The sequence below is a fragment of the Prionailurus viverrinus genome, chromosome A1 (assembly GCF_022837055.1).
Source record: "Prionailurus viverrinus isolate Anna chromosome A1, UM_Priviv_1.0, whole genome shotgun sequence".
NCBI lineage: Eukaryota > Metazoa > Chordata > Mammalia > Carnivora > Felidae > Prionailurus > Prionailurus viverrinus.
Window position 1 is genome coordinate 71,305,221 of NC_062561.1, and position 1,029,590 is coordinate 72,334,810.

At 40.9% G+C, this 1,029,590-nt stretch overlaps 8 protein-coding genes, 2 long non-coding RNA genes, 1 other non-coding gene and 5 pseudogenes across 33 annotated transcripts; 7 read left to right on the forward strand and 9 right to left on the reverse strand.

The window, feature by feature from the left end:
* Positions 1-499: 499 nt before the first annotated feature.
* On the forward strand, positions 500-265,349 carry CLYBL (citramalyl-CoA lyase). 7 transcript variants are annotated; one of them, XM_047869176.1, is made up of 9 exons: positions 500-611; positions 149,327-149,513; positions 219,323-219,511; positions 223,701-223,802; positions 225,508-225,601; positions 226,977-227,144; positions 231,698-231,822; positions 249,494-249,613; positions 265,169-265,349. In XM_047869176.1, the coding sequence occupies exons 1-8, from the start codon at positions 550-552 to the stop codon at positions 249,587-249,589; spliced, it is 1,023 nt and encodes a 340-aa protein (XP_047725132.1). In that variant the 5' UTR covers positions 500-549; the 3' UTR covers positions 249,590-249,613; positions 265,169-265,349. The 7 variants fall into 7 exon arrangements, with proteins under 7 accessions (XP_047725132.1, XP_047725146.1, XP_047725139.1 ...); XM_047869190.1 differs by lacking the exon at positions 265,169-265,349 and adding an exon at positions 255,440-257,144; XM_047869183.1 differs by lacking the exon at positions 265,169-265,349 and adding an exon at positions 253,394-253,630.
* Positions 103,463-103,825, reverse strand: LOC125169706 (small nuclear ribonucleoprotein G-like). Its single transcript, XM_047865425.1, has one exon. It carries the CDS (start codon positions 103,823-103,825, stop codon positions 103,463-103,465), a length of 363 nt encoding a protein of 120 aa, XP_047721381.1.
* On the forward strand, positions 201,270-201,375 carry LOC125146982 (U6 spliceosomal RNA). Its single transcript, XR_007144950.1, has one exon. It is a non-coding gene; the product is annotated as a U6 spliceosomal RNA (small nuclear RNA).
* Positions 265,350-312,064: 46,715 nt separating the features above from the next.
* On the reverse strand, positions 312,065-318,422 carry ZIC5 (Zic family member 5). Its single transcript, XM_047860982.1, has 2 exons — positions 316,949-318,422; positions 312,065-312,620 (listed from the first exon to the last, which is right to left on the reverse strand). The coding sequence occupies exons 1-2, from the start codon at positions 318,405-318,407 to the stop codon at positions 312,178-312,180; spliced, it is 1,902 nt and encodes a 633-aa protein (XP_047716938.1). The 5' UTR covers positions 318,408-318,422; the 3' UTR covers positions 312,065-312,177.
* A 10,768-nt stretch (positions 318,423-329,190) lies between these two features.
* Positions 329,191-332,805, forward strand: ZIC2 (Zic family member 2). The gene is made up of 3 exons (XM_047860995.1): positions 329,191-330,262; positions 332,057-332,220; positions 332,446-332,805. Exons 1-3 carry the CDS (start codon positions 329,191-329,193, stop codon positions 332,803-332,805), a joined length of 1,596 nt encoding a protein of 531 aa, XP_047716951.1.
* Positions 332,806-344,664: 11,859 nt separating this feature from the next.
* LOC125163718 (asparagine synthetase [glutamine-hydrolyzing]-like) lies at positions 344,665-394,656 on the reverse strand (annotated as a pseudogene).
* Positions 394,657-412,426: 17,770 nt separating this feature from the next.
* PCCA (propionyl-CoA carboxylase subunit alpha) lies at positions 412,427-829,809 on the forward strand. Of its 5 annotated transcripts, XM_047863104.1 has the most exons (24): positions 412,427-412,581; positions 426,083-426,160; positions 432,339-432,386; positions 432,493-432,561; positions 480,119-480,232; positions 482,046-482,099; positions 526,529-526,660; positions 547,249-547,285; positions 569,034-569,112; positions 573,864-573,966; positions 581,596-581,690; positions 584,595-584,745; positions 606,755-606,898; positions 608,264-608,338; positions 612,625-612,693; positions 614,595-614,670; positions 631,568-631,678; positions 647,937-648,045; positions 685,231-685,333; positions 734,771-734,869; positions 757,649-757,702; positions 815,495-815,635; positions 826,779-826,856; positions 829,465-829,809. In XM_047863104.1, the coding sequence occupies exons 1-24, from the start codon at positions 412,477-412,479 to the stop codon at positions 829,531-829,533; spliced, it is 2,193 nt and encodes a 730-aa protein (XP_047719060.1). In that variant the 5' UTR covers positions 412,427-412,476; the 3' UTR covers positions 829,534-829,809. The 5 variants fall into 5 exon arrangements, with proteins under 5 accessions (XP_047719060.1, XP_047719069.1, XP_047719077.1 ...); XM_047863113.1 differs by lacking the exon at positions 815,495-815,635 and having other exon boundaries at positions 412,448-412,581; XM_047863121.1 differs by lacking the exons at positions 815,495-815,635; positions 826,779-826,856; positions 829,465-829,809 and adding exons at positions 772,008-772,122; positions 773,025-773,084 and having other exon boundaries at positions 412,448-412,581.
* On the reverse strand, positions 491,951-492,049 carry LOC125147359 (uncharacterized; annotated as a pseudogene).
* Positions 670,927-672,533, reverse strand: LOC125168213 (tubulin alpha-1A chain-like; annotated as a pseudogene).
* LOC125168277 (uncharacterized) lies at positions 697,814-701,157 on the forward strand. Its single transcript, XR_007153059.1, has 3 exons — positions 697,814-699,129; positions 699,215-699,278; positions 701,121-701,157. It is a non-coding gene; the product is annotated as an uncharacterized LOC125168277 (long non-coding RNA).
* On the reverse strand, positions 756,446-757,164 carry LOC125168270 (39S ribosomal protein L47, mitochondrial-like; annotated as a pseudogene).
* On the forward strand, positions 793,732-794,924 carry LOC125168282 (uncharacterized). The gene is made up of 2 exons (XR_007153063.1): positions 793,732-794,169; positions 794,425-794,924. It is a non-coding gene; the product is annotated as an uncharacterized LOC125168282 (long non-coding RNA).
* On the reverse strand, positions 829,697-878,794 carry GGACT (gamma-glutamylamine cyclotransferase). Of its 12 annotated transcripts, none has more exons than XM_047863187.1 (6): positions 878,725-878,794; positions 875,623-875,793; positions 845,943-846,103; positions 842,422-842,473; positions 841,371-841,508; positions 829,697-831,969 (listed from the first exon to the last, which is right to left on the reverse strand). In XM_047863187.1, the coding sequence occupies exons 5-6, from the start codon at positions 841,492-841,494 to the stop codon at positions 831,485-831,487; spliced, it is 609 nt and encodes a 202-aa protein (XP_047719143.1). In that variant the 5' UTR covers positions 841,495-841,508; positions 842,422-842,473; positions 845,943-846,103; positions 875,623-875,793; positions 878,725-878,794; the 3' UTR covers positions 829,697-831,484. The 12 variants fall into 12 exon arrangements, with proteins under 12 accessions (XP_047719143.1, XP_047719153.1, XP_047719158.1 ...); XM_047863197.1 differs by having other exon boundaries at positions 875,623-875,796; positions 878,725-878,793; XM_047863202.1 differs by lacking the exon at positions 878,725-878,794 and adding an exon at positions 878,335-878,467.
* Positions 830,426-835,092, forward strand: LOC125168264 (wiskott-Aldrich syndrome protein homolog). Its single transcript, XM_047863267.1, has 2 exons — positions 830,426-830,549; positions 832,768-835,092. Exon 2 carries the CDS (start codon positions 833,480-833,482, stop codon positions 834,053-834,055), a length of 576 nt encoding a protein of 191 aa, XP_047719223.1. The 5' UTR covers positions 830,426-830,549; positions 832,768-833,479; the 3' UTR covers positions 834,056-835,092.
* Positions 878,795-890,838: 12,044 nt separating the features above from the next.
* TMTC4 (transmembrane O-mannosyltransferase targeting cadherins 4) lies at positions 890,839-955,563 on the reverse strand. Of its 2 annotated transcripts, none has more exons than XM_047861884.1 (18): positions 955,411-955,563; positions 949,553-949,768; positions 944,950-945,065; positions 943,450-943,666; positions 937,309-937,396; positions 921,012-921,109; positions 918,108-918,200; positions 917,714-917,878; positions 916,632-916,834; positions 914,805-914,976; positions 914,585-914,716; positions 905,778-905,857; positions 905,529-905,636; positions 905,252-905,393; positions 898,459-898,573; positions 896,893-897,005; positions 892,758-892,827; positions 890,839-891,081 (listed from the first exon to the last, which is right to left on the reverse strand). In XM_047861884.1, exons 2-18 carry the CDS (start codon positions 949,712-949,714, stop codon positions 890,933-890,935), a joined length of 2,223 nt encoding a protein of 740 aa, XP_047717840.1. In that variant the 5' UTR covers positions 949,715-949,768; positions 955,411-955,563; the 3' UTR covers positions 890,839-890,932. The 2 variants fall into 2 exon arrangements, with proteins under 2 accessions (XP_047717840.1, XP_047717832.1); XM_047861876.1 differs by having other exon boundaries at positions 921,012-921,112; positions 955,411-955,562.
* LOC125147238 (uncharacterized) lies at positions 944,637-944,733 on the reverse strand (annotated as a pseudogene).
* Positions 955,564-1,029,590: the final 74,027 nt, after the last annotated feature.

Consider the following 1,029,590-nt stretch of genomic DNA (forward strand, 5'->3'; position numbering starts at 1 on the left):
AATCTGGCAGGAAGGAGTTAGAGTGAAGAGTTGTGTTTGCTGCCCTACTTCAGAAGCATTTCTCTGACTCAGAAAGTTGCCCATATCTATTCTGATCCTATCGCAGGCATATGTATCCCATGATGGATTAACTGTTAATTAAGGCACGCACATGGTGAGGCTCACATATTAGGCAGTACTTCTAACAACAAAAACAATGAATCCCTCGGAAAATTGGCCTGTTCTGGCTGGGAAAACGCAAAAGTCGCCTTAAAAACCCAGAAGCACGAAGAGAAGTAACTGGATGGAGTCACCAGAAAACCTCTGAAGAAGTGGCCATCCATTCCGTGCCTCTGCTCTGCCCGCCATGATAGCGGACAAGAAGGTTCTGAGCTCTCAGACATCCCTGGTTAGGGGCGGGAACAGGTGCTCCAGGCAGCGGGGCGTGACTTGCGGGGACGAGGTGGGGCTGGGCTGGGCTTGTGGGGCGGGGCCACGTGGGGGGCGTGCCCACGGGGCGTGGCGAGATGAGGAAGGACCTGTCTGAGGCGGGGCGCGCGCGTCAGGAAGATGGCGCTGCGTCTGCTGTGGAGAGCGCCACGCGGAACGGCGGCGGCGGCGCTGCCGAGGCTGTGAGTGCAGGTCCCTGGTCCCCCGCCACCCGGGCCGGCCTCCCCAGTTCCTGCCGGGAACCCCCGCCGGCCGGGAGCACCGTGCCCCTCTCGCGCGCCGGCTCGACCTCTGCCAAGGTCGCCGACGCCCTGCCAGGGTCGCCCGTCCTCCGCGTGCCTCCCTGTGGGAGGGTCATTGCTTGGGGGCCGGGAAAATGGGTACAAACATTCGATTAGCAGCCCCAGAACACAAAACCAGCCCCCCGCCTCCCCCACAAGTGGAAACCGCGAACGTGTGCTGTTTGATAAAAGGGGTCCTGGAATCAGCGTCCGCGAGGCGGCTCCCCTGCTGAGGGAGAACACCCTTCGCTCGTTGGTTCAGCACAGCGGTTCCCAAACTGGTCTCAGGACCCCTTTACGCGCCGAAAAACTATTGACCCCGACGAGCTCTTGCTTGTATCTAGTAATTTTTGCGGCGTGAGGAGTTAAGTTTAAAAAAATCTTCATTTACGAATAACACACCCGTTGCATTTTAACACACCCATATGTAGTGAAAGAGTGGTGTGGTTTTAGATTTTCGAAAGTCTCTTTGGTTTAATAGAGGACAGCTGGAGTCTCCTCTCCGCTGATTTGGAGGAGGTTTACAAAGCAGTTCCGGGCTCACGGAGGTGCTAGTTGGAAAAGGGAAGACCTCTCAGACCGTGTCGAAGGGGGTCGGGAACTCTCAGGTGTGCTGGGACCGCCCTTGGATAGCCGCTGGGCTAGCAGTTGCCAACTACATGCACACACGTTACCTTATCTGGCTCCCTGACCACCATGTGAAGAAGTCAGAACGAGGAAACTGAGGCTTGGAGAGGCTAAGTGACACCAAGCAGAGAATGGCAGAGTTTGGTTTAGAAACCAAGCCTGTGGCTCTTGGTCTGGAACTTCTTCCATTTGCTTGCTCCCTGCTTCCGGACTCTCCAGTGTGTCCCGCGCCAGGCCCTACCCCGTCTGGTACATCCCGCCTTCCCCTTTCCCAGACCTGAGCCTGGTATGTGGCCCTGGACTCAGGGGTTCACCCCTGGAACCAGAGATGGCTGCCAAGGCGGTAACACCCAGGCCCTTCCAGAAGGCCCCCTTTTCCTTCAGTAATGTGGTCCAGTGACCACATGCAGTCACCTATTTCTTTTCTTTTTTCTTTTTTTTTTAATATATGAAATTTATTGTCAAATTGGTTTCCATACAACACCCAGTGCTCATCCCAAAAGGTGCCCTCCTGAATACCCATCACCCACCCTCCCCTCCCTCCCACCCCCCATCAACCCTCAGTTTGTTCTCAGTTTTTAAGAGTCTCTTGTGCTTTGGCTCTCTTCCACTCTAACCTCTTTTTTTTTTTTTGTCCTTCCCCTCCCCCATGGGTTTCTGTTAAGTTTCTCAGGATTCACATAAGAGTGAAACTATATGGTATCTGTCTTTCTCTGTATGGCTTATTTCACTTAGCATCACACTCTCCAGTTCCATCCATGTTGCGACAAAGGGCCATATTTCATTCTTTCTCATTGCCCTGTAGTACTCCATTGTGTATATAAACCACAATTTCTTTACCCATTCATCAGTTGATGGACATTTAGGCTCTTTCCATAATTTGCCTATTGTTGAGAGTGCTGCTATAAACATTGGGGTACAAGTGCCCCTATGCATCAGTACTCCTGTATCCCTTGGGTAAATTCCTAGCAGTGCTATTGCTGGGTCATAGGGTAGGTCTATTTTTAATTTTCTGAGGAACCTCCACACTGCTTTCCAGAGCGGCTGCACCAATTTGCATTCCCACCAACAGTGCAGTCACCTATTTCTAAGGCACTTGGGGCTCATCTCAAAGTGCTCTTTGCCATCTTTAGCACCTGGGCTCATTCTCCACACACACATCCTACGAAGGCCGTGGCAGCAGGCTTTCGTGCCGGGTGCTTCAGGGAGCCTGCTTCCTGGGTTAAATCCTCTGTTTCCGCATCTTCAGAACACACAGAATTGGGAGAAGTAAAGGTGCTAAACGTCAGCTTAGAAAGGTCTGCCTAGAGATGCCTTAATTTCTAGTTAGGTTGCATTTACGCTTCAGGCCGGTAGACCTGCTTCTGGTGGCTTTTTCCTTCTGTTTTTAGAGTGTCAGGACCATTGCTGCTAGGCGGGGACCATGCGAGTGCTGTCCTTGATGCCTCGTTTTCCACCCTGCCTCTGGCCCTGCTGCTTTCTGTAGCCACTGCTCAATTTATGTAAATACCTGCCCTCAGTCTCGGGGAGCATAACTCTCCACTCCTAGGGATGCTATTGGTTCGACTGTCTTTTAAGTCCTCTCTGCCGACAGAGAAAATTAAAAAAAAAAAGTGTGAATAGTAACCCATATATATATATACCTTCATCTATAAATATATATATTTTTACAATAGGCTCTACACCCAAGGTGGGGCTAGAACTCACCAACCTGAGATCAAGAGTTACGTGCTCTAGGGGCGCCTGGGTGGCGCAGTCGGTTAAGCGTCCGACTTCAGCCAGGTCACGATCTCGCGGTCCGTGAGTTCGAGCCCTGCGTCGGGCTCTGGGCTGATGGCTCAGAGCCTGGAGCCTGTTTCCAATTCTGTGTCTCCCTCTCTCTCTGCCCCTCCCCCGTTCATGCTGTCTCTCTCTGTCCCAAAAATAAAATTTAAAAAACGTTAAAAAAAAAAAAAAAAAGAGGGGCGCCTGGGTGGCGCAGTCGGTTAAGCGTCCGACTTCAGCCAGGTCACGATCTTGCGGTCCGTGAGTTCGAGCCCCGCGTCGGGCTCTGGGCTGATGGCTCAGAGCCTGGAGCCTGTTTCCGAATCTGTGTCTCCCTCTCTCTCTGCCCCTCCCCCGTTCATGCTCTGTCTCTCTCTGTCCCAAAAATAAATAAACGTTGAAAAAAAAATTTAAAAAAAAAAAAAAAAAAAAAAAAAAAAAAAAAAAAAAGAGTTACGTGCTCTAGTGACTGAGCCAAATGCCCCAGAATATTTCTGTATAAAATCACTGTATCTATATTAACCTAAACCTGAGCTCATATTGCCTCCAATTGTAATCCATTGCCACATGGATCATTCTAGCCTCCTCCCCTTTGCTTGATTAATAAATTTTCACTACAACAGTTAGAAACCTGGCTCCCATCATCCACCATCCACCATCCAGTTACTTAATTGTTCAGTTTTAGCATACCCATACAGCAGTATTTGAATTGTTAGGCCATACTCTGGGGGAAAGAACTGTCAACGAAGTACAGTACTTGTGTGCAGTTCCTTTTCCTTTAGTCTTACAGGTGCCACTCATTTCCATAGTTACTTAGTTCAGGGCCTATTTCTCCCATCCCCTTCAGTGAGGTTGTTTCATACATTTGCAATACAGTTTGAGAGTCCCTTGTCATAATCTGCATTATTTCCTACCTCCCACATGAATTTTTTTTTAATTGCATATATTAAGGTTTGTTCTTTTTGCTATAAAATTCTGTGGATTTTGACAAATGCATAATATCATGTATCTACCATAAGAGTATTATATACAGAATTGTTTTATTTCCCTGAAAATCCCCCTGTGCTTCACCTGTTTGTCCATCCTGGATTCTCCCAAACTCCTGATCATATTCCTGTCTCTATAGTTTTGCCTTTTCCAGAATGTCATAGAATTGGAATTACATAGTATGCAGTCCCATTAGACTGCATTCTTTCACTTAGCAGTGTTCATTAAGGTTCCTCCCATGTCTTTTTCATGGCTTCTTAACTCATTTTCTTTTACTGCTGAATATTCCATTGTAGAGATGTTTCACTGTCTGTTCACCTATTGAAGGACATTTTAGTTCTATAAAGGTTTAATAAAGCTACTATAAACATTCTCGTGCAGATTTTCTCTGGGTATAAGTTTTCAAATTAATTGGGTGAATACCTAGGAATATGATTGTATGGTAGCTTTGTAAGAAACTACAAACTATCTTCCAAAGTGCCTGTACCATTTTGCATTCCAATCATCAATGGAAGGATGCTGTACATCCTTGCCAGCATTTAGTATTGTCAGTTCAAAAAACTTGTTTAGTCATGCTAACAGGTGCGTAGTGGTATCTGTTGTTGGTCTAATGTTCGTTTGTTTTAACTTGAAATTCCCTGATGTCAGGTGATGTTGGACATCTTGTCATATGTTTATTTGCCGTCTGTGTATCTTCTTTGGTAAGGTGTGTATTCTGATCTTCTGCCTACTTCTTAGATTGTTTTCTTATTGTTGAGTTTTAAGTATTTGTTGCATAGTTTAGATATAAGTCTTATAAAAGATATATGTTTGGCAAATATTTTCTCCCAGTCTGTGACTTGTCTTTTCATTCTCTAATGGTATCTTTGACAGAGCAGTTTTTTTATTTTAATGAAATCATGCTTACTTTTTCTTTCGTGGATCATGCTTTTGCTGTTATTTTTAAAAACTCATTGCCAAATCCAGAGTCACATAGATTTTCTCCTGTATTTCCTTCTAAAAGTTCTACAGTATTATGTTTTATACTTGGGCCTGTGATCCATTTTAAGTTAGTTTTTATAAGTAGAAGGTGTTTGTCTAATTTTTTTGGATGTTGATCCAGTTGTTCCATCCCATTTGTTGAAAAAATTGTCCTTTCTCCATTAAATTGCTTTTGCTCCTTTGTCAAAGGTCAGTTGGCCCTATTTGTGTGGGTCTGTTTCTGGACTCTTAATTTTGTTATATTGACCTGTGTGTCTGTTCTTTTGCCAATATTATGCTGTCTTTATTACTGTAACTTTATAGTAAGTCTTGAAGTTGGGTAACATCAGTTCTCCAACTTCAGTTTTCTTTCATATTATGTTCGCTATTCTGAGTCTTTGCCTTTCTGTATAAACTTTAGAATCAGTTTGCTGATATCCACAAAATAGCTTGCTGAGATGTGATTGGAACTGCATTGAATCTATAGATTAAATTGGGAAGAATTGACATCTTAACAATATTGAGTCTTGCAATCCATGAATATGGACTATTTCCCCATTTATTTAAATGTTCTCGATTTCTTTCATCAGAGTTGTATAGTTCTCTGCATACAGGTCTTGTACATGTGTTGTTGGATTTATACCTAAATATTTCATTCTTTGGGTGCTGTTGCAAATGGTATCGTGTTTTAAATTTCAAATTCCAATTGTTCATTGCTAGTTTATAGGAAAGCAATTATCTTTTAATTATTAATTTTGTATCCTGCAGCCTTGTCATAATCACTTATAATTTACATGAGTTATTTTTTGTGAGTTCTTTGGGATTTTGTACATAGATGATCATGTAGTTCTCAAAAACTTTTTAAAAAATTAATTAATTTTAAGAGAGAGTGTGAGTGGGAGAAAGAGAGAAAGAATCCCAAGCAGGCTCCACTGTGCCAGGTGTGGAGCCTGATGCAGGGCTTGAACCCACAAACTGTGAGATCATGACCTGAGCTGAAACCAAGAGTCAGACACTTAACTAACTGAGCCACCCAGGCATCCCTCAAAGACATTTTTATTTCTTCTTTCTCAAGATGTGTGCCTTTTTATTTCCTTTTCTTGTTTTATTGCACTAGCTAGTGGCTCTAATAAGATGTCAATAAGAGTGATGAGAGGTGGCGTTCTTGCCTTGTTCCCAATCTTAGGGAAAGCATCCAGTTTCCCATCATTAATTATGATATAAGCTGTATGTATTTTGTAGATGTCTTTTATTCCCCATTTGCTGATACTTTTTGTTTTTTATTGTGAATGGGTGTTGGATTTTATCAGGTTCTTTTTCTGCATCAATTGATATGGTTTTCCTTGTTTAGCCTGTCAATGTGGCAGATTACATTAATTGATTTTTGGATGTTGAACCAGCTTTGTATCCCTGGAATAAATCTTATTTGGTCATGGTGTATAATTCTTTTTATACATTTTTGGATTTGATCTGCAGATATTTTGTTAGGGGTTTTCTATCTATGTTCATGAGAGATATTGGTCTGTAATTTTCCTTTTTTGTACTGTGTGTGTGTGTGTGTGTGTGTGTGTTTTGGGGGGGTGAGGAGAGAATGCAGGTGTGAGTGGGGGAGAGGCGGAGGAAGAAAGAGAGAGGAAATCTTAAGCAGGCTCTATGCCCAGCATGGAGCCTGGCACAGAGCTTGATCTCACGACCTAGGCCAAAATCAAGAGTTGGTTGCTTAACCCAGTGAGCCACCCAAGCGCCCCTGTAGTGTGTTTATTGGTATTGGTTTCTGTGTATCTCATGACTTTTTTGTTTCTCTATTCCTTCTTTACTGCTTTCTTTTGCACTAAGTGAATACTTTGTAATTTTTTAATATTTTAAATTTCTTTAATGATTTTTAACTACTTTTTTACTTTTTAAATTGGAGTATAGTTGACACAGTTTTTTTTAATACTGTTCTTAAAGAGATTTTTTAGTGGTTACTCTAGGGCTTACCATGTACATTTTTGAAAAGAATTGTGGTAAAATAAAATACATGTAACATAAGCTTTGTCATTTTAACCATTCTAAGTATACAGTTTAGTGGCATTGCCACATTCACACTGTTGTGCAACCATTACCACTATCCACATTTTTTTCCTCACTCCAAACAGAAACTCTGTACTCATGAAGCAATAATTCCTTCTCTATCACCTGGTAGTCCCTAGTCTACTTTCTGTGTTTCTGAATTTGCTTATTTTAGATATGTAAGTGGGATCATATAATTTTCATTCTTTTGTTTCTGGCTTATCTCACTTTGCATAATGTTTTCAAGAATCATTTATGTTGTAGTATGTATGAGAACTGCATTCCTTTTTATGGCTGGCTAATAATATTCCATTGTAAGTATATCACCATATACATATTAACTTATAAGAATCTACTTTTGATTTATACTAAATTCCAGAAGAGAAATGTTACTTCTATATAGTTCTATTTCCTTTTCTTCTTTTTTGTGGTATTATAGTTATACATATTATATTTATTTATATTTTCTTTTTTTGTGTGTGTGTGTTTTTTATTTATTTTTGAGAGAGAGAGAGAGAGAGTGTGTGTGAGTGGAGGGGGGCAGAGAGAGAGGGAGTCACAGAATCTGAAGCAGGCTCCAGGCTCCGAGCTATCTGCACAGAGCCTGATACGGGGTCCAAACTCACCGACTGCAAGATCATGACCTGAGCCAAAGTTAGACGCTCAACCAACACCACCCAGGTGCCCCACATATTATGTTCATATGTTACAAACCCAGTATACATTGTTGTAGTTTTACTTATTTTATGTCTTTTAATTGATTAAAAAAACTTTTTAAATGTTTTATGTTTGAGAGTGAGAGAGCATGAGTAGGGGTGGGGCAGAGAGAGAGGGAGACACAGAATCTGAAGCAAGTTCCAGGCTCTGAGCTGTCAGTACAGAGCCCTACACAGGGCTCGAACCCATGAACTGTGAGATCATGATCTGAGCCAAAATCGGATGCTTGATTGACTGAGCCACCCAGCCGTCCCTTAATGGATTAATTTTCAAAGAAAGCTCCATGCCCAATGTGGGGCTTGAGCTCATGACCCTGAGGTAAAGGGTCTCATGCTCTACTGACTGAACCAGCCAAGCACCCCAATTTTATGTCTTTTAAAGAAACTTAGAGAAGGAGACACAAATTCACAGACACAAGTTCACAGACACACGCACACACACACACACGCACACACACACATTTTGTAGTATTTGTTATACTTACTTTCTAATTTACTAGTTCTGGTTTTCATTTGTTCCTATAGAGTTGAGTCACCATCTGGTGCCATTTTTTAACACAGTACATCTTTGTTCTCACCTCCTTTGTGTTGTTATTGGTAAATATACTACATTTCTATATGTTACTGGCCTGACAACACAATTATATAATATTCTTTTATATAGTTGCTTTTTAAATTACACAAGAGAAGAAAGGAGCAGGAATGTGCATTTATCTTTAATTACTTTATTACTATTTGTGTATGTGTGTGTATGGATTTGATCTGTCTGGGATCACTTACTTTCAGCCTGAAGAACTCTCTTTAGTATGTCTTTAACATTCTTTAAAAGAAATTTTTTTTTTAACGTTTATTTATTTTTGAGACAGAGAGAGACAGAGCATGAACGGGGGAGGGTCAGAGAGAGGGAGACACAGAATCCGAAACAGGCTCCAGGCTCCGAGCTGTCAGCACAGAGCCCGACGCGGGGCTCGAACTCACGGACCGCGAGATCGTGACCTGAGCCAAAGTCAGCCGCTCAACCGACTGAGCCACCCAGGCGCCCCTAAAATTCTTTTAAGTTTATTGATTTGTTTTGAGAGAGGGAGAGCAAGTGGGGTAGGGGCAGAGAGACAATCCCAAGCAGGCTCCGCACTGTCAGTGCAGAGCCCCATGCAGGGCTCAAACTCACAAACCATGAGATCATGACCTGAGCCTAAATCAGGAGTCAGACTGACCACCCAGGTGCCCCTCTTTAATATTTCTTGTAAGGTGGGTCTGCTAGCAATAGCCCTACACGTGTGTGTGGCCTTTCAAACCCTCTCCTTTCTCCCTTTTTAGTTCAGTCCCTGCGGCTGTTTCCACTTTTCCACTTTCTCTCCAGCTGCTTTTGGGGGGGGGGTGCTTTTCCTCGTATTCTCCCCCCCACCCTCATCCTGTCTCCCCACGCAAAAACAGCTCCCTGCCCTCCATAGCTTTTCTCTCCCCCAGTTCGCCTCTCTGCGCTGCGTACCTGCTGAATTCTGTGGTTCTGGTTGTGCAGATTGTTGTGTTAATCCTCAGATCATTTGTCTAGGTGTGCAGGATGGTTTAGTGTTGGTCTGGCTGTATTTCATGGACGCAAGACACAAAGATAACTTCCATGCCGTTCCACTATCTTGGCTCCTCCCTGTGTGTGGCCTTTCAGAAGCCCAGGAAAAGGTCAGAGCTTTTCAAAGTTGATGGATATCTCATTTTCCAGCTTTTTCATTAAAACTTTATTTAAGGTATACAAGTATACAGCTTTATTTAAGATTTTATTTTTAAGTCATCGCTACACCCAGCTTGGGGCTTGAACCCACAACCTCGAGATTAAGAGTTGCGTGTTCTGCCGACTAAGCCAGCCAGGTGCCCAGGTGTACAGTTTTGTAATTTAACATCTGCGTACACTACAAAGTGATTACCACCACAAGTCTAGTTACCATCCTTCACCATACTGTTGACCCTCTTTACCCATTTTGCCCACCAGGCCCCCAACCCTGTTAACCCTCTGGTAACCATTAGTCTGTTCTCTGTATCTGAGATTATTTTTATTTTGTTTGTCCATTTCATTTTTTTTTTTTAAGATTCTACATGTAACATCATATGGTATTTGTATGGTATTTGCTCTTCTCCATCTGACTTATTTTGCTTGAATACCCTCAAGATCCAAACATGTTGCAGATGGCAAGATTTCATTCTTTTTTGTGGCTGAGTAGTATTTCATTGTATAAATATACCACATCTTTATCCATTCATCTGTTGATGGACATTTTGTTTCCGTATATTGGCTATTGTAAACAGTACTGCAGTGAACATAACAATAAACAGGAGAGCATATATCTTTTTAGTGAAAGTTTTCCTATTACCTGGAGGTAGAAGAGTTGGGTCATAGGGTAGTTCTATTCTTAATTTTTTGAGGAAACTCCAAATTGTTTTACACAATGGCTGCTCCAGTTTACAATCCCAGCAACAGTGTGTGAGGGTTCCCTTTTCTCTGCACCCTCTCCAACACTTGTTATTTTTTGTCTTTTTGGTAATAGCCATTTTTACAGGGGTTAGGTAATATCTTATTTTGGTTTTTATTTGCATATCCCTAATAATTATTGATGTTGAGCATCTTTTTCATTTGCCTGTTGGTCATCTCTATGTATTCTTTGGAGAAATGTCTATTCAGATTTTCTCCCCATTTCATAATCAGGTTGTTGTTGAGTTGTATGAATTCCTTTTGTATATTTTGGATATTCACCCCTTATTGGATATGTGGTTTGCAAATATTTTCTCCCATTCAGTGGGTTAACTTTTCATTTTCCTGTTAATTTCTTTTGCTGTACAGAAGCTTTTTACTTTGATGAGGTCCCATTTGTTTACTTTTACTTTTGTTTTTCTTGCCTTTGAAGTCAGATCCACAAAGACGTTGCTAAGACTGATGTCAAGGACTTTACTGCTTATGTTTCTTCTAGGAGTTTTATGGTTTCAGGTCTTACATTCTAGTTTTTAATCCATTTTGAGTTAATTTTTGTGTATGGTGTAATATAGTGGTCTGTATTCTTGTGCATGTAGCTATCCAGTTTCCCCAACACTATTTATTGAAGAGACTGTTCTTTCTCCATTGTATATTCTTGGCTCCAGCTTTTCCTTTTAAGCTTTTTGGTTAGCCTGTCGTTTGCCCTGTTATCCAGCATCTCAGGTAGCGATGATATTAAATAATTGCTTCTGATTGTTTTGACAAACGCCCTCAGGGAGAATGCTGTTCCCACTGTTCAGGCTCTAAGCCAGGTGAGCCCTGCAAATGGAGTCTTCCAGGGAGCTACCAGGTGGCAGTTCTCTGTGTGTGGTGCTTTCAAAGACCTCCCACCCTACCCTGTCCCCTCCGGTGGCTGCCAGGCTGCTGGTTTTCACAAGGATTATGACTGTTGGTTTTTAAAGCTACCACCGAACTGGGGAGAGGGCGTGGGTAAGTTAAAAAAACAACAACAACAAAAACCCACATGGTTTGCTGTTCTTAACTGAGATTCATCCGTGTTTCTTGGATAAATGCTCCCAGATTGCTGCAGGCCTTTGGTTAATGTCTAGAATTCTAAAAAAGTTGATTCTGACTGCCAATATTCTCATTGTTATTGTAGAGGATTAGGTTTTTGAAGTTCCTTTCTCTGCAATTTTGCTGGTCACCCCTGCTTAGAATTTTGGTCAAGAATTTGAGTTGGGGTGCCCAGGTGGCTCAGTTGAGCATCTGGCTCTTGATTTCGGCTCAGGTCATGATCTCATGGTTTATGGGATTGAGCCCCATGTCGAGCTCTGTGCTGACAGTGTGGAGCCTGCTTGGGATTCTCTGTATCCCTCTCTCTCTGCCTCTCCCCTGCACACGCTCTCTCTCTCTCTCTCTCTTTCTCTCTCAAAATAAGTAAAATAAACTTAAAAAAAAAAGAATGGATTTGAATTTATAAAATGTTTTTTCAGTATCTGTTGTGATCATGTGGCTTTTCTTAAGTATGTTAATATGATGAATCAGATTGATTAGTTAAAAAAATTTTTTTTTAATGTTTATTTATTTTTGAGAGAGACAGAGCATGAGTGGGGGAGGAGCAGAGAGAGGGGAAACACAGAAGCTGAGGCAGGCTCCAGGCTCTGAGCCATCAGCCCAGAGCTGGATGTGGGGCTCGAACTCACAAACCATGAGATCATGATCTGAGCTGAAATAGAGTTGGATGCTTAACCAAATGAGCTCCCAGGTGCCCTGAAGTGTTATTTTGAAATATTTATTGGCATCATTAGAAATTGACTTTACTTGCCCAAGTGCATGGTGAGAAGCTAAAAGGAGATGCTGTAAACAAATATGTTTTGGGTTGTAAGGCAGAAAGTAATGTTAAGTGGTCCGGGAGGCAGGGGACCAACCATCTCAACTTTCCCAGGACATTCCTGGTTTTAGCACCAAAAGTCGCACATTCCAGGAAACCTGTTTCAAGCAAAGCAGGATAGTTATTCACTCTAGAGATAGAGAAGTGAAGGGCTGGGACACCTGTGTGTCTCAGTCGGTTGTGTCCGACTTTGGCTCAGGTCATGATCTCATGGTTCATGGGTTTGAACCCCACATTGGGCTCTCTGCTGACAGCTCAGAGCCTGGGGCCTGCTTCAGATTCTGTGTCTCCATCTTTCTCTGCCCCTTCCCTGCTTGTGCTCTGTCTCTCTCTCTCTCTCAAAAATAAATAAACATTAAAAAAAAGGGGGGGTAGTGAAAGAGAGAGAAGTGAAGGGCTGTAGGATGAAATGAAGATGACCTAAGATGGTAGACCAGGGCTTTTGTTAAGAGGCTGAAGAGAAGAGGGGCGCCTGGGTGGCGCAGTCGGTTGAGTGTCTGACTTTGGCTCAGGTCATGATCTCACAGTCCGTGAGTTCGAGCCCCGCGTCGGGCTCTGTGCTGACAGCTCGAAGCCTGGAGCCTGTTTCCGATTCTGTGTCTCCCTCTCTCTCTGCCCCTCCCCCGTTCATGCTCTGTCTCTCTCTGTCCCAAAAATAAATAAACGTTGAAAAAAAAAAAAGAGGCTGAAGAGAAGAGAAAGAGGGAGGAGACTCTGAGGATGTAGGAAATACCATGATGGGGTACATAGACCAGGAGTAGCCTGGGGGCAGGGAACATGTCCTCGGGCTGGACGGAGAAGTTGGTGGGAAATGAGGTATCTCAGAGAAAAACTAGTGGGCAACAGCCAAGCTGGTGAGTAAGAACTAAAAGTGGTAGCTGGGCCTGAATCGGAAGATGCACATGTCCATGGGTGGTACCTCCTGGAGAAGATATCCCTGCAAAGGGAAACTCCCAGCAAGGTACTGTTTGCCAAAACAAGGCTGTGCCACGTCTACTAAATAGCATAGCCTTTGCTTGTGGATCTGTCTATTCCAGCGTGTAGTGCTTCAGCTCTCATTGTACTGTTTCCCTGTCATAGAGTTTTGCTGTGAACTAGAACCATCTGTGTGGGTACAGGCCAGGAGGAAGAACATTGGGTAACCTAAATGGTTTCTGTGGTAAAGGCCAGCAGGTAGGTAGGAAAGGCCAGGACCTGAAGATGAATTCTGACTAAACGACCGTTACCCTATACCCCCTTCCCCCCATGGGGCCATAGCAGAGTTGAGGACAATTTTACCACATGTGCTTTTCTCTACTCCCCAGACTGTGGCCACCAAAGTCTTTGCCCTCTCAAGGAACTGTCCTGAGTGCCCCTGTCTTGCAGAATGTTTGAGTGACATATGCACTTTACTATTCTAGAAATACTCCATGTGGTGTGTTGAGGATAGAGTATTCTCTGAAGTTACTTACATATGAGACTTAGAAAGTGAACACATATGCTTGGTTGTGGATGAGCCTGGGGGAAGACATCATACATAGTGAAATCACATCCACAGAGTGGCTGACACGGCTCAGCATCGGTACTTTCCTGAAGTGACTGTTTTCTCCAGTTGGGGCTTTACAGCAGCCAATGTCTGATTGATGTAATTTCTGAGAACAGCCTTTGGTCAGTTTCCTTAACTGGGTGTTGTGGTGGCTGCTCTATAGGAGCTGCTGTTTTATGTGTGACTCCCTGTGAGGAAGTCCGCTAAAATTTTAGGTACATGTGGCTAAAATTTTAGGAAGGCAGGGAGAAGAAAGCTGGGCTCCTTGGGGAGTGGTTATTGATGGGTTTGATGACTGTTCTTAAGATTGGAAGAGTTGTTAATTGTAAAAACAATATGCTTTCGTGCCCCTGAGTGCAACTGGAGCTGTGTTCTATTGATACATTTGGCTTCTTTATTCCTCTACACATTGCTCATGATGGCAACAGTTTCAGAATTTTATTAGTTAATAAAAAGATCAAAGAAATAATGTTTATGTTTTCATATAGGTCACTGGGTATGAATTTAAATCCATTGTAAGTCAAACAGGTTTAATTTATTTCATGTTGTTAACTTGAATGTTTTATCGCATATCAATTAAATAACTCACTTGAATGATGTAGATAATAAATGGGCTCAAGAATTGAGATTTATTCCTTCCTTCCTTCTCTTCCCCTGTCTTTTCTTTCTCTCCTTTTCCACATCTTCCTTCCCTTCTTTCCATAAACCAAGTTTAAGGTGGCTTTTTATTTAGTTGCTTTGATTTTATATTTTGGTTAAGTTTTAGGATGTTTACTAATCTTGGAGCATTGATGTATGCTACTGTTCCATGACTCTGTCACATATATATTTGGGTGTATATAATTCCAGCTATTCATTTAAACTATTTCCAAGTTTTCTGCCTCGGGAAATGCAGAGATAATGTCCCTATACCCAAATCTCTGTGGCAACTCTTACTCATGTACTTAGAGGTGAATTTCTGTATGTGAACTTGCTGGTTCAAAGACTATGGACATTTTAAGCTCTTTGATGCTTGTTTTCAGATCATCCTCCAGAAAGGGTGAGATACCTGGATTGCATTATGCCCTTTGGAGGCTCATCTGCCCAATTTCCTCGGCATCTGCAGGCCTGTGCACAGTAAAGTAAGCAAGACTGTCACAGTCGTCAGCATCTGGCCTAGAAAGAACCCCATCCTCTGGCTGTCAGTCAGGGCCAGCTTTTCTCTCTGTGGCCTCAGCTGTCACACTGACCTTGCTTGTAGGTGGTTCTGGAAACAGCTATGGAATTTTACTCCTTTTGCAAGTTCTCGTTTGAACTACACCATATGTAATGTTTTCCTCTTAGTTGGCCTTTTGAGATTGGCAGAGGTGCCTGATTTTATAATAAAGGATTCAAAGTAAATATCTGTGAGAAAGTAAAAATTCTATTTTAATAGGATGCTAGTACGGGCATGTCTTACTTACCTGTTCCCCTTCACTGTGTTCTGGCCAAGAAGGTAGAGTGCTCTGTAAGTATTTGCAGGACACTTTTCAAATATGAATATTTGGAACATGTAAATACTGGAAATTTTAGAAGACACTTCCTACTTTATTGCCCTACTTGGCCACCTTCAGTAAAATTAGGGTCACAGTTCAGTGGTAGAATGTGTTCACTGTTTAACTGAGAGTTCTACATTGGTAAAAAATTGAATTAAAAAAGAGACTCTGTGAACCTTTTGAAAGTTTATATGATTAAAAATACCATTGTACATGTATACATTGTACCACTTTACAAGTAGTGCAGGCTCATTTTAAAGCACACTTGTGTTCTTATTTAATGTCACAGTATTGTTTGTGAGAAAGATGATATGTCCTTAATACGCATATCAAAGACAATATGTATTTATTTCTTGGCCAAATACAAAAGTTTAAGAAATCAAAAACAAAAAATCTGTGCCAAATGCGGTTTTCACACAGAGGCACTGGAGGGCGCTCTAGCAATGAGAGATATAAATTGTCTCCTTACAAACATGCCTCTTCGGAAAAGATACGGAAGTTGGTTTTCCTGTCACTTTAAAAAACAATTGTTTTTATTTTTATTTTATTTACTTTAATATTTATTTGCTTTTGAGCAAATAAAGAGAAGACAGAGCGTGAGCCAAGGGAGGGGCAGAGAGTGAGACACAGAATCTGAAGCAGGCTCCAGGCTCCAAGCTGTCAGCACACAGCCCGACCAGGAGAGAACCATGAGATCGTGACCTGAGCCAAATTTGGACACTTAACCGACTGAGCCAGCAAGGCACCCCTTAATTAATTTTTTTTAATTAAGTAATCTCTGTGCCTAGCAAGGGACTCAAACTCACAACACTGAGATCAAGAGTAATATGCTTTACCGACTGAGTCAGCCAGGTCCTTTCTATCACTTTTTAAGTCAAATGAAAAACACATAGATGGCAGAGGAAATACTTCTATACTGACCTTTTCCCTTGAAAGGTTTATAAGGAACTTAAGCGGATCTGTGCCCCGCGGCACCTTATTACTTCCAGGCAGACTGGCCTCCTTACCACCTATACAACATAGCAACTTCCCCCCAACTATTTCCACGCTCTCATCCCTCTCACTCTACCTGATGTTTTTTCCATTGCATTCATTTCCACTTGACATAATGTATGTTTGTCTGTTTATTGCCTGTCTTCACCCCATCCCCCATGCAGCTATTCATAAGAGCAGACGCTTGTTCTGTTTATCCCATTGCTATATACCCCAGCCCTAAAACAGTACTTAGCACATAGTAAGTGCCCAGTATAAGTTTGCCAAATAAAAAAAGAACATTTAGGAAGTGAAGTATTTGAGACAGTGTTTCTGGAAATTTGTGCCTTTTTTTTTTTTTATTGTGGTAAAATATATATAACATAAATTTATCATTTTAACCATTTTTTTTTTCAACGTTTATTTATTTTTGGGACAGAGAGAGACAGATCATGAACGGGGGAGGGGCAGAGAGAGAGGGAGACACAGAATTGGAAACAGGCTCCAGGCTCTGAGCCATCAGCCCAGAGCCCGATGCGGGGCTCGAACTCACGGACCGTGAGATCGTGACCTGGCTGAAGTCCGACGCTTAACCGACTGCGCCACCCAGGCGCCCCTCATTTTAACCATTTTTAAGTTCATGGTTCAGTGGCATTAAGTTCACTCACATTTTTGTACAACCATCACTACTGTCTATCTCCGGAACTATATCATCATCTCGAACTGAAACTCGTACCCACTATAGAATAACTCTCCATTGTCTCCTGTCCCAAATCCCTATTCTCCATTTCTGTTTCTATGAATTTGACTATTCTATATTCTCACATAAGCGGAGTCATGCAATATTTGTCTTTTGTGTCTGGCATATTTCACTTAGATTAATGTCAATATCCATGTTGTAGCAAGTTTTAGAGTTTGCTTCCTTTTTCAGGCTGAATAATATTTTATTACATGTAAATACCACATTTCGTTTATTCATTCATCCATCAATGGACATTTGAATTGTTTTCATCCTTTAACTATTGCTAGTGCATATTTTATACAGAGCATAGAAATGTGATGTTTAGGTTTTGAGTCTTAAGTAGATTTCTTTGGAACAGTGATAGATTCTTTAGATTATACCAATGAGTCATAGTTCACCCTTGGATGATTTCTGCCTTCAGGAAAATACTCTTAGTTCAGATTAAAGTAGAAACTTATTTAAGACAAGCTCTGAAAGATCAGAAGTGGTTTAATATCCCTACTGGTGCTATTCAGGTTTTTCTTACAAATGCCAAAAAAAAAAAAAAAAAAAAAGGTTCAGAACAAAATCAAATTACTAATTCTCTGGTATAAGCAAGAAGATCTTGGATAGATACTCTGGGGTTCTAGTCCAGTGCTGACCCTGCAGTTAGCCCTTGACCTTGGTCAAGGCTCTTGTCTAAATTGAGGCTTATTTTTCTCACAAACAGGAGGTTGGACTAGATGCCTCTTATCGGTTGACATTCCATAATCTAGAAGGAATCTAGAAAGGAATTATTGACTTAAAGTAAGAGGACTTTAGAGAATTTAGAAATATAAAATATATGGCTTTTTGAGCTTTTAGTTATTTTGGTCCATTTCAGCTCAATTTTTTTTTTAACGTTTATTTATTTTTGAGACAGAGAGAGACAGAGCATGAATGGGGAAGGGTCAGAGGGAGAGGGAGACACAGAATCTGAAACAGGCTCCAGGCTCTGAGCTGTCAGCACAGAGCCTGACACGGGTCTTGAACTCACGGACCGTAAGATCATGACCTGAGCCGAAGTCGGATGCTTAACCAACTGAGCCACCCAGGTGTCCCTTTTTCAGCTCAGTTTGAACAGAGATTGAAGATAAAAGCTTTTCCTTCCCCAAATTTGTGGGTTCAGTAATTGATTGGAACTCTTCTTGCCACGTTGGGTGGTTGTTTTGTTCATGTATTGTTCATTCTTATCCTTTAGAGCTCCCATACAGGAGGTGTCTTCGTTCTCTCTCTCTGCAGCAGGGACTGCTGCCAGCTGCTTGCTGTGTTCAAGTCCTTAGTTTAAGTGGCTGCTGACTGCCACAGTACAGAGGGGCTCTGATTTCAAAATAATTTGGCTGTACTGAAAATACAAAATCTAGAAGAGATCAGGAATAATTAGAGGTAGATACCCTAAATTTTAGTCTAATCTGCAAGATTGTCTCAGAGAAGTGGAGATGTGATTTTTGCCTGCATTCCATCCTCTTCTAGTTATCTCCTGCGCTCCTAGAGCTTTCATACTGACCCACGAATGCTCCAGTGGGTGGAGCACAGAGCTCTTAGAGCCTGCCTATTCTAGCTCCCATAGTCCACGGTTCACCTAGAGATACCCAGTGAATATGAGAAAACCAGCTTGTGCTAATGTCATGTTTGTAATCCTCTCACATGCCTTACCTGCAAAGGAGGTGGGCCACTAAAGAGAATTTCTCTTCTACCAGGAAAGCAAGTATGGACATAGCTTGTGGGGCCCCTCCTGTCCTCCAATCCCTGGACAAGGGTCCAGGCTGTGAATTTGGGTCATGAGTGTCTCCCTGTGCTGCAGAAGAGCCAGGAATTTACCAGGTGACCTGGTAACATGCTTGAGACTGGGGAGAGGATTTACCCTTAGAAATCTCCCTGCTCCTCCCCACCCCCTACACTCACTTCTTACTGACCTTAAGCTTCCTAAAGTGGGCTCTGATCTCCCTCTTACACAGCATAAATTCCATGATATCCTCTGTTGGCTGCATGAAGTCCAGACCCCTGAGTGTGGCATGCATGTGTCTCCTCACTTATCACCCACCTTTCCAACATTGCTCCCAGGGCTGCTTACCTTGCACCACTCAACCAGAAGGCTCACCATTCCACACACCACCCACCTCTCTCTCTGATTTGCTGACTCTCTTCCTCCCACCTCTCATCTTCAGGTTCTGCCTTTACTTATTAGCAGGCAGCCCTCTTCCACCAGCCCTTGGCAACTGTCAGCCTGCTTTCTGTCAATGCATCTACCTGTTCTGGATGTTTCATATAAATGGAGTCATACAATATATGGCCTTTTGTGACTGGCTTCTTTCACCTAGCATGTTTTCGAGGTTCATCCATGTTATGGCATGTATCAGTCAGTATTTCATTACCTTTTGTGGCTGAACAGTACTCTCCTGTAGGTATATATTCTGTCTATCCATTCATCAGTTGATGGACATCTGGATTGTTCCACCTGTCGGTGATTGTGAATGGTGCTGTTACGAATATTTATGCATAACTATTTGAGCGCCCGTTTTCAGTTCTTTTGGGTATATACCTATCTATGGAATTGTTGGGTCATATGGCAATTCTGTGTTTAACTTTTTGAGTAGCCCACTGTTTCCCACAGAGGCTTCACCAGTTTACATTCCACTGGCGATACATAAGGGTTTCAGTTTGCATCCTTGCCAACTTTGGTTATTTTCTGTTGTTTTTATGATAGCCATCCTAGTGGGTGTGAAGTCGTATCTCATTGTGGTTTCCTCCAAACAACTTTTAAATACACAGATCAGTTAACTGATTTTAAATAAGAATTTGAAAAGGAAAAAAACACGCATCAGTTCATTTCACTTCTCTGCTTAGCGTCCTTAGAGCTCCTTCTCTTGGCCCTTCAGGGCGAGTCTGGTCTTGTTCCTTCTACTCTTTGTAGCTCACCTGCTTCCACCCTTCTCACACATACTACCCCTTCCAGCATCATTGGCTTTCACTTACTTTTTTAAGCAAGGAAGGCGGACCATGGGCTTTGAGGCTTAGAGGAGTTCAGACACTTCCCCAAGGTCATACAGACCTGAGCCTGAGCCCTGGCCCTGCCACTTACTAGCCAGTTCCCTTTAGTTTTGTCATCTGTAAAAGCAGCTTGTGATCCTTAACCACAGAGAGCAGTTAGAATTAAATGAGCTCATGCACTGAATGCATGGTGCCTGGCTCATAAGGACATTGATAAACAATGGATATAAAAAGGAAACAAGATAATACATAAGCGCCACCTCCTTGGGGAGGAGGGGGACGACCATCTGAAGCATGTCCTCCCTCACATCCCCATTTGCCTCCCTCAGAGCTTCCTGTTCTTCATTATGCTTGCAGTTCAACATGATGTGAATGAATGGGTGCATTTCCTCTTATTTGGTCTCACCACTCGACTGGAATCTCTGTTTACTCTTTATGCCTACACCCAGCATAGTGCCTGACACATAGTAGGCACTTATTAAATATTCCTGAATGAAAAAACCATCATAGGGTCACAGTAAACAGAATTCCTTACTCATTATTCACTTGACATGAGAGGGTGGAAAGGCAAACTTTTTATGTGTGAGTGTGGGTGTATGTATGTTTTCCTAGATTATAGATTTGTCTAAACATTCCTGCTAATTTAATATGTCAAATCTGAAGGTTCTTTCTTGGCTTGAGTTTTTGAACACAGTCCAGGGCTGTTTTCAGATCCCTCAGTATTCTCCTTTTTTGAAAGTGTTTTTGAAAACATAAAGGGGTATCTTCTGTACATACTTTTCTACATTATTCATTTATGTAAATGAGTTGTGGATAGAGGGGCTATTTTAATGTCAAAATGTGGCTTTACCTTGGCATCGAGGTATCATTAGGAGAACCCAGTCTGTCTGAGTCTATGTGGTTGAAATATCCCTCCAGCCAGTGTTTCTGTCCCAGGTACATTCTGTTTATTCCAAAATTTCTCACCTGTGGAACACACTTCTTTCTTTCAAGTCGGGATCAACTCAGCACCTGGAAGATGTGTTTAAACAAATAGTCACAGTCTTTCAGTTCATTGGAGAAATCTTAGGATCCAAAGCAATATTTACTTTTATTCTGCAATTTCTTTTCGGCTTTTGTTTTTTCTTTCCCCATTCCACGCTGTTCTCCAACCCCCACCCCACATACCCTGGTTGATATTAGGGTGAGGTGTCCTAGAAGGCTTGGACTTCTGGCCTTGACTATAATCATGGATTAGTGACCACTGTTGGAGAAGAGCCCTGTATCCTTATGACTTCTCCATTGGGAATTAGTGAAATGAACCCACAGGCTGATAGGGGAAGAATTCTGTTGTTGATCTGATGCCTGGTGGGCTGGACGCTCCCTGAGGACAAGGCACCACATTCTTCATTTCTGTCTCTGTGCAGTGCCTGGGCAGGACTGCTCATCAGCAAGTGTCTGAAACCAACCAGATGGCTGCAAACATTCTGTTATGTGTGGGAACCTCTAAGTATTAGCAACTAGCCAGAGACCAGCAGTGATGAGCACTTTTTAGGCTTGACACACATTTGATTCCTAAAACGAGGACCCCAGGCATCAGCTGAAGAAATGACTTTTAAAGATAGAAACAGGACTGTTAACACATGTGCATTTTACTAATCAGTGTACTGTTTTTGAGGCATTAGTAAAAATATTAGTATTTCCAGCATTATTGTTAATGAGGGATAAGAAACTTACATTTATCTTCACAACCATATGGTTTACTGCTTGATGTGGTTTTCTTTTTTGATATTTTTAAATTTGACTTTTAGTAAGGACAAAACCATTTGCTTGTAGGAATTTATTCTGCAGGTAAAATGAGAAAAGTATTTACTTCATAGAATATTTCTTTATAACAAGAAATTCTAGAACATATTGATGGTTTTCTTAAGAGATACTTATATTTTATTATTCAGTCATTCATTTATACATTCTCCCGAAAAGAATGAAAATTATGCCCCTACATAGTCCTAGGGAGCTCCTGAGAGCGAGGAAGGGGAAGAAAATTTCTCATGGGTTTTTTTCCATGCCAGGCACCTGGACATACTTTAGTTGGCACATCTTTTGTAAGATACTGTGTAGTCTAAGGTGCTTGGGTCAGGAGATGAAACACTGAAAGGTAAGTCTGCCGCTATTATATTTTATTCCTTGAGTAGCCAGCATAGTGCTGTGGCCCATGGTAGGTACTTAGTAAATGTTGACTAAACGGGATGTGTCATGGGAAGTGGTAAAGTAGAGGCAGGAGCGACTTGCAGAGGGCATGGGGACTATTCCCAGGGAAGCTGACCTCTGAGCAGGTTTGAGAGGATGACAGGGGAGGGAACGGCATTCCTGGCTGAGGGAACTGCTTGTGCAAAGGCACAGCAGAAGAATTAGGAGTGAGTGGTTGTGGAGTAGGGGTGCCTCGTGGCAGAGGGGCTGGGCATAGCTGAGCAGGTGGGTTGGGGCCGGCTGTTGGCAATGGGGAGGCAGTAGAGATGTTTACTGTCTCTCAGCCTCCATCAAATGAGTGCTTCATTCCGCACTCTGGTTTAGGGGGTAGTCCCTCGTCATGTCAACCTCTTGCCTTTCTCTTTTCTTTTAATTACATTCAAAACGGGCTGGGAAACCTAATTGGAACAGAGAGAAAATGATGAAACTGTAGCCTGGGGGGCAGGCCAGTTCATCCGTTCCTCCTAATGCACTTAACTATGTTTAAGCACTTCTAAGTTATTTGGACCCTTCAGATGACTTCATTTCTGTGACTACTGTACACTTAGCTTCCCACATCTGCAGTTAATTTCTTAAGCGACTTTAATGGGAAACTTCAAACAGTTTAAATGTCAATTACCAAAAAAGTGAGGTTTTCAAATTCCAGTAATCTGTCCATATTGGTCAGTGGAACATAATCCCAGGTGGATGTAATTTAAGACAGATGACATTCCAGAGCTTCCCTTACAAAGAGCTTATATACCTTTAGGACTAACAGGCAGGCCCTGTTGTTGCTACGCCTACAGTTCTGGCTTATCTGCACAGGCTCTGTGCTCAACGCTTTCAGTTCACGGCACTCATTCTGGCTGTGTTTTGGCTGGTGCTTTTGAAGCTGACAAGACCCAAAACCTACTCTGTACATAAAAATATGTTGAGAATATAGTAACTGTAATAATTTTAATTTTTAATCCTATACTTTTGAGAGGCATTAAGTATTTATGATGTACTTTATCATAGATTTATTCTTTTTCTTCATAGATTTTTTTTTTTTTTTTAAATTTTTTTTTTTTTCAACGTTTATTTATTTTTGGGACAGAGAGAGACAGAGCATGAACGGGGGAGGGGCAGAGAGAGAGGGAGACACAGAATCGGAAACAGGCTCCAGGCTCTGAGCTGTCAGCACAGAGCCCGACGCGGGGCTCGAACTCACGGACCGCGAGATCGTGACCTGGCTAAAGTCGGACGCTTAACCGACTGCGCCACCCAGGCGCCCCTTCATAGATTTTTAAAAAAGATTTTAAGTAATCTCTACACCTAACATGGGGCTTGAACTCACAACCCTGAGACCAAGAGGTGCACACTCTGCTGTCTGAGCCAACTGGTTGCCCCTTCTTTTTTTTTTTTTTTATTTTTTTGATTTTACATCCAAGTTAGCATATAGTAGCTTCCAGTGATCCATCCCCTGTGTATAACACCCAGTGATCATCCCAACACGTGTCCTCCCTAATGCCTCTTACCCACTTAGCCCATCCCCACCCACAACCCCTCCAGCAACCCTTAGTTCTCTGTATTTAAGAGTCTCTTATGTTTTGTCCCTCTCCTTGTTTTTATATTATTTTTGCTTCCCTTATGTTCATCTGTTTTGTATCTTAAATTCCTCATAGGGGTAAAGTCACATGATATTTGTCTTTCTCTAACTTTGCTTCACATAATACCCTCTAGTTCTGTCCACATGGTTGCAAATGGCAAGATTTCATTCTTTTTGATTGCCAAGAAGTACTCCATTTTATGTATTTGTGCACACACACCCCACATCTTCTTTACCCATTCATCCGTCGATGGACATTTGGGCTCTTTCCATACTTTGGCTATTGTCGATAGCGCTGTTATAAACATTGGGATGCATGTGCCCCTTTGAAACAGCACACCTGTAGCCCTTGGATAAATAGTAGTGCAGTTGCTTCCTTGTAGGGCCAGCTGCCCCTTCTCAACGCATGGGTTAATCTTACATTTCTGACCGAGAAATCCTGATTTGTTTGTTTCTTGCCACTCTCACCTTTTTCCCCCCTCCTGTGTTCCTTCCTTTGCCTTTATTTATTTTTTTTTTTTTTTAAATTTTTTTTTTTTCAACGTTTATTTATTTTTGGGACAGAGAGAGACAGAGCATGAACGGGGGAGGGGCAGAGAGAGAGGGAGACACAGAATCGGAAACAGGCTCCAGGCTCTGAGCCATCAGCCCAGAGCCCGACGCGGGGCTCGAACTCACGAACCGCGAGATCGTGACCTGGCTGAAGTCGGACGCTTAACCGACTGCGCCACCCAGGCGCCCCCCTTTGCCTTTATTTTTAAGATAAAATGCATGAAAAAAAAAAGTTGAGTAGGGGGATGAGTATTATTTTGACATGAAGTAAAACCAAAAGCATGCAAAATAAATTAAGCTTGCATTTTCTCTGCAGGTCATTTAATGAATGTTATGTGCTACAGAGTAAACAGTTTTGGGCAGCTAGTTTAGTTTTTTCCACTTCTAAGCCTCTGACAAATGATTTTAGATGATCCTTTGGTCTGAAAAAGGAAAACTTTATATGTGTGACTTTTAAGTTGAGTTTTGTTATTCTTTGAAGACTTTTTTATGTAAGCCATTTTTGTGAAGTTGTTTTAGTTGAATTTGAAATTTTAAAAAAGCTTTAAAAGTAGAGTCTGCCATATTGAACTGTTTTTCACATGTTTTACATTAAAAAGTTAATTTGCCGAGTGCCTGGGTGGCTCAGTCAGTTGAGTGACTTCGGCTCAGGTCATGATCTCGTGGTTCGTGAGTTCTAGCCCCATGTCAGGCTTTGTGCTTGCAGCCTGGAGCCTGCTTGGATTCTGTGTCCCCCTCTCTCTCTGCCCCTTCCCTGCTCATGCTCTGCTTCTCTCTGTCTCAAAAACAAACAACAACAAAAAAAGTTAATTTGCCTTTTCTTTTTAATTTTTATTTACTTAAAACAAGTTTTTAGTGTTTATTTATTTATCTTGGGAGAGAGAGAGAGAGCGAGCAGGGGAAGGGAAGAGAGAGGGAGAGAGAGAATCCCAAGCAGTCTTCGTGCTGTCATCACAGAGCCCGACGTGAGACTCGATCTCAGGAACCAGGAGGTCATGACTTGAGCTGATACCAAGAGTCGGATGCTTAATCAACTGAGCCACCCATGCATCCCTGATTTGCCTTTTCTATTTTTAAAAGATACCAAGAAAATAAAGTTCCCTCATTAAGCAGTCATTATTTGTCAGCTGCTTTTGAAAATTGAGAAATTATGTTTAGTGTGTATGGCTTTAGGTTATCTGACACCTCCCCCAGGAGAAATAATGTCCTACTAAGAAATATTCTTAGTCCTACTATCTGTCCATTTATCTATTTAGTCTGGCATAAATCACTTTCAAAGATAAGAAAATAGTCATACAAAGATATAGTGGAACATGTGAATTTTATGTATTTTCTGATAATGAGCCCTGTTTTAAAGGCTTCTAGAGTTCTTTCAAAAGCAGCTCACTGGTGCTGTGTTTGGCATGTTGTATGTTGTTAAAACTTCACAGAAATGTGGAGGTACTGAATTGTGCACTTTATAGAATCTGGTATGCTAACATGATCACTTTTCCATGTATCAGTAATCTTTGGATTGTGAGATACATATATCATGTTTACAAAACTTATGTCTGGCTTATCTGATTGGAATTGAAATGGACATTTTCCAGTAGTTACTTCTCAACATTCTAATTGAGTAATACCCACTAAATATCTATTTAAGTCAAAATGTAAAGGATCAGTGGCTTGCTTAATCAGCTTTAGAGGTATAAAGTTAGGATGTGAATTCACATCCCCTCTTTCTCCAGAGAGGTGACTTGATGACTTCTCTTTCTCTCAGTAATGTAGTAGAGCCTATTTGGCTTAATCAGCAGCCTTGGGAGTTGGAGCAATCATTTGAAATGTTGAGTGGAAAAGTTCTTGCACTTGGAGAAGTCAGGAGGCCAGGAGTGAGAGACATATCCACATCCTTTCCCTGGTGGCCCCTCACCTGTGAATTCGCACCAGGGTGGTAATAAAATTGCAGGAGCTCATTTTATGTGAAACCATTAGCAGCCTGAGAATTTGGAGCTAGCTGCCTCTCATACTTTAAGACACTGGAAGGTGTCATTTATAAGCATGGAGAGCTTGAAGGAAGGCAGAACAGGCTTGTAAACCGTAGCTTTAGGCTCTGGACAGTAATCAGTTTGTAATATAGTTTAGTCTTAGGCTATCAGAATCACAAATGTGCCTTTAAGTGTTGCAGGCAAATCCCATGAAATATCTGACTATAAAAGGTAGAGACAATGGCTAGTTATTTCCCAGTTGTTATTGGGGATATGTTATTTTCTTTTTGTTCCTTCATGCATAAGGGTAGAGGGGAAGGGAGCCATGCTGCAAGTGGAACAAGTAAAACTGAATATTCGTGTAAGTTTTTGTTTTTTTTACATTGGCCATGATGAGAAGTCAAGTATCACAACTGAATATGGAGGTTTTACTTTTTTTTTTAAGTTTTTATTTACTTATTTTGAGAGAGAGAGAGAGAGCTCAGAAAGGCAGAGAGAAAATTCCAAGTAGACTCTGCACTGTCATCACAGAGCCTGATGCAGGACTCAATCCCATGAACCTCAAGATCATGACCTGAACCTACATCAAGAGCCAGATGCTCAACTGACTAAGCCACCCAGGCACCCCTGGAGGTTTTACTTTGAAATAGCTACTCGTGCATGGTTCCTGCTTTTTTGTGTGGCTGACTCTGAGTTCCTAGGCTGGGGCAATTGTGTGTGAGAGCCCTCGGGGCTGGGGAAATAGGGAAGCATTTCCAGCTTCTATTGGCTCATAAGGTGGAGGGTTCCCCAACACGAAGGCAGAATTCAGGTTCTTGGCCACCTGTGGAAATGACAAATGGCCCTCACTGTGGGCTAGCCCAGCTTCAGGATCTCTGCTGATAATCCCAAGAAATGATTCTTTAACTGAACCATGAAGAAAACCAGAAAATTAGGAGAGAATTCAAGAATGCAATTTGCAGATCAAGAACAGTCTATAGAACCTACCTGGGCATAATGATGTGTATGTCAGGGTGCTCCAGGCTTTGCCTCCAGACCAGTACAAACGTGACTGTTCAAATCTCAGTACTCCAAGTCCTCACAGCTTGCCCTCTTCCAGGAGTTCGATAAGTTACCTGAAATGTCCCTGGTTGGCCCCAGTCTGATCAGAGCTGTCCCTGCTGCTTAGCGGTGGTCCTCCTGCTCCAGCCAGGATCCTGTGGCAGTGAGAGACCCAGGTTCATCTGCGGCCCTGTTGCCTGTCTCTTTGGCCAGTAGAAAACAGCCTTTTCGATTCCCATGGGAGATCCAGAGGAATTTGTAGCCATTCAGTAATATTTCTGTCCTTCATATTAAAGTTCAGTTCTTTCCACAGGACACAAATGGCATTGGGCAGGAGAGAGGTGGCCCTATGCCGAGAGATCAGTATTATCTTAGAGAAACCACTGCTCCCTCTAGACCCTAGGTTCCTGTTGCTCGGGATTCCTGTTTTTAGCCTGGTTCCTTTTTAAGACTTCTTTTTTTTCACAAGGAGATGTTATGCTAATTCTCTCTTGAGGATCTTCACTGTTTCAGTACATGTCTGTCGGCTCAGAGATGGTGTTTAAGCATTTGAAGGTAATCTCTGCTAACATACATGTTCAGAGTCACCAGGTAGAATTTTCTCTAGTGGTGTGGTCAGAAAGGCTCTGCTCATTCCCACAGGCTCTGAGAGGTGCTCAGAGTTGGGTCGGATATGGATTTTCTGCTAAGGCAGCCTTGCTTGCTGCCACTGTGTTCTGTACCCCTGCAAGTGTGGGACCTGGCTAGAAGTAGATTGTTCTCATCCAGCAGAAGTGTGCTTGGATACTGGCTGCCCATTCCCGTCCTCTCCTGCAGAAGCAGCTCAGGGCATTCCTTGTTTAATGGTCATGTGGACTACATTAGCAATGCTTTTCTGAGAGGCAACATAGGGGATATTACCCTGATAAATTATGAGATGCCTCTTTCTGAGCCATCCTGTTCTTTTATGCTTCTTTGCCTTTCTTTACTCTGGAGCTCCTTGTAGTGCAGGTGTTAATGTTTTTATGAGGAGATCTTCCTGAGGTTGAGGGAGGCTTTGGGAAGGCTGCTGGCTAGTATAGTGTCCCCCCCCACACACACCCCCAAAATTTTTAGTTATAACTCTGGCACCAGACTGATATAGGGCTCTAGAAGGTTCAGAGAAGTGCTAAAACTGCAAGACTTACGGGCAGGGACTTTGCCCATTTTACAAGTGTTGACTAAAGTAGTTCTGAACAAGAAAAGCATTTGATGGAATCTTACCTTGTACAAAGACATACTATTTTTGTCCTCTTTCTCTCTCTTTTTTTCCCCCCTCTTTCACCTTTCCCTTGCAACCTTCTCCTCCATCTCAGCTTTCTGATCCCCAGTTGCCCTGTACTATTCCTCTCAATCCCAGATCTGCCCTCTCCTGTATCTTGTTCTTATTCTCGGGGAGGATTACATTCTTTTGAGCCCCATGTGCCAAGCCCTGTGCTTGCGCATTTGTATATTATCATGAGGAAATTCTTTGGCCCATTTTACATATGAGGCAAGTGAGATTCAGGGAAGTTATTGACTTAATCCAAATTCATACACCTACTAAGGGATGGAGCAGAAGCCAACCCCCTGTTTCTAAAGCCTCTTTACTGAATCACTACATTTTAGTCATCTAGTCTGGGAAAAGAGTATTCTTTTATTGTTACCCAAAGCGATGATAATATAAAACATCTGTAAATTGGAGGTTTGTTAAGTAAATTATGGTATAGTCATACCCTAGTAATGATGTAGGTGTTAAAAATAATAAGGTAGTTTCCATGAATGGTGAAGTAGCTTGATTGCACCAAACCTTCTGTAGATTACATTCTGTACTCTGTAAAAAAAATTTTTTTAAAACCACTATTTTAAGGCAGTGGAAAGCAAGCAAAGTCAGGCAAAAACTGAAACAGATCTACCCTTGAAACACAAACTACAATGGATAGTTTTTTGGTGGCTTTTTACCAGAAGGCACTTCAAATCTACCTTGTGTCTGTGGCAAAAAGCACAGCCGTACTGTACTGAGGTGTTAGAAGGAGAGGTAGAGACTGGCAAAGCAGCCAGAAAGTTAGGAGGGAAATCCCAGAGGGAAGGAGCTCAGAGGGAATAAACTCCAAAATTTACATATAAAACGGCATAAATCCTTGGCTAGCCACTAAGCTGTGTGTGTGTGTGTGTGTGTGTGTGTGTGTGTGTAGAGAGAGAGCTTCCAGTGGAACTGATGGAAAAGCAGCAGCTGGAAGCTGAAAGACCTGAGTAGAGATCTTAGCTGCTGTTCACCACAGAGGAGACAGAGTGTGGTGTTTGTGTTCAGCCACATTAACTGTCTGCTAGAACAAAAATCACTCTTCAGAGAAACATACAGAATCTAGAATCTTAATAACAATTAATCATAATATCCAAAGTCCTATAAAAAATCACTATATCAAAACATGATGAATACCCAAAATGAATTCAATGTTATATGTCAGTCATATCAATAAAATTGAGAAAAAAAATAACTGTAGAGATGAAGAAACAAGGGGAAAAAAGCAGTTAATTGAGGCCAAACTCAAGATGATCTATACATACATTGCATTTAACAGACAAGGGCTTTAAAGCATCCATCATAAGTATGTTGAAGGACTTAATGGTAAATATATACACAATGAGCAGATAGAGAACATCTCCTTAGAAACAGACACACTAGGGACTCCTGGTTGGCTTAGTTGATTAAGTGTCTGATTTCGGCTCAGGTCATGATCACACAATTCATGGGTTCAAGCCCCACGTTGGGCTCTATGCAGCCTGGGACCTGCTTCAGATTCTGTGTCTCCCTCTCTGCCCCTCCCCCACTCGTACTCTGTCTCCTCTCAAAATTAAAAGAAAAAATTAGACACACTATTAAAAAGAGCTGAAAGATCAGTGATTGGCATTGGCTGGAGGAGAGGAGGGAGTGGGGAATGACTGATTAATGTGTATGGAGTTTCCTTTTGGGGTGATGAAAATGTTCTTGAACTAGATAATGGTGATGCTTTTACAGCATTGTAAAAATATAAAATGCCAGTATGCTTTTAACATGGTTAAAATTAATTTTATGAAAAGGGAACTTAAAAGTACATTCACTAAGTTTAAAAATATACTGGATCAGCTTAGTAGTGGATTGTAGACAGCACAAGAGTCAATGAACTCAAAATAGATCAATAGTAATTACTAATTTGATGAAGACAGGAAAAAGATTGAAGAGAAATGAATAGAGCCTCAGAGACCTGTGGGACAATATCAAGCAGTCTAATGTAGGTAATGAGAGTTCTAGAAGGAAAGAAAAAAGAGGCCCTAAAAATATTTGACAGACTAAAGGATAGAAAGTTCCTCAACTTTTTTTCAGAAAGTTCCCAAATTTGATGAAATACACTAACCTGCAGATCACTCAGCAAGATAAATTTCTCTCTCTCTCTCTCTCTCTCTCTCTCTCTCTCTCTCTCTCACACACACACACACACACACACACACACACACACACGAAAGCCACACTGCTGAAATCCAAAAATAAAGTCTTGAAAGCATCCAGATGGAAAAAAGATAACATTACTTACAAGGGAACAGAGATATGAATGGCAGCAGACTTCTCATCAGGAACAATGGAGAGTAGAAGGTAAATGCATTGATACCTTTCAAGTGCTAAAAGGAAAAAAATGTCATCTCAGAATTCTATGTTCAGCAAAACTATCCTTCAGAAATGAAGCTAAAATAAAGATGTTTACAGATAAGCAAAAACTGAGAGAATTTGTTACAAGGAAATCCACGCTACAAGAAATGGTAAAGGAGGGGCACCTGGGTGGCTCAAGTCGTTTAAGTGTCTGACTCTTGATCTGACTCAGGTCATGATCTCACTGTGAGTTCAAGCCCTACACTGGGCTCCATGCTGACAGTGCAGAGCCTGCTTGGGACTCTCTCTCTCTCCCTCTCTTTCTGCCCCTCCCCCACTCACTCTCTTTCTCTCAAATAAATAAACTTAAATTATTTTACTTATTTTTTAATTTTTTTAATTTTTTTTTCAGTGTTTATTTATTTTTGGGACAGAGAGAGACAGAGCATGAACGAGGGAGGGGCAGAGAGAGAGGGAGACACAGAATCGGAAACAGGCTCCAGGCTCTGAGCCATCAGCCCAGAGCCCGACTCGGGGCTCGAACTCACGGACCGCGAGATCGTGACCTGGCTGAAGTCGGACGCTTAACTGACTGCGCCACCCAGGTGCCCCTAAATTTTTTTTAATAAAAAAATAAATTTAAAAAATGCTGAGGAAGTTCTTTAGGCTGAAGAGAAATAACCCCAGATAATTTGGATATATAAGAAGGAATGTAAATCACCAGAAATGATGAAGAAAAGAACGAGGTAGATCTCTATGTGTTCATATGAGCATGTCGTAATAACTAACAATAATAAATATTTATATAGCAATTAGTGTTCTGAGTGTCTTAGATATGTTATTTAACCCTCACAGTAATCATATAAAGTGGGTATTATTATTAACCTCATTTTACAGATGTGATAACTGAGGCACAGAGTAACTTGCCCAGTGCCACACAGTGTGGCAGATGTAGGATTCAAATTCAGCATTCTGATTCTAGAAGCTATCTTCTCAACTGTTCAACTCAAGCCTCTTGATATATTATTACCTGAACCAAGCAGTGTGCATATAGTATGATCTTTGTGTAAATAAAAGTATGAAGATACTATTTTTAGGAAGAATATATAGCCTTTAATGGCGGTCACCTTTGGGGAAAGATTGAAGGCTTGGAGTATGGAAGGGGTGACTAAAGTTTTGAATGTTTTTTAATGTGCTTGTGTCACTTTTATTTTTGCAAAATAAAATTATAAAGTCACTAGCTGGGAAAAAATATAGGTACATAGTCTGGGGTGGGAGGATAATAATCTGTCTCTGCCTTATAAGGAATTTGACAGAAATGAAGAAAATGTGGACTGAGAATCAGGATTCTGGGTCAGCAAGATGCTGTCATTTGACAAAGGCTGTCATGGAGCTGTCAGGTAGTGTTCTTTGGTCTTTGACACTTTTATCCCTTTGCTGAATCTTCTCCATCCCCAGGCTTCCCCTGTCACTCAGGAGATGACTTTAGGGAAACACTTCTTGCTCTGAAGTTCTCTCCTCCACATTGCCATCTCAACATACAATCTGGCTTAATTCTTACTCAGAGCTGCTGATGTTAGGGCCCCCTGGCTAGTTCTGTCCAAGGTTACTTAGCTACTAAGTGGTAGTGCCAGAATTTGAATAGGGTGGTATGACTCATAGGCACCCTCTTAGTGCCTGTGAAGTGTGAAGTCATGTGCTGGTTAACATTACATCAGTTAACCTTATCCATTGCTAGATCAGGGAACCAAGGAGCAGAGGGGTGGGTACCTGCCCCAATATGAAACTAAGGCAGAGTTGGGATCCCAACCACAGGTTCTGTTCCAAAGCTGGGATTCTTTTGACAAGGCTGTGCTGGCCTAGTATCTTTTGTACACTCTTTCACCCAAGGCTGAATTTTAGGTCACAACCAATAGAATTTTGAAAAATCACCCACTTGAAGATTTTGAAGGTGATAGAGATACATGCTGTTTCTAAACCAGCAATATACCAGTCTTCCCATTGATCAACAGTGTGGCCTTAGAATTTATCATCAAAATATGGCATTTTTGAGAGTGAAAGGGATGCTGTTAATATTGACACGGTGGGGGGGGGGGCACCTGGGTGGCTCAGTTGGTTAAGCATCCCACGTTTGATTTTGGCTCAGGTCATGATCTCACAGTTTGTAGGATTGAGCCCCATGTTGGGTTCTTCACTGATAGTGCAGAGACTGCTTGGTATTCTTTCTCCCTCTCTTTCTGTCCCTTTTCTGCTCACTCACACACACACTCTCTCTCTCTTTCTTTCTCTCCCAAAATAAATAGATGAACTTAAAAAAATAATTTTAATACTGACACTGGGACATTAGAAGTCAGCCAAGACTGTCCAGGCAAACCAGGGTTTGTGGTCACTCTATATAGACAACACGTTATTTAGTGCCCTCACATATTTATTGTTATTTGTGAATTCTATTACTTTTTGGAATGCAAGCTTCTGAAATGCAGAAATTAAAGCTACTAACCTTTAATCATACACTGTTGCATAAATATGGGCAACCATAACAGTAACTACTTGGCTAAATCCAATTCTAGAATATAAGCATTTGTAGTCATTCTTAAAGGAGTGAAGCAATGCTTTAGTAGTTATTTAAAATTTTTTTTAATGTTTTTATTTATTTTTGAGACAGGGAGAGACAGAACATGAGCAGAGGAGGGGCAGAGAGAGCGGGAGACACAGAATCTGAAGCAGGCTCCAGGCTCTGAGCTGTCAGCACAGAGCCTGACGTGGGGCTCAAACTCAAGCTGACGTCAGATGCTCAATTGACTGAGCCACCCAGGCGCCCCTTTAGTAGTTATTTAAATGCATTTATATGTAACACATGAAAGCCAAAAACAAAAAGTATAAACCCATCTTTTTTGCCTATACAAGGTGACTATATTTTTAGAGCCACAGTTTGGTGTATGCACTGAGCACATGATTTGAGTACATTTGTGGAAATGGGTAATTGGACAAAATATTTGAGATTGAAATTATCTGGGAAAATGCCAGGCATGTGATTGCTCTACGTGTAGCTGAAAATGTATATTCTCTATGTAGTGTAGAGTTTAATTAAACAGAATGATCTGATTTTAATCTAACTTTTTATACTTATAAAATTAAGTTTTGGGGCACCTGACTGGCTCACTTGATAGAGCATGTGACGCTTTTTTTTTTTTTTTTTAAGTTTATTTATTTTGAGAGACACAGCACAAGCTGGGGAGGGGCAGAGAGAGAATCCTAAGCAGGCTGCATCCTGCTGGCATGAGTCTGATGCAGGGTTTGATTTCACCAACTGTGATATCATGACCTGAGCTGAGATCAAGAGCCAGATGCTTAACTGACTGAGCCACTCAGGCACCCTAAACTCTTGATCTCAGCTCAGGTCATGATCTCATAGTTAGTGGGACTGAGCCCTGTATCAGGCTCTATGCTGAGTGTGGAACCTGCTTGGGATTCTTTCTTTCCCTCTCTGTCTCTGCCCTACCTGGCTAATGTGCATGCACACTCTCTCTCAAAATAAACTTTTAAAATAAAATTAAGTTTGATTCTTTTATTTTAGGTGTTTTTTAATCATGAAAACTGATGCTCAAAGTACCTATCAAAACAATTTTGTGTATTTTTCATATGAGGCAGTTTATTTATTTTTTAGAGAGAGAGCATGAGCAGGGGAGGAGGCAGAGAGGGAGAGAGAATTTTTTTTGTAGTTTGAGAGAGAACAAGCACAAATGGGGGAGGGGCAGAGAGCAAGGGAGACAGAGAATCCCAAGCAGGCTCCACACTGTCAGTGCAGAGCCCAATGTGGGGCTCAATCCCATGAACGGTGAGTTCATGACCTGAGCCGAGATCAAGAGCAGGACACTTAACTGACTGAGCCATCCAGGTGCCCTGAGAGAGAGAATCTTTTTTTTTTTTTTTCCAATATATGAAATTTATTGTCAAATGAGAGAGAATCTTAAGTAGGCTCCATACTCAGCACGGAGCGCAATGTGGGGCTCAATCCCATGACCCTGGGATTATGCCCTGAGCCAACGTGAAGAGTTGGACGCTCCACTGACTGAGCCACCCAGGTGCCTCTTTGTGAGGCAACTTAATAGACTGGACAGTTGCGTACTTAACTATTTACTATGTTGGCTGATCTCATTATGGTTTTTTGTTTTGTTTTGTTTTTTTTAAAAATTTTTTTTTCAACGTTTTTTATTTATCCTTGGGACAGAGAGAAACAGAGCATGAACGGGGGAGGGGCAGAGAGAGAGGGAGACACAGCATCGGAAACAGGCTCCGGACTCCGAGCCATCAGCCCAGAGCCCGACGCGGGGCTCGAACCCACGGACCGCGAGATCGTGACCTGGCTGAAGTCGGCGCTCAACCGACTGCGCCACCCAGGCGCCCCTCATTATGGTTTTTAAAAATCATTTAGTTTGGAGCCAACTAAATGTCCCTATAGTTTTTGTATGTTAATTAACATAAAATGTCATCTTTAATGTTTCACCAACTTCACCATGTTAGGCTGAAGATATTTTTTTTGTTGTATCAGATACCTTTTTGTATTTTATTTAAATCCATATGTACTTGTTTTAAGTATTTGGAATTATTGCTAAGGCTAGTGGAAAATATTTAAGTGTAAAAATTTAGGGTTTTTTTCCACAGTGTTCTTTCAAGTAATTGATAGATGTGAAAAACCTTTAGCAGGTTTTCTGCCTTTCTACCTTCTCTTAAGCTGTGCTTCTGAAGAAGTATTCCTGCAGAACATACTTCAGTACTGCTGTATTATAGATGTAGCGTCATCTAAAAGGAAAGGTTGAATGTGGGTTTGAAGCTGACAAGTGATGAAAAGTAGCCCTGAATTGTCAATTAGAAAGTGAAGGCCTGGAACCAATAACTTAATGGGCAGTACCCCCTGCTATTTTACCTTAAGGACTGTAGGATTTTTCTCTTCCGGAAATATATATGTGTGCACCCAGTTATAGACATCTGTACATAAATACACACATGTATGAATATGAATATATGGGAGGAGGTGTAAATCTAAACTACTCACTGATACATCTCCTAAAAATACATTTCCTTTATGGGAGGACTTGCCAAAAAAATCAGTGCATAACGTTAACTTTGTTTCATGATTATTGCTTTTCTAACATAGAACTTTCATTGTTTGGTTTTATGAACCATATTGACAAATGACAAATGTGAAAAATATGTAATTTTTGTCTGTGGAGTTTTTTCTGAAAATTCTTGCCTTCAATCCTGTGGGAAGTCTTTTTTCCAGTCACCAATGCAAGCATATAATCCTGCATTGTTTGCAGTTTATACAACCTCAGTTGATATATAGTGTGCTTTTTGCTGATTTTAAAATATGAGAGGCACCTGGCTGGCTCAGTCAGTGGAGCGTACAAGTCTTGATATTAGGGTTGTAAGTTTGAGCCCCATGTAGGGCATAGAAATTACTTAAAAATAAAATCTTAAAAAATATATGAGTAGGGGTGCCTGGGTGGCTCAGTGGATTAAGCATTGATGCTTGATTTCAGCTCAGGTCATGATCTCATTGTTTGTGGAATTGAGCCCCACATCTGGCTCCATGATGACAGCATGGAGCCTACTTGAGATTCTCTCTCCTTCTTTCTCTGCCCCTCCCCTGCTCATGTGTGCGTGAACCCTCATTCCCTGCCCCTCTCTCTCTCAAAAACTTTAAAAAAATGAGTAATCATTTAAATGTTTATTTATTTTGAGAGAGAGAGAGAGAGAGAGAGAGAAAGAAAGAAAGAATGAATCCCAAGCAGGCTCCACGTTCAGTGGAGAGCCCAACACAGGGCTTGATCCCATGATCTTGAGATCACAACCTGAGCCAATATCAGAAGTCACACACTTAACTGACTGAGCCACCCAGGCACCCCTGAGTAATTAATCATTTATAAACTAGGTTAAAATGAATTTTAAGTGGATAAGGTAGGAATCCAGATGAACCAAAGCTATTTATATTGCATTGGCACTATATACATCTTTCCATTATTTATTATGCCAATAAAAAATCACTTTATTAAAAATAGTCCTACAATAAAAGAAGGGATGAAAATACAGAAATAAAAAGTCCAAGATGAATTCAGTAGCGTTTGTTGTTTCTGAGATTGGTGTACGTCCTTTTCTTGAAATGTCAATTCAAATTAAACCTTTTAAAATTAAATCTGAGGAGTGCCTAGGTGGCTCAGTCAGTTAAGTATCTGACTTCAACCCAGGTCATGATCTCATGGTTCCTCGGTTTGAGCCTAGCGTCGGGCTCTGTGCTGACAGCTTGGAGCCTGGAGCATGCTTCAGATTCTCTGTCTCCCTCTCTCTCTGCCCCTCCCCTGCTCATACTCTCTCTCTCTCAAAAATAAATGTTAAAATATTTTTTAAATTACATTTGAAAATAATGTTCCCCAATTTTTTGAATGGAATTTTAATTTTATTTATTTATTTTTAAGATTTTATTTTTAGGCGCACTTGCGTGGCTCAGTTGGTTTAGCAGTAGCTCTTTGTTTCAGCTCAGATCATGATCTTGCGGTTCATGAGTTTGAGCCCAGAATTGGGCTCCGCAGCTGGCAGCACAAAGCCTGCTTGGGATTCTCTCTCTTTCTCTCCCTCTCTCTCTCTGCCCCATCCCCACTCACGCTGTCTCTCTCAAATAAATAAATAAACTTAGAAAAGGGATATGTTAAAAAAATAGATGTCCAACGTGGGGCTCAAACTTATGACCCCAAGATCAAAAGTAAAATACTCTACTGACTGAGCCAGCCAGGTGACCCTGAATGGAATTTTTAAATACAATGTGACAGTATGCAAAAAATGCATACCTGTGCTGGTGAAAATCCTTAGGACACATATCAGAGATGACTCCCCCAGGAGGAACTTGTAGAAGGGTCCCAAGTTCTCAGACATAGTGCAAGATTCTGAGAGATTGTTGGGAAAGATCCTCATTTCTGACCTCTGACTTTAGGTAGGTTTGGTTTAGAGGCCCACTCTCACTGGGGAGGGTAAGGGCCTCATCCTGTGGGCACTCTGACCCTTCAGTACTGCATCTTTGGCCAATGTGTACCTCCTGTGAGGATGGGAATATTCAGTCACTGTTAGCCAAAGCAGGCACGGGAGGGCTTGGCCAATGGTTGTAGGTGGATTGCTTGAATCTGCCAACAGCATGAAAACGAGAACATTGGCCCCTTTCTAATCTACTGAACTCAAGTGCTTATTGGGCATGATCTTCACGAGGACTTCACCCTGGGCTCGTGAGGTTCCTGTCAGGCACTTACTTGTCTCTGGAGTCCCCAGGATCATCCATTCGTCCAGAGTCTTTGACTTTTGTCTGGAGAGAAAAAGCAGAAGGTCTGTATGAAGGGTCTACCAGGCTTGGGGTACTGTGCTTCTCTGCTTCCTGAGGCTGTGTGTGCCTAGTGGATAGCAATGACCTTCTGACTACTAGCTACCATTTGCATGCTGCTCCAGTAGTGAAAGCCCAAACATTGATTAAATTATATCGATGTGTTCTGAATATCCAGGAACACTTTTTTTTTTTAAGCTTTACAGATGATCAGGCTTGTTGTCAGTATGATTTGTAGTCTCTGTTATATAGTGTCTGTAATTATCTAGATCCTCTCATGTTTTCTGCCCAAACCTATATCTTTGACCAAGTAGAGAAGGAAGAGAACCTACTGATAAAACAGGTTGGAGCCTGCACATGGATGCATGCATCTCTGACACATTTGCAGGAAATTGTCTCACTTTAATCTTTTTATTCATAATTACATCACAATTGAGGCATTTAGTATACAAGTTGAAGAAACACATGACCAGCTACTGCTCACTACCCTTTGCTCCTCAGTTTGGATTATCCAGGGCAATGGTGCTTTACACTGGGGATCCCAATAAATGAGCTGAAAACTAATTTATTAGGTCATGAGAAGCATTTAAAAAGTGAATTGTAAGAGAAGTTTTCTAGTCAGAGTACATCACATGTTGAATTTCATTTTATAAAACTTTTGTTTCTTTTAATTTGTGAGGGGGGGTGTTTCTGGGCTCTCAGTATAAAATATGTTTCTTCCTATGAGTTGCAGTAAAAAAAAAATTTTTTTTTTGGAAAATGCTGCATTGGAGGAATTTCTGATCCAGGGAGATGGCTTTCCTTCAGGGGGTATGGGGCACCCATAAGCTGCTAGCAGTTTCCTGGTTATCTTTTTTCCTGTAGCTGTGGAGTTCCCCAGTTTAAACTCAGCTTCTTTTCCCATGAACATGCTGTTATATAGTGTTTGGGAGATTGTGGAGTTAAATGGGTTTTTGTAGGCTCTCTTGGGGCCCTAACTGTCATTTGTAACATCTTTTCCATTGGGAAAATTCATTTTCAGCTCCAAAGAAGCAAGTTCTTGGTGATTTTTTTTTTTTAAGCAGAACTCAGTCATTAATTGGGAACTACTTTTATACACTTTTCTGTATTATATAATAGTAAAATCTATTTGTACCTTAAGCATTCTGTATTTGTACCTTAAACACTCCTTTACCCCTTTTTCATTTCTGATGAAGAGTGATGTGTTTTAGGAGCTCTGGGTGGCCTGGGGTAAGTGGTGTCGCTGACAGCACTTCTGAAGAGGGAGGCTGACAAGCCCAAAGGTCAGAACATCTGTGTGTTCGCACCCCTTAATGAGTCTCCGAAGAAAAGCATCTTCTTGCACGTGCAACAGTTGATAATCATCAGGTTCCTTTTACCATTGAAGCCAGTGTGGCCCTATGTTAATATAAGGTGCTCTTTACAAAGGCAGATCTGCCTGGTGTTCATTCACTAGGCATTGATTGAGTACCTTTTCTGTGCAAGGCACTCCTTAGGTCCCGGGATAAGGCAGTGGGCAATGTGGACAGGGACCCTGCCCAGGAGCTGCCCCAACAGTGAGCCTGCTCTTGGTTGGTCTCACACTTTGGCCTTTTGTTCATTGGGCTTGTTGGAGACAAGCTGTACAACAGATTTATCCTTCCGAAGTAGTAGCTGGGCCCAAGGACTGCTCTGTCCTCACCTTAAGTGGGGCTAGGTGTCGAGCATGTTAAAGGCTTGTGAGAGAGAAGGGAGTTTGTTCTTGGGAAATGCTACAGATTCTTTGAAGAACAAAAACTTTAATAAGATTTTTGAGAGCTCAACAAAACAATAGGTGGGGCACAAGCTGTAGACAGTAGTCAGAGAAGACAATGTGCATCAAATCAAGATTTATTGCTCTAGTCTCTGAAAAGCCTTCTTAGGGAAGCATCCCACCCCCATATATAGCCTCCTGATTCCATAATATCTAACCCCTTACGAAATCTATCCACATTATTCTGCTACCCCTTCCCTACCAGCACAACTTCATGGTAGGAAGAACTTATTTCACTGCCTGTTTTTCCTGAGGTTTATAAAAACAAAACGTGTGAAGGGAATGTATGCTGATTCTCTTGGGACTAATTAAACAAACAGATTCAGGGAAAGAAAGCAGAGAAGATGTAGTATAGTTAAGATGTAAAAAATGTAATTTTCAGGATAACAGCCGTCAATTTTTCCACTCGAGTGTTTTTCCAAAGGGCAGAGGGCAAAAAGCGTCTTACGTCCTCTCAAAGCTGAGACACATTTCAACATGGAGATGTTAGAAGCAAATTTGGTGCCCAAGACAGGTGCCAGATTTTAATTACAGTTGGCATTTCTGAGCATGCTTTTGGCAGAGGTGGCCATCTTGTTGGAAAAGCCATAGATTTTGACACTAGCAGTATGGGTGCCCAGTTAAAAATGATTGAAAATAATTTCCCTCCTATTTTCATCATGTTGGTTGTGAGAGAAAACTTCAGTGGTTAATATTTAAACAAGATACTCTCTGTTCAGAGAAAACAGTTGTTCATTGGAATTGTCTTGGTGGTTTGGAGCGTTAGCTCTGGGGGTAATAATTTCTATCTCAGAGCCTTTGAAAAACCCCAGTTAAAACAATAAAATAGGATGTTTCATTATAAGAAATGAAGTTGGCATATACCAGGTTTTCCATTAAGTTCCAGGTCACAGACAAATAAAGTATGTTCGGGAGAAAAATCCTTTTTAAAAATAATTAGGGAGCTGTCTGTTTTGTTCACCAGATGGAAAATCCGTAGTTGTGGGTGGTCTGTGTTGGAGAGGGCATCTCACAATTGGCAGGACCATGCCTTTAACTTTTCAAGTCCTAGGACAAAAATCTAAATGCCACTGACTGTTCAGAAGGCTCCCAATATGTATTAGCCCTTGTAGGGCTCTGCTTCCTAAATTTTACCAGGTTTCTAAAAGAGTGTATAGGTAAAATGATTATGGAATGCCAAAATAAATGGCCTGTTGTTCTTTGAATTCTGAAACAGTTTTCCTGTCAGTCCTTGTTTTCTGTGACTTTTCTCGCTGTCAATACATTACGATGATAATGTGATTAGTGGAACCGCCTGCATTACTATTTAGAAGCCCCTTTTTATTACACTAATGTATTCCAGAGCAGATAGGATGGCCAAATGTGCCTGAAGCTTAAGAAATCATCCTAAGATTGTTGCTCATTGAAGAAAAATATCATACCTTCATCAGTGTTTAAGGTCTTTTGTATTGTTTTGATAATCTGAGGAAATTAATTCAGCAAAAAAATATGTATGCTTTTCTTACTGCTTGCTTGGACTGATAATAGAAAGTTAGCATCTAGCTTTGCTAGTAGTTTTTTTTACATGTACCAAAATACCATTTTTTAGCCCGATTTTACATGTTACATGGCTTTCCATCTGCAAATCAGACTTTGAAATGAATGTTTTATGTTTGAACATAAGGTTGTATATGTATGTTTATGTTAATATTTCATTCATAAATTTAACCCTTCCCAAATCAAAAACTGTTCATGATTATAGGACAGTTAAATTGATAAAAATAATTTTGGATGCATAAATGCATAAACTCTCAAATTGAGTGAGGAAAAAAAGCCCTGGAATGTAAATCATTTTTTTCGGACAGCAAATGTTTGGCTTTGGATGTACTATGATATTCTGCCTGTGTGTAGTAAAAATGGCAATGATTTATTAGTCCCATATCCCCCCAGCACAGATGCCGCACAGTCTGGCCCTTTTCTGGGCACTAAACACTGGGTTTTAAAAAACATAATTTCACTCAAGTTTTCTGCTTGTGTTCTGTGTTGTACTATTAATAGCAACCCTTTGTTGCTGGTGCCAGCTCTCTGCTAGCATAAGACAATGATGCGTAGGAACCAGTTTTAACTAAAATACTGTAATTGGCACCCACTTTTCATATATAGTCCAGGTGCAGTTCTGTGAAGACTACAAAGACCCTTAAAACTTATGTCATGAAGGTAGAGAAGCTAAACAAATGTAGCAGTTCAGTAGACTGCAGTGCACTTACCTTTGCAATGTCATCGTTGCTTTGGCAAATCTTACTCATTTGCTGTTAAAAGGGGATAAAGGATGGGGAAAATTTGAAACATTGATGAAGAACTTAAATGTCTGTGATTCTTCAGAAGAAAAACATTTTTTCTAGAGGGGAATTAATAAAGAACAATGTTGGAAACCTCAGGTTTTACCCTCTTTCCCCCTCACTGCTCAGGAATCAGAAACTGTATTGCTAATTCTCAGTCTGAGAGGAGGTTGAGTCTTGATTTGGCCAAAGGTAAATGTGTTTACTGAGGAGTAAGGCAAGCAGGGAAGCCTCTGTGTTTGGTGTATTGTTCTGGTCATTGCACCACTCAAGGCAATGCCTCTGAGGCCACATTTCCGTATTTCATGGCTGAAATCTTTGGAGTTATTCTTGATTCCATCCAACTTCTCAGATTCTGTGTCTCTCTACCATGGCTCCTGGCCATCCCTTCCTCACTGCTATCCCAGCTTATCACTCTCTCCTCTTGCCTGGTGTCTCCTCCCTCCTGTCTTCCAGAAGGAGGTCTCTGAACACAAGTCTCATTGCTCTACTCTTTAAAGTTTCAGTAGTTCCGAACACTAAAGAATGAAGACCCTCCATGGCCATACAGTGATACAATGTCCTTTATTCCCTGACTCCAAATTACCTTTCCAGAATCGTCTTCCCATACCATGTACCTGAGTCACATTAAAATTGTTGCTTTTTTAAAAAAGTTTATTTATTTTGAAAGAGAGAGGAGGAGAGGGGCAGAGAGAGAGCGTGAGCATCCCAAGCAGGTTCCACACTGGAGTGTGGAGCCTGATGCCAGGCTCAAACTCATTAACTGTGAGATCAGGACCTGAACTGAAATCAAGAGTTGGATGCTTAACCGACTGAGCCACCCAGGCACCCTTAAAATTCTTGCTTTTAATGAGCCCTCTGCTCCCCCAATCCCAGCTCTTGCCCATCTCCTTGCCATTGCTCATTCTGTTCCTACTCCTTATAGTGCCCTTCTTCCCATATTCTACTTGGTGAAATCCTGATCAAATATCACCTTCCTCTTATGGCATCTTAATCAATCACCCACACTCACCCTGCTATCATGCACCCTTCCTCTGCATCTCTATAGTTTTGTTCATGTTTACTGTACTTTGTACCCTATTTTGTCTCCTATATTACATCAAATCTCCTGAGGATAAGGCTAGTCCTTGTACTTGTTTGAAAGCCAGCACCTATCTTGGTGCTGAGTATGTGACAAGAAGAATAAATATATTTTTTTAATGTTTACTTATTTATTTTGAGAGAGAGAGTATGGGCAGGGGAGGGATAGAGAAAGAGAGGGAGAGAGAGAATCCCAAGCAGGCTCCTTGCAGTCAGTGCAGTCTGACATGGGGCTTGATTCACAAACCATAAGATCATGACCTGAGCTGAAATCAAGAGCCAGTTGCTTAACTGACTGAGCCACCCAGCCTCCCCAAGAGTAAATGTTTTTTAATTTAATGGAATTCTAGGTTATGGCTTTCTATCAGTTAAGATTCTTGGTTAAGCAACAAATACTGAATCAGGCTCTTTTAAGGCAACAACATTTTTTTTTTTTTTAAATAAGCTGTACACCCAGTTTGGGGCTTGAACTCATCATGCCGAGATCAAGAGTCACATGCTTTATGGACTGAGCCAAACAAATGAAGGCAACAAAGAAAGAATTTTTTTTTTTTTAAGAGACAGAGTAGGCACAGGAGAGGGGCAGAGGGAGAGAAAGAATCTTTTTAAATTTTTAAATTTATTTTTAGAGAGAAGGAGAAAAAGTACACACATGGGAGAGGTAGAGAGTGAAGGAGTGAGAGAATCCTAAGCAGGCTCTGCACTGTTAGTGTGGAGCCCAATGTGGGGCTCAAACTCACAAACCAGGAGGTCATGACCTGAGCTGAAATCAAGAGTCAGACACTTAACCGACTGAGCCAGCCAGGCATCCTGAGAGAGAGAATCTTGAGGCTCCATGCTCAGCAAGGAGCCCGACCGGGGTCTTGATTCCCTGACCCTGGGGTCATGACCTGAGCCAAAATCAAGAGTTGGATGCTCAATTGACTGAACCACCCATGTGCCCCAAAGGCAACAAAAATTCTTTTTTTTTTTTAATTTAATTTTTTATTTTTAAAAATTTGCATCCAAATTAGTTAGCATATAGTGCAACAATGATTTCAGGAGTAGATTCCTTAGTGCCCCTTACCCATTTAGCCCATCCTGCCTCCCACAACCCCTCCAGTAACCCTCAGTTCTCCATATTTATGAATCTCTTCTGTTTTGTCCCCGTCCCTGTTTTTATATTATTTTTGTTTCCCTTCCCTTATGTTCATCTGTTTTGTCTCTTAAAGTCCTCATATGAGTGAAGTCATATGATTTTTTCTCTGATTAATTTCACTTTCTGATTAATCTCTCTGATTAATTTCACTTAGCATAATACCCTCCAGTTCCATCCACGTAGTTGCAAATGGCAAGATTTCATTCTTTTTGATGGCTGAGTAATACTCCATTGTGTGTGTGTGTGTGTGTGTGTGTGTGTGTGTGTGTGTACACACACACACACACACACACACCCCACATCCTCTTTATCCATTCATCCATTGATGGACATTTGGGCTCTTTCCATACTTTGGCTCTTGTTGATAGTGCTGCTATAAACATGGGGGTGCATGTGTCCTTTCGAAATAGCACACCTGTATCCTGTGGATAAATGCCTAGTAGTGCAATTGCTGGGTCGTAGGGTAGTTCTGTTTTTAATTTTTTTTTTCAATGTTTATTTATTTTTGGGACAGAGAGAGAGAGAGAGCATGAATGGGGGAGGGGCAGAGAGAGAGGGAGACACAGAATCGGAAACAGGCTCCAGGCTCCAAGCCATCAGCCCAGAGCCTGACACGGGGCTCGAACTCATGGACCGCGAGATCGTGACCTGGCTGAAGTCAGACGCTTAACCGACTGCGCCACCCAGGCTCCCCTGTTTTTAATTTTTTGAGGAACCTCCATGCTGTTTTCCAGAGTGGCTGCACCAGCTTGCATTCCCACCAGCAGTGCAAAAGAGATCTTTTTTTTCCACATCCTCACCAACATCTGTTGTTGCCTGAGTTGTTAATGTTAGCCATTCTGACAGGTGTAAGGTGGTATCTCATGGTGGTTTTGATTTGTATTTCCCTGATGATGAGTGATGTTGAGCATTTTTTCATGTGTCAGTTGGCCATCTGGATGTAGGGCAACAAAAATTCTTAAGAGATACCAAATCTGGCTTTTTTAGGCAAAAAGGGATTTATTGGAAGGATGTGGGCACATTCACAAAATTGGTGGGAAGGCAGCCCCAGGCATCTTGGCATTAGCACCACTCCTTCGTGTTGTCCCAGCTCAGACAGCCAAATGGATGTACCGCCAGCATGTTCAGTCTTTAACTCTGTTCAAGATGTTAACTGTTGGGGGCGGGGGCACCTGGGTGGCTCAGTCAGTTAAGCATCTGACTCTTGATTTGGCTCAGGTCATGATCTCATCGTTCGTGAGATTGAACCCCTTGTCGGGCTCTGTGCTGACAGTGCAGAGCCTGCTTAGGATTCTCTCTCTCCCTTTCTCTCTCCTCCTCCCCTGCTTGTGCACACAAACACTTGCGCTCTTTCTCTCTCAAATAAACATTTAAAAAAGAAAAAACAAAAGATGTTAACTGTGGGGATGATGTGTTTGGTCTAAATTGGTCTACCCTTTGGCTCTGGGAGAACTATGCATCTTGATGATAATTTTGGAAGACCACAAGTTGTGGGTAGGATGAAGGAATTCCTTAAGAGGTGGGTGGACTTGGGGGCAGTCAGTAACCAATACGTGTTCACACAGGACTGAATATTCCGTTTCTAGCACTCAAGCACCCTGACTGGCCTGTCTGATGTGACTTGCTAGGGATTTGAGCAAGACTTTCTACCCAAATAAGAAGGAAGTGCTCTATAAAAGTACAGATATCCCAGGGAAGAGATGATAACACAGCCCCTGCTGTTCACCAAAAGTGTGACCTGTGGCTTCAGGGTTCACAATAGGCACAGAGTAGGCTGAAGTGGGAAAGGTCGGTGTGCGTGCCAGCAGTACTAGTTACCCTGCTCAGTGGTGTCATGGCCCTGTACCACTTGTGGTGGAACCATGCAGAGTCCTCTGTGTGAGAATGGTTGGCTTCTTAGCTAGTCTCTGGGGGTGAGGGTGCCCCTGAAGGTTATTTCTCCTTATAAGTCAAATCGAAACAATGGATACCACTCTCCCAAGTGGAAAGGGCTGTGTCAGCCAAGTGTGGGAGGAGTTGCAGTGATGGGCTGGGAGAGACATGATGAGCAAGTGGCAATAAAAGAATATTTCCACGATGAGTAGGCTTTGAACATTCATAGTAGAATGGGTGTGACACTGGGGAGGCAAGATGGTGCTCATGTGCTGAGAAGACAAGCCCAGTTGAAGGCAAGAGTTTGTGTTGGGGTGGCGGGAAATGAGATTGGAAAGTTGTGTTTGGATCAGATTGTGGAGAGCCTGGACTTCTAGGCTAAGGATTTTGGACCTCGCTTTCTAGGCAAGTAGGAGTGCCTATAGATTTCAGAATGGGAGTATGGTGATAGATGTTTTTAAAAGAGTAGAGTTAAGGGGCGCCTGACTTCGGCTCAGGTCATGATCTCACGGTCCGTGGGTTCTAGCCCTGCGTTGGGCTCTGTGCTGATAGCTCAGAGCCTGGAGCCTGCTTCAGATTCTGTGTCTCCCTCTCTCTGACCCTCCCCCGTTCATGCTCTGTCTTTCCCTGTCTCAAAAATAAATAAACGTTAAAAAAAATTTTTTTAGAAAAAGAGTAGAGTTAAGTAATTGGCCACAGAGGAGTCACTGTCATGAGGCTGATGGCCTAGGGACAAAGATGGCTATCTGAAAAAAAAAAAAAAAAAACCAAAAAACTTTGGGAGGGAGCATCTAGGATTCTAGACTTAAAGTTACTTGGTTGTACCTCCAGGGCAACTATCTGTGTCTCACTTTACACATCTGGTGGTAATGGCACCATTATTGTTATGACCAAATGAAATAATGATGTTTCATTTTAAAATGTCTCCTTAATCACATACATCTGTTTGGAAATTTAAACTACTACACAAGAAGCTGTTATGATTATTTTCTCCTTGGCTTTCCATTTGTCCTCCAGTTTTTTTTTTCTTTTTTCCTCCTTGCTAGTTTGTTTTTTTTTAATGTTTACTTATTTATTTTGAGAGTCTTAGAGCGTGAGCAGAGGAGGGGCAGAGAGAACGAGAGGGAGAGAATCCCAAGCAGGCTCCACACTGCCAACACAGAGCCCAATGCTGGGCTCAGTCTCACAAACCATGAGATCATGACCTGAGCTGAAATCAAGAATCAGGTGCTTAACCAACTGAGCCACCCAAGTGTCCCCCTTGCTAGTTTTTCTTAACCTTCCCTTATACTTAGGAATTTCACAGTGGTCCATATGTCCTAGTGGACCAACTGTATAATTTTGGTTTATTTGTTCTTCTCAAAATTAGACTGATTCAAGTGCTAATATGCTAGGCACAGTAATCTAGGTACCCATTTCAAACATGTAGGGTAACTGAGATAAATGTTGGGTACAGGTTTGGATGTTGTAACAAAAAGGCCCCCAAATACAGTGCCATTATCAAAGACACTTTATCTCTCACTTTAAGTGTAGGTTGGTGGCCGAGGGTGTATAGGATGGCCCTGGGAGGACCCAGGTTCCTTTCATCTTGTGGATCGTCCACCCTCAGCATCTTATCTAGGAAGGCTGCTCTGACCTGGCCTGTGACACAGGGAACCCGGAGGATGTGCTCTTCTTTTATGGACGTTTCATACTTTTGGTCACCCTGACCATACCCTGTCAACCAGAACTTTGTCTCATGAATACACCCAGACACAGGAGAGGCTGGGAAATGTCACTGTTAGCTGTGCATCCATGAATTTCACCCTGGGTCTGTCCTGGTGGGCAGACGGTACTACTGTAGCGGTTACACCCCAAACCTGAGGTGGTGGCTAAAGGGTGAGGTGTGCTGGGAAGTGAAACACTGAGCTTGGATGTGCAAGTTGGCATGTCCACACACATACAGGACCGAACCAGGGCACAAAGAGGAAGGATTGGTTGGTGCTTGAAGCCTGGGGCCTCAGACCTTCACTTGAGCCCTGAGGCCCACATATGGAGGGGTGGGCCTGTTCAGCCAAATCTTCAGCTCTTCAGTCTTTTCTTGCCCACAGTATTATCGTGCTTCCATTGTCACCATAGTCTTGCTTTATATCAAGGTCTCCAAAGCAATCACATCAGAACAGTGACTGAAAGTGGATAGAACACAGAGCCTCTGGCCTCAAAGCCGGGAGTGAGCCACATTGAGACAAGTCAGATTGTCTTAATTTTTTTTTTTTAATTTTTTTTTCAACGTTTATTTATTTTTGGGACAGAGAGAGACAGAGCATGAACGGGGGAGGGGCAGAGAGAGAGGGAGACACAGAGTCGGAAACAGGCTCCAGGCTCTGAGCCATCAGCCCAGAGCCCGACGCGGGGCTCGAACTCACAGACCGCGAGATCGTGACCTGGCTGAAGTCGGACGCTTAACCGACTGCGCCACCCAGGCGCCCCCAGATTGTCTTAATTTTAAAATTAAGTAGTATTTTAACAAAACTTAGATGTCTGCCCAACTCCAGAACCTGTGTTCTTGAGCATTAAGCTGTGCATTTTGCGTGCACGAGGGAAATGTGAACCGTGCTGTACACTCCTTACAGTGGAGTTCCCATGGTGATGCACACCGCCATCATCTCTTGGTGATCCCCTCCTTTCTTTCTGTCATTCAATGAGTATACATTGAGCTCCCCTCCAAGGCTGGTGCAAAACTTTGTGGCTACATCATTTCATTTAACTCTGGTTGGGACAGGTGTTGTGATCCTGTTGCATATTGGATGAGCACATGGGCCAGAGAGTTAAGAATCTTAGTAGGATCACATGGTGATGCTTGGCAGAACCAGGATTCAGGCCCAGACCCACTCTGAAGCCCATTCTTTCCATGCAGCGACTCAACTGTCTTAAGCACTCCTCTCCCTGCCAGACTGAAGTAGATAGATCTTAAATGTTCTCACTACACACACACACACACACACACACACACACACACACACACACACGGTAATTATGTGAACTGATGGATATGTTACCTAATGTTATTGTAATTATTTTGCAATGTTATGTATATCAAATCATTACGTTGTATATCTTAAATTTTCACAATAATGTATGTCAATTATATCTCAGTAAAGCAGGGTTGGGGAAAGAATTCAGAGGAGTATGGCGGGTGCTGCAGGCGGGTGTGTATCTTGTTGCTGTCACTGTAGCTGTGCTCTTTCAGGTGTCTGCACACCAAGTGCAACTCAGAATGAAGCCGGGACATTGGCTTCTAGTGGGTGGGACAGGCACGTGGGTCAGTCAGCTCTGGGCATCTGTCCTCCCTTATGGGCCACCACACTCACGTGAGTACTTCAGGATGCCGCCTCAGATGGCTGGAGAGGTGCTTCAAGGTATGCTTGAAATATTAACCACTGTGCTTGTTTTACTAGGATTAATATCAGCATAATTATCTCTCATTATTATTCATAACTCACGGTTCCTAAATCCATGTTGCCTCTTGGGCCCTGGCATAATGTGGAGAGGGGAACGTCCTCTCATCCCAGTAATGACACACTGTGGGTCCCTGCTCCATGGAACTTACAATCAAAGTCAGTATTTGAAGAATGGAAACTGTCGGCCTCGCTTCTACCATCTGTTGTCAGTTTGTTAGAGGCCCTCTCTGGATGTCGGGCAACAGGGATGGTCTCATAGGATGAAAATGAATACCACCTCTGTTCCATTGGACATGACTTTTTACAGAGCATATCCGCACAGATGATCTCATTGCATTTTCAGCAACCTATTCTGAGGTGGACAAGCAGATAACATAGCCCTATCTTACAGTCAGACAAACTGATGCTCTGACATGACATCCTTCCCCAAGGTCACATAGCTAGGGAACACTTACTACATGGCAGCCCTTGTCCCACATATCCAAGGACTGACCCTGTTAGCCCCAAACACCTTCTTTAACTGTTAAATGCTTTAAGTGTCCATGTTTTCATACAGAGGAGAAAGATGCTTTTGTGGGGGCAACCCAGGCTGGAGCCAGACTCCCACACTTGATCCCAGCACTGCCACTGTTGTGAGCTGGCTTTACCTCTGTAGCCTGGTTGCCCTATCTTTGAAATGTGGATGATAGTATCTACCTAAAGACTTTTTGTGAGGATTTGGTGAGATAAAATTGAAAGAGCTTAGAACAGGTGTGAGCTTAGAACAGTGTGATGTAACCATTTACTTTTGTTATTAAAGTGAAAAGGGAGGGGAGAAGGAGTGAGACAGGTAACAGGAAAATCAGTCTCCATTACCACTGCGTAAGACACTAATGTGCCAGGGCTGGCTTTGACTAAGCTCTCTGAGTCACCATGTACCCTGGCACAGGACTCTGCAGCACTGTCTGTGGAGCATGTAGGTACCCCCCCCCCCACATCCCCGCTCACTCTCAGAGCTGTTCACCCTCCTCTCAGTGACCCCTTCTTGGAGCAGGGGAAAATGATGAAATGAGTCCTCTTGTCTCCCCAGGTCACTGGGAACAAGCCTTCACCTTTCTGAGTCACTTCAGTTGGAAAGTGAGAGTTGGAGTAGGTACTTTTCAGGTGTAACAGACTACCTACCTCTTGTTTTCTACCTCGCAGTACCTACGGAGGAATATTGATGCCCAGTCATAGAGCTAATTATCTGCCCCCTAAAGCTTAACATCCTGACATGGGTGTAGATAGTAGGGCTCCCTATGTGTTTAGTCTGGTCCTTCAGGTGTGGTCATAACAACTTCTTATGTAGAAACTGCTTCTGCACATGGCTTGGAGGCAGCCCTCATTGAGAACACCTGTGATACACTTTGCTTCTGGGAGACCCACCCCAACCTTTGGGATCATCCCTCTTATCGTTTTGTTTTCGGAGGCATTTTGTATTTTTGGTTCATTTGGTAATTAGGACAGAAAAGCTACAATTATTGGATGGGAGCATTGGGAGTACTGAATGAGCCCAAATGGGGTGGAGATATGCAGTAAGGAGCCACAGACCATAGCATAGGATGGAGTTTCCAGGTGTAGCTAGACCAGAGTGCAGTTCTAGGAAGACCACTAGATGGCACTCAGACATTAGCATTAGGACCAGTTCCTGACATTTTCCACTTTGGGTTTTTGTAGAATCTCTCTAGGGAGTAGCCAAAGCTTTGTATCTGTCATCTCCATCCATCCATTCATCCCTCTAACCTCTTTGGCTCTTCTACAGATAGGTAGATATGCCTGCCTCTCTCTCTACCCGCCCCCCCTACTCTCTGTCTGTCTCTATCTCTCTCATCCCCTCAATTTAGTGACCTTAAAAACCTGCCAAAAATACCTTCAGAGGCTCCCACTTTTTCAGTGCTTTATTTTTACTGTTTTTCTAAGCAGATGTTTTCATGGCAGTAAATTCATTTTCAGAGTAGGGAGCAGGGAAACTTATTTCTCTCTTCAGTCATTCTGAGGGTATCCTCAATAAAAGGAATAGAAATCAAAGGGAAAGATTATTTTTTAAAAATTGATAAATTTTAAAAAATATTTACAGGGGCACCTGCATGGCTCAGTTGGTTGAGTGTCTGACTCCTTTTTTTTTTTATTTTAATGTTTTATTTATTTTTGAGAGAGAGAGAGAGCAAGAGCACAAGTGTGGGAGGGGCAGAGAGAAAAGGAGACAGGATCTAAAGCAGTCTCTGTGCTGACAGCAGCGAGTCTGATGTGGGGCTTGAACTGAGGAACTGTGAGATCATGAACTGAGCTGAAGTCAGATGCTCAACCAGCTGAGCCACCTAGGTATCCCTGAGTGTCTGACTCTTGATTTTGGCTCAGGTCATGGTCTCACAGTTTGTGGGATTGAGCCCCACATCAGGCTCTGTGATGACAGCTTAGAGCCTGCTTAGGATTCTCTCCCTCCCCCCACTTCTCTGCCCCTCCCCCATTCTCTTTCTCAAAATAAACTTTTTTTTTTAATTTTTAATTTTTTTTTCAACGTTTATTTATTTTTGGGACAGAGAGAGACAGAGCATGAACGGGCGAGGGGCAGAGAGAGAGGGAGACACAGAATCGGAAACAGGCTCCAGGCTCCGGGCCATCAGCCCAGAGCCCGACGCGGGGCTCGAACTCACGGACCGTGAGATCGTGACCTGGACGCTTAACCGACTGCACCACCCAGGCGCCCCAATAAACTTTTTTTTAATTAAAAAAATATTTCCATTCAAAATTATGGATTACTAACTTGTAATGAAATAAAAAATGACTTAAGATTAATGAGGTGTTTTTTTTTTTATCAAATTATTTCCTATTAGAGGATTTTCCATAAAGCAGAGTCAAATGCAGGATGTCTTATTACATACTACTGGGTATAGGAGGGAGAAGGGATAGGCAGGAAATCACAGTTGATATTATTACCTTTATCAGGATGCATGTTGTATAAAAGCAAAACCCCATCTTAAATTTATAATCTGATATTTCAGAGGAATTTAAAAATTAATTTTTCAGTATCAACTGAAATGGGTTCTGCTCCTGCCTGGTGCCATTCTCTCTCAGCTGGGTGGGCATGTCGGGGAGCTGTTCAGAGCATACATGCAGACGTGCTTCATCTGCGCACTTCTTAGCAGAGATAACAGTGTGCCGAGCCCCACTGCTAAGGTTAACCTGTATGCTGCAGAAGGACAACAGATGGAAATTCTGGTTTGCAGCCACTGCAGAAAAATAAAAACATGTTCCAAAGGGAAAAGGATCTTGTATTTCTGCGTTTGAACCTTTGATCTGCATTCACATCTGAAGGGAAGCCTAGACCTTTTGGTGGAGACACATGGCTTTGCATCTGTGAAAACACAGCTGTATATAGCAAAACAAAACTAGTGGAAAATACAATGGTTTTGCTGTGTCAGGCTAGCTGCTAATGCTCAAATTCTATATAAATATTGTCTTTTGATAGTTCTTGCAAAAACCCTTCTTGACTTTCTATCTAATTGTTTAGGAAAGTTTTATTCTTTTAAATTCAGATTTTGAGCTCTTTAGGAATAAGGTACATGCATCTCTTTCGTCTTTTCTTTTAAAAAGGTAGCAAAATAAATGGCTTATAGTTAAATTGTAATAACATTACTTAAATTCCTACCTAATTGGGGGGTGATGGGAAAAAATTAAACCCTTAAAAAAAAAAGGAAAGATTAAGGTAAAGTTCTGAGTTGATTTTTGATCCTGAAAATCTTTTATTTTTCCAAGATAATACTGTGTGTGTTTTGTGCTGCAGGTTATATTCTGAAAGCCCTCTTAGGCATTCTTGAAATTTAGCTGCTTGAGCAATTAAGATTTGTTTTTGAGTGAATTAGTAGCTCTCCTCTCCTTCTTCTTTAAATAGTCCTCTTCAGCTAGTTTCTTTATCAGTGTTTCCCAGTAATGTAAGCCAAGTTTGTTTCATTGGGAGGCATTTGCCTTGAACCTCCATGTTTCCTCTCGGTCCCAGACACAGAGCCCAAGTCTGTGTGCCTGCCTTATCCTGCCCCATTCGGTGGCTTCCTACTATTGAATTGGCGACCTTTTTCCGTCCCTCCCCTTCCTGATGGAGGTCTGGCCCCTATTCGCACTCCCCACTCCCAGCAGCAGGAGTCGGGTGCAGAGAGGACGAGAGTTTGGTGTGTTAGCAGAAGGCCGCTTGTGTGTCCCCACTCTGCAGAGGTGTGCCTTCCATTTTTCTGAAAGGAGCTGAGCTAAGGCAAGGCCATTGTGCTATCCTCCCCCCCGCCCCCCCCCTCCAGAACACCAACATCTTCATCAGCAAGTGACTCAGGAGCTGTAAAGTGGTTTTCTTTAAGAGAGATGATTTTGTTTTTATCATTTAATAACAACCTTGGGTGCTAATCACGCTGATGGGAAGTGCAGAGCTAGCTAACAAGTCCTTCCAAGAAGTTTCCCCTTTGAAGTGTTGGTTCCCGCCTCACCCTTCCAGGAGCGAAGAGGGGGAAAGAAAACAAGTGCGAAGATCTGAGGCCACTGAGGAATGCTGAATTGATGTCTCTCCTCAGCATCCCTGCCCCTCTCACAGCTCTCCCCTCCTTTCAACTCCCTGCCCTTTGAAACTGCAGGGTTGGGGTGGCCAGGCCCTCCAGCCAGGCCCGGTGTAGCTACAGGCCTTCTCTGACAGGCGACAGGCGGTGGGGCAGTGGCAGTGGAGAGAGGAAGAAGAGAAAAGAAGCTGGAGGAAGTCCTCATGTAGATCCTCCAGTCGGGGCTGAAGGCTTTATCCATTGTGATGAAGGAAAAACAAACAACCCCCAAACAAACAAGCCCTCACCCAACCCCAATCTCTTCTTCACGGCTGCATTTTGTTCTTGAGACTGTGGGTGTCACTAGAACCTCTTTTTTTTTGCAATTCTAGAAAATATTGTAAAGGACTTGTCAAGCCTATTAATTTTTCAGGCAGAACGGATCAAGCCTGCCTTTGATGCGGCTGCTTCCTAATTTAGTATTCAAAGGTAAAGAGTCCCACCTTCTCTTCGCTCTTTACATAATTAAAGATTTTTTTCCAGTAGCAAAAAACTAGTCATGTGTAGTATTTTTTGAAGTTAAAGGTCCAACTTTTTAAATAACATCTGCTCTTATCTCTTTCCTTAAATATAGCCAATATTTACTTTTTGCTGGTACTTAGTTGCGTATCGTTTGCCCTGTATTTTAATTTTCGACAAATGGGGTTATAAACAGCGTGTTCCCCCCTCTACCTCATTCCCTTAATTCCCTAATTCCCTTAATATATATATATGTGAATATATTGCTGTTCTAACAAAGTGATAGTGCACCTAAAGATAAAACTCTAGAATTGTCGATTGCCCTAATTTGTCCATTACTCTCAGATTTTATTTTATACTCCAGCATTCTAAATTCACTCAAGTGGACTTTCACATGTTTCCATCTGCTGTGTTTCATAGCAAATTGTGACCCTCAAAACCACTTTAGGGCCTTTTGTGTTCTTATCTGTGCATTTCAATACCTTCTGGGAGTGCCTTTGGTTTCACTACATATGCAAAAACCTCAGCTTGAATTTTTTTGACACCCGCTCTCCATTTGTTGGTGGAGTCCTGTTTTCCATTGTCTGGTTGTTGATGTTGGCAAAAGTCATTTGTTTAATGGTGCCAGGGTTACTGTGCCTTCTTTATTGGAATGAAATCCGAAAATATTGCTAAGTATTTAAAAAAATTAATGTATGCTGTTGAAACTATTATATACTCGCATGGTTTTGTTTTCCTATCGTAAGGTGGATACTATTTTAAAGATACTAGTAATAATAGTCACTAGAAGCCAATTAAAACCACTAGGATTCTATCAAAAACCTGTTTGACAGTATAAATAATTGATATCTGGAAATAAAGCGGCTGCTCTGTGCACGGGGCCCTTCTGTACACGACTGGGCAGCGTTAGCAATCTCTGTACGTCATGAACCAGGGGACGATTCCTGGGCATTGTCGCCTAGGTTTTAAAAATTTGATGATAAGGCCACATGCAAACACATTTTTTAAAAACATCTTCTTTGCCTATAGAGAGGAATAGTGACATTATTTTCAGGTGTTTGAGCTTCTTAACGTAAGGGAACAAATACCCCAACTCCTCATGAGCCAGGTATGAACCAAATAAATTGGAGGCACTGTCCTGACCCATCCAGCTTTTTCAAAAAAAAGGATGTGATTAAAAAGGACATCTGAGAACAAATTTATGAAGTTGTTATGGCAACTGAAACACTCGGGCTGAAATGTGTGTATCTGAAACATGAAAGATTGTAGGAAGCCGGAGAGATAAACCCGGCATCGTATTTGGGAAAGGCAATTGAACAGTGGTAGCCAAATGTTATTTCTTCGTCGGTCATCATTCAGAGTTCCTGCCTTGATTTCCACTTGTAAAAATGTGTGGTGATTGATGCTTTCCCAGAGTGTGTCACCCAAAGTCATCATGCCTTGAACCCGCGTTTGCTCATTGGTCATTTGACCTGTTGAGAACTCACTCTTGTGTTGTGTTCAACGCGGAGATTGCATTTTGAGTTGTCTCAGCGTTTGCCCATGAGTTTACACTTCCGTGTTCTCACATTAATGTCCTGGTTCGTGAGTAGCCTCCACAGTGTTTTCATTCACCATCTCCCCTAACCCTAGGCCACCACCGGTCACCGATAAACAGCTGCACTCAAAGGAGTCAAAAGATTTAAATATCTCCTAGAATTCCCTGTTCTCTTCTGTAAGCTGTATATCCCTTCTACATAATTTGATTCCACCTTAATTTCTCATGCTTTTAATTTTTCACTCCAGTGCTAGCAAGAGCATTAAGTAACTGTTGTTTTAAATCACAGGCAAGGATGTTTAAAATTAACACCTACAAATTTGCATTATAGTGTGTTAGAAAATCACACTATATATACATATATATAGTGTGTTAAGCCATATCCCAAATGCTTCAAGTTTTTCCATTCGTTTCCGATATAGTGTCCAGAAAATTGTTTTTAAGCTGTTATTAAAAATTCTTTGTAATACATATTTTTGGTTTTACATGAAAATATAGTTAGGTGTCAATTATAGTAATTTTAGTAGATTATCCCATAAGAAATATGCTATTTTAATTGAAAAGAGTTTGACATCAAAAATACATTTACACCAAAAATTCAAATTCAAATTTCTTCTTTATAAACATTGTTGAATGTCAGTTATTGGTTATTTGGTCACCTTGATTTTAAGCATAGTACTTTTTACTTTGAATAATCTTAATTCTTAAAATTAAGCTAAGTAAAGCAAAGGAGAAAAAAAAGCAAAATAAAATTTAGAAAATTTTCTTAAGTCATGAATTGGAACTTTTTACTCTTGCTAAAATTACTTAGTAGTATTTTAGTTGGATGTGAGGGTATAATACAAAAACTTTCCTTATATAATGGAGTGTTTTCTTCTTTCTTTACGGACTGAGCTCAAAATGTTATTCTATTGCAAAATTAAGTGCTGTTAATCTGCCAGACTAATTATTCATTTTAAATATTTAAACCTGTGCATTTGTTTTTAATCCCTTTTTGCATATGTACATGGAAGTAAAACTATTTTGATATGATTTCCTTATTTTGAAAATTCACAGATCAAAGATGATGTCAAAATAAAAAAGAATGTTTCAAGAGTATTAAACGTAAGAATTTGGGGGTATTTGCACATGATTTACAGTAATAGATTTCCTTTTTCCTTTCTTTAGTCTTTCAGTTTTAAGGATTAAAAAAAGTATGATTTTGATGTTTCCAAAGTGGATACTATTTTATTTCAGGTGGATCGTTTAATAGTTTGTTGATGTTTTCAAGGTCTCTAAACAAAGTCTGATGTGTTAACAGTCTTATTAACGATGTTAAAATAGAATTAACAGCTTGTGGATGCCTCTAGAGCACAATAGCCTGTCAACCTTGCCTGCCCCCTTATAAATTGTACCCCTGCTGTCTTCCCTTTGTTTCATGCCCAATCAGCAAACTAAACTTTTGTGGAGAGAGAAGGCAGTTCAAGTGTTTCTGCTGCAGCTGAAGGGAGGAGCTAATGTGGAATTTACTGGGAGACCAATCAGTGCCGGAGGGAAGAATGACCCCAGATTGGGAAGAAGGACTTTGTTGACCTGCTTGGCTCCCTGACCTTTCCTTGCTATTTTGTCGCTTTAAAGAGGTTTACTCTGGTTGTCGAGTACTTTATGATGCTTTTGCTAAAGCCACAGAAGTTTTAGAAGTTTGAGATTATTTAAGATACATCTCAGCACACATTTAATTGTGCTGTGTGATCTTTAGTAATTTGACTATATGTTACACTCAAAATCATTTAAAAAGCTGACACAGAGATAATCACTTTTTTTTTGGTTTTGTTTTTAAAGGGAGGAATAGAATTTTATCAATTATCTTGAGCCAAAGTAGATTTTCAGTCTTTTCTAGTGTCTCTTCCCCATAGCTGCTTTTGTGGAGAGAGAATTGCATTAGCTACTGACATTAGACCATTGGTTCTATTTTGTTGAATTTATGCTTTGAAAAAATAGGTTTATATCTTCTTTTTGGTTTTTTTTGTTTGTTTGTTTTTTTTGGTAATCTCTGCACCCATCTTGGGGCTCGAACACACGATCCCAAGATCAAGAGCCACGTGCTTTTCTGACTGAACCACCCAGGCGCCCCTATATCTTCTAAGTCCTTAAAAGATTTTTTCAGGTAATAGTTATGAGTTGAAAACGAAGATTTTTAGGAGAAGGTTTATTTTTTCATTAGTTTTGCTAACTTGACAAATTGTCACATATAAAGGTACAGATTTATGGGTTAACCTGACAAATGGGTGATACTGTCTTATACTTTGCCATCATCCAGTTTAATAACTTATAAAGTTCAGAATATTTATAAATATATTTATAAAATATTTCCCAATTCTCACTAAGTTTTACACCAGTTTTGGTAAGGGATAATGAGACATTGAAATTTTGGGGGGGAAGGAGTTTCTTATTTACCTTTAAATGGGCCACTGTCTTGTGGGTCAAAATACAGTGCTGAGATCTGAGATGGTCACTGTTGGTACAAAGATAAAACATCTCATGCTAGATGCAGGATTGACAACATTTTCTTTAAATCAAGGTTTAATAAAATTACTCAAATGCATAAAGTCACAGGGAATGAGATATAGTTAAATGAACTATGGTTTCAAAGTATTATTTTGGCAAGGAATATACTGGAATGAAAATGGGGCAGTACAAGCTCATCACTTCTCTTAGCTCACATTGTGCTACTTAGGTGAAGCCCGCGGAGAAAATTTCTTCCTAACTTTATAAACCCTAGAGATAGGTATCCATTGATGGAATCATGTATGAAACTGGAGCAAACAGGGCCTCGTTTGATACTAGCCACATGCATGAGTGTAAATAATAACATTTTCTGGTTGACAACTTTCTGCTTCAGTAGGGTCATTTTACCTGGCCAAGGGAAAATGCCTCCGTGGTAATTCTCCCACAACTGTAACTACTTGTTATTTTTACCCAAGCACTCTTTGTTGCCCACCCATATCTCATGGTCTAACGTGTGTCTTCACATTCCACTGCTGGGCAGGAGAACCATCTTGCAGCCAAGTGCAACTGACCTCTTTTTTGGTGTGCATGCTGAACCAGTATTCAGGCTCTAGAGCTGGGGATATGCCTAAAGATGTGGGCATCACGCTGTTGTGGAGACCAAACATCAGTACTGTAGCCACCTGATGCAAGTGTCCCGTGCATGTCTGCACGAATTGGGGAGGATAAAAAGCCAAAGGGATTAACAACAAACAAATAAACCTTGTTACCTTTGTGCAGAAGCCAGCTGGCATCTCACAGGGACAACTTGAGCTGCTCCATTGTCACTAAAGCTGGGTTCGGATGGATCTCATTTGCTACCGATATTCCAGGAGCATGCCACAGGCTTGGTCACCACAGGGAAAGGGGAAAGAATAAACTGGGAGCCTGAAGCTGGGACCTATTCCTTTTGTTTCAGGTGATGCTGAGAGGGATAAGACTGCAAATTTAATGAAATTTTAGTAGTGCAGTTTCTCTCCTTAAAGACTTTGTAAACAGTATTTATCCTTCAGAACTTCTCCCCCCCCCTTTTTTTGTTCATTTATTTTATACTCTTGAAGAAAAAAGAGAAGTTAGTGGTCCCAGTGTTTGCCTCAGTCGATGACCTAAATGGATTGTAACTCTTGACCACTGACATTTCCTGAGACGATCAGGGTCATAAACATAGAGGTATATCCTTATCCGCTCTGGGTAGACAGAAGTTCATGTGCTCTGAGAGCTCTGAATTGGCCACAGCAACTTTTAGGAAAGAAAAGGATCCAAGTAAAGTCTCTGGCAATTTGACTATTGGCTTCTGCATTTTAAAATTTGTCAAATGTAGAAATAATTTTTCTCTGAAATTTTGTAATTCCCTGAAGTGGATACTTTAAAACCAATTGTGAAATGCTGTCTAAGAAAGGATGCATATAAGTAAATGTGCGTCTTTATTTAATCATAAGGGAGATTGGGAGAAAGGATATTTTATTTTTGGTAGTTTTTGTTCCATAAAGAATATGAAATTATTGTTATTAGGGTTAGTAATACCTTATATTTGCACAGTGCTTTAAAAATTTTAATGTACTTTTGCAAACATTATTAAATATAATCCTTGAAAGAATTTTACAGGAAGATATTATTATCCTGGTTTTATGGATGAGGAAATAATAAATACACATGCTCATAACATGCTGCATAGGGCCAGCTTTGTATTTCCAGAGAATTCAGTTTTAGGAAATATATTTAGTATGTAAAATGGCTAGAAAACACAAATGTAGTACTGAAGAAGTTATTTTGGTTTCACATTAAGAGCTATAAAAGGCAACCAAAAAATGGAATAAACTCATGTGATAATGTGCAATCCTGCTTTTAATGCACAGTTACCTGAATGTTGGTTTTATGATTGCTTTGTTTTTATGTGTTTCATGTGTAAAATACTATAATATGCCTCATAATAACTAAATAGGATTATCTTCCACATTTTTACAGATAGAAATTATAATCACAATATCATAGAATATTTTCCAGTTAAAAGATCATCTCATTTGTAGTTTATGATTTTTTAAAAATGAAATCTCAAAATATTTACTCTTAGAAATCATGTATTTTTTTCTCTTGCCTGTTAAAGACTAGGTAGCTAGGGTATTTGTTTTGGGGCAATTTAATGCTACTGTTCAGAAACAGAACTATATTATTGGGGACAGGAAAATCTGATTAGTGTTTCTAAGAATTATTATAGCACAGCAAGACAGGGAAGCAGTCCAAAGTACTAAAGGTTAAAAGCAATTTATAATAACTAGGAGAAGACTTGTTAAAAAAAAATGTTTCTTAAGAACCGTTAAAATTGTCTAAGTGAGATCTCTGACTGCTTTCCATTATAGTACTTTTATATTATTTTCATAAAAAATACTTTGTTGAGAGGACCAGAAGAGGAAGAATTAAAATGAGAAAGAAAACCAAAACAGTTTCCTGTTTTACAAGATCCAAAATCTTATCAATGTAGTTTTCAGTGAAAAAAATTAATATAAACTTTCATATGATAACCCTAAGAAAAGTCTCCACATATGGTCCCAAAGGTTTAAAAAAAAAATAAAACTGGGGAAATAATTATTTTATGAAAAGTCAATTTAGAATTCATCTAGGGGTGCTCTTAGCATCAAATCAAACTTCATTTCTATCTTTAATTCTTATAATCAAGCATATATTTTGTTTTCTAGAAGTTTAAAGAAGGAAAAACTATTGGTATTATATGTCCAGGGTTTTCTTTAAACAGCTCTAACATCAAAATGGCCAAACTGTTGGACTGATTCATGTTAGATAAAACAGATGGGATTCCCAGATCGTGCACCGTTCAGCCGTTTGATGGAATTCGCGCCACCCTGACCAGCGAGCCCAGATGGCGCTTAAATCTGTCACTCTTTAACGACCCTACTGTTTTTTAAAAATATTTTTATATTTGAGCGCATTCGGTTAATCTGAGAGATTAATCATTTCCAAGATATCAGTCTGGGGAGGGATTTACTGTGGGTTTCATTTGGAGAAGCTGAGAATAAGGAGAATGAAGAAGCCTCCCAGACACAGCTCTACCTGCTAGAAGGAACATGGAGAGGGAGGCCTGGTGGACTTGGGCTTTGGAACACTTTCTGGGCAGCAAGGCTGAAAAGGCCACACACAGAGCAGTGGCACTGGGGGTTCAGGGAAGAGGAGAAGGACATTTGGGAAGGTCTGGGGGTGGATGAGTGGGGATGCCTGAAGAAACTATTGCATTGGTGAGCTTAGACCCCAGCAAAGGGATCAAGTACTAACTGATCAAGTGCGGTCTGACCCTCATCTCACTGGGATGACTCTGGGGGTGTGCCACCTAAGCCAACCCCAGCGATCAAATCCAACATGATAAGCCTCTCTCAGATGGTTCTAGAAAGAACTTGTTCTGCAACAGAACATTGACAAAGTTCACTGGATTTTTCCCTGAAGGTTCCCCTCTCCCCCTCACCCTCCACCCCGCTCTTCCTTACTATTTTAAGTCAGTCAGTCGTCTGAAGTGCTTCAGTGATTTGGGGCATGAGATGCTGGCTGGCTTCTCCCTCCAAAATCTCTAACCTTGGATACATTTGCAGAATGGCTTGGAATTGCTTTCTGTTCCTGCTGGGATGGGAAAGGGAAAAATGAATGATTTTTCATTATGCAAACCCAATTTTTTATTTGCATTTGAATCAGATGTAGCAGGTGTCAAAATATGGTGCTGAATTTACACCATTAGTGTGAAAATTTGCACTGCCCCAAAAAGCCACCACAAATGGGCAAACCCACCTACGTTAACAAAATTTAAAATGCTCTGCTCTTTCGTGGCGCCTGGGTGGCTCAGTCGGTTAAGCATCTGACTTTGGTCTGGTCATGATCTCACAGTTCGTGAGTTTGAGCCCCATGTTGGACTCTGCACGAACAGTGCAGAGCCTGCTTTGGATCCTCTGTCTCCCTCCCTCTCTGCCCCTCCTCTGCTTATGTGCTCTTTCTCTATCCCAAAAGTAAATAAACATTAAAAAAATTTTTTTAAATGCCCCGCTCTCCTGAACGATGTTCTTGGTGGTGTTCAGGTTTTCCTGTTTGTCACCTGATGCTGCCTATATAGGTAGATATCCCCTGCTTTTATGAAAGACCTATATTACTACTTGTTTTCACTAACTCAGAGAAATCCTTAGAGGACTTTTGCTTTTACGAAAAAAGGCAAAAAGCAAAAATAGCATTCAGCATAGGTTTTATACCAAACCGTTATAGAGGCATTTTAAACCCACAGCAGCAAGAGTGGCCCCTCCAAACTCCTTCCCCGAGAACTACACTCAGCATCTCAGCATCAAGCCACCAGAGCTTTGAACTGTGTCTGTGAACATTTGTGCTTTATCTCCATTTATTTTGTGCATCTGTTAGCAAGATGTATTGTAAGGTATCAGAAAAGCCTAAGAGAGGGTATTTTTTGGATCTGGGAAGGCTAAAAAAATTTCCATATAAATTAATGATAATTACTTCTTCACTTTATGCCATTTCAGCTTACAGAAGGTTTCATAGGGATGCTTTACTTTCAGATAATGGGGAAAACCTGTACTTAGGGGTCTCATGGAAGGTATGCTGATGTGTCTTACTCTTGTGTGTGGCAGAGCACATGGGAAGGGAGGCCCGGTGTCCTGTGGCCCACCTGAGTATCTGCACACTGCTTGAGAGGGTTTTCAACAAAAGTTAAATGATCTTTATGTACACCCAAAAGTCAGCAGAGAAGCAAGTCGTGTGGGGAAGTTCTTTTTGGAAGCTCTAGAGCTCTGGGGGGTCTTGGACTCAGGGTCTGTTAGAAATCACTGCTGTACAGAATATGGTAGGAGCTGTCACTTGTAACTAACTACCCTTGTGTAAACATCCCATGGGGATGAAGCTAGGTGAGGTGGTTTTTTTTTAATGTTTATTTATTTATTTTGAAAGCAAGAGGGAATATGAATAAGTGGGAGAGGGGCAGAGAACGAGGGAGAGAATCCCAAGCAGGCTCCATGCTTACTGCAGAGCCTGACTCAGGGCTCAATCCCATGATCGGGAGATCATGACCTGAGCCAATATCAAGAGTCAGACCCTGTACCTACTGAGCCACCCAGGCGCCCTGAAGCTAAGTCAGTTTTGAACAGAGTAGAAGAACTTCAAGCACAGAATATGTTTTTATATTAAATCTATAAGCATGCAACTTTCATGGTTCTTGTTTCCTCTCTTGTATGTGGGTGCTCTCTCTCTCTCTCTCTCTCTCTCTCTCTCTCTCTCTCACTCTCACTCACTCACTCACACACACACACACAGCCAGATTATGGAAAGGATTGCCATATAGTCTTGCTTAAAGGATATTGCTTTTTACAGACAGTAAATAAACTGTCACTGGAAGAGTTGAGAGGCCGCCTTGCATCTAATTCTTTAACATACTTATGATTCAGTGATAATTAGTAAGACTCAATTTTGTGTGTATGTGTGTTGTGTGTTGCCTCAATTTCTTAGGTAGTCTTTGGGTATTTCTGGAATAAAATTGAACATTTTAATAGAAGCAACTAATACCCACATTAAAAATTGTTTTTATGAAGTCATATAATGTATTTGGTATTATTTAAACAACCAATTTCTTATCTTTTTAACTACAGTATATATTCCTAATAGTGCTAAGAAACATTTTGTCTTAAATTTTACTGGTCAGCTCATTCCATATTCACCTGGTTTCCTCTAAAGACCCTTAGAGATTTCTTCTAAAAATCTTTCAGGGCACCTGGCTAGCTCAGTCGGTAGAGCGTGTAACTCTTGATCTCAGAGCTGTAAGTGTGAAGCCTACATTGGGTGTAGAGATTACTTTAAAAATGAGGAACAAAAATAATACTTCACTATTAACAACCTGCTGGCCATTTGGACTAGATGACTGTTTTGCTAGATTAGAAGAAAGGAAAACTGCACTATCCGTTACCTGTGTCTACACTCCTTGGCATGAGACTGGCACAGCAATCCCAGCCTGGCTTCTGAGGGTTGAACTGAGCATGGCCTGGCCGGATCCAAGGTGATGGAACCCAGCCAGGAAATAGGATTAATGGATAAAACCAAACCCAAAAGCCATGGTATGGTCAAATCAAGGTATTAATGTAGATGAAGAGTTACAGAGACAAGAGCCAGTTTCAAAGCAATCAGAGAGCGGGGCCAGCTGGTTCAGAGCAGAATGCAGGGTATGGAGCCCCCAGAGGTGTCCTCAGCTGTCAGAACCGCTGCTGCTCTTCTAGGGTCTTGGCTTTGAACAGGTAGTGAGGCATTAAGTACGCAAAGAACGTGTACATTGTCCATACTTTTCAAGAGCCCTCTCCCATTGGCAAAAATTCCATAGGCTCTTTTCAAAGTATCTTTTAAGAATCAAAGGAAAAAATTCATAAGCCTTAAAAAAAGTTGGGTACGCCTAGGAACCCAAATTTTCCAAGTAGGAAATGTAAAGTTGGCTGATGGTTTCAAATTATTGTTTCATTCTCTTCATCTTTGAAAGATTTCCTAGTTCACTGAGAGCCTGCCTTCCACTGCATGGATATTATAAAGTTTCTTTTTCATTCCCCATAAAGATCCCTATTTTTAGCTTTTAAGAGCTGTTACAACTGAGATATAAATGGTGTTCTGCACCCCACACAGTACACATCTCAGGATTACAGACAGAGTTCCTGAAACTACAAAACAAGTTTAGTCTTAGTCAATCAGTTAGGTTTCCTTATAGACATATTTTCTCATATTACTTAATTTTAGTGAAAGGCCTGTTGGAAATTTCTATGAATATAAGCAATGCTTATAAAGTTCTCCCTATCCAAATTATGTGCAATTTCTCATGGCAGTTTATAATTTCCTGAAACATAACTTGTTTGTAATTTCTAGACACATGCTCTCAAAACAGCATCCATCAGACCCACCCTTAGCAAAGGATGGGATACTTAATGAAGGACTTTGGACTTAGTATGCCAAGAAATTGGAACTGAGCTGCGAGGAGCTTCTGAAAGTTTTCACACTGGGGAGGGACAGGATTGTATTTTAGGCAGAGTAAATCCATAGCAGTGGGCAAGATAAATTCAAGGGCTCAGTGGGGACAAGGGAAAGACTGGAAGCCAAAAAACTAAAGTTAGGAAATGATTGCAAAAATTCTATTAGGAGATGATAAGGACCCAAACTCATACATTGAAGACATGTGTGAGAGATTCCTCCCTTTAAAAAAAAAAAATTAATGTTTATTTACTATTGAGAGATAGACACAGAGCGTGAACAGGGGAGGGGTAGAGAGAGGGGGAGACACAGAATCAGAAGCAGGCTCCAGGCTCTGAGCTGTCAGCACAGAGCCTGACGTGGGGCTTGAAATCACCAACCGTGAGATCATGACCTGAGCCGAAGTCGGTTGCTTAACCAACTGAGCCACCCAGGCACCCGGAGAGATTCCCCTTTTATCTGGACTCCGGTAACAGACTTGTGTACCCCACTGCCAGCAGGCACTCCTGATCTCACCTCTCAATTCACCTGCAGTTCTCATCTCAGGCCCTCAGGCTCCCCAGTGCCCTTTGGGAGGCTCCCATATAGACCTGCAGCTTTGAGGCCAAGGACTGTGTCTTACTCTATTCTTGCTTTCAGTATCTAATAGAATAGAGGTAGTAGGTGCTCAGTGAATTCTGAATAAATGAATCAAATCTGAAAGGAACTCACTATGCAAACCTTTAATAAGTTGTGTTGTGACTTTGGAGCAGTTAATGCACATTCCTTTGCTTCCTGGTTTTAATTTGGTGGTAGGAGACAGTTACGGTTAAGAATGTAGGCCCTGAAAGTTAGAATACTGTCACCATATTTGTTGTGCTGACCCCAGGCAAGTTGGTTTTTCTGTCTCTGTTCTCTCCTTTGAAAACTGAGGATACTGTTAAAATGATGAAATAAGATCAAGTATCCAAACTTATAAGATCATGGCGTGGCACAATGTTAGAACTCATCTAGTTATTAATTAAAATGTATTATAATTAGTATTGATAGCAATCATAATGGAAGCCATTTAATACATTGATTTGGGATTGAAAGTTTACTGCTAGTAAGAGATGTTTTGAGATGATAAGCATGATTGTTTTATTCAGTCCTTCACAGTCTGTGGGGCTACTTATCTTTTTAAATGATATTTGTGTATAAATGAAACTTCTGGACAACCATTAAAATTTACTGGAAAGTGTGTTATAAAGAATCACTTTGAATATATTAAGAGTTGTTTAGTGAGCTAGTACAGAACTCAAAAATATTTGTGTGTGTTTACACAGCATAAACTACAGTGGTTCCCAGGAAGCCTAATCAAATTCTGGTTCTCCTCTTGACTTAGTATTGGGACATGACATGGACTTTATGTAACAAAAGAAGAAAAAAAGATGGAAAAAAGAAAGAAAGATGCTAGACTCTAGTAATGCTGAAGCCCAGAGGTAAACTATCATTGATGTTTTTGTTTTTAATTTTAACTCCAAGCACCACCTATGCTGGCTATAGTTGTGAATACGGGGATGGTGAGATTGCTTCCTGTTGGAAGCTGTCACCTCTGAAGCTGGCATTGCGGGCCTCCTGGGTGATGCTTGAGCACTGGATCTGTCTCATGTCTTTTAGAAGACAATATCACTCTTCAATATAGACCTATATTATTAGCTGTTAGCTATTATTATTAATAACTATATTATTATTAGTGATTGTTAGCTATTTAAACTCTTCTCAGAGTGCCTGGGTGGCTCAGTCAGTTGAGTGTCCGACTCTTGATTTTGGCTCAGGTCATGATCCCAGGATCATGGGATCGAGCCCTGAGTCGGGCTCCACACTGAGTGTGGAGCCTGCTTGAGATTCTCTCTCTCTCCCTCTGCACCTCTCCCCTCCTCACTCAGTCTCTCTCTCTCTCTCTCTCTAAAATTTTTTTTAAAGGTCTTAAGTTATTCTCAATAAAAAGCAAATATATTGTAGGTGACTACTTTAGATATTTTTCTTTGGGAATTTCTTTAGTCTTAATCAGAAAATGCCATAAGAATACGTTTTTTAATATACACAATTTTGACTTAGGATATGGTAATGCTTCCACAGTCTCATTGGAAAATGTGGTGCAACATTTCTAAAATTGCAAATTGTGGATAAGAGCAGTGTGTTCTCGTTTCTAAACTCAGCAATGCATTTTGCATACAAGAAGACCAGTGTTATATAAAGATAGACAGGTCACTTTAACTCATCTTCTTTTGTAACACAAGATATTTTCAGACCTCTCCCTGTTTAAAGACCATCTGCACATGTCATTGCAGGGAGAAGCACCACCATAGAACTCTAAGCATCTCGAAGTTCACTTGAGTTAGATGGACATCTCTGCAATCTGCTCTTTCCTCTCTACTTCAAATGTTGGTACTGAGCTCTTGGGAAATCTAAAACACGTTGTCCTCCTTTACCTGTGAATTTTCATTTGCTAGGAGAGTGTAAATTTCTCAACATCCATGGTTTTATTCTAAGACTCATGGAGTTGAATCTCCTCTGTGTCACCTAGAGTATTTCAAGGCCATAATAAATATTGAATAGCAGCAATAACCCTTTACATTAGTTTTCAACACTGTTCATTTTTTTAAATGTTTATTTATTTTGAGAGAGAGAGGGTGAGTGGGGAAGGGGCAGAGAGAGAGAGAGAGAGAGAGAGAAGAGAGACTCCCAAGCAGGCTCCACACTGTCAGGACAGAGCCGGATGTGGGACTCAATCCCACAAACCATGAGATCACAACTTGAGCCAAAATACAGAGTTGGACACCCAAGTGACTGAGCCACCCAGATGCCCTTACACTGTTCATTTTGTGTAAAAATCTGTGTAGCAAAATTTTATACCCTTAGCTTGTAAAGTCACCATTACACAAATGTTGGCAGATGATGGGTCCAGTGGGATTTCAGTAGTCATTCATTTATCCAACCAATATATGTTGAGGAACTACCTTGTTCTAGGCACTTAAGATCCATCCGTGAACAAGAGCAAATACCTGCCCTTCTGGAGCTTAACATTTTAGCAGCCTGACAACCAACAGCAGAGATAATAAGTAGAGGATGCAGGGGTGCCTGGGTGGCTCAGTTAAGTGTCTGACTCTTGATTTTGGTTTGGGTCATGGTCTCACGGTTCGTGACTTCAAGCCCTGCATCGGGCTCTTTGCTGTCAGCATGGAGCCTGCTTTGAATCCTTTGTACTCCCCACTCTGCCCCTTCCCTGCTCTCTCGCTCTCTCTCTCTCTCTCTCTCTCTCTCAAAAATAAACATTAAAAATAATTTAAAAAAGTAAGTAGAGGATGCAGAATTTTAGAAGATGGTGAAAGAAGAGGTGCAGCAGGGCCAAGGAAATCGGTGGGGTGAGGAGAGGGAGGCAGATTCCTTCCCTCCCTCTCCCTCTGCCCCTCCCCTATTTGCACGATTACACACTCTTTAAAAAATGTAATTTATATATCATACAGTTTACCCATTAAAGTGTGCAATTCAACCCCGTTCATGCTCTGTTTCTCTCTGTCCCAAAAATAAATAAACGTTGAAAAAAAAAAATTTTAAAAAGGGGCGCCTGGGTGGAGCAGTCGGTTAAGCGTCCGACTTTAGCCAGGTCACGATCTCACGGTCTGTGAGTTCAAGCCCCGAGTCGGGCTCTGGCCTGATGGCTCAGAGCCTGGAGCCTGTTTCCGATTCTGTGTCTCCCTCTCTCTCTGCCCCTCCCCCGTTCACGCTCTGTCTCTCTCTGTCCCAAAAATAAATAAACGTTGAAAAAAATAAAATAAAATAAAGTGTGCAATTCAGTGGTTTTTAGTCAATTTACAGGGCTGTGAAACCATCACCACAATTTTAAAACATTTTTATCACCCCAAAAAGAAATGTCATACTTATTAGCAGTCATTGCCCCTGAAACTCTCCAGCCCTAGGCATACACTAATCTTTTCTTTTTCAATATATTTGCCTGTTCTGGATCTTTCATGAAAATGGAATCATAAAATGTGGTCTTTTGTGCCTGACTTCTTTCCCTTAGCAAATATTTTCAAGGTTCATCCATATTCTACCATACATCAATACTTTATTTCTTCTTATGGCTGAATAATATTTCATTTTATGGATACAACACACTTATCTGTTGAGCAGTTGATGGACATTTGGGTTTCTGCTTTTTAGATATTGTGAGTAATACTGTTATGAGCATTTGTATACAAGTTTTTTTGTGGGCATGTATTTTCTGGGATATATACTTAGGAGTGGAATTAGATTTCTACTTTCTTATTAATATTACCAAATAGCCTATATCAATATTACCACAACTTCAGGCCTAGAGGTAAAAAATGAGACAAAGTTGAAAAGTGGGACCTAGAACACATGTTGTCCTTTTTTCTTTCCCAGGTCCCTATGTTTCTAGAGCTATTTTAGCCATAGTTACTGTTGAGTTACCACAGTACTAAGTGAATGGATTTTTTTCTTTGTTCTGTTTTGGAGCATAATGCTGTATCATAAGCCGCATCAAAAAGGGCTGAGAGTGAGTGAGAGAATCCACCTGCATTGGCTTACTGAAAATACAAGGTTATTTCAAAACCTAGGTCATTGTTTACTTTTAGCTACATAAAAAATCTTTAAGTAGATTTTCTTACAGCATCTCCAAAATAAAGAAGCCGGGAAAGACAGCCAAAAACATTGACTTTGAGGAAAAAAACCTGACAACTTGTAATTGCCTGTCAGTCTTTGGACTTACTTCTGGGGAGCACCAATTAAAAATCTTAAATGTAGCTTTTTCAGCATAATTTTATTAATATGAAAGAGTTTTATCAAATATGATCATGTGCACATGCGTGTGTGTGTGTGTGATTTTAAACATTTTCATAATGAGTTCCCAAGTGCTTTTTTGGCCGTGGTTATTAAAGCTTGTGTGTTTGCAATTTATTTGGCAAAATGCCTTTAGTGAAGAAAGGATATAGTGTTCTCTTGGTTCATTGCCCAAAGTAATTTTGGAGAAGTCTGTGACTGTGTTTAGTTCATGTCATTCATTGGAGACAAGTCATTGTAATTACATCTGATCACAATCAGTTTACAGTTGTTTTATCATGTTTTCATGCTGAATATCTACTCAGACATCATAGCAAAACTTAATGGCTACTGTTTTATTTGTACATAAAATGTTTTATAGCCTTTTTTTTTTTTTTTTTTTTAGTACACATCAGGTTTCAATCATCACTACTGCATAGTGTGAGGAAAGAGATGGATAAAGAACTATCAAAAATCCTTAACTATATAAAATTTTATTTCAGGTCACCTTGGCATAAAAGATACTGAATATATTCTGTGGCTTTCCCCCCCAACATGTTAACAGTTGTAGAAGAGTTACAATATTTGGAGCAAACCAGATGAAATGTGGAACTGAATTCACCCACAATGGATTATATTTGCCTTCCCTTTCCATTGGAAGTGGGTGTACCAGTATTTGGAATGGCTCTTAGGTAATGGTTAAAAGGCAGCATATTGTTTTTCTTGAGATTTAAAAGCAGGTTATCTTAACTGTAACGCTAAACAGTTTGTCATTGTTGTTTCAGAAAGCCTGCTCTAACATTCGCCCTATGTGGCAGAGTTACGGTACTGGGTGTTATTGACAGCTACCAAATGCTGGAGGCTCTCAAGGATGGGACAGTCCCCAATTTGCTAATTGTGGTAGCTTTGCTTCACCAGTGAATTTGGGTGAATTCACTAGTTATCTCTCAGGTGTCAATTCTCACCATTTCTTATTTTCCCCAAAAGGTTGGTCCGTAGCCCTTCTGAAAACTGCTTTTGTCTATATGTTTAATTCTCTGTGGTTGAAGAATCTCCTGTTAGAAAAGTGTAATTAATGGGAAACTTTGACGTCCAGCTGAGAAAATTAGTTTGCATCAAAAAAGGCAGGATAGAGGATTAAAGAAATTTTAGTCCTAATCTAATTAACACCAATTAAAAGATGCAGATGAATTTGCACCAAAAAATTGCTAATTATGCACCCATTTGCCTTTTCTGCGACAAAACCAAAATTAGGAAAGTATTGTTATCTTTTTTGTTTTAGGAGACTACCAGAGCGGGTTTGTTACAATCATCTTTTGTATAATTAGAGAAAAGGTAGGCGGTAGGAGTTAGTGTGAACTGTTTTACTCTCCTGATATTTTTATGTAGATTAACTCTTTAACAATGGAAAGTACAGGATAATTTCTTAGCATGTCTCTCTCAGACATCTGATGAGGACCTAGTACTTACAGGAATCCCTGTTCCATGCAGTGAAAGCCTGAGTATGTATACAGAGATTGCATTTTCTCATTCCGAATATTCTGGCTGTTTATATTGCTGATGTCTGTTCCTTAGAGAAAGCCTTGTGACCTAAATGGTACAGTTAATTGAACTCTGCCCTAGGTACATGTTAGAAAAGGAGAATTGAACTTTTTTTAGGCCTTAAGAAATGGTCTTACCGGGCACCTGGATGGCTCAGTCGGTTAAGTCCCTGACTTTTTATTTTGGCTCAGATCATGATCTCACAGTTGGTGGGATCTGGCCCATGTCACAGTCTGCGCTGACAGTGTGGAGCCTGCTTGGGCTTCTCTCTCTGCCCCTCCTCTGCTCATGATCTCTCTCTCTCTAAGTAAATAAATAAATATTTTTTAAAAAAGAAAGAAAGAAATTGTCTTTTTGTCCCCATACTCCTGTTTAACACTGTGGTCTTGTAGGGAGTTCTGTGCATGCCTTCCTCACTTGGCAGATCTGCGCTTCTGTTTACGAGTGTCTACTGTGCTGGGACTTCGATTTTACCTTTTGAATCACTCTTATAGGTCCTCAGATGGTGATCTTAGTAATTATGTAGGGGACAGTGAAGCACAGACCTATTATATCTGCAAATGACACATCTGTCCAAGTGTCATGTAATGAATAACTGCAACTCACTTTATAATAAACTGTATTTTTTCTTTTTCCAAAACGGAGGGGGAGAGAAGGGGAAATATCTGCTAGAAATGGGAAGAAAGTTATAACTATGGATTCCTCTGGCCATTATCCAGCAGCTACCCTTAGATTTCCAGGTGTTCATTGTTAAACTTCACTCAAAGAAAATGTTTGACCAACCAGGTCCTGGTATAAGAAACAGCATTTTGGGGCACCTGGGTGGCTCAGTCAGTTAAGCGGCCGACTTCGGCTCAGGTCATGATCTCGTGGTCTGTGGGTTCGTGCCCTGCGTCTGGCTCTGTGCTGATGGCTCAGAGCCTGGAGCCTGTTTCAGATTCTGTGTCTCCCTCTTTCTCTGGCCCTCCCCTGTTCATGGTCTCTCTCTCTCTGTCTCAAAAATAAATAAATGTTAAAAAAAAAAAAAGAAAGAAACAGCATTTTAAAGAGCAGTGTTATTGGGACGCCTGATTGGTTGAGCATTTGACTTCGGCTCAGGTCATGATCTCACAGTTTGTAGGTTCGAGCCCTGCATCAGGCTCTGTGCTGACAGCTTGGAGCCTGGAGCCTGCTTTGGATTTTGTGCTTCCCTCTTTCTCTCTCCCCTCTTCAACTCCTGCTCTGTCTCTCTCTCTCAAAATTAAATAAACATTAAAAAAAAAATTTAAAGAGTGGTGTTACTACTAACCAGTACATGTGCTTAGAATTTAAATAACAATATCTAAATGGCCATGTTTTATTGATGGGGTGATAGTTAATATAAAAATTTAGGATACCCGGTTTGTATTTTCAAGATTTGTGCTGGAAACTTTTGCATTCATGACTGGCTGAAAGCAGACTGCTGTAAAGTAGTTTTTACTGGCTGGTGTTTTCATGGGTAATGGTGGTTTGATGTTGGCCTACTAATGGGAGAATTTCACTATGGCATCGCCTATGATGGCAAACGGAGGGGCATTCTGTAAAAACAGTGTCTTCCTCCACACTTTCACAAGAGAATATCTGATACCATTTTTGACTTCTAGAGCATCCATTGTACTTGTCTGCAAGTCTCTAAGGATGCAGTGCACCCTTCCATAAAAACATATTCCCATATCATAGATTCCATATGAAATATTTGGTGAATCAATTTAGAAGGTAAATAAGATAGCCTGATGAAATGGCATTAGTGGGATTAGGATAGCAGTTGTTTGATATTCCTGTTGCACTAAAAATAAAAGAATGGTACCTAAGTTGACCAGGTCTTATAAAAGGCCATTTTGTATGAGGCCTCCAAAAATAATTGTCAAGGGCTAGTCAGCTAGCAGACCAAATCTCTCACCCTAATCCAACTTAGAGTTTGTTGTTATTAGTAGAAAAGCTTATTTGGTTTATATCTAAGTAAGATCTTGAATTATCCATTGTGTTTCCATCATTGGATGATGATGATTCCACCAGAGTAGAATAGGAGGTTGGAGTGTGTTTTCCGTTACTACTTACCATGCCTACAGAATGCCTTTGCCCCGTGCCTACCTAGTCTGTCCTCTGACCAGCAGCACAGATGTGATATGACCACTGAGATCAAGGGTCTGATCGGTGGCCTCATAACAGACTCCTTGTGTTTCTGTCCCTAGCCTGAAACCTTAGTTAGACTAGCACCAGGCTTGAACCAAATAAACAGCACAGTTCTGAACATGCATCATGCTTTTCATGATGTTTTACTGTGCCCATTCTACATGCTCTTATCCCATTAAAGAAGGAAAAAAAAATTACTTTTTTTAAACTAAATTTCAGTTTTTCCCTTGTGATTATTTTCGACCAGAGCCAGAACATCAGAAGATTATGAGAGGAGTCATTTTTGAACAATCTCTGTAAGAAACATGTAGTATTGGGTGTCCGACTGGCTCAGGTCATAATCTCATGGAGGCTTGCGAGTTCGAGCCCCACATTGGGCTCTGTGAGAACAGCTCAGAGCCTAGAGCCTGCTTTGGATTCTGTGTCTCCCTCTCTCTCTGTTCCTACCCTGCTCGCACTCTCTCTTTCTCTTTCTCAAATATAAATAAAGATTTTTTTTTAATTAAAAAAAATATACAGAGGCATGAAAACTAAATGCAGTTAGTGATTTAGGATTGGGTCATGGGCCAGAAAAAAAATGGACATAAATCACATTTATTGGCACAATTGATGAAATTTGAATAAGGTCTATAGAATAGACAACAGCATTGTATCAGTTCTATTTCCTGATTTTGATCATTGTAGTGCAGTTGTGTAGGAGAGTATCCTTGGTTTGGGGAAGTATTTAGGAGTAAAGGAGCACAATATAATTTACAAATGGTTCAGAAGAAAGAATATATACATAACTTATGAACATCAATCAGTCAATCAATAGAGGGCAGTAATGATAAAGCAAATGTGACAAAATGTTAACAATTGGCAAATCTGGGTAAGGGGTATTCAGGAATTTTTTGTGCTATCCTTGCAACTTTTCTGTTAGTTTGAAATTATTTAAAATTAAAAAAAATTAAAGGTGAAATTCTGGGTTCTTCCCACCCCACCCCAAATTAATAAACCTTTCTGTGCATGGTTCTAGAAAGAAATCAGAGGTTCTTCTCTGATAGGGATTCTCAGACAAAGCCTGCCACTGGATCACCCACAGAGGGTCAGTAGTATTGACTCAGCTAGCCAAAATGGATTCTTGGGAAGAATGTTCACCAGGGTGGATTGGTTATGTTCAACAGTTTAATGTATTTCTTCAAAATCTACCAGCCTGATGGAACAGAGAACTAAATGATCCCCTCTGAGTCTACAAATAACAAGATAAAATGTTCTCAAGTCCATTTATTTCTCACGTACACCTCCACTGTAAGATTGAGCCATGGCCTTCAGTGAACATTAGAACTGAAGTTCACTGTATTGTATGTTCCCTTTCAGACAGGACTTCACAAAGACCCTCTTTTATGAAGAAAACAACCAGCCAATAAAACAGTATTAGAGTACATTATATATGTGACCAATCATTTTATAAAATCTGATGTAAGCCTTCAGGCATAATTGGAGTTCTTAGCAAAATACTTTGGTTTTTAATATTTCTATGACCCTCTAAGGGGGACTTAGCAATTACTCTTAAATTTTCAAAGTGGTGCATGGAGTTTTAGCTGTGTGACTTCCATTAAAGACCATAGGAGTCTTGTTGCTAAAACATCACACAACTCATGAAAATGTGCTCCTTCTTGTGAAATTGTTAGAAGTAATGGGTATGGAAGTGTAGCCTGGTATTTCTGGTACATTTACAGGCTTTCTGCACTTACTTGTTTCAAATTTAATACTTTTATAAAAACTCAACAGTTCTATAGGAATTGGGGGAAAAAAAGCGTATTATGTGTATTTCAAAAGTGAAGGTGTAGAAAACTATAGAACCACTAAAAACTAAGTTCTAAAATGATTCCTTAAGAGAATCCAAATGTTTAAAAATATTTATCATCTTTATTTCAAAATTAATATATCAGCTCCCAGATTTTTAAAGTATGCCTTAAAGTAATACCATTAAAAAAAAAAAAGACTTACAAACTTTCAGTATAATCATATATAAGGATTTGGGTTTGCAACGACCCCTTCTGTTGAAACTTGTGTAACTTAAGCATCTTCTGAGCAAAACTTCCCTCCTTCAGATAGAAGGATCTTCCAGGGGATAAGCCTTAAGGTTTGCTGAGGTCCCCTCTCTGCTGTGAACTTTACACATATGCTCAGCTCACGAGCTGGCATGGCCTTGCTGGTGATCCAGCCAAGGACTCTCAGGGTATATACCCCAGTTCCCTCTTAGGGCAGAAACATCTCTGGAGTTCTGTTTCCTTGGTCCTTTGAGAGACCCGGGAGACCCGGAACTGGCCTCAGACATAGATACATTTGTTTCAACACGTTCAGAGGGGAGGGGGGTGAGAAGTAGAAGACTCAGTGACTACTTCTTGAGTTAATTATTGTTGGCTCCTCAGTTTCAGTGGTACTGTTTTGCTATAGATCTTTTACTAAGCAGCATTGAATTATCATTTTTACTCATTATCTTGGGAAGATACTGTAGGCATTGTTTTTTCCTGCAATCTCTGCTGAGTAGTAGGTTTTAGGATAGATTTTAAAAATGGAGAACTTGACACAGAATCAATTTTTCAACATAGTATTGAACAAATAGCATCAGTTAGGTGTGAGCTATGCCATTGATTTGAAGTGTCCCAGCTGGGGTCAGAATTAGGGACTGTCTAAATCAGGGAATTTTCAGAAAGGCAGGGGAGAATATCAAGGTACAAATGGGAGGAAATAAGCCATTGTTCCTTTAAAAAGCATAGTAACCTCGATAATGAGAGGCTATGAAATCGTTCTTTTTATGACAGTAGCTTCTTAACTTCACAGCCCTAAGAACTCCTAGGGTCACTTGCAGAGAGCCCCAGGGCTACACCTGCCTTGCATAGATTAGGGCCTGCTGCAGCTGTCTTCATTTGCAAGACTAAGGTGTAGCTCGATGAGGCTGTGGGTCTCAGCAGGGAGCACTCCTTCCTGATCTCAATAGGCTGGCATTTCAGATTAAGATGGCCATTGCAAGTTAGGCTCAGAAATTGCAAGATGAAGCAGGTAACTATTTCCTGAGTTTTATGTATCAGACCTTATGAGGTATGAAGCAGGAACTCTTATATACGGCTGCCTTGAATTAGCCATGCCTTTTCCAATCAGCCCTACTGAAGGCAGCTGCCTAAATAAACCATCTAGCGTATTTAGGGGCCAAGCCTGCCTTTGGCTCACAAACATGTTTGTAAAGAGCGTGTGAATGTATAGGATGATCTATTGATGAGGACAAAAGGGAACGCTCTTTGGAACCTATACCCGTCAGCATCGGTCTGTGGGTTGGATACGCTTTCTCTGTAATGTGCATTCATTTCACAGAAAATACAATTAGGATAATTCTTGTGTGTTCTCTACAGGAAGGAAGTAGTATACTGCTTGTGAATGGTAGGCTAAATGAGGGAATCATTAAAGGGTTTTTAATAGACTTTTGAACGAAAAGACATAAGGGATTACAGTTATGTTGCCTTAATTGAGAAATATTTTGCGGTGTAAGGAGACTTAATCAAATTTTCATTTCATACCTGGTCAGGGACTAGGCTGAATGTTTCTTTAAGCAATCTGATAAAATGCACATGGAAGACGTGGGTTATGTGAGAACGTGTATGAAGTGCTTAGCATCTCTCCTGTGGATGCCTGAGTATCAGATACTTGGTTTACTGTGTTGGGTTGAATGCTTCTGTTCTAATTTCTAATGAACTTTACCACCAGACTACTTGATCATGACTCAACCCAGGAACAATGCAAATGGAATTGCCCCCTGATGGGGAGGAATGGGCCCAGATGGCCCTTAAAAGGTGATAATTAGGAAATATAGCATATCTGAGTAGCTAGAAAGAGAGAAACTTGTTAAAGACAGTCAATCTGTTTGAAGCAATGGTCTTTCCCTTAATTATATGTATTTTCATTCAGAGTTGCTTTAAAGAACAATTTTCTCAGGAATTTTTTTTATTAGTAGTTGAAATCTAGAAACCATACACATTTTTTTTTTTTTTTTTTGCTACTCTGTTTCGGATTATTTAAAGAATGCTTTCCTTCATACATTTTTTGTTTTCTAGATCTGTGTAACAGACTTGCTGTGTGTGTTTTAAGGGGCCGTTTTAGGTTATTTTAGCTCTTATGCTGAAACAGTGGGGGAGTGATTAAAAGTGAGAAAAATATTGGTATATATTTGTAAACTGAGCTTTTAAAATTAAAATAGTTACAGGATATGACAGTCTGTGATTTCATATACTTTGTAGGATTGCCTTAAATGTATCGCCGTCTTGGCAGCATAATCTCCAGATTCTTCTTGAATATGTCATTAATATAATTTTACATATGATATGACAAGTTGGACTTTTTAAGCATTATTTGTTTCTGAATTAGCATATTTGCATTCACTAATGATATCATCCCTTTGGCTTTTCTTTAGTCACATTTTTTTTTTTGTTTTTAGTGTACCAGTTTGGCATTGCTAGAAAAATAACACATGAGTGGAAGAAGATGAGAAGGTGGTGACTTAAAGAAGTGTGCTCAGTGTATCTCTTCCAGTTTCTACATGGCCATGAGTGTGGGGGAAATAGGAATTACAGCATAAAACAAAAGCTCTAATGGCCAGTAGGCGGCTGTTTATTTGTAAAATCAGAAAGTACACTTACATGAAATGCTAAATTAAATTATTCCAAATATCTTGGCGGTCCTATTTTGGTATATGAGTTGCTTTCCTGAAATTATCCAGCACCATTGTTCATCCTGACAAAAGCCAAGGGTATAGATGCACCTTTGGGACTATGGCCAAGGGAAGACCTGCATTTTCCTGGTCTGCCCATTCAGGTTTTGAAGAACTTTCCATAAAATAAGCCTCAAACCCCAGGTATTGCCCCTCCCATCCTTAGCAGTTACACTGTGGCTGAAATGTTGGGTTCCCAGGATCAAATCCTTGGGGCTTAATACACTTCGTAAAGTATCTTCTTCCACTCAAAAACCTCTTAGAGAGTCTTTGATATTTTAAGCGTAGTTGTTGAAAATGGATATAGCTCATAATCAGTTTAGGATTCCAGAAGCACGTATGCCAAGACAGAATGGAGAAGCATCATGTTCAGCAAGCTTCAGGGGGAAATAGGATGAGAATGAGCCTTGGGTCCGCTATTTGCAGGATCTTTTGAATTGTACCCTTGTAATCATTGACAGGTTGTCCCAGAGGAAATAATCTGGTTCAAACTTTTCTTGTTATCAGTGAAAAACAAAAATTATTTATTGCAGGTAGGCTTAAGGGAAGAAAAAGTCAAGAGGAAAATTGGAGATAAAAATCACTACTATCTTTAATTCCATGACTCACAGCAAGGAAGGAGTATGTTTTACATCCCATGTGTCCAACTTTATCTGTAAATGAGAGTATGGTTTTTGAAGATTGTATTCAATTATTTCAACCTTAGTAATGGCAAAAAAGATCTAGCATTGTTTACTGGATAGTCGCATTTATTTATTCTTACTTTCTAGGTGTGACCTGACTTGAAATCTTTATAGTTGTTGACATTTTTTATCCATCACAGAACAAGCTCTGAGGAGAAAAGCAGATTCAACTTTTCAAGTGTTTTTAAAAGAGTCTTCAATTTGATCAAAACCTAACTTCCCTTTTCTTGAGATTACTAAATCATAATTACTATAACAATATTTGGAATTTTGTTTAGCACAACGTATAAAGAACAGAGTTGAAATAGACCAGTGGATGGATGGCAATTAGCTCTGCGTTCTTTTTTAGACTGTTTTATTAATTAGCTCTCTAGACTCAAATAGGTTACATCCTCTAAGCAGTAAATTGCATTTGTAAGCTCTGTGGATGAAATTTGCATGTGGCCTCAATGCTATTCACATTGTTGTGTTAAGTAGCATTTTATCTCTCTAGACCCTCCCCCTACACCCAGTGCAAAGTTTTATCCACTTTTCTTGCTGGAAGGGAAAGTCTCATGTAGTTTGGTCATTTGGCGCCATCTTCTTTTTTATTGTTAAATCCACTAAAGCCGGTCATGCCTGGCAGTACCAAGCAAGCTCTTTCCGGTGTTCTGGTCTGCTAAGCATTTGGAGTTCTTTGCTGTTTATTTACATGGAATGTTTTCAGCTTCTGTCTTTGCTTTAAGAGCCGATTAAAAGGAATCTTAAAAAAAAAAAAAAAAAAAAAGAGGGGCGCCTGGGTGGCGCAGTCGGTTAAGCGTCCGACTTCAGCCAGGTCACGATCTCGCGGTCCGTGAGTTCGAGCCCCGCGTCGGGCTCTGGGATGATGGCTCAGAGCCTGGAGCCTGTTTCCGATTCTGTGTCTCCCTCTCTCTCTGCCCCTCCCCCGTTCATGCTCCTGTCTCTCTCTGTCCCAAAAATAAATAAACGTTGAAAAAAAATATTAAAAAAATAAAGAAAAAGAATGTATATTTTGGTGTAGGTTTTTCTTTCTGGAATCTTCCCTTACACCCCACCCACCACCCCCCGCCATCATCACCACCTTACCCTTATCCCCAACAGCATGTACTTTTTTTTTTTTTTAACACTATTTTAGGAAGCACATTAACACTGCACACAGCTTGGGGATGACTCCCCATCACCAGTTGGCCACATCATCAATGTTGCAATTCTATTCATCATTACGATTTAAGAATGTTACTGAACAGCTGCCTCTCAAGAGGATGTTGATACTTAGACCCTTCTGTCATTTATCTGACTCAAAAGCACAACTCCCTTGAAAGAATTAATATCAAACCTACATATGAAAATCTAATATTTAGTAGGGTGGGTTCCTTTTCAATACATACTTTTCAATTCAACAGGGAGGATCCATCTATTTTAAAAATCATTAATCACATGCTTCTGACATTTCCCTTTGACTTTCCTCAGGGGGAAAGTTATTTGAATAACAAACAAATAAACAAAAAACCCTGTCAGCCTCCCACTTCAACAAAAGCTTTCTGTCATACTGAGACCTACAGTGTCCTGTTTGGTTAGAGGCAGCAGGGTGGTGTAGACACTATGCAGAAAATCTTGGGTTAATAAGTACTCTCTGGAGTTAGTGTTTTTCCTGACTAACTCTTGGATTACTGCTTTGAGTTTCTAACCCATTATCGCTGTCCCATGCAGAATTTCCAACATGGTAGCCACTTCTCTGAGCTGCCTCTCCTTGATGTCCTGATGGTCGATAGCATGAAAATTTGTGAGCAGTTTGGTTTTTGAATGAACTGGAAGTAAAACCTTGAGGCATTACTTGATTCTTTGGCCAAAGGACCATTTTCTTAATATCTAAGTTGATCTGGAGCTGAGAATAAGCCGTACAAATTTCTATTTATGTATGTATGTATGTATGTATGTACATACATACATAATCTCTACGCGCAATGTGGGGCTCCAACTCATGACCCCAAGATCTAGAACTACCTCCTCTTCCATCCAAGACAGCAAGGCGGCAGCCCAGCCCAGTACAAACTAATTTTTACACACATGTCTTTGGGTCTTCAGTTCAAACCAACTCTTATATAGAAACTCTGATGTATTTTTTTTGGAGGACTTTGTTGCCTATTAGAAACCCTCTCCCTTGCCTCCCAAGTTGGTGATCCCTGAAGATGTGGTCAGAGCCCCAAGTTTAAAATGCACCTTGTGGGTCTCTTGACTGGCTCAGTCAGTGCAGCACGTGACTCTTGATATCAGGGTTGCGAGTTCAAGCCCCACGTTAGGTATAGAAATTACTTAAAAATATAAAATATTTAGGGGCCCCTGGGCAACTCAGTCGGTTGAGTGTCCGACTTCGGCTCAGGTCATGATCTCACAGTTCATGAGTTCAAGTCCCACATTGGGCTCTGTGCTGACAGCTCGGTGCCTGCTTCCGATTCTGTGTCTCCCTCTCTCTGTGCCCCTCTGCTGCTCATGCTCATGCTCATGCTCTCTCTCTCTCTCTCAAAAATAAATAAACGTTAAAAAAAATTAAAAAATATAGGGGCGCCTGGGTGGCGCAGTCGGTTAAGCGTCCGACTTCAGCCAGGTCACGATCTCGCGGCCCCGTGAGTTTGAGCCCCGCGTCGGGCTCTGGGCTGATGGCTCAGAGCCTGGAGCCTGTTTCCGATTCTGTGTCTCCCTCTCTCTCTGCCCCTCCCCCGTTCATGCTCTGTCTCTCTCTGTCCCAAAAATAAATAAATGTTGAAAAAAAAAATTTAAAAAAAAATTAAAAAATATAAAATATTTAAAAAATAAATGCATCTTGTATAATGAAATAGGATCAAGATGATATTCTTTCTTGTGACTGTGTATTAGATTGAACCATTGGAAATTGCTACTGCTTGACCAGTTTTGACCTATAAAAGTGGCACTAGAGTACCAAAATTTTTTTAGTGTAATAACACCTTCTGATAAGAAAATTGAAGAAATAGGAAAGGTTAAAGAGGGTGCCTGTCTGGCTCAGTCGGTAGAGCATGTGACTCTTGATCTTGGGGTTGTGAGCTCAAGCACGTTGGGTGTACAGAAAAGTAAAGGAAGAAAGCAAGCAAGCAAGCTTGAAGAATTAGGCTATAAGCTCGTTATAAGCAAATAGTGATGAACTTCCTCCTTCCCTCTCTCCCTCCCCAGCTCCCTCTCTTCCTCCCTCCCTCCTTTCCTTCCACAGCCACCTGTTAAGTCCTTTCTGGGTGCTGCTGGTTCTTAGGGATATGGAGATAAAAGGTTTAGTCACTGCTCCTAAATTGTTTGAAGGATAAATAAATACAGGCACTTCAGGTGATGGTGAGAGAGGGCTCTGGGGGTTGGCGGCAACACAACAGGTGTTTCTAAAATCTTCAAAACCTGAAACCCACACGGCAAAGAGCTCCAAGCCCCTAAGTTTTCAGAATACTGTTTGTATGGACTGTATCAAAGTAGTCAGAAAGTGGGAACTTGGTGTCTTTCCTTCATGGCCAGGAGGTATTAAAGTGAGCAATGAATCCCATGATTTGTTTTCTTCATTCATTCTTTCATTTTAAGAAAGTGCTTAGAGGGGCTCCTGGGTGGCTCAGTCAGTTAAACGTCCAGATCTTGATTTTAGCTCAGGTCATGATCTTGTGGTTCAGGGGATCGAGCCCCACGTCGGGCTCTGCACTAACAGCGCAGAGCCTGCTTGGCATTCTCTCTCTCTGTCCCTCCCCGCCAAAATAAATAAAGAAACGTTTTTTTAAAAAGTGCTTAGAATCCTCAGCATGTAATACAAGTAGGGGTACCATAGATGACAGCCCTGTTCCTGAGTCACAGTTGCTCCCAACCCTATGCTCCCATGGCAGTTTTAAATAGTTTTATTGAGAGATCATTACATTCAAATACTTTAACCTTCACCTTCTTAAAGTGTACGATTCACAGTTTTTGGTCTATTCATAAAGTTGTGCAATGATCACTACTGTCTAATTCCAGAACATTTTCCTTACGCCAGGAAAAAAAAAAAAAAAAACCTACACTCATTAGCAGTTGCTACTCACGTTCCCCTCCTCCCTTCCCTTGACAACTCCAGTCTACTCTCTGAACCTATAGATTTGTCTGCTCTGGACATTTCATATAAATGCAGTTGTATAATTGTGCCCTTTTGTGTCTCGCTTCTTTCACTTAGCATGTTTTCAGGGTTTATCCCTGTTGTTGCATGGATCAGTGTTTCATTCCTATTTGTGACCAAATAATGACCTATTGCAGGAGTATACCACATTTTATTTATCCATTCATCCATCATGGACATTTGGGTTGTTTTTGGGTATTGTGAATAATGCTATGAACGTTAGCATACATTGTGGATATGCGTTTTCATTTCTTTTGAGCATACCTGCGAGTGGAATTGCTGGGTCATAGGATAGCTGTGTGTTTCACATTACAAAGAACTTGGATAACACAGCGTTTCGTGCCTATGAAACTAATTATGAAGCCACTTATAGTCTTTTATCATTAGGCCTACTAGGTTTTAAGTTTCTTGAGACCAGCGGTTGTCCTTTTTCATCTTTGAACCCCTTCCCCTCTCCAGCCCAGCACCCACCACAGCACATAGTATATTCTCAAAAAGTTGTTGAGAATGGAGCTGACCAATGCAATGTCCTATTGCTTATGAAATCCCCAACACGCCTAAGCCATACTTGCTCTGTCTCTCTCCCTCTTTTCCCGTAACAAGTGACAGCTTGTTAGGAATAGAAGCAGCTCCGTATTGTCCATCAAGCTTTCCAGCTGGTTGCTGACCTTCCTTATCTGCAACAGGGCCTTTACCCAGATCTTGGGATTTCTCCAAGCTGCCTCATCACCACAGCAGCAGTTAGGACCCATTCTGGTTTATGCAGATACCTTAAGAGAGATTACTTTAAGCACCACTAAAACCCAGGCAGAGGCAGGGCTGGTGGAAACCCCAGCATTTGGGGACACACCCCCTGTTTGACATGGTTCACATACCTACTTTCAGGGGATTTGGACAAGGAGGCCCTAAAATGCCTATCTAGGCTTTGACTTAGGAGCATTGTGCAGGAGGTTTAAGAAAGCTTATTTTAAGACTTTCTCAGAAGGCTGGAGCAGTATCTTTTTGATTTATTCTGCTACCTTTCACTCAGAGCCTGTGATTTCTAATAACATCTATTTCAGGTTGGATTTAAGAGACAGATCGGCCTCTGCTGAATTGGCCACCTTTGATGTTACAGTACCGAGGAGGGGAGGGACAGATGGAACAAAAGTCGTAATTGCCCAAATTTACAATAGCTTCCCAGCAGCAGCCAGCACAAAAGAAATGTTAATGCAATAAACTGTAAATGGAAGGAAGTTAAGCAGGATTTATGGTTGGCGCAAACCTGCACCAAATCGCTGGAACCTCCTTCCTTCATCCGTGAGCATTTCCATACTCACAGTAAAATTGAACTCATTTGAAAGTCAGTGACTACTCTGCATTCTTTGTCCATTATAGGTCTTGAACCCCCTAAACAAACAGATTCCTGTAAGAACCTGGGATGTCCGGTAGAGCAGTCAGGGAGAAAAGATAAGTCATTGAGGGCTCAAACCTGAAATGCTGGCAGCATCAAGAACACATCAGCTGGAAGCGCGTGCATTATAGCTGCAACCAAAGCAGGCATTTTTCTTCCCGTTCTGAGTTGGGATCTCTGCAGATACAACAGATGGCCAGAGTGTTTCCATGTTTCAGCCACGAAGTGAGAGGGCAGCGTGTCATTCGCCAGCCAGGCACTTACCCATCCGTCAGGGCCACTGCTATAAATGGCTACTTTTCACATTTGGGTTCCTGCAGCTTTCATTTCCATTTAGGCTCACACATACCTTTACCTGTGTTGTAACGTGTGGGGTGTTCATTGTCTCCTTGTCCAGATTGCTAGCCTGTTTGGTTTTTTAATTAGCTGAGGAGCACAGTCTAAATGGAAAATTGCTTTCTGAGATCCCTGTGCTCTGGCTCCATGCTGTGAGGGGCTCCCTGTAATTAAACACGTTTTAAGAGTTGTTCTCTTGCGTATGTGCTGTAGCCGTCAGTGCCCTTCCCACTAGCTGGAGAGTTCTGTTTCAGGCCTTGAGACTTCAATATCAATACTAGGTATAACTAAAAGGAAATTTATATATCAGTTAAGTATGGGGGATTTTTTCCCCCTTTGGTAGTTGGGGAAAAGAACTCGGTGGGAAAGTAAATTTTACACTTTTTAGGTTCAGGAGGATGGCAGAGCATTATGGAGGCACTGAGAGGAACCTGGACAGGAAGTCAGGAGATGAGGGGCACAGATGTCAGCAAAATCCCAAAGTCATCAGTCTCAGGTCCTGGTCCCCATAGTGAGTATTCCCCAAGTCCCCTCAGAGATCTAGAATTCATTCTAGAATTCTAACTTTCAAAATAAAGTATCCATATTTAAAAGTTGCTGCTGCAGTTTTAGATGCTACACAGGCAGCTCATTAGAGCTTGGACATGAAGGGTATGTCATTGGGGTCCCTACCTTTGAGGGATCAGTTCACCAATAATTAACAAAGGAGAAAGGAAGCCTTTATGAAGTTTTTGCCTAGAGGCTAAAAATAAAAATTTAGAGTAATGGTCCCTAATGGTCCCTTTAGAGAAGGTCTGACATACTATGTAGAATGGTGTGCTCTTCTCTGCGTCTTTTCTGAAAAAGATTTGCAGTTTTTTTCTAATCAACATCTGGACAAAATCTGGGGGCATGTAGACGTCTGAGACCAAGACCATGTAATAGACATCATTCATTAGGAAAAACTAGTGGAATTAAAATCTACTGTTCAGGTCCTGTTATTACAAGACACACGGGCATGTGGTAAAGCTTGATTTAATCACTTCCTGCTAGGCTAGATCTGGCAGAGAAGGAAAAAGACTAGGATGAAAAGAAAGACAAGAAGAAAATCCCTATAGACAAAGAGCCACGCATACTCAGTCTCTATTTTTTGCACAAATGTCCATTCCTGTGTCCCATAACCTAGGTCTTCTTCTGACCCTGTCTTCTCTATGTTCTATAGGAGAGCTCATATTTTTTTTATGGATTTCTGCTGCCAGGACTCTCCCCAGACCTTGGGCCATCGCACTCTTAACGCCTTGCCCTGTTTGGCCAAGCTCTTGGAGCCACCCTCTTCTTTTAAGTCCTAATTTCTGTTTAGGGTGTGTGAGAATAGAAAGCACATGGGATCTGGGCATAGCTTGGGAGAACTCCAGAGTTGCAGATGCGGTACTCTGGCTTCCTTCTCTGGACAGCGGGTACAACCAGAGTCTTGGAAGTCTGGCTGTAACGAGGTATGCGGACAGTGGGGCTGTTTGCAACAACCTTCACATGTTGTTTCCTCCTAAGTTTGTAACTCACTGTCACCTGCATCCTCTCCTGTGCTGAGGTTACCTTTCCTTTACCCCACAGGCTTTTAAACCTTGAGGTCAGCAGGGCAGTGGGTCAGCAAGTGTATTTGGTAACATGCATTTGACTTCATGTGTAGTAGGAAATAGATTAATTAAAGATGTTGACGCCATCTAACACTAAATCTCATGAAGCCTCACAGGGCACCGAAGTACCAGTCCATACGGCATATAGACAGCCACGTGCTTCTGAGCATTTTGAAGGCAATTTGCTTGGCTATGTATTTTTAAATTGTTGTTATCAGAGCACCCAGGATTGTCATGCCTTCATGGAGTTTCTGCCAGAGGGATTAGTGTCATTTCTGGGCCCCCACCAGAATTCCGTTGAAGCTATAAGTAGTCATGCAAAGTCGTAGGTTAAATGATTTGGGAATAAAATGTCATTTGATGTGACAGAAATGAACCCTCAGAGGCCCACGCTTCCTTTGGGACTCGCTCTCACAGTTCTTGTGTTAAGTAATTTTATTAACGGAGGCAAGGAGGGGCATGAGGTGACAAGAGAAATATTTTTTTGCTAACATTTTAATCCTAATCACAAAATTTATTGTGTGTGGCTTTATACGCATTTGTAGCTATGAAGCCATGCAAGAGGATGAAAGTAAAAATGAGAATGCCTTGTTTTTCTTCCCAGGTGTTATTTAAAGCATTGTATGAATTGTCAAAAAGATTAATTGTTGTTGCTTGCAGCTAAACAGATGATAAATTTTAAAATTATATTATTACTGTGTGTCAGCTTAAAAGCTCTGTGTCCCAAGTGTGTCACCTTTTTCTGTTGCTGTTGACAAGGTTCACATTTTATAGCACACCGCCAGAAGGTGTTGACATATATTCAGATCACTGATTAAATGTTTTTAAAACGTGCCACTCAGAAACTAACCCTGTTGGTCTATGAAAGAGTCATTTTGGGGAGTAAGATTTTTTTTTCCCTCTTCTTCATTGATATGGAAGAGATTTTAAACATTGCCATTAAAAAAAAAAGCCTCATGTGGTTACATTTTCCTATTTTAAAGTGAAAAGAAAGAAAATGTTTTTCAGCATTCTCGTTTCTTCTTCACAGGAGGGAAAGCAACAACAATGGTGTAAAACTACCTCGAGGAAGGTGCTAAATGGCTACTTGTAAACACTCCTTGTTGGGTTCGGGGACCCCTGATGTAGGAGAGTCAGGGTGGATCTGAGATGGTGTGGGTGTGGTAAAGCCCAGTGTTGTGACTCCTTCGTGGTTCGATGCTGTGACAGTCCTAATGCTGCAAAGTCTACCTGCAGACGACTACTTACACAGCTGCTGAGCAGTGCCGAAGCCTGTCTGTTCCTTTCCATGCTGCAGTGCTGGAAGACACTGCTGGTCACTGCGTTTTGTGTTTTGTGGATGGAATGGGCTGCCCTTTGGACCAAAGGCTTCAGTGAATCCAAATGTATATTTGTTACAGTGATAAACATAAGTCCTCATGAATCAACATTTTAATGCTTTTTCTCTTCAGTGTTTGTGAGACACTGTCAGTAGGTGCTCTGGTTTCTGAGCACAGCACGAAAAACTTTAAAACAAATGATTTATTATTCATTATGGAAAAGTTGGATTTTTTCCCCCTCCCTGATTGTCAAGGTTCCTTTGTCTAGGTCAGTTTTGGAGTGTGACTTTTTCCCGCTCAGTACAGAGGAGGCTGACATTGCTTCAGTGATGTTGCAGAGGATGATGTAAGATGTAAAGCCCATGTCGATTGTCACTTCACCCCAGCATGGTGCAAGCTTAGAGATGTTTCTGTGACAGTTTTGGGTGCCCTCGTGGGGACCAAATGATCCCTGTAACCAAAAGTATATAGGAGGTAGCAAATAGGGAACAGCTCATGGCTGTAAAGTTACACAGCTGCCAGTTACACAGCATCTAATGCATATCAGGGACCCTGACCACATCACACATATGGTGTCATTAAATTCCAACAACATAACAGCAGCTATGCGACGATGTGTGTTTATCCCCATTTTAACAAAGGAGTAAAGCAAGACTCCATCATATTCCTGTAAGTGGCAGCCAGTGTCTGAACCCAGGTATGTCAGATCTTAGAGCCTCTTTCACATTCATCCAATAGCTGTTTATTGGTAATCTATTTAGTAGATACTGTTTTCATCACATCTGTCTTTTTAATCTTATTTATCTTAATTTACTTATTTTGGGCTTTAAAAAAAATTGGTTCATCATTAAAAAACAAAGCCTCATGCAGAATTCCCTGCAAGTTCAGAATAAAACAGTATTCTGAGAGGCACCTGGGTGGCTCAGTCGGTTGGTGTCCAACTTCAACTCAGGTCATAATCTCATGGTTCGTGGGTTCAAACCCCATGTTGGGCTTTGTGCTGACAGCACAGAGTCTGCTTCAGGTTCCCTGTCTCCCTCTCTCTCTGCCCTTCCCCCACTTTCATGCTCTCTCTCCCTCTCTCAAAAATAAACATTAAAAAATAAATAAATTAATTAAAAAACCCCACAGAAACAAAACAGAATTCTGAAAGCCTTAAGGCTTCCAACCTTAAAGAAGGGGTGAGGGGAAAAGATTGTAAGATGCTCCTGGAAAATAGCCCCTTGTGGCTCCATCTTGTTTACTTTGGGCACGTGGAGATGCCTCTAGAGCATTTGAGTTTATGTGTAAAGACTTTGCTAGGTTACCCAAGTTGCTGATAATGTGGGTTGTCTTCTTAGAGGTGAAGTGAGGCCAGAGATAGAGGGTGGCTGAGAGGAATACTTTTCACCATTGAACTCTCTGGTACCTTTCTGGAACCTTGTGAATATACTATTTTTTCAAAAGAAAAGGACACTTTCTGTTAAGAAGTTATCTCAGGTAATTTAGTTGAAAATTTCACTGGACCTGCACTATCATAAAAATGTCACGAGTTCTAAATTTATTGTCTTATTTTTGTGGGTTGCTGTAACACCCAGTTTCTGTTTGTACCCTCATCCTTCACTTCTCAGGGCACCGTCTCCATGGGGCGTTCTCTTTAATTGACCATGGCCTCTTGGTATACAGTCAGGTGCTCTTTCATTTCTTCCCCTCACCTCTTGTTTTTTATTTACTGTGTGGATCTTTTCGGATGGCATTTGTTTCATGGGTTCTTTTCTCCATAAAGGAGATACGTTCACAAAGATATCTCTCTTGAATATGTGTGTGTGTGTGTGTGTGTGTATACACATGTGTATACATACACACATATATGTGTGTATGTATATACATGCGTATATACGTATATATGTGTGTGTGTGTGTGTACACACACACACACACACATATATATACACACACATACTCTTTTATGTGAAGCATTTGTTTCTTCCTCAATAACTCATCTTCTGGGTTTAGAGTAGAATGGAGAATTTGGCATCCTACTGGTTGGGAACTTTCCTGCTTTTCCGTCAACAGGCATAAAACACTTGGGCATTTATGATAATGTGTAGCATGCATAAAGCTATGTGAAATAAAACCAAAGGTTATGTATGTAGAAATACTCCTGTGTTCATAATTATCAGTAACTTCCAGTGAAAGCAGTGGCTATAAAGGATAAAAGCACCTGTGGACATTACTTATGTCAATACTCAAGCCATCACTAAGTAAGTAAGACATCTTTATGCTGTTGATGACATTCAGATCTTTTCTCTCCTTCTCTGGAAAATTCACAATGTGTCCCTGACAAATTATACCCAGAAAAGCAAAAATGTAAAAACCATTTCGGAACTTTGTGTAAATTCAGTGTACCATCCTCCAGGTCTCTTGCCTGGTCTGCATCTTGAGAGGCCCCTCATTGAATGGCTGCAGTGATTATGAGGTTGTGGGGGTTGAGTTATGACAGAATTTTTGGATTCTGTAATTTTGGATTATCTGTGCCATGTTTTTCTGAGACAAAAAGTTACCTATCAATGGAATTTCATTGTGTGGAGGGTGATGTGGAGGAACTGATTTTTCTTGGGCATTCAGCATAAAGACAGTTGACGAGGGACAGTCTCATATAGTCAAGTTCAAATCTCTTATGATGTTATGTTAGACCAACACATCACTAAATTGATCACGGACTTATTTTCCCCTCCAGCACTGGAGAAGATAGATCTCCATTCCTTCATCTAAGTGTGAGAAAGAGAAGGTGGCTACATTTAGAGTCAGAGACTCCAGGAAAATGCATATTTTGAAATCTGGTTTTAAATACAGGCTTCGCACTAGCTCCCCACACAGGATGAGAGGCTCAGAAGACCTGAGAGACTTTTATAGACTGATTTACATCTTTCTTCTTAGGGAGTTAAGTGGCAGGCGGAGCCAAGCATACTGTTTAAAGTGTTTCTGTTCCTCTTTAGATTTTTTTCTTCCAAGTGCACATAGTTGAATTTGAATTTGAGTACTTTAAAGTGCAAGCATGACATGATTTTTAAAGAGAGGTGTTGCCTTGATTTTTGGAGTAATGATTTCGAATACTCATTTACAGTGTTATATTTTATTTATTTATTTATTTTATTTATTTTGAGAGAGAAAGCACGAGCAGGGGAGGGGCAGAGAGAGGAAAGAGTGAGAATCCCACTACCAATGAGGAGCCCGATGCAGGGCTCAAACCCACAAACTGTGAGATCATGACCTGAGCCGAAGTCGGATGCTTAACTGACTGAGCCACCCAGGTACCCCTACAGTGATATGTTTTATAATAAGACCTTTAAATATTTAAACACTGGTTATTAAAAAACATTCTGTCTGTACTGGCAGTTTATCATGTTGCTGTTGAAGTAACAGTTGACCTTATATTAGGGAGTTGATAAAGCCTGATAATATGCATAGTTACCCAAATTGTGTTTTTCCCAGGCTAGCTACTAAAATCTCATCTTTTCACTTACATTTGAAAATCATTTTGGAATTGTTTCGTTAGAATTGGACACACACAAATCATTAATGCATGTGTTTTCCGTTGCCAAACATATTCATTTGGACTCTGAAGCCTGCATTCTCTGTACAGGTTAAATTCACCCTAGATTTAAGGAAGCTCCTGGAAACGTGGGTGCTTTGGACAATAGCTCTACTTTACTATGGAGAAGTTCTCAACTACCACCAAGTTTGTTTATTCCTCATTCATGTTCATTCATTCATTCATTCATTCATTCACTTGGCATTAATTTATTGCTATCTGAATAGGTGGGTAGAACCCTGTCTTTTTTTTTTTTTTTTAAATGCTCTACACCCAACGTGGGTTTTGAACTCAGGACCCTGAAGTCAAGAGTCACATACTCTACACACTGAATCTTCCTGGTGCCCCTAGAACGCTGTCTTTATATATAAGGAGTAAAGGATAGTAGTCAGCATGTTGGTTTACCCTGCCTCAGTTTCAGATTTCTGGCCTCCAGAACTCCAGAACAACATTTTGTTGTTTCAGCCACTAAGTTTATGGTACCTTGTTAGGGCAGCCCTAGCAGATGAATACAGATGACAATATCATCCTTAGCCTTCTGTGTTTCTTATTGGCTTGAGAACTGACCTCTATTTCCTGGCCAATGGGAAATACATGTGCTCCTTTTCAGCTTGTGTTTCTTTTCCTTCTTTCCTTCTTTCTTCCTGAAATAGCATGGAAAAAAAAAAAATTTCCTAGCAAGAACAGGTATGCGGGAAAGTTTCCTGCCCTTTCATTCCTGTTTCTCTTCTTAAAAGCTATAGTTGAAAAGTTTGTTTTCTGTCTTACCACGTTTCTTCTCACCTTCTTAGCTTGATTTTTCTTTCTTTATAAGATCATAACCCCTTGTAAATTGTTAACTCCTAGAGATTGCCTACCCCTCTCCTAAAGTCCTGACAAGAGGTGGGAGTTTATTTGGTAGGCTTATGTGTGACTTCTTTTGATAAAAAGGAAATGCAGCAGAGGCACGTGGAGGGGAAGTGCTGGGAGAGATGATGGAGTGCGTGGTGGGCATGCTCAGAGTGTGATGAGGCACGTGAAGGGGACAGAGCGTGATGGGGCACGTGAGGGGCACACATAGGGTGTGATTGGTCACATGGCAGGGGCATGCAGAACATAGGTGAACACGAGGGGGTGTGATGGGACACATGGGGAAGGTGCTCCAGTGGGCTGTGCAGGCGTTGGGGCAGCATTGGGGCAGCATTGGGGCAGGTGATGGGATGCACCCAATGTGATGGGGCACATGGAAGGGTCGGGCCATGTGAGAGGCAGCAAGGGGTGGGGATGTGTGGAACGTGACGGGGCACATGGCCAGGAGGCCAGAGCTTGGTGGAGCATGTGACAATGACATGTGGAGCGTGCTGGGGCACCTAGACCACGTGAGTACATGATGAAGGTGTGTAGTAAGGCAGGTGGGGAAAGTGAAGGGAATGGGACAGGCAGGAATTGAGGATTGGCAGTGGAGCTCAGGATTAGGGGAAGGGCAGAAGCACCAGAGCACGTGTCTGGAGCAAACTGTTGAGGTCAAGTCCCCAGAAGCTGCCTGTTGCTGGAAGGGTCATGCCTGGCAGCAATGGGTTATTTCCACCGTCTTCTCCTTTTCCTTCCTGGGGAATTCACTATTATTTTTTTTAAGTAAGCTGTGCGCCCAAGGCAGGGCTCGAACTCAAGGCCCTGACATCAAGAGTCGTGTGCCCAACCGACTGAGCCAGCCAGGCACCCCTGCTCCTGAGAAATTTAGCCACAGAAAGACTTTGGGGTCAAACTGCCCAGTGTCTGAGAAAACAAGGTTGTGTCCTTCACTTTCCCGTCACCGAATCCAACATCTGCTGCCACATTGTGCAGAGGCGAACGGCCTGGGATTCCACCCCCTTCTGCCGGTTCCCTGGGTCCTTACACTCTTTGTCCCCTCAAGGGCCTGACTCCTTTGAGAATATCCCGTCTCTTTGCATCGGTCTTGCTGTGACTACCGAATCCTTTCTTCAGCTTCTCTGTGTCCTAAAATTTACCACCTAAAAACAAATATGCCTCCCTTTGTCCCACATCTTACTCCTGCTACAGGTGGTTCCATTACTACTCTCCACAGAAAAGCTCTTCAAAAGTTTTACAAACTGTAAACTCTTCAACTGTTCTGTTTCCAGCCCCTCACCCTCCATTTTCTCTTGGGCCCACTTCAATACCACTTTCTCCTTGCTCCATGCCACCAAGATTGCACTTGCTGCCAAACCCAGCAGACACCTTTGTCCTCAGATGACTGGATTCTTGTCAGCATTTGACAAATTTGGCTTCGGTGACCTTTAAACACTTTCTTCTCTTGGCTTCTGTATCAGTTTCCTATCGTTGTGGTAATAGGTTCCCACAAAACTGGCTGTTTAGAGTTAACACCTATTTATTATCTCTCAGTTCTGTAGGTCAGAAGTCTGACCCCGGGCTCACTGGACTAAAATCGAGGCATCAGCCTTACTGGAGTCTCTGGGGAAGGATCCACTTCTAAGCTCATTAAGGTTGCTGGTAGTCCAAATCCTCACAGCTCTAGGCCCGAGGTCCCTATCCCCTTGCCACCTTAACCTGTAGAGACCTCTCTCCAGTCCTGGCACACAGGATCCCCACCTCTCAGAGTTAGCAACCTCGTGCTGAATCTGTCTCAGGCTGGGAATCTTCTTGTGTCCTTTGCTGCTGCTGTTTCTGTCTCTAGCCAGGGAAAGTTCTCTGCTATTAAGGGGTCATGTGATTAGGTTGGACCCATGGAGATAACTCAAATCCATGACCATAATTACACCTTCAAAGTCACTTTTGCCATGCAAAGTAACATTCACAGATTCTAGGAATTAGAGCATGGGAATCTCTGGGAAACCATTCTGCCTACCACACCTTCCTGGGCACCAATCTGATTTCCCTCTTACCTCACTGGCTGTCTCTCCTCAATCATCCTCCTCTTCCTGACTTCTACACAGGGCCCTGCCCTTCTCGGTTTTTAATCCCTAAAAGATCACAACATTCCCACAGGTTTAAATATGTGGTGTACTTACACAGGTGGTATATTCCTGGCCAGCATAGATCCTCTCCAGGCTTCTGTGCCCAGTTGCCTTTAACAGCCCTTATCAAAGTGTAGTCCCTAGATACTAGAATCAGTATTGCCTGGGAATTTGTTAAAAATGAGAATTCTTAGGGCATCTGGGTGGCTCAGTTGGTTAAACGTCCTACTCTTGGTTTCGGCTCAGGTTATGATCTCATGATTTGCGAGTTCGAGCCCTGCATCTGTCTGCACTGACAGTGCAGAGCCTGCCTGGGATTCTCTCTCTCTGCCCCTCCCCTGCGCGCTCGCGGGCTCTCTCTCTCTCTCTCTCTCTCTCTCTGTCTCTCTCTCTCTCTCTCTCTGTCTCTCTCTCTCTCTCTGTGTCTCTCTCTCTCTCTGTCTCTCTGGTTTGCCCTCTCTTTCAAAATAAACTTTTTCTTTTTAGTTTTTTTTTTTTTTCTTAATGTGAATTCTTGACCCCATCCCTGTACTCCTGAATCGGAAATTCTGGAAGCAGGGCCCAAAAGTCTGTGTTTTAACAAGCTCTCCAGGTGAATCTGTTGTTTGCTGAAGGCTCTGGATCACTGGCTACTCAGTCACTCCACCTGGATGTCAAGTACCTGACTTTGGATTCTCTCTCCTACCTTCTTTACCTTCTCTGTATCAGTCTTCACCATCCATCCACCCAGGTGCTGAAGCCACTGTGATCTGTTATCTGCACACTGGCCAGAGTGATCTTTTAAAAATATAAGTCAGATGACTCCCTTGCCTTAAAGCCCTCTAATAGTGCCCACTGCCCTTGAAATTAAATCCAAACCTTTGCCCTGCTCTCCAGGGACCTCCCTGCCAACCCCTCTGGTCGCCTCTTCTGGTGTTCCCTCTCACTACCATCCAGGTATCCAGGTCTCCTCTATAGTGTATCTCATAAATACCGAGCTCTTTCCAGCCTTAGGGCCTTTGCACTTGGCTGTCCATTGCCATGTCTACCCTCCCGCAGTCTTTCAGGTGCCTAGCTTTTTTGCATCCTTCAGATCTCAATTCATCCATCCCTTCTCAAAGACATTGCCCTGCCCCTTTCCAATGTACCTGTCACACAGCCCACCGTTCCCATCCTTCTTTCTCCCACCATTCACTTTCTGCTTAGCATTTAATACTGTAGTATTATCTTGTTTATTTATGGCCTTACTCTGCTCCTACCACCACTACACTATAAAGTGCAAAAGGACAGAAACTTGTCTGTCTTGTTCTCTAATGACTCCCTAATACCCAGCTGAGTGTTTGACACATCACAAGTGCTAGGTAAATATTTGTTGAATTAACAAATAAAATTAGCTTTCTACCTACCTTTGCCAGAACTTGGTCTTGTTTTCATAGGGTAGAGATGACCCCACTGGCAGACGTGGATGCCTAGGCCTGTGGGGGTCATGGCCTGCTGGTCTAGAGCTCCTTGTTTCTTAAAAAGAAATTTTTTTTTTTAATGTTTGTTTCTGAGAGAGACAGAGAGAGACAGCGTGAGCAGGAGAGGGGCAGAGAGAGACACACAAAATCTGAAGCAGGCTCCAAGCTCTGAGCTGTCAGCACAGAGCCTGACAACAGGGCTCAAACCCACAAACTATGAGATCATGACCTGAGCTGAAGTCGGATGCTTAACTGACTCAGCCACCCAGGCACACCAGCTTCTTGCTTCTTTTTTTTTTTTTTTTTTTTTTTTTAACGTTTATTCATTTTTTGAGACAGAGAGAAACAGAGCATGAATGGGGGAAGGTCAGAGAGAGAGGGAGACACAGAATCCAAAACAGGCTCCAGGCTCTTGAGTTGTCAGCACAGAGCCCGACACGGGGCTCGAACTCACAGACCGTGAGATCATGACCTGAGCCGAAGTCAGACACCCAACCGACTGAGCCACCCAGGCACCCCGCTTCTTGCTTCTTAATACTCCTAGAGATCCTCTTCTACCTCTGTCTTTTCCAATCAGTAATTTTCACCACACTCCTGTGATGTGCATTGTATGTGACAACCATAATATTTATTAGCTGTATAACAAAATGTCATTGACCTTTGAAACATTTAAAAGACTTTATATTAAAAAGTTCATAGGGGCGCCTGGGTGGCGCAGTCGGTTAAGCGTCCGACTTCAGCCAGGTCACGATCTCGCGGTCCGTGAGTTCGAGCCCCGCGTCGGGCTCTGGGCTGATGGCTCAGAGCCTGGAGCCTGTTTCCGATTCTGTGTCTCCCTCTCTCTCTGCCCCTCCCCCGTTCATGCTCTGTCTCTCTCTGTCCCAAAAATAAATAAACATGAAAAAAAAAAAATTAAAAAAAAAAAAAAAGTTCATAATTTGGAGGCACCTGCATGGCTCAGTCAGTTAAGCATCTGACTCTTGGTTTTCTCTCAAGTCATGATCTCACAATTCATGAGATTGAGCCCTGAATAAGGCTCCAAGCTGACAGCATTGAGCCTGCTTGGGATTTTCTCTGCCTCTCTTTCTGCCCCTTTCCTGCTCATGCGCACGCATGTTCTCTCTCTCTCTCTCCCTCTCTTTCTCTCTCAAATAAATAAATAAAACTTAAAAAAAAAAAAAAGAGTATTTAAAAAAAAAGTTCAGGCGTGCCTGGGGGGCTCAATCAGTTGAGTGTCAGACTTCAGCCTAGGTCATGATCTCACTATTCATGGGTTCAAGCCCTGCCCTCAGAGCCTGGAGCCTGCTTCAGATTCTGTGTCTCCCTTTCTCTCTGACCCTCCCCTGCTCATTCTCTTTCTCTCTCTCTCTCAAAAATAAGTAAACCTTAAAAAAAAAAAAGTTCATAATTCAATAATACTGAGTAAAGGAAGTCAGACACAGAAGAGTACATACTATGTAATTCTGTTTATTTGAAATAAAAACTACACTTTATCAGATAATCTGTGATGGCATGAGTCAAGCTAGTGGCTGTTCCTGTTAGGGTGCTTTGGGGAGTACATGAGGGTGTCTTCTGGGTGCTGGAAATGTCCTGTATCTTTTTTAAAGTTTGTTTATTTAGAGAGAGAGAGAGCGAGAGCAAGCAGGGGAGGGGCAGAGAGGGAGGGAGAGAGAGAATCCCAAGCAGGCTCTGCACTGTCAGCACAGAGTCCAGCATGGGGCTCAAACTCACAAACTGTGAGATCATGACCTGAGCTGAAATCAGGAGTCGGATGCTCAACCGACTGCACCACCCAGGTGCCCCAAATGTTTTGTATCTTGATCTTGAGAGTATACATGTATAATGTGTACATCAAGTGTATGGTTAAGATTTGTGTTACCCTATGGATGTTTTACCTCAAAAAAATCTAAATAAGTAAATAAAAATACCTTCAAAAAAGGGCAGGGGGAGGAAGTATAGATTGGCAGCTGTCTGAAGGAAGTGATGTGAAAGATTTGGGAGAGAGTCCCCTTACTGCACTGCAGTAGCTGACTTCACTCTGATCTACCTTTAAATTGGGAGCTTGGGTTTTTCTTTGTTTGTTTTTTAAAGAATCTGGAGATTGGACAGTGTTTCTCCTTCCCCTCCAGAGGCCCAGAGCAATGTGGCCGGGTGCATTCTGGACTGGGCAGTGCTAACATTTGTTCTTCCTAGGGACCGTCTGCTACTTTTCTCTGCCCCAGTGGAGCTGGGGGAATAATAAAGCTGTTATTATTTATACTGCACAGCATTTTTGTCAGCGGTCTTTGTCATTGAGAGTTGTGAAGTTGGCGTAGGACATGAGGGAATTTGTGAGTTTTTAATCTGGGTAGAAGAGAGGTAAAGGCGGTTTATTTTCCAGGATGTTGCTTTTCCAAACACTTGCAGTTTTTCCCACCCCTTCTCTCGGCCCCTTCCTGAACTGTGTCCTTTCACATGCATTTTAGTGACCTCTGAATTCCCTGCCTCCAGCCCGTGTCTCCTGGCCACTGCTGCCACCCTTTTGATCTGCCTTTTCTTGTCAGTACTGTCACCGTGGCTCCCAACCAGTGTCCCTGACACCGGGGAATATATGAAATCCTCCTATTTACTTGTCAGCTTTCTCTATGGTTAGTCTCCAATATCCCTCTGACTTAAACATCCTGTTGTTTGAGGAAAAAAGAGTAATTGTTGGTCTCCAGAAGTACAGGCCTTGACTCAGATATCACACCTGGCTCCATCTCTGACTGCTGCACTTGGAAAGGAACCTTCTTCCTGCCTCCCTAACTTCCTCAAATGAGGAGTTGTTCTTCCTCTCCAGTGTCGCTGCCTCCGCCTTCCTTCCTTCTCCTTGGGGACTCTTAGGACACCAGTTTAGCCCTTCTCTCTCCTGTTTTTTTTTACTTCCTGCCCCAATGCCTACGAAGAGATTCTATACACATTTCTGTCAAAAATGAAGTGAAACATGGACTTTGCTTCATGTCCACTTCTTTAAGCCATTGGCATGTCTCTCAATTTCTCTTCCTTCCTAATGTCTCTGAGGAGTTGTCTGTACTCACCTTCTCTATATCCCCACTAAGTGGCATTGAATTCTCAGTCCATTAGAACATCTGTATCTCATCTAACGCTGCACCTATCCCCTGGGGTTTTAAATGCTTTCAGAATTGCCGAATCCAAGGCCCCATTTTTATTAATTTTTTTTTATTTTTATAATTTAAAAAAATATTTATTTTTGAGACAGAGAGCATGAGCAGGGGAAGGGAGGAGAGAGAGAGAGAGAGAGAGAGAGAGAGGGACAGAGGATCCAGGTGAGCTCCAGGCTGATAGCAGAGAGACCAATGTGGGGCTTGAACTCAAGAACCATGAGATTATGACCTGAGCTGAAGTTGGATGCTCAACTGACTGAGCCACCCAGGCACCCCAACCAAGACCCCATTTTTAATCCTAATACTCATTTTTTTTAAATTTAAGTTTATTTATTTTGAGAGAGAAACAGAGTCCATGAGCTGGGGAGGGGCAGAGAGAGAGAGAGAGGGAGAAAGAGAGGATCCCAAGCAGGCTCTGTGCTATCAGCAAACTAAGATCATAACCTGAACCAAAGTCAAGAGCCAGATGCTTAATTGACTGAGCCACCCAGGCACCCCAATCCTCAGTTGACTTGGATTCTTGGTGTTGTAGATCGTGCCCACTTCTCTAAACTCTCTCCACCCTCTCCCCCATATTGAGGATGCTAATCTCTGTGGGTTTTTTTGTTTTCCAACATTCCTTCCTGGTTTTCTAAAAGGATTTGTTGTTCTTCGTTGGACCCTAAAATCCTGATACTGCCCTTGATGATGACATTCTCTTCCTTTATGATGGTCTCAGAATCTTCTTTCAACCTGGATGTTTGTACAGCTCTTCAAATTTTGTATATACCAGCCTGATTTCAGTATGTTTCTCAAAAAATCTCTTCCTAAATTTGGGTCTATAAAATGGTGCAGTTTGAGTGCTTACCATGTTGTGTTGTGATTTATCTCTTTGCATGTCTGTCAATCCAAGTAAAATTTGAATGCCACAAAGGCGAGACTTACGTCTTTTTTTTTCAAAATCTGTGCTTGATTGTTGCTAGTGTATGGGAATGCTGCTTGATTTTTTTTAATGTAAATTTGCATTTTCATGAAGTAATACAAGACTCAGAGTTTCTCTATTGAGTGCTCTGCTGGCTTGTTTTTGGTCTTTATCTTTCATGTTAGTGACTTCTCATCAAATGTCTAGTGATCTGTGGGTATTAGTCCATATTTAAGAATGAGGAAATTAAAAATTTATGGGGAGTTCTTTGTGGGTGCTAACGGATGGACTTCATGTAGAGTTATCAGATGGGGACCTGCCACCTTTACCAGGGGATTGCCTGTCATCAGTGTCTGTGAGGCCTCTGTTTCTCACAGAGGAATCTTCCAACCTCTGACTTACAGGAGTAACCTGGCTGCCAGCATTGTGGGAGCCAAGGAGGAAGGGCCCTGAGGAATCCTCACCATTCCGTATGCTGACTTGCACTTGGTCCCAGTTTTTACCTCCATGACTAACTCCTCATTGCTGGGTTTTACAGCCACAAGTTGGAAGCTGTTTTGGTTCAGTTTCTCCAGAGAGAGTTCCTTCCTCTCCTTTATTAGGATGGGAAAGTTAGTAGGGGCAGGGTCTTAGTGCTCTTATACAGATTTACAATCTGTTCAAGCTCACAACCCTGCCTCCAGAGGTTCCAGAAACCTCAGTTCCTAAGCATTTCCAGGGCTGTTATAGAAAGACACTTGATTTTTTTGGCCTGCCACCCACCCCTCTTTGGCCCCAGTACTTCGGGCAGTTGGTAGTTAGCTTTTCTTCTGCTGACTCACTTTCCATTTTCCACATTTGTTGACATCTTTTTTTTTTTTTTTTAACATTTATTTATTGTTGAGAGAGAGAGACAGAGTGCGAGCAGGGGAGGAGCAGAGAGAGGGAAACACAGAATCCGAAGCAGGCTCCAGGCTCTGAGCTGTCAGCATTGAGCCTGACATGGGGCTCGAACCCATGAACCGTGAGATCATGACCTGACCTGAAGTTGGACGCTTAACCAACTGAGCTACCCACGTGCCCCTTGCTGACATCTTTTAAAAGTGGTTTCTTCCATTACATCTGGTCCTGTGGATTCATACTCCTCCCCTTCAGTGTGGGTTCTTGAAAGGAAGTAGAGATCTGGCATGTTTCTGCTTTTGATTTTAGTATTTTGATTTAGTAACCAGCCAACTTTATGAACATTTATTAGTTTTCAAAAAATTATGTTGTTTTTTATTGTTGGATTTTAGGAGTTCTATATATATTCTGGATATTAATCCCTTATTAGATATATGATTTGCAAATATTTTCTCCCATTCTGTGGGTTGCCTTTTAACTGTTTATAGTATCTTTTCATGCACAAAACTCTTTACATTATTGAATTTGATAAATGATTTTCTTACATCTTTTGAGATGTTCAGAGTATTTTTCTTTTCTAAATGAAGTGAGCTATACTAATATACTTGTTAATGTTAAGTCATTGTTGCATTACTGGTATGAAACAATTTTTTTTTTAATTTTCTTGATTTGGTTTGCTAAAATTCAGGAATTTTGCATTTATGATTTGAGACTGGTCTGTAATTTTCTTGTATTCACCTTCTTTGGTTTTTATACTCTCTTCAAATATGTTGGGAGGAATTATTGATGAACTTTCCCTTATTCTATTCTGTGAAATAGTTGTATAAGATAAGAGTTTTCTGGGGATGCCTGGGTGGCTTAGTCGGTTGAGCACCCAACTCTTAGCTTTAGCTCAGGTCATGATCTCACAGTTTGTGAGTTCAAGCCTTATGTCAGTCTCTGTGCTGACAGTGCAGAGCCTGCTTGTCCCTCCCCTGCTTGCTCTCTCTCTCTCTCTAAAAATAAATAACTTAAAACCTTAAAAATAAGATATGAATTTTCTGTTTCTTAAAGGCTTCTTAAAACTTGCTAGAAATTATCTGTACAACTTTTATATGTATCTTGACTATTAATTCAATATGTTTAATATGAATTTTTATTTTATTTATTTTTATTTATTAATTTTATTTAATTTATTTAATTTTATTTAATATGATTTTTTCAGGTTTTCCTAGTTCTTATTGAGTCCCTTTTGGTGCTTATATTTATCTAGGAAATTACTCATATTGTCTGTTTTCGAATTTACTGCCACAGAGTTGTTTCTAGCATTCTCTTATTCTCTTCTGCACCTGTAGGTTTAGGTTTTGGTTTTTTTTTTATTTCTAATATTATTTATGCCATCTTTTAAATAAATTTTTTTCTTTTTTTTAACGTTTATTTATTTTGAGAAAGACAGAGAGTGAGCATGAGCAGGGGAGGGACAGAGAGAGGAAGAGAGAGAATTCCAAGCAGGCTCCACACTGTTAGTGCAGAATCCGATGCGGGGCTCGATCCTACAAACCGTTGAGATCAGGACCTGAGGCAAAACCAAGAGTCAGATGCTTAACCAACTGAGCTCGCCTAGGCACCCTTGTGCCGTCTTTATTTTGATCTGACAGAGTTTTGTTTATTTTATCTTTTCAAAGTATCAGTATTTTATTTTGGTGATCTTTGATTAATTTTCACTCTTATTTTTATTATCCTGTCTACTTTCTTTGAATTAAGTCTTTTGCTCTTTAAAAAAAAAAATTCCTGAGTAGAAAAGCTAACTCATTAATATTTTACTCTTTTTTATTTATTTTGACTATTTACAAAAGTTTATTTAACAAAGAAGTTCAGTATGAAAATGCACATGATCTGATTTTTATATTGTAGTAAAACAGGTGCTATGCAGAGGGGACACGTGGAAACAGTTGATTTCTTCTGGTGAACACAGCTATTGTTTATACTCCATTCCAAGGCCAAGGTTTCTAACATGATGATAGTATTTCTTCGAATTGTCACCATTCTGGTATTGTTCTGTTGCCCACTAGTTGCCATCTCCACACATTCATCTATCACAAGATTCATAAAGGGATTGAACTCCCACAGTATTTCCTGGACATGTTTGCCACCATTTAATTTCAATGATAATTTCTTGTCTATAAATTTTTTCAACTTGTGCGGGTGACTTTTTCTCATGGTGTCTACTCCACAAACTCAGAGGCATCTCCAAATGGAATTTGTGGCGCCCTTCACACTGCTACAGTGGGCCCCTATTCTCTCTCTTTTTTTTAAGTTTATTTATTCTGAGAGAAGGAGAGAGAGCATGAGCGCACACACACGATTGGTGGAGGGGCAGAGAGAGAGAAAGACAAAAATCCCAAGCAGGCTCTGTGCTGTCAGCGCAGAGCCCTCTGTGAGGCTCGATCTCACGAACTGTGAGATCATGACCTGAGCTGAGATCAAGAGTTGGATGCTTAAATGACTGAGCCACCCAGGCATCCCCTTTCTTTCTTTCTTTCTTTCTTTCTTTCTTTCTTTCTTTCTTTCTTTCTTTCTTAATGTTTATTTATTCTTTTTTTTCAACGTTTATTTATTTTTGGGACAGAGAGAGACAGAGCATGAACGGGGGAGGGGCAGCGAGAGAGGGAGACACAGAATTGGAAGCAGGCTCCAGGCTCTGAGCCATCAGCCCAGAGCCTGACGCAGGGCTCGAACTCACGGACCGCGAGATCGTGACCTGGCTGAAGTCGGACGCTTAACCGACTGCGCCACCCAGGCGCCCCAATGTTTATTTATTCTTGAGACAGAGAGCATGAACAGGGGAGGGGCAGAGAGAGAGGGAGACACAGCATCTGAAACAGGCTCCAGGCTCTGAGTGGTCAGCAAAGAGCCCGACGTCGGTCTCGAACCCACGAACTGTGAGATCATGACCTGAACTGAAGTGGATGCTTAACCGATTGAGCCACCCAGGCGCCCCTCCTCTTTCTTTTTTAATACATTCATTTAAGCTTGTAAATTTCCCCCTAAGAACTACCTTAGGTGTGTTTTACAGGCTTAGGTATGTAATGTTTCATTTTTACTATATTTTAAATATTTCCCTTTAATTATAATTTTTCTGATTCATGGATTATTTAAAAGTATGTGTTTGAGTTTTCGGAATTACTGACTTCAGACTTCGTTGTACTGTGGTGAGAGAATTCAGTTTGTACGAGATTGGCTAGTATTTCCTGATACTTCTTTTCTGGGCTTGTAAGTCATCACATTTTGTAAATGTTCCATGTGTACTTTAAAAGAATGTGTATTCTCTAATTATTGAGTGAAGAAATATTTGTATATTCATTAGTGCTTATTAATTTCCTCTTCAAACACTCTGTTCTTACTAAATTTTTGTCTTTTATTTTTTTCAAATATTTTATTTATTTATTTATTTTTATTAGAAGTAGGCTCCAAACCCACCATGGGACTTTGAACTCATGACCCTGAAATCAAGAGTCGCATGCTCCACTGACTGATCCCGCCAGGCGCCCTCTTTTACTATTTTTATGTACCATTCTGTTGGGTCTATTTTCCTTCATTTCCTGCTTTTAATTGGATTTATTAAGCTTTATTCCTTCAATTTTTGTTTTTTTGTTTCTTTATATTGATTTTCAAGTTGTATATTCTGGTTTTTTCTTTTGGTGATTACTTTTATAATTTTAATGTGTACGTATATATTTTAAAATATATATATATATTTTTTTTTTGGGGGGGTGCCTGGTTGGCTCAGTCGGTTAAGCATCTCACTTAGGCTCGGGTCATGATCTCATGGTTTGTGAGTTCGGCCCCACATTGGGCTCTGTGCTGACAGCTCGGAGCCTGGAGCCTTCTTCAGATTCTGTGTCTCCATCTCTCTCTGCCCCTCCCCTGCTCACACTCTGTCTCTCTCTGTCTCTCAATAGTGAATAAACATTTAAAAAAAAATTTTTTTAATGTAAAAAATATATATGTATGTATATACTTTTTTTTTTTTTTTTTACATTTATTCACCTGAGAGAGAGAGACAGAGCATGAGCAGGGGAGGGACAGAGAGAGAGAGAGAGACACACACACACACACACACACCCACCCACCCACCCACCCACACCCAGAATCCGAAGCAGGCTCCAGGCTCCCAGCTGTCAGCACAGAGCCGGATGCAGGGCTCGAACCCACAAACCACGAGATCATGACCCCAGCCAAAGTCGGACGTTTAACCAACCGAGCCACTCAGGTGCCCCTAATGTGTATATTTGATTTAACAAAGTCTAAAGTTAACTGATAAATCTCTAATATCCTTCTGAACAAAGTGCTCTGATGTATTTTAGCCCTGATATAGTCTCCTAGTCTTTCATGTCCTCTGTCTAGTCAGAGCCTGCTAATTGTCTTGTTTTTTAAGTCCTTTGTTTAAAATGAGAGGACATTATTATTGCTGCTGCTGTTCTTTTTATAGTAAAGGCCCTTTAAAAAAATTTTTTTTAATGGTTTTTATTTTTGAGAGAGACAAAACACAAGTGAGCACAAGCATAAGCAGGGAGCGGGGAGACACAGAATCTGAAGAAGGCTCCAAGCTGTCAGCACAGAGCCCAACATAGGGCTTGAACTCACGAACAGTGAGATCATGACCTGAGCCAAGGTCAGATGCTTAACTGATTGAGCCACCCAGGTGCCCCTATAGTGAGGGCTCTTTTAGATATAGTTACCTGTTTGCAACCTCTCGGCTCATCGTTGTTTCTTGGATCCCACTACCTTCTTCAGGATTCAGTCTCTTGTATTATGAAATATACCTTTGGTCACTTCAGTAAAAGTACGAGAGTAGTAACTTCTTTCAGCCTTTGTCTGGAAAATGTATTTATTTTGCCCCAATTTTGAATGATAACTTAATAAATTCAAGACTAAATGTTATTTCCTTCAATACTTGGAAAACATTGTTCCATTATTTGGGGGGTTATTTTGCTACTGGGGAACAGCAAAATTTTTCTTTCTTCATGAGTAATTATTTTTTCTGGGTTTTTGTTTTTGGTTTGTTGTTGTGTTTCTTTTTTTTTTTTTTAATTTTTTTTTTCAACGTTTATTTATTTTTTTAAGACAGAGAGAGAGACAGCATGAACCGGGAAGGGGCAGAGAGAGAGGGAGACACAGAATGGGAAGCAGGCTCCAGGCTCTGAGCCATCAGCCCAGAGCCTGATGCGGGGCTCGAACTCCCGGACCGCGAGATCGTGACCTGGCTGAAGTCGGACGCTTAACCGACTGCGCCACCCAGGCGCCCCTCTTAATGAGGTGTTTTGTAGGCTCACTGCCCTATGTGTAGGTGTTGATCTGTGTTTATTTATCCAGCTCATGAATGTGCTTCTTCAATCTGAGAACTTAAATATTGCTTTCACTTCTGAAAATGTATAGTCATGAATCTTCATTCTTTCTGTTCTTAGACATTTATTGTAATGTCTCATTTTGCCCTTTTTGTTTCCTATCTTCATGACTTCTGTCACCTACTGTCTGTGCCGTGTTCTGTATGGTTTCCTTTCGTCCATCCTATAGTTTAGTAATTCTTTTGTCAGCTAATCTACTGTTTTACTTAGTTCCATAATTATATTTTTTTCTTTTTAAAAATGCTATTTGGGGGTGCCTGGGTGGCTCAGTTAAGCGTCCAACTCTTGATTTCAGCTCAGGTCATGCATGATCTTACTGTTTGTGAGATTAAGCCCCATTTTGGGCCTTGCACTGACAACACAGAGCCTGCTTGGGATTTTCTCTCTGCCCCTCTCTCTGTCCCTCCCCCGCTTGCACTTCTCTTGTTCTCTCTAAATAAATAAACATTTTTAAAATGCTATTTGATTCTCTTTCAAATTAATTTTAATTTTTAATACTGTCCTTTTTTTTTAATGCTTACTATTCCTTCTTGGGTCATGTTAATAACTTCAAATGTATACTTCAGACTCCTTCTTAGGTTTTCATTTATTTCTAGTTCCCAGGTACCTGTTCACCCTTACATTGTACTTGCTCACTGTCCCACCTGCTGGTTTATTTCTTTACATGATTGGGACTCTTTATTGTAAGCTCCTCTTCAGCAGGGATTATTTTTGACTTTGGGAGTCCAAGTGCCCTGAATTGTGGATACATTTTTGCAGCACTACTTTGCATTTTTCTTCTACAAACCAAGACTCAGTTGTTTCAGGGTCTTGAACTCAAGTTAATTGTAATTTCTCTGTTTGTAACTTCCAACCCATCCAGGTGGTATTAACTTAATGCCTGCACTTGCTCTTAGCCTAGGTTCACAGTTTAGAGGACTCCTACAAAAAGCTTTGTTTATTTTCACAGTGCCCACACAGGCTACTTTGCCATTTCTTTGGTGGGCAGAGTTCTTCTAGTTCCTTGTTCACGGATTAGATAGCTGTTTAAGGGGTCCCTCACCTTGCACAAGCCCAAGTTGGTGTCTTCTGTCCCAGCTGGGTGTTGATACTCCAGCCCCTAGCCCTTGTTCCAGGACCCTATCCCTCTGTGGATTCAGCATCAGCTCGAGGAGGTCCAACTCTGGAATTCCTGATGTTTTAGCACTTAGAGATTTCCCTTTCCTTTTTCTTTCAATCTCACTTAACCTTCAAAAACTTTTTTTTTTTTTTTTGCTTTATATTATCCAGTGCTTCTGTATATTTTAAGGAGTGGGGTCTGCATCAACTTAGGCTGCCATAAACCTATTCATCTTTGTCCTCCTCGGCCCAGAAGAGTAACTAGTCCATACCAGATGCTGGATAACTGACTGACTGACTGACTGACTGACTGACTGAACAAATGACTCAGTGAATGAATGAATGAATTTTTCACCTCCAGAAGCAGGTGGAAGCAATATGCCAGTGAATAACACCTCCTGTCTCTCCAGGGGCACTGAAACAAGCAGAATTTGCTTTTCTATGAGGATATAAGTAAAGAGAGTTCCCAGTAAACAAAATGAAAAGAGAACAGGACTTCTTATGTGCTTTCACTGTAGTCCTGGAATAATGGAACATTTAACTGACTTCCAGTACTTGATATCCAAAGGCGGACAGAAGTGGACTGAGGAGTGAGTGCTGGTACCGTTTGCTGATGGCTCCATACAGCATGCTTACCAAGAGAAGAGATTGAAGAATTGCAGAGAACAGGACACTGGGCCTGTTTAGTTCTCCTTCACTCCACTGTTTTTAAGAAAAGCGTGCCTTTGATGAGATATAGCTGTGGGGTCTTGTTTTCCATCTTATGTCAGCCACCTTTGTTAGAAGCTGGTTATTGATGCCATGCCCTGTTTTAATTCACACTTCTCTGCTAATCAATTACAGCGTTTATCCATTAATCAGGCATTCTGACAGAGTCAATAACTGCTTTTTTGGGTTTTGTCAGGGGCTGCATGTTATCAAGCAAGGAATAACATTCAGGAGCTCACTTTAAAACAGTGTGACTTTCCCAGGCCAGTGGACTTCCGGAGCAATAAACATCTAGTGGGGATTTTGCATGGTTTTTTAATATATTTGGTTGATGGGATTTTCTCACTGAACACTTCATTAGCAGGGCTCAACATTAGTGAAGTGTGGACAGGTGTACCTCTGTTTAAGAAAAACAGAAACATCAAAAGGTAATTATTCCCATCACATATAAATGACTGCATTCGCTTAAGAGTAGCCTTAAATCATGAACTTCCTTCATTCGTATTAAGTGTTTACAAACAATATCTTCTTGGCAGTGCGGTTTGAGAGCAAAGAAACTTAAAGCCACAATGTTTCCAGCTGCTACTAGTTGAAAGCCAATCAAAATTTAGAGCAAATATCTCTATAATGTGAGTCAAGAGGAAAATATTTTGTAAACAAAGGCTGAGTTGATACACACATTTCCTTAAGCCCATCTTTTACATTAGAGTGTTTTAAACCTTCATATCCATGTCCCCATACATGTGTTCACGCATTTAAGCACCCCTCAGGCTTTATAACTTGTTACAGCGTATTCACCTATTATAAAGTGTCACAGAAATGAAAACTTTTCCTTTCAGAGACAGAGGTGGCAATGTTTAATTGGAGAGTTACAGTTTGGATAGTTAAGTTTGCCGCACATAATGATGGTAACAGGTTTCAGTGATCTTTTTTTTTTTATGACAGATGTACCAACATTTAATTGTTTTTCATCAAGGGTGGAGAGAAAAGACACTTCTGTAGATTTTTCAATTCTCCTACGTGTCACTTAGCTGTCCTCACCATTGTCTAAGCTCCTTTCTCTCATCCTTTTTGCTGCAATGCCTTGTGTCATTCCCTCATGATCAGCACTTTTGTTGTCTTTGTTTTTTGCTGTACCTCAGAAGTCCATCTTTTCTTTCATCTCCTTCCCATTCATGCATGAGGGAACAGTTGTGCCCTGTTGTGGGGATGTTCCGCTGGGTTTCAAACAGTAGGGTTTCTTTTTATTCTCTTCTAAGTAGTACAATGGGGCTGAATGTCTGTTGCAGAATGCACACACTAATATGCCAGGTTATTTGGTTTCTAAGAAGTCAATAAAAATACTACATTTAGGCTCAGTCCTTGGCTTGCTTTTTGCCTGTTTGCCTTTAATGTCTTCGGTTATAAATCTGTTTGTTTCTGATAGTAAAATATAATCTTCCATATTAGATTGAAGCGTGGAATCAACAAACAGAAAAATGTTCCTGGCGGTGGAGTATTTTCACACTAGCAGATTTGGCAGTCTGCACCCTCCCTCGATAAGAGCCTTGAAACAGCCGCCAGAGCTAATTAATGGCAGCTACAACTCAGAGAGGAGGGAGAAAGAGAGTGGATCCTAACTTGGTCTTGGCAAAACTTTCCAGTGTGAGAAAGTAGCACGTCTCTGCATTTAGAGGTGTGCGGCTTTGACTATTTTCGCCCAGATCACCTTGCTTCATTGTTGTTTTGGGTGGGGAGGTAAGTGTGAGCATGAGTGTACCTAGTTATAGACACAGACCCAGAGGCCATCCCAGCAGTAAAAGGCTAAAGACATAAAAAGCCAGAGATGTCTTAAGACACTTTGTTCTCATATTCAGGAACAATCTTCAAAATCCTCCTTAATGAGGTCATAAAAGAAAAAAATGGAACAAGTGTTCCTTGTGTATCTCACTAGGGCATGCAGTCAGGGTCACTTGCCACCAGTATCCTATTTAAAAAGGGATTGGGGTAGTTCAATCAAGCATTGCATTAAGAGAGAGACTTTGATTAATTCCTTCTCCTTTCTTTTGTGCCACAGATAATTTCAGTAAATTTGTGATACTTTCTGCTTAGCTATCACTGGGGCTTAAAGTTCTGGATGCGTCATGCTGAGTATTAGCATTTATCGGGCCTACTTGGTGATGGTGAAGAGGAGTGTATGCTACAGACAGCTGTCTAATCTTTGACAAGCAGGGCTGGTCTTTAAACATGACCATTATCTGAGATCTTAGTGTAGGGAAGTTTCTGCTCTCAAGTTGGTGGAAAGAAATCTTGGTGCGAAAGAAGGAAAGACTCAGCAGTAAGGAAGATGGTGATTTATCATGGCTAACTTTTTTAAAGGTACTGGATCTGCCTCTCAGCTTGGGTAAGTTTCAGGGATGGCTCTCAAAGGAAACAAAAGCAAGAAAGGGACAAGTGAGTGCTGGCAATGTGTGCTTTCACTGAGGCTGCAGCGGGGGAGTTGCAGATTGGCCCCCGGACGGTCAGGATCAGGTAGGAAATTGGATTCTATTGTCATTTGTTTTCTTTTATTTACCAGCTTTGTTTGTCGAGAGGCCCTCAGAGATATGAAGGGTCATTTTAGCACCATGCTGTAGAAACCTAGTGTCAAATGTCAAGTCTTCTGGTTGTTTAGACCTAGAAGCAAGTTAGGGTATATTTCAAGCACTTAGTTTTTAAAAACTCAATCACATCCCTGTTGTATTTTATAAGCTGATTTTGAAAGGGTATATAATGTTTACTTTGTCAGCAATGCAAGGTCTGTTAGGTATCTGTACTTTAAGGTGTCACTGAAAAGTTGGATTTGGGTTCTGATGGACCAGAACAGCTCCCAGGGGGCATTGTGATGGTGTGTAAATCCCTTTCTGTTTGCGGTTTACTCACTGGATGCACTAAATCCGTTCTTCTGGCTGCTCCTTTCTGTTCAGTTAATTCAGCCACTGCACATGCGCATGAAGGCAACAGGTTAATACTCCTCACTTAAGATAGTTTTAGGTATGGATAGATAGAATCCCTTCTTTAACAGTTGAAGCATTTGTTTTTCTGTTGAAAGTGAGGTAGTTAGGTTGGTTTTCATGAATTTATACATCAGATATATTTATGTTAAGGCAACAAGTTAAAGCAGGATTTTAGAGTGAATTTCTTTTTTTTCAACGTTTATTTATTTCTGGGACAGAGAGAGACAAAGCATGAACGGGGGAGGGGCAGAGAGAGAGGGAGACACAGAATCGGAAACAGGCTCCAGGCTCCGAGCCATCAGCCCAGAGCCCGACGCAGGGCTCGAACTCACGGACCGCGAGATCGTGACCTGGCTGAAGTCGGACGCTTAACCGACTGCGCCACCCAGGCGCCCCTAGAGTGAATTTTAAAGTATGTCTCATGATAATTATTACTGTCCTGCTAAAGATTTAATAGCCAATCGTAAGGGTTTTTTAAGTTATTAGTGTAAAATGAATAAGATGTTAGATTTCTCATAGATTCTGTTTTGGTGTATTTCCAGATTAAAGACCCAAAGATGAATTCATTCATTCAAATGATTTATTAAATTCCTACCTTATGCCAGGCTCATAGAATTATAGCACTATTGTTGTCATTGTCGATGTAATTGGTTTTTAACTTGTATTTATAATGATTATTATAAATAGGGGAAACCTCTAAGTATGCTAGTTTTTTGATAATCAGCTTTAACTGTGAGAGTGAACATGTTCTCTGTGAAGCATGTCTGTGAATAGATTACTCGAGCCTGACCATAGTTTTTGGAATGCTAACTGAAGTTGCATGATTGATCGATTTTTTTTTTCATATTTGAAACTGGAGAGAGCTATGGAGGCAGAGTAGTGTCATGAGAAGGATAAAGGCTTTCACTGACTTTTCCTCACCTGAAAGGGAAGAGCCCTCAACTCAGGGCTTGGTATGAGAATCAAGTTCTATGATTGTGGTGAAGGGAGCCAACACAGCGAGTCCTCCGTGAATGACCCTCCCCCCACTCCCTTGTTCTAAGAAATCGGTATCTACAGGGCATCAAGTATTTGCATTCTGATTCCCGTCCTGCATGCTGAAGGCCAGGGAAGTTACCTGGTCACACTTTCTCAGTGCCACCAAAAAGGGTGTGAAGATGTGTATTCAGAACCTCACTACTGTGAAAAACACCTCGAAGACTTTTTAGGTCCAGGGATTGCCTGCTTCATTTGCTTATAGGAAACATAATCTCAGACATTTAAAAAAAAATTTTTTTAATGTTTATTTGTTTTTGAGAGAGAGAGCACAAGCAGGGGAGGGGTAGAGAGAGAGGGAGACACAGGATCTGAAGCAGACTCCAGGCTCTGAGCTGTCAGCACAGAGCCTGACACGGGACTCAAACCCATGAACCATGAGATCATGACCTGAGCCAAAGTCGGACGCTCAACCAGCTGAGTCACCCAGGCGCCCCCATAATTGCAGACATTTTTAGTAGTTCCTACAGTGGAAATACTCCAAATGTTGCTTTTTTACACAAAATCAGCATGATGATTGCTGAGAAGAAAGAGGTCATGGCCTTTCTCAACAAAAATCCAGGGTTGCTGGTTCTTTTTTCAGATAAAGGTCTGAGAGAGCAGACAAGGTCTTCTCATAAAATCGGAGAACTGTGATCCTCTGGACACCTCACCTTCTGAAACCAAGTGGAAAAAAAGAATGAACATAAGCACATTTCAGCCTCCCCAGACCTCCTTATGGTCAGATATGGCATCCAGTAAGGCGCAAAAGTAGGCCACCAAGCAAACAAGTGATTTCCTTTGAAACATAGGTTAAGTAAGAGATCCGGCTTTTAAACATATACCTAGTTCTCTCTCCCATAGCCGATGTGTAATAATTGCTGGCTGAAGAAAATTGTCCTGTTTACCTTAGAATAGATATCATAGGAAATGATACCTTTGCCTTTATTTACAGAGGATATATTAGTATTAATTAATTACAGAGGATATATTAGTAATACAGATCCCATTATGCTACTTTTAATGTGTTTTATAATGAGAATTCCTCAAAATCCATTCAGTATAAATTGGGTCCTTCTCAATACTTAAACATAGTACTCTCTCTGTGTGTCTCAAAAATAAATAAATAGACTTAAAAAAAAAAAAAAGGAGGGGGGCTCCTGTGGCTTAGTCGGTTAAGTGTCTGACTTTGGCTCAGGTCATGATTTCACAGTTCGTGAGTTTGAGCCCCGCATCAGGTTCTGTGCTGACAGTGCGGAGCCTCCTTGGGATTCTCTCTCTCTTCTTCTCTCTCTTCCCCTACCCTGTGCTCGTGCTCTGTCTCTCTCTTTCTAAAAAACAAACTTAAAAAAATAAATAAAAATAGCAGGTTTTTTTGAGATATCTAACACAGGTGTTGCTCCTGCTTTGGAATGCTGAAAATTTTCTGCATAATTCTGTTCTGGGAGTTCTGTGGGGACTTGCTGTTAGAGCTAGGGAAAAGCGTAATGGCAAGGACCATTTACTTGTCTTCTTGCAGATCAGGATGAAAGGCTCTATTAAATGTTCTTGCTCATACTAAGTTGGAGGACAAGTAGCACTGGAAATAATGGTTTGTGCTGGGAGAAGGTGTCTTGTGTGCCGCACACATTGTGGGCAACCAGCAAATGCGCTCAGCCATTTCTGTGAGGATAATGTCTATGTGACCTTAGCCACAAGGTCCTCCACGTAGGTCAGTTACTACTACAGTTAAACCTATCTTTAAATGGCCTTTTAAATTAAAAAAAAATTTTTTTATTATTATTTTTTTTTGTTTATTTATTTATCTTTCGAGAGCAAGAGAGACAGAGTGCAAGTGGGGGAGGGCAGAGAGAGAGGGAGACACAGAATCTGGAGCAGGCTCCAGGCCCCGAGCTGTCAGCACAGAGCCTGATGAGGGGCTCGAACTCAAGGACCAAAGACTGTAAGATCATGACCTGAGCCGAAGTCAGATGCTTAACTGACTGAGCCACCCAGGTGCCAGGTGGCCTCTTAGATTGGACTCCTTTTTCAGCCATCTGCTTGAATACGAATTCTACTTAAGGAAAAGACTTAAGGGAGTGGTGGTTGGTGGTGATTGTTGTGTTTCTCTGAGGCACAGTTTCAAGTCAGTGAGATGTGTGCTTTGGATACATGGCTCTGTTTGGCACTGAATATCCTCAGAGTTTGATGAGTTCTGGCAATGTACATAAATGGGAGGATGGAAAAGAGAAATCAGAAAGTACATCACCCCCCCACCCCTCCCCTCCAGAGGGAACGGAAGAAAGTGCAGGTGGACATTGGCCCACTGGTGAGACAGTCCAGAGTCATTGACGATTCTTTCTCTTTCTCTGTCAGTTAGCAAAGTGTGATTTTCTTCTGTTAATAAAGTTTAGGAAAAAGGAGAAAGAGGAGCACTGCATCCTTAACCACTTGTACTGGAGCATCTGGCATTTATGACTGTCCTGACTCCTAATTCCACTGCACCCCACCTCCCACCCCAATCAGTGCTTTGTTACTATTGTTAGAGTTGTTGCAAGACCAGCCTCTGTCTGGAGGGTGGGCAGGAGCTGGAGTGCTGTTGGGCCTCATCTTTCCAGGGGCTTGTCACCATAGCTGTGGACCTCAAGTAACACCGCACTGAGGTGCTCAGGACACTGACCTCTTAGTCGGCAGTGAAGGTATCACATTCCTGCTTTATTGTATTGCATTCTGTATCTGTTGAAATTTGACTAGCAGATGTGGTAGAACTGGTCCATACCAGGCCTGCAAGTGCAAGGACAGTGTGGCAGGCCTGGTGGCAGGCAGGAGGCACAGCAAATGGGCCCTATGGGGGCAGCCCCAGTGCCAGCAAAGCCTGGGCAGAAAGCACTTGGCTGCATCGGTCTCTTTGTCAGTGAGGATTGAGGATTGCCACTTGAAGCTCTTGCCCTTCTGTCTTTCCTCAGGACAAGTGCTGTTAGGTCCAAGAGGAGAGGCAAGTCGTTCTCTACTCACTTGGAGATAGGGTGACACTGGGGACAGGGCAGCCTCTGAGCAGTGGCTTGCAGGGCGGGCTGGCCACACATGGCCTCAGAGCTGAGGGAGCAGCAAAGCAACCCAAGATGATTCTGTAGGGAAGCCAAGGTGCAGAGGCCACAGCCTGCAGTCCCCGTGTGAAAGACCACAACCTTCCCTGCACTGCACCAGCCTGAGAGGTGAGCCCCCAGGAGCCCCAGAGCAAGCTTCTCTGGGAGGTGTTCAGGGAGGAGGGGCGTGGCTGTGCTGTGCTTTGTTAATATAGGCCAGATATTGGCAGGTTGCACTGCATTAAAAAATTAACACGGATGAAAAAGTTGTATGGATTAGTATAGTCAAAATAGGGCTGGCAAAGCCTGCTTTAAAAGTTGAGGATGACTTTGATTAAATAAAAGCCTAGCAGCAGAATAAATGTCTAGCTTGCTTTAAAAAAACAATAGGAGAGGGGTGCCTGGGTGGCTCAGTAGGTTGAGCATCTGACTTCGGCTCAGGTCATGATCTCATGGTTCATGAGTTTGAGGCCCCTTGTTGGGCTCTCTGCTGTCAGCACGAGCCTTCTTCGGATCCTCTGTACTCCTCTTCCTCTGCTCCTCCTTGCTTGAACTCTCTGTGTCTCTCGGAATAAATAAATAAACTTAAAAAATGTTTTTAAATAAGAGAATACCTCAAAGCATTGAAATAATACTTACTGATGATTCCACCAGAAGAACAGGAACATTTGCTATTGATGAGGTTGTGATGGATGATGGAGAAGCCATACACTGGTTTCAGAAGTGTGAGAAGACAGAGGTTGTGGGCTGGGGGAGTGCTAGCAGGAGAGCGCTAGTGCACATGCTTTTTGTGTAGAGTGTGAGGCAAATGGACCGTGACAGCACCGGGTGATGGAGAGGGCACAGGGAGAAGGGAGCCTAGAAATCTCCTGACACAGAAAAGGTCTGTGCTGGCATGTCTCACTTCTTTGTTTTCTAGCTAAGAAGTAAACTGAATAACAAACTCCCCACCAACATGGTTTCACATTGCTTTAGCTTTTCAGGAACCAGCACTTCAGTTTTTTAGTGCGAACTGTCACTTACTTGCTTCTCCATTGGAGGCTATTGGGATGACATATATTCTTAAACATAAGAACTGTGGGTATACTTGCATGAATGGTACCAGAGGCTGTGGATTTTTGCAGTATATTCTGCTGGGGCTTCATTTTTCTTGAGGATATTTCATTGTTTTCTTTCTTTCTGTCTCTCTTTCTTCCTCTTTTTTATCTCTCTCTCTTTCCCCCTCTTACTGCCTGCCTTCCTCCCTCCATCCCTCCCTCCTTTTCTCTGTATGCAATAATGTCATGTAAGGACTCTTGCATCGTTCAGACCACATTGTTTTAAGGATTTCAGCATTATATAGCAGCATTTTAAAGGTGTTTTCTTCTTTTTTTCTCTTTTCAGAAAGAAATCAGTTCCCGTGTCTCTTAAGCTATATCCACAGGAGGATTATGATAATGAGTCACTGTTTTGTCATTTTGCTATTTTAAGTGAGTTTTAAATAAAACCTGTAGCTGGTTCATGATCACTGGGAACATCTCCATAAACTTTAGCTGCTATAAATATCCTGAGAGCTTAAAATAGAGTTAAAATATGAAAATATAGTGCTATAATAAAAAGTTTTCATTACTTTCACCCTACCTATCAACAGGACAACTATATATTTCACCCACAAATATTTAAAAATACAACGACTTCCTTAGAAATTTCTTGACTATGGGGCCCCTGGCTGGCTCAGTCATTGGAGTATGCCACTCTTGATCTTGGGGTTTTCAGTTCAAGCCCCGCATTGGGTGTAGAGATTACTTAAAAATGAAATCTTCGGGGTGCCTGGGTGGCTCAGTTGGTTGGGCGTCCGACTTCAGCTTAGGTCATGATCTCACAGTTTGTGGGTTTGGGCCCCGCATCGAGCTCTGTGCTGACAGCTCGGAGCCTGGAGCCTGCTTCAGATTCTGTATCTCTCTCTCTCTCTCTCTCCCCCCACTCTGCCCCTACCCCACTCATGCTCGGTCTCTCACTCTCTCAGAAATAAATATTTTTAAAAAACTTAAAAAAATAAAAATGAAATTTTTAAAGAAAAAGAATTTTCCTGACTCTCTGTCTCTCTCTCTGTCTCTGTCTCTCTACATATATCACTGTTTTCTATTTGAATGATTAACATATGCACATTAGTTAGTAGGTAAATAATGTAATTCTACTTGCTCTTCTAATCTGTCAAATCTTTACAGATAATTATTATCACTATCACGTGATTAAGGAGGGGACATTTATATAAAGCTAATTTAAGGTACTTGGTTTTTGCATGCATTAATTTCCTTATTTATATATTTAATTAGCATCTATTATATGCTAGGTACAGTGCCAGGGTCAGCAAAAAGAATGCTTCCTAAAATCACAACCCCCTAAAATCATGGCTCTTAAAATCAGCTCTTTGTCTCTATTTTCCCCACTCAAATATTACCTTCTGTTCTGCCTTATCATTGTGATCAGAGCTTTGGATTAGTTTTTAAGATTTTGTAATCCCAGTGATGTGTAATACGCAGTAGGAATGCTCAGAGAAGAGAAATCTGTAAGAAATTTTAATTACTGGGGAGCCGACTCTACCAGAGAAATCATCAGAGTTGTCCATGTAAGGATGGGGGACTGCTCAGACTGAACTGAACCCCTGTTATGATTGAAACTCTTTTCACTTTATTGTCCAAATTACTGCCTTAACTTCCTCCCACTCCTCATTTGCCTATTCCCCTTGCTTTTTATCTTCTGTATTACCAGTATTACAACATAGTGGTGTTTACTTCCTGAAAGCATTAGTAGTCATCAGGAGCACCAGTTCGTTATAGATGTAGATAAATGGGTGTCAACCCCTCAACTACGACTTGGACTAATTTGGAAAATATGGTTCCTTCCCTCAAAAGAAACTGCTCATGCATCTTTGGACGTTTCTATAAAATAGCTGTGTGCATTTCCTTATTCGTTATAAACAACTAGAATCAGTATGTCTTGCTTTGATGCCAGAACTAGAATTTAATTCACAATGGCAAGGAAGCTTTACCTAGAATGTCTGTACACATGAAAGGCGAGGAAAAACCATACAAGTTCCGTCCCCCTTTCCGTTTTTGGTGAGCTTTCGACTTTTCTTCCCTGCGATTATTATTGAGTGGAATGTAACCCCCAAATCTTTCACCAGATGTTGCCTCACCATCTTAAAGGGAAGAAGAAAATTATAATGGATGTTTTGAATGTGCTCAACTTTTGTTTTGTTCAGAGCCAAACTGAATGAAGCAAAGAAGTTAAAATCTTTTCTTGTTCCATCTGAGTAAGCATGAAAACCTACAATCCTTAATCTTTTAAAAGAAAAATAACCCTCCTCTGTTTGTGGGATTTCTGATTCATTTCTTCCGCCCTGCTCCCCTGCTCTGCATTTTTGTAATCAAATTCTGTCTGGACTTTTGTGAGCCAATAACCTCCCTCTTCACCCCTCTCCCCTCTACCCCCCCCCCCCACCTCTACCCTATGATGACACAAAGAGCAGAGAGTCCACAAAAGACTCAGTTTCTGGGTTTTGTATTGAAAAGGAGGATGAAATGCTGGATATACTTAGGAACACGAAACTGATCTGTTAAAACTTTACCAAAAAAGCAATTTATTAGCATCAGGATAGGGGGAATAAAAAGTGAGAGGAATAGAGATTTTTTTAAAATGCCATGAATAGAAGTGAATATAATGTACTTTTTTGTAATTCGCACTAAATTAACTTTTCTTTAGTGTCACACAAACTAGTTGGTGTGGCAGCTACTTCAACCGCCCTGCCCCCAAGTTAACAAGTAATGTAAAAACACAAGAGTCCCATGGGAGGGTAGTGGGGAGCCCTGGAAAGCTATTTGTTGATGTCCCTGAACAATAACCAGGGCTGGTATACTGGCCTGTAGTTTAGAGCTCAGGACCTGAGTCTTAACCATTTTTCCCTGTTGCCATGATTGTGATGACAGCACTTCTCTGTGAGGTGTGTCCTATGTCTGTGACTCTGGGTCTCCAGGGTGTGAAAGTTTGTCTGTGGCTAAACTCTTAAATAAATATTCTAAACCAAGGGTCCAAAGGCTAAATTCTGCTAACCACTTATTTTTATATAGCCTTTGAACTAATAATTTTTCCAGATGTGTGATTTGATGATAGGGAACATTACCTTTAACTCCAATTAAGCAAAATGCTAATTCCCCCACCAAAAAAAAAAAAAAAAAAAAAAAAAAAGAATGCCATTCTTCTCTCCATTAGAACTGTATTACCAAAAAGTTGTGCTCAATTTTATTTTGAATTCCATCAGTAAAAAAAGGTGTGGAAAATTGTGTTTCTCTTGATGTATATAAGTCCCTGTATAATATCCCAGCATTTGTCTCCCAGCTCACAATCTGAAATAGTTACTATCTGTCCCTTTCAGACGTTTGGTGAGCCCTGTTTTAGACTGTCCATTATAGAGACAATTTTGAAGAGGGGAAAAGGCATTCTTGCTATCATTCCTTGTTTGAATCTTGTTTTGATTTTCTTTTTTTTTTAAATTTTGTTTTTCAACGTTTATTTTTATTTTTGGGACAGAGAGAAACAGAGCATGAACGGGGGAGGGGCAGAGAGAGAGGGAGACACAGAATCGGAAACAGGCTCCAGGCTCTAAGCCATCAGCCCAGAGCCTGACGCGGGACTCGAACTCACGGACTGCGAGATTGTGACCTGGCTGAAGTTGGACGCTTAACCGACTGTGCCACCCAGGCGCCCCTTGTTTTGATTTTCTATTTTAATAGTGAAGCTTTTCTGATCAATATGGATATGAGTTACTATGCTTTGGCTTGTGCAGTGTCCTGAGAAAACTGGTGTCAGTTGTGAAGTGCAGCATATTGCCAGCAGCTGCCTCTTTGAAAAATGTAAAGTCACTGAATAAAATATATCTGTGTTTCCTTATATAAAATAACTGGCAATAATAGTATCTATTTCATACAGTTGAGGGAATTATGACTAAAGTAAATTAAGGAATCAGTAGATGTTAAAAAGGACAGAGTCTACCATTGAGAACTTGTTTGTTTGCCTTAGAATGAGTACTGATACTTTGTGTTTTAACATTTTGAGTCTATGTACAGATACACTGTCGCCTGTACACTGGTAGGTACCTAAATAATGCTGCTGCTAAGCTTCAGGCAATACAAAATATAATCTCTTCCAACATGATTTTGTGGGAGATACTTGTTTAAAATAGAATTATTACTTAAGGCCTATATATTTCTTTTGTAGATTTTTAAAAAACGTTTATTTATTCAAGGGTCGCTTGGGTGGCTCAGTCAGTTATGCATCCGTGATCTCACAGCTTATGGGTTCAAGCCCCGCATCAGGCTCTGTGCTGACGGCTCAGAGCCTGGAGCCCGCTTCAGATTCTGTGTCTCCCTCTCTCTCTGCCCCTCCCCTGCTCTCTCTCTCTCTCTCTCTCTCTCTTTCTCTCAAAAATAAACATTAAAAAATTTTTAAAAATTATTCATTTTGAGAGAGGGGGAAGGGCAGAGAGAGAGAAAGGGAGAGAATCCCAAGCAGGCCCCACGTTGTCAGTGCAGAGCCCGACACAGGGCTCCATCCCACCAACCGTGAGCTCATGACCCGAGCCAAAATCAAGAGCTGAAGTCCTGTGTATTTCTAAGATAATTTTAAAGCATAAATAAACCTTATCAAAGAGCAAAAAGAGGAGCTTTTCTGGTTCAGAAAATTTTAGGATATTGGGTTGTCACTATTTTGCTCCCTGTCTGTGACAGACTACATGATTGGAAAAAGGATACCGGCTTGGTGTTTCACATAGCTAGTGTTTATGTCTGGGAACCCCTACGTGCATGAAGGCAATGTATGACAGAGCTGGGCATAGCATTTGCAAAGAAAGAAAATCACTGGTGATAATTGAGATGAAATCAATGAGGTCCCCTGTGCTCTTCCTCATTCTCCTGCACCCACGATGCACTTTTTGCCTCCAGAAGTTTGTCCTCCCCCTTCCAAGGTTGTCCCCACCTCTGAGAAAGCTTCTGTGAATGTCCCCTCCCACTCCTGGGCTTCTGGCCTCTGTTTGCTTTAGAGACACCTGTCTTGGGTCTGTCTCCCTAGCTGGACCTCAGCTTCCCAGATGGCTGATTCTCTCCTCATTAACATCCCCAAGGTTTGACTTAGGTGTCTGATATCTATTTGTGGAACTAATGAAAGAAAAATTTGTCTAACATTAAGAGAAAATGAATGGAAAAATCCTTCTGATTTTCCTTTAAAAATTTTTTTTAATGTTTACTTATTTATTTTGAGAGTGAGAGCATGAGCAGGGGAGGGGCAGAGAGAGGAGACAGAGGATCCAAAGCACACTCTGCACTGAGAACAGAGAGTCTGACGTGGGGCTCGAACTCACAAACCCTGAGATCATGACCTGAGCCGAAGTCAGACACTTAACCGACTAAGCCACCCAGGCTCTGCCTTGATTTTCTTCTTTTCAGATGAGATTAATGTGTGTAGATAATCATGAAACATTACTTTAGAGCTGATTAAAAATTCACAGAGAAGCCACAATTGATATCTAGTTTGTCCAGCTATTAAGTTCTGGAGACCTGGAGGGCATCAGAAGAGAAGATATAACCTAATGTTTCTATTTTCTGCACTGCTGACTCTTAGACTCTTAGCCTGGATGTGGGTTCCCATCCCCTTGGTAGGTGTGTTTCCCAGACGTGGCAGAGTGCCAATCACTGTGTGCGTGTGTGTGTGCACGCACATGAGCACATGTGTACATGAACAGCACACCTGTGAAGTGTCCTAGGTGACAGTCTGTTTTAGACCCACATGTATAACTCACAGAGGTTAGAGAAGAGGAGGGGGAAGTGTCTCCTCTTTAATAATAGTAGCTATTATTGATTGGATTTTCTGCATGTGAAGCATTTTATCAGGTGTTACCTGCATCATTTCATTGATTTCTCACAGCAATCCTATTATATTGAACTCATAATAAACCTGAGATTTAGGGAGGCTAAGTAGCATGCTTTAGGTGCCACCAGAACCAGGCCTGCTGGATTCCGGAGCCCAATCCCTTAACTGCTCTGATTTCCTTATCACTCACCTGCTTTCCAGGGAAATGAGAGAGCAGCTCAGAGATGGCAGGTCTGGGGAATCATGACCATTTGTTTCTCCTCAAAGCATAGAACAGAGGAGTCATATGGACAAGTATATTATTTATCACTATCTTTCCTCCTCGGAGCTCAAGAAAAACTGAACTTTCAGAGTTAGGAATATGTCCTGGTTATTGTCCCCTTGTTCCTCTCATAACTCAGAGTAGAGCCATCACACACAGCTCTGGACTTAGTTGAGCTGCAAGTTGCAGGTGAAAAGTGAGGCAAACTGTACCCACAAGTACAACCTCCAACTTTAAGGGAGGGCTAGTTCCCGTGGACTTCAAGTCTTGTAACTGTTTTTGATGGATTACGTGGAATTACATGTGAGTTAAATCCATTGAGTACCATGTGCTGAAATTCCAGGCAATGAGAAATGAGCTGCATGGTAATTGAGAATGAAGTTAAGGAAGAAAATTTTATTGTTAATCAAGGGCTTAATTGCCTCTGGGACATTTTAAATAAATGCCATGCCGTACTTAAGGAGCGATATTCTGTAAGTGAGATGCAAAAATTCTTTAATTAAACCATCATGGGTAGTCCCTGATTGAAATATCTGTCTTTATCTTCGTAGTTAAGCCTTCATGATTCATGTAACAACTCAATCAGGGATTGAGTAAATTAAGGGCCCCTTGAAAGAAGAGATCAATTGTATAAAATTGATTGAAATTATTTCTGGGACAGTCTTCATTGTCCTTATTTGTATTGACCAGAGCATATTTTTGGTGTATTTGCTATTTGCTGGTCTTGTAGAGAGTAAGCTGTTTTTCAGCCTGCAGGGGACAGATTGTGGCTATTGCATAGTATATAGCACAGACAGTTCTTAGAAGAATTCATCTGCAAAATGGAACAAATATAAGGGTTTCTTGGCTGTGGAGAAACCCAATGATAATGACTTCGATGGTCCCTGTAATTTACAAGTAAGGAAGTTGGTAGTGAAGTCAGTTAACAAACGTGAGTGTGGCCACATGCAAGGACTTGTGCTAGATGCTGATAAACTGTGGCAGTATCCATGAACCGAAGGGCTGAGTTCTTGTTGCCAGCTGAACAGTTCCAAAGACTCCGATTCAGAAAGATGAAGGAGATTTGTCGACTCTCTCATTGTACATGGAAAAAACAACAAAAAAAGAAAACTTAGGTATTCAAAAGTTTTGACTTATTGGATTGCTCACTTTGAGTGTCAGAAGCACTTGAAAGGAGCTTGGTAAAGTCTTGTGAAAAGAAGGGAGTGGGGGCCAGCACCTGCGATGGGTGTGGGAAATGTACCACCAGCACATCTGTCATTGTCCTACTCTGCATTCTCTTCTAGTTGGACACTCAGCTGTGATACTCATTGTGCAGAATAGCACAAGTCAATAGCACAAGTCAATAGCAGAAGTCTTTATGAAAACTAAGAAAGTACACAAGAGAATACATCAGGCCTTTTAAAAACTTTAGTAATGGTTTGTTTTGCCAAACTAAACACTATGATTTCATTTAATTCTTAAAAAGAGAAAAAATACCATCTGAAGTTACCAGTATCTTCAACATATGATCACTTGTATTTTTTTAAAGTTTTATTTATGTTGAGTAATCAGCAAATAACCTTAAATAAGTAATCAAAGGTATTTTATAGCATAGGTTCATACTGAAATTATTACCTTTTTTTTTTAGGGTTCTTTTTAAAATTTATTTATTTTTAGAGAGCGAGAACAGGTGAGGAGCAGAGGAGGGAGAGAGAGAATCCCAAGCAGGATCTGTGCTGTCAGCGCAGAGCTGATGCAGGGCTCAATCCCATGAACCTTGAGATCATGACCTGAGCTGAGATCAAGAGTCAGACACTTAACCAGCTGAGCCTCTCAGGCCCCCTAGGGTTCTTGATACAAAACAACTGAGGCTTTTAAAAGGGTGTCTGGGTGGCTCAGTCAGTTGGGCGTCTGACTCTTGATTTCAGCTCAGGTCATGATCTCACAGTTGTAAGATGGAGCTCCCGGTCAGGTTCTGCACTGAGTGTGGAACCTGCTTAAGGTTCTCTCTCTGCCTCTTCCTCTGCCTCTTCCTTTCACTCTGCCCTTCCCCCCCCTCAAAAAAATAAAAAATAATAAAATAAAAGTGGTTTCATTTTCAAATAAACACATAGACACACTTTGTGAACTGAATACTTGAAAGAGGAGGAAAGAAAAATATTTGAGGTCATATTTTCATAAAGGCTCTGTGATGTTTGACATGTGTTGGCCAATTCTGGTCAGGTCAAAATGACAGGTGAGATTTTGCCTGCTGCCCTGGGACTACATTGGCCAGTGTGTCCCCCCTGAAGAGCTTCTCTTCCTCCAGAATCCTTGTTATGGGCACATAGAAAGCCTATGTGGTATTCAACAGCTACAGAAGAGTCCTGTGATGGTTTAGATGTGAAATCACAACTTTTTGGCAGTGTCTGGAAACTTAATGTTGTCATGTCACAGCAAGTATAGAAATTCCCGTAGGATTTTACATGATGACTCAAAGGATTAATTCTGTTCTAAACACTGTGCCCTGGGAAGAACTGTATTTGTGTAACTTGGACAAAAACAAGCATATCTGCACATAGTCTGTGAAGAAAGGGAAATGAGCTGTGCACTCCAGAGCAAAACTAGCTGCCTTCCCAAATAGCTAGAAATGCAGCTTGCTTGTCCCCTTCAACCTGTTCTCAAATGACTCAAACTTATTTTAAGAAATGTTTGTGAGCCCAGGAAAACAAAATGATCTCTTAAGCATTCCCTTGCATCAATATTTTTTTGATTTTTTTAATGTCCTATAAGATGCTTTTGTGAAATCACTTTTTCTGATTGCAGTATATCTACAGTTGGGAGTGCTGTGGTAAATACACAGCTCACATGGATACTAAGGGGTTTGAAGTTCTCATGATAAATTTGCCCCTGCTATTTGCAGAGTGATGATGTCTATATAGGAGCATGTTTCTGTAAGTGCCCATTCACTCCCTGGTTGGGTTCAGAGGGTCTCAAGTCATCTCCAGAGAATTGTCATCTCAGCATGATATCACGTGGCCCTGGTATTTGTTAGTTGGGGGGCTGCATGGATTCTGTTTGATCATTTCCCTCATTGTCTTGTACATTCTAAATGTTGGGGCTGCCTTAGTTCATATGCTTCCAGAGAAGGTATCACGAACAACTTGATGCCCATATTATGACTTCACAAGCTGGAAAGTCAGTGTGTATAGATTCTTCATCTCTCAAACTGAGATTTTTGATTCAGAGACAGGTTGCCTGTGGACACTTCCCAGAGGCTTTGGCTGCTTGACACACAGATTGTAATCACAGTAATTAGCACTGAATTTTCAAGTCCTGCTCTCCAGCTTGACCCGGCAGCATTTAGTCAGCATGCACACAGCTGGATCAATGGCAGGAACTGAAGGACCCAGTTGTGGTGGGCATCGTCCCTGGGGAGTTCCAGGGGAGCCGCAGGGACAAGGGAGCAATGCTGAGACCTGAGACTCAAGAAGAAAAAAAATATATTGATAAAGGCACCTGTCAGTGGGAATTGTGTTAAAAATTATTATAAGGGACGGATGACAGTACAGACTTTGCCAGAAATTCGTTTTCAGTGAATTTGTTTTTCTCCCTTTGGCTTAGTTCAGTTTTGGGTATTCCTAACATGTCCCCTGTTTAAAGTTTACACTTTCTTCCCCTAAGAGAAAGTACCTGCCTATCTTTTCTTTTCTTTTAAATATTTTTTATTTATTTATTTTTAATGTTTATTTTTGACAGAGACAGAGCATGAGTGGGGGAGGGGCAGACACACACACACACACACACACACACACACACACACACACACACACAGAATCTGAAGCAGGCTCCAGGCTCTGAGCTGTCAGCACAGAGCCCGATATGGGGCTCAAACTCACAAACTGCAAGATCATGACCTGAGCCAAAGTCAAATGCTTAACCGATGGAGCCACCCAGGCGAGTACCTACCTATCTTAATCCAAAAGCTAGTGAAAAAAAACTATAGGACATGAAATCGATGCTTTGGTGGATCAAAAATAAAGTTGTTGTTGTTGTTGTTTTCTAGCACCCTGTATTTAGGTAGCTTATCTTGAATAGCACAGTTGTGGCAAAGAAGCACCTATGCCTGATTTTGAAATAGATTATCTGAGAAGTTTGGTGGTGGAGGTACAGAGACAGGGATTCATGTTCAAATAAGCTTCAGGACACTTCTTTTATCTACTTGCTCATCTCAGTCCCATGGGGAGTGTGTTACCTAGAAGGTAAGGGTGATAAGAATATGGCAGCTGGAGGGGATTTCAGACCCTTGATTCCCACCCATTGAGGGTTAATGATTTTGAATGGACACTCGAAGACTGAACACCGAATAAAAATAAATAGGTTTAAACTTACAGAAAATGTTAAAAATAATTTTTAAAAAATGGAGGGCACCTGGGTGGCTCAGTCGGTTAAGCATCTGACTTTGGCTCAGGTCGTGATCTCACAGTTCGTGGGTTCGAGCCCTGCGTTGGGCTCTGTGCTGACAGCTCAGAGCCTGGATCCTGCTTCCAATTGTGTATCTCCCTCTCGCTCCGCCCCCCTCCCGCTCTCACCCAGTCTCTCTCTCTCTCTCTCTCTGTCAAAAATAAATAAACACTAACAAAAAAAAAATTTAACTTACAGAAAATAGTTCACTCACAACACAAAACCATTTGAGTGTATACAGTATCTCTAATACTGTGATCATTATAGTTGGAAAGGCAAGGTAGGCAGATTTTTTTAAATGACAGGTTTTTAAAAGTTTGGTGCTTTTAGAGATGCAAACACAATTGGTTCCATTCTGCTGCTTTGCACATCAGCACTTAATATAAAGTTAAGCTTTGAGGCACTACTTTTGCATTTTTCTGTTGTAAGCTTTTGCACTCATTTAAGTTGCTAAAATATTTGTGTGGAAAATGAGAGCAATTCTGTGTTTGAATGAACTGTTGTTGGATGTTGATAATCATTTTGTGATTTGAAAGTTAAATCCTATAACCCTCACATGCTCACATATAGTAGTTTTTAGGCCACAATTACATTTGCCACTAAGGTACCTTAGAAAGTATTTATAGATTCTGCTGTAAAATGCCCTATTCGAGTGATGAGTGGAGCATTTCTACTCCTCATCTGCTTACAGAATGAAGTTTATCCTGAGAGTAACCTGGTGTCTTTTCTGTAAAGTTCCTTAATATCCAATAGCTCATTCAGGCATGAGCTTAGGATTTTTTCCAGAAATTCTTTCATAAATCAACAGGAAGCCTTCTTTTCCAGTTTTATTATAAAGGGGGAAATGATGGTAAAACTTAAACACACATTGTTATTTTAACATCTAGTCTTACATCTGTTGAGGAGTTGTGTTTTTACTTAAAAATAGTTTAGCCGAGAATCAAAACCAGAGAATTATGCCTGTTCCCAACCTTCTATCAATGATGGCTCTTTGTTAAAAGCACACAGCAGAAAACACTATGTTAATACACTATGTTGGCTTAAAAAGCCAAATTAAGAAACTTGAAAGCTTCAACATTTAATGTTTTTTTAATGATTTAAGTAAATTGCGGTAGAAATCTGTACCAGACTTTTAAAGGGTACTCACATCTTGCCTTTATAAGTAACTGTGGAATTAGACATACCATAAATTTACTTCATATTTTCTTAGTAAGTTTGAATTTCCAAATAGCCTCTACCTGTTATATTGTAGATTCTACAAAGCTATTCCGTTTCATGTTGAAGAGACCCAGTCAACATTAGTACACATTTTTTCCCCCTTAAGTGCAAAAAGTAGATCGCAACAGGGACTATTGAATTCTGAAGCCATCGGTTGTTTTCTCTTTTATCCTTCCTGCCTTTCTGTGTTGTTTATTTCATTTTGTTGCTGGGGACTGTGGGGCTTTTTCACCTCAGACTTTGGCTCTCCCTCTTCTTTTCTTTTGCTTTACAATTCACACGAGGACAGGGTGGTAGGCTTTTTTGTTCTTGTTTTGGGTTTTTGTTTTTGTGGGGGTTTTTTTGCATATTCCTCCCTTTCCTCCAGATCTTGTTGGTGACCAAATTTAAAACACTACAGTGTTTAGGATCCCTGCAGGGCCATTTTAAGTATTTGGACCCTCAGAGGGCCCCAAGCAATAACTACCTGAATTGCTTTTAATTACACAATATAGCTGCATCATTTTACTTCAGATTCTTTTTGATTGATGCTGCAAGGCAATTGTGACCGCGGATGATGGGATTAAGTGCCTCTTGAAGTGACTTTAGCTTCTTGTGGGAACAAAGGGAGAGAGGAGAACACTTAGTCCCTTTTTTCCTGAACTGCCTTTTTCTTCGCTTTCGTATAAAGAAATACAATTAACAAACATTATCCCCAGAGGTAAATTGAAATGTACATGCAGACAAGAACTGCTCTTGACTGCGATTAGACATATATGATCCGAGGTATTCTGACCATTCATCAGTGTTAATTATTTGAGAAACAAGCCTAGAACAAATGATTAAAATGTAGGCGCCATAACTGGGATTATTAGCATGTGTGATAAAATGTGTGCTCTGCAGCTGTACTAATAAAACGCTTTGGAAAGTGGCTTTGATTAGACAAATGCTTGGTTTAGCTCTGTGGTGAGCTCTTGGTGTTTGCTCAAGACCTGGTGGTGTTTATAACAAACAACTTATATCTTTCATTCTTAATTAGTGAGAATTACTATGCAAATGTTGGTATTTTGTAATTTAATATCCTATCGTTTTCCCTGCCCTTCGATTGTTGTTGCAGTCTACTCGTCTTGCTGGGAATGGGACAAACTGAGCTCTTAGGCTGTGCTGGATGCCAGGGAAAATGACTGCAAAGTTTGCTCTCTTATTTGGTTTATGAACTATTTAGTTGCTTAAATAGATCCTCTTGTATTCAGAACTTATATTACGGTCCCAGAGATCTGGCAGGGGTAACCTAATCAAACATAAACCAACCGGGAGCTGGTTGGCCCATGTGGGCAGTCAGCATTCTGCTAAGTCCACCAGCCTAACCCAAGCTGAGTGAATGGAACCAGGGGGAAGGCAGAAATGGCCAGCAGAGTAAGGACCAATTCCCCTGGAAAATGAATCTAGGAGTTTAGGCTTAGCAAAGAAATGTGAGCTCAGCTAAATGTAGAGTTAGCAACAAAAACTTGAGGGGGCACAAGTGGGAGTGGAAAGAAGATATGAGAGGGAAGAATGGAACCACAGTGCCCAAGAGTTGTTGGGAAATATGCCAGGCAATCAGAAGCTGAACTCAGAGACTGGTCTAAGAGTGGGTGTTTTGTGTTTCCTGACTTGTAGCTTAAATGTTCCCCTGTACCTTGCTTGCATTTTTGAAACCAGAGTCAGAGGAAGAATCATTTGGAGATTGTCCATTTGGTGACATGAAAACCTTCAACGGTTTGTCATTCTCAAGTGGTCTGTCCTTTTCATCCAATAGTCTTCTGAGTCACCTACTTCATAGCATATCATTAGCACTTTCCAAAGGAAGACAAATATCAGTGTTAGTCTAGATAGAATGTAAAATTAAATTAGCTTTTAAATTAGTTCATGCATTCCAAAGACAAACACAAAAAATTGGTTATCTTGCTCTCTGGCTAACCTATTTCATCTCTCTTGCTATTATCATAGAAAACTGTGAATCAAGTCACAAGTAAACCAAAATATAGCTTATGGAAAGATTCACCTCTTAATTTTTAATTTTATTCCCGTTATATTTACACTAAAAATGTTACTGTCTGAATTTAATCTGCTCATTCCATCAAAAACGAAGTAACAATACGTATTCAATAAGAGTGGTTTTTTACTTAACTATACTGGCATTAAAATTTAAAACTTAATAAAAAGAGTGGTATTGGGGGGAGAACTAAAAATAAGGAAAATAAAAGCTCTTTTGCACTTCAAGATGATACATGCTAAATGTGGCACTGAATTAAGAAAAACAAAAACAAAAACCTGAGCTCCCCTAAAATTAAAGCAATTTCTAGGAAGTCTTGCCTTAAATAGATATTTAAAGGAATTAATGCCTGTGGCACATTACACATACTTAAAAACAAAAAAAAAAAACTATGTTAGAAAAGCCTCATGATCACATCCATATGTTTAGTTTTAATTTTTATCACATTTAGCTCTGAATAATTAAGAAGAAAAAAAAAACAATCTTAATCTTATTGTGAGTCCGACACAATCAAAGCCACATACACGTGATTCGTGATCACAGCTTGTATTCACAGCTTTCGTGTGTGTGGTATGGGTCTGGCAATTAGACTCAGACTGTGTTTTTTTCTAAAAATTATTCAGTGCTAGAGAGAGATCAATATTAAATCCTCCCAAAATCTACAAATCAGGATAATCAAAGGTCTATAGCTAACGAAATATCAAAATTCTAAGCTATGTAACATTTTGGCCTTATTTCATTGAGATTGACACTTGAAAGGAATTTTTGAGAGAATCTAGGAAGAAAATGGAGATTCCATTAACCCACATCATTTTCGTGACAGTTACAAAAAAAATTTTAAGATATGGAAAGAACTATTTTCTCAAAATTGTAGAGCCATTTTCTGGAGGGAAAAAAAATCTCCCATGATTACTTTCATATCAAAGAACCGGTCATGGGGGAAATGCATTAATTTGACACATTTAGCAGCCTTTGAGCTTTTGAAGAACTCTGTGAAAGAATCCATGGTTACATCTGTCAGGTTGACAGTCTTCTTTCGTGACCTTTAAAAAAAAAGTTAAGGAGAAATTGATCTTTCTAGTTCACAGTTGCTCAGTTACCTCTAAAGCTCTGTCGGGAAATAATCATCCCAGCTTTAAATTTATTATTTTTGAGGTAGAATAACCCAGTTACTAATGGAATCTCTAATTGGAGATATTTTGTGAATGGCCTTTTTTGTGAAATTTTCTGGTGGTCCTATGGGAATGTTTCCTAAACTATCCACGCTGGCTGTTTTAATACATTAACTACTCAATACTATCGTTTCTGCAACGTGTTTTAGAATCAGATCTTCTTAGGGATGCAAACAATGAACTATCTAAACAGAAGGCTGTTTGGTCAGGAATGGAACGAGTATGCACTTTATTGCTCACGCTCAGAGATTCATGATCCAGAATTCCAAATCGTCTCTACAGAGGCAAAGGGAAATCAGATGGTGTGTCCTTTAGGTTTTAATTACAATTCACCAAAACTCCCTGTTCTGTGCTTGACAGGTACTATCTATCTAGTTCCCGATGCTGGGATCACACATGGAAATTCATCTATCAAATCTCTGTGGGTCCTGAGTGTCATTCCTGGACCAAGTTCTCAGCAACATCAACAGTTAACTATTAATGGACAACATCCTTGGACTTCTTTGTGTTTCTAGGAGCCCTGGGTGGAAGCAGCCCAGAAACAGAAGAGATGCTAATCGCATTGTGTTCTTAAACGTGTTCAGTGAAGGAGTGCAGGTTTCCCTCTTGACCTCAGTGTCACTCCAAGAAAAAAATCCCTCCAGTTTTCTGTTCAGATAAAACTTCTGCTCCTCCTTCTCTCACCAAAAGTAGAGCAAGAAAGTGGGATTACTGCGAATGCCCAGTCACAGGCACATGCTCTATTGTCATCCCCTCCTCAACACAAAACAAGGAGCTTTGAGGAAAAACAAAGCTCTTCTCATCTCGCCTCCCCTCCCCCACTGTCCCTTTCTGCCCCTCACTTCCGCCTGCCTTCCTTCACTCCCACTTTTCTCATCCACCCCAACTTTCCCGCAGGTCCCAGCTTTCTCCACCTTCTTTTACTTTTCCTCATTCTCTTCCTCTCCCTCATCTCCTTTCAATAGCCTCCCCCCTCCTCTTCCTCCTTGTCTGCTGCTGGACTGGCTGGGCTTGGCCAGTACCGAGCTCTTATCTCCCCTCCTCTTCCTCTCAGAAAAATGGTAATGTTGGGGTACCTGGGTGGCTCAGTTGGTTAAGCATCCCATTTCGGCTCAGGTCATGATCTCCCGGTTTGTGGGTTCATGCCCTGCTTAGGACTCTGTGCTGACAGCTCGGAGCCTGGAGCCTGCTTCAGATTCTGTGTCTCCCTCTCTCTCTGCCCCTCCCCTGCTTGTGCTCTGTTTCTCTGTCTCTCTCTCTCTCACAAGAATAAACAAACATTAATTTTCTTTTTTTGAAAAATGGCAGTGTTTACCCTCGGAGGTACTGCCAGTTGCCTCAGCCTCACAGGCAGAGCAACTCTGCAAGGTGCCTGTGCCACAGTTAGAAAAAAAGACTAATCCATAAGGCATGTAAAGGTGGGTCTCCATTCTCATGGAAAACTTGCCCTCTTCCTTGGGACCCATTAATGGTCACACCATTGTAGGTATTTCTCCTTGGGACTTTTCCCCATACAAGCTGTGAATGTGTGGAGAACCAGAGTTCTGCAGCCACGCCAGGCCCAAGATGCATGCGCAACTGAGGGTCTGCTGGGCACAGAGCTTCTTGTCCACATTTGCTCAGCCCACAGCCCTTACCGAACAAGAGCCCACTGTGGTAGACTCGGTATTTATTGGATACATGATCGATACTGAATTTGATCAATGCATTTGTGTTTATGAAATGATAGCATGGATATGACAAGGAAAACAGATTTGGTAACTTTTGTTTTCATTGTGGTAAAATATACATAATATACAGTTCTCCATTTTAACTCCTTTAAAGTGGACTGTTCAGTGGCATTAAGGACATTCTCAGTGTTGTGCAGCCATCACCGTCATCTTCAGAACTTATCATCTTCCCAAACTGAAACTCTGTATCCATTAAAGAACTCCCCATCCCCCTTCCATCCCCATTCTACTTCCTGTCTCTGAATTTGACTACTCTAAGTACCTCTTATAGGTAGAATCATACAGTATTTGGGCTTTTGTGTCTGGCTTATGTCACTGAGCATAATGAGAATCTTAAATTTTTTTTTTTTTAATTTTTTTTTTCAACGTTTATTTATTTTTGGGACAGAGAGAGACAGAGGATGAACGGGGGAGGGGCAGAGAGAGAGGGAGACATAGAATCGGAAACAGGCTCCAGGCTCCGAGCCATCAGCCAAGAGCCCGACGCGTGGCTCGAACTCACGGACCGCGAGATCGTGACCTGGCTGAAGTCGGACGCTTAACTGACTGCGCCACCCAGGCGCCCCGAGAATCTTAAATTTTTGACACGGATGTTTGTTTTCTTGTTCTGTGTGAAAAAAGACACCTGTTGTAGGGGTCTCTTGCTTTGCCTTTTGGTTTTCTGATGGTCTGAGGAGGCAGAGATCTGCCCTGAAACAGCATGACACAAACTTTACCAAACTGGGCATAAATACAGACTTTTTCCTCCCTACCACTGCTTTAGGATAAAGTCTGCCCTTTATTCCATCTCCTCCCCTCTGTTTCTGGGGTTCCATGGCAAGGATAGGTTAAAAGGGAGTTCCCTCACTAGTCCCCCTCTTTGTACATGGCACCTCATGAGCCCACAGCCTCTGGGTTGCCCCATCAGTGCCCCCACAGTGGACCACAAACTGCTATCTTGTGTGTCTACTTTGGACACAAAAAACTATTTCTTCATTTCAGTACAAAATGGAGCACTTGATTCAGGTGCAATATAATTGCTTCATGAGAGTTTGCCCTGAAAATGTCTTCTCGGCTTTTCTGAAGTGGGCTGCACGCTTATTTGTATTAGCACCACATGCTAATCTCACGAATGGCCCTGTTCTGCCAATGGGAGAACAAATAGCTGTTCTTTTACTCTCGTGCCCGGGGAAAGCTCCCTCCTTCTCTGTACACTGTTGCCATAGTAACAGAAACAGTTCCTCAGAATAGGGAATCTTTCTGGGCAGTTGGGAACTTAGCAAAGTAAGAACATAAGTAGGCCTCAGTTATTATAGATGCTTGCATAAATACCTATTAAGTCATAAGCATAGTTGAAATTCATAGGTGAATTTTACTGTCTTTTGTAGGGATGGGAAAATATCAGTTAATGGGCTCTTATCCTCATTCTAGTTGCAAGCATTCTTCCGTAAGCATCAGAATTGGCATGTGAGGTCAGACCCGTGGGCCATGCAACACGTAACTCAGTTTTACCCAATGTATGAACTTAGAAGAGGAATGATATAGCTCAATTATACTCCTCCAACCCTTCAAAGGATTGAAGATCCAGCTCCAAGTAGAAGAATCCATCAGGAATCTGTCATATACCTTGGATTTGTGCAGACTTTTCCGTAAGAATTTTTTATTTTACTTTTTTTTTTTTTTTAAGTGAACTCTATGCCCAGCGTGGGGCTCAAACTCACAAGCCTGAGATCAAGAGTTGCATGCCCTGCTGACCAGCAAGACACCCAAGAAATTTTTATTTTTAACCTTGGTCAGCTCTTAGAGTCAAAATCCCTTTATTTCTTGTTTTCTTTTTTAAAATATTCTATTTTTTAGTAATCTCTACACTAACATGGGGCTTGAACTTACAACCCTGAGATCAAGAGCCTCACAGTCTACTGACTGAGCCAGCCAGGTGTCCCGAGTCAAAATCTCTTTAATTTTTTTTTTTGAATGTTTATTTATTTTTGAAGGAGAGAGGGAGCATGAGTGGGGGAGGAGCAGAGAGAAAGGGAGACACAGAATCTAAAGCAGGCTCCAGGTTTTGAGCTGTCAGCACAGAGCCCAATGCGGGGCCTGAACTCAATCCGTGAGATCATGACCTGAGCCGGAGCCGGACATTTAACTGACTGAGGCACCCAGGTGCCCCTCAAAATCTCTTTAAAAGAACTTAAAGGGCCATATCATTTCTGCACAATATCCTAAATAAGAATTTATTGATGTATAATTTTTGGTTTTTTTTGTTTTTTTTTTTAATTTTTTTTTTTTTCAACATTTATTTATTTTTGGGACAGAGAGAGAGACAGAGCATGAACGGGGGAGGGGCAGAGAGAGAGGGAGACACAGAATCGGAAACAGGCTCCAGGCTCTGAGCCATCAGCCCAGAGCCCGACGCGGGGCTCGAACTCACGGACCGCGAGATCGTGACCTGGCTGAAGTCGGACGCTTAACCGACTGCGCCACCCAGGCGCCCCGATTGATGTATAATTTTTAAATGATGCCTTGTTTTCTTATTATTTCTTATATTTATGAACAAATGAAAATTTACCATAACTTAAAATTTTTGGAAGGAAATTTCTAAAGGGCACATAATTTATTTTTCTGAACTGAAGTTATCCAAACTTCAGTAATTACTGGAATCAGTTGCAGCATAAAATGCTTTAAAGTAATATCTGAGTGGAGATGTAAAATTGGAAAGCAGTATGAGAGTTCCTTAAAAAAAATTAAATATAGAATTAATATATGATCTAGCAATTCCACTTCTGGGTAAGTACCCAGAATCATTAAAGGCAGATACTCAAACAGATACTTGTGCACCAGTGTTCATAATAGCATTATTCACAGTAGTACAAAGGTAGAAATAACCCAAAGGTCTACCAATGGGTGAATAGATAAACAAAATGGTACCTCCATACAATGGACTATTATTCAGCCTTAAAAAGGAAGGAAATTCTGACACGTGCTACAACATGGATGACCCTTGAGGACATTATGCTCTGAAATAAGGCAGACACAAAAAGGCAAATGTATGATTACATTTCTAGGAGGTACCCAGAGTAGTAAAATTCATGAAGTCAGAACATAGAATGGTGGTCACCAGGGACTGGGGGAAGGGGAGTAGGGGAGTTAATGTCTAATGGGCATGGAGTTTCAGTTTGGAAAAATAAAATGTTCTGGAGATGGATGGTAGTGATGGCTGCACAATGTACTTCATGCCACTGAATTATATGGTTAAAAATGTTTAAAATGGTGACTCTGGTGTTTATATATTTTGCCTTAATAAAAAAAAAAATTGACATGGCAGGAGTATAAAATGTTAGAATATAGGTCAGCTCCAGGTGGGGAATGCCGATTTTAAAGGATTAATACAATCCATAGACTGTTTCATCATTGTTCAAATAAGGTCATTATAAACTTTCCCCCATGGCTTCACATATCCAGGACCCTTCTTTCTTTTCTTAAGATTTTATTTTTTTAAGTAATCTCTGCACCCACCATGGGGCTCAAACTCACAACCCTGAAATCAAGAGTCATATGCTCCACCAACTGAGCCAGTCAGGTGCCCCTCCAGTCCCTTTCCATGGCAGCCTTCACTCACAACATCACATCTCTTCTTCTTGAATGTCCAAAACCATGCTATAAAAAGTAAAAAGGGTTGTGCAGGAGCACCTGGCAGGCTAGGCAGTCTGCTGCATTGCTGGTGAGAATAGAATTTAGTACCTTTTGGAAAGATAGTTTGGTGAAATCTGCAAAGAGCATTACAAGGGTCATGCCTGCTATCATTCTTAGCCTTCTGAGGACAGAGGCTAATGGAAATATGTGGCCTTTTCTCCTTGAACACTGGGTCCCCAGCCCATCACCCAGCTAGCCCCGAGTCTGTTCTTCCCTGCATTAGCTTACTTATCCTGAGTCCCTCTATATGCGACACACATTGCTGAGAGTACACATATAGGAGTGACACAGATCAGGTACCTGCTCCCCAGGATCCTATGCACTGGAGTGTAGAGTTGTATGTGCCCAACAGTAGCTGGGGCTGACTTTGGCAGAAAAAGAATTTCTGAGAGGGGTGTGGGCAGGCTGGAGAGCCAAGCTTGGAAAACAGGCAGTGACAAACACCTGAGAACACGGCCAAAGTCAGGCCAAGATACCCCCTCCTGCTGCCCTCAGCTCTGACATCTCTGGCCCCGCCATCCTTGGGCACTTGCTATGGCCACCTCCCTCCTTTGCCACTACCGGGATGGGAAAAGTCTTCCCTGTCCTCCATTTTGCCTCAGCCTCTCAAGGCTCCAGTGCCTGTCTGTAGCATCTCAGTGGCCACACTGTGCCATGCATCCTCACCCTTGCTTTTGAGCCCTTGGGTTGTCTACTCCTCATCCACCAAATAGGAAGGATGTTACTATATGGGATACCTGAAATGGAAAAATTCTGTTCTGCGGAAGAGACAATAAATAGGCAGTAAAAGAAAGACAATAAAAAGTCAACAGGCTGGGGCACCTGGGTGGCTCAGTCAGTTGAGCATCTGACTCTTGATTTCAGCTCAGGTCATGATCCCAGGGTTGTTGGAATTGAGCCCCGTGTCAAGTTCCACACTGAGCATGGAGCCTGCTTAAGATTCTCTCTCTCCCTCTCTTTCTGCCTCTCCTCTGCTCACCTGCTGTCTTGTGCTCTCTCTCTCAAAATAAATCTAAAAAAAAAAAAAAAAAGTCAACAGGCCAATAATTAATTCATTTCAAAAGGAGAAAGCCTGTGAAAGGAACAAACAGGAATATGGAGTTGAGAATCAGGAGTTTGATTTAGATAAAGGGGTTGGTGAAGCTTTTGCTGAGGAGGTAACATTTAGACTTGAAGGATGAGAAGGAAACATTCATGCTTGGATCCGGAAGAAGAACCTTCCAGAGAGGTGATAGCATGTGGGAAGGTTCTGAGACAGGCAGGAAAAGTATGGCTCAATCAGGGAACTGGGAACAGATCCCTGTGATGGAGGGTAGTAGCAGAGGGGGATGGGTGGGCTGGCAGCCAGGGGCTTGTTGGCCAGGGTAAGGTATTTAGGTTTTAATGTGAGAACACCTGAAAGCCATTAAAGGATTTGGAGCAGAGGACTATCACGATCGCATTAACATTTGTAAAGGTCCACCCTGACTGTGGTGTGGGGGAGGAGGCTGGACAGGGGCAGAGAGGACCTGGGATGATGATGGGGTCTTGGGGCAAGATGGGGAGATACAGTGTGAAGGTGTGTGGAAGGCATGACTGGTTATGTAGGAATTGTTTTTGGGTTCTCCAGAGAAGCAGAGCCAATGGGATATATCTTTGATGTGTGTGTGTGTGTGTATAAGTTATACACGTATTATAAGGAATTGGCTCACACATTTATGAAGGCTGACAAGTCCCAAGATCTGCAGTCAGCAAGTGGGAGGCCCAGGGCGGCCAATGTTATAGTTGCAGTCTGAAGGCCAGCAGGCTTGAGACCCACAAAGAATTGATGTCTCAGTCTGAGTCCAAAGGCAGGAAAAGAAATTCATGTCCCAGCTGGAAGACAGTCAGGTAGGAGGAATTCCTTGTATTTGGATTGAGTGCCAGCCTTTTTGTTCTATTCAGACCGTTAACTGATTGGCTAGGGCTCACCCACCTTAGGGAAAGCAGTGTTTTGCTCATTCTACCAATTCTGATGTTAATCTTGTGCAGAAACAATTTCACAGACACACCCAGAATGTTTGGCCAAATATCTGGACACCCATAGGCCTGTTAAATTGACATGTAAAATTAACCATCTTAGTATTATTAAAGTCCTATTATAAAGGCACTGGTAAACAGCTTGAATACATCATTGAATGTATGGTCAATACTGAGGTTGATCAGTACACTAAAATTTTTTGTTTGATAAATTTACTTGAATTTAACAAAATGATTTAGAATTAATTATGTGACCTAAGTTATTATTATCTTTATAATAATTGCTTTTTAACTTGGTTTTGAATTTAAGAAGTGATGTAATGACTTTTAAAAGTCCTGAATCAAGTTCTTATCTTCACTTGGTCAAGTCTGGACTGCCATTTAGATGATTCAAAGAGAGTATTAGATTCTGAACTTAAGGGATCAAAACATTTGTGTTTATGAAATGACAGTAGGGATGTGACAAGGGAAACACTCAGAAGTCCTTGGCCTTCCATGTTTCCAGCTGAGCCTTCCAGCCTGTGGTGCTTGCTGAGGGTCACCCACGGGTAAGGCAAAGTCATCTTAGAGCCGTCTATCAGGGTCAAGGATAAGATGTGGAGTACTCAGAGAGGGTCTCTGGACCTTGGACCCCATGTTTTGCCCAACATTGGCTTCAGAGAACTTCTGCTTGTGAAAAGAGATCTCTCCAGGCCTCATCCCTCTTCTTGCTCTGCCCACCCAACATTCTGGATTTGGACACTTGCCTGCTTTATCGTTGTGCTTTGTCCAGGGATCTGACCCCCTAGTGATAACTAGAAGCAGATCTTGGGTTGAAAGCAGCGTCCAGCCAACAGGCCCCAGTCCCTGACCTGTGTGGACTGACATAAACTCCTCCCTTCCCCAGGTCATCCATTTTCCCCAGGTCATCAACATTTTCTAACAAAATTTAAATATGATATAATAAAATCTAATTGCTATTTAAAAAACTCCAATTTCTGTATAAACACATTTCACATAAATAAAAATACATTTGTTAAATAGGCCAACAGTGAGTTGGCCCAGCGTTTGTAAAACTGTCTGATCTACAGGGCTCTTCCTGGAATATGAGTTCATTATAACTTCAGAAGCAAAACAGCATGAGTTTGGACGCTTTGTTAGAGCACTGGTGGGCTCTCAGGAAACGAGAGGCTGGGTGACTGGTATTTGTTAACTTGGGATTCTGTCTGTACTACGTTCAATTTAGTCCTTCTTTTTCAAGATTTGGGAGTTTCCCTTCAGATCTAGTTTGTTGAGTGTTTTTATCATAAAAAAATTGTCAATTGCTTTTTTCTGCATCTGTTGAGATGATCATGTGATTTTTATGAAAACTGTAAATTCGAGTTAAATTGGCTCCAAGTAAGGGGAAATGTGACTCCTTGGAAAATACAGAGTGGGTAAGATTCATCAGGATCCCTGGGGCGCCTGGGTGGCTCAATCAGTTAAATGTCCGACTTGGGGTCAGGTCATGATCTTGCAGTTTGTGAGTTCGAGCCCTGTATCGGGCTCTGTGCTGACAGCTCAGAGCCTGGAGCCTGCCTCAGATTCTGTGTCTCCCTCTCTCTCTGGCCCTCCCCACTCCCTCTCAAAAATAAATAAACATTAAAAAAAAAAAAAAGATTCAGCAGGATACCTGGGTCCAAGTCAGGGGCACTGTAGCAAAACTCAACTGATGCAACCGTTTGGTTGCCTCAGGGGTCATGGGTCATGAGAAACTACTAAGTAAGAGTACAGTGTCGCTTGTCTTGGAGTACTCTTCCTCACTGCATTGCACTGAGGACGAGTAGAAGTTTCTAAAGAGTTGGAGGCCAGGCAGAATCTTCCCCCAGTTTCATCACTTGGACTCCCCCCCCCCCCCCCCATCAACCTCCCGGCCAGCAAACTGTGCTCAGCATCCAGAGTAGCTTTGAGTCCTATTGGTGGTGGAGATTTTGTTTACTTTAAACCCCCGTCCTCTCTCACTCCACTTCCTGGGAGCTCCAGATCCAGCCCCTCAAGCTATCGGAAATAAGAAATCTTCCTTCTCTGTTAACAAAGGCAAGCTTATCATTTCAGTGCGGACTTGGCCCATACTTGGACTTCACACTTGGACTCTAATTTGAAGCTCCAAGTTGATCAGGGACTTCATGGCTGTTCACTTACCACCACCACCTTCAAGCCCCTGCAGGTGGTGGCCACTGATTTAGTGGGTGGGGGATGGTGTAGAACATCATGGTTTCCAAGCAAAGAAAACCACAATGCCTCTCAGCAGTATCATTCCCCAGTCACTTGGGTATTGGGAAATCACACAGTTGGTACTCAACTCGTGGCCTAAATATGGTAGGATTCAATTCTGGCAACTGTTGAAGTCCAACAACCTTCAATCCTTTCTAGTAAGATACTTTGGTTGTACTTGCAAACCCTGCTGCAGAGGTTCCCTCTCTTGACTGCACTTGGACTCTCCTCGGAAGCTTTCAAGAAACACTGATGCCTGAAACTCACTGTGAGGCTCTGATTTAATTGGGTTAGGGTGTGTGGACTGGGATTTTTTTCTTTTTCTAAGTTCCCCAGGTGATCATAATGTGCAGCCACAGTAGAGACCTCTGTACTAGCCATTAGCTACATAAAGAAACCACCAAGTTGGGTTCAGAAATAACATACCAAATTGCACATCTTAAAGTGGACATTGGCTTAGTTGATTATTACCATTATTTCAAATATTGTCAGCAGTTTGTGTGTTTTCTTTTTAGAAACATTTTTCTTTAAATGTGGATTTTTTTTCTGGTTTGATGCATTTTCAGTTATGATCTTATTTTCATAGCATCTGCTTGTATATAATGGTAGCACATGACTCAAGAGAAATTTTTGTTGGAGCAAAATTTCCTGTATTAGGGCAGTGACTGCACATTGGAATCATGTGACGACGGTCGTCCTCCAACTGAGCTGCACGTCAGAATCACGTAGGGAGCTTTTAGAAGTCCAAGAGCCAGGCTTTATCTCAGACCAATGATGCCAAATTTTCTGTGGCTGGAGCTTTAATGTCAGCATATTTGAAGGTTCCCCAGATGATTTCAAGTAGTTACTACCATGAGGGACAGGAAATTCTCACATGAGGACAGGTAAGAGACCAATAGTGCTGGTTTGCAGTCACACTCATGTAAGTGGCAAGGACTTAGCTCAAATATATGTATTTGAGAGACGCTGGTCATATTACCAGTGAATTGAATTTGATTACACTGGGTGAGGTCCAGAACTTGACCATTTTTAAAAGGTCCCTGAGTGATGGCTATATTGAATTCCAGGTGGAAAACCCCTGTAGCATTAGGGATACCTCTAGTTATATTAGTGGCTAATAGAAGTGTATCAGGTGGAGGAGAAAAGGGGGAAAACCAGAACAAGGCCAGGAGGACCCCCTTTCAGCCAGAAGAACCCCTGGACCTTCTGAAGGATATATTACCCCAAGAAAGGTCCTTCTGTAGAGAGAACTCACCATAAGGCTACCAGATTTTTTCAATTCATCTTAAACCCCTATTTTGCATATTGTTTGAATACATTTACATGTTGACTATCAAGAGGCCCTAACTTCAAATATGTAAGATAAAATAAAAGAAGTTAGCTCTTGTCACCTACTGCAATTATATTCATACTCAGTAGTCAGTGCTGAGCACAACTCAAGTAGGGAACAGATTTTGAAACAGCCAGAGATGGGGAAGGAGAGGACATACCAGCAGTACAGGGAGGAAGGAGGCTTGGGGACAGATGCCGAGATGGGCTTTGGCCACCTTCCCAGTGCCAGCCCCCTCCTGGATCTGAGAGTCCATGATAGAACCAGAAGCCTAGACCCCCTCTACACCTTTATTCTTTTCATTATTCCAAACAGTTTTGCTGCCTTTGATCTTTTTCCCTTGAGCTTCATTATGTACAGCCTTTAGCCTTCCTGAGCTGTTTGCAGGCCATCCTGTGGGTGCTCTTCCCTGGACCTTACGGGCATGTCCTTTTTCTTTTGTGGCACCTCCCCACAGTGCTCAGCACAATGTGAGTCAAGGCCACTGTGTACAGTTGTGTGGGGTATGCCCTGATCAGGGGCACTTACAGGGAGGCACGCATTGGGGCTGAGCTTCGACCTGTCTCCATGCACCGAAGCATGCTGCCTCGGGAGCAGAAGGCATCTTTTTACCCTTCCACCTGCTGGAAAGTGTGAGGAGGCACTTTTTTCATATTCGCACAAAGGAACCTGACGTGTGCTGGTGGAGGCCCAGTGCAGGTCCCTCAATGGGTGCTTACGAAGTGCTTACTGAAGGAGTGAGTGAATGAACAAACAAACAAATGAAGGAGCTCAGTGGAAGGCAGGATCGATAAGAGCCATCTAGGTCTAGGTTTATGAGGCCCTAAACTCAGATGTAAAAACTGTTTGTGGAAAGGATGGAATAAACACATAGAAGCAGCAGCAGGCAGTGGGTTGGATTCAAGTTTCCAGGATGGCAAAGGAGAGAGGGAATAAAAATGACCTCCTACCTGTAATGACCACTAAAACGTGACTCTTCCACAAGAAGAATAAGGACAGTGTGTTTGCAAATCAGCCCTACATCCCCACCTCTAGATTGCCAACTGTTTTAGATGGTAAGATAATGTGTGAGGCCCTTGCTGAGCAGGGTGGAGGAGACCTCATCCTGCCCTTCCCTCAACTCAAGGTCTAGTTGAGGGTGCTGGAGACAAGACTCTCCTGGTGCAGGGCTGTGCCGACCAGCATCACATATGGGTGACAAGCTTCAGATACTCATAGTAGCTGTAAGTGCATGATGCTTTACTGCTTGTGGTGAGTTCTCCCCTGTACAAGGTAGCTTGTATATTGCTTCTTGCTGATGAGGAAATTAACACTCGGAGTGACATGGCAGCTTGCTTCTCATCCCATCTTCTGAATGCCAATCACAGCATTGGGTTGAACCATATAAAATTACCATTTTTGTAGGTCAAAAATGGCATTTAGCCCCCAAGTTGCATTTGGTCCATCTTAACACTTTTTTGAGACTTTTCGAATGATTTTATTGATTTTTTTAAACCAGTTATAAAAGGAATTTTTTTAAAAGGAGTGATGCTCTTTCTAGTAAATATGCAACATAGGAAAAAAGTGTGCAGAAGCAGAAAAATCTTAATCCTAGAACAATTCTATAGTTCAGAGGCATCCCTAATAACATTTTAATGTATTTCCTTTCAGATATTTTTCTTTGCATTTTTTACAAAGTTGAGATGTTATTGCATATATAATGTTACATCTTCTGTTTAAAAATACAGTAATTGGGACACCTGGGTGGCTCAGCCAATTGAGTATCCAGCTTTAGCTCAGGTCGTGATCTCACAGTTCCTGGGTTGGAGCCCCGCTTTGGGTCCCCTACTGTCAGTGTGGAGCCCACTTTGGATCCTCTGTCACCCTTTCTCTCTGCCCCTCCCCTGTTCATGCTCTTTCTCAAAAATAAACATTAAACAAACCAATAGTTATTGTAACATTAAATATTTTTATAAACATAATTCTTAACAATAGCAGCATATTCCATTGAATATACATACTATAATTCATCCAACTTTTGGGCCTGAAGGTTTTCGGTTTCTTAATATTGTACATATCTAGTCTTATTTCTAGTTACTTTCTTAAGATAGATTCCTGTCTATTAGTTCGGTCGAGCAGCTACAGCAGGATATCATAGACTGGATGACATAAAAAACAGGACTTTATTTCTCACAGTTCTGGAGGCTCAGAAGTCCAAGATCAAAGCTCTGATAGATTTGGTGTCTGATGAGGACTCGCTTCCTTGTTGTTGGTTGTAGATGTCAGTGTTTTCGCCGTGTCCTCATGTGGCATCGGGGAAGGGAGCTCTCCGGGGCCTCTTTTCTAAGGGCAGAACCCTTAAGACTTAATCACCTCCCAAAGACCCCACCTCCAAATACACTGGGGATTAGATTTCAGCATACGAATTTGGGGGAGACACATTCAATCTGTAACAGTTCCCAAAAGGAATTTTGTCAAATAACTTGAAGTTACTGGCTCAAAAGGTAGGAAACTTTTAAAGTTTTTTGATTTGTATCATCAATTGCCTTTCCAGAAAGCTTTGTGCCGCTTTGATTAACTTTGCCTTGATAGCAGAACCAGTTCTTTGCTGGTTCTGGTTTGGTTATGAGTGATAAATCCTATAAGAGTTTAAAGAAGAGAGAGTTTATGTTTATTTATTTTTGAGAGAGAGAGAGAGACAGAGTGAGCAGGGGAGGGGCAGAGAGAGAGGGAGAGAGAAAATCCCAGCAGGCTCCACACTGTCAGCATCGAGCCCAGTGCAGAGCTTGAATTCACGAACTGTGAGATCATGACCTGAGCCGAAACCAAGAGTTGGACGCTTAACTGACTGAGCCACTCAGGTGTCCCTTAAAGAAGAGAGAGTTTAAAGAATAGTTAAGAAAGGCTCAAGGTTGGAGGGGACCTTGAACTGAACGTGAAGGATCCTTAATGTTCAAATAAACTGAGAAGGAAGATTTTTCCATCAGAAGCACAGCAGAAGCAAAGGTATTCTGGAAACAATGATTGCAGCATGTTGTACAGACAGTCATAATCTAAGTTTCCTAGGGTAGATACTTACTGAGTAGGAATAATGAGCTGTAAGTTGAGGAAAGGAATATCAGCTGAGAGTGAACTTAATCGTACAGGTAGTGAGGAGCTGTTGACAGTTTTTGAGCAGGGGAAGATATGAGCAAAACACCGTTTTAATGATTGTAAATACTATCCAAGAAACCAAAAACATCATTAACAGTGACAGGAGACTTTTTTTTAAGTTTATTTATTTTTGAGAGAGAGAGAGAGAGGGTACAAGCAGGGGAAGGACAGAGAGAGAGGGAGAGAGAGAATCCAAAGCAGGCTCCACACTGTCAGCACAGAGCACTGATGAGGGGCTCAAACTGACAAAGTATGAGATCATAACCTGAGCCAAAGTCTCACTTAACCGACTGAGCCACCCAGGTGCCCTGGCAGGAGATTTCTTAAGTGATCATCTGTTTTAAATTACACTTCAGTATGGTATACAATGGAATGTTAGCCATCAAAAAGAATAAAATCTTGCCATTTGCAATGATGTGGGTGGAGCTAGAGTGTGTTATGCTAAATGAAATCAGTCAGAGAGATAAATACCGTATGATTTCACTCATATGTGGAATTTAAGAAACAAAACGAGAACATATGGGAAGGTGGGGGGAAGAAGGAGGGGAGAGGGAAACAAACCATAAGAGACTCTTAATGATAGAGAAAAAAACAGGGTTGATGGAGGGAGGTGGGTGGGAGATGGGCTAGATGGGTGATGGGTACTAAGGAGGGCACTTGTGAGGAGCACTGGGTGTTGTATGTAAGTGATGATTCAGTGAATTCTCCTGAAAAACCAATATTGCACCATTAACTAAAATATAAATAATTTTTTTAAATAAATAAAATCAGACTTCATATAAACATGTTAGGAATGATTTGCTCTAGAGCTTACCATATGATGGTGGTATGATTTACAGCATGAGCTATGTCTGGGAGCTCAGTCTTGAGATTCAAATAGTGTAGCTTGGGGGCGCCTGGGTGGCTCAGTTGGTTAAGCATCCGACTTCAGCTCAGGTCATGATCTCACGGTTCTTGGTTCCAGCCCCACATCAGGCTCTGTGCTGACAGCTTGGAGCCTGGAGCCTGCCTCAGATTCTGTGTCTCCCTCTCTCTCTGCCTTTCCCCTACTCATGCTCTGTCTCTCTGTCTCACAAGAATGAGAAAATGTTAAAAAAAAAAAAAATTCAAATAGTGTAGCTTGGAGACCACAGTGGCTGAATCCAAAATGGCAGTCAGAAGCTATTTCCTATGAAGGAAATCTCAGTTTTCATGAAATGAAAAGTCAGTTGCCAATGGGACAGAGAAGTCCAGATATTTACTCTGTCAGGTGAAGTGAGAGGTATAGGAAGGACCCATGAAGCTCTTTCCACTAGAGCCATTCTCATCCTCTTTTTGGGTTTTACACGTGTAGTTACAACAAATTATGGTGAAAAGTAATTTTGACTCCCCCCCCCCCCAAGCATTTCCTGGTAAATAAAATTTCATCTCCTTTAATTGTGTTTTTACAAATTTTAAGGAAATGAATATGTTGCAACTTTTGGTTTCCAGTGTGAATAAGTAAAATGTGATTGTTACTGTTACATAGTTATATTTTCTCCCTTTTTAAAAGATAAACCAGGGGCCCTTGGGTGGCTCAGTCAGTTGAGCATCTGACTCTTGATTTCCACTCAGATCATGATTCCAGGGTCATGGAATTAAGCCCCATGCCAGGCTCTTCACTGAGCCTGAAGCTTGCTTGAGATTCTCCCTCTCTACCTCTGCCCCTCTCCCCAACTTGCTCTCTCTCTCTCTCTCTCAAAAAAAAAAAAAAGAAAAAAGAAGCTAGATATTTTTAGTCAATGCAAAATGATGACAGTTCAGTTGTTCTTCAGTTAACTGGCCATAATATATTTTTGTTCCTTGTATGTTTTATATTAAATAAAGTGTCTTGTAAGACATGTACACTTTTAAAACCCATCTGTATCTCACCATACCTCACGTAGTACAGTGCTTTTGCTATGGAAAAATAAGACTAAGACTCAAGTTTTCTAGTGTATTAAGATTGGCCACAAGAAGGAATGGGAGGGTCACACATAGAATCGGTTGGCCAAAGAGTGAATGATTTTTCTTGAGATTCATTGTCACAAGGCACAGTAATCATGACAGAATATTACAGCTTTGTAAAATACAGATGGCATTAACTTAGGATAAGTACAGCTGACACGTTTTTGGAAAGGATGATGCAGTTTACTCAGGGCAGAGTAAAACATAGGGCATTTCTGACTTGCTGTGGCTTTAACCTTAACTGGGTGCTTCATGACATATAGCTTGTCTATTATGGGGAGGACTGACTTCATGAATGTATGACCTGCACCATCACACATGGCTCTGTGCTTAGAAGGGTCTGGTGCTTGGTTTGATGTTTTTCTGTCACCACCTAAAATTCTTAATAAATTTTGAACAAGGGTCTACATTTTCATTTTACTCTGGGACCAACAAGTTATGTAGCTCGTCCTGAATGTGAAAACTGATTTCACCTTCCTTTACCACATATTATGGGCCAAACCATAGCACCTAATTATGGATCAGGTTAGGCGCGAGGGCTGCAGTGAGCCAAACAAGCTTCTGGCCAACAACTCTTATTTCCACAGGAGGCTAAACTGAATGCAGTAGGGAATGGAAAGAGAGAGAGAGCAGAGGTCAGAAGCAGGCAGGGGCTACTGATATCCAGACCTAGTTTTCTCATTAAGAACAACAGCATTCTCTATGCCCACCACCCACACCTGCCAGGCTCTCGCTAAGCACTTCATGTGCCTTATTTCCTTTCACTGAAGCCTCTCAATAGTCTGCAAAATTAGTATCGTTTTTATAGATGAAGCACCTGAAGTTTTCAGTGATGAAGTTGGCCACCATTCCAGAGCTAGTAATGATCTTTTCTCATTCGTTATCTATTCTGCTCACTTAAGAAGTGGCCAGCCATCCTTGTCTGTTGTTAACATTGAACTTGAATCACTTCTTTGCCTACTTTAGACTCACTGGCAGAGAGAGGGCCATACACTAATGCTTAACATAGGTTGTTTATTTTCTGTTTTTAGTTTCATATAATTGAAGATAGTAATGTTATTTGGGACCTTCTGGATGTAAATTTCCTTCTTTTTGTCCATGGGTACTATCTAGATAATATACTAATATTGGAAGTGTTTTTCCAAGATGAAGTTGGTACACACTTGTTTTCTCTGAAGATCGTCTCAATAAACAGTGCTATATATTTTTTAAACTTCAGCCAAAATGACATTTTGTTTCTTGGTTATTTCTGTTGTTGTTCTCCTAGTTGTGCTGTGTGATTGTGATCTGCTGAAATTAGCTTATCATGTTTTCGGTTTTAATTTTGCATTAAAATAAGGTTTTGCAAAAATTCATAAATAGATCCTATTTTAGACTAACACCAATTATGTCTCCTGCAGGAAACCACTTCTGGCAGCTGATGTGCCCAGGGTTGGATACAGTTCCTCCTCCAATCACAAGTACATTCCCCGGAGAGCAGTGCTCTATGTACCTGGAAATGATGAAAAGAAAATAAAGAAGATTCCCTCCTTGAATGTAGATTGTGCGGTGCTCGACTGTGAGGATGGTGTTGCTATGAACAAAAAGGTAATAGCATGATTTTTCCTTAAGATGGGAAAAAGCAATGGATTGCAATTTGGTGCTGTCTTGGTAGCGTTGCTCATTAGTTGGAAAGATTCTACCATACTCACCTTTTGCTATTTACTAATATATTCTTGATCAAGCCCTCATAGGGGTTTTGAATGTGTCTCTTTTCTCCAAGACAAAGGAAGAACCCAACCAGTGTATACCTTCAGTATATGTGACTATGTGTATATATTGATAAAGAGATAGACACTGAATCCATTGTGGCTATGATATTTACCAGTTTGGGTAAATTATTTAATCTGAAATTTGTGTTGTAAATTTTTAGAGCAGTAAGACACAATGTGGAATTCATGTCTTTTTAATATTGAGTAATGGCCTTATGGCTTCTGGGATAAGTGCCAAGAAAATAAAAGATAGTCTTCTATGAATAAGTCACCATTTTCCCTACTTAATTTAAGGGAAGCTACGCACAGAACCTTAGGGTTGCAGCTTTGGGCTGATTTCCTCATGGCCTGACCACAGAACTGAGCCTTAAAATATATCCAGTTGTAAACGGGTACAAAAGTTTCTTACTGGGTGGTAGCAGAGTGGGTGCTTTTTGCTTCATTTGGTTTACTTAACTTTATTTTCCAGCTTTTTATAATGAACATGGATTTATTCAGTAATTAGGTGAAATAATTAGGTGTAAATCATTATAACAATAATTTATGTTTGCATGGAACTTTTTAAGTTAAAAACATGTTTTTACTTGACCTTTGTCTGTCCCTAGACAGTGAGGCTGTCTGGGAATAGATTGTGGGGCTCAGGGACAGAGGGAGTTGGCCATCTGGATTCATGCCTATCTGGATACTTTCTTGTCTTAAATGATCTGAAATAGCATGGCCGTACTGTACAACTTTCTTGATTAATTGCTCTCCTTGGAGATTCTAGCAAATATTTGCCTTAATTAAAAAAAAAAAAGAAGTTAATTTCTAGCATCTTCCTAATGGTCAAAGCAAGACTTTCCAAGTATTTGGAAAAGGATTAGAATGAGCGTGTGGAATCTAAAGCGTCTCCTCAACATCTTTGGCATGCCCCAAGGAAAATACAATTAATCTTCTTTCTCCCAGAGATTAAGGTAAATAGGCCTTTTCTTGAAGGATATAATGTGCTTCCAGTATGCTCCCTTCCAAAACTCATGTAGTGCACTCTAAGATTAGATACTAAATTGTAATTTCAGTTCTGTGTGACCCAGGGCAATTCACTTTACTTCTTTGCCTCCATTTCTTATCTATACTGTGGGATGACAAAATCTTCTTTTGTCAGGGACAGGGATTATTATGAGGAAGAAGTTTGATAAAATGCCTGGGAGTAGCTTGATTTCCTATAGGAAATAGATTAGATAAATCCTGTAGTAATCATGATTAGAGGGGAATTTATTTTAGCATGTAGCACAGTGAGCCATTAGGTGCCCTGATAAACTTCTAATTATATTCTTCACAAATCTTGAGGCTATCTTCCCGTATCCACCAGAGGATGTTTCCTTCCACCCAGATAAGTTTGAAATATGGTCCATTATTGCCTCACATTTTCTTACTGTTCACTGGTGTTCTCAAGCTCATCCTTGTACCCAGAGCCACTTCTTAGGAGGAAACTAAGGGAAGGGGAGGGAAGAATTCATGATGGGTGAGACGTGCCCGCCATCTTTGCGTCTGTATCCAGACAGTGTCTTCATCAGGACGCTTCAGTTCTCTTAATGCAGTTAAACTTTCCATTAATTGCTACTGTTTTATGCATGCTGAGCTTGGGAGTCAGTTGAATTTCCCTTTCTTACCACAGAAAGTTCTGGCAAACCAGGCTAGTGCTTGTAAAAAATGTTTTCTTAAACTCTCTATCCAGGACTTAATTTTATCTCATATATGTTATTTCCTAGCCCTCGCCTATCAAGGTCTTTTTGGATTTTGATTTTATTATCCATCATTAATAGCATTTGAGAATTTGCCAGGCATTTAACAAATTTCTGATGGAAATGTTGTAGAGGTTGGAGCCAAGTGTTGAACAAGCATGCAACTAGAAGCTTCTGATCATGTTTTATTTATTTATATAGTGCTGACTGACATCCAGGCACTGTTCTAAGGGCTTTAGTTTCATAAACAACCCAGTGAGGTGCTACTGTTATACTCCTTCTACAGATAAGGAAACTGAGGCATGGAGAGGTCAGTTTCATGGATCAATACTGTGAATATGGTCATTCGATCACCCAACTTTCCTAAAATCCAATCTTTTCATGAGGATATTATGAGAGATTTTTATCTAATGCTGTTTCAAAATGAAGATACCATCCCAATTTACCTGCCTAGAAATACCTTCTCCCCCTGAACCTTGCCAGAAAAATGAGGTTAAGTAGATGAGACTTGATCTTGAAGAACCTGTATCAGTACCTAGTTGTTACCATCTTCTTTTTGAAGTGCTGGAGATAGAAAAGTAGTTAATAGCTTGCTTAAGATTCTCTCTATCCCTCTCCCTCTGACCCTCCCTTACTCTCTTTCTCTTTCAAAAAAAAATTCATTTCAGATATTCTTTTTTTATTTTGTTCTAATTATAGTTTTGCTAAACTCAACTGTTACTGTCTAATCAATATTTTTCCAGTATTAGAACTTAGTTGCTTCATTTTATATCTCAATTTACTTCTTTTTTATTAATAGGCTAATTCAATATTTCATTTGATTGACACTGTGGAGTATGGGCTTGTAATGAAAACAATAAGAGTTCTACAGAGCAGTTTATAAGTGTATAATACCTTCCAGCAGGCTCTAATCCTGTCCTGCTAATCCAATTTGTGTTTAAGTAGCTCCTTCATGTCAAGGATGGCACTACCAGCTCACCTTCCCAAGTATGGATGATGAAAAGACTGTCTCCACACCCCTCTTATCTTTTTCTTTTCATTGTTAAATGCTTGAGGAGATATAGGACTGCATAAGCCACTGCTTGCTGGGACACAGTGAAAATAAGCCAAGTAAGGCACAAATTTCTGGTGAATCTCCATGACTCTTGGGCAACACCAAGAAAGTAGGAGTGGAATAAAGAGAGACAGGATTCCAGGACTGCTATTTTAGTTGAGTAAATATTTAAGGAAATATTTAAATATATTTAATATGTAAGTTTAAATATGTAAATTTAGATACTCAATACTCAGGCACTGTGACAAGGAGAGGAACCAAGACTATTGCATGATCCCCAACATGGAGGACTCAAAGACTGGTGGTGAGACACGCAAAATGTAAATAATTATAATCTAACCAGATAGGTCTATAAGAACATATATTTTTTATTACCATTTGGTTCTAAGTATTTTTTTTAATGTTTATTTATTTTGAGAGAGAGAGACAAAGAGTACACACATGTGCAGTGGAGGGAGGGGCCGAGAGGGAGGCACAATCCTAAGTGGGTCCATGCTGTCAGCACAGAGGCCGACTTGGGGCTCAATCCCACGAACCCTGGGATCATGACTTGAGCCGAAACCAAGAGTTGGACACTTAAATGACTGAGCCCCAGGTTCTAAGTACTTTTTAATTTGCATTTTGATCTCTTGCTTGAGCCAGGAGATACTAAAGAATGCTTCCCAAACTCCCTGTGGTGAAGAACCAATTTGGTTATTTTTATTTGTTGTTGTTACTTTATTTCATTTTTAAGCATTTGTAATCTATTGCAGATGGATACTTTTATAAAATACAAAAAAAAAATGAATTTCTAGAAAAATTAAATGTTGCTTGGATGTCATAGCATTGTCGAGTACTATGGAAGTTTCTAAATTATTATCCCCCCAATTCATACTTACCTCCTAGTGTCATGGTCATGATCAGAGTTTGTGGACCCAGAGTGGTCTGCAAACCACAGTTTGAGTAGCAGGGACTAAGAATTTTTAAATTTTCAAGCATATGAGAGATTTCTTATTTATTCTTCTATTGCTTACCTCTATTGCATGATGAATAGAGAAAGTGATTTGAATGGTGCTGATTTTTAAAAATTTGTTGAGTTCTGGGGTGCCTGGGTGGTTCACTTGGTTAAGCGTCTGACTCTTGGGTTTAGCTCAGGTCGTGATCTCATGATTCATGATTTCAAGCCCTGAGTCAGGCTCTGTGCTGACAGCACAGAGCCTACTTGCAATTCTCTCTCTCCCTCTTTCTGTCTGCCCCTCCCATGCTCACTCTCTCTGTCTCTCTAAAAAAGGAAGGAAGGAAGGAAGGAAGGAAGGAAGGAAGGAAGGAAGGAAGAAATTTGTTGAGTTCTGCTTTACATGAGCCATTTTTGTAACTGTTCCATGTGTGCTTAAGAAAAATGTGTTGTTTCTGTTTAGTAGACTAGAGTTCTATGTATTTTTCCATTAGACCGAACTTGTTAATTATGTTGTTCAAATGTCCAAATCTTTACTGACTTTTATGTGCTTGATATATCAATAAGTGAGAAGCTAGTTGAAATTTAGCCTCCAGTAGAGAATTTACCAGTCTCCCCCTATAGTTCTATCAATTTTTGCTGCTGGTAGTTTGAGCCTATGTTATTGGGTATATAAAAATAAGAATTATTATATCTTCCTTTTATATTGAATCATTTATAATTATACACTGACCTTCTTTATCCTCTAAAATGCTTTTGCTTCAAAGTTTCTGTGGTCTGGGGCACCTAGCCAGTTAAGCAACCCACTCTTGATTTTGGCCCAAGTCATGGCTCATGGTTGTGAGATTGAGCCCTGGGTCCACTTTGCACTGAGAGTATGGAGACTGCTCAGGATTCTCTCTCTCCCTTTCTCTCTGCCCCTCCCCCACTTGCACGTGCTTGTGTGCACATTCTCTCTCTCACTCTCTTTCTCTCAATATAAATAAATAAACATTAAAAATAACGTTTCTTGGTCTGATATGAATACACCATGTTTCTTTTGGTTAGCATCTGCCCAGTGTATTGTTTTTAGCCTTTTGCTTTCAACCTTTCCATATCGTTATGTTTTAAATATGTCTCCTATTGTTTTTAAAATTTTTATACCCATGTGGACAATCTGTGTCTTCTAACTGGAACATTAATCGACTTATTTTGGTTTTTTTTTTTAAGTAATCACTACACCCAACACAGGGCTCAAAGTCTCATGACCCCAAGATTAAGAGTCACATACTCTTCCAACTGAGCCAGCCATGCGCCCCTTCACTTATGTTTAATGTAGTTACTGATAAATTTTAGATTTATTTATTTTTTTAACGTTTATTTATTTTTGAGGCAGAGACAGAGCATGAATGGGGGAGGGTCAGAGAGAGGGAGACACAGAATCTGAAACAGGCTCCAGGCTCTGAGCTGTCACCACAGAGCCTGACGCGGGGCTCAAACTCACAGACCACGAGATCATGACCTGAGCCAAAGTCGGCCGCCCAACCGACTGAGCCACCCAGGTGCCCCAATAAATTTAGATTTAAATATACCATTACTTTTTGCCCTATTTTTCTCACTTATTTATTTTCTCATCCTTTCTGCCTTTTAAAGATAATTTTACTTTTTTGGTTTGTTTTCTTACTCCATGTTCTTCTTTTCATTTAGAACTTATGACTGTATTTCTTTTTTTTTTTTTTAATTTTTTTTTTTTCAACGTTTATTTATTTTTGGGACAGAGAGAGACAGAGCATGAACGGGGGAGGGGCAGAGAGAGAGGGAGACACAGAATTGGAACCAGGCTCCAGGCTCTGAGCCATCAGCCCAGAGCCTGACGCGGGGCTCGAACTCCCGGACCGCGAGATCGTGACCTGGCTGAAGTCGGATGCCTAACCGACTGCGCCACCCAGGCGCCCCACTTATGACTGTATTTCTAACTTTTATTGGTTACTCTTGAAATTTTACCAGGGTACTTAATGAAGCCTAAAATTTACCTGTTAATTCTTGTTCCTGGACAACACAAGAATTTTAGAAAACTTTAAATCCAGTCATCTCCCTTACAATTGATGCTATTTTTGCTTAGTATTTCAATTATATCTTTTTAATCACACAAATTTCATATTATTACTATCATTATTTTATATATACAATTTTTATTTAAATTAACCTATATGCATTTTTTTAATATTTATTCATTTTTGAGAGAGAGAGTGTGCATACGCATGTGCACATGAGCAGGGGAGGGGCAGAGAGGGGGGGTACAGAGGATCTGAAGTGAGCTCTGCCCTGACAGCAGAGAGTCCAATGTGGGGCTTGAACTCACCAACCAGGAAATCATGACCTGAGTGAAGTCAGATGCTTAATCGACTGAGCCACCCAGGCACCCTGAGATTAACCTGTGTGTATATATTATCACTTCTTTACCTCTCTCATTATTCCTTCTTTTACATTTCAGACCTTATTTCCAGGTCATCTTTCTTTCTCCTGATGTGCCCCCTTCGGAATTTCCCTATAGCAAAGGTTTGTTGATGGTGAACTCATGGTTTTTATTTATTTGAAAATGTCTTTGTTGTTTGGCTAAATAGAGAAATCTGGATTGACAGTTATTTTCTCTCAGAACTTTGAAGATATTATTTCATTATCTTCTCATTTCTCTTGTTGCTATTGGGAATGCCACTGCCGGTCTAAAAACGAGGTTACTTGCCTCTTCTTCTTTGGCTGCTTTTTTTTTTTTTAAATATTTATTAATTTTTGAGAGGGAGACAGAGCACGAGCAGGAAGGGGCAGAGAGAGAGGGAGACCCAGAATCCGAAGCAGGCTCCAGGCTCTGAGCTGTCGGCACAGAGCCCAACGCGGGGCTCAAACTCCCGAGCCGTGAGATCATGACCTGAGCTGAAGTCGGACGCTCAACTGACTGAGTCACCCAGGTGCCCCTTCTTTGGCTGCTTTTAAGATCTTCTTGTCTTTGGTGTACTGAAGTTTACTAAAATAATGATGAGAGATGTTGGCTTATTCCTCCTTTCCTTCTTTCTCCTTTTCCTTCCTTTACTAAGTATAAGTTGTTTTTCCTGTGTTTATGGATTCATGTCTTTTATCAGTTCTATAAAATTTCCACCGTTAACAATTCAGATGGTGCTTCTATTCCAGTCTTTCTATTCTTTCCTTCAGAGATGCCAAGTAGACCTATTTAAGAGCTTTTCATTCTATCCTCCTCGTTTCTTAGTGTCTTTTCACATTTTCTGTCTTTGTATCTGTCTATGCTACACTGCTGGTTAGTTCTTCATATCTTACCAACACTACTCATTCTCTTCAGTGTGTTTTATCTATTTTACATATCCTCTGAGTTTTTAATTTTAATTGTTATATTTTTCATATCTAGGAGTTCTATTTGATTTTTTTTCATACCTACTTGGTATATTCTGAATCTGACTATTTCAATTATTTTGCCTTTAAATCACGTTTTGTTCACTGATTCATACTCATGATATGAACCCATCCATATTGATAGGAATTATTCTTGGGAATCCTAACGGCCTAGAGTGGGAAGGTTTTCCTTCAAGGATAATTTGTGTTTACTTTTGCTGGGAGTCAGGGATATTACTGATTTGAAGCCTCAATTTGTTCTCCCCCACTTTACAGTGATTTCAGACTTAGTATCCTGATACTAGGTCTGATACAGGTATTTAGTTCCAAGCTTTCTTATTTTTCTGACGTTTCGTAAATCAGAAGTTAACTCAGTTTTGTTGTTGTAGTTGTTTTACATTGGCCTCTGGAAAATTCCCTTAACGTTCTTATGAGCCCAGCAATGTATTAAAAAGTACTTTTATTGAAATGTATCCATTTTATGGTTGGATGGCTCTTTAGAGAATGTCATTTGCCATATTACCAAAGTAAAGTACCCATCCTTTAAAAATTTTATCCGGGCCCTTGGGTGGCTCAGTCGGTTAGGCATCCAACTTCGGCTCAGGTTATGATCTCACAGTTTGTGAGTTTGAGCCCCACATCAGGCTCTGTGCTGACCACTCAGAGCCTGGAGCCTGCTCTGGATTCTGTGTCTCCTTCTCTCTTTCCCCTTCCTCCACTTGTGCTCTGGCTGTCTCTCAAAACTAAATAAACATTTTTAAAAATTTTAAAAATGTTTAAATTATAAACTTGAAAAGAATCTAAGTCTAAACTTAATTAAACTTAAATTATAAACTTGAAAAGCCTAAAATTCATTTTTACACATAAAAAGTCAAATAGTTTTGAAATAAAGCAGCCCCTAAACATCATTCCATTTCTCCTCTCCAGAGGCAGTGCATTTTATCTCTTCTAGCTTATTCTTGTGGCATTTATTTCCCTATCTCTAAGTGATACACTTCTTGACTTATTTTTTCAGTTTCAGGCATGATATTGACTCCTTGCTATAGGATTTACCCGCACCACCACCACCCTTACTACTATATGTGAATTTCCTCATCCCTCAATTATCCAATAAAATTATATATAACTTTGATAAGATTAGTATCTAGTGTAAAAACTATTTGGAGTTTATGTAGCAGTAAGCTGATTACCTTTTTTCTCTGCCAACCTGTTGTTTACCCTGAAGTTTGTAATTATTTTTTTTTCCTCTGATTTTGTTTTGTATTCAGTTCTCACTAATTCAAAACTCACCTCTTCACTAATTATCTAAATCTTTTCTAAATATGTTCAGAAGCATTCAGTATTTTGTTTCATCTTTTTGGGGAAATGTTTCCTTGTGTCTTCTGATCCCTTATAGTTGTTCCTGAGAGAAAGTTCCCTTCTGAAGGACAAAAGCAACTTATATGAACATAATATCATTTTGTTTTTCTAATTTGATTTGTAAGTAGTGGAGATGTGTTAGGATTTTATGGTCATGTGGGGTCTTTACTTAGCCTTTAAGAAGCCAAAGAAGGCCTGAATTGTAATTTAAGGAAGGCCTTTCTGTGGGAACCTAAGGTAATAAAATCTGGGATGTCCCTTGTGGGCGCCTTGATTTGATACCAGCAACCCAGTTCAGTGGAAAGGGTAGGGGATTTGGCACCAGAAAACATATTGAAATGTCCTAATTTTAACACTATCTGACCAGGAAACTCGAGTCTCAAATTTCAAGAACCTCTGTGTCCTTATCTGGCCCATGAGATACGCGGTAATGAAACCTGCACCACATACCACAAGACCAGCTGTGAGGCTCAAATAGAAAAGCACTTTGTAAACTCTCGAGTGCTATATAAATATTTGTTTAAGTAGTGGTATCATTCTTAAAGTAATAAAATTTAGAAAATTTAGAATAGATAGCATATTCCTTAAGATGACTTTTTCACATAGAAGAATGTAATTTGACGGTTAAGAACACAGATATTAGAGTCATACCGCCTATATCTGGATTCTGGTAACATCTTGTCCTAATAGTGTGACCTTAAGCAAATTACTCTACTTCTCTGTGCCTCAATTTTCCCTCTGTAAGCACTGTATGAGTGTTTGGTAAATATCTAAAGAGCAATTGTCGTAACTATACTCCTGGCCAAGGGCCTGATGCATCAATTCAAGTTTCCTTATAATGCCAAGTTTCACTGGTATTGATTCACACCTTAGATTCTTGATTTTTTGTAGGGTAATATAGGTCCCAGGTAGGTTTTTGCTCTAGATATGATGGAGTTTGCTAATTTTGCTATTTTTTTAAACCTTCCTCTAAAAATGGTAGACAGGGCACCTGGGTGGCTCAGTTAAACAGCCAACTCTTGATTTTGGCTCAGGTTATGATCTTCCAGTTTGTGAAATTGAGCCCCACATGAGGCTCTGCAATGACAGTGTGGAGCCTGCTTGGGATTCTCTCTCTCTCCCTCTCCCTCCCTCTCTCTCTCTCTCTCTCTCTCTCTCTCTCTCTCTCTCTCCCCCTCTCCCTCTCCCTCTCCCTCTCTCTCCTCTCTCTCCCTCTCTCCCTCTCCCTCTCCCTCTCCCTCTCCCTCTCCCTCTCCCTCTCCCTCTCCCTCTCCCTCTCCGTCTCTCCCTCTCTACTCCTCCCCTGCTCACCCTCACTTTCTCTCTGTCTTTTAAATAAATAAACATTTAAAAACGGCAGATAGATAGGGGTACCTGGGTGGCTCTGTTGGTTAAGCTTCCGACTCTTGATTTCAGCTCAGGTCATGATCTAGCATTAACTTGTGAGTTTGAGTCCCATGTCAGGCTGCTCACTGACAATGCGGAGCCTGCTTGGGATTCAAATCTTTCTTTTTCTCTCTGCCCCTTCTCTGCTCTCTCTCTCACTCTCTCAAAATAAATAAATAAAAGAAATACAAAATAAATAAAAATGGTAGACAAAGAAAAGACTCTAGAGACAAAAATAACACGTTTTCTCTCTAGTTCCCTCACAGGTTTCTTAACGCTAGGTGGCTAAAGACAACTCTCCTAGGAATCTCTCACTTATTTTTTTCTTAGGAAGCCAGAGAAGAGATTCTCTTTCTTGAGCAGCTAAGTAGTAAATTTTTACTTTGCATTTCTGTGCTGGGTACTTGAACAGTTTTTGGCAGAAAGGGAGTAGGAAAATGGTAAAGAAAGGTATCCAAATCTGCCTGTGAGGGCCTGGGCCCCGTGAGAATGGTTAGAGCAAGGGAGATCTAGGCTGTGGTCTGTGTCCAGAAAGACCCGTTTACAATGACATTCTCCATTATGGGAAACAGAAGGAGGACTGTCACAGAGCCTCCCTCAGCAGACTGTCGAGGTGAGCCCCTGGTTGGGGATTGGAACAGAGGCCCCCTTCCCCACCACTTGCTCTGCTTGCCATAGGACCTAGGACTTACAGGAGGATCCTCCTGTCAAAGCTGCCCACCATCGCAAAAAGCAAGAGGAAGCCATTTGCCTTCTAAGCAATAGCCAGTGCCTCAGAAGCCCCATAGGATCATTCTATGAGGCCATCTTCTTTGAATGCTTCTGCTCTCTCTATCCACCTTGGGTATCAGGACACATGTGAGACCTAAAGGAAGGTTAGTGGTTGTGATGGAGACAACAATTGGGGGCAACACTGCAAAGGCAAGAGGAGTGCAATTGTGTCCCCAGCAGCGAGCCACTTTCTAAGTTCTCTTCACAAGCAGTAATTTAAAAAGCACTCCTCATCACTTGTCAGACTGCAGAACCCGGGAGTCATTGCATTTGCCAGTATGAGTTGCTCATTAAGAAACCCCAAATATCAATCAAGGTCATTGGCTTATTATCATTTGAGAAATAGAAATGCGATTTCCTGACAGTCATTTAAAGCCAGTTAACTTTTGAGTTCCTCCGTAATGCCTTTAATTGTCATACGGATGGAAGATCCTTTTCTACCCCGAATGCACATATTCTGGCTAATTTGCGCTTTCTCATTTGGCTTCTTTTCGTGCACACATGTGTGTATGCACACACACACGTGCGCGCGCACACACACACACACACACAAGTTCACAGACACCAAACTCCTATTTGTACTTACAGTAAGCACACACAAATCCACTTGGCTAAATTCTATACCTCTGTGCTGTTACTTCGGTTGAAATAAATTCGTAGAGTAGTGAGGTATATCCTCCCCACAGGGAGAAAGCTAACTGATGTGCAAAGAATGATTAAATGTATACAGGGGTGTGGGGAACTCACTCTTCTTCAATAGGGGTGGGAAATTGGGATGGAAGGCTCCTCTCCCAGGGGCTGTGCCTTTAGTAAAAGACTTGAGAGCTTGGGAGATTTCTTCAATAGGAATTGGGGTATCTGTGAGTCTTTTTGGAACAGTATGGAAAGCTGAACTGTGCTTAGGAACTCTGCAAGGTGTTTTTGATCCTTAAACGTTCTGATATAAAAACCTATCCAGGTTTTCATAAAAGTAGTAAAGTGTTTTCAGTCTTTTATCAATCCCTTCATGCCCTTAAATAACCTTTCCCCTTTTGTGGAGTAATTGCTCTAACCTCCCCCCAAAAAACCCTGACCTTCCCCCCCATACCCCTCATTGTTTATTCTTCAGAACAGGGTTCTTCATAATGCAAGGATTCAAATATCTCTATTAGGGTCATAATCATCAGCAATTTCCATTTAATGAACTCAACAAAATCTCTTTACAAAGAAATGTAGGCTTCAAATCACCAGTTACGTCTTTTCCTGCAATTCCTAGGAATCCAATTAAATAAGACAGTATCATCTATAACATGATATACCTGACTATGGAAAGCCCAAGCCTACAACAGATCTTTGAGCATAAAATTAAGATTGAAAGAAAGGAACCAAGTTTAAATGAGCTAAAACTTTATAAAAGTAGAAACTATAGTCATTTCCTCCAAAATGAAGTAAGATATAGCTTGGAATCTATAGTGAAAATCATTAAACTTGCTTATTCCAAATTTAGCTACCAATTAAAATCTCTTCTTTTTTATCAAGGAACCACAGGTGATTTTCACAAAATAAACCCAGGAGGTTTCAGTTTGCTAAATCTCTGTGACTAAAGAACCGAGTACACATAGCTACCACCAAAATGAAGGGGATACTACATGAAATTTTGCAGCACAACATACTTGGTATCAAAAAATCATGTATTTTTCAAGTTTTCTTATTTCAGTGGTCACAATTTGTAAGTATTAAATACCACTATATTTTCTTTTTTTTTTAATTTTTTTAATGTTTATTTTTGAGAGAGAGAGAGAGAGAGACAGATTGCAAGTGGGGAGAGGGGTGGAGAGAGAGGGAGACACAGTATCTGAAGCAGGATCCATGCTCTGAACTGTCAGCACAGAGCCTGATGCAGGGCTCGAACTCATGAACCGTGAGATCATGACCTGAGTTGAAGTCGATTGAGCCACCCAGGTGCCCCCCACACCATATTTTCAATAATAAATTAGTGGGTATATTTTAAGGCATAATTTAACATTTTGATTTAGAGAGGTGATTAAGAATTAATATACTTTTGCCATGTATTTTTAAATACACCAGAGCTTCTCAGGATGATGATAACTTAATTCTTATTCAATACCTGCTGTGTAGGTTCGGGAAGATGGTGTTTTAATGGGAAAAGAAAAGTAAAGTGTGGCTTGTCAGAGGCAAATGTCAAGTCAAAAATTAACCCAAGGCATTACCTGCCTCTCTAATAAAGATAGGCTGCCTGTTTCAAATATGTTTTTGCAACTTTTTCCCATTTGATGCAATTGTGCTAGCCATTCAGGGGTCATAAATTAACCTCCAAAAGTTAGCAGTTGTGCCCTGAATTTCCACCTAAATGTAGTCTAAAAAGCACATATTCTCGGGAAAAGTATTGATTAGCTCTAGATAACTACACTGAAAAGACCTTCCTAGACATGTGTCAGAAGAGCAAAAGCCTAGAGAGAAAGATGAGCCAGGGAGCTGGCCTAAGATGAAAGTAGGCTTTGCAAAGATGCCTCAAGTTTTTCCAGTAGAGGATGAATTCTTAGAGCCTCCCAGGATAGAAAAATGAAGCTAAGATTGAACCCCAGTAAGCTTTTCAACTAAGCCATTCATCCACATCATCTAATCACCTTTCCCTAGTAGCAGGGGAAGGCTGATGATCTGGCCCAACTGCTACAGGGTATGAGAATGTCAAGAGCTTCTCTTTCCTGGAGCTGTGGATGGCTAGATACATGGGGGGAAGGAACGTAGGAAAGTAGAGCCAATAAATGGAAGGAAGTTCCAAGTAGCCTGTCAAAGCAAAGGATCCTGAAGTGGGTATGAAGCACCCAAGTTTGGAGTCAAGATACGAGAGAACTCCCATTGGTCAGGAACTCCCACTGTCTAGGCTGGGAGCTATTACTGAGTTTCTCCACATTTCCCCTAGAGACATACTCCACATATCAGCCATCAGTTCTGAGGGTCAGCCGTCAGTTCTGAGGGTCAGAGCAGGGATGGGAATTATCAGAAGTCCATCCTGAGTTCTACTTGGATTCTGGATTTTGGTCCATTCCTGGGCCAAAGGCAGTTATCTACAATCATTCTTTCTGGTTTCTGCCCTAGGAGGAATGAGCCTTGGTGCTGGCCATGGTGCTGAAGGTGGTGTAGGAACAATACTAGAGAACATTTAGAACATTCCTGTGTGCCAACACTATTTCTAAGTCTTTGCATGATTCCCTCATTTCAGGTTCACAGCACCTCTGTGGAAGTGGTGCTATTATTCGCATTGACAGATAAGGAGAGTGGAATACAGAGAGGTTAACAAACTTGCCCAATGTCACAAAGCCAATAAGTGGGGAAGCCAGGTAGTCTACACCCTAGAGCTTCACTTGTGGCCACTACACTTGCTAATGAAAATTATTATCAGAGCCATGCAGAACTTACCAAATTTTCACTTGTCCAAGTCTTGTCCAAGCAGAAGCAAGCTATGGTTCCCTATCTCAAGTTGCCAGAGAGGCTGCTGTGGTTTGGCATCTTGGAGAGCCAGACACAGCAGTGAAGACTGGTTGGGTGCACAGAAAGAGTGGCTCACTTACTCCATCATAACGGTCATTACACCTTAATGTAATGACTTGTTCCACACCTGCTTTCCTGGTAGACTCAACTATGTGCAGAGGGTGCCAGTGTATCCCAACAGCTTACCCCAGTGCTTGGTACATAGTAGGTACTCAGCAAACATTTGATGAATACATGCATTACATGTGATCAATATATATAATGATGACACATGCACCATTTCAACATTAATAGAAGCACCGTAAACTTGTTAAAATCTGAAAAAAAAAAGAAACACTGTGTTGTGGAAAATATAGTCTCTTTGTATTTTGTATTTGTCATGCTCCATCTTGGGAGTTATGTGAAGTTTGGAATGCGTCTTAATCTCTTATAGATGCATCTATACAGACAAATGAAACGAAGACCTAAGGTCATGATTTGGACAGTTTGAATGCTTAAACACATGTATGATTGAACTTTTGTTACATGTTAGATTTGGGACCTTGTGCTGTATTTGAGATTTGGAGTTTTATAGTATCTCAGGAAGGTAGTTCCTAGTGACATGAAAATAACTCTGAAGTGTATGAGTGTTCTGTTTAACAGTTTGTAGTGGCAATTACAGCATATTCCAACCAAATTTCCCATTTTGAAGCCTGTTTGTTGTTTGATTTTTGTCAAACCATATTTTTGTCGTGTTGTATTAACATGCAGAAGATTTCCATATCTGTCATGGTAACTCTTTCCCAGCACGCGTGTGTTTTTAAACAACACTCCACAGCTGAGCTCTTGGAGGACTGGCCTATTTTGACAGCTCCCCTTAGTCCGTGTATCACCAAGCTCATTCTCTGCCAATATGTTTCACATGATTCTCTGGACATGTGTAGCGCACTTGTGCAACTTGCAAACACCCATACATTATTACAATAATAATTGGGTTTTGATGCAACTGGAACTCAGTACTACCAAGCTGCCAGCATTTCCTTTTGGCTACCAGTACTAGGCAGGAAAATTATAGTCTAACTGTCTTCCTGTTTATTGATAAACAAAGTGGCCAGCCCAGCAATGGAGCCTGATTAGCAGTTTGCACCCTTTGTGAAAGGATAAACAGAACCCTACTGTTTTCTGTGTTTGACTGCAATTTGCATCTTTAAAGAGGTTGGACTGCCCTGAGATTCATGTTCAACTTCCGAGTGCCTGAATATTCTTTGATATGTTACATGTCAGCCTCCTTGTTTTCTTCTCCTTCATCTTGAAACAGTATTTGCCAGCATATCTTTGTTCCCATCTGGCCAACCATAAGCTTCCTGAGTCACCTGTCTGAAGGAGGAGGAAGGAGGGTGGTGGGAGAAATATGTCTCTGTTTCACCACACTTGAATTTTGCAATCCCAGAAGGCCCTTTAATGCCAACTCAACTCCATTTTTGAAGAGAGGATAATATAGGAATGAAGAGCCAAAGACAAAAGGAAATCTGATTACCACTCTTGCTGGCCCACAAGATCATTTTTTTTTTTTTATATATGAAATTTATTGTCAAATTGGTTTCCATACAACACCCAGTGCTCATCCCAAAAGATGCCCTCTTCAATACCCATTACCCACCCTCCCCTCCCCTCCACCCCCCATCAGCCCTCAGTTTCACAAGATCATTTTGAGGGCCCTTTGCCTTCCCTTATCTTCACCCACCCTCCAAAAAATGCCCTCCCCTTTGTAAAGTGAAATACGCTATTAGCCTCCACCTCAAATTTGGTGTAGTATTCTATTCTGAAATTAATTTGAACCTAATTAGATTCTTTAAATATTAATAGAACAAATAGTTGGCTCCCCCATAACTATTTTCAAACGAAAGAAATGAAGATCATTTTAACTTGAATTTGCATGATAAAAAAGGGAGCATTAGTAAACATGGATTAATCTGTTTAAGTACATTTTTCCCATAGTCCTTACCATATATAAACATTTATTCTGCCTTAGAGATATTGCATGATTGGACCCATGAGACTGGTTCTCCACTGAACAGTTTCCTTTTAAAACTTCAAAAGAAATGTTATATATTTATTGGAGGTGTAGTATAGTTAGAAATGAATTGTACCTCAGCTATTTTGTTAATGCCAATAGGGATTAAATTCGATTTTATAGCTGTTGTAGAAGTCTATTTGGTAGCTAACAAGTGGGATTTTTAAATCCTGGAAAACATAATCCTATTATAAAACAGGCAGCTGAATTAACATTACCCAGGAAGGTTCTCTTCATGGATTAGCATTTTTTGACAATAACAAAGAAAATCATCAAATTCTATGGGGATATTACATGCTTTTCTCAAAAGTCAGAACAGCGAATTGGGGAAAAAGAGCAAGATAAATGACCAAACATGCTATTACTTAGATTGTTTCTTTTGAAGAAGAGCAGTGGATGCTGGGAAGTACAGCTGAGTGTGGCCTTGTCTGTAATGCACATGCTCTGGAGTTGAAAACGTGGCCTTGCTGATTTATGTGTTGGTGCTGTACCTTCAGTTGTTCGTATTTACATCAGTAATTCTCTACTCCTGGTTTCCTTGTGTGGTCACCAAAGGGCAAAACAGTCACTATGAACCAGAGTCTGTGAATTAAAACACAAGTTGGTGATGGAATAAATACTACTTCCTGTGAAATTAAGAATACTCCTCCAGTTATTATTAGAGCCTAGAATCTGAGAATTCTAGAGCTGGAAATGACCTTGACATTTCTTTTCTTTCACTTTTATAGTTTTATTCTAAGTTTTAAACACCACAAAAAGATGAATCTCATTCTCTTTCATATACACTCGTACACACTGCATGCATACACATCTATACTTAGCGTGGATAGGTGGCCTTTTTTTCTGAAGAAGAACCTTTCTTCTTTGGTTTTGGCTTGTAGTGAGGCTTATTATTAGAGCTTACAGGACTTGCCAATTTTCATTTGCATGGCTGTCATCTTAGCAGATAATCACATGGGTTTCAATCATGGCATATCATAGTGTTAGATAATTGCACAGGCATAATCACATGTGGGTCTGGAGTAAGTCATCACGTGGGCATCAATTCCATCTGTAGGGAGGAAGGTAAATTGCATTAGAAGCAGGAAAGGGCGTGCCTTCGTGGCAGATAATTGAACAGGTACCAATCACCTTATGTTTTGAGGTACATAATCCTGTGCATATCTACTGCCTGTACTAATGGTGATAATCACATGCATATCAATTACATTAACACCTTTGTCTTCTCATAAGGGTTTACACGTGAAGCAATCATGTCATGTGTTTGCTTATATTGGAGAAGAGGACTGGTGTCCGGGTGGCTTGGTGGGTTGAGGAAGCAGTGCCATCCACACCCAAACGCTGGAAAGTCCAGGATGAGAGCCATTTGAGACTCTTATTTTACGTCTTTATCTCCTGCAAGAGCAGAAATACTGGGAAGAATGTGAATGGATATAGAGGACATTTGTGATTTGCTACTGAGCATCCATTTCTCCTTTTTCAGAGATTGGCTTCTGGTTTCTGTTCCCAGCCCGTGTGGGCTGAGTGTGGTTTCAGCACCCTCCCCGCCTCTTGGAGTCAGGGGTTCAGGGATAACCAATCCATGGGTTGCATTCTTCTTGCTGCAGAGATTGGTTCAGGCCAGGACACGTGATTTTTGCCAGTCAGAGTGAATCTAGGAACTTACATGGAACAAAGGGGCAGGAGTTCTTTTTTGCTGGATATTACTGGGGCAGAGGCGAACCTGGTGCTGGAGCAGGCATCAGATCTGGGTAGCCCAGTGTGTCTAGGGTCCGCCACGTGGAGCCAGAAATGAAGCCTCTGTAGAGATATCAGGACTCAGAGGCGGAGAAGAACCCAGCCCTGAGGGCATTTTCTGATTCCAGAAATCCCTGACCTGAAAATACCTCTCTAAGCCGGTAAAGTCCCTCTGGGACTAAACCTGTGGGAGATGGTTTTCTGCCCCTTTTTTCAGAGATCCCTAACTGACAGAATAAATTTATCAGATCTTTTCCTGAGAACAAGTGTTCTTGGAGAAGGAGCTGCTCGCAGGGAGCAAGTGAGGGCTGGGGAGGGGTTTGATTTAGCACCAGTCACTATGGCCTCAGCCTACATTGGAGGGCCACAGCCTGCTGGCCCTGAGCATCTGAGCTCAAGTTGTGAGGAAGGTTTATTAAAAACCTTTTAAATGCAGCCTGTTTCCACTTCTCCCCTTGCCCATTATTACTTTGATGTTTATCAAATACTCAATGTGTGAGTTACACATCATGGTTGAAGTGCAGTTTCTACTATGAAAATAAATGAAAAAATATATATATAGGTGCCCTCATGGTAAGACCTGTACTGCTCTGAGCCATTCTTTTATTGACATTGACAGTTGGGTGTTTGTTTTGTTTTGTTTTGTTTTTTTTAGTAGACTGAATGCTACATTGGATGATTACTGATTGATTTAGGGAAAGCCAAAAGTTTTAGAAAAGAAGTAATAGAAAAAAATGTCCTTGAAGTACAATCTACTGCCATCCAGAATGAATGTTTCTTTTTTTTTTAAACATTTTTTTAACGTTTATTTATTTTTGAGAGAGAGAGAGAGGGAGAGTGGTAGCAGGGCAGAGAGAGAGGGAGACACAGAATCTGAAGCAGGCTCCAGGTTCTGAGCTGTCAGCCCAGAGCCCAACATGGGGCTCCAACTATGATATCATGACCTGAGCTGAAGTCTGACGTGTATCTGACTGAGTCACCCAGGCCCCCCAGGAAAGAATGTTTCTTAGAAAAACTAAGTGGAATTTATATGCTTTGTTTACCAAATTCTGTGTGTCAGCCAGTTTGTTGTGCCTTTTTACCTTTGTTTGTTTTCTTATTGATAACTATCATTTTCTGCATATGCTGAGATTTGAGATCAGAAGTGAGTGGGCCTATCCATAGAAACATCTAATAAGAGAACACAAATAATTAAAATTTACTGTAATCTTAAAACCTCATTTTAAAAATTCCCAATTCTTTTTTAATGTTAATTTTTGCATGCATGCACCAGTGGGGGAGGGGCAGAGAGGCGGAGAGCAGACATAGGTTGGGAAGCAGGCTCTGTCCTGACAGCAGAGAGCCCAAGCTCAAACTCTCAAACCATGAGATCATGTCCTGAGTGGAAGTCGGACACTCAACAGGCTGAGTGCTCCAAATTCTTTTTCTACAGGTGCTGCAAATTATTTTTCTTTTAATCAAACAAACATTAATGATAGCAGAATGTACCACCTGTGGTTTGAAATGCACCTTTTTGGGGTGGTTTAGACTGCAGTGGGAGTTCAAATATACAATAGGATGGCTAGCAAGAAAGAGAGATGAAGTGCAAGGCATGGCTCTTTCACAGACTAATCATCTCTTGAGCAGGTGTCTTTCACCGATGATGCGCACATGATCTCACCTGCTGCAGGTAGATATTTGTACAAGTGCATGCATGAATGAGCGACTAATCAGATGATTGGTCTCTGGCTGTTAGGTGTCCCAAGGACTTAAGGTACAGTGTGAGAGTTCAATTCCTTCTCCACTCTAGTCTCCATGTACTCTTCCCTCTGCCCAGCATTGTCCAAGTCTCTCCAGGACCGTCATTCCTCTGGAGGCCTTCTAGAACCACAGAGACTCAGCGATTTTCCAGACTCTCTTCTATATGTGCTACATGTCCTTCCCTTCCCTAACACACATCACACCTCTAACAGTTGTGCAGTGCTTCCTGTCTTCCATACTAGATTAGAAGTCCCACTGGGGAAGGGATTGCCTCTGGATGCCCAGCACAGGCCTCCCCATGCCACTTTCTGTGGAGGTAGAGGTGACACAACTGTGGTGGACATACCCTTTTCTGACGTTGAACATCAGATGATGAGTTCCGCGAACCTAGTCTGACACAGGGCTATCTGACTAGGCCAATGCAGGGCAATTCCATTCTTATTGTCAGTGATCTCTTTTCACAGACAATGAGATGGAGAATGGCTTGCTGAGGGTTTCTAGTAAAGTTTTCCTTGCTTTTAAAAGAAAACCATGGCAACTCAGTCTTTCTTTCCTGCTAATAGTGACAAAGGGGCATATTTTACAGTTACTACAAAGGCAACATTGTGGGTGTAAAGTGGGTACAGAAGAAATGGGCATCCTTGACATTGCTGAGCTGAAAGGCTCCTCTACCACTGGACATTGTCACACAACTGTCCTTGGTGTTTAATTGAGCCAGTCTGAACTGAATTTTCTATTCTCTGCGGTCTAATGTATCCTAACTTATATGGAAAACAGAAGTGCTTTGGAGCCAGGTGCATTGACTTTGATTCTTCTTATAGGTGTGAACGTAGCCCTGATTTTCTTAACATAAGGTGGGGAAAGTAATACTTCTCACATGAGGGTTGATGTGTGGCTTAAATTATGTCTGTAACAGAGTGCCTAAAACAGATTAAGTACTTGACAAATGTTCTTTCTTTTTCTTTTTTTAATTGAAGTGTAGTTGACATACAGTGTTACATTAGTTTCAGGTGTACAACATAGTGATCTGACAATTTATATATTATGCAATGCTTACCATGCTAAATGTAGTTATCATCTGTGACTACACTCAACAAATGTTACTTCTTCCATTTAGGAGATGTTTTACATGTTGATCTTGGGGGTCCAATAGGTTCAGTTAATGAATAGTGAAATGAATAACCCCCAGGTCCTTTGCACGTGAAACGGCAAGTAGTTTCTAATCTAGCACAGCAGTCAGACATTCATAGTCATAATTACAGTGGGGTTCGACGGCAGTCCTAATTGGAGAACATGTCCTGCTAATGGAAGGTAAGAGTACCAGTCAGACCACATCTGATAGCTGGAGTTCAGGTCTTGAAGCCATAGACTAGAGTACGAGGACCAGTTGAAGATGCTGAGGATGTTGTTAAATCTGAATAAAGAAGATCCAAACCCAGAAAAGACTTCAAATAGAGGAGGGAATGAAATTGTTCTGTGCTGTTGCAGAGGGCAGAATAAGGACAGACTCCATCAGCAAATGACTCAGATACAGATTTTCCCTCAACGGGAGAGAGAACTGAGGAAGGATTGGCAGTGGATAAATGTGAGAGAGCAAGTGCCCATCAACAGGGCAGAGGCTTGCCTGGGTCCTCATCACAAGATGTCTCTGGCAGGAGCTTGGACCTCCTGGCCCACAAACGCTCTTGCAAAGATCTGGATTTGGTGTTCACCTGTTCAGTTAAACTCTTATTTGGACTCTGGCAGGTGGATTCAGAGGCCTTTTCTTTTTTTTTTTTATAAACGAGCTATGTCTTGCAACAGAGGCCTTTTCTGTTGGTTTTGCAGTTAATATTGTTTAGCTGATTTCCCTCTAGCCTTTTTAAAAAATTTGCTCCTCTGCTGTCACCGTGACCACAACCCACTCCATTGTCCACACTGACATCTCACCTCTGATTGTTTTTTCCACACTCCCTTGATGACCAGGATCACTCTGTACCCACAGGCAGAGTGATGGGATTTGTGCAGCTGTAGTGCAGTTTGTGGGGAACTTAAAGTGCTACGTGCCCTATAGTCTTTCTGTCTTCCCAGCCACAATCCCTGAAATTTTCCCATTTTCTTTATCTTCACCTAAGGCATTACTTTAGAAAGTACTTGGTAAATTATTAACACATAATCTGGGAGGTATACTAATGCCATATTCTTTTTTAGAATTATGGTAAAATATGCATAACGTAAAATGTACTGTTTTAGCCATTTTTTAGTACATTCAGTGGCATTGAACACATTCACAACATTAAGTGCAGCCATCACCACCATCAGTCTCTAGAACTTTGTCATCATCCCCAGAACTTTTTCATCATCCCCAGAACTTTGTCATCATCCCCAACTGAAACTCTGTACTCATTAAACACTCTTTATTCTGTCTTCCCCCAGCCCTTGCTATCCACTCTTCTACTTTCTGTCTCCGTGAATTTGTCTAGTATAGGTACCACATGTAAGTGGATTCATACAGTATCTGTCCTTTTATGACTGGCTTCAAGGTTCATCCATGTTGTATCATATCAGAATTTCCTGTTTTAAAAACTGAATAATATCCCATTCTGTGGATGTACCACATTTTGTTTATCTGTTGATGGACACGTGGATTGTTTCTCTCTCTTTTGGCTATTGTGAATAATGCTTCTGGGAACATGGGTGTATGATATCTGTTCGAGTCCCTGCTTTCATTTTTGGATATTTACTAAGCAGAGGAATTGCTGGATCATATAATAGTAACTCTATGTTTAACTTGGGAACAAATTGCCAGACTGTTACTATTATATATTTTTCAAAAACCATATATTAACTAAGGAGAAAAGAACAAGTTCATTTGATGAGAGAATCAGAAAGTGTAAGTGCCCAGATCCTATTGAGCTCTGGAAGTCACAGATAAAAAAGAATAAAAAGTGCAGGAAACACTCTTACTGAGAAAGAGAGAGGTAGGGAGGTACTCTGTGACCAGTGTTGATCCTGCAGCCGCTGGCGACTAAAGCTGGAAGGAAGGAGGGGTGAGGCAGAGAGGGCTGGGGGAGACACTGTAGAGTGCCTGCAGACTGTATCTAGCTATTTTTGCATCCATTAACTTATTTAATCATCAAAGCAACCCAGCAAGTACCCTTATTTTTAATGGACAAGTTTTGTCAGCTACTTCAAATTTTAATTTTTATTGCTTTTACCAACAGCAAAGAATATTTTTTAAAGGGAAGAAATCATTTTGAATCCACCAATCTCTCACAAAATTCACTTTAGTACTTCCCTGTTCTTTTTCAGGCTTTGTCCATTTGCAGCCATAATTTTTACATGATTGCATAGTTATAATTTTATATTCTCCTTTTTTATTGCTACAGAATTTTTGTATTTATTATTTTAATGGATGTGTAATATGCTTCAAGTGGTTTCATTTCAGTTCAGTTAACCATTTCCCTGTTGCTGAATATTTAGGTTGTCTCCAGTTTTTCACGACAGTTTTATAGCTATTATATAATTAGTATATAACTTAAAATTTTATAACTTTAGCAGTAAAGAGCTTCATTTATATAAGTTTTTCCTCTGTAGATTATATTTCTTTAGAATACATTTTAGGACTAGGATTACCGGATCAATAGGTAGAAACATTTTTATGGCTTTGCTTATGCATTGTCAAAATATTTTACAGAAGGGATATACAAAAAATTATTTTTGAAAGATTGATAATACCTTTTCAGCAGCACTGTTGGAATGTACCAGTGTGTCTATGTTATTATTTATTTTAACTTTGTTTTACTCTTTGGTCCTGTAAAATTACACTTGGGTAGCATTAAAGTGTCTGTAAGAATTGGAACCCCGGGCACCCAGCAGCATTATTCACAAGAGCCAAAAAGTAAAAGTAACAATGTTCATGGGGGATAAATGAATTAAAAAAATGTAGTGTGTCCATACAATGAAACAGTGTTCAGCCTTTAAAAATGAAGGAAATTCTGACACATGCTACAACAGGTATGAATCTTAAAAGACATGCTAAGTGACGATGACCCAGTCACAAAAGGACAAATACTGTATGACCCACCTAGAGTAGTCAAATTCATAGAGACAGAAAGTAGAATGGTGGTCGCCAGGGCCCGCAGGGAAGGCGGAAGGGGAGTTACTGTTTAATGGGTATGAAGTGTCAATTTGAGAAAATAAAAAAAGCTCTGGGGTGGATGGTGGTGATGACTGCACAACTATGTGAATGTACTTAATGTACCACTAAAATGCATGCCAAAAAATAGCTGAAGTGGTAAATTTTATGTCAGGTATATTTTACCAAAATAAAATATTTTTTTAAAAATTGGGACCCAACCAAGAACATGAAGAACATGGAAAGAGATCAGTTTGAAAAACGTTAGCGGCAATGTGGGCAAGAAGGTTGCAACTCAAAGCAGAGGTAAGAATTAAGTTAGATTGTAATTTAGACTCAAGAAAACCAATTCTATCCAAAGGGCATGAACTTCAAGTTCCCTGTTGTCATGGCAACCATAAGAGGGCTCAGGATCCTCTTGGCAGAGGAAAAATCACCTGGGCCTGTGTACTTGAAGATCTTTGGCCTATAAGCAACCTCAGTTCCCAGAGTATCAGCAATTTATAGATTCACAAGCACTACTGAAGTATTTAGGGAGGTTTGGCTTGCTCAGTCAAGTATTTGAAGCACTTAAGAAAAAGAAGATATTAAATCGTAAATACAGTTTTCAAAGTTTAAGAGAATTTAATAAAGTTTTAAATGGCACCATTGCAATTTGAATTTATTTAAATCTATTCAATTTGAACTAATCCATTTTATTTATAAACAGGATAATAAGATTATAGGCTGAATTCAAAGGCCTAAGGAAAATAGATTTCTGAATTGATAATTTTTAAAACCAAAATAGCCATCATGGTCTTTTCTGTGCACAAAAGCTGTCCTCAGACATTAGGGACACCTGATTGGCTCAGTCATAAGAGCATGCAATTCTTGATTTTGGAGTCGTGAGCTCGAGCCCCAGGTTGGGTGTAGAGATTACTTTAAAAAAAAAAAAAAAAAAGCTGCCCTCAGACATTAAAAGAAGCTCATATTGACACCTCCAATCCCATACTTCCTACTCCACAGCATAGTTACTGATTTATCTGTGGCTCTCTTTCATTAATGCATAAGCTCCTTGAGGCCACAACTGCATTTCTGTCCCAAGCACCTAGGACAGCTCCAGACACACAGAGGGCACTCTCCCAATGGTTGAAGGAGATGGGTTAGGGAGAAGAGATATGCTTGAATTTATCCAGGTGCTTGTTAATTTTGTAATCACACACCTCCCAGATACCTGCAACAACTTCTGTTTTGATATCTATGTGGAATTTTCTAGATGAAGCCATCCACTTATTTTAATAGATTACCATGGCAATATAGTTAAAGAAAGAAATTATGAGAACGATTATTTATTTTATTTTACCCCTAGGAACCTTATGCAGTAGCGTCTACACAATGGGTGTCCAGTCCATATTTGCCCACATACTCTCCTAAAAGCAAAAGGTTACTTTTGTGATACATCCTTTTGCAAATGGCTAGTGTCACACAGAAGACCATCCTCTGCCATACTGGGCTTAAGATAACATCTCTGAAGTCCAGAGGCACTACATTTAGATAAAAGCGTCAAGATTTCAAGTTTGGTAACAAAGAGAGGCCTCCCAAAGCATCTTGTGCAAGTTGGAGAAGAAACGCCCTTTTTCTGAGACAGGAGCCATGTCTTCACGCATGGCTTGCTCCTTTGGCGCCTTTCCCCTCATGGTGGGACAGATCCTGAAGTAAAGAAAAGGACGGCTGTAGGCCCTTGGCTGTCATGCTGTTAGTGATTAGCTGTTTGCAGCAATTATGCCCTTCTATCCAGGGTGTGACGGCTGGCACCTCTGGTAATGAGATGGTTTCCAGGGCTTGCGTGTTTAAGGCTCTGCTGGCTTCCTCTTGGCCTTCGCTTGCTGCTCTCCTTGGCAGCTTCAGAGTTTACTGACATTATTACCAATGTGACATGTTCCTCTTGGCCAACAAGAAAACTCAGGAAAGACATGCCAGTCTGCTATCAGAGAGGGCTCTTGGAGCTTCAGGAGAGAAACGTCAAGCTGAATATAGCCTCCACAACCAACTCCAGGGAGTGGAGACACTGGCTTACTCTTCCAGACTCTCAAGAATACCCCATGCCTGAGTTTTTGCCAGCAAGTGGTATTTCTACACTGGAGTAACATAGGAGGTTGTTGTTTTTTTTTTTTTTCTTACATAGGAATAACAGTGAGGTTGTCATAGTAGCTACATAAGTGATTGAGTAACTCATCAATAATTATTGAGGAACTACTTTCTGGGAATGCCAGGCTAGCACTGGAAATGATAACGGTGAGCAAACAGAAATTCAGCCCCTCCCCTCACAGAGCTAATGAGCCAATGAGATACAAGACATCAGCCCATCGGTTGCTGATGTAACAAGTTGTAGATTGTGATAGGTGATGAGAAGGCAAAATACAGAGCGCTGTGAGAATAGAAAACAGGACCCCAGGCTGGAGAAAAATGGTGTTTGAACTGGGATCTGAAGGGCTGAATGGGAGATAACTAGACTAAGGACAGAATCCAGGGGGAAATGGAGCAGAGAAAGAGCCTTTGGGGCAGGAAGAGAGATGTATGTAAAGGCCCAGGAGAAGCAGGAAGCCTCTGAGGCGGCCAGTGAGGCCAGAGTGCCCCAAGCCTGGGGGTTGTGCAGGATGAGGCTAGAAAGGGGACAGGGGCAGTTGATGCAAGACCAAGGGCCACGGTAAAGACTGTATATGTATTCTAAAAGTAATAGAAGGCCACCAGGGGTTCTAAACACAGAGATAGGTGTCTTATAAAATAGCATTCTATATGCAGTGGAGTGTATTGGAGCTGGGAAAGAGGGGATGGGGAGGCCATCCACTCGCTGTCACCATGGTTAGTGAGAAGAAATCAGGGTGCTGAGGAGCATAAAAGACATGGGAGACCAGCTTCTCTTTCCTTCCTTTCTTTCTTCCTCTCCAAACCTACCCACCCGGATTGCTCCAAAAGACATAAATGGATTCTTTTTCTTAGAAGACCTTTATGGTTTTCTAAGTAAAATTCTATCCTCCTGTCCCTATGGGGAAATTCCTCAAAGAAACAGATGCATACAATTCTATGCCAGATGAAAAATTTTAGGAAAGCCATGTTCCAGTTCTAAAGGAGCAAAGGGCCTCCTCAGCATACCTTCCTATGTCACTCCAAAACTCCTCCATCCAGGCCCATTAGAACCCCCAAAGTGATCTGATTTCCATCAATCCCAAAGTCAGCCAAGCAAGGTCACGTTTATAGGACTCCCTCCCGGCGATAGTCCAGAAAACAATAAAAACAGATGCAAGCCCTGCTGTGGTACAGAAGCCCACTTTGGAAACCAGGGGGTCAAGTGCCCATTATCCAGGTAAGCAGGCTCTCCCTGGGAGACCAGAAGTGCACGTCGACATGCCAAGTGGAGAGGGGGTGGAAATCACAGGGGCCGCCTGGGAAAGGAGGCCTCAGCCAGGCAGTACTAATAAAACCGGACAATGCCACAGAGCTGGCGTGGCTAAGCCAGGAGTGAGGGAAGGATGGACTGGGGGAAGGGCCTCCCTTCCTCCAAAATCAATGTCCCTGTTAACTTGGGCAGAAGAAAATCTGACAGCCCTGGAAACCTGCCCATCCGATGAGAAGGAGGAAGCTGAGAAGCAGTTGGAGCCAGAGAAAGCCCAGAGACGCAGGCACGATCAGTTGCCCGTTGGGGACCTGGTGGCAAGCCCTCTCTGCTCAGCTTTTACTGAAGCCCAAGAGGACAGGTGCTGCTGCCAGTCCCCACCATGACCTCCCCAGCTGCCTCATAACGCACCTGCCCCTCCAGTGATCCCAGCGGGATCTGTTTCATAAAAAATCCAAGAAACAAACAGGGCAGCCAGCTTCTGAACTTAAGCTCCCTAAGGTCTGTCCAGTGTGGGACCATTCCATTTTGTTATCTGGGATGTAAGTGAGAGGCAGTGGGAATAACTAAAGTCTACCGAAAAAGTCTTGACAAGGAGAATCTAGTGAAAAACCATTCTTTTGCTGAGAAAGTGATTGATACTATCCAGCTGGTCCATGGTATTTGTTTAAGGCCACCCACGTGAAAAGAGTAGTATGAGTCCACAGTCCTTTTTTCACGATTCCAAATCCAGAGAGCTCTGAAAACCAAAAGTTTTATCATAAATTTGCAACCAACGTACTCAGCAGCAAAACCTGACCTAAACTGATGTAACACAGTGTGTAGACTCCATCACCTTAACTTGACTAGCCCTACATTTTGCTCTAGGCTTTGGGGAGGAGCCAAATAGACTATCTGGATACTGCCCTACCTTTCTAAAGTCCAAAAAATGCTTCATTCCAAAATACCTCTGTCTCCAAGATTTTCTAAGAAGGGATTATAAACTTGTATTGTTATGGGCTTGAGGCTCTGTGGTCCAGTAGACAAATGGGAAATCCGAGAGCAGACTCAGTCAAGACCTTTGCATTATAAATATTTCATATATAGATGTTTAGGTTGATGGAATTACAGAAATACCCTCTTGTGTAGCCTGAGTCCAGATTTCAGTAGAGACCGCATGAAGTGAAAAAAAGCAAGGATTTGGAAGTCAGAAGGAGTGTGGGTTATTGTTAATGATCCATGTGGCCTGGAAAAGAGTTTTCTCCTCCCTGTATCTCATCAATAAAATGAAGGAATTGGACAAGCTGATCCCTAAGGACACTTTCTGTTTTTGGATTCCATAGCTCTATGAACTACCTGTGGAAGGGATAAGGTGCTGGGTAGCAAGAAGCTCAAAATAGGCTTCCAGGTGGGAAAAGCAAGAACACGGTTGCATGTTCCAGTACATCAATAGGAATGGAAATAACACAAGATGGTCAACTGGGGTTCAGCTAATCACGCCACCATTTATGGGACTATTCACATACCCTCGGTGACTGGGTGATCAATACACCCAGGACCCTGGATGGTAACAGGCCTGGCACTGAGTGAGGCTGAGAAGAATCCCTGTTGTGCCGAGGCTGTGACATTGCATTCTGCTGAAATCAATTTGGCTCCGTTTCATGCGTACCTAGCAGATTTACCAGATTGTGAAAATGAATGTTTTCTATGCGCGTGGCTGATTTTTGCATGCATCTGTTCACTCATCTAAACCTTAGTTACATGCTGCTAGGAGAATGAAAGGCTATAATTTCTTCTTTTTGAAGCAAGAGTGGTAAAGGCACCATGATTTCTGCTTTACAATTCTGAGCCAAAACGCTGAACCACTTTTCTTCTTTTTGTCTCAGGACAAAAAAAAACCCAAGTGATATAGCTGTCTTTTCTTCTGGATTTGCAAATGATCCTGACCTTAATGGGAGTTCAGTGCCTGAGAACATGGTCTTCAGAATATAAATATCCAGTGGAATGCAAACATGAGTATTTAACTATATCATTTTCATGTGACATTAATAAGCCCTTGCTGGCTTGTCACGTTTCCATTTTAGATGACAGTGCTTCCTTCAGATGTCAGTGGTCAAGTGCAAGAACAGTAATACTAGTATTTACTTAGTACTTTGCATTTCTGGGATGCTTTTATCGCCCTTAATTAGTAAACCACAATAATTTCTGCTCCATAGCTTAGTACTAGTCTTCAGTATTCATGAGGAAAATATGCTCTAGTGACTAATGAATAGGATGGACTTTTCAATCAATCAGACTCAGATTTGGGCTCTCACTTACTGGGTGTCTGACCCTTGGCAAGCCTCTGTGTCCTCATCTGTAAAATCAGGATAGTCATAGGCTTATCACACAGAGTGGGTATGAGGATTAAATCAGAATGTGCATGTTAATTGCATAAGCTAGTGCCTGGCTTATAAGTGCTCAATATATCTCACCTGTAAATTAGACAACGGCCACTTTGCTGTCCCCATGTCCTCCAGCTTCTGGAAAGCACACCATAGCACAATAAACTATTTAAAATAGAACAATCCATAGGCTACTGTCATTGACCAAAGTCCCACCACCTTTCTAACTCCCCACCCCCTCTCTTTCTCAAACTGCTAGAACTTCTTCATTCTTCTTACTTTATTTAGCAGAGAAGTTTGGTTTTCTTTGTTTCACTCCTAGTCCATCCCAGCCTCACCCTCAGGGCAGTCTTACCACTAGCAACTAACCCAAACAATTTATTTCTTTTTAACTGAACAGAAGTAGTTCTTTCTACCCTTTCTACCCTTAGTCTTTCTGTGCTAACTATATTGGTGGTTATTAAAATAATACTTTTTAGAAAGATAATTTCCTTCCTGATAATTCTGACGCTGGCCTTTAAGTTGCCGGTTCCTCCCTCTTCATCATGTAGATATTATGGGTTACCGCAAGCCCTGGTTCAAGGGCTACCAAAGCCCTGGCGAAAAGTAAGGCAAAAGTCACAGAGTCAGAAACAGAGACTGAACTCAGAGAATATGAATTGAGCCTCCTAGATGTTTCTTTATCCCAAAGAATAAAGGTTTCCCCTTTCAAATGTTAAAATAAAAGGTAGCGAGCGAGAGAGTAAGCCAGGGTGGGCCTCCTGAGGCACAGGTTTCTCCAGTGGCCTGAGGGACAGCATCCTACCTGGATTAATCCACTCTGCCTTTTGGGGAGGCACTTCAGACCTGATTGCTTGCCAGATCATTTAGGGTTACCCCATGGAACAGCTGTGAGGAGCAGCATTCCCAAGAATAAAGATACAGCTCGTGTGTGTGTGCATGTATATGAATGTGTTGTGTGTGTGGATGGTGTGTGTGTGTGTGTGTGTGTGTGTGTGTGTGTGTGTGTGTGTGTGTGTACTGGGATGTACAGGTGTGTGTGTGGATAGTGTGGATGTGTGGATGATATATGTGTGGGGGTGGGTTTATAGGGGTGTGCGTGTGTGTGTGTATGGTATGTGTATAGGTGTGTAGATGGCATGTGGGTTGGTGCATATAGGTGCGTGTGTGTGTGTGTGTGTGTGTGTGTGTGTGTGTGTATCTGTGTGTGTTGTGCATGTGAGGAAATGGGCAGGCCTATAAAAGCTCAGAGCAGGCCTATAAACAGAGCAGCCTGACAGCATTTATTATAGGTACAGTTTTCCATACTTAATTCAATAGTTTCTGAATTATAGTCAAACAACATAACATAATGATTAGCTCAGTATTGGTATACCAAGTGCCTAAATGTTCAAGGCATTATACTGGTAGTCTCGGCAGGGGACAAAGAAGTACAAAATAGCAATTTATTTTTCTCATTGTCCAATCTAAGCTCTGGCTATAACTTTGATATTTAGCATAAACAGCATTCACCAAGCCCCACCAAGGACCAATAAGATCTAATGATTTATTCTTATTTGAACTGATTTATTCACCAAGCAAGAACATTTGACATGAAAAATGCCAAATTTAGGACAGATAGCTGTTTTCCAGGATGCAACCCCCAAATAATATTTTAATGTGCTTTTAATGTCTTTTCTTGAAAATGGCTCTCAATGACTATATGCTTACTTTTGTTGGTCACAACCACAGTGGATTTGGGTCTGAAAAGTTGGGCGAGGCCCTAGTAAAACAGAAGATAAACATGCCAACTCTTTTCTAGTGCCTTCTGGCTGGGATTTCAGAAAAAGTGGTAGGGGGTCTTAATGTATACTACAGGTAGGATTCAATTTTCCTCCTACCCACTGATAATGGGACAGTGCCTAAGCAAAGATGTGAGTGATACCTGAAATATAAAGGCCATGGGATTATGTAGGCATTTGCTCATCTCTTTCTTTTTCAGCTCTTAGCCAAATTCTCTTGTTCCAGAATCTGGATTTATCCCTGGTAAGTATTTCCTTCCCAGGGATGATGATTTTCATTGAGAATGTAATGAGTTTCCTAAAAAGAATCAGATTGTATTGGGAGTCCTTAGATATAGAACAACAGTCTTTTGTTTAGATTTCAACACATAAAGTCTTTATCTTTAGTGTGTGTGTGTGTGTGTGTGTGTGTGTGTGTGTGTGTGTGTGAGAGAGAGAGAGAGAGAGAGAGAGAGAGAAAGAATAAATGAATGAATGAATGAATGAGAAATGAAAATGTAAGCACAAAGCCAAGAAAGGAAGACTGGCTTCCAGTTCTTGCCCTATCTGGTTACATGTGAGAATTTGTGTAACAGATACCAGCCAGCTGTTCACCAAAACCCACTTCTACTTCTTCCTGGCACACAGATGATATTTCCCAGCCTCCTTTGCAGTTACATATTGCCATATGATTAAGTTCTGACCCACAGAATGTGGGTGGGAGTGATGTTTACTACTTCCAGCCCTCACCCATAAAAACTTTTCACTATCCACCATGTTCTTTCTCCTTGTCAATTGTTAATAGCCAGAGAGACACCTTGAAAGTTGTGGGTTAAAGATGATAGGGCCACTGGGGCACCTGGGTGGCTCAGTCGGTTAAGCATCCGACTTCGGCTCAGGTCATGGAGTTTGAGCCCCAGTTTGTGAATTTGAGCCCTGCATCAGGCTCCATGCTGGCATTGTGGAGCCTGCTTGGGATTCTCAGCTCTCTCCTCTCTCTGCCCCTCCCCTGCTCACACTTTCTCTTTCTGTCTCTCTCTCTCTCTCTCTCTCTCTCTCTCTCAATTAATTAATTAATTAATTAATTTTTTAAAAAGATGATAGAGCTACTGGCAGCCTGGGTCCCTGAAGACTGGGTGGAGCAGAAGGCAACCCCTGCCCCCACTCACAGATTAGATTCAACATGAACAAGACAGGAGCTGCTACTGTGTTAAGCCTCTATGATTGTAGGTTTTCTGTTCTACCGGCTCATATCACTGTAGCTAAAATGTGAAGTCATTTACCCTTTTCGGTTTCTATAGCTGTAAGGTAGGATTTGCTTTGTGCAAAGCTCCACTTAATCCACTTGAAATGTGCCATGTGTAAAAATGCTTTCCTTACCCAGTGTTCTTTTCTAGTCACTCCCCATGCATATTTACTTCGTTGCAGTAATAGTTTGAATGTAATTTTGTAGTTAGATATTTTTTACTTAACACAGCACAAGAATTTTTCCACATCACCACAGTCTTCATAATTATAAATGTTAATGACTTCTTAATATTCTGTCAAGCTGATGCACAAAAATTGTCTAAAACAAGTATGAGATGCTACTGTTATACCCTGCTTTGAGACAATCCAACTTATCAAAACGCTTAAATCAGGAGGGTGAATGGTAAAGTTGAAGCAATGTTTGCTCATCAAAAGAATTCTCTACCAGGGATTTTTAAATAGCAAGTTCTTCTTGTGTTTCTTTGGTGTAATTTAAATTACAAAAATGTAATACATCCTCAGCTACCTACTATACAATGCATGGCATTTGTGTTTTATTTTTTAATGTTTATTTATTTATTTTGGGTGAGAGAGTCTGCAGGAAAGGGGCAGAGAGAAAGGAAGAGCGAGAATCCCAAGCAGGCTCTGCAACATCAGTACAGAGCCCAATGTAGGACTCGATCCCACGAACCATGAGATCATGATCTGAGCTGAGATCAAGACACGCTTAACCAACTGAGCCACCCAGGTGCCCCAGCACTTGTATTTTATATATGAAATTTTGATATGCGGGTTCGGTGGCTGCTGGTTGCAGAGAATGCCAGCTTCCATAAAGCAGACCTGATCCAGGTGGTCTCTGCTGCACGTCCAGCCTTCTCCACTGGCAATGGCATAACCAGGCACTGAAGATCCTGCAGGGGTTGGGGTGGGAGGGTGTTGCATTCACACTTATATTTGTATCTATTGTTTTTGCACATTTGTGTTTTATTTTATTTTTTTTTTATTTTTTTTTTTCCAACGTTTATTTATTTTTGGGACAGAGAGAGACAGAGCATGAACGGGGGAGGGGCAGAGAGAGATGGAGACACAGAATCAGAAACAGGCTCCAGGCTCTGAGCCATCAGCCCAGAGCCTGACGCGGGGCTCGAACTCACGGACCATGAGATCATGACCTGGCTGAAGTCGGACGCTTAACCGACTGTGCCACCCAGGCGCCCCGCACATTTGTGTTTTAAATATCTTGTCTTAACTGCAGAAAAATAGAATAATAAAAATGGGGAAAAAATCACTCAGATACTTACCACAGTAACAGTGGACATGCTGTTTCAATATTCTTTGTTTACTTGCCCATATGCACACAGAATATATACCTGGTCATATTTGAATACACTTTTGTTTCCTCCTTCGGTCATGTAACTCTCTACAGAGATCATTGCCATGTTGCTTCATAGTCTCAATATTAGAAAAAAAAAACCCTCTGCACTATCTAAACTCTCCCCATTGGAGTAATTACTATAATAACTTGAAGAAACTTTAAGCCCAGAATTCAACATTTAGATCAAAATACCAACACAGAGATGCATGTATGTGCTAGCAAAAACATTTAGGTTTTTCATGTTATATTAAGTCTTCTAAGAAAGGTTCCTTAGCATGTTGTTCCATTGTTTATGTACATTACTATACATGTTAATATGGCATAGAAGGAGAACATGAGCTGTATCTGTAACTGTGCAGTATCATTTATTGTAAAAATATACCCATGAGTGCTCATTCACTGCTAAATAATTAGTGTTTTAAATCCTTGACATAATGTAGAAAATACTTGGTGAGTTGTTACATAGGCAATTAAACTTTAAGAAGAATTTTTGAAGTGGAGCACCTTGGTGACTCCGTCGGTTGAGTGTCCCACTCTTGGTTTCGGCTCAGGTCATGATCTCAGTTCATGAGTTTGAGCTCCACGTAGGGCTCTGTACTAGCAGTACAGAGCTTGCTTGGGAATCTCTCTCTCTCTCTCTCTCTCTCTCTCTCTCTCTCTCTCTCTCTGCCCCTACCCCGCTCTTGCTCTATCTCAAAATAAATAAACATTAAAAAAAATTTTTTTTGAGGGAATTGATCGGGGTTTTGAGGCTGGCTGGGAACACAATACTGTTGTTTCCATTTACAATGAGGGAATGTAAGCTCTCACTATTCAAAAACTTTTTCAGTCCATTTTCATCCAGCCATTTTCACAAATTGACTAGGTTTGGATATCAAAGGATGTCTGTATTTATCTGTATCCCTTAATAGGTTCTGAGCAACTTAAAGACAGTAACTATGACACATTCATCTAACACAGTGCCTGGCACTTAGTTGGTTTAATTCACATTATTCTGTAAATAAATGAATGAACAGATAAGCATATCTCTAACTGTTATTAGATAAGCATATCTCTAACTTTCATTTGCTGTGGGAAATTAGGCTTATTGCTCTTTGTGAAAGGCATAGCCAAGGAATTCTGGTGTGTGTTGCAAGGCATCACCAAGGCACTGTATGTGTGTGGTCAAAGTGCTGCTGCCTTCTCCCCAGGTCTCTTAGGTCTGGCCTAGCTCAGTGGTGTTGAGATCAGACTCAGGAGGACCTAGTTTCCCTCGCAGAAAGCACACTGCCTTTTTTCTCTTTTATGAATGGGCAATAAAAGTGAAAAATAAATCCTCAGCGAGCTTATATTCTTCTTTGAGGGCAAAAATGGCACCTCCATTTCCTGGGAAGATATGTCTCCATTGAGGGTTGGTGCCCGGAAATCAAGCAGGGACCCACATCATAACCAGGGAAAGTGTCTGTGGTACACTCCAATGATTCATGCCTCCTATATCCACACCCTTGTGTAGTCCCCTCCCGCATTGATTCTGGTTTAGGCCAGGTGACTTGCATAAGCCTATAGATCACATTGGGGAATTGCCCTTCCGGAACTCTGCCATCTCATGCAGGATCCCTAGCTCTCCTGTTGGAGAGCCCACACTACAGTCCCACACTAACAGTCGGGTGAGTGGGGTCATCTTAGATCATTCAGCCCCAGACAAGCTGCCAGATAACTGGGTGCACATAAGCAGCCCCCAGTGAGACCAGCAGAACCACCCAGGTGAGTCAGTGCAAATTCTGACCCATAGAACCATGAGCAAATAAAATGGTTATGGTTTTAAGCCACTAAGTTTTGTGGTGATTTATCTCACTAATACAAGGTCCACACTGTCAAGTCCAAATGAGTAGATAAGAATGTAAACAGGGGGCGCCTGGGTGGCTCAGTCAGTTAAGTGTACCACTTTGGCTCAGGTCGTGATCTCACGGTTTGTGGGTTTGAGCCCCGTGTCAGGCTCTGTGGCTGAGAGCTCAGAGCCTGAAGCCTGCTTTGGGTTCTGTGTCTCCCTCTCTCTCTGCCCCTCCCCCACTCATGCTCGCTCGCATGCTCGCTCGCTCTCTCTCTCTCTCTCTCTCTCTCAAAAATAAATAAACATTAAAAACAATTTTTTAAAATAAACATTAAAAAAAGGTTTTTTAAAGAACATAAACAGGAAGGCAAAGCAGCAGAACTAGTCCCTAGGAGGCTTAAAACTGGGACAGGATCAGGGGCATGAAAGAAGTCAAAGAAGTGGTTCAAAAGTAGGACTGAGACTTACTTATGACACCGGAAGATCCCTCCGGTTTGTGTTGGTCATTGGCAGGAGCAGGCATGGTGACTTAAGAGTCATGCTCAACAAGATCAAGTACAACACATCCACAAATGAGCCCAATGGGCCTTAGTAAGTGGTGATTGTGGCTTTGTGTTGATCGGCTCTATTTGCTGTAGTCCAGTTTCCATTCAGACAAATGGCACATGACTGCAGTGAAATGAGAAGTAAGGTACGGTCAGTGTGCTCAGAGAGTGAGGTCTTAGTTCTGACCTTATTAACATTATGCCCTGTGCCCTACCCACTACACAACTGTGGCCCAAAGTACTGAGGAGTCAGGAAAACATAGCTGATTTAGGGGTTTCCTTTCTGCTACAATAAAGCTCAGAAAGAAAATCCGCCATTCCTGCCCCTCCCCAGGCCTTACTCCCTAGAAAAAAATCACTTTCAAATTTTCTAACTTTCTTACTACTTCTAAATAGTATGTTTATACTGTGATTTCTTCATTTTTCAATTTTAAATATTATCAATTGACTTCTTTTTATGTAAGATGAGGATTGAGCTCTCTCACCTCTCTCTCTTATCCCCATCCTCCCAATATAAGTATATTTTAGGACTAGATCAATATTTAAGGTTTACCTAATATGGTTTACTGTGATTATATTTGCTTTCTTGTTCTTGAAATTAATAATTTTCTTGGTTCTACTTATTTATCAAAAAAATGTTTATTAACCCAAGTCCGTAGCTCACATTAAGGATTCACTCTCAATCTTGTACAGTTTATGGGTTTTGACAACTGCTTAATGTCATATATCTACCATTACAGTATCATACAAAATAGTTTTATTACTCTAAAAATCCCCTCTGCTCTGTCTGTTTCAGTCTTTTCTAGTGATCCCCTGGGAACCACTGATCTTTTTACTGTCTCCATAATTTTGCCTTTTCCAGAATGTCAAATAGTCAGAATCATATAGTGTATAGACTTTTCAGACTGGCTTCTTTCACTTAGCGTTAATGCATTTAGGATTCCTTCATATCTTTTTTGTGGCCTGATCTTCTTTTTATTGCTGACTAGTATTCCATTGTATGAGTGCCACAGTTCATCTCTTCGCCTATTGAATTTGCTGTGTCTTCTAGATGTCTCTCGCTAATTCAGTCCCAAACTCCACCAGAGCCATCATCCCTTCTCCGATATGTGTTGGCTGCCTACTAACTTGTTATCTGGTAGCTGCCTTCCCTGTCATCCTGGGAAGTCCTTTGGCCTAATTTCTGAGTTGGATTTTACGTTTATTGGATCTCATGTCTTTTTTTTTTTTCTTGGTTTATTCCCTCATTTTAAGGGAGTACATCCTCTAGTAACTTCCTTAGGAAAGGATGCATGGGAGATAATTTACCAAAAAATGTTGACACGTCTGCAAGTGTTTATTATACTCTTATAGATCAGACTTTTCTAGACTTAAGTCCTAAGAGGAAAGCTAGTTGTTTTACTGATGGCTTAGTATAAGCATGCTATTAAGAGGTTCCTGAATAGTTAACATTTCAACTTTTATATCTTTGGTCTAGGTTTTTTCTTTTCTTTTTTTCTTTTTTCTTTTCTTTTTTTTTTTTTTTTTTTTACTAGTTTGAAAACTATCTAATAGCCCCCAACTAATCCTGTTGTAAAATAGTTTACACTGGCCACACTTTGTTAATTGAATGTTAGAAATATTGACCTCTGTGCAGAGATCTATGTTCCATCATAAGAACGGTTATGTTCTCTTATTAATATTTCTCTCTCTGCTTTTGGATTGAAACAGTACAGAATAATTAGAGACTTTTTTGGCAAATAAAACAGTCAATAGTTGGAAAGGTATGTTTTAGTGAAGATTGTTTATAAACACACCTCTTACTGCCAAGAACTTAAAGTCTAATTAATGAGCATCGGCCTTTCCTCTTCTCTCACTTGCTTTCATTTTCTTTCATTTACACACACTCACACACTCCTTATTCTCTTCCTTTCCCTTTTCCTCTTTATCTCAGTCTGTACAAGTTTGTGTATAAAATTGGCTTCCCTTCTAGCTGTTTTGTCCCTGCGCTCCATCAAAAAATATTTTCTGCATCTCTAATTTCATCAAGATATGCCTGACTGAGAATGTCAAAACCACTGAGTAGAAGTGTTTAATCCAAAGTTGGCTCTGCCGGTGATGATCAGCTGAGGAAACAACCTCGAATTTTTTCTTAATTACTTGTTAGGACGTTAAGTTTTCACTTTATGGAATAGATCCACATCCTGCTTCTCATTCCCTGCTCTTTATTGTGCAGAGCCCTCCCACTGATTTCCAATAGAGAGAGCTCTCTGCACCCACGAAACACACATGGAAGGGAAAAGGGTACCTTGGCCATCTGTAGAAATAATAACTTCAATGGTTTTCCGTAAGCAGAGAGTCACTTGATTTGTTGGCCAGTCAGATTCTGGCCACCTTTATGTAATTCCATAAACTAGGGTTTGAGGTTGAACTGGTCACCAGCAAGCCCCAGAACAGCCTAGGGTGTAGCCAGGAGCAGAAGACTGCAGTTCCATTCCCCGCTGAGCAGTCTGATGGCCATATCAGATCAGGAAGGGCTGCTAATCTTTCCAAGCCTTTTATGGCATCATCTGTAAAATGGGGGTGATGCCATCAACCTTTTAGTCTGAAGGATACAAAAATAAAATGAGTGTATGTGAAAGCACTTTATAAATGATAAAGTGTCATGTGAATGTTACTTATCATCTGACCTTAGAGATAAGAATTAAAACGATATTATTTCTGTTGCAAGTTTTTTTTTCCTTTTGGTTTAGTCCTCTTTAGATGAAGGATGCTTCGTTGTTTAAACTATTTTATAAATATAAAATTTATGAGAAGAAGGATGCATAGTATAATTAGCAGGGAAGGAAGCTTATGTTTCTTTGGGATGAGAACCCCTGTGACTCACTTGTTGGCCCAATATAATACATTCATCATCACCTTTCATGAGGTTTACCCATGGGTTAAGAGCGCATCATGCTCAAAGGACACAATTAGTGGATATTTCAGAACAGCAGTCAGGGAAAGCATGTGCTAGGAACTGGTCAGGTGGGCAACACAGACAACCATTGCTATGTTGGCCATGGTTGGAACAACTGCTTTGGAGACACTGGTAGAACAGAACAGAAAGTATTAGAATAAGTGCTCTTCCTCCTCTCCATTTCAGCTTGTTTGCCATTCCCTTCTCTGTACAATATTTATACAAGGCTCAGAGTCTGCATCTTCTCCCAATGGATATCTGGTGAGGAAGACTTCAGAGCTGCAGATCGCTCGTGTATCATGCCTCGTTTGATAAGGCGTGACTTGCAGGACCCTTCCAAAAGGAAGAAGGCAAATCTTTATGGACCGAAGACATTGATTTTTTTTTTCACAGTTTAAAAGAAATCTGTGATGATCTGTTTTTTGCATCAACTTGGTTAAGCTATAGTAAGTACCCAGTCATTTAATCAAACACAAATCTAGATGGTGCTGGGAAGATATTTTGTGGATATAGTTAACATCTCTAATCAGTTTACTTTATGTAAAGTAGATTACCCTGGGTAATGTAGATGGGTCCCATCCAATCAGTCGAAGGTCTCCTGGAGAAGAAATTCTGCCTTCAGGATTATAACATCAACTCTTGCCCAGGTTTCCAGTGTGCCAGCTTCCCTGGTGGATTTTGAATTTGTCAGTCCACAATCTTGTAAGCCAATTCCTTAAAATAAATCTGTCTATCTCTCTTCTGTTTCTCTGGAGATCCCTGACTGATACAGCTTTTCTCTATCCAGAGATTACCTTTCCTTTGACTCTGTTATAACCCAACTCTCAGCAATCCAGGATGTCAAATGTTTTATTTTCACTAGGAAAATCACTGCATTACTAGGACCACAAACCATGTAAATTAATTCCAAATTATAATCCAACTCTGATCTTAGAATCTACCGAACTTTGATATAGCTTGAGTACATACTTTTTCAATTCTTACTGATTTTACTTCATCAAAAGCCAGAAGTTCAAAACATCTGTATTCTAATCCCATATCTACTTTAGTTCTCATAACTCTACAGTCTCTGGTTATTCTCCAAATGGTCTCCCCAATGAACACATGCTCATCAGCAAAGACTCTCAACGTACTGGCAAGGTGGCAACTGTGTCAGGGTGCCGAGGCAATAGATCTCAAGTTGTAAGCATTATGTTGCAAAGAAGTAGTCTTTCCTTTGACACCAGACTTGAAAAGGTAGCGGTCTCATAATTCAGGGTTTCAAGATCAGTCAGGAGTAAAAAATTCTTCCATTTAATGAGTTATTTTTATTTGCAGGGCCAGTCCCAGAATCCTTTACATACATTCTAGGCCCTTGATCTCCATGAATCACAAATGTTATGAACCTCACCTCTGGCCATTGCCAGGCAGACGAGTCGGGGTCTGGGTTCCGTGAGTCATTTATCACGGACTTCAGTTTTAAGCAGTTCCCAGTGGGATTACGTGTGAGCCTTTTCAATTGTCCGTGACTGTGTTCCGTATACACATATCGATCGCCCTCTCTAATTCCCAGACCTGGTGCCCTGCCCTTCTGTCTGGCTTGGGTGAAGCAGCATGGAGGCACCATGCTGGCCCCTGAGGGGTGGGGAAAGAACCTGGCGCCACTGAGCAGACGTCCCTTAATGGTAATCCTCCAGTGAGTCGGTGGCCTCCAAAGAGACCATGAGTGTGGCCTGTTGATGAGGAATGTAGTCATGGTCACACAAAAAAATCCCCAGTCTCTGCCTCAGGACCCCATGCATGGCCCATCATCCCTGCTGCAGAAAGAAACTGGACAGGACCTCCCCTTAGGAGCCTGTCAGCCCTCGTCACTAATCAGCCCAGGGGCTACTCAGAATGACTGGAGGCACTCACTTCCACCCCCCCCCCCCGCCAATTGCACTGCCCGCTCTCAGCCCCTGCCACCTGGGGAGCCCCACACCAGGCCAGGGCAATCAAGCTTGGCTTCTGCATGGCCGTGCAAATCTCACCATCAGCCAGACTCCTAAAATATTTATATTTATACATGCAGGGCTCAGACTTTCTTTCTACCCTAACAGGTAAGGACTGAGTATGGTTTGGAAAAGTTTGTTCATACCATGCGAGCAGACCTATCAGCAGCGGCTCACCTGGCTGGAAGGGCAGGGATCTCACCTACCAAAAGAGCTGAAAAGTTGGTCATTGTCATAATCCAGGCACTGAGGAAAATCATGTTAGTCTCGCCTTCCCTTTTATTCAGAGATTTGATTTCATTCATGCACAGGCAAAAGTCAAAATGCCTCTCCTGATGGATGCCCCTCTAGGGACTCGTTGCTGGCACATTGAAGGGTAGGTGAGCACAATATATGTATTTATTTTCAAAGATAGCATGACATCTTACCATAGAGCTTTTGTGTCTACCCATTCTCTTGAAGGACTGTTAGAAAACTAGATGGTTGGCAAGAAAATCTAGAGAAAGGGAGGGAGGCAGGAAGGTCCATATTTTCAGCTAAGATGGATGGGTACATTCAAGCCTCAATTAGCAATTGTCCCCAAATATTCAGAAAATACCTTAGACTGGGGTTTTCTTTTCTTTTTTCTTTTCTATTCTTTTTTTTTTTCTTTTTGACTGGAGGTTTTCTTTTCTATTTTTTTCTTTTTTCTGAGAGAAGATAGTGATAATTTGCCCATGTTAGTGATAGCTGTCCCCACAGAAAAAGTTCAGTTTATCTAAAAACTTAAGGTTTCACTAGCTTGTGCCTCTCATCAAATTGGCTTTGCATGCATGGGAATTATTTTAAGTACTCTTAAATGGTATCATTTCCTAGTTGCAAATTATTTGGGTGTATTTTGAAACTAATTAAAAGGGAAATGTCCTATTTTGTAAAGAGCAGCATTTCTACATTTAAAAAATCAGATGTTCTCAGTGGGGAGCAGGGTTTTATCTTTGTCTGTGTTGGCTATTGCTAAGTGCATCCCAGATTGAAAATCTAAATGAAATAACCACAAGGATTTACATGGGGGAAGTTTATATTGGAAAAGCAGGAGGGAGACACATATACATACATAATACATAGACGATTTATCTGTGATTTTAGAAAGCCTTTTCTTGTCACATTTTTTTTCTGTCTTGCTAGTTACTTGTTATTTCCCTGTGAGCATTACAAATATGGAGGGGTGCAGAGATGCCAGGCTCCATCATGGTGTCCAAAAATTGGCTTTGTACATATGCTAAATTAGAGACTGGCTGGCGGAAGCATTTCACAGATCCTGGATTGGCAGGGATTCCTCATGAAAGAAGACAGGGCCTCAAGCCCAAGGGACTCATTCTCCAGCCAGCAGTCATGCAACATGCTCCATCCAGCAATCCAAAACGCTTTTTAAAATAAATTCTGAATCTTCATCAGGAATCATGTCCAGCCCAGGTAACATAGCCCCCAAAAGTCTAGTCCCCTTTCCTGTTTCATGAGGAAGAGACTATATAGAATCTTGCATGGGCCAGAGCTGTGAGATTTATCACCAAAGGATCCAGATCATTTCAGTTGCCTCTAGCAGTGAATAGGCGCTACCCAGTGTTGAAGGAGGAAGGTAGGAATCTTATAGACAAACACCTTTCTGTTTTTGTCTTCCTTGGAAATAAAGTGATGTGATGGTTCTGATGGAGGAAGAGTTAACGCAGCGGAGAAATGTATTAGACAGCCGGAGCAGATAAGTCCATGCCAAAAGGCTCCACCATCTGGGTCTTTCTCGCTTACTGTGTCAACCAGAAAATGCCTCTCTCACTTACAAGTAGCTGGTTGATAGCTTTAATGCTCCCAAGAGATGTACTTTATTTTATGGACAACAATGAGTTTTAATTTAAAAAAACAGATTTTTTTTTAATAGTTCTTGTCATGGACCTTCCTGCTTAATATTAGAGCTGAGTACAGGAGAGGAAGTAAGGAGACTTATTTTCTAAGCCAAGAAGTGCTTCGGACTTAAATGATGACATGTGACAAGTTAAGGAACAGTTCTAAGTGGGGACATTAACTCCAGGTACTTTACCTTTCCTGTCAGGGTCCAGTGAAGAATTAAGAGCTGAACTCAGTGACCCTAGTCCCAATCAAGGCCCTAATGTGAAAGCTGGATCAGAGCCTTGCAGCCTTTTGGGTTCTGTCAATCCTTCACTGACCTGAGAGCAAGCTCTGTAAGAGCAAAGACCCCTGTCTGCCCATAGCACACTCAGTAAGCATCACTGAGTATATTCAGTGGGTTACATCTTAGTCAGTTCGAGCTGCTATAACAAGTACCATAGACTAGGTGGCTTGAACAGCAAACATTTATTTCTCACGGTTCTGGGGACTCAGAAGTCCAAGATCAAGGGGTAAGACAGTTTGGTTCCTGGTAAGAGTCTATTTCCTAGTTCATAGATGTCTGTTTTCTTGACTTTTCCTCACATGACAGAGAGAAAGATAATCTCTCCTGGGTCTCTTCTTTTAAGGGCACGAATCCCATCCAAGGGATTCACCCTCATGACCTAATCACCTCCCAAAGGCTTTACCTCCAAATACCATCACGTTGGAGGTTAGGGCTTCAATATACAGATTTGGGGGAGATACAAACATTCAGACCATAGGATGTTGATTGTCTCATCAGATGGCACCAGTGAGGCCAACATCTCAAGAGGTGGAGCAAGCTTTGCATCACAACCTGTAGAGTGTGGGAAAGTGCTTAAACAGGCATCGGAAGACTTGGGCCATAGTCCTAGCTCTGTCCCCATCATGCTGAGTGACCTCCAGTAATTTATTGATCACATTTTTTATCTCATTTATTTCTATTTCTTTTATCTCATTATTTCTAAAGTGACTGGGTAATTGCTGAGCTTTCTTCAGCCCCAATATTGTATGATTTAAGCCTTAGCCAACTATCTAAAAAATACATTCTCTGGATGATGAAAGATATCTACTAGGCTCATGTGGAAAAAAGCCAGCATTGTTGGTAGAAAGAATTTCTCCAGGCACACAGCCTAAAGACTGTGACTCAGAAGTACTATCTTGCCCTTTCCCTTAACCAGTGCTATTTCAGTGGAGGTAGGCAGCAGAAAGGGAAAGAGTAGGCACGGATACACAGCATAAGTGGGGAGGCAGAATATGGCTCCAGACAGCACTATGGTCTACAATGTAGTATTTAGAGCTAGCCAAGGACAAAGAGATGGACTTTGAGGCATTCAAGCAGTTGTGGATGCCCCTCGGGCCAGAAATATTGCAGAGGGGAGTCGTAAGTGAGCTTAAAGTTGTCCCAGATCACCTCTGAGGTCTGTGCAACTCAACTACCCTGTGACTCTGACAGTACCAAGCCCTGTCCCCTGCCATACAATGGCACCCCAAGAGACCTTGCCAAGGACTTAAAGTAATCCAGGCACTGTTCACCTCAACAGGGGTGGGGAGAGGAGGGAGGATGGAAAAAGGAGAAGTCGCCTTTATTAACATATTTTCTAGTAGTACTTTTAAGGAATCATTCATTCCACTGTTCATGTTCATTTTCTTTGGTAGGTTTATTTTGGTTCAAAAAGTTGCTGTCTCAAGACATAAATAAATACACATCAGAAAACAGTATAATTAAGACAGTAGATTAGAGTAACATATCAAACATTTTTAGCTGATTGAAAACAAAGCTGTAAGAACTGACTTGACAAGGTACTGCTATCAAGAGTTTATCAACTTAGTTTTAACATCATATATCCAGTTCCCTCAGCAGTTCTAGTAAATGTAGTGGTGTGAAAAACAACACAGGCAATACTTGTGCACAGCATATCTGGTGTTGATGGCAAGTGTTAGACAAGTGTGGTTTCATTTGTTATTAACTGTGACTTAATAAAGTAATTGTACCGTGATCTCTTAGCTAACCTATAGTTCTTGGCTACCACAGCCCAATGCTTGTTGATTTCTGACTCTAAGAACTGGAAGTCTTTGGGGCATCTGACTGGCTCAGTCAGTACAGCATGCAATTCTTGATCTCGGGGTTGTAGTTTCAAGCCCCATGATGGGTGTAGAGATTACTTAAAAACAAATAAATAAACTTAAAAATAAAGAACTGGAAGCCTTTTGGTGTTCACCCATCTGAAGATATTCATGCAAGTGTATTAAATGATTAAATGATTAAAATAATATACCTCAGTTACCATAATGGAGTGAACTGTGCCTTCTCAAAAGCTACATCCATATCCTAATCCCCAGAACCCATAAATGGAAACTTATTTGGGAAAAGAGTCCTTAAGATGTAGTTAGGTTATTGAGATAAGATCCTCCTTGATCATCCAATGTCAAGAGTCCTTTCAAGTGACACACAGAGAAGGCCACGTGGAGAGAGAGGCAGAGATGCAGCGACACACAGTGCAGCCAGCACAAGCTGGGAGCCTCCAGGAAGATTCTCCAGGGAGGGAAACTGTCCTGTTGACACCTCCAGTTCAAATATCTGCTTTCAGAGCTATGAGAGGGTAAACTCCTGTTGTTGGAAGCGACCAGAGTTTGTGGTAATTGGTTATGGCAGCCTTAGGAAACTAATACATTCAGATGAGTATATTTCAAAGGATGGACATCATTAATTGGGAACTCTAATATCTCTTCTCCTATTAAATTCATAGTAGGTCTTACTGATAATAAAAAACAAAGAACACTGACTTACAACTTATTAGGGGCACCTGGATGGCTCAGTTGGTTGAGCGTCCTGCTCTTGACTTTGGCTCAGGTCATGATCTCACAGTTGGTGGGTTTGAGCCCCACCTCAGGCTCTGCACTGACAGCGTGGAGCCAGCTTGGGATTCTCTCACTCTCCTCTTTCTCTGCCTCTCCTCTGCTCATGATGTGCTCTCTCTCTCTCAAAATAAATAATTTGGTTCAAAAAGTTGCTGTCTCAAGACATAAATAAATACACATCAGAAAACAGTACAATTAAGACAGTAGATTAGGGTAATATATCAAACATTTTTAGCTGATTGAAAACAAAGCTGTAAGAACTGACTTGACAAAAAAAAACCCTATTAATAATATTACTAATTAGAAATATTAGATCTCTTTTGAGATAAACATTTTTGCTCACATAATAGCTGTCCATAAATTCCATCTTCTGAATGATCCACAGTTTTCTTAAGCTTTTTAAAAAATATTTTTAGTTTTGGAGCACCTGGGTGGCTCAGTTGGTTAAGTGGCCGGCTTTGACTCAGGGCCTGATCTTGCAGTTTGTGGGTTCGAGCCCCACGTTGGACTCTGTGCTGACAGCTCAGAGCCTGGAGCCTGCTTCAGATTCTGTATCTCCCCCTCTCTCTGCCCCTCCTTCACTCCTGCTCGCTCTCTCTCTCTCTCAAAAGTAAAAATATTTTTAATGTTTATTTATTTTTGAGAAAGTGTGAGTGGGGGAGGGGCAGAGAGACAGGTACAGAAGATCTTAAACGGGCTCTGTGCTGACAACAGACTGCCCTATGCAGAGCTTGAACTCACAAGCTGTGAGATCATGACCTGAGCTAAAATCAAGAGTCAGACGCTTAACCAGCCACCCAGGCGCCCCTTAAGATTTTTTGTAGAAAGAAACACCCCATTATCAGACAAAGGGGCTTCATTTGATATTCCTCCATCCTGGAGAAACCTGTTTCTGTGTCAGACACATACTCTTCAATAACCTCTCCATTTTAAACTGTTCCAGGCTCATAGAGTAATAGTACTAATAAAATTCTGTTTTATTATACACTTATCAAATAGTCACCTATCTGGTCTTTTAGCCAGAATTCATTGGCCTTTTCTCAACAGCTATGTCTCAATACATCTTTTAACAACTATTCTCCAACACAGACTTCATTTCAAATTTAGAATATGATGTTAATCAGTTTACCAGTTCACAATTGAGGATGAACAGTTTATAGTGTTTGTGACAATATTGGACTTATTACCAAATGAGTGATTTTTTTTAATAACAGCACATTGGTTTTTGCTTGTTTTTCACAATCCAGTTCAGTATCTGAGCAGCTCTGCTTAATGATTCACTTCTGTTAGAAAAACGAGGAAAACATTCACCTTGAACTGGGTGTACTACCTATTTCTCCTTTCACATATTAAGATGATCTCTTGAAAGAACTTTAGACTCCACCGTTACCTTCAATTTCTTTTTCTTCTTATTTAAATACTTATTAAATACCTATACATGCTATCTAGGTAAAAGAAACCAACACTTGGAAGGGCCATTTAAGTAGATGGTAGTAAGGACTGACTTAGCTTAGGTGTGAGCCAGTATGTTCAGATTTATATAAAAACCAAGAGGGGCACCTGGGTGGCTCAGTCAGTTAAGTGTCTGACTTCAGCTCAGGTCATGATATCACATCTCATGAGTTCAAGTCCCGCGTCAGGCTTTTGCTGACAGCTCAGAGCCTGGAGCCTTTTTCAGATTCTGTGTCTTTCCCTCTCTCTAGACCCCTCCCCCACTCACACCCTGTCTCTCTCTCTCCTCCAAAAACAAACATTAAAAAAAAAAAAAAAACAAAACTGAGAAATATCCTGGAAAGGAAGTTTATTGTCAGACAGAATTCTCCAGTCCTGAAGTTACCTTCTGAGGGGAACCCAAGACTCATCCCTTAAGTGGATAGAGTAAGGTGGCTGTTTACTCCTTATCACAATGAAAATTAGGAGTGTAATTATAGAAAGAAAGCAGAATATCAACAATGGCTCCATTTGATCACCAGTGGAGGTCAAGTAAATGTGAGATATGTCACCAAATCTATCAAAGAAAAGAGCTATGAGAGGGAAATTAAAAAATGAAAGAATTTCATTAAACAGTTTACATTTCTTTACTCCACCAGCGCCTATAGTTTAAAGGGAAAGGATTAAATAAGCCCCCAATGTTACATTGCATTAGAATCTTTGAGCTTCTGGGATGCCTGGGTGGCTCAGTCAGTTGAGCGTCTGACTTTGGCTCAGGTCATGATCTCATGGTTCACGGGTTCAAGCCCCATGTTAGGCTCTGTGCAGACAGCTCTAGAGCCTGGAGCCTGCTTGGGATTCTGTGTCTCCCTCTTCTGCCCCTCCCCTGCTCGTGTGCTCGCTCTCTCTCTCTCTCTCTCTCTCTCTCAAAAATAAACATTAATTTTTAAAAAATTTAGGCTCTTTGAGCTGCTACCGTAGCTACAAAATGGTCAGTCCAACTCCACAGTTCAGTATTAGAAAGTCAGTATGATCTTTCACTAAACTGTGTCCTCAGATCAGCATTTATCAAAAAAAAGGAAGTGTTTTTAATTTTCCTCGTGCTCTTTGTTCAGTTGTTTCAGAATTTTGATGGTCAAGAGGCATTATCTATTGAAATCCTAAACAAACACGTCTAAAATCAAATTAATCATCTATATACTCTCTCTCACTCTCTCTCTCTCTCTCTCTCTCTCTCTCCAAAATTCCACCTGTCGTTTCTGCTGGGTCTCCTCCGTCCATCTTTGGAACATGCCTCCCAACTCAACACACACACACAGAGCAATGAGAAAGGAATTTTCCAGTACCGGGAGAAGGACAGCCAGTCAATGCCCAGGGCTTAGAGGCTGGGAAGCCAGACTTGGTAGCAGAGCCTATCTTTATTGTTATGTCTTCCCAGACAGTCTGCCAGCTGCATGTGCAGGTGATTATTCTCCTGTGTAAACGTATAGGCTCAGCTACTGTAACAAAAAGACCCAAAGCTGCAGTGGCTCAAACCAAAAGAAGTTTATTTCTCTCTCACCTAACTGTTCAGAGGCAGGCAAGTGGTCCCGGTGGGCAGCCCTCTTCCTCCAGGCCATTGAGAGACCAAGTTGCTTCTGCCTTGTTGCTATGACACCTTAATCTATGAGGCTGAGACTCACTCCATACTGTGTTTGAGTTCCAGCCTATGAGATGGGAGAAGAGAAAGTAGAGGGCAGATGGCTTCCTTAAGGGATTAAACATTGCACCCACCACTTCTGTTCCATTCACATTCTAGCTGTAAATGGGGCTGGGACATGCAGGATTTAAGACATAAAACTCAAAGGAAGAGGCAAGAATGGAAGCTGGGGCCAGGAGCAGTCTCTGCTACATATGTACAGCCACCATGTGATGTCTGCCCTGTTGTATGTATGTGTCACCTTGTGTTGCAATTTTTCATATTCTGTTTTATTGCATTTTTTTTTTTACTTAAGTCATGTCTATACCCAGTGTGGGGCTCAGACTCATAATCCTGAGATCAAGAGTTGCATGCTCTTCCAGCTGAGCTAGCCAGGTACCCCAAGAAGGGTGCATTTTAAAATACTTTTAGTTGTGGTAAAAAAAAAATCACATAAAATATACCATTGTAGCCATTTAAAGTGTACAGCTCAGTAGTATTAAGTATATACATATGGTTGTACAACCAATCTCCAGAATGTTTCATCTTGCAAAACTAGTTTTAAGTCCTCAAAATCCCAGTGCTTTAATATCCATTAATGCTTCTTTAATCTAGTTTATAGATGGTAGGCATTATCTGTTCTTTGATTATGCATAATTATATATTAGAAGTATGTGTAAAGGCTCATAATAAATTTCAGATAACTTTTTAAAAACTTATCGTTCTGTACAAAATGACAAAGATTGAAATCTTACATATTTAAAACTACAGAATACTTAAAATATTAGATATTTTTCATTTTTCTACCATAAAATACATACTAAGCTGAGACGTTAATCAAGCAGTATGTTTTTACTTCTACCCAAAAAGAAGTAATAAAGGTGTGTATTTCTATTATTTGAAAGAGGGGGTTCTCTTGAGGCAATTGACCAGAGGAGAGTTATGCAGAGAATGCTGAATGTCAAAGCCAGAAAGAAGCTCAGAACCCATCTTGTCAGTTTAGAAACTGAGGCCCCATACACCTCCCACTTTTATCTCAGGAATGCCTCCATCTGTGGTGTATTTTCCATGGCAGATAAAAATGAGTTGCCAAAAGAATAATTCTGAATATATATAATGTTATTTAGCTTTGGGAGAAAGTAAAGACTGACCTTTATGAGATGTGGTAATTTTTCCCATATTATTATAAGTTACTAAACATATAACATTTTTTTTAATGTTTATTTTTTAGAGAGAGCATGTGTGTGTGCACAAGTGGGGGGAGGGGCAGAGAGCAAGAGAGACACAGAATCCAAAGCAGGCTCCAGGCTCTGAGCTGTCAGCATAGAGTCTGACATGGGGCTTGAACTCAAGAACAGTGAGATCATGCCCTGAGCTGAAGTCGGCCACTTAACCGACTGAGCCACCCGGGTGCCCCTAAACATATAACATTCTTCAAACCCCTTTGAAAAACTGAAAAATTGGTATTCACAATGGCTGGATTTAAGAACACTATAATGTAAGCCATATTGTTAAGCAAATGGGTGAATATAAAGTTAGTGTAACATCCTAGCAAACCAACACTTTTTACCAACCTTCTTAGGAGTTAAATGTTTGGCCAGCCAGCCAGATGTCATACCCTCACAGGCTGGGCATATCATCCAGATGAAGAGCAGTGGGACCCCTATTTCGAGTTTAGAAAGAACGATTGCCAAATCTGTCCAGAGGAGGGCAACTCAGCAGTGAGAGGAAGTTGAATCTGTATCATAGGCTTTCAGAGAGACAGCTATTAGAACTAAGAGTGTTAGAAGACCAAGCACTTAGGAAATACAGTAACCATCCTGAGACATTTATAGGACTGCCCCATGGCCATGCTTACACAAAAGCAGGGAAGTCACTTGCCAAGAGGATAGAAGGACATACTGCCCTGGACAGAGCTTCTTGGGGGTAACTTTGAAGACCCCTCCCAACTCTTTTTTTTTTTAAACATTTTGTTTATTTTTACGAGACAGAGAGAGACAGTGTGAGCCAGGGAGGGGCACAGAGAGAGGGAGACAGACCCCTCCCAACTCTAAGACTGATTCTCTGTGATTCTTACTCTAGGACCTCAGTTACTGATCATGTTTACAAAATAGAAGAAAGAATCTGTCATACTTAAGAATGTGGCACCTGCTTCTTACTGCAAGAACCTAACAGACATGGAAAAAAACAGCGTTGGTGTGTGTGCATGTGAGAGAGAGAGAGATAGATGGGAGAGAGAGAGAGCATATGTAGGGCAAGCAGATTTCCCCATCTGACTCTCTAGGTAATCTTCCCAGATAGGGCAGCTGTTCTGTGCCCACCCTACCCTAGGAACTCTGAGGGCTTCAACTCATGGTTGGACTTGAATGAGTTTATCTCCTCTACCTGGTTATGGAGACAAGACTAATATGCCTAAGATGACAGAGAAACCAGGGGACATTCTGGAGCTCTTTTTCCTCACAGTCTTCATTCTTTCATTTTCTTCCCTATCCCTTGCTCTCCTTTCTTTAAAATTTAAAAAAAAAAAATTAACTCACTATCTGTATGTCACTGCCTTAATCACAACCACTTCCATTCAAAAATGCACACAACCTGGTGTTCGCTTCAGCAGCACATATACTAAAATTGGAACGATACAGAGAAGACTAGCAAGTCCCTGTATAAGGATGACACACAGATGTGTGAAGCACTCCCTATTTTTATGTCCTCAGTCCTGTCATGCCTCCGGAGCTGAAGGTCCACTCCAGTTCCTCCCATCAAGGCTGGGTGCCTCATGGCTACAAGGTTTCTCCTTCCTCTATGGTACTCTCTATACTTTTCCCTTCCTCCCAATCAAAGCTCTGGCATGGGAACAAAAAATGCATACAACCCGAAAAAAGATCAAAACCTCTCGCTCCATCCTGCCTTCTTAGGCAAACAGCACCAAAGTAGCATTTGTTGCCAAAATACATTAAATGTGGCTTGAGAAATCAGCTTATACACAGTCCAAATTTAAATCTTTAAAATCATCCTCTTCCCTAGACCAAAACAGCAACAGATGGGTAAAGGAAGAAACGGAATGTGGTCACATTTTATACCAGCAGTATAGACCTTTTCAGATTGCAGTAAGTCATTTGCCATCCACAACCTATGGTCTTCCATTCCTGCTGAGGCACGGATTCAAGATTCTGGGTTTGGGGTTTCTGAGTTGGAACAAAAACATTTAGCAGGTGGCTGTATATTTATTTTTTTTAAATCAGGCAGTGGTGAGTCTGGTACCCTGAAGACCACAGCACCCATAGGCAAGTAGACTCTAGATATTTAATATCTGATTTCATTCAAAATGAAAGTTCTAAGATTGGACAGGTGGACAGGCTGGCTCCCACTATCTGTGAGTAAATTTGGCCCCTTCGGGGATTCTCCTTAATGCCAGGAGACCAGCTCCCTGTGTTTTCTTTTCAGTTTGGCATTGTGGAACATAAGAACCACGAGACACACTCCCTGTTACCATTTGGGTATAGTCCTGGTATGAGGACACTGGGTTATCGAAAACAGGTCAAGCTAGTATGAGCTCAGAACCAACCCCAAGTGAGTGGGCACCAGGAAATGGGAGTTTAAATTTGAATGGCCCTTTTTTAAAAAGTAGGTTTTGTATACACATTAAAATGAGCATATATTTTTTTTAATCTAACCTTTATTAACCATTTATATTACACCATTTTGAATCCTCACCAATCCCTGAGTCGGACATTATTATCATCCCCATTTTTCAGATGAGGAAACCGAGGCACAGTGAGGAACTGCCCGGTCTCTTACAGAGCCAGTTATTGGCACAGTTGGAACATAGACTTGCTGGATCCAGAGCTGGTTTAAAGGGAGACCGTGAGAGTTGGAATTTCATGGCCAGTCCTTTGGAGCCTAAATGAGCGTGTAATTTGACCTAGCGTTTGCTCTTCTAGGATGTATCCTAAGGGAATATTCAGACAAGTGCTCTGAAATGAATGTTCTGGGATATTCGTTACAGCTTTGTGTGTAATCTTTTCAGTATCAGGGCAAATGTCACCTCCTCAAAGAAGCTGTTTTGCTGCCATACTCAAGTACCAATGCCCCCTAGCATGCTATCCTGGTACTAAATTCTGTCCTCTTGATAGCTCTTTCCACAGCCTGCAATTGTTTATTGGTTTACTCATTTATTAGTTGCTTTCCTAACTGGAATGTAAGTTCCATGTAGGCAGGGACCGGTTATCTCCATTACCTAAAATAGTACCTGGCACATAAACAGTATTCAGTAAATATGTGTTGGAAAAAATGAAAGAATTAATAGCAAAACATTGAGGAAATTTAAACTCTGAGCCATTAGGAGATTGATTAGGTAAATTATGGTATATCTATGCAATAGAATACTGTGCAGTCATAACAAATGATTGTGGAGATTTTCTCCTTCATAGAGATGTACTCTGCCTATTGTTGGGTGAAAAAAGCAGGGGAAGCATGTGATTTATGATCCCTGTACTGGTCAGGGCTCCTGGTAGCCAACCACAGAATCTACTCTATTAAGTTAGAGCAGAAAACAAAATAGTTTATTATAGGCTACTAGGTAAGTCACAGACCCTATGCGATGCAAGGAGGGATTCCACAGACAGGGCCCAGGATTGGAACCGTGACACTTGAGTTCTGCATCACCTCCACTGCTGACTCTCTGTGCAGTCTCTGAAAAAGTTAACTCTTGTAACCTCCATGTTCTTCAGGCAAACATGGATAATAAAACCTGCCCTGTCTACCTCTCAGGACTGCTGTGAGAGCAAATGAGATGCAGGCCCTTTGAAAAGTTAAAAAATGCACTCCATCAGGTGGCATTTAACTGAGCTGGCTGGCTCAGTTAAGAAAGAGCATGTGACTCTTGACTTCGGGGTCATGAGTTTGAGCCCCACGTTGGGAATGGAGATTATTTTTTTAAGTAGATAAATAAATGGAAAAAACCAATAGGGTATATAAAAAAAAAAAGAAAAGTTAAAAAAAGAACTGTGTAACATTTACATCACTATTCCAAAAGACAAGAAATAACAAGTGTTGGCAAAGATGTGGAGAAAGAAACTTTTGTGCACTGTTGGTGGGAATGTAAATTGGTACAGCCACTGTGGAAACCAGTAAAGAGGGTCCTCAAAAAAATTAAAAATAGAAATACCATATAATCCAATAATTCCACTAATAAATTTGGGTATTTACCCAAAGAAAACAAAAACACTAATTTGAAAAGATAAATACATTTCTGTTTATTGCAGCATTATTTACAATATAGAAACATGGAAACAACCTAAGTGTCCATTGATAGATGAATGGATAAAGAAGAGAAGTGTGTGCATATGTGTGTATACACACATACACACACACACACACACACACACACACACATACACAGTTGAATATTACACAGCCATAAAAAAGATGAGATCATGACATTTGTGACATGGATGGCCCCAGATGGTATTATGTGCTAAGTTAAATAAGTCAGACAGAGAAAGATAAATACCATATGACTTCACACATATGTGGAATCTGAAAAAAAATGAATAAATGAAAAGCAGAATCAGACCTGTAAATAGAACAAACTGATGGTTGCCAGAGGGAAGAGGAGTTGGGGATGGGCAAAATGGGTAAAGGGGAGTGGGAGATACAGGCTTCCAGTTCTGGAATGAATAAGTCACAGGAATAAAAGGCATAGCACAAGAAATACGGTCAATGATATTGTAATAGTGTTGTATGGGTGACAGGTGGCAGCCACACTTGTGGTGATAATGTATAGAGAGGCTGAATCACTATGTTGTACACCTGAAACTAATGTAGCATTACGTGTCAACTATGCTAAAATCTGAAGAAAAAAAGTTTACATCCTTGCTATCCAGTGATTCTGAATGTGTGAACGTACATACTTCCTTCCAAAGCTGTATTAGTCAGCACTGGGATGCCACTGGTCCTCTCCACTTACCAACGGCACATCACTCTAAGCATTAAATTGCACATGGCAGTGGTCTGGACAAGAAGTCTGGTAATTTTGGCAGTTGTTTTTGCTAAGCTTGTCCTAAAATCACTTTCCACGTGCCTTCAGCCACTCTCCCCGTGGGCTGACCTCCGCTTCAGGCCTGTCCTTTTCTCAAGGCTCACTAAGCTTGCCATCTGCAGGGAGCATGCAGTTCTCATCTCTGAGATCTGCACTGTCTAGCATCAAAGCTCAGTCTTCCCTAAGCAGCATCCCAAGGGCTAACCTCTGGAGCACTGGTGTTCAAAGTCACTGTCAACCAACACTTCATGCATGATTTGGGCAACTGACTAAGTATATATTGAAGGCTGGATTCAATAAGTTTTTTAATTTCCTTATTCCATTTTTTGCATATTTTTATATTTTAAAAAATGGTTCTCATTGCCCCCCTATTGTGTGGGAAAAACAGTATTGTGATATAACAGGGCATTTCAACAAGGTACTAACATTGTTAAGAAGGACTTTGATGTTCCTGAAACCAGGCATGTGTTGCAAGGTGGGATGATGTTCTCAGTTCCTGTATGTACGTCCAGAAGCTTTTCCTGGCAGAGCTTTTAGCCCCTGAGACTTTCATCTTCATCTAGCACGAAGGATACAATTTGATCCTGACGCATGGAGTATAGAAGCTGCAGAACGTCCACACAATCTGTTATGCTAAATCACACCTGGTGTCTGCACAGAGAAGGCTCTGGCAAGCTTCCTCACCGCTGGGACCGAGGCCTCTGACTCTGACGCCAAAACATGGCAGTGTTGCAAGAAGCCTTCTGAGAGCCTGGCTCTCCGGCATGGTAAATTAACCTGCTTGTTCTCACGTTAAATACTTTATGAAAATTTACTGGGCGATAAAAGAGGGAAGAAAACCCAAGTGGCTCCACACTGAGCCTGCCTGGCACCGGTGAAGGAATGAAGCTGCTGAGAAACTCCACGTGAAGAGCTGGCAAGAAGCAAGGTGGACAACACAATGAAAATGAAGTGTGGTGTGGGCCGCTGCATTGTTTTAGTAGTATTTTCTCAAGGAAGACATTGAATCGTAGGAGAGCTGGTGTTGGTACGCTAGGTAAGAGGACCCTGGGCTCTGCCACTTTCTCCTTGGGACCCATTTTCAGAGGAATTATGGCATGCCCCCATAGACCGCAAAGAGAAACCTCGTCCTGTGTGGCTCTGTCCTTGAGAAGGGCCCTTTGCTGTAACCAAACCATGTTCTCAAAGGGCAGAATGTGCCTGTTTAAAAATAAAATGTTCTAATGGCCATTATCGTCCTCCATTCTTCAATTTTCCACATTAGATTCTTCTTCTCTTTTCCTTGTTGATTTTAGAACAAAAATAAGATGATGAAGAGTAGAATGGAGAAGTTCTACTCCCTAAAATACCTAAAAATTTGGGGGCATGTGGCTGGCTCAGTTGGTGGAGCATATCACTCTTGAACTCGGGGTTGTGAGTTCGAGCCCTACATTGGGTGTAGAGATTACTTAAAAATAAATCTAAGGGGTGGCTGGGTGGCTCAGTCAGTTAAGTGTCTGACTCTTGATTTTGGCTCAGGTCACCATCTCGTGGTTCTTGGGTTCAGGCCTCATGTTGGGCTCTGCGCTGACAGCATGGAGTCTGCTTCGGATCCTCTGTCTCCCTCTCTCCCTGCCCCTCCCTCGCTCGTTCATTCTCTCCCTCTCTCTCAAAATAAGTAACATTTAAATAAATCTTAAAAATAATAATATTAAATCTTAAAAATAATAATATTAAAATAAAATACCTGTAAATTTGCCACCTAAAAGAAACAAAGCCTTTTTAACTATCACTTTCTTTGGGAAACAATTAGGAAGCAAGACAAACAACAACAATGAACCATGAAAATGAAATGATTAGTTACTATAAAATGAAGTGTGACTGTGTATTTGAAGAACAGAAATCAAAATCCACAAAGATGGAACAAGCTGATAATACTAGGCAGGGGATTTTAAAATTCCTTTTCATTTTAAAGCCACACCGACATTAAAAGGAGTTTGTGAGAATAATGGTCCGGTTTAGCATGCGGCAAGAAATATTTCCTTGTGTTTGATTTCTGCGATCACAGAGCTTATCTAGTTACCTGATTTCTTCATTCATGGCTGCCAGGAAGACTAATTAACACTACGGAAGCTAAAGAATCCTATTTGCTCTGCCACAGAGTAAAGCTTCTTTCCCCCAAAATGTGAAGCCAAGGCCTTGCACCTGCTGAAATTCCCGTTAGTTTGGTTTGTTGAATTGCAAGGCTGTTTGTGCCTTATCATTAGACATTCATACTCTATCTGTAAGCTTTTATAACCTCCTACTTATGGAGACAAGATTCTTTGTGTCAGCACCTTAGAGAAGTGTTGCTGAAGCAGTTGGAACACAGACAGGAATTTCCCAGCAGCACCGTCGGCATGGCGGAGCTCCTGTACAACCTACCTTAGTGCAGCCTCGCAGACAAGTGGGCCCCATTCACCTCCAAAATTGGTGACGGGCAGGAAAACAGATGTTTTCCCACGTAGGAGTGAAGCTTTCACTTTTTAAGAAAATTGATTCTTAATACTTAGAGGACAGTTTGGATTAGTTATACTAGAAGTGTATCTCAGGTGAGCTTGTAACCTGAAGGAAGTCATCAGCCAAAACAGTTGTGAGCATCAGAGTAAAACTGCTCCAGCCTGGACAGGTGACATGGCTGTTACCTGATGTATCTGAAACCCTGGCAGGGCCGCCTCATTACATCATGAACCAATCACTCTCGACTTACCCTTAAAAAAGAATGAAAGGCCCGCAGACCCTGCCCCAGGTGGGTGGGTGGTCGGTCCATGGCACCTGTGGCAAATGGCAGTGTTTTCGTCCTTATAATGCAGAAAGGTAGGTGCAGAGTCCTTTGATGACACTGTTCCCTTTCGCTTGTTTGCTTTCATTCTCCCATGCAGACTGCAACCCAGCAGGAGGGCTTTTAAACCCAAACAGTTAATTACCTTCTCTAACCCAGAGAAGTGGGGAAACACAAATCCAGCAAGTTGAGAGGGAGAGGGCAGCTTTGCTTGGGGCTGTGTTTTACACCAGGTGGGAAGGGAGCCACCTTCGCCATCCACAGGGCAGAGGGAGACCAATTAGAAGGCAAAAGGGAGGGAGGCAGGCCTCATTCCCACTCCTTGTGTACTTTACATTTCCTTTTCAGACAAGAAAATGCACTGTACTGCACCTGCACTGCACTCTCCAGATCAGAGGCCTGTGTAAACACACCCACCCCAAAGACAAAATTGAGTAGCTTCAGGACTAGAGGCCCTCTGGAGATAAAAGCATGTGCTTCACGCTCAGGAGATGGAGACATAGCCCGTGGGCAGAGCAGGCTAGGGCAGGGAGCTTCTCCACGTAACACTCAAGGGGCGGCGGGGGTGGACCTTCCCCCAGTCCAGGCCTGAGCACTAGCAGCTTCCGCTATGGAGAGTGTTTTCTCAACTGAACTCCAAGTCTTGTCCCACCACCCCCAACACCCTTGCCTCCCTCAAAGGGGGACCAAATACAAGGACTTAGCCCTTGTGTTCCTAAATTGGGGCTCACCCCTGCCCACCTGGGAATCTCTGGTCTTTCTGTCCATCTCCTGGTGCCAGCCCCTTCCCTACCTAACCTCATACGTACTGACCATCTGCCTCTGTATTTGCTCACTGTTCCTGGCTCTGCCTTCTGCCCGTTCCTGGCTCTCTGCTGGGTGCTGCCCTCTCCTCAGCACCTAATGAGATCCCCAACTCCCCTGTCCCCTGTCTGAGCCTGAAGCTCCCCCTCCTGCCTCTAATCCTTTCTAGGTCCTGTTGTCTGTTCCACTGACTTTAACTGTTTTACTTCTCATTCTGTGGGTCTTTCATTGCCACAACTAGATTACACATTCCTCTGTTGATTTATATATCAATATAAAGTTATTTATATACCTTTCCCTATCCCTCCTCACCTGTTCCCAGCACCCAGCACAGTAGATAGCATTTGATTGATCCCTCTTCTACTGGTTAAAAAGTTTTAAATGTACCAGACCAGAGACATCAGATAGAATCTGGGGATAGTATTCGGGAAATTTTCTTTTCAGAATCACAAATGATCTTAAAGAAGAGGACAAATCCTATCAGTTATCTAAATGTTTTCAAGTATCTAGATGTTTGGCCTTAAGTACATAAAAGACCTGAGTGATGATGTCATTCAGATTTCCTCTGGATCCTTTGCATCACGTAGACATGGGGAGTGGCCCCCTTAGGAGAAAGCATGTTGAAGCACCCTGTTCCTCCACTCACAGATTGTCCTGCCTAGAGCCAGTCTCATGGCTCCTGGTACCTCTGCTGCCCTGCTAGAAAACAGAAATTATGACACTGCCCCTCTGAAGCTGTGAGACCAAGTGATGAGTGAGAACAACGAAAATAGTAAGAGTGGGAAGACTCCACAGCTCCACAGACAAATCTGAGCATGGCAGTTGTTATTCACAAGGAGAAAGGCAACACATGCCTTTAGTAGGTAAATTGTCTTTTTAAAAAGTTGTGTGCAGGGTCGCCTGGGGGGCTCAGTCAGTTGGGCATCCGACTTTGGCTCAGGTCATGATCTCACAGTTTCTGAGTTTGAGCCCCGCGTTGGGCTCTGTGTTGATGGCTCAGAGCCTGGAGCCTGCCTTGGATTCTGGGTCTTCCTCTCTCTCTGCCCCTCCCCTGCCAGTGCTCTGTCTCTCGAAAATAAATAAATGTAAAAAAAATCTTTTTTTAAAGTTGTGTGCAAAGTGTACCTCAAAGCCACACTACCAGGGGTGCCTGGGTGGCTTAGTCCATTGGGCATCCGACTCCTGATTTCTGCTCAGGTCATGATCTCACGGTTTGAGTTTGCTTGGGATTCTCTCTCTTCCTTCCTCTCTCTCTGCGCCTCTCCCACTCATGCTCTCTCTCTCAAAATAAATAAATAAACATTTTTTTGGAAAGATCATAGGGGTGCCTGGGTGGCTTAGTTAAGCATCTGACTTCAGCTCAGGTCATGATCTCATGGTTTGTAGGTTCAAGCCCTACATCAGGCTTTCTGCTGTCAGCACCGAGCCCACTTTGGATGGGAGCTCTCTGTCCCTCCCCCGCTCACTGACTCTCTTTCTCAAAAAGAAATAAACATCTTTAATTAATTAATTTTTTAAAAGACCATAACAAGTGTTGGTAAGGATATAGAGCAATTGGAACCTTCATATACTTCTTATTGGAATGTAAGTTGACACAGCCACTTTGGAAATAGTTACTAGTTCCTCAGAAGATTAGACATAGATAGAGTTGCCTTATAATCCAGTAGTTCTCCTATCTCCTAGGCATGTACCCAAGAGAAATGAAAACAGATAACCACACAAAAACTTGTACATGAATGTTCATAGCAGCATTTCTCCTAATAGCCAAAAGCCAAAACCAAATGTTCATTAACTGATAATAGATACATTCTAAGTGGTATACCCATACAATGGAATATTATTTGGCAATAAGGAAGTACTGATACATGCTACAATATGATGAACCTTGAAACATTGTACTAGGCAAGGAAACTAGTCTCAAAAGATCACATATTGCATGATTCCATTCACATAAAATGCCCAGAATAAGCAAATCTACAGAGAAACAAGGTAGATTCATGGTTGCCTAGAGCTGGGAAGGTTGGGGGAATCTGGGAGTAACTGCTGAAGAGTATGGAGTTTCTTTTGGGGATGATAAAAATATATATTTTTTTAGTTTATTTTTATTTATTTTGAGAGACAGCAAGCAGGGGAGGGACAGAGAGAGAGGGAAAGACAATCTCAAGCAGGCTCCACACTGTCAGCACAGAGCCTGACTCAGGGCTCAGACTCACAAACCATGAGATCATGACCTGAGCTGAAGTTGGACGCTCAACCAAGTAAGCAACCGAGGCACCCCAATGATTCAATTCTATATATTACATTACTCAGTGCTTATCAAAATGGACTCTTTCTTGATCCCCTTTATCTGGCTTCACCATCTACCTCCCTTCAGGCAACCACCAGTTTGTTCTCTGTATTTAAGAGTCTGCTTTTTCCAACCGACACATGACAAAATGCTCAACATCACTCATCGTCAGGGAAATACAAATCAAAACCACAGTGAGATACCACCTCACACCTGTCAGAATGGCTAACATTAACATAGACAACAACAGATGTTTATGAGGATGCAGAGAAAGAGGATCTCTTTTGCACTGCTGGTGGGAATGCAAACTGATGCAACCACTCTGGGAAACAGTATGGAGGTTCCTCAAAAAATTAAAAATAGAACTACCCTACGACCCAGCAATTGCACTACTAGGTATTTATCCAAGGGATACAGGTATGCTGTTTGGAAGGGGCACATGCACCCCAATGTTTATAGCAGCACTACCGCCAATAGCCAAAGTATGGAAAGAGCCCAAATGTCCATCAGTGGATGAATGGGTAAAGAAGATGTAGTATATATACACAATGGAGTACTACTTGGCAATCAAAAAAATAAAATAAAATCTGGCCATTTGCAACTATGTGGATGGAACTAGGGGGTATTATGCTAAGTGAAATTAGTCTGTCAGAGAAAGACAAATATCATGTGACTTCACTCATGAGGACTGTAAGACACAGAACAGATTAACACAAGGGAAGGGAAGCAAAAATAATATAAAGACAGGGAGAGGGACAAAACATAAGAGACCCTTAAATATGGAGAACAAACAGAGGGTACTGGAGGGGTTGTGGGAGGGGGGATGGTCTAAATGGGTAAGGGGCATTAAGGAATCTACTGAAATCATTGTTGCACTATATGTTAACTAACTTGGATGTAAAATTTTAAAAATAATAAAATAATAAAAACTAAAGTAGTTTAAAAAGTCTGCTTTTTGTCTCTCTTTTTGTTAATTTGTTTCTTAACTTCTACATATGAGTGAAATCATACAGTATAAGTCATTAACTAGTTTTTAACATTTTATTGTGGAAATAGTCTAATACAGATGGTCTCCAACTTATGATGGTTCAATTTAGGATTTTTCTACTTTACAATGGTGCAAAAGTGATACACCTTCAGTAGCAACTGCACTTTAAATTTTGAATTTGGATCTTCCCTGTGCCAGCAATAGGCAGTAAGATCCTCTGTCATGGGAGTGCCTGAGTGGCTCAGTCAGTTAATTGTCCGTCCAACTTTGGCTCAGGTCATGATCTCACGGTTGGTGAGTTTAAACCCTGCATCGGGCTGTCTGCTGTCAGCCAGGAGCCTGCTTCAGCTCCTGTGTCTCCCTCTCTCTCTACCTCTCCCCAGCTCATGCTCTCTCTCTCCCTCAAAGATAAACATTAAAAAAGAAAAAAGATCCTCTTTCATAATACTGGGCAGCAGCAGGGTGCCTCAGCTCCCAGTCAGCTACATGAGCCCAGGTAAACAACCAATAAATACACTGACCACCATTTGTACCATACAACCACTGTTAGGTGTTCCCTGGTGGTCTAGTGGTTAGGATTTGGCACTATCTCCCACACAACCACTGTTTTTCACTTTCAGTACAATATTCAATAAATTACATGAGGGGCACCTGGGGGATTCAGTCAGTTAAGTGTCCAACTCTTGGTTTCAGCTCAGGTCATGATCTCACGGTTCATGAGTTTGAGCCCTTCATCGGGCTCCATGCTGGCAGCACAAGCCTGCTTGGGATTCTCTGTCTCTCCCTCTCTCTCTGCCCCTCTCCCTCATGCACACATGCATTCTCTCTTAAAGTAAATAAACTTAGTTCGTTCTTTGAATTTTGACAAACGTGTAGGCCTGTATGACTTGAAGCCATTGTTTTAATATTTTAAAAAATATTTTTAATTGTTCAGAGACCTTCAAAATAACGTGGGTCTCAAACTCATGACCCTGAAATGAAGAACTTCATATTCTACCAACTAAGCCAGTCAGGCGCCCCTCCTAAACTTGTGTTTTAATGCATCTTTCATAATTAACACATCAGAGACTTTGCTCTACCAAAATCTATATTTTCAGAATAGAGTACCTACAATTGTAATAATCTGTGGGATAAGTCAATGAGTGAAAATTTTTTCACTTTTTTTTTATTGTGGTAGTAGTATACATAACAAAATTTACCATCTTAACCATTTTTAAGTGTACTATTCAGTTGTTACTGATGCATTCACATTGTTGTGCAACCATTACCACCGTCCATCCCTATAACTCTTTTCATCTTGTAAAACTGAAACCCTGTACTCATTAAACACCAACTCCCATTCCCTCCTCCCCCCAGCACCTGGCAACCACTATTCTATTTTCTGACTAAGTACCTCATTTAAGTGGAATCACATAGTAGTTGTCTTTCTGTGACTGGCTTATTTCACTTACCCTAATGTCCTCAAGGTTCATCCATATTGTAGCATATGTCAGAATTTCCCCTGTTTTTAAAGTTGAATAATATTCCATTGTGTGTGTATATGCACACCACATTTTGCTTATCCATTCTCTTGTCAATGGACATTTATCTTCCACATTTTAGCAATTAAGAATGCTGCTGTACACATAGGTGTACAAATAATCTCTTTAAGACCCTGCCTTCAGTGCTTTGGGATATATACCCAGAAATGGAATTGTTGGATCATATGGTAATTCTATTTTTAATATTTTGAGGAACGGCCATACTGTTTTCTATAGAGGCTGTACCATTTACATTCCCACCGAAAGCACACTAGGGTTCCAATTTATCCACATCCTCACCAACACTTGTTTTTTTGTTTTGTTTTTTTTTTCTAGTAGCCATCCTAATGGGTATGAAGTGGTATTTCATTGTAGTTTTGATTTGCATTTCCCTAATTATCCATGGTGTTGAGCATTTTTTTCGTGAGCTTATTGGCCATTTGTATATCTTCTTTGGAAAAAATGTCTATTCAACTCCTTTGACCGCTTTTTGAATTGTGTTGATTTTTGTTGTTGTTGAGTTTTAGGAGATCTGTATATATTCTAGATATTGATCCTTTATCAGTTAGATGATTTGCAAATATTTTCTCCCCTTCTGTGCATTGCCTTTTTTCTCTGTTTATATCAAGTGTCTCTTGATGTACAAATATTTTTTAATTTTCATGAAGTCAAATTTGCCTGTTTTTTTTTTGTTGTTGTTGTTACCCCTGCCTTTGGTGTTGTCAGTGAATGAAATTTTAAACCAGTTATTTTGTGGTATATTCAGTATTGTTGTAGATTTTCTTTTTTTCAAAAATAAGCAAACCAAGATTTCTTTTTCATGTGGAAAAAACAATGGGATAGAAAACACTATCACCTTCCTAAAGAAATGCTACCCAGGTTGTACTAATTGATGAGAATTTCTTTGCCTTTTGTCCAGTGCAGTCACTACAACAGGCTCTGTGATCATAATAAATTTTTATGCATTTGTAAGAAAAATACAATAACATAGTTTACTAATGACCTGTTTTAGTCAGAAGCACTTCCTTTTTAAAAGTATAAATGTATAGGGGCACCTGGGTGGCTCAGTTGGTTAAGCTTCTGACTTCAGCTCAGGTCATGGTCTCACGGTTTGTGGGTTCAAGCCCCATATCGGGCTCTGTGCTGACAGCTCAGAGCCCGGAGCCTGCTTTGGATTCTGTGTCTTCCTCTCTCTCTGCCCCTCCTTTGCTCACATGGTGTCTGTCTCTCTCTCTCAAAAATAAATAAACATTAAAAATATGTATATATAAATATATAATAGAAGTTATATGAAAAAGGAGATCCTTAAATGGAAAGTTCACTCTGAATTTGTATTTAAAATTTTTTTTTTCAACGTTTATTTATTTTTGGGACAGAGAGACAGAGCATGAACGGGGGAGGGGCAGAGAGAGAGGGAGACACAGAATCGGAAACAGGCTCCAGGCTCTGAGCCATCAGCCCAGAGCCCAACGCGGGGCTCGAACTCACAGACCGCGAGATCGTGACCTGGCTGAAGTCGGACGCTTAACCGACTGCGCCACCCAGCCGCCCCTGAATTTGTATTTTAAACCAAACCTCAAAATTCTCAAAAAATTTTTCATGTACCTAGTGATATCAAGGCCCAAAGTTTGTTTCACTCCATGCCTGTGGCATCATTTTACAAATGAGATAAAATGGAAATCATATGGACAGATTCAGAAAAGATAGAATTCACTAGTGTTTTTGAATATGTGGCATGGCAGTGTGCCTTTTGTACAATTAAATAATGAAATATTGCACATTTTTCAAAATCACAAAGGTTATATGTCTCCCTGGAATCTAGAAAGTATTTCTTTCTATTTCTTTATTTCTATTTCTTCGTATTTCTTAATTACCAAATGTGGGTTCGGCAGCACAGCTTTCTCACGGCTCCTGTTGCATCAAGGGTCATCTTTGTGATTTCCTCTGAAAACGACTATACATTAACATACAAGGTTTGAGTGGGGGATGGAAAAGGGAAAGGTGTTAATTCAGATGTTATGAAACTGTGATAATGCCATTATTTAAGGCACTTATTTGGGTATGTTTATACTTTGTAGTTTTATAAATAAACCCAAGGGGCTCCTCCTGGTTGTCACAATCCTCCTTGAATCTCGTATCCTGTCTGTCTCTTCCTATCCGACAGTAGAATTGATGCCGCTCTAATCCCTGGAAGTTTGGAACTAATGAACTGACTGCTGAGCTGCCGCCACGGAGCTTGGTCCCAAACTATACTGTACTTCACACTCGATTTATTCTCCAGATGGCGAGACTGTGCCGCCCTGCCGCGAGGGACCACCTCTTCCACTGGAGTGTAAAAGTGGACGGATGTTGTTTTCTTTGCAGATTTGATCATTCTGAGCTAGAAACTTGCGAGGATGATTAGTTATTAGCTTTAATGGGTGCCAATTGAACCAACTGCACGCATATTTTCTCCTTTAATTTTGGAGTCTGCAGGTCTTGGCGATGGTTGATTTATCCGCTTTCTTACGTCACTGGAGCGTGTCTCTTCCCCAGGTGATAAGAACCGAGTCTCTGAAATCATAGCACGCCTTGGTTCCTGGCCCAGACAGAGTCACATAATACGGTGGCTTATGTATAAGGACAAGTTTATTAGCCACTGGTCCACTGCACTGAGCAGCCCATGGCACGAAATATCGATTGAATGTGGGAAGTTTGGTGACACCACTTTTTATTTAGAACAGGGGCCGATGAAAATTCTGATCTGTGCCTACTTTCTTTGTGACCTCTGTGGAGTCCACCTCTGGAATCACATACTACAGAACACACTATGGTAATTAGTCTCTGCAAAGATCTGATGTAACTGTTGATAAAGGCTTTAATTCCATTCCTTATTCTGGTTTTTTTTCCTCCAGGTTTTCAGATTTTAGAGGAACAAGTTCATCCTACATTAAGAAAAATCATATCAAGGCCATTCCGTAGGGTTAACACTACTGCATTTAGAATGCAGTTCCTTCTCAACCTCATTTTGAACAACCCATTTTGCTACCAGAATGTAAGACACCCTTCCCCGCAAAAAAAAAAGGTATTTTTTGAGTGGCCTCTTTTTGCTTTAATTTCCTCTTCCTTCTTTTTTGCCAGGGAACATTACCTCCCAATCATGTCAGCAAATCACCTTCTGAGAAGGTGGTGTCTGCCAGGCCGTATCTTACTAATCCCCCGAATGAGATGGAAATTGGAAGGATGGTCAGGGCCAAAGAGCAGGCAAAGAAAAAGAGAACCAAAGTGTGAGGGGAGCGAGGTGATGCAAAGGAGAGAGCTGTAACAGAAAGAGATTGGTATCAAGGGGAGAGAGAGAAGGAGGGAGAGAACAGAATGAACAAAATTTCTTTCTTTTCACAACTGGGTGGACTGTGGCTCTCTCTAACTGAGCACCCAGAACTAAACTTAATTGTTCTTAGAAACTGCCTTCCTCTCACCCAGCAGATGGCATGGGTGTGTTTGCTAGCACAGTAACATATTTCACCATTAAAGCACCAAAAAGAAAAAAAAAATCAACATACTTGTTGGTTGGTATAAATTCAGTGAGGTTGTTGGATATTTTGGGATACATAGCAGAGGGATGCACACTCAGTTTATGTAAATTACAACAAGCAACAGCCTGTTAATAAGGATGTTGTGTGGCAATATACCTCCAAAGCCATCATCTTTTTCTGGAAAGGTACAGAATGATGAAGTGGAAAGCGCTTGTCTTAATTCTGAGCCAAAAAAAAAAAAAGTCTAATAAAATGCTGACTATTCACTATTCATTATTATAATGTGAAAAGTACTAATCAGATTATGCCTAAAATTGGAATTAGGTATTTCATTTGCAGCCAATTTCACAAGGGTTGAATTTTACTAAGTAAACCAGAATGTGCTGAAACCATGGCAATCTGACTTTAGATAAAAATCACGAACAGGTTTAGCACACGAGCTTTGAACAGTCTCCTTCTAATCCAAATGAAACAACAAAACAGCTTAGAGGTCAGATTTTATTTGACACCTACATGAACAGTTTAGGAAGTTGATGTTGCCAGGCTTCCGTCACCTTGAGCACACATGCAGATTAAAGTAGAGAGTGTGGATGATGATTCAAGTAACTCACATTTTTAAATGCATTTCAGGCTAAATGATCTAGTTAGTTCCCTTCCATTTTCCATTCACTCGGTCCCAGTAGGCACTTTAGAAGCCCAACCTGCTATTGAAAGAAACCCTGGAAATTGAAATATTTACAAGCTGCAGCAATCCTGAGTTTGTAGCTGTTCAGGCTACATGGAGCATAACACATTTTAGGTTCTCTGAGGCCATGGATCTAAACACACACTGCCAAAGAGCTGAAGGCATTTCTCCCGACAGCTCAAGATGTCCTTAGAACCATGATGCTGAGCTCACTTCCGCTCTTCACCTGCAGCATTTTCCTGTTAAATGAACAGGACTTCCTATTTAATGAATGGAACAAGGCATGGGGGGGCAAGTGGATGAGTTTTATAGCTGTGGAACAGCCAAAGGCATGATGTGGAACCAGGCCACTGTTGGCTCCATCATCCCTCACTTTAGCTAGTGTGAGCTCTCTTGCTTTTGTCTAAGCTTGGCCTAATTATCAGCAGTCAGGGCTCTGTAAATCAGGGCTCCACAGAGCTGTCCTAAACTGGTCTCCGTACTCTGTTTCCAACTGACCTGACAACTCTAAGCCACTGTTTCCTCACACTGTTTAACTCAGACCACATTTGGAAGCCTTCCCTCCTCTTACTCGGTCGTAGACCTACATCCGTCTGCTTTAAATCTACTGTCCTGGCTTGTCTTGTTGATTAGACTTAGACCCAATATTGGCTCTAATAATTGTTTCTATTTTTTTTTTTTTGTCTCCACTTTGGTTTGCTATTTTCCCAGATAAGTATTGCTGTTCAAATGGCTGTATATTGTTAAGACTTTTTTTTTAACCACATTCATCAGCAGTGAGAAGCTTTAAAGTTTTATTAGTATCATAAAAACCCTTCCCAAATGAAACTACTTTTGATAAGTGTTCATTCTGACAATGAGAATTTGTTGAGGGCTGTTGGCAAGTTGGAGGAATTTGTTTTTGAAACTGAAATTGGCAGGAAGTAATGACCCCAAGTGCTTTCTTTCTCTTAACTCCAACCCCCAGCCCCTCAATGTGCTCCTTTCTCTCCCCACCCCTTCCCCACCTTCAACACCCGAACTCAAAGGCAATAAATAACATGTTTGGTTTCATACAGTTTTTCTAAGGACAATTCATACACCGAAACAGGCTTCAACCTTTCAGCTTTTCCTAACTATGGAGTATAGACTGTCAACTCAAAAAAATGTATTTGTCTTCCACTTCATGAGGGGATTTCTTGGTGATATTATTGCCTTACATCTGAATAAGCTGGAGCTTTTTTGTACTGTGGAATGTCATTTTCCTATAAGTGCCTTCTTAATTGAATGTCAAAATTCAACTCAGTTGCAAAAAATTTTTGAGTTAAAAACATGATGCATATGGAAAGAGGAAAACAAATCCTTATTTTTTCCCTAATGTGACTATGCCAACAGATGAGACTACAATTATCCAAATGTTATGTAGTTCCTTATATTTATTAAACGAGAAAATGCAGGTAGAAAACTGAACCATGCCTAAGCTTAGTAAATGCTCAATAAATGTTATGTATTAATTATTTCACCTTTCAAGTTGGGAAGAAATGCTAATGAGAAAGAGGACAGTATTATTTAGAAGTGCACCAAGAGCGCTTGGGTGGCTAGTCAGTTAAGCGTCCAACTTCAGCTCAGGTCATGATCTCACAGCTCATGGGTTCAAGCCCTGTGTCAAGCTTGCTGCTGTCAGTGCAGAGCCTGCTTTGGATCTTTTGTCCCCACACCTTTCTCTGCCCCTTTCCCGCTTGCACTCTCTCAAAAATAAATAAATCTTTAAAAAAAAAAAAAAGTGCACCAGTATGCATTACGGTGGCTGTCATCTCTGTTATAGTCATCTTGAATGAAGTCTGGAAATCAATCACTTGTCTGTCAGATCGGACAACTTGCTTCCAATACCATTTATGTGCTAGACAGGAAATGTGTAGATACAATCATGGTGCTCAGACTCTGAATCCATATAGCAGACTCACGGTCAGTAGGACTGTGTTTCCTCTCAGTGATAAATAAACTTAAGAGATACATTTTATCGACACTTACAGAATGAAGCTCGATCGAGAATAGTAAAAACTCTTGAAGACTTTGATCTGGGCCCAACTGAAAAGTGTGTAAGGGTCAACTCGGTGTCCAGCGGTCTGGCCGGAGAAGACCTGGAGATCCTCCTGCAATCCCGGGTCCTTCCTTCTAGCCTGATGCTGCCAAAGGTCGAAGGTCCTGAAGAAATCCAGTGGGTGAGTAGCTAATGCTTTGCTTTAATTAAAGACTCAGGAGCAGCTATGAAGGAGTAGCAGAAAGGAAGGATTTGGGTGCTGCAGATTTTGAAAACACATACACGGAACAGAGAAAAAGGGAGCTGAGGAAAAGAGGGGAGTGCAAGAGACTATTGCCTTCACACAAGGGGAGCCTGGCTTTACCCAGCGTGTTCAGAGGAACAACTCCGCTCTTGGGATGATGCTTCTGCACCCTACTCAGATTTGCGGGTTGGACAGGACAGCCTCCTCAGTCTTTGGAAACTAGCTTTTGCCTGAGAATTGGATCACACCTCACACCCTGCCAGGCCCTAACCTCCACCTGAAAGAGCAGGGAAATAAATGACTGTTACCCAGGTTCATTTGAAGTCTTCATACACAGCGAAAGCACATTAGCCACGAATGAAAAAATGACCCTAGAGAAGGAGAGGGAAAGGTCACTCCTGAGGGCAACTAGAGGAATAAACAGGAAGCTTTTAACTAGTGGTTTTAATTAGCACAGATATTATTTCCTGAACAGCTCTCCAGTTCGTCCTTTTTTAAATTGCTGACAGGTGTGTTTGTGTTTCACGACAGACTTTTCAGCCAATAAAAACCTGGCATGTCAAATTACTTGAGAAAACTTTGAAATGGGCCTAATTATACTATGATTGTTTTAATTGTTAAAGTAGGGGGAGGCTAGATTTTATTTAGGAGTTGCTATGATTTTGCAGATCTCTGCTGAATAAAATAACTGTCCATTGTGCCCCTCCAGGGCAGACAGGCTGTGACTCATCAGTGCTGGAAGCTTGGTAAGGGCATGTGGACAGTGGTGATTTTAAAGCCACATCTGGGATTATCTCTAAGGCTGTGGTTGCAAATACAGCAATACAATGAATAGTTGTAACACCTGAGGAAACCATTCCCTTTTCTAATGCACGTAGATGCCTTGGATCTATACTTTCCAATGCTATAGCTACCTGCCACGTGTGGCTACTGAGCGCTTGAAATGTGGCAAGTCCAAATTGAGATGTGCTATAAGTGTGAAATACACACGGGATTTTGAAGACTTAGGAGCCCTCTCCCCAAAAGACTGTAAATTATCTCAATAATTTTTATATTGATCACATGTTGAAATGACTATATGTCAGATTGATTGGGTAATAAACATTATTTTCTTTAAGATTTTTTTTGTTTTACTCCTGAAACCCATATTACATTATATGTTAACTAACTAGAATTTAAATAAAAATTTGAAAAGAAAAAGAAAAGCAGGCTACAAAAAAAAAAAGAATAAATAAAAATAAAGAATAAAGTTTTTTTTTTTTTTTAAGTATTCTCTACACCCATCATGGGGCTTGAACTCACAACCCTGAGATCAAGAGTTGCACGCTACACCAGACCAAGCCATCCAGGCGCCCCAGGTTGAATAGACATTAAAACCACATTCACCTGTTTCGTTTTACTCTTTTAATGTAGCTACTAGAAAATTTAGAATTACATATGTAGCTGCCATTCGGTTTCTGTTGGACAGCTCCGTGTTGGAGTCTTCTTGAAGACCCACGTTCAAGGACCCTTATTTACTGTCTAAGCTGGAGTTCTTCTCTCCAAGGTCACCCCTCAGAAGCTGGGAGATACTGGTTATAGTAGGTTACACTCTCTGAGGCCTCCTACCCCATTTGAACATGTCTTAAATGGATTGAAACAGAATCTGAAGCCACTGTTCCCTTTTGGTTTCATAGTTAATGCCTGTTTATCACCGTTATTACCCTTCATTTAAGAGACGAGGACCCACCCCAGCCTTCAGCTACAGCTCCTGTTCGCTGTTTTAAATCCTTGGATAGAAATAGGATTTCTAGTTAACAGAAGTCTTTTGGGCTGTTTATTTTTTCCTCTCCGTTTGTATTTATGTGAAGCATAAAACCCAGAGCCTGATGCACAACTGAAAGATGGGCTTCCTTGTTTTCTTTTGTGTGAGAATCTCTTGCTGGTCTTTTGTCGCTAGTGTGGGTTCTTGTTTGACTGGCACGGCTTATTGGACTATAACAAGCGTGACTCTGCCTCCTTTGTCGCGGGACAATTCTCCCACAAATCCCGAACAGTGTGCATTCTTCCAACACACTATTGGGTGTGCACTGGAATTGAAAGAATTGCTGAGCCCTGCTACTTCATCTCCTCCCCAATCTCTTTGTGATTTTTTCCCCTTCTTTTCCTCCACCCCCCTCCCCCTTCCCCTCCACCTCACTGAAATGAACACTTTACCAGGCCGGAAACATTTAATCGTCTCCTTTTGAAAAAATTAATTGAAACTTCTCCACTAGTTACCTTTTGTGTCAGTACTTAATGCAATTTTTTAAGAAAGAAGGGGAGGAGGAGAAGGAGAATGGGCTAGAATATTTAATGTTCAAATGCCCCTATTGGCTTAAAAACAAAAAAGCATTAGAGATTTTTTTGTAAGAACAGGAAACATAAAGTATTTAACTAGTTTTAAACTTTATGATTTTCGTAGTTATAACTGTGATCACAAAGAATGGGGCAAGTAATGTTGCAAGTTTATTCTTCTTCTTCTTTTTTTTTTAATGAGGAAAAAAGTTCCTCCAGTGCATATATAACCCCAGAACCACTAATATTTCATTACCCATTTTCTAGCTTAAATGTGACATAAATTATGTTTTCTTTTCATTTACACGGAATATTATCCATTTTGTCTCCTTCAATTGTAGCCCTCTTTCTTGCTATTTTGGTTGAGTTATTCCTTCCCTTGAAAAGTTACTAAGGAGGTGACGATGATGGTGTCTGAGGAGGGGAGGAGCCGTGGAGCAACTGGGAATAATTCTTCATTACTGAAAGCTGTGATTTATTTTAGCCTAATTGTAAAGTTACTGCAAATTGCTCAAAAGCTTTTTAAAGATCCCAGTGATTAGATTTTTTAGAGGGGGGGGGGGTGCTGCACAAGCAAGGAGGGGGCAGCTAAAAGGGGAAATAACACCTCTAATCCTGCTTCTGGTAAATAGGCTGCCAGCTTTTAAAATGAGTTTCCTTTCTATTAGTCAGAATATTATGCTAAGCCTTAAGCATTAGTTTTTTTATGTTGCCATAGCAGCCCTATTCCTGCAGGGTGGTGACCTCCGATGATTACAGTACAAAGCTTATAGGGTCTTGAAACCCCCTTTGAAGATGAAAAGTCTTTGATGGTTTATATTTATGCAAATCTCTTAGATATGATTTACCCAACTGAGACTGAATGGAGAGATGATTAAAATTCCCTTTTCCTTTGATATCCATTAATGGCTGAATATTCCTTAAATTTAAAATGGATATATATGTTTTCATCTTTATTTACAAAAATATCTTTGTCATACCTGTGTGTTTTTTTTTTATCTCCCCACATCTTATTAGATCTAGATAGACATAATAGATTTACAATTTAGAGTGTGGTGGGTTTTTTTTTTTCCTTTTGAAAGGGTGGGGGGGTGGTGGTGGTGGAGATCTGTGCAAGAGCTTTTGTATGTTTCCAGATGATAGATTTTGGAATTTGGGCTACCCCACTGGCAGCACAGAGCTAGCTGTGAACTGGTCTCATGGAAAAAATTGGCGAGCTTTGGTCTTCAAAGAATTAAACTTCCTTTTTAAGGTCTTCCTAGGTAAGCTAAAAAATTATGAAGAAAAACCTTCTGAACAAAGGATAATGGTGCTATAATGAATAATGTGGGTGCCACGCAGAAGGCTGCTGAACAGTTACACTGATGTCAGTGCCTGGTCCAAAACAAAAACAGAAAGGCAGGTAGAGCAACACTTTGCTGTTTTGGGGGCCTACCATTTGCATTTAACGAAGTGAAGGCTAGAGGTCTTAAGCAAATATGTTTTTAAGAAAAGCATTTAAACTCCAGAATCTCTCTTTCCACTTCTAACTCCTAGGCCTCAAATTACTCCTTTAGGGGGGAAAAAAAATTAGAATGCTTGAAGTTTTACTATTCAGTTTGGTGGGAACTTTGTTACCTTTTTCCTTTGGTCTTTCCTCCTGTTTTTGTTTTGTTTTGTTTTGTTCCGTTTTAATTCTTTTTTTGTGTACGAAATAAGCTGGGATATTACTTCCTTAGGCCAAAGACTTGAATACTACTTTTGTGACTAACATTTTAGTGATTGTACATTTTTTTCCCCTACTAATCACCTATGACACTTTTGGTTTTAGTTTTCAGACAAATTTTCATTCTACTTAAAAGGCCGAAAACTTGAACAACCTATGAATTTAATCCCTTTTGTGGAAACTGCAATGGGTTTACTCAATTTTAAGGTAAGAAAACATAATGTGACTAATTAGTATTTTATTTACTACCTAAAGAGAACTTCTGTTCTCTTGACATCTACTTAAACTATTTTTCTAGAAATATTTTTAAAGCAAAGTAAACCTTGAGCACCATTTATTGCCTATAATAATCCAAAATCAGGCTGTGAGCATCTTAGAAGACAAAGAGATTGGTCAAGTAGCAAGGGAAAACTTCCCAGACCTAAATATTTAAATGAAATGTCTATATATTCTTATTTTAATTAAATAAACATATATAAACATATGCTTTGAATTACTATATTTATAGTTAAAATGTACATGAAAATGTATTTTGTTGCCCTTATGAATTAACTTTCAGTTGTTCTTTTGTATACAATTGCCTTCTACTGGGAAATTTTCTGGCCTCTTTGTAGCAATGTTAGCCATAATGTCTAGTATATAAGATTGCTATTTGTAGGTTAGTATACACCAGTAAGTTGTAGTATATTATTTCAGTTTGCCACATTAGAACATAAAGAATTTCCCAGTATACATTCAGGAAGATTAGCTGAGCCAGGGGTTTTCCAGCATTGTTTAAGCTGCCTTAAACAATTTGCCTTAACAATTTCATGGCTACCTTGTTTCCTCCCTTTTATCACTGATCATTTAAACCGTTTTCCAAAATATGCCTCCCATTTCACCTGACTTGTTAACATCAATGTAGCACCCTGTTTCAGAGGGCAGGAGGGAAGAAGTCCCTAAAAACAAAGAAAACAGATAGTTGAACTGCTTTAGATAATATGGGAGTAAACGCTCTGAGAGGAAACTTTGAGACCTACTGGACCTTGCAGGAGGGCCAGGGGGCACATGCTTGGGAGCCGCTTCCAGCCTCATGATCAGCGTGTTTACACCACTGACCACAGATTCTTCCAGCCTGCCCCACAGTTCTGAGATACAATCAAAGCATATCCCTTAGATGCAACTAGATTCATACAATGATTGAATTCTAAACTCTGTTGTACCATTATATGCCATAGTGTACTTAGAGCACTTACAGCCTCTGAAATTAATCAACAGTGTGCTCACCCCATTTTCATGTCTTCCCCACCCACATGCTGAATCTCCACCTTTGTTAATTCAGTTCCAGCTATGACAAATGTTATTAATCTTTATTTTCACATAGAAATATGGAAGTTGCTAATTAATACATCTTGGATGTCTTGTTGCATTTTTATTTTCCCCTCTGGAATTGTAGATTTTTGTATGTCTTTAGTCCTGAGGCCATTTACTAAGAAATCCTGATCCTAATGCAAATAATCCAGTGGATTTGATCTAAAAATTCTTGTTATGTTTTATGTTTATTGTTTGAGAGTCTCTTAAAGCAAGAATGAATTTTGGAAAAGCAGAAATAATTTATAGTACAATCAAAATGAGTTAATTCAAAGTTTCTCTAGAAATTAGATGAACTACGATTTGAATATTATATTAAAATACATTTATAACTATATTCCTACAGTCCATTAAGCAAAGCAAATCTATACAACATACTTATCTTGACAATATTAAATGCCTTTGAAAAGAAGTGAATTTGGACTACATTTTTAGGGCTGCTAGTTTGCTTTCAGCCAAACTGTGTGAAGAGTTGGATCTTTCTGTCACTTAAATACATCAGGCTGCTTCTCTCCAAACTGTTCACTTCTGTGAGATTTGGTTCTGTTCTTTTCCTTCACAGACCGTGTGTGAAGAAGCACTAAAGACCGGACCTCAAGTGGGTCTTTTTCTAGATGCTGTAGTTTTTGGAGGAGAAGACTTTCGAGCCAGCATAGGTATCACATTTCTCTCTCTCTCTTTTTCAGTCTCTATGTGTGCATGCATGTGTGCGTGCATGTGTGTGTGCGTGCGTGTGTGTGTGTATGGATGGATGTATTTTTTCTTTGCCCCTTCATGAATGGACATTTACATGACAATATATATTTACCAACCATGACAATGGTTGTTCAGCTGAATGGGCAATACTTTCTGATAATTTAGGGCCCCTCATAGCTGTCCTGCTTCCAGAACACTACATTATTACTTCTGTTCATGTATGAAATAATAAAAAGCCTGTTGCAACCTCAGATGTGGTTCAGGAACATATGACATCTACTTTGTACATAATAATATATGAACAACCTCTCCATTGCTTAAATATTTTATTTTCACATCAGTATGAGGGCTGTCTAGGCTTCTAACACAAATTTAAAGCAATTTCACATTTGCTTTAATGAATCATTTTCTACACGAAATGTAGTATGCAAATATTATTTAAAATAGATCCTAAATTCCTCCTAAAGTATATTTCGGAACTCTTCTTATTAAACATTTATTGAGATAGCATGCTAGTTTCCACTGATCTTCCCCATCCGTTGGGTAGTATGCCTCTGGTCTGGGTACAGGGATAACTAGAGACTGTGGACATACCTAGAAAAGAGGCCAAAGCCACAAAGCATTTGCAGAACCACAGTTCCAGTGGCCTCAATACTGGCGCTTTCCCTGAGCAGTGTCACGGTCCAAATAGAAACAGTGATACTCCATACACACCCGCTCCTAGGGTGAAAGAAAAGGAACTTATTTTAATACCAGCCTTTCCAGGAGACTTTTGTGTTTCCGACAGTTCAGCGGACACTTTCTGCCTCTTTCAAAATGAGTGCCCTTCCGTTTCCCCAAGTTCTTCGTCCAAACCCTGAAGCTGCTCTATTTGGCTCAGAACCTTAGTTATGGCAGGGCACTGCAACCACAGCACGCAAATTTCTGTGCTCGGTGAGAGAAGTTAACCATTTCCTTGCACAGCCACTCGGCCACCTTTTGTGGTGCTGTCTTTGGATTGATACTTTCCAAGCAATGGCAAGAAGGAAAAAATATACCAGAAGTAATTTGGGACCCATCATTTGTGATTCTATCTCCTGAGATACAGGAGGGGCCTTTTCTTACTCCACACACAAGTAATTACACTGAACGATGCCTTCCAAGAGAAATAGACACATATGAAATTTAATTCTGCATCCACATATCCCTTTTTTCGTCTATACTAGAATCATAGTTTTGCTGGGGAGCAATTCCCAGGATGACATAGATGCCTTTACAAAGGGAGTTTCTACAATAGATGGCTGGGTTTGGTTTCCAGAGTTAATGTCTCCCTTTGCTGTCAACATCCCATTTCAGGTGCAACAAGTGGTAAAGAAGCCCAAGATATTCTGTACGCCCGACAAAAGATTATTGTCATAGCGAAGGCCTTCGGTCTGCAGGCCATAGATCTGGTGTACATCGACTTTCGAGACGGAGAGGGGCTCCTCAGGCAGTCCAGGGAAGGAGCCGCAATGGGGTTTACCGGTATGACTCTTGATGACATCTTAGAAGCAGTATCTAAATTCGCAAACACTCCATAAAGGTAGAACTATAACCAGAAAGTCGTGTTTCTGTTGCAGCCACATGTCTCTTATACTTATTCTATCTGGCGTGTGAACAAACCATCTAGGGCAAGAACCTGCTATATAAGTGGTCATGGTTTCCTTTGGCTCCGCAAGTCAAAAAACAAAGCACTCGTTTTATTTTCTCTTTACATTAGTTACCACTTTTTCTCTTAAGTATTTTGTTTTTGCTGACCCTCAGGGAGGGATGAAGCTATTACAGAAGTGTTTTTGAGGGAATTGCCATAAGAACTTGGGTTGATGGATAGAAGAAAATTTTCCTCCAACGTTCAAAATATTAATTCATTTCTGAAAAACAACAGTGATATCTTCTTTGATTTTTTTTTTTTTTTACTTTTATATTCTCCTGCCACTTCAAGCCCCTTCCTTCTGTCCCACCTCCCAGTACATGTCTCTGCACCTGACGACACCTACAGGCATTGGCTGGCACTCAGATCAGTGGGTCCCCTGCAATCCCATCCTGGAGCGCAGGCAGATATCTCTTGATTGCTATGTCCGATCACTCAGATCCCCAGGAGTCTGGAGAGCAACCGAAAATTGTGTTTTTGCAATAGAAATCCATTTTTTTCAAAACCACAGTAGGATTCTACACACAAACACATGTCTGCAGTTGTGTTCACTCACACACACACACACACGCAACTGCAGATAAGAAACACCATAAGCTCTTTTATTCTTATTTCTTCTGCTGCTGCAAGTTATAAGACTATCATGATCTGAAATGAACCCAGATAAGAAGGAAAAGAGACAAACATCCTTACTATCCCTTTTGTAAATATTTTTGAAATCCAGCCAGTTAGGGATTATGGAGATAAATATTTCATACAGTGACCTTCAATGTAAAAGATCTCTTAATAGATGGTGGTTTAACCCCAAATAAAATTAAACAACTTAAGAACAATGTTAATGTTACATTAGAATTAAATGAAGCTCTGACATTTGTTTTTGTTTTTAACATGAAGAGTCAAAATGTGATTCCACCACCAAATTTGTTTAATAAACGAATGTGATCTCTTCTAGAGAAATAGTTTCCAATCATCTGAACTATTAATAAATGAATTCTCCCTACCTTTAATAGTGACTAAGAAAGAAAGAGTCCCTCTACCCCAGCCCTGAGGTTGTCCTTGTCTCTGTGGTGTGTTACACCTGCCTCTTTCCAATGACCAGTTAGGAATAGCCCAAATGGAAAAGTTGGAGAAACGCTCCATGAAATCTATCTAATAGACCTCGATGTTGTTGGTCTAAAATGTGTAGCACTGGCTGCCAAGCAGCCAGATGTTGCTGTGAAATGGGCACTAATTCAATAAAAAAAATTTTTTTTGAAAACACTGAATTGATGCTGGCCTGTGTCACCATCATTCCGTATAACCTGGGTGTCCTCAGCTACCTCTGGGGTAAATGTTTGCTCCAGAACTTGTAAAGGAGTTTGAGAATTTCTCCAAGAAACAGGACTGAATTAAATTGGTCCCTAATTCAATCGCAGAAGACAAGTTACTTCAAATCAGATTTAAATTTCTAGACTGTGCCCAACTCAGCGTGAGGAGCTTACGGGCTTGGCACTATTGTTTCTCAACAACAGGGAGTATTAAATCACACACACACACAAATGGAAGCAGGGGGAGAATGGGGAGGCACAGAGGGTACAGTGCCCATTATATATGCAAGTGAACAAGTCAGTAAAGTGGGGAGCTACACTTCATAACCATTTTGCAATTTTTAGAAAGAAGGGCTTTGTTGTCCCAATTATATTTCTACATACCAATAAAAGGTAATTAGTCTGATTATAAGATATGAGATTACTTGTAGTATTTTTAAACAATAAGGGCTTTCTTTGAGTATTTTAGACCCAGTTCTGATCTGTTTGTCCTAATTATTTGTCATTTAATTGCCATAACTTGGGCTTTGCACAGGAAGGGAGGACAGTGAGGAAGGAAGGAGGGACAGAAGGAAGGGGAAATACTCTATCTGAAGCAAGTGGCTGAAAGTTTTCAAATCAAGTGGAAGTATTGTGATATCTGTAACGCTGATAAGGGACATTCTGTGCCATAAGGATTTTCTGTACTTTTCAAAATTATATATTATTTTTAATGAGTTGTATTTTTTTTAAGTTAGCCATGCAGGAAACAGTAGGTTATAGTTTCTTTTCTGCAGTCATTATTTCACTGGGCCACAGTCCATGCAGATTGATTTTAAATCAATGCATTGGCTCTATAAGTGGCTATTAACATTAGGAATTATTTTTATAAAAAGAAGCCAAAAATAAATCTTGGAATAAAGCTTCAACAGCTGACTTAGTCATCACAGGTATTCCAGTCCTGCATGCTGAGAAGAAAGATTATAAATATGAAGCACGGTAGGTTTTCTTCTTTTTTGCAGTCTTTTGTAGAAGACAAAAATGACACCATCATACAGTCACCTAAAAGACTTGACAGGTATTGATTTAAAGCACGATATATCAAGTGGTACTGTAAAAAGGATTTCATGGTCATAAATTTTAATGTCTTCCAATTTTGCACCCTCAGTAACTTGCCAATAACAGCTCTTCTGTATAAAATATTTGCTTCACTCCCACATGACATTAAAGTCTGATGTCCTGTTGTTGGGATATGTAAGAATCGACAAAAGATAACTTCATACATGGATGTTCATAAATTTCTGAAACTTAACACATATCTGAAAATTACCCTCATTACCTAAAAGATGGATACTTGCAAGCCATCCATGGTTTCAGAGTATTTCTAAATAGTTTGTTTTTCTCCTCAAGTCGTAGTGTCTGTACCAAGAAGTTCCCGTGAAATCTGGCTTTTAACACATCAGTATAAATTATGTACATAAATTATAAAATTCAGGACTAACAATTAGTACAAAATGACTACCAGAACTGATATCCTTTATTAATAATATTGTAACAACAATTAGATTACTTAAATATAATTGCAATACCTACTATTAAAAAAAGCTCTCATTTATCATCACTGGTATTATTTGTTCCCTGAAATTATTCCTCAGTTTTAGTATATATGCTGCTGAAGCGAGCACAATTCCTCAAATAATTTAAAGCAGCTTTATTTGTATAGGGTTTTAATGTTGTATTAGTGTGCTGACAGATAAGAATGAAATAACAATGTGAAAGGGTTCTAATTCTGCTACTGTAAGAAAAGATACTGTTACATTTATTCATTTAAACTCTTTTCCTTGAAACACTAAGAAATTTTTTTTTAACAAATATTGGGTTTTTTCCTATTCAATAGAATAGTGAGAGTAACAGGAATTGACCGTTTTTAAAAACATCAAGAGTATAATTTGTACTGCCTAAATGTTAAAACAACTATTTCAAAAGCAAAACAAATTGATATATGGACAAATAAATTTAGGAGAGCAAATTATCGTTAAGTGCACATTCATTTTTAAAGAACCAAATATGTCCATAACTTTATAATGTATGTAATAAAATATAACCTTGTCATTATTATATCATTAAATTATGTTGTATTTTATTAATGACCTGATTCAATTGCATACTTCCCTGATTGTTAAGTTGTTTCTTTTAATGACTTCATGATTTCATAGAACCCTGTGAGTCTTATGTTTGTGTAATGTTTTTACTTAAGATCCTTAAACTTAAGAAAGAAGCAGAAAGCTTTTTTAAAGCTATCACTACAGAGATAAGATTTCTTCTGGGGTATCTAAATATTGATAAGGAAATATTGAGTCTTCATTCTATTAAAAAATAAAAGGGAAAATCTGGTTATGTTTTTGGGTAGAGAAACTTTCTGTAACTTTTTTACTTAAACATTTTAAAACGGAGTAATCTAGAGACTAAACCACTGTTCAAATTTGCCTTCTGTGTCACTGTACTGAATAAAATATTTTCATTGACATCCAGTTTTCTGTTGGTGGTTAGAAATGGCACACTGTATTCATCTATAAGAAAGAAAATTAAATATGTTATTACAAGCCGCTATTTGACATCTGCTTCTGGTAAGCTTTATGAAAACCAACAGACTGCTCCTAAAAGAAATCATGGCAGGTGGGATAAATGATACAAAATAAGCAAAAGACAACTTGTAAAATTTGAAAGAGTTATATCATTTTTTTATACTTTAACTCAAAATAATCACTCTAATTTGCAGTTATTATCTTTTAAAGTTTCTGCCAAAGGATTAGCCAACGAGCTGCGAGTCTACCCACCTGTAACTAAAAATTAGAGATTATCTGCGCTAAGGTGGTATTTCTATAGGATAGGAAACACAATTATTCCCATTCTTCTAGGTTTCTTATGTGGTATTCTGGAAAAGCCTGCCAGATTGCAGTTCCTTTCTTTTTAAAAAGTTGTAAAATATTAGTTATTTTGCGTACAGTCTGTGAGGCATTAGGAGGCTTTCCTGGTTGAAACATTTTGTTTGAACATCTGTTTGTTGTTTTGTGTTTCCGGTGTTATTAATCTTCTTGTAGGTAAGCAGGTGATACACCCTAACCAAATTGCCGTGGTTCAGGAACAGTTTTCTCCTTCCCCTGAAAAGATTAAGTGGGCTGAAGAACTGATCGCTGCCTTTAAAGAACATCAACAATTAGGAAAGGTAAACGTTTTCTTAATACCTTGGGTGAAACTGGTGTTTAAAATACCGTGGGGAAAAATATAAAAAATATATTGTTTCATTTGTTTCAAAAACCGTTGCATTGAGAGGGGTAAGTTATGGGGGCAGGGGGACAGCATTCACCAGTGAGAAATTCACTTCAGGTAAATTGGCCCTTCCATGTTTCTGAATATTTCGCTAACTGGCCCTCAAGTCTCTCTATAGTTTATTCTGTTCATAAACTATATTGGCAGCCTTTGAGAAAATAGAAGTCTGTTTAGTTTTTCTCTACAGACTCAGATACAACCAACACTCATAGGAAAATAATTTTAGATCAAAGTGAGAGCAAGTTGTAATGAAATAAACACAGTTTGATCAAATGGTCCTTGTGGAGAGAAGAAATAAATTCCAAGTTATATTAATTTGGGGGCAAAAATGTACCAAAATCTCCTCCGGTTGAGTCATTTAAGAGTGGGAGGTTGTATATGTGTCTGTACCAATTTCTGGACCTGAGATTTGGATAGAATGGAGAGCAAATTAACGCTGGAGTACGGTTGTTCCTAATTTAGTGCATCATTGAGCCTCGCGTTTCCTGCTCTGTGGGTTTCTGCTATGTAAATATTGCAGTGGTGATGCGCAATCTGTCTCCACTTTGTGCCAGTAACACTTAAATTAGGTGTCGCCTGAAGGAAGATTTTATGCTACTCGCAGCATTGTCAGTTAATTATCTTAAAGGTTATTTGCAGTAATACCGTTTGACTCTTTTTAAGAGAATGGGGGGAAAGTTGCATTTATAAATGTATCCTAGAGGTAATATCTGAACTCGGCCTTGTTATTTACATAAGGAGTGGAGTTTTAATACCTACGATGCAAAAGTACTTAGGAGAGAAAGAATGTTGAAACATTACCAAGGTTCTAAATCTTAAACAGTCCCCTTTACAAAAAAAAAAAAAAAAAAAGACAAAACTGGCTCTGGGTGGTGAACTGGTGACATCAGTGTGAGAGGTACCACTTAACACTTTTCACTGGCAGTAAAAACACCTAAAAATCCCGGGACTTGGAAATGAGGGTAACAGTATTAAGTGGGTCACTCCCTCCGCTCATTATGGATACCTGTCTTCAGCTCTGACCTTGCACACACGTTCACCCTCACACACTCACAGGCTCATCTTTGCACAAACCTGCACTTAAAATCCAAAGGCAAAATATGTGATATTAGAAACATCCCATTTGGACTGACACCAATTTCAGGACAGTGTTCTTTGATTTCAAATCAGGAGTGGCTATTGGAAAAACACTGCAGTTTATAGAAAAATATTTTGAAGCTGACATTTGTGTTTTATGTTCATTTCTATATCTTGACTCCAAAACCCAGGTGCTCCATGAATACACATAAGTATTTACCTAAGAGAAGAGCCATGTACTTTTCCATTCATACATACCAATAACTCCATCCACTCCCCTCTCCTGCCTGTGCCTATGCACACATTCACTAAATGTTCTACACCTCTCTGTGTGTACCTTCTGCCAGCTAAGAATATGCATGTGATAAATACTTCTTACTGAAATAATAAACTGAGGCAAGATATGGGTCATCAAAATGGCAGACCAAGCAGAGTTCCAGTCTGGGTCAACACTGCCTCCGTTAATGGTCTACCCTGGTTTTCACATTGGATTACATCAAAGGATGCCTCTTGGTATTGTAAGCAGCTAGGAGTATGGGAGAGGTTACCCTAAATTTCGGTAGCCAGCAAACAAAATTCAAACTAGAAACATACTCTTTTGCTGGCATTTCAGTTCTTGAATGAAAGCAAAAACATTTTTCCATCATATCTTAAAAGTATTGTTCCCAAACAAAATTGTCCCAAAGTGTCCTTGCCTTTTGATGATGGCAACTTAAATGTTAAATTCTGAACTGGCTTTTTTTTTTTTTTTTTTAATAAGAAATGCTCTCTTGTTGGAGTATAAGCTTCCACAACAGTGTGACAGGACAGCTTTTCTGAACACAGAACCTCAGAAATTAGAGCAGAAGGGAGACTTACTATTAGGTCATTTCCTCTCTGCCCCATTGCTGTTTGTTTCCTACAGCAAATTCTCCTGGTGCTTTGTCCAGCAAGGTTTAAATGATTCAAGTAATGGGGCTTCCAGTGGGGACATATGGTTATTTTATCCTGTTCACATGTTTCTTTCACTTTGCCTATAAATTGGCTGGTCACAAAAATTGGGTCTGCAGGTAGGTGACTCTGGGTCTTGAAGGGTCTTGGGGTTTAAATAATGTGCGTTCTGTTTGTAAAGATTTAGTATAAATAGGTTGCTCAATTGTATAAAGTATTGCTTCCAACAAACATCTAATCTGTTTTATTTCAAATGTGAATCACTGGTGAAAACATCTACCCTCAGATATTTTGTCCAAAGCACAGGTGACTCTCTCAACTACAGGAAACTGATAGTTTGTGTCCTAGTGAGACAGTTACAAATTTCCAAAAGACCTTTTTTTCCCCACTCGGATGAAAATTTCATTCAAGTAATGTTTTTAAGTAGAAATGACCCAAGAAAGCAAAATTATATATTTTTGCCTTGCTCTACTTCTACTTAAATTGTATTTAAATTATATTCTGCCCTGAGACCAAAGCCATAGCTGAAGTTCACAGGTAATGCTGGTTCATTTGTGTTTTCTATAGTAATAATAATTATTCTTATTCCATAACTATAATAATTATTATCAAAAATAAAAGTTCTACCTTTTCTTCTGTCCCTTCCAAATAACAAAATTTGTGGGAATACTTAGATCACAAGTAGGTAACTTACTGGAGTTCAGTTTGTTGTCACAGAATTTTTTGTTGTTTTATTTTAATTAGAAGATGTCCCCTTAGTCTAATGTCAGGTAAAAAATACTTTACATTAAAAAAATAATAATCTGCTCATATAATCTGTCACCATTCAGCATAGTGGTACCATTTGGGATAATGATACTAGTGACTGCTTTGTTTCAGGAAACTATAGATATTTATAGGCTAAAGAATTTTGCCTGGCACAACAGTCCCCACGAATAGGAATTAGGCTATAGATTGACATTACAAGCTCACCTTTCTTGTAAAAATCTGTTGGAAAAGCTTAAAACATTTCACATACTCTATGCTCCTATTTTAATTCCCATAAGCTAAAATATGTCTAACTTGCAGACATGAGTCGTGAGATATATGTCCACAATATTAATCAAACTTGAGTCTTTCTCCAATCCTTCCAGAAAAATATATTTTGAGATATAACCTTCATGTCATTAATTATTTTAGCTTCAAATTATTGGTAGAAACTTTAGCCAGGATAAATCACTTTCCATGTGATTTACTTTAAATTTATAAAGGATTTTCTTAAAGGCTGATTTTGTTTCTGTTATTTTTTCCATATTAGTGGCAATTCCACTATTTGAAAATTCTCTATTCAGAACTGAATTTAGAATTGCTTATTAAAAATATGATTTTGACAGTTCTTTTTTTATCAACTAAAAATTGTGCATAGTATGAATATTGGATAACTGAAATGAAAACATCTCAAGCAAGTATTTAGTTTATGTCATGATATGTAACTTACATGTTAAGTACATATAAATATTTATGCAATATGTATACATTCATATATTATGATATAGCATATTTTTTCATGTCTCTATTATAAACCCAGTGCTAAATGTTTTCTCTTTTCATATTCATTTCTTCTTGGGCAAAAAATGCCAGCTAAAGGAAATGATTAATAGGTAATTCTAGATATCTTAATATAAGAATTTACCATTCGTTTATAAATGGAGACTCTAACAGAAAAAAATGTGAAAGAATAGCAAAGTATATTACATGTGATAGATTTTAAAGATACTTTGCTAGAATATTCCTGTTTCTGCAGTATCCTACCACAAATACGGCTATGCGTCATTTTCAGTTTTACTCAGATCATTATTATAGGTGCTTCATTTGGTTTTGGAAGGATTTCGTCTAACTTTTTCGTTATTTTCATTTGTTACAGCTTCACAAGCTGGCTAAAAACCAAGGAAGAGGAAATGTTCCCCTTTAAAATCTAGGTTCAGTTAACAATTATAAAAGGTCAAAAACAAGGTCACTACTTGACATAATAACTGTAAACATCATCAAAACATTCTACTTTCACTCGCGAGAAAACAATAATGTAAATTAATAAGTTTACATTAATAAGCAAACCCTCTGCTGGAATATAAATTGGGAATTTATATCTTATTAAAGAAAGATTTTTTTTCCTCATGTGAGTCTTTTCATCTAGAGAATTACAAAGAATAATACCCACCCCCCTCCACATACTGAAAGCAAATTATTTTCATAGGTATCTGATTGCAGCTTATACACCTTTCATTTGTGTTTCCAAATGCAGGGCTTTACAAAAGAAATACTGTTTGGGCCAGATGGCCTTCTAGAAGACTCCCTGAGAGAACTCAGAAGTCTCTCTAGCCAAAAATATTGTTTCCGCTTATTCAAGTGCCAGAAATCCCACTGCCACTCTTTCACGCAGATCAAATAAACCATCTAAAGATTTGGTTGTTGTCTTTGTCAGCTGAAAGGGTTGATTCCACTAATAGACAACAGTGTACCCTCCCACACCCATGCGTCCCACCACCCACAGCCTTTCCCCCTTTATTTGTAAGCAGGAATACGAAAATCAGAACCGAGTGATGTCTGGTGAAAAAGATGAAGGAACATAACCTTACTTTTGAGATGCATAGTTATTACATTTCTCCCTTTATTTCCTTGTTCATTTAATATTTTTACAATTATATGCCATAGATTTGACTTTAAAAAGTCAAATTCTTTAAAAAGCTGATAGTCTGCCAATGAGGACTTCAAGGCTGATATATGATTCACAACAAATTGCAGATCTAAACATGTATATCAAGGCAATACAGTTCTAGTGCTGATAGATCCTATTTCACAGTTTTAGTGGCAAATGGTTTAGTACTAGAGGATAAGAGATCATATATGTAGGTTAAATCTGCTGATTTTTAAAGTTGTTTGCTTTGACCTTAATTTATAGCATGTTCTCAGGGATATTTTAATCAAAAATTTTCTATTCTGATTTATAGTCTCAAGAAATTTTTTTTGCTCAATTTCAATTAAAAATATAATTCTTTTAGTTGGATAAAATCTCAGAAATCTTCTAGTTAAATTATTTCAGTTTACAACTTAATACACTAAGACTCAACAAGGGTTTAGAAGCTACCCAAGGCCACTCACAGCCAAGGTGGTGATAGAGCCCCAACCAGAATTCAGGGCAAACTTTATAAATAAAGATATGAACATAGTTGGCATCAGTGAGGTTTCACTTGGGTCCTGGTGACCCTAGGCCAATGACCAAAACCAGACAGAACCTTAAAAGTATTCAGTCACAAACAAAATGTGAATTTGGTTAGTTCACATTGGTATCTTTTTCTTAGTCATACGCTTTTTTTTTTTTTTTTTTTGCCTGAGCAGAAACTGATGAGGAGGGAAAGAGCAAGAGTATCCGTGTGCCTTCCCAGCACTCCCTGCCATCATTCCCCACATGGTGCCCTCCTTCCCAATTCTGTCCTGCCCCAGAAAGACTTCTGCTCTGATCACCACACACCCCGTTCTGTTCTATTAGTCATCTTTCATTCTATCTCCCAGTGTAGATTGGAAACTCTCCGAGCTACACTGGGAGCCTTTGGCAAAGAGGCCGTATCTCGCCCTGAGCCTCGTTTCATCTCGCTCGAAGGACAGGTTCCCAATGTCCTGTTCTTACACCTGTGGTTGCACAAACACACCATGGCTTTCAGCGTCTTTAATTGCAAGAGCCAAATATGGGCCATGAAAAGGATGGTTTTACTCCTTGGACATCTCTCTTTTTTTCCTCGTAGAGTATTTCTCTTTTTGTGTGTGTGGGTCCGTATGTGTGTGATTCTATGTATGGCTTTCCTGTTCCTTCCTCGTTTTTCCTTTCCACGAATTCTTGCTTTTTTCTTCTTTTTCTTTATCTGTTTTTGATTCTCTCCCTTTTTTTCCTCTTTTTCTTTCTCTCTCTTTACCACATCATCTCCATACCCCACGACCATCTGTTGCCTTCTCTCCTTTACCTGATTATAGTAAAGAAATTCAGAGCATTCTTTGAATTTTTTGTTGTACTTATTAAGGAATTTTATAAATCTTTTTATATTAAAAGCAGGGGAATTTTTATTTTATTAAAAAAATCAAGAGTTTCTACAATTTTTTTTTTCCATTTTAGGTTAGTGGACCTGAATGAAAAGAAAGTAGGGAACTTTCTCACCACCACCCTAGGGAGTAAGGAATTCTATTTGCTGAATCCCATACCTCCCCACAGCATTTTGGACAGAAATAGGTATACAATATACATTTAGTAAATACTATTTAGCAAACTAGTTTCCAAGTTTCTGACAGTGCTAGAAAGAAATTATTCACTGTACTTTTAACAGTTTATATCATACTGACCTTTTGTTCACTTCTAGAATAATTGGAAGAAAATCTTTTCACCAGTTATTTCATCATTGTTCTTCAGTGATATTTTAATAAATCTTTGAAGTTTAAAGTGACTTTGAGTTAATGTTAGTTCATGTAGATGTGTTTTCCAAAGAAAGAATGAGCCCACAGGTTATAAAATAGAAGTGTAATATTATTGCTCTTAGCTACAAGCTGCCTTAAAATGACTTCCACCCTCTGCTTTTCTCATAGGCAATACCAGCTTAAATATGGCATAAAATATTCTAAATTAAATAAAAATGTTTACATGTTTAACTCAGTGTTAAAAATAAAACTATTTTCAAGTAAGATTTCTGGTTTAAAAAAAATCTGAGAGGAAGATGATGGCTGCAGAGCTCTTCATAATTAACTAAAAATCAACCCATTATTCACTTAACAATGGGTGAATTTTATGGTATGCAAATTGTACCTTGATAAAGCTATAAAAAAAATCCAGAAAATTAAATATGACCTCGAATGTGCTAGCAAATGTGGAAACTCCTTTAGATTGCAATATGCTTATAAATCCAACTGTTTCATTTCAGTAGGTAGCTTTCCACGTGGCATACCTGGCCAGGTTTTTCTAAATTTCCTTGTCAAAAGATAATTTAAAATAAAGACATGTCTGTCCCTATCTGATCATCCTGCCTGAATATTTTTAAAGATACATCTTGCAGCCTACATTTCGTGGGCTCTGAGAAGAATTTTCAAAACGAAGGCACCTTTGGTCTCCCCTTTCCATTTGTGTAGTAAAAATGGCTCCAATCCACTGAGACCCTCCATCTGGGCAAGTAGACAACTCGGGACCCATCACATATTAAGATAATTGACCCAAACATTCACCTCTGCTCTCCTCCCTCCTGTCCAGTCACCTCTGTCTTCCCTGCCAAATTCATCTCGCAAGCCTTCCACTGTCTCTTCTTTTCTCCTCCAGCCTCCTAAAACTGTTGGTAAAGTCCCCAGATAACCTTACTGGAGTATAACACAAGTGTTTCCATTTTCCATGCAGGGCTAAAGCTAAGTGATTTCATGCTTCCTTTTTAAAAAGCAAAATGTTAATGATGTCTATTCATTTTACATTCACTCAGTTTCCACATTCCGGGGAGTTTCCTCCTTTTTATATAAATGCATTGGGCCATTTGCCTTTGCCAGTATTCTTCCTTCTCCTGCTCTCTGTTGCTGGAAACCCTGTCCTGTTTTACCTCCTCCTCCAGTGTAAGTGATGCTCCCAATATCAGGTCACCTGCATTTCATTAGTATCTCCTCAGCTGATATTCTAAGCTTTTAAGTTCTTTTAAATGTACTTGTTTTCAAATACTGACGAGGTGTCAAATCCTGTCACACCCCTGAGTCTAGTTTCTTAAAGCGACAGTTCAGTCTCTGATTTATGTTTGGAGGGGGTGGGAAGCTTTAGGCATGAGTTGGCCTCTGCTCATTGCACCTTCCAGAATGTTGATGTCTCTCAGAACCCTCAAAGCTACTCTGAAGACGTAGAATCCTGTTATGATTCAAATACTGTACACTTCACTGAACCTTTCTGTGATAAATGGAATTAAATCATCTCCAGCCAACAATAGCAGTGGCAGGAGTAGCAGGGATTGTGGTGGTGGCAATAGCAATCAGGTAGAGGTGACAGCATTGGCTGTGGTAGTGGCAGCAGTCTCAGAGAGGACACAGTCACAGCAGCAGTGACAGGAATGGTAGTGGTGGCAGCAGTGGCAGCTCCCATGTACTGAGAGCCTGTTGCGTGACAGGCCATTGTATACGTTATTTTATTTAATTCTCAAGACAATTTTCTAAGGGAGGTATTATCATCCCCATTTTACAGGTGAAGAAACTGAGGCTTAGAAAAGTAACAGTGTGTGCTGCAGATCACACACAGCTCAGAAAAGGCAAAGCTTGAGTTCAAGGTGTAGCTGATCCAAAAGCCCATATTCCTAACCTCTGCACCAAGGTGCCTTAAACAAGAGAAGCAAGACCCTTTCTCTGTATGTATCTGTGTGCACTTTTTGTTTCAGCTACAGAATACCACCTCAGAACACCCACCCTGGAGAGTTGTCTATTTCTGTTTGGTGGAAAGTCACAGAGGGGCTGCCTGGACAGGTGATGCTTGGTGTCCTCTTGGGCCACTACTGAACCTGGCCGGTGGAAGTGCCCTGGGGAGCATCAGGGGCGCTGCCTTCCAGACCCCACTGATGGTTCTGTGCTCAGAGTTTGTACAAGTCGGAGAACTACAAGAGTTTGTACAAGTCGGGAAAAGATGGAGGAAAGGAGGCAGCTTCTCCAGGCTTTTTCACCTTTCAGAAATCGGAAAATAAATCTGATAAGCTATCCAGCAGGCAGGATCCCCGACACCCCATGCCCCTTCTAAGGCCGTGTCTGAGACAGGGGCTGAGATGCCTTCCCAAGCAGTTGTCGCTGCATTCACCAGTTGGCTCAAAACTAACCCCTCGTCAGATATCCCAACTATTACATTCTTAGGAATCATTTAAAGGGCTTCCCCATCAAAGGCCATGGAATATCATCTGTCAGAATCTCAGCACTGGTAGTAATGACCCATCAGCCCAATGTGAATTGTCGACCGTGTTGAATGAATTCAGCTGAACTCTTAGAAATTCATGTAGACTATGTTAGCATCTAAAATTCTCTGGCTATTGCAGGAATTGGCTATTGAATTTTAATTCAAAATATTATTAAAATATCTACCAAATTATCACTACAATTTAGGTGTTAAAATAAGAAAAACATGTTCTCTATTTTCCAAGTCTTCAGAAATATTCTTTTACTACCTTAATGGCAACTTTAAAAGACGTGTTTCTGTGAAGCAAAGGGTTACTGTTACTAAGAAGCACATACAAGGATCAAATGTCACCCCCTTTAATCTTTCTTACAAATGCTTTAGGTTTTTTGAGAACTTAAAATATCATTCACATATTTATTATTGAATTTTTTCTCACTGAAAATATTCTTCAGTATTTCTGATGTCATAATAATTATAGTAAAAACTGTCAAGTGGAAACTCAGGATGGAAGCATGTTATATTTCAGTTGTTCCTGAATTCAGTTATTAAAGTTACATTTTCAGGGCACCTGGGTGGCTCAGTTGGTTAAGCGTCTGTCTCTTGATTTCACCTCAGGTTTTGGTCTCATGGTTCTTGAATTGGAGCCCCGAGTTGGGTTCTGCACAGATAGCACAGAGACTGCTTGAGATTCTGTCTCTCCCTCTCTTTCTGCCCCTCCCCTGCTCGTGTGTGCTCTCTCTCTCTCAAAATAAATAAACATTAAAAACTTTTTTTAGCTTTTAATTACATTTTCACATATTTGCTTATTTGCACCTTACCTATATACCATTTTTTCAGCCTCATCCTGAGTAATAATATCTCTGAAATAAGCTTAGATATGATAGTTATTTTTTGATAAATCACATCAAAATAAAAAAAATTAAATATATAATATATAAAACAAACATATATTAATTTTTTATATTTAAATATTTTTCTTTAATCATCTCAGGTACTGCTGTTACCAGTTATACTTTGGGGTACACCACTTAGAAGAGTTTGGGATTTCAGGTGGTAAGCCTTAGGCTCTAGTCCTATCCTTCCCATAAGTTTCTTTGAAAAGGTTAACTAAATCTGAACTGGCTTTTGCATCTGTAAAACAGAAAGTACCATGCCCTCCCTCCTGCAAGTGAGAAAATGTCTTTGAAATGTTTTGTAAAATCATAAAGTACTATTTGATGAAAATCTCTCTTCTTCTTTTTTTTTTTTTTTTTTTTTTTTTTTGTAATGGGTCTTCCTGATAAGATTGCATGCCTCCAATTTTTAGTTTGGAAATGAATATTACAGGCTTTCTAAGGACTATGGTTAACTAGAGTATAGGCTACAGTTGCTGAAGGAATCTTCATATTTCCTCCTCAAGGGAGAATGAATATCCTTCCCCTAACTCCAGCACCCTCCTCTGGTGCCCAGGTCAATCCATCTACCATGGTCCCACTCAGAAACAAAGCTGGACCAGGCCAGCTCTTAGCTTTCCCATTGTTGGATCCCCAGATCACGCTTAGAGGGAAAATGCCCAGAATAAAGAAAAGCAACAGGTTGTTCAGCCTTTTCCCCTCAGAGTCCAAGAAGGAGCAAGTGTTGGGTCTACCAGGGCATGTGGCAAGAACAGAGGGATTCCAGTGGGTTCCAGTCCAGCTTCATCAAGCAGAGGCTGTCTTGTGCCTTGTCGTATGGAAAGTCAAGCAGCTGATGAGTAACAGAACCAGCAGTCATCCCTATTAATTTGGCTGGATTAGGCTTCCTTTTCCTAATGCTAGAGAATCCCATTCAGCCATAGACAGATGCAGTATCTCATACTGTGGTCCTCCATTTTGCTTGACTTGTTGAGTCACTGGTAACCAGAAGCGTGCAAGGCTTTTGCAGAACAGAGAAAGCCAACCCCACTGGTTTGTCTCTACTTGCTATTCCCAGTCTCTCCCCATGCCCCCCCCCCACACACACACACACCTTGGTCCTTTGGCATACCTGACCTTCTAAACCTGACTTTTTTTTTTTTAGAGTGAGAAGGAAGTGCGTGTGCACAAACAGGACAGGGGCAGGGGGGTGGGAGAGAGAGAGAGAGAGAGAGAGAGAGAAAGAGAGAGAGAGAGAGAGAGAGAGAGAATCCCAGGCAGGCTCCATGCTGAGCATGGTCCCACTCGGGGCTCAATCCCACAACCCTGGGATCATGACTTGAGCCGAAATCAAGAGTTGGACACTCAATTGACTGAACCACCCAAGCACCCCAAAACCTCACTTTAAATGTACCTATTCCTTGAAGTCTTTCTCTGGCAAGACCACCTCCATTTTGATGGCTCCGTTTCTCTGTAGCCCCTCAGTCTTTAAGTGCTACAAATGTGACAGACTTACTTGCACTTTAACTGTTAAGACATATGCATGAGTTAACTTGACCCCAACCCAAGATCACATTTGTTGAGGTAAGTCACTGTGTCCTACTGGAGTCTCAGCAAGTGTTAGCCAATTTACCAGTGGTATTACCAGACCAGGAGAAGGTCATGTGGCATAGAAAGATGCTTGCAGATGAAGGAGAAGAAATGGGTAAGATAGATAGCATCTTCCCCTATCACCCTCCCCTCAGTCATCCAACTTGAGCCCCACCAAAGAGCCAAGCTCCACTCGAAACCATGTTTTGAGTACTGGGTTCTGGGGATTCAAAGATGTATGAGACATGGCCCCTTCCCTCAAGAGTCTTACAGCTTACTGAGAAAGATAGCAGTGTAAACAGATCATTACAATAGAGTGTGACAAGGGTTGTAATGAGAAGCTGTATAGAGAAAGGAAGGTGAGGGGTGCCTGGCTGGCTCAGTCAGTAGAGCATGTGACTCTTTTTGTTTTTTTTTTCTTTAAGTGAGCTCTATATCCAATATGGGGCTTGAGCTCATGACCCCAAGATCAAGAATTGCATGCTCTACTGACTGAGCCAGCCAGGTGCCTGGAGCCGAGTTTTGAACTCAGGTTGGTGGGTTTGAGCCCCAAGTTGGGTGTAGAGTTTATTTTAAAAAAAGGAAGGAGAGATCAGTCCTACCAGGGAAGTCTGGAAATGCTTCATAGACATGACATCTGACATTTTGAAAGATGAAGAGTGTACAGGACAGACAAGGAGAGGTGCTTCAGAGCAGAGAACAGAGCATATGGGAAAGGTAAAGAAGAGTGTGAGTGTGTGGGTGGATAGGTGGGTAGACTGGCAGGAGACAAGGCTGAAAGCAGAGGTAGGGTCTAGTCTCCTCATGGGGAGCCCTGGTCAGGAGATTGCACTTGATTTTGTAAGTCCAAAGGGAACCACAGCCAGGTTTAAGCAACTGGATGATCCTGTCCAGCATTTTAGAAAGATAACAACATGATCCCAATTAGGAAGGTGCTCCTTCCCAGTAAATATCCCAGCAGTCTCTCAGTAAGACCTCCCCATGGGGCTATGGGTGCCTGGCAACGAAACTAACATCCTTAAAGGAATGTCATAACTGAGTCATGAGGAAACCAAGGCCATAATAGGGCCTGTCCAAGGACTCTCCAGGGTGATAGGTTGAAAAACTGGAAAGAAGAATGAAACAGTGTCCATCAGAATACCTCAGTGGAGCATCACCCTCTGCCTTTTTGAGGAGTAGGGAGGAGCAGCTGACTTTGTGAGGGAGGAAGAGCTAATCACAGGCCATGCTGGGCCTCCCAAGATTTAAGCAAATAGAGGGCACAACGAAGATCTTGAAGAAAAATTTCATAATGGCCAAGGCTGACAAAAGTTTTAGGAATTTACTGGAAACTGCCAAGGTAAGTGTTTCACTGGGCATTAGACTTAGAGTCATGCAAGAAGAACGTCCTCCTGAAAAGGACTGTGACAGCTGTACTCAAATGTTCTCACTTGTGCCAGTGGAGCACCACCATCACTGGAATGTCAGAGGGAGCTCCCTGGATGCTCAGAGATGTGATTTGGAAATAAAGTGAGTAGGAAAAGAATTAGATCAATTTGTATTTCTAGTAAATTACCCTAGAGAAAATTCAATACTCTAGAGAAAACATTCTCGAGTGTTAAGTGCCAGAAATCAAAATGTCGGGGCACCTGGGTGGCTCAGTCGGTTGGGCATCCGACTTCGGCTCAGGTCATGATCTCGCAGTCCGTGAGTTCAAGCCCCGCGTCAGGCTCTGTGCTGACAGCTCAGAGCCTGGAGCCTGTTTCAGATTCTGTGTCTCGCTCTCTCTCTGACCTTCCCCCATTCATGCTCTGTCTCTGTCTCAAAAATGAATAAACGTTAAAAAAAAATTTTTTTTAATTAAAAAAAAATCAAAATGTCTGAATGTTTCCTATAAATGTGATCACTGTTGTCATCACACCACCATCATCATCAACACTTTTGCTTTCAAATTGTAAGTCAGATTCTCCCCCATGAAGAACTTCCAGGTCTGGTAAAGTTCATGTTATCTCAGTGCCTGCCTTACCAACAGGGAATGACTGAGTTGTTAGAAAAACTATAGCCCAGGGTGCCTGGGTATAGCAGTCAATTAGTTCAGCATCTGACTCTTGATCTCAGCTCAGGTCCTGATCTAATGGGTTCATGAGTTAGAGCCCTGCACCGGTCTGTGTGCTAACAGTGCAGACCCTGCTTGGGATTCCGTCTCTCCAACCCTCTCCCCCTCCCCCACTCGTGCGTGTGCACTCTCTCTCTCTCAAAATAAGTAAACTTAAAAAAAAAAAACAACTATAGCTAGCCCAATGGTTATTGTTTTCTGTGCTATGCAGATAACATGCATGCTAAGGTGATACTGTCCTTCACTTCGAGGAGCCTGAAACCCTAAACATGTGTATAGTAAAATGTGCCAAAGTGACTGACCAGTGATTTATTACAACAAATAATAGGTAATCGTTGACTAAAAGCCCACTGCATACAGCGCTCCATGGCAACTCTAACAGGAGATGCATGACGTGTGCTAGGTATACAATATCGTATCCGTGTGAATAGTGCAAACTGGCAAACATGATCCTGAGTGGATAAGAAGGGCAGTCACTTCAGACCCAGAGATCTCTCTGTGCTCTTCACAGTGGCCTTTTCTCTAATTCTTGTTGCATTTTATGGCACCTGCTTCTTCTCTTTCCTGTCTCCCCCAGCACACTGCTCTTCGAGGGCACGGATCAGATCGTATCCATATCAAAGTGGGCCTGTTTCTTTTTTTATAACAATTTTTTTAAAGTTTATTTATTTATTTTTGAGAGAGAATCCCAAGCAGGCTCCACACTATCAGCACAGAGTCTGACTTGGGGCTCAAACCCACAACTGTGAATCATTACCTGAGCCAAAATCAAGAGTAGGACACTTAACTGACTGAGCCACCCAGGTGTCTCAGCCTTGTTTCTTTTATATGTGTGTGTGTGTGTGTGTGTGTGTGTCACACACACACACTTTTTTAAAAATGTTTATTTTTGAGAGAGAGAGAAAACACAAGCGGGGGAAAGGCAGAGGGAGACAGAATCCAAAGCAGCCTCCAAGCTCTGAGCTGTTAGCGCAGAGCCCAATGGGGGGGCTTGAACCCATGAACTGTGAGATCACGACCTGAGTGGAAGTTGGATGCTTAACTGACTGTGCCACCCAGGTGCCCCAGCCTGTTTTTAAGCAGGGGAACTAAAACACCGAACTTCTCTAACTTGAATGTGCTTCAGAACCATGAGAGGATTCCTGGCCAATCCTTCACCCACCAGCCTTCTGCATCAAACCATATAGGATCAGACCCTATATGCATTTTAACAAGCCACGTCCCCTACCATCCCTGTCAATGATTCTGATCCAGTTGGTCAGGAGAACACTTTTCAATCGATAAGCTTAAGGTATAATCCTAGAGCACAGGCTTTGGACCAGCTACAGCTAGCTGTTATCCTAGTCCTATACTCACTGGCCACCGGGCAGGCATCTATAAGTTTTTTAAGTTCCTTGTGCCCCAGTTACCTCAGTTATAACATGAGGATAGATATGAAACTTAATAGAAATGAAATAGAACAGTGGCTGCTGGGGATGGGAGTAAGTTGTCAATGGGGACAGAGTTTCAGTTCTGCCGGATGGAAAATTTCTGGAGATCTGTTGCACAACAATGCAAATATACTTAACACTACTAAAGTGTATGTTTAAAAATGGTTAAGATGACAAATTTTATGTGTTTTTACCACAATTAAAAAGAGAAAGAAATTTTTAATGGGGTTGCATAATAGTATTGACTTCACACTGTTATGAGCGGTACCTGAATAAAGCATGTCAAGTCTCTGACATAGTCTCTGATCTAGCAACTGCTCAAAAAATTACAGCTATTATTATTGTTGTAGTCGGTAAGGTAGTTCAAGTGGTTAACTATGAATAAGTTACTATTAAAGGCATTTTAAACCTAATGAGAGTCTGAATCTTCAAGCTGATGGAGGTTCTCTATACTTTTTGAAATAGTGTGCTAATTTCTCAGGAAAGCACCAGGCTGGGAATGGAAATTTATCTACAATCACTCATTAAGGACTGTTTCAAACCCTCCCCACAGACCCAAGCAACTTTTGACAAACTGCATTTTTCCAAATCCTGACCAACAGACCATTCACATTTCACATGTAGAGCCTTATGTTTTAAAAAAGCCAACCATATTATAGGTCAATATGTGAAAGCAGGACGGTATTCATTTTGGTAAACTAATTCTTAACACTAAAGTCCTCAATTTGCAGAGATAAAGAAAACAAAGCACAAAAATGTTGAACTTTGTTTTTCAGCTTAAGCTTAATGAAGTCAAGCAAAATCTGCCACTGTAAAAGAAAGGCTCTCCATGAAATACTTTGCGTCTTTGATGTGCATGTGGAACCCAAACAGATTTGGGAAACATGGCATAAGCCCAAGGCCATCATTTTGATTCTGTGTGCATTGTTTTGATTTCATGTGCATCTATTCTAATTTCATCTCTCCAGCCTATTATTTAAACCTTAGCAGGACTGATGTGCTGTTTTACAGGGGCATAATCCACTTGGTGGTCAGATAACCAGGAGGCCTTCGGTCTTCATCACTTACTCCAATGAGAAAACTAGACTATTGCCTTGTAAAACAGCATGAGTCCCACACCCTGATTTCACATGCTATTCTAACCCACGGAACATCCCTGGAACTTCTAATTGAATTCATAAAATTCATCACGGTCACAGAGATGACCAAAATTAGCTCTAGGCTGAATGAAATTAGGCAAAAGTCAGTCTGGAGATATAAATAGTAAAAACGAGAGGGTTAGAAAATGACTTCAGATACAGGATTTTAGGCCAACACAGGTGTTCATAGGAATCAGATTCTAAGGCTGAGAAGGTTAGGTACCACTGGTTAAACCTCTAATCCCATTGGCTTTTAAATCTCTCTTGATTGAAAACTAAATTCCAAAGTCATTGCTAAGGATCCCCTGCCACTTTTTAAATCTCCATTCTGTGTATAACTCTTGTAATTATGGGAGATAAGGGTTTCCAGAGAGACCAGAAGAGCCATTCCAGAACTTCTGAATAATGACAACATTGACTGTTGAGAGGTGGTACTTGTGAAATCCAGCAATGGATGGCAGTATATGCAGATGGACCATCAGCAAGGATTATGATGGCTCCAGTCCACCAGCATCCTTGCCAACAGGTGGAAGGAAGGAGTCTTAAGAAGAGTTGTGAATTGTAAATGGCAAAAAGAAGTGATTAAAAGAACACAAATAACCAGACATTAACTTCAGATTCTGGGCTTACTGCCTTCTGTCCATTTAATCTTTCTTTGGTGCAGTAAAGACACTTCCTCGTTACCTTAATATGGGGGTCTCTGATAAAGGCTTGAGGTTCTGATAACCCAGGTATTGGCTCCAGCTCTAACTTTTCCTAGTCACATGACCTTGGAAAATCACTTCCCTACTCTGGGCCTCAGTTTCCTCATGAGAACAGGACCTAGGACCTAGATCACATGACACATTCAATAAGTATTTGTAGAAGTTTAAAAGAAAATGTATCTGAAAAATGGGGATACATCAGGAGATCTCAGAGATTCTTTCCAGACTCACCATTCAACAGACCTGTGACTTCTTTGTTACAGGCTCATGTCCCTTGTCATTCTAGTCCTCTCCTACATGTGTGTACCAACAGAGGAGTCTCTTTTTATTCAGTGCAATCCTACCTTACATTTTCTCATCACATGATAGTGTTACCCCTCAATTATGTTACAAGAAGGAAGCATTTTGCCATTAACCTGAACATATAGTTATTTTTTCAAACAACGATTGGTTACCAGAGCATATTATTATTTTTAAGGTTCTAGGCAATATTTCAAAACTATATAAGGAAGTATTTGCATTTTCCTTCCATAGTTTTCTGCCTGATTTCAAGAGTTAAGTGAACAGTTTCAAATACCTTGTGTGTGATGCTTTTCCCCTCCATTAAAATGCTGAAGGGCTTTTTCTCCCCCTCTTTAGGAGGAAAAAAGAAATCTTTCCCCTGTAATTTACTTTGGCTTTCTCAAAAGTTGGGTGGGAAAGTCAATATAATTCAGGTGGAATCTAAAATGTTCTTGTTGTACAAGTGTGCACAGAAAGGAAGCCTATAATTTCTGAACATTCTTTTAGGAAGTTTGTATTCTCTGTTTTCCAGGGAGCCTTTACTTTCCAAGGGAGTATGATCGACATGCCATTACTGAAGCAAGCCCAGAACATTGTTACGCTTGCCACATCCATCAAGGAAAAATGATCTGTTAAATGAAGCTCTCATCAGGTGGGCTGAACATATACAGTGGGTTTCTTAAAGACAAACTATAATACTCAAGGCAACTTGTTAGTATGCCAGATTGGAACCTTTCTCCATTTACAATTCATGGTAATCACAATTTTTTGTTGTTGTTATCTCACTGGCCAGTTGTTCCTCTAAAAATGAACTTTCTTCTTTTTGGTTCCAAGCTTATGATTTTATTGCTCATGAATGTGTTGCAAATATGCACTTACGATTTCACAGGGAGATAAAATCGTGGCGAGAGATGGGCTGAAGGGATGTTAGGTCTTTAATGAAACAGATCTTTTCCGAATACGTATGCTCCCTTCACATTTCTCACATTAGATGTTTCCCCTGTCGTTCATTTGTTCACTCAACACTGTAAATAATTTTAAGGCCAGTCTTAAAAAAAATAGTAACTACCCAAAGGGGTTGCGTTTAGCTCCTAGAAATCTGATAAAACAAGAGATGGCATAGAAAAGTTAAGTATCGTTTTTGTTCATACAGATACCTTGTAAAAATAAATCTTCAAAACCTTACTCTTAACCTCCACCTCCCCAAATGAAACACCCATACATATGGGCTCTAGGTAAGGACTGTGAAAGCCTTCATCCTGGGTGAATGCTTTGGGTCAACAGTTACCAGCAATTAAAAAAAAAAAAATGCGCAGAAACACAAGACCATCTATTCTCTCCCTTAATTTCCCCATTTAACTGTTTGCCATTGAGGCCATCCCCCCCCCCCCCCCCTGCAAATGTATGGCTGGAACAGGCCCCCTCAGCAATAAACTTGTAGCCTCTAAGAAGACACAATGGGGCAGATCTGGTGCATATGGTCCCCTGCGAGATTTGCATCACATTAGAGATGCTGCTGCAGGTCATATGGGTGGTGTGGTTAACGGGCTTAGTAAAGCTGTTTTGAAGAGGTTAACCCAGCTTGTAGTAAGGGTAAATAAACATAACAACCAGCCATTCTTCCCTATTCAGCATGTGCTCTTATATTGAAGGCTAAAGGGTATTGAAGCTGGGAAGGATCAACTTGTGTTTGCCAGAGGACGCCAATGAAATTTGAAACACCAACAATCAGAGATTTTGTTTCTGCTCCTCATTAAATCATGCGCTTTTGTGTTGAGACTCTGGACGACCGTTCTTTAAGAAATTAACAGAATGGGAAGTTTTAAACTCTACACCAACCTTTTCATGACCTACACAGCAGCAAAGCTGCTACTCTTAGACAAACACCGCGGGGAAGGCTGTTCTGTTTATTTAAATTTGTAAATAGAAAACAGTTTTTGATTTTCATTTTTCACCTCCTCCTACCCCCTTGTTGTTTATTTCCTCCGTGGCCCCTACTGTATGCCCCAACCAGGGGTCTTCTTTGCCCCTGCCTCTTCCAGTTCCTACAGGAAGTCCGAGAGAGAAGTAGAGTTGAAGGTTATATACAAGGAAGGGCACCGTGGAACCCAAGCAAAGCAAGAGAGGCCCACACACCATCTTGCATCACCCGCCCACCCAGTGCATTGCAGGAAGGGGATGATTCGGTTCTGACAGGCATGCAGAAGGAACCTGACCCAGGCAGGACAGTTCTGGGGAAACACATTCTTAAAACACCCAGCTAATAATCCCAAACTTGGGACCTGAGGAGAGAGCTCTTGAACTGAGTGAGATGGGATGTGTGTGCTAAGCTGGGGTTCTGACCTGCGATGGGCTGCGTGTCTCCTCTCCTTGGTGCACCCCTCCCCCCAGCCCCTCCCGGGAGCTTTGTTACCCTTCACCTTGGTCATCCTGTGCCGCCCCAGGGTTAGCTGGAAAGGAAGGGAGGCACAACCCCATCCTCACGTGGAGGAGCAGGAAGGAGGAAGGTGGCATCTCAGCCAAGGAGATGGGAGAGTGGGAGGTGGGAGATGACTGGCATGCAGCCAAACCAGGCTTCAGGCCTGCGGACAGAGGCAGTGGGCAGAGTGACCCCGGTGGCAGCACCCATCACCACCACCAGCGTTGCAGCTGTGCCGGCCTAGGCTGGTAGTCATGTGCGCACCGGGAGATCCGGGACCACCAGCCAGGTTCTGCCCCTCCCCTCAGAACACACAGACACAGGAGGACTGCTCAGAAGGCAGAAGGCAAGGGGAGACCTCCTCTCATCCTGACCTGTTGCACACACACCTCCTTCTCCCGGTGTTAGAACTGCCTTAAGCATAAGAGGGAAATAAAAGCCTTCCTTCAGACTTCCCTACAGGCAGCCCCCACTTCAACCCAATTGCCCTTCCCATCCTCCTGTGTTGGTGCAGATAACCAGTCTGGGCTTTGACAAGATGAAAGAGCAGACATTCTACTCTCCACCCCAGTTACACAGGCAACCCCCAAACCCTACAGGGGGGCCTCCTCAGGCGGGGGGCTCAGAGAGGCAAGCCCTCCCTCTCAGGGGACCTCAGATGCCATGGTGAAGGCATTCGGACCTTGGGAAAAGCAGTCCCCTCAGCAAGGTCTAGACGCGGCTAGGACTCCCCACCCCCATCACCAGCAGCCCCGTGGGTTCCTAGGTCCCCCAACCATGTTGGATTGACTAGTCACCACACCCTTTACCTGACACCCAAATGTCGCATTTATCATCTTACTCATAATCCCGTGGTCTGATTATGGTAGGATGGTGAGACTAGGACCCGCTTGTGCCAGAAGTCTGGACCAAGGTCCTGCTCTGAGCAGAAACCCTAAGGAGAGCCCCGGAAGAGGCTTTAGTCAGGGTCAGGGACCTTGCGGGGGTTCCTCCAACTAGGAATGGACTACAAGAGGACCTTGCAACCATCTGATTAATTAAAAACCATACCTGTTTATGTTTTGTATAGCTCATCACAGGCTGCTTTGCCATATCACCCCCTTGTTATTAATTCTTGGGGGCTAAATTATGGATAACACTATTAAAACATTATCAGAACTAATGAGAAACAATTACTTAGAAAATGAGCCAGGACAAGATTGAGTTGAGAACATCAGTGGTGATCACCGTAGATTAGTTTAATAAATCATCAGGTGCAAGGCAGGGCTGACTGTATGTATGCAAAGCCCTGTCACGGGAAAATGAAATTGAGATTTTTTTTGCATAATTTTTTCATTAATCTCAATAGGACCCGTGTGGTGTAGATTGTTTTATTCCCCTAATACCTTGCCCGAGGGAGGGGGGTGCCCAATAATGTCTTCATTGTTTTACTGAGGTCTTAATGACAATCTGTGACAACCTCATTTTAATGTATAGAGGATTATATCAGTACAATCATGTTTTATTGAAATGGTGAGGGAGACTCCGGTGGGGTCAGGCACTGTCTGTTAGCACAGGATGGGAATTTCCTCGGGAACCTGGGTTCAGTTCCCTTAAAATTTCCAAGTATAGATCCGCTGGCTGCCGTTAGGTCCTCTCCTCCGGGGACAGGCTGGGAAAAGCTTCCTCAAGAAGAATTCACCGCCTCCTATTTGAATGTGAAAGTAGCTGCTTGCATGGCATATTTTGCAGGGTAAATGGAACACACCATGTAGGATTTTTTTTTTCCTTTTCTAAAATATACCTGTTATTATTATCATTAACACATTAGCCCCTTAAGAGTTCTGCCCTAGTTCGGGAAAATGACCTTCACTGGAGACCTTAGATTTTCTAACGATGTCTTAAGAGGATAAAAAAGAATACATACTTTTTAACTTGAAGGATATTCTGGCCTTATGGTTTCCGTTAATCTTTAAAAGCTAAATGTCTTCCGTTTTTGGTTTTGTTTTGTTTTGTTTTGTTTTTTACTTCTAGTACTTGGAAGGCAATTGATGGTACAAAACAGGTTATAAGATTATCAGCAGGATGTTGTGCATATTAATACCGGCGAAGGGCACCGAACCGGTCTGTCACCGCAGAGTTTACGCCCCAGGCTCCGGGACACTGTCCTCCCAGCCCAGAGACCCTCCCCCCGCGAGGTTTCCACATTGCAATTTAGGGGGAGAGTGGAGGAAAGTAATTAACAGAGCGCAACATTTCAATGTTAAAACTTCCATCTTCCTTTCCGCGCTTTATTTTAAATCGGGATAAGGGGTGGGGGGTGGGGGGAGGCGCTAACAGCGCACAAAATGGGAAATAAATTACATTAAAATACCTTAACTTAGTACCTGAAATCTTGCGCGGTGGTACCGGGCAGCTTTTTGCTGCCCTGTGACGGGGGATGGTGGCTGTTGTGGGTGGTAGTTTACATTCCAGCAATTATGCGGTAGCATATTTCCTTCCGAATCGATAAGAATTGCTAAACGACAAAAAGAAAGTGGTGTGTACGAAAGGAACCGAAATCGTCGTTGGCGCCTTTTGTGGTCATTTGCTGCCGATCGGACCCCGTTCCAGCTAAGCAGACTGAAGCCTGCTGCATTTTTTTTATTCTAAAAAAAATTTTTTTTCTTTTTTTACAAGTCTTGCAAAAGACCAGGGATTTGTCGCTCGGGCCCTTCTTTAATTTTTGTAAGTGAACGGCACGGTTTTAGTGTTTGCTTCTTCCGATGGGAAAGGCTCGGCGAGCCCGGGCAGCGCGCCCCGTCGGAAGGACTTGCGCCCGCAGGGCCGGGACACGCAGAGTCCGCGTCCCCCGCCGCCCGCGCTTCCCGAGGACGGAGGTCGGCGGGCGGCGCGCGAGGGCACCTGGACGCGGACACTGGCGGCCCCGGAGGCCCCTTGCGCGCCCTCGGGAGGCGCGCCGTCCCTTCCCCGCGGGGCGCAGCCTGGGCCAGGGGAGCCCAGTGGGCCGGGGCTGCGGGCCCCGCTCGTCCGCCCGCCCGCCGCGGGCTGCCCGGAGCCCGCGAGCCTGTCGCGCAGCCCCGCTGTAATGGTGGCAGATCAAAGGCTGCCCCGTGTCCCCGCGGAGCCCGGGACAATCCCGCGCCTTTGTGCGCTGTTGCTAGGAGCCGGAGAAACTAAGGGAAAGTGTCAGGAGCATGTTAATCAGACTCGTTACAGTGTAACAATAACGTCTCTCTCGGGTCTCCCAGGCCCCCAGCACCCCTGGCGCACCCCGCACGCAGGCCGGACACCTGCGCGGGGCCCTCGCGCCTGCCCCGGGGACCGGCCGGCCCCTGTGTCCCTCCAGCCCCGAAGTCCGCGGCTGAGCCGGGCGCGAGGACTAGTCCTAGGGGTCCTGCAAGCGCCTGGCACGTCTCCTGGGCCCGGATCCCCCTTGACCAGAGCCCCTCGCCCTTAGTCTGTCAGGCTCAAATGCGATCCAAGGCCAGAGGGACCTGCGGAGAAATCGGGTCCTCCTGCTTTTCATCATTGAGTTGAATTTCCCAAGTTTGATTCAAACACGGTATAGAATCAAAAGGAAAATGAGCATTACATTTAGGTTGCTTTTTGGTTGAATTTCTTCAAAAGACTCTTAAAACCAACTTTGCTGATTTCCCTCTCAAACCCATAGAGGGTACTGTAAGCGATAATCCCGAATTTAACAAAACAAAAAAAACCTTTCCTGAAAGTACAGATTTCTCTGAACTTTTTTGAGAGAATCACTTCATTCGTTTATTCATTCAACAAACATCTGTTGAGCCTGACTGGGTGCCAAACAGCCAGCTAGTGTATGAAAGTCCTAGGACTGGTTCCGGATGCACTTTTCTTTCAAAATTAAAACGCTCTTGGTGAAGTCAAAGGAAGAGCAAAGGCGTAAAATAATGTCAAATGCCAAAACAGAAAGTGCCATTGACTACAGTAGTGATAGAAACAAGAGAGGTGCGGATTAAGAATTTAAAACATCTGAAAAACTACACACCCTATGCTTGGAAAACCAGCCACTTTTTTCACCTGTTCCATCTCCTCCCCCTCTTTCAGTTTTTAGGAGCTCAGCCAGGCTGCGGTCCCGAAGCCTGGAGTCCTGCCTAACGTCTGAGGAGTGAAGTCACTTTGTAAACAGCCTGTCAGACTTGCTGAGGGAACATTCAATCTTGTCCCATTCTCCCCTTGCTGTCCGTGCCCAGGGAATTGGGAGGCTGTGCTCAGGCTTAGGACAGAATCTGGCCAACTGGAGGTGCCTTCCTCTGGTATCTGCTCTTGTGCAGGAACCAAGGAAGTTCCCTTGGTTTAACTGCTGAACCCTAAGTCAAAGACAAAGCTTTCTATTTATCAGAAAGGGTAGAAAACTCACTCTCAAATCACCTGTGCCTATTGACCGAGGGGGAATCCTGTAACTATGTTAGACTTCTCCATTGGTCAAAATCAATTTCTCACACTGTGTGTGTAACATGTAAGCATATAGAAAACTGGTCCCAGAGATTAGTCTAAGCCCTGGAAGGAAATTTCAAGATTCCCTTCATTACATATTTTAAGAGAGTTGACATACTGAAAACTCCATCTTGTGAAAAACAAGGGAGACCAAACATCAACTATATTGTGATGTTAAAATATCTAGCTAAAGGGGGAGAAATTCAGTGACAAGAAACTGGATTTTTTGGACTACATAATGCCACATAACTGGTTTGGCTGAGTTCTGTTTTGTTTTTAAACAATGAATAAATTGCCTTAGTTATTCAGACACAATGAAAGAATCAAGAGAAAAATGAACGTTCCATTTCAGATAGTTTTGTGGTGGAGAGTTTCTTCAGAAGACTATATACTCTAGGCATCTGGCTTAATTTTTTTGTGTGTGTGTGTGTTTTTTTGTTTTGTTTTGTTTTTGTTAATGGGCTCTTTTGAGTTCCGTGGAAGGAAGAACATAAAAACCAACATGAATTTCTGGCTTAGATTCTCTGGAAAAACTGTGTTAATAACCTGAATTCCCAGATGCGGAGAAGAGCACATCCATTGCCTCAAGTGGATTTCTCGGGACTGGAATTCATGCAGCAACTTCCAGGGAGCTTTAGGATTCTTCTCCGGGTCTAGCTTGAGGGAGCTCCTGCCACCAGGAGCCCCACGGGCACTTCAACACCAGTGACACATCACGTGTGTCCAGGGGCCTTGGCCATGTGCGGCAGGATACCACTGGCTGCAGCTCATGACTTTGCAAAGTCTTTGCCTAAGCTGCAACCCCTCCCACTCCCCCACACCCACCCAACTCCTCACCATTCTTCAAGACACACCCGGAAGGTCTGTGAACTCTCCCCAACTTCCCACACAAAACTTGCTGACGTGTCCCCCACGCTGAGTCCTTCCAATGCATTGCATCAGATTTCTGCTGTAGTACTTATGCATGTGTGTCCCCCAGAGTGTGGATGCCCTGAATACTGGACATTCCATGCATCTCCACATCCCTCTCCTGCTCATCTGTCATCCCCAGCAAGAGTTCGATAAAAGTGTGTTTATTCGGATTACGGACTGAGTGTTTCCTCCCTCCAATGTTTAGGTTCAAATCCTGCCTTTCCGATCACCAGGCTGTATTACATTCAGACAAGTCATTTATTCTCTCTGAGCCATCAGTTTCTTCGACTATAATAATAGCAGCTAACTCAAAGAGCTGCTATGAGGAGGCTGTGAGCATAGAAATGCACCACCAAAGTCCCCCTTCCAGCGTCACTCATTTGGTGGGCCAGGGCTGGGGGGTCAGCAGACAGCCTCCAGCTGCCAGCTCCTCCTTCAACATCTGCCTCAGCTGCAGACTGCTGCCTTGCCCGTGGTCTCAACCTTCTCAAGGCAGCCTGCATCCGGTGAATTTTATGTTGTGTATATATTAGCATGACTAAATAATCTTTAAAAATGAATGAATGTCAAGTAAATAAAAAAACAAACAAACATAGTACTTTTTAAAAAGCTCTAAAAAAATAAAAATAAAAATAAAAAAGCTCTAGCATCATGCTTGATGCAAAGCAGGCGTTCAGGAAAGGTCAAATACTCTCCATCCCAGTGCTGAAACTGCGATGTAGTCCAGGATGGAAGTCCCCCTGCAGCAAAACTGGCTGGAAAGTGAATTTCTATTAAGTGAACGCCGTTTTCTCAATTACATGTGTTGGTAGGTGAAGGATAGGTCCTCCCAGGAGAACCTACTGGTGGGACCAATCCCTGGACATTTCTGGGTATGGCGGCAACTCCAATAGCCACGTGCATTCCAGGGGAGCTTTGTGGCTTTTGTTGTTGTTGTTCAGAATCTGCTAGTCCCATTCCTGAACTATGGAAATCTCTCACGACAGCGCTGTTCTGACTACAAATTCACGTTCTCATTCTGTCCAACCAACCTAATTTTGTGGAGGACCCTGAAGCTTGCTCAGGGGAGGATTATGCAGTACCGATTCCTGGCTGAAGAGGGCTCCATTCACATAGAAAAACTACAGTGTGAGTGTGCCTCTTGGAGTTGGGCAAATAATTGGCCCTTTTAGTGGACTTGCTCAAGGTCACACAGCTGGCAAAACTAGGACTACAACTAATGTCTCGAAATTAAACCACTAAACCACATGGCTGCACACCCAAGAAGTCCTCAGATTTCTGCTTTTACATTAAATTCCCCATTAAGGAAGCTGCAAGTTTTCTGAAACAATGAGAAAATAGCTGAAACCTCTTTTTCAATAACTGCCTCCTTCAGACGCAGTGCCTGACCTGGCAAAGATCTTTGAACTCATCACAACTGGAACAGCTGGTCATCAAATGCAGTCAGGAAGCTCCACCACCAGGCAAACACTAGCTCGAAGTGGGCCTTCCTGGCTCATCTCCTAGACCGAATATTTGCATCACTGCCCACTGAGGACTGACTGGTCTAAGTGGCTGGAGAATGTCTGGAGTGGTGTAAAGAAAGGAGTCCCAGGGGCGCCTGGGTGGCTCAGTCGGTTGGGCGACTGACTTCGAATCAGGTCATGATCTCACAGTCCATGAGTTTGAGCCCCGCATCGGGCTCTGTGCTGACAGCTCAGAGCCTGGAGCCTGTTTCGGATTCTGTGTCTCCCTCTCTCTCTGACCTTCCCCCATTCATGCTTAGTCTCTCTCTGTCTCTAAAATGAATAAACGTTAAAAAAATTAAAAAAAAAAAAAAAGAAAGAAAGAAAGGAGTCCCAGTGGAGGGATGAAGGAGCAGGGTGTAGACCTCAAGACTCACCAAGCTGTGTTAGCCTGGGTCCCCCCTTGGCTCTGGCCTCACTGCTTTGGCCCCTCCTCCATGGCCTTCATTCTGTCTCATCTTTCCTATCTAGTCTTTGTGTCCACTGTGGTTCTGCTTCCACTTCCCTCTTCCTTAGTTTTACCTTTCCTTCCCCCGCTGGCAATTCCAAAAGCAAAATCAAGAAAATGAGGTAAAAAAAAAAAAATTTTTTTTTCTAATTCTGTGTCCATATTTTGGAAGTAAATCTGGCGTCTTAAGTTGTGAGCTGCTTGCATGATGCTCCATAGTTCTTCATTTACTGTGAACTTGGCACAGGAAGTTTATTAGCCCATTTTACTGCAGAGAGCCCAAGTGCAGAGGACAGCTAATATTGTACTTTGGGAATCAAAGTAGAAATGCCAGTGAGGCTGCTAATTATTCAGTAAATTAAATATTGCTGCCAAAACTGCTATTCCTGATTTCCTGCATTTGATCGTGCTGTCTTACTGCAAAGGCAACATTCAGATTCTGTTTAAACGACAAAGATGAGGGTCCTGCAAATTGGTTACTGGTTCCTTATGTTTTAGTAGAAATTATGTGAGTGTGCGGCCTGAAATTCATGATACTTACAAGTAACGAAGTCCAAGGGTATAAAATTTGATTTCCATCCTGTTTTTAATCTTATTCCTTTGGGGGTGGACATTATAGGAAAGGTAGCAATAAGTGATTATGATTATTTATAAAAACAGATATTTGCAAATTATGGTAAACATTCCATTTTAGATAACTAAGGATGTGACCCCCCCCCACCGAAATCATTTTTTACAACTCTGCTTTGTAAAAACCTTCTTAAAAAACAATTAGTCTTTGTGTTCGCCTAAGGAATTTTAAATTGTGAGATATATTTATGAGAATATTTAAGGTAAATATTTCCGAAATAAGAAGCAAATGAAGGGACCATGAATTTGTACACACTGCCTCTGAAAATGAGCACATTTTTAAAATGGTTTGTTCAAACGGGGCCATTGGCCTTTTTCCTTCCTTCTCAAAGAGCATATGTGTTAGATTAGTACTCAGAAAAGGGTGTGTTTTCATAGCCTCCGGTGCTGCATTTATAAAAATCATGATGATTTTAGAACTGCACCTTCATTTTTTGAATTTTCAAAAACTTGTCCCTTTTTACTCTTTTATTTTCTTTCAACAAAACAAAGACCGAAGAACCCTTTAAGAAATTTTATACATTCCCACAGAGTCCCAGTTTGTTGACCTTCAGGCCACAGAGTAAAACCTTTCTTTTAAGTCAAGCATTCCCCATTGGGAAGTGCTCCAGCTTTTTCTTTTTATGAGGAATTTTAACTGCTGGACTTAATTTAATTATTGTATTTTGTACATACTCCCAGAAGCCCCAGGGCATGAGCTTTACTTTTTTCAAAACTTTCAAATGAATCTTTAGAAATGCACATCTCTGATGGTAATGTTACTTCTTTCACTTGTATTTCTAATCTAAATACCAAACTTCGATCTGTTTCTTGACTTATTCATGGAGAGGTTTCAGCTTGGCATTTCTTTGCCACAGATACACTTGTGAGACGACAAGCAAGGATGTGGTTATTTGAGCCCTTAGTGTGGGTGCCTAGGTTTTATAACAACAAAATAAAAACCATCTCCAGTTGAATTATGTTTTAAAACATAAGTATGTTTTTAAAATCTGATGGCTCTGGAAATATAGTCTCCAATAAGGACAGTTCCTACGTGGATATTGCCTTGACATCAGTAGCATGCTGGCCCCGTGGCTGCGGTCTGCCCCCATCTGCCTTTTAGTGTCTACGAGATCTCCCCCAACATCAGCTGCTCCTCCCTGATCCCAGCAGAGGTTCATGTGCGAACACACACTAATGCACAGGGACTTGTCAACTCAAGCTAACAGCAAAGATTCAATATCTTCATTTCTTCTCTACTTTATCCATAAACATTTCATTGGATCCCCCTTGATTTCCAAACCAAAAACTTCAACCACATCTTGACTCTCAAAGGTGGAAAAAAAAAAAAAAAATATATATATATATATATATATATACATATTTTGTAACTGCCTGAAAACTCATTTACGACTGTGTAAGTGTAGGACAAACATAAATTTTCCAGATTCATAAGATATGCCCAAAATACCTCATGGGGTTGGGGTTGGGTCAGTTATGAAGTAAGTTTCATTGTAGGAATGCTGAGATCTTTGAATTTGGAAAGATGTTTTGTTTTTATTTTTAAATGTTTATTTTTGAGAGAGAGGGAGAGAGAACGAGTAGGGGAGGGGCAGAGAGCGAGGGAGACAGGATCTGAAGTGGGCTCTATGCTGACAGGAGAAAGCCCGACGTGGGGCTCAAACTCACAAACCGTGAGATCATGACCTCAGCAGAAGTCAGACAGACGCTTAACTGACTGAGACACCCAGGTGCCCCTGGGTGCCCCTGGAAAGATGTTTTTTAAGCAGAATTCTCTGTGAAGTGAATCTGATTTTCTTATTGACTTTGATTGAAAATTTAAAATTATAGAAATCACAGCCTTTAGGTGCCAGAGAAGGACTTGAGAGATCATCTAGGCCAATTGTTCTCAGCCTGGCTGCACATTAGAATTACCTGGTAGGTTTTTAATAAATACCTATGTCTGGCCCCCACCGAGACTCATTAAATCAGACTGTAGTCTGACCTGTCATTTTGCAGATTAAAAAGAAAAACAGCCAAGCAAAACCCTGAAAGATTAACTGTGGCTTTTACATTAAGGGTCTAAGTCTAATTATGCCGTAACATAGTTTGGGAACTCCTAGCCAGGCTAAACTTCAGAAGCAAATTTACTTATAAGTAAATAACAAGTAAGTTTCCATAATTCTGTTTGGGGCCACATTAATTATAAAATAGTTGACTGATTCCTCCCATGTGACATACTTTCTAACATTATACACATTCACATCCCTGGCTGATTCACAGAAGAGGTTGGTATAATCATAGTCTTAAAATGTCTTACACTTAATTTTTAAAATAAGGTACATTTACGTGGATGGCTGCCCTCCTGTACATTTTACTTAAAAGTTTGTCCTCTTCATACAGGGGTGCCTGGCTGGCTGGCTCAGTTTGATTAGGTGTAAATCTCTTGATTTCAGCCCAGGCATTATCCCAGGATTTGTGGGATCGAGCCCCGAGTGGGGCTTTCCCTTGACACCACAGACCCTGCTTGGGAGTCTCTCTCTCTACCCCTCCCCGGCTTACACAAGTGTGTTCACTCTCTCTCTCAAAATAAATAAATAAACATTTAAAAAAAAGTTTGAGGGGTGCGTAGGTGGCTCAGTCGGTTAAGCATCTGACTCTTGGTTTGGACTCAAGTCATGATCTCACGGTTTGTGAATTCAAGCCTCTGTGCTGACGGTGAGGAGCTTGCTTGGGATTCTGCTCACTCTCTCTCTGACCCTCCCCCTGCTCTCATTCACTCTCTCAAATAAAAATAAACTTTAAATAAATAAATAATTTTTTAAAAGTTTGACTTCACCATTGGCAGCGTCATACTTCATGACTAATATTCTGCAATTTTTTTTGACATTTAAAACTTACAGGCAAAAAGCAGTATTTGTGTCATCTGAAGACCTCAAACACCTAAATTTTACATTGTACAGTTTTTAGAAATGTAGAAATGACCCCATTTAGAAATGGGGTCAGGTGTGTCAAGTAATAGCTCATCTGAGTGAGTCCCACAGCCCCCCTGGAAAGGCAGGAGTGAGCTTAGCTGTCACCCCTGATACCCCAAGAGAGCAGAAGAGACCATGCTGAGCAAGGGCTCCTTACAGGGAGAAGCCTCAGCTGGCCGGAGGGCTCCACAGGCCTGTGAGCCATCTTTGTAAACACTTGTCATCACCCAGCCTCCCCCAGGAACATCACCTCCCTCACCTTCCTCACTTCCCTAACCTGCCTCTTTTCCCACTTTTCCCGTGAGGGATGGCATCAGGATTGGCAAGCTCACAGGTCACAAAGGGAAGAAGTCCTGGTCCTCTTCACAGGCAAGGACCTCCTGGGACAGATCCAAGAGGCTTTGATCTCAGTTCTTTGCCTTGGGCTAAAAGACCTCTGGTTGGCCACTCCTCTAGGATCCTAATAAGGCCAGGACCTGGGATCACAGATGCAAACCTTTTTTTTTTTTTTTTTTTTTTTAACCAAAGGGAGTGCTGACAGTGATTCAGGCTATAGAGTCGCTAGAGGCTAGAGAGGGTAGGTTTGCGTATGGCTGACAGAAATAGAACAGTTCATTGATTCACTCCTCCAGCAGGCATTTATTGAGCTTCTATTACGTGCCTGTGGTGATGTCACTGTGTTCATGAAGGCTAAGAGGGTAATCCTAGAGTTGGCCCTAAGTCCTCTGTGGTCCAGGAGTTCTGTCAGGAGTGAAAGCACGGTGGGCAGTTGAGACCTTTCTTATTCTGGTTCCTTCCACCCCCATTCTTTTCTAATTACTCTTTATTATCCCTTATAACAAACCCACAGATGAAGCAAGAACCTAGCTCCAGATCTGAGACCAAAAAAAAAAAAAAAAAAAGAAAAAGAAAATAGGAAGAGACAGGAAGAAACTTACAAATACCTTACAGGTAAATTCTCACACAGCCGAGAAAACGAATGTTAAAAAAAGATTAAAAAGGGGCGCCTGGGTGGCTCAGTCGGTTGAGCGTCCGACTTCGGCTCAGGTCACGATCTCGCGGTCGGTGAGTTCGAGCCCCGCGTCGGGCTCTGGGCTGATGGCTCAGAGCCTGGAGCCTGCTTCCGATTCTGTGTCTCCTTCTCTCTCTGCCCCTCCCCCATTCATGCTCTGTCTCTCTCTGTCTCAAAAATAAATAAATGTTAAAAAAATTTAAAAAAAAAAAAAAGATTAAAAATTTTTCATGGCAAGGAAGAACTGCTGAAAACAATATGTTTTTGCCTATCAATCAATCAATCATTTTCTGTTCAGGTAACCTCCGGGGCCAGCACCCCCATGGCCAGTGTCTGTGTGACCAGATGCAGTCCTCTTGGAAAATATTGGGCAGCATGTCCCAACAAACTTATCGTCACTTTCTTGCAGCTTTTTAATCTAGATCTGGGAATTTATCCTCAGGAAATTTTGTGATCCTAAATGTGGAAAAAGCCTCATTCACAAAGACTACTTAATTCATGGTGGTACTATTTAGATTATTGAGGTGTGCTTAAGTAAATGATGGGACATTTATTTGATGGAATATTAGGCAGCCCCAAAAGCTGGTGTTTCTAAGGAAAATAAGAAAGTGCTTTTAATATAAAGTTAAGTTCAAAAACAGATACCAAGCTTCATATGCAGAGTCTGGAAATGGATGGCATGGTTCTACTGCTTATTATCTACTGCTGGTACTCACCTCCCTATGCCTCAGTTTTAATTTCTGTGAAATGGGAGTAAAAATAGTAGCTACCTCATAATTTGACAGGAAGCTTAAATGAGATAAGACATACAAAGAACAGTACCCAACACAGAGTAAGCCCTCAACAGATGTTAGCTGCTATTATTATTACAGTGTGATTCCAACTATATTAAAAAGCAATCAGAAGTAAGTACAGCAAAATGTTATCAATTACTGTGCTTAAATGATGAGATTCTTCGTTTTACATTTTTATATTTTCAAATTTTTCATTAAATACATATCAAATTTTGGGGGAACCTGGCTGCCTCAGTCAGTGGAGCATGCAACTCTTGATCTCGGGGTTGTGAGTTCGGGCCCCACATCAGGTGGAGAGATTACTTAAAAATAAAATCTTAGGGGCACTTGGGTGGCTCCGTCGGTAAAGCATCCGACTCTTGATTTTGGGCTGGGTCATGATATCACGGTTCATGAGATCGAGTCTCGCTGTCAGAGCAGAGCCTGCTTGGGATTTTCTCTCTCCCTCTTTCTCTGTTCCTCCCCTACTCACGCGTGCGTGTGTGTGTGTGTGTGTGTGCACGCACACGCGCGGACTGGCTCTCATAAATAAAACATTAAAAAGTATGTGAAATAAAATCTTAAAAATAAATACATATCGATTTTTTAAAAACTAAGTTTGGAGCTAATTACAAATAAGTCTATTGAAACACTGCTTTCGATCATTATATGGTCACACCCAGAAGACCCTGAAAAGAGAGGCCCCAGCAAGTAGTTTCCATATCATCTGAAACATCCTGCTGCCAAGACTGGCATGGGCTTCCAGGGGGACAGTGGGCTCAGCTGTATTCGGGAGTGGAAAGCACCCAGGATTTGCAAGAAATCTGGCCCCCACTCCCTGTGGGTTCTTGGGAAGACCCTTTTCCTTCTCTATAAGGAAGGATCTCTGATGTACTTAATAGCCTCAGAGAATGGGAAAAGCAGTTTGAGGGAATTTTTGAGATACTGCCTTGGGGGTAGAAGAAGGAACTCTGGAAACTGTAACGGTCCACGCCAGCTCTCCTTCCAGAGTGGAGCCCAACTGCACTGTTTCCACACCTTGACCTGGTGTGAAGGGCGGTTTAGGTGGCTCCCTGACCATTTGTGGAATCATTCCTGCTTCCAGGCAGCACGCTACAGGCCGGCCTTCAAAGAAATACCAGAAGCCAAGTATCCTGTCTGTCATCACTTAATAATGCTTGAAGCTTTTCCTATAACAAAAGGGGCAGAAACAACCCTACCTCGCATCGTGGAAGCCCGATAATTCTTCCACCAGCTCTACCTACACCAGAAGAGCTTTCTCTTAACTGTAAGTATTAGATCTGACTAATCGGGACGACCACTGCCTTTGGTAAGTAAAATCGGAATAAAGTGACTGTTTGCAACTTTACTTGGTCACACACGACAATAAGGAGGGACTCGATAGGTTGCAATGATATGTAACTTCCTGTTTTTGGTAAAATAGACAAATGTGTCCCATTTCAAGAAAGTCAACATCATTTTTGCACACCTTCTCTTGCAAGGTAGGAATCAAACCACAGAGACAGAAGGGCTGTCTACTTGTTCGTTCCTGGCATCCAGCATGGTGCTTGCCCTTAATACATTTTTGTTGAGTGAATCAATGAATCAGTTAATGAAGTAGGAAACAAAGGAAAGATGGTCTCCTCTCTATTGTGTTAGATGCTGGGGATATGAAGATATGTAACCCGGGTCCCTCCCCTGGGCAGCTCACCCTGGTGGTGGAGCCAGACCCACAAATAGAGAAAGACTCAAACACGATGTGACTGATTCCTACAGTCATCTTACTGATCGTCCGTACTCATGTCTTAGTTCCTCCTGAAGTTCCTCCTGTTTCAGGTGCTTATACTCAGTAACACATAATCCCTTACTTTACAACTTCCCAATCTAGTCTGGAAAACCAGCATGAAGCACAGAAAGCACGATACCACATGGAAAGCAAAACAGAAATATGTACACTGCAGAGAGGCAACACCCTGTAATTTAATCACATAGACTCTGGCATTGGACTGCTTGAATTCACAAAGCTGTGTGACCTTGGACAAGATGCTTAGCCTCTCTGGGCTTTAATCATTCCATTTGTAAAATGAGGATAATACGGAGACCTATCTTATAGGCCTTTGATAAAGAATAATTGAGTTAATATCTGTAAAACACTTAGGAAAGTGCCAAGCTCATACTTCGTACCATCATAAACATATGCGAAATAAATCTTTCCTGTCTTCTTTGAATTTGACTCTCATTAAGAACTCTCTGACTTTCTCTGTGCATGCCTGAATATTCTCCCCAGATAAGATGCATGACCAAATGCAACTCCAAAGCTATGGGCTCAGGTTAATAGGGAAGGAGAGGTGAGATTCCTATCTGTGTATGGAAAATAATGAGCATTTGACAGAATGAAAAAAATCCTCAAAGCCAGGGTACCTAAACCAGGATTGCAAATCCATTCTAAACAACCACTACTCCCTCCTCCCTGGTCGAGGGAGGACAGACGTTGCTAATCAACCTCAGTATCCTTTCCCACTGAGTCTAGATTCAGGCTCTACATTATTTTCCAAACAGGGCCCCAGGCATTGACTACTAACCAGGGCCTATTGTATCTCTGGCCTAAAACTTATCTTAAGGTTAGCCTTGGGGTTAGTTTCCCCCTGGGAACACAGGACAGCCTTCCCTTCCAGGCACCCTGCTGCGGAGCCACAGTGGAACTGCCTGCTCCCAGGACTGAAGGCCAGCTCCTGAAATGCCCTGCCAGACCCCACTCCTGAGAGAACACTAATGGAGCTGGTCCTACTCTGCCCTCCCTTGTGTGTCCACGGCCCTCTGTGACCTCAGCTAAGCAAGTTACTTAACTTCTCTGAGTCTCAGAATCTGATTCTTCCTGGGAAAATGGGATCTCTCTCTCTCTCTGTCTCTCTCTCTGTCTCTCTCTGTCTCTCTCTGTCTCTCTCTCTCTCTGCTGGAGTAACAGAGCAGCCTCCCAGTAAATGGCACATGCCATATTTCTAAGCCCAGCTCTGTCTTCCCACCAGCCCGTCACAGTGCCTTCATGACTTCATCCCCAGGTCCCAGCATAATATAAAACAGGGCTGGGATGCTCCTGTTGAGGCCACTGTTACTTCCCTCCCCCTAACACAAGACTAACTGTCTGTGAACTCAAGGTCACATAGGCTCCAACACTGGGGAAGAGGTGAAGACCAGTTTGGGGGATGGACAGTGAAGGGATTCCCCAAGGTGCATGCAAGGACTCCATCACAGACCCTATTAGGGAACAATGGAGGGGGCACTTTGCTCCCATAAGCGGAGAGGTGTCTTCTCCTGGCGGGGACCAGGGGTGAGACCAGGTGGATGACATCCCACCTGTCCACCTTCTCCAGCTCCTCTTAATGAGGGGCTGACTTACCTAAGACTTTCCATTTCTGGAGCCACTCTCATTACCTCCTTCCACTGGACCTTGGTATGGAAGACTCAATTACCGCTTCCTGTCCCTTCCTCAAATGGGAGGGTTGTGCCCTGTAAAGCTTAGCCATGGCCTTCTCCCTCTGCCTGCCTCTCCCCTCCGCCTCCTCTCTCTGACTCTTTGCCTGCTCTTACCAAGTATGTGAGTGATATCCCCCCACCCTCACAGAGAGGAGCAGGTCCTGCTGTCCTTCTAGAGAAAGCAGCCTGGCACCCTTTAGCCCCCGCTTCTGCTCAAGAACAGCAAATTAGTCAAGGGCTGGCATTTCTGGGTCATCTGCGGGACAGCGTGTGACCTTCCTCTCCTCCCTGTGTCCACTACTTCCTGGGCCAGGCCTGCGATTCAACTCCTCCAAATCCAGGGCCCTTCATGTAAAGGCCCTGTCAACATTATAGACTTCTCTTCTGAGAGTTTTACAAGTTAACTGGGAAAATGAAATGAGCCCGGGCGGAAAGTTGCCTTACAAGGGAGCAAATCTGGGCAGAGAGCGGACTGGGCGGTAGCAGTCTCACAGAGTCCGCGTTGCACCATCAGCCAATTTAATGTCTGCATTAAAAACGGATTTGTGTGGAATGTAGTGCTTCTTTTAATTGCTCCAAATAAATATCCTGGGTAATTTTAAGAAAGACTGCCGCAGTAGCTTCCTGAGCAGCAGCACGAGCCATATATTACCAGCAAGTGCTTTGGGGCATTGTTTGCTGAGAAAGGCGTTACATAAATTGAAACTCCTTTTGCTCAGAGCCGAGTCCCGAAAGTTCATGCAGTGAGAAACATTTCTCACCGTGCACAAACTGTGAATTGTATATAAAATTAAATTTTCTGATTAAAATCTGCATTGTTGGACCTCCCGCTGACTGCCACCATTTTGCTGAAATAAGATACTATTTGTGGTAATGGCAGCGCGGGAAACCTGTTATCATTGATTGTAAACTGGCCTCACTCCTACGGCTTAAAAAATCTGGAGAGCTTTATTGTGCAAACATTGCATTTTCCGTACAAATATTACCGAGCAAAGCTTTACCACCGATTCATCAGCTGGGGTGCACGCAGATTACAATCCGACCCATCAGCCCTAAATCTGCTGCACACCCAAGGCTGCAGGTAGGGTTCTGCGAGGTGCAGGATGCTGGCAGGAAAACGAGACAAGCATACACAACCATCTGCTGTTTTTTAATTTAAAAAATATTTTGCTTCACAAGGGCATTATTACTTGAGAGACTTAAGGAAGATAAAAGGAAAAGCTGAGGCCTCAGAAGAGTTCAGATTCAACAGCCTGCCCCACCCCCAACCCGTGCCCCAGGGAGCCGCCTAGCACCGCCCCATCCCCTCTCCCCAGACTGCCAACCTCCAAGCCCCCCCACCCCTGGGTCTGAGAATCAGCCTTAGGAAAGTCAGCTACGACTCCTCCCAGCAATGTTGACGGAAGACTCAAAGCTAACAACTCCGTCTGACAAATGCAGAATCTGAAACCAAAACAATGGAGATAATTTTTTTTCCTAAGAAAATCTGTGTTCAGAATTAGAACCCCAAAGGCTGCCTTTCCATCTTACATTTTCCCCCAGTTTTCGCTTTACAAGTGAACGCTCGCTCTCCAAAAGTCAACATCAGCCAGGCACACATAAATATTTTTTACTGCCTCTTAACCATTAGAATAGATTGTCCCTCTCTTTCATGCGTAAATCACTTTGTTGCTTGGGTGATACAAAATCGCTCTGACTTACAAAGAAAGATGGGGAGGGTGGGGGTGGGGGTGGAGAAAGGTTTCACAAAATGATTGCTCCATAGCGGCCTATCTCCTATTTTGACAAATAAAATGAGCCCAAACAAACCAACTTCTTAAGGAACAACCTAGTCTGAATGTAATAAAGCATCTTTTTCTAGAAGAGCGCACTAAGGTTACAGGCAAAGCCAGTGCTGGACGAATAAACTAAGCCACGATGTGCTCTGAGGGAGCAAATGCGAGGCAAGTGGTTTGAGGTGGATGGGTGCTCAAAGACCTGAAGTTCAAAAGCACATACTTCCTGGAAGGCACCTGTGTAAAGTGGGTAGGATCACACACACACACACACACACACACACACACACACACCACACTACATCACATCACATCACATCACATCACAGTGTCCTTTTGCACTTTCTTTGCCCTAAAAGCCAATCCCAGGTATTCATATGCATTAACTAAGCATTCTCACCTGTGGGAAAGATATGTGGGGGTAGAAACAGGAAGTTCCCAGTGGGGTACCTGGCCCAATCCCCTGTGTATTGCCTTGCCTATAGAATTTGGGGAAATCACTATGCCAATTTGTGTTTCAATTGCATAATGACTAAATAAATTAAAATAATTTACACATTTATGAATTAGCTATTTTTGAAAATTATTCCGCTGGTTTTCTTTTCTAGATTTCTCTTGTGATTTCCAGTCTTTCATAGTTTCTAAAACTCTTAACTAGCCTGAACCTGAGTTTCTTACTTGGATGTAGCTGGGGAGAGGGGGCGTAAGTAATCTGTTTTCCCTTTTTCTATTATTACCACCCATACACCTGCCTTCTGTTTGAAAACCAATAATAAAATCAGTCGCAATATTACATTCATTCATTTCGATAATGTCTTGAATTTACCAGGTGCTAGGATCTAGATTTTTTTTTTAATGTTTATTTATTTTGAGAGAAAGAGAGCAAGACAGAGCTCTAGCAGGGGAGGGTACAGAGAGGGAGACAGAATCTGAAGCAGGCTCCAGGCTCTGAGCTGTCAGCCCAGAGCTGGACATGGGGCTCGAACTAGCACTTAGGAGCCGTGAGATCCTGACTTGAGCCGAAGTCGGACACTCAACCGACAGAGCCACCCAGACGCCCCTAGGATCTAGATTTTTATCCTCTTTCACTCAAGAGTTCTGCCAGCCTGAGGAATACATCAGAAGTCCCAACTTTACTGTCTTTTGAACTAAGATTTGAAGAAATCAAGAGAATCTACAATAAGAACTTGTACCTGATGGAGCCTTCTTCTCCCAACTTTACTTTTCTCCTTTGCCCTACCTCCTGCCTCTTTCCCGTTAACCAGACATCCTTGGTGTTCTCCTTTCCCCCACAGGGCTCTCTGACCAAAGGATTCCTTTCCATGGCTCTGTTATCTCCTCCTCTAGTCTTGACCAAAGATGGAATACTTGACCTCCCCATGCCTCTGCCCAAACTTTGCCCACATTTTTGCTCTAGGATTCCATTGATTCTTTTTCTTTTCTTTTTTTTTTTTTTAGATTTTATTTTTGAGTAATATCTATATCTACACCCAATGTGGGGCTCAAACTCACAACCCCAAGATCTAGAGTTGCATGCTCTACCACCTGAGCCAACCAGGCACCCCCCTCATTAATTCTTTAAAGTCATTAATTGTTTGTTTCTGTAAAAAAAAAAAAGTCATTAATAATATTCCACTGACTTTCCACAGTTTGCAGCAAGAAGACATAATGCCTGCCCCTATACAGGACACCAAAAATCAGTGACAGGACAGACATCCAGAAATGACTCAAGATTAAATAGGTTGGACGAGCCAACCATACTCTGTTCACGTGCTCTGGCAAGCACAGCCAAAGAGTGGACAAAGCTTGGTAATATGGCAAGAGGGGAAGGGCTGGGGGAGGAGGAGCTCTAGGGGCCAGTGGTACTGCCACTACCCTTCTCCCCAAAAGACCCTCAAGCCCAGGCATATACTAAAGGGCTAGACAGTGAAGCCCTGCCTGCCTTGGGGATTACTGGTAGAATCCCTAAAAGGAATAGAAATCTAGGGTCGGTCTCCATCTCAAAGAAGAGGTGGGTCAGGATATGTATCTGCAATTCTGAAGGTTGGCCACCACCCGGTTCTCTTCCCCATTGGTTCCCCAAAGAGGAAAGGCCAAGTCCCATCCTTCCATGAACCTACTCTTCCTCATCACAGATCACAGAGACACCAGATTTATTCGATGAATAACCATGGTGGTATCATTCTCCTTCTCAGCCAAGGGGGAATTGAAATCCCATCATCCACCAGTGAGAAGAAGACCCAGGGGGAATGGATCCCATACTCATCTCCCATCTTCTCTCTCCATTTCCCTCCCTCTCCATGTCTCCATCTTTCTCCAGGTATGGAGTGTCTTCTTTTTATCTTCTGTCTACCTCTTATCCCCTTCCCGAGTTCTAGCTCTTTCTTTTGGGTTGGCTGACACCAGAGGGCAACATAATCTCACCTACTTGTCACTTTTTCATTTCACCAGTAGAGGGAAGAGTTTGAGAGCACCTACAGGAAGTAGGAAGTATGTGGAAATTATTTTGAAATATGGAATTAGCTAGCGCACTAGGACAGCTCTCTCAAAGGCATCTCGTGCCAAGGCATTCTGTTCCCGTTGGTAAATAATCTGTTATAAAACTGTTTAAATGCATATTAACTCACCAGAGCACGACACTGGCAAAATTTCCCTCCAGGCTGTATTTTGCAAAGAGACAACTTTCAAGTGATGTGAGACCTGAGAGTAAACTAGCAGAAGTCATACATTATTCAAGGTAACACTGCCGCTCTATCCCTTACTCACCATTTAGTCTTTTGAGATCTGGCTTTTTTGTTTCAGAAATAATTAGTAAGGCATTTAGCCCCAAATGTCTTGTTTTGAGTCCCCATCATCTCCCCACTCTAGGTGCTTTGAGGGTGCATATGGGCTTATTTGGGCAAGGACTGCTGAGTCCGTCAGAAAAACTGATTATGAACCAAGCAGTAGAGTCCTAGGGCCAAGGGCCCAAGCAGGCTCCAACAAGCTTGGAAGTCCGTGGAAGGGCTTTGCCACACCCTCCTGGTTCCACCACACATATTGAGGAATTAGAGAATGTTCCCTTTGAAAAATGTTGGGAAGAAAGAGATTCAGAAACTAAACTGTACCAGTGAACTGACCATTTACCAAATAGTCATCCTGACCAAGTTAAAATCAATGCCTTTAAAAAATAGGCAACGTGGAGCTCAGCGATCTGCTCAGCCACTGTGGTGCGCTCGGTTGTTTGGATCTAATTACCTGGATCTTTTCTGCTTGGTGTCCCCAGCCTTTGAACCATTTCCAAAGCCAGAGCTTTATAGAAAGGGCCATGGAAAACCCCAAGAGTGTGATTCTATCATTCTTTAGGTGGACTTTTGGTCCGAGTTGCTGAATTTATCCTTTGCCTTCATTTCTTCAGCAACACTCTTTCTCTGATCAATTATCTAAAGCAAGAGTTCTCGTTCTGAGGTCCCGAAGTGGACTTGAGTGATTTTATGAGTCTCTGGAAATTATGGGCAAAATTCTGTGTGTATGTACAATTGTGGTGTTTCTGGGGAGAGGAAATATAACTTGAATCAGATTCTCAGAGGGCTCTATGACCTCCATCTTGTCACTCTGTATATTCATGATGTTCACTAGATTAGAGTTTCCCCGGTCAACATGCATGGATAGGGTGTGCCTGGGTCTCTGATCCCCTCAGCCCTCTGGTGGCTGGACAGGGCCAGGAATGGTTGGAACTTCTAAGCTGGTCATCTCCTGCCAAGAGCTTCCCAGTCACTGTAAAAACATTATTTTCTCGATGTGCCACAGTGTATAACAAGTTGGGAAGCACTGTATAAACTCTTCAATGTTTTGCTTTCTTTTGTTTTTTTAAGTAAGCTCCACGCCTAATGGGGGACTTGAACTCATGACCCCAAGATCAAGAGTCACATGCTCCACTGACTGAGCCAGCCAGACACCCCTAAATTCTTCACTTTTATCCCATTCTCCATCTTTGCTCTCTACATCTCTTTCTTCATCTCCATGGCCTTAAATTTCCAGAAAGAAGTGTGGCATTGATTTGGCCATCTGTGGTACAATCTGCACTTCAAGTACTCTGACAGGAAAGAAAGTGGTGTTGTAGTCGCCCCTTCCAGAAATGCTCCCTGGCTCCCACATCTGGGAATCTGCCTTGCCGGCCACATGGTAGTAAGTGAGACCAGCTCATATCCCCATTTTCCGGGAGATTCCCTTTGCTGATTCCCTGCATCTGCCCCTTTCCGGTAGTAGCTCTCTCTTGTCCAGAAGAAGCATCTAGAAGAATCTCTATGCCAGATAAATGGCTCCCAGCTTCATTTCAAGTACCCCTCCAAAGTGCTTTCATGCAGACATTCTTTCTTGCATTAAAATCTTACACAGAATCCATGGAGAACCAAATTCAAACTCAGACATAACAAACTGGAGGCAAATTCTCTTGACTCCTGGCTAACACAGAGCACCCTAAAAACAGTTACCTTCAAAGCCCTCCCCTGCTCCGACCCCAAAACACACAAAAGTCCTCATAGCCCATGACCAGATGGGTCATCTGAGATCAATCTCATTACTTAATGCTCAGATCACATCATTTTCCTAGCAACAACTTCATAATTTTGGTAAACTAAGAAGTATTCCATCCACTTAGTTCATTTATTTAATTATTTTTAATGATCTCTACACCCAACGTGAGACTCAAACTCACGACCTCAAGATCAAGAGTTGCATGCTCCCCTGACTGAGCCAGCCAGGTGCCCCAGTGTGCCATCCGTTTAGAGTTAATATATGATTCAGATTTTTATATGAATGACTGCAACAAAATGTCGACAACTGTGCTTCAACTGTCCATTTCAAAGTCTTGATCACCTAATTCTTAAATATTCTTCCAGCCCACACCATATTTCTATTAGAGAATAAAACTATTTTTCTCCACTTTACTAGTTCTCCGAGCTGACAGCCCAAGATGTCGACCACAGTTCTAACATCTTCACAACTTTCTTTCTTCATCCTTACCTGAACCAGCTGATCCTAGGCACATTCCTGACCCATAACTTTCCAGTTAATAGGCCATTTTAGAAATACTTTACTTCTGAGGGAAGGACATTTCTGCTAAGCCATAAAGAACAAGAAGTACATGTTTCTTAAATATATAACTACAGTGCTACCAATTAGGTTTGGCATAAAATAAGGAATGTGAGGTCGAGAATATAGGTATTGTCTCCTTTCAGGGTGGCACTGAGAGTCTGCTAAACCTGTCACTGTCACAAAGCCCCCACCCAGCTCTACAGATTTCACTTTGCTATCCAAGAAAAAACACAGACACACAAAGAAGTCTTTTCTTAACACCTACCACTATTAACTCTAAAATAACAAATTAATTCATCTTAGACTATTTCCAGCTGTAGTTAGAAAGGTCCCCCATCTGGGTGCTCCTAAAAAGCATGACTGTCAGCATCACAGGGCATTGTTGAAGAATATTTATATGAGATGAGCTACTTCCTTCTTAATGAAACTGACAACCAAGCTGAATTCAGGATCACTTTACTTGAAGGGTATAATCTCTGGCAAATCCTTTAAGAAAGCCAACGTATCACTTTTCTGTGTATTTTAGAAATGGGATATATTTGAAAAAATGCCTGGAAACCACTAGCAGTCATCTTAAAACCTACTTTTCAAGCCAACATCTGGAGTTAACAAAAAACTATGTGATGGGATCCCCAAAATATAGAAAACACTAGTTTTCTTTTTAGGATAAAATTATGTAGACTTGCAAGTTGCAAAAAAATATTAAATCTTGTTTTTATTTTCATTTTTTAAGTTCATTTATTTATTTTGAGAGAGAGAGGGAAAGAGAATCCTAAGCAGGTTTTGGACTGACAGCACAAAGCCCAACATGTGGCTCAAACTCACCATCGACACGATTATGATCTGAGCTGAAATCAAAAGTCAGACACTTAACCAACTGAGCCACCCAGGTGCCCCTAAATCTTGTTTTAAAAATGTTTGCTGAGTTGACAGAAAATGAAATGCTACACTCCTATCTGCAGCCATTATAACAGAGGATTTACTGGTTATTATTCACTAACTTGAAGTGTGCTCCAGCCTTCGAAGGGAGAAATGAATACAGTTGGGAGTGGGGACATACTGCAGGCATTTGCAGGGTGATTATAAATAAATGAAACATTAGGCACATCTCAAATTCAGCCTCTTACTCAAACCATATACAATGTAGATAGATCATGCTGATTTAACTTGATAGGGATATCCCGATATCCCAAGGACCTCAAATTTGTGCTCAAGGTGCTCAAAGACTTCAGAATTTGCATGATACTGACGATGAACAGTATTCCTTATTTTGTCAATAGGAGCCACTTGAACTTCATTCATGGTGATGTTTGTTTCCATTTTCTCTTCCTCTTTGTCACTAAAGATGGAATGGCAGTGAAACTTTCCTTTTGTATTTTTTCACATATTCAAGGGTTCAAAGTATGTTTTACTATCTTTTTCATTTTCCTTTTGACCAATCTAAAAACTAAAGCTGCTTTCATATTTACTTCTTTTTTTTTAAAGATTTTGTTTTTTAAGGAATCTCTGTACCCAGCGTGGGTCTCAAACTCACAACCCTGAGATCAAGAGTCACGAGCTCTACTGACTGAGCCAGCCAGGCATCCCTCATATATACTTCTGTTTGGCCATCTCTAAGTAAATGCACGCTTTCCACTTGATGCTAACCTAATATGTTTATCAACACAGGGTTTTCTTTTCTTTTTTTTTTTTTTGGATTAATTTTTTTTTTAATGTTTATTTATTTTACGGAGACAGAGAGACAGAGTGGGGGAGGTGCAAAGAGAGAGGGAGACACAGAATCCGAAGCAGGCTCCAGGCTCTGACCTGTCAGCACAGAGCCCAACAGGGGCTCGAACCCACGAAGCATGGGATCATGACCTGGGCCAAAGTCCGACGCTCAACCAATTGAGCCACCCAGGCGCCCCTTGACACAGGGTTTTCTTTAAGAAACAAAAAAGAAGTAAATATGAAAGCAGCTTTAGTTTTTAGATTGATCAAAAGGAAAATGAAAAGATAGTAAAACATACTTTGAACCCTTGAAAACATGAAAAAATACAAAAGGAAAACCTCAAGAACATCAATTTGCAAATCCCCAACAGTCTCATAGGGAAGAAGCAATAGGGAAACACGTAGTGTAACAGCTACAGCAATAATGAAGGTCTGCCTGTAACCCTGGCTGATGGCCTTTCATTTTCTGATACGTCCTCTCTCTTAAAATATAAATGCACGGTAAGAAAAATATGTAGAGAAACAATTCCATGTGTGTAATAGCACAGGGCGTTCTGGATGCTGGCATCTCGCAACCCCCAGTTATGTCATGCTGTACCAGTGTTGAGTGAGCTGTGTGTCACTTCCTCTTTGAAGCCTCCCTGACCCACACACCCCAAACTCCCCCCTCATACCCCCAATGGACCCTGTACGACCTTCATCATAGCAGCCATCACACTGAACCTGTCTACATCCATTGGCTTTTATATTCATGTCCCTGGAGGTATAACTGACTGACTGAAGGAGGTGCCTCCATCACCTGTATCCCCATCAATGGCTACAGCCACTGTGACCGAGAATGTGCTCATAAATGTGGAAAGAACAAACACTTGAGTTTTCTGGAATCCTTGCTGTATTCTCTAAATCCCACTTAGCACATTTAGCCTGGAGCTACTTGGCATCTAGAACAAGGATGAATCAAGCCTTTTCAATTTTCTAGTAAAGCCCCAGGTGGTGAGAAATACAGGTACTAATTCCCAAAGAAGTAGGAGGAAGCCAGAAGTAGAGATGTGTGCATGGGTGAATCCAGACAGAGAGAAGGTGAATGGGAGACAGAGACTCTGAAGAGGTCATGGAGTGTGTGGGAATCGGGCGACCAGGATGAACCCACACAAGGATTCTGACACGAGTGGAGACACTTCCCCCTTCACATATATTTTACCACAACAAAATTTTAAACAATCACCCCCCTTCCTGCTATCTCTAAAACCCAACCTCATCCATCCATGCACACCATAGAGAACTCATCCAGGACCCTAACCCCCCAACCCCCATTCTCCCCACCTCCACCCCGAGCCCAGCCCTGAACTTGCCTGCCTCACTTGGACCCCGCCCCTCCCTAGCAGCAAGCACAAGCTTGGGGTCTTCATCCCTGGCTCCCTAGTCCTGGTGGTATTCATCTCCCTAGTGTCCACACCTCGGCTTTTAGTCACTGACCCCACAATGGCTCAGCCTTTGCCTGTCTGGGGCCCATGCCTGTGCTCAAATGCCAGCGCCCCAAACCCCAGAAGTAAACTTTACACTCTCCCAAGAGGGATAAATGGACAAAGAGAAGCATTCAAAGACCATTTCCAGTCTTCATCTTTAAATACTACTCAAGTAATGTGTTAAATGTGTATTACGAGCCAGGTACTGTGCTAAACATTTGATTATCTCATTTTAATTCACACCACAACCTAACAAGGGAGTTCTTGTTACCAGTAACCTCATTTTGTAGTGTGGAAGCTGCTTGAGGATGCTAAGTAATTTGCCCAATGTCCCAAAGCCAGAGAGGTACATGTTCAGGATATGAAGCCAGCACCAAGATCGACAGCCTGTGTTCAGCTACAAGGCCATGCCATGAGAAATCCTTTATAAGCATCTGTCTTGGATGACCCCGTCTTGGTTCTCTCCCCCGTTAATATTAAAGTTATTTATTTAGGGAAAGGAAAAATGGTTGCTACAATCTGACCAGTGCTCACAGCAAGCCAGGTGTCAGCTAAAGGTCCCACTGTATGTAAAAACAGCACACACACACAAAAAAAATCCCCATGTGACTGGATCATAATAGCCCAATCTAGGAAATTCTGAGGCCAGAGGTTCAAAACAGACTCTTCTGAGCTCCATTGGCCTGTTAGCTTTAAACCCCAGCATCTACTTCACAATCTTGGGAAAGCCTGTTAGGAGGGTTTCCATTAAAAAGCATCAAATACAATCAAATTCTGGTCTTTCCCAAATACAGATCCGTATGACCAGGCTGTTTCTCCAGCATGCCAGCAGCACCTAAGGTGTTTAATTTGGAATTTGATAGCTGCCTAAATTTCAACATTTCCTGTAGGTGCTGCACACAAAGGGTCCTCAATGGCCACTGGCAGAAAAGTCTTAGAAAAACAATCCTTCTGGTTGTTGGAATCACAACTACCACTTTCGCTCCCCACCTCCCTGTCACTGAAGAGGCTGTTTTGACTTGAATTACAGGGGCCCATGCGGACTACCTGCGGTCCAAATGTGCATGTGACAATGGACACTCCTTTGCTGGCTGCCCGGTGTTATTTCAGACACTGTTGGACAGATGGGCTCTGTTCCGAGTGGGGAAGAACCACACCTCGCAGAGGAGATTTTTTATAAGGCTGTCTTCCCACCGCACACAAAATGTCTCATCAGTTTGCCAGGGTGGGGGCAGATCGCTTCTGAATGTCAGAACAGTGATTTCTCCCCCAGCCTCTCTCTCTGGTCTCAGAGCTTGGACAGAATTTCAGGGATCCTAGTTGTCTGCTCCCACCACTGCCTGCCCAGCTCATTTCTGCCATGTGTGGGGCATGTGCTTGGAGCTGAGCAGCTGTTGGAACACAGTAAATCCATTCACATCCTGACATATCCCAATGACTAATATGGGCTTAGTGAGGAAACAGAAGCATTTGACAAGCAGAAACAACTGAATTACTTTTGGAGGGGTGAGGAAATGACACCCCCAATGGGCTTGATCTACCATTTGGTTTGGACTGGGGAGCTCACCATGGGAGGCCACCCAGATGTCATTGCAGTTATCCACCATTAATTCTGAGCAAAAGGGGAGCAGAGCTGGTGTTTGGGGAGCAGGAGTAAGAGAGATAAGGAGATGGTGGTCTTGGGACCATGTTGAACATGAAAATAAATCACTCAAGCCCCAAAACTTGAAGTAAGAGGCAAGTCTCATTTGCAGGTGGGAATGGGGGCTTTGGAATCAGACACAACTGGGTTCAAATCCTGCCTCTGCCACTTCTTCTGTGACCAAGCCATGTAACCTTAAGCCTGTTATCTCATTTGTAAAATGGGAATAATAATAGGATTCCTACCTGCTGGGTCTATTCCAGGAATGAATGAGACTACTGTATAAGGCACTTAGCCTATGTATATATAAAGCCAGGCATACAGTAAGCACCTAAATAATGATAGCTATTAATCATAATAGTATATTTCCAACAGAAGATAATGAACTTGGTGTTTGTCCACATGTGCAGACAGGTAATCGAGAATTTGCCTTGCACTGACTAACCTAGCTCCTAAAAGACTGTGGAATAAAAATGAAACTCAACAATTCTTCAAAATAACACTTTCTCACCAAGATCCCTGCCACCCGTTTGCATCAGAACCATAACGTGAGCTGGAGAACCATCTAAGGCTTGAAGATGTCAGGGCACCTCCAAACTTTGTATCCCCAACAGACCTCCACAAACTCTCTTGCTCAACGTGGAACACCATTAAGATCATGTTCCCACATCGTTCCATAAATTACAGGGCAGCAATATGCATGGATTGTCAGTCATGGTGTTTGGGATATTTCATCCTGTAGAACCTTCTAGACTGGATATTAACAAGTATTATACAAATAAAGTGTTACATGCTTCATCAAGTGCACACTATTTTATTCCCCTGCAATGGTGATTCCCATAATCTCCACTTATGAAGTGCACCCACCGATGATGTTCCATTCCTTTTGGACATCTTTTTGTTGTTGTTGTTTCAAGGTTTTATTGTTTTTTCCCTTTGTTTTTTGTTTGTTTGTTTGTTTGTTTGTTTGTTTACTTTGAGAGAGAGAGAGAGAGCTATCAGCACAGAGCCGGATGCAGGGCTCAAACTCACAGACTGCGAGATCATGACCTGAGCAGAAATCAAGAGTAGGATGCCTAACCGACTGAACCACTCAAGTTCCCCCTAAAGATTTTATTGTTAAGCAAAGTCTACACCCACTGTGGCTCAAACCCACAACCCTGAGATCAAGAGTCACACGCTCCAAAGACTGAGCCAGCCAGGCACCCCCTCCTTTTGGATATGTTAAATCTATCAGTCAGAAACCACTGGAGCCTCCTCCCCAAGCCAGTAGAACAAGGGAGAATGAATGGCTTGTTCACACCTGCTATCTAACCCCGGAAGTGGGCTGGGAGGTCGCGGATGTGGCCCTTTATAACAACGCTGATCAAATGAAAAGTGAATTACTGGACGAATCACAACTAATAAACTGGAGAGAATACGACAAGGAGAGAAACATGAATCTGATTTTGCAGAAGGGTGGAAGTGGAAAACTCTGGAAGAATTCAACTTCGTGGAGGACTTTCTACTGTGACCTACTGACCACAGCAGGGTGGGGCCATGACAAGCTGTCCACAGGTCCCCCACCGGACCCCACTCCACCTCACCTCCCACTGACTCTTCTTATCTTCTCCTGGCCTTCCCTTGGGCCTGTGGTTAGAGCATAATGTTGTTTTGGGTCTTTCTGTGAAGTTCATCACTAAAGAGGCTTCTCCCTCCCCATGTCATATTTTACTGGTCTGCTCCATCCCATAATATCCCAGGAAACACTCGACCCTTGCTGTCTTTCCTGGGTCCCTGTCTCCTCCTTCTCATTCTCCTCCACTGACATTCTTTATTTGCTCTGGCAGCTGTATACCCAGGGAACATTCGAGTCCTGCACTGACCCAGAGTAACTAGGAATATACTGAGCCTGGTGTCTCCATATTTCCTCAAAGCCTTCCCCCTTCCCTCAGCTCCAGCCCCATCGACTATTTATAGACACCAATCAACACCAAGCTGTTTGAAGATGCAGGACAGAAGAAATTCTGGGGGCCCTCCTTCATTATACCTCCCTCAGAGCTGTCTCCAAGAATTTAAAGCAAGAGACCTATTGAAACACATTTCATTGATTCATTATTAAGTGTCCCTTAGGTGGGCACAGACAGTACCAAGCAGGGGAAGGGATGCGTGACTTGTGGTCACTGAAAAACTTTTGAGTGTCTGCCCAGGTCCCGAAATTATGCCAACAACAGGGGAGCCAAAAGGAGGAAACAAAAGTTACAGAGACTGGACGGGAAGTAGAGAGGAAAAGGGAGGGGGGGCCAGGAGCCTGATGATGACTGGGAACAAAACAGGGAAGCTTGCTGGAGGGGGAGCTGAAGGAGGCTTTCCTGGAGGCGAAGCGAGAGTCAGGGTGTGGGATCCAGAAAACTCTAGCAGGTCAACGTGAGTGAGAGCCCACCAGCAGAAAGACAAACACCGCTCCTGGCCCCAGAAACACAGGTATGGATGGCCGAGGACGTCAGATCCGCCTCAAGTCATCTTGAGGACAAAGGCCCGGCGACCCACTAGCTCAGAAACATGTTATCGAGAAAGGGACACTGGAACAGCCAGAATGTTGTTACTGCTGGCTGAGCATCTCAGAAGCCCCCACCCATGGGAGAAAACAGGACACACACCTCACCATATGCACACATTCACACACACACAAACCATGAGGACACAAAATGGCACCACACTGCCTGACAAAGCCCAAGTAAGTCAGAGACTGTGACATACAACCAGACCCAAGAGGCGTCTTCCCTGAGACTCAACCGCTGTGGGCGGATTTCTATTTCCTGCAGTAATTTACTTGGGAAAAGGGGCCTTTTCTTGTTTATGTTTCATGAATAGGCCAGAACCATACAGACAATAGTGAACAATAAAAACTTGATTTTGGAGAGTCTGAAAAACACCCCTTGGCTGTCACTCCTTAGGGTTCTCTCCTTCCTGCTTACCCAGAGTCGTTCTATCTTTTATTGATTAGCATAGCAGGCATGAGCCCCTTCTTAGAACAAGGGACTCAGTCTAACAGAGATACCATGTTGTTTTCATTCCCCAATGATTTCACGGGTATGCTTGGGAGGCATCAATGCCCCATGGTGTGCTGGGCAGGGGGTGTGACTCTTCACAAGGGTGGAAGACAGTCCAAATGCTCATGGTGTTCACTGATTCATACCCTTTCATCGCTGCATCATTCATTCATATTTTGCCTAATCAGTATGCCAAAGTCAGTAACGCACCTGTTGGGGAGCCTGTAAAACCGAGGGTCCTTTCAGATCACTGGGTGAACATGGGATAAATCAACTATTAGAATAAAAACAGTCTGGATGGTATGGGGCACCTGCCTGGCTCAGTCAGTAGAACATACAACTCTTGATCTTGGGGTCATGAGTTTCAGCCGCATGGTGGGCGTAGAGCCTACTTTTAAAAAAAGATCTGGGGCACCTGGGTGGCTCAGTCGGTTGAGCATCCAACTTCAGCTCTGGTCATGATCTCATGGTCTGTAAGTTCGAGCCCCACGTAGGCTCTGTGCTGACAGCTCAGAGCCTGAAGTCCGCTTCAGATTCTGTGTCTCCCTCTCTCTCTGCCCCTCCCCTGATCATGCTCTGTCTCTCTCTCAAAAATAAGTAAACATTAAACACTGAAAAAAAAAAAAAAAAGATCTGGATGGCATGTGAAGTTTCTGTGTCTTCAAGTAGTTATCACCGGTCTTCATTTCCACTGAATACCAAATCTTTGTTAAAAGACACAGTAATTCTGACCAGACTGTAATGCCAGAGTGTTTAACCTCCTCATAATCCCAAAAGCAACCTGCTAGACTAGCAGGGCAGAATGTTTATCTTGCTAGGAAACTGAACTATCTCCTGAAAAATTAAATGATGAAGGTGGTAATGTGAGTGTACTTAACACTAGTGAAATGTACACTTAAAAAATGGGGACAGTGATGTCATAGTATATGTTTTTTTACTATAAAATAAATGCAGACATCTTTAAAATTAATGATGAAGATTACCACAGGGAAACAAATGTGGGGAAAAGTGGAAACTGCTGGAAGACAGCTCGGCTTGTTTCTTTTCATGGGCAGTTTTGACACCTGTGAACTTGTGCCAACAAAACTCAGGAGTACTTTCCTAAGAAGGGAGTTCTAAAGAAGGGTGGTGTCACTAGCAATGTCCCTATGAATAAAGTGGCTTTCCTGGCAGATGGCTATTCCCTGTCTGTCCCCAAACCAGGGCCCTCCAGCATGGCATTGCTGTGATCCCCTCTGAGGAATATCCACACGGGAGGGACAGGAAGGAGGGACAGAGGCTGGCGTTTACTGAGGGGCAGCCCCAGCTACTTTATACAAACTCCTGCATTTAATACAGCAAATCTATGAGGTGCCTTTTCATCCTAGCTTTTTTAACCATAAAGAAACTGAGATGCAGGGCTAGCAAACACTTTGGCCAAGGTCACATGACAAAGACCTGATTTGTGTGTCTCTAGAGCCTATGCTTTTTTTCACAGTCCTTTTGCCCCATGGCCTACAAAACTGCAAAACAGAGGGGCATCTGGGTGGCTCAGTCGGTTAAGAGTTCAACTTTGGCTCAGGTCATGATCTCACAGTTCATGAGTTCGAGCCCTGCGTCGGGCTCTGTGCTGACAGCTCAGAGCCTGGAGCCAGCTTCAGATTCTGTGTCTCTCTCTCTGCCCCTCCCCTGCTCGTGTGCTCTCTCTCTCTCAATCTCTCTCTCAACAATAAAATAAACATTAAAAAAAATTTAGGGGCACCTGGGTGGCTCAGTTGGTTGGGGTCTGACTTCGGCTCAGGTCATAATCTCACCATTTGTGGGTTCGAGCCCCGCATCGAGCTCTGTGCTGACAGCTTGGAGCCTGAAGCCTGCTTTGGATTCTGTGTCTCCCTCTCTCTCTCTGCTCCTCCCCTGTTCGTGCTCTTTATCTCTCTCAAAAATAAACAGTAAAAAAATATAGGTGCACCTGGGTGGCTCAGTTGGTTGGGTGTCCAATTTCAGCTCAGGTCATGATATCACCTTTTGTGGGTTCGAGCCCCAAGTTGGGTTCTGCACGGACCGTGCAGAGGCTGCTTCGGATTCCCTGTCTCCCTTTCTCGCTGCCCCTCCCCACTTGCACTCTCTCTCTCAAAAATAAATAAACATTTAAAAAAAATTTTTTTAAATAAAAAAAAAAAACCCAAACTACAAAACAAGAGAATCAACTCTCCAGGACCCTAAAGTAAGTAGGATTTTTTTCCTGCACCCCATTTGAGAGCTTAATTGTAATGTAACCAGAATTTAGCTGAAAAAGCGACTCCAAGCATATTCCCTAGAGCTGAGGTCCACCTGCCCCACAGGTGTGCTGTGGAAATGAGGCACAGGCGTGCCACGACCCCGAGCACCCCCTCTGCCATCAGGGTGGCCAGGGTACAGCCTGGGACCCAGGAGTCCCTGGGCCGAGGCCCTTCAGATTGCGAGCAGCTGTGGCATTTACCCTAGTGTGTCATAAAAGGTCACTTCCTGTGAGTGCCATCTGTGACAAAGGTTGGGCTTGGAAGGCAAACTGCCTGGATAAATCCCAATCCCACCACTTCATAGCCATGCAGGCTAACCTCTGTGTGCTGCAGTTTCCTCATCTCAAGGGGAATGAAAACAGAATCTACCTCATGGAGTAGTTTAAGAATTAAATAACATAAAATACACAGTGCTGTGTACCTTCTAGAAGTAATCCTTCAACAACCACTAGCTGAGCCAGCAGATGCAGTCACACAGGCCATGCATGCCATTACACTACGGCCCCATTCACTTAGGCTAGGCTGTGAACAGTGCCCCCAGGGTTGTGCGACTGCGCATCCCTGACCTTAGTTTTGCAATTGAATCTGTTAAGTGTCCTTCATAGTCGAGCTCCAATTTATTGCCCAGCCTCATTACCTCCACCAGCTCCCAACCTTCATCCCCACTAAACGTCCAACACAGCTGTCCACTTACGACCCCGAGGATTTTCATGGATGTTCCTACTGCCTGGAACATTCCCCTACTCCTGCCTGCTTCCACTCTTACTCATCCTTCAGGACCTAAGGTGCAGTCACCTCCTCCCTGACGCTGTCTCTGATGTCCTGCCTTCATTGTTCCCAGAGCACTTTGCAAACACTGGGTTAGAAAAATCAGGTTGTTTTTGTGTGGTTCACAGTTCCTCTGCATACAGGCCTCCCCTCTGAACCTTCCTGTGATCAGAGTCCTACTTTTCTTGGCACGAACTTGAACTGTTTGCCCTGCTTGTGGGCCTGCCTCTCCACCCACCTCACTCATGTAGAAGACAAGTCTTGGTGGGACCTGAGGTTGTCAAAGAAAGTTGAGAATACCAGGCGCACAGACCAATTTCAGGGTACAGAAAATACCCTTGACCACATCTGAGTGAGGCTAAGTTCCCCTGACTAAGGGACTGAATACACCAAAAGGTAACGGGGCCTCCCACTGCCTCCTGGTGCCAGCGTGCACAGTCCCCTGGCAGAGCAGGACAGCAGACTGGCAGTGGTCTTCTAAGTTGGGCTTTGTTTGATATGTGAGAGTAAAACCCGGGAAATGTGGCCCACCTGCTCTTTTGAAATCCCTCCCTTTATTGTATTTGAATTTCATGTCTCTGTGCTTTGTTTCAAACTAAATATCAAAAGTCTCTCGTTTCTGTTATCTCCCTGACAGTTCTTCAATATACTGTATTAAAAACTCTCCAAGGACAAAAAAAAAAAAAAGCACTTTTCAAGTGGTGTTCAGGAGCTTGCTACCCCCCACCTTTCTTCATTTCTGAATCTCTGGAATGCTTCATAAAACAAAAGAGAAGGTACCAAAATGTGCTTCTATGCTATATGAAATACTTAGCGAGGTCTCCTCTGTCTTACAGAGAAAACAGTACAGACCCATATATTTTGCAAGTCATATAATTCATCCCTAATGCTGCTGGACCACTAACCGGGTCCACACAAACTCTATCACACGTGGCACATGTATTCTGCATGCATGGTGATTAAAGAAAATGGCATTCTCCTTGTCAAAATGCCCTCTCCCTACCTTCCCACCCCACCAAACTGGGGAGCTACAGGACCTGAATTTTATTAGATGATGTTTTCTTTTGCTTTTTTTCTGTCTTATGTAAACTCAGGAGTAGTTCTCTCTAGTTTATTCAAATGCTTCTCTTGTAAATGTTCATTCATTTAATATTTATTGAGTATCTACTATGTACCCCCACAGAGTCATTGATTAAGGAAATTCAGGCTTGGCCTCTGCATCAGGATTTATCAACCTTGGTACCATTGACATTTTGAGCCAGGTAATTCTTTGTTATGGTGGCTATTCTGCCCCTTGTAGGACGTTTAGCAGCATCCCTGGCCTCTACCCATAAGATGCCAGTAGCATACCAACCTCCCAGCTATGACAACCAAAACTGTCACCAGAAAATAGTGAAAAGAGTAGTGGTCACCAGGAGTTAGCAAGAATAGTGGGATGAAAAGGCAGGCACCAAGGATTTCTTAAACAGTGAAGCTATTCTGAATGATAATGGTGGATACATGTCCTTATAGAATTGTCAAAGTCCACAGAATATACAACACCAAGAGTGAACCCTCTTATTTTTTTAAAGTAGGCTCTACACCCAAAGTGGGGCTTGAACTCACAACTCCAAGATCAAGAGTCACATGCTTTACTGACTGAGCCAGCCAGGTGTCCCTCTATTAATTTTTTTTAAGTGAAAAAAAATGTTTCCATACATTGCCAAATGTCCCTAGAGAGCAAATTAATTTTCATACTGTCACATTATTCTGCTCACAATAATACTTTAAAAAAAAATTTTTTTAACGTCTATTTATTTTTAAGACAGAGAGAGACAGAGCATGAATGTGGGAGGGGCAGAGAGAGAGGGAGACACAGAATCGGAAGCAGGCTCCAGGCTCTGAGCCATCAGCCCAGAGCCCGACACGGGGCTCGAACCCACGGACCGCGAGATCATGACCTGATCTGAGCTGATGTCAGACGATCAACCGACTGAGCCACCCAGGCGCCCCACAATAATACTTTTTTTAAAAAATTGTGGTAAAATATATATAATATAAAATTTATCACTTTAAACCATTTATTTAATGTTTACTTACTTTTGAGAAAGACAAGACAGAGTGTGAGCGGGGGAAGGGCAGAGAGAAAGAGGGAGACACAGAATCCGAAGCAGGTTCCAGGCTGAGCTGTCAGCACAGAGCCCGACGTGGGGCTCAAACCCACAGACTATGAGATCGTGACCTGAGCTGAAGTCGGTCGCCCAACTGACTGAGCCACCCAGGCGCCCCCGTTTTAAACCATTTTCAAGTGTATGCTTCAGTGGCATTAAGTACATTGGCAATGCTGTACAACCATCACCACATCTATTTCCAGAACTCTGTCATCTCAAGCTGAAACTTTGTACCCATTAAACAATAACTCCCCTCTCCTTCCAGCCCCTGGTAACCACCATCCTTTCTGTCTCTATGAATTTGACCACTTTGATCCCTCATATACGTGGATTCAGACAATATTTGTCCTTTTGTGGCTGGTTTATTTCACTCTGCGTATTGTCCTCAAGGTCCTTCCCCATTATGGCATTTCCCAGAACTTCCTCCCTTGTAATGCCTGCATAATATCCCCTGGTATGGAGAGCCCCCACTGCATTTGTCCGTTCATCTGCTGATGGTCATTTGGGCTGTTTGCACCTTTTGGCTGCTGTGAATAATGCTGCCGAGAGAACACGGGCAGGCAGACATCTGACTGAGTCCCTGCATTCAGCTCTGTGGGGATGGATCTAGCAGGGGAATTGTTAGATGCTTTTAAATGTGATAGTTTGCAGATCACTTTTTACGAGAGAACGTGTGAGGTCATGGTGAAGTATTCAGCTGGTGGTGGCCAGGAGGCATCACCTGCATGTGGGGCCGGACGCTGGGCCACAGCAGCACATGGAGGGCTCACTCTGTCCTCTGCCACTCGCTGCCTTGGGCAAGTGACTCGGTGGCCTTACATTCGGTTTCCTGCTATAAGAAAGAGGATGATGACAACGGGCACCCCCCTCCCTGGCCTGTAGGTAAGAAATGTGGCACAGGGTTCGCGTGGACCCTTTGCACAACTGCAGTGGCGGCTGTCCAATTAGCACAGGCCTGAAGCAGTCCCAACCACGGATGTTCACAGCCCGAGGGGTTGAGACCTGGCACACGGGTCTGGCAGACCCAGCATGCTGCCGCCCAAGGTCTTGTCCCCTCCCTTTTTCCTATTTTACTGACTCCTGCTTGGGCTCCAAAAGGCCACCTGCCCAGTAAAATACTCACCTCTCACACCCCCCGGTGTGGCCTTGCAACCCAAGTCTAACCAAGGCACCGAAAGAGAAAATGTCTAAGTGAGGCTTCTTTTTTCACACACTTTTTTATGTTAGGTTTTGGAGACGCAAGCATTTACATGATTTGAAAATCAAAAGTGTGAAACAAGGTACATTCAGAGCTGTCTCACCTCCTTCCCTGCCTCACCCGCTCTTTTCCCCTCTACTTCTCTAGTTGTTTCTTTTTTCTGTTTCCTTGCAAGTATAAGCGCATGCGTGCGCCTGCGCGTGTTTGGGGGGGGGGGGTGCGGCACGCGCATGTATAAACGGATATATATCAGGACGCCTGCGTGGCTCAGCAGTTAAGCGCCAGACTCTTGATATCGGCTCAGGTCATGATCTCATGTTTTGTGAGAGCAAGTCCTGCATCAGGCTCTCCCAGTTGGGCTTGGGACTCTCTCTCCCTCACTCTCTGCCCCTTCTCTGCTCTCTCTTCTCTCTCTCAAAATAAATAAACTTAAAAAAAAGGGTATATATTAACATATCTACATTGATATCTGCGCTATTCTCATTCTTTATTTCATATTCTGGATTCTTGGAGATCACCCCACATCTTCCTCTTTCTTTTTTACTGCACAGTATTTGATTGTGTGGCTATACTATGTCCGAACACTCCCCTACTGACGAACACCTGGGTGATTTCCAGGGTTGTTTTTTAATCACCAATAATTCCACAGTAAGTAATCTTATGCGTGAGTCCCTTTGTATTATGCCTTTTGTATGTATGGCTTGGGACAGAGTTCTAGAAGCGTGACTGCTGGTTGAAGGGCAACAGCATGCATAATTGTGCTCAACTTGCAGCTTCTCTGCCCCAGGAGTTGTGCCATTTCGATTTGCAAAGCTTTTTGCTTGTCCTTTGCTCTTTTTCCATCTCCTTTCTTCCTGCCTAGGACCCAGAGCTGATTCTGGAAAGTACAACAGCCTTCTCAGAGGAGGACAGGCACACCCTAAGGGCAGCACAGCTGGAAGGCAAAAGAGCTCCCCAAGGCTGGTCCAACCCACCAGTGTGGCCCTCCACTGCCCACCACTGCCCTTCCTGCCATTCCTTCCTTCCTCACCTGTACAGACCTGGTTGTTCAGATTCCTATTACAGCCAAAGACGATCGTGATCACTTAGATACCGAGTAAATCTAATTAAAATAATGCTACGTTATTGGAAAAACTTGTAACTGGGGCACCTGGGTGGCTCAGTTGGTTGAGTGTCTGACTCTTTGATTTCAGCTCAGGTCATGATCCCAGAATCATGGGATTGAGCCCCAACTCAGGCTCTACATCTAGTGCGGAGCCTGCTTGAGATTCTCTCTCTCTCTCTCTCTCTCTCTCTCTCTCTCTCTCTCTCTCTCTTTCTGTCCCTCTCCCTGCCTCGTGCATGCTCGCTCTCTCTCAAATTTAAAAAAAAATGGGGGGGGGGGTGGCACCTGGGTGGCTCAGTTGGTTGAGCATCTAACTCTTGATTTCGGCTCAGGTCGTGGTCCCAGGGTCCTGGGATCAAGCCCCATGTCAGGCTCCACACCTAGTGCGGAGCCTGTTTAAGATTCTCTCTCCCTCTCTCCCTCTCTCTCACTGCCCCTCTCCTTCACTCGTGCATGCTCTCTCTCTCTCTCTAAAATTAAAACAAATTTTGGGGGGCACCTGGGTGGCTCAGTCAGTTAAACGTCTGACTTAGGCTCAGGTCATGATCTCAAGGTTTCTGGGTTCGAGCCCTGTGTCAGGCTCTGTGCTGACAGCTCAGAGCCTGGAGCCTGCTTCAGATTCCATGTCTCCATCTCTCTCTCTCTCTCTGTCCATCCCTCACTCATGCTCTGTTTTTCTCTGTCTCTCAAAAATAAAAAACTAAAAAATAAGATTTAAAAAAAATTTTAATTAAAAAAAAAAGCTTGTAACTAATTAGTAACTTAGTACTTACTACAAGCTCCACTGTCCAATATGGTGGCCATGTGGCCATTTAAATTCACGTTAAATGAGATTTAAATGTCAGTGCCTCGGTTGCACTAGCCATGTTTCAAGAGTCCAGTAGGCACAGGACTCCAGTGGGTACCATATTGGACCAACATTGCTATCATCACAGAAAGTTCTGCATCCTTGATATGAAATTCTAGGTGGCACTGTGGGGTCACTCTAGTGCCAATCTGAAGCCATCCTATGTCTTCTAAAACGTTCCTGAAAATACCATTCATGTGGGACTAGGTTTATCTATCAATGTCATGATATAAGGTGTGACCTCCTTCAGCTTCTCCCATATGTGGAAAAACCACCCCCTGTGTCTTTCTGCCTCCTCATCAAGGGCATCTGTGCCGTGGGAATGGCCCAGAACACTGTTCCCTTCTAAGATGTTGCCTTGTACACAGTGCAGTGCATCTTTCAGGAACAAAAGTTGGAGGCCAAATATATATATAAATAGGCAAAATCAGAAAACTCATTGATCAGAAAGGATCATCGGTGTATTGCAAAGAAGAGATGATTTCATCAATGATGCAGAAAAGAGCCCAGGATGTGAAAAGCACCAAAGAGGTGAGGTCTGAGGGAGTCTCAGAGCAGAGAGTTCACAGCATCTGAGAAAGGGCCTTTCTACCTCCACTTCAGTCTTGAAGGGAGAAGCAAGGGCTGAGATACATAAAAGCAAGGACGTTTGCAAGTTCCTGAAGCTTTGGGGGTTTTCACACCGTGTGGATGCCCATATTGTGTGATCAGATAAAGTGGAATCATCTGTCAGCCTGTCTGTTCACATAGCTATGCTATTCATAGAAAATGTACCTCTTTCCCCAAATAAACACCATATGCCTCTGCTCTTACCTAATTGGGTGCATGTATTCTAGGGACCTGTAGCATTTCGGGGGAGGGGGTAATGCCAGGTGCCTCAAGTGGCCACTGCGGGCTCTTGTGTAGAACATTCTTTAGGGATGTCAAGAGCAATAGGGAACCATATTAATTAATAAAGCCAAAATGAGGTTTGACTTATGCCATCCACGGCATCACAAGGGAGGAAAGGAGACAGCACCACCTTTTGGACTTCAAAGACAACAGTTGTCCCTCTTCTTGCCCTCCCATCCCCTGCTTGCCCTGCCTGAGTTACCTGGGCCACCGTCATGGCCTCTGCCTCACAAAACGCCTTTAACACCCTTGCTCCCCCTTCTGTCCTCCTCATCAGGCTGAGGTAACTCGGTTGTGTACCCAACCATGTCTGTACCCCAACATGCTGGGTGAGAAGCACACCACCTATGGTTCCCAGGAGCTTTGGGGGATGGGGGGGTTACTGTTTATGGAGCAGAGCATCAGCTTGGGGTGATGGAAAGGTTCTGGAGAAGGACAGTGGTGAAAGTTGGAACAACATGGATGTGCTTAATGCCACCGAACTGCACACTTGAAAATGGCTAAAAGGGTAAATTTCATGTCATGTATATTTTACCACAATAACAAAAGAGTTTAAAAAACAAACTACTCAAAGCTGTTGGCTGGTGTCACTTTAATTCAAGGGAACAAACAGCAAGTGGATGTTTGACACAGGCCATCAACCCTAGAATACTCCCTGGTTTCGCACTTTCCCCGCTCTTCACGTGACTCTGCACACTTTCCCCCATCTCCTCCTACACTCTTACCCCCTGCTCACTCTCAAGCCTCAGTGAGAAAATAGAGACTCCCTCCTCTTCCCGATGACAAAACCACCACCCCTACCCTGCGCTGTGCCTTCCCTCCTGTTATTAGGGATGAGATGTCCTGCTTTTATCAAAAACTCTCTCACTGCCTGGCTCCCTGCATTTGAGAGAGCAAGATGGGTCACCAGCAGCTCTACTGGGGCCATCTGTGGACATCTGGCCAGGACTCTCGCTCTTGCCTCGTCTGCTGAATCCGCACAGGGTGATCCAGCAACATGGCCCCAATATGAGCCACCAGTGTGTCCATCAGGACAGAAGGATACAAGCATGAGTGAGTTGGCTTAGGTCAACTTCCCTGCATGGGTCATTCAGGATACCCACCTCAACTGCAGATACCCAAGATACCTACCTTAATGCTTTTTGTCCACAAAATAAAAATACTCCACTTAATAATAATAATAAAAACCCCACCTCTCTCTGGGGGAAGGGAGAATAGGGAATTAGTGCTTAATGGTTACAGTTTGGGGTGATGACAAAGTTTTGGAAATAGTACAATCTGGTTGAACAGTGTTATGAATCTAATTAATAATATCACTGAATGGTACACTTAGAGGTAGAAAAAATAGCCAATGTTACAGACATTTTAACACAATAATTTTGTTAAAAAATAACCCCACTGGCCCCCACCCCGGCTTGGGTTCTGGATCCCACTCAAGGACTTTCTTCCTGCAGTATCCCCTCTTGCCCCTGCGTCCTTGATCTTCCTCAGTCTCCCCCAACCCCCACTAGGCCACTTGCACCAGCATGCAAGCACGTTGGAATGCCTCCTATCTTGAGAAAACTCCTGTGACCCTGGCCGCCACCTGCTACTGCCCCATACTCTGCTTCCTTCATGGCCATCCTCTTGGAAGGTTTCTGGATCACTCTATTCCTTCAGATCACCTGCCCAGTCAGCTGTCCTCCCTTACCTTCCCACACAGACTGTCCATATGAAAGTGATCAACGAGCCCCATGTCACCCATCAACCTTCTTGATAAACTTTTGACGTCCACGGCACCACCTTTGCCTCACTCAAAAAGAGCTGTCTGGATCTTTCTCTGGCTCCTCCTCCACCTGCTAAAATGTCTTCAGGACTCCACTCTGGGCTCCCTTCTCTTGTCCATTCACACAGGACCCCTAGATGATCTCATTCGGTCACATAGTTTTAAATACCAATAAACATCAACATGCCCCAGATTTCCAAACCCACAGCTGCAGCCTCTACGTTAATGACTTTCTGTCCCAAACCAGGTAAGGCCTTTCTAATGGCACTGGTCCCCAGCCCGTTGCTGGACTGAAATCCTCGACGCTTCTCTCCCTCACCTCTTACTGTTGATTCAGCGAGTGCTGTCAGTTCGTCATCTGAGGCATACCCTGGAGATGGCCCTCTGTCTCCATTCCCATCACCTGGACCACCATAATAGCTTGCTCCCAGGACTTCCTGCTCTCCTCCTGCCCCCAGCATAACTACCTCCCCCAAAGTAAATTATACCATTCCATGCCCCAGCTTAGCCCCCTTCAATGAATCCCCAATAACATCTAAACTCCTCACATGATCTGAGCCCAGCCTCTCTCTTCAACTTCATCTTGAACCACAGCCACCTTACTCACTATATTCCAGACACTCCAGCCACTCCGGCCAGCTTCTAATTTAGTGGTTCTCAACTGGAGAGGACTTTGTCTTCCAGGGACATTTGGCAATAGTCTAGGAGACATTGTTTGATTTTAAAGTTTAGAGGGGAATTGATTCCTCCTGGCATCTAATGTTTAGAGGTGGTGAGGTGGGGAGAGCCCCACCCCCACCCCAACAAAGCACTTATCTGGCCCAAATGCCAATAGTGGACTGAATATTTGCATGTCCCCAAATTCATAGGTTGAAGCCCTAATCCCCAAGGTGATATTTGGAGGTAGGGCCATTGGGAAATAATTAGATTTAAATGAGATCACAAAGTTGGGGCCCCCATGATGGAATTAATGCCCTTAAGAGAAGGAGACTCTCTGCCGTGTGCAGACACAGCAAGAAGGCAACTATCTGCAAAATAGGAAGAGACTTTCACTCGACACCATCTCTGCTAGAGCCTTGATCTTAGACTTCTAAGCCTCCAGAACTGTGAGAAAGAAAGGTCTGTTGTTTAGGCCACCTAGTCCATACTAATTTGTTATAGTAGCTCAAGCTGACTAAGACAGTACTGAGGTTGAGAAATCCTGCAAACTGCTAAAGGAATTGGTCAGCGATCTCCTTCCTGCCTCAGAGCCTTTGCACAAGCTATTCCCTTGGCCTCGAATGCTCTTTCTCTACTCTCTGCATGTCTCTTTCCTTCTAATCATTCACAGCCTACCTTAGATCTTATTTACCCAGAGAAGTTCTTTCTGACCCCCTATTCTGAAGTAGTGCCTGCACCCTGTCACCCTCTATCATAGCCTATTTTAATTTTCCAAATGCACTACCTGGTAGTTCTCTTGTTTTATCTGTTCATCACGTTTCCCTCACTAAAATTAAGTTTCTTAACAGCAGAAATCTTATCTGACTAGCTCACCAGGGCCTAGTAAGTGCTTGTTGCATAGTTGGTACTCAAGGAATCCCTGGGAAACAAATGACTTTCAGTTGATTTAGCTCGATTCCAAAAATATGTGTGGGTACCTATTATTACATTGTATAAGCAATAGGTACCCAGAACATTTAAAGCTGATTACCACAGTCACCACTCTCAAGCAGCTTACAATTGCTTAAGAAGGATAAAACGTGTTTTTACACACTTTAGGCAGAACGGTCCACGTGCTGTAAGGAGATGGTGAGGCGTCATGTGGTGAAGGGCACTCTCTGAGTTGTGAGATAGTGTGTGTGAGATGCTCGGCAGGGTCAGGACTGAAAGGCAGCATCGTGTAAGGGTGAGAGGCGTGGACTCCGGAGTCCAGACTAGCGGGACTCGAATCCCAGCTCAGCCACTTCTGGTTGTGTGACCTTGAACCAGCCTTTTCATCTCTCTGTGTTTCAGCTTCCTCATCTACAACATGGAGATAACAAAAGCATCTGCTTCGCAGCTTGCTGTGGATTTAAATGAGTTATATTATGGGAAGCGCACGGCCCTGGACGACACTACAGGTCTGGCCTCTGCTACCCAAAGGAAGGCGTGACCACCCAGGACCAAATGGGGATGGTGGAAGGCTGACTTTTGAGATAAGGTGAAGTTCAATGAAAAGGATGATGAGGGCCTTCTCAATGGAAAGGTTACGTTATACATCAAAGAAGATGCACTGTGGCCTGGAGTGCTGCTTAGGAGTAGGGTTGGACAAATATCCATTTTTTCCAGTTCACCCATCTGTGTAAAGAAAGATTTTTTTTTTTTTTGAGAGCCGCTAATGGGCCCATGGTCATCTTCTCTGCTCAGCCTATTACATCAGAAAACATGAGAGGGGTGCCTGGGTGCCTCAGTCGGTTAAGCATCCGACTCTTGATTTTGGCTCAGACCATGATCTCATGGTTCGTGAGTTTGAGCCGCACATGGAGCCTGCTTAAGGTTCTCTCTCTCTCTCTCTCTCTCTCTCTCTCTCTCTCCCTCCCTCCCTCCCTCCCCTGCTCATGTGCGCTCTCTCTCAAAAAAAAAAAAAAAAACCTAAAGGAAAAAGAAAACTTGAGAGAGAGCTGGTCACCAAATCACAATACCACTTTCTTTCTAGTTGTTGTTATTTTTAATTCCTGTCCATTATGCTTTGGTTAGGGAAAAAAAAAAAGGACTAGAACTCATCTGGTTCCACCCTTACTATGCTGTGAGTTCACCCCTGTCCCCTGGAAGGAGAGAACTAGAGCCTGCCCACTGTATTCTAGAGCGGTCTAACTAGGCTGAGTTAGAGCATGTGCAAGACTTCGGGGGTTAGGGACGTATCACAGACATGTCAGATATCTCCATTACTGTGATTCTTTTCCTAAAAACACCGTCCACCATTCCAGTCACAGATATTACATGCAAAGCATTTTAATGTAGAGGAAAGGAAGTAAAGAACTTGAACTTTCTCTAGCTACATGTTTCAAAGCAGAGAGAAGGGAGACGCCTGGAGGCAGCCAGCACTGCTTCCCACCACGCTGGGAGTGTCCGTGTCCACTCTTTTCTACGGTGAAGCCGGACACAGGCTCTATCCCCAAAAGGAAATGCCAGCAAAACAGCCTCTCCTTGTTTCTTGAAAGGAAAAACTGATTTCCTTCTACTGTTTAGTCTAATAAGCAGGAACCTGGGAGCCTCCGGCTCCATCGTCTGCACTGTGATGCTGCTGAAAATTCTGCAGGACTTGCAAGCCATCGAAGTCAAACTTGAGAGGAGGCATGACTGAGCATTTCTTGAACTTGCAGACATTTCAAGACATGCCAATCCACATATTTTTAGCCTCCCTGTCCTTTCCTTTCTTTCACTCCAGTGATGGGACTGAACAGCAAGAACGATACTCTCCTAAAAGAATAGCTCCCTGGAGAACGAAGGAACTGAGCAGCTACCATATGAAGAACTGCGTCCTAGCCCCGTAGTGCTCTAGGCCTTTGCTGTCCCCTCCTCACCAAAGGCTGCCAGAGCAAAACAGAGGCAGGAGGCAGGTTTCCAGCCCAAGCTTAGGCAGCTCCTTCCACCTGGGTGGGTTTGGGAGCCCCTTACACTCACTGACCTGTATTCCTGCCAGGTGTCCCGGACAGAGTTCCTAAGTAAAGGGCAGCCCCACAATGGCTGAGAGCAAAGGCCAAAGCCAGGCTTCTGGTGTCACAAGGAGACCAGAGCCAGTGGGAGAAGGTGGGCCCCAGGGTGGAATTAGTGACAGAGGCCAAAGCTTCTGGTATCTAATCAAGAACAAGATAAGAAAAAGGAAGAAGGTCCCATTGTCCCCACTCTAGGAGGTTGAGGGGAGTGGGAGATTGGGGGGGGGGGTCCTTTCAGGAAGCTCCTCAAAAAGATAGGGGGAGTTAGAAAAAGTGTTGCAAAACAAAAACAAAACAAAAACAAATCCAAAAACCTAGAGCAGGGCCAAAGAGAAAAGCTGGGAGGGACGATTAGTGGGGGGCTGCAAAGTGGGGGCAGGGGCTGGGGGACCAGCAGCTGGGCTGGTGGCTGGCCACAGCCCAGAAACCTTGACTCAAAGGACTCACTTGAGTTTAGTCCTCCCCCAGGACTGTGGAAGGGGGAAAAAGGAAGGGAGAAACAAGTCAAAAGTCTATGGAGGAAGGAGCTTTCTGTTGTAAAGGACTACCTCTTGGGTCTGTCCCCAATTTTCTGGGTTTTGTTCCTGGTTTAAAAGAAGTTTTATGTCACCCATGAGAGTCTGCATTTTTGTGGGATTCAAATATTCCTTAATTAGGTGTTGTCTCTTTACAGAAAGAAAAGACGCCTTTTATTTCATTTTACTTTGCCATTTTAATTTACTCCCTTTCGTGTTTAATAACTAGGTAGGGAAATGTTAAACAGCTGCTGTAAAATATTACAAACTCTGCTCCCTGGGAATGCTAAGAAGGAACTTTCTAGAGCTATCTCCCTCCCAAAGAAGAGCCCCATGGGAGGGGGCCCACAAATCCCAGCTTTGTAGTAAAGGTGGAAGGAGGGGAGATGTGCTGTTTCCCTCCAAGCCACTGTGGTCCCCTAGCACCCTATCAACCTTCACTCCAGAATCTTCTTGGGTAGAGGTCTGAATGCAGAGGGAGTTTGAGGGAAGCTGAGAAACACACACCCAACCTGTTTGTTGCTCTCCTTAGGCACCAACTTCTGAGCCAGGCTGAGACTACCTTAACTACAACTAGGGAATCTGCCCTGTGAAGCTCTGGAAAATCAAGAAAGACCAAAAAAATCACAACAGAAAAGCAGAAGTGGCCAGGAAAATGTTTCTTTATGGCCTTGGTCTACTGGATACTGACTCTCTTATTCCGTCTGAAGTTTGAGGGAAAGGACAGACAAGGGATGGAGCTATAGTTTTTTCTACAGCTAAAAAGTAAGGGGGGCACACTCCCCATCTAGATCGGGCCGACCCTCCAGCCAAAGGTCAGTACTTGTCTGCACATTGCAGATGCTTCCCAAGGGATCTGGAACACAAATTCGCAGGGCAGTGCAGGGCACCAGTCTCCGTCTACTGAGCTGTGTATGATGCTTATACGCTCATTTTGCTGGTAAAAGAGCCTGTCATAAAATGTAATACTGACTATAAAACAAATCAGCGCTTTGAAATGACTGGCTTCAGATGTTTTCATAAATCCCTAATGGCTCAGGCACTGCCTGCTATTGATAATATTAATGTGTTAATAGTTCCTCTGAAGCAGCAGCAGCGCTGGGTAGGGCTGGACACACACACACACACACACACACACACACACACACACGGGAATACCAGGGAATTGGAAAACAATGCTTTGGCTCTCCCTTGAATTCCGGCTGCACTTGGTTGACCTCAGAAAGCCAGATCCAAGGGAGAAATCTGATATTTAAATTATTGGCTGGAACTCCCCTTTAAAGTGTTTTACGTTGGTTCATAAAAAGGTATATTATATAGGTATATGAACATATAAAAGCATGCAAGCATAGCTGTGCTCCCAGCAGCATTATTCACAGTAGCCAAGAGGCGAAACCAACCCACATGTCCACTGACAGAGGAACAGATAAACAAGATGTCATATGTGCACTCCCTGGAATATCACTCGGCCATAAAAAGGAACAGAGATCCTGACACCTGCTACAACACGGATAAAGCTTGAGGACATTATGTCAGTGAAATAAGCCAGCTACAGACCAACAAATACTGTAGGGTTCCACTTGCATGAGGCACGTAGAGCAGTTAGATTTCACAGAGACGGAAAGTAGAAGAGAGGCTATCGGCAGCTAGAGGAAGGGGGGGAAAGAGGAGTTAATGTTTTATGGGTATACAGTCTGTTGAGGAAGATGACAAAATTCTGGAGATGGATGGCGATGGGTACACAACACTGTGAATGTACTTAATGCCACAGAATGGTATACTTAAAAATGGCTCACATGGGGGCTCCTGGGTGGCTCTGTCAGTTGAGTGTCCAACTTTTATTTTACAAGAATTTTTTAAATGGGAGCAGAAAAGCATGTGAATAATGGATGATGTCCCCAGAACTTGGAGCTCCCAACACTACCCACCCGAGGCTGAACCAGCCATGCTGGGCTTTCTCTGCCCTTAAGAGAATGGAAAGTTTGGGGGCAGCCATCTGGCTCAGTCAATGGGGCTTATGACTCTTGATCTCTGGTTGTGAGTTTGAGCCACGTTGGGTGTGTAGAGATTACTTAAAAATACAATCTTTAAAGAAAAAGAAAATGGGAAGTTTTGTGTCTGCACTTCCCCAGACACCCAAGCAGCCCAGAGAAGCCTACCCATGAAAATCCCATTCCAACCTCAAAAGGGAACTTAAGGAACCAAGAATGACATTTTTCATGATGCAATTTCTCCACTCCTTCCTGGCCAGCATCATGCAAGTCGGAGGAACCTCAGAAAATCAACGTTCCAATCTCCCTGGCCACAGACACAAGTTTTTTTGAGGCGCATTTCTGTGGCTGGACCCGCCCCCCACCCCCCTGCCAGCCCTCTGATTCATGGGATGGAAACAAAGGATCTAGAGAGTCAGAGTTACAAATAACAGAGGGAGTGGGGGGCGAGGGGGTGAGGGGTGGCTCTGGCTAGCTCACAATGTTTTTCCTGGACTCGCCTCTGTCTTTTGGGGTTCCTCTTTCCTGAGAACCACTTGCCTAGAATCTGTGATTTTGCCTCACACTGGTCCAAGAAAGAGAACCTGGGAACCACCAAAGCTGTTGCATCTGAAGGCAGAAAGAGGTGGCCCAGTCAGAGGCCAGCGCCTACCCAGAAGCTTCTCTCAGTAACACAACAGACATTGGATGCATGCCACAGGTTTTGCTAATGCTTGTTCTTTGGGGTCAGTTTATTTAAGAAATGGCCAGAGCATGGGACACCTGGTTCACTCAGTTGGTAGGGCATGTGACTCTTGATCTCAGGGCTACGAATTCGAGCCTAGAGTTGGGTGTAGAGATTACTTAAAAATAAAATCTTTTAAAAAAAAGTGGCCAGAGCCTTCAAACCCCTGCCCTCTTCCCCTGCAAGGAGATAAACCTTGGCATAATCTTTCCCATTCCAAGTCTCCCTGGGTCCTCCCCTCAATTTCCATTACACTTCATTACCCCAAGCCAGGCAGCCATGAGCTCCTGAGTCCCCTCACACAGACTTTGGCCCAGCTTTGCACCTACAACATGTCAGTGCCCATTCTTCTTCCTGCAGGTGGGGAAGATGAAACCCATAGCCAGTATGAGAAACCTGTTCGGATCCCTCCACAGAGAAAAGGACAGAAGAGAACATGGTGCCTATTAACATGATGCCTAGTAGTTTTCAGGCTGATAGGCCCAGTGGCAAAGACTCCAGGCAAAAGAGGGGAGCCAGCCAGGAGGATCCGACACAGCCTGTAAGGGGAGCCCCACTGGAAGAAGGTGGGGAGCACAGCACAAGGCTCACACTGCTGAGGTAAGGCCTTAGGTGGGATGGCCCCAGGGTGCAGCCCAATAAAGGCAGTCAGAACAGAGCCTGAGATGTGAGCCAGTTAATGGGTTAAAAGCTGTTAGGCTGTTAAGACTTGGAGCAGGGAGAGAGATGCATAATCTGAATATCACTAAGAAAATTTTGCAGCCAGCATCCAGATTTTCTAAATCAACCACTTCACCAAATTCCCTGCCAGCTCATAAAATGCCTGTCTCCCTTTCCTTCCTTTTTCCAAATGATGCTATTTTATTAAATAGTGTTTAACCACCTGGGTGGTTCAGTTGGTTAAGAGTCCAACTTCAGCTCAGGTCATGATCTTGCAGTTCGTGGGTTCGAGCCCTGCATCAAGCTCTCTGCTGTCAGCATGGAGCCTGTTTCAGATCCTCTGCCCCTTCCTTGCTCTCGGGCTTTCTCTCTCTGTCTCTCAAAATAAATAAATAAATTTTAAAAAATAATAAAATAGGGGTGCCTGGGTGGTTCAGTTGGTTAAGCATTCAACTTTAGCTCGGGTCATGGTCTCATGGCTCATGGGTTCAAGCCCCGCATTGGGCTTTGTGCTGACAGCTCAGAGCCTGGAGACTGCTTTGGATTCTGTGTCTCCCTCTCTCTCTGCCCCTCCCCCGCTCACTCACTCTTTCTCTCTCAAAAATAAACACTAAAAAAATAATAATAATAAAACAAAAACAGTGTTGGAGGTTGGGGGGAGAAGTAGAGAACTGAGGGGAGAATTACATTTAATTTTATTTTAAATGCAGTTTTGTTTCCTTCAAGGCTGTCCTAAATTTGGTTAGGACCAGAATGTATAGGCCCTCATAATTTGCCAAGTTGGATTTAAATGTGCTATAATAGTGTGTGTGTGTGTGTGTGTGTGTGTGTAGACTTATTCGATCAAATATACATTTAATATGCACAGGTATTCATTATATCACAGCAGAAACATGTTGACTCTGTGTTTACAGTCTTTGGAGATATATTTTTAAAAATCGTGTTTTTGCTTTGTATATACACATTTGCTGTTGCTTATAATTCTTCTGGAAGCCTGACCGGTTTAACTACTTCAGCTTGGACTCACTTGAGGGGCAGAGAGAGTATGCAAAGCTGCAGAGTGCTTTCATATTTAAAAGGGGCTTCTCCAGGATTGCAGACCTGTGGGTTGATGGTCTTTCTCTGGATCCATTTCCTGTTTTTCAGGCTGACCCAAGTTCTCAGACCACCCGGGCTGGGTCGGCTGCAGCTGGGGGTCTCAATGGGATCTCTGCAATTCAAGGGGGCCTATTCCAAAACAGGATCTGAGCTGCAAACTGCCTTTCTCATCCCTGTAATTAGGGGGCACCGGGATGCATAGGACCCTGGGGTAGAGGGCCTAGTGACCAGTGAGTCAACTTTACAAAAAGGAGGCTGGAAAAAGGAACAGAATGAGTTTAGGATGGTGAGACCCTAGGACATAAGGAAGGAGGAAAATAGGGTAATGAGGAAGCTGGAGGCTTAAGACACCCTCCCGGGAAACCAAAGAACGAGTTGTCACTGGTTTTTGGTCAACAGACTGGAGGCCTCAGGAGAGCCCAGGTCTGGGTCTCTAGAAGCTAAGCTGCCACCCCCCAGGAGCACAACCACAACCAGCTGAATCCAGAGGCCTTGGGCCACTCCCCCAGGACAGACCCTGTCACCAAGCAGCCACCCACTGACGCACTCTTGGGGCCCACTAGACATAAACACTCCAAACACTGATTTAATCTGTTTGGAAACCACAGGTCAGAAGATACCAACAAGGCAAGAACCACGTTTAACACATTCAAGACTTCCAAACATTTAACTGAATCAAACATGCCTGGCCACAAAAACCAGTGGAGAAATTTAAGACCCTTGTCAAAAACACAGATACACAGGGCCCACCTCAAGGACCCCCAGGGACCACTCGCTTCTGGAAGCCCACGCGTGGTGTGTATCTCGTGGGCCTATTCCTAACCTCGCAGTTGTTCCCACTCGCCCGCTCCTAGGAGATCCGGATCCTCAGTGACCCTTCCTCTCCCCCTGCCCTCCCCGGCCTCGCCATTTCCTGAGCTGGGATCTCCCACAGAAGTCCAGCGTTTCCTGTGTTGCAGGGACTTCTCCAACTTGGAGCGGAAATCAGGTCCGGGCCAGGGACACAGGGGCCCGTCGCCCCGGTTTCTGGCCCGAGCCCCGAGACCCCTATGGTCCGCACAGTATTTGGCCGGTGCCGCGGCGTGTGGGGAAAGATGGTTACACCCGAAAGGAATCTCGACTCCTCGCGGAGCCACTGCTCGCGTCTCTCCGCACGCTCAGGTTCTGGCTCGGCTTTCAGCAACTCCCCCTCCTCTCTAACCACTCGCTCGTAATTCGTGGGCCGCCGCGGAGCTGCGCCTGGGGCTACAGTCCCCAAATTAAAGCGCTTTTGCAGCCTGGACTCCCAGCGAGCTGCCTTCGCGCGCCACGCCGGCACCTCCTGCCCGCGCTCGCCTCCCCGCCCCGCGTCCCGGCAGCTGAGATGGATGTGATTTCACGCACATCCTGCGCACACACACGTGCGCACACACGCAGTCGCCCTCAGCGCCGCCCGCACACACGTACGAGCCTGGACGCTTTCCTTTTGTGCTCGCTTTGCAGGACGTGCTTCTCTGCCCCTGGCTTCCGCTTTTCGCGCCTCGTCTCCTCCGCCTCGCCCCGGCGAGTCCCCCGGGCCTGGCTCACTCGTCCCGGCCCCTGTACCCCCGTGGGGTCCCTCTCCCGCTCCGCCCGGGAGGAGAGCGGCCGCGGAATCTCCAAGCGCGCCCAGCGACGGCCGGGGTCTGCGGGCAGCTGGGGCCGCAGGGCTGGCCTCGGGCCTGCGCCCTGTTTGTTTTCCCTTCGCCCCCTGAATGCTAGATTAAGATGTAAAGATTACCCGCGCCGAATAATGCCGGGAGTCAACACTCGAGCAAACAAAAGTGCTTGCACAACTCCGCCAACCCCGCTGGGACCCGGGCCTCGGGCTGGGGGAGAGAACGCGCTCCTCGCTGCTAATTACAAATAAATGATGATGTGCTCACTAAGTAATTGATTTAATGAAGTTCCTATGAAACTATTAAACCCGGGTGGAGGTCAGGCTGGAGGCGCCCCAGAGCGCCCATTGTGGGCTGTTTAACTCCACCAGGCTCCTCGCAAAGACATCGGGGCTAATAGGTGAAGTCACAGCTGTTCGCACTGACTTCTCGGAGCGCCCGGCCGGCCGCGGGCACCCTCGCGCCCTCCTCCTGTCGCGCCCTCGTGCCCCGCCGCCCGCGCCCCGCGCCGGCCAGCTTACCCACGCCACTCCCAGCCCCGCCGCCAGCTCCCGAGGGCCTCTCCAAAGGGATCCCGCGTCTCGTTAAGAGCGGGAAGTTGAGCGCTGAACTTGTGCGCACCGCCAGCAGTCGGCGGCGTCCACCGCCGCCCACCCCTCCCTCCTCACCCCACCCCCGCCACTTGGTGCAGGAACTGCAGCCAGTGTGCCACGCAGGGTGCTCGCGCGCTCTTGGCAAGGTGCCTGGAGCCCGAGCGTGTGCCCAGTGCACTGGCTAAGGCGGGGGTGGAGGGGGTTGAGTTGTACATAAGTGTCTGTGTGTGGGGGGGGGGGGTGTTTGTGGTGTGTGTGCGTGTGTGTGTGAGCGCGTGCCGTACGTTTCCGGCCAAAAGGCCACGTTTTTACATGCCTTACCCTGGCCTGCGGCCTGTTCAGGCAAAAAAGTAATAAAGAAGGGGACCGAAGAACAAGGTGCAAAAAAGATCACCCAGGGGGACAGTGGGCATGGGAACCCTAGTCTTAGGTTTTGCAGACCTGCTGTAGGAGGAGGGAGTTGTACTGGCACAGCCCTCTCATTATCCCCACCTCCCACTTCTGCCAGCTCCCTGACCCGGCCAGGCGGTTCCGCCCCAGAGCGACACCTTCAGCTCCCAGTGGGGCGGATCCTGTAGGCCGCAGGCCCGGACGCCCTGGCTGACAGATCCGACCTACCTCCCTCCCCACCGTGCACAGAGCCCAGCCCCTGCAAGAAGGTGGGAACTGCTTCTCCTGCGGGATGGCTCTTGATGGGAAATGTAACCGCCTCTTATCCTGGAGGCTGGGGGACCCCTGAGGGGACACAGCCTCTAGATGGAGAAGCAATCATTGCAAACGGATCTGAAGTTAGGGATGCTTAACCCCTGCACTGGACAGCAAGGGCAGGAGAGAGCATTTGAGTCCATCTCCTCCTACCCTCCGGGAACTTTGTAATGAAAGAGAAGGCCCAAGTCCTTCTGGAACTCCACACCGGCAGACAGGCCCTCCCTTGGGGGTTCTGGCTGCAGAAGTCAATGGCCCAGGGTACCCTGCACCCCTATACCCTGCCAAGTCTTGTCTCTCCTTGTCAAGAAGTAAGAGTTAACAAAGTTTCTTAAAGTACTCATTTCATCTATGCCAGTTTAATGTTAGTAATTTCCAGCTGCTGAAATCAACTTCCATTTGATTTTCAACCAAACGCTTGGAGTTGAGGAGGAGGGGATATTTTGCGTGCTGTTGGCGCCCTTAAACAGAACTCCACTCTGTCTGGGTCTTAGGTCTTCCAATACCTGGAGGGAAAATTGACAAAAATCTTCCCTGAGTCTTGCTTGAGCCCTCAGTTTCACCGTCTGTAAAATTGGATCAGAGATCCTTGGCAAAACTCCTTTGGGCTTTGTGATCTTGGAAGGGGACCTTCAGGGGAAGGAGGAAGTCAGTAAAGACGCCGGTTTGCACCAGGCTTTTGTCTTTCTTTGTACAAGCTAGCCCCTTTGTAAAATAACGCCTCACCAGACTGCCTAATGGATTTTTGCAGGGCTGGGGTTCTAATTTTCCCCACTCACAAGCAGATGAACGAGAATGAGTGTTCCATCCCAGCGAGTCCCGCGTGGCCCTTGTTTGCTAAACAGCACCTCTCCCAAATGTGCCCAAAGTGGTGCACGCCGCCGGCGCACTCTCCTCCCTGGCCGAGGGCAGATGTTCCCATTTTGTTCCCGCCTCTCCTCCCCTCACCCAGCTCCTCGTATTCCTTTAACGCCTGCTGAGGACTGCATCCCTGCTGCCCTTAATGTAGGATGGGCCCTTCTCTTCAGCCTCCAAATGAGAAGTGACATTTGCACTCGGCTCAGCCAACGCGTGAGCACACCGCGGGGACACAGGCCCATTGAGCGAGTGAGGCCGAGGGGCCGGCGGGCTCGGCGGCGTCCGAAGCTGCCTTAATTAATACCATCTTAAATAGTGCAGCAGCCACCGAAGACAAAGTTGAAGAAAGACTTTAAGGCTGAGTGCCCCTCGACAAGCTCTTTTTCCCCATGTCATTCAATATTTAATGCGCCCGCTTCTAATGCTACTACTGGTGTTCCTTTCTCAGCAAGGACATTATTTTTTCACGGTGCCCATAGCCAGGGAAAGCCCTTTAGGCAAAGAAAATCAAAATGTTTGTTGTTTTGGATGACTTATAACTCTTGTTTAACACAAGCACTTTCAGCAAAGTATAACAGGCGCAGCGTCCAAAGCAAACAACACAATCCTTGTGACAGAGTCGGACACAAAAAGCACATTGTCTTGCGGACTACCCCTTTTCTCTGGAGCTAGATGGGGGCCTGTCTCCGAGTGAACACCACGATGCCATTTCACTTTTGAACTATTGTTTTTGAGTTATGCCATGTGGTCAAAAGGAGCGAGAAGGGGGTTGTTTCCAGGCTCATAAGACAAACGAGTTGCCTTTTCATTGAAATCCCCCCGCGATCCTTGAAAACGGAGTTTAAATGTCACCTCCGCCTTTCTAATGGGCACAGGGCTGGAGGCGACCCTTCAAAGCGCCTGGGTGATAAACGACCCTTATTAAATATAGCCGGGACCGCTGGGAAAGTCCCGCGCCCGGCCAGCACGTGGAAGAGCGCCCCTCGCTGGAGGGCCCCGGAGAGGCCGGGCCTCCCCAGCAGCCGACCGAGGCCTTGGCGGCCGGCCGCGGCCCGGCCCGGCCTCGGGGGTCGGGGTGGGGAGCCCGGGTGAGGGGGGCCAGTTGTAATACAACTTCTTATCTGCCGCCCCCAACACGCCCGTGCGCCCCCATCCCCAGAGTCTCGGCGTGAAAGCTTGGTGCATTTCCCCCTGACTTCTTTTTGTCCGTTGCCGAGTGGCGTCTGCAAGTCTGAGCTGCAAAGTTACTGATTTGCAGGCTGCATGTTAAGGCAGCCCATGTAAGTAATTTCTCCGGGCACCCCAGCAAAGGAGAACAAATCGCTGACAAAGGCGAGCGCTTTCGATTCAGCGGCGTCGTTAAGGCAACCCCGAAGTATTCCTCCTATAATAAGTTCCACTTCAAAGGGTTTCTCATTCAGCGGTGACTGCTTCGCACTTTTATTAAGTCCGGGCTTTTTCACTCGGAGGAATCATCTGTTTGGTTATTTTTCATCGTGTTTATTTTTCACCATTCACACAGTACTTGTATTAAATAAACAAAGAACAATCGCTCTGCAAATAAAAGTACTTAGGTGGGGAGAGAAGGAAGAGGCACTGGAGCTCCGGGCGCCCCTGGCCCAGTCCCCTCCTCCAACTGCACCCACCCCACCCCCACCCGGCTTTCTCTCCTCCTCTCCTCGGTCCCCCTCTCTCCTTTCTGGAGAGCTAGGAGGTTGCATGGGAGATCGTAACAACAAGTGGGTGGAAAGACATACGTTATTATAGGTCGCGCATGTCATATTCTATGGGTAACACTATATGTAATACATATAGTTCCGATGAGGTGTAAATTGAGTGTGCTAAGTTGGCATGAAAGTACAGGTCACTGCAACTGTATCTTAATAGAGTGTCTCGAATCACTGTGGACCCTCTGCCAGCGACTCCCCTGGCCCAGCCCATTGCCATAGCAATCCTGACGTTTGGTGTGGGTGTACCATAAAAGCAGTAGTTTGAATTTCAAAGAACATGCCTTTGAACTTCTCCCTGCCTGATTAGGCACTTGTGCCCGCGTGTGAATGTGTGTGCCCCGGACTGTTTGGGCGTGGACGTGGCAGGGGGGGTGGGGTGAATTTCTGTGAGTTTTTTATCACATAGGGAAAGTGTGCTGGCAACCCCAGGGCGGTTTGTCTGTGGGTCTCCTTAGCCATCCCTCCAGCCCTGGAATGGTGGGTTCCCCTGGCCATGTGTCTATTTTGGTAGATGATGGGGAGTGTGATCTGACAGGCTGAAAGTATTAGTTAAGTGTCTGGATTCAGCTTTCCTTTCCTCTAACTTAGATGATCACTTGAGAAACCAGATTATCTCCCCCTCCAAAGCCCCAGTCCTTTTTTCCAACCAAAGTGGGATAAAAAATACTTCTGGTGGGACCATCTCTCATTCCATTTCATAGAGAAAGAGATGATAGATAGATAGATAGATAGATAAGATGGTAGGTAGGTAGGTGTGAATGGGAGGTAGGTAGGTAGAATGAACTACTATGGTCTCAAAAAACTTCCACAAAATGCAAGATGTAAATGACAAGAGGGCGATACTAGCATGTCTACAGAGAGTTGGGCCTCGCTTTCAAGGACTTTGGGCCTCCTCCTTTCCTGTCCCCAGTGCTGTCCCTCTTGTGTGGCCATCTCCAACTCCTTAAAAGAATAGAATTCTCACCCTCGAGCTATTTCTCAGTGCTTTAGATTTTTGGAGCATTCTCTTTAGCAAAGAAAATCCTGAATGGGAAAAGATATACATAAAATACAAATAACCATGTGTTTGAAGATTCTCCTAGCCTGGAAAACAAAGGTAGATGATTTAAAATGTTTGCGAGGGCCACAAGGGCCACATTTTGCCTAGGAGAGATGAAGTCTTTGATGATAGCCAACTTAGTGTCAATAAGTGGCTTTCTTTGAGACATATTCAGATGGGAACGTCTTGCTTGCCAATTGCCATAGAAATCTTAACACACCATGAAGATTGTCCAAGCGCCAAGCCTTCCGTTCTGGACTAAATTACTTTGAAGTGGCGCAGGACGAGCAGTGGTCAATTTTAACTCTATAGACTGGACAGAGCTCTGGGAGCGGAGATTGTGCGTTTTAAAGCAGAAAATAAGAAGGGGAAACTTGTTTTATACACTCTATACAAGGTTCTGCTCATTGTCAGATATCTTTTATCTTTTATATTTCCCATGAATGATTCATGTCTTGGTGGCTTTGTGTCCTCCCTTTCACCAGAAACTTCATTAGAGAGCTATAAGTTTTCCCATTGATTGGGGCCCTTCGCTGAGTGTTTTTCTCCTTCGTGTGCTGGTTATTGTCATCTGACTTGAAACAAGTCTTTGCTTCGTGTTTCACCTTTAGTACATTTAACAAACCTGACTTTTCAAAACCACTGTAAGCTTATGGAGAACTGCTTATTGACGTTACTACCAAGAATAAGAATAATAATAAAACTATTTGCCTTTTATCAGTTTTGTATCAGCTAACATAAAAACAAGCAAATGTTCAGCCCTGTTCAAATGGATGGCCAATCACATTAGTTTAAGCCATTTGAACATTTTGTTGCCATGATTCTAATTTCTAACAACCTGCCTTAAAATGCTGAGCTAGGTTACATAGATCAGCTCAACTTGTAAATAAACCACAAACTGGATGCTACCCGTCCCCTCCCCCCTCACCCCCCATTACCTGATGTGAGCAGTTTTTAATGTCCTATTCATTCAGCGTGTAGTTAACTCAGTACCCATCTCAGACCCTGATTTTACCCTTCTTTGTGCCTGGATGCCTCTCACTGCCCCTCCACCTTTTCCTCATACTTTTTACCCTTTTACTTTAGAGGGTAGGCACCAAAGAAATGCTAAAACTCACTTTTCAGATTTTCACTGATTAGGATCTCTAAGGACATTATTAACAAATGAGTGCAGTAACCCCTAAGATTTATGTTAGTGTTACATGCAACTTACAGGGCTTAGTCTTCATAAATATTGTATTTTCTAGATTAGATGGTAAGTTAAACCAAGCTGTAAAAATATTTTATTGCTAGGGAGAGGCTAAGAAATAAAGAGCTCAAGAAGACCCAATGTTCACCAGTCAGCAACCTGTTCTATTTGTAAAAGAATGGCAGAAATATGCCATTAGGCAAAACATGAGCAATACATAGGAAGAATACCTTTATTAAATTTTTTACTTCATAATCATTCTTGCTTTCTTTCTATTGGAGGTACACATTTTAAGTTTTTATTTTAGGTGTATCAGGAACCAATAAATCTGTGGCAGAGTAAACCTATGCATGGCAAAATACATAAAATACATATTCCTTTGTTTCAGAATAAATAAACCTGTAGCATAATAAAGAATAGTGCAAACTACCATTGAAAAAGTTGTATAAATAAAACAACTCATTATAAATCAGGAATATTTTGTTGTAATAAGTTTACGATACATAAATTATCCCCCCGAAGTTCATACCTTATTTTGTCTATTTGAAAGAGCTTTGAAAGTGAATAATACGAAAATCAAATAAACTTTTAAAATGTAGAATTATTTTATATTCAAGTTTTATGGTCTTTTTCTTTATAAAGGAGGGTCTGCATGTTTCATATTCACTGTAACAATCTGAAGACAACATTGAAAGGCTTTCAAAGTGACAGCACCATGCACTGTACTAGTAATAGAATATATCTATAAACTATATATAATCTCGTCAACACAATGCAAAAAAAACATGCAGGAAGAGTCCTGGTTTTCACATTACGTTGTTCATTCAAGTAAGCTTAAAAATATATTCCCCCATTTTCTTTCCTTTTTTTTTTTTTTTAAATAAACCGTGGATCATAAACGACAATCTTTCACCAAAATGTATAATATAATTCTTTGGTGTGCTTTGAACTCTTCCAGGAAAACAAAGGATGATGTCTGAAAATAAATTAATTCAACTGTACAAATAATAGTGTTCACATACAAGTTATTAACAATGACAAGACTACATCAACCACTCACAGCACACAAAACAAATTTCTACAAACCCTGGGGAGGGGGTGTCTTCAGGGTCTCTGAGGATAAATTAGTGCTCTTTAGTATATTTGTATGATGTTTATGATGGACTATATTTTGCACAAGATGTGTTGCATGAAGTGAAAATAAATTGACTAAGAGTTATTGTCCTAGGTCCTTGACCTTTTTTATCCTAGCTTGACAGCTCTGGCAAAGGTCACACATTCATCAGTGTTTGGTGGTAACTAGAAACCTTTTAAAAATTTTAATATGTATAGCCACTCCCTCCCCTCTTTTCATGTAAATCATACACTTCGCACACTGTCGTTTTCAAATGGGATAGACTTCAGTGTGCTTAGTGCTCAGGTGGGAAAAAATGCATGAAAATGCAGTTGCGGGCATTGAAAAATAAAGACTTTTTAAAAGGCTGATACAACAGTATAAAAGAGGGGTTGGCCTGTCTTAAAAACAACAGCTTTCCCAAAAAAGTAGGCATGTTGCCAACATCACACCTCCTTAGACTTGCCTGTTAATTTTGGCATCCCAAAAAACTTCTCTAAAACTTATCTTTTTATGACACAAGGAGTTTGGACACAGTAAAAAGGCAGCATCTGCGATTTCAGATTAAAAAAAAAACCGTAGAGAAAAAAGAAAGCACTTGAATTTCTTCTATTTTATAAAATATCACAGCTTCACAGTTGACTGTTGCAGCAGCGTGTTCTTGTCCCCACTTTTGCGGGAACAATCACAGTAGCACAATACGCGGAGACGTAATAAGGTTGCTGCATCTTTTTTCTTTTTAAATCCTACAAGCAGGGTACTGAAGAGATAATCCCGTATAAAAATACTGTGTTAAGATGAGAGCAGTAATAAAAGAGTGGAAAGTTAAAATCACAACTATTAGAACTCAAAGGATTTTTTTACAAATATTTTTGGACACAGGTACAGTCTAAGATCTGTTGGCAATGCAGCAAGTGTGTGGTTTACAATCAAGAGGCCTTTTCAGAAATAGGGCCCAAGGAGGAGGCAAAGAGGCTCCAGAGAAGCCCTCGTTATGGTGTTAAAGGCAATCTCGAGGCACTCCAGGAAATGCAGAGGGCCTTGGTGCTGTGTTGATTTCGGACTTAATGCTTTTTCTTGCTCATTTCCAAATATACATATATTGAGTCAGCAGTGTGTATCTCCATTAACCCTTGGTACATTTTGCTCCTAGCCCTGTTCCCCTGTAACCTACAAGTCCAGCTTGGTTGGGGTTTGTTTGTTTGTTTGTTTGTTTGCTTGTTTTCTAAGGGAAAAAAAAAAAAAGCCCAAATATCTTAATTAAATTAATTAAATGTACAAACACCATAGGGTTTCATACTGAATAAATAGGGCTAATTAGACCCGGTGGCAAGTCTGAGTCAAGGGTTTGTCTCAGGCTCGGCATTGTCTCAGGTTAGGATATGGTCCAAGGACTCCCACTTATTACTTATTATTATTACTAGTAAATTCTAATGTATCGTCCGCGGGACTTCAGAGTTCCCATACATCTCTTCGTCTTCAGACTCGGAAGTGGTTCCGTTGCTGGAAGGTGTGTGAAGGTGGCTGGGGGCTCCACTGGCCTGGCAAACATACCACTCATTGAGGTTGGTCACCTGAGGAGACAGAGTGCTAGAACGACTCCTGGTTGGGTCCAGCACAGGGGACAAGGGGGCACCCACTGGAGTCCCCACTGAGGAGTAACCAAGGGCTCCTGGAGAAGGTGGTGGGGACTTGCAGTGAATCTTCATGTGCTTCCTCAGAGAGCTGGGGTGAGTGTAGGACTTGTCACAGCCTCGGATCTTGCAGTAGTAAGGCTTGTCGCTCGTGTGGACATGGGAATGTTTCTTCCGATCGCTGCTGTTGGCAAATTTCCTGTCACAGCCATCAAATTCACATTTGAAAGGCTTTTCCCCTGCAACAAAACAGAGGGCAGGTCAACAATTGCTTTTCAGAGACCCCTCACCTGAGAGAGAGAAATCTTGGAACAGAAATGAGGATGCATTTTCCCATTCTCTCGAAGACCAACCCCAGCCTGGTTTCTATTCCTAATTCCTACGTTCCAGAAGGCAACAGGGAAGGGACACTGGGCCTGTGAGTGGCTAGATGTCAGTCCCTGCAGTACCAGAGGGTTCAGGGAGACGATGGCTAGAGCATGATCCAGGATGTAACACCAAAATCCAACAAGGACCCAGATACCCGTGTCCTCACTGCCCTCAAGGTCTGTACCTGCAAGGATACAAGCAGATCCCCTGTCAATATAAATGCTAATAAAATGATTCTCCCAAAGCCACAGCTTGGGGGAAGGATATAAAAAAAAGAGAAAAGTAAGCACATTACACTAAATTAAAAGTGAAGTGGGGGAGGTGCCATGCAATTATAATAACGGCATTTTGTTTCAGAGCGTCCCCAGGATTCCACCGATGGGAAAGGAAATAAGGCAAAACCCCGTTCTCTTTAGAAACAAAGGCACCTGTGAAACACACAGTCCCATCACTAGATTTCATATAAGCCTGGATGGGCAGAGGCGAGGCTGTTGGCCTCTTCTTTCTCCCAGCTTTCCTCACAACTTGCAGGGCAATTAGGAACCTTTGGAACAGAACCTCGGAAACGTGAATAAAGACCACAAGCTGCAACCAGAACTTAGCTTGTACCTGATGCCCCACGGAAACGTATTCTGACAGCCTTCTACCCCACTTAGTAGTCAGAAAAGGGACTGTTTACCACAGTCGTTGGCCCATCGTCCCTTTCTTTAAGCTGCTCTAACCACCCCAGGAACACAATGCCTTTAAACACAAGGCCCCTAGTTCAGGGAGTGGACATGTTAATAACACAACTAGAAATTCAGCCACAACACCTCGGTATTAAAAAGCAAAAAAGGAAGACAGCAGGTAGCAGTAGGAATTTTCCTTCTCACCTAAGTATCTATGAACTTGATGTATTTGAGTCATAATTGAACCAGTTATCTCATACATACTATTGTTTAATAATATCTCCCTCATATTTAAATGATTTTTAAAAATTAAGTTGAGTTTCTCTACTGAATTTCAGCACCTACTCTGGTGGCTCACTAGGTATGGCTTCTTCCTTGGTTTTGGATATGTTTCTCAAAAAGCAACTATTTAAGACAGTTTAGTGTACATAAATTTTTGTGGTGAATTTTCATATACAACTATTTCAGTGTATTTTTTTTTTCTTTTTCTTTTTAATCTCACCAATGACAAAGGCTTGGATGCCAGAGTGTGTTAACACATCTGAAAGTATTCAGATGCCTGGACTATAACTTCCCCTACCTCTAAATACTGTTTAAAAATGAAATTAAGTATTATTCAAATACACTTCCTACACTGATCTATAGAGGGGAAACACAACATAACGCAACAACAAAAAAGTTAATCACTTTTCACAAAAATATCAGTTATCTATCCTGATCTGAGTTTTACTTTTAAGTTGGAGATAATTCTAATTTAATATAGCATTATTTAAAAATTTATAATGGGCCTTCCTTCCGTAGGGAGGCTTGAGTGGTTTTATTCACCCTATGCAAATGTGCAGTGTCGTTTGGAGTTGTTCCTGTCCTCGCTAAGGATCCCGGATTGTGAAGAATACAGTAGCTCTAAGCACTGCTGGTCCCACCACTAACCACGATGAAGAGAAACAATTACGCCCAGAGAAGGGAGATATGGAATGGGGTGGGGGGTGGGGGAGTAGAAAAGTAGGGATTAAGGTAATATTAAGGACGAAAATCGAAGGAAAAAATAAGTAAAGGTGAAAGAATTGCTTGTTTTATTCAGGGGGCCTAGGCGGGGAACAGTGAGCAAATTCCAGCTAACTGGAAAGGGTGAGAAACCCCAGTGTTTACATTTCAGATTCCGACAGAGGAGTCTATCAGAATCTAACTACTTGCAGAATCTGAGAGAGTAAAGGAGGCTACGTGAGCTGCTCTCTGTTCTACCAGTTCCCTCTCCCAGAGAACTCGAGTCTGGCCCAAAGGAAGGTTATAAACCGAATGGGGGTGGGGATGGGAGGAACGTGGGTCAGGAAATGGGCCTTCGGGAGTGGCCGGGGGATTATTCCCTTTGATCAATCTGTTCCGGGATTCCGAATAACCCCCAAAAGGGAGAGCGCCTTGGTAGGGAGGGGGTTCCGGAATGGTCCCTGACCGCACCCAATCTCGACTGCTAAGCGGCCTAAGGACCGCCAAAACCCCCTGGGCATCGGTTTGAGCACTAACGTGAGGCGCCGGTACCCCTCCCTGAGGGCCTCGGCGAGAACCACTCCGCCACCCGCAGCCGGGCAGGAAACGCAACCCTGAGCACGCCGTGAAACCAGAAAACACTACTGCCCAGGGGCCCGCAGCGCTCGGGATCTCCGCCCCCGCCGTGCGCGCGCGCGCACGCCCCTCTCCCCCTGGACTGCCGTCGGAGGGAGCCGCGACCCGTGGCAGCTTCCGCGCCAGCAAGTTCCAGTTCCTTGCTCCACGGGGGAAGAAACTGTCCTCAGGTCCGGCGGCGGAGAAGGAAAGGTCCACTCTCTCTCCGAGGCCTGCAAAGGCGGGAAAGGCCCAAGGCCGCAGGTTCTGCTTTCAGGGTGCCCATAGGGGACGGGGTTGGGGGCGGCTTCACCTCCCGCACCCCGCGAGCCCCCTTTACGGTTCCAGGCCCCTGTCCTGGCGGCAAGTGCCAGGCACAGGGGCAAACAGCTGGCTAAGCGGGCCAGGGAGTTTTTCCGAGAGCCTCGTGGGAAGTTTCCTTTTGGAAAATTCCTTAGGGTGGACCATCTCGATTAGAAAAGCAGGGGGCTGGCCAACGGAGTTCCCGGAAAGATGTGCTCCCAGCCCAGCATCGGTGCACAGGAGGCCTATCAGGTGATGGCCGGGAGGAGCCAGGCCCCGGGCCCAGCCCCAGGCCACCCTGACCCGGCTTGCACGCAGAACCCCGTGATGCCCCGGGCTCCGGCTGTTGGCCAGGCGTTGGGCCCACGCGCGGCGGCTGCCTCCTTGCCGCCCAGCGCCGATAAATCAGCCAAGTAATTACTAAATGTAAACTCCAGTTACTTAAGTGTCCTCCGAGGGGTAATATTGTCTATCCCTATAAATCCCGACTGCTCGCGCTCATCAGCGCTTCCGCCCAACGCGCTAGTACGTTCGATGGAGGCACACGACCCACAGGAAACACCCCACCGCCCCACGCCGCAGCCGCCTTTGGGATGGGAGGGGTCCCCACAGCGCTGGGGGCTTCCCCCAAGTTCTTACGGGGGGGGGCAGGTACCAAGGACCGCAGGAGACTGCAGCTCACCCTGCCCTCCTCCAAATAGAATCCTCTTTGAAAGGGCAAAGCCAAGTTCTCTAGCACCTTGCAGGGTATGTGTGATAAAATGTGTGTGACAGCTGTATGATACTGTATGGGTATGTATGAAGGTGTGTAAATGGGGAAGTGTGCGTATGTGAGGGTGTATGTGGAAGATAAGCGTGTCAGGGCATATGGGTGTTCCAGCTACCAGGAAGTGGGGGGGGGGGTAGTATGTGAGATACGGGTGTGTGAAGTTGTGTGTTGTGTGCACGTGAAGATGTATGTGTGGGAAACGTGAGTGTGTGTGTGTGGGGGGGGGGGGGTCTTCAGGGCCCCAAAGGCGCATTTCTATGGCATTTTGCACCACGCCCCGGAGGGACAGGACCCCTCCCCTCGTGGAAGGGCCACATTGAGCTGGGCCTGGTCGCCTCAATATCGGAGTAAATCCCACGTGCCCCCTCGCACGCCCGCGCTTCGGAGCACGGTGCGGGCTCTGCCACCAGGTGGGGAGGGAAGAGCCACCAGGGCGGCTCCAGCTCCGGCCCCCCTTCCCCATCGCCCTCCCCAAGTTCCCGGGGCCGGGCGAATGGGGGCTGCCGACCGTCCTGGGCTCCTTCCTGCTCCGACTGCTGCTGCTTCTGTTCCGGGGCGGCGGCGGCGGCGGCGTCTGGAGCGCGTTGCCGGTCCCGGCGGAGGGGCTGCGAGCGCGCTGGAGACTCCACCGTGTGGGAACCCAGCGCGGGGCCTGTGTGTGCTATCGAATTACTTATTCATAGAAAAAAAGGGGGGGAGAGAAAAAAAAGAAGTCACATGTCCGGGTTATACGTATGCGAAGAGAAGCAGCAGAAGGAGGGAAAAATTAAGGCGAGCAGGAGGAGGAAGAGAAGCAGCGGCGGAAGCGGCGGCGGCGCGGGAGGCGGCGGCGGCGGCGCGGCCGGGGACAGACACCCACCTGTATGAGTGCGCTTGTGGATCTTGAGGTTTTCCGAGCGCGCGAAGACCTTGCCGCAGCCCGGGAACGGGCAGGGAAAGGGCTTCTCGCCCGTGTGCACGCGGATGTGGTTGATGAGCTTGTATTTGGCCTTGAAGGGCTTGCCCTCGCGCGGACAGTCCTCCCAGAAGCAGACGTGGTTGCTTTGCTCTGGGCCGCCCACGTGCTCCACCGTGACGTGGTTCACCAGCTCGTGCATGGTGCCGAAAGTTTTGGAGCAGGGCTTGGCGCCGCCGGCCGGGGGCGGTGGCGGTGGCGGCCCGGCCAGCTCCTCGGGGTCGATCCACTTGCAGATGAGCTCCTGCTTGATTGGCTGCCGCATGTAGCGCAGGAAGGCCCCGGCCGCCCCTGGGAGGTGGGGGTGGTGCTGGTGCGGGTGCTGCGCGGGCGCCGGCGGCGGCGGCGGCGGCGGCGCCGGGGGCGGCGCGTGGTGCTGCAGGTGGGGCCCCGGTCCGGCTGCCGCGGCAGCAGCAGCCGCCGCCAGGTTCAGGTTTAAGTTCACGGCTCCGTAGCCGTGCAGGGCGGCGGCTGCAGCGGCCGCCACCGCCCCGTAGTGCGCATCCCCGGAGCGCGGCGCGAAGGGCGGCTCGGTACGTCCGTACAGCTCAGCCGCCGCGGCTGCTGCGGCCGCCGCCAGCCCCAAGCGCATCTGGCCGTTGAGCGGGTGCGGGTGGCCGCCGGGGGCTCCCGGAGCGTCGTGCAGCGCGGGGAAGAGCGCCGGGCCCCCGCCGCCGCTACCGTCCGGGCCCGCGTAGGTGCCGCTGGCCGAGATGAACATGCCAGCCGAGTGAGGAGGCGGGGCCGAGTGCTGGGGGGAGCCTGTGCCAGACCGCTGCTCCCCTCCAAGAGGGACCCCGTGCATGGCCGCCGCGGGGGCCGTGGCGGAAAGGTCCCTCCGGAGGACGAAGTCCCTGCTGTGGCCTTTGCCGCTGCTGCCGCCGCCGCCACTGTCGGTGGCGGTGTAGCCCGAGAGGGCAGGAGGAGGGGGAGGGGGAGGAGGAGGGGGTGAAGGGGAGGGAGGAAGAGGAGGGGCTGGGGGCGGGGGCGCGGAGGGCTGCGCGCGGCCGCTGCCCCCGCCACCGAGGTAGGTGCTGGCGCCGGGGTGCGCGACCGAGGCTGCAGCGCGGGCGGCGGCCGCCGGCGCCTCGGGATGTGCCGGGAGCGCCTTTGAGGGAAGGCTGAGGCCGAGCGCGCTCGCCTGGGCCATGTGCTCGGGTCCGAGCGGAGTGATGGCCACGCCGGGGTCAGAGCTCAGGTCCCGAGGGCGGAGGTGCGTGGCTGTGGCGCGGAGTTGGGAGTGGGCGGGCGGGCTGGCCAGCGCCGGGAAGCCTGTCATATTCTGAAGCGGCCTGGCCTGAGCTGTTGCCAAATCCGCTAATCTCAGCGCTGGCGGGTTCCTCTTGCTCAAAGGGGGCTCCATCAGAACTACACAATCAGACCCATAGACCCTCACTGGGGGGACTTTTTTTTCCCTCTGCCCACCTTCAAAAACATGTATATATTAGGCTCTCTTTAACTTCTTTGTCCTGGCCTCCTAACTCTGCGTATTCCTGTTCCCACTCTGTCCTCCAGCGATTGGCAGAAAGAACACATTTGAGCTGCACAGTGGGACCGAGATTTTGGAAATGGCATGGGTGGGATTGGAGGGAACATCGTGATTGACAGCAGCCACGACTGCCGGATTGGCTCCCATTCAGGCCCTCGGCCCAGCGGGGATCCGCCCCCGTGCTCGCAGCATCCTTCGCTTTCGCTTCGCGCCCCCTCCTCCCCTGGAGCCCTACGTCCCCGCCTTCCAGGGGATGCCCAAGTTGCACTTGCAGAAAGTTTGTGCCGGGCCTGCGCGCGCAGCGCCCAGCGTTCCCATGACGCGCCTTTCGGAGAGCGTGCGCCGGCACGCGGCCGCAGGGCGCGGGGTGGGTAAGGGCTGAGGACCACCCCCACCACCCCACCCCGGGACAAAGGGGTTTGGGGGATAGCCCCCAACTTCAAAAACCTCCGCCTCACCGCACGCAGCGACTCCCCCAGCAGCATCCAAACACTTTCTACCTCCTCCGTTGGAAGAGCCCTGGGCTGCTCTCCGGAAGAGGAAGGTGAACCGTGTGCCGGTCGTCATACTTGTAGAGGTGATGCTAGAAACTTCTTATTTGGGAAGGACATCCAGTCTGCCGGGCGCTCAAGTAGAGCGCAGAATGAGGGAAGATATTAAAGTCTTATTGGTTGCAAAACAACTTAAGTGATTTGACTCCGCAAGACACCAGGTGAAGTCAAAATAAATCTTTCCCGAAAAGGAACCGTTTACCTCGACTTCTTAGCTCATGCAGTCCTTTTCAACGTGGTTCAAAGGAGTTGGCTTGAAGTGTAATCTCACTGATCGTCAGTTCTAGATCTGCCAGTTCCAATTAGATGTACGGGGGTGGGGGTGAGGCAACACCCGGCAGCGATTCTAACTTTTGCCTTTCTGAGATACAGTGGCAGGGCAGGCCAAACAGCAGCTCTCCAGAGGGAAGCGGCTAAATAAACAACATCCTTCACGCAGAATTCCTCTTTTCGGCCCAGAGAGTACTCCTTATGTGCGCCTCAGTTTCTTTGAAAGGGCCATAAATTAAAACTGATCCAATAAAATGAATATTTTAAAATCAAGCAATACCTTTGCTATGTATTTACTATTAGAATAATCTCTTACCTTGTCATTGTTTTCTAATATATTGATCTAGGAGGCGAGATGTCTTATTTGAAAACTGTAAACTGGCCTTGGGGTGGGGAGGGAGTGAGTCCCATCCTTTTCAAGGGATTTGTTATCAAATCACTTGACAAAAAGAGATAGGTTCCTGCATCATTTGGGGGGGGGGGAGTAGAGAAATGTGGCATCCCCAAATTTCAGGGTTATTGCTGCCCCAAAGTGTCACTTCAGCTCTTAAAAAGAAAGCATCTTAAGATTTTGTGATGTTCCAAGATGTTCAAAAATTAAAGTCAGGGTTTTTAATTTTTATTTTGTTGCCTTGCATAAAATTATTCAAAAAAAGTGTTATTGACTAAAATGTGAATTTTTTTCTTGGGGGGAGGTACAAAAAACAAGTTACCAGCTTGATTCATTTGCAGTCCAAGTAAAAATAGACTGCATAAAGACATCATCTTAATGGTCCCGAGAGATGGTCCGGGGAAGTTGTAAGAAATATTTTCAAAAGAACTGATTCGATGGCCCCATTTACATCGGTGTGAGCAATGTTTAACAGGCAACCTCACTGTAAGCCTTGGGAATGTCATTCCTCTTAGAAAACTGACAAGCAAACAAAGAAAACACTACAATCAAATTTCAAATAGTTTTTTTTCTTTCGGCTTCAATGAAGTTCAAATACGGGGAAATAAGAAAGGCATGAGTGCAAACACAATGAAAAAAATTAATAAACAACAGCGACAAAAATCCGCATCTGCGTTTGGAGAGGATGAGTCCTTTCACAATTTTCCTTTCAAAGACTCAAAACGTCTCAAGCCAACCAGGCAAAAGTGGAGAAAGGACTGCCATCTCCGTGGATGGGTAATGGGGAAAGCATCATATTTGGAATTGTCACTACTGTCTTCCCCCATTCTCAGGACATTTCAAATGAGTTTCCTTTATTTGAATTTCTTGGCAATGAGCATCACTACTTCCATAATGGCAGCATTGCATTCAGTCCTGCAGGTTATAAGTAAAAACAAACCAAAAAATGAACGAATAAAGAAAGAAGAAAATAAGCACAACCTACCTTTTAATATGGACTATTGAGCATTTTTATTGTGCAATAAAATGAGTACCTCCACCCCCTTCAAAATAGCTTTTCCTCAAAATTATAACTGCTTTGTTTTATTGAATTGCTGAAATTTAATGGTTTAATGGGTGAAGGCATGAAGGAAAGGCTGTAAAAATGTGAATAATGGTGCAGCAGAGCCGTGCGGAATCTGGAACCCGCCTCCTTGTACAACTCTTGTTAAACACAGCATGATATGTATCTGTCATCGATTTAATATGTCTTAATTCAAATATAGCTCCCTGATCAATTTCTTTTTATGGAAGCCTTAAAAAAGAAAAGACTTTCTTAGGAAATAATAGAGATTTGGATGATGATTAGAAAGAAAGATATTTAAGTACGCTTAATGAATATTTGCAAATTTATGGCCAAACCCAGACTCTAAAAAGATAATTGACTCAGGTAAATCGACTTGAGATGCTAATTCTTAAAAGAAAGAACTGGGAGCAAAATTTCAATCAACACCAATAAGGCGCCAATAAACTGCCTGCCAATTAAACCTGAGAATAGGCCTAGCTAGATGGTCACCAGGAAGGCTCACAGTGGATTTCCCGGATTGCCTTTCTTTATAAAAGAGCTTTTTATTTTGTAGACGCGCTTTTTGTTATTGTGATGACCCGCCTGACCCCAGGTGCGCTGTTTCTTTTTCAAGCCGTTTGGGAGCCAAATCAACCCCCCTTAAGCCTCCCGAGTTTCTAAGGACCCAATAACTGTGTAACACTTCCTAAATAAACACCAGCAATTTCTAGGGCGCTGAAGAAAATAATAATAATGGTGTTGTTGTGTTTTGTTTTAAACAGGGGGGTATAGAAGTCGTTATGCCAGTTTCCGTCGGTGGATTCAGCCCCATATTTCTGCGGTGGTGATGGTTGTCAGGGCCGACTCTAAAACTCATGCCCTTGTCTGAGCTTTTGCAGTGGAGATGCTTGTATGGAGACAGCAGCAACGTGGCCATCTATGGAAATGCCCTTTCTGGGGTCAACAGGTGCTCCTGGGGAGCATCGATTTTCAGACTTCCCCTGTTGCACCCCGAATCCCAACCTTCTCCCAGAGCCAAACAAAGGCATGAGGAGGCTGAGGAGGTACAGAAAATGCCGAGCTGGCCCGAACCCGGCGGCACCGCCGCGCTCAGCTGCCTTGAGGCAATAGGACCCGGTCGCGAAGATGCCTAGGCTGGCGCTTATGGCTACCCGTTGCGCAAAAGGGGGAGGGGGGCTGTGACTGAGGCTCCCCGGCGCCCTCCGTTCGTCACTGAGCACAGCCAAGTTTCCTTGTGATGGGTGTGGGCGATTAATAAACTTAAAGGAAGTGAATTGGACATTTCCTGGCTTTTGAGCCTTTGTTTGATTGTTTCTGCATGCGGGGGGAGGGGGAAAGCTAGGGACGGTGAGGTGGACAAGAAAGGATCTGGGGGACCCACCGAGCAGCCTTTCATTGCCCTTGCAATTGCTTTACCGCTCGCCAGCCCCGCGTGGTTTCAGCGAGGAAGTCCTCCCTGCTGAAGGACAGGGTGCCCGCCGGGTTTGGAGCGCCTAGTGCCATTTGGGCCGCACCAGAGCCAGGTTCAAGGGTGAACAGGGTGCCCCGAGTTACTCCGGGGTTCAGAACACTTTTGGAGCCCAGCCCAAGGGCGCCAGTAGGTGCTCAACCGGGAGGAGGAGGGTTATGCCAGCAGATACTGGAGGAAGTGGAGAAGGAGTACGCTCAGACCTCTCTAAAGCCCTCGCGAGGTGGGCAAAGGGACCCACAAAGGTTCCTTTTCATTGAGCTTTGTCATGCCCGAAGTGATGAGGACTTTGGGTTCAAGGCTTTTCTCAAATCAGGCTGGCTAGGCGTCTAGGCAGTGAGGTACCCTGCCACCTCTCTCGGCCCCAAGCCTGGCTTGCACTGGGCAGGTACCAGATCCCCACACTTCCGCCTTCACCACTCCAGATCTAACCCCGTGTGAGCTGCCAGCCAGCCCTGGGGGGTTGGGTGCTCCCAAGAGCTGGGCAATTTTCAGCCCTCTGAGCGTCCCTCCCAAGGTTGCCTCTCCTTCCTGCCCTTCTGAGATCACCCTGATTCCTCAGGCTTCACAGTTACCAGCCGGGCTAAGAGTAACCTAAAAATGTGCTTCTTGCTAAAGTTTATGATCCCTGTTCCATGTACATGGGCTTAATGAGAATTCTTTTTTTTTTTTTTTTTTTTTTTAGGGCACAAGATTGGGACTTTGTAGGCGTGACTGAAACGTTGGATTTGGGGGTTGTTTATTTTGGATAGTCAAGAATGGGACCCATCCCATGTCTACCTGACCTTGGTGCTTAAAAGCCCTTCAAAAATTATGGCTGTCTTTTCTTCCCCATTACTAAAAAATAACTTGAGAGTAAAATTGGCCTGTCATCAAATATTCTCATTTGGTTATCAATCATTTTTACCCTCAGAGATGGGGGTTGTAGGAGAATGGCCTTTGACCCACATATGACCGTTAGGATTGGTAATTTCTTGGGAAATGCCTAATTGTTGTGCTTTAAAATACACTTAGAAGGTCAAAGCAGGAACCACAAAACTCTCTTATGTGTTCACAGTCCATATAACCACCCAATATTTATTTATATTGGATCCCAGATGTGTTTCTCCCCCCCCCCCCGCCCTTCATTCTTTATCTTTTAGGATGTTTTTGGATGAGAGGTAAAAGAGAGGCAGAGGTTGTGTGGGGTTTCTTTTTAATCTCAGATTTTGTGGGCACTTTCTGCCATTCCACACCCCTTCCAATACCTATACTTCAATATTTGAAGAAGCCATGGAGGCAAATCAAATACTGACACGTTGACGGATTTACTTGTGTAAGCAATATGGTTGACATATGGCATTGTTATTTATGAATGACAGCATAAATTGTATTACAAAGTCTATTGCAATAATACTGCAGTTTATTGGAAAACTGCTCTCCTGTCACCAGTATTCAGCCTCCCTGGATGTAGTTCATTTGGGAGCCCCGAGGATAACGGTCTTCAAAATAATTAAACACATTCATGTACGCTAATGCCTCCTGTTTGGGGTGTGTTTTTCTTTTGCTTTGTTTTGCAGTAGAAACACCTCCCATCAGGAAAGAGGAGACAAAGTCAGGACAATTAGTTCTCTTCCTTTTGCAAAACCACAACCACTGTCAGATAGAAATGGCGACTTTTTTTTTCTTTCTGAGTCCCTAATGACAAATAGACAAACATTTGCATCCCTATCACTAAACTGCCAGTGAGCATATATTTTATATAGAGAGTTTTTATAAGCCCAGTTACAGAACAGTAAATTTTAACTGTAGGAAGAAGTTCTTTTAGCAGACTGGAGAGGGCCTTATCCTATGGTACCTCCCCACCTCCACTCAACCTCCCCCTTCTTAAAAAATGGTATTTAAAAGTTACAACATTGGCTGAGATTTTCATGATTTCCCCTTCTTTCACATTGCAGATTCTCTCTCTCTCTCTCTCTCTCTCTCTCTCTCTCTCTCTCTCTTACATTACACTTCTCTGAAGCTCTGACAAAGAACTTTTGTTCTAGGTGGGTTTCACAGAGGGGGCTCCCCCACCACACATGTGGTCCTTCATGGGTCAGGGGTCGCCCAGCCCAGGAGTGGCTGAGAGGGCTGAATCAAAGGTGCCCTGCAACTTAATATCCTGTTGATGATCTTGTTGAATTTATGAGTCTGTGATACTGAGGATGGTGCTAAAATCCTCTTTTTTTTTTTTTTTTTTTTGGCCTGGTGTATATAGACAGCTGATTCCACATGTGTTTCTCTCATCTTTACCCCCTTCCCACCCCTTTCCTTAAGAAGAAATTAAAATTTTGAATAGTATGGACACGGAGTATTTATGTTTTCCAACTTAAAGGTCAGTTTTGTTTGCTTGTTTGTTTTTGGCTTCTCCTGGCTGGCAAGATATACCTTTGTGTGTGTGAGAGAGTATGTTGTATTGTGTACATACACATTGTTTTTATGTATGTGTGCACACAAAATACTGGTCATGCTACAAAAGAAGTCAGTCAACCGTTCACAGAGGCCCACAAACCACAACGAGGTGCTCAGCAAATGAGTGGCTGGGTGTTTGATGGGATTTGCCGTTTTTGAAGACAAATTCTCTATGGCAGGGGAGAATGGACGCCAGACCCTGAGCCCATGGGCCGGCCGTCCGGGACCATCCACATGAAGCAAAGCCCCAACTCTGTCCAGCCCCAGGCACCCACCCCGCGGGGGGAACGATGAGATCGTCAAAGAACAATTTTGGAGAACTTACAAACGGGGAACATGTTTGCCCGATGGAAACAGTTGTGGATCCCGGGGGTCTGACACCGCCAACGCGGGCCCTTCCTGAAACCTGTTGAAAAACTGATCACTTACAAGGTACAGAACGCAGCCTAGCCGCTTTTTTCCCTTCCGCCAAGGAACCCAAATCTACTTTTGAGGCAATGACTCTGAAAGCCTTTGCAGTTTTTTTTCCCCCTTGCTTTCGTGCTCTTCTTTTTCTTCCTTAAAAAAAAAAAAAGATAATAATAATAATAATAAAAGAATAGTGTGTTATGAGGGAAAGGGGCTTTGCGGTTTGTAGAGAAATAAAGCACTTCTAAGAGGGTATGGCGACATGACTTTGAACTTGGCTCAGCTCCTCTGTGTCCTGCAGAGAGAGAACTGGAGCCTGGAAAGAATAGTCAGGAGGGCCCAGCCCGCGGGCTCTCCGGCGGGAATTAAGGAGTCTGCCCCACCACCCGGTTGCACGCGGCCCCCGGAATCTACCGCGAGCCAGTGCCCAGCCGCGCCAGCCCGAACCGCAGGCGCTGCAAAAAGGGAATCAAAGCGAAGGTAGAGAATGGGGAAATGAAGAGAGGGACAGAGGAGTGGGGAGGAGGTGAGAAAGTGGGAAAGGAGGAAAACTTGAAGTCTGATGGCTGGAGAAAAGGAGGGAAGGGAGGTTTTTAGATGTGCAGGACTGCAATTCTCATGCCCAATCTCTAAGAAAATATTTTATTTTGTAAATATTTTTGGAGGAAGCTTTTCCAATATTCTCCCTCACTCTGACCCCCCATATAAATTGATGAATAAAGTAAACAAGTGTGCAAGGCTGTGCACTGGGCAATTTTTTATTGATTCAATGTAGCAAGGCAGGCTTTTCTCCCTGGAGATTTTCTCTCTCTCTCTCTCTCTCTCTCTCTCTCTCTCTCTCTTTCTGTCTCTATCTCTCTCTCAATGCCCTTTCTGCTTAGGGGGTTGGTATTTGCGGCCCACGCCCCCAACCCCCAACAGAGAGAGAGGTGTGTGGAAATGAGAAACATTTCCTCCTTTCAGGTAAGGCGAGAATCTCCAGCTTCCAGACAAAATCTCGGGCTTTCAGACAAGAAGACCCAGACTCCTTCCTTCTTGCCACCCTCCAACCGCAACGAGGGGTGGGCAGCGGGATGGCACAGGGCACCTTAAGCAAGGGGCTGCGGCCAGCTCTGACCTGCAGACACTCGCTTAAGCCGGGAGAGGCTGCCTGTGCCGGCGATAGAAAGCCCGGGTTCGTCCAGCAATAGCGAGCAAGAGTTGTCTTCCCGCGTTTTTGTTGATTCACTTCAACATGAACATTTTAAATGCGTATTGATTATTTTCTCTTACTTGAATTTTATTTCAACTCCCATAGACTTGTAAATAAAGGCAGTTCTCGGAGCCAGCTAGGCGAAGGAAGGCTCTGGCTTCAGGCCTTTCATTCACACCTCTGCAGCCTCCGGGCCCGCGGTAACCCTCTCCCGTTACCTCTGGGAGCACAAGCTTTCCGCAGCGGGATAGGAAATGTCCCCAACGGCCAACCAGGAGCCGGGGTGGGAGGCCGGGAGAGGGGGGCGGTTGTAGCCCCAGAGCCGCGAGGAAGGCCTGGCGCAGCGAAGGGAGCAGCCACCCGGCCCCGCCACCGCCCGAAGGTGTGGAGGCATTCCCCGCTCCTGGAGAAGCAGTGATTAATATCTTCTAGCAGGTTTAAGCCCTACCGGTCTGGAGGTTTCTTCTCTGGAGGCCCTGAGCCTGACCCTCGGTCAAACTCCAGCCAGAGCCTTGCCTGGCCGCGCGCCTCCGCCGGCCCCATACTTCCCACCCCACGGTGGCAGCGGCTGGGGCATCTGGGCATCCACCCCGAGGATAACACTGTCTTTAAACGACTTCCAATCAACCCCCTCCCTCCCGGGGGCCGCTGCCCAGTGTTTACTGCTGTAATCGGAGCGGGACGCGAGCGGCGGGGGGAGCAGAGCGCGCCGAGCTGGGGGTGGGGGCCACAGCCTGGGAGGGGGGTGGTGTCTGGGTGAGTGTCCAGAGACCAGAAGGAACGGGCAAGTCTGGTTTTACCTGGGCCCACCATCCAGCACCTGTGTTTTCAATACCACTGAGTAAGTTTTTTTAAAAAAAAAGGGGGGTGGGGGGAGAAGATAGAGAGCATGCCAACCGATCAGGGGACCGGTTCCCGGGACGCTCCCCACCGCGCGCTCCCGACGGGGCCCAGGGCCTGTAGAGTCCCGGCGCGTGGAAACCTCTTGCCCGGCGAACCCGGTTGCTAACCAAGTTCTCGAGCGACCACGACTGCCCGCTCTCGGTGCCCGTCAGGAGTGGCTCGGGTCCCCGGGGAGTCGGTGGCCTCTGCAGAAGGGCGCGAGTGCAGGGAGCTGTGTCCTCCGGACCCGGCCAAGGGCACAGTGACCCCGCGGTCCAGGCCAGCGCTACGCCGGCCTCCTGGCTCCGGGGAGCGCAGCGGCCAGCCGCGAACATGAGCCGCGGCGCCGGACGCTCAGGCGAGGAGCTGTAGGCTGGCAGGCCGGGCTGGCTGGGAAGATCCGCGGGATCCGCGGCTGCCGGGGCAGCGGGGAGCTTCGGGAGAGCGGGGGAGGAGTGTCGGATCAGCCGCGGGGCGGGGGCACCGGATTGACGGGGCCTCGGCGGCCAATGGCCGCGACGGAAGGGCGGGCGGGGCGGGAGCCGCCGTTAAAGGGGCGGTGTGACCGGGAGTCCCAGCCTGGAGCGGGAGGGAGAGAGGGAGAGAGGGGAAGAGGGAGGGAGGGGGAGAGGGAGGGAGGCCGGGGCGGGAGACGTGGGGGCGAGGCGGGGGAGGGGAGAGGAAAAGGAGGAGACAAAAAATTTAAAAAAAAAAAAAGGCTTGCGGCGGCGTCTGTAGCGCCCACCGAAATAAACAGAGGTAGAGGTGGTGGCGAACGAAGCCCACCGCAGCAGAAAAGGGGGGACCTGATTTGGCCTCTTCGCACTTGCTCGGGTCTCGGACACCGGTCGGTCCTCAGGAGTGCGGCTGCCGGCTCCGGGTCCAGCGCCCCGAACCGACCGGCGAGAGGGAGCGAGCGAGCTAGAGATCACTTTTTTTATTGTTGTTATTGTTTTTCAGCCTAGCCTCCCCTCCTCCCCTCCCTCTGCTAGCCTTCTCCCCTCCCACAGCCCCAATCTCTCCTCCTCCCCCTCCTCCTCCTCCCGCACAACTTAAAGAAAGAGGGAGCGGCGCGGCCGCTTCCTTCATCTGGGGGAATTCGTGGCTGCTGCAAGTTTACTACGCGAGGCGCAGCCAATGCCAAGCGCGGAGGACGAGGAGGGCTAAACACCTCGGCCGCGGCTCCGAACAATACCCGCCGCGCACGGGGCGGCGCGAGTAGGGCCGCGGGGGAGGGAGCGGCCGACCGAGCGCGCTGCGGAGCGGGCGCCCGGCCTCCGCCCGCCGCCCTTGTGCCCCCGCCGCGGTCAGGTGGAGCCGCGGGCGCGCCGGGCCGGGGCGCGGAGCGCAGAGCTCGCCTCCGTCCCCTCCTCGCCCTCCTGCCTGGCCCGTTGCACAGCCGCCGCGCTCGGGCACCGTGGCCCCGCCGCTGCTGTGATTTCATTCTGCCGGCGCCGCTTGGTGCTGCCGGGCCCCGGGTCCGCGGGGCTGGTGAGCGAGTGAGTGTGTGCGTGCGCGCGCGGGTGCGCGCAGGGGTGGGGGCCGCGGCGCTGCGCTCGCCCCCCGTTGGCCCCCCTCTCCGCTGAGCTCCCCACACCTCCCTCCCGCTCCCTCCTCCCGCCCGCCCTCCCCTGCCCTGCCCGCCCGCCCCCGCCGCAGCTCCTTTAATACACTTTGGTTCTCCGCCTGGCTTTGGACTCTTCTCCTCCTCCACCTCCTCCTCCTCCTCCTCCCGCGCCTCCTCCGCCGCCGCCTCCTCCTCCTCTTCCTCTCCGCGCCTTCGCTCCGCGCCCGGCCGCCGGAGGCAGATCCAGGCGGCGGCGGCGGCGGAGGCGGCGGGCGCAGGAGCGCGGCTCCCGGGGCTGAAGCCGCCACCACCACTGCCGCCTGCGCTCGGAGCCGGGCGGCCGCTGGACGCACAGCGCGCGGGGCGGGAGTGGGAGCGGAGGAGGCGCGGGGCTCGCCGGGGCCGGCGGGGCGGGTGGGCGCGCTGGCCATGCTCCTGGACGCGGGGCCGCAGTTCCCGGCCATCGGGGTGGGTAGCTTCGCGCGCCACCATCACCATTCGGCCGCGGCGGCGGCGGCGGCTGCTGCCGAGATGCAGGACCGCGAACTGAGCCTGGCCGCGGCGCAGAACGGCTTCGTGGACTCGGCGGCCGCGCACATGGGCGCCTTCAAGCTCAACCCAGGCGCGCACGAGCTGTCCCCCGGCCAGAGTTCGGCGTTCACGTCGCAGGGCCCCGGCGCCTACCCCGGCTCTGCCGCGGCTGCCGCCGCCGCCGCCGCGCTCGGGCCCCATGCAGCGCACGTCGGCTCCTACTCTGGGCCGCCTTTCAACTCCACCCGGGACTTCCTGTTCCGCAGCCGCGGCTTCGGGGACTCGGCGCCCGGCGGCGGACAGCATGGGCTGTTTGGGCCAGGAGCCGGCGGCCTGCACCATGCGCACTCGGACGCGCAGGGTCACCTCCTCTTCCCTGGCCTCCCGGAGCAGCACGGGCCGCACGGCTCTCAGAATGTGCTCAACGGGCAGATGCGCCTGGGGCTGCCGGGCGAGGTATTCGGGCGCTCGGAGCAGTACCGCCAGGTGGCCAGCCCGCGGACCGACCCCTACTCAGCGGCGCAGCTCCACAACCAGTACGGCCCCATGAATATGAACATGGGTATGAACATGGCAGCGGCCGCGGCCCATCACCACCACCACCACCACCACCCTGGTGCCTTTTTCCGCTACATGCGGCAGCAGTGCATCAAGCAGGAGCTCATCTGCAAGTGGATCGACCCGGAGCAGCTGAGCAACCCCAAGAAGAGCTGCAACAAAACTTTCAGCACCATGCACGAGCTGGTGACCCACGTTTCCGTGGAGCACGTCGGCGGCCCGGAACAGAGCAACCACGTCTGCTTCTGGGAGGAGTGTCCGCGCGAGGGCAAACCCTTCAAGGCCAAATACAAACTGGTCAACCACATCCGCGTGCACACAGGCGAGAAACCCTTCCCCTGCCCCTTCCCGGGCTGCGGCAAGGTCTTTGCGCGCTCCGAGAACCTCAAGATCCACAAAAGGACCCACACAGGTAACTGCGGGCCGGGACAGGGATGGGGCGAGGAGAGGAGAGAGGCTGTGGTTGGTTGGCTGGGGGAAACGCGCCGACCGCCAGCCCCTGCTCTCGGATGGGAGGTGTTTTTGTGTACCGGAGACAGCCAGCGGCTTGTTTTTGTTGGAATGAAAGAATAGTATCGGGCTGGGTTTTTCCATGTACGGAAACTGAGTTTTAAATGATCAGTGTAACATCAAATATATGTTTTGGGTGATGCAGTTGCTTCATTTGCTCAGCCTTGGTTAATAATTTCCGTTCTAGATAGAACGCACAAAATAAAACTGCTCTCCAACTCGGCGCCCGGGAATCGAGCCTAGAGAGGATTTTGCCAGCTTGTCTGGATGTGCTTTTCTGCTCCGGCTGTGTGTCTGTGTTGGGTGGCTTGTGTGTTTTCCCACTTCTTTTACTCCGGGTCCAAACGTCCTTCCCGGGACTGTTTTTCCATTAAATGAGTCTGATGCGAGCCGAAACTGTAGAGCATTTCTTGTTTAAAAAAAAAAAAAAAAAAAGTGTTTTTAAAGCCTATTTAGGGGTAGGTCACGGGGCTTTACGGTGGATTCGCAATAGTTTGTGAAAGTCTCTGATGGGAACCAGAGGGTTTGCGATTCCAAACTTGGACCAACAACTCGGTCAGAGAAAACCCCGGGGCAGCGCGGCCCCGCGGGGCAATCGCGTGAGAAGAGGGAGCTGCAAAAGAACGCGCCTCTCGCCTCATAGATTATTCATCTCTGACCAGGTCCCAGCCAAAATCGTGCCAGACGATTTCCTAAAAGAAAGCCAAATGTTTTAGCAACTTCCCCCGTCAATATTTACTCCAAAGTGGGGATGCGCCAGCGGCCTATTGTTCTCTTCCGGGAAGGGAGGGAGCCGAGGTGCGAGACAAGCTTTTAACAAGGTTTAAAATTTGAGAAATTTATTTGCATGAAATGCTTTCGAGTCCTGTGTCTGAGCGGATGTCTTTAAAAAACAATTTAGGTGCTAATGGAATTTAACGTTAAATGGCCCCCTTTCCAAGAGGAACGATGTTTGAGTTCTCACACCTCTAAATGACTCCAAGCATTTGGAATTCTGGCAACAGGATGCAGGGACCGCCAGAAAATTAAACAGGGAGATTTTGAAAGCCTTTGCTGACGCCCCCACCCCCCACTGCCCAGCCTGTGCCTATGCGATCGCTAGATGTTGTCTTATCTCTAATATTTACCTTTTTTTCCCCGGCTTATTTTAAAATGACTGGAAGTGAGACTAGAAGAATGGTTAATTTAATTTGCAGAATTTTGGATGAAAAATACTGGCTCAGTTATGATCCACAGTCCCATCCCCAAACAACATAGCAACTCCAAATGTAATTGCCTACTGGCCCCAGAGACAAACCGACAGCAGCCCAGCAGCCTGTGTGATTTTGATAATGCCCTAAATATTTTGTCATAATAACAGCTTCTCCATGGCGAGACCAATTTGTTAGAGGCTGCGAATCCAAGGAGCCCTATAGAAAGGTGGGCAGGACGGGGTGCTACCCCAAATTCATAATAAATCTCAGGAAATGGGTGTTAGTCTGGAAGACAATTAAAATATGACATAAATGAGCAGGACTGTCAGGTGGGAAGGCAGTTAATTTCATCTTCAGCTACAGAGGCGATCCGACCTGGCTAAGGGACCCAGGCCCTTCCAGTTCCTCTTTCCTTCTGGCAGCGGCCTTGTTCCCTCCAGAGTGGGTGGGGGCTCCGGGAAGGTCTGGGTGTGGGCAGCAAGCGCCCCTGTTTCTATCCACAGGGGAGAAGCCGTTCCAGTGTGAGTTCGAGGGCTGCGACCGGCGCTTCGCCAACAGCAGCGACAGGAAGAAGCACATGCACGTCCACACCTCCGATAAGCCCTATCTGTGCAAGATGTGCGACAAGTCCTACACGCACCCCAGCTCGCTGCGGAAACACATGAAGGTACCACCGGGGAGGCCGGGAGGAGTGTGAGGCCGCTGGCCCGCGGCGCCGGCTCCCAACCGGCGCGGACAACCGCTGCCAGCCTGGGAAGGCCAGGGTTCCCCGGGGCCCCGGCGGGCGGGGAGGGCCTTTCTTGGAGGTGCTCTCCCCCAGGAGCCCGGCCCCACAGCAGCTGCACTCACACCCAGTCCCCTTTGGTCTCCCCTCCCGGCTTTTGTCTTGCAGGTCCATGAGTCCTCTCCGCAGGGCTCCGAGTCCTCCCCAGCCGCCAGCTCAGGCTACGAGTCGTCCACGCCCCCGGGGCTGGTGTCCCCCAGCGCCGAGCCGCAGAGCAGCTCTAACCTCTCCCCGGCGGCGGCGGCGGCGGCGGCAGCGGCGGCGGCGGCGGCGGCGGCCGTGTCCGCGGTGCACCGGGGCGGAGGTTCGGGCGGCGGCGGCGCGAGCGGCGGCTCCGGCGGAGGCAGCGGCGGCGGGGGCGGCGGCGGGGCGGGCGGCGGGGGCGGCGGCGGCAGCGGCGGCGGGGGCAGCGGGACAGCCGGGGGCCACAGCGGCCTCTCCTCCAACTTCAATGAATGGTACGTGTGAGAGCCCGGGGCCTCTCTTCCTCTCCCGGTCCCCGCCCTGGCGCAGCCCTCCCGGTGGCGAGCGCTGAGGGCACCCTGTGATGTGTTGTTAAAATTATGAATCTGATTTTTATGATGATGAAAATGACTTTACCAGCAGAAGGATTTTTAAAAGTTTCTTTTTGTTTTTGTTTTTGTTTTTAAATAATCTAGGCATGAAAAGCAAAAATATCCCTTCCGGAGTCTCCGCTGAAAACATAAAATAAGAAATTTTAAAAAAAATAATAAAAAATAAAAAACCCATAAAAATCTTGAACCAAACCCTCCTTCCCTTCCCCCCATGCCCTCTTTTCCTTCTCACCCACTTCCCAGTCTTCTGACAAACTGTACATAGCGAACTCCTTCCTTCTCCAAGGTGGTTTTAATGGCTTCTTGGTGTATAGAAGTTTGTCCATTTGTAACTCTCCGGATTGCGTTCCTCCCTGCCTTTCTTCCCTTCTCTTCCCCAAGTGATGGGCTTTTTCTTTTCTCTTTTTAGTTCACCCGGTTTCTTTTTAAGTAATGTGGAAGAAAATGGTTTATTTTGTATCGTGGTATTGAATATTGTGTTCCTTTTTATGAGGCAACTTGATTGTAAACTTCATGCAACTATAGACTGGAAAAAACCGAGCCGTGCCAAAGTCTCCCTTCTGTTTCTTCAACACATTGATCCACAGCACACACACACCACCACCACCACCAACGCTTGTGAATGTATTTTTCTGTTAGCTGGGTTTACATGTGATGTTTTAGTGCTTTTGCAAGTTCAATTTGTTAGTTCCTGTATGAAAGATTGTGGGGGAAAATAAACGTTGTGCCGTTAGCTTTTCCGTAATAACACCCTTCCTTCTGTAAATACCCGTTACCATATTTATCCATTTGTAATTAAATTATGGTATTAACTTGCTACAGAGGAAACAATATTTATAAAGAATGTTTCTTAACTATAAATATGTACAATTGTGGGCATAAACTGTTTCAGATTTTTTATTTGAAGGTTTTAAGTGGTTTGATCATTTCTTGTGATATGTTTTGAGAGTAATGCATACAGAAATATAATAAAATGTGTTGAAACTGCATGAACATACTTTTTTTTTTTTCTAGCAGAGTTCTTAAAGAAAAAGGGGAAGGGGGCAGCTGAGGGTTGACATGGGTATGGAACAGCTGCCTAAATGAAGGGGAGGAACCACCTTACCTTCTAGGGAGGAAGGTGTATGTATGCATAGGAACCAGGCCAAAATGCCCCTTTGGCAGAAAGTCTCAAAATTATTTTCTATGTCCTTTGTTTGTAGCTGAGAGTGAATTAAATTTTTGGAAGGGCCCTGTGAGGACTGGTGGCTGGAAACTTCAGAGTTTCTAATGGCTCCATTATCTGAGGGAGTGCCTTTCTTTCAGCTATTTGGACTGGATTTAAGAGCACTAAACATTTCCTTATTCTTTGTTTTCCCTCTTCCCTGCCCCCTTTCCTCTCCCTCCCTCTGAAAAGCTGAGGTACAGTTATTTTTAATTGCACATTTAAAACTGAGCTGAGTACTTTGTTTTTGAACTTGGCCCGGTGATTATAGTTTAAGGGCCCTTTTCTACCTAAAGTGTTTTCTTGGAATTTCAGAGAGCTTGCTCAAGAAAGTCTGCTTATCCTCAGAGCTGCTGCGCACAAGGAAGATGTTAAAGGGAAGAAGGTGACAGAGTACGCTTTAATTTAGGAGAATAACAAACCCTTGGCTCAAAACAAAAGAGAATCTCTGCAAGAATTAAGTAAAATAGAGTAAGATGTAAAGACTAAAATGGTCAGGTGTGAGTGAGGCAGAGCATCGAGGACCAGTTTGTCTATAAGGTTTGCAGCTTTAATCTTCTCCTGTGCAAGAATTTATCAGATTTCAAACTCAGTGCTCTAAGGAATAAGGCAAAAATAATTTTAACAATCAAAGGGTAGGAATGGGGTAGAAATAAGCAGGCATCAAAGGGTAGAAATAATCTTAAAATTATTTTGAAATCCCTGAGCCATGAAAATGTCTCCATTTCTTCCTTACTATGCCCCCACACCCCCCACACCCCCCCAGTACTGAGAAGATTGGGGCTTCAGTCCTTGACACCTACCTAGGATCGCCCAGCAGGTTCTGTCGGGGGAGACCCAGGTCTCCTCGGAAACCGCTATTTCTATCCTTCCCTTCCATGGTCGCCTGAGCTGCAGGGCCAGTCAGGCTAGGCCAGAGGGCTGTTTGGAGAGAAGGGCAACTCTGACCTCCTGGAGGCCACCTATTCAATGCGGAGGGAAAGACTCCAGCCTGTGTGTGTGTGTGTGTGTGTGTGTGTCCCAGAGGGTGACAGACACCAGGCTAGCCCTCCCCAGCGGACCTACGAACTGCCCAAGCACCAGCTCCTGAAGCAATCAACCCCCTATTAAAGTCAAATTTATAACCCCTAATAATATTAAGGAAAATTATTAAAATAATTGGCATATGTTACTGATCCTTGGGAGATTTCATTGAACACATTATAAGCTGTGAGGAAAAGCCTTTAGTTTTTCAACCCACCCCCCGGAGGAGGGGACGAAGGAATCAGATGAAATATTTATCATAACTTGGGCAAGAATGAAATGGTATATCATAAATGTTTTTCACTTTTTTTCTTTTTTTGGTGGAAATTATTGGCTTTGGGACACCTCCCCAATCTAAAGAGAAGAGTGGCGTGGAGGTGTGTACTTTAGTATCAGCTCAAGGCTTGGGGCGTTTCTTCTCATTTGGGGGAAGGAGAGGGACAACGTCAAGAAGAGGCAGACGCTGTCGCAGCCTTGAGTGGGCTGGCTGGCTTTCCACGCTCAATGTCGAGAGCTACCGCTGGGTCCTTTAGGTCCAGGGGAGCTGATCCTAGTTTTCAGCAGGAAATAAAAATGAGAAGGCGCCTGGCGCGAGGAGGAGGAAGATCGCAGCCTGGGGGTGGTTTCCTAGTCCACGCTAGGGTATGAGGAGCGGACGCGAGCAGCTTTCCCGCAAAATGGCTCCCAGCTCTGCGGCCCCTGAAGCCCACCGCTTTGTCCAAACCAGTCACCCAGCCGGTGGTGTGGCCCACTCTCCGCCTTCCCCTAACACGCTTCGAATCCCGGAGACAGGGTGGGGGAGGGGCAGATGGCAAAGTGGTCAAAGGTGTCAGCATTGCTCAAGCTAGAAAGCGCGAGGGAGGCTGGCGGCCCAAGATTCTGCGCCGCAACCGGGCGCCTGGGCCTGGAGGTGGGGGTTGCGTGCGTCTCTCCCACTGTTGCGTAAATGGAGTTGAATTCTAACCTGCCCTCGCGTGGACTCCAGAACTACAGAACTGGAGCCCATCTTCGCTTCCTTCAGGGAATCAGGGAACCAGAGCTGCGTCTCTGGTTCCCTGCTCGCGGGGAGGCTCGACTGCCTCCGCCTGAGGACGGTTTCTGCCGGTCACTGCCATCAACTTGAACTTCAGAGCGCCCAAGCTCGCTCCCTTTGCTCTCGGCTCCATCCACCACCAAATAACTTCCCTCACGCGGGAGTCGCTTTATCCGGAGGCAGCTGGAGCCCCCTCGGGAGGCCCATCATTATTATTATTAATTATCGTGATCCTCACTGCATTATTAATGACCACAATGATAACTGGCATCGGTATCAGCTTCTCCCTGTTCAGTGAAGTCCCCCAAGTGTCAGGCGGGGAGGAGGTCACTCTTGGAGCAGAGGCCGGGTTGATTCTGTTCTGGGCGCAAGAGGAGGCTATACTAAGGCCGAGGCCCGGCTGGACGACGCGAGTAGAGGAAGCAGGTCCCAGGCCCAGCACACCCGGTCCCCGCGGTCCTGACCCCTTTCCTTTCTGCTGGCACCTTCTCTTTTCCTCCTCCTCCCCACCCCCTGCCCCCTTTGTCTCTCTTTCTCTCTGTCTCTTTTTTTTCAGACGGATGTTTTCAGTATCAAGTGGTGTATTTTCCGCACAAAACTGTGAAATCTAGGGCAGATCACAGGCTGGACCGGAGTTTCGGGGTTCCCTGTACACCGCGCTGTTCTTTCTCATTCCAGGGTTGGCTAGGAAGGCCTGGGTTTTCCAAGTGATCGGTCGCCGTCCGGATAGGCAGGACTGACTGGGGGAGGTGTGTTCTAGTAGGATACGCGGGGGCCACCAAATACTCGAGCCTGGGATCCTACCCTCCCCTATATCACGCCCCCGAAATCACCCAAAGGGTGCGCTAGGCCTGTGTCCAAGAGCTAAGAAATAAAGAGCTCAAAATAATATCCCACCAAGACTTGGTTGAACCCTTGAATGCGTTTTTACTTAAGCGGACACGTGCCCCGGAAAGCGACCCTCGGGATCCAAAATATACGTTCAATAAATACTGGAGGATTGATTGATTATATAGTCTGATACCCCTCTGGTTCCACAGAAACTTGGAGCTGCTGGGCCCACTGCTACCCCCAGCAGACCACAATGAACGGTTTCTATTTTTAACTGGCAGCTTAGAACAGGACTGGAGCCGTGTCGCCCTCCTTGCTAAACCCCCTCCCCAACCCTCAACAGATTGTTGCAAGGGTTCTATTTTAGGGAAGAACCTAGATCCAGAAGGGATCGAGTGATCGGGCATAAACCCTCGGGTCGTCCCGCTGGGCTCCTGAGAAAGAAAAGGCAGCCTTGGCAGTTTGAACAGGGTGTTACGAATGAGAACTTCTGTAAACCATAACCAGGGCAGCCGGAGGGTTCGAGTTCACGGTCAAGGCTGTGGGCGACTGGGGCCGCAGTGTCCACGCCCCGCTCCGCCCCTGCTCTGCCGCGGCCCAGATTGCGGGCAGGGCGCGCAGAGCTAGGGTCCTCCCACTCCCGCCCCGCCCCTCAGGCCCAGTCCGAGAATTGTCCGTGCTGGGGCCACCTCGTTGCCCTTGCACGTTTCCCTTTTGTTTTCAGGGCTCGACGAGCTTTTGAAGAGGTGACACTTCGCTTCGTCTGCAGACCTGCAACGTGCCCTTGTCCCGAATCGAATCCCGCATCCTGCCTCCCAGTCATTCGGGATAAGGCTCTGCGCAGCCACCAGGCCAGAGCTGCGGGCGCCGCATTCACTAGCATGCGCGCACACAGACCCCCCACATACGCACACATTCTCTCTCACAATCTCTCCACGCCTTAACACACACACGCACACGCACTCACATATGCTTGCCTCCTTCGGCATCCCCCTAGGCACCCGCTCGCGTGCGTGGGATGGACCTGAGTCGCAAAGATTGGGGACGTGTGGACAGAAGATCCAGCAGGAGATGCTCCCCTCACCCGTCCATTTTTTCCCAGATCCCCCCACCCCTATGGCCTCCCTCCAAAAGGGCCATGCCTGCCCAGAACTCTCTATCCAACTTGGTTTTTTGAGAGTCCGCTGTCTGGGCCTTATTTCCCAGGCTCGCACCTCGAGCCACCAGCCGGAGACAGTTTGGGTGGGGGATCACCGCACACAGTGCGGATCGCTCAGCCCCATTTCCCTGGTAATGTGATAGGCCAGACTGTCCGGCAACCCCGAGAACCCACCGCCTCCCGGTGTGCTTTGGGAGGTTGCTCCCTTACCTCTCAGTTAAGCCAGGAGGGAGGGAGTTTTCTAAACCCTCGCTCCCCTCCTCCAACCCCTGCCCTTAGCCTCTTTTCCTAACCTCCCGAAGCCAGTATTTTTCTGTCCCTGAGGCCAAACCTGGTGGCCTGGGGGGCCAGAACAGGGCGCGACACCGTCAGAGAGGTTGGGGGTAGAATAATGTTAATAACGTCAAAGATAAGCATCCTAGTTAACGCTCTGGGACTGGGTAGCTCCCTAGAGACTGGGGGAGGCCTGGGGCGGCTACAGACCGCTCCGGGCTGGGAGTGGGCCTGGGTTCTTCTATGGGGGAGGGTGCGGAGGGTGTTCTTATGTTGTCCCCCCTCCCCCAAGTAAATCTCGGGTCTGGAACCAGGCCGAGCCAGCGACCGCCTGGCCAGTAGCCGCGCTGGGCCTCTGGCTGCAGACGCGCGCGGTTCCTTCTTTTTCTTTCTCCTGGGTCACCCGACACACAGTAGTTGGTGTGGCGGAGTATGGTTTCTCGAAACTCTTCGGAGTTGGTTGGGTCTGTTTGCCCGTTGCCCCCACCCCCCATCCCCCTAAACCAGGACTGTTCCCCCTCCCTCTCCCTGCCGGCAGATGAATGGTGGCTTTAATGATCCTGGGCACGGCGTTGGGCCGCCGGTTCTGAAGATGCTCTGACCTGTAGGGAGGGCGCGAGAGGTCAGGCGCACGCAGGGCCAGGCTTGGGCTCCTCCCAGGCCCACGCTGCTCCGATATTGATCTTGGGAGAAAGATAAACAGAAAAGCTGGACCTTCGGTCATGAATACTAATGAGCCAGGGTAGGAGTTTTAATTGCTATGGACTTCCTTTTTCCAGTTAATCTTTATTGCAGACTTCGGAATCAGTCTTTTTGAGCTTCGTTTTTGTCTCCTTCTCTCTCCGCCCTCCTTCTTATATTTTCATTTGAAATGCCCAGGCGAAAGAGACCTGTGTCAACTTGACTTTATCCCTTTCGCAGTGCCCGTGTGAGCGCGAGAGCCCACAGCCCGCGTTCCCAGCAGGGCGCTTCTTCTGCTCACTAATTCTGGAAATGTAGGGGATCCTATAAAATAAATTGTTTCAATGTGGCTTTGGCGAGTCTGCTTCTTGACTTCCTCACCCTTATTGTTTCAAAGACTTCGTGTGTCCTTGGCCTTTAAACTTCCTCTTGACAATTGCATCTTTTCTCCAGGCACTGAGATCCTTTCTACTCCAGACGGGTGTATTCCATCCCCAAACGTTCCCGTGTCTCAAGTCCCCAGGATTTGACACTGGCTTTGCCAACCGCGGTGTCTAAGTGTTTCAATCTAGTAGCGAATTCTTAGGCAAGCTAATTCGTCAGTTTACATAATTGCAGTGTTTTCTTTGGTACCTGTAAGCAATCGTGAAATCTGAGACAGGAACCTAAGGGAATTTCCAGAAACATTTCTGTCTCCATTCTTAATATGCATTTGATAAGTTAGTTTTACTGTTTTTCTTAAAATAAACCCATTCTTGAATTGAAATTTCTCTTGAAAATATATAAATCGACTGTAAATCCCATAAAGCAGTTTCGGCTGTGCGATCAGGATGAGAGAGAGAGAGAGAGGAAAAAAAAAATGCAAGCCCATTTCTGCAACAGACTATGAAACTCCAGGCAAAACCAAACCAAACAAAAACAAAAACCAGCTGTATTAGAATAATCTCCAGTATTATTTTGATCTTCAAAGTTTGGGACAAAATAAACCCGCATTTCACATCCTTGTCAATAGGTCCCAGCACTGAAGTCTCCTGAGGATTCTGTTCCACTTACACTTTTCAGTCCAAACTTTTTTTCTTCACACAATGATTTATTATGTAGGTAATTTTAGGGGATACAGTTTACAGCTTGAATTATTAGACTGAACACCTCTGGCTGACACCACTGTGCCTTTTTTTTTCAGCCTGCAGCTGTGAGTCACAACCCCATTTTCATACCCAACCGCTGCACATTCCTCCACAATGTATATTTCCTTCTCGCAAAGATCAAACATGCTTTGGTCAAAGTGTTTATTTTAAAATACAGGAAAATTAAAACTAAACACAGCTCTACTGAAAAATCCCCCAATGTATCATATTTTTCCTCCTCCTGTGCCCACAAAAAAAGTAACAAGTTGTAGCACTTTCTGGAATAAAATTTCAAATCGAAGGGGAACACAGGCACATACAGACTCGATTTTCATTTTATTATTGAAACACATCAGGAAATCTCCCACTTCTCTTCATATTTGAATCCTGTTTGGACGTCTTTAGTTTTTACCACACAAAATCACAAGCAGCAGCAGCAACAACAATAGCAACGTATCTTTAAGACGTTGACAGGCATCTATTTTATCCACCAACCTATACACTCATCATTTCTAGTTCATTTTTCCATCTCAGTATTTTTTTTTAACCGTATCATCCACAAGATAACTTAAGGGGGAGAAGGATATTTTGAAGTATTTGCCAACAGGAAGGGGGGGGGTAAGTAACTCAGAAACAACTTAATATTTCCCAAGCATCTGGGTAGGTTTTTGGTATGTACATGTGTTTCCTTTTCCCTTTCAAATTAAGGTGAAAAATTATAAGGTAAAATCACTTTTTTTCCCAGCACCTAAATCATGTGAAGTGGATTTGAACTGCAGATTTTGATGGACAAGTTGTCCTTCTGTAGCCTACTATCCACTGCTTTTTTCAAGCTTCTCTTGATTCCCATATGACAGGCATACAGACCTCAGCCACTCCTCTCCTGGGCAGTTTACCCAGCTTTTCAAGCCACACAGTTCTTTAACGGGGCAGAAACTGGTAGGCTGTTTTTAATCAAGTTTGGAAGCGGAATCTTTTCTCTCTGATGACTGTGCCCAGGGGTGGATCCGGCTGAATGTCTGGCGCTGCGGGCTGCAGGCTCGGCCACCCCTTTTTCAGACACAACACCAGAGAGGGGTATTGAAATAATTGCGTGTGGCAGAAATGTTAAAAAAAAAAAAAAAAAAATTAACCCCTCTTACTTCCCATACTTCTGAACTAAAAGGCAAAAGAAGTCAAAAGGAAATCTGAAATAATATTCACTTACCTGCCTAAGGCAGACCAAGAAACTGGAAAACGACTTGATGCTTTGAAAATGTACTCTACAGAATCTTTCAAATTAAATGCTGCTTAAGATCAATGGCAGTAAAAAAAAAAAATGTTTAATGATTTGATTGGTTTCAACCTTCCTAGATATTACTGATAAATGAATCGGGCTAGAAGTTTCTTTCTAGAAAGAATTGGGAGGGCATATAGAAAATAAGCCATATGTGATCCTCTTTCCTGTTCTTTAAGGGGAGATAAATTATAGTACATACTATTTGGATTTTTAAAAATTTCAAATAAATAAATAAAAATATCTAGCCCTCAAATACTATTGAGAATTCTTTGCATGAGTGAAGAATCAAGGATTTTCAAGATGAAGAACAAAACAAGGAGTCAGATTACAATCTTCCTCTAAATACATTTCTTCCTCTGCTGGGTTTTCAAATGATCTCTGTGGTGACTGTTTATCTGAACAATCCATTCAAATTAAAATGAATTGAATATTTTCCCCTTGATAGTTTAACTTCTGACACACAAAGCATTTCTAAAAGTTCTAAATAAAATCAAAGGCTTTTCATAAAGCCTTAGTAACAACATTACTTGTCATGGCTAAATCAATTTATTGTGAACTTCCTTTCATCTTTGGTAGATTATCTGATACATCAAAAATATCTCACCTTGAAAATATCAACTTTTCTGTTAATGGTATGAGAGGTTATTTTCATGATATGCAGTTTGTGATTTTTGATTCATTTTTTTTTAATCCAAGAGAATTAATCCAAAAACTGATTTGGACTAAGGAGGAGAAATCTTAAACTATAAATCAAACACATCTCAACTACTTCCCAGTACATGCATATACACACCCTTGTGAAAAGAAAATGTTTTAGCTAAAGAAAGCAGTCACATCAGCCATCTGACTTCAAATGCCTTCTAGAGAAGTCTATCACGGTTATTTTACATTATGGGAAAACTGTCACCTAAAGTTTCAGGGTGACATTTTTCTAAATCTTCACTTGATAATTTATTAAATCAGATAAGTAAAAAACAATTGATTTTATCTGGCAAAATATTGCTTCATCTATCTGTTAACATAGATATCTCTCATAGGGTGCTATTGTAATTTATGTAAGTTCTCTCTTTTTTTGACAACTGAGTTCACTTGTAGTCTACTATTCTCTTGTGTCCCCAACATTTTTGCAGTCGAAAGTTGAATGCTGGGCACCCTGAGGTTGGCAACCAAACCAATTGCTTTTTGTGGAAGCAAAAGGTGTCTCCCTCTGACAGATGCTACTTTAGGTGTATTTTCTCTGAAGCTCATCTCAGAATTCAATTGGCTTCATCATTTGCTACAGTTTTTCTAAGGTTTGTGGTCCAAGTGGCAGCCCTCTATGAAACATACTGTAGGTTCTGTCTCATAGTGGCGAAGTCGCCCATTTCTTTGCTTCAAATTTCGTTTTGTGTTTAAAATACGATAACGTCAGTTTAAAAATCATTTTTAAGAGAGCACTTTCAAGAAGCACTTCCTCTCCTACTGCCAGACATCGCTGCTCCCCAACCTCTTGGCTGGAACCCTTGCTTTCGATTTGTTTGTTTCACGCATTTCCCTAAAGAACCCAGCTCTTTGCGCTATTTAATTCTGCTTCAAAAATGCATCGCTTGTGCCTTGAATCTCTGTCTGAAACAAATTACCATCGAAAGTGTATCAGATTCGTTCCAAGTATGGATTTTGAAGCAATATTCCCATGTTAGAATATTTCTAAATTTGAAGAATATTTTAAAAATTGTTTTTGTTATGAGTCCACGTTTTTGCAATGTATTTTCAATTGAAGAAGGGTTGCCTGTATTTCTCATGATAAACAAAAAGTAACGATTACTTTCTGCTTAGACCTTTCTTTATTATTATTTTTAGCCCGTGTATCATTACCTAACTGGTATGTGTTATTCTGTCCAGCTCTTGATGATCTAGTTGAATTCTAGACATTGTGCCAAGAAGTGTATTTGAAGCAGATAAGTACGTATAATACAAATGCGTTTTGTTAGACCTGATGGATGCTATTTTTCTTTTAATAGGTTTGTAGCAAACTAACACAATAACACAATGTATTCCTTTTCAAGGTACATTGTTGAAACAGGTCTATTAAGAGCGCGTTGAGCTATTTCTCGCTTCTATTGAACAGTCTGTTGCTCAAACACAACAGCCAACAAACGCCAGCTGCCTCAACAAAAGTAGAAACCTAACCCTTTTATGTAATGTTTTAACAGAAAGGGTAGCTCTGTTTAATTAAAAACATTGATGATTCAGTGAAACAATGGAAACTCAAGTTCAAGTGGTGCTCTATTGATTTAAGATGATTTTTACTAGCAATGGGTATAATTCATTTTTTCCCCCTGGCTTTCTCTTCTGTAAAGGGGTTCCTTCTTGTGGCATTATTTGGGTGAATAGGAAAAGACAGAGATGGCTATTGCCTTAGAAACCTGATTAACGCACGTCGCTTTGAGGGTAAGGTGTTTAATTTATAAGTGCACCCCATATTTTTTGTCAGTTTATTCGCGGTGGGGAAGCTTTGAAAGTAGCTCTTCTCAGCAGGTTAAAAAGTGAAGTCTGCGTCCTGGCATTTAAATGTCTTTGTTATTGTGTCAAGCAAGTTGTTGAAAACCGCATGCCCGGAATACTAAGGTTGGGTAGCTAGATGAGGCAAGTTGTGTGTGTGTGTGTGTGTGTGTGTGTGTGTGTGTGTACGCGCGCCCCTGGGCGCAGGGCTGTGTGTGCTAGGACAATTATTTTCATCAGCTGCTTGCCTGCCCGCGCCCGACCGCTTCTCTTTGCAGAACCGACGGCCTCCAGGCTTTCAACTCTGAAAGCGAAGCAGGAGGAATTCCTCCATGGAGACTCCCTCCTTGGGAGCGTCGAACTCTCTCGGCCCTGCGGCGCGGGCCTCGGTCATGGGTACCCGGGTCGCCCCCACCCCCCACTCCGTCCCCCGGCAGGGGAGCGAGCACTCGAAGGCCGCGAGGATCCAGGTTTCGCCCTCCAGAGACCTCCGTGAGGACAGCCCGGGAGGGGCGCCGGGAGCTCTGGGCGCCGGCCTCGGGGTCAAGGTGGGCGGAGGCAGGTGCTTCCCTCCGCGCGGAAGCCGGCGCCGCGGCGGCCGTGCTCGGCGGCCGCATTTCGCACTCCTTCCTCCCAGGCCGGCCCCGGAGACCGGTCTCCACTATTCCCGGACTCCCCGAGTGCGAGAAATTGGAGAACGCAGCTCCCGTCGATCTCCCTCCCGCAAACCAACGGGCACGAGGGCCCGAAGCCCGCAAAGCCGGCCTACAGGCCGCCCCTCGGACCTCTGCGCGGGGCCCTTCCCTGTAGGACGCCCAGTCCGCCGCCTGGAGAGGGGGGCGGGGTGGGCCAAGGGCAGTGGCCTTCTGGATCCTTTCCAGCGGCCAAACAAGTCCCCGGGGTAAGGCCGGCGACAGAGCGCCTCGGACATCATTTGCTTTACACGGCTGCCACCCCGGTCCGGCGGCGGCGGCCTTGGAGGCGCTTCCTCCAGGCCAGGCCAGGCCGCGACAGGCCGCGACGGGCCTTGGTGCCGCACTTCCGCCCGCTCCCGGCGTCCCGCTCGCCTGGGGGTCAAAGGGCCCCGGGCCCCTTCCGGGGTTCTGCCTCGGCCGCGTGCCGACCGCCACTCGCACCCTGAAAGGCAGAGGACGGGCATGGCGATGAGGCCTCGAGGCCGCAGGTGGCAGCCCGTCAGGCCCACGTTCCCAGATGCAACCCGGGGAAAATGTGGCCCGGGAGGGAACGAGAGGGAACCGTCCACATGGGCCCCGCAGGCCTAGAGTGAATTATTTAAGCCGTTCCCGGTGTTTAAAGAGGTTTTTCAGTTTTTAAAGAATGTTGTAAAAAAATATCAGCCCTTGTTAACTCCCTCATTATATGCTTTTTTCTCTTCAGCCGAACAAGCCATATTTCCTGAAACTGAGGAGCTATGTAAGTGTTTAAACATGTGTCAAGTGTCTTATAAATAATACAAATTCATAAAGAAGAGGAGGAAATTTAACTGATACCTGAAGTACTTGGCATAGCTACGTTTCACTCTCGGGTTATTTTTGGCTGTGGAATCCTAGTAAGGAGACTACTCAGGGATTATGTGGCACCTCACAGAGCCCTTCCCTTTTCTTCGCCTGCTCACTCTGAGTCTGTACTGTTCTCATCTAGAGAACATGCCTTTGTCCAGTCCATGGAAGAAGTTCAAGTGGTCTGCCGAGTCTGTTTCATATAGAGGTCATACTTAACTCAGAATTTGGGAGTGACCCTTCCTGTCTTTTCCTCTTCGCCACCCCCCCCTCCCCCACCAGCCAAAGTGTCTGCCACTATGACATTGCTATGACATCCTGCGCCCACCTTGTTAGAATGAAGGTTAGTGCTGCTTCTGGCAAAAAAAAAAAAAAAAAAAAAAAAAAAAAAAAAAGAAAAAAAAAGAGAGAGAGAGACAGTAGGAGAGAAATGAGGTCTGGGCTTTAATTTGGGATCTGGGCTAGCAAATCATTTCAGTTTTTGTATTCATTGTCTTACCTAGAAAAGCTGAAAAGAAGATGCTGCCCTAACGTGATCTGAGGTCCTCTGAGAAGCGTAAGTACAAAATGTTATTTTACAGTAAAATGACATGTGTTGTTGTTTTGAAATTAGATTGAACTTTAGGGTTACCTCCACACTTCAGTTCCTTGGATGATATTTTTCATATTGATTGCCATTTTGGGAAAGATTTCTGTGGGTATTCTATTTCTAGCTGTTTTTAAAATGTCTAAATGCACGTCAGGCATCTCTTGTGTGTACCTTTTCGCTGCTGCTTCTGGGTATAGCTGGTGAGGAATGTAATGGTAATATGGAGTTGCTAGAGCTCTGCAGTGTTCATTGTTGATTATCTGTGACATATGTTGTCACAGGCTTCCTAAATGGTCTGCAATGTACTTTGTCAATTGTTTTAATATAAAGAGGCCTTTTCATTTTTATTTATAGCCCTCTCTCTCCTTAGAGCTTAGATTTGAACCTAAGGTGGTCTGAGCTAGGAATAATGCCTAATCTCAGGAACTATGAGACACTCAAAATTACTCCTCTCCTCTAAGCGCCAAGACTTTGTTTCAAGATCAAGCTACCTAATCTTTTCTTTGCTGAAGATAATAAGTTTACTCCCAGGAGGTTTCTTAGTGTCTCACATAAATAGATTTCAGGTAGTTGTCTTCTTGTTCTTGCAGAATTGCTCAGACATGTATGAACCTCAGGGATGAAAACAGACTGTATAGTTGGGGTTATTCCTCCTCCTAACAAATTCATTCGGAGTCAGATCTATATACACACTGATAAATTCCCAGGTTGGCAGATGAAAACTTTGCTGAGCTTAACAAATACCTTTTTGATGTTTAAACAGTCCCTAACAAGAAGGCCAACCATCTGTTGAAAGCCAAACAATAAATGGTGAACAGAGTAGTCAATGCATAGATGATTTACTCATTTGTTATTCTTAAACATTAGCCAGTTGTCAACAAATTGATATCCAGGCCCTCTTTGAGCTAAGCGTGTGTTGCTAAAGTCAGATAGGACATTTTGATCTTTTTCTTTATGTGCCACTCCCCATTCCATGAGAGAACATGGTGCTTCTTTATAAGAAAAGGTGTACAGCATTTACTACGGTTATCAGTAAATTTACTACAGTTATCAGGTAGTTCGTTCCTTAATGGTGGAGTTAAGGCAATTACATAAAATGCCTAAATAATACAAAGTAAATAAGGCTAGAGTACAGGGAATGACTAAGTAATACAAAGTGTAATGAGTACCTTGAAAGGCATGTTTATAAATTTTTATAGAGTGTTCAGAGATGGATAAAATAATATCAGAAATTGTAGAAGATTATATACAGAGAACAATATTTAGGCTAGCAGCATTCTTCTCAACATCAACAAGGGATGTCTGAAGACAAAGGACTACTATTTCAAAAGGGCTGAGAGAAAGTAACTATAACCCAGACTGCCATACCCAGCTAAGTCGTTATTTAAAAGTGAGGGCTAAATAAATATGTCTTCAGACCAAAAAAGTGGGAATTTACCACTCACTTTTGATAATGACTGTAAGAGGTTATAGTAGGAACAGAGGGGGAAAGTCTGTTAAATCTGGAAGGGGAGAGTGGGCTGCAAGAGGAAATGGTGTATAAAGAAGTTGTTCACTGACGTGGGAAACTGAAAGAGGTATTGCATATATAAAATAATATAATGATTAGTTTAGGGTGTTTAAAACCATGATGGGAACACAACTTTCCCAAACTGAGAAAATCTGGTATGGCAGTTCATGATATAAACTCTTAGCAAACTAAGGAATAGAAGACGTCTTCCTCAGCCAGATAAAGAGCGTATACAAAATCCACAACTAAAATAATACTCAAAGGAAAAAACTGAATACTTTTCCCCCTAAGATTGGGAACAAGATAAGGATGTCAGCTCTCACCACTTCTATTCAACATTGTTTTAGAGGGCCTAGCCTCATAGCCAGTTGCAATAAGTTAAGAAAAAAGAAAGAAAAGGCATAAGGATTGGTAAAGAAGGTCATAAAATTTATTTGCAGAGGACATAGCTGTGTTGGTAGAAAATCTAAATGAATCTACAAACTATCAAAAGTAATAAGGGCATTTAGCAAGATTAACTAGATACAAGGTCAAAATACAAAAAAGTCCATTGTATTTCTGTATGTCAGAAAGACACAAATGGAAAAGGAAAATTTTAAGGTACCATTTGCAATAACATTAAAAAAGATAAGGGAAAAATCTAACACAGATATGAAGAGGGAAGTAAGTAACAATAATGAGCACAGAAATGAATGAACTAGGAATCAAAGAGGCAAATTGAGAAGCTCAAGAAAATGAAAGTTGGTTCTCTGAAAAAAAATTCATAGACAAACTTTTAATTAATTAAAAAATTAATTTTAAAAGGCACAAATGTACAATGCTGGGAGTTTTTTTTTTTAATTTTTATTTAAATTCTACTTAGTTAACAGCCAGTGCAATATTGGTTTCAAGAGTAGAATTCAGTGATTCATCCCTTACATACGACACCCAGTGCTCATCATAACGAGTGTCCTTAATACCCATCACCCATCTACGCCATCCCCCACCCATCTCCCTCCATCATCCCTCAGCTCTTTCTCTATTATTAAGAGTCTCTTATGGTTTGTTTCCCCCCCTCATTTTTTCTTCCCATATGTTCATCTGTTTTGTTTCTTGAATTTCACATACGATGAAATCATATGGTATTTTCTCTGATGTATTTCACTTAGCATAACACACTGTAGCTCCATCCATGTCACTGCAAATGGCAAGATTTCACTCTTTTTGATGGCTGAGTATTATTTCATTGTATGTATGTGTGTATATATATATATATATATATATATATATATACACCATATCTTCCTTATCCATTCATCAGTCAGTGGACATTTGGGCTCTCTCCATAGTTTGGCTATTATTGATAGTGCTTCTTTAAACGTTGGGGTGCATATATCCCTTCAAATCTGTATTTTTGTATCCTTTGGGTAAATCCCTAGTAGTGCAGTTGCTGGATTATGGGGTAGTTCTACTTTTTTTAATGGTCATTTTTGAGAGAGAGAGAGAGAGAGAGAGCGAGCAGGAGATGGAGGATCTGAAGCAGGCTCCACACTGTCAGCACAGAGCCTGATGCAGGGCTCAAACTCACGATCCATGAGATCATGACTCAAGCCAAAGTTGGATGCTTAACCGACTGAGCCACCCAGGTGCCCTACGTAGTTCTGTTTTTAACTTTTTTGAGCAACCTCCATACTGTTCTCCAGAGTAGCTGCACCAGTTTGCATTCCCACCAACAGTACAAGAAGTTTCCTCTTTTTCTGCATCCTTGCCAGCACCTGTTGTTTGTTGAGTTGTTAATGTTAGCCATTCTGACAGGTGTGAGGTGGTACCTCATCATGGTTTTGATTTGTATTTCTCTGATGATGAGTGATGTTGAGCATCTTTTCATGTGTCTGTTAGCCATCTGGATGTCTTCTTTGGAAAAATGTCTGTTTCATGTCTTCTGCCCATTTCTTCACTGGATTATTTGTTTTTTGGTGTTGAGTTTGTAAGTTCTTTATAGATTTTGGAAACTAACCCTTTATAAGTTATGTCATTTGCAAATACTCCCATTCTGTCAGTTACCTTTTAGCTTAGTTTTTTTTTAATGTTTATTTTTGAGAAAGAGAGAGAAAGAGAGAGAGAGAGTGCAGGAAAGGAGCAGAGAGAGAGGGAGACACAGAATCTGATGCAGTCTCCAGGCTTTGCACTGTCAGCACAGAGCCCGATGTGGGGCTTGAACTCACAAATGGTGAGATCATGACCAGAGCCAAAGTAGGACGCTTAACTGATTATGATTAGGCCACCCAGGTGCCCCTAACTTTTAGTTTTTTTGATTGTTTCCTTGGTTTTTCAGGAGCTTTTTATCATGATGACATCCCAATAGTTCATTTTTGCTTTTGTTTCCCTTGCCTCTGGTGATGTGTCTAGTAAGAAGTTGCTCTGGTTGAGGTCAAAGAGGTTGCTGCCTGTGTTTTCCTCTAGGATTTTGATGGTTTCCCATCTCACATTTAGGTCTTTCATCCATTTTGAATTTGTTTTTGTATGTGGTATAAGAAAGTAATCCACTTTCATTCTTTTGTATGTCGTTGTCCAGTTTTCCCAACACCATTTGCTGAAGAGACTGTCTTTCTTCCATCAGATATTCTTTCCAGCTTTGTCGAAGATTAGTTGACCATATAGTTGTGGGTCCATCTGGGTTTTTTATTCTATTCCATTGATCTATGTGTCTGTTTTTGGGCTAGTACCATACTATCTTGATGACTACAGCTTTGTAATATAGTTTAAGGTATGGAATCATGATACCTCCAGCTTTGCTTTTCCTTTTCAGGATTGCTTTGGCTATTTGGGGTCTTTTGTGGTTCCATGCAAATTTTAGGATTTTTTGTTCTAACTCTGTAAAAAATACTGGTGGTATTTTGATAAAAATTGCATTAAATGCGTAGATTGCTTTGCGTAGTATAGACATTTTAACAATGTTTGTTCTCCCAATCCATGAGCATGGAATGTTTTTCCATTTCTTTGTGTCCTCTTTGGTTTCTTTCATAAGTGTTCTATAGTTTTCAGAGTATAGATCTTGTGCCTTTTTGGTTAGGTTTATTGCTAGATATCTTATGGTTTTGGTGCAATTATAAATAGGATCGATTTCTTGATTTCTTTTTCTGCTGCTGCATTATTGGTGTATGGATATCAATGCTAGGAATTTTTAAAGGTGACAGAACTATAGACATAGCAGAGATTTTTCAAAATGATAAGAGAATTTAGGAACTTAGGTGGTATGGACAATTTCCTACAATAATATAACTTACCAAAGTGAGTACAGCAGATACTGCCAATTGACCATTCAAAATGCTGACTTCTTCCTCCTTTATTAACCTGATTTTCTTTGGAGTAATTTGTTCAAATAAAAACACTTCCCTAAATTCCTCTGTGGCTAGATGAGCCATGTGATACAGTTTTGGACAATGAGATGAAAGCTTTTGATTTCCTGATATGGGTGTTACCTCTTTGTGCTTCGGTTTCTTTCTTATGTAGAAAAAAGTAGCTATTTCGAGTCCAAAGTGTACCAAGTGTGAGGTGGAGGCCTCTAAGCTAAGGGTAGTGGAATGGAAAGTTAGAGCCTACTTTCCTGACAGCATTATTACAGAGCTGTGTCTTCTCTGGACATTTTTTATCTAGCCTTCTTGTTATGTGACGAAAAAAAAATAGGCTCCTTTTTTTTTTTTTTTTAATGCTTTATTTATTTTGCAAGAGAGAAACACACACAGAATGTGAGTGGGGGAGGGACAGAGAGAGACACACAGAATCCAAAACAGGCGCCAGGCTCTGACCTGTTAGCAGAGAGCCTGACTTGGGGGCCAGAACTCGGGAGCCAAGAGATCATGACTTGAGCTGAAGTCAGATGTTTAACTGACTGAGCCACCCAAGCAACCCAAGCATCTGATTCTTGATTTCGGCTTGGGTCATGATCTCATTGTTTGTGAGTTTGAGCCCCACGTTGGGCTCTGTGCTGACAGTGTGGAGCCTGCTTGGGATTTTCTCTCTCTCCCTCTTTATCTGCTCCTCCCCCGCTTGCACTTTGTCTCTCAAAAATAAATAAATAAACATTAAAAGATAAAAAATAAAATTTTTCACAGTAAAACATACCATGGCTATAATGCTTTTATTTTTATTTATTTTTTTAAATATTTTATTTTCTATTTTTTAAAATTTACATCCAAATTAGTTAGCATATAGTGCAACAATGATTTCAGGAGTAGATTCTTTAGTGCCCTTTACCCATTTAGCCCACAACCCCTCCAGTAATCCTCAGTTTGTTCTCCATAGTTATGAGTCCCTTCTGTTTTGTCCTTTGCCCTGCTTTTATATTATTTTTGTTTCCCTTCCTTTATGTTCATCTGTTTTGTCTCTTAAAGTCCTCATATGAGTGAAGTCATATGATTTTTGTCTTTCTCTGACTGACTAATTTCATTTAGCATAATACCCTCCAGTTCCATCCACGTAGTTGCAAATGGCAAGATTTCATTTTTTTGGATTGCCGAGTAATACTCCATTGTGTGTGTGTGTGTGTGTGTGTGTGTGTGTGTGTGTGTATAACACATCTTTTTTATCCATTCATCCATTGATGGACATTTGGGCTCTTTCCATACTTTGGCTATTGTTGATAGTGCTGCTATAAACATGGGGGTGCATGTGTCCCTTTGAAACAGCACACCTGTATCCCGTGGATAAATGCCTAGTAGTGCAATTGCTGGGTTGTAGGGTAGTTCTATTTTTAGTTTTTTGAGGAACCTCCCTATGTTTTCCAGAGTGGTTGCACGAGCTTGCATTCCCACCAACCATGCAAAAGAGATCCTCTTTCTCCACATCCTCGCCAACATGTGTTGTTGCCTGAGTTGTTAATGTTAGCCATTCTGACAGGTATAAGGTGGTTTCTCATGGTGGTTTTGATTTGTATTTCCCTAATGATGAGTGATGTTGAGCATTTTTTCATGTGTCGGTTGGCCATCTGGATGTCTTCTTTGGAGAAGTGTCTACTCATGTCTTTTGCCCATTTCTTCACGGGATAATTTGTGTTTGGGGTGTTGAGTTTGATAAGTTCTTTATAGATTTTGGATACCAACCCTTTATCTGATGTCATTTGCAAATATCTTTTCCCATTCTGTCGGTTGCCTTTTAGTTTTGCTGGTTGTTTCCTTTGCTGTGCAGAAGCTTTTTATTTTGATGAGGTCCCAGTAGTTAATTTTTGCTTTTGTTTCCCTTGCCTCTGGAGACGTGTTGAGTTAAAAGAAGTTGCTGTGGCCAAGATCAAAGAGGTTTTTGCCTGCTTTCTCCTTGAGGATTTTAATGGCTTCCTGTCTTACGTTGAGGTCTTTCATCCATTTTAAGTTTATTTTTGTGTATGGTGTAAGAAAGTGGTCCAGATTCATTCTTCTGCATGTTGCTGTCCAGTTTTCCCAGCACCACTTGCTGAAGAGACTGTCTTTATTCCATTGGATATTCTTTCCTGCTTTGTCAAAGATTAGTTGGCCATACATTTATGGGTCCATTTCTGGGTTCTCTATTCTGTTCCATTGATCTGAGTGTCTGTTCTTGTGCCAGTACCATACTGTCTTGATGATTACAGCTTTGTAGTATAGCTTGAAGTCTGGGATTGTGATGCCTCCTGCTTTGGTTTCCTTTTTCCAGATCGCTTTGGCTATTCGGGGTCTCTTCTGGTTCCATACAATTTTAGGATTATTTGTTCTCGTTCTGTGAAGAATGCTGGTGTTATTTTGATAGGGATTGCATCGAATATGTAGATTGCTTTGGGTAGTATCAACATTTTAACAATATTTGTTCTTCCTATCCAAGAGCATGGAATCTTTTTCCATTTTTTTGTGTCTTCTTCAATTTCTTTCATAAGCTTTCTACAGTTTTCAGTGTATATATTTTTCACCTCTTTGGTTAGACTTATTCCTAGGTATTTTATGGTTTTTGGTGCAACTGTAAATGGGATCGATTCCTTGATTTCTCTTTCTGTCGCTTCATTGTTGGTGTGTAGGAATGCAACCGATTTCTGTGCATTGTTTTTATATCCTGAAACTTTGCTGAATTCATGAATCAATTCTAGCAGTTTTTTGGTGGAATCTTTTGGGTTTTCCATATACAGTCTCATGTCATCTGCGAAGAGTGAAAGTTTGACCTCCTCCTGGCTGATTTGGATGCCTTTTATTTCTTTGTGTTGTCTGACTGCAGAGGCTAAGACTTCCAATACTATGTTGAATAACAGTGGCAAGAGTGGACATCCCTGTCTTGTTCCTGACCTTAAGAGGAAAGCTCTCAGTTTTTCCCCATTGAGGATGATATTAGTGTTGGGCCATTCATATATAGCTTTTATGATCTCGAGGTATGCTCCTTCTATCCCTACTTTCTTGAGGGTTTTTATGAAGAAACGATGCTGTATTTTGTTAAATGCTTTCTTTGCATCTATTGAGAGGATCATATGGTGCTTGTCCTTTATTTTATTGATGTGATGAATTACGTTAATTGTTTTGCGGATATCGAACCATCCCTGCATCCCAGGTATAAATCCCGCTTGGTCATGGTGAATAATTTTTTTAATGTATTGTTGGATCCGGTTGGCTAATATCTTGTTGAGGATTTTTGCATCCATGTTCACCAGGGAAATTGGTCTATAGTTCTCCTTTTTAGTGGGGTCTCTGTCTGGTTTTGGAATCAAGGTAATGCTGGCTTCATAGAAAGAATTTGGAAGTTTTCCTTCCATTTCTATTTTTTGGAACAGCTTCAAGAGAATAGGTGTTAACTCTTCCTTAAATGTTTGGTAGAATTCCCCTGGAAAGCCATCTGGCCCTGGACTCCTGTTTTTTGGGAGATTTTTGATTACTAATTCGATTTCCTTACTGGTTATGGGTCTGTTCAAATTTTCTATTTCTTCCTGTTTCAGTTTTGGTAGTGTATATGTTTCTAGGAATTTGTCCATTTATTCTAAATTGCCCATTTTTTTGGCATATAATTGCTCATAATATTCTCTTATTATTGTTTTTATTTCTGCTGTGTTGGTTGTGATCTGTCCTCTTTCATTCTTGATTTTATTTATTTGGCTCCTTTTCTTTTTCTTTTTGATCAAACTGGCTAGTGGTTTATCAATTTTGTTAATTCTTTCAAAGAACCAGCTTCTGGTTTCATTGATCTGTTCTACTGGTTTTTTTTTTTTTGTTTGTTTGTTTTGATAGCATTAATTTCTGTTCTAATCTCTATTATTTCCTGTCTTCTGCTGGTTTTGGGTTTTATTTGCTGTTCTTTTTCCAGCTCCTTAAGGTGTAAGGTTAGGTTGTGTATCTGAGATCTTTCTTCCTTCTTTAGGAAGGCCTGGATTGCTATATACTTTCCTCTTATGACCGCCTTTGCTGCATCCCAGAGGTTTTGGGTTGTGATGTTATCATTTTCATTGACTTCCATATACTTTTTAATTTCCTCTTTAACTTCTTGGTTAGCCCATTCATTCTTCACTAGGATGTTCTTCAGTCTCCAAGTATTTGTTACCTTCCCCAATTTTTTCTTGTGGTTGATTTCGAGTTTCGTAGCATTGTGGTCTGAAAATATGCATGGTATGATCTCGATCTTTTTGTACTTACTTAGGGCTGATTTGTGTCCCAGTATATGGTCTATCATGGAGAACGTTCCATGTGCACTGGAGAAGAATGTATATTCTGCTGCTTTAGGATGAAATGTTCTGAATATATCTGTTAAGTCCATCTGGTCCAGTGTGTCATTCAAAAGCCATTGTTTCCTTGTTGATTTTTTGATTAGATGATGTGTCCATTGCTGTGAGTGGGGTGTTGAAGTCTCCTACTATTATGGTATTACTATTGATGAGTTTCTTTATGTTTGTGATTAATTGATTTATATATTTGGGTGTCCCACATTTGGCGCATAAATGTTTACAATTGTTAGGTCTTCTTGGTGGATAGACCCCTTGATTATGATGTAATGACCTTCTGCATCTCTTTTTTTAAAAACTTTTTTTGATGTTTTTATTTATTTCTGAGACAGAGAGAGACAGAGCATGAGCAGGGGAGGGGCAGAGAGAGAGGGAGACCCAGAATCTGAAGCAGGCTCCAGGCTCTGAGCCATTGGCACAGAGCGCGACGCAGGGCTGGAACTCACGAACCATGAGATCATGACGTGAGCTGAGTCAGATGCTTAACTGATTGCGCCACCCAGACACCCCTTCAGTGTTTATTTTTGAGAGAGAGTGAGCAGGGGAGGGGCAGAGAAAGAGGGAGACATAGCATCTGAAGCACGCTCTAGGATCTGAGCTGTCAGCACAGAGCCTGACGTAGGGCTCAAACCCACGAACGATGAGATCATGACCTGAGCCAAAGTCATGCTTAACCAACTGAGCCACCCAGGCAATCCTATAATATAAAAATTCTAAATAAAACATGAGCAGATTAAATGTGGCATGTATAAAAAACACAATTTTGGTTAAGGAGGAATTTATTCCAAGAGTTCAAGGATGGTCTAACAGTAGAAAACTTACTGATATAATCTACCACATTTACAAATTAAAGAAAATGATAAGATCATCTCAAAAGATTCAGAAAAAGCTTTGGTAAGATTCAAAATTTATTTGTAATGCAAATGATATACATATCTATGTAGGGATGATAAAAGAATTTCTGTTAACATGATAAAGGGTATCCCATAAAACTCTGAGTAAGCATCAGAAAGTGTTCTCCTCCAAATCAGGAACAAGACAAAAATGCAAATTTCACGATTTCTGTTTCATATTTTACTGAAGATATTATCTAGGGTAATAAGAAAAGGAAGTGAAAAACAGAGGGACTAAAAAGGAAAATTTAAGTAGTTGTTTTTTTAAGGTTATTTATTTATTTTGAGGAAGAGATAGAAAGAAAACGTGTGTGTGTGCACACACCCGCACACATGCACTCATGAGGAGGGTGGCAGAGAGAGGGAGAGAGATTCCCAGGCAGGCTCTGCACTGTGAGTGCAGAGCCCAACTTGGGGTGCGGCTTAATCTCACGAACCACGATATCATGACCTGAGCGGAAATTAACCTTAACCTACTGAACCACCCAAGCTCTCCTAGGCTTATATAGAAAATCTGAGAAAACCAAACCATTAAAATTAGTAAGAGAATTCAGCAAAATTATAGATTACAGGATAAGTATACAGAAGACCAACAATAAACAAGTTGTGCCAACAATAAATAAGTTGAAAGTTCAGTTAAAAAAAATACCATATGACAGCATGCCTGGCTGGCTCAGTCAGTAGAACATGCAACTCTTGGTCTTAAGATTGTGAGTTTGAGCCCCACATTGGGTATAGAGATTACTTTATTATTTTTAGTATTTTTAAAATCTTTTTTTTAAGTTTATGTATTTTGAGAGAGAGGGAGAGTGTGTGTGAGCAGAGAGGGACAGAAAGAGAGAGGGAGAGATAGAATACCAGTAAGGCTCCACGCCATCAACGCAGAGTCTGACATGGGGCTCAATCTCATGAACTGCAAGATTATGACCTGAGCATAGTTGTGCATATGTATGTGTATAATTTGATAGGTGGATGTTAAAATTTAAATGGCAGAGTAAAATGTCAAGAATTGCCAAGATAATTTTGAAAAATAATGAGGTATTTGTACTGCCAAATGTAAAGTTTGATGTAAAGTGTTAGTAATTATAGGGATGTGACATTGGGACAAACCTGTAAGCAATGGAACAGACCACAGTCATGTATCGGTAGTAATTTAGTGTATAACACAGGTGATACTATAAATCAGCGGGATGGTATATTCAATAAGTAGTACTGAAACAATCAGCTAACTCCATAGAAAAACTACAGATCCTTACCCCGACTGTACATAAACCACATTCTAGTATTAAAATCTTATTTTTAAAAGCAAAACTTAAAACATTTTTAGAAAAAAAATACAGGAGAATACCTTTATGATCTCAAGAGAGATTTTTTTATGCTAGACACAAAGAGCAATCACCCTAAAATAATTACCATCTCTGTGTTATCTAAGAAATTGTCTTTAAACACACTTGGCGTATTTGGTCAAGTTTCTATTAAAAAAAAAAATACCCCAAGTGCGGTCACCTATTAGATAGAAATTTAATTCTTTTTCATGTACTACTTTAAGGTAGATAGATGGACTTTCGTCCATGAAGCCATGAAGCTTAGTTGCACAGCTTTCTTACCCTTAACATATAGCTTGCAAGGTACTGTAATTTTTAGCATTTAACCAGACAGTGTGAAAGAAGGTGAAAAGACAGCGATTGAACACATATGTGCTTAATATTCGAAGGCTTATACCCAGAAGCAACACACATTATTTTCAGGCACATTCCGTTATTGGCAACTGAGTCACCAAGCTGCAAGGGAGGATGGGAAATGTAGCTTAGCTCAATAGACATATGTCTGGCTCCAGCTCTTATTGTGGGAGAAGGGGGAAATGACTGTTGACCTCACTGGAGTGGATGAAATGGTCACTACAGCTTGTTGTGCTCTGGACCATGCCCTTCCCTTTCTGGCCTCAGTGCCCAGTGGCCAGCACTCGGTAGAATCTAACTATTAAAAATAGACCCCAATGCAAAGGCTAATGTAGGCTTACCCCCCAGAACAACAAAAAGAGCCTTTCTGCCCGTGGACACTACTACGTAAGCATCACTAAAGTCCCTCCACCCAGTGCCGTCATGTCTAAGTCAGAGTCTCTCAAAGAGTCTGAACAGCTACTGAAACTCTTCACTGGAGGTTTGAGCTTTGAAACAACCGACGAGAGTCTGAGAAGCCATTTTGAGCAATAGGGACCACTCATGGACTGTGTGGTGATGAGAGGTCCAAAAACCAACCGTCCAGAGGCTTTGGGTTTGTTGTGTACACCACTGTGGAGGGGGTTGGATGCAGCCATGAATGCACAGCCACAAAGCAGGTGGAGGAGTTGTGGAACCAAAGAGGTCTGTTTGAAGAGAAGATTCTCAAAGACTTGGGGCCCACTTAACTGTGACAAAGATTTGTGTTGGTGGAATTAAAGAAGACACTGAAGAATGTCACCTAAGAGATCATTTTGAACAGTATGGGAAAATTGAAGTGATTGAAATCATGATTGATAGAGGTAGTGGCAAAAAGAGAGGTTTTGCTTTTGTAACATTTGATAACCGTGACTCTGTAGACAAATTGTCATTCAAAAATACCATACTGTTGGGGCACTTGGGTAGCTCAGTTGGTTAAGCCCCTAACTCCTGATTTCAGCTCAGGTCATGATCTCATGGTTCATGGGTTTGAACCCCGTGTGGGGCTCTGGGCTGATGGCATGGAGCCAGCTTGGGATTCTCTCTCTCTCTCTCTCTCTCTCTCTCTCTCTCTCTCTCTGTGTCTGAGCCTCACCCCCATCGAAATAAATAAGCTTGAAAAACAAACAAACCAACACACCAACCCCCCAAATACCATACTGTGAATGGCTACAACTGTGAAGTAAGGAAAGATCTATCTAAGCAATAGATTCATCCAGCTAAAGAGGTTGAAACGGCTCTGGAAACTTTGGTGATGGTCATAGAGGTGGTTTAGGTGTGAATGACAACTTTGGTTGTGAAAGAAACTTCAGTAGACGAGGTGGGTTTGGTGACAGTTGAGGTGGTGGTGGATATGGTGGCAGTGAGGTGGCTATAATGGATTTAGTAATGAGCGAAGCAACTCTGGAGGTGGTGGAAGCTATCATGATTTTGGCAGTTACAACAATCAGTCTTCAAATTTTGGACCCATGAAAGGAGGAGGTTTTGGAGACAGAAGCTCTGGACCCTATGGTGGTAGAAGCCAATACTTTGCCAAACCACAAAACCAAGGTGGCTGTGTAGGTTCCAACAGCAGCAGCTATGGCAGTGGCAGAAGGTTTTAAATATGGCCAAGCAACAGAGCTTAGCAGGAGAGGAGAGCCAGTGAAGTGACAGGGGAAGCTACAGATCTGTGGACTCTGCCAAACACAGTGGTGGCAGGGCCTAGCAGCTACAAAGAAGACATATTTTTTTTTTCAACGTTTATTTATTTTTGGGACAGAGAGAGACAGAGCACGAACGGGGGAGGGGCAGAGAGAGAGGGAGACACAGAATCGGAAACAGGCTCCAGGCTCTGAGCCATCAGCCCAGAGCCTGACGCGGGGCTCGAACTCCTGGACCGCGAGATCGTGACCTGGCTGAAGTCAAACGCTTAACCGACTGCGCCACCCAGGCGCCCCCAAAGAAGACGTATTTTAGACAAGACTCAACGTGTATGGGCAAAAACCTTGAGGACTGTTATTTGTGAGTAATTGTATAACAGGTTATTGTAGTTTCTGTTCTGCGGAAAGTGTAAAACATTCCAACAAAGGGTTTTAATGTAGGTTTTTTTGTTTTTGCTTTTGTTTGCACTCATGCTGTTGATTGCTAAATGTAATAGTCTGATCATGACACTACGTAAATGTGTCTTTAAAAAAAGAGGGGGGCACCTGGGTGTCTCAGTCAGTTAAGTGTCTGACTCTTGGTTTTGGCTGAGGTCGTGATCTCACAGTTGTGAGTTTGAGCCCTGCATCAGGCTCTGTGCTGACACTGGGGAGTCTGCTTGGGATTCTCTCGCTGCCTCTCTCTCTGCCCTCTCTCCACCCCTCTCACACATGCTCTTTCTCCCTCAAAATAAATAAACATTTAAAAAAATAAACTTAAGGGGCGCCTGGGTGGTGCAGTTGGTTAAGCGTCCGACTTCAGCCAGGTCACGATCTCGCGGTCCGGGAGTTCGAGCCCCGTGTCAGGCTCTGGGCGGATGGCTCGGAGCCTGGAGCCTGTTTCCGATTCTGTGTCTCCCTCTCTCTCTGCCCCTCCCCCGTTCATGCTCTGTCTCTCTCTGTCCCCAAAATAAATTAAAAATGTTGAAAAAAAATTAAAAAAAAAAAAAAACTTAAAATAGTTTTTGTGATGTCGCATTTTAGTGAAATTTTCTGAGTTCTACAACTTCCATTTTTCGAGTTGCTTAAATTTCTATCCTAATGAGTAGCAACTCAGTTAAATGTTTCTTTTTTTTAAAAATATTTTTCAAAAAATATTTTATTTTATTTATTTATTTTTATTTTTTTATTTTAGTCTGAGAGAGAGAGTGCATACGCTGGGGAGTGGGGCAGAAGGAGAGAGAGAAGAGACTCTTAAGCTGAGTGTAGAGGCCAACGTGGGGCTTGATCCCAAGACCCTGGGATCATGACCTGACTTGAAATCAAGAGTCAGACATTCAACCCACTGATCCACCCAGGTGCACCTAAGATTTTATTTTTCAGCAATCGAACTTAATCCAAAGACAAACAGTCACATGCTCTAACAACTGGGACAGCCAGGTACCCCTGTAAATATTTCTTCTTTGTGATCCAAAATGTTCTTAGTTTATTTTAATTAAGAAAAAGAATGTCTTTATTTTTCTCTTCTCTTCTCTTCTCTTCTCTTCTCTTCTCTTCTCTTCTCTTCTTTTAATTCCAGTATAGTTAACATACACAGTGTTGTATTAGTTTCAGGTGTAGAATATAGTGGTTCAGCACTTCCGTACATCACCCAGTGCTCATCACAAGAAGTACACTCCTTAATCCCTGTCACTTATTCCACCCATCCACCTACCTTCCTCCCCTCTGATAACCATCAGTTTGTTCTTTGTAGTTAAGAGTATGCTTCTTGGCTTGTCTCTCTCTCTTTTTCCTTTGCTCATTTGTTTTTTAAATTTTGCATATGAGTGAAATCATAGGGTATTTGTCTTTCTCTGACTTTTTTTTTACTTAGTATTACATACTCTTTAGCTCCATCCATGTTGTTGCAAATGGCAGGATTTTATTCTTTTTATGGCTGAATAATATTCCATTGTATAAATAAACCACATCTTAAAAAAAATTTAATGTTTATTTTTGAAGGAAGGGGGCAGAGAAAGAGGGAGACACAGCATCTGAAACAGACTCCAGGGTCTGAGCTATCATCACAGAGCCCAACTCAAGGCTCAAACTCATGAACGGTGAGATCCTGACTTGAGCCGAAGTCAAACACTTAACCGATTGAGCCACCCAGGCGCCCCGATATACCACATCTTCTTTATCCATTCATCTATCGATAGAACACTTGGGCTGCTTCCATCATTTGCTATCATAAATAATGCTGCTGGTAGAATGTCTTGCTGTAGATAAACAAATGGGTTCTCAAAAATAAATTTCAAAAGAATGTATTTGTGTAAAAAACATACTCTTGTAGTAAAACTTTAGAATTCTCTTAGCAAATTTACGGATTTTTTTATTTTAACGAATTTAAATAAAGCAGTAGTTGCATTGCTAAAAGTTGTGTTAGGTTACTTGGAGTTTTCTTTTGCCATCTTCTGTGTATTTCTCATCTCACACTGGAATGTTCTTCCATTTGCAGTATCAATACAGAGAAAGGGAAAGCAAGTCAACTATACTTGGCCCTTGAGATTAGGGGGCAATCTTATTGAGTTGTTAATATACCAGAACAGGCCGCAATAAAATGTTTTGGCTATGAAAAATATAGATGAGTACAACTTTAAACATCAATTAAAAATATGTACAGGGGTACCTGGGTGGCTCAGTCGGCTGAGCTTCTGACTTTGGGTCAGGTCATGATCTCCCGGTTGACTAGTTCAAGGGCCCCGCATCAGGCTCTGTGGTGACAGCTCGGAGCCTGGAGCCTGCTTCAGATTCTGTGTCTCCCTCTCTCTCTGCCCCTCCTCCGCTCATGCTGTGTCTTTCTCTCTCTCAAAAATAAATATAAACATTAAAAAAAATAAGTACAAATAATAAAAACTTACGTGTAGCAATAAATACAACAAGCAATGTGAAAAGACATAGGACTAAGTGGGAAAAATATTTGCAATTCATATTTGCAAAGCAATAAGATCCCTAAAATATAAAGCGTTTTAGAAATAAATCAAGACCAGGGCAACAACCCAGTAGAAAAATGTAGAAAATATTTTAAATTTTTAAAAAAAAAAATTTTTTTTTTCAACGTTTATTCATTTTTGGGACAGAGAATGAACGGGGGAGGGGCAGAGAGAGAGGGAGACACAGAATCGGAAACAGGCTCCAGGCTCTGAGCCATCAGCCCAGAGCCTGACGCGAGGCTCGAACTCACGAACCACGAGATCGTGACCTGGCTGAAGTCGGACGCTTAACCGACTGCGCCACCCAGGCGCCCCATAGAAAATATTTTAACAGATAGTTCAGAAAAAGAAACCTTTTAAATATGTGAAAAGATGTTCAGTTTCACACACAAATTAAAGCCATACTGAGATAAATCATTTTTCACCTATGAAATGGGCAGAACTTCAAAAGTTTGGTAGCATACTTTGTTAGAGAGATGGTGAGGAAATAGGTGTGTTGCTGGTAGAAGTACAAAAAGGTACAAAGTTTATGGGGGCAAACTTGTTAATACGTAGAAGGTTTACATTTGGTTTACTCTTGTGCTAGTTTCCTGTTGTTGCTGTAACACATTAGTACGAATTTAGTCACTTAACTGACACATTTATTATAGTCCTGGAGGTCAGAAGTTTGAGATGGCTCTATAGGGCTGCATTGCTTCTGGAGATTCTAGGAGAGTATTTCTTTGTCCTTTTTAGTTTCTAGAGACCATGTATCTTCCTTGGTTCATGGCCCCTTCTCTGTCTTCAAAGGCAGTAGTATAGCATCTTTCCTCTCAGACCTGCCTTACTCTATGTGGACCTTCATGATTACATCAAGCCCACCCAGACAATTTGGGGTAGAAGTAAGGAGGTCCATAACTTAATCATATTTGTAGAGTTTCTTTTTTATGTAAGGTAACATGTTCACAGGATCCTGGGATTAGGATGTCCACACCTTTAGAGGCCCTTTTTCTGTCTGCCACACCCTTTGACAAAATATTTCCACTTGTAGAAATCCATCTTGCAGATACATCTACATATGTGAGGATATCATTGCTTCTAATAGCCAAAGATTGGAAACAACATGTCCTGTGATAGGGGTCTGGTTAAATAAACAATGGTACACCCACTAAGTCAATAGAATGTAACTATAAAAGAGAATGAGGACAATCTAAATGCACCGATATAGAGAGGTCTCAGATGTATTGAAAAGTGAAAAAGGCAAACAGCTGAAGACAGTATCTATTATGCTACTTTTTTTTAAAGGGTAAAATATGTTTTGCTTGTGTTGCGTAAATGCTGGATCATGACATGGGGCTTGAACCCATGGACCAGGAGATCATGACCTGAACCGAAGTCGGATACTTAACTGACTGAGCCACCCAGGCGCCCTATCAATTAAACATTTTTATCTTTTGTTTTTTCCTAATTTTTTGTTTTGAGACCTTCCTTCCTTCCTTCCTTCTTTTCTTTCTTTCTTTTTCTTTCTTTCTCTCTCTCTCCATTCCTTTCTCTCTCCCTCCCTTCCCTCCTTCTCTCTTAAGTAATTTCTACACCAAGTGTGGGGCTCAAACTCACAATCCTGAGATCAGGAGTTGCATTCTCTACTGGCTGAGCCAACCAGGTGCCCCTGTTTTGAGACTTTTCAAACATATTTACATGAGTAATTTGACATCATGAACTTTCGCCCCAGCATGCACCTGCTAAGATTAAGGACATACTCCGTTATAAATGTACTACCATTATCACAACTTAGTTACCGTCTAATATCCAGTTCATATTCAGATTTATCCAGTTGTTTCAACAAATGCTGTTTATAGCTTAATAAAGATACAAAGTTTCTACACTGTTATCTCTTTAGGCTTTTTTGGTCTAGAATAGTTCCTCACTTTCTATTTTCTTTTCATAACATTAATAGTAAATATTTTTGAAAGGTCCAGACTACTTTTAATTTAGTATGTCTAACATTCTGTGTTTGTTTTCTCATGACATCATTTAACCCGTTGTATCACTTCTTTTTTTTATGTTTATTTATTTATTTTGGGGGGGGGGAGGGGCAGAGAGGGAGGGAGAGAGAATTATAAGTAGTCTCCGTGCTCAGTGTGGAGCCCCATGTAGGGCTCAACCTCACTGCGAGAACATGACCTGAGCCAAAATCAAGAGTCGGTCGCCCAACTGACTGAGGCACTCAGGCGTCCCATCATTTCTCATTTGTATAAACTTGCTATAAATCTGGAGGTTTGATTAGACTCAGGTTAAGTACATAATGTCATTTTGTTCCGTTATTAGTGATGCTGCATTTGGTCACTTGGTTAAGGTGGTGATTGTCAGTTCTCTGTCTCATAAAGGTACCTTTTCTCCTTTGTAGTTGAAAGTAATCTATGGAGATATCCCACTGTGGAAATATGCCTTCACCCAAAGAATAAACATACATTTAACTGTCTTATTTGGCTTGCCCTGATGTAGGGTTGATTCATTTTTATAGGCTCAAGATCAGAAGACACTTCCATTTAGAATAGTGGTTCTCAACGGGGGTAATTTTGCCCCACAGGGAACATTTGGGGATGTCTAGAGACATTTTTGGTTGGCACAACTGAGAGGAGGTGCATGCTACTAGCATGTAGTGAGTAGAAGCCAGAGATACTTTCTGTATCTTACATTGTACAGGAAAGCCCCCATAGCAAAGAATTATTTGGCCCAAAATGTCAGTAGTTCTACTGTTGAGAAACCTTGACTGACCTAGATGTAGAATTAAGCTTCTTTCTCACACATAGTTCATTTCGGAGACACTAGTAAAATTTTAGAGCCTATCTTCAGTGGTGGTAGAAACCAAGCAGATGTTAGAAGCCATCAAAATTTTACCATATTTCAAAAGCAGGCAGATTTTTACTTCCCACCTGTGATGTCTTTCCTTTTCCTTTTTTTTTATAGGTATATTTTCAAGAAAGATTTAAATTCCTTTTCTCTACTTTTTTTTTAAAAAAGATTTTATTTATAAGTAATCTCTGCACCCAGTGTGGGGCCTGAACCCCCAACCCCAACAGCGAGAGTCACATGTTCCATTAACTGGGCCAGCCAGGTGCCCTGCTTTTCTCTACTCTTAATAAATTAATAACATAAGGACAAAAAGATGAGAACTCTAGAATTGACACATTGAAGCATTTTTGTCTGTTTTTTTGTTTCCTAGAAGATTTTGTAATGTCATTTTAAAAGCCCCAGTACCAGGAAAGAAAAATAGAGAAAGAGAAATATTAAGTTAAGAATTCACTGTTACAAAAATGGCCCAGAAAGAGTAACCAGAGTTCAAGAAGGGTCAGGGGAGTGCAGAGGGCATTTCCACTCTCACACCTGTAAGTTATTAATGACCTTTGAAGTGATTGTTGATGGAAGCACTTGTACATTTGAGCTGCTTCATATGTATACTTAGTGTGTTCAGAGAACTGCCTAGCTTCTGGAGCCCTGAAATATCTTCAAGCTGCATCAGAGATCAAACGGCAAAATCCATGACTTGGGAATATCACGTAGCCATGTGACATATGGAAGGATCCAGAGGATGGGAACCAAAGCCTACATAACTACTCTGTATATTTTTAACTCTGAGAGATTTAGCATTGTTTCCATACCTTTTAAAATAGCAATCTCAGAAAATAATGTCCCAAAGTTTCAAGATAAAGTAGTAAGAGGTAAAGTTTTTATACATTTATTTTGGGTTCCTATTCTTAAAAGGTTAGAACATAAGTGCCTTATTTTCATTCAAGTTGTCATTGGATAGCTTGTACAGCATTTGTTTGTTTTAGGTTTTGTACTCCTGGGACAAGGACATTGCCTTTCCCTATTAAGAGCTGAGTCAACAATTTTGTTTGCACTTAGCAAATAGGGAATCACCCAAGTCTGACTTCTCTTTCCTGTGCCATGGAGTGAGCACATGAATGCATCCAGCAGCTGTAGTTACATTTTTGGAGAAGGCAGCAAAGTACCTAAGTCTGTGCTTTTATTTTATTTTTTTCACTATTAATATTTCTTAAAATTCTTTTTCATGCTTTTTTACAACCTGTTTTCCAACTAGAATAACATAGCAACTGTTGGCATGACATGGTATTAAGAAATAATCCTAAAGAATTCAGTGGAAAATTATAGAACATGATTTACTTCCCAAGTATAATTTCTACTTCCTATTATTAGGCAAGTGTTTCAGGCGACTAATTGGGTTAGAAAGTAAGAATTAAGGGGCACCTGGGTGGCTCAGTCGGTTGAGCATCTGACTTCAGCTCAGGTCATGATCTCACGGTTCGTGAGTTTGGGCCCCGCATCGGGCTCTGTGCTGACAGCTCAGAGCCTGGAGCCTGCTTTCTATTCTGTATTTCCCTCTTTCTCTGCTCCTCCCCCCCACACGCTCTGTCTTTCTCTGCCTCTCAAAAATAAAGAAAACTAATTTAAAAAAATTAAAAAAATTAAGAATTAAAAGTTAATCTAAATCCTTTGATCATTATTTACATATTTTTCTGTATTTGCTCAATTTCTACAAAATACACAAAATTGAAGAAGTAGATGACATAGTTTATGTAATGATTCTTTTATACTATTCTCTATAAATGGGAAGAGGAAATAAGGAAGGGGGGATAGGGGCACCAGCTGGCTCCATTGGCAGAGCATGTGACTTTTGATTTTGGGGTTGTGAGTTTGAGCCCCATGTTGAGCGTAGAGATTACTTAAAAAAATAAAATCTTGGGGCACTTGACTGGCTCAGTCGGTGGAGCATGTGACTCTTGATCTCAGAGTTGTGAATTCAAGACCCGCAGTGGTGTAGAGATTACTTAAAAATAAAATCTTAAAGTAAAAAAAAAAAAAAAAAAAAAAGAAAGGGGGAATAGGAAGATGGTCAGAGTAATTATTCTAATATCTAGGGTATCATCTGTTGTCACTGTCAGTGCCATTTCTTTATCTTTGAAATTCTAATTATTCTCTATGAAAAAATTAATATATAGCAACACCAAAGTTAATAAGGATAGTACAAGAAAATAAATTATAGGCCTATCTCATTCATAAATCCTAAGTAAATCTAAGCACACTGAATCTGTTGATGAATAAAAATGATGAAATACATCATGACCGAATTGGATTCATTCCAGAAATGCAAGTTAGCTTAATGTTTGAAAATTGATTTTATTCCAGTTTATATATATAGACTATATATATATATATATATATATATATATACACACATATATATATACACACACACATATATATATATATATAGACCATATTATCATCTTAATAAATGCAGAAAAATAAAGTGAGAACACTCTAAACAAGCTAGGAATATAAATGAACTCCCATAACCTGATAAAGCCCACCTCCAAAAAATTCATGGCAAATATACCATTGACCCTTGAACAACATGGGGGTTTTCACCACACAGTTGAAATCCTGCATATAACTTTTGACTCCTTAAAAACTTAACTACTAATAGCTTACTGCTGACCAGGAGCCTTACCAATAATACAGTCGATTGACACATATTCTGTGTATTACATGTATTATATATTGTATTTTTATAATAAATAAACTAGAGAAAAGAAAATGTTATTAAGAAAGCCATAAGGAAGAAAGAATATATTTATAGTGCTGTACTGTAAGAAAGCAGGATTAGGAATAAAAATCCGCATAAAAATGGACCCATATATTTCAAACCAGCGTTGTTCAAGGGTCAACTGTACTTAATTGTGAAATGTTAACAACCTTTATTTTATATCAGGAAGAGTACAGAGATGCCCCAAACAACCATGTCTACTCAAATTGTTTCTTGAGGGTTAATCTCAAAGTAATGCGAAAAGAAAAAGAAGATACGAATTTGCAAAGAAAAAACTGACATTTTTATAGCTGATATGATTGTCGATGTAGAAAAGTTAAATCAACAGATGAACTATTACAATAAATAAGAATGTTTAGCAAGGTTGTTGGATACACAAGCACTATTAAAAACTCACTTACCTTAAGGGGCACCTGGGTGGCTCAGTCGGTCAAGCATCTGACTCTTGATCTCAGTTCAGGTCATGATCTCAAGGTTCATGGGACCGAGCCCTGTGTCAGGCTGCATGACCATGAAAAATCTGTTAGAAATATAATTTTTTTCAAGGCTTTCTTTTTTTATTAAAAAGTTTTTAATGTTTGTTTATTTTTGAGTGAGAAAGAGAGAGCATGAGTGGAGGAAGGACAGAGAGACACAGAGACACAGAATCTGAAGCAGGCTCCAGTTTCTGAGCTGTCAGCACAGAGCCCGACACGGGGCTTGAACTCATGAACTATGAGATCATGACCTAGGCTGAGATCCGACGCTTACTGACTGAGCCACCCATGTACCCCTTAAGGTTTTATTTTTAAGTAATCTCTGCACCTAACCTGGGGGTCAAACTCACAACCCTGAGATCAAGTCACATGCTCCACTGACTGAGCCAGCCAGGTGCCCCATTAGAAATATAGGTTTTTTTAGTTAAGAAAAATTTTTTAAAATGTTTATTTATTCTTGAGAGAGAGAGACAGAGTGAGTGGGGTAGGGGCAGAGAGAGGGAGACACAGAATCTGAAGCAGGCTCAGGCTCTGAGTCGTCAGCAAAGAGCCCAACACAGGGCTCAAACTCATGAACTGTGAGATAATGACCTGAGCTGAAGTAAGGTGCTTAACTGACTGAGCCACACAGGCACCACAGAAATATAGTTTTTTTTGATGTTTATTTATTTTTGAGAGAGAGAAAGAGAGTGAGTGCACAAGCGTACATGTAACGGGGGTGGGGCAAAGAGAAAGGGGACAGAAGGTCCTAAGTGGGCTCCACATGCTGACAGCAAAGAACCTGATGTGGAGCTCAAACTTACGAACCGAGAGACATGACCTGAGCCGAAGTCAGATGCTCAACCAACTGAGCCACCTAGGTGCCCTGAAATACAGTTTTTAAAAATTCCATTCATTTGGGGCACTGGCTGGCTCAGTCAGTGGAGGATGTGACTCTTAATCTCAGGGTTGTGAGTTTGAGCACCATGTTGGGTGTAGAGATTACTTAAAAACAAAAATAAAATCTTAAAAAAATTCCATTTATTACAGTACCAAAAATTATGAAGTACTTTAGAAAAATGTAACAAAAAGTTTATTCAAGAGATCTAAGAAAATACAGAGCCATTTTATGTACATGGGCAAGACTCAGTATGGTAAGAATACCAATTCTGCCCAGAGAGTCATTGGAATTCTAATGCCCCGCAGAATTTTTCTTTGAATTTAAGATGCTGAATCTTAAATTGATAGAATAATTGATATGAAAGAGCAAAGCTCCAAGAATATCCAAGACACTTCTAGTGAAAAATGGTAAGGTTGCTATAAGATCTTAAAATTTACTTTATAGGTATGTAATTGAGAGTGTTGAACTGACACAGGAATAGAGAAATAGACCAGTGGAACAGAAGAATCAGACCCCCCACATGTATGGACATATATGGACAGTAAAGACACTGCAGATCAGTGGATGGAAAAGATGGTTATTCAAAAAATGGTCCAACTACAATCCAATTAGAAGCAAAACAAAGTCAGTACCCTACCTCAAACCATAAACAAAAACTAATTCTCTGTAAATTAAAGATTTAAATATGAAGGAGATCAAGAGTCACATGGTCCTGGGACTGAGCCAGCCAGGTGCCCAAGGCTATATATATATTTTTTTAAGATGTGAGAACATAGGAGCTGGGGAGAGGGGCAGAGGGGAAGAGAGAGAGAGAGAGAGAGAGAGAGAGAGAGAGAGAGAGAGAGAGAGGGAGAGAATATCTGCTTGATGCTTAGCATGGAGCCCAATGTGGGACTTGATCCCAAGACCCTGGGATCATGACCTGAGCCCAAATCAAGACTTGGATGTTCAACTGACTGAGCCATCCAGGCGCCCCAAAGGTAGTCTTATAAAAGTTTTGTCTTCATCTGGGGTGCCTGGGTGGCTCAGTCAGGTGAGCATCCAAGTCTTGATTTCAGCTCAGGTCATGATCTCATGCTTGTGAAACCCAGCCCTGCATCTGTTGGGATCTGTGCTGGGTGTGGGGTCTGCTTAAGATTCTCTCTCTTCCTCTGCCCCACCCCTGCTCATGCATATACTCTCTTTCTAAAACAAAACAAAACAAAACAAAACAAAACAAAACAAAACAAAACAAAACAAAAACCCCAATAAATTAAACACAAAAGGACAGTATCTTTATCATCTCAGGATAAGAAAGGATTCTGTTAAAAACAACAACAACAAAAATACGAAGCCCAAAATGAAAGATTAATCAATTGGATTACATCAAAATGAAAAAGTTCTGTTTAAAAAGACATCAAAAAGAGTGGGAATATAAACTACAGACTAGAGAATATAATTGCAACATATTTAATTGAAAAAGGATTAACATTCAGAATGTATGAAAAAGTTTTACAGATCAATATGAAAAGGAAAACCCAAGAGAAAAAAAAGCAGAAGATATGAATAGGCATTTCATAAAAGAGAAAGACAAACAACCCATAAATACATGCAAAGAGATCAAGTTCAGTAGTATCGAGGGAAATGCAAATTAAACCATAATAAGATACCATCCATATTTACCAGAACAGAACGGTTTTAAAGTTGGATAGTACCAAATGTTGACAAGGGTTATGGGGTTGTGGAGCAGATGTTTCTCTCATACATAGCCGGTGGAAATGTAAATTGTAACAATCACCTTGAAAAACATTTTGGCATTGTGTAGTTGACGGTACCAGTTAGTAATAAAGTTGAACACTGGTGCGTACCACAAGTTGCGTTCCTAGGAATGTGTCCTAGAGAAGGCTCATGCATGTATTTATCAAGATACAAGTGCAGAAATGCTAACAGCAACATTATTTAATAATGACAAAAACATAGGAGCAGCACAAATGTTTGTCAATAGTAGCTGGATAAATAGATTGCAGTACTATAGTCATACACTGACCTATTTTATGGCAATGAAAATTAATGAACATTAGCTATATTCATAGTATGAATGAATAAAAAAAATGTAGTATTGAGGGGTGCCTGGGTGGCTCAGTTGGTTAAGTGACCAGCTCTTGATTTTGGCTCAGGTCATGATCTCATGGTTCGTGAATTTGAGCCCTGCACTGGGCTCTGTGCCGACAGCACAAAGTCTGCCTGGGATTCTCTCTCTCTCCCTCTCTCTCTGCCTGCCCCCCTCAATGAATAAACTTAAAAAAAAATTTTTTTTTAATGTAGTATTCAGCAAAAACAAAAACAAAAACAAGGCATAGAAAAAGTAAACATTCTATCATTCTCAGTCCGTTCAGGCTGCTGTAACAGAATCCCATAAACTGGGTGGCTTAAAAACAGTGGAAATTTATTGCTCACAGTTCTGGAGGCTGGAAGTCCAAGATCAGGGTGCCAGGATGATCAGGCAAAAGCTCTGTTTCAGGTTGCATACTTCTTGTATCCTCACACGGCAGAAGGGTTTGGGGAGCTCTGTGGGGCCTCTTTTATAAGAGTACTAATCCCATTCATGAAGGCTCTATCCTCATGACCTAATCACCTCCCATATGCCCTCCTCCTAATGCCATCACGTTGGTGGTTAGGTTTCAACAAATGAATTTTGGGGGGACACAAACATTCATACCATAGCACATTCTATTTGTTTAAAATGTGAAAGACACATTTAAATTATATATTGTAAAGTTCTACATACATATATGAAAAAGACATGAAGAAGATTGAAAAATTACAAAAGTCAGGATGGTGATTGTCTAGGGTGGAGTAATGGGGGCATGATTGGGATCGTGCGGGCAGAGGCTTCTAAGATACTGATAGTGTTCTGTTTTATCAGCTATATCCTAGGTACACAGGTGTCCATGTAACTGTTTTTCAAACAGTGTTCATAATGTACACTTGCCCATTGTGTGCTATTTTCTTTTATTTTTAAATAAGTTAATGTTTACTTATTTATAAGTGAGCAGGGAAGGGACAGAGAGAGAGGGAGAGAGAGCAAGAATCCCAAGCAGCCTCTGTACTACCAGTGCAGAGCTGAATGTGGGGTTCAAACCCCAAACTGTGAGATCATGACCTGAGTTGAAGTCAGACACTTAACTGAATGGGCCACCCATGTACCCCTTTGTGCTATTTTCACATAAAAATAATTAAAAAGAAGAGGCATTTGTTAAAAAATCAGATATATGTCTCTTGGTCCCTGTTTTTAATTTTTATTTATTTTGAGAGAGAGAGGAGAGAGAGGCAGAGAGAGAGGGAGAGAGAATCCCAAGTAGGGTCTGTGCTGTCAGTGAGGAGCCTGACTTGAGGCTCAATCCCACAAACAGTGAGATCATGACCTGAGCCAAAATCAAGAGTCTGAAACTTAACCGACTGAGCCACCCAGCTGCCCCTTGGTCCCTTTACCTTTAGCAAGGATATAAATGAGTCATGTTCTTGGAGATTTAAAAGACAGCAGATTATTATTCATTTATTTATGTATTTATTTACTTATTTATTTATATATATTTTTAATACTTTATTATTTATTTTAAGTTTATTTATTTAGAGAGAGACAAAGCTTGCAAGCAAGGGAAGGGCAGAAAGAGAGGGGGACAGAGGATCCCAACTGAGCTCTTGTGCTGACAGCAGAGAGCCCGATGCCGGGACTGAACTTATGAACTATGAGATCATGACCAGAGCCGAAGTCTTATGCTTAACCGACTGAGCCACCCAGGTGCCCCAACACTTCATTTTGAAGTAATCTGTACACCCAACGTGGGGCTGTCTCAAACTTACAACCCAGAGACCAGAGTCACACGCTCCACAGACTTAACCAGGCATCCCTTAGAGAAGATTTTAATATAAAAAGCCTAGTATTTACTTGGAAATAATTTCAAAGTCACAAAAAAGTTTCAAGAATGGGGCAAAAAGTACCTGTTTAGCTTCCATACAGCTTCACTTACTGTTAACATTTTATCTTACTTGCTTTTTTTGTTGGAGTTTTATCCTTCTTTCTCTTTCTCTATTTTTTTCTAAATTATTTAAGAATAAGCCGCATACGTTACACCTGTCTCCAGATACTTTATTGTATATTTCCTAAGAAAAAGGACATTGTGTTATGTAACCACAGTACAGTTATCCGCTGCAGGAACTGTTAACTGTGAAACAGTTCCTTTGAAGAACTTAAGTTTACATTCCAGTCGGTCAGCTGAATGGCGTCCTTCCCAGCTTTTGTTTTCCTCCTCTAGGTGTTGCAGTGTACCTGCTACATTCGGCTGTTCTCTGTAGTCTCTTTCATCTGGAACAGTTCCGGAGCCTTTCTTTGTCTTTTAGAACAATGGCAGTTTTGTAGAATACTGAAAAAAAATTTTTTAAAGGAACAATTCTTATTTTTACTTTGTTTGTTATTTTCTCATGATTATATTCAGTTTGTGACCCCGGTCAAAATGGTACATAAATGATGTATTTTTCTCAGAGCATCGCATCTTGGGGTGCATAATATCTATCTGCCTGTTATTGACTATACTAATTTTGATACTTTGTCCAAGGTGTTGCAATTTCTCCACTATAAGGGAGAGGAATTTTTTAAAGGATTCCTTTGGAGACAGCTGTTGGTGGGTTTGAACCTTGCTCCCCTCCCAATGAGAAGTAGATATGTGACTTCCTCCTCACCTCGAGGCAAAAGAGAGAGGCTTCAAGTTGCAAAGCCTAAAGTATGTCCATTGAATTTATCAGGTCACCGTTTGCTGATGTCTGACTCCTTTTCGGGAAATCTAGAGATCAAGAGAAGAGCTGGCTTGCTGCTTGGAAGTAGAGCAGGGGAGAGTATCTAGTAAATTGGAATCAGCGTGTTCTTCCAGAGTTTGTTAGGCAATCAGTGCATGAGTGTTTCCCATGAACCAGATGTGAAAGAGAGCCTCCTTGGGGTCATCGCATAATCTGGCTCAAAGGCCACGTAAACAAGGAGAAGCTGGAGGAGTCCCATGGAATTCCTAGTGTTTGGGAGTATAGAGTGTATCCTTTCAGGTCGAGGGAACGGCAGCCGAGAGATCAACAGTGATTTGTAGGGGGCATCTCCTACAAACCCATGAAGAGCCCTGGAAGAGAAAGTTGGCTTTAAATATCTGCAAGCAGAGAAAGCATGCAACCGTCCTATGAACTTACCTGTAAAAGTAAGAACATGTCTTTCCTCCTCTGGGTGGAGGGCAGTGGGTCAGAAAGGTAGAGTAGTAAAATCGCAGTAAGGAACAGTAGAAGCTTGGAGAGGGGAAAGAGGGCCCTGCTCCCCTCTGCCACTGACAGGAGTTAACCCACCGCAGAGCCCATCTGTAGGATAGGACAAGAGCTAGCCTTAAATTAACTTTGAAGCTTTTGTTATTTTATGGGATCAAACATTTCTGTTTAAAATGGAATCGAGGGGCGCCTGGGTGGCGCAGTCGGTTAAGCGTCCGACTTCAGCCAGGTCACGATCTCGCGGTCCGTGAGTTCGAGCCCCGTGTCGGGCTCTGGGCTGATGATGGCCCAGAGCCTGGAGCCTGTTTCCGATTCTGTGTCTCCCTCTCTCTCTGCCCCTCCCCCGTTCATGCTCTGTCTCTCTCTGTCCCAAAAATAAATAAACGTTGAAAAAAAAAAATTAAAATGGAATTGAGACTGCATTTATGATTTAAAGTAACTACCTAACCTTTAATTATGTAAGAATGGTTTAAAAAGTATGTGACTGCTTTAGTCAGGGAAAAGCCATATCCTAGTGAATGTTATTTAGTTATTTGAAAAAATCTATTCATTTTTGAATAGGTAGTATATTACATGATTTAAATACAAATGGTATGAAAAGTACACAGAGAAGTTTCACATCTGTCCTTATCTACCTAATTATCGTTGTCTTACAGGTAAACATTTTAATATGTTTACTGTTATAGTATTTGTTTATGAAAACGTAAGCAGATATGATGTTATGCCCCTATTTTACACAAAAGGTAGCATACCTTTCTTTTTTTTTTAATTTTCATGTTTATTTTATTTTTGAGAGAGAGATAGAGAGAGACAAAGTATGAGTGGGGAGGGGCAGAGAGAGAGGGAGACACAGAATCCAAAGCAGGCTCCAGGCTCTGAGCTGTCAGCACAGAGCCTGGCGTGGGGCTTGAACCCACAGACTGGGAGATCATGACCTGAACTGAAGTCAGACACTTAACTGAGTCACCCAGGCACTCCAGGTAGCATACCTTCAAAACTTTTCTTTCTTTAAAAAAAAAAAAAAGTTGTAAAATAGAGGTGCCTGGCTGCATCAGTCAGTGGAGCATGTGACTCTTGATCTCAGAGTTGTGAGTTTAAGCCCCATGTTGGGTATAGAGATTACTTAAAATAAAATCTTAAAAAAAATTGTGGTAAAATATACATAAGATAAAATTTACGCTTTTATTTTTTTAATGTTTATTCATTTTTGAGAGAGAGTGAGAGAGATTGCACACGCATGCGTGCACACACTGGGGGAGGGGCAGAGAGTGGGGAACAGAGGACCCAAAAAGGGCTCTGCACTGTCAGCACAGAGCCTGATGTGGGGCTCAATCCCAGGAACCATGAGATCATGACCTGAGCCGAGACTCTGAATCTCAACTGACAGCCCCCCACCCCCAGCTTTGTTTTTTTTTACAGTGGCTTCACCATTTTACATTGTCACCAGCAGTGCTGGAAGATTTCAGTTTCTGTGTCCAATACTTGTTATTTTCTGTTTATTTGTTTGTTTTGATAATCAGTCATCCTAATGGTGTGAAATGTATCTCATTGTGGCTTTGATTTGCATTTCTCTAATGACTATTGATGTTAAGCATCTTTTCATGTCCCTATTGGGCATTTGTACATCTTTTTTTTCTACTGTGGTAAAATATACATAACATTTTACCATTTCGACCATTTTCTTTCTTTCTTTTTTTTTAGGTAGGCTTCACACCCAGTAGAATCCAACACGGGGCTTGAACTCATGACCCTGAGTTCAAGACCTGAGCTGAGATAGGAGTCACATTCTTGGGGTGCCTGGGTGGCTCAGTCGGTTAAGCAAACTTTGGCTTAGGTCATGATCTCACAGTTTGTGAATTTGGGTCCCGTGTCAGGCTCTGTGCTGACAGCTCAGAGCCTGGAGCCTGCTTCAGATTCTGTGTCTCCCTCTCTGTCTTTCTGCCCCTCCCCTGCTTGTGCTCTCTCTCTCTCTCAAAGATAAATAAACTTAAAAATAAAAAAGTCTGTTGACGAAGTGGAAAGAGCCAAAAATTGGGAGAAAATATGTATAAAACATTGATATAATGAAAGATTTCTATGATGAATATGTTAGTTCTGTTATGTATTCATTTATTTGACACTTTTATCATTACTAGCATCCTTCTTTATCTCCATTAGTATTTTTTGGCTTAAAATCTACTTGTTATGGGGGCACCTAGGTGGCTCAGTTGGTTAAGCATCTGACTTTGACTCGGGTCATGATCTTGAGGTTTGTGGGTTTGAGCCCTGCACCAGGGTCTGTGCTGACAATGTGGAGCCTGCTTGTGATTCATTCTCTTTCTCTCTGTCTCTGTCTCTGCCCCTCCCCCACACATGGTCTTTTTTTCTCTCTCTCAGAATAAATAAATAAACTAAAAAAAAAAAAATAATCTACTTGTTAGGGCACCTGGGTGGCTCAGTCGGTTAAGCGTTCGACCTCGGCTCAGGTCATGATCTCATGGTTCGTGAGTTCGAGCCCCACGTTGGACTCTGTGCTGACAGCTCAGAGCCTGGAGCCTGCTTCGGATTCTGTGTCTCCCTCTCTCTCTTCCCTTACCCGGCTTGCACTCTGTCTCTCTCAAAACTAAATAAATGTTTAAAAAGTTAAAAAAAAATCTGCTTGTTATGTCTCAAAATAAAAAAGAGGAAAAAATGTGTACTTTTTTTTATCTGGCTGATCCATAACATGATCAGAAATCAATTTTGTCATCATAGAAAGACATGCTGTAAGAGTGAAGAAGAAAGAGTACACCTAGTTCTGTAGATAAAAGCTTATTGTATGTTGCCTAATATAACATCTTAGATACACTCATTTATATTTGTTTATGGATCCTCAGAAACAGAGAGACTTAGCTTTTTAAAAACCTTTCAATGAATAGTTTATAAATCTTATTTTTAAACTATAAACTATTTCATATATATATATATATTTTTTTTAAGATACTATTTTTAAGTAATCTTTACTCCCAACATGGGGCTTGAAACCACAACCCTGAGATCAAGAGTTACAATCTCCACCTACTGAGCCGACCAGGTGCCCCTTTTATATATTTTTATTTGATTTGAAAACAATTAAAGTCACTTTCATGATTTAAAAAAAACTCTACATGTCAGTTATTAATATATTACTATACCAGCTTTACTTTAGCTAATGTTTGCATGCTTATCCTTTTTCATACTTTTACTTTCAGCGTTTATATGTTCTATAAACTGAGCAACATGTACATAGCATATGGCATATTTTTATCCAGTCTGAAACGTGTCTTTAAATTGGCCTATGCAGTCCTTTTACATATAACATAGTTACTATTATAATTGGGTTTAATATTGCTTATCTGGCTATTAGTTTTCTGTTGGTCTCTGTTTTTTTGTTCCTCTATTCCTGCTTTCTTGCCTTCCTTTATATTAATGAAATATTTATGTTAATCCATTTTTCTCCTCTATTCTCTTTTCATTCATGACTTTTTATAATTCTTTTAGTGGTCACACTAGAAATTACAATATACATCCTTGACTTATACTCTACTTAAGTTAGTACTTTGAAGAATACAAGAATCTTATTACAGTCAAGCTTCATTTACCACTTCCAGCTTTTTGTACTGTTATCATTTATTTTACATCTTCATGCATTTTAAGCTCCACAAGATTTTATTGTTTTAAGCAATCAAAACTTATTTATACTTACTTATATCATGAACCTTAACGTATTTAAAGTATGTTTATGTTTCGAGAGAGATTGAGAGCGTGTGTGTGTGTGCTCACGTGAGTGGGTGGGGGAAGGGCAAAGAGAGAGAGGGAGATTCCCAAGCTGGCTCTTGCTGTCAGTTCAGAGCCTGCAGCAGGTCTTGATCCCATGAACTGTGAGATCATGGCTGAGCTGAAATCAAGAGTGTGATGCTTAACTGACTGAGCCACCCAGGTGCCCCTGTAGTCTATTTAAATTTAGCAATATGTTTTACATTTTTATCTTTTAGCAATTTTGTTCTTTCATCTGAGATTTTTCTTTCAGCCTGAAGAATTCTCTTCAGTCTTTCTTAAAAATCAATCTGCATATGATGTATTCCTTCAGATTTTGTTTTTTTGAAAACATTAAAAATTCTTTTGGGGGGCACTTGGGTGGCTCAGTCAGTTAAACATCTGACTCTTGATTTCAGCTCAGGTCATGATCTTACAGGTCGTGAGTTCAAGCCCTATATCAGGCTGTGTGCTGACAGCACGGAGCCTGCTTGGGATTCTCTCTCCCCTTCTCTCTCTGCTCCTCCCCTGCTTACTCTCTCTCTCAAAATAAATAAATAAACATTAAAATAAAACAAAATGCACAGCTTAAAAATTTTTTCTTTTAATTCTGGTAAAGAACACACAAAATTAAATTTCCCATTTCTACTGTATTCAAGTACACAGTTCAATAGTGTTAAGTATGTTCACGTTGTTATGTAATAGATCTCCAGAACTGAAAATGTATGCCCATTAAACAATTCCCCATTTCCCCCCACCCCCATCCTTTGTACAGTATTTGTCCTTTTTGTGACTGGCTTATTTCACTTAGAATAATGTCCCATGTTGGGGCACCTGGGTGGCTCAGTCGGTTGAGCGTCTGTCTGACTTACACTCAGGTTGTGATCTCATGGTTTGTGAGTTTGAGCTCCACATCGGTCTCTGCTGACAGCTCAGAGCCTGGAGCCTGCTCTGCCCCTCCCCCGCTCATGCCCTGTCTGTCTCTCTCTCTCTCAAAAATAAATAAAACCTTAAAAAAGAAAGAATAATGTCCCATGTAGCTTGAGGCAGAATTTCCTTTTTAAGACTGAATAATATACCATGTGTATATACTACATTTTGTTTATATATCCATCCATTTGTGGACATTTGGGTTACTTCCACAGCTACTGTGTCAAATGCTGCTGTGAACATGTGTAAAAATATCTCTTTGAGACTCTTAAATACAGAGAACAAACTGAGTGAGAGTGGATGGGGAAGTGGGGGAGAGGGGAAAATGAGTGATGGGCATTGAGGAGGGCACTTGTTGGGATGAGCACTGGGTGTTGTATGTAAGCCAATTTGATAATAAATTATATTCATTAAACAAAAACAAAATGTATTAAACATATACATTCTTTTTTATTTTTATTTTTATTTTATTTATTTTATATATATATGAAATTTATTGACAAATTGGTTTCCATACAACACCCAGTGCTCATCCCAAAAGGTGCCCTCCTCAATACCCATCACCCACCCTCCCCTCCCTCCCACCCCCCCATCAACCCTCAGTTTGTTCTCAGTTTTTAAGTCTCTTATGCTTTGGCTCTCTCCCACTCTAACCTCTTTTTTTTTTTTTTTTTCCTTCCCCTCCCCCATGGGTTCCTGTTAAGTTTCTCAGGATCCACATAAGAGTGAAACCATATGGTATCTGTCTTTCTCTGTATGGCTTATTTCACTTAGCATCACACTCTCCAGTTCCATCCATGTTGCTACAAAAGGCCATATTTCATTTTTTCTCATTGCCACATAGTATTCCATTGTGTATATAAACCACAATTTCTTTATCTATTCATCAGTTGATGGACATTTAGGCTCTTTCCATAATTTGGCTATTGTTGAGAGTGCTGCTATGAACATTGGGGTACAAGTGCCCCTATGCATCAGTACTCCTGTATCCCTTGGATAAATTCCTAGCAGTGCTATTGCTGGGTCATAGGGTAGGTCTATTTTTAATTTTCTGAGGAACCTCCACACTGCTTTCCAGAGCGGCTGCACCAATTTGCATTCCCACCAACAGTGCAAGAGGGTTCCCGTTTCTCCACATCCTCTCCAGCATCTATAGTCTCCTGATTTGTTCATTTTGGCCACTCTGACTGGCGTGAGGTGATACCTGAGTGTGGTTTTGATTTGTATTTCCCTGATAAGGAGCGATGCTGAACATCTTTTCATGTGCCTGTTGGCCATCTGGATGTCTTCTTTTTTTTTTTTTTTTAATTTTTTTTTTCAACGTTTATTTATTTTTGGGACAGAGAGAGACAGAGCATGAACGGGGGAGGGGCAGAGAGAGAAGGAGACACAGAATCGGAAACAGGCTCCAGGCTCTGAGCCGTCAGCCCAGAGCCCGACGCGGGGCTCGAACTCACGGACCGCGAGATCGTGACCTGGCTGAAGTCGGACGCTTAACCGACTGCGCCACCCAGGCGCCCCTGGATGTCTTCTTTAGAGAAGTGTCTATTCATGTTTTCTGCCCATTTCTTCACTGGGTTATTTGTTTTTCGGGTGTGGAGTTTGGTGAGCTCTTTATAGATTTTAGATACTAGCCCTTTGTCCGATATAAACATATCCATTCTTTAACCAAAACAAAATATCTTTTTGAGATTTTGCTTTCAGTTCTTTTGGGTATATATCAAGAAGTGGGGTTGCTGGGTCATATGGTGATTCTATTTTTAATTTTTTGAGGAACTGTCATACTGTTTTCCATAATGACTACACAATTTTACATTCCTACCAACAGCATACAAGGGTTCCAACTTCTCCTCATACTTGACAGTACTTATTTTCTGTGTTGTTTTGTTTTGTTTTGGTAATAACCATTCTAATGGTTGTGGGATTGTCTCATTAGTTTTAGTTTGCATTTCTCTAATGATTAGTGATACTGAACACCTCTTCATATGCGTGTTGGTAATTTGAACATTATCTTTGGAGAAGACAAACTGTTAGAACTATTAGAAGTATTCAAGTTCTTTGCCCACTTTTGAATTGGGTTATTTTTTGTTTTTGTTGAGTTGTAGGAATTCTTTACATATTCTAGGTATTAACCCCTTATCGATATATAATTGGCAAATATTTTGTCCCATTCTATAGGTGCCTTTTCACTCTACTGATTGTATCCTTTGATGCACAGTTTTTTTGTTTTTTTTTTTTTTGTTTTTTTTTTTTCCAACGTTTTTATTTATTTTTGGGACAGAGAGAGACAGAGCATGAACGGGGGAGGGGCAGAGAGAGAGGGAGACACAGAATCGGAAACAGGCTCCAGGCTCCGAGCCATCAGCCCAGAGCCTGACGCGGGGCTCGAACTCACGGACCGCGAGATCGTGACCTGGCTGAAGTCGGACGCTCAACCGACTGCGCCACCCAGGCGCCCCATGATGCACAGAAGTTTTTAAGCTTGACTTAGTCCAGTTTTTCTAGTTTTGCTTTTGATGTTGTGCCCTTTGTGTTGTAAACAAGAAATCAGGTCAAATCCAGTGTCACAAATCATTTTTTGTTTGTTTTTTTTCCTTAGGAGTATTATAGTTTTTTTTCCCCTAGGAGTTTTACAGTTTTGGATCTTGAATTTAGGTCTTTAGTCCATTTGAGTTGAAAACATCTTTATTTTGCCTTCGTTTTTGCTGATATAGAAGTCTGTTGTTTCTTTCAGCACTTTAAAAATGTTACTTCATTGTCTTCTGACTTCCATAATTTTTTTTGAAAAGTTAACTTTCAAACTTATTGTTGCCCCTTTTAATCTTTCTAAGATTTTCCCCTTTATATTTGTTTTTCTTCAGTTTGACTATCATATACCTAGATGTGGTTTTCTCTGTATCTCATTTGAGATTCATAGAGCATCTTGAATGTGTGGTTTAATAACTTTCATCAGGGATGAAATTTGGGAAATTTTGTCTACTATATCTTCACGTATTGCTTCTCTTCATTTTTTTCTCTCCTCTGCTTCTTTGACACCAATTACATGGATATTAAACCTTTCTATCATGTTCTTTAAATCTCTTATACTCTTTCTTGTGTTCTTTTTTACTCTCTGTGCTTCAATTTAATACACTGACATGTTCTTTAATTGATTAATCATGTCCTCTGTTTTGTTTAATCTGATATCAAACCCATCAATTGAATTACTAAATTCAGGTATAATCACTTTCTGTTATAGAATTTCTAATTGGCTTTAAAAAATATATATAGGTTTTTAAGAAACAACAGGTGTTGGCGAGGATGTGGAGGAAAGGAACTTTTGTGCACTGTTGAGAATGCAAACTGGTTCAGCCACTGTGGAAAACACTGGAAAAGTGTTCCTCAGAAAATGAAAAACCGAACTACCTTATGATCCAGTAATCATACCACTGAATATTTACCCAAAGAATACAAGAACACTAATTCAAAAGGATATATGCACCCCTATGTTTATTGCAACATTATTTATAATACCCAAATTATGGAAGCTGCCCAAGTGTCCACTGAAAGATGGATAAAGAAGATGTGGTATATATACACAATGGAATATTATTCAGCCATAAAAAAGAATGAAGTCTTGCTATTTGCAACAACATGGATGGAGCCAGAGAGTATAATGCTAAGCAAATTAAGTCAGAGAAGACAAATAGCATATGATATTACTCATGTGGAATTTAAGAAACAAGCAAACAAACAAAGGGGGGAAAAAGAGACAACCCCCAAAATAGATACTTAACTATGAAGAACAAACTGGTGGTTACCAGAGGGGAGTTGAGTTGGGGGATGGGTGAAATAGGTGATGGGGATAAGGGTACACTCACCAGGATGAACACCGAGGAATGTATAGAATTGTTGAATCACTGTATTATACACCTGAAACTAATATAACACTGGGTGTTAACTGTATTGGAATTAAAATAAAAAAATTAATAAAAATATATGTAGATTCTTGCTCTTCGGTGAAATTCTTCATCTTTCCTTCTCTTGGATATAAATCATAGATGTTTTAGTCCTTGTTTGATTACATTCCAAAATCAAATTCACCGGGTAGCTCCTTTTTTCTATTACCTGGGTTTCTTCTCTTGTTTTTTGATAATTTGATCCTTTTCTTTTAGCATGTGTTGATGAATCAGGACATCGTGGATAACAAATTGTACTTATTCTACCTGACAGATAGAACAGCAGTATATCGGCTTGATTCTAATGTGCTTCCCCTCCCTAATTGTTCATAAACTTTAAGTCCTGCTTGTGTTTATTGCTTTGCAGTAGTTTCATATGGTTTGTCTTAGGTTGAATTCTTCCAGAGGTAGACCCTGAAGCAAGGATTTGGATAAAATGATTAATTAAGAAAGTGCTTCTTGGATAAACCATTAATGGAGTAGGAGAGGGGCGCCTGGGTGGCTCAATTGGTTAAGCGTCTGACTTCAGCTTAGGTCATGATCTCACCATTCGTGAGTTCTTGCCCCACATCGGGCCCTGTGCAGACAGCTCAGGGCCTGATGCCTGCTTTGGATTCTGTGTCTCTCTGCCCCTCCCCTGCTCACACTCTGTCCCTCTCTCTCTCAAAAATAAATAAAAATTAAGAAAATTTTTCTTAAAAAAATTTTAATGCTTATTTATTTTTGAGAGAGAGAGAGAATGAGCATTAAAACTGGGGTGGGGGGGAGGTCAGCACAGAGCCTGATGCAGGGCTCGAACCCACAAACTGTGAGATCGTGACCTGAGCCGAAGTCGGATGCTTAACCGACTGAGCCACCCAGGCACCCCAAGAAAACTTTCTTGAATTTGAAAAAGAAATGGAGTAGAAGAAACAAGATATGGAAAAAGAAGGCAAGGGAGGGTACCATGTAGGTAAAGACTCAGGCTCAAATTCATCTCCAGAACACTCTGGAACATCAGTCACCACCTTAGAACTTGTCTCACCCCAAGGCAATGGAATTGGCTGTGGTCCATCCAGGGAATGCCATACTTTCAAGCATTTCTGGCTCTCCTTATAGCAAAGCAACTCCAGGGCCCATGTATGTTCCCCCAAAACACGGTTCCTTAAGTTTTTTCTCACGATAACACCCTTAGTTAAACTTCTTCGTTTACGAAACTAAACTGCTTCAGCAGTTTTTCCCCTAATCACTTTCTGTGAAATTTTATTGCTGTAACTATACCATATGTCTGGTTATGTACTATATTTATATCCGTATTTGCTTTTTAAAAAAATGTTTATTTATTTATTTTGAGAGAAAAAGAGGGAGACAATCCCAAGTAGGCTCCAAGCTGTCAGCACAGAGTCTGAAGTGGGGCTCAGTCTCACAACCATGAGATCATGACCTGAGGTGAAATCAAGAGTCGGCTGCTTAACCGACTGAGCCACTTGGGCACCCCTTTTTATCTGTACTTTATACATAAAAAGAGTACAATTATTTTTCTCCCCAAGGACCAATTATTGCCCATAGTGAGAATGCATCCTCTAAAGCTTGCAGGGATGAATTGTTAACAACAAAGTGTTTAGTTGCTGGCCATTGAGTGCATAGGACTGGGAAAAGAGATCTCAAGGGATATGGATGGGTCACCAACAGTTTTGCCACACAGTTGTTTTAAATATTTGTGTAGTTTATGGTTGTTATTTTGTGGGAAGGTTAGTCCAATACAAGCTATTTGATCATGGCCAGAGCCAGAAGGCCCTCCTTTCTCTTTATTTCTAATAGTAAAATGAAAAGTATTTCATAAGCATCAGCAAGCAAGTAAGGGAGGTACAATCTTCTTTTTTACTTTGCATTCTCAATATGTCAAAAATTATTGTGGCTAAGCACATCTTTTAATCTCTTAAGGGAGCCTGAGTTATGAAGGGCAATGATTATGCATTTGCCTATTTGAAGGGAAGCACTAGCTGAAGTGTTAACAGAGTAATGTTTGGTGGTGGAGGAACGTGACTCAGTGTCACTGCTTCTCTGAAGCTTTATTACTGAGACCTACAATTTTAATGGTTAAGAATTCTAATTTTACCCCTCACTGGTTGTGTGACTTGGGCAGAGTAATGGATTTGAGTTAATGACTAAAGGAAGGTCACTCAGTGGATTTCATTCTATGTTAAACAAAGGATTATATCCAGTCAGAATGTGGCCCTGATTGGTATATCCTGTCTAGCTTTTTAAATTAAAAAAAATTTTTTTAATGTTTTTGTTTATTTTTGAAGGAGAGAGAGAGAGAGCATAAGCGGGGGAGGAGCAGAGAGGGAGGGAGACAGAATCAGAAGCAGGCTCCAGGCTCTTAGCTGTCAGCACAGAGCCTGATGCAGGCTCGAGCCCACGAACTGTGAGATCATGACCTGAGCCGAAGTCGGATGCTCAACTGACTGAGCCACCCAGGCACCCCTTAAATTAAAAAAAAAAAATTTAAATTTTGTCCAACTTTTATATTGTATTGGTGAAAGAGTGTATGTATCTTGTTTTGCAATGGGACAAGGCACGGTGTGTTCATTGGCAATGTATACAATTGTTCCTCAATGCCTTGAGGAACAAAGTTGTTGTATAGTATGTGTATGTATGTTCTAGACAAATTAGTCAAATATAGTATGTCAAACTGCTGCAGTGCTATTGATATACAAGAGTAGGCTTTGTGTACTTAGCACTGCTTGAGGCATTTCAGTGTGGAGTAGCATATCTATGTATATGTTATGTATGTACAGCAGTCAGTTTGCCTACTTGTTAGATACTTTGGTGAGATTCATTCAGGAGGCCAAAAGTACAGGTTAAATTTATTTTCTTTCAGTATCTGGTTTTTGGTTATGTGCACTCTTGTTTTTATTAACAAAAAATTGAGTATATCATTAGGAAGAGAGAGAACCCAAGCTGTATCCAGTGATTAGTAGTAAAGAGTATCCACTGAAACTGGATATGCAAATAAGCTTTCTTAGACTGTGCAACTAAATGTTATTCATTTATTAATTTTAATTTGAATTTTGAAAATAAAAGTATCTTTTAAGAAGTATGGCATTCATCCAGAGGACTTAAAAAAAAATAAGTGTACTGTTTGATTTTAACAAAGTAAACACACCTATGTAACCAATGCCCAGATTAAAAAGAGGATATTTTCAGAACAGCAGAAGCTCCTCCTTGGCTCCCTCTCAGTTACTGTTACCCCAAGGGTAACCACTACCCTGACTTCTTTCTTAATTTTTTTTTAATGTTTATTTATTTTTGAGAGAGACAGAGCGTGAACGGGGGAGGGGCAGAGAGAGAGGGAAACACAGAATCTGAAGCAGGCTCCGGACTCTGAGCTGTCAGCGCAGAGCCCAACACAGGGTTTGAACTCATAAACCGCGAGACCATGACCTGAGCTGAAGTCAGCTGCTTAACTGACTGAGCCACCCAGGCACCTTTGACTTCTAACATCATAGAATTGTTTTGCCTGGTTTAATATAAATGGTATCACATTGTATGCTCACTTTGTGTCTGGCTTCTTTTGTTCAGCTCAATGTTTGTGAGATTTGTTGCCTATTGTGTATAGCAATAGTTCATTCATGCTCCATGGAAACCTTAAACATACACAAAAGCATACATAATAGTATGGTGAACCCTCATTTCCTAATCAGCTTCAACAGTTATCAACTCATGGTCAATCTTGTTTCAGTTTTCCTCCCACCTGCCGTCCTCAACTCCAGATTATTATGAAGTAAAACATATATATGTGTGTGTGTGTGTGTGTACATATACATATATATATATATATGTACACACACACATATATATATTTGTATTTATTTTTTAAAATTTGTTTTTACATTTTACTTATTTAAAAAAAAAATTTTTTTTTTCAATGTTTATTTATTTTTGGGACAGAGAGAGACAGAGCATGAACGGGGGAGGGGCAGAGAGAGAGGGAGACACAGAATCGGAACCAGGCTCCAGGCTCTGAGCCATCAGCCCAGAGCCTGACGCGGGTCTCAAACTCACGGACCGCGAGATCGTGACCTGGCTGAAGTCGGACGCTTAACCGACTGCGCCACCCAGGCGCCCCATTTTACTTATTTTTGAGAGAGAGAGAAAGAGAGAGACAGAGACAGAGCACGAGTGGGGGAGGGACAGAGAGAGACAGAGACACAGAATCCAAAGCAGGCTTCAAATTCTGAGCTGTCAGCACAGAACCTGATGCGGGGCTCAAACTCACAAACTGTGAGAGCATGACCTGAGCCAAAGTTGGATGCTTAACCGACTGAACCACCCAGGTGCCCCACATGTATATATATTTTAATGTTTATTTATTTTGAGAGAGAGAGTGTGTGTGCGCATGTGAGTGGGGGAGGGGAGAGAGAAAAGAAGAGAGAGAACCCAAACAGGCTCTGTGTTGTCAATGCAGAGTCTGATGCAGGACTCAGTCTCACGACCCTGGGGTCATGACCTGAGCCAAAATCAAGAGTCGAACGCTTAACCAAACTGAGCCACCCAGGCACCCCAAAAGAATGGCTTCTTAATGCCCTTTGAAAATCACACACTGGAGTCTGTGTTTAAGGGACTCTGAGGCAGAGCTGAGAGATAGAAATGTTTCTGGGGCAGAAAACAGGAAGTTTGTGGTGGGTCCCAAAAGGAAAAAGAGTGAATGTACTCTAAGCCCCAAAGGAAGCAAGGCAGGAGGCAGCTACAGGAAAGGTGGCACCAGCCACTTGGCCACAGGGAGAATGTGATTGGAGGATGCACAGAGAAGCCAAATAGTTGAGGGGGGTTGCAACTCCAGAGTGGACCGCGAAACAGCACTTAATGGCAGAGGCACCTTTGGTCAGGATGAAGAGAGTGAGAGCCCACAGGAATCCCTGAGGCAGGGAACCTCCAGGGGCCATGGAGATTCCCAGGTCCCTCCTGCTTCTCCAAGGGTGCCCAGCTCCCACTGGGCACCCAGCAGGGATGGAGAGAACAGCAGTCCTGAAGTGTCAGATCCCAGAAAGATTGGCTTCACTTTTTATTTGGACTTTTTTTCGCCTTTTTTCCTGTGTTCCTGTACTAGTCAATTTGGATTCTATTCCCTATGGTTTTATCTTAGTGTGAGCCTTTATTCTGTCCTACTATTGATTTTAGCCATTTCATTTTCTCAAGTCCTTCTTGCTTCTATCTATGCCTTCCTTCACAAACGATGATATTATGTGGATCTTGTGGCTTCTCATGTTTTTTTTTCCTATCCACTTCTATTTTGGCATTTTGGCAATGTATGTCACTATGTGATAAATGTCATAAAAGAGATCTTATCAGAGTGAAGAGGAAGTAACAATTATGGCTAGAGAAATCTAATACGATTTTACAGGGTAGGTAACATCTGAGACAGGTCTTGAAGAATAGACAGTAATTCAGTAGATGTACTAAATAACTTATACAAAAAACAATCCAGTGAAGAAATGGGTAAAAGACATGAACAGACACTTTTCCAAAGAAGACATCCAGATGGCTAACAGACACGTGAAAAGATACTCAACATCACTCATCATCAGGGAAATACTAATCAAAACAACAAGATACCACCTCATACCTGTCAGAATGGCTAAAATTAATAACTCAGGAAACAACAGATATTGGTGAGGATGTGGAGAATGGGGAGCCGTTTTGCACTGCTGGTGGGAATGCAAACTGTTGCAGCCACTCTGGAAAACAGTATGGAGGTTCCTCAAAAAATTTAAAAAGAGCCACCCTATGACCCAGAAATTGCATCACTAGGTATGTATCCAAAGAATACAAAAATGCTGATTTGAAGGTGCACATGCAACCCAATATTTATGGTGGCACTATCAACAATAGCCAAAGTATAGAAAGAGCCCAAATGTCTATCAACTGACTAATGGATAAAGAAGATGTGAGACACACACACACACACACACACACACACACACACACACACGTACATACAGTGGAATATTACTTGGCGATCAAAAAGAATGAAATCTTGCAATTTGCAATGATGTGGTTGGAACTAGAGTGTATTATGCTAAGCGAAATAAGTCAGAGAAAGGCAAGTATCACATGATTTCACTCATGTGGAATTTAAAAAACAAAACAGATGAACATAGGGGAAGGGAAGGAAAAATAAGATAACAGAGTGGGAGGCAAACCATAAGAGAACAAACTGAGGTTGCTGGAGGAGAGGTGGGTGGGAGGATGGGCTAAGTGGGCATTAAGGAAGGCACTTGTTAGGTTGAGCACTAGGTGTTATATGTAAGTGATGAATCACTAAATCCTACTCCTGAAACCAATGCCACACTGTATGTTAACTAACTTGAATTTACTTTTTTAAGTTTATTTATTTAGGGGCACCTGGGTGGCTCAATTGGTTACGTGTCTGACTTTGGCTCAGGTCATGATGTCATGGTTTGTAAATTCGAGCCCTGCATCAGGCTCTCTGCTATCAGCGCAGAGCCCACTTCAGATCCTCTGTCCCCCTCCCTCTCTACCCCTTCCCTGCTCACTTGTGCACGCTCTCTCTCTCTCAAAGAGAGCATGCATGCAAGCATGCGTAAGTAGGGGAGGGCAGAGAGAGAGAATCCCAAGCAGACTCAGGCTGTCAACACAGAGTCCTACTCTGGGCTCAAACTCACAAACTGTCAGATCATGACCTGAGTTGAAATCAAGAGCCAGATGCTTAACTGACTGAGCCATCCAGGTGCCCCAACCAATTTGAATTTATTTATTTATTTAAAAAAAATTTTTTTTTTCAACGTTTATTTATTTTTGGGACAGAGAGAGACAGAGCATGAACGGGGGAGGGGCAGAGAGAGAGGGAGACACAGAATCAGAAATAGGCTCCAGGCTCTGAGCCATCAGCCCAGAGCCCGACGCGGGGCTCGAACTCGCAGACCGCGAGATCGTGACCTGGCTGAAGTTGGACGCTTAACCGACTGCGCCACCCAGGCGCCCCAATTTGAATTTAAATAAAAAAATAATGAGTCAGTGATCAACAATTTCAAATTATATATACAGGTTAAGCTGAAAGTACTCTAAAGCAAAGCATTGGATTTAGCAGTTAGGAAGTCACTAAGGATTCTCAGTGATTTCATTTGCTTCATTTTCCTTCAGATAGTTAGAGATTGTTACAATTTTTTTAATTTTTTTTTTCAACGTTTATTTATTTTTGGGACAGAGAGAGACAGAGCATGAACGGGGGAGGGGCAGAGAGAGAGGGAGACACAGAATCGGAAACAGGCTCCAGGCTCCGAGCCATCAGCCCAGAGCCTGACGCGGGGCTCAAACTCACGGACCGCGAGATCGTGACCTGGCTGAAGTCGGACGCTTAACCGACTGCGCCACCCAGGCGCCCCTGTTACAATTTTTTTAAAAATTTTATTTATTTATTTTGAGAGAGAGAGGGAGAGAGCATGTGCACGAGTGGGGGGAGGGGCAGAGAAAGAGGCGGGAGAGAATCCCAAGTAGGCTGCGCACTGTCAGTACAGAGCCTGATGCAGGGCTCCATCTCACAAACCATGAGATCATGACCTGAGTTGAAATCAACAGTCGGATGCTTAACCATCTGAACCACCCAGGATCCCCAAGGTTGCTAAAATTTAATCCTGTTTTAGGGGCACCTGGGTGGTTCAGTAGGTTAAGTGTCCAACTTTGGCTCAGGTCATGATTTCATCATAGTTCCTGAATTGGAACCCTGCGTCAGGCTGTCTGCTATCAATGCAGAGCCTGCTTGAAATTTTCTGCCCCCCTCTCTGTCACCCCCCCTCAAAAATAAATAAAATATTAAAAAAATTTTAAAAATTTAACTCTTTTAGATCTGTGTAAAGTATTTACATGGTTTCAAAGTCAAGTATACAAAACATACCTGGCTTCTATCTCTGTCTCTATCCTATTCCTCTTCTCACCCCATTAATAATGATTTCTATTTTTCTTTTTTTTTGTTTAGTTATTTATTTTGAGAGAGAGAGAGTGTGTGTGTTTGTGTGCATGTGTGGGGGAGGGGCGGAGAGAGAGAGAGAGAGAAGAGAGAGAGAGTGAGAGAGAGAGAGAGAGAGAGAGAGAGAGAGAGAGAGAATCCCAAGCAGGCTCTGCTTGGTTAGCACAGAGCCTGACATGGGGCTCGATCTCACCGTGAGATCAGGACCTGAGCCAAAATCCAGAGTCAGTCACTTAACCAACCCAGGTGCCCCAGGAACGATTTCTTTTTAATTTTGTGATTTATTTTATGTTGTTTTTCTTTTTAGATTTGAGAGGGTTGTTTTTTCATGTCCAAGTACATATGGATGTTTGGTCCTACCAAACAATCCCACTACCCTTCACAAGAAAGAGGAACGTTTGCTTTCAGTTTCTCTTTTAGAGAGTGCCTAACCTTTGGTAGCTGACTTGTAATGGGTCAGAGTGCAGGCAGAAGGGTAGTGGCATTGATCCAGTTGGGCATCCAGTAATCGGTCAGCCAGTCAGCCTGGCCTGGGTAGCAGCATTCAAATATTAATGGTAGTAATTGCCTTTGTAGGTTTGAGGAGTACTGAGGGAAATGTTTGTCTTGCAGTTACTGTCAGTGTATCATGAGCCTAGTGTTCAATATGTTCCTGTAAAATCATAAACCAGAAACTATTAACTGAGGTTATACCATCATTGAAGGCTTCTATTGGTCACCAGATAATCTCTCTCTCTTTTTTTTAAAGTTTACTTATTTTGAGAGAGAGAGTGTGTGAGCAGGATGGGGATCATAGAGAGGGAGAGAGAGAATCTTTTTTTCCTTTTTAAAAAATTTTTTTAACGTTTATTTATTTCTGAGACAGAGAGAGACAGAGCATGAGCGAGGGAGGGGCAGAGAGAGAGGGAGACACAGAATCTGAAGCAGACTCCAGGCTCTGAGCTGTCAGCACAGAGCCCGACGTGGGACTCGAATTCACAAACTATGAGATCATGACGTGAGCTGAAGTCGGTTGCTCAACCGACTGAGCCACCCAGGCTCCCCGAGAGAGAGAGAATCTTAAGCAGGCTCTGCTCTGTCAGCATAGAGCCCAACTGGGGGCTCAATCCCACAAACCATGAGATCATGACCTGAACTAAAATCAAGAGTCAGATGCTTAACCAACTGAGCCACCCAAGCACCCCACCAGATTCTCTCCAGATTGAAGACTAGAGTCTTCAAATACTCTCTCTCTTTCTCTCTCTCTCTCTATTCCATTCTTTGCTGGTACCAGAGACAAGTAATGGGAAGAAAATCAATGATCCAGGAATGGGACTCTCAGTTCAAGTCCATGGGCAGCAGTAGTTTGATCTGTGTGGAGAACATCAAACAAACAGAGTTCTTCCAGAAGTTTCTCTCTCTACCATTGCCTTTTTTAAATTTTTTTTTTTTCGACATTTATTTATTTTTGGGACAGAGAGAGACAGAGCATGAACGGGGGAGGGGCAGAGAGAGAGGGAGACACAGAATCGGAAACAGGCTCCAGGCTCTGAGCCATCATCAGCCCAGAGCCCGACGCGGGGCTCGAACTCCCGGACCGCGAGATCGTGACCTGGCTGAAGTCGGACGCTTAACCGACTGCGCCACCCAGGCGCCCCTACCATTGCCTTTTTTAAAAGAAGTTTTCGTGAAAATATATGTAACCCTGCGGAAGTACATCAGAACCTTCTCCAGAGAAGATTACCATGCTGTGTTCTTCCAAATGTACTTGGAAATTAAATACATATCTACTGGAGTGTTAACTGTTGTAAGGTCATAAGTTTCCAAGGAAAATATGACTTCATTCAATATCTGAATGCGTTCCTCACAGTTAAAAAGGACTTCATGATGTTCACTCCCAATGTGATCTGCTACCTTTCCAGCAGCCAGTAAATGGGGACTTTCTCCCTGCCAGTTGCAAATGTCTGAGAACATACTGTCCCAGAGCCTCTTTTAGCTGCTTCAATAGGGTGACAGCAACTCAGCTGGAATCCAAGCCCCCTGATAAAAGGCATCCAGTCCTTCTGTCATCCAATGTTTCTTAATAGCACTGTTAAAAAGGATCCAAAAAAACAAAAAAAAAAGTAGACATGTATATGAAGAGGAAAAAAGAACATGACTAAATCTGCTTCCCCAGGAAACATTACTTACTTTGTCACAGTGGAATCACAACAGGTTTGCCTTGAGTTTCGGTTTTAAGGATTGTTCCCCTTGTCTCTTGCATCATCAGTTTTTCTCCTCTCTACTGGATCATTTATAGCATATGTACATCCACACACACTGTACTGTCTCTCATCTTCCACCTTTCCCTGTCCTTTATAGCAAAAGTCCTTGAAAGAGTGGCCTATACTTGCTGTCTCCAGTTCTCTTCACCTTCTCTTAGCAGTTTCTGTGTCAAGACCTGGGAATAGTTTCTCTACACTGTTACAGAGGGCAAGCAGATGTTCATCTCTGCAGTGATGATAGTGAATCATTTCCACAGATGCAACTTTGTCACTTGGCTTTAAATCAAGAATTTGATAGTGTACCAGAAGAAAAGTCTCCACTTTTTTTTTTTAAGGTTCCATTTTGATAAAGGAGTTGTGATACGCTTCAAGTTAACAAGACCTTTAGCTTCTAAACAAATAGCCAAAAATCCGTCTTCTATCGTGATTTTAAACAAAGATCTGACTTCATAGGTGACCGTGCCCAGGAACACTTTCTTATTGGCAGTATCCTAAAAAATAAATACAAACACCTCATCCAACATACAAATTATTTGCTCAGTTTCTCCTTTATTATAATGACGAAGGATGACTCACCATCCATTTTGGTCTAATAATTAAATTCAAAATAAATTCAAAATAAATCCAATAGGAGAATTAAAGTCTAATTAAATTAAAAAGGAAAATGTGTTTTGGGGTGCCTGGGTGGCTCAGTCAGTTAAGCGTCCGAATCTTGGCTTTGGCTCAGGTCATGATCTCTACGTTTTGTGGGTTTGAGCCCTGCATCAGGCTCTGCACAGGCAGTGTGGAGCTTGCTTGGGATTCTCTCTGTCTCCCTCTCTCTCTACTCCTCCCCTACTTGCACTATCTCTGTCTCTCTCAAAATAAATAAATGAACTTAAAAAAAAAAGGAAAGGTATTTCGTCTCCTTGTGGTTGTAGATTTTGCCTTCATAACAAAGCCACAGTAAAGATATTTCTTTGCTCAAATTGGTTGCAATCCAAACAACTGGTCAACCACTGCCAACCAGTGAAATCCAAAACAGCAATTTATGTATCTGTTGACATTCTGAAGATGAAGTGAATCTGGACCTCTGTGTGCAATCTTCATAGCACTCAGACACTGATCAGAGAAACCATCATCACTGCCAAAAAGGGCCCAAATGCCACAGATGGCACGGTGGAGTTACAGGCTCTCTCGGTGTGAGCAGGTCAGACTGTTAGCAGGAGTGGAGGCAAGAGCTATGGATTATCTCCATTTTTTTTTTTTTTTTTAAGTAGGCTTCACACCCAATGTGGAGCCCAGTGCAGGGCTTGAGCTTATGACCCTGAAATCAAGACCTGAGCTGAGATCAAGAGTAGGACACTCAACCAACTGAGCCACCCAGGTACCCCTCCATTGTTCCTAATATAAGCATATCTATGTATCTCTATCTAGTCCTCATTTCTTAGATAAATGTTAGTATAGTATACATACTTTTCTATACATTGATTTTTTTTTTTAAGTAGGCTCCACACCCTAACATAGGGCTTGAACTCACAACTCTAGGATCAAGAGTTGTAGGCTGTACTGACTGAGCCAGCCACGCATCCCTACCTTGATTTCTTTCTCTCAACAATATATCCTGGCAATCAGTCCACTGTTGTATGTAGATATTTTCCTTATTTCCTATTACAGGTACACAGTACCCTATTAGATGGATGTTCTGGTACATTTTAAGACTGAGGGTATTAGGAAAGGTTCAAAGCATGGGAAATCTTTTGGAAGAGAAGGCCTTTTATTTTGCTAATCTGTGGGTAACTCCAGGGTCCCTATTGAGGCTTAGATGATGGTGCCAATATAGAGATGACTGAGTATTATTAACACAAAATTGCTGCTGGTCCTATATAATAATCTCTTTGTTCTCTGAGCTAAAGAGCAGCTAGAAGGATTTGAAAGAAGAACTAGGCTTTTTCCTCTCCTCCTATACTTCCTTTTTATAATATACTGTCTGTTACACCATTAGGTTTTAAAGCAAGCCTCAAGTTAACCTGGAGTACAGCTATCTCACAGCAGAGATATCTACCAGGGAAGTGCTGCTTTCACCTTTGTGAAACCACTTTCCTGATAATTGCTATTTCTCCTCTAATTCCTTCTGGAATCAATTCGTTGAGCAGACGAGGTCTCCTGTTACAAATCTCCGACTTGAGTAAAAAGTAGAATAGCTTCACTCCAAAGCCCGTTATACACTAGATTCCCAAATTCAGTCTCTAGTCTGTCTCCCATCCCACATTATGCTCAGCCATATTGTCCAGTAAAGCTCATGGAAGACAGTGTTTCAGTGAGTACTATATAGTAGCATAGCTAGCAGCATACATAGGCAAAACTCTCAGTGGGGCTAATAGAACAAAACTCAGGGAAAGTAGAACATAGAAGATATTTGCTCTTCTTTTCCCTCTGTCTCAGCCCACCTCCTCATCCCTCCTCAAAGAGAAGAGCTGCTACTATAACTGGCCATACTCGGTTGACCTAGTTATTAGAGGAGTGGGAAGCACTGTTTTAAGAGATTACGCATAAAGCCTATATGAGGAAGATTTTGAAACAGTTCTGAAAAATCACAAAAATATGATCAAAAATAGAAACACATTCCTTGTTCTTGGAGAGGACCAATCAACATCATAAATATTTCAAGTCTCTCCAAGTTAATATATAAATTTAATGTAATTCCCTAAAAAGATGCCAGCAAAATTTTCCTGGCGCTGGATCCTAAACTTCATATGGAAAAATAAATAAGCAGGAATACTCATGAACATCTTCAAAAGAAAGCAATTAGAGGGGTTGGCCTTACCACATATTAAAAATTACTATAAAGATCCTATAATTAAAAGTGTGGTGTTGATACCTGGCTAACAGACAAACCAATGGAAATAATTTCAAGCACATGTGGAAATTTAGCATATGACAAAGGAAGCATCTTAAATCATTGAGGGGAAAGATTAACTTAAAAAAATGGGATTAGCACAACTGGAGAGTCATTTGAAAAAAATATATATTTGAATTTATGTCCCTTACTTTACATTAAAATATACTCTAAATAGATCAGTTATTTCAATGTAAAAAAAATGAAACAACATATTCAAGAGTGAATCATATCCATTTCTTTATTACCTGGACATGAGGAAAGCCATTCTATTATAATTCAAATCCCAGAAGCCATGGAGAAAGATCAGTACATTTAAATACATCTCTACCTATCTAACATTTGATATCTAACTTACCTATCTACATATACATACAGACAGACAGATACATAATAAACTTGTGCTTGGCAAAATCATCATAAGCAAAGTCAAAAGACAAATGAAAAACTGGCAGAAAATATTTTCAACTGAAATTACACAAAATGATTAATTTCTATCAATACATAACAAAGAATAAAGAAGTGTATTGATTGATGCTACAGCATGGATGAACCATGAAACCATGCCGAGCAAAAGAAGCCAGTCACAAAAGACCACATACGGTGTGATACCATTTACATGGAACATCTAGCATAGGCAAATCTACAGAGAAGGAGAGGAAGTTAGCAGTCACCTAGGGCTGGGTGGGGTGGGGTGGGGATGGGGTGTGGGAATGAGAATGACTGCTAATGGGTAAGAGGTTTCTTTTGGAGGTATTAAAAATGTTCCAAAGTTATATTATGGTGATGGTGGCACAACTCTGTAAATATACTACTTACTGAATGGTACTCTTTAAACGGGTGAGCATGTCATTCTATGTAAATTACATCATAATGAAACTGTTAAAAAAAAAAAAAAGACAAAGACAAAAACCCAGGAGGAGAATAGCTGGAAATGTTGACAGTTCACAGGAGATGAAAGGCAAATGCCTGTGAGACATTTGAAAAAGTAGTCGGTGACATTCTTCCTAAAAGAAATGCACATGCAGGGGCGCCTGAGTGGCTTAGTCCATTAAGCATCCGACTTCAGCTCAGGTCATGATCTCACCATTTGTGGGTTCCAGCCCCAAGTCGGGCTCTCTGCTGTCAGCACAGAGCCTGCTTTGGATTCTCTGTCTGTCCCTCCCCCCCCCCGCCGCCTCTCCCCCAATCGTGCTTTCTCTCTGTCAAAAATAAACATTCAAAACAAAACAAAGAAATGCACATGCAACAGAGGGCAGATTTGTTTTCTGACTAGGATAATAAAGATAATATTTCCTTCGGAGTAAAGCTTAGGCAGGTTATATAGCAGCCCCATATAAGATTAGGGGTTTCCTAGGCTCGGTGTTCCTCTGCTGTGACACAAACCCACTTGGCCACAGCATTCACTCGGGCTGCTCCTCATCATCCCCATGGGATGTGGGAGGCAAGATGAATTGATGCTAACATGAAGCTCAGGCTTCTGCTGTACCATAACTAATAGATTCTCTTGTTTTTGACCAAAGAGTCTGAGGCCTTCTGGTAACACCCACTAAGGCTAACTTGTTAGCACTCAAGGAAGGTGACATCTCAAATACTTCCTAGTTCCAGACTGGCAGAGGTCCAAAAGCTTGACATCACCCTATGTTGGTAATCCTGGAGAGAAACAGGTATTCTTTTTTTTAAAGACTTTATTCTGGGGTGCCTGGGTGGCTCAGTTGGTTAAGCGGCCGACTTCGACTCAGGTCATGATCTTGTGGTCGGTGAGTTCGAGTCCCGCGTCGGGCTCTGTGCTGCCAGGTCAGAGCCTGGAGCCTGTTTCGGATTCTGTGTCTCCCTCTCTCTCTGACCCTCTCCTGTTCATGCTCTGTGTCTCTCTGTCTCAAAAATAAATAAACGTTAAAAAAAATTAAAAAAAAAGACTTTATTCTGAAGTAATCTCTACGCCCAACATGGGGCTCAAACTCATAATCCTGAGATCAAGAGTCATATGCTCCACCAACTGATTCAGCAGGCACCCCAGAAACTTTTTAAAGTTTATTTTACTTATTTTTGGAGAGAGAGAGAAAGAGAGAGAGTGAGCGAGCTGGGGAGAGGCAGAGGGAGAGGGAGAGAGAGAATCCCAAGCAGGCTCTGCATGGTCAATGCAGAGCCTGATGTGGGCTCAATCCCAGGAACTGTGATCATGAGCTGAGCTGAGATCGAGAGTCAGACACTTGGGGCGCCTGGGTGGCTCAGTCAGTTGAGTGGCCAACTTCAGCTCAGGTCATGATCTCACAGCTCAAAGGCTCGTGAGTTCGAGCCCCACGTCAGGCTCTGTGCTGACAGCTCAGAGCCTGGAGCCTGCTTCGGATTCTCTCTCTCCCTCTCTCTCTGCCCTCCCCTGCTCGTGCTCTCTCTCTCTCTCAAAAAAATAAAATAAACATTAAAAAAAATAGACACTTAACTGAGCCACCCAGGTACTCCCAGAAACAGGTATTCTTTTTTTTTTTTTTTCAATGTTTATTTATTTTTGGGACAGAGAGAGACAGAGCATGAACGAAGGAGGGGCAGAGAGAGAGGGAGACACAGAATCGGAAACAGGCTCCAGGCTCTGAGCCATCAGCCCAGAGCCTGACGCGGGGCTTGAACCCATGGACCGCGAGATCGTGACCTGGCTGAAGTCGGACGCTTAACCGACTGCGCCACCCAGGCAGAATACCTAGAAACAGGTATTCTTAAACATCACCAGTGGGATTGCAAAATGGCAAAATTTTTCTGGAGGGAAAATTGGACAATATTCAACAAAATTATTACATGTGCGTTTACCCTTTGGGTAATCTTTCTGGGAAACTAGCTGACAATAATCCCTTTACAAATGCAAAATATGGTATGCACTTTGCATTGTGAAGTTATTTGTAATAAAAGCTTAAAAACAAATCCAAGTATCCATCAATAGAAGACTGATTGAATAAACTAGGGCATATCCACACATAAACATATTTGTATATACTTGTACATAGGTATATATATTTATTTGTATGAAAAAAAGAAGAATAAACAAGATATTTCTGAAAATGGAAAGGGTTCCTAATAAGGATGGGTAGAATGGGTATAAGGAATAAAGGTGGGTGCAAGAATTTAATTCTTTGGGTATCCTTTTTATGTAGCTTTGACTTCTGAATCATGTAAATGATTTATATATTCAAAAAATTAAGTTAAATAAGAAAAAAAAACCCCTAAAATTGACCACAAACAGAAACCAATGAGTGGAACTCAATATGATACCCAGTTGCACTGAGAACATAATTACTTTTTTTTTTAAGATTTTATTTTTAAGTAGTGTCTACACCCAACATGGGTCTTGAACTTACAACCCCAAGATCAAGAGTCATATCTCTACTGACTGAGCTAGCCAGGCATCCCGAGAAGATAATTAAAGTTACTTTGGAGCATAGACCACTGTAACATTTTGCCCATATAAAGTCTAAGGACAAATAAAACTCCAGAGATACTTTGCACTGCATTCAATAAATTTATTGTTAGCAGTATTGTTGTTCTTGTGCTTTTGTGTATGATAAAATAAAACAAATAAGGAAATATTAATGTTATTAGGAACCAAGATTTCCAAGTTATGAAGATAAAAAAAATCACTATAATCCTAACTTTAAATTGGAACTATCAATATAAACCCATATATATACATATATATGTATATGTGTGTGTGTGTGTGTGTGTGTGTGTATACATATTTCAGAAACATTTATTGTGTGCCTAGTATATGTGTCAGGCATAGGAGAAACAACAATGAATGATAAAAGTATAAACTCTGCTACAATAGAGTTTATGGGTGATACATATATTAAATATATAATTGCACAAATAATTAATGGAATTAAGCCTTGCATTTACCAAGAGTTTACACCATCACCATTTGACACATGAAGTTCCTCAGCCTGCAAAGCAGCCTGGCCTGAAATGCAGCCTTATTATTAAGACAAAATACTCAGTGTCTATTTTAAGAAAGATTAAGTGCTCAGAGTGAGGGCTACTTGTGCCAAAAATGAACAATTTGGATCTCTCTTTTTTTTAAAAAAATGTTTAATGTTTATTTATTTTTGAGAAAGACAGAGTGCAAGTGGGGAGGGGCAGAAAGAGAGGGAGACACAGAATCTGAAGCAGGCTCCAGGCTCTGTGCTGACAGCTCAGGGGCTCTGATTCACAGACCGTGAGATCATGACCTGAGCTGAAGTCAGTTGCCGAACTGACTGAGCTACCCAGGTGCCCCAAACAATTTGGATCTCTTAACGTGTGTGAGAAATTTTAGTTTTCTAGTGGCAGGAATGAAACACACAGGCCTGTGCTGAGTTGTCCAGGCTTAGACAGACAGGCAGTGGTGCCTGCCCTTCCCAGACAAGATTGAGAAATGTTCTGTGTCTTCTTATCTCTCTCTAATAAGAAACATCTTGCTTTGGAGCCAAAGTTGTGAAAGGAACTGGCAGCTGGCTTTCAGCTCAGCACACAATTTTTACAAGAAAAGGAGTCTTGTGGTAACTTCGGTGATGGTGTCACTCATCGAGAGGAGTCCAGTGCCAGCAAGTGAATTTAGAGTAATCATGGGCTAGATCTAAAGCGAGAGCTCCATGTTGAGCATCCCTGGTGTGCTGCCTGGTAAGGTGTGTGAAGGTGACATAACCTCTGGATGTACACCATCTGTTTCCTGCTTTCTAAAGCTCTGTGACTGTGAACAGTTACTTCCAAAGTCTAGCACTCACGAAAGATTTACAAGCGGAGAGAGGAATCTCTCTTTTTAGTATTTTATGATAAGGAGTTTCAGATCTCTGGTCACCTGGCTTATTGAGGTGTTTTCCATCAAAAAAAGTGCTTAGTGGTTGAGTCCAGTTACTTAGGGAACCACCTGATACCTAGGAACTGGTACCAAGTGAAGCTGGGTGGTCCCCAAAGGAAAGTGAATACAAATTTAACAGTTTAGTGGTATATTTTAGCCATATCATAAGCAAATTGTAGTCAGTTGGATGTATGCTTGGAAGTGACTAAGAATGCAAAGGGCAATATTAAGGATGGGTACTTTTTAGGCAGTGGTGTGCTGGTAAATGTTTAACAACAGATTCTTTCTCTGGGACAGTGGGAGTAGGGGAGGCCCTGATGTGTAGTTTTCTTGTTTCCACTGTGTAAAAGTTTCCACAGGCTGATTTCAAGCTTTGAAGAATTTAATAAGATTCCCGACAATTCAACAATTCTCATCAGCTGATTCTATCTATAAGCGAACCATTGCTTATCGGTACCATAGTTAAGAGGTAACAAGCTGTCAACAATCCAGAACCTTAACCCAAAAAAGGTAAAGGAAAATATGTAGGAAAATTAAGAAAACGTGCATACAGATTGAAGTGTGACAATGTGCAGTGCTGGTTCCCTGACTTCCCAGGTTCCATGGCGCTTGGGCTGTCTCCTGCCTCTAGTCGTTAGTTTGTTCTGATAGTCTTGAGTGGAAGCTCTTTCCTGTGGTTTTCTGTTTCTGGAGTACTCCTAAGAATTCTCAGGTTGAGGTCTGTAGCAGGAACAGTCTTTCTGATCGAGAAGGATTTCTTTCTCCTTCATTAACAAGTAAGAAAGCAAGGATCAACACCCCAGAGTGGGACGACTGTGTTAGTTGTTCATAGTGCCTGTAAGGTCCTTTCCAGTGAGGTCAGGGCAGTCTTTTTCTCATGGTTTTTTAAAGAGATAACACCTCTCATTTTAAATAGTGAGAAGGGTTGTTTTGAAGGATGTTCTGAAAAAGCTACTCACATCTGTTGACAAAGTTGTGCATTGATTCCACTTATAAGAGATATCTAGAATAGTCAAACTCATAGAGACAGTAGAAAGGTGGTGGCTAGGGTCTGCGGGGAGCAGAAAATGGGCAGTTAGTGTTTAAGGAAAACAGTTTCAATTTTGCAAGGTGAGAAAAGTTCTGGAGATGGATGGTAGTGATGGTTTATACAACAATGTCAATGTATTTAATACCACTGAACTGTACCCTTAAAATGGTTATAATGGGTGGCTATATATATATGTATATGTATATGTATATATGTATATATATATGTATATATATATGTGTGTGTGTATATATATATGTGTGTGTGTGTATATATATATATATATATATATATACACACACACACATAATGGGGTGGCTTAAAATGGTTATAATGAGCCTGGGTGGCTCAGTCAAACATCTGACTCTTGAGTTCAGCTCAGGTCATGACCTCATGGTTGGTGGGATCCAGCCGGGCATTGGGCTCTGCACTGAGGGCATGGAGCCTGCTTGGGATTCTCTTTCTCCCTCTTGCTGCCCCTCCCCTGCTTGTGCTCTTGCTCTCTCTCAAAGTAAATAAATAAACTTAAATGGTTAAAATGGTAAATTTGATGCTAATTATAATTTACCATAACTTAAAAAAATTAAAAACAACTCAATGTATCACATGAGTCATTTGCAATATTTGGCTATTTCAGCCTGTAATAAGGAAAAGTCTATAACTGGGGACAGGCAGATAAGATGCCTGTCTATTAGTTAATAGATTGAGAGTCAATGGGCTGGCTATGGAGTTTGATTTCATTGTCATTAAGATAAAAGGCAACTGTTCAGGCCAAGTTCCAGAGTTTCTAAAAATTTAGCTAGAGTTGAGAATTCTATTTGTCTTTTCTGTACTACCTGAGGATTGAGGATGATATGGGCAATGAAGTACTGAGCTTTATAAAGCTCCTTAGTAAAAATTCCAGTGAAATGAATGTTTCCGCCCCTAAAGAGAAAGTTAAGACTCCTTAGGTAGGAAACTTTATGCTTCTGTACAAGTTGTGGCTTTATGAAAAGAGAAAACTTAATTCTAATAAATACACAATTACCAGGGTGGTTGGGTGACTCCGTTGGTTAAGTGTCTGACTCCTGATTTTGGCTCAGGTCATGATCTCTCGGTTTGTGGTTTGAGCCTCGTGTCATGCTCTGCTCTGACAGCGTGGGGCCTGCTTGAGATTCTCTCTCCCCCTCTCTCTCTGCCCCTTGCCTGCTTGTGCGCACTCTTTTTCTCTCTCTCTCAAATTAAATAAATATACTTAAAAAAAATATGAACACACAATTACCAAAACACATTCATATCCCATTGTTAGGGCAATTTTATATAAAGCATTTGGAAGTGCTCAAAGAAGCTTTGGTTCTGTTCTCTTTTCTAGCTTTAGTTTTGTCAGGATTTTATTATAGGCAGTAGGATATGCACTAGAAACATTCTTTTTTATTTTTTTTAGAAACATTCTTGACTATGCTTTAAGTGTTTCCAACTCTGTTGTTGGATTAAGATGGTCACCAAACTATCTTTGCTATGGTAACAAGACTGAAGAGCTTGCTTGCTATGTTAATCAGCACCCAGGGATGGAAGAGGGTGAGATCCTCTCCTGAAGTATGATACATAATTAATTTAGAAAGAAATCATCAATTATTACCTTGGGAGAGAACATGTTATGGATTGTAAGGGCCTTTCAGGTCATAAAGTATACTATGATTGGCTTTGATTGGCAATGGTATTAAAACCTAGAAACAATCTATAGACAGTTACTATACCAGTTTTAGTGCTTAGCAATTGGGTATCTTAGCAGTTGTTAACCAGAAGGTGGGAGAGATACAGCAGAGCTGAGGAGGTCATTGGTAAGTGTGCAGAGGAGAGTTGACACAGCAAGCCTCATGTGACTATCTTTATTCATTTTTTTAAAGTTTGTTTTTACTTTGGGAGAGAGAGTATGAGTGGGGGAAGGGCAGATAGAGAGGAAGAAGAGAGAATCCCAAGGAGGCACTGCAGACAGCCCAACTTAGGGCTCAATCCTACAACTCTAGGGTCATGACCTGAGCCAAAATCAAGAGTCAGACGCTCAACCGAGTGAGCCACCCAGGCACCCCTGAGGTGACTTTCTTTAGAAGGGCCTGATTGCAAAGTTCGCCCTTGGCTGGATTTTGGAAACATTCCTACTGCCTTCCACTGATAAGGGTGGCCCACTGTACTCAGACTATGTAAATAATGTGGTTTATTGCTGAACACTTGCTTTTCTTCTGGGTATCTGGAGTTTTGGTAGGTGTTAAGCAAAGGGTGCTTACATGACTAGCCGCCGGTAGAAACATTGCTCACTGAGTCTCTGAAAGTCTTCCCCGGGCAAAAACATTGCACATATGCATTTTCATTGCTGGGTCAAGAGTGTGCTGTGTGTGTCCCTTCATGGGACAGTGTTATGGGCTGAATGTGTCTCCCCCTCCTCACTCCTTCCCCATTCATATGTTGAAGCCCTAACCTCATTGTGACTGTATTTGGAGATAAGGCCTTTATGGAAGTAATTAAAAGTTAAATGAGGTCATTGGGGTCAGACTCCGAACTGACAGGATTAGAGACTTTAGAAGAAAAGTTACTAGAGAGTTCTGTCATTCTCCTTGGACATAAGCAGGGAGGAAAGGCCATGTGTGGACACAATGAGAAGGTAGCTGTCCACAAGCTAGGGAGAGTTCTCACCAGAAACTGAATTGGCCAGCACCTTGATCTTGGATGTCTAGCCTCCAGAACTGTGGGAAAATAAAAATCTAAGCTACCCAGTTATGGCAGCCCTAGCCTCCCTCGGCAAGGGCAACCTGCCTCTCAAACTCAGTAACTAGTGTTCCCACACATTATTTCATCCCTTTATTACTTACGCATGTGTTCTTCAATAATATAAGACTGTTTCATGTTAAAACTTTCATTAAAATAGTATCAAACTGTATATATTCTTCAGCAATTTATTTATTTATTTATTTATTTATTTATTTATTTATTTATTTATTTATTTATGCTGCATCTTATATTTGTGAGATTTATCCATGTGGATACTTTTGCACTAGTTCTAGAATAATGCAAAAAAATATTGTAAAATGCAAAGACAGTATCACTTCCTAGATTAAGATGCTTCAGGTTTTCCACCTTAAAAAACAGGGATGAAAAAAACACAAGCATCTAAAGACAACGAGTAAAGGACTGAGTGTGGCACATGGTGATGCCTTTGAATGTTTTGAGGTGGGGATCCCCGCATTGTTAAATCTTTCACTATCTCAAGAAAAGAAAATTTGGATTTATACACGAAAGCTGCCGTATTTTGAATAGTTAACTAATTCAATTTGAGAAACATACAACGTGCACAGGAGTGCACCGCGCGCGCGCGCGCACACACACACACACACACACACACACACACACACACATGGCTAAAGCCAAACATAGTCTTGTGCTATGTGTGGCCCACATTCTGCCACATTGTGATTTCTGGCCTGGAAGATGAAAGCCCCAAACTCCATAGTATAATATTTACTTTCCTCAGGGTCTGGTCTTTCCTCTTCCTTCAGCTTTGTCTCCAAACACCGCTTTGCTGAGAACAGTCTCTGGCATAGAATAAGTGTTCAATAAATATTAATTATTATTATTATATCTACTGTCTTTTTTTCATTTGGGTCAGAAATGGACTCTTTGTAGTTCTTTTGATCTTCCAGGATCCAGTCAAGTTTATCCTTAATCTACACATATCAAAAAGAGTAAGCAAGGAAGTTCCCTAAATAACAGTATTTACAAATGTTATTTGTTCTCTCAGGGCAGATATGAAAGGGTTTGGGGACCTTGGCATATGTTGCTTAAAGACAATAGTCATAAACTATTACTAATTTGTTTCTGTGAAAATAAAAATTGTTATGCATAAGTACCATGGTCCCAAACATATTTGAGAATTCTCCCACAATCTTCCATAAGAGTCGGGTTCAATTCTTGTGTCCTTAACCCGTGGCCAAAATGAGGAGGCTGCTGGACACAAAGTTGGTTACCGAGAGCTTCAAGGATCTTCTGTGGTTGCTATGCTAGCAAAGAGCTCTGGGCCTGGCTGCACCTCATGAGCTGTTTAGAGATAGGCTTTTGTATCTTGGTGCACAATTTGGTGCTTATTTTTTGTTTTTGGTATGCTACTTTTCACTCTCTAGATAAATTTTGAAGTCCTTGAGGAAAGAGACCACATTTAAAAATTTTCTCTTACACTAATTGGAACAAACTCAATTTTTAAAATGATTTTTATTCTTTATTATTATTTCTTACAAACTCCAAAGTTTTTTTATTGAAGAAAAACAGCTCTGGTGTTAATGATAGGACCTGAACACTGTTTAATTTGGGATGGTGAATTAATTTCATTTATCAGTAAACATCTATATCAGTAAGTTCTTAGGTGCAATAGAAGAGTCTAGCTAGTCTAAACAGAAATGGAATCTATTAAGGGACATTAACTCACAAGATCTCCAAAGGGCTTGAGAGTAGAATTGGAGGATACATAGACAGGACAGAATACTCCAGTATTCCTCCAAGACCCCAGCAAAGACCCCACATGGATCCTGTAGCTGGGAGCCTGTGCTGCTACCCTCACCAGCAAATGGATTCTGGGTAGCAACTGCTTATCACATAGCTGTCTTGAATCAACACCTTTCTAGGATGCAGCTACTGGTGCAGCTAGATCATCTGCCTGAATCTAACTGTAAAGGAGTAAGACAAAGCAAATATCTGGTTCTGTCTTGGGGAGAACTCATCCTGTAGGAAACTCCCCAATGTTAGAAAGGTGTTCCAAGGATGGTGGATGTCCATAAAACATGACACGACTTTGATTGCAGCACCATACAAAATTTGGTCTGCAGGCCAGTGTCAATCCTCAAAACGTTAGTTATAGGTTCCTACTAGGGACTGAATGTATCCTTCCAAAATTCATGTGTTGAACCTAGTCACCTGTATGATGGTATTTGGAGTTGGGGCCTTTTGGAAGTGATTGGGCAGTGAGAGTGGAGCCCTCATGAATGGGATCAGTGCCCTTATAAGGAGAGACATTAGACATTAGATATCTTTCTCTGCTCTCACTGTGTGAGAATACAAGATGATGGCCACCTACAAACTGGGCAGCTGCCTCCAGCAGACACTGGGTCTGCTGGTACCTTGATCTTGAACTTCCCAGCTTCCAGCATTGTGAGAAATAGTTACTGCTTAAGCCACACAGTCTATAGTACATCTGCTAAAGCAACCTGAACAAATATATCATAGACTGTGTGTTGAGATAAATACATAAATTGTTAAAAGATCTTATGACAGCCTTGTCACATAACTCTCACGTTGGTGGCTAATGGGCAGTGGTTGCTGGAGTACACTTAATACAGCACTACTCTAGAGCAGAGGTCTGCAGACTACACCCCAGGCTAAATGCAGCCTGCTTCTTGTTTTTATAGGCTTGCAAGCTAAAAGTTTAGTTTAAAAACTTTCACATTTTAAAGGGTTGCTAAAGAAACAAAAAAGTATGCAACAGAGACTTATGTGCCTCTTACAGGCCTGAAATCTTCACTGTTTCTTAAACAGAAAAAGTTTGCCAACTCCTTCTCTAGAGCCTACTCTAATACTGAATTCTTTGAGAAGAAATTCTTGCAAGGTGCCGCGGTGGCTCAGTTGGATAGGTGCCTAACTGGCTTAGGTCATGATCTCACGGTGGTGAGAGCCAGCCCTACACTGCTTAAAATTCTCTCTCCTTCTCCCTCTTCCCCTCTCTTGCTTGTGTTTTCTCTCTTGCAAAAAATAAATAAGTAAAACAAGGAGAAGAAATCCTTGCCATGTTTTTAGATACCTTGGGTGCTATTCATAGGATGGATACTATTCCTGATATTGTTAATGTATATTTTTATTCTGACAGTTTTTAAGCAGTGGTCTAATTCATTTATAGTAATAGTAAAAAATATTTTCAATACTTTGATTTTGAAGAGTTCTTGTCAAAATTTATCAATTCTATAATTTAGTGTTAAATATTCCTTCATTCTATTTTCAGAAAAAAATCTACTTTCCTCTTAAATATCATCTTTTCCCTTCTGATGTGTACAAAAGTCCTTTTTATTCTGTTTATTTTCCCTTTATTAATACTGTATTAGGCTGGGTAGATTAACTGCTTTTGCAATCCCCAAATCTCAGTGGCTTAAGCAAATACAAAGTTTATTTCTTGCTCATGTCACAGTTTAGTGTGGGAAGGCAAGAAAGATCTTGGTCTACTTAGGCATTGAGATACCAAGGCTCCTTCTATCTAGTGCCTTCCAGGAGTCTCAGCAGATGAGAGGAGAAAGACAGGGCGTGAAGAAATGTATGGAGGGTTTTATGAACCTAGTCTCGAGGTTGGAGTATCTCACTTCCACTCACACTCCACTGACAGGAATGCAGGTGCCTCACTACATCTAGCTGTAAAGGAGGCTAGAAATGTTGCCTAGTATTGTGCTCAGGAAGAAGAATGAACATATTTGGAGAGCAGTTAGCTAGATCCTACCATCTCCTCAGCTCTTTGGAATTTTCCTTATAATCTGTATGCCTCAATTCTGGCAAGCTGGGAAGAGAAGGGAAAGTGGAAGACGTGCCCCTTCCTTTGAAGGACACAACCCAAGAGCTGTCCACGTCCCTTCTGCTTACATCCCATTGGGCAAAACTTAGTAACCTGGCCACTCTTGCTGCCATGGAAGTCCTTCCTTCCCCGAGGAAATGTAGTTCTTACCATACCCCCACCTAAATTGTGAGAGTTCTTTTACTGAACTAATGAGAGCAAGATGGACATTAGAAGACAATGAGCAGTGTCTGCCATGGTCCACCCGTTCATCACTCAAATAGTTGTGCCACATTCTCTACTTTCAGTGGTGGGACACAATGGCATTTTGGGTCTCTAGGAATTACTAGCAGTTCAGAGCCAGTAATTCCTGAAAACTTGGGCTATTTTTCCTTCCCTGATGCATTCTCTCATTAGTCAATGGCTACAGGCTCCTTTCAGAGGACCAGAGAGAGAGAGATTAAAACAGTCTGCCTGATGCATTGCAACGTAGACAAGATGGAGTTTGACAGATAGCTGAGAAGCCATACATGTCTGGCTGCCAAATGGGAATGAGAAGGATCTCATGGAGGGGTCAATAAGGAGCAGTTACCTATGTATAGTTAACCCCTTTGTGGCTCTCCAGTCAAGCAGCCGGTGGTGGGTGTGGGGTTGCTGGTGGTCAGCAGGGGTAGCAGTTGGGAAAAACAACCTGGATGACAGCAAACTGAGACTTTCCAGGAAACTACGTTACTTATCTTATGGTAATAATCTTCAGAGAGTAATGTTTCACTCCTGCCTTCTAAATATCTTATCAGTTTTTCTTTTGATCAACTCTAACCAGGCACCATAAAGGGAAGAGGATTTAGGGAAACACAGTTTTCAATCCAGCATACCCAGTCTGCGCATACTCTCCCTCAAAGAGAGCCAGATATGTGTAGCTCAAAGGTCAAGATCTCTTGGTGGAGCGCAGGCTTGCTATTTGTTGTGCATATGGCTGGTCAGGATTCCCTAATTTACAACTCGGACTTCTCTCTGCTCCATACCCACTACACAACAGTATAGCAGCCAGGTAACGGTAATCAGATACATTGGATCACAAATAAGAGCAACTCTGGAAGCTAGAAGACGATGTAAAGATACTTGCAGAGTTTTGAGAAAAGACCTGCTTCTGGCCATGATGAAGTAACTGCTTCTCTGTCACTGTGGATAAAGTAGACAAAGTATATGGAACAACTGTTCACAGACATTTCAGACAGGAAGTGGGCTTTGGAGATCATAAACATCCTAAGTGTGTGGCACAGCTCAGACAAGGTAGAACTGTTTAACTTAAAATGCCGCTGCTGGTCTTTGAAAACATTGCATTAGAAGTATAGGTTGTATCAGTGATAGTGATAGCAAGACTGTCCAGAAGTTTGAAAGTAACCATTTTGCCAAAGAGGTACCATGGCAATAAGAGTTGTCAGCTTTCAGCTTCTGGTTTGCGATTTTGGGGTTGTCACTGTTATCACCATGCATTTCAGGTTTCATTATGTCAGCACCTCACTTCTGGATACTAGAGTATGAGTTGGTTAAGATACAGTTTTGGCTGCTATAGTAAAGGCAGAAATAACAATGACTTAAACAAGATAAAACTTTGTTTCTCTGTCCCAGAACATGCATTAAGCAGCAGCAGGCTGATAAGATGGCTCCACAGAGTCAGGGGGTTGGGCTCCTCCTGTCATTTGCTCTGCCATCTCCAACATGGGGCTCCTGTCTTGGAGTGAAGATGACTGCTCCAGCACCCACCCATGTCTAACTTCAGGAAGGAGAGTAGAGGAGATGGAGGGCATGCGTCTACTCTTTAAGGGCACAACCCTTACATTCCATGAGAGTGCCCTTAGTCACATGGCCATACCCCTTGTAAGGGAGGCTGGATACTGCGGCCTTGAGCTGGGTGGCCTGTGTGCAGCTAAAACTTAGGAGCTCTCTTATTAAAGGAATGAGTGGAGAAAACAAGTAGTTTCTGCCACAAGTGCCTTTCATGAAAAGAACAAAACAGACAGGATGTAAGGAGAATAAATCCAAAGGTTAAAATGGGAAGAAGAAAAAGAAAGAAAAAAAAAAAGCAGGTTTCTCGGGTAGGAAATGATTCCAGCCTTAAATACATAGATGAAAAAATCTGCGAAACTTGATATTCCTTTTTATTTTGTCTGTCATGAAAGTTCCTACTTACATTTTACAGTTCTATGAAATGTCATCTCTCTGCTATCCCAAACACTTTGTTTGTACCTCTAGTCATTTGCTATGCTGTAACATACTCTAGGTCATTCCTAGTTTTGCAACTCTCTCAAGGTGACTCTGAAGGAGCAGGAAAATAGTTAAGAGCAGAACTGCTGATACTGGCCTGTTTGTTGGTGGTATGACCTGATGTCTGAGATTTGCTTAAAAATACTCCAGCATGGGGCACCTGGCTGGCTCAGTCTTTCAAGTGACCGTCTCTTGATTTGGACTCAGGTCATGATCTCACAGTTCGTGGGATCAAGCCCCATGTTGGGCTCTGTGCTGAACGCGCCAAGCCCGCTCAGGGTTCTCCCTCTCCCTCTCTCTCTGCCCCTCCTCTGCTCTCTCTCTTTCTCTCAACTTAAAAAACAAAAACAAAAACAAAAACAAAAACAAAAACAAAAACAAAACAATGTAAAATACTCCAGCAAAAGATGAAAAGGGGGACTAGATGAAATAAGACTGACAAAATGTTGATTTGTTGTAACCATGTAATGGGGGCCTGGGTGATCATAATATTATTTCTCTGTGCTGCTTATGTTATAAAATTTGTAATACAGCAAAGCAAAAGCCCAGTCTCTGAAGACAGCCAGACCTGGGTTCAAACCCTGGTGTCACCATTTACTGGCTAAATGACTTTACCTCCCTATAAATTCAGTTTTTCAAAATGGGAATAATGTGTGGGCCTTTAGAATTCTTGTGAAGGTTAAATGAGATAGAATTTGGGACATCCAGCACAAGGTCTGGCCCTTAGTAGTTGCACTACTACTCGTAAGGGTGCCTGCTAGCAAGCAACAGAAACTGACCTGGTTTTGGCTAATTCCTCGGACAAGCAGCTATTTCGAGCCTGAGCTCCGATCTCTGATTTCTAGACCTAGAGCATTATCTCTGCTATCTGTTCAAAATCTTATCTTGACTTGGTGCTTTGCAATTTATGCCTTCGAATAAAAGGAATATAGTTCGGGCTTATGTCTGGAACTTAGGGCACTCGACCCTGCAGGGTGGCCATGGGGCTTAGGTCACTAACTGACGTGGAGTGAGTGGCCAGGCCACGGGCTGTAGCTAGGTGGACGCTGGTACAGGACGGGGTTTACCCCAAGCAGGCGCGGACCAGCTGCCGCCAGAACTCACGCGAGTCCTCCCCGACTCGCTCACGCCGGGGTCCGGTCGGGGCCCCCTCCCTCGGGTCCGGGCACTCGGCCGTCCCGCGGCGGATCTGCCAGTTTCCGCGGTTGGGCCAGTCGCCCCCACGTCCCCTCCTGAGCGGCAGGGGGCGGGGCCGCGGGTCTCGGCGCATGATTGGCCGAAGCTCTGGCGCTCCCCTTCTCCGCCCCCTTCGGCGGGGTGAGAGGTCAGCAGAGCGCCGGTCTGCAGGGGCGACAATGGCGGGGCTCTGGGTTGGGGCGGCGGCGCTGGTCGGGGCCGGACGGCGTGGGCGGCGGTTGCCGCAGCCGCTGATGCGGAGCTCAGCGCTGTGGACCCTGAAGGTGAGGAGCGAGCGGGCTCCCCGCGGGCCTGGGCTTCGCTGGGCTCGCAGCCCCGCAGCGCCTGCGGGTGGCCGGTGTGGCGGAGAGCGCCCCGCGGTTCTCCGGAGACGCCGCGGCCCGTTCCGCAGCCGTCGGCGCCCCTCGTCCCTCTGCACCCGCGTTGGCGCTGCAGCGCAGCCCTTACCCGGAGGCTCGTGGAGTCGGAGGGGCCCTCCGAGCCGGCAAGCGTGCGCCCTGGGAGCGGCTGACAGCCGTGTGGCTGGCGCCTACGTGCTTTTTCCCTGCAGCCGTTCTTGTGCCTTACGGCTTCGGCCTCGGCCTCGGCTTCGGCTTCGGCTTCGGCTTCGGCTTCGGCTTGAGCTTCCCAGGGTGGATTCTTAAGGATCCTTACAGTTTGTTTTCTCTTGGCTTTTTCCTAATTTTAGGGACACTGAATTGCTGCTGAAGTAGAATTAGGGTTGTGAGTTTATCTCAACTTCTAAAGTGTCTGCGATGCCAGGATTGCTACTACCTTTTACGTTTGAGTTGAGAGCCTATTTCAATTGAATTACATCGCAGTTTGCTGTGTGTGCATCCTGTGAGTTTAGTTTTCTTTTCTATGTAGTGGTTAGCCGGAGTTTTGTACAATTGTTCTAAACCCATTTTGCCTCTGTGCTGTGTGCCCCAGGGTTTCTTGATGACAGCCTTGGCTCATATGTTGGAATGTCTGTGGGCCGCTGTTAAGACTTTCTCTTGAAAATGGAGTCTCTTGTAGTTTCTGAGCAAAGACGACTTGACTTTATTAATAGGGTTTATTAAGTCATTTCAGCGAATTCTTTAAAATGAGGGTCTCCCGGAAAACCACCTGTCATTTGGTTCGTCTGCTTGTTAAACTTCCTTAAAAGAAAAAAAATCTTTTAAAAATTGTCACATAAATTGATTTATTGTCCTTGAACTCTAGAATTGGAAAACACTTTAGAGATGATCTGGCCCATCCCAGTCTCTTAAAGAGGAGGGAACTGAGGCCCAGGTGAGCACTGTGGGAGCTCCAGCTCCAAGTGGAAGTGAGCCTGCACCTGTGTTAGCTTAGCTTCAGCTTTGGATGCCACTCTCAAAGTACACAGTGTTCTTTGTGTGGCCACAAAATCTGTTTTTAAATGCTTTTGTTATCTTAGTCTTTGTTGGCTACATCAGTTGCAGTTGTCACATCTTATGCTTTTACATAGGAGGCGGCCTGGTGTAGTGGAAGGCTTGGGCTTTGGAGTCAGTCACACAGATGAAGTTTTGTATATTAGACAAGTCACTTTGCTGGGACTCAGCTTCGTCCTTGCAACTACTTTTTTATTCAACAAATCTTTATTGGATTATTTCCTGTATTCTACCAATGGGGAACAAATATAGTTTCTGCTCTCTTAGATATGGTAGTCTATTAGAGAGAGACAAGTAAGTGTAAAATGCTATTAGGGGAGAGGTCTTGGTGCTATAAGAAAATACAATGGAGAGATTTGATCAAGTCATGATATTGAGCTCTATGTCATAGATACCGTTCTGGTGCTTTACTTGAATTAATTTATTCAGTCCTCACGACAGCCATGTAATCCCGATTTATAGATGAAGATATTGAGGCACAAAGTGTTATGTGACTTGCTGAAAGCTATGGAATTGGTAAGTGGCAGAGCTAGGACATAGGACTCCAGAACTGGTGCCCTTAATCATGTTATCCTGCTTAAGGGAAAGGACTGTTTTCCTTTGGAAGTGAAAATTGAAACAAGTTTTGAAGGATAAAGTGACTTGTAAAGATAGAAGAGATGACTGTGAAAGAATAGCATGTGCAAAGGCCCTGTGGCCAGAGGGAATGACAAGATATAAGCACTGAGAAAAGCCTACTTAGGCTGTAGTGTGCAGAGATTAGACAGTGCTAGGGAGGTAGGTATGAATCAGGTTGTGCTTGCTTTGCAGATCAAGCTATTACTTTTGGTCTTTATGTTATAGTGATGGGAAGTCATTCATGTTGGAGGTAGGAAGGATTGCACTGACATTTTAGATTGGTGAGGCTGAGAGGAAAGTTGTTACAGTATTTATTGCTATATACTTTTTAGACGTTATTGGGGTATAATATATAAGCTTTGATCTTTCTCCATACACCCCCCCCTTTTTTAAAGATTTTCTTTTTTCTTTTTTTTAATTTTTTTTTTTTTTTTTTTACATTTTTTTTATTTTTGAGAGACAGAGTGAGCAGGGGAGGGGTGGAGAGAGAAAGAGACACAGAATCTGAGGCAGGCTCCAGGCTCTGAGCTGTCAGCACAGAGCCTGGCGTGGGGCTCGAACCCATGAACCGTGAGATCATGACCTGAACCGAAGTCGGATGCTTAACCAACTGAGCCACCCAGGAGCCCCAAAAGATTTTATTTATTTATTTATTTTTTATTAAAAAAAAAAAAAATTAACATTTATTTATTTTTGAGACAGAGACAGAGCATGAACAGGGGAGGGTCAGAGAAAGAGGGAGACACAGAATCTGAAACAGGCTCCAGGCTCTGAGCTGTCAGCGCAGAGCCCGACGCGGGGCTTGTACCCACGAACCGTGAGATCATGACCTGAGCCGAAGTCAGACGCTCAACCGACTGAGCCACCCAGGCGCCCCTAAAAGATTTTATTTTTAAGTAATCTCTACATCCAACATGGGGCTCAAATTTACAGCCCTGAGGTGAAGAGTCACCTGCTCCACCCACTGAGCCAGCCAGGCACCCCATCTCCCGCTTTCTTTTAGTGTGTTGCCAGAGACTGCATCTTGTCTATTTCTGTGTTCTCAGCGCAGTGTTTAACACAATAGGTGCTGGATGTGTGACAGTACTGACTGGAGTAGAGTGCCAATAAAGAATTCCTCCCATAAGTGGGAAGAATCTCTGGAGTTCACTGTTACTTTAGGGGAAGAACTTGCACTGCTGCTTAGCTTCTTTATGTGCTTTTTTTTTTTTTAATTAAAAAAAATTTTTTTTAACATTTATTCATTTTTGAGAGTGAGAGAGACAGAGGATGAGTGGGGGAGGGGCAGAGAGAGAGGGAGACACAGAATCCGAAGCAGGCTTCAGGCTCTGAGCTGTCAGCCCGGGGCTCGAACTCATGGACTGCAAGATCATGACCTGAGCCGCAGTCGGACGCTCAACCGACTGAGCCACCCAGGCAACCCTCTTTATGTGCTTCTTTTACATGAATTTGAAATGTGCTCCACTGAGTCTGCCTTTGAAGCAGAACCATTTAAATATTTTATTCCTGCCATTCCTCTTTCCCATCCTGCAAGCCATTTGGTTGGTTGGAAAGCAGACTGGCAACTCTAGACCCTAGTGTCCCCATTCTTTTAGCCAGTTAGCAGAACTTGTTTGCTTTTAGGGTATATGTAGAGTTGACCTTTTAGTCTTGTTTTGTGTATCACCACATTTTGTTTAAATACCCAGTTTTTTTCTGTCTCCATTTTTCAGTGGCTCTAGGATGTTGGTTTTAGGGTGATTGTTACAGTGTATTGAACTTTTATATGCCTTATATGGTTTCATGTTTTATCTCTCATCTGTATAGCAAGTAGGTAAAAAGTTGCAGTATTACAGACCAGGAAACAAATGTCAGCAGTGAAGTAACTTGCTTAAGGACACAATTGATTGAGGCAGAATTTCAACCTTGGATGGTATGATTCCCAAACCTTGTTTTCACAGTTACAAATTGTCTCTCATTTAAGTGATGGTCTCATTATACGGTGCATTCACAGAACTTAAATGCTCAAGCTTTATGTTCCTTAAAATTCCAAGAATTTCTTTTCTAGTCTTGAAAAAGAATGTTTAAGCCTATCTGAATGCTTTAGAATTGCCCGGAGGTAAATCTTTCCAACATGCTGATAGATTTCTGACAATCATTTGGGAAGAAAATTTTCTAAGATAATTACAGAAACCAGTTCTGGCATGATAAAATGCTTATGGACATTTGTGTATTTATACATCTGCTTTTTGGGTTTTATTTCGTCAAGAGGTTCAGAACCGAGGAGTGATTGGTAAAATCCTTTTCTAAATAAGAGGGAAAGATGGGGGACAGTTTAATCAAAAGAGTGAGGGAAAAGGCATTGTTTAAATGATTCCAAAAATTTTTAAAGATTTTATTTTTTTAAGTAATCTCTACACCCAATGTGGGACTTGAATTTATAACCTCGAGATTAAAAGTCTTACGCTCTACTGACTGAGCCAACCCTTAAATGATTCCTATTTTTTAAAAGATGTGGGTAAATGGGAGAATAGGGACGAAAAAGGAAATTTGAGAAGGAAACATATTTTGGGGGTAGAAACAATGTTTCCTTTTAGGTAACCTGAGTTAGATGACTACAAGAGTCATGTTGAGTTGGTGGGAAATAAGAGGGAAATTGGTGGCAGGTTTTTGGGTGATCTGAGGTAGAAGTTGGATGTGAACTCTGCAGGATATAGTAAGTTAATACTTAACTGAATACTCCATCTTTTTAAATGTATTTATTTTTTTGTTTTAGAGCATGAGCGGGGCAGAGGAAGAGAGAATCTTAAGCAGGCTCCACACTCAGCGGGGCTCGATCCCACAACAGTGGGGTCATGATCTGAGCCCAAATCAAGAGTTGGATGCTCAATTGGCTGAGCCACCCAGACGCCCCAAGAATACTCCCATCTTATTGCCCTAAATTCAGATTTGAAAAAAAGATGAAGAGACAGGAGGATTTAGAGGAATGGTTTGAGAGGAGTCAGTATAGTTCGTTTGTTCATCTAGAGATGTAGTTCTCTGTCCCTTCAAAGAGTGTTTGTGGAGCATCTGTGAAGTGCCTGCTACTATGATATGTACTGAGGAGATCAAAAGAAACTAAAACATGTTCCCTCACCGTGTCCCTGGTGTAGAGAGGTCAAGGAATAAAAATAAAAGACTGAAGGAAGAATTTGATAAGGTCTTTAGTCTTTAATGATAGTGATTTCAGTAGTGTGGTATATTCGTATATATAGAAATATTGCTTTGTTTTGAAGATACCTTCCAGTAGTTGGAGCAAATACATACTGTTTTGAAAAATCAGGGTGTTGTATGATTTAAAAAAATTATTTATTTTAAATTCCTACTGACATTTTTATAAAAAAAAAAAAGACAAACTGTGATGGGGTCAGTATTAATAAGATAAAAATAAAAGTGAATTTCAAAAATGTTGGAAAATATAGTTTTCAGGCTTATAATTTTAGTCAGGAAAACTAATAGAGCATCTGTGGGACACAGCTGGTGGCTTAAAACCACACTTCTTTATTCCTTCACAGTTATGGAGGCTAGAAGTTGGAAATCAAGATGTTGGCAAGGCCATGCTTGCTCTTAAGGCTCCAGTGAAGAATGCCTCCTTGTCTCTGGGCTTCTCGTAGCTCCAGGCATCCCTTACCTTGTGGCTGCAACTCTCTGCCTGTGTCCTCACATGGTCTTCCCTTCCTTCTCCCTGTGTGTCCTCTCCTCTTCTTTCTTTTCTAAGGGCACTTGTCTTTGGATTTAGGGCCGTGACCAGGATCCAGGATGATCCCATCTCGAAATATATCACCAAAGACCCTTTTTCCAGAAGAGGTCATAGCCACAAGTTCTAAGATATGGACACACAATTTTGGAGGCCACCATTCAATCTGCTACACCTGCCATGTGCCAGGTGTTGTTTAATGCTGGGGTATAACGGTGAACGTCTCTGCCTTCATTGTGGTTATATCCAGGTAGAGCACACTGACTGTGTTCACAGAAATAGATAAGTTCAGGGTTGCCTGCGTGGCTCAGCCAGTTAAGCATCTGACCTTGGCTCAGGTCATGATCTCACTGTTCGTGAGCTCGAGCCCCACTCCAGGCTCCACGCTCGCTCTCCCTTTCTCTGCCCCTTGCTCACCCACACTCTCTCTCAAAAAAAAAAAAAAAAAAAAAGAAATAGGTAAGTTCAAAGAGCAGTAAGTGCTCTGAAAGGAGAAAAATAGAGTGTGGTGGTATTGAGAACTGCTAACCTAAAAAAAAAACAGGGGGCACATTTCTTTTTTTTTTTTTTTAATTTTTTTTTTCAATGTTTATTTATTTTTGGGACAGAGAGAGAGACAGAGCATGAACGGGGGAGGGGCAGAGAGAGAGGGAGACACAGAATCGGAAACAGGCTCCAGGCTCTGAGCCATCAGCCCAGAGCCCGACGTGGGGCTCGAACTCCCGGACCGCGAGATCGTGACCTGGCTGAAGTCGGATGCTTAACCGACTGCGCCACCCAGGCGCCCCAGGGGGCACATTTCTGAGCATGTGGCATTGAACAGGAAAGTGACCCAGATTACCACGTGACAATCTAGGGGACTAGCAATCCAAAGGAAGGCCAAGCAAAAACTCTGAGTTGCGATCGTATTTGGTATAGTCAAGGGATGGGTGTGGCCAGTGTGGCTGGAGTGAATGAATGACAGAGGAGTGCTAGGAGATGCGGTAGGTAGGCCAGTCATATAGGGGCTTGTATGTGCAATTTATCCTAATCGTGAGAGTCCCTTGGAAGATTTTGAGCAAACTGGATCCATGTTTTGGAAAGACCATTCTGAATGCTATGTGGAGAATGTCCTAGTGGAGACTGGGGTGGGAAGAGTGGCATCAGGGAGACCAGTTAGGAGGCCATTGTAGAAGTTCAACAAGAGAGGATGGTAGGGTGGTCGCGCTGGAGTTAGACCTGGTAAGACTTGGGATATATTTTAGAACTAGAGCCAGTAGTATTTACTGTTGGGTTCAAAGGGAGATGTAAGCAAAGAGTGGAATCAAGGATCCCTGAAAGGAAGGCACAAAAAGCTGCCGCATATTGTAGGATTCCATATATATGAAATGTCCAGAATAGGTAGATGCCTAGACAGACGGCAGACTAGCAGGTGCCAGGGGCTGGGGGTGGGGGCTGGTAGAAACTGCTAATAGCTAAGGGGTTTCTTTTTGAGGCAATGAAAACATGTTCTGGAATCAGATTGGTGATGGTTCCACAACTTTGTGAATATACTAAAATACATAGTTGTGGACTTTAAAAGAATGAGTTTTATGGTATGTGAATTAAATCTCAATTTACGGGGGGGGGGGAAAAGAGTGACTCTTAGGTCTACCTGAGCCCTTGGGTGGGATAGTCTTAGTGTTTTGGAACGCTGCAGCTTGGGGTGGAAGATGAAGACAGCAGTTTCCATTGAAATAATTTGATGGAATTTACAAAACACAGAGGGATGGTTGATCTTATTTGTTGTTTGTGGGTGCTGTATGGCTGTGGAAAGTATTTTGAAACCATATTCTAGGGTTGATGATTCTAGGGTTGTTGCAAATGGCAAAGGAGGAAAAAAGCTGTATTCACATTTAATCATCAAACCACCTTCAAATGATTCTCGTTTCCACAGCTGGGGTTAACTAAGTTGCTCAAGGTCACACAAGAATTAAGTGGGAGATTCAGGATTCAAAGTCAAATCTACAGTGCTTTTATTATACCATATTAATAAACTTAGTAAAAAGAATAAAGGAGAAATTTATACATCTTGACATGAAAACTAGTTTGAACTCGCTAGTAGCCACAGAGAAGAGGGAAGCAGTAGGCTATTGACTTCATAGAATATGTAAAGAATATGTAAAAACAGGGGCACCTGGGTGGCTCAGTCGGTTGAGTGGTTGAGCGTCTGACTTCTGTTCAGGTCATGACCTCGCGGTCCGTGAGTTTGAGCTCCGCGGTCCGTGAGTTTGAGCTCCGCGTTGGGCTCTGTGCCGACAGCTCAGAGCTTGGAGCCTGCTTCAGATTCTGGGTCTCCCTCTCTCTCTCTCTCTCCTCTCCTGTGTTCATGCTCTCTGTCTCAAAAAATAAATAAACATTAAAAAAAAATAAAAAAAACCCGAATTAGTCGAATAAATAAGTTTGATACTCATTTTACAAAAAAATGCAGTCATCTTTCTTCCTATCTCATTGGTTGTCACTGATCTAGCACTTTGTGAAAGTTACAGTTGTGGAGAAACAGTTCTATTGGAGGTGGGATGGTTAGGTTTCCCAGAAGCCTGAAAGGCTGGTGGTCAACAGAAGAGTGAAGAAAGCAGGATAGAACAGGGGAAAAAAAGCTAAGCAAGGAAGGGGCCTCAGCTGGAGACTAGCTTTAGTCTCACCCTACAGGGGAGCTCTGAAGCAGTGATTCTTAACGTGGGGACTCAGTCTGTAGCAGAAGTAGCATTACCTGGGAACCTGTAGAAATGCAAAATTTTCAGTTGCCCCCCAGACTGGCCAATTAGAAGCTGGGGATGGAGCCCAGCAATGTTTTCACAAGCCCTCCAGGTGATGCTGATACACAAGAAAGTTAGAGAAGCACTGCTGTAAATTAGCCCTGTTCAATAGAATGTTATGCGAGCTGCAAATGTAGTTTTCTAGCACTCACATTAAGAAAATAAAACAAGATGAAATTAATATTAGTGTATTTTATTTAACTCAGTATATTCAAAATATTTTAACATATAAATGTAAAAAAAATTATTGAAGTCTTTTGCGTTGTTTGGGTATTAAGTCTTCACATCTGGTGTGTATTTTATACTTGGAGCACATCAGAATTTGGACTGGTGTATTTCAAGTGCTCAGTATGTGGCTAGTGGTTGCCATATTGGACAGCCAGTTCTTAATAACCAGAGCACCCCACTGAATTGGTCACACTTTGAGGTGAGTGGGGATGGCCTTTTGTACACCCTTGTTAGTCAGTCATTGGCTGTGGGCTGAGAGAGGGGCAGCTCCCCGTCTTGATGGAGAACTCCTGACTGGTTAAGGCAAGTGGGTCAGTCCAGGGAGCAGGTGTGAGTTGTGAGTGGTCAACACAGCAGCTGGGGAAGCCGTGCTGACTGCTGAAGAGGCTCTGGAGGGGCCCTGGCAACATCTGCTACAGGCGGGATGGGAAGAATGGCCTGAGAGGGGAGCTGGGTAGAATGATGACAAAGTTTAGAGTTGATGTATGCAGTTTCCTCGTGCTCTAACTCACTGTGGAGGCATAGCCAGAGAATCTTGAGGTTTGATCACCTCTCAAATACCAGGTATTCAGCCTCGCTTTGACGGAAGGTCAGACTGTAGAAGATTGGGCTGGCTAGTGAGGTCCCAAAGACTAAATAGTTCATGTCTGTTTTGAAGAAAAAGCTGTGCTTAAGTGAAAAAGCCTGACTTACGTGTTTTTGGAGGTTGTTCCCAGGTCGCCCTGGGGCTGTTACAATGCTGCAGTTAAATACTAAGCGAGGCTGCTCAGCTCCTTGTGAAACATGGAGAGGAACTTCTCTTGGAGATTTTGAAGCTGAAGCATTAGCTAATGTTGACTTTCACCTTGGTAAGATCACTTTATGGCTCTGTTAATCCCTGGTCTTGAGGATAGCTGCTACTTTGAAGCAGAATGCATCCTAATCATGAATTAGCCTGTTAACAGATTTTAGTATTATCCATTTGAATGCTGCTGTGGATGTGTTAAGCATAATGGTAGTTTTGATTTTTACACTAGCGTTTGGTTTTAAACTAGTGTTTACGTTTCTTTTTCTTTTTTTTTTTTTTTTTTTTGTTTTTGAGATAACTGCTAGTGGATTTACCAGTTTCGGCTGCCACATGAGGTCATGTCCAGAATGTGAAAGTAGGTGCTGTGTTAGAAACACATATTTGTTTCCCTGTTTGCAACGGCTGGAAAGCTTGTATGCAGTTTGTTGAAAAGCTATAGCCTTTGTCGTCCCCCCCCCCGCACCCCCCCTTTTTTTTTTTCTTTTGGTTAACGATTATTATGTACTTTCTAGAACATGCAAATCTGAGTCTGGACCAGAGCGCCTGATTATTACTACCCTAATGGTAACTCCCAAAGGAAGGGTCTGGTACAATTTTAAGAAGGGAACAGCTGTATAATTGGATTTAGTTATTGTGTAATAATCTCTTACATTTTGTTGGTGCTTTACAGTTTGTAAAGGTTCGTGTGATCCTTTCAACAACTGTAGGGTATCTCTACACTTTACTAAAAGAAACAAAAGTCCAGAGAGATGATTTGCTTGGTGGTGCATGACTACAAAGCGGTGGACCTAAGTGCTGACCCAGGTCTTGTGACCCTGAAGGTTCTGCTACTTGCCATGTGCCACACTGTTAGCAGATATTTCTTTTCCACATGTGCAAATCTTGTGGAAGAGAACCAATGGTAAGAGGTTGTTGGGAAATCATTTTGTATACACTGACCTTTCTCCTCTTGGCTGTGATAGGCTAAATAGTCTTTATAATTGGAGTTGATTCAGGTGTTTCCCTTGAACTTCTGTTTTTAGGAAGTACCTTAAAAAACTTTGGATGGGGCTTGTAGCCAGTTTGTTATATGCTTAATAAAAGTAATGAATTAAAATTCTGTGTAGAGGTGCAAATTAAGCAGATTTCTACTAACTATTCTCTGTATTTAAAAAAAGAAATTTTAAGGGTGCCCAGATGGCTCAGTTGGTTAAGCGTCTGACTCTTGATTTTGGTTCAGGTCATGATCTCACGGTTGTGAGATAGAGCTGGGTGTTGGGCTCTGCGCTGGGCTTGGAGACTGCTTAGGGTTCTCTCTTGTCCTCTGACCCTCCTTCTCATGCTCTTGTTCTCTTTTTCTCTCTCAAAAAAATAATAAATTTTAGGGGCTCCTGGCTGGCTCAGTTGGTGGAGCATGTGACTCCTAACCTTGGGGTCATGAGTTCTAGCCCACGTTGGGTGTGGAGATTACTAGGAAACAAAATGATAAAAGAAATTTCATGTTGTGTATCTACAAAAATTATCTGATTTTTGACCTGTATTTTTTATAACTTTGATCGTCCATACAGGTCTCCCAGGAGTGAACAGGAACAGAGAAAGGCCAACTATAAACCAGTTCAGACCCTGGTTTCTTCTTTATAGTTCTGCTCTTCTGGTTTTGCTTGGACCAGTTGTACTTCTAGGTACTTGGCTAACCAGGGGAATCCATGTTTTTTTGAAATTTTGGGACACATTATCACAAATTCAAATGTGTAAAAGCTATATGCTTTTTTTTTTTTTTTTTTAATACTGGTGGTAAAATAGTCTGAGGTCTTCAGAATCAGGTATTTTAAATAGTAATAAAAAGATTCCAAAACACCAGTTTGATCAATTAAGTATAGTGCTACAGCTTCTACATTTTGGCCAGATGTAAGTTGTAATAGAGTGGATTTAGTTTTAAGAAGTGTGTGGCATAGACTTTTTTTTTAAGGGTAGGCTTTTTTTTTTTAAAGGTTCATTTTTTTTTTTAAAGTTTTTTTTTTGATGTTTTATTTATTTTTGAGACAGAGAGAGACAGAGCATGAACGGGGGAGGGGCAGAGAGCGAGGGAGACACAGAATCGGAAGCAGGCTCCAGGCTCTGAGCCATCAGCCCAGAGCCCAACGCGGGGCTCGAACTCACGGACCGCGAGATCGTGACCTGAGCTGAACTCGGGCGCTTAACCGACCGAGCCACTCAGGCGCCCCTAAAGGTTCATTTTTGAGAGCGAGAGGGAGTGTGTGTGCTTGTGCAAGTGGAGGGGGGTGCAGAGAGAGGGGATAGAGGATCCGAAGTGAGTTTTGTGCTGACTGCAGAGTGCCTGATGCAGGGCTCGAACTATGAACCATGAGATCATGACCTGGGTCAAAATCAGTCACTTAACCGACTGAGCCACCCAGTGGGCACCCAGGTCCCCCTGGCATAGATGTTTTCTATTTTAGTTTTAGGTTACTGATAGTTTCACTGGAAGTAAATATAGCATAATTGAGTCAGCGCCCCCAAACAGTGGTCAGAGCCTGGCGACTTGAGATTTCTGAGCGGTTTGGGGATAGAAACTCTTACTTTTGGGGCAAGTTTAGTTTATTCCTCATGGGCTCATCTAATTAGGTAGAGTCTGGAGGTTTTTATTCCCGGAAGTAGCCTGGAAACTTAGTGCATTAACTCATACTGATTAAAATTTATGAAATCAGCTCGATTTACACCAAGTAGGTCTGCATGTTTGTTAGTTACTCTGAGAGTAGTAGTAGTTCAGCAGTGAGATCTGGGTCACCGCCTTGCGTGGCCTCACTGGCTTACATGTTGACTTTGGATCAAGTGCATATCCTCCCATGATCGTGAGAAGCTTGTACACATTAGATATCCCTCTACTATGTAAGCTCTTGTTTTTTTGATAACCGTGGTTTAGGTTTGTAAGGGACCTTAAAGAAAAGTCACCCAGACTTTCATTTCTTAGCAGATGGGTTAGAGTGGTTTGCTCAAGTCCTAGAGTTAGGGTTAGAATTCAGGTTTCTTGATTTTCTTTCCCATAGTTCTTTGCTGGGTGGTAGGGTGCTTTTTAAAGTATTCCCCTCCCCAGACATAAACATCGCTGTTGTTCTCACTCTTCATAAGTAATTAGAATACCTAAAATGTCCATCCCAGGTTGTGTTTTTTTGTCTGCAAGATGCACATTTGTCATCAGGAATCAGTTACAGCCTTTATTTGTTAGTGATTAAAGACACACGTATGATTTTGTCTTTTATAAAAAGATCATGTTGACCTGTTCATGCAGCAGACCACTATGTGCCTTACAATATTAGGGAGAATTTGTAAAAATGTCAACTATTTTGTTGTTACATTTTATAAAATGGATAGGAAGCTTGCATGTTATTTATTTTGTGTAAATATCCTAGTGCTGGTTTGCAGCAGAATGAGAAATCTCCAGGGAGCTTTTGTTTTTCTTTATTCTTGGAATTTGTTTTCTTAGTTTTCTGCATGGGCTGAGGCTGTAAACACAAGACCTGATTTTCTGGAGAAGTAGTATTACCTTTATCTTATTAAGTCTGATGTGGGACTAAAATTGCTAAATGTAGCTGTTCTGCTGAAGGCAGTGGAAGACTGAATTTTTATTTGAATGCATAGAGTGGTGAGACCCTCCTGGTAAATTGTTGTTGTTTTTTCCCTCTTTTAATTGTATCTTTGCATAGACATTGGTGTTCACGTGGGAGGTGCCATTACTTTTTATTATCTCAAAATAAACTCCAGAATGCTTTGAATAGATCTGTGCTTAAATTTTGCAACCATTGCAACCTAGCCTAATGACTTTGGACAAATTAAAATTCTCAAGACTCTGTTCTCTCATTAAAATTGGGCCTAATACTCTTGAACTTACAGGGATGTCTGAAGGTTGTGGGAGGGGGGATGGGCTAAATGGGTAAGGGGCATTAAGGAATCTACTCCTGAAATCGTTGCACTATATGCTAACAAACTTGGATGTAAATAAAACAAAAGTTGACCCATTGGCTCTTACTTTACTTTTCTGGAGATCATTCTGATGCCTTTGGTTTCTCTTGTGTGCCAAAGGGATCTATCTGGTAGTTATGATTTACCTTCCAACCTTCCATAGTTAGGGCATGTGGCTTAGAACTACATGTATTGATAAAATATTTTAGGTAGATGCATACTGGAAGAATTACTCTGAAAAAATATTTTTAAAGCCCATTCAAGGATCTGTAATTTATTTCACCTTTTTTTTTTTTTTTTTTTTGGTAGCATGTCCCACACTACTCAAGACAGCACTTAATGGTGTCCCGTAGTCTCTGTTCAGCAGGATATGATTCTAATGAAAAAGTAAGTATTTAAAAAATACTAGCAAAGTTATAATGGTTTTGCTTTCTTGTTTCCATGCTGTGTTCAGTGGACAGATTAAATATTAGCGCTGTATAATTACTACTCTAACATCATGGGTTTTATAGCTGCTCAATCTTTTTTCATTGTGGGCCACAACCTGAGTCTTAAATTTTGTGTTTGTACCTTTACCAGAAATTGAGTAAACTTTTAGTGTGTTTCCTTTGTTATTCAGCAGAATAACTAACATAGCCTTCTTTCTTAAATTCTGGGTTATTTGAGAGATTTTGATTGAACTGATTTATTTTTCCATTTAATATCTGTAGGGTTAATTTTGAAGGCACCTTTGTGTATTGTAAATTTTGGGGCAAGGGAATTCCAGTTAAAATCCTGATAGAGGATAATAGTTGAGGCTCGTAATAGGAGAAAGAAAGGGCCTATAAGTGGTGATTAGAAAATGTCATTTTTTCTAATGACAATGACCATGAAGACCTCAAACAGGGCAGGAGAGTTTTGGTTAAGAAGAAGTGATTCAAGTCGAGAGTCAGGAAGGTAAAAACTGATGAATGATTATTTGAGAACGAAATAGCTGAGGTATCTTCTAAATCATCTCTTGAAGTATACAAAACTACTCAAAAGAATTTGGAGGCTTGGAGAAAGGGTCTGTATCATTGCAGTTTAATAACAATGTGGACACAATTTGCAGGGTATATATCATTTAAAATTTCCTAATAGCCACATTAAAAAAAACTGAAGAAGTTAACTTTAATAGTATGTTTTAATTCTATATCTAAAGTGTTATTTCAGTACATAATATAAATAGTATCAATGAGATACTTTTTTTTTTTTTTTTTTTTTTTTTTTTGGGTACCAGATCTTCTAAATCCAAGTGTATAATTTACACTTCTGGCATCTGAGTTTGATTAGCCACATTTGAAGAGCTTAGTGCCAGTGGTTACTTGATTGGACTGCACTGGTCCAGATGAATTAGCTATGATAAACTCCCTTTTATGAAATAAATCCATGGTTTAATATGAAAACTTTAGTATAGAAGTTGGGGTGCATGTATGTATATTTCTGCACATGTGTTGAGTTCCAATCTAGAGGTAGTGAGCTGTCCTAACTGGGAACACACTCTAGGGAGTGGTTAGCTAGTATTTGTTCAAGAGGCCACATTCCAGAGTGGGGGAGACATAGAATACTACCAAGTGTTCAGCTCTCTTTCTCCCTGTTAACTTTGGTAGCCTTCCTCATTAGCATAATAGGTGTTAGAAGTGGGCTCTCATTGATGACATTAGTGGTATGCAAGATATGTGTTCTGGCTGCTATTTAATAGAAATTCTTAGCCCCTGAATTAGAATAAAACAATCTAGTTGGCCTTTCATTCTTTATCTTTAAGGATAGAAACTAAGGTTGATCCCTAAATGAAGTGATCCTATGTGCAGCTCTTTCTTTGTCTGGAGGTTCTTGATAGATTGAGTCTGACAGTGTAACTGGCCAAATCAGAATATTGATGTATTTACCTCAGGTGAACCTTTCATTCAGACTGTTGGAGCATTATACAATGAAGTTGAGACATCATTGAGCTTTATTTGGTAGATTTTAAGATCTTTTTTATGCCTGTTCATAAATGTATGTGTTGGTGGAGTTTGGTTTGAGGCTTCTTTTTGCCATAACCTCGTAATGAGCTTACAGTAATATCTGACTCACCCCCCACATTGGTGGCCATTGATAATTACTAAAAATAAACAAATGCATATAACCTGGTTTAGGGAATTTATAGAGCTCTTCCCCCCACCTTGGAGTCCACTGAAGTACATATTTTGTTTTAAATGTCTGAAATCAGATCTGCTCCCTGCTATCTTTGTCTTCTTTGCTGTACCTTTGCTTTTAGGTAATTGTGGTGAAACTATATAGTGTGTCAGTCATGTCATAACGTCCATGATGCTTGTTGACACCTAACGGTAGTATATAGGTTTTGTGTGTTAAGACCAAGTTGCAGGCTTGCCCTTCACTCCAGGGCTGCCTTTAATTGGGACTTTCTACTTCTAGGAATTCTTGCTGTTGTCATAGCTATTCATTAAATACTGCACTTTTTTGTTTTTTATTGTTCCTGTCCTAAGTGCAGATAGATCTGATTTTTTGGTAATACATATTTGCTAAATAAATTGATTCTCATCTGAACTTGTCATTGACTCCTTTATATTTTATCAGCAATTTCCATCAGGTTGAAATTAAACCAGGTAAAATTTAATCATTACTAAATGTACCTTTTTTTTTTTTGACTTGAATTTTAACACATCGACTTGTCTCTGATATGTTCATAACAATAGGGAAGATTTAGTAATAATCTGCTTAGAAAAAGACCAGGAGGCTACTAAAGTAGGCCTTAAGTTAGCGTGTACCAGTGTAGTACTATATTGTGCCTGGCGTAACAAATGTGATCTTAGGTGTCACTGTTAATACAGTGTTTAAAGCTTGTACCATTATACTCCGATCATGTCACATTGTGGTATGTTTTGATATGAATACCTGGATGTGAGCTCTGGCTTTGCCCCTGTGAATTTTAATTGATTTAGGCAAGTGATTTGGCTTCATCAAGCCTTAATTTTCTCATTTGTAAATTGGGGATGTTCTCAGCTGACTTCATAGGACTATTCTGAGCCTTAAATGAGACATAGTGGACAGAAGGGATTTGTCCTGGCATATAGAAAGCATGTGCCCTAAATGTTAGCAGCTTAATATTAGTCTTAACAACTAGGTTTTGTACATTTGGAAACAGCCTCAAAATCCACAGATAGTAAATAACTGGGGTGTAAACTCAAGCCTGGGCTTCTCTAGTGAGGTGGTAGATTTACCCACTGTTCTGTACCACTTCTCAGAAGTGTTGGTAAGTGACTAGTCAGTGTGTGGAGTTCTGTGGTCATTCCTTCAACAAGTACCCAGGGGAACGGGCCAGCTCAGCCCTTGTCTTGGGCTGTGAATGGAGTGAAGTGTCCTTGGTGGTTTTAGACCCTGGCTATGAAGATCTAAGTATGGGGAAGAGAAAAGAAGGAAGGAGGGATAGAGGATAGAATAAAAGGAGGTAACTTAAAACAAAAAATCTTCAGGAATTTCCATTGTGTTTCTTACCCTGGATGACCTCATTAGTAGTTAGAGAACCGCTGCTGCAAAAGTCCGTCTCTCTCTCTCATGGTACTTGAAAGCCCCTCTGTCTTCAGGATATAGGTTCCTGATTTAAAGATTTTTGTTCATTTCCCTTAGAATATCTTCAGAGTGCCTCCTTATATGTGGCTCTGGACCTATAGGATAAAGTCCAATTCCTTAAATGGCATATAAGTCCTTTTATCATCTGGCCTTTTTTACCCTAGCTTTGTTTGCTCCAGCTCCCCTGTACATATCTTGTGCTTGAGCTATATTAAAAATCCCTTGTTTTTCAGTGCTACCGTCTGCTTTCAATGTCACTGCCTTTGCCCTTGCTGTTCACTCTTCCTTCTCTGCACTGGCCACAGCCTCTTGGATGTAGCTGCGTTATGGCACTTACTACACTTTGTTGTCATACTGCCATATTGTACACAGAAGTTATCAAATGCACTTGATGTTTCCCTGTAATTTTTAATGCAGAGGGGAAGTTTTAAAGTCCGTGTAAATTTATTTGTATGTATTCTTTTACGTGCATAGCTTACCTGAAAGAATATATGTACAGGAAACTGGTAATAGCATTGCCTTTGGAGCAGAGACCTAGTTGTCTCTACAGTATATCACCTTTTGTACCTTTTAAACCCTGAACCATATACATACATTTATTCAAAAGAGTATCTTCTGTATGGAAGGTTAATTGATATGATCAGCTTTATTTAGCTTGTGCACTAATTGGTATTAACAGACCTGTATTAGGGTTCTGCAGAGAAAGAGAACCCGTAGGAGATGTATGTGGAGATCCACTGGCTCACACAGCTATGGAGGCCAAGTCTCACGATCTGCCATCTGCAAGCTGGAGACATAGGAAAGGTGGTGATGTAATTCTAGTCTAGGTCCAGGGGCCTGAGAACCTGGGAGCCCATATGTCGGTAAGCCCCAGGGTAGGCCAAGGCTGTGTCCCTCTTGAATCAGGAAAGCGGGACAAATCCTCACTTCTACTTTTTGTTCTCTCAGGCCCTCAACGAATGGGATGATGCTCACCCACACTGGGGAGGGCAGTGTACTGGGCTGAGTCCCCTGATTCACATGCTCCTGTCCTCTAGAAACACTTTCACAGACACACCCAGAAATCATGTTTCATCTGGTCACCCTGGGGCCCAGTCAAGTTGCATGTAAAAGTAAAATTAGCCATCACAAGCCCTGAATAGAGAAGATGTGTCAGGTGCAGATAGTTGTTTTAATGTAGATGTTTCCCTGTTAGATAGGTTCACACTCCTAGATTTGTCACAAACAGTGTGGTGTGTGGCCCAAAGGGGTGAATAACAATAGCTATGGCTAACACCTCTTGAGTATATATTATGTGCTAGGCACTATTCTAAACACTTTAAGGGTGTTAATTCATACTCTCACAGCCTCTTGTGGCAGGTGCTATTATTACTCTCATTTTACATACCAGGAAATGAGGGTTGAGAAGGATGGCTTGCCCACATAAGAACACATGGTGGTGTTGGGCAATTTAGTCCAGACTGGCTTTTAACTATTATTCTGCCATGCAGATAAAAATTAGAAGGAAGTTCTTGGGGCGCCTGGGTGGCGCAGTCGGTTAAGCATCCGACTTCAGCCAGGTCACGATCTCACGGTCCGTGAGTTCGAGCCCCGCGTCAGGCTCTGGGCTGATGGCTCCGAGCCTGGAGCCTGTTTCCGATTCTGTATCTCCCTCTCTCTCTGCCCCTCCCCCATTCATGCTCTGTCTCTCTCTGTCCCAAAAATAAATAAAAACGTTAAAAAAAAATTAAAAAAAAAAATTAGAAGGAAGTTCTTAATCCCTATAATGTTATGATTGGTTATATTTCCTATAACAGTTGCTTATTGTGTAACTTCGTGTTTGTGTTGCTTTTATCAGATGTCATCTGTTTAATACTTATAAAAATGCACATTTTAAAATGCATTTCAAAGAGGTATAAAACATTTTTTTCTTTGTATATTGTCAGTGTTTAACAGGGATTTACCATGACCACTTAGGTATAGAATGGCCTATGATTTTGTAGTCTCAGGCTTGATGTGACATGAGGGTATTTTAAGGACCCATCTGCTCAAGGCTCTGAATGACTCAGGATATTATCAGATTAAGAGTTTACCAATTTTTAAGGCAGAGGCTTGTCTCAGTTTGCTAGAATAAGTGATGTGTGACATAAAGTTTAAACCAAGACTTTGAAAACCTTTTCCAACTCTGAGATTCTGTGACTCCCTGTCAGGTTAAAATATTGCTTTCAGTTATATGAGTACTTTAAAGATCATATATAGCTTTACCTTTCTTTTAGAAATATAACTAAGACTTTTTCTGTAGTTACATTCAACTTACAACAGTTCACTAACCCAGAAATAATTGTGTACTAAAAGATCTCCATATTACTTGTGTGTTTCTTTCAAAGGATTAGCCTGTACAATTTTAGAGTAGGAAGAGAACCTTATTAAATAGTTTCCTCTAGAAATGCCATCAGTTTATATGTGAAAGTGAAGATCTACAGAGATTGATTTGCCTCAAGTCAAATAGGTTATTGTTAGTGGCAAAGCTGGGCTTAGAATTGAAGTATCTAGGCCTACCCAGAATGGAGCTACTCTCTTATGAGGCCTTAGCTGCTTCAAATATGGTGGTTACTCAAACTTAACATAAATTCCCTGAATTTAGAATATACGTTATGAAGTAAGTGGTCAAACAATTCTGTCTAAAGTTTTTTAGTATTCAGAAATGTTATCTGAAGATTACCTTTTGGCAAGAGAATTTATAAATATCCCCTTAGTCCATTTAAGTACACCAAACCAAATCAGTTGATGCTTTAACAGACTAATTATAGGGCCGCATCCTACCAGATGAATTTAGTAGCAATCGGGTTATAGATGAACACACATGTAATATTTAGTACTACTCTAGGAAGTAATTTTTTTTTTTTAAGAATCCTGTCCAGTGTTGTGAGAAAACTTGTTTTCTGGTTCCAAAGTGAGAGTAACAATTTCTTATGTGTGTTTTTTCTCTTTTCAGACTTTTGATAAAATTCTTATTGCTAATAGAGGAGAAATTGCATGTAGGGTGAGTGGAGTTTTAATCTTATTTTCCATTTTACTTTGTGAATTTTATTAAATCCCTTGAAATATGAATCTCTATTAATAGATAACATTGATATATTTTAAAATAGGTTATTAAAACTTGCAAGAAGATGGGCATTAAGACAGTTGCCATCCACAGTGATGTTGATGCTAGTTCTGTAAGTATATTTTGCTTTATCTGAATGAAGACCTTATTTGGGGTATATTTAAAAGAAAAAAAAAAAAGCCTGGGTGACTCAGTCAGTTGAGCGTCTGACTTCAGATGGTCTTGCAGTTCGTGAGTTCGAGCCCTCCGTCGGGCTCTGTGCTGACAGCTCAGAGCCTGGAGTCTGCTTCAGATTCTGTATCTCTCTCTCTCTCCCCCTCCCCTGCTCATTCTCTACCTCTCTCTTTCTCTCAAAAATAAATAAATGTTAAAGTAAATAAATAAATAAAGGTAAAAGATGTAGGTTTTCTTCATTCTTGGCCTGAAAAGGGTATACACAATTAAAAAACAAAACACCTAATTACTGACTCTTGTATTAAGCAAAATGGAAGTATCATAATGTCTTTAATATGTGTCTTAATTTTTTTTTCCCCAGGGTTTTAAAAACCTACATTAGGGTTTAAAAATTGCTTGACAGATTGCTGGTCACCAAGTAGATTTGGACAAAGCTTGAGAAAGATTCAAAGATTATTGTAATGTTTATATCATGCTGCATTAGGAAAGCATGTTTTCCCACAGCTGAATTCCAGTATCACTAAGGGAATGCTATACTTGTTTAATTTTCCTAAATGCTGTATCGTGTTCGGCTGAAAGGTTGATGAATGAAAGATACGCTAATACTAATTGGACATGAACAAAAGGAATAACATAAAGCCGTGAATGATTTTATTGGGGATTTTTACCACAGCAGGCATTTTTAGCAGTAATAAACTATGAAGGAATAGAAAAAAAACTCCTGAGAAAAGAATGTAAATTATTAGAACTTTAGGGGATGAAATTTAAGTAGCGGTACTTTACGTTACTGTTTTTCATTCTTTTACACTACTTTTGATAACGGGACCTATCGGTGATGTCAGTTTTTATTATACAGAAAGATAATACAGAGGATTTTCATTGTTTGTGATTTCTTACCTAGAAATGTGTTGTTCATTCTGCTTTATTGCCACTGACTTCCTTAAAAAAAAAAAAAACAAAACAAAACAAAAAAAAGAGAAGCCATTACAAGCTATTCTAATTTCCTGAAAATAAAGGTTAAGTATCTTATCTAGTTTACTTGACAGATACATTTAAAAAGGCGAAAGATTTATGCGATCTGAAGAGAAACCAGAGTATTGACAGATACATTTAAAATAGTCCTCTTCTACTTAAAAAAGAAATTAAATAAATTTATTTTACATATGTGGTTTTTTTTTTAATATTGGTTTCTGGCCTCTTTACTAATAATTTGTTTTAACTGATAGTTTCAATAGTAGTTTATACTCCTTACAAGATATCTATGAAATAATGAGAAAACTATTACTTTAATCTGTTTCTTGGTTGGTAAACTAAGACATTTATCAGTAGCAAACTCTTTTAGAAAAAAGTTTGTGTTACCATCAGGCTCATAATAGATTTAAAATTTTCTCTTGTCTTGTGTTCATTTTCAGTGTATTAGGTCAGGAGGTGTTTTTCACTCATGCATAAATTGGGAGAGAAAATGGACACTGTTTTTATATCAAGTCTTATAGTAAACTTTAACTTACTTTTCTCATATCAAGATATAGTTCTGTATCCTGTGTTCTCATGAAGGTGACTGTTGGCATGCATGGTCCAAAATTATTTGCATTTTGATTTTTTTCATATGTTTGTATTTCAGTGTTGGTATTATAGTTCCCAACAGCACGACTGCTTTTTCCCATTCTTAATTTTCTAGTTTTGTGTTCTTGTTAGGTAGAAGCTTTGCAGGAGCAATTTGCATTGCGGGTACAGCCCCTGCCTTGGAGAAAGGCTGCCGTGATGGTATGGTACAAACCTTGTAGGGTCAGAAACTCCTCCCAACCTATGGGGGGAGTTTCCCAACTGACTGGAAGCAGCCTCCATTAGAGACCATCCCACACTGTCTGTCTCAGCTCCTCCCAGCCCAGAGAGAACCAATACTATCCAATCCCAAAACAACGTAGGAGCCAGCTCTCCAACCTTGAGAGTGTACTTCCGATTTAATAAACTGCTTTGCACTTGCTACTTTCCTTCTGGCTGTCTTTATTCGAGTGTGGATTCTCACGTAAATCTTCTCATGGGGAATCAAGAGACTGAGGCCTCCATTCACACAACCCAGACTCACCCATAACATTTTGATCTAGAGGTACACTGTCACTTTCCAGCCTTTGAAAAAAATGGTTTCAGAAGAGTTGGTCAGAGTTTTAAGATGGTCCTTCATATCCTTCTAAAGCAGAGATGGTAGTTTTACATTTTAAAGACTTTTTTTTTTTTTATTTAAAAAAAAATTTTTTTTTTTTCAACGTTTATTTATTTTTTGGGGGACAGAAAGACAGAGCATGAACGGGGGAGGGGCAGAGAGAGAGGGAGACACAGAATCAGAAACAGGCTCCAGGCTCTGAGCCATCAGCCCAGAGCCCGATGCGGGGCTCGAACTCATGGACCGCGAGATCGTGACCTGGCTGAAGTCGGACGCTCAACCGACTGCGCCACCCAGGCGCCCCACATTTTAAAGACTTTTAGTCACTTTTTGCTGAAAGTGGAAATGAGCCTACCAGAGATTATAATACATAATTTAGAATAAGATTTCCTAGGGCCCACAGTGGAGGCAATGCATGATCAGTCAAAACTTCCTCTTAGTGTGACCTACCTTAAGCCCTTTTCTAGAAAGATACTATTTAGGATAATAATGATAGTTAGAATGTTCAAAGTTTAGTTTAGGCCTTAGCACTAGAACCAAATCTGTTTGCTTTCTGCATCTCAAGAAAGCCAAAAGGGTGAATTCCTCTAACGGTTTTTTGCTTCCTTAACATGTGACCAAAAAGATGATCATTGTATCCAATGAGCTTTACAATATGGGTAATATGAACAAGTCTTGCTACTTAGATGTATTGTTAACATTGCAATATTTATTTTCAACAGGTGAGCATTAAATTTTTTTTTAATGTTTATTTTTGAGCAAGAGAAAGAGAAGGAGACAGAGTGTGAGTGGGAAAGAGCAGAGAGAGAGGGAGGGAGACACAGAATCCAAAGTATGCCCAGGCTCTGGGCCATTAGGGCAGAGCCTGACGCAGGACTCGAGCTCATGATCCATGAGATCATGACCTGAGCTGAAGTCGGACGTTTAACTGACTGAGCCACCCAGGCACCCCAGGAGGTGAGCATTTTAAATGTAATTTGGAGTAAAAAATATCTTATATGCTTTATGTTAATTTTATAAATGGAAATGTAAATATTGCAGTAGGAAAATACAACAGTTGATTTTTTTTTTTTATGTTTATTTTTGAGAGAGAGACAGTGTGTGTGGGGGAGGGGCAGAGAGAGAGAGGCACACACAGAATCTGAAGCAGGCTTCAGGCTCTCAGCCGTCAGCACGGGGCCTGACATGGGGCTTGAACCCACAAACCGTGAGATCATGACCTGAGCCGAAGTTGGACGCTCAACTGACTGAGCCACCCAGGCGCCCCAACAGTTGATTGTTTTTAAATGGCAAGTTAATATTTTTCACAACTAATTTTTGACACTTAAGCAGGGAGAAAAGGCTAACGGTTTACTACAACTATTAACTGATAAGTCCTATAAAGAAAACGACCTACCTTATAAATGATGTGTAATGGAAAAAAATTGGCTTTTTAAAGATGATTATGCAGTTTTTCCATTGGTCTCCTTTCCCCCATCCTGTTCTTCAAAATTGTCTTCAATATTCTTGTCTTTTCTTCCATGTGAATTTTAGGATAAGCTTGCTTACCAAATTAGACACATCCACCCACCAGTTTTTAGCTATTGTGAACAAGACTTCTTTAATAATCTAGTACAAATCTTTATGTAAACATATACTTTGATTTGTCTAAATACCTAGGAGTGGAATTACTTGGTCATCAGGTAGATGAGAGGCAAAGCAACTTTTTCCTGTATGAATAGTAAATCTCTGTCTGGGGAGTAAATAAATATATTTTAGACTTTGCAGATCACATGTTCTACTTTTACTTATATATACATACATATGACCCTTTAGAAATGTAAAAACCATTTTTAACTTGCAGGCTATAAAATAACTGTCCTTAGATTGGATTTGGCCTGTGGGTGGGTGGTATTTTGTTGACTCCTGGCATTAATAGATGCATATTTAACTGTAAGAAGCTGCCACGGGTGCCTGGGTGGCTCAGTTGGTTAAGTCTGGTTCTTGATTTCGGCTCTGGTCATGATCTTGTGGTTTGTGAGATTGAGCCCCATGTTGAGCTCTGCACTGATAGCATACATCCTGCTTGGGATTCATTCATTCTCTCCCTCCCTCCCTCCCTCCCTCCCTCCCTCCCTCCCTCCCTCCCCTTCTCCCTGTCCCTCTCCCTCTCTCCTCCTTACCCCCTCTCAAAATAAACAAACTTAAAAAATAAGTGTTAGAAGCTGCCAAATAGTTGTTCTGTATGACTCTGCCACATTTTGCTCTCACCAGTAATGTACGAACGTTCATGTTGCTCTGCGTCCTTGCCTGGACTTGATCTCAGCAGTCCTTCTGATTTTGGCTATTCTGTTGGTGTTCACATGTTATCTTATTGTAGTTTTAATTTAAATTCTCTGATGAATATTGATGTTGAGTACCTTTTCATATTAGTGGCCATTTATATTCTTAAGTGTTCAGACATAAAATTGGAAGAGCAAGTACAGTGAGTGCTTATACCTTTTGCTTGGACTCACCAGTTAACATTTGGACACATTTGCTTATAACTGTGTCCATATGTATGATTATAAATATATATTGTGTGTATGTTTCTTCTTTTTTTATTTTGCTAAGGAAATTGGAAGTAAGTTACAGTCATGGCATTTCACCCCTAAATACTTAAGTTTTTATTTCCCAGGAAAAGGCTATTCTCTTACATATACCCTATCAAAGCTAGGAAAATTATTAGTAATTCTATAGTATAATCTAATACACAGACTGTATTCAAATTTTCCCATTTGTCTCCAAATGTCTTTACTTTTTTTTTTTTTTTTAACGTAAGCTTTACACCCAACATGGGTCTTGAACTCATGACCCTGTAATGAAGATGCTCTACTTACAGAGCCAGCCAGGTGCCGCTCCCAATGTCTTTAGTATTTTTTTTGACCCACAGTTCAGTCGTGGTTCATGAATTATATTCGGTTATTATGGCTCTTTAAAGAGTCTCTTAATCTAAAATAGTCCTCTTCCCTTCCCTCTTTGTTTGATTTTCATGATACCGACGTTTTGAGGAATCCAGGCCAATTGGCTTATAGATAGTCTGGGTTTGTTTCCTCACAAATAGATTCAGTGTAAATCTTTTTTTTTTGATAAGAAAACTTCATAAGTGGGGCGCCTTCATAAGTGGGTGGCTCAGTCGGTTAAACGTCCTACTTCGGCTCAGGTCCCGATCTCGCTGTGAGTTTGAGCCCTGCGTTGGGCTCTGTGCTGACAGCTCAGTCTGCAGCCTGCTTTAGATTCTGCATTTCCCCCACTCTCACTCTGTTTTGTCTTGAAAGTAAATAAACGTTAAAAAAAATTAAAAAAATACTTAAGTGATCCTGTTGTATCAAGAAGTTCATAATGTTGGGGGGTGGTTTTGGTTACACTGATTACTTGGTTGAGGTAATGGTGCATTTTTTTCCCCCTCTTTTGAAATTAATTTTTGGGGGTGAATCTTTGAATCCATGTGAATATTTGTCCCCCAACAACCTCTCATCTACTATTTTTCATCCACTGATAAAAAGCATCTGATGCAATAATTACTTTGGTTGCATTTGTGTTGTGCTGTCTGTTGAGAAGTCTGTCAGGTCTACTCCATTTTGAATCTACCTTCCCCCCCCCCCCCCCTTATATATTTGAATCCCCTTTCATGTCTTACTCATTTTTAACTACTTACTTTTTTAGGATTTATTTATTTTGAGAGAGTGCATGCGCATGTGCTAACCAGGGAGAGGCAGAGAGAGAGAGAGAGAGAGAGAGAATCCTAAGCAGACTCCACCCTGTGAGCACAGAGCCTGATGTGGGGCTTGAACCCAGGAACCGTGAGATCATGACCAGAGCCAAAACCAAGAGTTGGGCACTTAACTGACTAAACTACCCAGGTGCCCCTTTAACTACTTATTTTAAAGCTTCTATCATACTGCTGTATTATTCCAAGTTCTTAAGTGTCTACTTCTGACTTCTTACACAATGGATGAGCTTTTCATTTGTGTGGATCTTGGCTTGTGACCTCCTATCTGGTGTCTTTAATGTTGAATCCCAGCATGGTTTGGGTTGCAGATACGGCCTTGTTGGGTGGGTGCTATATTTGTTTCTGCCAGACTCTCTAGGGTACCCTTCTTCTGGTACTAATGTTTCTGTTAACTTATTGGCATGAAGGTTGCTGAATTTCGAGGATAATGGAAAAAACAAAATGAAATGACATATATCCCTCCCTCTCTTGAATAGACCCATGGTTTCTAATTTACAGAGGAGACTTCTTACTTTGAACTACAGCAGATAATTTTAAATATATGTCTTCCATGTACTTATTAGGTTGACATTTTTCTTCCTTTTCACTGAGGATGTAATCTTTGAGCAGTCTGGCCGTATGTAGGGAGTTTTTCTTATAATTTTTAACTCCTTTCTCTGAGAATTAACTCAGTTCTTTAGATTCTCTCCCCCTCCCGCCTTTTTTTTTTTTTTTTTTTTTTTTTTTTTTACTAGATTACCAGTTTATTATAAATGAGTATAGCTCAGAAACAGTCAGTTGGAAGACCTGAGTAAGGGAAGGTATGGGGACAGGGCAGGAAGCTTGCGTACCCTCTCTAGGCACACCGGTTTCCCCCAATTTCCATGTGCTCACCAACCCCGATTCTTGAGATCCCCCTCCCACTCTCCATGATTAGCTGCAATATTGGCTCTGGCAGATGCTGTCTGGCTTTTAGCTTCCTTTTTTGTTTTTGATCCCTGGGGATTGCCTGTAATTTCTTGTAAGCCAAGTTGTTCATTTAAAGGGTGTTTGTTAAATTTAATCTAGGATTTGAGGTGCTTGTAGAGGTGCTTGTAGGGAGGCTTTGCAGATTATTTAGTTGGTTGTTCTTGGATAGTCTTTTTTTTTTTTAATGTTTATTTATTTTTGAGAGAGAGCGCGCATGAGCAGGAGAGGGGCAGAGAGAGAAGGAGACACAGAATCAGAGGCAGGCTCCAGGCTCTGAGCTGTCAGCACAGAGCCCTATGTGGGGCTAAAACTCACAAACCATGAGATCATCACCCGAGCCAAAGTCAGACGCTTAAGTGACTGAGCCACCGGGGTGTCCCAGTGGATAGTCTTAAAAAGAGGATGACATCCTGTCTGTTGAGGAAGTTGCCCTGCTCTTTTTGAAAAGTGAAGGCTGATCTAGAGCAGTATCAAAATCGGACTTTACCCAGGATGGCAGTTCACATATGCTGATGGGATTTCTGCAGCTGCTTCCAGGGGATGAGTCCACAAGCAGTGGGAAATGGTCTGGGCAGGAGAGGCAGGTGGGAGTTAGGCCTCTTACCAAGTCATGAATTGTCTTTTATGTGTTCTCCAGGTCTTTATTAGTCTTTGTAAAGATGTTTAGAGAATGGTTTATGAAGGAAAAATTGTTCTGGTGAAAGACGGAATCCTGCTGGACTTTTGATAGGGATTGTGTTGTATCTGTACACTAATTTGGGAAGTAGTATTATCTCAACATTCTCAATTCCTCCTATCCATGGACGTGGATATTCCATTTGCTCTTGTTCTAGTTACTGTGGCTACTTTAATTTCAGCAGTGTTTTGTAGTTTTCAGAGTGTAAGTTTTGCACTTAACTTTGTTATATTTCATAGTAAATATTTTAGTATTTTTTATATTAGGATTGCAATGTTTTAAGTTTCAGCTTTTATTGCAAGTTTATAGAACTATAATCAACTTTTGTATGTGATCATTTGTCCTGCAACCTTGCTGAATTTGTTTATTCTTTTATATACACACACACACGTGCGCACACACACACACACGTGTGTGTGTGTGTCTATATATGTAAGATCCTTAAGATTCTCTCTAGAAGACCATGTACAAATAGAGATAGACTAGAGATAGACTTCTTTTGTTTCAATCTGGGAGCTTTTTATTTCATATTAATTTTCTTGGCTTCAACGTTCAGAGTGATATTGAATAGAAGTAGTGAGAGCAAGCATTTTGTTTTGTTCCTCATCTTTGGCAGAAAGCGCTTAGTATTTCACAATTAAGTTTGATTTAGGCTCTGGGATTTTCATAAATTCCCATTATCAGGTTGAGGAAGTGCCCTGGTATTTCTAGATTGTTGAATGCTTTTTTTGTGATTGGATATTGGATTACTTCAAATGCTTTTTCTGTGTTGACTGAGGTGTCATAGCTTTTGTCTGTTATTCTATTGATATGGTATATTCCATTAATTTTTGGATATTACACACTTGGTCAAGGTGTATAGTTTTTTGTATATATTGCTGGATTCATTTTATTAGTGCTTTGTTGAGAATTTTTCATCTGTGGTTATAAGAGCTATTGGTCTGTAGTTTTCTTGTGATGGCTTTGTTTTGGTATCAGATCTTGGCCTCATATTATAAGTTAGGAACTGTTCCCTCATCTTCTCTTGTTTTGGAAGAGTCTGTGAAGAGTTGGCATTAATTATTCCTTAAATGTTTGGTAGAACTCACCAGTGAAGCCATCTCTGCTGCTTTTTTAATTTTAAATTTATTATTATTATTATTATTATTATTATTATTATTATTATTGAGAGAGAGAGATCCCAGGCAGGCTCCATGCCTAGCATGGAGCCTGACATGGGGCTCGATCTCATAACTGTGAGGTCATGACTTGAACTGAAATCAAAGAGTGGGGACACGTAACCAACTGAGCTACCCAGGTGCCCTAAAGACTTTATTTTTAAGTAATCTCTATACCCAATGTGGGGCTTGAACTCACAACCCTGAGATCAAGAGTTGTATGCTCTATCAACTGAGCCAGCCAGGCACCTGTCTATGGGTGGTTTTTTGATTATTCAATCTCTTATTAAAGGTTTATTCAGATTTTTGATTTCTTTTTCTGTGTCTATAATTTTTTCTTTCTAGGAATTTGTCCATTTCACCTGATTTATCTAGTTTATTGATATATGATTATAGTATTTCCTTATTTTTATTTTTGTAAGTTTGGTAGTGATTTCTTTCATTCCTGATTTTAGGCTTTTAAGAGTCTTTTTTTCCTTGGTCACTTTAGCTAAAAGTTTTCAACTTTATTGATCTTTCCAAAGAGCCAAATTTGATTTCATTGATCTCTATGTCATTTGTATTTAGTCTTTATTATTTCCTTTATCCTGCTTGTTCTGGGTTTATTTTGCTCTTTTTTTTTTTTTTTTTTTTAAATAAGTAGGCTTCATGCCTAGCATGGAACCCAATGCAGAGCTTGCACTTAAGACCTGAGCAGAGATTAATAGTTGGACGCTTAACCAACTAAGCCACCCAGGTGCCCCTAGTTTTCTCTTTTTAAAAATAGTTTAAGGTAGAAGATTAGGTTGTTGACTTAGTTTTTTTTTAATCTAAGTGTTGAGCTGTATAACATTTTTCTCTGTTTAGCTGCACCCCATATGCTTTGGTATGTTTTTCATTTTCATTCCTGAAACTCTTTTCTGACTTCCCTTGTGATTTCTTTTTTGGCCTGCTTATCATTTAGGAGTGTGTTGTTTAGTTACACATTATTTGTGAGCTTCCCAAGTTTATTTTTACCTGTTTTTAGTTTCCTTACCTTTTGGTTAGACAACATGCTTTTTATTTCTGTCTTTTAAAATTTGTTGGTGTTTGTTTTATGGCATACCATGTGCTCTGTCCTTGAGTTCCATGTGAACCTAAGAATGTCTGTTTTGCTGTTTATGGTTCTCTCTAGATGCCTTTTAGGACTGGTTGGTTCATAGGGCTATTCAAGTCTTCTCTTTCCTTGTTGATCTTCTGTTCTATCCATTAATGAAAGTGGGGTTTAACATGTTTGTAAAAAGCTTCTTAAAATGTTAAGTATTTATTTTGTTTTGCTCAGAAGACAAAATCGGTGACAAGTAGTTATAGGCCTGTAACTCTGTGCATGAAAGAGCCTGAATAAGGTAAGAGATCATTGACTAAGGAACTCTAGACTGTCATAGAAGTAATGAAGTAGGGTGCTTGGTGTAGAGATTCTCACAAGAATTCTTTGCAGTTTTCAGTAAACAAGAAATTTTGACATGAATTGTTATAGACTTAAGTAAAAATAGATTTCCTTTTTAAAAAATGTTTGTTTTTTAAAGGTTTCTTTTTAAAAATCTGGGCAAAGATGGTAAGCGAAAAATAAAACAATGACTGTTATATATTGATAGAAAAATCCCAAGTAATAGGAAAATGGAATAAAATAATTTACTTAAATAATATGCTGCAGCCACATGGAGTGTATTCATGACATTTCAGTATGGTTCAAAATTAGAGAATATTAATATATTAATAAGTTAGTAGAGGAAAACTAGATGATTATTCTGATAAAAGCCTAGATGTCATTTAAAAGAAATTTACTGTCTTTGTAAAATCCTTAGTAAAACAGGATTAAACACATGCTGCCTTCCCATAATAAGAAGGTTATACCTCATAGGAAGCATTCTCATGAAATTCAGGGTAAAGGCTGATAAATTTACTCTCACTACTGTTATTTAACAGCATTCTAAAAGTGCTAGGTAGTGTGTTAGGCAAATGTAAAATGGTGGACAGGAAAGGCAGAAATAGTAAGATTGTATTGAGTTTCTAGTTACGTATTAACTGAATAACTATTTAGAAACATAAAAAACCATCTCTATGGTTGTTAAAAAATAAATCTATAGTTTTCCTATATGTATCATCAACAAAGTAGCAAATACAACTGGCATGCCTGGGTGGCTCAGTCAGGTAAGCGTCAGACTTCAACTCAGGCCATGCATGGTCTCACAGCTGGTGAGTTCAAGCCCTGCATCGGGCTCTCTGCTGTCAGAGAGACAGACTGCTTTCTCATCTCTCCTCTGTCTCCCTCTCTTTCTGCTTCTCGCCCGGACACATACGTGCTTTCTCTCTTTCAAAAATAAATGTAAAAAAATACAACTGAAAATGTATAGCTTCATAGAAACAGTCGAAAAGGTAAAGCACTTGATATGAAATCTGTAGGACTTATAGGAGGACTTATTTTTGTATAGGGAAATTGAATAGTGTAAATACTAGTTATTTGAAAGTTTATGTACATTTCTCTATTAAATTCTAATGCAGTGTAATTGGGGGTGGGATGACAAAGGAGTAGTAAATTTGCAGAATGTCCTAGAAAAGTCGGTGGAAAATTGAAGAGGGGACCAACCTAACAGATACTAAAGTACATTGTAATACCTTTTCATGCAGAAATAACCAGGAGCACACCATAAAATTTTGGAGCAAGAAGAGACAGGTCTGTGGAGTAAATTCATTAGATTTTAGGCAGAGGGCTGATATGGGAGAATTTCTCGATTTGTTGAAGAGGGCCTTATTAATATGAATATTGACTTAGAAGGCAGGAGAGGTAGATTCTAGGGGTTTATGCCACTAATTTGTAATTGTAGGTATTCCCAGAGAAGTTAAGAAATATAAAAGACGAGAAATGTTTGGATTTAGTGACTAGGACTTTTCTAAATGGGAAGGTGGATCCTACTTTGTTAGTTTGGTGAATAGTGGGAATAAAGAATTTGCAAACATAGAGGTTGTACTCAAAATGCATGTTAGATAACTATTTTTATAACTTTGTTTTTAAGTAAAAAGATAGTATGCTTTCCCGTAAGAAATAGCAAAATCTTATATTTATATCAAATCTCTGAAGTTAACATTTTGATTTTTCTTAAAATGGACTAAATGATTCTGTGCTATAACCTTTTGCTATATTTTCTATCTAGACTCCTAAATTGAATGTATCAATGTTTTGTTGCTTTGTGTTCAGTGATGTTGGATGTAAATGAGAAATGCCTAATATTTACTACTTCAGAACCCAAACTTAAAATCAGGGAAGTAGCCATTGTGACTCCCATCTTGGTCAGACAGCCTACTGTTTGAAGTATGATTCCTGATGCGTATTGTAGTCTTACCCTTAGGATTCAGTAATGAGATTGAGCGGGGTTTCCTGTGAGCAGTCTGGGATGATTGACAGTAAGGTGAGGGGAATCATCACTTAGCATGCCTACCCTTGATAATATTTCCCTGCTGTCTGGGGAGGTACTAAGGACAAATAGGACTTCGTGATGTCTATGTAATTAGTGTACGTTGGTTCCAGCTGAACAAACTGGAGGGTAATGATCAGGTAAATGAAGAAGGAATACATTAATGTAGGCTAAGGTATAAAAGACCTTAGGGAAAACGTTATAAAAATTTTACGGGGTTGTTAGAATATATGTTTTATTTTTATGTATATCTTTATATATTATTTTTGTTAGAATATCTTTAGTTTTAGCTGTATGGAAAGCAGTTTAAAGGTAAAAACCTCATGCATTAACTTTTTCTCACATGGTTTAGTTTTTAGGATATTTTCAACCTTTTATTATTTGGAAAGGAGTTATGAGTTCTTGAGTTAAAATACATTTCACAATCTGTTAAGGACTTCTTTACAATCAATGTAGTCATTGATCCTCAAATTGGAATAAAGAAGTAAAGGGCAGGTTTGTAAAACTTTTGGGTGATAACTTAATTCAGGTGACCATTTATTGTATGTGTGTGTAGTTGAGATGGTATATTTATTTATTTATTTTTATTTTTTTATTTTTTATATTTTGAGATGGTATATTTAAATAACATTTTCTTAAATAGCTTTTACTAGTACAGAATACTTTAAGATGATGTTCGTGAGGATCCATGTTTCCCATTTGGTCTTATTTCATTCAGAAACATGGCCAATTATTTAGATTGCATTTAGAAAATGCAAGATTTAGAAAATCTATAGGATTCTTAAATCATTTTTTTGAAAAAATACTGTCATTGTTCATCACGAAGTATTCTTATCAGCAGGATAAAGTTGCACAGTAAAGCCTCTGATAGTGATTGCAATACTGTATTTAATGGGAAGGGAGGAATTTGCTTCATTAATGTGATTTTTGGACCTTGGGGTTCTGGTGATTAGGTTTTTAAAGAGTTTTTAAATGGCATACCTGCTTTAAAACTTGTTATTGCTCACTTTTCTTGTAAAACATAGTGCTTTCAGTAACCTTTTTGGATTTAGAATACAATGTATCAACCTTTGCAAATTTAAAACACTAGACCGATCGGGAGAAGAAAGTATATGAAATGTTCAGACGTTTCTTCTCTTTGCTTTTATTGTCCTTGGAAAAACATTTTGCAGAAACATTATACTATATCAATTTAAAATGTTTTGATTATCTTTGGCTTGGCTAAATTACTTTCTCTATATTTTTGGGTAAAATGGAATAGGTTAGGATTCCTGGTAGGGATTTGTTCACATTAATATGGCTCATCAGGGACATTATATTTAATTGGAGGTCCTGCAGAATAGTAGCAGGAGGCTGAAGAGAATGATTTAGCATTAGCAATGGCTCGTCTGGGAGTTGTGCACTAATCAAGGAGCTTGAGTGCTAGCAGTGGGGATGATGGGAATTATGACGATTATGACATGTAAGCATGTCTGTGTGCGAACTGGACGGGCAATGAGTTAATCAAGAAGTATATTAAATGGCTCCCATGCTGATTCATTATCATTTACCATAGTGCCTGTCAGGTTGTGTATTTAAAAAATACAATTATTGCTGAACTCAATATGTATAAATTCAGCCACTATTCTTTGCTTTTCAATAAAATACCCTCAAATTACCTAATACATATAAAAATGGAAAAATGAACCAACCCTGCTGACTGTGTGATTTGGGTATTATAGTATCTTTTTTTAAAAAACACTTTAGAGTTAGCCCTTAATTTCAGATTCATTTAAAACCTTGTTTACTTTGCCCTTTCATATATTCGTTTAAATACCCTGGCTTATTTCTGCTGCATACAGAGTTTGGGTTCAAAAAAAATAATCTTTTCAAGATGAAAAATAATTCCAATATTTGAGAAATATATTTAAGGCATGAAGCTGCAGACAAATCAAGGCATTAATCTTTTCTACCATCAAAATGCTCCAAAATCAGGGGGGTGGGCGTGGTGGTGGTAGAAATTTCCTTTGCTCTAGTGGGTGGTCTCTTTGTGTCAGGTAGACCCATTCTGTGCCCAGCATGGTTAGAGCCATCTGTCATGAAACTATCAGTTAGAAATGCTAGAAATGTACATATTTTGGGGGAAATGGAACCAATAAATTGAATTCCTTTTAGAAAATAAATTGAAATACAGCATAAATCCACGAGCAAACTGGATTATATCTATAGGCAAATTTATAGAGTTACTGTACAGATGAACACACACAGTTTCTTTCTTTTACTGTAAGCACTGCCAAATTTAATAAAAGTTTCTACCAAACTGTGACCTTCATGTATTAACTTAATTAATGCAATATTATGGGTACTACTCAAAGTGTTAACCTGTGGGTGGTTGTTACTGAAATCCATTATCTATGGAGTCAGTGTTTAGTGGTCAGCTGCATCAAAAATAAAACTTGCAACCAAGACAGTCCCTTGGGTGCTGTGAGCTCAGCAGGTTAAATTGTCAAAATCTGTCAAAGCTGCTTAAAAGACTATTTTAAACCCCCTGGAGTTCAAGGTACACCAGCCATTACAGTCAAGAAGGACTATGACTTTATTTAGCAGCAATGTGAAAATTACATTTGGACAGGAAAAAAAGATTTATATCCATATCTTCATGTATGAATTACTTTATTGACATGTGTTCGGGTACTTGCTATTTAACTTAAACATTAAAAAAAAGTTGGACTTTGAAAATTTATTTTGAGAGAGAGCACACATGCAAGTGTGCAGGTAAATGCACGTGTGTTTGGCAGAGGGACAGAGGGGTGGGAGGGGGGAGAGAGAATCCCAAGCAGGCTCCATGCTTGTCAGTGCAGAGCCCCAAGTGGGGCTCAATCTCCTGAACCATGAGGTCATTTTCTGAGCTGAAATTAAAAGTATGGCACTTAACCAACTGAGCCACTCAGGTGCGCCTCCCAACTTTTAATCTATGGAAAGTAAGTTGTGAAGATTTTCCTTTGTAAATTGGAAAAGAGTATCCCAAGACCTTCTCAATTTTGTTAACAAGAACTTTGACCTTTCAATGATATTAAAAATTTTAATTTAAGACCAAAACACACTGAAATATTGAGTATATATATATTTGTATATTTTAAGAATTCTGACAAATTTAAACAGCATAATTTGAAAAAGAACATTGTTTCAGTATAGTTAATGCCTGATGGTGGGAAAAAGTACTTAATTGTGGATTTTTCTTCAAGCATCTATTTAAATAGGCTTAGAAGTTCTGTAGTCTTACTGAAAAACATACATAAAAATATTTGAAAACTAGCTTACCTTCATAAATGTAGTATTTATTATTTTTAAAGATTCCAGTATAATTAACATACAGTTTATGTTTCAGGTGCATAATGTAGTGATTCAACAATTATATACACTACTCCGTGCTCACCAAGTTAAGCGTACTCTTAATTCCCTTGACCTGTTTCACCCATTGTCTCACCCACCTCCCCTCTAATAGCCATCAGTTCATTCTTTATATTTAAGATTAAGGCTGTTTGTGTGTGTGTGTACACATAACCACATCATCTTTACCCATGCATCTATCAATAGATACTTTGGCTGCTTCCATGGTTTGGTTATCATAAATAATGCCGCAGTAAACATAGCTGTGCATATATCCTTTCAAATTAATGTTTTTGTATTTTGGGGGTAAATACCCAGTAGTTGAATTACTGTATCATATAGTAATTCTATTTTTAATATTTTGAGGAACCTCCATAATGTTCCACAGTGGCTGCACCAGTTTGCATTTCTATCAGCAGTGGGTGAGGGTTCCTTTTTCTTTCTATCCCCCCAAAAACTTATTTCTTATCTTTTTTCTTCTTAAGATCTTATTTTAAGATTTATTTATTTATTAGAGAGAGAGAGAGAGAGAGAATGAGAGAATGAGAGGGGGGAGGAAGAGAGAGAATCCCAAGCAGGTTCCACACTGGCAGCACAGAGCCCAACGTGGAGCCCAAACCCATGAACCATGAGGTCATGACCTGAGCCGAAATCAAGAGCTGGATGATCAACTGGCTGAGCCACCCATGTGCCCCTCTTGAGATCTTATTTGTAAGTTTTTTCTACACCTAATGTGGGGCTCAAACATATAACCCTGAGATCAAGAGTAGTGTGCTCTACTGGCTGAGCCAGCCAAGCACCCCGTGACAACTTAATACTAGCCATTCTGACAGGAGGGAGGTAATTCTCATTGTTTTCATTTGCATATCCCTGCTGATGAGTGATGTTGAGCATCTTTCTTTTCATGTGTCTGTTGGCCATCTCTTTGTCGTCTTTAGAGAAAGTCTGTTCATGTCTTCAGCCCATTTTAATTGATTATGTGGGTTTTTTTTTTGATAAATCTTAAGATCTTTTTTTTTTTTTAATTTTTTTTAACGTTTATTTATTTTTGAGACAGAGAGAGACAGAGCATGAACGGGGGAGGGTCAGAGAGAGGGAGACACAGAATCTGAAACAGGCTCCAGGCTCCGAGCTGTCAGCACAGAGCCTGACACGGGGCTCGAACTCACGGACCGCGAGATCATGACCTGAGCCGAAGTCGGCCGCTTAACCGACTGAGCCACCCAGGCGCCCCCTTAAGATCTTTATATATCTTTGGATACTAAACCTTTATTGGATATGTTATTTGCAAATATCTTCTCCCATTCAGTAGGGTTTTTGTTGTTGTCATTTGTTTACTCTGCTGTGCAAAGCATTTTATTTTGATGTACTCTTGACAGTTTATTTTTGCATTTGTTTCCTTTGCCTCAGGGACCTATCTAGAAAAATGTTGCTACAGCTGATGTTAGAAAAATTACTCCCTGTGCTATCTCCTAGAATTTTTGTGTATGGTGTAAGAAAGTGGTCTAGTTTCATTCTTTTGCATGTAGCTGTTCAAGTGTTCCTAGCATAATTTATTGAAGAGACTGTCTTTTTCCCATGGCATATTCTTGTCTCCTTTGTTGAATATTAATTGGCCATATAATTATGGGTGTATTTCGGGATGGTTTGTTCCATTGATTTTTGTATCTGTTTTTGTGCCAGTACCATACTGTTTGGATTACTATAGCTTTGTAGTATATATTGAAATCTGGGATTGTGATGCTTCCAGTTTTGTACTTCTCTTTCAACATTACTTTGGCTATTCAGAATTTCTTGTGGCTCCGTACAAATTTTAGGATTATTTGTTCTGTTTCTGTGAAAGATGCTATTGGTATTTTGATAGAGATTGCTTTAAATCTGTAGATTGCTTTGAGTTGTATGGACATTAGTATTTGTTCTTCTAATCCTTGAGCAGGCATGTATTTCCATTTGTTTGTGTCCTCTTCAGTTTCTTTCATCAGTGTTTTATTGTTTTCAGAGTATAGGTCTTTCACCTCCTTGGTTAAATTTATTCTTAGGTGTTTTATTATTTTTGCTGCAATTGTAAATAAGAGTATTTCCTTAATTTATCTCTTTCTGCTACTTCTTTATTAGTGTATAGAAATGTAACAGATTTCTGTATATTGATTTTATGTCCTACGACCTTACTGAATTCATTTATCAGTTTTAGTAGTTTTTTGGTGGAGTCTTTAGGGTTTCCTATCTTCTGCAAATAATGAAAGTTTTACTTCTTCCTTATCAATTTGGATGCCTTTTATTTCTTTTCCTTATTTGATTGAGGTGGCTAGGCCTTCCAGTACTATGTTGAATAAAAGTGGTGAGAAAGGATATCTTTGTATTGTTCCTGATCTTAAGGGAAAAGTTCTTAGTTTTCCATCATTAAATATGATTTTAGCTGTAAGCTTTTCCTATATGGCCTTCATTGTGTTCCCTCTAAACCTACTTTAAATGGATGTTGTATTTTGTCAAATGCTTTTTCTGTATTTATTGAGCTGATCATCCAGTTTTTATCTTTTGTTGATGTATCACATTGGTTGATTTGTGAGTATTGAACCACCCTTGCATCTCAGGAATAAGTCCCATTTGAACGTGGTGAATGAGTTTTTAAAAATGTATTGTTCAATTCAATTTGCTAATGTTTTATTATTATATCTTAATTTTTTAAAATACTTTTAAGAGAGAGACAGAGATGAAGAATGAGCAGGGAGGGGCACAGAGAGAGGGAGACGCAGAATGTGAAGCAGGGTCCAGGCTCTGAGCTGTCAGCACAGAGTTCAACATAGGGCTCTAATTCACGAACTGCGAGATCATGACCTGAGCCAAAGTTGGACGCTTAACCCACTGAGCCACTCAGGCACCCCTGATTTGCTAATATTTTATTGAGGATGTTTTTATCCATGTTCGTCAGAGATACTGGCCTGTAGTTCTTTTTTTCATAGTGTCTTTATCTGGTTTTGGTGTCCGGGTAAGCTGGCCTCACAGAATTTGGAAGCTTTTCTTCCTCTTTTATTTTTTGGAATAGTTTGAGAAGAGTAGGTATTAACTTTTCATTACATGTTTGGTAGAATTCACCTGTGAAGCCACCTGGTCAACTTTTGTTTGGGAGTTTTTAGATTACTCATTCAGTTTCGTTGCTGGCTATTGGTCTGTTCAAATTTTCTATTCCTGGTTCAGTTTTGGGAGGATATATGTTTCTAGGAATTTATCCATTTCTTCTAACTTGTCCAATTTGTCAACAGGTAGTTTTTAAAAAAATTTATATATATATATATACATATACATATATATATATATATGTATATATAGACAGAGAGAGAGAGAGAGAGAGAGAGAGAGAGAGAGAGAGAGAGAGAGAAAGAGAGAAATCTCTGTACCCAATGTGGGGCTTGAACTTACAGCCTTGAGATCAAGAGTTGCATGCTCTACCAACTGAGCCAGCCAGGCACCCTGACATATAATTTGTCATAATATTCTTTCATAATCTTTTGTATTTCTATGGTGTTGGTTGTTATTTCTCCTCTTGCACTGCTTATTTGAGTCATTGCTCTCTCTCTTTTTTAATGATTCTGGCTAAAGGTTTATTTTGTTGGTCCTTTCAAAGAAACCAGCTCCTGGTTGGATTGATTTTTGTTCTTTTTCTTTTTTTTAGTTTCTATTTTGTTTATTTCTATCTAATCTTCATTATTTCCTTCCTTGTGTTTTGGGGTATTTTTTGTTCTTTTTCTAGCTCCTTTAGGTGCTTAGGATGTTTATATGAGATTTTTCTTGGGGCATCTGGGTGGCTCAGTCGATTAAGCATCTGATTTTTGATTTCAGCTCAGGTCATGATCTCATGGTTTGTGGGATGGAGCCCCATATAGGGCTCTGTGCTGGCAGAGGGATTCTTTCTCTCTCTGTCCCTTCCCTGTTTGCTCGTGTGCTCTGTCTCTCTGTCTCTCAAAATAAACATTTAAAAATTTTTTTAAAAAATGAGATTTTTCTAGCTTCTTGAAGTAGGCCTGTATTGTTATAAACTTCTGTCTTAGAGCAGCTTTTGCTGCATCCTGATGAATTTGGACTGTTAGGTTTTCATTTTCATTTGTCTCCATGTATTTTTTAATTTCTTGGTTGACCTGTTAGTGTTTAGTAGCATGTTATTTAACCTCCGTGTATTTGTGTTCTTAACAGAGTTTTTCTTGTGGTTGATTTCTAGTTTAATTGGAAAAGATGCATGGAATGACTTTGATCTTTTTGAATTTTTTGAGACTTGTTTTGTAGCCTAATATGTGATCTGTTGGAGAATGTTACATGTGCACTTGAAAAGAATGTGTTTCCTGTTGTTTTAGGATGGAATGTTCTGAATATATTGGTTGGATCTATCTGGTCCAGTGTATTATTCAAAGCCACTGTTTCCTTTTTGATTTTCTGTTTGGATGATCTATCCATTGATGTTAGTGGGGTGTTGAAGTCCCCCACTATTACTGTATTACTATTACTTCCTTTATGTTTATTACCTGCTTTATATATTTGAATGCTGCCATGTTGGGTGCATAAATATTTACAATTGTGTATCGTTTGTTGAATTGTTCCCTTTATGATTATATAGTGTCCTTCCTGTCTCTTGTTACAGTCTTTGTTTTAAGATCTATTTTGTCCAATGTAATTATCACTGCCCCAGCTTTCTTTTTATTTCCATTTGTATTATAAATGCTTTTCCATCCCTTCTCTTTTAATCTGCATGTGCTTCTGGGCCTGAAATGAGTCTAATGTAAGAAGCATATAGATGGGTCTTAGTATTTTTTATCCACTCTGTCACCCTATGTCTTTTGGTTGGAGCATTTAGTCCATTTACATTCAGAGTAATTATTGATAGGTGTGTACTTACTGACGTTTTGTTACTTGTTTTATGGTTTTGTAGTTCTTCTCTGTTCCTTTCTTCTTTTGCTCTTCTCTTTCACAGTTTGCTAGCTTTCTTTCTCTAGGATTTCTTTCTCTTATTTTTTTGCATGTCTATTACCAGTTTTGATTTGTAGTTACCATTCAGTTTATATATAACATTTTATGCATATAGCAGTACATATTAAGTTATTGGTGGCTTAAGTTTTTTTTTTTTTTTTTAAAGTTTTTTTTTTTTCAACGTTTATTTATTTTTGGGACAGAGAGAGACAGAGCATGAACGGGGGAGGGGCAGAGAGAGAAGGAGACACAGAATCTGAAACAGGCTCCAAGCTCTGAGCCATCAGCCCAGAGCCTGACGCGGGGCTTGAACTCACAGACCGCGAGATCGTGACCTGGCTGAAGTCATGGTGGCTTAAGTTTTTATCCATTCCCAAATCACTTAGTCCTCTCAGCCACATTTTAGGTATATGGTGTCATACTTGACATCCCTTTGTTTTGTGAATCCCTTGACAGATTTTTAAAAATCTACTTAATTTTCCTGCTTTTGTACTTCCTTTTCTTACTCCTATCTTTGGTTTTTCCTTTCTACTCAAAAAGTTCCCTGTAACATTTCTTCTAGGGCTGGTTTAGTGCTCATGAATTCCTTCAACTTTTGTTTTTGGGAAACTTTGTCTCTCCTTCTATTCTGAATGACAGCCTTGTGGATAGAGTGTTCTTGATTGTAGGGTGTATTGTTTTGTTTTGTTTTTTGTTAACGCTTGTGTATATCATGCCATTTCCTTCTGGCCTGTAAAGTTTCTGCTGGTCAGTCAGCTGATAGCCTTATGGGGTTTTTTTGTATGTAACTGTTTTCTTTTCTCTTGCTGCTTTTAAAATTCTTTATCACTACTTTTTGTTACATTAATTACTACATGTCCTGATGTGGACTTCCTTGAGTTGATTTTGTTGGGGGCTTTTTGTGCCTCCTAGATCTGGATGTCTCCTTCCTTCTCCAGATTCAGGAAGTTTTCAGTTATTATTTTTTCAAATAATTTTTTTGCCCCTGTTTCTCTCTCTCTTTCTTCTGGGATCCCTGTTATGCAAATATTATTATGCTTAATGGTGTTGCTGAGTTCTCTTAGTCTGTTTTCATTTTTAGTTATTTTTTTGTTTTTCCTGTTAAGCCTGTTTGATTTCCATTACTCTTTCTCCAGGTTGCTGATCGATTCTTCTGCTTCCTCTAGTCTAGTATTTATTCCTTCTAGTGTAGTTTCAATTTCATTTACTGCGTTCTTCATCTCTGATTGGTTGTTTTTCTTTGTGTTTGTTGAGGGTCTGACTGAAGTCCTCTACTCAAGTCCAGTGAGTATCTTTATGACCATAACTTTAAGTCCTCTTTCAGGCATATTATTTCTATCTGTTCCATTTTGCTCTTTAGCTGTGATTTTTTTGTGTGTGTCCTGTTTTTCATTTGCCATACATTCCTCTTTTTCCTCATTTTGTCTAACTCTCTGTGTCTGTTTCTTTGTGTTAGGAAAATGAGCTATGTCTCCTGCTCTTGAAAGTAGTGGCCTTATGGAGAAGAGGTCCTATAGTACCCTGCAGGGCAATGTTCTCTGTTCACCAGAATCTGGCATTTCAGGAGTGTCTCCTGTGTGTGTTGTGTGCACCTATTAGGACTGAACCACATTTGCCTTCAGTCCAGTCATCTTCAATGACTCTTTGCCTGTTGTACTTAGCATTTGGTCCTTGTGTTACCAGGACAGTCTGGGGTCAACTTGGGTTTGAGTTAAGGCAGAGTAGGCATTTGTCAGAGCTGCAGTAACACTGAAGTGTAGGATGCTTTCTGTGCTGTCCCCTGAGGTACTTTTGTTAGTGGGAATGGCCTGCAGTCAGACCACATGTCTGCCCCTGTTCCACTGCTGGGGCCACAGCATGTGTCATTCTCTTCCCCTCTCTCTGGGTCTGGAATTACTTTGGAGTGGTGCTGGCACACTAGGGGCTGCTTGCACACTGCCACCTTTGTAGCACCACTTTGGATGGACTCCTGCCAAGGGTGTGTTAGATGGGTTGGTTCCTAAGAGAATTTGGGGCATGGTGTGGGGTGCCAGCAAGGTCTGTGCTGGTCTGCTGTAGGAGAGCCCCTTCAGTTGTCTGGGAAACTCCTTCCCAGGCTGATTGCATTGGAGGGGGTAGATCTGCAGAAGCTCGTGTGTCCGGGCATGGCATTAGCAAACTAGGTTTAGAGTGTTTACCCTGTGCTTCCTGCAGATGTCTGTGTATTGTTGCTGGGGAGCAGGGGAGGGAAATGGCACATGCCACCTCTTTTGTTCTTGGAGAAGGCTTCCAAAGATCCCTGCCCCTCCTGCACACACTGAGATTAGTCAGCAAATCTCCCTTGCATATCCCCTAACAGCTTTTTAAACTGCTGCTTCTATGTTGTATCTCATTGTGACTCTTTATTGTGCTGTGTCTTTAAGGGCAGGGACTTAGTTTCCTACTGCCCTCCCACCTTGCCCAGAGCCAGGCCCACTGATGTTTAAAGTTTCATTTCTGGGTGGCTCAGTTGGTTACTGTCTGACTCTTGGTTTCTGCTCAGGTCATGATCCCAGGATCATGGGATTATTGAGCCTTGTGTCAGGCTCTGCACTGAGTATGGAGTCTGATTGAGTTTTCTCTCTCTCCCTTTGCTCCTCTTGCCTGCTTGTATTCTCTTGCTCTAAAAAAATATTAAAATATTTAAATTAAAAATAAAAAGTTTCAGTTGTTAAGCCCCATTTACTGTAAGAATTAGCGAACGTTAGGTCCTTATGGCTCTCAAAGCCAAATGTTACAAGATTTGTCTTACCAGTGTGGGTCCCCTGTGTCTGGGGGTGCCTGGTGTGAGGTCTGTTCCTCTCCCCTCTCTGTGTCTGCAGCATCCTTGCCTCCTGCCGATAGTCCCTCAGGTCACAGGTCAGGTCACTGACCATGTCTCTGCCTTTCTTACCTTCTTTGTTGTGGCCTGTTCTCTACATTTAGCTGTGGAGAGTCTGTTTTGCCAGGCTTCTGGTTGTTTTCTGGTTACTTTCTAGTGATGTGGATGTTACCTATATGTGTGTATACATGGGATGAGGTGAACTTTGGATTCTCCTACTCCACCATCTTCACTGGAAATAAATACATTATTTTTGATATTGCAGTGTTTATTAGACCATGACTTAACCTTGTATCTGTTGCAGCCTCCCTCATTTAAGACTTCTTAGTGGAGGGAAAGATACAATCACTCCAGGTAATAACTATCACTTATTAAATATCTACAATATACGAATGAATTAGAATAACTATGTAAGGGAAGAATTATTGTCATTATTTTAAGTTGGGGAAAATGAGGGCTTTAAGATATAGTTTGCCTAGGAGTGTCTAGGTGGCTCAGTCGGTTAAGCCTCTGACTTTTGATTTTGGCTCAGGTCACAATCTCATTGTTTCCTGAGTTCAAGCCCTGCATCTATAGTGCACTATAGTGCAGAGCCTGCTTGGGATTGTCTCATTCTGTCTTTCTCTGCCCCTCCCCTGCTTTCTTTCCTTCTCTTTCAAAATAAATAAGTAAACTTAAAAAAGAAAAAATAAATTTATATATATATACACACACACACACACACACACATATATAAAGATATAGTGTGTGTGTGTGTGTGTGTGTGTGTGTATATATATATATATATATATATATATATATATATATATATAGTTTACCTAAGTTCATTTTGCTAGTTATGCATTGGAGCTGAACGTGGAGTTGTGTGACTCCCCAGTTGTGCTTTTTCCATTGTACCCTGTTGTTTCCCACACTAACTTTGTGGAAAACTCCCCTTTCTCCCCCAGAGAAGTTAGTTTATTAATTTGAAGGCTGGGTATTTATTAGGGCCTGTTGTAGGCCAGATGCTAGACTAGTTGCTTGAATTAGAATGGTGACCAGGAGCAACATGATTTCTGCTGTCATGGCACTTACAGTCCAATGGTAAAGCTAGATATAAAATAAGAGAACATATAAAGTATCTACAAATTGTGGTGTTATGAACCAACCAACCAGTTGTTGAAAGAGAATAATGGGGAACTCTTCATTAATAGTATGGTCATAGAATTTCTCTCTAAAGGGGTAAGATCTAGTGTGAGACCTGATGGGTGAGAGTCAGCTTTCAGTTGGGCAGTCAGCTAGTCTGCTAGGTAGATGGGACAGCATGTGCGAAGTCCCTTCGCCCATCCAGTAGATTGAAACGTAATCTGTGAATCAGCTCAGGTTTTCTAGGCACTCATTTACTAGGTCTTGAGCTCTAGCTATAGCCAATGCATTGACACTACTTGGAATAGCTGCTTTTGCTAATTGCTGCTGCTACTTCTCTGTGGTTACAATGGCAACTGCCAAGTGAGAGTAGCAAAGGGATGAGACCAGGAGGTATCTTTAGGAATATACAAAATTGTGTGATTAAGGAACATGGCACCAGTGGACTTATACCTGATGTGTTTATCTGAACTGGCACCTCTCTTCCTTAGGAGAGGCTTTAACTCCAGTGAATACATCAGACGTAAAGCTGCTGTTGCTGTCTCCAGTCACTTACGTATTCAATATGTTTACAGCAAAGGTCTGTCCAGATACTGGGAAACAGGAGTGGTCTATCCGATAGAGATTTTGTAGACTTGAGACAAAGCCACCCAGGTGTCCATCATTTTTAAAAAATGATGTCTGTAGTTTTTTGAATAATTGTTCCCCTGTAGTTAATGTGTTGTTTTTCCTCTTTCTGCTTTCAGGATTTGCTTTCTTTGTCTTTAATTTTCACAGGTTTGATTAGATGTGTTTGATCCATGATTTCTTTTTGTTACCCTTTTTGGGATTTATTAAGATTCTTGAATCTGTAGTTTTATGACTTTCACAAACTTGAGGCGTTTTCAGCATTTTTTTTCCAAATATTTTCAAATGTTTTCCTTCTTATTCTCTGATAACCTGTATATTGTACCTATTGTTATTATTCCATAGTTACCTGAGGTTTTGTTTTTTTTTTTAATTTTTTTTCTTTCTGAATAAGATTGTATAGTAGATTTTTGTTGATGTATCTTCAAGTTTATTGACTCTTTCCTTAGCTATTGAGCCCAACCATTAAGTTTTTAAAACTTTTGGTTGTTATATATTTCATTAAAGTTTCCATGTGTTCTTTTTTTATAAATTCTGTTCCTTATACTTTATAGTTTTTCATTTGTTTCATGCGTGTATACTCTTCCTTGTTGGAGTATTTTTGTAATCCCTTACAGTCTTTGTCAGATAATTGTCACCAGTTTTGTCATCTTGGCTTTGGTGTCTGTTGATTGTCTTTCTCTGTAAGGGTTGAGATTTACCTGGTTCTTGGTGTGCTAAACAATTTTGGATTGTGCAGTGGACCCTTGAACAACATAGGGGTTAGGTGTACCAAACACCTGTGCATTCAAAAATGCACATAAAACTTTTGACTTCCCAAAATACAATAGACTACTCTTGACTGGAAGCTTTACCAGTAACAGTCGATTAACTCTGTCTCTCTCTCTCTCTCTCTCTCTCTCTCACTCTCTCACTGTCTCACTCTCTCACTCACACACACACACACACACACACTTATATGTGTATTACATATGTATATATGTATTATATGTATCTATTATATATATGTAATACACATATATATGTAAAAATATATGTATTTTTTAAACTTTTATTAAAAAAAAGATTTTTATTTTTAATTAATTTCTATACCCAGTGTGGGGCTCCAACTCCCAGCCCTGAGATCAAGAGTTGAATGCTTTGCCGACTGAACTAGTCGGGCACCACTTTTTCAACTTTAAGAAACTGTTTCTTTTCTATCAACTTTATTTCCATATTGTTTGGTTTTGTGGAAGAGCATCTTAAGACCGCTCAGTGGTTGTTCCTATCCATTTAGTGGCCTGGATAGTGGGAGCTGTAGACCAGTCTTCAGTGACAGGCTGAGCTTTCTTTTGTAGGGAACTGCTGAATAGACATAGAGCCTCTGTAGGTCTTTAGACCAGAAGTCTGTGACTTCAGGTTGAGTTATCAGTGACACAGGAGCTAGAGGAGTCCATGCACCCTGAAATTCTTCTGTGGTCACAGCTTTTTCCAGCAGCGGCCTGCTCTTCCTTTTCAACCTCCTGAGGATCTCTGTAGAAGTAGAGATCAGTCATGACCTCCCAGATTAACACATATTTTGTATCTTATAAGTGTTATATGCTATATTCTTATAATGAGCTAGAGAAAAGAAAATGACAAGGAAGAGAAAATACATTTACAGTACTGTAAAAAAGTCTATGTATAAGTGGACCTGTGCAGTTCAAACCTGGGTTGTTCAAGGATCCAACTGTATTTTGGATATTTTATGTATTATGAGATTGAATCTTAAAATCTTTGGAGAATCTTATTTTTGTTTTAGCGGCACTCAACATGGTTGACTTCAGAATGAATGTTCTCATCTTTTTTCTGTGCTCCGTAGGCCTTTGTAATGCTGTTTGTGTGTGTCACAGGTGTATTACCATCTGGTCAGTCTGAGAAGTGTCTTCTCTCTGTTCAGTGTTTAAATTTTTTTGGTGTGCTTAATAGGGTCATATCTACATATGCCCAGCCTAGGGATGGACCTAGAAGTTGATAAACAATTTTATTGGGTCGCTTCTCTATGCTAGCTTTTCAACTTTGTTATCTGTGCTTTCTTGTTCCTGAGGCCTTCCCTTTTCATTCCTCTTGTTGAGAAAGCTGGGATTTTGGTGACCTTGCATTGCTGCAGACTTCCATGTGTATGGCCAGCCACTGAGAGTGCAGGGGGAGACTAAGGAAAACTGTTACTTCACTCACAGTACTTCTGACGCAATATGTGTGGGGTTTTTCCCTCCTACCAAAACCCAGTTCTTCAAGTCTGGAGACCAGAGGGATGTCCTACAATTTAATTCAGTTCTACCTGGAGTTAGCTCAGATTCCATGGTTAAGTCCTGTGGGACTTGCCCCCACTTCAGATGCTGGTCTCAAGTCCTGGGTTATCAGTTGTCCTTTTTACCAAGTGGCTATATAAATCAGGGGTTTCCATGACCCTGTCTTCAGGTTTGAATATCTGCTATAATGACTCAGAGTTCAGGCAAACACTTTATTTAACATTTACTAGCTTATCACAAATGATATCATGAAAGATACAAATGGGTATGTAGGTGAAGAGGTACATAGTGCAAGGTCTGGAAGGGTCTTGAGCACAGGAGCTTCCGTTCATGGAATTAGGCTGTGCCACCTTTTCTAGCTTTGGGTGGGTTCACAAACTCAGAATCTCTCTGAATCCCATTGGTTAAGGGTTTTATGGAGGTTCCATTATGTAGGCATGATTGATCAAATTGTTGGCTATTTCTGATTAACTCGATCCCTAGTCCCTCTCTCCTCCCCTGGGGTTGGGGGATGGGGTTGAAAATTCCATCCCTCTGATTGTTAATCTGGTGACCAGCCCCCATCCTGGAGCTATCTCACCCCCCCACCCACCCAGTCATCTTATTAGCATACAAAAAGACACTCTTATCACTCCGGAGATTCCTAGGATCTTAGAAGCTCTTGTGTCAGGAACTGGGGTCAAAGACCAAATATTAGAACAAAAGATGCTCTTAGCACCCCTATTTATCAGGAAATAACAAGAGTTTTAGAAGTTCTGTGTCAGGAACTGGGGGCAGAGACCAAATATCTATTTCTTATGTCAAAAGAAAAAAAAAAGCAGTGGGGATTTACCCATCCTCATGGGACTGCAGTTTCATTGATGGGAGAAGAATGTTCCTTCTCTGTTTAGGCTCCTGCAGGCTCCCATTTTGCCACTCCTGTTGAAGCCATAACATTTCTTGGTGGCTGGGACGCACACACACACACACACACACACACACACACACACACAAATCAAGTTTTAAACAAAAAACCCTGGGGCATTTCTGTAGCGTTCTAATCTTAGGAGCTCCTTTTTCTGTTTTTTGAGTCAGAAGTACAGGGCTTCTTCTGGAGCTCTCTGTTAGCACCCCAGTGCCTACTTCAGGCATCACATTTTGTTGATCAGGCAGGGGGATCTTGGAGGAAAAGAAAATGGGAAAACCCAGCACTGATTTATGGTAGTTTGAATTTTGTTCTTCCTCGATCTGTCTGCTACTATTTACTTTTCAGGGTTCACATATAGTTGATTCATATATGCAGATTTCTGAGCTGCATTCAGTGGGAGAGACAGAATGGACTATGTTTACTCCATTTAATCGGTAATTAGAATGGCCAGTGGCATTTCTTAGAAGTCTCCTAAAAACAAATGTGGGAAAGAATTCAGTGTAGCTGAATAGGTGTTTGTGTCCAGTATTATTATGCTGTATATCCCAGGTTATGGGAAAAGTATGGTTAGATAACGTTAGAGGAAAAGGGAAGAGGTTTTCGTTGTTAACAGCACTGCCTGTTAAGCTTTGTCTGAGGTTTGTGGGAGAGAAAGGAGTACGTCTATAGCTAACTGCTGGGAACGTTCCAGCTGCAGCAACTTATAGTAGGCTGCTGTTTGTGATGGAGTAGAACATTTCCTTTTTGTAGGAGATCAACAGTGAGAGCCATCAACTTCCTCCTTAAAGCCTGAACCCTTGACTATGACATTAAAGATTGCTTTCAAGGAGGTTTCCCTTCTAGTCTTTCTCTTCCCCCCTCCTCTCCCATAAGTACCTCCTTATATACCTTGCTTTCAAGCCATTTTGGGGATGTCTGGATAGGCTGGGGCCTTTCACATTTCCACGACTTGGAGCGCAGAACTTGCCCATTAGTCGTTCTCTTCACTTTTTTTCCATTTATTAGAAGTTCACTGTTTCACTAAAAGAAAGGATTCTTCATGAAATCATTTTCTGTATTAGCAACATGTACGTGCTCTGGTTAATTATTATTTTTTTTAGTGTTTATTTTTGAGAGAGGGAGAGAGAGACAGAGTGTGAGCGGAGGAGGGGCAGGGAGAGAGGGAGACAACAGAAGTGAAGCAGGCTCCAGGCTATGAGCCATCAGCAAAGAGCCGGAGTCCGGGCTAGAACTCAGAGACCTCAAGATCATGACCTGAGCTGAAGTTGGACGCTTACCCGACTGAGCCACCCAGGCTCCCCTGATTAATTACTTCTGATTGTGTAGAAGTCTCTTTTGTACTAGACAGAACTGTCGTAGCAGAGTACCGATGAGAAATGTTGAGTGAGTCAGGGAAGGGAGAGGGGATTCGTTCAGGGTCTATTTAATGGTAAAAAGATATGGTGAGTGGAGCATAAAATAGTTGAATTACAAGAGAGACTGAAAAGCAGAGACCAGTACTGTATAAGTGGAATTATGAGCTTATGTTTTGGGGGAAAATATTTTGTTACTTTGAGTTCTGGAAACAATAGTCCTTTTCCTTGTCTTTTTATTACATATGGTTTTTCTTTTGGAGGGGTGGCCCTTTCTCTTGTTCTTTCTGTCCATAGAGCCAGCTGCCACAGATTTTTCTACCTTGTGTTGTCCAGATGTTCACCTTAATTTGAATATGTTTATTTATTCTTTCATACAAAAGAGGCATGTGGACAGCTGCACAAGGTATTCTTTCCTAAACTAGCCAGACATTTGGATTGGAAAAAAGTAGGATTTTGAAATGAAAGACCAGTAGCTTGTGCCTGTTAAACCATTGATCTTTCCCTTGCCCATTGCTGCTGCCAGGTCGGGTACCACTTTACTTCCATCTCTCTAATGGATCCTGTCACAAATCTGTTTCCAAAATTAAAGAACTAATTCATCCTGAAATCTGAGATGCAGTACGCCTTTCTATGGACTAGAGTCTATACCCTGGGACTTTGGTTGCATTTGGGAAGCTTACTGAAGTTATTAAGCACACTTGGGCTTCTGTGTGGTGACATTCAGCTGTGACCTCGCAGAGTGGACTGTGCAACCTGTGAGAGGCAGTACCGTGGGAGGTGGGTCATGCTTCAGCCTAGCAGGTAGCTTGATCTCCTCTGACACACTTATGTGTTCTTCCTCCTTTTTGACTTGTAGTCTTCTATCTTCTCTGGTGCTTCAATTCCAAGGAAGGTGGAAGATGGAAGCCCCAGATTTGCCTCAGTCCTGATTCCTGGGCTCTTTATCTGATTGTGTTTCTTGTGGTCTCCAGACTAAATCCCCAAAGAGGGACTTCTCAGCTTTTATTCCATTCCTGGTAGTGAGGCCCAGTCACAGAGCCACAGGTAGATTCCGTGAATAGCAAAAATTGCTTTAGTTCTAACAAATTATTGAGGTTAATTACTAGGCTTAGAGCTCATTCAGAGTACCCATCCTATCCTATGGAGAAGAATTTTCTTGTTTGGGAGATGGAGAGAAAAAAAGATTATTTATTTTTAGAGAGAGAATAAAAACATTTCCCAGATGTTTTTGATGGTTTCACGTATCCTCTCTGCTCACTGAGAATGAGTGTGTTGACAAAAACTTTTTGAGCTGCTTAGCTGCTTTTGATGATTGCTGGTTCAAGTAAGGGAGCTAACTGTAGAATGCCAAGAATTTTATGGAGAGGACCATTTACGTGGTCGATTTTTTGTTATTGTTAATAATCATCTAAAGCTCTTGGTGAGAAAGCAAGCAGTCACAGGCTGTATAGAAGTCAAGGGCTTTCATATCCTTTGTGAACCCAGCAGCAGTTTTGGACGATTTAGGGAATGGAATCTGAGGTTGGAAAGCCAGCTTTTGGAGCTCCTAGGAATGCCTTTTTATCTGGTAGAGGGGCTGCTCTGGAAAAGACACTTACCATCAAGCTGCACCAAGGGAGAAATGGTAACATGTGTTACCTAAAGCTAGGTTGCATTTGTGGCTGTGGTAATTTAGGAACTACATGATGATTTTCATATACCTATTTTAATGCCAGATTAGATTGGCAGTAAGGGTTTGTTGATATTTTTCATGGCCATCTTAAAAAGTTTTAGCTGTTTCATTTAGAGAATAATATTCACAATTTTTGCTTTTTAGCTTAAAATAAAAACACACATGCTCTATTTCCTGTGGTAAGAAATACAAAAATTTAAAGAGTCCTGACCTCTAATTTAGGCTGGTGGGATAAATCAGACTTCATCTTCCTGTCCCAAATTCCCAGGAAAGAGAAACACTTAAAAAAAAGCTGAAAGAAAAATAACCAGAATTTTGGCGCAAAATGGTGGGAAGTATGGTCCTGAAATGATGAGGAATTTCTGTAAGATAGATGGTGGATGTGTTCATTTGATAGGACACCCCGGTCTAACACGGGAGAAAATGGCTCCAAAAGGTGGACCAGCTTCCGAGGAGAAAGGTCCAGAGCAGGAAGGAGGACCTGGGACAATTGACAGGAGGTCTGGCTTGGAAATCTTGTGGTCATCCAGCTGGGTGATTCCTCCATGCTCAGTTTCTATCCGGGGAGTGGTTGGTAAACTGGTAGCACCGTATCTTGGAATTCTTTAGGAGTTAAGAAAGAATAAAGTAGATGTCTGCCTATGGACAGAACATCTCTAAGACACGTTAGAGATTGAAAAAGAACTTAGGAAATGGCACTGGAATAATACTGTTGATGATAAAACATTTTATAGTTTTATAGTTAGATACATTACATAAAAAGCATAGACCAGGGGTGCTCAGCAGTGTCACTTTCGACATTTTGGCTGTCATGTGTTGTAGGGTATTTTGAATCCTTGGCCTTTACCCCCTAGACACCAGTAGCATCCTTCCATCCCACGGTTTTTTGTTGTTGTTTGTTTGTTTGTTTTCATTTTTTTTAGTTGATTTATTTTGAGAGAGCAGGGGAGGGGCAGAGAGAGACAGAGAGAGACAGAGAGGGAGAGAATCCCAATCTGTCAGTGCAGAGCCTGATGCAGGGCTTGAACCCACGAACTGTGAGATCATGACCTGAGCCAAAACCGAGAGTCTGACACTCAACCAACTGAGCCACCTAGGCGCCCTCCTCCAACCCACAGTTTTGACAAGACTGCCTCTAGACATTGCCGACTGTGTCTTGCAAGACAAAATTGTTTCATTTCCCCTGGCATAGACAAAGGTCTAAGAATACGTACTCACCTGAGAAGTGACTTTTGGAGAGAAAACATTATAATGGGGACAGAGGTATGGTTAGTGGAGTGGTTAGCTTTATTTCGAAAAAGAATAACATTTAAGCATTATGTGTAATTAAAAAAAATAATGGGACGCCTGGGTGGCTAAGTGTTCTCTCAATTTTAGCTCAGGTCATGATCTCACAGTTGGTGAGATGGAGCCCCACTTCAGGTCTGTGCTGACAGTGGAGTCTGCTTGGGATTCTCTTTCTCCCCTTCTCTCCCTCTCCCCCTCTCAAAATAAATGAACTTAAAAATGTTTAAAAAGAAACCAAAATATACTTTTTCTTCTTTACAGGATCTCTCTCCTATTAAATTTAAAAATGGTTAATGGTCAAAAGGAGAAATACAGATAGCTCATGAGTGTGGAAAATATACCAAAAGTCATTGATAATTAGGGAATGCAGACTTAAAAAATTGAAGAATCATTATTTTTCTCCATTAGTTAATTAAAATCAGAAAGATCAGTTATTTAGTGGTGGTACAGGGAAATTGATCTCCAGTAGACATGTTAATTGATGTAAGCTTTTAAGTGTGTAGTTTGTAGCATTTAAACTTTCAAATATTTTGCTTACAGAAATACATACATGGCTACAGATTGGCTTGTTAAGGGAAAGCCTATTGCAGTTTATAATCCTTGCAAATTGGTAACAGTATCCATTATTGGAAGAATGGTTAGATAAATTGTGGTTTACCCAGGTTCCTAGGACATCTGCAACAGTTAAGCCAGTTGCAAGAATAACCTATAGTATGATACAATTTATGGGAGGCAAATATTAAGCACACGATAAAACCATGCATTTTCATGCCTATATATGCATGTGAACATGTTTAGGTAAGACTAGAAGGACACACATAAAACTGTTGGCAATTGCTTTTAAGGTAGGAAGTGGGAGTCCTTTAAGGCGGTGGGGAGCAGTGGTTATCTTTATTGCTTGAACTCTATGTTTTCAAAATCATAGTAGTTAGAGGGCCTGGGTGGCTCAGTCAGTTAAACCTCCAATTCTTGATTTCAGCTCAGATCATGTTCTCTGTGTTCATGATATCAAGCCCCGTGTTAGACTGTGCACTGACAGTGTTGAACCTACTTGGGATTCTCTCCCTCCCTCTCCCCCCTCTCCTGCTTGTGCTCTCTCTCAAAATAAAGAAATAAACATTAAAAAATCAAAATAGTGTATATTCATACATTCCTTGGGTGATTAAAAGAAAACAAACATTTGGGATGCCTGGGTGGCTCAGTCAGTTGAGTGTTTGACTTTAGCTCAGGTCATAATCTCATGGTTTGTGGGTTCAGGCCCTGCGTTGAGTCCTGTGCTGACAGTTCAGAGCCTGGAGCCTGCTTCAGATTTTTTGCTCCCTTTCTCTTGGCCCCTTCCTCTCTCTCTCTCTCTCTCTCAAAAATAAACATTAAAAAAATAAAACCCCCAAATTTAGGAACCTCTAGATGGTTCATTTTTTATGCATAGTGTCATCAATTTGTGGCACATATTGAGCAATGGTAAGTGATGGCTCCAGTAGTTTTTTGAGATCTCATGACTTTGTTGTCTATCTGTATTTTAAATTATTAGAATTGACATGTAGCTATTCATATGCTTTGGAAATACTTTTTAAAAACACCCTAATTACAATTGGAAGTAACTCCTTAATCGTATATCTCAAATTTCACTCTGCCATTGTTTCAGAAATTTGTATTCAGAACTATGATATATGTAGGTTTGTCTTCATCATTAGAGTCCTGAATGCATGTGGGATAGCTTTTGTTTAGCAAGTAGAAAATGATTACAGTCTGGAGCTGAGCCCATACTCTTTTATTAATATTTTTCTTAACTCTTCCTTTGTTTTCCTCCCTTGGTGCAGTTTTTCTTAGGTGATAATATTTACATTTTCTATATAGCTAAGCTCTACAAATGTATTCTTTCATCATTGCTGGTCAGTGATAGGCTGCAAATTGTGATTGAGTCTTTATTGTGTGTGTGTGTGTGTGTGTATATACATATATGTATATACGTGTGTGTGTGTGTGTGTGTGTGTATTATATTCAGGTAATCTCTACACCCAGTATGGGGCTTAAACCCACAACCCTGAGATCAAGAGCCACATGCTCCACTGACTGAGCCAGCCAGGTGGCTCTGTGTAGTTTGTTTTTGTTTTTGTTTTTTTTTAATTGTAATATATATAGAATGTACAATTTAACACTTTATTAACTTTTAATTGTATAATTAAGTACATTCAGTGTTGTGCCACCATCACAACCATCTGTTTCCAGAACTTTGTGATTGAATCTGTAGATTTTATAAGATCTCTTTCTGGGTTGTCTTTTGTCTTTATGGCCATATGTTTGGCTACTGATAGTGGTTTTGTTCCCATCTTGGGGACTTCTAGTTAGGTTTGTGAGGTACACATGCACATATCTGTTAGCTGTTTCTCTGTGGTGGGATCTCTTTGAAAAGTAGTATTAGTCTGCAATCAGAGAGGAGTTGTACATTGTGTGTGTACCGAGCTTTCCCAAATAGTTACAGGGAGAATAAAGTAAAATATCCTTGTGTGCTCAACCATTACATTAAAAAACTGACATGAAAGACTAGTCTCCTGTTTTTCTTTCTTTCTTTTTTTTTTTAAATATGAAATTTATTGTCAAATCGGTTTCCATACAACACCCAGTGCTCATCCCCACAGGTGCCCTCCTCAATACCCATCACCCACCCTCCTTCCCTCCCACCCCCCATCAACCCACAGTTTGTTCTCAGTTTTTGAGAGTCTCTTATGTTTTATTTCTTTTTTTAAAAAAACATATTTAAGTTTATTTATTTATTTTGAGAGAGACAGAGACAGTGGGAGAGGGGCAGAGTGAGAGAGGGAGAGAGATAATCCCAAGCAAGGTCCATGCTCTCAGTGCACAGCCCAATGCGGGGCTCAAACTCAAGAAACTGGGAGATCATGACTTGAGCCAAAACCAAGACTTGATTGCTTTAACCAACTGAGCAACCCAGGTGCCTCACCTGTTTTTCTTTCTTGTTTTGCATTTGTTGTTCAACCCAGAGAAGGCTGGCTTCTATTTGCTATTCTAGTGAGTTGGTCCCCACAATTGCCAGACATGTAATTTGTTAGATCCAGTAGCTACTACTCTGAATCCCCATCTTAGTCACTGTGTCTGTGGCATGCAGCCCTGATGACTGTCCCTGTGTTTCCATGGCTTTCTTCTCCCTTTACATCCTCTGGTCTCTCAGGGCTCTGTGCATCTGATGCCCTCCACCCGCTGCTGGAGTGCCTCCTCGAGTGCCTTCTGTCTCCAGAGTCGTCTTTGTCAGGTTAATTCTAACTTTCTCTTTATTGGCTGCAGTTATTAATCAAACATTTATAGTCTAGGTCACTGCGCTATGGGCCAGAAGTTTCTCGCACAGCAGAGCTCACAGCATAGTGGATTAAAAAAATGAACATGAAACTTCCCAATTTTTATGTAACGGCATTATTGAGGTACAATTTGCATATCATAAAATTTACCATTTTTAAGTGTACAGTTTAAAGAGTTACAGTAAATTAAAAATTTTTTAATGTTTATTTTTGAGAGAGAGAGAGACAGACACAGTGTGAGTGGGAGAGGTGCAGAGAGAGAGGGAGACACAGAATCCGAAGCAGGCTCCAGGCTCTGAGCCATCAGCCCAGAGCCGACGCGGGGCTCGAACTCACGGACTGTGAGATCGTGACCTGAGCTGAAGTCGGAGGCTCAACCGACTGAACCACCCAGGCACCCCCCCAAAATTTTTTTAATGTTTATTTTTGAGAGAGACACCGCATGAGTAGGGGAGGGACAGAGAGAAAGGGAGACACAGAATTTAAAGCAGGCTCTAGGCTCTCAGCTGTCGCACGGAGCCTGAAGCAGGGCTTGAACTTATGGACCGTGAGATCATGACCCGAGCTGAAGTCTGATGCTTAACTGACTGAGCCACCCAGGCGCCCCACCACTGTCCAGTTTTTAGCATGTTGCCATCACCCAAATGGATCCCTCATGTCCATTTGTAGTCCTTCCTTGCTCCACTTCCATCGAGGTAGCCACTCATCTGCTTTCTGTCTATAGTTTTGCATTCTCTAGAAACTTCAACTAAATGGAATTTTATAATTGTTGGGGGTTTTTTTGTGTCTGTGTGCTTTTCACTTAGCATAGTGCTTTTAAGATTCATTTGTGGTTGCATCGATCAGTTCCTCCTCCCTCTGCCTTTGGCTGAGTACTGTTCTATTGTATGAATATAACACATTTTATTCATTTACCAGTTGCTGTGCATTTGGATTGCTTCCAATTTTTAATTACTATGAATAATGCTGTTATGAACATGTGTATACATGTCTGTATGAACATATATTATCATTTCTCTTGTGTATATACTTAGGATTGGAATTGCTGGACCATTTGGTGACTATACTTACACTTTAGGTATTGCCAGACTGTTTTCCAAGGCAGCTGCACCAGTTTACATTCCCACTAGTAGCGTATGAGGGTTCAAATTACTTCTCTTTCTTGCCAGAGCTTGATATTATCTTTTTTATTATAGTCATTCTGGTCAGTGAGAATTGGTATTGCATTGTGAATAATGGTGTCTTGAGAAGAGCAAAAGTTTTAAATTTTGATGAATTCCAGTTTCTCAAATTTCTTCTTTTTTGGATCAATTGCAGGACACTGACATCTATGGAGCATATCACTTGAGCTTCCTTGTGCTTTGTTTCTGTTCAGCTATTTAAGATATCAAGCAGATCCCTTTATCCCCCTCCACATCCTTGCCTTGTCTGTGTTTGGACAGTACTCGCATTCTTTTAGGGTCGTAGTGACTGTTGAGCCCTCTGTTCCCCAGCTCTGCTTATGTTCTTCCTGCTCTGAGCCCCTTCAGGACTGGGGTGATCATGGTTTCCCACTCTCGCTAGTCCCTGGAAACCTCACCATCCTCGGGTGGTTTTTCTAACCCTATTCACACATCTGTGTTATTTTCAGGTAAACATGTTTGATGGTGTCACTTTATTCCTAGAGAATCCTGACTGAACTAATGTAGACTGAAAAGCATTTCTGAGAGAGGGAGTGGAAAACAGTGGCCTATGAGCTAATTCTGGCCCATCACATGGTTTTGTAAATAAAGCTTTATTGAAACACAGCCATGAGCATTTGGTTTTGTACTGTGTGTGGCTGTTTTTGTGCTACAAAGGCAGAGTTGAGAGGTTTGATGGAGTCTGTGCTCTGCAAAACCTAAAATATTTATGGCCCTTTACAGAAAAAGTTTGCTGACCCTAGCTCTCTTGTATTTAAGGTAGCTCACAGAATCTCCAGGAGGGCCACAAGTCATAGATAGCCCCGACAGGTGAAATGAATCTGTTGAAGAACAGTCCCCAGTTCCACTCCTGACCATTCTTGGCAATTGTGATGTTCTGGGATAGACCCAAAAGTTCTTCTAGAGCTGTTCTATGAGATCTGCCTGCAGGAGTACCACTTCACATTACTCTGACTTCTTGGGGTGTGCCTGATTGGTGGAACTGAGATCACACATGTGCACGCTAATTACAAGGGAGTCTGGGAAGTATTCTTTGCTTTTTGTCCTTGATAGTAGAGGAAAGTAATTTAGAAAGGAATGTTGGAATGGTCATTTTGGTGAGTCTTCCTATAGCATGGGAAGTTAGTAACCACTATTAATTGTTTTTGTTTTTAACATCCCTTGTTATGAAATTTATTCTTATTCTCCCTCTCCTGCCCATAAATCAACCCAAAGAAAAAAAAACCCTAAAATAGTTAAATGTTAAGGAAGTAACCCATGTCCTAGAAGATGGTAAGGATACATCTGCCACAGTGCCATCAGTGCCAAAAGTAGACAACAATCCATCAGAGCAAGAGAATTTACTCCTGTGAACACAGCAAATAGGAGGAGCGTCAGTGTGGTAGTGTTGGTCGTCAGCTCACAAGCCCCACGGCAGGGTGTGATCCTTCTGTGCTGTTGTGGCAAATGAAGTGGGTTGTGTCACAGCTAAGGGACACGGGCCTGTCAAGAACCATGTGTTACTCTAGTCTTCACTGTGAGATTTTACTCTCCTTGCAAGCTAATGAGTTAGCTCTCATGGTTTCATGGTGCTCATAGTAGATAAAAGGCTGCTGGGTGACAGATGAATGGCTGTTTACTGCTCACAACCATGGCAATGGCCGCAGTATCAACATTTTTGCTCTCGTTCCCCAAGTCCCAGTTCCCAGAAGGTGATATGAAGAAGAGGATACCTGCACCTGAATGGTTTGAGCTAGAGTTTTTCTCACATTAATGGACCATTAGCGTCTCTGCCCATCGCTCCCCAGTTCTTCTCTTCCAGGGCTGTTGGCTATTCAAACACTTGTGCAAACATAGTTTGAGACAAAGGCAGTTGGTGCCTTACTCACGTGATGCACAGAAATACAAAATACTGATGGAAAATTTTGCCAACGAGGGTCAAGGATTGCTACCTTTTGTAGCAAGCAGCAAACAAGTGTCCCTCCATCAGGAGGCAAGTAGTTCTGTGATAGGAAAACATGCACCCATAGTGACTTAGATGCCTGGCATATGTGACTGGTTACAGAAACTGCTCAGGATGAAGAGCTGGTTTAGACTTCCAGCGATTTGGAATACTGAGCAAACATGTTTGGGGTGCTCAGACCCATGGTGAACTCCGGGTGCCAGAAGTGTATCACCACCAGTTATTTTCCTCTTGGAGAACCTCTTAGACTGATCTGGCCATATTCTAATGAAATCACTACTTCCAGCTCACTAATCTGGTTCTTCTCATTAAGAAGAATTAAGTTGGGGACCCGTTGGTGACTCAGTTGATTAAGTGTCTGACTTCAGCTCAGGTCATGATCTCATAGTTTGTGGGTTTGAGCCTCATGTTGGGCTCTGTGCTGACAGTTCAGAGCCTAGAGCCTGCTTCTGAGTCTGTGTCTCTCTGTCTCTGTCTGCCCCCCGCCCCTCTGTCTCTTTCTCTCAAAAAGAAATATAAGAAAAAAAAAAAAGAATGAAGTTGGTGCTTATGGCAGTGATTATACTTGAGATGTTATTACAAGTAATAGATATTGGTATTACAGAATACGGTAGTTTAAATACGATGACATTCAAATATTCCCTCACATCTAACAATTTTAGGTTAGGGAGGTCAGTGTATTTCTGTGGATGTACAGGGGCTTTGGTTCTTGTACAAGAAGGGGCTGCCTTCTTTCTCTGTTATCCCTGAGGGCATGGATGGGTAAACTTTGCCTGGACAGACTCAGAGTAAATATTTCATGTCTCTGTCCCAAGTACTCAAATTTATAGTTCTAGCACAAAAGATGCCCTTAATAGGTATAGCTGTGCTCGTATAACACTTTTATCAAAGCAAGCATTGGGCTGATTTTGGCCCCCACTATAATTTGCTGTCCCTTGTCCTATGAAGTTGCCTTAGTTTGCATAGTTGAACTTGGTTCCCACAACATCTGTGTTCCAGGATAAAGGAAAGAACATGGCCAGAATTCAGAGAAATAAGATTGTGTTTAAGTTGTAGATAATTTGGAAGTTGTATGTTTCACATTCTGATCCCAGTGACTCAAACTTATTTTATTCACTGATGTGAGACTCTTAGTCTGAGAAATCTTATCTCTAGCTGGACAGTCATGTGCCATGAGAGTAGGGGAATGAAGGTTTTTGGGCACAATAGCAATCTGCCATAGTGGTATGATGTCTGTAATTTATTTTTAGTGTTTATTTTCAGAGAGAGAACATGAGCAGGGAGGGACAGAAAGAGTGGGAGAGAGAGAATCCCAAGTAGGCTCCACACAGAAATAGTCCTCAATTTTTTCTGAATGCCTCAATCTCTACGGTGTCGGCACTCATCCAATTTGCTGGGGTTGTAGATTTCATCTTCTGCATCTCTGCAGCCTTCTCTTTCAGCACAATATTTTACAAATTTTTTTTTTAAGTTTTTATTTTGAGAGAGAGGGACAGAGTGCAAGTGGGGGAAGGGCAGAGAGAGAGGGAGACACAGAATCTAAGAGAGAGGCAGGCTCCAGGCTCTGAGCTGTCCGCACAGAGTGGGACACAGGGCTCATACCCATGAGCTGCGAAATCATTACCTGAGCCGACATCAGATGCTTAACTGACTGAGCCACCCAGGCACCCCCCACAAAATCTTTCTGAAAATTCTTTCTGATGTTGACAAAAGCACGTCCTCTCTTGTTCCAATGACAAACACATCTGTTTCATACACTGCAATTCAGGCCCCTTCTGCCTTGGAGTTGGCCAGTTCTTTACACATGGATGCGAGAGCAGATGTGAGGAATGTCACCGCCATCCTGCTTTCTGAGGACTCAGTGCAGAGCCTGACACAAGGCTAGATGTCCAGAATCGTGAGATCATGATCTGAGCCAAAATCAAGAGTCAGGTGCTTAGCCAACGGAGCCACCCAGACACCCCTATCTTATTTTATTTTTGGCAGTCCCTCTATTCAGTCAGATCATGAACTAAGCCAAAGTCAGGCCCTTAACTGACAGAGCCACCCAGGTGCTCCTTATTTTATTTATTTTTAAATGCTTATTTTTGAGCGAGAGAGCAGGGGAAAGGCAGAGAGAGAGAATGAATAAATGAATGAATGAATGAATGATGAATCCCAAGCAGGCTCCTTGTTGTCAATACAGAGCCAAACTTGGGGCTCGAACTCATGAACTGTGAGATCATGACCTGACTCAAAACCCAGAGTCGGTGCATAACCGGCTGAGCTACCCAGGCACTCCCAGGGATGGCTTTTAAAAGCATTTACAACTTGCCGTATCTCAGTCAAGACTAAATCTTTTTTTTTTTTTTTTACTTCATTATTATTATTATTATTTTAGAGCATGTGGGGAGAGTGGAGCAGAGAGAGAGAGAGAATGTTGGGCTCCTTGCTGGGCATGGAGCCTGCTTGACTGGGAGCTTGATCTCATGACCATGAGATCATGACCTGAGTCAAAATCAAGAGTTGGACCTTAAACCACTAATGTCACCTCAAGACTAAATTTTTAAGTAAATGGATTTTTGTTGATGACATTAGTGGTTTAAAATATAGCAGTATGGATATTAGAAATGGATGCTTCTTACTGAAATTAGTGTTATTCAAGGTTTTTGGATTGGCTGAAATATTTCAGAGACCTTTCACCCTGGCATGGACAAGATATAAAAATCTAGTAGGGCATTTACCTTTAGGGATTCTGCTCTGTTCTTGAATTCCATATTTTTGGTGTCCCACCATCAGAGAGGAGGATTTCTGGTAGTCTTATAGCAACTGTAAAGATAGGAAAATCTTGCCTTTGGAGTTTAATTATGCATCCCTTGGTGACCCTTTCATGCGAGATGGTAATCAGATAAGAATTTGGATTTTATTCAGCATGTGGAACAGGTTATATGCTGTCTTGCTGAGAAATGTTTGCTTAATAAATGTATCTGTTGCAGACTTTGGACTGAGAGTTGCTTTTATTATAAACTTTAGCAAGATGGGTTAAAGGAGTAGCTGATCCTCACCCAGCTCTTTCTGTTCAACTTTTTGGTGTTTACCATCCTCTCCAGTAAGAACCTAAGAGTTGTATATGACCGAATTGGCTGAAATTTGTTCCTTCATTTTTTTCTTTTAATTTTGTGCTAAGAACACTCAACATGAAATCTGGCCTCTTAACAGCCTGTAATTGTAAAATACATTTTTGTTGAATGTAGTTACAATGTTGTACGTGTATCTCTAATGCTTATTCATCTGTATAGCTGGAACTATGCCTGTTGATAACTCCCCATTTCTTCCTCCTTTTGCAGCTGGTAACCACCATTCAGCAGTCTTTGATCTTATGAATTTGACTGTTTTAAATGTCTTCTGTAAGTGGAATCATGCAGTATTTTGTCTGTGTCTGGCTTATTTCATTTAGTATAATGTCCTCAAGTTCATTCATGTGGTCACACATTGCAGAATTTCCATTTTTAAAGAGACTTAATAGTATTCAATTGTGAGTGTATATCATACTTTCTTTATCCATTTAGTTGTAAATGGATATTCAGAATGTCTCTAAACACATTTTAGCTATTGTGGATAGTGCTGCAGTGAACCTGGAAGTGCTAATAGCTCTTTGAGATCCTGATGTCACTTTTTTTTTTTTTTGGATACATATCCAGAAGAGGAATTGCTAGATCATATGGTAGTTCTTTCTTTCCTTTTAAAAAAATTTTTTTTCAACCTTTATTTATTATTGAGAGACAGACACAGAGCGTGAGCAGGGGAGGGGTAGAGAGAGGGGGAGACAGAATCTGAAGTAGGCTCCAGGCTGTGAGCTGTCAGCACAGAGCTGACGCAGGGCTCAAACTCACAAACTGCGAGATCATGACCTGAGCCAAAGTCAGTTGCCCAACCAACTGAGCCACCCAGGCGCCCCTCCTTTTTTTTTTTTTTTTAAATGTAAAGTCCCAACGTGGAGCTCAAACTCATGACCCTATGGTCAAGGGTCACATGCTTCGCCAGTTGAGCCAGTGATGTGCTCCATGGTAGTTCTTCTTCTTCTTCTTCTTTTTTAATGTTTATTTTTGAAAGAGCAAGAGAGTGCTCATGCAAGCAGGGAGGAGCAGAAAGAGGCAGGGAGAGAGGATCTGAAGCGGGCTCTGCACTAACAGCAGAGAACGTGATGCGGGGCTTGAAGTCACGAGCCATGAGACCATGACCTGAGCTTAACTGGACGCTTAACCAGAGCCACCCAGGCTCCCTCTTTTATGTTCTTCTTACACCACCAGTGACTCCTCCTTTGCTGCTTTTGTCAGAAGGTGATCTTGTCTCTTGCTTCACACACTACATAGGAACTGCCAAAGGTCAGAGCCTTTAATTTCTGCAACAAGTCTGTAAATTTACCTGTATTTATACCCATTCTTGGCATTTTCCTGCTATTTAGAAGGAAAGAAACATTCCTGATCTTATCCCTGCTGCATTCTCTGTACTGGTGGCTCGAGAATGTCTGTGGAGAGGAGCTTCTAGGCAGCACAGTGCCTGGGGAATGGGTGCTTGGGGGGCTTGTCTTGGACTGCACAACAAGCTGTTGGTTCTTCTGCCCCTCCTGCTTGTCTTTCCTGTCTTCTTTTCTTTTCCTTCATCTGTTTAAATCCTGGCGCGTGCGTGCGCATGTGTGTGTGTGTGTGTGTGTGTGTGTGTGTGTGATGATCTCTATCCTCTGTTTCCCCTTACCTCCTAGCTCTGACACTCACTTGTCAAAAACCATTTACTGTGAATTTTTCATCTCTCAAGTGTTTTTTAGCTTCTTATTTCTAGAAGAGTCCTTCTTAAGGGCATTTGTTCAAGCATTTCCTAAGCTAAAAAAATGGACAAAACACTTCAAACCTTTTCTCGGCGATCACTCTGCTTCTCCCACCCTTTACAACCAACCATACTTAACTCTGCACTCCCGCCATTCCACAGTCCTTTTCACCTTTTCATTGTGGTCTTAGCACATTGATAATTGCTTTTGCTAAGCGTTTGTTTTCATACTTGGTGTCTCCTTCCCCCTCTTCCATCCTTCCCATCTCTCCTTGCTGCTTCTTCCAGGGGCCAAAGTAAGAAAATATGGTTCTAGTCCTTCTAGTTTCTTTTCATTCCTTTGTTTTTGACTGTATTCTCAGAAATGCAAATAAAGACTCAGCAAACCCTTTGATTCCATGATTGGTTCTGGGACAGTTCCCTTTACTGATAGGAAAATAGGATTTTAGGAAATTGAGAGTTTTGCAACTAGCAAAAACCTATTCTCTTTTCCCTGTAATTTTTAATTTTTGGCTTTGTCACTTTGCAAATTGTATAAGTTATGACAGAAGAAAAATAGTAAAGTCACTAATTCTACCATCCCCAAATAATCATGAATAAATGTGTCATGGTGTTACACATGTAGTTTTACAAAATGGAATCAAAGCAAATGTAATATTTACTGACTTAAATTCTCATGTTTTGTTTTCTAGGGATGAATTGCCTTTCTAGAATGATGTGCAAGAATGCTAGTCTGTTGACATTTGTATGTCTCTTTGGACACATTGTATAGAATAGAAAGAAAGGTTCTTCTTCGTGCCCCCCCCCCCCCCCCCCATCGTTAGAGATAGGATTTTATCTAGTTTTTAAAAATGTTTTTTTTTCTGGGGCACCTGGCTGGCTCAGTCAGTGGAGTTTGAGCCCCATGTTGGGTGTAGAGATTACTTAAATAAAATCTTTAAAAAAAATGTTTTTCCCCCCTGGTTTTTCAAATTAAGATTGTTGCAGTTGGCATTCTTTTCATTGCCTTTTCAGTGTTTCCCCCCCACCCCTAGAGTTTATTTACTTATTTTGAGAGAGAGAGAGAGTGTGAACAGGGGAAGGGCAGAGAGTGAAGAAGAGAACCCCAAGGAGCCTCCACACTGTGAGTGCAGAGCCCGATGTGGGGCTCGAACTCAAAAACTGTGAGATCATGACCTGAGCTGAAATCAAGAGTTGGATGCTTAAGTGACTGAGCCACCCAGGTTCCCCTGCCTTTTCAGTCTTTAAGGGTGACATTTGCTTGTTGGTAACGTTAAAGAATTGGGTTCGATTTGGGTGGGTACTGAAGTGTGGATAGATCGTATGAGGCATTGCCATTCTTCTCAAGGAGCACATCTAATGTACAGTCTGTCATCCTGGCAGTGTCCCACCTCATGTTGTGGTCACATTGGATGATATCCCAGGGAAAACTCAAGTATTCATGGACGTGGTGGGGAGTGCCCACCTGACTGCAAATCTTCTTGAGTGATAGGTTTCACAGACCCTCCCAGCATGACAAAACGTCTTCACACCTGCTTGTCTTCCCTATCTTTCTTAGTCTGTAGTAGTTGAGAATGTATTTAAAAGCTTTCATTCAGATCTGCTCTAGTGTACTGCTTAACACTAAGATGCAGTGTTTTTAACCAAGGAGAGTATCTTTTCCAAGCATATCTTAGGCATCTAATGGACTAACATGAAAATGTCCATTAACTCAGTTTTAAAATTCAGGCACAATTTCTAACCTATCTGGATCTAAGTGTTTAAAGTCATTAAAAAAAGTTAATGAGGAAGACGATTTTTTTCAGTTCTGTAATATGAAAAACACACTTTGTTCTGCTATATTATTATTTGGAAAATAAAGGGCCAGTTCATGTACTTTTCTCCTATTTAAATAAAAAAAAATGAAAATATAAAACTATATGTTGAGGAAATTAATAATTAAAAACCTGTTGGAAAAGTTTCTGAGGATTACTTTGTACTTAAAATCTTTTATTTTTGCTTTTGAAACTTGTAGCCAGCAGTAATCCTAGTTAATTAACTTTTCCACAGTTGTTACATGTTACTGAAGTATATAAAAAGGGATTTATATTTTTCAAGATACTGAAGTTCTTGAAACATAAATCCATCTAGTCATTGATAGGCAGTAATAAGTTGCTCTTATTACATGGCTTGAATGTACTTGGTTTTGTATTAGCAACCCAGTGAAATCACATCAGGCATTTAGTACAACAATGATGACAAAATTGAAATTGAGTTTCAAAACTTTTTTTTTTAAAGCTTATTTTGACAGAGAGCACAAGTGGGGGAGGGGCAGAGAGAGAGGAAGAGAGAGAATCCCAAACAGGCTCTGTCTGCCAGCACAGAGCCTGCTGGCAGGGCTCGAACCCATGAACTGTGAGATCATGACCTGAGCCAAAGTCGGATACCTAATAGACTGAGCCAGCCAGCTGCCCCGAATTTCAAAAGCTTTTAAAATTGAGGTGCCTTGGTAGCTTATTCGGTTAAAGGTTTGGCTCTTGATTTTGGCTCAGGTCATGATCTTGTGGTTCAGGCGATTAAGCCCTGCGTCAGGCTCTGTGCTGAGCATGGAGCCTGCTTAAGATTCTCTCTGTCTCTGTCTCTGTCTCTGTGTCTCTGTCTCTGTCTCTCTCTCTCACTCACTCACTCACTCACTCACTCACTCACTCACTCACTCCCCCCCACCCCATGCCCCACTGCTCAGGCGTGCTTGCTTGTTCTCTTAAAAAATGCTTCTTAAAAATTACTTCACGGCGAAGAATATAACTTAGCAGTATTGAAAAATACTTTCTATCTTAGACTTTTGGGGGGGGTGGGCTCATAAATGTCCAGGTATATGCAAGTGCTCTAGTTTTTATGTCTGCTTTGTAAAATAAAGTTAAACTGATCGGAAATTCCTTAAACTGGAAGACCGTTAGGGAAATCCATTTCAAAGATACATGAATCCCATTATCATTTTAGAATAGGTTCTTTTTAGAAGTAAATAAGTTATTCTTTTCAGGAGTGAATGCCTACACTTAAAAATAGATTTAAAATGTTTTAAAATAAGTAGTCTTAAAAATGGACTATATATTCTGAAGTTTTGAGTAGACTCATGCACACATCTGGTCTTCTAGGAGAAAGGTAAAATGGATGAGGATCAAATGTGAGGGTATTTAAATGATCGTCAAGATTCTGTGGCTCATGTGTAGTGATAGTGAACTCTTTAGTGGTGAATTTTAATTTATGCTTAGTGCTGACCTGCTGCTGTGTAGGGACACTCACTGTGTCCCTTCATTCAGTCCCTTTAATTATCCCCACTTCCTTGGGGAGCTTGCTTAGAACTGAGCATGAGTGCTTCTCGGGAAAATACGGGGCTACTCTGGCTACATGTAACAGGGTAGTTTTTGATACGGTATTTATGTATTGATGAACCAAGTAAGGGGCTAAAGTTGTTTGCAGGGGGTTTATTTAATCAAATTGGTAGGGAATATTTTGGAAGTTACCTGGTTAGAGAGTGATTAGGCTTCTAATAAATGACAGTCATGGTTAATATACCTCTTGAGCTTCTTTGTTCCACTCTTCTTTTTTAGTGCACTTTTTAAAAGAGATCTGACTACCTAAATGATATGTGAGACAATCAGATTTGGAATTTTGTGTATATTTGCAGGGGATGGGAGTTCTTTGTGCTGGGAGCATCTGTTAATGCAGAGATTTGTCTCTTCAGGTTCATGTGAAAATGGCAGACGAGGCTGTCTGTGTTGGCCCAGCTCCCACCAGTAAAAGCTACCTCAACATGGATGCCATCATGGAAGCCATTAAGAAAACCAGGGCCCAAGCTGTGAGTCTGAATGAATCTATCTACTGCAGCTGTTTCATATATAGTGAGCAGAAAGCTAGAGTTGGTATTCAGGAAAAAAAAATAAGAAAGAATGATTGAAAATGCTGTTGCAGTTAGTTCATGTCATACGAGTTAAATGTGTCCGAATTCGCTACTGGAAATCAAAGGCTTTGTAGCATCTGGCAGTGTTGGTCGCTGATCCTGCAGGTGGCTGTTGGATTCAGCTTTCACACCAGGGAGCAGTTTCAGTTCATTTCCAAATTTGCTAGGGAAAAAAAAATCCCAATTAGTTTTGAGTATTAACCCTTTCAGTGTAATAAGAAGATAAAGAAAAAAATCTGTATTACCAGTAGGATCCAAAAGATTCTTCTTTAAGTTCTCTTTTAATCATGTTAACCTTAGGACACCTGGTTACACTTCCAGAAATAAAAACTATGCAATTGGTAATTATTTCAGTTTGATAATGTCAGTGGAATACACTTGACTTGCACGGAGAAATAAATAATGCTTTCCATGTCTAATTCTGTTTGAATGGGTGGAATCCAGGGAAGGAACTGGTTTCTGACATCAGGAATAGTGTTTTGTTGTTGGTGGGTATATATGTTTCATATCAGAGAACTAATTATATATAATGTTGTAACTACTGGGAGTCATCTCTGAAATGGGATGGAAACAGCCAACACCAGCAATTAACCTGGAGTGCTTCAGTTAGAGCTCATGTGTCTTTGAAAGAAATGTTTTAGTAAGATACAGGTTTAGATAAAAAACTGAATTCATGAACCCATATTATAGATGTTTACAGTTTATTATCAGAGTTAATGAAGGTAAAGCTCTTAACCTTTTGACAACAGCTTGTCAGAGTGCAATCTTTCATCAAATGTTTCTGTGAAATGCAGTTGATGGAGTGAAACTTTTCCTGTGATGCAGTCATTTCAATTCTGTACCATGTTCCTAAAGCGTTTAAAAATCTCAGATGTGTAGCTACTTCTAGATTATGATATTGGCTCCTTCCAAAATTTGACTTTCCTTCTAGCAGACTTGTTTTCTTGGAAATACATTCAATGCTGACCAGTGATAGAGTGGCTACATTTGTTTGGCTGGTGTGGTAGAACAGGACGGTAGAACTTCAACTGTAGCAACGTGGCTTGTGAGAGAGGATTACATAAAGTGGTTGTGAGTGGCTAAATGGGTTGGGCCAGGGGAGAAAGAGTAGACGTCTAGTTAGCATAAAAATTTTCAGAATACAAAGAAAAAATAAAACCAGACTTTGATTTTACCTAGATTTGACAGAAACTGCTCACTGGATAGTGGTTGAGTATATTCATGTTATTAGGAATAAAATGCATTTGTTGGCTTACTCAGGGTTTTAGAAAGCAGTAGTTCCTGAGACTGTAAAGGAAGGGGAATTAGGAGTTTTTCATCTATCCGTAAATGGTTTTGTTTAACCTTGTACTTCGACCCACCAGCCATTAGAAATTTCTCCACTCTTGTGGCCAAAGGCAGCCTCAGAAGAAGTAGGGAGAGTTTGGGTCGTGTTGAATAGCATAGTCAGATGTAGGTGGATAGGCAGAATTATGGTCCCGATTGTGGCTAGGAAAAAGGTAGTGTGCTGCAAGTGAATGCTGCATAGTCAGTCTCTTGGAATTTGGGTCTGTACTCAGGAATGTGAGTTGCGGCTGCCAGTATTGAGGAGAAGTAACCTTACTCAAGGCCCTTAAACTATAAGTACAATAATGCACTCTCTGTGTTGCTTACTAAAGGTTTTGTGAAATTTTTTGTAAAATTGAATGTGTGTTTTGTTTTCATTTCTAAGGTACATCCAGGTTATGGATTCCTTTCAGAAAACAAAGAATTTGCCAAATGTCTGGTAAGTTTGTAATGGATCAGAATCTGTTGACTTCTATCTCAGAAAGCAGCGTAATGGTATTGCTTTTGTAAATGTGGGTCATGATGCATTAAAGAATTTTAATTGACCCATCAATTCTTTGAAAATTACTTGTAAAAAGTGAAGAGTTTTTGTTCTGAAACCCAGGTCTTGGTTTAAAGAATAAAAGTGGAAGAGTTATGATATCACCTTTATACCTAGCTAATGACACTGAGTTTGTCATATACTATATGGACTTTTTAAAAATTCGACTCTTCAGATTTGTAGCTAACTATGTCAAAGAGTCCAGTGATTTATTATTATAACACAAGCATGGACTGTGAAGCCAGAAGTAAGATTCTATCTATTTCCCTTTTCATTGCATATTGTAATATTTAAGATCAAATTTCTGTTTGGGGAAAAGACTTTTGTATTACCGAAGTCTTTTCCAGATATTACCACCTTGGTTAAATGAATTGAACTACATTCAAGATGGTACTGAAAACTTAGTGTTCAGGTGCTAAACTAGGATTTTGAATGTTTCAAAAAGCTCATTGGATCAGTTATCCCAGGAGGTATCTTAATTTACTATTCTAATATGTTATACTTTATTTCTGTGAAATGTTTATATTTTGTTGTTTCATGGATTCAGAATTACTTATGAATATAATTTTCTAGATGAAATTTTGACTTAAGATCCATAAATTTAATTTGGACAATTTTTGAGATCCTAGAGTTCTAGTTTAGAATGATTTATTTTAACCAATTGATAGGTTAAAAACTAGGGCCTAAAGATTAAAGTGAGGCCTGATGGAGTTGTGATGTAAGGTGACACAGATGGTAACAGGTGCCTGGAGAGGGCAGATGAGGTGGAAGCAACCAAAGGCCCACATTTACCACATTTACCATTTGTGCAGCATGTGCACACTTTCCCATTTCTATTCTTTTTTGCTAGCCTCTTGCCTGAAATTTTGACTGAGTTGTATCGTTATGTCAAAAGTGATTTGAATATAATACATGTGAATGTGCTTGTACAATATAATGTATTAGACTTAAGTTTGTGTAGATGAGGAGTCTCTAAACCATGGTCCATTGGCCAAATGCAGCCTGCCGCCTGTTTTTGTAAATTAAATTTTATTGGCACACATCCATGCTCATTCATGTACGTGATGTCTGTGGCTGCTTTGGCTTTATAACAGCAGAGTTGTGAAGCTATAGCAGAGACCAAATAACCTGCAATGCCTAAAATATTTACTGTATGGCCCTTTGTAGTAGAAATTTGCCAACCCTTGGTATAGAGTATCTGGGTCTCAGAGAAGTTAAATGACACAGCCTGTTGTGTGTTCATCCATGCATTCAATTGTTAAAAAAATGGTTGTTTGCTATGTTTATATTTGAGAAGGATATAAAAAGGCATCAGATGTGTGTCCTGCTCATGAGGGGCTCACAGTCATGTTGTGGAAAATAAGTCAAGTCCACAAGTGACTTCAGTTCAGGGGAAAAATACTATGAGGAAGTTCACATTCTCCTTAAATGAAGGATATTTCCATCAGGGGCTTTGCATTAGAGAGAAGAGTATAGAATAGGTGAATGAGCACCTTCCTTTCTGACTAATTTTCTTTCTAATTTCTCCTCCATTTCCCATTGTCAGTGCTATGCCTCAGCCAAGACAACAGTGCCATTCTCAAACATGGCTAGTTCTTTCCTGTTCCATCCTTTTCAGCCCTCTTTACCCTGTGGGCACACCGGTCCTCTCCCACATTTCCAACTTCTGCCTGTCCCGAAAGGCATGGTTCACATGTTACTACTATCAGCATAGTTTCCATGCCCTTCAGGTGAGAAGTAATCTCTTTCTTCTATTTGCTAGAGCATTTTTTTTTTTGAGATTTCTTATTTGATATACCACTTTCCATATGAAAATTTTTCCTTTACTGTATTTTAATCTCCTCTTGAGATGAGAGACTTGGTCTCATTGGTCTTTGTTTCCCTTTTGTTTTATATTTTAATGATTTCTGCATAGTAGGCTCAATGAATGTTATGGAAAGATTAAATAATTACTAGATTAAAAATAATAAAACAATAACCTGCAAGAAAACTTTTCGTCTATCACAAAAGGGACTGCTTTATAGTTAGAAGGCAATGTTGCTGTGTTTTGGTTCACAACGAAAATATGCAGCTAGTGATAACTAACCCTTGTCTTTTTTTGTGTGTATCGTGGCAAGATTCTTTTTGGGATAGAGCTTTCCTAGCATTAAAATCTTTTCCCATTGGAGTGTGCCATTTAAAATGCTCCTTTTGGGATATCTAGGTATAGTTGGTAAGTTCCATAAAAAATAATACAGCATTGAAGTGAAATTGCCTACTGATTATGTTAGGCCATATAAACATTGTGTGATTGGTGACCAGCCATTGGATTCAATAGTTACTCTCTCAAACTGAATATATTCTTAGAGATATGCTTTACGTTGTAGTGGTGATAGATTACCATGTTGGTGGTGGTGACTTTGGCAAGGAGAAGCTGAAAAAATTTTTTTAATGTTTATTCATTTTTGAGAGAGCATGAGTGGAGGGAGGGCAGAGGGAGAAGGGGACAGAGGATTCAAAGCAGGCTCTGTGCTGACAGCAGCGAGCCCAATGTGGGGCTTGAACTCATGAACTGTGAGATCATGACCTAAGCTGAAGTCAGATGCTCAACCAACTGAACCACCCAGGCACCCCTGGAATTTTTTTTTTTTTTTGAAGTTGGATACTGTGGAGTTCCTTTTATTATAATACCATATCTTATGTTTGAGATTTAATCAAATATGGAGGTTTCCCCCCCATTTTTTTCTAGTTCTGTTTTTTTACTGTCTTTTAAAAAAAATATTTATTTTGAGAGAGAAAGAGAAAATCCCATGGAGGCTCCACACTGTTAGTGCAGAGCCCAGTGTCAGGCTAGATCTCACAAACCGTGAGATCACGACCTGAGTGGAAATCAACAGTCAGATGCTCAACTGACTGAGCTCCCCAGGCACCCTTGATTCTGTTTTTTAAAATTGCTGTTCAAAGACCAGCATATTTATTTTGCTTATGGAAAAACGAGTTGTGCTTTATGTGATACATTGTTGTTTTTAGAAACATTAGAAAATAGACAGTAAACCAAGTATAAAAGTATACTGAACATTATGGTTTTTTTTTCCCAAGACTAATTCTTTTTTTTCTTTTTTTTTTTGTAATAACAGCCTTCATTTGGGCCTCTGTGTGGGAGTATGTTTGTGGGTACCCGTGACCATTACTCTTTATGCTTAATTTACATGCAGTGGGATCAGATTACCCAGAATCCCTACTGTACCTGATTTAAACCAAATCATACTTTTTTTTTGCTTAAATCATGGAAAAAAACAAAGCTACAAATCACCCTCATGAAGAAATTTCAGTAATTTTCAGTAATCTTAATGTGCCGAGCCAACAGATTTTATTTCCAAACTGTGTTTCATTCTGTATTTCCCTTCTGGGCTCCTTGTATTCTGAGTGGTAAAAACACAGTGATAGGAGGCTCTGAGGAGAATTAAGAAAATAAATTCTTTTTTTTTTTTTTTTTTAATTTTTTTTTTTTTTTCAACGTTTATTTTTGGGACAGAGAGAGACAGAGCATGAACGGGGGAGGGGCAGAGAGAGAGGGAGACACAGAATCGGAAACAGGCTCCAGGCTCTGAGCCATCAGCCCAGAGCCCGATGCGGGGATCGAACTCACGGACCGCGAGATCGTGACCTGGCTGAAGTCGGACGCTTAACCGACTGCGCCACCCAGGTGCCCCAATAAATTCTTTAATTTATGAAAGAGCTTTGAGGGGCGCCTGGGTGGCGCAGTCAGTTAAGCGTCTGACTTTGGCTCAAGTCATGATCTCACAGTTCATGGGTTTGAACCCCACGTCGGGCTCTGTGCTGACAGCTAAGAGCCTGGAGCCTGCTTCGGTTTCTGTCTCCCTCTTTCTCTGTCCCTCCGCTGCTCATGCTCTTTCTCTCTAAAATAAACATTAAATTAAAAAAAAAAAAAAGTAGAACTACCTGCTCTTGAAAAAAGGAGGTATTGGTTTAAAGAGATTTTAGCGGTTTATGGGTGGCTCAGTTGGTTAAGTGTCCAACTTTGGCTCAGGTCATGATCTCTCGGTTTGTGGGATTGAGCCCTGCATCGAGCTTTGTGCTGACAGCTCAAAGCCTGGACCCTGATTCTGATTCTGTGTCTCCCTCTCTCTCTCTGCCCCTCCCCTGCTCACACTCTGTGTCTCTGTCTGTCTCAAAAATAAGTAAACATTAAATAAATATTAAAAGAGATTTCATAGTGTTCCTAGTTAGTTTGCTAACATATGTATGTGTATAGATAAAGTAAGTATATATATAAGTATAGTAAATATATACATATATATATTTATTTAGTAATTTATTTTACTAAAGCACAGCATTACAAATTATAGGGATTAGCTTTATGAGAAATTTGTACGTTAGATTTAATAGTTCGTGTTTCACGTTTGGGTCTTGCCCACGTATTTAAAAGATACGTGTGTACATGCATATCGACGGTGAGTTTTATCCACAGTGCTCAGCATGGAAGCTTATAGAAAACTGTAGCAAGCACTTCAGATTTGATGATCATATTCTTTTATCTCCTTCTGTTGGATACCTTTTAACAGGATAAGGAATATAACTGTTCAAAAACAGTGATGAGATGTCATTTTTCTCTCCATTGGATTTACCAAAAATTTAAAAACTGGCTGTAATATCCAGTGTAGGCAAGTGGACAGGAAAATTGTTCTTGGGAATATAAAGTATTTTAGGCTTTTTTTTTTTTTTTGCTAGAAATTTACTAGTATTTATTACAATTTAGTGTATATATTCTTTGACTTGACAAGGAACTTCACCTACAAAGACAAACCTTAAGAAATGTTCATTGTAAGGTTGTTTGTAACAGCAAAACTTGGAAATAAGTTAACATTGTTTCATCTGTAAAATGAAGAGAATGACCCCTACCTGCAAGGTTGTTGTAAAGATGGGAAACAACTTATATAAAGAACTTAGCACAGAGTCTGGCATTGCCAGGCAAATCATCTTAATCTTTATAATTGTTAATAATTACTTTAGTAGAGGAGAGAGCTGTTGAAGAGCATTTAGCGACAAGGATATAGTTGAATTTAGTGCTTTTGGGAAATTAGTCTGATAGTTTTCATGTCTATTTTGTGAGTTTAGATTTTTTTTTTCCTGTTGAGGTTAATAGTTTGATAGAATTACACTGCTGTATATCTGTGCGTAATAATGTAGTTTACAAATTATTATGACCCATGATTTCTTTCATTCATGCAACCACCGAAGCTGGATATTATGAACTCTGTATAATGAAAGGAAAACAATGACTCAGGTACAGTGACCTCTAATAGTTAACACTATGCTAGTAGTAACAGAGTCAGGACTTGGCCTACGTTGGTTGACTTTCAGGTACAGAGCACTTGAAATAAAAACCACTGTGCCCTCGTTGGCTAAGTTGGAAATAGAGCATTCACAGAGAACCCAAATAGTGAAGACCAAATAACTGTGGTCAACTTACCCCAAAGCTCATAGAAGAAACCTTTCTCTCCATTTAACAGTAATACAGGTAGCGCATGGTCAGATTGTAGGAAAATGACTGTTGTGTAGGCAGAAACTTGGAAGACAGCATCTTGCTGGGTCCCTTGTCTCATTTGGGAGATTGTAATCCATAGTGCATTATTAGAGTTAAGAAGTGTGTTTTGTAACGGATACTAAAATTCTGAAGTTAGCAAGTTAGCCAATAGTTTCATTTAGCACTATTTTTGTTCTTAAAATAGTAGAGTAAATTTAAAGTGATTCATATGATACTCTATTCACTCATAGTTGTAAAAACTTTTTTTTAGATAGGAGGATAAAGGAGAGGCTTAAACCTTGCAAGTCCAGAATTGTATATAACTCTGATTTTATCTATATGTAGGCTGTGATCTGGGTAACTCACAGAAGTATGTTTTGTGCATGACTGTTGAAATTTATTTATATCATGGCTTAAGAAAGTTGAATAATGTTACTGCAGTGTATTTTGTAGATACCTAGTTTTAACTGTATACATTTTCTTAACATTAGTAGAAATTCCATATTGGACATAGATCTTTGATTTTTATTATGTTAAAATGAAACATTTTTGAGAATGTAAAATCTTAAATTTAAGTCACATGCATATTCTGGAAAAGAAGGTTTTCTCCATCTGTGAACCTCTGACCCTAGCCCCCAGTTTGGAAGCTACCACTGCAACTATATTTATATTCTTCTGGAGTGAGTGTGTGTGTTAGAATTTTGCTATAGATTTATTTGTCTTATTTGCCAAAGTAGATTTTGTTTATGAGAAAAGAAGTGACACAGAATATTTCTTGCCTTCCCCCAGGCTTTTAAAAATAGGTATGGAATACAACCTACAGATACACTAGCACCATTCTTATTTACTCTTCCCGACAAGCTGTGTTGTATTATCATCATCCCTTGGTGTTAAGAAGAGAATAATCTCAGAAGTAAATGCCTTGCCCAGTGTCACATAGCTAATCAATGAGAGTATAGTTTGTAACAAAAGTTACAAATTCTATACTCAGTAAATGTTCCAAACTGCTTTGAAGATGGATTGAAACTAGACTGGATTGTTAGTGTTTTGTTTGTTTCTTTTGTTTTTTTTGTTTTATAAAAGATAGCTTTGGCTGGTGCCTATTTTTGCTGTTGATGGAGGCTCTTTCTTCTCCATTCTTCCTCCCCTCCACTTGGTATGCCATTTTTAAGGTCTGAAAACAGCTATTTCTTTTGTTTTTCTGATCTTGTGATCTTGGATCCTAGTGAAAGTAACTGTCTTCACTTGGATTTGCTCACTTTTTGAAAGAGCTGGTGGAAATGTAAAATAGTCATTGATACCTTTTACCACTCTGTGATTTTATGTATATATATAAATGCTTTTTATTTATTTGAGAGAGAGAGAGAGAGAGAGCGCAAGTGGGGGAGGGGCAGAGGGAGAAGGGGACAGATGATCTGAAGTGGGCTCCAGAATGACAGCAGTGAGCCTGATGTGGGGCTTGAACTGAAAAATTGTGAGATCATGACCCAAGCCGAAGTTGGACACTCAACCGACTGAGCCATCCAGTAGCCCCCCACTCCTTGATATTCTTAAGTTGAATCAATCTGGTCTCCATGGATTTGGAGGGGAAAGTTTGGCAACTCTTCTGACAATTTAAAAAACAATTTTTTTTAATATTTATTTTTGACAGAGAGACAGAGCTTGAGCGGGGGAGGGGCAGAGAGAGGGGGAGACACAGAATCCGAAGCAGGCTTCAGGCTCTAAACTGTCAGCACAGAGCCTGACGCGGGGCTCGAACTCACAGACCGCGAGATCATGACCGGAGCCAAAGTCGGACGCTCAACCGACTGAGCCATCCGGGCGCTCCCCTTCTGACAATTTTATAGTATATTTGTAATTGTGACTCTTAAATGTTATGTTCAGAATTTATGAAATAACTTCATAAAACCCTTATCATAACAGAATGTCTTCGGAAATGTTTGAGAAGTTTGTTTTCCTGTGTGTTGGATTAGAGTTCAGCTTCTAGAGTATTTGTTGAAGAATTTGAAGATTTGAATAGAAATGCTCTGACCTGGATAAATCCTCCTTTATTTTTAGGGAGATTTTTTAAGGGTGTAGACAAGGTAAATTCATATAGGTTTGTGGGGTTTGGGGATGCCTTCAATAGGAAGGTTAAGAATGTAGGATTTGAGGGGCACCTGGGTGGCTCAGTCGTTTAAGTGTCCAACTTTGGCACAGGTCATGATCTCACAGTTAGTGGGCTCAAGCCCCTTGTCAGGCTGTGTGCTGACCCCAGTTTGGATTCTTTCTCTCTCTCTCTCTCTCTCTCTCTCTCTCTCTCTCTCTGCCCCTTCCCCACTTGCACTCTGTCTGAAAAATAAACATTAAAAAAAAAAATGAATCTAGGATTTTTTTTTTTTTAATTTTTTTTTTTCAATGTTTATTTATTTTTGGGACAGAGAGAGACAGAGCATGAACGGGCAAGGGGCAGAGAGAGAGGGAGACACAGAAACAGAAACAGGCTCCAGGCTCTGAGCCATCAGCCCAGAGCCCGACGCGGGGCTCGAACTCACAGACCGCGAGATCGTGACCTGGCTGAAGTCGGACGCTTAACCGACTGCGCCACCCAGGCGCCCCATGAATCTAGGATTTGATGAAGTTGGGATTTCCTGCTCTTGGCTTGGTTAAAATAGCTTGAATTTTATCCTATGAACTTTCCTTCTCCCCTAATTCCTTACTGTCCCCTTCAGTTATTAGCACAGTCTGGAATTAGTTAAAATTCTTCTTCTGCCACATGGTAGCTATGTGATCTCAGATAGGGTGCTTAATGTTTGAAGACTCAAGTGTCTTATGCTCACAGTTCACACAATATATATTTCCACATCTGACTCTTTATGTTGAAAACATGTCTCTTGTAGCAGTGTGTAGGTGGGTCATGCTTTTTAAATCATTCTAATAATCCATATCTTTTTCAAGTTGTGTTTAGACAATTAAGGTTTTTTGGTTTGCCTAATTCTTTCTTTCTTTCTTTCTTTCTTTCTTTCTTTCTTTCTTTCTTTCTTCCTTCCTTCCTTCCTTCCTTCCTTCCTTCCTTCCTCTCTCTCTATCTCTCTCTCTCTCCCCCCCCCTTCTCTCTTTCTCTCTTTCTCTCTTTCTCTCTTTTTCTCTCTTTCTTTCTGGCATGAGTGGGTGATAGGGGTTGGGGGGGAGTGGAGAGAGAGCCAGACAGAGCCAGACACGGGGCTCAACATGTGGCTCGATCTCACGAACTGTGAGATTGTGACCTGAGCCAAAAATCAAGAGTCAGATGCTTAACTGACTGAGCCACCCAGGCGCTTTGCCTTATTTTCTTTACTAACAGCTTTACTGAGGTATAATTCCCATGTCCTAACATTCACCCTTTTGTCATAAACAATTCAGTGCTTTTTAGTATTGTCATGGAAGTGTGTAACCATCTTCAATATGCAATTCCAGTAAAATTTACTAACATTTAATAAATTACTAGTGTGACTGCATTTATGGCTACCATTTTGTTTGCTTTCTGGTTGTCTCACTTTTTTTTTTCCTTCTGTTTTCTTGTTTCTCTGGATTATATTAAATTTTGGAATTCCATTTAAAGTTACCTATTAGACCTTTTACATTTTTTAGTGGTTTTTCTAGAGATTACAATATACATCCTTAACTTTATATGGTCTACTTAGAGGTAATATTACACTATTTCATGTAAAATGTAGACATGTTACAGTTGTATAGGCACCTGGGTGGCTTAGTTGGTTGAGCATTCAACTCTTGATTTTGGCTCAGGTCATGATCTCATGGTTTGTGGGATGGAGCCCCGTGTTGGGCTCCACGGTGAGCATGGAGCCTGCTTGGGATTCTCTGTCTCTGTCCTGCTCATGCACGCTCTCTCTCTCTCTCTCTCTCTCTCTCTCTCTTTCTCAAAAAAGAATTTGCAATTGTACAGTCCCCCCCTCCCCCCCATTTTTCCATCAACATTCTCTGTGTTAATAGTTGTCATGAGTATTTCATCTGCATAGATTACAAATTCCATAGGAAAATGTCTATTTTTGCTGTAAACATGTTTGAGGTAAGTTAGGACATTTCCTTCATTAATGACACAAGTATAAGTTGAAATTAAGACTTATTTTCACTTTGGTCCATTTTTAGGAGAAATTCTTAGTTTTTTAGAAAATTTTTAATTACATACATATTTAATTATACATAATTATATAACATAGGATTACCCTTTTCACTATTTAAAAAATATATGGAATTCTTCATGAATTTGCATGTCATTTTTGCTTAGGGGCCATGCTAATAATCCTCTCTATCTTTCTAATTTTAGTACACGTGGGGCCCCTTTTCTCTATTTTTTGTAAATTTTTTTTTTTTTTTTTGAGAGAATTTCAAGCAGGGTCTGCACTGTCAGCACAGACCTCGATGTGGGGTTCAAACCCACAAATGGTGAGACGATGATCTGAGCTGAAATCAAGAGTTGGATGCTTAACTGACTGAGCCACCCAGGCGCCTCCCCACTTCACCATTTTTAAGTGTACAATTCAGTGGCATTAAGTACATTTACAGTGTGCAACTCTCACTACCGTTTTATTTTTCATCATCCAAAACTGAAACCCTGTACTCATCAAACAGTAACTCTCATCAGTTGAGTGTTCGACTTCAACTTGGGTATTGATCTCACGGCTTGTGAGTTTGAACCCACACTGGGCTCTCTGTTGTCAGCACAGAGCCTGCTTCGGATCTTTAGTTCCTCTTTTTTTCTGCCCCTCCCCTGCTCGTTCTCTCTCTCTCTCTCTCTCTCTCAAAAAACAAAAACAAAACAACGAAAACAGTAACTCTCTACTACTCCCACCCCTACCCAGGATAAGGTCTGTTTTACTTTCTGTCTTTATGAATTTGCCTATACTAGGTAACTCTTATGAGTGGACTCATATAACTTTTGACCTTTTATGTGTGGCTTATTTCACTGAGCATAATGTCCTTGAGGTTCATCCATGTTGTAGTGTGTGTCAAAATTGCATTGCTTTCTAAGTCTGATAAGTCCATGGTATGGCTATACCACATTTTTTAAATGTTTATTTGTTTATTTTGAGAGAGAATGCATCAGCATGTGTGGGAGTGGGGTCAAGAGAGAAGGAGAGTGAGAATCCCAATCAGACTCTGAGATGTTAGTGCAGAGCCTGACGTGGGGCTCAATCCCATGACCTGAGCTGAAATCAAGAGTCAGGTGCTTAACTGACTGAGCCACCCAGGCGCCCTGGCTGTACACATTTTTATCTGTCATCTGTTGATTGTCACTCAACTTGTAAATGAGTAGAAAGTTCAAATCATGCTTTTAATTCTGTTGTATTACCGAAACTTTCAGTAGGTGCTTGCTCACTATTTGATAGGTGAGAAAAGTTGCTGAATTAAAATTTGGAATTCTGGAAATATAGAAAGGGCTTTGAGAAACCTCCCTGTATTTTTAGGTTGTGATGCTACTTTTAATTTATAGTAACTTTGTGATTTCTTAAAATTGAGTTTCATCTATTTATTTGTGTATAATCCCTAAATTTAGAAGGAACTCAGTGGGAAACACTTTTTGTTGTTCTAGTGAAAGTAGTAGATTGAAGATTTTGTCAGATTAAATGAGGTAACATTAATTATCACTGTTATGTATAGTTAATGATTCTTATTGCCTCAAATACATTCTAAAATTAAACTTTTAAGTGCATGCTTTCCAACATGGGCAAAGAGGCAGAAATAATGAGATGATTGCTGGGGTTTTGTTTTTGGACTGGACCTTATCTAAAGATACTGTTACAAAGTTCCTGAGACACCATATTGAATGAAGCACAGTGTGTGATAGGCTAATTTACTAGGAGTATTCAGTTCTTGTGTGTGCACACTTCCCAACATATGGCATATTTGTTTACGTCCCTGTGTGGGCACATGTGTGTATTTTCTTAGCTTTTTATTCAGTTCTTCACATGCTCATTGGTTGTTGAATATAGGTGTTAAGAGAAATAAGAATCTGTTTGAGGGGTGCCTGGGTGGCTCAGTTGGTTAAGTGTCTGAGCTCAGGTCATGATCTCACAGCTCCTGGGTTTGAGTCCTGTGTCCGGCTCTGGGCTGACAGCTTGGAGCCTGGAGCCTGCTTCAGATTCTCAATCTCTCTCTCTCTCTCCCTCTTTCTCTCTCTCTGCCCCTCCCCTATTCATGCTCTGTCTCTCTCAAAAATAAATAAACATTAAAAAAAATTTAAAAAGAAACTATTTGAAAAAATGTGTTACATTTGTTAACCATTATATTTTACTTAAAAGGAAATGTTTTGATTAGTAATGATAGCCTTACGAATGCCATTGTTGATTAGAATGCTATAATTTCTATAAAATGTATTGAATGTATAAACAGAATTGGTTGTATATTAATATACATAAAATGCCATTTCACTAGGGTAGCATCCATTAGTTCAGTGTCTGATATTATTAATGGTATAAGGGCATACATAATATTGAGAAGGCTAACTTGGTTACACCATTGCTGAAATACAAATTTAAAATGAGTTTTAAAATGTTGAGTCTGGGTAATCAATAACTGGGGTTTTATGATACTGTTCTGTCTAATCTTCATTATGTTTGAAACTTTTCATTAAAATCAATAAAAGGAAGTACATTAGGCTCCAAGGAAGTATGTTTTTTTTTAATGTTTATTTTTGAGAAAGAGTGAGAGAGCATGTGTGCACACGCCAGCAGGGGAGAGGCGGAGAAAATGGGGTACAGAGGATATGAGGTGGGCTCTGTGGTGATAGCAGAGAGGCTGATGTGGGGCTTGAACACAACAACTGGGAGATCATGACCTCATCTGAAGTCAGACATTCAACCAACTTGACTGAGCCACCCAGGTGCTGCCCCCCAAAGAAGTATGTTTTTATATCCCATGTTGTTGTGGTAGGCTGGATTATCATAGAGTAAATAATAGGTTCAGTGTTAGTTGATTGTCTTGGAGAATTTACTAAACTTGGGAGAAATTAAAGCTCTCCTGTACATCCTGTGAGAGGATTTTAGCCTTGTCTTTGAAATGTTATCCTATCATTAAAATGTATGCCTTTACTCTTTAATACTTGCACTTGCACTTGATAGTTTCATCACAAGGGGAAAGAGAATGTTTTGTCCTTACCCTTTAGTTTGGTGTCTGTTGTTGATGTTAAAGTCAAAGTATGCTCTCTAAAAACTTAGCTTTTTCCAGCCCATCTTGACCTTTTGATTATAGCATGGCACCATAACTGGTAAAGAAGTGCCCTTCTCGTGTGTAAACTGTTCATTAGACCAGAGGGAAGATGTAAAAGGAAGCTCCCTTCTATGTCAGGTTGGTCACTAAATAAATAAATAAATAAATAAATAAATAAATAAATAAAATTTGTTAAAAGAGCTTAATCTAGGGTAGTAAGGAGGTGCCTATCTTTATTCCAGATATCACATTTAAGTATCTCTTTTTAATTAAAAAAACGAGGCTCAGGGGGCACCTGGATAGCTCAGTTAAGCGTCCGACTTTGGCTCAGGTCATGATCTCATGGTTCTGGAGTTCAAGCCCCGCACTGGGCTCTGTGCTGACAGCTCAGAGCCTGGAGACTGCTTTAGATTCTGTGTTTCCCTCTCTCTCTCTCTCTTTCTCTCTGCCCCTTCCCTGCTTTCACGCTGTGTGTGTCTCTCTCAAAAATAAATAAACCTTTTTTTGTTGTTGTTGTTTAATGTTAATTTTGAGAGAGAGAGAACGGGAGTGGGAAAGGGGCAGAGAGGGAGAGAGACAATCCCAAGCAGGCTCCATGTTGTCAGTTTGTCTGCAGAGCCTGATGCAGAGCTCAATTCTACGAACCCTGAGATCATGACCTGAGCCGAAAGCAGGAGTTGGACGCTTAACCGATTGAGCCATTCAGGTACCCCTGAAGTATTTTTTATGTCTCATAAGCAACTTCTGCTAAGATGATCTTTTATATAGGACTGCATTTCTCAAAGAGTTTTTACCGTGCTATGTTGTTATGATGTGTGTTTAGATTAAAGTAGACATGATTGTCTCAAGGACACATTAATTGCCAAAAGAAATAATCATGTTTTGATTGTGTTTTTGTACTAGAATAAGAATTTGAGAATTCAAGTCTTTAGTTTGTCTTATTATTTTATTAGATCATTACTTACCTGCCCTCACAAGATATCCATTAACACTTGATACAGTTTGGGAAAATGACCTAGTATAATAGGATGAGCACCTTCCACTCTTGGTGTAGGTTTTTGTTTTGTTTTTGGTATAGGGGGGTTTTAGTCACAAGGAACCCACAGGGTAAGCAAAGGGTAAGCATATATGTGGATTACTTTCAGAAGGATGATGCAAATGGAAAACCATAGTTTTATTTTCATAAGGGATTTATCTCCTATCTTGTGGCAATAGTGGGAAGGTGCCAGATAGTCTTTTAGATAACAGATATAGTCAAGATGAACAGGATAAAAATCTGAGTGTTCATGAGGTTATATTCAAGTACAGAGAGGTAGGTGGTTAGAAGTGAATTCACAAAGTCAGATCATTTGAATGCTGTAAAGAGGAAGAAAAAGTGGGTGAGTGGCAGAGTATTGGCTGCCAGCATGTTCTGGGGGCACCTGGGGATCCTTGGGACCTTTTCAGAGACTCTGCCAAGTAAAAAATGTTTGAGTAATAGTTTTTCCCCACTCATTTCCTCACGACTCTGCAGTAGAGTTTTCGTGTGACCACACGATGTATGTTGTAACAGATTAAGTCCAGAACAGATAGGATATTCCAGCTGTATTAAGCTTGATGTTAGAAGTCTGTGCAAATGTAAAACATTTACTAACTTATTTGTTATGAAAATGTTCATCCTAATTGTTAATTCTAAATGGGTTCATTCTTGTAGCACCTGGGTGACTCGATCAGTTAAGCGTCTGACTTCGGCTCAGGTCATGGTCTCATGGTCTGTGGGTTTGAGCCCCGCGTCAGGCTCTGTGCTGACAGCTCAGAGCCTGGAGTCTGCTTCAGATTCTGTGTCTCCTCTCTCCCTTCTCCTACCCACTCACCTGTGTCCTCTCTATCAAAAATAAATCAACATTAAAAACAATTTAAAAAAATGAATAAACGTTAAAAAAAAGGGTTAATTCTCTTAAAATTCATAAATATTTTATTGTTTATTTTTTGATTTTATTTTTAAGTAATCTTTACAACCAGTGTGGGGCTTGAACTCACAACCCTTGAGATTAAGAGTCACACAAATAAATATTTAAAAAATTTGTTAATTTTAGCACTGTAAATATTGAATTAACATGAATAAGCAGAAGCTCTTTGAGGTCAATAGAGTTTTAAAATGAAAGAGATTCTGAGGTCCCCAAATTGAGAAATGCTGTGCCATAAGTTAACTGGATGGCCTCTTTAGAGAAGGTGGGACCAAGGAAGCTCTCAGAGAGGGTGACCATTAAGCTGAGATGTCATGGGAAAAGAACATTCTAGTCAGAGAGAGCAAGACTTCTCTGACTACTCCTTCCCTCTGCACTCTGGCATTCTTTTCTGGCCTTACAATTAATTATGTGTGAAATCAAGGACCTTTACTTACTCATCTTTGAATTCCTGTTATTTACGACTTTACTTACTAATCATAAATACTTCTTTGCCAATTTTAGTGGAATTGTTTATATATACTTCCAAACATGAGACAAACTTTGGGAAGTGGCCTAATCTCCTTGCTATTCACGCTACGCTCATTTGAAGTACATTTTTATTTTTAAAAGTAATTAACAAACATTTATTAGGATCTATTTCCTATTACTTTCTTTTACATGACAGAATCTTAATATTGGATGTCTGTGACTGTTAGTATAATATGGCTTTGTTTTCCATACATATTTGTTAATGGTAAATTTGTTTTGCAATCTTTATGCTTTGGAGTTAAATTTGAGCCTATGTTTATTAGTGAAATATATAAAGGCTGTGGTTTTTATTGTCATTCCTGCCATTACCATCCTTCATCACACCATTTATAAGCAAAAGCAGTTTTTTGTTAAGTTTATTTATTTTGAGAGAGAGAGAGAGAGAGAGAGAGAGCGCGCGCACGTGGGGGAGGGGCAGAGAGAGAGGATGAACTATGAGATCATGACCTGAGCTGAGACCGAGGTGCTCAAAGGAATGAGCCACTCAGGCACCCCAAAAGTAAAAGAAGTTTTTAAAAAATGTTTATTTGTTTCTGACAGAGAGCAGGGTAGAAGGGCTGAGAGAGGGAGACAGAGAATCCCAAGCAGTCTCTGCATTGTCAGTGCAGAGCCTGACTCAGGGCTTGAACTCACAAACTGTGAGATCATGATCTGAGCTGAAATCAAGAGTTGGACACTTAACCAACTGCACCACTCAGGCGCCCCACAAAAGCACTTTTAAAAGTGAGTAGTGATAGAAAGACGAGAAGGAAATAAGGAATCTAGATGAAGAGTATGAGTAATAAGGTTTATTGGACCATGATAATGAATGGATGAGATTTCTATCTTTAGCAGATTGTTAACTTGTTCTGAGTGATAATTATGTGCCGGACACGATTACACTCAACATTTAGTAACTCCATTTGCTTTTCGCAACAGCCCTACAGGTGGATACTAGGTTTTCAGTACTGTTTATAGATGGAAGAAGTAAAAAGAAGGAGAGTGTCAACAAGTTGGTTGCTCAAGGCCACACAGCTGTTAGTGCCAGGGCGATCAGAACACAGGCCTATCTACAGCTCCTGTCGTGCTCTGACTCCTACTGGGCCATGCTCCCTCTGACGTGACGGAGAGATTCTACATGTTATAGAGCAAAACAAAATAAAGCCTTAAAATGTTTTCAACTTTTTTCCCTCCCCCATCATTATTTTTTTCTTTTTCTGTAAGACTATAATTTTATAGTTTGTTGTAAGCCTCTTGTTATCTTTAGCTGGTAGGACATTTCCAGACCTAAAGGGGCTCCATAAAGAGTGGGAGAGAGACAAAGCATAAGAGACTCTTAAAAACTGAGAACAAACTGAGGGTTGATGGGGGGTGGGAGGGAGGGGAGAGTAGGTGATGGGTATTGAAGAGGGCATCTTTTGGGATGAACACTGGGTGTTGTATGGAAATCAATTTGACAATAAATTTCATATGATAAAAAAAAAAAATAACACCAAAAAAAAAAGACAAAAAAAACCAAGAGTTGCCTGTAGAAGTTGAGGTTTCCCCACTAAAAGCTAGAAGTGGGACAGAGAAGCAGATGAAACAAGGAGAAGAGCATAGAGAAGAAAGAGAAGAGAGGAAAGCGGTGATGGTGGTCTGGAGGGGAGTCTATAGGGTGGTAGCTATCCTTGCAAGTGTGGGGCAGTCACAGCAGCGCCAACAACACGCATGGTGAGGGCTCGCTTTCCAGGTGCCTTGGCCAGTATGGTTTTGGTGAGTGGGGCGAAGGGGCAGCAGTAGCCTTCACCGGATTTGGTAGAGGTGAAAAACAGCAATGAGGATGATTGACTACAGATCTTAAAAGATACTGAGTTAGAAGAGCTGGAAGATAAAACAGTTTTCTCTGAAAAAACACTTTTATTTCTCACAAAAGTGACCTGGGGCGCCTGGGTGGCGCAGTCGGTTAAGCGTCCAACTTCAGCCAGGTCACGATCTCGCGGTCCGTGAGTTCGAGCCCCGCGTCAGGCTCTGGGCTGATGGCTTGGAGCCTGGAGCCTGTTTCCGATTCTGTGTCTCCCTCTCTCTCTGCCCCTCCCCCGTTCATGCTCTGTCTCTCTCTGTCCCAAAAATAAATAAAAACGTGGAAAAAAAAAAAGTGACCAATAATGCAGAAATACATCTCTTTTAGGAAGTAGACAGATGTTTTTATACTTGGAGCAAATTACCTGGATCACCGTACATTTTCTTTAAGATAAGAGACAAAGCTGCCGGACTCCCAATGCATAAGCAGGCGTACTCCTGAGTAAGAGAAGACCTTGCCAATCACCTTCTAGTCAGTGATCAGTTCTTTTGACTGAGGTCTATTCTTTCAAGCCCTGAGGGTTCTAAAAAACTGGGGTTTAACTGCGCACAATATATGGAAAACCTCAATTTTTTACTCAGAATTCATAAAGAGCAAGTAACGAGATTTTTAATGTGTTGTTTTGTGGTATTTAGTTATTGTGATTAATTTTTTGGTGGTGTGAAGCTTTAAGAATCTGGCAGGCTTGGAGCACCTGCGTGGTTCAGTTGGTAAGGCATCCGACTTCAGCTCAGGTCATGATCTTGTGGTCCATGAGTTTGAGCCCTGTGTGGGGCTCTGTGTTGACAGCTCAGAGCCTGGAGCCTGCTTCAGATTCTGTGTCTCCCTCTTTCTGCCCCTCCCTCACTCGTGCTGTCTGTCTCTCTCTCTCACAAAGAAATAAAACATTAAAAAAAAATCTGGCACATTTTTAAGGTCATCAGAGAATGATAAAAAAAATTTTTTTTAATGTTTTTATTTATTTTTGAGACAGAGACAGAGCATGAGCAGGGGAGGGGCAGAGAGAGAGGGAGACACAGAATCCAAAGCAGGCTCCAGGCTCTGAGCTGTTAGCACAGAGCCTGATGCAAGGCTCGAACTCACGGACTGTGAGAACATGACCTGAGCTGAAGTAGGATGCTTAACTGACTGAGCCACCCAGGCGCCCCGAGAATGATAAAATTATATTCAAACATGTTAATAGTACAAGTGCTTACTTATATAATAGTATTCTTTAACAAATGTTACACAGGAAGTCAAAATAGCAAGTTAATATATTAATGGTACCTTCATTCTATTGTCACATTTATTTTGAAATTAAAAATGCTATTTTTAAATTATGAAAACCATAGCTTATTTTTTTAAAGCTGTACACCCAGCATGGGGCTTGAACTCATGACCCCAAAATCAAGAGCTGCATACTTTACCAACTGAGCCAGCCAGGAGTCCATGAAAATCATAATTTATCTCAAAAGTTAGAAAGTAGATATCTGTTCACATTCATTTTAGGTTTTTCTACTATAAATTGCAGATTATATTATGGCAAATATTTTGTGGCCCAGCAAATGAGGCCCTGCTCATGTAAAGCAAATATTTTGTTTATCTTGAGATCTAAATCATTAGTTTATATGATAATTGTTTTCTTGACAAGCTTCTCAACTTTTCAGTCTTCCCGAGGCCCTGGTGAGCTTTAGATTGCCAAAGTCCAAATTTGTTGACTGACCAATGAAGAAACCAGTAGTTTAGTACATTGTGTTTTATTTCCTTTCTTTTCTTTTTAGACAACCAGAGATCTTATTTTCACTCCTAGGAAATTGTTTGAAGTCCTGATGGCTTTTAAACGGGTCTCACAAATCTTAACCGAAGCTGACCACGTTGACAATCCATGTTTTGCACAATATTTTTTTGTCGAGGAAGTGTAGAAATTTCGTGTTTGTCTTAGCTTTTCAGTCTCTGAGGTATTACAAGTGGTGACAGGGGCTGCTCTGTTACTGTTTTGCAGCTAGCCCTTTTAATTGATGTTGAATTGTGGCTTTCTGTGCACACAGGGTTAAGTAAAAGGGCTGCAGTCATCCAGTGAGCATTTTCCTTTAATGTGCTCATTAGTGGTGGTAAGTCCACGTTTCAGCACATGTCAGTAATTTACATTTCCTTGCCGAGCGGCTGCCCTTGTTCAAGAGTTGTTCCTAAGCCTGATGAATATATATTGGGAATAAACAGAGTAGAAGAATTGAAAGCCAAATACCCTGCCAGGCCTTTCAGTTGGTTCTGAAGCTTCCAGTGGATCTCTGATTAGCAATGCATGAAGCAGGATGAAAATGCAAAGATGAGGCCTACAAAAGTGGTCCCAGGTAGGCCATCCCCTTAAATCCCCTTTTTGTGACCACCTTTCCATTTCATCTTCCCCAGATTCTTCTTTCAAGGCAGGCTTTCTGTTAAAGTGAAAATACTCTGTTAGACCTAGGAAGTGAACAAAAAAGGATCAACCTGGCTCCTTTACTCCTTCTAACTATTAAGCCAAGTTTGATTGTTAGGCAATGAGTCCACAGAAGCAAAGGGCTTGATCGGCTTTGCTGCTCCTAGGGACCCCATTATTGTGATTGGGATCTCTGTGGTGATTCCTTCTGGGATTCATTTTTCCCTCTTTGCCTGATTGGTACCAGCTTGTTCTGGCTTTTGATAGCTTGCGTAGATCATTAAAAGGTAATCTGTGGAAACTGTGGTCAGTGTTTCTGGACATAGGGACAGGACTCACGTTAATGTTGTCTTTGAAACTGGGTGTTGGGGAAAATCCAGAAGTTTTCTTTTTGTAGAAAAATTTCATAGATTATAATAAGCATTTTTAGAACTCAGAGTTTTATTCCAAGTTACTTTGTGCATAGATGGAATAGCATTAGGAAACACCAGCCTAGCTATCTTTAGAAGATTAAAAATGTCCTAATTCTTTTTACATTTTAAGTGTACTTGTGTGTGTTTCGAAATTTGCGTTGCAAGAATGTAGGTATTAATATTTACTGTCGTGTGTGTGTGTTTAATTTCTGGCATCTGTTTATTTTTGTGCTGCTTTCCAAAACATTGAATTTAAGAAGTTTTGTTCATACTTCATGGTTAGAACCAAAAGTGAATGAATTTGTGACTGATTATAGTATTAAAGGACATTGAAAAACATGAGAACTCAAGTCAGATTATTATTATTATTATTTTATGGTAAATTTCAGTTGGATGTGATTTAGCTTTTGGATCATTTAAGCATGAAGGTAGGTTAAATACAGTTTATTAAGTCTTTTAGCTTTTTTTTTTAGCTAGAACTTTAGTAGAGGGGCAATATATTTTGGAATTTTTTTTAATAGGTAAGAAGGTAAAGATAAGAATCTTGAGAATATTAATTTAGTAATGTTCTGATCAGCATGTGCAGCCTTTGCAAAAATGTAACAATAAATTTACCTTCTAGATGACTACTTGAAACTATTCTTTCTGGATGCTTGCCAGATAAAGCCCCATGGGATTAAGTTCTGGAAAATCACTTGCAAATTTGTGGGGGATATCAGTGACTTTGAATATTTAACTGTCTAAACTGTCATCTACATGCATTCTGTCTCTGAATTGGGTAAAAAAATTAGAAGTTTGTCAGCCAGTTAGAATTAAAGGTGACATCTGCTTTTAATTGGTGTTTTATTTTCTTCCAAGTCAGTAAAAATTCAGTAAGACATGAATTATCAAATTTTGCAATGCTAAGCAACTTGTCAAGTGACAGTAAGCACTACCTTGAGCACTTGTACAGATGGGAAGTGTTAAAATGTTGATTAATCGGCCCAGTTCTGATTATGGTTTTAGAAGGTGAAAGCTTGTACAACCATTGCCAGCTTTCTAGTGTCAGAATAGTATTCATTTGTTAATTTTGTAGGCTCTTTTCAATTTTTGGCAAACTGCCTCTTCTGTAATGAGTGCATAAATAGTTTTAGAGATACTTTGTTAGTAGATTTAGGATCAGATAAGGAAATGTAGAATTCTTTGGTTTCTCAAGTCTATTATTTATTTAGTAAACACCTTAGTTCAATTGTTTTTTTTAGTAGAAAACAATTGAAAAAATCTAAAAGCGAGCTTAAGATGGTGTTCTTTTGTTCACACCCGTGATGTGTTGAGAAGGGTGTATCTGTTTGAAACCTTGCCTTGCTCCCCTGTTGAAAAAGAAAATTAGTCATTTCTGTTTTTACCATTTCCAAATGATATTAAGGTATATAACGTAAAGATAAATCCATTCCTTCAAGGTGAGCATGTAAAAATAGGTCAAGACTTCAGACATTCTCAGAGCTAAAAAAGACCAAAGAAAGTATTCCCATCATGCTGATTACATTTTAATTTTCTTGTTGAGCATAGTACTAAGTGGTCTCCTTAAATAAAGTGTGTCTTTAAAAATTTCACTGTGAAGGAGATTTCTCCCCTGCTACGTATTGTTAAATGGAGAGATTCTCTTCCCATTTGAATAGATTTATATGTTAGAGGTAGAATTTGGTGTTAAAAGTGATTAGGACTTGAAGTAACATTTCTTAGATTAGTTTCTTAATATTACCAGACTTCAGTTGAATTCAGGTCTTCTATTTTGTTGTCTACTTCTGAATATCTGATAAATGTTTTATGTAGTACCATATTTTCCTATCAGGAAACCATCAGGTTATTTAATTTGATTCATAACCTTTGTCCTGTTCAGTTACTTAGATCTTGGGTAGATTTTATTTCAACCTAAAAAGTAGACAAGATGCTTACATAAATTTACTTAATAGTTTTACATATAGTTGATAAGTAACATCTTAAACCCACGAGCCAAGTTCAGCAGTTCTCACATGGTTTTAGAAAATAGTTGAAAAATAGGAAACATAGATTTTCTAGCTTAACTCTGCAAAACATTTTGATGCCTGGTAACTTCAGGATTCATTGCCTCTGTACATTTTTCAAGTTATTTGCCTCTCAATGCATAAGGCTTTAATTTACCACCTACTGACAACCACCAAATGGGTTTTTCAGAACTTTGCAAGTGGACTGCTAGAGTTGTGCTTCGGCCCTGGTTTTGATTGCTGGCACAGAATCTCCTAAGATGCCCCAAACCTAGCAGGACAGGAGGCTCTGGCAACATCTACTGGGAAATGTTTTTACATTTTTTTCCAGATACAGAATTACTGTTTTCTACAAGATTTTTGCTTCTTTGAATCCTGTTTTAATGCCTGTTTATTTTAAGAAACAACTTAGACACAAGATAAAACAGCATTTTTTTTTTCAGTTTGTTAATTTTTGTTTATATGTTTTTTTACCTTGATCTTTACAGAATAAAGTTAAATATGTGTACTTTGAAGTAATAATTCTTTTGTAAATAACTGATTTATGAAGTATAATTGATAAGTTGATAAAAACTGCTGTTGAATAATAGCTCATGTGCATTCTCTTAGAGATACTCAAAGGGACTTTCATGTTCCTTCTTCTATGCTTGCTGTGTTTCTAAGGAATAAGAGAAACGTTGATAACTGTATTTTACTGAAAAGAAGGCTAAAACCTGAAGCTGGTATTTGAATTGGGTCAGTAATTTACTTTTTTGGCCCTAAATGCTCTCATGATCTTTTAGGAAACTGAGATCATGGTAGGTTTGGCTGGTTAATCATTTCTGTGTTTTCAGCTCAGTTTGGTCTCACTAATACTTTTTTTTTTTTTAATTCTTGATTCTCTTTGCCTGTAGCATGTGGTTCCTGTTGCTTAAATTACCAAGCTTTCTTTATCATGTGATCCTGTCACTCTATTGATAATTGATTGGATCAGGGATTAGTATCTGACCCAAAGGCAGTCATCTATAGAAGGGTCATAGCTTAGGGTGTGTGTGGGGTGAGGTGGGATAGGGGTGAGTGTGGATGTGGATATGTGTGTGGTGGGGTGCAGAGAAGGTTGTGACATTTGAACTGAAATAGCTGAAAGATGAGAAGGAGTGGGCAGCGAGGGAAGCTCCACAGTAAGCCCTCTCTGGGCAGAGGGACTAGCAGGTGTCAATGTATTGAGGCAGGAATGAGATGAGCCTGCTGATGGAGAGAAAGAAGCTGGTGTGGTCGGAGAATAGTGCATGAGGAGGCACATGGTACAGTTTGGAAAGGTAGGCTCAGGGCAGATCAGTTGGACCTTTGTAATAAGTTGGGATTTTCATCTAGATGGCACTGGGAAGCCACTAGGGGAATTAAAGCATGTGGTGACATAATGTGATGTACTTGTTTATTACTACAAGAAGAATGCACATCAGATTGAAGAATATGATGATATGAGTAGAAAGATTTAAGGTACACACTCCTTTAGAAGTAGGTAAAGTCTCATACCTGCCCACCTGCAGATGCCCTCCTTAATTCCGTCCTGTTCTCAGGACACAGCTCTCTGTGAAAACAAAGCTGTCTTCTAATTTATACTTGTCAGTAAGTCCCAGCCTTACCTTCAAATGTTTATCTAATACCAAGAATCATTCCTCTTCCCGTAATGGTTTATTTCCCCAAGACCGGATTATTTGGTCTTGACGCTCCAGTAAGAGAGCCCATAGGAACCTTTGGTCTTCAATCCCAAGAGCAGTTAAGAGGTAGGTGTGGATATAAAGGGAATACATGGCAGTCTAGGTCAAGGTGGCCACTTGAAGTTCTGTCTCCTTTGATAAATTCCCACCAGTGTTAATTACTGATATGCTTCTTTGACTTTTTGTCTGGCTAGCAGTTGATGGTTATACCACACATGCATGCTTAAATGACTGCTTGTATATGGCAGGTATGCACCTGCACACGTGTACACTCACGTTGTAGTGGACCATTTGCTGGTACAACATCCCTTCTACTGTGGGTGAGTTATTTAAACCAGTTATGACAATTATTGATATAGGGATAGATCAATGAAGGTTTAAGCCAGTCTGGGTCAACGAAACATGATGAGAAGCTTTTCTGAGATTCCCAGGAGAGAATCTAGTGCTTAGGAGAGCATTGGTGTTAAAGCTTTTTGCCCCTCCCCTTTTCTCCTCCCACATCTTTTTTTTTTTTTTTAATTAAAAAAAAATTTTTTTTTCAACGTTTATTTATTTTTTTGGGGACAGAGAGAGACAGAGCATGAACAGGGGAGGGGCAGAGAGAGAGGGAGACAGAATCGGAAACAGGCTCCAGGCTCCAGGCTCCGAGCCATCAGCCCAGAGCCTGACGCGGGGCTCGAACTCACGGACCGCGAGATCGTGACCTGGCTGAAGTCGGACACTTAACCGACTGCGCCACCCAGGCGCCTCCTCCCACATCTTTTGTGAGTGAGAGGGCTTGGTGCTGCTCGTGGCCATATTGCAACTATGAGGATGTCCAGCTTAAGGACACAGTTGACTTACACAATGGTACAGATCCAAGAGAATGGCAGAGAGATCCAGAATTGTGTGATATGCTTTTAGAAGAATTTGTGTCTAAAAGTGTTGATGGAGTGTGTATTATTTTAAGACTATTTTTGCATTGGATTTGGGGACTGATAAAACACTCATTTATTAATATTTAATGAAAATTATAGAAACCCAGAGGTTAAAGCATTAATCCTCACTTATTGGGGAACCTGTCTCAGGGCTGTGAGTTGCTTTAATGTTGTTGCCAGAACTATCTGCATATCATATGTGTGTGTGTTAAGGAATCCAAGAGGTGGAAGATAGGTAGGCTTGAGAAAAGTATTAGAAGCAGATTAGCAAGGTGTTAGCTCTTCTTTGTGGTTTTGCTTCTTCAAAATCTTTCTGCTTGCCTGTTTACTTTCACCTGCTGCTTCTCTGCTCTCGTGGCCCTGGTGGAACATGCAAATTCATAGCCCCTGAGCTTATGTATTTTAGGGCTGGCATCCTGAAAAGAGGAGAGCCCCTTTTTTCTTTCTGTCCTCATTCCTAGGAAAGGGACTATGATAGATGTAGTTTGGGTTAGCTGCTTTTTGCTCTAGTCATCTCTGTTCAGGGGGCAAGATCACATCATTCAAAAGGGCTGCAGTTGAGGGGTCTTTGGCTGTGGTTGGGAAAAGGGACAGTTCAGGAAAGTTGTGAGCTGGCTAACTCTGCCACAAAATGTCTGTTACACCCTCTTATCATAGGGCACTGTGATCATTGCAGCACAGTATATGTGGTGTAGGTATTGCATGAAAGTAGTAGTTAATTCTGGTAGGTTTGGGATTGGGTGTAGTTGGAGAGAAAATTGTCACACTTTATGTAAGAGGTAGGTGTGTGTGTGTTTGTGTGTGTGTGTGTGTTTGTGTGTTTGAAATGATTACTTAAGAGATTTTGTATTTGTGTAGTCAATTCCCTAGGAATTGATACCCATTCTAAAAGCTCTGTGCCCTTATAAAGCTGTGTTTCATCTTTGTAGCTTTTTCAGAGTTATGAAGTACACATGGAGAAAAAAATCATGGACTTTTTGAGCCAGGAGAAATTTAGAGCTTAACTAATTTGATTCCTTGATGGGGCAGATGCTGGTGAATACAAAATTGAAGAAGGGGCGCCTGGGTGGCTCAGTCGGTTAAACGTCCGGCTTCAGCTCAGGTCACGATCTCGCGGTCCGTGAGTTCGAGCCCCGCGTCGGGCTCTGGGCTGATGGCTCGGAGCCTGGAGCCTGCTTCCGATTCTGTGTCTCCCTCTCTCTCTGCCCCTCCCCCGTTCATGCTCTGTCTCTCTCTGTCTCAAAAATAAATAAAACGTTAAAAAAAAAATTAAAAAAAAAAGTTGAAAAAGGTTCACTGCCCTGAAGAGGTTGATTGGGGAGAGATGCGGCGGGGAGGAGAGTGTGGTAGATGGCCTCTTGGGAAAGTCAGATGATGCGATTACTTTTGATCGGGAATAGTGTCGTGGAAAGTCCCACGAAGAAGGTGGCTTTTGGACGAGGCCTTGGAGACAGGCAGTATTTAGATAAGACGGTAGAGAAGCACAGACCTACAAAAGGGGGAAGGATGTTTCAGAAAGGGGGCTGGTTTTCCTGGCTCTCTCTTCGAAATAAGCTTGGAATCTGACCACTTCTCAGCACTCCCCATGCTGCCGTCTAGTCTGGTCACCAGGGCCTCTCCTCTGCATCGTTGCTTTGGCTTCCTTCTTGCTCTCCAGGTTTCCATCCTTACCTCCCTCAAGAGTATTCACAAAACCCAGTCAGGGTGATCTGTCAACATGTAAGTCAGATATCAAAGTATTTCTTGGCTAAAAACCAAGCCACGAAATACCTTTAATAGCTTCCAGTTTCATTCAGAATCAGAGCCAAAGTCCTTTAAGACTCCCCCTGACCTCCCTGCACTGTTCTGACCTAATTATTTTACTCTTTCTTGCTTCCTTTGTTTTAGTTCTTCTTTGAGCTAACATATGCTTACAACCTCAGGGCATTTTCACTTGCTTGTGTCTTTGCTTGGAACACTGTCCCTCCAGATAGATCTTTTTTTTTTTTCTTTTTTAAGTTTTTATTTATATATTTTGAGAGAGAGAGAGAGAGAGTGAGAGAGCGAGCAAGTTTGGGAGGGGCAGAGAGAGAGGGAGAGAGAGAGAATCCCAAGCAGACTGCACTGTCAGCACAGAACCTGAGGCAGGGCTCAAATCACAAACCTTGAGATTGTGACCTGAGCTGAAATCAAGATTTGGATGCATAACCGACTGAGCCACCCAGGCACCCCCAAATAGATCTTCTTTAGGCCATTATCTAAAGTCATCTTCTCAAAGATGCCTACCCTAACTTTGCTAATTAAAATTGTAGGTTACCATTCCCCACCTCACACTCTTAATTCCCGTTTCCCAATTTATTTTTCTCCAAAATATGTATTGGTGCCTGATAGATACTTAGTAACCTACACAACCACAGGAGTTTTGTTTTGATCATTACTATTCCCTCATGTACCTAGAACTGTATCTGGCTCATATATATTTGTTTGATGAATAGGAGGTGGATTGTCTACCTTTGGGCCATTCATGGAAGAGATTTGATGCCCTAAATTCCCTTGTAAGTAGATAGATGTTTATAAATGCAGAAAACACATGTAAGGCATCTCTGCAGGATGATTCAGCTGGTGCTCATAATTATAGTGACTGGACTTTTAAACCTTTTGTTATATAAGCTTGTGTTTGGTAAACTTCATCTGTAAAGGACTGATAACAAATGTTTTAGACTTTGCAGGCCATACTGTCACAGCTGATCAACTCAGTTGTCACCACACAACTCTGCAGTTGCAGTGTGAAAGTGGCCCTAGACCACAGGAAATGCATGGGTATGGTTGTATTCTAATAAAACTTTATTTATGGACACTACAATTAGAGTTTTATAGAATTTAACATGTCATGAAGTTTTTTGTCTCTAGTTACTTAAAAATTTCCCTTTTTAGTTGGACAGAAATGGACTACTCTGTGGTCTGTTTGAAACAGCTGTATATCTCTGCAAATATATTTAGTCTACTATATATTTCACTCTCGTGCTGGTAAGCACTTATGTAGTTGTGGCCATTGGAAAGAGACTCTGGGCGGATCAAAAAGTATATGGTACAGTTATTTCTACTAAATGGATGCGGAGTGTAGAATAATAGGGAAAATAAAAAAGTAAGGATAATATAGAAGTAATCTTAGAATGTGTTGTTTAATTTGAATGTGTAGGGCCTAGTAATCATTTTCAGTAACATTCGATTTACATTCTCATCAGCTGAGAATGTGAACAATGAATTCAGAAATGCTGTGGAGGAATTATTTTCAGAACTAAAAATCTTCCGTGTATTGAGAATTAACTGCATTGATAAAATATATGTAAAATGTAGTAGCTTATATAAATATTAATAATATTAATGTTAGATTTATAACATGTCTCGTCTTCCCAAAAGATTTGAATTATGCTCTCGAAGAGGCCAGGGATTTATGCTCCCAGCCCCAAATAGAGTTGTGCAGGATCTGGCTGCCTGATAGATGTGGAATTCGGACATCAGAAGCACCACTCTGTGGGTGCTTAATACATTCATACTGGTTGATTGTTAATGTTTAAATGTATGGATTAAGTATTTTCTGTGATGAAAAAATTGGAGAAAGTAGGTAAGCATGTAAGGAGGAACCAGAATTATGTCTTAGCACATTGAGGCTAATGTGGAGAAAAGGAATTCTTGGAAATAAAAGTCAAATGGTATGTGTGATAGAAGTGAGGTTTTGGGGCAGATACAGGGATTAATGCTAATTTTAGTCTGTTTGTTTTCATGAAGCTGACCACAAGGTGGGGATATATTTTGTGTAGTCTCTGGATGACCTGTGACATCATCCCAAGTTGTTACAATAGAAGACTTAACATTATTTTAAACAACTTCTTTCTATTTTATTTAGAAATTTACAGATGGGTCAGTTTGAAACAATTATTTTGAAGATATATCTTGAATATTTAGTAGTGTAAGCAATGATTATAATTTTTCCTCCCAATAGTGTAAGTTCTTATTTTAAGCCCTTAAAGTTACACCTGTCCAACCTAAGGTAATTTCTGTGCTGTTTTCTCATTAAAAAAAAAAAAATCCTCGGGGCGCCTGGGTGGCGCAGTCGGTTGAGCGTCCGACTTCAGCCAGGTCACGATCTCGCGGTCCGTGAGTTCGAGCCCCGCGTCGGGCTCTGGGCTGATGGCTCGGAGCCTGGAGCCTGTTTCCGATTCTGTGTCTCCCTCTCTCTCTGCCCCTCCCCCGTTCATGCTCTGTCTCTCTCTGTCCCCAAAATAAATAAACGTTGAAAAAAAAAAAAAAATCCTCCAAATCAATTTACACATGGTCAATTTGAAAATTCTTTAATTTCTTAGGGATTGGATAGTCCTATTGGAAAAGGACTGGATTTCTTGAGGGCTCTATTAAAGGTAACCTAAAGAAGACAGGAGACTGTATTTAAATTTTTTTTGTTTTTTAACGTTTATTATTGAGAGACAGAGAGCGCGAGCAGGGGAGGGGCAGAGGGAGAGGGAGACACAGAATCTGAAGCAGGCTCCAGGCTCTGAGCTGTCAGCACAGAGCCTGATGTGGGGCTCGAACTCATGAACTGCGAGATCATGACCTGAGCTGAAGTCAGAGGTTTAACCGACTGAGCCACCCAGGTGCCCCAGGAGACTGTATTTTAAATTAATTGCATTTCATGAGGCGTTGGCCTTTATTTCTTGGTAGTTCTTAACTAGGGTCTAGCCTCCTCTTATAATAGCTGAAAATTGCTGGTGGCTGATTACTCTTTTGTCTTCAGAGCACCATTTTCTGATTGGTGTGGTGAGTGGACTTTTAGGTTCTCTGGAAACGCCTCGGCATGCCATCCCACCTCGTGGATTTTATCTTTGATGGCAGTTTATATGTTCTGCTGACTTGTCTGTCACATTCTCTCTGTTCAGCTTCTTGTGCAGATATTGAAACCAAGAATTTAAAAGACTTTTGCAGTGTATTTATAATTACATAGTATTATTATTAAAAAATTTTTTTTAATGTTTGTTTATATTTGGAGAGAGGAGAGAGACCCAAGAGTGCAAGCAGCAGAGGGGCAGAGAGAGAGGGAGACAGGATCCAAAACCGGCTGCAGGCTCTGAGCTGTCAGCACAAAGCCTGACGCAGGGCTTGAACTCCTGAACTGCAAGGTCGTACCCTGAGCCAAAGTCGAACGCTTCACCAACTGAGCCACCCAAGCACCCATAATTACATAGCATTATTAAACCAGAGTTGAAGTCTTTGGTCAAGTAGAGTAACTCCAGTGTCAAAATTGAGCTGCTAAAACAGAATAACTTCCTAAACCATATTGCTTTATAGCATGAACAGTAGTCTTCCAAAAACACCTTTTCTGTTTTGGAAGTGAAATATTGAAGGTAATAATAACTGTTTAAAATCTGTCAGAAGTATTTCACAGTACATGACAGTAAAGATTATATAGGTAATGTGAGGTTTCAAATGCAGAGTAGTTTATCACAAGAAATTATATGATTGGTTTGGTATCTGATTTACTGAAGACATTTCCAGGCCCAGGTAAGAATATCCCCCCTGGAGTCTCCCCCTGGTTGTCCTACTAACAAGCCACTAATGGGCAGAATGAATCTCACTGTCCTTGTAACCAAACCTGCTTTTTGGTTCCGAATTTCAGTTGAGTTTTATGGTCTGAAAAGCCTTATAGTCATCTTTGGCTCTTCCCCTCCCTTACCCTTCTTAATGTATTCATTCCCCCTAAATCTGTGGCCAGGCCTCCTGTTAGTATCACTGCAGCTTTTCTGACCTCTTTCCTCCTGCTAGATGCCACTGCTGTTCCAGTACCTCCTCACTTCCTCCTTTTCACCTGGGCCACTGATCTCTTCACCTCAGTCTTTCCTCCTTGGAGCCGTCTGAATACCGCTGCCATGCTCATCTTCCTGAAGTGTTTGAGAACTCTGTAGTAGCTCACCGTTGTCTGGAAGGCTGTGTTCCTCAAGCAGTAGTTCGCGATTCTTTTCTTTTAGTCTTGAGCACCGTTTGTGCTTCCCTTCTCTGGCATTTCCGTTACCAAAGGCTACCTTACTGCTGTATTGTGACAGTCATTTCAAAGAAATTTTGTCTGTGTAACATCTTTTTCTCCTTGAGAATAGTGTCTTGCTCTTTTTTTGGAAGATTGCTTGCCTCTACTTGAGTCACATGTTGGGAGGGCAAGCAAGTATTCAAGCAAGCAGTGTTTTTGGCCAAGGGGAAGGAGCCAGTTGAGAGGAAGCGATGAAAGGTGTGGGGAAGAGGTAGGTTAGCCTCTTCAGGAAGGGTCTGAGTTAGTTAGGGCTAAGGGGCTAACAGCAGTATTCCTGTCTCAGGAACAAGGCTCCATGAATGCGTCAGACATGGGCATGCAGGAAGGCAGGCGGAGTGTCCTCACCAGCCAACTGACTTCAAAGTCTTTCTTGCTTACATAGCAGCTTACTGTGGGTCCCCTCTGCTCTGTGTGCCTTACATATATCAATCCATTGAATCCTTACAGGTTCAGAAATAGGCACAGAGTGATTAAGTAACTTGTCAGTGGCCAACCAGGTAGTTTATGGTAGAATTGGAGTTGAGGCAGGCACCACAGTCCCTGCTTTTAACTATTATACTTTGCTGCTCCTAATTACTGCCTTTCTTTCAAGAAAATTATTTAAAACCCTGCTTGACCATTGTTTTGTCTGATCTAAGCGGCATGGGAGCTGAGGGGTGTACAGGTGGTGTCAGTTGTAACTTCAGAACTCCAAAAGCCTATGTCAGGGTGGTGATCACGTGTTTGAAGGGAGTCACGCTGGCTGGTAAAACATTTTAAGGATATCATTTTGCTGGGATTTATGCTTACTGGATGTTGATGTAAAATGAAGCTTAGCCTATTATATATGATGTCCGTTTTCTCCCTCAGTCAATTTACAGGCTTGACTTAAATGAGGGGAGAAGATTGCATTCTGAAATCTCATTTATCAGAAGTTAGGAAGGCCCTGATTGGATTTCTGAGAAAGACAGAAATATCAGGTGATCTGAGCACATTAAAATTGTCGCATATTTACTACAACTGAAGGTAGAAATTTTCTGAAGCAAAAGTCGGAATTTTTGAAATACTGCACTCATGTTTAATAAACTTCATTTGGCTCACAGTTTCCACCCATGTTTGCTTTATTCCAATTACCATTATTGGTTTCGCAGAGTATTCTAGACTCACACTATCACAGGACTCAATGCTGTATTGTGATTTTAATTGCTTGGCATATTGCATCCTCTTAGTTGGTATGTCAACTAAGGGAGCAGTGATAACATCTCTGTCTTGTCTGTCATGGTATCCCTAGATATAGCACAGTGCCTGACACAGCATGGCTCCTTAACAGGTACTTGTAGAATGAATGCATGACTAGCTGTTGAATTGTATACCAAAGAAGTCTGTAATTGAGATCTGGTTGTTGTTGGACTTCAGAGAAAGAGGAGACGTGTCTGGATGAACACTGGTGGTGTATAACCTCATCATCATCCTCTGATGACCATATAACCCTTTACAGACTAGTGAGAGGTGTTTTTCTGTATACTTAAATGTTTGATTGCCCATGCTGCTTTTCCAAATCCTAGTTGTCTTTTTCCCTCAAATGCTTCCCTTTTTGTGTGAAACCTTTGATTTCCCCATTGGACTCCTATTTATTTACTTTTAGCTTTTTTAGTGCATTTACTGTCTACCATGTATTATTTCTGTCGTTTGGTATGTATTGTTTGTTCTCCCAGACTGTAAACTCCTTGTGTGCAGAAATCAGATCTGTCCAAGCCAGCATGCTTCTAAGAGTAGAAAGGGACGCTAGTCAGGTGGATGCTAGGGTTGTAGTTATGTCCTAGGACTGTGCCAGGCATACCTGATGTATGCTCACTGTCAGTAGTCAGTGCATCGTCTTTGACTTTTTGAATAAGCACTGGCCACCTGAACCTGTTCACAAGCATGTGAGATGGCATGAGAAGGTGACAGGGTCTTAGTCTTGTCTTATTTCCATGACTTTACCCATTTAGTGACAGCGGGCAGTTGATTCCATCCTTTGGATCCTAATTTTACTGACCTGTCAGTAGGGATGACTATTTATGGCCAACTGGTTTCTTAGCCTCTCCCTCTTTTTAAGCATAAGATACAAAAAAACCTTTAAAAAAATTTTAAAAATGTTTATTTACCTTTGAGAGAGAGAGAGAGAGAGAGAGAGAGAGAGAGAGAGAGAGAACACACATGCAACAGAGCGTGAGCAGGGGAGAGGCAGAGAGAGGGAGACACAGAATCCGAAGCAGGCTCCAGGCTCTGAGCTGTCAGCACAGAGCCCATCGCGGGGCTTGAACTCATGAACTACGGGATCATGACCTGTGCCGAAGTCGGATGCTTAACCAACTGAGCCACCCAGCCGCCCCCAAAAAACCTTTTAAAACTGAGATGTTCTACAACGTAAGACATTACTGTGGATTCTAGAATAAATTAAGGACTTTCTAACTTTGTGAACAAACTAGAAACCTGCGGACTGAAATGTTTATCTGTAAAGTGGTGTTTAGGATAAAGGAAGCCTGAAAATAGTGCCCTGTAGACAGTGTTAAATAAGTCAATAAAAAATATTAGTATTTATTTAACTTTAAAAAATTAAAAAAAATGTTTCCCACCTAGAGAAAAATTAACCTCTATTTGGGTCATTCCACTACATCTTCTTGTCACTTTCTCTTCATTGCATTCTAGTTAATAACTAAACCAAAGAGTGAAAGTTGCAGGTTGATGGGTTAGACTGTGCTGAATAGAGTGGGGAATTAGTCTGTTGTTCTTGGCAATTAATTAAAAATCATGATCTCTGCTTTTTTAGCATTCCATTCAGTATTTGAAATAAGCTTTATACTGTTGGTTATCCTAGAGTATGGCAATTAAGTGTGCTAACAAAAAAGAATATCCCAACTTTCAGTAGAGTATGGTTTACTCACAAACCATGGTTCTTATTTCCATCTAGTAGTGGTATTGAAAACTTGATGTGTTCCAGAAAGCAGTAAATTAAGCAAGGAGTGTGGAAGGACTTCTGCTTGTAGTAAATTTTACAATAAATTCATAAATATTTTCAAAGGAAATAAGAAAAGTACATAATTCAGATCATATCCCAGAGCAATTAAAAATTTTACATTAAATTTATTATCTAATATTTGGACTGAACAAAAGTTCACTGGCCTTTCACCAGTTTACCGTCTTACCATTCTTAGTCACTACTGGCAGTAAATATTAATGGACTGTGAGGAATGAACAGGAAGCTGAGTCATGAGACATCTGTATTAACACCCCCTCATGCTAATTCAAGTATTATTAAATCTTAAGTTATTTTTTTACTTACACTGTAAAATTGCTTATCTAATTTCATAGTTATTATATGGTATATTCCAAAGTTGTACTGGAAAAGTATTTGTTTTCAATCCAAAAGTACCAATTAATTTTAGTATTCATGAAACATTAAAAATAATTGGATCAGGGAGAAATGAAAGCACCTCATTTTTAATATCCAGAATGTGGGGATATAAAATATTTTATGTGAAGAGCATAGAAGGAAATTACAACTTCATAACTAATTTCTGTGTCCAGTTTACATAAGGAGAACCTTAGCACTACATAACAAATTTAAATGTGAAGCTTCTTACTTTGTCCTTTAAAAAACATACATTCTAAAAGAAAAACTTGAAAATTTGTACCTGTATCTTTAATGAAAGCATTATTGCCATTATAATATAAATTAACTTCTTGAAGATGCCAGGTCTCTGGGTGATAAATTTAGCAATTTCTTCTGAGAAAATTTAGTGTTATTGAACTCATTGCCAGTATTTTGCTAATGTATTTTTTAAAATGTTCTAAATATTAAAACTAGAGTTTCTTTACAGGAGGGGAGGCTAGGATTCATCCCAACATCTGACTTTTTACTTAACTCTAATTTTCTCAAAGCGATTGCTGAGGAAGTTATTGAATTTATTTTCTCTGGGTATCTTTTCTATTGCTTTTCTTTGATTCTTGTCATTGCAAGGAGTCTGAGAGTTTACATGATAAAGGAAATCTGTGGAACTAATCCTAGAAACCTCTTTCTGTTTTCTCACATAACACCTCCAGGCACAGAAAAGACAAAATACTTCATTTGCATTCTCAAACATTAGGAATTTAGAGTGAGTCTTTCAGCTGGAAATGTTATTGCATCTACATTTCCCCTGAAGAAAAAAAAAAGGTTAACAGCCCACTCAGGTTTATGTGAACCCATCTCTTTTTAGTATCCTGATCTGCACAAAGAGTAGAGAATGGTGAAGCTTAAGTGCCCAGCGTCTTTCTTCTTTACAATCAGTTAGACTCTGGAAATAGATCTCAGTGCTGATTACAAGGAAATAAAAAGAAAAAACCAGATAGGCACAAAAGAGATGGCAAACACCGACAGACTTTAATCTTAATCTTCTAAAGTGGAAAGAACATTTCCAGTGTGAATATAGGATCTACTAACTAGAATTAAAAAAACCAAAAACCAAAAACATTCTCCCTGTGAGCTTGAAAAGCTGACCCAGGGGGCTCCTGGGTGGCGCAGTCGGTTAAGCGTCCGACTTCAGCCAGGTCACGATCTCGCTGTTCGGGAGTTCGAGCCCCGCGTCGGGCTCTGGGCTGATGGCTCAGAGCCTGGAGCCTGTTTCCGATTCTGTGTCTCCCTCTCTCTCTGCCCCTCCCCCGTTCATGCTCTGTCTCTCTCTGTCCCAAAAATAAATAAACGTTGAAAAAAAAAATTAAAAAAAAAAAAAAAAAAAAAAAAGAAAAGCTGACCCAGGAACTACAGAGATATTCAGCGATTTATAGTTTTTTAAAAAGGTTTTTATTAAATTAAAATGTACCAAATGTATCAAAAACCTCTTGTTTGCCCTAAGTACCTTTGTCAGAAACCCAACATTTAATAAAAGAAATTTAACCATTTTCTGACTTAGTAATAGTTGGAAAGTAGAAATGGAAATCATTCCACTACCAAATATTAGAAGTAGAAAGTCTTCTTTTGCTGTAATGCTCACTTCCTGTGAATGAAAAACAAGGTTTTATGTGTAACTATATTCCTCACCTAGAAAACCTGACTTCTGCCAATTGTTACAGTGGGGAAAGTTACTACTAGTCTGTTTCTCTAACTAAATATTGTACATGGCGATCATCTGGAAGTAATAATATTACTTGAGTGCACTATGCCAAGTAGACACTTAATACAAAATATACACTAGACTGAATGAAATCCAGATACTGGTAATATTGAAAGAGAAAGAGACAGATTCCTTTGGTTAAACTAAGTCACAGCATATACAGTGTACCATAAGCTAAATACAGTTTATAAGTATGTCATTAAGTTTCAGTTGATCTTGTGATTAAGATCCCAAACAAATGAAAAAATTGTGTTAGTTTATGTTTACATTTAGAATTTTAAAATAGAACCTTTGTCTCTCCTCTGTCACCCATCTCCCATATCAGTCAAATTCATTAATGTTCTGGGGTGCCTGGGTGGCTCAGTCGGTTAAGTGGCCGACTTCGGCTCAGGTCATGATCTCGCGGTCCGTGGGTTCGAGCCCTGCGTCTGTGCTGACAGCTCAGAGCCTGGAGACTGTTTCGGATTCTGTGTCTCCCTCTCTCTGACCCTCCCCTGTTCATGCTCTGTCTCTCCCTGTCTCAAAAATAAATGAAACGTTTAAAAAAATTTAAAAAAATTCATTAATGTTCTTAATCCTAATTTTTTTAGTCACATAAATTGGGTTCTTAATGCCTGGTGAGCTGACTAGCACATTAAAGAAAATGACTCTTGTAAATGTAGGGCGTTGGAGGCTGATGACACCCTTTTCTAGGGTTGTTCTGCACCTCTCTTTATTGATACCCCACAGTCCACGTGGAGGAAAATGAATTAGGATTTGGACTCCAGTCTTCTTTAATCACACACAGGTACACTGCACAGCCTGAGGCCTCTGGTAGAATATTGGATGGTGAGGGTGGGAGTGTTCACCCACCTACTTGTCTGCTCCTGGTCCAGCCATTGGTTTCACTCCTATAAGCTGATGGCTACTGTGAAATTGTTTTTGAAATTTTTATCATAAAACAAAAGATACAGGAAAAACTATGCAAGACAAATGTGTGGCTTGCCTAGGGTAAATTAATCTCGGAATCACTACATAGGTCTAGACATGAGACGTTTGCCCTGATTCTTGTCCATGTGACCCATGTCCATCTTAGCCTCCAGTCTTTCCCTATATGTGCTCACTACTTGACTTTTGTAGTAATCATTTTCTTGCATTTAAAAATAATTCTGTGGTCCAAACGTGCATCCCTAGACACTGTGGTTTGTCTTGCCCATTTATTTTAAGCTTTCATGTCTTTTGAATTTCTCTTAATCCATAGGTTCTCTTTTCATACCTTTTCCTTACAATTTTCTGTTGAAGAACCCTGGGTTATTGACTTGTAGAATTTTCGTCAGACTTGACTTAGTTTATTGCAGACTCGAGTTGCAGGTCAGTGTTTTCCTTCATTCTTGGCATTTTCTACAAATTGGATTCCTACACCTGGATTCAGAGATGGGATCAGATTCAGGTTTTGATGCATTTGGCCAAGACTGTAGGAACACATTAGTGTCTTGTTAGCACTTTTTAAGATCTAAGCAACTGTCGATGCTTACTGTCTATATTTAATATTTCACTGGATTGCAAAATGGTGATACTTTAACATCTTTTTCATTAATTAATTAGAATATACTTATAAAGAGACTCTTTGCCACATTTATTGTTTGGTTACCTAGTGGTACGACTCCTATAGAAAGAGCAAGATAAATGCCTAATTGTTTACTTTTATGTTATGTTTTTGAGGTAATGAATCGGTTCCTTATCATTCACAATTGACCCAGTTCTTATAAAAAGTGTCATTATGAAATCATAGATTAAAACATATTTTGTAGGCTTAAATCTGTTGGAATTATTAGTGAAGCTTAAGTTGTTTCTCTTAGGCCAGTGGGTCCTAAGTTGGTTCATGCTCTTTTTGACTTGACCTCATAATCTTTTATAGCTTCCTTGTTCTCTGGTCTAACAAGACATTCTAGGCTTATGTTTTACATTTCCTGCTCCAGGCCTTTAATCAGCCATCTTATCAAGATGCATTGGTTTTTTAAAAAATGGTATCGGAGGCCACAGCATGCCAGACATGGTCATTGCTACTCATGGTCACCGTTTGTAGGCCTTTTCAGTTTAGAGGGCCAGGAAGATATGTGTGTTAACAAGTTTATTTTTTAACATGTTTTATGTTACATATGTGTATTACGTATGATGTATGTGTTAACAATGTTCCATTAATAGAATATATAACATTCTAATACATTTAATATGTGTATTTATTAAAAAATTTTTTTTTAACATTTATTTATTTTTGAGAGAGAGACAGAATGTGAGTGGGTTAGGGGCAGAGAGAGAGGGAGACACAGAATCTGAAGCAGGCTCCAGGCTCTGTGCTGATGTGGGGCTCGAACTCATGAACTGTGAGATCATGACCTGAGCTGAAGTTGGATGCTCAACCGACTGAGCCACCCAGGTGCCCCTAATATGTGTATTTGGATATAATGCTATCCCCAAGCCCGAATAGGGTACATAAAATCTAAATATATAATATAGATGTTGCATAATATATATACTATATTATAAATATGAAACAATTTTCTTGTATATATAACATGAAATAAAAGTATATAGACTGTGCTTTATGTGAGATTAAAAATACCTCCTGTGTTTATAGTGATACTTTTAATTAAAATTCAGGATTGCAGAACTTTTACTTACCCTCTTCTTTGTCATTCTTTCATATTTAGAGTTCTGACTCTCAGGGACAGGGGAGATGATGAAATTAGAAGCCTTCATAATTACTTGTCAGTAGTACACACACAGCAACCTCAGGATAGCAGTGTCAACACCGATATGATTACTGAAAACATCAAAGAAGTTTTACACATCATCTTTCTATTCTTCCCTCGCTTTAAAAGTAGTTGTACTGTATCTGTACTGTCAGAAAATACAGCTAGTATAAAGTATACTCTCTCAGGTAGCTATAGACCATTTATGTTGACCTCTTTTTAGTCATTTTGGTTTTCTGAAGCTCATTCTGTAGTAAAGGAGTGGGCAAACTTTTTTGTAAAGGTCCAGGTGGCAATTATTTTTGGCCTTGCAGGCCATCCAGTGTGTTGCAAATAGTCTTATTGTGGTCATGAGAAAGGAGCCATACAACATGTAAACTAATGCTTTCAGCTTCATGTAATTTACATATGTCATGATACAGTATTCTAATTTTTTTTCCATAAATGTTTCCCCCCTAAAATCCATTTTTAGAGTGTGGACTGGACAGAAACAGGTAGCAGGCCATATGTGGCTCACAAGCCTGTAGTTTGCAAACCCCTATTTTACTCGATTCCTCAGAAAAAGGCCTGGAGTTGTTGCTTATCATTATGTTTACTCTGCAATACTTGGACATCAGTTTTGTTGGATTTAAAATCCTTGGCTCATACTTTTTCTTGACCACCTTATTCAGTTTTCTTTTGGCATGGATTATTGTTGTCAGAGTCTGGTGATAATTTATTAAAAAAAATTTTTTTTTTTTAACATTTATTGAGAGACAGACACTGAACATGAGCAGGAAAGGGGCAGAGAGAGAGAGAGGGGGAGACACAGAATCTGAAGCAGGCTCCAGGCTCTGAACTGTCAGCACAGAGCCCGACACGGGGCTCGAACTCACAGACCACGAGATCATAACCTGAGTCAAAGCCAGACGCTCAACCGACTGAGCCACCCAGGCGCCCCAGAGTCTGGTGATAATTTAAACTTCTCTTTTATATAAATGACATATTCTTTTTTTTCCCTTGCATTTTTTCTTTTTCTTTTAAGCAGTATTGCTAGAATGTGTCATTCTGGGTTGAATTTCTCAGGTTTACTGTAGTATTTTTTTTGCTATGTATTTTCAATTTTAAGACGGTTTTCTTGAAATAGAGTTTTTAGTATTTGCTTTAATTTTCTTCAAAGACTCCTCTTATCCATATGTTGGATGTTCTTTATTTTGTCATTTTCTCTTACGTCTTTTAAAAATAGTTTTTTTTCTTGATGTTTAAATTTAGAATAATGTCTTTCTTTCACTTTCTATTTTTTGTAAGGCATTAGCTGTTTTCTTTATTCACTCTTGAGTTTCCTCTGGGCTCGTCTTCATTTCTAGAAAGATATTTTAATTTCTGATTGCATCTTGAGGTCAGTCATTTCATTTCTGAACATTTCTAATACTGACTTATGTTATTTAATGTGTTCTATTACTTTAACATGTTTTTCAGCTTGTTTTGAAACAGCAGGTAACAGTTTTAATCTATTATGTGTTGGTATGTTTTTCTCGTTTTTTTTCCTTTCCTTCATATACAGTATTCTCGTCCATATTTTTTTTCCTTACAAAAACATTGTATGGGATGTTATCTTGACCTTTTTATTTCCTTAGTTTTATGTGTGAAGTTAGTTTTCTTCTATATTGCTTTTTTAAAAGAGCTGCATATTTTTTTTTAAATGAGTGATACATGTCCAAGAAGTTTAAGTACTTGAACAGAGATAGCAGGAAAAGGTTTATTCTGAGGACTTGAAAACATGAATTAACCTTGTAATCTCCCTATTACTAATTTTTGTAAGTTTGTTTATTTGAGAGCATGTGTGTGCCAGCAAGGGGAGGGGCAGAGAGAGAGGAGAGAAGGAATTCCAAGCTGACCCCACGCTGTCAGCGCAGAGCCCAACATAGGTCTCAAACCCATAAATGGTGAGATCATGACCTGAGCCAACCTTAAGAGCCAGACGCTTAACTGACTGAACTGCCCAGGCGCTCCAGTTCTTTTTGATGTTCATACTGTTATCATATTCAAGAGTTAGCCTTTCTATCTGCTACTATATGCTTTTGACATAATCATACTATTTTTGGAAGCTTTTTCACTGGCTCGCTTTTTTATCTCATGTACTAAGTTCCCTGCACCAATCCTGAACTGACCTTTTCTAACTGAAGTGTATTTTGTATTATTCCTTTCTTTTAGCAAGGAATACATTAAGGTCTGGAATCTGAGTCCATTGGGCAGTTCCGCAATTTTTTCATGGCTATGTCTCTTGTCTGACCCTGGTTTTACAATTATCGAAGTAGTAATTCTTGGTGAGCCTAATGTGTATGCATTCAAAAGAAATCTGAATTCATAGTAAAGCAGTTTAGTAACTGTTGTATTTCTGAGAATTTATTATGCATCAGACATTTTTTACAAGTGATGATTATTTCTGTTCTTCATTTACAACATAAAGCCTATTGTAAGTTAAATCTCATTATTCCCCTAAGATGCTGTTCAAAACCAACCCTTTTTCTTATTCTTCTATCAAAATTTGACCAGAATCATAAAATCACAGAATTTAGCAAGGGGAAGGAATCTTAGAGCAGTGATTTTGGCTTTTTGGATTTTGATTTTCAGCTTTTTGGATATTCCTATATATCACTCTTTTTTTTTTTTTCTTCAACGTTTATTTATTTTTGGGACAGAGAGAGACAGAGCATGAACGGGGGAGGGGCAGAGAGAGAGGGAGACACAGAATCAGAAACAGGCTCCAGGCTCTGAGCCATCAGCCCAGAGCCTGACGCGGGGCTCGAGCTCCCGGACCACGAGATCGTGACCTGGCTGAAGTCGGACGCTTAACCGACTGTGCCACCCAGGCGCCCCTATATATCACTCTTAAAATGTTTTCCAATGCCATTTAAAAAACACCCACTTTTTGGGATGCCTGGGAAGCTTAGTCAGTTAAGCATCTGACTTCGGCTCAGATCATGATCTCATGGCTTGTGAGTTTGAGCCCTGCATCGGTCTCTGTGCTGACAGCTCAGAGCCTGGATCCTGCTTCGGATTCTGTCTCCCTCTCTCTCTGCCCCTCCTCCACTTGTGCTCTGTCTCTATCTGTCTAAAAAATAAATAATGAACATTAAAAAATATTAAAAAAACCACTTTTTTTCCATGACTGTAAGACATCTATCTGCCTTCGGGTATTATATATATCATTCATGGTAAATTTACAAAGTCCCTAAAAAGCATATTTTCAGAAGTAAATTGTATTGCTGTGGAATGTCAAAAAGACTTACTGTGATTGGAAATTGACAATTAGATGGATAACAATAAGATACAGGGTTAACAGAAGATTATCAAGAGGGTGGATAAATTCTTGCCTTACCTTCTAAATCATGCAATGACTTTGGTCAAAATCTCAGAACTTTTAAAACCTGTTCCATCACTTTGCGGTTATCATACTATCTTACCCTAACTGCATCCTTGCTCTGTTGGTCAAGGAGTTGTGGGAGTCAGGAGCCAGGATTCTGCATTCTCATTTTGCTTTAATTACATTTAAAGGCTAACCCAGGGAATACTACCAAAATGTAGATAAAAAGGAAATTGGTTCATTGGAACATCTGTTTGAGTAGTTAGTTACCCAGCTTACTACTGACTAATTTTCTTTTCTGTTGAATGGGACGAAAAGAATAGTTACTAAATACTTGATGTGAGCTTTTTTTCTTGGTAGTTTTTGCATTTTGGGGTGAGTAATTTTTCTCAAATCAGAATGCATGAGAAAAATCTAGTTGATGAGTGGTTCCTAGTTGTTGGGCCCTTGTTAATCAGAACTTTTACTGTACAATCGTAATTATTTTGGATGTTCTCATTTATATTATTTCTCAAACTGTCTGCATGGGTATTCTGACTACTTGGTTACATCTATCTAGCATAGTGGTATTTTAAAACAGCATTTATAATAAAAATTCCTCCATCTTAGCAAGTAAAATGAGAATATGGAAAGACAGTTGATAGTTGAAATATGATTGTTTTCTTTTGACTTAGCATTTGTTGAGTTGCAGGTTTGGGATAAAGAGAAATGAATATGGTAGTTGCTGTGGTAGTTTATTGAGCTGGAGACCAACAGCATGTGGAGATGTGGGCCTGCAGTCATACTCCCCTCTTATAGAGAAGCTCCACTTTTCACGTGTTCTATCTACATTTTGGGGTTCCACAAAAGATTTTTTTTTTAATTAAGAAAAGTTTGTCCTATTACAACTAAATACAAACATTTGATGGAGAGGTACTTTATGAGCATCTGTTTTGGCTGGAAAGGTTTCTTACCTAGCATTGTGCCATTTGTAACTGGTAATTGTAGGTATTTGGGTTCCTGTGATGTATTTTAGGGTCCCTGTGGACCTTGCTGTCATACTATTCTCATGTTCTCTTTTTATCAGGACTTCTGGTTAACAGATAACTGATAGTTGTGATATTCAGCTTGATGTTTTACATTATTTTATCCTTCAACCAGACTTGCAAGGTGGTGGCTATTCCTATTATCACACAAAGAAAAGGAGGCTTTATTATTTTAGAATCTAAAAATTCCCTTCTGTCTTGTTTTTGGGCATGAGGGAAAGTATACATCCTGAGTTTAAAAGCATCAGCTTTTCTATGCATTTTATCTGAGTGATTTCATCTGCAACTTTCAATTCTTTCCTTCATTTAATGCCTTTGAAACTCCGTATCTCAGGCTGGACTCATCTTAGAGCCTCTAGACCTCTCTGTCAGCTTTCTGAACACTATCTCATTGACCTCTCAGTTTAGCATGTGCAAAATTTAAGTCATCGTATATCCTAATTATTTATCTCTTTGTACATTCCTTTTGTTGATTCCCTGTTCTCCTTCCACCTTCTGCTGTGGGTGTGTGTAATCTTCTTGGTTCATAATGACCGAGAGGCCAATCCAAGCAACACACTGCAGTAACCACTCTGGATAATACAGGGAGAATGAAGCTCCCCCAAGCCAAGTCTTTTTAGGTGCCAAGGCCAATAGATAGAATGTGAGACATAAAATACACGGTTTATTCTTTATACCGACCCAACCAAAGATCACTGGAGAATCGATAGGCACCTTACCCAGATGGTGCCCAGCATACAATCTGGTTTTCCTTTTTTTCATGTTTAATCTTCATTCTTTACCCAATAACCTCATTCTTTACTTCAGCAAGGCTCTCCTTTACTTCTGTAAATCATGCTCTGTAGTGGCACTAATAACTACATCATATTTTGTTCTGTCCCTAATTAGTTCATTAGCAAAATTCACTAGCATTTTATTCATTATAATACCACAAACACAGAGGGGGTAGATCTATTGCTGGGGAACTAAATATGAGTTATACAGAACAGTTTTTGTTGAAACTGTAACTCTACCTGGTAAATTCCCACTGTATTCTTGACTCATTTCTTATAGTCAGAAAGATGTAAACATTCTCTACTTTCTTTTGTCTATTTCCCTGAGGTGTCAGTGATCGCGTTCCCTTGAGTTAGCGGATATCCTGTGGTTTTCATCCATGTTGTCCCCTGTGTTTAGCTCTAAGCCTAGCACAGAGTTGGTATTTAATAAAAGTGGATATTTGTGTTGAACTGGGCAGTGTGCTGCAGGGTTTAGAGAATACAAAGGTTTATAAGGTGTTTTAAAGGTGAACCTACTGTTTAGGTTAGGTGGCAGTATACTGTATATAAAAAATAACACCACAGCCGTGGCTGTTCCAGAGAATACTGTTAACATCAAGCAGGAACTCTTCTTTGTTATTTTTCTTTGACCCGACTTTGTTTTCTATATCTTTGTGTACTTTAACTATATACGACATTATATATTTTAATATATTGGCTCAAATGCTTGCTTTTATGTTGTTTTGGGTGGGTAAAGGATTAGTAAATATATGTATGGGTTTTTCTTTTTATAAGGTTGTGACTCTATCAAGCACTGTATTGTTTTTCTTATAAAATTTGACTTGTATTTCTTCACAGGCAGCAGAAGATGTCATTTTCATTGGACCTGACACACACGCCATTCAAGCCATGGGTGACAAGATTGAAAGCAAATTATTAGCTAAGAAAGCAAAGGTTAACACAATCCCTGGCTTTGATGGAGTAGTCAAGGTGAGAAACTGTTTTACTGAAATATACATGTCCTTGAGTCAAATATTTTGTCAAAAGTGTAAGATAAAATGCACTTACTGCTTTTATAGAATATATATGTGTAGGTTAAAATAAATCAGTATTGTTGACCCTGGTTTATTTTATTTTTTAAAAATGTTTTATTTTTAAGTAATCTCTACATCCACCATGGGGCCCGAACTTAGAACCCCAAGATCAAGAGTCACCTTGCTCTACCAACTGAGTCATCCAGGCACCGCTGGATTGTTCTAAATGGCATAAGTTCGGGGTGCCTGGGTGGCTCAATCAGTTGAGTGTCTGACTTCGGCTCAGGTCATGATCTCGCTGTCCGTGGGTTCGAGCTCCGCGTCGGGCTCTGTGCTGACAGCTCAGAGCCTGGAGCCTGTTTCGGATTCTGTGTCTCCCTCTTTCTCTGACCCTCCCCTGTTCATGCTCTCTCTCTCTCTCTCTGTCTCAAAAATAAATAAATGTTAAAAAAAATAATAAATGGCATAAGTTAAAAGGAGCAAGAATCCACTTATGCATTGTATTTCACGATCAATGTTTTTTAAACTGAAGTATTGTTGACACACAGTGTTACATTAGTTTCAGGTGTACAACATAGTGATTCCCCAACTCTATACATTATGCTGTGCTCACTACAGTGTAGCTACCACCTGTCACCATACAGTGCTATTACAGTACCATTGACTATATCCCCTGTGCTGTACCTTTTATCTCTGTGACTTATTCTATATGTGGAGGCCTGTACTTCCCATACCCCTTCAACCACTTACCCATATCTTAACCCCTTTCCCTTTTGGCCACTATCATTTATTCTTTGTGTTTATGGGTATGAATTTATTTTTTGTTTTTTTTTTCAGATTCCACATATAAATGAAATCATATGGTATATCTTTTTCTCTGATTTATTTCACTTAGCATCATAGGTCTATCCATGTTGTTGCAAATGGCAGGATCTAATTTTTTTTTTAAAGCTGAGTAATACCCCAGTATGTGTATATGTATGTGTATATGTGTGTGTATGTGCACGCACGTCACCTCTTCTTTATCCATTCGCCTATCTATGGACACTTGGGCTGCTTCTATATCTTGGCTATTGTAAATAATGCTACAGTAAACATAAGGGTGCATATATCTTTTTGAATTCATGATTTTGTTTTGTTTAGGTAAATACCCAGTAGTGGAATCACTGTATCATAGGATATTTCACTTCTTTAAATTTTTATTTATTTATTTTGAGAGAGAGAGTGAGCATGAGCAAGGGTGGGGCAGAGGGAGAGAGGGAGGGAGAGAGATTCCCAAGTAGGCTCTGCATTGTCAGTGGGGCTCGAACTCATGAACTGTGAGATCATGACCTGAGCTGAAATCAAGAGCTGGACACTTAACTGACTGAGCCACCCAGGCACCCCTCCATTTTTAATATTTTAAGGAACTTCCATATTGTTTTTTTGCAGTGACTACACCAATTTACATTCCCACCAACAGTGCATGAGGGTCCTTTTTCCTTGATGTCCTCTCCAACACCTGTTATTGCTTTTTGAAACTTTAAGTTTACTTATTTATTTTGAGAGAGAGTGCACGTGTGCGCATGAGCTGGGGAGGGGTACAGAGAGAGTGGGAGAGAGAATCCCAAGCAGGCTCTGTGCTGTCAGCATAGAGCTCAACTTAGGGCTTGCAGTCACAAACTAGAAGATCATGACCTGAGCTGAAATCAAGAATCAGATGCTTTACTGACTAAGCCACTATTTTCTTGTCTTTTTGAGTCTAGCTGTGCTGACAGGTGTGAGGTGATATCTTATTGTGGTTTTGATTTGCATTTCCCTGATCATTAGTGATATTGGCCATCTTTTCATGTGTCTGTTGGCCATCTGTATTGTTTTTTTTGTTTTTGTTTTTTTTGAAAAGTGCCTATTCAGGTCTTCTGCCCATTTTTAATCAGATTGTTTTTTGGTGTTGAGTTGTATAAGTTCTTTATATATTTTGGATATTAACCCCTTATTGGATGTGTCATTTGCAGATATCTTCTCCTGTTTAGTCATGAGCAGTATTGGCTTATAATTTAATAGGAAAAATCTTGGTGATTTAAAAATGTTCTCTTAGATCTCTGGATTTCATTTAATGATGATATGTGTTTAATGTTTGAAGGATTATCATGTTCTCTGTGTATCTTTATGTTGAGTTTCTGTCCATATGCATAACACATAAATTATAAATGTGTTTCTGGTAGAAAGTGATACAGCTATGGATGATCATAGATCCTAAACATAGTTCCTCAGTAAGCAGCTTCAACAGCTGAAGGTTTCTAAGAAATGCAGAAATTGAAGTGAGTGGGTTTGTGTGTGTGTGTATGCATGTGTTTCCTGGGGAAAAGTTACGGTTTTTTTTTTTTTCCTCCCTGATTAGAAGAGTGTCCCTATGTAGGCTTTAATCTGTGATTTGAGTTAATCTATAAAAACTTAAAATTTCAATGTTAACTATGGTTAGTTTTTGGGCTGGACAATTCTTTATTGTGCAGGAACCTTTCATGTGTTACAGGACAGTTAACAAGCTTGGCCCTTATTAATATCCCCCACTTCTTGCCCATGTTTACCTTAATCTGTATTCATCCTTTATTTGTTTGTTTTGTTTTTTTGTTATAAGGAAGAGGTATTGTTATTCTCAGTAGAGCCGGTTCTTCCTGTCAGGCTCTAGATGTATCCCTTATAGACTTCATGGGCTATAGTTTTTACTGATTATCTTTTCCCTCTTCCATATCTTAAAACTTGTCTTTCAGCAACTTCCTATTGCCCTTGCTGTTAAAAATCCTCAGTCAACAAATGTACTGATCCCAGGCTAACCGGGAAGCAGGTGGTGATAAACACAATACCCATGATCCCTCACCACTGCTTCCAGTTTAGTGGAAAGAAATGTGTTCCTCTGCCTCCTGGAGCACAGTAACCCCCTGCCCCTTCACAGCTGTCACCTTAGTTATCTCTACCCTTTCACAGCCACACATCTTAGAAGAATTGTCCTCACTTGCTTTCATTTCTACACTTTTCACTCAGTCTTTAATCTGCCATAGTTTGGCTTCTTTCCTCATTCCCATTGAACTTTCTCTTGCCAAGGCTACCAGCAACCTCTCCTTTTCACTAAATTCAGTTTATAATTTGTAATCCTGATCTCTCTATCTTTTTGAAGCATTTGAGTCTCTTGATCATTTTCTCCTCAAAATATTCCCTTTTGACACACTACTCATTCTGGTTTTGTTTTTGTATTTTTTAGCGTATTTTGAATGCTTATTCTTAGTTTTCATGCTGATTGTTCTTCCTATGTTTGTTCTGCAAATGTTGGTTTTATTTTGGGTTCTGAGAAGGAAATTTTTTATTACTGTACACACTTGCCCTGGGGCAGTCTTACGTCTGGAACCTGTCTGTATCTGTGCTAGCTCTCTCTGGAACTTCAGAACTACATTTGCAGGTGCTTCTGAAACAGTTCTGCTCGATGCCTCTGAGGTACCTTGATAGTAACAGGTTGAAAGCTCAGCTCAGAATTTTCTCTCTAACCAGTGATTGGCGAGCTATGGCTCTGGCACACCTGATTATAAATAAAGTGTTATTGGAACACAGCCGTGCTCATTCCTTTACATATTGCCAATGGCTGCTTTTTCACTATAATGACTGAGTTCAGTAATTGTGACAGACTATGTCACCCACCAAATCTGAAATATTTACTGCCTAGCCCATTATGAAAATGTTTGCAGACTCTTGCTGTAAACTTCTTAACCTGATTCTTTTATGCCTGGGAAAGTGGTGGTGGTTTCCACATCTTTTTAAAAAAAAATTTTTTTTTTCAACGTTTATTTATTTTTGGGACAGAGAGAGACAGAGCATGAACGGGGGAGGGGCAGAGAGAGAGGGAGACACAGAATCGGAAACAGGCTCCAGGCTCTGAGCCATCAGCCCAGAGCCCGACGCGGGGCTTGAACTCACGGACCGCGAGATCGTGACCTGGCTGAAGTCGGACGCTTAACCGACTGCGTCACCCAGGCGCCCCGGTTTCCACATCTTTCCTCAAGCTAGACATGTAGAGTCATTCTTGATAAATACCACTACAGAGAATTCATCTATTGATCTTTCTGATCCATTTACTTCTTTCTTTGCTCATGCTAACCCCAAGTTCCAGTTACCATCATCTAATCTGGATTACTTTGTCAACATTCTAATTCGTCTCTTTGTAGCCAGTCTTGGTCCCATCTAATAAATTTTCAACACCGGGGGCTTGAGAGAGCTTGCAGAAATTCAAATTCAGCTATATGACTGTGTTTAAAAACTTGTGAATGGCTTCTCATTTAAATCCTTTTAATAGCTGGCCTTGGTTTCTCTCTTCAGACTGATAGCATGCCAGTTCACCCTTTACATTGTGTAGACTAGCCATGTAAGACACCTTTCTGGTTCTTGAAACTTCTGTGCTACATTCTGTCGTGTGTGTTGATTCTGCTTCTGTCTTCATTCTTGATGGCCTCCACATTGTTTAGGTGTTGGCTTAAACATACATTCCTCACAAAGACATCCCTTGACTGTCTAGATTAGATTAAGGCCCCTGCTATCTTTTCTTAGTACCCCACACTTCTCCCATCACATTTTATTTTATATACTTAAAAACATTCATGTATTTATTGATTTTGTGAGAGAGCACACACGTATGTGTGCATAAGTAGGGGAAGGGAGGAGAGAGAGATAGAGAAGGAGGGAGAGAATCCCAAGCAGGCTCTACATTGTCAGTGGAATGCGGGGTTTGATGTCATGAATTGTGAGACCGTGACCTGAGCTGAAACCAAGAGTCGGATGCTTAACTGGCTGAGTCACCCAGGTGCCCCTGCCCGTCACATTTTAAATCATGCATTCATTCATCTACTAAGTATTTAAGTGCACGCTGTTTGTCTAGCATTATTTGAAGTGCTATGGATATTGTCATGAACAACAGCAATAAAAAAACTTCTGCCCTCATGGAGGTTATACTATAGAAGAAGTAGACAGACAATAAACAAATAATAAACAGTACATGCTATGGTGAAACATAAGACAGGGAATGAGAAGGGGAAATGCTGGGGAGTGGGTGAATCTATTGACAATTTTAAATCGCTTTAGCAAGCCATCTAAAGAGGTGACAGGGCAAGTCATGTGGCTAGCAGCAGGAAGAGCAGAGCATACTAGGCAGAAAGAAGAAAAAAGATATAGGTATTGAGGTTGAAAGGTACTTGATGTTGAACAAACAGCAAGGAGTCATGTGGCTTCTGTGATCAAGGGAGAGAGAAGTCAGAGACGAGGTAATTGAAGTAAGGTATAGTGGGGAGTGCAGATTTTATGGGCCTTTTTGCCCATTTTAATGATGGGCTAAATGCCTACAGCCTGCACTGGATTGTAAACTCTTTGCTGAAAGGGATTGTATTCTTTTTATTACTGCATCACTTATAAGTGGTACCTGGTACACAGTCGGTGCTCACTAAATACTTGTTGGATGAATACTTTTCTAAGAGATAGATTTTTACACGTATAACCACTGTATACACTTTATTTGTCCTTTAGTACATATTTATTAGACACACCATAAGAAAGGAAAATGTAATGAAAAACCAAGAGAAAAAGTAAAATAGACAATAGATATAGATCCACGTATGCTGCAGATACTGGAATTAGGGATAAGAACTATAAAATAAATGTGATTGGTATGTTAAAAAAAATTTGAAGAAAATGTAGAGAAAAATAGATTAACATGTAAAGATTTTCACCAGGGAATTTGAATCTCCAATAGAATTAAATGGAAATTACATAACTACAAATATATGGAAATAAGGACTTTAGATAGGTTTAATAATAAACTAAGAATATAGGACCCATGTGTAGCATATATCTGTATTTCATTTTTATGGCTGAATAATATTTCATAGTAGGAGTAAATCACTTAAAAAAAAAGCCTATTCATTAATTGATGGATGTCTGAGTTGTTTCCATCTTTTGGTGACTGTGAATAATATTAGTGCAAACATTTGTGTGCAAATATTTATTTGAATATCTGTTTTGAGTTCTTTGAGGTATTTACCCAGAAGTGGAATTGCAGGATCATATGGTAATTCCATGTTTACCTTTTTGAGGAACTGCAGGGCATCCAAGCCTTTGTGTAAAAGGCTTTCCTCTTCCATTTGGGTAAAACCTGTGATTTGCTTCTCTGTTAGAATATGGCAAAGGGTGATAGTATGTCACTCGCTGAATTAGGTTATGTTATAGGGCAAAAGGGATGGGATATCACCGCATTCAGTTGCATTATGGGGCAAAGTAGTTGGGTATTGCCGCTGTGATTATGTTCCATCTTAGTGGACTAGCGAACAGATTGTAGTTTTTGGCTTGAAGAAGTAAGCTGCCATATTGAGGACGTGCATGTGGCAGTAAACTATGGGCAGCTTCTAAGGATCTGAGTGAGGGCGATCTCTATCTGAAAGCCAACAAAAAGGTGGGGTGCTGAGTCATACAGCCACAAGGAAATAAATTCTGCCAACCCCCTGAATGAGTTTGGATTTGTCCCCAGTTGAACCTCTAAATGAAAATATAATATAGCCACACCTTGACTGCAGACTTAAAAAACTCTGAGCAGAGTATTGACAAGTGTTTTCTTTACTAGGCTGTCTTGAGTAGGGTTTTAGTTTTTCTTTAGTCCTTCTTTACATTCTTGTTTCAGTGACTTGTGCAAGTTCAGATAGTGGTTTAGGTGGCTTATTACGCACTGTGATCTATTTAGACCCAATACTTCTATTGGTTTAATTGTAGTTTGTTTTCTAACAAGAAATCTGGCCTTCTTGAAATCTTCAATTTGGACTTAATGAGAGTCCAAACTAATTCTGTCTTGAGGGTGAGTAGCAGAGTCCTTAGGAGTTGACATATGTGGTCATTAGGAGAGCATATGATCTGGAAATTCTGCTTGTATTGTATATGCTTTCTTATGAAATTAGTGAATGTAGTGTCTTGTAGGGAGAAGGAATGTTCCTTGAACCAAGGTCCCACGGTGACCGCTATGGGTTGGGACATGGTAAATTGAAGGTTATTAGAGATACTCATGATCTGAGTACTTTGTTGACTCTGAGAACGAGCTTGTGTAACAGTGGCTGGGCTTAAAGTTATGGTGTATTACTTGTATCACTAATAACTAGTTAGTGAAATTTCTTGTAAGTTGAGGGGTAAAATGGGAAATAGGTACTTGATTTGCTGTTCAACATTGTCTATTATATATTTTTTTTCTTCATTTTCTTGGCTAATATAGAAAAATGGTTTATTCATTGTCACTTCTGTTTACAATACTGCAGGTGTCTTTATCAAAAGATTGCTTTAATTTCTGGAGTGGGAACATCTAGTTTTACCTGTAAGTCCATCAGTTTATTCTGGGTCTTATTCTGCTTTTGTTTTCAGGCTCTTTCAAAATGTATAGTATGTCATTAAAGATCAGACTGTATGACTATATACATCCAGTTTTTGCTTGTTTATAAAATTTTCAGTTTCTGGCTTAAGGCTACTCACAACAATTGAGGAGGGAAATGGATGATAACTGCTTCACGGTCTACTCCTGAATGCTATCTAAAGGTACTGAAGAGTTCTCTCTGAAGAGCCCAATAAACGTATCCTTTCTTTGCTAGCACAACTGGATTAGAGTCCAGCCTGTTTCCATAGGAAAGATTTCGGTAGTGGCTTCCCAAGCACCTTTCCCATAATTTCCAGTTCGAAACTCCAGTATCGAAACCTCTCTGGTTTCCTGTGCAATTAGGAGTCTGAAGTCACTCTCAGGTCTTTCCATTTTTCCCTTTCCTCTAATAGTTTTTAATCTGAGGTTCTTAAAAGCAATATGAACCAACTGATACAAATATGAGGGCCCTAGATTATTTATACATTCCTCAATTTCTTTGTAAATATCTGTCTAATCTGTGTAAGCTTTGGAAAGTCTTTAATACTACTTAGTTCAGGAGAGACCAAAGTTTTAATGTAGCCCTCAAGGTTGGCCCTGTTCTGACAGTAGCTTAATTTTATTTATAAATTTTTTAATGTTTTTTATTTTTGAAAAGGGGGGGAGAGGCAGAGAGAGTATGGAGAGAGGATCTGAAGCAGGCTCTGTGTTGACAGCAGGGAGCCTGATGTGGGGCTCAAACTCATGAATTGTGAGATCATGCCCTGAGCCAAATTCGGACACTCAATCGACTGAGCCATCCAGGCACCCCGATAGTATCTTAATTTTAAAAGGTAATGTTGCTTTGAGGGTTTCTGGCCAACTAGAAGAATAAGGGAGCAGGTCAGTGGAAGAAAGAGCAGGGCAGGGGCAAATGGAGGAAAACAGGACGGAGGAAAAGGAATAGCAGGATGAAGACCAGGAGGTTTGAGAGAGATGTAAGTTTTTCACATTTTTCACTTGACTTTTCCTGTGCTTTTCCTCTTCCCTGTGAGCTTTGTCTTCCTTGTGAATTTTGTAAGGAAACAAATGTGGAATCTGAATTCCTTTTGGAGGTTTCCTCATTGTATTAAAAAAAAAATAGCAGAACACTAGGTGTTTGAGATTTTGAGTCTTCCCCTCACCTCACAGGTGACTCTCAAACCATATCAAAAGGTTACAAAAGAGGGGTGCCTGGGTGGCTTCGTTGGTTAAGTGCCTGACTCTTGATTTTGGCTCAGGTCATGCTCTCATGGTTTGTGGGTTCGAGCCCTGTGTTGGGCTCTGTAGGCTGACAGCATGGAGCCTGCTTGGGATTCTGTCTGCTGTTTCGCTGTGCATGCGCTCTCTCTCAAAAATAAATAAATTAAACTTAAGGGTTACAAAATAGTCTACTATAATTCTGAATTATCCTAGGTGAGAGTATGCTATTTAGAAGGATAAGAACATAAATATAACTTCTGAATTTAGTACCTTTAAGGAGAAGTCTGCCTCACAGCATAGACTTGGCCTGTGACGAACCCATGTGAACCTCATAATAGCACATCTTGAGCTCCCAACCCAATGGTTGGCTATCTCCGATTGTAGGCCTGATAATATGCAGTGCTGTGGTGGTTTAAGATTTGAAGGGGAGATCTCTCCCATGGACAAAACAAGGTAGAGAAGATTGTCAAGGTTTTATTATAGGTTTCAAAGCAAATTTTATCCTATTTAGATACCAATGTGATGAAACCATCTGAATATATTGGCTTCTGGAGCTAGTACGATGATGAATTTATAGGTCCTATACTTGTCTTCTTCCATATGAACTCTTTCTATGGACTTAGAACAAGATATGCTGAGGATATTTTATTACTAATAAGGAAAGTTTTGTTAATAAAAAGGAGGGCTTCTTCCAATAATAAACATTTCAAATCTAATCATGATATCAACAGATTCCTGGTTTCTGAGGTTCCTGAAAAGGAAATTGGGACTCTCCCCAAAGTGAGATTTTTCTCACCATTGTTTTTGGGGACACCCCTGGGTGGGGGGCTCAGCAGGCATCCGAAGATCACTACAGTTTTGGAATCTAGGGTCTTGAACAGAACTTAGTGGAACTTCCAAGATTGCCTCAAAGTGATGGTATCTTTAACTGTAGTAGGTAATAAAGTTGGTTTTGCTTGTGCATCCTAGTCTTTTCAGAGAGGCTGCATTTGACAACCTGCATTTGAATTTGCAACCTCTGTTAATTTGGAAAATAAGGAAAAGTAGCAAGTAGAAGAAAAAAAAAACCCATTTATCTTTTCAGTTTTGTCTTCTTGTATGCTTTAGGTGATTTTTAAGATCCAATCATACTCTTAAATAATGTCAGATTCTTCCTACCGTGTTAACTTTATGGTACACAGTTCTTGGCACCTATGGTCTGAATTAGTTAAGCCACAAATGAACCTGCAGGTTACAGTTTTCTGATAAGCATTTGAAAATAATTTTGGCTGATAAATTTTTATGCTGGTATTATTTCTAGTTTGCCTTTAATTATTTGATATGAGAAGCTATACTTATTTTTTAAGTTTGGTTATTAATTTAGATTTCTTGTGTAGTGACTCTGTATTCATTTGGAACTACACTACTTTTCACATTTTATAGTTTAGACTTGTTGGGTAAAAGATTACTTTTAAGGGTATCTATGCAGATGGAGCTTTGCTTGTACAAATAAACAGTGTAAATTTTTGGAATATCTTGTGGTTTTAGCAATTGCATTAGCAGTACTTTACCATTGAAAGAATGTATGTGTTAATTATAGATAATTGTGTTTTTTAAAATCCATAGGTTTTTTTTTCTTTTTTTTCTTTTCCTTGTTATTTCTGTCTCTTTGTCTCTCTTTTTTTTACTTAGCTTCTGGTATCTTTAAAGATAAATTTCTTTTTTTCCTTGGCAATTGTATTATATTCTACTTTTTCCCCCCAAGTAATTTTCACATCTAACTTGAGTAAATTAATGTGATTTCAATTCATTATATTTCTTTTCAAAACTTTTGTTCCTTTCCCATTTGAATGTTTACGCTGTTGTATGGAGGGTATAGAGGGATGGTTTACTACATTCTTTTAAAATCTTAACACAATTTCTAAAAAAATGTTTATTTTTTTAGTTTTGAGAAAGAGAGAGAGTATGTATGCACATGGGGGTAGGGTGGGGGGGTGGGGAGGGGGAGCAGAGGAACCAAAGTGGCCTTTAACAAGTTCTGTTCTATTCAGCATCTTATTAACTTGACCTCAGGAACTTGAGAGCAGTGAAGAGTGTGTATTTCAAGCTGGTAGAAGACAGGGTTTGGAACCCCAGCCCACTTGTTTAGCAAAGAATAACAACTGCACACCATGATTTCAAAGAGCTTCAAGTCCCCTTAGGAGGCTGTAGACAGGCAACATAATACATTTTAATAATTCAGAGCTCAGAGTGCAGGGGACCCACGTAGGAGGGGCACCAAACCTAGTTTGAGGGCATCCTGGCAGATCTACCAATGATTTCTAAAGTTTGAGCAGTAGTGAGTTAGCTAAAGAGTGAGGGTGGTGATGGAGACACAGCTCCAGGGTCAGTGAGAACATCTTATCGTGAAAGCTTAGAGCTCCGAGACGGTTGGAGCTTTAGAAAACTGCAGGTCTGCGGTGTATGGGTCTGTAGTAAGAGCAAGCTGGAGAGAAAACGAGGATCCAGGTATATGTGGCCTTGACTGCTATGTGCCTGGTTTTGGAGGTTAGCCTTAGAGCTTTGGGAGCCTCTGAAAGGTTTGATGTAGAAAAGTTAACATGATAGAATTCTAGAATTGGAAGACTTACTTTGGTTTGTGATGTGGAAAAAGGATTGAAGCAGTACAAAACTTGAGGTTGGTCAGTGAATTAAAAGTGCTTTTCCTCAGTAAGAAATGATAGGGGCCTAAAATAAAGTATTAGGATGGAGCAGAGTGGCTGGTGTGGAGTGCCTGGTGGAAGCTGAATTTTTATAGCTTATATGATCTGGTACATGTCAGGAGTGGGGCAGAGGGAGGAACCACCATTGATGAAATTGCTGCATTTGCTTGTGAATACCTATCAGCATTCCAATTTGGGGGTAAATTCATTAAACTTCTCTGAATTCTTATTGCCCTTTAAGAGAGAATAGTAGGATTATTACATCTCAGAGCAGAGTGTGGTAATTTGAGGTTTGTGGATTATGCAGTGTAGGTTTAAAGTAGTCATTGTTTTTGTCACCCAGTTAGCCAGATTTTACAAACTGCACCCTTGCTTTAGCAGAAAGAGCCAAATAACAACAAAAACTAGCATGAAGGGAATCATTTAAAAAACCAAAAAACCAAAAAATTGAAAAGCTATGTCCTATAATTACAAAGTACAGTATAGACATCAGTATCCTTTTCTCCTGCTAAACCAAGAAGAACTCTCTTGATGATGCCTCAAAGGCTCTATATTTTTGAAAAAAGATTGAATTATGTTTGCTATGCTGACAGTAATAATAGAAATGTGTACTAAAATTTTGAAAGATTTGAAAGTATATTAGTCTATAGACTACGTATAGTCTGTAGACAACATAGTCGTCTGCTTGACTCGGAGTTGTCTGGAAAACACAGTCAGCTGGAAACTATTTTCCTGAACCAGGACTGCTGAAAGTTTAGCTCTGCTTTATACACAAATGCAGAATAGTTTGAGGATGCTTTTTGTGTACAGATACGCTTTTACCCATATTATATTGAAGCAATGATTTCCTACCCCCCAAAACAGTTGCTGATTTGTTGTAGAACCAACCAAGGAAAGTAAACCGTAAGTAGCTTCTTATGTGAATTAGTAGCAGGACTGGCATCCATTGAGGGTAGAGTTCGGGGTTGAGTGGGTAGGCTATATGTATGTAGCAAGGAGATGTATGGTCTGAATCACTGTAGAAGTAAATAGGGTGTCAGTGTTGTTTTTTAGCACGCAAAACATAGCATCAGTGATAACGAATTGAATTTGCCTGTCTTTGTTATAGTTTTTGCTTCCCTTTCCTGCCCTTCTTCCCTTGCTCATTGGCAATAGTGAGTATACAGATCATCTGATCCTGTGGAGTGTTCTAGGGATGCAGGTGCACATTTTTTGTGGTATTGTAATACCAATAATAGTTCTGTGTTGTACGGGTTCAGAGGCTGCATGATGACCACAAGATATACCAACCAAAGACAGGCAGGGAAGAAACAAACTTGGGACTCTTGGGTGGCAGACTGCCATTGCTAAGCATACTGTGTGCCACATATTGTTCCGTTGTACTTTAGCCTTAGCTAATTTCATCTTCTCAATGATCCTATGAAATAGGTATTGTTACTATCTCCATCTTAGAGATGAGGAGACCCAATTCCAGGGAGACACCCTGGGAGGTAACTGGTTTGCTGTCAGAGAGCCAGTGTCGGAGCTCATGCCTTCTGGCTCCAGCACCTGTGTTCTTAGCCATTGGACTTTGGATGCCCCCCAGGTAGGTGCCATGGAGTATTAACAAATAGGTTTGTAGAAAAACCACCCAATTTTTATTAACTCCTTTGGACATTTTTTTTTTTTTTTTTAGTGTTTATTATTGAGTGACAGAGACCGAGCATGAGTGAGTAGGGGAGGCTCTGAGCTGTCAGCACAGAGACCGACGTGGGGCTTGAACTCACAAATCACCAGATCATGACCCGAGCCGAAGTCGGATGCTCAACCTATTGAACCACCCAGGCACCCCAACTCCTTTGGACATTTTTGTGATCTGCTTATTTAGATACAGCAACATCATCCACTCCTCCTATCGTATTCTTTTGTAAAACATAATTTTTGACTGTTTTGTTCTTTGGTTAGATGATAGAGCTCATTTAATGTAAATTATGCTCAAAGAGAGGAGTAAAAGAAATAGTTACTGGTTCTGGTGGTGTCTTTACTCTTTCTGCATTTCTGGGACTGCTGTTTTGGAATTACACAGCTTAATTTTTACCTCATCAGTGTCCCAAGTGCTCAGTAACTTCAGAACCTGAGTGTGGCTTCCTTCAAACTGGGTTTATAGGCTGGGATTAGAGAAAGAACCACAGGGATCATAATCATTTAGGAGAATAGAATCAAATGATATTGTTAGACCATTCCTTTGTCCTTCTTCCTGATTTGAAGCCGTCAGGAATATTATTGCTAATGATTTGTTTCATTTAGTTTTATACTTTTCTGTGTTTTCTCAATTGTATTAACTTTTGATATAAAAACAGAAATATTCTAAGTTCTTAAAATTGTATAAGGCCGTTAATAGCACCAAATTTGTTTTATTCCTTGTGTTGCAATTTTTGTATTTGACTTTTCTTTGATTTTCAGGGGATCATTGTGCCACCTGTGAGAAATTTTCTCTTAATAAATCATAGAACGTTATCGTATAGAACACTTCTTGAATGAAATCTGCTGTCTTAATCCCTGTAATATTTTCACATGTTGTATATCATATAATGCATAGATGTGGGAACTGTCTTAACGTTCTAGGGGTGCCTGGCTGCTTCAGTCAGTAGATCATGCGACTCTTAATGTTGGGGTTTTGAGTTCGTACGCCATGTTGGGTATAGAGATCACTTTAGAATCTTAAAAATAAAATCTTAAAAGGGGGCACCTGGGTGGCTCAGTTGGTTAAGTATGCAACTTCAGCTCAGGTCATGATCTCACAGCTCATGAGTTCTAGCCCTGCGTCTGGCTCTGTGCTGACCTGGAGCCTGCTTCAGATTCTGTGTCTCTCTCTGCCTCTCCCCCACTTGTGCTCTGTCTCTCTTTCTCTCTCAAAAATAAATAAACATTAAAAAAATTTTTTAAAGAAAACAGTATTCTAAATTTTTTTTTTTTCAACGTTTATTTATTTTTGGGACAGAGAGAGACAGAGCATGAACAGGGAAGGGTCAGAGAGAGAAAGGGAGACACAGAATCGGAAACAGGCTCCAGGCTCTGAGCCATCAGCCCAGAGCCTGACGCGGGGCTCGAACTCACAGACCGCGAGATCGTGACCTGGCTGAAGGCGGACGCTTAACCGACTGCGCCACCCAGGCGCCCCAAGAAAACAGTATTCTAAAGCAAAGAGTAGAAGCAATTCTTTTTCTTCAAATATTGCCAAGTTGGATTTGTGAAGAAGTAATGATGTTTTGCTTAAAAGGGATTTGTTTTATATAAATAGTGAAGTGTATTTGGTAAAATCAAGTTTAATACTTATTTTACATTTTTATAAATCAGGTTGAATATCTGTTGTTTTCTGCTATATTTTAGTATAATGTGTGGCCCTTCAATTTGAAAAGTTACTGCCATGTAAAATTTGATCACTTATTTATTTAGAAAATTTATTTATTTATTTTGAAAGAATGAGAGAACAGGAAGGGCAGAGAGAGAGAATCCCAAGCAGGTTCGACACTGTCAGTGCAGAGCCTGATGTGGGCTTGAACTCATGAACTGTGAGATCATGACCTGAGTCAAAACCAAGGGTCAACGCTTACCTGACTGAGCCACCAGCGCACCCTAAAGTCTGATCTTTTAAATTAATGAAACATTTGTTTAAAATTACAGCTTGGGTAGCACTAGTTTTTAAGTTTTTTTTTTTTTTAAAGAATAGTTTTTGTGAAACCCAAGTTTCAAACATTTGAAGCTGCAGCATGCAGTAAGAAAAGTGCTTGTCTGGGGCGCCTGGGTGGCTCAGTCAGTTGGACGTCTGACTTCGGCTCAGGTCATGATCTCTCAGTTGGTGGGTTCTAGCCCTGTGTCGGGCTCTGTGCTGCTAGCTCGGAGCCTGGAGCCTGCTTCAGATTCTGTGTCTCCCTCTCTCTCTGCTCCTCCCCCCACTTATGCTGTCTCTCCCTCTCAAAAATAAAATAAAACATGAAAAAAAAAGTGCTTGACTGAGGATAAAAAGACAAGGGCACATATTGGGCTTGGTTTTGCCCAGTGGCAGTGGTACTTCATTGAGTGTGCTTTGTGTTAAACTGAAGCAAAACCCTAGCCCATCTGGTTCTTGAGCTCCTGCTCTGAGCTACCAAATGGTACTTCCCTTGCTGTATATCACTTAGATGTGTCGATTTGAACAAGCCACTACATCTCCTTGGTTAGAAGTTTATTTGCTTCAAACACTGATGCTCTGGAGATGAGCCCTTCTGTTGGTGCTGGCACCTACTGCAACAGGCTGGTTTCTGTGGAAGCTGATGCATAGTTGTTTATTCATTCAACAAATAACGTGTGGATGTATTGACTTGCTGAGCTCTGGGGATTTCATAGAGAGCAAGCAGACCTAGTCATTGCTGTCAGGGAGATTAAGTGATAGGGGCTGTCATAATTGAAGGGCAGAGTGTAATGTTGCACAGCAACGGCACCTAACCTGGTGTAGAAGGGCTGGAGAGGCTTTCTAGAGAAGGTGAGGTTTAGGTGAGATGTGAAGCACGCACCCCTGTGTTTGAAAGTGGTAGTTTTTCTCTCATCTGGACTATAGCTTCCCAACTAAAGTCCTCACATCCCTCTTGCCTCTCTCTAAACTATTCATGTGTTCATAGTCTTTTTATTCAACAGCTGTTTATCGAATGACTACTATGTGTCAGGCAGTTGTAGGCATTTAAAATCTATCACTGCACCGGTTAGTGATTTCTGCTTTCCTGGAGGTTGTACTTTAATGTGGTAGGGAAATGAAGAGGGTAGACAATACTCAAAATAATGAGCAAATTATAAGCTCAGATTCTTCAGAATGCAGCCATAGTGGGGACTCGGTTTTCTTGCTCTTAGGCTGAAGTTCAGTGTCTTTATTGTGGCCTGTGGCAGCTCTGCTTCCTTGTACAGTTGGCTTACTCTTCAGGCCCCAGCCCCGCTGACTCTGTTCCACCCTTTCTTTCATTTGCAGGTCTCTCTTCATAGTTGCAGTATCTGAGAAGTTTGCAGGAAGTCTGTTTTTAAATTAGAGATTCCCTGTTGTCACACGCCCTCTTCACTTCTGCGTAACATGCATCTCAATAATGATTTCTTAGCCACTGTGTGTCATGTAAGGGTCTGTCTTTTCCACTAGACTATAAATTACATGAAGGCTGGCATGGTGCCTTTCTTGTTCCCTCCTGTCGTCAGGGCCTGGTATGGGGCGTATAGTGTAAGAGTTGGATTGGTGGAAGGGGGCGGAAGAGTAGTGGGTTTCTGGATGAGCTGAGGAGGAGGTGTAAAGGCCAGGCAGCTGGAGGAATGCCTGTGTGGGCTTGGGGGTGGGAAGGAAAGCAGAGGTAGGGAGGGACTGGGGACAAGACTGGTGGCACAGGCAGGCAGGATCAAGTACTGACACAAAGTAAAGGAATTAAAATTTGGTTCTAAGGCAGTGGGGAGTCATGAAAAGTTTAAGCACATTTTGGGAATACTAGTTTGTTGTGATAACATTTAATGTCCTGGAAATCATTAAGTAGATTGAATAACACCTTCAAGTGTGGCTGGTTTAATTTTTAAATTGTGAAAGAGGTATGAAGTATGAAATTTTGATCTTACTGGTAATAAAGTTAAACATCTACCTAAGGGTCTGTAGCCATAAGTCAAAGTTGCCTCTTCTCCAACTCTTAATCTTATTTTTGAGCAGTAACTCAAGCTGAGGTGGTTGAATATGTCCATACATGACCTTTGATGAGCATTCCAAGGTATTTTTCTATCTTAATGTGGATAAGGTCATATATATATTATCCTACAACTTGCTTTCCCCCATGGCACACACTATATTTGGCATATTCTTGAAGTGGAAGAGTTACCTTCCTAAACCCTAGTCCTCATTCCCTGGCATAGAGCCAAGGCATTTGGAACTGTGTCCTGAGCCTCAAAAGGTCCTGCTGGAGAGGCCATGCCTTCCACCGGATTTTATACTGTCCTTTTCTGCCACTTGCTTTTTGTCTTCAGTTTTCACCTCACAGACCTGGTTTCTAGAACATAGGAAATGGCTTCCAAATTTGGGGTTTTGTTCATGTTGTTCCTTCTGTCTACACTTCTTTTTCCCTAATCTTCCCGTGGCAGCGACTGTTTTCTTCAGGCTTTAGTTTATATTTCACTTCAGAAGGATTCTTTTTTTTTTTCTTTTTAATTTATTAAGTAATCTCTGCCTCTGAGTTGGGGCTCGAACTCGCAACCCCGAGATCAAGAGTCACATGTTCTACTGACTGAGCCAGCCAGGCACCCCCAGAAGACCCTTTCTGGGCAGTCTGTCTAAAACATGTTCTCCCTCCCTATCTCCCTCAGTACTGTTTGTTGTTTCCATGTGCCATTTATTTCAGTTCTCGGTTGGTTTGTTTGCTCTCTTTCAGTTTCCCTTATTAAACAAGTCTGTTAAGTTCTTCTGTGGGTGCAAGAACTATTTCACATAGTATTACATATGGATCAACCTCATCTTTTAAAACTTTTAAAAGACTATGGCATATTCCATTTCATGTATGTATCCTTTTTGGTACCAGTCCCTTACTGAAAACCTTTAAAATTGTTTTTCTGATTTTCTTATCAAATCACAAGCAACAAATTAAAAATAATTTTACTTATATATCTCTCTGTGTGCATGCATGTGCCTATGTGTATAGGATAGCTTCCTAAAAATGAAATTGCTGGGTTGAGAGATTTAGGTCTTCAAGCTTTATAATATATATAATATGTCCTGAATAAAGTATCTTGGGATAAATGAATGACAAGTGAAAAATTTATTTTTAAGGCAGTTTGATTTTACTTGGAAGTGCATTTAGTAAAATTTGCTTGTCATAGTAGGAAAAAAATTGTTTTTAAGAGTTGTCAGATAAAAATACAGATTGCCCAGTTAAACCTGAATCTTAATGATTTTTTTTAAATGTTTGTTTATTGTTGAGAGAGAGAAACAGCATGAGCAGGGGAGGGGCTGAGAGAGAGAAGGGGACAGAGAATCCCAAGCAGGCTCTGTGCCCTCAGCACAGAGCTGGATGTGGGGCTTGAACTCACAAGTTGTGAGATCATGACCTGTGCTGAAACCAAGAGTCAGACACTTAACCAACTGAGCCACTCAGGTGCCCTGATAATGATTTTTTTTTTAAGGTCCCAAATATTGCATAACACATCATGGTAAGGAAATGTAACATACTGATTAAGTTAAAAGACAGGATTGTTTTGTGGTTATTTATAGAAATGTTGGATTTGTGACAGTCAAAATTTTTATAAGTTGTGCTTTGTGTAAATAGATATCTCTTTAAATACACACATCTACAATGTGTACATAATAAATATCACTAATGAATTCTGTGCATTATCTTTTAACATTTGCCTGTTTGTCAGTTCTCTCAAGATAACAGACTTTTGAGACAGCAGTTTATCTTCTCTCAGAATATCTTTTGCAAATATACTACTACACATTTGAAAGAAAAGACATGTTAAAAGTTTCCTTCTAGGCTTCTTATAATCCAGTCTCCATCAGCCAGCACTCTTCCTGTATTTTGTTCGCGAGGCACTAATTGTCCGCATTTGGCAGCTTTAACACTTCCTGACAGAGAGGCTATTAAGGGGAAGTATTCTCCAATAACTGTCACTGGCTTGAACAAAGAACCTCCAAACTCAATGTGTGGAAACCACTAACATTCTTAAATGACCCTTTTCATGGATTTTTATCCCTTTAAGCTAAAATTTGGAGAATGTAGGGTCAGTGAAAACAGCAAGGTGTAATAAAGCAGTAAACCTTGATTTTTTTGGGAGAGTAGAGTGGGAGGTATAGATTTATCTCTGACTTGCAAACAATTGTTATTTGGAAAATCTCATTAGCAGATGTGACTGCTTGGAGTAAAAAAAAAAAGAGAGAGAGAGAGAGACTTAAAACTGATGTTGCTTTCAGGACTGCTTTGAACTTAACAAGCACCTATTTGTGGAGCAGACTGGCTAATGAAAGGAAATTAAATTTTTCTGACAACTTCCCCTGCCAACCTCCTTATTCAGGGGATGTTATTAGGTACTGAAGACTTTTAAGGAAGATTTTTTTTTTTTTTATTAGACATAAATGAACCAGTTATAAACATCCCCCGCCCCTCCTTTTGGGGGAGAATTCTGACATGGTTACTCTACACCTTTAGATTACTAGTTTAAAAGCTTAAAAAATACCAGTCTTCACTTTAATATTTTAAAGTTATTTTTGAAAAATTCAGGCATTCTCACTACCTAATGGTTTCAAAACATTACTGTTATTCCTTGTGATTAGTTTACATCACTGTGATTAGTTTACATCACTGAATTGTAAAGAAAAGTCATATTTACTAGGGAGGCTTGGATGTAACACCTTCTTTTCAGCTGTCTTTTTATTTTTCCATGGGGAGATGTATCAGGAGTGTCCTGTGCTGGGCGTGTTAGGTGAAAGTTAATGATCAATGAAATGGTTTAGATTCAAGGGAAATTTTTTTCCTTTCAGTTGCATTGGTTGGTATTTGGCAATAATTCTTACATGCATCAACTCTTACCTTGTACTGTTTTGGGAGGCATTTGCTTTCCTTGGCTTTTTTGAAGTTTCCCCCCACAAGTTGGTTCATGGAATTTAAAGTTTTAAATTACTTGTCTTAATAAGATATAAAGATAAAATATGTACCTGACAAAATAATGAAATAAAAAAGAAAAAGTAATGGAAACTACTAAAGGAATTTTTGGGGAGACAATTGACAATTCCTGGAGATATTGGAAATTTACTTTTTTTATTTCTAGAAAATCTTGAGCCTCTCTGAAACAATAGAGAATCAACTCCCCCTGCTGACAGAATCCAGGAAAACATGACATGTAAATATCAGAGGACAGGAACAAGCTGGTTGTAGACAAGCTTTAATGATCTGATTTATGATTCAGTATTGATTGTAAACATCTAAATTCTGCTGTTAAATTCCAGCAACTGCACCAAATCATTTGGCAATTCTGGTAGTGCTTCCTGCCAGCTCATTTCAAACTGCTTTGAGTTTCTTAATATAATAATGATGAGGTAGAATTTACATTCCACTTATGGTATTAATTTTACATTTCTCTGAAAGAAAAGAGTTAGAAGGTTGTAAAATTGAACATTAAATGAATCAGAGGAGACAGTAGTGCAATATATGACTGCCCTAAAGACATTGTGCAATGGCTGATGGGATTAATGTTGGCTCTCATTTCCTGCTTTTACAGGATGCAGATGAAGCTGTCAGAATTGCAAGGGAAATTGGTAAGTTCTTAAATTAACTTTGCTAGAGTTTCTGTGTCTTTCAGCAGATACGGTTGAGTAAACATGTAATAAGTAACCCCATAGAGCAAATAATATTTTAATACATTTAGGATTCTGATTACTTGTCCCTTTGGAAGAATTTATCTGCTGAATTAGCATATTATTAAAGTGAACTTTAAAGAGTAATTTGACTTTTTAATTACAGCTCTTTTGTAAGTTGAAATCACTGGCTAATTAAAGGAAGGAATTGTCTTAACTCTTGAGATTGGATATAATGTAAATTTTATGTATTTAGCTGAATACAACCTATTAAAGTTAAAGACATAAATGATTAAAATGAAGATTTCACATTTGACAAGGCTCTTCAAGTTTTTACCTTGTCCTAAGATGTTTTAATAATCTTGCTAGGAAACAGAATTTGAGAAATCAGAACTGGATATTCTAAATTGGAGTAAACGGTAAACCGAAGGACATTTTCATGACTGTGTTACTTGATTGTTTTAGGGTACAATTATACTTAGGGCAGGGCTTATCAACTTCTTATTTAAAAAAATATTCCTTTATTGCTCATGACAACTGTTATATTTTCAGTATCTGCCTGCCAATTAAAAAAATAGGTGAGGACAAATTGTTATCATGGATTAGTGGTGGTATCCAGTTACTTTACAGTTGTGTTAATCAAATTAGTATTTGTATACATTTGACAGAACTTTGTAGGTTTGTGAGAGAAATCTGACAATGCTCAGCAGTCAGGAAATCTCACCTTCTTAGCATTCCTACACAGATGGGGCCAAACTTTTCAGCATCCCGCATTAACATTTCTTTGGTCCTGTTTTGTCATTAAGATCCACTGTTTGGAATTGTTTTATCCACTGAGAGAACATTTGATTTGGCAACATTTACAGAGTTGTGATACATGGTATATACATCTTATTTCTGAAAGTAATCGATTGCATTAGTAAATACATTCTTTACAATTGGCTCAGGCTAGCTGAACAGTTCTTTAGTGATCTGGAAAGTTGTTGGCTTGTTGTGTCCCTGTTTCTGGTTGGGTCTGGCTAAATTATTTTGGTTTGGCTCATGGTTAAGTGTGTTTCGTTGTTTATTTGTTTTGCAAACATAGCTGCTACTGATACAGATTTGGATTTAAGACCTAGTCTTAGAAAATCTTATTTTATCTGACTATAACATCTCTTCCTTAATCATTTCTTCTGACACATCAACATTTTCAAAAAAACATTTCAGTACTTCACAGGAAGATTTGCTGGATTGCTGAATAAGTTGGACTGCATGGAACTGATTCGTGGTTTATTTCTTTGAGAAAATCAAAAGCGTCTCTCTGAAGTTTGAAATCACTGTCATTCCTCACAGCCTAAGAGGCAGGTAGCATATACCTGCTGGCTTTTGAGGAGACTTTCTTCTAAAGTAATTTCACTTCATTCTACTGTATACGTGTAGATTTAAGAAGTCATCTTTCTAGTGTAGGTGGTATTGTTATTAACTACAGAATAAGATAGACTAGTACTGTTAACATAATAGTATCTACATAAAAAGGACAGAATATTTGGATAAATTTAGAGAAATGAAAGGGATTGGAAGAAAATCTTGAATTGTATTGGCATGCTTTATTTCGAATTATGAATCTTCACCTCTTAAGCATTTCCTTTGTGTAAATGGCAGGCTGCAAATGGCTTTGCTTGCTTTTTCATGTCTTGTCCTTTATGTTTTCTTTCTTTTTTTCCCCCAAATAATCTGTGACCTTTAAAATAATCAGTTAATCATAGTGGGACTCTGAACAGTTCTCATCACCTGGCTTTCCTCAGTATTTTAATGCTGTGCTTTGCTCCCCTTTGAGCTAAGGAGTTACCGAATTCCATCGCAGGCTCTTTTCTTTATATTTAGGCGCAACCTTTATGACGCCTTCCTCTTTCCTATCTTCTCATTCTTCTCCAGTTATACCTTCTCATTTGTGAAATAAATGATCATAATCATGGCTGTGAAGTCTAACAGTGCTAGTGTTTTGCTTATGCTGAAAGAAAGGGAAGCCATAAAATTTGAGGTGAAATAAAACATAATAAAGAACCAGGGTCATCAGCCTATTATAAAGCTCTTGGAATTTCCCTGAAAACCCCCCGAATCACCACAGAAACCTCCCATAAAACTGTTTCCCTGAAGTGCCAGCTTCTAAAATAAATGAAATGAAATTAAATATTATTCCACTCTCAGTATTTTGTATTTTTTGGTGATTCATCAGTTTTGTTTTCTACTCATTTTATTGAGATCTATCACACTTTAACTACATTATGATTTTGATGGGCTTTGATGAATTCATTTAAGAGTTGAATTAAACATTGATTCCACAGGAAAATATGCTCCTAGTTCTAAACAACTGAATTATAATCAAACCTTTGAAACTGTCTATTTATGGGTAGCAGATTGACGATGTCATATATACCTATTGACATATTTTTCTGCTTTCCTTCTTTCTGTGTTACCTGGAGAAAATTAAATTGGGCTTTTCTGTGATTCCCTCCTCTCTTGAGTCTTCTCTCCTGGAAACAGGAATCTGTGAGGCCAAAGGAGGAAGCTAACTGCCTTGAGCATTGATGAATTAGGTGTCTTTTACATAATAGTAGCTCTTGTTTATGGAGCATTTTTTCCATGTTGCAGGCACTTTGTGAATGTTATTTCTAATGCTAATTCCTGGGTTAATTATTTTCATTTACATTTAAGAAACTGAGGATTAGAAATGGTAAGTAATTTGCTCAAGGTCACAGAGCTACTGAGTGGTGGACCTGCTTTTAAATATAGGTTCATTTAGCTCCAAAGACTATCGATTTTTCATTATACTTTTCCTAAACTAATGGGATTAGAGGATGAGAGCTAACATTTCAGTCACCACTTGGTGTAAAATACTGTGAGTCACTTAAGCATGTTATATGTGGCATTAAAGAAACAGCTTCGTATCGTCGACAGGGTGAGAGACCATTAGGGCTTAATATGTTACCTCTGTGTACTTGATTTTTGGTCTGCCTTGTCTCCTTCATTCTCACTCCTGATTTTTTCCTTTGACCTCTCTAAGTTTACAGATACAGGGCTATTGATCCCTGGTTTATCTTTAACCCCAGAGATAGACAACAGTAATCAGTAAGACTGATTTGCATTAAAGTTTGATCTTTTTTTACTGGATCAAAGGTCCTTAATACAATCAAGCTGAATTGATTGGTGAAAGGAAAAGAAATTGTAAATCTGAAACCTGTCATTTAACCTGCCCTTTAACTTCCAGATTGTTCTGATTCTTTTCTTTGGCACGTCTTTCTCAACAATTGCAGATCATGTCCGATTTAAATAAATGTTTTCTGATCCCCAGATTCACCATCCTCTAAGTCTGCTTCGTCCACAGTTTCTGCATCTCAGTAAATGTCACTCCCATTTACTCAGTGGCTAAAGCTAAAACCCAAGATCTATCCTGGTGCCATTGCCCTGTCATCCTAATGTCAATATATCAATAGATACTGTCAGTCCTTCATTCACAATACCTCCTGTGTTCACTACTCACTATCTGTACGACTAGTACCCTCTCCCAAACTACCATTGTCCTCTCGGGGACTGTCACAATAGTTTCTCTGCTTCTTTTCTTAAACACTTCAAAGCCATTCTTCACATAACAGTTAGTGTGATATTTGAAAACTCTAAATAATGACACACCCCCATCTCATCCCACTCCGTATCTGCTTGAAGCCCTCTAATGGCATTTCCTTGCACTTACATAAAATCAAAATTCCTTAGCCTGATTACAAACCCCAAATGATTTGGCACCTGCTTTCTCTCCAATCACATTTTATACTACTCCCCGCCTTGCCTGCTATACTTTAGTTACACCGGCTTTCTTGAACACCTCAAACTTCAGCCAACATCTGTTGTTGCCTGAGTTGTTAATTTTAGCCATTCTGACAGGTGTGTGGAGTTCTCACCAATAAAGTTGAACAATGTGCCTTCCAGTTAAAAAAAAAAATCCTTGATTTGTAGAAAGTTTGCTGATTTCCATGATGTCACTACTTCTACCATAGCCAATTTCAAGTTACCAATGAGACGTTATTACTTATTTTGAGAGGAAGAGAGAGAACGTGCATGTGTGGAAAAGGGGCAGAGGGAGAGGAAAAATCCTAAGCAGACTCCGTATTGTCAGCGTGGAGCCCGACATGTGCCTTGACGTCATGAACCGTGAGATCGTGACCTGAGCCAAAATCAGGAGTTGGACACTTAACGGACTGAGCCACTCAGGCGCCCTACCAGTGAGACAGTATTGGACGTGGAACTTGGAGAAGTGCAGTAGCATGCCATTTTATAGTATTTCCACCATGCCAACACAACATCAAGAACATAGATATAGCCAGGTGTAGGAAAATAATTAGAAAGTGGTGCATTTTGAGTATTATCAAGTTTCCTGAAAATTTAGCAGTTGGCTCTTCTGAGCTAATAAAAGCCAATTCTAACACACGGCTGGTTCTAGCCAATTGCTATAGACAGAATGTTTGTGTCCTCTCAAAATTCATGTGTGGAAATCTAATCCTCAATGTGATGGTATTTAGAAGTGGGGTCTTTGGGAGGTGATCAGGTCATCAGGACAGAGCCATGTGCCCTGATGAATGGGATTAGCATCCTTATAAAAGAGACCCCAGAAAAAGATATTTGCAAATGACGTATCTGGATACAGGGTTAGTATCCCAAATCTATAAAGAACTTAACCAAACTCAACACCAGAAAAACAAATAATCCAGTGAAGAAATGGGCAGAAGACATGAATAGACAATTTTCCGAAGAAGACATCTGGATGGCCAACAGACACATGAAAAGATGCTCAACATCACTCATCATCAGGGAAATGCAAATCAGAGCTACACTGAGATATCACCTCACATGGGTCAGAGTGGCTAAAATGAACAAATCAGGAAACTACAGCTGCTGGCGAGGATGTGGAGAAACGGGAACCTTCCTGCACTGTTGGGAATACAACTGGTGCAGCCACTCTGGAAAACAGTGTGGAGGTTTCACAAAAAATAGTACTACACTACGACCTAGCAATAGCACTACTAGGAGTTTACCCAGGGATTACAGGAGAACTGATGCATAGGGGCACATGTACCCCAGTGTTTATAGCAGCACTTTCTTTCAACAATAGCCAAATTATGGAAACAGCCTAAATGTCCATCAACTGATGAGTGGATAAAGAAGATGTGGTTTATATATACAATGGAATACTACTTGGCAGTGAGAAAGAAAAATCCTGCCATTTGTAGCAACGTGGATGGAACTGGAAGGTATTATGCTGAGAAAAATAAGTCATTCAGAAAAGGGCAGAATCTCATGTTTTCACTCATATGTGGATCTTGAGAAACTTAACAGAAGACCATGGGGGAAGGGAAAGGGAAAAAATAGTTACAGAGAGGGAGGGAGGGCAAACCACAAGAGACTCTTAAATACAGAGAGCAAACTGAGGGTGGATGGGGGAGTGGGGGAGAGGCAAAAGTGGGTTATGGGCATTGAGGAGGGCACTTGTTGGGATGAGCACTGGGTGTTGTATGTAAGCCAATTTGACAATAGATTATATTTTTAAAAATTCCATGAAAAAAAAATAGACCCCAGAGAGCTCCCTTGCCTTTCTCACCATGTGAGGACTCTTGGCTGTTTATGAAACAAGAAGTAGGTTCTTACCAGACGCTGAATCTGCTAGCAACTTAATCTTCTATTTCTCAGCCTCCAAAACTATGAGAAATAAATGTTTGTTGTTTAAGTCAAAACAACAACGACAACAACAAAAAGAATATCTACAGAGGATCAGTAAGGAAATACAGATCTTGAACAACACTATAAACCAATTAGGCCTTATATATATAGAATACTTTGCACAACATTAGAAAAATACACATTTTCCTCAAATATTTATTTTTATTTTTTTATTTAAAAAAAATTTTTTTTTTCAACGTTTATTTATTTTTGGGACAGAGAGAGACAGAGCATGAACGGGGGAGGGGCAGAGAGAGAGGGACACACAGAATCGGAAACAGGCTCCAGGCTCTGAGCCATCAGCCCAGAGCCCGACGCGGGGCTCGAACTCCCGGACCGCGAGATCGTGACCTGGCTGAAGTCGGACGCTTAACCGACTGCGCCACCCAGGCGCCCCTCCTCAAATATTTATTAAAAGGCATGAAGGACTGAATGATTGGGTTATAAAGCATTTTTAAGGAAAGTATAAAATAATATCAAACCAAACAGTATCTCATAAAGTGTGTTCTTTGTCCTGCAATGTTCTCAGGACTTATTTCAATACGGAAATATCTCCTTGCCGCTTTTATTGAAGTATATTGATGGATTGCTTTTCTCTTAAAATAGCATGGGATTCCCTGCATTAAACAGATTCTATTTATCTTTGCAAATGGTTGTTTTATGTTCATTTAGTTACTGTTTTGTAATAAAGTTGACCATGTGAGTTAGTTTTCCTTGCATTTCTAGTACTTAAGACAATCCTTATCACATAGTATGTATTCAGCAAGTGGTTATTCAGTGAATGAATACAAATAGAAATGTGTATATCAGTATACAAATGAATTAAGTAGTCATACATTAAATTTTTTTTTCACAATATTTATAGACCATAATTTGACAGAGATTTTCTCACTTCCTCCCCCCCTTTCCTAATCTTGAGTTTTGTAATGGAGATACCTGGGAAGAACTGGAACATTAAGTAAACCATGATAAAGTCTCAGCAAGTAGATAATTAAAAAGTAATCTAAGATTGTTCAAGTAAATTTAGTATGTGCTTGTTAACAACTGTTCATCAATTCTCGAAGGTTGTCCTTGGATTCATTAGGCTGGGATAATGGCAGTTTTAGGAATCTAAGATTCAGATGTATGAGATTATGTGACTGATCCTTATTGCCTTCTCACTTCTCTCTGATGGTGACATCTTATGTTCTTAGCAAGATAGGCTCTCCCGTGTGTGTGTGCGTGCGTGTGTGTGTGGTTTTTCTTTAAGATTTTTATTCTAAGTAATTTCTACACCCAATGTGGGGCTTGAACTTACAACCCCTAGATGAAGAGCTGCACGTTCTACCGACAGAGCCAGCCAGGTGCCCCCTTCCATTGGTTTCTTTTTGATATTAGTCTTCAGACTGCCATGGCCTCTGGGTCTGGTTAGTGGGGAGGAGCTGTGGTCTTGCTTTCTTCTCTGTTCTGGCTCTTTTCCCCTGTCTGTACCTCCCATCTTCCTTTTGACATATCATTACATAAAAAGTTGCTTGTGGTTTTTTTTTTTTTTAACATAAGAACAAATTGTGTTAAGAGGGATAAAAATACTTGGCTAAGCCCCCAAATCTTTTATTTCCTCTATTTCATGCTGTTTATTTCACACATGGTATACGGCTGTGTGGTTGAAGATATATTGAAGAAATCTTTGAAGAACTATTACAGTTTGTATACCTTCTTCTCAATCTCACATTCTGTTAATTTATTTTCCAAATAGGTCCACAGTAGAAGATATGATTAATATGCTAAGGAGATTTAATAAGAAATGCCTAAGGAAGAAGTTAGGTTGAAGAGAATGGTGTCCTTTGTGAAATCCATTAAAAAGTGACGATTTTTTACCTTGCTCTTTTCCCATCATTGAAGTAATGTGGTCATTTGAGGTCAGAATGATAATCCCTGGGAGATGGGGGAATGAGAGTCCTATGTCCCCTTTCTTCATTTCCCACTGTCACTTAGGGTACTTCTATTTTCTTTTATTACTCCAACATACACGTTTTGGTTTTAGCGTGATTTCACAAGTTCTCACTGTGTATTTTTTCCATATTCTTTCCCATTGCCTCTCTTTTGCTTTTCTCAGTTCTTCCTCATCTTTTGTTTTTCTTGCATACCTTTTCTTTTTTCTGTTCTTCTGTTACACAAGAGGCTGTGTATAATGTTCCAACAGTAATGTGAAAACATTGAGCCTTTGGTTTTTGTTTGGAAACTTGCTGTGTGTGAACCCCTTTTGCTCTAATCTATTAATACATTAAATGTGCTCTATTTTTGTTCCTAGAGCAGAGCTAGGGATCTAATTTTTTATTTGCCTGAGTAGAGGGAAATAGGTAGACAAGATCAGTTTTTCTAAAAAGGATAATTGCTTTTCCTTGCCAAATCAAAACAAGTCATGTTATGTTTTGGTTTACTTTAGCTTATTTGTATTGTATTGTATTGTATTGTATTGTATTGTATTGTATTGTCTTGATTGTATTTTTACGTGTGCAGTATTGGTTAATTCTTATTTAAACTAAATATATTTCTGTAGTTATTTTTGTTGTGTGTGTATGGCCAACGTAGGAAGGGCAAACCATCCTGTGCTCTTTTCACACTTTTAAAAAATTTTCCATTGGGAAAAATAAAGTGATAATAAGGATCACTTACAGTATCTTTTTAGAGAATATATATATATATATATATATATATATATATATATATATAATATATCTGCAGTGGTAGTGGAGATATGAGTCATTCATAATTGGACTGCAATACATAACATGTTTACATTCCAGTTACTGGATGATGATAAATCCCAGATAGTATTCGATGCAAATATGTATCACCTCAGTCTAAATGTGTTAACCCAAAGCGTATGGCAAAACTAAGTTGATAATGCTAAAACTATTACTGATTTGGAAAGAAAAGACAGCAATAAGATCAGTAGAAAATGTTATGACCAAGTATACACAACATGAGTAATGCATTGATAATGGAATTCATTACCTCAAATTGCTTGAACTTAAACTACCTCTGTTTGTGTATACAATAGGAGCTTTTCAATGTAGCCAAGTGTTGTGTGACAGCCACATTTCCCAGCAGATTCTGAATTGTACTTTCTTGGAAAGCTCTAGTAATATGCTGGTTTTTATTCAAGTCCATGTAGTTGTCATTAGTTCATAAGCCCTCTAGTATTCCACATACTTATTGTCTTCTCTTGTGATCTTAAGCAACAAAGACTATTTCTTTGTCCTGTGTGTTTGCTTCCCAGCAGTCATGTTGTGGGAGCCAGCCTTGTTCTGTGCCAGCCTTGTTCAGGGAATAAGAGGGCTCATGGAAGTTCTGCCATGTGCAGTGTCATGTATCACAGAGGCAGGAAGTGGGGAGGTTTCAGTTTCGATATCAGCAATGAGGCTTTTCCCATGATTCACTGTTCACTATTCTATTTCATTTTGTGGTTTTGCTCTTTGTGTATGATAGTCATTATCTTCCAAATCTTGAATTTATCAGCTTCTCTCCATTTCTCGGCTCCTTTTTCTGTTTAAGCTCCTGTCACCTCTTGCTCCGATCACTGTAATAGCCTTTCAAATGTATTCCTTTGTAATAGGTGGAATTCCTTTGGAAACAGATTCTGGAAGTTATTGCAGAAATACACTTGGGACCAGTATATGTGAAGGAGTGAAAGACACCAGACTGAAAGAGGAGTTGAGTTGAGATGCAGACTCAACAAATGACTTAGCTGACCCTACAGAGAGTTCTGAATATAGAGTTGGTTTTTTATAACTGTTTCAATGACATTGGGGCAATGACATTGAACCTTTGTACACCGGTGTCAGCTCACCATTGGGTGTGGGCTGTCCCTAAGATTGGGCAGAAAGCTGAGGACAAGTCAGCTGTTGGTTGCCAATAATATTTCCAGCAGCTGGCAGAATGGCCTAAAGTGGTGATCTGAATTGAAAACCCTATTTCACAGTTTTGATACATATTTTTCGTAACTGTTCATATCTGGGTATTTTCAGATTTCTGTCTTTCTGGCTCTCTCTTCTCTCTCCTTTTGTCTTTTTTTCCCTTTTCTTGTCTTTTTCTTTTCTTTTTTTCTTTTTTCTTTTCTATTTCTATACCCAACATGGGGCTCAAACCCACAACCCTGAGATCAGGAATTGAATGCTCTACTGAGTGAGCCAGCCAGGCGCCCCAGATTTCTATTATGGTTTTTGACTGTGTTTTTTAAGAATGCATTTTAAAATAACTGAAAATTTTCTACTTTTTGTGTTATTGATTTCTTTTTTTTTTTTTTTAATGTTTACTTATTTTTGAGAGAGAGTGAGTGAGTGAACATGAACAGGGGAGAGGCAGAGAGAAAGGGAGAGAGAGAAAATCCTAAGGAGCCTCATGCAGAGGTAGATCCTGTGAACTGTGAGATTATGACCTGAGCCGAAATCAAGGAGTCGAACAGTTAACTGACTGAGCCACCCAGGCACTGCTTATTTTATTGATTTCTAACTTAATTGCTTTTTGTTAAATGAATATGATCTTTTTTATTTAGAATCTTATTTGATAAGAATTACCTTATGGCCAAGGCATGTCACTTTACATCTTACATCCGTGCCTGAAAATAATGTATATTCTCAAATTATGCTGTATTTTATAGATAACCAGTAGGTCAGCACTACCTGTTAGGATATTCAAATATTCTAGTGATGTTTTGATTATATGATCAATTTGTAAAAGAGTGGATTTTTCAGTTTTTCCTTGCTTGTTAAGGTTTTGCCTCTGTATATTCTTAAGATAAGTTAATAAGTAATATAACAGCATAACATGTATCTTCTTGGCTAATTTTACTTCTTAGCAAAGTGTAGTGACTTTTTGGCTTTTAAATCTGGTTTTATGTGATGATAATATGTCTAAGCCACCTTATTTTGGTCTATTCTTTGTATGTTCCTCCAAATTTTCAATCAACCAGTGAATCATTGTTTTAGGTGTATCTCTTGGAAGTATATAGACTGATGTTTGTTTTGTTTCTATTCAGATTAGCAGTGTCCTTTTTTTTAATGTTTGTTTATTTTTGAGAGAGAGAGAGAGAGAGAGAGAGCACACTTGTGCACAAGTTGGGGAGGGGCAGAGAGAGAGGGAGAGAGAGAATCCCAAGTAGGCCCTGTGCTTTTAGCATGGAGCCCAATGCAGGGCTCAGTCTCATGAACTGTAAGATGATGAACTAAGCTGAAATCAAGAGTTGAATGCCCAACCCACTGAACTACCAGGTGCCCCTATTTTGTGTTCTTTCTTGAAAGATGTTTTGCCACATGTGCATATCTAGATTGATAGAGGTTTTCTGTCAGCATAGTGCTGAAATGGTTGTGCTGTGTTCTGTAGCTGTTGAAGAGAGAGCTCTAATTTTTGTTACTTGATGGTGGTCTGTTCTTTTTGTCTGCTTCCTAAAATCGTTTTTATTGATGTATATTTTATGAAGAATAAAGCCTAGCTGTTTTAAGTGTACACCTTAGTGAACTTTAATAAATGCAGCCAAAATTAAGATCTAGAACATTGTTATCCTTTTTGAAAATGTCCCTTCCTCCATTTTACATTTCCACAAAAGTGTTTGAGAGTTCCAGTTATTCCAGAAAAACTCTTAACATTGCCTGTCTTTTTAACTTTAGTTATTCTGATGGATGTGTAAGTTTTATTTCAGTGTGATTATAATTATGTTTCCTTAATACCTAATACATAATATGAGTATATTTTCACATGCCTAATGCTTTCACATTCATTAATCTTCTTTTGTGAACTGTCTTTTCAAATGTTTGTCCCCCTTTAAATGATTAATAGGCTTAATTATTTTTTAAGCACCATTTTAGATTTACAGAATAATTGAACACATCGTTAAGTACATGCGGTTCTATATACATCCCCACCCCCAGCACACTGCAGTTTCCCCAATTGTTAACACTTGGTGTTAGTGTGGTGCATTTGTTACAATTAACAAACCAACCTTGATACATTATTAACTACAGTCCACAGTTTACAGTAAGGTTCCCTGTTTGCATTGTGTAGTTCTATGTGTTTTGACAAATGCATAGTGACTCGATTCTACCATTATAGTTTCATACAAAATAGTTTCCCTTGTGCTTCATGTTTTCAATCCTCCTCTCCCTACCCCTGCAACCCTTGGGACACACTGCTTACTACCTCTATGCTTTTGCCTTTTCCAGAGTGTCATATAGTTGGAATCATACAGTATGTAGCCTTTTCAGATGGGCTTTTTTTTCACTTAGCTGTATGTATGTAAAAGTTCCTCCATGTCTTTTTGTGGCTTGATAGCTCATTTCTTCTAATTATTGAATAATATTCTATTGTGTGGGTATACAACAGATTGTTTATCCATTCACATTTTGAAAGAGATCTTGGTTGTTTCCAGTTTTTGGCAATTGTGGACAAAGTTTTTGTATGCAGGTTTTTGTGTGGATATGAATTTTCAGCTTAGTTGGGTATATACTCAGGACTCTGACTACTGGGTTGTAGGGTAAGATTATTTTACATGCCCACCAGCAGTGAATATGCATTCCTGTTGCTCTCTTGTTGCTTTACATCCTTGATAGCTTTTGATATTGTGCATGTTTTTGTTATTAGCCATTCTAATAGGAATATAGTAGTATCTCGTTTTAATTTGCATTTCCCTGAATGCAAAGATGTGAGCATCTTTTTCTATGTTTGCTATCTTTGCATTCTTCTTTATAGAGGTGTGTCTTCAAATCTTTTACTGATTCTTTTTTTTTTAAGAGAGAAAGAGAGAGTGCGAGCTGGGGAGAGGGACAGAGTGGGGGAGAGAGAGAATCTCAAGCAGGCTGCATGCTCAGCACAGAGCCCAATGTGGGGCTTGATGCCATCACCCTGGGATCGTGACCTGAGCCGAAATCAAGAGTTGGACGCTCGACTGACTGAGCCACCCACGCACCTCTTTTGCTGATTTTACATTGGGTTTTCTTACTGTTGGGTTTTAAGAACTCTATTTTAGATACAAGTTCTTTATCAGATACATGTTTTGAACATATTTATCAATGTTTTTCTCTTATGGATTGTGCTTTGGATGTTGTATCTCATTGTAACTCATGTAACTCATTGTCGGGGTGCCAGGGTGGCCCAGTCGGTTAAGTGTCTGACTTTGGTTCAGGTCATGATCTTGTGGTTTGTGAGTTTGAGCCCCGTGTTGGGCTCTGTGCTGACAGCTCAGAGCCTGGGGCCTGCTTTGGATTCTGTGTCTCCCTCTCTCAGTGCCCCTCCCTGCTCTTGCTCTGTCTCTTTCTGTCTCTCAAAAATGAATAAACATTGAAAAAAAATTTTTATTTTAAAAACTCATTGTCAAACCCAGGGTCATCTAGAACATCTAGATCATTCATCTTCTAGAACTTTGGTTGTTTTTATATTCAGGTCTAAGATCCACTTTGAGTTACCTTTTAAGGATTGTGTCTAGATTAGTTTTTTGTGTGTGTATGGATGTCCAGTTCTAGCACTATTTGTTGAAGCGACTTTCCTTTGTTGAATTGCTATTGCTTTTGCTTCTTTGCCAGAGATCAGTTGACTCTGTTCATGTGTGTCTATTTTTGGTCTCTTTATTCCATTCCATTGATTAATTTGTTTGTTCTTTTACCAATACCATGCTGACTATAGCTTTATAATAAGTCTTGAAATTGGGTGGTGCCAATCTTTGTCTTTTAAATAACTTAAAAAAATTATTTTCAAGAGTACAAGCAGGGGATGGGGGGGGGGAGGGAGGGAGGGAGGGAGACAGAGAGAGAGAGAATGAATCTCAAGTAGGCTCCACAGTCTGTGCAAAGCCTGATGCAGAGTTCAACCCCATGACGCTGGGATCATGAAATGGGCTGAAATCAAGAGTTGGATGCTCAACCAACTGGGCCACCTGGTCGGCCCTATATCAATATTTTGAAATTGTTATTTTCCTTTACTATTAGTGATTCTGGGCCTTTTGTTTTCTGTATAAATATTAAAATCAGTTTGTTGATATCCACAAAATAACTTGCTGGGATTTTGATTGGGATTTATTGCATCTGTAGATCAGGTTGAGGAGAATTGGTATCTTAACAATATTGTCTTCCTATTCATACACATGAATATTTCTCCATTTATTTAAATCTTCCTTAATTTTATTTGAACTTTGTAGCTTTCCTCATATAGGTACCATACATTTTTTGTTAGATTTATGCCTAATTTTTTGGGGGGGGGGGTGCTAATGTAAATAGTACTGTGTTTTAAATTTCAAATTCCAAGTTTTCATTAGTGGTACATAGGAGTGTAATCAACTTTTTACATTGACCTTGTATCCTGCAACCTTGTTACAATTCATTTATTAGTTCTAGACATTTTTAAAAAAAAAAATTTTTTTTTTTAACATTTATTTATTTTTGAGACAGAGAGAGACACAGCATGAACGGGGGAGGGGCAGAGAGAGAGGGAGACACAGAATTGGAAACAGGCTCCAGGCTCTGAGCCATGAGCCATCAGCCCAGAGCCCGACACGGGGCTCGAACTCACGGACCGCGAGATCGTGACCTGGCTGAAGTCGGACGCTTAACCGACTGCGCCACCCAGGCGCCCCAGTTCTAGACATTTTTTGGTTGTTGTGTTGACTCTTCGAGATTTTCTTTATAGACATCCTATTACCTGCTAATGAGTTTTATTTCTTCCCAATGTGTTTACCTTTTTCTTGTCTTATTGCATAAAATAGAACTTGTATAGAATGTTGAATAGGAGTGCTAAGAGGGGACATCCTTACCTTGTTCATGAACTTAAGGGGAAAGCATCTAGGTTCTCATCACTAACTTTAAGGTTAGATGTAGGTTTTTATAGATGTTCTTTATGAAGTTTAAGAACTTCAATTTGTAGCTTGCTGAGCTCAGTGGGTGCTAGATTCTGTCAAATACTTTTTGCATCTGCTCCTATAGTCCTATCATATTTTTTCTTCTTTAGCCTGTTGATGTGATGGATTACATTAATTGATGTTTCAAGTGTTGGAATAACCTTGCTTACTAGGAATAAATCCCATGTGGTCATGGTATAATTCTTTTTTATACATTGTTGGATCTTTTCCTTTTAGTTGTTTTATTTTAATTAAAAAAATTAATGTTTATTTATTTTTGAGAGAGAGAGGGAGAGAGACAGAGTGCAAATGGGGAGGGACAGAGAGAGAGGGAGACACAGAATCTGAAGCAGGCTCCAGGCTCTGAGCTATTAGCACAGACCCTGACATGGGGCTTGAATCCACAGACTGTGAGATCATGACCTGAGCTGAAGTCAGACACTCAACTGACTGAGCCACCCAGGAGCCCCATTTTAACTTTTTGTTTTAAAGTTTAGAGAGAGAGAGAGAGAGACAGACAGACAGACAGACAGACACAGTGTGAGTGGGGGAGGGGCAGAGAGAGAGGGAGACAGAGAATCCCAAGCAGGTTCCACACTGTCAACTCGGAGCCTGACTTAGGACTTGAACTCATGAAACTGTGAGTGCGTGACCTGAGCTGAAACCAAGAGTCTGACGCTCAACTAACTGAGCCACCTAGGTGCTCCCCAAATTTTAATTTTTAATAATCTTTAAAAATTTCTCCCAACATGATTCTGTTTTCTTTTTAGAAAAAAAATTAATTGGAGTGTAGTTGATGACTTTTTCTTTAAATCCTTTTCCATACTTACAATGTTTCTAATAGCTATAATTTGCAATAGCTGTTGTATGTTTTTCAGTTTGGGGCTTCTTTTCTTTTGACTGTTTTCCTCATGAGGTGATTGCATTTTCTCTCTCTCTCTTTTTCTTTTGTTTTTTGTTTTTGTTTTTAAGTACTCTCTACACCCAGCACGGGGCTCAAACTCACAACCCCAAGATCAAGACAAGAGTCCCATGCTGTATGGGGCTGGGATAGTCAGGCATCCCTCTTCACGTGTCTCTTAAGTTTTGATTGGATTGTAAACATTGTGAATGTTATATTTTGTGTTTGGATTTTATCTTAGTGTAAAAGCGGTTAAAATTTATTTTGTTTGATAGGTCAGTTAATTGATGTTCATATTAATACCTTTTAGGTGCCTTTTTTTTTTTTAAAGCTTCCTTAACTCAAGCATAGCTTTACCTGGTACTGTGATTCAACAAGTTTATGTTAAGCCATCTTGTACCTTCCACTCTTCCTTTCCTTGAGTTCATAATTTTAATTTCATTAAACATCTATGGTTTCTTGGTACAACATAAACTCTTAATGTTTTAGGCTGGGGAGAGAGGTGAGAAAAAAAAATAGAGAATTCCAGTGACCACTGTATAGTCTGAGGGGACCAACTATAGTGGCAGAGAGTTGTGTTAGGAGGCTACTACAGGCATCCTATAAAGAGGTAATGGTAGTTTGTATAAGTGTTGTGATCATGGAGATAAAGAATAGTGAAGAAACTGGATTTTTTAGTACTTTGTAACTGTTGCATACTATCCAACAGTTATAGTCCTAGACATATACCTCTTGCACAGGGTTCCAAGCTACAGATACAGAAATACTCATGGGAGCATTGTATGTATAGATCTGAATGTCTATTCACACTAGAATGAATAATGTGTGTTTATACAGTGAAATATAGTACTAAAAATAAAGGATTTGCAAGTACTGAAATTGTTAATTAATACATTTTATTTAGTAAGTACATTTTGCATTCTCTTCTCCAGGCCCTCTTTTAGTCATTGGAGAAACAACAGTGAGAAGAGGCAAAAATTGTCAGCATTTTTAAAAACTCATTTTGCTATAAGCAGTGTAAAAATTATATAAAGCAAGACTCATTAAAGTTTATTATTACTATTGGGTGGAATATTGTTTGAGTATAGGATATTCACAGTTTCCAAAGGTTGATCTACAGATCGTCTGCTAATTATAAACTGAAAATGGCATATTTTTCATGAGGAAATTTAATGGTCACCATCTTAATCAAGCAATCAAACTTCTTCATCAGGAAATGGACAATTAGACTTTTTTTTTCTTATGTGATATAATAATTAGGGTACAATTTCAGTTATGTAGTATTAAAAGATTTTTATTCTGAATCTAATAATGAGACAATCAGGTAAATTGAAATTGTAGGATATTGTATGCAACAGTAGTTTGGATTTTTCAAAATATCACTTTCGTGTAGGATAGCCCCTCCCATAAATATACACACAAACTCCAAATCAAAAAGGTAATAAGTGAACTATTCAAGGAGAGAAAAGGAATCTAACCAATGCAATGCATAATACTTGATTTCCCTGTAATTATAATATACAGCTGTTAGCTGGAGATTTCCTTCCTGGCTGTCTGAGAAACTCCCCGCCCCCCCCCCCCCCCTCCATTCTTTTGTTCTCTCTTCTGAGGTTCCATTATGAGATTCTATTCTGTCCGTCTGGAGGACTGTCCTATTCTCTGAAATAGCTTTCATTTTCTTTTAATTCTGAACCCTACTTTTTAGGAAATAAAGGCCTAATTATAAATGTTTTCCAACTGTTTTTAAAAGAACACTCCCCCCCCCCCCCCCAATCATATGTTCTCTTTGATGCTGGAGAGATTTCTGATTTACACTATCAAATTAGGAATAGGACACTTTCCAAGAAATATTTCACTTTTTACTTTTTTTTCCCCATTTTTCATCTCCATCAGTCATTATATTCTATGAAATTTTAATTCAAGAAACTGAAGGTGAAGAACCACATAAAATTCTTTATTTTATGACTATTGCATCACTGAGGTATCATTTGCCAGCTTTAAGTTACCAAGTTTTACACCGAGTATAGGGGCAGATTTTGCTTGAAGGGGGAGGTTATGTATGTATTGTGTCTTATATGGGTCAACGTGGTGCTATCAGTTCAAAAGAAAAAAAAAGTTCCTTTAGACCTGTAATCCATAACAAAATGGGAAAGTGCCTAAACGCCCAGAATCTTCCTTCATTTCCTTATTGTCCATATCCACACTGTCAGCAAGTCAAGCTGACTCCATCTCTAAAACAAACTGCAAGCCTTTGTTTCTTCCAGCCATGGAAGCCACAGTTGGCTCACCCTTAGAACATTGCAGAAGCTTCTTAATCAGTCTCCCTGTGCCCACCTATGTCCTCAGACAGTTCATCCCTTGCGAACAGCCAAAGTGATCTTCACAAACCCAACATTAGGTTGCTGCCCTCTCCTGTATTGTAGCCTTTCCAACTCGTTCTTTCTGTCACGAGTGTTCCTCTCTCACTGGTTTTCAGAGGGCAGGCTCCAGCTCAGTCAAGTCTCAGTTTCAGTATGTTTTCTCGGAGAAGGCTTCAAGGAAAAGGAACCCTGATCACCCCCAGTCACATCCTTCTGTTGTCTTTATTGTACTCCCCGCCCCCTTATGTGTTGTGTGTATATTCATATTTATGCATGAGTATGCATATTCAGGTGCCTGTGTACTTATACATCATTGTCCACTAGATGGTAAGTGCCATGAGAGCAGAGAACTTTCTGAATTGTTTATCTTTGTGTCCCCAGGAGTCAGATTGGTGCTTGGCACATAGTGTTTACTGAGTGTATATTTTTGAGTTGATGAATGGAAATTTGGTAGAGAGTTAGAAAGAAAGAGGATTGCTGCTTTCTGGTGGAAAGTAAGACCTGTTGATTGCTGGGGGGACAGGAGACCAGACCTGCCCTTGAAGTTTGAGGACAGAAAGGGAGCAATAGTGCTTTGGTAACCTGAGTTTCTGTACTTCCTTAAATATTTAATTTTTTTCCTCATGTAGTATTTAATAGGTTTCTTTTTGGAAACATTAGGTGGGAGGGAAATAAAGAATGGAGACTCGCTGCATGTTGGAGTTGAGAGTGTTTGCAGGAGCGTCACTGGGTGGTGAGGTCAGGTAGTGGGAGTAGGCATCTGGGGAGAGGAGAAGAAACCTGTGGAAGAACTTGCCAACCGCACCAGGACCTGTGTTTTTTTTTTTTTCTTTTTTTTTTAAAAGCAATCTTTTCATACCAAGAGTTCTTCTCCTTTTAAAAACCTTAGAGAAATTTGTTTCGTTCTGAGGGAGGTTGTTCTGCTTCAAATCTATGGCAACCAAATAATATTAAAGAACTGCATCATAGTACTCAGAAGTGAGTACTCCAATGGATAATAAATTGGGGTAGAACATTAGTGGAAATTTTGGGTCTAGACCAGGTAAAGTGAGGGAGTGGTGACAGCCATCTCCTTGACTATTTTGGATTTTTCTAGGAATTTTTACTTTTGGTTGAATCTTTTTACCTTTTCTTCCAGTTCCTGGTCCCCCATGACTTACCCCATTTAGAGTTTCAGAGACACAGTAAGAAAGTAGGGATGAGGGACTGGGCGCTTTGATACTATTTAACATCATCTGTGTGGAATATTGTTTCCCCTCCTCTTGAAATGGCTAGGTCTAGTTTATGCATGGCATGGTGACAACATAAAAATATGTTCTGTCTGAAATTTAATGACTTATTTGGCATAGGAAGTGGAGTATAAAACCTTAGTTTTATATTATTTCCAATTATAGTTCAGAAATTAGATTGAGTTGGTGACTGTAATGTCACCACTAGCTTATGCCAGTTTCTTCTTCCCTCCCAATTGTGTTATATTTGACTTGTTAGTTTCATCAGAGAATCTTGTCTTCCTGGGTTATATGTATTGACAGGTCTCATGCTACCTTGCCTCCTTTTGGGGGGACCATATGTAATTGCCTTATTATGTATTACCTTGTTGCCTAACAATGACTCATCTTTTCTGAGCATATAATCATTTCTTGTTGACAAGTTACTTCTTCTGTTTTGTTTCCCCATCTAGTTCCTTCTGACCAAGGACACTTTCCCAGTCTTATTTTGAACTAGGGTCCATAGTAAATAAGATGAGATTAATACTGAAATCAGAATAACTGCAAATTTCCTAATCCTCAGAGGGAACTGAAAACAGAGATATGGGATATAGATAGATTACCTCTTGTGGTTTCCTGTTTCCTGTTTGTATGGATAAATAGTTTTGGATGGTGAAGTGATAACATGTTTTTTGGGGTATGGATCCATTTGTTTAAATTAAAAAAAATTTTTTTTAATGTTTATTTTTGAGAGAGAGGGAGGGAGGGAGGGAGGGACAGAGAGAGAGGGAGACACAGAATCTGAATCAGGCTCCAGGCTCTGAGCTATCACTGCAGAGCCTGACACGGGCCTCGAACTCACAAACTGCAAGATCATGACCTGAGGTGAAGTCCCTTAACTGACGGAGCCACCCAGGCACCCCACCATTTGTTTAAATTTTTGATTTAAATTTTATTTAAATTTTAATGATTTCTTAAGCATGCCAGTTTCTAATTTTTAGGTATTATTTCTTCACTACTCCAAAACAGGCTGATTCCTCATGAATGATTTCAATCTGATTCCTTTATGGGACATTCCTGTGAGGCCACAGCATGGAAAGAGACGAATACTCCTTTTTTTTCACTCTTGTGCAGGGTCTGTGGCATGCAAAAGTGTGAAGCATATCTTCCCCCTAATTTATGTTTCGGTTCTCTTTTTCTTCTGCCATCCTGCGGATACTCTACAGCTGGATTTAGTCATTCCTTAAGCCAATCCCATGCTTCCCTGCCTGTTTTGTTCTGCTATTCCTGCCTAAAGTGTTCAAATCCTGCTCATCCTTCACAGCCTCACGTAAATATTTGGTCCTTGCTGTAAGATGATTTCCTTAATCGCTTTCCTCTTACCTTGTTGTACTTTTCTCTTCTGAATTCCCAGTGATAGAATTATTTGGGTACTTTCCCTCTCTCTTCCTAGATTCTGACACTCCAGTGTAAAAACAGTATTGTTAATCTTTTTTCTCACTGCACTTAGCATTGCTTTTAAAATATTGTCCCACATAAATATAACCAACATGAGAATTTTAAAAATTGAATTAATTATGAAACACATAGAAAGCAAGTGCCATTTTAACTAAGTTGAAGTTAAGAGCTATGTTTTGTGGCTTAGGGGCTAAAGGTCTATGACATTTGGCCCTCTCTTCCTTTTCCTCTAAGATCCTATAGCTAGAGTGTAGTGCTGTTAGAGCATCACAGGCCAGGAAGAGTCTTCCTGGTGCTCACTGTTTTCTTTCTTCAGAAAAGATCATAAACAAGTGGTCTCAGATGTAAGTGTATCTACCTTGTTTTCAGGAAACCTCTAAGCAAGGAGACTTTTATAACTTTTCTTGGTAACTCAAGCTGTCACAAACCTTAGAATAATCTAAATACTAAAACAACAATCTTATGTCATTTTCTCTTATCAGACTTTAGCTGGAGATGTCATTTGTTTGGGTCTTACTTTGTGTTTTCATCACACTTGCTAGCATATGCATTCCTTGTTGAATCAGTGGGAGAGTGCAGTAGCCTCTCCGTTGATAACAGTGAGTCCTGGACCTTCTGCTTTCACCCATGATAGAATAATGTGACTTGATTTCTCCCCAAATCATTGTGTCAGTTTTTGCTGATAAAAGCTGCAGGGGTTCCCTGTGAATTTTCAGATGAAAATACCTCAAATACATGTAAATCATTACTTTTGAAAAAGGGAGTTTAATTTGTGATGCATGCAAACAGTACTTTGGAGGAATTGTGTGTGTGTGTAAATGTCATAAAAGTTGCTTCTTGTATCTTTGGTTAGTTAATATTATATGTGCTTCTATTTTTGGAATCCTCTGTCAAATAACTTATTTATGTTTTCTTAGCTTTTTATTTCATTACTGGTAAAAATGTTATATTTATTGATACAAATAGTCTTTTTCTTTCGAAATGATCACCTCTCATTTTTAAAATATACATGAGATCATTACACTGGTGTTATTTTCCTGACTCTAAAGAAAGGAACTTTTAAATAAATTAGTTATTGTCTTCTGTGTTATTGAACATGTGGTCAGTTGTCATGTTCATGCATCCAGATGATCAAAGTCTGAACTTCTGTTTAATTCTTCCCTGCTGTTAGGCTACCCTGTCATGATCAAGGCCTCAGCAGGTGGTGGTGGGAAAGGCATGCGAATCGCCTGGGATGATGAAGAGACCAGGTGAGGTGCTGTCCAAAATCTACTTTTGATGAAAATTGCAGTTACTGGAGTTTTATTAAACTGACAAGTAAACAGATACCAAAAGTGTAATGGAATAATTACAATAACCAGATAATTTTTACTCTTTTAGATGGGAAAAAATGGAGATTATGCAGAAAACTTTCTTGTTTATATGTTGATGATGATTGTTCTGTTAGAGAAAGGTTCTTACTTTTTTATGCATTAACAAAGGAGGATTGTCTTTTTGTTTTTATATTATATTTTAAAAATTATAGTCATGATTCTGTTTTTTAGGCAAAAGCTACTAACATTTGATGTATATTCTGAGTGTGGTCAGAAGATTTGAAGCAAATATATTTAAAGTCAGTTATGATTTCATTCGTGCATTAGTCAGTGTGTACTTTCTATAGCTTGTCTATAAAGATGGTGAACTACTTCAATAATTCTATACTGTGGAATATATTTCTTCTGAATTTGAAACTACTAAACGTCCTTTATATACAGTGCACTCTGTTGTAAATGTAGACCAGTTTCTTATTAGTAGTTTCAGAAATCAAAAGTAACTTTTAAAACCAAATTTCAAAAATCCAATGCATTGATGCATTGATGACATCATGGTGATTAAAAAATAACTTTTGGGAAAACTGCATAGTACAAACAGGTTTTAGGCGCTTCTATGTAGGTTTGTGTTTTTATGGATTTTCGGATATGGCAGAAGAGATTTATGTCATTTTTTTTTGGAGGGTTGGAGGGGATAAACAATGACTTAATTATTGTCTTATGTTGCTTTTTGGTGCCCTTTTTCTACCCAGAAGTAATGTGGTCTTCCAGATCGTTCTGCTTTCTTCAGTTCCTTTGCTTTTCCTTTCCTCCCCACTCCCTCATATCTCTCAAAAACAGAAGTCTGGAGCAGTTGTCGTGAAAGTTGTTCACTACAAACCTAATTCAGAAATTAGGTTCTAAAGTGTACAAGCAAGGTAAAAATTTTCTCAAGGCAATATATTATTACCCTTTAAAATATTTTGGGAAAACACCAGGTTGCAGACTTGCACAGATGATTTTACCTCTAAAGGAAAATTATCTCAGAACACCATTGTTTCTTTGGTTGAGCATCAGAGAAAGTAATTAGTTGTGTTGTGGCGTTATAAGAGATAACATATACTGCTCTTTAAACCCCAGTCTTGGGGCGCCTGGGTGGCAGTTGGTTAAGCATCTGACTTTGGCTCAGATCATGATCTCGAGATTTATGGGTTCGGGCCCTGTGTCGGGCTCTGTGCTGGCAGCTCAGAGCCTGACTGTATGGAGTGACAATATTGGTTGAGGATCTGTGTGATAGGCACTGTTTTAGTAGTGTTCCAGGAATACAGACAAAATAATCCTTTCCTCTATGCAGTTTATATACTAGATCTGGAGTTCTTAACCTTTGAGTTCCCAGCCCCAGGAAATTGAGGAGAGGTTTATGCATCTGAATGAGGGAAAAAAAGGACCTATTTCTTCACTAGCTTCTAGTTGGGATTTAATGTTTCCTCCAATATAGGCAACGAACCGACTTACAATAGTGGTAGTATCTGTGAAACTTTGTACCACTTTGGAAGTCACATGTTATCACATTACAGTTGTTGAAGATATCTCTGAGTAACAGTGATTATTATTAGATTTGTTGTTGGAGCTTATTATTATAAAGAACCCCATACATTGTATCCCAAATTTGTTCTTAAAAATATTTTGATGCCTGTAGTTCAACATAATTTGTTTCGTGTGCAGTCCTATGCATTTTCTTTCTTGCACTTTTGGCCTTGTTTTCACAAGAAGTTCATGTGTTGCATGATTATGCAAAAGAGGTATATAGCATAAATCCAGACAGTAGGAGACACCACTGTGGCCATCTTTGGAAAAGACAATCTGCTGCAGCCTCTTGGTAGGAAAGAATGATGTAATAAAGATATAAAACACAACTCAACGGTTCTGTAAGAGATGTGTATTTTATAAACTAACTTTTTTCTCACTGTTTTGCCCTCTTGTATGGCACTTACATAGCAATTTCACTGAAAGCTTTAGCATTTACTTTTCATTATTCTTCTTGGGATCTCAGATTGCTTATCCATCATTTCTCCAGGGCTTCCTGTTAGTAACATATTCTTTTATGGTGAAGATAACTCTTAAATTTCTAGGTATTGAGATTTGCTGTGCTATTAACCAATGGATTTTAATTTAGCATTCAGTATTTTCAGAAATCACTGTATCTATTCATATATTGGGCATCTTTTTGGGTAATAATTTAACCCATTAAATGGCACATTGGTTCAAAATATGTTGATAAAATTAATAAAAATATGTGCACCCATACTTTTCTATCTAAAATATTGCTCTCACTTTGATAAATCATATCTGAAACTTTGTTGAGATTAATAAAAGTATGACACTATTTGGTTTGATAATATATGCTCTTTATTTTAAAAAGTTCCTCTGTATCCCCTGTTACTTTGGAAGAATCTGAACTACAGAAAAATTGAGAGGGGGCGCCTGGGTGGCGCAGTCAGTTAAGCGTCCGACTTCAGCCAGGTCACGATCTCGCGGTCCGGGAGTTCGAGCCCCGCGTTGGGCTCTGGGCTGATGGCTCAGAGCCTGGAGCCTGTTTCCAATTCTGTGTCTCCCTCTCTCTCTGCCCCTCCCCCGTTCATGCTCTGTCTCTCTCTGTCCCAAAAATAAAATAAAAAACATTGAAAAAAAAAAATTAAAAAAAAAAAAAAAAAAAGAAAAATTGAGAGAACAGTCCAGAAAATATCCATGGGGTTTTCTTCTGTAGTCACCAGTTGTTAATAGGCCACACTGCATCTACTCCTTGCCTTCTCCCTTCTTAAGGCAGAAATATTTTTTGCATACTCGATAAAAATTTTAGCCTTCTTTGGAAGGAAAAATCTGATAGCCATTAATTGCTTTATTATTTTATCCAGAGGAGTGTCTTCCTCTTGTAACATCTTTCCTACGTGGTTTTAGGGAAGTAGCATTTATGGCTTGTCTTAGAATCTTAGAACATCTGAAAAATTAAAAAAAAAATAGTGTTGTTATTGTATATTAAATTAGGGGGAGAATCATGAAGGCTGTTGAAAGTAGACTCAGATATTTTCATAATAACCTCTGGCTTTCTTTTCCCTATCCACGTTTCAATGAAATACGGCATGACTGGAAAATTGATCATGTCTGCATTGTGGAATACCCCTGCTAGATTTCGAGGACTGTGAGGGCAGTTTCTGCTTTATTTTTGTATTCCTGTCACCTAAATATGCACCAGGCACATGGTTTCATGATTAGTAAAAACGTATTGAGTGAATGTGTAACTTAGGTATAACAAATGATGTTTTTAATGCGGTTTCCATGAGTTCCAAAATATCCCCGTGATGCTTTCAAATGTGACAACTTATTTGGGTGATTTTGATTTTCACCTTTAGTATTCTTGGTTTAAATGGAAAATGTAAGCTCTGAGTCGTTACAGCAAAGACAAACTGTAAAGTGCCTTGTTTTTCTTTCTGAATCCTCATGTCCCATCTAATAAAAAGTTGGTCATATGGTATTGAAAACAATAATTCATTGTGCTTTAGTTTCTTTGAGCTTTGCAGTCTCCTGAGATCTAAAAACTCCATTCCCCTAAATCAAAGAAGTAATAGAGGACTAAGAAAACCTGATACCTTTTCCCTCAGAACTCTGAGAAATAGGAATTGTTGTAATATGTTTTGAATTTATCTTCTAGTCATTGTTTACTTTCAATGTTGTATTTTTTTAAGCACAAAAACAAAAGTGTATTTATTTCTAATATTGCCAGATGGAGTGTTTGCAAATTAAAAGATTGGAATAATTTTAATACTGTATTTAAGTACAGATACTTAATTTGAAGGTTAATAAGCTATTAATAATGTATAAAAAGAATTAAACTTTATATTCTGAATATATCAGTGAATGGAAAATAATATACTCATTTAGTTTTAGGTAAGCAAGTGTGAGTTTTTAATAGACCGAATGAGCCCAAGTGTATGAATTTAGTGAGCATATTTTATAATGATTTAAATGATTACAGTTTGGGAATAAAACATGTAAAGCGATAATCCTATCCATACTTTCTATTTTCAAAAATTGTACTTTCCTAAGTATTAATTTTGAATAAGTCCAGAAATGACTAAGCTGTCATGACCTGTATGGGTGTGTAGAGGGCAATTATATTTAAGTAAAGGTGTGCATTTAAACTATCATGAAATGTTCTTGAGGATCCTCCTGTTCTGGGTTCATTTTCACAGAGTACTTTGCTGTAGTTTTGCCCCAGTTGTGCCGTTGATCAGTTTGACCCTTTGCATTTTTGTGTGCGTATTCTGACTCTTGAATCAAATGGACATGCATTTTTGTATTTTTTAGTAATAGAATTAAGGTACATTGGGTTGAGGAAATGGAATTTTATGTGACTTGTGTGGTTTATTAAAAATACCTGACTTTTCACAGTGAACTAGGTATTGGTATTCCTATTTCATTATAAAATCTAGGATCAGGGAAATTAAATCACTGACCGCACGTCACAGAGCTGGTGAGTGTAAGACTTGCAGGTCACCGCAAGTCAATTTAGATACTTGTGCATTAAGTGAATTTTTCTTTGCTTTGTTCATAAGTAAGCCACGATAAATTTAATTGCTTTGTTTTCTTTTAGATTGAGGGCTGTGTTTGTTTTGTTAGTTTGACTGTTCTTCCTTTTTAAAAATTTTTTCCAGGGATGGTTTTCGATTTTCATCTCAAGAAGCTGCTTCTAGTTTTGGTGATGATAGACTACTAATAGAAAAATTTATTGATAACCCTCGTCATATAGAAATCCAGGTTGGTACATTTTAAGATGTTTTCTAATTATTATGACTTCAAAATAACATCATTTATTCCTATTGGAAACACATCCTTTCTTCCATTTAGAATGATTGTGAATCGTTCTGGTATGTTTCCATAACTTCAAAATAGAGAATGTACATAAATTGATCACTTCCCTTTGGAATTGGGTATACTTTTTGTCAGAGTGCCAGAATGTTGGTCAACAGAGGGAATGATATAAAAATCCTATAGGAACAAGCAGTCCCAAGATGGACCAGGCTGAATACATTGTGCTCAGAGGCTCATTAGCCCTCTTCTGAGACTGGCCATTTCAGAGCTGTTTTTGTTTTGTTTTGTTTTTTAAGTGCTTCATCTGGATTCCTATTATTTCAGTTCACCGAATGTCTGCGTGGCTGGCCCACTGAGACAAGCATTCTTCTAGGAGCTGGTAGTAGAGAGATGAGTAAATGATTTCCTCTACTCAGGTTAAGATTTTAATCCACCTGCTAAAGTGGTTGTGGGGAGTATGGATTTCAGCAGGACAAACTGGGTTTTCTGAAATGGCACACAGAGGATGATGATGTGTCCTGAATTGTCATTTTTGTCAGAATTGTCTTCATTCTATTTTACACATTAGGGCTATGAATTGAGTTAAAATTGATAAAACATAAATATCAAATTTGAAATCATACTGAAATTTAGGTTATTATTTTCCTCATTTCAGTGTGAATAGAGAACCAGAAAACTAATAGGTTATTTGCTGCCATTGCCCCTTCTGATGGGGCATAGTAAAAGTCCTAGGTTTTGTCATTGTGGTTTTGTTAAGTTTAATTTTCATTTTATGTAGGTATTATTTATGAGTAGAAAATCTTCATCTAGATCCTCAAATTTTCCAGAATGGGAAAAATGTGCAAACATACATAGTAGTTAAACATTTTTTTTTTAAATGTTTGTTTATTTTTGAGAGAGAGAGAGAGAGACAGAGCATGGGCAGGGGAGGGGCAGAGAGAGAGGAAGACACAGAATCTGAAGCAGGCTCCAGGCCCTGAGCTGTCGGCACAGAGCCCGATGCTGGGCTTGAACCAACGACCCACAAGATCATGACCTGAGCCAAAGTCGGGATGCTTAACCGACTGAGCCACCCATGCACCCCTTCAGTTAGTAGTTTTAAAACGTTGAATATACTGTATTTATTTCTGAAGTTAGCAGGATTTTTTGTTGTTGTTGGTTTTTTGTTTTTAGATGTTATAAATTGAGATAACACAGCTCTTCAGTAAAGTCCACAAATCTTGTGTACGCTTCAATAAAATTCTTGTGCACACATGGAAACCTGTATAGCAACCATCCAGATAGAGAGATGGATAGATAGATAGATAGATATAAGATGTATAGCACATTTCTGTGGCATTAGAAGATTTCTTCATACCATTTCCCAGCCAATCCCTGCATTTCGCTACCAAAGTACCTGCTGTTCTGACCTCTAACACCACAGATTATTTTTGTCCTTAAACTTCATATAAATGAAATTATACAATATATATTTGGTTATACGTACTTGGCTTCTTTCACACAATATCATATCTTTGAGATTCTTCCATGAGGCTGTATGTTATTTATTCATTCTAAGAAATTGTTCTGCAGGGGCACCTGAGTGGCCCAATTGGCCAAGCGTCTGACTCTTGATTTCGGTTCAGGTCATGATCCCAGGGTCGTGGGATCAAGCCCTGCATCAGGCTCTATGCTGAGTGTGGAGCTTAAGATTCTCTCTCTGCCCCTCTCTCTCGCTTGTACTCTCTCTCTTTCTAAAATAAAAAATAAAGAAATCAGAATAAAAAAATAAATTGCTCTGTGATATTTCATTGTTTGAATAACCTGTAATTTATCCATTTTCTTGTTGGTGGGTCTTCTGGTTGTTGTCAGCTTTTTAACGCTGAATAAATTGCTGTGTCTTTTCATGGACATATACATTCTTTCAGATATACTGAGGAGAAATATTACTGGATTACATGGTAATGTTATGTTTAGTTCTAGTAAATACTGTAGTTGTCATATATTTGTATATATTTTTTATTTTTATACAAGTTTGTTTAAGTGTTAGAGAGACAGACACAACAAGTGGGGCAGGGGCAGAGAGAGGAGGGCAGAGGATCTGAAGTGGGCTCTGCGCTGACAGCAGCAAGTCTGACTTGGGGCGTGAACTTATGAACCATGAAGTCATAACCCGAGCCGAAGTTAGACGCTCAACTGACTGAGTCTTCCAGGCGCCCCATATATATTTTTAATAAGCTTCACTCCCAGTGGGGGGTTGGAACTCACAACCCTTACATCAAGAGTTGCGTGCTTCACCAGTTGAGTCAGCCAGGTGCCCCTGTCCTTTATATATTTTGGATATTAACCCCTTATTAGATATATCATTTGCAAATATCTTCTCCCATCAGTAGATTGTCTTTTTGTCTTGTTGATGGTTTCCTTTGCTGTGTGAAAGCTTTTTATTTTGTGGTAGCCCCAATAGTTTATTTTTGCTTTTGTTTCCCTTGCCTTAGGGAACATATCTAGAAAAATGTTGCTGTAGCCGATGTCAGAGAAATTACTAGAATTTTTATGGTTTCATGTCTCACATTTCGGTCTTTAATTCATTTGGAGTTTATTTTTGTGTATGGTGTTAAAAAGTGGTCCATTTTCAGGGAGCCTGGGTGGCTCAGTTTTCACCTCAGGTCATGATCTCATGATTCGTGAGATTGAGCCCCACATCAGGCTCTGTGCTTACGGTGTGGAGCCTGCTTGGGATTCTCTCGCTGCCCCTCCCTAGCTCACGTGCCCTTGCTCTCTCTCACTCTCTCTCAAAATAAACTTAAAGAAAAAAAGTGATCTAGTTTCATTCTTTTACATATAGCTGTCCAGTTTTCACAACACCATTAACTGAAGACACTATCTTTTCCCCATCGTATATTCTTGCCTCCTTTGTCATAGATTAACTGACATAAAATCATGGGTTTATTTCTGGGCACTCTGGTTAGTTCTGTTGATCTATGTGTTTGTTTTTGTGTCGGTACCACACTATTTTGATTACTATTTGTAGTATATCTTGAAATCTGGGATGGTGATACCTTTAAGCTTTGTTGTTCTTAAAATTGCTTTGACTACAAATTTTGGGATTATTTGCTTTTAGTCTGTGAAGAATGTTGTTGGTATTTTGGTAGGGATTACATTAAATTTGTAGATGGCTTTGGGTACTATGGATATCTTAACAATATTCTTCCAGTCCATGAGCATGGAATAGCTTTACATTTGTTTGCGACATCTTCAGTTTCTTTCATCAGTATTTCGTAGTTTCCAGAGTAAAGATCTTTCATCTTCTTGGTTATTCTATTCCTAAGTATTGTATTCTTTTTAGTGCAATTATAAATGGAATTGTTTTCTTTATTTCTCTTTCTGCTATTTCATTATTATCATATGGAAATGTGGCTGATTTCTCTATATTGATTTTGTATCCTGCACCTTTACTGAATACATTTATTACTCCTAGTAGTGTTTTTGGTGGAGTCTTTAGAGTTTTCTATGTATGGTATCATGTGTCTGCAAATAGTGACATTTTAACTTCTTCCTTACCAGTTTGGATGCCTTTCATTGCCTGACTGCTGTGGCTAGGACTTACAGTATTTTGTTGACTAAACGAGGCAAGGATGGGCATCCTTGTCTTGTTTTTGATTTTGAGAAAAGTTCTTAATTTTTCACCATTGAGTATGGTGTTAGCTGTGGATTTTTTGCATCTGGCCTTTATTATGCTGATGTACGTTCCCTCTAAACCCACCTGAAGAGTTTTTATCATGAATGGATGTTGAATTTGTCATGCTTTTTCTGTATCTGCTGAGATGATCATATGATTTTTTTTTTCATTTTGTTAATGTGGTTATCACACTGATTAATTTGTGAATATTGAACCATCCTTGCATCCCTGGAATAAATTCCACTTGCTCATGGTGAATGGTTCTTTTAATATATTGTTGAATGTGAAGGCCATCTTTGGATATGAGCTACCACAACCCATTCTTCAGGCCCTAATGATCATGTCCTTCCATAAGTAGAATATAAACATCTTCCTTTCAAGACCAGAATCTCTTTTTCAAACTTGGCCCTGCTATGGATGAGACTTCTTGTGTACAGCTCATTAAAAGCTGTTCTCCTGATGCAGAGACCTCTGTATTTAAAGACAGTTTGACGCCTCCTTGTCAAACTTGCAATGATGGAGGAAAGGCTATGACACTGCAATAAGTAGCCCCATTCAACAAGGTTAAAAAAAAAAAAAAGCTAGGCACACAGTATTTATTGGCTGTTACTTTTTTTTTTTTTGAGAAAGATACAGAGACCAAGTGGGGGAGGGGTAGAGTGAGAAGGAGACAGAATCTCAAGCAGGCTCCATGCTGTCAGCACAGAACCCAATGCCGGACTCAAACTTACTAACCATGAGATCATTACCTGAGCTGAAACCAAGAGTCTGATTCTTTTTTTTTTTTTTTTTCTTTTTTTTTTCAATGTTTATTTATTTTTTTGGGGACAGAGAGAGACAGAGCATGGACGGGGGAGGGGCAGAGAGAGAGGGAGACACAGAATCGGAAACAGGCTCCAGGCTCTGAGCCATCAGCCCAGAGCCCGACGTGGGGCTCGAACTCCCGGACCGCGAGATCGTGACCTGGCTGAAGTCGGACGCTTAACCGACTGCGCCACCCAGGCGCCCCGAGTCTGATTCTTAACTAATTGAGCCACTCAGGTGCCCCAGCTCTTATTTAGTATTTGAAAACCAGCAGTTGAAGTAGAGAGCTCTCATAGGAGTTTTTTTGTTGTTGTAATTCTTGGTGAGAGATGATGGCAACTTGGGCCAGGGTGTTGGTATTGGAGGTGAGGAAATGTGATTGAATTCTGGATACTCTGTGAAGGTAGACTAGATTTTCTAAAAGATCAGATGTGATGTGTAAGAAAAAGTGTAAGACATCAAAGATGGCTTTAGGGTTTGGGCCTGAGGAATTAGAAGACTGGGACTATCTTTTACTGAGGAAGGAAAAACTATGAGAGATAAGTGTTTTAGGGAGGAAATCAGGGTGTGATGTTGGATAAATCACAGTTGAGATATCAAAGTGTAGGTACTAAGTAGACTGTTGGATATTTAAGTCTGTAATTTAGGGGAGATACTTGGGCTGTCCTTCCTGTAAGATCTTACAGGCAAAATTAATTCCCCCTTCTTTGTATTCCTCATCTGTCACTTATTTGTGCTATTAGAAGACCATTTATTTTATCTTTGTCTGACTTTTCCAATAGACCAAGAAGTCCTTGAAGGCAGTTAGTAGGTCTTATTCACGTTTGGTTCCAACAACCAGGCCGGTGTCTTTCACATTACCAATACTCTATAAAGCTTCATCAAATTGTGTTAAGTAATTACGTATCTACATCAGCCTTTATTTTCATTAGTCGTGGCATATAATCTAATGCCACGTGGCATATAATCGTGGCATATAATTTTAAACACAGGTGAAAGTGTTTTAAATAGGTATGCCTATTTATGGCATATATATGCCACGTGGCATATAATCGTGGCATATAATTTTAAACACAGGTGAAAGTGTTTTAAATAGGTAACAGTAATTACTTAAATAGGTAACAGAGATGTTGCTCTATCTGATCTGTGCTTGGAAGTTTTTTATTTTCCTCAATTTGCATTTATATGAGGTGATTTGTGCACACTATAAGGGACATTTAATGAAAAGTGAGCATTCCTTTCACCCTTGTTTCCAAGTCCCCTGGTTTCTGTCCCTAGAAGCAGGCACTGTTACTGTTTTTTGAATATCCTGCCATGGACTGTGAAGTATAGATATGTATGTCACTTACATGCATATAGATATGTATGAAGCACTTTTCAGTAGGCAGTATTTCTGGGAGATTTTTCCACATTGAGTACCTGCGCATTGGTAAAGGGCTATATTAAAAGTTTTTTGTTTTTTTTTTTAAATCATGATGGGGGGCAACTGGCTGGCTCAGTCAGTGGAGCATGCAACTCTTGATCTCAGGGCCCTGAGTTCGAGCCCCACATTAGGTGTAGAGATTACATTAAAAAAAAAATTCATGATGGATTTAAGGATTAACTTCCCTTATAAGCACTTTTTATTTAGATTGTCGGGTCACTTAGTTTCTTCATTTATTTAGTGGAATAAATCCTTGTCAAATTATTTTTGTTGAATGCTTAGGAAATGGCAAGACTTTATAAAAAGAACCAGGAGACTACACAGACTTCAGGGAAAAATAGATGTGATTCTATATATGAATCTAATATGTTATAGTTAGAAATATTTCTGAGAATTCTTGGTTATGGCTTAATTTCTTGGACGCAAAGTCTGCTTTTACTCCCTTGTCAACTAGAGTGAAAAGAAGTAGAATAAATTTAGTGTTAAACTATTTTTCAGGTATGCTTCATGCAGCCACCTTTGAGTCTTAAAAATCAAATTCCAAATTTTTTGACATTTAATTACTGCAGTGTTTTCCTTTGCTTGGATCATTCTTAAGGTTTAGATAGGTTTTATTCCTAAAAATTAAGTTTGCATTCATATGTTGACTACTCATTTCATAGTTTGTTATACTTGCTGTAACCATGATCTTTTTTGATTTTATATTTTCAGCAGCCATATAAAATATTAAGATGATGCTATCTGCTATTTATAATGCGTAAGGAAACAGAGTGACTTGCCCAGAGAAGTGAGTTAAAATTGTTGCCTAGCCTAAGCCTTCTAGAGTAGCTTTTACTTCTGTGACCTTAACATGTGTATTCAATAATAGTTATCTACTTCTTAATCATGAAAATATATTAATCTGTTCCTAAAAGCAAGCATTCTGTCCAAAAATATTAACCAAGAGCATGTTTTAGGGTTACCAGATTTAGCTGATAAGATACATATTAAATTTGAATTTCAGATAAACTGGTTTTTGTTTTGAAGTGAAGGTACGTCCTAGTAAGTATTTGGGACCTATTTTCATTAAGATTTTTGGTTGTTTATTTAAAATTCAAATTCAACTGGCTATCCTGTTATTTTATCTGGCAGTTCCAGCTCATTTTTCAGTATTACAAATGGGAAAAATCATGATGTGTTACATGGTAACCCCATACTTTTTATCACTTTCTATAACAAAAAAAAAGCACATAAAAACATCCATATATAAATAACAGACTAATTGGATGTAAATAAGATAGTATTTCTTGATCAACAGGTATTTAATGATGTTAAAAACAAACCGATGTTTGTGATAACAGTCATGGTTTTCCTAAAGCATCACTGATACCTAGAACATATATTCCCCTTTATTGACACTCAGTTTCCTTCATAAAATTTGTACAATTGATGTGGTATTTCCCCTAGTACATTGGAAATGTAACATGAGAATTTTTTCCTCAAGTCTTTTAAAACATTTCAGTGAGTTTTTGGGGTTGTAAATAGTTTTCCTCTATTAACATCAACCAAAAGAGAAACATATTTGAGAGGTACATGTGTTTTGTGAGGTGTGCTTGGTAAAAACCAATGGTTGTTGCATGGTGAAAATGTTAATTGGGCACATACTCTATAGGTTTGGCAGTATAATTTTTCAAGCGGTGTACTCTGTCAGGTTTTAGGTGATAAACATGGGAATGCTTTGTGGCTCAATGAAAGAGAATGCTCAATTCAGCGAAGAAATCAGAAAGTGGTGGAGGAAGCACCCAGGTAAGAGTTTCTCTCAGTGAGCATTTATAACAGACTGATTTTGTTTCTTACATTCCTTTCCCATTTTACTGGCTAAAATTGCTTTAATTGCAGTTTGGTAGACATGGTATGATTCTATTGATGTGTATTTTTATAATTAAGAATTTGCCACTTCAGCTTCCTCAGTACTTAGTGCATGACACGTGAGAGAGTTCTTGGGAAAGAAAGGTGGGGTTTTGTTAGAGGAGAGAGTTGGGTGGATAGCCAGCTATGACTTCCACAGGCTTCTAGGGAATAGACCCTGCTAGTGTTTCCAGTCATGTGGAATGTCCAGGATCTTCTGTTGGTGAAAGTTTCATAAAGTTGATCCTGAAGTTTTAAAATTTATCTTACCGTGAAGAGGCTTCTGGAGCACAATTTTTAGAGATTTCTTGATTTATCAGCACTCTTTCAGGCACTTCTCCAAGCCACCTTTAGATGTGTTGAATATAGCAATTTCATGGAACTTCATGTCTAATTTGATGCTAGGTTGGTATTTGTATATATCCAAGTTGTCTCTTAGTCCTTAAAAATCCCACTTGAGTGTACATTGTTATTTTTAATAACCAGGCGATAAGGAGTATAGCCAATTATAACTTTGTCATAGCCAGTGTGCCTTGATATATGTGTATAGTTTCTGTAAAAAGTAGATGTGGCTATGAGCAGATTTTTAATCACAGGGTAATGGCAAAAAGCAAATCCTACTTCAATTATAATGGTTTTTATGTATTTACTTTTAACGTGTATTTATTTTTTAAGGAGAGAGACAGAGCATGAGCAGGGGAGGGGCAGAGAAAGGAGGAGACACAGAATCCGAAGCAGGCTCCAGGCTCTGAGCTGTCATCATAGAGCCCGTCGTGGGGCTCAAATTCAAGAGCCATGAGCTAAAGTTGGGCGCTTAACTGACTGAGCCACCCAGATGCCCCTGGTTTTTAAATATATGGTATAGTATAGTGGTTTTAAAACATGGTTCCCAAGTTTTTTGCCACTTCTCCTGTTGAGGAGTAGAGGTAGGGATCTGTGTACCTTCCCCCTGGTTTTGTGTTCTGTGACTGTTTGAGCAATAGACTGTGTAGAAGTGATGCTGCCTGAAGGGGCCTTAGGAAACTGCCAGCTTCCACTTCTGTTTTCTTGGGACGCTTAGCTTGAAGAACAGCCCACTGCAGCCTGCACATGGCCTACCCCTGTCTCATGGCCCAGGATCAGGATGTAAGAGGGAAGGAAGAAGAAAAGGCAAAAGCAATGTTTATCTGTATCTTTAAGAAGGATCCCTAAATTTACCCGTGCTAACTTGGTGGTGATCTGGAGTTAGGCACTTTGCTGGGAAGTTGGGAAAAGTCTTTTTTTTTAAATTTTTAATGTTTATTTTTGAGAGAGAGAGAGAGAGAGAGAGAGAGAGAGAGAGCGAGAGAGAGAGCGCGCACACACATGTGCAGGGAAAGGGCAGAGAGAAGAGAATCGGAAGCAGGTTCCAGGAGCCTGATGTAGGGCTCAAACCCACGAGCGGTGAGATCATGACCTGAGCTGAAGTCGGATGGTTAACCGACTGAGCCACCCAGGCACCCCGGGAAAAGTCTTTTTTAAATTAAGTAACTGTGTGTCCTGCTAAAATTCTTCTAGTTGTGTAGAAGGGGACAAGGATTCCTGGTAGAATAATAGTAGTCTCTGACACACTGCTTTTATAATTTGGTGCTATCTTCTTATTGCTTCTAATATAACTAATTTTTTATTTAAAATTCACTCAGGTTTTACCTGGGGGAAAAAACCTTTCACAGACTAGGAACCTTGAATCATTATTTTTGTCTCATTTCTCTCTCTTTCTCTGGAAATGTAAGTTTTTGTTTGAACTCACCTATTCATTGAGAGAAAAAAAGGAAAATTTAAAGCCATAGGAACCAAAAAGAAAACAAAAACAAACAAAAAAAAAAGGGAACTGATCATTATGCTTGATAGGTATTTGTATATTATTATTTGTGAAATAGTAAAGTAAGTGTAATATGTAGGTTTCAGTTTCTAGATTTTGACTTTACTGCTGTGTTTTATTTGAGTGCAGTGATGAGGTTGCTTATCGCTCTGAGTATTTTTTACTTTACAGTTTATTGAAGACATTTCAGGTTTATTTGCCTGCTGGAGGGTTATTTTGGTATTGTGAAACAAAAGTTTTGAGGATTTATTAGATGTACAATGAGTTCTTGTTATATGTGGTAGTTATGTTTTATAGAGTCCTTGTGAACACTGAATTAGTGAATACTGAAGCATTGTTCCTAGGGTAGACCCAGAGTTACGTTCTGTGAGCCTCTAGTTGGGTCATTTTAATCCCTACATAACCTTGATGAAAATGTCCTGACATAACCTTGTTTTATGTGTGTTCCTGTTGAAAGACACCTTGCTAAATGCATGTTGTTGATTCATTAATACTGATCTCATAGCCCCAGTCGGCAGTGCTGTAACACATGCCGGAAGGTAGTTCATCCACCACACGTGTTCTTCTGAAGGCACATCTCATGCTCTGGTTTCTCTTCAAGTCGCATAAATCTTTCGCCTTTTACTGAAGGCACATCTCCCAATTTTAGCTTGCGAAAATTTGAATATATGTGTTTAAGTTTTACCAGTTGGAAACAACTACTTGTGCTAAAACTGATGGAAGTTGCAGCATAATGTGGAAAGTTCAAATATTAGTTTTATGAAAAATCTGAAGCTGACTTATTTAAACATGTTAGGCTTAATAACACAAGAAGCACATGTTATAAACACTTGTAAAGCATATAATATAAAATCTTAAATTGATAGAGACCATACCTGAGTAAACTCTAAGAAAATTTTTATACGGTGCACACAAAAGATTACTTTTGTTCAAAATGTTGATTAATCTTTCTGTATTGGCAGCATTTTTCTGGATTCTGAGACTCGAAGAGCGATGGGAGAACAAGCCGTAGCTCTCGCCAAAGCAGTAAAATATTCCTCTGCTGGAACCGTAGAATTCCTTGTGGACTCAAAGAAGAATTTTTATTTTTTGGAAATGAATACGAGACTCCAGGTAACTGTTTTTCATTCCTCACCATGCCTCTATACTTCACCCTCTTCTCCCACCCATTTTTGTTTTCATGAAACTTACAAGTCAACTTCATAAAGTCCTAAAGATTTCATGTTTATGCTTGTGCTAAGACATGTGTTGGGAATGACAGATAACTAACAGGGTAATTTAATGGTCAGTGTCTAGGCCTTCTGCTTTGTTACCGTTAATACTCCATATTGGAAATTTCACTTGGGTTTTTTCCCCTAACCTCTCTTGATGACCTGTATTAGTCAGGGTTCATGTGCTGTTGAGAGAACTGCTGTGGGTGTGATAAACAGAAAGGGATTAAGTGCTTACAAATCTTTGGAAGAGATGGAGGGAGGAAGGGTCCCTAGAGTAACTTTCAGGAATGGCTCTCAGAACTAGACCAACCAGCCTGGCTTCTAGAGGAACTGCCACCATGATGAGGTTGAGAAGTCAGGCTGCCACTCTGGAACTCTTTTTTTTTTTTTTCCTTTTCTTTTTTTTCTTTTAACTTGTTTTATTTTTTATTTTTTAAAATTTACATCCAAATTAGTTAGCATATAGTGCAACAATGGTTTCAGGAGCAGATTCCTTAGTGCCCCTTACCCATTTAGCCCAGCCCCCCTCCTACAACCCCTCCTGTAACCCTCAGTTTGTTCTCCATGAGTCTCTTCTGTTTTGTCCCCCTCCCTGTTTTTATATTATTTTTGTTTCCCTTCCCTTATGTTCATCTGTTTTGTCTCTTAAAGTCCTCATATGAGTGAAGTCATATGATTTTTGTCTTTCTCTGATTGACTAATTTCACTTAGTATAATACTCTCCCAGTTCCATCCACATAGTTGCAAATGGCAAGATTTCATTCTTTTTGATTGCTGAGTAGTACTCCATTGTATATGTGTGTGTGTGTGTGTGTGTGTGTGTGTGTGTGTGTGTGTGTGTATATACATACTGCATCTTCTTTATCCATTCATCCATCGATGGACATTTGGGCTTTTTCCATAATTTGGCTATTGTTGATAGTGCTGCTGTAAACATGGGGGTGCATGTGTCCCTTCGAAATGGCACACCTGTATCCCTTAGATAAATGCCTAGTAGTGAAATGGCTGGGTCGTAGGGTAGTTCTATTTTTAGTTTTTTAAGGAACCTCCATACTATTTTCCAGAGTGGCTGCACCAGCTTGCATTCCCGGTGGAATTCTTGACATTAGAGACATACTTCCTCTGTTCTAGTCAAGGTCTAGGAGGACTGGTGGCTTTTATTCCTTCTTCCCCTTTTTCTTTTATTTAAGCTGTAAACTAAAATACACATTCAGAAAAGTACATAAAACACAAATTTAAAGTTGAAAAATTACTATAGCAAAAACCCATGGAAGCATCAAGTGGATCTTGAAGAACCAAAATGCCAGCTTCTTACACCCCCTGCCCAACTTCTTCCCCTTCTAAGGATCCCTTCTCCATCCTTCTAGAGCTATTTCCTTTTCTGACTGAATCCCGACTGAATCAGCCAGGATCATGTGATATGTAACTTTTTATACCTTGCTTCTTTTTTCAACATGATAAGATTACACTGTGGGATTGGATTTCATTTATTATGGCAGAATTTATGGTATCTAGATGCGTTTCAGACCAATGTTGTAAATATTTGTTGAGTTTGTGTAAGTATTTACCTTAGCAGTTGTTGCTTAAAACTTAAGATACTTGTGTTTGAAATCACTTTTTTAGCCTGTAGTTTATTGGCGTGAATATCTTTAAGAGTGACAGAATTTTGCGTTTTGGAGATTAATTTGATTTTGATTAAAAATAATGTCTTTGTAACGAAGTATGTCTAATTAGATAATTAGCTGGGAAATCACGTTTTTTATTAAAATGGAGACTTTATTATATCTTGATGGGAATACTAGTTTGTAATATGATTTCTGAAGGGAATTTAAAGTGACTACAAGACATTTGTATTTTATTCCAGACGCAAGAGCTACTAGATTGTTTAGGGTAATTATCAGAATTTACAAAATTAATAACAAGTGTTGTCTTCAGGACACTTTATTCCTGTGTGTGTGTGTGTGTGTGTGTGTGTGTGTGTGTGTGTGTGTGCGCGCGCGCGCATTTTATTTGTTCCTGGCTCATTTATCTCAATCTGAAAGTTTTTCCAAGTTGGCCCCCCCATGGTTGTTTTGGTATAAGACCTCTGAAAGTTGGTATTATGTCAAATGATGCTATGCAGTTGATCAAAGTCATTAACTACTTATGTTTACAGTTTATGTCTTAGATAGCTTGTCAGCAAGTTCTGTTCTGTACTCCCAGAAAAAAATTATAAATGAATTTAAAAAATTAATTTTGTGACAAGTTTTATCTTATTATATCTGATAGTACCTAATTTTATGCTATTTAATATCACACTTTCATCCATTTGTCTTTCCCATTTAATGTTTTATTATTATTTTTTTATGTGTGTTGACTTCCAGTGACTGTAATCCTATCAGTTATCAGACAAATTAATTTTGATTTTCTAGAAGCATGTGTGTTGGGATATTTCTTGGTGGAAGCTGTAACTGAATGGGAACATGAAAAAAGAACCTTGAATTTCATCGTATTCAGAAAGCCATTCTTACATATTTCAGAGACTTCTTTCTGATATTTAAACAATTCAAATGTTCTTGTAATAGATTTTCTCTTTCAAATTTCTTTACTAACCTTAAATTATAGTACTTAAGGCACATTCACCAAATTCTTTATCTTCTAAGATACATGTTATCTCTAATTAGTGTTTCATTTTGAGCCTGGAGGGCTATAATTTTCTGTGTTCTTTTTTTTTTTTTTTTTGTTTTCTTTTCTTCCTTGAAATATCTTGATTGAGCTATCACTTTTTCCAGCTTCAGAACTTAACACGCTTTTTTCTGGTTAACAGAAATGTGAGTAGCATCACATTGCTTGATTTATTTATTTATTTATTTATTTATTTATGGGAGCGAAATTTGAAATACAAATACAGTTTCTCCTTAAAGAGGTGCGACACTGAGAAAGTCACCAGTTTTGGTGCATGAATGCTTGGTTCAGTTGACTGGCTTTGTTCTCAGTCTGGTCAGAATTTATATGTCAGAATTATCTATGCTGTCCTTGTATATGTTTGATTGTTTTCACAGTCATTAGTTTTCTGTTGCTTAATGAAAAAATTCAAATGCTTCCCCGTTACGGTTCCTTTTTTCTGTATCCTCCACCTTCCCTCAGAGTGCTCTTTCCTGCCACTGTTATTCTTGATATACTAGTTAGGAGAGAGTCCTTTCTTTCCCAAGTGTGCTATTCATTGTGACCTCTGTGTACCTTTATCATGTCATTCCTTTTGCTTGAAATGCCTCATTTCCTGTAGTAGAAGCTCACATATACATCTACTCACACACACATACCTGTATAGATGTTTCCTTCTCTCCTTACGGAAGACCGAAAAAGGTGATTTTGTTAAAATGCCATTTTAATTAACGAAATTGTATGTAATTCTGCTTGAATAGTTTTAGTTTCATATCTTAATGATAAAACTAAGAATTGGCAATATTTGGTTTAAAAAAATTCCAAATGGTTCAAAAGAGTATACATTGGAAAAATAACTCTCCATACCACATTTTTATCTCAACCATTTAATTTTCCTCTGGAGGCATCCTTTGTTTTACTTAACAACGCATCTTTGGTAGTGTTCCATATCTAACTTAAAGCATTATCTTCTTTTTTTATGATTTTTAACATTTAGTTGTAGCTGTACAGTCCTAGAATTTCACCAGTTTCCTGTTGGCAGTTTTTCCAGGATTTTGCTATCACAAATATGCGATTATGAATGATCCTGTACATCATCATTTTGCACATGTGGAAGTAGAATTGCTGGGGAAATGTGAGCTTTAGTAATTTAGTTAAGTATTATTGGTGTCTTTTATAGGAGAGCTTATTTCTTTATTCCCTGACCAAAAGGATCTTTGACTTTCTGCCTTTGTCTAATAGTGAAAAATAGCATCTCATTTTCATTTTCCTTCTTATGAGTGAGGTTGAATTTTTCTTCATAGACTGATTCACATTCCCTTTTCTTTGAATTGACTATTAGATCCTTAGCCTTTTGTTATTGTAGGTGTCCTTTATTTTTTTTAGGCAATAGGCATTTGTGATATATTTTTTTTAACGTTTTATTTTATCTTTTTTGAGACACAGAGAGACAGAGCAGGAACGGGGGAGGGTCAGAGAGAGGGAAACATAGAATCTGAAACAGGCTCCAGGCTCTGAGCTGTCAGCACAGAGCCTGACACGGGGCTCGAACTCATGGACTGCGAGATCATGAACTGAGCCGAGGTTGGCCGCTCAACCGACTGAGCCACCCAGGAGCCCCGGCATTTGTGATATTAAGAGGAAGCAATGCTCTGTGAATATTTTTCACCTTTCTATAGAGTGAGGGCTTGCCTTTTTTTTTTTTTTAAGTTTACTTATTTATTTTGTTAGGCATAGAGAGGGGGAGAGAGAGAATCCCAAGTAGGCTCCTCACTGTCAGCACAGAGCCGAATGCGGGGCTCAAACCCACAAACTGTGAGATCGTGACCTGAGCCAAAACCGAGTCAGACGCTCAACCGACTGAGCCACCTAGGAGCTCCCCTAGAGTGAGGGCTTTCTAGTCAAAGAAAGACCGTTCGTGCCTAGATTGAAGGATAGTGACTTTAAGACAGAACTGGAGAGAGTCTTATTTTTCCTCAGAGCCATTTGAATTTCCCCTTCCCTCAGAAAGATAGGTGTACATTAGAGCCAGGTTGGCTCGCTCTCCTCAGGGTCAAGGAAGGGCAGATATGGCAGCAACTCTTACATAAGCCCTGAGTTTAATAGTTTTGGGGTTCCTCTCCTGTGCTTCTTACTCTTCTGCATGCGTAGGGAAATAAGGCCTTTATCACATTGCCTTATATGGAATTGAGATGTGGGGAATAGTGCTAACATGTTCTATGAGTAAATAATTGGTTTCTTCTCCCATCTACAAACCATTTGTTTCTTGGCAAGATTACCAAATAAATGTGGATTAAAACAAAACAGGTGTGATTTGTTATTTTTCCTTCTTCACCTCTTGCCTCTTTGACTTGGTATATTGTTTTTTCTTCCTATGTAGATATTTTTTGTTTTAAGTCTTCCACTTGCATTTTAAATCTCTTATTTTTGGTGTTACAACATACTTAGGCTTTTCCTACTCATTCATAAATTAAATATTTTTCTTACATGTTTTCTTTTAGTACTTACTTCATCTTTCCTGGTGAAGTTTTCACTTCATCTGGAATTTGATTTTATCTACTTAAAAAATGGCTACCTGATTGTCACAACCATCTTTGAATAATTTTTCTTTAATGTAGTAATTGGAAGTCACCTTAATTTTATCATGAATTCTCATATGTGTGTAGATCTGTTTTCTTTTTTAACCTTTCTGTTTAATCATGTGCTAGTACCACACTGTTTGGGATGTTATATCTCTGTGTTATAACACAATATCCAGCAGGACTGTTCCTTTCTCATTACTCTTATTTTTTTATATGATGTTTTAGAATTCGCTTATTTCGTTTATATTTAACCAAAGAAAAAGATTAAAATGATGAAATTACTGAACTATTAGATAAATGTTTCTAATTTTCCAGAGATATTAAGTCCTTAAAAGATGTTCTTAATAAGAAAAATGGTTATTAAAACCATTTATGTTTTTGTCATCATATTTCTTCATACTTTAATTTGAAAGAATATATTGTTTCCCTTTTACAAAAATGAATGGAAATTGGCATATTTATATTTAATTCTGCTGTCTTTTCCCCCTAACTCTTCATTTTTGCTATTTTTATTATTAGTTTTATATTACTGTAACATTTCTGTAGCGGAACTCTCCTAGTGTCTTCCCTTTTTGTATTTTAACTTGTTTTTATGGTCACCAGCAGCATCTTTCCATAGCCTCATGATTAATCAGTTCTTCATTTTGATTCATCTTATGGTTATATGTTCTTTTTCTTTCTTTTAAAAGAACTGATTTTTGAGAGGTATCCATGGTGTATTTTCTGAGTTCTTAGATGGGTGGTAAGGTTGTCTTTATAACTGAAAAATTTCCTTTCACCTGGGTATAAAATTCTGGGGTTTGAGATAGCTGAATTAGCATGTTACTGGACTTTTGATCCAATACCAACCCTTGAGTAACTACCAAAATTCACTAAGAAAACAGAAAGAAAGAAAGGAAGAAAGAAAGAGGAAAAGGAAATAGAGAAAGGAGAGATGAGAAATCACTTGGAAGAGAGAAGGCTCTTTAAACCGATCTGTGTGGGGAACTACAGCTGTAGGGAGGGAACAGCCAGTGCTGCTAGGGAAAGAAGAGCAGGAGGAAAGCTCTTGCTTGTCCTTTGCTTTTGTTTAGGGACAGTTATTGCCCCTCCCTCACGAGGGAGCCTCGTATTGATGGCTCTGACCAATTTGAATTAATTTAGCTGATTCTTTTAATATTTTTTATATCTTTTTAATCACTACATGTACACAGGACTTTCTTGATTTTCCATTTTCTTCTGTCAGCATCTCACTTTGTCCACCCCCTCTGCACAAATGCACATTTCCCATCTTTCTAGTCTACTATGTCATAATTTGGGTTAGCTCAGTGTTTGGGATTTTATTATGACCACAGTGTGAACACTATTCACAGCAGTCCTGTTGTCACCTAAGATTACTTTCACTTTCCTGCACCAGTTTTTCTTTACTGTTAAAAATTGTCTTTGTTTGCTTAGTTTTCTGTGTGCCTATCACTTATTTATCCAAAAACTTGTCCCATGTTTAAGTATTTGCAAGCACATTGAGTTTTCTGTCAGTTTTACTTTTTGGTAGAAATAGTTGGTTCCTTTTGACTTACTGTAGTCTGGAGTGGTTGCCTTCTACATTTGCATTTTGACTTTTTAGCTGAGATTTCCCTACTTTGTCCTGAAGATTCCTTACACTTCCCTTTTTTGGATCTCTTTTCTCCTGGATTTTTGTCGTAAACATTCGTTTATTCCCTTTTTTCCTGGAACACGTCTTTAAAAGGTAGCTTCCTAAGAACTAGTGCACAGGACCTAAATTATATGAGAATTTGCATGAGTGCAGATGACTCTGTATTAACTTATTGTGGGGAAAAAACCCAGTAGTTTTTATTGTGGTGCAATGTGCATATCATAACATTCATCCATTTTAAGTATACAAACTCAGTAGAGTGAATGTTTGTATCCCTCCAAAATTCGTATGTTAAAACATAACTCCCAAGGTGATGGTATTTGGAGGTGAGGCTTTTGGGAGATGATTAGGTTACGAGGGTGGAGGCCTCACTAATGGAATTTGTGACCTTGTAAAAGAGACCCTAGAGAGCAACCTTCTCCCTTCTGTCATGTGAGGACAGAGTGAGAAAGAAGACTCCCATGTATGAATTGGAGAGTGACTCTCATCAGACATTGCATTGGCTGGCACCTTGATCTTGGACTTCCCAACCTCAGAACTGTGAAAAATAAATTCCTGTTTTTTATAAGCCACCCAGTCCATGTTATTCTGTTACAGCGTCCCAAACGGACTAAGACAAGTCAATAAAATTTAAATAAATATACAGAGTTGTGCTACTAACATCAGAATCATTCTATAGAACATTTCTATCACCCCATAAAGTTACCTGTGCACTTCGAAGCCATTTCTTTTCTTTTTTAAAAGATTTTATTTTTTTAAAGTAATCTCCACACCCAATGTGGGGCTCAAATTCACAACCTCAAGATCAAGAGTTGGATACTGTAATGACTGAGCTAGCCAGGTGCCCCTGTAGTCATTCCTTTTTACATCCCCACTCCCAGACAACTGTTAATTTACTTTGTTTCTGTAGTTTCCATATTTTATATTTCTGGACACTTTGTATACGTGAGATCAAACATATATGGTCTTTTGTGTCTGACGTCTTAGCATGTTTTTGAGGTTTATTTATGGTGTAGTGTGTTTCAGTAGTCTGTTTTAATTGCTGAATAGTATTCCATTGTGTGGATATCCTATATTTTACTTCCCTACTTACAAGTTTGTGGATATTTTAATTGCGCCCACTTTTTGGCTATTGTGAATAATGCTGCTATGATGATTGAGGTATAAGAGTTTGGACAAATTATTTAATTACTCTTGGGTAGATACATAGAATGGAATTGCTTGCTGTGTGGTAAATTATCAAACTGTCCAGCTGTCTGGACAGCTGTAAAGTGGCTGCACCATTTTACATTTCCATGAATAATGTGTAAGAGTTTCAGTTTCTCTACATTTCTATATCCTTCTGAATAAGTACTTTTTAATTGTCTTTTTCATGATAGCCATTCTAGTGGATACAAAATGCTATCTCTTTGGGGTTTAATTTGCTATTCCCTAATGCTTAGTGATATCAAATCTCTGGGTGCTTATTGGTCAGTCATGTTATCTCCTTTAGTTAAAGTGTCTAATCATATCCTTTGCCTAATTTTAAATTGGTTTATCTTATTATTACTGAGCTGTGGAATTATTATTTTTTTTAAAGATTTTATTTAAGTTATCTCTACACCCAACGTGGGGCTCAAACTCACAACCTTGAGATCAAGAGTTGCACACTCCACTAACTGAGCCAGCCAGCTGCCCCTGTAAGAATTCTTTATACATTCTTGATACAGATATGCAATTTCTAGGTATTTTCTCCCAGTTTGTGGCTTGTCTTTCTATTTTCTTAATGGTGTCTTTTGAAACATAAGTTTTTTTACCCATTAAAGCCCAGTTTACTATTTTTTCCTCATTTATGGATTGTGCTTTTGGTATCGTACCTGAGCATTCTTTGTCTAACCTGAGGTCACAAAGACTTTCTCCTGTGTTTTTTTCTAGAATTTTGAGTATAGAATTCTGGATTAGAATTAACTTTCTGTTAGCGTCTTGAAGACCTTTTTCGGCTTTCTTTTAGTTTCGACTTTTGATATTGAGATGTATTCTGATTCTTGACCATTTGTTTAAAAATTTTTCTCCCTCTTGGGGCGCCTGGGTGGATTAGTCAGTTAAGTGTCTGACTTTAGCTCAGGCCATGATGTCACAGCTCGTGGGTTCGAGCCCCGCATCAGGCTCTGTGCTGACAACTTAGAGGCTGGAGCCTACTTCGGATTCTGTGTTTCCCACTCTCTTTGCCCCTCCCCTGCTCACACTCTGTCTCTCTCTCTCCTTCAAAAATAAATATTTAAAAAATTAAAAAAAAATCTCCCTCTAGAAATTTGCAAGATCTTACCTCTGTCTCTAGTTGTGGCCAAAACTGTTAGTTGTCTACCAATTACTACTAATAAGGAAAAATAGCTTTTATCTTTTATTAACGTTGTGAATTCTTTTGATACTTTTGCTTTATATTCCTATAATAAATTTTAATTAGACATAATGATTTTCCTTTTGATGTTTTACTGGATTTTGTGAGCTAATTATAATGATTTTGAATTTTTACTTTTTAAAATACTGTCTTTACCAGACTTAATATTATATGTATTTTTTGAAACTGTGAGAATATTGTACAGGTAATAGGCATTATGTGTTCCGTAAATATTAAAACTCAGATGTGAATCCATTTGTATTGGTATCTTTCTCAGTGGTAGGTCTTTAAACAACTTTCTAATTCCTTTTGTGGTAGACTGTCTATACTTTATGAGGTAATATGATCTATTCATAATCAAGATTATTGAAGGTTAATGATTTATTCATGTTCTTCTAGATTTTTTTAAATACTTTTTAAGTGTATTTATTTATTTTTTGTGTGTGTGAGAGAGCATGAGCAGGGGAGAGGCAGAGAGAAAGGGAGATAATCTCTCAGCGCAGAGCCTGATGTGGAGCTCAAACTCATGAACCATGAGATCATGACCCGAGCTGAAGTTGGATGGACCAACTGAGCCACTCAGGTGCCTGAGTTTTTTTTTTTTTTTTATTGGATCTATTTGATTTAGAAAGAGATACGTAGAATTTTTCATCATAATTAAAAAAAATAGGGATGCCTGGGTGGCTCACTTGGTTAAGTGTTTGGCTCAGGTCATGACCTTCACGGTTTATGGGATTGAGCCCTGTATTGGTTTCCATGCTGACAGCCTTGAGCCTGCTTGGGATTCTTGCTCTCCCTCTCTTTCTGCCCCTCCCTCACCTTCTCTCTCAAAAATAAGTAAGTAAATAAATAAAAATATATTTTATCTTTTAGAGAAGTTTTAGGTTTACAGAAAGATGAGTAGGAAGTACAAAGAGTTCCTATATACTCTTTTACCCATCCAGCCTTAGTTCCCCCTATTATTAATGTTTTGTATTAGTGTGGTATATTTGTTACAATCGATGAACCAGTGTTGACACATTGATATTAACCAGTAATTTACATTAGGGTTCATTCTTGGTGTTGTACATTCAGTGGGTTTTGACACATATTTGATGACATGTATCCACCATTACAGTGTCATGCAGAGTAGTTTCACTGCTCTAAAAATTCTTGCATTCAGGACCTTCTTGCATTTCTTTCCTTGACTCTTTCCCTCTTTCTTATTTCTTTCCTTCCCCACCCGCCCCCATCCCTTCCTTCTTTTTCTTCCTCCATGTGTCAGTTTTTCTGTCTCTTTTATGCATGGTAATTGTCAAACATACAGAAGTCCTAAGAAGAGCAAGAGTGGTATGGTAAAGTCCCGTGAATCTGTAACCTAGCTTTGTGTTTACTTTGCTCATATTGTTTTATATAAGCCTTGCTTTTGTCCCTTTTAGTTGGAGTATTTTAACAAAAATCTCAGACATTATGTAATTTCATCTGTTACTACTTCAGTGTACATCTATATTCATTCTACAGCAAGTTGTCCTTGCATTTTAAGCAATGTTTACTTTGCATATTTATCTATATATCTATATCTATGTATGGTAGGTATATGTTTATGACATTTTACTTGCATTGTGTACCTTGTATCATTATATCATATCTTTGTCTTGTTTAAAGGGTTTAATTAAAAAAATTTTTTTTTAACATTTATTTTTGAGGGAGACAGTGTGAGAAGGGAAGGGGCAGAGAGACAGAGGGAGACACAGAATCTGAAGCAGGCTCCAGGCTCTGAGCTGTCAGCACAGAGCCCAACATGGGGCTCGAACTCACGAGCCATGAGATTATGACCTGAGCCAAAGTTGGACACTTAACTGACTGAGCCAAACAGGTGCTCTTGTGTTCTGTTATTTGATATTTATGTTTCTCTTCCAGGCTTTTAATTCAAGTTCTAATGGCTACATCTTTTCCTTAAAGTATTCAACTAAGTTGCATAGTTGGGAAATCGTGTTATTTTATCCCAGAAATTCCCCCTGAGCATGGGGGTATGTGTGCATGTGTTACTACTCTTGAAGTTTCTAAATGCCCCATTGCTTTTTTTTTTCCTCCTGTTCCTCAGGTGCTCTGTTTCACTAGGTGTCTATAGTCATTATTCTGAATGATTGGCCTGTCCCTGATGGGTAAGCTGCCTCCCGTGGCTTTACTGTAGTTGATTTTGGGTTCAGTACTGAGTTCTGTTTGTTGTAATATTCAAAGTGGCAGCAGTCCTTCGAGTGGTTGAAGACACAGCCTTATCTACTCCTGAGGTCAGGAAGAGCATATATCTCTTCGTGTTCTCTTCGTCTCCAGGAGAATCCAGCTAATATTCATTCACTACTCAGACTTGTTAGCCGAGTGATCAGGGACTCTCCTGGAGCCTTTAGCAACTGTGTTTTCTGGCAGCATAGATCTCTGCAGGCCAAGCTGTCTCCCTGACCTCTTCTTTCACATCTTTTCCTGGGGATCTCTGAAGCTGGCCTCCAGGTGTCCCCCAGCCCACGGGAGACCACAGCCACCTGCTCTTCATCACTGTTTGCAGTATCCTGAACTGCTCACTGACTCTGGGGGAAATAGAGACCATGGGATTTGGAGTGGAGCGGTGCTGGTTTGGCCATCTTCCAAAGCAGAAATATTTAACCAGGGTTACCTGGATGTCGTTAGGCAGCTTTGGAGGAATCTGTGGACCCTCTGAAATTGGATACATGCTTTTCTAGAGAGAAATTTAGTGAGGTTCTAGACCCTAAAATGGTTCATAACAGCTATAGCTGACTAATGGGCAAGTCCTTTATTCAATGTTTTCATTAATTGCAAACATCCTCTATTCTGATTAGCACAAGTAAATCCTAGCTCTACTCCTTCCTGGTTGTAGGACTATGAGGAAGTTCCTTAACTTTATTATGCTTCATTACCTGCGTCTATAAAGGGACAGTAACTGTAGCATGTGCTCTATAGGATTGTGGGCATTAAATGAGTTAATGCATTTAAAATGCTCAGAAAAGTGCCTGATTTAGACTAAACACTCCTTCTTCCTGAGAATTTCACCATGATATTCTGCATGCTATGTTTGTTAAATGTGGTTAACGTGTTTACTGTTACTATTGTCATTATTAGGAAAGCTTGTCAGTAGTCATTTTTTTCAAATGGCAAACTGAGCCACAAATTAATAACTTTTTAAATTATTCTTTTGTCTGTTAACTGCAGAAACATTGTCGCAAATGAACAAATATACTTGCAATAAACCACTTTGAAAGGTATCTTTTTATCATAAGGATATTTGTGCAAGAGACTAGGAGACTAGAAGAAGACTTGGAAATCTAAAAATGAAGCTGATGCGTAAAAGTGTTACATTCATACGTTATTTTTGCTTAGACCTTTTTGCTAGAAGATTAATGTTAGGACCCTGAATATACCTTTGCAAATTCGTGTGTGTGTATAATTGCTAATTTCCAAGTGTAGGTTGTTTATAGATTTTAGTTCTTTGGGAAAATAGCCTTTATGTAGTCTACAAAGATTATAAGAACTGGAACACTGTCAAGTAGAAAGGAATAATATCTTACAGTAGTGAACGCCCAGGTGTGGTCAGCTGGCTGACCATTCCATATCCTTAAGAAAAGAGAGCTGAATTCTCCCACTTTTGTTAGATTTTAGTCAGTTGCTCATATGTGATTGCCACAGTGAAATCAGAATCTACTTTCACAATGGGATGGAAGAGAAAGTGAAGTGGAATTGATGAGATTCTATGGAGACGAGACACCCCCACCTCCCATCAGATAATTCTGCACCATGTGGTATCTTTATATTGCAGAAGGATTTTAGAAACTCTAAATTGATTTTTCCTCTTTGTTATTTCACTTATTTAAAAATTAAGAATTATTGCAATCCAAATTCTGATTTCTAAGAATTGGCTGTAACTGACAAATACCATATTCTAATTTCAGAGCAGTTTTGGATTTTAAAAATATTCAGGATTGTCCATACTAAAAGAGTTCGGTCTTCTTTGAAGTTAGAGTGTTGATTGAAAGAATAATCGATGCAATTAGGATAAATTAATAGGGAAAATAGATTTGTGACTAATTTGTAAAATTACATTTTTGCCAGAAGGGACATTTTAGATATGGGCAGAAGTTGACCTTTTTGATTATTTTTAAAGTCAGGCCAAGGTTCACAGACTGGCTTAGAGTAAGCCAGAACTGGAGTGTTCTGGAATATTTGAAGCCAGTCTCATATGAAACTGAGAATACAGTGTAGGCTATGCTATATTTTCCTTTTATATTTATTGAGTCTTATTAGAAAATTGAAGGAAAGAAGTTTCTATTACTCAGATGTGAATAGGTCAGATACCTTCACTTAGGTTTTTGTTTGAAAGCATACTGTGGTGTCTACTATTGAAAGACTATTTTGGTGTCTTTGAGCTCTGGACTCTTACCTAGATTTTAATTTTTCAAATTTGTTCCTGTGTTAGTTTCCTAGAGCTGCTGTAACAACGTGCCACAGACAGGGTGGCCTAACCAGAAGAAATTTTTTTTTAATGTATAATTTATTGTCAAATTGGTTTTGACAACACCATACAACACCCAGTGCTCATCCCAACAGGTACCCTCCTCAATGCCCGTCACCCGCTTCCCCTCTCCCCCACCCCCATCAACCCTCAGTTTGTTCTCAGTATTTAAGAGTGTCTTATGGTTTGCCTCCTTCCCTCTCTGTAACTTTTTTTTCCCCCTTCCCCTACCCCCTGGTCTTCTGTTAAGTTTCTCAGGATCCACATATGAGTGAAAACATATGGTATCTGTCTTTCTCTGCCTGACTTATTTCACTTAGCATAACCAGCAGAAATTTATTTTCTCATAGTTCTGGCTAGAAGTCTAAAATGAAGATGTCCACAGTGTTGGTTTCTTCTGGTGGCCTCTCTCTGTAGCCTGCAGATGGCCGTCTTGTCTCTGTGTCTTCACATGGTCTGTCTTCTGTGCTGTGTGTTTGTGTCCTAATTTCTTCTTCTTCTTTTTTTCAAAAAAAGAACATTAAAAAAAAATTTTTTTTAATGTTTATTGTTGAGAGACAGAGACAGAGCGCAAGCATGGGAGGGGCAGAGAGCGAGGGAGACACAGAATCTGAAGCAGGCTCCAGGCTCTGAGCTGTCAGCACAGAGCCCGACGTGGGGCTTGAACCCACAGACAGCAAGATCATGACCTGAGCTGGAGTCGGACACTTAACCCACTGACTCACCCAGGCGCCCCCCTAATCTCTTCTTTTAAGGACATTAGTCATGTGGGATTAGGGCCCACCCTAATGACCTCATTTTAAGTTAATTGCCTCTTTGAAGACCCTGTCTCCAAATACAGTCATATTCTGAGGTACTAGGGGTTAGGGCTTAAACATATGAAATGGGAGAAGAGGGGGGACACAGTTCAGCCCATAACATAAAGCCGTTATCCTTTCTTCATCTAGCTATTTGTGTTGGGAAGCGCGGGGAAGCTCTATAATAGAATCTCTTCAGTTTTTACTGCCACACTTGAATATAGCCATTATTTTCAAGGTGAGTTTACAGGAATCCTATGTTGGGGCCCATTTCCCAATGTGCTTTTTATCTTTGAATGCTGTGGATCAAAATGTAATAACTTTAGATCTTTATTTTGAAATCCTGTATTCTCAGAAGGTAGAGCATCAGAATTTTAATAGATGTATGCTAGGTTCTGTTCTGGACAAAGAAGCTCTCTGAACCGAAAGAGCACAACCAAAAATAATGGCATCTGTTATACTTTCAGGCTGGAATAACAACAAACCGAACAGGGATCTGTTATGCCAAATACCATTATGAAACTCAGTTAAAAAAAATTTTTTTTTCAATGTTTATTTATTTATTTTTGGGACAGAGAGAGACAGAGCATGAACGGGGGAGGGGCAGAGAGAGAGGGAAACACAGAATCGGAAACAGGCTCCAGGCTCCGAGCCATCAGCCCAGAGCCTGACGCGGGGCTCAAACTCCGGGACTGTGAGATGGTGACCTGGCTGAAGTCGGACGCTTAACAGACTGCGCCACCCAGGCGCCCCGAAACTCAGTTTTATATAACAGGGCAGTTTCCTCATAATTCAACAGGTAGTTACACCTAAACTACTCTCTTGAGTTGAATCAAACAGGTTCTGCTTACCAAAGAGAGCGTTCCCAAACCAAGTCTTGTAACATTTGTTGGGTTAGATTTGATGTATTTATGTATTTTTTCTTTTTCTTTTTTTCTTTTTTTAATGTTTATATTAGAGAGAGAGAGAGAGAGAGAGAGAGAGAGAGAGAGACAGTCAGTCTGTGAGCAGGGGAGGGACAGAGAGAGCTGGAGACAGAGCCTGCACAGAGCCTGATGCAAGGCCAGAACCCATGAGCTGCAAGATCATGACCTGAGCCTGTCAGGTGCTTAACTGACTGAGCCACCCAGGTGCCCCAAGACTTGATGCATTTAATAAAGATGTTTTGTAAAATCACGTTAGTTTTGCAAAATTACAAAAAACATTATTTGAATATTATTCTTTTTTTAATTAAAATTTTATTTTTATTTTTTGTTTTTTCCTGAGAGAGAGCGCATGATCAGGGGAAGGGCAAAGAGAGAGGGAGAGAGAGGGAGGGAGGGAGGGAGGGAGAGAGGGAGAGGGAGAGGGAGAGGGAGAGAGAGAGAGAGAGAGAGAGAGAGAGAGGCTGAATCTGAAGCAGGCTCCAGGCTCTGAGCTGTCAGCACAGAGCCCGACACCAGACTCGAGCTCACAAGATTGTGAGATCATGGCCTGAGCTGAAGTCAGACACTTAACTGACTGAGTCACCCAGGCACCCCTGATTATTAGATACTCTTAATGTTCACTCACCAAATACCTCTTCTTTGTAACTCATATGCCTTCTATATAAAATGAGAGTGGAGTATTAAGGAACAGGTTCATGCATATGGTAGGATTTTGTAAATTTCAGTGCTATTACATGTTAGTTAGGTATGTTGGTTGGGTCATCTTTGGGGACACCTTCTGCCTTGACTAGGCAATTGGGCCACCATTTACCAGTTGACAATTACAACCAAATACTTCTTCATTTAAGGAATTTTGAATACTTTTCATAACCCTCCTTCTCTCTCATGGCCAAGTTAACACATACTTCTTTGTTCTGACTTCTCTATACTTTCTGTGACTTTTTTCTCTTTTGAACTTCCCTCAGTGTTAATTTTCATTTGAGGTTAACTTAAGTGTATAATTAGAATTGCCTGTATTTTGCTCTTCTTGAGGAAAACTTGCCTGTTACTTCATTACCTATTCTTTAAATCTTAGGAATTGTTAGGCAAATAACACAAAATATTTAAAAGTTTAAGTCAGAGAAAACCTATTGAACAAATTATCTACTATTGATTATTTAACACGGTGGATTTTGATTAAAGAGAAAATGTTGACTAAGGCAGATATCTTTATTATTATTTTAATGTTTGTTTATTTGAGAGAGAACACAAGCAGGGGAGGGGCAGAGAGAGAGAGAGAGAGAGAGAGAGAATGAATGAATGAATGAATCCCAAGCAGGCTCTGCACTGCCAGCACAGAGCCCTATGCGGAGCTTGAACCCACAAACTGAGATCATGACCTGAGCTGAGATCAATAGTTGGATGCTTAACAAACTGAGCCACCCAAGATATCTTTATGTTTGATTGAAGATAAAATGTTGATCAAGTCAGATATCTTTATTTTAATAATATTTTATTATATAAAACAAACTTTAGTGATGTTGCTTTAATTTGTATTAATTTTATGTGAAATTCTTTCAGATGTACAGAAAAATTGCAAAATGTCACAAAGATGTTCTGAACACCTTTCACTAACATTTACATTTGCTTTATGTCTCTCTCTCTATGTCTTCTTTGCCTGAAACATTTAAGGGTAAATTGCAGGCCTGGTATCCCTTTTCTTCTAAATATGTCTGTATTTCCTAAAAACAAGAAGAAGATTCATTCTTTCTTTCTTTCTTTCTTTCTTTCTTTCTTTCTTTCTTTCTTTCTTTCTTTCTGTCTTTTCTTCCTTTTCTTTCTTTCTTTCTTTCTTTCTTTCTTTCTTTCTTTTCTTCCTTCTTTTCTTTCTTTCTTTCTTTCTTTCTTTCTTTCTTTCTTTCTTTCTCTCCCTCCTCCTCCTCCTTTTTGAGTGATGGGGTGGGGGAAGGGGCGGAGGGAGGGAAGGAGAGAGAGAGAAAGAGAAAGAGGAGAAAGAGAATCTTAAACAGGCTCCATGCTCAGCTCAGAGCTCAATGCTGCACTTGATCCCATGACCCTGGGATCATGACCTGAGCCAAAGTCAAGAGTCAGATACCATCCAGGCACCCCAAGAAAATTATTTTACATTACCACAGTGCCATTATAAAAATCGGGATATTAACATTTACATATTATTTATCATCTAATCTACGGATCATATTCAGATTTTACTGGTTGTTCCACTAAAGTCTTTCAGGGTAAAAGAAACCCATTTTCTGGACCCTACATTACATTTACTTGTCATACCTCTTTTTCTCCATCTAGAACAGTTTGTCTTTTTTTTTTTTTTTCAACTATGATCTTTACATTTTTTCATGAGCACAGGCTCTTTATTTTATAGAACATCCCTCATGTTGCATCTGTCTGCTTTCTGATGATTATATTGAGGCTCTGTATCTTGTCAAGTATACAGAAAATGTACTGTCCTCCTCTGACCACCACGTAGGAGACCTGCGAGGTCTGTTTATCCCATTACTGCTGAGGTTGACTTGGTTAACTGATGTCTCTTACATTTCTTTACTGTAGAGTTACTACTTTTCCCTTCGTCATTAGTAAGGTATTTTATTGGGAGTTACTTCACTACTGGAAATGTTTCATGATACTTTCACTCACTAGTTTTAGATACTTCACTGTTTGTATTTAATGAGAAATGAGGTTAAAGATTGCGATGGCAGACCCAATGCTGGAAAGACTTGTTTTTCTAAGTTCGTTAGTTTTGAAGTTTGATGCATTAAGAACTCAGAGGTGAAGCAAAATCAGATTTATCTCACTGTTGGATTTGATAAGCTCAGTTATTTATTTTTTGGGGGGGAAATACATTTAAAGGAACAAATACATTTGAAAACAGAGTGGCAAGAGGTCTATACACAAACACAGATATTAGTGACAACTTGCTGGTGATCAAGAAGACAAAACTAAATGAAAATAGCAAATGGATTTGTAAAAAGCTGGATGTTTGCAATCATCTGGTGTAGGCATATAGAACTATATAGACTCACTCTAGCACGATTGTGTGTTCCATAGTATGACATTTCATGATTGTAGCTGTTTGCACCTATTTGAACAAAACATTCATGGAGAGATAGGGGCATTGCCAGTACAAACTGATTTAACAGCTACTAACAGACCCTGCAGAGTGCACATTCTCTCACTAATCCCAATCACAAATTTGTCTTCAAGGATTCAGAAATTCTGACTTGTTTTGGGCTTTTTTTTTTTTTTTTTTTTTACTAATGTGTAATTTTTTTGTGGTGGGGGTAGTTTAGGTCTTTTGTTGACTAAACCATGAGATTTATATACTAGAATGTCAGTGTATTAATCTTCAAATGCAGAATCATACTATTTAGTGTATCCTTATTCATACACTTCTTGGAACTAGCACCCTTTCTACTGGGTAGAAAAATTATGTGTGAAGCCAGGTTCTTGAAAATTTTTTTGTCACAATAAGGGAATTCATTTTTGTATTTTGAATATTTAAGGCATGGTTTCTAAAAGTGTGTTCCATGGACTTCTCAACCCATAGGATATCGTCCAAAAGCAGGTGTGTGGGTGAATAAGTGCTGTATAATACCCTCCTCTTGAGAATCCCAAAGCATATTGACAGATTAATGAGTCTGAGGAGTCTTAAAAAAAAAAGAAGAAGAACATATTTAACTTAGGCGAAATCACTGTTTTCTGAATAGAAGTGACATAGAAACCTTGTGGGTTTTTTTCCCCCCTTCCACATAATAGTCCTCTGAATATATGTTTATCGGCATTAAACTTATGTAGATTTTCCTTCTGGTGGGACAAGACAAAATTGTTGGCCTACCAGACACCAGTCTTTGAGTCTCTCTTTGAATAACCTTTCGTTCCAGTTAGTTGCCTTCACTTTCCATTGATCCTCGCTCCCTGCCCTTTTTTCCCCCCTTTTAAAACATATTTTTAAAACTTCTATTGAATTATATTTTGGCCTGGGAACTGTTTTGTCTCTTTGTATATCTCTGTTCTGATCTCTTAAGTATGGAGTTTGACTTGCAGAGGGGAACCTGTTTCCAAGTTCTCAGAAATGGGGCTATACATGGTTATTTAAGTAATGTTATGCCTACAAGATTCCTGGTGATACTAAGGCAGGCTCTAACGGAAATGTTTCACACATCCAGTTGAATAACTTCAGAGTTATATTTAAATGTATTTAGAAATATTTCTTTAACAATACTTGAACCTAAGTGGGTACGTTTTTTAAGTTCTGCACGTAATGATTTTTGCCTTTAGCAGCTAGTTGTTATTCTAGTTACCTATTTAATTATTTTATTTTGATATGATTGTAGCTCACTAATTGAGATTGAAAAATGTGTTGTTTCTGTTCTATAATTCTAAGTTAGTGTCAAGTGGGTCCATTTTTGGATTTCGTTTAATATGGGTCTTACATACTTTTCTCTTAGACAGTTACAGAAAATCTTCTAAGGTAAACAGAGCCTTATAATGAATTTGGGTCTTTAAACTTTAATAATACTGTGTTTTATAGAAGACAACAGCACCTAATTATGCAGCTGTTTATGTTTACTACATTTTTTTAAGTTTTTTTTTTTTAAAGTAATCTCTACACCCAATGTGGGGCTTGAACTCACGACCCTGAGATTAAGAGTCACATGCTCCCCTGACTGAGCCAGCCAAGCACCCCAGTTTACTACATGTTTTTATATGCATTTTTATATGAGGAGAATAGGAACGTCATACCATCTCTGGAGTGACCTGAATGCCAGTGCTGCCTCTACCATTTGCTGTAGATGTGTCTCTGGATTTGCTGCTCACTTACTCATTCAATATATGTTGATTTGCCTAGTATATTTTCTGGGCACTAGCCAGAGGAGGAAATTAAGTCATTCACTTTTAAAATTGTTTTCTCACCTATGGAGGTGTATGAATAGTATTGACATAAAGCCCTTGGCACATAGTAGGCTCACTTTGAATAGAGTGATAAGATGCCTTCCCATTCAGATTTGTTTCTAGCAGTGATAGAGGGGCTTTACACTGTTCCTTTCTTGTTATATTTATCATATAGAATCTTGTTTCTCAAAAAACCATAATTTGCTTTGAAAAATTTAATTTTTGAACTATCTAATAAGATCTTTATTTAGTGTCACGTTCATTTTGCAAAGGGTAGATGCTTATTTTAGTGATGATTTGTCATTAAAATTATGTCAAAATGTCTTAAAATGTTGTTGAAACTGTAAACAAACTCATAACACACACAGAGCTAATTATGGATGCCATCTGTTTATTTTTACAAAGCTTTTTTCTTTTTTTTTTTTTAAGACCATGGCATTGTCTGCTTATGATAAGCTTCGAGATTATTATAATGACTAAGTCCTGTCCTTCAATTAGTGTAGTTGAAGATGGGAAGACAATTCGTTTGTTCATTGACCTTTTCCCGTGTCAGAGTTTATGAAATTGGACATGTCATGATAAAGAAACTATTAAAGAGGTGCATTTGGAACATGCTTTAGTTTTTATGAGAAAAGAAATTGGTATTTAAAGTAACAGATGTGGCTAAAGTTTTAAATTTTTAAAACTTCTTCAAGGTTTTTGATGAGAGACATATCATTTGCTCCTTATCAGTGCCATAAGTGGCTTTTTTGTAGCTTCGTTAAATTTAGGAACTTGCGAGCAATCAAGCAAATTCATAATGATGTGTATCCCTGTTAGCATCCCTCTATGTCAGTGCATGTTTTTGTACATGTGTATCCCATGTGTGAGTGTGGAAGGCCAGGGATCCCCATGACAGCATCATCCAAAGTAGTTATCGGCAATTTGCTGAGAAAGCAGAGTGATTTCACTGGCTCAGTTTTGCTATTGTGCATGCTAAGCACTCCCCATGTAAGTCTGAAGGGAAAACAACCTGCAGGATCCATCTGCTCCTTTCTGCTACACTGCATTGATGTAAGAGTACGCTAATCTGGTTGCTTGTCAGGACAGGTTAGTGAAAGCATGAGAGTGAGTGAGACCAGGCTAGCTTAGTGCTTTGGAAAATCATAAGCTGCCTCTGTGGCTGCCATGCTAAGTGTAGCAGAATAGTTGATTACCAGCCATACCGAGGATTGCAGCTAAATATGTAATTTTCAGATAAGAATTAGTTTCAGAATTGAAAGTGGGAAGCATTGCTGGACGACATCTAATTAAAAACTGAGACAAGTAATACAGATAGTTTACAAATACTTTTTAGGCATTGGGTTTTTTTCTTTTTTTAAATCATGCTTTGTATTAGATTGTGCTTGTTTAATTTTATTCTCCTGGTTTTTTAGTTAAAAATGATTACATGTTATGTATAATTAACCCCATTTTGTCCAGGAACTGCTGAAATTGTTCTTGCCTATTCTGTTTATTCCCCTTTTCCTACACCTATTGACTGGCAGATATTGGCCTTGCAGGTGGAGCATCCTGTCACAGAATGCATTACTGGCCTGGACCTAGTCCAAGAAATGATCCGTGTTGCCAAGGGTTACCCTCTCAGGCACAAACAAGCTGATATTCCCATCAACGGCTGGGCAGTTGAATGTCGGGTGTATGCTGAGGTAAAATGAATGATGTTCACAGGAAGCATGGTGGTTGTGTCCCGAGACATGGGACCAGGGAAAACTAAACAGCAAGAGCAAGTTAGGGCTTCATAACCCATGTGATGTGTTTGCTTATGTAATAGAGAATCAAATCAGGCAAAAGAGGGGGCAGTTTTGACGCAATGCAAAATAGTTTTAAAAGACTGAGTTTGTTTAAGTTCTGTGTATTTCTGTGCACGGGCAAGATAGCCACCAATCAGTTTAAGGGGCAACAAAGCATTCGTTAAATATTCTTGCTTTTGTTAAATATTCAGTATGTTTGCATGGACCAGGGTTTTTATTTTGTTTGTTTTCAGATCACATTTGAAACGAACAGAATCATTTATTTCTCTGTTGTTGTTTGTCTTTTGCTTTTTGTTTTTAAGAGCCTACCCTGCATACACATTAGTTGTTAATATTAACTTAATTTTTTTTGCAAGTTTATTTTCTGATAAACCTTATGATTACATGAAAGTAGTGATTGAAATTTAAATTGCAAAGCTTTCATTCATAATTTTAATTATGGAATTTACTCCTAAGCTTTCAGTCCAAAACTTTTGTATTATCTTATAACTATATTAATCAGATAATAAAGCAATCAATATCTGAAAATGCTTTTTTCAATGAGTGAAACAATTCAAGGAAGCATTTAATACTATCTTTTGCTTTTAGAATTCAAAATCCTTTAAAAAAAATAAATTAATGGTACCTGTGTTTAAGAATACTTGAAGTTGTTTTGAAATGTTTTTCAAGGATCTTGAGAATATACTTGCCCGGGTTATTATTCTTGCTTTTTATCATATTTTAAATGGTATTGTTATGACACTGAACTCATTTAATTTTTATTCTGATGATCTAAGATATTTACAAGTGGGGCACATATCTAATAATAGCACATGCAAAGTTTTTTTTCAGGTCTTTACTTGAAGAACCAAAATTCTCCAATTTTGCCGTATGTGAACTGTTATGAGAGCAAGAAAAACAGTTATCTTTAGTGCACTGCAGTTGCTGTTCTGAACTTGGGGATGTTTTGATGTAACGCCTAGGTTATTTTATTTTTTCCCAAGGCATTTGAAGACAATTTATAAAATGTTGGAATTTTACCAATTTCAATAAAGTATGATTAAGGTCAGGTTCAATTCTGCTTACATTTCAGTTTAATTTTTAAATACTTCTCTAAGTAATCTAGAGTGAGTATAAGACAGTGATCTTAGGAAATCGTGATTTGGTAAATACTGTGTGTTGAAAATAGATCTATAAATGCTTCTTCATTGTATAAATATTTAACCTTACTTTGCTGATTTATATTTCAAAGACTGTGCTTCCTTTCCTTTGAACTTTCAGGACCCCTACAAGTCTTTTGGTTTACCGTCCGTTGGGAGATTGTCTCAGTACCAAGAACCAATACATCTACCTGGTGTAAGTCATTAAGCTGCAATGCCAAGTGAGGGGTTAAAATCTTGATTTATGTCATACTTTTATGTTAAAACATGTCAACACCAAAGGGTGTAAATAGAAGGACAAGTGAAATTTGTGGATAAATCACAGTTTTTTGTTATTTAAAAAAAAAATATTTTGTACTTGGTGATGTGTAAGGAAGTCAGAATTCCCTTCACAGGGAAGTCTAGAGACATCTGACTTCTGAATAAATGATAGTTTATAATGTTCCCAATTCTTTTGAAAATGGTAATGAAAAAGATCACAGGATCCTAAGAATGGGAAATGACTTTTCTGTATTACTTTAATATTTTCAATAAATCTAACCTAGCTTCCCTGTATAGTCAGATGTCACGAAATTCAGCCTCTTAATTGAAATGGATTAAGGAAAACAAAGTGTGCCTCATTCTATTACGTGTCACGTACTTTAAGAAGTACATATTTCTACCAGTTAAAGAAAAGTGATCACTGTCCACTTAATTCATAGTTCTTCTATATTTAATAAGTGTTCTTTAAATAGTTTTTGTTGCATATAAAGAACAAGGGCATACCCTTTTTCTTAAGGTAATGTGTGTGTGTGTGTGTATGTATGTGTGTGTATGTGTGTGTATATATATATATATATATATATATATGTGTGTGTGTGTGTGTGTGTGTGTGTATAGACACACACACACACCCCATTATGTTAACTAGTGGATGACAAGGCGGTACCATCTGTGAATATGATTATTCAGTCTGATTACTGCCATGAAGATGGTGAAAGATTACAGGAAGGATTCTAAATTCGAAGATGTTATTGGATATATGATTTATTTCACTTTTTAAATTGTTTTTGCCCATATGCGTTCTGAAGAGACTTGACCCTTTCTAGGCTGGGAGACTCCATGCTGTGTTCAAAGCCTGAAGGCAGAAAAAAAATTGTAAAGATTTAACAGGCATTATGTGACGTTAAATAGCAGATGAGAAAACCAGTATCATAGGGACATATCTAAACATTTTTTTAATCAAACAAAAAAGTATTAAATAAGAATTCATAATGATTACTTTAGTTGTTAGAAGTTTTCACCATGTTGTAATAGCTAACAGGATGTCAAACATTTTGCCCTCGCAAGTTTTTGCAATTTGCAATTTTCAAACGTGAGACCTGTTGAAAGTACAAGTGATAATGGACAAACTATACCCCCTACAGTCTTTGTCCCACCAAATCTTTCTTCAATTAATGCTGCAGCAGGAGTTTTATGTAATAACATTTGCGGTTGTGAGCCATCCATAGAAAGAAAAAACAATTAAAATGCCTTAAATGTTCTGCTTACTGCTGTTATTTGCTTGTGTGAATGTTGCATGTCAGCTAAATGGACCAAGGAATAGATAAAGTGATTGGGTGCGGGAGAGTGCACACCAAGCTTTGTCTATCATTATTGCTGGGAGCAATCAAATTGATGTCAGCAGGACAGTAGATGCGTTGACAGCTGTAATTATGTATCTCCATGGTGATCACTTTTGGCCTGTCATGGAGGCCCACGAGTCCCCTCCCTTGGAAGCATTTAATCAGATTGGGCTGTCACTTGTCAGGTAGACATGGCGGGCTGGGAGTTGGACTGAGGGGGAGAGGTGAATGGAGCATGAAGGGTGGGAGACGGCTGGTAGTTTCACACGGTCCACCGTTGATACAGAAGAAAGACATTTAAATTACGCTAGATGTTTTCTGAGCAATGGCTTGAGACCCTCAATACACAGGTGCCTGGGTGTTGGTGTTTCCTCCTTGCCTCTTTAACTAGATCAGTTGGTTTTAATTTAGGAAACTTTTTGGTTATTACCCTTTTTTTTTTTTTTTGGTCACAGGAATACATACTTGAACGTTAACTTACAGTTTGTAGTTTTCACTTGCTTTTTTAAGCCTACAGTTTACTCATTCTGGCTTTGATGAAGATTTTTTGTGTGTGTCTTTGATCACCACATTTTATAAATTTGGTAGTTTCTGTAATTTTGTTCTCAGAAATTTGGTTACAATTCCATTTGACTTATTCTTAAAGCTTTGTGTGCAAAAGCTAAGATATATATATATGTTTTTGTGTGTAGCCTTTGTTTCCATCGGGGAATAGCAACTTAATTTGACTTTGAATTCATTGTTAGAAATAAAAAAAGCTGATGATTATTTGAAAACTACATAAGCAGGAAATTATAAGTCAGAGTCTTCATGCTTTGTTACAGTTTTAAATTGGAAATGTTGATTTGCTAATGAGACATGTGTTTGATTAGAGATGTGTGTTGATTATGTATAATACCTCTTGATTTTACCCTATGTATTTTTAAATTAAAATGACATACCTTCTGTGATCATAATTTTAGTAAATGAAATAGTTATATCTAAGAGCCCTAGGTAACTTAACTTTCAGGATGGTGTTGTTCAAAGTGACTAAAATTTTAAATTATGAACCAGAGAAGAGTGTAACAAATAATCTTTATTGTCTATGTTATTTTACCAGTGGGTTGAACATTAAAGTTCTGCGCTAGGTTTGTAGCAGTTTACATAGCAAATAGGAGGATATATTTAAAGCCAAAGATCTTAGAATTTTTACCAATCTCAATTGGAAACACAGCTTTAGCAAGCATGCTCTGGTTTTAAATAATACATGGTGATAAAATGAGCTCTTTAACTTTTTGCTACTAAAATTAAGAAAATGCAAGTTCAGAAGGCTCTTTTCTGCTATGTAAGTTGGATGCCAGCTGCCATTTGGGGGCTCTGTAAATGTGGGGAGAGGGTAGATTATGATTTTATTGCTTTCACAGCTGCCCCATTAATTCTTTTCTAGTTTTTATCAACACTGTGTATTTCATAGCACTGAAGTATGTTTTCAGAAAATAGAAAGCCAGGATATTTTTAAGTGTGCTGAGTGACTGTCATTTAAAATTGAGATTTTCATATATGAATGTGAATGTAAATACAAATAACCATACTTTCGTGTTTGCAAATGCAGAGATAAAAGCACTCTGAGTTTGTTATAGTGTTACCTTCTAAAACCTTACGAAGAGAATAATAGTAGTGTGATTTTTTTAAAGATTGAAACTATGCTTTATCTTTTGATGTCACTGTATAATAAAGCCATCATCATACCCTCATGTGGATATCCTAGACAAGAGGTTCTACATGTGGTCCCTTGATAATTGCCTAAATTAAAATATTAAAGGCCTAACAGCCGCTGTGTTGACCTTTTTCTGCCTTGCTGCAGACAGATGAGCTGCTGTTTATTAGGAAGGCTTCTTCCCACAGGTGAAGAGCTATGTGAGCTTCCGCTCTTCTCTTCCCACCCCTTTACAATGTTGGGCATCAAAGTCCTGCTGTTCTGGCAGCTTCGATTAAATTCCTCTATCTTCAAGACCCCTAGGACATGCTTGACAGTCTTAAGTATTTTGATTAGCTTTTAAATACCTCAGATTCCAAAACTTAGGCACAATAATTTAATAAATATTTCGTCCTCAGCAACTGCTCATTTTAAAAGTTTTACATGGCTAACCTCTGTGCCTTACTGCTGGTATCAAACTGGGAGATGAAAACAAGAATCAGCGATGTACTAACTAACTTGTTGGCTGGTTAACAGCAATCAGGCTCTTCAAAAGAATATTTTGAACTTGGGCTATTTTTTTTCCCCCATGAAAATTGCAAAATCAGAACTCTAATTGGGGCTGTGTCCTTACAAAGCAAAGCTATGAGAAAAGCTGTGTAAACATTAAAGTCTCAGGGGACTAACAGTAACAGAGAAAAAATGTACAGTTGAGAGGGTAAGGCAAAAAAGGAAAGTGTTACAGACATGAAAGTCACAGGACCAGCGTTCTTGTAGAGCTGATGAGCAGAACTCCCGAGTCCTGCTGCATGGCTTGACTGGGGTCCTCCCTGAAGCTCTCAGAAGGGTACAGTGGGGAGTGTGCCTAGAAGGGGCATCATTCATGCCATGCTTCAGTTGGAAGACACCATCAAATAGCTACAAATGCATCCCAGGATAGTGATGTATAAAGTTTTATTGTTGTTATTTTTTGCAGTTTCTTCGTTCCTTTGTTTAGAGTGAGAACAAAAAAATGCGTTCTACTACATGGTATAACAGATCAAGATAATTTGGTCTCTATATGGTTTAGATTGTTTTTCTGTTTTCCAGAAGTTGAAATGTTACTTGAGATTAAATTATCCATCTGCTCCTTGGAAATTAAATTTGTTGTTAGAAAAATATCTGCACAATATGAAGTTACTTTCATTTCTTTCTTTCTCCCAGGTCCGGGTTGACAGCGGCATCCAACCAGGAAGTGACATTAGCATTTATTATGATCCAATGATTTCAAAAGTTAGTTCGATTTCCTAATGGCTTTGTACATTTTTCTCCTGAAAGACAGTGGAAGTATTAAAGTTAAAAAATCTTAAATTGATCCTTTCTCTGAATCATGTGCTGTGTAATTAAACAAGTAATTATGCATTGATGGAAAAGTGAAAGCAGAGCAGATTTTCTTTCTCTTGAGAAATTTCAACAGCATGTTACTTTGTAATACTCCCCAATCAAGTCAGTCATTTGCTCGTCCCCAGTCAAATCAAATGATGATCCCCTCCCCCAACAATAATAAAGTTATCTAACCAGTGGCTCCAATGCAGCCGATACAGTGAGCATGAATTACGTTATTTGGTCATCCCTAGAAATTACCTGAGGTGGAAGTATGGATGGCTTGCCATGTCAAGGAGTTGAACTGATAGGTCATGTTTTTTGGCATACTTTTTACCATTTCTTTTCCATTTTTATGAATCACTAATTACTTGTGGTGATTGCACATAATTTTTATGTTAAAGTACAAGATGTCTTTTTGCCCACCTGTCTTTTGAAATTTGACTTCCCAGAATAAATTAACAATGCTACTCAAATCTTTAGGTCTTTCAAAATCATTAGAATCTTAAGATCTCATAAAATGTAGGATTCTGACTGCAGTAGTTGAAACTAGGAATTTCATGGGGCGCCTGGGTGGCTCAGTTGGTCAAGCATCCAACTTCGGCTCAGGTCATGATCTCTTGGTTCGTTAGTTCAAGCCCTGCATTGGGCTCTCTGCTGTCAGCACGGATCCCGTTTTGGATCCTCTGTTCCCTTTTCTCTCTGCCTCACCCCTGCTTGTGTTTGTTATCTCTCAAAAAATAAACGCTAAAAAAAACCCAAAAAACAAAAAAACCAACAAAACCTGGGGATTTCATTTAGAAAATCCTGTTTTCCCTATCCCGAAGAACGATTTTATTATTACTTTTTTTTTTTTTTTTTTTTTTTTACTAAAAACCCTTTGTCAGATGGTTTTCTCCCCCAAGTACTTTTTATGTATTTGTAGCAAACTATTTTTTTATTTTTTTTTCACTTAAGTTTTTATAGTAACATTATTAAAGTGAACTTTAGGTATTTCATTTGTTAGAGAAGTGCTATTTAATTTAAAAATAAAAAAACAAAAAAATTATAGATTGATTTTGATATATATGGTTCCATTTTTTGATGAATACATTTCTGTTCAGAAAAGTGGCCTACAAATAAATTTTCAACCTGGCTTGATACTGAGGAGCTGATGAAATGTACCAAAGTAATTGTAAACTATAGACTGACTAATGTAATAGAAAAATATTTTATGAGTAGGTAAAGTCTTATTTTAACAAGCAAATTAGCAATAAAATATTATTTATTGCTTGTATTTAATTGCTAATTTGTTTAAGATTCTTATAAATAGGCACAAAATCATATAGAACAGTAAGACCCTTCTGTTTTTGTAATACAAGAACAGTTTGCTTCTATGCTATGTTATGTGTAAAAGTTAGCTATGCAGGGTATCAGGCTTGGAAACGACATTTTCGTAGGGAGAGAAAAATCTTGCCTGATCCTTCACTATTCCAGATGTTTATATTCTATCCCAAATGTTCACATTTTGATATCTTTCCTTTTAAACTTTTTATGGTTGTTTTTATTACGTTGTTTATCTCAAATAGCTCTTTTTCTGTGATAGTGAATGTAGGAGAAAAGTCTGAAATATCTTGATTCTGATATTTATTGAGTTAAAAAAAATCTTAATTGACATACTTTATATTAGAAATTGAGCTACTGTGAAATTTCAGAGGATGTTTTGGGAAATCTGTTACAAAGTATTTTGATTTTTATTAGGATGTATTGTTTGACTTTTAGATAGATTGGTATCTATCTATGTAAATTGTTTTTTGTTTATTTGCTTTTAGCTGATCACATATGGTTCTGATAGAACTGAAGCACTGAAGAGAATGGAAGATGCACTGGATAATTATGTTATTCGAGGTAAAAACAAATATTTGAGGTCTTGGTATTATACATGGTGTCCTGTTCTAGAAAACAGCTTGAAGATGTGCTAACTAGAGAATTCAGTAGAAAATGTGCTTACTATGTATTTAAATAGAAATAAGAAAATTTTCCTTAGCAGCCCTATACTTTACATATATACCTTAAATTCTTTAATTAACCTTACGGTGCATAACCTTTCCTAGACAAATATTTAGTATTTTATAGGTATGTATTGTATGGGAAACGGTTCTTTTTTCTAAAGTCTTTTATAGGCCAGTGCAGCAAATTAACTACTTATTGTCTTTTATTGTTACTGATGGTGTTTTGAAGTATGAAGCTTAAGAATGTATGGAGCTATAAAATATAGTGACCTACGGTTGACTAATTTGAGAGTGAGGGAATAGCCTTTTGTGTCTATAAATTAGAGCAAATTATGGAATGTCTTCTAGCATATGTAACAGTGTCGCCTCATGTACATAGACGTCAGTTCTAATGTCTAACAAAGTGCAGTCCTATGGCCTGTAGAATATGGAGGGGTAACTGAATCAGGTGTAGCCATTTTATTGATTTATTTTAAAGATTTTATTTTTAACTAATTTTTACACCTAGTGTGGGCTTAAACTTACAACCCTGAGATCAAGAGTTGCATGCTCCACTGACTGAGCCCACCAGGTGCCCCACAGCCATTTTATTTAAATTATTAAAGCAAAGTTATACTAATTCCCCTTAAGGAGTAAATTATGTTGTAAGTTGTATTAGCAACTTTTTATTAGCATTGAAAAGATCATTTCATTTTAGTCCAACATAAATTATCATCAACTTAAGAATAATGGAGTTTAACATCAAATTTAAAGTACAGTTCATTTTGAATTATGAGTGAATAGTGTGGGTCTACGAACATTCCCATAGGAAGGACTGGCTGTATAGTTTTGTTCTTTTCTCATGGCTTACTAAAACAGTGGAGCTGGGAGGCTAGAATTGGAGGCTGAGGGGATAGAATGTTGGTGGAGTATGATTACTTAGCGCCTCTCAAGTCCATACAGAGCTTTTATGTAATTTCAAAAGGCTTCCCTTTGAGTGGGCATGACCTGTAGGTCAGAAGGCTTGGCAAGTGGACTACAACTTTGTGTGAATTAGAAAAGTGCTCCATTTTCTGGGCGCATCCAGCCCTGAGACAGAGAGTCCAGCTTAGCAATGGAGCATATTAAACCCTTACTCTGCACCCTTGACCCAGTGCCTATATGCAGTGAACAGTTTGTACAACTGCACAGTAGTGACTCAGGACAATTTAGTGACTCCATTTTTACATATTTTCCTTTCCCTGATCATTAAAAAAATTTTTTAAATGTTTATTTTTGAGAGAGAGAGAGAGAGAGGGAGGGAGGGAAGGAGAGAGATTGTGAGCGGGGGAGGGGTCAAGGGAGAGGGAAGCACAGGATCCGAAGCAGGCTCCAGACACTGAGCTGTCAGCACGGAGCCTGATGCGGGGCTCGAACTCACTAGCCGTGAGACTGAGCCGAAGTCAGACGCTTAACCAACTGAGCCACCTAGGCACCCCTCTTCTTGTTTTAATATATGGCAATTAAGTCATATAATCCATTACTTTCAATCACTTTTCTCTTCTAGCTTTTCTTTTGTTATACCTGGAGAAACTTCTTCCCTCCCTTCCCTTTTACTGTCACTCTCTTTTCTTCCCATTTGTTGACTAACAGGTAATCAGTGATTGTATCTAATCTCATGTGCTAGTGATTCACCTCTGTCAATGAAAGGAAAACAGTTCTCAAGTGAACCTAAAAATAAAATCCATAACCTTAGTATCCAAAGCATATACAAATTTGAAAAATCCCCTTCACGTTCTTTCTAGCTCATTCTCTAGTTCTTTTTTAGCCTTAATTGTGGAGTATTTACTGGTTTTTAAACTCTGCCATGTTCCATCATGAGCCATCATGAGCAGCAGCTACATATTTTCTCTGTACATTGGTTAAGTAGGCTTGGAGGGGTTTATTTTCCTTAGAAATAGTATTCCCCCAGAAATACTTCAGTGCATGTTTGGAACACACATCTAATTTGGGTGTACGTTGGTCTCTGTGTGTTTAACTACACACACATGCAGACATAAACAAGGTACTTGGGAATATTATCCCCAGAGGCCTTCAAAGTATTTGTAAGAGCTTTCTAGATTCCTCCCCCCATCAGTATCTTTGTAATTTTTATTATGGTTGTTGAATTGTTGGATATTGGTTAATTTCGGTTTTGTTCTAATGAGCTTGAGTGGTAAATTCATGAATTTGAGATAGTCCATTTGTGTAAGAATATTTTGTCAAATCACATCTCTATTAAGCTTTGATGTAATGTAGTGCCATGGCATATGGGCACTTGGTCAAAATATTAGCGTTGTATTCTCCTCTGTCTATTCTGAAAGGAATACTCTAACATAGTTATAGAGTACACTTTTCATCTTTTATATTTAAATGAATGTTTGCCACTGATTTACTTACTTTACTTAATATGTGTGTGTGTGTGTATTTTATATATATCTATCTATATATATATAGATATAGATATATATATATAAAATAAATGTTCACCAGTTACCACATTTTTAAATTAAAGTGACTTAAATACAGAGTAGTAGGCTTGCTGTTATTCTCCTAACTTTGTATGTATTTTCCAGGCCTAGTTTGAAAAGGCCTTTGGTTCACTCTGGTAAAATAGAAATCAGAGGGGCCTAGGTTCCTATCCTGTCATGGCACCTTTTAGTAACTATGTGAGTTTTGTCAAGTTACTTTGTCTCCCTGCATCTCATACTCTACATTTAAAAGTGGAGTGTTAGCCTCTGCTCTATAAATTAGTAGTGAAGATGAACTGAAGTTAGGTACACAAAAGGGCTTGGCACAGTACCAGCTCAATAACTTGAGTTCCTATCTTCTTCTGTCCTTCTCTCATTACAGTTGTAAAACCGCATATTTAAAGATCATATGTCATGAGTCATTATCAGTCAGTCAGTGACATGGGGAATTGATGAAGCCATAGATAAATAACATTGAAAACCCATTTGGGGTCATTCCTGGTACTGTGTGCTGGGTTACTTGTTTTCATTGCACACTGTTCTGCTTCTTCAAAGCATTTACCGTAACTATAATTAAAATATTAGTTGCCTGACTAATTGCTAAATGTTGGATTATCCCATAAGAATATTAGGTGCATGTGGGCAGTGATGGTGTTTATCTTGTTCACGTGTGTATTACTAGGGCTTGATATGGTCAGTGAGTAATAAGTATTTGTTGAATGAATTAATGAATGAGTGACAGTAGCCCTATTTCAAGGAGTTTCTGGTAAACCTGGCATGAAACATATAGAAAGGACATAAATTTATAGACGCCATAATACTGGAGTGAAAAACTGTGGTGGGAATTCAGATGGGGGAGGCATTTTTCTTTTCCCACCTTTGCTTTTGGTTCTTTGGAAGTAATGTGAGCATTGCCTTAGGTGACTCTCACAAGCGACTCTGTTGAGAGTACCTCATTTTGTGTTTCCTTCAAACAGCTCCCCAGAGTGGCAGCATTTTTTTTTAAAAAGACTGATAACTTACTGTGGAGGTGAAATATAGGAGAGAGCACACTCAGGCCTGTTTGGAATATGACTGACTGTTGTCTTTTGGGAAGATAATCTGGTGTTGGATGTTAAAAGTGCATACTCTTTGACTGAGCTGTGCAATTTTCAGGAATCTATCCTTCAGAGTTAAAAGACTGAATTGTGAAGTGATATTTACAAGGACATTTGTGACAGCAGCATTTAAAGTAGCCAAAATTGTAATCAACCATCATGTCCACCAAATGGATGAACGACCGGATGAATTACTGTGCGTCTTCACTATAAGTTGCGGCACAGCCGGTACTTGGCCTGTCTTGTGTATTGTTAATAGAAAGGTGGTTCACAGAGTAGTGTGTGTGGTGCAGCCTCACATCAGTTAAGCCACCTTCCCATCCTAAAGTATCTTTACTGTGTTTGGATGAGCACAGAGAAAGATGTGGATGTATACACGTCAGATTGAGATATCTCTCTCTCTCTCTCTCTCTCTCTCTCTCATAATACATACCTATATATGTTATGTATAATATATATAATATATATTGATATTGATACAATTGATACATTGCCCCCAGGCCTTTTATTTTAGGTATTTTCAAGCCTAGAGAAAAAGAACAAATAGTACGTTGCACACCTGTATGCTCTTCACTTAGATTGTTAAGCTTTTCTACATCTTTCCCTCTATCTCTCCATTTATACCTTTCTTTGCTTTCTCCTTCCTCCTCCTCCTTGCTTTTCTTCCTTCTCCTCTCTCCCTTCTCTCCTTGTTCTTTTCCTCGACTATTTGAAAGAAAGTTGCAGATGTCATGACACATGACTCCTAAATATTTCAGCATGGATCTTAAAAGTAAGATCGTTTTCCAACAAAATCACAAAACCAGTATTACACCAAGGAAAATTGACAGGAATCTCATAATATCGCCCAACATACTGTCCATATTTCAAGTTTCCTTAGTTTTGCTAAGTGTCTTTTTATATCTGTTTATCTGTTTGTTTGTTTTTTTTTTAACACCACCTATGGTCCACTTAGAGTTTACACGTTGCTTTTATTTATTTCTCTTTATTATCTTGCTCTTTTTGTATTTTGTATCATTAACTCTTCATGAGTGAAGGGCAGCTGACTTCCAGAATGTCTCATAGTCTAGATTGGAAGTTTCAGTATTGGTCCAGTCAAGTCTCTTGGGAAAGGAGGTGGAAAGATAGGGGTTGCAGTTGGAAAGCAATTTATTTTGAGTTGGTGATTTCGAATATGGTGCACTTAGTGAACACTAGATGATTTTAGGGTTTGACTCTGGGACTGGGTGGCTAAAGTGAAAGAATAGGTAATTTGAAATGAGATCCAAAGAGCTGAGTGGCGAGGATGTTACCTGGGTCATACTCATGGTGACATGAGTTAGGGGAAGGAAGGAGTTCTTCCTTCCAGGTGACATAAATTCTGCATCTTCCAAGTGACATAAATTCTGCAGCGAATATTGGGTTGTTAAAAGGGATGTCTATAGATGACAGAGAATTGGGGAAGACTTTTTTGGCCAGCTAAAATAAGCCTCAAGGAAATAGAAGTTTCTCCAAGGATTAGAAGAGGTAATGTTCTAGAAGTGACAGTGGATCTCAAGGAGGTATGTGAAGGTTGCTGGAGAAGTGAGGTCCTTGAGGTCACTGAGGTTTTCAGTGAGGCAAGGAGATAGATGGAATGTTCCATGAAAATACTGAACCCTCAGTAGACCTGAGTGGTAATCATGAAGCGGCAGTCTCAGAAAACATTGTGGAGTGGCCTAGAAAAGAGTTGGAAGAGGTGTTTTGGGGAAGTGAGAGTGGTTAGGTCAGCTGATGTTCCAAGGATGAGGGATGGCCAGAGAACCTAGGCCTTCTGGTGATGGTTGCAAAATCCTTGAAGTACCTGGTAGGAAGGTGAACCCTTGGGCTCAGAAAAGTGGTTTCTGAGGCATTTTGAGGGGGCTTGATCTGTAACTTCATCTAAATAACCTCTATTTCCTTTCTTTGGCTGTGCTATCCCATACTCCAGCTATGTGTGTCATGGCTCAGGTAAGAGCTTTCTGAACAGGTTCTCTGTAAATACCTTTGTCTGCACCAATCCATTCTTTGGTTTGAACAGCATAAAATTTAAAGTATAATCCCAACCCTGCTTAAAACCCTTTATTATTTCTCCATTGCCCTCATGTGACTCTTTGGTCATTTACACAACTTTGTCTCATGCTCTTTTTTTTTTTTTCCCTTCCTTCCTGCTTCACTGTTGTTTTCATTTGCTGGAATGCTCAGTCCTCTTCCCACCCAAGGACCTTCATAGTTAGGCTGTAGTCTAAGCAGTTATAAGAAAGAGAATGAAAAATACAGTGACCTGTGAAAGATAAAATTTAATATATTTACCATGTCATAGTCCCAAAAGGAACTATTGTCAAGGGCTGGTAGGGAGACTTGGATTCACAGCAGATGGTTTTCATTTGGGGGCTCCAGAGTGGCTGCTTTTATGCCCATCATCCAGCCTCAGCAGGAAGGTGGCAGGGGCAAGGGGAGTTCACACCCATTTTTTTTTCAGGGCATAACCTAGAAAGCACCCTTTATTTCTGCTCCCATCCTATTGGCATTTAATCACATGGTCATACCTATCTGCTAGGAAAATGGACAATGTGGTTGATACCAAGGTGGTCATATACCAAGCTAAAAAGTAGCATTTCTCTTATTACAGGAAAAATAGACTAGATATTGGTGGATGATTAGGGGGAATAAGAATATATACATGTATCTGCTTATTTGTGGAAACACACACACATACACAAGAGCAGAGCTAATAAGATGGTGGACCTATAGGGTGTACCTCCCAGATCTTCATCTGGTAGAAATGATTGGGGGATGGGAAATGAAGTACCTGAGATAAAGGAGAGAGGCTTCTCCAATTATACTTTTAGAATTCTGACATTAACATTTCCAAATAAAATTATTGACATTCTGGGGGAAAATCTCTAAATGGAATACCAACAGTGGACAGAATTTTATGAATAATGTACTGATGGAGAGAGAGAGATAAAAAAAAAACTAGCTTTAAATAACTTTTAAGCATATTTTAACTGCATATCCTCAGGCTTAAAAACAGTAGAAGCAAACATCGAACTGTAGTTAGTAGGTTTGTTTTTCCTAGTTTATGGGTTAGCAGTTCTGAAACCAGTTTATGTATATTCTGGGATTAAGGAAATAAATACATGGATTGTGGATAAGATGAGTGACATTTCTTCTTGTCAGAGAAAGAGGTTACAGATGGGGAAATGGATGAGGATTTCCATTCTAAATGAGTCCTATGTATTGAGTTGAAATTGGAGGTATCAATGGAAACTCATGGTTTTTAACATATATTGAAAAATAACTGTATAAATGTGTTACTGCACATGTGTGTGTATATACACAAATTCTGTAGCTCAGGGTTTCTTTAGCAATACTGACATTTTTGGGTAAACATTTTTTTATTGTGTGTGCAGGAGGGTATCCTTTGCATTGTAGGATGTTTATCACCACTCTTGGCCTCTACCCACTAAAAGACAGTAGCATTTCCTCAGTTGTGACAACCCAGTATTTCCAGACACTGCCATATGTCATGAGGGAGGGGGGCAAATCACCCTCAACTGAGAACCACTGGCCTGCTGAGAGGTCATGGAAACATTGGCACCCATAGCAATGAGCATACCAGGAACTCAGATCTTATTTTTTAAATACCATTGTCTCATAAATGGAACCACTACTCCACGATAAAACGGCTGATTTCTGGAAGAGTGTAAGATGAGCCTGAAACATCTTGTATAAGAAAGTAATCAAGTGCTCAAAGATGATATGTCAAAAAGACACAGGAGCCAGCTCTATGGGGTTTCCCACTGGCCAATCTGGGAAAACTTCAGCAACAAAATAAATAATGTTAGCGATGGATTAAAGCCCATGGAATAAGACAAGAGCCTGTGGGTCCATACTGATATAAATAGATAAGAAAGATAAAAGAGGCAAGAGGCACAGCTCTTCTCTACAGCAGATTTTTAACTTATAAATATAGAAGAATCCCCATGGGGTAAACACCAAATTGTCTAGGGTCAGAATCATCAATGACAGATGCTAAGATAAGTGGGTGAAAATATGATGAGAAACAGGTATTTGCATAGTTTCATAGTATATCCCCAGATAATGCTAATTAATTACAATGGGAACTATAACACCTTTAAAATAGACAAACCTAGCAATTTACCCAAATGATCACAGTTAGCATCACTGGTAATGGGACATATCAACATCTCATGCCTCTTGAGGTATAATGCACTGAAAATAGCACATCATTTCTGTGATGTCCTTCTCCAAAATGTATAACATGGATATAATCGTGAGGAAACAGCAGACAAACCAAATTGAAAGATAGTGTACAAAATAAATGGCTTGTACTCTTCAAAAGTGTCAAGGTCAAGAAACACAAAAGTGGATCAACTTATCTAGATCAAAGGAAACCAAGGATACGTGGCAACTAATGCAGGATAAGTTCTTGGACCAGAAAAAAAAAATGTTTTTCTTTTGTCGTAAAGGTCATAAATGAGACAGTTGATGAAATTTGAACAAGGTTTGTAGATTAGATGATGATACTGTTATCAATGTTAATTTCCAGATCTGGTCATTGTACTGTGATTACATGAGAGACTTACCTTGGTTTTAGGAAATACACCAAAGTGTGGAGAGGTAAAGACATCCTGTCTTTGGCTTACCCCCAGATGTTTAAGAAGAATTGTGTGTGTGTGTAAAGATAAAAAAATATGATAAATAAATGATAAGTGAATAGATAAATATGTGGGGTAAAGGATATGCAATAATTCTTCCTATTATTTTATGAGTTTTTTTTATAATTCTGAAATTGTTCCAAAATAAAAAGTTTAAAAAATTAGGTGAAGAGGAGCATGTGTCCCCTCCTCCCAAACCTGAGGAGTTTTATTTAAGGAATAAAAACAGATGCATTTGTGATGATATATTATTTATCTGATAAATTCTAAAGGGTAGAGGGCTTAAAGAAATTGTTTTGTGAAGGACAATTTACTGTCTTGTTGGATAACTGCTTAGTTGTTCAAATAATTTTTTTCCTAAGCGGATTGTGAGCTTTTGTTAAAAAAAATCTTGAGAGCAAAGATGTAATTTGGTTAAAGTTAATTTCTGAGTCCCCATGAAATAAGCGGTGACTTTTGGCCTCTGTTTGATCCTGGCAGTGTGTGCAGCTAACGTCTGGCCAGTGTTTTGGAAACAGCAGGTAGTCAGGAGAAAGCCGCTCCTAGGGGTCGTCTCTTCTGTGGCCTGGTGGTGATTTCCCATACAGATGGGACCTTGTGAACTTTGGTAGAGGTCATTTTCAATTCCCTGTCTAAAACCGAGAGCCATAATTTTTATGAGTATGTGATTAATAATATCGTTGAAGTTATAAACTATGTCTCAGAGTACCTCTGCTACCGACTTCTTGTTTGAACAAGATTGCTTTAAACAGCATTGTCTTTCCTGGGACATGGAAAAAAAGTAACTATGTACAAAATGGTAACTTTCAGATGTGTAGGATATCTCTTGAACAGTCCAGTGATTTGTCCCATTTATCTGTTCTTTTGTGCTTTTAGGGAAGAAAATAGTTCTTTGATTATTCCCCCATTTGGCTTTAGAATCAGTGAATGTACAGTAGTCTTTGGAGTCAGTTGAGGCACCTAGATTTTGGTTGTCTGCCATTAGCCATTGTTTCATCTTCTAGTCCTTCAGAAAGAAAAACATAATGATCTGATTTTGCATAGTAATATGTAATCTTTCATTCAGAGAACATTTAAGGAGAAAATGCTTTTGTGTAGTAATTTTATTCCTGAAACATCATTTAGCAAGATAAAAGTCTGTTTTCATGCTCTATTTACTATTCAAGTAGAAATAGTTTGGAAAGTCCGTGCTTCATTTGTGTGCTTGAGTGGCTCTGCTCTTTGATATCCACAAAATAAATCAATGTTTGCTTATAATTCCTTTGACTTCTCTAAAATCACTTTTTACAACTTTGAATTTGTAATAAAAATACAACATATCATTTATCCTGTAAAATTGCATACATTTTATTTATTTATTTACTTTTTAAATGTTTATTTTTGAGGAAGAGAGTGCAAGTGAGGGAGGGGCAGAGAGAGAGAGAGAAAGACAGAGGGGTCAGAAGCAGGCTGTGAGTTGAGAGAACAGAGCTCGATGTGGGGCTTGAACTCATGAACTACAAGACCATGTCCTGAGCCAAACGAAGTTGGATGTTTAACCAACTGAGCCACCTAGGCACCCCTTTATTTTTATTTTTATTTTTTTTAAAGATTTATTTTATTTTTAGAGAGCACACATGAGTAGGGTAGAGGGGCCCAGGGAGAGATAATCTCAGGCAGGCCCTACTGTCAGCGTGCGGGGACCAATGTAGAACTCGATCCCACAAACTGTGAGATCATGACCTATGCCAAAATCAAGAGGCAAACGTAACTGACTGAGACACTCAGGTGCCCGAAACTGCATACATTTTACTAAAAAAAGTTTTAAGTTTGTTTATTTTGAGGCAGATAGGGGCAGAGACAGAATCCGAAGCAGGATCTGTGCTGCCAGCGCAGAGCCTGACCTGGAGCTCGAACCTGTGAATCTTGAGATCATGACCTGAACTGAGATTGAGAGTCAAGTGTTCAACAAACAGCCACCCAGGCGCCCTGAAACTGCATACATTGTAATTTTTTGATGTCTTCAATCACAAATTGATCACTATCAGAAAACAATCTTATTTTTGTTCAGATGATCATTATTTCTGAAATTTTATGTTCGAGTTTCCTGAAGACAGTCTGATGCTGTTTTGACTTCAGCCTCACAGAGGAACAAGAAAATTTATACTATCACTAGGTTGTAACAGGAGAGCCAGTAAAGTTAAATACAAAATATGAAGTTTGTAAGTAAACACTATTATTTTTATTTAACTGGAGGGAGGAGGGACGGACAGAAATTCTGAAAGTTAGATTGCCTTTCTTTATTACTTTTTTTTAAATGTATATTTATTTTGAGAGAGACTGAGAGCATGAGCAGGCTTTCCACTGTCAGTGCAGAGCCTGACACGGGGCTTGATCGTGTGAACCAAGAGATCATGACCTTAGCTGAAATTGAGAGTCAGACACTCAATCAACTGAGCTATCCAGGTGCTCCTAGATTCTACATTATTTACAATTTATCCAGAAGCTTACAAATGGAAACATTTTGAAATACTAAATTACACCTAAGAACACTTTTTTTTTTTTTGGAAATGAAATTCCAGCTGCACCCTGATCTTCGTATTTTCATCCTTTCAAGTCCTTCCTTTAGGATGTTTTCTTCTTCCAAACTTGAGTTATTGTATAGGGACAAGCTACATACTGCTGGCTTTGTCTTGCATTTCTGTTTCTGGATTTCTTCATGTGGGCATCTGCCCCCATGCGTTCTGTGTTGTGGGTGGCTCCGTTCTAACGGACCTGTTCTTCTGAACTCTAACCACAGGGATACCATCAGTCTACTCTCCCAGGCCTCTCCAGTTGAACTTGCCCAAAGTAAATCACATGTTTCCCTCTTAGCCTGTTTCTTGTCTGTAAGTGGGGTCTTCAGTCATGTAGCATGACAGAGCAAGAAGGGTGCATGTTGTGATTGACTCCTCTCCCCTATTCTTTTTTTTTTAAGTTTTTATTTTAATTTTTTCATTAAAGTGTTTATTTATTTAGAGAGCTCAAGCAGGGGAGGGACAGAGAAAGAGAGAGAGAGAGAGAGAGAGAGAGAGAGAGAGAGAGAGAGAGAGAGAGAGAGAGAGAGAGAATCCCAAGCAAGCTTCACGCCATTAGCACAGAGCCCAATGTGGGGCTCAAACCCATGAACCGTGAGATCATGACGAGCCCAAATCCAGAGCTGGACACTTAACCGACTGAGCCACCCAGGTGCCCCTAAAGATTTTACTTTTAAGTAATCTTTACCATGGGACCTGAACTTAGAACTGAACACTTAACTTACTGAGCCAGCCAGGTCCCCCTGTCTCCCCCATTGATGTCCACTAAATCATCATGCCCTCTCTGCCTGCTAAATGTCTCTCCAGTCCATCTGCTTTTCTCCGTCTGTAGTGGCCACACTCTTGCTGTGGTCTGATGCCTTGCAATTTTTCAACATGTCTCCTGCAATTGTCAGCTAATGGTTTTTCCCACTTACACCCTCACCCTTCCCCAGACCCCAGTCCACTAACAGCCTGCATGGTTCTTGGAGCTCAAACGTAGTCGTTCCTGCCCTGCTTCAACTGTTCTGGTTGCTCTCAAAGAAAGGTAAAACGTTTGCATGACTGTCAGACCTGGACCCCCCCCCCCCCCCCTTGGACTTCTTAGGCACACAGCTCTCTCCTTTGCTCATGCTCTTTGGCCACGGTGCCCATCTTCCAGTTCTCTCCACACAAATACCTGGTGGTGTCCAAAACAACATGAGAATTCTTTGTTCCTCCCTTATATTACCCATCTTTGTGTTCTTCTGTGTCTTTCTCTATTTCTTTTCCCAGCTAGGACGATTTGCGTAAGTCACAGATACTTCTCTCTTCCTGGAATGCCACATCTGTTGTTGCCTATGCATAGAAATCTCTTCTGGCAAGCCATTCCCTTTCCTTCTTCATAAGCGCTTTAGTTTTGTCTGTTTGTAAAACATGCAACAAAGGGATTCCGTTCCCTTTCACAGCCTGACCTCTTTCAAGGAGTCTTTTATTTTAAATTCTTGCCTACTGCGTTTGGCTTTCTAAGCACTCGTAGCATGTTGCTTTCAGTTGCTCTTCATTTTCATCTACCCGAATATCACCTGTAGTAGACGAAGATGTCACATTTTTGCAATGATTTGTGAGGTATACTTGTGTCATCAGATGAAGTTTCTTACACCTTCCAATACTTTCCTCGTAGAAATACACATAATTACAACAGCCCTTCAACACATGAGTGGTTGAATATTGGCTAAGTCATTACCCACAGAGCAAGGTTGGGATAACTGCATTACCCACAGAGCAAGGTTGAGATAATTTGTTTGGGGCATGTGCTATGAAAGATACTTATTAGGTCATTGTCTGTATGTGATAACTTCTTCCTTGGAAATTTATGTAGCTAAAGGAATACCATTAATATTTTAATTGGGAATTTTCTCTAAATGTTTTGAAGCAATTTGAATAGATTGAAAATTGGCTTTTATAAAGTTTTTAGGCACTTGGTATTTTCTGAGTGAGGAACAGATAATGCTCAGATTTTTGCACATGTTTGCTAACATCGTCTAGTATAAAGAGATGCATAGAGAAATGCCTAGTTGGTTGGCTCAGAAATAGGAAATCATATTGGAAAGTATGCCCTTCTCCCCATATGTATACATGAGAGTACAGGGTAACCTGCCTTAACAAAGATTCTTAAATACAGTAGTATAAATAAGATAGAATATTATTTACTTCTCATTTAACTGGCTGGCTGGTCTGTGCTGATGGGGCAAGTTTGTGTCCTTTGGTTCTGTGGTCATTCCAGGAGATCCTCCCTGCCCCCCTGCCAACATGTTGCTCTGTTTCACCTTCATTTCCAGAGCTGAGTTCCTGCCATATCAGGAAGCCCATAGGAAGAAGGAGGAAAGGAAGCCCAAGTAATTATTCTTTTCAAGTAAGCGAGGCTGGAATTGGGCGCATCACTCTAACTTCCAACCCCTTGTCTGGAAATCAGTTTGTCAGGTCCAGCTGTAGGACAGACAGGAAAATAGAGTCTGTGTCTGTGGAGTCTTTTGTTCTGCTAAGACTCTTGTTATTGTGTAAAAAATGGAAATCACATTTTCAGTGAAACCCGCAGGCTGTCATATTTTTAAACATATATTACTATTATAATTTCTATTTTACTAAACTTTAGATATATGATTCATTCTCTCTAGATCACAATTTCTTAGTTTTAAGTCTCTTTTCTTTGTAATTTTCTTATTCTGTGACTGGTTACTGAAAGTTCCCCCAAAGCAGGTACCATAGTGTTACAGTGTTTGCTCTCATATTTTTTCCTGTGTGTGATATCTAGCTGCCACATGACCAGTAGGTTTAGAATAAATGTTGATAGGTGTAGACTAATTTGCTCAGAATATCAACATTGTTAAAAACCTTATAGCGAATGTCCACAACCTTTCTCAGGGAAGGGCTAGAGTGTAAATAGCTTAGACTTTTGTGGGTCATATGGTCTCTATTACAACTGATTGACTCTTGGAGCACACACACTGAATGTAAACACTGCTGTATTCCAAAAAAACTCGATACACAAAAATAGGGGGTGGTCTGATTTGTGTGCTGAGTTTGCTAAACTCCGCCTAATAGGATGGCTATGTTCTCTGGATAGAGAGGTGTAAACTTTTGAGGAACTGGATTCCTATAGGATATGAAACTGGAAGTTGGGGAGGGAGGTCAGTGCTGAAGCTTGAGATCCAGTGCATCTGCCCTCTGATGTGTTTTTTTTTTAAAGTTTGTTTATTTTGGGGACGGGGAGAGGGAGGGGCAGCAAGAGACGGGAGAGAGAGAATCCCAAGCAGGCTCCACACCTGCAGCACAAGCCCAGTGTGGGGCTCGAGCTCCCGAACTGTGACATTGTGACCTGAGCTGAAATCAAGAGTCAGATGCCTAACGGACTGAGCTGCTCGGGCTCCCATGTCTGATGTTGATTAACTACACATTGTCTTCTGGTGTGTATCGGTTCTCATGTGAAAGGATAATAATGAGCACAACACTGATGCATGTTTCTGAGTGCCTGGAATTGCCTTAAGCATTACCTCATTTGTACCTCATGACAGTAATGCAAAATAGGTCCTGCTGTGATCACCACTTAACAAATGAGGAAACTAAACATTTGAGAGGTGAAGTAGCTTACCCAAGGTAAGAGGTAGATCTGGTACTTGAGCCTGAGGTTCTGATTCTTTGCTTACTTTGGAATTATTATTTTTTAAAATTATTTTTTTGGTAATGTTTAGTTTTGAGAGAGAGAGAGATGGACAGAGTGCAAGTTGGGGAGGGGCAGAGAGAGAAGGAGACACAGAATCTGAAGCAGGCTCTAGGCTTTGAGCTGTCAGCACAGAGCCTGATGCGGGACTCGAACCCACGTACTGTGAGATCATGACCCAAGCTGAAGTCAAGCGCCCAACCAACTGAGGCACCCAGGTACCCTACTTTGGAATTATTTTTATAAAAATGGGCACTCTACAAGACTTGAATAACAAGATCAGAATCAGGCTTTCTAGGTTTGTTTTGCAGCAGAATGGTATGATGAGGACTGTGCTGTCTGAAATGGTATAGACGAGTATGGAAGTGGGTGAAGAAACTGGAAGGAATTAGCAAACCTCTCATTACTTCAGCTCTATCATACTCCAGTCCCCTGCTCCTCTTGTGGAAGCCTGATCGAATTCCTGCTCTCCCTGGATTTGACATGCCTCTCATCCTCCCTTTTATTCCTCTTTACATCTTTGTAATCTGCGTGACCAAGATCAAATACTCCGTTCATAAAGCCCTTCTATCTCACAGAACTCTCCTGATACCTTTCGAGTCCCTGTTGTGGCAGTTAGCTATTGTAACATAACTTTGTAGTGGTCCTTGTGTTCCAGACTCAGTGTTTCCTGCTGGATCACAAGCTGTTCTTTTCTTTTTTTTCTTCTTTTTCTTTTTTTTCCCCCTCCTCCTTTCTTACTACTCATTGAAGTATACTTGACATGAAATGAACTTCTCGTATTTATTCAGTTTGATGAGTTTGGACATATGTATTCACCTGTGAAACCATCACCACAATCAAGATGCTGAACATTTCTATCACCTCCAAAAGTTTCCTCATTGCCTTTGGAATCCTCGGTGTCTCTACCCCTGTCCCAGTGCAACTGGGTGATCTGCTTTCTGTCACTGTAGGTTTTTTAGCCTTTTCTGAAATTTTATATTAATGGACTCCTACAGTAGTCTTTTTAAATTCAGCATAATTATTTTGAGATTCATTCTTGTGTTTTTAGTAACCCCTGTCTTTTTATTGCTAAATAGAATTTCATTGTATGGACAAACCACACTTTGCTAATTCATTCACCTGTTGATGGACATTTAGATTGTTTTCAGTTTTGACCATTGTAAATCAATTAATAACCTATGTGTATAAGTGTTTGGATAGGTTACCTAGGAGTGACTTGTCTGAATCATATGTATGTATAACTCTTTAAGAAACTGCCATGCAGGTCCAAAGTATTTGTGCCATTTATAGCCTCACCACAGGCTGTGACAATTCTACTGTTTCACATCCACACTGATATGTGATATTTCTGTCTTCTAACCTTTAGCCACTTAAATTGGTTTTGGGGGGCATCTCATTGTGTTCCTTTGATGATAGCAATGTTGAACAACTTTTTTAAAGTTTTATTTATTTTTGAGAGTGCACAGGTTGGGGAGGGGCACAGAGAGGGGGCAGAGGATCCAAAGCGGGTTCTACGCTGACAGCAGTGAGCCCGATGTGGGGTTCGAACTCGCGAACCCTGAGATCATCACGACCAGCTGAAGTCAGACGTTCAACCGACTGAGCCAGCCAGGCGCTCTGAACAACTTTTCATTTGCATATTTTCTTTTGTGAAATGTGTTCAGATCCTTTGCCATTTTTTACATTGTCATCTTACTCTGCTGTAAGCATTCTTTATATATTCTAGATACAAGTTCTTTGTCTGATATGTGTGTTGTGCACGTTTTCTCTGTCTGTGGCTTACCATTTTGTTTACTTAACTGTATCCTTTGAAGCAGACTTTTAAATTTTGATGAAGTACAGTTTCTTTTTTTATGGCTCATGGTTTTTGTGTACTACCAAAGAATCTATTGCCTACCTCAAGATAACAGATTTTTCTCCTACATTTCCCATAAGTCTTGAAGTTTTAGGGTTTACTGTTAGGTTTGTGATCCAATTTAGGTTAATTTTTGTGTATGGTGTGAGTTATAGGGCTGAAGTTCAATGTCCTTTTTCCCAAATGGACATGTTAGTACCATTTACTGAAAAGACATTTGTTTCCCCATTAAATTGACTTGGCAGTCACAAGTTTTCAGGCTTACATTTAGTATTTTATTGCTACCACAGATTCAGACCTTTTTTGTTGTTACTTGAAGTTAAGGAGATGGATAATCTTGCCTGGTTCTTGCTAGATCATAAGACACAGATGATAAATTTCTCTAGATAGTAAGACTTAGATTTTTAACTGACTCTTTGTTCTCTAATTCCATCTGATATCTTTTTATTTTTAGGTGTTACACATAATATTGCATTGCTCCGAGAGGTGATAATCAACTCACGTTTTATAGAAGGAGACATCAACACTAAATTTCTTTCTGATGTGTATCCTGATGGCTTTAAAGGTTTGTGTGCATTGAAGTATTTTACTGTATTAAAGTTATTTTATACTTTATTATAATGTATAATTTTTCTGTTTTGAAATTAAGGCCTCTGGTCTATACTGTACTTGATTTATTAACAGAGTATCCTAGACTATTGACATTCATGATTTTGAGTATTCATGAATGACTCATGAATGTGCAGTAATCCATAATTTTGTTGAGTGAGAAATTCAACTGTAATGAACATTTTGGCCTCTTTTCTCTGCTGCCTTGCTATATATAGTTGAACCTCAAGCCCCATCAAGGGAAAAGATCAGAATTATGTTTTCAGGATTTCCATATGCCTTTATGTCTGCTTGGCTAATGCATCTGTGATGGTGATGTGTCATGAAACAGTAGGCAGAAGCAGACAACAGGTGAAAACTTGAGGGAACTTTTAGAGCAAACATGCTTGCATACATACATTTGTGTAAATGTCTATATGTGTACATAGATGGTGTTGGATCCCATTATGGGGAAGAAAATGGCATTTAAAATTTCTGATTGAAGTTGATTACTATGTGCTATACATTTAGTATCAGAAAATGTTACACATTCTTAAGGGAACTCAGAAATTTACTTAAAACTTAACATTGCCTTTTTCCGTGATAAACTTACTATATTACATTTCTGTTTTGATAGGGAATTATCAGCATGGACAATGTAATTCTATCCATGCTTATACAAGATAGGAACACAGTTTTAAAAATTGTTAGAAGTTGTTAGAAAGGACCATTAGCAATTATTTCATCTCATCCTTTATTTTTCCATGTGAGGAAATGAAAGCCCAGAGAGCTTGATGAGGTTAAATGACCAGTAGTATAATAAAGCCAGAAGCTGAACTTTTAGTTTCCACCTCCTGTTTCAGTACTCATTCAATTGTGCTAGGCTTCAAAATCACAGATCATACAAGTTTTCAGAGTATGCTGTATGTTGTTGTTGTAGAATGCCTGTAAGCACTTTAAAAGTACACACCTAGCTTTGCCCTTCTTAATGTGGACCTCTCATTGTCTTCCCTCACATTATTCTCACATCAGTCCTTCTCTGAATGGCTACTATCGCTTGTTTTTCAGATTACTCTATTTCCTCCTTCCTATTTTTCCCTACAGCAGGTATCTGATATTTTAAACTGTATCATCTCTGATTGTTTGATATATGTGCCTGAAAGAGACAGCAGGAAGTGGCCACTGAAGTTAATCCAGGATCTTCTCCATATGTTTGAGCCTGGGTCATTTTGTCCCTTTGGGATTACCCGTCTGCTTCCCATCTGTCCAGCTATCCTAGGCACTGTTCACAGGCGAGGACGTGTTTTTATGACTGCATTAAAATTTTCTATTATATATGTTTATTATCCCAAATATATTTGTGGACTGGAACAGTGTTACTAAAGGTTCTGAGGTTGACCTTTGGAATGAATTACTGTGACTAAAACCAAAAAATAGGATGCACAGGAATGTATTCTTCATATCTGCTTATTAGAGTCTCAGGTTGAAAAGCTGCTGTGCATTTATTTGAAAAATAAATGAAAACTGGGGAAGATGTTATTTTGACTCTGGAGTAAAGGGAAAATGAGGAAGAAGTTATTTTAGGAACTATAATTTCAGTTGGCCTGTAATGAACATTTTGGACTTTTTTTTCTTTTGCCTTGCTACAGTTTAACCTTTAGCCCTGTCAAAAGAAGAGATCAGAATTATTTTTCTCTTCTGGAAAGCTGCAGATTTTTAACAAAAATTGGATTCAACACAAGTAAAATACCACTAATTACACCTTTTTCTTTTCCATTTAATTTAGTCAAGTATTTCTATTCCTTTAAAAGCGGTGTAACCAAATCAGTATGAGTTGCTCCTTGGTGAGTCACAGGCAGACACCACACCATGGTTTCTGTTGCACAGATCTGTGCAACAGGATAATAAAATAAAGGGAACTTAATTTGCAGCAAATGAGGAGATCGTGGGGAATAACTTCCAAAGCTGTGACTCTCTGGGCAAGGGTGAATGGGTTCCTTTTATTTAGGGTTAGGATGAATATTTAGATAGGGAGCTTTGTCATTGTATGTAAAGGCAGGCATAAGGTCTCATATGTGCCATAAGGAAATATACCTATGTATACATTGTTTGTTATGTAAATGAGGCTTGTTCCTCCTTTGGTGGAGATTTTAGTATAATGAGGTAAAGGTAACTGTCAGTCATTCCACTGCCCATCTGTGCAGGTGCAGGTTGGGGGCAGGGGGTGGTGGCATGGTTAGTTTTAAACTGGTCTGGTTGGTCTGGCTGGCTGGTACTCTGGGCAGTTGTTTTGGTTTCCATCACTGAATATTATCCCTATAGGCTCTTTTGTCTGAGTTAAGAGATACGCTGGAAAGAAGAGTGTAAGGAAAAATGGGGACAAAGGTTGGTGAGCACAGGCAAGTGGGGAGTAAGGGTCGTGTCTTGGGGTCTAGCTGGTGATAGTGGTAAAATGAAATTTGGGCTGTAGCATTGCCTTTGAGAATTCAGTCATTAAAATCATCCAACAAATAATTGGTGCAGGCTCTAGAAGAAAATGGAAAGCAAATAATATATTTTCCCTGCACTTAAGGAGCTTACATCACAAGGTAATAAATATGTAAAGAACTAACCGCTACAGGACAAAAGAAGGGCTAAATGAAGATATAAGCAAAGTGTCTTGAGCACAGAGAAAAACCACTTCCGATTCAGGGAATCAGGGATGGCTTCCAGGATGAGGTAGCATTTAGACCATTGCAGCACTTCCCCAAGAACTATTCTGGGGCACTGCTCATCTGTGCCCAATCCATCCTCTCTGATGTGATGCCGGTAGTTTGAAATCAGCCTTGGAGAGAGTATTTACAGTGAGGAAACTGTCAAAACCTGCACTGGTGCATTTCTTCTTCCTTCACACCCGAGTTGATTGTTATCATTTACCAGCATACCAGCGTCTGGTCCTTTGACCTGACTTTACAAAGGAAAAGGTTTACCATGTAGGGAGGAAGACCTAGAAGAATCGCTGAGGACAGGCGGTGCTGTGTTAGAACTCCTGTGAGTCAAATGACAGAGTTTGCTGAAAAATGGTAAGAACATTTAAGGACATGAAATCAGAGGAGAGAGACTTTAATAAAGTATAAAAACTCTGATTTTTAGAAGTGTTTCAGCAAAGCGAAAGGTGGGATGGTCACTTTTAAGAACTAAACTAGTGACCCTAAGGAATAAGGGTCCTATTCCCTTATTCCCTACACTTTTACTACAGGTAAAAAGGTAGAAAGGATGAAATAATTTGTGAAATAAGAGATGTGGAGGGATGATCCAAGAGATTTTGTATGTATATAACAGTTTCATGAAGAAAAGATGGACAAGTAAAGGAAGGTTAATTTTAAAAGAAATAATAAGGGAGATTTTTGTTTCACTGTTCTTGAGAAAGCCTTGATGTGTTGTTGCAAAGATTCACTGAGTTTCAGACAAAATTAATGAAAAAAGTAACCCTTCTAGGAATATCAAGAACAAAAAGTCTTTAAAGCTTCTAGAAAGAAAAAAAAAGCACCAAGTTATATGCAGAGAATGTAGAATGAGATCATCTTCAGATTCCATAAACTGGAAATTAGAAAATCTTAAAATATCTGATTCATTAGAAAGTACTTAACGAAGGAGGTACTATACCCAAGTAACATATCTTTCATTTCTCAATTATGAAAAGAGATTTTATTTATTTAAAAATTTTTTGTTTATTTATTTTGAGAGAGAGAGAGAGAGAGGGAGAGGGAGAGGGAGAGGGGAGCAGGGAGAGGGAGAGGGAGAGGGAGAGGGAGAGGGGAGCAGGGAGAGGGAGAGGGAGAGGGGAGCAGGGAGAGGGAGAGGGAGAGGGAGAGGGGAGCAGGGAGAGGGAGAGGGAGAGGGGAGCAGGGAGAGGGAGACAGAGAACACCAAGCAGGCTCTGCACTGGTAGCTCAGGGCTTGAACCCATGAAACCATGCGATCATGACCTGAGCTAACACCAAGAGTTGGACGCTTAACTGACTGAGCCACCCAGGCGCCATGAAAAGAGATTTTAAAATAAAGGTTCAGAAATATGTCATTATATGTATTTTGAGGAAATTACTGAAGAAAGTGCTTTAACCAATATGAGGTAAAGATGACAGCTAAATTATACCCATTTTTCCCAACCAATGAATTGAAGTTTTTATTACTTTTATTTTTACTATTTATTTATTTTTAAGTAGGCTCCACACCCAATGTGGGGCTTGAGCTCATGACCCTGAGATCAAGAGTTGCATGCTCCACTGACTGAGCCAGCCAGGTGTCCTGAATTGAGGTGTTTTCTTTCTTTTTTTTTTTTAAAGACACAAGCCCATAAGGAAAAAGAGAAGAGATAGTATTCTGGAAAATGAAGAGCCAAAAAATGATTCTTAACTGACTTAGCAACCTAAGAAAGTTGAATCCTAATCTGACAGTGTGAAAAACTGAGAAGTCGCTCATTACCACCATGGAACCCTTTAGTAATCTTAGCTCCTATTTAAGTTTCAGGAAGCTTGGGAAATTTCTAAAGGTAGGACTATTGGTCTAAAAATCTCTGGAAAAATTTTCCATATCCCCTCCTTCACTCTTTAGAAGAGGGTGGCTCTCTCCTCCACTTTGGCAAAGACTTTGAGGTTCTTCTTTTTGTAGAATAAGATGCCCTCTGCTCCAGGGACACCAGGCACAGTTGGACAGAGGTTTGAGTGAATGTGGACATACTGAATGTGGTGACACCCTGTCTCTCAACCCGTCCATGAAGCCTACACACAAAGCAAATGGTCAGCAAAGCCACATCCCAGAAAGAGAGAACATGCATAGCTCAGGATCAGGACATCTGTCAGCATCATTTAAGACAACACTAGTTTGAAAGGGAATCCCCAGATGACTGTTAAAAATAGATGATAGAACTAAAGCCACTTAGGAGAACACTGATCAGGCTTCTGAAAAACTGGGTCATGCACATGGAGTGATAATTGCATGAGGTTTACAGAGGTATATCACAGACCTTGTGAGTGCTACTACGTGATTCGATTTGCACGTAGTAACTACCAACTTAATGAATAAGGACGGGAGAGCCTAAATGTTGTTTGAAGTTTGGGGTTTTTGTTGGAAATTCTCCCCCCACACTCCCCAACTCCCTCAAAGGCTAAGAAGGTGAGGGCTAATTGTGAAGAGGAAGTTTTTCTCCTTTCTTTCACAAATATTTACTGAACCCATTAGGTAAAAGGTAGTGTCTAGGGTCTGACACTAATAAATACTGAAGAATATTTATTATTATTTTTTTAACACTTATTTTTGAGAGAGAGAAAAAGCATGGGGGAAAGACAAAGGATTCGAAGCAGGCTCTGTACTGACAGCAGAGAGCCCGATGCAGGGCTCGAACTCACAAACTGTGAGATCATGATCTGAACCAAAGTCTGATGCTTAACCAACTGAGCCACCCAGGCGCCCCCTGGAAGGTATTTTAAAAAGCGTAAGGGTTTTTAGAGCTGCGCCTTTTTCCAACCATGTCTTCTGCAGAGAGTATGGTAGAGATTTCAAGCCTTAATGCTCTTGAAGGTTTCAAAAGATGGGTTTGAGAAACCCTTAGAACTCCTCCCAGGCTAGGGTTCTAACTTTTACGTGGAGGTGAGTTGCTGCTGTTGAAGATGGCTCTTGCTAGAGCTTGTGAGGCTGCATCTGTCCTTGCATGCCAGGCTGGAAGTTCTTGGTCTTTCTGCCTCACTGTTCGGACCCCACGGACTGCCAGGGTCATGCTTGTGAATCTTCTCAATCAGGGTTGGCAGAGGTGAAAAACAAGGGTCAAGTTGCAGTGCTCTCTTAGTTTACCTTCACACTTGAGAAAGGGATAGGAAGAATCTAAAAGAATTTAAATACACTTTGTGTCCCAAAGTTCTGGGTGCTTAAGATTCATCGGTAAGCAGAAACACTTGCTGCCCGCATGGGGTTTACAATGCCAGGAGTTAGCAGGCAGCATGGGTCCTGACCCCCCTCACTACAACTCTGTAGGTGTTTTCAGATGTGAACCCACTCACGGTCATCAGTACAGTGCACTTGCCTTAGCTTGTTCACCTACAGCTGGGAATTGAATGCAGGCGTGTCTCATTTCAACACCAAACCAGCACACCAACCCCCCTTACCTGAGCTGCTATACTCTTGTCTGGATTTAGAACAGCCTTCTCATAGCCCTCCCTCCTGCCACCATTGCACTTTGTAATTCATCTTCGCCCAGCTGCCAGAGTTCACTTTTAGAACCAAATCATATCTTCCCCCTCCCTTACTTTGAAAGCCCTCAGTGAATGAATGGCTAAACAACTAGCAGTATATCCATGCTATAGAATACTACTGAGTGTGAGAATGAAAGAAACTGTGATTCACTCAAAAGCATGGATGAATCTCAAAAATATTAGGTGCAAAAGAAGCCAGACACAAAAGAGTACTTACTCTCTGGTTCCATTTAAATGAAACTAGAAAAGAGTTTAATTGCCTGAGGTCAGGGAGGGAAAGGAGGTCCAGAGGTGTTGATTGGAAAGAGATGCAAAGGAACATTTTGGAGTAATGGAAAATTTGATATGGATTGTTGTGGTGTTTATATGGGCATACACATTTGTCAAAACTCAATTGCTTATTTAAAATGGACCCATATATTGTATGAAAATTGTACCTCAAAGTTAAAAAAAAAAGTACCTTTGTTAATGATATCCATTACAATTAGAATAAAATAAAAAGTGATGGCTTACAAAAAAAGTAGGTGCTAAAAAGGTGTTGGGTGGAAATTCAATAGCCTTTTTTTTTGACAATGTATTTATTTATTTATTTCAATATATGAAATTTATTGTCAAATTGGTTTCCATACAACACCCAGTGCTCATCCCAAAAGGTGCCCTCCTCAATACCCATCACCCACCTTCCCCTCCCTCCCACCCCCAACAACTCTCAGTTTGTTCTCAGTTTTTAAGACTCTTATGCTTTTCAATAGCCTTTTCTAATTAAAAATTCTTTGAAATAAAAAATTAAATTAAATTTGATTAAAAATGTACTTTATGAAAACTAAAAAAACCCTAGTTTTAAATGATGAAATGCTAAAAAAATTTCCCTTAAAATCAGGAACAAATGAATTCTGTAAAGTGACTGTTATTATCAATCATTTTTATTGCTTTGGAATATCAAAAAGACCAAAAAAAAAGTTGGTTTAAATATTTTGAAAATAAGAAAATTTTCTTTTCCCATATATAATTGTGTCCCTAGAAAACCCAGAAGATACTACTAAAAATTTCTAGACTTAAAACATGTTTGTCAAGATGACTGAATGCAGCAAGATAAACATGCAAAGTTAGTATCTCTTCTCTGTGTTAGAAAGAGCCAGTTTGATTTTTTTTTTTTTTTTTTAATTTTTTTTCAACGTTTATTTATTTTTGGGACAGAGAGAGACAGAGCATGAACGGGGGAGGGGCAGAGAGAGAGGGAGACACAGAATCGGAAACAGGCTCCGGGCTCTGAGCCATCAGCCCAGAGCCCGACGCGGGGCTCGAACTCGCGGACCGCGAGATCGTGACCTGGCTGAAGTCGGACGCTTAACCGACTGCGCCACCCAGGCGCCCCAGAAAGAGCCAGTTTGAAATGAACCCTGTTCATATTAATTGTAGTGTCTTGTAAAATAGTCAAGAGAAATTTAATAGGGAAGACATAGAACCTATAGGACTCTGTAAGCTGTAAAAATATTGTTGAGGAGAAACAAGATGTGAACAGATGGGAAAACATCAGTTATTTTTTGTCTTTCAAATTTTTATTTAAATTCAAGTTAGCTAACACATAGTATAGTATTGGTTTCAGGAGTAGAATTTAGTGATTCATTGAATACCCAGTGCTCGTCACTTAAGTGCCCTCCTTAATGCCCATCACCCATTTAGGCCATCTGCCCACCCAACTCCCCTCCAGCAACCCTCAGTTTGTTCTCTGTAGTTAAGAGTCTCTTATGGTTTGCTTCTCTTTCTGGTTTTATATTTTGTTTTTCATTCTCTTCTCCTGTGTTCATCAGTTTTGTTTCTTAAATTCCGTATATGAGTGAAATCATATGGTATTTTTCTCTGACTGATTTTGCTCAGCATAAAACACTCTAGCTCTACCCGTGTTGTTGCACATGACAGGATTTCATTCTTTTTGATGGCTGATCAGTATTCCAGTGTGTGTGTGTGTGTGTGTGTGTGTGTGTACGTACACACACACACACACACACACTACATCTTCTTTATCCATTCATCAGTCCATGGACATTTGGGCTCTTTTCATAATTTGGCTATTGTTGATAGTGCCATTATAAACATTGGGCTGCATGTAACCCTTTGAATCACTATTTTTGTATCCTTTGGATAAATACCTAGTAGTGCAATTGCTGGGTCTTGTGTAGTTCTATTTTTTTACTTTTTGAGGAACCTCCAAACTATTTTCTAGAGTGGCTACCCCAGTTTGCATTCCCACCAACAGTGTAAGAGGGTTCCTCTTTCTCCGTATCTTTATCAACATCTGTTGTTTCCTGAGTTGTTAAATTTTAAACATATCAATTATTGTTTGGGGACTCAATAGTATAGGAGTGCCAATCTATCTCAGATTGATGCAGATTTTATGTCATTCCAGTTAGATTCACAAGGTCCACTACATTAAATGATTTAAAAGATTATATGTATTCATAAATTTCTGAAAATAGCAAATTATGAAGAATGATAGAGGAAAATTGGCCTTCATGTTTTAAAATGTATTGCCAAGCCTCTGCATCTAAACAGCATGATATAAAGTAGAGGAATGGGGGTAGGATGCCTGGGTGGCTCAGACAGTTAAGTGTCTGACTCTTTTTTTTTTTAATTTTTTTTTCAACATTTATTTATTTTTGGGACAGAGAGAGACAGAGCATGAACAGGGGAAGGGCAGAGAGAGAGGGAGACACAGAATCGGAAACAGGCTCCAGGCTCTGAGCCATCAGCCCAGAGCCCGAAGCGGGGCTCGAACTCACGGACCGCGAGATCGTGACCTGGCTGAAGTCGGACGCTCAACCGACTGTGCCACCCAGGCACCCCAAGTGTCTGACTCTTAAATTCTGCTCAGGTCATGATCTCATGGTTCGTGGGACGGAGCGCCATGCTGGGCTCTGCACTGACAGCAGAGCCCACTTGGGATTCTCTCTTTCCCCTCTCTCTCTACTTCTCCTCCCCCGGCTCATGCTTTCCCTCTCTGTAAATAAACATACATTTTAAAAAATAGTTTAAGAAAGGAAATACTTGAAAGAAAACAAAAAAAATGGATAAGTATGTCAGTGTAATGGAATAGGGAGCTCATAAACAGAAATTAGTATATGTGGGAGTTTTTTCTCTTACTCTATATGAAATGTTAGAACTTTAATTTATGCCAAATTAAAAAAAAATGAGTCCCAGGCAAAGATTAAATGTAAAACATAAAAACAATTAGAATAAAACTGAGGAGTCTAGTTACTATCTAGACATTGGAGTGATCTTTTAAAAGAATAGTGCAAACATTTCTAATGAAAACTAATGATATGACTGTGTTCTGTAAAATTTTTCTGTACAGTGTTCTGTAAAATTTATTTCTGTTTGGCAAAATACTAAGTGCTAATTGAGCATATGTAAAGAATTCTAATTGGCCCGTAAACTTGAAATTGAAAGCTGTTGTAAAAAAGTTTTCTTTTTAAATTATTATTGTATGGTCAGTGTCAATTAAATGGCTAAAACATAGATTATTTTTAGATTTCATATGTCAATCACAAATTACTTGATGAAATTTCAGACATTTTGTAATTAAAAAAATTACTATGTCTATATTATACCTTGGAAGTTATGAGGATAGTAAGTACAACTACTTTTTAAAAGCTAAAATGAGTATTTTTATATATTATATATTGTATACTATATGGATCTATATTAGACTATAAGCATACTCTAATATTAATGTCTTGTTTTGAGCCATAGTATGTTTTTTTTTATTTTTTAATTTTTTAAAAATTTACATCCAAATTAGCATATAGTGCAACAATGATTTAAGGAGTAGATTCCTTAATGCCCCTTACCCATTTAGCCCATCCCGCTCCCACAACCCCTCCAGTAACCCTCTGTTCTCTATAAGAGTCTCGAATGTTTTGTCCCCCTCCCTGTTTTTATATCATTTTTGTTTCCCTTCTCTTATCTGTTTCATCTCTTAAAGTCCTCATATGAGTGAAGTCATGTGACATTTGTCTTTCTCTGACTAATTTCGCTTAGCATAATACCCCCTAGTTCCATCCACGTAGTTGCAAATGGCCAGATTTCATTTTTTTTGATTGCTGAGTAATATTCCATTGTGTGTATATGTATGTATATATATGTATGTGTGTGTGTATATATATATATATATATATATATATATACACATACATACACACACCACATCTTCTTTATCCATTCATCCATTGATGGACATTTGGGCTCTTTCCATACTTTGGCTCTTGTTGATAGTGCTGCTATAAACATTGGGGTGCATGTGTGTCCCTTCGAAACACCTCACTTGTATCCCTTAGGTAAATACCTAGTAGTGCAATTGCTGGGTCATAGGGTAGTTTTTTGAGGAACCTCCATACTGTTTTCCAGAGTGGTTGCACGAGCTTACATTCCCACCAGCAGTGCAAAAGAGATCCTCTTTCTCTGCATCCTCGCCAATATCCATTGTTGCCTGAGTTGTTAATGTTAGCCATTCTGACAGGTGTAAGGTGGTATCTCATGGTGGTTTTGATTTGTATTTCCCTGATGATGAGTGATGTTTAGAATTTTTGCATGTGTCGGTTGGCCATCTGGATGTCTATTCATGTCTTTTGAAGTGTCTGTTCATGTCTTTTGCTCATTTCTTCACTGGATTATTTGTTTTTTGGGTGTTGAGTTTGATAAGTTCTTTATAGATTTTGGGTACTAACCCTTTATCTGATATATCATTTGCAAATATCTTCTCCCATTCTGTCAGTTGCCTCTTAGTTTTGCTGATTGTTTCCTTTGCTGTGCAGAAGCTTTTTATTTTGATGAGGTCCCAGTAGTTAATTTTTGCTTTTGTTTCGCTTGCCTCCGGAGACGTGTTGAGTTAAAAGAAGTTGCTGTGGCCAAGATCAAAGAGGTTTTTGCCTGCTTTCTTCTCGAGGATTTTGATGGCTTCCTGTCTTACATTTAGGTCTTTCAGCCATTTTGAGTTTTCTTTTTTTGAATTTGTTTTTTTTAATGTTTATTTTTGAGAGGGAGAGAGAAACAGTGTGTGAACAGGGGAGGGGCAGAGAAAGAGGGAGACACAGAATCTGAAGCCCGCTCCAGGGTCTAAGCTGTCAGCACAAAGCCTGATGTGGGACTCAAACCTGTAAACTGCGAGACCATGACCCAAGCCGAAGTTGGATGCCTAACCGACTGAGCCACCCAGGCGCCCCTTTTTTTGAGTTTATTTTTGTGTATGGTGTAAGAAAGTGGTCGAGGTTCATTCTTCTGCATGTCGCTGTCCAGTTTTCCCAGCACCACTTGCTGAAGAGACTGTCTTTATTCCATTGGATATTCTTTCCTGCTTTGTCAAAGATCAGTTGGCCATACATTTGTGGATCCATTTCTGGGTTCTCTGTTCTGTTCCATTGATCTGAGTGTCTGTTCTTGTGCCAGTACCATACTGTCTTGATGATTACAGCCTTGTAGTATAGCTTGAAGTCTGGGGTTGTGATGCCTCCTACTTTCTTTTCTTTTTCAAGATTGCTTTGGTCATTTGGGGTCTTTTCTGGTTCCACACAAATTTTAGGATTATTTGTTCTAGCTCTGTGAAGAATGCTGGTGTTATTTTGATAGGGAGAGCCATAGTATTATTATATAACCTCTAGTCAAAGACTATCTCAACATGGCTCTGATATTAGACCAAGTCCTTTACATTTTTATGTCTTTTATCTCAGAATTTATAAAAGATACCATTTTAAGAAAAGAACTAAAAAAACTGTCCTTCAGTTTTTTGGGGTGTGTGCAAAAGAAAGTGATTATGATAATGAAAATCATAACCTCTTATTAGAGATGGTATGATGACTTGTGGTTTGTGAGTTTGAGCCCTGTGTCAGGCTCTGTGCTGACAGCTCAGAGCCTGGAGCCTGCTTTGGATTTTGTCTTCTTCTCTCTTTGCCCCTCCCCTGCTCATTCTGTTTCTCTCTCTCTCTCTCTCTCTCTCTCTCTCTCTCTTTCTCTCAAAAATAAACATTTAGGGGTGCCTGGGTGGCTCAGTTGGTTGAGTGTCCGACTTTGACTCAGGTCATGATCTCACAGTTCATGAGTTCGAGCACTGCATCAGGCTTTGTGCTGACAGCTCTGACCCTGGAGCCTGCTTCAGATTCTGTGTCTCCCTCTCTCTCTGTCCCTCCCCCGCTCGCACTCTGTCTCTCTCTCTCTGTCTAAAATAAATAAACATTTAAAGAAATAAACAAACATTTAAAAAATGTTAAAAAAAAAAGATGGTATGAGATCCATCTCACATCAAGAACTTTGAAGGAACTATAGGTGGTTAGCCTGGAGAAGAGAGGACTCATTAATAGGGAATAATGCAGCTGTAATCAGCTTGACCCAGCAGTTGGCCCTGGCCGCTGATATGTGTTTATTTGTTGACTGTGTCTAATACAAAATGGGTCACTTTTGTAGTTGGTAGGGCATACTGTATTGATCACTCTGGTGAAAGAGTCAGGTGATGAACTAATCTTCATCTCAAACCTAAGATTCAGTCAGGGCCACTTTCTGCCTTGGATCAGCTTTGGTCCAGGTGGTTAGGCTGGATTTTAGTCTAATTTACTTAGGAACAACATTTGGATCATGGATTGCAAGACACCAGGACCAGCTGCGCCAGAGATTTCAGCAAGGAAAAACCTGAGGGCATAGTAATGAAGAACATTCAGAAGAAGTCCATGGTCAGAGCCAGGGCAGACATGTTGTGGGTATCAGGCCATAAGAGAACAACAGGAGTCAAGGCCCCTCTGATCTGTGATCAAGAGTAGCCTTATGCTAGAACCATTATCATAAGAATAGTTATGATAGAATATCTTCTACGCTGCCACTTTGGACCTGAAAGGTATCTTTCAATGTGGCTAGATACTCCAAGGATTGTCAAGATATAAAACCATTTTAATGAGTGGTAGAGTGTATAACTGCAGTCTATATCCTTCAAGATGGGTAATGTACAAGCATAGGAAAGAATAGAATTAGAATAGACTTATTCAAAATTACTTCAGATTGGAAAAGTTGGGTGGAAGTCACAAAGAAACAGTTTGACTCAGGGCGCCTGGGTGCTTCAGTTAGTTGAGTATCCAACTCTTGATTTCAGCTCAGATCATGATCCCAGGGTCGTAGGATCGAGCCCTGCTTGGGACTCTGTGCTGAGTGTGGAGCCTGCTTGAGATTCTGTCTCTCCTTCTGCCCCTCTCCTATGCTTGCACCCTCTCTCTTTTTCTCTCAAATAAAAATTTTTAAAAAGTTTGGGGCCCCTGGGTGGCTCAGTCAGCTAAGAGTATGACTTCAGCTCAGGTCATGATCTTGTGGTTTGTGGGTTCAAGCCCCGCATTGGGCTCTGGGCTGGGCTGACAGCTCAGAGCCTGGAGCCTGCTTCGGATTCTGTGTCTCCCTTTTTCTCTCCCCACCGCCCCCCCCCCCCCCCCGCCACTTGCATTCTGTCTCTTCTCTCTGTCAAAAATAAACATTAAAAAAAAGTTTGTAGAAGCAGTCTGATTCAGTATGAGAAGTAACCATCTATTTAGAAATCTTTGAGTTTGTCACTTTCCAACTATTGGGGTTCTATCAATCCTAGATAACCATCTATCCAATAGTGCTGTAGAAGAGGCATTCGCACTGCATGGAGGATGAAATAGATCATCTCTGCAGCACTACTCTGTTAAAATTACCTGAGAGATTCTTAAGTTGTGGAAACACATTTAAATTGTAGAAGTAAATAAGTTTTCAGCAGGCTTATATCAGATAGAAATTTATTGGGAATTAGTCCTTGGTAGAATTTGCAAATCTGTTCCAGTATCAATAAAAGGATTAAAATTGATATACATTGTATCAATTTCTCTGTGAGATGTGATGAATAATAGTGAGTTTTATTTGGGAATCTCCTTTCTCAATATTATCTTAGTGCAGCTAGCAATTAGACCAAATGAAACACCGAACCAGTGTCCTGCAGAGGAAAGGATTCTCATAATGTATTGCCTTTTTCCCTGCTGATGACATAATGTGCAAATGTGTCTAGAGGAGTGACTGTTTCAACCACTGTAAGAAATCTCTTCTGCATCTTTTTTTTTTAATTTTTTTTTTTTTTCAACGTTTATTTATTTTTGGGACAGAGAGAGACAGAGCCTGAACGGGGGAGGGGCAGAGAGAGAGGGAGACACAGAATCGGAAACAGGCTCCAGGCTCTGAGCCATCAGCCCAGAGCCCGACGCGGGGCTCGAACTCATGGACCGCGAGATCGTGACCTGGCTGAAGTCGGACGCTTAACCGACTGCGCCACCCAGGCGCCCCTCTTCTGCATCTTGATTAGTGTACTCACATCCACAAAAGATTCGGGGTGCAAAATGTTCACATAATTTGTCTTTATGGTCATGACCCACTAAACTGGTTTCATGAACTACTTGAGTGGTTTGTATTATGCAATTTGGTAAACATGTGTCTAAAATAGTTCTATTCAAGCTGAGATCTGTAGACATGCAGCATCAGCACCACCCTGAAGCTTGTTTGAAATGCAAGTTCTTGGGCCGATGCAAAGTGAAGTTGGAGATCATTTTACTGGTCCTCTTTATACTCCAAAGAGCTTTTGTGGTTATATCCGTTGATAGTTGCCATATTATAAATTAAAACTTAGGGGCTTCAGGAGCTCCTGGGTGGCTCAGTTGGTTAAGTGTCCAACTCTTGATTTTAGCTCAGGTCATGATCCCCCAGTTTGTGGGATTGAGCACCCCCACTGGGCTCTGCACCAACAGTGCAGAGCCTACTTGAGATTCTTTCTCTCCCTCTCTGCTCCCCTGCTTGCACACATGTTCCTTCTTTCCCTCAAAATAAATAAATAAACATTAACAAAAGAAGAAGAAGGGTGCCTGGGTGGTTCAGTCGGTAGAGCATCTGACTTTGGCTCAGGTCATGATCTCACATTTAGTGGATTCAAGTTCTACATCCAGCTCAGTGCTGACAGCGTGGAGCCTGCTTTGCTCTCTGTCGCTCCCTCTTTCTGCCTCTCCCTAGCTTGCTCGCTCTCTCTCTCTCTTTCTCTCTCTCTCTCTCTGTTTCTCTCGAAAATAAACAGACATTTAAAAAATATTTTAAAACAATTTGTAAAAAAGAAGAAAAAACTTAGCTTTAAAAATATTTATTTTTTTTATTTTTTCTTTTTAAAAAAATTTTTTTAAATTTTTTTTAATGTTTATTTATTTTTGAGACAGAGACAGAGCATGAACAGGGGAGGGTCAGAGAGAGAGGGAGACACAGAATCGGAAGCAGGCTCCAGGCTCTGAGCCATCAGCCCAGAGCCCGATGTGGAGCTTGAACTCACGGACCGCGAGATCATGATCTGAGCCGAAGTCGGACGCTTAACCGACTGAGCCACCCAGGCACCCCTTAAATTTATTTTTATAGTACTAGTAATAAATCCATTATATGTTGACATCAGAGCAATGAAGTCACCACACATATATCTCTTGGATCAGGGAACCTCCACAGTATACACCTGAAAAAAATGATGGAGGAAAAGCAAATAAATCTTAGCATTATTGTGAAAGTAGTTTTGACCTTGCAGTCCCCAAAGGTTCTTGGGGACTCCTGATAGCCCATAGGACACACTTTGAGAAGTGCTCTTGTAGACTGTTTTTGAGAAGACTAAGACCAAATTTTTGTAATCCTCATATAGGGTAAGTATGGGGTCATGTGAGTCGTTTTCATCAGGAACTTTTCAAAGCCTGGAAGAGTGCAGTTTATCCAGGCCATTGAGGGGTCTATTACCAAATTCCTAGAACTAATTGATAGACTCACTTGGGGGTTTTGGTCTTATTTGAATAATCTTGTTCTCTTCCCTCCCCAGTGCATGCCTCAGTGCCTGGTATAATACTAGCTCTATAATAGATATTTGATAAAATACTTATTTGAATGACTAATAATTCTATAAGTTAGAAGCACTAGATGTTAACAAGATGTATGTGATTGATTGATTTCCCTCAGGACACAAGTTAACAGAGAATGAGAGAAACCAATTATTGGCAATAGCATCATCATTGTTCGTGGCATCCCAATTAAGAGCACAACATTTTCAAGAACATGAAAATTCAAGGTATGTTAGATTATTTAAGACAGCATAAATGAACAAATACCGACAATCTAATCATAGAAAATAGCTAATAAAAGATATAACTGATCATAGTTCTGAATCTTGTGAGTGTTTGCAGACATATAATAAAATCACACTGTTTAAAAATGGTATTGCTTCTATTTTGTTCAAATGATTTTTTTTAACTCAGAAAAAAGGATCTTGACCCTGCTAATTTGGACATTATTAGAGGTAAGAAGATACTCTGAAGCCCTGAGGAATATCTGTTTAAGTAATTTGTATTTTATTATTTCTGTTTTATAACTTCGTTTGTTAATCTTTGTTAACTTTGTTGACAAAGTTTTGAAAAGTGTTATAGTACTAAAAATTAGGATTGAGTCTGAGCAGCTAAAATATACATATATATAAGAAATTCATTTATAAGATACAAGAAAGAGTTAACAGGTTGAGTTAGTTATTTGTGATCCCTAAGTATACCTTTTAGCTTCCTAGAAATGTAAGTGAAAGAAAAAATATCCTTTGTATCAGGGCAAATAAAAACAAAGTCATCATGAAATTAATGGCTCGAAATGACAGAATTACTTAACATGAATTTCTGTGTCCTTGCTAACATAATCCTACTTTAGCAAGTACAGTCTATGACTTGCTAGGGTGATGTTGTTGATAAAACTGTGTCACTTCAACTTCTTTTCCATGTTTTTTGCTTTTCCACAAGAGGAAGAACAAAGAGAAAAAAAGAGAAAAGATGGCAGGTGACTGAGCAGCTCTGAAGAACACAGATCAGAAACTCAGATTACCCTCTGAGAATTAGGTAGAGGAGAAGTAGATTGGGTTTCGGCTGTATCTTAATGGCTGACTGGTTTTACTCAGAAAATCTTGGAGTAAATAGTACTCTTCATTTGTTCTTATTCTCAACAGAGAGTATAGGAAGCTTAGTTGATGATTTTTTTTTCCCACTTGTTTTTATTGAAGTATAGTCGACACACAGTGTTAACATTAGTTTTAGGTGTACAGCATAGTGATTGAACAGTTCTATACTACATGCTGTGCACACTGTAAACACAGTAACCGTTTGTCATCCTACAACACTATTAATACCATTAACTGTATTCCATATGCTGTAGCTTTCATATGGACTTACCATTCCATAAATGGAAGCGTGTACCTTCTCCTCCCCTTCACCTGTTTTGCCCATGCCCCACCCCACCCCTGTGGCAACCATCAGTTCTCTGTATTCATGGGTCTGTTTCTGCATTGTTTTGTTTTTTAGATTCCACGTATAAGTGAAATCATATGGTATTTGTCTTTCTCTGTCTGACTTATTTCACTTAACATTATACCCTCTAGGTCCATCCATGTTGTTTCCCATAGCAAGATCTCATTCTTTTTTATGGCTGAGTAATATTCTCTCTCTCTTTGTCTCTTTCTCTCTCTGTGAGTGTGTGAGTGTGTGAGTGTGTGTGTGTGTGTGTGTGTGTGTGTGTGTGTGTAGGAAATGGCTATTGTAAATAATGCTGCACTAAACATAGTATTCATATATCTTTTTGAATTAGTGTTTTCGTTTCCCTTGGGTAGATACCCGTTAGTAGATTAATGTATAATCTTTTTTTAAGTCATGATTTGATAGATGTCTAGGGAGAGTTGAGAGGTTACAGAATATCAGTAAATTACTGAATGATGGAAGGAGGAGGAAAGTGGGCAATAAAGCCATGAATCTGGTTGGTTTTTTTTCCCTAAAGTTGCACTGGCCAATGTAGTAGCCATTGGCCATGTGTGCTTACTTGAACTGAAATTAAATTAAAAGTTCAGTTTCTCAGGTTTCAGTGCCACTATCTGTGTAGTCACCAACCGCATTTCATGTGCTCTGTAGCCACTGCTGTACTGTGGTTAGTGGCTACTGAACTGAGTGATAGAAAGAACCTTCTATCATTGCAGTTTGTTTCCATCAAGCTCTGTTGCAACAGGGATGTTTTGGAGGGATGTGTGTATCTAGCTTTTGTTTTAAATCCAGAATCATACCTTGTATAATTTTTTTATTATTCTTTTGATAAATATAGTGTTCATATCCTGATGCCCTTCAGATGTTATTTAGACCTTGATCATTTCTGAAGTCCTGAGGGTCACTAATAATGAAGTGGTTTGATCTTTAAGATATGTATTCAAATTATTTTCAGAGAGTACTGACTTAGCACTGGCAAAAATCTGAAAAAGGTTTAAAAAGGAAAAGAATAAAAATTACTTGTATCCCACAAACTTTTCAGGAAGTACTTTTTCACATTTTGATGTATTCCTTTCTAAGTGTATATATGTGTGTATATTTATAGACATACATACATGTAGCATGCATATACCTCACATAGAGTCATACTGGGAATATAGTTTGACTTCTATTTTTTCATTGTAATATTATGTTGTGAATATTATTTTTATTCCCTAGTCTTTAGAAGCATATTTAAAAATTTTTATTACAGAATTAATAAAACATATGGAAACTTTTGCTCTTCAAAAGATACCATTGAGAAAACTATAAAATAATATATGTAGCAAATGGCAGAATGTATCCAGAGATATATAGATATATAGGTATATAGATAAGGAACTTGAGTTTATAATGTATAAATACTTCTTAAAACTCAAAAATAAGCCAGACACCCCAATTAAAAAAATAGAAATCTTTATTAAAGGAGTTATATGAATGGCAATAAGTTCATGAAAAGGTGTTCAGCATCATTAATCACTAGAGAAAGACAAAATCACATTGCTACACTAATACACACCAACTAGAATAATGTACATTAAGTGGTAAGTGGATAAATAGTTGTGGTATATTCATACAATGAAATACTATTTAGCAGTAAAGTAGACAAAAGTACTGGTATATGTATCACCGTGTAAAAAAAAAAAGAAAGTCCTGCTAAGAGAAACCAGATTAAAGAAGACTATATAGTCTGTAGTTTTATTTGAAATTTCTAGTAAAGGCAAAAATATAATGATGGGAAGATCAGTGGTTCCCTGGATGCAGGTGTTGATGTCACAGAATTACGTCTTCATACATTCTGTGCCCCAAACCATAAATTAATAATTCTTTTAAATGTGTTAATTTCTTAAATTATGTAGAAAACAATATGGACTTTCAAAAAAAGTTATAATAATAACAGCTATTATTATTGTCCATAATAATATGGACTTTACTGAGACATTTATTTATTCATGTGGCTTCCTGGCACTGTCTGGAGTCCTTCCATTTCAGCTTGCAAGACTGCCTTCTGCATTTATTGCAGGGCAGGTCTAGTGGTCACAAACTCACAAACTGCCTCAGTTTCTCTTTATCTGGGAATGTCTTAATTTCCAATTTTATTTCTTAATCCAGTTTTGCTGGATTTCGGATTCTTAGTTGACAGGTTGTTTTGTTTTTTGTTTTTTTTTCTTTTAGCACATTGAATGTATCACCTTACTGCCTCTGGCCTCGTCAATTTCTGTTGAAAATCGGACAGTCTTATTGAATATCCTTTGGAGGTTGATTTGCCTGTCTCTTACTACTTTCAAGATTTTCTCTTTGGCTTTTGAAAAGTTTGACTGTAATGTGTCTTCGTGGGGGTCTATGAGTTCATCTTATTTGGAGTCCATTGAGTTTCTTGAATATTTATATTCATGCCTGTCATCAAATTTGGGAAGTTTTCAGCCATTATTCACATATTTTCTGTACCCCGTTCTCTCTCTCCCCGTTTGGGGCTCCCATGATGAATACATTCGTCTGTTTAATGGTGTCCCACAGGACCCAGTCTTTCTGTTCTTCAAATTCGAGAATTTCTCTTACCTTATTCTCAAGTTGGCTGATTCTTCTGCCTGCTCAAATCTGCCTTTTAATCCTAATGAGTTTTTCATTTCAGTTATTGTACTTTTTTAGCTCTAGAATTTTTAAATTTCCTTATAGGTTTTTAATTTTTTTATTAATATTTTCATTTTGTTTTCACATTGTTCACATCTTCCTTTAGTTTTTTGAGCATCTTTAAGAGAGAGTTGTTTTAAAGTCTTGGTTTACTATATCTGCCATTAGCTCTTTTTCATGGTCATATTCTGCTAATTTTGTTCTTTGAGAAGACCATACTTCTCTGTTTCTGTATATGACTTGTGATTTTTTTGTTGTTGTTGAGCATAGGACATTTGAATCTGTTAATGTGGTAACTCTGGAAATCAGATTCTCCTCTTTCCTCAGGGTTTACTGGTTGTTGTTGTTGTTGTTGTTGTTGTTATCTCCATTTATTTGTAGGCTGTCTCTATGCCAGCAATCAGCTGATCAGCTTGAGGTGTAAATGTAAGGTCTTCTCAGGTCTTTTCTGAGCATTTCCCTGGGTGTGTACAGTCACTTTCCAGTTTTCCTTATAAATGCAGTTGTTTTAAATGTCTTAGTCTTTATTGTCTGGCTCCTGACAGGGGGAAAAGCAGAAAATGAAGGAGGCAAATGGGGGTACTGACCCTTTAAGTCCCCTGGAAGTCCCTTCAGCCAGAGGGAGGGGCTTGCAACACTGGGAGGAGGTGCAGTAACAATGGCTGTCTACCTTTTTGTCTGCACCTCTGTGATCACAAGCAGTAGTCAATCATCATAACACAGATGCCTAGTATTTGGAGGACAGGATCCTTTTTTTGCCCACCCTGGCTTCCACAAGCCGTGTGGACGCTGCTCCAGGAACACATGCCAAGCTGCCTGCCAGTTGCTGGGGATGGGCTGGGGGATAACTAGCTGTTACTCTGGTAAGACCTGAAATTGACCAAAATTGATTGCAATTTACCATCCCACTTTAACCTGGAAGTTGGCAAGCCTTTGACTGGGCTGGAGTTCTAAACTAAAAATATCAGAGAGATTCTGCCAGTATAATCGTCATTTAGGAGGGTAGACACATTCCTGATGTTTCCTAGTCCGCCATCATCCCAGAATCCTTCTCCTCTATATATTACTATTGAATTTATTACTCTTTAAACGTTGGAAAAATCATATTAATAAAATATGTGGCCAAAAGTTATGTAAATAACTGTGCACATGTTACCTATATAACAATGATCTATTTTGGGTGAGTTTATTTTCTATGGAACTTACTCATTTAGTAAGCCATTTTATTGTGAAACAGTATTACCCATGACAACAGAGACCTGTAATATCTAGCAAAATATATTGATTTTTTTGGCAGAGTATAATCTTACTTAAACGAAGTAAATCTAAGTTATTTTTGCTTGTTTGCCGAAAAGGTCCCTGACATCAAAGTTGATGTTAGGTGATTGAATCTTTACATTTTGGTTCACGAAGCATGATTTCACTATTGGCTTGGGAATGGTGTCTAAGAGTCAAGCCTCCAGGTGTGGCTACACATTTCTCCATCATGGGTGTGCTCATGTAATGTTTATGCTTCCAGATCCAGTAGCCCTCAGCCCTTCCTTTGTGTGGCTTGTTTTGGCTGCTGATCTTATTTTCCCAATATCTCTATGGATTTTATTCTTTCATCATTTATGACTTGGAAAAAGACACTGATGATATGTACCCATAGTATTTGGATAGTAAGAAGATAGCAGTGCCTTTTAGAAGAAAAAAACCAACAAAACATTAATGTCAGAACAATGGCAATTTTTCTCAGGATGACCGCAAATAAATTTGGCAAACACAATTAAATTTTTACAGAAGTACATGATAATTATTTTTAATTGTCATGTCAGTTATTCTTTTGACAGAAATGAATGCTTGAAAGTTGTGTTAAACAATCACTTCATGTTATTTGAAGCGAGAGTGATTTTGTTGCAGTGTGGTTTGGTTTAATAATTTGTTGCACTAACAGATAATGATTGGAGGAAAAAAGAGTAAAGGAAACAATTTAGTCCCTTATAGTAATCTTTCATTTAGTTTTGTTCAAGATATGCCTGTTCTCCTTGGATCTAAATGCTTGTTCACAGGTCAGGAATCACCTTTCTGAGCAAGGCCCTTTCCTTTCTTTATTCTTGTTCAAGTCCACCTGTGCCATCCCAAGCTTCTCAGGCGCTAGTGAGAACGCCACTGTGCTCTCTCTAAACTTCTGTACTTCTGTCCTTCCCACTGTTATTTCTACACCTGTTGCTTTCTTTGGTTAGGTCTGGTAGCTAAGTAAATAGTCAACTAGGCTTTCTTGAGCTTTATCACTTACATTTTCTAATTTCATGATTATTATCTTTCTGTTATGCTAATTTATCATGTAATGATTATTAGTTCTTGGGAGAGCTGTACCAACTTCCCTGGTGGTGGAAGGCTGGTGACCAGGTCTCTCTTCCCTAGCAAAGTGCTGTTTTGCATTCACTTAACCTTGTGTGTTGTAAGAATTTGGCAGGGGGTATGGCTCAGGATAAGCCTTTGACTCCTTTTGGCATGTCAGTCCTCATAGTGTAGCTACACTGAGGTATATTGAAACTATTTTAAGGTGTTTCAAAGTAAATGTTGATTCCGTGGGTTTTATAAAAATATTTTACTGCAGATTTATAGTAATTTCATCATATATATTTTTGTGGCTTGTTTTTGCTTGTTTGCTTCCTTTTCTTTCTTTCTTTGTACTTTTCCATTTCCCAGAGAATGTGTTCAGATTCCTAAACGTGAACTTCTGAGAAAATCAGCAACATCTAACTCTTGAATTCATTTGGGATTCACTTATGTGTATGTTATAAAAGAGTTTCTTCATTGTGATTTGGTAGCCTTTTATTTATAAAATATTCCAACCTACTTCTCAAATAAAGTAGTATCTCTTTGTATGTCCAAAGATAGCAAGACAGAAATACATATTTCTGAGTGTCTCAGTTTGGGCCACTCTCCCAAATTACCATAGACGGGGTGGCTTAAATAACAAACATTGCTCACAGCTCTGGAGCTGGAAGTCTGAGATCAGGGGGCCGCCCTGGCTGGGTTCCGGTGAGGGTTCTCTTTTATGTTGCTGAAGGCCTGTTTCTTATATCCTCATATGGTGGGAAGGGGGCAAGTTAGCTCTCTGGCCTCCTCCTATAAGGGCATAATCCCTTTCATGAGTGCTCTACCTTCACAACCTGATTACCTTCCAAAGCTGCCGCCTCCAAATACCATCATATGAGGCATTAGATTTCAACATTGGAGTTTTTGAAGTGGGGACACAAACATTTAGTCACTAACAGTGAGTGTGTGCTTACTCATGCACTCCCTCTCTCTGCCCATTTCTCCCTTCCCTACTTCCGCTCTCCCTTCTCTTTTCCTGCTGCCCTCACATCCCTTCCCCTCCTCTTTCCTTCCTTCTCTTTCATTTGTGTGACTTGCGTGCATGTGTGCAGAGCCCTCCCCCCACCACCACACCACACACGTCTAAGTAGATATGCATATGTTACATAAATACATTCTGTGGTTTAGTGGAAAAAAATAGAATTTAAAATTAGAAGTCTGGTTTCCAGTCATAACTGTACCACTTATTGTAATGTGACCTTAGATATATTACTTTAAACTTAAGTTTACCACTAAAATGGGAATAATGTTTTTCGTAAGTTTTTGTGAGAATAATTGATGTTGTGTAATTATATTTCAATACCCAAATTCTTTTACCTGATTTGTTATGAAGAAATAAGGGGCGTCTAGGTGGCTCAGTCAGTTAAGTTGTTGGACTCTTGGTTTTGGCTTAGGTCATGATTTTATGGGATCAAGCCCCACATTGGGCTCCTTGCTGACAGCATGGAGCCTGCTTGGGATTCCCTCCCCCCCCCCTCTTACAATAAATAAATAAACTAAAAAAAAAATAAATGAATTTTATATTGTATAAAACTAAGTAAGTGTTTTATAGATAAGCAAAAATCATTAAGAATAAGAAATGGCCTTTTTTGTTTATTTATATCAAGTAGCTATGAATATGACAAGAAAGTAGAAATTGGGGTCTGATTATCTTTAGTGAAAAAAATGAGGTGTCTTATCTTACAGTCCAGCAAATGAGACACTAGTAGGGTGTGTTTTCCATGTTAATTTAGTCAAATCAATTTGGGACTCAAAACACAACACTTAGATCAAGAGTGATACATTCCACTGACTGAGCCAGGCAGGTGCCCCTATTTTGCTTTTTTTTTTTCCTTAAAAAACCCTTATATCAAGTATTTACTTATATTCTATTTCCATTCTTTTATAGTTTTTCTTTATTACACTGGTGTTTCATATTTCAGGCTTATTTTGCAAAGTGATAGGAGGTTGAGATCTAATTTTGCTTGTTCATATAGTTAACCAGTAGAATCAGTTCCATTTTTTAAAAAATGTAATTCCAGCATAGTTAACATACATTGTTATATTAGTTTCAGTTGTACAATACAGTGATTCAGACTTCTATACATTACTCAGTGCTTCTCACGACAAGTGCACTCTTAATCCCCATCTCCCATTTCACCCATCTCTCACCACGGCACCCCCCCCCCCCATTTGTCCTCTATAGTTAGGAGTATGTCCTTTGGTTTGTCTCTTTTTTCTTTGTTTTCTTAGAATTGGTCCCATTTATTCATTTGTTCTTTCCTCATTGATTATTAAATGTCACATTCATCCTATGCCAAATTCTTTAATTTACTTGAAAAAAATTATTTATTTATTTATTTTATTTATTTTATTTATTTTATTTTGAGAGAGAGAGAGACAGAGCACAAATGTTTATTTATTTTGAGAGAGAGAGACAGAGCACAAGCAGGGGAGGGGCACAGAGAGAGGGAGACACAGAATCTGAAGTAGACTCCAGGCTTTGAGCTGTCAGCACAGAGCTGGATGCAAGGCTTGAACTCATCAGCCATGAGACTGTGACCCAAGTCAAAGTTTGGATGCTCAACCAACTGAGCCACGATGCACCCCAAATTCTTTTATTTTTAAAGTTTATTTATTTTGAAGTTGAAGGACAGACAAAGAGAGGGGGAGAGGGAATAAATCCCAAGCAGGCTGCATACTGTCAGCACAGAGCCCAATGCAGGGCTTGATCTCAGCCATGAGAACCATGAGATCATGGCCTGAGCCAAAATCAGGAGCTGGACTCTTAACCAACTGAGCCACCCAGGTGCCCCATCCTATGCCAAATTCTTAAATACATTAGGGTCTACTTCCAAATTTTTCTCTTCATTTGCATTTGTCATTCTACCCTTATATTAATAATTTATTATTTTCTTCCCAAAATTTATTGGTCATTCTTCTGGCTGAGCTTTGAAAGCACTTTAATATTAGAATTGCCTTAAAGCTACATAAATTTGGGTAGAATAGACATCAGATGTTGAGGTTTTTCAGAAAATGTGACTATTTATCAAAGTCTCTTTGATTCTCTCATTAAAGCTTTATAATTTTTTTTATTGTAAGAGTAGATTTCTTGTTATTCTTGGATAGTTTATGTTTTTGTATTATTATTCTTTGGTTTATATATTGTATTATGGATGGGATCTTTTTCTCATTTTTAAAATGATTATTCATTTCATAAAGAGAAGCTAATGATATTTGTATTTATTTTTTAATTGTAAAAAAACATGTCAGAATTTATCATCTTAACCATTTTTAAGTATATAGTACATTAGTGTTAGCTATATGTACAGTGTTGTGCAACCGATCTTTAGAAGGTGTTCATCTTGTAGAACTGAAATTCCACCCTCTCGAATAACATCCCGTTTCTTCACCTGCCCACCCACCTCCTGCCCCAAGCCCTTGGCACCCACCATTCTTTCTATCACCAGGAGTTTGACCACTTTAGTATTTGTATTTCTTTTGTAATAATTCTTCCTAGTTGTAAAAAAAATCCATTGTAATACCTTTTTTTTTTTAATTTTTTTTTCAACGTTTATTTATTTTTGGGACAGAGGGAGACAGAGTTGAACAGGGGAGGGGCAGAGAGAGAGGGAGACACAGAATCGAAAACAGGCTCCAGGCTCTGAGCCATCAGCCTAGAGCCTGACGTGGGGCTCGAACTCACGGACCGCGAGATCGTGACCTGGCTGAAGTCGGACGCTTAACCGACTGCGCCACCCAGGCGCCCCTGTAATACCTTTTTAATTGATTTCAAGAGGGGCAATCATATAACCTTTTAAATCACTTGGGATCCTTTTGGATACAGGTAACAGAGCCATTGATTCAGACTGATAGTCGTTCTTGCTTCACAGTGAACAAGAAGCTCGGAGAAGAGAAAAGATAAAGTTCAGTATGGTTATCTGCTGATGCTACTTTTCTGTAGTTCTCTTAGCCTCACTTTCTTCTCCGTGTGGCTTTTTCATAACGCTGTGATAGCAGGATGGCTGTAGGGAGTTTTGGAAGTCAAATCTAGATAGGATTCAAAGGATTATGTCTGAGCAAACTTTTCCCAGATGATCCTCAACCAGCTACTTCTCAGTTCCTATTGACCAAAAGTAAGTCTCCTGCCCATTCGTAAGCCAATAACTGCAAAGGGAATTGGATTATCATGATTGTCTTGGAATGATTTTCTGGTATGAGATAGATGTTGAGTAACCAAAGTGGCCTCCGCATTTTCTAATTACCCCATGCCTTCCTTTCTGCTAGAGCTTCTAGTACAGTTTCATGTTTAAGAGCAAAGCTTTTGTGCCAGAGACTTGGATTTCCCCTGGTTCTGCCAGTCCCTAGCTATTATCTTAGGATAAATTATTTAATCTCTTTTGGACTCTATTTCCTCATCTGCAATATGAAGATAATTAGTAGTTCTTAATGAGTTTTTGTCAATGTCAAATGAGATATAAAATACTTAACATACCCATTTAATTTTAGCTATCCTTGCCCAATTTTCTTTTTTAGAATTTCTAATGACAAAGATTCCATTTCAAGGGTAATGGTCATGATGCATGCTTGTTTTATTTTTAGCTAACAAATACCTTGAGCATTTCAATATTAACAGATACTTTGGCAGTTGGTAGGAAATATTTTTTTCTTGTGTTAAGGGTGTGTTCTTCCATTCCACTTTGAATAAAAGAATAGTATACAGATATTAAGTATAATCACATGTCTTTTAATATCATCTGTTGATCATTATAAGAGTTGAGTTAGAAAATTTAGATATTTTAGGGGCACCTGGATGGCTCAGTCAGTTAAGAGTCCAACTTTTGATTTTAGCTCAGGTCATTATCTCACAGTTTGTGAAATTGAGCCCTGTGTTGGGCTCTGTGCTGACAGTGTGGATGGAGCCTGCTTGGTCTTCTCTCTGTTCCCTCTCTCTGCCCCTCCCACCCCTCAAAATAAATAAATAAACATTTCGAAAAGAAAATTTAGATAAATTAGCAGGGAACAAATGATTTCAAAAAATCCTACCCCCATTGAGCTTACATTTAATTAGCAGATGGTTGATAGACAAAACAGGTCAGTAAAACTGTGTGATATGAGAATGATAATGATGATAAATATTTTGGTGATAAACAGGGATGGATTATTGATTATCCTGGAGGTGGAGTATAGGGTAGTTGGGAGTTTTAATTTGGATCACAGGGAAGTGGATGGCAAGAAAGATTAGCAGGATGAGAAGATGAACTTTAGAGCAGACACCTAATGGTGGAAGGGAGCAAGTCACATGAATATCTCCAAGAAGAACCTTCCTGTCAGTGGAGACAGCAAATGCAAAGCCCCTGAGGTCAAAGTATGCCCCACCTGTTTGAAAAATAGCAAGGAGGCCAATGTAATGAGAAGAGTAAGCAAGCTCCCCTAGTAGGGCTAGAGTTGGTTTGGGTAGGCTGTTGTAAGGACTTCGGTTTTCACTGAATGAAATGGGGAGGCATTGCAGAGTCTCGAGCAAAGAACTTGTACCATGTGTAGTAATGAGCATTGTGGTTGCAATATTGTAAACAACCATAAGGAGGAAAGAGTAGAAGCCAGGAAGCTGGTCAGGCATAGAGGTCCTAGGCCTGAGCCCTGGAACACTCCACAGTAACAGGTTGGGAAGAGAGGCAGATCCAGCAGGAAATTAGTCTGGGGTGGAGTTGAGAGAGCCAAGTGCAGAAAGGGTTCAAGGAGGAAGACGTGTTCAACTGACATACATGATTTGAAGAGTGACTGTTGACTGTTGAAGTTAGCAATGTGGAGGTCATGGGGACCTTGATGAGGGCATTGTTCAGGAATGTTGTGGGGGAAGTGGTGGTTGAAGGTGGATTGAGGGGTGTTTGAGAACAGGTGGGGAGAGAGAAATGGCAGCTTATAAGTTCTAGAAACTCTTAGGAGGATTTGCCTTTTTTCTATGTATGTACATGAAGTGTGTTATTTTGATTTTACAGAAAATGGGCCATGCTACTTGAAAGGATGTCTTTTTTTTTAAAGCATGTTGTGTTGTCAACATTTCTCTGTATTAATAGTTTTTGAAAAAATGGTTTTCAAAGACTATACAATATTAGCAACTTGAAAAAATTAACATCTGTAGAAAACCTTGTTCTTATAAAATTGATAAATCCTGAGAATTTTTTTTTAATGTTTATTTTTGAGAGCGAGCGTGAGGAGGGACGTGGCTGAGAGAGAAGGAGACACAGAATCTGAAGCAGGCTCCACGCTATGAGCTTTCAGCCCAGAGTCGGAAACAGGGCTTAAACCCATGAACCGCGAGATCATGACCTGAGCCTTGACTCAGGTTGCTTAACCGACTGAGCCACTCAGGCACCTCTGTCTAGCTTATTTTGTTTATGACAGTCCCCCCTATTTAGTAATTGGGGTTAGGAAAATTATGTCATCTGTGGTTCTTTTGGCTCCTTCAGCTGGCACTGAAATGTCCGTGCTTGGTGTAGTCCAGTTGGCATCAGCCCAGAATGAGGTGGCAGGACTCAGAATTTTGGTGCCAGCACCACTTCCAAGTATACAGGTGGCCCAAGTCTCTGTACAAATGCTTCAACTTTTGACTCCGGTTTCCTCCTCTGAGAACAGCAGTGTTAGATCGGATGATTTCTGACTTTTTTTTTTAAGTGCTTATCCTGAGTGATTTGCATGGGGCTGAACAAGACCGTTTGACTCTCTGGTTTCTACTTAAAGCTTCTAATGTCTCTCTTGAGATTTGAGCAGAGGCAAAAGACTCAGGAAAGGGAACTCCTTCACTGTGGCCAACGATAACACTGTTGAAAAGACTTTAGCCTGGAAGGTTTTAAAATACGTAGGGTTCACTTTTGGAGAGATTGCTTTGGCTATGTGGAGTCAGTGTATCACCGCCTCTGGGAGTTGATCCTCCGTGGAATGTGTCGGGTATATGTATCAGGTATGTAGATGGGCTACAGAGCCTGCCGTGGGTTTCAGTGTCAGCCAGAGTGGCATAATGGAAAGTTACATTCACGTGACTCACTCATATTGTAGTTTCTTTCCTCTTCTGGCTTCCTGATAAAACAGAGAATCAATTCTTTAGTGATTTTTACCTGACAGATGCAATTATCTCGGGTTTTTTTCCTTGCTTCTTTCCTTTCCTGGTTGTGGATTTATAATTCTCTTATCTGTTACTAAGTTTTCAATTAGATGATAAAGTTTGAGGTTTTAAAATATCACAATCATTGAAAGATAAGTAGGGAAGGAAACATAGAAAAAAGCAGCCACATGAAAATAGTTCCCAAGGAAAAGCTAGTATTGTTGCACAGATGCAATTGGTTCTTTTACTGAAATGTCTCTGAGTTTAAAAGGACACATTATTAATGGATTTATACCATCTGTGACAATAAAATACAACTTTTTATCATACTTGTCTCATATATGTTCTGAGGTAAACTACTTCATTATGAGAATGAAGTGGATGTTCTGATAACTGACTATATAATTAAAAAAATCATACTTTGGGTATATATTCACAAACATACATAGCCATGCTTTGCCTTTGGAAATGCCTACTTTGATTTGAGCAAATAAGTCTCCTAAAAGCAACAAAGGGGAGAAAATGTTAATTCAGTCATTAACCTTTAAGCCTGCCTTACTTTTTACTATCTCTGTTACAGTATTTTTTGTTACTTAATATGACCACGTCCTGGGTGATTTAGAAATCTACGTGAGTTCAAACACACACTATTAATGGCTAAGATGGCCTGTTTATACATTATTTTTTGCTAAGTGTTACACTTTAAAATATTTTTTTCTTTGATTCCACCATACCAGCTGAACAGAAGACAGAATGGCCTCATTATTGTAGGAGAATTTCTCCATTCCCTGCAATGATTCCAGAAGCTCTTGCACACTTCATCAGTATTATTGTAATTCTTTGGCTGCAGGATATTTGGCAGCTGTTGCACCCCACTGGCAAATCCTATTCATACTTCTTTCCCATTCACTACTGCCATTGGAGAATTGATTTCTCTCTCCTCTACTCTAACCTTTCCCAATTCATTTTGGATTGTTCAATGTGAAACATTTTAATTTCATATCATACAGCTATTCAGCTCACAATCCCTTTTTTAACCTGTCACCAGGGTAACAGCATAGCATGCTTTCTTTAGGCAATCAAGTTTTTATTTCACATGCTTAATGTTGCATTAAATGTTTGCATTTTGTTTAACCCCCCTTAAATACTTTGAACTCTGAATATGTTTTATAGGATAATGAAATCCTTGATTTTTGAATTGAAACTAAGTCAACACCATCACTACATTCATAGTAAAATGTCAAACGATTAATTTACATAATTCAAAGATTATTATTAAAACTCCCAAGTTAGCTGATCTGTGTAAAGCAATTTTCTGTAGGTAATGGAGGAATATTTGTATATATTTATGTTTTTCCTGGTTCCAAAAAAAATATTTAAAGGGGATTTAGAGAGATTTAAACAAGGAACATTTCAAAAGAGCAATGGAATTAGTACAAATGGAAAAATATATCTTTTGAAGATAATAATTCATTTTTCAGTATTATGTTCTTTTCTCTGTGTATGTACTTAAATATATATACTGTAGTAATTTATGTATTTGGTGATGGATGAGGTAATCTACCAGAATGAAATTAAAAGTCTCTTGTAGGTGATTGATTTGGGCATTGTGTTCATTAATAGCTATTTATCCATTTACTTCAGTACAGACGTTACCTCACAGATGTTGTGAGTTTGGTTTTAGCCTACCACAGTAAAGTAAATACTGCAGTAAAGCCAGTCAGATGAATTTTTTGGTTTCCCAATGTGAATAAAAGTTATGTTTACACTATACAGTAATCTGTTAAGTATGCAAAGCATTGTGTCTAAAAAAGCAATGTGCACACTTTAATTTTAATACTTTATTGCCAAATAAATGTTCACCATCATCTGAACTTTCAATGAGCTGTAACCACCAGAAATCACTGTAACAAATCTAAAAACTTTGAAATATTATGACAGTTACCAAAATGCAGCAGACACAAAGTGAGCAAATGGAAAAGTGGTGTTGATAGACTTGCTTGAGGCAGGGTTGCTACAAACCTTCAGTTTCTTTTTCTTTTTTTTTTTTTTTAATTTTTTTTTTCAACGTTTATTTATTTTTGGGACAGAGAGAGACAGAGCATGAACGGGGGAGGGGCAGAGAGAGAGGGAGACACAGAATCGGAAACAGGCTCCAGGCTCTGAGCCATCAGCCCAGAGCCCGACGCGGGGCTCGAACTCCCGGACCGCGAGATCGTGACCTGGCTGAAGTCGGACGCTTAACCGACTGCGCCACCCAGGCGCCCCCCTTTTTTTTTTTTAAGCAATATCTGCAAAGCCCAATAAAGCAGAGTGCAGTAAAATGAGTTGTCCCTGTGCTACTTTGTCTTTAAATAATCCAATAATAATGATAGATTAGTAAAGATGGAAATTAGTATGTTTAGATCTTGATTCTTTGAATTGAATAGACTTGAGCTGTCTTTATAGAGCTACTTTCCATCTTTATTTATTTATTTTTTAATTTTTTTAATGTTTATTGATTTTTGAGACAGAGACAGAGCATGAACAGGGGTGGGTCAGAGAGAGGGAGGGAGACACAGAATATGAAACAAGCTCCAGGCTCTGAGTTGTCAGCACAGAGCCTGATGCGGGGCTCAAACCCACAAACTGCGAGATCATGACCTGAGCCGAAGTCGGATGCTTAACCGACTGAGCCACCCAGGCGCCCCTCCATCTTTATTCTAAATAATAGTTTCAATGAAATTTGTTCCGTGAATATTATGAAATTTGGAATAGTCCAAGAAATATAAAGAAATGTGTATGGAAAGCAAGAATGTAGATTAGTTAATAACCCATGTTGTTTGAAAGCACTGTTAATTAAAAAAGTATATATTGACATAGTACCTCTTTAAGTATCCTAATACTCCCCTATACAATCACTAATGTTTTTGCATTAATCTATAGGATAAACTTCGAATTAACCTATTTTTTCTTTTATACTATCTTTTTATTTTACTTAAAAAAAACTTATGATTTAGTACTCTTTAGAATTTGTGGCCTCACACAGTGTGTCAGACTAATTTCTAATTTCATACTTTCAATGCCCATGTGTCATAAGTGGCCCTGAATCTAGGTAATGTTGGTCTAGATGACCAGTATCTTGACCATCTACCTCACAAAGGTCACTTTGTTTTGGTAGAATAAATTCCTGAATATATATGTTAATGGTAATAACTTTTTACCTTCAGAATTAGAGTTATTAGATTATTCCAAAAATAACAAATAGCATGCCTTGTGGTAAGTTGCTTGGGCTTAGAGTAATAACAAAGCAATTCCTTCCATTTAAGAAGCTTAAAATAGAATGGAACAGGTAGACATTAAACAGATGATTATCAGCCCTGAAAACTGCTAGAGAAAGAGTGCAGCGTAAGTGAAGTGTGAAGGAAGGGAATCTCATTTGCAGGTTAGCTGCACTATGTGAATATCCAGTTTTCAATAAAAAGTTACAAGACATGAAGAAATATGGAAGTATGTCCCTTTTACAGGTTAAAAAATCAATAGAAACTGTTCAGAAGGGTGGCTGAAATGTTGTGTTTTATTATGCCATAACCTTAAATAACCTGTTAAAAATATGTTCAAAGGACTAAAGGAAACCAGATACAAAGAAGTAACAGTATGGCAACCATGTCTCACTAAATAGAAAATATTGGTAAAAATTCCAGAGATGAAAATACAATGCCTACAATGAAAAAGTATACTAGAGAGAACTCTACAATAGGTTTGACCTGGCAAAAGAAACCATCAGCAATTTTGAAAATACATTGAAATTATCTAGTGTGAGGAATGAAAAGAAAAATGAGCAGAGCTTCAGAGACCCATGGGACACCATCACATGTACCAGCATACATGCTGAATCCCAGAAGGAGAGGAGAAAAAAGATAAAGGAATGGAAAGAATAAACCATAGCTGGGATGCCTGGCTGGCTCAGTCAGTAGAACATGTGACTCTTGGGGTCATGAGTTCAAGCTCCACTTTGGGTATAGAGCTTACTGGGAAAAAAGAAAATGAAAAAGAAGTCATTGCAAAAAACATCACAAATTTCATGAAAAACATTAATCTGTACATTCAAGAAGTAGATAAATTAGAAGAAGCTCAAAAAGTTCTGTATCTACACACATTATTGTCAAACTGTCAAAACCAAACAGAATCTTAAAAGCGGCAAGAGAAAAATGACTCCTCCTGTGCAGTTAACATTTCATCAGAATCAATGGAGCCTTGATGATATAAATGAAATGCTGAAGGAAAATAAAAACACAAAGAATGTCATCAAAGAATTCTATATCCAGCAAAACTATCCTTTAAAAAATGAAGGAGACATGAAGACATTCCCAGGTAAACAAAAACCAAGAGAATCCATTGCTAGTAGACCTATCCAACCAAAACTCAAATACACATGAAGTAATAAAGAGCACTGGTTAAAGATTAGTACATCTTTTTTCTTATTTAAAAGACAAATGCCCTTAAAGATAGGGGTGCCTGGGTGGCTTAGTCAGTTAAGCGTACAACTTTTGGTTTTGGTCCAGGTCATGATCTCAGGGTCATAAATCTAGTTCTGTGGTCAGGCTCCATGCTGGGTGTGAAGCCTGCTTAAGATTCTTTGCCTCTACTCTCCCCTGCTCAAGCATGTCTCTAAAAAGTGGGGTAGGGGGATGCCTGGGTGGCTCATTTGGTTAAGCATCTGCCTTTTGACTTTGGCTCAGGTCATGATCACATGGTTCATGGGATCGAGCCCCATGTAGGCTTGGAATTCTCTCTCTCCCTCTTTCTCTGCCCCTCTCCCCCTTGTATGCCCTCTCTCTCAAATAAATATATATTTTTTTAATTTAAAAAGTCAACTTAATGCAGTAGTTATAATTGTAAGTTGGTAGGTGCACAATATATACAGATGTAATTTCTATGGCAATAAGATATGTAAGGGTGGAGGAATTAAGATATATTGGAGCAGATTTTCTGTATGCTATTGCAATTGAGTTAGCATTAATCCAAGCTAGAGTGTTTAAATGTAAGGTGCTAATTTGTAATCCCCAAGGTAACCACTAAGAAAACTGCTTTTAAAAATAGTAAATGAGGGGCGCCTGGGTGGCTCAGTCGGTTAAGTGTCCGACTTTGGCTCAGGTCATGATCTCACAGTTCATGAGTTCGAGCCCCGCATTGGGCTCTATGCTGACCGCTCAGAACCTGGAGCCTGCTTCAGATTCTGTGTCTCCCTCTCTCTCTGCCCCTCCCCTGCTCATGCTGTGTCTCTCTCTGTCTCAAAAATAAGTAAAAACATTAAAAAAAATTAAAAATAGTAAATGAAACATTAAGGGAATTAAAATGGTACAACAGTTGAAACAAAAGAAGGCAGGGGCATCTGGATGGCTTAGTCAGTTAAGCATCCAACTTTGGCTCAGGTCTGAGCCCTGCATTAGGCTCTGTGCTGACAGCTCAGAGCCTGGAGCTTGCTTTGGGTTCTGTGTCTCCCTCTCCCACTTCCCCTCCCTGGCTTGGCTTATGCTCTGTCTCCAAAATATAAACATTAAAAAAAATTTTTTTTTAAAAAGGCAGTAATGGAGGAATAGAAGAACAAAAAAAGACATAACCTATAACAAGCAAAAATTAAAATGAGAGATGTAAATCCTACTTGATGCATATATTAAATGTAAATAGATTAAACATGCCAATCAAGGGTAGATATTGGCAGAATGGGTAAAAAGCAAGATCAAACTGTATGCTTTCTACAATAGACCTGCTTTATTGTTATTTTTAAATTTTTCCGTTGTTTATTTTGTTAAATCCTGATAAGTATACTCTTTAATTCCCATTTCCCTTCATTCCCCTGCCTTCTGGTAACCATCATTTCTCTGTAGTTAAAAGTCTGTTTCTTGGTTTGTCCCTTTTTTCCCCCCTTTGCTCATTTGTTTTGTTTCTTAAATTACCCATGAGTGAAATCATATGCTAATTTGTCTTTCTCTGACTGACTTATTTCACTTAGCATTATACTCTTTAGCACTCTCCATGTGGTTGCAAATGACAAGATAAAACAGAAGATCGGGGGTACCTGCTGGTGCATTCAGTTAAACATCAACTCTTGATTTCAGTTCAGGTCATGATCTCGTTCATGGGTTTGAGCCCCATGTCAGTCTCTGTGCTGACAGCTCAGGGCCTGCTTGGGAATCTCTCTCCCTCTCTCTCTACCCTTCCCCCATGTTCACTTGTTCTCTTTCTCTCTCAAAAAACAGAAACAAAAACAAAACAAAGATTGAACTGGATGCTTTTTACAATAGGGTATTTCTGTTATTATTTTTTAATATAATTTATTGTCAAGTTAGCTAATACATAGTCTATACAGTGTACTCTTGGCTTCAGGAGTAGATTCCCATGATTCATCATTTACATATAACACCCAGTGTTCATCCCAACAAGTGTCCTTCTCAATGCCCATCACCTATTTTGCCCGACCCCCCCCCCACCCCCATCAACCCACAGTTTGTTCTCTGTATTTAAGAGTCTCTTATGGTTTGCCTTCCTCTTTGTTTGTAACTATTTTTTTTTTCCCTTCCCTTCCCCCATGGTCTTCTGTTAAGTTTCTCAAATTCCACACGAGTGAAAACATGAAATCTGTCTGTCTCTGACTTATTTCACTTAGCGAAATATCCTCCGGTTCCATTCACGTTGTTGCAAATGGCAAGATTTCATTCTTTTTTAATTGCCGAGTAGTATTCTTGTGTGTGTGTGTGTGTGTGTACACACACACCATGTCTTTTATCCATTCATCAGTCAATGGGCATTTGGGCTGTTACCATATTTTGGCTATTATTGGGCTGGTACAAACATTGGGGTACATGTGCACCTATGAATCAGCACTCCTGTATCCTTTGCATAAATTCCTAGTAGTGCTATTGCTGGGTTGTAGGGTAATTCTATTTTTTTCAAGTTTGTTTATTTTCAGAGAGAGAGCACAAACAGGGTAGGGCCAGAGACACGGGGAGAGAGAGAATTCCAAGCAGCCTCTGCACTGTCAGCACAGAGCCTGATGTGGGGCTTGAACTTATGAACCATGAGATCATGACCCGAGCCGAAATCAAGAGTTGGACACTAACTGACCTAGCCACCTAGGCATCCTGGGTAATTCTATTTTTAATTTTTTGAGGAATTTCCACACTGTTTTCAGAGTAGCTGCACCAGTTTGCATTCCCACCAACAGTGCAAGAGGATTCCCCTTAATAGAAATACTTTAGACTCAGAGACACAATAGGTTGAAAATAAAAGGAGAGAGTTATTAGACAAATATTATATTTACAATACTAATATTGTTATTACTAATACTAATATCAGACAAAATTTTAAGACAAAAATTGTTACTGGAGACAAAAAGGGATATTTTATAGGACTACATAACACAATTGTTAGAAACTATAATACCCCACTTTTAGTAATGGATAGAACAATTAGACAAGATAAACAAGGAAGTAGAAGACTTGAAAAATACTATAAACCAAATAGATGTAATACAGATCTGTAGAACAATCCACCCAACAACACCAGAGTATGCAATTTCTCAAGTGCATGTGTGACATTTTCCAGAAAAGACCATATCATATGCTAAGCCATAGAACAAGACTCAGTAAATTCAATAGGATTAGAATTATACAAAGTATCTTCTCCAACCACAACTGAATGAAATTAGAAATATACAATAAAGGAAATGAGAAATTCACAAATATGTGGAAATTAAGCAACCCTAAAAAACCAGTGTGTTAAAGGAGAAATCACAAGAGAAATTAGAAAATATTTTGAAATGGATGTAAACAAAAACATGGTTCAAAAACTTATGGGATGCATTAAAGCAGTGGTTATTAGAGGGAAATTTAGAGCCAGAAACACAGATGTTACAAAAAGAAGAAAGATACCAATCACGTCATCTTCCACTTTAGGAAAATAGAAAACGAAGAGCAAACTAAACCCAAAGTTAGCAGAGGGAAGAAAATACTAAAGATTAAAATGAAAATAAATGAAATAGAGAATAGAAAAACAATAAAGGAAATTAATAAAAGCAGTATTTGGGAAGATCAACAGAAATGCAAATCTTACAGAAGACTGTAAGAGAAAAAGACTTCCAACAGTTAAAAATGGTAATGAAAGAGGGTGTATGCATACAGACCTTAGAGAATTAAAAAGGATTATAAGGGAATAACTTGACCAGATATTTACCAACAAATTAGGTAACATAAAATGGATACATTCCTGGAAAGATGCAAGCTACTGACATGGACTCAAGAAGAAACAGAAAGTCTGTATAGACCTGAAAGAGACTGAATTGGTCATCACAAAACTTCCCAAAAGGAAGAGCCCAGGACCAGAAGTCTTCACTGATGAATTCAATCAAGTGTTCAGAAGGGAATTAACACCAATTCCTTACAGACTTTTCCACAAATAGAGAAGAGAAACATTTGCAACTCATTCTATGAGAGCAATATTACCATCATACTAAAATCAGATAAAGATGTTATGAGTAAAGGAAACCGGAGATGAAAATCCCTCATAAATGTTAATGCAATAATCCTCCACAAAATACTACCAAATGGAACCCAGAAATATATAACATAATTATTCTGTAACCAAGTGAGATTTGTTTTAGGAATACATAATTGGCTTAATATCCAAAAATTGGTCAATGTGATAAACCCTATTAATAAAGGACAGAAATCACAGTATTATCTCAATAAATGCAGAAAAAAAAAACATTTGATAAAATCCAGCAGCCTTTTGTGGTAAAAACCACAATAGAATAGAAGGGAATTTCCTCAGCCTGATGAAGGCCATTTCTGAAAAACCTACATCTAACATTGTATTTAATAGTGTATGACTGAATGTTTTTCTCCTAAGATCAGGAATAAGACAAGGATATTTGTTAATTTTGTTGAGCATTGTACTGGAGTTCCTAGTACGCCACTTTGCCAAGAAAAATAAAAAGTGTCAAGTTGGGGAAGAATTAAAATTATATTTCCAAATGATATGATCTTATATGTAGGAAGTCTTAAGGAATTTACAAAATAAAATTGTGTTTTGTTTTTTTTTTCATTTAAGACAGGGAATACTTTATTCACACCCATCAGAAATGGACAGCTTGGGTCTGTAACAAAGCATTGTGTTTTATTTTTTATTTTTTTTATTTTTTAAAAAAAATTTAGCATTTATTTATTATTGAGAGACAGAGAGACCTAGAGTGTGAGCAGGGGAGGGGTAGAGAGAGGGGGAGACATAGAATCTGAAGCGGGCTTCAGGCTCTGAGCTGTCAGCACAGAGCCCGACGCACGGCTTGAACTCAGGATCTATGAGATCATGACCTGAGCTGAAGTCAGTTGCCCAACCAACTGAGCCACCCAGGCGGCCCCAAAGCATTGTGTTTTAAAGCGTAGGTCCGTAATTGTATATGAGACCATACACTGGTACATACATACTAACTGATTAGAGCACAGCTTTTCAGTGTGCAAAATAGAATAAGCTTTCCTGTAAGAGCAGAACCTTTGTGAGATTTTTAACATTAGTATTCTTCACCCTCTCCTTCAACAGAATCCATTCCAACCTCCTCATAATCCTTTTCAAAGGCAGCCATGTCCTCACGGGCCTCAGAAAACTGTCCTCCATACTCTCACTCACATATCAGTGAACAAAGGCATGCTTGTCATACATTAGGTCAAATTTGTGGTTCAGGTGAGCTCAGGCCTCACCAGTGGCTGTGGTGTTACTCAGCATGCACACAGCTCACTGTTCTTTGGTGGGTCTTCACCATGTACTGCAGTGGGAGGATGGTAATTAATGCCAGCTTTAAGGCACTGGGGCACAAGTCAACAAACTAGATGGTATGCTTCGTCTTGATGGTGGCAGTAGCAGTATTGACATCTTTGGGAATGGTACGATAGGCAGCAAGCCTTGTATTTACCATGGCGAGAGTCACATTTCATCCTTTGGTTGGCTTGCTCAAAGCATTCGTTGGTGACCTCTGCTACAGAAAGCTGTTCACGGTAGGCTTTCTCAGCAGAGATGACGGGTGTATGTGGCCAGAGGGAATTGGATACAGGGATAGGGCACCAGATTGGTTTGGAATTCTGCCAGATCAACATTCAGGGCTCCATCAAATCTGAGGGAAGCAATGATGGAGGGCACAATTTCACCTATCACCCTATTTAGGTTAGTGTAGGTTGTGGACTCAATATCAAGGTTTCTGTGACCTTCATAGATGCCCTCATTGTCTACCATGAAGGCACAATTAGAGTGCTCCAGAGTGGTGTGGGTAGTGAGGATGGAGTTGTAGGGCTCAACTACAATTGTGGAAACCTGAGGTGGTGGGTAAATGAAGAACTCCAACTTAGACTTTTTGCCTTAACTGACAGACTTTCCAGTGAACCTGGAACCAGTTTCTTCTCCAAAGCTATGGACAACCAAGAAGCCCTGAAGACCTGGGCACTGGTCAGCCAGTTTCTGAATTCAGTCCAAGACAATGTCAGTGATCTATTTGCCAATGGCCTGGTGGCTTCAGGCGTAGCATCTTCCTTGCCTTTGATGAGCTGCTCAGGGTGGAACAGCTGGTGGTAGGTGCCAGTGTGAACTTCATCAATGACTCTGGGTTCCAGGTCTGCAAACACTGCCCTGGGCACATGCTTGCCAGCACCCACCTCACCATCTCATTCAAGAACTTGTCGGGGTGCCTGGGTGGCTCAGTCGGTTAAGCGTCCGACTTCAGCTCAGGTCACAATCTCACAGTCCGTGAGTTCGAGCCCCGTGTTGGGCTCTGGGCTGATGGCTCAGAGCCTGGAGCCTGCTTCCCATTCTGTGTCTCCCTCTCTCTCTGCCCCTTCCCCGTTCATGCTCTGTGTCTCTCTGTCTCAAAAGTAAATAAACGTTAAAAAAAAAAAAAGTTAAAAAAAAAAAAAAGAACTTGTTGAAGGAGTCATCTCTTTCCCCAGTGGTTTTGTCAGTTGGCATCTAGCTATCGGGTTGAATGCTGTGTTCCAGGCAGTAGGACTCCCAGCAGGCATTGCTGATCTGGACACCAGCTTGGCCAACATGGATGGAGATGCATTCACACATGGTTGCTGCTTTGTGGCTGCTGAACAGATGGCGGTGAGGAAGAGGAGAGGTTACTTTTACAGCATGACTGTTAAGTTGTTGATGTAAGAGAACTTCAGGAATTCATAAAATCGATTAGAACTAATGACTTTTGCAAGGTTGCAAGGTATAAGAATGATATACAAATACCAAATTTATTTTGGTACAGTACCAGCATACAAACTGAAAAAGCAATTAACCAATTTTATTTATGAAAGCACCAAAAAGAATGCAATACTTAAGCTTAAAATTTTCTACATAGATGTGCAAGACTTGTGTGGCAAAACAATTGTTGATAAATTAAAGACAACTTAATTGGATAAACTTCCCCTATTCATGGATCAGAAAACCTAATACTGAGATAGCAGTACTCACCAACACGTTATACAGATTTTGTGCCATCTGTCTCTCAATCCCAGCTGTATTTTTTGCAAAAAAAAAAAAAAATTACAAAATTTGTATGAAAGTGCAAGGGACACAGCATAGCCAAAACAGTCTTGAAAAAGAACAAACTGGGGACTTACACTTCCTAATTACAAAACTTGCTACAAAGCTACAGTAATCAAGACAGGGTTGTACTGGCATAAGGATAGATATGTTGATCAATGGAATAGAATTGAAGGTCCAAAAATAAATCATTACACTATGATCAGTTGATTTCAAAAGTATATGAAGGCAATTTAGAGTATTTAAGTATAATTTTTTCAATAAATGCTGCTGGAGCAACTCTACTGGCTATCTTCATGCAAAAGATGGAAGCTAGTTCCCCCCTTACACCATACACAAAAATGAACTTTAAAAAAAAATCACAGTCTTAAAAGTAAGAGCTTTGGTTCACTTTTGGTTAGGGGATGATTTCTTAGGTAAGATGCCAAAGGCACAAGAAACAAAAGAAAAAAACTTAAGTGCTTTAAAGGCAACATCAAGAAAATGAAAATACAACCTACGGAATATGAGAAAACACTTGCAAAACATAGGTATGTTGCTAGGAAACTTTTTTTTAATGTTTATTTTTGAGAGAGAGAGAAAATGTGAGTAGGGAAGGGGCAGAGGGAAAGTGAGAGATAAAATCCCAAGAGACTCTACACTGAAAGTGCAGAGCCTGATGTGGTCTTGAACTCATGAACCCTGAGATCGTTACCTGAGCCGAAATCAAGAGTCGGACACTTAACCAGCTGAGCCACCCAGGTGCCCTGCTAGGAGACTTTTCTCAGAATATGTAAATAATGCTTATATAACTCAATAATAGAAAGATAGCCCAATTTAAAAATGGGCAAAGGACATGAATATAAATTTTTCCAAAGAAGATATACAAATTACCAACAAGCCCATGAAAAGAGGCCCAGCACCGTTAGTCATTAGGGAAATGCAAATCAAAACCAAAATGGGATACCATTTTATATCCACTAGAGTGGCTGTAATAAAAACGACAGACAATATCAAAGTGTTGGTGAGGATGTGGAGAAGTTGAAAGTCTCATACATTCTTGGTAGGAATTTGAGTAAAATGGTGCAAACCTGGAAATAATTTGGCTGTTTCTCACAATGTATGACATTACCGCATGACCTAGCCATTCTACTTCCAGGGTTATACCCAAGGGAAATGAAATCATACGTTCACAGAAGTGTTGTATATAAATGTTCATACATTTTCCATAGTAAATGAGCAGTAGAAACAACCCTAATGTTTCCAAAATGATGAATGGATAAATAATATTAAATGGGATGTATTTATAGAATGGAATATTATTCAGTGATAAAAAAAAATAAATGAAGTATTGGCACTTCCTACACCATGGATGAAATTTGAAAACACTATGCTAAATGAAACAAGGCAGTCATAATAGGCCACGAATTCTTTGTTTCCATTTTTATGAAATGTCTAGAATGAGCAAAGCTATTGAAATAGAAGGGACTTCAGTAGTGGTGTAGGGGGAGGTGACTATGGAGTGACTGCTAATGGGTTCAGATTTTCCTTTTTGGGGTTATAAAAATGTTTCAAAATTGTCTGTGGTGATGGGTACCCAACCCTGAATATACTAAGCATCATTGAATTGTGCAGTTCAGGTGGGTTAAATTTATGGTGTGTGAACTTTATGTCAATAAAACTGCTTACGATTTTTGAAACTTACGTATTTTATATTTAAGAATTTATTTTCCTGTTGGCATAATAGAAGTTTAAAATTTAGGAATTAGCTGAGATGATGTATCTTCTCACATGATGGAATCTTCTTTAAGATTATTCTCATGATTATAAAATGTTTATGTGACTGCTCTCAATTTAGTTCCATGAATAAACGTGTACAGAAGTCAAGTGTTCCTGGGCTACTACTTGGCTGGTAGAAGTGGTATATATATGTGATCCAGTATTCTCCTATTTTTATTTCCTCCTCTGCCTTTGAATGCAAGTGAAAGAAGGTTAAATCAACATAGAGAATTTCTACTTTTTGTAATGGTTATGTAGCTTATTTCCAATTAACCTTCCTCCAAATAACAATGGCAAGCTCTGGAGAAGATATACAACTATTATTAGAAGGCTCTGGATGACAACTAAAACCAGTCAGAATTTTAATGGATTTTGAGTGTTTGTCGAAGGAAAACACACTGGATGAGATCCACCTTTGTATGGCATTTCCCCTGAAGGTGGTCACCGTTGCATGTGCGCATCAGGACATGGTAGAACTCAGGAGTTAGCCCCAATCTTATTGACTTGAGGTCTTGGAGAATGATGCTTAGAATTGTAAGAACTGCTGAAGATTGGGCAGGGATCTCATGGCAAAAAGAGAGCAACAGTGAAGATTTCTATCTCTGAATTTAGCTTCACTCAAATAGATGATTGATTCCTGATATGTGCATGCATGAAGACTTTGCAAATCCCAGTGTATGAATCCCTCTGGAATGCTGAATGAACTGAGTTGAAGTTGTGTTGCTGCCTTTCAAACAGATGATAATGATTGGAATTTGAGCCTCATCAAATTTGAGGGGCTTGTAAACACTTCGAATTTTCCATTAAAACCCCAGAAGGATCATGTCTTAGGAGAAACACTGTTTCTGGAATAAGTGATTAGGAGTTTTAATTCAGTAAAAGCAAAACCAGAAAGACATCCTAGCACAACACAAAGGTGAGTCTTGATGACTTCACAGTGATCAGTCAGTAATTTAACTGCCTGTTGAAATAAAAATCAGAATTTTTCAGGGGAAGATAACAGGAAAACTACAGTCTCTGCAACATATCCACAATCTGATGTACAAAAAACGATTCACTTGGCACACAATTCAAGAATTAAGTTGACCCATGGTCAAGAGAAAAAACAGTTAGTAGAAGCCAACTATGATACTATAAGATACTGGGTTATGTATAAGACTTTAGCACAGTTATTAAAATTATTTTCAAATATTAAAGATCAAAATGAAGTAATTAATAGGGAATATAAACATAGATCTGGAAACTAGGAAAGTACCAAGTAGAAATTCTAGATCGTAAAATGTATTGTCCCTGCAATGGAAAACTTACTGGATAGGCTGAAAAGCATATTGGTTAGTGCTGGCAGAAGGCAGAATGGGTAAACTTAGAAGAATAGAGACTATACACTCTGAAGAGAAAAGGTATTTCACAACATTGAAGAGACCCTCATTGACCTAGGTTCATAAGATCAGGAAGTCTAACTTACGTGTATTTGGAGCTACAAAAGGAAATAGAAGACAGAAAATGGGGTAAAATATATCTGAAAATACGGAGTTTGTCTTCTTTAGATTGGGAAGAGGAAAGAATTCTGTGTGTGTCTTTTATTCAACTTTATACTAGTGATCCTACCCAGTAAGATAAGAAGTCATGGAGATCAGAAAGGGAGAAGTAAATCATTTCTATTCACCAAGGATACAATAGTTTGCATGGAAAACATTAAGGAATCTATAACACAATTACTGAAATAAATTTAGCAGAGTTGCAGGATAAAAAGTCAATCATATAAATTGTTTCAGTGAACTAACAACAATGAGAAAATAAAAATTAACAGTTTTGTTTAACAGCATAAAAATGTAGGCAAATAATTTAACAAAATAAATTCAAGACTGTCAGTTGTCAGAGTAGGTAAGGCATGAAAAACTAATAAAGCCTAAGGATTGGAAAGGAAGCTTTCCAGGACACCTTAATAGGTTACTTAAGAAAACTCTAAGGAATCTGTGATACAACTAATAAAACTAAGAAATAGGTATAATTTTCACAAAGGAGGTTCAAGACTGCCACACTTTGCTGAGAGAAATTCACAATATAAAATAAATTAGAGCTATTGTAGATAGGAGGATAAAATGTTAAGGTGTCTGCTCTCCCTCCATTAATGAAGAGATTCAGTGCAAGCCCAAACGTAACCCCATTAGGGGGGCTGCTTTAGGGAGGAAGGAGAAGAAATTGACCTGTTTTGAAATTTTTGTGAAAATGCAAAGGGATCTAGAACAGCTAATACCATCTTAACCGATGGACAAAGCTGCAGAACTTGGTATGCAAGTCTTCTTGAAACAACTAGATGAAACTCCTTCTCTCTCCCATCACACAAGAAAATTAAGGATGAATCATAGGTCCACCTGTAAAACCTCTAAAGCAAAACATGAATATTTCTTCTGGGCCTTGCTGTAGTCAGAACACTTCTTAGCAAGGACATAAAAGCACTGAGCATAAAAGGGAAAATGCGTATGTTTTTATTCATATTAAAAATTTTCATTAAACAACAAAGAGATATTATATGTTTGTTAGAATAACTAAAATCCCAAACACTGACAATACCAAATTGTGGAACAACAGGAACTTTCATTCATTGCTAATGGGAATGCAAAATGGTGCAGCCACTTTGAAAGACAGTTTAGCAGGTATTTTTCCAAAATGAAACATCCTTTTACCATGTGATCCAGTATTTGTACTCCTTGGTATTTATTCAAATGAATTGAAAATGTTTCTACCCTACAAACTGAATGTCAATGTTTATAGCAGCTTCACTCGTATTGCCAAAACTTAGAAGTAACCAAGATGTCCTTCAGTAGGTGAATGGATAAGTAAACTGTGGTACATCCAGACAATGGACTGTTATTCAGCAATAAAAAGGTATTCGCTGTCATCAAGCCACACAAAGACATGGAGAAACTTTAAATGCATAATGCTGAGTGAAAGAAGCCAATCAGAAAAGGTTACATTCTGTATGATTATAGCTACACAGCATTCTGGAAAAGGCAAAATGGTAGAGATAATAAAGATTAGTGGTTGCCAGTGATTCAGGGGGATGGAGGGAAAGTTAAATAGGTAGAGCACAGAGCAATTTTAAGGTGGAATTATTCTATATGAAACCTTAATAGTGGAGACCTGTCATTATACGTTTGTTCAGACCCGTAGAATGTATAGCCCAAAGAGTGAATCCTAGTGTAAACTATGGACTTTAGCTAATACCAATTTATCAACCTTGGCTCATCAATTTTAACAAATGTACCACAGCAATGCAGAATGGTAATAACTGTAGCCAGGGTAGGGTGAGTGAGGGTATTTGTAGGAACTCTACTTCCTGCTCAATTTTTCTGGAAACCTAAAGCTGCTCTGAAAAATTAAGTCTGTTAATTTTTTAAAAACTGCTGAAGGTAAGACATTTTTAAGAGAATTTATAAGCCTCAGGGGTGGTGCAGAATATTCACAAGACCTAAATCTGATAGAGGCTTTCTAAAAAATAACTCCCACAAATCAGTAAGACCAACATCTTAATTAAAAAGATGGACAAAATTTTGAAACAAGTGGCCAATAAGCACTAATATTGAGGTGCCCAACATTATTTGTCATAAGGGGAATGCATGTTAACCTGTAATGAGAAGTTTCTAAGCCACTGGCCTGACTAGAAGTAGAAACACATCACCAAATGGTGACAAGGCTATGGAGCAAGTGCCATTGCTGGGGGGAGTATAGATATGTTTTAATACCTTGTAAGACAGTTTTGACAGTTTTTGTAAAATTAAACATGGTTGCCCTCACATTTCCACTCTCAGAGTTTTTACCCACAAGAAATCAAAACTTCGGTCTTCAAAAAAGGCTCACACAAAGAGTGTTTATAGCAGGTTTGTTCATAAGAGCCCCAAACTGGAAATAGCCCAAATGCCCATCAGCAGAAGGATGAACTAATTTTGGTATGCTGGTACCATAGAGTACTGCTCTGCAATAAATAATGAACTGTTAACGTGAATGAGCCTCAAAACATTGCATTGGGCAAGGAAGAAAAGAAAGCTACATGCACGAGTGCATGTTTTTGGAGTCTGTTTATGTGAAGCTTTAATCTATAGTTGAACTACTGGGGAAAGGGACAGATTTATTGGAATGATAAATGATGGAACTTACAGTTTTGAATTTCACTGTATATAAATCATAAATTAATGTATTTTTTTAAAAATAGGGTTGGGACACCGGGGTGGCCCAGTTGGTTGACCTTCCTACTCTTGATTTTGGCTCCGGTCACAATGCCAGGGTCGTGGGATCGAGCCCCGTGTTGGGCTCCATGGTGAGCATGGAGCCTGCTTGAGATTCTCTCTCTCTCTTTCTCTCTCTCTCTCTCTCTCTCTCTCTCTCTCTCTCAAATAAATAAAATGGGGTTGCAATAATAGAGGAGAGTTTCAGATATTTCACCATATTCTGAAAATGATGAGAATAACTCTTATTTTAGCATTCATGTGCCAAGCACGAATCTGAGTGTGTTACACCTTTTACCTTCTTTAATCAACTTGTGGGGAAAGTGTTCTTACTGTCTTGGGCTTGCTGACCAGGAAATTGAGACACAAGGAGGAAAAGTAACTTGGAAGGCCACATGGCTTTTGGGGTTGGTGGTCAGTCCATGACCAGGGCTTGCAGAGGCTAAACTCCATTGCCTTTCCTGACTGTTCATGCCCAGCATTTAAATTGAGAACCTGAAGCCTTTGATTGGTAGCACAAGAAATAGGGTTTGCATAATATTAAAATCTGTAAGATTATAAGTAACATTAGTATTCGGTTTCCTGATTCAGGTGTCATTTGTGTTATTTGTAATGCTAATGACTCGAAACTTGAGGGTGTTCTGTAACCCTTTCTGGGCACTGTTTTGTGATACACAGCCTCATCTATTTGAATGTACACATTTTAAATTGCATATAAGCAGGATTCTATTCCTCTACTGTGACAATTTCTAGCTTTGAAGAGCTTCTCTGAAAATGCTGCTTTTATCTTTCTTCTGCAGTGATGAACTTTAATGTTGGAGTGTTGTAAGTTCTCACATAATAAGGCTTAGATTTTTGTTTGCTTTGGCAGTAGACTTCTGTTTAAAATTCCTTTAATCTGTTCATTCCATGCTTATATTCATTTTGATAGCTGATGGCTCTGTGAAGAATTTTATATGAATTTATTGCACTAATAAAACTTGTATTTGTAATTCTTTTTCCATCCCAACTTGCTAAGAGTGAGTTTTTCAGCAAATTGCTGAATTTTTGTCTTCTTTAGATTTTTTTTCCCTGGAGGAAATAAGAAACAATTCATATGCTAGATCTAAAGTTTCATTAAAATTGCTTATGCCCTGTCTCAGGCATTTTAAGTGGGCCATCTGTCTAAACATCTCTCTCTTTTTTTTTCTGATCATTTCCTCGACTTATTCATGAACCATGGGAGGGCTCCTTTGTAGTCGCCACATGTAGCTGGTTCCGTCTACCCCCACTGAATACATCTATGTGCTCGCATAACATATCTTTTCACCGTGCTGGAAATTCTCTGAACTTGGTTCAGATGAATGGCCCACTTTTCTGAAGGCCTTTTTCTTCCTGCAAAGATTTGTATGCAGAAGCTGACCTCTGTGGCTATGGAATGCAGCGTATTATTCTTGATCATTTTACAGACCACCCACTGTGAAAGTTATGATCAAGGATTGCTTAATGATTCTTTGACCACTAACATTGTTTTAACTCAGTGTTTCACTCTTAAATAGGTAATGGCACAATTGAAAACCAGCTTTTCTGAGTGTCTCATGATATGGTTTTGAGATGTTTATAATCCTTGATAACTAAAGATGCTGTGAGTTATGTTTACATAAAATCTGCCTTAAAACATGAAATGTAATGGTATTTGGTTACCCAAATTTGGGTATTTGGGTTAGTATTATTTACACATTTTTGAGTAAAATATTCCAATAAGTTAAATGCATTAATTAGCATTAACATTTGTGATAATCAGCTGACCGTTTTTACTATAAAATACAGAAACATTCAGTTTTATTGAGCATATTCATTCTGGTTGGCTGATGATAATCAAAGTGGACAGGTCTGGGTAAGACCTATTATTTGATTTGCTTTGTGAGTCTCTGTTTATGTGAATTCCCTTTTCCTGGGTATTGGGGGTTTTGTTTGTTTTTTGAAGTAGTAGTTTAAATGATAACAGCTTTTCAAGTAACTAACAAGCTGCACAGATGAAATTTTTGATCAGATGTCAGCCTCTTTTACTAGGCACATAGTTCAGTAAAGAAGCTGTTTTCTGTGTAACATTACTAAACTGAGTCAAGTGAAACTCTAGGACTTTTTCTCTCCCTTTCCAGAGAGTTGTTCATAAAAATATTTGAGACTATTGTGGATTTGATGGATAAAGGAACTCCTTTCTAAAATTTAAAATATAACTGTAAAATGTAACTGCCACCATTATAAACATGTTTGTGCTGGTGGAATTGATATCAGTGTTTCAAAGTAATTATTAACATAGCCTCAATGATTTTGCAGAAATAGAACACATATACTTTTATACTTCCAGGCTGGTGCATGTTACTTTCTTTATTTGTAGTTTATTACAGTTTATTTCTACTGCCCAGTTTATGGATCTTTACACTGGGCATGTATGCCCAACCCCATCCATTTTATTTAAAAACAAAACAAAACTTTCAAACTTACATAAAGCCAGAAGGAATCTTAGCAGATTTTGTTTGCAGAAGAGTGAACTCATGAAGAGATTCCACGGTGTGACCATCTTGTATCTCAAGGGCTTGCTGTCACAGTGAAGCCTCTTTCCTACCTCCTAGTAACACATCACCTTAAAAGAAATTGTTAGGAAAGGGCACTTCAGGAGTTGTGTACTCAGAAGAAGCGACAGCTCCCCCATCACCTGCCCAGCGCTGCACTAGCTGTATTTCACAGGTGTGGAAATTTTGGGGCCAAAGTACTGGAGTCCCTGGGACCTTGTTAGTAAGGGAATGGACTGAGATTAAACCCCAGCATTTTAACTCAAAGGAGCCTGTGCTCTTTCTACAAGGTCCCTCTTGGGGCAGGTTCTAACATATATGAAACAGATGTGGGTCAAAATAAAACAATGGAAAAATAAATAGTAGTTAGGTTCTGAAGGGTGGCAACCGTATCTCGCCACCATCTGTAGGTTTGCTTTCTGTGGGAAAATCCAGTCTGGGTTCCAACCGGATGTCAGCATTAACTTCCCAGCTCCTCTGGAAACAGAGGCTTGTTGCATAACTGAAAAGAGTCTCCACATTTAGTTGAAAGAATTACTCCTTCAGGCTACTAAATTGTGAAAAATATTAAGCCTATAATGTAGGTTAAGTGGCAGGGAGCTCACTGAAGTTGTTTGTACTATGGTCAGTACCTATATGGTTAGGGAACAGTTTATGAGAGAGATGATATTCTTCTTGAAAAATCTGTTGGTTTGTGGAGCAGAAGGAATCCAGGGTTTCCCTTAAAGGGATTTCAGTTATGGGGGTGGGTGGAAATGAATATATAGCCCTATGGTTGGGACTAATCAAATTAATAAAAGTTAACATTTACATGTACTGTTTGATTTAGTTCTCAGTACATCATCACTGTGATGCAGATACTATTATATATCTAGATTGATTCAAAGGAGATTGAGACTTAATAGTTTGCTCAAGAATGAATTAATGAAAGGGCTGGGTTTTTTTTTTTATGTTTTTTAAAGTTTATTTTTGAAGGAGAGAGAGAGACTGAGCATGAGCAGGGGAGGGGCAGAGAGAGGAGGAGACACAGAATCCAAAGCAGGTCCAGGCTCTGAGCTGTCAGCACAGAGCCCGAGGCGGGGTTTGAACCCACAAACCGTGAGATCATGACCTGAGCCGAAGTTGGATGCTCAACTGACTGAGCCACCTAGGCGCCCCAGAAAGGGCTGGGTTTTTAACCCACTTGTGCGAGTTACCTGAGCTTGGGTTTGTGACCACTGTGCTTATTTCTCCTGCTTGCTTTGGTTTGGTTTGGTTTGGGAAGTAATTTAAGTTTTTGGCGCAACCAGATATGCAAGTCATGAATAATCAGAAATAAAACTGGATACAAAGAGAGGGACCTTATTTATAAGAAACTTGAATGGTAGGTAACTCAGTTAAGATTTCACCTGATATGAAGTAGAAAACCATGGAACAATCTTGAGCAGCAGAGGTACATAATTGTCAAGGATAGTAAAGACTTAAGAAAGTTAGGTTGCCAGTAATATAGCTGGGAGGTTATTTTGTCATCACAAAACCCGAGAGGTTGGGGTGTTAGCCCCTTTGAAGGTAAACAGAGTGAAGTCTGGTGAGGTCCTTTATATAATGCAAAAAGAGCCAGGTAGTAAGCCAAGAGCTCAGGGGCCATGCTCTTTCTGGGGCATACTCTGTCCCTTGGGTGACGTGGCCTTTCCTATGCGGTGCTCGGCACATAGTAGGTGCTCCTCAGATTCCTTCCTACTGCCCCCATCATCCCTTTCTCCCCAAACTCTGCTGGGACCTGGGAAACAAAAATAAGGAATGATCTCGATCTTTATTTTTATAATTTTTTAAATGTTTGAGAGAGAGAAAGAGCACGCAAGAGCATGAGTGGGGGAGGGCAGAGAGTGGGAGACCCAGAATCTGAAGCAGGCTCCAGGCTCTTGAGTTGTTAGCACAAAGCCTGACTGAACCACGAGATCATGACCTGAGCTGAAGTTGGATGCTTAACTGACCGAGCCACCCAGGTGCCCCAGGAATGATCTTTATCTTTTAGGAGCTTACAGGCCAATGAAGGAGACAAACTTAGATGCCTGTGGAATAGAGTGACAAAATAGAGGGGGGTGGGGTGTTGGCATACTGGAGTACTCTGCCCTGTGACACTTGTCTTCTCCCCCTCCTCCTCCCCCTCCTCCCCCTCGTCTTCTTCCTCCTCTTCTTCCTCTTCCTCCTCCTCCTCCTCTTCCTCCTCTTCCTCTTCCTCTTCTTCCTCCTCCTCCTCTTCTTCCTCCTCCTCTTCTTCCTCCCCCTCCTCCTTCTCCTCCTCTGTGTCCTGTATGCTCCCCTGTTGTTCTTTCAAGCTCTCATGTGTGAAGCTCTGTCCTCTGAAACAGCCCTATTTAAGTTGCCGAAAGAATCGTCCATGTCTGCCATGTTCATTAGTAATGATTTGTTGATACATTTTAAAACGATAATTTTCACTTCTAGAGTATTTAAGACATTTCTTCTTTTTCAGAAAATAAATAGTGGGCCAAATACAAATGTTCTCCTAAGTTATCCATCATCCTCCATTAGACCTTGTGTCTAGAGATGATTTGATTATAATCATAGTTTTTGTGCCTGAATTTGTTTTTGTTGAATACACAAAGAATCCTTTTGAAATTCATGGGAGGGGGTGTGACCTTGAAACATAACCTGCAACATTTTTTCGGAACTATAACTTAAGACAAGAGTCTGGATAGTATCTGTGTAGTTGCTTTGTAAAATATTCCTTTATGACCATAAATAATGAAAACATGCAATATTTAAATTAGGCTAATTCACAAATGATTAAAATCTTGTTACTTTAAAAAATTGTGGGAGGGGCGCCTGGGTGGCGCAGTCGGTTAAGCGTCCGACTTCAGCCAGGTCACGATCTCGCGGTCCGTGAGTTCGAGCCCCGCGTCAGGCTCTGGGCTGATGGCTCGAAGTCTGAAGCCTGTTTCCGATTCTGTGTCTGCCTCTCTCTCTGCCCCTCCCCCGTTCATGCTCTGTCTCTCTCTGTCCCAAAAATAAATGAACGTTGAAAAAAAAAAATTAAAAAAAAAAATTGTGGGAAATATTTGTATTCTAAAAATGTTTTTGTCTCTGGTTGCTTTACCCAGTTTTTCTGGACCATGTAATATGGATCATAGGCAAGAAAAGGCCTGTGTATTAAGATTGTATTCTTACCCAAACAAACAAAATACCAAAAAGGAATGAAGGGATATACAAGGGAACTTTTGGAGGTGATGGATATGTTTATTACCTTAATTATGGTGATGGAAACACAAGTGAATAACTATGTTCAAATTCACTAAATTGTGTGTTAATTATATGCAGTTCTTATGCATACCACTCATAACTCAATAAACCCAGAAAAATAAAAGATTCACGTTGTAAATTTTTGAAAACAGTCTGGAACAGTAGCAAAATACTGAGAAGATATTAATATTGCATAAAGTTAATCTTTGAAAGTCATAGTTAAGCAACTCAAATTCATAGAATGGATAATGGTATTTGAATGGATGGCACTAGGACATTTATCCCAGAATGATTACTGTTGTCCTTGGAATGTCTGTGTGGTTTTTGTATGTTTGTTTTTAACTGCTCTAGTTTAAATCTGAAAGCTTTTTTCCAGGGACAGAGCCTTTTAAAATAATGTTCTGAAATATAATCTGTGGCAGTTTTACCCTGCACACTTAACGCCAAAGGAAAATCAGTTTACTAAGAGAATAATGTAAAATTACTAACTCCTTTTCTTTTTTTCTGCTTCAGAGTGCCTATTATTCAACCACAAGTGGCTAACTGGCAGCTCTCAGTAAAATTGCATGATGAAGTTCATACTGTCGTAGCATCAAACAGTGGGCCAACATTCTCTGTGAGTTTTATTTTTTTATTTTTATTTTTTTTTGGCAGTCTTGAAAATTGATCTGTGCCTGTTTCAAACAATTTTTAACGTATTCAGCGACTCTCATCTTTTGAGTCTGTAACACAGCAATGTGCTTGTTTCACCTTCTTTAGGAAGCTGAATGTAAATGGGAGGTTTTGTTCTCTCATGTTAATTAGGAAATACATTCCTAGATTTAGCCACATTCTACACCCACTTCCTGACACCTGATTCATTTTCCTTTTGTTATTGAGAAGTAAAACTTTTGTTTTTGTCCCAGAGAAGAGCATCTTTAAGTATAATTCCAAACATATGATAGCTGTGGTAGGTAATCACTCTTTTAAAACAAGTCATCTGAAGCCTATATAACATTTTCTTGAGACTTCATGTTGTGTGAGACATTCTTGAGGCTAAATTTACCTTGTGGTGACATTCCTTTTGTTTTGAAGGAATTTAAAACTTGAACTTAAACCCCTTGGATAATATCCATGATAGAACTGCTTTAGTTCAATTCGGGTCTTTACTAAGCAGTGTTACGTTAACATTTAGTGTTTACACTGTGTTATGAATGATATGTTTAAATTATATGATTTGAGAGTGAGTGCCAGAAAAATATCATGATATTGTGAAATGTTTTTCCTGTTTTACTTTCAGCCTGAACACACAGAAGCTTCTAGGTAGTTAGTGCAATGAATATTTTATTAATCTACATTTCTCTTCTCATGGCTAAGTTGCAATGAAATGTCATTTTGTTGTTTGGAAAACATGACTTTTTTATCAAAAGATTTAAACAGGATATGAAAATAAAAATAATATGATTTCATGAAAAGAACTGGTGAAGCTGAGGTATAGGGTGGTAGTTTTTTCGCTTTTATGTGTATTTTTTTTTTAAGTAAACTCTGCCCCCAAGGTGGGGCTCGAATTCGTGACCCTGAGATCAAGAGTCACATGCTCTACCAACTGAGCCAGCCAGGCACCTCCTGGTGGCAGTTTCCTGATCCCAGCTAGAAAGTACCATCAGAGTTAGGAGAAGTCACTTATTCAACATATCTGTACTACATTCCTACCTTGTGCTAGGTAAGTGCTAGGCTGTTAAGACTGGAGAAGCTTACATTCTTACGTGGTAGTCAGAGTCACACGTAAATGAGATTCATTCATGAGTGAAGGGTCATCTCCTTGGTTGTCTTTAAGTGTTGGGATTCATTCTGTGTGCTAAAATTGCTGAGGCATTTGTTCCTGAAAGGTATTTCACTCCACTCTGTTAACGTGAAAACTGCAGTGGAGTTAAACAATTGTCTTATGATGTATTTTTTTGTGATGTACTTACGTGATTCCTTATGTTCCTCCTTTCTATATGATCATTTAAAAACGTAGCTCTATAAGTGGAGACTTAAGTGTATATCAGGTTGAGTAGCAAATTATATGTATTGAATAGTAAAGAGTATTAATATTATAACATTTTCCTCAGGGAAGGTTAACTTTACAAAAATGTAGACTTAGCATAATTTTTAGTTCTGTACTGAGTCACCACTGAAGTGTTACTGTTCATCTGATACTCCAATACACTGTTTTTCTAAGCAGTGCCTTGCCTTAATAAGAAAACTGCTCAGATTACGTCTTAGAGCTGTTATTTCTTGGTGCTTGTTTCAGATTCCATGTTGAAAAACTAGAGACCATCAGCTCAAATGGTGTCTTTGAATTTTTCCAGTAGAATTACCTCTTGTTTTACTTTTTAGCTCATAAGAAAAGCAGGGCTGTTTAAAAAAAAAACACATCAAAATTATTGCATTAAAAATTTACCTGGAAAATATCCACCTTGATGCATAGTATCAATAGCTACTTACCCCTATTTATGGGCTTTACAGTATCAAACCTAATGAAAAGCAGGTAATCCTGATAGTGTCTTTTTTTTCCTAAGTATATTTGGATTGAGTTTCATTTGACATCAGTGTTATTGAAGAGAGTCAAGATGAATAGCACAGACTAAGTAAAGACCCATTGATATGAAGTCTCAGATTTTAGGGTCTCGGGGGGAGAGCTGTGACTATTGGTTTCCTAGATCATCCACTGCCACATCAAGAAAAAGTAACTGGCCTCAAGGTGACACTCTAGGGTCATGATCCCAAGAGTGGTACAAGCAAAGTCATATGCCTGAAGTAATGCTTCAGATACCCCACATTTTCAAAATTATTTTAATCTAAAAAATTTAAATTAAAAGATGTTTCAAATAAGGAAAATATTGCAAATGCACAAATGTTCTATACAGATCTCTTACTGAAAAAGAAACAATTCATAGTTACAGCTAAATCCCTTCTTTATGGTATCTCATTCCACCCTTTCCCTCTCCAGAGGTGACAGCTATCCTGAAGATGCTATGTGTCCTCCTTGTGCATATTGTTCTATATTTAGTATGTAAGCATGGACTATAATAATAGTAAAAAAGAAGACTGTGAAAATATAAGCACTTAATGATACCATTTATGTAACAGTTTGAAATATACAAAGCAAAAACAATTCCATTTGCAACACTATCAAAAAGAGTAAGATGCTTAGGAATAAACTTAACCATGGAGGAGAAGGACTTGTACACTAGATACTACAAAATGTTGCTGGAAGAAATTAAAGAAAACACAAATATATGCAAAGCCATCTTGGGTTCATAGATCGGAAGACTTAATGTTGTTATAAGGTCAATATTACCCATGATTTGGCTTCAGTATTACCCATGTTCAGCAGATTCAAAACAATCCCTATCAAAATACCAACCGATTTTTTGCAGAGATAGAAAAGTCAGTCCTAAAATTCATATGGACTCTTAAGGGAGGGACCCCAAATAGCCAAAACAATTTTCAAAAAGAAGGACAAAGTTGGAAAGCTCAAACTTCCTGATTTTAATACTTATTACAAAACTGTGGTCAAAATGGTGTGGTACTCGCATAAGACAGACACATAGACCAAAAGAAGAAATTCTGGTACGTGCCACAGCATGGAGGAACCTGAGGGAATTGAGCTCAGTGAAATAAGCCAGACACAAAAGGACAAATACTGTATGATTCCAAATCATACAGTATGTAGAGTAGTTAAATTCATAGAAAATAGAATGGTGGTGCCAGAGCTGGGAGAGTGGGAAACAGAGGGTTATTATTTAAAGGGCATAGAGTTTTAGTTTTACAAGATGAAAATAATTTTGAAGATGGCCATTGGCGATGCATATACAAAACTCTGCATGTCTTTAATACCACTGAACTGTACGCTTCAAAATGGGTAAGATAGTAAATTATATGATTTGTAAAAATTTTTTAAGTGCAAAAATCAATACAGATTAGTATTTTTTGATAAAAAATTTAAAAGTAGTGAGGATGAAACTTTTGGGAAACAAAGGAAGCATGGTAGGGGGAAAAGTTAAGAAGCAGTAGGTGGGGGCACATGGGTGGCTCAGTCCATTGAGCATACGACTCTTAAATTTTGGTTCAGGTCATGATCTCACGGTTTGTGATTTCGAGCCCCCTGTCAGGCTCTCTGCGGGCAGCAGCATGGAGCCTGCTTGGGATTTTCTGTCTCTCTTTCTCTGTCTCTCTCTCTCCCTCTCTCGACGCCCCTCACCTGTTTGTGTGCTTGCTCTCTCAAAATAAATAAATAAACTTAAAAAAAAGAAGTAGTAGATAGGGTGAAATATTTTATGTTTTAGATTTTTGATTTTGAATATAAGGGTCAGAATGAATAGCAAAACTGAGTATAAAATCTGCTAACACCAAATTGAAATATTGTTTAGCATATTAAGATGAGAAACTTAAAAATATCAAAAACAAACTAATGTTTACTTACATTTAATTCATGATTATATTCTGTATTCCCAAGATGTTTTCCATTCTCTTTTATTCTGTGTAATGTGATACTGGTCAAAATAGTTCATGATAGTGCGTTTGTTATCTTAAAGATGATGGCCTAACTTCATACTGAAAACAGTTCACTTGGAAGAAAAATGTCAGAGTACTCTTGATGTGAAGAAAATTAGCTCAAGAATTCAGCCTTCCTAAAGATGAAAAAGTGTGCACTGTACATGCACTTAAAATTTTTTTGCCTAATATTTCTGTTAACTACTAGTAAGTAGAAATAATAAACAGAAGACAGTATATGATCCTAGATATTGATTTAGATATCCTTTGTGTTACAGTGAGCCATCAATAGAAATTTTTATAAAGATCCTGTAAACTACAGGATCCAGAATCCTCAAACTCATGAATTTTGGCACAGCAATGTAATTTTTGTGCTAATAGTTGAAGAGAAAAATCTCAATGATGAAAAGAAACATTTAGTATAGTTAAGAAAAATGAAAATTGTTTTTATCTTTTTTAAAACTCTTTTCAGCTCATTTTCCTAAATGAGATTTTTTTTTTTTTTGCTTCTTATGGAAAGGTCAAAACTTTCCTTTTTGATAGCCATAAAATTGTGCTGCAGTTTTATCTTTTATTATTATTATTTTTTTTAATATAAAATTTATTGTCAAATTGGTTTCCATACAACACCCAGTGCTCATCCCAACAGGTGCCCTCCTCAATGCCCATCACCCACTTTCCCCTCTCCCCCAACCCCCATCAACCCTCAGTTTATTCTCAGTTTTTAAGAGTCTCTTATGGTTTGGCTCCCTTCCTCTCTAACTTTTTTTTTTTCCTTCCTTCCCCTTCCCCATGGGTTCCTGTTTAGTTTCTCAGGATCCACCTAAGAGTGAACACATGTGGTATCTGTCTTTCTCTGTATGGCTTATTTCACTTAGCATAACACTCTCCAGTTCCATCCACGTTGCTACAAAAGGCCGTATTTCATTCTTTCTCATTGCTAAGTAGTATTCCATTGTATATATAAACCACAACTTCTTTATCCATTCATTAGTTGATGGACATTTAGGCTCTTTCCATAATTTGGCTATTGTTGAAAGTACTGCTATATAAACGTTGGGGTACAAGTGCCCCTATGCATCAGCATTCCTGTATCCCTTGGGTAGATTCCTAGCAGTGATATTGCTGGGTCATAGGGTAGATCTATTTTTAATTTTTTTTTTTTTTTAATTTTTTTTTCAACGTTTATTTATTTTTGGGACAGAGAGAGACAGAGCATGAACGGGGGAGGGGCAGAGAGAGAGGGAGACACAGAATCGGAAACAGGCTCCAGGCTCTGAGCCATCAGCCCAGAGCCCGACGTGGGGCTCGAACTCCCGGACCGCGAGATCGTGACCTGGCTGAAGTCGGACGCTTAACCGACTGCGCCACCCAGGCGCCCCTATTTTTAATTTTTTGAGGAACCTCCACACTGTTTTCCAGAGCGGCTGCACCAGTTTGCATTCCCACCAACAGTGCAAGAAGGTTCCCGTTTCTCCACATCCTCTCCAGCATCTATAGTCTCCTGATTTGTTCATTTTAGCCACTCTGACTGGCATGAGGTGATATCTCAGTGTGGTTTTGATTTGTATTTCCCTGATGAGGAGCGACGTTGAGCATCTTTTCATGTGCCTGCCTGTTGGCCATCTGGGGGTCTTCTTTAGAGAAGTGTCTATTCATGTCTTCTGCCCATTTCTTCACTGGATTATTTGTTTTTTGGGTGTGGAGTTTGGTGAGTTCTTTATAGATTTTGGATACTAGCCCTTTGTCCGATATGTCATTTGCAAATATCCTTTCCCATTCCATCGGTTGCCTTTTAGTTTTGTTGATTGTTTCCTTTGCAGTGCAGAAGCTTTTTATCTTGATGAAGTCTGAATAGTTCATTTTTGCTTTTAATTCCCTTGCCTTGGAGATGTGTCGAGTAAGAAATTGCTGAGGCTGAGGTCAGAGAGGTTTTTGTTTGTTTGTTTGTTTGTTTTGCTTTCTCCTCTAGGGTTTTGATGGCTTCCTGTCTCACATTCAGGTCCTTTATCCATTTTGAGTTTATTTTCGTGAGTGGTGTAAGAAAGTGGTCTAGTTTCATTTGGGGCGCCTGGGTGGCGCAGTCGGTTAAGCATCCGACTTCAGCCAGGTCACGATCTCGCGGTCCGTGAGTTCGAGCCCCGCGTCGGGCTCTGGGCTGATGGCTCAGAGCCTGGAGCCTGTTTCCGATTCTGTGACTCCCTCTCTCTCTGCCCCTCCCCCGTTCATGCTCGGTCTCTCTCTGTCCCAAAAATAAATAAAAAAAAATTAAAAAAAAAAAAAAAAAAAAAAAAAGAAAGTGGTCTAGTTTCATTCTTCTGCATGTTGCTGTCCAGTTCTCCCAGCACCATTTGTTAGAGAGACTTTTTTCCATTGGATATTCTTTCTTGCTTTGTCAAAGATTAGTTGGCCATACATTTGTGGGTCCAATTCTGGAATCTCTATTCTATTCCATTGGTCTATATGTCTGTTTTTGTGCCAATACCGTGCTGTCTTGATGATTACAGCTTTGTAGTGGAGGCTAAAGTCTGGAATTGTGATGCCTCCTGTTTTGGTTTTCGTCTTCAATATTACTTTGGCTATTCGGGGTCTTTTGTGGTTCCATACAAATTTTAGGATTGCTTGTTCTAGCTTTAGAGGAATGCTGGTGCAATTTTGATTGGGATTGCATTGAATGTGTAGATTGCTTTGGGTAGTACTGACATTTTAACAATATTTATTCTTCCAATCCATGAGCATGGAATGTTTTCCCATTTCTTTGTATCTTCTTCAATTTCCTTCATAAGCTTTCTATAGTTTTCAGCATACAGATCTTATACATCTTTGGTTAGGTTGATTCCTAGGTATTTTATGCTTCTTGGTGCAATTGTGAAAGGGATCAGTTTCTTTGTCTTTCTGTTGCTTCATTATTAGTGTATAAGAATGCAACTGATTTCTGTACATTAATTTTGTATCCTGAGACTTTGCTGAATTCACGTATCAGTTCTAGCAGACTTTTGGTGGAGTCTGTAGGGTTTTCCATGTATAATATCATGTCATCTGCAAAAAGTGAAAGCTTGACCTCATCTTTGCCAATTTTGATGCCTTTGATTTCCTTTTGTTGTCTGATTGCTGATGCTAGAACTTCCAACACTATGTTAAACAACAGCAGTGAGAATGGACATCCCTGTCGTGTTCCTGATTGTGCTGCAGTTTTAAATTACAATCAGATTCCTTTCATTCTGCCAATTTCAAGTAAGTTGTATATTGATACAATTTATATTAAAAGTTAAATGGCAGAGATCCACTTCTGAAACAGCAGTTTTGTGCAACAAAGCAACTATTACTGGTGAAAGTTATAAAAATCTCTATTGTAGATGACATATTGTTGTATGTAGAAAATTCTGAAAAATCCATTAAGGAATTATTACAAAATAAGTTTAGCAAGGGTACAGGGTACAAAAGAGATATATAAAAGTCAATTGCATTTTTACTTATTTGCAATGAACAATCCAAAAACAAAATTATGAAAAAGTTACCATTAAGAGCATCAAAAGAATAAAAGAACAAAAGAGGTATAAATTTATACTGTGAAAACTAAAAACTATTAAAAAAGATATTAATAGAAATCCAAATAAATAGCATCTCATATTCCTGAATTGAAAGACTTAATGTTGTTCAGATGGTAATATTTCCTAAATTGGTTTACACATTCAATGCAGTTCTTTCCAGAATCCAAAAAAAAATTTTCTCCAGAAATTGACAAGCTGATACTAAAATTTATATGGAAACTTAAGGGACCCAGAATAGTAAAAGCAATCTTGAAAAAAAGAACAAAGTTGGAGAACTCAGTTTCCCTTTTCAAGACTTAACAACAGAATTGTCTCATAAAATATAGTACTTGCATAAAGATAAACATATAGATCAATAGAACAGAATTGAGAATCCAGAACTAAATCCCTGATTTTTGACAAAGGTGCCAAAGTAATTCAGTGAAGGAAAGAATAATCTTGTCAACAAATGGTACTGGACCAAGTCGGTATCTACGTGTAAAAGAATAAAGTTGAATCCCTATCTCATATTGAGTTAATTATACCAAAATTAACCTAAAGTGGATAAAAGATCTAAATGTAAAAGATGAAACAATAAAACTCTTAGAAGAAAACATAAGGGTACAGCTACATGACCTTGCTTGTGGCAGCAGTTGCTTAGATAGGACAAAAGCACAAGCAACAAAAGAAAAAATAAATTGGTCTTTGTCAAAATTAAAAACTGTGTTCAAAAGATACGGAACAAGAAACTGAAAAGACAGAACACAGAAGGGAAAACATATTTGCAAATAATATATTCAGTAAAACACTTGTATTTAAAATACATAAATACATACAACTCAAAGGTAAATTAAATAGGAATATATAATATCCATTTACCCTTTCTATAAAATAATTTGATAACATTCATCAAAGACCTTTAAAAAATGTTCATATTCTTTGGTTCACTGATACCTCTTCTCAAACCCCACCCAATGAGGGGCGCCTGGGTGGCTCAGTCGGTTGGGTTTCTGACTTCGGCTCAGGTCATGATCTTGTAGTTCCTGAGTTTGGGCCCTGTGTCGGGCTGTGTGCTGACAGCTCAGAGCTTGAAGCCTGCTTTGGATTCTGTGTCTCCCTCTCTCTCTCTGACTCTCCTTGGCTCATACTCTGTCTGTCTCTCTCTCAAAAGTAAATAAACATTAAAAAAAACCCTACCCAATGAAAAATTGCAAATATGAACATGAAAAAAAGATGAATTAATGGTGGCTTGCCTTGGAGATATCCATGTAAACAATCTCTACATATGGTAATAAAAGGTCAGCAGGCTTGGAAGTAATTAAAATACATAAATGTCTTAACAGAAGTGTCTTCAACCACTTAAATCCTGAGAAAGATAGAAGAAAGAGCACTCAACTGGCTGGGGGAAAGGAAGTATCTAGGTGGAAGTGAAGTCATCTTGGCCAAGATGACTAATGAGTAACAGATTAGAATGTGATGACATATGTCATGACTTACCTCCAAATCTGGTAAAATAGGTAAGGAAAAGCACTGGCACGTGGTAGCAAGGTAAGTTTTTTGAAACATCAGAGACATTTTCTATAGATAACCTTGATTTCTTATTATGGAAGTGTATGCTTCCTTAATTTTTCTATTATTTGTTTTCCACAAACAGTAGAGTGAGGAAGGGGTGTCCCTGTCTTGTTCTAGTTGCACTGTTGTTTTCTGGTACCTATTTTAGCCTATTTAAAGGTATTTCCATGAAGCAGTTGATTACTTTGATCTACGATTATCGAAGATGTACCCTGTCCCAGGCACTGTGGTAGGCACTACATATAATTTATCTCTAAATGAGATAGTAGGAAACCGGAACGCAGTTGTTACTAGCCCATGCACTAGTACCTCTCTCTATCTCTTTTTATAGAGTAGTTTGGCTAGACAAAATTCTGAGATATAGTAGCACAGTCAAGGAAAATTACAAAGAATAATGCACTTATTTCTAAACAGAATACTTTTGTCACATGATAAAGGGATTTTTTTTTGTGATAGGCAGAAAGTTATGGCTGCAGTCATACTATTTAAAGGATCATGTAAGGTATCCCAAAGTGTACACAATATTATATACACAATGTACCCAGTGTTGAAAAATACACAATCAGGAATACTGGTTAAGAGTAGCTGTTAGAGGGGTGCCCGGGTGGCTCAGTTGGTTGGGTATCCGACTTGAAATTTCGGCTCGGGTCATGGTCTCATAGTTCAGTTCGTGAGTTCAAGCCCCAACTTGGGCTCCACGCTGACAGTGCAGAGCCTGCTTGGGTTTCCCTTTCTCTCTCTCTCTCTCTCTCTCTCTCTCTCTCTCTCTCTCTCTCTCCCCCTGCCCCTCCCTTGCACTCTCTCTCTCAAATAAATAAGCTTAAAAAAAAAAGAGTAGCTGTTAGAAAGCATTTTTAGTATCTTATTGCCTCTTGTAGAGGTTACCATATTTTTCAAATGGGTATTAAAATTCAATATATTGTTTTAGCAGTGATCTTACAGTTTTTTTTTTTTTAATTTTTTTTTCAACGTTTTATTTATTTTTGGGACAGAGAGAGACAGAGCATGAACGGGGGAGGGGCAGAGAGAGAGGGAGACACAGAATCGGAAACAGGCTCCAGGCTCTGAGCCATCAGCCCAGAGCCCGACGCGGGGCTCGAACTCACGGACCACGAGATCGTGACCTGTCTGAAGTCGGACGCTTAACCGACTGCGCCACCCAGGCGCCCCAGTGATCTTACAGTTTTATCCAAGTAAGTAATAATCTTTGAGAGCAATACATGATTTGAGATAAATAAGATTTTTGCAACTAAAAGAGCTTTCATTTCATTTTCTTAGTAATCTTTGTTTTGGTTGATATAAAATTGTCTCATCTTTAGATGCCTGTGGGAGGGAAATGTTTTGTAGTATTCATATCATTGAAATTACCACCCTATATTTTTCTTCTCGAACAGAGAAAATGGTAATGAACATAAGAATAAAAAATAATAATTACATATGGATGCATAATAAATAACTACATACGCATCATCTGAAGGTTTCCTTCTCTAACATAGCTAACCCTTTCCCATTTGTTCTACCATTATAGATTTTGTTCTAGACTTCATTTGTAGGAAAACATTCCACCAGAGTTACTTTGAAAATGTGTGTGTGTGTGTGTGTGTGTGTGTGTTTTAGTTTATTTATTTTGAGAGAGAGAACACAAGGAGGGGAGGGACAGAGAGAAGGAGAGACAGTCCCAAGCAGGCTTTGTGCCATCAGCGCAGAACCCAGTACAGGGCTCGAACCCGTGAATCATGAGATCGTGACCTGAGCCAAGATCAGGAGTCAGATACTTAACTGACTGAGCCACCCAGGCACCCCTGAAAATGTGGTTTTAAGTAGAACTAGTTAAGTATTTTTAAGTAATATTATCATAAAGATTAAGAATTAAATGAAGTTAGCATTTGCCAATAAAGAATTTTGTGCACAAAATCATATTTTCTTTATGTTTTCAGTAAGAATTTATTCTTGCATTTTATATCACAGTCTCTGTTCCTTTTATCCCATTTGTAGGGAGTAATGCTAAATCATGTAGTTACTGGAATTTTTATAGGGACATGGTAAGAATCATGGTTCTTTTAAGGAAATAATTTTCCAGTGCCCTTCCTAGAATAAAATGCAATATTATTCTATCTGTCCTTTTGTCACTATGGTCAAGTTTTAGAGTAGACTCTTATTTTTGAACGTGAAAAAGACATCAGCAAACAAGGTGAGTTTACTTTTACATTTATGCCTACTGTAGGCTTTTTATTAAAGAGTTAGCTATAGCTTAAGGGCATGGTAGGCAGACAGAAAACCGAAAGAACATTTTTGTAGTAACTTATTTTATTTTTTATTTTGCTTTATTTTATTTAGTTTTTTATAGTAACATTTTATTTTTTATTTTTTATTTTTTTAATTTTTTTTAACGTTTATTTATTTTTGAGACAGAGAGAGACAGCATGAACGAGGGAGGGTCAGAAAGAGGGAGACACAGAATCTGAAACAGGCTCCAGGCTCTGAGCTGTCAGCACAGAGCCCGACGCGGGGCTCGAACTCACAGTCTGTGAGATCATGACCTGAGCCGAAGTCGGCCACCCAACCAACTGAGCCACCCAGGCGCCCCTGTAGTAACATTTTAAAATGAATACCATAGTACTCTTAAGCGCTTGTAATGAAGGACTTTATTATTATTTTTAAAATTTTAATGTTCACTTATTTTTGAGAGAGAGAGGCAGAACACGACTAGGGAAAGAACAGAGAGAGAGAGGGAGACACAGAATCTGAAACAGGCTCCAGGCTCTGAACTGGCAGCACAGAGCCCGATGTGGGCCTCAAACTCTGGAAAGGTGATATTGTGACCTGAGCCGAAGTTGGACATTGAACTGACTAAGGCGCCTGGGTGGCTCAGTCATGATCTCACGGTTTGTGGGTTCAAGGCTCCTGTTGGGCTCTGTGCTGACACCTGAGAGCCTGGAGCCTGCTTGGATTCTGTGTCTCCCTCTCTGTCTGCCCCTCCCTTGCTTGCACTGGGTCTCTGTCTTTCAAAGAATAAACATCAAGCAAAATTTTTTTAATTAAAAAAAGAAAATTGACGTATGTGATAAATGCCAAAAAGTTGAGGTTTTTGAATTTATGCAGTATTTTTTTAACGTTTATTTATTTTTGAGAGAGATACAGAGTATGGGGGGGCAGAGGCAGAGAGGGGGGTGATCCAGAATCCAAAGCAGGTTCCAGGCTGTCAGCATAGAGCCTGACGTGGGGCTCGAACTCACAGTGAGATCATGACCAGAACCGAAGTCAGATGCTTAACTGACTGAGCCACCCAGGCACCCCAAGAAATTATGCACTATTTTATATTTAAAACTTAAAAATCTTTTTTTTTTGGTCAGCAATTAATTCAATGTTATGATCATATAAGCTACTTTTTTTGTTAGGTGATTTTTTCACTTAGGCTTCCCACCCCCCACCCCCCCACTTTTAAAAAGAATGCTAGACAAAGTAGCAAAAATGTTACCCTATTTGAAGAAATGAATTTTTTTTCCAGAAAACATAATATTGTGCAAACATGAAATTCTTTCACTGTGGCAACATTTGTTTTCTTGATAAAGTTATTTTTCCATTTGAGAAAAATTGCTAGGAAAATAGGTTTGTGCTTAAAAATTTTAAATATTTTGGCAAAAATCATAAAACCATCATAACCATAAGTAAAGCCAATAGAGAAGCCAACAGACCAGAGGAGAAATTTGCCGCTCATTTCAGTGACAAAAGGGGAATAAATGTTCTTAATATATAAAGAACTATTGATCAATGAAAAAGACCAGCCTTCCAGGTGAAAAATTCTCAGGTGGTTTATGGCAAAGGAAATATAAATGGTGCCTCCATCCATGACAAAATGTGCTAAACCACACAGAGAAAATAAGGTGAAAATTATGATGTACCATTTCCCACCTACATTTCAGCAAAGATAAAAAGTTGGATAATTCTCTAATTTTATAAGGTTATAGAGAAATAGGCCCATGTATGTGTAATTGGTGGGTGCGCAAATTGATACAGCCTCCATTTTTTGTCGAAAGTGAATTTATACTCTAGGATGTGTTCACATGCAGGAGACGTACAAGCATGTTCGTGGCAGTATCGTTTGCAAGAGCAGAGGACTACAGACAACTGGCCTATGCCTATCAAAATGGGGTCATTAAATAAATAAAGCCCTGTCATTGAACTATAGGGATCCGAACTTTCTTTGTATATGCTGAGTGTATTAAGTGACATTCTGTGTATATGCTAATAATGACAAAAGCATTGTATTTTCATTTGCATAAAAAAACATTTGTTTGCTACGTGTATAGGTTATCTTTAGAAGGAGACACAAGAAATTGGTAACCATGGTTGCCTTTGAATTGGGGAGCTGGATGGCTGACCCCTTGACAGGGTGAGAAGGATACATACCTTATACTAGATGTCCCTTTAGTACTTTTTGAATTTTGAACCTATTTTGTATTACCTACATCCCCACTCCCCCAAAGTAATGTTTCAAAATTATGCAGTGGACAGGTCTGCAAGGTATGGGACTATTGAAATAATGGAATTTTAATAACCTGTCAAGGATCTTACATTGCCTATCCCATCCAGGGAAGTAGTCACATGAGCAGTTGGCTCATTGAATAAAGAACTCTGGTCTTATACCCATAACTACACAAAGTGCAATTACTGAAACTCCAGCTGGCACTCTGAACTTGAAGGCAGTTGGTGGAGATCACTGAATAGGCTATACTAAGAGCTTGATCTAACGTGAAATAAGAAACTGGAAAGAAGCAAAGGAAGGATGGTAAGTAACATGGGTGAGAGAAAGGAAATTGAGTCGATAGATCTGGACATCCCCTCCAACAGCTTCCTATTTTTTCCTTCTTTAGGTATGTAAACTGTGCAGAGAGATTACTATTTGGAAAAGCCAGAGAGATGCCTGTGTTGCAAAAGGTAGTGAGAGCTCACTCCAGAAGCTTTGCTCAGGGTCCCAGAATTCACAGTAATTTCATTGGTTCTAAAATATCAGTGGTGGAATGGATTTATTTTCTGCTACTCTTGGCTTACAGAGGAAGGCACCAAAGTAACTTCCTTACCACTGTGACTCCTTTACTCCAAACTAAAGAATATACTTTCAAAGAGAACTCCTCCAAATCAGCTTGATGTCTGATAGGAGGGGGTCGGATAAATGAGGTTGTAGAGAAATTAAGTCTGAAGAGTAACCTTGCACAGCTTGACCTGTTTACTTTTCCAACGCACCCTTGTGCAGTGGGTATGTACTGTGCTTCTGAACCATAGGACTGAATTTTCATAAAAAGGTGAGGCTCCTGCCCATGTAATCTGGAAAATTGCTTGTCTAATTGGGGGGCACAGTTGCACCTGTACCCTCTTGAATGATTCAGTCATGTTGTGCTCAAGAGTCCAGGAACTTGTTATGTGACTAAATGAAGGAAAAGTGCATTATAAAATCCAGTTACTTTGGAAATGGAAAACACTGAATGGTATTGGTTGTTACCAAATTAAAGTTGGCAAATGCTATAATTAAGACTTTAAGTGATTTTTAGTATTATCCCCTGGTTTCAGCCACTTTCTGAAGCATTTCATTTGGAAGAAAACTTTCAGTTTTATTTCAGACACCAGACATTCAGGTTGAGTCAGTTCAGCTTTATAAGCCCTTATAAATAATTCGTTGTAGTCTAGTAGCTCATAATGGCCACTGCTAAAACTTCTACCACAACAACTTACTATAAGTTATTTACTCATTTTATTATATTATTGGCTCCTTGTGAACAGTGAAGCAAACTGTTAAATGTGCCTTTGCTAAGCAATTCAACCATTTAATGAATTTTGATCTATTTATAGCCATTATACATTTATCATTTCAGTTGTAATATAGTTTAATAGCTGTTTATTGAGTACCTCCTACAACATATGTCCTGGAGAACCAACAGTCATCAAGGGAGATGATGTCTTACTCCTCAGAATTTGTCATCTGTTGAGGGTGGCAAGGACAAAGTCTGTGTCAGTCAAGTATAACAGTTGAGATAGGACAATACTTTGAATTTTGGACATGTTTACAGTGTCTGAAATAGACAAGTGGAGATGTTTACTAAGACTTGGTATTAAGATTCTGTGTTTTAAGAAAGTTTTGAGAAGGTGAAAAGGTCAATGATGCCAGTGAATATTAAGAGGTCACAAAAGAAGAAGAAAACTGAGGTGTGCCTGTTGGATTTAGCAGAAATAATTGGTCATAGAGAGAACAGTGCCTGAAGCAGGGCTTGGGGAGGAGAGGGACAGAAAGTTAATGGTGAGCAAAATGGACATACACAGTTCCTGGAGGGCCTTTTAGACCATGAGTTTTGAATTTACTCTGAGGTTGTTCATTATCTCACCATCTCTTGTTGGAACATTTTATAAAGTATGTTCTAGAGAAGACTCTTGATCAATTGAGATTTTTTGAAAGTCTAACTTGTGCTCAATTTGGTATCTTATGAATTAATGGACTCTACACTTTAGTCATGATTAGGAATGAACCAACTTGTCATATTTTTAGTAAACTCATATTTTATACCAATTTATTTTACTCACTAATTCTGGTATGTGAAGAGGTTTTTTTGTTTTTCATTTTGTTTTGTCTTCATTATTGTTTTTACACGGGGGAGCGGGAATAAATTGGAGGCCTCCTAAGTGAATCACATGGTTACTTGCTGTCATATCACAGTGTTTATTTTCTTCATCGCACCTATTATAAATTTTAATTCTCTTTTTTTAACGTTTTATTTATTTTTGAGACAGGGAGAGACAGAACATGAACAGGGGAGGGTCAGAGAGAGGGAGACACAGAATCTGAAACAGGCTCCAGGCTCTGAGCTGTCAACACAGAGCCCGACGCGGGGCTCGAACTCACGGACCGAGAGATCATGACCTGAGCTGAAGTCGGCCGCTCAACCAACTGAGCCACCCAGGCGCCCCTTAATTCTCTTTTTTATTTCTTTGTCCACTTATGTAAGTTCAGTCTCTTTACACTAAAGTACAAGCTTTATATAAGAGGAGAACCTTGCCTTGTTTTCTAGTTGTACTTCTCAGGAAATGCTGAACGAGGGTATGGGAGCAGGGAAGGAAGGAAGGAAAGTGGGTAGAGAGTTGAAAAATCACTTCCTAATGACACGGTATGACGAGGCTTCAGCCAATAAATTAGAATATTACATCTGTTACATGCAGGGTCATCTGCATTGGCAGTTGCCTGTTGTACTCTCTCAACAAATTAGTTACATGATGGGATATGAAAATTCAGCCCAGTATGTTTGCCGGTTTAATTTGTTACGATTAAAGAAAACAATGATTTTATTTATTACAAATCCAGCACCTGGGAAATGTAATCCCAAATATCAAATTTAAGCTTTCTTCATTCATTTCAAAATTGAGTTACTCAGACTGGATTTATGTATGTATGTAGGAGTGTAATTAAAACTATGCAATCATTGTATCATTAAAGGGGAGATAGTTCCTTTTATTCATTAAAACTTAAGAGATTTTTATTTGTCATCAGATATATTGTTTTAGTTAGTAGGTCAAATGAAATGTTTTCTGGCCTTTCTTGTGGTAACGTGGCAAGCATGTAGTCCTGTGTTTGTCAGCAAAAAGGCACCTCAAACGGGATGGGCCTAGAATAAGTGATTGCTTTTACAAGGAAGTCTAATGAAGAGTATCAGCTCTTCGTAGGGTAAAAGAAAAGAAAAACACCCCAGAAAATCACTGTGGCTGCATACAGTTTGGCTGTGACGTCTTTTGGTGAGACTCTTGTCTTGGTTCTCCCCAAGATTGGGCTGCGCTTAACTAGGCCCACCTGGGCATGGCTCTCAGCTGCAGGCCAAGCTCAGGTTTTTCCCCGTGTAGGTCCCTGTCGTAGGTCCCTGTCGTAGGTCCCTGTCGTAGGTCCCTGTCGTAGGTCCCTGTCGTAGGTCCCTGTCGTAGGTCCCTGTGGGGACCCAGGCTGGAGGAATATTGCTTACCACTCTGTGGAGCATGTATGTTTTCATCAAACAAGGCAGGAGAACTGGGGGGCGAGGGATACCATGCAAACACATTTATAGCCTGATCTCAGACATGCAGGAAATGTGTCTGCACAAAGCAAAACATGTGACCTAAGCCCAACATCGGTGTGGAGAAGTATACGCCTGCCGCAGTGGGACAGATAGGAGAATGGGCTAGTGATAAACCAGCCTACCTTCAAGAGCTGGTTTGTAAAGAATGGTCTGTCCCTGCCCCCTGGAACTTGAAGAACACAGTGAAGAAGTCTAGATTTGAACTTTTTAAAAAAATCCATTTTTTTCGTAATTTATTGAACTCACCTGTAACAATAAATAGGCTGAATAATCTTTTCACTTCTTCAAATGTTATTAGAAATAAAATTGAATTTTTGTTTCACAAGCTAAGTTTCAACTGCCAAGCTTCAGTCTGCCTTTTAGGCTAGGAATGATTGAATGTTTTCTAAAAAATCATTTTAACGTTACTGATAAGACAGGTTCAAATGAGTCTTAACATACCATTAAGTGATTTTTGTTTGTTTTTGCTCACATAGGACATTGATGGAAAGCAAAAAAGAAAACTGCACATTAGCGATGTAACATCATAACTTTATCTGTTAGGATCAGCCGGACCATCCTACAGTAGCAGTCACCCTAAAATTGCAGGAACTTAGGTTTGTTTCTTACATGCATTAGATGTGCATTGTGTATCTGTTGGGGTGCATCCTTACTAGGAAGCTCAGGACCTGACAAAGGAAAGGAAAGAGAATGGAAATCATGCACCAGTTCTCAGAGCTTCTGCCTGTGTCCATCTGTTCATTCTGTTGGAAAAAGCACATGATGTGACTATTCCCCCGCCTTTAGGGGATGGGAAATGTAGTCACACTATGTGTCCACATGGAGGAGAACAGGCCAAACCACTACCTCAGAAGATACCAGTTGGGAGGAAAAACATTTATTTTTGTTAACAAAGAAAGTTGCTTACTATACCAGTAGTGTTCTTTTGAAGAAATGAAACACTTCTATGGGTAGGTTAGATGCAGGATAAATATCCATTGCATATTTTGGTTGAATGTTTTAAAAATCTTGCGTTATAAAAGTATCTGTCTTTGAATTTTATATTTTATTAAATTTTCAGTGATGTTATTAGCAAAGGTCATTGCAACTTAAGAGGTTAACTGTTCTGATAAGTGTTAAATTCTAACTTTACCAACGTGAAGTACATTTTTACAGAATGTTATCTAATTTTTTTGGACAAATAAAAAATGATATATATATATATAGGTTTAGAAAATTGCTAAAATACTTTTAGGACACAAAATGAGTTTGATTAATATATTCTGATAATACTTCACATTTCTTCAGGTTCTTAGGAAAAGCAGAGTAATACGAAGATTATTTTTTTTAAAGCAACAAAAGCAATTTAAGAAATATTTGCCGTTAACTAAGAAGAACATTATTCCAGTCTCTCAAAAGGCAAATTTAGGGAATATTCAAGCTAATTAGTTTCAATTATGTGATTAGAAAAAGGTAACCATCAGGGTGCCTGGGTGGCTCAGTTAGTTGAGCGTCTAACTCTTGCTTTTGGTTCAGGTCATGATCCCAGGGTTGTGGGATCAAGCCTGGTGTTGGACTCTATGCTCTTAAGATTCTCTCTCTCTCTGTCTTCTCCCCCACTTGTACACATTCCCTCTCTCTAAAATAAATTTAAAAATGAAAAAGAAAAAGATAACCATTAAAGCAAATTCAAATTAATATTCTATTTGGACATAGATAAAAACCAGCACCTTGAATGATACCAAGAGAGTAATCACGAGCACAGGTACAATGGCTGCACGTGAGAAAGATGGGATTGTGTCTAATGGCGTGTTATTGCAGTGGGAAGGCAGCTGGCCCACTCAGAAGTGTCACTTGTCTACCTAAACTCTGTAGCCTATTGAGTGGCAGTTCCAACTTCCAACAACTCTTATAACTGCACTTGTTTACACATTTTACATATCTCATTAATTTAATTATAAATGATGAATAACATTGATACTGAACACATTTAAAGCTGTGTAGTGCATATGTTAGTATGTTGTATCATGCTTTATTGTTTTGAATTTAATAAGGCATTTTAAATTTGGTTTTCATTCAGCTGGCCTAATTTTAATACTTAATATTTCCAGCACTATAATTGGTACCATATGAATTAAATGTATACTTTCCCCTATAACTGACTTTTTTTTTCAAGTTTTTATTTAAGTTCCAATTAATGTAAGGTGTAATATTAGTGTCAGGTATAGAATTTAGTGATTCAACATTTACATACAACACGCAGTGCTCTCCGTAATCCCCATCACCTATTTCATTCATTCCCATCCCTTTCTGGTAACCATTAGTGTGTTCTCTATAGTTAAGAGTTTGTGTAACTGACATTTTTTAATGCTAGGATCAGCTGCATTTGTAAGTAATACCTACTAGTGAATTCTTGAGTGTACAGTTCCAGGCAATAATTTTATTTTATTTTATTTTATTTTATTTTATTTTATTTTATTTTATTTTATTTTATTTTATTTTATTTTTTAATGTTTATTTTTGAATGAGAGCTTATGCATATGCAAGCAGGGGAGGGACAGAGAGAAAGGGGGACAGAGGATCTAAAGCAAGCTCTGTGCTGACAGCCGAGAGCCCGATGTGAGGCTCAGACTCATGAACCACGAGATCATGACCTCATCCGAAGTTGGATGCTTAACTGATCGAGCCACACCAGTGCCCTGGCAGTATTTCAATATTAGATAATAAATTTTAAAATCTATTTTTCCTTTAAGTTTTTTCTCTTTCAGTAATAAGGCAGTGTGTTATTTATTTCTAGAAACTTATTCTCTGCTATGAAATTTTCTCTGAATTGAAATCTTTCGGTTGGAGTTAACTTGCTAAACTGTCATAGTATGCCCTGAATTTTCTTGGGACAAAAAAGATAGGGCAAAAGTGGGACGTTCACATGTTGCTATTATATGAACAACTGTAAGTAGGATTCTAAACCATCTATGTAGTGTTTTTATGAGTTCAGGTTTGAAGGAAAAAAATCAGAATTTTAGAAGTTATAAGAATTTTTCGGTTTTTCTGAAATGTTATCATCCTGCTAGAGTGTTAAAGATCCTGTCTCCAACTGAGATTTCAGAGGTAAAACATAATCTAAAGTAACTGTGTAATATTTCATAAAATTTCTTACTGTTTTTTAAGAAACCATCTTACATGGTATTTATTGTGATCATTCTTAAAGTTCGGAGACTTGTAATAAACCAGCATGCTTACTGTTAGTGTGTACAGACTGCAATACAGTAAATCAGGGCATGGTATTGGCTGATTTCTCCCAGGCTGGCCGCAGAGGGCCACACGGCTCCGCAGGCTACTTCTGCTCTGCTGAGTTCACTGTGATGATTGCCTTTCCCCCATTCTTACGGACAAAACTATTCTTTTCCCTCTGCTGACCTTTACTCCCTAACTCTATGCTGGATTGAGGATGTAATTTCTTTTGTTTTCATTACTCTTTTTAATTGAGATATAATTGACAAATTAGTTTCCAGGATGTAACATTATGATTCAGTATTTGTGTATAGTATTGTGGAATGATCACCACAGTAAGTGTAGTTAGCATCCATCACCATACGTAGTCTTTTTTCTTGTGATAAGAACGCTTAAGATTTACTCTTAGTACCTTGAAATCTGTGATATAGTATTAACTATAGTCACTATGCTGTACATTACATCCCCATGGCTTACTTATTTTATAACTGGAAGTTTTTACCTTTTGACCCCCCCTCTCCCATTTCATCCACCCTTTACCTCCTGCCTCTGGCATCCACCAATCTCTTCTTTGTATCTGTGAGTTTGTGTATATGGTTTTTTGTCTTGTTTTGCTTTGTTTTGTAAGATTCTACACATAAGTGAGATCGTATGGTGTTTGCCTTTCTCTGATTTATTTCACTTAGGATAATGCCCTCAAGATCTATCCATGTCATCACAAATAGCAAGATTTACTTCTTTTTTATGGCTGAATAATATTGCTGTGTGTGTGTCTGCATGTGAATGTGTGCATGTGTGAGCACGTTTTCTTTATCCATTCATCCATTGGTGGACACTTAAGTTGCTTACATATCTTGGTTATTGTAAACAATGCTATAATGAACACAGAGTTAGTGTTTTCATTTTCTTCAGATAAACACCCAGAAGTGGAGTTGCTGGATCATATGGTAGTTCTGTTTTTAATTTTTTGAAGAACCTCTATACTGTTTTCTAGAAGTTAAAAAGTATTTGACTCCCCTTAGGTCATCTCCTTGTTTAACAGTGGAGAACACATTAAGCCTGGACGATTGAGTGCCTCACCCAAGGTTATTAGGTGAGCAAAGCCAGAAGTCTCAGGTCTCCTCATGACTAGTCCTCTTTTTGTTGAGTTCTCTACAGGGAGAAGAGATTCCAGTTCAGCAAGTATGAGGGTGGTGTCATATATATATATGTGTGTGTGTGTGTATATATCTATATATATGTATACACACACAAATATACATATACACATGTATATACATATATATACTTGTATATATGTACATATATATATTGCTTTTGAAGTCTTGAATTTCTCCTATTTAGAGTTTGTTGCATACCATTGTATCTAATAGTGTTCTTTAAGAAAAGGATGTGATTGCTCAATATGAGTATATGAGCCCACCATAACCAAGTACAGATAGTTAAAAAGGGTTGGTAGAGTAGACACCAAGACTGCTTTATTCTACTGGGATAATATTCCTGATTCTGAATGTAACTTTCTTCTACTACTTCATAGTCCAAATCATGGCTGTTCAATGGAATATTTTGCCAAATCAAGAAGTTTTTAAAATTTTGAACTCTTTCTGCTGGCTTTTATTAACTAAAGAGTTGTAACATCAGAGTCCTGGGGTTTTTTGTTGTTGTTAGGGAAGAAATTAACTGTGCAAACCATGGCTAATTTTTTTTATTAACTTTTTAACTACTTCCAGTCAACAAATATTTGAAACACTTGAATATTATTGATGTATCTCCTCTGTTTTTTGAGGTCCTGTAGAAGATGTGCAAAAATAGAGTTGGAGGCCAGAAAGAAATTTCAGGCAGAAGTAAAAATGTTCTGCCTTAACTTTGATTTTTGTGTAAGGAAATCATGTAAACTTGTAACATTACTTTTATGGAGCTTTGTAGTCCATAAAAATAACATCGTCGTAGCGTCTCAATGTGCGTCATTCGTGACTGAGGGTTTTGATGTCTTTGCAGAAGGCAGCCTAGTGCCTGCCTTTGAAATGTGTGAGGCAGTTTTAGACGCGCTTCTCAGATGGATTTAATTAGCCCTTCCTGGGACTGGGTGTCCGCTGGTTACAACTGAATTCTCATTTCATTCACCCATAACTAGAAACACCTCGCTTCAAACGGGCTTCTTCAAAGAAAGAGAGCTTTAGGGTTCTATGTTTTACTGCTGTTTGATGTTGGTTTCCCTTTAACTGAGAAGACCTTCTGTTTATACAACTGTTATTATTAAGAAAACATAGCTTTCTTCACCGAGGTTCCTTTTGTATCAGTGCTGGTTATTGGGGGAAGTCCGAGATCTGTGGAATAGATCTTGCTCTGTCAGACTACTAGGGCAGCCGTGTGTTTGCATATTTTGCTTACGGGAGATGTGAACCAAAATTAGGGCATAAACTTGTGAAATAATTCTGTAAACCCGAAATTTGAATGCCAGTATGTAAGGTGAAAACCAGTAACTGAATATGTTAATAGGGCAGTTGGTTCAGAAGCTTATAATATGAACCGCAAAAATAGAGCAGATCAACCAACAAGACTTGCCATAATTCAAATAGTAATTGCATCTTGATTTACTCTCCTTACCGTGCATGGCTTATGATATGCTTTCAATAAATACTTTAAAAAATTAATTGAAATTAGTATGCTTCAATATCAGAACATATTCTCCATAGTAAGGTTAAAGACTTTTAAAAACATATACTGCTAGTAATATTTGGAGTCTTTGAGCAATTATCCCTCAATCTTCACATTTCATTAGAATAGCTACTTGGATTTGCCCTGAAAATAATGCGCTTTCTTCTCTTTTTTCAGCTAGTGTGCCTAGGGTCTGGCATGCTTCATCATCAAGGCAGCTTTTATCTTCTGTGCCCACAGTTCTAATTACATTTCAGGGGTTTGTGATCCCTCCCAGAATCCTGGTCATTCATTGTATTTAGGATGAAATGCTTCAGGGGGTTTTTGGGCTGTTCACTCATAGGCACAGGTTTGCATCTCTAAAAGTTTTTCTTGCTATAACATCCTGATTTGTTTAAAAAAATCCTAAAAAAGTACTCTTTAACTTATTCTTTTTTACTTTTATGGAAAATTAATTTAGACTATTCAAGCTTAAAATTGTCCCATAGCCACAGATCACACTGAAAAATACATAGTAATATGTCCCACAAATTCTTTTGGTGTCTTGTTTCAGGATTCCATCCAAGAATCTGTAGATCTCAGGCTTGTATTTCTGCCTAGTTTCTTAGCCATAACTGATCTTTTCCATGTTATTCATCAGACGTAGTTGTATATAACTGCCAGTTTCTAACACTAAAGGTCAGAGATGTATCCACCACTGAAGATAATGAAAAAAAAAATTGATGAAGGCTTATAAACGGTTTTGTGTTTTGTGTTTTTTTGTTTTTTTAAAATGTTTTGAGCAATGCTGGCGTAAGCCAGAAAGGGATTTCACTGAAAGGGCCAAAATATTGTTGGGAATTGATTTCTGTGTTCTTTATTACACATTTTGTGACTTGTGACTATTTGGGGGAAATCCTGGTGTTAGGAGAATTATAGGTGGACATATGGCTCAGGAAGATTTCATTTAATTTTGTAAATTTAATGTTTAAAATTTTTATCCATATGATTTAAGGTGTTCTTTGAATGGTTCTGCCCTTAGTACAGTGTTACATGGTTTCACAGTCTTTATGTCCTGCAGATGTTCTGACAATCCTGGTAGAGGGATGCCTGGATGGCTCAGTCAGTTGAGCGTTCAACTTCAGCTCAGGTCATGATCTCGTGGTTTGTCAGTTCAAGCCCCACATCAGGCTCTCTGATGTCAGCACAGAGCCCGCTTCAGATCCTCTGTCACCCCCCCCCCCCCGCCTCTCCCCCACTTGAGATCTGTCTCACACAAAACAAAATCTTGGTAGAAATATAAAATGTCAAATACAAAGGACAGAACATTATGAATTTTATATCAATTTGCAAGACAAGTTTTTAGGGAATCCTATTTCTAACATTTGGAGTTAATAAGTAACACATTACAGTTATCATGTTTTCTATTCTGCAAACTGGGCCATCTTATAAAAAAGAAATCAGTCACATTGGATATAGGGACATAGACAATCATACTCTTCCTCCATTATCTTTGTAAAACCTGCCAGCATTTACTAACAGGTTTAGTTTGGGGCTAGGTAAACAGGTGGTGGAGAATTATAGTGTAACATTGTATTTAAAATAACACTTTTTGAAAACTGATACACCTCTTTACCAGTCACTTAGCAGTTATGTAACCTTGAAAGAATTAATGGAGTATCTCTGAGCTGCTGCTGAGGTAGGTGCTAGTACTCAGGAAAACAGAAAGGCCAGAAGTCAGATGGACTCAGGTTTATGTATCAGTCCTGGAACTGCTGGCTGTAAAATCAGAAGTTATTCTCTTTTCTAAGCCTTCATTTTCCTCATGTATAACATAGGGTTAATGTTCTCCAGGGTTTTGTAAAAATCAAATGAGATAAGTGTACGTAAAGTTGCTAGTATAGTGCCTGGCACGTAGTTGGCACTCGAGAGTGAGCCCCTTTAATGATCTCACCCCTAAATACAGACAAAGTGATTTTTAAAAGAACCTAAAGTAGCTTTTTTCAAAAAAGTTTATTTATTTTGAGAGAGAAAGAGAGCGTGCAAGCACGAGCCCACTTGAGCAGGGAGGGGGCTGGAGGGGGGAGAGAGAATGAATGAATGAGTGAGTGAATGAATGAATGAATGAATGAATATCCCAAGCAGGCTCCAAGCTGTCAGTTCAGAGCCCAGTGAGGGACTTGAACTCATGAATCATGAGATCATGACCTGAGCTGAAATCAAGAGTTGGCCGCTTAACTGACTGAGTCCCCCGGGTGCCCCAGAATTCATTTGATTTATGAAACTCTCTTTGAGGCTGCCACAGAATACCTGGGGAGTAGTTACAGAAGTAAACTTCACCTCTTGGTGTTTCATCTTGGGAAATTTTGTTAAGTGAGCCTGGTGAGCCAGTGGCTGCTGTCCCCATGACCCCTCAGGACCCTGTTGTGGTTTGAAAGCCCATGAAGCCTACACTTCCCCCTTGCCCACTACAAGGCCCGCCTATACTGTTACTAGGTGCAGGGCTGAGGGCATCAGTCTCTTTGGGGGAATCTGTCCCTTCTCTATGTAGAGCCTTTTCTTCTCCATGGACACTGTACTGATGTCTGTTTAAAATTCCAGGCATCGAGTCACCTGGGTGGCTCAATCAGTTAAGCGACTAATTTTGGCTCAGGTCATGGTTTCACAGTTTGTGTGTTTGAGCTCCATGCAGGGTTTTCCATGCAGTGTGGGGCCTGCTTCAGATCATTTGCTTCTCTCTCTCTCTGCCCCTCTCCTGCTCTCTCTCTCTCAAAAATAAACAAACATTAAAAAAAACAAAAAACAAAAAACAACAACTCCAGGCATCATGGAATTACCATGCCAACTGTATACTGACCATTTTTGCAAAAAAAAAAATAAAATAAAATAAAAAATAAAAAAATCAACCCTTGCTGTTGGATTTTCCCTACAAATGAATTTATCTACAAATATCTAAGTTGGCTCAGTTGATGTATAATCAGATCAGCCTGAGTTTGGATATGCTACTTTGCTAGTTGTGGAGCCTTGAGCAGTTATTTTAATTTCACTGAGCCTCAGATTTGTCATTTCTAAAATGTGATTAAAAACCTCTGTTGTAGGAATGCTCTGAGAATTCAGTGAGTTTAGTGTTTATTAAAATATCTGATTGATGTTAGGCACTCAGTGCATGTTCCCTTTTGTTTAGACTAATTTTTGTGAACAAGTGACAAAAGTTAGTTAGCTACGAAGAAAACCAGGGGGCATTTATAATCGGGGTATTCTCACCATTGGAATGTCTGTTCTGCTTCATTGTTTTCTTTTTTTAACTTCATCTTATTTCTAAAAAGGAAATTATAAAATAAGCCATGTCTTTTGTTTCTCAGTGTTTGAATCTCAAAAAAAAAAATACAGATCTTGCTTGAAATTTTAAAATTTAGTGCAGTGACTTTGGGTAAGGCTCTGCATGGATATATTTGCGCTTAGCCATATCTATTATGCTGGTATGATGGTGGGTATATACTGCTGTTGCCCCATTTTGTTACTTGGCTTTTTACAAAAACCACTGACTGTGTTTACATGTGTGATGCATGGTTGTCATATGTAATAAGAGTAAGGAAATCAGCTGGCGATTAAACATAGCACATGCCCTGTTGTAAATAACCACAGACAAATTTGTGTACAGCTACCAAATTTACCCACTTGGACAAAAAGTGCTTATGTTTAGCTTTTAAAATCTAGTAATGGTCACTTAAGAGCTAGCTTGACTGTATCTCCAGCATTATTAATAGAAGAGTTGTTGTTTATTGTTTTTATGATCAGATTTGAAACAGAGTTTAGAAGAATATATGATTAGGTTTATAGCCAGCTGCTAAAAACACAAAGGAAGTGTGAGAGCCGTTGGTGCTCGGCAAGATTGCTGGTAGTGGATGTGGTATTCCGTCAGTTTATCAGAGATTGGTAAATCTGTTCTGTTTAAGTCCATCCTGCTGGTTTAGGTGCATTAATGGAGCTCTTAACCAGAAGTTTAAGCCATGTCTTCTAGGTTTCATCTATTCCGTTGGGTTTTGAATTATCACATATCCATATCGCACCACACCTTGAGAATTTTACCCCTGTGGGGAGGTATTTTCTTTTTGTTGAGTACAGCATACCAGCTTGGAATTAAGCCACAGTACAAGAAATACACTGACTTACGGGGAGGATATTCCTGCTAGCATTCTGTGTGTATCATTTGCTTATTCAAGCATGTGAACTTCAACAAGAAGAGGTAATTTTGCTTAGATTTCTTGATTTGAATTGTTCTACTATTTGGCACTGGGTGGAAAAAGGAAAAAAATCATATTGAAAGCATTGTTCTGTTAATGAAGTTGCTTGTCCCTTTTTGTGCCAAATTTGGCAGGTAAAATTACCATTTATTCTACTTGCTAGAGCTGGAGAATAGATTGTCGAGGAAAAGTAGCAATTTAAGTAATGACACTAGATAGAATGTGCTACACTATATACATCTCCCATACTTTTAGATATTGACATGCAATTTTTATTTCTCTTTAGTAATGCACTTTGTCTTTAACCACTATATTACTTCCAGTAGCTCTCATCAGCTACATGCAATTTGCTTCAGTTGTGAAATTAAAAAAAAAAAATACTATGTTATTAATTATAACAAACCAAAGTGAAGCATTTTGATTTCAGGATAAAAGAACGATTGTATTTTGTTCTGGATATTTCAGAAGTACTGCATGAATTTTAATTATGAATAATTAAAATTTAAAAAGGAAAGATGAAATATACACCTTAATATGATGATATATAATACCAAATTTCAGATGTTCATGATTCCTTCCATGTTTAATTTTTTTTAATGTTTATTTATTTTTGAGAGGCAGAGTGTGAGTGGGGGAAGGGCAGAGAGCGAGGGAGACGCAGAATCTGAAGCAGGCTCCAGGCTTTGAGCTATCAGCACCGAGCCCGACGCAGGGCTGGAACCCACGAGCTGTGAGATCATGACCTGAGTGGAAATCGGATGCTTAACTGACTCAGCCACCCAGGCACCCCTGATTCCTTCCATGTTAATTACACTTTGCTCTTTTGTATATATGTGCTTTAATATTTGGCAAATTCTAAAAGACGAATTTTAATCAAAAATCTTGGTCTAAAGTGAGAAACATCTCATTCAAAATATGAATAGGTGGGTTTTTTTTTAATAATGTGTTTAAATGAATTGCATAAATTTAGCATTTGTGAAACTTTGAAGTAAATATATAATCCACCAAATTTATTTTAGATTAGATTTTTCTCTAATTATGAAACTTCAGGTTTTTAAAAAATTATTATTTTTGTTGTAGTTTAAAATATAATGGCTAAACCTGCCTTCCTTCCAAAAATTAAGAAAGCCTCTGTAGAAACTGATCTGCAAAATAAATTAAAAAAAAAAAGCACCAATTGGTGAATTTGTAGACTTGCCTAATGTTAATGAAGAAACAGAGTTTCAAGTTGCTGAAACTTGTAACCATCGGTTCCTTCTTTCTGCCCACTAAGCTAACTGGCAGGCAGGTGCGGATGCTATAAAATCTAACATCGCAATTGACACTAATTGGCATAGTTGTTGGCAGTCTTATCAGAAAGCAAAGGGCTGAATGGTTGAATGGGTTTAGAGAACTTGAATGATAATAAGCATTTTTATATGCATCTTGAATTACTTTTGTGACCCAGACTAACAGGAACACTTCATTCTGACCTCATCCTTCAATGAATAGAAATTATAGAAGGCACAATATGCAGTGTGTGTGATTACTGATTATTTTTCAGGTAACCTTTTACAGCTGCCTGCTCCACTGCCTCTTTCCACCTCCTCCCGCCCCTCTCAGGCTCAGAGAAACCAAAGTATATGTGCTGAAGAAAAAGGAGATAACTACTGTTACTGAATATTAATTTTTTGATTGATTTGTTGCCAAAAGCTTGGTGCATGTCATAGCACTTTAGGCTTAAACTTAAGAAAAAATATTAATTGAATTTATGGATGAAAGAACAAGAAGTCTAAGATTTGCTTCTGAATAGTCACAGAGCAGGTTGGGGGAATCAATGGGGATATAGGTGAGACAAGATTGGCTTTAAGTGGTTAAGTTTTGAACTGGGGTGATGGAAATATAGAGGTTGTTAAACTATTCTTGCTGTTTATGTCGAACTTTCCCCAACAGAAGGGTTGTTGTTTTGTTTGTGTAATATGCTCCATGACCTTACCCCCTACTTTTTTTTTAATGTTTATTTATTTTTATGAGAGAGAGAGAGAGAGAGACAAAGTGTGAGTGGGGAAGGTGCAGAGAGACAGGGAGACACAGAATCAGAAGCAGGCTCCAGGCTCTGAGCTGTCAGCACAGAGCCCAACGGTGGGGCTCGAACTCACAGACCAGAGCATGAGATCATGACCTGAGCCAAAGTCAGACACCCAACCAATGGAGCCACCCAGGACAGGCACCTTCTCTCCCCCTACTTTTATAAGGTCTTTTATACTTACCAGTTCCTTCCTAGTGCCTGCACCGCCTCTCCTCCCCCCCCCCCTTTTTTTAAAAGTTTATCCAGTTTGAGAGAGAGCACCAGCAGGGGAGGGGCAGAGAGAGAGGGAGAATCCCTAGCAGGCCCCATGCTGCCAGTGCAGAGCCAGATGCAGAATCTGAACCCATGAAACTGTGACATTATGACCTGAGCCAAAACCAAGAGTCTGATGCTTAACAGATTGAGCCACCCAGGTCCCCACAAGTACCTGCCTTTTAAAAATTTTCCTAGTTCCTTTCATCAAAAATGACTCCTTTAAAGTGAGAGTTATATAACCTAGTGAGCTCATCTATGTGATTGTGTACAAATGAGTTAATTTCTAGGCAGTGTAGATTTTAATAGGAGCTTTTTAAAGACACTTTCTTAGTGTTTATTTTTGAGAGAGAGAATGAGAGAGAGAGAGAGAGAGAGAGAGAGAGAGAGCGAGCGCACATGAATGGGCGAGGGGCAGAGAGATGTAGACACAGAATCCGAAGCAGGCTCCAGGCTCTGAGCTGTCAGCACAGAGTTCGTGAACCCACGAACTGTGAGATCAGGACCTGAGCCGAAGTCAGATGCTTAACCGACTGAACCACCCTGGTGCCCCTGAAGACTCTTTCTTAACTGAAAGGAATGACTGGGTAGAATTTTTAGTCACTGAGCTGGATCTTTATGCCTGTTCTGAGTATCACCCCTCATAGAAGGGTTAACGATTTTAGGTATTGTGTAATGATTGATATTAGCTTTTTTGCTCTAGAGATAATAATGTTTTTCTTCAGTAGAAATATTTTCCATTAATGTAACATTTTTTTTTTAGCTGAGTTAGGAGAGGGTATGACTGTATTGTTTAGCTTATGTTTGTTCATGTGGGTATTTCTGTGTGTTTTTAGTCCACTCCCCATCCCCAAATAATTTAGAATTACCTGTGTTAAAAATAAAATCAAGTCTTCTTTAGTTCAAAAGGCCCTTTTGCAAAGGGGTATCTAGGGAGGAGGGATGGTTACTCAAGGCTCTTGCTGGAAAGTTCAGTGCTGCAAACAGTTACTGTATCCCTTCCTTCTGTCTGCTGGTTATTACATAGATGAGTAGTTGATGTAAATTTTGTACTCTGCTGTTGATCCAAGTCTGTTTGGGATTTATTATGATCAGGTAATAGTAAAGTTTTTAGGTGTTTGTAATGTCAATCCTTGGCTAGTAAAACATGGAGAAACCAAGATCTTTTACACTATTGTGACTTTTTCCATGCTTCTTGTCTATTCTGGAAATTGATAGGAGTTGACCCTTATTTCAAAGTAGCATTGCCTGAAATAGTTCAGAATTTTTTATAGCTTTCTAAGAAATTAAAATGTGAAATTTTCACTATTTCTGTTTCAGTTTGTATCTGAAATAGGTCTTTAGGCATGAATGCAGTTTGCTCATTAATTCCTTATGCTATTCTTTGTTGGTGTCCACTCTTTGCTTTCCTTGTTAGCTTTCTCTTTGGCCATGATCGGTGTATTATCTCTGGTAACTGCTACCCAAACTGATATATTACATTAGCCATGACCCTTTCCAAGGCTCCTGGAAAAATGCCAGTTTTCATCTCCTTTTGGTTTGGAAGCATAGTTTTAGAAATAATAGAATGGTCTTCCTTTGTTCGCAGCAATCAGAATGAAAAGGGTTTATCTAACAATTTGAATAGATAATTTTATTTGTGTGGACATGAAAGTGAAACCCTAGAAATGGGATAGAATTTTAAGTGGCATTTTAAATTTGTTTTGAAATTCTTTCTTTCTCTCTTTCTATAAATGAGCTATGTTAAATATGCGTGCATGTGTGTGGGGGGGAGTGTTCATCTTTGATATATTAGATCCTGTGTAGATTTTGTATCCTAAAAGGGCTTAATGGAGTTTTTTTATATAGTTGGAATAACTTTAATCTGCTACTCTAAGCACATGTGGATTTTTAAGTACACGTATTACCAACAGTTCACAGGACATTATGACTAAAAATACTCTTACATAAAGTTACTTTATTAGTCTTACCAAAAGCTGCTGTGGGGAGTTTTAAATTAGAACTATATTTTCATTGGTCAACAATCTAAGATAAAAGCTACTTATTTGAATAACATGCATTAAGACTATGAGAGCACTTCATTATGCTTTTGTCTGCTTTATGTTGTGTCAATTGGAAACATAGCTTTGTTAGCTTTTTAGCTATGAAAAATGAACAGAAGTTATAATAAAAGTTGTAAATAAATAAAGTTAGGTTTTCTCTCACTGAATTTGATAATTTTTATTTTTAATACAATAGATATTTATCAAAGATCCTTCAGTCTTCAACATCAAAGCACTGTGTTAAGCTCTTCATGAGGCACATGAAAGAATAAGGCACTAATCTGCACTCATGAGCTTCCGGTTTAGTTGGGAGGTTTTGAGATCAATACTGATCTGTAATATAAGGCATAATTTGATAAGTGCATAGAGGTACAGAATGTTACAGAAATTCAAAGAAAGGGAAGATTCCATCCAATAGAGCAGAGGACTAGAGGTGGTACAGTTGGCTTGAGCGGGATAAGGCAGAAAGTCAAGAGCAAACTTGATGCAGTAAATAGCATATGGAGCAGGTAATGAAGAATGGATGGTAGAAGTCTGTTAGGCTGCGTTCCTGGAATAGGGCCTGTGCACGTTTGTTAAATGGAAGAGAAAGAGGGAAGAAAAGTCAGAATGATAGGTTGCTGGATCAAGACCATTAGTATAGAGGACCTTGAGAGCCACTTTGAGAAGTTAATATTTTATTTGGTAAGCAACCAGAGGCCAAGAAAGATTTTGAGCTGAGAAAACTTGTAAGATAAAAGCCACATCTTTAACTGGTCAGTGAAAGTAAATAGAATTGTTAAATGCTGATAGGGCCTTGGGAAGGTTTTCTATTTGAATGGGTTGCTAAGAGGAAAAGAGTTTGTATTTCACTTAGTGGCTGATAAGAGAATTTGGGCAGATAGACTGGAGAGAAATCAGCAATAGTGGGAGGAGAAAGAGTTAAAAAAGCAAAACTTAGTAAACGGAATATCTTTTAGAACGAGTCTGCTTCTGTCAAGGCCACTTGTGCTGTGACTCAGTCTGTAAACCATCTCTGCTTGTGACCACCTTGGCTTGATACTTAATCAAGAGTAGGGACTGGAATTCTTTGGTACCAAGTATGACTGTCCAAATAGTTGGCCTGACCTGATAGTCTGTGTTTTTAGACTTTTGACTGTGGAAAAACCTAAAGTATACATGAAACTGAAAGAAAAGTATAATGAATATCATGTGCTATCCTTGTTTTATCTCTGCTCACTTTTCAGAAATTTCTGGAGTATTTTAAAGCACGTACGACACATGCTATCAATTCATCTTTATTTAAAATTTTTTTTTAGTTTGTTGAGTTGCACATCTTCCAGTGTCCCAATTCCCAAGCCCTTGTACACTGATCATCTAATTCACAGTTCATTTTTTTCTCCAAAAAGAAACCTATTTCTTTTGAAATTCACATTAGTGTCAAATCACTTGACCTTTTTTAATTAAAGCACTATCACATTCTTTTTCTAATATATTGTAAAATATATGTAAGGAAGATGATACATATATATGAATGTTGGGCAGAGAAAACAAGTAGCAGACTTGTTCTTTAGGTGGATAATGGAAGGCAGGTTTCTCACTGTCAGAGAGTGACAAATATAGTACAGAGGAAGGCTAGAATGTACCTGGTGGTATTGGATAGGAATTGGAGGGATCAGTGTGATCTCATGGTTTTTTATACATAGATACAGAAACAGATTTAGATGGAGTTACTTAGTATTTAATGTTACAATGGGCAACACCTTGTTGTTGTGGGACACTTGACACCATGGTATGATGCTGAAGAAAGCACAGTATCACTGCTATATTGTTCCTGGTAAAAATGCATAATCATGAGGAAACCTTCTTCCAAATTCAGGGATACTGTACCAAGTAACTGGTCTATTTCTTCCAAAGGGTCAAGGTCATGAAAGATAAGGCAGAATTAAGAAACTGGTCCAGATGGACAGAGACCAAAGAGACATGACAGCTAAATGCAGGAGCATAAATTAAATCTTGGACATACCTTAAAGGTTAAAGGGCATTATTGGGTCAATTTCTGGATATTTGAGTAGGGCTTGTGGTTTCAATGGTAATATTGGGTCCATATTAAACTCCCTGATTTTGCTGGGTTGTACTGTACAGAGGGCATCCTTGTACTTGGGAACGCACTGCACTATTTTGTTTTTAATTTTTTTAATGTTTTATTCATTTTCCGAGAGAGAGAGAGAGAGAGAGAGAGCAGGGGAGGGGCAGAGAGAGAGAGGCAGACACAGAATCCAAAGCAGGCTCCACGGCCTTGAGCCTGATGTGGGGCTTGAACTCATGAACCATGAGATCATGACCTGAGCTGTAGTCAGACTGAGCCACCCAGGCGCCCCATTGCAGTTGCACTATTAAGGGAGCTATAGGACGTCATAACTGGCAAAAAATATTAACTGTCAAAAGTTATTAACAAGTAGGGAATCTGAGCTTGATGTACAATTGCTGTAATTTTTATGTACATTTGAAATTACTTCACAAAAAAGGAACAGATCATTCATTGGAATGATGGAAATTGATTGTACTATGTATTTTTCTATTTCGTGTTAGAAGCAATGAAAAAATGCTGGTAACTCCATAAACCCTAATTCTTACTAGTTGGGTTATATTAGTGGTTTATAGAGCTGAGAAGCTATCCTACTGACTCTTTCCAAGTGTTTTCTTAAAAATTGTGATCAAGTTGATAGATTTTTACTAGGGTTTTTCCTGAGATATAATTGGGACCTACAGAATAAAAGGCTGGTTGTTACTTTACTTTATTCACTGGATGGATTTGGTGAGTAGTTTTGGGGCATCAATTCCTGTATCTCACTTCTCACCATGACCAAAAAAAAAAGGTTTTTTTTTTGTTCATGCTTAGAAAACATTGTTATTAGATTTGCAATTCATGAGAAGTTCTAAGAACATAAACTATATAGTAATTCTTTTGGCAGTAAATTTGCTACTACAGTTTTAATATTCAAATATAAAACTACCAAGTTTATGTTGTTGATATTGCAGTATAAGAGAGAGATAATAAATATCTTCATATATGTATTAGAAATCGTATCACCGATGGCCACAGAAGCTGAGAAGAGAGTGCAGAACTGGGGGGGTAATCCTCGCTAGGTAGGAACATAGAAAATAGAATGTCAAATATATTTGTTGCTGGCCCAGAGAAATGAGCTATTAGGGCAAACTCGTGTCTAAGGGTAGAACTAGAATGCTAAACAGTCACAGGTAGATAAGATGGTTAGGAAATAGCATGTTGCAGATGCAGTGCATGGGAATTTAGGGGGAAGGAGGACTTAGACACTACTGTGCAAGTCCTGTAGCCCACATAGGTCCTGTGTGGGTGAGCCAGCAGCTAAGGTTTTGGTTGCGGGGGACAGGGGGACGTGGGAGTGAAATACACAGGAAAAGCAAAAGAGATGCTAATAGAAATCAGATAAAATTTAAAAAGATAAAAATGAGGGGTGGTTGAGCGTCTGACTCTTGATACGAGGTCTGACTCTTGGCTCAGGTCATGATTCCAAGGTCGTGTGGTCTATCCCCAAGTCAGGCTCTGCACTGAGCATGGAGCCTGCTTGAGAGTCTCTCTCCCTCTGACCCTTTTCTCTGACTGCGTGCTCTCTCTTAAAAAAACAAAAACAAAAACAAAAAAAAGGAGGACTTGGAGGAGGAGGAGGTATTAATGGAAGAACAAACAAAAGTAGGTATGTTGAAAAATGGATCCAGAATAATCATTACTGTGGGAGGAGGACATAGTATCACTGCATTGAACTTCTGCCAACAGCCAGCATTTGCTGAGGGCTTATTACATGCCTGGTACTGTTCTAAGTGCTTGCCTTATTCCTCCAGCATAGAGTTAACATTTGAGGGCATGGAGACATGAATAATTAGGCAGCTTCTGAACCTGAGGTTCATTTACAGGCATATTGACTACTGATGACAATACCACATAGAAAACATAGGATTCCACCATGATTTGGTAGGTTTGGTAGGAGAAGTAAAGGCAGTTTCACTTGCTCCTTATGTTAAATTCATCTACCTTGAGTTATTCATTAAGCTGTGACATAATTTACAGTATTGCCTTCAGAGAATGACCTTATCACACCAATCGAAAAGAAACTACTACTATAATTAAAGTGTGGGCAAAATAATGTAGGATTTTTTTAAACCATACAACTGAAATTACAGTTGTTACTGATCAATTAATGAGGCGATAATTAAAGAGAAACTAGTCAACCTGGCTGATTGTAGACCAGTACCTAAAATTTGTTATTGCAATTCACATCCTTTGAGATATATTTAATTACATTTATAACACATGCATATTTAATATAATCCTTTGTGACAGATTAACAGATCTTCACCATCATTATGTTTAATCCTTTTTGATGTTTTTGTCATTATTACATATCTCTTTGGGACAGAAATAAAAGACTGTTTCCAAGGTGATAGTGATAAAGAAGAAACTTATGAAAAATGGTTGTCTCCTTTTGTTTTCAGAAAGCAAGCATCTCATCTCCTCCATGGAAGGGCAGTAGAGGTATCACAACTATATTTTGGAATAATATTTTAGGAAATAGGAGAGCAGGATAAAGAATATCTACCCTTTTTTTAATGCTAACTTAAAAAAATAACATTTTATTTATTTTGAGAGGAGAGCACAAGCAGGGGAGGGGCAGAGAGAGAGGGAGAGAGAGAATCCCAAACAGAGATGTCAGCAGACTGTCAGTGCAGAGTGCTATGTAAGGCCCAGTCTCACCAACCATGAGATCATGACCTGAGTTGAAATCAAGAGTCAGATGCTTAACTGACTGAGCCGCCCAGGCACCCCATGAATACCTACATTTTTTGTGTCATTTTAAGATCTGTATTAAGATTTGCTATACTTTCTACTAAAATGTTAGGAATCGTTATTATAATTGGATAAAAATGTTTGAGTTATTTTTCATGTTTTACCTGAGAAGTTAACATTGAAGCAAGTAACTTAGCAAAGTTATGAGATCTAAATTTTAGGAGAATTAATATGCTTCTTATTGGCAACATATTCAGAATTTTTTTAGAAACCTTATTTGTGTTTCATATGTTCAGCAGCACTGTATGTAGGAGTCAGTGAACTATAATGATGGTAGATGGTAATATCCCAGTGTAATTAACTGCATGGCCTACAGATTCCTTTGTTATTGGGGAGTGTTGGATATACTTCATTGATTTAATATACAGTGAATAACTGTATTTTTGTTAGCAGTAATTATGAGATAAGAACTAAAAAGAATCAGTAAGCATCTTTAGAATAGTCTTTGAAGGTACAAATAAGCAGTGAGTGTTTGCTACATGCAAGGATTGTACCTTAATATTTAGATTACATGTGTTACTTTTGCTTTTGACGTGTGGATTTCAGTGAAATACTCTGAGAATTGCAAGATAATGGCTTCTCTTGCCTACATAATTTATATGGTTCTTTAATTTCCTTATATGTGCAGGAACAGGAGGAGAGGGTTGAGTTGGAATATATTTTTCTAGGATCTTTTCCAGCCTGATAGTCAAATCAGAAAACCACAGATCTTTTTCCACATTTTGTGCAGACTCGTAATTTTTAAGATATGCTATGAAAGCCTATTAACTAGGCAGACACTAGTCATTCCTTTCTGATAATTAGTTATAGTGTGATCAACAAATCTTTTTTATCCTTCATACTGCCTTCAGAAATAGAAACAAAATATATGATTGAAGTCTTTTTTTAAATAGTGAAATGAATACCTTGATTTTTATTTGGCATCTAATTCTGCACAATGCTAATCTTAACATTTGATGACAAAACACTTAAAATTTGTGTATAACAGAATAGAAGAATTGTATGGTGAATCAGACACACTTTTTATAGCCTGTATCTTCCCCAATTTTTATTATTTTTGGAAAAAAATTTTGGCAAATATTTTGTTTTGTAAGTTTTACATTCCTACTATTGAAAAAAATGTGTTTAACAGGTGCCTACTGCAATAGAAGCTATAATATTTGTGTCATGAGGCACCTCTGAGGAAGTGCTTTTTTTTTGTTTTTTAATGGCAAAGGATGTAAGTAATCTCTCTCAAATGTCAAATTAATTTTGGGTGTGTACTTTCTTTTTTCCCCTATGATTACGTAGATAGGAAAACTGAATGTTCCAAACAACTCATGGAAAATATTCCACATCAACATTATTTGTACCATAAATGCAGTTAAATGCTTTTAATGGAATACAAAGTTACCAGCAGATTGTTAAATATGAGAAAATACTTTCTTGAAATAGGAAGGAAATCATGTTTTGGAGTGATGTTTTAAACACCATAAATATTCTTATGAACAACTTAACTAATCCTCTGTAGGTGGGGGAAACTTTGCAGAAAATAGCGTGTGTTAAAATGCATTTCATGAATTCTATCTACCATAGCCTTGCTTTGTTTAATTTGATCTTAAAATATCAATATATTTTTAAAGCTTATTTATTTATTTTGAGAGAGAGCGCGAGCAGGGGAGGGGCAGAGAGAGAGGAGGTGGGGGTGGGGTAGGGACAGAGGATCCCAAGCAGGCTTCTTGCTGCCAGTGCAGAGCCAGACGCAGGGCTTGAACTCATGAAACTGTGAGATCATAACCTGAGCCGAAACCAAGAGTCGGATGCTTAACTGACTGAGCCATCCAGGTGCCCCAAACTATAGATACTTTAAATAGAATGTAATCTTTAAATGATTCCAGAACACTGAGATGTATGATGTTCTCATACTCAAGATTGCAGTATTACACATCTTTTTTGAAGTTTGCACTTTTCAAAAGCTGGCAGGACCTTTATTTGGTCATTCTCACTCTCTTTTTATTTCCCCTTTCTCTCTGATTTTGTACATGATCAGCTTTATGTTTACAAGAGACTATTCTGCACTATAGTGAGGGAACCAGTCGGGGGGTGTGGAAGACTGACTAGTCTGTTGCAGGAGCCCAGGTGAGAGGCAGTGGCAGGTGCAGGTAAGGTGGTTGTGTGAGGATGGAGGGAAGTGGGGCTGTTTGGAAGCCTCTCCAGTCATCCATGCTTTTCGATATGATCTCTCCTCTCCCATTCAACCCTTTCCATGGTAGCCTCTGTATCTCTTGCTTTGTTATCAACAAACTGCCCTGTATCTCCAGACATTCTTGGAACATTCTGCCACTTACTTGCCTTCACAGAAACCTGGTGGTTTTTCTTCCATACCACATGCACCTCTGAGGTGGGAAGCGAGACTGTTTTTTTCCCCTAGTACCATTCTAGACCACAGTCCCCTCCTTCTTAGAAAATCCTTGTTCTTTGAAGTTCACATAACCTGCCTTCATCACTACCTCCCCTCTGTCTTGGCAACCTCTAAGTTCCTTTCCCTGCATTTGAAGGCTAGCAACCAGTTTATGGTCTCTCTGCCTCAATACAACCATTAGTCCTTTTAGTTTCTCTCCACCCATTGATCCTACCTCTGTTTTTCCATCCTTTATCCAGCTTGGATACCCTGGCCGTAGTAATTCGCTTGCAAATACCCTTAACTTCCTCAACCCCTTTAATTCTTCCATCATTCCTAAACTTGGATGAACCCATCCACCCACCTTCTTAATGCCTGCATCAGGCAAAGTACATGGGCGTTGCTGGGCAAAACCACATGCCAAGGGCAGATTCATATCATTCCATGTGCATATTGCCCACTGTGGCTGAGCAGCCGACACCAGGTGGCAGTTGTGCTGTTTTTCTGATAAGCTCATCCCTTTCCTTTTTCTTTAGTGACCTCTGTATTTCATGACCTCTGTATTCATACTTTTCACTTTCCTTTTCCAGTTAATACTATTCCTGAGTATCCCACTTTTCCCCACTGCCAAGAATCTAGTCCTGGTCACCATTTTCTTTTTTGCTTCATCTGATTCATTCTTCAGGCTGTAGCCAGACTGATCTTTTAAAAATAAAAATTGATGGTGTTACTCTCCCATTGGAATCCTTTAGTGCTTCCCACTGCTCCCGCTCTATCTGGGTACTATGCTCACCTTTGTTTTCTGTGCTCCACACACTGATTTCATATGAACCAAGCTCTTTCTTGCCTCTGGGATTTTCTTTTTACGTGAGATTCCCTCTGGGATATTTCCTCTGGATAGTCCCACCCACCTACACACCCACTCACTCACTGCTACCAACTGATTTCTACTCACTTTTCAGCTCTTAGCTTAAAGATCACCTCCTTTGAGTGCTCTTCCTTCCAGAAGAGTAATAAGAATTAAGAAGAGAGTATACAATTGCTGAAGATTTGTGGCCTTTCAGAATATAGTTTTAGCAGCCAGATTGTAGAAGGTTAATGGAAAAAGTTACATGGTAGGAAATTGGGAGCAGAGTACTTGCTCTAGAACCTGTCAGAGAAAAGGAGAGAAGAAGTTTGGTGGTTCAAGTGGGTCAAGTACACATCTGTGAAAATGTGGAAGTCCTGTACGTGCTTGAAGGTGGAGAGAAAGCAGCTGGTATGTGAGATCTCAGTAAAGGAAAGAAAATAGTTGATGATGCCAAAAAATAAGAGGACTTCTGTTTTGTGGCTTCAATTTTGGTAAAGCAAAGAGGAGGTCATCTGCCAAAAGTGTGGATCAGAATTAATATGATAATTAATGTAAATTTGGTGCACTTGAGTCCTAGGTCTGTTTACTCTAAAAACATGAAATCTTTATGTCTGAATTAGTGTTTCTAAACTGAGATTTGGTGTCTTTGGGTTGTTTTTTATTTTTATTTTTATTTATTTTTAATGTTTTTATTTATTTTTGAGAGAGAGAGAGACAGAGCATGAGCAGGCCAGGAGCAGAGAGAGAGGGAGACACAGAACCCGAAGCAGGCTCCAGGCTCTGAGCTGTCAGCACAGAGCCCGACATGGGGCTCGAACTCACAGACTGTGAGATCATGACCTGAGCTGAAGTCAGACACCCAACCGACTGAGCCACCCAGGCACCCCTTTGGTTGTTTTTTAAATAGAGTTTTAAAATAATTTAGAATATTCTAGTGTTTTCATAGTACTAGAACATGTCCACAATATTATCTGCCTTGAAAGGTGTGAAATTTTATTTGAGCCCCAGAGTATTATGTCATTTGTCATTTTACAGTTGGTCTATTTGTTTTTTTAATACCCACACCGAATTTGACTTAATTTGTTAGCTTTTGTTTGTCAAGGGAAAGATCTTAAAACCTTCCAACCCCAAATGTAGGTACTCAAGCAAAACAAAATCCCTTTCTAATTATTAGAACTTGCCATATCTGGGGGCGCCTGGGTGGCGCAGTCGGTAGGTTAAGCGTCCGACTTCAGCCAGGTCACGATCTCGCGGTCCGGGAGTTCGAGCCCCGCGTCGGGCTCTGGGCTGATGGCTCAGAGCCTGGAGCCTGTTTCCGATTCTGTGTCTCCCTCTCTTTCTGCTCCTCCCCCGTTCATGCTTTGTCTCTCTCTGTCCCAAAAATAAATAAACGTTGAAAAAAAAATTAAAAAAAAAAAAAAGAAAAAAAAAAGAATTAGCCATATCTGAAATTAACTGTCTAAATGTATCTTAAAAAAAGAACTGTGCAACCATAAAACCATAGAATTTTAGCCTCAAAGAGATTTTCAGCGTTGCTCCTTCAGGTCCCTCATTTTCAGATAAGGAAGAGTTGATACAGAGACAATGTCCAAAATACACTGTACAATTGGGTTTGGTAGATGAAATCCATAAATTTATGACCAGAGAAATTAAAATGAGTATTGCTATGTTAACTAAAATGAAGTTTTAAAAGAGCAGCTACTATGTGTTACGTGCCTGTTAGTGAAAGGTATAAAGTAAATATTGACTTTATGGTGCTATGAGAGAGGAAAAATAGGCCCTTATACTTCTCCTCACTTTTAAAGTTTTTAGTATATAATATACATAAAGAGGAAAACTTAAAAATATGAATAGATTTGCAGTAAAAAGCAAGCCTCCCTTCTATCTCTGTCCTTCAACCCCTCCCACTCCTCTTATATATTTGTCTAGAGATATTCTTTACATTAAAAAAAATAATAAAACCACACATTTCAAAGGTTTTTTTTTTTTTTCTTAACAAATGATAGCACACTGTATATGCTATTCTGTATTTTCTTGGGAAAATTTCATATCAATATATAGATAGGCCCTTTTTTAAAGAAGGGGTTCTAAGTTCTCTTATAGGCTACAAGATGTGTTTCTGTGATATAAGGACATCTTGGCTGGGTATAAAATTGGGGGCAACATTTTCTTTTTTAGTACTTATACCAAACTGCTCTGTGGTCTTATATCTCAATTTTGCCCTCGAGCAATTAGGCTGACCTGATGTTTTTCTTTACTTGTGCATGATTTCTTATTTTTGCCTAAGTAACACATAAAACATTTTTTATCTTTAAAGTTCCATAAACAGCAGAATTCTACAAATTTAAGGTTTTATTTAGTTTGAAAAGTTTTACCCTATCGTATCTTTGAATTTACATTTATTCGTTTTTCTTCGTAAGCCTTTCTGAAAAAGTATTTTGTATATTCTTTGGATCCCATTTCTCCCTCCTTCATATCTGTTGTTTTCTCTATAAATTGTTTTTATATTGCTAGTCTTTTCTGTTTTATATGATTTCTCCATGCCCTTATCTTTCTTTTTAGTCACATTGATTCTATTTTTGGTTGCTTCTTAAAGTAGCTTTTATCTTTATAATGTTATTTTTCTCTTCATTTTTTTTCTGAGTTCTTCCAGCTTGATTTTCATTTCCTTCTGTTGTTGTATGATCTCTTCTTTGAACCTTTGTTTTTCTTCTTTGAGCTCATTTTTTAAAAGAGGAGTCAGGTTTCCTACAGTCGTCTTTGAGACTTTGCAGAATTATTTATCTGAACTCTTCCTGTGTTTCTTCAAGTGGTTCTTCTTGTGTTATAATGCTCTTAATTTACCTTTTCCTCTTGATAAAAGTATGTTCTGCAAACTGTATGCAAAGATGCAGTATTGGTTATTTTCTGATCATCATTTATGTGCAGTGGGGTAGGTGGTTGGGTCTAAGCATGGACAGCCCACAGCTTTTCCTTTAATTAGGCTTATAATACCCTCTCATCAAATCTGTTATTTCCATTGTCCTAGATTTCACTTCCCATTAGTTTTTGGCATAGGGTGGGTTCTTTATGTCAGCTTTTCAGTGTTGTAACAGTGAAATGCCACTTCCACCCCATATCTGCAGCTTTAGTCCCCCTTGGCTAAAGAATTACACATAAACTGTGTACATCGCACAGTAACAAGAATTCTTCAGTCTGTTCCTATATTTCTATGGTATTAAAATGTACAAATTTCCTGCTTCTCCTAGTAGCTTATAAGTATAAGCCATTGAGATTTCACTCATCTGATGATAGCATCAATAGAATCCTTGCATCTGCTGTTCCAAATTATGCTTCTTGGTGAAATCTCTTTGTGGCTGGAGGCCTGAGAAGGCTGGTGGTGGTTTTCAGCATGTTCTTTTCCCTCATTTAAAGTTTATAGATGTGTTTCATAGTTTATGATTTGGAGCTTTGACAGCTTCCTTGTTTCAGTTGTATAGTAACATTTCAAAATTATGCTCATTACTTCCCAGGTGTACAAGGAAATGTCGTTTCTGTATGTCTGTCACATGTACTCTGTTTCATAAGCCCTCTACCTTTACTTAGTGGGGGAGAGGGAGGAAACACTTGGTAATAAATAAGATCTTGGGCTCCTTGGGTTTAAGCAGTATCTTTCAGAAACTGTGGTATTTCAGGTTTCTTTTCCTTCCAGGTTCCACTGAGGCGTGGAGTTAGGTGCAGGTAAAAGGGGCCTTTGGGTATGTGGTTGGACTCACTCGTAACTATTGAGGTAAGGAGGAGAGCTCAGACTCAGACTGTCTTTACTAGGCTTTGCTGTAAGGATCTGGACTGGGTACTGGCAGGCGATGATTCTTCCTCTTTGGCATTGAAGAGGCCTCTGTACCCATAGTCCTGGGTACTGTTTGCCTGCAGTCATGGAGTCTCTTGTACTTATGTTGTCTTTATCTTGACCCAGACTTTGTTATCTCACTAAGATAAGTAGAAACTTCTGGATTCCTATCATGATGTGCTTGGGTCATCTTTCCAGGTTCTTCCTCAATCAGTGCTGTGCTGTTGCTTCATAAGCCACATTAGGATTGCTGTGACACCAAGTACTGGGCTTTAGTAGAAGCCTACAGCTTTCCCTAGACTATATCCCAAAAGTAGATCTCTAGCCCAGATATTTTTAGGGTACCTGATACCTGTCAGAATATTTTCATCCATCTGTCTCCATTGCTGTCCCCTACCTATTCCCAAGGATCCATGCAAAAGGAAATGGGGAGGTCTCGGATTTCTGATATCTGCGTCTTCCCTCTGTATCTTTCCTTCATGTAATCCACAGGGACTTGAAAAGGCCTCCCCCCAGCCCCCCATGTTTCTATCTGGAAGGAACTTTCCTTCTATTCTTCTTCCCAAGTTAACATTCACATCCACTCATTCAATAGCAGAGGATGCAGGGAAAGAAATTAATTTATCAGTAAGGGAAGATAAAGGTAGTTCAGAAATACCACTTTCAGTTTTCTCCCTCTGCTTTTGTTTTTAGAAAGTCAGATTTATTGAGGTATAATTAATATAAAATTTAGTCTTTAATTGTATGGTTTTATTGAGTTTTGACAAATCTATGTACTTATATTATTACCACCAAAATTAAGATTTAGAACATTTCTGTCACCCCAGAAAGTTCCCTCATGCCCTTTCCCAGTCAAACTCATCTTCCTACCCATATCACCTAGCAACTGCTGACCTGATTTCTGCCTTTTCCAGAATGTTCTATAGATGGAATCATACTCATGTACTTTTTTCTTTTTTTTTTTAAGGGGGAATCTCACTCCTCCCCTTTATTTATTTATGTATGTATGTATTTATTTTTTTTTTAATTTTTTTTTTCAACGTTTATTTATTTTTGGGACAGAGAGAGACAGAGCATGAACGGGGGAGGGGCAGAGAGAGAGGGAGACACAGAATCGGAAACAGGCTCCAGGCTCTGAGCCATCAGCCCAGAGCCTGACGCGGGGCTCAAACTCCCAGACCGCGAGATCGTGACCTGGCTGAAGTCGGACGCTTAACCGACTGCGCCACCCAGGCGCCCCTGTATGTATTTATTTTTTGAGGGAGAGAGAGCACGCGCACGCATCCGTGCGCAATGGGGGAGGGGCAGAGAAAGAGGGCGAGAAAGAATCCCAAGCAGGCTCCAAGCTCAATTCGGAGCCTGATGCAGGGCTCGATCTCACAAACTATGCGATCATGATCTGAGCCTAAATCAAGAGTTTGACAGTTAACTGACTGAGCCACCTGGGTGCCCCCATTCTCATGTTCTATTATATCCTTTTTTACCGGCCTCCTTTCACTTAGCATAATGCTTTTGAGATGCTTAGTGCTAATTTTCTGTTGTGTGGATATACCATATTTGTCCATGAATTAGTTCATTGGACTTTTGGGGGTTTTCCAGTTTGAGGCTGATGTAAACATTTTGCTGTATGTATTCTATCATAAACAAGCTTCTGTGAACATTCACGAACAGGTCCTTGTGTGTATGTATCATTACTTCTCTGGGGTTTTCTAAAGCAGGCCTCCCATTTGGCATTCCCACCAGCAATGTATGAAAGTTCCGATTGCTTCAGAGGTTTGCCAGCACTTGGTATTATCAGTACTTTTCATTTTATCCATTCTAGTGGGTGTGTAGCCCTATTTCATATAGTTTTGGTTTTTTCCTAATGACCAACCTGTGATGTGCTTGTGTCACCCATCTGTCTTCCCTGGCGAAGTCTCTGGTCAAATCTCTTGCCCATTTTTAAAGAAATTCGGTTGGTTTTCTTATTGAGTTGAAAAAGAGAATTCTTGGGGTGCCTGGGTGGCTTGGTTGGTTAAGCCTACGACTTTGGCTTAGGTCATGATCTCACAATTCATGAATTTGAGCCTCACATCAGGCACTCTGCTGTCAGTGCAGAACCCACTTGGGATCCTCTGTCTCTGCTGTCTCTGTCTCTCTCTCTCTCTCTCAAAACTAAGTAAACATGAAAAAAAAAAAAGAATTCTTTGTAGATTTTGAATTCAAGTGCTTTATCAGATATATTTTTTGCAAATATTTTCTCCCAACTTGTGGCTCAGCTTTTCTTTTCTTAAGTGTCTTTCAAACAGAAATTTATAATTTTGGATGAAGTCTAATTCATCTATTTTTTCTTGCAAGATTTGTATTTTTTGTGTCCTAAGAAATCTTTGCCTGGACCAAGGTTATAAAGATTTTCTCTCTTTGTTATCTAGAAGTTTTGTAGTTTTAGGTTTTACCTTTAGTTTTCATTGTTTTGAGTTGATTTTTTTTTTTTAATGTTGTGTTATCGAGGTCAGGATTTATTTTTTTGAATGTGGATGTTTATTGTTTTAGGACTATTTATTCACAAATTATGCTTTCCCCATTTAATGTTTTGGCACTTTTTTTAAAAAATCAATTAATCATTTATGTATGGGTCTCTGAACTCTCATTTCATTCTATTCTTACACCAGAGCTTGTTTACTGTAGGTTAATGGGAAGTCTTGAAGTCAAATGGCATGAGTTCTCCAAATTTGTTACTTTTCAAAATTATCTTTACTATTTTATATCCTTTGCTTTTCTCTCTGTGTATTTTGGAATCAGCTACCAAAACAAAAAAAGCCTGCTGGGATATTGATTGGAATTACATTGAATATATATATATGAGTTTGGGAGAGAACTTCTATCTTGATAATACTGAAACTTTTCTAATTCATGAACATGGTGTGTGTGTGTGTGTGTGTGTGTGTGTATATATATATTTTTTAGGTCTAATTCTTTAATTTCTCACAGAATATTGCTTCTGACTTTTGAAAAAGTAAAACCTCTCCCTTCTGTTTTCATTTGTTACCTATTTTTCCACAGCTTTTTTGAGATATACTTCACTTTAGTCATTTAAATTGTACAGTTAAGTGGCTTGTAGTATATTCGCAGAGCTGTGTAACCATCACTACAGTCAATTTTAGAACATGTTCATCATGTCAAATAAGAAAGCCAATGCCCCACTGCTGTTACCCCTCAATCCTTCCATCCATCCCCACACCCCTAGCTCAAGGCAACCACTAATTTATTTTCTGTTGGTATGGACTTTTCTGGACATTTCACTATAAATGGAACTATATAATTTGTGATCCTCTGTGACTGGCTTTTCAGTTAGCATGTTTTCAAGATTCATCCATGTAGTAGCATGTATCAGCATTTCATTCCTTTTTATTATCAAATGATATTCTGTTATATGGATATGTCACATTTTGTTTAACCAGTCATAAAATAGTTTACTTTAGGCTGTGGTAAAGTGGTTCCTCTTCTGCATGATTTGAGTATGTTAGGTTATTTTCTCTGAGAACCCGTAAAGATGACAATTACAGTTTCATTCTGTCACCCCTATTGACTTAAAATTAGTATCAAATACAAATTGTAAATGCCTGTCATTAAAAAAATCTTTCCTTACAGCCTCTAACTTTCCATTTTAACAAATAAAACTTTTATAATTGAACTCTGACCTTTTTTAACCTTTTAAATTTAGGAATCATGTCAAAGCAAATGTTTTTCTCAGTTTTAAAAGGTATTTTTAGCACTTAATATTTGTAAAACTATCTTTTGGGGGCTTCTTTTAGAACTCTTCCATTACATAAGGAGATATTTAATTCAGGAAGAAGTGCTAAATAGATTATTTTATTTTTTTTAATGTTTTATTTATTTTTGAGAAAGAGAGTGAGAGTAGGGGAGGGGCAGAGAGAGAGAGCGGGAGACCCAGAATCTGAAACAGGCTCCAGTCTCTGAGCTGTCAGCGCAGAGCTGGATGCAGGACTCGAACTTGGGAATGACGAGATCATGACCTAGGTCAAAGTCAGACGCTTAACCGACTGAGCCACCCAGGCAGTTAATGGCTAATTATCTAAATAGATAATTTTAAAATGTTGCTCTTCTCAAAACTATAGTCTTTCTGCTTCACAGATCTTTATCACCTACTTTTTAATAGTACATAATTTATGAGATAGCATGATATCTGACCTTATTTTTAAAACCCATTTAAGGAAAGTGGAACCATTAGAAACAGGAAAAGGGAAAAAATGTTTAGGACCTACTATAGTAGGAATATCGGTAGAGACTGTTTTATGTTAATTTTTTAAATATTACAGCAACCTGACAGCTCAGATCCTGGACCCTGCTTCAGATTCTCTGTCTCTCTGTCTCTCTGTCTCTCTCTCTCTCCTGCTTGCACTCTGTCTCTCTCTCTCAAAACTAAATAAACATTAAAAAATTTAAAAAGGGGCGCCTGGGTGGCGCAGTCGGTTAAACGTCCGACTTCAGCCAGGTCACGATCTCACGGTCCGTGAGTTCGAGCCCTGCCTCAGGCTCGGAGCCTGGAGCCTGTTTCCGATTCTGTGTCTCCCTCTCTCTCTGCCCCTCCCCCGTTTATGCTCTGTCTCTCTCTGTCCCAAAAATAAAAAATAAAAAACGTTGAAAAAAAATTAAAAAAAAAAATTAAAAATAAAATAAATAAAAAATTAAAAAAAATATTACAACACCCTTTCAGATAGAGTTTTACCGTATTATAGTTTGGCAACTAAAGTTCAGACAGGTTAAATACTCCAGTGTGGTAAGCAGCTCTAACTTAGTCAAATAGTAATGTCAGGTGAGACCCAAGCCGTTGTTCCTTTTTCCCAGTTACTGAAATGTGCTGTGTGGACCCGAAGGCCCCTGAACCCAGAAACAAGCAAGTGCATAATGTATGTCCAGCTGACATTTCATTATGTAGCCAATAGCATGTCTTTGCTTCTAGACTGTATGACCACACTATTGTGGAAATAGATAAACAGAAAGTCTGTATAGATGTATATGGATACAGTTATTCTTCTAAATAATATCTGTGTCTTTTATTATAATAAGTATCTTTTAAGAGAATTGAGAGAGAGAGAGGGAATTGTTAGGGATCTTGTGTCTTGACTTTGCTACAGTTTTATTTTGAAACTTAAATATCCCTTCCTTATGTGGTTTACTGTGGACGTAATACTGTTATTTCTCTTAGCTCTCCCATATAAGATTTAGGGAATCAGTGAGTGAAAGAAAGAAAGAAACTAACAGTACTTTTTATTTTAGCTTTGCTTGTTTTCTCTCACTTTTATATTATTTATTTGGAAATTAGAATTTTTCTCTTAAAAGTATCTGTTTTAAAAGATATGGGTTTTTTTGTTTTTTGTTTTTTGTTTTTTTTTGCATCTTCATAAGTGATGACTTGGTGAAATTAGTCATTTAAGATTGACAAAAATATGACAACTTTTGCAAAGTTCAAATGGACTTTTAATATTCAACACCAAAGAATTTTGCCTAATTAAAGCTTCTGTTTAATTAAAATCACAATGCACAGTCCTTCATTAAAATTAACACAGAAAAAGTTCTTTCTTGGTCCTTGGAGAGGATATTATATGCAAGCCCTGATGTGTGGGTTGCAAAATGTCACTGGAATTTATATGCATTACTTGTCTAATTGCAGTAAATGTAGCATGTCCAGATAGGTTTAGAGTGAGAAGGCTGTTTGTTACTTACTGGAAATCACTGGAAACCTCAGTACCCAGAGGCAGCTGTGCACAGGTCCTTCACCTCTCCCCAGAGACAGCTAAGAAGACTCCTGTTGGACCCTGTCTCTCATGGCGGGAGCAGTAAACATGACAGGCTGTTGGGAGCCATCTGTTTAAAGTGGCTGCTGCTTTGTATGCGGCAGTGAACTTGAGATCAGTTTTCTGTCTTTCTTCATGGTAACAGTCTTATTTGGTGTCACAACAGGTGGAAGTTGATGGGTCGAAACTAAATGTGACCAGCACGTGGAACCTGGCTTCACCCTTATTGTCTGTCAGCGTTGATGGCACTCCGAGGACGGTGCAGGTAAATGTTCTGATGATTTACTTTGAGGGGTCCGTCAAGTCCAAAATCCTTACCAGCACCTGGGTGGTTAACACTGACAGAAGTGGCTGGGAGAGGCTGCATTTTATCCTGTCTCATACATTCCATAGTTGAAAACATTGTTTCGTTCTTGAGGGGATCTTGAAGCAAGTCTTATTCTGAGGAATGGATGTTTTCTTTTTTTTCAGGCAATCCAGCAGTGTCAGTGTATTATTACTGTTGTACATAGAGCATCCTGCGTGTTTTTCTAAAAACATGGGAAGATAGCATTTTTGTTGCCATTGTGGGTTTTTAGTTATAAAATATGACTTTGTTACCTTCCTTTTCTGTGTGACTGAGATTGTGTACTGTTCGATCAGCAGAAATGTGAGCTGTTCAGATGGACTTGCCAGAACACCTTGATGCCTTTTAAAAATTCAGTGATCTTAACATGTTAACCTTTCTTTTCCCTGCAAAATACAATCTCTTACATTGAGGAAATGACTTGAAATCCAGAGTTGACTGAATATTCTTTGCTGTAGGTGGCTTCCGTATTGAAGTAGAAGCTACGAAGGGAGGTGCTGCCAGAGCCTGCAGCTCACCTCCTAGTTGAGGGGGAGGGTTCCAGGGAAAACAAAACAAAGAACTCCACGTAACATGTGATGATCACCTGCAGATAAAAATCCAGACCCCACCCCCACCCCACAGTATTAAACGCTCATTCTTTTTGTTGTTGTTTTTTACAAAAATATTTTTGTGTTCCCTTAACTTGATTTTACACAGGAAACTGATTTTTAAAACCTAGAGAAGTCAACAGAATCACAGATCAAGACTTCTCTATACCAGATTCACATATATCTCTATTAGAGACAGAGGTAGTCTAGAAACTTCCTGGTAAATGTTTAATGACTAAGCTAATTTATAAGCCAGGCTTAATTGGTAGATGATCTTTATGGTTCTAAGAAACATTGAATGCTCAGGACCGAGTCATATATTTTGGGTTTGGTTTTCTGGCTTCCCCCAGTATATTTATTCTCTCATATTTTCTTTCATATTCTCATTATGAGGTGAAATACTTTGAGACCCTTGGAAAAAATATCACTGCATAATTTCACACTACCTAGATCCATTCATTGTGTTTTCAAAAAACATGGTTTTATGATATTTGTGTATGTTTAATAGAATGTGCTCTGCCCTGAATGTGCTGTGGCCAGGCAGCATTTTTCATAATATGACCTGCCAGTAGAGAGATACAAATTCCTACTACCCAAATTAGTGTATCATATTTTCAGCTTCCTTCTCAATGACTGTGCAGATAGGTAGCTTGATGGCACTTTTATATGTAGAGTTTCTAGCTAAATTAATACTGGATATGTATTTAGAATAATTCCCAGAAATATTTTCCCTATCATAGGGATACTGTTCAGTAAATCCTTGTCATTCTTGTAAGTTCTTTGCTTAAACAAAAAAAAAATTAGGGGCTTCTGGGTGGCTCAGTTGGTTAAACATCTGACTTCAGCTCAGGTCATGATCTCACTGTTAGTGAGTTCGAGCCCCGCGTTGGGCTCTGTGCTGACAGCTGAGAGCCTGGAGCCTGCTTCTGATTCTGTGTCTCCCTCTCTCCCCCTCCCCTACTCATGCTCTGTCTCTTTCTCTCTCTCAAAAATAAATATAAATTAAAAAAAATTAATGTGAAATAAATGACCGCTCACGCAGACCCCCCTGACTCTGGAGAAGGGTGTTGCATCTAGTTAAGTACCATTTCATCAGAAGGAAATAAATTCATTCAGAGAGGTAAATGGTAGACTGGATAAAAACCAAACAAACTCATTGACCTAAAAAATGCTGAGGAAAGTTTTCCTTTCCAGAATAGATGGATTTTATTCACTCTTTATGGACATTAACATTCACTGTTGACTCTCTTTATCTCTATAATGTGGTTCCCATGAAATTAATAACATAATGAGGGTAAGTAATACACAGTACTTTGTATCAGGCACAGTTCTGAATGCATTTCATGTATTCATATCATCTTCACAGCAACTGTATGAAGTGGGTACTATTATTTATACTTTTGTATATGAGGCAGCTGAGGCTCAGAGAAAAGTAAGTGACCTCAAGGTCACGAGGCTGATAGGAGGTAGAGCCAGGCAGGCTTGCTGTAGGACCTGTGCTGTTAAGCATTACACTTTACTGAGGCAAGCTAAGCAACTTCTCTGTGGTTACAAAGCTAGGAAGACGCTAAGCAGAAATTTGAACCCTGGCGCTGGGACCCCAGAGTGTGAGCTTCTAACCTTCTAACCACTGTGCTATATAGTACTTTTTGATGGTCTCCATCAGAGTTCTTCAGATAATAATGTACCTTTCCTTCATGCTTTAAGCCAATATGTTCAAACTTGGGTGTGCTTCAGAATCACCTGGAAGGCTTGTTAAAACTCAGATGGTTGGACCCACCCCAGAGTTTACTCCCATTTAGTAGGCCTGGGCTAAGTGTGCATTTCTAGTAAGTTCCCAGGTAATGCTGATGCTGCTAGTCTGGGGAAAGCAGTCTGAGAACCATTGCTTTAAACCCTTGCAATCAGAGAATAAGCTGGGTGTGAGGAGCAAAAGTGAAGTGAGTAGGAACCAGGTCATTAGAAGCCTTGCTAATTACATAATGAGGCCACTGCTTCACCCTTGGCCGGTGGGACTCGTGGACGACTGTTCACAAACGAAGTGATGCTGTGGAGAGGATTGGGAGTTTAGGAAGAGCTTGGTTCAAGTTGCATTGTGGAGACAGGATGGGAGGAGAATGAGACTGGACACAAAGAGAGAAGTTAGGATGCATTTCAGAAACAGAGGAGGGAAATCATCTTGTCTCAGAATGTTAGCTGTTCAGAGCATTGTGTGGGGAAGGGATTTGAAATGACAGGAGAATGAATGATGGCTTCACAGTGTTCTTTGTGGATTTGTCCTCCACCTGCCTTAAGGCTGGGCAGACCTTCAGGATTTGTGCCCAACTCCCTTTTCTCTGTGCTGACTTCTTGGGCTGAGTTCCTCAAGACTTCAGCTCAATACCTTCAAATAGATAGCTATGAAAATGTGGCTATGAGTTTCAAAGAAGAACTAGGATGGATATTATCACAGGTGATTTTCAAGTGATTTTACAGTAATAATGGCTGGAGGTTTTCCCCCCCTAGATTTTTGTGCCTGCATTTAAACTTTTTTTATTAAATATTTTATATACACAAATATGTATTGATCTATATAAAACCTAAAGAAAAACACAACAAAAACATTACTTACCATCTAGATTAAAAAAGGAAAAAAAATTACCAATATTACTGACTTTCCTCTGCATTCCCCCTTAAAATCCTTCCTCCTGCCCCAAGAGATAACCACAATCCCAGTTTTTAAATGTATCTCTCCCTTCCTTTTCTTTAAGGATGTTATATATACGTACAACTATAAACAGTATATTGTGTAGCACCATATTTCTCTGTGCTTCTGTGAGTTGCTTTCTCCTCCGGTATTAGGTTTGTGAGATTGATCATCTGGATGTATGTAGTTTTATCTATTTCCATGCTATGTAAGTCCTATTAATATACCACAATTTATTCTTTCTCCCCTAAGTAGATATTTGTGTTACTTATTTTGTTTTTAGAACAAACACTGCTTCTCTGAACATTTCTATGTTTCCTCTTGAAATCGTTTCTCCAAGAAGTATGCCAGCCAATAGAACAGTTGGCTTGTAAGGACCATGCATTCTTAATCCTACACAGTAATGCTAAATGGTTTTTCCTGTATGGCTGTACCAATATATATATCTACCAACAGTGCTGCTGCTATCAATAACATGAATAATAATAAAACCTTATTGTATATTTACTATGTTAGGCACTGACTCTCCTATAATACCTCATCTGTATCAAAGTATTTAATCCTCACACCAATCTAGTGTACTAGTATTACCCTGCATTTTGAGGTTAGGGAAACTTGAGGCCTATAGAAACTAAATTGCTCACCTAAGGCATTCTGCTAATAAATGGAGGAGCCAAGAGTTGAACCCAGGAATCTGTTCCTTTAACAATTTTGCTTCACATCCTAGGTGGCCCTTGATATCCAGACTACTTAAGTTATCTTTTTGTGGTTTTAATGTATAATAGGTTGGTAATGACAATGAGCATTTTAAAAATATATTTATTGTCAGTCCTGTTTTCCTTTCTGCAAACTGCCCGTTCATGGCTTTTGCCCATTTTTTCTTTTTATTGGAGCATTTATCTTTTACTTAATGATTCATAAAAGTTCATATTTTGTGAATCCCGATCCTCTGTTAGTGGCTCATGTAGTAATTCTGTGTTTAACCTTTTTAAAGAACCACTGTGCTGTTTTCTACAGCAGCTGCACCATTTTACATTTCTACAGTAATGCACAAGGATTCCAATTTCTGCACCTTTTCACCAGCACTTGTTCTTTTCTGGTGGTTTTATTGTTCTTTTATAAGCTTACCCTAATGGGTGTGAAGTGGTAGTACCTCATTGTAGAACAAAATTTATTTAGATAGTTATTGAGAAAACATTCTGAGTACTTCCTAATATTTGTCTTTCTTTTTATCTGTTTTACCGCATAACTGCTTTGCTGCACAAATGAAACTTTGTCAGGGCAAATAGAAGGAACTTTTTTTTTTTTTTTGGTTTATTTTTTGAGAGGGAGAGAGAACAAGCAGGGGAGGGGCAGAGAAAGAGGGAGAGTGAGAATCCCAAGTAGGCTCTGTACTGTCAGCACAAAACCCAATGTGGGGCTCGAATTCACAAACCGTGATATCATGACCTGAGCTGAAATCAAGAGTTTGAGGCTTAACCTACTGAGCCACTCAGGCGCCCCCAATAAAAGGAACTTTTTTACAACTCTTCTTTTAAACTCACTTTCTCAGCCTACTTTTTCCTCCCCTGCATAAAATCACGTACAGTTCTCAGTTGTATAGTTGCTACCAGGGAATAGGCAAGCAGTATTCTGTTTGGGAGAGGAGGTGTTTAAAAGTCTAGTTCAGGGGCACCTGGGTGGCTCATTTGGTTTAGTATCTGACTTCAGCTCAGGTCGTGATCTTGTGGTTTGTGAGTTTGAGCCCTGTGTCGGGCTCTCTACTGTCAGTACAGAGCCTGCTTCAGATCCTCTGCCCCCTCTTTCTTTGTCCCTCCCCTGCTCATTCTCTCTCTCAAAAAAATAAACATTTAAAAAAATAAATAAAAATCTAGTTCATTGTAATGTCAAAACTGTTAAAACCTCTCCTCCTGAACTCATTTCCACCTCAGACAGAAATTTTATAGGGAAAATGAGAGTGTTGCTTTCTTCCCTCTTGCTTTATATCCTCTCTCACTTCTTGTTTGCCATCTGAGGTCTGTCCAAAGTTTCAGTCTGGGGTAAAGAAGAGAGGAACATGGCAGGAAGAACTAGGTTGACCTAGGCTAATGTAACCTGGCACTCGTTACTTTGGAGGCATGTCAAACATCCAAAGTTGGACACTTGACTGGTGTCCTCAAGGACACTTTTGTGGATTTGGGAGAATTTCTCACCTGTAGAACCTTTAAAGTCTGCTCTGTCTTTTCCAGCTGTCTTTAGCCTCCTGATTCCTATCCCTCTAGATTTTTCTGTTGAGCAGGTTCTCTCATAACGACTCAGCCTTAGTCTTTCCTGTGCAATCCACGTCTAGACCACAAGAAATAGTTCCAAATCGATGCCTCACCATACTCTTCTCTTCCTGTTTTGTCACTAAAACAATTGCTGATCTTACCTAGATACCCCTCAAAATCCAGGAGATACATGGAAAACCAAGGGATTCTCATAAAATCCCTTTCACATAGCTTAAAATGTTCAACCTTGAGTTCTTAGCTTAAGAATTTAACTTCAGGGGCGCCTGGGTGGCTCAGTCGGTTAAGCGTCCGACTTCAGCTCAGGTCACGATCTCACGGTCCATGAGTTCGAGCCCTGCGTCGGGCTCTGGGCTGATGGCTCAGAGCCTGGAGCCTGCTTCCGATTCTGTGTCTCCCTCTCTCTCTGCCCCTCCCCCGTTCATGCTCTGTCTCTCTCTGTCTCAAAAATAAAATAAACGTTAAAAAAAAATTAAAAAAAAAAGAATTTAACTTCAAACAATTTTTAAATTTCTTTCATATACTCTTGAGGTGGGAGATGGGCAATTGTTGGTTTTGTGGTTTCCTAGCATGTTCTACTTGGTGTAGCCAGTCTAGTACACCAGTCTTCTTGGTGTAGCCAGTCTTATTCAAGAATATGTGAGTACTTACCACCTATTTTATTTTAATTTTATTTTATTTATTTTTGAGAGAGAGAGTGTGGGGGAGAGAATCCGAGGCAGGCTCCGTGCTGTTAGCACAGAGCCCAATGTGGGGCTTGAACCCACAAACCATGAGATCATGACCTAAGCTGAAGTCACATGCTTAACTGACTGAGCCACCCAGGTGCCCCTCTGTTTAGTTTTATTATTGAATCCCTGTGACTACGTGAAAAGTAGCAGTTAACAACTTCATCTGATTAAATGATAAAGTAGTTGGGGAGGAGGCATACCTTTGCTTTAAGAGTTAGCTCCCTATTCATCCAATCAAATCTAATCATATCACATTATCTTTTGACTTTCCTGGCTTTCCTTGGTAAGCCTCAGGAACTTGATATTATCTATTAATTCCTTTAAAAAATTGTATTTTGGCATGTACTCTCATTTGGAAAATGAATTTCATAGGTTACTAACTTCCTTTAATTGATCAGAATTTTCAGTTTTGATTTGACCTTCAATTCCCACTGCCATACTGAATTCCTGGCACATGTGAAGAATGGCTCATTAGCTGGAGGAAAGGATGAGTGGATGAATGCATGGATAGTTATCTTGCATTTTATAATTTCAGAAATAAATCTGTCTTATCTATACTTTTAAGATTTAGATTTTATTTCTTCTAAGACTTTATTAAATTAAGCTATGTTCATAGGATAGCCTTCTTAGCTGTTTTATCAATTCTCTTTAGTTCTTTACTTTCCAACATTTGCAGAATCTGTACTCTATTAGATAACATGGCAGCTTGATCCCCACGGATATGGAATCACATAGTATTTGTGAGTTCAAAGACAAACGAGGGCTCCCAAGGGTCTGCCCACAAAAGTATCATGCTTACGAAGTGAGTTTCTTTCCAATCAAGCAAACATCTTTCCTATTTTCCTAAGCTGTTTAAGGCGAACAGTACCACCTGTTGATAGGTATCTATAGGTATAGTAAAGGTTCACCTCAGACTGTTCCTGATTTCCCCTGTCTCTATGAGGGGAATGCAAACATTGGCACATTGCTTGAGCTGTATCTTACCCAGCATCACTAATGACCCATTGTTCAGTAAAGTCTGCTGCACAAGCTCTTACTTCAGTTACCCACGCGGCTGCTTTTTCTCTTCTGATGTTTAGAAAATCCTATTTTTGGACAGAAGTTCTAATCATTATTAATAGCTTTAAGTATATAGCTAGTGATGCACGTATCCAAAAGGAGGAAGAGGAGGTCCTGTATTTTGAAATGAAGTAATTTATGCTGAAGAATCAAGGATATAAGCATTAAAAAACTCTTGGAGATACTTATAGGTCCTCTAGAATTTTTATAGGTTTTTAATCTATTTCTTCATCTAATAAGTAAGCCAAGTTTTCCTCAAAGAACATCGTTCAAGGGAAATAAAATGATAGCATTTTGTAATTCTCTTTTTTCTTATGTTGGGTATGTACCAGTGTTTTCCTACTAGTTCCCCATTGTAGATGTAGAGTCCGTCAGTAATAATGTTTATAAAGTAGATCTTAATGGTATAATCTGAGGACCTACAGTCATTTCTCATTTTGACTATGGGAAGGTAAAGTCTCATTAGTATGAGAGTAATTCCAAATCTCTAGTAATTCCAAATTACTGATTTAAAAAATTATAGAGTGAAGCAGCATTGTCCAATAAAATCTGTTAAGCCATATATGCAATTTTAAATTTCTTAGTAGCCACATCAAGAAAGTAAAAACAAGTGAGATTCATTTCACTAATCCATTTTGTTTAACTCCATATATCCAAAATGTTAGCGTTTCAACATGAAATAATCTAAAGAAAATTATTAATGTGATATCAGAAACAGCACCTATGCCTGAAATACGTATGCTAATATACCAATAATATCTTAAGCAACAGAATGATGAATGTGAAATGTGGCCCTACCAGAATGTTGTGTGTAAAGAAAAATAGGTTCCACAGCTTCTGTATTTAAATTACTTAATATTAATTAAAATGGAAAATGTAGTTTCTCACTTGCACTGGTCACATTCCAGGGCCCCAGTAGCCAAGTGTGGCTAGCAGTTACGGGTTAGATGGCTCACAAAACTTTTCCTAAATGAGAGTGCTCATAGAAGACAAAATGTACTGGTTTTTACGCACTCCCCTGTGTGTCCTCCGCAGTTTTGGTTTTTATCATTTAAAATTAAGAGGAGATGAACTAACTTCATTTTTTAAACAGAAGACGAATTTCTTCTCTAGTTGACAAACTTTTCACCTTTTAACTTAGAAGTTTAGCAAAATTTAGGACTGTTTTTAATAAGCGGAATGATATCCTGCCTGCAGCATACAATTAAGTATTGAAACAAAAGATACGCAGTGTTCTGCACATGTTGAACTCACTGTATTTTCTCCATACACCGTAGCATCTCGTAGTGTGGAACATGCTGATCAAATAGAACTTTTTTTTTTTTTTTAATTTCTGTGAATATACTCTCTTCCTATAAAGCATTCTTTTTAACCTCCAAAGAGGCTCTTCAGTTTTACTTTGAACAACTCAAATAGTCTTCCATTTCTTACAGTGTAATTTGTCTGGGATTTAATGTGTTGTTTCTCGTTAGCATTTTACATACAAGATTTTCGTTTTGCGTAGTCGCGTTGTTTGAACATTTGCGAGCAGAGCTGCCGACTAACTGGTATTGGCCTGTTTCTTTGTGTGGCATGATTTCTTCTCTCCACCTGCTCACAGCAGGTTGTCTACAGGCCTGAAGAGGAGCTAAATACTTTTGAAAATGTCTTGAGATCCCGCTAAGGTCTAACAATCTCTGCGTTTGTGTGATGTGAAGCTATTCATGATGTACCTTTGAAGGCTTTTTTTTTTAATTTCTCATATTCTTGCTTAAATATTTTCAAGAGAAGATAAATTTATGATAAAGAACAGGAGAAAGCTGACTGCAGCACTAGCACATTCTACATTGAATAGGTCATTGATACTCAACTAAGTGGAACTAATTTTCTATGTTAAAGCAGACACATTTGGAATAGTGTCACACGAATGTCATGTTATTTACTACAGAATGCCAGATTAAATGGATTATTTGTGAATTGATTGCAGTGTTAAATAGATTACATGACATGATAACTTAAAATGCTCAGTGGGCCTGTGTAATACAGAATATGATATAAGCACATGAACCTGAAGGAACGGCTCTAATTGTGTTCGCAGATTGAATAATTATCTGTGGTATGTGTGCTTGCAAATGCTTGTGCAGAGTTTGAATAGAATTTAAAATTTTAAACTTAACTTTCTTTTTTCAAAGAAAATGAATTGATCCTCGTACCTCTTTGAGTAAGGAAAGTTAAAAATAAGCTGTTTTCTTTTCTTGTTTTTTTTTAGATGAAAGTAACAACCTCTGGGAAGAAACTTGGGTTACAATAAATGTGTAAATGTATACAGATGCTATATAAATGAATATAGATGCTAAAGTAAATATTTTAATGATATTTTAATTAGAAAATTAAATGAAGGGGCTTCCTTGTTTGCTTATACTTTGCCAGTACCAAAAAAAGTGGATTTGGAAGTGATCACCTTATGTTTTTAGTCCCAAAATAAATGTTTTCCATGGGTTTTAGATGTTTCTCCCCATCCCCTTAGAAGTAATTAGGTGTTATTTTGTACTATGCACGTGATTACTCTAGAGTTACCAAATGTAATATGGAACCATCTATTTAGGATGTATAGGATATAAAAATATATAACCTAGAATAAGTGGAGGTTGGTATTTTTTTTCCAAAGAAGTAGGAAATAAGAGTGTAATTATTAACCATCTCCTTTTCACACTCCTGAAAACATCAATTACAGTTACACATCTTAGAAACAAGCCTGCCAGGAGAACAGAAATAACTCCTTTCACTATGCTTCAAAAAATTTAATCACAATTTAACAGCTGGGATGTATTTACAACTGTAATTTAAAATATTAATTTCGACACATTTACCTGCTTTTGAAATGTAGTCTTAGAAGCTTAGTGTTTTTTTGTTTTGTTTTGGTTTGTTTTGGTTTTTTTTGTTTTGTGTGGTTTTTTTTTTTTTTTGTCTCTAGTGGCATTATGATTTGGAGTTGCTTTTAAATATTTACTACAATGGGAAAATGTTCTGAATCTTCCCCCACTCCCCTCACGTATTCTTTTTCTCCTCTACTGTCTGTTTACTAGAAAATTATATTTTAGTAGCTGCCAGAAGAAGAGAATTTTCAATAGTATAAACACTGATTGTAGTAAATGTGGAAAATAATACAGGCAGCCACACTGGAGACCGATAAGACAAATCCCCCAGTAATGGCCTTTACAACATATTATCATGTTGGAAATCAGTGAGGGGAAAAGAAAACTATTACTATTTCTTCCTCTTACCGTTCAGTGAGATTACTTTTAAAGGTGAAATTGCTTCTGATTTTATTATACCAGGGAGATATTTTTGGAACATTTATTATTTTGTGAATGTTTTGCCTTTTTTGAGTGAACAAACAGCCTTGCTAATTTGTATGAATTTGGTTCTCACAAATGTTGAAGTCATTTTGATAATCAGTCTTCTTAAATATTCTTTTCTTTAAAGAAACAAAAGTGTGTATTTTGTAAATGTTGGAACAGAGTATCAATATAAGAACAGAAGGAAATTTTTATCTAGCTATGAAGTACCACTTAAAATAGGAGAAGGGATAAAATAAAAACTTGGAGAAAGTATTTTAATAGGGATGGAATATATTTCATGAAAATAAAAGTCTTAATTTTTATTTTATTCTACTTTTTGTTATTAGCTAATCAAATGGTCCGTTCCTATTTGTTTTGGCATGCCTCAGACTGTTTGTAAGGTCTGATACTTTGTTCTTGGTGAACTCTAAAACCTAATTGTCTTAATTGTAAACTGTGGGAAAATTCTATATTCCTCTTTTGTGTACAGAGATCAATCTCGGTGTGGATGAAATTTTTTTCCCTATGTTTAATTTTATCAGTCCTTATTGCTGAGCTGTATCAGATTTGGGCACTTCCTTTTTTCTCTCTCTTCCTCCTGTCATCGTCCCCCTCACAACATGTACAACATTTACTACAGGGGGATGTAGATACCAAACATGTAAACACATAAATAACGTAATTAGTGTACGAAGAAGGTCGATAAAGTCTCTGAAACAGGATCATTCACAGAAAGTATGTAGAGGAGGTAGGGTGGTTAGAAAGTCATTTCCTGGAGCACCTGGGTGGCTCAGTCAGTTAAGTCTGACTTTGCCTCAGGTCATGATCTCGGCAGTTTGTGAGTTCAAGCACCATGTCAGGCTGTGTGCTGACAGCTCAGAGCCTAGAGCCTGATACAGATTCTGTGTCTCCCTCTCTCTCTGCCCCTCCCCTGCACACTATTCCTCTCTCAAAAATAAACATTAAAATTTTTTTTAGAAAGGAAAAAAAGTAAAGTTTCTGGATAGCTAACATTGAGTGAAGACCTTTGAGGACAAGGGGGGGCAACCATGCAAAAATGAAAAGTGTGAAAGTCCCAAGTAGCAGAAATGGTAAATGCAAAGGCCCTGAGACAGGAACAAACTTGGTCTTTGCAGAGGCCTGAGGGAAGACCAGCATCTTGAGTGTAGCTTAGGAGAGTGCAAGAAGGAAGCAGGAACTAGACCATATAGAGCCTTCATAGGCCAAAGAGTTTGGGTTTTATTCAGTTCCAGCTGTGAAGCTTTTGAAGGGTTTTGAGTAGAGGAATGATGTGATGTGATTTAAAATCACTGCTCTCGGGACGATGGACCACAGGGGACCAGTGGCAGAGGTAGGACAACCATTTTTATGACATTGTAGTCACGGAGGTGAGAGGTGCTGATGGCTTAGACCAGGAGTCGGCCAAATCCAGCCCACTGCCTGTTTTTGTATGGCTCACAAGTTGTGTGGTTATTTCATTTTTAAATGTTTGGAAAAAATTAAAAGAAGAATAATGCTTCATGACACATGGAAAGTATATGAGATTCAAATTTCAGCATCCACAAATACAGTTTTACCAGAATATAGCCACAATCACTTGTTTTTATTTGCTATGACTGCTTGTAGAATTTTTGTTAAGTAAAACCTTAATGTCCCAGTTTTCCAGCTATCTCACAGCAGTTCAATTGGCTTAGCAGTGGTAAGATTTATTGTGATTTTTTTTTTTAGCGCAGAACCAAGATTTACATGTTCCTAAACAAGAAGAACCACTCTCAGCCACTGTTATCAAACATCGGATAGCTTTGAAAATTAGTTCATGCTGTAGATTTGATGTTTATTAATGAATTCAACCTAAAATTGTAAGACAAAACAGCACTTACATACAAAATTTATACTGTGGTAACATTATTTTGACAACAACTAACATTTGAATCACAATTAATGTCCAGCTGCTTTTTTTGTTTGTTTGTTTATTTATTTATTTATTTTTTTTTTTGAGAGAGAGAGACAGAGCATGAGCAGGGGCGGGACAGAGAGAGAGGGAGACACAGAATCCGAAGCAGGTTCCAGGCTCTGAGCTGTCAGCATAGAGCCCGACGTGGGCCTCGAACTTGTGAACCTCAAGATCATGACCTGAGTCAAAGTCAGATGCTTAACTGACTGAACCACCCAGGCTCCCTTGTCTAGCTGCTTTTTACACTTCCCAGGCTGTCAGAAGATTAAAATAAGAAGTGAACTAGCTTCAGCAGCAGTTTTCAAACGTCAGTGCAAGAGCAAAGGAAATTTCCATATGTGAAAATCCATTTCACTGTACAATTGAGGATCTTCCACTCAGCCTAAAATTGGAAGTGATCAAACTGCAATGTAATGTTAGGCTAATGGCGAATATCAAGAGAGGAATGTAACAAAATTCTATAAATCCCTTCCAAGCAATGACTATGCTCAAGTAATATCCCTTACCCATGGATTATTGTTAGTATTTGGCAGTACCTGTCTCTGGGAAAAGGTATTGTCAAAGATGAAATCAGTAAAATCTCACTGTAGGTCAGCATTAAACAGTTGTATAATTGCCATTGACTTTGGTGATAGGGAACACTAACTTTGAGCCCCAATTAAACAGAATTTTATCTCTAAATAAGAGAAGTCCATTTTCCGTATTAGTATTAGCAAAAACTGGTGCTTATTATATTTGGAATGTTGTCCCCCCAAAAGTTGTGAAAATCTGTTTTCTCTCTTGTTCTCTAACTAGCTACATAATACCTTCAATTTTGCCTCACAAAGCCTAAAAGGTTTACTGTATGACTCTTTACGGAAAGAGTTTGCCAGTCCTTGGATTAGATTAAGATGGTAGCAGTAGAGATGGTGAGAAGTGAACTGATTTGACATCTAATTGGGTAGGAAGGCAGCAAGGATCCACAGGTTCAGATACTTGAGTGTGAAGGAAGTTAAAGAATGAAGGGGTAAGCAACCGAGTGAACAATGGTCTTACTTAGGTCGGGCGGTGAGGGTGGGGGTGGTTAGGAGAGGAACAGGTTTGTAGAGGCAAATCAGTAATTCTTTTCGGACTTGGTAGGTTTAACATGTACATTACATATCCAAGTGTTGATGTCCAGTTAACTATTGACTGTATGAGCCTTGAACTCAGACGACAAATGGGAGTTGAAAACATAAATTCTGTAGTCATAAGCCTGTAGATTTTCTCTCAAAGCATGGATCTGCCACAAACGAAAGGATGAAATTGGATCTGTATCTTACACCATAAACAAAAATTAGCTTAAATGGATTAAAGACCTAAATGTAAGACTTAAAACCATGAAACTCCTGGAAGAAAATGGAGGCCAAAATCTTCATGACACTGGACTTGAGAATGATTTCTTGGATATAATACCAAAGTCATAGGCAACAAAGACAAAGACAGATGGGACTACATCAAACTAAAAAACGTTTGTGCATCAAAGGACACAGCAGAGTGAAAAGGCATCCTACAGAATGGGAGAAAATATTTGCAAATCATAAATCTGATAAGGGGTTAATATCTAGAATATGTAAAGAACTCTCACAACCTAAAAAAAAAAAAAACACCTGATTTAAAAATGGACAAAGGGCTTAAATAGACATTTCTCCATGATGATATACAAACAGGCAATAAGCATATGGAAATGTGCTCAATATCACTAACCATCCTAGAAGTGTAAATCAAAATGACAATGAGATATCATTTCATATCCATTAGGATGGCTACTACCAAAACCAACAACAACAACAACAACACACCCAGAAAAGAATAGGTGTTGGTGAGAACATGGGGAAATTAAAATACTTGTGCATTGTTGGTAGAAGTGTAAAATGGCACAACTTGAAAACAGTATGAGGGTTCCTCAGAATATTAAGAATAATACTACCATATGGTCCAGCAATCTCACTTCTAGATATATATCTGAAAGAATTGAAAGCAGGGTCTTAAAGGGGTATTTGCATACCCCAGTTCATTGCAGCATTATTTAGGATAGCCAGGAGGTAGAAGCCACCAAGATGTTCATTGGCAGATGTATGGACAAATAAAATGTGGTATATACATATAGTGGAATAATTTACAGCCGTAAGAAGGAAAATCCTGTCACATGCTGCAGCATGATTAAATCTTGAGAACATTATGCTGAATGAAATAAACCAGACAAGAAAAGACAAATACTGTATGATTCCGCTTAGATGGGGCACCTAAAGCAGTTGAATTCATCGAAACAGAAAGTAGAATGGTGGTTACCAGGGACCACAGGGAAGGGAAAGGGAGCGTTGTTGTTTAGTGGGAATAGAATTTCAGATTTGCAAGATGAGAAAGTTCTGAAGATCTGTTTCACAACAGCGTAAATATACTTAACACTAGTGAACTGTATACTTTCAAATTGGTTAAAAGGGTAAATTTTGTCATGTTTTTTTACTATAAAAAAAAAGACCCTGTTCACTGAAAAATCATAGGAGCCAAGGCAATTTTTTTTTTAATTTTTTCAACGTTTATTTATTTTTGGGACAGAGAGAGACAGAGCATGAACGGGGGAGGGGCAGAGAGAGAGGGAGACACAGAATTGGAAACAGGCTCCAGGCTCTGAGCCATCAGCCCAGAGCCCGACGCGGAGCTCGAACTCACGGACAGCAAGATGGTGACCTGGCTGAAGTCGGACGCTTAACCAACTGCGCCACCCAGGCGCCCCGGCAATTTTTAAAAAGAAATACGAAGTTGGGATAATTATGCAACCTGATTTCAAGACTAACTATGAAACAGCAGTGTCGAGACAGTGTGGCATTGGTAGTTAGATATGTAGAACAGAAGAAAGTATAGTAGATCCAGATATAGATGATCAATTAATTTTTGGCAAAAGTGCTAAGGACTTTTAATGTGAAATTCTCTTAAACGGTACTCAAACAGCTGTATGTCCATTTTGGTGAATAAAATGATCTTGTGTATTAGACACCAGATCAATGGTGGCCTGGGGCAAGGACCAGGGTTGGAGTGTAAATGGGCAGGAAGAACATTTTGGAGGTGTTGGAAATGTTCTCTGTGTTGATTGTGGTGGTGATTTCTCAAAATTGTCAAAAGTCACTGAATTCTGTCCTTTAAATAGAGTGCAATCTTTTGTACCTAAATTATGCTTCAGTGAAATTGATTTGTTTTAAGATGGGCATCAGGATGGGGAGGAAAAGATGAGATTACACAGGGGAAGAGCATGATGGAAAAGAGAAGAGAGCTGAGGACTGGGCCCTGGGGGCACTCCTGCAGGTAGAAATTGAATGAAGAGGTGAAGCTAGCAAAGAAGGCTAAGAAACAGCTGCCAAGGAAGTAGGAGATAAACTAGGGGCATGGATATCCTTGAAGCCAGTGAAAGAATTGTGTTTGGGAAAGAGAATCATTGACTGTTTGTAGTGTTGCTGGGTAAGATGAGGACAAAACCGACTGATAGGTAAAGCAACATGGAAATCATAGGTGATCTTGATGAGAATGATTATAGATGAATAGTGGGGGGGAAACAAATGGAAATGAGTTCAAAGGAGAATGGAAAGTGACAAAGCAGAGACCAGGAAGAGAGACAGCATTTTAAGGAGTCTGATTTTAAAGGAGAAATGGGAAATGCTTGAGGGAAATGTCTGTAGAATTTTTTTTTTTATTCTTTGCATTTTATTTCTTGAAGGAACTGGATGGTTTGTCCTATACAATTTTCCATGGTCAGAATTTAGCTGATTGCATTCCAGTGGTATGGGTTAACATGTCCTCTCTCCTTTGTTTTCTAGAAATTGATATTTGGATCTAGAGGAGCAATCAGATTCAGGTGCCATTATCTTTGGCAAGACTGAGTCATAAATGCTGTGGTGTGCCTCTGGAAGAGGCACATACTGTCTGCTTACTTCTCTGTTGATGCTCAAGCTTCAATCAATAAATGCGTTAAGGTTTACAAAACGATGATATTCCAATGTTGTCATTTCTTTAAATTTATTACCAGGATTAATTCTTTAAAGAGAAGCTCTACCTCACCTACTTCTTGGGTTATCCAGCAGATCAGTTTTCATAGAAAAGGCAAGACAAATGCTGGATCCTTTCCTTTTACTTCCCAGTTCCCAAAGACTTGGTTCCCTATCGTTCTCCAAAAGTGACTCACTTAGGGTGTTATTTTGTTTTTGTTTCCGGTATCTGTTTTGAAGTCATGGGTTTAAACATACTTGGCTTTACTCCATTGCAGTTATAACCTTAGTGATGGTCAGATTTTGCCATCTTTGGCCAGGGACTTTTCTTCAGGTTGGCTTCTAAGTCCCTTTCGTGTGACTCCCCCGTCTTTGATAGCCCCCTTGCTTTCTGAAATGATAAGATGTAGCAGCCTCATTTCTGCCTCAAACCAGGGCTAAGCTGTTCTGCCAAGAAGCCTTGATTTCTTGGAGTGGGAAACGGTATTTGTAGGCAACATTTGGGGTGCTAGGGACATTTGTTGCCACTGGGCCTCTTCAGTGTTTCTGGAGAAGACTCAGAAACCATGCCACCACTGCCATCTTCCCAGAGTATAAGGGCCATACTTTTCAATCAGAAAATTTCTCATTCTGAACAGCCGTTATGATTGATACTGTTGCTGCCTTACAGTAATTAATTGTGCTGCTTCTGTCCTGGTAAATATGGACTGGATTCTGGATCTCTGCCTTGAGCTTCTGAGGAAGGAAGATTTAGCTACTGCGGGGATGAGTCCTGGGCTGATAGTAATGGCGGCACTTGCACTGAGTGTTTTCCTCCCTACTCTTAAAATCTCAGCAGTGCGGAAGTCAGCATATTATTGGACTGCCTATCCTCACTCTATCACACGCCTTTCCCTAATTTCTTGGCAGCTACACTTCTAACTCTCCCTAGCTAAAATTTCCACTAGACAGTTGAAGATTGAGAGATCTGTAGGTCACTGTTCTCTTTCATAGTATGAAATAAATTCAGAATTCTTGATGAAGATCGATTTAAATCTTTTCCATTTCTGCAGCACTGACTTGCATGCTGTTGGCATTAAGGAGGAAATGCTAGAAATGGTCCTTGTCCTTAAAGGACCCACCATCTAAGTGATGATTTAGCCTGATGTTGTAGAGATATTCCATCCCACATAGTGGGGATATCCAAACCTTGCACAACTGCTTGGGTTGGAATTCTTATTTTCCTAGTGCAATATAGGCATCCCTGTACCTTTAATTTCCTCATAAGTAAAACAAGATGAAGATTTTGAGATCTGTTTGCTTTCCAAATTCTAAGTTTCTGTGAATGAAACAGGCTTAGTTCTACTGTTGGGTTTACCTCTAGCATTGGAGCCCTACTAACCTGGTGATTGCTGCCTGCTGCCTTTTCCTTGTGCTCCCAGCCCACCTCCTTCTCCATTCTGGTGTACCCTCAACCTCACATTAGACCATCAGTCTTTCTTTTTTTTTTTTTTTTAATTTTTTTTTCAACGTTTATTTATTTTTGGGACAGAGAGAGACAGAGCATGAACGGGGGAGGGGCAGAGAGAGAGGGAGACACAGAATCGGAAACAGGCTCCAGGCTCTGAGCCATCAGCCCAGAGCCTGACGCGGGGCTCGAACTCACAGACCGCGAGATCGTGACCTGGCTGAAGTCGGACGCTTAACCGACTGCGCCACCCAGGCGCCCCATAGACCATCAGTCTTTCTAAAACAAACATGTTACTCCTCAGTTTTTAAGTATAAGAACTTCGTAAAGTATGACTCTGTGCAGGATGGGACTTGGCTCCCTAATTTCTTCTTGGTTTCCTTTCTTGCCCCTTCCCTCCATCAACCAAACCTATCTCTGGTCATACTGGACTGTTCACCATGCCTTAAAATCACCGTGCTTCTTCTTAATCTGAAATTTGCATAAACAGTCTCATCTGACCAAAAGTGTTTCATTTATTACCCTTTTGGAGAATGCTTGCTCATTTTTGAGTACCCAACTCTAATGTGTATCTGCAAGTCTTCCTTAACCTTTCTGGGCATTTAGCTAGTCTGGCCTCTTATCCTATAATACTTTGTACATTTTGTACTATGGATTTATCATATTGAATTATAATTTATTTTATTTATTATTTTTTAATGTAATCTCTATCCCCAATGTGGGTCTCAAACTCATGACCCAGAGATCGACTCACGTGCTCTACCAACAGAGCCAACCAGACGCCCCTATGATTTCTTTTCAAATTCTCTTCTTTCATTTGGTCTCCCAGAGGATGATTCTTAATTCAACTAGCAGTGCTCAACTCAATATAGTGGATGGATGGATGGATGGATGGATGGATGGATGGATGGGTGGGTGGGTGGATGGATGACCAAAGTACAGGTGCCGGTGTCAGAACCCATGATTCAAGACTCAGTTTTTAATCTCTTAGGACATTGAGGGAAATAAATTACTTTATTTCATTCTGTATTATTTCTCTTTTTGCCTTTATTAAGTTATGTATGTCCATTTGGAAGAATAAGAATAATAAGCCAAAAAGAAAGGCCAACTAATATCTTCCACCCAGAAATAATAGTTGACTGTTTTATGTGCATTATTTGTGCTAGAATTTTATCTTGAACATATAGAAGCTTTTAACATGATGTATTCTGAACACACCATTTTGATTTTTTTGCACTTAGAAATATACTATAAACATTTTTAATGTCTCAAATTTCTTAATGGCTGCATGGATTATATCATAATTTGTTTAACCAGTTTGTTTTATTTATCATTTAGATTGCTTGAAATTTTTAGATTCTGGAAACTGCACTACAGTGTCATTTTTGTAGCTGTGGGTTTTTTTGTGTGGGGTGTGTGTGTGTGTGTATTTCCTATTCATGACTTTTTCCCTTAGGATAAATTCTTAGAAGTGAAATTAATGGATAAAAATATGGATTTTGAGTTTTCTCCACCTTGAGTGTGCTGGTCAGATAGCTTTTTTTTTTTTTAATATTTATTTCTGAGAGAGAGAGAGAGAGAGCACGAGTGGGGAAGGGGCAGAATGATAGGGAAACACAGAATCTAAGGCAGGCTCCAGGCTCTGAGCTGTCAGCACAGACCCTGACATGGGGCTCAGACTTGGGTTCAGTTAAGTCGGACGCTTAACTGACTGAGCCACCCAGGCACTGTCACATATTGTGTTGAGTCACTGGGGGCAATATTTACAGGTGGTGTAACCAGTTGTCATTGTACACTGAACTACTTTCTTTCTTATTGATCTAACTTCCCTCAATCAAGGACCCAAGGGCTCAGCTTGAATTCTGGAGATTTGCTCTGGGTTCTATGACTTGGGTGATCTTAAAGATTGGAACTTGTAGGGGGTCCCTGGGTGGCTTGGTCGGGTAAGCATCTGACTCCAGCTAGGGTCATGATCTCCTGATCTGTAACTTTGGGCCCCACGTTGGACTCTATGCTGACAGCTCAGAGCCTGAAGCCTGCTTCAGATTCTGTGTCTCCCTCTCTGCCCCTCCCCTGCTCATGCTCTGTCTCTCTCTTTCTGTCTCAAAAATAAATAAACATTAAAAATATTTTTAAAAAAAGATTGGAGGGGCACCTGGGTGGCTCAGTCGGTTAAGCGGCCGACTTCGGCTCAGGTCATGATCTCGCGGTCCGTGAGTTCGAGCCCCACGTCGGGCTCTGGGCTGACAGCTCAGAGCCTGGAGCCTGTTTCAGATTCTGTGTCTCCCTCTCTCTCTGCCCCTCCCCCGTTCATGCTCTGTCTCTCCCTGTCTCAAAAATAAATAAAACGTTAAAAAAAAAAATTAAAAAAAAAATTGGAATTGGTAAACCTGCACTTGTTAAAAAGGAATACTATTAGGATATGTCTGTAATAGTTCACGGCATGGAGTTGATTGATGGCCACTACTCCCTCGAGGGCCACATCTGGGAACTTTAAAAAAAATGTATAGCTACGTAGTTAGAATTGCTTTATTTTTTTGTGTGGTCTTTGAAGCCACTGGGCCCTCTCTGAGTAGCACAGGGAAGAAAGAATTTTAGGAATAACACAGCAGTTTTATGGGTGAGAATTACCTGAAAAAAAAAAGGTATAATTTACTTTTCGTGACTTATTTAGTCATCATTTCTACCAAACTAAAATTCAAACAAGATATGCATAAATCATACTGTATTCATTTTGAACTTATTTTATTTACAAATAAATGCATAGCATAGAGGTGCTTTTTGACTACTCTCTGGCCATAGAAGAATTGTGTTGTCCCTCTTGTCATTTTAAACAAATGCTAACTTACTTTTTATAGCAAGTTTATTGAGATAGAATTCACATACCACACGGTTCACCTAGAGTGCACAAGTCAGTGTTTTTTATTTTCATCACAGAGTTGTGCAGTAGTCACCACAGGCAATTGTAGGACATTTCCACCAATGTGGAAAGAAACCCCATACTAATTAGCGGTCATTTCTTATTTCCTCCTAGCCCTCCTCCCTCCCTCTTTCCTTCTCTCCTTCCTTCCTTCCCTCTCTCCCTCCCACCCTCCCTCTCTCCTTTTTTCCTTCTTTCTTTCTTTCTTTCTTTCTCTCTCTCTCTCTCTCTCTCTCTCTCTCTCTCTCCTTCCTTCCTTCCTTCCTTCCTTCCTTCCTTCCTTCCTTCCTTCATTCTTTCCTGGAATTTGGTCTGTGCCTTATTCCTAATTTTTTTTTTTAAAGTTTGGTAAAAGCATGACCACTTCCAGAATTAGCGTTGCATAAAAATACTTAGACCAATCGATAAGTAAATTGTCATTTGACTGGAAACATAAGTTCTTTATGAAACCCCTTAACATATATTTACTTTTGTATATAGACTGTTATCCAAGAAAAAATGGTAAGTTAAGAGTTCAGATTTATTAGATAAGACTTGACTTGTGGGCTTTGGAAAGATGTAGAAACTCTTCCTGAAGAATTTTTTTCTTACTTTATTTCCCTAAACTTTTCTTCCTGGCTTTAACGTGGGCTTACTTCTTGAGTCTCAGTCTGTCAAAATGTCCCACATAAAGCATTGCAAAGAATAATTTGTTAGGTACAAATTTCACTTCTTGAACTTGTGACAGATGATTCTTCCAAAGATGTCTGTCTGTCTGGCTCTCTTTTTTAATGTTTTATTTTTGAGAGAGGGAGAGAGAGTGCAGGTGGGGGAAGGGCAGAGAGAGGGGGACAGAGGATATGAAGCGGGTTCTGTGCTAACAGCAGAAAGCCCGACATGGGCTCAAACCCATGAACTGTGAGATCATGACCTGAGCTGAAACTGGACGTTTAAACAATTGAGCCACCCAGGTGCCCATCAAAGATGTCTCTTGTCCAAGCATGAGGTCTAGTTTTTTCTGGAGCAGTCTGAAGAAGCCTTAGGGGCATCTTATCCTCTCTTTCCTGGACAACTTTAATGCATCCGTGGAATCTGCCACCCTTTCTAACTCTTCCAGACTTGGCCTTGGCAATCTCTGCCATTTGGCATTCTGCTCTAAAGTTACAAGCATGTCTCTTTTTTCAGTAGGACAACCAGAGTTTATGCATGTCTTCATTACTTTCATTCCTAATTGTTGACAGGTCCGTGAAGCCCCAAGTTTCACTTTTTTCCCCCTAATTTCTTGGGTCATCAAAAAATTCTTTGAGTCCTTTCCTTGACCAGTGGTGTAATTTACCCCAAAGAAAAGATGTGATATTTGGTGTATTCTTAGGCAACCTGTCGTAACCGAGGAAGTTGTGATGACCGGAAAGTCTCCGGGGTAGCTGTGGATCTTCTGCAAAGAACAGGCAAACTGCTCATCTGCTTCCTGTCTCTGTGGATTTGGTCGTTCTGGACATTCCCATGTTAAATGGAATCGTAGAACATGTGGTCCTTTGTGACTGATTTCTGTTGTAGCATGTATCAGTACTGCATTCCTTTCTATTGCCGAATAATATTCCATTGTATGAAAATACCATGTTTTGTTTATCTGTGTACTGGTTGATGGACATTGGGTTATTTGGCTATTCAGAACAATGCTGCTACAAACATTCATGTACACATTTTTGTGTGGATGCGAATTCATTTTATACTTCTTTTTTTCCAGTGTCTTTCTCGAGAAGCAGGTGGAAACATGAGCATTCAGTTTCTTGGCACAGTGGTAAGTATGAAAGAATTATTACTTTGTATAATCATTTAATTTACAGAGAAACAAAAGCGTTCAAATAGCTTTAGCCCATGTATTTGAACTTGCCTTCATCATGGTTTTATTTTACTATTAAATGAGGTATCTTTGTATAAGAAAATGCATTCTTTAATGTGTTCGTCACGTTTCCGTGATAGAATAGTTTTAGCTATTTCTTTTTAGAGAGAAAAAGGTGTTTTTTTTTTATTATTATTTGAACTTTGTTGAGTATTTCAAGTGCTTTTTTTCTACTGAATATTTTCTCTCTGTTTTTATTATAAAAATAAGAACATATTATTTAAGATGCTTTTGAAAATAGTGACCATGGCTTTTTTCTCTTTAGTTTTCCTTCTAGCTTTCTCTATCAGGTCCTTTCAAGTACACATTTCTAAGGGAACTGAGACATAATTTTGGATCTTGATTTTTTTCACTTAAGATCCTATTAATCATTTTCCATATTGCTAGAAAATATCAGCATCATTTTACTGGAGCTGTGTTTAACATTCTGATGAGTAGATGTGACATATTTTCTTATCCATGAATCCCAATTATTAGGTATTTAAGTTACTCCTCGTTTTTGCCATTATGAATGGTGTTCTAATGAACAACTTAATGGGTTTTGCTTTTTCGACATTTTGAATTATTTTCAAGCGTGTTCAGAAATGTATGAAATATATCTCATTCTAAATAAAATCATGGTGCGCCCGTGTGGCTCAGTTGGAAAAACATCTGACTTTGGCTCAGGTCATGATCTCACGGTTTGTGACTTTGAACTCCACATTGGGCTCTGTGTTGTCCGTGCAGAGCTTGCTTTGGATTCTCTCTTCCTCTCTGTCTCTCTCTGCCCCTCTCCCACTCATACTCTCCCTCTCTCTCAAAAATAAATAAGCATTAAAAAAATTTTAAGTGAATAGAATCAAAACCATGAATAATTTTATGGCTTAGTACACATTATCAGTTACCTCATATCCCTTTAGAATGCCCTTCGTCATGTGTCAGCATACCACTTTGCACTCTCACTAGTAGTAGTTATGATTTTTAAAAGCATTGAACTTTATCTATGGAAAGCAATTTACAGTTACTATTTTTACTTTTAATGTAAAAGTAACGAGCATAATAATCATATCATTAGTAGTATTAGTTATAATTTTCAAAATAATTTAACTGTTAAAAAAGGTAACTTATTTATTTTAATTAGCATTTCTGTTTACTCCTTATGTATTTGAATGTTTCTCCATGTATTCATTTGCTAGGTATCATTTATAATCTGTAAAATGTCTGTTCATAGTTTTGGGTACCTTGTTCAGATTGTAAATTCACATTGGATAGTTCTGTTTGCTCTGTGAGTTTATTGAGAATATCAGAGGAGAGGCCTGTGGCGTGGATCAAAGGATAAGTGTTTTTGTAGTCATGGAGATAGGAAGGACATTACTAATAATGTGCATTTATAGTTTACATATAGAGACACAGTAAAGTTTACGTATCAAAGCATATGTAGTAGTATATGCATAGGCACTTGACTTATGTTACATAAATTTTAAGTGTAGCACCTGCGATTTATAGTTATTTTTTCTGATACGTTATTTCATGCTTTTTTTTAATTTAAAAATTTAAATATTATTTCAATGCATGTCCTAAGAAATTGTATTAGGGTTCTCCAAAGAAACAGAACCAGGAGTGTGTGTGTGTGTGTGTGTGTGTGTGTGTAGAGAGAGGAAGAGGGGTCAAGTCCAAAACCTGCACAGTAGGCCAGGAAATGGTTGGAGTTCAAGTACAAAGACCATGTGCTTGCAGGATTCCTTCTTGCTTGGGAGGTCAGTACTTTTTCTTCAGTTGATTGAATGTTACCCAACCAGATTATGAGGTGTAATCTGCTTTACTCAGGATCTACTGATTTAAATGTTAATCTAAAAATAACTTCATAGAAACATCTAGAATAATGTTTAGCCAAAAATCTGGATACTGTGGCCTAGCCAAGCTGACACATAAAATTCACTATCACAGAAGTATACATCCCATCTCCTAGTGTATTTTCATTATTAACAGTAGATATGCAGGCATACCTTAAGGCTGTTGTGGGTTTGGTTCCATACTACAGCAAGAACGCTTATGTCACAATACAGCGAGTCAAATGAATTTTTTGGTTTCCCAGTACATATAAAAGTTATGTTTACACTATAGAATAGTCTCTTAAGTGTGCAAAGCATTATATTTAAAAAAATGCACAGGGGCGCCTGGGTGGCTCAGTTGGTTAAGCTTCCAACTTTGGCTCAGGTCATAATCTCACGGTTTGTGGGTTCAAGCTCCACGTCAGGCTCTGTGCTGACAGCTCGGAGCCTGGAACCTGCTTTGGATTCTGTGTTTCCCTCTCTCTCTGTGTATTCCCCACCCATGCTCTGTCTCTCTCTTAAAAAGAAATAAACATTAAAAAAAATTTTTTTAATAATAATTAAAAAACAATGCACGTAACTTAATTTTCAAACACTGTATTCCTAGGGGTTCCTGGCTGGCTCAGACAGAAGAGCTCAGACATGTGACTCTTGATGTCAGGGTTGTAAGTTTGAGCCCCATGCTGGGTGTAGAGATTACTAAAAATAAATAAATAAACTATTTAAAAATAAATAAAAATACCGTATTGCTATAAAATGCTAATCATCATCTGAGCTTTCAGTGAGTTGTAATCACTCACCAATCACAGGTTACAACAATACAGTAATAATGAAATAGTCATAATGAAAAAGTTGAAATATTGTAAGACTTATCAAAATGTGACATGGAGACAGGAAGTGAGCAAGTGCTGTTGGAAGAATGGCACTGATAGACTCACTTGATGCAGGGTTGCTACAAACCTTCAGTTTGTAAAAAAAGAAACAGTATCTGCAGCATGCAGTAAACCAAAGCACAATAGAATGAAATACGCCTATATTCTTCCAGAAATAGAATTACACGTCTTCTCATGCAGCAATAACTCATGGGCATCTTTCCTAGAATGTATTCTGTGGAGGTCTTTCTGTACCTCAGTGTTCATGCTGGAAAGGGCACTTTTTCTGTTGCTGCTACTTGATAACTCTCCTTGGATTCTAATCGATTTCTCAGCGCTCACACATGGAACACTGAGCTGTCAACAAGCAAGACCCACAAACAAAACCAAAACATTTCTCTTGCAATTTTTTCCTATCTCGAAAATGGCTACATGAGCTGCCCCAATCCTGACCAAAGCTTTCATCATCTCCTGTCTGAATTACTGCAGTCACCGGTCTTCCCACCTCTGCCTCTGGTCCTTAGACTGTTTTTAATTTAACCATTAATGTGAGACGTGTGTGTGTGTGTGTGTGTGTGTGTATGTGTGTGTGTGTGTGTGTGTGTGTGTGTGTGTGTTTTAGTTTATTTATTTATTTTGAGAGAGAGGGAGTGTGCACATGAGCTGGAGAGAGAGACACAGAGGGAGAAAGAGAGAATCCCAAGCAGGCTCCACGCTGTCAGCCCAGAGCCTGATGCAGGACTGGATCCCACGGACCGTGAGGTCATGACCTGAGCCGAAACCAAGAGTGGAACACTTATCCAACGGAGCCACCCAGGTGCCCCATTAATGTGATCTTTTGAAATATAAATCCAATTAGTTGGTCTTGTCACTCTTCTTCAAACATGTTGGGCACACACCTCAGGGTCTCAGCTGCCTTTCCTCTGCCAGGACTGTCTGCCCCCACATAGCTGCACAGGAGATTCCCTCACTTTCTTCGGGTCTTTTTACACAGCAGCCACCACCTCAGGGATGGCTTCCGGGTCACACTGTTTAAAATTTTGACCACCTTTCCTCCACTTTGTTCTTTTTCTCTAGCAGTTATCACTATTTGACGTACTTTAATGTTTTACTTTTAAAAACTGCTTATGATAAGCCCCATGAGCAGAGGGCTCTGGTCTGTTCTGCTCCCCACTCTCCACCCAGCACTCAGAACAGCACCGTAGTGAACAGTGGGCACCCAGTAAATACTTGTCGAGTGAATTCATGAGATTGACAGGCATGAGACCTAAGGATTAGGCTTAAGAAAGAAATGGGAAGAAAGCAAATACAGAAACAAATGGAGAAATGGAAAAGTGTAGGGGACTTTGGGACCTTAGAGTGAATCCCCCTTCCTCAGATCAGGAACTTGCATCAGAAAAGACAGCTTGTTTTGACAAGGTTTCACAGCCAGTTGGTACGTAGAGCAGGCAAGCATGCTCGGGTTTTCCGCTGTGCCCAGTGCTCTTCCCATCAGCAAATGCCCTTTACCTCATTTAGTTTCATCCACTCCAGGCACCTAAAACATACGCATGTGCCCCTAAACAGCCACAACCTCCCCAAACATCTGTCCGCGTTGTTTATACAGCTTGTATGGAGAAGGAACGTCAATTTCTAGTGTAGTTTCTAAGCACTCTAAAATTCTGCATCGCCTGGGTTGGGAGGGCCAGTGTAGTTTGTTTACAATGCATTTTTCTATTAGCAATAATAGACCAGGATGGAAGAGGGAAAGAAAGGGTTTAGAGATAGTGGGACGAATAGGACAGATACAGAGTACTTTCCAGGTGATTTCTAGCTAGGTTGTGCTGCTTCAGTCCTAATTTTCTAAAGCAGAAGCAGGTTCCAAAACTTGCACTCCAGGAGCAAGAACATTAGCAGGTCACATGGTAAAGGGAGGACTTTCCCAATACACATTTGTCTTTGTTTTGCCTTTGTGAGAATACCTGTGGAATTTTCCATAGAAGTTGGCTTTTGAATATTGATAAACATGACCTTCAGAGTTTAATTTTATGAGTTTTTTAGAAAGAGCTTAATTTTATTTATTTTTTAATGTTTATTTTTGACAGAGAGAGGAGGAGGAAGGAGAGAGAGAGAGAAGAGAAGAGACGGGGAGAGAGGGAGAGACAGAAATTATGAGCAGGGGGTAAGGGCAGAGAGAGAGGGAGTCTGAAGGTCCAAAGTGGGCTCTCCACCGAGAGCAGAGAGCCTGATGTGGGGCTTGAACTCACTAACGGTGAGATCACGACCTGAGCGGAAGGCAGATGCTTCACTGACTGAGCCAGGAGGCGCCCAAGTAAGAGTTTAATTTTAGACTAAGAAGTACTTTGTTGCAATGATAAACTTCAAAAATGTTACTGTTTCAACTCAGGGAAGGTACAGACTTCAAAATAATTAATTTCATTCCTTTTTTTTTATATACACTTTGAATTTTAAAAAATACCATTTTGTTATTTTCATGTCCAGCAAAATAAATCTCATTAAAATTAGATTTTGTTAGATATATAAATATTAAATATTATATAAACTATTATATATTTCAAATATTTGTAAGTATGTGTAAAAGGACATTTGTAAAATATTTGTTGGGGTATCTGGGTGGCTCAGTCAGTTAAGCGTGTGACTTCTGCTCAGGTAATGATCTCATGGTTAGTGAGTTCAAGCCCCGCATCAGGCTTTCTGCTGTCAGTACAGAGCCCGCTTTCAGTCCTCTGTCCCCTTCTCTCTCTGCCCCTCCCCTGCTCGCTCGCGCTCTCTCTCTCTCAAAAATAAATATTATAAAAAATATTTATAAGCTACAAAGCGTAAAGATAAAACAAATGTACACCCACCAGAGTTTTTCTGAAAACAACAAAAAAATTTTCATTATCTTGGAAGTTCACTGTGGGCTCCTTCTCAATCCTACTAGATACCTTTCTCCCCCTTTACAGAGAACTTTTTGATTTTTATCACTCTTTTTTTTTAAAGTTTTCCACATATATGCACCCCTAAATATCATACATCTTAGTTTTGCATGCTTTTAAGCTCAAAATGCATGGGATTATATTCTATAATCATCTATGGCATGGTTATTTGGTTCTGTGTTGTTTGTGAGGCCCACCTCGACTGTTGATGGACCCCCGGGTGGTCTCCAGTGTTTTTGCTGTAACTCAGTGCTGCTGTAAGCATTTATGTCCATGAGTGCACGTATCCTGCTTTGCACGTATGCAAAAGCTTTGTTAGGGTTGATGTGCATGGAGTATGCAGTGAATGAATTCACTCTGTTCCACGTATTCACTAGTACTTGATATTATCGGACTTCTTAATTTCTGCCAGTGTCTGTAGTGTCTTCATTGTGGTTTTAATTAACATCCTGATTATTAATGAAGTAGGATATATTTTTCTGGATATATTGCTCCTTTATGTTTATTGACCATTAAGTCTATTCCTCTGTAAAGTACCGCTTAAACCTTCTGCCCATCTTTCTGTGGAGTGAGACTGTATAAGTGCATGAATTTAGTCTATTTATGTCATTTGCATTTTCAGTAATAAGGCAGAAGGATTGGGTTGGACCACATGACTAGGTCTGACTATGAGCTATGAATGGAAGTGACTGTCAAGAACAATGGAGGGTCTGAGGTTTTACCCTATTTGAAGATTAACCCATTATAGTCATGTATGCTGGTGGAAGAGGCGAGACTCCAGGGTCTGAGATGGATGGTTTATTACAACAATAACAATAGCCAGAATATCATTATTTTTGCACCATTTCCTTGAGCTCCAGTTCCCACAGGGCAGTGTGATGAGGGCAGGGGGACACCTGCTTGCACAGTGGGTTGTGTGTTATAGCAGAGGAGCCTGAGTTTAGTTCAGAGAACCCCAAGTGTCTGTATGGGCAGGGAGCATGCCTTCCTTTGTTCTGAGGGAGACATTGCTATGCAAACAGCCTTGAAAAATAGTCCAGAACAAAAGACAGTCAGTGCCGTGCTCACAAGAAGTGGAGAAGCATGAGAGACCCATGGAGAATAGTCTCCTCACAGAGAGGTCCTCACTTCTGGTCAGGGAGTGACAAGAGCAAGTGTGAGCTTTCTGGGTTCTACCATGTCCACCAAGCTGTATGCCTGGTTGTTGAGTCCTAGCAGCACGCGTCCCTGAGGAAGATGGGAGCTGGGCACTGTCCCCTCAGCCTTCCACGGACTAAGATTTCCGTGTTATTTCTAAAGCCTAACTTAGCTTATCCTGACTCACAGCCTTGGAACTTAAAGGACTCTCTTCTTGTTCATAGAGCCCCACGCACACTTACATAGATTCAGATTCATATAAAAGGTAGAGATTGGAGATACGGTGGATTTAGTCCACTTTAAAGCCTTTGGCTCTTCAACTTTAAAGCTAAGAGTAAGGTCTCTCCTTTCTGTTACTGTTTGAACTTGATTTAAAAATTGTTAAATAGTAGTATTTTTATGTAATGAAAGGCAAACTCTTCTGAATTAGTGAAGGGCGTTGAGAGATGAAATTTGTGCCTCTATGATTCAGAGACGCAGCCTCTTTGACTTGAATGTACATACAAATTCAGACCATCCACATTTTAACCTTTGGTATCTATTAGTTTCATTAACCATCCCCAAAAAGTAGGATATAAGACAGTTGTTAGTTTCATAAGTTTGCATGCAACAGGTTGCCACAAACGGGGTGGCTTAAAACAACAGAAATGTGTTCTCTAAGAGTTTGGGAGATGAGAAATGTGAAATCAAGGTGTAGGCAGGGCTAGCTCCTTCCGGAGGCTCTCCCAGGGAATCAGATTCATGGCTTTTGCGCAGCTTCTGGTAGTTGGGAAGCACTTGCTGTTTGGTGGCTTAGACCTGCATTGTTCCGGTCCCTGCTTCTGTCCTCACATGGCTCTCTACCTCAGGTCTGTGTATATTCGGTCACAGACATCTGACGGCACCAGTCATTGGATTTAGGACCCACCCTTACAGTAAGACCTCTTCTGAACTAATTACATTTGCAAAGACCCCCCTTACCACTGAGGTCACATTCTGAAATATCAGTTGGATGTGCCGTTTTGGATAGCAGTGTTCAACCCAGTATACACTCCATATAGACAGGCACGAAAGCGTATTTGATGTGTATGAAAAGTTGAAAACTAATTCAGGCAATGTGCCTAAAAATATATTTTATAAACAGAGCATTGTTCCTTAGGTCTAGATCTTACTAATAACTGAGTGTCTCTAACTTTTAAGTTAAGTTGTTCACTATCAGAGTTCCTTAAAAACAAATTGCTTCACGGGACGTCTGGGTGCTCAGTCAGTTAAGCGTCCGACCTTTGATTTAGACTCAGGTCATGATCTCACAGTTCATGGGGTTGAGCCTCGCATCAGGCTTCACACTGAGTGTGATCCTGCTTGAGATTCTGTCTCCCTCTCTCCCTGTCTCTCTCTCCCTCTCTCTCTCCCTCCCTCCCTCTCTTTCCTTCCCTCTCTCTCTCTGCCCCTCCCCCCTGCACTTGCTCTCTCTCAATAAACTTTTAAAAAATTAAAAAAAAAAAAGCAAATTACTCAACTGTATAATCCAGTTATGGCCATAACTGCTAAGTACAACTGTGACAAAATACCTTAGACTGGGTGGTTTAAACAACACACATTTATTTTTCACAGTTCTGGAGGCCGGGAAGTTCAACATCAAGATGCTAGCAGATTCATTTCCTGGTGAGGGCCCTCTTCCTGACTTACAGGTGTCTGCCTTATTAGCTGTATTCTCACATGGCAGAGAGAGTGTTCTGGGCTTTCTTCTCTTTTATTTATTTCACTTTTATTTTTTTAAAGTTTTTATTTTCATTCCAGTTAATTAATATACAGTGTTATATTCATTTCAGGTGTACAATACAGTGACTCATCTTTTTTCCCTTTTATAAGGGACTAATCCCATCATGAGGGCCTCACTCTCCTGATACCATCCAATCCTGACTGCCTCCCAGATGCCCCCGCATCCAAGTAACATTATATTGGGGGTTGTTAGGGCTTCAACGTATGGATTTGGGGTGGGACACAAATATGTAATCCATAACATACACTTACTTGGTAAGCTACGTATCCTGGAATTTTTCCAAGATATATATGCCTATTTCAAATTGTAATGTGTCTGAGTTTTGTTTGTTTTGTTTGCATGTCTTTGGTGAAGCTGTGAGTTTGTATATACCAGACAGTATCAGCATACGAAGAAATAGAAGACGTCCAATGTTTCACTTAACCAGAATTCCTTACTTGACTGCTTTACAATCAGGATGAATATTTTGATACTGTTCTTAGGAATGCACAAATTACCATTTTATTCCACAGTTTTGTATTGTAATCATTGTTTACGTTTAATTTTTAAAGTGCTATTATTTTTTAAGTACTATAATAGGCTGTCAAACGTATCTCACCAAGACTAATTTTTTTTTCTTGTGAAAATAATGCACATTGTCCAAAAGCGAAAACAAGCTCAGGGTACAATGAGCAGCTTCTTCAGGGTACAGTGTGCTACTGGCACTTACCCAAGGACTCTTCAGGAACTATCAGATTGTATGTCTTTGAAGCTTAGCCAGAGATCTTAATGAAACCAAATCATGGTGAAGTTCTTAAAGCTAATTTAAATCTCAAATTGTGCATTTAAATTAAGTTTTTATTGATAATAAATATACTTTATTTCTTATTAGCCTTGAAAGCTTGAGTGATAACATCAGTAGAATAAACATGTTTTACAAAGATTTACCATTAAGAAGGCTATTAATATGACCCTTGATACGCTAGCACAATTAGATTTCAAAGTAAGCGTTTACGAAGTAACAGCGATTAATGACAACCATCGAAAACAATTTTGAACTCCATCAGTTTAACTCAGGAGGGTAAACTTAATATGATAATTCATCTAGTTGAATTGTATCAGCTTAGCAGGAAAGTATGTAAATATGTGACCCTTACCTACTTTCTAAATGGATGCTGTGCTGGTAGATTTATCAGTTCCATTAAAGAACTTTGGGGAACTTTGGAATTTCAGCGATGTTCCCTTGGAGGCTGAAAACCCAACCTGATCTCATACTGGGACCATTCTGGTCTGCATATTTCTATAATTTGCCTTTGCTACTAATATGACAGCAAGACACAAATAACTGTTTCTAATAATATCAGATGGAGTTGTGGAGGACAGCATTTTAATGTAGTAAAAGACCTCCCCGTGGGGTTGTTATTGCTACTATAGAACAGCAGCTATGCGGTTGCAACTGTAGTCTCTTAATTGATTCGTTTAATTAGCAAGAGCTGAGGCTTAGGCTGTGTCTTGTCATCTGATATCATAGGATCCACAGTCTGCATTATTCATATTTATAGATGTATGAACATCATCAAAAAATTCTACTTCTGAAAACTCACATGGATATTGAATTTTGATAGAGTAAACTCCCATTTGTTTGAACTCCAAATAATCGGAAAATGAAAAAAACTATGTTATTGTTTTTCTTAGTACTCTGGAGAAGTGAATGATGTCATACGGTTTGGGTTATTATTGTCTTCCAAAAATAAACTTCCAGGGAACTCGTTCAGTATTGTATACCTTACAAATTCATAGGCAGTTCCTCTATTTACATCATGCCTGACTCCTCTCTAACTCCATCTGCCTTTTCTCCCTTCTGTAGCCCATCCCCTTCTCTCTACTAGTGGGGTTTCGGGAGTGAACGATGGCTTACTGGGGGGTTTTGTGTGTGCTCGTCCATGCCTGCCTCTGCCGTCACACCAAGTGCTGCTGGCTTAGGCTTTCCACTTGTGCCCACCTCCTCTTACCTGAATTGCACCCCCTGAAGTTTGCTCACCTCACCCAGCTGCGCCCCTTCCGATTTCCTTGGATGGGGGAAACTGGGGGGGAGCTGGGAAGTGTCTAGCCACAGAGACTTCACAGGGCCACTCCCACCCCATCCAGACAGGGCTCCTTCCCCACTGGGTCACGTTCTCCTTTTTCCTTATCCTTAGCCTGTCCAGCCACAGAGATCAGACAGAGGCCGCAGAGCAGACATTTTATGGAGGGTTGATGAAGTCGTTCTGTTCTCTAGATGCGTTTTACCATACTGTGAAAAAGTAATTCCATAGCATTCTGTCTTGCCATTCCCCCCATACACAAAATCTCAGCCAAAATGTCACTAAAACAAGATTTTTTTTTTTTAATTTTTTTTTTTTCAATGTTTATTTATTTTGGGGACAGAGAGAGACAGAGCATGAACGGGGGAGGGGCAGAGAGAGAGGGAGACACAGAATCTGAAACAGGCTCCAGGCTCTGAGCCATCAGCCCAGAGCCTGACGCGGGGCTCGAACTCACGGACCGCGAGATCGTGACCTGGCTGAAGTCGGACGCTCAACCGACTGCGCCACCCAGGCGCCCCTAAAACAAGATTTTTTGAGATGGGCTTTCAATGCAATCTCATTCTTGAACGTTGTTTTTGTGGTAACATGCTTTCTGTGTACTATGTAACCAACCATAAATAAACCTTTGAGGGGCGCCTGGGTGGCCCAGTTGGTTAAGCATCCAACTTTGGCTCAGGTCATGCTCTCACGGTTTGTGGGTTCGAGCCCCGTGTTGGGCTCTGTGCTGACAGCTCAGAGCCTGGAGCCTGCTTCGGATTCTGTGTCTCCCCGTCTCTCTGCCCCTGTCCTGCACGCACTCTGTCTGTCTCTCAAAAATAAATAATAACCATTAAAAAATAAAAACAAACCTTTGGGATGTAGCTAAGTTTACTTTTCTGGCCTTTTGAGATTGGCATGCTGTATATCATATGAAAGTGCAATTATTAATATCCCATGATGTGATGCCTTTTGAACAAAACTTTTAGAGAAATCATGGACTGCCTGCTGCACCATGTGCTAGGAAGTTTGCTGGATGATGTGATCTGGTTTCTGCCCTTACACTGTATATTGGCTTCAGATAAAAACAGACACACTGGTATCATGAGTATGTGGTAAGTGCTGAGATGGGTTATGTACAGGCTGATGTGGTAGCAGAAATTACATATCTGTTAGCTTTTCTTTTTTTCTTTTCTTTTCTTTTCTTTTCTTTTCTTTTCTTTTCTTTTCTTTTCTTTTCTTTTTTCTTTTTTCTATACAGAAAGCGAGATGGCATGTTCAGAAGCTGTGCTCTGTGATGATAGTAGAGAAAACAAATGGTGTAAAATAAATGAAGGTACAGAGGCTGAGGGTGTCCAGATGTTTAAGGAAGGGCAGGTTGGCTGGTGAGGGTGCCAGGCAGGGGGCAGAGGTCTGTATGGGAGGTGAAACTAGGCAGGAGCTTGATGATGCAGAGGCCTGCTAAGGCGGTTGGACTTTATTCTCTGGACTTCGAAGGATTTGAAAGAAGAGGTGTGGTTTGTTTTGTTCTGATTTAAAATTTTTTGTTAATGTTTATTTTTGAGAGGGGGGGGCAGTGGGGGAGAGGCAGAGAGGGAGGGAGACACAGAATCTGAAGCAGGCTCCAGGCTCTGAGCTGTCAGCACAGAGCCTGATGCAGTGCTCAAACCTGCGGACCACGAGATCATGACCTGAGCCGGAGTCAGATGCTTAACTAACTGAGCCACCCAGGTGCTCCTGTTTTGTTCTGATTTTAGAGAGAACTTGGGGGAGCACATGAAGAAGAGGGTGGGTTTGAGAGCTTCCTCTGGAGGACCCAGTGTCCAGTTATGTGTATTAGACAGAGTTGAAGATGATTCTGAGGTTTCTGGATGTGAACAATGATACAATTACCTGAGGGAGAAAAACAGGAAGAGAGGAATTATATTAGAGAAAAGGTGGGAGAGATAATGAATTAGATTTTTGACTGTTTTAAGTTTGAAATGCCAGGGAAACATCTCTGATATCAGGGACATTTCTGGTCTGGAGATCAGGAAAAAGGTTAAGGGTGAGCATGTAAATTGGTGCTTGGTCAACATGCAGAGGTGAGATCTGAAGCCTCCAGTAGCTGAGATTGTCCAAGGGGACGATAGAGAAGTAGAGGAAAGGCCCAGAACGGACCCCTGGGAAATGCCCACATCTAGGGAGGAGGCTCGGAGCCTCTCTAATATCATTGTTAAAATGACGTTATCTCTTGTCCAAATCATTTATATTATATGTGGCTATTAGAAGCCAATTTAGTGTAACCTCAGTCATGATTTCACAGTATCCTAGCATGTCACTAATTATTTCAGAGTATCTCAAAATCCTGCTGCCATCTGTCAGAGATCCTCAAAATAAAATTAATTTTAATGAATAACATAATGCCTTACATTTGTATGATGCTTTAGGGTTTTAGAATGCTTATTTGATTCCATTCCATTTCTGAGACAAATAAGCCATACAGCAGTTTAGACGTCGTTGTAAAAATAAGACACACAGCACTCTGAAATGTCAATTAAAAATATTTGCTATTACTGAGTTATATGTTCACAAGCAATTTCCACAAACCACTACCAGGATATTAGTGGATATTGGGATGGGCCAGGCTCATGAGTGGAGGAATGCTGCATAAACCTTGATTCCCTGAGTCTGAATCCCAGATCTCCCACTGACTAGCTTTGTGAATTTGATCAAGATACTTAACCTCTCTGGTCCTCGGTATTTTTCATCAGCAGAATATCTCCTTTGTGGAACTGGTGAGGGTTGAATAAGGAAGTGTTTGTCAAATGCCCGAAAATAATAGGTGCTTGACATACAGTGGCTCAGCTATTACTCTAGCCCTCACCCCCAACATTTAATACACTTTCCCTTTGCTTCATTTTGCTTTGCATTTTTTTTTCCTTTTTCTTGCTTGCTTGGGGACATGTTCTCATCTGAATGTGTGATCTCCAGATGAGATTATATTTGGTGCTCAGTCCCAGAAAAATTCAGAAGAAAAATATTTCTCTTTAATTTGGAAAGTCTGGTTTTTGTTCATCTTATGGTTATGACCTCCTCTCACAGTTAATGTGTTGTCATTTAATGCCAAGTATAAAGCATGTATATGAACCTGTACCTTGTGGCAGCCAGACATTTAAGAACATCAACCTGAAGAGTAAGTATGTTTTACCAAGAACAGTCTTGACTGGGTAAATCTTGAGTTTGCAAGACAAAATACTTCTGATACAGGGAATTTTATGATGGTGCTTATGAGCTTTCTTTCTTTCTTTCTTTCTTTCTTTCTTTCTTTCTTTCTTTCTTTCTTTCGTTTGTTTATTTATTTTGAGATAGAGCATGGGGGAGGGGCACAGAGAGAGAGGATCCCAAGTAGGTTCCATACTGTTAGCATAGAGCCCGACTTGGGGCTCAGTCTTACAAACCATGAGATCATGACCTGAGCGAGAAGTCAAGAGTCAGATATTCAACCAGGGCCTTCTTTCTTATACCAGACCCACTTTGAAGAGATATTATTTCAGGTAGCCCCTTTAAAGCCACTGTGGCATAGTGCAATATGTTGCTGATTCCGTATTTATAAGTTATTTGATTGTTGCTATTTAACTTATGTAAGAATGATTTGGAAATGACATCTCTTTTCTCGTAGATGCAAAGTCAGTGGTTGTCAAACTTGAGCATGTATGAGAATCACTGGGAAACCTTGCTAAAAAATGCAAATTCCCAGGCCGCTTTCTCAGCAAAGCTCTTTCTGTAGGTCTCAGGTAAGACTTAGAGATCTGCATTGATAGAAATCAGTGTAAAATACACCAGGATTAGGATTTAGAATCTATTTTGACACTTAATGGCGGAATTAGTCTCTAGTTGAGGAAATGGATACCCAACACACATTAAATTAGTGGTGTTATGAGTCAAGCATAAGAGCAGTATTCTGGATGTTTCATATTATAATGAGAGTGTAGGATACACATTTGATAACTTGAATTGATTAGTGTATGTACTTATAACACATATATATTTTTTTAACCAGGAAGGGACAATAGGAACCATAGTATAATTAAATCTATAGTATCAACTGTATCTCTTAAGTTTTATAGCCATTAGACAGTAATCATTTTTATTTTGGGGCTAGAGTGGGGTTTTTCAACCTTGGCAGTAATGACATTTTGGACAAGAGAATTCTTTGTTGTAGGAGATTGTGCTGTGCTATATGGGACCTTTAGCAGCATCCCAGGTCTCTATCCACTAGATGCCACTGCACCTCCCCCAGTATCACAACCAGAATTGTGTCTAGACATTGCCATGTGGTCCTGGGGGTGAGAAGGGGGCAAAATCTGTCCCACCCCCACCCCCCAGCTGAGAACCACTGGCTTTAAACTACAAGCAACAGTTGGAGTTTCAGAGTTTTCTTTCCCCTTTCACTAATAAGTTTCATGTTGGAGACACGAAGTCTCTAAAGCAGATGTGATACTCCTCAGTGGCCTGAAGTTTACAATCTTACATACATCTTGACCTACTCAAATGCCTTAGGCACAGAAAATGACAACAAACTTTAGCTAGCCTCTTGTTTGATTTTTGCTTTAGTGGCATTTTTAACTGTTAGCTGTTGGAGGTGGGTATGAGGACTGCTCCTTCATAGTCTTCCTTGTATTGGATCATAATCTAGATCTAATGAGGACAACTGTTCATGAAAGCTCTCGTCTGCATAACTGCATTCTATTTGTTTGGATCCTTTCTACCGTTTACCAAGAAGAGTTTACCAAAGATCCTCACATGCAGAGTCGACAGGGAGAAGGTACAGGTAATATTTTATCTCAGAAGCTGCTGCTCTTTGTTTGGCCTTCCATTTTGTAAAAGTCCTGTAAAACCTTCCTGGTAAGATGTGTCATATAGAGTGTGTTACAGCATCACCTCACAGTGGGCTCTGCAAAAATTTTTTGTCGTTTTTCTTTTTGGCTAGCATATAATTGCATAGCTCTTTAATGTTTTGTTGTACTTGCCCCCACGTGTGGGCGGTATATGGGCATGGTGCCCAGCAGGACATGTGAGAGGCAAATAGTATAGTCAGTATCTCAGGTATGTGTTTCTGAGAGGGGGCTTTCCCAAGCTGGCACGGGTGTGTGTATGGATGTAAATTCTCAAGCTTGTGGGGGACAGCTAAGGTAATTGCTAAGGTATCAGTGTTAATTACCCTAGGTAATTACCGTGAGGTCAGGGGACATGGGAAACTGTGAAGTGCCCTTGTTTGAAATAGAACCCCTGCCTCATTGAAGCACAGGGAAATGATTAGTTGCCTAGGTTTTAACAGTCATCCTGAATGTACACCGTGTCCCAGACCTCACCCAACCCTTTCCTGTCTCAGTTGCTCATGAAACTAGACCAAGGAGACAGTGCTCCTTGAATGCCTACAGTGTGCCCAATGCTGTACATTTGTCACCTCAGTTCCCACAACTGTTTGAAATCATCAGCAGAAACCCCTTTTTACAGGTGAGGTCATATCCACTGAGCCATCCAGGTGCCCCAACCCTCCTTTTAAGTGTTTGAACTTAGGGACCAGCCACTTAATGGGATAGAGTATAAAAGCTTCAGGCTCCTCTGCTTCCTCACAAGTTACTTTGTATTCAGGGAAGGAATGTTCTTTTTACAAAAGGTAGTATTTATCCAAGTAATCATTCCAGATTTTAAAAATAGATTAAAATTTCAGTTTGATTTAAAGTCTTTTTTCTTGGGATGCCTATTGGTTAAGCATCCATATCTTGATTTCGGCTCAGGTCATGATCTCATAGTTGTAGGTTTGGGCCCTGAATCAGGTTCTGCTCTGGAAGTGCGGAAACTGCGTGAGATTCTCTATCTCCCTAATGCCCCTACCCTGCTTGCGCTTGCTCACTCAGTCTCTCTCAAAATACATCAATAGACTTAAAAAAAAATCTTCCAATTTGAAGGTGAGAAAAACTTTAGATATTGAAGGTAATTAGATTGTGGAATACATGTTAAAGTGTGTGGTAAAAAATTAATTGTCCTTATTTGAGTATTTAACCCTTCTTTTTCTACCTCCCACTGCTTTGTTCAACCAAACTATGAGCCCCCTCAAAGGATTTTAGGAATAACATGGGTAGTTTTTGAAATACAGGTGCCTGGCAGTATTTCGCAGTATTGCAAGTCTAGACTGGCAGTTCTGAGCCCTGGGCCATTTTGCTTCTGACAGGACACTTGGCAATGTCTGGAGACATTTTGGTTATTGCAAGTGGTGGGCTGCTACTGGAATCTAGTGGGTAGATTTCCTAAAAGTTATTGGAGGCATCACCAGGGATATTTCTAAATATCCTACAGTAAACAAGACAGCTCCTGTAAAGGAATTATCCAACCTGAAATATCAGCAGTGTCGAGGTTGAGCTGGAGTCTAGACAATAACTATGGAACAGCATGTAATTACCTGTGACCGTCTCTCCAACTGTCCTCAAAGCTCTCTACTGTTCTGCAGACTTAAGTGTGTAGTCTGCAGCTGCCCCATCTTTTCAGTCTTATTTGTGAATCGATGGACTTGCTGACATCTTGATCATATTAGCAAAGAACTGGGCCCCAGACATATATATGTCACATGTATTGTTTTGCTATTTTGTCCTAATTTGATGATCCTCTCTGCATTTTGTGTCTTCACAGACTTTTGACCAATGTGTCATTCCTCTAAATGAAGTTTTCTCTTAACCAGTGTCTGCAGTTATGATCCAAAGGACTTTGATATTGTTTTTTTATATTGATTGTATCTAAATTTCATTAAAAAAAAAAAACCAAACATCTTGCATCTCAGGCTTGCCCATCAGTAGAGTTTTCTTGTTGAATCAGCTCTGTTAATGCCACAGCTGCTCAGAGTAAAAGATCAATTAGATGTTGTGGTATCAGTTTATCAATTTGTTGAAAATAAACCTATATAAATACATGCTGTGTGCTCCATGTGTGCACACAGCGTGTCTGAGCTTTCCACAAAGCCTGTATCTTCCCAACGGCGGCTCTTGTGGTTTGAAGGCAGGGTTGTGAGCGGGTGAGAGTGGGGCCCAGGTAGGAGCTTCCTGACCTCACACTTCGGCGCCCCTACACCCTGTGGCCTGCATTCTAGCCTTTGGTGGTTCTGCAGATTTGGTATTTACTTTGTGGGGTGTTCTGAAATGTACCTACGGGTTTTTAATTTATGGAGGTAATTGAGTGTTGCCGCAGAGGTTAATGCCATTGAAAGAATTTCTTAACATTTTCCATGAGAAGGGAGTGCCCCACACCATGCGGGGCCACTGCAGAAGCACCAGGGTTTGTCAGGAGGCAAAAAGGAGCCAAGGGGGAAACATGGACAGGAGGAGCCTTTATTGGGGTTTGCACAGGAAAGGCAAGGTAGGGCAGTCTAAGTGACTTAGGACTGCTAGTTGGCTTTTCATTGGGCTTTGGACTTTAACAAGTGGTCTCTGGTTGTCTGATACCTGGCCCTGGGATGATTTAGGGCATGGGAAATAATGGCTTGGGTGAGTGTAGTTAGCTTGCATAGGAAAGGCATGTTCCCAGGTAAGTTCCTCCCTATCTTCAGGAGTTAGCCAGCCCTGGGAAGGGCAGTCACTCCCCAGGTCTGTAGGGTCTCGAAGATATCAAAACAGTATAAGAAGTAGGAGGGAAAACCCTCACGATTAATACACATAGAACCCGGAAATAATCACATCCAACGGAACTCACAGCAACTAAACCACAGTATGTGGTTATTAATTTGAGGTGAGGAATATTTCTTCCTGTGACCAAATCTTTAAATCTGTTCTTCAGAACACCAGGTGAATGATGGTATTAGAATAATTAGGAAGGCTGGTTAGGCAGATTATTTCAAAACTAATGTGGGTTGTCAGAGCAGAGAGAGACCTAGTGTACTTATGCTATGCTGAAATCTCACAGAATCACTTCTTTTTTTCTTTTTATTTATTTATTTATTTTGAGATAGAGCAAGCGCGAGGGAGCACAAACAGGGGAGGGGCAGAGGGAGAGGGAGAAATAATCCCAAAGCAGACCCCACACTGTGAGAACAGAGACCGATGAGGCACTTGAACCCACAAACTGTGAGATCATGACCTGAACCGAAACCAAGAGTCGGACACTTAACCGACTGAGCCCCAGAGGCACCTCTGACAGAATCGCTTCTGACTTGCAGCAGGAACACCCTTTAATGCCCACCTCATCTTCTCTGGGCCTCAGAGAACATGCTCTTCATATTCCCACGTGGCTCTTGCAGGTGACCAACCTGCAGCTACTGAAACTATTGTCATGGAGCCAGGCTGTGGAATGATAGTCCTGCTTCCTTAGGGCGACACACAGAGAACTTTGGTTGGAATTTTGAGTGCCCCCAAACTCTTTGGTGATGCACTTTCACCAACAGTTAGTTTTAGCACTTATGTGTGGAGTTTCACACATGCAGCTCTCGGAAGTTCCTAAGAATTTTCCATTTCTTAGGTACCCCCCCACCCGGCCCCCACAGTACATACACTCAGAAAAAATAGTTAATGGAAAGAGCCCTGAAAGATCTCATTTTAGCCCCATAAATGCTTTAAACTGATTGTGTGACCTTCCCAAACCTCTGTTTTCTTTGTTGTAAAATGAAAGGTTGGAGTTCGTGACCCCTGAGGTCTTCCCCAGCACCAGCCTGCCCTGAGAATGATTATATTTGTCACAATATGGGGTTTGCTTTGCTATGGTAGCAAAACATCACACATGCAACTTATTATCATCGTCTTTTGATTTTCTTGGGTTTCTCAGTCTCTTCTGGGGGAGACATCGCTGGCTTATCACACAATGATACTGTGTCCTGTCACTTAATTTGGGGGGACAGCACATTGTGCTGGCACAGGCTCAGTGCTAATAATCAAGATTATATGTTCTGCTTACTGTGACTTTTTTGTGGTTTCTGGGGAAAAATGCAGATGCTTTTCAATTATTCTAAGGGAATTTTGATTAACCCCCTGGGTAGACTTCTCTGTACCACCTGCCATGGAGAAGCGAGTTTTATTGAACAGAAGGTATAGAATTGAATTGCTCATATTTGTTTTCTTTCTGGTGCCTATAGCATTATTTCAAACTAAAGCATTTTAATAAATATTTAATAAATATCTGTCTAAAATAGGTTGAAACTGTTAGAAACGAAACCTCTTTTGTTCTTCATTTTCAAATGCAAATAAGCTAATTTGACTTTTAAGTGGAATCTTCAAATTAAAGACTCACATCTTCCTTTTATGATGTAAAAAGTAGTTATTTTTGACTGGTATAGTCAGTGTCCTGCTTACAACATAATTCCAAGTATCAGCCCTTGGAAGCAATCTGTTTAATAGGTTTATTGCAATGTTGCTATTTTTGTTTTTCTTGTAGTATTTTGCGTGTTCACTACTTGTCTCTCTTGTATTGCTGTTTTTAACTTTTGCCTGTGGCCAGGAGATGCCAAGTTCTTGATTTATAGAGCATTTTCAAATGGCTGACTATAAGGCCTTTTTATTTTATTTATTTATTTTTTTATTATTTTTTTTATTTTTTTTTTTCAACGTTTATTTATTTTGGGGACAGAGAGAGACAGAGCATGAACGGGCGAGGGGCAGAGAGAGAGGGAGACACAGAATGGGAAACAGGCTCCAGGCTCTGAGCCATCAGCCCAGAGCCCGACGCGGGGCTCGAACTCACGGACCGCGAGATCGTGACCTGGCTGAAGTCGGACGCTTAACCGACTGCGCCACCCAGGCGCCCCTATAAGGCCTTTTTAAACAAAGTTTTGTTGAAGGGTGCCTGGCTGGCTCAGTCGGTGAGTGTGCAACTCTCAATCTCGGGGTTGTGAGTTTGAGCCCAATGGTGGGGGTAGAGTTTACTTAATAAAAAAAAGTTTTATTGAAATGTAATTCACATTCCACACAAGTCACCCATTTAAAGCGTACAGTTCAGTGGTTTTTCGTCTGTTCACAGGGCTGTGCATCCTCTAGTCCGTTTGAGAGCATTTTCATCACCCCAAAAAGAAGCTCTTTCCCCATTAGCAGTTAACCCCCATTCTCCTTCAGCCCTGCCAGCCCCTGGCAGCCACTAATCTTCCTATTTGTGTATGTTTGCTTATTCTGGACGTTGCATATAAACAAAACATATAGTATATGATCTTTTGTGAGTGGCTTCTTTCACTTGGCATCAAGTTTTCAGAGGGTTCGTCTCTGTTGTACCATCAGTAGTTCATTCGCTTTTTGCCGAATAATTTTCCAGTGGACGGATACCCTACAGTTTATCCGTTCCTCAGAATGGATGTTGTGTTGTTTCTTTTTAGCTACTATAAACAATGCTGCTGTGAACATTCCTGTACGAGTTTTTGTGTGGACATATGTCTTCCATTTTTCTTGAGTGTGTATCTACAAGAGAGGTTTCTGAGTCATATGGCAACTCTGTGTTTAACTTTTTGAGGAATTGCCAGGATGTTTTCCAAAGCACCTGCACCATCTTACATTCCCACCAGCAATATGTGAGTCATTTATTTTCCCCACATCCTTGCCAGCATGTCATTATCTTTTTGTTATTGAAGTGTAATTGACATACAGCATTGTTAGTTTCAGGTACTCAGTATTTGTATGCACTGTGACATGATCACCACAATAGGTCTAGTTCATATCCGATGTCTGTCTTTATTTCTAGACACCTAGCGGGTGTAAAGATAGGACTCGTTTTCAAATACTCTGTGTAGGATTCCTTCTTTTCACTAGAACTCCTGATTCAGAAAAAACCCAAACAGTGTATTAGTTGTGTCTTGTTTTGTTTTGTTTAAAAACAAACTTAACCCTAATGAAACAACAAAGCACATTGATTTTAATTATTGTATATTTTCTATTGCACTGTTGTCTCTTCCTTCTGCATGTACAATGTTTTTGATATTAAAGCAAGCAAATCCTTTCATTTCCCTAGGGTTTTTTTTTTTTTATGGTAGCACATACTGTGCAGGAAGGTCATTATATAGAGAGGAAGAAAGAGTAATCAGCATTGAAGAGAAAGTTAATGCTACTTGTATAATTTTTTAATAGGTATCTTGTAACATTTTGAGATATAAGCCAACTGATATTTTTTGCACATTACTGGGCAGTTTCTTCTTGTTGCCTGTGAATTGATATTTTGCTTTGGAAACTAAGATAGTGGGAAAATATCAAGCTTCAAATACTTGATTCCTTAGTCATTTAGGTAGTAATTCTCTTCTGTAGACCACCTACATGTGTTTGTAAGGGATATAATAACTGACACTGTATTTAATTAGTGCTAATACTGTGCAGAAGGAAAAACATATTAAGTATCTTTACGAGTCACTAGTTCAAAGTTAGCAGATGCCAGGAAGAAAAAGTCCTTGTCTATGCACCACTGTTATTTTGCATAGCTGTGGAAGTTTGTGATTCATTCATTCATTCATTCATTCATTCAACAAATATTTGTTGGGTGCATATTACTTGCCATACAATGTTATAGGTCCTGGGGAAATGGACCAATTGATGTAAGACAGAGTATAAACTACAAATAAGTATCCAGAGGCAACCAGCTAATGTATACAATGAGCCGATGTAGTAAGTATGGATCTTCCTCCATTGGGGATGGGGTTACATACTGATAAACCCATCCTCAGTTGAAAATATCATGCATGGAAAATGCATTTAATACACCTACCCTACTGAGCACTGTGGCTTAGCCTAGCATACCTTAAATGAGCCTAGAACACTTTTGGGCAAAACCATCGGACACGAAGCCTGTTCTATAATCAAGTGTTAATTTATTGAATGCTGTACTGAAAGGAAAGACAGAGTGGCCGTATGGGTGCAGAAGGATTGTCATTGTATGGCTGCTTACCCTTGTGATCATTACCCAGCGTGGCTGACTGGGAGACGTCACTGCCCCACATCACCAGAGACAATCATGCCTCTGATTACTAGCCTGGGAAAGATCCAAGTTCAGATCCAAAGTGTGGTTTCTCCTGAATGCATATCCACTTTCAAGGCATCATAAATTAGAAAAAATCCTATAGGGCCATCATAGGTCAGGGATCATCATATGCAACCCAAATTACCTTTCCTTATCTTCTCATAGCAAAATGAAAGGCCTTTGAGGTCAGTTCTCAGAGTTCCCCTTTGAGTTTGGGGGCAGGGAAATTGAGTAAGGGGGATGATGAAGACTTTGGATTCTGAAGATTGTCACTTTATTCTCCCTTTTTGAAGTAAAAGCCATTTTTTAGTTTTGTGGTCTTAAGTCTCCTTCCACAAATGTAAAGATCTTGCTTCCTTTCTTGAATTTCCCTTGCATTTTATAATTATTACTTCAATTATATATTTTCCACCTGTTTGTATACAGAAAGCAATTTACTTGTTGATGGAGTTCCTGTATGTGAGGGGCAGGGAGTATATGGGAAACCTCTCTATTTTCCACTTTATTTTGCTTAAACCTAAAGAACTTCTAAAACATAAAGTCTGTTTTTTAAAAATGTAATTACAGAGTGGCGCCTGAGTGGCTCAGCCAGTTAAGCATCCAACTCTTGATGTCAGCTCAGATTATGATCTCAGCTCAGGTTATGATCTCACAGTTCATGGGATCATGCCCTGCATCAGGCTTTGCACTGGCATCACAGAGCCTCCTTGGGATTCTCTTTCCCTCTCTCTCTGCCTCTCCCCAGTTCTCTCTCTGAAAATAATAAATATTAAAAAAATTTTTTTAAATGTAATTTACAGAATAATGATTAAAGGTACCTGGTTTAAAGTCTGGCAGACACTTATTAGCTATTTGATCTTAGCCTTATTTGCTCTCTCTAAGCCCAGTTTCCTGGTTTGTAAAATGAGAGTAATCCCATCTATTGTGAGAACTAAGTGAGAGAATGCATATGTGCCAGTTATTATAATTCTCAGTATAATTCACTCAATAAGTTTAACCAGCACTGTGGAAATATATTTTATACCAAGGACTAAACTTGTGTTCACCTTTATGAGACACCATCCTGGGAAATTTCTAGTTGCCATGGCGGCTTTATCCTAAGGACAACTAATTTAGATGCAGAGCCTCTAACTTGGTGTGACTTGCTGTGTTTCTTCATTCTATTATGAACATCTCTGTACCACTTTGTCTTTTCCCCTGAAATATCTAACATGTGGATGCCTCAGATAAGCTGTCCATGGGGTAGAGCGGCCTTCCTGCCACAGGCATGGTGGAGAATGGAGGTGGCCGTGGTGGAGACAGGAGGAGGACAGGGGTAGGTAAGGCGGAGGGTGGGGTGCGGGGCATGAAGGGGAAGGCAGAAACCAGATGGGATGCAGAGTCAAAGGAGAGTTTGTTTTCTTACTGGGAATGACTCAAGCTTGTTTTTCAGGCTGAACAGAAGGAGCCAATGGAGAGGAAAACGTGTAGTTGGTGAAGCAGGGTCATAGTTGATGAAGGAGTAAAGAACAGGCCAAGGATTCAAGTGCAATGTCTGATGGCAAATAGGAAGAGCACTCCCTCTCTCCCTTTCTCCCTAGACTAGGGGGACAGAGCTACAGATTGACAAATCATGGAGAGTTAGTTGGGCAGTAGGCTGTCTAAGGAGCCCAGGGAACTTTTTTTCTTTGTGAGAGCATTCATCCATTCAGTAATAATTATTGTGTTGACATGACAAGCTTTTCTATTTCAAAAGACCAGAGTGAGCACAAATTTATTTTATCTTATACTCTTTAGGGTGAAAATTCGTATTATTTTAAAGCTATCTACCATAGGTGCTATTATATATTTATCATCTAATGTTTCTAATAATGGAAATAACAAAAAAGTGACTAAAGTATCCACATTTGACCTTGTACTAACATCATTCTTGGCTTACTCAACGTCCCTGAAGGTCAGCAAGAGATGAATCTGCCCTAGACTGGTCTTTTCCTGCATTCATCACTTTAAAAAAAAAAAAGAAAGAAAGAAAGAAAGAACAGCGAGAACAAGCTATCTTTTACTTTTATAATTTTTAATCCATCATTAAAAGTACAACTTGCTTTATGATCTAAAGAAATATCTAAGTCTTTATATTAGGAACAAAAGTGAGCCTTTCAGGAAAAAGGGAGGAGAGCTTAATCTGCATTAGCCCTTTGATGTATTTCTAGATTTTAAAGAGCTTCCTGCCGTCCCCAGCCACACTGAGACAGACCCAGCCGTATGTCCAGCAATGGCCTTGTCCTTTCTCTTCTCAGCACACACTGAGCTAGAGAGCGGGCCTTTTGGGAGTGAGCTAGGCTCCTGCCATTAGTGACATACTGTTTCTTCTCCTTGTACTTCCGGGGGAAGACTCTTAAATTAATGATCGGTTTAGAAAAATAAACTAGATCACCCTTTGCTCTTCTTTGGAACATTTCTTTAAAATGTGACTGTCACTGGTGGATTTCGGGGACTTTATTGAGTGAGAAGTGGAAGAATGCTAACTGAAATGAGGTCTATCTGTCTATAGCGATGAAGTAGGGACTGCAATAGATAAATTTGAAATTAAATTAAAAATTGAAATCCTATTGTTTGAATTCTTGCCATTTTTACTCTTGGATTTCATTTCTTATAACCTAGCTTTCAACTTTAGAGACGTTGCCGAGCCTTATATGGCAGCTTCTTAGTACTCATGTCTCCTTACGTTGTGTGGTGGAAAGTGATGGGTTAGTGCGTGTTTTTAATGCTCTTCCTATTCATGGACATTTTTGCCAGGAGGGGTGCCTTGTGCCAGCTAGTTTCATAGATGGAGGAAAGCAATCTGGGTTTCAGTTTCACAAAAGGAAAAACAAAACCTAAGAGGAAAAGGAAACAATTCGTTAGCAGTGGGCCCCTGTGCAGGGGAGGATAACCTGCCTTCAAAGATTTTTGTGTTGGGCACTGTAATATAATGTTTAATAAATAGTTTACTTCAAAGGGCCTCACAACAAGAAAATAGGCAGCTTTCCTGCCATTCTTGTTCCCTGGTTCAGTTTTACTATAAGTAGCTCATATCCGGTCCTCTGTGGTCTCGGGTGGTCGTTTGTGTTTATGACCCTAACACTGAAACGGTAAGAACTGTGGCCCTATTTTAAGTCAGTAGCAAATCCACAGTGTTCTTCAGGAACTGAGCGAGGGGCCCTCCTGAAACCCTTGACCTTTGACCCGTCTTAAGGAAAGTGCCCAGATGCTGTAAGCCGTACATGTGGGATTATGTCCTCCCAAAATAGAAAACTACTGAGGAATAGAAAAACTCATTGACATGCACCTAAAGTTTTTGATGTATTGTGACTACTCCTGTGCTCCCATTCTAAACTTCTAAACAGTATGTATGTTCAGTATCCTTGAGATAAAAGCCTGAGGTTACAAAGATCACTGGAGATGTTTGAATTTTTCTTTTTCTTCCTGTAGATATATTTGGCATATGGAGACTTTGAGAGCCCACTGTTAATATCAGTTGCTTCCAGATATGACCAGATATCAGGTAGCCAGATGGAACTCAGAAGAAACTGATGGAACTCATAAAGCAACCATTATATATGTTTTTTTCACTATGAATTTTAACCCAGCCGTGTATTGGGTCTGGGTGGGGCCTGGCCATCTCCATTGTGAAATGGCTTCCCCATGATTGTGGTGAATACCTCTGTAAAACCACCATTGTAAACTCTTGTTAGGTATGGTTTCATTTGTGTATTTTTTGTTGCTAACTGTTTGGTGCAGGGCTGTTCTAAGCAACATGGACTTGAGATAATTTCCCACCGGCTTACACCTCCTTCCGTTCCTGTTCCTCTCATTCTCCCTTTGTGTGGAAGCAAAGGGAAAGCATTGCGCTAAGACCCAGCAGTCAGAAAGCCTAAGGGGTGAAGAGGAGGAAACAGAGCAAGTGGGTGTAGAGAAGGGGGAAGCTGTCCCACCCCATTGCTTTCATGGGTGTGGAAAGGGTTTATGGATTGGGCCTGCGTTTCTACATTAGCCACACTGTTCTCTAAAGCAGTGGTAGTAGAGCCATCTTTTTCTCCCACCCTTCATATTCTTGAGTATTTACCCAGAACCAACCCACTGTGGCAGCTCTGGTGGGGAGGGGAGGTGCACTGTCAGTTCTGGTTGTCGTTTCTGAGACCCATGTTGAACTTGAACACAGTTAACCATCGTAACAGCCAATGACAAATCCTCAATTCATGTGAACCAAGCATTTCTACAGTTTAGGTATCATGTGGTTGAATTTCTTTAGAGGAATCAGTTCACACCAGTGTCCAGTATGAATAACTTCTAACAGAAGTTTCTCCAAGAGAATTATATATACTCCTCTTTGACGTGGCCATCCCAACTCTAGAAATTTATCATAAGGAATTGTTTTGGTTAGGTTCTTTTGCTTGCAGGAGATTCACTCAAGTTTCCTAAACTTATCACCAGGATGTGTGTAGAGAGGCCTTTGGAAAAGGCCAGTTGTCTAGGCCCCAGGGCATCCATCCAATTGTCTGGACCCAGGGTGGCTCAGATCATAATGATAAGACTGTAATTATGAGAGCTAACCTATATTGAGTGCTCGGTATGTAGGAGGCATTTCAGTTTATCTTCTCATTTAATCTTTCATGAGATAAATACTGTTACTATTCATGTTTTTGAGTTGAAGGACTTCAGATGTACAGACATTAAGTGATCTTCCCAGGGTCATGTAGCCAGAATCAGAAACAGGGGTTAACCTCGGGACTCTCTGATGGCAAAGCCCATCAAGAGTGGCTCCTGGACCCTCCTTACAGTGCACCCCCATTAACATGACTGAGTGCCTCTGCAGGGGTCTACTTGCATCCATCTGTGGCTTTTACTTCTTCTGCAGGGTACAATTTCTGCCTGGTAACTGAGGACTACATATGGCAGATTGACGCATATCATGGCCTTGTCAGCCGTTCTCCAAATCATGTTCTTCCTGGAAGCTGCCTCTCATCCTGAGAGACTAGCTCATGTCATCCTCTCTCACTTAGATGTGTAGTGGATCACTGGGTTATTGAGGTTTGTTGTCCTCTCATCCCATCAGCCAACACCATGGACAGAAGGTGGGGCATGCACTATGCTATATATACTGCCACCTAGCAGGACTTGGATGGGAAGAGAACCCAGCCTGAGGTCCACCAGGGGGACTAATTGGATGAGTTCCCAAAAGTCTATGTCTGTGATATTCATCACAGTGTTGTTTATGTTAGCAAAATAATTGGAAACTACCAGCCTGTCCATCAACAGCGGTTTGATTAAAGAAATCATGGCATTCCATATGGTAGAATATTAATATTCAGCCCTAAAAAGTAGGATTAGGTCAGTGTTTATTCACATGGAAAGATGCAATGTGAACTACGCTGACATGAAAAAATAAGGTTAAAGTGACGTATATAGGATCCTGTTTTGTTTTAAAAGCACAGACTTGGATGGTGGAATTCAGGAATATTAATAGTTGTGTAACTTGAACAGAATCTTCTTCATGCCTTTCTGTTAACATCTGTTTGTGTGATAATGAACACCTATCGCGTATATATTCAGCAGCATATTTGCAAAACATATCAAGGTATAGAAGTTGTACTGATTAAAAGCTGAAATGAATAGTATTGATTATCGAGAAAGAAAATAAAGCAAGACCTAGGGGCTACGAACTATAGTTACCTCTACCTGTATCACACAACAAATTAAGGGCATAAGGGGGAACGTAATAATAGAGCGTCATTATTACCAAGGAGCTAAAATGAGAAAAGTGCATTTCTTTAATAGAGTAACACTCCAGATTTCTGGAACTGTCTTACCATGGAGATGTTTTTTGTTTGTTTTGTTTTTTGTTTTTTTTTTTTAACCTAGAATAACTGGAAAGAGACTTGAGAATCAATGAGAGGGTGTCATTAAGTTCATGACTTTAAGTTTATTGACTCTTAATTTACATAGAATTCTAAGAATTAGCTCATTCTAATCATTGACAGCTGATTCTAAGAATTAGTTGATCTCTATGTGCCTGGGTCTGTGTGTGTGTGTTTAGGCCAGTTTTGCCAAGCAGTGTGAATGGTAGTCCTTAAAAAAAAAAAAAAATTCTATTTCATATAATTTGGGAAATGGTAGGTTAAATTAAACAATTTTGTAAGGGAACCTCGACTCCCAGCGTGGGGCTTGAACTCACTGACCCCAGGATCCAGAGTACACAAGGTGTACCAACAGAGCCAGCCAGGTGCCCCTAAACAATGTGGTTTTTATTTTTATTTTTTAACAATGTTTTTTACTTCAGGACTTCTTAGTCTTTATTAGATTTATATTCATTTTGAATCTCTGAGAGGGAATATGGAATGCAGTAGTATTTCTCAAACTTATTTTTATCACTGAATCCTTTTTTTCATTGAGTATGTGTTAACCTTTCCCAGAACTTGTTTTGTAGACTAACATAGGAGATACTGCCTTGAGATCTTTTATTTTTTGTTTATTTTTATTTATTTTTAAGTAATCTCTACCCTACAACATGGGGCTCAAACTCACAGCCCTGAGATTAAGAGTTTCATGCCCTTCCAACTGAGCCAGCCAGGTGCCCGATGCCTTGGGACCTTTTAAGCTAGGAATTAGAAGATAGCAAGATGTGCAGAGGACTGAGAAACAGAAATAATACCTGAGTTGCCAATGACTTGGAAAAAGAACCCCCTCCAAAAAAAAATCCCCTACAAAACTGTAATCTTACAGGAAGGATAGTAGCATGCATGTGATTTATAGGGACCTGTCTCAATTAGAATAGGCTAAATTATGTTCTCTATTTTATCTCTATAAGTAGGAATTATATAGTACATTTTACAAAGGTGACCCCACCCAAGTGTTTCAAATACATAGGTACTTTCGAAATAGTTACTATTTTTTTAAAAAAACATATTGATTTACTTAATTTTATAGATTTAAAAAATATTTTTACAAAGCAATAACCCTCTGACTTGAGGTTTTGAAAAATATTCTGTAAGGGCTCTCCCTGGGAGATTCACAGTGCATACTGGCATTTTAAAGCTGTTGAGCAGTGCTGTAGTGAAGAAACCTGCTTCCCAATTTCCCCAGATCTGTTCCCCATCTTTTTTTTCCCCCATATTCCTTATTAACAAGCCCTAAAAGTAGTGCTCCTTCGAATACCTTTGGGAGGCACTGCCCCGGAGTGGTAAACTGCAGCCCACCATTCCCTTTTGTAAATAAAGTTTTATCCGAACACCGCCACACCCGTTCAATTCTGTATTTTCTGTGGCTGCTTTCATGGTGCCGAGGCAGAGCTGAGTAGTTGTGACAGACATATGACCTGCAAAGCCCAAAAGATTTACTATCTGCTCTTTGTAGGAAAAGTGTGTCCACCTCTGCCTGGACAATCAGTTGTAGGTAGTTGTGTGTGCACACTAATTTTATCTTCTGCTTTTTTGTTCTCTAGCACATGCATACAGGTATATGTATGTTGTGCATATAGGTGTGTACCCTAAAATATCATAAAATGTCAAGGGATTCAAGTAACATTGTTAACCAGAGTGGATAGAAATGCCACCCAAACTTGTTCGTTATATTTACTGTGTCAAGAACAAAATGCACTGGAGAATTGAGAAGAAAGATACTTTTATTCAGGCTATTGCAAGAGGGAGAATGCTCATTAATGAGGAATGTCTTAAAAGGAAGGGTTCGGGTCCATCGAAGCAGGTACACAAGGGAGTCATCGTCAGTCTAATGGGGCTTATGGAGGAGGTGTGGACAGTAAGTCTTGTCTAAGTCATGGGGGGAGAGTGGCTCTCTGCCTTTAGCCACTTACCAGATGGAAGAGAGTGGAGGTTCTGTGACAGTTTCTGCACAGCACTCAGAAGATTCAACATTGTCAGTTGTCAGTAAGTCAGTATTGTTAAATACCTACTCATACATAGTTCTGGCACTAACGTGTGGTTGTTTTCTCAGGTTCTACCCAGGGCCACCCTCGAGTGCTTCCTGTATGTTGCCTTGCATTACTTCTCTTGCCCGTATCCTAATCCTAATATAGTTTATGATGAGTCATTGTTATTGAAAGAGATGGCAGTAATGAAGACTGCTACTCTGAATTAAAGTAAATCTACACGGTCACCGTATTTTATTTTATTTTATTTTAATGTTTATTTTTGAGAGAGAGAAAGGGAGAGGGAGAGAATGAGCAGAGGGAGGGACACAGAGAGAGGGAGCCACAGAATCCAAAGCAGGCTCCAGGATCTGAGCTGTCAGCACAGAGCTCAACGTGGGGCTCGAACTCATGAATCATGACATCATGACCTGAGCCAAAGTCAGACTCCCAACTGAACACCCCACGTTCACCATATTTTAAAAGGAAAGTGAGTGATTATGGAGCAGTGTAACTGGATTGGTTACATGCCAGTTTGCTATTGATACGTTACTCTGTGGGATATCGTTTTTTCCGTCTGTAAAATCTTCGTAATAGAAATGATTGCCATAGGCCTAATTTACTTTTCAAATCAATTACAGGTTACAACACAGATCCCATTCAAGACATCAAGGCAGAATGTGACCCTCACACTTTGAAGGGAGATTAGTTCCTTTTATGACATGTCCAATTTGATAAATCCTTTTGAATGAAATGATAAGAGCCAACATCTGATACTATGAACTGGGCACTCTTCTAAACATTTTTAAGTTTTAAGTTTTATTTAAATTGAGGTATTCTTTACAGACCACAGTCGGCCATGTAGGTTGCAATCCAGTGATTGGTAGCAAATGGACTCATGCAGCCACCACTGCAGTTCGCTGTGAGAACATTCCAGCACCCCAGAAGTTCCTTTCTGCCTGCATGCAGCCAATCCCTGTCTCCTCTGCCAGCCCCAGGCAACCACTAGAAACACTTTATGTGTGTTACTACTTTGCTCCTCACAGCATCCTTCAAGACAGGTTACTCTCATCATCTCTGTTTTCCTGGTGAAACAGTCTCCAGCATCGTGAGAAATACTCCCTTTTGTGATGGGTCTTCTGTGTGTGCTTGTTACGATCGTGCCAAGCATTTCTGACAATCAGATATGGTGAAGTCTAGAGGAAAGAAATGTATGAGACTACATGGTAAACATGCCATTAGATGCCATCTGAGAGGTCATGTTTTCCAATCATCTTGAAGTGCCGTTGGTGCTGCTGTGTGTGTGCATGCACGCGCACGCCTTCTCCATCAGTTTGTGACTTTCATTAGAATGAATTAAGGTCACATGACTCTATATCCATTTCTGCTTTTGAAAAAGCAGACAGCTATTCACGGCAGCAAGACACAGACCCAAGCTTGGTTCTGATGCCCCTAGTCACAGGCAAAAATGTCAAGGGTAATTTACCCAAATGGGAGAAAAAATCAAGACGAAGAGAAAGTACTGACTCACTGCAGACAGCTGCAGAATGTTGCCCTTGGGATAGAGGTTAACTCAGTTGTGAAATAATGGCCAAAGCTCACACTCCTAATAACTTTTTTTTAGCCCTCGAGAAAGCTCCTCCATTTAATGTGAGAACACTTGGCAGAAGGTCTGCAGTTGAGTGGCTGGCTCAGCAGGAGGCCCGGATTGAAAGCTCTCCGTTTGTACAAACTCATTTGCATTTGTAACGCTTTTATTTTAAATCTTCCCTAAATGTAAATATTTTGGTCTCCTTTTCTCTATTTTTTAAAATAGAGTTCAGGTAAGATGAACCTAAATAAGGGTGAATCAAGTAGCTTCTCATACGCCCCAAAAGAACAAGTGGAAATGGTAGATAACTCTCAAGAGTGATGCTGAATTCTACTCCATAAAGAACCTGGTGAACGTCAATTGGAGGGCCCATTTCAGAAGTATATTGGAATACAGGGGAAGAGTTACTTAGGAAAGGTTCATTTGCACCTTTTGGAGGTGGTCCAATAGGTTTGATAGGTTTCTTGAAGAAGCCAGCAGCTTCCTGCCCGTCCGTGACTGCTCAGATAGACCATCCTTTTTCTGAACGGCAGGACAGAGGAGTCAGCAGAAGGGTGTTTGCTGTCTCCCGCAGTTGAGTGCACGGATGTAGGGGCCCCAGGACCAGCCTACCTCAACTGCCAGTGGGCACTCCTGGCATTCTCAGACCTCCAGAGGTGTCATGGATGTGAGCTGTCCACCCTGCTGCACTGCCGACCAGTGCCTGTCCAGAGGAGGAACACTAGAAGTGTTCCCTTTAGTCTCCAAGATTGCAATAGATTCTCTGAATGTGAGCCCTTCCAGAGCCTTCCTGGGTGTATCTGAGCGCCATGCTGAGAGGAGAACCAGCCTAGTCGAAGGAAGCTCGGTTCTCTTTTTTTTTTTTTTTAATGTTTATTTATTTACTTTGAGAGAGGGAGCATGTGAGTGGGTGGGAGAGGCAGAGAGAGAGAGAGAGAGGGAGAGAGAGAATCCCAAGCAGGCTCCATGCTGTCAGCGCAGAGCCTGATGCGGGGCCTGATTTCACGACTCCTGAGATGATGACCTGAGCTGAAACCAAGAGTTGGACGCTTAACTAACTCAGCCACCCAGGCACCCCAGGAAGCTTGATTCTTAAGGCTGGCGCTGGCCTTGATCAGACTCTGCCACATGCCCAGTTTTCTCACAACCACAGCGTGATTTGAGAAAACTCACTTGGGGTCAGTTTTGGATCTATAGAACCAAACGAAATAAAGACTGAAGTATTGGTCATCCATACACCTGCAGATTCCAACCTTCTTGGCATGTGAGCATTGCTTGAATATTGGAAAATGTTAACTAACATTCTTCCATCTTTCAGGAAATCTGATGCATTTCAGTCCAGCATCTGATGACTGTTATTCTCTTCCTCTCCCTACCCACCACTCACTTGCCATCTGCTTCTCTTCAATGTAGACTTTATTTATTTTTTTTCAACGTTTATTTTTTTGGGACAGAGAGAGACAGAGCATGAATGGGGGAGGGGCAGAGAGAGAGGGAGACACAGAATCGGAAACAGGCTCCAGGCTCTGAGCCATCAGCCCAGAGCCTGACGCGGGGCTCGAACCCACGGACCGCGAGATCGTGACCTGGTTGAAGTCGGACGCTTAACCGACTGCGCCACCCAGGCGCCCCTTCAATGTGGACTTTAAAATGAGAGTCAAATCTCTGTCATTCACATGTAGAGAGCAGTGGTAGATAAGAGAGCAAACATTCATTTATTTTGAAAATGGAGGAGTGGATAATATGGTGTGTTGCCTAACTGTCCAGCATGCCATCATTCTTCCAGAACATTGTCTCTGGATAGGACTGCGTTCACCTTTGGCTTTCCCATGACATGGGTAGGTCATGGATACTAATCTAAGCAGCCTTGACTTTGGATTGGAAATTCCTTCAACACATTACAACATTACAAATACTTCTAGCTTTATCTACTGTTGAACGCTTTTGCTTGGCCAGCTGACTTCCTAATAGTCCTGTTGCAGTCTTGTTCTTTCCTACCTCTTCTACATCTTGATTCCTGGCATACTTTTCCAAGGAAGCTCACTGCTTCCTCTGCCCTTCTTCAGAATTCTTTTACTCCAAGACTTCTCTCCAGTCTTATCTTCTCCACAAGTCCTCTGACTACCTTAGGCCCTCCCTCTGAAATTCTACAGTATTTCATTTTCAAACACGGACACTCAGAGAAATTTGCTTGTTTGGAGTCCCTCAGCTAGGGACAGTCTACCTCCGCCCACCACCAGCAGACATTTGGCAATGAATGGAGATATTTTCAGCTGTGACAACTGGAAAGGGGGACTACAACATCTAGTGGCTAGAGGCCAGGGATGCTGCATTGAGAAACGTGACCTTCAGTGATTCAGCCTAGATGATGTAATAAGAATCCTTGGTTCTTGTAGGACTTGAAGAGTACATCCTGGATATACTTGAGTGTATTTGGTGGCGAGGCTTTCTACTTCACAAGGCCACCTATTGTATTGTTGGAGAGCTCTGTTGGAAATTGTTTCCTTATGTTGGATTGAACTCTGCCTCCCTGTGCAGGTCTTCTGTGGCTGGGCAATAAATCGATTCCTTTCCCTACATGGAGGTGTTTATAGAGAGCTCCCTTGTGAGTCCTTGCAGCTCTCCCACCCCTCGCTGGTTTCCACATTATGCTTGGGCCCACGACTCACCTCTATACGTGTGTTCCTCACATGTCATGGTAAACTTCCTGACGGCAGACGCAGTGTCTTACTCTCTTTGTTTTGTAGCCCTGCCGCTAGTACAGTTAATTTAATCTTGTCCTAGAAAATGCTGCCTCGGAAACGACCAACCCCATAGAGATGATTCCCCTGCTGGCAGTGAGGATCAGTCGGCTGCAAACCCTAATCCTGGCACAACATTATTGTTCCTTATCTTTTGTGTAGGGTATTTGTAGGATCATTACCTTTAAGGTGGAGTTTGTTGTTTGTTTGTTTTTGTTTTTTAGTTTGTAAAGGCGGTGAGAAAAATATTTATTTCTAAAGCAGGTAGAGAGCTCAGCATTATGGACAGTGTATTTGCTTCCCACTTACGACTATACAAGTAAAGAAAATTCCTTGTATTGCGACGCTGTCCAGTTTGTTGGGTTAATCTGGGAGAGCGTATCAGTGACCTGGAATCGTGCCAACTTCCAATTAGCACTCTGTGTAGCCACTGATGTCACTTTAAAAGTAATTACTGCACGGGGGGAAAAAAAGGTAATTACTGCAGATTTTCTCATCCACCCTGAACATAGCATATGCGTTTCTAATCCTGTACGTTATTATTCTCATCAAAAAGGAAAATTTTCTTTAGGTTTTTATAATTAAAAAAGTTTTAAACCTATCTTGATATAATTTAAGACTTCTAGAAAGAATGCAAAAATAGTACAATTATGAATGTCCATATAATTTCACTGATTCCCCAAATGTTAACGTTTTGTATAACATGTTACTATGTATAACATTTGTTGCAGTGGCTTTATTGTGTGTCATCCCACACCCCCATGATTGTTTTTCTGAACGATTTTAGTTAAGTTGCTAGCAACTTATTTTAAAGTCAGGACAGCATTCCCTTATATAACCACAGTGCAGGAAGTTAATATTGGCACAGTAATATTATCTAGTCTAAAAACCTTTAAAGTTTTGCTGGTTTTCCTACTTATGTCTTTTATAACAAAAGAAAATAATTTTTTTTTCTGGTTGGGGCTCTAATTCAGAAACACACATTGCATTTACTTTTCATGTCCTTTTGCTTCATTCGAAAAGAGTTCCTTGGTCTTTGTCTTATGTGATCTTTACATTTTTTTAAGATAGGTCTTTTATTTTGTCAGATGGGTCTCAATTTAGGTTTGTCTGGTGTTTTCTCATAATCAGATGAATTTATACATTTTTGGAATGTATACCAAAGTGTGGCATACCACCGAAGTGTGTTGTGCCCTCAGTACATCCTAGGGAGAGAGGCACATGTCCCATCACTGGTGATATTACTTTGATTACTTGGTTAAGGTGGGATTTGTCCAGTTTCTCTGCATTAAACTTACTACTTTTCCTTTTTCTAGTTGTCTGGTAAAGGAAATTGACACTTAAACTGGTCATTTCGACACAGCATGGTAGGTATGACAGACAGCCAGGGTACCATGGGAGCCATGGAATCCCCTGACGTGATGACACCTCAGCGGTGACTTAGGGAATGATTGTTGAATCAGCCAGCCACAGGAATCTGGGGAGGATATTCTAGAAGGCTACAATACCATGAACACAGCCATAGAGCCATGAAATAGCATGGTTTGTTTAGGAAACTGCAGTGGTTGGCATCTTGAGTTCTGAGATTGAGTTCTCCAATCATGGAATCCTCAGATGGAAATCTGAGTGCGTGAGGTCTCATGGGAAGCTGGAAGTGAAGGTCCTGCTCTCTCTCAGGAATTGTGGGGTCTTTTTTTGTCTCTGAATTCTACAGTCTTCTCTTCCCTAATTCACAGAGCCAAAAGTAGCAGAAATGTGGGCATTAGAGGGAAAATCACAGTATTTGATAGTTGTACAAGTTACATCATCAGTGGGATGCAATTTATTCTATTCCACTGGAAATTGATTTCTTTCTCAGAGAAGGTAATTATCTTTGCAAAAAGCTCATGTCACTTTTTTGTCTCATCTTTTCCAGCATAAAAATTATTGAAAATAAAAATGGGAAAAATGATGCAAATAAAACAAAAATCAACCTGAATCTGGCTTTGCAATATATAGCCGAGAAGCCTGCTACTCTTTGGCTTGAGTAAGAAGTTAAAATTGTGGAGTGGTGAATGGGTGTAGCCTCTCTATGCTCTTTGACACTCAGCCAATTTGAAATTTTTATTTTTGTGGCAAATGTTGCTAACTTACCCAAGTATGAGGTAGCAAATACATTTGGACTGCCCAGGACTTTTCCAGGCTCCTGTCAAGAAACTGCTATAATTCTCCAAGAGTCTCCAAATTAAATTCGTGTCAAGACATCTCCTTTGTTCTAGAAGTGAGGTCATCTTTGGAAAGTGGACATTAGCGATGCTGTGAGTGAGAAAAGGATTATGAACCTCTGTCTGAGCTTTAATGATGTCTAGGCAAAAATACATGTTCAGAAGAATTCCTTGAGGTTTTCAAGACCCTATAAATTTCTAAGAGAAATTACTAGTTCTGAGGCTCAGAGAATTTCATTCTTCAGCATTGGAACTTTTCATAACTATCTGCTTTTTGCCTCCTCTTGCTCGGGTAGAGGTATGCAGAGCTTGGCCAAAATGATCATAGATTCTTTTTACTTTTCATCCACAATTTTGACTATCTTCTGTGTACCAGACACTATGATCCCTAACTAATGGAGGTCGTCACATCGATGTGTGTATCAGTGCCAGCCCCAAATCAGGTAGCATAATCCAGTATTTCTAACTAAAGAGCCTTAATGTGAATGCTTTACTACATTCATGTGGCCAACCGTATTCTTTTGAGTCAAAATTTATGTAACATAAAATTTGCCATTAATTATTTTTAAATATACTGTTCTGTGGCATTTAGTACATTTGCAGGGCTGTGGCCTCTCTCTAGTTCCAACGCAAAAAAACAACTCTGTACCTCTTAGCCATCACTCATACCCCTGTCTCCCCAGCCCTCAGCAGCCACTAGTCAGCTCTCTGCACCTGGATTTTCCTGTTCTTATGTTTTGTATAATTGGAATCATAGATTGTATAACTTTTTGTGATTGGCCTCCTTCACTTAGCATAATATTTTTTTTTGTGGTTCACCTGTTGTAGCAAGTGTCAGTTTCCTGTTTTTTGTTCCTTTTTATGGTTGAATAGTATTTTACTACCAAGTGTATTCTTTTAAAAAAATGTTTATTTTTGAGGCAGAGAGAGAACACAAGAGGGGAGAGAGGGAGGTGTGAGGGAGAGAGAGAATCCCAAGCAGACTCTGTGCTGTCAACACAGAGCCCAATGCAGGGCTCAATTCCATAAATCATGAGATCATGACCTGAGCTGAAGTCAATAGTTGGACACTTAACCAACTGAGCCACCCAGGCCCCTCTACCAAGTGTATTCTTTAAGTATGTTTAAAAATCAACTCCTCCCATTGAACTGTTTTGAAGTGATATTTCTAGAATACAAGCAGTTTAAAGACTCAGCAGTATTATGTTAGCAGATTTTTTTATAGTAGAGAAAGATTTTGTATTCTGCCCTCAAACCTTGTCCAATTTTAAAAAATATTTATTTATTTTGACAGAGAAAGAATGTGAGTGGGAGAGGGGCAAAGATAGAGGGAGAGAGAGAATCCTAAGCAGGCTCCGTACTATCAGCACAAAGTCCAACACGGGACTCCATCCCACGAACCGTGAGATCATGACCTGAGCCAAAATCAAGAGTTGGATGCTTAACTGATGGAGCCACCTTGGCGACCCCTTTGCCCATTATGTTTTTGAACAAGGTACTGACTCAGTTCTCTGGTTCTGAGAGCTTGGCAATGACAGCAGACAAGATTTATATCAGCCTGGTGGGCAAAATCACTGCTGTCAGTTCATACTGTGGTGGAAAACTATGAGTTGGGTTGACAGGTGGAGGCCTTTCCACCTGTTATAGGTAGAAATCACAGGTGTGCAATCCATGCCTAGGACACTGTTTCCTTCCATTGCTTAGCATGGAACTGCTTTACCTTTTCTAAAATACCAACAGCCTTTGCTGTTCCTAAAAATAGGCCTAGAAACTAAGATTTTTTCCTTTGTCAGCAACAGTGTTCCCATACTGAGCTTATTGACCTGGGAGATAGTTTCATTCCACCGGAGTATTGGGCAGTGAGAATGGCATATCAGTCTGTTCCCCAGGAGATATTAGTGAAATATTTGTGATTCCGATATTGATGGCTTTTAATGTTTGAGAAACTCTTTCTACTTTTTTCCTCTGGACCAGGAGTCACTGTTTCTAGGCCACGTGGCTTCCTCCTCCCCTTCTGGTACCGTTTGACCTCTTTTATTTGGCAGGGTAACAGGCAAGCCTGTAGGGTGTCTCGAGACAGACGTTTATGTTGGGATGAATAATACTTTGGTAAAGTTAGTTTCAGCCTTTCATGTCATGCCTTCTCATGATAAAGAGCATGGGTTGCTGCTGTTTCCAAGATGGACTGATGCTCATTGCGACAAGCACTTCTCCACAGAGCACTTGGCCACAAAGGAGCATATCTGTCCCATCATCTTGAGTGGCAAAAATAAGACCAGGGCTCATGTGAACTTTGACAGACTTCCTTATAGAAATAAATCTTAAATATATTTGATATTAAAAATAAAACTTTTTCTCTCACAGAGGACAGTTTTCAAAATGACACAGAAGAAGCCAAGGAAAACAATATTTTATGTTTTTGGTTCATAGGCTATGTGAGACTTTTCTGGAGGTGCTAGTATTTAATTGTCCCTAACTTAAGAGTCTATAGAGTTTGAAGGAATAGTCAATTAAATCATGCTTCTGCCATTGGGGGAGAATGAATAACAGATTTTTTTTTTTTTTAAGATGGACAATATTTGAATCCCATCCTCAAATCCCTCTGGCTCTGAACTTAATTGAAGTAAGAAATTTGGCAAGAATGGAGTCCCACTGTCCAGGAAAAGAGCTAAAACAATTCTAGTTCAACTCCTTTTCTCCTGGGACCATCTTCAGATTGAGGCAATTAGTTTTAAAATGAATGGAGTTTCCAGATTCTCCACATTCTAACAAGATTGTAGAAAGGTTGAAAGTCACATAGAAGTCAAACTGGTTGAGTGTATAATTTCCTCTTGCAGATGCCAGACCAAAGGCAGTAGTGATCTAGTACTTATATTTGCTGTCATTTATTGAGACTAGAATTCTCCTTGGGATATATTATAATTTCTTTAATATTAAAGTTTCTTTTCGAGGGATTTGTACTTAATAAGTTTTGTGTAATAACATATGCATTCCATTTGAAGTTACCTTGCCAACTTTTCTAGGACTTTTTTTTTAGCCTCCCCATAGTTTTTAATAAACCAAGAGATCAAATGAATACTCCCCCAGTTGCCCAGATATTGGGTGGTTATAGCTGGTTTCAGCCTATCTATAATCTGTAAACATTTAAAGAGAACCCCTTTTGAGAAGATACTTTGAGCCCAGAGGTATTCTCCAACCTCAGAAGGTCACTTACAGAACCAGAGAAACCTTCAGTCTGTATTAACATGTTTCTTTCTCTAATCTCACCCTTCAAATGATGTGTATGATCTCATTCAGGGGCAGCAACATTGGGGTCAAAGAAGAACTAACAAGAGAGTAACTGTTGACACCAGAAAACTCCCCAAACTTAGCAAAGCTGGAAAGTTTCGAGGTAGCTAGAAGGTTTTGAAAGCTATTTTTAAGTACGCATAGCATAAAATATATTGTGAAGAAGTTCACCTAAAGACTCTTACCCACGTACATCTATGTAAATTCCAACGTATGTTTACTCACAAAAACTTCTTGAGACAGTAGACAAAGTCAGCCATCATCCCAGACTGTCTTTCTTGCTGTTGAAATTTGCAAGAGGTATTAAACATATTTAGTAAGCCTGGGTAGAATAAAAGTATTCTATTGAATGTTGATAACTCTAAAGACATGTCTATGTTAATTAAACCAACAAACTTAAACTAGTTTTAATACTGACTAATTTCCCTGATTACCCATCCAGAGGTAGAAAAATATGACATCCTAGAGAAGATGGAGGTAGAAAATCCACATCACAAAGGTACAGAGTAAGTATCCAGCTTTTCTTCAAGGAGTTTTGGGGGTATATCTGCCTCCTATCAGAGGTCTAGAGTGATTACTTTCATTTTTTTCCCTTTCCTTAAGTGCAAGACAATCCTGTTTCTAATGTCCTGAATTGTATACACCTAGAAGTATTTTGAGATGAATAGGGGAGGTTTGAATTGCTTCTCAAACCACATTTCTGGTATTGTAGAGATCACCAAGACAGTACAGTTGTTTGTAATTCCCCAGAGAACTAGATTGCAGCTTGAATATCAAGGGACTGACCTCATCTAATTAAATTTTCTTCAATTTGCTTCTTTATATCAGGGAGAAGACTTGCATTCCACCTAAAATTAGAATTAAAAGATTTCTGTGTTCTAGAACTTCAGGGTTTAATGCATTACATCTTTTAAAAGTCTATATAAAGTGTTTTAAAAAGGACTTTGGGTGCTCTCTTTCCTGAAAGCATAATTCAGTCTTGGCTTTTATCAGCCCCCAAACATCGGTTTCCAGCTGATCATTTGTAGTAAGGCCTAGAAGAAATTTCGTCATCTGTTTCCTCTGTGAAGCGGGTTGTAAATGGCCACGAATCTTTCTAATTTCTTCCTAAGTTTGGCAAGATCTTCTGAAAGTGGAGGTCAAAAGAGCTTTATAACTTAAAAAATCTGTTGCTGTCCAGGGGACATGAATTCTTTGCACTGGGGGTCCAGGATATATCTGCAGAGAACATTGTGTATGAAGGCCTGTGGCTGGCAGGGCCTGATCTCAGGGCTCTGGAAAGTAGAAGGAATTGTAAGAGAAAGATGAGCTAGTCTGCTGGCCATTCAGGTGCTTCTGCTGAATTCACTACCTGACTTTTAGTGTTTACTTGAGGAGCCTGTATAATACCCCCGGTGCTCTGGGGTGCCTGGGTGACTCAGTCAGTTGAGCCTCCAACTCTTGATTTCGGGTCGGGTCATGGTCCCAGGGCTGTGGGATCAAGCCGTGTATTGGGCTCCACTCTGAGCACGGAGCCTACTTAAGCTTCTCCCTCTCTTTCTCCCTCCCCACGCCGTCCCTCTCCCCCACATGCACACACGCTCTCTAAAATAAAAAAATTAAGTTAAAATTAAAAAAAAACATTACAATATAGAAGGTTGTCCAATTCAAAGGATCCATCATCTGGCCATTGAGTAGAATCTTATTTTAATCTCCATAACAACTCAAACCAATAAGCCTTTTTATAACTTAATCATGGACACCCCTCAGAGCTGTCCCCTCAGGAGAGTATAAGAAATGGAGCCCTCACAAGTCCAGAAGTTCACTCCCAGGGTTAGCCTTGGAAAGCAGACTTCATTGTCACAGGCAGTAGGAATAGTATAGCCTAAACAGTGTCCCTGGCTTCCCAAGAGAACGTGAGACACCTCAGTCACAGATCTGCTAAGCTGTCACACTGAGCAGGTACTACTGGATTGGGACTTTACCAGCTCTAACAAGACAACAAAGGCTGAGATGACAAAGGTCCCCTCTTATCCAGGACCCCTTATGACGAACTCCTCTGTGAGCTTGCACGGTTGGAGAAAGAGAATGCTGACACCAGTCGCAACTCCAAATTGTTACTTGTACTCTGACTGATGGGCTATAAATCAGAGGTTTCTGTGACCTCCTTTCTCTTTTTTTTTTTTTTAAGTTTGTTTATTTTTAAGAGAGAGGGGGTATGCACATGAGCAGGGGAGGGGCAGAAAGAGAGAGAGAGAGAGAGAGAGAGAGAATCCTGAGCAGGCTCTGTGCCATTAGCACAGAGCCTGACATGGGGCTCGATCCCACAAACTGTGAGATCATGACCTGAGCCAAAATCAAGAGTCAGGCACTTAACTGACTGAGCCACCCAGGCACCCCATACTCATAACTTCTTAGGTTTATCAGTGATTATCATATATGAAGAAAGACTATGTCACTCAGAAGATTTTTCTACCCAGAGCAAGAGTCAAAGAAGCATTCTTTAGGGGCTCCTGGATGGCTCAGTCGGTTAAGCGTCCGACTTTGGCTCAGGTCATGATCTCATAGTTTGTGAGTTCAAGCCCCGTATCAGGCTTCGTGCTGACAGCTCAGAGCCTGGAGCCTGTTTCGGATTCTGTGTCTCCCCCTCTCTCTGCCCCTCCCCTGCTTGTTCTCTGTCTCTAAAGAAAAAAAAATAAAAACCTCAAAAGGAAAATATGTGATTAAATATTTTTGTGATTTAATATATGTGATTAAAATATTTTTTAAAAAATAAAAGGGGCCCCAGAGATATCCCTTGCCCCTTCTACCATGTAGGACACAAAAGAAAGATGGCTGTCTGTGAACCAGAGAGCAGGCTCTTACCAGACACAGAATTTGCCAGTGCCTTAATCTTAGACTTCCCAAACTTTGTAACTGTGGAAATAAATGTCTGTTATTTGTAAGCCACACATGCATGCTTTCTGTTACAGCAGCCCTGAAGGTCTAAGATAGGCTCCCCTGAAAAGGCTGCTCCAATAGTGGAGTAGGGTGCCTTACATCCACACTTCTCCAAGGGTGGTCCCAGATCAGCCACCTCAGGGTCTCTTGGGAACTTATTAGAAATACAATCCCCCACCCAGTCCTGAGTCAGCAACCCTGGAGGTGGGGCCCAGCAATCTGCTCTAACCAGCCCTCTGGGTGAGTTTTGAGTCTTCTGGGTGGAGAACCACTACTTGTGCTGTCTTAATGGAGAGCACTGCCCCTTGATGCCGCTTCTGCTGATTCCATGTGTATCAAACAACCATGGATGTAATTTGTGTACACACACTACACTTGTGGGATGTGCTACTTCCCTTTACAAATGTATTTCTGATTGTAAATTTACAGGATGGTTTTCACACATCAGTTGCTTGTGAGCTTGACAAGCAGACCCATCTAGTTGAGAATGACCCATTCTGTGCTATAGAGGAAGTCTGTAGCACAGTGTAAGTCTGAGGAAGTCTAAGGCTGTGAAACAGTGGCCCGGCCTGTGATCTAGGGTGGATTCACTAACGTAGATGCCATGGGGTGAGTCAGCCCAGCAGCCAAGGTCCCATCCCAGCCCTCCTGGGGCTCTCTCTTTCCTGACCTTATATTCCAGTGGAAGAACTAACTGATAGTCAGCCCTCCTGGTCTCTGGGCTCTGGACACAAGTGAAGTGTTTCCTAGACTTATTTTCGTGGACTGCTGTGTAACATTATTTAACTGTAATTGTAAAAGTGTTAGGTGTTTTTCAATTTGATTAGACAGCTTTCGCTTAGGAATAAGTCCACAGGAAAATGATCCTAAATTCTATGACTAAAGCTTCGGGTGATTTCTTTTGGCATTTCTGACCTTCTAGACTCAGAAAAATCACTGCGTGGTTAACAGTTTATAAAGTTAAGAGAGCTTTATGTTGATTGATATGAATGTTAGTATTTGAGCGAAGGACAGCTTCCGGGACATTATTGTGGAGTCATTGCAACCAAGCTTGGTTATCTGCTCCGTACAGATAACAGGTCATGCTGTCGGGGACAATTAGAGAAAACGAGAATGAAGTTGAGTGAAGGACAGGGGGATAGAGCAGACGGCAGACATGGTTTGTCAGTGCAGCCTTGGGAGGAAGGGCCCGAGAAGCTGAGGGGCAGCATACCCAAGGCCTTCTTACATTTACAACTGTGCCTCATAGTCCTCAGGAATAAGAGAGCTGAGTCCTGGGGAAGAGGGGCCAGCCGGGCCAGTTGGGGCTATTTTTCTGCATTCTGGAGTTGTCATAGCAGAGTCTGTGTATTATGGAAGGGGGTTGGGAACAACACAGGGGTATATGGGAATTTTCCCTCTGCTTCAGATGAGCTAAGCATGCAAAAAGAAGTAACCTAACTTCCTTCCTGTGTTTAAAAACTGATAGTCAAGGATGCTGACTGGCAAAATACCATGGATTTCCCCCTTTTTATTTATTTATTTTTATTAAAATGTTTTATTTATTTATTTAGAGAGGTGGGGGCGGGGGGAGGGGCAGGGAGAGGGAAACCCAAGCAGGCTCCACACCATCTGGCCATCTGCGCAGAGCCTAATGGGGGATTCGATCCCATGAACCATGAGATCATGACCTGAGTCAAAATCAAGAGTCAGATGCTTAACCTACTGAGCCACCCAGGTGCCCGAATTCCCCCCTTTTTAAATAAGGCAGCTTCCTTGTTGTATTGTACCCAGTGTGGATGCATTTATAAAAATAGATATGTATGTTTGTGTTTTTATAGATTTACATGAGTAGATTTACAATCCAAATTATTTCATGACTTCAGGGGAGTGGGATTGGAGGGGGGATTATTAGCTTGTTTTATATACTTCTTTATTATAGGACTCTTACAAGTCTTTAACTCTTGCTCACTTCATAAAAGAAATCTTAAATTTTATAAGAGTTTTCAAAGTTCACTCACAAACTCAGTCCCCAGTTCTCTCTCTCACTTATAAATCTCTCAATTTCCTCAAATATGAATCTCCTGCCCTGAGAATTTAGAACATAGACCCTAAGTCTGGGGCAAGATTATGATAGATTAGCATAGATACAGCAAAGTTTCCAGGTAGTATGCTCATGAGAATTGAATAGAAGGCCACATTATTAGGCTAAGAATATTATCAGAGGAAATTCCAAATGTAGGAGACTGAGGTGTGAAAAATAAGTTGTGTGTTTACATGTGCTTGAGAGAGAGAGACTTAGATCTATGTGTTTTGATGAATTCTGGAATACCCGGTACAGCCTCCAGTGTCTTCTCGGAGAATATGCCCAAGCATTCTGGTATCTGAATTTTGACTTCATGAGATATTGTGATTTGTAACAAGAAATACACATTTGGGGGTGCCTGGGTAGCTCAGTTGGTTAAGTGTCCAGCCTCGGCTCAGGTGATGATCTCATGGTTCATGGGTTTGAGCCCCACATTGGGCTCTGTGCTGACAGCTTGGAGCCTAGAGCCTGCTTCAGATTCTGTGTTTCTCTCTGTCTCTGCCCCTCCCCTGCTCATGCTCTGTGTCTCTTTCAAAACTAAATAAACATTTAAAAAATTTAAAAAAAAATACATATTTGTTCTTCGTCCCATTCCTGGCATAGAGCTCCTAAAGCCCTTGGAATTTCCTAAGTGAAATGAGTGATAAAGGTAAAGAGAGCATCTTTCATTATTTATAACAAGCCCCTTCCAGCTACAACTGAGCTTAGGTTAATGAGTGACTTTTGGAAAGCCTCTAAGGATGGGGGGGGGGGAGGTTGCTAGTTTCCAGGAAACCAAGAAGGTGATTAGAGTTCTGGAACTTTCAGCCCTACCCCCCCCCCCCCCCACCACCACCACCAAAAAAAGAAAAAAAGAAAAAAAAAACCCTGGGGAGAGAATAGAGGCTGGAAGTTAAACTAACCACTAACAGCCAATGATTTAATGGATCATGATTCCATAAGGAAGCCTCTGTAAACTCTAACTGAAGAGGTTTGGAGAGGTTGTGGGTTGACGTGCCAGGAGGGTGGCACACCTGGTATGGTCATGGATGCTCTGCACCCTCCCTCATATTTTATCTGTGCATTTTTTCAATCTGGCAGTTCCTGAGGGGTTTTCTTTTGTAATAAGTGAGTAATCTAGTAAGCAAACTATTTTCCTGAGTTCTGTGAGCCATTCTAACAAAGTTTCAAATCCGAGGAGGGAGTTGTGGGAGCCTCCAATTTATTTATAGCAGGTCCATCAGAAGCACAGGTGACAGCCTGGACTTGTGATTGGCATCTGAGGTGGGGCCAGTCTTGTGGGACTGAGCCCTTAACCTGGGAGGTCTGACACTGACTGCAGGTAGACAGTGTCAGAACTGAATTGATTGGTGTGGGGAAAATGCCCACACAGTTAGTGGCCAGAGTATTCTGAGTATGAAAAAGTGTTTTGTTTTTCCTTTCACTTCATTTCAAGAGAGGGGCTAACATAAAAAAGCCCCCCTCACATTTATTACATGATTTATAGTCCTCATCTATATTTATATTTGTGTTATTTATGAATGTCTTTTCTCTCTGGCCAGATTCTGGTGTTTGAGGTCAGGAGCCAATTTTTCTTATTTATATTGTATTCTCATATTACCCATATGTGCATGATAAATAGTTTTTGAATGAATGAACCATACTCTTTCACTAATTGAATATGACATTATCTAAGGAAAGGATGACCATAGAATCCTGCACTGCCCGATCTGGATGCCTTCTTAATATCAGAACCAACTTCTTTCCTTTGATCTTAGACCCAGGTGTCATTTTGAAAAATTTAGTCTATTTCCTTAATGTGGAACCATAGAACTAGAATTGTAACAAATAGAATTTGCTATTCCATGATGCTTTACAATATACAATTAAAAAAATCACAACTACCACTGTCTTTTCTTTGACAATCAGAGGTACTTGGGAAGCAAAGAGGAAATCATATTTGGTGAGTGGTTACTGTCAGGCACTTGCTACTTAGTCTGTAAAACTTTTTTCAGTTTAATCTCTCAGTCATTTAATCCATGTTTTATCTTGATTTTAGAAATGAAGAGATTTGTTCTGAGAAGTTAGATCACTTGGCCAAAAGGTGAATCTATTGGGATATCAAAATTCAGGCCATTTGGCTTCAAAGACTTGTGCTTTTTTTTCTTTGAACTCTCTTCTGCTTCCAGTATGGTGGCCACGTCTCCTTTTACCTCTGTTGTCCACATGGCTTTATAGGGCTTGTCTGTCTTCAATACTGTATCTTCTGTATAATGTGCCACATGTGACATGCCAGAAGTCCACTTAGTAGCATGGGTTAAACTTCTGAGATATGTAAGAATTCTAAACTATAAAATTGCTAAGCAGTCCACTGATAGATTGCAGAGGCCAAGGGCAGGCCACAGCAAAATGGGCCCTTTGGTATGAAGATAATTTTGAGTTAAAAGCAATCAAAACCCAGCAGATTCAGGAAAAGCTCTTTATCTCCCGCACAGCTACCTAAAAAGAATTTAGTTAGGGGGCCTACTCCAGGAAGAGAGCTGTCACCACAGATGACTACATTACACCTTGAGCTAGGTACAGTAGATAGGGAGGAAGCTAGCAAGGCCTGTTTGATCCAAGTCCTCCATGTTCTGTTGTTTCTGAGTGGCCCAGCAAACACTTGTTTACCAAACATTTATTCTTTCTCATTCTTCCTAAAGGTTACATTCCTTCCCTTTGAGGTCCCAGACCCATACCCCCTTCTCCTCAGTGTTCAACATGACAGAGATGCCTTATTTTGCCTGTGTTGGCGATTTCATGTCTGTGTGGATTTCCTGTAACTACAATTTTAAATTTGATCTTCTGTTCATCTTATGTCCACCTGATCCTTAATCCAGCTAGAAGGACCTTGAATGGCAGAGGAAATTTCTTCCTCCCTGACAAGATCATTCCCAGTACTTTGGACCAGGGGTTGTTGGGTTGTGTAGGAGATGAAAACTTTTTCTTCTCTCCTCTTAGATTTCAGTGCCTGGAGCCTTGCAAATCAAACTGACAAAAGGCAGATTAACAAAAGAAAAAAATAGATTATGTTACGTACTTATATACATGGGAGTTCCCAAAAAAATGTAAAATAAGACATTTAGAATGTGGGGGGTTTATACTATCTTAACAAAGGACACTATAGTGTGAGGACAAAGGAAAGGAGGTTTGGGACTTCTGGGGGTGGGAGTAAGTTGTGGGAAGGTAACTAGGAAATGTAGGATAAATATGGTATTTTTAGTGTGGTTTCTCATGCCGACAACAGCCTTCTCAGGCCATAAGAGTAGCTCTGGAGCAGTTCTCTTCCTTGTGTATGAGAGAAAGACACCTGCTTCTAGACCAGAAGGGGAGGGCAGAGAGCTCATTGCTTTCAGCTCAAAGCAATCCTTTCAGCGAAAGGGCATGTTTTGGGGTGGCTGGCATACTGTGCCCTTCTTTAGTTTTCTGCTTTCATCTTCTTGGCCAACAGTTTACTCCACAATATTATCCTCTGTACTTTTGTTTGCTTTTGCCTTGATATATTTTAGTTTCAAATTTCTGACCAATATAAGCTAACATTTTGCCTTATTAGATTCTGAGTTTCTTTAGTGAATTCATACTAGTAAGAACATTGTATCATTAAAAAAATCCATATAAAGCCCAGAGCACTGTTGAACAGCCCCATGGCATCGGTACACTCCCCAGATCTCTGATGTTCCATCTCAGGACTAAAGAACTTTCCAGGGGGGGCGCCTGGGTGGCACAGTCGGTTAAGCGTCCGACTTCAGCCAGGTCACGATCTCGCGGTCCGTGAGTTCGAGCCCCGCGTCAGGCTCTGGGCTGACGGCTCAGAGCCTGGAGCCTGTTTCCGATTCTGTGTCTCCCTCTCTCTCTGCCCCTCCTCCATTCATGCTCTGTCTCTCTCTGTCCCAAAAATAAATAAAAACATTGGAAAAAAAAATTAAAAAAAAAAAAAGAACTTTCCAGGGAAGGCCAAGATCCCTATCTTTTTTCCCCAGAGTTCACTTATTCTGCGCCCTGTAGACAACATTACTTTAACTTGAGATGAGCACAGAACAATTCAAATAGAAGAGGAGGAAATGGAGGCGTAGGGACCATAGCGAAATGGTACACTTCCCTACCTATGTGCTTATTTACATAATTGTGTTTTTATAACACTTCCTGTACTTTTCTGTAAGCTGATGCTGCCCTAATTATAGATTTTCAAGAGAACACTTCATTGTACCCCAAATTATATAGTGCTTTAAAAAGGTACCTTCTTACTGGTTTACCAAATACCTCATAAATGCGTAATTACGTAAAACTGTTCAGGATACAGAATAGAAACAGCCTGTACTGTTCACAGATGTTGGTATTGTTACATAATTGAGCACAAGGCTTTCAAAGATCTATAATATTTTTCTTGTATGAAAAAGAAAGAAATGACTCATTATAGTCATAATGTGTCACAGAGACTCCTGATCAAACAGAATGCGTGTGTTCTGTTTTGTGAGTTCTGTACAGAACATTGTCAATGGACTTGCCTTTGTGGATGGGAAAGTGCCACTTATTCCAGCAAATTACCTTTGTGGCATATGTACTTGCTTGTTAGACAGCTTGCGGGCACCTGGGTGAGGCAGAGGCTGGGCCCCTTTATCCTGGCACACCTGCACACTGCGTCCCCACAGCGCCGGGCACCAGGGAAGTTCCCCCATTCACTGACTCGCTCTTTCAGAAACCCGTTGAGGACCCGCAGCCAGCGCTGTCCTGCAAACTGGGAGCGGGCTGGCTTCCTGTAGGGTAGCTCTGTGGCTTTTCCTTCAGTTTTGGCTCTATCTTGAGACACCAGTGATTCAAATTGCAACGAAGGTAACTCTGTGGAACACAGCTGAGGAAATAGGATTGGTTAAGTGCCGGGTTTAATGTTTAAGTTGCAATTTAATTTTCAGTGCTATGGTGACAAAAGATGCATTGCTGATCTTAGGATATTAGAATTGGAAGGACTCGTGTTTCTGAGGAAAAAACAAAATTGGAAAAACAAATTAGGTTAGATTTTTACATGATTGACAGATGTCCCCATGTTTTTCTCTCCGAGGAAATTGCCTTTTGGGAATGAGCCGGAGAAACACACGAACTTACTCATTCCTTCAAAGGCTTTGATATCAGCCTTAAGATTAGTTCTTTTCTCTAAGGATACTTGGTCTTTTTTAGCAAGAATTTGAAAGATGCGGTGCAGAAGTGGGCTTCACGTATTTTTCTTGTTTTCCTTTGTTGGAATTCACCTCCCACCTCTCCTTTTGTGACTCTTGCCTCAAAAACTGTCCTTCATGAGATCGTTGCACCACTGTGGCTCCTTGTGGCACATTGATTGGTCCAGCAAAAGCCTGGAGTTTGAGAACCAACTTAGCAGCGAGAGAATAAAACCTGGAGCATAGATTGATTCATAACCGTAAGTGGGCCAGTGTTGAAAGTGGCGTATTATGTCACTGCCACATATTGACATTATCAATTATGTGTCATTAAACAGCTCACCTCACTGAATGATTTACTTTGTGTGTAACTGCCTTTTTCAATTAAAGGGAGCAAACGTTGGGGAACGGGGTCACAGTATCAGAAACCATATATTTTCTCCTGTTAACACCAGCCTCGCAGCCTCGCAAGCGAGGGGTGTGTTGGTGTTTTGCTTCAGGCTGTACTGCTCTAGTTTAAATGGTCCAAACAAGTGATTAATGATTGGGGGCAGGCCCTTACACTGCTTTCCAGACCTCTTCTTCAGCATACTTCCATTTATGTCACCTAGCCACACGCTTGGGAGGTGTTACTTCAGCACAGATCACACTATTTTGTCGGCATTGGTTTCCATTTTGGGGACCCTTGATGTTGCTCTATATACATGTACCTGTTCTCTGTGTATGTGTGTATTTACTGAAGAATTATATTAAGCGTACTGTAATGCATATATACTCACGTGTTATTTATTTATTAGCACAATGACCTAAACCTTAAACTCTTTGACATGGCGTTTGCAATGCAGGTGTTTCTGATATATAAAGACTATATGGTCCAGTGAAAGGTGGGCTTGCCCCCACCAAAGCAGCTCTGGATTTTTTTCTCCATGTTTCAGTGGTGATAATTCGATCCAGACGATGCATTTTCTTGGGACGTTCTTTTATTGTCTTACAAGTCGATGTGGTATTTGGATTTCGCAAGGCTAAACCATACACGGTGTTTCTCAAACGTGCGTTTCTCAAAAGTGCGTTTGCGAGATATGTTAACTGTTACTCTGAAGTTGAGAATTTGAACTATTAGTCGACCCACTATATTTGCTCTCTGTGTAAAAGTTTGTTATAACAGTGCTAATTACTAAGCAGCTGGATTTGTGAAAAAGTGCACAGCAGTAATTTGCACCTGACTGTTGCTTTGCTAGGAAAAGAATTGTGATCACATACATGGGGTGCATGCGCTTGATCTATAAACTTCCAAAGAGCATGTTTATCTGTGGACCTTCAACAGTTTGACTTTTTGAGTAGAGCATTTGGTTTCTGTATGTGTACTTCTGAGACACTCGTTTTTACCCTAATAGGAGCTGTTGAGCACTGATAGGACATTTTACAAAGAGAAGGGTAGCATTTTACAACAAGACTGAAGCTTTTAAATGACTACGTGCTTCTGCTTATTATGTTTTGCTAGTTTTAGGGGGCCAGACAAGAAACAAGATTTCCTTTCTAATTCCTTACTCTCATACAAAATCATGAACTGGCCTAGTCAGATGTCAGTAAAATCATTGTTTCAGTGGCAGATCAGAATGGGCCTGTCCCATTGGACTCACATCCTGAATAATTCTTTCTACGCAAATGGAGTAGATAACACACCACACCGAAACCAGCGGATTTTTGTGTTTGGTTTTGGTCTATTAAGAACAACTCCAGGTCAGGTCTTGGGAAAGAATTTATTTTTGCCCTGTGGATGCGTCGGAAACATCTGCTTCAGGTAGTTGACAGGTGTTCCTTATTAACCCATGAGCCAAAGACCCAGATAGGGAGTTCTCACTATTTGAAAACTGCACATTCCTTGTGTTTGTAAGTGTATATTCAGATTAATTCCACATACCTCTTATTTGGATTGCTGACAGACAGGAACTTCGAAAAGAAACGGGTGCTTTTAAAGAGGAATGTGAAAAATGAAATTTGCTTTCTTAGTACAAGAGTTTTTCTGTACTTTCAAGAACTGGTGCTCTTGGGCAGAAAGGAAAGGTTTCAAAGGAACCTCATCTCCATATGGTTTTACTCGATAATCCTTTATCCAACATCTTCAGCTCTCATTCCTTTGCTTTCTTGCCTGTGGCTACATTTCTATCTCGGCATCAATTAGCACAGTGATTTATACAACAAGCAAGCAGTTTAGAGGTAATGGTACACAATTAACATCTCATTCCACCATAAAGGGTATGCTAAATACCCCAGTCATTGCTTTCTCTGCCTGGAATTGAAATAAGTGTTTGTCCTAATTCATATGCTATCTGATGTGAAGTGGGCCGGCTTTGTACTGCACTACACCATTAATCTAATTATAGCTAGCTGCAAATGAAGTGCTGTCTGAGCACGGAGAGTGAAGAAAATAGCCTTTTGTCATTTAGCCTGACTCTGCGAAGCAAGATCACACTTTACGGGGCAATACTGCGAACTGGAAATCTCCATAATATTGCTGCCTGTTGCATCTTTTCTAATTGCCACAGCATTGTAAACACAACCGGGCGCTGATATAAATAGAGCTGTAGATATGCTGTCATGTGGGTTGTCGGAGAAAGTCCTCCGAGTGCTGTTGGATTAAATGATGCGTCCTGATTGACAGCTACCTCGAGACTGTGCGGATGGAGTTGTCACAGCATTATGCTGAGGGGCTGCTCCGGTGGTTGCAGCTGTACCGACTCGGGGACAGCCGCCTGTTCGGTTCACCTTCTTGGCCCGGGGTGTGTGTTGTGGGGGGGGGGGGCGGTGGCAGGGCTGGTGGAGGTTGGGGGGAGCTCTCCCAGAGAAGGGCAGCCACAGGCTCTGATCCTCTCTGTTTGGGGTATTGTTTCTTGCAGATTTTTTCTTGCAGATTCTTGCAGGGTCGGTTTGGTTTGGCTGGGCCCGATGCTGCTGTATTTTGCACGGCATTGACCCCTTGCTGTGGTTTTCCTCCAGTGTTCACAGTGATCCCACAAAGAACTCAGGAATGGGGAAAACAAAAAACAAAACAAAAACCGTTGAATTAAGACTCCAAATGTACCTCAGTGTTCTAATGTATATTTAGTGAGGCTTTTTTTTTTCTAGTTTTCTGAAACTCCAGTGTTTTTAAAGATGTCTTTTTTTTTTTTTTTTTTTTTTTTTTGCAGCTAGTCATTTCTGACACTTTAAGAACACTGACACTTGCTCTCCAGCTCAGAGTTAGGAAAGTAGATTTTTAGGGGCATGTTGGAGTGTTAGCTCTCACTGCCACACCGTGGAAATGAAAAGGCAGTTTAATGTTGGAGACCCTTGGGACCAGAAGGTGAAAACTTGGAAGAGGAGAACCTTATATCTGAAGAAATGCATCTGCTCCCTTACTTAGTGAGGGTTGATATACGGTATATGGCCGGTGCTTCAGGATGTTTTGGGAACTGATGTAACATAATTCCCAGCAAAGTGCACCATTTACCCTTGACTGAGATGGCCCACAGTTGCCGTATGAAAACACGAGCAGTTCATCAACTGCACATGTCCTGATCGTTTTGGAAGAATGGCATAGGAGTGGAAACCAGAGGTGGGCTACTTTAAGGTGAAATCACAACTGAGACAGTATGCAAAGCAGCTTGGAAGCATTCATCCTGCAGGGAGCCCATAGGCCTCCAAGGCCTGCAGGTGCGAACACTCGGGGTGTGTGACTTGGTGAAGTCGCTGGTAAATCTCAGGGCAGTACAGAGAGGCACACGGATTTAAACTCCCTAAGGAGGCGCAGACACCAGCGGCAAGGCATTTTGTGTGACCATCTAGCGCAGTGTAGCCGTAGCAAGGGCTGCTTTACGCGGTGGTGTGCGTGTGCGTGTGCTGTGTGTGCGCCTGGCACGGGTGGGCTTGCCCATCTGCAGGATGTTTCTGTTAACCAACCTGACCAAAAAGCATATACCCCCCCCCAAACCATGACCACGCATGGCTTCTCCCCAAACTACCATGGCTCTCTGCCCCCACCTTTTCCCCCTTCGTTAGGTTCCATGCTGAGAGCCGTATGTTCATTGCAAAAACAATTCCATTGTGTTCCTTTTAAGCGTCCATCTCTTGTAGTTTTCTTCCTGACCCTTTATGTCTGGTGTGATTCCCTTCTCTTTCTTTCTTGTTGAGCTTTTTGGGAGAAATTTTGTTAGACATGGTTTTACATTACAGACACCATAAAATTCATTCACTTAGAGCCTCTGGCTGGGGTCATTAGAGAACACCTCCCATGAATATTCCCTCCCATCACTGTCCTTCCTACACGGGTTGAGCTGACCAGGCCACCCCCCCCCCCCCCACCCGGAGAGCACCTGTTCTCAGCGTTAAGTTCCTCCATGCGGAGCTTGATAATTTGTGGTTTATGAGCACCTCCCTAAAACCACAGTGAGGTTCCATCTACCGAAGAACCCAGAACGAATCCAGTTCAGGCCCCACAGATGTTTCTTGTGACCTTGCAGGGTGAGAACCTTCTGGGTTCTTCTAGGATTGTACTTCTCCGTCCTATCAAGTAACCTTTAAAATCTTGGACTCCCACTCCCAGAACCTCAAGTTTGTGGTTTATCTGCTTGAAAACAGTAACAACAACAACAACAACAACAACAACAACTTAAAAGCACAACTCTCCGGGGAGGTTTCATGGAACACTTTAGGAATATTTTAATGCCTAGCGTAAAAAACCAAACTCTTTGCGCGTCATAGGGCATTTTCCTGAATTCTTTTAGCTCGTTGGCTGGCTCTGCCTGAGCCCCGTAAGAATCAGAGAAACCAATAAATAGCAGTTTTGATCAGAAGTTTTGAAAGCCGTAGTGTACACTCTTAAACGACTTCTTTTCTGGGGGCAGCAAAAAGCTTTTATGGCTCTCACCAAGCACTTCATTCTGATGGGCCCATATGCTGCACCCGCTTAGATCCCATCCCGCCAGCGCGCCCCGCGTCCGCTGCACGGCGGAGCCAAGACGTTGTTTTAAGAGGCGTGTTTGTGTGGGCACGCTGAAGGGGTCAGGACACATCAAAGGTAATCTTAAAAAGAGAACCTCTTGCTGCCTCCTCTCTTTATATTCAGAAAGGTCGTTTCTTAGCCAACTATTTGCAAGGAGGCCTCTCCTGAGGCATTTACCCCGTTGTTATTTTTTACTTGTGATTACAATAAGTCGCTTATCCCCCAAACAGATTTAAGAACAATAAACAAATACAAGAGGAAAAGGAACATCTCATCAATAACAAAGACTGCATCTAAAGGCGCTGAGTTTTGTGACTCTTTTACATCTCTTTCCAAGCAAAGCAGGAGTCCTACAGAGAAAGGAATTCAAAAGATATGAAAATTATAAAAATAGTAAAAGGATCCAGTTTTAGTCAGGATCTTGTAATTTCTGGGGAGAAATGGAGCTCGGTACGATCTCAGCTCTTTATTTACATTAAGGCTTGTTTGTGATATAGCTAAAATTAGGTTTTAAGCCTGTCCACTGTGGTGAAATGTGATAAATCATATTGTTCACAGTGCAGAAAGAGCCTTTCCCTGAATTTAGACTTCACATTTTGTAGTCAAATGGTACAAAAAACAAGGGGAAAAAACTAGATCTGTGTGCTACACTGAACCTGGACAGCTGGGCCCAGTGCTGACCAGTCACGTGTTGGGAGCCGGGGAGGGCGCTGCCAGCTAGAAAAGTGACTTTGCTGTGGACTCTCCTGCTCCTAGGGGTGTTGGGTTTTCTTTTCTAAGACAGAGCACAGCTACGAAAACCATGCAATTTGGTACAATTATGTTATCCCTTCTTTCTCCGTCCACCCCCCTACCCCCCCCCCCCCCCCCCGCCATGGTCTAATGAAAGACTTTGAGGTACAATTCATCGCTGATAAGTAGTCCCTCTGCCTGGAATGTTTATTAGACTGACAGCACAATGCACTCTCCTTGCCACTTAGGACTCAGATGAATTTTAATAGGAGCAAAAAGCTTTTATTTGCACTGTAATTTCACTTAAGGATCATATCCTTCAGAAACTGGCAGACACTTGTATGTCTTGATTGCAAAACACACACTCAGGAGTAAAGAAACATGCAAAAGATGTTATTATTCAACCTGTCACAGTGGCAAATCTGAGCGGAACTTAGGCCATCGGTGCTCCTCCTGGGGGTCTCCCTTGCCCTTTTAGAACAAGTCCCACAAAGAGCACCCAGAAGGAATTCCGCCATGCCTGTACAGAACTAGAGGGGGAGTTCTATTTTGCCTTTGCATCCCTGCCATCATGATGCCCACAGGCGGCTTTGAGTTACAGCATCTTTTTTCGAACAAAATGGAGCTGCCTCCGTGTTGTATCTCTCTTACCCAAGGGAGATGCAACTTGGAAGGAATTCAGAAATCTTCAGGTGCTGGTTTCAGCCTCACTGAGTAACCCCTCCTCAAACCAGCTGAGTTTGTTTCTTTTTGGGTAGACCAAACTGTGGCTCTTCTATTTGTTCATAGAGATCCAGGATATTTTCCCCTGCCAGGCAGAAACTCTATTAGAAATGTTCTGTTTGACTGAACTCCCCTTAACCTGCCCGATTGTTTGAGAACCATATACAAAAGGTTCCATTAAAAATACTTGCTTGTGCATAATGTTTCTCTTAATGGCTTAAAGTCTGATATTATTGTCTCTCTGTGTAGAAGATAGTCCTTCTATTTCATTTTTATCTACCCTAAGCGTCTTGGTACCTTGGAAAGACTACGCCATGTTGTGCCCAAAAAGAAGAGCTAACTTTTTCTGTAGTGAATAAAACATACTGTGCCTCTAGAAAGAGATTGAATTTTAAATATTATTTTGCCCCAAACGAACACTGAAACCCTTTGTCTTAACTTGGTGGCACGGCCGCTCTCGCGGGGAGCAGGAGCCTGAGACAGCGATCTGCTGCCATCTGCTGGCGGGTGCCCGCAGAGTCACCCCTCTCCCTCCTGCAGATCCAGCCAGCTCATAGAATCCGTGTTAATTGGGATAAGTTTGTAAGCAGTGAAGGGAATATAAGGAAAAATCCTCACTGTTTTCTTTACAAAGTTTTGAGATGTTTGTCTTACAGGGTGACTGCTATTTCTCACTAATTAATTACTGGAGTTGTTCTCGTTTCAAGAAATTTCTTAAATAACCAGCTCACAACATGTGCCAGAAACAAAATGACTATATTTTGTTTCTCTGTACAATAATTAAAAACCATTGAATTCAAAGATGTGATCATTTAAATTTCAGAGCTAAAAATCTGATTCTGAAAGAATGCTACCTTTGAGGAAAAGTTCATTTAGACTCACTTACGTTTTTTTACCCCCTTAAGTACAAGGTGCATATATTAACCAAACTGGCTGCAGAACTGAACAAATTTATGCTGGAAAAAGCGGCTGAGGACACAAGCAGTATTCTGCGCTCCCCGATGCCTGGTGTGGTGGTGACCGTCTCTGTCAAGCCTGGAGACATGGTAAGGACCGAGCCTGTCTGTGGGATGAGGCGGACTGAAGCGCGATCACATTCTGTGCAGCTCTTTCTTGACTCCTGCCACCCCCACAAAACCGCTAAATAGCTTTTGCACATTCTCTGTCCAACTGCTTCACATTTGAATTGGGTTAGTAACAGTATCCCTGAGTGTCTCCCCTACCAAAGACCTGGGACTGGAATAGAAATAAGGCCAGAGTAATTCTGTTAATTGGCAAACGCAGTATTTTGGAAGTAGTTTATTTAACATTTCTATTTGCTTTCTAGTTCTCTGTGCTTTAAGTATCCTTGAAGAACTGACACCAAGCGATAGTCCTTTGATGGGGAACTCTCTATGATTTCTGGGGCTAAGGAAAGCTAATTCCATAAACTGTGCGGTACAGAGCACTTCCGTAACTTGATACATATAATTCAGGATCACAGTTTGAAGCTTTTCATCTTGACCTTGTGACATTAAGGCACAAATCAAAGCTATCTTAGTATTTCCTCACATGTTCAGAATCACCATAACATGTTATGGACGGATTGGTAGGATGCATTTTCATAGAGCATGGAGAGAGAGCTCTATTGATTCGCAGCAAAAATTTGTAAAAAGAAAACAAAGATGCAACCAGGTTTCTAGGGGACAGTTAAATACTAGCATTTTTATTTATGTGCTGGAAAATCATGGCCCAACATGATAGTCTTTAATGGATGGTATGGTGGTGACTCCATTGTGTGTCTCAGTGAAATCACAGGAGTTTACATACTTTCCCGTAAAGAGTGCATTAAAACTTCCTCTGTATTTCTTTATTAATATACTTAGTAAAATCACATGGAGAAAAACTCATGTAGCTTGCATTGGCCTCTAGAGAAATATTTATAATAAAAGAATATTAAGAAAAAATGATCAGGAAAAAAAGAAAACGATCAGCTTGTTCTTTAAATGATTAGCCCTGAAATTGATAAGTGAAGTCAGAAAACTGACTTAGCAGTTGCTCTTACCTGATGATATAGAAACAGAACTCTACCCACTCTTCTAGAAAGGCATAGGAGAGGCTCAGTAGCTATGAATTGTTATATTTACTTTAAAGACTTTGACATTCCTGGAAGAAAGCCCTCATTAAGACTGTCTTATTAAGGATTTAGGAGAAGTGATACATAAAATTACATTTATATGTTGAATATGGGGAGGGGTTTGCCTCGTTGGTCTTCATTCTAAAGGGTTAGGGTCCTAAGATGATAGCTCGTCGGCCTTGACATGAAGAATGCTTACACCAAGACATCGAATCGCTAAGTTGTACACCTGAAACTAATGTAATCTTGTGTGTCAGATATACTATTTGGATTTTGTAAAAATGCCTCCACTCACTCACTGCATTATGAGAGCAGTCAGTGGAATCTTCCAGCAACTAGACGTGCAGGTTGGTAAACAGTGTGGTGGGTTCTTTCTTTTTTTCCGTTTTTCATCTTAAGCCTTTTCTAGAAGCTACATAGGCTGCCATCCTGAGCTTGTCCTAATTGTGTGGCTTTAATTATAAAATCACATTTGCACTTAAAAAAATAAGTGTAACTGAAATCCTTACTTTTCCAACACCTGAATCAAAACCAGAGGCAGGGTGGGGGGCAAGAGAGGCTCACACTGTGGTCGGTCTTGCTCCTCCCTTGGCACTGGCCTCCCCCGCACCACTCCTGGGGCAGAGAACGGGGGAGCATGTAGCCTCCTTGTTTCCAGCAACTGCTTTCTCCAAGTCTGGCTTCTCCAGACACCAGAAGGGTTTAGGCTTCATACTTTCCGTGTCCTGGCTAATAATCTAATGGGGGAGAGCAAAGCATTTAGTAAATTGGAACAACGTGGGGTTAGTCCTTGGTTCATTGGGATAGCTCAGATATTGAAAACCACCACCAGTCATTAAATGTGGGTATTCAAGAATGGTTTAATTTGAGAACCAACTGTTAAAAATGTTACTGTGGGGTCATGGGACCTCTACTTTATGTAGTCCTTTAAAGTCCAAGTCTGGGTGTGCACCCCTAGTGAATTGGCTTCTAGTCTCTGTGTGGTTCCCCTTACTTAGAAATGCTCTCTGCATGCATGTGCCTAGGCTGGTCAGGGAGAGTGCACACCTTCTTAAATTCTTCGCCCCAGCTTCCGGTGCCACTTTTGGTCCTTGCTGAACTTCCTTTCTTACTCTGTGCCGTTGTGTTTTGGTAAAACAGTATTTTCTCTTGAGTTAGTAGTTGTGAGAAGTGTCCCAAACCATTCCCTCCCCCAAATGCAGGGTGAGAAGCTTCATCTTGGGCTCTTAACAGCAGCTTCTATCATTAAATCTGCCTTGTGTAATTAAAACACAAGAAACTTTCCTTTGACCAAAGGCACATGCTTACTTGAGGCCATTATGAGAAAATAATACTTGTAACTTTTAAGTTTTGTGGTTTTAAATTATTTTAGTGCCACGGGCATGTTGTGTTGTTCTTAGCAATAACAATAGCTGAGCCAAAGTTCCACTTGTATCAGTAGAAAGATAATGGAATCAGTCATCCTGGTGTGTTTTCAAGGAAAACAAGGACGTAAGAAACAAATAGGGGCCTACAGCTCTTCTCGTTTTCTTTGAAGTGTTATTTTTTTATAGTTTGAATTCCAGTAATCTGAAATTTTTATATTCAGGTTAAGTAAAACTTGAGAAATCTTAGAATGGAGCTCCTGGCAATAATGTGTTCCACAAAAGCATCACATAAATAATAAATAATAAATAATAAATCTGTTTTGTGAGGCAAACAATCTTAACAGAGTTAAAAAAAAAACCTCAGGGCGAAATGATGTGGGGTGGCTGCTCAAAAGTAAGAAATGCACTCTGAGAGCTTCCTGTGGAAAGGTCTTTCCCCTCCTAAAGCACAGAAGCTGTGTTCTTTTGGGTTCAGGCGGCAGAAGTTTCTAATATCCTTTCAGTGTCTGTTACATAGTATTTAACATTAAATGTGGCAGTAAAATCATTTTTCAAATGATTGTAGAGTAACCTTTTTGAACAAGTGGGAGGGGGTTGTAGTCAACAGTCAAACACATACCAGCAAACAAACCACTAAGAAAGAAAGAAAGCGGATTGTGGAAAGTCAGGAGACACACATTTAATTCAGAAGACAGTTGGCAGAATGACTTTCATATGCTTTTGTCTGTTTTTGTTTTTGTTTTCTTGTTTTTTTTTTGTTTTTTTGTTTTTTTGTTTTTTTTGGTAATCAGCCTTCTGAAAATAATTTTGCAACGGACTTTCATTTCAGTTGGAAGAAATCCCTATTTTCCTGTATATTTAGCACCATCATACACTGGTGGCATTTTAATCAAAGCCAGGATTTTTTATAACTTGTTTTAATTTTAAAATGTCTGTCTTTAGGATGTTGTCGAACAACAGTATTAAGTACACATATTCTCTCATAATAATGGCAGAGTGCACCTGCCAGCTTTAGACTGAGAGCTGCTGAAATGGCATAAAGTCAGTAAAGAGCAGAGTTGTTTTGTTAGTCCTTCGATACGAGAAACAAAGCAGAAAATGAGGCAACCCAAGGGGAGACTTTCCTGTCGCAATCAATCAAGATTTCTTCTGAGGTGGGTTCCAGTTAAGCAGACATCTCAGATTTGCATCAGAAATATTCGTCTTCTTGATTACAGTAACAGTGGAGACCTGAACCAGAGGCAGGCTGTGTCCCCACTTAGGTAATTACCACTTTGTGACTTACTAGTTTGTGAGAACAGGTCCAGTAATAGATTGCCAGCAAGTACCTGTTGCTGCTTTTCTTGCCACTTAACCTGTTCAGTATTAGTGAGACAGGCTTGGCGGTATTTTTGTGGGGCCAAGACGAGGGAGATGTACTCGGTGAGGGCACTGACCTTTAGCAGCAGGGGAAGTAGGTGTTTGGGACTGTTGTTGTCATGCATGGGGTCTTGGGCACAAAACTATATACTCTAACGTGCACCAATGAAGACAAAATTTGTGATCATTAGTGGGAGTCTCCCCCCCCCCCACTGGCCCCAGAGTTAGCCCTGATTTTTTTCCTCTTTGCACGTGCTCCTGCAGGGGTTCCGGGGGAAGGTTCCCAAGCAGTTGGATGGCCACTGATCATGAGACACAGGTGCACCGTTTCAGAGTGTGGCATTCATACCCCCCTCTGCCCCCAGACCATCTGGAACTGAGCCCACAGCTGATCCTGGGGAAAGCGCATGTAAAATTTGGCAAGAGACCTTTAGTTTTCATTTCTTGAAGAAACAGATTTGGAGCCTCTTTTGCTCTTAGGCATTCTAGATGGCATTGGAATGGGCCCTCCTGACATGTTTATCTGGCAGTGACTTGTATGCCCCGTACAGCCCAGTATAATAATGATAATGGTGTCTTTCCCTGGCAGAGGCCCTGGCTCGACTGATGGATTTTCCAATTTCTGGATATCTTGATGGACACTCGTGAAATCACGACAATAATTACATTTTCATGTTTTATCGCAGTTTACTTGACAAGATGCCAGTTTTTCACCTAGACCTCAGATGGTATTTTAAAGCAGGTATAAATAAATTTCTGCATTCATTACTTAACATTTCTAAACTTTAAATTACAAAATATTACAAACAGAAAGTTACAGAGAATAATACAAGTGCTCATGCTCTCTGCATACCTTTCCTGTATTTCCACTTGTACTTAACCATAAAACATTGCTCACACTGTGGACTTGCCCGTGGCCCCTCCCTACCCTCATCAGATTCCTGTCCTGTCTTCTTCAAGTGATGGCTACCCTGAATTTGGCCTTCTTATCTTTTCCAGGTAACATTCACTTTTCAGTGTTTAGGTAAATTTTTATTGGAGGTAACCACCTGAGAATTTTTACAGTGTAACTTAATGATAATTATAAGAGAAATATTTTACAGATCAATCAATAAATACTGTAGGTGAGTCTTCTGCAAGTTGGGCATTTGATTTTATTTTTCAAGAAATGATCCACTTGGGATTAGAGGCTATGTTATCTTCATTTTAACCATTTTTGAAGATGGCAGTTCTCGAGATCTTTTCTCACCCTTTTGCTTTAAAAAAAAAAAAAAGAGAAAAAAGCCAAAAACACTGAATCACTGAGGGCTTTAAAACAGCATATTTCACAGAGGTAGAGGATCCAGACTGATCCCTTAAAGATACTGTGAAGTTCTTCTCTAACTCTGGGGGCTTTGGCTCCAGTTCCTGGCTACTTAGAGGGCAGTAAGGAGAAATGTTTTTCATTTTAAGGAAAACTAGACTTTTATCTTGGCCACGACTCTGTATTCTCTCCCGGAGCCTCTCTGCTCCCTCGTCCACTGTACAGACCCAGGGAGGCAGCTCTGGGCGGGGGCGGGGGGTGGGGGGGAAGCGGGGCCAGTGCTGCGCAGGCAGGGGCCTGGAGTCGCCCCAGCCGGCAGCCTTGGCCGAGGTGTCACCTCTCCTTGCTCCTGGGTGAGCAGGCGGCTAGAGCACAAACCCTTTGCTGGAGGCCTTAGACTGGAGATAAGGGGTTTGGTGGCATTTCTTTCACCCGCCTCCTCTTTCTTTGTAAATTTGATGACGGTTCCTTCCATCACTGCTTAAATACTAGACCATCTCCCGGGTCTCCCTCCCTCCCTCTTTACATGAAGATGTTGGGATGTGAATGCACATTTCTTCTTCAGGAAATATCAGGGGATATTTACCAGCCTATCTTACCGGCTCAGAAAGAGGAAGTTATTATAATCAGATTCTAGCAGTGCCTTTTAACCAAATCTGAGAGGCCTTTTTCTTGTGGCTGTTAACTGCGTCTTTCTTCAGATCTAAGGGCCGTAAAATGCATTGCATTCAGGCACCTGTGTTCTAAGTAGAACAGCCTTTAAAAATGTAATTGAAGGATTTTCACTTTTGTGGAGTCGTCAGCAGGGTTGATATTGATCCGCGCTTTCGGGTGGCCCAGAAGGGGAGCCTGCAGCAGGCCGGTAAGCCCTCCGAGCCTTCTGTCTAATTTGGCAGAAAAACACAGAATGTAGGACAACAAAAGAAGGCTCCCTTTTCCATAAAAATTCGTCCTCCCACCCACCCCTCTTCCCCAAAAAGGGGACTTAATTTTTCAGCTGCACACAGTGATTTGGTGCTCACTCTTGCATTGAAACAGTTGCTGTCTGAACAGGCAGGAAACAGTTTTCTTTTAATTGCTGAAATCATTCGGAAGTGCTGCGTGCCCTGCTTCTATACAGCAGATGCTGTGCATTAATTGGCCTGCGTAGAAGTGACCCAGGGTTCCTTGCAGCGGGCCCAATTTTAGGCAGAGGGTTTAAATAGCTTATTTATTATTGTGTATAATCTGGCGTACATTATGTGCTCCTGCACGTGTCGTATTTCATGGTCTGCAGTTTCTAATGTCATGTGGGCTTCAAAACCTGTGTTTCTCTGGTAATGTACTAGCAGCAGGTAAGCTCAAAATACCATCCATCAGGAGCTAATTTTTTATCCAGATACCACAATGACTGATGAACCTGTCTTTTGTGTGAATGTTTAGCACAGTAGAAAGCCATATGCCACTGGCACCGTTTCCGGGGCCTTCTTTACAGTTGCCGGAGAGGAGGCTTACAGGGGGAAAACCCTCCGTGACATTATGTCCTCTCTCCTCCACTTAAAGGATAACACCTTTAAAACAGCCCTGGTTCTGGACGACAAAAGAGGGTAGGACCCATCTCAGAGGAAAGCCGACTCCCGTAATCATTTTCTTTATCAGAAATAGGACTGCACACTCTTAATAGGGAACCTTGTTTTGTTTCTCCCCGTCTGTTCCAAACAGACCTTCGCCCATTAGAAGGGCCTCCCCTGTGTGGGAAGAGCACAGCTGTTACTGTAAACCTCATCCCGGCACTGTATCACCCCCATTTTGTGGCTCTGAAGGATGAAATTGAGAAATGGGATACTGTGCAGTCAGCCTTTACATCTCCAATTTTAGGCCTTTGCCATCATTTTCATGCTTTTATTCCAAATCAAATAACATTAGTGAGCTACACCACCTTCTGATGAATGTCTGCCCTCGAGCACAGCTTTCAAGTCTGGACTTTTGGGGGCTCCCTTTTATGTTTGGTGGAGGTCTTTCTTCCCCCTCTCTCTGCTCGCGCTCTTCCTGCACTTTTCTTTGAGCCTTCTTCGTGCATTCGCAGTCAGCACGATACAAGTTGCCAGACGTGTCCCTGTCTTCGCGTGCTTTCCAAGAGGGACGTGTGCTGGAGAAGGGTCTGTGTCTTTTCATCTTTGGGGAAGGAGGGAAGCGAACTTGGGAGAAGGATATTGGGGGCTTTAATCAGAAATAAGAAGGGGTTTAAATCATTAGCACAACAAAGCATAGTATAAGCTTGAAGATAAAAGTCTCTGGGGAAAGAGTCCTCTGAAAATAAATGGAACTTGATAGATTTCCATATCATTTATAACTTCCCTTAATTACACTTGGAAGACTTGCCAGTAAAACTGGAAAATTGGCAGCCTATATCCATTAGAGTCATTTTGCCGACCATGGCAAGCAGCTGGCTTTACTGGATTTTATTTCCCATCACTCACAATTAATCATCAGCTGGAGATGTCTGAAACTCTTCAGCGCAGAGCACTGCCGGGTGACATTCAGGCCTCCTAAACATGCTAAAATCTGCTGAGTAAATGGGCTGAGTTTTCTCTCCAGCTTACTCATTTTGGAGCGAGGCAGGCCCCCGCTTAATGAGCGCTGCGCTCTGATAATCGGATGCGAATGTGAACCTTGACCCCATGTCAAAGGAGAGGACGCAATAAGCCGGATGAAAGATACAGGACTCAGGCCTCCAAACTTTACACCAATTAGACAGGGAGCGGAGAAGGACATCAGGCTGACTAGGTTTATCAAAAAGACTTGCGAGGCTTGTGACCATTTTGTAAGCCCAACGTCGGAGACCTCCTGTCACAATCAGTGAGCCTTTATCAGATGATGCACAAAAGTGTTAGAGAAGTGTGTGCACGGAGCCTTCGGGAGCCGCGCGCTCACGTGGAGCCGTCGGGGCCAAGTTCCCCACGTCAGCGCTCCGGGTCCATGCCGCGCCTGCCTGGGCTTCGCAGGCACCTGGGGAAATGGGGGCGGCGTCACCGCGACCTCGTGAGCCCCGTGGGCAGGCCAGCCACCACCGCTGGACTGGAGGCTCCCAGATCGCGGGGTGGGGGTGGGGGGCCCTGGGATGCCCTTGGGTGCGGCGGGCCAAGCCCGGGTGGGGCGCCCTGACAGCGTGGCCCGCGGTCCCCGACCTTGGCATCCACCCCACGTAGCTCCTCCGGCTGGGGTTGTTGAGGGATGACATAATGTGAATTTAGAACACGTCCGCATGTGCGTGTGACTCAATTCTGCTGACCAAGATGGACCTCCCTGTTTTGTGGGGTCTCAAGGGACAACTTCCAAGACTTTTCTCTTTCAGGGATGAATGAGTGAAAACAGACTAGAAAACCCATTGCTAAGTGAACAGAGAGGGAGAAGTGAGTACTTCACATTCCACCCGGACCGAAGTAGAGATGCAGACTGGCAGGTGGAGGGAAGGGACCAGGGGGGGAGCAGGAGGGAGAGGAACCGGATGTGGGCTCAGGGCAGTGCTGCCAGTGGCCCCTTGGAATCCGAGGCGCTTTCTTTGAAGTCCTTTTAATCAAACTGCCAGAGGGACTTAATAAGGGTATTTTCACTTTGGGACTTGCCCCCCCTCTCCTGCTTCTCTCTGTCTAAATCCAAGGTTTTGTTTTTCTGAGTAGTGTGATTGGGGACTTCTGCTTGAGTCACCTGTATGGCACCTCTTTTCACATCACGCAGGCTCTGGGCGCCCGGGGCCAGCCAGGCAGGATGGCCAGGGGTGGCGAGAGCAGAATCCTGTGAACTTGCCCCGCGCTCCAGCGGGCCCTGGTCTAAGCACCAGTGTGACCAGCTCATGTCGGGTCGTGGCCCGGGCTCCGCTGCCCTTTAGCACAGGTTCTATGGTATCCTTGTCAGGTTGGTCTTGCCCCCTTGGTGTGACCGCTGGAAACTTCCGGAGTTTATTTCTTTTTCATATTTGCATTAATTGTGACTTCACTTGAAGATCCCGGAAAGAACGGTGAGGGGCGCTCGGTCTGGCCTGCAGACCCTGAGCTGGGCCGAGCAGCCGACAGGGAACAGACCTGCTATGGGGAGTGGGGGGTGGGGTGTGCCCTCCCCCACGAAGCCCACAGGGCCCGGGGCCGGGGAGCCCTGGGCTCTCAGTGGGAGGCCGGGTGGGGGGCAAGCTCACACAGGTCCCTGCCATGGGCACTAGGCCAGCTGTGAAGGAGAGAGCTGCCAGCACCTGAGGGGGGGGGGGGGGGGAGTGGCGGGGGGAGGGGGGCTGGACAGGGGAGAGCTGGTTAATTTGGATAGAATTTACATTCTGTTGTGTTGGGTGTCAGATCCATTTCCAGAAATCCCCCCTGGCATCTTTTGCCAGGATGCCCAGTCGTCAGGTGGGGACGCCGAGCAGAGAGGCCAGCTCTGGCCCCTAAGCCCCCAGGAGACTGTGGTGCAGGCCCACCAGGGGTTTGTGAGCGGGGCCCCTCCAAGGGAGTCGCCCTTCTCCTGTCTCGCTGGGCCCCGCCTGCCTCTGAAAAGAAAAACGGCCCCGGAACGACGACTGGAGGGGGCACGTGTGCCAACGCCCACCTGCTGCCCCCCTGCCCTGCGATGAGCGGCCCTCACGTGCGCATCCTCCGCTCTCCGCAGGATGCAGATGCCAGGAGAAAATGAAGCAAAACGGGCAGTGAGCACAGAGCTTCAAAGCCCAGCTCCCCAGCTCAGCGTCTCTCCTCCGTGCCAGCCCCGCAGCTTTGGCAGCCCCTGTCCTAGGTTTCTGTGCCAGGAGAAGGCAGCCCACCACCTGATCAGAGGAGGAAAGGAATGCACGGGGCGCAGGCAGCCCCGACTGCCAGCGAGACAGCTTGTGCCACACAGGGGGCCGGGGGCAAGGGTGGGGGGGGGGGAGCTCGGAGATCATCTGGGGATTTCAGGAAAGAACATTCTCCAGGCGCTCCTGCCACACTGGGCCAGCACCACCTTGGTGGTGTGAGTGCCCTGGGGCCCCACCCCAGGATGCCCACCAGCACCCCAGAAGAGCCAGCCAGTTGCCCTGGGAAACAACTTTACCATTTCAAAGACTGGGAGGAGGCCCTTTTTCAGAGGAGAAAAATCCAGCCCGCTCCTTGATCCTTCCCCATCAAGGGCAGCGAAGAGAATAAACAGAGCGGCCTTTGGTCACAGCTGCCTGCTGCTGGAAGCCCCAGGCTTAGCCCCGGGAGCTCATGCCAGCTCCACCTGGACTGGCCCCACCACGAAAGGCAGGTGAAGCTTCAGCCAGTGCCTGTGGGAGCTACCGGTCTCCTTGCAAGGACCGGGCAGAGCTTGAGAAATCCCTCCCTGTGTTGGAAGGCACTTTCCAGGAGCAACCTGGTTGTTACTTGGCGTGTCCTGCAGAAGTTGAGACCGTGGTCCCCGTGGCTGGCTGCTGTTCCCGGCACCCTCCCCCCCCCCCCCCCCCCCCCCCCGCCCAAGGCGATAGACAGGAACACTATTTTTTGGTCACAGCTTTCCTGAGATAAAATTCACATCCAGTGCAGTTTGGCCCCTTACAGCATGCACTTGGTGGTTGTCATGGCTTCACGGTTAGGGGTGCAACTGTCACAGCATTTTCTTCACCCCTAAAAGAAATGCTGTGTCCACCAGTGGTCACTCCCCTCTGCCTCCCAGCCCCCAGAACCCCCAGATTTCTCTGTATGTAGAGATTTGCCAAATCTGGACATGTCACATTAAGTGGAAAACATCCCATTTTGCCACATCTCTGTAGCAAAGGCAGATTCAGAGACTGATTCCCAGGGGAGACCCCACAACCAGCCCCCCTAATCCTCCAACATCAGGGATTTTTTTCCAGTGAGGATTTGATGATGATAGAGAAAATTGTCCTTCTCTGTTGTCCCCCAAGAAGAACTTGGAACATGAAGTATTAGAGGTCGTTGCTGCTGTTTGGATAACATTTCAGAGCATTTGACAAAGAATCTCTTGATGGCTTCACTCTTGAGCATTGTTGCAAAATTACAACGATTTTAAAACGTATGTCCTTTTTCTGTTTGCTCTTCCAGGTAGCAGAAGGCCAGGAAATTTGTGTGATTGAAGCCATGAAAATGCAGAACAGTATGACAGCTGGGAAAACTGGCAAGGTACGTCCCCAAGTTCCCAGTAGCCCTTGCCAGCTCTGTGACAGGAAGCAGAATTTCCACCCTTGGATCTTGGATGGGTAGGCCTGGAAGGGACCGTGGAGGTGACCCCTGCCAGCACACCAGGACATTAAGATTGGGAGCTCTTTTCACTTTGCATCCGTGTGTCCCTGCCTCGTGGAGAGTCTTTGCGATGTGCAGGTAGTCCAAGAACAATTGTTCTTCACCTTAATGTCTTTCAAATTAAGGACTCTTTAATTTTTAATGTTTACATCTGTCTTGGAGGCAGTTAGTTATCTGAGACTCAGGTGACACAGCAGGAAATGGTTTTAGAGATTGCAAAAATTAATGTAACTCTTGAAGATAATTTCTCCGCAAAGAGAACAATTCAATGTTAGATCAAGAGGAGCTGAAAGCCCCATGCACACATGTGGGATGGCATGATTTAGGGAGGAGAAAAGGTGCTATATTTGTCCTGAAACTTGTTAAGAGTAAAACTTCTTAAATGTGGTTTCTCCTTGAAGAATAAAGAAAAGTCCTTTTAATAATAACTTCATTATTCCCCCTGCTTCTAAAAAGATGCCACTCGTAGCAGAATGAGCCTTTTCTGAGGAGGGTTTGGTTTGGAAGTGTCCAGTGTCCTGGAGGAGGCGGGGTGGGGTGGGGAGGGGAGAGGACCATAGGCATCCTGCCCTGCGGCCACGCCTGGGAAGTGAGACTAAGCCTTGGGGACATGGGTGCCCTGGCAGAGAGGTGCTGTCAACTCACAGTGTCACTTGCAGAGAGATACAGCCTCTGTCACCCCAAAAAGAAATGAGGCTGATGTGCAGACAGTAGGCCTGGCTGGGGGGACAGAGGCCCAGTTTATGGTCATTGGGCCTGGAGCTGGCTGGTCAGGCTGGAAGAGGCTGTCGTGGGCTGTGCCCAGGCTCCGTGGTGTTTGGGAGAGGAGAATCGCATGATTTGGGAATTCTGCTCTCGACATCTGATTTCTTTTCTAAAAGCGGACCAACAATCGTTTCTGTTCCTGTAGAAATCGTTGCATTTGCTCCCTAGGGTTAATTTAACATTTATGCTGCATTAGTGTCAAGAAATTTCCAGGCATGATGAAGACGTGGCCTTATCTGGGGGGATCCAGAATATGTCTATGTCGTTGCGTGCCAAGGGCCCATGTTGCTGGACCGAAGTACTAACACAAAAATGAACGCTGTCTTAGCTCCCTGAGGGAGCGTGGAGCCCCGGTCTGTCAGTGTGTTCTGTGCCCCGTGGCCTCACGGTGGCTTCTGGGTTTCATGTGGAACTTAGCTGATCCCTGGCCATCGGCGGCCCAGAGTTGCTTTCAGGGTGTCGATGGGCTCTGGGTGAACTTGTACTCTGGCCTGACCCCTTTCAGCTGGAGTCTTTCCTGCCCATCCCATTTCCTTCTGCCCCTCCCCAGCAGGGCGCCCAGGAGTGGCCAGAGGCCCCTGCACAGAGGAGCAGGCCCTGGCGAGCCTGGGGACTGGCAGCTCTTATCTGGAGGGCCATTTTTCCTCCCGGAGAAACGTTCACAATGGAAACCGGTCCTCATGTAGTAATCGCAGCATGAAAGATACACGCTATGCAAACATCGGAGGCTTCAGATCAGAAAGGGCAGCCGCTTCGGTGCCAATAGCACCTACCAGGCCTTTGAAGTGGCCACTGCACATGTTCACATCATGAAGGCCCCAGGGCTTGAATTCCAGGGAGAAAAGGTCCCTGTAGCCCTCCGCTTCCCAGTGGAGCAGTGGGGACGCAGGCCAGGGCCCCGAACCCGCCGTCCGGGACGTTCTTCCTGTTTGCCAGGTGCTCAGATGGCCAGGAAGCTCTAGCCCATCGTTTGTTTCCATGCCTGAGCAGAGCCTCCAAGAAATCAAAAGACTGCTTCATCTCCACTCCAGTATCTCCCTGCTCATCTTACATTGGAACACAAATTCGGGAAAGCAAAACTTGATTAAAATTGAGAGGAATCAGTAGAATGTAAGGGCACAGTGGCACAGCTGTGGGAGCTCAGTGCCTGTTCCACATTAGGCCATACAGTACTATCCCTGCAGCCACATGTCTTTGGAGGATTTCATTTCCCGTCAAAAGGAAGTTTATGATCTCAGGCTAAGGAGTTTGTTTTGGCTTGTGTATAATTGTGTGGTATTTTTGGTTTTGGGTTTAACACTAAACCAAGTATATACCGTTAGCTCTCAGAGACCATTTCTAGCACCTGATGCTGTCGAAGAGGCTGGGAGGAGGGCTGGCTGTTGAGAGCTCATCCGGCATAAACACACTGAGCTTTTAGGACACTGCACAGACCCGCGGGTGCACCCAGTGCTGGGCCCAGGCAGACAGCAGCAGAGACCCCCTGCGCCAGCAGCTTTTAGGACAGCAGGGGACAGGCCGGGGCGGGGGAAGGTGGCGAGTCACAGCCCCCAGCAAGGCTGTCCCTATGCTCACAGTTTCCTCTGCCGGCAGGAGAGGACTGTTGTACCTGTGCTCCGGAGCCTGCCAGGCTGCCTCCTCGTTTCCAGAAAAGGAAGATGAGATCTCCCTCGTGGTCTACTTAATAATTTTTACCCCCACCTCCTTTTTTTTTTAATTCAAGGTGAAATCAGTGCGTTGTAAAGCTGGAGACACAGTTGGAGAAGGAGATCTGCTCGTGGAACTGGAATGAGTATTTATAGCCTTTCCGTCATCACCCAATTTAATTAGCCATTTGTATTATTATTCTTTCACACTCAATTTAGTCAAGCATTTTGCAGGAACACCCCTGTGCAGCAGATTTTACATGGTCATATTTATTCCACATATAGTCAAAACCAACATTTCTGCCAAAATATCACCAATGGAAATTTTTATTGATATAAATACTTGTACATATGATTTGTACTTCTGCTGTGAGATTTCCTAGTGTCAAAATTAAATCAATAAAACTGAGCATTTGTCTAAATATTAGCTTGCCCTTTTTTTGAATGAAGACAATGTACATAAGAGGCTACTGGCTGTGCCAGTAGACTTTAAATACTAGCGTTTCATTGTGATCCTTTAAAACATTTTATATAAACCCCAGTTCTTTACCTCGGTTTCATGAAATTATCATTTGCCACTGTATACTCTGATTACCTACTTCTTCCTGGTTGAGGACCTAACTCCCATTTGTGGCAGTTCATGATTCTGGGAGCCCGCGCAGTACCCACAGGGGGTAGAGGTCTGGAGCTCCCTCCTGCGCTGCTCTTGGCTCTCATTGGGCAGGCGAATGAGCCGGCAGGGGGGCGGGGGGAGGGGCACCTTAGTGACAGCCGCTCACCGGGTCCCTCTTGCCCGGCCCACATCCCCAGGGCTTTGCTGGGGCTCCCTCCCCTGGGAGTGGTGGGTGTGGCTGCCACAAGCCCATCAGCTGATACCCATCCTTGCCTTTTTGTGTTTTTGTGAAGCAAGTTTCCCGCTAAGAAAAAGGGGCTAAAAATAATGATGATGTTTTTGTGCCAGATGCAGTTAGCGATCACAGTGTACCATTAAGTTGAAGAGTGAGTGAGCTCTCCCAGCGGAGGACGAGGTCACTGAGGATCAGCAGCTGCGAATGTGGTTGCTTCTGCAATTCTTGGAATCCATTTCCTACTTCGCTGGTAAGGAGGCAGAGGCAGAGTCGTGCGCAGATTCGAAGCGCCGCTGACAGATTATCAGATGGAGGTGGGTAGTAATTGGTACTTCGTGCCTCGCTAGAATTATTTTAAGTGCTGTTTGTATTTGGAAGCTAAGCTTCCGTCAGGCCTGAAGAACAAATTACTAATGTGTCGGTTCTTCCTTGAAAGGCCCGCCCCGCAATGCTGCTCCTCGGGGCCCCGGGCCCCGGCTCACATGAGCTCCGTCTGCAGTCACGGTGCTCAGCACCTGCCATCAAGTAGGTGCTCAGGACTTTGCTGGGTTCCAGTGAAAAGAACCTTCTGCCAAATAAGGAGATGCAAAGGAAAAAAAAAAAAAGGCCAACAACAGTACCAGCACTTTTAAATTTGGTTTCCTAAAATACCCGGGTTAATTTTACATGAACATCTTTAGTAAATCCTTCTTTAATAAGCTTGATCCGAAAACTCAATGACGTTTTATAGAGTCTAGAACTACCCCAAAACACAGTGTGTTTTTCTTGAGTTTCTTTTATTATACCGAGATAATCAAAATCGGTTTAAAAAATTACTTTTCTTGCTGCTACAAGTTAGAATCAATACAGCAGGGTTGCTAAAATCTAGCTGCAACACAAAGTCTACATTTTAAATGTTATCTTCAGATCAAAGCAAAGCAAAATATGACATATGAATTCTGGAAATGTCATTTAGGGGAATTAAAATCCTGAATTTCCTTATCCGATGTATTCGAGCCCATGGCCACCTTTAAGCAGCAAAAGCAACAAAGCGCTACCGGAGAAACAGACTTCAGGCGCAGGCTTGTGACCAGTGTGTCAGGAGACTGTGGAAAGCAGCCGTGACTGAAGAAGAGATTGTCCCCTTTCCCACACACTGAGTGTACAAACACTTGTTTCAAAGGGAATTATTATGCTTCCACCTTCAGCGAGTGCAGGCCAGGCTGGTGTCCCCGACTGATCACCAGGGCTCTGTCCACCTTGGCCCTTCTCACCTGTTTTCCCGCGGGTTGTAGGGAAGGCCATGCTCCCCCCGGGAGTCGTAACTGTCGTGGTGCGGGAGGCGGACCCACTCAGGTGCATAGGAGGCCGTGCTGTACACAAAGCACTGCAGGGTCCCGTCGGTGGCCGGCATCTCCTCCGGGGTGCCCTGCCTGCCCTCCCACTCGAGGACCGTGACCCTCACAGGGGTGCGCTGGTACATGTCGGGGCAACCCTCAAACTCATCCAGGAAGCTGAGCATCTGCTCGTCCACGACATAGATCTCCCCCGCCACGCGGCGCCCCTGCCCTGGGAGGTTAAGCAGCCACGGAATGTTATGTTCGCCAGCGATCACCAAGGGGTATGGCTCCACTGTGCGGCCCCGGCCTTGGAAGGCCGCTCGGCCATTGGCACCGTCCAGCAGGACCTTGTGGTTCGGCTGGCCTCTCTTCAGGGTCCCGTATATGAACACACGAGCCATGCGGGCCGCAGGAGCTGCAAGACAGAAGGGAAGCAGACCGGTACCTACTGAACGTGTCAGAGAGCCGGGGAAGGGCTTTCAGTCCTGCCTGGGGTCGAAGACTTTGGGAAGGTTCCAGGGTCTGCTGGGCGAGCGGGTGCTCGCAATCCCGCTTAGCCCCACAGCCCACTACTCTCGACCATCCTGTGCTGGGCTCCGAGGTGCCAGGAACACCCAACCACCTTTTATAGTCACCCTTCTGGGAAAAGGTACTCATTTAAGAACATACTCGTCAGAGGGAGACAGCCTGTCTCGGGATCAAGCCCTCAGAACTGCTGTTTCTTAGATCGGTTAGTTTTTAATCTTTTTATTTAAAAAAAAATTTTTTTTTTCAACGTTTATTTATTTTTGGGAGAGAGACAGAGCATGAACGGGGGAGGGGCAGAGAGAGAGGGAGACACAGAATCGGAAACAGGCTCCAGGCTCCGAGCCATCAGCCCAGAGCCTGACGCGGGGCTCGAACTCACGGACCGTGAGATCGTGACCTGGCTGAAGTCGGACGCTTAACCGACTGCGCCACCCAGGCGCCCCAGTTTTTAATCTTTTTAAAATGACTACAAATTATACAATAAATATTTTTTATAGAACAGTCAGAAATACTGGTTAGTGAATATAACTATGTATACATACATGGTACCTGCATACATATAAGATAGGCCCATGGAATCCGCTACAAGAGGTCATTCAGGTTCTAGTACTAAATTTACACACCGGTCCTGGCAGCGTGACCCAGCAAAACTTCAGCAATCACACCTTCCGTGTCCCTTTTCAAGGTCCTAGAGGGTAATGATGCTTCCCTGTGACTCACTGTGACTCAGCGCAGCAACCTTGGCTCTCGTGTGAAGGTAAATATTTACTGCTCACCTGGGTCTGGGCTACAGATTGTTACATAAATTGCTAGAAGTCATTTGTGTAAAAGTGACTCAAAACTAGAAATGGAAGTTAGGCAAGTTGGGCCCCTCCCCAAAGCCTGCATTTCACTGCCCTCCTGGCCCAACACTGTGTGATGACGGCAGGCTCTGGAAGGAAGACACCGTGCACAGGACAACAGAGGACGTGCCCGTCTGCTGGCAGCAGCCCACCACCAGCCACGAACAGCTGGAGGGTGATGCCCCTGGACACCCATCAGGTGGTCCTTGGAAAAGTCCCACTTGGCTCACAGAACTTCCACTTCCTCGTATGGGGGTCTTGGCCTCACCCGACCTCTTCAGGGTATCTGCGGAGGATGCACAGCCCCCACAAACTAGCACGCCTGCTGACCTCTCCTCCTGTCCACTGGGTCCCTCTCGGTCATCAGTGGAACGTCAGGACATGCACAGGTTTTGGATGAACCTCAGGAAGGCTCGGCTGTGGGAGAAGCACCAGGTTGGCCGTGCATGTGCACCCTGAACACTTGGCAACATTGGGACACCTTGAACAGGACGGGGACGCACCCAGAGCTCTTGTTCTGGTGACCCTGGTGACAGGGAAGGACAGAGCAGAGCTATGGGGTGTGGAGGGAGTCATGCCAGGGAGGACAGCACGGAGGTGAATCAGGCGGGAGCTGGAGCACAGGTGCGGAGGGAAGAGGAAGGAGTAGACGCTGGAGCTGAGGGTGGCCGGGGCCGGGGGATGGCACAGCTGGGCCCAGAGAGCGTCAGCATGAACTGTGGGGACAGCGGGAGCGCACCGGACAGGTCTCTGCGGAGACCAGACACTTGGGAGCAGCCCCGACTCCCTCACGTGTGTATCCTGCCCTCCAGCAGGCTCTGTCCACCGCTCCACCCAGTGCAACCCCGGGACCAGCCATTTCCCGCCCTCCTGCAGCCTCCGCCCAGAGGGTCTTCCTCCAAAACAGAGGCCTCGCCTCCCCCCCTCACCCCAGGGGTCACCTGCCCACCTCCAGGCCCCTTCACAGCGGCTTCCTCGGGCCGGCCCGGAGCAGCACCCACCCAGCCCTGCCTCGCCCCAACTTCTCTCCAAGGGGCCTGCTCCCTGAAGGGTCGCCTGTCCTGTTCCCCGCTGAAGTGTTCGGAGCTCGCAGCAAGTGTGGAAACCACATCGGCTGGTAAGGATCGATGAAGGTGCAGGTGGACAAAGCCATTCAAAACTGGAGACTTGCTCTCGCCATCACTGGCGTCCCAGCTTTCTCCTCTTTGATTAAATGTTTTTTTTTAAAGTAATATGTGTGCATAATGTAACCGTGAACTAGTTCTACGGGAAAGATGAAAGTGCCTACCCTTTCCCACTCCCTGGAGGCCGCACTTTTAAGCCTTAAGCTGTGGCATCGGCATTTATCTGTGTACTGTTGATGACATGCACAGCTACTTCTGGATTTTTCCATTTTGTCTTACCTTCCTGAAGCAGGTGAGCTCAGTGGTTTACAGCACAGACTTTAGAACCCAATTGCCTGGGTGGTGACTTCAGGCAAACCACCTAACCTCTTGCTCGACTGTAAAAAGAAGTAAAACAGCAGCCTGGCTGCTCCGTGAGGTCGTACCGCCGGTGGTCCCGCATGCCCTGGTGGCTGTGGTCATCACTGCCACCGGTGCCCTGAGGACGCATGCCCGCCTTGTCCCCGACCCTCCAGCGGACTCCCATCAGTGTTCGCTCAGACCCACACTCAGTTCAGCAGCAGAACTATGTAAACACTGTTCTCAGATAAGGCACACAGTGTACTATCATTAACTTCCTTTCTTGGACAACTTTTCTGTTTTCCTTGGAATTAAAAATTGCTTGTAGCTTCCTCCCCCCCCCCCTTTGCTCAAGTTTCTCTGACACTAATTCAGCCTCACATTTTCAGAAAGTGCTGTAAGAATCCTTTCAGCCTTGACCACTGTTAAAGAACAAACACTGAACTCAGGAAGTGTGAGGATGGCATTGCCTTGATGTGTAGGTTGGGCGGCCCCTATCTGGCACATGGAGGGGCGCTCCAAGGACTTGTACCAGATGGAAGGTTTTCACAGGACTGCAGCAGTGGCGGTGGCAGTGGCGGTGGGGCAAGAAAGTTATTAGCAAAAGAACAGGATTGCTCCGGGCAAGGTCACCTTCCCTTAGAGGGGAGCCAGGCAGTCTCACCAGGTGGGTTACTTCCTGTTCTCTGGGCGACGGACAGGGCCTCCGTGACAGATCACTTCATTGGCACTGATCAGGAAACTCCTGATCGACCACTTCAGACTACATTTCTGGGGAAGTCTGAAAGGACAGGTTGGGTGTAAAGTCTTGATTTAGTGCCTTGGCCTGAGTGCAGCCATTTTGGGCCTCTGCTTCTGTTTTTAACACCACCCACTGGGTTCTCCTCATTTTCCCCTGGAGCCATCACCCCTGGAGCCCATCCTGTTGCAGTGTGGTACTGCTGCCATCTGGGATGTACCGCCATGCTGCCAAGGGCTCCCCTGAGCCAGTGCAGGAGCCTGGCCCCTGGGTCCCATGGCCCCTTCTTCATCGACTCCCTCATTGTGCCGAAGCTAATTTTCTCCCACCCTCAATTAACAATGTGGCTTGTTAGAGAATTCTAGAAATAATTTTCTAAAGAACTTTAAAGTCATTTCTTTGTTTTCTGATTTCCCAAGTTCTTGTTGAGAAGTCCAGTGCCATTGGACTCCCCCATCCTCTGTTCAGGACTTGAGCTTTCCTCTCTGGAAACTCTCAAGGTTTTCCTTTTTCCCTTGGATTCTGAGGTAATGGTGTATCTTCTTGTGGGTTTCTTTCATTTATTGTGCCGGGAATTCCCATCTGAAAACTGACCATCTTGGATCGTGGGGAATTTTCTTCTCATTCCTACCTTATTCTCTTTCTTGTCTTCTAATACTCAGGTATTGTGTTTCCTGGATTAATTTCCCAGTTTTCTTTTTTCCAGGTATTTTTTTTTCAAAAATTTTTAAAAAGGTTTTTATTTTTGAGAGAGACAGAGCATGAGCAGGGGAGGGGCAGAGAGAGAGGGAGACGCAGAACCCAAAGCAGGCTTCAGGCTCTGAGCTGTCAGCACAGAGCCCGACTCGGGGCTGGAACTCACGGACTGCGAGACCATGACCTGAGCTGAAGTTGCCGCTTAACCAACTGAGTCACCCAGGTGCCCCCCAGGTATTTTTCTTTATAGACTAATTTCCAGGTCTTTTATGAATTTGTGTCTATTTTTTGCCATGGTATTTCTTTCCCAGCACAAAACCATCTCTCATCTTTGGGAAGGTATTATTATGCGTTTGGTTTGTTGTTTTCATCTTTGCCTGCTTTGCCTCTATTTTGGTGTGTTTCTTTAGATGTTTTCTTCAAATGCCAGTAATCCTTGGCTGTTGGCCTTTCATATTGAGAATCAAGACACCGTATAGGAAATTAAAGCTCTGTGTGCTAGGGAGGGAGCCTGATGGTCGACAGGCCTCATGTGGGGGAGCTGGGTACAGGTTTGGGGGGTGCCAGATAATGATCTACAGGTATGCAGATTTTCCCTCGATCCCCATTTTCAGGGTGCCACTCACCCCACCCTCAGCTGGACCTGACATCCCCAATACCAAGCCTCTCTGGATAGTAACCCACCTGTTCTCTGCAGGAAGCAGGGAGACTGGTGTCTCTGCTCCCTATAAGGACGTTCACCCTCTCCTCCTGTTTCTACTCTGATCCTTGTCTTCGCATGCCCATGGGTCCAGAGTTCCTCTGCTGCTCCGCTCTACCAGGTGGCTAGCTGCTTGCTGGCTTCTTACTATGCAGGGTCTTAGGTTTCCGGTTTCTCCAGGCTGCTAAGTCATTTTCTGTCTACCATCTTGTCTTTCTGGGTCACTAGAGTGATTTTTAGGGAGAAAGCAGGCACAGAAGAGCCTGTTCCTCTTGTGTCTCCCTCACTGCACCACCCATCCAGCCACTTCACAGGGCCCTCAGCCTCTTCATCTTTCCAGAGGCTCAATGTGCACTGGGATGGAGGTGGGGAGTTTGGAAACCACTTGCTTAGAGGGGCACTGAGGAGAGTTTATGGCACCACTGACTTGGGTGTGTTTAAGGTCGCCAAGAGAAAGCCAGTAAGGTAGCAATCATGGGCACAGAGAGGGCTGGTGATGGCTGGGGGGACAGAGAGAGGTCTGCTTATAGAGGGGGAATCCTGTCTGCTGAGGCAAGAGCAGGGGGGAGAATGGGAAGCAACCACAGGAAAAGGCCACCACAGCCCTCAGGGAGATGCAGGCTGTGTACCCAGAGGCCTCGTGTTGAGTGCAGGGGTGCACGCTGTAGGGAGCAGAGCTGGTCACCCCAAAATATGCCTCTTTGGCATGAGGATTATTTTAGGATGAATATTTTTAAGAAACACAGGAGAAAGTCTGATAGATGTTACCCTTTATATAAGAGTCATTTACATCTATAAGGGGTGTCTCCATACATTATCTTCCCAGCTCTACCAGCAAGCAGAAGATGCCTACATCTCTAGAAACTATCGATGCCAAAGGCAAAGATCAAGAGATGCACATCCTTGCCCTTGTTCACTGTACTTTGCCTGAAGACCTCCCACAGCCGGCTTCCTGGCCCCAACATCTTCTTTTGCCTTTTGCTGGAAATGGTATTTAAGGGGAGGGTTGTGGGTCATGTGCGGAGGTACTCCGTTCTCCTGGGTCTCCCCATGTATGCAGGAGGTATATGTGTTACAAAACTTGTGTGTTCCTCTCCTGTTAATCTTTTATTACAGGGAGTGTCTCAGTCAAGAGCCTATGAGGGTAGAGGGCATATTATTTTCCCTCCCCACATAAAGGAGGAGATATATTCGCCTCTCCTCCGCTTGCTGTGAAGGTCAAGGGAAAGACAGGTTGGTAAATGGGCAGCATCCAAAAAAAAAAAAAAGTGGAGCAAGGACAATAGGAAAGAGTGCACCCAGAGCGTGGTGAGGGGGACCCTGCCTTAGGACAGATGGGTGGCCACAGGGACGTTTGTGCCGGGTTGCCTGGCCTTTCCTTAAAATAGGTGATGTTGTCTGTCCAGGATGGGGCGGGTGCCACCAGGGCTGAGAACTTGCAGAATGGAAAGAGGTTTAGAACAGTCCTACTGGAGAAAGCCTGGGCTTTGGAATAAGAGCCATAAGATGCCAGAGCAGGTTCTGAGCAAAGAAAGTGTCATGCTTCCATTATTCAAGGGATTCAATTGCAAAGGAAGGAAAGAAATGCCTCATCCAGGAGAGGAGAGGGGAGGAAGGACAGAAACTGTGGTCAGAGGGCTGCAGAGGATGGCACTTCTGCAGGGGCTGATTACTTCCCTGCGATGACTGGCCCTGGGCCAAGTGCCATGTGCCATCCCAGCTTACCGGATCCCCAGCACCCCGTTAAAGACGGGTGGCGGCACCTCATTTGAGGGATGAGCAAATTAAAGTGGTCGAGGTGAGGCTCCCTGCACAGAGCCTGGGGGGGCAGCACCAGGAACTGGGCTACATCTACAGGACTCTGAATGCCTCCAGGGCTCTGCACTTCCAGATCCCAAGGGAACTGTGACCCTGTCACGTACAGCCCAGGACTCAGGCTCTGCAGTGACAGTGCCAAGGACATACTATACTCTTTTTCTCTCCCCTCCCTTTGTTTTGACTGAATTTTATTTGATAAATCAATTACTTCTCTGTATTTCTCTTATTTTCAAATTTTTAAAAATTGTGGTAAAATACACAAAACATAAAATTTACCATCCTAACCATTTTTAAGCATACAGTTCGTGTTAGGTGCATTCACACTGTTGTGCACCCATCACCACCATCCATCTCCAAAACTCTTTCCATATTACAAAACTGAAACTCTATACCCATTACATAAGAACTCCCCATTCCCTGTCTTCCCACCCCTGGCAACCCCATGCTGCTTTCTATGAGTTTGGCCTACTCTAGGTACCTCACATAAGTGAAATTATATAGTGTTTATCTCTTTGTGGCTGGATAATTTCACTGAGCATAATGTCCTCAAGGTTCATCGTGTTGCAGCACATGTCAGAATTTATTTCCTATTTAAGGCTGAATAATACTCCATCATATGCATACACCATATTTGTTCATTCATCCACCAAAAGACATTTGGGTTACTTCCACTTCTTGGCTATTGTGAATAATGCAGCCACGAACATAGGATTGCTAGATCATATGGTTATTCGATGTTTAATTTTCTGAAGAACCTCCATATAGTATTCTATTAACAGCTGTACCATTTTGCATTCCTACCTGCAGTGCACAAGGCCTCCAATTTCTCCACAGCACTTGTTACATTGTTTTCTGATGCTTTTTTTGATAGTGGTCATCCTAACTGGTGTGAGGTGGTATCTCACTGTGGTTTTGATTTGCATTTCCATAATTAGTGATGTTTTAGCATCTTTTCATGTGCTTATTGGTCATTCATGTATCTTTTTTGGAGGAATGTCTATTCAAGTGCTTTGCCTACTTTTTTATCAGGTTGTTTTTCACTATTGAGTTCTAGTTCTCTATATCTTCTGGGTACTAACCTTTCCTCAGATGCATGATTTACAAATATGTTCTCCCATTCCATAGGGGGTGCCTTTTCATTCTGTTGATTGCATCTTTGATGCACAGTTTTGAATTTTGGTGTTGTCCAATGTATTTTTACTTTTACCATTTTTGGTGTCCTATCCAAGAAATCACTACCAAATCGAATGTCAAACTTTTGCCCAATGTTTTCTCCTAAGGGTTTTATAGCCTTAGCTCTTCTGTTAGGTTGTTGATCATTTTGAGTTAATTTTTTTATGTGATGTAAAGTAAGGGTCCAGCTTTATTCTCTTACATATGGATATCCAGTTTCCCAACTTTTGTAAAGACTGACCTTTCCCCATTGGTCTTGGCACCCTCATCAAAAATCACTTAACTATACATTGATATTGATTGATTGATTTGTAGACTCTGCCGTCTTCCATACCGTACTGTTTTGATTACTGTAGCTCTGCAGTAAGTTTTTTGAAGTAGGGAAGTATGAGACCTCCAACTTTGTTATTGTTCACGATTACACTGCTTATTTGGGGTAGCCTGGTATTCTTCATGAATTTCAGAATGGATTTTTCTATTTCTGCAAAAAGTCACCTTTGGGAATTTTCATGACAGTTGCAGTAAATCTATAGATTTGGTAGATCTGGGTAGTCTGAGCATCCTAACAATATTTAATCTTCCAATCCATGAACACGAGCTGTCTTTCCATTTATTTGTCTTTAATTACTTTCAGCAACATATTGTAGTTTTCAGTGTACAAGCCTTTTACCTCCTTGTTAAGCATTTTACTTGCCTGATTGTTTCAGGTAGGATTTTTTTTTTCTTTTTAAGAGAGAATGAGAGAGTGCGTAAAAGTGGGGAGAAGGGCAGAGAGAGAGAGAGAGAGAGAGAGAGAATCCAAAGCAGACTCCATGCTCAGCCCAACAAAGGGCTCAATCCTGGGATCGTAATCTGAGCTGAAACCAAGAGTCAGATGCTCAGCTGACTGAGCCACCCAAGCACCCCTCAGGTAGGACTTATAATACTACACTGAAAGAAGTGGTGAACAAGACAAGGATGCTTGCTTTCTGATCTTAGAGGAAAAACCTTTCAGTCTTTCACCCTTGAGTATGATGTTAGTTTGGGAATTTTTATATACAGCCTTTATTATGTTGAGGTAGTTGCCTTCTGTTTCTAGTTTAAGTGTTTTTACCACAAACTGGCATTGAATCTTGTCAACTTTTTCCCCTTTATTCTGTTAACGTGTATTACATTGGTTATTTTCTTATGTTGAACCACCCTTGCATTCCTGAGACAAACTCCACGTGGTGGTGGTATATAATCCATTTAATTCTGTTTGCTAATATTTTGTTTAGAATTTTTGCAACAATCTTCAGCAGGGATATTAATCTGGTTTTGGTATCAGATTAGAATGCTGCCCTCATTGAATGAGTTTCATTGAATGAGTTTGAAAGTGTCCCCTCTTCAATTTTTGGGAAGATTTGGTAAAATTCACCAGTGAAGTCATCTGGTTCTGGTCTCTGTTAAGGGGTTTTTGATTAGTAATTCAATCTCTTTTTTGGTTACTCTGATTTTCTATTTCATCACAATTTATCCTGATAGGGTGTGTTTCTAGGCATGAGCCATTTCATCCAGGTTTCAATTTGTTGGCACACAGTTGTTCTCTTATAATCCTTTTTATCTCTACTAAATGGGTTGTACTTTTCCCTCTTTCATTTCTGACTTTATTTATATCTTTTTTTCTTCCTAGTAAATCTAGACACAAGTTTGTCAATTTTGTTGATTTTCTCTATTGTTCTTCTATTCTCTATTTTATCTCTGCTCTAATCTCTATTTTTTCCTTCCTTTTGCTAGCTTTGGGTTTAGTTTTCCTTTCTGTTCTTTGACGGGTTCATCCTGTCTCCAAGGGCTGTGATGAGGGTGACAGCCAATAGGACATGCAAAAAGTCTACTTACATGCACCAGATCCTCTCCGAACCCCAGCCAGAGCTAGCTGAGAATATGCGTGTGATTCATCCAGGCTGGGAGCGGGCAGCACTGCCACAGCAGAAGGGAATGCCACCTCCTGAGGCTCATACATTACTATGTTTCAGCCTGGTTAGAGTTTTGGATAAAATGCAAGAGTTTAGGAACAGCTCTAGGTGAGCCGTCTGGGCTTTTCCAGAGGAAACTGAAGAGTGACCTTTAGAAGTGGCTCTGTCTCTGCTTTACTGTGGTGTATCCCCCCCGGGTAGGCCTCTTCTAGGACACTGATGGCCTGGCCTGGCCAGCCCTGTGGGCTCAGACAGCAGTGTGGGCTGAACCCTTGTAGGGTGGCCTCAGTGTTCTACAGATGGACGTTTAAGAACACAGTGCATGGTAAGTGTAAGGAGATGCACTGTGGCACAATGACAGGCCTGAATCAAATCCCCACCTCTACCACTCAGCAGCTGTGGGTCTTTGGGAAAAGTTATTTTAAACCTGGGTTCATCCCATCTCTAGTGACTGCTGATTGTGTGTCCAGCCTCAGAACCCAATGGATGTTCTGAAGTTCTCCACCCTACCTCCTTCATTAAGGTCTTATAAAAATATCTACTGGCTTATATTCTTCTCAATGAAGCCTCTTAAAAAAATAAAAATGAATATTCTACATAATAAATGGGAGAGGGAATCACGCCATATCAATTACTGGTTGGGCGTTGATGAGTTTTCAGAGCCAAGAATCCCTGGGAAGGTGCTGTTACATAGAAATGATCATGGTTAGGCCACAGGTTGTTAACTTCGACTCTGTGGAAAATCAGTCCAGTAGCTTTCTTCTACAGAAGATAGCTTTTTCCCATAAAAGAAAACCTAGCAATAAAAATTAAACTTCTTTACTAGGAAAAAATGTAGCTAGCTAGAATGACCAAATTATAATAGTCTACATTTCATCTCTTGTATCTTTTACTACTTATGTAAGGGGGGGGGGGGGGGGGGAAGAATTAACATTTTGCATTTCTGGCTCCTTTCATAAGAAAAACATCATTACCTTTCTGATTGTGTTTTGAACAAACACAGATCCTTCAGGAAGAAACTCATCCCTGTGGGGATTGAGAAAGGATCAGAGTTAAGCACTGAAACAAGCAATTAATTCCCATTAGAGGATTAAGGCACTCATGTTCACTTTGAATCAGAAAAACAAATTGTGAATAAAATCATGTACAACCAAGAGGTTACTTGTCAAAGTTAATAAATTAGAGAATTGAAGGGCCAACTGGAATGCACAAGGGAGGCTGAGCACCACAGGCAGGCACACTGGTGGGGTTTCATATTTGTGGGATAAGATCGGCCATCCTCTTTAAATGCCACAGAGCCATGGCAGGGACTGGGGCGGGGGGGTCACGGTTTGTTATGATGCTGTCCTTCCGCTAACAGATGGGGTCTATGAGAGGACGTCTAAAAGTGTTTTTCAACCCTGTTATGTCACCATCCACCACACATGGATTACCCTACAATATCAATGAGAGGGACACACGAGATGCTAACATTATTCAGTGTGGCAGGAGCCGATTCTAAATGACCTGAAGCACCATCTCTGCCAACATTACCAGCGTATACAGGACTGAGTGGGAGGCCACTGCTGCACTAAGGTCTCAGGACCCTCCACTTGGGAGTCGAGGAGCCCAAAACTGAACCCCTGTCCCAAACCAACTGGTTGGGAATGACGTGGACAGTGAGGGGTCAGTAGGGAGGTGGGACAGGCACAGAAACTTTTACTTCAGCAAATTTTGGTTGCTTTAGCATTGTCAATATTTCAGAACACGAAACCACCCGTGGAAGTGCCCATCTGGCCTGGCGCTGCTGGAAACGCCTGCCCCTTGCTCAGCAGTTTTCAGTCTTCAAACACAGCCCGTCTATAGTTTCGTATTTCATCGCTGAAGCAGAAATTGAAAGTGATTACGAATCATTCCCATAATTGTTGGATTTTTCCTGCTTAATTTTTTTCTTAGCCACCTGGTGGTAAGAGTGTAAAAGGCAGGGTTGCAGTAAGAGTTTATTGTGCTAGTTTACAAACGGCAGCTATCGCAAAGGCTGAGACCACATTTAGAAACACACGTACCAGGTGAAGCAAAGGGCTAATGGTGAACTGTTCTCAAACTTACCGGCAAAGGGACTTCAATGGGCACCAGCTTCTAACATGAAAACAACCTTTAAGTAAAGGCACCTCCATAAAATATTCATCCCGCATGGATTAAAATGTAATGAAATGGGGAAACGTTAGTAAATCTGTATGTTTCTTGGATAATTCATCAAGCCGCTAACACTGTTCACTGCCTGGTGTCAAATTAAGAGGGTTCGAGAAGGTGGGTGAAGTGGCGGGATTTGGGTGGCACAAAACTCAGCGCCTAGGAGCCGGCCCTGCCTCTTGGCACTGCACTGTTTCCAGAAACGCCTGCCCCACAGAAGTGTGCGATTGTCGGGCCTGTCTTCTCCCATCTTCTCCCCCTTCTCCTGCCGTATGAAGCCGCTGTCAGCATTGGCTCCTGCAGACCCTGGCCACCCTGTCACAACTGAGGACCCACTTCACCAAAGCCAGCTGCCACCCTAGTCCTTCCGTGGCCACCAGGCGCCCTTAGCAGATGTCACCAAGTGTGGCCGGATCTTGGTAAGAAGCGCGTGTGCTGTGCGTGCCTGCTCTAAGGAGGGTTTTTATTTTATAGAAAACTCTGGCATCTCAGTCAAGTGGCTGCTTCTCCCCCGACTGTAACATTATTTTCCCTTGAGAAAACCCCTGAGTGTCTGATACAGTTACACATTAATTCTTCAGAAGTTTCTCAGAACTGTAGGAAACAGGTGAAAAAACAAAATGCCTTGAACTTTAAGCTGGAGCTCAGCCTGGAGCACCAAGCGCTGGAAGGTCACGTCACTCTCCCCTCTGAGCGGCTCGTGGGCGACGCGCCAGGGAGGGCTCCGGCCGCATCCTGTGGGTGCTTTGATGCTGTCACTCTCCTGCTTGCTAGTTTCTTTCCAGCAACGACAAGGGCTTCCTGCCCGGCCGACCCCGCACCAACCCCACCGAATACCCCGGAAACGTTGATGGCAAAACACCTTTCTTACATTAACTGAGCAGCTCCGGTGAAACGGCGGTGCCTTTGAAATCAAGAAGCGAGGGTCTCCACTCACAGCTGTCCCCTCCAACTCTGACCCTTCATGGGTCCATGAAACAAACAGGCGCTTTATGGTCCCTGATGCCACACGGGTTCCTCTGAATGCTGCCTCAGCAACCATTCCATGCGTTTTCACTCTTTGGCCATACCAGACATTTTTACAAAGAAAATTTTGAATGCCATACCACTTTTAAGGCAATTATTTTACCATCTTTAAACACAGAGTGACCAACGAGGGTCACGTGACCATGCCCTCACATCCCTGGGCCCACTCAAAAGTCTGGGAAGAACAGCTGTAAAGTCCCCAAATGCCAAGTCAGGGAAAGGCCTCTCTGGAAACAGGCTGGACAGTGGCCCGGCCAGGGCTGCCAGGGCCACAGCCACAAACACCAGGCACGGCCAGGGCGGCGGTGCTGCTGCCTCCTGGCCGGAGGCACAGAAAGGTCTGGCCCCACCAGCTGGAGGTGGTGGGGAGAGCACTGGGTACCATCACCAGGTGAGATGCCCAGAAGAAGGTGCTGAGAGTCCTCACAAAGAGCCCACCTGTGGCTCAGAGGGGACAGTATGAATAATGCTGGCCATCAAGAGTTGACAGCATTTACTCCGTGCCTAGCCCTGTGCTAAATGCTTCATTTTACATTCTCAAGTTAACATTCAATGGGAGAGCTCCTTACTCTCTAGCTTCTCCCCATTTTACAGATGGGGAAACCGAGGCAGAGTGACTTACACAAGGTGCCCAGTTATAGCCGACAGAGCAGCTGTGTCTGCCTTCACCTGTCCTGCCCTCCGAAGGCTCTCGCCCAACTCTGGGAGGAGGCATTTCTCTCACTGCCTCTGGCCTCCAGAGGGCCCAGGCAGCTGGTGGCTCGGGCCACCGCTCCACACTGGGCTCCCTTGATATCCTCACCCAGAAGACAGCCACAGGTGTCTACGGAGACCTGGCGGGCTGCCAGGCACCATGGAATCAGCACCCAGAGGCTGCCACCATCCTGGAATTCGTAATAATTTTCTCTTTGAACTTAAGTCTGAGGGAGCACTAGCAAACAGAGAAGATCCATGCAGCCCCAGTGGCACACAGCATTCTTGGTGCCCCAGGAGCACAGTCTCGGGGACAGGAGCATGGGACTCTGTGAGACTCAGTGGGCACAAGTAACATGGTATGTCTATGACCAGGTCAGCTGGGAGAAGCAAAACTCCATTCCAAGCAGAACTTGCTTTGAATGTAGGAAGGCAGGTATATGTTTGTCAGAATCATGCACCTACATACTTAATGTGTAAATTTTCTTGTGTATACATTATATCTCAAAGAAAACTGAAGTAAAGAAAAAGATGAAATGAGATCACAGAAGGAACACAGTTTGCCAGCCTCTCAGTCTATATTATTATCCGTTTATATTCTTACCTGAGTTCAACATGTTCCACAATCCCCAGTCAACAGCAAACACTTCCTGTCTTTTATTTAGGATTTGTGGTGGCCTCCCTTAGTCACTTTCTGGAACCCAACATGCAGTACAAGGCCAGAAGACTTCTTCCCGGAAGGTGAAGCAGCCCTAGGAGCTGGGGCTGAGGGAGCAGTGAATTAGCTGCTGGGATTCAGACTCAGGCCCCACCAGCTATCCTTGCCCACCCAGGGCCCGTCCACTGTTGCTGACTGAGTGGAGGTTCCCACACTTGGCTACTAAGAAACACAGCAAATGATCTGCCTGTTAGAATATATCTGCAAGCCTGCTAGAGAAGAGTGGAGCTCTTCCCCGACATGCTGGCAGCTGCTCAAGGTATGTTCACGCCGCCGGGCACAAGCCCTCAGGTCAAGAGAAAGAGCCAAGAATCTGCACCGTGTCCCAACCCAGTGTCTGTCTACAGGGCAGGGCAAAGGGGCCAGTGGGTCTGGTTAGAGGCAGGTAACTTGCATCTCGTATGCCCCCAAAGGTCTTTGTTTTTCCTCCATGACAACTCAGGCCCACAAGCAGCAGAGGGAAGGGGAAGGACTATCCTTTAGTGTACTATTGAAAGGTTTTTTCAGAAACATTTTAAGTCTGTAGTAACAAAATGGTTTTTACTCAACTGATCTGCTTTCCTAGGTGAGAATGGGAAGCTTGGAAGTGCAACTTACATGTGAGTCAGAAGCAACACAGAACTATTACAAAATGTCATACAAAGCCATGCTTTTTTAGGTAGTGTGCTAACAAACTATTCTAGAAAGAAGAGAACATACACCTGTTTAAACAACTCTAAGATAACGCTTTAGAAGTCAGGCCTACCCAAAAGTGAATAAACTTGTTACGAATGCAGGTGAGGGTTCCTGGCTAGGTCTGAGCCCTCACTCCCTCTACTTAATATGGTATTTCATAGCTTTACAGAAACAAGCCTCCCAGAAGGAGCACTGGACAGAGAGCTGGGAAATCAGAGGTCAAAGCCAAGCCCCTGCTGACTGTCAGAGGGGCCTGTTTCACCCAGCCACATGAGGCAAGGCCGCAGCGGGTGGCAGTGGGGGGTGTGGGCACCCTGGGCTCGGCTGCCCTGGGACCCGGGATCCACAGGGGGCAGATCACAGGCCTCTCCGAATGACATGGGACAGAACTGAATTAGCGAAAGGACTCTGGAAGATGACCAGCAGATACAACTGCAAAGCTCCAGAGCATGACCTAGACCACCAAAGTGGCCCTGAGCATCACTTGGAAACCACCAGCACACGTGGCTCCCACCCACTGGTGTGTCCAGTGCTCCCGGCCCCATGCTCCCCTGCCAGTTGGCACTGCCAGCCCACAGTGAATCAGCAATGAGCCAAACTCCGTTCCCAGTGGGCTCTGGAATTCAGGACTTAATTCTTTCGGTAACAAACAGATCTACCTTCAGAATTACCTTTGCTGAGAATATTGTTAAATCCTGTCTAAATTATCTGCAAAGGTGCTGGCTACCTACAGGAAGTCAGGTAGGCAAGGGGGAGGAATGCAAACCTAGAGGGAAGGTAACTGCCTGCTGGAGCACCAGGACCGCCCCCGGTGCACATGTGACACACGGATCTCCGTTTTTAAACAGTTCTTAAAAAGAAATAAGCTTTCTTAAAAATAAAAGCACAGAATATTAAGCCTAATGCGGGTTTTGATTAATTACCTGTCCCCAAAGCATTCAAATCCTTCTGGTGCTTTTCTCATTCCCTCAGTTCATCTCAATTAAAACAGTTGAGAGGGCAGCAAAAACTGAATTATAAGAAAGAAGTGGGGAGGAAATGAAGGCTATGTTACTGAACATGCTTTTAAATACTTCACGTAAAGTGGATCCATTTACTCACATTCCTGTGGGGCCTAAACACGCAGCTGGTCACTGCTGATGGCAGCCAGAACTCTTTGGGTCCAAAACTACTAGAAAAATATGTTGGGTTTCAAGGGAACTGAATGCACTGAACTGAATCCAATCCTTTCATGTACGAAATCCCCACCAATGTTTTTTTCAATCCCACTTTAAAAGCTACATTATCACTAGGACCAGCTGACAGAAGTCAGTAGCATTGAGGCTGAACACACCATTCTTCCTCAGGGTCCATGACACTTTGGCCTCTCTAGTGTTCGGGGATGGATCCCAGGACTCAAAATACTACTAAAAAGCCAATCTGGTCTAACTTGGCTTTTAAAAACCACTTAAAAGCCAACATAGAGTCTGTTCCTGGGAAGAGCAAAATCCAGTTAGAATGTAAAATCTATTGTTACTATTTTGTGGTTATCAAAGAACAGATACTGCTATATTTAGTTTAAACACTTTTTCAAACTTATTTCAAAACAACAGAACAATAGCTTTGTTTTTCCATTACTGGATATATTTTTTTAGGTTTATAAATGTTCTTTCAATCATGATAAACAGAAGTACTCAGGGAAGCTACCATGGGTTTACTCAAACATTTTCCTAATCAAATAGCCCAAGGATTTTAGTTTTTTGTTTATAGGAGCTTTGTCATTTTCCTTGTCCAAAAGACTTTCTTACTAAAAAACAAATAAAAAGCCATGTTGTATGTATAAACACAAAGAGAAGAAAATAAGGTGTCTCTCCTCTCCACCCTCCTCTATCCTGGGACCAACCAGCCTGTGGTCAGCAGGAGGAAAAACCATCTCCCCACTCCAGCCAGAGCTGGTAGTAACAGATGTCATCTGGTATCTCAGGAGTTTCCCCCAAATGACAAAGCAATCTGCTCCCCCCCCCCTGAGGTGATGCTTCACAAACTACAAACTAAAGGTTAAAGACAGTCCCACTTGAAGCCCCCTAGTTAAAGTAGCTGTGCAACTCTCTACCAGTCCTTTGAGTGGGTGCCCACAGCCAGGACCCCTGGGCTCTGCTGTCCAGTGTGACATGGTGCAGAGGCAGCAGGGGAGGGTGAGGAAGGGGAGTTCCAGAAAGAGCCGCCTCTCTCTGCATCATCCCCCAGCTTCCCAAGGAGGGAAGGACACCACCAGACCACAGTTGCCCAAAGGAGCTGATCCTTCAAAATTCATGCAAATTTGGCATTCTATCACTATAACAAAGATTTCAACTATTTTTAAGTTAAGGAATTTCTCTCTCCCTCCTACTGTTCCAATCTTGGAATAAAGACAGTTCTTTAGAGAGCAGGTCCCTGTCTCATAGCAAGAGCAAGACCAATGCAGACCAGGTGGACTGTACCTCTTTCCCAGGTGCTAAACACCTGAGATTTACATTAAAAGATGATTATAAGACACACTGTGGGGAGGCCAATGAGACATGCCTGGGGAAGCAGGGCATCACAGGTCCCGAAGGAGAATGACTATCTGAACAGCAGAGTCTTTGAAGAGAAACAGGAAAGAAGTGGACACAAGTCAGGGGACGGCTAGGGGACAAATGGGTGGTTTGAGCAGGAGGACAGCCTGGGCATGCCTGGGGGTCAGGGCATGAGTGTGAGGCCAGGACTATAGGGGAAGAGACAGAGGAGGGAGGCTGGGTCCGGGTCACTAGAGACCTAACTCTCAGCCCTATGTGATGGGGTAACTAAGGGTAGTAAGCCTGAGAGGTGACATGGTAAGATTTGTGTTTTAAAAAATTATCTAGTGCAACCCCAGTGGAAGACTGCTTGACATATTCTTATCAGCACTATTTATAATAACTCAAATGCAGATACTACCCAAATGTCCCTCAACAGTAATTAAAACAGGCTAATAAAGTGTGGTATACTGTGGAACACTCCACAGCAGTGAGAACGAATGGACAACTACATGTAACAACATGGATGAATCTCACAAGCAATGCTGAGTGACAGAAGTCAGGCAGAAACAGCACATACTGTATGACTGTATTTATAAGAACATGAATCATAGCCAGACTGACCTCTGCTGCTGGATGTCAGGACAGTGGTTACTGCCAAGGAAAGACATGAGCACACTTGATTTGGGTGCTGTTTACACGGTGTGTTCCTATTATGATTCCTATCATGCTATATGATTTCCACACTTTTCTGATGTGTTATACTTTCATAAAATTGCATTTTACATTTTTAAAACACATATAGTAACAGAGTAGAGGACAGACTTCCAGGAAGGAGGAAAAGAAGAATAAATTAAGCCTAAAGTTTGCAGAAGGAAGGAATAACAAAGATCAGGGCAGAAATAAATAGAGGCCAGAAAAATAGAAAACATCAATGAAACTAAGAGCTGTTTTTTTTAAGATAAAATTGACACAACTTTAGCTAGACTAAGAAAAAAAGAGAGAAGACTCAAGTACATAAAATCAGAATAAAAAGAGGAGACATTACAGTTGACACCACAGGAATACATAGGACCACAGGAGACCCCTATGAATAATTATCTGCCAACAAATTGGACAACTACAAAAAACTGATAGATTCCTAGAAACATACAACTTATTAAGATAGATCGGCGGAGAAACAGAATATATGAACGGACTATTAACAAGGAAGGAGACCAAGTCAGTGATCAAAAACCTCCCAACAAAGAAAATCCCAGGACAACATGGTTTCACTGAATTCCACCTTAATGCCAATCCTTCTCAAACTCAGCCAGAAACTTAAAGAGATGGGAATACTCCCAAACTTATTTTACAAGTCCAGCATTAACCTGATACCAAAGCCAAATAACAACACCACAAGAAGACTACAGACTCATATTCCGGATGAATACAGATGCAAAAATTCTTAACAAAATATCAGCAAACCAAACTCAACAGCACATTAAAAGGATCATACACCATAATCAAGTGGGATTTATTCCTGGATGCAAAGATGGTTCAATACACACAAGTCAACAAATATGACAAATATGACATTAATAGAATGAAAGATAAAATCATACGATCATCTCGATAGATGCAGAAAAAGCATTTGACAAAAGCACAACATCCTTTCACGATAGAAACTCTCAACAAACTAGGTACAGAAGGAACATACCTCATCATAATAAAGTTTATATACGACAAACCCACAGCTGACAACATAATATTGAAAACCTTAAAGCTTTTCCTCTAAGATTAGGAAAAAGACAAGGATACCCACTCTCACCAGTCTTATTCAACATACTACTAGAAGTCCTGGCCAGAGCAGTCAGGCTAGATGAAGACATAAAAGGCATCTATGCTGGAAAGGAAGAAGTAAAACTGTCTTTGTATGAAAACTATACATTCTTGTATATAGAAAATTCTAGAGAGTCTTCCAAAAAACTGTTAGAGCTAATTAACAAATTTAGTTAAGCTGCAGAATACAAAATCAACACAAAGAAATCAATTGTATTCTATACAATAATGACAAAATATCTGAAAAAGAACTAAGGAAACAATCCCAGTCACAAAGGCACCAAAAAGAATAAAATTCCTAGGAATAAATTCAACCAAGGAGGTGAGGGATCAGTGCACTGAAAACTGTAAGACTTTGATTAAAAATAATTGAAGACATGAACAAATGGGAAGATAGCCCATATTCATGGATTGGAAGAATTAATATTGTTAAAATGTCCATATTACCCAAAGTTATATATAGGTTCAATGCAATCTCTATCAAAATCTCAATGGCATTTTTCACAGAAATATAAAAGACAATCCTAAAACTTGTACAGGACCACAAAAGACCCTAAATAGACAAAGCAGTCCTGAGAAAGTAAAACAAAGCTGGAGACATCACACTTCATGATTTAAAACTGTACTACAAAGCTACAGTAATTAAAACAGTATGGTAGTGGCATAAACATAGACACATTGACAGTGGAAGAGAATTGACAGTCCAGAAATAAACCCCAGCATATACAGTCAACTAATATTATACATGGAACCAAGAATACAAAATGGGAAAAGGACAGTCTCTTCAATAAATAGAGTCAGGAAAACTGAACAGCCACATGCAGAAAAATACAATTGAATACTTACCTTACACCACTTCAAAAATTCACTTGAAATGGATCAGAGATTTAAATTAAGACCTGAAACTTAAATTCTCACAAGAAAATACAGGGGAAAAGCTCCTGGACACTGGTCTTGTCAACAAATTTTCAGATATGACACCAAAAGCAAAAGCAACGAAAACAAAAATCTGTGAGACTACATCAAACTAAAAAGCTTCTCTACAGCAAAAGAAACAATTAGCAATGAAAAGGCAACCTATGGAACGGGACACAATACTTGCAAACCATATATCTGATAAAGGGTTAATATCCAAAATATATTTTAAAAAAAATGCCTACAACTCAGTAACAACAACAACAAAACAAACAATCTGATTAAAAAAGGGGCAGAGGAACTGAATAGACATTTTCCCAAAGACATACGAAGGGCCAATAGGTACATAAAAAGGTGCTCAACATCGGGAAAATGCAAATAAAAACCACAGTGAGAGGGGCACCTGGGTGGCTCAGTTGGTTAAGCATCTGACTCTTGTGCTCTACATTGACAGTATGGAGCCTGCTTGGGATTTTCTCTCTCTCTCTCTCTGCCCCTTCCCAGCTCATGTGCTCTCTCTAAATAAATAAACATTAGAAAAAAACTACAATGAAGTATCACCTCATACCTGTCAGAATGACTATCATCAAAAAGATGAGGTAACAAAGGTTGGCAAGGGCTAGAAAAAAGGCAACCCTTCTGCACTGTTGGTGGGAATGTAAATTGGTACAGCCACTATGGAAAACAGTATGGTAGATCATATGAGGTCACAGAAAAATTAAAAACAGAACTACTATATGATCCAGTAATCCCACTCACAGGTATATATACAAAGAGATATCTGCACTCCCGTGTCACTGCACTAATTGCAACAGCCAAGATACAGAAACAACCTAAATGTCTGTCAACAGATGAATGGATAAAAAAGATTGTATGTGCATGTAACATATGGAATACTACTCATCCATGAAAAAGAAGGAAACCCTGCTGTATGCAACAACATGGATCAACCTTGAGGGCATATTAAATGAAAGTCAGAGAAAGACAGAAAGCCAAACTTGTAGAAACAGAGAGTAGAATGGCAATTACCAGGTGCTGGGGCTGGGTGAAATGGGGAGATGTTGATCAAAGGGTACAAACTTCCAGTTAGAAGATGAATACATTCTTGGGATCTAATGCACAGCACTGTGAATACAGTTAACAGTACTATATTATATATTTGACAAGAGAGATCTTAAACGTCACCACAAAAAAGAAATAATAGGGATGCTTGGCTGGCTCAGTCAGTAGAGCATGCAACTCTTGATCTCGGGGTCATGGGTTTGAGCCCCTCATGGGTTAGAGATTACTTAAATAAAAATTAGCCTGGGTGGCTTAGTCGGTTAAGTGTCTGACTCTTGAATTCGGCTCAGGTCATGATCTTTCAGTTTGTGAGATCGAGCCCCACATAGGGCTCTGTGCTGACAGTGTGGAGCCTGCTTGGGATTCTCTCTCTCTCTCCTCTCTCTGCTTCTCTCCCCCCTCATGTGTGCTTTCTCTCAAAATAAATAAACATGTAAAAATAAGTAAAACTTAAAAAAAAAAGAAATTAACAACATGTGACATGATAGAGATGTAAGCTGGTACTATGGTGGTAATCATATTGCAATATATAAATGTATCAGATTGGGGCACCAGGGTGGCTCAGTCAGTTGTTCAGCTTCGGCTCAGGTCATGATCTCATGGTTCGTAAGTTCAAGCCCCACATGGGGCTCTCTACTGTCAGTTCAGAGCCTGCTTCAGATCTGTCTCCCCCTCTCTTTACCCCTCCCCCTACTCGCATGTATGCATGCATGCTCTCTATCTCAATAATAAACATTAAAACAAATAAATGTATCAGATCAACACACTGTATGCTTAAACTTATATGCCAATTATATCTCAACAAAGCTGGAAAAAATATCAATGGAATTTCTTTCTGTAGTAATGGGAATGTTATAGAATTAGACAGTAGTGATGGTTGTACAACCTTGTTAATACACTAAAAACCACTGAATTATATGCACTTTGATATGGTGAATCAAATTTGATCAAATCAAATTTGATATGGTGAATACCATAAGGTATGTGAATTCTATCTCAATAAAAATAACTGGTTAAAAAAATCAGTTGAACAGAATAGAGAGTCTAGAAGTAGATAAAGGTACCAAGGTAATTCAAGAACGGACAGTCTTTAAAACAAAAGGTACTGGAAAACAGGATATCCATATTAAAAAAAAAAAAAAGAACAACTCATCTCATTCCATATACTTAACTCAAAATGTGTACAAACTGTAAGAGTTACAATTCTAGAATAAAAGCTTTTGATAGGACACAAAAAGTACAAATAATAAACAGAGAACATGGATAAGATGGACTTCATCAGAATCAAAACCTGCTCTCAAAAGGCTCTGATGATTAAATGGAAGGGCAAACTCAGACTGGGAAAAACATCTCCAAAACACACACAGATAGACCTTGGAGATACTGCGGGTACGGTTCCAGATGACTGCAATATAGCAAGCATTGCAATAAAGCAAGTCAAATGAATTTTCTGGTTTTCCAGTGCATATAAAAGTTATGTTTACACTATGCTTTATATTAAGTGTGCAACAGCATTATGTCTAAAAAACTGTACATACGTTAATTTAAAAAATACTTTATTACTAAAAAAAAATGCTAACTGCCTGAGCTTTCAGCAAGTTGTAACCACTGATCACAGATAACAAATACAGTTTTCCCTTGAACACAGGTTTGAACTCTGTGGGTCCATTTATAATTGAATTCTTTTTGAGAAATACAGTACTGTAAATGCTTTTTCTCTTCTTTATGATTTTCTTAATAACATTTTCTTTTCTTTAGCTTACTTTGTCGCAAGAATACAGTATGTAATACATATAATATACAAAATATGTGTTAATCACCTGTTTGTTATCAATAAGTCTTCTGGTCAACAGTAAGCTATTAGTAGTTAAGTTTTTGGGGAGTCCAAGTTACATGCATACTTTGGGCTATTTGTACGGGGGCTGGTGTCCCTAGCCCCCTCCATTGTTCAAGATTCAGCTGTTTAATATTAATAGAAAAGATTAAAATATTGCAATAATTACCAAAATGTGACACAGAGACATGAAGTGAGCAACTGCTATTGGAAAAATAGCAACTGTAGACTTGCTTGGAACAGGGTTGCCACGAACCTTCAATTTGTAAAAACAAACAAAAAACCACACAAAAAACAAAAAAACACCTAATTATCTGCAAAGTGCAATGAAGTGATGTGCAATAAAACAAGGTATGCCTGGATATATTTGATAAATTACTTATATCCAGAATATACAGAGAACTCTTAAAAATCAGGAAGAAGAAAAACAACCCAATTAAAACTGGGCAAAAGATTTAAACACTCTAGTGATATATGAATCTCATAAGCACATGAAAAGATGCTTAATATCATTAATCATTAGAGAAATGCAAATAAAAACTATAGTAAGATACCATCATAGAATGGGTAAAATTGAAAAGACTACTGATACCAAGTGTTGACAAAGATGTAGGGCAACTGAAACTATACGTTGCTTTTGGAAAAGAGTGCAGCAACTTTGGAAAACAATCTTAAAAAATTAAAGATATGTTTATCATACAACCTAGCAATCTCACTCTTGGGAATATACTCAAGATGAGTAATTTCATATCCTGCATGAAGACCTATATATGAATGTCTACAGCAGTTCTATTCATAGTAGGCAATAGCTGGAAATAACCCAAATGTCCATCAACCTGAGAATGCATGGACAATTTGAGGAGTATAGATGTAATAATACAGATAAATCTCAAATGTATATGCCAAGTGAAAGAAGCCAGATGCAAAAGGCTACGTGCCATATGATGAGTGTCCACTGACATTTTGGAAAACACAAATCAGAGGGGCAGAAAACAGCAGTGGCTGCTCCGGCTGGGAGAATAGAGGAAATGGACTGCACAGGGGCATGAGGCAACCTTCTGGGTTCATGAAAATATTCTGTATCTGCTTATAGTGGGGAGCACATGAGTATATACATTTGTAAAAATTCACTGAACTGAAAAAAAATTACTGAACTTCAAATATTAAATAGGTGAATTTCATCTCATATAAATCAATAAAGCCAACTTATTTTTTAAAGGCCTGCCAAACATCAGTATTTGTACAAAGTCCCCTTTATCCACTCTGATTGTACTTGCTTTTTTTTTTAAAGATTTTTTTATTTTTAAGTAATCTCTACAACTCAGAACCCCGAGATGAAGAGTCACATGCTCCACTGATTGAGCCAGCCAGGCACCCCTGTACTTGCTTTTTTGCAGTATGTTAGGATTCCATAAATTTTAGGCCTTATCTTTGCCAAACTGATTTATCCATTCCTCTGCCTCAATTTCAATGAAGATCGCTGAGAAGTCTCTTTACATTCTCGTTTCTTAGCTTTTACCCAGGGGAGCTTAACTCAAGTCTCCATCTGGAAACAAGATGGAATTGCCCTGGGTTCAAGTTCTAGCCCCACCAGGACACCAGGATTACCCATTTCCTGGGTGAGTGAAAACCCTTCCTCAGCCAGGCCCTTAGGAAGATTTAATAAGGATGTGGAGCACCAGGTTTGGCCTCAGGCACAATGCCTGTTTCTACTATTTTCACCTAGTGATCCTCTCAGTTAAGGACCCATATCTCTGCTATCATCACCTGCCCTCACTAGATGCCTGTGACTTGCCTGGGTTTTTTGTTATAGATAGTTCCATTTCTTCACATAATCTATCTTTGTTCTCCCAGACTCTTGTATGAGTTCTGTGTGTATGTGTGTGTTCCTGGGACACAGTGTCCTAAAAAATACAGTGCAGCTCTTCTCTAAAGCATTAGGGCATGTGACCCAAAAAGACTGACGTACGTGTGGGAGAAATCTTTGCTGTCCAGAATGTCTCCGACAGCACATGCTGTACCCCCACCCCCACCTCCTCCAGGGCTGGTGATTGTGGGGGATCATTTCATCACATGCACATGCCCCCAGAGCACCCACCACTCACACACTGTCTCATCTACCCAGTCCCAAGAAACACCTCGTTTCTCCCTAACTTTTGACTCTGCACCCATAGGTAAGCTCTTGGCTGCACTCACCTGTCTCGTAAACATTAAAATTCCTGGAGGAACATTTTAAACTGTTTCAGTATTTCAAGTTACATTTCTTATTAACTCACCATTAATGATCTAAACCTCCTTGAGCTCACCATTAATTATCTCAACTTCCCTGAACTCTGTTTTATATTTCCTTTTGGTTCTCATTTTCTCATATGAGCAAAATTTCCATATTAGTTACCAACTGCCCAGTAGAGTTGCTTATTCCTGAGTGTTAGTGAGAGGTAAGACCCACCTTTTGCTCCATTACTTCCATTTCTGACCCATTTTAGAGGTTGTGTTAGCAATGAGGGCTCTCCTGAGACACGAGACCTATTTCAAAATGTGATTTTTAAAGGCCAAGCATTCTCCAAGTGGGTTCCCTTTTGCTACCTTCAAAACAAAAGCAAATCTGTGCAATAAATATTCCCTTAGAACTTAGCTATGCTGCTGCCCAGAGGTGCTTTTCACACTTGACCCCGGGCCTGAGAGGGCAGAAGTGCTGCCCTGTGGGGGGACTGGCTTCGGAACCAGACAAGCCTGGGCAGTGACACTGGCAAATGACCAAACCTGTGGCCCTCAGTTTCCTTCTCTGTCCAATCACACAGCAGCACTTCACAGAGGTATGGTGGGCATCCCCCAAGATAACCCAGGTAAAGCACCCAGCACAGAGCCTCAGGTGTGTGTGTACCCAACCAATTGGAGTCAGTCTGGGTTGCTGTAACAAAACTACCATGGACTGAGTGATTAATAAACAACACACACTTGCTTCTCACAGTTCTGGAGGCTAAAAAGTCCGAGATCAAGGCCCTTGGCAGATTCAGTGTCTGGTGAGGGCCCGCGTTCTGGCTCAAGGATGGCATCTTCTCACTGAGGTCTCACACGACAGGAGGGCCAAGGGAGTTCTCTGGGGTCTCTTTGTAAGTACACTAATTCTATCAGGGGGCTCCACCTTCACAACCGAATCACCTCCAAAAAGCCCTACATCCAAATAGCATCACATTGGAGGTTTAGATTTCAATAGATGAATTTGGGGGGCACACAAACATTCAAACCATAGCAGTGTTATTTTGAATGAAATAAACAAATAGAAAAATATTAGTTCTGCCCAAGAGATCACTCTTCCATAGTCTCCCTGCTCTGAGAAAATACTGGAAACAGGCTTACTGCCTGGGGTCCTCTTCCGGGCTGTGTGACATAGTGGGACTCAAAAGGACTGGATTGGGGGAAGCCCCTGGGGGACCTCACTTAGCCTCACAGGGAGGAAACTCCCATCTTGCCCACCTCACTGGCTCTTCCATAATGTTTGAGTTACTGGATGCACACAGAAGCACTGTAAAATAACTTTTCCATAAAATGACAAGCCATGCCCACCACCCATGTGGTCCTCCAGTTGCACACACTTGACAGCAAATACTCTAGGTGTTCTATTCAACTAAGTTCAGGGGAGGTGACATCTTGATTTTTATTCTCACACATACACTTTAGTTCTGCAAGAAAAGCAACACTTCCTTGCATAATCACCATCCTCTCCAAATCTGGTGTGAATAATAATCACGGCAGGCACTTAACACAGAACTTACAAAGATTCAGGTATACTTTTAAGCACTTTACATATCTGAACTGATTTAATCATCACAGAAACCTATGAAGTAGGCACCTTTATTTCCATTTTACCCCTGAAGAAGTGGAGACAGAGGGTGTAAGTAAAAAGTGTTGACTTGACCAAAGTCAAATAGCTAGTAAGTAGCAGAGCTGGGATCTGGATCCAGCTGGTCTGACTCTGGAGTTCAGGCTCTTAACTACCTAGAAAAAAGTGCTCCTATTCCCTGCCCTGGCCCCATGACACACGGAAAAATAAAACAGAAGTAAATGGTTATCTTGAATTGCAAGGGTAGTTTACATAACCTTACTTGGATAAATCATATATGCTATTACAGCCTGAACTGTGCCCCCCCCTTCCCCCCCGCCCAATTCATATGTTGAAGTCCTAGTCCCCAGGACCTCAGAATGTGACTGTATTTGGAGACAGGCCCTTTAAAGAGGTGATTAAATTAAAATGAGGTCGTTAGGGGGGGACCCTAATCCAGTCTGACTGGTATCCTTGTAAGAAGAGATTTGGACATCAACACGTATGTACAGCCACAGAGGAGAGACCAAGTGAGGACACAGGGAGAAGTGTTTTGTTTTTTCCAGTTACTTCATTTTTACTACTACACATTTTCAGCAAACAAATCAAGGTGTAAACAGGATTTACTTCACATTATTATCTGGATCTTTGTCAAATAAACAGGAAATTCTCTTTAAATAACCATCTCACTGCCCGCAAATGAGAGCAAACTTGCCTGCATATCACAAATGAGTCATAAGCCAAGGACAGAGGCCTCAGGAGAAGCCAACCCCACCACGCCTGGATCTTGGACTTTCGTCCTCCAGAACCATGAAGAAGAGACTTCTGCTGTCTAAGTCTGCGGTGCTTTGCCACAGCAGCCCACGCAGACTCGGGCAGTGTGGATGTGATATCCACCTTCCCCTCTGGCCTCCACGTGATGAGCTCACTTCCCTCAGCCCCCACTGAGCCCACTGGGACAGGCACGCTGCCTGTGTGCCAGCCCCAGTATCCAGTCTAACTCAAACTGGACTCCCTGTTTTCCTCTCCAAGGTGGATCTTCTCCCAACTCTCTCCTTGACCGGCATCAATTCCAAGTCTGTCCCCTCAAAGCAGCCACATGCCACCCTCCTGTCCACAGCCTCTGCCCTTACCCACCTTCAAACAGCTACAATGCAGATCATTACTCTCCTTTCAGGAGCCCTAGCCCCTGCCTTCACCCCTGAGCCGTACTGAGCTTCCTGAGGCCAAGCTCAAGGGCTGCAGGCTGTGTCCTGACAGGGTTCGGGGTCCAGACACCATGTGTCCCATCTAGCTGTTTGCACCCCTACCCTGTAACTCTAGCTTGCTGCCCTGCTGCTGCTCCCCAAAACCCTCCCCAGCTTAGCATCCCCCGAATCCTAACCTTTTACTGCTACCTGGACCACACTTACACCTTCCTGCTCAAATCCAACCCAGCCCTAAAATCTCAGCCCAGACCCTGCATCTGTCCCAAAGCCTTCTCTGCTCGTATCTTAGTGCCCCAGTCACATTCTGCCCTACATTTCAGTTATTTTCGCTCTTACTAAATTTCTGAAGGACAGGTGACACATTTTAACTTGTTCCCCATAATGTGTGGAGAAAATTAATGAGTATTTTTGCCTGGTCCTGGGAATTCTCAATTAGCCAATTTCTTCTGTCTGTTTTCATCAGAAAGAAAGAAATGACAACAGTTTCCAAGCAGATATTTAGCTTAAAGCTGCCTCCTCTGACAACAGGAGTTGCAAGGATCATTAGTTCACTAGACACACCAGTGTTGTGTACTTACTGCGGATAGAGAACGCAAAGAGGATACAGGCCCGAGAAGTGGCCGCTTGCTGCGCTGGGTCTGGACAGTGGCACTGGGCATCCACCCAGGGCTGGCTGACACCGGCCGGCTGTGAGGACACAGATGTGAGCTATGCCCTCAAGCTCAAAGTCCAGAAGAAAGGTGGGGCATGTGCTCAGAGAACTCTACAGTGGACAGTGGTGTGAAAACGAAGTAGTGAACAAGATCTACTGACTGTTATGGGCTGAATCTGTACCTGCCCCAACCCGCAGCCAAATTCATATGTTAAAACCCTAAACCCCCAGCACCTCAGAATGTGACCGTATTTGGAGACGGTGCTTTAACCAGGTCATTGAGTTAAAATGAGGTCTTCAGAGCCTTAATCCAGTGTGACTGGTGTCCCTATAAAAAGGGGAAAACTGGACACACAGACACCAGGGACACTTGAGCACAGAGGAAAGGCCATGTGAGTGCACTAGGAGAAGGCGGCCATCTGCCAGCCCAGGAGACACCCCTCAGGAGACACCAAGCCTGATCTGGACTTGTAGCCTCCATGCTCTCTGTTGTTTAAGCCCCCAGTCTGTGAAATGTTGTTACAGCCACCCTAGCAAACTCCTGTCAAACCACTCAAATGATAATGTGATCTACGATACAACGTGGATGAAGCCGGAAAACATCCTGAGTGATGGAAGCCAGACATGCGGTCACACGTTGTTTGATTCCATGATATGGAACACCAGGATTGGCAAATCCACAGACCAGGAAAGCAGATTGGTGGTTGCCAGGGGCTGAGGGCAGTGAGAAGTGACTGCCGAGCATACAAGGAGTTTTCAGGTTGATGAAAATGTTCTGGAACTACACGGAGGTGGTCGTACATTTTTATGATAGTGCTGAAATGTTCCTGAATTCTTCACTTTAAAAACAGTGAATTTTATATTATGTGAATTTCACCTCAATAAAAAACTCTTAAATTAAAAAAAAATCTTTAAAGAGAGACACAAAAAATACACTATTGGAATACAATGTGTTGAGTGACCAAGTGAAAGTGCTGGTACAGAGGGTAATGAAGAACAGAAAGGGACAGAGGAATTCTGCTTGTGATTTGGACCGTGAACTGACCCTGAGAGGAGGGCAAAGGTCATCCTGAGAGTGACAGGAGGAGAGTGGGAGGGGAGGCATTCCCTTCGGGGGAGATGGGTGGGACCTGGGTCCCCAGGTAGGAAGGTGGGGCTGCCAGCAGCCCAGGACTGGGCCTGCTTTCAGAGGATGGACAAGAGGAGTCTGGGGTCTGCAAAGTGGACTTGGCTGAGCTCCCAAAACATGGGAAGTTTCAACGTATCTGTTCCTGGGCTCCTTCCCTGGAGAGTTTAATGTAGCATGTCTGAAGTCGGGAACAGGAACCTGTATTTATAATAAAATACAACATTTCTGAAAGCTCTCTAGTGATTAATCTTTAGGGAAACCATTTATTTCCCAGTGAGTCTTTCCCATTTAAGGGAAAGGTCTTTCAGGGTCTTTGCCCCCAGCTTTACTGAAGTATAATTGGCGAATTAAAATTGTGTATATTTAAGATGTACAATGTGATGATTTGATACATGTACTCATTGTGAAATGACTACCACCATCAAGCTAATTACCACATCTGTCACCTCAGAGTTATTGTATGTGTGTGTGTGTGCGTGTGTGTGTGTGGTGAAAATATGATCTAGTCTCTTAGCAAATTTAAAAAAAAATTTTTTTTTCAACGTTTATTTATTTTGGGGACAGAGAGAGACAGAGCATGAACGGGGAAGGGGCAGAGAGAGAGAGGGAGACACAGAATCGGAAACAGGCTCCAGGCTCCAGGCTCCGAGCCATCAGCCCAGAGCCCGACGCGGGGCTCGAACTCACGGACCGCGAGATCGTGACCTGGCTGAAGTCGGACGCTTAACCGACTGCGCCACCCAGGTGCCCCAAGTCTCTTAGCAAATTTTAAGAATACGATACAGTATAATGATAGTCACCATGCTGCATGTTAGCTCCCTACAGTGTATTGATATCACGGCTGGAATTCTGTGTCCTGAGACCACCACCTTCCATTCCCCTCTCCCCCCCAGACCTTGGCAACCAGCATTCTACTCTCTGCTTCTATGAGTTCAACACTTTCAGAGTCCACATATAAGTGATACTATACAGTATTGATCATTCTGTGCTTGGCTTATTTCACTTAGCATAACATCCCTAGGTTCATCCATGTTGTTGCAAATATCAGGATTTCCTTCTTTTTTTTTATGGTTGAATAATATACATATGATATGAATATAGTATACATAATATGAATGATAGTACATACATAAAATTCCATTATGTCATATATATATATATAATTCCATTTGTTTGTTTTTTTTAACGTTTATTTTTGAGACAGAGAGAGACAGAGCATGAACGGAGGAGGGTCAGAGAGAGAGGGAGACACAGAATCTGAAACAGGCTCCAGGCTCTGAGCTGTCAGCACAGAGCCCGACGCGGGGCTCGAACTCACAGACTGTGAGATCATGACCTGAGCCAAAGTCAGACACTCAACCGACTGAGCCACCCAGGCGCCCCTATATAATTCCATTTGTAATGGAATATTATACACACTTTATCATCTGTTGACAGACACTTAGGTTGTTTCCATATCTTGCCTACTGTAAGGTCCTTCAGTTTTGTGCTGATGCTACTGTAGAATTACTAACTTTTGGGTTAAAGAGGCTTCATTATTTTTTGTACACTATAAAAACACTGATTCACAAGATTTTCTAGAAAAGATTTTTGCCTAACCTTCAGCTATATGGAAAGTTCAATTAACCAGAAAAACAAGTTTTCCAAATATTAAAGATTTCACATGTATAGAAACCTGTATCTTTTAAAAAATAAAATGCTTCAAGTGTCCAAGTTACACAAAAAGGAAAACAAAATACATAAAAGTAAAGATGATATAAAAAGATCTCAAGATAAGTAAAAGGTGGTCTTTTCCAAGTTTAATACACATTAGCCCTTTAAATTGCCCCATCATTTTATGTAACTATGAAACTGTTTCCTAAACACTATTACTGAATACAAATTTTCTAAGAGCATCATGTTTTCACTCACTTATGATTCAAGGTCAGCCTTAAGTGCAAGTATTAAGCAACAGGAATAACCATTTTAAACATGTGGAATAAATTCCATTTTTAACTTTCAACACCTGGTGTCAGCAGCATAACACAGTACAGGGCTATACAGGCTCTGTGCTGGGTGTGCCCCAGGGTGGTGGCAGCCAGCCTTTCATGGGGGAAGGAAGCAGGGTCCCAGTTCACACCTTCCAGAAGCATGACTTTACCACTCTCCCAGATGGCCGCATTCCCAGGAATCACTCGGGGTTAATGGATGGTCTCTATGCTTGTTTTTAACTTTGAACATAATGATGCTAGGAAAAGACTAGAGTGAAGTAAACCTGAAATACTTTTTCTCCACATATAGGGTTTCACAAGTGATGGCCTGTCTACCTCCCCCTCCCCAATCCTATGACCCTGTGCCCACTACTTATGCACATCTACTTCCCCAATGTGCAGGTAATCTTGTTTACGTTGGCTTGCTGATGACACACCTGAAATACAAAATACAAAATCTCTGTGGAAACATCACTCTTTAAAGTAACTGGCTGGTGTTCAGGTCAAACTTCAAACAAAGGGGAGATGTCAGGAAGGAGAAGCCATCCTTCAGATGTCCTCAGTAAAGATCACAGCGTTGACCTCCAAGAGGGATCCGCTAGAACTGTAGAGCCTGGTACAGTTCAGCCTGCCCTCAGCCTGCCCTCAAACCCAAGCAACCTTCATGTGTCATTTCACTACCAAATAACAGTGTGGGTGGAGAACATGTGTGAGATAAAACTGAAGGGATTACAGCCGAGCTCCCACAGCCTGAGCATGTGCTTTAAAATGAGGTAATGTCCCAGCAGCTCCCACTTGTTTCCTGGCAGCAAAGGGATCCTGCAAAGCCCTCTCTGCAGAAGCTGGTTTCCACCCACTGAAGTCCATAAACCAATCTGCTTAACAGCAAGTAATAAGAAAGCATTGGTGTTTTTTCAAACAGCAGGCATCTCATCACAAGTTTCTGAAGATGATGCCTGCTGCGGCTGGGTGCACACACATAATCTGGAGGCATCGGCACCGCCTGGTGACCTAAGCCCTCTTTTCTCTCACTCCAACTGCTCCCAGCTACTGATGACAAGGCCTCTCCTTGCCCACATGGATGGCCACCTCCTAAATGGTCTCACTGCCCCAGGCTTGCCCTCACCACCCCCCACCTGCAACTGCATGCAAGACCGTGCCCCTCCCCGTTTCCCAGCCTGGGCTCTGAGGGGCCCCCTCAGATGACCCTAATGATCCTCTCCCCTACTGACAGTGTCCCTGTGTGATTCATGCCCCTTGTGCAAAGGCTAGCTTTAGTGACTTGATTCAAATGAACACAATACAGAGGATGTGATGGGATGTTACTTCTGAGATTAGGTTTTAAACAGACTGTGCCTTCCGTCTGGAGGGCTCTCTGGTACACTCTTTCCCTCAGACCCCTCGCTGTCAGGGAAGCCAGCTGCCATGCTGTGAGACTCCCTAAGGAGACACCCATGTGGAGAGGAGCTGAGGTCTCTGCCAACAGCCAGAAAGGCCCCAAGGCCTGCTGGCTGTCACATGAGTGAGCTCAGATACTCCTCCAGGCAGCTGGGAGATGACCACAGCCCCAGCCCACACCCTGTCTGCAGCCTGCTGAAGACCCTGAGCTAGAGCCATGAGCCAAGCAGCTCCCAGATTCTCACCTGCAGAAAATGGGGGATAATGCATGTTGTCTGCAGCCACTGATGTTAAGGATAATTTGTTATGCAGCTCTAGACAACAAATTCTAAAGGGTCAAGCCTAAGTTTCTGCACGTGGCTCACGCAGGACAATCAGTGTCCAGCTGTATCTTTCTCTTCGGCCATATCTAGGCCATGCCTTACACTGCTCTGTGGCAGGTATAATCTGACCCCCTCTTTGCTCATAAGGCTGCCATTGCCCCTAAGGAACTTCTTCCTTCCTCAACATGCTGCCTGGAAAAATCCTACTCATCCTTCAAGATTCCCAGGTCACTTCAAACATCATCTCCCCTGTGTAATCCTCCCTTGTGGGCAGAACTGTTTCTGTCACTGAGTCCTAAGAATGCATTTCCTTGCTTTCTGGCACAAGATGTTCCACATTCATCTTGGACTTTCTCTGCCCCAGGCCTGGAACCAGCCATTTCTCCAAGGAGCCCTAGTTTCCACCTGTTAGTTGGTATTTAGAAGCCAAGATCTAGGTGTGAGGTGTGCTTATTGTTCTTGCAGTGTTATCTGCCCAAGAGGCTCCCTCAGTAGACTATGTACACATATATCTATATCTATATATCTATATCTATCTATACACACACACACACACACACACACATATTTATATCCATACGTATTGAAAACCATGAGTTCACACTCACACACCTGACCCAATCCATACCACCACACAGTTCATCCTAGTTCTTGACATTTCTGTACTGACAACTCCCTTCAACAGTGGCATAACTGGCTCATATGATCTTTGGTACAGTTAATTACATGATCAATCCTTCCATATGTAACTAATTTCCAATTTCAGTCACAACCATCTTCCCTGCACATAAACTCTCCTCTTGCCGCTCAGGCTCTGACAGCCCACATCGAGATAACCCTCTAAAAGGGCAGTCTACTCACCCCACTCAGCCTGGGACTCCCCGTGCTAGGTTTAGGGGTGGAGATGGTGACTTCTTCCCTTTATGGGAGGGGCTGCAAAGGTGCCCTGCACAGGTACACACACAAGAGAATAGAAAGAATTTGTGGCCATTTGTGTAAGCCAGCACACCAGGCTCCTCGGTGTCACTGCTAACAGATGGCTTCCATTCTTAAGGTCCTCTTAGGAGAAAAGATGGCTGCCATTACACTGGCCATAATATCTTCATACGAAGTAATAGGAACTATGAAGGGCAGGGTGAGGAACAGGAGCAACCTCACTGACTCAGGTTTCTTTGCAAAACTTGCTAGAAGTCTCACACATTTCTTCTTCCTGTTTTTTACCATAACTTGAGGGACATGGTCACTCAGAATAAAACTGCAGATCAGGAACTAAGGAAGGAGACATTGGACATTTGGTGGTGACCACAATTTCTGCCACTCTCATTTTCTTTATTTACTGGATAACATCCTGCTTTCAGGAATTATCGAAGGCCTTGAATGAATCTTGGAAGCATTCCTGAGCCTCACCTATCACTAGGCTTGTAAATTACCAATGTAAGTCATCCTAAGTGCACAGGAACTCTTAGAGAAGCTTAAGTGGCTGCTCGGATGCTATACCACTACATCTCTGTTAGTCGAAAAATCCCATGTTGCAATGGGCCTTTCCAAGAGCTTACTGACTCACCAAGAAAACCATCACCTATGAGGACATTTTATAACCCTTTACCTGTGAAAAAACACTATGCAAGGACCAGATCAAAACTCCAAACCCAAGCAGCACAGCGTTCAAGAGAGGTGGGAGCAGAAAGTGGTGAAAACGGTCCTAGCTATCTGCCACATCAAAGGAAAGGGAGAAAGAAAAAGGGGAAAATAACACATGGAAGATAACCTCAGAAATGGGGGGACTGGCACAAGAGAACCACTCTTTTGGAAGTCCTAGGAAGGTTTATTTTGCAAAATTCCCCAGGAGGTAAGCCTTGATACATTTCAGATGAATTCATCTGAATCGATGCTGTTTCTCTGCAAGGAAAACCCAAAGACTGTTATTTAATGGAAAGGCACTACAGAAGTGTTTCTATTTATAAATTATTATAGCAGTGTAATCTTGATATTGTTCCAACATCTTTCAGATCATAGATGTATAGTGTTATTTCTGAAAGCAGGAGAAAGTATGGTATATGTCGAACACATCTGAAACAGACATGTTTCACTTTGTACTCAGGTAAAACTCTGCTACCTTTTAGCTATGTGACCTTGTTCAAGGTGTTTCATATCTCTGAACCTCAGTTACATCAGGGATACTAAAGCACACCTCAAGGGTTAATGTATGAAGATTATATGAGATAACGTATATAAAAATTCTGGTACACAGTGATTTTAATAAGTATTAGTCCCCTCCCAAGGGAAGGGTAAATCACAGAATTACTGTAAGCACTAAACAATAGAATGGATCACAGATACAAAAGTGCCTGACATACAGTTTGTATGTTCGATAAATGTTAATTCCTTTTTTAACTTACTCATCCACACAAAAAGCTATATCCTAGTTATTTAGCATGGTTGAATGGTGTTTTTATAATGAAATTTAACCTTTTATGCATGTAAAAATTATATAAACCCTCTCTGCATTAGTAAACACTGTATACTAAAAATGCAGCCTATCCTTGGTTCATTGCAGCATTATTCACAATAGCAAAGAAGTGGAAGTAATCCAAGAGTCTGTCAATAGATGAATGGAGAAGTAAAATGTATCTACATACAAATATTCAGCCTTAAAGGAAAGAAATCCTGTCACGTGCTACAATTTGGATTCGCCTTAGGAACATCATGCTAAATGAAAGAAACTAGTCACAAAAAGACAAATACTGTATGATTCCACTTACATGAGGTACCTAGAATAGTCAAATTCATAGAGACAGAGAGTAGCATGGCGGTTGCTAGGGGCAGGGGGAGTGTAGGGGGTTGCTGTCTAATGGGTACACAGTTTCAGTTTTACAAGAAGTAACAGTTTTGGAGGTATGTTGTACAACACTGAATATACTTAACACTATTGAAGTGTATACTTAAAGATGGTTAAGATAGTAAAGTTTATGTTATTTTTTTAACCACAATAAAAATTATTTTTTAAATGATGTAACTTGTGAGCTTTCATAATAATGCAAGATCGTCACACTGATTAATTATGGACTGTGCTACAGATAGCCTATGCAGTCTGCTGCCCAGAGCTGAATCTGTATCGTGCCTCAGGAGTTACTCTAGAGTATGCTTTCTTAAACAAATATATAGGATATGTTAGGATTCAGCTGCTAATGGAAAAAGTGGAACTTCACATCTTTTAGTACATAGTATGTGCTATTACCATCAGAGAATTGTAAGATGTGAAAGCTGGAAGAAACTTATAAAATAAAAGGTAATCAAACTAAATGATTTAACTAAGGTCATATGGATAGTAATTATGAACAGAGCTGGAAAGAGAAAACATCTCCTGATTCCCCCTATAATCCTCTTATACAACCAACTCAGCTCTCCAGAATTCCTCACCTCTGAACGTCACTATTTAATATGCTGCCACCAGGGGGCAGCAGGTGTATTAGTCTGGTATTCTAAAACCCCAATTTAAGACCCCAATACCCGTCTATTATCCCTTCCTCCACTTCCCCATATATATGCACATTTATAGGACCTTATTAATGTCAACAGGAATAAAGTTTAAAGAACATCTATAATAATTTTTTTAAACAAAATAAAGACTTGGGTCCCATGGAGGTAACAACCTTACTAATCCTTCATTATTTTTTATTTATTCCAATCCAAATTCCAATCCAACTACTACGTTAGTTTTAAACCAAAAATGACTTAGCTACAGAAACTCATCCCATTTCTATACATTTTGAACTACATTTCCCTAATATTTGGCCTCTTAGGTTTCATACCACAACAACCCCCGAAGCCCATCTGGCAACTTGTCCTCCATCTTTTTTCTTCACATCAGGCTCAGTTCTTCTTTCTAATGCCCCTGCATTACAAAGGAAGGTCTGTCAACAAGTCTAAGCAACTTTTCAGAAAGGAAACAGGGAGATCCTAGATGACAGTAATTTCCACTGTTCAAATGATTCTACCAACCTGAAGCTCAAACTATGGCAGCTAATGGGTGAGACTTGATAGGGCTATCTCATAGCAATGACCTGTGCACCCTGAGACTTCCCACAGTTTCATCTAATTCAAGGAGTGAGGGACAACAACATTAGCAGTGAAATTTAGGTACTTTAATCTAGGAAGCAACTGCACACTTTCAAGCAATAGAGACCAGTGACTATGGTCCCTAAGTCATCCAAAAAGAGGCATATGATCTTTTTTTTTTTTTTTAATTAAAAAAAATTTTTTTTTCAACGTTTATTTATTTTTGGGACAGAGAGAGACAGAGCATGAACGGGGGAGGGACAGAGTGAGAGGGAGACACAGAATCGGAAACAGGCTCCAGGCTCTGAGCCATCAGCCCAGAGCCCGATGCGGGGCTCGAACTCACGGACCGCGAGATCGTGACCTGGCTGAAGTCGGACGCTTAACCGACTGCGCCACCCAGGCGCCCCGAGGCATATGATCTTTATTTCACAAATTTCAAATGGTTTTCTTCCTTGAGCTTAATATGCTTAAATTAAAAAAAAAGTATTTAAGGGCAAGTTTTCACTACTGCTTCAGATACATGGGAGCAGTCCATTTTTATTTTATTATTTTTTATTTAAAAAATTTTTAAGTTTATTTATTTATTTTGAGAGATAGAGCACAAGTTGGGAAGAGACAGAGAGAAGGAGAGATGGAATCCCAAGCAGGCTCTGCACCATCAGCACAGAGCCCAATGTGGGGCTCAGACTCACAAACTGTGAGATCATGACCTGAGCTGAGATCAAGAGTCAGATGCTTAAGCGACTACACCACCCAGGCACCCCAGGAGCGGTCCATTTTTAAACTACAACAGTGTTCACTGTAGTTAAAAGGCATTCAAAGAAATTACTCTTTACTTACGTCCAGTTGTCTCATGTAACTTACTATTCACTGAACAATCTAATCTAGCATAAAATTGATGGCAAAAGCAGTCATGGCACTATCGGTTACTATTTGTAAAATAGGAATGAGACACACACAAGATGCATATAATGAAGGGATCACTGCAAAACGCATCCTGCATTCAGACACTATTCTGTTAATCTTTGCCAAATATGATGATTCAACTAGTGAGACTTAAGAAAGTCTCCTACCTAAATAACATTCTGGTTTTAATTATTTTCCATAGAGAATATTTACCACATTTAAATATGGAATATCACCAGAAAACCAGAAATAATTATTTTTATAACAGGTATATAAAATAAATTTAATTATTAAAATAATGGTCTATTGTGCTCAAAAATCTGAAATTAAATAATTAAAAAAAAACACACCTATTAGGTGGGCTCAAATAAAAAAAAAAAACTGATAGTATCAAGTGCTGACAAAAATATGGAGCAACTGGAACTCTCACACATAGGTGGCTGAGATGCAAAATGGTCGGGATGCAGCCACTCTAGAAAAGTTTAGCAGTTTCTTCAAAAGTTAAGTACACACTTACCATATTACCCAGCCATTTTGCTCCTGGGGATTTGCTCTAAAAAGATGAAAAATTTCGACCACATAAAAACCTATGTACAAATATTTATAGCAGCTTTACTCACAATCTCCCCAAACTGTAAAGAGTCCAATATCCTTCAACAGTGAATATACATAAACTGGGGTATGTCTGGAAGATGGAGTACACTACCCGGCAATAAAAAGAATACACACATGGAAGAACCTCAAAGACGTCTGAGTGAAAGAAGGTAGTCTCAAAGGTTGCAAACTATTTAATTTCATTTATGTGACATTCTAGAAAAGGTAAAACTTATCAAGATGGAAACCAGATCAAAGGTTGCAGCAATTAGGGGAAGAGTGAGGGTTTGACTTACAATGGGCCAGAATGAGGGATGTTTTGGTCCTCTGGTAGTTTTTGGTTTTGTTTTCTGGCTTTTTTTTTTTTTTTTTTTTTGGTGATGGAAATGCTCTGTAATGTAAAAGGACTGTGATGATGGTTACATGAATTAATCAACTTTAAAACTCAGAATTATACAACAAAAAAGGCCAATTTTACTTTATATAAATTCTAATAATAGTGAATAAAAGTATGAGAGTATGTGACTACTCTAAAACAGAGTTAAAAATAAGAGGGAAAAGTAATGAGAACTCTGAATTAAGCTAATGCCTGGAATACATCAATTATTTATTAAAAGAGACTTAGGAGATGTATAAATCAAATACAATGAGTGGGCTTTGTTTTGACCCTGGTTTGAATAAATCAACCGCACATACCTTTTTAGGCAAATGGGGATATTTGAATACAGTATTAGAATCTATAGCAATACCACCCTGAATGCGCCCAATCTCATCTAAATACATTATTGGAAGATATTAAGGATTTTTTGTTCATTGTTAGGAAGGACTGTAGTTTTTTAAACTAAACTTAAAAAAAAAATCGTACTAAAATAGTGATAAAATGGCACAGTTTCTGGTATTGGCTTCAGAATTCTTCAGAAGTAAGCAAATAAACAAAAACTCAAAAAAAAAAAAACAAAGGGAGAAGGGCTAATGGAACAAGTGTGGCAAAGCCAGGATGGTGCATGCATTTCTGATGCTGTGTTGCTTCATGAAGGTTTACTGTATTCTACTTTTGAGTATGGCTGGAAACATTCATAATAAAACACTGACAGAGAGGGAAAAAAAACAAACAAAAAACCAGTGACTTCGTCTTTGTAAATACTCCCCAAAATGCCATTTAACTGTTTTTTATTCACTTATAAGATACACTACAGTTGACCTTTGAACAATGCCGGGGTTGGGGGCGTGCCAACACCCTGTATTTGAAATATTAGAGTATACCTTCTGACTCCCAAAACTTAACTACTAATAGCTTCATGTTGTCCAGAAACCTTAGTGATAGCATGTGTCAATTAGCACATATTTTGTATGCTGTATGTATTATATACTGTATTCTTACAAAAAAGTAAGCTAGAAAAAAGAAAATGTTATTTAGAAAATCTTGAGGAAGAAAAAATACATTTATAACACTGTATTTTTTTAATAAGGCTGCATATAAGCGGACTTACACAGTTCAAACCCATGTTGTTCAAAAGTCAACTGTGATTTCTCCTTATAGTTTTTATTAGGCTTTTATAATCTGTATCTAACTTTATAGAAAACCAAATTGAGGCAGAAAGAGTAATTTAAAACAGACAGTTGTGATTCTTCTCACAAATAAGGGCTCAATAATGGCATGAGAAATGGCTTAAAGAATGTTTTTCAAATCTCATTTAATACTCATAAATTAGTAAAACCAACCTAAGATGTAGAAATATTAATGATTTTCACGAACTTCTCTGCTGCATACTCCTAAGTGCAGGTGACAACAGCAGGAGGAGGTAATTAATACTCAAAAGTTTAAAAACAGATGCAGTAAACATGAACACAAGGAGAATCAGAATAGGAGAAGTTCTTATTTATTCTTTGTCACTCCAATTTATTCTGACATAACTCAAAATATCAGAGTCCCAAAAACACTGTCAACCGACTGGAAATTTCTTTCTTACTGGTGGTCTATTATGTGGAAGATACTATGGGGGAATTAAAAGGGGAAGGTGTGGTTCTCTTCTAAACAGAGTTAATATATGAGAAAATACTAAATATTTTAGCATGAATTCTGTTTAAAATAGTCTGACAGTGTTTAAGGCTAGTGGGCAAAGACAATTACACAGGCAAAAATAGCAGAGAAAATAAAGGTTAAAGAGCTGCAGCGGGAAAAGGCTCCTGCACAGGCAGGAGTGACCCGTGGGAAGGGTGGGGCACAGGAGTGGATCAGGGTTCTGACAGCTGTTCAGTGGAGCTCCCAACGATGGGGGACATCTCGCATGCAGGCCTGTCTCCTGTCAACCAGAAGCCTCTCTCCCCAATGCTGAAGGAGAGGCCCCAAGAGTCTCAAGTCACCGCCTCAGCATGGAAGAGCAGAGGCACCACACCCTGGAAATTATTAGCGCCTGGTAGTAACTGACTGTCCCAAATGTCTGACCCTGAAGCGCCTACTGCAGCACAAGGTGAGGTGACTCAATAAAGGCCTCCCAAAGGTCCCCAGGGCCTGTGAACATGTTACCTTGCATGGCATAAGGGACTTGACTGATGTGATTAATGTTAAAGGCCTTAAGATGCAAAAATTATCCTGGATTATCCAAATGGGCCCAATCTAATGAACATGAGTCCTCAAAACTGGAGGAGCTTTCCTGGCTGGGAGCAGAGGGAGAACTGTGACCATGGTGGAAGGGACAAAGGGACGAAATGCTATCTCTCAAGGTGGAGGGAGGGGGCCCGTGAACCAAGGAATGTGGGCAGCCTCTGGAAGTGGGAAAAGGCTAGAAAACAGATACTTCCCAGCATCTCCAAGAGGGGACACAGCCTCACTGATGCCCTGATTTCAGCCCAGTGAGACCCGTGTTGACTTCTGACCTAAAGAACCATAAGACAAGTATCTGCGTTGTTTTAAGCCACGAAGTTGGTGACACCTTGTTCTGGTGGCACTAAGAAACACCTCTCCTAGTCTCTAGGCCTTGGCCTGTGACCCCACCACCCTCTCACTTCACCAATGAAGGACACTTTCATTCAATTTGAAAGACAAGATATTCCTGGGGCACCTGGGTGACTCAGTCAGTTGAGTGTCAGACTTGATTTCATCTCAGGTCGTGATCCCAGGGTCATGGGATTGAGAACCTTGTCAGGTTCCATGCTGAGCAAGAATCTGCTTAAGATTCTCTCTGTCCCTCTCCCCCATTCACATTCTCTCTCTCTCTCTTTAAAAAAAAAAAAAAAAAAAAAAAAAAAAGACAAGATATTCCACATACCACATCTCTGCTCAAAGGTCTTTTCCTCTGAAAAGTGCTCCCAAACGTCCTTAACCAGCCCAGGGCAGGTCAGGACCCCCACTCCATACACTCATTCACTCCTACACCTCTCCACCTCAGTGTCTGCCTGACTACAGTTATTCTCCTCCTTCAGAGCTTACATTTACTGAGCAACTACTAAACGCTTAATGCCATGTGAAGGAATTTTCATGGGTTTTCTCATCCAATCCTTCCAACTACCCTATCAGGTAGACATAATTATTATCCCTCATTTTTTTAAATTAGAAAAGTCAAAATCACCCAACTAGTAAGGGCAGAGCTGGGATCTGAAGCCAGGTAGTCTGACACAGGAGTTGTTGCCCTTGACCGTAACATTAATATCTGTCTCCTATGTGAGAAATCTAAGTTCCAAGATCCTGTGTACTGATTAACACAACACACCCCAGTGTTCAACACAGAGAAACTTACTAGTTGCTGAATATGAACAAATGGGGACAAAGATGATTTTCCCCTACTATTCTTTTTTTTTTTAAAGAAAATTTCTTATTATCAGAAGTCAAATATATACAGAGGTAGAATAATGGTATAATGATCCCCCAAATACCCAAATCCCAATTTCAACACTTATCAATGTAGGGCCAATCTTAACACCAACATTTAATCAATTCAATGTTACATTATCTAGTAGAAAGAGCCCCTTTATTACTCTTCTTTTACAGGATTCCATGTTCCTAGTTATCACATGTTCATTTACCTGTGTTAAGACTTTTTAAAAAAACAATCTTGAAATGGGCAAGTCTTTCTAAGCAAAACAAAAAGCAAGGGAACTATAAAGGAGAAATTGATAACTTTTTTCCTATATAATGTTTAAATTTTCTGCAGAGCATAAATATTATAAACAAAATACAAAAAGTGAGGGAAACAGGGAGCACCAGGGGGATCAGTCAGTTAAGCATCCGACTCTTGATTTCGGCTCAGGTCATGATCTCAATCGGTTTGTGAGTTTGAGCCCCGTGTCGGGCTCCACACTGACAATTTGGAGCCTGCTTGGGATTCTCTCTCTCTCTCTCTCTCTCTCTCTCTCTCCCCCTCCCATGTGTGCACTTACTCTCTCTCTTAAAATAAATAAACATTAAAAAAATTTTTTTAATGGGGGAAACAGCTGTAACATATATGACAAACGATTAGTATGTATTTCCAATGTATAAAGAATTCTTACAAATCAATAAGAAAAAGGCCAATACCACATTATCTGGAAAAATGGGTACAGGGATGAACAGAGAGTTTCACCTACTAATCTTAAACATGAGAAAAGCAAGGACCTCCAAGTGACACTGTCAAGATACTTCCTCTGGTACTCTAGGATTTAGGAGTAAGACGCACTCCAGAACAAAGGAAAAAACAATTCTTACCAGTAAACTTGTTTCTTCAAAACCCGGTCACCTTGGAGTCCAGCACCATAGTAAGTGTGAGAGCCTACAAAGCTTTTGACTTCAGAATCCTTCCTAATGGGACGCCGGGATAAGTATCCCCACCTCACAGTGTGACCAGTAGCCCATGAACCAGGTGTCCTTCTCTCAGTCCTGCTGGGGGGATGAAGAGAAAGATGAGTGAAGAAAAGTTGAGTGTTTCAGAGACAAAGAGCTTAAAAACAAAAGCAAACCACCCAGCCCCTGCTAGATGGCATCTGAAACCCTGGGTCTGGGCCCAAGAAGGAAGGTATTTCCATTCAGTGGGAAAATGTGGTCCACATTTCCCAAGGGTCTTGAACAGAGGAGGGTGTCCACTGACCTGGCAGAAGGATTCAGAGTAGTCAACACCCTTGAGAAATAGCACCCATATCCTCTTCAAGTAAGGAAAATAAGATGAGAAAGAAAAAGGTGTATTCTCAGCCATCAGGCAAAGCCAATTTAGGAATATTGAGCCTCTTGGATGAGGGTTTATGAGTCTTTTGAAATCATAAATTTGTATTAAAAAACAATTCAGGGGCACCTGGGTGGCTTAGTTGGTTAAGTGTCCAACTCTTGATTTTGGCTCAGGTCTTGATCTCATGGTTCATGAGGCCAAGCTCCATGTTGGGCTCTGTGCTGACAGCTTAGAGCCTGCTTGGGATTCTCTCTCTCCCTCTCTCTCTGTCCCTCCCTGCTCACATGCACTCTCTCTCTAAATAAACTTAAAAAAAAAATCAAACCACCTCTGAAGTTTACCTGCCAAAAATGGAGAAATGGAACCTAATTAACCTAAGCCTTTAGAACTAACTTCCAGTTCACAGGAAATACAGGGGATAGAGGAGCAAGCTAAACCACACCATACAAAAAGCCAAATAAATCCAGAATGTGAGGCATCTACAGGCAACCAAGGGCCACCAGTAAATCACTGGGGCTGTGATAGACCAGGGTCAACCCTGGTTTAAGACCAGCCTGCCAGTGAAGTTTCAAACAAAAAGTCATGAGGGGCGCCTGGGTGGCTCAGTCGGTTGGATATCTGATTTCAGCTCAGGTCATGATCTCACACTCTGTGAGTTCAAGCCCCACATTGGGCTCTGTGCTGACAGCTCAGGGCCTGGAGCCTGCTTCTGATTCTGTGCTCCCTCTCTCTCTGCCCCTCCCCCACTCGTGCTCTGTCTCTCTCTGTCTCAGAAATAAACATTAAAAAAAATTTTTTTTTCAAGTCATGAAAACAAAAGTATATTGGAATGCACCCATGCTCATTCATGTACACACATCATCTATAGCTACCTTTTGGGGATCACACAGTTGGGTAGTTGCAACTGAGACCACATGGCCCTCAGAGCCTAAAGGAGTTAGTATCTGCCCCCCCCCTTTTTTTTTTTACAAAGTCTGCTGAACCCCTGTCCTAAATTAAGACACAACAGATATTTGTGGATCTTGTATGGATTCCAATTCACACAAACTAACAGTAAAAGTAAGCACATTTTTGAGGCAATCAAGGAACTTTGTGGACTGGGTCTTAGAAACCATTGTGGAATTATTGCCAATATGATCAGGAGGTGACAACGGTGTTAAGGTTATACAGGAAAAAGCCCTTTTGTTGGAGGCGCATAATGCACTATTTAAGGGTGACCTGATATGGTGTCTGGAATTGAAACTGCTTCCAACAACGAAGAAGATGAAGCAGATGTGGCCAAAGAAACTGCTTTAACAAACTGTCCAATCTATTTGATAGATATGTGGAAGTTCACTGTACTATCCCTCTGCTTTTGCATTTGCTTTAATAAAAAAGAAAAAAAGTAGAGTCTTCTCTAAAGGCACGTCCCCCCCCCCCCCCCCCCCCCCCCCCCCGCTTCACCCCTTCTTACAAGGAGTCCCTCTCTCTCTAGGTCTGGTGCTAACAGTTAAGACCCTGGTGAGCAAGGTCAATTAGTCCAAAATATCTCCGAACAAAAATTAGAAATTAATTTAACCTCACAAACTCGGCTTTTGAAATACAAATGCTCTCTACCAGGGTAGTCCGCTTATTCAGGAACTTCTAGCTTCTCTGGGGAGCCAGTTCAGGAAAACAAGGCATTTTGGGAAAATAAGGGCAAACTGCAGGAGCTCCCCATATTAGCATTTCAATAAAGTGAATGAGACCGGGGAGAACAGTCTTCAGTTATAGGAAAAAGTACAGACGGACTGACGGTGTGCGACCTACACCTCATATAGGTCAACCCAACAGATTTAGAGATGTCCTTTAGTTTTTAACACGTGATTTCTCCCTAGGACAGGTGGCAAAACGAAGTATCTGCTTTTCAAAAAGTGGCTGCAAGTCTCAGGAGTTTTCTGATCAGTTCAATATTAACAAAGCAAGCTTGGAGTCAAGAAGGTATGTTGTTTTTTGTTTTTTGTTTTTAACCACGCGCCTATACAGGGTTTCAAGTGCAGTTACGGAGTTATTTCTGGCCAATACAGTGAAATAGCAATAAGCCAGACTTCGGAATCAAGGGAGCAGGAGAAATTCCTCCCTGAGATTCACATGTGTCACTAACAGCTCCAAAGAAACCTAAGGTCATAAACTGACAAATGCCAGAAATTTCAGATTGCTCTGGCAGCTTTCAGTTTCCTCACAAACAGGAACCTGTGAAATTAAAAGCAGCATTTTTGAACACGGCTACCTTCGTTCACCTGAGAGATCCTTTTCAAACGACCTCCGGGATAATCATCGCTCTTTGCTTATTAGGAACCGGCAGCGTCCACACCTGCAGGCAGTCCCTAACTTTTCCCGCCCTCGCCAACTCTGACGGGGGCACCCGCGTCACGCCGCGCGCAGCGGCTCTGGGAGCGCGTTTCGCGGCCCGATGTCCCCTCCTCGCCGGCTGGTCCCGCAGGCCGCCCGCGGCCCCTTCACGGCCACGCTCGGTCCCCGGCCTCCCCTCCCCGTGACCGGCTGCCGCGGGCACCGCACTCGGCCCGGACGCAACGCGCCCCGCAGGGAGCGACGCCCGAGTCCCCAGAGCCCCCGCGCGGAGGGAGCGGGGACAGGAGCCCCAACTCGCCCCACTTCCAGCGCCTCACCTGCCGCAGAGCGCGGCGCCGTCGGGGAGAGAGGACCAGGCAGCGAGCGGAAATCCCCGGCGAGACTGGCGCCGCCGCCCCAGGAGGCCGCCCCCGGCGGCGCCCCCTGGAGGCGGGACGCGGTACCCGCCCGCTCCGACCCCGCCCACACCTGGGCACGCGCCGGGAACCACGCCGCCGTGCACACCTGGGGCGCCCCGCCGCGGACGCTAATGTCCTAACGCGTCCCGCCCGGGACCTCGTTTCCGGTTTGAGTCTGTGTGGGACCCAGACGCACTTGGGGGACACACCATAGCTACACACACAGAAATGAGCCCACACCGGGGAATGCCTCCTGGAGGACGCATGGACACATCACCAAAGCCTCACACTGGAGCATCCACACTCGGCGCTGGTACCATACTGGATGCAGATAATCATATAGTCTTGATACCAATTCTCCCTTTTAAAATAAAACAGGGTGTAGGAGACAGTGAAAGAAATGACTTCCCTTCTGTCCTCTGGCTCCTAGAACTAAACTTGAGGCCCAGAAATTAGAAGAGTGAAGACCAAAAGCTGAAGGAGAATTTTTCTCTAGAGATTTTGTTCATTCTGGGTTGAAGCAATGCTACTTTGGGGACCCAGGTGACAAGAGCACAGAGATAGAGGGCCACTTCTGTCACCTCTCCCCAAAGACACAAATACATAAGTAGTTATTGGAATAGCAGTAACCCCCTTAATCATTTTCTGCCCCTTCCACTTTCTCATGTATGTGGACTAGTTGAAATCTTACTACAATTTGATTTTTATTTGAACGATTCCAATAGTATAGATGTGGTCGTGTTTTGAATGGATGTATATAGATTTCCAAAAGAAATCTTTAGGACCAGATTCATAAGCCATAATTTATTTCAAAGAGATTTCTTCCCAAGATTTGTTTTGGGAAGTTCATGATTAAATTAAAATATATTGAAAATCTTGTCTAGCATGTATTTTTAACATCATTTTAAAAGAGTAGCAGTAATCATCTTAATTTTTTTTTTAAATGAAGAATGATTCTTTTCCTTTTTGAGGGAGGATGATCATGTTGGCAAAGGAAAATGAGCCAAATGCATGAATACATAATTCCTCTGGTGAAGGAAAATTAAAGATGATTACAAGGTGAGTGTTCAATTGCATTTAATGGCAGGTAAGGCTGGAGAGTTTGATTCAACATAGAGTAGGCTCTGTGGGATGAACTCTTCAGCTAACTCTCAAAAAACGACTTATAGACAAATGGTTCAAAGTAGTAGTTTTCAAAATGTGACCTCAGCCCAGCAGTATCAGGAGCACCTAGGAATTTAAAAATGCAAAATCTTAGGTCACACCTGAGATCTTCTGAACCACCAATTCTAGGCGTGGGGCCTAGCATTTTAACTAGTGTTTATGATGCCTTTCAAGTTTGAAAACCATGATTTAGTGAAGAATTGCTCCAGTGTTTCTCAAACAGAATTGTGTATGTGAAACAACTGAAGATCTAGGTTAAAAATGCAGATTCTGGTTCGGGTAGACTGGAGTAGAATCTAGATTCCCAGGATTTACTTGTGTATGGACACACACAAGGACATTGTGTCTGTAAATACAACTGCCCAGCAAAGGGAAGGGTGTGGGCTGCCCTTAGAAAGGTGAAAGTCACCCAGTTTCTCAAGAAAACTGAGTGGTTGGTTACAAGTCCATGGCTTGTCAGTTTAGTATTGGTGAGTTACACAGGAGTGCTTTACAAGCCAACTGCTCTGGTGGGTTTAGGAACAGAGTGGACTCATTGAGGTTGTCAGGTTGCATCCAAATTGTAGGGTGAGTCACTCACCGAAAAGGGCTCAGCTTACCATCAGCTGTTTCTGTGTTCATTCTGGTCCATTACTTTGCCATCCATAATGTCCCATATCATCCAGGCTCAGGGTCAAGCCTGCAAATCATGTACGTAGGTTTAAAGCTCAGCAGATGTTTCCTTTATCACTCAAATGATTTAAACCAACAAATTATCTTTAATTGGAATTATACAATTTGGCCATTTTTGTTGTCTAAATCCAAGTAGGTGATTTCCAAGCTCTGTTTTCCAGACTTTAACAAGGGAGATAAGATAGATCCCTGCTTTATATTTATATTTGACTAAATGCACTGCTACTTAGTATTATGAGAAAGAGTCCAGCCTCAGTGTCCTTGTGACCCTTCCCGCAGGCCTCCAGCATTGCAAATTCCACACTACAGATAGGAAAACATTTGCATCCCTTGAAACTGTAGGTATAATGTGAAATATATATACTGTAGGCATAACGTGAAACAAATAACAGAACGAGGAGACTATGTGAGGAGCTTGAAATCTAAATAACACTATAAAATCTACGGAAATATTATCAAATTATTCTAGTAAATTTAAAAAAAATCCTCTTTGGCCCCAAATAACCTACAACCTAAGTCCAACACTTGTTTTTGTATGGCCCATGACTAATGAGTTTTACATTTTTAAATGCTTGAAAAAAAAAAAGAAAAAAGAATACTTCATGACATATGAAAACTACATGATACAGTTCAATGTTTATAGTCACGATCATTCGCTCATGTAGTCTTTGGTTGCCACTGAGACTGTGTGGTCCACAAAACCTAACACCTACCATATGCCTTTTTACAGAAAGAGTTTGTCTACCTTGCCCTATAGTTTTTTGTTCTGTTACAATACCTACCTCTCTTTCTTGTAATAGTTAATTTATATGACTGACTCCCTACTGGACTGAGTTTCATGAGAGCAGATTTGTATCCTTTGTCTGAGTTTCCAGCACTTGCCACCATGGTACACAAAATTAGGTATTCAGTAATATTTATTTAAGTGAAGTTTACATTTTGGTCATTTTCCCTATGTAAATCTATATAAACTTACCAAAAAGCCTTTGCGGTTCAACACAGCATCCATTAATTAGGCTAATTTAGAAAATTTGTGTGCAAAAAAAAGAAATAGAAAAAAATGCATTATGCAAATAATTGGATTCCTTTCTTCCATTTCTAAACCTGACTCTAAAAAAATTGTTGTTAAATTTGAAAGCAGCAGGGTTATTTTTTTGTCTTCTTTTCATTCTGTCAAGTTATTTTACTTGGTACAACAGATCTCACTGCTAAACAATTCCCATGGCAAAGAAATTAATGAACAGAGAAAACCAATCTCATGAAGCTATGTTAATTCACATTAAATTCAATCCTGGTATTTCTAGAATTAATGTTTTAAAGATGATGTGCATTGCTGTCAGATATTTAAAACTAAGATGTTGACATTTTCTCCACAAAAGAAATGCAGTATATTTTCTAAAAAGTCTATGGGCTTCTCAAGGCAATTGCAGTTGAAATGGTTTATGCTATTCTTGCCCATTTTCTGGACTTCTAAGAATAAAAAGCCAAGACTAAAGAGATTATATACATAAGATTATTTAGTTTTGGTGAATAAATCCCTATTCATGAATAGGAGAATAGTTGTAAGAACTCCCAGAAAAAGTAATATGGCCAATGAAATATGCCATCCACCATGATGGAAGCTAATTACATTGCAAAGAACCATTGTCAGGCCACAAACCAATATCTGACCATGTAATATCACGACCATTGTTCTTCCTAAAATCAGAATCAAGTAATTTGGTTCTGCTCTCCAAACAGTAATTGCATTTAATGGAAAGGAAATAATTGTATTTAAGGGAAATAATGCTTACCTGGTGCCTAGAAATGTAGACATTACAAAATAAAATGTAGCTTGATTCCCTTGAGCTGTCAATGTAGGAAATGAACACATTTTGAGTGCTGTTATGTGCCTCACACAGTATGACTCTTCTCTCGTTTTAGCCCTTGAGCAAAGGGTATGAAGCAAAGGTATGAAGCAGATATTACCATTTCCATTCTACATATGAAATGGCTCCAAGAGGCTAAACAGCCCACTTAAAGGCATGTTGCCAGAAAACCAGAGTGGCAAGATTTGAACCCATATCCAGGTGAGCCGCAGCCTGTGCTCTTTAACAGGAGGGCTAAAACTGGGAAGCTGTGTGGTATACACTGGAATGTATGTCATCTGGACTAATAGTTTCTTTTATATTTGAACCTTTGTGGTTAGAATGACTGATTCTGATGACCAGCCCCATACATGTAGTTCTACCCATGAAGAGGTTTCATATACATTATATTTGAGGCTTACTCCTGTGCTGTATGGTAAAGACCTGGTAGAGAATTTCTTCCACTTTACAGATGAAATAGAGAGGTTGCATTGCTTGCCCATTCTTACTGATCATTTCAAATAGCAGCTCTTTTTTTTTTTTTTTTTTTTTTTTTTTTTTTGAGTAGGCTTCAAGCCCAGCATGGAGACCAACACCAGGCTTGAAGTCACAACCCTGAGATCAAGACCTGAGCTGAGATCATGAGTCAGACACTTAACACAGTGAACCACCCAGGCACCCCAAATAGCAACATTTTTTAATAGTCAGTGCTCTTCAGAACAAGATTTCTCAGTAAGAAAACAGCAGTCAGCCACTGAAGGGGAGTATTTGACATTGACTTTAGTGTGTCCATGGGAGGAATGTGGTTTCCTGCTCACTTCGCAGCTAGCCTAATCTGTGCTATCTTGGCATGATGAGTGGCAGAGGAGAAGTTTCCTTTTTCAGTCCAAGATACTTTTTAATTTCAAAATATTTTGAAGGACTAGAAGCCTTGAAAACATTTTATTTCCACAAAGGTGTTGGCATTTCAAACATTGTTACATTTCACAGCAATTTTTTAAATGACCATTTATATCAGCACTCACAGCATCTCACTTTTATAACTTTTTAAAAAAGTATTTACGTTTATTTATTTATTTTTGAGAGAGTGAGAGAGAACAAGCAGGGGAGAGGCAGAGAGAAGGAGAGATAGAATCCCAAGCAGGCTTCGCACCATCAGCACAGAGCCCAACACGGGGCTCGAACTCCTGAACTGCGAGATTATGACCTGAGCTGAGATCAAGAGTCAGATGTTTAAGGGACTGAGTCACCCAGGCACCCCTGACTTTTATAACTTTTTATAATGGACCTCTGTCTAAGATTTAAGTTTTTTTAGAAAAAAGGGTTAAGCGTCTAGGGATGTTTGAAGTCCACTGGTGTAGCCCAACCCTCTTATCTTGTAGAGGAGAAATTAATGACAAAGTAGCAACCACCACCACCATGATTTTTATTAGAAGCACCGGAGACATGCAGTAGTTAAGTGGTTCACTCCAGGTTCATGCTAACTAATGGCAGGTTGGAAATGTTGGTAACTAAATCCTTGAAGCTTAAAAAAAAAAATGACTTATGCCTTGAAGTTGGCCCGAGGACAATCTCACCCTCGTGGGCTCTGTTCTTTCTACTTTATCACCTTGTTTGCTGATGTCTGTAGATGCCTAGACAAAAACTCTAAAAGCTATCATCCATTTACTTTATCAGAAAGTTCTAGAAATGAGTAGTTTTGATTTTCTCCAAGATAAATCTCAAGTCCAGCTATCAAAATTAATGTTACAGGAATGTAGCTGATGAGACAAATCTGTTTTTAAAAGATAGATGAAAGTGCAATTTGAATCTACAAGGAAAAACGTTTTCTCAAACACTTATCACCAAGTTGGAAGCAGAAAAGGATCACCAAGTTGGTCCGTGAAAAATGCCACATATTTAAAAATAAAATTATGTGGCACCTGGGTGGCTTGGTCGGTTAAGCATCTGATTCTTGATTTCAGCTCAGGTCATGATCTCAACGGTTCATGAGTTTGAGTTTGGTATTGGGCCCCACACTGATGCAAGGAGCCTGCTTGGGATTCTCTGTCTCCCTCTCTGCCCTTCCCCTGCTCTCTCTTTCTCTCTCTCTCAAAATAAAAAAGTAAAAAAATAAAAATAAAATTATTAGACATGCAGGATGCTCAAGGCAGTTTTGATAAACAGTGTAACAGATTTAAAGTACTTGCTAAGTGAGTCAGAACGTAGTGCTAAAAATATAAATCTGAGGGATGCTTGGGTGGCTCAGTTTGTTGAGTGTCTAACTTCAGTTCAGGTCATGATCTTGCGGTTTGTGAGTTCGAGCCCCACTTCAGACTCTGTGCTGACAGCTCAGAGCCTGGAGCCTGCTTCAGATTGTGTCTCTCTCTCTCTCTGCCCCTCCCCTGCTCATGCTCTGTCTCTCTCTCTCAAAAATAAATATTTTTTTAAAAAAAACCAGGGTTACTCAACTCTGGGATCTCTCTATTTGGGTCAATATGGTAGGTGCCTCCCCTTATCCATGTACAATATGGCTGACCCTTCAATGGAGTTTCTGCCTCAATATACTCTTCCCTTCCTGTGGATGCCTGGTGAAGCTTTCACCAAAAATATGGGGCTCAAAGGAGAAGGCAGAGGTAACCGAACCAATATCTGTTCCTGTGGAATAGAAAATTCATCTTGATTGTATATTTCATTGCCTCCAGGAAAAACAGATTCCCCAACTGATGGAGAATTTTGAACTTGGACAGCTACAAATGTAGAAGATGCAAATGCCTGACCAAGGGGCCTGTGGGCTGAGAGAAGTCCCCTGGAAAGGGGGCTGGGAACCATTCTTAAGGCAGACGTAACGTAAACTGAAGCTCCCCGGGGGCAGGGATCCCCCTTGTTTTCACTTTTGATGGTATTCTCAGCAGCAGGCACAGTTGGTGCTCAAGAAAATATTTGAGACAAATAATAACATGAGAGTAGCACAAGAGATCCTTGTAGAGGGATTGTTCTATATCCTGACTGTGGTGACCGCACAAATCTACACATGATAAAGTGTCATAGAGCTAAATATGCAAATGAGTGCATACAAAACTGGTGAAATCTGAATAAGGTTGGTAGATGTATCAATGCCAATTTCCTGCCTGTGATATTGTACTACAGTCATGCAAGATGTCACCATTGGAGGAAACTGGGTGTAGAGAGTATTGGGATCTCTATATTATTTCTTACAGCTGCATGTGAATTGACCATGGCCTCCAAATAAAAAGTAGTAATGTGAGAGTAAAAACAATCTAAGATGGGTGACAGCAATTCAGAATGTAGTAGGATGGGAGTCAAGAGAGATGGGCTTTGAAAAGCTAGACCCTGTTTGAAAGAGAGAGGCCCTTAAAAGAGGAGGCACACTAGTCAAAAAGACAGACATGTGTGTGGAAATCTAGGGGTGGAAGCTCACCAAATGGGGATAAAGAGTATGGAGAGCTGTAAGTTTAGTGCTACTTGGTCAGGTGGGGGGAATGCATGATGGGCCCCAAAATACAAATCAGAAAATTGGGACCAATGTGTTGTAGAGTGAAAGGGGCTCCAGTGACCCGAACATCTGCTGGACACCATATTTGGCAGGGCCTCTGTCAAGATTCTGGCTTGCCTTACTGATGATTTTCATTCCCAAACTGGGGTTTGGCCAAGCATACAAATGTACAAATGTGTCTACATCTGTCACTATGTGGAACTTATTACATGCATGGACTTGATTTCCTCTTGTCTAGAGCTAAACTCCAACCAGTCTGACTGGTTGGCTTCTATGTGTAACCAGTCCTGACTGTTGGCTTCTATGTGTAACTGTATGGGAACACAGGCATTCCCTCACCCACTCTCCTTCTACCCATCACCAATTGATTCCTGAGCATTTCTTAGGTCAGTTCCCATGTCTCCAACTTCACTGCCACTTGGCTACAGCAAGCCCCCTCATCCCTCCCCTGGCCACATGGAGTGGTCTCTTCACTGGTTTGCCTCCTTACAATTTCGTCTCCACTGACAGCCCAAGTGATCTTTTCAAAATAGACATCTGGTCATGTTGCCCCCCGCCCCCCACCCTGCTTTGCAGTGTCCCATGGTTAAGGACCATCTGGTCCTGGTCACTTTTACCTGCTCCAGCAAGTGCCCCTCCCCCTTCCCCTTCCCCTTGGACTTTGTTCAGCAAGTACTTTAGCTTTCTCAAGGAAGGGCCTTTGCATGTGGGTTTTCTTATGTATGCAGTCCAGGTTTTCTCAACCTTGGCACTACTGACACTTTGGGCCAGATCATTTTCTTTGGTGGGGGCTGTCCTGTGTATTGTAGGATGTGTAATTGTAACATCCTCCCATTCACCGTCAGTTCTGACAACCAAAAACATATCTGGGCATTGCCAACTGTCCCCTGTGAGTAAAATCTCCTGTGAGTGAGAACTACTGACCTAGAGTGATCTTGTTCCCCTCTGCCTTTCAAATCTCAGTTCAAAAGCCACCTCAGGGAACCCCTTCCTGACTATTCAGGCAAGATCCGGTCTCCCTCTTCTATCATTAATTATATGACTACGTGATAATTATTGCTTCTCACTGTACTATCCCCTACATGAAGGCAAAGGGTCATATCCACTTCTGCTCACCACTGTATTCCCTCTGCCTAGGAGAGTATCTGGCGCACAGCAGGCACTTAGATTTGTTGACTCAGGGAATGAATGTATTTGAGGTCAGATCTGTTTGCTGCAAAAATCTACACCCTTCTCCAAAATTCCAATCTGTCATTTTTTGAGGGTCTCCTGGGCCAAGTACTTCATTAGGGTGAGGGAGGCTGTATTATCTCCATTTTACAGATGAGAAACTGGGGCTTAAGCAATGCTAAATGGCTTGCCTATGACATCACAGTGGGAGAACCAAGACCCAAGTCTAGGTTTTCTCACCCCAAAGTCTAAGCTGAAGGATGTGAATACAGACATAGATGTCCACTGCTGTGCTATGGGGCTCAACCTTTTATTCTGCATGATATTTTAAGTCAGTCATTTGAAATAGAATAAATGTAAAGACCATGCTTAATAAATAGGGTAGAATCAGAACCCCAGAGAGCCCCATCAAGGCAGTAGGCTAAGTCTAAGGATGAAACTTTTAAAATTTATTTATTTTTGAAGTTTATTTATTTTGAGAGAATCCCAAGAAGGTTCCACACCATCAGCACAGAGCCTGACATGGGGCTCAAACTCACCAACCGTGAGATCATGACCTATACCGAAACCAAGAGTTGGGCTCTTAACTGACTGAGCCACCTAGGTACCCCAAAACATTTTTTACAATTTTTAAAAATGTTTTTATTTACTTTTGAAGGAGAGAGAGAGAGAGAGAGAGACAGAGCATGAGCAGGGGAGGAGCAGAGAGAGAGGGAGACACAGAATTCGAAGCAGGCTCCAGGCTCTAAGCTGTCAGCACAGAGCCCGATGCGGGGCTCGAACCCATGAACTGTGAGATCATGACTCGAGCCAAAATCAGACGCTCAACCGACTGAGCCACCCAGGCACCCTGTACCACAAAACTTTTTAAATGTTTACTTTTGAAAGAGAGAGAGAGAGAAATAGTGGGGCAGGGGCAGAGAGAGAGGGAGACAGAGGATTCGAAGTGAGCTCCATGTTGACAGCAGTGAGCCCAATGGGGAGCTTGAACTCACGAACCTTGAGATCATACCCTGAGCCAAAGTTGGATGCTTAACTGACTGAGCTACTCAAGTGCCCCTAAGGATGAAACTTTTTTTTTTTTTAATTTTTTTTTCAACGTTTATTTATTTTTTTGGAGGCAGAGAGAGACAGAGCATGAACAGGGAAGAGGCAGAGAAAGAGGGAGACACAGAATCGGAAACAGGCTCCAGGCTCTGAGCCATCAGCCCAGAGCCTGACGCGGGGCTCGAACTCCCAGACTGTGAGATCGTGACCTGGCTGAAGTCAGACGCTTAACTGACTGCGCCACCCAGGCGCCCCAGGATGAAACTTTTAAGGACTACTGGAAGGCTGAATATAAACAGGGAAGAAATGTAGCAAACAGAGGACAACCACAAACTGCCTTTGTGTGTGTGTGTGTGTGTGTGTGTGTGTGATCTCACCATTAGGGAGCTATAGGATGATGGTCAGGCTCTCAGATTTCTCAACCTGGACACTCCTCCCATGTCTGTTTTGATAACCCCCCCCCCCCCCACTCTACCTCCTACTGTGATTAGCACTGAAAACATTAAAATAAAATAAGAGGGGAAATGAGAGACAGACTCCCACTTCCCGCTTGTTGGGAAGGAAACCCAAGAAGCAGAGGGTGGCCACCTCAAGGTAGAGAGAAAAGGGCCAGCGCCAGCATGGTGCACTTCCAAGATCTGCGGAGACAGAAGACTGCCTGAAGTATCAATCAAATTAATGACTGTTTTCTCTGCAGAGAAGACAGCCATAATGGAAATCCTGAGAGATGGGGCAGTGGAAGCTAAGGGGATTCCTTCTGTAGGCAGGGGTCCCGGATGTGCATATCTTGGTTTGACACTAAAGTTTTAGTATTGGTAGGAAAAAAACTCCTGAAGGAGCTTTTACAAGAAATATTTTTCTTTACTCTCAAAAGGCAAGTACTGTTATAAAGAAAGAAATTTGCTTTCAAAACAAAGATCGACAAGCATATAGTGCATCTATTATCTGTTGAGCTAAGCACTGTAGGAACATAAATAAGAATAAGACAGCTCCCGCCCCTAAGAGATCTATAAATTGTTACTGTTATGTTGGGACCATTTAAAAAATGTTTGAAACACAGCACTTCCTTTTCTGATGTATGTCACACACCAGTACTGTCTTTCCTGATGTACCTCAACCATCATAAGTCACAATTTCTAAATTACAATTCATTGCAGATCTGCTCCCCAAAATGTGAGTGTAGAGAATTAAATTCATCTCATTGTGGATCCGTTCATCCCATTCTCTAAACTTGGATAGAGGACAATTGTATTAAATGGTCTCTAACACCAAAGAGAAGCCACATATGAAAAAGGATGAATTGGTCACTTGGATTTCATTTTAAGGGAAAGGAAGACACAAAGTTCATGAACTTGAAAATCACCTATTAAGAAGGCAATACATTTTTATACCAGCCTGTGTAATAATTTTACTGCATAAGATATTATAGAGGTTGCATAAAGCATTAGGTCAACACCATATACAGAAGAATAAAGCAAAAAGGATTATCTTGATCAAATAAAATAGAAAAAAATTCAATTCTTAAAAATACCACAAATTCCCCAAATGTGGCTCTTTTTTTTTTTTTAAATTTTTTTTTTTCAACGTTTATTTATTTTTGGGACAGAGAGAGACAGAGCATGAACAGGGGAGGGGCAGAGAGAGAAGGAGACACAGAATCGGAAACAGGCTCCAGGCTCTGAGCCATCAGCCCAGAGCCCGACGCGGGGCTCGAACCCACGGACCGCGAGATCGTGACCTGGCTGAAGTCGGACGCTTAACCGACTGCGCCACCCAGGCGCCCCTATGTGGCTCTTTTTAAGACAAAATCTACCTCTTGCATTTCCTGAATATAGTAATGACTGTGGTTCCATTAACCCGAACAGAACACTGCCTTATAGCTAAAAACTTAAAAAAAGCAACTTACAGAGATATGTAACCCTCTTAATACTGTATATAACAAAAACAAAAACATCAGGCTGACTGCCTGCTTTTGCCTAAAGCATGGCTTGAATTTAGTATTAATACCAACAGCTTATATAGAATGTGAATACTACATAATTTCCTTTGTCATGAAGCTGCACAAATCGGAGAATCCAAAAATGATTGCAGGAGTGAGTTTTCCAATGACGGGAAAGTATATAAATATACTAGATGTTAAAATTTCCATTCTTCATTCAATTATTTGCCCTGTTTAAAACATAAAAATACAAATAAATATATTTCCTTACAAGGGAAATTCATAGTCTATTGTTAAAAAAAGATAAAGAAACAAAAATCTTAATTTACTTTTTCTTGTCATTAAATAAAAATTCTAATATACAGACATATTCGATATTTATATAAACCGTGGGAGTCCATTTATGATTTCTTGTTCACAACTGACATTTAATAGTGTTAGTCTCTGTACAACGTGGCTCACACCCCATATGCAGGTTTAATTTTACATTCTGCTCCACCTAATTTTTTTTTCTCTTTTTTTCTTTTTAATTAAAAAAGATTTCATTTTTGGAATTTTAGGATTTACGTTTGAGTCGTCTGAAAAAATACAATTTCAATGCAAAAACCACATCGAGCATTCAAGAAGAGTATACTGCTGGTGCTGTAATCTTTTTGCGTGTCTTTTTGCGTGTTTTCATAGAAAAAAAAACAGTCAAATAAACAACATGTAGGACTTTTAAATGGTCAAACACAACCATATCATATTAATGATACGCCTCATGCACACAAACAAAAAATGAAGGAAAAGGGATCAGACGTCTTTCTTTTGCTTTTGTTCTAGCTTTCTTCTTAATAGACTATAATTCTCCTTAGTTCCTGATGCAGTGGGGTCAAGCTGCAGAGAGATTTCATAGTGTTTTTTGGCCAAGTCTAGATGTCCCCAACGATGATAAAGCACAGCTGAAATAGCAAGAGAAAGATTTCATTGGAAATGCTTCTGAATACCTTACAGTATTCCCAACCACTTGTGCCAATACACACACACACACACACACACACACACACACACACACACACACAGAGTTTTCAAAAATCATTGTTTCAAATAATATTGTTTGTGCCGCAAACTTTATTTAATAACCACACTCCCTGGTGATTGTCTGTTTAACCACCACCCGTTACTCCTGGGGTTCTGCAGATCACTAGATATGACCCATCTTCTTACAGCAACATTATTACATAAAGAAGGAAACTAAGATTACATCAAGGTTCTCAAAGTTGCCATGAAAGTTCCAGGAAGTCAGGCTGGATATGGCTGGGCTCTGGTATGTCTCAGGGCCCCAACCATGCGCCAAGTCCAGCATCTGAATAATGATTCCCCTACATCTTTTGTCAAAATACTAGCTTGTTTGTTGCTAGCTAAGAATAAGGGCACTCACATCAAGATCTGACCATAAAATGATAGTTAAAATCTATTAGAATGGTAAGTGTCTGATTATTATCATGATTTTGTAAGTGAAACTAATTTTTTACATGGGCGGAAGAGTAACTATTGCTGCTTTCTGACTTTCATGATGAGTAGCTACAGAGTCTGTAGGGAACTGATTTGGTGAAAACATAGTCACATGCTGAGCATTCTAAGCATTGACATGACACTCTAAAAATGGTAATTATTGAGATATAAAAATGGAAAAAGGAATTCTAGAGAATAAATAATTGTAAATGCACCTTAATTTTATTTTGTTTTTTTATAACCTTTAAAAAAAAATCTTTCTTCATTTTGAGAGAGAGAGAGACAGAATGTGAGTGGGGAAGGGGCAGAGAGAGAGGGAGACACAGAATCTGAAGCAGGCTCCAGGCTCTGAGCTGTCAGCACAGAGCCTGATGTGTGGCTCGAACCCATGAACTGTGAGATCATGACCTGAGCCAAAGTCAGACGCTTAAAGGACTGAGCCACCTAGGCGCCCCGGTAAATGCACTTTTAGCAGAGACCTAAGAGAACATAAGAACACAGTGGAGACCAGGCTATAATGGAAGGTCCTCTATGGAATAAAGGAAAGGATGTAAGTTAGACCAGAAATTTCCAAAGTAATTCTGTGTTTAACATTCTAGGATCTTTCACACAAAGAAAGAAACTCGAAGTTTATCATAAGAAGGGGATAAACTGAGTGGGGAATTTTGGGTGTTGGTCTGGTCATACAGTTACAACTTATACATAGGACTACTATTTTGCTACCTTTTTAATGTAATAATTTCTTTAAAAAAAAACACATCCTAGAGGGGCACCTGGGTGGCTCAGTCGGTTAAGCATCTGACTCTTGATCTCGACTCAGATCATGATCTCATGGTTTGTGGGATTGAGCCCCACATGGGGCTGACAGCACGAAGAATGCTTGGGATCCTGTTGCTCCCTCTTTGCTTGCACTCTCTCTCTCTCTCTCTCTCTCCCTCTCTCTCTCTCTCAAAATAAATAAATAAACTTAAAAAAAACCCCACATCTTAGAACCAGATTATAAAGACCAATGCAGGCTAGATTTGTTAAAAACTACTTTCTCTACATTGATATTACAGAATGCACCCATTTCTTTAAACTTACACGGACTTTTGATATGATTCAAATTGAAAATTTTCCTTACCCAAATTGCCATGGTAACTTGCAGCATTTGGATGAGCTTTAATTGCTTTGAGGAATAAAGCTTCAGATTCCTGAAGAATGATATAAAAAATAAGGTATTGCACGATGCAAAAGCAACACACAGTTTTGCTGTGTACAGTTTTCAAATATTTAAAACTGTTCAAACATTGTTTTGTGACACTGCATCCTTCTCCCAGAAACATTTGGGAAGGCCAGCGGGGCCATACCCCGTTAAGAGGTTCTGAAGGGCAATCAGGGAAGTGTGTGACAGGGCAAAGGGGACAGAACAATAGTGAGGGGAAGATGGGCAACGGAGATCAATGGTGGCTGCAGAGAGAGCACGAATATGCTAATGAGGTTTGCCACCTGCCTCCCAGAAGTGGCTGAAAGTTTGCAACTTGAAGCAAGTAGCTTGATTCAGGGTGCAGTGAAGGATGAGCCAGAGTCAAATGACCAGGAAAGGGCTAGGCTGTTGAGGACACCCACAAAAGCGTCATTTTCATTCAGCATCAATGAATTCATTTCTAGGATTCTCAAGGTAGGAGCTGGGGCCGATTTAATCCCCCCAAGACTCACAACCCCTCAGCAATCCAGAAGGGGCTCATTCAGCTGGAAAAAATAAGCAGGGAGAGACAACTACCTGTCACGTAAGCAGTCGCAGGATTGTATGTGACCATGACCAAATGCCCCTGGTGTGTGTGAACTGGTTCTTGTATAGACTTGCATTTCCTCCAAATAGTGCTTATTTCCAATCGGGCTGTGAAAAGGCACGGCCAAGTGTTTTTTTTTTTACCTGATCATCATGTGACCATGGCTGCCTGGATGGTCCCATTCTACCATAATGCTGGGAGATAAAGATGCCGAACTGTTCTTTGCTGACATCTGCCGGGGGTAGCTACTCACACCCGTCTACATTTGTGCTACTGAAGGGCCACACATGCTTTAGTGAGTATCAAACAGCAAGCTTAAACAACTAAAGTTGGTGGATGGGGGACAGGTTTGCTCCTTCTAGCTGCACCTTCTGTGAATTTTCCAGGCAGGCTTCCTGGAAAATATCTAGGATCGTGCATTTTGTAAAGTGTAGAAGGACCAATCTCCTTGCCCTGTGATGGCCCATGGTACTCCTGAGAAACAGGCCGGGCATTTGGGCAAACAGCTCTGAAGCCACAACCTTTTTAGAGAGAGCTGGCAGAGAAAATTTTGTATTTTGGAGATGTTGTCCAAAAAGGACTGAATGAAGACATTGTTACAAGATGTCAGCAAACAGCACTTCCGGAACTCAAAATCAATGTCTACGTTCCAAGCTGTGGTCGCTGAAACTCGTTCAAGGAAGTGTAAGGTTTTCCTGACATATTAGGTATGCTGGTAAAAAAGAAACCAAATGGATTGCATAGATTTGGAGTGGTTTCTAAGTACCTACGCTTTCTGATGACTTTCAAATATTACCATTTAATCTAAAATCTGAGAAATAGGAAGTCCAGGGAATCTAAATCTACTTTAAAATGCTTCTCTAACAAACTGAGGGTTGATGGGGGGTGGGAGGGAGGAGAGGGTGGGTGATGGGTATTGAGGAGGGCACCTTTTGGGATGAGCACTGGGTGTTGTATGGAAACCAATTTGTCAATACATTTCATAAAAAACAAATAAAAAAAAATAAATGCTTCTCTACTTGCAAAGGAAGTAGAGTTAATTAGAGACAACTGATGGAGAGAGAAAAAGCAAGTTAGGAGTTCTCGGAGGACTCTGGATTCGTTTAAGGAATTTTTGAAATGCCCATGAGTGTGGACACCATTCAGGAGGACGTGGAGTCAGAGTCAGGTTTGGAGGACATGGTGGTGTTCAGGATGGCATGTGTAGAGAGAGGAGCAGGGCTTGTACCATCTTGGGGGGCTGCCGCTCTTGGCAAGGCAGAGCCTGAACCTTGAGTGGGGGTGTGAGGAGGCTGAGTGAGGTAATGGGGGAGGAAAAACTAAGTCAAAGTTCCCGAGTTTAAAAATGGCACACTGACAGAAGGGGCATCAGGAGGAAAGAGAGGTTCTATGCTTCCATCTTGGTTATGTAACAGTGGGGTGGCCATGAAAGGATGCTTCAGGGGCTGCTGTTAGGTAACAGGGCTGCTCAGATGACAATCTGCCCCATAATCACAGGGGCACAAGGCATTGTGCACAGGTATAAATCACTGTGCACATCAATGTCTTAAGAGGGAATCTGGAAGCCTGAATGTTTCACGGCCAAATGTGGGAAGCATTCAGCCATTTCACAGCTGTAACCGGGCACTTAATAAATGCCCATTAGCCCGCTGGATAGCAGAGGAGTTGTAAAAATGGGACTTGGGGCTCTGCCCTCGTGAAGTCTCCAGGCTCACTAATGAGATTTGTCAAGTTAATGATAATACAGAACAGCAAAGGCTTAGGCGAAGTGAGTTATATAGACAGCAGACACCTGTCCTGACTCTCCATCCCTAAGTCCCCACTACCTTGCCACCTCTGCAGAGAGTCCCCACCCAGTGCCCTTCAAGGACGGGCTAGAAGTAGCTGACCAACAGCAATGGAGGTCACTTCTGCAGCATCGTGAGAGGAAAATCTAAATTCCAAATCCTGAACTTAAAACAATATATGAAGCAAGCACCCGGTGGCTGACACCACAGCTCAGGGAGTAACATCACGTCCCTCCTTTTGGCAGAACTGTTGCAAGGTTCTTATTTCGGATTTCATCTTCTGTTTCCTCATCTTAGGCTCAGCACCCTGGCCTACACAATTAGGATGCAAAATGTGTAGAGAAATAGGAAACCCATTTCTCCATTCTGCTCTATGGAGTATTTTCTACTTTATCTGGGAAAAAAAAATGATATGAACTGGAAGCCAAATGAACCGTGGGTTCTATCACCTTAATAGAGTTCTAGTTTATAGGCTGTGGGGTGATAGAAAAATCAATACAATGGTTACATAGGCTGCATCTTGAAAATGACTGGCTGTAGCTGGTCACTGGACACTCCCAACCCATCCCAGGCTGATGGGGATGCCTGGAGAGGTCAGTAGAAGGGAAAACCACAAAACTTGCCTTTTTTCCCTGGTTCTATACCGGTAAGTCCATAAAAAATAAAAATTAACCCCCTCAAAAAGTCATCTCTGGAGCAGAATCTAGAAACATCAAAATATTAACCGGGGCCATCAAACTCCCTGATATTTAAAAATGAGACATGCATGAACTATCTTACTGTTGTTTTGGAAAATTATGCCAATAATGGTATGTGATGAGCAGAGGAGAAGTTAAGTAACATGGAACACACATGAATGAATCACTTCCTTTAGGCCCGGTGTGATCAACATTCGATACAGCTCCTGATTCTGAAAGAAAAAATTGCTGCCACAGAGGATGAAGGCACTGCATCTGAAAGTGTGTTTTCTGTAGCATCTGTGTTAGAAACCTAGGATGCTAGCTGCAAGTGCACAGTCCCTGACTCCACCCTGTCGACTGAGACAGCATCCTGTGGGGAGGAATCTGCGCATTTGTATCTAATACACTCCCTCACTGGTTCTGAGCCTCACGCTTGAAGTCTGAGATCACTGATGTTAGGAACACAGAGTCCCCTTCAGGCCACAGGGTGCCGTGCGCCTTCTGATTCGCAGTTGTCACTCCTGGCCAGTCCTGGGAGCCTAGATCTAGTATCTTTTGGTTCCACTGGTCAGACACTTCCAGGGCCTTGCAGATGACCTACAGCTTAACTCTAGATGAGGAAAAACTCTAAATGGGCAAGAACCAGTCCTGCATTCCCCATGGGCTGGAATTTTTTTGTGCAGAAGACCGCACCAACAAATCAGAGCTCCCACCTGCCTACGAGGGACAAAATCAAACAACTTCGTGCCAGGGTTGGGGCTGGGGCATCACTGCCTCCTCTCTGGGCTTCTCCTCCCCACCCCACATTTGAGCAATGGTGATGAATTCTGATGAGAAAGGACACAAAGTCTGTGCAAATCCATCTTTTGGGCAAATCCATCTTTTTGACCAAGCCACACTGGTACACTGCCCCCACTGTTTTTGCCTAATTCTGAATTTAACTGGGCAGAAGTAACATTTATGGCTTCTGTCAGATGCTGGCATTAATTGCAAGAAATCACGGCCTGCAGTTTACACACCTTGTATTTCTGGGACTTCCCCAGCACATTTGCCAACGAGAACATCAGAGAGTGATCATTAGGTATTAATTCCAGCGCCTCTCTTCCAACTGCTTCAGCTTGGGCTAAATTACCTGCAAGGAAAACATAGAAAAATTAAAAAAAAAAAATGTTAACATTGTACTGGTATGACTTAAGAAAATCAATGAAGAATGCATAACACACATATACACATGCAATATACACACAACACACAAACACCACACACATACACACAACACAGAACACACATACACACAGATAACACATACATACACATAGCACACACACACACATACACACAACACAGACACATACACACGGCACATAACACACATATACACAGATGACACATACAGCACAGCACACACATATACATACACACAACACATAACACACATACAGCACAACATACACATACACAACATGTAATACACATATGCACAGATAACACACATACACACAGCACAACACACATACACATACACACAATACACAAACATTACATATACACAGCACAACATACACATATACATATACACACACAACACATAACACACGTCTATAGATAACACACACACAGCACACACATATACAAACATACAACACACACATCACACACATATACACATAACACACATGCACACAGATAACACACATACACATAGCACAACACACACGTATACATACTCACCACACACACACACACACACACACACACAACCCCATAAATTGCAAAGATACTGCAGTCTAGTGCAATTCTAACATAATATACAAACAGCTTTTGATTAAATTCTTTAAAAGCATATAAAACCTAGTTTTAATTTTTTCCCAGATACCAGTTATACCCACATCGGAGAAAACAAGTCTGCACCATAAGAGTGTCCACAGTAACACTTTAATAACTGAGTATTTATCATATCGAAGTATACATTTTGTATTTTCATTAGAAGCACTGCTTAGATGGCTCACTAGCTTGAAATTCTGCCAAATTAAAACTATCATTTCTTATGGGCTGCTTGGATTTTCAAAAGTAGGGGAGCAGGGTAACTCCTGGTTGACGGAGCTAAGATCTGGGCTGAGGAACCACATCATCAAGTCTGTTAGCATCCTATCTAAAAGAAGAGCCCATGACTCTGACTGTAGGTTTGAGGGCATCTCCTTTGACAACAGTCCATGAACTTTAGAGCATGGTCTTCACAGGTCGTAAACCCAGAAGCCATTTTTGCTCTTTTGGTGCCTCTAGCATGGGGACGGGCAATGCTAGATAACACACTTCAGACGAAACGAGATCTTAGCACCCGTCTTCACCCCTGGCTCAGCACTAATTCCAAGTAAAGTGTCATTTTCCCACACATACCTGTTTCAATAGGTTAAAGGAAACTCTGTCTTCTAGAAGAACAGACATTTTTGTATTACCCCATATTATTTTTTTTAAACTAATACACACTAGAGAAAGAAAAAGCACGCTAATCTGTTTCCTAAGTATTCAATGGCACCGCATCATGGCTCCATTTCCTCCAATGTATTTAATTCACCTCTCTGTACCTGTATTGTCAAGGAGTATGATCATGTTGTTCCAGGCCAAACTGTGCTCTGGTTTCAGCACAGTGGCGTTTCTCCACGCATTCAACGCATCGACATGACGATTCAGATCTGCGTACTGGAAACAAAGCATGGCCCCCCAAAATCAGTATTCCAATGTTCTTGCTTCCTCTAGGACATAACCAAACCCAAAACCAAACCCCTACCAAGCCTAACTTATAATTACAGAACTTCTAATTTTTCGTATTAACTCGCTGAATCTCAAAATACCTCACTGAAGTACATAACTATCCCCATTTTACAGATGAAACAACAGAGGTACAGAAAAATTAAGTAATTTGCCCAAAGTTACACATCTAGAAATGGCAGAGTGGGGATGAGAACCAGGTAGTCTAGTTCCCAAGCCTACAACCTCTTAACTATAATTCATAATTTAGTGATCCCAGGTGTGAAATCATATTTGAGACTACTAGAGAGACAAAAATTAAAAACCGAATCATTATTCTTTTTACAGAAAGACTTCACATAGTCTATCGTTGATAAGGTATTATTTAAAGGGGTAAATAAATATTTAATGTGATTAACAGCTACATATGACGAATTCGCCATGTGAAGAATGTTCTAGTAGGTGGTTTCTGCCTACATCTAAGCTACACAGAAAACGATGAGTGTGTTAGACATACTCAGTAAACTCCTTGGAAAAATCTTAAGCGGCAATGTGAAACACCTTGGCAATTTTTTTAAGATGTTATTTTTATGTAATCTCTATATCCAACGTGGGGCTCGAACTAACAACCCAGACATCAAGAGTCACACGCTCTTAACTGATGGAGCCAGCCAGGCACCCTCATCTTGGCAATTTGAAGCCTGTTTGCCTCCTTTTGGAAGGAGAGAATGATCTGTTGCTTTCTTTTGAGAGGGCCTGTTGTTTAACACTGACAACAGCACAGAAAGCCTGGGTCTCAATCTGCATAGTTAATAAAAGCATTCCGAGGCAGAAAATGATGGATTTTTTAGCAGGTGAACCTCTTGCCTTAACTCCATTCAAATGCCCATGTCTTATTTGAATGAACTTCCTTTCACTCTACAAAAACTATACACGGTTACAATTTATCCAAGGTCAAGGCAATTTCCTTCCTTACTGGCAAGTCTGTCTTTTCATTAGAGGACAGAAACGTTTTTATTTTCTCATGACCCACATGGTAAACAGGTGACATATGATGCAAGAAAAAGAAAGTTTTAATTATGGAAACCTTATAAATATCCATTTGCTAAAGATGTTGTCAGATTTCTCAGGAGGCTCAGAAACTCAGGTCACAATATTTCACCCTTAAACAAGGAAATGATGTGAAAAGTTCAAAAAGTAAAATAACTTAGGGTGCTAATTATATCAACATTTAATTGCCTGAATCTGAGTTTCCACTGATTTCTTGGTCAATTCTCTCTAGCAAGTGACATTCATTTGAGTTAATTGGGCAAAATCTGTGATGACATTCTTTCTAACACACAGGCAAACCAACATAACTTCATTAACACAACACCAAAATTCTTCACATAGGTTATTATTTCTTCTTCTTATTATTACTATTTACTGAAGAATAACAACAAACTGAATCGGGCAAAATTTACTTTTATTTTGTCTCAACCTTTACCCTTCTTAGATTATCAATACAAAGTGAACAACACTTTAAGGGAAGCCGAGGAAAATGGTGACTTAGCCAGAACTACCATCCAGAAAGTAGACAGGCAATGAGCACATTATTTACCTCTTAGCTCTATGCCCATCCTTCTATACTCTGCAATATGCATTTCCCAGAGTCCTTTGCCACTTGGCCCCTTGTTAGGCTTCTGCCAACAGGAGTCGCAGGTGACATCAGATGGCTTGAAGAGGGGCCCTTTCCCCCACTCTCCCACTGTTGCTCCTGTTCCTTGGCGGTGCATCTGATGGGGCAATTCCTCCCACTCCCTACCCCCCACCGCCCACCTCCATGGTGCCAGGCTGGAAGCAGTGGTCCTTCTTCATGATCTTAGTTCTTGAGATTATGGTAGCTCCTGAGATGGTAGCCCCCTCTCTGAGCCCTTCTATTCTGGTGGCACCACTTCCTCTTGTTTGTTACCCCAATGCTACAGGGTTTCCTTACACTCTCACAGTTCATGTCATCTAACCAGTTCTATCTTCCAGCCTTCCAACAGTTGTCTAACCCATTCTCTGCACTGAATCTTCTCTATTTAAAATACTTAGCATAGGGGTGCCTGGCTGGCTTAGGAAGAGCATGTGACTCCTGATCTTGGGGTTGTAAGTTCGAGCCCATGTTGGGTGTAGAGATTACTAAAAAATAAAAATAAAATAAATAAAATAAATAAATAAAATGAAATAAAATAAAATAAAATAAAATAAAATAAAATAAAATAAAATAAAATAAAATAAAATAAAATCGCATAGCTTCTGTTTTCCTAAATGGCTCCTGACTGATACAATCAGTTCTTGCAGAATGAACTGTCTCTAGTAATGCCTCCAGTCACTATTACTGCAATTCTCTACTAGTAATGTATCCCAAATAATCCAGCGTTTCCTAATTTTCTATTTCACAAGAAAACTACATTATATTCCCTTCTTATATGGGTGCAGAAATCAAAACACATTTCTGTCATTACTAAAGAGTGACTAAAGAGGATTTTTAAAAAGAAATTTTGTTATTAAGTTCGTCTTATTCACCAATATATAAATGTGTTGGTTGAGCTGTTAAAGATTAAGCTCTTAATGCTTTTAAGCTGTCAAGCAGGCAAAAGCTGGATAATTAAACAACAATGGAGAGAAAGATCTTTAAATAAGCAAGAGCAGTTGGCAGAAGGGAACATAGGAAGATCATTTTATGGTAGCATAATTAGTAAACAATGCACATAGAGAGTGGCACAAGGTCTCAACACACTTAATACAACAGATGATCTTCTATGTGAAAGTGGGAATGAATCCCAAGGACTGGTGTACATGGATAAAATCCCGAATCTTATATTCTATTTTCCTTTCTTTGGACATAACTCTTACAAAGGGTTCATTTAGCATAAATTCTCTATTTTCCAAACCCCAAGGAATTGCAGTGACAGGCAGTTACTAGGGGAAAGAAAAAGACTGCTAAGTTTTAGAGCCTGAAAGTATAACCTAGAAGACTATAGGCAGATACACTCAGTTTGCAAACAATAATCTAAAAAGCTACCTTCAACGCTGAAGAAAAAAATGAAAGAAGAATTCATATGGATATCAAACACAATGTCATGCAGGTATTAGTGTAATAGTCACAGTAAATAAAAACAGTAATCCCTGTAATAACTGCCCAGTGCAAGTACTCAGAAAATACCCAATTTGCTCCCATCCCCCATTCTCACTTCATTAACTTTGCAAGGATCCGTCCTGCTTTGTATGTGCCTGAATTTTTTGGTCTCTACTTATATCAATATAGGTGAAGTTTTACTGTCTTCCTACCATCCTCCTCAGAGAGAACAATGTAGGGCATCAAAATGTGCTTCCCCAAATATACCACTTTGACATAAGGATTATTGCACTAACAACAATTGAGATTCAACAGATGCAGAAAGAAGCCTTCCAGGAGCTTCCCTTATCTGACTCAAAGCAGAAACAGTGACGTAAGGACTGCCATAAACCCCCTATGGCCACGAAGGAGGACCCACACAAACCTTCATTAGTTTCTATATGCATTTACCCTCTGATAGCTTGCCACCCTTGGAAGTCTAAAACATCTTCCTTTCTTTTGTCACTTCTCTACAAATGTATTTTAATTACAAATGTATTTGTTAAGATGCTATATAAGCCCAAGTTCTAACTGTCTCTTTGAGTTACTCATCACTGAATTTTTCCTATGTGTATGCATGATGCATGTGTTAATATACTCTGTTTCTTTTCTCTTGTTAATCTGTAGTCAGTCTGGTTTGCAGGGTCCCAAAGAAAGAACCTAAGAGGATAGAGGAAACTTTTTTATCCCTCTTTGACAGCTTCTCATTAGAATAATAGCTCTCCTTGAATCTTCAGGCTTCACAGAGAAAGCTGCTTCAACATCAATGTATGTAACTAGATCAGAATTTTAAAATGTAGAAGGAAACAGAAATGTGGCCAAGGTCAAGTGGCTCTGGAGAAAGTTATGTGGGACAACAGGAATTGCCTGCTATCAATTTTCCTTGTTTAAACATCTTGCTGTTGCACGGATTTCTTTTTTTTTTTTTAATTTTTAAATTTTTTTAATGTTTACTTATTTTTGAGAGAGGCAGAGACAGAATATGACTGGGTTGGGGCAGAGAGAGAGGGAGGCACAGAAGTTGAAGCAGGCTCCAGGCTCTGAGCTGTCAGCACAGAGCCCGACACGGAGCTCGAACTCACAAGCTGTGAGATCATGACCTGAGCCGAAGTCGGACGCTCAACTGACTGAGCCACCCAGGCGCCCCGCTGTTGCACAGATTTAGTCACATTACTGTCACTTTCCTCCACGCCCAGGGAGAAACAATTCCTCTTTTCCACACTAGAGTGGGTATATAGAAATGGAAGCTTCCTAGAATACATCATAGCTGAAACACATCTTCTATTCTTTGAAAAATAAACACAGGATCCACTTCACTTTAAAATTTAGAACACCAGCAGTATCTGCCCATTTAAAGTGACCTATGCATAATTTGAAGTGATGTGTGCACAGTGGGAGAGGTGGAACATCACCATCATTAGTCACACATTCCTGCCACCTTGTTTCCCCTGTTTATAAAATTCTGCCTCTGCAATGTGCACAATCATGACTACCCAGTCCAGACACAAAGCAGATTAGACCAAACATATTCCCATCAAGGTAGTAACTGAAGACTGGATTTTCAATAATCTTAAAGCAACTCATGTTTTCTAGGTTGTCCTCCCCAAATAGTCTCTTCTGCTCTGAGCTGATCAGTCTGTCTGCTCAAAGCTCAGATAGATCTGCTTCCCAAATGCAGTGCCAACAACAGGGTATTGAAATGTCCGGGGAATTTTGTTGGTTTGTTTTGTAAATATAGATCTTTTATGGAGCCTCTGATTCCCTAAATCCAGGATGGGTGGAAAGACTTGGATGTTCAACCAGTTTTGGGACTGACTTGTTTTGATAACACAAGGACTCCATAAAAGCAAGTCTTCAAGACCCTTAAAGTGAGGATAAATAGGCATCTCTTTAAAACAACTTTGATGTAATCCTATCTGTGCACAAGGTTGGATAAAATCTGGAAAATTATATATAAACTTCTTTTATTTAAAAAAAATTTTTTTTAATTTATTTATTTTGAGAGAGCGGGGGTGGGGGGGGGCAGTGGAGGGGCAGAAAGAGAGAGAATCCTAAGCAGGCTCCACACTGTCAGTGCAGAGCCCGACGTGGGGCTTGATCCCATGACTGTGAGATCGTGACCTGAGCCGAAATCAAGAGTTAGATGCTCAACTGACTGAGTCACACAGGTGCCCCAGTATACAGGGCAACTGACTTTGGCTCAGGTCATAATCTCACAGTTATGAGTTCAAGCCCTGTGTTGGGCTCTCTGCTGTCAGTGTGGAACCTGCTTTGGATCCTCTGTCTTCCCCCCCCCCCCCCCCCCCCCCCCCCCGCCCCCGCACCTCTCCCTCTATCAAAAAAAAAAAGTCACATCACTATACATGTATTCCAGTTTGGCTAAAATGAGCAAAAAATTTTCCCTTCAATGTGTCATTTAATCAAACTGAATATATGACGAACATATGTAGTTTCTTGAAACCCAATTAAAAGCTTAACTTAAGGGAGAATATAATCTTTCTTGTTTAAAGAATTTTGCTCTTTGTAGGTAAGTCTTTTTCCTTCCAGCCTTATAGAGATGTAATTGGCATTTAACCTATGTAAATTTAAGGTGCACAAGATGATGATTTGATACAGGTGTATATCATGAAATGATCACCACAGTGAAGTTAGTTCTACCTCCATCAAATCACATCATTACGTGTACAGTTCTTTTCCTTATTAGGAAAATCCAGAGCTTTAAGGCTGAAGCTGTGTATCCTCATGGAGGGTTTTCAGAAGTGATGACTGATCTATTTCACCATCGTTTGTCAATACATGTTTTCAGATTTTAAGATTATTGAACTTCTTGTATTAGCTACTGTTGTAATATTTATTTGAATAAAGAAAGAAAGTATAAGAAAAGAAAATCAAGAGTCATCAGCTCTTTAGTCAGTAACTAAAAGACGAAAGTCTCTATGGAACACATTCTTTCCTATTTCCATTGGACAATCTCAAAGCCCTTTCAAATAAATCCTCCCGAGCTCTCTTTTATGGGGAGAACAGTTAGTACAAATGCCTGGGGACCCAGGGAGCTGTCCTTGGAGGAAGGAGAAGTCGGAAGCTCAGAAACCACATTATGGGTTTGTTTTTTTAATCTCCATTTTTATTCGTGTTTTAAAAACAGGGAAAACTGATGTTTATCAGGAAGTGACCTTTGGAGTACTGTTTTATAGGGCACAAGGGATTTAAAAAATTCTAATTTATTTCTTGGTTTAACCTGTTGCCTTTGAGATAACTTAAACTTGGGTAATTCAAGTTGAATTGTTCTCTAATTAGAGCTTAGAAAGTTACAGACAAGGAAATCCAACAGCTACCTTCCAGTGATAAGCGTATGTGAGAAAACTTTATAAGGTGTTTAGTTAGTAGGGTGCTAGCATGGGGGTTATTTCTGTCATTTTATTATAAAAAGGAAAAAAAACCCCAAAACACAAGCTTTTCTTCTGCAGCCACAGCCAACTTCCGCTTACCAAACGTCCGAGGTTGTAGTAGCAATCTGGGTACTTCCGTCTGTGTTTGATCGCCGTCCGGTAGCTTTGCTCGGCGGCTTCGAACCGTTTCAGACTGTTCTGCACTATGCCCAAATTCATCCACGCGGCAGCAAAGTCTGGCCTGGAAGAGAATTTTTTTTTTTAAAGATGAACAAGGAAAAGAAAGGCTAAGACCCCAGAATGCAGGCGCTCATCACTTTGCATAATTATATGCAACTTAATTATATGCAGCATAATTGTAGAAAACAATGCTTACTGTATTTGTACAGCCAAAGACAGCAGCTCTTCCGCTTCCTGTAGCTCATTCCTTTCTTTTAAGATATTTCCAAGATTGTTCATGGCATGAACGTACTTGGGATTTAATCTGGAAGCAGAGAGAGAAACCAAGCTGTCTGTTAAAGCTTGATAGTCTTCACTAAACTGTCAGGAATTGGCAAAGATACCTGAAAGTCGGGGGTCTTTGTAAATCCTAGACATGTATATAAATGAGACAAGCTTGCAGTACCTCACAGCTTCCCGGTAATATCTGATGGCAGCTGTCTGATTGCCTTTATCGGCCAGGTTTTTGCCAACATTGTAGTGAACCTGAAAATACAGATAAAAACTTGGCCAACAGCTGATAGACCTCTTTGTTCGGAGCACGGGTACCTATCACAGATTCGAACCAAAAACAAAAGGTAAAGGTACAAAAAAAACCCCATCCCATCAGAACTTTGGCTAAAATCTTACAAAGGGCACGCGAGGGTCATGCTTTAATCCCCCACCCTGTAAGATAAGATTCAAAGGACAGGCTGGCAATGAGCAGATGATATCACTCAGGTACAACAGAAGGATATTTAACTAAGGAGAACTCAAAAATTACAAAGTGGGACTGGTTTTATTGCTAAACCCTCAGTCCCCCTCTTCTCATCCACACATCCCCTGTTGGGGCTGAGATGCAAAATCCAACCACATGTGGCTGTGAGAGGGAGAAACAAGGATTCTGTATTTAAAAACAATGTTTTATGTTTATTTATTTTTGAGAGAGAGAGAACATGAGCAGGGGAGGGGCAGAGACAGAGAGAGAGAGACAGACAGACAGACAGAGACAGAGAATATGAAGCAGGCTCCAGGCTCCAAGCTGTCAGCAGAGAGCCCAATGTGGGGCTCGAACCCACATGCAAGATCATGACCTCAGCCAAAGTCGGACGCTCAACTGACTGGCTACCCAGGGCCCTGTATCTAAAAGAAATTCAGCCCTTTCTTGCAGGATACCTTCTACTGTAGTATTGCAAACATTCTAGTTCATACTAATGAAATTCTCCCTCTCTCATTCCTTCAGGTAATGACTGATGCTGACAGCCCGAGTGCTGCTGGCAGTTAGATACAGTCACGAGCAAACCTGTCAGACCCGAGTCCTGGAGCCCAGGCTGCGAGTCAAATGACCCTGTTGGAAAGTGTGTCACTAGAAGGCACCTGGGGCTGTGGAGGAAGGTGGGTCCCCAAGGTGGTGCCTGGTCTGGGCCTGGGGAGGGCTGTTCTGGGGAAAGGCCCTGCAGCGGAGATCTGAAGGGGGTTGCTAGGTAACGGGGCTCCCCTGGAGTAAGTGTGCCAGGCAGGGCAGGCAATAGCAGGCTCCAGTGCTGTGAGGAAGCCCAGTGTGTTTAGTTGAGCAACTACAAGAAGCCCAGTGTCGCTGGAGTGCAGAGGGCAAGGGAGACCAGGGAGGGCATGGGAGAGCAGGCTGCACAGGGAATCCCGAGCTGTGACAGGTCTGGTTTAGTCTCTGCCCAGAAGTAATAATAGGCCAGCACAAAGCTCATGTAAGTACATGAGCTTTCTAGGGCTGACAGAGTAAAACACCACAAACTAGGGGGGCCCAAGACCGCAGAAGTTTATTCCCTCCTAGTTCTGCAGGCAAAGAGTAAGGGGCAGCAAGGTTGGTTTCCACTGGAGGTTCTGAGGGAGGAAGTCTTCCGTGCTTCTCTCCTGTCTTCTGACGGTTGCTGGCAAGGCCTTGGCGTTTCCTTGGCCTACAGCTGAGCAGTTCCAATCTCTGCCTCTGTCTTCACATGGACTTCTCCCTGTGTGTCTGTGTCTGTCTTTATAAGGACACCAGTCACACAGGATGAAGGGCCCACCCTTTACCACTTCATCTTTGTGACATCTGCAAAGCCACCAGTCACAGGTACCAAGGGGTAAGAATTTGAACATGTCTTTTGTGGGACACAATTCAACCCATAACAACAGCCAGGTGTATGAGGGTGGCAGAGGGTCACAATCAAGGCTATATTATAACAAATTAGTCACACTGTGGGAAACACATGAGCGGGGAAGAGACAGATGTCAGGGGTCCAGGGAGAGCCTGAGGTGACAGTCCCGGGGAAGGAGGGCAGCAGATTGTACTAGGGTAGCGTGGAAGAAGCACAGGAATTCGAGGAATACCATGGAAGCAAAAGGCACAGAAATTGCTGTTGGATTGACAAGAGTGAGGAAGCGTGTCAAGAATGAACTCGAGGTTTCTAACTTCCAGAACTGAATGGATGTGATGGTTTGCAGGGAGATACGACTGGTGACTAGGCTTGCTTGGGGGGGATAGGAATCTAGCTGATTTCGAAGTCCTTGGAGAATCCAAGAAGAGAGACCAAGATGGCCACCTGAGCTCAGGAGAGAAGCAGGCTGGGGACACCAGTGTGGCAGGGAGACAGAGGTGGTACAGCCACGGGTCATGTGATCACATGGAGCAAGCCAGCCAGGGGAGGAAAAGATCCCATAAGACCTTCTTGTTTCCACCTCTCTAATCAAACTACAAGCTGGAGAAATCACCAGGGAATAATACAGCAACAGAAAGAGAATGAGGTGATGAAATATTCCACAACTAGAGACAGGTGCTGGTCCCACCACTCTGTGAATGCTCTAAATGTCACTGAATTGTGCACTTTAAAATGGTTAATTTAGAAGCACCTGGGTGGCTCAGTCGGTTAAGCGTCAGACTCTTGATTTTGGCTCAGGTCATGATCTCACGATTGTGAGATGAAGTTCCATGAGGATTCTCTCTCTCACTTTGCCCCTCCCCCAACTCGTGCACACTCTCTCTCTCTCTCTCTCTCTCTCTCTCTCTCTCTCTCTCTCTCAAAATACGTATATATTAAAAAACAAATAAAATGGGTAATTTAAAAAGGGATTTAATACTGATCCTTTTATTCTGAAAAACACATGGGAGACTTTTCTTTAGTTTTTAATTGTAAATTAAACATAAAAGTTACCATCTTAACCATTAAAAATGTTTTTAATCTTAGTATTGTTGACAATGTTTAATTACTTTTGAGTGATTAGCCATTTTTAAGTGTATAGTTCAGTAGGGTTGAGTATATTCACACTGTTGTGCAACCAACCTCCAGAACTCTCTTCATCTTGCGTATCTGAAACTCTATACCCATTACACAGTAATTCTCCGTCTTTCCCTCCCCCCAGCCCCTGGCGGCCACCATCCTGTTTCTCTGAGTTTCTGTTTCTATGAGTCTGACCATTCTAGATCCCTTACAGAAGTATAATTGTACAGTCTTTTCATGACTGGCTAGTTTCACGTAGATAATGCCCTCGAGGGTCATCCACATTGTAGCACGTGTCAGAATTTCCTTCCTTTTCAAGGCTGAGGAATATTCCACTGCATGCATACACTACATTTTGCTCATCTATTGGTCTATCGATGGACAGACACTTGGATTGCTTCCACCTTCTGGCTACTGTGAACAGTGTTTCTATGAACGTGCATGTTCACACATGTCTTTGAGATCCCGCTTTCAATTCTTGTGGGCATCTACCCAGAAATGGATTTGCTGGATCATATGGTAATTATATTTTTAATGTTGTTTGTAAGAACTAAAGTGGTTAACTTTGTTATGAGAATTTTGTCTCACTGTAAAACAAGAGAGGTAGAGAGGCTCAGGAGAGCATTTGTAACGATTGAGGAGGGTGGTAAGGGAGACCAGAAGAAACTGGACTCATAGTTGAAAAGCTACCAGAAATTCTCAAGTCAGCTGAATTGAAGGCACAGGGCATTTTCTCAACTGTACATGGGCTCAGGACAAGTTACAAGGAAAGGGGCCGGGACCCAAAATGACAGCAGGGCAGCAGAATGGCAGACCCACGGGACTATTATCAGAAGTATTTACTGATGCTCCTTTTAGAGGCTTCCAATGTACAGGCCAATAGCAATCTCAGAGGAGATGATGCCACAGAAGTTCGTTCAACAGCTCATGGTAACAGGGGTCCTGGCAGCCAGCACGTGCTGAAGGGTGCCATGAGCCCGTGCAGGGCTGGCACTGTGCACGCGTGTCTTCTCTGCACGCAGCCCTGCCAGGTTGAGGGGTTGCTACGGCATCATTAAGCATCTCACCCGAGGATGTGGTGCTAGATTTGAAGCCAGGCTCCGAAACCTGTGTTTTTCTCACCATATCACACCCATCCAAGAGGGTGCTGGGTGAGGACGGGGCCAACTGCTTGAGGTGATTTCTAGACCCACTCATTCATGCCATCTGTTCTTTTTCATAACGTAAATAATGTTTCTTGTTGCATGTTAACAGCTGAATTCTACCCCCCACCCCCAATTCATCTGTTGAAGTCCTGACCCCCAGGACCTCAGAATATGACTATATTTGGGGACGGGACCTTTAAAGAGGAAATTAAGTGAAAATGAGGCTGTTGGGGTGGGGCCCTAATCCCATCTGACTGGAGTCCTTGTAGGAGGAGGAAATTTGAAGATAGACAGAGACGCTAAGGTTGTGCGTTCACAACAACTGTACGTGCACAGAGGAGAGACCATGTGAGGACACCGTGATCTTGGACTTCTGGTCTCCAGAACTGCGAGAAAATAAACGTCTCTTGTTTAAGCCCCTGGTCTGTGGTGCTTTGTTATGGCAGCCCTAGTTAATATATCATGAAACACAATAATGGTTTGAACACATTTCAAGTAGCATTACATTGGAACACTTTAAAAACCCTTTGGAAAATATAACCATATCCTGTCTTACCAATCTTAGCCTACAGTTACAGCATGTCTTCAAAAATACTAATATTTCTGGGGGCGCCTGGGTGGCGCAGTCGGTTAAGCGTCCGACTTCAGCCAGGTCACGATCTCGCGGTCCGCAAGTTCGAGCCCCGCGTTGGGCTCTGGGCTGATGGCTCAGAGCCTGGAGCCTGTTTCCGATTCTGTGTCTCCCTCTCTCTCTGCCCCTCCCCCGTTCATGCTCTGTCTCTCTCTGTCCCACAAATAAATAAACGTTGAAAAAAAAATTTAAAAATACTAATATTTCTGGAAGGGTATGGAACAGTGTGACATTCTTTGAGCACGTATGTATCAGAGATTTGTTTTTTAACTGCCAATTTTTAAGTCTATACGTTTATTTTTATCCTGTCTGACAAAAGGAATCGCAAGCAGAGAAATCACAGGTGACAGAAATATGTATTATTGTGCAGCACACGGTATAATTTAGACTTCCTGAGCCATACTATTGCCCATTCATTGGTATTAACATCTTCAAATTATGGCTAATGCTACGGCAGTAGCATGTGCTTTATAAAGTGTGCTCTAAATGGTTTCATTTTGTGCCTCTCCCAGCCCCAGCCTGGAAGTGCTTACCTCTCCTCCCGTCCCCGCACAAAAGAATCGTATCACAAACCCACCAGTGAGCAATGTGCTTGTGGTCCCCAGAATACAAATTCAGCTTCTACTCAGACTTCAGCACAACTCCTGCCTCTTCCGCCCCTAAGCTCCTGCCGCTTTCCTTTGTTCTGGGCAAATTCTGTTTTCTCAGTAAGAAGCTCAGACAAAGAGTTCAACTGCCCTCTGCAGTATACATGGGGTTCTGTTAGACACCCAGAATGCCAGGGAGAGCCACCCAGATCAGGGGAGAGAGAAAAGGAGTGCTCCAGAAATGCAGACTGCAGTTATTTCCATGGAACTGGTTAAAAGTCTGATCCAGCCCAAGAAGGCAAGCTTTCCACAATTAAGAAGTGATATGAACAGTCTCATCGGCCCAGCCTCATCCTATGGGTTGGTTATATGGAGGGAAGTCTCTGAAGAGAAGACAGGTCTCCAGATAACCCACTGGAAAACAAAAACAAACCCCGAAGAAGCCCTCCTAAACAGTTCACTTGAAACAGTGTTTAAAGAATAAGTTATTTTTGTTTCCACGCAATGTAAGAGACTGAAAAAGCCTGTTTGTTCTCGAACTTTCCCTCTAGCTTTTATGATTCATAGATGGAGGCAAAAAGCCAGCAAATAGGGGCACCTGGGTGGCTCAGTCAGTTAAGCGTCCGACTTTGACTCACGTCATGATCCTACTGTCTGTGAGTTCAAGCCCGGTGGGGCTCTGTGCCGACAGCTCGGAGCCTGAAGCCTGCTTCGGATTCTGTGTTTCCCTCTCTCTCTGCCTCTCCCCCACTTGCACTCTGTCTCTCTCTCTCAAAAATGAAATAAAAACATAAAAAAAAAAAAAGCCAGCACAGAAACCACAGATGAAGATGTCCACTGTAGCCCCATGACCTGTAAATCAACAATGGAAGGGACTTTCCAGGGCTGAAACCAGTTTGTTTCAAGTTTTCTGCTAACATTCGATGCCAAAATGTTTTAAACACATAAAAATCCTATAGCCCATCCTGGCTCATCCTTAAGGAAATACCGCATTGTGGCAGATGATCCTTTTCATGGTTAAAAAAGTTTAGAATTGTATCTCAGAGTTGATACAAAGTGGCACATCCTTTTAAGCCTTAACAACTAAAAATGACTGTAAATATAATTCAATACTTGGTATCTCATCCATTGTAGGGTAAAGAAATCTGATTTCCACAAGGCTCAATTCAATCACTAATTTTGAGTGCCTACCATATGCAAGGCAATGTGGATAATTCAACTCCAGACCGGGCATTGGCACTGCCTATGTGGATACTGCCATCTTCTGAAAAAGATTGAGTCTCAGTTTGTAATCCTGGGCCTAATCCAGAGCCAGATGCCAAATACTTACTTTGTATACAGTGAATATAAAGTGGAAACCAATACAGAAAATGTATTTCCTGCAACAGTGTTGAAGGAAACTGGTATCTTCTTAAATGAGGTCTCTTCCCTGAAATCAGCCTAGCTTTTTTCAAAAAAAAAAGGAAGTAAAGATGATTTTTCTACACTGCAATTTAGAGCGGAAAGTAAAACAAACAAACGGACAAAAAACCAAAAATAAAACCCCAAACCTCCATCTTGCTCAGACTGAATGGTAATCCTGAAAAATGTTCTTAGAAAGGATGATCACCATCGGGCCCATTTTGAAGATGAGGTCGTATATGTATGTCTTAAATTTAAAAAAGAAAACTACATATGTGTGGTGTGTGCACATCTCGTACTTTCTTTCCTATAGCATATGAGATCACATCCTAGGGCAGAAGGTATAGGCGTGAACATCACCTAGGTTATCCCTCCCCCTGATTTACTGGCATAACCTGGGTGGCACATCATACCAGGTCTCTATCTACCCCCTAAGTTACTAATCTAGATAACATCAGTTCCATCCTTCTATGCCTCAGTTTCTTCCATTTGGAAAAATAAAGAAAATAAAACCTTTCTCTCTAAAAACCTTAGAGGGAGGATAATGGAGATTAATTATAGAGCCTCTACAAAGAAATCTGAGCTCCTTGTGGGGAAGAACTTTATAAATAGAAGCTATAATTACTGCTATTCAAACAGAAAAGCAAAAATAAAGCAGATCTATTAACATTTATGAAATTAAATCACAGGCAATTTATTTTTAGTAGCATGAAATAAATGGATAGGTCAGCAAATCAAATTAAGGATAAAAGCTTGAAGGAATGCATTCTTTTATCTAAGTCTCTTAACTATAAAAAATGAACAAGATTTCTTTTTTTAATCCAAGAAAAAGACAAAGAGTTAGCACCTTTTACATTATTCCTCACTTCAGGATCACAATAGGATGTCAACCGTTCATGAGATTTATTCATACAATTTTGCCTGAAATCACTGATTTCTCTCTTTTTAATTTTTTTAATGTTCATTTATTTTTGAGAGAGAGAAAGAGAGGGAGGGAGGGAGAGAGAGCAGAAGCAGGGAAGGGGCACAGAAAGAGGGAGACACAGAATCTGAAGCAGGCTCCAGGCTCCGAGCTGTCAGAACAGAGCCTGATGTGGGGCTTGAACTCACGAACAGCAAGATCATGACCTGAGCTGAAGTCAGACGCTTAACTGACTGAGCCACCCAGGTGCCCCTGCTTTCTCTTAAATATAGACTATGGAAATGAGACAGAACTCCAGAGAGCTCTTTTTCTCCCCCTACAGGATCACAGTTAAGCATGCTAGGAACTCATGTTCTGATGACCCGAGGCAGAATGTATCATTATTTACGAATACTCTATACCAAAAGAAGATTCTTCTAACCTAACCCCTTGGCCTCCCATTTTGACCAAGTAGCATTTTCTCATTTAAGGAGACAACCAAAACTAAAACGAGCCTCAAAAAGCTAACCTTTCTTGAGCACCCACCATGTTCTAACTACCATGTTAGAGCTCTTCAGATGCCATATTTCATTTAGGCCTCACAACAAATCCAGGAGACAGTCATGATCTCCCCTTGATGGAAAAGGGCATTGAGAATTCAAAGCAGTTTCGTTTTGCCCAAAAAGGCACAGCTGGTTAAATGAAGAGACTGGATTCATCAAGAATACAAGTGAAACACATTCCTACCAAACAGCTTCAACAAAAACACTGCCAATTTTCAAGCCTACACATTTATTTTTACCTAATCTGACAAAAGGAATCACAAGCAGAGAAGCCACAGGCAACAGAAATGTGTAATACTGCACATCAGACGGTATAATTTAAACTTCCTGAACCAAAGTGCTGCCTGTTCACTGGTGTAGTCATCTTCAAGTTACAGACCGGAGGAAGACTTGAGGCGGTGGCCTGGGCACGTGTTCTGAGGTTCAAACTCTGCCCCTCCCCCAACCACAGTCTGGATGTGTGCGTCCACCTCACTGCTACCATTTCAGTGGGTGACTGGACCAACTGGAAGATGGGCAAAACGTCATTTAAGTAACCTGCAGTTTCACTGACGCTGTCTGGTTTTAATGAGTTCTTTTGAATTATTTTGGCCAACTGGAAGCGTAATGAATTTATCAAAATCATTAACAAAACCAAAGAAAAACCCGAGTATTTGGTCATGGTCTTATGCTAGCTTCTGCATGAAGGTAAAGGGACCTTCTTCTTATTCAGCTGTTCAACTTAAAGTATATGCTAGGAAGGTCTTTCTCAGGAAACATGGCAGTCAACATACCTTGGCGTTGAGAGGACACACAGACAGGGCGCTTCTAAAAAGCTGTTCTTCGTTTCGCCACTCGCCACTGCGAATCATGCACCTCAGCATGTTTATGAATAGAATTCCCAGTACGACAGTAGCAATCAATTTCTTAGGAACAGAGAGATACCATAAATGTCATTAGGAAGGTTTAGCCAGTCGTCTTGGGTATGAATGGCACACCACCCTGGGCCAATACCTTTTTCTTAGTGTGTTTACTGAGCGCTCCGAATCCGAAAGTCAGCAGCATGCAGTACCCAGCACTGGGGAGGTACAGGACTCTTTCTGCAACCACAAAGCCCACTCGGAAGAACAAGTTACTTGCAGGGAGAAATGGGATAATAAGAAATCCTAGGCCCAGGGTAAGGATCCTGGAAAGTGAGAAGTAATTAAAATAGCTATTTTCAGACTTCTCAAAAAAAAAAAAAATCCTACTCAACATTAAATTAGTGATAAAGGCTGTGTTTTTTTTTTTTTAAGTCATCAATTGGGAAAAGGTACCAGCAGTAGCAGAGAAATGTCATCAGTAAAGAGGATTTAGCCTGGCAGTATTAGGATAAGTCATAAAATCTCACTAATGCACTTAGTTTAGCATCAAGCATATGGACAAGACTTGTAAGGTGCTCAATCCATACAAGTAAGGTTAGAATGATCACACTTTGTGAGCCCTTATTAATTCACTTACTCCTAACCCCCCTCAAACCATGTAGGCATTGAATAGATCAGTGGGTATTTTGGTCCCAATTAGTCCACTATAGTTTTCATGGGAAAAAAAAATCCCCTCTCCAACCTTAACAGGAATAATAATACTTTACTAGTTTAAGCTTTATAAAATCTGAAATAAACAAAATTGCAATCATTTTTGGGTGCTATGTCACCACATATTTCACTCAAGCAAAAAGAAAGCTGAGCAACAAAGAGCTTCCGGAACTAGGCAACATTTCCGATGTCCCATATGATGCAAGAGGATAAATTAAGAAGCTAGGTCAAATTTGGTGGTTCCTTCCTGGACCCTGTGCCTTCAGTACTTAAAAAAACAAAACAAAACAAGGCAAAATCATTATTGCATGTGTATAGGTGACCTGGGGCTAAAGTTAGTAGAATTATGAACCAATTTAACAGGTAAACTTAAAACTTATTTTGGGGGTGCCTGGGTGGCTCGGGAGGTTGAGCGACCAACTCCTGATTTTGGCTTAGGTCACGCATGATCTCATGGTTTGTGAGACTGAGCCTTGCATCAGGCTCTGCACTGACAGTGCAGAGCATGCTTGGAATTCTCATTTCTCTTTCTCTTTCTCTCTCTCTCTCTCTCTCTCTCTCTCTCTCTCTCTCTCTCTCTCTCCCTCTCCCCTGCTCATGCTCTCTCTCTCAAAATAAATAAATAAGCTTTAAAAACAAAACTTATTCTAAGAAATTACTAATCTAATTCCCTAAACACATATGCTTAAAGGGAATCAACTACCTTAAATAGTCTTCTTTCTCAGGAAACACATTTGTTTCCCCCACCTCCATTATTTTCTCAATAACCTTTTATTCTCTCTCTCTCTCTCTCTCTCTCTCTCTCTCTCTCTCTCTCTTTGTGAGAAAGAATAGTCTCTTTGGAGCAGCGGTTTATTTTCTGCTAAACAACAACAGAAGGAATCACTAGAACATCCACCAGAGTTTTTTGAAGGAGAATTGTGAAGTGATGGGCACAGCACACATCAATTACACTCTCTGTTCTGACCATAAATTACTCTTTACCACCTACAGAGAAAAGGATCTCAAGATGCTACTTCAAGGGAAAGGTGGGAGGGGGAGACAGAGCAGTCATCCGTTCCCCTCCTCCAAGTTCACTCCCCACTAGTTGAAGCCAGCAATGGATTCCAAATGGATGGAACTCATCCTAGGCATAAATGCGTTTTGGAAATAAATGTCCTTAGATGTTACTTCCACAAAATTGTTAAAATGATCAGTGCAAAATGGATTTAGCAAAATGCTCTGATCCAGCCCAGTGTGGAAGTTGAAATTCAGTGCTGCCTCTTACCTTCTTTTGTGGCTGTCTTCAGAGCACAGGGCTTGGCATATTAGGCCAATTAGACAGAACCACAGTGCTGCCAGTGCAATTACTCTCCAGTCACCGGCTGACTTAATGAGGGGGATGCAGCCCATTGACCAATCAAAACACAGCCACCAGGGGCACAGCAGCAGCCAGGCATTCAATGAATAGTAGTAATTATAGTTTATGGCCTGTCAGTCAAAAGGAAAACAAACACTCATTTGATACAGAACTTCTACATATATACATATATGTATATATAACACCCATATATATGTATATGGGTATGTATATATACACATACCTTGTAACTTCACTTTTGAGGCATCCATAGGCTTCTGTTCAAGGAGAGCAGTTGTATAAAATAAAATGTCAATTTCTACATTGGATGTGGGACTGTAGTTTGCAATCTATTAAATGTGTTCAGACTATAATAGAGAAAAATACAGCAAAGCCACCAGACTCTGCTATACATCTGTTATATTTCTGGTCAAAATGTGTCCCATTTACTTAGTGATGCCCAAAGTCTATGACCCAGGAAATCTGAGGCCCAGGGTTCACCTATGTGTCTGACAATTTAAGAAGAGGGTTTTTCCTCCTTTTGATTTCTATCTCTATGAAATGCACCACTAAGAATTTGTGGCTTGACACCTTGCCTTCAGAAAAAGCAAACCTTTACAAGAAATAGTGTTTGGATACTGTCAGACGTTTAAAGATATATTACCGATGCAGTTAGATTTTGTGTTAATCCCACTACATCAATTTCCTTTACCACAACAGTAATGGGGTCAGGGGACACTTTAGTGAGGCTGGCAGGAAAGCTGATATTTGAAAGAACCATTTCTCTTTAGTTTTGATTAGAATGGAAATACAAGGGACTCACACCCTCTCGATCCCTTAATCAAAATCTGGTTTCATCCGAGAATATCCTTAGTGAGAGCAAACAAATGTGGAGGTGTTCCACTGATTAGGGATTTTGTGGGCGTGTTGGGAAGTCAGAAGAGGGGGACAAAGGTTCTGAAAGCTAGTGGGCAGAGAAGACAGAAGTGGAGGACAGGCTCAGCACTCACCCTGACCAGCATACTGTCGGCGAAGGAGGCAGGATTGTCCACCTCGGTGAATGCTGGGGGGCCGGTGCCCATGATTTTCCAGCGCATGTAGAGCACCCCTGCTCCCCCCGAGGCCAGAAGGGTCATCCTGAAGAGGAGGCCCCCATTCCTGAGCGTGCCAAGGTTCTGAAAGGTCAACGTAAAGCCCCTGATGTCGTGGGTTTTCAAATAAAAGTGCAGCCGAGCTCAGTGCACGTGTGCAGCACTTCTGCCCGAACTGCTCTGCTGCTGTGCTGAAAAGGGCTAGCTATTTTCAAATTCAAAACGGCAAGAAATATTTTGAAAATGGCGTTTTAAATCAGCTGGTACTTGACATTTTCCATGTCTGGGCTGGAGACAAAAAGTATATACTCACCTCTAATGATTTGTCTTTATGTAGTACCTTCTGGACCATTTCCAGAACATTTAATTTGCCTATCACCAAGATGTCAAAGACTGCATTCAAACCCTGAGGAAGCAAAGCAAGGCAATCAGTGAGGGAGAGCCTGGCTCTGATTAGGTGGCAATTACACTTCACAATTTTATTACTGAATCTCGACAAGAATTGCAGTGGCTAAGATAATCACGGGAGACGTCTCCAGCTGTAAAACAGACACCCCACTATTGTTCTTATGAAATCGGCTCATGGTGATGTATCAGATTTCCTGCCTAGTAGATCCCTGTTGGTCATAATTTCATAGTCTGCACAGAAGAGTAGTTTAAGGATTCAGGATAGCTGGAAATTTGGGGTTCCCAGGAGAAGTTCTCCAGAGGTCCCTCTTGCCTATTTTTTTTCTTTTACTATAAAAGTCTCTTAGTGGCTTAACAGAGGGGTTACCTGCACAGTAATTATGCCTCAGAAGATAAAGGCAGCCGTCAACCTCGAAACCGAGCCATGTAAGTAATTAGTCACACCTCAAGAACGCCAAGCGCTGACTGATTTCAGCACGTGTAGTAATAGCAGGGGCACAACATAAGAAATCATCTCTGATGGGGCTCTGGATCTCTCAGGTGCAGACTCCTGGCTGTCCGCTGGTTTTCAGGTCTTGCTGGGCACACAGCCCAGCAGCACTTCCCAGCCAGCCCTGCAGCTACGTGTGGTCATGTGACTTGAGTTTCAGCCTCCAGAACATGGCTCAAAGCGCTTATGCATTATTTTGGAGGTTTGCTTATAACCTGGGCACACTCCGTCACTTGGTTTCCCCTTCTGGCTGGCTGTGATGGACACCATCAGGGCAATGGTGGAAACTACACACTCCAGAGGGCAGAACCTGCACCAGCTAGCGTCCACTGTGTGGACAACAGCCACCTCCACCCACAGCTACGAGGTGAACAACAAATAACTTCCATTATGTGAAGCCAGTGTCTGGGATGTCATGCAGCTCCACTTCCGCTGGTAGCTTCCAGTAGACCCAAAATAGTTTCTTTCCAGAAGGCGAGGGCTGCTTTTGCCCGGCTAGATGGGCCTTGGATTCCCTTCTCTTCCCTGCAATGGACTTTCTGTAGACGTCACCGCTGTAGGCAAGGTCAACTTGTGGAAATCCCTGACCAATCTAAAGTGGCCACAGTGCATATGGCATCTGTGGTTAAAGCTCCCCCTAAATGACTTTGGTCTTTTTGATGTGGGGCTTTGCGGTGAAGAAAATCATAAATCATCAGAAGCCAGTGGTAATTTGTGACTTTTAGAGCAAGGATCCCTACTTAACCCTCTCCCATAAATGCTGGAAGCCATTAATTATCTAATACACAGGCCAGCACTGGGTTAATCATTTCAAAGAATTCTGATTTTATTCATTCATGCGATACAGGATTTTAGTGGGTCACAGAAGACCATTTCTCCCCGGGTGTAAACCATCTTCTAGAAGGCAGAAGCTTCCTGTTGAGCCGCCACTGTCTTATACCATTTGTTTTTCTCCCTATGAGTCACCAAGGGGTGAGGAGATCACATCATTACAAGGACTGAGCCAAAAAGAATTTTGGCACTCTCCAACTGCCCATTTAAATACATCATCAAAACGTCCACATTCTAATCAAATGTTTGAAAACAGCTAAATTTTAGCATATCTTTAGTATCTTTAGTCACATAAATTCAACCTTTAGTGCTTTTCAAACATTAATGGGAGCCACCTTGGACCTTGTTACATGGAGATTCTGATTCAGCAGGCCTGGGGTGGGGTTAGAGATCCTAAATTTCTAATAAGCTCCCAGATGGTATTAATACTACTGGTCTTTGCGAAGCAAAGGTTTAGAGCAGTGGATGATTCTGCCACCCGGGGGATGCTTGACAATGTCTAGAGACATTTTAAGTTGTCACAGTCAAGGCAGTCCTACTGGAATTTAGGGGTAGAGGCCAGGGATGTTGCTACACCTGCCACGGTGCACAAGACAACCCTCCCATAAAAAAGAATGACCTAGCCCAAAACATCAATAATGCTGAGATTGAAAAACATTGGCTTGGAACAAACTTAAAAAAAATAATAACCCGTGAAGTTCAAGTATCTTTGCGCAGTAATTCTTTCTGCGCCATTTCTTAGCTAGCTAACCTTCATCTTCTAGACTGAGCCTCATAAACTCTTTCATCTTTGCTTTGACTTACATCAAACCCCATATAGATTTATCTGCTCTTTCTTTCCCAGGTTATTCCTATCTGGGCCATGCAAATCCCATATCTTTGTTTCCGTTTCTCTACCCCTGATCATAGCCCTAATTTCTAAGTTTTCCTCTAATAACATCAAGCATAAAACTGGCTACGATGGAAGAAAAGGAAAGTGAATTTCAATGCCTCTCCCTTCCTGGGGCTTCGATTCTGATCAGACATAGAAGGTGGAGGCCTCTACTCTTCAGGACCCCTCCTTTCCTCTTTGATATTTCCAGTCAAGGCCAAGCACAACATACACTCAATACTTCTTTAATCAGGACCAGAAGCATTGATGGCGTCAGCCCACTGCTGTATCTCGAAGTGCGGCAATAGGACAGCACCCCGGAAAACTGAAACTGTTCTTTTCTCTTTTTCTATGGCACCCCTCCATGAGAGAGTTAATCACTGTCTGTAAGAACTTCCCACTTTCTGTTTCCCACCGGTTGCTAATGATAGTCAACTGAGACAGTCCATTTCCATGAAACACTACATGTACTAAAAGCACAAGTAACTGATAGAAGGGTCCCTGACTGGCTGGTAATGGGGTTGAGAAGTGGAGGAAGTCACAGAGGCAGGGCTAGCCCGAGATGTCTCTACTGTGGCAGAGGGAGGGGCAGGCCCTGACTGCATCTCAGGTCTTACCAGCACAGTGATCCCTTGCTCTTTACACAGCATGGCCACCGCTCCCAGGAGGATACTCAGCAACACCCAGAACGTAGAATGTGTTCCCTCCTTGTTACCTGCTGATAGAGAAATGACAGACATAAACATCATGCAACACAGCTTAGCCCTGGTAGCACCAGGGACTAAAATCCTAAGCATGTGCTCTAAATAGCCACAATTTAAAGAGTTTGGTCTTCTGATAGCATTTCTCTGTGGGCAAGTGTATTACACTCTGCATTTCTGGTTAAACAGCACCGTCTAAATGATATACATACCCACTCTCAAGGCACATCCTAGCAGGTACCCACAGCCTATTGGAGGCACCGCAATGAAGGCCTGGCCACCAAGATATCTCATTGCAGACTCCCTATGGGGCAAGTTCCTACTTCCTGACCTGCCAGCCACCTAACAGGCCACTCTGACAGGCTGTGTTGAGAAGTCCCACTGAGAGTGTAAGCACTGCATCTGATTATAGGATGGCCCCAGCAGTGACTGCTGCTATCACCACAGTGGTGATGGCAATGCCTGAGCTGCCCTGAGAAAGCCTACAACTGTAGGCACAGAAGTCCAGGTAAAGGCCCAGGCCAGGCTGGGCTGGGCTGCCAACCTGCATGGGGCTTCAAGCCAGAACATCTTTAGAAATGGGAACTCTGTAGTAAGAAGCCTGGGGTGGGACTGACCTTGAGTTAAAACTGATGGTCCCTGAACTGCCTCCAGCCAAGGGAAGGTCTGGCTTTATTCTATTTGGTGGGTGATATCTGCAATTTGGGGCCAGGGCTGAACTGCTGGAGAGGAGAGGCCACATGTCCTTTGTAAGGCCCTCACCCCCTCATCTACATAGATGGTACACATTTAAAAAAGACATAGGTTTGAAGTAGGGCAAGGCAAACCTGCTTGGAGGGCCAAACCATTAGCTTGCCTGAGGTTCCTACGAATCTTGGTTCAGTTCTGATCAAAACCAGAACTCTTGGTCCAAAATCCGGCTCTGCCATTTACTATGTGACCCTGAGCAAATTACTTCCACTCACAGTCTCAACGACTTCATCTATAAAATGGGAGCAACGTTATCTACCTACTGATATATTTGAAAAACTATACAGAAATGCCTGGCCATTTGTGTTAAAAATTATAGAAACATGGTTGTAAATGCAAAACATATCTGTAAAACACACAAGAAACCAAGCACAGTTGTTTCTGAACAGTTCTAAGAAGAAAATTTGGGCAGCAAAGGGATAAAGTCTATGCTTTCCCACTGTACAGGCCTTCACATATCCTTAATTTTTTTTTAACTATGTGCATGTTTGACAGCCTCGTTAGCTTCCACCCATTAGATGCCAGCAGCCCTCCCAGCACTCAGTTGTGACAACCAAGAATGCCACAGGCTTTGTCAGACACCCCTGGGAAGAGTGGGGCAGAAATCACCCACACTTGGGACCAGTGCCCTGAACCAGGGTAATGACAGTGTGTGGTCCGTGCACCTGCCCTTGGATCCTGTTAGAAATTCAGAGTCTCAGGCCCCACCCAGAGCTGTGCAATCAGAAACCTGATGACGGAGCCCAGCAACTGCCCTTTTAACCAGCCTTCCAGGTGATTCTAATTTTTTTTTTAATGTTTGTTTATTTTTGATAGAGCGAGGGAGAGCACCAGTGGGGAAGGGCAGAGAGAGGGAGCCACAGAATCTGAAGCAGGCTCCAGGGTCTGAGCTGTCAGCAAAGAGCCCGACATGTGGCTGGAACCTATGAACTGTGAGATCATGATCTGAGCTGAAGCTGGATGCTTAACTGACTGAGCCACCCAGGTGTCCCTCGGTCAACTCCTTTTAAATTATGATTTTAGGAAAGGCCTCACAAGTGTCAGCAGCTCAGCCCAGGGGTTCAGCTGGCAGAATGGAGGTGGTCACAGCTCACAAGGCACTGTAACCTTCTGCCATATGATGGAGATGGATGGCAGATAACACCCTAGGGCTTGTCCTCTCCATGCTGTGGACATATGGTCCACTGAGCTTTTCTCCCATAACACATCCTCCTGAGTCTGCATCAAACCACTCTCAGGATTTTCTCATATTAGCAGTTGGTAGGTAATTAAATGTCTTTAATTATAAGAACTCATGTATTACCATGGGGTCTTCTCCACAGATAAAAGGGTAAATGACGCCCAGCCAGGCTCCTGTGCCCCTCAGGGCTCACAATGGGATGGGCACTACGGCAGCTTGGGAGATGTGCTGGGGTCCCTCGTCTCAGCATGCTGCTTCCATGTCCACTAAGCATTAGATTTGATGGTTCACTAGAAACCAAATGGACCTCTCCCCCACCGCCTGGACTGGCTTTTTCTAAGCTTCCTCATTCCCACAATCTGTATTTGTAACTTTTCTTTTTAAGTTCATTTATTTTGAGAGAGAGAAAGAGTGAGAGAGAGAGAGAGAGAGTGAGTGAGTGTGGGAGCAGGGGAGGACCAGAGAGAGAGAGAAAGGGAGAGAGAGAATCCCAAGCAGGCTCCATGCTGTCAGCACAGAGCCCAACGTGGGGCTTGATCTCCCGAGCTATGAGATCATGACCTGAGCCGAAATCAAGAATCAAGAGTCTGATGGTTAACGACTGAGCCACCCAGGTGCCCCTATGCTTGTAACTCCGTGTGTGTGTGTGTGTGTGTGTGTGTGTGTGTGTGTGTGTGTGTGTTTCTAACTCTTAATAAAACATAATGACTTCCCAATGTGATGCTCCCTGTTCTTAACATTTAAAGAAGGTCCCTTGACCATTTTACATTCCTTCCTAAAAAACTGAATTAGCTTGTATTTTACTTGACTGTGTAACCTGGATGAATTTCCCCCTATCATGGACCAGTGGCTTGGATAGGAAAAAAATTCCCAGTTCCTCCATTAAAGCACCCAAAGGACAGCTTCTGAAGCACTCCATTAACACAAAGTTAAATGAGTATGGAGATGTGAAAGTAATGGGCTCAGGTTCCACTTGTCTGGAATTTAAAATGGTTTTCTCCTTAGATGGCAAAATCAGAGATTTCACTGAATACAGAAAAATAACTTGCATAGAAAACACAGCTTTCACATTTACTGATAACCTTCTTCCTAATCTCACTCCATACTTTCACCACACTTCTCAAACCCCAAATTTCTGCAAGGGACCTGGACACCTCACACCTCTCAAATCCTCTATCACGATTCTTTTGGAAGATTTCCACTCTCTACTTACCTCTTATGATTTTGTGCAGACATGTCTGGTAAAAAGCATGCGAAAGACAACGTTTCTTTGCTGAAGAAATTTCTTAAGTTACAGTGATTTTTAAATATTATGCCACTTCTCAACAGTGGCAATTTCTGGTCAAAAGCAAAATTTCAGTTGTCAGTTACAAACCTAGGGATGGCTTTATATTCAGAAAATCAAATCTTAGACTACACTGCTCAGAAGAGTAGGCATTATAGCTAATGAGCACCTGAAATGTGTCTGGTCCCTAGTGAGATGCGTTGTTAAGTATAAAATACACACCCGATTTTGAAGACTCAGTATGAAAAAAGAAAATGTAAAATATTTCATAATTTTTATACTGATTTTTACATGTTGAAATTATAGTATTTTTTATACATCTGGCTAAAAACTGCAGTTAAAATTCATCCAACTGCATCTTTTTATAATGTGGCTACTAGACATTTAAAAATTACATGCATGGCTCATCCTGTGTTCCTACCGCACAGCACTGTCTATATCATGTGCTCAGAGACCAGCTCACAGATGAAATGATCTGCTCATGGCTTTAATTGTATTCCAAGTCTGCCTTCGAAAACTCAGAAAATATGAAGTGAGCTTGTCTATTTAAATCTTTCTCTTGCAACCCCCTCCCAGATTGGCCACTTGACATGTTATCAGGAGTTATAGGACTATTCATGCACACACATTTCACTTTTTCCAGTATTCAAACTGGAAAGCTTAATTTAACTGATGTCTTAAAACGCCAAAGTACATACCATTGGCACTATTTCCAGTATGGGAGTGGTCAAGGAGGGCCTTATAAAAAGTAAATACTCAACTGGGAAACTGGTTCTGAGTCTGGGGACAGCCCAGCCTAGTGCACTTCTAGTAATATGGCCTTCTCTAGCATAGTTTTACCCATGTAATTCCTCAGACTCAAGACTCCTTTTTGAGTCTTGATTTGTCAAGGTGACCAATGCTAATAGTTGCCAAGATATAGCATCTCTAGATGAATTTGGGCTTTGCATTTTTTTGGGTATGCTCTTATTAACTAATGAAATTAACTTATTAACTAATGAAAGCCATTTTTTTATTTCCAAGTTTGAACATTTTAATAGGACAGCTGAAACAGATAATGATAGGCTACCTCCAACAGCTGGTGCTCAATAGGTATTTGGGGAATCAATAATTTCATTTATTTCTATGTCTACCAGAAGTCTTATATTACAACATTTGTTATGCAATTATGATATGCAATTTAATACAAAAAAGTTAACAATTCACTTTCAATGTGAACAAAAATACAGCCAGAAGTCACATCTTTTGACATTAATGTCTTGAAATTTCCTCACAATGGAAAAATCCCCACCATGTAAGAGACTCTTTAAAAAAAAAAAAGTTAAAAAAAAATTACATAAGCCTAATATAACACTGTATGTCAACGATACTGGAATTAAACATTTAAAAAATTACGCAAGGAATATTAAAAAGGCACAGCAAAAGTTGACCGTGTTAATTTTAAATTCATAGCTGTTACAAACAGTAACCATAAATTCTGAGAGCCAGATGTCGCCTCCAGTGTGGTTGTATTTATGAATATTTTTATTCAAAACAATCCTCCCCAAATAGGGAAATCTAACTGGTACGTAGCTACATGCGAGCATCTCAGGATGTTGCATTTACCCAGAGTCTTCTGTCTCATCTCCAGCCAGTCTGCTAAATTGCAACCACCAATGACCCAGGAGGAGAAAAGGAACCATTCTTATACCATGTGACATCTCTCCTCACGTAGGAAGACACCTTGCTCTAGGATAATTATGCAGCTTTAGGAAACATCAACAGTTTATGATCCAGAGCTTCATAAACTGGCCTCGAAAATGTTTGTCTCAGTCTATGTCTGCATTATCAAAGATAATACAATCACTTAGATAAATGAGGCAAAGGCTAATAGAGTGGAGGAAGCACAGGCCAAAAAAGAAAAAAAGAAAAAAAAACCCAAAATGCACTAACAGAGAGACACTTGTCAGTGCTAACACCCACAAGTGCCAACAGATGTGATCAATTTAATGAAGCATGTGCTTCGGAGCTGGTACTACTTTCTGGTGGGAAGATCTTCTTTCAGTGAAAGCATCGCATTGTATGAGCTCCCCTCTTCAGCACTCGATGCCTGGCATCTTTGCTGCCTTGAAGCTGGCATGTCATGTTGTGTGTGGGAACCACGCCACCCCGGCAGGTGGCTCCCACTCCCTCTGCCAGAGCGACACAATGAGCGTCAGATTCCCATTCCAAAAGTTGGAGCCAACCAGGCAGTGCTTCCACCCGCAGAATGAAAGAAGTCAGACGTTGCTATTCTAAAATACCAGCCCGTTCGGGGGACATCAAGTGATGTAGGAACCAAAGAAACATAAAAGCAGAGAAAAGAAAATGCACATGAATACCACAGTCAGAATTCAGTCAGCAATGACCCCAAATCTAAAAAGAAGAGTCCTATAGTACATGAGATACACAGTCTCCCTATTGTTTTTTAGAGCTGCATGATTCTAAGTCAAAGGAAAACAGATGTCTTCAATCAGAATGAAAATATGAGGAAATGATACCCCAAGAGTAAGAGTTATTCTATTCTAGCTCCCCGAACTGTGGCAAGGACAGCAATAAGCAAACAACGTTTAAGAACTTACAACAACTAATATTTGGGATATTGTCTTTTGCAATAGTTTAGAATTTAAAATGGTTGGGGTGCCTGGGTAGCTCAGTCAGTTGAGCTTCTGACTTCGGCTCAGGTCATGACCTCACAGTTCGTGGGTTTGAGCCCCACATCGGGCTTGCTGCTGTCAGCCTGTCAGCTCTGTCCCCTTCTCTCTGACCCTCCCCCACTTGCACTCTTCTCAAATAAATATTTAAAAAAAAAGTGTAGTTTCCCTTATAAGGACATTTCCTTTTTAATTTTTATTTATTTATTTTAAAAATGTTTATTTATTTATTTGGAGAGAGAGAGAGCATGTGAGTGAGCAGGGGAGGAGCAGAGAGAGAGGGAGAGAGAGAATCCCAAGCAGGCTCCACACTCAATGGGGAGCCTGACTCAAGGCTCAATCTCACAACTGTGAGATCATGACTTAAGCTGATATCAAGACTCAGATGCTTAACTGACTGAGCCACCCCGGTGCCCCAGGACATTTCCTTTTTAAAAAAGGATTCTGTAACAAAAGATCTTGCATGGAAATATTCTATTTAAGCACCCCAACACCACTGCCACCACCACAAAAAAAAAAAAATCCAGACAGAAATGTTATGTGAGTAGATTTTTTTTTCATTTTCTGAAAATGCTGGGGATTCTAGAGGTTAGCCCAAAATTGCTTGTTAATAAACTCAGGCAGTTAAAAATTGCCTAGAGCTTTATAATACATACATTGCATCTATAAAGAAAGCTAATGAGGTTATCAAAAAGAAATACATCCTTTGAAAGAGATTTTTTTTTGACTAGTTAAACCACTAATTTCAGAGTACTCAATGTTTTGTTCCCTTATAAAAAATATTAAAAACCTCTCTTGAACTACAAGTTTCTGTGTAACTGCTGTGAGACCTTTCTTTGAATTTATGTTCAGATCCAAAAAGAACAAAGACCAGGTCACGTTAAGCCTTGAGTATAAACAACAAACAGCATCATTATTTGTATCCAATAAATGCCGGACTGAACTTTTACCACAAAAGAGCTTTGATTCTCAGTGGGACACTTAAAATATGTGGCATAACACGAGCAACTGTCATCACCGTCATGATAGTGTGTTTACCACGTGTGCTCACTAGTCAGCTTTTTGTAAAATGCACACTGACGAGGCAGGGAAAACAGAGGAGTGACTATTTCTTAACGTAGCTCAAAGTCCAAATGAAAAAATATACACCTGGATATATGAATGTCCATTAGTATCAACCTCTCTGCTCTGTTGGACTGAAGGAAATTTAATAGAGAGTAGATGAAAGAAATTAGCAGCATAAGTAAAACTACCATGTGATCCAGAAATTCCAGTTCTGGTATTTATCCAATGGAAATGAACTCACTGTCTTGAAAAGATATTGCACCCCACATTCACTGCATTATTTATAACAGCCAAGACATGGAACAATCTAAGTTCATGGGTGAATGAATAAAGAAAAACCATTTTTTATATACACACACACACACACACACACACATATATATATGCACATACACATTCTATATACATAAAATACTATATGTATTATATATATACTATAAAATATACATTATACATATACTATAATACTATGTAATACTATATATATTATATACACACCATATATTACATACTATGGTATATTACTAACACTATGTAATACCATGATATAGTATAGCATATTACACTATAGTATATAAAATACTATAAATATATAATATATATAAAACACATACCGTGTGTGTATATATGTACATATACACAGTATAAACAAAATGGAATATTACTCAGATGTAAAAAAAGAAGGAATTCCTTCCATTTGCAACATGTTTGGACCTTGAGGGCACTGTGCTAAGGAAAATAAGTCAGATAGAGAAAACAAATACAGCATGATCTCTCTTATGTGTAGAATTAAAAACCAAACAAACTCCAAAATAGAACAGATAGGTGGTTGCCAGAGGACAGTGGAGGTGGGCAAAGTGGACAAAGGTGGCCAAAAGGTAAAAATTTCTAGGTATAAATCCTGAGGATGTAATGTATACCATGATGACTATAGTTAACAATACTGTAATGCATATTTAAAAGTTGCTAAGACAGTAGATCTTAAAAGTTCTCATCATAAGAAAAAAAAATTGTAACTATATATGGTGACGAATGGGGAGCCTGGGTGGCTCAATTGGTTGAGCATCTAACTCTTGATCTCGGCTCAGGTCATGATCTCACAGTTTGTGAGTTCAAGCCCCACATCAGGCTCTGTGCTGACATTGCAGAGCAAGCTTAGAATTCTCTCTCCCCCCCTCTCTCTCTGCCTCTCCCCTGCTCTCAATCTCTCTCTCAAAAGTAAATAAATAAACATTAAAAAAATATGGTGATGGATGCTCACTACACTTACTGTGGTGATAATTTCACAATATGTACAAATATTGAGTCATTATTTTGTACACCTAAAACTAATAAAATGTTATGTCAGTTATATCTCACTTAAAAAAAAAGAAGATGCACATTTCAAGGAAAATAAAGAAATTAATAGTACAAAGGCCACAGTCATCAATTCTGTATAAATGCACTATGATAAGAAGAGAATACTTATTGAGAGCCCACTGTGAGGTGTGCACAGGAAGGAAAAAGTTAACAAGGAAGTATGGAAAACTAGAACATTCCACTCCTTGAGTATTCTGAATGCCGAAACCTTTATTTTAATCAAAATATACTGGACCATAAGCCCTTCAAGGCATGGACTTTCTAGTTTTTGTATCCCCAACACAGGACACAGGGCCTGGTACAAAGGACACTCTTAAGGTTTGGTTAATTATTGGTGAAAGAATGGATGACAAAAATTGATAAGCCTGTGTGCTATTTTATATTTTAGAACAGAATCAGAAAAGTCTTATCATGGATGCTTGACCAGAATCACTTTTGCATATAGGGTTCTTACTGCTTCTTCTCTATGATGGTATTATTAGTTTATGAAAGTCTTGCTCCTCTTTATTTATTTTTAAGAAGGAGAGAGAGAGAGAGAGAGAGAGAGAGAGAGAGAGAGAGAGATTGATTCAGACTTAAGCAGGCACCACGCTCAGTGCAGAGCCTGACACTCAGGGTTGATCCCATGACCCCAGGATCATGACCTGAGCCAAAACCAAGAGTCGGACGCCCAACCAACTGAGCCACCCGGGCACCCGTGAAAGTCTTGCTCCTCTTTAAAAAGACTCTTACCCACCATAGGTATGAAGCTGAACATTACCATGCTGTGTAAGGATTATTCCAGAGAGTTCTCTATAAACGTAGATTCTATTCTTAGTATGTTTAAAAAGGAGTATGAAAAATCTGAAACATAGAAAAGTGGCTGAAAACACAGTGTCTCTATCAGCAAAGACTAGGAAAGGCTCTACCAGACTTGGTGGGGATAATGAGACAAAGGGGGATTCGGGAGTGTGGAGGGGAGGAGTGGCTGGCAGAGCTGAGGGGGCTGTCTGATGTGAATGGAGCAAGTGGGCGACAGGGCTGGGCATCCGCTCACCAGCTCACCATGTCCTGCCCTGCTCTGCTTGCTCCTGAGATTACAGCAGGTGGAGCTCAGGGCGCAGAGCCTTGTAGGGGAGGGATCAGAGAACTGCCTTACGTTTTGGAAATGGGACTTTCCCCGGGGAAGCTAATAACTGAGTGTAAGTCCTTCTCTTTCGAATACAGGTTGCACTGCCTCCGGACCCGCAAGGAACTTGGGAGGCAGAATTCAATCATACCATCCATACTCCGTGATGTGAAAACAGTGAGCAGGACTGAAAATAGCAGTGAAAACAGTGAGCGGGACCTGAAAACCAACTCAAAATGATGGAGAGTGCAGCTTGAGAGATGGGTGTTTTCAACCACCTACTTTAAACTCCCAAGGGGAAAAAATGATTATGATCTGTAATGCAAAGCCTATGTGGGCAGGTGGATACAGTCAGAGGACAAAAAGGACACAAAAGACCACAGCCAAGAATAACTGGCAGGGTTAAGACACTGAGACTGGATGTGTGGAGAGGGGCAACCTCATAGCTTTATATTTTCCAATGACTAAATAAGCTGACAGAGACTGTAGAAGGCCATTCACTTCAGTCTGGAAGCAGGGCCACAGGCCTCATTTTCATTTACCCTTGCCTTTTCCTGAAGGGGGTTCAAGTGAACAGGAAAACAGATCCTGGGAAGGTGGGGTGACCTGTAGACAAGAGGTCAACAGAAAACCTTTTTCCTAATTGATCCATCTGTCTTCTGTCCTAAGGAACTTCAACCTAATGAAAATCTACTCAGATTCTTAAAAGGCTCTCCACAGAAGCCACATTTATCACTGCTATCTGTGTGCAAACATGAAGTATTTCCAGGTTAACTTTCTTGAAAACATTTCACATGTAACATTAAAGGCCCAACAATCTCTTTCCATTTTTAAAGCAAACACAACAAATGTCAAAGGAATGCTACTGAACCAAAAAAGAAAGATCATATTGCTACTACTGTTAACACAGTTCCATCCATACTGGAATATACTTCACCAATTTCTCAAGAATCAATGTATTAGTTGAAAAGCCATCACACGTTAAAACACTTTTAGCTTTGGTATTAGTTTCCAAAGGCTTTATTAAAAAATTTATCTTCTGTAGAGATGGCTCTTGGAGATAATTTTGTAATTTACAAATGAGTTTAACAGAGATGCATATGTCAGAATATGTACATTTGTGAAATGAAGGCGGGGGGGGGGGGAGGTAAATACTAAAGGAACCAGGGAAAGAATATAAGATGTCTTTAGTTTTTCACCATTCTCTGAGAATAGTCCACCCTAAAGGAGGCTAATAAATGTATCAGTTCACACTTGATAGAAGAACTGTTAGTCTTCTGATAGTTTTTCATTAATCCACCCAAGTAATCTTTAGAAATAGTGAGACGTTTTATTCTATCTCCTAGATTATGTGTCCCACATGTTAAAATCTATCAACATTTAGTCTTTTCTTCAAAAAAAAACTTCTGATGTCTTTGACAGGCATTCAGTATAGGGAATGGAGTCTTTAAGGGAGGGATGTGTTAAAATTAATAAAATGATTGATTCTTCATTACAACTTTAGAGTTGTCTTTGATAAAGGCCAACAGATTTAATTTTTAATTTTATTTAGGAGAAATATGATGAATAAATTATCCTCTGTAATTACAAATGCAGATTTATTTGGCAACTTAAGAACGTGAAGTACCACTGTCTATAATGAGCATAAGAGTGAGTAGAAAATGGACTCTCTCCCCCTCTCCCACTTTCCCATTCCGATTGGGTCTTATGGAAAAGCCACAAAATGGTACTCAATGTGCTATGAGGCTGGGGCAGGTGCACTTGTCATCCTACTGCTCCCCCTACCAGATCCCCGGGGCCATGTGTATCTTAGGAGTTTTATGATCACCATAGGTGGGGAGATACCGACCCCAGGAAGAGCTGGACACGCCTAATTGCTAAGTTAACTTTCAGTTTCAGGAAGAAAAGTTACCACCAGTATTCTCTGTACTTTAAGCTGTTCTGTTCAGTTGTCCCCAACCTCTGCTCTATCAGAAACATGGTGAGTCAGGTGGTTTTATCTCAGTATGATAAAATAATGGTAACAAAGGGGGGTGCAGGGTGTTTGGGTGTAACCAAGTCCTCAGTAAGCATGGTGCAGTCTGGGGCCACTGGGGTCACCCTTCTGCTGTGTCTCAGCAGAGCTGCAGGTCTGAGACAACTGATGCTCCAAGACATAATCTGCCCCATGTTCAGTCTATACAGGATGGGGTGGAGGAGGGGCAGTGAGTGAAAAATCTCACAGGCCAACTCCAGTCCACCCTTGGGAACTACGGGTAGTTTCTATATGGATGTTCTAGGTACAATGCGTAGAACATCAAAACAACACAGCTTGTGCTAGAAGAATTTACAACCCTGCCTAAATCTTTTTGTAGAAAAAAAAATAAGGTTTAAAAGAAGTCTATTGTTCATTTTTTGAAAAAGTCTATTGGGTACACCAATGTTCAAAGCAGTACTCACAGTAGCCAAAAGGTAGAAAGGACCCAAATGCCCACTGGCAGATAAATAAATCGTAATATATACATACAATGGAATTATTCAGCTTTGAAAAAAATTCGGACACCTGCTACTACATAGATGAACCTTGAGGGTGTTATGCTCAGTAAAATAAGCCAGACACAAAAGGACAAATATTGTATGAATCTACTTCTCTGAGGTACCTAGAACAGTCAAACTCATGGACAGAAAGTAGAATGGTGTTCTCCAGGGGCTAAGGAAGGGGGAGCAGGGAGTTGCTGTTTAATGGGTACAGAGTTTCACTTTTGCAAGATGAAAAAGTTCTGGAGATGGACAATGGTGATGGTTGAACAGTGGGAATATATTTAATGCACTGAACTGGTACATTTAAAATGGTTAAAATGGTCAATTTGATGTTACGTGTATTTTATCACAAGAAAAATAAGGGAGGAAAAGTCTATGGGGATTTAAATAATGTAACTAAGTCTTTGTTTTGCTAGGGAACTCCCACTAATATACAGGACATTAAAATATCACAAGAATCTGGTCCTTGGGTCATTTTTACCTTAGGATAGCACTTTTTGAAAGGCAAACTGTGTTAGAAACTCTTTCAGAATCCTGAAAGCAAATGTTAAGGTTAAGTAGCCCCGCTGACACTTACTGTGGGGATGGACACCACCTGGGAGTTGCGGGGAGGGAGAAAACGAAGGAGATGTCGTTCAACCTTCTAAATGGTTGTCTTCCAAACACACAGAGACCTCAGGAGAGGCAGAACCTCAGGCCTCAGGGATGGTCCCACGTCATTAACTACTGATTTGTTTCGTGTAAGGTTGAAAGGAAAAAAATCCTTAGAAATGGATTGTCTAGATGTCTGAGATAAGCACAATGTTTTAAAGATTAAAAAAGCATGTCATTAAAATCTGTTGATGCTTAATCTGGTGACTCACCTGGCCTTTAAAAAGAAAACAACTATTTAAAAACAAAAACAAAAACAAAAAACATCCAAAGTGGAGGTATGGCAGTAGGGACCCTTATATCCCCCTAATTTAGCTCGAATAATGATCGACTTCTGGCCAGTCTGGCCACATGCTTCCTGCCTCCCCTCAGATTAATTTGAAGCAAATCGCAGACATTATACCATTTCATCCACAAATATTTCACCATGAGTCTCTAACAGAACTGTTTTCAAAACATACCTGTGATGCCATTATCATGCCTAATAATTTACCAATTTGTTAGTAGAACTGAATGTACCTCCTGGCTATTTCTTTTTAAGTTTATTTATTTATTTCAGTAATCTCCACACCCAATGTGGGGCTTGAACTCATGACCCTGAGATCAAGAGTCACACGCTCTTCTGACTGAGCCAGCCAGCTGTCCCCCTCCTGGCTATTTTTAATGATGGTTTTGATAAGCTTTGCCTCATTGGTCCAATGAGTACAGGGAAGCAGAGGAACACAAGGCAGCTGCTGTTGGCTTTGAAGTGAGTTAGACTCCAGTGTGAACCCAGTTCTGCCATAAGTAGCTGTGTGACCCTGAAAAAGTTACTTAAACTGTCAGTCCTACATCTGGAAAAATGGGGAAGTAATTCCACAAAGACTGTTACATACTTAAATGAGAAAGCGTGTATATATATATATACATATACACACACACACACACACACACACACACACACACACACACATAACATACACACATATACATGTGCCACTAGATATAGCCAATAAATGGCAGCTATTATATTAGCAGCAAAGTCATCTATGTTTATAAGTAAAAAATTTTCTTCTGGAAACCTGTATTAATCATTACTAAAAAAAATTTGGAACCACTCAGATGGTGACAACAACCCTGAAAATCATCTGTCTCAGACATTGGCAAACTTTGCAAAGGACTGGGCAGTAAGTGTCTTAGGCTTTCAGGCTAGGTGGCCTGTGTCGACATTATGGAACTGACTCTGTAGGGCAAAATCAGTCCCAGACAGAATGAAAATAAGTGGGTGTGCCTGTCTCAATAAAACTTTATATGTGGGCACTGGAATCTGAATTTCATGTCATTTTTTATATGTCACAATAGGTTACTATTGGTTTTTATTTCCCAGCCACTTAAAAATGTAAAAATCAGAGAGCCGAGGAGGAGTCAAGCCCAGGCAGCAGTGTAAAGGCTGGAAGAAAAATACCTCAACAGTGCCAGCAAGCTGGGGCCAAATCCCTGGAGGCTCCAATCTTGCCTGTCCTCCAGACCTCTTTCCAACTCCCCTAGCAGCTGCTGGGGGATCCAGCTTTCCCCCTGGGTGCACCCCTCATCTTGTACCACAACCAGGGGATCCAGGGTGTTCACCCCTAGGTCCCTACCCACCTCCTGTTCCTGGCATGCCTCCTGTGAATCCCTTGGCACATGGTATGGTAGGACCAGGTATGGTGATGGCCAAGAAGATGCGGAAGAAAATGAAGAAAAGCTCATAAAAAGACACGCAAGCACCACAAGCATGCCAAGCATTCTTCTTCTTTCTCTTCCCTTTCCTCCAGCAGGGACTCTGACTAAATACAGGACCTGAACCCTTCCCTCAAGCCTCTCAAGTTCCCATCAAGCTTCAGATGCCATCTTGTACTGGGGAAAATTAGCCCTCCTCCCTCACCCCCCAATCAAGCCTTACTCTGCTGTTCAGACCTGACTGGCTGGGGAAAATGGGACAAGAATGACCATTGGCTAGGGGTGCCTGGGTGGCTCAGTCAGTTGAGTGTCTGACTCCTGATTTCAGCTCAGGTCATGATCTCACAGTTTGTGAGTTTGAGACCTGCATCAGGCTCTGTGCTGATAGTGTGGAGTCTGCTTGGGATTCTGTCTGCTCCCTCAGTCCCTATCCTCCTCCCACTCTCTTTCAAAATAAATAAATAAACTTAAAAAAAGAAAGAAGAGAATGACCATGGGCTAGCAAAGACCGTCTTGTCACTACTTGGACGGAACTTTTAGCTCATGAGTTTAGCAGGAGAACAATTTTTTGCGGATGGTGAGACCTTTGAGCTAAATGCTGAAGACAAGTTTAGGATCTGTAAGATATGATTTTTTTTAACTTTCTTTTGTAATACTTGTGGTTGGAAGGTGTGTAAATTTAATTATGGAAAAAAAGAAACTACCATTTTTGAAATGGTAAAAAAAAAGTTATAAAAATAATTCTTAAAATTTGCCTGAACACGTGATCATTAAATTAGGTAGCAATGGCTCAACGTGTATTTTGGAAAAAAAAAAAAAAAAACCAAATCATTCTTAGCTTGCAGGCCACATGAGAAGAGCTAACAGGCTTGATTTGGCCCATGGGACCACCCTGACTCCTGCCTGCCTGCCTGCCATTTACCAGCCCTGAGATTTCCATGTCACCAGCCCCAGCACACAAACATTATGAATGAGTGGTTTGCTCTTTGTGATCAACAAGGGATTAATTCACAGAAGGTACCAAAGAACAAGCATTAGTATATGACAATAACAGGAAAGTCCTGGACCCTGGACCATACCTGAGCCTTGAGAAATTGTGGAAAAACTTCAAGGAGGCCAAGGTACTGAAGATATTCCAGAGGAAATCATCCTTGGAGCCTTCCCTCTTTTCACTTCACCCCAACCCCCGACATAAATCATTGATTGTGACACATAAGGAGAGTTCTACAGTCCATAAACTTCTAACTTCTTCAGATACAGAAACTGGACATGTAACTGTTGCTGGAGCTGGCAGGTATGACTACTACATAAGCCAAGTTCATCACACCCAATGTCTATGATCGAGCAACCTGGAAGGTATGACTTGACTTGGGGATGACTGGAGTCCATCTAATGAGCAGAGCCATACAGGGATTCTCTGCGTCTCAGTAAGTGCACCTGCTATGCTGTCCCAAGACATTCCTCCATGCCTCCACCCCGACACACATACCCAATGACTCATTTCAATTCCAGCAACAATGACTTTCTTTGTAAGTACTAATAACACTCCAATGATTAAAGCAAGAATTTCATAATCCAGTTACCTATCCACAGCTAGTCATCTGTTCCAGCATTTTTGGTTTTTTTTTCCACTGAGAGGTTTTAATAAAGAATAAACAAAAGTGCTTCCCCTACAATTTTACTGCCAATAAAATTACAAAAATCAACCACGACTGTGTTAGTAAGAGCAGAAGCTCTTGGTTTCACCACTCAATAGAATGGCCCCGTGTGAACGCTAATGTATAAAGTTTGTAGTATTAAAAAAGCAATGGAGTAAACACATATCTAAAGAGAGACTTTTTGACCCACATCCTCGCAGAGTGATAAAATTATATAAATGGATTAATTTCCCATCTTAAACATAAGAAGGCAAATGTCATGCTTACTTTCTCTAAATGCTTTACAGTAGCCAAGGAAAGATAACAGAAAGAACAGGGCACCCAGGAGGTCTGCACGGCCGACAACACCAGCAACCTTAAAAGAAGGAGAAGAAAAATAGATTTAGGTAAAAAAAAAAAATTTTTTTTAAATCCTAAATGTATAAAAAATTTCTTAGAAACGAAAGGCAAAAACCTTACTAGATTCTTCCATCTATTAAAATAATCTGTGCTGACTACACAGCAGCCCTGTGGTCTTATCTTATGATTGGTTTTTCTTTTCCCTCTTTGGTCTAGGACTTGAGCTAGCTGCTCCCAAGAGAGCGGGACTGGCAGGGTCGTGCTGATGGCCGTTCTGGGAGCAGGACACAGTCGGCGATGCACGTGGGCCATGAGAGCTCTGTCACAGCACACCGCACCCTAGAGCCCAGAGGCCTGTGCCGCTGATATCCCCAAAGTGGATTTATAATTGGAAAATGTTATCAGCTCAAAGGGCATAATATTTACTAAAGAAAATTTGATTGGAAACATGAAGGAAAGCTGGGAAATTAATGTTGCAGGTCACTGGGCAAATAGAGAAAGACACAGGAACAGTGGTTCAGTGCTACCTCTGCCCCTCCTCCTCCCTTCGAGACCAAAACTTGGGTTAACCCGGAAAGCAGAATGCTTCAAAAGGGATTGAGAAATAAGATGAAAACAGAATAAAATGTCAACCATCTCTTTCTCTCATGACTGCCCTTCCCTTCTTTACCTTAGTGATAACAAAGCAAATGTGAAATTCATGTCTCATGTCACATCCAGTAATTGTTCTCCAAGCGTCTCCTGGCAGAGAAAGACACACAACTCCACTCAGGAGTGTGGGTCTAGTTAATGTGGCACGCTCTGCTAACGAACTAGCACCTGGATGTGACACGTACCAAATTCTCTGGTATTCTCTGGATTCTCTAGGTGTCACCCCAATAGCTGGTAAGTTTATCTTTTCTTAAAGGACAGATACTATGATTATGTGGGACAGAATAAAGACTATGCTATAAATGGAGAGAAGAGACTATACAAAGAATATGAAAATGACTACAATTACATTCGATTCCCAAGTGTGTGGACAAGAGATGGCTATTTTAGCAGCATTCCCATGCTACCCTGCTAGATATGAAACGCTGAGGGTGATTTTCCATGCTGATTGTTAACTCCTGACGGCAGTGCGTGTGGCATCCCAAGGAGTCACGCAATCACTAGGATTGAAGGGGCTGAGGAATCCGACCTGTGAATGCCACCCACGTGAAAAACACCTCCCAAGAAGGAAGCTAAGGACAAACAAAGCTTCAATGGATCTGGAACAAGTATGCCAATATGCCGGAGGGTTGAACAGTACAATTAACTTCAGGAACGAAGTGAGTACGCAATGAGAGTTCTTGAATACTCCAGCCTGCAACTCACTCAATCAGGGACACAGTAAAATCAGGGATGCAGGTAAACCAAACAGAGCTGGCACACAGTAGATGCTGCTCACGGTTAGCTCCCTGCATGACTCTTGATAGGTGCTTCCAGAAGCATGGGGAGCAGAAAGAAACAAAGGGCATAGGAGCCCAGGGTGAGGCAGGTTTTGGCTCCATAGCACTGTGGTGACAAAGAGAGCAGGGGACCACCCCCACCCCCCAGGACAATGAGAGGGAAAGGAGGGGCATCTTCCTTCTGAGACTACCTACAGGGGCTGAGGATGGCCCTGAATCCCAAACCCTTACAGAACAGAAAATTATCCAAACCAATGCAGAGAAGCTTATCCAAAGTGGTCCCTAAGGCAAGGGACTCAGGGGAAGCAGGGAATGGGGTTGTGAGGGGTCAGAGAACAAAGTTTCTTCAAATGAATGAGGGAAGGGTAGTGTTCCTATAAATACCAGGGATGGGGTGAAAACAACCAGCCTAAACTACTTATTATCTAGGTAGCTAAGGTACATTTAAAGATCTACACTAAAATGAACTTTTAAACCTATATAAACTTAAAAAATGTTTTTAAAGTTTTATTTATTTTTGAGAAAGAGAGAGAGAGAGAGTGAATGAGCATATGAGCAGAGGAGGGGCAGAGAGAGGGGGAGAGAAAGAGAATCCCAAGCAGGCCCTGCACTGTCAGTGCAGAGTCCGATGCGGGGCTCAAGCTCATGAACAGAGAGATCGTGACTTGAGCCAAAATCAGGAGTCAGACACTTAACTGACTAAACTATCCAGGCATCCCATTACACAAATCTATTTAGAAAATAAACATTCGTTGGGTAACTGGTGAAAATACTCCCAAGTCTTTAAGCAATGTATGTACATGACATTGTCTGACATAAATAAAAACACATTTTAAAAGAATGGCTGGTGTTTTAAAGCAAAAGAGTTTTTAGTCCTTACAAAGAATTTTTGACATTATAATTAAAGAGAGACTTCACAGAAAAAAAATTTAAGGCTATCCAAGGAGGGAGGCACTGTGTCCAATTGTTTGGGGAATTGACAACAGTATGGAAAGATATTATTTTCCTTCCCTGTTATCTGTGGTATGTATTTTCAGGCAAAAGTCTTTACAAAGGCTATTTTTTTTCTTACAAAGGAAAGGGAACAGACTCTTCCACCTTAGATATGCCACTTTGGCATATTGATTATCTTGAATTAAAGGTACTTGAGAAACAGCGAATACTAGATGGACGATCTGACCATCCTTTATCCCACTGAAAGCAGGAAATAAATCTCCCCTGTGAAAAGTAGCCCCCTTTTATCAGGAGTGTAGAAGGTATCCCTACCACCAGAAGTAGGGAATTTAGGGCTGGAAAAATCTACATAAACAGCCCCTGTTACTTCTTCACTAATTCACTACCCCAATCTCACATCCCTTTGTCTTACCAATTCTTCACAAATTTAGAAAAGGTTCCTGCTTTGGTCACTTCTTTCAATCTCATACTTTTATGGGGCTCCAGAAATTAAATTTGTTTTTCTCCTGTTGATCTGTCTTATGTCAATCTAATTATTAGGCCAGCCAAAGAACCTAGAAATGAGGAAGGGAAAATTTTCCACCTCTACAGAGATAACCTGGAACACTCACATCAGGGTTTTCTAGAGAAATCATTGCAATTCCCTCAAATCCATAGAGCAGGTGGTGTATTTGCATAGGGATGGCAAGAAGGAATTAGAGGAAGGGAAAGGGGGAATGCTTCTCCACCTAATTCCTTCAGTATTAAACTTTGGCTTCATACATGGACAGAATTCCTAAGGAGGCCTGAGCTTCCCTCTTTGATACCAAATTCAGGCAACTTGAAATCCTTACCAATGCTCCGAGGAAAAGGAAAATCTATGGTGGCACTAGTGTCCCCTGGGCCTCCATCCTGCTGGCCACAGACAAGAGCAACCCTCCCTGATGACTGGTCTGTCGGAGGCCTTATACACCTACGAACACCCTGGAGTGATTTGGGGTGGCATATTGGAAAACGAGAGGCATTCAGTATTAGTTGAGAAGCAAATACCACTAATTACAATTATTTCATTACCAGTTGGGGAGCAATAGGTGGGAAGACTATAGGGTGACCAACTCATCCTGGTTTGCCTGGGACAGTCCCAGTTTCAGAATGGAAAGTCCCAGGCCGCAGAACTCCCTGAATATGGGGCAAACTGGATGGCTGGTCACCCTAGAAGACCGGGAAATTTAGGTTCTTATTTGCAGTGGACAAAAACATCCTCAAAGTTAGTATCAAGAAGGCACAAAACACATAAATGTTAATACAAAGAAATTTATATTACTAAAACCTGGAGGGGCCACATTGCTGTTGCTTTCCCTTAGTAAATGAAAACAGAAGCACAATGACTCCCACCCCCGAGTCCTCATCCTAGATCACTGTTCAGCTGAGCGGCGCTGCGCCAAGGACAGTCATGCAGGACCCTGGCCCAGCCTGGAGCCCGAAGCCCAGGGCTATTCCCCCAGCACTGGCCTGGGGGCTTCGACAGGCTCTCTTTCCACCTAGCTCCTTGGGCCCTGCTTTTTGCTTATTTTTACAGCTGTGTTAAATGGAGAGTGGGGGATGATGGGTGGGTGTAGATAGGAGGAAACAATATTATTGGCCACGACAATGAAAGATGAACATACAAATAGTCTGTTTTAAGAATGCTAATTTTGGGGGTGTGTGGGTGGCTCAGTCGGTTAAGCATCCAACTCTTGATTTCACTCAGGTTATGATCTCATGGTTGTGAGATCCAGTTCTGTGTCGGGCTCCATCCTGAGCGAGTGTGGAGCCTGCTTGGGATTCTCTGTCTTCCTCTCTCTCTATCCCTCTCCTGCTCTCTCTTTCAGAATAAATAAATAAACATTACCTAAAAAAAAAAGAATGCTAATTTTTAATGATCCATAATTTTTTCTTGCAGTTTGAGTTTGAATGACTTTGATGGAATGGAGGGGTGGGGGAGATGAAGAGATTTTTCTCAAAAATTCCCTACTCTCCTATAGCTAGATTTCCCTTGGCTTCTTTTTAAATACTTCAAATGCAGAATTTTAGGGTTAATATGTTCCCAGATTGCATTTACTGGTGTGTGTGTGTGTGTGTGTGTACATCCAGTTACACTCGCTGGCATTTCAAAATTTTCTATAAACTAACTTCTCAATATTTAAAATCAGAATTTTAGAAAAGTTTCTTTGGTTAATAACTCAAATATTTATTTTGCTTTAAGATCACACTAAATTAAATGAGGACCAAAACTGTAAATCAGTACTTCTGCCAGAAATTCCCTTTTTTCTGACCAACCCGTACACTATTTCTGGGTCCCAACAAACACTTAAGCCATAAGGAGAAATCACATGGAAGCAAATTCTAATTTGGTTACCGTTACATATAAATAGACGATAACGAATCTTTTACCACAGTTTCCAGATTGTCAGTCCTCTGAATTTGCTAAAGTAAAACATTATGATAATTTTTTTAAAAAAAGCTATGAAGTAATAAGATACTAGAAGGTTGTGATAACAACTCTACAATCCTCTTAATACCAAAGAACAAAGAGTTTAACAAAAGCAGAACACTAAATTCTGCTCAATATTTTGAAACTCACTTCAAGACACTCAATGTATTCAGTTAAGTGTGGGGGTTTAAATACACACGAAATGTAGAAATCTATTGCAGAGAAGTAATAAGGAACATGTAGTATTATACACGCAGGTACTTCATTACACAGAATGAATGGCTAAAATCAAATCTTTTACCTCAAGCACACATGCAGACTTTTATTTTCAAAGGGATCTGTGGTGGGTGGGGGTAGGGTGGCTCCTGAAATCCCCATACATCTGGGTAAATCCCAACACAGTTTGTACCGAATATATCCAGCAGCAGCTCCACGGAATACAGGTGTGGCCCACAGGAGAGCAGGTTACAGCCCTGTTAGGAGCTGCCCCGTCACCTGGGCCAAGCCCTTCAGTGGGAGAATAATCCAGGTAGTGAAGAGTGGGGGGTGGAGGGGGGTGCAAAGCAGGTGAGGAGAGCTCCTGACCAATCCCAGCAGAGATTTCCAGCATAACTCCAAGTGTGCCCTCATGCCCTCAGTGTGAGCCTGTGACACCAGGTTTCAAGTTCCACCCCGACATCTGCCAGCTATGTGATGGACCTGAGGAAGATGTGTTATTTGTCTTCCCAGGCCATTCCTCTGCTGTAAAGTGGCCCGTCCACTCTCCCAGCAGTTCCATTACAATTACATTAAGCACGAGAAAGTATTTTGAAAATGAGACAGTTCTCGGTGAAGACAGGAATACTGCGTCTGACCCTTTGCTGAAGACGAGTTCTTAGCTTCTGACCTTCAGACCCCCAAACCAGGTGTCTACTTAATATTTAAATATTCAACACCTACATATGCAACATTTACCCTTTACAGTGTAGTCATATAGAGGAAACAGAAAGTATCACCAAAGATCACACCATGATTACGAAGTCTTTGCCCACCTGGGACTCTGCATCTTTCCTAAGAGAGAAAGACCTGTCGGACCTACATAGAGTCATTTCAAGCATCTGGCAGCGTTTAGCACCATATGCTTTCTACAGCAATAAGACCATTCAAGGGCAGCCTACTTTAGGGAATGAGCCAACGTACGAAAGGCTCCTTGTCCTGACACAAGTACAGAGGCCACGGACGGACACTACTTACACACTCAGTGTGTACCGGATGTGCGGCGAACAGCAGAGCGGCCAACAGGGAGGATCTGGGGGCCAGGTTCAACCGCCGGCCTCTACTGCTGTACTGCAGGCCGCCAAACAGCACGGAGAAGACGTCCACCATGAGGACAGAGATGCCGCCGTGCAGGAGGATGTTGACCACGTGGAAACTCATGGGGTAGAAGCCTCCGGACAAATAGTAGTTAATCCTGTAGTGAGCGAAAGGGGTTCATACCAGGTGCGCAGAAGTGTGCAAAATAAAATGCAAAGCATCTGAAGGAAGAAGGCTGGTGACTGACAGTGTTAAAGGGAGGAGATGTAGAAAGGGCAAGAACATAACTACTGGGGGAAAAAGAGCAGATAAGAGCATGTCAGACAAGTGTGGCAGAAAACATGTGGAGAGGAAAAGCAGAAGGAAAGCTAAACAATTTCTTAAGCCCTAAAAAGGCAAGATTGCCTCCCAAGATGATATGACACAGCACACCTTACTCTTGGCTACCCCACAGGGACCTGGATTGAAGACAGTCACGTAACTTGCTTATCCAAAAAACAAAAAGTACTCCTTGGTAGTTCGTCCACCAGCTTTCCGTCCAACAAAACACATTTCTGACTGCTTTTCAGTTACCAGCAGTTCTAATTCATCATTTCTGTGCTTCTGAGAGATCTGTACATAAGTACTGAATGCACCTGAAACAGCTATGAATGGGAACTTTGGGGAGGTGAACACATCTATTCAATGCAGATGGGGAGGTGGGGGAGGGTGCTTTTAGCTTTATTTTGTATTTGCATATTGACTTGGTAACAGCAGGAAGATTTTTACCTTGTTATTATCATTTTTACAGTGGAAAAAACCCCACAATTTCCTCAGACGCCGCGTGCTGCCTTGACTCACATGGTTTCTCCAGTGGTAACCAGCAAAGGTCCAATCTCCAACAAACATGCAAAATGTGGAACGTGGGGTGCCTGGGTGGCGCAGTCGGTTAAGCGTCCGACTTCAGCCAGGTCACGATCTCCCGGTCCGTGAGTTCGAGCCCCGCGTCGGGCTCTGGGCTGATGGCTCAGAGCCTGGAGCCTGTTTCCGATTCTGTGTCTCCCTCTCTCTCTGCCCCTCCCCCGTTCATGCTCCTGTCTCTCTCTGTCCCAAAAATAAATAAACGTTGAAAAAAAAAATTAAAAAAAAAAAATGTGGAACGTTTCACTAATTTGCACATCACCCTCGCACAGGGGCCACGTTCATCTTCCCTGCATCCTTCCACTTTTAGGATCTGTCCTGGACAAGCGAGCCCTGGAGTCGTGGTTCCTCAGGCTCATTCTCCCCATGTTGCTGGGACCTACCCCTAACAGCTGGAATTAGCATGTACTCCTCAGAGACCCATATGAGTGAGTGGTCTGTTCTTCCCCAGGATCCACCGGCTCCACTCGCCCACACCAGGAGCCTTGTCACACAGAACGTGGCACAGCATCCTATGCAGCCCGCGCTGTCATACCTCACCTGAAAGTCAGGACGGTCAGAGGGCGGTAGGACTTGTGGCTGGTGTTGCTGCTCAGCCTACTGCCCCAGAAGTCATGATGCCACAGGTCCCCAAGGGGCGTTTCCGCTCGGAGGTCCTGCAGGGACACAGTAGAGGGCATTCAGGACAAAGGTGTCATGACTCCCTCTCACCCCATGTTTAAGCCCTCACCAGGAGCTCTTCCTTAGAGCTGCTCATTCCCCTTTGGTCCATCTCTCCCATTAGCCCTGAGCCAAGCCACTGCCACCTCTCACCGAGGATACGGTCAGGCCTCCCTCCAGCACGTTCTCCCAGCTAATCTCTCCAACCTGCAAATTGGGTCACCCACCCCACCTTGCTTAAAACACCCAGATGGCTCCCCCCGCCCCCAGGACAAAGCCGACGTCCTGATGTGGGTACTGCAGCCCAGGGTGCTCTGGCTCCCGCCGAGCTCTGCCTGCTCATCTCGTGGACTCTGACCTTTGTCCAGTCCCCACACAGCACCTGCTGCCACCCTTCCCCAAGGATGTGCACACGTAGGTGTCCACCAGACAGTTACCCCTCAGCTCCTCACAGCCCAGCATCTCCTGCCGTTCACGTTCGGCCAGCAGGCTATGACCTTCCTCAGCTGATGCAATTCTCCTTCCATGGGCCTCAGGGCATCTCACACCTGTCCTCACAGTGCCTGGCACCCTGGCGGTTTATCATCTCTAACTACCATCTGTCTGCCCCACTGGACTGGGGGTGAGGCCCCGGGGCCACATCATGTGGGTGGGGAGTATACAGAAAGTGCTTAATCCATGTTGAATAAACTAATGCCTCTTTCATATTCAATACAGAAGGCAATTTTCCTAAAACATCTCAGTTAAAATTTGACTGGATAAGCATATATTGTCTATTTTTGAATCCTAGCTAAACAGGAAGAAAAATGAAAGAAAAAACAACTTCCATCTAATTTTTAAAGATAAAAATCACTAATTATTAAAAAACGACATCTATTTTACTATTAAGGTAATTTAATTTGGTCCTGTGCTACAGACGCTTAAAAATGCATATTTAAAAAATATACATTCATTTATTTTGGGGAGCACACAAGCAGGGAAGGGGCAGAGTGAGGAAGACAGAGGATCCAAAGCGGGCTCTGCACTGACAGGTTGACAGCAGCAAGCCCGACGTGGGGCTTGAACTCATGAACTGTGAGATCACGACCTGAGCCCAAATCAGACACTCAACCAACTGAGCCACCCAGGTGCCCTGAAAAATGCATCTTTTTAAAAAACATTTAAATGTAGAACTAGATTGTTTAAACTGTGTCTGACAAGAAGAGAGGCAGAGAAGGCATTGCAGAATAAGCAATAAAAGCAAATACTAATTTTCTCTTCAAAGCATAACAAACAGGAATATTTTAGGGACTAGAAATTATGACATGCTAAGCACCACTAAGTGTATCAGTCCAGACTCTTCCCTGCGGTGACCAGATTAGCACTGATTAACATAAGCAAAAAAGAATGCTTTAAAGGAGACTGCGAGGCTCACGGACACCCAGGGGGGCTCCTAGGTTTGGGGCTCTGCAGCCAGAAGCACGCCCACAAATCACACCGCTAGACACTTTGCGGGGGAGAGGGGGCTGCCTGGCTGCCTCCAGACCTCGGCCTCTTGTGTGATTAGCTCCTGACTCCAGTAGGTGGGTGCACCTGAGAAGAGACCTTCTGCCCACGTCTGCATCCAACCTGGACAGTCCCTGCAGCTTCTAACAACCAAGGTGGGGAAAGTCTCAAGCAGAAATGTGTCAAATCATGGCTGGGACAAAGAAGCAAGCAGTGTCCATGGCACACGGGGACTTCAGTAAGTACTCACTACTTAAGTGCTTACTGATCAAAGGGAAAGGGCTTGAAGATGTGCGACGGAGGCAAAGTTGGTCACCTGATATCCACTTTGTGGGTGAATTTCACTTCATTGGGTATTGGCTTCAGAGACCTTGAGCATACTGACCCCTCTTCTAACAGTCAGTCCGGTATTTCATGAAGGTCTTGCAAACTACCCACAAGTCTGGTTTACTCAGTGACAAAATTGGAAGCCCATCTTCTTCTGCACTGTCCCAGAAGTACCTGCTCACTTGTGAAGGAGCTGGGCGGAGGATCTTTCCCTCCATTTGAGCAGAAAATGAACACCAACAAAGCTCTAAATATTTGATTAGGTGTAGCCTACACAAGCAGGGCGCACTGCAGGAAGAAAGGTCCATTTCTCTTCACAATGATTTATGGAAAAGACGTGTGTCTGAAATTCCTGCTAACTCCACTGTCTCAAAGAAAACCATAATCTCAATGAAAAAAGGCAACTCAACACTACAAGGAAGCATCTGGAAAACAGTCTTTAACACCAATAAAACCCAGGAACAGCCTGTTTCACATTACTGTGGGCACAGCGCCAATGAACAGAGCGGAGCCTTTCATTAAACAGGAAAGGAAAAAAGGAGGGCTAGCAAGTTAACAAAGGAGCACAGTGTGATGCTCTAGAAAACACTGCCAAGACAGTGTGCAGCAGGGCCACAAAATGGCTTCATCGGCCTTACCCCACACGGAGGGAAGAATTATAACCCTGTCCCAGGCCATCCCGCATACAACAGGGCTTGCGCTTTCCCCTGCCTTGTTCATCAAAGTTCTTCCACGTAAGGTTTTTTTCTTTTTAATTTTTAAATGTTATTTACTTTTTAATTTTTTAATGTTTATTTATTTTTGAGACAGAGAGTGTGCGTGAGCAAGAGCGGGGGAGGGGCACAGAGAAGGAGACAGAGGATCCAAAGTGGGCTCTGCACTGACAGCAGGAAGCCCGATGTGGGGCTCGAACTCACGAACCATGAGATCATGACCCGAGCTGAAGTCAGACATTTAACTGACAAGTCACCAAGGTGCCCCCTTCGATATAATGATCTAAGCGAACACTTTATGTATCTTCCACTTTGTAAAAGTGGAAGAGTGAAGAAACTCTTAATGAAATGAAGAACGGGCTTTAAAAATTAAGTCATGTTCTCCTTTCCTTGTTAGCAAAGCAATCCTGCAGCTATAAAACCACCGATGGGATGTAGTTGCTAGGAGCTACTACTTTTTTCTTATAAGCGTGGTTTAAAAAGAAACAAACATCTACAGTAACTGCTGGGTGAACTTGAGGAAACTTATAAGTGAAGAACCTGAATTAAAAACAAACATCAGGGCACCAGGGTGGCTCAGTGGGTCTGGCATCTGACTCTTGATTTCGGCTCAGGTCATGATTTCACAGTTTGTGAGCTCAAGCCCCGCGTTGGGCTCTGTGCTGACAGGGCAGAGCCTGCTTGGGGTTCTTTGTCCCCCCTTCTCTCTGCCCCTCCCCCACTCATGCTTGCTCATGTACATGCTCGCTCTCTCGCTCTCTCTCTCTCTCAAAATAAATAAAATTAAAAAAAAAAACTAAACATCAAGGTTGGTTGATAGTCTGCATCATAAAATAGAGAAAATCAGTACATACAAGATGTTACAAATAAAAAAATTACAAAAGTCACCCCCCCTTCCAACCTCACTGTCACCATCACACATACATGTTGGTCACAGAATTTTTCTCAACATTTTCAATATGAAAATGAGGTTTTGCTCATTTGGGAGAATCCATGACTTCAAAATTTCAACAACAGTGTTACCGAGTTGCTACAACTGCACCGCCTGGAGAGAAATATATTAGGCTATTCCTTTGGGCTGTCTTCACTGGTGCAGACACACACACACGAAATAACTGCTGAGTAACTGAGAGGTCACAAATCTGTGCCATTTCCGCATTTCTTCTCCTGGGCTCTCCCTGCCTCCAAGGCTCTTGTCTGATTTTCTTTTAGTTCCCTTGAATCTTTTTCTTTCCTTTCTCCAAACCTATTTGTTTCTCCCTCTCTCTAGCTAGTGAAAGACAGGCATTTTCCCTGCACTGATATAGCACCCACTGGAGAGCAAAACTGGCTGGGATTTTGCAAACTCAGCAAATTTGAGTCTCCAAACACGAAATGGGCAGAAACTGCAGCTTCCACCGACAGCACACTCCTCATTCTCCAGCGCCTGCCAGCAGGCTGTCCTGATGCTATCAGCAAAGGACAAAGAAGCCAACTCCCTGCCTGCTGCTGTGAACAGACGCAGACGGACGCACCTCTTGGCAGGTGATCAGACTCGTCCATCACTGCAGCAAGTGCATGTTGGGGTGGGGGGAGGGGGAAAACAGCTGTGGCCTAGGATTCTAGAAATCTGTCATAAAACCTGAAATACTTAGTCTGCAATGCCCTTCCTTGCCTTGTAAACTGAGAGTAATGGTCTCTCTGATGTGTGTGTAGACTGGGACCTCGGATGGGGTACGTGGTGAGGGTAAAGCCTGAGGTCAGGCAGGGGCTGGAGACCGTAAACAATAAACAATAAAAGAGGCCCTAAATCACAAAGATGCTACCAAAAAGAGATGGGAAATCTACAACACAATTGGGGCCCAGGCAAATGCTTAACCAAGGTCAAATAGAGAATTATCCAACACGAACTTAGATTACTAATGAGAAACAGGCAAATGATTAACACAAGTTTACCAAAAAGGGGTTACCATACAAACCTTATTGTTAATGATAGCTTCAGAGTCATCAAAGACAAAATCTCCATCGTAGCTGCGTGCGAAACATACAAGGGAAACAAATCCCACTACTAACTTAGCCCAGAAAGGGGCAAGCACAGAAGAGGGGATGATGTGACCCAAATCAGCGTCCAACTCGGCCATTTTGAAAACTGCTGGCTGCCAGCCTCTTGCTCCAGCATCATGCTGGTTAGAAATCTATGAGAAAAATGACACAACACAAATATCCATCAACACACAGTTAGGAAAGTTTCTGCAGTGAGTAGGAACTAGACAGTCACCTACACTGTGAGTGCATAGGATCTGGTCATTACAAACTTTAAGATGTGGTTTTCAGAGTCTACTGGGCAGAAGGGTCACTGGGACACATGTAAATTCTCCTGGGGCTAACTGCAACCACCGAATCACAAGCCCTTGGGTTTCTGATACTGGATTATCTTGAGACATGCTGATTTAAGGAAATCCTATACCTATCAAACCCATAAGGCAAATTGTTTTTATAGTCCTTGAACCAGTTTACACCAAAGTTAAAAAAAAAAAAAGTTACCAGGGTGCCTGAGTGGCTCAGTTGGTTAAGCATCCGACTTTGGCTCAGGTCATGATCTTGTGGTTCATAGGCTCAAGCCCCGCATTGGGCTCTGTGGAAACAGCTCAGAGCCTGGAACCTGCTTTGGATTCTGTATCTCTCTCTCTCTCTGTCCCTCCCCAACTCACACTCTCTCTCTCTCTCTCTCTCTCTCTCTCTCTCTCTCTCTCTCTTAAAAAATAAAACATTAAAAAAAATTTTTTTGAAGTTACCATGTTGCTTCATCCAATCCAGAAAAATCAATAAATATTCCTTGTTAAGTCTTAGCACATGGTGCGTGCATGTGTGGTAGGGTATAAAACATGGTCCTGATTCTGAGAGAGTTTACAGTCTCTCTAGAACTCAGTCACTCATGCCAGTTAGCAGAAAATCTGGCAGAGAGAAGAGTTTTAACACAGATGATCACGCAGGACACATGATCGATGGCGAGGTGAGGGGTTCACACACAGACGGAGGAAGGAGAGAATACTGTAGACTGACCAGTCTAGGACAATATCTTAGTCCAGAAAGAGCTGAGCCAAATCCTAAAGGAAAAGAGGGGGAAGCTATCCCAGGTAAGAATATGACCTTCAATGTTGGTGAAAGAGTCAAGTTAAAAATACCCTCTTATTTTTTAACTTTTCTTTCAAACAGGAAAAATGTTAAAGCCAGAACAGTTGGTCTCTCTGCCTTGCCATTTATTAGTTCTATGGCCTTGTCCTTTCAGAGTCTACTTCCTGTGACACTCAGCAAGGTGTAAGAGCTTTCCAGTGGTGACAGCTGCCTGAGAACCCCTTGCCTTGGAATTTGCCCAAATACAAAACTACTCTGTGAATCACATTTTATCTGTCTCTATCTCCACTATACCTCCAACAGGTGCTTTCTTTGGATTGACCAGAATCATGTTTGGCTCAAAGTGTTCAGGTTCCAATCCTGGGTAACTATGGACAAGCTACTTAACCTCTCTGGCCTCAGTTTCCTTGCCTCTAAACTGGGGATAATTGTTGTACCTAACATGGTTGTCATTCCACAGGATAGCCACCTGAGGCGCTGAGAACTGCTGTCTGGCTTTAATGACTGCTGAGGGGAGGTTAACTATGATTACAAGCACTTTCTTTAAGAAGGGTAAAAGCATGGACACAGAACTATTTTTTAAATCCTAATATTAGTATTAATGTTTAAATACAAATATTTCGTTTATTATCTACATTAGTAAGGGCCCTGGCTCCCAGTCCTTTTGGGTGAAGGTGGAGGAGAATCCCAAACCTCTTGATTGTGAAGGCAGTTTAGATGTATTTGTCTCTAGGCCTCCAAGGGACTACCCCAGCCTATGGAATCAATGAGAAGTCAGCCAAATGAGAAGTCAGGCCATCTGAGGTCACAGGCATCTTTTCTCTGGCTTTTATGTGAGTGAATGTGGAAAAAGATCCAACAGTCAATGGGACACATCATCCTATGATAACACTGTCCCTTTCCGGGTGCTGAAAAGAGGTCCAGATTTACAACCCAGAGAGGAAAGACTTTGTATCTCTCACTGCTGGTCCCTCAAGCTTCTCCACTTAATGTAATTTACTCTTAGCAAGTGCTGGTGGGAAATATCCCAGCTCCTATCTGCTGCCTTTGTCTTTTCCAATGAAAGGGTAAACCATTGGTTCAACCCAAATTATAGCTGCAAACACCATATAGGTCACCATGCAGGCCAACTGCTGTGTCTACATTTCAGCTAAAGAAACTGCTGCTAAAGAGGCACCTAGGGGGCTCAGTTGGTTAAGCGTCCAGCTCTTTGTTTTGGCTCAGGTCATGATCTCACGGTTCATGGGTCCAAGCCCTGCACTGGGAACTGCGCTGACAGTGTGGAGCTTGCTTGGGATTCTCTCTCTGTCCCTCTCTTTCTGCCCCTCCCCTGCTCTGTCTCTCTCTCAAAAATAAATAAAAACTTCAAAAATTTTTTTAAAATAAGAAATTGCTACTAAAAAAGCAAAGCAAAACAAAAACAATGTGAAAAAGAAATCATAAAGACCATGTAGTTAGAAAGATGGCATGACTTCACATGAAGGGAATAAAAGTGTTCTTGGATTTGGTAAATTAATGTGGAGGAAAATGCAACAGTTTTAAATGCACAACAGAGCTGGTCTTGATGTTACCTGCTATGGGCCCAAACATCTGAATATTATTTCACAAAAGGTTGTCGTGAGGTTCCAATTCTTATAGGAAGAACACAGAAGCAAGACACATCATCTGTGCTCCTACATGAGCTGTCCTGCCCCACTTTTCATTTCGGATTATTTGTAATACAATGAATCTTTATTCATTGAATACAATGAATGTTTTTGGTACTCAGGCAATAGCAGAGATATATGGAAGGCAGACCATGGACTCAAACATCTGCAGCGCCCTAGTGGGCCAGGCCAGGACTCCTGAAGCATCACCAGAATGGTTGGGTTAATCTCAGAATGATCTCCCCCTCTTCTACTGCAGGGACATCAGCAAGTCCTACATTGCAAGACTTCTATTGCGGCTTCCCTCCTGAGTCTCCAAGGTTCCCGCTACTTTGCTGTCCCTGAAAATACTCCCAAATGCCCTTTTTTTATTTAAGGCATTATGGTTAATGTAGACAGTGGAATGGTTCAGAAAATACTGCAGATTAGCAAATGCCATAAAATCTACAATGTGTCAGGAACCCATGCAAAGTTCTCAGAGTGCAGCACTGGGGTTAAGAGGGTGGGCTCTCGAGGGCAGGCGGAGGTGGACTCACTACCTTTGAGACCTTGAGCTTCTCAGTCTTTCTAAGGCTCAAATCCTCACTGGCACAACAGGGTACCACCGCATAACTTTGGGAGGTTGTCAGAGGATTAAAGGAAAGAATGTATGGAAACAATTACTTCCCATTCTTGTTACCATTTTGGAGAATCTAGTTCCCAGTGTTTCATCCCTGATCTCCTGTCTTGGGAAGGGAGATGTTGCTATCAATTCTTTATTCCTGCAGATGGTTTTACCAACCGAGACCAGCAGTAGCCCATCCAACTGTCCCAATGTAACTGAGAGAAGGGTGTCCTTCCTTGGATGGGCCCAGGGCACTGCCTCCTTGGCCGGTGTCTGAATGTCCTGCATAAATGGCACAGTCTAATACAGTGACCCTGCTCCAACCTCCCTTCCTCCAACAGGAAAGCAGCCTTTGTTCTGATGATCCCAGCCAGGCTTGGTGCTCAAGTTAAAGAAGCCCTCCCTGAGTGAGGTGGTACAGACGGGTTGACCTGCCCCTCCACCTCTTTTTTTGTACACAAGCCATGAAATAGGAAGGTGCACTTTCTGTTTTTCTCTTGCTAGGTCTCCAAGTACACGGTCTCATTTCTCCCCTCCAGGTGTCCTGCCTGGGAGCCCTGGCTCTGGGGTGGGATGGTAAGTTCACCATATGAAGTGCAAAGAAGGGAGCGTCACGGAGGTCTCAGGCTCAATCCCAGTGGTGCTACAGCCAGTTTTTCAAGTGGTAAAACTGTTGCTCTGATCCCTATCTGACTCCTGTGCTGATTTCACACTGTTCAGAATTAACTGGCCCTAGAAGTAACTGAATTTTGGAATGAAGCAGAAGGCTCTTTATTCTCAATTTCTCAAAACTTCTAATATGAAGCCTCTATTTTCAGGGGGTTCAAATAAATTCATGAATCATCAATGGTCAAAAAAACAAGGACTCCACCTCCCAAAAGGAATGTCACTGAGCTGTGAACCCTAGGGACCCAGTGACAACTGACATAGCAGCCTCAGACTGCAGGAAATAGGGATGGTGAGACCAATCTAAAGGATTCGCCCTGGGACTATGAGCAGCAGTTACCTACTGCAGAATATTTTTCCACATGCATGGAAGGGCCTGCTGGCCTCTGGCCGACCTTTCTACCTCATCAGTAACAATCCATCCAAACGCAAGCTGCCCTCTGCCAGGCTGCGATGAGACAGTGCTTCTGGAAATCAGACTAAAGAACACGATCATTTGTGACCCAGCATCTGGAGATGTTAGCTGGCTGCTCCTCTCTTGGGGGCTTCAAGTTTTGGGAGCCTGTCATCTCCACTGCCCCCCACAATGCAGCGCTGAAAAAATGCTACTCAAAGTATCTTCCTCTTGTGATCACCTTTCTGCTTTTTAATTCAGTAACAGGCGAGAGCCATGCCTGCCTACAGCAAGAAGGATTGTGTGTGGTTCGGCATTCACAGTTACACTGTCTCAGAAAGTTTCCAGCTTGCTAGCTTGTAGCCATTTCCCCCTCTAAGTCAGCCGGCACCACTTTACCCCACGTCGATTTGGGGTGTGCCAGGCAAGGTCAGGACTGCAGGGTGAGGGGACAGAGAAGGGATCCAGTCAGTCGTTACTGTAATTGTTCCTCAAGGAATTCTCCCCTTCCATCTGCTCTCCCAGAGATAACTGTGTGGGATGATTCACAGCGCGCTGGCTAGATCTTCTTTCTAACTCCTCCCTCCTTTTGTGTGTGATTAAAAAGAAAGAAAGAAAGAAAGAAACACACACACACACACACACACACACACACACACACACACAGCCCACAGTCAAAACATCAACACGACCAGAAGCCCCGCGGAGTTCGCAGGAGGTGAGGCGGCGGCTGCACCACCTGCTCGGCTTCCCTAAACTCCAAGCCCGCGCGGGGAAGTGGCAGCTCGTTAGCCCCGGGCGCCCGGGCCGGTGGCACGCGGTTCTCCCGTAGCTCCGCTCGGCAGCCAGCGCGGAGGAGCTGGCACTCGTGGCGCTGCAGGGGAGCCGCCTTTAACCTAGGGCAGGCGGCCAACAGGCCCGGCTGTGCCCAGCCATCGCCGGCGCCACGGCCAGCTGGCGGCCAGGCGCGGGGCTCCGCGGCCAGGTGGCCACTCCTGGGACGCACCGCAGACGCCTGGTACGCCCCGGGGGCGACGGAGCGCCCGTGCAGTTGGAGCAGGCAGGGGTGGCAGCGGTGACCACGGCCCCGGGCGGAGGGAGCGCAGGAGCCCGGGCGCGGGCAGGAGGAGCGCGTACCCTCCACGCCGCGCCCATTGTCCCGTGTGCAGCTTACACCGGGGCGCTTGGGGCTCGCGTCCCCCGTGACCCTGGCCCCGGTCGCAGCCCAGGTCCTGGAGCCAACTCCCAGCAGCACCACCACCGGACCCGGGCCGGCCCGCGGGGCTCGGGGCGCGGCGACAGCGAGGACCCCGCGTCCGCTCCGCGCCCAACTATGCTCGTCTCGCAGCACACTCGGCCACTCGGCCCTGCAGGGGCCGCCCCACGCATTACCTGCAAGGAGCCCGAGCGGCGGCCGCATCTCCCTCCCGGGCGCGTAAACTCCGGCCGCTCTCGGTGCCCGCCCGGAGCTGGGCAGGGGGAGGGGCCGCCCGCGCCGCGCCCCCGCCCCCTGCCGCGCCCCCCTTCCTGCGCCGCGCGCCGCCCGCACCGTCCGCAGCTCCCCCACGCGTGCGGGCGCTCACTCTCACACTCCCGCCTCGGCCCGCCCTCTCCTCGCGGCCATTGGCTGCTCCTGTGGTCACTTTCACGCCGCAGCTCGTTCCTCTTCAGCTCATTGGCGGAAGCGCCGGTGACGTCGGGCCAGAAGGCTCTACACGGCGGCTAAAGAGGCGCAGCGACAGAAGGCGTCGGCGGGAGAGCAGGAAGCGGAGTTCCAGGCGCGGAGGCCGGGCGGTGCCGGGGCGGGAAGGGGCGGCCCCAGCCTGGCCCCTGGAGGCGGGCCGCGTGGGCGGGGCCGCCTCCTCCAGTCTGCGGGCGCGGGAGCTTGCTCCCCGTGGGTCTCGCGCTTCTCGCACTGTGGGTGGCGCTCCGCGGTGGGACTGCAGAGTCCTTGCAGGAAAGGGAGCTGGAGGAGAACCGTCAGGGCTCTTCCTGGCAGGGAGGAGTTGTTCCAGATTTGCGTGTCTCCACATTCTGCCTGACTTCTTCCTGTCTGGGAGGAGTTGTTTCCAATTTGTAGGTTCACCAGAACTTCCTTCCAAGGCCCTGCCGCCTATTGTTTTTAACAGACCCTCTTTCTGGACTCAGGTCTTGATTCTTCACCTGGCCAGATGAGACATTCAGTCGTCCATCCATTCACCAGTAGTCACTTTGTTCTCAACTTTTAACTCCCAACCGGATTGCCACTCTGCCCTCCAGTAACTCCCATCTCAGTAGATTACTTTGTCTCTTGCCTCAAGAAAAAGGAACTTTTGGGGCGCCTGGGTGGCTCAGTGGGTTAAGCGACTGACTTCATCTCAGGTCATGATCTCGCAGTTTGTGAGTTCAAGCCCTGCGTGGGGCTCTGTGCTGACAGCTTAGAGCCTCGAGCCTGCTTCGGATTCTGTGTCTCCCCCTCTCTCTACCCCTCCCCTGCTCACACTCTGTGTCTCTCTGTCTCTCAATAATAAGTAAATGTTAAAAAAAAAAAAAGAAACTTTTTGCATTTTTCACCCCCAAACCTACACACATCCTTAAAGCACGGATTCCGCCCTCCCCATTCCTCACTTTCACCTCCACCTCCACCCCCAGTATCAGAGTCCAGCCTGAGATCAATCTCTCCCTCTTGGCTGGATCCGTATCATCAGCATTTACTCAGTCCCAAGCCTTCCTTGCCCCCCACCCCCCACCTTACCCTGCCCTTCCAGCTGCCACCCTGCCCCCTCTGGTACTCTTCATAACTGAAGTTAAAAGAGCTGCCCATCCCCCCTCCCCTTTTTAGTCTTCAACTGGCAGTGACTTCCTGGTTTCCACATTCTACTGTAACTGCATTTCCTATAGTCGTCCACAATCACTAAATCCAAAGGACACTCTCTTTTCTCATTTTACTTGGTCTCTCAGTAAATTTCTTTCTTCCTCAAAACACACTTCTTTTGGTGATAGTGGTGTGCTGCTCTCCTGTTTTCCCCCAGGCTCCTTTCTTTGCTCATCTGCTGCTGGATGATCTCCAGAGGACGTATGGTTAAGGTCTCAGTCCTTCCATGCCACAATTTTTCCCTGTGTGATTTAATCCACCTCCAACGTTTCAATTGCAGACTTACAACTCCAGCCCCTACTTATCTGAGCTTCAAATCCATTTATCTAGCTTCCACCTGGTTGTGTCACTAGCAATTGGGATAGAAAGCATGCTTTCACTGCTTTCTCCTCCTCAGGTCTCCCTCTAATAGTGACAGTACCACCACCTGCCCAGTATTTCCTAAACTGTGCCTTCACCCTTGGCATCTAGCAAATCACCAAGATTCTACCTGCTAAATGTCTATCAAGTTTGTCCACTTCTTTCCATCTCCAAGGCCACGTATGATGCCATGCTGCTGTGCATGTGTCTTCCTAACCCACTCAGCGATGTCGCACAAGCAGATTGCAATCAGCCATGGTGAGGGTATTTACACCATAGAAAAATTGACAAACATTATGAATCAGCCTAATTTGTTGTTTTGCTGATTGTCTCTAGACTTAATAAAGTACAAAAATAAATGGTGAAAAAAAAATTTTAAAAGAAAGTAATGGAAAAAATGTTAATATTGCAGATTAAGCTTTAAAATGGGTTGTGCTTGGGGTGCCAGGGTGGCTTAGCTGGGTAAGTGTCTGACTTCGGCTCAGGTCATGATTTCACAGTTTGTGGGTTTGAACCCGTGTGGGCTCTGTGCTGACAGTGTGGACCCTGGAGCCTGTCTAAAATAAATAAATAAATAAATAAACAAACTAAAATGGGTTGTGCTTAGTGCTAAAACTAAAAGATTTTAGTTTAATGGGTTTATTTGAACAGGGTAAGAAATTGTTTAATAGATCACATATCAGATTTAATGACAATAAGTTCTTTGGGAAAAGAGCACATTGAGATACAATCCTTTTGTGAAACCATGGTTGAATTACAAGCATTGGTTGGATACAGATACAAGGCTAGAGCAAAAATCAACAAAGATGTTCTGTGAGAATGCCCAAATGATGCTGCATGACCTGGACCATCTCCCCAAACACTCTTATGTCCCTCTCTATATGCTCTCATATTCTTATCATAAGTGTAACTAACTATTCATGTGATCACAGTATAAAGTGTGTCTCCATTATTAGACTGTGAATTCCATGGAGGCAATGGCCATGTCTGTCTTGAACACTATACCCCCTGAAGCAGCTGTGCCCCTCACAGAGCAGGCACTCAACAATGTTTCTCGAAAAGAAGTACATTTCTGAGGGGTGCCCAAGTGGCTCAGTTGGTTGAGCATCTGATTCTTGAGTTCGGTTCAGTTCACGGTTTCACAGTTCATCAGTTTGAGCCTTGCATCAGGCTCTGTGCTGACAGCAGGAAGCCTGTTTGGGATTCTCTCTCTCTCTCTCTCTCTCTCTCTCTCTCCCCTCTCTTTCTGTCCCCTGCTCATGCTCTCTCCCTCCCTCTCTCTCTCTCTCAAAATAAATAAATAAACTTAAAAAAAAAGAAGTACATTTCTGAAAGTCATACTGCATGCTATTAGAAACACTGGAGTTAAAATTGGAATCTCTGACTTAATCCAATGGTATTCAATTCCATAAATTGCTGTGCCAGCCATGATCAAAATGTCATCATACTATGTGCCAAGCAAGGGGCAGGCTCTGTGGAGAATATTAAGGTGAACATGGTGCTGATTCTACCTTTCATAATCTTATGGTTTATTAAGAAGTATGAGATGTGGGGTGCCTGGTTTATTAAGAAGTATGAGATGTTGGTTAAGCGTCCAACTCTTGGTTTCGGCTCAGGTCATGATCTCATGGTTCATGCTCTCGAGGCCTACATTAGACTTCAAGCTAATAGTGCAGAGCCTTCTTGGGATTCTCTCTGCCCCTCTCCTGTTCACTCTCTGTCTCTATCTCTGTCTCTGTCTCTCTAAATAAATAAATAAATAAATACACTTAAAGAAGTATGAGATGCAGACGATACCTCCCTACTGCTAGTTCATACACAGACCCCCACCTCTTGATCCCAGTCCCTTGGACAAGGGCTCTGTGGTCATTGTCACACATAGAACACAGGTTGGTTGAGTGCTTAGTGTGTGCCAGGCACTTTGCTAAACCCTTTGCATATGTTATTTTTAAAAATTCTCACAAAAACTCTAACAAGTGAACATCATTATCCTTATCCTACAGATAAGGAAAAAGAGGAACAGAGGTCCAGAGTCAAACAGACAGTGCATTTTTTTTTTTTTTTTTTTTTTTTTTTTTTTTTTTTTTAGCCAGTTCATTTCTCAGTGGAACCAAGACTAGGTATACAACTGAGGGATGTAGCTGGAGATTTAAAGAACCCTCAAGGGGCACCTGGGTGGCTCAGTCGGTTAAACATTCCAACTTTGGCTCAGGTCATGATCTCTCGGTTGGTAGATTTGAGCCTGGCTTCGGGCTCTGTGCTGACAGCTCAGAGCCTGGAGCCTGCTTCGGATTCTGTGTGTGTCTGTCTCTGCCCCTTCCCTGCTCATACCCTGTCTCTCTCTTTTTCAAAAATGAACATCAAAAAATTTTTAAAAAATAAATAAAGAACCCTTGAAATGCCCAACAAGGTTGATATTTGGGGCTGGAAAGAACTAGAACTGAGAAGATGGTAAGTATTGCCTTCCTTTCCCCCAACCCCCCCATATGTTCTCCCTTTCTCTCTTAGTAGCAGATGTCAATGTTGGAGGGAGATGAACAATTTGAGTCTTTTGGAGGGAAGCTACATGATTGGTTATAGAGCCCCTTGCCCAGCTGCCACCCTTTTGCCTCTGATTGGTAATACTCTGAGGGTTGGTGTTGCTATTCAGTGCACCTGCTGTTTCTTGATGGCACTTCTAACTGGGATGGCAAGCAGGAAAGGAACCTTGGAGTCCCTACACTTACACTCTTCCGAGGGTCAAGGTGGACAGAAGTTGTTTGCTCCAGGGTTGTCTCATTCATCAGGGACCCAGGTTCTTTCCATCTCCTTGCTCCTGCCATCCTTGTTGGGGGTGCCATTTCAGTTGCCCTCATGGTACAAAATGGCTCCTTCAGTTCCTGGCATCTTATTTGGAATGGCAAAATCTAAAAGCAAGACAGAACCTTCTCCTGTGATGTCTGACTCTTAGGAAGGAGGAAATCTTTCCTAGAAACGGCCTACCTGAGATCCTGGCCATGTGTCCACCCCTAAATCATCTACTAGCAAGGGAAGAGAACCAATGTAGGTAGGGCTTACGTGTAATGCAGTCTTCTTTCCCTAAATCACCGGGGGTGGGGGCAGTTGGTGGGCTGGCAATTTAGAGTTTCTGTTGGGAGGAATGGATGCTGGATAGGTAGATTAGCATGTTTTACCAAATGGCATTTGGAAGAGGATGAAGTGTTAAGGGGGAGGGGATTTTACTATTAACACATGAAAGATTTTGATTTGTATGTTGAGAAGTAAGAATCAGAAGGGAAGGAGGGGTTGAAGATAAAGGAGAAAACAAAGTGATATGGACCATAGTCTTTGAAGAGCTAAAATGAAAATCTAATCCAGGGTACAGATTGAAATAGTTACCTTTTTTCCTCTTAAGCTAAAGAATATTTAATAATGCCAAAATATATAAACCTTCCATTCATGTGTTGTCTAATTTTGGGGAAACATTTCCACTTGTTTTCCCAAGTTCAAGTTAGCTATCTACTCTATCCTTAAATTAACTACCTACTTTCTTTCATTTCTTCTAAATTTTCCTCTTTTCAAGAGGCCTATGATCATCTCTGTTTTTGGAATTCCCAAATCTCAAAAGAGTTGGTAAGAACTTGTGTAGGTCAATCAATATTTGCCAGGCATAGAGATTTTTTGGTACAAATATTAAAAATGCCTTGGAAAGAACTGCTAAGTGGTTTTATTTGCTTAATCTTAAAGCATCATATTTTACATAGTGTTTCCATACACTTTCATTTTCATTTTTAAAAAAATTTTTATGTTTATTTATTTTTGAGAGAGATAGACAGAGCACGAGCAGGGGAGGAGCAGAGAGAGAGGGAGACACAGAGTCTGAAGCAGGCTCCAGGTTCTGAGCTGTCAGCACAGAGCCCGATGCAGGGCTTGAACCCATGAACCCTGAGATCATGAACCGATCCAAAGTTGGAACGTTTAACTGACTGAACCACCCAGGCGCCCCTACACTTTCATTTTTAATGTGTCTCTTCAACATTAGATTTGTAATAATAAATTAAGCAAACAAGCTTGTCTAGCCAATGTAGTTATATTTGAGTCTAAACTTGAGGGGTGCCTGGGTGGCGCAGTCGGTTAAGCGTCCGACTTCAGCCAGGTCACGATCTCGGGGTCTGGGAGTTCGAGCCCCGCGTCAGGCTCTGGGCTGATGGCTCAGAGCCTGGAGCCTGTTTCTGATTCTGTGTCTCCCTCTCTCTCTGCCCCTCCCCCGTTCATGCTCTGTCTCTCTCTGTCCCAAAAATAAATAAACGTTGAAAAAAAATTTTTTTTAACTTTGAGGCCTATGATGTCAGAAGAGGGAATAAAAAAGTGCTTACTCTGTGTAGTACTAAGCATATAATGTATATTAATTCATTTGGTCCAGACAACACCTTATAAAGTAGACGTATTATTGTCCCCTATTTTATAAATGTGGACACTGAGGCACAGAGACGTTAAGTAACAGCTATATGTGATAGAGCTAGGAATCAGGGCCACGCAGCCTGGCCAGGAAAGGGTCAAGATTTAACCAGTTCATTCTTTCGTTCCTACACAGCCTGGGGTGTACATCAACTAAGAATTATGCAAATTCCTCAAAATCTGCATCTTTATCTCCTTAGCCTTTCTTCTTTTCAATCTTCCTTTGCTTAATCTTCAGTGTTCCTTTGCTCGGCATCTTGTTCTCTTTTCCTTCTCCCTATCTCCTTATCCTCAGCTGTCTCACGTTAAATCTCTACTTAAAATAAATATTAAAATCATGGAATAATTAACAACAATAATGGTTAATCTTCACTGATAGCTTAGTATGTGTCAGGCACATACATAAGATACATGTGTTAATGGATGATTTTATATAAACCTGATAACCCCTTGGAGTGTGCTAATTTTCCCTGTTTTACAGATGAGGAAGTTGATCTTAGAGACATTAGGTAGCCTGTTAAAGGTCATGCAGAAAGCCAGGGGCAGATCTGGGATTTGCACTGGGCAACATGACACCAGATCCCATTTTTTGAATCATTACACAAGATTGCCTCCTACTTGATTATAGTTTCTTCTGATTTTTGCTTCTCTCCTCCAGAATACTAGAATCTTTCCCATAAGCTCCCCTTTCTTTGGATTGACAAATTCTTGCTCTTCAGCTCAAGTTTTATGGTCTTTGTGCAGACCACCTGTCTACATTTTTAGCAATGAGCTACATTTCCATGGTTATAATTTATTTTTTATGAATTACATTTATATTGTTGCAGCTCTTATGGAATTTGAAGGGCACTCTAGTACCTTGTGACTATTTGAGCATTTTCTCTTGGCTTTTTTTTAAAATATTTTTTTAAATGTTTATTTATTTTGAGAGAGACAGAGTGTGAATGGGGGAGGGGCAGAGAGAGAGGGAGACACAGAATCCGAAGAAGGTTCCAGGCTCTGAGCTGTCAGCACAGAGCCCAACATGGGGCTCGAACTCACGAACTGTGAGATCATGACATGACCCGAAGTCGAATGCTTAACCGACTGAGCCACTCAGGTGCCCCTCTCTTGGCTTTTTTGTTCATACTTTTTTTTAGCTTTGTCTAAGATATCCATCATACCTTGATCTTCCAGAGACTTCCCACTTACTTTTAGAACCTAGTCCAAGGAGCACTTTCTTTGGGAAGTCAGCCTTTCTCAAACCCTCAGGTAGAATTAATCATGCCCTCCCTTGGGTCTTCATTGGATCCCATAAACCTGTGAGACTCTTTCCAACCTATTAATTGTTCTTGCAGAGATTTGTTTATAAATGTAGTGCTTTCTCCCTTTCTTTGCCTTCAGGACCTAACATGATAGTCAAAAGTTGTGTTTGTTGAATTTAACTTCCAAATTCAATAGGACTACCTAACAGAAATACTCTAGTGTGCATAGGACTCTAATCTATGTAATCTAATCTAAACTAATCTTATCTAAGGATTAGATCTGGCCTAGGAAAGAAAAATCCCATGGGGGATGTGATCTCAAATGTTCCAAGGGCTGTCAGATTCTGTGCTCTGTTAAACACAGTTAAAACTAATGGGTATGAGTTGGAAGGGGAATGTATCTCAGCTTGAGAAATAACTTTCTAATAATAAATATCTAACAATGGAACAGGTTACCTTAAGAACAACCATGAGTTCCCCTTAAATTATGTCTTCAAGCACAGGCTGAACAAACCTATGGCAAATGTACTGAAGAAGTGATGAGGGACCAACTAACAACAACCCCCCCCCCACCAGGTGATTTATGTGTGTAATTTTCCTCAGGTACTCCTAGAGGCCCAAGGACAAAGGAAAGGGAAAGAAAACCAATCGTTAACTGGTAGAGGTCACACCCATGCAGGACAAGAGTCTCCATCAGTTTCCAAATATCTTAGTAAATTTTAAGAAAAAGTCTTATCAATAGCCTTTTTCTTATCAATAGCCTAATCTTCAGGAACTCCCTACTATCTTAATAAAAATGTTTTGCTAGAGGGAAAAACAACCTTAGCTTGACAATAGCCAACCTCCAGTAATCTGTGAACCTTCTTTAGCATATGGAAATTCCTTTAAGGAACTTCCCCTTGACTTTATCCTCCCCCTGACTCAGTATATAACCAGTCAGTCTTCACAACCTCAGTGCAGCTCTTTCTACCCACGGGTCCTGTCCCCGTGCTTTAATAAAATCACCTTTTTGCACCAAAGATGTCTTCAAGAATTCTTTCTTGGCTGTCAGGTCTGAATCTCCACCACTCCAAAACCTCATCAGAAGGAATTCTTTCCTGCATTCAGAGGGACATTGAATCAGATGACCTCAAAAGGATGTCTTGACCTTGATGATTCTGGTGCTATTAAGGTATAATTTTCAAAAAAGTTGACAACACAACTCCCACACATGTATAGAATGAAGAAATGTTAAAGATTTATTTCAACTTTCCAATGAAAAAACTAGAGAAAATGTGGCAAAATCGGTTCAATGAGAATCAGAGGAATAGAAATTACCTTCACCAGAGACACATTCTGATATAACTTTGCTGAGTGTGAGATAAAACTGGTTGTCTACAGGGCATTAAAATTGTAACCTTTAGGGCGCCTGGGTGGCGCAGTCAGTTAAGTGTCCGACTTCAGCCAGGTCACGATCTCACGGTCTGTGAGTTCGAGCCCCGCGTCAGGCTCTGGGCTGATGGCTCGGAGCCTGGAGCCTGTTTCCGATTCTGTGTCTCCCTCTCTCTCTGCCCCTCCCCCGTTCATGCTCTGTCTCTCTCTGTCCCAAAAATAAATAAACGTTGAAAAAAAAAATTAAAAAAAAATTGTAACCTTTAGCATTATCCTTTTTCCTAGATAGAAATAATTTGCATCTCTACTGGACAAAGTTTACAGATTAATAGTAACTACATAGAGGCGGAGCTCTTATCTAACAGTAAGTAGAAAAAGCAAATAAAGTGACAATCCCCTAAAAAAAGTTAATAATACTTGGATGAGCCTGTCAAACAACGTCCCAGTATATGAAGCTTCCTGGAACTGCTGCAAAAAATTACCGCAAACCGGGGAGCTCTCATTGTTCAAGAGGCTGGATGTCTGAGATCAAGGTACTGGTCCTTGATCAGTATTGGTTCCTTTTGGAGGCTGTGAGGGAGGATCCCTCCCATGCTCTTCTCTTAGCTTCTTGTGTTGCTGTAAGTCCTTGGGGATCCTTGGCTTGTAGACACATCCTAGCAATCTCTGCCTTTGCAATCACATGGCATTTCTTCCCCTTGTGTCTGACTGTTTCCTTGTCTTTCTTCTTGTCTAAGGACACTGGCCATATCGGATTGAGGGTGCACCCTACTATGGGATGTCCTCATCTTACTAATTACATCTACAAAACCTCTATTTCCAAATAAGGTCACATTCTGAGGTTTTGGGAAGGACATGGATTTGCTCTGTGTGTGTGTGTGTGTGTGTGTGTGTGTGTGTGTGTAGTGGGTATTCAACCTAATATACCCAGTAAGAGAGTAAAGGGACATGCCACCTACTTTTTTTTTTTGCCTTATTTCCAAGTTTTAAACACTTTTTCTTAACAGCAGCAGTCAAGTCTCTCCACCGATATCACCTACATTTTAGCAGTAGTCATTCAGTTGAGGCTAGCTCTACATTTATTGATATGATACAAAGGGATACTAAGTATGGGTCTAATAAGAAACGTAAGGTCTGGGGCGCCTGGGTGGCTCAATCGGTTAAATGTCCGACTTCAGCTCAGGTCATGATCTCATGGTCTGTGAGTTTGAGCCCCGCGTCGGGCTCTGTGATGACAGCTCAGAGCCTGGAGCCTGTTTCGGATTCTGTGTCTCCCTCTCTCTCTGACCCTCCCCTGTTCATCCTCTGTCTCTCTCTGTCTCAAAAATAAATAAACACTAAAAAAAAAAAAAAGAAACGTAAGGTCTAAATCACATAGGAATGCTTGTATATAATCATCCAAAAGGCTTTAATAATTCCAGTGCCGGTCTCAGGTCACTTGGTTACCATTTTGGGACAAGTCCTTTTCATGAACTGTTTGGGTATGTAACCTGTCCTTGGAATTATGAAGTCTGATTCAGGAGAGTAGGTCTTGACAGACATTAAGAACAGAGGAGGGTATTTGAAGTTATACAGGCAGCTTCCCTGTTCTCTTTTTTTTCATTTGTTTGTTTGTTTAAATGAAAGCTTTTTAATAGGATATCCAGTTAGGCAGAATTTAGGATTTTATAACAGAGAAGTCACCAGCACTTATCTAGGTTAGCCTCTGTAGGAAGTGTCTTAAGAGTGGATTTTTTAGGGGCTGGAGAAAGGCATCATTACAAGGGCCCCTCAGTCACACAAATGTTAGACAAATAGGGATCCATTATTGTGGTCATTTAACAGGAGCTTTTTTGGGGCTAGACTTTGTTCCAAAAACCCTAGCTGGTAGAGGCAGTTACTGGATTAGCAGGTGGGTAGATGTGAGTGGAAGGGGAGTGAGACTCATCTCCTACCCTTTCACTCCTGAGATTCCATGTTCTTGAGGCTTTTTCTGATGAAATGTTTAAAGCGGCACTATCAATAATAGCCAAATCATGGAAAGAGCCCAAATGTCCATCAACTGATGAATGGATAAAGAAGATGTGGTGTAAATATACAAGAGTACTACTTGGCAATGAGAAAGAATGAAATCTTGCCATTTGCAACAATCTGGATGGAACTGGAGGGTATTATGCTAAGTGAAATAAGTTAGAGAAAGATATATGTTTTCACTCATATGTGGAATTTGAGAAACTTAACAGAAGACCATGGGGGAAGGGAAGGGGAAAAAATAGTTACAGAGAGGGAAGCAAACCATAAAAGACTCTTAAATACAGAGAACAGACTGATGGTTGGTTGCGGGGCAGGGGAAGGGGAAAATGGGTGATGGGTATTGAGGAGGACACTTGTTGTTATGAGGACTGGGTGTTGTATGTAAGCAATGAATCATGGCAATCTACTCCCAAAGGCAAGAGCACACTGTATACACTGTATGTTGGCTAACTTGATAATAAACTATATTAAAAATAAAACAACAACGATGGCTCTGATCCAGCTGAAGTCAGATGATGTGAAAGGTCGCTTAGAACTCAAATGGGAACTCATTTATCTATCCATTCATTTATCCACTTACCTACCTACCTACCTACCTACCTACCTACCTAATCTATCTATATGGGTGAAACTGGGCTCCACACAAGCCTTAAATATTTGTGGCCTTCCTAAATATGTTCTGGCAGAATGTCATGCTGGAAAAACTGGGTGAACATGTGGTTGAACTAAAGGTGATACAACCTTAAGTTCCAGGTGTAGAACATGACTGTGTCTGAAGCCAAGAAGCCATTACTACTAACTGGGCATCCATCAGGTATCGTGGTGGACCCAGAGAAATGGCTCTGGACTTGATCTTCAAAACTCAGGTTTTCCTCTGCCTGGGCTGAGGGAGTGAGTAGATGAACTTCGAATTCTTGGCACCAAGATGGTAGGTATAAGGAGATTCCTGGAAGGAGATAATGAAATCTCCAATAAATAGAGCAGGTAAGGGCTCAAGGAAGAAATTAGAAAAAATAAAAGCAATAATGACCTTGGTTCTCTCCCAGGTTGATAAGATGGCTCAACTAGTTACAAGACATTCAGTAACATTTTGCCTGATTTTCTTCTTGCTGCAAGTTACCCCCCAAGTAAGTCAATCTTTCTTTTTTCTCTCCTTGATATGAAAACTCTGGGTTTCTGCCTGGAATTGTGTTATTTTATTTCTGGAAAAACATTCAAAAGAATTGGGTAGAATGATTTCATTCAAAACAGATGATGGCATTCTGTTTGTTTGCTTATGGCATTTGCCAAAGTGTACTTTGTGTTACTTTTTATGATACTTGTTTTATCAAATGCTGTCATCTTTCCCAAGTAGTTGATATGCAAAAAGCCTAGGTATAATCTTGAGCTGTTGCAAATGCTGTTATTATTGTTTTATAGCTCTTTTCAAAGTTAGCTTTATATTTTAAAATGTTACTTATTGTAAAATATTTAAGTAAAGAAGAAAAATAGAGAATATACTAGAAATTCTATCTCAAATGAGGACTATGTTGGTGCATATAGACACATTTAAGTATATGTATACAGCTTTATACAAAGATGTATATGACATATATATGATGTTCTGCAACCAACATTATTACACGATAAATTGTCACGGACACCTTTCCATCTTCATAAATATAGATCTAGAAGTCACTTATAGTGATTGGAGGTTATCACATTGTCTATACCATAATTTACTTACTTAGTTGCCTACTGAAGGACGTTTAGGTTGCTTCCAATTTTCCATCATTATAAACAATGCTGAACATCTTTGTGCTTACATTTTTGACATTTTTTTGTAATTATCATCTTAAGGTAAACTCCTAGAAGTGGGATTGCTAATAATAATATGCAAAAATTTACAAAAACTTTGAAAAGATTATACAAATAAAATATTTAAAAATTTTAAATTCATGTTTTCTGTACCACCTCAGTGTCCAGTTCTACTCTGTAAGATCCCCTATTTTAAATATTGCTACTTTTATTATTATTCATAATGGCTATTTCTGTAACTTAATACTGATATATATCTATACATATTTATTTATCAATATTAGAGAACATATTGACTTCCATTGAATTATCAAGGACATGTGTTCTCATGGTCCTTTTCTGCTTGTTTTTCTGCATCTACCCTTGCTGTGTCTATATTATCTCCCATTAATCTAGAGGTAAAAGTCAATATTTGGATTTTCAAAAAACCCAAAATCCATGTATACAAAACTTTTATAAAAAATATACATTTCCCAAAGAGATTAGAGATAAGTTTATATTGAAGCAAAGCAAATCATTTTATTTATTTATTTTATTTATTTTTTATTTTTGCAAAGCAAATCATTTTAATGGGCACAGAAGACATTCCCATTTTTAAAAAGCCCCATTAGCTGTCTGTAGCTAATAATGGCAACCAATTCTTGGTCTTTCTTCCCAATAGCAGATGGAGTTTATTTCCCCTCTCTTTGAATCAGGGCTGTCCTGGTGACCACTTAACCAATAGAATGCAGTAGAAATTAACCAGTGTTAGTTTATTTAAGGACTTGTGGCTTCTGCTTCCTCTCCTAGAATGTGTGTCCTTGTGATGTCCTCTTGAAGCCTGGCCACCATGACGTGAGATGCTCTGCACAACACATGCCTACCCAAGCTCCCAGCCAACTACCAACATCCACTGCCAGCCATGTGGGTGAGCCATCTTGGACATTCCAGTCTAGTGGAGTCTCCAGATGTTTGCAGCTCCAGTTGCCTGTGATAATGTGGAAATGGACAGTGTATCCTAATGAACTTACAGACTTGGCTAAGAAGATTTCACCTGAGCTCCCAGATGTCTTCAGACCCAGCTCACATCGTGTGGGGCAAATGAAACATGCAGGTGAGTCCAGATTTAGGGTAGTCTGGTAGAGAGAAATGCATACCTGAGGCAGTTGCCCAACTACTGGCTCTATCATTCATTTCACCCCAACATCACTCTCCTTTGTTGGCTCCTCCCCATCTCTTGTCCTGTGTGCCCTACTGTCACTTCTTTTCCTTTCGAGAGGCAAACAAGCCAAATTCTTCCTCTGGTGTCACTGAATATATCTTTCCCCACCCTGGATACTTTAGAACCTGCTGAGCCAGGTTCTCAGTGGGCAGGATCTTACAGAGACATTCTTCCATGTAAAGTCAGTTCTCTCTCAATAGAGAATTGTGGCAAATGAAACCTTCTCCAGGATGAACAAGTGATAAGTTAGACACACTGCTTCCCTGACATTCATAGCCGAACTTCTCTTCCTTCCCTTTCTTGTCGCCTCCCCTTCTCCTTACATCTCTTCCTCTTCTCCTTTGTCCCATCTCCTTGTTCTTGTCCTCATTCCTCTGCACACTGAGAAGCAACCCAGTTGCTTTTTCAGACTGATCACTGTTCCAATTCCAAAAAACAAATGACCTCACGGTAGAGATGCATACCCAGAGTCCACTAATGAGTGTTAGAAGACAATGGAAATGAATTAATTAGTTATTCAATACATTTGTTAAGCACCTGTTTTCTGGAAGGCAGTGAGCTAGCCAATGGGGAAGAAATCAAAGATATATGATATTCACACTTTGTTTCTTCTCCCATTTTTGTTCTCAGTATCTTATGTACATGGCAGTGACTCTCATTCTAGCCTATTAGTTTAAACATATTTACTGAGTTCTCCCCAAATCTCAGGAACTATAGAAGTATGTACCTTTAGGGAAGTTCCTTTGGCTTTGTACACACTTTCCTTGTACCAATTTCCTATGGCTGTTGTAAGAAAGTACCACAAACCCAATGGCTTAAAACAATAGAAATTTACTTTCGCACAGTTACGGACACCAAAAAGTCTGAAATCAAAGTGTTGGCAGCATCATTTTCCTTCTGAAGAGTCTAGGGGAGGAGCCTTCCCTTTCTTGTCTCTTCCAGCTTCCAGTGGCTCCAGGAGCTCCTTGCCTTGTGAAGGCATCGCTCCAGCCTCTGCCTCTGTCCTCACATGGCCATCTTCCCTCTGTGTCCACCTGCATCCAAATGTTCCTCTTCTTATAAAGACACCAGTCATGTTGGATTAAGGCCCACTCTGTTCTAATATGGTGTCATCTTTTTTTTTTAATTTTTTTTTCAACGTTTATTTATTTTTGGGACAGAGAGAGACAGAGCATGAACGGGGGAGGGGCAGAGAGAGAGGGAGACACAGAATCGGAAACAGGCTCCAGGCTCTGAGCCATCAGCCCAGAGCCCGACGCGGGGCTCGAACTCCCGGACCGCGAGATCGTGACCTGGCTGAAGTCGGACGCTTAACCGACTGCGCCACCCAGGCGCCCCTATAAGAGACTCTTAAGTACAGAGAACAAACAGGGTTGCTGAGTGGGGGTGGGGGTGGGGGGGATGAGTTAAATGGATGACAGGCATTAAGGAGGGCACTTTTCAGGATGAGCACTGAGTGTCATATGTAAGAGATGAATCACTGGGTTCTACTCCTGAAGCTAAGACTACACTGTATGTTAACTAACTTGAAAAAAACTGTTTATTCATTATGAGAGAGAGAGAGAGTGAGAGAGAGAGAGCAGGGCAGGAGCAGAGAGAGGAGAGAGAGAGAATCCCAAACAGGCATCATGCTGTCAGTGCAGAGCCCAACACAGGGCTTGAACTCATGAACTGTGAGATCATGACCTGAGCCAAAATCAAGAGTCAAACATTCAGCCATCTGAACCAACCAGGCGCCCCTAATATGACCTCATCTTAACTTGATTAATTCTGCAAAAACCTTATCTCCATAAAGGTCATATTCGCAACTATGGGGGTATAACTTCAACCTACTTTTTGGCGGGGGAACAATGCAACCCCTAACACTCTTCTGTCTTTCTTTTTCTGTCTGATTAAGCTTCTCCTCCTACTCTCCATTCTTTAACTTTACTCTCTTTTCTCCACACATCTGTACCCTCCATTCTTACGTGCCTCCACCCCAGACCCGCCTCCCTTTCATTTCCAGCTGTAGACCGAACCCTATGTCTCTCACAGTAGTGATGCTGCCTCTCATGAAGGTGGATCACAGTAGCCCACAGGTGAAAAAAGGAGGGGAATATTTTTAGAGTGACAGAAGTCTCAGCAATTGCTTCCTCTCTCTCACTCTCTCAGTGTCCTGCCATCTTGAATATACCACCCACTGGTAAACACTCTGGAAGGAAAGAGCTGAGAAAAAAGAAGGGCGATAAGGATGAAGAAATTCTCTAGATAATTATAGCAGGCAATTAATCTAATTAAGTGAATATTATTCAACCACTTTCATAATACCTGCCAGAATGTTGTCAGATTTTGATAAAATGCAGCAGATTTTTAAATAAGTAGGAAAGGATTACAGCTCTTAACTTTGGCAATGAAACTTTTAATAAATCCATCAACTCCATTTCACCTGTTTTATATTTCCTCCTGTGGGTCCTGCCTTTATTAACAAGTGGGGTTTGCAATCGGCCAGCATGTCATTGGCGCCTAATACTTGAGTGATTTCAATCAGATCAGCCACAGAGCTGGCTCATGTAAATGCTGATGAATACACTTTATCAAGCTGAGCCAGCTTCTGGTATCGGGAAGTCAGTGCCTCTTGTGTCTGCTCTCTCCCCTCAATCACACGAGAGTGAAGGCTTGTGGTCAGATCTTAGTGGACACAAGTGTATTATCTCAATTGTTGATGGTCTGTTCTCCAATGTCTCTTTCCCACATAAAGGGACACTAGGGCCTTCACTGCCCTGATTTCTGGCATCCCAGGTGGGAAAATGAAGAGAGGCATATTGTGGTGACACATTTCAAACCAACTCCTACAGGCTGTGAGCCAGCTCTGAGACAGGTAAGAAGGGCTGGCTTATTAGTTTGCTAGGGCTGTCATGACCATATACCACAGACTGTGTGGCTTGGACAACAGATACGTATTTTCTTATAATTCGGGAGGCTAGAAATCTGAGATTGATGTGTCAGTTAATTTGGCTTCTTCCGAGACCTCTCCCATTGGCTTGCAGATGGCCACCTTCTCACTGCGTTCTCCTGTGATCTTTTCTCTGTGTTCACCCCTGGTGTCTCTTTTTGTGTCCAAATTTCTTTGTCTTATAAGAACACCAGTATGATGGAATTAGAGCCCATCCTAATGGCCTCATTTCCACTTAATCACCTCTTTGGAGACCCTATTTAAAGAACCAAATACAGTCACATTCTGAGGTACAGGGGGTGGGGTGGGAGTGGAGCAGAGGGGATGTCAGGGCTTGAACATATGAATTTGGAAGGGACACAATTCAGTCCATAGCTGAATTGCCAACACTGTTTGGTCTTAGCAGCAGCATATGATTCTTAATGTGGCGTTACTTCCCTCTTCCTGTCTTTACTCTCCCCATCCAGAGTCTTATAGGTATGAATCTCTCAGGGGTGGCACCTAGGAAGACCTGCCCAGGTCATTCTAAGGAACACTGAACTGTGGGGCCTCTGTGTCACTGTCAGTTGCTGATAACTGCCTTTCCAATACTAACAATTATTCTCTAATTTTTTTTTATGCTGACAGGCTGTTCAACTAAAAGTCTCAGAGAGAGAGAGAGAGACAGAGAGAGAGAGGGCAAGCTGCTGTGGGTAAACTGTGCATAGCCCACACTATTTTATTGATGTTGTGATCAGTAGGGATGGACCGTTACTGAAGCATTTAATGAAGAGTTGTGTAGATTATAAATTATCATTGTCCAATGCAGGGAGTGCCACAAATGGCGTGTTGGGCCTGAGAATTTTATGCCTCATGCAATTCTTCATAAAAAAATCAAAGAGCATAATTGCTCTAGACATCCTTTCTAAAACCAGTGAGATTTTATATATTTATGTATGTAGATTCAACATTATACATGCATGTACATATGTATGGATCGGTATATCCTGGTGTGTATGTTATGTGCACACACATATGTAAATACATATGCACATATGTATATATGTGTGTGTGTATGTATGTGTGTTTACTCATCTCATATATAATAAAGTATCAAGCACCCTACCTACAGACTTCTGAGGATTTCCTTGGAGTCTCTGGTCCTGCACTCATCCTTAGCTCCATATTCCAGTATTATTATCTCCATTTAAAGTTCTTTGCCCAAACTCAACACAGGGAATAGCTCACCTGCCAATTTTTTCATAAAGGTGGACTTTCTACTATGTTTCCTGGCCTTCTCTCTTTCTCTCCCTTAAATCACTTCCCATGTTTCTTTCCTGTGTTCTAACACCTACTCCAAACTTTTTCCTCCAACTCCATGCACAAAAAAACAAAACAAAACAAAAGAAACTTATGTTACTGAGTTAGATACAGCAATTTAGCTCTCTATCCTGATCCCAGACTGGCTTCTGGGCCTTCCTTTGAATTAAGAAAAATCATTCCACATGTATTTATTGAACACTTACCAGGAGGCGCTATTTTAGGTGCCTGAGGGGCTCTTGAAGGTGTTCTTCTAAGTAAGGAGAACATCCACCTTCAGAAAAATAATGGGTTGAAACAGAATTTTTTTTTTTGAGATTCCTTTATGTTTGGATGAGGTAAAATTCTCTATTTATTAGGAGTATTTCTTAAAAGTCTTGTTGTACTTTAAAACAATTATTGTGAGGCACCTGGGTGGCTCAGTCAGTTAAGCATCTGATTTCGGCTCAGGTCATGATCTCATGGTTCATGGGTTCAAGCCCCACATGGGGCTCTCTGCTGTCAGTGCAGAGCCCGCTCAGGATCCTGTCTCCCTCTCTCTCTGCCTCTCCCGTGTGCACATATGATCTCTCTCTCTCTCTCTCACAAAAATAAACACTAAAAAATTTTTTTAAAGGTTATTGTGATCTTCAGAACCTTTTCATCATGCCCAACCAAAACCCTACCTATTAAACAGTAACTCCCCATCCCCTACACCCAGTCCCTGGCAGCCACCATTCTACGTTCTGTCTTTACAAATTTGCCTACTCTCCCCACCTCATGTAAGTGAAATCATATAATATTTTCTCTTCTGTGTCTGACTTACTTCAACTGAGCATGACATTTTGAGGTGTCATCCATGTAGGAACCTGTACCAGAATTTTGGGGTTTTTTTTTAGGGTCAAATAATATTCCATTGTATGGCTGTATCACCTTTTGCTTATTGATTCATCTGCTCACAGACATTTGGGGTGTGAGTGTGTGTGTGTGTGAGAAAGAGAGAGAGAGAGAGAGAGAGAGAGTGTGTGTGTTGGTTAGGGAAGACTTGGTGACATTTTTGAGCTGGGCTGTGAAACTGGTCAGGATTTGGGGAAGTGGAGATGAAAAGCTCTTTCCCAGTGACATCAGTAAGACATCAGATAGGTGTGGTAGATACCGTTACTTCTCCACCCGAATCCTCTAGTCCTTTTTACCTTTCTTCTTCCACCCCCTACACAAACTTTGGTGTGCTGGGCTTTTAAGAGCTCTGCACCTGTGACTCTTTGAGGGCTGTCCTTGGACGACTTAGACCAGTGTTGCCTCCTTGCACAGAGATCCAGAAGTGCCTGGTGTTATATCTCACATTCCCTGCCCCCGCCCACCTGGGCCCCTAGCCAAGGACTTGCTGGTGCAGGAGTGGGAAGGCCAGTAAACTTTGCCTCTGAGGCTTACTTGAAAACTGAAACTTCCCCGCTGGATCAGGCCCATGCTCCCATAGCTATATTACACCGCTTCTTGGCTTTTTCCCCTCCTGTCTAGCTTCCTCCATAAGTCACCTGCACACTAATCCTCATGTCAGGGACTCTGGGGAACCCCACCTAAGATAGTGGGCATGTGTACTGGGAATAGAAGTAGCTCACTTCAACTGTAGTGAAGAAAGGTAAGTGGGGGTCAGGTTACAGAGGGCTTTGAATGCTGGGCAAGTCATTAGTTCTTTATTATGGAGGGAATGGGCTGTCATCAGCAGTTTCTCAATGTGAATTAGCCTCCATGTGAGGGGGATTAATAAAGAAGTTAGAGTGTAGGGAATCTGGATGCTGTCAGCCGGCTAGAAGGCTATTTTGATTACCCAGTTACTGTTGGCTTAAAATGTGTGTTAAGATGTGGCAGCAGGAGTTGAAGATGGGCCACATGTAAGGGGGACTTTGGAGGCTGTGTTGGCACATTGTGGAAGCGAACACCGAGGATGAGGGAGAAGTCACCTGATGCCACGTCCTGAGTCTCCACCTGTGAGGAGATGGGGGCGCCATATACACAGGAAGAAGGATGGGTTTAGAAGGAAATGTGAACTTGGTCTCCATGTATGGTCTGCCTCATAGAAACCACCTATTTTTAACTCAGAATTAATATTTCTTCCCCTCACATGCTTCATGATTTATCTCTCAGGAGCAGACATTCCTTTCCTAGTCATCATCTTGCATAATTCTTAGATCACTGTGGCTTAATTGGTGTTTGATCATTCTTAGCCTCAGCTCTCCAACATCAAGGGAGGGTTTATGGAGGTGTGAGGGTTGGGAGGGGAGGGAAGCTCCTCATTGCAATGACAGGGAGTTTCACAGAGCTGCGTGTTGTCTCCTTTTACAGGTTCTTGGATGGCATGCATTGCATTTAGATAACACCTAATGTCAACGGAGCAGCAAGCTGGGAGAACTGAGCTGTGAACCAGTTCCATTTAACAGTAGGGCTGAGTTTACTGCACACTTGAAAAATTAACTATGTCCTTCTTCACGATCTTCCAATATACTAATTATTCTGCAGAAGCAGAGTGGGTGAACTTGCAGGCCAAACATTCCAAACAATAAAAACACAAGATAATCAGTGTATCACTGAAATAATTTTTCTTACAGACACAACACTTAGCTTTATTGTCAGTATTATCTAAGATTGTATTTTGCTTAAGATAATGAGCACTGTGCTAAGAACTGAGAAATACTCAAAGGCGCCTCACTTTTAATTTAAACACCAGTTAAACGTACCATCCCAGAGCAGAGATGTCGCCATTGTTCTTAGTGCATCTGGGGTTTATTGCTTTCCAAATTTACATGTTCTTCATGTTAGATGATGGTGCTGTGCCCTATCAGCAGCTCTCTGTGGGGATCCCGAGGAAAAAATTCTGTACTTAGTAAACAGGGACCAAAACACTGAAGGATGATGCCTAAATTAGTTTAATCACTCATGAGTTGATTTAGACCCACCAACATTTTTGAACTCTTACTATGTGCTAGGCATAGTGTTAAACACAACACTGGAGATATACTGGATATGGATAAATGAGGTACAGCTCCTGTTGTACAAAGACTTGCAGGCTAGTCCGGGTTACTGACATTGGAAATGGACAATGTCAGTACTGTGTGATGTGGTACACAGAGGTCTTACCAGGTGGCAGAGAGGAGGGGATTCTGTTGGAGGTTCGCCCATTCTGGGTCTCCATCCCTAACAGCATGTTTCAAATGGACTGAACACTCCTTACATCTGGCACTTTAAAAAGCGAGGAGACTCCTCAAAAAGTGAAAAAATAGAATTTTGATCCAGAAATTCCACTCCTAGGTAGACACCTGAGAGAAATGAAAACATGTCCACACAGAAACGTGTTGCAGGCTTCTTCCCAATAGCCACAGGGTGGGAACAACTCAGATGTCCATCATTTGGTGAAAGGATAGGCAAAATGTGGTTCATCCATACAAGAGAATATTACTATTCAGCCATAAAAAATAATGAAATTCTGACACATGCTATAACATGGATGAATCTTGAAAACATTATGCTAAGAGAAAGAAGCCAGACATGAAAGGTCATGGTTGCATGGTTCCATTTCTATGAAATATCCCAAAGAGATAAATCCAGAGAAAACAGAAAACAGATTTGTGCCTGCCTTGGATTAGGGGAGCAGGGATGGGAATAGGCATGGAGAATCCTTGTAGGTTATGAAAATGTCTTGGAACTAGATAAAGGTGAAATTGCACAACATTGTGTGTATACTAAATGTCACTGAATTGTACACTTCATAATGGTGGATTTTTTTGTATGTGAGTTTTACCTCCATTGGGCACAGAGAAGAGAGAGAGGAGAGACTTAGTTATTTGTGTTCAGACCAAAGCTAAAGGGACACCAATTAGGCAGTCTGAATTCCCTAACTTGGGAAAGCCATTAGTAGGGATGAAAAAGGACCTCTTCAAAGTTATCTTTGGTTCATGGTATGTTTTACATCAAAATATACTCCGTCTTTGAAATACAAACAAAAGTATTCTGATTTTTACTGTTCCTTTTGCAAGGGGAGAAATGTGTAACAGGCTAACCTCTTGCTCTCCATTCTTTACCCTCCCTTCAATTCTAGAAGAATCTCCGGGTTAATGGGATTTCAGAGGAAGCTTTCCAGAGAAGAAAGTCCCTGTCTGAACTGAGCATTTGCAGGATGAATCGGAGCCATTTAGATGAAGACTTTGGAAAGGAGGAGTGGGTAGAAGGAATTGCAGTTGGGGAGAGAGCATGAACAAAATAACATAGCATGAAGAAACATGGTATGTCTGGGGGAACTACAAGCAGGTCCTGATTACTGTACAGGAAGGTGAGGCAGGGACTTGAAGATGGGCCTGTAGAGCTGGGAAGAGAAGGCTTTCTGTGCAATGCTAAGTATTCTGGAGGCAGTGGTATTCTGGAGAAGGCTCACCTGTGCACAAGCTGACTGTGTACATCTCCCAACTTGGAATGCAGAGACATCAGACTGGCCAAAGCGAGGGCTCCTTGGGTGTGAAATCTGTGTCTTTGCACAAGAACTCATGTTTGGTTTAATGCTTTCTTGTCGCTATCTTGACATTCTGAATAATTCTTTAACAATCAACCCTACATGTTCATGTTGTGCCTGGCCCTATGAATTACGTAGCTGGTAATTCAGCTACATGGGAGAGTTTACATGGCAGAAATTGGCGAGTGCTGCAAATTGGGGCTTTACCTCCAGGACAACCAGTTACCAAACATCGATCAGCACACCATTGTCTGGAGGAAAACCCCCCAAAGCTGTAGTTTCCGAGGTGTGACTAGGTAGGAAGCAGGACGTTGTGGGGGGTGGGGTGGGAGAGGAAAGATGTCTAATGACTTCCTCCTTTAGGAGATGACCTGAGCGTAATGTAAATTGTGCATCTGTTGATTGTATCAAAGAAGTAGGCAGTACCTGCTCTGCCTCAGGTACTTTGTGAAGCTCTAGGAACGAACACCAAATAGAACTTAGTCTTGGGGAAAGAAGGTCAGGGAAGACTGGCCACTAATCTGAATCATGAAGTAGAATGAAGTTATGTGCAAAAGCAAGAGAATCTGGGTCCTTTTAGAGACTGGCACTTGGTCCAGTGTGGCTGAAGTTGGGTGCTTCTGGGGAAGGGGGGATGGAGTCGAGACTGAAAAGTGGTCAGATGGCTGTTAGACCACCACCAACATGGTCACAATTTTGGCTTATTTGGCAGGTGGTGGGGAACCACCATAGGAATAAGTAGAGTAGTGATGTGCCTAAATCTTCATTGTGCAAAAATCCTCTTTGCAGTGTAGGCATTGACTGGAGTCAGGACAGCAGGCAGGATGGATTTGTAGCCATCCAGGATGGGAGTGAGGGGTGCCTGCGTCACCAAGGTGGTGGCAGTGGGAAGAAAGAGGAAGGAGGTGTTTGAAATATTTCAGTAATAATGGCAATTTAATGCCTGGATGTGGGTAATGAGGGAGGAATGAGAGGCTAGGATTACACTCAGGTTTCTGGCATGAATATCTGTGTGTAAAAAGAAAAAGAAAAAAAAATTTTAAATCATTAAAACATCACTTCTATCCCCGAAACCACGTACCTTATTTTTCTTAGTGAGTGTTGTTAGTCCCATACAGGCAATAAAAGCCATAAAAATGTATACTTCGATGAAAACATGCTCCAGAAAGAACTTATACAAGGAAAACATTGGTTCAGTACAAATGCATCTTGTTTTTAAGCCAACTTGGGAAAGGTAGATACAGTTTAGTTTCATAACAAAACACAGTTTCATGAACCCTGTTAGATCATATTCTGCATCTTATTGGTGATGTGTCATCTTAATTTCAACTGAATCCAGGTAAGGGGAGGTACAGAAAGGTGGTGAGAGGTCAGAGATGTAATTGAGGTCAAATCAGCCACAAGTGGAGTCTGGAGAGTTGTTAGCACAGGGAGGGTGTCTTGCTCCAAATGGAGGACGGTACACTTCTGTGCATTTAGAATTACGGGCTGAAGGGAAAAATAAAACCAATGACTAATAGGAAAAATGAAATATAGTCACTTTACTTCCACAAATGTGTATGTAAAATTTATTCAATTTAATTTTTAAAATAATTGTCTTAGACTCTGGGCATTGGAAACACAGATAAAGAAAGATTTGATCTCTGTTCTCAAGGAGATTATAAGCATGAACATAGCCAACTTTAACAGATGAGAGACTGAAATATAAAATAGACAATGACCAGTGCTATGGTAAAAAAAAATGAACTTATAATCAAAATAGAATTCTGACCTCAAATCTGCAGCAACCAGCTCAGAAAACCAAATCCACTATCTACAGTAACCAGCTCAGGAAGCCAGACTACTATCTGTAAGTTAGACTTGTAAGAGGTCAGACCACTATTTCTGACAATCAGTTCAGGAAGCCAAACAATAACCCCTGTAATGATTGGCTCCATGTGGCCAGGATCTGACTCATATCTGACAGCTCCCTAATTTTGTCTTGTCTCTGCTTCCACCCTAGCACCTACCAGAGTAAGCCAAATATGCACCCCTGACCAATCACTCAGGATTCTCTCCTTCCAGGGAGCCTGTCTCCAGCTGCCCCAGGCCAACAGCCTCCAGTCAGGACACCCCTGGAGACCTCCCTTCTTCCATTACAAAGTGCTTCCACACCACTACCTCCTTGCAGCCTCTGAAATGCAAGTAGTGGTGCCCACTCCCTTGTCACAGCAAGCTCTAAGTAAGTAGCCTTTGCCTGTTCTTACTTGGGTGGTTCATTTACTGCCACATAGACAAGGCAGAAAGAATAAAGTAAGTGCGAAAAATGCGTACAAATTTCACACTGTGTGGGAATAGAGGAGTGCTTCATTCTGTCAGAGAAGGTTGGGCATGCCAACTTGTAGCAACTGGCTGAAAAACACCCATGGTACTTCTCTGAATAATGTCTGTTTTAAGTTTTTGTATGCTAGTGCTAAAATAACTTGTAGACTTTTGACAAAAGGGGAGATGCTGTCTGACCTTTAAAGGGAAAGAGCAGTTTTGGCGGCTGAGGCTTTAGATCTTCCCTCCCAGCTCAGGACTCGAGGAAAAACTTGAATTACCGAAACTGGCAGGGGCTCAGCTAGACTTCAGGCATTTTCTATCAAACATGAGCATAAACCGTGTTTTGAGTGAGAAAGGCTGCATATTTTCATTACTCTTGGTGAAATAGCATTTCGTGATATTTGTATTTCAGCCCGGTTCTCTCCCTTTATTCCCCTTATTCAAACAGATAGTAGTCCCTGAGGTTCCTTGTTCAGAGAGGGTTTTGCACTGACTGGTTTGTTTCCAAGCTTAAACCAGTGAAGAGATAAGACAGTGGGTCTCCGATAAGGAACCCTCACTAAGAGTGTCCTGCTTGGAGATCTGATGTCATGGAGAAGCAGGAATGAAAGGCATGAAGGACCCTTCTCCTCTCCATCTGGGCTACTCTCCACCACAGATTAGAAAGAATTTAGGTAAAAGGAGAAGGAAGTCTGGGGGTCTTGGAGGAGGGGGTCTTAGCTATGGCTTCCTAGAAGTACTTGGACCCAAGGGAGAAGCAAGAGGGGCAACCCGGCTTATTTAGGCAGATGGGCTCCCACATGTAGATGGGAACAACAGAGAGCTGGGAGGCCAGCTGGGCCGTGCAGGGAGAAGTGATAACCTGATAACCCTTGTCCAGAAGACCTCTATAACCTCCCAAGCACTCCAGAGAACCTCGGGAAGCTCTGAAAGTGATCAAGGTTACGTTTTCTTCCAGATTTGCATTATTGGAATTGAATCAGAAATCAGTCTGATTTATGTAAATAAAGGGATGGGGGTGGGGTGGGGAGAGGTTGCACCAGAGTTTCTGCACTGTGAGTCATGGATACTTACATGAAATAAAAGGACCACAGAATAAATACAGATTATCTCACATTGTGTGTGTTTAAGTTCACAGGATGGACTGTGTATATGGAAACACTCATGGCTTGGGGGGATAGAAGACCCAAGTAGGAGCCATAGATCAGTTATCTAGCCACCACTTGCTGATGTCAAGGAGCATGTTTGTTTGCATTTGCATGCAGATTTTTTTGCCTTTCTTGTCCCTTCTTATTATAGACTTTGTGGCTGTTCTTTGTGTCAGGATTTTGTTTGTGAATTGGGTAAGAAGTTAGACTCCCTTAGGGAAATGCATTGAGTAGGAGTTTAAAGCAGAGTAGAAATGAGGAGGAAGCTGGGAAATATTGAATCTTTTTTATATAAATTCTTGGTCTCTTTATATTATCTGGGTTTGGAGTAAAGAGAGCTAAAACATATTTCTTTTGGGGGAGAAGTGTTTCAAAAAAGCAAAGATTTAGGAGAACATATCACCTACATCTGTAGATTAGAAAATGTGGTTTCATTAAAAATATTGACTGGATTTCCAACAGAAAAACAAACTGGTCCTGATTTATGTTTTGTACAGGCAATCTATGGCTTTGCAGACTGTAATTATTCCTGCTTTTCTGCTGCCAGCTGTAGTGAGGAGGGTCTCTTTGGTGGCCATTGTAGGCAGAGAATGGAGGCTGATTCTGGCAATTGTTCATAGTGGATCCTGGGGGCAGCGCATGTTGGAGGCCAGTTCACCAGGATAAAATTTTGGGGATGTCACACCATTCTGTTCCTGGAGTGCTGTGCAATTGTAGCACAACACCAGCCTGGGGCAAGCTCCTGGGGAGGGAGCCAACAAGTTGTCGCTTAGAGGACAGTTTCTCAAATGAATGCTCAGGTCATGTGGAGAAGACCTGAGTCCCTAGCAGGACAATGCATCAGATTGAGAAATCAAGGTGGTTGGTAAATTCAATGGCTTAGTGCAGCACACACAGTCTTTCCTGCATGTAGAGGGCTTGCTCTAGGCACAATGGATTCTGGATCTGTTTGACAGCAAAGGAAATTTGGGGGATGGTGGTAGACAGAACAGTCCCCCAAAGATGTCCACACCCTAATTCCTGGAGCCTGTGAATGTGTTACATTATATTGCAAAAAAAGGGTTTTGCAGATGTAATAAAAATTTCTAATTAATAATCAGTTAACATGAAGATAGGGAGACTATCCTGGATCAAGTTGGGGAAAGAAAGGCAGGAAATCAATGTAGTCATGAGTCCTAAAAGCAGAACCCTTTCTCTGAATGAAGGCCAAGAGGAAGGGTGGAAAAAGTCAGAGAAACTCCAAGTGTGAGCAGGATCCCATGCATCACTGCTGGCTGAAGATGGAGGGAGAAACTACAGGCAGCCTCAGGTAGTTCAGACAAGTTTCCAGAAGCAGACCTCGGTCCTAGAGCTCCAAGGCCGTGAAGTCTCCCAACATCAATGAACTTGGAAGCAGATATCCTCTCAGGGCCACCAGCTGAGAGAGCCCGGGCAGGCCAGCACCTTGATTTTGCCTGAGACCCAGAGCAGAAACAGCTGAGCCCACCCAGAATCCCAGGAGCATTTTTGTTTTGCTTTAAGCTGCTAAGTGTGTAGTGATTTGTTATAGGAGCAATAGCGGGTGAATACAGAATGAGGGGATTGGGTGTCTTAGTAAATTCAGGCTGCTATAACAAAGACACTACAGACTACGGGGCTTAAACAGTAGACACTTAATTTTTCGAATGCCCAGAGGCTGGCAGGCTGAGACCAAGGTGCCGGCATGCTTGGTTCTGGCAAGAATCCAATTCTGCTTTGCAGAAGGCTCTTGTCGCTATGTTCTCTTGTGACAGAGAGGGCAAGCATGGGTCTCTTCATCTCCTCGTAAGGGCAGTAATTCCAACATAGGGCCCATCCTCAAGACCTAATTACCTCCCAAAGGACCCACCTCCAAATACAACCAATAGGGAGTTTAGCTTTCAACAGATGAACTTTGTGCGGGATGCCTTCAGTCCATAGCACAGGGTGATGGATCCAGTCTAGCTTGATAGTCGCGGTGGCTTGGGCAATTCTGGGGCATGGGACTGAATCTTTGGGTAGGGACTCTGTGAACCCAGTGCCAGAAGGCAGAGAGAGAACCCAAAAAAGAGTAGGAAAGGACAGCAACTCAGGATGGCAGAATTCTCTGCAAGTTCAGGGCCTTTTAACTCAGCTGACTTCATCTTGAAGTCTTGGTGGGTGGCAGGTTAATCATGTTTTCACATGGAAATAGCATTTGTACCCGATGGCATAGGAATCAGCTGTATTTTGGTTACTCTTCATTCTCAAGCCTAACTGTCCTGTGTCTAATTCTCTTGCAATCTGTTAAGGCTTTTCCAGGAAACCAGTGAGAAAAACAAAACACCAGGTTGAGAAGGGAAGGGTTTGCTCAGCTACCATTACTTTCCTTGATGCAGTATTTTAGAAAATAAGTGATGTCTCTTCTGTATCCTGTGTGAAAGCTGCTGGCAACTTTGGTCATAAAAACAGAAGTATTAAGATTTATATTGTTTTTATCTGGAAGAAAGTTGTGACTAAAAAAAAAAAAAAGGTAAAGCCTAAAACCAACTTCCACTTATTTCTTGTGATGTCACTTTGAGATATTTAGGACTCAAAGCTCTGTTTGTAATTGTAGTGGCTGCTTGATGGAAAGCCAGTGACAGGATTGCTGGTGGATGCAACCTACCAAATGGCTTAGCTTTGAATACAGCGACAATACCGTCCCCTCCTCTTCCCCAGGGACTGTGACTGGGCTTTGATGGCCACTTCTTCCATCTCAAAGGTTGAGGAAATCACTGTGTTCCCCCAGCAATGTTTGCAGCTTTTCATCAGTCACACCCACACAGAACAAAGGTTGTGACCTCTCAAGAGCTAATCTATTAATTAGAACAAGAAATTGCTCTGGAGTGCCCATCCTTAGAACAGCTTCTGAGAATCTCAGTTATCCCAAAGGAATATTTCTTCCTTTGCATGTCTGAGCCATCTTTAGGATGTGAGATACCATGTTCAAGGTTTTACTGGCATTTTGAAGTCTACGTTGTCTACGGATGAATAGCAATTTCAAATATTACAAATAATATGGTTGATTGTGTGCTTGTCTCTATGTGTTTTAACGCCGAACTGAATGTCCTATGCAATGTGCCAATTTAACCTGACTCCTCCCCTGCCTCTCACAGATTCCATCTGCAAATCCTGTTTGTCTTTGTCTTTAAAATTTCCCCCAAATGCTATGACTTGACATTACTTCCACAAACACCATCCTAATCTGAGCCCCCATCACATATTGCTTGGACTGATACAGTAGCCTCCAAGGTGACCAACTTACATCACTCTCCAGCCCTATCCTCTGCTTTTTTCTTTTTTAAATACCATCTATATGTGGGATTATATTACCTACCAATCGGTTTGTGGCCTATTTCTTTACTGGAATGTAAGCTTCTGTTAATTGTTGTCTCCAGTGTCCATAATAATGGCAGTCATGAAGGATGCATGTGATAAACATGATGTTGAACTAAAAGTACCTGACTCATACGTATCAAATTCGTAGACTTGTTTGGATTTATTCCTGTTGTCTTATTTGCTTTTCTTTTACTATGCTTTCGAGTTGCTTTAACTGGGTTAATTGGTATTTTTGTTTATTTGTTTTCCACTTTTCCCTTCTCTAAGTTTGGAAATGTATGCAACTTATATGGAAATTTCTAATGTTTACCCTTAAATGCTTAACGTTGTCTAGAATGAGTAATTATCTAGAAATAATCTGGAATTAGTAAACTTGTCTGGAGTGAGTTTTATCTTCCACCTTCCACACTCCCAACAAAAAGGTAAGAACTTTATTGCGCTTCTAGCCCCTTACCTAGTCACTATCTCACCTATCTCCATGAAACTCCAGGTTGTATGGGATATCTTATTTAAAAGTTAAATATTTAATATTCATTCTAAGGTCACAATTAATTTTACCACTGTGGTTGTAACCTTTTCCTATATAAATCTCCCCTCTGCATCCTGAAACTCCCTTCTCCCTATCCCCATAATTTTCATCGTGATGCTTCCAAGAAGGGTCACTGAATAGTAAACTTTATGAAAGTTTATGTCTGTAAGTGTATTTATGTTAAAACATATGTCAGGAAACTTTTTTTTAATGTAATCTTTATGCCCAATGTGGGGATAGAGACACCGAGGATAGGAGTTGCATGGCTCTACCAACTGAGTCAGCCAGGTGTCCCCAGGACACTTTTTTAAATGGTACAAATAATAAGTACTTTAGGCTTGCAGGCCATATGATCTCAGTTACAGCTACTCAACTCTGCCACCGTGCAAAAGACTGCAGCCATAGAATGGGCATGCTGTGTTCTGAGAAATTTATATTTATAAAAACAGGTGTTTGGTCCACTGGCTATAGTTTGCTGACCTCTGTTTTAAAGAATGGTTTGTCTGGGTATAGATTTTAGGTTCAAAGTTATTCTCCTTTAGATATTGAAGATAATTGCTCCAGTGTCTTTCTGTATCCACTGCTGTTCCCACGAGCTTGACGTTAACCAGATTCTCTTCCTTTGCAGATAACCAGTTTATACTTCTTCAGAAGGTTTTAGGGTTTTCTTTTTATTGTAATGAAGTTTCTCCATAGATTTTCAACAGCCAACTCCAAAAAATGTCTATTGAAAGTTACTCTTTGATAAAGCAAAGCAGAGTTTATTAATCCTACTGTACTAAGGGAGACCATCACCAGGCTCATAGCAATGTCTCAGAAGGAGAAAGTCAGGGGAAGATATTTATAGGGTTCTGGAGTCAGGGCTCATGTGACTTAAGGCAGGTATTCTGAGGCAGGGAACTTAGTAGGATTGGGCAAAATTCCTAACTAATAGTTTAGGTTTGATGGACACAGTGAAGCTCAAAGCAAATATTGATATATAAACTGTCGTTGATAAATGAGCTGTTTGCTCAGGTGTAAACACTGTTGTTCAGAGAGGAAAACTGTTTGCCCAGATGCACATACCCTTTACCCAGACAAATTGGTTTTCAGCAGTTTCCTGAGGTAAACAGCAATTATTTATTGATTTATGGCCTTATCTTTCTGGGCAAGTATTTTCTGGAACAAGTAAGTCATGTCGAAACAGGTGGTCTTGGTTCTTGGTCCCATTAGCTAAGCTATATGGACACAACTGTTCTCTAATACCAGTTGTGTCTGAATAATTTTGTAAAAAATGATCCTGCTGGGTAATGAGCTCTTTCAGAGACCTCATATTTTACTTCAGTTCTGTAAATTTCTAATCGATGATTTCTTTAAATTTTGTTTTGATTTTCTCTAGGCTCTTTTGTAATTGCTATTTATAATGGATGCTGGAACTAGATTTATTCTATGAAGTCTCTTAATTTTGTATCTTTTGAGCAAATTCTATGGCTTCATTTTCCAATTGATTTGCTCCTCAGCTGTGCCATTCTGTTTCTCTATGCATCATATTAAGTTTTCAATTTCAACAACTATAATTTTAATGCCAAACAGCTTTTATGAGTTCTATCTATTCTTTTGGTTGCATTATTTCCTTAAATCTTTGATATAGTTATGTGTCTTAAAGAGAAAACAAAAAACCCTTTTCTATGATTGCACTTCAATGTGCTTCTTGAGCTGTACGGTTTCCTCTCTCCATTCATCTCCGCCCCCCTCTATCTTACGGTGTTGACTCTTCTCGGATATTTGATTCTTGCTTCTACACCTTATGTTCAGATTCCCTGTTACAGATCTGCTATAACAACTTATGTAGACTGCTTGAGGGGGTGTGGGAACTGCCATTCAGACTTGTCCTCACTGCTCTTAGTGAGTGTGGCAGAAGCTTCTGTGATGTGTCAGGATAGGCTATGTCACATCCAGTCCTTAAGGCATACCAGGACCCTGCCCTCCATGTCCTGCTCCCACAGTTCCTGTGCCTGCCGCTTTGTGGAAGGTCAGAGCCCACACCGTGGCCACCTGCTGTGCCCGCGGAGGAGGCTGGGGCTCTGGGGCTGCCTGCTGTCCTCACCTGGGGGGCCCTCAGCCGCCACCTCCTTCTGGATGCCATCGCCCTTGATCTGGTGTTTGAGGCTTTTAGCAGAAATCGCCCGCCTTCATCCTGGGCTGCAGTTTTTCCTCTTTATTCCTGTCTGCTTTGTAATTTTAACAGATTCTTTACGGTTTCTTTTTTTTTTTTTAATTAAAAATGTTTATTTATTAAATTTTTTTTTAATGTTTATTTATTCTTGGGAGATAGAGAAACACAGAGCATGAGCAGGGGAGGGGCAGAGAGAGACACAGAATCGGAAACAAGCTCTAGGCTCTGAGCTGTCAGCACAGAGCTCAACGCCGGACTGGAACCCACAGACCGTGAGATCATGACCTGAGCCTAAGTCGGACATCTAACTGATTGAGCCAACCAGGCGCCCCCAAAATATGTTTATTTATTTTTAATGTTTACTTATTTTTCATAGAGAAAGAGCGTGAGTAGGGGAGGGGCAGAGAAAGAGGGAGAAACAGAATCTGAAGCAGGCTCCAGGCTCTGAGCTGTCAGTACAGAGCCTGACATGGGGCTCAAATGCATGAACTGTGAGATTATGACCTGAGCCCAAGTTGGATGCTTAACCGACTGAGCCACCCAGGCACCCCTACAGTTTCTGGCTGACCTAGAGTTTTCTTTCTTTCCAGTCCCAACTCTGTATTCATTTGTTTACTTTTAAAAATGTCTATCTGATGATTTTTATGAATTTCATATAGGAGACACTAGCAATCTGTCATGGAGCATTTATTTCCTTTCTTTGTTTAAGTTTATTTATTTGTTTATGTATTTATTTACTTACAATATGAAATTTATTGTCAAATTGGTTTCCATACAACACCCAGTGCTCATTCCAACAGGTGCCCTCCTCAATACCCATCACCCACCCTCTCCTCCCTCCCACCCCCCATCAACTCTCAGTTTGTTCTTAGTTTTTAAGAGTCTCTTATGTTTTGGCTCCCTCCCTCTCTAACCTCTTTTTTTTTTCCCTTCCCCTCCTCCATGGTCTTCTGTTAAATTTCTCAGGATCCATATAAGAGTGAAAACATATGGTATCTGTCTTTCTCGGTATGACTTACTTCACTTAGCATCACACTCTCAAGTTCCATCCATGTTGCTACAAAAGGCCATATTTCATTCTTTCTCATTGCCCTGTAGTACTCCATTGTGTATATAAACCATAATTTCTTTATCCATTCATCAGTTGATGGACATTTAGGCTCTTTCCATAATTTGGCTATTGTTGAAAGTGCTGCTAAAAACATTGGGGTACAAGTGCCCCTATGCATCAGCACTCCTGTATCCCTTGGGTAAATTCCTAGCAGTGCTATTGCTGGGTTATAGGGTAGATCTATTTTTAATTTTTTGAGGAACCTCCACACTCTTTTCCAGAGTGGCCTCACCAGTTTGCATTCCCACCAACAGTGCAAGAGGGTTCCCATTTCTCCACATCCTCTCCAGCATCTATAGTCTCCTGATTTGTTCATTTTAGCCACTCTGACTGGTGTGAGGTGGTATCTGAGTGTGGTTTTGATTTGTATTTCCCTGATAAGGAGCGATGTTGAGCATATTTTCATGTGGCCATTGGCCATCTGGATGTCTTCTTTAGAGAAGTGTCTATTCATGTTTTCTGCCCATTTCTTCACTGGATTATTTGTTTTTTGGGTGTGGAGTTTGGCAAGCTCTTTATAGATTTTGGATACTAGCCCTTTGTCTGATATGTCATTTGCAAATATCTTTTCCCATTCCGTTGGTTGTCTTTTAGTTTTGTTGATTGTTTCCTTTGCAGTGGAAAGCTTTTTATCTTCATGAAGTCCCAATAGTTCATTTTTGCTTTTAATTCCCTTGCCTTTGGGGATGTGTCAAGTAAGAAATTGCTATGGCTGAGGTCAGAGAGGTTTTTTCCTGCTTTCTCCTCTAGGTTTTTGATGGTTTCCTGTCTCACATTCAGGTCCTTTATCCATTTTGAGTTTATTTTTGTGAATGGTGTAAGAAAGTGGTCTAATTTCATCCTTCTGCATGTTGCTGTCCAGTTCTCCCAGCACGATTTGTTAAAGACACTGTCTTTTTTCCATTGGATATTCTTTCCTGCTTTGTCAAAGATTAGTTGGCCATACTTTTGTGGGTCTAATTCTGGGGTTTCTATTCTATTCCATTGGTCTATGTGTCTGTTTTTGTGCCAATACCATGCTGTCTTCATGATTACAGCTTTGTAGTAGAGGCTAAAGTCTGGGATTATGAAGCCTCCCACTTTGGTCTTCTTCAAAATTACTTTGGCTAATCAGGGTCTTTTGTGGTTCCATATGAATTTTAGGATTGCTTGTTGTAGCTTTGAGAAGAATGCTGGTGCAATTTTGATTGGGATTGCATTGAATGTGTAGATAGCTTTGGGTAGTATTGACATTTTAACAATATTTATTCTTCCAATCCATGGGCATGGAATGTTTTTCCATTTCTTTATATCTTCTTCAATAACCTTCATAAGCTTTCTATAGTTTTCAGCATACAGATCTTTTACATCTTTGGTTAGGTTTATTCCTAGGTATTTTATGGTGCAATGGTGCAATTGTGGTTTATTCCTAGGTATTTTATGCTTCTTGGTGCAATTGTGAAAGGGATCAGTTTCTCTATTTGTCTGTCGGTTGCTTCATTATTAGTATATAAGAATGCAACTGATTTCTGTACATTGATTTTGTATCCTGTGACTTTGCTGAATTCATGTATCAGTTCTAGCAGACTTTTGGTGGAGTCTATCAGGTTTTCCATGTATAATATCATGTCATCTGCAAAAAGTGAAAGCTTGGCATCATCATTGCCAACTTTGATGCCTTTGATTTCCTTTTGTTGTCTGATTGCTGATGCTAGCACTTCCAACACTATGTTAAACAACAGCGGTGAGAGTGGACATCCCTGTCGTGTTCCTGATCTCAGGGGGAAAGCTCTCAGTTTTTCCCCATTGAGGATGATGTTAGCTGTGGGCTTTTCATAAATGGCTTTTATGATGTTTAAGTGTGTTCCTTCTATCCCCACTTTCTCGAGGGTTTTTATTAAGAAAGGATGCTGAATTTTGTCACATGCTTTTTCTGCATCGATAGACAGGATCATATGGTTCTTATCTTTTCTTTTATTAATGTGATGTATCACATTGATTGATTTGCGAATGTTGAACCAGCCCTGCAGCCCAGGAATGAATCCCACTTGATCATGGTGAATAATTCTTTTTCTATGCTGTTGAATTCAATTTGCTAGTATCTTATTGAGAATTTTTGCATCCATATTCATCAGGCATATTGGCCTGTAGTTCTCTCTTTTTGCTGGGTCTCTTTCTGGTTTAGGAATCAAAGTAATGCTGACTTCATAGAATGAGTCTGGAAGTTTTCCTTGCCTTTCTATTTTTTGGAATAGCTTGAGAAGGATAGGTATTATCTCTGCTTTAAATGTCTGGTAGAAATCCCCTGGGAAGCCATCTGGTCCTTGACTCTTATTTGTTGGGAGATTTTTGATAACTGATTCAATTTCTTCGCTGGTTATGGGTCTGTTCAAGTTTTCTATTTCTTCCTGTTTGAGTTTTGGAAGTGTGTGGGTGCTTAGGAATTTGTCCCTTTCTTCCAGGTTGTCCAGTTTGTTGGCATATAATTTTTTATAGTATTCCCTGATAATTGCTTGTATTTCTGAGGGATTGGTTGTAATAATTCCATTTTCATTCATGATTTTATCTATTTGGGTCATCTCTCTCTCTCTCTTTTTTTTTTTTTTTTTTGAGAAGCCTGGCTAGAGGTTTATCAATTTTGTTTATTTTTTCAAAAAACCAACTGTTGGTTTCATTGATCTGCTCTACAGTTTTTTTAGATTCTATATTGTTTATTTCTGCTCTGATTTTTATTATTTCTCTTCTTCTGCTGGGTTTGGGGATCTTTGCTATTCTGCTTCTATTTCCTTAAGTTTATTTATTTTGAAAGAAAGCAAGTGAAAGAGAGCGAGAGAGAGAGGAGTGAGCACCAGTGGGGAAGGGTGGAAAGAGAGAGAGAGAGAAAAAAAATCCCAAGCAGGCTCCACGTTGTCAGCCCAGAGCCCTACATAGGACTCGAACTTATGGAACCATGAGATCATGACCTGAACCGAAGTCAAGAGTCATCACTTAACTGACTGAGCCACCCAGGTGCCCCACATTTATTTTCCTTATATCAAATCAAAGCCCGAGGCACCATCTTATCCAGCAAAAGAATTCATTCAGTCACTTTGGGGTGCCCTCATCAGAGAGCAGGGCCCTGGGATAGTTGGCACATAGCTATCCTGGGAGCTGATCTGTGGTCTGCCCTGGTTACCCTTCAGAATCCCATTGCCAAAGCCCATTGCTTGTTCTGCTACTTCTGTCCCATCATTGATACAGAAATCTTTGCCAATGCTGTGCCCTGTGCCTAGGGTCCAGTCTTTCTATGGTGACAATAGCCTTTCTCCCTGAGGTCAGGCTACCTTTTGTGACCATAATGAGGGACTTGGTGGTGAGCTGTAAGTTCCTGCTGCTGACCCCACTCTAGTTTACTAGTTTAGAGGACTCTCCCTTTTCTGTTTTTCTTTTTGTTTTCTGTTTTTTTCCCCCCACTCCTTCTATATCCCCCTCCCACCCTTTCTTAGACACCCATTTTCCTCCTTTCCATCTTTGGGATATAATCTGCAGAAGAATGATAGGGTTCCAGAAAGGTCTCCTCTTAAGGAAAGGAAACACAAAGGCTTTCCTGGAACGGGCAAAGAAAAATCCAGCAAATAAAATACATAGTTTCCACTCTTACTTTTTCCATTACTATTGCCTCATAAGCAACCACAGAATTCAGTAGTATAAAATAACCATTCTGTTATGTTCACAGATTTGGTGAATCATGAATTTGGACAGGAAAAACAAGGCTGACTTGTCTTTGTTTCATGACACCTAGATCCTCTGCTGGGAAGACTGGGAACTACAGGGTAACCTAAGGCTAGGGACTAGAATCATCTGGTAGCATCTTCAGTTACATGTTTGGTGTTTGGTGCTGGCCATCAGCTGAGTTCTCAGCTACGTTCTTCACTTAAACACCTGTATGTGTCCTTTCCACAGCATCTCTCCACATGGGCTAGTTTGGGCTTCCTCACAGCATTGTGGCTGAGTTCCAAGGAGCAGCTTCCCAAGGCAGGCATATGTGGCATTGTTAAGCCTTGGAAGTCACAAAGAGTTACTTTATACTGGTGAAACAGTCCAAGTTTCGGTGGCAATGTTTGGAAAACACAATCTGGCCGAAGACACCTTTTGGCCACAACAGTTCATATACCTTCCACATGTTGAGTTTATTCCCTCCCTTCTCTGAGAATGCTCATATTAGGTCTTGCACAGAATTATCCAGGGGTGGCTTGAGTAGGAGAGCTTTTGCCTAACACATAAGTCATAATCTTTCCTCCCCAAATCTGCCCAAAATAAGCATGCTAAGTAAAAATGGTAAGCACCTCTGCAGATATTAGAACAATTAGAAAGGTCTTCAGGGCATTAGAAAAAAGACAAAGCTATCATCAAGGCCCCTAAATAAACATGTAATCTGATCAAAAGCAGGGTGATTATTATATGTATTTTACCATAATTAAAAAAATTTTTTTTTAAATATGTGCTCCATTTCAAAACAAAAGTGGGAGTGGGTTACATCATGTTTGGAAGAGTTAAGTATTATAGTTGTTTTGTTTTCAGATTTACTGCATACCAGAGAAATCTAGAGTAAAAGCCTTACTTTCTTCTGTATAAAAGCATTTTTTAGAATGAACTGACTAAGGAGAACATAGTTTTGAATGTAAGGGAAGCAGATCATCTCTAGGGTCCATTGTGGTGCTAAGTCCTATGATTGTTTTCTGAGTCTGAAAAGAGTAAACCCCAGATGGTATTAATTCTGACATTTATTTGCTGCCTTTTCCTGAACTCAGGGATTTTTTTTTTTTTTTTTTTTTTTTGGCCACAGATGTGTCTGGATAGTGACAGATGGGAAAGAATCTTCTTCAGTGACCAGAATCTGTGCCGACAGCCTTGGGAGCCCAAATTAAGCTGCATTTATTTCCTTGGGCTCTCTGAGTACTGGGTGAAAGGAGCCTCCTCAAAATATTTGAGGGTTGCTTGAATACAAGTATTTTGTGTGTGAGTGGTTTTCAATTGCTTTCTTTGTTAGTAATACTAACATGGATCAAAACCCAGGAAAATATAATCCTAAAAACGCTTCAAATTCCCTGTAGAATTTTATTGTATTTGTTGTATTTTGTTTGATTGTTGCATGAGCTAGAGAATTTTTACAAGGGATCTTTTCTTTGTAATTATGTTTATTGTATCAGAAATCTGATTTGTGATAATCTGATACAGACCGTCTTTAGTCAAATTGTACATAAGCACTTAATCCTTTTAGACTTCCTTCAAAAGGTGAATTATTTGGTAATCAGGAAGAATCATCACATAATTTATTTTATTTTATTATTATTTTTTTTAACATTTATTTATTATTGAGAGACAGAGACACAGAGCATGAGCAGGGGAGGGGTAGAGAGAGAGGGAGACACAGAATCCAAAGCAGGCTCCAGGCTCTGAACTGCCAGCACAGAGCCCGATGCGGGGCTCGAACCCACGAACAGTGAGATCATGACCTGAACCGAAATCGGCTGCCCAACCGACTGAGCCACCCAGGTGCCCCAATCACATAATTTATTTTAAAACAATACTTTTAGGAGCTCACTAATGATAGAAAATTCCAGAGAAATGACTATACTTTATTAAGATGACACTTGAACCAAAAAAATATATTTGTACTACTTGATTCCTAGCATTGAATTGGCCGGGTAGGAAACCAAGAAAATTATTTGATAGTGTGATTATGATACCTGACTTCCTCTTTCTTTACCTATTTCCCATTGCAGGGTCTAAAAAAGGGGGGGGCACTGCTTTTTCAGCCTCCTTGCAACTGATCGTCTTTGACCTACCCGAGAAAACAGGAAAGCACATGAGGACACGTCTCTTCTAGGATGGTTATTATTGCTGCTTCCTCCTTTTGATGTTGTGCTATCGAGGGTATGAGTGGGGCTGTGGTAGCCACTTTGCCAGTCATAAGGAAAAGGCCAGAACCTCACAAAGCAGTTGACCCAGAGCGCTGGGTGGATCGGCTCTGGAACCACCTGCACCTAGATTTCTCACTGTGTGTGATAACTAAATGCCTCTGTTATTTCAACAAATTCAATTCAACAATATTTATTGAATATCTATAATGTGTTTGGGGATGTTCTAGGTACTTTCAAAGATTTCAATAAACAAAGATCCTTGACCTCATGGAGTTAATTCTAGCCCTTTTTAGACAGATACTATTACCTGTCTTTTAAAGCATTCCCTAATGTTGGTGGTGTAATGTAGACTTTTGTGGGTCAGGTGCAGTGCTGTGCTGAGGCTGGCTCCTACCAGCTTGCAAGAATTTGTGGTTAAATTCAGAAATTTTGAGAACTGGGGCTCCTGGGTGGCTCAGTTGGTTGGACATCACACTTCAGCTCAGGTCATGATCTCGCGGCTCATGAGTTTGAGCCCCGTGTTGGGCTCTGTGCTGACAGCTCAAAGCCTGAAGCCTGCTTCAGATTCTATGATTCCCTCTCTCTCTGTCTGTCTGCCCCTCGCCCATTTATGCTTTGTCTCTCTCTTTCTCAAAAATAAATAAACATTAAAAAAATAAAAAGAAAAAAGAAATTTTGAGAACTGGTTGTTAAATACAACCATTATTAAAAACTAAATTGTATACATTTATAATTAAATCAGTTGTATTAAAAAACAAACTCTTTACTTCCTGTTTAATTTAATATCTAACCTTTTGAGGTTTTTACATTTACTCTATTTAGATGATATAAATAGTATATAATGGTGTGCTACTGTGCATCTTTTCCCAAGTTCACATTCAATGTCACTTTGGTGGCTTGAAATCTGCAATAGTGGGAGTATTTATGCCATGGGAGTTGACAACTGCTACAAGTTAGGGCTTGATTTATTGGTTTAATGACTGTCTAGACATAAGAAGGGATGGAGGAAATATTAATAATGCAGATTAAACTTTAAGACTGTCATATCTGTAACCATTACATTGTGAACAGCATAAAACTTGGAGGAAATATTCTTTCTGCATTAGAAAATTATCTGATTCAGCAAGGGAGTCAATAATGTCAATGATGAGCAAGTGCAAGTTTGAATATGTTTTCATTGTTTCACCTTACTTGTTAATGTAAATAAACACATCAACTGACATTCTTGTCAAAACTACATTTGCTTATCAGTTGCAACCATGGGTTGACACAGACACAAGAGTTTGGCAAAAGATCAAGGAAAGTGTTCTGTGAGAATTGACTGACTAAATACAACTTACAAGGAAGAGTATTGTATGCTTTATCACTTGTGAACTGTTACTTATTTTATTTAAAAATGTTTATTTACTTATTGAGAGAGAGAGAGAGAGAGAGAGAGAGAGAGAGAGAGAGAATCCCAGGCAGGCTCCACTGCCAGTGCAGAGCTTGATGTGGGGCTTGATCTCACAAACTGTGATATCATGACCTGAGCCAAAATCAAAAGTCAGATGCTTAACCCACTGAGCCACCCAGGTGCCCCTGTGATACATGTCTTTTAGAATAGATAAATGTTAAAAATGGCAATACATTTTTGTATGTATACACTTATATGTTTTGTTTTAGAGAGATCACTGGTTAGGTGGGATCAAGGGGGAAACAGGATAAGAAAATGAATAAGAACAAAGAGAATTGCCAGGCTATCCAACCCAAACCATTTTGTAGGACTACTCTGGAATCCCTGTTCTTAGAAGTCCACATATGAAGCTAGACTTTGAATCTAGCATTGTGAGCAATTATCTAATCTGACCAGAACAGTTAATTTCATCCCACTGAAACAGTTAGTTTCAGTTACTAAACCCAAATAGTCCTTCATCAGGAGAACTATAGAAACTATGAACCAGATGACTTTGATATAACATGTGTGATTTGGACTATAACTGTCCTGAGTATATGACCCCAGTCACTGTAAATTGTGAACATGTTACTAAGAGGCCCATCTAGCACCCAGTTTGTAATATGCCTTCCTAACATGTCCCATTATGTGATGTAGTGGCCTGTGCCCCACTGAGGAACTAGCATGTTGAGGACATAAAGTAAAGCAGAGCACAAAATACAAACACATACCAACAGGCAAAGGTGATATGGGACCTCCCTGGTCAGATTCTCCTTTGTGAACTAGGGACTTTACCCACACATTCTACACATGTGATTATTTTCTTTCCCCTTGGGGAAAGAAATTGGAATGAACAAATTCTAATTATTAAGCAAGTTACCAAAGGGTTCTGTATGCCCTTCTCAAAAGAGAAGTACCTCAACAAGGGAAGAACATGCAATATTTGCAAAATCCCTTAGATACATTTCTTACTTACCTAACAAGTTTGGTGACTGCTGGTTAATGGTGCCATTGGAGAAAAAGTTCCCATTAAATCTTATCAAATGAGTTCAGAGAGATAACTGGATTCACCATGGCCCAGGTTACCACCATGGGAGCTATAAAGGGATCTCTTTGTGAAGTAGCTGTCGGAGAGTGCCATGGAGTGGAGCTGTGACTTGTCTACAAAAGCTTCTTTGTCCTTTACCAAGAAGACTCCAGGCCTACTTGGCTGTTTGGAAAAAAAAAAAAGAAAAGTTCACCTCACTAGCAGAGGCCTGAAACCAGTGTGGATAATTTGTGAATATTGTTATCATTGTCTTAGATTGAGATTTTTTTTTTAAAATTTTTTTTTTCTTCCAACGTTTTTTAAAATTTATTTTTGGGACAGAGAGAGACAGAGCATGAACGGGGGAGGGGCAGAGAGAGAGGGAGACACAGGATCGGAAACAGGCTCCAGGCTCTGAGCCATCAGCCCAGAGCCTGACGCGGGGCTCGAACTCACAGACCGCGAGATCGTGACCTGGCTAAAGTCGGACGCCTAACCGACTGCGCCACCCAGGCGCCCCGAGATTTTTTCTTTTAAAGCACAAAAATGGTTGACTGTTTTCAATATTTGGGCATATTGAAACTTTCATCTAAAAACCTTTGCCTCCCATCCATTTATTTATTTATTTTTTTAAGGTTTTTTTTTTCTTTTTAATTTATTTTGAGAAAGAGAGGGAGAGAGAGAGAGAGAGAGGGAACCAGCAGGGGAGGGGCAGACAGAGAGACAGAGAGAGAGAAAGAGAGGGAGAGAGAGGATCCCAAGCAGGCCCCACATTGTCAGTGCAGAGCCCGGTGCAGGGCTTGAGCTTACGAACCGTGAGATCATGACCTGACCCGAGATCAAGAGTCAGATGCTTAGCTGACTGAGCCACCCAGGCACCCCATTTCTTATTTATTTTTTAAAACTCCTTTGTCTCTTATAGTTACCATGAATGTAGCATATTGACTGAACTTGAGTTCCTGTCTGTTAATATAATATTTACTTAATTGATACGTACATGAGAACTTAAAGTATTATTTCTTTATGATTTACATTAGAAGACATTACTTCAAAAATAATTTTAGCTCAAAAGGATTCTCATCAGTGAATGTGTAAAACTGAAGTGATATGGAGAGATCGACCTGATTACATGGCTGTTTTACCTACCACTAAAGACAGGTGACTTTGTACAGCTTCATTCAGGACCCATTATTTTGTTAAGAATTTGGTAGGCAAAGCCTAGCTCAGAGATGCAATCCCCCTTGATTTCAGCAAGACTTAAAATAAGTTAGGAAGTAAGGAAAGGAAAAAAAAAATCATTTATGAGGACAGATAATGATACCTTCTAAATGTAAACATTTACCCCTTGGAGATGAGCTCAGTTCACTCAGAAATCTCACTGGAATCCACGCTGCTTGCTTATAGTGCACTTATATCCCATTTCTACCCTTATGGAGAAAGGAATCACAGTAGGTGGAAAGAGAAGTTAGCTAGATCCAGGTCTATACTTTCCTTCTGCTACTTACTGAGTAAGCTTGGGCAAGTCCCTTGATCCCTATGAGCCTCTATTTCCTCATCTGTGAAGTGGGGATAATAACAAGTAGCACATAGGTTATTGTGTTTATCACATGAGAAAATGTCGTCATGACCCCTTAGCAAATGTTGAGCCAGACTCAACGTGGAGTAAGAAATGACACGTACCTTCAAGTAAGTTACAGTGTAGCAGGCCTTTGAAAACTGATTTATGATGATGATTTAGGCATAATATAGTGATTTCTTGCTAGCTACTGATGTATATTATTGTATTATTTCAGTGAGAGATAGTATGGTTGGAACCCTATAGGGAAAATAATGGGAAAATGTCATTTGGGACAGTGTGAGTGTGCTTACACCTGACCAAAAAAACATTTCAAGATGAAAAACCTAGTGATAACTTTTTCTCTCCTATTCTACCCCTATCTTGACCTCTATAAAAGATAAATCACAAGGGCAACATCAAAACTCAAAGTGGTTACTACCCAACTGAAAAAAAAAACTGGGCAAAGGATTTAAGTACACATTTGTTATGGGCTGAATTGTGTCCCCTCCCCTCCAAATTAGTATGTTGACATGCTAACCCCTGGTACCTCAAAATTTACAGGGTCTTTAAAGAAGGTTAAATGAGGTCATTGGGGTGGTCCTTAATGCAGTAGGACTGGCGTCCTTATAAAAAGAGGAGATTAGGACACAGGCACAGAAAGACCACATGAAGACACAGGGAGCAGACAGCCATGTACAAACTATGGAGAGAGACCTCAGAAGAAACCAAATCTGCTGACACTTTGAACTCAGACTTCTAGCTTCCAGAACTGTGAGAAAGTAAATTTCTGTTGCTTAAGCCACCTAGTCTGTGGTACTTTGTTATGGCAGTCCTTGCAAACTACGACATTTCTCCAAAGATATACAAATAACCAATGAGTGCATGAAAAGATGCTGAGTATCACTAGTTAGCAGGGAAATGCAAGTCAAAACCATGAGCCACCACATAACACCTACTACCGATGGCTACAATTAAAAAAACCAAAGAAACCTAAAACAGAAAATAAGAAGTATATTGGAACCCTTATACATTGCTGGTGGGAATGTAAAATGGCACAGCTGGCTGTGCAAACAGTTTGGTGGTCCCTCAAAAAGCTAAGTTAGCATGTGATCCAGCAATCCCACTTTTAGGTATGTATGCAAAAGAACTGAAAAGAAACTCAGCTACTTGGGGGCCAGTGTTCATCGTGGTATTATTCACAGGAGCCAAATGAAAGCAATTGAAATATCCATCGACACATGAATGGATAAACAAAGTGCAGTATATACATATTATGGAGTATTATTCAGCCATACAAAGGAATTAAATTTTAACACATGCTACAACATGGAGGAACCTTGAAGACATTATGCTGAGCCAAATAAGCCAAACACAAAAGGACAAATATTGTATGATTCCCCTCACATGAAATATCTAGAATAGGCAAATTCAGAGGGACAGAATATTGGTTAGAGGTTACCTAGGGCTGGGCGGAGGAGAGAAAGAAGGGGAAGTTATTGCTTACTGAAGAGAGTTTACGTTTGGGGTGATGAAGAGTTCTGGAGATGGATGGTGGTGATGGTTGCGCAAAATGTGAATGTACATAGTGGCTCAGAACTATGCACTTAAAAATGGTTAAAACAGCAAATTTTATGCCATGTGTATTTTACCAAAATCAAGATTATCCCACCAAAAGTGTTAAAATGGAAGATTTTATGTTATATGTATTTCACAACTTCAAAAAATGAATAATGTAATATGCCCAAACCTACTGAATTATACACTTTAAATGAGTGAATTATGTTATGCGAATTATATGTCAGTAAGGCTGTTAAAGAAAACCTCCCCAAACCCACAGTGGTTGAGAAAAGGAAAGCAACGGAGAACGACAGGAGAAACTGAGGAGCCCACTGGGGTTTTTTCCAATTTTCCTCTGGCCTCTAACCCACTGACGCGGCTCTGGGATCAGGGAGTGAGCGGAGACTGACAGGCTCTCCTTTGTTGCACCCCTTCTTTCCTGAGCCTGAACAATCTCAGGATTAGAAAGCAATGTATCCTGTGGCTCTTCCTGGGCTGACCGGCCCCCTGCCCCGGGCGGAGAAGGACTCCACTAGTGGGTCTGAATCAGCCTCACATATGGTCAGGTGACATCTGCTTTTTGTCGCCGCTACATGCACTCCCTTAGACTCTATAAACGTGGATTGAATGTCCATAAAGAGCCCAGCTTTGGGGCCTCTAAGCAGGATTGTTATTTACTGTTATGTAGTCTGATTTTGCCAATCTCCCATGTCCCCAGGGCTTGTAGGATAGTATTTGCTCTGGGGGCCTGAGTGAAAGGTAGTTCTTCACGATCATAAAAACAAGTTGAAATCCTCTCCTGCGATCCAGCCTGCTGATACCAGCTGCACTCTGTGCTTTTACATTATGCATGACTCTTGACTGCTCATACTGGAGGAAAAGATACACAATTCCATTAGTGCTTCCCAGCGTTATGTGAAGCGTTTCCAGGCTACTGCTGCTAATTAATGCTAATATAGAACTGCTTACATATTTATGTCTTAGCACATGCATCATGAAGGTGGCACAATGGTTGTCTTATTTAGGACTGATCAAGCCAATTTAAGCTGATTGGAAAGCTAGAGAGATAGGACTTTGCAGTAGATGGCTTTGGCATTGCCACTTCGTGATATTAAACAGGAGACACCCACGTAGGTGACTTTCTCTCTGGGGCTGTGCCTGCATACACATATGTGCTCCGGCTGTTCTGTACTCTCCCTTTTCTCTGCCCTTTCTGCCACATTTACAGCATTTGATAACCAGTGTGGGTCTGTACCTGTGTTCATTCGTCCATGATCTGTCCACCCGTTCAGGTTACAAGCTCCGCCCTGAATCACACACATCATGCATGTAACTGCAGCAAACGATGATCTCCCTCTGCCTTTTGTCTTTCTGGCCTCCCTTCCTCTTTGCCTCCACTCTGCTTCCTGCTCAGAATGCACTCTCTTCTCTCCGTCTCCCTAATCATACTCATTTTTCAAAGTCAAACAAAGACTAGAAGCGAGGGCCAGGAAGAGTGAGAGAAGCAAGGCAGAAAAGCCAGTAGAAGGGAGGGTTGCTCGGCATGTCACTGCTGGGTGGGGGGGCAATGGGATCAGTCCCCCCAGCCCTTCTGGGCACCTGTAGCAGGACTGTCCACTCAAGGATGGTCTTGGAGGAGCCTCCTATGCTTCACAGTCTGGGTTGGCCTGAGGATAGTAATAAGCTCTGAATGGAAGTAGACAGAGTGGGCTCCCTCCCAGTTCTCTGAAAGGTGCAGGGTGAAGGTAAGTTCCCTGGGCAGGTAATAAATCAAGTGAAAGCTCCGTGGGACTGCTGTCCACAGCTGCAGCAGGAATCCAAGGTGACGTGGGCACAGAGGCACCTGCTATATCAACTGGTGAAATGAAAGAAGCCCCATCTCAGCCATTCCAGAGCTCTCACCACCCAAGGGCATCTGGGTGGCTCAATTTGAATTGGTGTCCCCTCCTCATTCTTTCCCCTTTCCTCATTTCCACCTGAATCCTTCCCTTGAGGGTCTCCCTGCAGTGTTAAACTTAATCACAGCTCTTCATTCATCCATTCGAGTATTTGTTAGTGCTGGAGCAGGCTCTTTGCTGGCACTGGGAATAAAAAGAGAATAAAGGAAGGGACTATGCTGGTCTCAGAACCAAGACATGAAGACATGGTCCCTGAAACAGACCGCAGTGCGATGCTGGTCCGCCAGGTAAAAAGGCTCACACACTTATCTCAGATATTTAGCTCCCTCCTCTTGCTCTCCCCCTCCCTTTCCCTTTCTCCTGAGGACTCAGTGAGAAAGTGGCCATCTGTGAGCCAGGAAGAGGGCTGTCACCGGGAACCTAATCAGCTGGCACCTTGACCTGGACATACCAGCCTCAGAACTCTGAGCAATAAATGTGTGTCACTTAAGCCTCCAGTCTATGGTATTTTGTTATGGCAGCTGGAGCTGACTGAGACAGCACCTTTCATTCCCCTTACAGACTGGCATGAGGGGGTGGAGCCCAGAGACCTGAATGTTTGAAGTTCCCCAGGTGATTCCAGTGCAGGTAAGTCATGAACATACCTTGGTGAATACAGAGTTCAGCCCTCTCATCCGAAAGCTGATGCCATTTGCTCAAATCTCCTGCCACCAGAACTGCCTCACCATGCTCCTGCTTCGAGCCATTTCCCACGCAGCAGTCAGAGAGATATGTAAAGACTGAAGGTAGATCAAGACATTCCTTTGGTCAAAACCCATTAAGGGCTTGCCATTATACCTAGCATGAAATCTAAAACTTAAAGCACAAATAATTCCTATATGCTTTTCACCCAACTTCCCCATATGATAAAACCTTACAAAACTGCAGTCCAACTATCAAATTCAGAAAATGAACGTTGATGCGGTATTGTTCTCCAATATGCAGACCCTGGCCAAATGTCACCAACTATCCCATTAACATCATTTTTTGGAACCGGGATCCCACGTTTGGTTGTCTTCTCTCAAGTCTCTTTTCATCTGGCAGAGTTCCTCAAACTTTCTTTTTCTTTCAAGACTTTAACATTTTTGAAAATTATGGGCTGCTCGTTTCATAAAATGCCCTCATTTTCAGTTTGTCTGCTATCTCTTCATGGTTAATTTAGGTTATGCATTTTGGGGCAAGAATACCAGAGAAACCACATTACGTCCTTCTCAGTGCATCCTATCAGGAGGCATACTGTGATTACACTTGCCATTACACGTGTTAAGTTTGATTAGTTGGTTAACATGGTACCTGTCTGGGTTTTTTTTCACTGGAAAGCTATTATTTTCAAAATATAGAACTGGTACCATGACGGAAAGACCGGATATGATCTGGCCTCTCTTTACTTCTGTTTCTATCTCCTTCCATTCCTCCTTTCTTTCAGTTCCTCAAATACACCGGTCTCTTTCCTACCTCATGGCCTTTGTTCATGCTGTGCCCTTTTCCAGGACCTTCCTTCCCACCCCCTTTGCCTTCTAGCTCCTTCTCATAATTTAGGCCTCAGCCTTTTGAGCTTCACAATCTAATCTAGGTCCTCCCTGGATTCTTTCTTGAAGTATTTTGCACTGTCTTATAACATTTATCTACATTTTGAATTATATATAATTTGTACAAAGTCTTTCTCCCCAGCTAGATTTCAGGCTACCTGAGAAGAAGGACTTTGTCACTTTTGTTTACTATTATTTGTCTAGAACCTAGCACAGTGCCTGACAGAATAGTCATTCTATCATTATTTTTTTTTACTGAAAGGTGCATACCATAATTTTTAGACCTATTTATAAACTTCATTGAAAATACTCTATATAAGGACCAGGAATTTGGGTTAATCACCCCAACTTTTACAGCAGTTATGAATTCGCCTATGTTCTTTCTTAGGTTTTTTTCAAGCTTATTGCTCTTAACACAGTAATACCAGGGAGTGGGTAGATTGGGGTGGGTAGCAAGGTGCTGGTATTTCCCAATTATGAAAGCAAGAAAATCACTCAAATAGAAACGATTCCCTTCCACCCAGTCTCCTGCCTCCCTCCCACATACACGCACACACAGAGCACACAAACATACACACTTTCCCATATACAGCTGCCACAAAGATGACAATCATGGTGGTTTGATTTCAGATCAATGGATTCCTCATTCCCTGCCTTAGGCTCTTTGCTTTGAACAGAGACTTAGGAAACCTTTTTTTTTTTTAAAGGCAATTCCTTTTTTCTGCTACCTTTTCAACTATAAATCGAAATGTCCCTACTGGGGCTTGATGCAAAGGTCCACAGGCCTCTGTGAGCTTCTTGGCTGCTACCCAGCTAGAATTTGGGCAAAAACAAATGACGCGAATCATGTTCTCTTTTTCTCCCTTGGTTCCCCATAATCCTGCCCATCACCCACTCCCCACCCACATTGAAAGAAATTCACCCACAGCCTGCCAAAAGGCTTCGAATGGTGCTGTGTTCCCTCCCTTCAGATTGTTGTTCTACTTTCCACTTTCACTCACCCCCTGGAGCCCTGATCTGTCACCCTGGTGCCTCCTGTAACTCCCATCCTCCTCCATGGGGCCTGGGGCTACAAGGAGAGAAAGACTTCTTCCGTGAATTTCTGAAGCAGACAGAGCACGTTTGGGTTCTGCCAGAGCTTCCTCTGAAGGCTCAAAGCTTGGAATTTCTCCAAGACGATTGACGGAGGGTTGGGCTAAGGTCAGTGAAACATCGTTTTTCATTTTTCTCAGTGGCGCTTAACGTCTGGGCTGTACCCTTTGCCCCCTCACTGGGTGTTCACCTCTTTGCTGCCTTTGCTGGTGGTCTCACGCGGGAGAGGTCGCTACACCTTTCACTGGGTGGTGTTGGGGGGCAAGGAGATCTGCACCCACCACTACAGGGCGTTGCCAGGCATTCAGGCTGTTCCTGCTGCTGGAGAGCAGCTGTCAGAAGGCCAGGAGCAGCTGCGTAAGGTGAGGAATACATGTGTTCCTCTGCACTGGAGACCAAGGGAACCCCAAAGGTGGTCTGGCTTCTTCATTTAGCAAGATGACATACCCTCAAGTAAAACATGAATATTTGCCGAATCCCATCATCTAAACCCCAGCTGAGAGGACGGTGCTGGTGAAGACCCCTCCCCAGCCAGCCAGAACAGCCAGTGTGCCAGCCGGTGCTGGGGTAAATGGCATATCCCCAAATTTAGGGGCCTGAGGGAGATGCACTGCACTGAGAGCCATGAGCTGTTGGTGCTTCCATGACAGCTGCTGGCTGTTTTCCAGTACTGCGGGGCACCAGGCAGCAGCAGATGATATATTCATGAGGAATTTGGAGTTGATTCGTATGGGAAAGAAGACAGCCTTTACACCGCCAACATACTTAAAGCTTTCGTTAGTTCACACATTGCTGCCTGGATGGCATTGATAGAGTCAAAACGGAATCGAGAACTGAGGCAATTATCCACATTATTCAACTCACAGAAAACACTTTTGCACAATCAGCGGGATTTTTCTTTCTGGTGAAAGTAATTGGGAACCTTGATTTATAGGGCTAATCTCTTCAGTTAATTTGGCATTTGGAGATATGGCCCCTATTTCCAGAACAAAACAATTTCTAGAGGCACTTCCCCTGAAGGATATGACTTTAGCTGGTCTCCCACCTTCTCCAGTTCTTTCATACTTCTAGGTTCTGATATACCGTGTGCTAGAAATGTGGATTCATACAAGGCATTTGTTGTTCCACCCACCCCAAATTAAGTTGTGCTTTGCATTTGGTTTTTCTCAGTGTGAATTTTGAAAGCCCCATTTGTAAAGCTGTGGTGTCAGCCTTTGGTGTCTGGGTGGCAATGTAAGCCTCATCTCTAGCAGGTGTCTCAGTTTGTTCAGGCTGCTAGAACAGAAACCCACAGACAGTGGCTTTTAAACAACAAACATTTGTTTCTCACAGGTCTGGAGGCTGAAAAGTCCAAGATCAAGGCACCGGCATATTTGGTGTCTGTGAGAATCTACCTCCTAGACACTGTCTTTTCTCTGTAAACTTACATGGTGGAAGGGATGAGAGAACTTTCCAGATTTTCTTTTTTAACAGCACTAACCCCATCATGGGGGCTCCACCCTCATGACCTAATCACCTCTTAAAGGTTCCCACCTCCTAATACAATCACCTTGAGGATCAGAATTTCAATATATGAATTTTGGGGGGGAGGACACAAAATCCAGTCTATTGCAGGTGATGAATTACATATAAATAGGGCTTATGATCATATTATTAGGTTAGAAACTGAGTTGCTTGAAGTCTGCAGTCCTGTACACCATAATAGGGTCAGAATCATTACCCTCATTCTCCCCCTTCCCTGAGGTTGGGAGTCACAATCAAAGGATTTCTTTCTCTTTCCTCTGGCACCCCCGACAGGTCGATGGTGGTCCAATTCTACCACACCTCAATCCACCTGTCTTTCCCGTGCGTGTGTTTCACAATTTCACATCCACTGTTAGAACCAGAAATATGTTTTTATTGCTGGCTTGAGTTTAAGCAATTCTGGGAATGCTATGGAAGAAAGGACAGTTTTGTCTATGGTAATATGCCAGGAATATTGTAAACCCTCAATAAATGTGTTGGATTTCATTGAACACAAACACACACCATGAGCCCTTAGGTTCGCGCAGTGCATTCATTTTCCAAGTGGTTTCCTGATCTGTCACTGTACATGTTCTAGTCTACAGCACCTTTGGCCAACATGGTCAGGGGTCTATTCTTCCAGGACAAACGAGTTCATCTAAAGGAACTGATGGATTTAATTATAAAAGACGCTAACCATGATAATCCATGGTACGAGTGGGAAGTTCTCTATACAGATGAGAAGGACAGCAATTGTGTCCATCCTTCCAAAGGACAAAGGATGCGTTCAATAATTACAGAGCAGCTGTCTTTACCTGCTGTGCCTGGAAGTGACTAGGATGTGTCACCCCACAATCAATTTGTAATCACTTAGAAAAGCAAAAGGTGATACAGAACAATCAGGCTGGCTTTGTGTAGAGTAGATCATGTCAGAGCAGATGAATTTTTTTCTACAAGAAAGAGAAGGGCTGAACAGAACAAGGTGTATAGAAAATATATCTGGGCTCCAGGAGCCTTTCTACACATTTTCATCCTCGGGCTGGTGGGATTTGGGTGAGTCCTGCTACTGTTAGGTAAAAGGTGATTTACTAGTAATTTCATGCCAACCCGGAGAGGGGCATGACGGCCTGGGACCTCACAGAGGTCAACCCTCTGGATTAATTTTGCACAATCATTGTTGGGAGACAAGCCATGTCCAGTAACAACTTTCACCTTAAGACACTCACATGACTGATTTCAGTGTCCTGACTCCTGCACTGGGTCTCTCTTAGAGTCAGTGAGCCAATGGTTGTGGTGGCCACGGCTTGTGCCCACATCTCTAAAACCATTGGGAAGTGGCAGTTAATCAGATATTTTCTCTTTGCACATTCATGGGGGATGGTTTCCTGGATTTTTGCATAATTGGACACAGGCATATTCTGTTTGAAGGCAACCCTCCTTCATAAGTTGCATTAAGACTGCCAAAAATCACCCCTCACCAACAAATTGATTTTTTTAATAACATCGCTTGGAAACTTGCAAGTTAATGACCCCAAGTAGGAGACTTTAGAAAGCCTAGGTACCACTTAAAACTTGCAGAATATGCATTTCAGGATATAGGTGACATTTAGAGAAGGGAACCTGGGGGACGCGCAGACATCCATTTCTTATTGCTACGAAAAGCACATTGGGAGGAAAAGGGAATCCTAGTTCTGACAGCCAGTGTTTCTTTACCACCAGGCATTTTAAATGCACTATGTGAATTAATTATCATAACGCCATTATGAAGACAGGTTTCGTAGGAATCCCAAGGTCACACAGGGAGGAGATGGTAGAGCTGGGACCCAAATTTTGCTTTGGCTGTCTCAAAGCCAATGATTAAAACTCTACTCCTCCCAACTTTCAACACTAACAACCTTGTTTATAACCTTTCACAACTAACTCCCTTTATGCTTGAACAACCTATATACACATATATAAGATTTAAATTTTTATTTACTTTTATAAAAATGGAACACAGTTGCATAGTTCTCTGAAATTCATATGAAGGTCATACTAAAGACGTCTTCCATTTTTTCTTAAGAGCTAGAAAAGGCTAAGAAGTAAGAATTTTCTCTACAAAAGTTTGAAAGCAGCAATAAAACCAAATGAGTCCATGTGCTTTTTCATAAGTAGCTCTTTAATATTCCAATCTCTTCTCCTGGTATTGGTCTTTTGAGGTGTTGGGCTTCTTGGATTGTTTTTTTGTCATACAAATTTGCTTTTAGAAATTCAAATGTATTATTATAAATACATTTAATATTTTATGAAATTTAATATACTTCACACCTGAGTAATCTACTTATTCATTACTATGAATTTTACAATAAGTAAAATCTACTTATTCATTACTAAGAACTATATATTAGCTATCTTTCTTAAAAATTATGTTTTCTAAGGATTTTCTATTTTAGAAATCTTTTTAAATAACAAGTTTTAGTTTTTATCATTCTTTCCAGAATTTTTATCTTTTCTACTTAATTAATTTCAGCTTTTACCTTTTAAAATCAATTTTCTTCTTCTATTTTTGCCAAATTTTATTGTTTCCTTAAATTGAAAAACTTAGGGTTAATCTAATGTAGTTGATGAAGTCCATGAACTGAACATTAGCTACTTTGGTTCAAAGCCTGGCTTTGCTACTCACAAGCTGCATGACCTTGGGTAAGTTACTTAAACTCTCTTTGTCTAAGTTTTCTTACCTGTAAAATGATTGTTGTGAAGACTGAATGAGCTAATATACGTAAAGCTCTTAGGAAGCTGCCTGTCACATAGTATCTGCTTGGTAAAAATATTTAGAAAGAAAACAAATGAACCCCTTTACATAATAAGAGCTAAGGCGATATTATTATTATTTTTATTCCAGTATAGTCAGCACACAGTGTTATGTTAGTTTCAGGGGTATAATAACATGATTCAACAATTTTACACACTACTCAGTGTTTATCTTAATAAGTGTATTCTTAATCCCCTTCACCTATTTCATCCATCCCCCCACCCACCTCCTCTCTGATAACCATCATTTTGTTCTCTATATAAAGAGTCTGTTGTTTGGTTTGTCTCTCTTTTTTTTTAATTAAAAAAATTTTTTTTAACATTTATTTATTTATTATTATTTAAAAAAAATTTTTTTTTTCAACGTTTATTTATTTTTGGGACAGAGAGAGACAGAGCATGAACGGGGGAGGGGCAGAGAGAGAGGGAGACACAGAATCGGAAACAGGCTCCAGGCTCCGAGCCATCAGCCCAGAGCCTGACGCGGGGCTCGAACTCACGGACCGCGAGATCGTGACCTGGTTGAAGTCGGACGCTTAACCGACTGCGCCACCCAGGCGCCCCAACATTTATTTATTTTTGAGACAGAGAGAGACAGAGCATGAACGGGGGAGGGTCAGAGAGAGAGGGAGACACAGAATCCGAAACAGGCTCCGGCCTCTGAGCGGTCAGCACAGAGCCCGATGCGGGGCTTGAACTCATGGACCGCAATATCATGACCTGAGCTGAAGTTGGATGCTCAACCAACTGAGCCACCCAGGCGCCCCAAGTTTGTCTCTTTTTTTAATTCCTTTGTTTTGTTTCTTAAATTCCAATAATATGAGTGAAATCATGTGGTATTTGTCTTTCTCTGACTGACTTATTTCACTCAATATTATACTCTCTAAATCCATCCATACTGCTGCAAATGACAAGATTTCATTCTTTTTTATGGTTGAGTAACATTCCATTGTGTGTGTGTGTGTGTGTGTGTGTATACACACACACATATATACACACCACATCTTCCTTATCCATTCATCTATTGATGGACATGTGGGCTGCTTCCATAATTTGGCTATTATAAGTAATGCTGCAATACACATAGAGGTGCATATATATTTTTTTGATTAGTGTTTTCTTATTCTTTGGGCAAATTATTGTTTACCAGTAGTGAAATTATTAAATTATATGGTAATTTTATTTTTAATTTCTGAAGAACCTCCATGCTGTTTTCCACATTGGCTGCACCAGTTTGCATTCCTACCAATAGTGCACAAGAGTCTCTTTTTCTCTACCTCCTCACCAACACTTGTTTCTTATGTTTTTATTTTAGTCATTCTGACAAGAGGTGTGAGGTGATATAGTACTGTGGTTTTGATTTGCGTTTCCCTGATGATTAGTGATGTTGAGAATCTTTCCGTGTGTCTGAGGGCTATCTGTGTGTCTTTGGCGAAATTCCTGTTTATGTCTTCTGCCCATTTTCAAGTTGGGTTGTTTTTTGGGGTATTGACTTGTATAAATTCTTTATTAGATACTAACCCTGTATTGAATATATCATTTGCAAATATCTTCTCCCATTCAGTAGGTTGTCCTTTAGTTTTGTTGATTGTTTTCTTCACTGTACAGAAGCTTTTTATTTTGATGTAGTTCCAATAGCTTATATTTTTGCTTTTACTTCCCTTGCCTCAGGAGACATATCTAGAAAAAATGTTGCTACAGCCGATGTCAGAGAAATTACTGCCTGTTCTCTCTTCTATGATTCTTATGGTTTCAGGTCTCACATATTTGTATATGGTGTTAAGAAAGTGGTCCAGTTTCATTCTTTTGCATGTAGCTATCCAGTTTTCCCAGCAACAGTTTGTTGAAGAGACTGTCTTTTTCCCATTGCATATTCTTGCCTCTGTTGTCAAAGATTAATTGACCATAGGCTTTCAGTGCAGAGCCCATTTTGGGGCTTGATCTCACAAACTGTGAGATCATGACCTGACCTGAAATCAAGAGTCAGATGCTTAGCTGACTGAGCCACCCAGGTACCCCAACAGAATTTGCTCTTCCAGTCCATGAATATGGAATGTCTTTCCATTTGTTTGTGTCATCTTCAATTTCTTTCATCAATGTTTAATAGTTTTCAGAGTATAGGTTTTTCACCTCCTTGGCTAAGTTTTTTCCTAGGTATTTCATTATTTGGGGGTAATTATAAATGGGATTTGTACTTAGTTTCTCTTTCTGCTACTTCATTATCAGGGTATAGAAATGCAGTGGATTTCTGTATATTGATTTTGTATTCTGCAACCTTATTAAATTCATTTATTAGTTCTAGCAGGGTTTTTTTTTTTGGTGCTGTATTTAGGGTTTTATATGTATAGTGTAATGTCATCTGCAAAAAGTGAAGGTTTTATTTCTTCCTTACTAATTTGGATGCCTTTTAGTTCTCTTCCTTATCTGATTGAGGTGGCTAGGACTTCCAGTACTATATTGAATAAAAGTAGTGAGAGTGGACATCCTTGTCTTGTTCCTTGATCTTAGGGGTAAAGCTCTCAGTTTTTCACCATTGAGTATGATGTTCACTATGGGTTTTTCACATATGGCCTTTATTGTGTTGAGGAATGTTCCCTCTAAACCTCCTTTGTTAATGGTTTTTATCATGAATGTATGCTGTACTTTGTCAAATGCTTTTTCTGAATCAATTGAAATGATCATATGGTTTTTATCCTTTCTCTTGATGTGATGTATTATGTTGATTGATATGTGAATATTGAATCACTCTTGCATCCCAGGAATTAATCCCAGTTGATTGTGGTGAATAGTTTTGTAATGTATTCTTGGATTTGGTTTGCTAATATTTTGTTGAAGATTTTTGCATCTATGTCCATCAGAGATATTGGCCTGTAGTTCTCTTTTTTTGTAGTGACTTTATCTAGTTTTGGTATGAGGGTAATGCTGGCCTCATAGAATAAATTTGGAAGCTTTCCTTACTCTTCTGCTTCTTTGGAATAGTTTGAGAGGAATAGGTATTAAGTCTTTAAATGTTTGGTAGAATTTACCTATGAAACCATCTGATACTGGACTTCTGTTTGTTGGGAATTTTTTGATTACTGATTCAATTTCATTGCTGGTAACTGGTCTGTTCAAATTTTCTATTTCTCTCTGATTCAGTTTGGGTAGGTTATATGTTTCTAGGAATTTATCCATTTCTTCTTGGTTGTCCCATTTGTTGGTATATCATTTTTCATAATATTCCTTTCTAATCCTTCGTATTTCTGTGGTGAGTGTTGTCATTTCTCCTCCTTTTTTTCTGATTTGAGTTCTCTCTCTCTCTCTCTCCCTCTCTCATGAGTCTAGCTAAACTTTTATCAATTTTGTTGATCTTTTCAAAGAACCAGCTCCTGGTTTCATTGATCTGCTCTATTGTTCTTTTTTTTTTCTTTTTTTTTTTAGTTCTATTTTGTTCATTTCTGCTCTAATCTTTATTGCTTCCTTCCTTCTACTGGCTTTGGGTTTTGTTTGTTCTTTTTTTTCTAGCTCCTTTAGGTGTAAGGTTAGGTTGTTTGAGATATTTCTTGCTTTTGAGGTAGGCCTGTATTGCTTTCCTCTTAGGGCAGATTTGCTGCATCCCAAAGGTTTTGTTCCATTATATTTTCATTTTAGTTTGTTTCTATGTACTTTTGATTTCCTCTTTGATTCCTTGGTTGACCCATTCATTGTTTAGCAGCATTATTTAGTTATTTAATCTCCAGGTATTTGTGTTCTTTCCGGATTTTTTCTTTTGGTTGATTTCTGGTTTCGTAGTGTGTGGTCAAAAAAGATGCATGGTATGACTTCAATCTTTCTGAATTTGTTGAGACTAGTTTTGTAGCCTAATGTGTGATCTATTCTGGAGAATGTTCCATGTGCACTTGAAAAGATGTGTACTCTGCTGTTGTAGGATGGACTGTTGTGAGTATATCTGTTAGATCCATCTGGTCCTATGTGTCATTGAAAGTCACTGTTTCCTTACTGATTTTATGTTTAGATGATTTATCCATTGTTGTAAGTGGGATGCTAAAGTCCCCTACTTTTATTGTATTACTATTGATTATTTCCCCTGTGTTTGTTATTAGCTGCTTTATGCATTTGGGTGCTGCCATGTCAGGTGCATAAATATTTACAATTGTTATATCTTCTTGTTGGATTGTTCCCTTTATGATTATATAGTGTCCTTCTTTGTCTCTTGTTACAGTCTTTGTTTTAAAGTCTATTTTGTCCTATGTAAGTATTGCTACCCAAGCTTTCTTTTCACTTCCATTTGCTTGATAAATGTTTCTTCACCCCTTCACTTTAAATCTGCATATGTCTTTAGGTATGAAATTAGTCTTTTATAGGCAGCATATAGATGGGTCTTGCTTTTTTTTTTTTTAACCCATTCTGTCACCCTATGCCTTCTAATTGGAGCATTTAGTTCATTTACATTTAAAGTAATTATTGATAGGAATGTATTTACTGCCATTTTGTTATTGGTTTTATGGCTGTTTTTATACTGTTTCTCTGTCCCTTTCTTCCTTTGCTCTCTTCTCTCACAATTTATATTAAGTTGATGGTCACTTAGTTTGAACCCATTTTTATCCCTCCCCCCCCATTTTAGGTATATGGTGTCATACTCTACGTCCTTTTATTTTGTGAATACCCTTGAGTGATTTTTATAGATATACTTAATATTACTGCTTTTGTACTTCCTATTTATCTTACTCCTTTAGGGTCTTTTCTTCCCACTCAAAAAGTGCCCTTTAACATTTCTTATAAGGTTGGCTTAGTGGTCATGAATCCCATCAACCTTTGTTTAGGAAACTTTATCTTTTCTCCTATTTTGAATGATAGTCTTGCTGGATAGAGTATTCTTGGCTGCAGGTTTTTCAGTTTTAGCACTCTGAATATATCATGCCACTCTATCTTGCCTGCAAAATTTCTGCTAAAAAATCGGCCGATAGCCTTATGGGGTTTCCTCTTGTAAGTAATTGGTTTCTTTTCTCTTACTTCTTTTAAAATTCTCTCTTTATCACTATTTTTTGCCATTTTAATTACTATTGTCTTAGTGTGGACTTCATTGGTTGATTTTGTCAGAGCTCTCTGTGCCTCCTGGATCTGGGTTTCTGTTTCCTTCTCCAGATTCAGGAAGATTTTAGCTATTGTTTCTTCAAATAAATTTTCTGCCCCCCTTTCTTTCTCTTCCTTTTCTGGAACCTCTATAATATGAATGTTAATATGGTGTTGCCAGGTCCCTTAAATCTATTTTCATTTATTATTATTATGTTTTCTCTCTTTTGTTCAGCTTGATTGCTTTCCATTATTCTTTCTCCAGGTTGCTGATTCATTCTGCTTCCTTTAGTTTACTATTTATTCCATCTAGTGTGTTTTTAATTTCAGTTACTGAATTCTTCATCTCTGATTTTGTTTTCTTTCTCTTTGCTGAGAGTGTCCCTGACATCCACCACTCTTTTCTCAAGTGTAGCAAGTATCTTTATGACCATTACTTTAAATTTCTATCATGTGTATTACTTATGTCCATTTCATTTAGCTCTCTTGCTAGGATTCTGTCCTGTTCTTTCATTTGGGACATATTTCCTCTGTCTCCTATTGTCTGGTTGCCTGTGTCTGTTTCTTTTTTTTTTTTTTTTTTAATTTTTTTTTCAACGTTTATTTATTTTTTGGGACAGAGAGAGACAGAGCATGAACGGGGGAGGGGCAGAGAGAGAGGGAGACACAGAATCGGAAACAAGCTCTAGGCTCTGAGCCATCGGCCCAGAGCCCGACGCGGGGCTCGAACCCACGGACCGCGAGATCATGACCTGGCTGAAGTCGGACGCTTAACGGACTGTGCCACCCAGGCGCCCCACCTGTGTCTGTTTCTATGTGTTAGGAAAGTCAGCTCCATCTCCTGCTCTTGAAAGTGGTGGCCTTATGAAGAAGAGATTCTGTGTCCTGTAGTGCCCTGCAGTGCAATGCCCCCTGTTCACCAGAACCTATCACTTCAGGGTGTCTCCTATGTATGTTTTGAGTGCCCTACTGTTGTGGCTGAGCCAGGTTTGCTTTCAGTTCATTCATCTGCAATGGCTCTTTGCCCTATTGTGGACAGGGTTTGGTCCCTGTGTTGTTAGTGGACCAGTCTGGTGCCACCTTGGGCTTGAGTTGGGTCAGACCAGGTGTTTGCCAGACTTGTGGTAGAATTGTGGTTGCACTGAACTGCAGGGTGTTTTCCTTGTGTTGTACCCTGAGAAGCTTTGGTTGGTGGGCAGTGCCTGCAGTGAGACCAGATATCTGCTCCCAGCCCCCTCCTGGAGCTGCAGTTGGACTTATGTGTGTGGTTATCCTCCTATCTCCCCAGGGCAGGAGTCACTTTGGGGTGATTCTGGCCCCTGTCAGGACTATTTGCACACTGCCAGGCTTTTGGCACTTCTTTGAAGGGGCTGTAGCCAAGGGCATACTGGGCAGGGCAGGTTTGCAGGAGAGCATGGGGGGCAGGGCATGTGGTGTTAGCATGGTTTGCGCAGGTCCGTTGTGAGAGGGGATCTGCAGCCACTTTAGAAAATTCCTGCTGAAGACTGGTGGGATGAATCTACAGGAGAGCTCAGTGGCAGGGCATGCTGTTGGCAAGCTGGGTGGAGAGTGTTGGTGCTGTGCTGCTAGGCTGGGGGGCAGGCAGGGGAGGTAAATGGCAGCCACCCGCTCCTTTATTCCTAGAGAAGTGAAGTCTCCTAAAGATCCCTGCCCCTCTAGCACGCACTCTGAGATTAGTAAATAAGTTTTTCTCCCATATACCCCAGATGTTTTTCAAACTGCTGCTCCTATGCTGTATCTCCATGAGGCTGCTTGTTGTGCTGTCTTTTTATGGGTGGGGACTCAGTTTCCTACTGCTCTCCCGGTTTTCCTAGAGCCAAGCTGATGATTTTTAAAGTTCTAGGTGTTAAGCCCCACTGGTTCTAAGAACTCTGGAAATTAGTCCCTTCTGATTTTCAAAGCCAAGTGTTATGGGGATTTATCTTTCTTATGCGGGTTCCCCACGCCTGAGGTGCTTGATGTGAGAATCTTGTTACTCTCCTCTTTCTGCACCTGCGGCATCCCTCCTTCCCATGGACAGTCCCTTGGGTCTGTCCAGCTCTCCCCCATGTCTCAGCCCTTCCTACCCTCTTCAATGTGGCCTCTTCTCTACATTTAGCTGTACAGAGTGCTCTGGCAGTCTTCAGGTCATTTTCTGGGTAATTTACATTGATGTGGGGGTTATCTAGTCATATCCCTGCAATGAGGTGAGCTTAGGATCTTCTTCAACATCTTTCCTGGAAGTCCTGAAAATATGCTTTTTGAAAACATATTTAGCTATGGTTTTGGTATGAAATCTTCCTCTCGATATTTTTTAGATGATTATTTCAGATTTTGATGTATTTCTTTGAATATTTTTATAAAATATTTCAAACCTACAGAAAAGTTGACAGAATCATACACAACTACCGCCATCAAATTCTCCAATGAACATTTTGCTGTGACCTACTCATCCCTCTGTTAAAAAATTTTTTTTAGGTTTATTTATTTCTGAGACAGAGAGAGACAGAGCATGAGTGGGGGAGGGGCAGAGAGAGAGGGAGACACAGAATCCAAAGCAGGCTCCAGGCTCTGAGCTGTCAGCACAGAACCTGATGTGGGCCTTGAACTCACAAACCGTGAGATCATGACCTGAGCGGAAGTTGGTCACTCAACCAACTGAGCCACCCAGGTGCCCCTCATCCCTCTGTTTATCCACCAATCCAGCTTGATTTTGAATGCATTTCAGGTAAGTTGTAAACAAATTTTGATATATTTTTGATAAAGGGGTCAATTAAGGCAGTGTTTCTTAATTCTAATAATGTGTTATGAGACCATTTTGTCATCAATCTTCTCATTTTATTAGAGTATGAACCAAGAATATGGCTTATATGATTTCTACTTTGGGGAGGTTTTCTTCATGATTTTTTGTAACATGGGTATAAAAGTTGTATTCTCTGCTTGCAGAAAACATAGTTCTGTGTGCTTATTAAATTGTTTTTGTTGACTGTATTATTCAAATCCTCTATATTATTATTGATTTTTCTGTACTTGATTTGTAAACTTCTGAAAGATGTATATTACAATTTCTTGTTATAATTTTTAAAAAGTTGCCCTTGTATTTCCATTAAGTATATTTCTTCTATTTGAAGTATTTTTCTATACCATTCATATTCTAGATTCCCTAACACCCTATTATCCATTTAGTGTGGCTACTGATGGAAAGAATCATTGTATTCACTCCCCTCATCTTTTCTTCTCTTGAGGTGTCTGATCTCAGTCAATTCGCATTTCCTCAGCTAGGGGACATTGATAGATTTTTCCTGAATCTTTGCAGGTATTAAAAAATAAATCCTTCTGCCCTTATGGCTAAGGGATACATCAGCCTGATTGCTCTTCTAAACCCCTTATCTTTTCCCTTGGGATTTTCATCTCATTGTGTTTTTGCTTTGGGCTATGAGCTCTTGATCTTTTTGGACCATTAAATTGGTTCTCAGCCATGATCATCTTTTTCAGTTCATACATTGGATATCTAAATTAAGATATCAGATGTCTTAGTCAGTCCAGCCTGCCCAAACTAAGTATCATAGATTAGGTGGCTCAAACAACAGGAATTTATTTTCTCTCTTTTCTGGATGCTAGAAGTCCAAGATTAAGGTGCCAGCATGGCTAGTTTCTGGTGAGAGTTCTCTTCCTGGCTTGTAGATGATGATTTTCTCTCTGTGTCTTTATGTGGTACACACACACACGCGCGCACACACACACACACACACACACTGGGGGGCAGAGAGAGGGGGAGAAAGCAAGAGTATGTACATAAGCTCTCTGGTATCTATTATAAGGGCACTAATCACATTGACTAGGCTCCATCCTCATGATCTTATCTTAACCTAATTATCTCCCAAAGACATCATCTTCAAATATCATCACTTGGGGGTTAGGGCTTCAACATATGAATGGGGGGCGGGGAGGCAAGCAATTGAGTCCATAGTATCAACCTTTTTTCTTTCTCTATTCAACTTCTAGAACATGTTGTCAGTATTCTACTTAAATCTTCTTGGAGGTTCTTATTAGTCATCTGTTAAAAGTTATTTTCTGGGTCTTCCCTTAGTTCTCCTCTAATGAAAGCCCCCATCCAGATATTCCATGACCTGGCCTTCCTCCCTATGTCTCTCTCTCCCTTTCCCATGTTACTGAGCCCTCTTAAATTCAAATTTATATATTTTTAACGTGATCACTTTGGTGTTCTGTCAGCCCTCACACTGGTCAGGATGTTGAGACATCGTGAGCAGTGTCAAGTTGGTGAGCCCACAGTGAACAAACTGGAACACTGCCAACTGTCCCTGAAAGTGAGTCCAGGTACAGTCCTTCCCAGCCAAGGTCTTCCTGGACTCTGACAAGAAGAGGGTCTATGCTGCTCTCTCTTTCAGAGATGGTGGGAGAAACCATGGCCTCAGTGCACCCTCCAGACTCTTCCAGCTTGATTGGTGTTTCTGCTCCAGAGTGGTAAGGTGGAGAGCTGATCAAATCACCACCTTCTTCCAGTTTTCTCATGCCCATGCTTTTAGCATAATAGGCACTGTGTTCTTAGGAGTAATTTCTGTGAGAATGTGTTTTGCATCACACCTTCTGTCAGGTGTGGAGATGGTGTGCTCTGCCTTCTGTCAATAGAGTTAGGAGAAGTACAGGATTAGGGTGAGACAGACATTCTCAAAGCTGTGTAAAGAATCAAGGTCACTTGCATTATTAAACCTCAAGGCATGCTGGGGTACAGAGGGTCTCTGAACAAGGAGAAGGAATCTACTGAAAAAAGTTTTAAATGTCAACAAAGATACCTTTCAGAAAACACCTGGGAAGCCAGGTACATTTTTGGACTAATGAGGAAGGGAATGTGGCAGCCATAAGCAGTTAGGGATTAGCTCAGCCTGTCTGGGGGTAGAGCCATCTGGAGGTAGAGTATATATAGGACATAGTATCAGTCCCGAGAGATAAAGGATAGAAAGGGAAGGCTTCTCCTGGGTGTGGTAGGGCCAGGTCTGGACTAGTGGGTGACATTGGAAGGGAACCAACATTGCTCTGTAGTGTGAAGATAGCACAAGCTCAAAGGAGCCTGGTAGAGGGTGCAGGTGGGGGCTAAAATTCCAAGAAAGGGGTTGTTTTTATAATTTTATTCACCCACAAGGTGCCACTTTGTAATTTTCACAAATGTGAGATAATGGTAGCAATGACTCACTGCTGTGATCTATGGATAATTAGACTATTGAACTAAAAATTATTTTGCAGTATCAACTGTGGTGCTTAGGCAAAGTTATATAATGAGATTTATTATCTGTTGTGTGGTCTTGGACAAAGACAGTGGTGCTGGACTTTAAGAAAGTAACCTAACTTTGTGCCATGCACGTAAGGCTAATCTATGTAAAGAGGACAATGATAGCAGGTGCACAGTCAATATTAATGGAATGAACACGTGCACAAAGCCACAAATGAGTGCTGAAAACATAACAATCCTTTTCTTTGGAATATTAAATGTGCTGATGTCTTTATCTGCTCTGCTTACTTAATTTCAAATACTAAAGTAAAATTATAGTATCACTTTTTCCCAGTGTGGGAGATAGGTCCCTATGGTAGGGGTACAGGTAGTCCAGGAGGCAAAAGTTGTAACAAAAATTATGTTACAGCAAGGAGCCATATGGTTTTCAATGCTGGGTTCATCTTATAGATGGGAATGAAACATGTAAAATTCCCACTTTTCAGTTAGAAATTTATATCCTGAATTTTAGCTTAAAATAAATAAATAAAATTGTAATGTGAATAATGCCTTGTATATTTCTGCAGTTTCCAAATGTGTTGTAACTGAACTGGAGGAATTACTGAGAACAGATGCTAACCCATACACTATACATACCCTACAGCAAGATAAATGACAGACTTCGCTCTCCTTGCCCAAAATACATTTAAATTTTCAATAGCCTTAATTGTTGCATATTTTTTATACAATATAATGGAAATTTACAGAAAGATCCAATGGAAAACACTAGGTTTTGTAAAAAGCTTCAGGGTTTTTGTGTGTGACAAACTAGCCACACCTATTGCAAGTGGCTATCCAACTGGGATGTGCTTTTCATCGCATTTCTTTTAATAGAAAAATGTTATCGCCTACATATCTCACCATTATTTACATTCTAATCACCCTCTAGTGATGAATTCAGATGGAAGCATTTTTCATTAGACGGTTTGCCATGGCAACTGGAGTTGGGGAAGGCCCTTCTGCTGGCTCTGTCACTGGGCTGGTAGTGGGCCTCTCTCTTCCTCAGCTATCATTGACCTCCCGCCAGGATATTCATCTTCTGATGTGCACTTGGTGGCAAATGGGACCAGAAAACCCCTACAAATTCTCATTTGGAAAGAAGAAAAGATAGTTTGTCTCCAATCGTTAGAAGTACAATTATCTGTTGATAGACAAATACAAGGCTGGAAAAGCAGGCGTTAAGAAAAAGCTGTAAAATCTTGTTTCATCCAGTCTGAGAAAGCTAAGTGGGATATGTCACTGTTGACCCCAACTGAGCTTCCATTAGCATGGCAATTCTTAAATCACCACATCTTTTGATCTTTTGAAAAGGGTCCTGGGTTTTCAACCAGTTGTCAGGAAATTGTTGGTAAGAAATTGTTGGTAAGAAAATCTGGCTTTGGTAACTTTGATGGCAGCTGCAGAGAAAGAAAAGGAGGTTTTCCAGGAATTACTGGAACCAGTAGAATTTAATACCTTTTATACATGTTTCAGAGAAAAATACAACTGCTGAAGAACAAATGAATGTTGAGGCAGGTTTTACATAGGTCCAAGGGCTAATATGATTCATTCGTTACTATGCTCACTCTTAATTATTCAAGAGTGTCTATCATGAGCTAAGTTCTAGGGAATATTAAAGTAGACATTTGTGTCTTTTGATTATAGATGGTCTTGCCTATTTGCAGATATAATACTTTAGTCTTACGGAGATTTTTAACACAAGGAAGAAGGACAATAACATATTGAAAAAAATAAAGAAGGAACATACATATAAAAGCACAAATCTTTACATATAAAAAGTGGGCAAAATATCCAACTGTCAAAAGCATTATGGAAGTGATAGGAGTTAAGTGGAGTTAATAAAGAGGAATATGGTAAAACTTCATGGAAAAGGTACTCTTAGAATAATTGGTTTTTATTTTAAATATTACAGATGGGGTTGCCTGGGTGGCTCAGTGGGCTAAGTGGCTGACTCTTGACTTCGGCTCAAGGTCATGATCTCACAGTTCATGAGTTCCAGCCCCATGTCAGGCTCTGCACTAACAGCAGGGAGCCTGCTTGTGCTCTCTCTCTCTCTGTCTCAAAATAAATAAACTTAAAATAAATGTAATAATATAAAAAAAATAAGTATTACAGATGTATAATATATACAATGTTTAAATATCACAAATATATCACAGATGAAATTAAAAGTCTTCCATATTACCACCCCTTACAATACTGTAGATTCTGCAACTTTTTAATACATATCTGATTATATATTTTCAAAAAAAAATTATAAAAATAGGACCATGGTACACATAATGCTCTTCAATTTGCTATTCACTAAACAAAAAAATAGTATTGTGAAGTCCTAGGAGGATAACATGAGTCATTTGGAAGTGGACATATGATCAAATGGATGTGGGGCAAAGCTGGGCGAGGGAAGAGGTGCTACCGACAGGCTTGGAGTTGATTTTGCTAGAGTCAGAAGAAGGGCAGCAATCACCAGTCCTGCATGGCTAGAAGGGTTGGCTGTTCAGTGGGCAAGGCTTTATATTTATTGATTTGATCATATGTGTTAATGGTAAATTTGACTTGATTTTACATTTCAATTTGATTAAAAAGGCAAATTGGGGGGGGGGGCACCTGGGTGAATCAGTGGGTTGAGCATCTGATTTCGGCTCAGGTCATGATCTTTGTGAGTTTCAGCCCTGCATTGGGCTCTGTGCTGACAGCTCAGAGCCTGGAGCCTGCTTCGGATTCTGTGTCTCCCTCTGCTCCCCCCTCCCCAACTTGTGCTCGGTCTTTCTCTGTCTCTCAAAAAAATAAATAAACGTTAAAAAAAAGAGCAAATGGGAAGTATTACAGCCATGAGAAAGATAGGAGTCTTTGAGGAATATTGGAGAATATGATTCTGTTTACAAACTGAATAAAGGAGAAGAACCAGAAGGCAAGGAAGCGGCAAGTTGGGCCACAGCATTCCAAAGAAAGCAGTGAAAAAAAGGAAGAAATACCTTGTTTTAACAAATTAAAATCCAGTGAAATTCTTTTTAAAAAAATCATCTGCTTTTTGCTGTTTATTTTTTCCTTTCTTTTTTTTCCTTTTTTTTAGTTGAATCGTGTTCTTCTGAATTCAGCTAAGATGACCCCTGACCCAGAAATGGCTCATCTCCTCTTTCCTTTCATTCTGACAGCAGTCTGGGCAGCAGCCTCTCATTTAGAGTTAGACAAAGTAACAGTATAGGTTTGTGCCTTCTTTGAAATTAATTCTTGATTTTCCTTTGAATGTTTTCTGTTGGATATGTGGTATGGAAATGGCATGAAGAAATGGCCTGATTGTTCACAGCAGTGCAATAATCTTCCTGTTTTGTTCTCAGCCTGATTCAAGATTCCGTTTTCTGTTTATCCTGATTGCAAATAAAAACATACAATCTACACATATAGGAGGATTCTGCCAAACAGTTCTGGGGAACACCAACAAAAATCCAAGTTGCTTTTAGTTTAATTACGCAGGCTTTGTAACTGAGTTAGTGAGAGAAGCATTTACTGAGTGCATCCAGAATCAAGTAGGCACGTGAGAGGCACCTGGGTGACGTGAGAGGCACGTGAGAGGCACGTGTGAGGCAGGGTGGAGCTTCCGACTGAGCTCATGGTTTGTGAGTTTGAGCCCCACGTTGGGTCTGCTGTCACCACAGAGCCTGCTTTGGATACTCTGTCCCCCTCTCTCTCTGCCCCTCCCCTGCTCATGTGCTCACTCTTTCTCTCTCCCAAAAATAAATTAAAAAAAAATTTAAAAATAGGCACGCGAGGAGAGGTAATGTAAAATACACTTTGTACAAATTACTGTTGTGACATGCAATTGAATGTTCACTGTAACATTCTATTTCTCGTTTTTCATACAAGATAAATTTAAAAGTTTTTTTATGTTTTCAAAAGTTATACAATACAAAACACATGTACAAGATTTCTACTATTTATGCAAACAAAACCCCCTGCATTTTTATATTTTTTACTTTTTAAAACCTACTGAATCCAAAATTAACAAATCTAATTTTGAGGAAAGCAGTTTTCAGGTATATTATGCATTCTGGGAGAACCTGGGGAGAGAACTTTATTTTTTATCTCTGTCATCTGTGTTTCTGTATACCGTAACTCATTAACTGACCAGTTAGTACACATCCACTGCTGAGCTAAGTGGTCCCTGAGCATCAACTCATTTAATCTTCATATCAAACTGTCTGGGACTGATACTGCTCTGATCCCCACTTTATAGTTTGTTTTATGCAAAGCTGTGGCTCCCACCAAAGAACAACCAAAAATGAAGAACTAAAAGTTTTACAGGCAATTTGGTTTTTCATGGAGCCTTCTGTTTTCCCTCTGCACAACTCTTTCCCCCATATGGCTTCCTTGGAAACAGGAGTTTTGTTCTATGACCTCTGCTGGTCGCACTCTTGCTCACATCCCAGACAACTTCATTCATACTCATGGCTTCAGTTATGCTTTTGTAGATTTACATTCCCCAATTTATAGCTAGCTCCTCCCTCTCTTCCGAGTGCCAAATACACGTAGCCAACAGCTCATCCACTGCTGCATTAGATGTCTAAAGGGCATTGTCAACCAGCTGAACACTCTCCAAACTGAGTTGCTAAGACCCTCTCCAGAATCTGCTTTTCTAGTTGTCTTAGTCTGTTTGGGATGCTATAACAGAATACCATAGACAAGGTAGTTTAAGAACAACAGAAATTTATTTCTTAGTTTTGGAGGCTGGAAACCCAAAATCAAGGCACTAGCAAATGTGGTGTCTGGTGAGAGCCTGCTTCTTGTTGCATGGACAGCTGTTTTCTCACTGTGTCCTCACATGTGGAAGGGGTGAGGAAGCTATCGAGGGTCCTTTTTATAAGGGTACTTTTCCCATGTCTGAAGGTTCCACTTTCATGACTAAATTACCTCCTTGAGGCCACACCCCCTTTTGTTACCACATTGGGATGATATTCCACATATAAATTTTGGAGGGAAACATTTCGTCTTTAGCACTAGTGCCCCCGTATCAGTAAACACACCACATTCCACCAAATTCCTCCAGCAGAAACCCAAGTAGTCTTTACTTCTCCCTCTGCCATCTTTCACTTTCAATCAATTACCAAGTCCTATCAGTCCTGCCTCCAATATAGTCCAATATCTTCCAGTGTCTCCTTTTATTCCCACTGCCATCACTTTAGACCAGGCCTCCATCATCTTGTCCTGGATTATGGCCATTATTTCCTCTCAAAAATCTTTGAGGTTATAAATGACACTTACTTTAAAGTCTTCTGTTTGCTTTACTGGCTCTGTTTCTTTAGGATTATGTTCTTCCCTTTCACAGGCTTACGTCCCCTTTTTCACTGGTTTGGTTTTCCTCACATGTCTATTGATTCCTGGCTATTTGTTACTCTTATTGAGACTGTTTTCCAGCCCACTCTGTTTATCTTAGCTAGATGCAGTGACTACGGTGGTGGTGGCAGGGTATTATTTAGATGATTTGTCCTTTGCTTTTGGGGATCCCTATTCACCCTTGGAGCTTGTAGCCACCTGGGAGTCCTGCCCTGCCCTTCCAGTCTGAGCCATGCTCATTCATTCATCTGTACTCAATGAGCAACAATGATTTGCCAGATCTTCTTCTAGACTGGTGGGATCCAGCAATTGAACAACATAAAATACACTGCTGCTGTCACCCCCCCCCCCCCAAAGGTTGGAGGGGGCAGGAGTAGCTGCAATTCTGTAATTATCACCCTGCAAGGTACCCAGGGCCCCTCCTACTGTTCAGATACTTGCCTCAGAGCCTGAAGTTTCTCTTGATCTCTCTTGGGCTCTGATTTTCCCTGTGAAATGTATCCTATTTGCATTTCATCTTTTAGGAATTTATTTTAAAATTTCTTCTTAAATTAGGTGCTCAGTCACCCTTCTTGATCTAATCCTCTGAGACGGTCTTCCAGAATCCCCTCCTGTCCTCTTCTGCTTAATCCATTCATCATCTTCAAGTGATCTTTACAGAATGTTAGGTTGATTCTTTCACTCTGTTCCTTAAAACATTTCAAAAGTGTCCTGGTGCCCTTAGAACTAAGTGCAAAATTCTTAGCATGGTCTACAGAAGCCCAGATGATCACAGCCTCTGCTTGCCTCATCTAGTACTATTTCTGCCTCCATCTCTCCAGCTAACCTACTTTCCTTAATTTCTGAAATATGCCATTGTTCCCTATGAGGAAGCCTAGGACACATGGAGAAGCAGTGCATTGCTATTCCTGCGGACAATCTCAGCCAAGATCTCAGTCAGCATCATCCATAAGACCTGTAAGTGAATTAAGCCTTCAGGTGACTCCATCCTCCAGCCTTTGTGCCTTCCAGCTAAAGCCCCAGATATTGTGAGCCAAGATAAGCTGTCCCCACTTTGTCCTGTCTGAATTTATGACCAAAGAATCTGTGAGCATAATAGTGGTTATTTCACAGTACGAAGTTTTGGGGTCATTTGTTACACAGCCATAGCAAGTGAACACAAGAATACACAAAATGATTAGCATAGGAGTTGCCTCATCGACCTCTTTGGCACACTGGGTCCTAGCCCTTCAGATACTGAAATGTACATTAGGTTAAAGAGACCTGGAAAAGCAATGTGGCTCAGGAAAGCAACTTGGGCTCAGGTGGCCTACCTTCTTTATGCTCACCTACCACTTATACTGCTCTTAAGAGAAGACGTTTATTGTTTTGTTACATTCCTAGATGTACCATTGTTAGGGGTTGAATTGTGTCCACAAAAAATGGTATGTTGAAGTCCTAACCCCTAAGGTACCTTGTAATGTGACCTAATTAGGAAATGGGGTAGTTATAGATGTAATTAATTAAGATGAGGTCATATGGGAGTAAGTAGGGTGGGTCCCTAATCCAATATGACCAGCACTTTTATAAGAAGATGACATGTGATACAGATATGAACAGAGAGAATATGATGTGAAGACACACAGGGAGGATTGGCATGTGGTTGGAGTGGCGTCTACAAGTGAAGGAATGTCAAAGATTGCTGGCAAACCCTGGGAGTTGGAAGAAGCAAAGAAAGATTCTTCCCTAAAGTCATCATAGACAGCACAGCCCTGCTGTGGATTTCTAGGCTCCAGAACTCTATGACAATATATTTCTGTTTTTTTTACACCATAGGTTTGTGGTACTTTGTTAACAGCAGCCATAGGAAACTAACACAAACCTTAAGTTTGCACCAAGCTACCTCAAAGGCAGCTGGTCTCTCTTGTGCTTCTTACAAATGAGACTGTTTTTGCCTGATGGGTGACTTCACCTGACACACTAGGTAAAGTGTGTATGTGATGAACACTTGAGGCTTCATCAATTCAGCCTGCAGCCCAATGATTTTAGCAAAGCAAAACTGTTCTTTTATTTTCTTCTCTTTCACTTTCTTCCCTTGTCTTTTTTACCTGAAATTCCCTGCTAGCAATTTCTGATATCAGATAAGTCCTCAGTAAGTGTTATTTCATTAATCCATTAATCTATCTCTTAGTTTTTTCATTTTCCTTCTTTTGCTGATGTTTTTGAACCTTTATCTTCTATGATTTCAGAAACACTTGATTTTCATTTTTAAAAACAATCTTTACTTGAACCTTCTGCTTTGTATTTTCTCCTTGAACAGTCTTGATGACCTTGCCTCTTTCCTCACTCTCTTCTTTCTTGACTCCCTGACATTGATGCTTTTCTTTGTCATTCCCATGAGGCTAATCTCTCCAAGGTCACAATGCTTTCTTTGTATTTGAACTCATCTCCCTTGGCCTTTGTTTGGTCTTTGGCCAGACCTTTCTATTTATAATATGTCTACTTATGCTTAGCCATTTCTCCCTTTTTGTTTCTAAAGAATTTTTTTTTTTTTGGTGACTAACATACCTATGAAAAGCGCACATATTATAAGTGTATAGCTTGGGGAAGTTTCACAAAGTGAACATACCCTTGTAACTACCACCAAAATCAAGAAATTGAACATTCTTGGTACCCTGGGGGTTCCCTGCTCTTCTACTCCCTTCCTCTTCTCTAAAGGTAAGTAAAATCTTCATTGTAATACCACAAATTAGTTTTGCTTGTTTAAAGACTTTACGTAAATGGAATCACTTAATCATTTAATGATCATTAAATTAATCATTTAAATATTAATGATGGTTTTTTGGCTTACGATTATGTCTTTGAGATTCAATCATATTGTCATATGCAGTACACTCATTTTCATTATTGTATAGTATCTCTGTGTATAAATATACCAAAATGTATTTCCCCATTCTACTGTTGGTAGACACTTGGGTGGTTTTGAGTTTTGGGCTCTTATGAACAGCCCTGCTACGAACCTTCTTGAACATGTCTGTGGTAATGTTATGTATCTATTTCCATAGGACCGATTTTAGGGGTGTAATTGTTGTGTCATAGGGAGAGGTTTGCCATTGATGAACGTTAACAGTTTTCCAAAGAGATTTTACCAATTTACACTTTTACCAGCAACATATGAATCGTTCAAGTGGCTCCACGTTCTTGACAACTATTAAATTTCCGTTAAATTCTATTTAATTTCAGCTTTTCTGGCAGGTGTACTATGATATTGCATTACATTTTCCCTGGGGACTAATGAAATTAAACTCCTTTTCATATGTTTATTGGTCATTTGAATATTCTCTTGTGAGAAGCCTATTCAACTCTTGGACAGGTTGTATTTGGCAACTTTTTTGTTAATTCCGCTTTTAATTTAAGGTTAGTACATTTTGTGTTCTGTTTAAGAAATTTTTTCATGTATCAAGGCAATAAATATGATCTTCTACTTTCTTGTTTATAAACTACCATTTTACTTTTCACAGTTAGATTTACCTGGGAAAGAACTGTCTATGTGGTATGAAGTATAGGGAATAGATACGCTTTTTCCCCATGTGGCTGTCTAACTGACCTACACCCTTATGCTTCCACCACTACTGTTCTGCTGTGTTCTGTCATATAGCAAGTGTTCTTATACATTAGAACCCCAAAACTTCTGAATGGCTGTATTATTGATACATCATTAACTAATCATCCTAAAAAACAAACCAACCAAACCAATAAACCTCTCACTAGATTTCACTAGATAATCTTTGACAGGGAGGCTTTCAAACAAGAGACACAGAAGAAAGAGCCTGGACTTTGGGTCAGGTCATTTGTCCCAATATTAGCTTACTGTTTTACTCATCAACACCTTTGTGTATGTTACTTTGCTCAGCTTTTCTCATCTATAAAACAAGAAAAATAATAATGACCTCATCCAATTATGGTGATGACTAATAGTATAGTTAACAAGTTCTGGCACAGAGCTGGCTCTCCAAAAGTTGTAGTAGTTACTAGTAACTGTGAAAAGTTCAGGAAGGGAGAATTTGAGAATTCATTTCCATTTCAGAAAGACCTTAGTTGTCTTTGGAACAAGGAAGCTGCTTTCATCTATTAGCTTTGTTTGGTGGTGGTGGTGGGGTCTGAACATACTCCAAGGACTATGAGTTTTTTGGCTCCTGACTGCCTTTGGCTTGAGAAAACCAACATGACTCAAAAGACAGCATGTCTGAGACAACATATGAAAACCTTTGTTGCTACTTTCACTCCAACACCAAAGAAAACCCACACAAAGAACACACAAAAAACAAAACTATCACTTTGTGTTCACAGGATTTTTTTTCCTCTTGGAAGGACAAAAAGCATACTTAGATAATGTTTCTGTAATTAATTATTTATTATTAGTTTTTAATTTCCCCTAAAGAAAAGAAAGCATTGATTGATCTAAAAATAAAACAAAGCAAAATAACACTTAAAAAGCCATAGGTGAGGGTGTTTTTCTAATAGACCTTTAGCCTCTGGACTGTTTTTATAGCTCTCAATAGCTTTGACCCTTCCCAGGTGACTGGGAAGGCCTGCAACATACCATAGTGTACATATTTAAGAAATAAAATTTTTTTATACCAATTGCTGTCAGGATTATTGATACTGTACCAATTATTATGTTAGAAATCTCCTTGGAAAGCTAGAGGAAAAAAAAGTTCTTTACAGCAGGATAGGAAAACATCTTTACAGAGGGATAGAAAAACAATGCATAATCATCTTGGTTTAGGATTCCCCTACCAAGTAACTATCTAAGTTAGCAGTAAGGATGGAAACGTGCTGATTTTTGGACTCATTCTATTAAAAACTCAGAGTAAACTGATTGATTTCCCCCCTTTTTTCATAATAGGATCATCTTCTATTGCAAGATACAGCTTTTCTCCATAAAACTATGATATTATAATCATATCATCAATCAGCTTTGCAGAGACTTCTCTCTCGGGAGTATTTCTTTACTCCTCCGT

Bases quoted from the DNA above. Each gene is read 5' to 3' on its own strand.
- CLYBL (XM_047869176.1), top strand. From the start codon at position 550: ATGGCGCTGCGTCTGCTGTGGAGAGCGCCACGCGGAACGGCGGCGGCG. The intron at 149,514-219,322 runs GTAATAGCATGA...CGACACTTACAG, and splicing joins GTGTTGCTATGAACAAAAAG to AATGAAGCTCGATCGAGAAT. The intron at 231,823-249,493 runs GTAAACGTTTTC...TCTGTTTTCCAG, and splicing joins AACATCAACAATTAGGAAAG to GGAGCCTTTACTTTCCAAGG.
- LOC125169706 (XM_047865425.1), bottom strand. From the start codon at position 103,825: ATGAGAAAAAGTCACCCGCACAAGTTGAAAAAATTTATAGACAAGAAA.
- ZIC5 (XM_047860982.1), bottom strand. From the start codon at position 318,407: ATGGAGCCCCCTTTGAGCAAGAGGAACCCGCCAGCGCTGAGATTAGCG. The intron at 312,621-316,948 runs GTGGGTGTCTGT...GTTTTGTTGCAG, and splicing joins CCACAAGCGCACTCATACAG to GGGAAAAGCCTTTCAAATGT.
- ZIC2 (XM_047860995.1), top strand. From the start codon at position 329,191: ATGCTCCTGGACGCGGGGCCGCAGTTCCCGGCCATCGGGGTGGGTAGC. The intron at 330,263-332,056 runs GTAACTGCGGGC...TTCTATCCACAG, and splicing joins CCACAAAAGGACCCACACAG to GGGAGAAGCCGTTCCAGTGT. The intron at 332,221-332,445 runs GTACCACCGGGG...TTTGTCTTGCAG, and splicing joins CGCTGCGGAAACACATGAAG to GTCCATGAGTCCTCTCCGCA.
- PCCA (XM_047863104.1), top strand. From the start codon at position 412,477: ATGGCGGGGCTCTGGGTTGGGGCGGCGGCGCTGGTCGGGGCCGGACGG. The intron at 606,899-608,263 runs GTAAAATGAATG...TTGAACTTTCAG, and splicing joins AATGTCGGGTGTATGCTGAG to GACCCCTACAAGTCTTTTGG. The intron at 608,339-612,624 runs GTAAGTCATTAA...TCTTTCTCCCAG, and splicing joins AACCAATACATCTACCTGGT to GTCCGGGTTGACAGCGGCAT.
- LOC125168264 (XM_047863267.1), top strand. From the start codon at position 833,480: ATGGGGTGTGGAGGGAGTCATGCCAGGGAGGACAGCACGGAGGTGAAT.
- GGACT (XM_047863187.1), bottom strand. From the start codon at position 841,494: ATGTATGAGCCTCAGGAGGTGGCATTCCCTTCTGCTGTGGCAGTGCTG. The intron at 831,970-841,370 runs GTAAGTAGACTT...TCTGTCTTGCAG, and splicing joins TCGGAGAGGATCTGGTGCAT to CTCCTGCGGCCCGCATGGCT.
- TMTC4 (XM_047861876.1), bottom strand. From the start codon at position 949,714: ATGGCCGAGTTGGACGCTGATTTGGGTCACATCATCCCCTCTTCTGTG. The intron at 918,201-921,011 runs GTAAGACCTGAG...TTGCTTCCTCAG, and splicing joins AGCAAGGGATCACTGTGCTG to GGTTTGAATGCAGTCTTTGA. The intron at 905,637-905,777 runs GTACTGCAAGCT...CTCTGCTTCCAG, and splicing joins TATTACCGGGAAGCTGTGAG to ATTAAATCCCAAGTACGTTC.